Source organism: Falco punctatus (genome assembly GCF_963210335.1).
Source record: "Falco punctatus genome assembly, chromosome: 3".
Classification (NCBI taxonomy): domain Eukaryota; kingdom Metazoa; phylum Chordata; class Aves; order Falconiformes; family Falconidae; genus Falco; species Falco punctatus.
Window position 1 is genome coordinate 4,534,807 of NC_137582.1, and position 1,153,433 is coordinate 5,688,239.

The following is a 1,153,433-nucleotide window of genomic DNA, read 5'->3' on the forward strand; positions in this document are numbered from 1 at the left end:
ACTCCTGTCTTCACTGTCAGAAAATGAAGTTTTTACAAGCATTTTTGTTGTTTTAATGGAGGCCAAGGACTGCATATAGGGTGTATGTAACACCAGCTGTGTCCCAACACACAGGATATGTTGGCTCTTCACTCATTGGTGAGTCTCGTACACAGTGTATTGGGTCTGGCTGAGCCCCTTGGCAGCCCTCACGGTGCTGTGCTTGTACCGGGAGCTAGAAAGGTGGTGATAACACACCAGGGGTTTGGGTACTGCTGGGCAGGGCTCGTACAGCATCCAGGCTGGCTCTCCAACATTCCCCACGTCCCCGCCCCAGTGGGCTGGGGATGGGCAAGAACTTGGGAAGGGACGTAGCCAGGACAGCTCACCCAAAGTGCCCGAGGGAATGTTCCATACCATATGATGTCTGCTCAGGTATAAAAGCTAAGAGAAAGGACGAGGAAGGGAGGGCATTTGTTATTTACAACTTCTGTCTTCTGGAGCAGGGGCTACATGCACTGAAGCCCGGCTTCCTGGGAAGTGGCCAAACATCATCACCTGCTGATGCAAAGTAGAGAGTAACATCTTTTGTTTTCCTTTGCATCTGCATATGCGCTTTTTGCTATTGATTCATTAAACTGCCTTTATCTTAACCCACAATTATTTTTTTTTCATTTTATTTTCCCCTCCCTAGTTCTGCTGAGGAGGGGAGTGATAGAGCGGCTTGGTGGTCACCTGGCATCCAGCCAAGGTCAGCCCAGCACACACCGCAAGAACAGATGAAGGTTGTGACAACATGCTAATCTTACTCTCGTTAGAATACAGAACAGTGACTTCTACCGAGTACTTTCTGCGTTAAGGCAATGGTTTCTTCCTGTAAGAGCACACAAGGTAGTTAGTCTCTGTTTTATCACTATGTATCATGGCAAATTTTCTGCAACCCGTTTTTTATTATAATGGTTAACTATTCTCATTGTTCATGTAGACATTTTCTTTCATCAGCGTTGCTGGAAGGGAATATAAAAACTCTCATTCTCTGTCAGCACGCTGCTGGGATCAGCTTCTGGCCACAGCATCATCAGGAGAAAACAAAGAAAAAGAAAAAAAGAGGATTCTTCCTATTGGTAAGATGTTTCTCAAATATGAAATAATAGCTTTGGAAATTTTTGGAGTTCTTCAATGAGCAACAGTGTGTAGAAATCACATCCTAAGAACAAAGTAAGGTCCTGACTTCACTTGTGACTTACCTGGATGGTAACAACAGTACAACTTGCCCAACGCTCCATCCCAAATGAGAAATCATGCTTGTGCCTGACAGCACCACCTGCCAGCTACAATTGGCACTGAGACCCACTTCCCCTCTTTTGCTAGGAAGCACTAGATTAATAATTTTGTGAGCAAAACGCTGATCTCAAGTCAGGAGAAGTGACATTGTTCACATTGGTATCCTAAAATCTTGCCCTTTAGCTCCACAAAGTTAAGGTGGGGGGAGTCTCAATAGCTAAGTCCAGTCCACCACACTCTGACTCTGCTCTTATGCATCCTCTGAGCACTTTCGTTTTGCTTATTCTGTACTGTCATCTTATGGGAACAGCATGGTTTGGTGTTTGATTAAGGTTCATACTTCACTCTGCACGTACTTTTGTCAAAAAAGCTTTTATTGCAATGCAAAATATCTTCTGTATATGACATCTTTCTCCCCACCCCACCCCACCCCCAGCCCCCTTAAATGTAATGAGTAATCCTTTCTGGGTTTGTACATTGTGATTCTTGTGTGTATGTATGAATATATATACATATCTATATATCTATCAATCTATAGGTATTATATTAATACAATCATATATAAATCTGGACCTATATAATTTTATATATACACACATATCACTAGATATATGTGTGTATGTGCATATACATATATATACATTACATATACACTATATACACATATATGCACACACATACATATTGTATAATCATAAACATCTGTTGGTTGTCAAGGGACTTTTTTTTAACAAAATAAGTTCCATCAGTGGATTTTACTTCTGTAGTGCAATTTTACAGGAAGTTAACATTTCCACATTCAATATAAAAGAAACAATATACATTTGAAAACGTGCCATAGGATTTTTAATGAAAAAATTAGAAAAGTGCATTATTTTACAACACTACAGTAAATGATTCTTTTTTTTTTTTTTCTCTGTAAAGACATTGTAAAATATATACAGGGTTGCTTAGTGCATTCATTACAAAAGAAAGATGCAATCCCTTGCATAAATTACATATTGTACAGGGGTTCGCTGTCTACTTGGACTTGTAAACATTTGTGTGATACAGTTTTCATTCTTTATGTAAGCTGCAATACATCTTATTTTCATTTGACTGTTGTTGCATTCTGACTCCAGTACGGCATTCTAAGGCCATGTGTGAAGGCATCCCCTCCCATTACGGAGAAGGCCAGAAAAAGAAATGAAAACACAAAAGAGTCTTTAATTTGGTTCTTTGTAATCAAGTTATCACTGTTTTAACAAATCACATCTTGATGCTTATGACCTGCTCTTTCTCCTTTGCTAGGACCAGCTCAACAACTATGTTGAAGTTAGAGGTCTGAAATGAGCAGAGCAAACAGCTTCCAGGAGGTAAATTCCCAGTGCAGTTTCCACAGCCAAGCAGCTCCTGTTTCTAGATGACTGTGCTCCTAACGCTCTGTGGGCTGCACAGAAAATGTATCAGCCAGGGTAGAAATTTAGAGAGTTTTGCTCTATCTCAGGCTGTTGAGGGCCTTTAGAATGCCGTCAATACACCATCGGTAAGTCCACATATGCACATTCAAAGAAGTACAAAAATGCACCAAAAAGTGTCAAGAGATCCAAAAGAGACATAGCATCAACACACACTCACAAACACACACATACACACACGCTTCTGTCTGAGCAGGAAGGCTCAGTCTCCAAAGTAGGAATCACAATTGAATTTCAACATGTATGTGTGTTTGGAAGAAATCCAAGAATTTCCATATAAACTCCTTAGGTCCCAAATTGAACACTTTTATCCCTGTTTCTCATAGATGAACAGTTTGTTGAAGTAAGAAATTGCACCTTGAAGAGACAGTATCCACATTCTTTTGGCCTACTGGAAACAACTTTTAAGCCCTCCTCCCATTTCCCATTGACCTATCCAGCTCCAAATAATTTCCTTTGCCATCATATCACTAGTATCAAAAGTTTTAGTCAATGCTTCTCAATGGCAACAAACAGCCACACAAATCTTAACAAGTCAAGGGAAGAGGAAAAAGAACATTTTTTTTTTTTTTTTTCTTCTTCCACAGTTCACTCCTGACCTTGCCAAAGCCAAAAAAGAACAGATGGCTTACTGGTTGTATAGCATACTATAGGAAATTGATATTCTGTAAAAGAAAGATTAGGTTTGCATTCTAAAGAATAAGCCAGCCTCTTATAGTTGCTGCTTATTAGTTAGTTGTTTGGAGTAGACAGGAGACTTTCTGAAGCATATACTAGTCATTTTTTCATACAGGGTCAACCCACTAGTACTTATACTCAAACTAACTTTGTATGGATTAACCTAGAAGAGTGGTGCTCAGTGTGGTACCCAGGAAATTACTTAATAAAGCCAACTTCTAGGTTAACAGCCTTAAACCTGTTGTAACCTGGACACTGAGATCCCTCTCTTGGTATGCAGGTACCATACTTGTCCTCCAATATCTAAATAATATTCCAACTTATACAGGAAGTATCTGCCACAATGTAAATGCAGCTGAGCAGTCAAAAAGAAGGTAAACTGGCATGAGAGGATCACTAAGTTGTGTTGAGCGTACCAGTTGTGTTGGTCCATGGTGACCACACCAGACTCTGCTGCACTAATCTTCCCAGGAGAATAAAAATGGCACAGTATAAGCAATGAAGAGGAATTTCCTATTGCTGCCTCTCATGGCAGTATCTCTCCATGTTGGGATTTGAAAAGACATGCTAAAAAACAGCAACATGGGCTCCATCTTTTCTAGAAGACATGTGTGACAGTAAGAAATTCTTAAAGAAAAAGAGAAGTCACATGGAAAGACAAGTCACCACAGCGCAGCTGGGGTTTAGATGCTGAAAAACATGGAAGGAATGTGCAGTGAGGATAAAAAACCCCCACAACAAGTGACTGTGTATTGCTGAAAGGATCTCACATGTAGGTCTTCGGTCCTGTGTTGCACTTGGCCAATCTTTGGGCAAAATGACCACTGCCAGAGCAACCAGAAGAATTTGCCCAGGTTCTGGTGGCCACAACCACGATGAATAGTTATGAGCTGCCCCACAGATCCATTTGGATGACTGACACAAAGACAATAATGAGATTTGCTCACTGCTGCATGCTTAACAAAAAGCTCCAATTCAGCCACAACACCATTCAGAAGGGGCTCTCAGAAGAGCTTCAAGTCAGAGAGATCAGAGAAATGCGCTAAGTACTTCAAAGGAAACATTACAAGAAATGGCTATGGAGCTATCTGAAGGATCTGTCACCAAAGTTCTATGTTTTGGTTCCTAAGGAGAATGCTGCCCTGAGCTCTTGCCCACTGTGCAAGACAGATATCAGCCCTGTCCCCCATCACTCTCACCCAGAGGCCAGGAAGAAATCCGATCTTTTGCTCTGCCTTTTTAAATCTTGCTCAGAGAGGGTCTGAGAGAGGGATATGCCATAGCATCAGTGTCCTCATCAATCCAGCTTGTGACACAGAAACTCAACTGTATCTTCCCCATTCCCCAGGTGGTCCAGATGTGTTTGGACACGTATCCAGCAACCCTTTCTCCTAGAACTATAATCCACCCCAGAGAGCACAGCTGAGGCACTTTGGCCATTTATACCAAATGGGTACCAGAACCATGCTCCATCCTAAAATAGAGCCCTTTGCTCACCCATCTGCATCACCCCATCTCTCTAAGACACAGAACTGGTTCTTTCCTCTACAGGTAAGACAAACTCAAGCACAAAGCCTATTTCCACAAAGACATTTAAGCACATATTTAGTTCAGTGGGAGTTAAAGAGGCTCACTGCATATATCAGATCTGAGCTAAAATCCTTTCCTCAGATACTCCCACGATCAGCTCCACTCCAAGTGCCAAGATGCTGCATGTCAATAGGACAGCCATGGCATGACCCCCATGTCAGCAGTGATATGACCAAACAGGCCTTCTGGAAATCATTCTGTAGGCTTGTGATTTCAGGCTCTGGGAAGCCAAAATCATTTACACACTCTACTTCAGCTAATCCAATTAAATACTGTTATCAGATTAATTAGCCTCTTAACAATAATTATGATTAAAGAGATGCATACCCATGGTGTAGGGAGAGCCAGCAATAATGAATTAGTGTTACTTCTCTAAAGATCAATTTTGATTATGTTTTGACATGTAGAAACTGTCCAAAAACAGTCAATACAAAGAGGTTTGTTTGCTATATTGTGACCTCCTGAACCCAGCTGGAGAAGCTTAGCATTTCCCACACATTTCTGTGGCACAGCTCTGGGAAGATGCTATCAAAGATGGGCCAGTATACCACAGTCTAGGTTGTTCTGAGCCACAGTACAGATTTGTTGCAGCCAGTAGGAGGGATGGTGCAACTGATCTTTTCCAAAGAATAGTAGATGCTCTAGAAGACACAATTTTCCCTGCCTGATACCGACACTGGTAATGTGGTCTCACCAATGACAACCCATCCAACCACAAACCAGTCTGTTGTTCCCACACCTCCTGCCACTCCTGCTTGGGAGGACGCTGGCAGATGACTAGCAAATAGACTAAACCCAGAAGATCCATGGCTCTTCCTTAATTTGAAACCACAGCACAGACCTTACCAATGATCTACAGCCGATGAGCCAAACCACTGTGTCTCTTTGCCTGCTCATGTCATTTGTGCTGCCCTTTCTCCAAGTGGCCTTCTTCCAAATGAACACACTCCCAAATTCTCCTTGCAGGCTAATGCATTGCATCCTGGCCAGCGGTTCTCACCCGTGCAGGTTTGTGTACTTTGCATTTTCTATTTGATTCCCCGCATATTGTTTTTAATCAATCTGTAGATTTCTTTTGTCAGTAGTAATTAGAGTGGAACATTTCCTTCCCCAGGGTGCAGTTCTGTAGCATAACGCTTTTCATTAATAGATGAGGGGGGAAAGTACAGAATGTGGTGATCTTGGGTCTGAACATACGTCTATGAAATGGCAAGCTAATGAGTTAATGTCTGGGTAGGAAAGCAGGGAGGGCATATGGAGAAAGCTGGAGGGCTGCTGTCTGTGAAATGGATCTCTCTTCTAGCCTCAAGTATAGTGCTCTGGATACAGCAATTACTGCAAGCTGTTCCATAGACCAGATAAACAATGAATCAGAGCCAGGCTAGTGGTATCAGAACTCATGCATGAGGAAGATGCATTATAGAGCATAGTTTCAATTATTGTATTTGCTAGCTCCACTTGTGAACCAGCCAGCTATGATAAATGTTATCATGCTGTTGTTTGCTCTGCATTTCCCAAAGTGAACTAAAAGACCACACAGCTTGGAACTGTGAATATTAATTACAAATGAAATTTCAGCATTAATCTTTCTTTTTCCGTTCCCTTCCCCCCTCCCAGTCTTAATGTATGTGTTATGTATGGCACATATAAATGCCCAGTGTTAATGTATGGCAGCACTTCTTACATTGTCAGAGAGCAAGGTGAGGGAGGGCTTTGGGGTATTTATTAATTACAATATTCACAGAAGGACAGAAGAATGAAGGCTGAAGGCTCCAGGGATAGTACTTCCAGCCTAAAATTAGCAGGCAGCTTTGGGTGACTGGATTCTACAAAGCAAAATACAGTTGCATAAATTACACTGGTTGACTGTTGTCTTTAGGTCTTTCTGCTCTCCATTAGGTTTGGGAAAGTTTGCTCATGGTAAGCAGCAGTTGGAGACACTGATCGGGTATCTAGCAATAAATAGAAAAAGCCTCACATTCCAGTTTCATTAAAGGAGTATAAATCAGGAGCCAATGCGCTGCACCCAAATCAGGTTTGGAAACCTGTGCAAGAAAAAACTAGCCTTACAGCATTTACATTTCTCCATAGCTTACCAATTCACAGCGCTGTAAACCCACCAACTCCACAAAATAGTCCGGCAAGAGCCATCTTAGCAGCTGTAATATCCACCTAGGTTATGTGCAGACCCAGCCATCACGCATTTCCCATGTCTGCATTCTCCAAGGACAAACTTTGTGGAGCTCCCAGTGTAATGGGGGCACAAATGCTGAAAGCTCCTCAATTTGAAGCTTTATGTTGGACTTTTCCCCAGAAGGAATTATTGTTGAGTACGTGTACACGAGTTGGAAATTTGTGCAGAGGAAATTATGATTTGACTGGGAGTCAGTCAGGGGCTGTGAAGAAGCCTCTTTGGGGAAAAGGAAAAAATAAGAGTAACAATCACCAAGCAATTTCCAATTAAATGAAAGACTCAGAGCCAGTTTGAATAAGTTTAGCTTTAGTAAACCATGCAGTGGCTTCAGGGGAAGGTCCTGCCACTCCAAGCTTTAAAGAACAAAAGAGTTTGCTTACAACCTACTGAACCCTTGCACTTGGAAGCATCCGTAAAGGAAACAGCATCACTAACAGAACAGATAACAGGGACTAGCACTGCTCAGGATGTGCTGGCTGAATAAAACCCTGGTTTCAATGAAGACAAGCAGCAAAAACCTGACTAGAGAACCAGGAACTCCATGAATCTCCTTATCAGCAGTAACCAGTGAAACACTATGGCATAGACCTTGACTAAGCAGAGGACAGTCAGCCTCCCAGAATGATTTTACCCAGATCAAAGCACAACAGTCTTCAGTATCACCTCACGGTGGGTTCAGTTGGAAATACCAGGATTTATTCCTACTGTTGAGAACAATTTATTTCTTTCCAACTTTCTTTTTTCCTTCCTACTGCTTTTATAGGGGTGAAAGTTTCTTTGCCATGTTCATTATCTGCATCGTAAATAATTGAAAACTGTATTTTGGCACAGAGTACCATCAGTTTTCATGGTTTTAATTCAGCCACTGAGCTCCGATTAACTAGCATAAGACTCCCAGAGTGCCTTCCATCTATAATCAATTTCTCTGTGTCCAATGTCGTTATTCCATTTGTTTTGATTTTGGTGTATCATTATGATGGTTAATTCTTTTCATATGCTATATCTTGCTGAAGTTCCCAAAATAAAGTTTGATATTAAAGGCAGGCTGGTCAGAAACGCAATATTTCTTTTTCAGTTCTGTATTATGGATCTCCAGTTGATGAAAGTAGTGGTGGTGTGATTCTAATTGTAATTTGTGCAATACTCCAGTCCATAATAGTGTCTTGTTGAAATATGCATTAAAAAAGTCTATAACATTAGTGTAATGGACAGACTCCAACACATCTCTCTGATCTGGCTTCTTCATAAAGATATTAAATGACTGTCTTAATTAGATCCTAATATTAACAGGAATATTACATAAAGCTACATGAGAACATAAACTTCAGCTGAAAGCTACCTCCCCACAAGCCCCTGCCCTCTGGTCTGGACACACCAAATTGTTCTGGAACATTATTATTCTCCATCTTGGTTCCGCTGACTGCCCTTTTTTAAGCTTTTAGCAACAGATGATGCTTCCTGCCCCCAACCACCCCCAACAAAAGCTTTCAAATCTGTCAGAGAATACAAGGAATTACCTTGCTCAGGTTTGATTCACAATAATCTTGATTACTGCCCTGGCATTTCTTCAATTGAAGCACTAGGAAATGAATGAGACAACTACAATACAGTAAATTGGCCATTTCCCTAATTTCTTTTCTTTTTTTAAATAACGTTGATCTTGTCCTAATAGGCTGTAATAGAGGACTTCAAACAGAAGTCTATTGATGAAGGTCCCTGTACATCTTCTCCATTCATTAACAACCAAGAAGCTATTTTGGACCCTTGAAGTAACATCCAAACACCCCTTTTAAAGCTGTCCCACTATAGCCATCCTTATAAAGCATATATATATATATATGTACAAAGTTCTGGCAAAGCAGAGCCAGTTAGATCAGTCAGAATCTTCCTCACGCAGTAATGAAGACGAAGCAGAGACTTGTGCCTGCATTGTTCTATTAAGTTTCCCCTTTCGTTTCCATATCACAGCGTGCTCAGCCAAAGCTATTTTGGTGCTTCAGTGATCAAACTGATTTTTCCCTTTGATGATAATATGAAATATGATAGGATAATAGGGTTGTTATATAATCAAAGTCGACAGCAGGGAGCTAAATTTGTGTTGTTTTGATGAAGAGCACATTAGTGTGACATAAATAGATTAATCTGATTTATTATTATTATTTCTAATGCTTAATAATAGGGAAGAGTAGGGGAAATGAGACTCTGGGGAATAAGAGTGCATCACAAAGTGATAGCAGACGTCTGTGTGCTACGGAAGCACAGGTTAGGCATTTTGGATACTAGGATGTCTTGTCATAGCAGCACTACTACGACGTGCCTCTAGCTGAGTTTCAAAAGAGCCAGTAGCAAGCAAGTGAGGTTGTGCGGAAAGAAATGTCTTAAGTGGAAGAAAACTAACGTTGTATCAGAGAAAATACCCTGTGAAAAGCAGTGTTGTGGGAAGAAAACTGGTATTCATGTAGGGCAATAAGAGGTCAGAGAGAGAGCAGACAAAAATCAGCTCACCTTTCACTGACTGATTTTTCATGTGCAACTGAAAAGCTGGGATTAACCTTGAACAAAAGCTTCCCTTTCACAATACTTTCTGTTCCAGTTCCAGACAGCTCAAGTCATTATTCACACATCACTCAAGAGCCACAAAAATGACAAAACAGAGAGGTATATTTTGCCTGGCATACACATGAGAGTTCTTTTATTTGTGGCTGCTCGCAAAGCAAGGTCCTGCAGGAGCTCATGCAAATGTCTGAACGTGTGCAGTCTTGCAAAGGGAACGTCTTGCCACTTCAGAATCTCATGTGTAACAAAAATACAGATTGGACAGAATTGTGGGTTCTTCAGGTGAAAAATAAAAATAAATAAGCATATTTTAAAATCCTAATGAATGCAGATACAATTTAGCAAAATACTTTCCCATATACAAGCTCCTTACAGCTTCTACACTTAAAAGTATGACTATGGACATCTGCTCTGGCTCCTTTGTCTCAACATACATACATTTCTTCCACTACATCTATAAACTTCAGCTAAGCTAAAGCAGAGCTCTAATAAAGCCATTGAGGTTTAATGCAAAGACTCTAAGTGGCAGATAACCCACAACATGCTGAGGTAAATTGTTCCTCTAGTTAAATACCCCATGTTATTAAAATCTACTATTCATTTATGGCTCTAGAGGGGAGATTTCGTAACAAATCAGCTATGGTATGTAACAGCTTTGAACTTCTGGAGTTCCACATAATTTATAGGACATTTAAAGATTATTTTTGTATGCAGCAGAAATAGATTTTTCCTCCTTTCTTAAAGGAAAAAAGAAAAAAAGGTCACCAATGTTTTATGAGATGTAACAGGTTTTTGATTTGTTTTTGTTTTGTTTTGTTGTTTTTTTGTCACAAAACTGTTGAAAGGTTTTGCTAAGTTCTGTTGCAGAAGTTCATTGCTAGGCAGACAGAATTTAACTCAAGTTCTGCAAAACCCCAAACTTTGCCTGCTTTTCTCAAGTGTCATATAGACCCAGCAGTTGTACACGATATAGATGCGTGTATTCCAGGCATACTTTTTCTTATCTCCTTAGCAGGAAAAGAAAGCTACATTTATTTGCACTTCTGAGATGCCTCAAGCAAAGACTATGAAAGTGAATTTGGACAGCACTGTGAAACCTATGGGCCACTCTTGTGGAACCCAGCTTCCAGGTGGTAGTCGCTGAGGTGGTTTAACACATCCTGAAACTGGTTTTCTAGGTGTGCTTGCTTCAGTACTTCTGCCACCAGCATTTGCCTTTGGACATGGTACCAGCAGCACAGCATTACAGCACCCAGCATGCTCTCCTACCGTGTTGAAGGATGTTAGCCCCACACATTAGGCTGCAAAAGTCCACCCTCATCCATCCTCATTAAGAATCCTAAATTATTTCTTCATTAATCTTAGTGGAGGTTTTCATGCCACAGCAATTTATAATCCCAAAGGAAGTTGCATAGGGGAGTCAAAGTCATGGATACTCGCTTTCCATCTACTTATTGGAACACAGCTATGGAAATTAGGAGAACATGAACATATTTGATGATACAGCTAGTAATTTAAAGCCAGGGAGAAGAGAACAGAGGAGGAATGACATTCCTTATTTCTCCTTATTAAAGCTCTTTATAGATGCCTCTTTGAAAGGTTATCAGCATCCATCAGCGCACAGAGCTCAAGAGCTGGGGCTTGTGCAAACACACACCATCCAGTTTTAAGAAAAAAAAAAAAAAAGATTATTGCTTTTACACTGAGAGCACAAAATGATAGAATCAGCAGGATGTGATTAGTGCCAAAAAAAAGATGGGGTTTATATGGTGAATTAACATTAAAGGTGATTTAAAAGATAGGATTAAATTAGAGACAAAGGTGCAGGTTTATGAAAGTCCCAGTCCTACCCTTGTCAAACCAAAGATAAATCTCCCAAAGCACTAAATCCCTTGTAACAATTGCAAATTCCTGTTGTCTTAAAAGGGAGCTGGATTAGGCCTCTAAATCAGTCTGTAAAGTCTGTTTGGTCCAGATGAACAACCAAGAGATGGACAATCTCCAAGGAACAACTCTACTACATGGTCTTAACATGTTGCACTACAACTTGCCAAGGCAATCACTCCCAATGGTACCCTCCAAACACTGGAGTAAAACTGCTTTTGCCCATCACTGCTAAATCCATTTTGCCTTTCTGCCTGGCAAAAAAGCAATATCACAGCTAATCTCACAAGTTCCCAGTGAGCCAAACACAAGATACTGTCCCTTGAATTCTTCCTGAGACCAACAAAGGCTTTCCATTATTTACAAATCAAAAGCATTTAGAGACAATCATCTTTATTTTTTTATTTAAAACAAGGAATGCCCTGTCACTATTATATAAGAAAAAATATACATCCACCTATTTATACCCATCCTAATCCAAGCATTCCAAAAAATATAATTCCTATTCATGCAGGTAATTGCTGCACAAATTATTAATAATAATAATAATAATAATAATAATAATAATAATTTTATAAATAAAATAAAAATAACAAAATACACTCTGTAATTCCAACAATTGTCCCAATTTCTCTTAAAAATCCCACTTGTAAATTGTTGGAACAGTTGAAAATGATAAAAGTAAATATAGTTAAATCAATAGGATAACTTGCTTTTGATTATTAATTCCATTGATATTTTTTCTTGTGTTTTTATTATGCATACCAGTTTTACAAAGTGCATGCTTTATTTTATTTTTTGTTTTTTTAATTTTGAACTGGCAAGCTAAAATGATCCATCTTTTCCTGCCTTTTTTAAATGTTAGTACAATCTAAAATCTAGCATTAAAAAATTTATCATGATACACCTGGTATATTGACTGCTTATGGCGCATGCTTGTTTTGGCAAAAAACAAAACTGGCTCCCCTCCCACCCTCCCCGTTCCGTTTGGAAGCAATCTAAAAGTTAAAAGCAGGCTCAACACAATTGCTTCAAGGGAAAAAAAAAATAATACCTGATGCTTCAATTTTTGTCACATGGCACTAGTTGTGGAATTGCACGCGCACCCACACGCACACGCACCCAACACGCACGCAAGCACACACGCACGCTGCAACCTGCTCGTGAGGAAAATAGTTTATTAGGTCAGGAGTGCCAGTGGCACATGAAGGCTCCCAGCTGTGTGTGCAACTTTGGATTTGGTACCCACTTCACGTCACCTTGAATCCTCTGACATCCACCGAGGGGGTAATGTAAGGCATACTTTGCTGGAACAGTAATAATCCATGCGTCATGCTCAAAAGCTGAGTCTCAGAGGAGGACTGGCTTTCGTTGCTCCCTTTGGCCTCGCTCCGTCTCACTCAAGGAACAAAAAACCCAAAACAATGGAAAAGAACTGGGGAAAACAAGGAAAGCAAAGAAGACAAATCCCTTTAAATGGACTTTCGCCTTTTCATCAGCCTGTGGTTATCTGTAAAGCTGTGCAACCCAGGTGAGATGGAGCTGACAGGAGATGGGAAAAGGCTGTTTTTCAATGTGCTTGGCGAGATCTCCTCTATCTTGTAAGAGATGGAGTGAAAGTACTGGGGGTTCAGCTTTGAGCTGAACGAATTTTGGTGGGACACCACCCGGCTGGTGTACTCGTGGGACCTGTAACACATGCAGGAACAAACTGACTGAAGGTCTGTTACTTCGGCCTTGTACCGTGGCCGACCATGCTGGGAGTCCTCTTGGATGTGGATAATCATGCTGTTGCGGTTCCCTGCCAGGGATGCCCGTTCCTCGGCATCCCGCCTCTCGTCCTCGCTGTTCATGGTTAAGAACCTGAGAACAACCAGATTTAGAAATGCCCCGATGACTGTCAACCCCACTAGAATGTACATAAAGCTAAAAGCCACGTAGAGAGGCTTCTTCTGAAGGGCCCCTTTGGTCTGCAGGGCCACATAGTCTCCAAACCCTATCGTAGTCAATGTTATAAAGCAGTAATAGTAAGCATGGAAAAAGCTCCATTCCTCATACTGGGAAAAGGCTGCTGCTCCAATGCAGAGTGTTCCCATGCAGGAGAAGAAACCCACAGTGACCATGTTTTCCATGGAGACCTCAGTGCTCCTCATCCCACAGCACTTTTTGATGCGCTTCAAGAGGTACTTGACAAAGGTGTTCATCCGCTCGCCCAAGCTCTGGAACATGACTAGTGTCAGTGGGATCCCCAGGACTGCGTAGAACATGCAAAAGGCCTTCCCCGCGTCCGTCCCTGGGGCAGCATGTCCATAACCTGGTGGGGGGAAGGAAAAGACAGGACAGTCAGCAAGGCAGGTGACGACCACAGCTTCTGCTTCACGCAAGCCACGTGTATCGCAGAGACTGATGCTGCAGCCAGATCCAAAGCTACAGGAACACTGCAATCAGACAAGTCGTTTTATCTTCTCACTCATGTCCTGGACCTGAAGCAAATAGGACATGACAACAAAGGGTACACACAGGGGAGGGAAAGATGAAAGAATGGGCAATCCATCCTACTTCAAATAACTGTGCAGTCTCCTAAAGAAGATTGTATCACGTTCGTTCGCTACAGAAATTTCATGTCCATCCTGCATCACATGCAGTAGTGGGAACTTTGAAAATAGGTGGACTTTTCCACAGTATTTTTCACAGGAGTTGGTGTTGCCCTGTCCCAAAACCAGAGTATGCTGGTGGCATCCAAATTCTGTGTCTGCTGGCAGCATGGAGTTAACAACCACAGGCCCACCAACCAAAGGAATTCCTTTTCAAACTCTTCCATACTGAACAAACCTTTTTCCTAGAGACCCTATGAAAGCCACTCACTGCTGGAACACCACAGGACTTTGGGGATTTAACGCTTGCTCCATCTTTAATTATTGACGAATAAGCAACTTACCAGCTTGTTTTATAGTTTTACAGCTTTTACAGCTAGTCTGGCAAAGGCAATTTCATCAGGATGTTAAACTAACCGAGGACAGAGGATGTAGCATGTTTCACAGCATAGTTTACAGATGGTAAAATCACGGTTAAGACTTTATTCTAAGTCAAACCATAAGGGGGGAGGGTTTATTTTGAAAATTTGAAAAAAAATATCTGAAATGTCACTTTTTCACATCACACTGCTTTAAAAATTAACATTTCTTGCAGCTGAGATTCTAAGTGACAGTACCAAAGTCTCCAAAATAGGATGGCTGGGACTCACCTGGCCGCGGTGTGCATTGACCATGTGGGTACCGCTATCTAGACTCCCCTTAGTCACTGAATAGCAATCTTGGGACAGAACTCTCAGCTCGAGATGAATATACCTAAATTGCGGTATCTACATGTGTGCTAGGTGTCCAAGCGCCCATTATAGTTGACAAAGATTTAATGAGACCAGGCAGTAGTGAGTTATTTAACTGACCAACCCAAGTCTACCTTATGACAAGATGAAACAACAGTACTGGCTCTTCCACTGAGTGTATTCGTTAGGTCCTCATTAGACTGACCAGATGTCTCTTGACAGCAGAAGAATTTAGACGCCTACTGCACAAGGGACAACTACATGCAAACAGCCAAATGCAGGCACCTTGATCATGAGTAGAGCTCTGCCCTTAGTGACTACCTCCAGTGTAGGTGCCTGCATTGTAGACACCAAAGGTTTAAATCAGCTTTCCAGAAAGAGGCACCTGGCATCGTTCTCCTGAGGAGACTCCTGAGATACCAGGATATCCATAGAGGGCTGGCAGATGAAACATGGGGTGTACAGCAGACCCATGCTTTTACAGATCAGAAGCTGGAGGCCGGACAGCACCTGAGACATGACTGAGGCAGGACCATTCCCCTCCTACTTCCTCAGCCCTGCCCATCACCTTTGGACTCAGGTCATGGACCTGCTGCTCTGAATTTGCCTACTACCTTTTTTTTAAACTGTTCACACTGCCCACCTCCTCAGCCTCCTTTGGCAACAGATTCCAGAAGTTCACTATCTGCTGTGGTGAAAGGTACTTCATAATTTCAAGCAATCTCCTTGTTTCAGCTAGTGCTGCTTAGCTCTAGTATTAAAGTTCTACATTGACCTTATCTACCACCTTCACGACTTCAGCTAAACTCAGCTTTATCTCTGCTCTCAGTTTCCTCCTGTCTGAATTGGAGCCACAGCCTTTTTAGCTCATATAAGAGAAATCGCATTCCCTTGATCATTTCAATCTCCTTCTCTGGACCTTATCTAGCTCTACCAAATAATTTTTGAGGTGTAGAATTCTTCATAGCCCTCAGAATGTGGGTGCACCAGAGTCTGCAGTATTGCTAGATCAAAAATAGGAACACCAGGCAACCTTCAACATGAAAAGCAACAGTGGACAAGGAAACTAAAATGAGAAAACCAGCAAGAATGCCCTCCAAAAAGCAACAGGTACTTCCTTAGCTCAGTTGCTAGCTGTTGGCAGATGGATGGGATGTCAAAAACAGTTTACAAAAGAAGCACATAACTCAAAATAGGAAGTTCTTTCCAGGTTACAAAGCAAACAGAGATTCACCTGTTGCACTGGGCCAGGCAGCCTGTTCATCATAAAAAGCAGTTTCCAAATTACCTGGAAAGGGAAGTATCTTCAATAGATTGATGATGGGTTTGTTCCACCTGACTGTCCTTCAATAAAGGCCATAATTGCCTCTCATTACTAAGATCAGCTTTTGAACTACAGGGGTGTTAATTAAACCAGGGACATCTTTCCATTTTATAGCTTTAGTTACAGCTGATAAAGAGAACGAAAGCTTCAGAAAATGTGATTTTCCAGATGGTTGCAGAGACGGCAGCTGGTGGAAACAACTTTCACTTCAGGTTCTAAAGGAAATGGTTGGGGTGAAAAAAGATTTCTTTTGATATCACTATATCCCTCTCGCTAAAGATATCCACTTTACTGACTGGAGACAGTTTAGGGAAATTCTAAAACATTAATATTACATGCTTACACAGTATCTCGCAATTGATTTTTTAAGATTTGCCACAGACTTTGTAACTATCTTGGGACTCACAGCTCTCCCATAAGATAGAAATACATCCATATCCCTGTTTTACAGATAGGAAAGCACAGACACCAGCAGGCTTTAATTTCTTTCCAATTCACATTAGCATATAGAACATCCAGAAATCCTGAATTCTGTTCTGCCCCCATCATACTTACTTCCCACAATATCGGATTAATGGTTTTTACCATGTTTTCACCATGAAGCTGGGGTAAAGAAAGGATTTTATTCATGAAGCTGGAATAAGACTTTACAAATAGATTCATGCATAGGGGATCAGAGTCATACATTTCTCCAGTACAGTATGGCTTTAAGGAATTGGCACCTTAGTCATTGCCTTCAATACTCTGAGAGGTTTCAGAATACACCAAAGAAAGACTCAACTCTCTGTTACTTTAGCATTACAGAATCTATCCAGCAATACAGACAGCAACGCAAAAAAAGCAAACTCCAGCAGTGCATGTTCTCTGAAATTCAGTATATCTCAAATTTAAAACAAACTACTATATCCTTAACATCAGAGACTGCCTCCAGGAAAAATGAGGAGGTCAGTAATTGCCAGAGCAATCGGGATGCAGAGGATCATTAATGCCAGGAAACAGCCCTCTGCAGTGCATACGGTTAGTCTCCAAGTGTTGGGTTTTACCTTTACCAAGTAAAGGCAGAAGCCGAAAGAATTGCCTTGGTGGCAGATTTCAGCTACCAAAATTCAGCCAAACTTTCTCTACATGAATGCCACTGCCCTTTACCATATGAAGAGATGACTCCATGTAAGCCATAAGAAACACAAGGTTTAAAGAGAAAGGTTAGGCATGACATTGGCATTTCTCTTCCGTGGTGAAGAAGAAAGATCAAACAGAAGACCTTAAAATTAAGCAAAGCAAATGCATCCCCTAACAAGCCCTGGGACTGAGATAATAGTGAGAAAGGTATAGATGGAGCTTTACAATAGACCACACCTAGGTAAATACTACCTATGCTACTCTAGTATACTAACCAGTTTGCTGAGGTCCCACAATACAGAAACATGACCACAGCAAGCAGGTTTGTCTGATATTTAATAAGATGTAATTTGAATGATCAAGGACAGTCTAAATAGCTTTCACCTTGATTGGAAGTTATGTCATTAGTACTCTCTCTCTCTCTCTCTCTCATAATACCTCCCAGCTGCTTAGCCTTTCAAGACAGAGCTCATCCGGGTTGGCACCAAGAATAGTTTGGCATGAAGAAATGTCATGTCTCAGAATGTTACTCCAATTCTGGACTGCAGAGCACCAACGCACCGCAAAAAGGTCTCCTCCCAGTTATTGAAGCGCTGGGCTACAGACATCAAGCAGAACTGCAGGAAGGTGTAGGCAAGGAAGGCAAAGGGTCAGACTGTAAGGGCTGACACCAAGTAAGTACTCTGTTGATGTCCTCTCTGCCTTTGATTTTTCCAGGATTTGTCCATTCTCCAGTGAAAACTCTCAAAGACCATGTGCAACTATATGCAATTCTAGAAAAGAAGGGAATACTATGTTCTTATTTGCCAGAAAGTAGCTATGAAAGTCTGGAGAAAACACATTCAGCCTCTTTCAAAGCTTGTTTTTCCATGGTGCCTTTCAGATGAAACACAGAAACTCCTCATTACCATCTATGTGAGATCCATTCAGGAGGACAACCCAAATAGCTTTCTCTCACTTCTAAGGGGACATTTTGCTGGGGTACAAGGCCACAACCATAGTGTGCCGCGGAACACAGGGCACAGCTACCTGGAATCCAACAGCAACCACAAGCAGACAGCTGAGGAAGAGTATAGGAATAGTATAATTAAATGCGACATTTCCTGCAAGTATTCATGTACCCAGCTTCATCATTTGGAGCTCAGGGATTTCCAAAGTCAGATATGGTGTCAGGGGTTTTAGTAACACACAATGGATTTCTCTTCCACAAGCTTGAGCATTGTCCCTTGAAAGTGTATAAACTTTTAGCACCTGCAATATCCTGTGGCAAGAAGGTCCACAGAGCAACCATCTGTTCTTTAAAAAAATCACCATTGCTTCTTCACTTCTTTCCCATTACTATCATCTGATGTCCCCACCTTCTCTATAGAAAAGACCAGGAACAATCATGCCCTGTTCTTCTGTGTGTCACTCATGATTTTATAGATTTTATTTTATCAACAAAAATGCTGTGCCTGCATTCAGGCCCCCAGCAAGTTTCTCTGGCATTGTATAGCCTCATGCGGACAGACCAGCTTGCTCAGATCTACATCAGTGATCTTTGCACCACGCTCAGCTGCAGGGTATAGACAGGCCCATAACGTCTGTCTTGTCCTCCAATACAAATTCTCTTGAATAACACTTTGCTTCTGGGGCAAAAAAGGTCTCAATAAACAACTTCATGCTATTGCAATGAAGCAGACTGTCCAGACTAAGTAAATCCATACCAAAAATAAAACATTATGGGAAAAAATGCTGAGTACTTTCAGTGTGTGGCATCTACATAGTAACCACCCCAAGTACTACAAGGTAATATTTACTCTAGCAAACTGAACTGGGACAAGCAGCACCAACTCATGACTGTCCACACTCTTAAATCATTATCACAGATCCCATCCTGGCCTTACCCTGGAGCAACCAGCACTGTCCCAGGCAAAGTCCATGCCTGGTCCACCCATGGAGGTTAACACTGGCCAGGGACGACTGCAGCTAAGCACCACTCTGGGGTGGTACATGTGTTTAGCTATTACTGGCATTCTCCATGCCATCTCTGCTGATCTCCATGTCTTAGAAAACATAGGTCCTGCTCTACTTGGAGCCCGCGTGGCGTAAAGCAAAAGGTGTTTTTCTACACTGGGCTCTGTCAGAGATTGGGAGAGGTTTGTCTCTAGATGTGCATTGGTACCAGGCCAAATATATGGCCATTGTTCAAAAAGAACAATTAAATGTGGCAGTGGCAAGTTATTTATAGGTCACGTTCAGGCCAGTGTGTAGCTGCAGAGCAGCAAAGCCTCATTCACATTCAATGTACGACAGGTTTTAGATGTCTTGAATCTTGAAGCAAGACTGCGTTATTCATGAGGGACACTTTATTTCTCTCAGAAGTAGGCTTCTTCCCTCATTCATCTACACATCATTCATCCCCATGATGGACATTTGGGCCTGGTCATCTCTGACAACAGCCTCCGGAAAGAAATGAACTACTCCATCCCTGCAATTCAAACCTTTCTTACTCATGCTGGCAGCAGCCCTGGCTGTGAGATAATGAAAAGAGGATAACGGCACCTGTTACTCAGATGGGCAAGCATAATTCAGATTAAAACATCTTCCTGATGTCACACACTTCAGAGGTTCATCTACATCAGAGAAACTGCCACAAAAAACAGGCTGGCTCTCCACTGGATTTGCTGCTCCTGCTTTCAGCAGGGAGAAGAAACAACATGGCCTTCACAGTGCAGATGAAAGAGGTTTTGGTAGAGATCAGGGAGATAGTTCATCTAAATAACTGGTAGTAACTTGTTTACCAGGACAAAGGTATTATCCTGTGAAGGACATTTGAGAGCACATCATGGATGCTGCTGTTACCTGCATGAACGCTGCCATGTAACTACACCAGTCTCCTGGCACACAAGCACTGCTGACTGCTCCCTCTTCTCTGTCCTACATGTCTGGGCTTTCCCTGAATCCTGCTGCCTTTCTCCCCAGACATCTCCAGGATCTCTTTTTCTTTCATTGATGATGATGTCCCTGCAGCACATCAACTGAATAATCCCTCTTAGTTTTGCACAGCTTCCCCTTTCATCCTCAAAGACATCCTCCCCTTCCATGGTCAAAAGACAGTCTCTAATGTCAGGTCCACATGTGACACACGGCTCCCTACGGGAACACACAGCAATATGAGAAGATGTCGTCCTGTGTTGTGAAGACAGGGACATCATGTGAGAGGAAGAAGAATGTGCCAACCACAGGTGCAACCTCAGCTCTGAAGGTCAGCACAGCCTCTCACACCGGCTCATCCCTGGTCTGTTATGATTGCTTCCATGTCCTGACTGCAGAGATAAGGCTATGCCACCCTGGAAATTACACTCACTGCTTCCTATCCCGGGCAGCAAGGATTCAGCAGGCCTCCCTCACTTTATTCTCCCCACAGTCATTTTTTCTCATTGATCTTGGAACAAAACTTTCAAGATGTTCATGGAAAACAGCTTCAAAAGCAGCTCTGATCGGATAGGCAGGCACACACATATGCAGAAGCGGTGTGCAGCAGGGAAACGAGGGGGAGAAGAAACAGCTTCTCTCTTGTGATCCACTCGTGAGGATGCAGCCAAAGCTCGTCTTGCAGACGCACCGTGAGTCAGGACAGATGGGTGCCTCAGCCCTGGAAATTACCCCCACTGCCACAATCTCTGAAGCTCACCAGGCACGCTGAATGTACTGCCTGTCAGCAAATGCAGTGCGTGACAGCCCAGAAGCAGACCTGAAGAACTCATCCACAATGACTGATAAGACTGATAACTACCGCCAAGCCAGCATGATGCCAACTTCTGTGCCACTCACCCCTCTGCCACATTTCCTCACTCCCTTCATTGGTCTGCTCTGCAGCCATCCCACATTACCTCCCGCCTTATGAAACCTGAACCTCCCAATCTGGAGCACTACTGATAGCAATTTTTTCCTGTAGCTTCTCTTCCAGCCACACCAAGTTGCAGTAAATACCAGCATGGTGACTGCTTTGTGTTGCCCAAACTGCCTGTTGGCATAAATTCCCACCCTTGACCATTATCAGATGTTGCTAAACCATATCCCATTGGAAGATACAACCATAAGAAAAGTACTGTATCAACTGTGCTTCGGTAACTGCTGAAGAACACAGCCCTGAATGCTTAAGCCATGATAAATCAAGACCTGAGGCCATCAGCTGCAACAGCCTTCTGGGTAGTCCTCTTGTGGGTGTAGCTTGGGAAGACAGCATGTTTCTCATACTACCTTAAATTATAGGGATCCAGTTTAGTGAAACACAGCCATGCACTGCCACGCTTATTTCCGATCCAGGGTAGGACTTAGGTTTGGCTGGTTTCATCTGGAGATCACACGCAATATGGTCAGATGTTCCCTGCAAGAAGTTGCCTCTCTTGAGGAGACTTCCTTTGGGTTCTTAGATGATCAAGGAAAATAATGTGTCCCAGTAAGGCTGTCAGTAAGGTCACCTCCATGGGATGCGTTGGAGAACTGTTTCAGAGGTTCTCAGACTGCTTAGATTTGGGCTTTCCTCCTCCATCCCTGCCTGGACTTCACCACCAGCATGTACAAGGGATGGCCTGTCATCTGTCTTGTTAGATGCCTACCTGGGATGGTGAGGGGACAAACTGATTCAATCCATTGGGGCAGAGTAGCTGGAAGTGCTACTTATACAGTCACGTACCATCAGGGGTGAGTGCCCAGCAGTTTTCACCCTCTCCACAGCCGAAGAGACCTGGGAGCCTCTCTGCTTTCCCTCGAAAAGACCTTTATACCCCAATGGGAACACAGTTCCCCCATTTTGAGAGCTATTGCTTCTAACGGAAAAGTACAGATTTGGTCACAACATTTGGCCCTTTCAGATACCCACTGGGTTCCCACATGGAGGAACAGGTTTACAAGTTTTAACCAAGCCATAAGAAACTTTTCTTTTTCGAATTAGTTCTGGGTTTGTTCTCATTTCTTGATAAGAATGAGCCACCTATATCTGTATCTCTGCCTATCTGTCCTTCCTCGCCAATAGCTTTGAAGTTGTTCACCGATTTCCACCACTTAGAAGAAGCTGTAACGTGAACTTGATAGTAATCTGTTTTGCTGGCCTTGCCATCTGGCCAACCTGTGAATTCACAGAAAAGGGCCCAAAACTCACCACACACAGCGAGCAGACTCAGCTGCAATGTGATCAGCTCTTCCTCTGGCCAGTTACAGGAAAGAAACAGGATCTGGGGGTCCTGCAAGGTGGGGTGGCACGCAGAGGCATGGGAGAGAACTGCAGGAATAAGATAACTCGTATTACAAGACAGCCCTTCATGGAATACTTATCTGCCTGTGAGGATGAGGAGGCAGATCAAGGTTCAAGAGAACTGAGGGACGTTTTGGAGTTCACAGAAAAACAGGCTTGACTGCTGCTGCTGCTCCTCAAGAAACTACTTGTTTCTAGCAAAAGGCAAAACCTGAAAAATGTTGTTTTAAAAAAAAATATTTGAGTTCTGCATTTGTTTGTGTTGGTTTTTTTTTTCTTTTGCATGTGAACCTTTTCCATTTTTTTCTGTGTAAAATTTACACTAGAAAGGGTTTTACTAAAAAAGTAAATGAGGGAGAGTGGAAATTTTCAAATGACCTCATGAAACCACTGACAATCTTCCTGGTTATCTATATGACACAGAAGACCTGATTCTCTCAGACCTCCTCTTGTTGAACTTGGCCTCTACTTTTGCAGCTTAGGTAAGAGAAGTCTGTGATCACTGGCAATTATTTTAAAGAAGATGACAGAGCATCCAAGGTAAGTGCCACCTGGTGTATCACCCCCCCAGGAAAGCAAGGATGCCAACACTTGCCAGTTAATCTTGTCCAGACATAGAAACATTATCTCTACTCATCTCTGAGACTTCCTCTGCTTCAGAAAAGAGGCTGGGAAGAGGGAAGATGTTCCACTCCAGCAATATGAGGAGACTAGCTTTGAAAGCAGCAGCAATTTGGGCTGTGTTTCTGGTATACCATTTCCCAACTCCTCCTGAAACCAACAGCCCCTCTGTTCTGGCTTTCCAGCTGGGCAGTAGTTGACAGTTCCCTGGACTACAGCTGACCTTGGCCACCTATCTGAAGAAATCAACGGCAGTACAAATTGGCAGCCAGGCACACCACCAGGAGGGCCTGTGTGCATCACAGGGATGCAACAAGACAGATCAGCCATCAAGCTGGATTCTTGTAACCGCAAGGAAAAAAAACCTCCAAGGACAAGCAGGTTGACTGTCACTCTTTGGGTTCATACATCTTGGAAGCTTTGTGGTAAGCACCAAACGATCAGGTCTTCTGGAGCCTGCACACCACCAGCACAACGCTAAAACCTCTGCATCTGGACCACACTGTGTTTTATATCTCTTTGGCACTGAGACACCTGACTGCACCAAGCCCTGTAGCACTTCTGAGTCAACATTTTCCCACTCCCTCTTTCTGACTGCTCCTGCACGCCTTTCCTCCCCTTCCTCCTCTCCGTTTTGTTCTCTGAAACAGTCAGGGGATTGACCTGAGGCTCACATCACATCTAGTCCCAAGACAAATCATGCCCAGAACAAGTTCTCAATCTGAAGTGAATCACAGCATCCACTAGGAAAAGACTTATCAGGTCATGTTATCCATTCCCAGGGGCCGGCATATGATTGTTCCCTACAATATATTCTCCAGGGCTTTGTCCAGTTTTGTTTAAATGATTGAAATAACAGGGTTTCTGCTCTGTCCCTTAGGAAATTATTCCCTTGAGTAGCAGATCCAGCTATTAGGAAGGGTTTCTTTGACACACAACTTGTATTTTTCTGTTGCCTTTTATCACAAATGTTCTTTTATAGCCCTTAATCCAACACATCCCCTTTCACTCCATCATTACTTGGTCCTTTACACATCTTGGAGATAGTCACAGCTTCACCCCTTAGTCAACATTAGCTATAAACAGAGCTCTTTGGGGCAGAGTCCTGCAGCAAGGAAGAAAATGGGTGGTTTACAGCATAAACCTAAGATTCAGTTTTTAAATGTCTCTTAAGAAGCAGCAACTTATGTGATCAATTTTATTTCGTTTGTTTGAGATGCCTCTTGTTCTTCAGAAACTTCTAGGATCTTTGCTAGAGTTGTACACAATCCTTGCAGATGCAGGACCACGGCAGCAGGTTACCAGTTCCCTGGAGTGCAAAATATCCTCTTTGGGTACATAGGTCTGACTGGTCATCACCTTAACATTATGTCCTCATCATATAAAAAACTTTTCCTGATACTTTCACTTCTTTACATCCTAAAGGCTCCTTCAACTGCAAATATGTGACTGCAGTAAGCACTGTTTTTCCCCAGTCCCCTCTATAAATGGCCTTCTTGGACAATTTTGATTGTTTTCTGTAATTAATTTTGGTTGCTCCCAGTTTATTGGCAATGATCTGAGACCTCTCCATGAGGGGGCAAGATGAAGGGCTCACCACCTGCAAAGCTGGCAGGATGATCCAAACAGCACCTAAACGGATCAGGGAAAAATACATCAGGAAGAAGTGTAGGGGCCCACGTCCTAACAGAGGCCAAAAATGAATGGGTTTCTTCTTCCTTCACTACACTGTGATGACAGAAAAGGGGCATGAGACATTTCTGACTTCTCTTTGTTTGAAGGGTTAGTTCTTTTCAAATTAAAACTCCATCAGGCCTGAGCCTTCACAGGGTTAACAGGATTCTGCTCTCAGACCTGCTGAATGCCTGAGACAGCGCTCAGTCTGACACTGCCAGGATCTCAACAAAAAACCCTGCTCAAGAAACGTTAACCAAAGGCCAACATGCAGCAAAGTGGCTCAGATCATTAATGACGCAGTAATCGTCCTCTGAACCTGTGATGTCATTATACACTGCAGTCCACAGAGTTGTTTGCAAATCAGTGTGACATCAAAAGCTGTCCAAGCTGGTCTGGTAAAACACAGCACATCCAGCGAGAGACACGGGGTGACATTAAAGGACACGGTTCAGCTGTGTTTCCACTGAAGCAATTGCATTTTGCCTCTGTGACTCTCCTCTCTATATGCAACTAAGAGACAGAAAAGCACAGACAACTTGCCATGAGTTTGCTCACATATCTGTTTTTATTTTGTGCTGTATCTACTGCAGATTGTTCCCATATGGAAGAAGAAAAATAATATATATATTTCAAACTTTTAGAAAATACTAATAGACACATGGCATTTTGAGCAGATTCTCCTCTGCTGTTTGAGAAACCAGGGCTTCCCCAGCTAATAGGGGGAAGGGTTAGCAATTCCCACTGTGCTCAACTTCTGTCCCATCTGGTAAAACATGCCAGAAAACCAGTTAGGAGACACGATTTTTACTAATGCAGATAAAGTGGTACAAGCTCTGATCTAGACAAAATTATACAGATACAAAAGAGCTTCTTCCAGGGTAGTCTCTGTCTCGGCAGGTGAACATCAAGTGTGGAGGAGCCACACTTCCCTCTTCTTTGCTTCTCATTCTCTGTCCCTTCATGACCATGATAAGGATGGATACAAGTTTTCCTGCTTCTAGACCTTTGCAATCATAGACTTCTTTACATCAGTTACAGTATTTATCACACTCTTCTTTAAAGAAAAGCACTCCCAAACACATCTGACTGTGGCTGGCTGCAGTTTTGGCCAAGGCTATTTTCCCTGCAGACACTCTAATTTTGCAGCAGCTTTATTACCTGAAACCTGGCCTCAGTGATCTAAGCCCAAGCAAGTGCAGTCCATCATAATTTCCCCCATTACATCACATATAGACTGAGCAGTGATTCAACTGGATTTATAGATAGATTTCATCAAAGGGGTACATGCACTTCATTAAAAAATGAAAAGAAAAAAAAAAAAAAAAAAAGAAAAGCATTTTGCTCAAATGCTTTGGATCGTCTTTATTTTACCAATGTGCTCTTATTCCCAAAACAGGCTTATGCTTGAAAATACAAGCAAAAAGAGATTTCTCAATTTTCCTCTACAAATTTTAAGCATGTTCTGTCCATTGTCTTTGAAAAACTGAAATAATTCAGCCAAAGCTGCTGTGAAGGAAGGAGTTCAGTTCTGATTGAGAAAGCATTTTTGGAAGTTGAAACCAAGAAAGTTAATGGAAATATATTGCCTAACTCTACTGTCCTGTTCAGTTTCCACTGAGCTAGTACTGACTTCGAGGTCCATTTATCCTTGCATTTTGAAGACAGAAGAGCTGAGCTAAAATGTGAATGTCAAAGTTTTTCAACATTGTTCAGAGCTGTATACAGGAAGAGTTGCTGAAATTGCAGTATCAGGGTAATTACACCGCTGGAGCTAGACCGGTCTAACCCACTGGGTTGGCACTTTCCTCATCCTTTTTTTTTCTGATAGCAACTTGTATTTCAAAGTAAGCACACACTAGGAGCATAAAGATGGTTGGCACCTTTCCCCACCAAGATGGAACCAGAAGTGTTTCTTGCAGAATGCTGTTCCAGCCAGCAGAAATTGTCCATGTTAAGTCAGGTGTTTTAGGAACTTGAGATTAAGAGATATTAAACCCAGAACTGGAGTGCACATGCAGTGAAAATCTCCTTCCTAAAAAGATGGAGGTCCACCTCAGTTAGGGCTTCCATCTCCACTAATCAAGCTGTAAGGCTGACCCTAAACTCACTGCTCTTACAGCTAAAAGTCTTCCTATTCTCAATCCAAACTTGTTCATGGTCTGTTCATTCTCATAAAAATAAAGTCTTTAGCTCAAACAACAATCATCCCAGTTTGTCTTCCCTACTCCCAGTAGAGATCAGCCATATCTCACCAGCCTGGTTTTATTTCCTAGGACGAATAAACCAGTCACTCCTTGTCTGTTGCATTAAGACAGTTTCACTTTCATAGCATTTTGCACCTTTGCAGCTTGAACTCATTTTTCTTGTACGCCTACAACCCAAATTTGGATACAGAACCACAGAAATTCAATGCTCCATTTGTACAGACTTCAAACAGTATTTAATGCAATTTTAGACAGATCTTTTATACAGCACTGATACAAAACATGAAAAAAAGTACTGCATCCCAAACCTACCTGTCTTTGGGCCACAATGCTAAAAATCCATGAGATCTTATTTTGTCTCACACTGTTCAGCCTGGAGAAGACTGAGAGGGGAATCTTACCAATGTCTACAAATATCTGAAGCGTGGCTGTCAAGAAGATGGGTCCAGGCTCTTTTCAGTGGTGCCCAGCGACAGGACAAGGGGCAATGGGCACAAACTGAAACACAGGTAGTTCCATCTTAGTCTGAGGAAAAACCTCTTTCCCTTGATGGTGACAGAGCCCTGGCACAGGCTGCCCAGAGAGGCTGTGGGGTCTCCTTCTCCGGAGACATTAAAAACCCACCTGGACACAATCATGTGCAACCTGCTCTAGGTGTACCTGCTTGAGCAGGGGGTGGGACTAGATGATCGCCAGGGGTCCCTTCCAACCTGGCCAATTCCGTGATTCTGTGATGAAAACAGAGTAATCTTTCTTGATGAGTATAAACTCACAGCACTAAGTACACACGAGTCCATGGTTTCACTAGAGATAAGAATTTGAGCTGAGCTCCATGTCAGCATTAAACAGATGGATGCTAAAAAGAAACTTTCCATACACTGCAAGCATCTTTCCAAAAAATGACCCATGAAAAGCAGGATGGGGCTCATGAGCACTACTGAGTCTCGAAGCTGACAGGCATATCCCAATTAGTTATTCTAAAAGTGGCTCGGCTTAATCTCCTCAATACATTTCCAGTTCCCAACAAATCTTTTTGCTGAGACTAGTCTGAGATCTTTCACCTCCTCTTTTATTTCTTTATTGTTTACAGACATCTACCTTTTCCACATCAGCCCTGATAAGCACATCGAGCAGCAAGATTGCAGAAGGCAGTAGAGTGAGACACCATTTAATGCACCTGACTAGGCATAATCAGAGCAATCCATCACTTCAGTTTTCTATTCCCAGCCAACAGGAATAGTCAAACTGAGTACAAAGAAATGGGAAGCCACTCACCAAAACTTCTTCAAATCTCCACTCCTCACTATTTCTCTTTTGCTGGGTGGAAAACATTGTCCTACTATATTATTTTAATACCATAACCAGATGTTTTCCATTTTATTTCATCTCTGAACTCCTCCATACAATGTAGCTCCAGAAATCCAAGTGACAAAACACTTCATGTGTTATTTAAAACCGCCTTGGACAAAACCCTGGCTACCACCCTTCAGAACTATTCCTGTAGTGATTTAAGTCTCAGTTTCAGCTTCATTTACAAGCTTTGAAGCTTAGATAAATAAGGAGCAGCACTGCTGAGGGTCCATGAGAGTTCCTGTCTATAAGACATAATGATCCTTCACTGCACTAACCAGTGCGATATCATTTCACACTCCTTAGTTTGGGATTGAAGTTGCAGACACATGCTCAATTTTGGACTCTCACTAAGGATCTTAGCACAGTTTTGTGGAAGTTTCCTCAACTGCACATTTCTGGGAATCAATATATATATATATATATATATATAATCACGGGGTGGGTTGAGCTTGGTAGCCACCAAGTCGCTCTCTCACTACACCTCCATCAAACAGGAGACAGGGGGAAAAGGTAGGATGGAAAAACTTGGGGCTCAAGATAAGGACCGAGAGATTGCTCAACAATTACCATCATGGGCAAAACAGTCTCAACTTTAGGAAAATTAATTTCATTTATTGCCAATTAGTAACAAAGTAGGATAGTGAGAAAGAAAGCAAAACTAAAAAGCCCTTCCATACACCCCTTCCTTATTCCCAGGCTCAACTTCACGCTATCATTCCCAACTCTTCTATCTCCTCCTTCCCTCCCCATTCAGCACAGGGGGATGAGGAATGGGAGTTGTGGTCAGTCCATACCACTTCATCCCTGCAACTCCCTCCTCACACCCTCTCCCTGCTCCAGCACGAGGTCCCTCCCCAGGATACAGTCCTTCACAAACTACTCCAGCATGGGTCCTTCCCACAAGGTGCAGTTCTTCAGGAGCAGACTGCTCCAGCGTGGGTCCCCCACGGGTCACAAGCCCTGACAGAAAACCTGCTGCAGCCTGGGCTCCCCTCCACGGGCCACTGCTCCTGCCAGGAGTCTACTCCTGCATGCAAGGGCTGCAACCTCCTCCAGGGTATATCCATGTACTCCAGCATGGGGCCCTCCATGGGTTGCAGGTGGGGATCTCCTCCACTGCCAGCCTCCATGGGCTGGGGTCACAGCCTGCCTCACCGTGGGCTGCACCACGGGCTGCCAGGGAATCTCTGCTCCAGCACCTGGAGCAGCTCCTGCCTCCTTCTGTCCCGACCTTGGTGTCTGCAGGGTTGTTTCTCTCACATATTCTCACTCTTCTGTGCACAGCACTTTTTACCCTTTCTTAAAAATATCGCCACCAGCATTGCTGATGGGCTCAGCTTTGGCCAGCAGCAGGTCCATCCTGGAGCTGGCTGGAGCTGGCTCTGTCTGACATGGGGGCAGTTTCTGGTGTCTTCTCACAGAAACCACCCTTGCAGCTCCTGGTTACCAAAACCTTGCTGTGTAAACCCAATACAGAAAAATAGCTATTTTTTATTTGCTTGCTTGGTTGCTTTTAAGTCTCAGAAGTAACAATTCTACTTCCAGACTTGCTATCTCATTTGCTGATGGGTCTCATTTGCTTTGCAATACCATAAGCAGTCGGATGGAGCTTTTCAAGTGTTCACACTGAGGTTGAAGCTGATTCTGAGTCCTGAAGACTTCCTGACTTCCTAGCTGTGTAGCAGCAGCAGAATTATAAACCTGGCAGTTTTATTTATCTCTGCAGATGATCAGCTCTCAGCTTGAAAGAACCTGTCCCAGGGAGAAGACTCCAGTAGGCATCAGCACATCTACTGGGTAACCAAGTTGCTTTTCTTACTAGGCAGATAGGCGGTACATGTTCTAAAGACAGAGAAGCTTAAAATATCCTTCAAAAGAAAAAAAAAAAACCACCTATCTTTTTTGACCAGACTGAAATCTTAGACATCTGTACTCACTGGCCTATTTCTCCCATCAGTTTCTTCGTATTTCATACCCTCTCCCTTCTTGTTGGCCATATCCATTCCTCTTCTTCCCCTGCTCCACATATATGTCACTCCCATGCCGTTCTCATGCCTTCACCCTACTTGTTTTCATTTACTGTTGTCCCCTTTTTTGGTCCTATTTCTCTCCTTTATTGCCCACTTTCTTTCATTCCCATCTGCCCCTTCCTCATTCTCCTCTGTCTTGACTATGGCAAACACCTGCCTCCCTAGGCAATGCACAACAGTTAAAAGAACTTTATAGCCTATAACCACCCTATACAACAGTTGTTCGATGGCCATAATTGCCAACTATAAACCATCAGCCTTATCTTTGCAGTCAAGATTAATTCTGGCGTGGTACATTATAAAATTAGCCATGCTTGGCAAAGCTGCTGGCCTTTAGTTTTCTCAAGAACACAATTAAATGGCATTTGCACAGCCTAGCTAGAGCTAAAGCTAAGAGGAGACAGACATCAAGAAGTTATTAGATTAGGAAGTAAAACAACTACTCCTTGGTTAGATCAAACGTTTGAACACATTATGTAATGTTTCAGAGGTAATACAGGCAAAATAAAACCTCTTAGGCACTTTTCCTCCTTCCCTCCCCCTCCCCAGCCAAACTGGTGGGGAAGCACACGTAATAACAGCAGATTAGGAAAATCACTACCAGATCTCCAAACTTTGGGTCTGCTCAGAAGGTAACTTGGGCCAACACCAGCGAAAAGGTCAACTCGGCGGGGACTCTGGAGCATGCACACAGCTTGCGGTCTTTCCTAATTAAACACACACGCACACATCATAATCAGAGCTGCTCCCTCACCCCAGGGCTAGATCTTCGGCTTCTGTAAGTCAGCAGAATGCCCCAGAGGAGCCACTTTGAGTTATGTTGGCTAAAAATCCAGTCCCAGAGCCTCTGTGCGTAAAAGATAATGTGTTAGCATAACTGGTGAGTATCTGGGCTTAAAGAAGCCTTGCTTACACGCAGATTTTCACTGTGCAGATAGGCACTTGTATATACATCAGTAGCAACTCAAGCCTTACCACCTCTTCAAATCAGCTTTTGATTAGCCACGAGCAATGCTCTGGAGCTGGTGTCCACAAGCTCCATCCTGCTGAGCCAGTCTCCCCCTCACACAGGGATACGGCCCAAAGGAAACAAAATTGAATTTGCTGAGCATGCCCTACTTTGTCATCACGGAGGTCCTCCAAATCACTGCATTTGGCATGACTTTGGAAGAAAGCTATAAAACACAGAACAGTTTCAACCCACCACTCCCCGCCCCCAACCTGTGATGTGGTTTGCTGACATGAATTGGAAAAGTTAAACATTTCTCCAGCTCCTTTTAAACCTCTTTGCCTTGTTAAAAGGTAAGCACTGATACCACTATTAGGAAATCAAGGATCCTAATGTGCTGCTTCTTTGGAGGAAGGGAGGTAAGAGACACTGGCTTTAGGATAAGATCTATAGTCTTTTGGAGTCTGTCAAGGCCAGGCATCCCAGGCATTCAAATCATTACACAGTGATAACACGTCCTCTGGGAACTAGCTTCAACTTTTGACGACCCACACAAGTTTTACGTTTCTCCACCCATCCGCAGCCAGAGGAGCAGACTGCCTTAATTTACTGCTGTTTAAAAACAGACACTGGCCCTCAATTTATCTCCATCAAGAGAAAAAATACCCAAGCTCCTCAAATTAAAAGCCCTGCAGGATTTTGCCTGTGCAAATGTGAGATGGAGATCTGACAATAAAAAAGACATTTCATTTGTCTTATTAGTGGCTGACTACTGTGGAAGGTGTTCAATCAATTAAACTGATCTTGGACTCCTGAATTATTGATAGAGAGAGCTGGATTACACTCTCAAATGCTTTTAGCTTAATTGCCCAACCCATCATTGCTTCATTTTCCTTTTCTTATGTATACAAACTTTTTTTGTTGTTTTGTTTTTTAACGATAGCTGCTTGCCAGCTTCTGACCCCGTTACTGTGTGCTGTTGCCAGCGCTGCCGATGCGGATCCAGCGCTGAAGCCTCGGTCAGGCAGCATTTGCAGGGTGCAGCAGGCAGGCAACGTCAAGGTGGTGCCAGCATCCCCTAGAGACCAAGTGGAACTTGGGGAGGGGAGAACAGTGGCTTCCTGCTATGAGAGACATATGCAGGGGTGCCCCTCTTCCACCTTCCGTCCACTCTGTACGTGCTATAGCTCTCAGTCCCCTCCCATGCCTTTCTCTTCATACATCTGCTCCTCTTTGTTTTCTGTCCACTTTCCTTCCCTCCCCTCGCATGCAGAAATCCAATACAGCACAGATCTGGAGCTCGTCTTGGCCAGTGTACCATCTCCAGCACTATTCAGGTGCCCAAATGGCCCTTCTTACCCCATCCTGACAAACACAGTTCCCCCCAAACATTCTTAACTTTACCTTCTCATTACCTCAATAACTTCCAGCCTCTTCTTGTGTCCCTCTCATCATCATTTCTCAGCTCTTACACCCTCTCCCCCATTTCCCAGGCTGGACTCATCCTCTCCTTCCTCCACTTGTAGCCCAGAGTGGGCAGCTCTGTGTAAAAATCATGAGGATTTGGGAACACAAGCAAAATAGGTAAACACGGCCAACAGAGATAACAAGTATCATTGCGTGCAGGGCTTTGGGTAATCCAGCGTGCACTCATTTTAACTCTTGCTGATGTACCGGGACATTAGCAGAGACAGATTCACTGTATTTGAGCATGCTCTGTGTTTTATAGACTAAGCACATCTTAAATGCCTTTAAAGGCAGTTCCCTGTGACTCTTTTGCAAGCTAACCTAAAGCAGGGAGAGAAGCGCAAATGGATTTATAAGGACATGGGAGCTATTTCACACTGAGAAAGGAAAAAGGGAAAGGAGGGAGGGGGGAGAAGAGCAAAATGAGATGCGAAAGGGTATGGAAAAGAGATGAAATGAGCAGAGTGGAGAGGTGAAAAAGAAAAAGGAGGATATGAAGAAAGATAAAGGAGAGAGAAAAATAGAAAGTGAGAAGGACTTGCCCATGGAAAATGGTAGATAGGCAACGTCAGTGCTCAGAAGAACAAGAACTCCTGGTTCCAGATGCGAAACAGAGTATTTTTGTGATAACAGGAACGTGATACGATCAGTACACAGTACTGGGGAATATGATCTGTGAGAGAAATAAAAGCTTTAATGGCCAAACTGCAGCACAGGTGAATAACACGGTAGCTCATAAGGATTTAAAAAATGAGATCATGTATATGACAGGATCCATCTGAACACAACTCATTTTCTGGGAAGCTGTTACAGATCTCTGCCATTGGATTCACACATGATGAGATCTCTGGAAAATTATTAGATAAGTAATACTGGGAAATGTGTAATTTTTTCAATTTTCTAGATGGCAAGTGGAGAATTACTTTACTAGCAATACTTCAGTCCTTTCAGGATGTAATAGGCAGTAGATTTCCCCCCCCCCGAAAGAGCATCAGAGCCGGCAAAAAGCAATTTTATTCTATACTTGGTTTACATCAACAGTGAAGACGCCACGGAAAATTGTTTGATCAATTGTTCACTATTACTGTTTAAATTAAAAAGAATGATAAGCAAAAGCAGGTATCCAAGTCCTTAATTTCTGAAGCACAATGGTGAAAAATTAAAAAGATTCGTAACTGGATCACTCAGTGTGAAGAACGCAGGGATGATTAAAAAAGCACCTTGAGATTTCTCCATGACAAATGCACGGAGAACACCAGGATTAGATTACAATAATGCTTATTGCAACAGATCTTGCAACTTACTGCAAGATAACAGTAATACATATTGCAAGGGAAGAATTGACAGGAACATTTAAAATGAGTGTAAGGAAAGAAGACAGCTAGGGAACAAGGGTAGGATGATCCGTCCATTGGAAGAATACGTTGCTTCCATTTTCAGCAGAAAGGAGGTTAATGATCAGGCAAAGTTGAGATAAGAGACCAGTAATTGGGATAGGGAACTGGTAACAAGTTCTGAACAACTCCTCGCGTCCTCAAATGTAGAAAACAAATATCCCTATGTCAGGAATAAATAAATAAATAAAGCAAAAATAAATTTGCAGGTGTGTTTCTTGTTGCACTCCAGTGAGATTAATTAATATGCCCCACAGGGAATCCCTCATGAAAATGAGGGATGCTGAAGGATTAAATAAGAAATGTCAACACATCGTGTGGGATGGGAGAAGCCTGGCCCAGAAAAGAGTTCATGGCTGTGTTTCATCACTGTTTTTAAAAAGATGTCTGTGGCAGTTTACAAGCAAGAGAAGCTTTTAGTACAATAACTGGTAAGTGAAGAAAAGTCAGAGTAAGAAGCAGCAAAGGCAGCGACAGAGATGCCCAGATCTCAGCCCGCTGTTGACGCAGGCAGGTGCCAGGGCAACTGGCAGAGGTGCCAAAGCCTTGCTGGAGAGAGGTCCCATCCCTGCAAGCGCAGTGGAGCTGCTCACAGAGGGGCCGATCTTAATTAATATTTCCTTTCCTGGGACAGAAGTGGGGTGCCAGTGATAAAAGCCAGCTAGGAAGTCATGAATACATCTGCAGTAAAGGAGGGGTCTGTAGCTGATACCTCCAAGAAGTAAAGTGGGAGCACTGGGAAGGTTTGCATGGTCACCAAGCACCCCTGACAATACAGGAGGTGAATGTCTTTTGGGGGTGTAGGCTGCCAGCCCCTTCGCAGGAGGCTGGGAGAGCTGAAACTCAAAGAAAATTGTATCCTGGAAAGGTTTCTGTCTCCCTGGACTCAGAGCAGGGACCCAGCCCCACTCACCCGTGCCGCCCCAGCCCCCTCCAGCCTCTCATCAACCCGGGCGAGCGTAGCAGCAGGTCCCTGCCTTGCAAGGCTGATCCCCGTCCAGCAGCCGGAGATCCGGAGCTGCCTTCCAGCAGGTCAGTGCTAGCAGAGACAAACTGTACGGAAAAGAGATGCTTTGCTTACACCGAAGCACCCTGGAGAATGATTTCATTCACAATAAATCTCCTTTCTTAGCAGTGGTGATCACAAGAGCCTGGGCTGTTCTTGCATTTAATTCCCCTAATTGACATTACTCCCAGTTTTCCATGTTTTAAGCACAGAACTGAGTCCACATTTTCTTTCCTACTACTTTATTGTATCTGCCTGTTTAAACTTTCCTCTGCCCGAGCTTGCCACGATGCTAGGAAACATCCTGAGAGATCCAGTCTTACACTGCACCGTCCCTGGCCACTGTCTTGGGCCAAGAAATGTGCAGTGTCTTGGCCACCGAGACACCTTCCCACTCTCCAGAATGAGGTGCTACACAGCCCCGGGGAGCTGGAGCTGCTGAAAACATGGGGACGGTCCCAGTCTGAGCAGGTCCAGCCCCTGGCACCAGATCTGGTTTGGCCCCAGTCTTTCGTGTCCCCCTTCCAGCCCAAGGGCTGGCAAGACGCTGGTGCATGCTCAGGTCTCAGATTCCAGTGTGTTCCCAAGTCCATACCTTGCTCGTGACAGAAAAGCAAAGAGATGCTAATTGCTGGGTCACACTGAGTCCCAGGGGCCAGAACAGTCCCTGCGTTCTGGATTTGAGGTGCTCAGACGTTAATTGAGTGGGAGCACAGTTGACCGTGGGAATAAAGGCATTTGAAATTATTTTGGCATAGTATATTAAGAGAGTGACAAAGGAGAACCTGAATGAATGAACACAAGTTTGGGTAAAAAAACATGCAAGTTGTTGTTTTTTTAATTGAGCTTTAAAGAAAATGAACCGCTTTCCCCAAAGTATCTTTCAGAAGTGAATATAATTCCCTTCTTACCTGCTCAGGGTTGAATCATTTTGTATCACGGCAAAATCCATGCACAAATACACATCTTTTTAGCCTTTAACATGCAAACTGAAACTCTGATCTTGGCATAGCACTCCAGGAGAGGCCAGTAAAGGATTCTTTTGCAACTAGCAAACCCAGTTACAAAGCAGCATGATGTCACCACGTGGCAGTGCAGCCCCCAACACCGCGGAGTTGTAATACTGAACACATGGAGTATTAGCACCCCAGACCCTCATATTCCCTCGCTTACCCTGAGAATCTGCAAAGAAGTAGCCTGATACAGAAGCAAACTCCTCTGGCATTGTACTCAAAATGTCAGTGCAGCCATGCAGGAGAGGTTTTCTTACGCAGAGCTACTGCCAAGCATTTTCCAACACATTTCTTCATATTACTTAAGCTATTATGACCATGACCCAAGGCATTTCCCGGGGACCAGAGAACAGCCAAAAGTACCAAGTACACAGACCATTAACCCCAGACTGTTGTTACCTGCCAGCTTGAGCGTCACAGCATACAAGTCCCCGTACATGCCCGGTCAGGGTCTCCAGCTGCTATCACAGTATAGATAAACATTAGCAAAGCTCCTTTTGCACAAGCAAACATAAAGAAAAGGAGAGAAAAGGAAAAAAGAGAAAAAATAACCTAGCACTCTCTGGTCCTTGTGGGAAAAACGAGGGATACCCAGTGGACTGGGACAGAGGAAATGGTGCAGAGATATCAGGACTTGGGGGAAGCTCCACATTTCCTTTCAACACTTATCCTCTGCCCTCTCGCACCCTTGTGCATCCCACTCCCAGGAGCCGGGGGAAGCAGGCTCGTGTCATGAATGGGAGCCACCTGGGACTGCGCTGTGCTGTGCTTCAGCTCGATAGTCCCCGTCACTGCAATGCCTGGAAGAGAAAGCCGAGTTTGATAAAGTCCCAAGGGCTGAGATGAGGTCTCCTACTGCTAGCCTTGGATTTTACACTCACCTTCAAACTAGGGGAGTGGAAATACCAGACAAGTGAATCTATTACCTGCACTGCTCAATGAGGCTTTTATGATATCCCCCGTCCTTCTCACAGAGATGCTTAGTGTACTCTGGGGTGTTGAGACACGTTCGGTTCCATTTCCAATTCCCTTTTATTCACCATCCATGTCCCAGCTGCTGTACACACAGACACTCTTCTTTCCACAAGCAAAGAGCCTTCCTCCCCAGCCCCTTCATAAAAACGCCTCCCATTGATCCCCGACTGGCTGCTCCAAACCTCGTTAACACACCTGGGGTAGGAGCACAGCTTTTCAGCTTAGTCCTTCAGCTCCTCCATCACCTCAAACAACCTTGCACCTACTTGTACTAGAGTACCCAGTGTCTCCAGTAAACACTGCTTTCAGCCCCCTTTTCAACAGAGACATGGTTTATTGTCCCCTAAGTAGCCCTTCACAGTTCCCCTTCTCAATCAACACTGGGTAATGGTTTCCTAGGGACCATAACACTTAGCAGCACAGTAATTGAATGATATTATTAACAGCAGCAGCATCTGTGTTGTCTGTTTAATTAACTGGAGAGCAAATGAGGCCCTAAGAGTCATTAGTCTGATCCTTTACTGTTTTCCTAATGATGTGCAGCTTCTCTTATTTGATTATTGGCTAAGGATCCCCTTTACCAAAAAATGCACTTTTAATAATATAATAACAGAACAACTCTCTATACTCCTGAATGACATATATTACTTCTCTCAAGCTGCAGATTAGATAACTGCAAACTTCTACTCTAAATACTCCAAATATACCACCACTACTACTGCTTGAGTAGCATAAGGGAAATAGGAGACACCAGCCTACGTTTCAAGGAAAGAAAGAACAGAACTGCAATAAACATTGTGTTGGTGCGGAGCTGGTAGGTGACAAAAGCAAAGCTCACCCTGCTATCAACTGTGGGAGATCTGTAGGGGCTGGAGGAGGCAAGACCATCTTTAAAGACTGCTGGCCACCAAAGAAGAGCTACGCTAACACAGCACTGACGATCACAGCATTTCATCCCACCTCTCCACTGAAAAAGGGGTAAGGACCAAACAAAAGAGACATCCTTTCCATCCCCAGTTGGGCTGAGTTTATGGGCAGTCCAACAGCAGCAGTTCCCATATCTCCACCTGAGAGTTTCTTGCACAGCTAGGACAGCCACTCTGCAGCAGCCCAAGCCTACTGTGCAAGCAGTCATGCAACCCTGTTGTCACACAGAAGCAGGAGTCAGATGTGGATGTGGAGTCATCACTCCCTCCATACCCATTTAGCAGCCGTCCCGGTCGGGTATTTGGGCTGAGGTTCATTGCTTGACAGCTTGTTATTGGCTTCTCTGCAAGGGGCATATGGAAATTTCCATGAAGATGATCCCAAATGCAGTTACTTAGCTTATCAGGAAGCACAGACAATTGGTGTTAACCAATTTAGAAAAAAATCCCATCTCAGACAGGAAGGAGATCTTGCAGTTTGCATGCCTAAGATATTTGCTCCTGTGAAGTCTGTAAGTTAAGTTAAGCAGTAAAGGGTGTCGTATATAGCTGTATACAGAGTTGGAGACATACCACTGTGTGTTATATTTCATCTTCAATGGCTAGTCCTGGAAGTCTTCGCACTGCATAGCTTTTGTTTAACCTAATCTTGTGTAGCTGGTTAACCCCCTGCTCTGTTAGCCGCGACACCAACCTCCAACCATCACACTGCAGCGGGTACCTGGGCTGCCAACTGTATGCACGTCAAACCTGGCTTCGCCCCAGCGTCGTGCTAGTAGCTTTGTATGCTCATGGGCTCGGAGGCGCTGTCTGTCCAGGTACTAATCTGGAGACCACTCTGCTCCAACATGGACTTTAGGTAAGAAAGATACCACCTCCTTCATCGTCACCAGTCAAGACTATACAGATTGAGAGGAAAGGCATGGCTCCGGGGTTTCGTTCAGGTTTAGAGGTGTGGTGGTTGGGTGGTACTTTTTTACTGATATTTATGGGTCTGGCAATCAACAGGAGATCTCTGAACATCAAATCCATGTTTTTTGTTCTTTGTTCCAAGTCCCAAATGCATCTCACTACATAACATCACCAGTACCAAGAGGTCAAAGCATATGAACATGACACACTAGGACCAAGGCTGAGGCTTTGAGGGAACTATGGAAGGAGAGCTCCCTGTAAGTCCATGATCTCAATGCAAAATCCTCTAGGAGTCATTACCAACTTACCTGAATCATCATTAAGGAGAAAAATAAACTCATTTTCTCCTGTGATGGCCTCATTCAGTTCAGTAGCATGTTTCATCAACCAGCTTCTGCTTGTACATATTAAATAAATGCAGAATGAAGAAAGAACAGAACTGGATCCTGGGGTTTTAAAGAGACTGGGGAAATGACTGTGTCTTGTATGTGATGCTAAGAATAAACAGGAAAATCAAATGAGCAAGGAAGGAAAAGAAGATTTAATGTCTCTTGCCACCACTGAACTTATCTGTCTCAGGACAAATTCATAACTGCTCCAAGATCTGCAGACTAAAAAGGGTTGTGGTTCTCTGGACATTTCTTTGGAGCTCCAGACTGACTCTTCACTAGACCAACTTCTTAGCTAGGAGTCCCTAGCTCCTTAACAATTACAGATGTCTCTGTCTCTGACTTCTTCACCTGGAGATTCTGGTACTTCTTCACAAGGGACTTATCTGTAATCCATGATTTGCTGCTGTTCCCTCCCTCCCTGGATTCTGGTGCAACAGCTGTTGGCTGCTGCCTGCTCAGTGCAAGGATGAAAAATAAATGAATGAACACATGAACTTTTGAGGCTTCCCATAAATTTAAAATATAGCAGCTCCTTGATACTGGGTATTAACAGGTATCACAAGCCAAGAAAGCTGCTGTTTCATGGATGAAGTTGCCAGTGTGATTGCTGAAAAGACCTCAGACATTTCTCCTTTTGGGTCTGGAGAATCAACAGCTTCAAGTATTTTTAAAAAGCATTTAAAAAAATCTCAAAACTTGTGATGTAAATCTGACAGGTACAATCTTTCTTGTGATTCAGCTGGGGATTACCCCCACTCCAACAGACAGCTTCCAGCAGCACTTTGGTAACAGCAGGTTCCAGTACCAACCAGAAAAGGAAAAAGAGAGATGAGCTTCAGAGATGGTATGCTTTAGAGAGAAGCCTAAATGGTATGAAATAGTAATTCTCTTCAGGTCAACTGCTAACCAACTAACTGACTACAGAGTCTTGGACTTCCAAGTCTTCTCTTTACTGCCTCCATAAATTGGGAAAACTGGTGTTTGTCCACCAGCAAGTGAAAACGGTTGTGGGATCTCTGAACAGCAAGCACCGGACATAAAAACGACCCAATAAATCCTGCTGATTTGTGATTTCTCCCATAAGAGTCTTCCTTGGGAAAGCTGCTTGGGAAGCCATCCTGCTGGGTTCTGCCAGCTCTTCTGGGCAAAATACCCCTGGGTCTTCACAACACAACTTCACATGCCTTCGTATCTCAACAGACTTGCTCACACACCATTCCTTTCTCCAGATGCTCGCTCGCCCTTATCCTGTCTGTGCACTCACCTAGTTACAAAATGTCAACTAAGTGCCACACATCCCCAGGGGAGGTTATTCTCTAAACTAACACATCTGACTGCAGATTTGCACCGTACTCAACCTGGATTTTAACCTTCCGTAATTTCCCCCCATTACTGCTAAGTGCTATGCCCTTTGACTAAGCCAAATCATTCCTCTCTTTCGTTGTTTTTTACACCTATTAAATTTTTGTAGCTAGGTAGCACAAGCCCATTTATTCATCCCTTGGACAAGCTCTCCAGATTAAGCTTCCACTAGTATTTTCTATTGCCTTCCCACTGCTTTTTTGTGCATTTCCTGGTAACCCACATGTGGGTTTTAGCAACAGCATAAAAAGGTTTGAATATCTGCCCTTACTGAACCTATGATTGGGGGACTCCCCTTTCTTAATAGGGCACAACACCTTCGGCCTCTTCCTTTTTCTTCCCAGTGGCTGTACTGGTGATTGCTTCTGACCACTTTGTGCTTGCAGGAAGTGTTGCACATTTTATATCACGGCATGAAGCCATCTACTCATCTCCTAGCACCTACAGCACAGCTGGAGGTCACACCAAGGGTCCGGGGGGATTTGCATACACGCTGCAATCTCTGAGCTCATCTGTGTAGCATCTTTCCAGTTGCATTTTGCAAAGGTAAAGACTGAAGCATATAAAGAAAACAGGAAAGGAATAAACAGAGAAGAAATCCAGCTCTGTGGGAGGGATGCAGGAGAGGCCCCTAGGAAGGTGCATTCAAAGGAAGCCCCAGCTTTCTACCAAATAATGAAACAGGTGGCCATGTCACACACTGTGGAAGAGCCCAGCTACTGCCAACGGGCAATGCAGGGAACCAGAAATCTTGGCTCACGGTCTCTGCTCTCCACATGAAGCCACTGAGCAAAACTACATAATCCACTTACACACGAGTCTCATTTCATGATCTCTGGATGTAACAAGGTGGCAAGATCAATGGCCTCATTGCCCGTATTTGAAAGGTGCATGGGGAAGAGCCGTCTGACTTGGTTTTAAAGGGTGTTCCTTGCTGCATTTGTTGAAAGTGGATGTAATTAAAATGAGGAGAGAGCAATCCCCAACACAAGAAATCCATCAGGCAACTCAAATGCTATACTGGAATCTGCAGGACCTTACTCAGCTGGAGGTTGAATTTTAGGTAATTGATTTCCAGAAAACTTGTTCTTTGCCAAAATAACTATGTCACTGGCTTTTGTAGTCAAATAGCTAATTCAGATTATTTGGCAGATCTTTTCTTGTATGTCTGTGGAAAGGGGGACCAGTAGGAAAAAACTGCCATGCTGATGCAGAGCAGGGCTCAGCACATGCACATGCCATCCTCCTCCCTAATGGTGACCGTGCCACAGGGTGTCACTTCCCATTCCTCACCTCACCAGAGCTCTGCCTGCCTGACAAGTTAGGGACAGTGCTCCTCGCCTTTTCTTGTTGTGACACGGAGATCCGTGTCACATTCATTTTTGCCTCTGGCCATGTGGGGCACGGCTGTCACAGCCTGTTGAGCCCTTCATGCTCTGGCTTCTGGCAGTCTGATCTTCTCCAGCTCATCTGAAAGAGGGGCTCCAAACCAAGAGAGGACAAAGTCTGACCCAGGGTAGAGAAGGTCAGCCTATGGCATGCTACAGCTGGTGATGCTGTGCTGGAGGCTCCTGGGATGACACGGTGTCAGTTAGCCTCCTATTTTCTTTGTCTTTCCAAGGAGAAATGACTGGCAAGGGATACCAGGGATGTTTTGATGGCTGATCCTGGTCTCTACTTCCTCCTGGCACGTTCTGGCTAGCAGGTTGGCCACCACTGGTTCCAAGTCTGTCCTGCACTTGTCCTATTTCTCTTCTCCTGCCTGCCTCTTTCTTTCCCATCTGCCCCTCACTTTCCCTTCCCCTTTCCACAACAAACTGTGCTCCTAGAGAGCTTTCCAGGAGCACAAGTGACTACCGTGAGCTTCCTGAGGTCATTGTGTAAAAGGTTTCAACCCCTCCACGGTGCCGGTGAGCAGTGGCAGGAAAACTAGCCACCTCCAAAGACCAGGGCTGGCTCCTGCACCACCAGGCTTTATTGGCCATTGGGGCTGCATCAGGTAACCCAGAAGCTCCCCATGTGCAGAACACTGACTCAGACACTTTGGCATAGAACCTGCTGCTAAATGCTGCCTTTTGAGCAGGCGATGGATCTGTTTTCCCAATACAAGTCTGCCACACACCAGGGATATTTCAAAAGGGCCACTATTCTGCTAGATGATCACAGTGAGCAGATTTCGCTACCCAAGGGGGCACCGACTCCTTGTTTTACATAACTTTTTCCTATAAAACAGGCAGTCTCAGCTTTTGCTGCTGGACATCCTGGTACAGCTCCCCTCATCTTCTTTCTGTGGCCAGCCAAAGACATCAGGAGAGATCAGGGTGGAGAAGACCAGGGTAAAGCTACTTTCCTACCTTCCCTAACACCTCCTAAAAAACACTTCCAGCTCTGTGATAAGCAGAGGCAAGAATGACAGCCTTACAGCTACACATACATACATAGCTATACAAATACATATAAACACATACATATGTATATATAGCTACAGATACTGTAGGAACCAGCCTTGCTGCCAGCATCCCTCTCAACCAAGACCTGACTGGTTTTGCAATGAGTTCAAAGTCTTTAGCAAAACATTTTGCTGCCCATATGGCCACCTCTGCACTTGGGCAGCTCTGAAGCAGAACCAAGGCTGTGCAGGGGAGAGCATCAACAGGAAATGAAGGAGCCTGCGAGCCTGCAGCAGAGTTCGGAGCAGAACCCTGATCCGACAGCTCTGTCGGCTTTTAAATCACGCAACTATCTCCTTCTGCTCAGGCACAGCCTAACTGGTGACTAAGCTGGTTAGCCTTGCTTTTTGCCCATGTCCTGACTCCATATGACTGTCTCTTGCATATAGCGGTATGTCCCGTCCATTCAGCCAGCACGCAGATCGCCTCCCCTGTGGTAGATTTTATAATGCTCTCAACAATGACTGCTGATCTCCTTCAGATTTACCAAATCGTTTTGTAATGCTGAGTGCTCTTTACTTGGTAACCTCGCAGCCGTCTCAGCAGGAACAGACTCAGGTCCTTAATCTTTGCTGATATACAAGTAATACTTTTGTAAGCTGAATGCAATGAGCCCCGTTATCAGATACTGGCCACCAGGTTCTTTATAGCAGAGGGAATGTCTCTCTGTAAGTAAAGTAAAAAGCAATCAGTTTGCACATGAATTCCCCCAAAAACTTAGCTGTAAGTTACCATACCTCTCCGGCTCTACCCGCTTGGGTACTTGTTAGCACGTGCCTGCACCACATATCGCATCGAGGATGGCCATACAGCAACCCTCAGTGCTCAGCACTCTTGTCAAAATCTGCCAAATGTTGGTACTATCAGCCACGTGGGGCCACGACATTTATACTATTGTATTAATCACTTGTATAGTAATGGTCCCCCAGGGGCCATGGGCATAAGCCAAGGCCCTTCAGGCCTGGGGTTTGGTAGGCATTAGAGCATGGCATACTTTGGATTAAGACACACAAGTTGTGACTGGAACACCCTGACAGATGTTGGCAGGTAACAAAGAAATGACTAGTTTCCAAAGCAGGAGAAATCTTTTCCTGCTTTAAGAAAAGCTGGGCCGACTACATCGGTCACCAAGGGCATGAACAGTGTGTGCAGAATCCTGACAATAGCCAGGCTTAAAAATCTAAGGGTTTGGGGAGCAGTATCTCTGACAGGATGCTCAGCACACGACTAAGTTTGCCCTGGCTAACACATTCCCAGCGCGTGGTTTTTGACTTTGATCAATGTTGTCACATGTCCGCAGGGAAGTAGAGACACACTATTCACACAATGGCACAGAATTACGCGACATGGAAACAAGGTCAGGCCCTATGGGGTTCGAACCATGTGACCTCTCCTGAAACCTATGGAAGTCAAAATTTTGCACAAAACGGGAAAAAAGTGCAGTTCTGTTTCAGTATCACGCTTATAGTAGCACCGTTATCTGATGGTTCAAAGAAGCTCTCTTTATGTAAAAACACTTCCATAGTGGCTAATCAATATTTTACCTGGCAGGGATGCCATCTTTCTTGTTCTATGCAGAAAACATTTTATGCTCTGAAATTTGTAACGAGAAATGTTATTGCTGCCCTCAAAATTAGCCAGCTACAACTCTAAAAAGCTGGCCTCATCCACCAAGCAACAGGCTGCTCTGCATGCTCATCAGAAGAGGTAACAGGAGGTAACAGACTGATTTCAGCACCTACTGTGACAGGAGAATAACATTTAATTTCCCTGGCCCCTGATGAGCCAGATTTCTTCCCCTGTCATATAATCAGCAATAAATAACCCATCAATCCTTTCACCGGGTGGCCGGCTGCAGAACTGTTCAGTTTAACATATGCAATTTACTGTCCCCGTTGCATCATTTCACGTTAGTCCACATTTAAATGATATTTTCCATTGAAAACCTCACTCAGAAAAAGAGACGCACATCTCCCAAAATCTACATTAGCCACCACCACCAGTGACTCATCCCCCTGCAGCAAACCGAAACAACTTGTCCTGTATAATCCCTTACATCTCCCTTTCTTCGCACCCCTGCCCTTCTGGTTAACCATTTCACTGCTGCCCCTCTGGGTTAACTTTTTGGGTATTAGACTGAATTGCCTCTGCATACTGACTGACTGACTCATGCCAGCACGAGTCAAAATAAGGCAAATTGAGTATTTCAGGAGATGAAAGGAACACTGTCACCATGCATCCGCTGCATCCACCAGCCCACTGTAGAAAGAGAGACACTGGACTTCTGAGGCAGGGAAGGCATCACTTTATCACTTGCACTTAGCAATCTAAACTTGGCAGTGCTGAGAGCAATGCAGATCCCCTGCCAGGCAACACACTGAATTTGCCTCTAATAACATTCTAATTTTATATCAAAATTAAATGTGACTTGACCACCTTCATGCCTGCAACAGTCAAGGACAAACTAGTGGCCAGCCAGCTCCGCCTGCCCCAGACACCTTCAGCAGATCACTTTTCTCACGCAGCACTGAAGAAGGTGGCAAAGCACCCACATTTTGCTGTAGGCATCAGATGCCTCCACCAGCCCCTCCAGCTCTCCCAGGGCAGAGCAAGGAGGCTGGGGAGGAGTGGGGAGATGTGTTCTCATTTTTGTGATGGGCATAAACTGCAAATAGCCTCCTGGAAGATGAGTACATTAGTGAAGCATGACTTACCAAGCAGGAGAAATGTTTCACTGAGACAAATCTATTGCCTCTGAACTCTTCCTGAGACTGAAGAAGGCAGCACCAGGAGCAGCTGTTCACACCAATATGTTTTCCACCTTTACCTCAGGTAACCTCCAGATCCTCACTGAATCTTGCTGGGGCTTTGAGAGGAGAGAGAACGTCAAGGCCAGGGCCAGTACACTGTGCTCTACATGATGGATCAGAGACTTCCAGTTTGCTTAAAGTAGTAATTTGATGATAAAAATCCTAACAATATCCTGCTCCCTTCAACCTTAATACGCTATAATCTTACTTAACACATTGGGGGAAAAAAAAAAAGAAATTTCATAGTGAACAGGCACCAGAGGGAATGTGGGCTAGAAAAGGATATTACAGTATCACTTTGGAGAGCACCATAAATAAATCTTCACCCGAGATGGGTAGGCAGATCAGTGCAGCACTCCACACAAAATTGCACTGCTCTACAAGACAGTGACTCATCAACTTCTCCACTTCTCATAATCAGTCCAACCAGGTTTTCATTACAGCAAGGAAGAGAAGACAGAGAAGGGAACCATCTTCAAGCCTGGCTAGAAAACATGGCCTCGCTGCCAGAGCGGGGAGTTGGGACACATGGGTCCAGATCCTGCCTCCCTTGATCATCTTCTGATGGACAATGTGGACGCTCTCCAAAGGACAGTGCTTGTAGCCAAGGCATCCAGTGACGGGCTCCCCAGTACAAGACAGACGTGGACATACTGGATCGAGTCCAGCAAAGAGCCATGAAGATGATTAAGGGATGGGAGTATCTGTCACACAAGAGGAGGCTGAGAGAACAGGGACTGTTCAGCCAGGAGAAGAAAAGGCTCAGGGGGATCTTACCCATGTTTATAAATATCTGACAGGAGAATGTAAAGAAGATGGAGGTAGGCTCTTCTCAGTGGTGCCCACTGACAGGACAATGGGCACAAATTGGTGTGCAGGAAATGTCATTTAAAAATAAGGAACTTATTTACTGTGAGAGTGGTCAACACCAGAACAGGTCGCTCACAGAGATTGTGGAGTCTCTTTCCTTGGAGATATTCAACCCCCGCTGGATGTGGCCCTCAGCAACTGTGCTCTAGCTGACCCTGCTTGAGCTGGGGACTAGATGATCTCCAGATGTTCCTTCAAACCTCCATGATTCTGTGATTCAGTGAGTCTCACCCCAATTCATTGGCTGTTCAAGGACATTAATACCACCTGTATAATGGATTTAGCTGTTTATAAACAGATACACATTTAAATAGTTGATGGACCCCAGTAAAGGAAAAGGAGCTGGGGGTGCTGGCTGATGACTGGCTGAACATGAGCCAGCAGTGTGCTCAGGTGGCCAAGAAGGCCAATGGCATCCTGGCCTGTATCAGACACAGTGTGGCCAGCAGGACCAGGGCAGTGATTGTCCCCCTGTACTGGGCACTGGTGAGGCCGCACCTCAAGCCTTGTGTTCAGTTTTGGGCCCCTCACTGCAGGGAAGACATTGAGGTGCTGGAACATGTCCAGAGCTGGGCAATGAAGCTGGTGAAGGGTCTGGAGCACAAGTCTTGTGAGGAGCAGCTGAGAGACCTGGGCATGTTTAGCCTGGAGAAGAGGAGGCTTAGGGGAGACACGTTACCACTCTCTACAGCTGCCTGAAAGGAGGTTGCAGGCAGGTGGGGCTCTTCTCCCAGGTAACAAGTGATAGGAGAAGAGGAAATGGACTCGGGTTGCCCCAGGGGAGGTTTACATTGGATATTAGGAAAAATTGCTTCACTGAAAGTGTGGTCAAGCACTGGAACAGGCTGCCCGGGGACGTGTTTTAAAAACACATAGATCTGGTGCTGAGGGACATGGTTTAGCAATGGACTTGGTAGTCCTGGGTTAATGGTTGGACTTGATCTCAAAGGTCTTTCCCAACCTTAATGGTTCTATAATTCTATGATTCTAAATGTAAAATCCAGGGTTTTTATTCAGGTGTCCCTAAGTTTCTGATCCGATGCCTAGCCATGTGCTGCCAAAGAACCTAGCTGCAGAGGTCAGATGTTCAGAGCTCATTTTATCTTTCTTAAAGAATGTAAATTCAATGTACGAATCAAAGGTCTCCAGTGAAGACCCATTAGTCCCTGTAGGGGTGTTCTCTAGAGGCTATCCATCTGGTAGACACCCTCTCAGACGACTCTCTCTCCTTGCTGGATTACAAATTGTCAAGGAATCCACATGAACACGTTCTATAGTGTCCATCACCATAGTAACCAGGCATTGTTCAGGTATACATATGGAAAGCAACAACCTCAGTGTATGTCATGGACTATTCTGATTTTCTACTGTAGTTATAGGATGTCGCCTGTATAAGATGGCTGATAAGTGCACAGCCAGCCATGTAGATTCAAGACTCCCAAGACAACCTGTTTGTCCTCAATTTATTGCCAACTTGAGTTTGCTCACTCCTGCATACTTTCTAACAAATCTTTTCAGCATTTTGACGCTACAATACAAAGTTATTGGTTGGGTTTTATTTAGTCTCCTTCATCTTTTGGCTAATGATACCCACCATCTCCTTGTTGAACTGGAACTGGCTCCTTTGCTCCTTGCACTATTTGACATTGCTTCTCAGGTTTCAGCAGGAGTGCACAGACAGAACCAACCCTTTAGTTCTCATCCTTTGCAGACACCTCCACTCAGTTCCTCAGAATGCATTATTTGTTTTGCTTTGTTTTGGTTTGTTTCAAATAACCATTTCCCTTAAGACAAACATCACTATTTTGTCACTCCATAACCCTAGACAGGTTAACTGCATCTCTGTAGAGCCCAGGATAAGTGTGCGTTCTGCAGGTCTAAAGCCTGTTAGCATTTTGTTTTCCTAATTCTGTTCTCTTCCCCTTGCCTAGAACAAAGAGACACTGAAGCCAGATCCAACCACCCTTTCCCTATTTGTCTTTTCCACTTCCTTTCCTCCCAAGCTGGGAACCTTCTGCAATTAGCCTCCTGACACATGAGCCAGAAAAAGGGGACACCGGGCAATCAGCCCCTTCATTGGCACCTCTTCTTCCTCAGAAGCAGTATTGACCCCAAGGCTCAGGAGGCTGCTCGGCATGAACCATTCCATAGGGATTACGGGGAAAGCTACAACAAGGGACAGCCGCACTGTTTATAAGCATTTGCCAGCTTAATGCCAGCTTCCCGGCAGGATGCCAGTGTGGCAAGTGAGTTTTGTGTTACTTCTGCTTCCCTTAAAATTTCCTTTGGATGAAGCGTTCTGTACTCACCACCTCGAACCAATGTGTGGCATTGTTTTACGGCAATCAGACAATAAACCAGAACTTAGCTGGAATAAATCCTCAGAGCTGTTGAGATCATGTAGTTATGCCAACCCACACCAGCTGAAGACACAGCTTTCAGGGTGCCCTTAAAAGCAATTTATACACTCCACATCTGGGGAAATGATAACCCTTTGATGAGCTGGAGAGTCATTAGGATGACACTGATGACTACAAGAACACTGATACATTGTGATGTTACCCCTCCACCATCTTATCTGGACACCTCCAAATGACTACCAATGATTATTATTTTTTAAATATTCCACACGCTGTTTCCTTCTTTTTTTTTTCCCCCACAGCATTTCTTCTTTCTTGCCCACTTGCACCTTCCACTAAATAAGATTAAAAATATGTGACCAGACAGGAGTATGTAATACAAAAACTGCCACTCTGGGCTTTGGTCCATGCTTTCCAGCAGAAGAATAGGGCAATCCATACTCAGGGAAGGAGAGTGCTACATGCAGCGATACATATCACTTGCTCTGAAAATCAGGTAGTTGATTTCCAAGGAACAGCATTTCTACGTGCAGAACAGCTATTTAAGGGTGTTCACAGGGGCTTTATGGTTGTCTCCAAGCTCCGGAGAACTCAACTCACGGCAAGTAAAGCACCTGGATTTCCAGGTGGGAGGATGCTAATCTAAACCTAATTTTAATACATTACAGCTCTCTATAATGTTTGCAGAACAGTTTTTCTGTAAGACAGCATGCACAGAATGAATGTTAGGGGACAGAATAGGAAGAATTTGTCCGTAAATGTTTGCCTTCTGCAATTCTAGGCCCCCATGCATTACTTAACCCACCACCCCCACAAAGAGTGTCTCTTGCATCCTATAAGGTTACTTTGAGTCTTGCGTGGCATCAGGTAGAGGATAATTTTCAGTCAAATTACCCCACTAACTCAGCAAAGTTAAAGGTCATAGGCAGGACGAGAACAGGAAGGGAGCAGACCCAGGTGGAGAACCTGCATGAACCCCAGGGACTGGTAATCCCAGGCAAGGGGAACAGTGCTGCAAGAGGACTGATAAAAGAACAGGGCATTGCCCAGGAATGACCCATCCCATGATTTACAAACTCCGTGCAGCATAGAGCAGCAAATGGAAAGCCAAGGAGCAACTGCTGTTTGACTGCAGCAAACTCCTGCAAAATCAGCTGGGTTACCCCAAAGGATATGGGGAAGAAGGACGAACATCCTGATACACAGATGCTGAAGGGGGCAGTTTCATATGACATCTCCAGAGGCAAATCCAGTTAAAAAAATTCCCATGCCCCCCATCACACATTCCTGACTGCCTGCCTTCATCCATTCTTTATCCTGGCGCCATATACATCACAGTTCGTCTGTCCAGCACCCACACTTTTAGAAGGATAAGTAAACAAATATGTTAAAAAACCCAAGTCAATCACACCATGAGACTTCACCATAAGCTACTTATCTTTTCCACAACTTTAAACACAGTCATATGCATTTTTTCAGCTAGTTACCACTTTCCTATAGCTTATCTATCAAAGGCTACCAGTTCCAGTGACCCAAGCACCAAGACCAACATCCAATCAACTCTGGACAGACTGGAAGGGCAGTAAGTTTCCCTATTCAGCTCTTGGTTTAGATGTTCACTTCCCTCGCTCCCCTTGTTTTTAAATACTGTCCATCTGGATCACCAGCTTTTCAGATGAGGGGCTTTTTCTTCACATCACCGTGAAATTTGCTTAACCTTCAGTAGGGGCATAAAGGGGTGCTCAAACTCACATTTCAGTCTGCAACATAAGGCCATATTCCCCCTATCTTCATGCAAGAGCAAACCATATAGTGACACAGAGCAAGATTTCAAATCCAACGCTGCATCACCTCACTGCTGTCTGTGGGACAACCTTGAAAAATGACAGAAAAACCAAGATGAGCTCCTCGTGCTGGGTATTTAGTGCAAGCACACTGGAGGAGAAGGAAGCTTTGCATCCTTGGCAATGGACTTCTGGCACTTGGGCACTGCATGCTGGGACAAGCTCTCAATTCCTGGTGAAACATATTCCTGAAAGGGATAAAGGTTTTCTGTTGTTAATTCCATGCCTTCTTACTTCTGACTTACCAAAAATAAGTTGGTAAAATAACTACTGTGCCTGGTGGTCAGGGCATCCTATGGGAGAGGTATGAATAAAAGTGCCAGGAACTCCTGAGTGTAAACCTGTGTCCCTGAAGATGGGACTGAGTGTTCACGACCGCAATGCTCACAAACTTGAACTATGGGCACATCAGTGGGAAATCACATGAAATTGTGCCTCCTTGTGCAGCGGGGCTGCTGGCATGTTGATGCACACAGGCATTCTGAACATTCAGTTACCGTATCATCTGCAGAGCCACAAGCATCTGTGTTTTTCCTTGGTAGCCCTTCTGCATTTTGAGCCCTGACGATAGCCGTTCAGATTGCCTCCTTTGGTCTTGTTGCAGCTCTAAGGACACAATCTGTGCTTTTTTTCATGTAAATTGGCAGGAAGAAAGAGTAGAAGGGCAGTACAGAAAGACCAGTTATTAGCTGAAAGCATTACATTCCTGACAGTGAGAGCATGTGCACGTGTTGCACGTGTGTGACTGCCTATGTCTCCAGTCCAGCTCAGTTATGTCCCCTCTTTGAGTCCAAGCACTTCAAGACAGACGTCTCCAGCCAGATGCCTCCTGGCATTCCTCCACCAACTCCACACAGTGCCTCCAGGACAAACTATACTCATGCATTTACTTTCAGACTTATTCAACAGGTTGACATCGGCTTTATCGCCAGTTAGCAAAGAAATAACAGTGCAGGGCAATGTGGTTCGATACGACCTCCCCTGGCTTGCCGTTGCTCAACTGCCTGCAGTTGAGTTACGCTTCAGAGCTGTTCAAAGGCCAGGGGTATGATGCCAGTCACTGGCCAAGGTGTTTCCAGGGTGGTCCGTGATCGGTACAAAATCACTGCTTCTTGCCTGGTTCCAGAAACCCCCCAGAGGTGCAGCAGCATGGATTGAAAGGGGCAATTTCAAAGTGCCCCATCTCCCGGTGACCTATCATGCGTGGATCACTGACATGGCCATGAAGGCTTATCGAGTCAGCACATGCCTAAGGAAGGGTCTGAGCCACACACATGCATTAAATCTGCAGACAAAACCCATCCTGATGTGATTAAGGCTGAATGGCAGTGACTGCTTTTGACCAGACCCTTCTTCTTTTTTTCTAAGGTTTTAAAATTATACAGAAAATTTCCAAAGGGGATTTATTAAAAGGAGAGACCAATGCCTTTTAAAAATATATTGTAGGGACATTAGAAAGTCCTTATCATTACTAACACTCAGCACTAAGAGAATTATTCATTGGAAAGAAAAGAATGTGTTTGATTCATTTTAGAAATTACCCATGATTAAAGAGTACTATTTCTGGATCATTGTTGTTATGAATTTGCGTAACAGCCCTGAAGCAAAGCTCATTCCCCACAGAGCACCACGGAAGGACCCGAACTGTCCATAGCACACACATGGGTGCTAACACTGAGCACGAAGCAATGAGACACAGTGACAAACAGGCAGGAGGAGAAGACAGCCTTGATGAAGGGAAAGCCAGAGTCAGTTGCTGGCATTGAATTTCTTCATGGTGTGGCTTGGACATTTTCTGTGCCTCAGGTCTCCAGTGCTAACTGCAGGATGGAGCACTTTGCCGTCTTCTCAAGCAATGGGGAGACGTGATCCCTGTGTAATATTCACTCAGTGTTTTAAGCACTTCTTTAGCATCCATCTAGACCTGCCTTGTCCTACTTGCTACTTTTGTGGTTAAGAGCAATATCAACACCGCTGCAGAGAAAGGAGGTGAGGCAAGAGGACAGCAGATGACTTCTCAGCACCAGCTGGAGGACCCCAGTTGGCATGAGGCTGGGGCAGCAAGCACCATCATGGGCAAAACAGACGTACCAGGTGTCTTAGGTGGTCACATCTTAACATGCACATCAAATGGCTTCAGGAAAAAGGAGAATAATAGACAGCACATGTTCAGTCCTCCAACAACCCGTCCCCACCAACGGCACAGGGAACTGACATCTCACCCACAGCAGCAGTCCCACCCATCAGCAAGCATCTCACAACTGCCTGGAGCTTGGTGTCCCTCCCACACCAGCATGTGCATGCACAGCAGCAGTGTGCCACACACTGCCAGCACACACAGGAGCGTCAGGTCACAAGCAATTTCTCAAGGCACTCTTCAACTTTGGCGGAACTCCGCTTTGTACCCCTTCAGGAAAATGATCTGGAACTTTGCTGCCCAAGAGCTGGGATGAACAGACCTGCCCATGTTTCATTCCTGGGGTTCAAATGAGCTCAAAACCTGAGCCTGTGCCTGCATCAAGGCTGTTGGGTCTCTCCCAGCTGCAGTCACACACAGGCAAAGCCTCCCACCCCTGCCGAAATCATTTCAGACTGGTTTGAGACACCACGCGCTGGGCACAGGCAACTTCTAGATAGCCTGACCTTGAGCCCAAAACTGTCGTCAAATCTGAACCATGCGCAGTTCAAAAGGAGGTAACCCACACTGCAATTGCGGCCACATGCAAGGGTTTTTTGTGTGAACAGGGTGGTATTTCCAAAGCATGCCAATCCCTTTCCATTCCCCGTTCGACATCAGTATGCGCACTGCATGTTCACAGCCCAGCACATTTTCTTTCCTTTACAGAATAAAATACTAGATCCTTTAAGTACTAGAGCCTTACCTAAAAATGCATATATCCATTTATATATGTAAGCATATATTACAAAAATATACAGTTGCCTCCACAAAACATTCCCCCTCCTGAGGTCCACAAACTGAAAATAGTTGTCATGCAGCCTCTGAACAATTCTCCTCTCTGAAACAAACTGCCTTTAGCTTTCTTTGTACGTCTCTGTCCTCATCACTTCATAAAAAGGATTAAAAGACTAAAAGCGAAACCAGAGAGTGGCAGACGAGCTCTTCCCTGTGAGTATTAACCCTGTAAAATACGTCAGTTCTAACTTATTCATCTTCGTTCCTGATGGATTAAACCCCATCACTTTCCCTTGTCACCGTACAGAGGAACAACACGCTGCTGATCACTCTCCTTTTTTGCCTATTTGCTCTACCATTCCTATTCTCAACAAAAGGGCGGTCTGGACTCAATACAGCAGGTGGTACAGATGAAGCATTAGTTCATTGGGTTATTATTAGCCACATCATTATTATTAGCCACAGATTCGTCCAGCCATTCCTTAACTCAGCTGAGCAGTCTTTTCACCGCTGCAAACCCCCACTGTGTACTGCGTGAATCCCTTCTTTCAGCTGTTGGCAATGATGTCCCAAGGTCTGGAGGGTTAAAATAAATGCAGAAATTATCAGCATGTATGAAGCATTAAAACAGTCCTTTCAAGCAGCATTGCTTTGTGCTTGGCTACATTGAAATTCATGTTGGCAGTTTTGGAGGTTTTTTAGGCCTTTACGGTGTTGCTTTTATTCCTTTCTAGTCTTCACAAACCTGATTCTGGGCAGACCTTGTTATTAACCTCTTCCCATGCTGAGAATTGCGCTCTTAGCCCTCCTCTTTCTGTCCCTCCTCTTCATCACTGTTGAAGCTATGCCTCTGCTTTCCTTCTCCTTCTATAGACACCAAATCCCATTAACAGCTTCTGGTAAGGCGCTTTTTCAAAAACATCTTGAAAATCTAAATTAACTCTATTTACCAGTCCCCCTTTATCCGCTCTGCTCTTAATCTTTCCAAAGAAATTGAGAGGTTATTAACATTAGAGATATAACTTATTATTTGTATTCAAGTGCTGCAGCGTTCAAAGACATCAGCGAAGATTAGGTGGCAACATGCTAAGCTCTGTCTACACTGAGTGAAAAGTCCCCATCTCTGTTTGTTCATGATCTTAGTAGATACAGAAATGCCAGTGAAAAGAACAGTTCTTGCCTCATCTCTCGAAAATCTGAATGAAAGCATGCAGGATTTTACCCTTAAAATCCATGGAGTTTTGCTACTTCCAACTTATACTTACCTTGGTGTTCTATCGCCTGTTTTTTAATTGATTTCTCAGTTATTCTTTCAGCAACTGAAATAAGACTGAGAAGTCTATAATTCTTTGGATCACCCACAGTTCATATTAGATAGATGGATACATTGGCCTCTCGCCAGTCCTCCCTAGTCAAAGTATTCATCGTAAATAGTATTTATTATGAATACAGCCCCACAAGTTTGGGTACCATCCTGATTTTCTTTAAATATACTGCTTGTTTATAAGCACTTGGCAAATAGACCTTAAGTTATTTGCAAACAATTTCCTTTGTCTCTTCACTTCTAATGGTTGGTTTCTAGTTGGTTCCCCATGCCCATGATCTTTTCTAACTGCTTTAATAGAGAAGCCCCACAGTACACTGGAAAATCATTGATCAGTGATAAATTGATTTATCACCACTGGACCTTGAAGACTGGAAGATGCTTTCCCAGAGCCTTTGGGGCTGTCAGTATACTTGCAAACAGCATGAATTGGACCAAGTGAAGAGTAGATGAGTCAAGAGCTCAGCTCAGTCACTAAAAGAACAACCACCTGTTTTAATTGCATTATTATTCTGTTTCTCCAGCTGGTTTTGATGCTAAACAGCATAGCTATGCATCTCCCATGTGATACTGAATTGCTTAGCTCTTTCAGGACACCTAGATTTTCCCCACTGCCCTGATGTGTGCTTCTCTTCTGCAACCTGGTCCCTAGGAGCAAAACCTGTGCCCAGCCAGCTTCAGTGGGGTACAAGGGAGATGTGCCCGTGGCGTGCTCCTTACTGCACTGCAGCCTTCCAATCCCCATTTGTTCCAATGCCACGTTGATTTTGGCTCCCTCTCTCAGCCTCTGGGTTGCCCTTCCCCCTTTGATTATTCTATTGGCAAAGCATGAGCAAAGAAGGAAAAACTCTCCAAAACAGGATCCTGGATTACATGCAGCCTCTGTCAGGATAGTCTTTTAGTTGCTTTGATGTGATGCACTCACAGGGGAGCCATTATGTCAGAAATACTCTGGCTCACAGAGCTTTTCTTGTGGGAATAGTTCAATGGTACTCAGAAATTAAAACTCAGAAGAGGAAAGGGATTCCCACCCACACATCTCTTCTCACCCTGACGCCCCAACCCCTTCCAATTCACTATGAACAGCTTTGGAGTGAAGATTGATGCAAACAAGTAATTGAACTCCTCTGCAGTCTGTTTATTGCCCATGATCGCCTCCCTTTCATCTTGATGGTCTAGTATTTAAAGTCATTGCAACTAGCCTGTAACTAGGAGGAAGGAGGTGAATCAACTGTTTATTAACCCAAGCAGGAAATGAATTTGAAAATGATGCATCACTTGGAAGCCCACAAAGCTTTATAAGAAGCCTGCTCACCTCCGCATGAATGAATCCAGTAGGAGGGGTCCCCAGCTCTATGGAAGGGGGAGCTATAGTTTCTGGCTGCCTTGCTACAAAACCACAAATCAGCAGTAGGAATGCTGTATTTCACATTCATCTTTATACATAAATTCACCAATAAATTGGGGAGCATATTACTGCCATCTATTTATTGTCACTGTAAAATTTGTGTGTGCAGAATGGAAAAAAAAACCAACAACCTCAACAGTTGTGGACTTCATCTCAGGAAAACTGATGTTGTGCAGCTTCCCTCAGTACTTCCTTATGGAAAGCACAAAAGCCGAAGGGAAGGGGGAGAGAAAGAAATACGGAAGAAGAGGAAACACTTGGTCTTGTTTCCATGCTGTTCACTGTCCCACTAAATTCAAAAATCTTTCATGCTCTGATTTATTACCATTTTATGTACCCAAGTTTTCCCCTGACTTCCAGCAGTAAAACCTTTGAGGTCTGCAGTCACATAGTTCAATGGAAGCCGTGCAATCTATGCTTTTATTAGCCAACACGCAATCCACGTGTGTTAGGAGACTTTTCAGCTGGATTATCTCACATCTATCTGTTTGATTTACCTTGCAAATAGATACTGCATCTTTCACAAGACAAACAGTTGTCTGACCACTACCAGGGCTGGAGACTGCTAATAAGACCCAAGCTGGCTTGGATTGTATCCTTTGTACCCATTTACCCCTTTGCCAAGCAGCACGGCCACAATCTCAAGTGCTACTGCCCTGCACACCAGCTGGAGGCCACCACCTTTTCAGTGCTGACAAGTGCAAGTTGCCAGGTGATGGACCCCAAAGCATCAGCTGGATTTGGCCTTCTCTGTCATGGCTCAATGATGCACAGGCGAGGCAGCGCACGGTGGAGAGGGCTGCATCTCAGAGAGGTGGAAACAACCTGTGACTCCAAGAGCACATAAAGAGGCAGACCCAGAGATGTGAGACAAGGGATGGGTGGTGGGCAGGAAGAGGGCTCCCTAAGGGCCATAGCTCTGAAGACCCTGCTCAGGTTTTACTCCTCACTTAAACTGTCTTTAAACTGGAAATCTAAGTAGTTATGTATGGGGCCAACTCTCCTCATCTCTCTCTCTCTGCGTTTGTATAAACAAGTTTAAATCAGATTAAGCTTAAAATAAGAGTGACATACTGTTGTCACCGGGGTTACAGCTCATGCAAGATCGTGGGTTGTTAAAGGAGTGAAATAGCACTCAGGCTTTCACTGGAGGATTTCCAACATTTTATAAACACCAGGCAATCCGACCTTCTGACATCGGCAAGACAGTGAGCTGCTTTGGAGGGGGAGGAGAGTGCTTACACAACCGTCACAGCAAGTCAGGATCAGAACCGGGAGAAAGACACAACTGAACTAATTTTTAGCTTGATTCTCCAACCAGTCTATCCTTTTTGGGACCAAGGTGTCAAGAGATTCCTAGTTTTCCGTCGGCTATGTCACCCAGGGTTTATACAAGGCACAAGGTACTAAATCTGTATCCTCAGAGCAACTTTTGGACACTTTAGGTTATTATTCATCTGATGAAGCAGAGCTGGTGAGTCTTCCCTCCCTTCAGATAAAGAGAAGCATGCTCAGCAATTTTATGAAGAGGAGGTATCAACAAAGAGAAAGAAATGTTAAGGAGTTACAATGCCACTGCTATGCCAAAGAAACCCCTGCCTGATGTGGAATGGGAGATACTTGGGAGCTTTCAGGATTAGATGTATTCTTCACATTTCCAGTGAAGCCCACAGCTGAGCGGGTCCAGCACAAAGACAGTTATCCTCCACCCTCCTGCCAACCCCTCACTGAGACCTCGGCTCTGCATTTTCAGAGCGAATGGATCAGACATCCAGCCATATTCAGGATGACACCGAGTGAGACGTAGAGATCAGCAGATCCTAGAAGAATGCTGCAGGGAAAGCAGACCGACCATCGGCACCCAGCTGCACTCTTCTGCAAAGGCACGGCACCTACCGCCTGGCAATGGCACGACGTACTTAAGGGACGAAGGTCAACATTCTGCAGTCTGACAGGGGCTCATGATGTTAGCTTGTGAATTTTTCATGGCCTATCCACACCTCTATCAGCCACGCTTCACTGGCCTGGCCCGTATTAACCTCTCAATCTAGAAGGGATTTTTGTCTTTACTGTTGCCCTCCCTCCCATCAAAACTCATTTCCCACTATTCTACTGTGCTACATGGTGCCAGTAGTTCAGACCTCTCCAGGAGACATCAGTGGGCTTGCAGCTACGATGTAGCCCCTGCTGGGTTACCCACAACGTTGTGCGCCGCTTCAGTGGCACATAAGGTGAGTCAGACACGCTGTGCTGCTATTTCAGGTATTCTCCAAAGCTCCCAGCAAGCCCACTTGGGACAGAGGTTGAGAGTTTGCTGCTTCACCCCTCAGACAAGGACACTGCCTCTACCCAGCCCTGAGGTGCTGCAGGGAGCTCCTTCTGTCAGAGCCCGTTTATGGGAGCAAAGCACGGTGAAACATTACTTCACGGAGCCTGTACCTCAACGTCAGCCCACGCATCCTTGTCCCATAATCTGGGCTGGCTTCATGTTTCCAAGTGGAAAACTAGAAAGTGAGATAGCCTCTACTAGAGACTTCTCCAGCAAAGATACTGATGTGGTCATACAAATGTGGTTAGATGGACGCAATTCCTTCTCTACAGCACTTGAGTTCTATCCTTGCAAGGGCTGCCAGGTGAGAAATGTGCTCTTCTTCCCATCCGGAATAGCCAAGATCTAGGTTTGATATAGGTTTTGGTGAAGTCAGATTCTAACTCAAGAAAGCAAAGTCCAGGCTGTGGCTCCTGAGTAGCACACAGGCGGAATAGCTCAAGAACCACTTGTGTCAGGATCAAGGCCAGGTGAGCCACAGCTTTTGGTAAGCTGAAGCCTTAGTTTTACGAAGAATCACAGAAGCACAGAATGGCTGAGGTGGGAAGGGACTTCAGGAGGTCATCCTGCTCCACCCTGCTGCAGGACCACCTACAGCCAGTTGCCCAGAACAATGTCTGGACAGCTTTTAAACATCTCCAAGGATGAAGACTCCACAACCTCCCCAGGCAACCTGTGCCAGTGCTCAGTCACCCTCACAGTAATAGAAGTGTTTCCTGATGTTCAGATGCACCTTCCTGTGGTCCTATCACTGGGAACCACTGAAAAGAACCTGCCTCCATCCTCTTTGCACCCTCCCTTCAAGTATTTATATACATTGATGAGATTCCCCCTGAGCCTTTTCTTTAGGCTAAGTAGTCCCAGCTTTCTCAGCTTTTCCTCATAGGAGAGATGCGCCAGGACCTTAACCACCCTTGCGGTCCTTTGCTAGATTTCTACAGGATGTCCATGTCTCTCTCATACTGGGGAGCCCAGAACTGGGCACAGGACCCCTGAGAATACCCAGGACTCTTGAGACCAGGCCGATCAGATTACCCAGCAGAGTTAAATGAGCAACCGACCCTTAAGAAACCGTCATCATCTCCAACTGTAAAGTATTCCTGAAACCTCCCATCCCTTCATCTCCCAGGGACAATGATACATCCCATGGCTCACAGGCTTTGCAGAACAATTTGGTATGTGAGTCAGAAGATTAGGAAAATCTGTCGTCCCTATCCTACAGTTTGAAGAGAAGTTGACGTTTCTGAGGCAGATCCAGGCATACTTGTGCTTTGCATTTACCAGTTGGTTAGAATCACTTTAATTTTGCTGTCTGAGACCTTGGCTCTGTTGTGGGTATCAATTCTTGTGCAGATGCTTCTTTTAAATAAAAGGGCACCCAAGGCATTGGCAAGGCTATAATTCTGTCATCTAACGTTTAAATCAAAATCAATCTTCCCATCTCTTCACTCATTAAACAAAAAGAAACTGAAAAGTCCTCAGGTTCTCTGGGTATCTAACCTAGGTGGGAGAAGGGAAAATCATGAACGTCCTTGATTTCATGAATATCAGCTAACATTTTCCCTTCCAGTCTTGGCAAGCTTCCACCTACCCAAGCAGACAGCGATATGACTCTAATATTGAGCCCATCCACGGCACTTCCCGGAGCCACATGCAAGGCTGAACATATGGACTGGGTTCTGTTTTCACACTAGCACACATGAGGATTAACCTCACCAAGGTCGCAGAGAACCTCAGCTCCAGCAATAAGCTACATGCAGCACTATTTGATGCAGTACCTAAATCACCAGGAAGAATTAAAGCACAACAGGACCTCAGATCTCCTACTGGAGAGGTAATTCCTTCCCAGTGCCATTTTAGCATAAGAAGGAGTGAGGCATCCACAAGCTTCAGTCACACGCACCAGCCTGTTCATTTATGCACTAGAACTTGTGGTTCAAGTTTTGGTATGGATGAGGCTATGTCTTGTTTAGACACCTTTCATCTTGTCATGTCAGACAAATGCAAAAGAATTAAGACCCAGAACCGTGCAATGAAATTCCACAGCCTTGGGGCAAAATTTGGTATGCCATGACACTGGCTTTCACTTTTATCCGTCCAGAAGGTTGGTAAAATGCTGCCAAAACAGATCACCTCTATGATTTGTGTCACCTGTTTGCTTGTGTAAATGATGGTACAAGGTGAGAACGAGGTTGACACGCACTGATTTAGAAAGATTGCACAAAAGATGGGAAGCTGCTCACAAACCTTGCACTAATCAGCACCCCTCGGATTTATTAGTGTCTCTGAAGGGTCTAATTTTGGCTCACCTTCCATTTCACATTACCCTCTTTCCTGGAATCATAAAGCCTCCACGAATATTACCTATCACTCACCTCACAGCCACCTCCCCATATTTCATACCTGGTTCTGTGCTTTCCTTCAACCCCAGGTAGTTCAAGGTTGAATTCTGTAATGATTCTTTTCTAGTTTAAATGCTTTGACACCTTAGGGTTGGTCTCAGGTTAGTTACATCTGAATAAAAATGTTTTGTACATGTTACAAAAAGGGAGGTTCTCTAAAAAAGGAAAGTGCAGTCTTTAGGAGATTTGAAGTTTGGGAGTATGTTAATGAACTGATCTGATACCAGGAGACCACTCTGAATTCCTGTTAACTCCATGGAAAGATTGTGTGATTACAAAAATATCTTCTCCATAAGCATCTCTCTATAGTAAGTAACAAAAAACAGTACCTTACAGATTCCTGAAAGTTTCATTCACACTAATATACTGCAGTTCTGATGCTTACCCAGATATCTGACCCTCTTGGGTTTGTCAAAGTGCTCTAAAGAGAGAGCTGGGGTTTTTTTAAGAGATTTTCAATATTTATTTCATCATTGAAAAAAAATAAAATAGAGATCCTAAACAAATGTATACTATTTTGCAGGATGCAAATTGTCCTGTTCACAAAGCAGGCAAACCCCAGTCAGCTGATGACGCTCTGCATAAAGATCCCCTTCCACAGAAGCACATGTTTATATATCCCTAAAGATGTCCCAGGGTCTCTGAGGCTCAGGAGTAAAGTCTCTGCCCATCTCCAGAGGAACACACAAACCCCCACTCCAGCAGTAGACTCCGGGCTGCTGAGGATGTCTTTGCCAAACCTACCAACAGCAACACAGGGCTGAAGGCATTTTTTAAAAGCCGTTTTACCAGGTGTTGACTGTGCAGAAATCCAAGGGAATTGATTCCAAGTTACCAGTATAAGATTAGCCCCTTAAGATCTCCAAAGTTAATCCTTACAGGGATGGACCAGCCAGGTACCTTTGGTCATAAGGAGGCTGAAAAATGGGTCTGAGACTCAAAACATGCTAGAGTTGGAGTATTTATTTATTCAGGAATAAAAGCCATGAGGTCCTACAACAAATCTCCAGTCTGCTCTGACATTAATACATGTGTCATCCTTACATTACTACAGAAAACAGATAAACTATTCTCTCTTGGCCCATCTCTCCCACACTGTTTCTTCTTACACTATTATATGGAGCAATCTTGCTATGACATTTCGACTGAGAGGCTGCAAATCTCACAATCTCTAGCTACAGAGTAAGAGCAATTAAAAAATGGCATTTCAGTTGCTCTGAATGTCTTTTTCACATGCTGAACAGAGAATAAAATAGTTTATTTGCTTGTGGGAAAGAACTCCAGTGAGGCAAACAGCCCCTTTCTCAGCATAAACTCTGCACTGAGCTGAGTCAGAGCTGGTCCTGGGTCACTATGGCCAGCATGCAGGGAAGGTAAGCATCAGGAGAATTTCTTTATGGCAGACCTTGCTCTCTGTCAGAAAAAGACCGAATTCAGCTTTGAGCCTTCCCTCAGAGCTCAATTAAATCAGCACAGCCTGAAGCAGCCGAGCTGCTCCATTTGCCTGTGAGTGTAGCTGTGACATCGTTAAAATCTCTTCAGCAACTGCTCTTGAAAAAGACCACGGCTGGCCTCAGATTACCAGGGAGGATCAGATGTACTCTTCTGTACCAGCAGCCGGAGGGCTGAGATGGAGGAAGCCCCATCATATGGGTCATCTCACATTTTCTTGAAAAAGCTGGTCCAGATGAGCCTGATTGCACAGGTTTCTCCACTCAGAAGCCAAGCTGGAGCTCTTCAGAGCAAATGCCAAACTGAAAGCTGGGGGAAGACTGGGGTAGGAAGGAAAGTTCTGGAGGAGATCTCTACAGAGCAATTTTGCAAACGATGGAGGTGGTTGGGGCAGCAACTGGTGCTGCTGAGCATGGTCAACCCCCAACCTCAGCCCTGTCTTCAAAGGACAATTAGTCCCAGCTTTAAGCTGAAACAGCCTCTGAAGACGCCTGTCACTGCTTACAGCCATGAAGCACTGCCAGAGGAACGGGAGCTGGGGACAGGATGGCAAAGCCACTTAAGTGGAGCAAGCGCCATTAACATGCAATCAAAATGGTTGGTAGCCACCTGGTAGAACCGGGCGTTCTCGCGTGGTAATTGGGCTTGGCTGCAACTTGCAGCATTACACCCATCCTGTCTTGCTAACACAGGCTTTGCTGATGCATATTCAAAGGTTTCACCGTTTAATATGTAAAAATACGCCAGGCTAATAACTCAATGGCTGATAAACCCAGCTAAGCAGGACGTTGGAGTGAATTGTTCTGAACATTAGCTAATTTGCCACTAGCCCGTTCTTCCAGCAAAAGAAATGCATTATTGTGCACAAAAGCACTTAATCACTTGGGTTAACAGTTAGCACTTTTGGAGGTATTTCTTCACTCCCACAGAACTGTACCAATATTAACTAAATGGTCCTCAGCAAGGATTCAGAAAGGGAGGCAGTGAGTACTGTTGCAGCTAGAGGAGGAAACTGAGGCAGCAAATTTAAGCCAATTGCCCAGAATGACCCAACAAAACAAAGAAGGAGCAAAACTAAGATGATCTCCACCCCAAATCTACCCACTAAACTGGATTGTCAAGTCAGGGACTGACCTTTCAGGGAGATTTGTCTGTCCCCCTGAATGCTTCTAGGGAGAAAGATACAAGCCAGAACACCATGACTGTGGCTACGCTGGCAGTTCTGACTTCTCACGTGGCTTCCAGGAGAAAGCTCCTCCCTCCCACTTTTTTGAGCACTAGTTCAATTTTGCTGCAGGTACTGCAGGCTTTTGTAATAGGCAGGGACAGATTTTCTAAAGCACAGAGAAGCGCTAGCTGCCCCCAAGCAACTTCACTAGTCCTATAGCCCCAAGAGAGGACTCCATGGGATGGAACCATAAGGCCTGGGAGGCTTCTTGAGCCAGACAGCTAGTGCTAACAAATGAAGACTATAAGGTAACGATGGATTAATCACACATTTGTGTTAGAAACAATGGTTATTATACCTACAAACTGGGGGACAAAAGGCTGGAGAGCAGCCCTGCAGAATGAGATCTGGGGGTTTGGGTTGATGGCAAGTTGAGTATGAGTCAACAGTGGGCCCTGGCAGCCAAAAGGACCAACGGTGTCCTGTGGCGCATCAAGCACAGCACTGCGAGCTGGTGGAGGGAGGTGACTGTCCCACTCTACATGGCACTATCTACAGCTAGAGTATGTATATATACACATCTAGAGTATGGCGTGCAGCTCTGGGCACCTCAATAGAAGAAGGACATCCAACAATTAGAGTGTGTCCAGAGGAGGGTGACCAAGGCAGTGAAAAGCCTTGAGGCCAAGATTTACGAGGAGCAGCTGAAGCCGCTCCGTTTGTTCAGCTTGGAGAAGAGAAGGCTGAGGGGTGACCTCATCACAGTCTGCAACTTCCTTAAGAAGCGCAGCGGAGGGGGAGGTGCTGATCTCCTCTCTCTGGTGGCCAGTGATAGGACACGAGGGAATGGGATGAAGTAGTGTCAGGGGAAGTTCAGACAGGACATTAGGAAAACATTCTTCACTGAGAAGGTGGTTGGTTGCTGGAACAGGCTCCCCAGGGAAGTAGCCACAGCATCAAGCCTGTCAGAGTTCAAGGAGCATCTGGACAATGCTTGTAGTCATATGGTTTAGTCTTAGTCCTATGAGTCCTACAAGGAGCAAGGAGTTGGACTTGATGGTCCTCATGGGTCTCTTCTAACTTGAGATATTCTAGGATTCTATTCTATGATTCCACAATTCTATGTAAATGTAGGTACTTCTAGAACTACTGAACCCATATGTGCGACTGGTTCATACCAAGGGTTTGGAGTGGAAGTTAGAACTTAGTTGAACTGACTGATACTCTCACACTGACTGATACTCCTAGTTGAAAGAGCAAACAGCAAGTATTGTTTCAATTTTAAACATCTCATAATTTTCAACTAACCTTTTAGTAGCACCTTTGCTAGAAAAAAAACCCCAACAAACCAACAAAAACCTTTGTTTCTCTTCACTAGGTTTCACTATCTCATTTCCTCTTTTCACCAAACATCATATTGCTGAAGATACTAAAAATAGTCTCTTATGATTATGATAAAGTAGTGGCACTTCTGAATAGTCAAATCAAGGGAAAAAAGAAGATAAATAAATCTGTTGATGAAAAGTTGAATGATTCAGACAAGGGAATTGATTAGTTGAGTCAATTCCATCAGAATGTGAATGTCACTGTTGTTCTTCAATTTCACTTTCATTTATTGAAACCTTATGGTCTGGAAAGTAAAAAAAAAAAATCATTACCTTAACAAAATATCAACAGAGACCTAATTCTGTATCATTCCAGTGGAAATCTTTGGCCATCTTGAAAATGTTTTTTACTTTATACTTAAAGGAAATACTTTGGTGTACATTTTCTCATGACTTCTTGTACTAAAACTTCCTTGAGTTAGAAGCAGCGCACCTATCCAAAACACATGTATCTTCCTCGTTGTTTTATGCTTTTTTATAGTCTTATAAATGCAAAGTATAAAAGTAGCATTCTTATTCTTATTTATTCTGTTTTATGAAACATCTATTAACCAGATTATAATAAGATTTGCATTTACTTACTGACACATCCAATGAGGTACAGGGGTTTTTATTTTCTAGGCGTTTCATAGTCAGTAAACAGGTCAAATTTAACTAGATACTGGCTAACAAACAGCACATTTTTAATGTGATATTTTATTAAGAATGAGATCTACACATACTGAAAATATTTTACATGGTATCATTGCCTTTTTAATCTAACACAGCATTACTACTCATGGCATTCAGAGGATTTAGCCACCAGCTCTTTATTTCTTGTTTACACATCACTGCCTGAAAGCTTGTTAGTATTTTGTAATTTACCAAAAATTTTGAAACTATACTTTAAAGAAGAAAAAGAAAAGCACTCCAATTCCATACCCACTGACCTTCATGGTTACATAGAAGAAGGGAATTTTGTTGGTAAGAAATGTTAAACCAGCCAACCTCAGGTCAGGTCTGCTCCAGTAGATGTTTTATTGTAACAGGTACCAAAGCCTCTGGGACGTCCACTGATATTATTCTGCTGCCCAGTAGCTTCAGTGACTGAATGTCCAGGGGAGCTGAACTGGTATCAAATGTAGTTGCTGAAGAACATGCTCCACTCTTTAGCACTCAAGCCATAAAGGAACAACAACAAAAAAAAATGCTACATAAATCCCATTGATTAAAACAGCATAATGCCTAAAAATGTACCTCCTCTTTTCTCTCATGCTGATGGAGAACCTCCTGACAGCACCTTAGAGATTTACTCTGGGTGACACACACAGCATGGAGCAATCTCCACCACAAAACATCTTCTTGACACATGAAACAAGCAAATGTCCTGAGAACATTTTCACTGACAGGGTTACTCAGGGCTTGAGCTCCAACTTCCCAAACGGTCTCACATTGGTTCCCACTCTGCTTCAAATCTGCAATAAAAAAGTTTGCTATCAAGCGATGAAACTCCTCACCAGACAAGAAGAAACCACCTCAAATGCTACTCCCTGCCCATTACAAGCAGTTAGGTGACTTGAATCACACTGGGTGAGTGATTTCAAGCCTGTTCTCAAGTAGGACGGATCCAGTCAGACTGCATAAAAAGAAGAAGGAAATACGAGGGAATAATCCTTGGTAAGCCCATTGTAAAAATCTAGCCCAGGTGCCAAAAAGAAATCCAATAGAAAATCCGTCAGTCTGCATGTCACAGCTGAACAAATAATAAATTTAAAGAGGAAAAGACTTTGTCTACAGAGAGTCAAGCGAAAAAAAAAATAGAAGCTGAGAAAGGATAGTCAAAAAGCCACCATCCTGAAATGGGAACTCTCTACAAATAAATTGGCATCCCCGTAGCTCCCCAACTGCACTTCGCTCTCAGTTCACTGACTCACCAGACTTGGCCAAGGCCTTGCTGACAATGCAAAGATTTCTGTCTTCTCCTTCATCTCGGACAGGCTAATGAGACCATCCGAATGTCACCATCATGTTAACCAAACACTGTAACACTGGCTTGGGAGACGAGTACTGACAATTAGTATTTTTATATATAATATATATAATAAATTAGTATCTCTTCCTTTAATCCTTTGCACGAAACCCATGTAATTTGAAGACCCCCTACAAGACACAGGTTTAATGCCTGGATCTTCCCTCTCCCCCACCGCACCCACTCACAAGGTTGACCAAACAGTCCCTACACCACAGTCTAACTGTTGTTGCTGTTTTCTGCAGCTCATTTTTCTTCATCGCAACAACCCACCCTTTTGGGGAGGAAAGGCAGAGGAGTGGGATGGTAGGAGGAATCAATCCAAAATTCCCCAGCAAAATCAGAAGCAAAACACAAGCTTAATCAAGCACATCCCTCAAACCTGCAGAAGTCCTAAACAAGTCAGCCAGAAACAAGTGTTACCTAGAAACAGAAGACTGTGCTCCCAAAAAGTGGGAGTTTGGTTTGGCCGGGAACCCAGAGTCAATAGGAACATCCAATACGAGGATGTCCAAATGGTGCATGAGGCAAAGCCCAAGTATAACCACATCCTTTGAAGGACTATGCACAAGCATCCCTTCTGCCTTCTATACCCTCTCTTCAGTGATGGCTTGTACTAAAACAGCCACTCTAAATGAGAAGTGTTTGTACACTCTCAGCCATCTGCAAATCTCTTTTAGCCTGAAGTCACTATTAAAAAGCTAACAGCAAAAATAAAGCAGTTAAAATTGCTTAAAATAAAATTTGGAGGGTTTTCTTGCTTGATTTCTTTTTTTTTTTTTTTTTTTTTATCCCAGAGTCCACAACAGGCTTAATGACTGCTTGATCAGAGAGTACCTGGGGCTGTGGATTTTTTTTTCGTTGCAGAAGGTGGTGGTTGCCTTATTCTATAAACAAAATCCACCCGCAGGGAAGGGAAATTGGGGGGGGGGGGGAGCGGGGGGGGGAGGGACGTATTTCTGCTGAAGATCAGGATTGCTTTACTTACCTATGGCTTCCTTGGGGAGAGAAAAAAAGGGGAAAAGAGATGGAAACATAAGAAAGGAGTGTTCAAAGGCTGGCGGGGAGCGGGGTGCCGGCATGCCTCTGGGGGGAGCTCGGGAACCGCTGCTCGCCCCCCCGGGCCGGCTCCGCTGCGCTGGCTGCTGCGAAACCGGGAGAGGAGGGAGAAGCAGCTTTCTCTCCCCTTCTGTCTCTCGTTTGAGAAACAAGCATCCTCTTCCCCTGGAAATTCAGTTTGGAAACGCAGGTATCTATTTCACAGCGTTTTGTCAGCTAGCTTGAAACCAAACAGAAAGACAAGGGCTGAGCAAACCCACACCAGGCTCTGCAACGTTGCTCTCAACAACAGTGTCTCTTTGGGGTGCTACCAGTTGTACCTGTGTCTAGAATCACACAGACGTGGGCTGGATCCCCGTCCGAGGCATCCCAGGCACTGCTGCAAGCACCAGCAGCGATGCTGAAGTTGGTGGCACGTTAGCTGCCAGCTCCTGTGTGATCTCTTAGAGCCTTAGGCATTTTGAACGGCTTCTGAATTAATTAATCTCTAAATCTTCTATCTTGGTTACTCGGCACCTGTCCCAGTTATCTCCATCAGTATTACCACTGAGGACTAGAGCAGTCTGTTTATATGCCTCAGTGAAACAACTCCTTGAACACCTCTTGCTCAGAAAAGCCCATAGGGAATATACGTTAAGCATCCCCTTACTCGAATATACGTTAAGCATCCCCTTACTCCACTGGGGAGGTGAATCTGTGACCCTCCTGTCCCCCATCCCCCTTGCCAGTCTGACTTCAGTCTTTTAGCTGTGATGGTCCTTTATGTTAAGTTAAGCTGAGCCTGGGAAAAGCCATGTTTCTGAAGAGCAGAGGGAAATACGAAGGCCATGGGTCAGCATGTTGCTCCTCCATTTCAGCCTCAGTTACAGACGTGGGTTTTGGTTCCAGAAGTCCCCAGTTCAATATGGTACTTGCTGACGTAGTTGCACCAGTCTTGCATTCACGCTTTCATCAGGGAAGGCAAAATTAAAAACTAAAATCATTGATGAAATATGACTGACGTGAACGTTTTGGTGAAAAAAGGAGAGGTGAAAAGCTCACCTGTGATTGCTTCTCCACACTGCCCAGCCTAGAAAGGCGGGATAACCAATTGTGCAAGATAAGGAAATCCAAAGAAAGGCACAAGAAATTATTTCAGTGTTGGAATGAACTGACTAAAAAGGGGAGATTTAAAAAGTCAAATAAATATATAGTTTGACTAAATCCAATCTATGGTGAGGACTTTATAACAGCCTGTAAATACTAGAAGGATGTGAACACTTTACTTGAGGCAGTAAAACTACCAAGAACTGAAGGAATTTATGAAAAGCAAAACGCAGACTAAAAATTAGGAGCTCACTCCAAACGTTGAGCCTATAGTCCATCGAGGAAAGCTATCCTTCCCAGAAAAAGCGAAGATTTTATTTAATACTGACATAGTCTCTCAGAATTGTCTGACATCTGCGAGGATTCAGCCAAAATCAGTGGAGGAACCTGCAGGCTGCAGCGTGCAGCCTCACACTAACTGCTTAACATAGCATGTTTGCAAATTGTAACGCTGCTGTTACAACTGATACTGTGCAATTTTTTTTAGCTGCTCTACACTATAAGGAGGAAAAAAACATCACTCCAGCTACAAAAGGAAGGAGCTGTGCTCTGCTCCTTGGTGACAGATCCCTCGTTGAAGGCTTTCCGTTCCTTTTCTCTAATATTCATCTAGATGGATTCCTGGTCCCTTGCTCTTGCCCCTATGATTCTCTGGAAGTGCAAGTGCTGGAAACAGTCACGAGGGGCCTGAAAACCATCACGGCTAGTTAGAGTACAGCTTTGCAGAAAAAGATCCGGGGGTGCTGGTGGACAGTAAGTTGAAGAGGAGTCAGCGGTGTGCCCTTGCAGCAACCACACCAGCTTGCATTAGTAAGAGCATAAGTGGCACAGAGGGCTGTATACTCAGAGCTGCACCACAAAATGAGAGGCAATAGTCACAAATTGCTGAGAGAGAAACTCAAGTTCAGTATCAAGGCAAAGATCTTTACAACAAACACCAAACAGGAGCAGAGAAGCTGTGCAATCTCCAGCTGGTTGAAAATCTGCCTTGGAGATGATCAAAATGCAACTGGACAAGGCTCTGACCTAACTCAGGACTCAGTCTGCTTTGGGGAGAGGCTCGGACTGATGACTGGGAGAGGTCCCTTCCTTCCTAAGCCATTCTGTGGTTCCATACAAGGAGCTCACTTGAACCAAAACTGGGAGTGAAATCAAAAGCAAGAGCCCTCAGAAGCATAAAATGGATTTAGAGCTGCATCAGAAACTAATCACAGAAATCATTCTCCTTCTCCCCCTCTCCATAACACTGCTGAAGACTCAAACTGGCCCAGACATCCACCTAAAATCCCAGAGATACAAATGGAAATCTAATGCCCCCTTTACATGCTCCCCTTTGGGAATCACTCTCTGAGCTGCTACCTTCATGACACAGCACATCCCAACCTACAGATTCTGTAATGTTCAAGTGGAAATCCACACGGCCCTCCAAAAAGAAGGGAAATATTACATACATGGTTCTTCTCCACCACAACACAGGCACAAACACATCAGCTTTGCACCACTATGAACTTTAAATATGCGTGTGGGAACCAGGAGAAAAAAAAAAAAGGTAGAAGTCCACAGTTACCACCACGCCAAAGTGAAAAGCAACCCCTTCTTTCTCAAGGTGGCCAAAGTAGGTCTTCTGATTTTGTTTAGAGGGACTGGGTTTTACTCTTCTTAGCACAATAGGGTCACTGGAGTGGGGAATGAACTGGTATCTAAACTGGCTCACATATCGCCAGTAAAGCTGTTTCCCATGTGCTGATTGCAGGATATTACTGGAGGCGACAGTCGTGAGGGAGAAAGCACTGTTTGATTTCCAGAACCCAGCTGAGTTTATATGGTTGGCAGCAGGAAAAAAAAAAAAATGACTTGAAAATCAAGCAAACCCAGTCTAGAAGTCATTGAGGGGGAATAAACATGGAGTCCCAAGATGCCTTTTATAGAAGCACTTTACCATGGATAAACACACTTTGGAATGAGGCATTTTTCCAACTCTTGTCTTCTTTGTGTCAATGTTACGTTTCTACCAGGAATAAGGAGCTTCTTACAGCTTTTTTTTTGGCAGTTAGATAAGAACTGGCTTTTGCTAAGTGCCCTCATCCCCATCTCACCAGGGACATTTCTGAAGTCCTTACTGCTCGAAAGCCAACTAAGAGTAAATGACTCCATATCATAACCCAGTCCCAAACCATCAGAGGCGAACTGTCAGGCTCGTTCAGGTTGGCTGAGTCACAACATCATTGCTTTCGTCTTTGTGATGAATGTCAGGGATAAAACAAAAAGCACTACAGTTACATTATTCCTGCTCACAGGATACTGGAAAACATATAAGATGACTTTTGAATTGGCTAAAGCACAATCCTGGGCTCCCTGAAGTTTTTCATAACAAAGTTCCTACTTCAACAGCCCAGGGTATGTTCTGGGAGAGCCCTTATTTGCCCATCAGGTCCTGCCTGTCAGCTGCCTTCCCCGGTGTCCAGGATCCCTGTGACTGCATTCACAGCTTTTGAAACACTATACAGTTTTCTTAGGCTCCTTTCACAGTTGCCTGGCTTACAAGTGGCCAAAAAAGCTCACTTCCCCAAACAGCCATAATAATGTGACAGATATTTAGATTACCCTCTGGGGCTGCCCAGCAGTAACAACTCTTGCAGAGCACGGGGAGCAGTCACTCTCCTGCCAACAGCACATATCTGAAGTGAATTTGTAAGGACAGACCTGTCCCCATCACTTGAGCTGAACAAGACATTCACTCTTTACTCTTCCTTTCTGCCTGCTTAGATTTTACCGAGGGATGCAGATCTCAGGGCTCCCCTCTGAAGTTCCCATTGCATTTGCAGGGACATTCTAAGGAGCCTGCACTCACTTTAGGAGCAGAACTGATGCACTGGCATTGCGCTCAACTCAGCACTGGAGAGAGGGCTGTTGTGTTGACACACAGGACACCCAGCCTGATTCCCTTGCAGCAGTGGGGACAGACACTGAATATACAGTAATCTTCCTGTACTTTTAATTAAAATTGTCTGTCAATTCAGCTCTTGCTCCCTGCCTGGGAATATACCACTTTCAGCATACAGCAATTTCTTAGGTGCAGGATAAAATTTCGGGTTGAAAAGCGCCATCATTAGAGTGACACAGCTCCATTCAAGAAGGATTTGAATTCTGCTATCCCACCATCAAGCTCCCAGTAACACTATTTCCTTCCCTCTCCCTTGGACTTATTCTTCTTTATGCATCTTACTGAGCCATTAGCAGAGCAATAATATGAATTTCACCCAAGTCGCTATCTTTACTACCAGACTAGTCTGGTAGTCCATCCACCTCTGGAATGCTTGCTCTCTTTGGAACAATGGCAAGAACAAAGAAGGACCATCCCAGAAAAAGAGACTGATTTGAAAGCCAGGGGAAACCCACACATATACCATCACAATTGTGGTGTTAAACCCAAGCAGCCACATTCTGCCACAGCACTATTACCACACTGCCATGGTCTTTATTACTCATGAATAAACACTCACAGGGCAGGAAAAACATTACCCTGTGCTAGGATTAAATATTCTCAGTTGCCTGTGAAACCTGGAGCCCAGGTCTTTCTGAGAATGTTATGGATGCCTCAGACTACTGCCCAATTTTGGAAGCTATGGAATAGTTCAAACAAGCATTAATTGGCACTGGTTTATAGCCATCACTGTTCACCTACCAGCAACAGTTCTGATATGTAACAGCTGCCTGTGTACAACCCTTCAGCATCAGATCCTGGGTAGAAATTCCATGAACTAGCCATAACATGGGCTAAGGATCAAAAAGAGAGTAAAGGGGCAAGGGGCAGGAATAGCTTGAGATATGGGGGGGAACGGGGGGCAGGGGCTGGGGAGGGACGTAATACAAAGGGAGTGAGTCTGTCAGTGAATGCTAGAGCAAGGAAGAACAAGTAGGGGATGATTTGGTAGCCTATAAATCTGCAGAGCATAAGGCTACCTTTTTTCCAAGACTGGCTTAGGCCAACTTATTTCCTACTCTATGAACTACAGACCCTTTCCTTTCCCATTCATCTAGTAGGATGCCTTTCATGCTGTTTTATTCTAACCCACCAGCCAGCACTAAGAATAACTGATTATAAGCTGCCTTTGTGAGTACTCTGTAATATGAGTTGGAGCTACTGTTAAATAAATGCCATTTATAGACAGTTTGTGGCCACATCAGGCAGTAGGCATTTCTCTGATACAGAAGAGCTTCCACCATGCTGGCATGCAGAAGACCACCGCTACTACACAGCACACAATGGGGCATTTCTGATTCTACCTAATACCAACCAGCTCCACTGTTATAAACTAGCTGCTTCCTCACAGCTCAAAGCACTTTGTAGTGCAAGCAGTAACACAGTACAGTGACGAGTTGAGATGATAATTTAGGCTGCTGCTCCTTCTTAAGTGTCTGGATTTTTACAGACTGTCTACTTTAATTCCCTCTGCCCATTAAAACCACTTTGGGCAGCATGAGCATGAATTTGTAAAAGAAAAAAAAGATAATCCAGGAATTGGGAGAACAATAACAGGTGCACACAGAAATTGCAATAACACTTTAGTTCATTGGATTTGAGTTGGGCTTTTAAAACCCCAGCCAAACATCTATATATTACACACTGCACAAATGCAGTAAAAGACATGGGAAGTATTCTTTCACAGTGTAGACTGCACATGTAGGGGAAGAGGGAGGCACTGTTACAGCCATTTCACTTGTAGGAAACTAAAACACAGTAAAATTAAGGGTATGAGCAGTAAGGTCTTTGGGCACCCAGAACAGAAGTATAGCAATGCATATGCTTTATGTGTCAAGTTCATGGACTAAAATTCAAAACTTTGTCTTAGGAGCTTGGGAAATGTGGCTGTCATGAATGGTGAAATATTTTATTTCTATAAAAAATCCAGAATCTGTGCAAAGAGCAAAAAACAGAGTCAAAGACTCCCTCATCTAATCACCATGCGGCAGCATCACCTGCTCCCTCTCTTCCACTCCATCTTGCCATATCTTTTTCTATAGAATGGCTTGTTTTTAACAGCACAGGTAGAAAGTGCTCTTTCCTTACCTCCTCTTGCTTCAAGTAACCTCTACCTATGGTCCTGGGGTTGCCTAAATGTGTGTTAGGTGTTGACGTGGTAAAAGAGGGGTGGTTCTTCACTTATGCAAAACTGCAACTGTTGTAACTGGAAGAGCTCAAAAATTCAGGGAAAAAAATAAACAAAACAGCAGAGGCATCAAAAGAGTACAGGTTAGGTCACTTGAGCACCAGAGAGAGCTAGCCCGAGACATGGAGACATATTATCTGCATCTCAAACCACCAGCAAGTACAAGGTCATGGCTTTATGGCAGATGGGAGCTGGGAAAGGGAACTTGGTGGGACATCCTCATGTTTCTGGGATCATATGCCCCAGTTCTGAACCCACGCCCCCAGAGAGCTGTGCCACCTTTTCCTGACCTATTCAATCCCCCAGGCTTGAATTAATATCGAATTTGATTGTGCTGTTGCATCCACAGCATCTCCCAGTCTAGCAGAAGTGTGAGCACGCCCCTTGCCCATGTCCTTCATGACTCCTGTAACTAATGCATTCCCCCTTTTCCCTCTCCCCTTTGCATTTCCATTGCAGCTGGTCACTTCACAGAGAAAAGCAGCACAGACAGCACACCAAAGAAGCCCAGAGCCTGTGACAAAGCAGTGCAGAAGTTAACACAGCCCCGAGATGCCAGTCAGTTCTGCTATCTCCAGACAAAAGCAACAAGGAACCAAATCACTGAGATATTTCCATTCCACTTTTGAATTTGCCTTGGGCACTACTGACTTTTCACAGACTCGCAGATTGCTCTCTCCCTTATCAGCACCAGGACTCATCTTTCCAAGCTAGTCTGCCCGGCTGCCTTTTTCAACAATAACACCACTAAAGCAATTAACGTTTCCTTTTAAGTTTTTGAGTCAAGGTAAAAGCACTCAGCCTGCAGAGTGCTGCATTTATCAGAAAGGGCTGTTGTGCTTTTCAAGGGGCACAAGAGGATCGTTAAACAACTAAATACACCCAAACATAGCGACAGCTTTGTAAGTAATAACTTGCACAGTGAGGTCTGGAAGGCAGCACATAAACAAGACCAGATTGAGGGTCCTGGCAACGGACATCCTAAGAACAGATGAAGGAGGGCAGCAGCAAAGCCATGGATTTTCCACCTGGGAGGGGAGGAGGAAATTGTAACCTCCAGGCAGCACAAAATAACCTTCTATTTCTGAGCTGCTAAATTTGTTACAAGTCCTGAAGCTTTTTGCCTGTAACAAAACAAAGCCACAGTATAGGAAAGGTGAAGTGCTGTCCTACCACATCCCGGACACTATCCATGCTCCCAATATGCTTGGCAGGCTGGACCCAGGAGAGGTGCACATCAGCATGTCTACCCTATGACACGGGATGGGCCACAGTCCTAACACAAGACAGCACTATGCCTTCTAGTCGGCCTCTTTTCAGCATGCTGAAAAGGTGATGCCACATGACAGGCGAAAGTAGTCACAGGGACGGCTACAAGTGTCTAACACATGGGGATCACGGGGACAGCCAACCCTACCCTCCACATGCAGGGCTGACAGGCCAGCAGCATGGCTCAGCACCAGCCCTGAAGGACCACAATCGAAAATGAGACACACTCCATCTCTGCAGAAGGTGCCAAGGCAGGTGGGATCATATGAGGAAGAGATGAAGAGCTTGGCATGAGCCCTGGAGGGGGCTGGGCGAGGGGGTGGCTTCGAGCAATGTGAAAACCTGGCTGCCAGAAGTTGGACTGCGATCCACCAACTCATTCCACACAGCTCCCCAAACAGACACACTTCCTTTTCTTAGAAGCACAGATGCCTATATATATTTAAATCACTGCTCTAGTCAGGGGTTGTACTAGCTGTAAATTTTGAAACTGGGGGGAGGGGGAAGGCACTGAAGATTCCAGTATGTAATTTTCTCTTTTTTGGCTTATTAGATTATACCCTTGTTTAAGAACTAACTGTTCTTTTACTTGGTGTCCTTTTGGCAACCATCTCTACCTAGCAATACGTGGGTGTGTGCACTCCCCCAAGTTCGCTTGTACTTGCATAGCAAGTTCAAATGAAATACAGCTCAGAAATTGTACTCTCGCAGTCCAGGAGCAGGAGTATTTAGAGCAATTAATCACTAAAATGAAGAAAAGGCAATGACTGGCACTGTAGAGGAAGCAAGAAAAAATGTTAACTCAGAACACTACTGAAACGTGCTCAAAATAGACAATCCAGGGAGGAAGCGGCACGTCTGCCTCAGCGTTACAATGACAGCAGCTGAACATCATGGCAGCTTGGGGTTGTGCTGCTCACACTCAAAATTCTTCTTCGGGGCGATGCAGCCAGGAGAGTGGATTTGGCTGGCTCCTTCTTCCCCGAGGTAATTTTGCTCTCTTCATTCACTCTAGTAATAACGACAATATTTAGTACTCCCTGAGTGCGGTTTAACCTAGAGAACAGCTCCAGGACGGCTTACATGGCCCTGCCCCCCAACTGAGAACAGAAGCATCAGTGTATCTGCCACACATTTGTGACAGCCACTTCCCTCCATAGAGGTCTGTTTCAAGATACCCAAAGCTGAAAGGTGTCGGCAAATCCAGCTGAAGTCATTAAGATGTATCTGGGCTTGGAAAACGAGGACTGCAGATTATTGATCGCCAACCTGGCTTCAGTGCCATAGGTCTAGCATTTCTACTTGGACATTGCCTAACCCTGCTGAGGTATGACTGTTTCCACAGCCAAATGCCTCCGCAGATCAGAACAGTGGGAAGAGTTTTACGATGCTGCCACCAGAGTTTTAACCCCAAGGTTTGCTGAAAAGTGTGGGTAACCATTAAAAAGAGCTATTATGCTAATGAGGCTGACGTTAGAATGCTAAACCTAGTGCAGAGAGAACACAGAACTTGTAGGTTTAGGCTATACTGTGCTGGGATGCTTCAGTCCTGCCTATGCTGCAGCTTTGTGAGCTCTGTGAACTTCTTATGTTGTATCAGACCGTATTAAAGATAGCTGTGCAGTGCAAATAGCCTGGGAACGTATGGTAGTGCTTAACTCTGGAGGCTTAAAAAATAAAATATGTAGCTTCAGACTCTTTCAGAAAGAACAGTGCATCCTGCATGCAGATCCCCACAACATGCAAGGCATAAGGAAAGCCCTCAGCCTAGTACAATTACCACTGGCACCCCAGGGAGGGTAAATCAAGCTGTAACTGTTCTAAACAGCACTCACACAAGCTGTGATGTTCTATACCTGCAGGCCACCCCATTCAAGTAGGATACCCTCACCGATCTTGAAAAAAATAATCAAAGGAAACCAAGGTCAACACTTCTATTCTGAGCAGCACGGTACCTCAAGAACTTTATCCTTCCTTCTCTATTGACTTTTCTTTTGCCCACATCTTCAAGCTTTTCATGACCACACAGCCCTGCTCCATCTTTCCCAGTTCCCGTTTCTCATCACCCACTTCCCCATCTGCAATGCCATTTGTGCCAGCTGTGACTAGCATTTTTTGGTTTCTTTAGAAAATGTCTCCAGGCATTGTTCCTCACAGTACCTGGACACAAAAGATGAACTAACCCACAAGCCCAGTATCTTTCTTGGGATAAATTCTTCAGCTGATCAGTGATGGTGGCAACTGAGAGCAATTAGCAGAACATAGCATTATTCTTTTCATTATTTCCTCTCCTTCCATCCTATTACTTGTTGCACTTCTTTGCATCTTGTTTCAAAGCAACTTCTCCAATGTGGTGACTTACTGCTGTGTTTCACAGGTATTCATCAAACTCCTGTGAGTATCAACATGAGTTGGTACCTCATGAGTCAGCATGCATAAAGAGCAGTTTTAACTGCAGACCAGTACCTACTGCAGCTTTCATTAGTACTTTATGTACTCAGGAGTAACAGGAGAGGAGAATCTTCCAAGGGAAGTTTGTGTGCCACGTAGCTGAAGAGGTGGATTACTGGAGTTACCAGGCACCTGTACGCCTTTTTTTTTTTTTTTAAACTGTCCTGAAAGGCATATTTTTCACATGTTCTTCAATGACTTCACACCCCAACCAACCTGTTTTCTAAACCCGTATTTGGCAGGTATGAGCTTACTTGGCTTGGAAGCTAGCCTCCTAAGTGTAAAAGCTACTTTTGAAAATGGAGCTTTAGCTCTGTGGTCTTCTAGACACTTTTTTGAAATTACCCTGAATTTCATGCTGGTACAGAGCCCAGTTCAGCAGGGCTTGAATCCAAGGACAGGACCAATCATCGTGACTGGCTCTAAGTTTCAGCGAGTGGCAAATCAGAAGGAAATCAGCATCAAATGCAATTGCAGATATAGGTGTGCTATTGTCACTGCCAAGTGGTGAGGCACACAGTTCAGCACATAGCAATTCACCTTCTTCTCAGGTGGGTCTTACAATCTGTTCCGAGTACCACGCCATCAGCAACCCACTTAGGAAGGCTAAATCTAGCAGAGGTATAGCTGCAGTATGTTGTGATCTTGGAGCAGATGCACACTTGCATCTTGAGGGCTTCAGAAGATAGTACACAGGCACTAAGGACAGGATTGCATGTAAGGTAGGCACCTCCACTGGGTTCTCCATATCAATAGCCCCCAATCGTTTTGGAGGAACCCTCAAAGATGGTGTCTCTTCCTCACCTCTCCCATCTCATGCTAAAATCTAGTCCATTACACCACTGCCTTCCTATCCTTTCCTGAAACTACCGTGTCCTTGTTACTTTGATGGATCAAAGCAAGGCCACCGCTGACGGCCACTGCAATAATCCTGGTGTTGAAGACATCTCAGCTCACTGTTAGCTGAAACAAGAGATGGGTGAGAAACAGGTGGGACTACGTATGCAGCAGAGTAGGGGCTTCTGCCTACCCAGCCCTGACACAACCCTGCTGCTGTTATCGTGGCCATGGCCACCAGCCAAACTGCAAGAGCTGGCCCCCGACTCCAGTTCTTGTTGCACTGGGACCAAAGGAGTACCAGCAGCTAAAGCTGCACCACCTCCACCTCCTGAGTGCTGCCACCTCTCCATCAGGCCCTTGTGCCCAGCATAACCTCCAGACACCTGGAGGAGACAAGCCCAAGCCTTGTGACAATGCTCACCTCCACCCATTCCAACACATGCTTAGTCCCTCTTAGGTTGACCGTTATTACCTCCTTTTCCCCAAACTGAGGGGAAGTTCTCAGCAAAGTTTCCCAAAGTAATGCCTTGCAGTCTCAGTGTATTGGTATGTTCTAACAAAAACATTTCATCCTCAGACCTCCAACCAACCCTGAAAGGGAGCTGTACTGATTTCAGAATGCATGTACTGCTTTTGAACTAGATATATAGAGTGCGTTGATGTTGGCAGATGTGCTCCACCCTTTTGCCCCTTGCTAAGACACATATTTGGGATTAGCAAGTGGACCCAGCCATCAATCCATTCTCCCTGGCCCTGTATCACTTCTATTTCTTTTAATCCTCTGCTTTACTCCAAGAAAGGAAGACAGACGAAATCTTCTGCTACCCCAGTGTCTGGCCCAGAGCTTGCTGGTCCCTTCCTAGGGTGCTCTGCAGTAAATAAAGCTTGCGCAGTGACATGAAGATTGGAGGATGCTTTGCAGCTGAACAGAGATCTCTGTTCAAGCAAAAGTTGGTCCTTCATTAGATCAGCCCACGGGTGAAATGAAAGTGTGGTGACATTAGTAAACACCCTACTAGAAGCAAAGAAAAGACTGCAGACCCACAGATGAGTCACGAAATCTGTCTGTTCCAGTGCTCTAATTACATTGCTCATCCAAGAAAAGCCTCTTTTGGAGCCATTAGGTCAGAATCCGTTCTCTCCTAGCTGTAAATCCCTCATAACTCAGTGAAGTCAATCGATTCACATTGGTGTAAGCAAAATCAAGTGCAGTGCACTTGCACAGCCTTTGATCTTTCTGTCTCTCTCTGAAGGCAAGCTCACAGAATGCCATTAAAGAGACAAGAAGCCCAGGCCCCCAGGTCTCGCACATGCTGCAGGCGCTCTGAGCAGCAAGATGGACATCAAGCGCTACAGTTGAGAGGTGAAGGAGAAGCCAGAGAAGACACAAAAGCCTTCTTTCTCCCCTTCAAGATAAAAGGCTGTGGACCTTCCAGAGGACCTATGGACACTTGTAAAAGGGTTGGAGCATGTCACATTAAAAGCTTACATACAAAAGAAAATAAATTATCTGTCTGTCTGTCTATCCATCTACATTTCAGGTAATACCATCTTTCTAATAGAAAAGCAAACACAAGGAAGCGGATCTCCTGTGGCTTTCCAGCAGACTTAGTAAGCATGCATACCTTTCCTGATACACAGAACTAAACACTAGAAGACTGAAGACCACCAAAACCAGACATTTCTGTTTCAGGAAATCACCTGAATGAAGGATTCCAAGAAATGGTCCGTTTTGTCTTTACAAATGTTTCCAGCTTCTTTCTCTTCTTCAAAGTCTCTACAAATGTGTTGTGCAGGAAAACTTTCCAGCCCCTCCTTGGCAAAGAGCTCTGCACTGTGAATGGAAGCAAAAGTCACCATTCAAAAGACACGGGATGTTCCTCCAACATTATGTGTATTAGGTAACAAACTAAAGAATGGCCCTGGGTCACAGGAGCATTTCCTCTTATTAAATCTAACACAACTTCCACTGAGACTGGTGTTGACACAGTCTTCTGGTTGGGAAGACCATCAACCACCTGCTTAGTCCGCAGTCCTGACTCTTTCTATCTGGATCAATAGGGACAGCAAGTTCTCAAAGGAATAAAAGAAGAAGGAATGCCTTCAACAGGCAAGAGCAGCTCAGCTTGAACAAATTCAATAAGGAAGACCGCAAGAATAGCTTGAATATTACTGATAGTGTTGGAATACGTGAAAAGTAAGGGAAGAAGGCCATGAGGCATCGACTGGAAAGCATAAGGACATTCCTCTGTCTAGGATTCCCTCCAAGCAGAACAGCAGCTGAGGAATATAAAGCTTTTAGAATGCAGAAAGCTGAAAGGTTGTCCCCTCTTGGATGTCCTGAACTTAACGTTTGTTCTTACGAAGGCATTTTTTAAGTCAGTGGAGATGACTCAGGAAAAAAAGAGCTTTTGAGGAGTAGTTTCTAACAATATTGTAACACCTATTAATATATACCCATGCTAGATATATAAATGGGACCTTTTTGGGGGCTGGAAAACCTCTTCTGTTATTTAACATGAATCTCAGTTGGGCCTTCTATCCCAGACCCTGCATTTAATATACCATCTCCAAAATCTGAAATGAGGTCCTGTGGGTTATATGTTTTCCACAGCACTGAAATGTATGCAGTATGATGGAGACAAAGATATCTGTAATAGCTAATATGGAACTATATTGATTTTGTTGGTTATATGATGTTTATTTACTTTTTTAAGCCCTGTTTGAGAACATTTTCTGTTCCTTTCAGGCTACTGCCACATTTTCCATTGCTACAGGAGCTAATATTGATGCTACACCGTGTGTGTGTGTGCATTTGTTGGGTGAGTAGGAGGGGATGCTTCCTTCAAAATACAGGCTCTCCAGACCAGATTCTGCACACATTCATCTCAGTTCAAAGCCAACAAATACACCAAAACAACCAAGTTCCACAGTATTTACAGAGAGCAGTTGTGGTCAGAATCCCTCCCAGTCTGTCAGGATCCACCATTTTTGTCTGTTGGGAAAGACGTAGGTGGTCTCTCCCACTCCCTGTTGATGGAAGGGGGCGGGAACACAATACCACATGGGAATAAAAAAGCAGCTTTACGGTGAACTGATACATGAACAGGAATTAGCAGGGTGGTGGGAAGGGAATGAATCAGCCAGTCCCAGTGAAGACAAAGAAATTTTTCAGACACTACCCTGGATCTCACCCACTCAAGGCACAGCATCTTTTCTTGGCCCCTGTGATATATCACCTCTTCCCCTCACAAAAAAAAACAACAACAACAAAAAAAAAAGTATTGCAGTATCAAGAAAACCTATAAAAATGACCCTGCCAGGAACAGATCAACCAGCCCTACACTCAACCAGTGACGTACAGTCAGTTCATGGATGCCAAGTCAGCCCAAGGCATCTAGAATTGTTTGTATGTAAATGAAGCCCAGACCAACACTGAAGTATAGAAATTATGGAACTCAACCAATGTTTGGGCATATGCACTTCCAGAATTAGGGAAGTCTTCATTGAAGCTATGGAACATGAAGAAATACATGGTCATAATCCCTAAGGTTATTTCAAGAATGGCATGTATTTATCTCACTTTTATAATAAAAGACACAGACTTGAAGCCCATGGAGGGGGAAGAAGGTTTTGAAACACAAAACTGGAGGCTGTACAAAGGCTTAGAGGGCTCTTCTGGAAAAAAGTGCATTTGGGCTTAAAATCTGTGTAGTAAATTATCTGTTCTCCCCTTGGTGCAGGCAAGTAATTCCTCTCACTTTAATGGACAATTTTATGGCTGCTAATAACATTTGTAGCTAAGATAATGACAAGGATAATCAAATCCCATGCTTGAGGGCATAAACTGATGGCTGCGGGGGTTAGCAACGAAATCACCATCACCATATATTGCACAGGTGTATTATGGGATAGATTTCTTTCCTCCAAAGTAGAAAGGCATTGGTGTCTGCCAAGATAACAGATTGGATGATTGTCTGTGTTATGGAAATTGCTGGTTTGTATGCATGGGATTTAGGAAAAGAAGAGAAACCTCTTTGTTTCAGCATGACAGAATTTGTAACCCAAAATGCAAAATGAGCAAGGGTTGCAAGATGCATATTGATGTCTGTTCTAGCAGAACAGCTCTCTTAAAGGCAAGTTCAGCCTTGACCATACAGAAGTCCACTGCCAGATAGCAAATGTTGCTGTACCTTTAGTGCCATACTCGGAAACATCCACAGAGTGTATAATCCCAGAAGCTGAGGGCTGGGAGAAACCTCAATAAGCTATTCGACCTGTTTCAGGACGCTTAGATCCTCAGTCCATCACTTAGGGGTTACTCAATTCATCACTCAGTGCCTGTACAGCAGCTATCAGCCACTGACTCCTAGGAATGCATGGCTTGCATGGACCTCAATGGGTAACCTAATCCGTTCAGAGCTGAGGCAGGCTGAAGTATAGCAAGTTCATGTGTGTTGGACAACTGTTAAACCCATTCAGATAAATATCCTACTACTGGCAATTTGGAGGTTCCTTACAGATCATGTTACAGCTGTTTTCACAGCTGACAATGAACTGCAATGAACAATGAACAGCAATCTGCTGTGCTGAAGAGTAAACCTTGTGTATATATGTAGGAAAAACTTATCATTGTCCTCTTTACAACAACCTTTCATTTATTGAAGACTTCCTTCATATATTTCTTTTCCAGACTAAACAATCTGTCCACTTCACACTGAATACAAGTCAAGTCTTCTCTGAGCATTTTGATTTTTCTCTTCTTCTCAACACACTGTGTGCCCAAAACTGAACCCAGTTTTCATGTTGAAGCCTTACCAATACCAACCAAACAGAATAGCTGCCTTCTCTGACTTCCATCCAATGCTTGCTGGTTTTGAACATCTCACACCACAGACTCCTATTTAGACTGCAGTCCACTTTACCAGCATGATGTTGCAGTACTTGCATCTAGTTAGTTCATATCATTTTTCTATGTGTGCATTTGATGTTTCCTTCTGCAGTGTAATACTTTGCACTTGTCTTTATTCAATTTCATCATATTGATTTCAGACCATTTCTCCAATTTATCAAAATCATTTTGTATTCTTCTCCCGCCCTCCAAAGTGCTAGCCAGCCCTCTCACAACTAATATGTGTACTCTCTGTTCTATCAGCCAAGCCATTAATGGGAAAATTGAATAGTACCAACCACAAGACAGACCCTTGTAAGACTGTACATGTTATGTCCATCCAATTTGACAGAAAACTAATGATAAATATTTTTGCATTTTTTTATCCTGTTGTGAAATTATCTGGTGGCAGATTTAGCAGGACGCAACAGGGTTTGTTTTTTCTGTCCCATTTACAACCACCTGCACATATGTGCACTGTGCACTATGCACATAAAAGTGTATGTGCTTTTCACATGTGCACATAGTCCAACACATGCACATAGACAAGTCCAGCCACAGTGCAACCTCTAGTCCACAGTGTGTGTGTGTATCCAGACCTTCCACCTACCTGTGGCAATTCAATCCAGTCTATGTTTTTCTACTGTAATTACGAGAACTAAATGGCATTATAATGCCACATATGCAATAAATACCACAACCTAATGCTCCCCCACTATCAGCTACCTATTGAAAAACAACAACAACAAAAAACCAAAAAGAAAAAAAATAACAGAGAAGTCCAGCTTGAGTTACTCAAGAAAAATCTGTATTTGTTCCAGCTTGTCCCTTGTTATCCCCTAGGTACTTCCACACTGATTGTTTAACAGCTTGGTCAAATATCTTTCAGAGTATCAAATTTAGGTTGACTGAGCATTAACTAACTCCCCATGTTCTCTCCTGTCCCTTTTTTAAAGATAGGCAGCATGTTTGTTTTTCCCTGCAACAGCCACTGGTAGAGCTGTTCAAACAGCAGCCATAAAAAGCTGGTGACATTACTGACAGTGAACAGTTGCTGCTTAAAGAAGAGGTTTGATTCTTATCCAGATATTCAGCTGGAGACAAAATAGTAGGATGCACTGATAATCCCTCAGGGAAGCAGGAACCTTCAGCAAAAAAGGACAAGATAAACTTAAATAGTTCCCAAGCAAGATCCAAGACAAACTTCAAACAGCCTGTCTGTGTACAGAACCATTAAAAATCAGGCAGGAGGAGGCTAGTCCATACCTTGCCGCAAGGCAGGACAGTAAGCATTGGTCATTCTTGGCAGATGCTTGTCTATCCTGTTCTTCAAGACCAGCAAAGAAGAGCCCACACCCTCCCCAGGCAATGTATTTCAGTGTTTCACTGGTATCATTGCTAGAAAGATTTTTTTTTTCTCTCTCTGTGGCCACTGTAATGCTTCCTTGCCGATGTTTAACAGCTTTTCTTATTCACTGTACCTACTCAAGTTCTTCAGGAACAGACCATGGTTTTGATCAGATTTGAAAAGCTCCCCAGGCTGGATTCTTTTCAAAGAGATATGGAAATAGTTTTTTAACTGCTCGTCACTCAACCTGCAGTCAGGTTTCAGCTAGTCATCCAAATCAGGACCACATATGCTCAACAGCCAGCAACTTCCACTGTGATACCTATTGCTAGGATGCTTGGAGCCAAGCTTGCATCCCATGCATCTACTTCTTCAGTACCACCAGCCTTTACTGTGGCCCATCTTGACAAAAGAAAAACCTCTTGAAACCTTTCAAAAGAAACCTGTGTCATACCAAAATGCCAGCAGCTGACCTGCCTACAGTCATAAGGTCTGACTTCAAACATCACACAACAGCAATGAAGTAAGGTTGAGGCTTTATGAAAACTTATCTCTGGTGTCCGTCCAACAAGTCAAACCAGAGCTGAATGCAACCCATACAGATTAAGATATCACAAGCAGTGGTAGGAAGGCTTCTAAATGAAAACATAATTGAGGGTGGATATTTGGGAAGAAAACAAAAATGAAGACATTCTGAATCATACCTAGTGCTTCTCAAGCATTAAAATAAACCTCTTGGATGTGCAGTACATTCATGAACTGACTTACAACACTGCTAATTTGCCTCTGTTGGCCTATGTTAGTAGGTATCAGCTTATGGTGTTTCCTCTGACTGGCAGAGTGCACCCATTAAGGCAAACACATTGCTACTAAAGTCTAATTGTTTTGAAAAGCACCCTTTAAATAGCAGGCCTTTTACTACTAGGCAGGATGTGTTTTAAGAGCAGGTCATGAGCTTAAGCCTTTGCTGCCAAACGACTGAATGATCATTTGTTTGTCAGAGAACATTACCAGAAAAGAATGCAAAAGCTGATAGGGCATCATGACTGAAGAACTACCATCTCCTTCCTGTTCTTGGGATGTTCATTCCCACATGAAACAGCAAGGGCAGGAGAAACTCTGAAGGAGAGAGTTTGAGAAGATCACTGAATTCCTAATATATCAGTTGAAAGGTCAACTGAAGAATTCAGCTCAAATCACTGGGATTTCCAGGTGCTTTTGATGGCACAGATCCAGTGTCATTGTTTTAACTATCAGCTGCCTATAAGTAGCTTTATCTTTATCTCTAACACACCTAAGTAATACCGGGGGTGGGGGGAGACTGCAATGATAACACATATTTGGTGTCCAGGAACATACAAATTATACATCAGGGACTTTTATGGAGGATGTGGCAGAGCAATGGTGGGCAGATCCCTTCAAATGTTGGGACTCTCACTCCCCAAACATTGATCCCTGCACTTTAACATCCCAAAATAAGGTTTTTTCCTCTTTGGCAGTCTAGGGCAATTCGGGTTTTTTGACAGTCTAGTATAGGTGACAATCCTGAATAATGCCAAAAGGGCATCCTTCTACCATTTCCAGTCCTCAGCAGAAAATACTATATGCATTATAATGTAGGGAACTCTTCTGAAACTCTGGTCTCTCTGGAAGCCCAAGAAGTTTCCAAAGACCAGAAAAACTGGGGGAGCACTGAGACTTCAAGTCACCTCTGCAAGTATGAGGTGTTTCTCTGCTGCAAGATTGTAATGGCAAGTTCAACTGTCTTTATTTCATGAACAGCTTCTAAACATTCCAGATGCAGTGTCTTATATGACTCAGTCTGTATGCAGAGCCTTATGGTCAGGGCTCCACATCCTTTCTGCTGCTGGAGATCATTTTATTGCAGGTTCCCTAGTTTCCAAAGCAAAGTTATCTTAAGGACCAAACTGCAGATTTTTAAAGATTATTACTGCCAATACACTATTTTCACTGAGCGAAGTCAGATCTGTTTCACCATACAGTCCAAACTTAACAGCTAACAGCAACTGTTCATCAGTTCAAGTAACAGAGGCCTAAACCTTTGAAACAAGAGTATTCAACATCTTTTCCTACTGTGCCTGGTCCTAAAAAGTTCCAGACGGGTGTGAAATGCAGCAAAGTGACAACTCAAAGCTCCACGTGGTCACAGGTTTGTTACAACGGTTAATTTCTGGTACGGTTGCCATAGCAATTGGTCTGTGATGGTTTAAACATAGGAGGAGGACATCCTCTCTAGAGGACATCAAAAGAAAAGAGGGTGGAAGAAATAAAATATTCCATCTGCACCCAAAACACCTCTGTAATGAGTTAATAGTAGCACGCATTGGAAATTACTGACAGTGCCAATTGCCTTGGGAGCAGAACTCTTTTATTTCTACGGTCCCTTCAACATGTCAAGAATATCCCTAAATTGGGAGACTACGAACATTTCCTCGCAGCTAATCTCCTGCACTATACAATTAGAGAGAGCTGCTGCAGGTTTCATTCATCAATCTCTGCCCTAAAGCTCTCTGTGAAATTTTCCTGTCTGAGAAGGCTCATGCAGCTAGCAAAGGGAGCAATCTTCTTCGATGGGAGAGCAAGGAGACAATCATCTTCCCATCAGATACCTTTTAACCCCACCACTTGCCTGCTTTTCTCTGAAGCTCTTCTTTCTTGCTGGTGCATGGAATTGAAAGAACAATACAGTCTATTCCCTCCTAATCATCCTAGTAAGTAACAAATACATGAATCCTTAATAGAGGTATGTCTTTCACTGACATGCCCTAATTGTCTCCATAATGAAAGCAGTCAAGAAGGATACTGAACCCTTTAACCAACTAATGATTGCATAAGCCTCTTGTGACAATTGGCCATATATTGAAAACAAAAGGTGACTAAACTCCTTAAAAAGCAAAAAAAAAAAAAAAAAAAAAAAAACAAAACCAAAAAACTGCTAAAACACTTAGGAGGTTCTTCCCCGAAACAGAAAAGAAGTTAAGTGTGTGTTACACTCTAAAACCAAAGGAAAGGTGTCCCAGTGGATCAGAAGAGGTTGGCTCAGAAGAGGTTGTTAACTGTCTGGCAGCAATGAATGAAAGCAAAATACATTAAAAAAAAACCAACATACCACCAAAACAAATAAATGGAACAAAAAGCATCAACATTCTTCCTCAAGGTGTTTCTTTGCTAAACGTTTAAGGTATGCAGTAGGCATGTAGTTAAATGTTTCACTTTCGATTAACAAAATAAAAATCAGTATAATTGCCAAAGGCAATGTACATTTTAGCTCCACAAACTCTGTTTGCTTCATTATATAAAAAAAAATGAAATCTGAAAACTGCTATTTCAGATACATTTCCAGGAGTTGGTTTGTTACATAAGGTATAGCTCCTTGTGTTATAGAATTCATGTCAAATTATGGCCTCATCCAAAACTACTGTGACTCTTAATATTCTCTCCATTATTTACAACAGATTTGTTGTAAATATTTGGGGTGTGGGGGTGTCTAAAATTCTTAACTCTTGGACCCACTCCCTTTAATCAAAGAAACTGCCGTTACTACACCACCACCAATACCAATGTTAGCTGTAGCTACTCAAGTCACAGACACCTGGTAGGGTATAGGTAGCCTGGGAGAAGGACTCTATCCATACATTTTAACTTGAAGTCAGTAGACTCCATGGACTGTAATGCAGAGAAGGTAATGAATTCAAATTAATTTGCGTCTCAGCAACCTATGTATGTGAAATTTCGGAAGTAGTCCATGGCTTTACTCAAAAATACCCACAAGCCAAAATGAGCGGAATAGGCTGCTACACACACGAAACATTTGCTGCAAGTCCACAATAAACTCTTAGTTCAACTTAGATGCCACAAGGACTCTTACTGATTAGTTCTGCTTCACCAGCAAGAATCCTTGCCAGCATCTGTTACAGGGGATGGGGATATTTCATGCAGTCTTTATCTGGATCTAGCCAAGGATCTTCATTAAAATCCATAGAAACTGGGTAACTAAAAACCTAAAGGGCCTTTGACAGAAGACACATAGTAATAACAGAGATAATTACCCAGAATTGTCTATGGTCCTTCACGTAATAAAGCTCCAGGTTCTGCTATTACTGTATTTCAGAAGACCTAAACTGCGGGAGTTTGCTAGTATCACCTTGAATTCATTATGGATGTCTGCCTTTGATTCGTCTTCACTATTTAATCTGGCTATAAACTAATGCCATGTGGTCTGCAAGAGAGAGAAGTGAGTTGTTTGGCAATTAGAAATAGTTCCCAACCTGAATCTTCAGAAAGCCATTTTATCTTTTTGTCTCTAAATTGAGGGTAATTTTTACACAGTGGTGTTGTGAAGATGAATCACCTAATGTCAGTAGAGCATTCTGAATATAAAGTGCTGTGGAACTCCAGCTCGAAGCCATCAGCATGGCTTTCAGCATTTATGAAGGAATATGCTCCAACATTGAAGGAACTAAGCACCTCAACTCAGATTGCTTTCAAGGGAAGACAACAGCATTCTGGTCCTTGCTTTGATCCAGACCAGCAGTGTGTGTCCCAAAACCCATGGTGTCCAAAAGGCAAACTCTGTTACTCAGTAGATCTTTAGATCAAGCCTCATAGTTTTGACGCTGTTGCCACAGAACACAAAGAGATTTTTATTCTTTATAGTTGAAGCTAACAGCTAAACTTCTTCCCTTACCCTTATTCTAGAACATCTCCTCTCCCTCCCAGTTCTGCCCTGTTAATTTCTGCTTGCCATCCTTGGTATCAGTGGGATCATTTTCTTCTTCAGTTAACTTCTTCCCCAAAAGACTCACCCACACCTCTAATGTTTAGCCTTGTCAGTGGGTAAACACAGATATTTCTATGCTGACACTTGCCAACGTACATAAATGGTTTTACTGCATAGAACAATAATAAATAAACAAAGTGCATATAGCAGAGAAAATGAAATTTCAAAGATCTTTGGTTTTCTTTCTCAAGAAAAAACAAGCTAGCCCAGGAACTGTTACAGCTCAAAACGTGGAAAAAGGAAGATTCAGAAAATCATAGAACATATGGCTGATAAAGACTTCAAGAGGTCAACCAGTCCATCTTCCTCCCCAAAGGCAACACCAGCTATAACGCAATCATTCCTGACTGATTTTTGTCTAAACTCTTTTTAAAACCCTCCAACAGTGGAGATTGCACAGTCTCCTTAGGCAGTATCTTCCAGCAAGCAACCACCCTGACAGCTGGAAAGAATTTCCTCATGCCTATCTAAATGTCACTCACTTCTAGTTAAAGAAATAACTTATGAATAGTTAGGAGGAAGTGAAAAAGCACCAAATCCTAAAAAACTGCAAGACAGTAATTTCTCAAGCCTGGTCACACTAAGGAAATCTGCTGACACCATTACCCAGCTGAGTGGTTAGAGGTTTCTTGACACTTCCCCAAAACTGTTTTTCAGACTTTTACTGGATATTGCATTTGCACTGCCAGTAAGCCATACAGTGAGAAGCTGCAGTTCAGCATCAGTCTGAGCTGTATTTTTGCCTTGCTTATCAGTGATTTTTAAAAAGCTTTTGCCAATGTGCCTCTGGCAGGAATTTGAGGTATCATTGCAAAACCAGTTTTCAAGAACTCAAGAACCGTTTCTATAAACATGTGAGCAAAGTGGCCACAAAGTCCCCTCTGCGTTAGCAGAACACTATTTTGGATACTTTATTATTTTTTTTTTAATCTCCATGAGACAAAGAATGTAGTGTGAAAAGGTTTTGTAGAATATTTTAGCAATGCAAGGGAGCAAAATCCTATGCACAGTTCATCTTCATGCGGCTCACTGAAGCTGACCTCATCCTTGCCTGGGAGATACCCCCAACAGATATGCAAGTCCTGATCATCCAGTATTCTTCACTGAAGCTTCAGATGGTGTGAATGAATAGATTTATTACCATCTACAAGCATTCATATCACCAGAAAATCTTTCACTCTACTTTCACCTGAGTTTATTAATTATAGTACCTTTAATCTACTCCGTGCTCATTTGTTTTTTTTTACATGAGATAATGACCTTCATGGTCTGGGCAAGTCACGAATGCAGCAGTTAAGTGACCGAAGCATTGGTGTCTTTATTCTCTCTCTTTCTCTTTTCATGTCTTGTTTTCTTCTTTTCTTTTATTTCTTTCCATTGCAAATTGTTCATCTGTCATGATTCCCTACTCAAAGCTTTTCAGTGGACTGTCTTTAAATATTACTATCCATCAAAAACCAAGAGCGGAGGACTCAAAACACCAGAGGCTGGTCTTAAAGGAGCAATACTGACAAAATAATTCACACATGAAAACATGTCTTTTTCCAACCCATATTACAGACTGCAACACTACCAGCCTGGTATTTTTATACCCATTTTATGGAAGGGTAAAGTGATGCAGAGGGGGATATAGAGACTTAACTACTGTCCTGAAATGGATTTAACCATGTGTTTGCTTAGTTCATTAATGAAGATTCAGAATCCCTGTCAGGTCAACATCTGCCAGAAGCATGCAATCTTCTCACCTGCATGCAGACAGCTCATGAGTGTTCAGCTGTTCTGTAACCAAACAACTGTCAATAGTTGATATTCCATCACCACTACAGGTATTGCACCATATTCTTTAAAAAATATTTTGTCTGTGCTGACCAGCATAGTTCAGTCACTGCTTGCAGTACATTTGAATCCGAAAACAAAGGCCTAAAAGCTAGAAAAAGTGACTAGCAATTCAGAGCACACACTGTCTTAATTTTGCTCCCCTTACAGTCGCTTCTCAGGAAAAAAAAAATAAATAAAAATCCTCAATCTGTTTGTTGTTTCAGTTCATTTTAGAGTGACATAAACAGCTTTTAGTTCTTTACATTCTGCACAAGCCTCCAGAAATATTCAGTGTTTACTCGAGCTCAGTGGTGTTAAATCAAGTATGACTATCACCCTTTAAGGCCTAAATGATGGAGCGATATCCATACCAATAACACATTTTGACAGTGTTGACACCTGCTTACTTAGAAGCAGTTTACTCACTGTTATAAACCTGTAGAAATGGGCATTAAAACTTACTAGGAATCCTAGGAGTTAACTTTTGTTTTCAAAAGCTGGTGTTTTCAGTCATGGTATCCAGCCTTTTGATGAACTCTGTGACCTATTTTACAGTGTATCTCACAGAAGACAAGTAGCTGGATGAAGAACTTGATTAAATCACTCTGTCATCATTTTGGCTGTGTAACTGGAAACGGCTGTGTAACTGGAAATGGATAGGAAATTATACTAGGTAACTCTGAAGTGAGAACAATCCAAAATGAACTCAGCAACTGGTGAGAGCCAAGAACAGCTTATTAGTTCTTTTTGACCACCTAAAACTTTCACAGAATTAGAACATGGCAAAAACTTTGTGAAAGCTGGGTATTTTTCTTTTGCTAATGGATTTTTAAGAGCAGAGTGATGCTGTAGCACCTGCCATGGATGATTTTTTGTTGTTGGGGAAAAAAAAAAAAAAAAAAAAAAAAAAAGGAAAAAAACCCCGAACAATCCAAACACCAACATTGCACCTGTGGAGCAGAACACAATGTTGTGTCCCAAGTGGAAAAAACACTTTTTCCATTTACTTGCTAGGCCCTCGCTTCTTTGTTTGGTGCTGGGCTTGGCAAATGAGCAACAACCCCCTACCGCCCTCTAATAAAAGCCAAATGCTATGGATTAGGGGACCTTCCAGTTCCCACACACACCCCCACCCCCACCACCCCCACCACCCCCACCACCCCTCCGGGCTTTCCCGCAGCAGCCCGCTGCGGAGGCTCCCGCCGCGGGGGAGGGGGCGCGGAGGCGGCGGGCGGCGCTGTCCCTTCAGCACCACGGCCCGCCCCGGCCCGCCCCGCCCCCACCGCCTGCCGGACTACACACACACACACCCCTCCCTCCCCGGGAGGCGATAAGCGCCCTTGATCAAATGAAAGGCAGGCATGGTATTTCGAATCACCACGGCGAAGAGGTAATCGCTTCAGACACGTTGCTAGCACGGCAAAATCGAGAAGAACAATTAAGTTCCACATAAATTAGTCACCTATCATATGCATACTGCCAGACTTTGCGGGCTGCTGGCTCCTGTGGTGCTTCTCCGAAGAGCTGTGGAGGTAGCTGTAACTCCACAGCAGGCAATGAAGGTTTTTATTCACTCTCTTGTAAAATTCAGCCCTGCGATGGTTAGTTAGATGCACTTTTGCTGGAGCACCTACTGACTACAGCCCGTTCACCAAAGCATACGCCACTGCATGGGCTGCTTGGAGTCTGCCTGGAAGGTTTCAGAGGGAGAAGGAAATGTGTGTGACAGCATGCGCGCAGTCAGATTAAAAATAAGAACCACCACAAAAGATGAATATGAACATTTTAGATCACTGCCCTGTGCAAGAAACATAATCTCTTATTTTCCTGAGAACTTAAACATGGAAGGTCCCCTCTGTGAACCAAATCATTTTAGGATAAATAAGAAAGTAAAGAAAAACCTTCCATGCTCGCTTTTACAGACTACCAGTATATCAGATAACACCACGAAGCTACTTTAGTACCAAAGAGATGATACACAAAATAGAAGTGCGTTTGGCAAGATGCAGAGAGTAACTATTAATAAACTTTGGAAAGACGGATCACATATCCTCCTGGAGCTGAGTTTCCTAAATGAACAATCGTTAAATAATGTCTGTCTTTCTGTGCCATTCTTTATTATCACTCTTTCTCCCAGTGGCTCCCCATTGCTATACACGTTCTAAATTTAAACAATTCTGACATCCCAAAGTGCCTCTGCCTACAGAAATGCCCGCTATCTGCTGCACGTTGAGCTGCTCCAAGCTTCCTAAACAAATCCCAGCTCTTTGCAGGAGAAAACACTAAAGCTTCACAAGCAAGTTGCACTTGTTTCTAGGTAAAATACGAAGAAAACAGGAACTACCATAAAAGCAGCCTTTTCTACCTGTAACCAACCAAGCTTAGGAATGCAGAAAGTATTGCAGCTCCCTCTTAGCAGGAGTATCGGGACCTATGAAGCATGTGCATGGAAGCCCTGTGCTAATCCAGAGGGGTACGACAGTCCAGTATTCACTGTTGCACAAATAAATGACAAGAGACAGATCAAGGAAGGGAGAATCAGTGACCAAAAGGGGAAAGAGAGTTCTGACATGGTAATGAACATCAGGAAATCTAAATCATCGGCCAAAGTTACATGCTACTTTATATTCTGTAGCCTATTAATACATGCATTTTATATAAATACATCTAAGAACAGAAGAGGAAATTACCCCTTAGAAATCTTATCTTTGTGAGGGCAAACAGGCTCTATACTGTCAGATGGTCTTTCAAAGGAAATTTGTTACTGCCCCAGGTATAATATAGTCAAATACAAACCTAAGTAGTCGCTGCTCAAAGGGCAGCAGACAGCACGTTCTGCTGAAAACTGTCAGTATCTTCAGGTGGCAATGTGCAAATTTATTGTAACGAGCCCTAAATGGTAAAAAGATTGAGTCCTTCTGGATTAGACAGAGAGCTAGTCTTTCGTGTCCTGTCCGATATAAAGCACTATCAAACAGTCACTGAGCTACAGAGGTCTTTTTGGATCTCCCTAGATGTTAGGGGGGGGGAACACCTAGACGTGCTGGGAGAAGAACATTACCAACAGCCTCAGTAAATCCACCTTTAATGAATACAAAACCAGGAAGAACAAACCTGCTCATCAAGCCAAAGCCAGAGTTGTAGCACAGTTCCGTGCGCACTCTGCAGCCTCTAGTTATTGTGGTATTTATTTTTTACAGCAGGGAAGCAAACTTTATATGAAACGCTCCACTTCAGCTGCAGGGAGCAGAGAAGTACGCAGTGACAGCCTGTGGCTGTGTCCACCAACTATCCCTCGACCATCCTGGGCAATGGTGTTTCTGGGAAGCTGGGCAGCACGGATGTGACAGCAGGCATCATTTTACCTGTCAGACCGCATGCCCACAAAGAGGAGACACAGATTGTGACCTGTTGGCACATCAGACACTCCAGCTGCAATAAAAACTTCAGGAACACGTTGGGAATGCCCGGGAGAGGCCCAGCAATGGGACCACAGCTGTGGGAACGCACCACAGCCCTTGCCAACACCAAAACAAAGTTTGCAAAAGCAGGGTTACACTCGGCTACATCAAGGGCTTTCCCAGCTGATCCTGTTCCCATGCCCTCATCGTCCCCATCCTCATCCAGCTGCCTTCTAAGTTTTCTTCATGTCTCTTCAGGAAAGGTGCAAGGAGGAGCATGGCAACAGGGTCTCCTTGTTCCTGAGGGCAACCCCAGGAGAGTGTCAACCTGCTTCTTCCCCCCCTCCTCACTGCCACCCAAGCCACAGCTTGATGGTGGCCCCCTGGCCAGCACCAGTCCCCCCAGCCAGGCCAGCCCCTCTCCTCTCCAGTCCCACCCAGGGGACGAAGTGTCCATCTCCGGGGAAAGAGGTGTGGGACACCCCAAGTCCAACAAGTGCTGATGAAGAGCAATGAATTACATAACACAGGAGGGAAGCAAAAAAAAAATTCAACCGACACTTAACCCTTTGCATGCTACCGGCCCCCAGCCCCTCTCCCTTTCTCCCAGCCAGGGGGGCTTTCGCCCCAGCCCCGGCCCTGACCTCAGAGGGCCTCCCCGAGGTGAGACACTCACCAATGGTCGTGATGACCGTGATGGCAAAGTAGAAAGAGCCGGCGAATTTCCACTGGACGCCGGCCCGGTGCGGCTCAGACTGCATGATCACCAACTCCAGCTGCCGGTAGTCCTCGCTGGTGATGTTGTACTTTCCCTTGAGCCGGATCTCCTCGGCTTTGAGTTTCTCCTCCTCCCGCATCTCGTTGTCGGACTCCAGGGCATCAAAGACGGCAGCCCCGACCAGCAGGTAGGTGAACGTGCAGATGATGAGGGACAGGGTCCGCACGTTCTGCCTCTTCATGGCCGCCAGCAAGGGGCGAGTGAGGGGACCATGTCCCCCCCTGGCCGCCCGGGGATCCGACAGGCCGCAGCAGCCGCAGCAGGGGGGCAGCTGCCGGGGGGGGTGGCGGCGCCCGCCGCCGCCGCTGCCGCTGCTCCGGGGCAGCTTGTGCTGCGGCGGCGGCCGCTCTCCGCCCGCCTGCTCGGGCTCCTGGGAGGAGGAGAGGCACAGGAGGCTGCTGGAGCGCCGGGACCAGGTGCCCTGGAGCCTGGAAACTCTGCGCAGGACCTGCCCAAACCAAGCCGTCCCAGTGCGCAGGGCCATCCAGGGCACCCCCGCTCCTCCCCAGCACCGAGGCCAGGGGCAGGGGGTCCCCGCCGCGGGAAGGGGGCGCTGGGCGGTGCCCCGCCGAGGGGCCGGCGGCCCCGGCCGGAGTCCTGTGGCGGGCGGGTCCCCCCGCGAAGTTGCCGCGGCGGCGCGGGGAAGGGTCCCCCACAGCCCGGGCGGGGCGCGGCGGGGAGGCGGAAGCCGCCGCCGTCCCAAGTTTCTTCAGGCGGCGCGGCGGAGCCGGGGGGGGCCGGGCGGCGGCAGCGCGCCCATCCGCGGGGGGAGGGGGGAGCGGCGCAGGGGGGCGAGGTGGCGGCGGGCGCCCGGGTCCCAGCCGTCGGGGGCGGCACGCGAGGGGGGCCCGACCCGCCCCGGCCCCGGCTGCCCGGGGGAGCGGCGGCCGGGCGGGTCGGGACGGGCTGGGCGCTCTATTCCTTCCGCCGCGGTGCGAGGCGGGCGGCGGGGAGCCGGGCTGCTGCAGGTGGCCGCGGCGCGAGCAGCGGAGCGGCGTCCGGCGCGGCGAGGGCGACGGCGGCGGCGGCGGCGGTGTCAGGCGGCGGGCGGGGAGTTGGGGGCAGCATCCCCGGGCACGGCGGGCCGCGCCGCCGCTCCGGCGGGAGGCGGGGGCGCCGAGCCGCCGGCGTGGCCCTGGCGGCGGGGAGCCAGCGCCCCGCAGGAGCCGCGCCGAGCGGGAGGAGCGGCGCGGAGCCGCCCCGGCCGGCAGGCGGGGGAGGCGGGAGGGCAGCGAAGCAGGCGCCCGCCGGGCGAGCCGGCAGCCGCGGAGCACCTGCCCGGGGCAGCGGCGGGGCGGGACGGCGGCGGGCGCTGGCTGCGGCCGCGGGCTGCCAGGAGGAGCGAAAAAAAAAAGCCCGCGGCTTCCCCGGGGAGAGAGCGGCCCGGGAGCGCGGGGAGGGGGCTCGGCCCCAGGCGGACACAAAGGGAGAGATGAGGAGAAAAATTGGAAAAAAAAAAAAAAAGAAAAAGGAAAAAAAAAAGAGAAAAAAAAAAAAAGCTACTTTCACGGCTGCTCCCCCGGCGCTTGGGGCTGGGGCTGCTTTATTTAGGATGATTTTAGAACAAAGCCGTTAAGAAAAAGAGCAACCGTCCTCCTCCTCCTCCTTCTCCCGAGCTCTTGACATCATCTCGGGGAAAATCGAGCCCGCGCCCCTCAGCCATCGCCTGCGCGCGCGCGCCTGAGCGTGTGTGTGTGAGTGTGTGTGTGTCCGTGTGTCCCCGTGCCCGCTCCGGCGCTGGCACGGGAGGCGGGAGCTCGCCCCGGCCCGCTGCGGGGAGCGGGTTAACCCCGTTGGCGCCGCCCTGTCAGGGAGAAGCCGCGGAGCTCCCCCGGCGCGGCTCTTTCCCGCCTCCCCCGGGCTTGGCCACGCCCCGGCCGCCGAGCGGGGCCGGGCGGTGGCGGCGGGGCGGGGCGGGCTCCTGGCGTTCCCTCAGGGGCAGCCCCGGTGCGGCCGCCGCGGCCGGTGCCAACCCTCCCGGCGAGTGCGGGCCGGGACAGGTGGCCTGTCCCTTCCCCCCACGGCCGCCGGCCCGCCCGGGCTCTGCCGGCGGGGGCCAGCGGGGAGGGAGGGAGCGGCCGGAGCGGGCTGCGGCTCAGGTAGCGCTGCGCCCGCCCGGGCCCCGACGCCCCGCGCAGAGCTGGGCTCACGCACGGCCGCAGCCCCCCGCCCACAGCCCGGCTTCACAAGCCGCGGCCCCTACACACGCACACGGCCACACACCCTGCAGCCACACACCCCACAGCGAAATACACCCCACAGCCACACACCCCCCACAGCCACACACACCACAGCAAAATACACCCCACAGCCATACACACCCCACAGTCACATAACACCCCACAGGCACACACCCCACAGCCGCATACACCCCATAGGCACACACACCCCAGACACAGACACACACACACACCCCCCACACACACTTCCCCCCACAGGCACACACCCCACACCGCATACACCCCATAGGCACACACACCCCATAAGCACAGACGCACTATAGGCACATACCCCACAGCCACACGCACCCCACAGCCAGACACATCACAGCCACACACCGCAGCCACACCCCGCACCACAGACACACACACCACAGACACACGTCACAGCCACACACACCACATAAGCACACACATCACAGGCACATACCACAGATGCACACCCCACAGCCACACACACACCACAGAGACACCACAGCCACAGCCCACAGCCACACACACCCTGTAGGCACACATCACAGCCACACACCCCCCCACAGCCACACACCCCCCACAGCCACACATACATGCCACAGCCACACATGCACCCTAAAGCCACACAAGTGCACCCGCAGCCACACCCCACTGCCACACACCCCAAAGCTGCACACCCCACATCTTCACATCATGTGCGCGCACACACGCGCACACACAGCTCTGCATGCCACAAATCCTCTCCCAGAGCCACACACACGTGCTGACCTCCACACACGACAGCCCCCCAAACACAACCCCACACACCACAGCCCCCTCATGGTCCCCAGCCAAACACACCACAGCATCACACCCCCCAAAGCCTGCCACGAAACACGCAGCCGCACACCTACTGCACAACTACCCCACAGTCCTCCCCACCCCACCCCCACCCCACAGCCCCCTCCCCGACCACCGCGCTTCCCCAAGCACAGGCATGCACACTGATGTGCACGCACAACACGCACAACACAGGGCCATGTTCCCCATGGCTCGGAGGAGCCAGCCCTGCTCCCTGCAGCCCAGCCCTGTGTCTCCTGAGCCACCAGCCTGCTGGGGGGACCACGATCCCCTCAGCAGCTCCTGGCTCTTGTCAGCCCAAGGCTTCAGGCCAGGACCCTCACCGCATCCTGCCCAGCTCCTCCAGGCACACCTCTCTCCTGCTCCACCACCAGATTTTCGGCAGCAGGTGTTCCTGCAGGAGCCTGGGGCTGCTTTCATGTATGCCCTGACACCAGGCTGTCCCTTATGCTGTCACCTGGCCCGTGCTAACTGTAGGCCTCCTCCTCTCTTAGAGCTGAGATTTTCAACTGGGCTGCCTCTGCCTTCTCTGAGCCTCAGGTGACGTCCCCTCATTTTAGATCTTTCTGCAATACTGGAACCCCAGGGCTCATTACTGTCATCCTTCATCCCTAAAAGCAACTCACCCTCCTGACTACAAGTTGTCTAAGGCCTTTGGATGCCCTTCCTGAGATACGAGGGGGCAATGGGAACCCGGTGCCTTGCAAATGGATCAAGAAGGCTGAGAGGGCAGCTTCTCCGAGACTGAAGCTCTCTGAAAGGTGTGCCTTAGGTTAAGCAGACAGAACAGGTCATAAAGCCCTTTGTGAAACTCTTGGACGCAGGGAGGTGGAGAAATTCATTTCATTAACTTCAACAAACAGGATTTCACCCAGGGCAAATTCTGCATCGCATCACCTGAGCATTACCAGAATCGTTAGAGCACTGCATGGAGCAGAAAGTCCTGCCTGCCAAAGGAAGCCTGTACATAACAGCAACAGGGGGAAGGAGGGGAAAGAAGGAGAAAAAAGGAAATATCTGGTTTCGATCAGCTCCTTAAAAATAGAAGTCTGATTACCATTGCCCATTTCTGATTCCCCAAGGGAGAGCAGAAGAAAAAGAAGAATCTATAAATAGTTTGCAACACAGAGAATCCTATAGCAAAGTTGCTGGGAAAGATCAATAGCATGATTCAAGGAGGGCTCCAAATTACATCTCAGGGGAGGGAGGTGCTGAACAGAATTGATAAATGAGTTGCAAATGCTGTGTGTGTTATGTGTATCTAATTAACAGAGGGTGACTGGGATCAATAGCAACGAAGGAGCTGGTCTAAAAATAGCACTCAGGCACGGATTGCAACCTGCAGGCAACAGCTGGGATGGAAATGTCCCCTGTAGTAATTAACCTTTAGCTGGCAAGCGTTGGTTAGCGTGGGGTCAAAGCAGAGCCTGTGGGCAGCTGGGAAGGGATGAGGTCTCCATGGGACTTCAGTCCAGTGAGTGGCATGACAGTCATGGAGGGTACAGGCACAGCCAGGAGCTTGCAGCCTTCCAGTGGTCAGTCTGCAGTGTCAAGCTGCGGATTGGTGTAGTGTTTTCTGGGAAAATATCTGAGTATTAGCATTTTGCTGGGGTTGTGGAATGGGAAATATTTGTAGTTCTGTGTACTTGCAAATATTTCAACATTGCTTTGAGGAAAAGACACAGTAATTTTTTAAACATCTATTTACGTCTACAAGAACTTGGGATTTTCTTCTTTTTTCCTAACCTTGTTGCCAAGAGAGTCTCCACCTCTCTGAGGACCAGTCTTTGCTCAACCAGACTCACCAGCAGAAGTCCGTATTTGAACCACAGAGCAAATAACATCCAAAGGGAAGTGTCCTTCAATCCTTCCATCTACAGCAGAGTAGTCAGGAAAACTTCATGGAGAAGGATTGATGTTGGACGGGATGGTCTGTGGCTCAGCTCACAGGCTCTGCTGGAGCACCGGGCTAAGCTGGCATCACCCGGGTGAGAGGCAGAGACACATATACCCAGGAACAGAAAGTTTCTTGTCAGCCTGAGTGCAGGATTGGGACCTGGGGCATATGGCATGATGGAAAGAAAAAGAAACAATAAAGGTGAAGAATCTAGAAAATATCTCTGTAAAGCTGGCATGGAAAGGATTGGAGGGGTAAGGGATGAGTGAAGAGCTTTTCTTTCCTTCATATAGAAGTGGCTAAAAAGATCTTTCCTGGCCTAAAGTTTTCTCCATAAGGTAAAAAAAACCCACAACCTCTTCTATTCTGTTGTAGACAGAGCTACTAAAGGACCAAACCTTGTTTAGTCATGAAAAGGAAGGTTAACTGCAAGCGTCACACATATCTTAGTTCCTCTCAGTTCAGTCTAACTTGAGGGAGAACAAGCAGGCTGGAAGATAGCCTTGAGCTGTGTAGGGGTTGCCCTGGCAGGAGTGCTAACCTAGTGTTTCACCTACTCTCTCCACAAAAAGCCAATGGGAGTTAGAAGTCTCACACATTCAAGATAAGAGTGTATGTTATAGCTGTTATGTTATAGCAGCTTTCCAGTTTTACCTTGAGTTCACTCTGCAACGCAGGCATGAGCTAGCTGCAAGGCAACTGGCTTCTGGGTTGCGTTTGTGGACCTCTCTAGTTGAACTGTCAGAGATGCTTCTTCACAGAGATTTAGTGTCTCTCTCTGTGCAAGAAGGGGCTGCCAATCCATGAGCCACCTACCAGCTGAACCACAGGAGTCGCAACAAACCAGATAAGGAAAAAACCCAGAAAAACAAATGAGAAACATGATCAAAACTAGAAAGAAAAAGAGCTAACCTATTTATTTTTCTGTACAGGTTATCAAGAAACCATTATCCTTCTCTTGAAAAAATGGCATGAAGATGATCAGAACAGCAATTCTGGTTCAAGGCCAAAGTTCATTTAGCCCAGAAATCTCTCCTCCACAGAGGCTATAGCAGACATGAGGGAGAAATGCATACAAAACAAGTATGTGTGATTCTTTTGCAATTCCTTAAATACTCTCCCAACTTCAGACTGTTTTAATTCAGAGGATTTTCTGAGCCTCCGTTAATTGCTTTTAGTGACCCATGACAGATCTTTCTCCCAATAACTTGTCCTCTCTTCCTGAATCCAGCAAAAATTTTTGCATCCTCAGCAAAACCTCTCCTCCTCCCCGAAGAAGTTCAGCAGATCCATTATGCAAAGCAAGAAGAGCACTGCCTTTTATTTGTTCACACCAGGCTTCCTTTGGTGGTCCCCAGCCCCTGCACTGGAAGAGAGAGCAAATTCTGCAATTCCTCTGTGCCACTCATGGTTTGGTAGAGACTTCGAAGTTCAAGAAGGTAGCCCCTGACCCCCATGCGGGGGTGTAATGTCACAGCTCTGTGTGGCTTTACCAGCTTCCTGCCATAGCAGTAACAGTAAGAAGCTCTGTGGGTACAGGCAAGCAAGGCAGAGGCATAGCCCTGGCTCACTTTGCCCTATAAATTGTTTTTGGTCCTTTTGGGTGTTTCTTTGAATTCCTACAATAAAAGTACCATACAAGGCATTGTCCTCTCCAGGGCTGTATGCCCTAAGGAAGCAGGAGATACGTATTGACACTTGATGGGTGTTGAAATTTGCTGTGGATGTTCTTTTGCGTGACAATAGGCAATTATTCGTGGAAGGTGGTCACACACAAGGAGTGGTTGTTGCCATGCTGTTTACATGAGAGGAGTGCTTCAGATTTGTAGCAATTCCAACACCTGGCGAGATTGGCAATGCGTAAGAAAAACATTGCAATTTCAGTGATTATGAATAGCTCACCAGAGATCCCCCATAAAAATTCTTCCTTTTAAGTCTGCAAAACTCATTTATTAAATGATCTGACCATGAATGAAGACTGTCCACAATGCAGCCACAGCACCAAGGTGAATGTTATAATTCTAAGAAGTGGGAAGTGGCTCAGTTTAAAAATGCAATGCCTGACTCAAAGCCTATCATTGCCGTATCTATCAGCTCTGGTGGCCTTTGCATCAGGCTGTTATCAAGAACACAAAGATTATTGTGACAATTATTAGAGACTGGATTGTAAGGAGTGAAACTTCCCGTCAGCTTCATAAGCTGTCTTCATGTCCTTTGCTTCCGCCAGCTGTGTGCATTTGCACAGTCACTGAAGTGTTTGTGGACCATGGACTTACTTGGCTGACTGCGGGAGGAAACCGAGCTCAGGTTACCAGGTGAATACACCTGTGTCCGTAGAGCTGTAGCTACGGGAAAATGATGGAGGAGGGAACCTTCCCTGTGCAGCTCTGATTTTATTCTTTGTACCTTTTCCCCTTGATGTTCAAAGGAATGCTACCTCTATTGGATACACTCAGGCGTGTCTCAAATGATTCAACAGCATTGCCTTCCTCAAGCAGTATTTATGCAGAAGAAGGTAGAACAGCGGGCTGGTGCTTTAATTCTTGCCTCCATCCCCCCTGTGCCTGCAACATGACAGCCCTCTTGAAAGTAATCAGCAGTGACAGAAAACATGCATGAAAAGTCTTATTGACTTAGAGAGAGGGTGCTTGCGTGAAGCAAATTCACATGTGGGAGAAAAAAAAACCAGAATCAGACCTACACTTCATATTTTTCCCACACTTAAATTTCTTTTTTCAGGGAATTCACTAATATTAAATCCACCTAGGTGGCAGGAATGTGAGCATCTGGTCCAACCAAAATAGTCTCTTCTGTTCTATTTTTATATTCATGTATCATTTTTATTCTGCAGAGCTTGTGCATGGAAGAAAGGGTGAGTTCACTTCTCAGTATACAAGCCAAAGGTCTCTTCCAGAACTGCTGTGAGGATTTGGAAGATGTTTCACTCAAACACAGAATTTATATTTAGGCACAAATCTTTCATTAAACATGAGCAGCTAAGGGGACAGCATCAGTCAGTGACAGTAATGTATGCACGTCTTGTAGGCACACTATAAAGGAACAAGCTGCCTTGGAGAAATTAATACAGCAAAGGTGTTGATTTTTGATGCTTTTTCACTGAATTGTCTCCGCCTAAGTTTCCTGAGCCGATGTGACTTCCAGATCTATTTGTAGATTACCAAATGCTCACAGGGTGACTGTCACTTTTGCATTTACTGCAGCTGATGCCTCAATGTAATATTTGATGCATACTTTAGATGACTACCTTACGTACTAAAACTGCTACTGAATAAGAATAAGTCTCTACAGAGAACCCTGGCAAAGTAGAAAGGAAGAGCCCTGTACTGGCACACCCTTCTCCATCATCACCAAAGGTAACTGAGCTGCAAAGATGCAGAGCGGGTCTCTCTCTGGAAGAGACATCTTTCTGTAGCAACGGGTGCTATATTTTAATGTAACAACTTCTGAATGAATTTGTAGAAGTGTGCATTTTGCTAAAATCATCAGTGAAGAAGGAACTTGATTGCTTAGGGGGCTTACTGGCTAGTGCAGTAAGTTACAACTGTTACCCATGGAATGCCACTGTAATGGAAAAATAGCAGCTATCATGAATATTTGCTGTGGAGTTGTTCTGTCCAGAAGAAAATACTCCATGTTGCTTGGAATATTTAAAATAAGGCTGAATAAAATGTGCTGATTTACGTTACTTCTCTGTGTTGACTGCTTGAGCAGCAGGACCTAGCTTTTATCTCCTTTGAATAAATGGTTGATGTATACACATCCTTTTTATTTGGTAGAGATTGAGTGGGCTCTTCCACACCTCCTCCTATTTTTTTCCTGTTTGAGGATACATGAATACACTCACCCTTCAGATACCTCTGCAATTTTCAGAGTGCATTTTGTGCTAACATATTTTCTCTGGCCTCTATTCCCATCATTTATGACCTGACTGCCTCCCAGTAATGGAAAAACTTTTTCCAACCAACATTTTCCTCCTGCATATACCATTTTTCAGGCAGGGAACAGAGAGATTTACCAAAACCATAGAGAAAGCCTGTGCCAGGTGGGGTAGCCAGCTGCAGCCTTAGCCTAGATCTTTTCACAAACGAAGACAGACATCCCGTGGCATGTCCCCACTGCTACCACTTGCATCTCCTGCAAACCTGTCTCCATAGTTCAAGGCCTGCATACTCCAGTCTAATCCCTGAATATTCCAATTGTGGGTGCAACTTGGGACTCTGCCTAGGACACACTAGGGCCAAGGAAGCCAATCTTGCAGAGCAAGTGGAAGAGCAGCATCTTCCTTCCTCTCCACAGACATGCTGGAAGTGTCAGCTTTGTCTCACCAAAATCAGGCAGTGGTTGGACTAACTAGCAATTAAGAACTTGATGCTAAATTTTGTTATTATTGTATCTGACTGCGTTGAAATGGAAGTAAGACTGTAACAGTAGCTTAAATCTCAGCTAATTTAATTACATTTAGCTGTGCCAGAGCCTCTTACAGCTATTTTCCAAAATAAATTCCAACCTGTATATACACACAAGACTAAACTATTCCTTTGAAAGGAAGATTATAGTTTTACTTGTACAGATCAAGCAGGATATATACTCTAGTGAAAACCTTTCCTGAGAAACTCAGAGAGTCAGGGCAAAGGCAGTACCATCTCGTAGAAGGAATTTCCTACCATCTCATATTATCACTTAGTTTGAAACTGGAGGAGGGAGGGAAAATGAACCACTAATAACTGCCCAGCTTTAAAACCAATTTCCGTGGTCAAGACAACCTGTAAATACACAATATGCTTTAAAAAGGATTGATGCTGAGGAAAGTGAGGTGCACATTTTCCTGCTGTTGAAGTCAAATAAAGCTTTTAAATAGCTTCCATTTTCGAGAGTGTGTAAGAGCCTTCTGGCTGAAGACAAGGGATTTGATTCTCAGCTCTGTTACATGCATTTAAATCAGGAGTAACCCACTGAGAATTGACCTGGTGTACATTTGTTATGAGAAAAGAATAGGGCAAAGACTTGTATAAAAAAATTCTAACAAGGACATAAATTACGATGATTTACACTTTTGGGCCAGGAGTTGAGAGTCCTTTTAAAACCACAATTGATTGATGAAGCCTCACAACATGCCTGTGATTCAGTAAGTACTATACTCAGTTTGCAGATGGTTGCTCTGAAGCACAGCACTGTTATATGGTTACAAGCCCAACAAATGAATTAGTGGCAGAGCATAAACCAAATGCAGGTTGCTGTATCCTAACTATCATACAGCGGTGCCTTGGGACAGCATTTCTTCCTTGTGGTTGCTCAGTACAGGCCAGTCTTCCTGAGTAAGCTTATAATAATACCTCAACAGACTGAGAATGTCTGTGGGTTTTGTCTCTCTTGGCTACCAAAAATTATGACTTGGCGTCATCATGGTGCTGCTGCCTTTATACCTGCATCACCCTGAGACCCGTGGCTTTGCTTAACAATCTACACTCCATTTAAGTCGCTGAGGTAGAAATTGAAAAACCATGCTTACTAATAAGTTTAGACATTCTCAGCTGCTCACTGTTATTAGTAAGGCCATCTTGAAGGGCCAGCAAAGACTAGGGATGGCTGCTACTGATGGCTCACAATGCACATGTGCGAGACAGAAAAGGTCAGCGATGAAAGAAGGCATCTTTCTTTCATCTTTCAAGGGGCAGAATGAAAGAAGAAGGTGAAGAGTATGACAGTGATGGTTGTCATGCAGGGGATCTAACCTAGATGGTGGGAAAAATCAGACTGGAAAGAAGGTGTGGGGGACTGAGTAAGGAAGTAGACAGAGAAATTAGGAGCTGAGAATGTGGAGCTAGGAGAGAGATGGTTGGTGCAATCATCCACTTGGCACTGGGCAGAAAAAGATTGCAGTCAGAACTACAGAAAATGTTTATCAATGTCCACTTCAGCTGTGTCTGCAGCTTTTTCAGCTGTCTGGAGACTCTGGCTGAATCCTCTTGGCATTTTTTCTTGAAAGCAACAAACTAAAGGAGGGAACAGATAGCACCCACATTTTAGTTTCCCCAGGGGGGCAAGTAGTCTTTCATGAAGCATTAAAAATCTAGGAGATTCTTGGGAAAGGCACATTCTGTTCAGTGAAGTTAGCGCTTACCAGCAGAACAAACTGGGCTCTCAGACCTGAACTGTGCTTCCAACAGGCATCGTGCCTTGAAGATTTCTGAGCAATCTCTTGCTAAGGCTTTTTTCTTGCATGGACGTAACACTGCAGACTTTTGCCTATGCTTGCATGTCAAGCTGATGTTGTGAGAAAAAAAAAAGAGCAAGAGCTCCACCAGCTCCTCAGTTTTATGATCCCAGCTTCCCTGAGTGCAGCTGGAGAATCCTTGCGTGTGCTGATAGCTGAGGGGCATTAATCCTAATGCACCTCCCCAAGAACCCTTCCTGCCATTCTCCTGAAAAGACTGCTTAGGACACACACACTGTTCAGGAAGGAAAATTGCCATTTAAATAGACTTTCCTCAGGATTAGTTTTATATCCACAGTAAATGCACTTCCTTAATGCTAAACTATTGTGGCAAAGCATCTTTGCAAGTATCCACAGATGCCTGCCTGCAAAGCAGAGCTTTGCATAAGCTTAGTAGCGTTTCCCCACCAGCAAAGCAAGCTGTCTGATTGCAGCACACAGCTTTTGCCGTATAACCGCACTGCTCTTAGGACTTGGTGCCAGCCTAGCTAGACAGTCACGGTTCACACCTCCTTACACCCCTGGGCAATGTCGTTCGGCCAGCAAAAAGCTTGCGGTTAGCGCTGTCCAAGTAGTGTGACTGGAGCTGGCCCTGGTTCGACAGCATGTGTGCTCAGGGCACCACTGAGCTCTTCCTCGCTGAACCTACTCTAAAGCCACATGAAATAATAAACAACAGTTACAGGTCAAAAGTCTATGAGAAAATGGCAAATGGTGTTTCTGGCCTGCTGAGTCAGGCAAAGGAGATGGGGAAGGAGGAGGCCGGGACATTTTGGGTTTCCTTTAACATCATGTCTTGGCAAGGATGATAATTTCTGGCAGACTGAAAAGATGGGCAGATTGGAAAGTCCTGAAAAGGCCTGCTTTGGGCAGATTGAAAAGGCAGAAATTTGAGCCCTGAATATGAAGCTGCTTGATAGCTTCATAAGACCACTTACTATCAATCTCATCATCTTAGCAACTGTATGAACAGCAGGGCATGCAATTGAATGTTTTTCATATAAACGTTGTGAAATAAGCCGCACTCCATTTCCTGCTGCAGGCTTCCTTCAACAGTGAATGTCAGGTGTGCAAGATAAAACAGGGCCTGAGAGCCAGTGCAGATTGTGGCACCTCCTGCATTTCGAATATATGTAGAGCTGCCTTTCCACAAGCTACACAAAACTGAATTCATCACACTTTCCAGCACACTGCTAAGTGAAACAGATATACTACTAATAGTTGAGGCTTCTTATAGCATCCTCATCTGTTATCACATCCTCCGCCATCGTCCAACTTCTACTCCCACCTTGCAGTTACTCTGGCCCTCGTGCTCTGTTTATCTTGCTCTTCCTCTCCTGACTCCATGCCTGTTTCCATGCTTCTCACTCTCCTGGATTCAGTTTGCCTGCTGACCCCAATGCCACCAGCTACGCAAGTCCTCAGTAAAAATCACTTCTGCCGTGACACAAGCCAAAAGCGCCAGGCGCCCTTCGTGGAATGCCACTATATGTCTGTGTTTCTGGCTCTGCGTGGGGTGACTGTATGGCATGGCGCAACTCTGCCCTCCTCTGGGCCTCAGTTTCTTCACATATGGGAAGAAGAACCTATAACCTGATGCCATACCCAAACCTCACTCAGGGCAGGTGCTTGAGTCTGTGTCTTGAGGTCTAGTAAATCAAAGTCTGGGATTTGGTGGAAATGGCTGGTTTCACTGAGAGTTTGCATGAGCAGAGACTGAGAATGAAGGAAAAGGCATTTAGGATTTAGCCCAAAGCATCCATTATGAATATGTCATTAAATCCATCCTAGCACAACTTGTGTGGTTAAGGAATGGGGCAGGAGCCTGACCTGGAGCTAGATCTGAGGGACCTGAGGAGGCAGGGAGCATTTAATTCTGTGGAAGATCACTATTAACTGTCACGCTGTCATGATACTTTAGAAGAAAAGAGAGGGGATGATTACAGAGGAAGAGCAGGAGCCACAAAACATCACTTCTAGTTTTCAAAGCCTTCCCATAGCTTAGCAGAGCAAATGACAACAGAAGTTAAAACGGCACTTTCCAATTTTCCATTCTGTATTTCCATGCGATTCTTCTCTGGAACTGCAGTTAGGATATTTATTTCCCTGTCTTGTGTTTTTTTTCAACACAGAACATCTAATCGTTTGGTAGCAGATAGAAAAACGTGGCTCTTATCTCCATATAAATACAAGAATGCATCCCTCTGCAGGACTAGACCCAGGTATTTGTGATGCTCATAGCCACTATTACTCTATTACCCAAACGCCTTGCATTAATGTATTTCTCCTTGCATCACCTGAATGAGGAGAAATTCAGTGCTGAATTACTATCCTCATCTAACAGAGAACTGCATCTTAGAGAAATTACAGCATTGACCAGGGGCACACAGGAAATCTGGGCAGATCAGAAACCTCAATCAAAAGCGGCGCGGACACAAAGGCTGTAAGCAGGAGCCAAAGCTGCCTCCCCCTGTACCTCTGTCTAGTACCTGTGGGGACCAGCATTCCCTGGGACTGCTCCCTGGCCAGGCCCACACAAAGGAGATTGCAAACCACTCCACGATAATCTCAAATCCATACTGAAATCTTTAGCTGACAGGAATTGGAGAAAAAGCATAGCTTCAGAGCTGCCAACAATGTCATTTTACACCTGCTGAGAATCTGGCCCAATCCATTCACTGCATCCAATTACACAGACAGTAAACCACTAAAATTGTCAGATATTATATATCTTTAATATAAGATCAAAGCAGTCTTCTAGACTGTAAGATCTTAGGGAATTTCTCTCTACCGGATTGGTAAGAACAAAAAATTTTAATGTGAGGCAAGGATTCTCTTTTTACAGTATTGCTACTAAATTTACTAGAAATAGGCAATTTCCTTTGTGAGGAAACATGTTCTCATGAGAAATTACTTATGAAGAAACTTTCTGCTGGCTCTGTATTTCCATCAGATACCATTCAGGAACTCCTGGTGAAGACCCTGATTAACAGCAACTTTCCCAGATCCGTGTAAAGTCTGCCTAGGGAATGACAGTACCAGACCCCAGTTCTTAAGGTGATTTTGACCTCCCAGCTTTTAGGAAAGGTATTGACACATCTCACTGCAGTTATTCAGGTCATAGATCTTCTTGATAAAGGCAAAAATTATTAAAAAAAAAAAAAAAAAAAAAAAAAAAAGCTTGGAAAATCTGGCTCTAGCATGAGGTACATAAAGCAGGAGTTGATCAACCATCAAACACAGCCAGCCTTCCCATAGCACCATGCTCGTCCAAGTGCTAAATGAGCACCGAACAAGTGAGTGACTAACATCCCTGCAAAGCCAAAGAAAAATATTCTTACACCCCCTTTTCAAGACTGTATACCAGCATTTTGGCCCCCCAGTGACACCAATGGTAAAACTGCAGCATCACGAGTTCACTTAGGGAATTTAAATGTGAAGTCCATGCACCTAACCAATGGCTAAAGCAAAAGAAGAAATCAGCTTGTGTACGAGGAGGTACTTTGGTGCCAGAATGCTTTGCAGTTGTAGTGCTTTGGTAATTCTGCTCTGCTTCTGGTAGCAAAGGGATTGTGTAGTCCCATTTTTCTTTCTTAGAAACCTGTTTTCTGTTAACATTGTTGTTTGCCTGTTACAGTTGTTAGGCTCTCACAATGAAAATATTGTTTTATTAATTAAAAAAAAAAAAAAAAAAGGCCATGTGCCTGCTTCCCTTCCTGTGTGAATCTGATCAAATTTAACTTTACAAATGCAGAAATAATTCCATTCAGAAGAGAATCCAGAGATATTGGGGGGTGTGTGATATCCGATACTTTGTTTCAGAACTGCAGGAGATAGAGGCTCCATTTCCCAGCACCAAGACTCTTCATCTCTAACTAAAGAAGCACATGAAACCTTTTCAGAAAACTTCTCATCTCCAAGCCTGAAGGCTTTTCCATCCATCTCTGGCTCTAGGTCATGTCCTTCTAGTGTATTGTCAGCTTTCAGATCGTCTCACCTTTTCATTCCTATTTTCCTTTGCACTTCCTCATTATCTCTCCTTCATTCTCAGCAATCTAGTCCTTGGTTTAGGTAAATGTCAACTTTTCTCTCTGCTGGCATGAAATGATATTTTAACATTTATGTTCTTGCTTTGCCTCAACTCATAATTAAAATGATCAAATTAGCTATTTCATTAAAGTCAATGGCCAGACTGCTAACAGAACCCCTCTTTTAGTATAATTTAACATCAGCATACAGTGTAATGAAGGTACCCAGCACTTAACATGTGTCAGTATCAGCTGGAACAGCTACCAGTTAGTTCTGAATGTAACTGAAATAATTTTACACCACTGAGCTGGAAAACAATGTTTTACACCAGTTGCTGTAGTTTAAGTACCTGGGACCAAGTATTCCAGTGCCTCCACTCAACAATATCACACAGGTTGTCTTAGCTTCTGTTCCAGATGTCTGAATTCAGCACAACAGCCATCTGGCATGCATCAAGATTGCTTTAACCTACTTTTCATACCCTCCTTGTCCTAGTGGTGGCCCTTTGTGTGCTCATGCTGTTGGTTAAAACAGACTCAAAGTTCTCAATAGACATCCCACGGTCCATGAATAGCCAGCATGCAGCACTGCTCTGCCTGTGATCTCCTTTTCCCCCATGAGACCTATCACAAGTCTCCAAATATGAGACCTGGATAGAGCAGTTCATTTAAAATGACTGTATTGACTCAGTGCCCGGGAGAGATCCGTGAGGGTTATGGAAAGGCACTAAAACAGCTGTACTGTAATGAGAATGGGTCTGACTAGTGACACACGTGTGCCAAGAATTTCCTTGAAGGGCTAGGTTAGTGTACACAGGAGAATAAGAGCTTTGGTATTTAACAGTTGTTTTATTCTTTGCTTTTGTAAAAATGAATGACTTGATACTGGTATATTCTTTTCCTTTTCAGAAATTAACGACTTGGTACTGATAACAACAACTGAACCAAGTGTGCCTTCTGAGGGCTTTGGTATCCTTTTCTAAATGTGCCCCATAAAGAGTAAAGTTAATTTTACACAGATAAATCTGAATATTAATAGCCATACTGGGGTCTTGCTGGTCCCAGTGTGGGAAAGGAGAGCTGGGACAGTGAGCTGAGAAGCCCCTCAGACTGCTAAACTTGGTGTTCATACTGCCTTCAGGGGGATGGAAAACCACCACCCATACGCCCTAAACCTGCATTAGCAAACCTTGTCCCTCAAGGCTCCAACACCAGCCAGCAGGCAGTGTGCACCACTCCACTGGTACCATTAAAGGCCATAATACTGTAAGTGTGTATCCCCAATGTCTATGCTAATCTCATCTGAAAGATCCTCCCTGGCAATTACAATCATTACAATGACTGGTGTAAAGCACTCTGAATTTATCCTGCTATTATATTGCTTATAGTGTGGCCTATGGAGCGGATTTACTTCCCACAGATCAAATACACTGCAGTTTCAATGGGACGTGGTGGGGTTTTCTTCCCTTCCTGTGGTGTGCTATATGGGAATCTTTTAATGCCACGAAAGTGTTGCCAGATTGCAGGAAGTTATGCATATTTGAGACAGTTTATGTCAATACTGCCTGCACACACAAAAGTGGCAGTTGGGCTGAGTGCTGGGTGTTTTGGAGGGGAGAAGGAGCTAGTAAGAAACACTACAGACATAGAAACTATAGTATTTATTAAATATGCCATTGTTTATTCTTACGCTTTCATGTGTCTTATCTCAATGACATCTGTGCTGATGAACTTTGACATTAGAAGCTGGGTAATATCCCAATTATTAATTCTATAAGTAGTTCACCTTTGGACATCACCTTGTACATCCAAATATTGTTTCCAGTGTTTCATATTTGCCCTTTTTAAAGCTGAGAACTTCATCAACCCCTAGTGGGTGCTTACGAAACAATGGAACAAGATTCTTCTCAGAGATGCACAGAGAAAAGACGAGAAGCAATGGACACAGGTTGTAGTGAGGGAAATTCCAGTTATTTGTAAGGAAACATTTTTCACAAGAATAACTAAGCACTGGAACAGGTTACCCAGAGAGGCTGTGGCATCTCCATCCTTAGGTACGTTAAACTCAGCTGAAGGGGACCTCAAACAAACTGATCCAGCTTTGAAAATACCCTTGCTTTGAGCAGAAGGTTAAGCTAGGGACCTCCAGAGGTACTTTCCAATCTATAGTAAACCCTGCTTCTGAAATATATTTGTAAGAAAATGTTATTGTCCCTAGTGCTTAGGCAAAGAGCAATACTATTCATTTTAAATGGCATGAAAGATGGAACTGGAGGCTTCTGTGCTTGAACTCATGGGTTGCCTTCAGCTTTTGAGTTGAAGAGCTACCAGATTCTTTATGAACGACATCTTTTGGAAGGGAACATGAAATGCGCTTTGAAAAGCTTAAAAGAACAGCAAAATTTAACTGAATCAGTCAGCAGGCAGTCTCAGAATTTGTTTTTACAGCCAGTTTTCTAGAAGGCTTCACTCTGCAATTTCCTGCCATCCAGTGAAGGAGAAGAAACAATCCGTGTAACATATGTGTGTAGTCAAAGCTGCTTGACCTTTGTCAATCATAAATTCATTAAAAAAGTTCATGATAGATGGAAACACAGTGGCAGAAATTGTTCGGCACATAATTACAATCATAGCCTATTCATGGACAGTTTGTGAACAGAAGAAAAAAAAAAGAAAGGTAATATTTATCACAGAAATTATTGATGGCAAATTACTCTCCCAACTCTGTCTGTTCCCTATACTCCATTAATGTTACCTTACCTCACAGCTTGGAGGAAGGAAGGCTAATATATTAGCCAGGCTACTGTATTAACTGTCACTCAACAAATGAGCAAATCATTATATTTGCAAACGCTGCAAGCAAATCACTGTAAGCAATCTCCAGGAACATGCACATTGACTTCACTCTCACGTAACTCTTGGCATGTCTGCAAATAGAACTGGCACTGTTTAATTTAAAGTTTGATTTATCATTACTTTTATGGTGGACACGTGTTCCTTTTTTTTTTTTTTTCTTTTAGATAAAAGCTAAATACTTTTCATTCAGCGTAAATTTGCACAAATAACTATAACGGCGTCATTAGGGCATGAAGGCCTAAATAACAACCAAGTTAGCACCAAATCTATAAACAAGTCTGGTTTTGTATTTTAAATGCACCTGTTCTATGTAAGCTATGATTACATGAAGGCTTCAGATCCTACAAATGCTGTTACTCTGCCTTCCCCCAAAACTTGCGTAATGATTCCAAAAAGCATGAAGTTGTACTTTGGAACATACAGGATGTACTGTGATCTAAAAGAGAGCTGAAAATGAAGAAAAAAAAAAAAAAAAAAAAAAAAAAAGGAACTCGGGAACTCAAGAAGGCTGTTTCATTGAATATACAGCTCAGACAAACATCTGGATGTCAACTCCTTTCAGTTGAATCTCCTTACAGTATCCTGGTTGTTCCTGGGCTTCATGACATTGTTGAACAGGGATGGGACTACCTGTGCAGGCTTTTCCTGCTTGCTCCTGAGCCCTGGAGGTGGAGAAAAAGAAAAGACTTTGTTCGCTGTCTGGGTGCCAGGCTGCAGAGTGATTATGCCTCAAAATGTAGTGAGGAAGCAATTAGCACTCAATCTGGCTCTCTGAGCTCACCTGCAAATCAGTTCTGTGCCCACCTGTCTGCAATGAGGGGCTGCCCAGAGCCTCCCACAGCTTAAGTGTGGGGGAAGAAGAGAGCTCCTCAGATGAGCATGGAGGGAGTAAACAGCCTGGGGGAGTGTGACCTGGCTGCAGAGGTGCTTTGCTGTGTGTAGGTGCGTTCCAGAGCAGAACTTGGGTGGATGAGTGATTGTATATAACCATACAATAAAGGATCTTACTTGGTGTCTGTGCCTTTGTATGCTACAAATGGCCCTTGAACAGGGGCTTGAGAAATAAAAACTGCAACTCTGGTAGTGTAGCCAAGCTGATCCAGGGAAGATGGATATGCAAGTGCTCTCATCACCACTGCAGGATGGCAGGTGAGTGACTGGGAATTGTGGGACAATCATTAATATGGGAATAGAAAAGTCATATGGATGTTTGGACTGGGAAAGCTGAAATTGCCCCCACCCACACATCCTGCATTTGGGGCAAAACAGACTGAGTTGTCACATTCTGGTGCATTGTCTGAAGTATACTACAGTGCCTTAGACCAGTACAGACAGGAGGCTATGCGAAAAGGAGACACAGAGTTATTCAGTGTGTTCCATGTTTGATACTAGGCAGGGTGACCAGCTGTGTGGGAGCAACTCCCGTATGAAGCTGTAAAAGAACTCAGATGCTCAGTTAAAGATTTTTGGACTCAAATTGGCATATCCTATGAGCTCGTATGCTGCCACTGCAGAAGGATATGTTATGACCTCATATGATTGTAAAGTGCTGTGCCCTATGGCACTTCCCTCTATGCAGTACACAGTTTGGATAACAGCACCAGGACTGAGCTACTGCGCGGACAATGGATAATTTAATGAACATGAAAAATATAGATCGAGGGCCTTGGTGGATCCCTGCTCAGCTCATTTTACCAGGTCATCACAAACCTCCTGCCAATGACAAGTCAGAGAACAAGGCAGAATAATGTGGATTTTCCAGCTGCTTCTTCCCTTGGACCTGGAATCGCTGCCGCACAAGCTTTAACCACATTGAATGAGTTAGGATGTTGGCTGGCCAAACAGACCAATGTGACTAGTCTGGCCCTTGAAAAATTATTGATATGAAAAATATTGATGTGTGGATTTGTTGTATTGCTAGGATTTTTGGTCATCGTTATATATCTACTGTGTTTGATGAACCTGATGTGAGCCATGGTGCAGAGGGCTATCCATCAAGCTATGACAGCTCGAATTCACACAGCCTTAACCTTTATCCAATTTAACAAACAAAAAAAGGGCAAATTGCAAGGGCTTTTTCTGAAACCTGTGCAGGCTTTTCCTGCTTGCTCCTGAGTCCTGGATGTGGAGAAAAAGGCTTTGTTTGCTCTCTGGGTACCAGGTTGCAGAGTGATTATATCTTAAAATGTAGTGAGGAAGCAATTAGCACTCAATCTGGCTCTCTGAGCTCACCTGCAAATCAGTTCTGTGCCCACCTGTCTGCAATGAGGGGCTGCCCAGAGCCTCCCATAGCTTAAACCAGGGGTCCTCAAACTTTTTAACCAGGGGGCCGGCACATGGATGAAGCAGCAGGCAGTCATCTGCGGCTGCTTGGTTTCCACCCCAACCCCTGGTGGGGGGGTGTGTGTCTGTAAATACCGGGGGTCAGATTGAGGACACTGAGGGGCTGTATCCAGCCCATGGGCTGTAGTTTGAGGACCCCTGGCTTAAATCCTGACCTGGGAAGAAGTAGACCTCCTCAGATGAGCATGGAGGGAGTAAACAGCTTGGTGGAATGTGAACTGTCTGCAGAGGTGCTTTGCTGCACAGAAGCATGTTCCAGGGCAGAACTTGGATGGGTAAGCAATTGTATATAACCAGCACTTACGGATGCAATAAAGAATCTCACGTGGGGTCTGTGTCTTCATATGCCACAACTACCCACCATCTGGACAGCAGGGTCTTTGAATAAGCCTTTAGCTGAGCGCCAAAAATTGCAGCAAAATATCTATTAGACTGTGTTACATTGTGTCTATTAGACAAATGTTGTGAAGAATTCTGAAGGTTTCTAGGTGCATCTGAGACAACAGTTCTGTACTCAAATAGAAGTAAGCAGTTCTCTGACACCCTACCTGGTACTCCTAAACTGCATTTCTCATCAGTGGATCATCATTGTCCTATATTAGTTTCTTCTGATCCATGTTCCATGTTGAGCTTCTCCTTCTCACAGCTAGATCCCTGCATGAGTCCACTTGTTCTCATGAGGCAACAGCTTTTGCAGGTGGGACCCAATATTCTTCAGCTCATTATGCCATTCTTGACATTGGCCAGAAGTGGATTCCGAAGAAAGAGAGAGAACTGAGTCAGCATGTGCTGATATTTGCCCAGCTCTGTAAACTGTCATCTAGGAATTCCTGACCCAGGCATTGTTCCTATGTATTTAATAGTCCTTAGCCGATACTTTCTTCTATCAACCTGCCTAATCACTTCCTGAACCCATGTAAACTTTTAGCATCTACAGCATCCCATGGTAAGAAATTTCACAGCCTAATTATACATTACACAAGGGACTGTATCCTCTTGTTTGCTCTGGACCTGCAAACTGCAGCCTACTAGTTACATTATTATCTCCCAGTCCTTGTATTGAAAGAGGACATGAAGAAAACTTCTGTTTTCTCCATACCACTCGGGTTTTAAAAAGCTTCTTTAAGATTTCGTCTCTTCTGTTCCTTTTTGAGGGAGTAGAATCTTAGTCTTTTAGCCATCCGTCACACAGCTGACCCTTGCTGTGTCACCCTTTCTATGCCTTTCAGTTCTACTGGACGTTTTTGAAGTAGATGCAACACAACTCTATAGAGTCATCAGGATGCGAGTAGTGTAGAGATACACAGGTGTGATAAAGTTCTCCCCTATGTTGTCAACTCCTTTTTCCAACATATGATTTGTATTTTGGACCCCTATAGAGCAGCATAGTTATATTTTCATGCAAAATATTATTCTACCCCCCAAACTTTTCTCCTAAGTGATAATAAACAATTGTTCTGTATGTGCTCAAACATCTAATTTTCACAGGCTAAGCACCTCCTGTTTGAGCCTCACAAAAGTTCCTTCATTTAGTTCATCTGATCTTGACCCAGTGGTTGGTCTTGCATGTTAGTCCCACATGAGGTAGTAGATGCTGTCTTCTGTCCACTATGGTAGAGGACTGCTGCCTTTTTTGTAGCTACAGGACTCTGATAGTACTCTAGGTAATAAAACATTTTGCTTGCATATAAAAGATGTGAGTCTCCAGAGGGGCTTAAATCTACTGGCACGTTGTACTGGAAAGGATGAAGCACCACCTGCAAAATGCACACAAATGTTCACCTGTGTAAACCAGAAATTTCACTATTGCTTTCAATTGAGCATGTATATAAGTAAGGTTCTTACACACCTTCCCCCACGCAGACATGCACTGGGGAGAAGTGCAATTGCAAAATCTGAAATAAAATGAAATATGGATTTATGATGATTCAGTTTCTGGGAAATTTTTGCATGGCTTAGAATAGAAAGGGCAAAGACCAGCACCATCCACGAATGAATCAGAAAAACAGCAAATGTGCAAGCACCCAACCAGAGGTATGGCTGGGTCAAGTTTGTTTCTCTGATTGTCTCTTTGCCCACTGGTTACAATGAGAGTAAAAACATATGTGAAAATTCAAAATCACACTAGTTTTTGAGAGGTAAAAAACAACAATAAGGGCCACCCAGGCTGAGTGACGAGGATGGAGCCCTGGGTGTTCTTGCACTGAGATACATCTGCCACTTTCTTCAGCTGTTCTGTTTAGGTCACTGCCTCATTTTTGTGAAGTGATGTTAAAAAGAACATGTGGTATAAGCAGTGATGGAATCACTGAACCATGAGGCAGGGTGACCATCTGAGAACCCCTTCAGTTGCATGACTGCTATTAATGCAGCATTATTCTAAGAGTCATCTTTAAATGGATGGCACCACATTCCTCATAGCTTCTCTGAGCCCTTCAGTCTATGGAAAACAATCTTTATACCGTACTATAAAGACAGAATCCTTTAAAAGTTACAGCTTAAGCTCCGTATCCAGACAGGCATTTCCATGTTTTGCAAAGTTGTGGTATATGTAAGACTCGCCTAATCTTAATCCTATATATAAAGCACAGTGAAGCATGACCCAAGATTAATCTAAAGTGGCCAGACCAAAAGTGGAGCAAGAAATCTTCCTGATCTTCTTGAGTATGTGTGTGTACTGTTCTTCAAATCCAGTTTATGCTGGAGCACACAGGTTATGATCTAGCAGCCGTTCTGGATACAAGTTTGCCTAAAAGTTTGGCCACTGACTGTGGGAAGTATGGCTGCTGGGCAGGCGGCTCCAGCCTAGGCCGTGCTGGCACTGGTAACTCTGGGATCAGAAAATGGGCAAAGTGAGTTCTCCAAATGCACATTTACTACATTAAAGGATGCTTTTTCTCCTAATGCTTTTGCAATACTTCACTTAGATTATGATTATGGATAGCAATGAGAGTGCCATGAACCACAGTATCACAGAGATTGTAGACCAGTCTTTCAACAGAAAGGTTTATGTTTTTCCAAAACACCTCACATCCATGAAATATTTCAAAATACTAGGCTTTCTGTCTACATCTGCTGAATGGAGAAATGAATCTGGTGAGCTGTGTCTGCCAAACCACTGAGCTGGCAAAGATTTTGCTGAAGACTTCAGCAATTTGCAGCTGGCCAAAGGCCTGTTATTTATCTAATTTACTGACAGCAGTTTTATTTTCTTCTTCAGGCATCAAGCTGAAGGATATTGTAATGTACTTGGGCTGTAGCCCCATGAAAGACAGCAAAGATTTGATGTGCTCATTCTATGTCTTCCCCAAAAGTTTTGACAACATTTTTCCACTTGCCCTAAAAGCAAACTGTTCTGGTAGATACAAAACAGCTGATTTATTGTATGCCTGTAGGTTCCTTCACAGGTCCTACAGGACATGGTTTCCTTGGGATTTCCATTGTGATCTGACAGGTAAAAGTACTTCAGAAATTCTGAATTCTGTGCACTGAGCTTAGCTGGATATTAGCCACTCAGAAGAAATTGAAGTCCTGGAAAACACAGGCAAATATCTCATCCAACTATTCAGAGTGCTTACTGAAGGCTGAAAGTCTGTTCATTTCTCTTTTCTGCCTGAGAAGAACGACACTGGAGCCCACATCTGCTATCCATAAAAGCACCCTATCTCCTCCTCCCCATAAAATCAATCTCATGACTTCTACCCTTTGGGTAAGGTGAAGGAGCAACTCCAGCCATCAGCTGTTGAAATTGTTCCACATTGCAATTAAAAAAAAAACTTAAAAATAAAAAAAAAAAAAAAAAAAAAAAAGAAGAAGAAGAAAAAGAAAAAATCCAATCCAGATTCACTCAGCACAGAGACAAGAATGAAAATGAATCACCAATTGAGTGATGAGTCTATTCTGCTGGGAGGGAAAGAGTTTGAGGCTCCAGCTCCTCTTCAGAAGAATATGTGTTTTATGTATTTGTGTGATGGACACTTCATCTCACATCCCAAGGCTTCCCCACTCCAGCACTGCACCAATTACTTGCCAATCAGACTATCAGATTAGTGCACACACTTTTTTTGGATACCACCTCTGGTTTCCATAGAAACTGTTTTAAGCCTCATCCTTTCTCAATTAGAACTTTTTATAATTTCTCCACCCTTATGAAATCGTTTGTGGTTCCCATGGTAATCACTGAAAATTCGTTATCTCTCAAGTACTGCTTCTTAATCAGAGGCTTCACCCGTAGCAATGTCCTGCTGGAGCAATAAAAGGTACAAAGTTCTAATCCTCTTTCTGAGCAAGAATTGTGTCCTTTGCTCACCCGTAAGGCCATGTACCACAAACCCATACTGAGCCTCTTCACTGTGACGTCAAGGTTTTGGTCACTGTAAGATTTCCTTATAGACACAGAGCATGCTACAATGTCCCCATTTTATTGATTGCAAAGATGATGCACCCAGATTTACACTGATTTTGCCCAGTATGGTTCCACAGGTCAAGTTATCTCAACAAAGCTTTTAGGAAAATTCAGATCCTCTTTGCTGAATTCAGCTTCTGTCCAGTTCCCTTGTCACTGGATCACAGTGCCATGCACTCTTGTACAAAACGGGTGCTAGTGGTCCAAATGCCCCATGTAAAATGCATTCATGTTCAGGTGTTTATAACACCACACAGTCAACGCAAACCAAATTTTTACACATATATATACCCACCCACACGTACACATGCTACATTTATAATGCATTTTATACACTTTCCTTCAAGCCTAGATAGTAATTTCCATCATTGTAAATATGTCAATTCATGATTATAGGTCCTACTACAGTTCGAGTTCGAAGGCTTGCTTTGACACTAAATGCAGTGATGTAGCTGATCTCAGCCCATTTTTTTCAAAAATCAGCCCACATTCCTCATCTTCTAAGACAGTACTCCTCTGTGTCCTGTTCTGTTCCTTTCATCAAAGTTCAGAAGCAAGGCTTGTAGATAGTATCCTCTGGCCTTTCTGACTCAACTCCAACATTTCAGCAACTTCTGTCTTTAGCCATGCGTGACACTACTAGTCACTCTTCCATTAAAATACTAGTTGTACTTGCCTCTTACAGCTGATTCTGGAGTTCTTCTGGTAATGAGAGATAAAAAACAAATTATTTTTCAAACTTCAATTTAATATCAAATACACGTATGTGCATACATCTTCTGGATGTACAAGTTGTCACTTGATAGAGTTAAATCCCATCCTCTCCTTTTCTAGTGCAGCCAGGACTTCACCCAGGAGTTTCAAGTTGAGATGGGACTACTGTAATCAGCCATCATGATTTCTAGCCAGTAACTGCTGCACTGAGTTCCTCCTTCTTTGAAATAAACAATATCTTTTAGAAAGATGCCTACTCATGACTGAAAAAATTAAAGAACACCATTTTTCCTCTTCAGAACTGTCCCTAGTAGTCAGTTACTAGAGGTATGCTTTTTGTTTGCAGTAAAATGTGCCACATGACACACATCGATCCTATAGAAAATACTATCTTGTGCATCCCTATGTGTTCAATACTTTTTCTCCTGCTCCCTCAGCACAATATATCATCCCACCAAGACATCTCAGACATATCTTTTTATTTAGGGAGAACCTCACCGTGTCTTTCAAATGTGGAATATCTTTCTCAAAGAGACATTAATCCAGCATCTGAGCTAGTGGGTTATGATCTCAGATCTGGATATATATGTACCATTATGTACTGGAGATTGCATATGTGTTGGGACCTCTTTAAAAACAGGGCATGTCATCTGCAGTACTGCAGAAGGGGTTCGTTGATGGAGAAAATGATAGATAGTTGACAACAACCTCATGCAGAATTGCTCCATTTTGTTCATCAGCTCAGGTTATTTCCCATGCCCACAGAAAACCAAGGTTCATAGGCTGTTCACAGCCCATGTCAGAAATTACTCTTTATGTTTCACAAGAAGATAAATTTTCAAGATGGGATACTAGCTGCCTACCAGAAAGCTCCTTCAACACTCTGTTCTCTCTGTGGTTGGCTACAGTCAGAGATTTCCCATCAGAGGGAATTGTAATTATCTTGGTCTATATAGCTGGTAGGCCTTAGGAACTGTTCATTAGTACTAAACAGGGTATCATTTTAAAGCCTTATATAGCATTTAAAACAAAAGAATCCTAGACTTGTTAAGACACATCAGAATTTCAGAGAAAGTTCTGTAGACTTGTATTCAAATAGGGAAGGCATCTTGAAATATTTGACATTTTGGTGGCTCAAAAAGGTTAAGTGAATACCTGATAGTCATGTAACTAAACACTGGCATCCATTTGATAACCAAATAAAGGTATTTGGAACCTACAGCAGATCAAAGAGCAGCAAACCCATTTCATTTATATATTGAAAAGCCAATGGATGTCACTTGTGAACAAGCCTCAAAAGGAAACAAATTCCACAGAGGTTTGTTAGCAGCTTTATTAGACACAGACAGTAAGCCCAGCTTGGAAAGAAAATAAGAATAATAAATAAAATAGAATTATTTTAGTACTGTTCCAGAAAGTCAGTAACTCATCACAAAGAACAATTCTTTTTGCACAGAACATGAAAGCTGCAGGTGGGTTTCAATTGGGTCTGGTGTCTCCCCACAGACAACACACCTTAAAGAAAGAGCACACCTCTTAGAAAAAGGAATTAAGCATCAAAAAAATGTCCCAGGCATTTTAAAGGCTCTCAAGACCAAACTATCTGCAATAGAGAGTTTGAATGCATTTATTGGTGTTCTGCCCCTGGGAGATGGGGAAGGGCTCTGTATACATGCTGCATGTTTGTGTGTGTGTAAGTCTTACAGACAGTGATACAAGATCAGAATTACCTTTTCAGTGGTCCTATTAGGTACAGCTTTGGGAAAATCCCTGTTAAAATGGGCCTCTTTATATAAAAGGGTGTGTGCCCTCCATAGCGTGATGTGCCTAGCGTGCTTCCATCAGCACAACAGTCCTGCTTCCATCCCACTGTGCATTAATTAGTTCTACCTCACCCAACCTCAGCTTTACCCCCTCAGAAGTATTGCTCAGCCTGATGCCAACAGAAAACAAACAAAGAACTAGACATTAAGAAATCCAACTTTTAATTAACACCTCAAATTCCAATCGAGTGTTAGTTTCTTAAATTGCCTGTATTTAACAGTGTAAGCATTTTCTGGTCCCCCAGCAAGGTTTGGAAATAAGAACTGACAGAGGTGAATGATGCAGGAGAACATACACATCATTGACATGAAAAAAAGGATATTGCAGCTGTTGTTTACCTAGAGGTAAGTTTCTCCAAGCCTGAATTAACAAAATGACAATGCTCTGATTAGATTACCCTGTTAATTTTGCACTAAACCAATTTGTGGCTTTTTCTCAGGCTTTTTCCATGGAAAAATGTAGGCATCATAATATTGCCTGGTACGCAGGATCCTAGGCATCTAAGATCCAAGACCCAGCAGCCAGTGCTGATTCCCTGTAGGACTGCACAGGGAGACTGGGTACTTCTGCATCCTTTTATTCATCCTTCCTTCACCCAGCACAGGCAGTAGGAGGGTTACTTTAGCTTCTCAAGAACTAGAAGTCTCGAAGTCCCCCAACTCCCCCTGAAGAAGCCACATATGTCCATCCCCCAAAAGACTTGAGCAGGGGTTTCTTTCCATTTCAGAGCAATGCTGCACCACTCACAGTTGTCATTTCTATGTCTTTTAACAGAGATGCTGGGATCAGTGCTCCCCTCAAAGTAAGAGGTATCTTGCCTATGTCTGTAACTCCAAGCTTCAGAAGGAGACATCTCCACCCCTTGTGTCAAAAGAAGAAAGGATCACAACTTCCATTGACCCATTGGGCAAAAGCACAAGAGGGCTACGGTCTGCTCTGCCTTCACAGGGAAAGGGGAGGTCTGCATTCCTCTCATGGCTTCTGTGCTTGTTAAATGCAAAGTGTATGACCAGCCTTGGGAGGAGGATTGGAACCTAGGTCTTCTGCTTCCCAGACAAGGCAAGGAATTTAGTTTTTTTTTGTCTGGATCCCAGACGGACTTTGGTGCAGATTCCAGGAGCAGAGAACAAGAACAGAGGAGCACTTTAAGAACCTGAAAAAAATTGGTGTTGAATACTCACTGGTTGAATATGTGTATGTGTCTAGTGGGAGTCGAACACAGGGGTTTAAGCTTGTAATTGCTTTGACTCCTGCTTTTCATGTTCATATTCTTACTGCCAGAGTCAACTCCTACTCTTTTCACTCTCCAATACTATCTTCTGAAGTCAGTGAGTCTGCTGAGAAAGCAGATAACCTTTTATCGAGATCAACATTTGAACTGGGTCACCTGCAGCCAACATGCAAGAGAGGGAGTAGGATTCCAATCACCAGTCTTAAGTCAGCTTGGGCTTCACAGGTCCTGTGAATTTCTCTAGCAGAAAACACATTTTCAGCAGATTCTGCATTGTCTCAGCTGCAGCTGTAGCTAGAATCCCAGTATTGCAAAGCTGGGGGTAAAATTTCAGTTCCGAGAATAAACAAGTGCATATATACTTCTGTATAGCATAAGAGATTCTGCTCAAAAATTGCACAGGTGACTTTATTTACATCTGTGTCAGTGAGGTCAGAATCTCATCCAGAATGTTCAGCTTTTTGTCTCGGGTAGCAAAAATGTTCACACTCTAACTAAATCTGTCTTATAAATCACCTTGACAGAACTCATAATTCAACATAATAGGGTTCTTTGCAGAAAGAATTGTCTCTCAGCTGATGCAAGGGGATGGACAAGATAACCTAAGAGAGTTTTATGTCTATGAAAAATTCAATTCTTGACCCTTTTCTTATTCCTCTGTGACTCTACCCATTCAGGAGCAGTTATATCCTGAACATTAAGGAGATTTCTTTCCATTAGCTCCCCAGATCTCTTTGCTAGTCAATATGCTGCAGCATTCTCCTGGTTAACATATTCTGCCTTTATATTCTTTGCTCCAAGACTCATTATTCTACATTTATCTGCACCAAAGTGAATTTGTCATCTTTTTGCCCAATTACTTAAATGATCTAAGACCTTTTGTGTCTAACTGCATTGTTCTTCATTATTTACCTCTCCTCGCCAATTGCTGGCACCCAGAAATCTTCCTTTCAATACTATCCAAGTCATGTCTATAAATGATAAAGCATTTAAAAAGCCATGGTATAACACTCACAGTGAAATGCCTTCTCACTTGAGATGTGGAAAACAAACACAGTTTCTGTATGTTTTACACATCTTAGTCTGATGCCTTCCTGTCACTCTTTGCTACCTGCAGCCTTCAGATGTAAAAAGCACATATTGAAGCTGCCAATGCAAACAATAATTTATGAGCTGACTATCTCAGGGCCATAAATCAAAGGAATATTTTCCACCTAAGTGGACTCCCTAGGTTGAAAAATAACCTTATGAGTACATTGATGGCTGTGAGACTTAGTAATTATGCAGATTCTTTCTGCTGCCTCAATTGGCTGGGAACAAAGGAGATGTGGTCATTTTCCTCAGAGCTACGTTTTCCCACCTAGCTGGAGAGACCCCCTTCTCCTCATTGATATGGTATCTTCTGTGATAAAGTCATACCGGTCAGGTCAAACTCTTCATCATTCTCAGCGTAACAGCTCTGTGTAAAGCTTCTGAGGGATGATTTTCACTGCACCGAGTGCCAGAAAGAAATGTTCAGAAGTTTTTCCAAAAACATGAATCAATATCACTGGTTTGGGCTACCTTAATTGGACTATATTTAGCCACCCACCAACACCAGATCAGTGCAGAATCACTGCACTACACTTTAAGGGTATAAAGGTAGTAGCACAAATATTGGAGAAGGCAATAAGCCACTAGAAAAGCTAATCAAATAAAAAGTAAAACATCTGCCATTACAGCATCTTTGCTTCTTAGTTTGTTCCTCCTCCCCTGCCCTATAGTTATCCAATACAGAAAATCCTCTAACAAGCTCATTCCTAATTTCTTGCTCCAAAAATTCCCTTTCACATGTGGGTCACTGCATAGATGAATCAGTTGGTACAGCTACATCAGAAGATAACTTATTTCCCAGTTCACTTCTTGATCCTGGTCCCTAGGTTGTTCGCAAGGCATAAACAATTCACCTCAAGCTGGAGCTCACAAAGATGAGAGGCAGAGGAGGACTACTAGATCCTGTCTTCCCACCAGAGTAATGGTAGGTAGCTACAGGAAAGCTGAGAGCTCACGTATTTCCTTGGTGGGTCTCTTTGGCTGTTTCTGCCCTAGACAGCAAGCAACTGGGATGATCAACCCGATGCTGGAACCTTGGAGTTTCTTGACCTGAAGACCAGTATCGAGTCTCATAAAAACCTGATCAATCACAAGAAGCTCATCTAACTGGAGAACAGTATTTTCTAGATGGAAGGAAAATCCATCAGGCCACAAGGTACCTGAATTTGAAAACAGAATAGATACCTTTCTAATGTCTTTTCAAGAGAACCCGATTTACAGTCTTGAAAGATGTACTCAAGAAAGTTCCATCTCCATGGAACTTTCAGGACTGGCCTATATTGTATTTTCCAGTAACTTTTATAGGAGAAATTTTAGTATTTACCAGAGCCAAGTGGAGACTATCACCTTTCTACTACAGTAGTCAAGATGGGCATACTGGATTTGTCTACATTACAGTTATAGTTTGTATTCAGGATTTGGAAGTGAATTTCTCCGTCATACTTGCTGCACTTCCCTTCACGAAACAGAATTGCACATGAAATTTCTTTAATTTAGGATGAAACTAAACCAAAATATGTTGTCTGGGAATGCATCTAAGGCACCTGAGCCCCAAATGGTGATCCATGAAATCAGTTTACAGGTACATTGTTATAAAACCCTCCACCTTTGTACCATGTGGGTGTCAGGTATTCAGCCAGGCTGCTCATTATTTTATTGCTATGCTAGCAATTTGGAGCTGAATTCTTGTATTTCCCATGAAAACACACCTGTAAAGTGGTTGCCACCTCCCGCTGTTTTTCAGTTGAACATATAAAATCCCTGTCAGAAAAGACCACAGAGGACATGACGGTGTGAGGACTGTGAAGAGTCTTGTGAACTTTGTGAAAAAGCTGCAAGAGGGATTAGGGAATCATGTCACTAGTGGGGAAAAAGAGACAAAAAAAGGAAAAAGGGTTTGTAGGGAAATCAGATGGATACTGAAGGAATGAAGAAAAGTTTTGATGCATGAGGGAGCCTGAAAGTAAGGAAAACAGTAGCAAGAGCTACAGGAAAGACCAAAGGACAGGTAGGGGAGCAAGTCCTCTCTTGGCAGCCAGAGAAGAGGATACATTTTAAGGTAATTTCTGTTCCTTGTGAACAGACAAAGAGTTATTTTTACTTCCAAATGCACTGTCCTGTTCTGTGAGCGGACAGCACAGCCTTTCCATTTCAAAAGACAGGAAGAGTATAGCCTATCTTTCTTAGCCGGGCTCATTAGTTTTGGATTCCTGTTTCATAGACAGAAGAGAATGAGCAACATACACACAGACACACGCACACAAACACCAGACTAACTCACCACAAGTTCTGGTTGCTTCGACCCTGCTCCTAGTCTTTTCTCTGCTCACACTGAGAATCACATTAAAATCAGGTTGCAAGGTCTTGCAGTGTAGAAGCCATGTCATAGCTATTAGTTTTCTTGCCTTGAAACTCCTCAGCGCATTTTTTGCAGGTTGAAAAGTAACAAATAATTTTCACCTATACCGGTGAAGTCTGGGAGCAGGCAACAACTGTGATAGAGAAGAGTAGATGCTGGAGACACATCCTCCACTTGTGGTGACCAATACGTGAGATCTTTCACCATCTGTAGCAATCCATTTCAGTCTTAAGTCCTTCTTAAACCTCCAAGTATATGATGCCACCAGCGAAGGGCACCTCCAAATAAAATACATCAGTAGATATTTCCCATTCCTCCCTTGACACCCTGAACAAACTCATCAAAGCCATGATGATCATTCGCATCTTTACCAGTAGCAATATTAGAATGATGAACATTGTGAAGTTACCGATGAATCTGTTGAGGCTGCTGGAAACGCCATGCGTAGAACTGGCCAGTGCTCCTGAATCATCAAGCCTTTCCATATGTTTTTTCAGGGCAAGATGTGCAGATACTGACGGGACTGTCAGACCCCAGTATCCATATGCAGCATCCATTCACAGCTGAAGGCTGCTTCCCTCCCGATGCTCCTAATGGAAAAAGGAATCAGGAGCAAAGCCCTCCCTCTTTCTTCTCCTCCTCCCTTTTGCAGTTAGGGGCTGGAAGAACACGCAGCAGAGACATGCTGTATCCCATTAAGGGTTGTAGCAGTAAACAGACTCTTGAGCAACACCAGGGATTGTCATGTTCTCAAGTGCAGTAGCTAACAAACAGCCGAGAAGTTTCTGGATGAGCAGTTCACAGAGGCTGCAAGAGAGATTACCAGTTTCGTCAGGCTTCCCACCGTTTGTTGCCAGAGATCGCTGCTCCAAAGGTCTCACTACACTGCAGATGCTGCTTATTGAGAGCAGCTTCTAAGCACTGAAATGCAGAGAGATGACAATTCAGAGACTAGGAGAGCACAAGGCATATATCAGGAGACCAGGGAATTTGCTGGTTGTGTATCTGCATCCTCAGTCTCTCACAAAAGTACAGAACTGCCCATTCTTTACTGTCATCCTTAGCTGGTCTTTGGGAAGTATCTCTGTGGATTGACTGTCCTTTCCTCTTTCTTGGGTTCTTGGAGAGGAATGTCCAAGAACAGCTATTTCTCCTGCTGAGGGAGTAGATGCACATCTAACTCTAAAGGAACAGCAGTTCTAAAGGAACTTGCAGTTCTGCAAGCATTTCTCAGTCCAGCTTTTGCAGTGAAAGTAATTTCTTCTGGTGTCTGCAGATCTTGCTTTTCCTGCCTGTTGGAGAAGAGAGGATCACCCCCACACCTTGCTCTTCCTGGAACTTATACAGCAGTCAGAAGCTGTGGAAGGAATTGAAATTCATTTAGCAGGCTTGGGAGAAAGGAGAATGTAGAAGCTTGAGACAATATTGGTGCTTCACCAGTTTCTTCTGGAGTGCCATTTTAGCTTCTTGAGCACTAGGTAGTGTCCATCATGAAAGCAAATAAGGCAGGGATGTTCAGTGCATATGCAAAGAGTGACTACCTGCCGGCTTTCCTGCTGTTAATAAGGCATATCTGAGCTAATTTAACAAGGCTGTTAGACCAGACCATCAGCAGATTATGAGTCTGGGAAGTCCAGAGCCACGGTATAAACTTGAATGCTGCATCTGAAAGCTGAATTTGATTGTTGTATTCTGCCACCCGTTTGACATTTATTTTAACAGTAGTCAAACCCACTTGAGTTTATGCGAGTCCATTTCCTCCTGGAACTGGCTTCCATAATTATTCTCCAAATACTTAAATTCTTCACCTTTGTTCAAAATTACATGTATTTGTCGGAGGGAGTTTTTTTTTATCACAGAAATGTGTCTTTATTTTAAGATTTTTTTTCTTGTAATCCTTGCATAATAAAAACTTGCACTGGCACCTCACCCCACCTGGCTAGCTTGATTCTTTCACAGTTCCTTTCTTCTTTTCCTTATTTCATCACAGAAGTTGAAACGGGCCTGAAATCCCTAGTAGCTGGAATTAATTTGGGAAGAACTAGTGTCAAAAAAATCCACGCAGAAATGATGCTAAAGAAATGTTCAGGAAAGTAATTTCTTCCTCTAAATATTTCATTATGACAGATTCCCAGGACATGTTACTGCTCAATCCCTACAGTACTAGACTAATCAGTACCTTCAGGAAAAATTAATCTCAACTAACTTTATCTGCCTGCAATGTAGATGTCTGCACCTGAGCTTTTAATCTCCCATGGAGAGCTACTGGTGTTCCCACAGAGAGCTCAGAGTTTAGGATAAATCTGACCAAAGACATGGTGAAATGTATCATATCCTGAGCTCCACTGACCATACGGATCAGCTCTGCACTATCTATAAAGGAACTGTGGCTTTCTCAGGTGGAGGTGGCTGCACTGTAGATTAACACATCTAGTCATATGTATTTTAGATAGTTATACACCCAGTCCTGCCAGCAAGGAGGTATAGTGAGGGAATAGAGCACACTGAGGGTGGGTGGCATCAGTAAAATGTAACATGCAGGCTCCAATGTATCCCTTCTGAGTATGTGGAAACAGGTATTTCAGCAGCTCATAACTAAAATTGATGGGGATGAATTTTAATAGGTGTAGCAAAAGGCACATCCCTGGCACAAGGAGGATGTCATATCTGCTATGGAACATCTGGATGCACAGCTTCCCGACAGATCTCAGGACCTGGGCAAAACAAGCAGTTTTTCCATTTCCTCGTTACATCTTACAGCCAAATAATCTTTGCTGATATTAAGGCATAAGATTTTTTTTGGAAAAAATTAATTTAAAAAAACCAAAACACTAACCAACCAACCAAAACGTACCAGAAAGAAGTACCTCAGAAATAGGCAGACAGACTGTTTCAGCCAAAGCAGTTACGTTATTCCATGATTGTATGAAAGTCTGGCAAAACTTTTGAAAAAAGGGGTCATGTAGAAGTGAAATGTTAGATAGTTTCATGGGCTGCACTGTCAGCTCTGACTATGCTTGTTCCCAAATAAAGACCCAACAAAGATTTAAAGCCTAACATTAAAACTACTTTAATTTGCTCCTTCATTTTAAGAGTGGTTTTTCCATAGACAAGAGGTTAATAATAAGATACTGGAAAGGGTACAGAAGGTGATTGCATAGCTTAGATTAAAGCAAGATTCACTGGTACACAATCATTTGCTCCTGTAATTGCATTCAAGTATATCTGTATTTGATTGCCCAGGTTTTCTTTCGCAGCGCCTTTAAAATGTTGTTCCACTACCTGTGGTGAAGGTACCTATGGAATGAATGGGACTTGATGTTTTAAACCACCATGTACTGAGCAAATCACTAACAAGGGAGATTTAATACTGTTTCATTATGTGTTTAATGGGATAAAGATCATCAGAGGTTATCATAGTTAAGGGCCTTTCTTAGCCTGAAATAACGTAGTTTAAAAAATAAATAACTTCTACTGTGGTAAAGCCAGCTTCTTGAAAGTCTGTGGGAGTCTTTACTTACAATTGAAGCCACCTAGGGAACCGCTGTCTATAGTTTTATTCAGGCCTGAAAAAACTTTTCATTTCAGGTTGGATAGGCAGGTGCTGTTCTCCAGCCCTGGGCACCTGGACCACTGCTGACTGCTGTAGCATTTGCTTTCTCAGTGCCTGCTTAAACTTCCTCCAGACCTTAACTGTTCCCTGACATTTCTCCATTCAAGATTCCCTGAGTTCTTGCTCCTGGTCTGATCAGAGGATGTGCCTGTATACATTATGTACACACCAGCTGGTGTCAGTAGGACCGATCTTGTATATAGGCCTTTGACACCTGTGTAGGGGAGGCATGAGTGGGACGTATAAAAAAGGTATCCAGAGATGTGGATGAAGAACATAGCAAAGTTCCCCTGCTGGAGAGAAAGAAGAGGTCACCTCCATTTCTTCGAATCCATGCTTCATTAACCATGAATCTCATCACCTCCATGTCTTCAGTGTAGCCCCCATTCACCACCTCACTGACCTTGATTTTGAAAATGCTAGTAAGCTCTCCTGTGCCCCAAGAGGAGCAGCCCTATCTAGTGTCCTCTACACATCTATTTGCTACAGGCCTTGCCGGTATCAAAATCAGCAGGACTGCAGGGATCCTGATCCTTTGTGCTACTCTGCACGGCATTCATTTGCACAGAATCATCCACAGATTCATCCCTCTTCATTGCGCAGAACTCATGAAAGCAGATGTGTCCGATTTACTTGGTTTTCCTCCAGAAGTGCATGCCTTTACACATCTTCTTTGTGCATGTCTTCTTTGATTGGCACCAGTCAGGAGGTGGGTGTCAGAAACAGTCAAGGGCCTTGAGTCAGCCTGCGTTACTAACTGAGCCTGGGAAGTTGTTACCTGTCTCGTAATGTTGTACCCAGTGATATTTTCCACAGTAATTAGTGAATATAAATTTTTCTTTTAAAAGGCTCATATTTTCAGAACTGACAGACCCAAAGCTTGGTATCTATTTATCAGCATTCAGTCTGTACCTGAGAGCAAGGGGACAGAGGTGTAGAAGGACATAGAGAGCTGGCAGATACATGACATTATGTTGACCACTATTAGGTTGAATTGAGCCACCAGTTCCGTGTACTATGGTGGAATGCCAAGAGGATCTGCAGCATGCAACCAAATGGCTTATTTTCAATTTTGAGCGGGGCAGGGGAAAAGTAATTATGGAGCTCCACAAGATCTGGGTGAGTTCTTGCCATTTTGTAAAGCTCTGTGATCTGGAAGGCTATGGAGGGAGCGGAGGGTTGAATGGATGGGCAATAGCAAGCAAAATGCAGCCTGAATAGGTAAAAGGTAACTGATGGAGGTGAACCTCCACTTCAGAAAGTTTAGCCCAAAATATGTCTTTGACTGTGTGAAAGAACTTCACAGAGCCAGAAGTATTTTTCCCCTTTAACATTTTTCTTTTAGTTAACATTACGCTGCTACTGTATTATTATCACAATTACGTTTTCCTCTTTCGCTCTCTCTCTTTCTCTCTCTTGCACACACGTACACAAAATCGATAGAAAGAAATATTGAAAATGTCCTATTTTGCCTCTTATTACAAAAAGACTTTTGCAGCAGCCAGAGGTTGTGGGGTTTACGATTAAGTGGCATTGCTAACTGTACCTAGACAGATAGGAACATGAAACACAACAAAAGGCTGAAAATTATAACTAAATTTAGGACTGTCTGAGCCTTGGTTTTTCAATTCTGAACCCCTTTTTGAGTCTCTCATGGCCAGTGAAACAAGTTAATAGGGCTAGAAAATGAAAAGCCCTTTTTCTGTTTTGTCTTTTAATAATTTAAGGGCACCTCCAGCAACCAAAACAAATATATTTATCATTGCACACAAAGCCTTTAGGCGTGAACTCTAAAGAGGCACATTAGTGTCAGTGCATCTGGTACACTGTCACTTTCCAGTTTAGCTTAACTCTTGCTTCTCCTTTGTTCCAGACACTTGTATCTGAAGAAATGCTGTCTGGTGCTGCTTCCCCACCCCCACCGCCCACCCCCGAGGAAATAAAGAAGTATATAAAATATACACTGGTGCAGACATCTTGGTAAAATTCAATAGTCTGGCTATGCAAAGGATCAGGTTCAACAATTACAATGGGTGCACTTAACCTAAGACCTATAAAATAACAGTACTCTTTCACTCCTCAGAAGTCTGTTTGAGTGTGGGCAGGCTGGATTCATTCACAACAAAGAAAAACTGAAACAGGTGCACAACACAACGTCCCCTTGAAGGAATTTTCTCAGATTAAGTGAAAGTAATCCGTGAAGGATTACAGCAGCAGCCATGTTGTAGACAACAGGACTGCAAGCTTCAAGCTGAAAGGAGTGAAAAGATACAGCAACACATAAGTATCCTTGTGTTCGCTATCTCTTCAGAAGTCGTACTACATGCTGGAATTGCACCATGGGGATCAGCTTGGGACAATGTTTCTTCTACATCATTACATCCAGCAGCCCACTCTGGTTCATGAAGCAAGTCAAGTGAGCAGTAAACAGGAAAAATTACCACTCTGCATGTTAGTAAACAGTCTTGGAAAGGTGGATCGCTGAGTATCTGTAAACCCATTTTTACAGATGGGAAAATAAAGGCAGACCATCTGGGACAAGGTCATGTGGTAAGTCATCGCTCAAGGCAGACTGAGATGTCAGCGCTTTTGGCTCCCAGAGCCATGCTTTGACCAGTGAACCAAGCCCTCTCTTTCAGCAAGAAGTAAAATGTTAATGTCTGAAGAACGGGGTGAGTTTGTCTTGGCACATCAGCAACACAGCAGGTTAATCAGGGTAAAATCAGAGCGAGTTGAACTCCCAGAAGCCAAGAGAGGCTGAACTACAACTGCAGTCTTATGACAATCTGTAAGGGTCAGACTTGCTTGAAGCATCAGGGAGACCTCTGCTAGCCTGCCCAAGAGTGGGTATCTCATGGGGGACCAGCGTATCAGCATCCCTAGGGAGTCACTCTCCCAAACACAGACTGATCTGCAGGGCAAAAAAATCACACCAAGCACATGCTTGTTTTTGTCCAATAGACATTTGTGAGCAAACTCAGCACAGTGCAGTCCTAGAGCCAGAACGTGCCTAGGAGGTCTGATTTTCCTGTCTTTAGCCCTGGTTTCGGTAGTCAGTTCCCTTGGCTTCAGTGGCATCAGCCGTTATTTACCTTACCGTGAAAGAAGCAGCAACACAGAGGAGGGTTTCAGTTTCCCATAGGAGCTCTTTCTTGGACGCTGTCTCGTAGCCAGGCAGAATTATCAATCTTTTCTCCTGAAAGCTCTCTTCTCAGGGCTGGAAATCCTGAGATGCTGAAGGTCAGGAGATTTAAGGTACATTGGCAGAACTCTGTATCTCCAGCTTGCATTATTCTGGGGGCTGGCCAATGCTATCACTATCTTGCCAAAAAGGAATAGCTATTATGGCATTGATTTTCTGCCACAAAAAAAAACAGAAAGTGACTTCTAGTTAAATGCCACAGTAGAAAGTGCTCCAGCCTTTTACTGCAAAAAAAGGGCTGTGCCTTGGTCTGTGATGGCTGAGACTGGCCCTAAAACCTTTTCAACACTAGTTCTGCACCCAGGAGTTAGAACAAACCAGTAGAAACAACTAGTATGGAAAGAACAGATTTTAGAAGTTGTGATGGATTGATCCCAAATACCAGGGACTCCCAGTGGCAGCAAAAATTGTTAGAAAGCTAATAAATTGTGTTGGAATGCTAACACTCAACAGTGGGTTCAGGTCTGTACACTGCATCCATCATAGATGGATAGGGTTGCACCCCAGCAATGATCTTCTTCAGTGTGTCTCCCTGTTGAAAAGAATTTTATCTGCATATTAACAAAAATCAGTCCAGTCCAGACTGCCCTAAACACTTCACCTTTGAACAATCAATCAAAACCAATAGTGAGAATAAACATCAGTCACTTAAGTAATTCCTAAGCTTTGTTGATTCTCCAGATCACTTGCCTTCAGAGAATATATTTTCTTACTGGATTTCTAGTACTCCCACTCTGGTTTGGGTAAGAATGTATATAATCTAAGCTTTTGGGTTTGGCATGATTTTTTTTTACCCCCCAGGGCTTGGCCAGAGCACAGGGAATGGAAAAGTAAGAAAGAGATGGAGAGAGAGACAGACTTGTCAGTACAACAGAGGAGATAGCTAACCTGTTCTGAACTTTAAATAATCATCTGCTTTAATTCAGTTTGAGCCATTGAGGATGTGAAGGATCATGTTTTATTCTTATTTCCACAGATTCAAAGAAATCAGAGATAGCTTAAGCTTACATTCTTTAAGCTGAAAATGAACCTGAATTCATTGTATCCAAAAGCAGCCTAATCCATTAAAAAAAGAAGAGATAATTAATTTCAAAATTCACAGTGAGTTCTGCTGTTTGCAGTTTGTGAATAACGTTGGACATGTGCCACAGAACAGAGAAAACATGAACACAAACAGCACTTTAATTCCCATTTAGAAGTTTAGAAGGGTGCTTCTGGGTGGCAGTGGAGGGGAGCTGAGCCTCTGTGGCCCAGCCAGTCCATGCCAGCAGCTGTCAAGGTACCATCTGCTGTGATTTTATTTTTAGTTCTAGTAGTATTATGCACATTTTCGCTCAAAGACTGAAACTAGTTAAATATTTGTTGCCAGTCCTGCTGCTGCTGCAGAGGGTTTCCAGCATCACTGACTGCGGCCAGCTGGGGACCAGTGATCAGGTCTCCATGCATTAAATCCTGCCTACACGGACCAAGGTGCAGATGCCGAGTCCCTCCTAACAGAGCAATTAAAACATGCTGCCAAATGTCAGCATTGTCCCAGCCTTCACCAGCACATACACTTCCAAATCCAAGGATGCACTCTGGATTCTAATGATTTATAGAGATAATACAAGTAGAAGACCTGGCAAAGTTTTCCAAGAGCGAATGCTGGCTAATGCAGCATCTCCGTAGGGTGGCAAATGAAGTAACCCTCTTTTAATTGCTGTTGTATTTAAGCTGATCTACTCAGACACCCAAGACAAGCTGTGTTATCTCAGCTTCTTTTCCCTTCCAAATGAAATGCAGTTTTGATTCCACTTGCTGCAATGCTCGGTGTTCTCACACAGATACGGTTCTCGCAGTCTCCCTGGTGGTACTGGCAGCGTTTGCACGGGAGGATGAGTTCAGGTGCAGGCTAACCCTTGTGAATGACTATCTGCAACTAAAGACACACCTTCAAACCCCTCCATGCATCTGATCTCAAATGTATTTATGCTTTGTAGAGAGCTTCTTAGAAGATGGGAGGAGTTGGTACCCCCAACCCCAGCATCCCTGCACTCTTGAGCTCTCAGTCCCATGAGTGTCCCGGTCTTGGTGGGTGAGATGCAGAGCCAGTAACTCCTGCAAGACAGAAATGAAGTGAGGCCAAGATCACAACCCAGCTCTGTGCATCAGTCTCACACCTCCTTCATCCACAGATGTATTTCTCAGCCCCAGCTACAGAAGTTGACTCCTGAGCTCAGCCCGTACGTATGACTCATGCCCTTAACTCTAGAGGTTTTTAATTCAATCCCAGGTGTCCTAACCATTGCCCATCATTACCAATATATGTGAAACAGCTATATTAATCTAGTTACAACACATGAAGGTGGAACAGTCATTGCTCAGTAATGAATTACAGTCATGGAGATTTGAACATGGGGATTGGAAAGAAAATTAAAGTCAGGTTTCCTGTATGGCTCATTCTCCAGCCCAGCGTAGACTTAGACAGGAGAGAGATTTCTTTTTGTGCATTAATAGCAGGGGCACATCAAGCACCTCTTCCCATCCACCATATCCTGGCTTGGATGGTGGTGACCACACGATGCCATTCAGGATTGGTATTGGAATCTCCCCAGCTGCTGCTTGGCAGTGCCTATGGCACCAGTGTGCTTTTGTCACACAAATAAAGCATGGGCTACTGACTTCAGAAGTATTTCGGTGCGAACCTAAGGATTTTGGTGAACTAAAGGCTCATTACAAAATCTGAGAAGGAAGTTGGCATCCTAAATTAAACATCATGGGTCCAACCTGGCCATTACAGAGAGCCCTGGTCCAGGAGGAATAAGGACATATTCGAGCAGCTAGTTGCCTTTATGAAAACAAAACAATTTACTGCTTTTTCTAGACCTCTGGAATAATGAGCAACACAATAATCTTATTAAAAAGGACTTTAAGGGCATGACCAGCTGCCTTCAGTGTCAAGCATTACAGCCCTTGGAAGTGCTTAGTCACACTTTAACTCCCGTTATTATTTTCAAGCCTGTGTTTAAAAGTCAGACAGAAATGTGGCTTTTCATCACCCAGTGCTATATGCCGGCATGTTTAACCATACCCACCCCACAACAGCAGAAGGGCAAGAATTGCATCTTCCTTCTTTAATGCAAGAGACACAGACTGACAAAATTGGCTCAAGGTTTAACATTGCCTTCCAAACATCTATTCCCAGGGCCAGTTTTTGCACTGATGTCCCTTTGATCTGTTAGGTGGGGAACTATCCTGAAAAAAATTGCCTTTACTAACTATCACAGGACTCTGGAGCTGTAGGGACCAATAAAGCAGAGAGTTTTCTGGGGGATAAACACAGGGTGAAGGCACAAAAGAAAAAGGAGAGAGAAACTCTTGAACATGCCACTGAAGGGTGACAGTTCCTTTTCTAGATAGTGTCATACAGCCTTAGCCAAGGGCTATTCTTTTGATTTTACAAGGCTGAAGATGTAGGAATGAAGCCAATGGCTGACAGTACTAGAAAGGAGGAATAAGATACTGTATTAACGCACCCAAAATGGAGGGGTAGGTATGAGAAGGGCTTGTATTATATTTGTAAGTAACAGGCAAAACTTCGGTGTCACCATATGTTTAGAGTCTGTACTGGGTAAATCCCTTCTCCTCTGAAGGGTTTTGTTGCTTTAGAAACTAAGGCCGGGGGGGGGGGGGGGGGGGGGGCGGGGAGGAGCGGAAAGACACAGGATGGGGGGGGGGGGGACAAGAGGGAGCAGAGGCAAGGGGTGGAAAGAGATAGCCTAATTGATATGAAAGTCCAGAAAATCAGAAAAGGGGAAAAGTGGACGGAAAGAACTACTGGAATTTTGGGGGAAAAGAAATATATAAATATATAGATAGATACAGCAGAGAGTTCTCAAAAATATTTAAAAAACAGCTTTTAAATTAGTGTTTTCACAGCTGCAGGCTACAGAGTTTATTGCTTGCAGTATGAAACCTAATGATGTGATGAAAACAAAAATCTGAAATCTCTTCCACACAGCCCTAGACGGACTGACAGCCCTAGAGATCAATGTCCATTATTAACTTGCTGACTTCCTGCACAGCAAGGCAGAGCATGAACTTCTCTGGTTCTTTTCAAATTTGGCTTAATTGGATCACCTACAGGATGAGAGGATAATTTAGCATGTAGGTCCAGCCACATCTTCATTGCACCCCTGAGCCTAGAACAAAGGCTCTGGTTAGGTTAGGAGGATGTGGGTATCTAAGCAGTGAGATGCCTGAGACTATCTGTCCATGTCTCAAAACCCTCTGATCACACCAGAGAGGGCAACCGATCCAGTCACTATTGATCTGAACCGTCTCCAAGATTGTGGCTTGAAAGTAAAATACCCATGTCAGACTCTTTTTGAAGGAATTCTAAGAAGATGTCAAAGGGAAAGGATCACACCTCTACCTCCATACCATTCTCCTTAGAGATTTAATCTAACCCTGCTGAAAGCAATGGGAGTTTTCCATAATTCCAGTTGGTGCAGTATCAAATTGATGTGGTCAGAGATGGGGTGGGGTCACAGACAACAGGTGATGCATTTCTCCCCCTGGTCATCACTCAGAAACGGTGTCCTTACACAAGCATCTCCACCAAAGTCTCCTACTGGGGTTTCCATCTAGAAAATTAACAAAGGCCTTGCTTTTCTTAACAAATTGGGCTTTTTAAAAGAGTTTAAGCCATCATATGAAATTTCACAGAACTGAGTTCACTAAAGTAACAAGAAGAGCTATGAAGAGTTTAGACCATTATTTAGAGGGAATGAGACTATTCATGTTTAGACACTGGTTTCTCAAAGGAAGAAAAGAAGCAGCTCTGCCACCTCGGCAGTGAGAAAGCCGGGGTCATTTTTATCCGGTAACTGCACCACCACCACCACCACCCACGATCCCCACCATGGTTCTGGCCTCTGGCTGCCCAAACAGACCTGCTAGCAGAAGTCTCCAGCCTGAGAGCCTCAGCTTTGCCTGGGTGGCCCCTGTGCATGTCAGTCCCTGCAGACCCTCTGGTCCCTTCTTTGGCAGCTACTGGTTTGAACCTATATTGAGCACAGCGCCAGAGTAACGAGGCAGGAGTTGTCCTTACTGCCGGCAACACTGTTATCTCACACAAATATCAGGAGTGAGGAAATGGCTGCTGGGTTTTTAATGGTCTGGCAGAAGCCTTGTCGATAACAATTCTTTACTTGGGTTTGCTGGAAATTACAGCCATCTCCTCTATTCAACTCTATTTCTCAGCCTCTTGCAATTCTGTGGGAAATAGTTTTGACGCAGCTTCGCTGGCTTTAGTGAAAAAGAATAATGAAAAAAAAGCAAATTTCTCAGTGTTGAACATGCCCTGCTCTCTCTTAAGCAGAATAAATGAGACTCTCTGGTTTCTTATCTCTCACTCTCCTGTGTTAATGTTTAGGATTTGGTACTGAGGAGACTGTCTCTGTGTCTCAGTTACGGCTTTGGATTTATTCACCCGATCCCAGCACACTCCTGGATCCCTGATGGCAACTGACTCACACAGACCTCATCAGCACCCTGTGGCATGGGGTACTCTCAAAGAGACGAGCAGATGAAATCCTGCTTCTATCATGTAGAGCTGAAGTCAGCGCGGTGGCGGCACACCCCGTTCCCCGCAGTGCATTCCCCACATCCCACGTTGGGCCAGGTGATGATCCAGAAGCCTCTTAATCTCATGCAAGATGCAATATTTGCCTAAAATCCCCCACTGTAGCTGAGCCTGCGCTGGGCTCCTTCCCTGCTGCTGGAGTTTTCTGTGCCAATGTTAGCAGCTTTTTTTCCTAATGTTCTGTTCTTTGAAAAAAAACAACCAAACCACAACCAAAAAATAGAGAGCCTGGCTATGTGCTGGTGTCTTGTTTGGTGCAAGAGCAGTCTCAGCTGAAGCTCGTATGAAGTCTCTCAGGGGCTGGAGACCCAGCTGGTTTGGATATGAGCTCCTCATTTGACTTAAGCAGACCCATGACACATTACACCAAGTGCCGCTCTGCTTTTGGGTATTTAACTCATTTCTTCTCTAGAAGTTGTGCTGGCCATCTCTTGAGATGAGATTTTTCCTTGCAAGATGTCCCTTACTTTGTGCTTCAGGGAGAACTAATTTCTACCCTCTGTTTTAATGACATCCAAAATGGCTGTAGGCACCTCCCACCACAAATGGAAAGAGCTGGTCTCTCCTGCACACACCTTAAAAGCTTCAGACAGACAGTGAAGAAAGAAAACTGCCTGGTAACGCTGTTACTGCAGGCAGTGCATCAGTGTGGTGGCCAGGATACTTGGCAAAGGCAGGGAGCTCAGGGAGGGAATGGCCAAGCTCAAACATGACACCTGTGTGGCAGGTTTCAGTGGCATGAAGAGCAGTGCTGCTTTAGACCTGGCAGAGAGAAGCCAAAAGTCCTGCATCACCCATCTCAGCCAACAGTGCAGTGTGTGAGATATTCGTACTCTATGAGATATTCTTCCATTCAAGAAGCAGCTATGAACCAGGAGGAGCAGTCTGAGAGTTGAGTGCCTGCAAAACATCCACCTAGAACTGTTAATGCCATCCATAGGGTCCATGGGAATCACTGATAGGATGTAGTATGAGAAGAGGATGAATTTCTGTATGGCTCCAGTGGAAAATGGAGAAGGAAAAAAATGTATGTTGGTGGGACGGCCAGGAAAGGCAGAAGACTGGGAGAGTGGTATCTTGGGGAAGGCGTGGAGGCAAGGAGTATGGGACACGTAAAGAAATCTACTTGGAGTGAGGCATTGCATTGCAAAGGTCCTTAGCTGATGCTGCGTGTCTACCATAGGTAGAAGCATCCAGAAGGTGGAAAGCAGGAATGGGATCACAGAAGAGGACAAGGGAGTGGTGAAGAGGAAGGGATTCATCATGGAAAGCACATACATAGCCATTTGCTCAGCAAGAAAATCTCAGCTAATGTTTAGGAAGCAAAGAGGAACCACTTCCAGGTGAAACAGTCTAGAAAACATTAGAATAACTGTCTCTGAATCAAATAGCTTTCCGAGAGACCGTGAATGACAGGACTCAACAAAAGGTCGATTTTTGTATGAATAAGTTCACCTTGTTGTAAGCTCCCAGGCTAAAACAACAGCTACTTTCAAGGCCTGTCAAATCCTCTCTCCTATCCTCCAGCTAGCAGGCTCAACACAACATGTTTGAATGTCATCTCAGCCCGTGCAAAGCCAAAAACTGCCAAAGACCCTTTACTGTCTGTGGACCTCTGAACATTAACTGTCCCATTAAGCTTGACACAGTCAGGCTCTCTAATTTTAAAACTAGGTGCCACACAGCGGAGAAAAGTTGGGAACTCTTTGCCTTACCTTCTATGTTTCATCCAAGTTGCTTCTTCAGGCAGGGACAAACACCTCATGGGTGAAGCATCCTACCAGCTTCCAGGCATCATGTCCTGGATCCCAGTTCATTTCTTAACAGGGTTAAACTCAAACCATTATTAGGCAAACTGAATCCAACACACACATGTTGCCAGACAAATTGAATTTGCTTTCACTCAGTTAATTAGGATAAGCTTCCATTCTCACATAAACTGTTTTGCGTTCATATGCAGGCGCGGTCTCCTCTTCTGCTTCCTGCAATTGCCAGCATTAGGCCAGCAGATTTTTAGACATACACCTCCTGCCTTTTCTGTGGCTGATTCAAACCCACCTCCTGGTTCTCACAAGACTTTTTCTAGACTATGATATCTAACATCTGCCACAGAGGTTGTCATTGTCACATCTCAGCCCTTAAAAAAAAAAAAGCAAACAAAACAAAACAAAACCAAAACAAACCCAAAAACCACTCCCCCCCCCCCCAAAAAAAAAAACCAACAACAAAACCCACAAAACCAAACCAAACCAAACAAAAAAAACCCCACACAAAACACAGAATGTTATGGAAGAAGAAAACATCTTTTTTCACCTTGTCCCAAACAAACAAATTGCTTCATACCTCTTGTAGGCTAGCACAGATTAGCTCAGGAAATAAGAAACAAGCAGCGGGCTACGGAACATCCATCCCAGGGCTTGGTGGTGCTGTGATCGCTAGCTAATCAAAAAAGGAAGATTGTTCTGTATTCTTGTACCCCCATCTCAGTAGCAGGGATAGCCACACATACCTGTCTTTCAATGTCCTTCGTTACATGCTAATGCAAAGGTCCACATAAACATTATTATTTTATTATTATTACCCAAAGATTCCTGTTTGCTGGATCCCAAGGGAGGCCCAAAGAGTGGCTGTTCAAAGAGGGGAGCTCAGCTCAGACTGACCACCTTTCTTTTTCAAATTTTAAACACCATATCAGATTTTCACATTTTTCTTTCCCTTCTCTCCTACATTTTCTGTAGACCTGAAGTGCCATGTTGTTTCTTTCAGCTGCCCAAAGGTCTGCAGGATAAGGCCCTATTTCCTCATCTACCCTCATCAACTGAGCCCACTTTTAGATAGATGCAAACACACAGGAGCCTAAAGCGCTGCAAAAGCTGAATCTTAATCAGAGATATTTGGTTATACCAAGGACCCAAGAACATCCTTACCTAGCGGCAACCTTTGTCTTTCAACTCCTCTTCCTTGTGTTTTCCTTTGAATCTGTTAAGTCCATGTGGCTTCTTAATCGAATCACCAAAAATGTGTTGAACAAAATAATCAGCTTGTGATTACATTTTAAGGGATAAATAGCACATGACCAGCATTAATCACTCAGTACACCCCGGGTGGGTGGCTGATTCCCAAGGACTTTCAATAAAATCCAGAAAGTGCTATATTTTTCCTTGATCGCAGTAGCCTTCAACTGAATCAAATGGAATTTTTTTCTTATGTCTAATTTGTTAACACTGCAGATCTCAGAATAGAATTGACAATGCTACTAATAACAACATTTTAAAGTTATTATCCTCACCAAAGTCCTATAAGATTTTATTAGTTAATGCAATTCCCCCAGACTCTAATGATAAAAGAGCACTTTTCAAATCATCTTACAGGCGTATCATTGCCATTACTGTACTTATTGGTTTCCTTAAATACCAAAATGTATCAAGGAGGAGAAAGAGATTGTTTTGGCAGTTAGATTTCCTACAAAATATTGTGTTAACCATGCTCTAGCATACCTCTAAGATTGATGGATTTAAATCTGGGGAGACAAAAGCAGGAAAGGTCAGGGGATGGGTTATTGCAAACTAGTTGGTGATCAATCCTGGCTGAAGACATGACTTTTTTGTTCACATACCACAGAAAAACCCAGCCCCCATTGCATTTTGTTGTGTTATGCTCACTGCTTGTCCCATTATGCAATGTAGTTTTAAGAAGGGCACCCTACAGATTGTGACTGCTTTACTAATATTCTCATCAAGCTGAAGCATTCAGTTGTTGCAGTGCAGTGGGTGTAGCGGGGATATAATCTTCAAAAATAGATCCTCAAGTCTTTTCTTAGATTGCAAAAAAAATTCTTAAAAAAAAAAAAAGAAAAAAAGAAAAAGAAAAAGAAAGAAAGCCAAGCTACCACACACTCCCCCGTTCGTCTGAAAGTGATTTGTTGGCAAGAATAGAAGTTTGGTTTCCAAGGTACAGTGAAAGAGCATGGAGACGGCCTGAGGTATGGGATAAATATGCCATATTTCTCAGTTACAGAAGGTGCTGTAGCTAAGGGGAGATGCAGAGGGTGTACCAAGATGAAGCTGCTTGCCAAAAACGCCCGAGAGCATTTGTATGTAGTGCCTTGTGTTTGGAAGTGGAGTACAGGTATGACTCATCCTGCCGAGACATGCGTGCCAGCCGCTCTGCAGCATATGGCTGAGACACTGCAAGGCTAAGAAACCCTTTACAGCTTGCTCTACAAAATCCATGTGCCAGCTCCCCTTGCCTGGGGACAGGCTTCCTCCAGCTTTCACGGAAGGACCCGGTGGCACTTGCATTGCTCGTGATCCTTCAATGGACCTGAAGCCTGCAGGAGTTTCTGGTAGTGCTGGCGCTTTTGCTGCAAAAATCACTATTTAGAGGCCTGCGGTCCTGCAAGGCCCTTTCACAGGCCGCTGTCTCTCATTGCCTGCAGAAATGCAGCCAAAGCTGCCAAAGTCGGGTGTAGGTGAAAGAAACTCAGAGCCTTGGGGTAGCTGTGTCCTACAAAGCTCCTTGCGAGAGAAGGTGGATTTCATTCCACTTTGCAGAGACCAAACTTGATGGCTCTGAGGCTCCTGCTGAGCCCAGGGCAAAACACTAGAGGTTACAAGAGAAGGGTTTTAATGAGCAGCCATTCCCTGCGCCAAGATGCTTCATAGGGGTCACAGCCCATGGTGGGATGGTTTTCACCAAGACAGGAGCCTTCTTAGAGCTGTTTTCCACTGAGGTGCCTGTTCTCCTGCTCAACCTGCTGACCAGAGGCTCTCAGATGACAAACCACTCCTTAGGGGCTGGGGTCAGGCCTGCCTGCTGTCACCGTTGCAGCTTGGTCTTCACCATTTCTCCATGCAGGGTCCTCTGTTTTGCTCCTGTAAGCCCAGCAGGCCCTAATGCTTGACTGCAAAGGGCATGCTGTACCTCCACAGGGTGGGTGGAGCTGAACTAGACTAATGAGCCAGAAAGGTGAGGTAAGAAAACAGCACAAGGTTTGGAGAGGAGACAGCAGTGTCCTTCAGGGTACCTTGTCTGCAGTAGCCCTGGGAGGGCTCCAGCACATGAAGTAAAGTCCAGATTAACTGTGTGATCGTTATTTCATACATCATGGAGAGATTAATTTTGTGACCCAGCTTTGCTTGCCAAGTCCTTTCTCCAGACACTGTTTTTAGCATAAAACAATTGCTTTGTCTATCAATCAATCGGCCTCATTGATGTTGAACCCTTACCCTCACTGGGCTATTACCTGCTAACTGATACATGATGATGCGTATTGGTCACTCCGTTATATCTCAACTTTTCACCTTCAGGAAGAAGAGATCTCAGTTCTTGAGATCCCTTGAGCAGAGAAGACCCTCACCCCACGCTTCCCATGCCACAGCCCATGTGAGCTTCTGCTCCAGCTAGTGATGATATGAAGGCCAACAAAGGGCAAATAGATGCCCAGTATACACCACAAAGAAAACACCCAGAAGACGCTCACATATATATATATTTCCTTACCCTGTGATAACCACAGGTATGTTTACATTCTTATTTTACCCCATAAAAAATCCCAGCCCTGGACACTTTTCTTTTTTCAAGTGGTCCCAACTGGAAGCTTCTGTGATGGGGTGGAGAAAGACACCAGCTTTCTGTGTGTCCGCTCCAAGCGTGTCGTTACAGTCTGTGGGAATGATGGGGGAAGGACGAATAGGATGAAAGAAAACAAGACCCAGACATATCCCTATCTCAATAGCCTATGGGGTACCCAAAGCTTCTTTCAGGTTGTTTTGAATTACACCTTGTAGGTCAATGAAAACAAGCCAAAAAATCCCCCCACCAAACCCAGAGGTAAAACACCAAACAGACTTTCTGTGCTTCCACCTAAAACCATAGCCCTGAAGTCCCCCAGCTGAGTGATGCCCTAGCCAGAGAGAGCCTAACCCAGATACTTTCCCGTTGGACTGGGACATCCATCCCACAAGTCCAGAGCATCTGCTGCCCCAGCATGCAAACCCTGGTCCTGCCAGAGACTCAGCACTGGCACAGGGAGGCACAGAAACTCCTTGCAGGGCCAGTTCTGGGAGCAAGGTCAGAGTAGCCTTCACACAACACCTTGGGGAAGGCAGTTATAACCTATTTCTGGGTGCAGGCCATTATCCTTGTTACACCCTGGGCTTCATCTCCCTCCGGCCCTACAAATCAGCTTTATCTTGCACAGGAGTCAGTTTTCAGAGAAAAGCTGGTGGAAGCCCATCACCTGTGGCTTTGGGCTTAGGCTACTAGCTTAAGACAAGCTCCCTACATTCCACAAAGGCCCACATCTCTCCATGTACTATGCAAGTGCTACTTGCTTCCCCTTCCCCACCTCTCGCTCTGGCTCATTTCAAATGATTTTAATATATTCCTCTCATTTGCCCCCCTCCTGTTAGTGTTACTGTAAGCCTTGCCACCTGACGCTCACCCACGCTCAGGGCAGAAAAGGTATGGGCAGTTGTGATGGATGCCCCGCGCTGAGTGAGCGAGCAGCACTTTGGGTCAGGCATCACCGACAAGTACACCTGGCTGAAATCAGCCCTGCTGAGCAAGCCCTGAGGACTGTGCTAGGCTGCACCTTCTCAGGAGCTAAAGGAGTCCTGGGAATATCTTATCAGGAGCTAGAAGTACCAGACCAAGCTGGGACTAGACAAAACTAAAACTGCTGCAGCTGCACATCTGCACAAGCACCAAAGGTGGGGAGGTGACGACGAGACATACGCTGTGAAAACCTGCAGCTCCCCTGAGCCCACTGAGCATTCCTGCATGGCAGCGATCTCCCCCGTGAGCAGGGATGCTTCTCAAGGTTATGCCATGAGGCTGAGAGACCCCTTACCCCATGTCTGATATCTAGAATGAGGTAAACAGCCTAATGTTAGGTCTAAAAGTATATTGTAAGCTAGTGACACTTAGATCTATCCAGCTATAGCTTAATTATTAGAAGCGTAGTAAGTGTTTGAGTGTTTGACCAGTTTAAATAACTAAATCATTTCCTAAGCACCATCTAAATTATAATTTAAATCATTGTTAAATCATTGTCCGATCATTGTCAAACATTGTTAAATCCCTGTTTAGCTAACATACAATTATTGCTTAATCACCATTTGATTGCCATTTGATTTTCATTCAGTCACCAATTAGTCACCATTTGATCATCGTTTGATTGTTAATAAACCCCTTTTAGTTAACCCCATAATGATGACTTCTCTTAATAATTCACCTGTGACAGGAGCCTCAAGTGCAAGGTGAAGGGTCACATTAAGCAAGGCAGCTATGGCACGTTTAGCCCTAAGCCTCACATCTGTCCCCAAAGGTCACCACGCTGTTACACCACACTCCCTCCACTGAAGCCGAGCTGGAAATGTACATGATTCACAGATAGCATTTAACTGTTGGGTTATTTTCCTTTAATAAACCTTTCCTGAACCGAAGTATTTTTCCTTTCTGTGTCCCCACCCCTCATCCTGCTTCCACATATAAAGGCATTTCCCATCGCAGCCACAGGAATGCTCAATCACTGCACCAGAATTTCCTACAGCCTTCCCAGCATTTGTCCTCTGAAATGCTGGAATGCGTATGAAAGCTTTCATACAGCTGAATTACTCACAGAAAAACTAGGAGCGGAGATCATTAAACTGTTGAAAAGTCAAGCAACGCACAGCTGGGTCAGCTCTTCTTCCTCTTCCCTGCCAACATTTAGCATCACTTCTGCAGGGTCAGGGGTGGGAGCAGAGGGGGAGCAGGGTGGGCAGTGCTGGGTTGAAGCAATGGGCTGTCTCCCTCCACTCAGCAAGCGCAAGTTTCATAACCCACAGGCTTTCGTTTGAAATCCCTAATTTCCGTGGCATGTTTATTGATTTGGGCAGCTAATGTATTGGGTAGGTTGAATAATTTATTAACTTTCAGGAGAGTCACATTGCATGCTGGTTATATAATTTAGGGTTTTGTCACAGAACTATACCTAGTTTGGGTATAAACCCATCTATTTTCTTTTTCCTTTTTTTCCTCCTAACAGGTATGATCACGGGTTACTCCTGGATGGAGGAATGTTATTGTTGCAAACCTGGACTGTGCTGGCTGTCTCACCTGGAGCATGGGGCAAAGCTGCAGCTCTGGTGACATGGTCGGTGCTGTCATTTGTGTTTCTCTCACTGGAAAGGTCCCACCCCAGCCCCATTTGTAGGTGGCAGGTGGTGGTCCCTGCTGTAAGGTGATAAGGGGACGAGGGATGACGCTGGGTGTTCTGGTGGCACTGCAGGACTGGCAGTGCCCACCTGGCCCATCAAAGGGGCTGTGGGACCTGGTGAGGGGTCAGTGCAGACAGTTCAGACTGTGCTGTACAGCTCCTGGGGGAAGCAGCAGCACTGCACTTCGGCAGGATTTATTTATTTATTTATTTATTTCTGTGATTTGACTTTTTCTTGCCCATAAAAGATTGCTGCAAACGACGAGCTTTTAAATTAAAGGGAGTTAATGAAAGTGTACCTGGGATAACTATTACCAGATCCCTTGTACATTCAACAGTCGCATTAAGATGATTTCTTATTGTCTCTAAAACCATTCCAGAGGCATGTTCTCGCTGTTACAGCCCTCCTGTGCACCATCACAGGTGCAGGTTTGCTGCCCAGCATGGCAGATAAAAAAAAGGCCAACTGTATTGCTACAGCCCTGACTTGTTTTTTCTTTTTTTGTTCCAAGACAGATGAGCTGGGGCTTACCAGGAACCCAGCTCAACATTTCCCTCGGATAAAGTATGTTCATGTATCCACATCCCCTGGGCATTCTTAATGCAAATGGAGATTTCACCTAGAATGAGAGATCTTTCTTTTGTTATAAGAATAGCAATGCAGTTTTTGGCTGAGAGTGTGCCGCCTTGTACAAAATGGTATCAAACAAGACAAAAATGGAATATTGTGTTGGTGTAGCCAAGGCTGATGCAGCCACTTCAGTCCCTGGAGTCGATCAGGCAGGGTTTACTAGCAAGGCAGGCCGTCCAAAATATATTTGGTGCATTGTCAGTCACAGGTAGCCCATGAAATCTGTATCTTCATACAGCAGCTGCTTCATTCCGATTGAAGCAAGCATTCACCCCTGAGCTCTTCTCTCTGATACAGCTGGGGGATTTTGCCACTGTTTGGGGTCTGGTTTATTTACCTCACCCAGTTACCAGTGACAAGGTGGGTCACAAGCCAGAGGCCAGGTTTGCGTCTCCCAGCTTCGCTTTGTTGGAGTGAGAAGTGAGTGGCCGCTAATTTTTCCTGCTGGAGAGAAGATGCTGAGGCACAGAAAACCCTCTCCACTTCTCACTGCCACTGTCTGCTACGGACCAGGTGGCCTGATCCTGATCCGCCGATTGTTGCCAATTAGCATAATTGCTTGGGTTTGGGTTGTTGGGGGTATTCCTTTACTGAAAGGCTGGTCACACACTGGAACAGGCTTCCTAGAGACATGGTCGATACCCCATGCTTGTCAGTGTTTAAGAGGCATTTGGATAATTACCTTAATAACAAGCTGTAACTTTTGGTCAGCTCTGAAGGCAGTTGGACTGGATGATTGTTGTAGGTCCCTTCCAACTGAAATGTCTATTCTGCTCTGTTCCATTCCATTCCATTCCATTCCATCTTGGTTTTGTAGGACCTACAAGCTACGCAAGGTTCACAAAGTGAGGGAAGGGCACGTGGCTGGGCAACATGCTCCCTTGCTCGAGTCACTGGGGTTGGTACACACTGCAGCTGTCACTGCAGGGTTGGACCCCCTGTAGCTCCAGGGCCTTTTCTCTTGATGTGAATTTTAGTATCACCAAGATGCAGGCTTGAAAACAGTTGTCTTTGTATGTTCAGGTGGAAGTGAGAAATAGAGCTGCTGAAGTGTTTCCTCCTGGGAAAGACCGTGGAGTAAAATTAAACTTTGGGTCAAACTAAGCAAGGTTGTATCTACACATATGTGCAGCAGCTGCCTTGCACTACTGGGGTCTGCAGCATGGTCTGAGGAAAGTTGTCCTCCTAGGCAGTCTGAATCTGCCCCCAGATGCCATCCACCTGGAAATACCAGCAATATCTGGGATGTCCCAAACACAGCAGAGAGACCTAGACCACCACCACTGCTTTCGCTAAGCACCAGGCTGCCATGGAGCTGCGGGGAGCGAGGGGGGGGGGGAGGGGGGGAAGGGCTGTGGCAATCTGCAGTGCTAGGACCTGATGAGCCCTTTAGTGTTTGGAACAGGACCTGGGAACCACATCACCAACACCGAGCAGGGAGATGTGGCATTTAGCAAAGCTTTACTTCTTGCTGCATGGCAGCACTTCGCATTCAGTATTTTACATGTAGCACTGGGACTGCGTATAAAGACGTTGTCACTAAGCAACAAAACAAGGATTTTGCAGGAGATATATAGTAAGGTGATACTAAATCTCCTTTCCTCCTCCCTCCTCTCCAATGCACTAAGGTCACCGGAACCAGAGTCTTGCCTGTGTGGTGGCTGGAAGCCAGTGAGAGGACTGATAATTAAGGGAGAAGAGGGCAACAGTTATCATGGGCTAATTCAAACCAGATGTGCCAGGTTTGATGGGAGAGCTCAGCCAGGCAGGGGTCTTATTCTCCTCCCAGTGCCTAATGTTGAAATAAGACAGGCAGCAGAGCTGGGCAGGAGGTGGACAAGCCTTGAGCAGGTGAAGGATGCATTTGAAAACAGACAGGAGGACTTCACCCATGGCACAGACCCTGGGTCTCTCTCTGACAGCTCCAAACCCAGAAACTGAGTGTTAGGTCAAATGGAGAAAATAGTATGGTCTAGTTGCAGAAAAGTAACACAAAGAAGAGTAAGGGATTACCAAATAAATAAATCTGATGTCAGAAAAAATCCCTGGAATTGAAATTCTGAAGAGGCAGGGGTCAAAAGAGGTTTGCAGCCAGGCCTTACAGCAGTGGTAAGCAGGGCTGATGCAGGGGCTTTTTCAGTTTTGAATGCATACGTCTGCCTGGTCTGTGATCTGTGCCCATCATCATTGCTTTTTGCATTGCCACTAAAAGAACCAGCCAATGTCCCCAGCGCAATGAGCAGAGACAAGTTAAATCCCAGTAACGGTGATTGTGGCACATTTCCATTAGCGTCCTATATGTGTAAACAGATAGAGCATCACCTCCCAGCTGCCAAAACACTGCTGCCTTATCTACAGTGCAGCAAGGGGTGCGGGGAAAACAGAGAGGGAAAATATGACCACGTTCGTTCGATAACAGCTCAAAATGCCTCTCAGCTGAGGGTCTCATCAGAGCAGGTTTGCACAAAGCCAAGATAAAGCTGCAGCAGGTTTCCCTCTTCCCCTGGACATTTACATCGGTGGTCCCCAGGAGACCTGTGTTTCCCCATCATGTGGCTCCTTGCTGACAAACCACGTGATGCCCTGCTCGCCCGGAAGGTCACCGTGCACCTGGCCGATGGTGTGCATAGTAGTGAAAAGGAAAAGTACTGGGAATGAGCCGCAGTCCTGGCATTTGTAGGTACAGCAGCGCTGAAAAGCCCACGTACAAACTTGCCCCCCATGGAACTGCACCCTGAATGAGGATGAAAATGGTTTTGCTGTTGCTCACCTCCAAAGAAATGAGGCTCCTGTGCTCGTGCTGATTGTCTGCAGAGGTGTCTCCCTGGGTCCTTTTAAACACGTTAGCTAACTTCATCCGCATTTGGCAGGGCAGGGCAGGAGGATTTATCTCATCCGAATGCAGTGATCTGGTAAGTGGATGTCTCCATCTCAACTAATCACCTTGGCCTTTCTTTATAGCCACTGGCAAAAATCAGGCATCACAGGTTGGAAACATGGCTCTTCTGATGCAGGATGGATGTTTCCTCACAGAGCTCCTTTCTCCCTGTGGATTTCCTAGTGAGCACAGATGGCTGCCCTGTAAATCACAACAGTTCACCATATTTATATCTAGTGGTTTTAAATTGAGGCTTGTGTTAACATCACCAATCCCTTCTGTTGTTTCTCCCAACAAAGTTTGTGTGACCCCAAACCCCAATATGGATTGATCACAAGCTTTAGAGGACATGATTTTATATCAAAACCAACAGCAACATTTGGAGAGCTATACGAAAGGTAGATTTACCCAGTATTTGTATTGACATTACCCCAAAGCATTTGCATGTATTTTGTTTTATTTTTGTGCTAAATTTAAATGCACATTATCCAAGGGCTTTGTTCTGACACCACACGGAAATGGCTAATATTGATATACAACTCAAATACTACAGACCAGGGCCAGGTCCCTGAAATGCCCCCCCTCAAGAGACTTGTAAAGACACAGCCCTGGCCAGGACTCCAGCCAAGCGTGGAAGGACAGGAGCATCTTGTATCTCTTCCACTAATAAAGAGTCTTGTGGGACTCAGCATCCCAAGGCAGTGAGGGCTGGCATGGGACGGGCAGGCTTTAGAACTTTACAGCTTCCTCCAGGCTTTTGTTTACATTGCAGATGCCATGGTAGGGATGGAGAAACCTCTTACTTGGTCTGCCTTGTGCTGGGGGTCTGCAATGGTGGCATCTTCTCTGCTGGCATCTTCTGTGTAAGCATAACCCACCGCTGGCTGTAGGGTTTATTTTAATGATTCAAATTATCCTGTTCAAGTCTCATTTCATGGCTCTTCTGTCTTGCTCTTTAGTTACTTTACCTTAGCTCTTGTGCTTCCTTTGGGGATCTGCAGACTCCCTGGCTGGCAAGGTGACATTCTCCTGGGGTGACATCCTTCCTCATCCATGGAGCCAATACCCCCAACATACTCAAAACATATTTGCAGGCAGAGGGGAGTACGCATCCAAACGCTGCACTTGTTCCATGCACCTTTTTTAATTCTCAGGAGCCTCTCTCAAGCCAGAGGTGAGGGAAAGCAAAATCATTATTAAACTGGCAATACGAGAGGTATTTAATTTTTTTTTTGAATGAAAAAGAAGATGAAAGGCGAAAAGTTCCCTGTTTCACACTTCTTAAGGTCACACTTCATATTAAGGTTCCATTTATAAAGAACACATAAATGCTTAATACATGTTTAAGTGATTGATGAATCATTTATTGTATATTGCTATTGAACTGTTGGTCTCTAGAGCTGTGACTTAACCATCTATAATACCTGCAGCTGCCATATACACAGCCATCGATAATGTTGGAACACAAAGTATTCGTGTGCATAATGTGCTTTACCACATCTAACATTTATGAACGCTTTATAAACAATTTATAAATGAAATCTTAATACACAGCGTAACCTATTTTTAATGTCGTGGCAGTTACATAACCCATTTGGCCTTGATTCGGCTCAGTGAACTTCAGGCACCTTGCGGAGGTGTCTTGGCTTGTAGCCCTGTACAATTTTTCCCTGCATTTCTACCTCCCTTCCTCCCACTGCTTACTTACCCCTGTGCCGCCCTTCGAGCGCTGTATATGTGTCTGCGAGGGACACTGCAACCTCCAGGCTTCAACAGTCTCTGCAATGATTGAGCAGCGCATCACCAAAGGAGAACACTCCCAGGCCTTTTCTTTCCCCTTTTCAGCCCAGACCCACTGCACAGGTTCAGACTGGTGTGGCCACAGGAAGAGGTAAATCAGGTGAAGGGACGGGGAGGGAATGGCATCTGTGCTCTGGGTCTGAGCCCTTGGGAAAGGAGGTGGTAGGCAGATTCCTAAGTCGGACCATGGCATCACTTCAGCCATTGGTGGACTGCTCCGTAAGAACATGGACAGACTTTGGAGAGCAGAAGGACCCTGTCTCTGACACAGATGAGTGATGACATTCTCATAGCCATTATCAAGATGCTCATTGTTAAACCGTTGGCCTGATTTCTTTCTGGCAGTGTTTACATTGTTTTTTTCAAACTGAATACATGCTGAAAAGGGGTTGAAATTGCCCTTCCTCAGTCCTGGTATTAGAGTACGCTGGGCCATGGTGAATTCTTCTCTTCAGAGGATCCAGCCTCCCCTCATCACAAGAGTGGTGCTGCATTTCCTCATGGTTAACATATGCCTTCCCTTATGCCAAGTCATTTCTGAGCAGCTCCTGGGGAGTTCTCCTGTGGAAGTGGAGGGAGGGAGGCTGAAATGACATTGGCGCAACTGGTGCTGGTACCAGCTCTTGAAAGAGGAACACTTGGAAGAGCAACTGCAAGCAGGAGGTGGTTGAGCACTGTCTCGCCTAGTACGCAGCTACTGGGCCCAGCCTTTGGATATAATGTGCTTTCTAGAACAAGCAAGTCTATGCATTATGACATGCCTTCAAGGTTAATTACTGTGGTAGGTACAGATATACATTAAGCACATATTGGTCTGGAAGGATCTTCTGCACTCCCAGACTTTTATGTATCCCTCACATATTAAAATGACAGTACCAGATTTTGGTGAGATGTCTTCCCTTTGTGCCAGGGCTCCTGGGAGCCAGTGGTGATGGTTTGACCTCAAATTTGCAGGTTCAGATGCAGACTGTGCGTTCAGACACGGGTTTAGCAAATCCCCCAGGCAGGTGTGTGACTGAATTAGCTATAATCAGTGGGTCCATTAATGTGCTTATTAGGCATGCGCTTAGATATCTTGACGAATCAGGAACACAGGGACAATAAGTAATCAATGTATGTTAAATGACATGTCATCTACATACAGCACTAGTCCCATTGGTGTTGTGGAATCGATGCGTCATGAATGTAGTAGCCTAAGTATCACTCCAACAAGCAACACCAGATGGTAATAAAATAAACAAGGTCCCATTCAACTGAAATATCTCAAGGTGCTTTCAAGAGAGGATATGAGAGTCAAACTCCAGTTTAACAACTGAAATAGCGTTTGAAGTAATATTTTTCCACAGTAGATGACTAAAGTGTTAGGAGGGCTCTGATGGAGATGCAGAGGAAGAGGGGAGAAAAAGAAAGGGACGTGTTGATCCTTTCTGTTGAGCCCAACCACAGAAAAACAGTGAGTGAAAGAATGGGAAAGACGATGTAAGAGATGAGAAACCAAGAGACAAAAAGATGCTGGACAACTCAAGGACCCTGACCTAAGCCCCAGAATGGTCTAACATGCAGAAGTAAACATGCATCATTAAACACTGGACGTGCATGTTGTTTAGATTTGCATGTCTTCTGTTATTAAGAAAAGACCATTAGTGTTTACAAACATCTGTAAAGCATGTAACTGTAGGAAAGCCTTCAAATCCCACCAATGCCCAAACAGCTGAATTGTAAGCCCAGAGCTCTAGAAGGCATGCTTAACATTCCAGGGAGCTGGCACACAGCACTGCTCTAGCGATGTAGTACAAGTGGGATGGATGGATGGATGGATGGATGGATGGATGGATGGATGGATGGACGGTCCCATTGCAGTGTGACACCAAGTGCCCACACTCAGGAAGCGAGCCAGAGATTCCCAGGAAGGGAGAGTGCAGCTGGCTCTCACTAGGGAAAGCTTAAGAGCTTCTAGATTGGGAACCCAAACACAGGAGCCTCAGGACTCTTTGGCAGAAGGAGCTCCAACAAGGCTGGATGAGGAGACTGAGGCACAGACTCCTGAATTTGACCAGAAGACCCCTTATTAGTCCAAACCCCACGCTTATATATCCTTGTTTGTTGTTCACGTGCAACGTACTAAAATATCATCGGTTAATCAATACTGTTCACACACTTCACGGCTACATATAATTGGTTAATTACTAAGTTACAAACACACTGACCTTGCTGCATTTTTCTTCTCTCTTCTTTCCTGTCTCTGTGAGTTTCATGTTCTCAGCCAGCTGCTGATGTGGCATTGCGCATCCACTCCAGCCTCGCTTCATATCCCGTTTGTCTTCCGGGCGTTTAGCCAACCTGATCTTACTTTCTTTCTTCTTTAGCCTTCAAGGTTCTTCACAGGCATCATAGCCTCCAGCACCTGCCACAAAGCTCTCTACATTTCCCCCTTCTTTATTTTTAACAGAAACAACTTACAGGTTAAACTGCTTTTGAATCATAGATCTTATACAATTCAACATACAGGGAATAATCATCAATTAACTACAATTACCAATAACAACATTCCTCTGTGTATTGTAAGCTCCTGCAACCATCTGGTGATTCCCCATAACTTAAGAAGATTGCACAACCAATCTCCCGATAGTTCATGCTGTAAGTCCTTTGACGTGTCCTTCAATTTTTGTAACTGACTGTGAATCGACTCCAAATGAACCGAAAGGTTCATACAACACATTCCTTAGCGCTGTTCACTATAGGCTACTCTCTATTGTTCCTTATCTTCTAGAGGTGAGATCACATTCCTCCTTTCTTTCTGTCTCATCCTAGTTTCTTCTCATACTCTCTCAAAGTTATTTAACTCTTTGCTGCAGGATATCAGCTGTACATAGTCAAAGCAAGGCCACAGCTGCACATTATCAATGTCAAAATAACCCACTGTCTCTATTCTGTACAATTTCCCCTTCTTGGGGTTTTTGTGTGTGTGTGGGGGGGGTTGGGTTTGTTTTTTTTTTTTTCCCCCAAAAGGTTGCTTTAACACGTTATGGACTGTTCACTCCTCTTTTTTTTTTAATCATCACTTAATTACCAATTTTAGCCTTATTTTATGTGTACATTTGTACATTTCAATCAGGTTCACAAAATGCAAAACTTGTTATCAGCGCATTTCATACACAGGTCAACATATAGGTTTATGATTATTTATAAGAACATGCAATAAGCTATGGAACTTTTATGAAAATATTCCATCAGAAACTTCTAATGACATAAATGAGCATGAGAAATTCTGTTTAACTTGTAAATTCTGTTTAGCTGTTAAGAAACATTTTCTAGCCTAAAAAAAAAAAGATAAAACCTACTTAAAAGCTCATGAAATCTTTCACTTGGGTGTGTTCCACTGTGCCTTCATTCTAAAACATGGAAGTGGAAATCGTGTAGAACAAAATTTTACTTTAAATAATTGTTCAACTGTTATTGCTGCTTTTCAAAGAACCTGAAAGCACACAATGAAAACTCAGAATTAAACAAACAGCTGAACAGACATCTTAAGATTGTTGCTGGAATTAAATGTATAAAAGTTTCTCAAAAAGTTCTGGTTGCTTTGTGTTGGTTGTTTGTTTTTATAGATACCTATATCTATATAACTATACACAAACAGGGAAATAAAAAGTTGCTTAAGAAAAAGGAAAGATAATAGTATACAGTATTTACAGCTTAGTCACTTTTTTTTTTTTTAATATATGCAACCAGAGACACTTTACCGTAACAGAGAAGCCCATATTTACATCTCTGAGCCCAGACACAAACTGCAGCTGCATCCACCAGCAGGCTCAGGGCAGAAATCATTCATGCAGTTACATAGCTATGTATCACTACAAGCATGCAGACACCTATTGTCACTAGATAACCATGTTCATCTTTCCTACTCTCCTTCACAATACCTAGCTGTTCTCCCATCTCTTGTTAGGTCAGATATTCTCCATCTTCCTCTTCTCTATCTCTCTCCAGACATTCTCTATCCTCCTTTTTTTTTGCTTGTTAATTGTGATGAGGCAAAGGTTGTGTGTAGCTGGGTGACCATGACCTGATTTACGTTACGATCAACTAAATGCTGAATACAGGAAAAAAGGCATGGAAGATAGAAGGCAAACATCAATAAGGTGGTTAAAGTAATTATAATAAATCCTGCAATACTTTTGAGCCACGGCCTAAAGTTTCCCAGCCGTGAGAAGAGACCAAAGGCATCCCACCCCTGGCTCTGCTGCAGATCTTTGTTTAAGGCTTTTAAGTTGTGTATGGTTTTGTGGATCGATTCAGAGTGGCCACTCAGATTCACGTAACACATCCTATCAAAGTCTTCACACTCGTGTCCCTGTGCTAATAATAAAAATCAATAGCAACTCGGTTCTGTAGCAACACATGATGGACAGAATCACCATCTGTTTAATAAGCCAGAAAAAAAAAAAGAAATACTATTTGTAGTATTACTTTCTTTAGCAAGCTAGCAGCCTAATTTACTAAGCAAGTTCAGAGCATGTACTATTCTTACAGATGAGATTAGAGAGGCAAAAATGTGTTATCTGCATTCCAGAACTCAGCCTGAGAATTACAGTCTGCTGTGAGTTCTGCATTATAATCATTTGACACATGTTGGGGTTGTGATTGTGAAAGTTGCCCATTTACAATTTTCATTGGCATTATCATAGCTAGTTGCTTTAAAAGCAACCCTCGAGCTTCCTCATGCTCAACTTGTTGTTGCAAAATATTCTGAAGCCAATCAATAAAGTTAGTATATGACTCTCTAGGACCCCGCAAGACTGTGGTGAGACTCCCGCATCCGGACTGCCTTAATTGCTATCTCCTTCATTTCCAAACAGTTGTCCCTGGGATACCTTGCCTGAGTCACAGAATCAACACAGTTGTTTTCTCCAGCAAACTGCTCATAGTTAACAGCAATTCCCCGATTAAGGTTTTCAATCAAGGCCACTACACATAGCTCACAAAAATCAGATAAGCACATCATATACTGCATCAGAGTTAGTACCATACAAAGCAATGACTTCCAATCCTGCAGTGTGAGTGTAAGGCTCTGCCATCCCTTCAGGAAGGGACATAGCAAATGTACTATGAATCCTCCCCTCCCGCACTGCTTTGCTTAACTCTTTAACATCCTTGTATTGCACAGGCTGCCACTTTGGAGGTTGATTTGTCTGATAAAATACTGAACGTGCCATGGCAACTCCCAAATCCCCTTGCTTAAGCACTTCGCACTTGCATTCCTGCCACCAATCCCTCAGACCCCCTTTCACCCTCCCCGAAAATACAGTCAATGCATCGGGGGGAGAGGAAAAAGGTCTAGCTCCTTTTCTGGATCTACAGGACCTGGATCAAAAGGTTTATCAGTGTTAATTAGAATCATTGTCCAAGTTGTCCTGTTCCCATGCTTGGTCCTGTGTTGTGAGGGTTGCTGCAATCAGTGACAGAAGCTTTGGGGGCAGAGGAGGTGTGGACAGAATCACCATCATTGACAGCGTGTTGAGAAGAGTCGCGCTGTCGGTGGAATTTACAGCCTCCCCTGGTTTAGCACTTGCGCTGTTGGTGGAATTTACAGCTTCCCCTGGTTTGGCACTATTAGTAGAATTAGTCCACACTTGGTGAAGAGTAGGTAGAATTTGCCACCAAGATCCTAAATGCATTCCTGACGCAGAGTCCCCCTCCACGGCAGCATCATACAATCATCTGCTGACCGCTTGTCAGGCAGGAATTTCAAAGTGCCATCAGGTGGGAAGTCCAGCACTTTGTCACAGATCCATTCTAACAGAGTCACTAGCTGCGGACCCATCATCACAATCTCTAATAAAGTTTGTGTGAAAGGAGAATATAGTCCATTTTGCATTACAGTTTTCCATAGTTCCTTAATCATTTCCCAGTGAAACACCTGATATTGGCCTGGGTGTCTATCTTGTAATATCACAGGAAACGCGTGCACTCCCTCTTTCGTACTTTCCAAGTGCACTCTCCTCCACTCTTCTTTAATCCCTCTCCCGATATCATTTTCATCATCGCTACTGCTTTCCTTATTAGCACTCTGCCGCACCAGTTGCTTCTTCCTTACTTTTGACTGTTCCTTTTTTAATTGCAAATCTTCCGATCTTAAATTTGACAAATTTTCATCTTGTCCATCCTCATCTGAGTCCTCCGACTCTGGTCCTTCTAGTTCATCAGGAAAATGCTCAATTTCAGCCTCAGCCTCACTCTCATTTGGCTCTGTCTGCTGAGCAACATCTTGCTTTACTACACTGCCTTCCCGCCCCTTCTCAGTCTCTGACCGAGCCTCCTTTAGCAATACCTGCAGGCTGTTTTTCTGCACGCATCTCTTTCAAACTCTCGAGCACTAATCTCCAAGTAGTCATAACTTGGGTAGCAGTTAAATCTCCTCAAGATGCCTTTTCCCAAATTTGCTCTCCTGCTGACTCCCACATTCTAACATCAAATATTTATGTTGAGGTAGCTGGGGGGGTGGGGGGGTGGCTTGGCTCTTTAACCAAGCTAGCAACAGTCTCAAATTACTTTTTGCATATAGAATTCCTCTTTTGTGCAAAATATGTTGAAACATCCTTAATATACTTTTTTCCTCTGAAGACATATGGGATCCCATTTTCTAAAGTTTCTAAAGATTCTAAAGTTTCTAAGGTCTCTTAAAATTTCTTAAAATTATTAAAGTCTCTAAAAGTTCTTGGCTGCTCATCTGTCACAATGCATACAGGCTTCTAAAGCTTCTTGACTGCTCGCCTGTCACAATGAGTACAGGTTTCTAAAGCTTCTTGAAATTTCTTCAAATATTTTAAATCTCTAAAGTTTCTTGGCTGCTTACCTGTCTCGATGCATACAGGTGTTATCCCCGGAGTTTAGGTTGTCCGCCTGGTCCAGCCGGCAAGACGATCGTTCAGCCAAGACATCTCCTCCGGAACGCAGCCCTCTTCCACAAGCTGTCATTTTTATTGACCAGTTCCGTCCCTATTCTTCCAAGACTTTGGAACACCACCATAGGGGTCACCATTTGAGGAGGTTGAGGCACAGACTCCTGAATTTGACCAGAAGACCCCTTATTAGTCCAAACCCCACGCTTATATATCCTTGTTTGTTGTTCACGTGCAACGTACTAAAATACCATTGGTTAATCAATACTGTTCACACACTTCTCGGCTACGTATAATTGGTTAATTACTAAGTTACAAACACACTGAACTTGTTGCATTTTTTTTCTCTCTTCTTTCTTCTCTCTGTGAGTTTCATGTTCTCAGCCAGCTGCCGACGTGGCATCGCGCATCCGCTCCAGCCTCGCTTCATATCCCATTTGTCTTCTGGGCGTCCAGCCAACCTGATTTTACTTATTTTCTTCTTTAGCCTTCAAGGTCCTTCACAGGCATTGCGGCCTCCAGCACCTGCCACAAAGCTCTCTACAGCTGGACCTCAGATGGTGCACACAAAACAAGTGCTTCCAGTCTTCCCAGATGTATGACCTCTGTAAGGGTCCTCCTTCCAGCCTTTGAGCTCTTTTTGTAGAGGATGGAAAGGGTCATAGAGTCATATAATGGTTTGGGTCAGAAGGGACCGTTGAAGGTCATCTACTACAACTCCCCTGCAACAAGCAGGAATGTCTTCAACTAAATTAGGTTTCTCAGAGCCCCATTCAACCTGACCTTGAATGTTTCCAGGGATGAGGCACCTCTCTGGGCAACCTGTTCCAGTGTTTCACCACCCTCATCGGCAATATTAGGAAACTCAGGCATAAGTAACTTTTCACGTGAGTGCATCTCTCTCCCCTCAGCTTACAATTAATGGACACTGACACAGGAACCACACTATGGAGTTCTTTCTGAGTTCACACACATCTTTCTGAGTTCATCTACAAACAGAAAGTTTTGAGTGAAGCTGAAATTTCAGTTCCAGGGACGAATACAACCTTTCAGAGAGAGAATGCAGCATCAAGAGATATATTATTATTACTATCAGTAAAAACACACAAGAACATTATCAAGAATTATAGACAAAAGAGACAGGCAGAGGTGTAAATAGCACAAGATAAGTATTTATTTGGACAGTTAAATTTACACAACTTATGCTTCACCAATGCACACATATATTGGACCAATGTTTGCTCTCAGCAAGGGTGATTTAAATTACAAATGATTTAACTCAACCAAGTGGGATCATATCAGATATACATCTGTGTAACAATGCAGTTTGGCTTATCATGTTCAAAATAATTGCTGGGTAGTTGAGAGAAATAAAAACAAGTTTTCAGTTCCAGAAAAGGAGAGCAGATCAGGAAAGTATTATCCTTTTTTCAAGCACTGCAAGGACCAATCCTGACAGCACTCCCAGTGATACAGTACTCTCAAGTACTGTCCTCTCACCCTTCTCCAAATTACGCTGACACTTAAATATTCTCCTCCTGGACAAGTCACAAATAATCCCCAGGAGGAAGAATTTCTTGTGTTTCATCTCTCTCACCAAGACAAGTAGAAGTGTGAGAAAATTGGGAAAGATATCACAACTGCCAAAAGCAACTAAGCATCAAAGTTGACAAAGGACAGAGTGGTCTACTATATAATGAACAGATTGACCATTAAGGGTCAGCTCACACATAAGAACTTATATTTATGAGCACATATGGCAGATTTATAATGGTGTATTGGAAACCTAGGAAATACGCAGCTTGCTTTTGTTATAGTAAAACCTGCTTACATTCCAACAGCTTCAGCAGGCTGTGGATCAGGATCCTTTATAAGTAAAGGGCACAGGAATGTTGTATCCCAGGACAGGCTTCATAGAACAATAACATCCCATCTCAGAGAAAGCTCTCAAAAATAAAGTAGGAAATGATCCCTTAGCTAGGTAAGCTGAAACATCCTGACTGCAACAGTATTTTTGTTTCAAATGCAGTGTGGTCCTTACAAAGCCTTAGCTATATTCCTATCATCTGCAGATTACCTGCTGGGAATACTGAATACAGCCCAATTTGGATTTTGCTGCAACAGTGTTGTGTAACATAGTACAGACACGCATGTCAAAAGCAAGCTTTTGTGGAGAACATTAAGTTGTTTAATTCCTGCTCTCCCAGGACCTTATTTTCCTGCATATATACCTACCTAGTGACAGAGGACTCAGCCTCATGTCACAACCGATTAACCACGTTCCACCAACACAAAAAACATGCCCAACTCAGCTTGCTGGACGCTCTTTCCATCGGTGTCAGTGGCCCAGAGCCACTGTGCAAATCTATGGAACAGTTTTCCTACTGGACATTGTTTGCTGGCACCTGAGAGAGCAGTACACCATTGCAAGTAAATCTTCAGCTGGCCTTAGATTTCCGTCAGTTTAAGACTGAAGACTTCCACTCTGACATTTAAAGCTGTGTATAGAGCCACAGCTCAAGGGCAAACACTGATAAGATTGCCACAATACAGGTTTTCAGAGATAATACCCTGCATATCCTGGAAATATAGCTATCATGCTATAGCTATAGTTCCCTCAAATTAGAAATATATTTGGAATGAATACATTACAGTCATTTGCAAACATGCAATTAATTGAGTTTTGAGCACTGTAGTTCCTAGGGAAAACACCAGTCACATCTGTAAGTACCACTGGGCATGGTGCAGAGAGCCAGAATGAGCTCCGTGCGCTGGTGCTCCACAGCATGAGCAGCATGGACCACATCAGGCATGAAGTGGTGTGCTCACATCTGGATGAAGCCTGAACAACCAAAAATTCTGCAAAGAGGTTGTGCACGTAGATTTAGCACATATAGAGCTAACTGGAGCTAAGTGGAGCACCCCTGACACACCTTGGTGCATCCATCCCCAAAGGTATCCTACCACCAAATTTAAAAGCCGCAGGCTGTAACTTTAAGAAAAGATTGAGACAGGTTTGAAACATATGGTCCATGAAATAATATATTAATCATACAGCTAAGACATCTCCCTGCTTTATGTGGGGTCAATACGGGTCTCGCTATACAAAAACATTATTCTGAAAGACAACAGGCTAAATTTTCAGTACATTCATCAACTACTGTTATGGTCAGGAATTCCATGGCCTTAATTGCCTAATAATTAAACTTAAGCATTCTAAATAAAACAAAGGGGAAAAAACCCCAACCACATAATCAAGCCCAGTCTATTAGCATGAAAAATGTGATCAGATGCAAAAATGAAAAAATTCATGCAAAGTGATATTAAAGACCAGCTGATAAATTCTGGTGGCTCTTTAAGTGTCTGCAAATGTTTCAAGCGATTGTGATTGTATAAAACAGAATTGCAAAAGCCCAAATTCACAGGCAAGCCTTAGACAACCCAAAAGTTGGCTTATTTCCTTTCTCAAGGACAAAATTCTTTAGCTCTTCATTGCCTTACTTCCTTTCCTGTTCATAGACCTACCGAACAGTGACTCTACCAGGAACAAGTGGCACCAGGCTCAGGGGAGGAGGAGAATAACTGGAGGCACATTTGCTATTCTTACCTTCAGTAACACAGGAAAAAGCATCATTACCGCTATTTACCATTAAAGACACCAAATAGCAAAGAAATGAACAAGAACAAGCCTGTGAACAAATCTAAGACAGAAGTACACCTCAAGGGTACATGCCATGGGTCCAGCATAAGCCAGGAGGAATTTCATACAGATACACAATTCTTGTTGAAAAATGCTAGAACGGGATTATTTAAGTTGGAATTGAGACCTTCAAACACATGGTTAAATTCAGCTCTCTTAACAGTCCTCAAGACCCTTTCAAGCCCACTGATTAATAACAGAGCATATGAAAGTACAATGCACATATTAGCAGTTTCATAGGCTTTTTGGAAACAGAGGGAAACTCTAGAGCAGTTATAAACTCTCTCCCTCTCTCTCTGAAATTAGCTAAAGCAGCTGCCCAAATGACTGTCAGCCAATTCAGAAAGTGTTCAGCTGTTCCTCCAAAGTAGGGCCTGTGGCCTGAGGTTTGACAGAAACAAGCTGGGGTCAAGCAGAGGATGTGCCAAGCATTTCTGCGCACTGCGGTTAACCAAATAGCACACAGTATATTTACAGCTTAGTTTGGCCCATGGGCTCCGTAGCACGGATGTGGACACTAGGAAGGCAGAACCAGGAGAGAGGCAGTTCCTTGCTGCAGTTGTCTTCATGGAATTTGATATTCAGGTAGAAATCGCCTGTGTAGAGAAAGAGGAGTGCTCCAAAGTACACGGAGTCTTTGGTCGGCTTCACCTGGAAAAGAAAATGTGAAAATCAGTATAATTATATATCATTATATATCAATAATATATCATTATATAATGATATAATAAGCCAGCAACAAACCCAAACAATTGTATTTTGCCATTCAGTAGCTCCTTCAAATGATCTCGAAGTACTCTAGATTCACATCTCAATATTGCCTTCACACAAAAAGGAGTAAAGATCTTGTCCCTGTTCTAGCAATGGTAAAACCAGAGCACTGAAAATTAAACCCTGTATTATTCTCTCACGCAGCAAAGCTGTGGCACAACTCAGACCAGAATACAAGTTCTTTAGGAGCCACTGATTCCAGAACAGAGCTGGTTTAAGGCAGAGGTCACCCAAAAATATTTCCTTAGGCTGCATTTATCGACATCTCCATTAAAGGTCTAAATCACGTCTCTGAACTCATGCTAAACACATGGTCAAACACCACTTAACAACTTAGCAACAGCTAAATTCATCCCCACTTATAATTCAGACACAATCTGACTGCAAATTCTAATCAAGAATCTTTAATATTCACTATCATTATAATAATTGAGTTCAGCAAGAAAAAAACCCACAAAAAGTATCCACCCTGATTTAACTTGTCCAAATTAAATACAGAGTTCACACTGTTTCTAGATTCATATATTTCCCTTCCTCATAAAACCACTTATGATTCATATCTTTACAACAAATAATGTATCTTAGTCCATCATTTCAGCAAGACACTGAAGTAATTTCTAACTTTGACACCCCCACGACTGTTCAGCATGTGATAATGTTTGAATTAATATCTGCTTCCACAGGACGTTAAATCCAGTTTCAGGGTGCCTAGAATTGTGTTAAAGTTGCTGCAGATGCAAAACACAGAATCGGCACAAAGCCGTTTCATTGGATGGAATTTATTCAAAAGCTTGTGAAAAGGCAACTTCATCTCAGCAGAAAAGACCCAATACACAGCACCTGATACTCCTCAGTACTGGTCTTCCCTCAGCTAAGACCATCTAAGAAGCCTTTCTGCTCTTCAGACCCTGAAACCACCAACTCAATATATATTCAAGGGGTCATCCCTACTTTAACAGGTGTGCCCCTGTATTTTCTTTTTTCCTTGAATATTCATTGGTAATGGGCCTTCCTTTGTCATCTCCAAACACCTCAGCATCCATCATGTTACAGAGTGCAGTGCTGATTCCCAGTGACAGTGTGACAGACCACTGGCCAGCCAAGCCGAGACCCAAACCCAACCACAACACAAACTCTGGTGTTGGATCCAGAAGCCCTGAGATGCCCAGAGGTGCTGCGCTTGATTGGATTCAGGGGGAGAAAATCTTCGCAAGCAAAATCACTAGGAATTGATGGGATATTACCACTTGGAACACTGAAGGGATGCAGCTAATCGGGATTCTTGCCCACCATAAAAATTTTGGTCATATGGTGAACTGGGACATCCACAATGGGGTATTAACTGAGAAAGTGTCTATGGACATCCTTTTCTGAAGGGCATCTTGTCATTGCATAGGAACACCAGAACAAGGATGATGACTAGACTATGGTGGGGGAGAGGGGGGAGATGAACCACTAGGAAAAGTTTCCCAGGGTGTGAGGCACCTCAAGAACATGTCAGAGAGTTGAAAATCACCTGCCATCACCTCCAGTGAGTAAGGTTCTCTGTAGCTTTCAGATGTGAGGGGAATGAACTGTTTGTTTCTGTTTTCTCCTGTTCTAGGGTTTTTTTGACTTTCATTGCTGGGTCCTTTAGCCAGCAGATGTGCACCCTGTACAGTCCCCTGGGGTATCAGGCTTCTCTGTTGAAGAGCTGCTGCTCCTGCATAAGGGCCTGGCTGTTCACAAGCAGCAGCAGCAGCGGAGCTGACAAAGCCCAGGCTCCCTTTGGCTTTGGTGCTGGGCACTTTTGCTGACCTATAGCAAACTTGTATCAGCATCATATCATCCGCATGAATGATCAGAGCAGCCACAGCTGTTCTCCTGACCCCTGTCCTTGGCATCTCCCCTCCTAGCTGGGTACAAGTTCTTGCCCCCTGGCATTGCGTCTGGACATGCAGAACATCAAACAGCCTCCCCTCCTGCTTCCATCCCCTCCTCCCAGGGCTGCCTGACTTATTTCTGCCTCACTGGAACTGATGCCGACATGCTTCCAGAGGAGGACAGAGGTAGGCCCCAATGCCAGCAATGGCTGGAGGAAAACAGCAAATGAAGGCTCCTCAGGACCCATATCTTTTTCAAGCTCCCAGTCTGTTTCTCCTAATCTAGCTGCACCACAAGGAAACCTCCAAAACAGCATTGATCAGAGCCCTTGGCAAGCAGGAAGGTGGCTTCAGACACATCAGCACTCATTTCAGGTTCTTCCCACATGGTATACACTAGGTATCTGAGCTTCTTCTGCAGTAAGAAGACTTCTAGTCAATGCAGCCAGTGGAGCAAACAGAGAATGCTCTACCTAGCCAGCCCATAGAGCCAGGATACAACTGCCTAAATGTAGGCACCTCATGACATCTGGGATGACCTAAGGCATAAAGACGTGTGCACAGGGCTGGCAAGATGCACAGGATGATTTACAGGACTTCTGGCAGGAGATGGAGGCCAGATGGGATACCCACAGCACCCAAATGATGGTAGACGCCTACTTTTAGGCAACTGAATCTCACCCCAGTGTCTGTGTAGTGTAAGCCAGGTTCTACTGGCTCCAGACTACGCCTCCATTGACTAATGGGAGCTTAGCTGGCCAGTGTCCACGGTAACACCTACACATTCAGATGTCTCAGTCTGCAACTGAATCCGCCCCAATGTCTGTAAAGTGGATATCCACATCTGAGCCAGCTGTTCAACACGCAGATTCATCTGATCAAATGTAGAATGAGGTAAAATGTCCCCTTAACACCATCAGCCCTGGTGACTGGCTCTCCGCTGCCTGGGAAGGGAGCAAGTGCAGGGTGACTTGTTCAGATGTGTACGTAAGTCAGACGTTTTCTGCCATAGCTGACAGCACACACCCTCCCACTGATCGCACTGCACGATCCAGCTAACCTCCCAGAAACATGAGGAACACACGCTCGTGCCTGATCCAGATGCAATTTGTATTGTCACTCCATCTAGCAGCACAGAGCTCTCGTAGTGTCAATGCCTAGATATGTGTTTATATGTTGTGCCAATCCAAGATGCTGTTGAATACATGCTTGCTGAGACAAGTCAGACTTGAAAAAGGTTTTACTAAAATTCCACCAAATCATGGAAACCAAAGATGGGAAGCTTCTATCCCAGGAAAAAACAAAAACAACCAAAACCAAAAACAACCCAAAACCAAACAAACACTGAAGATTCAAGAAATAAAAAATGCCCACATTACTCCTAAAACAAAAAGAACCCAAAACCCAAAACCAAACACACACTGAAGAACCAAGAAAAAAAAAATGCCCACATTACTCCTCTGTTCTACTGAGATAGAAGAAAAATTAAGTTTCTAGCTCCATTCTAATCCTTCCCTGATTCAGGCTACCATGTGGGACTGTGATTGCTTAGAACTAATTACTACTTATTTATACTGCTGTAGTACTTAGGGAGCTCAGTTGGAGATTAGGGCTAGTGCCAGCTACTGTTCGCTGCCCCAAAGAGTTTACAGTGCAAGTAGAACAGTGCCAAGAAAACTAATTTGTTCCAGATGGGCCACAGAGGACTTGCCAGAAGTGAGCAAATGTTCATCATAGCTTCTGAGCTGATTCAAAATGACCATCTACTAATGAATTTCTCCTCATCTCCCACTACCGATCACTTGAGCCAGTGCCTGATAACACACGCAGGAAAAAAAAAAACCCTGCTTGAGAATAGTAATGGCAAAAGCAGGAACAACAAGGAAAGATGAATTGCTGGTAGTTTCAGGACTCTCCCTAGAAGATAATTTTTTTGTTTTTAATTTGCCAAGAAGTAACTTTGTCCTGTCAACCAATTAGTCAAAAAAAGAAACAAATTCCAATATCGGTAAGAACTAAGAACTTTTAATAATATGGCTAAAGCTAGACTTCAAGTTGTGAAGTGAGATAAAACATAAATCAGTGCAATGTATTTTTAATGGATGGGGGTCCACCGTGTTATGTTTCAAAACTGTGCACTGAACAAAAATGTCTATTATCTAAATCATAACTGAGGAAGTCACTTTTTCTGATAAATACAGACATAGAAAGGTAAAGTTAACCAAACTGGAAGTTGTGCTTAAAACTAAAGATTTTACTTAATTTAAAATGCATGGAAATACCTCAATATACTTCATTTTTTTCAGTAGAAGATTTGCTTTTTGAAGTAGTATCTCCCAGCAGAGACTTTGTGACACAAACCCAGACTTCTGCGTTGAATTGAAGCAAGAGCACAAAAAGGTGAAAAAGCCCTTATTATGTTACCTCCAAGATAATTCATCTAACCTGGACTTCAAACCGCAAGAGAGAGAAATACAAAATCGTATGACTTTACCTTTTAAACAAGTTCTATTTATACTGCAAAGCAGCATGTGCATGAAAATCCCTGTATATATCCCCTGTCTTCCAGATAGCAACAGAAACTGCTTTGAGACTTTTTAGTATGGAATCAAAAATAATTGTGATTTGCTGAGCATCAGGCTAAATATGAAACTAACATTTAGGAAAGCAGAGGAGGTTTGGGTTTCGTTTGCTTTTTTCCCCAGAGAAATCACGTTCAGTTGAGCACCAATAATGTACTGTCTGCATCAGCATGACAACAGACCAGATTTTCAGGACATAAGAAGTATTTTCTCTTGCTCTAATATCTGATGCTCCCACTTGTTCTTGACCATACAGTACTCATACACCAACCATATGCTAGTTCTCCATCCTTCCTCCCACCTAGCTCGGCAGCGCAATAAATCATGTCACCACCTCTTTGCCAGTGTCAGTGTAAAGTCAGCCCAATTAGCTTAAACTGCTGACGAACGTTGTTTTGGCTAAACTGGCCAACTTTGCACAAAAACGAATGCTCACACCATCGCTCCCGCTGGGTCTGCTGGGGAAGCGGGGAACATCTTCCTGCAGAGGGGCCAAAACAAGCAGCTGGGAAGTGGTAGCATCTCAAGCCACCTCCATTAAACAAGCAAAATAATCGTGTGCCCGGGACCTCAGTTTATGAAAATCGTGGGCACGTGTTTAATAGCTTTGACAGAGCAGCACTGAGTTAACCAGTGACCAGCAGCAAACCTAGTCCGGTGTCTCAGCTTTCATTTATAAAAAAGAGAAATTCTAAATCTTTCATCTCACCCAACCATGTGCTTCTTTGGTTTCTTAACCAGCATCTGTCTGAGTTTCTGCCAAACTCAGAGCATGAACACAATTCTAAGTATGTTCATTCTTCCCTGAAGCATCAAATGCACAAACCAGGACTTTCTTCTTGTCCCCAAAACAAGTGCGGCTTTCTGAAATCTTTTTTTCCATTACTGAATTAGTTATTATGGGGGATGAAAGGGACTCTGGCCGCATTAGATACACTGTCTGAAGAATTTTCTGCCATGATCAGGGCTCTATGCCTCAAAGAAATATGACTAAGCATTTTCTGTGCGAGCCTATGTATGACAAGTATCAATACCACATACCATGAAATATAACACTTCTTGTCTAAGACTCGACATTTTCTTAATTTCACCTGTTTGGACTACGAGGCGGACAAATAGGAAAACAGTGCTATTTTTAACTTATTAGGGACCATGTTATTGGAGACACGTCACAATACTGAACAGCAGGGCAAAAGCGGGGACCGTAACGTATGAGAAAGCTGCCTGGGTAGGCATAAGCAATGTGAACTCCTGACTTTTTGCCCCGTAGGAGACTCAGTCAGAAGGTAAGAATACATCACACTGACATCCCCCTTTCCCCTCATTAGCCTGGAGGGTCAGGTCTTTCAGCAGCTGGGCATCCAAACACTGCCACTCCAACTAAGAATTCCACATTGTCAGAAAGAGAGTCAAAGCAAGCCATCTCTTGATTATTTCTGTTGACATATTTAAATTATTCAGCTGAGAATATAGTTAGCCCCCATTAAAATTCAAGTTGATGGTCTATTCCATGATCATTAGCTTTCTGAAATATTTTCTCCCCATGACACATAATTGAAAAATATGCATGGGGACTATCCCTGTGGTTAACCTTTCATTTTTTTCATACTAAGGTTCACTTACATATTCCGTTTTGACAAGTACATTTTATTTGTGATCCGATGAGCTGACCTAAGCAAAGGTCCTAAGCGCTATCCCAAACACTCACCATCTTCTTCATGTTTATTTCATAAGTTACCAGAAGTACTGCTTATTCCACTTTGCAGTACTGTCTGTCTGTTTTTCAGTCCTGATTTTTTTGTTGTTGCAATTTTTGGGGGAAGGGTATGGGAGACAGCAGTGTTATCCATATTCTCAGTGTCTTGCCTTAGAAGCAAAAAGCTCCTAGACTTGAATGTTCTAAAGAAGAAACTGAGATAAAAATCAAAATCTCAACTGTTGTAAAAAGGGACTTTTTCTGTCTCATTTTAAGCATGTTTTCTATTTTTCTTTATGGTTTTACAGAAGTATGCTAAGCGACAAGGAAATGAACCAGCTTGTCAGATCGGTCATTACATTTAACATTTTCTTTTTGCAGTCTGTTGCATTTCCTCAGGACCTGACTAAAACTGATTTGCAGTGTTCCTTGGCTCAGCCTGGGGAGTATTTCTTATGGACTAAAGAGAAAAAGTTACTTATAAACTATTACTGCAGGCTGCACTGGATGGCTCAAGGGACTGGCAATATGGTATTACACATTTTATCTAGGTTACCCATTCATATTTTGTCAGATCTAGAGCAACCAAAAGTCACTGTCTCTGATACTTTACTAGTGGTTTACATGATAGGAAATTACAGTCTAAAACCATTGCAAAGAGATGATTCCATATCCTCAAACCTAGCAACACCTTTAGCAATAGCTGGATTATTATTTTTTTTTAAATTTCAGAAATCATGGTGCTTTCCAAAAATTAATCTGCCTTAGAAAGCACAATGGAATACTGAAGTCCTTTTCTGCAAATTCATGTCATCCGGCATCACGACACATCTGATAGACATACTGAATCGATGTAGAAGGTGTTGGATCCCACAAAGGTGATAGCATCTTGCAGCTCGTAGTTGTGCACCCCATTTTGGTAATCCTGGTAGGGCATCACGGTGAGAGCGAAGGGTCCCACGCTGTGTTTGCTCCAGTTGGTCAGCTTCACCTCCAGCGGGACAGGGTCTCCCACCGTGCAGTTCACCACGATATCGCAGTCACAAAGCTGGCCATCAACGAGGATATCTGCCAATCAAGAAAACAATTCCACGTTATGCTGGACCCCTGCTTTAGAAATCACATATAATCTTGATAGGAAACTTCACAAGAAAAAGTAACCCGCGTGAAACCAAGGGTGCTTGGCAGTTAACCAACTCGGCGGTGTCGTGTAGGGTGGTGTTGCAGGGAAACTGCTTGCAAAAAACAGCTCATAAAGGCCTGATATCTGCCCACAGCTGTTGACAGAGCAATGAAAAAAAACAATTACACTCTATCCACAGGCACCAGAAGAGAATCTTTTTAGCCGCCGGTGTTGAAGGCCAGACCCACAGACAACTTCTCCTGCAAATCAACAGCATCAGGTGAAGGGAAATACAGACAGGAATCATCAATACAAATGGTAGCTACACAGATCCAGGGCTGGATGGCCATGTTCACGTGTTACAGCCACAATAAATCCTCCTGTATGGAGGTGACCTTTTGGAGCACGACAGCCACCGCCAGAATTTGCAATGTAATACATATATTAAAGTCCAGATTCTAAGGGAAAAAAAGGGATTTTAAAATTATACAGCAGTACTACGAGCTTGTTCACTCTTCGCACTTTAATTCATTCTAGGATTTCTATTTTTAACTTCCTGCTTTTCTTTCCCTTACTGGGATAGCAGAAAATATAAAGCCTCTACATTGGTTACTGCAGGGACAATGACAGCCGGAGTAATGTGTCCACTAACCTTGCCCATTTGCTTACACAGAACCCAAATGTTTCATTACCAACACGCTACAAAATTGCTAGTCCAATTGCCCGCTCTGAAAGGGTTCCCAGTTGTGCAGTATTACTGTATTTTTCAGATGAGGGTTATCTCTGCTGCAGTATTAATACAGGAACATTTCTATTTCACTATGGGTTCATGTTCAGAGATAAGAGAAAGCCCTGGGCACATGTAAGAAAGCATCCTCTGTGTGAATACCCATCCCCACAATCGCACATGCCCATGAGGCATTTCGATCGCTCCAGCTCCTCCTCAGTCTCTTGCCTTATGACATACAGCATATTATTCCTCTGCCAACAGCATCAGATTTACATTAGTAATATCCCCTCTTCAAGAAAAGGCACTATTTTTATGCTTCAGGAGCTTTCACAGAAAAAAAAAACCACAAACCAACCACCACCAAAGTAATTTTTATTTTTTTGTACTTATTTTTGTTTTGTTGCCTTAGACAAAAAACTACAAAATGATGCATGTTCTTGTTATGTCCTGGTGTGTTGCAAGCTGAACAAGCCTTGGCGCAGCAACTGGAGGAAAAAAAGAAAGCTAGTGCCAAAAAAGAAAGGCGTTCAGAAAGGGACATTTATCCCAGAGGTCAGGTCTGCAAAGCTGAGCTACCCAGATGAAAATCCCTCCTTGACCAAAGCTTCCCAAATGCAACAGCAAGCCCCAGATACAAGAGGCTTGGCAGAGGGAGCACAGAACAACCCTGCAGTGCTCAAGCTGCAGCTATCCAAAACCCGTGCTGGTCCCAGTTGGAATAGCTCTCGTGCCAAAACTTTCCTTTCCAAAGGAGATGCCCAGGTTTTTTGATAACGAGAGCACTGGTTGAGGCCACATCTGGAGTACTGTGTCCCGTTCTGGGCTTCTTAGTCCAAGAAAGGCACGGACATACTGGAGAGAGTCCAGTGAAGAGGATTAAGGGACCGGAGCATCTCTCCTATGAGGAAAGGCTGAGAGAGCTGGGACTGCTCAGCCTGGAGAACAGACGGCTCAGAGCAGATCTTCTAGATGCATAGAAATACCTGAAGGGAGGGTGCGAAGAAGGCAGAGGCAGGCTTTTTTCAGTGGTGCCCAGTGACAGCACCAGAAGCAATGGGCACAAACTGAACCACAGGAGGTTCCCTCTGAACATCAGGAATTATATATTTTTTTTTACTGTGAGGGTGACCGAGCGCTGGCACAGGCTGCCCAGGGAGGCTGTGCAGTCCTCATCCTTGGTAAGTGCTCTAGGTGGCCCTCCTTGAGCAGGGGATTGGACCAGATGACCTCCAGAGGCCCCTGCCAACCTCAACCATTCTGTGATTCTGTGAAAGCAAGTTATAACCCTCATTGCATTTTTAGGGAAGGGCTAGAAATCCTGTTTGGCGTTGGATTTGTTTTGCAATAGCACACTCTAATGTTGTGGGCTTTCCTGCCCTACATGATCAGATTGCTTCTTGCAGGATTGCCCTAAGATCATGGAGGTGAAGTAGTGGTTATAATGCTATCCCACTATCTGGGATTAACTGAGTTGAATTTTTCATGTGTGTGTACGGATAATCTTTATGCTTCCCAGCCTCCTGCCACAGAAGTGAAGTCCAGTTGCTTCCTTCAAAACAAATTGCATTTATATCAATTCATTACTTCGTATCAGTAAATATTTTCAAGCTTCTCCATGCAAGGTAAGTGTTTTCATTAAAAAAAAAAAAAATATCTAAAAACTTTTTTCCCTGATTCTTCCAGCCAGCAGGTCTTACAGCTGCACGAACGGTTAGCTCCCCACACCAGCATGAACCTTCAGAAATACTCAGTAAGCTAAGTGGATGAATCTTTATTTCAAGCTGCTCGTCAATTTTTAGCTTTAAAATTCAGTGCTCTGCTGTAGGAATTGTAAATGAACCCTTTGCCCTCTGCCTCCACCTTTGTATCTAATAATAGCTCAGAGCATTGCTTCCTAATATTTTCATGTGAAAATAGAAAATCCAAACAAAAGGGAAGCAATTAAGCATGGCTTAACCAGATGAATTTTCTTTCATATTAAAAAAAAAAATTCTATTAATTTAAGATTGATTCAAAAGCGTGCGTGCACACCTGTGCTTGTGTACATATTGAGAGATTATTTCCTTCCCTCCCAGCACACCCTTCCCTCTTGCAGTACTGAAGCCAAGGATCTCAATGAGATGTCAGATGAGAAAAAACACATGGCTGGCATGCAAAATACTATGGAAAGGAGTGTTTAAAAACAGTCCCCTTTCATCAGAGAACAGCTTGGTTTGACAGGCAGTTTTACTCCCTTTCTGACACAGAAAACATCTCATGGACCATACGGATTTGCTTTAATATTTTCATCCATGAACAGAGGAAAAGCCATGTGTACAGGGTCCCATTTCTGCAGATTCAGCTCGCTCACACAGATGGCATATAAAAGCTGAGACTGCTCACACCACTGCTGTGAGAGTGAATCATTATTGGCTTCAGTATACAGGAGCTCTGAATCAGAAGATACAGTTGCTAGCACAGAAGACCGTGGTGGCCATACCTCCATCCTCCAAAGATCCAGCTACAAGAGAAACACTGCTTCATAAAATTAGAAGGACCAAGTTTAATGCAAATAGCATATATATATTACATAAAAAAGGTGGAAGCGTAAACTGGCTGTCAGGGCAAAAAGAGCATGAAGACCTAGCAATCTCCTTCTAAGTGAAAGTTAATTCCTTTTTTAAGTACTTTAATAAGCCAACAGAATGCTGCTTCCCCCCCGCCATTCCTGCTCACTTACCTACACACATCCACTGTGTTGGCAGCCCTGGGCGCCAGCATTACCCTGCAATCCTTGATAACCATGAAAAAAGGAAAGAGACAGTCTGTCACACACCCGTTCATGGCACAGGACCGCTCTATTTTATCTCTAGGACCTTCTCTAAGTGATTATTATACTAAGGAGAAAATGTTCTCCAACAAATGTTGGAAAGCAGAGGATGAGGATGCTACAAGGCACCGAGAAAGGTGGCTGGAAAGCCTTGCTTTTTCACTGATGGCTGTAGCCAAGCCTTTTAGGATGTCCATGAATTAATCTAGCTGGAAAAACTACTTCATGGCCCAGCTGGTAGGTGATGCTCACTGACACCACAGGAAGTCTGGGAGACCATTATATGAAAATAACGTATCAGAATTCTTACTGTGTCTTTCTTTCAGGATCTGAAAACCGTCAACAAAAGAGAATGAACGTTATAACAGGAAGACAACCACTATTCCACAAGAAAAACATAATTTACCATCACCTGTCAGGTGCAGTTCTGCCTACATAACCCAAAGGAGCAGCTTTGAAATGAATACCAAACATTATTAACATCTTGTGTTATTTACTCATACTAACACAGAGTAAGTTGTTCTTGCTACTTTGTCAAGTTTCCATGCGAGCACTCGCAACTCCTTGGCCCATCTAGACGTCAAGAGTCCTGAGTCACAGCTAATTGCACTGCTGCACCCAACTCCCTCTTTGTCACTCTGAAAGTTTGATTTTGGAAAGCTGCATACAAATACATGTTTAATCTCAGTGGAAATGCATATGCCAGCAATGTTTACTCTCCTCACTCAAGTTTGGGTTGATTTTAAAAAAACATTGGCTGCAGAGGAAGGCAGGGTGTTTGTACTCATCTTTACAGCGGGGGATGGAGAAATTTCCATTGGATGTTTGCTTTTAATCTGGCTCTTGAATCCCCACCTGATGCAGATGCACTAGCCCCTGCCATTCACTGCAGCAGGGAACACAGCTCAAGCAAACACCTCGCAGAGGCATGGCTTTGCACAAACAAGCAGGTCAACAAAACTCAAGGCAAGAGATGCCCAAATGAGCAAATACTTCTCACGTGAAAGGTAGAAGAGATTTCAAGCCCAGAAACGCAAGCCTTGCTCTGCTGTACTGTGTTAGCTTGGATAATTTTAGCCAATCAACCATTTTTTATGCTATTAGAACTGCTCCGAAATGCTAGTCTTACCAAGGTCTGTGAACCAGAAGAGCTGCGGTCTGAGGAGGGGAAAAGAACATCAACAACGCTGATGGCTCCAGATAATGTCCATCAGGTACACTGATGGAGGAAAGCCAAAGAGCAAGAGCCCAAGCCAGAGTTGCTGCAGTGAAAGCCTCACAGAATGATTCAGTTTTTCTGTGTTCACCAAATCTAAACTGCTGATTAAAATGCCTGCCCAGGCCAAGTTTACTTCTAATTGCCATAAAAGAGCAAGGAAAGGGCCAACCATGCTGTCTGGATGAGCCTTTACACTCCTCCACCCCCACGCCCCGCTGCCCTCTTCTGCAAGAATGTTTGTTAAAGGATTTTGCAAGGAACTTAACAATGCAAAGCGAGTTTTTTGGGTTTTTTAAACCATTCTTTTAGAAATAGGTTGAACAACTCTGTCTGTTTCTGATCTTACGTATTACACAGATGGAAGAAAGATCAGAATGGAGAAAAAACCTGTACTACAGGCAAACTCTATGTACAGAGCAAGCTGATCCTGCCTGTCTCCAAACAAGCAAGTTCCCTGTCCTTCCTCTTGCTGCAACGTCAGGTCAGCAACAATTTTAGCAGCCTGTAATTTGGGGTTCATTCAGCTGCTTAGGGGAGCTGGCAGGTAACATGTGGTGTTGTGCTGTGACAACAGGCTCCTTGAATTTTCCTATGTATCTCCTCCAATATATGAACCTAAGCACTGTTTCCGTTTCCCCTCTTCCCACTTGTTCTCCTTCATGTAGATCAGTTCCCTTTCATTTTCTAAACCATTCATGCAAACTATTTACACATAGAGATATAGTATTGATTTCATTTCTCGTCCATTACAAGGTACTGCAGAATTTTCAGAGCTGAATACTTCCATACAAAAGATATTTTTATGAATATAAAACCCATGTTCCCTGTCACTCTCATCACGAAAGCGCTGAATGGTTATTTAATAACACAAGAGCCTCATAGCCATTTGCATAAAACCTTCTGCATGTGGTTTGGATCTGCTTCTCACACTAAATCTGAGCATCTTAACTTGGAACAACATCCTCATATTCATTCATTGTTCTACTGACACAATACCGAGGCAGATCCATCCCCTGCATAATTTCATTGCAGTCAATAGTAACAGAGCCCAGAGGTATACAGATGTTTGTATTGTAATGGGTTCAAATTACATGAATCTCTCCCCTTGCCAACCACGGCTAGTCCTGTCCTCGAAAGTGCCCTTATACTCACAGCCTGCTGAGCCAAGAGCTCTACGGACCTGAAGAGTGCAGCTCCTCTTTGGGTCAAGGCCTTTGGACAGGGATGAACAAAAAATACAGGAAAAGATAGGAACAAACTAGTGTGGCTTCCTGGAAGTATCAACAACCCAGAGACCTTCAGCTAACACAGGAGCACGAACCTGAAAACAGGAAAGTTGGCAGAGGATGGGATGACTGAACATGAATATAGGCTAGTAAAAGAGGCAACTGCTTTCGCAAGACCTCTGAGCTGCTGGATTTCTGGCAGACTTCCCATTCCCAAACATTTTACAATTGAATTAAGGACACTTTACTCGCTCCAAAAGCAATTAAAAAGAAAACCACATTTAAAATATAGTTCTACAACAATAAGCAATTAGTCTTTGATAATTGTCTGTGTCTTCCTATTTAATCACTCTTTTGCAGTGGCCAGTATGCTGATGACAGATCCCGACTGGTCCGATTATTGTTCTTGCCAAATTGTTTCGAGTTTGTGTCTGTTCTTAACTCTGTGATGACAACGGACTGAGGATGCTGCAGCATCCCCATAGGACTTGCTTGGAAAAGGATTTTTTAACATTGTTCATTTGCACTGAGTAAGCTTTCTTCCTCCAAATCAGTATAATGTTTATGTCCAATTTTAATCTCAAAATCTATCCTTGGCAGACATGTGATCAGCGTTCAATTTCAGTGCTACTTATCTTGGCTGTAAATGTTTAGATGTAGCACAATCTTCTTCAATTAAGTCTGAATACCAGGGTCATGCTAGCTGAAAAGAGAAGTATGAACATGACCAGCGCTCTGGGGTTCAACTGCCTTCAACTTCCACTTGGTATCTTAAACCAGCAAACATGAATGCTCGTTAACCACAGATTTATTAAAGAAATTTATTAAAGTTTAACCTCTCTGGATTTGGTGGGAGTTATTTTGCACATGCTTTTTATGATAGACATTGCTCCTTCCCTGGGAAATTGCTGGCATATGGATGGCACCTGCTTGTCTGGTCTCTCCTGTGGCAGCCAAGATAACCTGTCATTTGGTGATTTGCCCAATTTGCTATCAAAGCGAAAATCTCTCCTGAGTTTGTACTGCTTGTGGCCAGTCCTAATCTAAATGCTCAAAGGCAGACCCCTAAAATTTTAAAGGTCTCAAAGCTCTTTTTTCCAGGGAGCCTGAGCTCCTTTTGACTTATTTTAAAATATTCTGTGACATAGCCCTAGCTTGCTTGAACAGTCTCATTTCTGAATGTGGGCCAACCCCTTTTTATCTATTCATCACAAGCAGGTTTGCGGAAGACTTCTTTTTATTATCTGCTACACAGCCAGAAGGTCAGGCTGGCATACAGTGTATGCCTGTGTTTTGAAATTTCACAATCCCAGGATTTGCATGTTATTTTAGGTTATTCAAAACCTTATTTCTATAGCTTGTCTGCAGCAGGTCTACTTTCAGAGCACTCTTACCCTGCCTTGTGGGGAAAAAAAAATATGAAAGAAAAAAAAGGGGGAAAAAAAGCCCTATATTACATTTAAATAAAACTAATCCATACTACAATATATCATATAACGCTATTTTTTGTATACTGGCAGCTTTGTGCAAAACCGCTCCAGGTCATGAATACTGTGCCTTAACCTACAGCTTACTAAAAGAAAATCACCTTATTCCTCCCTGGTTGCACAGACTTAAAATTTTCTCCTTCTTTCTACCATTCTGCAATGACGGATGTGAGACAAACCTCTCCCTCCACAGAGGAAAATTTTCAAGGTCTCATGCAAACTTTGTGAGAGTTTCTGACTTGTGGCTGAAAAGTTAATGGTAAAAAAAGGAGCTTTTTGGAGCCCTTATGTGCTGGTTTGGGAATCTGATCTCAAAGCAGGTTCAGTCTAGACACTGCGTAGACTGCAGACCTCCAGGGAGTGTTACCTTCTCTAGAAATCAGTGATAAGGATGCTGATTGTGGCCCATTCCCTATGGAGACAGGAGTGAGCTAGCACATGGTCACAAAAGAAGTAACTTCGGCTTAACAGCAGAGACACAAAACTAGGCTACTTTACTCAGTTCTGCTCAGGCAAAGTCAAATATGTGGATTTCACCACGCAATGTACTCACCTAAACTCTTACTGAATGTGGCAATATGGAAGTGGAAACTATTTTTCTGGACTTTCTACTGTTTCACATGGAAACAGTATTTTCTGCATTACCCATTCAACAGGCACACAGTGGTGCTCTGGCCTCTTACATCGATAAGGATCATACCTAACAGGTAGCTGTATTTTAAATCGCTAGTTAAACTACTCCTGTGTGTAGTATAATTGTCATATTTGAGGCCTGTACGATGAAATATGCGATGTACTGTCTGAAGCAGAAGGAACTCAAATGCAGGTGAGAAGAGAGGTGAGACAGCAGGTATCTCCCTGCTCAGATGTACAGAGACACAGGGGCAGGATGCTTGAAGAACGCAAAAAAAAGTGATCCTGATTATTTAAAGAAAAATGATGGGTACATGACCCATTTTTCATGCTTGTCTTAAAAAAGAACTGTGAAATATTGCATCCGATGTCCAGGCCGTAAGAATTTTTGTGTCCTTGTAGAGCAGCCAAAGCCTGGTACAAGATAATATATAACCTCCTATTAACAGGCAGGTAGATGATTTACCACGTTTCAGTAACTGTGTAAATATGAGCGCCAGGACACTGAGCCTCATGAGCCTCCTTTAGCCCAGCCATGACTGAAACGTAATGAGCTGAGCTAAATGAGAGCTATTAAACAACTCCAGGTACAAACGCTGCATCGCAGCCCTTTATGTACAGGGAAGGTGTGACGTGTGGTTACTAGACTACGTGTGGCTAATGTCTACAGACCGGAGTTGCTCAAAAGCGGAGGTGCACATTAAAATGGACATACTCTTTATAAAGGTGTTTTTTTTTTTTTTTTTTATTTCAGTCACAGCATATTTCAGTCTAACAACTCTAGGTTGTTTTATTTACCAGTAGATTTAGTTCAGCTTTTACTGTTTTCCTTATACATGGTTAGTCTGTTCTGCCACTTCTGCATCAAGACATGAGACAGTAATCCGGGTAGATGTGACTTGGAAACTATTAAGCCTTACTGTGGTGCTATGACTTCTTCATCCTGATTGCATCCTTCTTCTACATTATGACTTGTCTCAAAATCTAATTTAAATTCACAAAAGAACTGCACTAATAGATATACATAGATGGAAGTTTTCAGTTATCCTCTGTGACAAGTCCATATTCTTCCTTGCTAGATAGGATACAAACACACAAATAACAATCAAACTTACTGAAAACAATAAACCATTAGGCCTAGAGTCATCAAACCAAACAACTTTTGGCCCTCTTTGAGATCTTGCTGTTAATAATTTACTATTGCTAAAACCGAACATGCTCAAAACCTAGCTCCTGAATTTTTCATTAAGTCCTTTCCATACCTGTCTTAATTTCAGAAATAAAATCAGACTCTTTTCTGCCAGTCTTGGCTCTCTCTTTGAACTTGATCTCCTCTCATTACTCACACCTCCAGTCTGTGCAAAGTTCTTTCTGCAAAACTCCTTCAAACTTGACCTTTTCAGTCTGCCTACATTGCCAAACCCTTGTCTAAAATCTAATTGGATTATAAGCCTTACACAATTAAAATCTCTTCATCTCTGCTTTTGACACCTCCAAACTAGTTCTATTCTACTGAAGACCTTGCTTCAAAGATCGTCCTGTAGGTCTGTAACCTGGTTATGTACACGTGGCACCTTGCACAGACATCGTTCCCAGCTTGGCTGCTTCCTAGCTGTAGCAGGAGAGCTTAGCCCAGGCTAAATCCTCACATACTGACCCAACTTTTCCCCTGCAAGCTGAAACCTGTTGCTGAGGTCAAGCACTAATACTCAAGCAACCTGCTACCTGATTGCTACAGAGGTGGCAAGTTGTGCTCACCGCTACCTATGGGCTACAACTTCTCTGCCAAACTACTTCTCTAGCAGTTTTTTGTAGTACTGTTTATCTAGTATAATACCCTAGTATTATACTGTTTTCTTGATTCCTCTTCCCTGTTTTTTTTTTATATTACATATATACTTCTATAGTGTGTATATATATATAAATACATACATATGTACACACATACCTATGTGTATATATATAATACTAGACTATAAGCTCTTAGGAACAACAATACTTATGCTCCTAACAGCTTAGCAGAACAATCTGTTGGCACTTAGAACTACACAGACCTATTTGCCTGGGATTTCCAGCCAGCACTGCTACAGAATTAGAAACGATAAAATAAATAACCTTAAATAAATAATAATTAAAAATATACGTATACCTCAAACCTCCAGGCTATCTGGTGAGATCAGGAAGTTTTCCATATGGGGACACTGAGACGTATTAGGAAGGAGTTAACCTGTCCTGTGAAGAGCAGTCAGGAGTCTTCAGTGAGCAGAAATGAATGCATAAGCTACCCGACAGAACTGAGAAGGGAAGAAAACTTCCAGAAGATAGAGAAAAACATCTTAATTGCAAGCTTTCAAAATCCCTGTGCTGGCTTAATAGAGGTAGCAAGTCTTCATGGGAATAAACCTTACACTAAACTGAAGGTAGAACCTGAGGATTTATAGGACATGCAGGAAGGGAGAGAAAGGATAAAAGGAAACTCAACCATAAAGAAAAGTAAATTGAAATAAAACCAATGCTATTTAAAGGAGAATTCTTTGGCAAAAAGAGTTAAGTAAGAGCCTAGAAACCCTCTCTTCCCCATCACTGCATTTTGAGAGAATGAAGACCCCAGGTATCAGCACGGTGAAGTGCAGAGAGGATGAAAACTTTGTGTTTAAATACAAGTACAAATTAAATACTGGGGGCAGGGAAAAAGAAAAGAAACACTGAGTTCAGCTAGAGAAAGTAAAAAAAAATCAATCCTCTCCATGCCCAAGGCTGCGAGCCATGCCTTGGGCTCTACCTGTCAAGTGCTGCAAAGCATTCCCGAAAAACCCCTCTCCTCTAACTGGCCATTCGGGTGGCAAAACCTTCCCTTGCTCAAACCTTGCAACCGCACTCCAGCCTGCCAAGGCACTGGAAAAATGAGCGATGAGCAAGTGTCAAATTTGATCCCTTTATCTCTGGCTTTTAAAAGACAGTTTTGTTTTGTTTTTTTTTTTTTTTTTAAAAGCAAATCAGTGTAGTGCGGCAGCTGATTAGGTCTCTTTTCGAAGAAGAATTTTCACAAGGCTCTGTGTGCATACTGGCCAGAGCTATCAGCTCATCTACAGGGACAGTATTGAGGCTGCTCTACCTTCTAGAGACCCACAGATGCATAAGCAGAGAAGAGAAATTAACTCCTCACCCTCCACGGCAGGCACAGCAACACTGCATCATCTGACAAGCTCTCACTGGTACAATATTTCAACGCTTTATGTATTTTCAGATGACAGGTATATGCTTGATACACCTCAGTGGAATGCCTATGAAATGAAGAGCGGTTGTAAAGCATAGGAATTTGACAAAACTGAAGCTAAAAGTCTTCAAAATTCAATGTATGGAAAGACTTTATGGCTTCCTTAAGTTGTACTTCTGAAGTCATGCATCACTTTGTGGATACCCATGTGAAGTGATCCTGACTGCACCTTGTTTCCTCCTACAAGACACAAACAAAAAGTCCTCCCAAACCCCATCACCTCTGTACCTGCAGGGACCAGATTTTTACCTTTATCAAAATCCATGGATTTACATTACCTAGGGATATGGCAAAAGGTATTTCATGGAGGTTTTATTTGGTGGTGCAGGAAAAAAAGAGTTGCTTTTTTAAAAAAATAAAAACATTTTAATAAATTTTAATATTTTTTAAAAAATTAAAATGTTTTTAAAAAAAAAAATAAAAAAGGAGGCAAGGAGAAAAATAGCTTTTGCTGGTTTGAATTGATCTGAGAAATGATGCTGCCCATTTCATATGAAAAGAAAACCTTCCTTGCAGTCTTCATACAAAGAGTGAGGGTGCATGTCAAGGGGTCCTGGTTGCCATCCCAGTCCCCCAAACAGCTGTGCCAAGGCAATAAATGTCTCCTGATGCCACCTACAGCATTACTGCTGTTCGGGCGAGTACAGCCTCCAAACTGGGATATGGGATATGCTCCTTGGTGCTAACCTATCACACTTACATCCAAACCATGAGGGGTTTTTTATGTATTCTCATTATGTAAAACAGGAGAGGCCAGAGGATAATTTTGTCCTGATCCTTTCTTTCTAAGCTGCTCAAAACTAAAGAAGTAAAGTTTTCAGTGCAGGGGATTTTTTTTTTCCCCCTGAAATTTTCAGGTCTTTACAAAAGTTTGGACTATCCTTTTCCATATGTATTTTTACAGTAAGAGAGCAAAGAAAAGCTTATGAGTTGGTTGGAAAGTATATAAAGCAAACAGTGTCATATAATGGAAACTGTTCCCAAGAGCATTTGCGATTTCAGCAAGTACAGGGCACTGGGAGTTAACCACTCTGTTATGTGGTTTGTCTTCTCCAGCATTAATTTTTGAAAAAGTCTATCATTTACGCACTTGCAATCCAAACAAAAGAACAAATTAAAAGAACTAAGCACACAAACCATGCTGGGCAACAGAGTGTCACAGCCAAACGTTGCCAGTAATCTATTATTCACATTGTATTATACGAACTGACCCAGAATTAACTATGGCTGCCCTCTCCTGGAAAACTCTCTGAAGCAAATGAAGTTCTCTCTCATCCCTTTCCACTAATGGCATTAGCATGCTTAGTGGCAAGACCACAGCAGAACATGACAACTGGATAAACAGCTACAAGGAAGCATTAACGAGTGACAACAGAATTGAACTGTTTTTCCCCCTAAAGGTCCTGAATAGATATTACAGGGCCCCTTGTAAACCAGAGTGTACAACTGAGCTCACTCAAGAGAATACAAACCGTGTGGTTCCTGGCCGAAGGTTTCAGAATGGATGTCAAACGGCAGGGTGGGAGCAAGAAGAAAACAACTTGCAGTCACTCCCTGGAAGATCTTTGCATTGAGAGATCTCACCGTGAGCTTTAGGAAACTTCAGGTGGGAATCTCATCTCCCTTCAGGCTCACGGATCGAACACTTGCTACACGAGCCCATGCAGGGTCCCTAGGAGGGGACTCGGTGCTGGCACCAGGCTCAGCAGACCACAATGCAAGAGCCTGCTGGTATGTGTTTGTGCACCTCCAGGGAGCACTTACTCACTCTTCAAATAAAGACAGTATTCCCAGATGATCTGAGAACAAATGAGGATGGGGCAAGGAGGAGGTAGCCACCTGTACTACATGCATGGGGAGAAGCAGAGGACATCCAGCCTGACCTGGCATTGGTGATTTAAGGAAGATATACTTTTAAGGAAGGGAAAAGGCGCATCCAGTCTTCATAGATGTATAGTCAACAACATGTCCTGACCCACAGCCTCAGATGTTATTGCTGGAATACAGTATCAGTGCATGTGCCTATATAATCCTGTCCATAGCTATATAATCGTCTATTATATACCATTGATAGGCCTTTTCTCTGAAGACATTTCTTGCTTGAGCCTACTCACTAAGAATCTCTTAAAATCCTCTCTTGAGAAATGACAGACAGCATAAGACAGTGATTTGGGAAGCTCACTGGCCAAATCCAAGTTATTGCTTCTTCCATAAGGGTATCACTAAGTTGTATGTAGTGATAAGAGCACATAGTTACATTCTAATATTGTAGAAACATGATGAGATTTCATGAGATTTAGATTCCGAATTGATCAATAGAATATCCCTGATAAAAAGAAAAAAAAATCAGAGATGAAAAGTTACTTTTTTTAACAAGAGGTTTGACTTTGAAAAGGTTCTAAAAATAGCATCAGTCTTAAACATGTATCAGAGTAGGATGATCTGTTAAAGTGAAGCATCTCACTGAAAATTATGAAAAGCATTTGAAATCTATAAAGTTAAATTTGAGCATTTTAGAAGCTCAGGAGTAAATATCTACAGATGTAGAACTTTGCTACCTTTTCTGTACTGTTTTCCTCTCTCTCCTCGTTGTTCTCGACCATTTCTTAACATTTCTCACATTTGCCTCTGACAGCAACTACAGCATACCAGGCACCGTGTGAAAACAGGCAAAACCTCTGTCCTTAAATAATCACGTTGTCACGTAATGACCAGTGAAATCTCCATGTATGCAAAGAGCCCTTTCAGATGCCACATTCAATTTGCCTCAGTGAAAAGTAGCTGCAAGAGAAAACAGATGCTCCACAAAGAGTTTGCCAGCTGTTGAAGTGATATGCAATGTTAAACACACTGAACTTCAACCATTCAACCTTTCAGAATAAAGGGAACTCACTCCCCATCCTAAAAACACTGAGCCAAGATCTTTGTTACTGTAAAATGCAATGAAGTAATGCTACTCTTAAGTTTCTCACACAAGTACAAAAGCAACAAAGCCACAAAACAAAACACTGAAAAATTACAGAAAAATACTGGAGAATTGTCTTGGACAGGGAAGATCAATTCCAGTTTTCTTTAATGACCTGAATCATACAAAACCCAGCTGTAGCATCCATCCTATTGGTTTCCCCATTTGATTTGCAGCTAGGCTCCATTTTTACATTCCAGAGCATGGCAACCTCAAGTTAAAAATGCTTTTTAAGAGCAAAGGTCCATTTCCTCTGACATTTCTTTAAGATCTAATGTAGACGAAAATCACTATCGTCTCTAAAAAGTAGGATGAAAAATCCAGTACAATTGTTAATTCCTTGGAAATCAGGCAAGTTTGACCTACTCTTATTTCATTTAAGTTTTTGTCTAAGAAAAGAAACCAGTATATGTCACTGTGTGCTGACATTTGTTACTAACAACTATGTGAAAATCAACTTTTTGAAGGGGGACTCTAGCCAGAAGTGAATATTCTCTCACATCAAAGAACAACTACCAGTAAAGACCAACAGGACATCTACTGGCACTTACAAGTTTTATTTATTTTTTAACATCTCAAAGTCATTCAGCAGAATGGACTGCTGTCTCTACCATCCCAAAGCACCTCATTAAATGAGTGAGTTAATCAAGTATAATCTGCTAATGAGAAAACATGATTAAAAAAGTTTAGAGAAGTGTGAACGAGGAAAAAAATCAACAGGGCAGTCAACTTCTTTCCAACCTAGGAACATGACTGTGGTTCATAAAATGCAAGCTGCAGTCTGGTTAACAAAATACATACTGTAGTTACGTCTTCTGTGAGTAAACAGTAATTAACCTCCTCAAAAGTTCATGGAGATACATTCTGATAGGGGTCCATGGAGGTAATTTCTGTCCTGCCTACAGTTTGATCGTCTAGAAAGGAAGGGTCTTCCAGCCTTACAATGCAGAAGTTACTACAAACACACGGCTACACACCCTGCATGGCTTTGGCATCTGGGCCTCCTGCTTTTCTTTATATTTGTTATTTGTACCCTGCTGAACTCACGATATGTATAATTATCTATTTATACATCCACTAGGTTTATCAAGAAATACATGTAATCACTCATTCCTGGTATCAGGTTCACAGATTGATACCTAATCGATTAACTGCTACGTGCTAGCAGCTATCTATGCATACAGCTACATTGTACGCTATTTACCATGATGGGTTCCTTTGCCCATTGCCCCACCTATTTGAGAGCTGCTGTAGCATCTCAAATCTTGGATGTTTTCATATATCCATTGTCCATCCCTGTTTACAGCTCACTAGGTACAGAATTTTCTTCCAATTTATGCTTGTCCAGAAGGGCTCCATCCCATGCCAAGTAACAGCTTTTTCTATGCCTAGAAGTCTAGTTATATCTGCAGAATTTCTACTTGACCCTGAGATGGAAAAAAAGGCTACATTTGCTCAGTCAGCCTTTCCCCTGCAAATACAGCAGCATTTCACACACATCTTTTCTCATGCATTGTGAATCCATGGAATCAATAACCGCAACAAGAAATCTAAATATTGGAAAGAAATCATGGTAAAATCACTTTGGGCAACCCATCTGGCATCAGCACAAGGTTCATTTTCTTGCAGTCCTTTACTTACACAAACCTTTACTCTCTGGTCTGACCTGCCTGTCCATAACACTGAGCAACAATTTACCTTACCTAGACTTACCATCCTATCAAAACAGTGCGAAATACTTGAATCCTGTACGAGAATATGCATTTTCTGGGCCTGGGGACTCTTGGATCATTTGCAGGTACGGCTCTTATTGCTCGGCCATAGGGTGATTTGCCAGCAAATGTCATTTCCATGACTGCCCACTTGCTGAGCCCTGGGTAGAATAAAAATATGGCACAGACTGTATGTCCTGAGACTTGGAATGCGACCTGCCGTCTTTGGCTCTGACAGCTGAGCAATTTCTGCAGGGCAGTCAAATGAATGGCCTTTCTGTTGAGATTTCCAAAGGAGCACAATACAGCTGTTAATTAATAAAATAGCTTGCTTTTCTGCACATTGTTTATACTAATAAGCAGAGCTGCTACTATGATCGTTGCTTTTCAAGTTACCATACTGCCTTCCAGAAACAGACCTGCGGCAATGAAGATCACAGACACACTAAAAAATGAGTCCTAATACTTCTGAAGTAGTTCTTACTCAAAAAGATCACTCCAGTTAAGGGAAGGGAAAAATTTCGTTCTTCTCCAAAGACTAAAAATTTGTTTACTTGTCTGGTTGGTTTCTCTTACATTTCTCTCCTTTATCTTCACTACATCACTGTCACAGGTCTGTTAAACAGGCAGCACCCAAACGGATGCCTCAGAAATCATTCCCTACTTAAAGCTGGTATCACAACACACCAAGAATCAGTGATCACTACACATTAGACCGTTAATGGTCTCCAAGAAAACGACTCAAACCAGCTTAACTCAAGTGGCAGAAGAGCCTGGATTTATTTCCTGGGCCCCCATTTTGCTCATACTACAGTTTCTTTGGATCCTGCCCCTGCCTGCCTACTCTCCACTACAAAAAAAATGTCACAGCTGCTACTTCTGATGGTCCTTACAGATATGTTCCCATCTCCATCCATGGCCACAGCCTTATTCTCTGTCACACTCTGCCCTGTCACCAAGGTTGGTCTCAAATGCTCTTTTCAGCCTTCTCCTAAAATGCCAGCTACACACATGATGGCCTCTCTACATGAGACCACTAGGTAGCAAAATGACCTTGCTCCTCACAGCGCTTCCAGGACACCACTTTTGGGGACACTACTAGAAGATAATGGCTTGGAAGGCGACCAGAAGAAATGACCACTATTTATTTTTCCTGCCATTGCACATAGGCAGAGTCTTACCCAACCTTCTCTCCCCAGGCTCGCCGAGAGAGCATTTTGCTCACTTGTTGCATCTGCCTCGACTTCAGTGGGGCAGCAGAGATTTCTGCACGTGTAGTCAGATGTTGATTCAGCATCACAGGTGCTCAGATCCCACCACATACAGGTGCTACCACATTACACTTTCATCATCGTAACACAAGTTCCCACTGAGAATCAAAGGCACATTTCTCATAATAACTCTCACAATTCACTTTTATCATATCATTGAGGCCCTCATAGCCATTCAAGGAAGAGATCTCTTGCTCTGCATTCTGCATTTTTTTGTCTCAAAAATTTTATTAACAATGAAATTAATGAAAACAATGAGCCTTATTAGTTCTTTGGGTAGCAAGGCAGAGAGCAGTCATAGTGCTCCTTGCCCCAGCAGGGGAGAGATGGAGAAAAATCAAAGCTCTGGTGGCTTCTGGGCTCCATTGGAAAAAAGCTACAGATGTCTTTTGCAGTACAGCTTTCTCAGGTTATCGTAAATACAAATACAGCATACCTTCTTCTCTGTAAATTCTTTCCAGTCCCGCTGAAGGAGCTGGATAAAGCAAAAGACAAGAAATAGCCAAAATTTAGATTGAAAAGAGAGCTAATCTCCAACTGTAAGTAAGTCTATGATTGCTCCACATATACCAATTCTTCTAATTTATCCAGTGTAGTTGCAACTTCAAAATGATGAGACTTTCACCACATTCTGTAAGAAATACCTCCACGATTCAGCAGTTCTTACTGTCAAGGCTCCTTAAGTCTCAGCCTGAATGTTTCCATCTTCATTTTATTCCATTAGTCTTAGTTATAGCCTATATTGCAGCCTCAAAATAATTCCACTCCTACATGTCCTTCCAGTATTTCTAGCCTTCACTACCCTCTGGCATAGGAAGACATTAGAAAAAAAACTAGAATAAATTAAAATTGTCAGAAAAACCAATGAATGCCAGATAATGTAAAAATAAATACAATTAGAGCAGTTAAAAATGGAGAAGGCCTATTAGATTACTGAATGCATCTCTGAATACAGGATGTCTTAAATTAATCTGATGTTAAATGTGATCTAAGCCAAAAGGTCAAGAAGAATCTTGCGTATCTTCTTTAATTTAGAATTTCTTGGCCTTTATATAGTACGTCTCAAATTGCTAATACAGCAGCACCTGAAAGTGTGTTAATTTATTTCCCCAAAACTGAGTTAATTTTTTTTTTGTTTTTAAGAAAGTCATGTGCATTATCTTACAGCAAACTTATCCCCAATGTGAAGATCTTGGACAGGACTTAACTAAAGTTACCTGTCAAGCCTGTGCCTTCTGCAAACTGAGTGGAAAAGGAAATATCACTGTGCCTGCCTGCTGTCAGGTAGAACTGCTGCAGCCAACGTATTTGAGCTGCAGTTTCAACAAACACACATGGGAATGCAGTACTGGAAGAATATTTGATTGTGTTTGTTTACCAACAGTTTTGATGCCAAGCAGCTTTGCCTGGCAAAAAAAAAAAGAAAAATGATGGAATTTGATTTTTAATAATACCGCAACTCTGATAGGAACTGTGTTACAAGAAATACCATTTCAGGATATCAGAAGACAGATGGTCTAAATGAAACAGCAATACATCAAAATCTCGAATCTGTAAGTCTTGTGAAAGTTATTTTAAAGGGAACATAAACTTAAACACATAAACACATGTTCCAAAAGTCTGACCGTGTAGCATGACTCTGACCACCAGCAGCCCCAGTTCAGTTAGGTTTTTTTTTAGGTTTTTTTTCTGATTATACCTGAATTAGTTCAAGATACAAGTAATCTCATTTTTTCAGCAGAGGACCCTCAAAGAAGAACAGTAAAGTTGCTCTTAAAATCTTAAACCAGTAAACCACAGTTAGTCTCCAAAATATCTAATAGGCTTCAGCCTCTTACTGTCTGTATTTACTTTTAAACATTTCTTGACCGAAGAGCTGCTTTGAAATATCAGAGGTCTCAGTCTAGAATGATCTCTGTTTCTTTGAACGATCTTGATACACAAATCTAGATCTAAGGAAGCACCTTCTTTGTAACCAAACTCTTCATTGTTGGCTCAATTAAAAATAGACTCAAGAGCAAGTCAGGCTCCTCAGCAACTTCAACAAATGGGAAAACCCACAGTCATGGCTAACCACTAGAGGAAAACCAAAGTGTCTTGTCTCTTTGGCAAATTTCCTTGCTTTATTTTATTACCAGCCTCTTATATGAGAGACATTTGCTGACATACGTCAATGATTTCAGTAAGGATACTCCCATTCTGCTCACAAGGCACAGAGGAACTATGGCGGAGTTCAGGTCTTCCCATTTGCCTTGTTCCTGGAAAACCTGAGGCATGGTGGGCTTCTAGTGCCAGGTTGGACCTTCCGTCCTCCCTTTTGTATAAGCAGCACATAAGAAGACATTTCAGATTCATTTCTAAATATTCAAAGTGTGTAATGTAAAAACTTCACCTATCCTGACAGATTACAGGACATCCCACATCTAAACCCCCTGACAGTATCAACAGTCAAGGAAAATATCATTATGCTTTCCTTTATGTTTCTTTAGCACCTGGTTTAAGATGGTCATTGCTTTGGCGTCTTGCTTTTAAGACAGCATGGATAGCTAGCATTTGAATAACAATACTCTGGTTTTTAAAGATAAAACTAGGGTCTACAGCAACAATGATGATGGCTTTTACTTGGAGACTGCAATGTAAGAGGTCCGACAGATTTTGAAAAAGAAAAATCCTTATAATCATGATGATAAAAGTCTACAGTGTCCAGAATATCTTTAAAAAAAAGTTATTTTTTTCAAGATGTGCCTGGCAGATTGTCGCGGGAAGCATATGCCCTGAACATGCGTTCAAATACTCATCAATCTTTGGAAAGTCAAAGGGATCAAGTCAGATTTTCTGAATTTTAATGCAGGGCCAATTATTTTTGCAACCAACCTTTAAAACGGGACTGACAGGCATAATTTTGATATCATTTTCACTCTTTCTATTCTGATTTTACAAACGTATCCTGAGTCATGGGCTGTGTTTAAGAAGCTGTGTTCGCTTTGCCACACACTGCAGGAAAACATCCTCATTTTTTTTGTCAGTGCAAGTTAACTGATTGTTATCTTTGTATCAAGGTGAGAATACACATACGATCTGTCAGACTTTGGAAAGAATCTAACTGGCAAAACCAGATGGGAATGGCAAAGAGACCACAAAACACTGGCAAGAATCCAGCCACAAGCCTGTTTTATGGCAATATATTTCAGAATCTTGCAAATACTTATCTTTTTTGCTGGACAGACAGGTTGAATCAGGTTTTGTATTTTTTTTAAAAAAATATTTAAGTGAATTCTATCTGCAGAAAGGAAAAAAGAAAAAAAGCCCTGGTAATACGCAGAAACTCTGCCATCCTATATATCACAGTGGTTTCTGTCTGTGAGAAGTACCGTGTTGTTTGAAATTATTCCTAATCTTTCTTAAGAAAGAAAGATGACTGAATCACATTGCCAACACACCAAAGCAGAACTGTGCTGCTGATACACGTCTCTTTGTGCAGCACGCAACAGCTTTCCTCCGTCGTTAATATTGTATACACAGCCTTGGCAGGCTGAAATTGTGGTGAACAGAATGAATCCACTAAGCCCTGGAAATGACAGCAATGTTTTCTATCACCTGCTGGATAAAGAAAAGGTTACTTTCCTTCGGTGTCCTTCAGTAGCATTTTGTATTATTAAATGTTAGACCACAAGGACTGACAGGAGAGAAGCAGATGGTACCTGCCTTTCTCCTAACTTTTTGCCCGTTTTCCAGGGGATGGTTGCCTTTTCATCCTCCTCCCTGGCAAAATAACGAGCTGAGTTTTGCTTGCCTGGGGCTCAGGCTTCAGAGTAATTTTTAGGTGTTACACGAAGGCACTAAGTAGCTCATCAAATGAAGGGTTTAATAAATAGCATGAACAGGGTACCTAACTATCACTCCAGACTTAGAAAGCCAGCCTTTGGTTTTTTACCATCATAGCAGAAAAGCATAATCTGGTATAATTATTATTATTACTAAACACAGCTGTTAACATAAACCTAAATTATCTTCTTTTCCTGACTAACCTAGGGCTTGCTTTTCTCCAGCATTTTACCTGGTGACACATAAACACCGCCAAACACTTTACGGTCCTGTTTTAAGTGGTATTTTTAATTTTTAACCCCTTCTTTTAAGGATTAAGTGCACTTGTAGCCCTGTAAAGTAGAAAGCTGAACAAGAGTAACAAATCAAGCTGCATGGGCTCTGACCGTCATGCAATGGGGAGAGCTCAAGGAAACCTTGTGCTGCAGAAAGGTGCCCCCTTCCCCCATAATGCCCAGGCACTGGGTTGCTGCAGGTTTTACATGGAAGATGTGAATCCATCACACTTTCACATGGAAGACATGAAGCTGATCAGCTGCAACTGTTTTCAAGAATCTACACATAAACGCACAATTTTCAAGGGAAACAGGGGTGATAGATCATCTTTGGTCTACCTCAACTTCGAGCTGGATGAAGAAAGTTTCACCCTCCCTCCTAATCTGCTTTGTAATGATGCTTGCAGAGTGCAAAGAACTATTTGTTCTTGCTCCAGCGGCCAGTGACGAAATAGCACAGGGAACACACAGCAGCAGCCAAAGGGAGGAGATCACAGCCCCCCAGCAGGTAGCCTGTGGGTTTATCTCTGGGTAAGCGTCCCATTCCTATCTCCAGAAAAAAGTCCTGTTCCCCTCCATTAAACAAAAAGGTGGAAAGGAGGTACTTTAAACACAAACAGCAGGACAAGCAGAATATTCCACCAACACCACCATGTTAGACAAAGGGCACTCTTCCCATTTTTCCCATCGCTTCTGACATTTGCCATGAACATTAACCCTGTCAGAGGAACACCCTCACTGTAAGCGCTTTCCAAACCTGACCACCCTGTTGTTCATTTTGACTAACAAAAATGAAAGCAAGCAGCACACGGGCTGTATCCAGACATTCTATACTGCTCACAAATTCCCCCGAATTAACGTCTCATCTATAGCGCAATGATCTAGAATTTTACAGCCCTCTAGCAGCGAAACAAGGCACTATTTAGAACATTTTGTAAAGTTATCTTTCATCAAAATAATGGTACATTTGCCAATGGGTTTTCAGTCCCTAGATAAGTTTTATCCATCTGCCCCAAAACCCTACCTAAGTCTTCAGTTTTTTTAGCTGATCCTCACCTACACAGAAGTATAAAAAACTCGAGTTTGCTGCTGGCAAAACGATGAGACAGAACTGAGTAGATTTCCAAACTATGGCAAATTTCAAGAAGGGGTGGGGGTGGGGGGGGGGGTGGGGCGAGAATCCCATTACTTTCTCCGTGGTGTGCTTCAAGAGCCACAGGGAGAAACTGGGGTTGCACAAGCCCGGGCTGTACAACTCAATTACCGACATCAGAAGGCAACTCACATCCTCAGACAGCATCTCTGAGGTTTCGCCATGAATGCCACCTGATCTAATTAGGAAACACTCAGCATCTCTGTGGCAATTACTGAAGGAAATAATTATGACGTGACCGCTGTCTTCTTTCAGATGGAAAAGCAGCAGAAAATGCCAGGAAATGGAAGTTGGATGGGAGTTAATAAACCAGCCTGTGGCAAGAGTGGAGAGAAACGCTGGTTCCATGAGAAGGTACAACTCTCCCAACTGGAAAACGAGGAACAACCAGCACATTGCAAGCCAAGGACCAACAGAAAAACAGTCCATTTAGTCATAAATGAGCCACAGACTTACCGTCATAAAGCACAGCTTATGCTTGCAGACAGCTGCCTATCACAGTTTACTATAGGAAAAAAGCCTTTAATGGGTGCCACAGTTACAGTTCGTGGCTGCACTACTGTCACACATTTGCCCTCAAGAGACACCAGGTGACAACGTGTTAACAATCCTACACCTATTAATGTTATGAATTAAATTTCTTTCAACACAGGAAGCAATTTTAATTATCAAAAATACTTTGAAGTTCCCATAGGAGTTAGTCTGGTGGTTACAACAGGGAACTGGAAAGCAACACTCTTAATTGCAGCCCAAACCTTAATCGCTGATTTGCTGCAAGAATTTAATCATGCAGCTTAACTGCCCTGCCTCAGTTTACTGATGTGTATAATATTAACAAGAGGCTCTGGAGTAATCAAAACATGGCAGACACTTTGCAACACAATGAAGATGATCAGTATGGTACTTACGCAACACAGAGGTGCGAGTCTTAATTAATGTTTACAAAGTGCCTGAAGAACTTGAGAGAGCTGGCACCGAGGGAATACAAAGTATCATTACATTTATTTCGCAAAGAGGTATGAATATGTAATTATAATTTTATTACCCACGCAGATTTATATGGAGGGTTTGAGCACAAAAGAAATTAAACTTTTTGACACTTTCTCTGCAGCGCAGGTTCATTATCGGGGCAGTGTATCAAATGTAAGGGATTTAATAACTCACTCTTAAGATCAACTACAGAATCACACCCAAATCTTTGCTATCTTCAAGCAATGTATAAGTAAAAAGCTGCGTGTGACAAAAGTGTTTAAAAAGTTAGGCTTCTTATGTGGATGTTATAGCATCGCACAATCTGAATACTTTCAGAGCATTCATTTACTGTAGCAGCTGTAATTTCCCCTGTATTTTGATTATCTTGACATTTTCTAATCATGAGAGTTATAAATTTTAAAATTATATGGCAGGCTTCATAGGCTGCAGATTCACATCCCAAATGAAGTTACTTTTTTTATTAAATGTTAAATCACTTTTGTCCAAAAGGAGAATTTTATTTTGGCAAATTTTTGCTTTTTGAATGCTGCCACAGATATTTTCTGGTAATGCAGTGGTCTGAGTGACAGCACAGCACAGATTTTTCTTTTCAAAAATCCTGGATAAATATTGACCGAAGATGCCAGTTCTGCCTTTCACCACTGAGGTGAATTAGTTTGGGCACAAACTACAGCAAGGTTTTTTTCCATATAGCATCCAGTGTGACTCAAAAGTTTCTAAGCTGAGCTTAGAATTTGCACAGATTTTCTGTCTGAGCAGCTCTAGCATTCTCAGGCATTATAGCCAGGGTCTGAAATTTGGCTGGGGAGGTACAGTTACCTCCATGTTAAGCATGATGCTTTTCCTGCTCAACCCAAATCCCTGTAAATTATTAGCTTTGTAAAACAACGGATTCTGTATTCGTAGTCAAGACTTTTTATCCAGACACCCTCTATGTTCTCTTTACTGAGCAGTCCCATTTCCAGCACCACAAGATAGGGAAGGTTTCCCTCCGAAGTTCCATGTGCAGTCCAAACCCTTCACTCCTATCAGATACACTCTTTACTAATAATCAACAGCCAGAAGGAGCAGTGTCGTTGCTAACTCACCACCTAGCAGCATTACGTTCAACGCTGTTACTTCCATAAACAAGGTAAGGGGTATATTTTTCAATCCAGCTTTCCCTAATTCTGAAACTTCAACATGCAAGTTTTGACGGTCTTTTGATCATTGTGTCCTTTCTTCAACTGCAAAAATAACATTTGCCAGAATAACTCGAGCAATTGGCTAATGAGATCTGCCCAACCCAAGACAAGACAAACTGACGCTAACGCTTCCAGGTTTTACAAAGGACATGTTTACAAACACTTTCCAGCCATTATATCTCATCTCTAATAGCTCCGAACTGATGTATGAGGCAACTCTACAACTCCTTCGCTTTCAGGCAGATTTATGGCACAACTGAAAGCAATTAATTAGCATGACCAGACTACACATCTCCTAACCTTCAGTCTCTTTCAGAAACTATTTGACTAATAACAACATCAGTCTACAATACAGTTTCAGTTATAAATTTTAAATTTTTATTTTAACTTTTGAAGTGAGAAAGCTTTCTTTATAGGTACCATTTGAAATAAGTTCTTTCTTTTTTCATAATTATTTCATTGCTTAATAATTAGACATAAAGCATTAAAAAAGGAAAATGTTACTGCATGTCCTGGCAAAGAAACACCCCAATGTGTGACTTCAGGCCTCTGTCCTCGATCCACAACACATGCGTTGGGCAACTGTGTATAGGACTTCTCTGTATTGACAGATATAATCTAAAGATGAAAACATATTCCAGGGCAGAAGGGTTTGTAGCTTTTCAAATTATGAGTTTTGGCTTTGAAACCACTAACATCACAGGGAGGAATGTGACCACTATTAGCCCTAGTAGCGTGATATAAAGTTGGATTTGAAGCTCATTTTAACTCTCAGAAGGGAAAGGTGCATTTGTGTACACTGAAGTCTTACTCTCTCTGCCAAAATGGAAAATAAAGAAGGTGCAGATGTCAGGTGGATAACCAGGAATGAGATCTTCAACCATTACTCGGAAGGCAACACTTAGCAAATCTGCACTGAATACCAAGGGAGAGCTTAAGCTAAGATTAACACACTGATTTCAATGCTGAGAGTCACACAGACCCTTTCGGCAAACACATCTGAAATATTCTTCCTTAGTCATCTTTTTCAATAGAACCCAGGCTTAGTCAGGTTGACCTACAACACCTCCAGAAAGTCAATGTACTGAGAAATGTATTACTTCTACCCATCCATACATGTCCCCAAGGATCTTCTCAGAAAAAGAGGTCGCATTGCAAAGTTGTCTTTGTTTGTGGAGCTCATTTGTCCTGCACACATTTAAAGTGACCAAGCTCTTTGTTTAGACACACACACAGTTTCTCTCAAAATACGGCTATCTCAGAAAGCAAACAGCAAGGTGGAAAAAGAAAACAGGTTGTCACTGCTGTCTCTGCAGCAGCACTGCTCTGAATGAATTCCCTAAAATACTTAACCCACAGATAAAAGCTCTGATGGCAACATCATCACCCAAGACCTTCACAGAGACCAATATGTGATGACCAAATGGCTATAAACACAAAGAACTCAAAGTTAGATTGCTTTACAGTAATCCAATCACATCACTCTGTACTATAATACAACGCCTTGGAGAAATAAAAGAAGAAACAGACTATTTTTCATTATTTTATGGTAGATGCTATAGTGTCCTAGTAACAGAACCGTATCCTTAAACTAACTGCAAAGCTTACAGTGCTGAAGCCTCTCAAAGCTACTGCAACTATACATGTTTTATAGCACAGCAGAAATAACCTCCTCATTTTAAATTCTGTAAGAAGGGGAAGGTGGTTTAGAAATACATCCATTTATGTATTCATTTCTATTCTTGGCAATTTAACAAGCTCTACGCCGTGAAAAGAGGATCGTGGGTAATAGAAGAAATATCCTCTTATATGTATGAACCACCAGCAACATAAAGCATAAAAACATGCACCAGGCACCAACTCTAGTTTATTTGGATTCTGTAGGTCTCAATATTACAGCCATAATGCTTCATGCTGACTTTGGATATACGTGCACGTGTCCTCTTCTAAATTCTAAAAGAAGCCTTTGAGGTAGTTTGCTGTGCAATAACAGCAAGGATCCATACCTTTCATGGCTTGGTTCTCCAGTCAGACTGAAAAAGCTTTATGAAAGAAGGAAGTACCATTAGCCCTACTTAATAATGAGAAACAGGCACAGAGGGGTGAAACACCTTGCTTACAATTACACTGTATGCCAAAGATATAGGTGGGAATAGGACCCCCAAACTCCACAGCTCTGTCCACTGTGATGCACTTTAGTAACAAATTCCTTTGAACACGCCTAAGAAAAAACTGTTTCCAAACTTCACAAAAGCGAAAGAACAACTTTACTTGCAGCTGGGCAAAAGAACCCTACTCAGTTTTCTGTAGAAGAATGCCACTTTCTAAGGTTTGTTTTCTTTCTTTCATAGTTTATTCCCTTTCAGCAGAGCAACCAACAGACTCATCACTCCTTCAAAGCTGCTTTCTTTTTCCCACACTGGCATTAGCTAGATAGATAATTCTTCTCTCCCCTTCAATAGGGAAGGGTGAATTGTACCAGAGCTGTTTGGCATAGGTTTAGGATACTATTTGCTATGTCTCTGTAAATAGCTGCAGTTCAATAGAGTTTCTATTTTTATATCTAACTTTCAAAACAACACAGTAATAAATAATAATGGATTTTCTAGGAATCGAGCAAGTGGAGACAAGGAAACACTGTCCTGCGCAAAACAGACTTCATGGCATGAGGCTGACAAGAAGAAAAAGAGAAAGAGATGAAAACCTGACATCAACATGAAGAGGAGGAACAGAGAGGGTGCAAGAGTGGAGACCCTGACATGATCTTGCAAATGAAGGCCAAAGGGGATGGTACAGAGACTAGAGGGGAAAAGGAAGTGGTAAGTCTCTGTCAGTGACAGAGTAGTGGAAGAATGAAAAACAAGCAAGCAAAAAGACAACCTTGCTGGTCTTTGCATCAACATTGGCTAGATCTTGCCATTGGAGAAAGAAGTGGTAGGAGGGGCCTGTAGGCACGAGTTTACACACAAGCAATATGCACTACATACAAGCGGAGGGAACAGACCAGGCATGCCCGTCAGACAATAGCGACAGTTTTGCTGCAAACTGGCAGCATGCTAACAGCGCCCGCCAAAGCTATGATACACAATTTCATATTACTTCATTGCTAGTGATCCTGAGCCCCAGAGGCAGAACATGGGAATGGACCTCCTCGTTTGGCACTGCAGAAAAGAACCGATCCTATTTATATGTAAGGCAGCTCTGAAGCACTTGGCAACCACTTTTTTTAATTACAGCTGCTCTGGTCAAGTCTTTGGCCATCTAATCTACCACTTAACATGCTCCTGACTGACTGCAGGTAAGTTGGATGAATTCCTGGGTCTAAAGAAATTTTGTTACCAGGGCTGTCTTCAGTGCAAAACATGCCTTTCTTCAGTTAGTACTATGTTTAGTGTGTGATACTGACTTTCCCTTTGTTATGGTGTCTGATTTAAACAAACAGCTTCCTTTCCTGCATTCCTTGAATGGTCTCTAAACCATTCCTGTAGGTGCTAAACTTGCTTTTCTTAAACTATGTTTAATTACATACAACGTATGAATTACTGGAATTGAGCACTTAGCAAATGACCTGTATCGAATATAATTTTTTATTGAAATACATGAATTTGTTATTCATTTTATGCTGTTCTTTTCAGAGGAGATGTTGCTTTAACAGTAACACCAGCTATTCTCTGACACTGAACCTGTGAAATCTTTTCTTTTCTCCAGCTTGAGCTGAAATCCAGATGTTTACCATTCAGCATCTGCCTGGTCATTCTCTTTTTGCTTTCCTTCCTGCATCCTGCAAGGACATCACATCACTTCATCTCTACAAACTGTACCAAAATCCTGTGGTCTATCCTGCCTTTGGAAGATTTCCAAATCTTTCAGAAAGCAGATTGCAGTGTACCACTAATTGCAGTTAAAAAGAGTAGATTGCTCAAGTAGCTGTTATTTATACATTTGACATTCTTAAACATACACTTCTAATACCTACAGAGTTTCAACAAAGCTTCAGTGAAGTCTAAACCTGCACTTAGTTTTTTATCCCTGTAATTTGCAGGTCAGCCTTGTGGTTTCTTTTATTGCCAATAATTAAGCAATTCAAGGTAGAGTATTTCACTCACAAAAATTTACATTGCTCTAAGCAAATATGCTCTGGGAAAGCTGTGCTGCAAACCATTCCCATTTGTTGTCTCTTCCTGTAAATTCCAAGCACACCCCCAGAAAGCAGGTACCTTGCTCCTCACTGCTGTGTGCTGCTTCACTGATGCAAAAGAAAAGAAGGGATGTGGTTTCTCACAGAGCTGAAGAATCACTCAGGCTGATAGGGAACTCTGAGGATCATCTAGTTCAACCCCTGCTCAAAGCAGGGTCAGCCAGAGCAGGCTGCCCAGGGCCACGTCCAGCCAGGTTTGAATAGCCGCAAGGATGGAGAGTCCACAGCCTCCCTCAGCAGCCCACGCCAGTTTTCAGACAGCCATTGCAAGAAAGTTTTCTTATGTTTAAATGGCATTTTCTGAACTTCAGCTTGTGCCCATCGCCTCTCTTCCTTTCGCTGAGAAGTCTGTCTCTGTCGCTACATCCTCCAGTCAAATATTTCTACATATGGGTAAGATCCTCTGAGCCTTGTCTTCTCTGGGATGGCTTCTTCCCCTTGTCTGAAGAAGGCCTCATCTCCTTCTCCCTAATCTGGTGGCTTGTGGCAAACACCCTCCACAGCATCACCTTCATTGGTCTGCTCTCTGAGCATGACCCATCAGTGCCCAGCTGGCTCATCACCAAGGCAGAGTTCCACGCATTCCCTCTCCACTCTCATGTAAAGTGCAAAACCTGCTGTGGATCCTCACTGTCCTCCTCTGTCGTTCCTATGATGCTTTGGCCCCACTTGGTCAGGCAGATCCTGTCTCTTTGTAGCCATCTTTGATCCCCAAAGAAGATCCCATAGTTACAGAAGCCAGACTTGTTGACACCAGCTGTGCAACTATTTGCTGACCTACAGGGTCTGTCCACTCCTTCTCTAGCCCCCTCCCGCAAAGGCGAAAACCATCCAGGCCATTTGTCCTCAGTGATGACCGGTGAAACCATGTAGCCACACTTGATACGCTCCAGGTTTCCTTGACGGCATTGTTGGTGCTCACAGGGAAGCAGATGACAGCCCAATGGCTGGACAGGCCTAATCATCTTGTCTACAACATCCCAGATCTAAGCCACTGGTAAGGAGAAAATGTCCCTAGAGAGCAGGTCAGATTGACAGATGGGGATTTCACCCCACCCCACCCCAGGAAAGAGCAACCCATTACTATCTGCCTGCCTTCTCTGGCTCAGATGCTTCATGGGACAGAGCTCCCAGCCCCCATCCACACCCAGGGAGCTGAAGCTCTTCTGTAGCTGCAGATCTGCAGGTGGGGCAGGAACCTCCTTCCAGAGGCCAAAAGTCACAGGTTTCTGCCTTTGCCATCATGGAAGTCTTCATTTCTGACTTGATAAGCACAGACTGCCAGCACATCCTTCCATACAGCTGCGGGTTCAGGCTTTTGTACCTTCAGGGTCATGGAGAAGAAGGTCCATTTCTTTCTGGACCACTTCTGCACCTGCTGCTGCATCTGGGACCTACTTTAAGGCCAGCAGCTATACAGGCTTCTCCACAGCATCTGCTGAAAGAGTGCTTGATGTTCCCTAACTAGGAGTCAGCTGGAAAAAAAGAAGCTCAGAAGCGCCTTCTGATCAGGAATAGCTGGCAGAGCTCATCAGAAGCTCCTAGAGCCCGCTGGAAGACAGGCCTCCTGTAGCTCTCCTTTCCCAGCTGCAGCTGGCACCTTGAAAATCCCTTACGAGTTCCCAGGAGTCCTCTCACAGCCCTAGAAGTTCCCAGGAGATACCAAAGGAAAGCACCGAAACTGCTCGTCTGTTGGCTGCCTCTTTCAGCTGTGCTCACCTCATGAGTTCAACTACAACCCTGATGACTGCCACGAACCACAGCAGCGTGTGCTCAGAGCCCGCTTTTATTTGTGGAAGTACAGAGTACAGCTCTACGGAGAAACAATACATAAGCTACCAAGCGGAACTTCTTAAGCTGCAACGAGAAAAGAGCTGCTAAACTCTAGCCCATCACTGGCCCAAACAATATAAATCGACATTTCATGGGAAATACTGCAAATCTCTTCATTTACATTATCCACTTTTCTTTGATGCCTTGATTTTCCCGTGTAACCAACAGCTGTTACAAATTTTTATGGGAAAAATAATATTTTTTTTTTTAATGGGAAATAATATAATGATTTTTTTTAAAAAAATGCAATAGGAGAAATAGCAAAACAATAATAAGTTTGCAAGGTTGAAATTATCTGACGTCCAGCTTTGAAATGCAAACTCACAAACATTAAGGGAACACTATGGTAAATCAACAAGGCATTACACAAAACTCTGCAAATGAGGTACTGATTTGAAGCAGCACTAGAGGAGAGTATCTGAAACTTCTCATGAGATACATAATGCTGGCAGACAGACAACTGATTTCTGTTCTCTAACGCTGACATAAGGTAAGATACTTTCTCATTTGTTTGGAAAAAAAACACTTGAAGTTGTTCTTGTAACAATAGTTCGTTACTCTTCAAGGACTATAGGAAAAAGCAGAGATTGATGCTTTGCAGTGCTTTATTTATACATTTTTGCAGGAATGCAGAAATACTAATTCTCATCCCTCTGTCTTCCCATTTATAAACCAAGAAAATAATTCTAAGGGTACTGGTTGACCACAACTTTTTCTCGTGGTTGACTGAGTCAACATCAGCTTGTTTTGTGAAAAGGAGTCTTAAGGGGGGGACTCTAATCTCCTACCACTACCCCAAGGGGGGTTGTAAAGACTATGGAGAGAAATGCTTCTCAATCACGGGCAAGCAGCCCCAAGCTGGAGGCGCAGACTGGATGTCAGGAAAAGATTCTTCTCTTGCAGAATAGTGCAGTGCTGGAAATGGTCATCCAGGGCAGCCGTCAGATTTCCAGCTGCAGAGGTACTTGAGCCTTGCCCAGGCAAAGCTGACCTAATACAGTTTGGTGCTTCGAGAAGGAGGCAGGACTCCAGCAGCCCCTTCCTTCCAAGGGACATTTCTAGCTTTTATGATATGGGCTTGGTGGTGCCTGCAAAGGTTTCTGCCCAGACTGGGCAAACATAGTCTGCCAGACATAATCCCAGATGAGGCAGACAGCTGCCTGACCCGGTATTTTAATCCCTGCATTCTGGCTCCCACGTCACATTTATGTCCAAGACCCGATTTGCAAATTCAGCTGAGGACATAGGGCAGGACAGAGCAGATGGAACAGCACGTTATGACCTCAGAGTTGTATTTCTCCTCATGAACTGACTGACTGACTTGAGAAAGCAAGTCACAATGTCAGGCTCTCCAAGATGCTAAAGCAGAAATCGAAGTTAGCATACAAAAACGTCAAGTGAAGGATGTTCTTGTGCATTGTTGTCAGCCAGTGAGTTCAGTGGGAAACATCTAGCTGCCCATGTTGGGAAGTTGTTGAGGAGAGAACCTGAAAGTCTTACTTAATACTTCACATATTTAATTGGTCTCATCCACACTTAACAGTAAACACAGCATGTATTCACACAGTGCATGAACTGATGTCTGAAATACCAGCCATTACATACACTGGGTTGAGAAAATGTAATTTTAGCTTGCCTGGAAGAGATTAACTGTCCATTTTACACTCTCAGGCAGGTTGCTGACCCAGTTGGTAAGGAAAAGAAGACAAACAGGACTCCAATGAGGTTTTTGAGCTCTGACTCTGTGTAACATAAGATGTCTTTTACTTACCACCACCTTTCACAAAAAATCCCCAAAACTTCCATGTAAAATCAATGCCAAAAGTCCTTATGGCTTCTTGACAACACCCTCGGGCTTGATAACAACTCAAAATGAGAAAGAGCTTTTTGATCGTCCTTTGTTTCACTGTTTGACAAGGTTGGGTTTTTCTGCCTGGAAAGTGAGATCAGCTGCACTGTGAATGCCACTCTTTTTTTTTTTTTTTTTTTTTTTTTTTTTGAAAGAAGTTCAGTACTCTTTCTTAATGATGGTCAAGGCTTGGATACACACCATCTGCCCACAGGCTCATTCCAGAGGTAGATCGCTGTTGCCACAAGTCCCTCAGCTGCAGCTGAACACGTTTGAAACTTTCTGATTCACCCCACCCCATTTACACTCGGGAGAATCAGAAGAAGTCTCGTTACATACTTCATTAAAAAACAGGCAGGTATTTTGTGCCTATCTGAAGCAATGTGAGATTGAGAGACTGACAGCATTAATTTTCTTGACCTCGGGGCCCCACTCCAAGAAAAAAAACAACCCACTAAACAGATGAGGTTTGCTCTGGGTTTGGCATAAGCTCAGGGACTATCTCAGATAGAGCTACCCAACATCAGGCCAAGTGAATTCCACCCTAAACATTGCTTAATTCTTGGGTAGAGTAATCAACAGTACTTTGCTCATATTCTTTAAGACTCAGAGTATTAGTCAGGCAAAACCCACTGAGCCATTAAAAAAGCCACCCACTGACTGCCAAATTATTTTTTTTTTCAGTCAAGAGGCTAAAATCATCTTTGGTAGAGAATGGTGTAATACAGGTTTTCTTCTACAATGTTCTTAGCTTTTCCTACACTTCTGAGCTGAAGCATCCTCATTTCTCCCCTTTTCTTTATTCTTAGCCTCCTCTCCTAATTGCACAAGTATTTTATTCACCCATTAAACTCATTAGGCATTATTGTACAGAACTCTAAGCACAACATACCAGACAAAGAAGGTGTGTGGGGGTGGGGGTGGGACCAAACAAGGAAGAGTGAGCATAACGGACCCACATGGGACAACTAAAATCTGTCTGTAATTATTATTAATGCTAAAATTTTATAGCATGACAGTGAGTTAAAATCAAAATACAGTGACAACATGCATGCAAAAGAACCTTGATAACAAGCAACCATATTAAAAAGATAAAGAACAACAGTTAACATGTGATTCCTGATAAATTTGCTTGCCTAAATCACCATTCCAGGTAAACACCACCCTATGTGCAGTTACATGGCCTTTCCTGCTACAGGCTGCAGTGCTGCCCTGTTCATTGCACTTCTTCTGTTTTAAGGTTCCTCACTGAACACCTAGAATTTTCCCATTGTGCACGACCATAAATCCTTGCCCAAATATGTAGGGGCACTGGAGGAACCACCATTACTTTCTGTTTTCTCCTAACATTTCCCCCTTAAATTTTACCTTAAAGTAAACCAGATTTTCATGTTCTTCCAGTTATTAAATTAGGAAATCAGAGCCAAGCAATATGCACACTTCCATCCTTTTAGGTCCTCAGCTGTTTCAACAGCCTTTTTTAGTTAAACAGTACAAGAACTTACTTCCATTCCTCAATTCAGGGCTCTGTTCAGAATAATCTGCTCCCAGTAGCTAACTTAGGTATCATGACTGCTTTTCTCCACTGACAGTACAGCCAGCCGGGTCTGGCAGTGCTAGATTGCAGGTGGCCTGAATCACTGATCACTTTCTCAAATTCAGATGCTAAAGATAGGCTTCTGTAGAAAAACAGTCTGAATATGGCCCCGCATCTCTACCAGTTTTTCTCCTGTGATTTGTGTTTGCCCAGCTCTGAACCTCTCAAAATCTCATCAAAGATGCTGCAAGAAATGCTCAGCACTCCAGCGTCTCTTTCCTGGAACTTGTACCATAACCATGTCTCTGCTTCACAATTTCTCTCCCTCCTTATCAGTGCTTCCCTTAATTTGTATTATGTAATCCCTATTTGGAAATTATTTGTAGATCCTGTTTATTTTCTGTTTATTACAGTTTACAGGCTGCTGCTTAGAACAGGGCTGGTGTTGCACTAAGTGTCACTGACCACGTAATCCAAGTGCCCTCCAACATGACAAATAGATTCTCTCATTCAAGCCACAATCTCCACTTGCTTAAGACCTTTTTCTCTTTTAGCACGTCTTCAAATTTTCCTGTTTTAGTTGAGTTCACTATTAATTCATCTGCTTTCTATTTACCAGACTTCGCTGCAGTCAGAGCAAATGTAATCCACTGAAAAGACATGAAATTTGGACTGAAATACAAAGGGCTGCGAGAATTTTAGCGCTTGATACTGCCAGCCTTTATTCTAAGAAGTAACCTTTATTTATAAAAAAGGTCACCTTTGAATGAGTAGCAACAATGTTTATTAAGAATTTGTAGGACTGAACCTTACAAATGCCATTTTTTGCAGGTTATTTAGAGAGAGAAAAGACAAACAGCCGATCAGATTTAGACACCTGTTTTAAAGGCAACTCTGCAAATTGTCTGGAGACCAAAATAGATTATTAGCAGGAAATAAAGTTTTCTTAATATTGAATCTGATCAGGCCCTACTGAAAAGCAATGGAATTTTGTCCCAGACTTTCATGCAAGAGGGACTTAGCACATTTACTCTGCCAAAGTCCTGGCAGCATATACAAAAGCAAAGCTACAGCAACTGTCAAGGAGAAAGCTCAATTTGGATAAACCTTACATTTCAATATAAATGCATACACGCTGGAGAAAGAAAGAAACATGGGAAGATACAAATGTCAGATATGAGTGGCTGAATGCACCAGTGGAAACATTCAGCTTTCTACATGATCCACAAATTACCAAACCTAAGGGAAAGCAAAGAAAATCCATAATATTTAGGTCCAGAAGACCATGGTTCCATGCAGAAATGTTCACAGGGGAAGAGCTGGTGCTTCTGTTAGTGATGCTATTTTCATTTTAGTGTCTTCAAACAAAAATATCAGAATATTTTACCAACGTCAATTAAGACTCAGAATGCTTCTGGGACACACATCCTTATTACACCCATTTTTACAGACTACAATGACACAGAGTTTGACTCATTAAAGGCCAGAAAATGAGTCAGCAAAGAAAAAGAACCCAAAAGCCTCAATCATCCACCGTCTGTGATAACCATCGAAAAACCTCTCTCTCCTCCGTCATTAGTCAGTCTTGGGAATAAAGTCACTTATCTGAAACATAAAACTATTCCATACTTGATGTTTGCCTTTTTTGTATGTTTGTTTTTCACTATGATTGCCTCCTAACATTTCCCAGCCTTGCACACAGACTGATGCACTTAATTTTGACAGACAGAAAATCCCTCTTAAATCTGCTGCAGTGTTTATACTGGGATGTATAAAAACGACTTTGTGAAACCAAGTCTCAAAATAGAAAAAGAGATTAAAAATATTTTGCACATGAAGACTTCTCTAGGCTATGAGAGAAAGAGAAGAATATTACAAACCTTACTCTCTTTCTCCTGATCGCCTAAAGGGGCCCCTACAGCAGAACTATTATCTTTAATCTTATGCTCTCTTTTCAGCACGTATTTTATTTTCTTCTCTCTGCTAACAATACCCTGGCCTCTTAATAGCTCCTGAGTTCACCTCCTAAAAAGATATTCCAGGATAAGACCGCTCTGTATTAGATTTGCAAAGGTTTAGAAACAGCTTGGATCCTCTCTGTGCTAACAAACACTTAGTGGTAAATGCCTTCTCAAAGAGAGTATTGCAGCCGTGATTTGGTCAGCATATGAGCCAGTTTGCTTAACAAGCATGAACCTCCCCGGCCTGCCAGTATTACCGCAAAATAGAATCATTTTCCTAAATGGTTTCATTAAAGGGACATTGTGAGGCTGAATAGGAGATATTGAATGAAAATGGACAGAGTGAATTTCTAGTCGTGCCAAACCAGTCTGTGGCATCAGTCACAAAGGTTTCACTGAAAAAAAAAAAAAAAAAAAAAGCCTCTCTTGCTTCATTCGGAGATGAACACATTTGCAATGATTCTGAAAGATTCGCTGCCACAGCCACTGTAGCTATACAGCCCTTATCAGCCACGATCGAGCCAATTTATCAGAAGAACCCAGGATGAGTTATTGTCTGACAACGCCAAGACTTACATTTGCTGTGGAAAATCATAATCATCCTGTTGCTTCAAACACTTCCAGTTGAATTGCCACCCCAACTTATCCATCCCAAACAAAGCCATGAGAAGAATATCAAGAAGGAAGAGTGAGCCATGCAGAGCAACGACAGCCTCTCCTCGAAGGGTCGTCACACCAAGCAGCTTAGAAGGTAACAACAAATTCTGCATTTTAATGAAAATCAGGAAGAGGAGGTCCAGGAGAGCACCGTGTGAGACAGCTGTTGCAATTTTCATTGCACAGCGATGGCTGAGCACAAACTGAGCCTCCCATCTTTTGGGATTTTTCAGCTTTCTCTGGAAGGTGGGAGGATTCTCCTGAGGGAATTCCACCTACACAGTAATTGAACATGGGCCATGGGCACTAGGATTGTTCTTGCTTCTTTTTCTGCCTGCAGCCCACATTTGAATTTCTGGAAGACTGAAACATATACCCCTATTGTCTTCAGGCTGGTAATAGTGCAGCTGAGTGACACTTAGCAGCCTGTGACAAAAAGAGTTGATGATCTATCCTTAATTTCTAATGAATCTATATGTGCATTTCCACACAAGAGAGTGCTTTAGTCAGGTACAATATACTTCTTCCTCAGACCCGTCCCACAAAATAAGTGCTACTACAATATTTTCTGAATCTAAGGCACAATACGGTACTAATATAATCATTCCCAGCAATAGGATTCACGTCCCCAACTGCAGCCATGTAAAAGCTCTCTAAGTACATGGAGATAAATACACTTCCAAAGGTGTCTCTGTTCTACTTAGCTTGGGCAGTTCTTGCAGGATGGAAAGAATTTCCCTGAAACTACTCATTTCACCCCACTGACAGTGGACAGAGCCTGGACTTTCAGGCCATTCAAACTAAGGAGATAAACATCACCTATAGGGTACAGGAGAGATGATTACGAACAAACTCCTACGGTCACAACTTTGCAGTAGTTTTCAGTGGGATGCCTTTTTATTGTTATCAAAACTCTGAAGGCACATTTCTAATGCCAAACCCATTTTCAGATAACACGGGCATAAAACCAGCTGAGAGGCATGTAGGTTGCAAGTGTAGGTGGGGTTTCTGTAATTCATCTTGTTTCACATCCACTGTAAAGATAAATAGCAATGCACAGTGACACTGCTGGTACTTGTTTACCTTGCTGCTGACTTAGGGCTTATTGGTCAAGAGAAATCAATGACATGAAGTTAGACTTCCACATAAGTAGTAATGAATGCAAAAATAACATAAGGACAAGCAGATATAAACTTTCAATGGCCTAGGGAAAATGACTAGTTTAGCAAATGTTTGATGTGATGCACAAATTCCTTTAAAAAAAGGGGGGAAAAAAAAAGAAAGAAACAAAGAAAAAGAGCAAGCAAGCAAGAAAAAAGGCTGCCTTACTTCCCTGCACCCTCAGCCACCTTTCCCTCCAGCTTTCTCTATAATACAGATCCAACATGCATCTCTGTCAAGTCAGCCTACGTGGTCACACTGTAAGCTACTGTCCTCCAACCTGGACCCTGAAACAAAACTGAGAGACCAATAAATCATGTTACAAAAGGGAATCTCAAAGACCACATAGTTGGCTCTTTTTTCCCTCGTCTTTTGATTTCCAAGTGTCTTTTTCTTTTTTTTTTTTTTTTTTTTTTTCCCTGGCCCTACGTGATTGCTTCTTGCAAAGGCATTTGGTAGATCAAAAAAGCTCGTACACAAAGACAATTAATCCTCATCATCCTTAGTGTGACTCGTACTAACCAATTAAATTTAAAATAATTTTCTTCATGAGACAGGACTGGATCAAACCCTGAGATTAGAAAGTGACTGAACTTTCCGGAAGGTCACTCACAGTGAGTTTTCCTGATATTAAAGAGTTTCAGTGTACGACCTCAAATATCTATTGACGGAATCCATGCATTCCAAATATTGACTAAACCTTCCAATTACTGTGGTAGGGATGGCTTTTCGGTAGGCTTGATTCTGGTGTTGCTCGCAGTAATAATATATGTGTGCAACTTCTTTACATCTGTGTAGTTAATAAACTAACAGAGCCAGGCCATTCATTCACTGTGTCTGCTTATCTGGAGATCAATTTTGATAATAGACTGTGGTCTTAGCAACGGGACGAATGTTTCAAGGTGGATAAAATATGGGAATAAAACCCCAAACAAACTAACAAGTGGCTACAGCATAGTCGGGGTGGAAGAAGAACCAGTCCTTGCAGAGGATTTTAACTGTCCTAGGCGGGAAACTTTAGCTACAGGGCCTATTCACAAAGTATAGAAAAACAGTACCTTGTGAAAATAAAAACAAATTGGTATATCCGACCGAATGCTTCACTTCTATGCTTAACAGATAATCATCAACACTAAAAATACATCAGAAAAAAGGCACTCTTGATACCTAAAGGCTTCTCACTCTCTCACTTCCATAGAAAACCTTTCAGTGGAGTCTCTGCTGTGATGACAATCCCATGTATAGAGGACTTAAATCTCCAGGGTTTTCAAGACAACAATCTTAACCAAGACTACATTTCTTACTGCTGTGCAAATCATTGCCACCGTGGCAAAAAAAAACAAAACAAAAACCACCCACATTTATCTCTGGGCAAATATTCAAAACCTTTTGCTGTAATGTAACTTTTTTTTCCTTATCTGAAATGAGTTGTTCAGAGGCTGGTCAGAGTAGACAGTACCATGTTCCTTACTCCCAGCCCTGCGCTCCCAAATTTTAGATGCAATTACTCCAGTCAGCACTCTGGAAGTGAGAGGAGAGTCAGACAGAAAATTTCAGTAAAACAAATTAAAAAGTGCATGATATTTACCAAAAAACAATTTGACAAACATGGTTCTGAGGCAATTTCACACATTGCTCTCCAGGATCCAGGGTTCTCTGTACCATGTTTTATGCAACTGCAGCTGAATGCCTTTTGCTTAGTGTGAAGTGCCCAATTTAGTTCACATGAGTTAGTTTGCCTCCTATATCAATATCTGCCAATGTTTTAGCATAAAAAGAAATGAGGATGTTAGGACTTTTTTTTTTTTTTTCTTTTTTCTTTTTATGGAATCTGGTTGGCTATTGTGAAAATACTAGGGCAGTTGTTTATATCCATTTTGCATTTAGTCTAAATTAGCCTTTTAGAATTAAAAATACCCTAGATTTCCCCCGTCTATCATTTTCTCCTTTCTGAGCTGATGGAAATTGCAATCAGAACACTGTTAACCTCCAACAAATTAAATATTGGGAGAATATATTAAGCTGAATACAAAAACCAGATAGACTTTAGATGAGTTGTAAAAGGCAAGAAACAAACTGGAATAAAAGATAGTTGGAAGGAAAAGTAAGATTGGTTTGTAAGGCTGAAATCTGATTTAGGCCCCGCACTCACTGGAAAAGACTGCAGGATGTAGACCTTGCAGTATAACACAAAAAAAGGTAAGACTTAACATCAAAATAATAGTTTCAATTTCAACTTGTGTGGGCACAAGTAAATTTAGAAAATGTTATGCCTTCACAGTGGTAAATTAGTGCACTTTGCCCACACACATCTTTTTTTAAAAAAGTGACAAAGTGATCCAGAACAATATTTCCCTTTTGCAATGGCAAGTCATGGAGCCAGGTGTAAAGCTTTAAAGCTCTGGATTCTCAGCCCTGTGTTTAGACCCCAGAATTAAATGACATAATCTCTTTTTTTTCATTTTCTTAAATGCAACTTTGAAAGTATCTACTACCTCAGGGTGCCCTGTTTTGTATTGTCACAGACAGAAAATTTTTGTAGGTTATCTGCTTTTAAACCCTTGCTCTGAACTCAAAGCCTGGTTGAGGCAAGACTACAAAATAGGACTGAGCCAGAAAATAATTATTGATAATCAGAGAGTTTCCTGCTTCCATTTGGGATACAAGAACAGCAACGAGAGCCTTTTGCATGGCACTTCACTATCTACCTTTCCATTTTTGGTCTGAATCTGTATACAACGAACGCAATTTAAAGATAATTGAAAATCTGTAATCAACGAAAGATCACTGAAAATCTGGTTATCTTTCACCAAAAACATTTCAGAATACTTCCAAGAGGTGAAACCCATGACAGCAAGTCCTGAGGTTTAGCCAATACTTTCATTGACAATTTAAGTTGTAGGGCAGGGCAGGGGAAAATCTAAAAAATAAAGGAAAACTGATTCAAACTGAAAGGTGCTACTGGTGATTTGGAGCACATGAAATAAAATGAAATGGGATTTTGATACTCGGCCCAAAAATGAGAAAAATGCAATTAATCGAAGATGAGGACAGAATATTTATCTTCCAGCAAGAGAATTCAAATGTAAATATCTAGTGGCTAAAAAAAACCCACCAAAAACCCCCCACCCAAAAACCTGGCTTAGGGACCAGCAGCTCCAGGAAAGCTCTCTGCTAGCAGATCGGATCATCAGGCACAAGTGGCTTGTTACAGCAAAATACCTACACATCCCTGGTGAGCCGGGCTAACGGACGCAGGGAATCCAGGGGGGCATTGCTCCGCTGTGTGCAGCTTTGCTGCATTTCACCACAAACACCCGGGATGGGTTTGGCCCACACTTTGAGACTCAGGACAGGTCAGTGGGAAAAATGTTCACAAGATGGGAACAAGAAGGGTAAGAAGCTTTCACCTCACCAAGAAAAAACCCAGAGGGAGTGTTTTTACTTACGCTAGAAAATGGAAAAAGGGTGCAAGTGGGAAGCGTGGTAGCCAGCTCCTGCACAGAAAGGTTTTTAAACAGAATGGGACTGGAGACCTCAACAGGGCTCAAACATTCAACATGAATCTTGTGTTTATTACATCTTGAATGTCTGTTTCAGGTAGATTGTATTTAAATCTAAGTTCTCAGAGAGACATAAATTCCCGCTTCTCATATAAATTTTTAATGCACTTCCATTATTAAACCAAATTTTATTCCAAGGAGCTTTGACTCTAAAATTAATCAAAAGATTTTTGCCGTACTCCAGATGAAGCAAACACAGAATTCCAAGAGCCTGACACAGAAACTGGACTTCTAAAAATAGACTGTGCAGAGCGTGATTTGCTGTAAGTCGAGTGGGTAGGTCACATATCACTTCTTTCTTGGCTGATCAGCATCGGTCAGGTGCTGCTTGAAAGGCAGACCAAGAGGGAAAGCAAATAGATTGATTTAGCACAGAGCTCAGAAACACACACTGATATGACAAGAGATAGCAGAAACTCCACAAAATAGAGTGATATCTCTATACATTTGAAAACAAGAGTTTGAGGTTGATTCCCCCCTCCCCCCGCCTGTTTATCACTCTGCATCCAAGTGCTAAAAATAAAACTTGTTATTTATGAATAGGTGGGACCCAGATCTACAACCAAAACAAAAATATACCATAAAACATCTCTCTTGGTCTTCCCAATTTGAGCAAATTAATTCCTGTCAACAGCACAGACATTCTGCATGAGCAAAAAGAACAGGAGCTACAGCTGGGAACATAAAACCTAATGGCCTGTGCCCAAGGTCTCCCCTCTGTGCTGGAGGCGAAGCTCAGCAGAAGACCATGGAAGGGAGTTTCTGGTTTTGGAGACCCAGCATTGAGGCAGAAATGTTCAGCACAACAGCACACAGATGCTTTGGCACAAGTCAACGAAAGGATAATGATCTATGGGAGGTAACGGTGGGGCACAAAAAGGTGTTTGCAGATGCACAGCAGTCGTCTGCGTGTTCCTCCTGTCTGTGGGGCTACACAGAGCCACTGCTCACATTTGAGAGCCACATGCTATGGATTTTGTTGAAAACCCGTTTAAAAACACTATCCCAATCCTCTTTTGCAATGCCTGTTTGGTGTGTGACGAATAGTGCAGAAATACCTCAATAAAAAGCAAAATACCTTTAGTGAGATCATCTCTCTCCCTGATAGGAAGAGGAATTTGGTCCAAAAATCAATCTTCTCCTTAATTGTTTGTATTAATAAAAAGGCTGACACATCAAAAAATTTACTTGGCTTCTCATACATTACCCTCAGGTTACAGCCTTCAGCACAGTGCCCAGCAGAACACTTTGAAGTTTTCACAGAGGGGTTCAAATCCTGCTTGTGGGGACCAGTCCCAAAGGCTGTGGGGATGCAGCAGGTCCAGGCACCTGGCATTCAACCACTGAGCTTCACTCACTGCTCTCGCATCCTTTTCCTCCAACCACATACTCAAAAAGGCCAGAGTCATCCTTCAATGCACTATTTCAGAAGTGGAGAGGGGGGAAAAAGAACATTCATAACCTTCCCATTGAAGGTTTGTTCCACAAATGTTCTTTTGTGAGACTGAGAGTAAAAGGGAGACTAAAACTGTCCATGGATTTTACTTTAGTCTTACATCAGGAATATATAACACCCTCTGTCTGACTCCATTTTGGCTAGACGAGTCTGGCTTTCCTCAACATATGAGACAGTACTGGAGTGAGATCACGTGCCTGGTTCAGTTCCAGCTTCAATCCAAAATTGCTCTTGACACAAAACCAGAGAAAACTTGGCAGCAGCATCTCCCAAACTTGGGTTCAGTCCCGAGCAAAATTCCAAATGAAACACAAGGTCCCAAATCTGCATGGAGCAAACCAAAGAAAACGCTGGCACCGATGCTGGCAAAACTAGCGGCCAAGTTTTGCTGATATCCACACAGTGCTTCTCTTTCAGCTGCCCACAAAGAACTAATACTGCCTTATGCAGGCTATTTGCCCTATAATTGGTTCCTAAAACCAATGAGAGGAATGTCAAGGAAAGGAAAACTGCTGTCAGTTCTCATGGCAGATGTGTCCATGGGCCATCACCCCCGAGACCACTGCACACAGAAGTCGGAGCAAACTTGTACTGGGTAGTGCTAAAATTCCCAGTAATGAGAAACAAAAGGGAAATCTCAGGCATGACTAAGTATTTGATCCCATCAAAAGAAACAGCTGAATTTTAGCCTGTGAGGATGGGAGTGACCACTTCGCATACTGTCTCTACTTATGAAATAGGATTGGGGGCTAATCTTTCCTGAGCATTTCCTGCGTGATCAGGCTAAAATCACTTAAACCACGACATCTTTGCTCACATCAAGTAGGATGTTTATGCACAGTGCGTCTACAAAGAGGTTGAAACAACGCTCTGAATGAGTAAGGATGCCAGAACTGCCTCGATGCTTTCCGTGATTCAGCCCTCGCTCCTCCCCGAGATGTAAGGCAGGACTGGTACACACCGAAGTCAAAACAGCGTCTTGCATGCCTAAGTGCCACAAAACTGTTGCACGGGTGATGCTGTACAGACACTAAATAAGCCTATGACAAGCTTTTTCCTCAAATACACATGCATTTTCATTAGTCTAAACTAAACGGTGACCAGAGGACGGAGTCAGACCTCTGCAGACAAGCACGCAGGAGGATGATGCTGTTAGTGCAGTGGCTTACGGATTGGGAGGAAATTTTTCATTCCCTAGAAGTGGGCAGAGAATCAATAGCTCATTTTTCATGTTACGGTTATTATGCCCAGTGCTCCACGGGTATTGTGTTATATACAGCCTCTATAGCAACGGCTTAGACTCCTCGCTCCTGTTTGCTCTGTCAGTGGCAATAATTGCAAAAATCCCCACGGCTCAGGAGTGTTTAGCTCCGATGGGGAAATACAATTGTGGACCCAGTAAAAGTAAAATAATAGCCAAAGAGAGCACCACATAAATATGAAAACAACTGTAGCACAACACCTTTCCAGTTCCATTAGAGTGATTACCCCAGTGGCAATGCAGCTCCTCAAAAAAGCATGCAGTAAATGGTGACTTTTTTTTTAAAAGTGCCTTTCACCATCCACAAGAATTGCTCCTGAGCATTGTAGCAACATCACAACACTGCATACGCTGCTGAGACTCTGCTTGTAGACATCCCCCACGTTCCTTGAGCTGCAGGTTTAGAAAAGTTGATGAGGACCTGGAGTGTGACTCTCCCCTCCCGGGCTCACCTTGAGGCCAGGGCAGGAAAACCTCATCTCTGTATCACAGTTTTCAGCTTCTGTCAATCTGTGAGTGCAAAATGGATATACTGTGACTATACAGCGGGGGGCTGAGGGGAGGGAACAGGCTGGGGTAAACTTGACAACATCCTCTACCTTTAACACATTTCTGTCTACCTGAAGTGAAGCAGAGGACTTGCACTTTGCTCAGGGAAGGCCTGTGAATATATCTCTTTTGTGTGCAAGAGTAAAACATGGCTCTGAAATATGTGATGATTACATAGAAACTGTAAAGTACAGTAAGGTACTTGCCACCCTAGTGTATACCTGTATAGGGTATAGTCCACCTTACAAGTACAGCATCAGCATAAATATTAAAAATAACACTAGTAATAGTAACTGGGCATGCAGAGCTAGAGTGAAAAGCAATACCTGAAGTTGGTGGCAGCAAGAACAAATATTGTCCGGTGATACACACCAACCTGTGGATCCCCCAGACCACAGTACACAACAGAAAAGTCATTATTTTGGTTTGCAAAAAGCCAGAGCCTCAGAACTGACAGCTAAGAGAAGTGTACAGGAGCAGCAGAGCTGAAAGCAAGCAGGCAATTAAATGCCCCCTTAATGGGATTGTCTTTCAGGTAAGTGAGACAGGGAGTTGAGTGTAAAATGGCTGTTTGGTGGCAAAGTCTTCAAGCCAGGTTAAGAATCATGGAATCATAGAGAAGTTTGGGTTGGAAGGGACCTTTGAAGGTCTTCTACTCCCCCCCTCCTGCAATGGTCAGGGACATCTTCAACTAGATCGGGTTGCTCACAGCCCCATCCAACTTGACCTTGAATGTTTCTAGGGATGGGGCATCTACCACTTCTCTGGGTAATCTGAAAAAAAAAAAAATAATTACAAAAGCTTGTGTCAAGGGCTGACTCTCAACAGATTGCAGCAAGGGAGCTGCTCTGCTACATACAAAACCATGACCCACAACCAGGTCATCTACAAATGATTTAGCACTGAGCACGCTGCGATTATGTGGTAGGTGACTGGGGAGAGGTGACATTGCATCTGCCCTCCCCGCTAGTCTGGACCATGAGTGGTGCTCCACACAGGGTCTGCCAGCACAGCGTGGGGGGGCGGCTATCGTGAGCCCACCAAGGCTCCGGTGGCTCTGCAGTATGGGTACATCTAGGTGGGATTCTCACTTCGAGCCGTTCAGTCATAAGCCCGCAGAGGGTAGCCTCGCGCCAACGGCTCCTCAGCCAAGTGCACGCACTGGGGGTCTGAACCTGCGGTTCCTCTCGTCCTGAGCAGGACTATTATTGCAGCAACATGTCATCAGTAGGGCACAACCAGCCTGTCTCATGCCGGTCTAATTGCAGATCATGTTCCCTGTTGGCGGGTGAACAATCCAATGTTTGGTGAATTCTCCTTCACAATGATATGAACAGCCAACACTGAAGGATCAAAAAGCGATGTTGCTATGAACGCTTGGCCACCACAAGCCAATTATCCCTGTGGTAACTCTTCTGACACCTCCTGCTTAAAACCCAAAAAGCCAGAAGGATCAGAAGGACCCACTTTCATGGCCTGTGTTCATACTGAAAATCAAGATCAAGTGAGCTTTTGCCCTTCTCCTCCACAGGAGGTTTCCCATGTTCCCCGAGTTTGCCTTAGGACACCTGCGGGATGCTGGTACCCTGCAGGGACAATGACAGGATATACTGACACAGTACACCCCTTTACCTTCCATTTCTAACTTCTGCAAAAGTTCCTTTGAGAGCTTGTGTAGCAAATACAAGTTATTTATTAAACTAGCAACCTTAAATTAGCAACTGTAAAATTCCAAAATTTCATATCTCTACAAAACATACATATTCAATATTCTCATATATATCCCTAGGTGTAAAGAAAATAAGAATATTTCATTTTCACCCAGAGAAACAGTAGCAGGCTTGGAGCTAGGCCTAACAAACCTTTGCAGCCTACATGAAATTCGTCTCATTGCGTTTGCAGGAACACAGAAAACTGTTTCACCAAATTCCTTTGAGGAGAAACAAAAAAACCACTGGTGATTGAACAGCAGAATAAGAATGAGAAAACTGGTTGGACTCCCATGTTCATTTTCTCCTGACTGGGCAAGAAAAAGGTCTATCAATAAAACTGAAAGATAAAAGTTGATAGGATAAAGCAGCACACACAGACTCTAATTCAATTAACCTGGAGAACTTCCTGCCAAGAGTTTCAAATCACAGCTGATTTTCCTGTGAATTAATATAGTTTTCACCATATCACACCCTAGACTTGAAATTTCAGAGTAGTTTATAGCACCAAAGAGTAAACTGATGGTTGTCTGGGCAAAAAACAGCAACAATATTCTACCACCATTAAATAGTAATTGCCTTATATGTGTTTTCCCTCTGCTACAGATATTCCGCTTTGGCTGTTGCTGGAGCAATACCAATTTGGTCCTGAAAAGATGCTCTAGTATTTGCTTTATACAAGTGACTTAAACAGGGGTATGCATATAAATAAAGGATATCAGAGGAAAGGTTTGCAGGCTCAGGAGCCGAGTGGCCAGATTTAGGACCAGCCTGTGCTGAAGTGGTAACGCGTCTGCTCAACCAGGTTGTGCAGCTGCATTGTATATGGCAGGCAGTGAAGGGGGCTGAAACGCCAAATTTCATTAAGATTCTGCAGCAACTGCTGCAAAAGGAATTAGCATGAGAAGCAGAGCACAAAGCTATCAGAAGAACGCTGCACAAGTGAATAGAAATTGAAGAAAAATGAGCTCCTTGTGAAATATTGCAATCACTTCTTTAAGCAATAGATGGTTTGTTAAATAATAGACTAGAACAACTCCAATAAAATAAAAATTGTCAAAGTACCCTTTTTAAAGTTGCTACACAATCTTCTAATTTTGCTTTCATTAGTAAACAGTAACAGATGATCAGATTTTGTCATAGTCTTGTCTAGACAATATCTTACCAGCATTTGAATATATTAGAAAATGAAAGAATACCAGAAGAAGAAAATTTAATATAATTACCACTTTTTGAAAATAGTTTGTGCCTAACATTCTCTTAATATAGCTCAAATAAAGTGAGAAACACATCAAGGATGGAGGGACTGTTTCCTATTTAAGACCAGATACAAACAGCTTGTCCTAACCATCTCTTTGGCATCCACTTCCCTTCCCTGTGTGTTGAGCAAAAATAATTGGGCCAAAAGAAATGGCACGTTATTGCCTGACCAGGAGCCTCAGCCCTAATTAGCCCAAGGATGACCTGGCTTCACCAGCCACGAACTTTGAATTCTTTCCCACAAACACTTCACAGAAAGAGAATGAAAGGACAGAAACAGAGAAACAAAATTTGCACTAAATTGTGTCTCATTGCCACGTAGCCTAATGTGCTTAAATCTGCTCTCCCCGCAGCCAACGAGTTGGCCACTACATCTTCAGAACCACAGTGCACGCTCAGGAAATTCATCCTCCTCGCTCCCCCGATGTGATGTGCCGCAGCAGCCACTCCCTTGTACAGTGCCCTCCCACGCGTGCACAGAGGATATGTTTTCCTGTAACCAGAAGAAAAAAATGCCCAGGTTCCTGCAAAAGCTATGCTCACTGTCCCGTGCCCTGCACCATCACTCCTGCAACTGGTACAGCTCCCACCCAGTCTCTTGTGACCCCTTCAAGGGTACAAGAAACCCTCTTTGGCCTGTTGAGGTATTCACCTGTGCCAACTTGTAGGAACATAATTACTTTTTGAGATTTCTGTCCTGTTTCAAATAGTGTTGAAATCAACGAGTGTCTTGAAAAATTACTGGAGACAGGCATACCGACAGCATTGCAGACACTGATTTCCTCTAGGAAAATAAGTTGTTTATTTTAGGAAATAAAGCTAAAACCCAGCTTCCTGCCTATATTGCCAGACAGAAGTCCCCCTTCCTTAACTCCATGTGTCTCCAGTTCTGTCTCCAGCAATCCTAACTTACATCCAAGGTAAAGAAACAAGCCACAGTCTTACATCAATCATTAACACAAGAGCGGTGGATAATGCAAGTGCACACCGTACATGTATCTGTCATTAGGACCGCAGATATTCTTTGGCTTTTTTTTAATTCTCAATCAGCAGAGAAACAAGTCACAGTTTTGAAGAAAAATCTGTTACATTGGAGACTTTCTCAAAACCTTTTACTACTGATTACAGAAAAGGTTGGTGTCATTTTCTCAACTAGTCTTGACTCTGTTGGGCACGGACTTGAAAGACAAAATGGAAGAAAAATTAAACACCACCTGGGTCACCAAATCTGCTCCGGGAACTGACATTAGAGCCTACTTTCATTTATTTGATATTGGAAAGGTGCTCCGCTCTAGCAAAGGCAGAATGACACCCAGTGGCAGAGGTTAAACCTACAGAAATTAGATTAGGAAAAGAAAGATGAATCATAGGGGTGGTTGATTTTTGAAGGACATGGAAAATTCAAAGCAAAATCTGATATCCTTCTGAAAATCTTGTAGTGCATCAACCAGAATTTACTGGGTGCAGCGCAGAAATCTCAAAGTGAAGTAGTAGCATCTGTGATATTTAGGGACAGGATGACCACAGCAATTTTCTTTCAAACCTTTCAATCATCAGATCTGTGAAAAGAAGGGAGCGAAGAGAAATAGGATGCCTTAAAGGAGAAAGCTATTCTGGTGAAAGACTCTGGCACTGGTTCTGCAAAGAAATTTCACATGCAGTTTTTATTCCTAGTAGCTCCTTCATGTTTCTTGAAAATAGGGTACGACCAATTCCAGACCTCCCTGTGTCTCAGCACACAATGCCAGCGATACTATTGAGCACATAGTGCCACAGCAGAACTCTGAAAACCTGCATTTGGTTTAGAGCCATGCCACTGGTATTGCTGGGCCAACTGGTGGCTCACTCGTGCTTTGGCTTCACCGCTCATCAAGTGCAAAGGATGACCCTGATGTCTTCTGTTTAGTACTTCAAGTTCTACTCCTGAAAAATATTCTACTACAGCGATGTTACTGTTAACCCAGGAAACTTTTTCATCAGTTAATTGTAAATCTTCGATACAAAAGATAACACTGTCATTTTTCCTAAAATAAGACTCATACTATAGCAGATATCTGCTTTAGAAATGACATACCTTAATCAAGTGGAGGCAAACCCCTTTGAAATGAGAACAAAATGCTCTCCTTTTTTTTTTTTTTTTTTTTGACTGCCAAATTCTTTCAATGCTTTTCTTTTACTCCTCTGCTGAAATCCAGAATTTCAAAAATTCTAAATTACGTACCTCCAGTTTTATCAATGGGTGCTTTGGATTTTTGTTTGAAAGACTGCTTACTTGCCACCCCCTCCTCCAAAGAGAATAAGAAAGACTTCTTCTGCGTTGATAATCTACATGTCAATTGTTAGGAATGCATTTCAGGGAAGGTTAGATGGCACATAACTTACTGGGAACCACTCTGCAGGATTGCAAGCAAAGTTGCAGTAATGTCCTTTCAACAGGACAAATAACATCTCCATTCACTACGAGCCAATCCTGTCATGTTGCCTTATTTTAATTAGCCCTTTCATAATACAATATTCATGTGGAAATTGGGCTAAAAATACCCCCTGCCAAGGTGACTGAAGAAATGAAATTGAAAACTTTATTTTGCATATTTTAAGATCAGGCTTTGTCCTGAAATAATGTAGCATATTAGTTGAGTTTCATGTGGGGAAGGGAGAATGAAAGCAAAGGGAGGGAAGGGGGAGACAGGCCAGGAGCTATCACCTCTCCATCAACGATTAACCAGCCCAGGCTAAAGCTAACATGATCTTCCTGTGTTCCTCAGAAGCAGAGCACTGTTATTTAGCATCTTCGATTGCATTAAAACCATAAAAATTAAAAAGCCAGATGTTGGGCTTGGATGCTGGAGCACAACCGCTCAGCAGCATCCACAAAAATATAGGAAACTAAGTCAGCCCTTTGAACTGGTCCCAGGTGCAGAGGTGGACAGACATGGTACACACACGCTTTCCTAGGAGAAGACAATATGGCTTGTGGGGATGGGCAGAAGGGAGGTGGATTTCCTCTACCTGCAATTGTCACAGCAGAAGTCAACTGTCTAGGAAGGTGTTGTTAGGAAGAAGAAAAAGTTATCTCAGTCTGTTTGAAAAAGATGTTTATAAAGGAAAGAGAGAAGCATTGACTTTGTCTATCAGCCACACACGGCCATGGCATTACATGGTCTCAGAGCTACTCCCTCAACAGGTCTCCTTCTTAGCTTGCTCAGTTTAGAAATCAAAACAAGGTATTTCATGTTGTTCAGCCACCAACCTCAGCCTGGTGCACCAGAAGATCAGCTGGTGACCTTTCCCCACCAGTAGCCCATCCTCATCCCTGCACTGAGGAGCCCAGAAACACAGCCGAGCTGGCGACCACACTGCTGATACAGGAAGCCGAGCGGGCATGCAGCTTGATCTTCCGCTCTCGTAATGGCTGCACCATGCTGACAGCAAGGTAAATTTCTATCTGTCAGTTTATTAAATTGATCTAAATACAAAGAATCACAGGCGACTGAGGCTGTGATAAGGAGACAGCAGTTTTCCAGACCAGACCCGCACGATGAAGATGTCCCCCTTCTTTTTCCCCAAACCCTTCAATTAAATGCACATGATCTTTTGGCAATGTAACTCATCCGAGGGTCAGCATGCTCATCTTCCACAGGCAGAAGGACACATCAATATTATGCAGACCAGGACCAGTACTGGCAGATCCACACCAGTGGTGATGTGAAGTTTTGAGCTGGTTTTCGAAAGGGCCTTTTGTCTAGAGTAACGGCAGCAGTGCTTTTGACTTTCTGCAGCTGAACAGAAACAGATGAGGGGCAACAGCAAGCCTATTAGGACAAACCTGAATATCACGTTGCATGCAAAAAATTACAAGAATGATCCTTTTCTGCTTTTTTGTGTAATAATTCCAGTCTACTACATTGCCATAAAAACCAGCAAAGAACATTCTCACTCAAAAAAACCCCAACAAACCACCCTGACACTAAGAATTGATCTTCCTCTTTTTAAAGGGAAAAAAGAGCCCCTCCTTGCTATAGCCGTTTTCCCTTTCCCATGTGTAAAAAGAAGCTACCTGACCATAGCGGAGAGCTGCTACTGATTCTGAACTTTTCACGAGCGGTGACAAGGGATGTCCTCAGGGGTCAGTACTGGAGCCGGTACAGTTTCCCGTCTTCACCTGGCTGATGGGATGCAATGTGCTCTCGGGAAGTTTGCAGATAACCCCGAAGTGGGGAGGGAGAGCTGTCAGGATACTGAAGGATTTTGCTGTTTAGAGGGACATTCAGAAGCTGGAAGAATGGGCTGCCAGAAACTGCATAAGCAAAGTCCTGCATTTGGGAAGGAACAATCCCAGTACAGGTGCCCAGGCAGTAACAACAGCTAAACATATGCTCATTTGCCTTCCTGAGAGTGCAGTCTGCAAGTCAATCACAAGTGATTATTCCCCTCTGCTCACCTGCCTCACCTGGAATACCATGTCCACTTTTGGGACTCTCCCAGTACAAAAGAGATGCTGACAAACTGGACCGAATTCACATGGTTGGGGACCAGAGCACAACATGGATGTGGAAAGACTAAACAAATTGGGAGAGGAGGGTCAGGAGGCTTTTGACCATCAATATCCCTACATAAAGGGAGCTTACAGAGAAAGGTAGGGTCTGATCTTCTCAGAGGTGCACAGCAGAAGGACAAGAGGCAATGGTTACAAGTTACAGTGAAGGAAACCTTGATGAGAGGAACGGAACAAAACCATCCACGCTAGAAGAAAGCGTGGACTCTCCATCCTTGGAGATTTGCAAAACTTGCTGGAGGCAGCTCTGAGCAATCTGACCTAACTGTGAGATTAGGCTCCCTTTGAGCAGGGGGTAGGACTACATGGCTTCCAGAAGTCCCTTCCTACTCCAAATTTTTTGTGATGCTCAATATCTAGGTCTGTACTCATGCACTCCTTTTTTTGTGATAGCTGTTACAGGAAAAGGCAGGCAAAGGAGTCAGGTTTCCATCATTCCTCTTTTCAAGGAGACAGAGATGGGGGTGCAGCTTACACTTGGCACAACTTATCCACACCTTTAAGCTCCTCCTCCAGAAATGGAGGGATAGGAGAAATCCTAACCTAACTTAAAACCTAAACCCTTCTTGTTAGAGAAGAGATGAAGTGGCCTCCCTTTCTTCTGGCTTGAAGAGAAAGAGTGTCTTCAGCTCCCACGCAGCCAGGGGACCTCAGTATGACCAAAAGCAGCTGCTTTGTTGTGACTCTGTTCCCAATTTTACTCTTGGGGAAGTGAGAAACAAAACACAGTGGGCAACAGAGAGCACACAGAAAATTACAGACCTACTGTTCTTCGTAACAGCAGTTCGTCTGGAGTTAGATTAATTCCTTTAAACCATTCAAGAGAAAAGTATAATTCTGGAAATAGTCACTGGTAAGTACAGAGCAGACTGCGCTCTGGCGATCGGGAGGATAACAAATGAAAGGTTGTTGCCCCTTCTCCTAAGACTACCAGTTCAGACAGTAATTTGGGTGGCAAAAGTAAAATTCCTTTCCCTTTTTTTTCACCAGACAGTCACTCACATACCAGAAGAATAGCACTTATTTTACTTGGGGCTTTTAAAAAGTTCCTGAGGCATTAAGGTGATCAATGAAATACAAAATCAGAAAGGGAAATAAATAAATAAATAAATAATAAAAAAACCCCAACAATTTTAGTACCTTGCAGCATCGATCCTCAAAACTTGAAAGGAAGTGAAAAGCAGCTGAATTGAGTGTTGGCCATTTCTTTGCAATACTTTTCATACCAGGATCACAGAACATGTTTCATTTTTATGAAAGACATGTCCTTAGCAAAGAGGCATAGCTGAATGTCTGTATTTTTTGATCCAAATTTAGCAACTGGAATTTTTACAGAATATATCATGCTGTAGAGCACCATATATATAGGTCTTTCACAACGGGATCTCTAGTAAAAAGCTTCTAAAAAGGCAGTCTGAAAACAGTAATAAGGAAACAAACACAACTTCATAATAACAGAGCACCTGAAAAGCACCCAGAGGAATGCTCTATCTATACAGGTAGCAGAAAACTGAAAGGAAATCAAAGTATAAAAATGAAATGAAGCACTTCTATTTGTTTGGGTTTGTTTGTTTGGTTTTTTTTTTTATTTATTGCATGCATGCAATCTATCATAACTCTTTTACTAACTTTAACTGGTGAGTCAGAGAAGTGTCATTGTTCTATTGACTAATCCGCTTGGACCGTCAAAACAGCTTTAGCGCTGCTATTCACTTATTTCATTAAGTGATGGATTAGTTGCGGCATTGCATTCCTCTCCCCTCCTCATCCCTTCTTTTTCTTTTTGTTTGTTTGGGGTTTTGTTAAGGTGTTCCAGGACACAGAGCTTTCATTCAAACCACAGAAATTCTTTGGCTTTTCACCTCTGGAAAGACACTTTTGATAACTCATCTCCCTAACAGTAATATCAAAGTGAGCTGGAAATTCAGGAAGAAAGATAACAGGAAGATTTTTAATGATCTCCTCTAAAACTTTAAGACTACAACTAGACATGTAGTTCTCAATAACTGATGTTGTAGCAACAATAATGTCTTTACAATGCTTGGGTGAACCGATGCAATTAAAAAAGGGCAAAAGCACAAATGCAATTCCTTCTCCTGTGCACTATTTCCTTTCCTGTACTCATACAAAAAGTGTGACGACTTTCATTTAAATTGAAGGATTAACAAGACCATGGAAGAAGTATTTGTAACTAAGGAGAAAGGATTTGAGAAGGCAAACCAGCCACCATCAATCTTAAAACTCTAGTTGACCCCAGTTACACATGCAGTCCTTGTTGACAACTCCTTTATTTCAGAGTTAAAAGGACTCATCCTCTTGCTAACATGATCAGACAGGAAAGTTTATATCAAAGCTATAAAAAGTAATGACAATTTCAGAAAACTGAGGCCTATTAATTTTTCCACAAGCTAAAATAGGTCTTTGAAGCGCAACCCAAAATTAGACACAGTAGGCAAAACTTCAATCCCTAGCGCTCTGGGCCCCTACAACAAATCCAGAATATTAAGAAAAGCATCCCAGAACCTTAAAAACAGAGAAGTTGTTGCCCATGCAGGGGAAAAAACTGGCAATGCTGGATTCAAAAAAGGGGGAGAAAAAAGAAAAGCTCTATTCCTGAAATGAAATTTTAGAAATCAAATTTTTTTCTTCTCTGTTTCCTGCAAAAGGCCATCATCTTCCTCTCTTGGCAGCCTTATCACCGTGACATTTCACTCCTGCCCTGAAGGCTATCTTTTTAATATCTTGGTAAACCTGGAAGGGAAACATACAACAAGCAAACCACTCCAAAATAGACGCACTTCTGCTTCAGTAAGTACTTCAAGGATATATAAACTGCAAAAAATATCTCTTATTTCCAAGGCCAAAGGTATTTATAGAGCACTATCAGTGTGTCGGGAATCTGGTTCCTACACAGTAAAAGAAAACTAAACAATGACGGTTTGATTGACTACTGCACATGTTGTCAATGAGAATACCGTTATTAATACAACTAAACCCACCATTTCAAAATACACCAATAGTGGCCAATCCCTTGGAGTCTTTGAACACAGCCTGACATTTAATTAGGGATTCCAGGATATGGTAGGAGAGGCTTCCCAAGCAAGCATTAAATTAAATGATTGGTTAGGAACATATTTTAGTATCACTATGAAATAATATGCTGATCCCATCCACCTATAATGAACAGCAAAACAACTTTTTAAAAAACATATAGAAGAGATTTTCATTCTCATCCTCATTTTTCCTGCAGTGAGGATTTGAATATGATTTTTCTCATCTAATAACAGTTCCTTCGGTTCCTCCTCTTCCATGTGACAAGACAAACTTGAAAGTCTCTTGTCTAAAAATTTTGTGCTGCATTTGCTGCAAAAGACACCAAATTAGCTGTATTCAGTTAGGCTCCATTTCTTGTGTAGCTTTTCTTTTGAAGAAGACCCTGGCTATGATTAATGGGCAAGCAGAATGCGGATTACTACTTTAGAGGCATTTTAAGGGGAAAAAAGATCAGGTTTTGACATTGAAACACTGGTCTAGTCATAAAGTGTATTTAAAAAATAAACAATTGGGGAAAAGACACAATGCAAAACCTCAAGGTCTTTACACACTCAAGACTTCTAACTCCTCACTTTCATCTTTTCTGATCTGTTCAGTAGCAGCAAGCACCTTGTGTGGTCCCTTCTGCTCAAGTGTGCTTGACAAGATGACTGTCAAGTTTAAAATGACTTTTTTTAAAAGATAACTTTAAAAATAATTCATTCCTACAAATCATGGGGACAGCCAGGGAAAAGAAGCAGGAAAGGAAAGGGGGAGAATTTACCACCCTGCATGCTCATAAAACCGATACTTTGAAGCAGCAGGACAGTAAATTTCTCCAATTTCTCCACTCGCGTTACCCTGTAGTGCAGAGCACCAGGCTCACGAAGCCAACCAGAGTTATAAACCCTGAGACCTCTTCAGCTTCCCCTCAAGCTGAAACCAGGACAACTACTTACCTGGCACTGTGGCTCCTCTAATCCAAGACACATCAGCCTAAAAGCAACGTGGCACACCAGGCCATTCCTACCCAGTGCTGACAGTCTCTACAAACACATATTCCTCTTGCAATTGCCAAAGAGATGGCTCAGGTGGGCAATACTGATTGAAAAACCTTGTTTTCCTCTTCCTCGTGCTCCCATGCATTCAGTGAACATTTAGTGACTTGCTAGAAATTTTACTGGCAAGCTTTCTCGCTTCAAATAATATTTCTTTCCCCTTTTTTAGGTATGTCTATCAAGTAAAGCTTTAAATTCCACCTAACGCCTTCGTTCACTTGGACATCATCAGTTTAAGCTTTAGCTCTCAACCTTTTGACCAGACTGTAAAATAAACTTGTTAAAGATTATTTTATAAATCAGCGCTGGAGTGAGAGCTGGGCGAATGCAGCTTCTGACAGGAACTGCTCAGGACAGCTTGTCAAATAATTGAGCACAGATGTAGCAGTAATCACCAAAAAAGTCCCTTACTAACTTACTTCTATTTGTATTACTTTATTTATTGTTTAATGGTCAAATATTTGTAAACGTAGCTGAGAGTATTTTACTGAAAGACAGTAAAATCCATAAGATACATTATTCCCTTGAGCAACATGCCTATCCTATGTATTTTAACATCTTTATGTTATGTTAACATTGTCGCTGAAACTATATATCCTTTTGAAAATAAAACCATCTTCAGCTTTTAAGCTCTTCATCTATGTGATTTTATATACAACGTTCAATAATTTCAACTTAGGCTGCGGATTTCAGGGTTTCCAACATATGACCTAACACGCTATTAATAAAATCTATGGTTTTTTACTACTATCCTTTTTTCAAACACATACTGTACTTAAGCCACTGGTGTACTGGCAAGCAAAAGCAAGACTTTTAGCACTTAGGAGAATACACTACTAGTATAAAGAGATACTTGCTTGCATTAAGAAATGTTCTAATGTAAAATAAATGGCTTTTGAAAAGTTACAAAGTTTAGATTTCTAGCAAAACATAAGGCTCAGGTTTGCTCTCTGAGACAAAGTGCTCTTCTACTGGATTCTGCTGTTGTATTATATTTTGATGGGAATGTCACCCTGCACCCAAAATGTGAATTATATGACCTACAGCCATAGTTTTCAGGTGTGCATTTTGATTGCGTCCTGGCTGATGGACATAGGTGCTCTGCTCCAGAGTCCTGGTCCCCCAAAACCTAAAGCAGGGTGCTGATGGAGTGCACCATGGCCCCTCTCTTTTTGCAAACTCACTGACTACTGAGAAACTTAGAATACAAATTTATGACAATTATGAGATTTTAAATTTTTATTAGTCAGGAAGCATTTTAGAAGGTGATTTTTTTAAGCCTCAATTTAAAACTTAACCATACATACAGAGATTGTCAGTGCAGAGTTGGGCATTTGCAGGCTTAGTAGTGACAATACACTGACTTTTATCTTTAAATGACCAACTTGAAAACATTATCAAACAACAATAGGACCAGTATGAAAATGCTGAGGTGTTTCTGTGCAGTTCTACATGAACCATCACAGAAACTATTCTCACATACACGCCTTCCATATCACCTCAGCAGATGTGAAGATGAAAAAACCCAAGACAAGGATCATAGTGATTTCTTGGCTGTCTGGATTGGAAGGTCCTACCTATGGCCTAAACCTGTGCTGTCAGGTTTCCTTTACCTGCACCCTGTTCATAGTCCTGGATGTGTTTAAAATTAAAGCAACAACAACAATGGTAAAAAAGGGGTTTCTGTTGTACTTGGCTTTCAAGGTAGAAAAAAAGAACAAAGAAAGCGCACTTCCCTTTAATGCTGTGGGACTATGAGAAACCATCCACAGTGTGTGTAGATTGTACATCTCCACAGTTCATATCTTTAAAGCCCCATCTGGACAGTTTATTTTATCTTCATTTTTAGTGCAGTATAAATCCCTGTAAAAAGCAATCCCCAGAATGGGGATCCTGAGGAAGCAACACAAACTGCCTATGGATAACAAGACTTATTGTTTAGACTACAGAAAAAGGACAGAAATGGAAAACCATAAAAGTGATCCATGAGATTAAGTCTCTAAAAAACATTGTATCCCTATGGGAAATCAGACTTTCTTCACAAACAATGCATTTCAATATTTGTAATACCATTCTGAAAAAATAAAAAAATATGGCTACACTATTGAACAATCTCAAGTGATTATTTTGGTTCCAGTTGTATGTCATTTCTGTTTATCATACAGATGTTGGAAACACAAGTAGAGCCTACCCAATTTTCCAAAGTGTCACTTTTACTCTGGTAATCCCCCCAGTCAAACATACATGACTGCCACACAAATATTCACCAGGTCATGAGGCCTGAAAAGTGAAACCAGAGGTTTTAAAAAGCTCTCACCAACACATTCATGACCTCTCTTCTCCCCAAAGGACTGATCCTCTACCACAAACAGGAGACCTGACAATTAGGGCATAAATGAAGAAAGCAAAATTCTTACTTGTTTTTATTATTTGTGACCCCTAGCTTAATTTTTAGTGTATTAAGGGAAATGCAACACACTGGAGGACCTGACTGTACATGCAAAATAAACTCCTATGACTTACTGTAAAAATTTTGCCTTCCTTGCCCCAAAATGGTACCCACTATTAAAAAAAAAAAAAAAAAAAAAAAAAAGATAATTTTATGAAGAAAGAAAAATCATTCTTTCTACCTGAAGATACTCAAAACTGAAATTCATAGAGTTATGTGCAGAAAGCCAGAGTGCACAGGAGCTTGGAGAGACCGGTTCAGAGATGAATGAGGAAGGTTGCTTCACTCCTCATTAATATGCTGCATTTTAGATCATGGCTTTCTCCTCAGGTAGTCACAGGCATTTTCTTTCTTCTGACTTTATTAAATTGTGCTGCTATCAGTTTTCCATTACTTTCCTCCCAGACTTGCTCTTAAAGCCAACCAACACAGTCACATTCCATCAAGACCAGACCAACACCAAAGCAGCCCATGTTTATGCCACGTAGTCCATACGATGCAAACTTATCCTCCCAGTGACAGTATCAAACCATCACACAGGGAGATGGGAGAGAATGGGATGTCACAGGAGGATGTTAATTAGCCCACTGGAAAATCCATACTCAAGTTGTTACAGCAAAGTGGAGGCACTGGAGACAGATTATATCAGTTTTTCATTAAATTCATTCATATTTCAGTTCCTCCTTGCATTAAACCGAAACAGCGCCTTTCAAACCTTTACTGTGACAGCTGTCCCCGTTCACAGTAGTAGTCTCAGAAATGTCTCACCCAAATGCCTGTGCCAGGCCACCAGCATGCCCAAATAAGAGCACAGTATGCTCATTTTTGTCATCTCCCCTCTTTCTCATCATTGTCAACAACTGGAGTCTCTTTTTTTTTTGGTGTTTAGACGATACTACATATTCTCTGTTACATATGCACGCTGTGCCTACTGCAATAAGGCTGCAAGCTCTACAATTATAGTAACGCTCAAAAAAAGGTGTTGAAATGGGGCGTTTTGATTAAGACTTACACTAAGCATTTTACTATAGCCCATAATTACTGCTAGCCTAGGACTTTGTAGTATACAAGATCAACTTTATGCAATGAGGGACTGGGTTACCAAAATCATCTGGAAGTGGTAGATGTTCGTCAGGTAGATACTCTTCCACTATGTATTTTAACAATAGAGATATTTATTTATTTAGGATAGAGATAGGAGAGTATTCAAAGGGAGAATCAGGTATTTACAGGACTAATTCCACTTAGGAAGGAAACTTATTCACAGAGCACTGGGCAGAAGTTAGTTCATCTCCTGGCTGAACGGACAGACCACTTCATTTCCTAACCTGTGTATATAATTGCCTTTACTTGCCACTATAAAAGTTTCATTAAGATTAAGCTTAAACTTCTATTAAAATTCAACCGATCGTGACATCAACTACCACTGTCTGAATTTATACAGATGCCTAAAGGAATAGATACAGGCTAAAAAAACCCTTATCTCCTCCAATATTAGACATAACAGTCTGTCAAGAGTCAGTTCACAAGTTTATCTCCTAAAAAGTTCATCCCCTTGAAAAGGGCAGTTTAGTATGTGAATGGAGCAGAGGAAGAGAAACAACTCAATGTAAGAGGTCACAATAACTGACTGGGAACTTCTAAAGGGGGGGGGGGGGGGGGGGAAAGGCAGGATTATTCTTGTTCCCTTCATTGATTAAGCAAAGGCTTACAGAAATACCATCACAAATCATTGTGTGGCAGTAAGAGGAATCCTTCCAGGTCAGACACTCTCCCTGCAGAAGTGCAGAATACACAACAAAGCCTATCACGGTTCCCCACATCACACACGTTACTTCATCTCCTCCTTCAAAATGTCATACCTCTTACAGGACAATGAAAATAAAAAAACGCAGGCCTTCTGGGAAGCTGGGAAGTTAGTTTCTCCAAGGAGAACTTATATAGCTCCCCTATTATATTAAACACTCTATCATACAGTTCCCCACCCCACACCCTCCACAAACCACCACCCCAAAAATCTAGCTGCTCTTTATAAAATATGCTCGTGGCTACTGAAGAAGGTCCTGTTGAAGTCAGAAGTTTAACACAAGGCATTGCAGAAGAAATAGTTACGTCAGGGAAAAAAGCCTGTCTCTCTTCTCAGCCTCTTAGAATATTGCTATACTAGATTTAAACACAGCAAGGTCAATGGCTTTAGCTGTACAGAGAAATTACTACATATTTGCAAAATGAAACAGAATTCTGATTAGTAAGGAAAGGAAGACAGGGCTAAAAATACTGACCTAATACCAGCCACTGAGGGATGGTAATGAAGAACTGGTCTCTGAGCACGCTGAGACACAGATCACCTTGTACAGAGTCCGCCACTTGGAAACGGGTACCCATCAAATTTCCAGCACTGTGGAGCACAGCAAACCGTTTCCCTCAAAGCTGCCTCTGAAATGCACCCTCCCGTAAGCAGAAAAGAGCAGATATATCATCAGCTCTCTACAACTTACAGACTTCCAGTATAAAAAATATTATTCTGGGACTTTTAACTGTACTCTCAGAAACAGGCACAAATTGAAACACAGGCAGCTCCATCCGAATATAAGGAAGAACTTTACCATGAGGGTGCCATAGCACTGGCACAGGCTGCCCAGAGAAGCTGTGTGGTCTCCTTCTCTGGAGACATTCAAAACCCACCTGGACATGACTGTGCAATCTGCTCTAGGAGAACTTGATTTAAGCATGGGGTTGGGCTAGATGATCTCCAGAGGTCCCTTCCAACCCCAGCCAGTCTGTGATTCTGTGATTTTTCATTAGAGAAGCTTGGGGCCAGTTGCCCAAGTAATGTCCACAGAGAACAACCAGTAGTCTCCTGAAATGGAGAGCTTAGAGGACCTCAGAAGACAAAACTGCTCTTCAAACTGGTAAGCCAGGACTGTACGTCTGAAACTTGGATCCAAATGTGGAGTGAATGGACTAGGAGGAACCTGCTGCTGGAAAGGCTCACCGCAACAGACAACTATCACATTATGAACTCATGCCTAAGCTCCAAGGAATGAGTCTCTGAAGTTGATGTAACCATGGGAAAACAGGAAGAACCAGAGTGCTGAAGCTCCCTGAGAAACATGTCAAATAAGATGTATCATCTTTCTCTGCCAGAGGTATGAAAGCCTGAGATACAGTAAAGCTCTCAAAGCGCTCTTTTTATCATCCTCGTATGTCTTCAAGGTGCAAACTACCTGATGGTGATGGAAGGAGAGAGGCAGCATAAGGAAAGCTAAATGAGCTCCTCGATGGGTAGACATGCTATGCACTCACATCCTGCTGCTCCCATGTTCTGTCAGGAGGCTTTGAGTGATATGAGGAGTCCTTTAGCTTGGACATCTTCCTGTCAGCCAGAAGATACTACAAAACCAGAACTACACATCTGCACAGCCCAATTATATCACCACGCAGCCAGATCTGGGTTTTTTTTCTCCATCCACTTGACTGTGTGAGAAGCCCAGGTTCCCTTCCTGGAGTTGACAGCAAACAACAGACTGGCTAAAATGCTGAGGCCAGCTTGCCCACGGAGAGCGTGCAGCCTGGCAGAAAGAAAACCTGGAGAACCAACGACCTGCCCTGCTGCCCTGGAAGCAGCAACACATGAAAGCCCTTTGGGTGAAAACATAAAAGTAAATAAGAACTGAAAGGTCATTGCCTACCTCTTGTTTCCTCAGCTGGACACCTTTCCACCACAGGCACGGAGTATCTGAAGATTATTCTGCCTTACTACCGAAAGCTTGCACCTCTTCCACAAGCCTATGTGCAAACTGGCAAGCAGACCACGGCTGAGCTGCAGGTGCAGGCTCCTGACGTTACGGGTTATTAGGTTTCCTCCTGTTTGTTTTCCATCTCAGCACTTCGTAATGCTACCAATTAAGGGCTAAATTTATAACGGGTGCATTTTTGAGAAAGAAATTTACTCAGCACTTCTCATTTGTAATGTGATTATTTTTTCTTATGGTGTCCTAAAGTGTTTTACAAAATTAAAAATTATAGCTAGCTCCAAGACAGGAAAGAAATATTGAAACCTATTCTAAGCAGCACAGCATCAGCCACCAATTACTGTAAAAACCTGTTTATTTAATATGTCACGGCTAATTGTGGTAGCCCACCCAACACTTCCAAATAAATAATTAACAGCTGAATTTAGGAGCATGAGGTAATCAAATTACTCACTGCTTATGAAACGTTAAAAAAATATATTGGTTTTATTTCAGAAGAGGAAAGCTTTTGCATAAAAAGCATGCTATATGTATATGTACGTGACAGGAGAGGGAAAAGTTGGAGAAAGGATAATTCATTACTTATTATTAGCCCTCAATTATTGAAATTTAGACAGAGAACTTATACAACTAGTTTTCTACTTTTCCCCTCGCCCTGTAAAACAGAACTTGGGGACCTAAGAGAAAAGTGGGAGAGCAAGTCTGAGTCTCTGTTACTACTTTGATATGCATTTAGTTGCACCAAGGAAACTTTTAAAACAGTCCCTGTGTGGTCCTATGCAGGAAACATTTTATACTGTGAATAATTAACTATGAACTTAATTCTCACAGCATTTTTTTTTCTATTTTTTTTTTTGTTTTGTTTTGTGGAGTAACACACAAGACTGTTCTCACTCTCACACTGGCTTATGATTTTGGATCATCAGAACAATTGGAAATTCCAACAATTCAATTTTATTTTTTTAGAAATTAAGTGTTATTTTGATTAGCAGAGAAGGGAAATCACCTTCTCAAAATCCCAAAGTCACTACGTGGGATATTAATGGTATTGAGTCCCATCATCCATGTGGATTACCAATCTCCCTTACAAGAAACCACATTAAAAAAAAAATAAAAATGCAAAAGGTGGGGCAGATTCATAAGCTACTGCTAATGGAGCTCATGGTTAAATGATGCTTTATAAAGTAGAGAAAATCTTTAGATACACAGCTCTGCAGATCCTCTGAGGTTTCTAAGTAATGACAGATCTGAGAGTGGCTGTTGAAATACTAAACTTCATGGTTTCACTCACAACAGCTCTAAAAGACAAGCTTGTATTTTACCATCCTTGCTAGTACTGGTAAACCTTTGTCACCCCCAAATATCAGCTATAAGCATCTGAAAGACTCATCTTCTCTCTTCACTCTGGCAGCCACCTATGGTCAGGCTCTAGACACATTTTTCAGCATATTGTAGGGATTGTTCCAAGTTTCTACATATGTTTCTTCCAGGTTTTGCACAGGTTCTTGTTAAAGGCACCTGGTTCTATTTGTAATAGGACTGTAAAAAGGCAAACACAGCACAGAGCCTGCATTATTCTTGGGTAACGTCCCCATATTCCTACATATTGGAGTAAAAATATCTGTTCAAGTGTACCTTCAGTGCTTATGGATAATGCAAATTCTGAAGGTGTCCCAGGAAGCACTGAGTTAACCAGTTTCCTTCTGAAGGGGCTATCTGACCAAGAAGAGATATAGTTCTTACACGGTTCTTAACTCCACTATTTTGAAATCCAAAATTCTCAGAACAATAAATAATATCTGAATTTGAAGAATAAATTCCATTAGAAACAGCTGGGAAAAGAAGTCACTTCTGACTAAGTTTTATGAGGAACTGAAAAGATACATGAACTATTTTTAACGGTTTTTTTTCCCTGCCACTCCCCACCCCCCTCCCAAAATTGTTGTCATTACCAGGTTCAGATGCTGCCTCTTCAAGACTGCAAAAACCTGCTTCTCTCCAAATATATTTTCTAATTTCCTTATGTAATTTCTTGGGAAAGTGCATTCAGCGTTACACTCTGAACACTTCTAACAGACCAGTGCCAAGCAATTACCTATTATTTCCTAATGTTCCCAGTTTAATCAGATTTTTTTTTGTTGTAGTAGAATACAGAACCGAAATAACTTGATTTTCACTGTGAGACTCTTTTTAAGGCTATGAAATAATTTGCAGGTTGGTTTCTTTCAAATTATCACCAGAATCTTGTTAAAAAACACACCAGCACCCAAACGCTTTTATGCAATGCTGTTGGCTTAGGAGCCCAAGCATATGGAACAGGCTACTCATCCAGGAGGTTGTCTTCGTGCCAGTGCATGATACAGGCAAGCAGAACCAGGATTTGCTTTTAATTTTTTTCCAACAAGAAGTTCATAACTGATCCTTTCCACACAAGTCAGTATTTGCAGAGCTGCTCTTACTGTGTAAAAGTGAACCCTTGATATTTTATATGGATAAGAAAGTATTTCAAGTATGCAAAATATAAAACTACAGTAATGGTGTATCAGTGGGTTAAGTTCACCTGCAGGCTTGGAGTTACAAAGACTTCCTCATCTGCCTCCTTAAAAGTGGAGAATGAAGGGGGGGTTTAGTAAGTATTAGGCATAGCAATCCTTTACATTAAAAGAACTGCAAGAAAGCTCATCTTAAGAAGATCATAAATAGATCAATGTTATTTGGTTAATCCTGTTTGAGTATCTAAGATTGCAAGCTGGACTTACTTGAGTGATGTTACTTTTACTGAGCTGTGCTTACTGTCAACCTGTCGGTGAGAAAAGGTATAAAAAAGACCAAATATCAAAGTTTTAAAAGAGGCTCATGAAGAAACTACTGCACAGAAATAATATTACATCCCTTTTATTGCTTAGCAAGCCCAGACATAATAACAGATAATGAGGACAGAGGAACTGTTAAGGACAACACAGACCACTCAGAGAGCTGGGTTCATTCAAAAAAGTGTTATTGTGATACAAACACACACAAACAAATACACCTGTATTTCTTCAAGTAACAAAGGTTATTCTTAGAGAGCGGAAGACCTGCCATGAAAATCTGTAGCTTTTAAACTGATGCAGAAGGGTTGTGATACAGATCCATAAAATCGCGAGTGACACGGAGTGAGCAGGGAATGACTGTTCGCAGCGTCTTCTATCAGAAGCAGCAAAGGAAGTCAAACAAAAGTAGCAGATGGCACACTGAAAACAAGGAAAGGATATGCCTCGCCACACAATCCACAGTCAAGCTTTAGAGTCTCTTGGCAAGATTAGTTATCAATGCAAATATTTCCTTGGGTTCAAAAAAAAGTAGGTGGACAAAAGAATGTGAAGAGAGTCACCGAGAGCTATTAAACACAGCACCAGTACTTCTTGGGGGAGCCACAAACTGCTACGGCAGTCGCTATGAATTACTGTGCTCACTTGATTCTTGTACCGTTCCGTGGTATCTACCACTGGGTGCTGTCAGAGACAGGATCCTGGACCATATGAGTCTTTAGTCTGACCCTAAACAGCCATTTCTATCCTCCCGCACATAGGGAGTTGTAGGAAATAAGTAACTTTTGCTTCTAATGCCATGTTGCATTAAAAAAAAAAATATTACAAGATGGATAAGCAGGTAACAAGCAGAAAGAAATAATACACTTTTGTATTTGCCATTGGTAAGATTAACACTATAATCAGAATGCTATTCTGGTGCCCCTTTTTAAGAGGGAATGTGGTACAATAGGGAGGAAAAAAAGAGAAAAAAGAAAAAAAAATAACTAAAGCTTGGAGAAAATACTTTTCAGTGACCAGCTTAAAAAGCTTAATCTGTTTAGCTTATCAAAAAGATTGAAAAAAATTTACTTCATTAGTGTCTAAGTATCTCTATGGAGAGAAAATGAAGAGCAATAAAGGACTTTAATTTAGTGTAGAAACATGTTACTAAAAGTAATGGCTGGAAGCTGGAGCAGGAGAAGTTCAAATTAGGCAGAGAACAGGGACTACTCCTACCCTGACCTCTTCATATCAAGACCAGTGCCTTTCTACAATCAAACTCAAGTTGTTGGGCACAACATATTAGCAAGGAGCGACAGGTAAGCTCCCAGAACATGGGGGAGATCAGACTGAATGGCATCTTTTCACTGAAGATGTTTCTAGGTCCCATGGAGTCCAGGATAACCATCTGCAGTGGTTAGTGGGAGAGAAGGGAAAGGCAGCAGTGAGCTGGGGCTTACTGTGGGATAAATGAGTGTTGTCAAAATCAGGGAAGGAGTCCAACAAAAAGGAGCACCTAGCAGATGTGAAGGGTGAAGCTGGAAAGTCTGGGTGGGAGGATGAGGTGTAAAGGATGTGAAGGGTGAATGCAAGTCACTCCAACTAAAGCAGTCACTGAAGTCACCCAAGCAGTGGTGACGGAAGTGGCTTTAGCTGGGGCAGCTTGGGTCAGGGAATACGAGGAAATAGCCCCTCGCTTGAGACAGACATTCAGTCCCTTGTGGGCTTCAGTACATTCCTACTCCTCAGTCACCTTCTGAAGATAACAGTGGGGGAGGACAGAAGTCTGGGGTAACAGATGTTCATAAAGATATCCATGGAAGCCAGAGAAGATGAAGACTAAGCATTATGCTAAAACAAGAGCAGAAATTATAGCTTATCTAGGTATCATAGATGTAAAACAGATGATATTCAAGTTGTTTTGGAAAAGCAGGAAGTCTCTGGCAGGGATCTAATTTTATTGAGTCAAAACAGCCGTTAACAAAGAGTTGTCTACAGAAAAGGAGATAATTTCCCAAAGATTCTCCTTAAATATAACACTTTATAAAGAGACATCAAATAATATATTGGCTTGTATTGAATGTAAAAGGGAAAAGAGACCCAATCAGAGGTCTGCAAGAACTAGGAGTTTTTCCATCTTCTTGGACTTAAGAGTTTTTCATAAAACTGATTCACTGCTCACTCTCTCACATACTTAGTCATTTGGCAGACTAGTTTTCCCAGAAGGCTATTTCAATTCAATAATGCCTGTACAGCAGACACAAAAGCTGGTGAACAGGGAACGATGGATGTTCACTAATATAAGACAGTATGAGAATGGAATGGCAAACACCTCATCTAGACTTCCTCAAAACAAATAGAAGAATCTAAAAATATTCATTACCCACAAAGACAGCACATTGAAAAACAAATGGGACTTAAAGAAATCCAGGGAGAGCAGCCTGAAGACAGGGGTGATGTGGAAGCAGGGATAAGTATGCCTGAACTTGTGCTACCACGCAGAGACGCCGTCCCTCAGAAGTGAGAAGCAGTTGATCTCTATCATGCAAGAGTCAGAAGTTGAAAACAGTTTGTTTGCAGCTCTTGCAAGCAGAGCATGGGCCTGAAGGCATTGCTGCTGCCCCTGCTAAGTGAAACTTAAATTACATTCTCTTATTCCATTACTGTATTGTGTTTCCTATATTGTTTTGTGTCATTTTAAATAACTACACCCAGTGGATGTCTCAGCAGGCTGGTCCGTGGACCAAGAGATTTCACTAACAGCCGTTTCCTTCATTTTGCTTTTCCAAATACAATCACGTTGTGTGAAGTTACAGTACCCCATGCAACTTTGAGGCATTTCTGTGAACAGCTCAGCAGTGAGCAGAGGTGAACTTGATAACGTACAAGTCCTTCTCTAAATTAATTCCTTGACAGCAATTGGAACCCAAGAACAAATACAGGGAAAAAGAGAACAATTAGGCTATCTGAAGCTTTGTTGTGTCAACTGGAAATCACCAGATCCTACATCCCAGTCCACCTCACTGCCCAGTTCTCTAGTCTGTACTTCATTGGTTTGTCTATGAGAATGTTACAGGAAACAGTGTCAAAAACTGTTCTTCTGAAATTCAGGGTTGCGAACCTACTGTTTTTCTCACCTTCTCAGGATCCTGAACTTCACCATCCCATGGTCACTGCAGCCAAGGCTGCCCCTGACCTTCACAGCCCTCACCAGTTTTCCCTTGTTTCAAGTGTCAGGTCCAGGCAGATTGTGTCCACCCACCGGCTCCTCTATCACGCCTGTGGAAGCTTCTACCTGTGTACTCCAGAAGCCTCCTGAATTGCTTGTACCCCGCTCTGTTGTGCCTCCAGTAGTTTTGGAGGTGGTTAAGATTCCCCATGAGGACCAGTGCCTGTCCATGTGAGGCTTCTTCCAGTCATACGAAGGTCTCATCTTCTCCCTGAACAGGTGGTCTGTAGGGGGACACGCAGCACAGCGTTGCTTGCATTGGTCTGCCCTCTGAACCTGACCCATCAGCTCCCAGCCGGCTCATCATCAGTTTATGTTTACAGCCCTTCCGTCTAAACGTTCTGCACTACTTAGGGGTTTGTTTAATGTTTGGTATTAAAACAAGAGAGTGACAAAGTGCTCTCGTTTATCTTCCCTATTTAGCTACACTCTACTGCTTCCTAACTGCACTTGCAGGGATGATGCTTAACCCATGTCAGCTTCAAATTGAAAATAAAAATTTAAATACAGAAGGCTCATTACAAAAATATTAGGAAGATACTTAGTAAGGAGCCACAGCTGGAAATGTTTGTTGACCATTGATATTTTGGAGTTTCCCTGATCCTACCAAAGTTCATTCCTTTCTCCCAGGGCCATTCATTGTGAAATCGGCACATTTCAGATTTGCCATTTCTGTATCCAAAAGCATGCTCATGAATTTCTTTATTTTCCACTGCTTTGGGAAATTCTGCAAATAAAGTGTTGTTTTAACAGTTTGCATGAAAACATAGCAGTGACTAAGATCCATTACACTCCATTTCAAGCCCAGACACCTAGAGAATTAGCTAAATGTGCACAATTTACCTCCTACGTAAATGAAGATTATGGTTAACTCTGTTGAAGTCAATGCAGTTAAGTCAGTGTAAGATAAGATAAACTGGGATAAAGTCTAAAGCATTCATTTTAAAAAGCAGGAAATATGTAAAACAGAAGTAAACAGACCAAAGGCTTTCTGTTAGAGAGCACTAACAACCTCCTACATGAAGAAAAGTGGAGTAGGTGTGTGTTGGTTATTATTGGTATAATTACGATCTGATTTTAAAAAATACATTTTTATATACGAAAAAGTTACATAGTAAAAATATGTATCAGCAAGTTATGTTATTTTAACTATATAACTGAAAACTGAGGTTACGCACCTGACATTTTTCCTGCAGATAAATCTCACAGGACACAGAAGTTGAATATTCCAGAATTTAATGTTGCCTTTAAATCTTTAATTTCAATATTTGACATCCTAAAAGTTGCAAAAACATCAGAGGTTTATATGAAGAAAGAGACTGCTGGACCTTGCTTACCTTTTCTGGTTTGTGGTTGTTTTGTGTTTTTTTTTTTCATCTAAATGAGGTAAACTGAACAAAAGAAGCCATTTCGTTCTCAGATACCAGTGTCCATGCAAAAGGCTAGGATGAGCTCTGAAAATCTCATACTGCCAACAGAGAGCAGAACTGGTAGGATGTAATGGAAAGGGTTGAAGGAGAGACAGGTGGGGATCACTGGAGGTTAACGGATGAGCTCAGGGAGCAGCAGCCAGCCGGCGCTGAAGTGGAGGTGGTAAATGTGACAAGAGTGGCTTGCGACTGGTGCCAATTAAAAGAGATGAAAAACTGTTGGGAAAAGGAATCGGGCATTAATTTAGGAAGCCTGACTGTGAAGCGAACATACTCCAAGCTAGGAATGAAACTATGCCTGTGGATAATAGAAGACACTGTAAATCTTATTAAGCAGGAAGTCTAAAGAGGCTTTTCCTTAGTTTTGTACCTAAGAGTCTGAAAATCATTGCATTATTAGATTAGCTTACAGAAAGGTAGTCATTCAATATTCCAATCATATCCACAGGGAAAAAAATTGCTGAAAAAGAAGATTTATAAAAACCACCAATGCCAAGGCCTATAATTGGAGGAAAAGGATGGTTTAGCCCAGAGTTGGGCTAACAAATGCTAGCCCAGGGAACACAGACATTGAGTTCAATGAGGATTATAAAGCTTAAGAAAAAGCAGTTCTAGTCAGCCATAGCTCAGTTTTTTCCAGCACTGAGACAAGAAGTAGTTGCAAGTGCTGGCTGCAATTGTTCCTACTCACCGTACACTTTCTGTCTGCCCTTAATCAGTCCAGGAGTAAATGTTCATACCTAAAATCAGTTCTCACTCCTCGGCCCAAGTGGGACTGAGCAGTTTCATGAAAAGAAATGAATCAAGAAGGCAGTTCACACATTCAACTTTTAGTGGCATTGCTGTAGTCAAGGATTTGGGAGAGCCAGGCTTCATTCCCTGCTCCGCCACAGTATTCTTGCACACCATGAGGCCTGCCATGAATTCTATCCCCTTGCTTCTAAGCTGCACAGCAGAGAAAAATTCCTCCCTAATTTAGAAGAGCGCTGTCAGCCAAAAAATTGGGGGTGCCCAGACATAACCACACTTTAAAAAGTCAAATCTTAATATTGAAAATTCAGGAAAGGACTTGTATTCAAAAAAATGCTTAAGCACAAGCTCAACTTAAAGGTTTATTAAAACCACTACATAATAAGAAAAATTTAAGGGCACTTCAATTTCAGCACATTCTCACGTACTGTCCTAAACACAGATAAACTTCTTAAATACAGCAAAAATGTGTTTTTTAACTCCTGAAGACACACAGCTGTCAAAAGAAAAAATAGCTGAAAGGAATCCAGGAACTGAACTTCCAAACTAGTTTGAATTAGTTAGCACAGCAGAACTCGGAACCTACCAGAGGGTAAAAATAACTTTACATTTCATACAATTTTGGTACCAAAATTCAGAGTTGTCTAAACTATTAATCAATTTACTACCTAAGTGTAATGTAAGCTATCTAAGTATTTCATAGTTAAAGAAAACCAAGCGTAGTCTCAACTACTGTGACTCACTCGGATGAAACAAAAAAAGATCATACACATTGATTAAATTTTCAAAACCACCAACATATCATAACCAATCTGCTTTTTTCCAGTTGCTGAAGGACAGCTTCAACAACCAGATACCAAAATGGAAGGACAGTTAAATATTTTTCTATCTACTGTTCACAGCTGAAATTTAATCTCATACACTACATGCCAGGCATGAAGGTATTGGAGAGCTTCATGTCCATCACTTTTTAATCATATGCCTGCTACACTTTTAACCTCTTGTAGTAAACAAGAAAAAAATCCACTGAACTTATCTTAGCAGTATTTTGGAGGTCTTTTTGCCTATTTCCTATACATCAGCAAACATTCACTGCCAGGTTGTTTGATAGCCTCAATACCTTAACAGTTGTTTTATTCTTTCCAATGTTTCACTTTGCTTTTGGTTAGTAGTGCTACTGTCTAAAGCTCTCTATAGCATTGCACACGAACGAAATAGGGAAAAACACACGGACTTTCACTGATAAGCTAGCAAAGAAGCCTTAACCAAATTGTTAGGCTGCTTGAATCTGAAGGGTTCACCGATTTTGTAACTGAGTAACACAGCGTCAGTTCTGCCCAATATCCTACATGCAGGCAGTACCTACTAGCAGAGACGTAAAACATTTTACACATCATTTACACTATGGTAATTTTAATTGATTGCAAAAGATGCAGGATGCCTGCACGTCTCAGCGGGGTTTTCCCTTGAAGACCTCAATACAAACAACTGATAAAGTCAGAGGGCACACCTATGTCCCCATTTACATTGCTACACTTCACAGAACCACAGACTGGCCGGGGCTGGAAGGGACCCCTGGAGATCACCCAGCCCACCCCCTGCTAAAGCAGCTTCATCTACAGCAGGTTGCACACAATTGCGTCCAGGTGGGTTTTGAATGTCTCCAGAGAAGGAGACCCCACAGCCTCTCTGGGCAGCCTGTGCCAGGGCTCTGTCACCATCAAGGCAAAAAAGTCCTTCCTCAGACTCAGATGGAACTTCTGGTGTTACTGTTTGTGCCTGTTGCCCATTGTCCTGTCGCTGGGCACCACTGAAAAGAGCCTGGCCCCGTCCTCTTGATACTCCCCCTTAAGATAATCGTAGACACCGATAAGGCCCCATCTCAGTCTTCTCTTCTCCAGCATAAACAGCCCCAGCTCTCTCAGCCCTCCCTCAGACGGGAGATGCTCCAGTCCCCTCACCATCCCTGTAGCCTCTGCCGGACCCTCCCCAGCAGTTCCCTGTCTCTGGAACTGGGGAGCCCAGCACTGGGCACAGCACTCCAGGCGCAGCCTCCCCAGGGCAGAGCAGAGGGGCAGGGTCACCTCCCTCCACCCGCTGGCCACGCTCCTCCTCATGCCCCCCAGGGTCCCACTGACCTTCTTGGCCACGAGGACACGCTGCTGGCCCACGGGCAACTTGCTGCCCACCAGCACCCCCAGGCCCCTCTCCGCAGAGGTGCCCCCCAGCAGGGCACCCCCAGGCCGTACTGGTGCGCGGGGCTGTCCCTCCCCAGGGCAGGACCTTACACTGGCTGACCTTCCCCAGGCTCCTCTCTGCCCAGCTCTCCAGCCTGCCCAGGTCTGGCTGAACGGCAGCGCAGCCTCTGGGGTACCAGCCGCTCCTGCCAGGGCTGTATCACCGGCAAAGCTGCTGAGGGTGCCTCTGTCCCTTCCTCCAGGTCACTGATGGGTGAGTTGGACAGGACTGGACCCAGCAGTGGCCCCTGGGGAACACCGCTGGCTACAGGCCCCCAGCCAGGCTGTGCCGCTGGTCACAACCATAACTTCTTAAAAGAGCTCCTGCAGTGTCAGGATATGGAACAATACTGTATTTCTAGTATTTAAATATAAACCATCTTTCTTTATCTACATCAAAAATAGGAAAAAAAGGCCAATATCTTATTTCCGTCTGGTAATACCACCCTTTTAAAGCAAAAATAATATATTCTTAGTTGAGAAGTAGTAACAAGTTTTTGTTGCCTCTAATTTTATTTCACGTTCCTCTTACTTCTTACTACCCAGTCTTTGATGATGTTTTACTTCCTGTGATTGATACAACTTAATAGGTTTTCTGTCAGTTCTGGTGAATTACCGACATGCATGAACAACTTCTCTATACCATTAATGTCACAGATACTTGATTACAATTATTATATTTTAAAGGAGGCATGATAAGCTGTTGGGAAAAGACACTGAATAACTTCACGTTGTAGAAAACATTGAGTATTTTTTCCTGTTGCTTTCTATATACTGTAAGAGACTTGATTTTCCTCTGCTGTGTCATTCTCATTCTATAAGGCAACAGGTTCCTCCATTATTAACAAAAGATCTGAATCACCTGAGTCTTGAGTAGTCAGCATCTCCACAACAGAGATTTTGTGGAGATCCATCCAGTTTCTATTTCTAAACCACAGGATTGCAAGTTTTTTTTTTAATATTTTTTTTTTCAGAGACAATAATGACAGTGATGAAATAAGATTTAATGTATTATCTTGGGATAGGCGGGAAACCTTCTGGTACCCACCCCCCACCCCCACCCCCCCCAAAAAAAATATATCTTTGAATCAAGAATGGTAATGTCATGGTAATGCCAACTGGAGAACATTTTCCCACATGAATCTCCAAAACTACTGTCTTCCTTTAGCTGTCTTTAGCTGTCATTTATGTCTTTGTAGTGCCTATGTTGCATTCTTTATTTATGTTTATCTTCCTTGTAGACGTAGATGGAGACCATAGCTGTTTTCCTCTAAGATCGACCACAAAGCAGAGGAAAAATGTGTGTGTGTGGGGAGCTATGTTTGTACAAGCATTGAGCAGAACAAAAATAAAACAACAAAACATCATGACTTCTTCATTTACAATACATGTGTGGTTTTTTCCTAAAGCACTGCTAAGGCACCTCTCACTGTGGTAGCTAAGCGCAAAAAGACACATTACCAAACCACGTTGTCTGCAAAGGAGCAGATGTACCCCACAAACAGCAAGAAATGGGTTTGGTTCGTTGCCCGATTCCACCCATTTGCTTAATCTCACTGAACCACTGATTTCCCTATCAACTTTCGCAACTTGAAAAGGCCATACAGAAAAATGCTGCCTTGTACAAATGCAATGGTTGCTAACAACCTTGGATCCCGTTTTTGGCCCCAGTAGTTCTTGGTTTTGTACTTTTTCCTTCAAATGTATAGCCTAACATCTAACCCTAAACTGATCAGAGATGTAAATCAACATATTCTCCTGAAATTTACTTAAAGCCACAAAACTATTCATTTAAAGCTGGAGAAAAACATCCTAGCACTGACTGCATGTAACTCCATAGTGTGGTCAATTAGCCCACTAGTGATTCCCAAGGCAGAAATGCATAATATCAAGATGACATTTCTTCTATAATTTTATTTCTGTGACTACCAAGCCTGCTCCAAGCTGCTCCAAGCGATTATCTAGCAGTCATTTTCACTTTATTAATAATAAGTTGACAGCATGCTGCAGATAAATTGATTCACACAGCTACACAATTGATTAATTCCAACTGGAAGGAGATTGCTGTTGCCATGCAAGTCAGCAGGAATCTTGATTTTGCTTACTTCCCTCCTCCACTCTTTTTCACAAGCTCAGGCAGAAGGGAACTATGCTGGTTTTGTCAAGATAACTTTGGGAGGGATAAAAACAATTACCAGAGGCACAAAATGCTTTCACAGAACAAATAAATAGAACAAGCCTGCATGTATACACAGGGAAGTAAAAAGATTTGATGTCTAAACCTCTCTTAAGGACCCTATCTGTACTGTGTCCATTCCAGAAAGGAAAAGGACACTTGTTGCAAGACATCGGTAACGTCAGAGGACTGGAAAGAAAGCAGGATGACTGTCAAGAATGTCCAAACCTCCCCTGTGTGCTTCCCCATATATACACACACAATTAGTCTCAGGTAAGGAAGCCCAGGAATCCTTGTCATCGTCACAGCAATGTGGTTTTCAAAATAAATTTTATATCTGAGAAAAAGAAAATAAAGTAAGGAAACCTCAAAAAAACCATCATGATGCGTATGGCTTATTTGGGTATTGGGTAAAATTGTGGCATGCAAAGCAATGGTTTTGCTGAACAGTCTTACAGATGGCCTCCATACATCCTGCTTGGAGTGCGGGCATGTAAAATAATAGGAGTTAGCATGAAGACATGGTATAGGTCCTACATCTGTATTTTGAGTCAGGTCATTAAATAATTGGGGCCTATGAAAAGTTTCAATGTCCACCAAGATCCAAAGTCAGAGAAGAAGCCTTAATTTTTACATTTCCTAAGTCCTTGAAGATTTGACTTTGCAATTCAATCTTAACTTCCCTGACTTAACATTCTTTCAGTGTCATTTTCAGAAATGACAGAGGCGCACGTTGACTCCAGCAGCAAACTGGCTTTTGTGTGTCTCATCACCAACACATTTTAACAATGCATCAAAGAAAAGCGGACCAAGAATTTCATTGCCGAGATTTATAACTACACAAATCATGGCCTCACCTTGAAAGCGTCTTGAATATAAGAAACTGAAATTTTCCTTCTATCTGTGGAAACTGATGTGGTCACATTATAGCTGAGGATCCCGTGCCCCACGTCAGAGAATAAAGGTTTCTTAGCTGTGTTTAAATAAAATGCAGCATTAGACTGCTGTGGTATTTTTAATGACTAAGAAAAACTACCAAAGGGAGTTCCCAAGTAGTAATGCAATTTAGTAGACTAATATTCACTTGTACTTTGAAATAAAGCCATTAAATTATGTCAGAATAAAATATGCTGAAGAAATATTTATAATGCACGTACACAAACAACTGACACAGACACATTTAAGCAAGGCTGCCACCAGAGGAGATTGTGTTGGGGTTTATTTTCAAACAACATCTATTGTAGGTGCTTGATGTGCCTGTGCAAAGGCAGAGGCTTTTGGTGGTGGGAACAGGAGACAAAGATATTTATTGGCCACAGGGGCAAAACAGTCATTGGTACTTCATGGCAGCCACTCTCAAAGCTCCCATGCTTCTAAGGAAGGAGTCCATACTTTCCAATACTTCATTCACCTCTCAGATTTGCAGTGATTTAAAACTTCCTTAACTGCTTTCTAATTAAATCAGGATGTTATTTTTCCTACATTTGCTCTGATTTAAATATTTGGTTAAATACTTTTTAATTAAGCCAGGCTAGTATTCATATGAAGAGCTTGATACTTCATTAACGATGCAAAGCAGAGGGCTGCTTTTCTTTCCTAAGGAACAGTCTCAGATCACAAGTTTTTCAAAATTATAACCTAAAATCTGAAAGTCTGAGATTTATTCCCTCCCTGTTGACCTTAATGAAATAAACCTAAGAATTAATTTTAAAATTTGGTGTCTGGGGTGAAAAAGCCTTACTTCTTCAGAATACTGTCTCTCAAGACTACTTTTTCATGGAAAAGCCGTAAGAATTTCTGAAACTATGATGCATTAATTTTCCAGCAATCAAGCTGCACCGAAAATAGCCATGAAAACTGACATTTGACAACAGTATCAACATTACATTATTTAGTGCTGACATTAAACAAGTAATATCTTTTGCTGCCACTGCAAAGCCTTATATTGCATCTATCAAGTGTTTTTCAGGCTCCCTATGCAGTCAAAATGCTAATCAAGTTAAATAGTTAGTGGGCACATCCTGATTTAACGTTTGCTTTGATTTCAGTAGCTGCAAACTCCGCACTTGGTTTACAAGAACTGAAGTTCAAAGTACAATGTGGTGTCAAAGTAAAGGAAGACAGAGGCCACAAGAACGCAGTTATAAAAATGAAGGATCAGCTAGCAAGGGTCTAGAAATCAGCTCCTTTGGACCCAAGTTAAACAAAAATCCCAGAGGCAGGGAGATGAATGTTAGGCCACACAGGCTTCCCATTTGCAAGATTAAATAAAGATAATGAAATAACTTCTTTTTTTCCTTCTGCACAAAATAAGTCAGCCTCTAATCTCTGAATGCTACTCTTATTATGCCACATTAATATGCAATACAATACTTTTTCACTATGTTGAAGACTCTGCAGGAGTCTGGTGGTAAATATCTCATTTTACGGAAGGCAACACTGAGAAAGGGATGGCAAGTAATGCACTCTAGACCACACAGCAAGACAGAAGCATCTATTAAGGTAATTGCTTCATCCTCAGGATATTAGAGCGTGTTAATGCTTCCCAATGAAAATTCAAAGTCTCAGCCCAAACACAGCATGAAAACACCACGCACTGCCCTAACTCCTGGACAAACCGCAAAGAGTAAGGGCAGAAACTGTAGAAAATCCAGACTGGCCAGAGATGCCTTTCCAGCTGAACCATCACATTTCTGCAGGTTCTCCTGATGCAACAGCAAGAATCTGCACCACCTGTTTGCAGTGTAATGAGCTATTAGCACCTTCATTATAGTAATTCACTGATAAACCATGCCACAGCCCAGCACAGTTCTTCAGGGCTGTAAATGAAATTCCCGCAGCTGGCAGATGCTACCGTGACGGGGCTGTCTGCTCCCGCAGGCACATATTTTGCTATCCTGATTGTTAAACTCCATAAACCCCACTGGGGAAAGTCACGGCCATCTAAGCAAGTCCTATAAGGATGTCCATGTATTTTACAACTAATTTATGTGTTTCCCATTCAGAATTAAGACTGTGCTTTTAACCATAACTCTTTGCTTGTTGATCTCAAAACAATCTCAAAGCGCGGGTGTAAAAGGAATCCTGCAATGAGACAGAGCAAAATTCATCCTTTATCAGAGGGCTTGCTGGGGAGTATGATACTGCACTTGGTCTAAGCATCCTTTCTTTTCTTTAATAGATGGTCATGTAAAGAAAATAGTCAAACACTGAAGACAAGTGTGTCTAAATATTTGAGATAATCTGACATATAAAGTATTACCAGTCTTTTTTTCAGCAGGCTTCAAATAAGAAAAGGCAGCCTGAAGACAGAGACATGCTAATTAAGGTATTTAATGAAAACTGAAGAAGCGAAAAGTGTCTCTCACTGCCACATAGTAATCCACTGTCCAGCCACAAGAAAGAAGGAAATAAAATCTCAGTATTGCCCAGAGGATGAGGCTAAGTCTCTGGCTGAGGTGGGATAAAGGACAAGTTGTATTTTGTGGAAAGCTGGAGAAAGTAGACAAAATTCACCCTGAAGCGGGAAAAGCAGATGTCACCTTAAAACCTAAGAGAAATTGGGAAAACCAGGATGACACAGAAAATTCCTCTGACATTTGGCAGGGAAGGTGAGTTCACTGACACATCTTAGAGCAGTGGATAAACACAAATATGCCTTCATTCGTGAAGATAAGAACTCAGCCCAAGCGATTTGCCTCAGGCCACTCAAAAGTTTCACAACATCTAGATGTCCACCCAGATACCTCTACCGAAAATCAGTCTCTGAATGGGAGACTGCCTTTGGTTCTCAGACTTGGTCTGGAAGATCAACATAGCCACAATTTTTTTTCTGATCCTCATCCAAGATGATCACATAGCCAACAGGACAACTCTCCCTATGAAAGGACTGATACCTCAATTTGTATTTCTTACAGCTGATCTGCACTCCACCGCTCATCTCTTTCTCTTCACTAGAAAAAAGACAGTAATGAAAGGATAATGCAAAGACTTTGTAAGTTTGATGCCATCAATTTTTGTGTTCCTTTCACTTAGATTAAGCTTTATCCAGGAACCAATTCCTAAATATTATAGTCTAAATAATAATGAAATTTTAACTGGGGTATGTCAGGTCATACTGTCTTCTTAATAAATATGGAATAAAACATATCAAATACAATATCAAATACAGAAAAAAATACCTCTTTTTACCAGATCCACTCTCCTTGTTCACAGATATAAATAAAGTGGAGATGGGCATTTCCTCCAAAATAAACGAAGAATAAGGGATCTTTTTTTAATTATTTTGGAAAGAACTCAAAATTACAAATCAGTGGCTTATTTTTGAATTGTACATTCATGACATCCATTTTTTTCTTGATATTTTCAGAATACATTAACTCAGCAGTATCTGTAGTTTACAGTAGCAATTAGCATCCTGGGGAGTCAGCTGCAAATAACAAATTCATTAACAAAGTAGAATTAATCAAGTATAAAATTAAAAATAAGGAGGAGCTTGCATAATCTTAGAATGACAGAACAGCTAAGACAAGCCCTTGCTCCAGGCAAGGATGATTCTGTCAAAATTATGGTCAAATATTTAACTATGCTTCTTTTTCCTTAATGGTTTATGAAATTAATGGAGGTTAATTATATAATTAAATAGTAACTGTATTATGGCCTGTCTAACAATTAAATTGGAACCATAATCTCCTCACTAAACTTCAAGATGTCCTTGCAAGTTTTTTATTTCAGTAAGAGAAGGTATAGGGGAGACACTCTTAACGGGAAGTGCGTCGGCAGACAAAATAGTGGACAGACAGTGTATGGTTTCTGGGAATGAAATCCCAAAGCACAACTGTTCCTAAATGTCAGGATACGGTAGGAAGGTCTTCTGCCATTACACCATTAGATGATAAAATCAACAGCAAGTAAAAATCAGCCCATGTTTTATTTTATACTCACAAGATGGAAAGGGATGATGTGTAAGAACACAGCACAGAGCTACCGTTTTATCTTCCGCTTACTGAAACCTGCACTTAAATTAAATGAAACACCAGGATAACTTTAGTTTAGCCAGGCTTTTCTCAGACAGTGCTCCAATGTAACACTTCGTTATCATGTGCTGGACATCAGGATGCAGTAACTGAACGAAGTACCACAAGTATTTTTTGAACTGCCGTGGGGGAAGAGGATGGACAGAGAGGAGAAGGCAAGGAGGCCGCCTGCCTCCTTTGCTTTTTCTTACAGTTAACTGGTCACAACAGAAACTAGAACAGTATTTCTAAATCCCAGCCATGCCGCTGCATTAAGTGACAACGCACTTCATAGTCTGCTGTGATTACATGGTAAACCAGGCCAAAACCATTGGCTAGTCCTCTACCTGGCTCCATACCGCAACCTCCAACTGGAAGGCAACTACAACGCATTTCCACTGAATCTTCCATTTCAACTATTCATATTATAATGGCTATCATTTCATTGGCTGTAATTTTATTTATTGTTCCCTGTCTATGACAATCAGGGAAAAATCCTTCTTAGGGAGGATATTTTTAACAGAGCTCAGCATAAAACACAGCAGAGCTGGGGCTGCAGCACTTCTGACCTGCAGATTGGCTTTCCCAAGAATGCCAAGCTAAGAGCTGTTTTACTATCAGGAGAAAAACTTGTAGGATTTGGGTTGGGTTTTTTTGTGAAGCTTACCCATACTTTATGTAAGACTACTTTAATGAGCATATTTATAAGGAAAAAGCCACTTGGAAGAAGAGTCCATGAAGTCTACCGGGACCCTTGTTGTGGTAAGTCTAATTCACCTAGGAAGTGCTGAAATACTGACAAAGATAAAAAAGTGAAAAAAAAAAAAAAGAAAAAAAGAACAAAACCAGATCAGAGACAGAATCACTTCAGCTTGCCAGAAAGGCAAGTAACATTGTCTGTCTTGGAAACGTACTCAAGAAAGTAGACCTTGCAAACTTAAAACTCACAAGTGCAAAGTTACTTTCATCCTGAAACAGTGGCAAGATGACACCGTTCTTGAAGTGCTATGGTTTGCTTTGCGTGCCTATTTAAAATAGCTTCCCTTTGGAACAGCCTATTGAAAAGGAAGGCAAGGGCTCTGAAGCACTGTCGCATTGCCTTTCTTACGTTTGTGAGAAAACCCCTTTGTACCTAAGGCTGGTCAAGACCCACAGTATTTCAGGATGGCAAACCCTTCTTAGATTACCAGTCTCATACATGAAAGCACTGAGAACAATTCCACAACAGATTTAATAGACACAGTCTTAAAAGAGAAAAATCAAAGCAGCATTTGTCCATCTTTTCCTTTCCCCCCAATGAACACTAAAGCATTTACTAATTAGACTTCATAACACTCCCCCTGGCTAAGTAACAATTATCACTACCATTTTACAGGTTGCTAACCAAGGAGATTCACTCAATTAGAAGTGAAAGGATCAGTATCAGGCCACATTGTGACTCAAAAGGACAGACACTTCTGCAACCTGAAGTGCCTCAATCCACTGGGTGGCAAGACAGGGTACAATTAGTTATGCATTCACTCTGATCAAAGAGAGAAATTTATAATGGACTGCCCTGCTACAGCTCAGTGTGCCGCTATCTTTCCTCTTTGTAATAGCAAAATTGCAGTGAAAAGAAACAATTTTCTACAAAGCAAGTCCTAAACACAACAGCGCAGAAGCTATTTTTGCAGCTAATGCTCACTGTTTCGTGCCATCTCTTTATCCTTAAAGCAAAGGGTGCATATTTCATCAACTGCAAGCTGAGAAGTGGATCCGTATACAAAAGGAAGAGAACTCATGCCTTAACATATAGGAAAGCAGATGAGTCACTTTAAATTACAATCAATGGTAACAATAATCCTACAGCTAAGTCTTGAAAAATGAAGAGGTACTTTTCCAAAGTACTTCCCTAAATTTTCATAAGGGGCACATCTACCGCTTAAACTAATACAAAAGCAAGGGATCAATATTACAAGACTTTCTGTATTTGACAAGGGAGATTTTAAAACTTTCCACTTGCTTCTGCATTTCAGTTCAAGCTATTCAAATCCTCTCTGTTCCCACTGTCCTTCAGCCACATACAGCAATTAAATGAAGAAGCTCTAATTTATCTAAATATTTGCAATATTTTATTATTTGCACAACTTTATGCAAGGCATGTATCTTAATAAGGGTGTTTAAAGGATATTTATGAGCTAAACCAGAACTGATGAAGAGCTATATATCCCCATCAGTCATGAGGATGTATTTTAATTTCCCAGAGCCTTGTACTGACCAGACCTGACTTGCCAGGAAAACTCAGTGCTGGGCAGATGCTTCTGTTCTTGGCTATAAAAATACCTCATCTTCCTTCTCCTCACATTTCTTTCAGTCTCCAGCTTTCATTTTAAATCTCTGCAAAGTCTTCAGAAAGCAAAGCTGGGCTGATCATCAAATCAAAAGCCTGAAAGACTCTGGAATATCCTGTCACTGGAAGCAGCATAAAATCTCCTATATATTGTTAAAAAAACCCACCTCCCACCAGAGACTGTTCATTCAGTGTGTGTTTTACACACCATTCGGGACATGCCCAAAAGGGCAGCCGGACCATCTTGGCCGTGGCAGGGAACTCGCCAGCACAAGGCGCCGATTCACACTTTCAGTTCAAGTGTTCATGCTTCAGTCCATCATCTTCTGGCTAAGACTGTGATACTCTTATAAACAAAGAGACAGATTATAAGCTAAGTTGATATGTTGTAGTGATGAAAATGACATACGTGGAAACACATTTTTTTTTTTTCTTTTTTGGCTATGGCTCCTAAATTTCTCTGCCTTCCCCCATCATATGTTTTTTTCTATTTATTCTCTTCTGTATGTTTCTACATAATAGAGAAAGCACAAATAAACTAAGAAAAAGAAAAGAGAGATCTCTCTATAATTATAAATTTTCTTGCGTAATCCTTTCTTTCTGGTAAGCATTTGGGGAAACAGACTTTATGAACAGGTTCCGTTATAAATAATGGGACAAGTTTCAAAAGTAATACAAGCTGGTGTACTTCAGAAGTGCAAAGGCTTCAATTACAGGCTTCAGGCATTTTTTTCCTTTGCTCTGCAATAACTAAAACCACTAATCTAAAGAGTAAAACCTGCAGCCTTTCAGCCAGCTTCACAGTTTAATATAGTGGCCTTTGCCTACTTCCATAGTGACAAGTGCCTAGACTATAAATCTCTGCCCAGGCACACTGATGACATAGTGTTGCAGTGAAAAAAATATACTGTACTGTTTCCAAAGCATTATCAACTTTTTGGTCTCCAACACCACGGGCTCATTACCTCTGTATGGTGTATTCAATTCAAGTGCTCCAAGTAGACAAAACTACCCAGAGAAGTTAACCGATGTCAAAAAGCACATTTCATTTGGGATAAGAAACACAACAGAGGAGCATGTAAATTACCAGCACATTCCAGCTTAGTCATTTCTACAGGGTGAAACAACAGCTTGCCAGTAACAGGTTTTAGCATGCTTCTCATCAGGGAATTATTGTGGACCTCATGAATGCCTCATGAAGGAGTAGACAGGGATGTGCATGGGGACTCCTCAAGCCAATGAAGATACCCCAGAGGTGTTCACAACCCTTGTTGTTGTGCTGGAAGTGGCTCCTCAGCATATCACTTACAAAAATTACATGATAGCAACCCCAAATTTGTGGTGTTCAAGATCCTTAGGGCAGCGAGGAGGGCACATGGCAAGATCACTACCCTGGACTTCAGGAGACCTGACTTTGGCCTCTTCCGGGATCTGCTTGGTAGAGTACCGTGGGATAAAGCCTTGGAGAGAAGAGGGGCCCAAGAAAGCTCATTAATATTCAAGGATCACCTCCTCCAAGCTCAGGAGCAATGTGTCACAACAAACACAAAGTTGGGCAAAAATGTTAGGAGGCCTGCATGGAAGAACAAGGAGCTCCTGGGCAAACTCAAACACAAAAAGGAAGCCTACAGAGGGTGGAAGCAAGAACAGGTTGCCTGAGCAGCCAGGGACCAGGTTAGGAAAGCTAAAGCCCTGATAGAATTAAATCTGGCCAGGGACATCTCTGAAAAGAAAACTAGAACAAGAAAAACTTCTATAGGTACATCACTGATTAAAGGAAGACTAGGGAAAACATGGGCCCTCTCCAGAAGGAAATGGGAGACCTTGTTACCAGGGACATGGAAAAGGCTGAGGTACTCAAAGACATTTTTGCCTCAGTCTTCACTAGCTAGCAACCCAGCCACACCACCCAAGTCACAAAAGGCAAAAACAGAGACTGGGAGAACGAAGAACTGCCCACTAAGAGATGATCAGGTTTGAGACCATCTAAGGAACCTGAAGGTGCACAATTCTATGGGACCTGAAGTGATGCATCCACAGGTCCTGAGGGAACTGGTGGATTAAGTGGCTAAGCCACTATCCATCATATTTGAGAAGCTGTGGCAGTCCAGTGAAGTTCCCACTGACTGGGAAAGGGGATATGCAACCCCCACTTTTAAAAAGGGAAATAAGGAAGACCTGGGGACCTACAGGCCGGTGAGTTTCACCCCAGTGCCCAGCAAGATCATGGAGCAGATCCTCCTGGGGAAACTATGCTAAAGTACATGGAAAATAAGGAAGTAATTGGTGGCAGCCAACATGGCTTCACTAAGGGCCAATCATGCCTGAAAATTTGGTGGCCTTCTGTGATGGGGTTACAGCGTTGGTGGATGAGAGAAGAGCAACTCATGTCATCCACCTGGACTTGTGCAAAGCATGTGACTCTGTCCTGCACAACATCCTTGTTGATATCCTAAACTGTAGAGACATAGACTTAATGGATGAACTACTCAGTGGGTAAAATTGCCTGGATGGTCACTCTCAAAGAATTGTGGTCAATGGCTCAACGTCCAAGTGGACACCAAGTGGTGTTCCTCAGGGATTGGGACTGGTGCTGTTTAAAATATTTGTGGGCACCATGGGCAGTGGGATTGAGTGCACCCTCAGCAAGTTTGCCAATGACACCAGGCTGTGTGGTACAGTCAACACACTGGAGGGAAGGGATGCCACCCAGAGGGAGCTTGACAGGCTTAAGAGGTGGGCCCATGTGAACCTCATGAAGGTCAACAAGCCCAAGTGCAAGGTCCTGCACGTGGGTTAGGGCAATCCCATGCACAAATACAGACTGGGAAGAGAATGGATTGAGAGCAGCCCTGAGTAGAAAGACTTGGGGGTGTTGGTGGATGAGAAGCTTAACACGTTCTCACACCAAATCCAAAACACAGCACTGCACCAGCTACTAAGACGAAAATTAACTCTATCCCAGCTGAAACCAGGACACCCAACAATGTGCGCTTGCAGCCCAGAAAGCCAACCATATTCTGGGCTGCATCAAAAGAAGTGTGACCAGCAGGTCACACCTCGAGGGAGGTGATTCTCCCCATCTACTCCACTCTCGTGCGGCCCTACCTGGAGTACTGCATTCAGCTCTGGGGCACCCAACATGAGAAGGACATGGACCTGTTGGAGTGAGTGCAGAGGAGGGCCACGAAGATGATCAGGGGACTGCAGCACCTCTCCTATGAAGACAGGCTGAGAGAGCTGGGGCTGTTCAGCCTGGAGAAGAGAAGGCTCTGTGGAGACCTTATTGCAGCCTGCCAGTACCTAAAGGGCCTACAAGAAAGCTGGAAAGGGATTTTTCACAAGGGAATGTAGTGCTAGGACAAGGGAGAATGGCTTTTAACTGAAAGAGTGTACATTTAGAATAGATATTAGGAAGGAATTCTTCACTAATGGGGTGGCAGGACACTGGAAGGTGTAGCCCAGAGAAGCTGCGGATGCCCCATCCCTGGAAGTGCTCAAGGCCAGGCTGGATGGGGCTTTGAGCAACCTGGTCCAGTGGAAAGTGTCCCTGCCCATGACAGGGGATTGGAACAAGGTGATTTTTAAGGTGCCTTCAAACCCAAACCGTTTTATGATTCCATTATATGATTCTACAATTCAAATTATAATGTCACAGGCTTTATTTAAAATATGAGGTCTACAGAAGTTCTCTCCAAAATACGATCCAAGAGGAGAAAGGAATCAATAATTTCTAGCTAACAGGATTAAAGAAATCATTCTAATCCCAATTTGTAGTACAGGGAGATTAACAGGATTATTTTGATCTGGGATCTAGCATCTGATTTCCACTGGACATGCCATACTAGGGAGCTAAGAAAGATGAACTTAAGGCTGCACCAAGACCACTACATGATGAACCCTCACCATCCCTGGGGCTTGGAAACAACCCTATGTGTGAAATTTTCATCAAACTGCCATCAATACTGTAAATTTTCCCATAATTTGGAGAGGGGGACAAGGTTCTTGTAATTTAACATCTGTTTACATGAAGGAACTGGAAAGAGAACAAAAAGTTTCTGTTGGGTGAAAAAAAAAGCCAACCTAGTGCAAATGAAGCACATACTTCAAAGCATTCTCTGCGTCAGCCAGCCATGCCAGCTAGAGCACGCTACTGCTGCCATCTGAGATCGGATTTGTCTGTCCACACCTGCTCTACACTTGGCAATATAGGAAAGCAAGCACTGATTAAAGGCATCTTCATGCCACTCAGACATGCACTTCAGAGGCTCCCTCTGTGCCCGGTTTCCTCTTATCCAGAGTTACTGATGGACCGGTTCTAAGAAACCTCCTTATTTTCTGCGCGCATCAAAGTGCAGGGAGTTCTCTCCCCACCTTTCCGGGGTGTCAACATTAGTTGTCTGTGATGTCCTCGATGTCATAACCACTACCCAACCCTGCCCAATGAAACCCATTTGCATCCAGCTCCCTTCTCTCTTCTGGGGTGTCCAAAACGGGAACTGTTGGTCTAAGCCCCTTTATTCCATCATTCCACCTCTCTTATACACTGTGCAGTGATTTTCTGCAGAACATTTGTCTACCTCCATTTTGCCTCACCTTGTCTAGTATTTTTTTCCCTCTAACCAATTAGCCTGATCATCTTTGTCATGTAAGAATCTGCAGTTAAGCTCTACTGTAAATATGCAAAGTGCTTAAAAATACACTTGTGATAACTTAGCCAGACATATTTCTAGCTATGCATGCAAATCTACTGAATTTTGAAGTAGCTGGTATACCATGCCTCTGCTTTACCAACATGCATCTCCAGTGCTCTTGCCTTCCCCTAATTCTTTAAAGAATTTAACACATGAAATTGGATGGTGCTGATTTGCTTTCATTGTTATTCTTATTCAAGAACTTATTCAAGAACCTCAAATATGCTCTGACGATATTGAACAAGAGAGGCAGAAGCATGCCAGCAACAAGCATCACTGTAGCTCTCTCTTAGCAGGCACAGAGAAGTTTTCAACTATGTACTGAGGCTGAAGAAGACACTGCTTCTGAAAAGCAAAGCCTGTGCTTAAGCCCACTCAGTAAATTTCAGAAAGGAATGCAGTGGTCTAATTTACATAACAATTTTGAAGTTTTTTTAAGGATGTTCCTTTATGATTGCCAAGTCTTCCTTTAAACTAAACTCTTCTTCTTTCCCTTCCACTGTTGTATTTATCATTACTGCACTTACTAATTTTTAAAGGTTGCCCTTCTTTGCAAGAGCTAAATAGGAAAAAATTGAAAGGTTGAACCCTGGCAGATAATATAAATTTGGCAAACAATTTCCTTCTCCATCCATATCTGCCAAAACTCAAAACATCCCATCTTTATGACTTCATGTGCTTCTGGTGATTTAGAAGTGAAGTAGTAATTTGTTCACTTACATTTTAACAAACATGAGGAATGGCACATTGGCGTGGATGCTACTTTTTAGGAGTAATTGCCAGTCATCTCAGCTGGCCAAATATGCTTTTTCCTCCTTCTCTGGAGACAGAGAAACCTCCTTGCTGGCCTCTTTTGTGCACAGTGAAGCAATACAAATTGAGATGAATCCTGTAACTTCCAAGCATTTTGTCAATTTTGAGCACCCTGCGAGTGATCAGAGCCAAATGGTTTCATACAAGAAGTATCAGCGGCTGCCCTGAGCTAAGTACTTGCCCCAGTTCTTTTCCACGCCAATATAGTTGCATTTATTGTTATGACATTGAACAGAACAAATTCCTAGACCAAGCCCTTCTCAGTGGTCCCCTAAGGCGGTACTTTAACACAGGTAAAACATGTTGAACGGTCTCAACAGAAATAACAGGTTGGGTTGCTTTCTTCTTCCAGATCATGGTATGGGCTATGGGACTCATGGTGCCATTGTTTGATACAAAGCGCTCACCAAACCACCAAAGTTCTACCCAAAAGACTTTTTCTTTCAAATACAGTCAACATTGAAAATAACACTTTAAAAAACACGTGCTTTCTCTTTTAGCCATCACCAAACATTCTTTAGAAAAACTGCAAAAGCCAAAACAAGAAACAACTGTAATACCACAAACAAATTCTGCTTAACCCTTTAAGGGATGAATTATGCCTTACAAACTCTAAAGGTATTCAAGCTGTGAGTGGCGCGCTATATAATCAAGGATATAACCAAGATCTATTTGCTTGTGCTTACTCAGGAATAAGAAAAATAACATTTCTGTCTACCGTTCTGTTCAAAAGCAGATGAACAACTTTTACTCAAAGTTGAAATACCACGTATTAGTCCTCAAGCAGAAATCAGGACAGGAAAAACTTCTCGTCAGAGGGAAAATTCACGAATGCTGCAGTCAAGGAATTAGGATGGAAACATTCACACCAACCTAAAAGCGAAGATTTCTGCGGTGCTTCCTGTAATCAGTGTGGATGTATTTAGGTAAAATCTAATTTTCAAGTGAAATAATAAATGCCTCATTTTCATGAAGCCTGAGGGAGACTACATGTACCAGAGATAATATAGAGATTATATCAGGCATAGAAGGCAATATCTTTGGGTATAAAGAACATGAGGAAGTGCAGATGCAATGTCATCAAATATCACCTTCCTAGACTACAGACAAGACTACACCTCCTCAATATACAGTTGAGCACCCTTCTGATGCATTTAGAGGGCCCTCATTACAGCACGATTCCAAACTGTCCTGCCTGCCTTGTTTTAAAACATGCTTCTCACCTGCAAGGTGGCTATGTACCTTCTCTGGCCAGGCTGGGATAGCACTACAGATTGCTTTGCAAAACACTACCTTGTGCTGGTAGGTTATAAAGTGCTTTGTATCCACAGTTTATAGCTCAGTTGATCTCTGTAGCTACAAGGCTGAATGCTTTAGCACGTGGCTAGGAAGAACCATGAGTACCTGCAGCTTTTCCTGATGTGGTTTTATTTCCCTCAAGAGAGGAACCAAAAAAACCTTTGCAGTAACTGAAGTACCATTGCCAAATGGTGTTCAGCCCAAAGTTACACAAACTACATGAGAAATCTAAATATTTCCATGTTTTACAAATACTAAAATGAACAGTCATTAACTGAGTGCAAATAGGGATATTTTACCCATTAGTAACAGGGATCTCTCTATTATTAATGCTTTCTCACTCCCCCCTTTCAGAAAAAGGTTGTGGCCCAGCTGCTTTAAAAATACTCTCTTTTTCCTTCTTCAGAACCTCTATAATTACTTTTGAAAATTGTAGCTATAACTTGAATGAAGGACATGGAAGAACAGGAAAGTTCTGAGTACTGTTTCAGATCCTGGCAAACATATCTTGGAAATAATAGATCAGCCTCCAGACCACCAGCTGAGGAAGCGGTAGAAATCCCATTGCTAGATCTCAAGACTACATTAATAATAAACCCTAGGAAAGCAGCAAGCTTTCCATGGAGGGGCTGGAATAGGCCAGGTTTGGTTTCGAAAGTTCAGTTCTCAAAACCTGATAGAACTCCAAATTTAATCACTTACACGAATATCCTCTCTCTAGCCACACAAAGCCAGGATTTCCATTCATCTCCCAGTTTCTACGAGACTGTTAACTGCTTGGCTAGAGGATGACCTGAAATACACCTTCTCCAGGCCCTCCTTACAGTAGCACATCACACACAGCACTTTCTATATGCAGCTATAGAACCAGCAGAAGGGCTAGGGCACACATGCAGGAAAGGAAATCCATATTCCCATGTGCTACTGAGTATTTCTTTAGCACACACAGTCTTGCTTTCAGCTCCATAACAGTTTAGAGGCCAAATCTTCTTTTGGAAGAATCAGATCAACAATTTTTGTCTTTTTCTCCTGCTTCCCTCTACACAAGACTTTTTTTTTTTTTAATCATCTTTAGTTAGATTCAAATAGAATTTTTCTTCTTCAGAAATAGGTTTTTCATGTGAGACGTCACCAGCCTTAAGTGTTTGGTATGTCTGGCTCTTCCCTCCTTTCTCCCTCCCCCAAGAGATATTCAGTAGACTTGGGAAAGCACAGTAGTAAGTCAAAGCACAAATGGAATAATGTCCTCTTCCGGCCACTCATGACAGCATTTTTGTTGGAATGATCCAGTCTGACTCACGCAGGAGGCACCTCGCCATGGAACTCAAGACAAATTGGCAGGAGTTTGTGCAGACAACACACCCCCTCTCCAGTCTTCTCAGGAGACCTGCTGAGATCCTCCCCCTTCACTCCTGTCGACACAACGCTTTGCTTATCCAAAGGTTTAATGACTGAAACATCAACCCACCAAAGGGCAATCACAGAACCACAGACTGGCCGGGGCTGGAAGGGACCCCTGGAGATCACCCAGCCCACCCCCTGCTAAAGCAGCTTCATCTACAGCAGGTTGCACACAATTGCGTCCAGGTGGGTTTTGAATGTCTCCAGAGAAGGAGACCCCACAGCCTCTCTGGGCAGCCTGTGCCAGGGCTCTGTCACCATCAAGGCAAAAAAGTCCTTCCTCAGACTCAGATGGAACTTCTGGTGTTACTGTTTGTGCCTGTTGCCCATTGTCCTGTCGCTGGGCACCACTGAAAAGAGCCTGGCCCCGTCCTCTTGATACTCCCCCTTAAGATAATCGTAGACACCGATAAGGCCCCATCTCAGTCTTCTCTTCTCCAGCATAAACAGCCCCAGCTCTCTCAGCCCTCCCTCAGACGGGAGATGCTCCAGTCCCCTCACCATCCCTGTAGCCTCTGCCGGACCCTCCCCAGCAGTTCCCTGTCTCTGGAACTGGGGAGCCCAGCACTGGGCACAGCACTCCAGGCGCAGCCTCCCCAGGGCAGAGCAGAGGGGCAGGGTCACCTCCCTCCACCCGCTGGCCACGCTCCTCCTCATGCCCCCCAGGGTCCCACTGACCTTCTTGGCCACGAGGACACGCTGCTGGCCCACGGGCAACTTGCTGCCCACCAGCACCCCCAGGCCCCTCTCCGCAGAGGTGCCCCCCAGCAGGGCACCCCCAGGCCGTACTGGTGCGCGGGGCTGTCCCTCCCCAGGGCAGGACCTTACACTGGCTGACCTTCCCCAGGCTCCTCTCTGCCCAGCTCTCCAGCCTGCCCAGGTCTGGCTGAACGGCAGCGCAGCCTCTGGGGTACCAGCCGCTCCTGCCAATATATGGCATTTAGAAAGGAAGATGAGATAGAAGACTAGGACCAATTTTGCCATCATAGTGTGATCAGCCAACACAGAATCCAGAAGGTATAAAGTTGTTAGAAGAACTAGTTCACCTTTTAATTTTGGCCCTTGTGAGTATCGAACTGGAGACAAAGACACATAGTCATGACGGTTTGTATTAGTGGTTCCTAAACTTTTCCAACCATAAATTCACTTCTCTGTGCAATGAACTCACTCCCATTTAAAATGCCAGGCTCTTTCCACAAGTCTCAGAAAAACTGATACAACAGGGATGCAACAGGATAACCCATCACGCTCACAACTCAGCTCTATGATGCTGTGCTACCTGCAGGTTCCTACCAGGTATAGGACAACTCCTCCGGGTTTGACCTCATCTCTTCTCCAGACGTTAAAGAGCAGAATCATAACTTAAATCAGATTCCATAAACTGATGGAAAGGTCCTGACTCAGGGCAGAAAGCATGGGCAGGGGAGGTCAGCACCAATAATCACTGGTACCTGAATTCTCTTATATTATAATTTTTTCATTGGATTCTTCCTTCTTCTCAGCCGCTCACTTGCCATTAAATATACGCTGATATTAGGACTGTATCCCCCACCTAAAAATTAAGACCTGAATAATTTTCTGGGCAATGTTAGAGTAATTAAAGCAAGTCCAAGCAAAGAGAGCAGTGTTTTGTGGCCTCTGCCTTTCCTGGAGCTTTTTGATAACTGTGTCTGATTTCAAAAGAAATTCTAAAATTAAATATGCAAATTTTACATACATGAAAACGCCCCATGTTGATACCAATTAGCTGGTTTGTATTTTAGATGCAGTAATATCAAAAGACAACCTCAAATAAATGTTTTAAAATTATTTCTCCAAGGTATGAATACACAAAATGACTCAGTAAGGCTTTATGAACTTTCCTTTCTCTACCAAAGGAATAGATTTTTATTTGAATTAATAAAGACGACACGGGAGAGGTGTGCATTTTCACCTTTAGGGGAACAGGTGAGACTGTGGGAGGGTTATGAAGCCACTTTGTCTTTTGGCAAGTGTTACCAGAAACGCCTGCTCACAGGGATGTTCAGCTTGGCTCACAAGACCTGGGAGAGCCTTGCCCTGGAGAAGGGACAGTGGGTGGCAAGGACCACCCGAGCTGGTGAGACAGATTTCTGTTCCCTTTTCATTTTCCATCTACTGTCAAGCAGGTCTGCTAATGAGAAGACACAACAAACCAGAGGAGACAACCACCAAACTGTATTTTTTGTCTAAATATTACTTTTTGAGTTTTGTACTAAGACAATAAAGTAATGGGGGGTGTTTATTTATGGAGGGGAGACTGTGCTCAGTTCAGCACTACAATAAAACTGAGAGACAGTGAAGTGATAAATCAGGAAGGCTTGGTAGAAACTAAAATTAAAAGTAAGCCTCACTAAATCTTAAGAATGGGATGTCTACATAAGCAACTTGATGTATAGTTTCTATTGTTGTTTGCAGATAATTGTTATCTATTTTCTCTAGCTGAGAAGTGCCTTCTTTATTAAAGCACTATCACCATCATAAAACACTTGTGAAAATTAACAGCCAACTTCTCTTCTGAATATTAATTACTATATGAACATTCCTTGTCACACAGCTTTCAAAACATGCTCTCTCCCAGGATATTTAATTTCATGCAGAAAGCAATTTTAGATCAACCTACACAAATTAGCGAATGAAGAGGACATGGTGCATGTAACTGCCTGTTTGAACTCCAGGAAAGCACACCCCACTGTGAGTTACTAGACTTGCAATGAAAAATTAATTCAGGTTTTTATTTATAAATAAAAATTGGTCAAAGGACAAAGAAGAAGTGGTAATGGTAGATGGCAGTGGGTTGTTTAATAAAAAATAGAGCTATGAGGCAAACGCTGGACTTGGATTTAGTTAAAATGAAATGGTTTCATATATGTCATCGGAGTGAGTATTGCCAATACTGTAAAGATGGAAAAGGTTAAAATAAAGGTATGAATATAGAGTAATCAGAATTAGAGTTACAACAAGTATTACATGTGAGGGGGAATAATATAAAAAAAGATATTCAAGAGAAAACCCGTGAAAGTGGCAACACCAGAGCCCCCACCCCCAAAAAAAACCATCAGACCAACTCAGACACAGCCTTATGACTGGCCAAGACAGCAAGGTCATCCAGTTGCTTACAAAATACATATATTAGCCCAGTCCAGACACACGTTAGTTATTCCTGTTCGGCACAGTGAACTTCACATCAAAACCAGTTCATACACTTCAACGCATCTCAGGGCTGGAAAGATTCAATGATATTTCTGAGCACAGCCAACATTAATCATTCAAAAGCTGGAGTGCCTAAATTAGTCTGAAAGATACTGCAGTAAGCAGAGCTTGGCCAAAAAATAATTAAATGACTACTGAAAAAAAAAAAGAAAAAGAGAAAAAGAAAAAAGATAAAAAGACTCCTTCATTCGAGGAAGGGGGGGGCAGCAGGCTGCAGAAGTGCTTCTAGCTGCTGGATCTTCTGCTGACCTTTTCTATATTAGTAACAAGGTGAACTAAAACTCTACTAGTTATTTTCTCTTTTTAGGCCCTAGCTCTAGAAACATTTATAAACAACACTAAATCTCTGCTTCTATACATCCAAGTTAAGGTTTCTGCAAAAATGATGCCAGGATCCTGATTTCTCCACCTCTGCTGAAACTATACAATGGTTTTATCAAGCTGCTCATAAAACACAACCTGAAAGCTCATACCTTATTTCCCTAGCAAAAGCAACTGAAATGGTGCTTTGTGCTGTAAATTAATTTAGTTGTTGGTTCCTTTCACATGAGTAAAATACTCAAACCTCTGTTACTTTATTCTCATTTCCTTCCCACTTTTAACTGACATCAGATAGTCCACATAAAACATTTTGCACAAAATTATACTGGTCAAAACTTTTAAGAAAGAAAAAGGGAAAAAGATACCCGCTTTTTTTATATATATATATATACATATCTATCTGTAAAGCCCCTATCTTCTTCTTGATAGTATGCTTATAAATAATTAAAATATATGAACAGCAATAATAGCAAAATACTTTCCTTATTAGGCTTGAACTCAATTTTCTAAGTATATTATCACCATAATGAGTCTCTATTTATCTTGCCTGTGGTAGTACTTTATAATGATTACATAAAGAGGTCTGTTTTAGGAAGGTTGTATCTTTGATCTCTTTTTGTATACATAGAAATAATTTGCAACTGACAGATCCATTACACTCGCAAACGATATTCTTCATCTGCAAATAAAATATTCTTTATAAACCACCTAAAGAATCATTTTGTTTCCTTCAGAAAAGTGCATCCCTGCTTCTCTCAGCAGATATAAATTGAATGCATACTGTGAAAATCAAAGAAGGTATTGATTCTTTAGGCAAGCACGTAGCATTCATCACCCAGGAAGTTTGTTATTTGGATTATATTTTTTTAAATCAACTGCCACATAAAGATATCTATTCATAAATTCTGTCTGCAAACAATGAGGCATTTCCAAGACAGGTACGGTTTGTGTGAATTTTCCATAAAGCAGAGAAACTGAAACTGATGAAGGAAGCTTTCCTAGCTGGCTTTATGGAGCGAGCACACAGGCGCTCACTTTGAAGCACAACTTAGTTCACAGTACCACTGAACCTGCCCTGCCTCCACCACCTTTTCCACCTTATTCTCCATCCCCCCTCTCTGCAGCCTTTTCTTACATACAGTCACTTTATTTTCCATGTACTGCCAGTCCTGAAAAAGTTCAGGCAATTATTGACAGAATAAACTTCCACGTGCTCTTCCATTGGTGTCTTCAGTAAATGCCTTAAATAGCTCATGTGCATTCTATGCTTCACCTGACCATAGTTACAATGATAGTAACTAGATGGCACAGAGGGCTTATGGGGACAAAGTTAAGATGCCATCTTCTATCAAAATTGACCAGCATACCTCCAAAGGAAGAAAGAGGACAAGACCACTGGAGAAAGAAGTGTTTCACAGCCCTGCCAGGACCAGTGTACCAAAGCAGCAGTATCATCTCAGTGTCTAATCAACAAACTTCTGTCAGTCTCTACATGCCAAATAGGAAAAATAAGGTAAGGAAAAACAAGAAGGGGGACAAAAAGGTATTTCAAAGTGAGAAATACATTTCTGAAAGGGAACTACCCACGGCATCAGCCAGCTAACATTAGTTGAGGATGCTAACCTCAATTTCATGATTAACAAAGATAAACCCATACTGTGGCTTTTAAAACTTTGTAACACAGCCTGTGTATTCCTTAGGTGGATGGATCACCATGAGCTTTGATCCCTGAATGAGACAACTCTTACCCATTTCTCAGAGTTTCAAAGGGAAGTCCTGGAAGTGCTATGCTGTTTTATGTTCATTCATACCACACAAAAGATATCCCCTAATTTAAACCAGATTTCATTGCTGCATAAAACATGGAGCATTGCTGTTAGGATGGCATAAGCTCGCGTACATTAGTCACAGTTTGATTCCAATGATCTGCGAGTAGTTTGCTACGATTTGATGGACCATACTGAGAAGACAAAACGAGCACTGCAAAGGACTTATTTATCTATAAATATGTATCTGCCCCCAAGAACACGTGACTCTGTCCAATATAAGCTCTAAACTCAAGAGATGGGGAAAACATGGTTTTGCTCCCCACTGGGGTACACTCTTTCTGCTGGAGTGTGACTAAATCTAATCTACTGACAGACTAGATTTAATAATGTTCTTCTTCCCAAGAATGTTATAAACTTGCATTAACATCCTCAGGCAAAAGTCTCCACACAAATGAAAAGGAATATTGTTTCTATTTTAGAGATGCGATAAAACCCCTTAGCCAGCCACCTACATAGTATTTCCACTCATCCTGGTTGCTGAAAAACCAACATTCAGATCACCTCTAAGTTTAGAATAAAGGTGTATTAAAAGTTAAACTGTTGAGAAAATTCAGGATTGCAATTACCTTAGTTGAAGTACAACCCTGACTTCCACTCAGTTCTTACTAGAAATCTTCCTGTCGTCTTTCCAGAATGAGTACACCTGACCACAGAGCAGCTTAAGGCATACAGCAAATCATACAGATTATATGGATTCTGGAGAAGAAATCCTTTCATATATCAAACCTCAACACCTCATTGAGAGAAAATTCATAACTAGTAGCATGGGAAAAAAAAAAAACTACCAGAAAAAAATATGTAAAAAATCACTTCAGCACTCGCGGTGCAAGCACAAGGAATCAAAGAGCTGACTCAAACTGCACTTCCCCAAATTCTTTACATTCACCTTCCTGTTTTGGATCTATTTTATCAACTACCAGAAAAATAGACCTCTGGGCTCAGTTACAGAAACTCCAGGCAAAGCTCTGGTTTTATTGTGGAACATGAAACAACTCATTGCTGATGCCTAAATACTATGAACACAAGCAAATTTAAAATAGGCTAAGCACCGGTATCTACAACAGCTACAGCTGGGCACGTTACCAGCACTTGCTGTGCAAGTTTCTGACTTACAGTTTTACTAACAGGCTTAATCCTTTCCTGTTTCACTTCTCTTTTTCAAAGCCTAAGTGTGAAACAGTACCAAATGTCATGTAAAAACACAGTAATTCCCAGGTGCCTTATTAAAACACTGGCAAGGTTGCAGTAAAATTTGCTGGCAAGGCAGTTCTGCAATGTTCTATATTACCATGTGGTGGAAGGCCACCCTACCTCGGTATCTTCATACCTCTTCTGACTGATTACCTGATCAATAAATAAATATATTCATATTTTAAATAGATATGGACATTGTGGATTCCTTCATTGTTTCTTCATCTTCACCAAGAAAAGTTTTTCTGTAAAAGAAGACATAGTACTGAGCAGAGATTCACCAAAATCTTTCCAAGTGCTGTAATGCCACAGTGGCAGCACAAATGACCCATAAAACCATTTAAGCTGCCAGTATCCAAAACAGCACCTAAAGTCCAGGAAACTTAAAGGAATCACACCGATACTTATATAAAAGCTTATTACATATTCAAATTCCTAACATCAGAAAACTTCCCCACTGGCACCAAGTAGGAAAAATTATATGCAGGGCCAGTGCTTAGGTGACACTTTACAAGCAAGAATAATCCACTTGTGTGACACCTTAATAAATGGCTCTTCGGTTGCTGGGGAATAGATGCTTTTCTAAGATTCTTCAGAATGGCTAAATAACGTGGTGAATCCATTAACATGACCTGTCTGAAGTTCCTGTAAGTCTTTCTTTGGACAGTTCCTGTAAGTCTCTGTTTACTGCTGTATCTTTGATGCTCCACTGTACACTGCACGCTTGGCAAATACAGGCACGCAGGCAGGGGCATGGCACTGCTGGGATGCTGCGAGATGCTGTTCTTTGCAGAAAAAGGTGGTGGTGAAAGGGGTGAAATCGATAAAAAAGTTGGAGTTGATTTCAAACTGCAGCTGTGCATGTGCTATGTCTGCATCTGGTCTCCTGCCTCCCCCATCCAGACCCAGGACTGATACCTGGGCTTTCTGGCATGACCCTGAGCTGTCTCACGGCTATGGATTTACTGGGCTGTGTGTGACACTGGGCACCATCTCTGGACCCAATCCTGACTTGCTGCCCCACGCCCTGGCTCAGCAGTCCTGTGTGCCTCACTGTCACCGTGGCTCCCCATTCCTGGTGGAGCTGCCAGCCACTGCTGCACCCTTTGGTGCTGTCACTCCTCATCAAAAGGCACTTGAAATTCTCACAGATCTTCCTGAAATATTGCTGCTGAAAGCAAAGCAAACCCAGGGAAAGCATAGCAGGACCGTGACATGACACAGCAGTTAGTGCCTACTTACACGACTAAGGGCTGACAGATGTAGTCTGCTCCTTCAAAGTGATCTCAGGAGGTAACATTGAATGCTACCTCTGCCTGTTCTTGGAACAAAAAGTCATTAACTTGAATTTTTATTCTTAAGAGCAGCATGATTGCTAACACAAGAATGAACAGGTCCACATTCCTAGGGGTCCTCCAATTTCTGCAAGAGGTAAACAAGACCCTTTCCTAAAATAGAGACATTATACAGTGATAGAATTCTTCAGATTATACAGATTAAAAAGGCTTTTATCATAACAGACTATCATCTTCCTGTTTTTATTCTTAAGACCCATTTAGAAGTCAAGTTAAAGTTCTGCCTTTTTTTTTTGCTTTTTTTTTTCTGCTGGCACTGTTATTTCTCCTGGCCCAGGTAGCTTTCCAGGAAAGTAAGCAATGTACAGCAGGGACATCTTTCCCGTAAGAACAAAATGGGTAGAAGCATTAAACCTTGAAGCTTTTTGAGAACAAGCACCAACATGGGCACATATTATCGCCCTGTCAGCATGCCATTAACAAGATTAATCCACTGAGCACAAGTTCTTTTTCTTTTACACATGGTACCTGGCAACAAAGACAGAGATCCTGCTGTAAACTGAAATTCCAAATTGGAGTTTGAGTTGTAAAGCACATCCGAACAGTGGAACAACTTGGTGACATCTGTGATTCCAGATCCTCCAGTCTATTTTTCTTTCTAGCACAAATGTTTACCATTTTCCTGTGACCTCAAGTGGCAGTAGATAGCCCTTGCCCAGGCATATATTAGTCCGGAAACAGAACATGGAAAATTCAAACACATCTCTGAGATAACATTAAATCCATAAATTTCTTTGAAAACTAGATTCCCTTTTCAAAGTATAATTCATAAATGCCTTAAAGAATAATGAATCAAGGCCACGCACATTGAATTAACAGCACAACTCTATTCTTGCTCATTTGTGGCAATTTCATGGTGAACAGAGATGAAATGTCTTCCTAAAGAGAGGATTTTTCTCAGATTAAAAGTAATATGTAGCTTTAAGTGGGTTGATATTTATGTTAGATCAATGCAGCAACTCTAAATACACAGAAAAATGTGACTCAAGCATTGCAGGAAACTGCAATTAAAAAATGAATTAAAATCGAATTAATCTTTGCCCTGTCCCAGTGTAATGCTTAAATTTCAATTATGAAATCGGTAACAACAAAAAAAAAAAGAATAAATTATACATACAGCTGAACAATGGCAGTGAAAGCTAAAGGAGAAATGCAGCAACTCAATAATAAAAGTGCTTTGCTTGAGGTCAAAGATTATTATTTGCACTGGAGTTACTTGGACTCATCTGCATAGCTGAATATGACAATTTTACAGCAAACTTATGAGGTTTTGAATGAAGTAGACTGACATTTGGGAAAGGATATTTCCATAAACAAATGTTGACACGTGACAGATGGATAGAAGGGCTATTTGAGGACTACTGTATGTATTCATGTTATTCATACCACACTTTACAAGCTTCCTAGCAACAGAATTTCTAACTAGGTCCATAAGAAGCCACATGCTCTCACTGCCCTCCCCCCACAAAAAGCATCTGTTGGGGGAATTCAAGAAAACCATTCAAGAAAAGTATTAAACAAATGCTCTTCCTGACTAGCAGAGGAGGTACATGAGTGATCCAAACTGGTTCAGTTGAAATTTTTTAAAATATATTTTCCAGACAGGATTTGTTTCAAATGTGTTGCATTTTGTTTTATTAAAGCTGAGCTCTGAAAACACTGCCATTACCTGTGAGAGGACAAACCCACATGTGCTGAAGGTGTGATTGCTCAAAGGTTTTAGAGGGAAAATTCAGGATCTTTGGGCATGAGCAGGTAACCACCCATCACTGACCACAGGCAGTAATGCTGAAAGCTGTGAGCGATAGCAGGTGTAATACTCCTTGTTGGCCTCTATTTCAGCTTTTCAATTTCCTGTGTCTGCCAGCAATGCTGGAGATCTTGTCTGTGACCGGTGGCTTAGACATCACAAGGTTCAAGATCTGAGATCTAAGAACGGCAGCCCTGGAGGACAAGGCAAGGGGTAATGCTCAGAGAGTTGACTTTGGATCAATGACACTGAATTTAACATAAGCGAATCATGCAAGGTCTTCAAGGCATTAGACAACGTGTTACCCCAAACGACAAATATATACACTTCTCTGCAACTGAAAAAGGGAAGTGCTGTTCAAAAATCACTGGGAGATGATGAGAACTTCCTTCATTTACCAATGGAACAGTAAAAAATAACAAGTCAAACAATTCTGCTATACCCTGGTATTTCTGCGATTTTTTTCTAAATTTCAGAATGAAAGGTATTAGCATTGCACTGGAGGTGGACTTAGTAAGCTTTCGGCCTGATTCCTTCTCACATCTTTAACACACTGCAGCAGACACACCACTTGAAGCCATGAATTCAAGACAGAAAACCTGAGGGTATGAATGAAAACAAGAGGGGGAAAAAAGAGGATTATTATTAAATGTATTTATATTTGTAGCAATGAACATACTAGGTTGTTGCCTTGGGGCTTATTTATTCATTTATTTATATTTTTTTCTTTTTTTTCCTTGAAACCAGCTAGGTTTTTATGGCTCGTCAACATACACTGCTCAAATAGTAGATTGTGAGTATGAAACACATCTAAGTTAAAACCATGGTTTGCCACTGACTCACTAACAGAGAAACAGGCAATTTCCCAAGGATCAAAGCATGCATTTTTAAGTCATAGAATGTGAATTTATCAGCAACTATTCTTCATTCACAGACATGTCATGAGGATCCTTTAATGGCTTTACCATGCATCAGATATGTGAAACTGCGTAAGTGCCAAACACTACTATTACCATAGTATTAATTTCCTCAAAAATCTTGAAGACACAGAGATGTTCCTCATGACCTCCCCGCATCTGTTTCAGTCGCTACACCTTGTAAGACACATGCACGCACAGTCCTCTAGCATAATTTCTCAGTGTGCAATTCCTAACTGAAATCTCCTGATCTTCCACTTTAACCGAAACATTATTTTCAAAAGCCTTAATTTTGACTGTCTAGTCTGCACTGAAAATTTGCTATTTGCTAAACAGCAATTTGCCTGGAGATCAAAACCTTCAAATAGCTAATTCATGTTGTACTTATTCTCATTTCCACTCTGGACGTCCTTTCTACAGAGTTGGGACAATGCTTCCTCCTGCTGTTAGTTCCAAAGGCCTTTGTGTTATTGTTCATTATTGTTATTTTTATATTAATATAAATTAATATATTTTATATTACCATTTTATTATATATAATAACACACTATATTATTATAATATAGATATAATAATAAAATATAGAATTCATATTAATATATTAATGTTACATTAATACATACAGAAGAAATCCACAGGCTGTCAGTTTATCTCAGAAGATATAGGGATCAAAAAGCATATTTTTTTCTTCTAATCAAAACAAATACATCGAAAACATTATGCTAAAATCTCTATCACACTCATACAGTCTAGGAAAACCAGATTTCTGCTGGGTAGACCGTGGTCTTTTCAAGCATCCTCAGCAAAAAGTCAAAACACAGATCACTGGAGGCAGTGTGGACAGGGATGGATGTGGCAGAACAGCACAGCTCTATCTTGGTGGACTCATTCACCTAAGTTCTTGCTATTACCTCAAATACCCCATTTACTTACATTAGAGCTAGCATAGTTTTTCAGCTCTAGTTTCAATAATTCACATACTGTTTCAAATATATTACTGGGTGTGTTTTCAGGTTGTTTTATTTCCCATGGATTTGGCTGTCTCCCTTTATTGCCATGGTTTGTGGTTTTTTTTTTTTTGTTTCTTTTTTCTTTTTTTTTTTTTTTTTTTTGCCATATATTCATTATTATACGGATCCTAATTTTAAGTAGAGAATCTATTACTCTGTAGTTCACCGAGGTATTTCTTAACCCCTGTCGTAAGGAAACTCTAAGTTTTCGTATTTAAAAGATGCAAAAACCATCACAAGCTTCTGGAATAATTTATTGGATTTATGCCACTATATGTTTTTTAATCACAATGCCAACGACAGGTGCATTCATCTCCTGAATGCTGACTGAGCCCAAGACACAGTGATATTTCATCTTAGACTTCGAACGTCATAACATTTACAAAGTTAAAGACATCTATCCATCTCTGGTCACTCACCTAGCAGACACTCCTAGCTCTCTCAAGAAAGTCTCTCTGCAGTAATGTTTAACTTTTCTCTGATTCTTATTGAATAAAAACAACTTACAGTGAAGATGTATTTGGCTACTTTGCCACAGGAAAGCAAAGCAATAAGGAATGCTGCATACCTTCGGGGATCAGGTTAATAAGAATAATGAATTAAATGGAACAAAGAAATGAAAATCCATCTGCTGTTGGGAAAACCAAGCCTCACAGACCTGAATCCCCCAAAAGAAACTGTACAAATTTGTTTTCAGGATTAACATCAAAGGCTGTTGGGAAAAGACACATATGAAATCAAAATATGTACATATCACTGCATTTACCATGGTGTTTACCTTGTAAACTTTCTGGGGGAAAGAGCTGTGATTTCTTTTGCAAAATAGTAGGGAATATAGCAGGCTCAAACCCCCGGTATGTCCCCAAGGAGAACTCCGAAGACATTAAATCAAATTGTACATTGTTTCAGTTTTGATTGCTTAAAGGAAAACATATGAAATAAAATTGATTTAATGTACTACTAGTATTAGCTGCAATTATCTGGATGGTTAAATTCGGCTTACTGGCAAACACATTTGAAAAACTATTCAAATTTACTCACCTATGTTCATCACAATATTCCAAACCAAAATGTCTATCCCTAATTTAATTTTGCTAATGAAGGAATCAAGGCACAGTTCAATGGCCTGTCCAAGGCCTGCAAAGACACCAGTGACACGCTCCTGCTTACATCTCCTACCACTGGATAACTTTTCTCCTTAGTACAGAGCTCAGTAAAGGACTTCCATCTCAAGATTATTTTTTAATTTCTCTGTCATTTGATATATCAGAAATGGAAACTTTTTTTTTTTTTTTTTTTTTTGTATTCCAGACCAGCACTTTCATTTTTCCTCTTTGAGAGAATAATCCTAATTGTACTGTATTTCCCGACATCACACATAAAACTGCATCTTGTTACTGCACTCCTTTATTAACTTCCCTTAAGCTAAACTTACAGTTTACAGCTTGGCTGTGAAAAATGTAACTGGAATAATATCTTCCAAAGGTGACAACTGGAAAAGAAAAAAAAAAATTACAGAGGAACCACATGGACTTTTAACTGACTATATGGCAATTACATTATCCCAGGGATGTTCACTGAAAGAAAGCATCCTTGCAATGAGACATTAAAAGAACTATACTTTCGCTGTCTTGGGCATCTTTTACTAGAGGTTCTCAGTGCATCCACAGTCATTCATTAATTAAACGGTAAGAACCTTCAGTGTCATCAAGCAATTACTGCTTATCTCCCCTTAGTAAATCTAAAATCACAGACAGGGACAGATAATTTTTAGGAAGATTTTAAATCTGCCCTTCCCAAATGACATTACTTTCATAAACAAATTAGGTTTCCTAGGTGGGTATTTGAGATACTTACAAGTTGTATGTAAAGCAAATGGGAGTTGGGGAGCACAAGCTGGGGCACACAAATTATGTGAATGCCTGCAGCTACTTCGAGCCAAAGGCACTGCGGAAAAGTGAACCAAAGGAGTCCTGAAACAAATTGTAATCCTCCCTACTTCACACAATGCACAACAGCCCCATGTTCCAGCTTTCCTTTGCAAAGAAGGTTGCAATAATGGTTGAAACTCATAATTTCATTCATTTACAAAACAGGTCACATTTTTAATGTGCACTTTTTCCCAGCATGAACAATGTTTTCTTGAAGCAGTTTTTCATGATTATCATTGTTTTTGGCCTTGGATGCAAACCTGTCATAGTATCTTTTAGTAGCTTTAACGTCATACCCAGCTCTCTGGTAGTTATCAGAATGGACTTCTGACATGAATGATACAAAGTCCTGCCTCCATCAAATAAACCAAGGACATGAACTCTCCTCCTGTTTGTTACCATTCAACTTCGCAAAGTATTTTAGATGCAGTTTGTGTGCTGGACTCTACACAAAATAAGCACTATTATTAGAACTAAAGATGCATAATATTTATTTATGATTTCTTACTAATTTTGTTTTAAATGTCTTCATGCAGCTGCCTATGAACACACTCATCAAAAGCTGACAAGAGTCAGGCCACCCCTTACGGACTGTTGTAGTGTTTGTTCCAACTTTTCACCTCCTACTTCCAGAAAACAATGAAGCTAGAGAAACTCAAGTTTTGTTTCATCTTAGGTGTTTTGAAAGATGAGGTTGATGAAGTTTTACTAGTATTAAGCAATGCATGACTGTAAACCAAGTGCCAAAAGCATGATCCAACAGCAGGCCCCAGACAAGATCTAAAGCTACTGTGCAACTATGATACCTCATCCTCCACTGCCATGAAGAAACCAGTAGTAAGGTGGCTACAGAAAACCCCAGTGCTGTCAGGGATACTGCTGGACATCCATGTCTCTCAGATGTCATTTCTTTGGCTGTTTCTCAGAATGACAGCTTTTCCTCTCAAAATTTTGTTGCCTTATGTCTTCTTCTTCAATGCCCAAGCATTGAAGCTGAACTTTGGGACATTTTAGCAGCTCATCTCTCCCATCTGCTACAGCTCAGTGTGATTTTCCTATGAAGATGCGGTTTTCAGTTACAATCATGGGTAAAAAAAAGAAAAGAAAAAAAAAAAGCTCAAAATTAAGTACCTATGTTTTTCTTTTACCGGCGTTACGACCACTAGCATGTCACAGCCCACACCATCGGCAAAGCAAGACTAAATTAGCATACAGCTAAATCACCAAACACAGAGTCGAAGCATGAAAAAATCTGATTCACCAGCATTCAGTTGAGTTATCTACAGATAAATGGCATTACATTGTCACAGAGGGCACCAGACTGGTCCACTGAGTGAAATCTTAGAAAAGGCATTTCCTTCTCTCTGTTTCAATTTCTTATCTACAAACCGGTGTTAATGCCACCTGCCTTTTTATGGAGCCCTTTGAATGGTACAGATAGACAAAAACTATAAAACATGTTACTACTTTCAGCATGAGTTACACAATTTTAACCAAAGGAAAATATTTCCCATGGTTTAGGCTAAGGGAAATCACAGTCAGAGTAGCAGTGAGACAGATTTAATGAAAATGAAGTTTCTTAGAAAAAAAACAAGCCTAAACAAATCCCTTGTTAATTATCATTATCTTAATAGTTTTGAAAAAGGACGTCTGAGAAATTTCCTTTGTGTAACTTTGCTGTCAAGCAATCAATCAGCTCTGCAATAAACAGATCAAAAGTGGTAACGTAGCAGAGCCTGACTGAATCGGCATGGTGATCTTGTTTTACACTTAAGCCTTAAGTAGCCACTTGGCACATGCATAGGACAAGGCCTCTATTCCCTCTTTTCATACAGAATAGAATTGCCTCCTATCAGCAGAAATGGAAATTTCTCCGTACTTTAAAACCACTTCATTTTGTGCCTCTATATTCGGTACAAGGATCCTATAAACTCCAACAGGAAGACAACACCAATCTTTGTTGCTGCAAAATAAACAGCAGGGAACTTCCCAGTTTTTCACATTCAGCAAGCAACAAATTTATTTTAGTCCAACAGACCAAAGACACACTCCTGCTAAAGTATACTTGCTCAGCAAAATACCAAAACCACTTTCAACACTGTGGACTCCCATTTTAAGTTCCATTTTTAAGTTCCATTGCATTGAACTGCATTATTTGGGGAAACAGGCTATGAAGAGCATGATAACAAGCTAGTCCCTAGGGTACCAACGAGTGCTTTTTCATGGACCTCTTCACTGAACAGTGTGGGAACATACGTGAAGGCAGCATGAGAATTCATTGTGTTACAGAGGCTTGCTGTGATACAGACATCTGAGCTACTTGAAAGTCCGAGCGAGTCTTTGTCTGAGAAAACAAGTAAATAGCTCTTTTTATTTGGCCTTTATTGGAATAATTGATGTTGCTATAGAGAACACAGTCATAAATTCAATCATGATTCTCTCAGAAAACCAAAATAATCTCTGTAAAGAACAGTCTGAAAGCAAGTACAATAATTTAGCAGATAGATTTAATGCAATCATAACTGCAGAGCAAATTTACCTTGTAAATTAAGGACCTACATATCTAAATCTATACATTTAAAAGGCAATACAGTGTTACCTTTGCTCAAAGGCAGTTCAAGTACCAAGTGAAAACAGAGTTTTCGGATGTCAAACACTTCAAACATTGACTTTTTACAGTTTGTACTCACATAGGACAAAATCATCGCAAAGAGCTAAGATTTCAATTAGACCTCAAATTTCTTTATCTGAGAACTTGGTGGCCAAAAAACTCTTTCAACTATGGGCACAGTAACAGGCATAGATTTTTTTTACCCAATATAAATTTCAGCAGATTTTCACAAAACTGTCCTGTTATCAATCCTTTGGAGTACATATGCTAGTGACCCCATGGAGAGGAGCTGAGTAGACACCCTGACACACACTTCTTGCCCTTGTTTGCTTGAGCTCTGTCTTGGGAGAAAGTTCAGTGGTGGAGAAAGTTCACAACTTGGACAAAAGCAGGTTGTACAAGGCAGTCTGGGGAACCCAGCCATAAGTCTCTGTGCATTGTTTTTTTCCTTCCAATAGCAATTCAGTCAAAAAACAACTAAAATGGGCTCTAGGCTGCAAGGTAGACTTGAACCTATCATTATCTAGACAAAACCACCTCAACTGAAGCTTTCAGCTGGTTCTTTAAAATCTCTTCTGTCGAGATGGGAAAACGTAACCATCTCCCCACCAATATGACTCAGAAACCTAAAATGTCACTTATCTTTACATCCTCTGTCAAAAGGAATCTATTGTTTCAGTACAGGAACAGAGACTCCTGTTCTCAAAGCTCTCTATCATCACCAAAATGGCATGTACATTAGTCACTGGAGGAATCTAGAAAAGTCAAAACTTTGGACAGATTTGGTAAGCAATATTGATGTTGTGACATGCATTTTCATCCTTTCTTGGATTCCTTACCAAGGCCTGTAACCTTCAGTGGCTGACAGCGATGCCCCAGACCCCACTACATTCCAGTGTCTTAAAGAGTGGAAGGAATTGCACATGCTGCTTCCTTCTGCCTCCTGTGACAGGCGTAGCGGACGGTTCTAAGTTTAAACAATATATGTTGAGGGAATTCTGTTGTTTTTTTTTAAAAGCATCATAAGGATAGGATGCCTTGGCAGAAGTTATTCATATAGATCAGTAATGCAATTTCATGGCAGTTTATGTTTGTGAAAATCACTGTACTGAACTGCACACAAGACTCATCTAGTCCAACACTACCTCTGCACCAGAGGGTTCAGAAGGGAAGGAAAGAGCTTAATCTTCTGGTACAGTGGAAGCAGGAAGGAAGAGAAAACGAACAACACACTCTTTTAATTCTTCTGCTTTGGTCCCAAGAAACCTGGCATTTAACAAAACTTGAATTTTCCAACAGAGGGCTGGAAAACGGTATTAAGCCTTTTGAAAGCTTCTTCACGAAACATCTACAAAACGTAAGGCCAATAGCAATTTTCCATATCCTTAACCATTTTCCAAAAGTTTCTCAGTTTTTTGAAATGCTACTCAGGTTCACATCAAATGTTTTAATGACTGTTCCTCTGCACGAAACCGTCCCTTCCCAACCAGCAGAAAGAAGCTGGCAGTGGGACAAAACAGGATTTTTAAGGGTCTGCAGACATTACTTTTACAAGATCAGACACGATGGAATAAATTCTCCCTGGATGAGCCAATGGGAATTGCATGTCAGCACATGCCCTTCACTTACTACAAATCACACGACATCCTAAGGATTCCTATACGAAACAGTTCCTCAGGCAAGATCTCCATTTACTCTTGCCTGAGGTAGCCTGAGTCAGATCTTCAGAGCCGGGCTCCTGGGTGCTCAGCGACACACAGGCAGAATGAAAAGCTTCTCCCAACCACAATGACACATAAAGATGAAGGGCAGATCTCCTGAATTTCAACAGGAACATGACTTGGGCCCATAACTTCTGCCCTTTAGAACCAAGATACATAAATAAGTATTGGAGGGATTATTATTTTTTTTTTTAGTATTGGCAGCTTTCCCCAGAGAAGCCTCATCTGTTAATAAAGTATTCTTGGTAAAAATTCTCCAGTCTTCTTTACCCTTATAGGGTACAAAATCAAGTTCATAGCTCTAGTCTGGCCTGCTTCCAAAACTGAAACATCTGCAGACTTCAAACACCTTTTTACTATAAACTCAAAACAGGCTTCCTCAGGAAAGAGTTTGCACTTATTCTGGAAGCCACACAGTACTAAAAAAATAAAAACCTGAAATATTAATAATACCGTTCCCTGACACCAGAGTGCTTTGCAAAAATTTGAGCAAAAATAAAGAGTAATATCACAGAAATTATAATTCTGCTTCACATATGGGATCTTGATTTGCATTCGAAATCCAGGAAAAATCCAAACAATAACTGTATTTCCTGAGCCCCGCCCCCCCCAAAGTGAAGACATTTATAACTTCTGCATCTGAATGGAACAAACAACACTGATCTCATCTGTTTTTCAAGAGTTTAGAAAGAAAAAAACCCAAACCCTTTCAACGGCACGTAGCTTTCTCTATTCTACCCGATAAGCATACCTTCTCACTTCATGGTTAACCGTTGCAAAGGAACACGCTGCGTACCCACGCACCCCAAAGCACCTCCAGACAGGGTAATGTGGTTACCTCAATGGACACTTTGCCCTTGGATCTCTGCTGCAGAACTCCACCAGGCCAGCAACCCCATAATACCAGAAACAGCCTCTTTTCCTGTGCTGGTTTTGGCTGGGATGGAGTTAATTTCCTTCGCGGTAACCAGTATGGGGCTGTGTTCTGGATTCGTGCTGGAAACAGTGTGGATAACACAGGGAATTTTTCATTATTGCTGAGCAGCGCTGACACAGAGCCAAGGGCTTTGCTGCTCCTCACCCCACTCCGCCAGCGAGGAGGCTGGGGGTGCACGAGGAGCTGGGAGGGGACACAGCTGGGACAGGTGACCCCAGCTGACCCCAGGGGTATTCCAGACTATATGACATCATGCTCAGCATGGCAAGCTGAGGGGAGAAGAAGGAGCTGCAGGGGGATGTTTGGAGTGATGGCGTTCATCTTCCCGAGTCCCCGTTACACGTGCTGGAGCCCTGCTGTCCTGGGGATGGCTGAGCTCCTGCCTGCCCATGGGGAGTGGGGAATGAATTCCTTGCTCTGCTTTGCTTGCGTGCGTGGCTTTTGCTTTACCTATTAAACTATCAATCCACAAGTTTTCTCACTTCTTTTTCTGATTCTCTCCCCCATCCCACTCAGGGGAGTGAGCAAACAGCTGTGTGGGCTTAGTTGCTGGCCCCACCACACCACCATGCCACCTCCCTTCTTTCTGCCACTGTACTTGATGCTGAAATAGACATTTTGCCCCAAAACAAATAGAGTTATTCTAGTGGGAGCAACACTGTCCTCAAAATTAATCACTTCATGCACCTTGGCACTATGCTGAAGGGCATTTAACACACACTAATGATGACCATCCCTACTTAAAACTGTTCAGTAATTTTAAATCATCAAGATACACACAAAGCACAGCATTGCAGGATCATCTCCCCTGTAGTCCTTTATGACTATGGTTGTAAAGCAAGGAACATACCGTTAAGTGACTGTTCCAACTCAAAATAAATGGATGGCAGAGACCAAAATCAACTTAAGAGTATATTTAAGAGACTATGTTAGGTGCACTGATTCCCAGTAGAGTCCAAGCTAAAATAATATAAAAAGTGTCTTTTAAAATAGGTTTTCTTTTTTTTTCCTATTGCCAAACTCAAAGTACCTCAAAGAGGAAGATGTCCCCCTCTTTTACAGACATAGAAAGTTGTCATTGTTCAGCAGAGCAGAGATAAACTTGGAAAACAAGGTCTCTCGAGTCTTAGTCTAGCAATCCATCGATGCAACGGTCTCCCAATACTAAGGACTGTAAACGCAAAAAACCATTAGGGGCCAAAATTAAAACACATGCTGAGGATCATCAACTAACCTGAGTCGCTGAAGACTGTTGAATCAGAGGACATATACCAATTCCCTTGAGGTAAAGAGCTTTACATCTTGTTCTGATATATATACCCTTTAACAGCAAGATTGGAGAGTGAGGGAGGATGATGGCTCTAGGGAAGAATGGGCATCTACTCTTTTCCACATATCTATTAATGGTCAAAATGTTTGGGACTGTGTGCGTGAAGTGTATGTAAAGAATGTTCAAAGGCTGAGAAAGAGTGTTATTTGGTACAGAAAATACACTTCTGATATTAGCAACTACGAGCTTCAATTAAAATTTGACTAGAAAAAAACACAACAGAACCTTAAATATTATGTGGTAGAAGGTATTCATGATTTCTGAGCAATTATTTCTCAATGGCTTCCATCACAGAAAGGAAAGCATGGTAACTGAAAACAAAGCATGCATACCTGCCTTCAGTGTAGTCCTGTGGCATAAAGACAAACATTATACTCAAAATCAGTTTCAGTTATATTCTGTAAGTTATAATTATCATCAGTGCTTTAATTACTGCATTTTGCAGATGACCCATACAATAACCACTGGAAAAAAGTCATTAAAGCTCATGAAAAATTTAATTCCAACGACTTCACTGGATTGGCTTCTAAGTTCAGCTTTTAGAGTCTTGGAATAAAACACTTTGACAGTTTACATCATTAAATAATTGAATGTCATATAAATGTCCTATTTTAGTCATCATTCATTTAATTATCTCCACTGTTGAAATAATGCAATAAACCCATGCTGATCAGTATGACTTAGCACTCAGAAGCACAGACCTAAGGATACAAACACAGTTAACAGTATTTTTCCTCCAGAAAAGATCAATTTCAGCTTCAGTGTGTATCTTCTAATATACCTGATTATCAGCTCCTACTGTTGGGTTGACCATTCCACCTGGACTATACGGCAAATATATATATATATAACATACAAAAAAGAGTCTTGCAAAAGGGTAAGAACTGCTAAAAGTAATTAGGGACTGAAGAAGAGAAGAATCTGTTGAAAAATGGATCAAATTTTTATCTTTGTATCTCTACAAAGAGACTATTTTCCCTTCTCCAGTAAGTCTGGAAGCCAGTCACCATTTGCCAACCTTCTGTCTCTGCAGTGTAGTTGGGTTTTCTCCTCTAAGACTCCATGGTAGCAAGCTGATCACAGTTAGCCCAGGTGTGGGATTCAAAAGTAGAAAAACTGCTATGATTTTTTTTGAAGTGTATGTCTAATAAAAGTCAGTATTGGAGTTTGTAAGATATCTGAGTTGTAGGAGTATCTGAGATACTCTTCGAACGGACAACATGATGCCTGGAAAACACTATTTCATGTACCATTGATTCATAAATATATATTTTATTACGATTCATCTGCCACTAATGATTTTAGAATTGAAGGACCATAGAATCATTTAGTTTGGAAAAGACCTTTAAGATCATCAAGCCCAATCACTAACCCAGGACTGCCAAGGCCACCACTAAACCATGCCTCTAAGCACCACACTTACACAGTTTTTGAAAACTTCCATAGATGGTGATTCTACCACCTCCCTGGGCAGCCGGTTCGAATGCTTGACCACCCTTTCAGTGAAACAAAATTTCCTAATATCCAATGTAAACCTCCCTTGGCACAACTTGAGGCCATTTCCTCTTGTCCTAGAAGACATATTTTTTCACATTTAATATAATTTTAAATAGTGGCATTAAATTCATATACCAAAGCATTTTAAACCACACTCACAGACACTTGCAAATATGGATTTATTTACATGTGTGCATCACTGCTACAGGTTTCTGTTTGCAAAACAGAGATCCTGCACGTGAAACAGAAGTACTGTTTCTCAAGGCCGTGAAGTCACTTTTATTCACCCTGAAAACTATCATGTACACTGATGTCTACCCAGAAGAAGCCTCAAGCTTTTTATATCCCAAAGGGATATTTCTGCTTCTGATCGGTTGTCCACTTGTAACAAAAGAATACTGTGACTTACATCCCCACCATTTCCTTTTAAATATTTAACATTCGAATTTTATTCATCCTAATGTCTGGATTGTTTTCAGCAACTAATACAAATTAAACACAGTGCAACAAAAAAGTTCTAAGGAAAGCAGGTCCACTGGCAGCATGGAATCAATAACCAACCGAGAGTCTGAATTCTTATAATGTTCTTCTAATCTTGTACTAACTCCAATGAGGTATGAATGAGAAAAATTTTAACGGAATCCTACATCCTTCTCTTTAATCCCTGCAGACTGGTATAGAAGGAGATCTCAATTTAAAATGAAGGTAAAACAGAATGAATACATCAAATCTGTATTTACAAAATGTCTTGACATATAGTAGGCATAATTCTTACCATCAATAACTACTGGCTTTTTTAACTTTCTCTGGAAAACTCAGCCTATGGCATTAAGCTTGTATTGAAGAAAAATGCAAGCTGTGGCATGCTTATTTTCAGTCTAAGTCATGCAATGGGATGAATCATGTGCCTGAGATGGAGCAGAAAAGCTTGTCACTAAAAAGTGATTACCCATGTTGGCTACAATCTTTTCAGACCAAGAATATTACTTAGTAATGAAGAGGAGAACGGGAACACACACTTCATCCCTCCAACTGAACTTCATCTTCTCATGAGGTAGGCAGTGACTGCTCCTGTCGGTGTGCCTACTACACATAAGGGAACTAGGGCATTAGGAGTATTAGCAAAACATGTAAGTCCAGACAGCAATCACACCCCTGTGGAGATCTGACACCAGATCAACCAAATATTCTCATCCACAGATCTCACTGTCATTTCTAAAGGTTGCACCATATCTAACACATCCACCCACATTATCCGTAACTCAGACAGAAAACAGATTCCCTCTGAACCTGCAGTGTGACCTATACAACACACCCCACCAGATTCCCCCAATTTATTTGTGTTCACATGGGAACGACTTTTAGAAAAACATCAGGTGCTGAGCAATGGTAAATCCAACACCCTTCATGTAAGTGGTCCTGTGATTAGTGAGTTACTCTCCCTGTTCACAAAAGCTACTGGATTCACATCTGACTGTATCTAACTTCAGACTCCAGCCGCTGGATCTTTCTTTGCCATCACCATTTTTTCTTTCCATCACTGATTTTCCATTCCTCAAAATGTATGTATAGATTGTAACCAACACCTCACAACCTCGTCTTCTTAAAACTAAATACACTGAGGTCCCTCCCAATCCTTTCAACATATTTTCCTAGTTATCTGAGCGTTTCTGAATCTCATACGATTTTTCAAAACTATTGCTATTTTTCACTGTAACAACAGGACTGGTGTAACCATGAAGGTCTAAATATGTAAGTACATCAAAGTCTGTTCATATGTTGGGTACCTATATAGCTGTAACGTAACATTTAAAAATCTTTATTATAACAGTATTACTTTACAAAAAAGGAAACATAAAAATAACTTAAAACTGAAAATATGCAAAGAGTATATATTTTATATAGATATATATTTCCACAGTCAGATTTTATCAAGATTTCCATATTGCTGTTACCAAAGAAAACTGGAAAACGACTGAATTTGACGCACTGTACATGATGTATGCTGCCTTTGAACAATGAGATTTTGCTTGTTAATGTTTTCCCAAAGGCTTCTTCGTAAGGAACACGGGTCAGCTCAGAGGAGTTATAGAATCATAGAGTCATTTAGGTTGGAAAAAACCTTCAAGATCATCAAGACCAACCATTAAACTTAGCACTGTCACGTCCACCACTAATCCATGTCCTTAAGTGCCCCATCTGTGTATTTTTAAACACTTCCACAGATGGTGATTCCACCACCTCCCTGGGCAGCCTGTTCCAATGCTTGCCCACCCTTGCAGTGAAGAAATTTTTCCTTCTATCCAATCTAAACTTCCCCAGCGTAACTTGAGGATGTTTCTTCTTGTAGTGTCGTTTGTTATCTGGGCAAAGAAACCTACCCCACTTGTCTACAGCCTCCTTTCAGGTATTTGTAGAGAGCAGTGAGGTCCCCCTGAGCTGTCCCCTCTGCAGGCTCAACAACCCCAACTCCCTCAGCTGCTCCTCATAAAATGTGTGCTCCAGACCATGAAAGACCACGGCAGTTTTGGTACTGCTGCCACCTAAACAATTAGAAGAACTAAAACAAAATTTAGCTAATTGTAAAATGCAATTATCTTTCAGAGGTGTAAACCAGCATTAATGCTTCTAAGCGCTCAAATAAACATAAACGGGTTTCTCAGACATTCTCCAAGTAGGCAAGTAAAGAGGAAACTGGAGTATTAAAATGAAAGGAGAGCATCAAAAATCAGGAAAAAAAAAAGGGGGGGGGGGGAAGAAAGTAAAAGTTTCTTCTGGAAAATAGTAACAATCTTCAGCTCATAAACTGTATTAGTGTTGTTCTTATTTTTGTGATTAATACCACCTTGGATGTTACTACCATGCAACTTTGCTTCTGCATGAAATACATCAAGCTTAATTGATGCATTTTTTTCTTCCCTGGTGTTACTGAAAAGGGAGGCCGTACCTTGCTGGGTCAAGAAGTATGAACTCTTAAAGTTCATGCACAGCGCAATGGTGCAACTAGGCACAGAGCATTTCACAAAGGATGGGCACAGACAACCTGAGCCTGGCAAACTGAAAACACAGACAGCTGGGTAAACCTCAAGTCTAAATCAACAAGTCTTTCTCAGCCTGCAAACATTTAAGAAAGAAATAGAAATGTCTACAGTCTACCATAACTAATTTATAAATTATTCTTATTCTGGATGGGCAAGGGATAGCTGATTAAAAGGTACACATCAAATATGCATCTGACACACGTGTGCCACGCCATACGGGTGTAGACACCCTATAAAATCTGCATCTTTCCTTTCTGTGAACTTCTTTCAAATCCACAGCGTTTCTGACATCACGGTATTTGTCCTGTCTTCATAGTAGTTTCAAGTGATGAACTTCATGACATGATTACAACAGCGGAGTAGGAACCAATTGGACACTTTTAAGTTTACGTTTTGTGGGAGTAATGTCAATCAAGTGACTCTAGTTATTGGCGTCATAAGTAGATCTATGTTCACTGATAACAGAAAAATGCTTTGGATAATCAACAACCCAAGCAAAAAATATTTCTGTTTTATAGACTTTGAAATGCAGTTGCTTCCAGATTTGAAAATGAGCATTTGGGTGCAGTGAAATGAAAGAGGCAATTGGAAACCAATTAGCTGAACTGAAAATGGAAATGGTTTCAGCCCCAGATCTGCAATCTGCACTGAGCCTTGCATCAGAGTTCTTATTTTATCTTATGCTTTGAAACAGGCTTCACGTGACGAAGAACTGCAAACACTCCCTGGTTTGGTAGAATGAGAGTATTTTGATATTTATCAACAAAACCACTACTGACATTTTGATTTATTCGTATTCCTACATTTATAGATGTTTAGACGGATGGTTTTTATGTCTATTTAGAGACACAAAATTCAGACCAGAAGGTTTCCACCCAAGGCTGCTCCTCTACATGGTGAAGTTCTGTGCAGATTGCAGAGGTTCATTCACCAACGGGACCGACCAAAGTATTAATTAATGCAGCCACTATAATGACAATACAGAAAGCTTCCCCTTCCTTCTTGCCTCCTTGGGATGGGTATTTGGAAAAGGGATGTTTTGGGATGGGGATAGAAATAGTTATTTCCCACAGGTTGACCTCACACACCTTGTAAGGAGCAGCACATGACATAATATGTACTTTTTGAAGTTGCGGAGGTCTGTTAGAAAGACAGCAGCAATGTGGCCTTCTGGTTCTCACCTCATAAACAAACGTTATTGAAGGAGCTTGCTATCATGAACCAAAAATAAATATTTAGGGCAATCAGGAAGAAAATCTATTTCATAGCTTAGAGGTATGTTCCTCAGTAGCCCCTCCTCAAATTAGAGTAATTAGAAGCTCTGATATTGATACATCCATAGATAAAACACATGTGAGAGGATTCTGACAATGTCGCACTGTGAAACTCCGCAAGTTCCCACAGGTAAACATAGAGGTACAAAATTCTGTATTTTGTGTCATCTTTATTTAGTATATCAGCAATGCCCAAATATGAAAACTCTGGATATAATTGGGACCTTTACCTGTCCCTCTGTATCAGGTCTCCACGCCCAGGGAAGATAAAATGCATTTAATTGTTGTCACTGTTTCTCTGGATCTACTTTAATTGGCAAGAAAATAAATAAATTTTCCCCAGTTCAAACCTCCCTTGCCTGTAATGGTAACTGGTAAGTGGTATCCCTGTCTTTATTTTTATTGAAGAGCTTTATCTCTTTTTCTCTCCCCCATCCTTTTGAGGTAGAGGAGTAAGAGAGCAGCTGGGGGGTGGCACCTTGCAGCTGGCCAAGGTCAACCCACCACAGCCCTCCTCAGGAAAGAACTGCTTGTGTTCTCTGAGTAATAAGGAGAAGAGAATTTACTAGATATTAATTGGCTACTGGATAAATTTAATTCTGTGGGTATATCCCTTCCACATACATCTCGAGTTTTAGTATCACAGACGTACTGAATGCACATGGTTTTCTTCAGAGACTATCATGTAGCCATGGCCAGACAGCAATATTCCATATGGTGTTGCTACTGTACCTATAAAAAGGCTTTAATGAATTCTGACATCACACAGTCACATTAGTAGTACAGAAATGTAATGCCTGCCACATTTTGGTGGTCCCAGCCCCTCCCGCAGCCTGTCCTCCCATGTCTTTACCTCTGTCATCCTGCACTGGATGGCTGTGCTCACCTCTAGCAGGCGTGTGAGAACATCCCATGCCCATCTGTTTGATTTTAAATCAAGGGTTTTTTTCCAAGCCGTTTCTCATGCTGCCCCTTGGCTCTTGGAAGAGTTATGTCGCTTCACCCCCTCCTTAAAGCATTTCCTTGGTGTGGTGCCCGCAAAGGCTTCACAAGGATAATGACATGCCAGAGATCACTCCCTGCCTACTGCGGTGAACCACAGCATCTCCTTGTTTTCTTGAACCATCCCCAGCTCATTCAGTTATTTTCTTTCATCTTTTACACAGATGGTTATTTCCGGACACGGTCACCTGTTTTGCCCCATTGCTTGCAATGCACCAGTTAGCAGGATTAGAGGGATTTATAGTTTCTATGCTAGCAGACATAATAAATAACTATTAATTGATCATGTGTTTGGGAAAATAAATAAGTAAATTTGCCATTTTTCCATGGAACATACTAAGTTACATTCCCACATTACCACTTAATTAACTACTCTTTTAAAAAATCAGTTACTATATTTTAGGTTTCTCCTTATTTTTCTTCCCCCTTTTAAAGTAAAAAAAAAAAAATTTATGAAATTCCTAATATAACTACAACTATTTCTATATATTAGAGAGAGACAAATGGAAATACAATCTAGCTTGAAGATACCAACGGGATTTTCATTGTCAAATACGGAGGATTTATATCTATACCTAGTGGCTGGCTTTTCAAAATCCTCACCAGGATTCATAGACACGGACAGAAAAAGCAGTGCTATTTTGGGTTGCTGGAAGGAGGCTGTTAGTCACAACGAACACTTTACAGTTGGTATACATTGCAAGGGCTGTTGACCGAATGAACCTTTAAAGGAAGGCAATTTTAAGCCCAGTAAAACTCAAGACACAGGCTAACACTTGAGGAAAAAAAAGTCTTAGGAATTAATGTGAAAAATGCTCTATTTTGTCACACAACTCAACATGCACAAGGAGCCTTCCTATGGCCACAGAACGTGAGAATCCCACAGAAAGGCGAGCTCAATATCGCAGGCACACAGTCTATTTAGAAGCTGCTAATGAACTCACCTCAAATTTCACAAAAGCTGTTTCAAACAGAAATCACTTTGAAATCCAAGTAATTCCTTACCTCGGGTATTTCAAATCTTTAGTTTAATTGTAATACTTTCTTCTGTGGGCATACTCTTGTTTTCACATATGTTTTACCGTTTGATTAGTACTAAATCCATAGAAAAAGGGGTTTGGGCCATTGATTTTGTGAGGTTTTGTAATAATTTCCTGGATCCATATTTCATATGGTATTTTACCTGCGTTGTCTAGTGGCTGAGTAAGTATTATAAGATATTCTGCCCAGTGAGCGAGGTGAAAGAATTCCAGCCTAAGCAGTCAACTGGAAGCAAGAGAAGGAAGTTATGAGGCCAAGACAGTTTTACCTGAATATTCCATTCTGGGGTAGGAATAGGCTGAGGAGTTCAAGCATATGAAAGTGGAAAAGGTTGGTCTGTATTTTCGTACATTTTTTTCCTAAATGATGGGATAACTACCACCTCTCCTGTGAGAAGACCTACCACACAGCAACCCTCAAAGAGGCTTCCCAGCCCCTTTAGGCACTGGCAGGCTGCTATAAGGTCACCCCGGAGCCTTGTCTTCTCCAGGCTGAACAGCCCCAACTCTCTCAGCCTGCCTTCATAGGAGAGGTGCTCCAGCCCCGTGGTCATCTTTGTGCCCCTCCTGCGGACTCTCTCCAACAGGTCCATGTCCTTCTTAAGTTGGGGGGGTCAGAGCTGATACCATATCACATCCTTATCCTTTTCCTTTTTTGCTCTTAATTACTTTCCTTTGCATCACATAAAAATGCTCGGCACACAAGGCAGAAAAGCAAAGCTGAATAATGGAAAGTAGGTATTACAGAGGAACCAAAAGCAGAACTGTTACTGAACTTATAGAAATGCAGTATTGTACAGTAGAGCTGCCTTTTGCAACACTCTAGGAAGAACCCAGCAGAGCTGTCAACAGAAGCTTCAGCTCAGGAGGCCTCATGTGTTTTCAAAATTAACTTACTTTCTCTGAGTAGCATCTAACTTCTGGGACAGAGTTTAAAATCAACTCTAACAAAGAAAGTTACTCAACTTCAGACCTGCAATAAAACCAACACCTCCAAAGATCAGTCCTCAGGGGGACAAAGAAAGGCAAACAAACACCAACAGTTTAACAGCCACTTTCACTTACTTTAACATTTTCAGCAAATTAGTGTTTTAATATTCCCTGGGCAAACTACAGTAGTTGTGCTGTCAGATTTCAAGACACAGTAAAAATCTTTTCCTCCTCACAACGTTGTGTATGAAGCAACCCGTCTGGTTTGAGTCTGATCCAATAAAATTAACCTGCATCCTTCAAATAGATTTTAAATGCGACATGCTGGAGTTGTAACGATAACTTTATGAAAGCAATGCGCATTCTGCTCTTCCTACTCACAAAATCATGAATCAAGGGCTTGTTCACATTTCAGTGTTTAGTAGCCTAACTGTGTGTTCCTTAAATCCTGCCCTCAGATGCATTGGGGAGTATTACGCAGGGTTCCAGGCTTCCTAGAAGCAAATTTTACAAGTGAAACTTTATCTGTGAGAATAAGTATTCCCCAAATTTGTTTCATTTACAAAGCAACTATTTAAGTAGATTTCTTCAAATGATACTGCCTTTTGGTGTTACCAATCTTGTCTCATTTATAGCTTATACGCATGGCGCTTCCGTATTTCCTTTAACATTTAAATATTCACATACTAGCATTGCCCCGGTATGGCATACATGCCAATGACTGTTAGCAGGATGTAAAGCAACATTTGGAGTGGTAGTTAGAGCAAACCCTGCTTGACTTCTTAATAACTATAAAGATGTTATCATTATGTCATACTAAAGCATGCTGCATGGTTGGAGCTGTTCCAAGTTGTATTCTCTAACTCACAGAGCTAGAAAAAAAACCTTAGTTCCTTAATACAGGAAACAAGGCAGAATTCAGCTGAGCAAACGTAGCTGGTTTTCACCAGTTTTACATCTCCCTGTGCTCCCTTCAAGGTCACTGGGGAGACAGGCATTCTTTGGTCCTGACCCAGACAACTATATAAGCCAAGGAACTCAAAACTTGCAAGTGCTTCTTACTATCCTTTCAGCATAAAGGCAGCCTAATACAACAGGATTAGATACGGACATCTATAGCAAATGATATGGATCTTGTCCTTACCGTTTCTGTTTGAATACATTTTCCTTTCATGGAATATTAACTGAGATAATTTCAAAACCCCCAAAATAAACAACATTTTTCATGGATGCTTATACAAACAAATAAGAAGTCTCTGGAATGCAAGGTTATTATTTACTCTCTTTTTAACTACTCAAATCACAAACCCTGTTTTGAATGGAATAAATTTGTTGATCTGTTTGTTTATTTCTACAGCTTATAGCAGTGATATGCCTTTCATCCAATAATCCTCCTTTGGGCTTCTTTGATGCTAAATGGATTTTTTTAGGGTTTTTTAGGTTTGTTGTTGTTGGGTAGAAAGGGACAGGTCAATAGTAGCCTGTCAGAATGTGTAGCATCATCAGAGAGTACAATGTGATGTTAACCTGGCATGCAAGCTCTAGACAGGTCAGGAAATATAAAATTACATGTGCGGTCTTTCCTCTTTCATAGCTTTTATGTAGCTGTGCAGATCAGTGGGAAAATATCAGGCAGAGACATTTATCCTTTCTGCAAAGATAAACTGAGATTTCAGGTTCCTACATATCAAGTGGAGAGAAGGGACTTTGTTGCTGTTTGTGACGCAAAGAGGTCAACCACGAGCCCATCAGTTTGGCTTAAAATAAATTGAGCAGCATAACTACTTCAGGTTTATGAATGTTTCCTTTCAGAGTTTGTCCCTGCTTCATAGACATTTCAACCAACGGGTAACATTATATCTTCTTCTTCTCCTTCTCTGACCTCTTTTACTTCCCAGGAAATGCAACTTCATTCATTTCTCCTACTGAAAACTCCAGTCAATTGTGTTTGGCCATGAATCTCCCCACCAGGGAGTCTGGAGATTAAGTTTATGGTCTTCCTTTTCCAAGAGGTCACATATGAATCTCTCCTGGAAGATGCTGGTGGTTTAACTTCTTAAAGGAGCTATGATGGCCTTAAATACAAAATTAGTATAAACAAATAAAATTGACCAGGCCGGTAAGAGCCATGGCATGTCTCATGTATGCAGGGTTACATTCTCTTCCTCCCCAAACCAGTAAAGCCTCATCCACAGCATCCCTGCAAGCGGCTCCTCGTTATTCCACTCTCTAAGACTGACAAGATGTATGGTGTGTTGGACTGCCAGCCATGCCTAGCAGAACTGCTGGCGAAACCTTTACAGATGCTGATACTTCCTTTCATAATGTCCTTCTCATTTGCTCTAGAAAGAAATGGAAGGGAAGGACAGAAGGGGTGATTCCTTCAGCAGGAGTCAGCTACTCTAGTTGTCTTATTTGCCTCTATTATCAGCCAAAAAGCTAAAATAACCCGTTGTAACACAGGGGTAATGGGCTCATAATGGACATAGAGACTGGTGCCTTTGATTTTCTGGCTTTCCATCCCGAAACATCCGCTGGTAAAAACCCTTTCATGACAGAGCTCAGCAAAAGGACTGTCTTCCTCCAAAATAAGTGCAATTCCAGATGTAATTTAGAACTGGAAAAACACATTATGGAGCCAAATCGTCATCTAGAAGTAAGTATTTAGGAGTTTCAAATATGGTTAGGAACTTCCCTCTGAACAACAAAACCCAGCAGAACCAGAACTAAGAGAGGTTCTAAAGACCCAAAGCTGAACTGTAGAAGGAACAGCTAGCTCCATTATGGTCCCTAAAAAAGCTGATTCACCTTTTTAAGGACCCATGGGCCTGAGCACCATGTAGAAGGCTACGAATGAAGTTATTTGCTGCAGTTAACAGCATTAATAACACATAATACAATACAGTAAATACGATACTACAATAAATAAAGCATAAATCCAAGAGGGTAGGAAACTCTGACAAACTACGTAACATCCCCACTTGATTCAGAGCAGCATAAGGAGTAAGTGTATTGGAGTCACTCCCACAGGGAAATTTCTTGCGTGGCAAAAAATGAAGCAGTCTGCAAAGGGAATGCCTGGTTTAGGACTCTGTGGGAGCAGAAGGAAACAAACTAGAATCTTTACCTCTATATTAGTTATTTCTTAGTTTTCTTCCCCCTCAGTCCTAATGTTGGTTTTATTGAGCTAATTTGCATTTATTAAAGTATAATTTATTTCAGATAACTCAAAAGGAAAATAAACATAACGCCTTGTACTAATGAAAGTGAAAACCAATATGACAACAACGTTGCTAATATGATAAAAAATGTATATCTAACCAAGGCAGAATATAAATCCTGCAGTTTCTGGCTCACATTCGATCTTGTGAAGAGATAGAATGAAGATTTTTAAAAACATATTCATAAAGAATGCACTAGCACAATCCAGTTAGAACAAAAGTTACTTTTTCCAAGACCAAAAAAATATCACCAGGGACTCACACTGGGGAGAGTCCCAACGCTATCAGACATTTTACTTCTTTTGGGAATAAAGTGGAATATTTTCCCCATTGCACAGAGTCTTTTAATGACAACGGCCATGAGCCTTGCTGGGAGAGCATTTGTGCCTCTGCAAGTGCTGCCCAAGACAGCTCTACAAATGCCTTCCCATGTGCTCCCACTTGCCAGCCCTGTTAAACGGAGGATGCTGGGGCAAAAGAAGCCTAACCAAAAACCCACTCTGAAAAATTTATAGATACAGGAAGGACAACTGGAGTAAACGACAGATTTTTCCCTCATCTATTTTCACAAAGTATTAATAGACAAAGAGGAGTCAAGAATAAAAAGTGCTTGGACATATATTTCCTGCATTTGCAGCCAGTGACAATCAGATGCCTTAGCTTGGTCCCATCATGACTGGCAAATGGTCACAATCAGCTGACAAGAAAAGCAGAGAGAAAGCCAAAGAAAACCTCTCACCTCCCCAGATACAAGTGGTTCCAGAATCATTTCTGTCATTTAACATCACTTATTTGACTTGTTGATGTTCACAGCTATCTGCCAGCACAACAGCACAATTGAAGGCAAAAAACCAAGCACTGTTCTTCATGCTCAAAGGCAGCTACGCAGTATGTAAAGTACTTCCAGGGCAATTACGTTACATGATGCTCTAAAATAAATTCAATTATTAAACAACACCATATGTCACTTCCCTCCAGGTGAGAACATAGCATATGGTTACTTTGTTAAAAAAATCAAAATCTGCTGGAGTAAATAGTATTGGATGTCACTACAAAGATTCCTTCTTTGCTGCCGTATGGGGTGAAAGCGTAACTGTGAATTTTGGTAAACTTTAACCTTCCCTCCGAGTGCTTCTTCAACATGTCTCTCATTTCACTCTCCTACCTGCAAAATCTCTGCTTCCTTAAGTTCCCACCTCCACGTTTCTTCCCTAGCCTACAAGCGCACTCATTCACGAGGTAGCCACAGCTGCTATGCAGCTAACAGGCAACGTCAACACAAACCTTGCTGCATGGTCTCCCAGGGCAGCCCCTAGACCTCACAGCTGGGAAGGCACATCACACACTAGCAACGGGTGAAATCCTTTCCCTCCCACGTCTCTTGCCACGTCTGGGAACGTCGCTCCCAACCCTGTGCTCTAGCAGCCCCGCGATACCGCCACCCGCTCTGCTGCTTGCTTTGCCCTCAGTGTGGCGGCTGGACGCTCAGCAGGTCACATCACTTCCCTGCTTTGCAATTTACTGAGTATCAAACACTCTTCCTACCAGCCCAGCTAAATCATTCATCTTTGCCCTGATCATCTCCCGCCTCAGTTACTGTGACTCCTTTCCTAGCTGGTATCAAATTCCCACATGCCTCCTTCCTTTCCAGGCTTCTCAAATCACAGCTGCTAAAATTATCCTCCTAGTCTGACAGTGGCATCATCCTTCCCTTCCTCCCAAGATATAATATACTTTTACTGTACGGACTCCTCCCCTCCAGCCCAACACGTCATGCCTAACAGCAGCACGTGCATGTTCCCAGATGCTGATCCTTGCCTCGGGTCTCAGATTTCATTTCTTATTCTGGTCCTTTGCTCCTTCTGTAAGCAACCAAACCCACAGCCTTTATTTCCTCCTCGCTTTCCTTCTTACTGTTCCTCTGTTATCCTCTCCCAGCCTTCCACAGATGAAACTGCAGAGTATGACCCACTGCAAGGTCTTCCATTAAAGGACTCTTCATTACAGAAAAAGCTCAAGAATTTCCAGACAAATTGCTTTATATATACAAGTGGAAACATTTAACATGTTATGAATTTAAAACCAGTGCTTTATACCATGAACAAGTTTTGGTTTCCAAAAAGTCTTCCTATTTTTCCCCTTCACAGAAATCATTACCTGGATAATTTTTACTATTTCCTTTGGGGTTTATAAGGATACATATTATGATATTAAGGAACACTGGCAACACGGCGTGGCAATTTAAAAGCAAGTCCAGGTACTTTAAAATCGGTAAGACACACACTCTCTGGTATTCATCTTTCACAACCGTCTGTTAGTAGCATACAAACGTTTTTTTTTAATTTCTGAATTCAGCTTTATACTAAACTTGCAAAATGATTAAAAGGAAAAGAAATACTAAGAGACCAGGAGCCGAGCCTACAGTGTCACCACTTGATGCTGGAGTGTGAAGGGGGAGATGTTAAAATCTTCCAAACCTACCACTCCCTGTTCATTCCCTGCCTTTACTCCTTTGGTTATGAAACAGATACTCCACAGAAGGGAGCAATTACAAGTGCTATTCACCCCAAAAATTCCCAGGGAGGATCGCAGCTCAGGATATCACATGGAATTTGGCACAAAATATAGTTGCTCAACTGGGAAACAGAATATGTAGAAGAGACATCAAACAGCCTCTATGAGGAGAGAGGTCCCTGACAAGCTGAGATCAGAAATCGTACCTCCAAAACCGAAGTGAGGAGACAGGAGGAACTGGAAGTACAGTCTCTAAACTAGAGATAAATACATTTTAAAAGCTACACCTAAGACAAGACCAGTAACATAAAGATCACTGTAAAAAAAAAAAAATGGAAGAAAAAGAAAAAAAGAATAAAAGAAGAGGTGCCCTACTGAGAAGATGGAAGATACAAAAAGCATTAAATAATAACATATGGTTGTAAGGCTTCCAGAGGAGAGATTCTATTAAATATTAAAGTAAATCCATTATTCTCTTCTGCCCGGTAAGAAATACATTGAACACTGCAGATACAAGATCACCCACAAATTTAGGGTGAAGGGACTGGAAATAATAACAAAGTAATATTCCTAGAGATTCAGCACACCTTTATCTAAAAACCGAGGACAAAAACCAAAGACTGAATGTTATCTGACAAAAATCTCATTAGCCCTGGAATTAAAACACAAGCAGATCTAAAATATTTTTTTAAAAAATAGAGAAGTGAGAGAGAAACCACACCTCTTTAACAGCAGAAGACAATGTAGAGAAAATAGTAGGATGCTAAGCTCAAGCAAAAAAAGGGAAAAGGAGGCCATTCGGTTCATTAGGAATAGCAAGAAGTATCTGGTAACTAGTTCAGAAAAAAACAGTAAAAGTTTTTGGACATGTTTTAGAAAGGATTATGTAGAACAGATACATCTCCTTTACACAAAAGACAACCCACCATCCCACAGATTGACACCAGCTTCAGTAGAAAAAGATGAGAGGATGGGACTGGATAATCCTATTATATATGAGATATATATATATATACAAATATTATATATTTTTTAAAATATAAAATCCAATTATACATTCATATTTGCATGTTACATGCTTTAAAAGAGCTTTAAATCTTTTTTAGTAATTTCTTTCAGAAAATTTGGCAAAGTAAAAATATTTCGTTCCAGCTAAGGAAGGACAGTTGTACTTAGAAACTGGAATAATAGGTTGTTATATAAACCTATTGATAAAAATGTTGATGCAGAGATGTTTACCAAAATGTCAACACATAGAATAAAAGCTATACTAATGGGATTTATGCACATAGAAAAGGATTTATGGTACACACAAAAAACCTGTAGGTAATTGTAGCAGGTCCTTTAAGCTGTTATAAAACATGCATAAAAAATGACTTGCTGTGATATAGGCACCGAAAAACATAAGTGGTTTCAAAGACTAATTAGATAAATCCATTGAAAAAAGTTCAGCATGACCTAATGAACATAAAGCTATGGATACAACCTCTGGCTCAGAAAGTGCCTAGGATGCGGTTTTCCAAAACTAGAACGGCACACATTTGGGAAAGCATTCTTTTAGACTTGACATTTTGTTTGCTAAAAAAGGCTCATGCTACGGGCCACTGTCAGAAAAGGGATACAGGGTTAGGGTGGCACCTCTGATCTCACCTAAACCAGATCTTGGTGTGGTTACTCTTCCTAGACCCCCAAAAGCTGCAGAGAAATATTTGAGTGCTTTAAGAGAACATTTCTTATTCTGTGTAACTCATGGACATCTATTTCAGAATTGTATAAAGGTCTTAGACCTGCTGGATGGAAATACAGGAGTCTAAAGGTGAGACTCTCAGCTGTGACATCCCACCAGCCCAGAAGTAGCGGAATGCCTCTGGGCAGTGCAGCAAGAGAGGGTAGAAAATGGCTTGTTATAGGTAAGCACCAGAGAACAAAAGTGGCAGAAGGACATCTAGGTTCTGAAAATTTCAGATCACACTGACTAGAAAATAAAGGAAAATCCCCCTTCTTTTCAAGATTAAAATCTTGAATTTCACATCTTCAATGTGAAGATGCCTTCACATCTCTGCCTAAATATGAGAAGTTGTGATCTTCTCATATGTCCTACTAGCTAACAGTTTCAAGGGAGGTATGATCTGACTTTTTGTGGGCCAAACTCTCCTGGGGAAGTATATGAAATCTGACTAAGAAAAATACACAATATCCCAAATTGGATAATTTTTTTTCCAGTCTTCCAAGGAAAAATTGTATCTTACAGACCTCCTTTTGAGGGACTGAGACACACAGACCAATAGTTAATTTGCTGCTAGACTATGAACTTTTCAAATGTAAAAGGGATGAGCTCCTTCCCTTGCTGAAAACTTCATTTGTGCTACGTTCGAAGAAATCCTCGGTGCTAAAAGCGTATCGCAATGCCATCTGTCAGAGTAGCCAACTTTCTGGACTATGCGTTGTAAAGACTGAAATGCAGCCTAGCTCGGCTTTCAAAAAAGATCCCAATGTGCTCAGGGTTTAAATGTGTTTGTTACCTAACATAAAATGTATCAACAGTAAAACGATGCATAAAATTTGTCGTCCCACACAAATGCTGGTCTCGAACCATGCAACCTTGCAAGCCCCCTTATTCAGCCTATAATTGTTTACACTGGAAAAATGCAAGTTTTCTATTTCCTCCCCAAAATGCAGTAAATTACATAAAGCACACCCACAGATGAAGAGCTCCCTATTTTTTCCTTTTTATTTTGCCTCCCACTGAACTCCCAGCGTTAGGTGACGGCTTCCAACAACAACTGGGCCTCTCGACCTTAAGAGTAAATAATTTCTTTGCTGTGGGCGAGTTTTCTAGAAGAGGCAATCACTTTGGTTAGACCAACTACTGTAACTGGCCAACGCAGGCATCTGAGGCTCTTCCTCAGATCCTAAAGGAAAACAGAAGAACAGCAATAATGATCCCATGAGCCACAAGACTGGCTTCATACTAAAAGACATCGAGAAGGCAACTTCTTCCAAGGTTCCAGAAAGTGCTGAGCCTCCTGTAAGAATGTTTTCACCATCTGGATTGGGAAGGTCTCGATGAAGCTAACGAGGTAATCCTGTATAGGTTGGCAGTCTATGTTTTCTTATACTGGTGTCTCACCTTGATGCAAGGTTAGAACTTATGTTTTTCAAGAAAACAACAGAAAGTTTTTTTTTGACATAAAATAAGACAGGAAACCCACCAGATTTTCCATTTTGGTGGAAGGATTCCAATGCAGGGTCACAAGCACTGAGCAAATTTCCATTATCATTGCTGGCAAACATCAGGAAACCATTGGAGATGGCCTGAACTGGTACAGGACACAGAGGGACCATTAGCCCCTGATGTAAACGACGTACATCAGACAGAACTGGGGACAACGACACACAAGATACCTAAACACCTTGCAGCCCAGCTGAGTCCAAGAAAGGCATTTTCATTTTATTTGTGCTGCAGATAATCTTTATTTTATTCAAATCTAACACCAGGCAACAGCCTACCCAAGAAAGATGTTGTAGTCGCTGCTTAACATTACAGGACATTTTGATGAGATGCAAATGCATTTGGATGCGTGGGGTGACTGATACACTCCACTCAAAAGATTTTCCTGGGCTCTTCCAATCTGATCTCACAGCCATGCATTGAAAAGCAATCTAAATTCACCCTAGATCAGTACCTCTGCTGTGACAGTCAAGGTCTGGAAGTTTATTGCACTGCCTATGGCAAAGCACAGCTCTCTGCTATTATGCCCGAGCAGTAACCTTGTCCACATAAAAAAAAAACCCCAAAACCCAAAACAAAACACATCCCCTCAAAAGAAACATTTTGACAAGCACCATTTACACAGCACAGATATGTATGATTTTAAGGGTTACCTCTAGGCATCGGATGAGTCAGCTAACAGAGGCCATTTTTTTTTTTTTTCTGTGGGAACTTAATTATGTTCCATGGCCGCCATACCAGATATCACAGCCAATCTTCATGACCATGTGCTTTAGACTCTGGGTGCTGGTAAACACACCAAACATTGCAGGTGTGTCTAGACTTACATATAAAAATTTGCCTGCAAAGCTACTGGGGATAAAAACATAAATTGTCTGTTAATTAAGACAATGCTAAGAAGGCTAATTTTGTATATACATTCATTATCAGAAAGAGAATACGGGGAGGGATTTTCAAAGTTTTCTACATTTTCTAGTCATTACTATTTATTCAAAGTGATACACAAAGCTTGACTTCTACACCTGGATCCTCACACAGGTGTGAAGGAGCCATCAGCAGGGACTTGCTAATTGAAACGAGAATTTCTCAGCCTGTAAAATAAAAGAGCCCGTTTCAGATCTGCACCTTGCCTTCCCCCAGGTCTAGTAGCTCCAGGAATAATTCCACATTCCAGACATAAACTTTCACTGCCACAGATGAAGCAGAGTCTAAAAGAACTCCCTAATCTGGGTTCCCCCAGGAATTCATATGTAAACCAGTGGGATACACAAGTGGAAAACTGGGATAATAGGAATAGCGAAGATGAGATATCATTAAACAATGTGTGACCTTCAAGGCACGACACTGACAAGCGGCACTCCTAAAAATCAAATTCCGTCACTTAGGAGCAAACATAGTACCCCATTTTTGTAAAAGGCACATTTCAAACAGTTTGACTGCACCACACACCAGAAGACTGGGCACACCAACCACCCAAGACGTCACTGAAGTGAGGGCATCTTTGTAAAGCTGAACCTCCTTGTCAGGTTTGGTAGTAAGGAGTTGAATCCTGGCCAAAACACACTCTTCTCTCATCAGATGAGTTTCAAGAGTCTCTTTGTACGACAGGTACAGCAATGCCTTGTTTTCACATCAAATCCATAAAAAAGTGTGAGTCTTGCAGTGTTCGTAGCTTATTTTGAGTTAATTCAAAGGACCCACAGAAAAGGCTGCAGAGATTAAACAACTACGCTAGTTGTTTCAAACCAGTTGTGAGATCTGGCAATTGATTAAAAATCTACGGTAAATACCAGTGACTGACACAGGAAATAGAAGAAGGCGACATCTCTCAAAAATTGGAATTTCAGAACATATCAAAAACAAAATCCTTTTTCTCCTACTTGTAAGTCGAAGACCTGGAGGTGACCCTTCAGAACAACATGCTGTACTTACAAAGAAATAACACTTTGTATTTTTCTAAGAGTCTAAAACATAGCTAAGATTGAAAGTCTAAAAAGTTGAAAGAAAACATATGGCTGTTTTAAGCTGTTATTAGCCTAATTCAACTTTATCATTAGCTCAACTCAGAGGTTAACACATTTCATATTTCAAATTACCCAGTCATATCTGCTACAGGCATGCTGAACAAATACCATATAAATCACAGAGCCTGACAAGATTTAATAGAAAAAGCTTCTAAATTGACCTATAAATATAACGTACTACAATGCATCAGATGGTGTTGCCATTTTCTTGGAAACAGTGGAAGAAATTAGGCTAGTTGTCTAATACCCTCTTTCAAGTTTTTTACATGACCAGGGGATGAATATTCAGGACTTAAACCCAAGGAACCAATCCCACATCTAATGTTTTACATCTGAGTTATACTTCAATAATGTGTTGAAACTTAGAGCGAGACTCCAACACCTTCCCTGTTCTAAGTTCTAATAATCTGATTTGGCTGAAGCAACGGTTCATGTCTTTGACAAGTGCACTTACAGTTATTTTAACATCACTTTTTTTGAAACCCAGCAGTTCTGCAAACTCAATTTGCTTTGAATCTCATTCCCTCTTTGCTGGGGGAGGCAGCATTTAATATTTATCATCTCTGCTCCTGTAAGGGAGTATTTGCAGTTCTACTGATACATGTTACTGGGTTAATCATCTTTTCTTTCTCAAATTGTAAGTATCTTTTGTTCCTAAAAGGTAATGAAGGAGAGTTACTCATCTTCATAATTAACCTTGAATTTTAATTAAAAGTATTAACTGAACATGTCAAATGTTTGTCACTCTCAAAGAAGCATAAAAATTACACTTAATAATAAATGTTACTTATTCACATCTTGCCCTGGGTTATATTGCAGCCACAGTATCTATAACAAGATCCTTATGCTTTTTTATTTGATATTAATATGATTTATTATGCTATAACAGATGTATTTTATTCACTCCTCTACCACCAGCAGCACAAGAATAAATTTCATGGTAGAACATGCTGGTGTATTCTGTGCAGTACACCATTAAATAAATGAGCTTGCAATGACATATATACTTTCCCTTATCTTCCTTAACATTGTGTAATAAACTTAAAATGCACTATTTATGCATCTCTTACTCTGCAACCAGACTAGTCAAATGAACAACTTACATGAATAAACATAAGGATATACAAAAGCGTTTCAAAGATCAGAGACCAAATTAGCAGGGTAGCGATATCTTTCCCTATGTTATTTGAATATCTAATAAAAGTACATGATATGAAGGACACTAGAGATGAGAAACAGACTCTGCTCTAAAAAATATTCCTAGAAAAACAGCCTTATGCCTTTCCGTGCTAAGAATCTATAATGCTATACTTAACGCATCAGTTCTGCTTTCCCCTAAAAGCTAGCGCTGCTTGATCAACTCGAAATCTAAAAAGGATCTAAAAGTCGACCTGCATTATCAGCTTCTCACATAGCATCAATAGTCGAGATCTCACAAGCCTAATTCTACACCAGTTGCATCACACAACCCTACCATTCTTAACGCCTCCAAGTGATTTGCAGTCAAGACACCCAAAATATCACCAAATACCATCGCTTCGGGGGTAGAGAAATCCATTCCTCAGATACAACGATGCCAGGACAAAATTGCCCAAATCAGAGGACTGATCCAAAGCTGAAGAAAATGCTAGATGTCACTAGCCATGCCCTCACATTCCAAATATAGGTGAACTTCTACAGTTTGCCTTTGCTAGCAAAAATATATCGTGTTAATGAATTATTCACTTAAATAGTTCCTCTACTCCCTTGCACCAATCTTTTCTTGGGAATATGGCAAGAATACCCGTCGTATTTATAAGATGAGATGTCACGATGGATGCAATACAGGTAACTGCACCAAAGGGAATAAAAGAGCATGTTTTTCAACAATCCCAGTACAGTCCTTTCTCGTAAGGTTATAAAACACTCGTGACGGAGATCAGAGGCATTAGCCAGCTGTCTTTGGTGAACTGGCTTCCAGGGTCCCGAGTAACAAGCAGCAGAAAACCCACTTTGCTACACAAGTCAGCAGATCTAAGTATGTGAACAGCAGAGCCATGAGCAAGCTTTGAAGAGTGGCAGAGAGGTCCTTTCTAGGTAACTGGGTGAAATTGGGTATTTGCTGCTCCTTATTATATCTGATAAAGTAACTCCAGCTAACTTAAACAGCAGTCAGCTCTCTCTACGCTCGTATGGGAGCGTGCCAGTGTCATTTCAGTTTTCATTTCCATTAGTCTGTAGGGCTGGAGAACAAACCACATTGACATTGTGATGTTTGGCTATTAGAAATTAGTGCTTTCCCTTGCATTTTGATGAGTTTTGTATAAAAGTAAACATTGAAGATTTTTAATCAATACGGAGGAAAATGTGAGTATTCCCCCCAGGACCAAAATAAACAAAAAATAAACTGCTTATACAGTGGGCTTTAGATACATTAGTATAAAGTACCCTGGTTTACCCTGTTAAAAACTGATGTGAACAGCAAACAGGTCTCTTTACCTGGGAGTCCAAGTAAATAAAAATTACATGAACCAGTTGTTTTACGTCTTTCATAATTTTGTTAAGTCAGCATCACCCCCAGCCTTCTGAGAGGCTGGAATCCAGAAACACCAAACATCAGAGACACCACTGTAATTCATAATCTTAACGGGTATATTCTTGTTCCATTAGACAGATATTGATTTAGTCTGTATTATAATGAATATTATGGAAGCTTCTTGACACCGATCAGCTAGCAAGCTGGTAATCAAAGAGAAACAAGTATAATGACCAAATCTATAAAGAAGCTTTTTTTTTTATGATCAGGTAAGAGCCAGAGCAAAGCATGACGAGGCCAACTTCATGGAGATGAGGACAATCATACAACAGATGGATGTTCATATGGGGAATAAAAAATATCCAGCTAGACCCCTTCCTCTACCGATTAACAAAGCGCTAAAACCAAGGTGGCCATATGGAAGCATTTTAATTTGCATGCTTTGGAATTTCACTGACACGCATGATTTGCAGAATTACAATCATATGCATAAGTAGCCCTTGGAAATACACTGAAATAGTAGAATTGGGGGTGGGGGGTGGGGGGAGTGCAAGCATTGCCTTGTATCTAAATAAGACTACAATAAGCAAAACGAACAAAAGGAATGGTAAGTGTTTAACACTAAAACCAGATGAACGCACCTGCAGATAGAAATGACAAGCTATGGCCTAAGAGAGGACTGACCTTAGGCTGGCAAAAGCGAGACCTCCTCGGCACTTTCAAATGCACCGTGAACGCCCTGATCAAGGCTCCAAGTAGCAGAAAAGGCAGAGGACAGACTTGCACCAGTTGTGGCCAGACGCAGTGAAGGAACTCCAACAGGACACCCTGCTGGAGACCAAGGGAGGTGGGAGGGAGGGGAGGAAACCAGATATCTTCTGCCAGATGCTTTGAGCAGACTTTCTTGCTTGCTCCACGTGGCAGTCACACAACCCTGGCTGAGTGCAGAGGCACAGGACACACCTATTTGCATGGATCTCAAATTGAGATGGGGGGTGAGGGTGGCCACCATCTCGGGTGCTGAGCAGCAAGTGGCGGCAGGCAGCGGCAGGTCTCAAACAACACGGCAAGAGAAGACTAAAGTTCCATCATGATTGGAGGCTTATTCATCTATACTCACAAAGGAGAGGTTTTAATCTCTCGAGTCTAAAAAATTAATGGTTGGACTTGATGATCTCAAAGGTCTTTTCCAATTTAAATGATTCTATGATTCTGTGATGATCAACTCAAACTTACATTCTTACACAAATCGCTTCCTTTTTCGACAACATTTCCAAACCTTTCCTAGGAGGCTGTGTGAGCTAGTCAGATGACTCCTCAAATCACTTTTTCTCAGTTATTTAATCCAGCTGACTGGTCTTCTGTGACCACCCCAGCACACTCATAATATATTGTTATTGATATACCTTGATTAGATACAAAACATCTCTTCAGTATCTTAGTGACATACAAAAGACTGTTCTGCATAATCATTTCTGCGGGAAAGTTTCTATTGACTATTAATAAATGTCTTATGTACAATCTGATCACTTCTACAGCAGGAACAACCCAGGACAGTCTTTGGGACACTCCATCCAGGCTGCCAATCAACCCTGTTAGGCATATAAATGGGACTAGGCACAGCAGGAGCTGCTAGGCAATTGCCCCTTTAACACCACTCGTGCTACAACCTGGCAAATGACAACCTCGGAGCACAAATTCATGCAGACAAAATCAAGCACCCTCAAAAAAGGCAAAAAAATGGGTTACATTTTTGTTACAGCTATCAGACCATCAACACGTCTACACGTAAAGTAGTAATTGTTGTAACTTCTTCCAGTTCATAGGTTTAATTGGGCACTTAGTAACACAGAACCTGAGCTATTTTAATCATCTCCCTTAAATAATTATTTTTAAAAAATAAAAAAGATGTGCGATCATCACAGAAAAAACACGGTACAAGTAGCATTTATTCTCAAAGCAACTGCAGAGCGGTGAAGGCAAGCAAGCCCCCTCACCTCTTGCAGGAAGAATTATTTTTGTAAGTAGAGGACAATAGTTTAAACATGTAAAAACTTCAGAGCAGCTTCCCAGGACTTGCTCTGTGTGTCCAAATATAGACTGACTTGAAACTTATCGTGATATTTTATAGCCACAGAACTGGTTTAGGAAATTCAGACCGGTATGACTACATGTTTGGAGAAAAGGAGATAAAAACATAAAATCTACACATACAACCAAAAAGGAAGGAATAATTTGCTGATCCCTATGTGCAGAAAACTATTAACAGCAATATGTAGAATCACACTAAATTAATACATATTTCCAAAAACACAAACTAGAAAGATTAGATGAATGGAGTCTATCGCTCAAGATACAAATTAAGAGCAGTGTAAAACTTCAAGGGACAAACGTTTCCCCACGTGCCCTGACAAGCCAATGCGTGGAGCAGCACACTTGTTTATGGTGGGTTGATAAAAAGGATGTAGTGAAAAAGTTACAGATCAGCCAGCCTCATAAAGATACGTACCAGTATCACTTCACTTCTTCTCCCCCTCCTCTTAGATACTCATTTAGAATAAGGAAGCAAACACTTTTTCAGCTAAGAGAAGTTTGTTTCTTTTTTCTCCTACAGAAGATACTGAGCAAGGATGCTAGAATGATGATTCATTTCAAGAGAAGCAGATGGATGTTTTTGGTCTGATTATCTGATGTTGTACCACACACCAGAGCTGATTAACTATTACTGCTTAGCATATGAAAAGACCAAGTCCAGAAGCACAGCCCATTCATTACTATGCTAGTTCACACGTACATTAAATAAATATTTTAAAAAATGCTGCATCCTAGCGGTAATGGATATGAAAGAGTAATCACCAATTTACAGGCCTAATTATGCTTACTCTTCTGTAAATGAGATAAGGGGTAATTAAGGGAACATTTTCCCTTCATGCACAAAGCCATGCAGAAGGAATGCAACATCCAGAAGAAGTGTCCCTCACCGATCTACCTTGAGAAACAACAAATAGCAACATACACACATACATGTGTACCAAAAATGATCCTAAAATCTTTTTCTCCTCAACCATTTCTTTGTCCTCCACCATGAAGTTATTCTGTTCTATAAGAACATCTAATTGGTATGATAAAATTTCCCTCAGATTCACAGAATTACACACGTACAGTTTATGCCTTAGATTGCGTAGGGTACACAGCAGAGATGGGCAACCGTGAGGCTGGTTCACTGGCTGTGTCGGTCTGAATTTATAGTGTGCACATGCCAGGTCGGATGGGGCTTGGAGCAACCTGGTCTGGTGGGAGGTGTCCCTGCCCATGGCAGGGGGTTGGAACTAGATGGTCTTTAAGGTCCCTTCCAACCCAAACCATTCTATGATTACATGGTTGATATGAAACAGTATAAATATGGGGCGTATAACTATACACTCATGGGCATCTCCTTCTGGTAATGAAGAGAAGTGTGAATTTCATGTAACACAATAGTAATAATTAAAAAAACCCCAAAACTTTTAGGTGAGAATGTAATCAGGTGAGCTATATTCCTCAAGAAGTTCTTAACCTTGAAGGGTTACAATGCATAACATACGCATTTATTTATTTGGGATGTAGAAAGGCGAAGAAAAAGTGGTAGCAGTGGAGGAATCAATACACACTTTACTGTAGCATTAAATCATGGTACTGCTTCACTTTCCATTCAACCCATTCTACTCAGACAAGCCTAAGAACATTTTGAGATTTAATTGGTACAGGGGACAGAAACAGCCATATAGTGTTATCGTCATCTCTTATAGAGGACAATGGAAAAAGCCGCGTTCAGGAAATGTTATCTACTTAAACAGAGCACTTTTAAAAAAATTAGTTATTTATTTTTTATTGATTAAAATATCCTTTTTTTTTTAAAAAAAAAAAAAAAAGGTATTACAGTCTTGCCTCCAAAGGTACTTTATTTTGGAGATTTTTATGGCGTCTACCTCATTAGCCATTATAAATCCGTGCTTTGTGGTTCAGGAGCCTGAAATGACACAGCTTCCACAGATGTCCTGGAAAACACAGCCAAGTGTTCCCCACTCCTTACATCAATGATCATTTGAATACTTAATTTCCTGTACACCGAGCTGATGCGAGGAGGACGAGCCCCTTCTGAAGATGACAGCACCAGCTTTCCAGGGAAAGGTGTTCTGATATTCCAGTGACAGGTATACACAAGGTAGGCACAGAGGTATTCACATCATATATAAGGAAATAAAGTGAAGCATCCAGAATAAGATTAAATTAATAGAACAGACAGACAACAGAGTCTATTTTTAAAGTTCCAATAATAACCACCTACAAGAAAAGAAAACAAAATACTAGTGCTTTGGGAAATCAAAGCTAACATCAGCTGTCCAGCGTGCTCCTGAACTTTAGGGACACTGACAACATGGAACGGGAATTTAAAAGCCATTTTGGTCACATTTGCACATACTTGAGATTCTTCCTTTCTTGATACAATATAAACTATCCGTTGATGACATAATTCTGCTGCCATACTTTCCCTACCAAACAATAGCATTTGCTTTACATTTTTAAATTGATAATCCTGAGAAAGTTCCAGGACTATATGTGCCTTATTTGCGCTGGGTTTGCAATGCACAGAGATGTAGGAATTTGATTATAAGGAAAGCATATCAAAATACGAGATGTAATCACTAAGCACACAGAAGTTACTTCTTCACATGGAACAGTGCTATGGATGTTACCCCACTGTGAGTGTGATTTAACACATGTATTTTACTACTTGCAGAGCTTGCAGAGCCTAAAGAAGGGGCAAAATAAACGAGAAAAACCCCCATCTTTCCACCCTAACTGCCAAATTCTGAACTTCTCTTTCTGTTCCTTGGAGACAAGCAGTAGTATTTCTGGTTTTGCAGAAGCAGCTCAGAAATGTGTGAAACAGAAGACATGACTGGACAACATCCATGCAGCTCCATGCTGTATTTGAGTCTGCTGCTTTTTCCATACAGAACAGAAGGGCTCTTGCAGAGCTTAAGGGCAGGTGATCGATGCCAGGTGGAGTGCAAACCCCTCCGATCCCGTGACACAAGCTGAACAAACAATTAGCAAAACTGCAACCCGAGCACTGAGTGGCGAGTGCCTCGTGCAGCTTTCTCCTCCTCTTCCAGATGGATTAATTTTTAAAGATAACTTGCTTTTCTTTTCCAGCAGGGAAGGAGTGGGGACAGACTTCCAAAAATAGGCTAGCCTGTCACAACTGCTAACTGTCACGCGGTGCCAAGATTGGAGCTAATCTCTTGGGGAGGCGGCTGAGAACAGAGGGGAGTAAGGAAGTAAAGAGTCATTTCTCTTTCCATTGCCCAGCCAGAAAGAAAATAAAAAGGCAACCTGCAATCAATCACAAATAATACATAAGCCAAAAAGCAGTCATTCCCACTAAAAATATATAAATGTATCAGTTTACCAGCAGTTATTAGCACAAGTGGCATATTCTACAGCATCAAAAATGATGCCCAAATGTACTCTCTGTCCAAGGTCTCACCAGGACAAATACAAGATTATTGCCTATTTAAGTAAATTGTCCCAGCAAATTAAACCAAAATGCTCTCTTTAAATTCAATTTTCAAATGCTGTCCTAAAAAGGCTCCTGTTTGCGTGGCCTCTGCAGCGTGAGACACACTGAAGTCACAAGATGACTACAAAAAATTATGTTTATCCTTTTGTGAGATGAGGTACCATTCAGATTACATAAACTCAAAGCTTATTTAGAGAAAGATATAATAAATAAACCCATTTAAATCCAAGCAAAATTTGCTCAGCACTAAATATTTGAAGTTAGAAGAGAAGGTAGGGAAAAAACCTACAACTGCATCATTATTAAATGGATGAGAGTATAATCACATTCAACAGTGATCTTAGCTCTGTGCATTCATTTTATTAAGAGGTCTGAAGCAGAATATTTGAAAACAGAAATCTTATTAAGAAAGTCTTCATCATCCTTGCTGGCGTTTTTCCTTCCCACTGCATGAAGGAAATCTATTTTGTTTGTACAATCTTTGCCAATAACAGACTAATTTTTTTTCATTGCCTGCCTTAAGTCACATGTTGTGGAACATTAAATATTCACTTCATTAAGCTGCAACACCAGGTGTTTTCTGTTGCATCTGTGGAAGACGGTAATAACGCAATCTCAGCATCAGGACAAAAAAAAAAAAAAAAAAAAAAAAAGACAAGACAACATAAAACTGGGTATCATCACTAATTCAGGAGTTTAATTTCCCTTTTTAGGTCTAAAACACAGCCCACTTGTCTGTGGACAACAATAAGGTTTTATTGTGTAGAGTCATGTCACACTCATTTAATAAGACTGAGACACTGACCGACAATGATTATTTTCATTTTTTTGAATAGTGACCATACCTAGAGGCCCCACTAATAACACAACTGATTTTAGGTGCTGGCAACAAGTGGTACCAGTGTGTGTGGGGACAAGTAGTACCAGTGTGGGCTCTGCCTAATGCCCAATTCCTTCCTTTTCTTCAACGTGCTTGCTGTATTTACTTCTACCTAGCACCGTCATGACTTGTAAAAAATGTGGTAGCTATATTTTCTTATGATAATATTTCTTGAAGCCAATATAAAGCGCTGCTTTGCTCCAGACCTGAATGTGCAGTACAAACAGTTTACTATCACGTTCCATGGGTAAATACTCCAGTGCCGCACCAGTATTGCACACCAAGAGGAGGCAGCTCCCACGGCCAGAGTCCAGGAAGGGCCATGAGAGCAACAGCATCAATACCTTCTCCTCAACAGCTGAGTCAAAGCAAGCTCTTCTACAAAATGTCTATGGCAACCCATTAAAATGAGCCTGATTTTATAGGGAACAGTGATGAGTAAGGACTGAGCCAATGGCCAGCAGCATTACAGTCATCACAGATAACTGAGGGCTCTAACACAGGTGTATCAGAGCTTTTTCCTCCCCTCTAATCTTAAATTATCAAAATAAATGCCTACTTAAAGAAATAATAACTGGTGGCAATTTTTTCTTAACGTCAGATATAAAATAAAATTAATTCCAGTAAACCAATCCTGAATTGAGAGTCTGAAAGCTCGTGGATGAGAAATACAACACACTTTTTAAACAAGCCCTCGCCTGGAGCCCTTTACTCTCATACGGTAAGTGTTTACGAGAGTTTTTATGAGAGCTTTTGTAGGGCTCATCCATATCATAACAGATACAGAGATTACTGTCGGAGAGAGTGCACTAATAACACACATGGCAGCTTGCTGTAAGCCAAAAGACCATGGTGAAAAATCACACAGATCACAAAACAGCTGAGATATGAACAAAATAAAAGTTTCCTCGGGTTATAGCAGAAGAAATTCATCTGCAAAGAAAAGAGGACCGGAGTCCTATGGCAATTACTTTGTTATCTAAAAGTAGCTTTGGAAGTCAGACATTTTGCCTCGAAACCCCAGCAAAAGCAGCGTTTAGATGGCTGCATGTGGGTACATTTTAACCATTTTTGGATACTAACACTTTTCTAATAGAAGTAGCTTGGGAGAACCAACACATGTGGTGTATACCACTAGTTCTTTGATGGTCTTCTAACGAAAAATTAGACCTAATTTTAAATTACCTTCTGGTTTTATGTTAACGATAGCCATGAAATATTGGTGAGGTAATAAAAAAGAGGGGAAAAAAGCCAAACAACTCTAACAGACAAGTTGTAAAAGACTGTATCTTTAAAGCAACTGATTCTGCACAAAATGGGGCATTTGGAAACAATTACTGCGATTTCTTCCCTGATTTGAATCTACTTAAAGGTACTTCTTTCAGGCAGATGGCAAAGAAAAAAGACTGAATGTACAACATGCCCACTTTCTAACTTATCTCCTGAAACACCTTGGCAGCCTCAAAAATTGGCACATCCCATGACTTCAGCTCAGGGACTGATCCTTACCGTGAATGTCCATGTTATATAGTCACCCTAATGAAAGAGCCAGTGCCAACAAAAAAACTTTGCAGTGGTGGGGAATAACCTCTCAATTCCATATTTCTGGGTGGAAGCAAAGGATGGAAATGACAACGCTGGAATATTGAAGTTGGGGATGCAAAAAAAGAATCCTCTTGTAGTTATTTTCTCAGGTCAAATCTAAAGGGTTGCCAGATTGCTTGGATACCAACATGCATTCACCAAAGCAACATACTGATTCATTACCCTCACTGGAACGCACTGCTGATTAATAAGATTTGCCAATTATCTCCTCCCACCTTTCCATTACTGAGATAGCAATGCATATACCACAAAAGGTTTTGAGTGTGTGACAGAATTTTGGCTACTGAAAAACAGTGCTGCACAATTTACAAAACCAGAAGGTTATTTCAAGACAAAATTGCCATGGAACACCGTCATTTAAATATTGAATGGCTATGCTTGCTTGCTTGATTTCTTTCTACTAAAATAATTTTTCTTGCTTTCTGTCAGTTGGCAACAAATACATCTTAACATTTGCATTTCAAGCAAGAAGAGAAATCCAGGCAGTTGCTCCAAAAGGAATGGAAAATGTATGTAAACTCTAATACATACAGACCTACCACAGCCATCCAAACTTAGCCAGACAGGGCAGGCATCAGCAGTTTTTCAGAAATTCAGGAGGAACCCCAACTTTGCTTACAGGGTCTGGAAACTGCTCTTATCTCCCGTTTGAAAACCCTGTTCAGCCACGTCCTAGCCTGCAACATCTATTCAAACACTCGGATCAAAATGGAGCACCTCATTCTGCTCACTCTCCATAATCAACAGCAAGAGGCAAGAAATGTCCTTTGCATAATTTATGACCAAAATAGCCCAAATAGGGCCTAAGTTTGTTGTTGTTGGGTTGTGGGTTTTTTTCAGGGTGGTGGTGGTGGGGGGAGTGTGTGTTTATCACCAGCACTCACTGTAGAAATCACAGGTCAAGTGTTCAAGCCAAAAATGCCCATCTAGGCATCATCAAATAGGTCCAACTCTCATTATTATTCAGTGCAATTATGAAAATTAAAAACTGGTTCAATTGCTATCAGAGTCTGTATTTGCGAAGACTTAATATCTACCTGAGACAAGCAAAAGAGAGACGTAGTGAGAAACCCTATTTCAGTTGCTTATATTGTTAGATAGTTATAGGGAGTGGGTAAACTTTCAGCAATAGACATTAGCACTATTAGTAAGAAAAAAAACAGGGCATGTGTTTGGGCAAAAGGAAAAAATAAAAAGAACAGGTTTTGTATAAATATTTTGCTATGAGATGCCTATGAAGACAAGTGGTCAAGCATTTTGTCTGGTAATTTAACTTGAGTTTGCTGCCTCATGGACTCAAAGCATCTAATCTAGAAACCATCTCACTCGGTTTCTTTGTGTACCATGGGCATTTGTCAGACATGTCCCGGGCCGAAAGGCCACAGCTACGTCATGCTCTGCTGCCTTCCCAAATGGAAAGCTGCACAGAGCCAGGCTCCCTAATCACAAAATCCACCCCAAAGGCAGCCTCACCAGCTCTTTGCTGGGACGCTTTACCAAGCTAACATAAGAAGACAACACGGTAAAACAGACAACACCGCTCAGGAATACTCTTGGATTTTCATAATCTAAGATGACATTAAATTATAAAATAAAATACATAAATACATAAAATAAATGTGGTTGCTCCACTGATTTACTACCACAACATGAGATCGCCATGTAGAATTTACAGTATATGTTGGCACTTAATGGTATGTGATAAATAACAAAAGGAAGCACAGGATAAGAAAGCAGACTGTGAACGTGGACATGTGAATTGCACAACTTCCAATATACACACACATACATGTACACATGTATATACAGAGAGACAATACAGATCACACACATTTCCACTGTTGACTCTCAGCTTAGATGCTACCGTGTCTGGGTGGGATGCTTTTAAAAAATGTGTCATTTTATCTTTGTCTCTTAAGACAGCATCCTTGTGAAAAGAAAAGAGATTATTCAAAGGGCTTTATTATTTTTTTTCTCTTTTTCTGAGCATTCAGCAATCCCTCCATGAATTATTCTCATTGCATATAAACAGGCAAAATAAATCCACCACAGGCTAACTCCTAAGATCCTCCCACCCACAAATAAATCCTAACTGTTGCCCACTTCCAAGAATAAAAGAATGCTAAACAGCAAAACCACAGACTTTCAGGTTATGCTGAAATGAAAAGAGAAGTAACCTTCAAAACTATTTTAACACACGAGCATTAAAACCATAGAACAAAACCACAAGATACAGGGACACGTGCTTAAAAGTATTTCATTGAGAAGTTCTACAAAAGATCAGCAAAAAAAACCCCAACAAAACTGAGGAAATCCAGGTGTGAGAAAGCAGAGATTTCTTATCCGTATTTTTTAAATTGGCACAATAATTTTATTATATATTATATATATGAAGATTGATGAAATTGTACAGGCAAAGGGTGGATGTGAGATGACCTCCAGAGATCCTCTGGACCTCTGTGCATTACAGGATCATGTGAGGGTGGAAAGTCCCTGCAGAGAAAACATCTTCCTAGGTACTTGAATAATTTATAGCAGCATGACGCAATGGTCACTCCAGATAAAATTCTGCCATACTCAAAGATTCCATGAATTCAGAAGTTTTAATCCTTTTATATATTAAGCCCATTCTTCTGCATTAAGGCAATCTTTCTGAAATAAAAAAGCTTTCACAGTATCATATAAAATGAATGATTTTAATGGTCTTTCAAACACAACACCAGCCAGAGACCCAACCTGCATAGCTTCAAGGGAAGAAAGGGAATTTAGAGGCTGCTATTTATTTCTCTCTTATATTCCACTTTGTTCCAGAATATAACACTAATTCTAAGGGATTATAAATGCAAAAACATAACAGTAATGCCCATTTTTTGGCATAACTGTGTCAGAAAAAGGTGAAGAAATTAAACCACAAATCTCTCTCCTGCCTCATCCAATTGCTCTTTGCATTTATATCAATAAAGATGCACTAATTCAGAATGGCTTTTGGGTACGTTTTTTCTCAGAAACTGAAATAAATACCAAGACAAGCTGGAAAGATTCAGAACAATCCTCCCTGAGCTGTGATCCTGCATCAAGACACAAAGATAACATCCCCAACCAACAGTTATTAAAGAAAACGGGCAGAAAGCAGTCCCGTCATTAAAATTCGGAGGAGCAAAGCCATCCTCACAGATAGCTGCAGTACCCAGGAGATGACGGAAGTGTGTATAAAAGCTCACCCAACATCTCAAATTTCCCCCAAACCAAGCAGAGCATAAACCAAACCGAGGTAACAAACCCTGAGTTAGGGCACAAGAGGTGAGGCATCTTTCTGTATGTGCATATTTATACATGAACACACCACAAATTCTAGGCATAAAATCCTACCAATTTCCATCAGATGCTCTCCAACCATTGCTCACTTTCACACCATCTGTTTCTTCATGACTTGTCGCCTTTTTCTACTCCTGTGAAATAAACTCACGGACAATGACAGCACAGATCATAAACTAGTTTTTACCTGGCTAATAAGAAATACTGGTAGTTCAGCCCGAAATCAGACTGTTCCTTTTTGAGATGTTGTGCACGCAGATGCCACTTGGCTGGTTTCAGTACCTCTTGTATCAATGTACCAGGGCCCATCGCAGCTTGCAAGAACGGCTGCAGGCTCCAAACCCGACCAGTACAGCCTCACAAACCTGGCAGGGAGATTCCAGTGATCATGTTTCTATCTTTCAAATACTCACCACTGCTATGTTTTGCTATTTGCAAGGATACTGGTTAGGTTTTCTACTTGATAAAGCAAACCTGACACATTAAGCCAACCTCAATTCGGAGTTTATCAAGACCTTTAACCGAGTGATAGAAATTTATCCCTTGGATTATTGTCTCACATACTCTGCATACCTGAGTATAAGCAGGGCTTCAAATTCAGCAGCAGAAAGACCCATCCCTCATGCCGCAGACTCCTCTGAAGGGTCACACCATCTATTTCCTTTCAGGTTCATAAAAACTTTGGTCCCACCGAAGAAGGACAACTTAGACATGGACACTAAACACGCCCTTCAGTACCTTGCAAGAATAAAGCTGGTGATCAGGACCTTGCAGCACAGTAGCTCTTTCTGAGGCAATTCCCTCCCCCCCCCCCCCCCCCAATTTTGTTATCTAGAGAGTCACTCAGTCAATGTAGTGATTTTCCTCTCAGGATCCAGACTTATTTTTAAAACATGATTAATGGAACATAATGTAGTACCAGCTCTCACACTTGACAGAAAATAAAAATTTAACTGAACATGCTCTACTTTAAAAAATGAATAAGGGTAACTAGAGCAAAACCAAAGCAGTTACTTTCTGAGATGTCATCTCAGGTCTGCTCTGAGAAAGCACAAGCAAACTAAGATATATTTAGTAAAAATTAAGGTGGCACTATATGTCTGATTTATTCAAAACCTCATAGGAACTGAAAAAGACTTTTACGTTCATCCCTGCTTTTGTGCTTCCTGAAATGTTAGCAACCATGGCTACCAGATGTCAGTCAGTAAGATCTCATTTTCATCACCAAGAAATACCAAAATGTAATATACACCCATGAAACTTGCTCTAAGTGTTCTATCTTTTTTAAATGCTTCACATACTTTGGTGTCAGCTCTAAACAACAGAAAGGTGCTCCCACACATCCTACCTATTTTGCCTAAGAACTAGTGAAATCACCACTTCTTAACCCATTGGGGAGATTAAAATTAGGAGTTATGGTGGTAAGAACTGGCCAGCATCAGTCTTAAAACAACCTTAAGACACTGGTCATAAGTAACATCTGGGCCAACACAACCTAAGGAAAGAACGATGAAGCCCCCCTTCCTCAGTGCCCACTTCGTTTGGAGACAAGAAAATTAATAAACAGTCAAACGTAACCCCAGTGAGATTTAAACTGGATGTAAATGCCGGGAGGTGAACTTTCATCACCTTCAAACACATCTCATTTTTCCCATTTCAGGCCAGAGCAATGTTTGCGGGATAACAGGCTGTCTGTTTCCTCTCCTCCCCTCTCCCAGAATAAGTGTCTGCAGCAGCTTAATTATCAAGTTACAAATAAACATATTCAGCTTGGTGCATACATTCAATTACAGATAATGAGCTCTAGACAAAAGCTATTGAACTATAACTGATACTCTATAAGCCGGTACACGACAAGCAATGATTAAATGTTACGGACTAGAGACAAGGAAAGAAATTTTTATTTTTCCCTTAGAAAGCATGCCAAGCAAGGAGATTTTCTGGGAAAAATCTGACAAAGGTAACTGGCAATACCTATTATTTTTTCTAGTCTCATCCATTTTTCATAATATTCCAGTGAAAGTTCAAGTGGTACTCAAAGTTTTCACTCTTAGTGGTGGTGTTTCAGTGAGATGTTTACAAATAAAAGCTTACAATGTTTGCTAAAAGTTGAACTTTATAGTACCTCATGCCACACACTTGCAAATAACAGCTTAGATGAAGTGAAGCCTGAAGGCACGTTTTGGTAACCAGTAATTTTTAAAGCCCACGGTGACAAACCAAATAAACTCCAAATATGAGAAAGTCAGGAAATTCAGCCTTACAGTTTACCTTAAAGGAAATGAAAACATCAAAGGTACAGACAGAGAGAAATGAGGTCAGTGGAAAACTCTGACGTCTGTCCAGGGCATTGGGCATGGTCAGGAGCGGCATGGATTAATCTTCTCCAGCTTCAAGACAATTTACAAATACCACATGTAGTGCTCTGAACACATTATGGCTACGAATGGCTATAAAAATGTTTTGCCTTCTACGGTTTATGACATAAAGAAGTGGTTTTTACATTACTCTTTCTCCTTACAAAGTGAGTTTTCTTTTGCAGTGGCGTAAGGATTCGAGGGTTCCTCATGCAAACCTTATCAGAAATATAGTTTCTTTATCTCTTCAAAAACAACTGTCGCAATGTTCCATCTGAAAGGTTTGCTGTAATCCTTCATCCTGGATTTAGCTTATTCAGATTCTAAATATAAAATAATCTGGAAATGTTAACAATTGCTGCTTCTCGGTATCTGACCAGTGGTTGCAAGTTCATCATTATTTTTCATTTTGGTCACGTCAGTTCAGACTGCACTCTCCTGATAGCACAAAATTAAAATCTCAAGTGCTGCCTCCTACTTCCAGCACAGCAAAACTAGGAGCACAGACAAGCAGAATGATTACAGATCACAGAGGGCTTTTGCGAGAGGTATTTCATGTTGTTACCTATTGCCAGAGGAAAACTGATTTCTCTAACCACAGCCTGTGGCTAGCTTTCAAAAGACCGCAGCTACAACCTGCAAGCATCCCAGTCAGCCTCCAGTTAACTGGGATGAGCAGCAGCACTGAACACTGGACAGGACTCAGCTTGCCAAGCCTACTTCTTCCGAGTCAACAGGACGCTGACAGCTTCCTACAGCTCAAAGTGACAAGTTTCTCTTCTTTTCAGAATAAGTGCAACTAAGTGCCATCCACCAACAGCCAAGGACAGTTCACCTCATACAAACTCACATTTTTCAGTAATCCTGGCGCATGTTACCCCGACAAAAAACATATGCTTTCTCATAAGTGCAACCCAACTGTCAGCCAGCCAGAGTCTTTGAAAATACCACTCCTTGAAAATAAGTATTTCAATAACCAATCCTCAAATACAGTCCATATTGAGCTTTGTTGCATCTCCTCTTGGAGCCATCACACTCTGCTCTTGGGGGGGTCAAGACCAGATGACTTTCTCCCCCCTCCTTCCTGTTATAGCTGCTGACTGGAGTTGTATGTGGAAGTGGCCACGGCACCAAGCCTGTCAAGAGTTCAAGGAGCATCTGGATGATGCTCTTAGTCATGTGGTTTAGTTTTAGATGGTCCTGTGAGGAGCAGGGAGTTGGACTCGATGATCCTTACGGGTCCCTTCCAACTTACGATATTCTGTGATTCTATATAGACCTTCTTCTGTTACGGCTGACTCTAAAACTGGCAGCCGACTGCTGTCACCCAGGTCTTATCGTAGGGATGAATAAATTTTCTTAGAAGATGCAGTCTGGATTAACACGGCTAAATATAGTGAGAAAAACTGGGCTAGAGAGTAAGATCAGGTCAACAGAAAGTAGAGTTTTGAGTGAAAAAAAGGTTGAATTTGCTCCACATTAATGGACTACCCGTTGGTTACTGCGTGGCAGTGCCCAGTGTATCAGACTTTCAAACGAGGAGGGAGCCAAGGAAGAACTTTGGATTTATTCTCTCTGTTTTGTAGCAGAGGACCTGATTTGTTTCTTCAAATGATCTAGTTCTCTCAGCTGTATCAATTCCTTGCTAGTGCTCCAATCTTGGCACTAGAGACATTTGATGTTTATTACTTTGTGCCCGGTACGTACTGTATGGCTTTCCAAGAGCTGAAATGCTCAAATCCAAATGACGCAGCTGGCCTCACACAGGCTGTCATTAAACTCAGCAATCAGTGGTGAGCAGTTGGAAAACAGATAATCCAACAACTCTTTAAAGGGGGCGGACATTGTTATTTGGAAGGATGGAGATCAAGGTATAGAGACTTCTGAGAAGACTTCCAACACCCTGCTAGACAGGTGACATCTCACTTGATGTACTGTTGGCAATAGCCTCTCTCTGAACAGGGGATGGGAGCAGATGACCACCGCGGGTCTACCATAATGTCAACAACTCTATGGAAGCTTAAATTATGTGAATACACAAACATATTCACAAATATCCAAAACCGATATATGAAAAAAATATCCACAGAAAATACTTCTTCTAGCCTTACACAAAGTCTGGCCTAAAATGACAAGCATGTAAGATAAAATGTCAGGAGGACAACGGAATTGGTAAAACCACGAAGGAGATACAGGTCCTTTGGCTCTATTGTTACTGTTCCAAAACCACTATTTTTCCTGTGTTCATGCCTAAATTGTAACTGAAGGCTTGATTTAAATTCAACCTTTTGGTCAGCCACATTTAAACCTGTGTTACAGACTGAGTTAATTGTGATGTTTCCATGTCTCTACAGTATATTTCTAAAAAATATTTTCTACTTATGACCCTCCTGTTAGAATACTTAAAAGGAAAAAAACCACAAATAAACCACAAACTTGCTACTCTCAATAATGTGCAAGCACACAAAATAAAAATCAGTGCCATGGTTCCATTATAACTGACATTTTCTTTTAAACTATTATCATGACATAATTCTAAGAACATTTGTGCCTTTAACGATCTCTGTTCCCAACAACATCGCACAGCTTTTTCCTTCTCAATTCTTTCGTGTAACCTAAATAAGACAGAAAAGTAATATATCTGCTCAATGAAATACCAGGGTATGTTCCATGAATTCCTCCCAAAGCAAGACACGAAAGCTCCAGAGTATTAACACATTTCCTGGGGCAGGCAGCAATGGGCAGAAATTGCAAAGATACTTCTTAAAATTATTTTTCTTGAGCTAAAATCTAGCACTTACCAATGAACCAAGTCACAAGAATGCTGAAAACTCTTCCCCTAGTCCCACTAATTATCTCCACTTCGTTCTATTTATAAACTGTATTTGTTTGTGCATTGCTTTTGATGTGCGGAAGAAGAAGTGGAAATCGAAGAAGCTAGATATGGTAGAAACTACAGCAAACCAAGGTGGCATTTACTCCACTACGAATAATATACAATGATGAACAGAGACAATGAGCATAAAACGACCGTATCTCTGTCAAGAACTGTATTTCCAGCTCTTGGTCACTGTCACATTTTTCAGGATGCAGTTTTAGAAATAATTTGGGGTCATTTCTGTAAGGAGTGGGAGAAAAAAAATAACATGCAGTATATTTTAGATCTAATTCCAAGCAATAAGATTACTATTTAACTAAAAATAACCTAGCAGATTAAGTCTTCTGCTACTAGAACAAGCCAATGTCTGATGCAAACACTCAGTATGAAACAAATTTATAAATGAGCTTCAAAATCAAGCTCTATGGAACCAAAAGCAAAAGAAAACCACAAAAGCTGAGAGACAAGGCACACAAACTAAAGTGAGGTGCAAGCAAATAAGGTTTGGTATAGGTTTTGCATGAAATCACAGTCTGGTCAACAGAGGTTTAGAAAAGGGAAATAACCTTTTTACTCTCAATTTGAGCACAACAGTCCTGATGAGGAACCTGCGTGAACTTAAATGTGAGCCAAACAGTGCTACAATATGTTAGAGGCCACGTAAGAAGAAGAAAAGAGGCAATTAGCTGAAAAGCTGAAAAAATGAGATCAGATGACAGCAGAGCAGCAGATTTAGAGCATGACTTGAGAGGTGAGGGCTGCACAGACCTCTGAAAGTGAAGCCAAAGCTCTTGTAATCTGGCTGGGTGATGAACTAGAATCCATGTGTGAAGAGTGTGATACAGTCAAATACATGAGTGAGCAAGTTCACTGTAGTGATTTCAGTTCATGTGATACCAGAAGGGTACAAAGGCTATCAAGGGGGTCAATTAATAGCATTTACAAGCAGAGGAAGGACCCTACCTTGAATCTCTCCAACAACCTGAACTCTCTATGTGTTTTGCATCCTGCAGCCAGTGCCTGGGAATACACTGAATTCAGCTCACTGCAGTGAGCCAACACGGAATAAATACACCTAAGATATATTTCTACATCTGAGAAAATGTACCTGAGGACGGTCAAGATCTTTGGCAGCTCACTGTAGTGTAATCACAGTCCTTTGGAATGAGGAATGAAAGCTCTTCAGTAGTCCCTGGGTGGCACAACACACAATGGTAACTTTACACAAAAACAAAAGCCAAAAGCGTGTGTGAAGGAACCTCCTGTTACCTGCCTTGAAGGGGATTTGGGGGATGCTAGCACTGCTGCACAGAAGTGTGCTCTGTACTTCTCATGCTCATGAAGGGACATGCTACAATAGCAGACTGCCCAGCTACTGCAGCCACAGCTGCTGTCAATATACAATAATGTCAAATTATTAAATGAGGAACCTTAAATACATTTTCTGTCTTTTCTGTAACTGTTACATGACTCAAAAGAGGAACAGCAAGTAAAATACAGTAAAACCGTACCCACAGCATATTAAAATAACTGATTTCCACTGATAATAAAGCGTGCACATTTAATTTTAAAAGAAGTCAAATGAATGAAAAAAAACACAGAGCACTCCTGTTGTATGATGTAGTACTATAGAAGGCAAGTACAGCTGGATCCACAAAGAGAAACAGATGTTCCGGTATTCCCTCTCATCATCTAATTTCAGTCTAGCTGAAGTCACACACCTGAACTGCGAAGTACGAAGGACACAAGGGCAGGTGACTTGCTGTCACGTGGACTTCACAGACCGAGACCAGCTTCAGAGGAGACAACATGCTCAGCTGGGAGGAAACGTGGAGGTGACGGGTGCATCTTTACATCTTGCCCCTCACTGAGAGCAAAATCCTTTTAAAAATCAGGGAAGAAGTTTTATTTCCCTGAAAGCCACAATCCTGGTTTGTCTCTGAGAGAAACACAAGTGTCAGCCTTCCTAAATAAACAGTCACAGTGTGAAGAACTGGTGTGAAGAACTTGCTTCATCAAATTGCTTGGATACTCTCAAAATGTGGGAGTCTGCCTCTCCCAGAATCCCCAGCATGAAAACTCTGTATCAGGAACCCAGTCTCCTGCTGCATCTGTTTTTGGGACCAATAAAGTCTCAATTACTCAAGAGAAAAGGGGAAGACAGTGAAAATGGTGGTGATGCACTGTATCACCTTCCAGGTGAGCTCCTCAGAGCCAGGTAGGTGGAAGAATCTCTACGTTGTGGGTGACAATAACGATTCTGCTTGCAAATGCGTATGGCCAGTCTTCCAAAAATCATGCAGCTAGTGCAGTTAACTGCTTCCTACAACAAATCACTTCAAATCGTTCAACAACTTTGTCCAATCTTCTCTTCATCGCTTCTGCTAATAAGAAATTCTCTGCATATTTCACAAGTACTTCGGCCACAAAAATATCCACTTAAATAATAAGCAGTGAGATCTCTCCACTGGTGCACATGTATTATTCATCACTATGTAATCTCAACAGCTTGCTTAACATGCCAGGGGCTTCTCTAACTTCCCACAAAAAGGCTGACGGATAACTTTTTTTCTCATTTTTAAGCACACACAAATTAAGTTTAGTCCATATGCTAAAGCTTTCCTGCTTCCTCTTCCCCCAGCCCCTAAGCATAACAAATCACAGGAAAATCCATCACACAGAAGTTTGACTAAATGATTTCTCATTTCATCAACGGACGGTAGTTTCAATCTGTCGTTAGAAATGGATAAACCCGACTGTGTTTGCACTCTTCCTGTTCCATGTCTAGAAGACAAAGCAACCCAAATAAAATTTTAACCTGTTCTCTGCACAGGAATTAAAAGTCTATCATATACGATAGAAAACAACCTCATTTTGCTTCAAGAGGCTGAAATTCAAAATGGGCAAAACCCTCACGCAAGTATTCAGAACACGAGCGCCACGACAGAGGAAGGGGAAGGAGAGAGAACCAGATGAGAAACTTCAGCCTGTTATTTGGGGCAATCAGCTGGGCTCAGACATCTTTTTCAAGGACGTATCTTTGGGTGGAAATAAATCAGTATTAGCCACACTAGGTCTCACTCACCTAGTAGTCAGCAGATGCCTTTTCTTTGCTGAACTTTGGAGCTCTGAAATGTAGCTTTAACCATAGTAATGAGAGCTGACAATCCCAGAACAGGATTATTTCTACTTCCTACCCATTCCTGCAAATGTTCCTTCTTAAAGTGAACCCATAGCATCAGCTACTCTAAACAAACCAAGCAGCCAACCAGAATATCTTCCCTGAAGCTCTGTAGTAACTGGTTTCTCCTACTGCAAGTGAAACCAGGCTGGGAAAGCAAGACTATTTTTGAGAATAAAATCCAGTCATTTTTTCCCATCCTTTCCTTATTTTCGTCTTCTCTTTCTCCACCCCAGCTAGAAGCATGTGAATGCTTGTTTTCAGCTCAATGCCCTTGCAATTCAAATACACCATGTTATTTTCCCAGGATAATATGCTCTCTCCTTAGCCATTAAGGGATGAAGGATTCTGGGTTTCCCATGAAAAAAAATCTTTTCTTTCCCATCCCTTTTCTACACTGCACGGTAGCTCAAGTAAAGGCCAAAACAGTTTTTCCAAATAACTTTGGACATGCTGACAATCTGTCATACCCCAGTGTGACTGAGCTGTATGCAAGTGTGTGAGGAATGACCCTGCACGTCCAGACTGCATTTAATGTTCTGCTACATCACTCAATAAGCACGTAATTCACAATCACCTATTAAAATAATACTGAAAAAACACATGGATTTGATTCAACAGCAGCTGAACAGCAAAGTACCAGTTGTGTGCAGCACATGAGAAGAAGCATGAAGCATCTTCTCAAAAGCCTAAGTTTGGATTCTAAATGCAGATGGCTTTACAGGTTTTTTCTTATCAATTTATTTTTCAATTCAATATAGATATTTGCGATTAGCCATCAATAATGCAAATGCCTTTGAAATAAGTTATTCTTTTAATTCCACTATAAAAAGTGACAAGAACAATTCTTTACATTTTTATGTTACACTGAGTTATGAAAAAAATTCTACTAACATAAAGCACATTGCACTGCATCTAACCAAGTCACTGATTCCACAAAGAAGCCCTTCAATGACAGCTCAAAGTCATATGGCCAGTCAGGAAAGAAAAGCAAAATATCTCTAAAGATCGGAGCCTGGATTTATGGTCCTTCAATTATGAGGTGACCAAGTTGTTGAAAAGGTATTAAGAAAACAGTCTGATTTGCTGTTAAAACTAGTTCTAGTTTTAACAGATCCCTTATTAATTATATTAATGTCCTCCAATATTAGACATATGGGTTGGAACATCTTTTTACCACATATGACAGTGTAGGTCAGACCCCAAAGAAACATGTTGTGAAGATCGGCATCGGTAGCAAAAATAACTGGGTCTATAACACACCTTGAGCAACTGCCAAAAATGTATGACTTTTATGAAGAAACACAATCTTTTTAAGCATGACTTCTGATGTCGTACAGCACTGCCCCATATGTCCAACCAAATGCCATTTTTAAACCTGGAGGATATTTTTAGCACAACATACATCATCCTACTGTCGTCATTTCATTGAACAAAGCAAAATACAGGAACATGCTAAATGATGCATCCTCAGTTTGTGTCAAGAGCATAGCAGCAAAAGTACTGCAATACCAAGGAAGTTTAAAATGGATTCAAATAAGCTAAAGAAACAAGCAGAAGATGGCACAACAGATATCAATGGATTTGAAGTATGAAGTCAAGAATAAAGAATGGAGACATAAAATATGCTGACATACGAACTATATCTGTTCCTGACTAATCCCTGCTCCCCTGCCATTCACATAAGGCACCATCTGATCTTTCAAGTTTCTGCATGCATGATGAGCTCTTGGCTACAGCCTGGGCTGGTGCAGCCAAATCTTTGCAATTCCACCTGGGCAGGACAGAATGCAAGTTATCACTTCCGACTGGCACAATTTCCCATGCCCAGAGTGACCCTGCATGACAACTATATGCCTCATTACACCAGCCAAGAAATTAATCTACATCACCAGCCCAGTACAGCTTATTGCCATCTCAGTAGAAGCTTGAATTCAGTTACCGAAATTCAAAACAACCAATGAATTTTTTGGAGGTGGTTTGTTTGGTTTTTTTTTCCAAGGGCAACTTTTCAGAAAGAATAAAATTTAACTGTTTTGGCTAAGAACCATAGATACCTTCCGTTATTCTATACTCAGTGTCCATCATGACAAACCATTTGTTCATCTCACCTTCCTGCTAATAAATTACCTTTCTGAAGCTGGTCAATCATCTCGCACTGGTTTGTAAAGGATGAAGCCCCCTCCCCCCCAGTGAACTGGAGAGCGCAACCCATTTTCCAGCACAAAGGAGCATCAGAAAGCCAAGCCAGCTAATTCAGCCTGCACTGAAGGATATAGCAAGTAAAACAGTTCTTGGCATGTACCCACGTATCACTGAAATGACACGGTTGTGGGGTTTTACCCAGTTTTTAAAGTAGGTTGTAGAATATGGGCTTTACTCAATTTTTAAATAGGGTATAGAAGGTACTTAAAGACACACTTCAGAGAGATACTTCACCATCTGATACTGCTCATCAAGCTTAAGGGGATAATTTTGTCCAGCACTTACCCACAACAATAACTGGTCTTTATGTTGAACAATATAAGCAAAAATATCACCTAGTGAAATATCATCACAGTGAACAGGCTTTTAAAATGAGTTTGAGTAGAAGGTACTGTATAGCCACAGGCTTGCTCACTCTGCTTGTGGGCAGGGTGCACTAGTCCTTGATGCATGTCAGGTGTCCACATCAGAAGGCCACTATTTCCTACACCAGTTTGTTCAGAGTTTGCTTTGAGACACGCAATAACTTGCCAAAGCAATGCCAAAAACCACCAGAGCAAACAGCCGAACTGCTGAAGCCTGGTTCCCCAGGGACATGTGCACGGCTTCTGCGCTCCTCTCCATCATAAGGTCACCTTCACTAAGCAAAAGCAATTAAGTGCTGGGGTTAATTTGGACCTATAAATTAGCTGCTTTCAAAGATGACACAAAATAGGTAAATTCTCCAGCCTCTTCCCAAGTTTGCTAACATTTCGGGTCTCCTTCTTCCATTTTTTGTAAAACTGGTAGATCTTTAAATTACATTTGAGTACTCCTCCACTTTCTTAAATTTGGTTTAGGATGCCCAATAGTTTAAAAATGTAGGGGGTGAGGGGTGGAGGGTGTCAGAGATAAGCGCAAATGCAGAAAGCCTCATTCCACAGGATTCAGTCTAAAAATGCACATAAATGCAGAGAATAGCAGCTGAATTCATAGTACAGATGTGCAAAAATTGGATTTTGCTCTCAGCTGAGGTAACCGCCTAAAGACTTGACAGTAAATGAAATCCCTTCCCCCATAAATCATCTTAGTCAGAAAATACATCTTCCTTTCAAAATATATTTGGAGTTAGATGGTTAATTTTGTTTTATTCATTGAATGCCCCAATCAAGACGCTTCTACTAAATAAGCAAGATATCTTCTGCATTGATTCAGGGGATTATCTTTACTGTTAGCTTGATGCACAGTTCATTCCAGTTCTTCAAATCTAATGTTATCAAGGTTAGATTAAAAAAAAAATCCATATGTAGATTATTTTGAATTTTTACTGTATTAATTAAGGGAAAATGGTTCTCTCATTTCTCTCCATGACAGGCATTTTATTTCCCTTGTGTGTTTTCAGAATACATATCCTGTGGCCTTTGTTTTCTTGTAAAGTTAATTAAAGCTTTAGTTTTACTTATAAAACAAAACAAAACAAAAAAAACCCAAAACAAAACACCAAACTATTTTCATAAAAATATCTATTTAAAACCTACAACATCCAAATCAAGTGTTTTCTGACATAGCAAGGGGCACACTGCTCACGGAAGCTCATTTCTGGAGACCATCTAGTATGAATTCACTAATTAATTCTCTTCTTCCCAAAAGCTTTGCTTACATTTTGCTGTTGTTACTAGCCCAGGTAGCAAGGGTTACTCTATACAGATTGTGCCTTGTCAGTCTGGGAGATCACTTCAGGTTTTAGTTGCGGAGGGGGGGTTAAGCATATCACGGTGCTTCAGACAATTCAAAGAACTCAGTAATTTCATGGGACAATAACATTTCTGCAGTGAAAGATCCCCCTGTTGGCTTTCCAAGCTGGTGGTTTCTCTTTGCAAACGTGCTAGGCCTGCATCTGATTTTTATGAAGATTTGGTAATGTTTCCAACTCTGCCACAGTCTGTTCGAAGTTTATTAATGTGGAAAGTTTTGACACGCATGGGAAACGATCACTAAGGGCCAGGTTCCCCAGTTCCATTCTGCTGTGCTCCCTGCTGCTGTTCTTGGAACAAAATCTCAATATTTTTTTTCTTGGCGGCACTTGTTTCGCTGTGTTTGCTGGGCCGCAGTGCTACTGCAGTCTCCAGAGCTCCCACTCCTGTTTATTTTCTGCCTATTGGAAACATCACTACACACCCAAGGGGGCTTTGAACTCTGCTCTTCTTGCAGGCAAGAGAAGTAAAACCCAAACTACCAAAACAACTTCATACAAATACAGAAAAAAGCCAGAGTGTGGAGATAAGAGTCCAGGCTCTCACCTATGGAGGGAGAAGAGAGCATTGCTCCGAGTGCCCACGTACCAGCACACCCGAGGTTCAGATGAAAGCCTCCCAACTCAGTTCACCACCTCTCATAATCTTGGCAGTCTCCTCATGATGTCGCAAGGGAAGAAGAAGAAATGAAGATTTCAGGGGTGAAACATCTGCATTTCAATTGGAAGAAGATCCATAGAGCAAACAGGGGATGGTGTTAGGGCAAAGAATAGAAAATCTCTAATAGGAGGCAAGTGGGAATGAGAGGATAGTCTATTTGGAGATCGGCAATACTGCATACCAGGTATACGGCCAGAAAAACAACCAGTGATAGCAGCACTTGTCATATATATTGAATATTTCTGCTACCTAACAGCATAAATCACCTAAGACTGAAACCTAACTACACAACCTAGGCACAGGAATGGCCTCCTGGTCCAGACTGCCAGTTCCTTCAGATTATGAGGACTGAAAATTTCAGGACACAAGAATAATTTCCAAGGAGTCAGACTGATGTCCATAGCTTCAGACACAGAACACATTCATAGCAGGAAGGGTTGAAGGGCAGGGCTTCCTTGACAGCCTAAGGTATCTTTTTTCCTGTAGTGCAAATACTTAGATTTGCTACCCAGAATGCCTAGATTTGCTACCCAGAAAAACATTTTTTTACAAAGTGTGGCTTGACTTTCTCTGAATTCAAATGTTTTCTGTTGTTACAGCATAAAATGGAATACTAAGAATACAACAGCACTGCAAGACGAAACTGCAAGTACTGCATGTACAGTCTACCTTGAGTATATGCATTGCCTACGTGTGTCACACAGCATCAAGATGACATATAGCTTTCTACCTCATTCTGGGAAGTATTAAATATTTAAAGCATGGTCGACCATTCTGTCCCAGCTACAGCAAAGTGAGATTTCCCATGAGGTGGACTTTCTCCTCCTCTCGTCAGTTCTTTCATGACCCCTTTGCTGAAAAAGCCTCCAAGTCTTTCTAAAGCACCGACTCCCATTTGGAGAGATGCCAGGATGCACGTAGCGTTCTACAAACAGTTGACGCCACTGCTTTGAAAGTAATGTGAGGAGATGAAAGACTCCACCTGTGTTTAGACAATAATCCCCTTATCTAATCACAATAATTCAGAGTTATGCATGCCACAGTAGCATGAAGCGTATCATACCATTAATCCCTGTTTTTAACTGTGACAGTAAGTTTAGAGGTTTTGTTTCCTGTACTGTATAACCACCTTGATTCTATTAAAAGTTATGAGAGGGTTAGATTTTCTGAGGTCAGCCTCTCCACAGTGCAGATAAGTCACTGAGATGAGCAGCCAGGCTTGGCGAGAACGTAATGCTGTACCTACATGTACCATTCTTCTTGCATGGTTATAAACATACCTACTAATTCCATCTAAAATAAGACTTTGCTGACTTCCAGGTCTTGTTCCATGCCTCTCCGGCAGATCCAAAGAGGCACAACAAGCACTTCAGAAGTTGGTTTTTTTTCTGGGGCGGTGTTGGGTTGGGGTTTTGGCTTTTTTTTCCCCACTTTTTTCCAACAGAAAATATTCAGGTTGTCTTCTTGGCCCCACATGTATAAATGCCATTAGATATATACTCTTCGTTACCATCTTCTAAGGGTATTGAAAAAGCCATTAATGCTAAAATTCTTACATTTTATAAGGAGTTTTACTGGAACAGGCTCTGAAGCACTTTTAACACTTAAACTGACTGCATAAACTATAAAACAAATTCTGCCTTTCCCCTCATATTTACTTCTGCCTCTGCAAGAGCCAGGGTAGAAGCCATGGTGACATGCTGAATTCCAAGGCCTGGATGCTCCATGTAGAGGACAGCCAGGTGTCCATGCAGAAAAGACAGCATCATTTTCTCTTGGGAGTTTCCCTGTGTCCACAGGAGACTTAAAGCAAAACCTGCTTACTTTTTTCAGTCGTTGGTATAAAATGGTGATCGTGGAGCAGAGGAAGAGGTTCCAGGGTGAATTTCAAAGAGAAAGTGGTCAGAGGTTAAGTCAGCCTCAGCCAAAGAGAGAGGCAAGTGGATTAGGAAGCCCTCTACTGAGGACTTGGAACGGGCCATAAAATCAGTATCTCAGAGAAACTTTTATCTCCATCAGCTGCCAGGAATTTTAGCATGCAGGTTCCTCTCCTAGAGGTATTTTGTGGAACCCTCTTGGAAATAATGAGTAAGGAAATGGTTCATCCTGCCTGACCACCGGTTTGTGATGAAGTCCTGCTGTGCGAGTCTCTGCCCCCTCTTCCCTCTGCCTCCAACTCTGCATTATGCTCCTAGGTAGACACACAGAGCAGGGGCTATACATTTACAAGACTCACTGCATGATTCTGCAGATAGTACTGATGATTGTTGTTAAAAAGTACCAGCAAGCCGCATTCTGTTCTGAATTTTTGGCACTGACATGAAGTTTCCATTTGGTAATGCATCTGCCAGTGCTGGGAGAGCTGAAAGGTGGGACAGAGGGTTGTTTCCCTCATCCAGCATATGCTGCAATTATTTTGTGATTTCAGTATTTATTCCAATGTAGGGCTGTATGCAATCACCTCCTACAGTCAACAGGACCTTCTGTTTTGTGGTGTGCTGTATTTCTGTGCGTAATGTAGCTGTTCATTAAAAATGCAGCTGTGTTCCCTGGAGGAACACTGTTTTTAGGTGGAAGTCATGTTCAGGTATGCAGACCTTAGCAAAGCGTGTATTTTATGGCACCCACAGCACCTATGGAACTGTCAGATGTACAACAACCCATAGACACTCTGACATTTAAGTGTTCTATATGGTCTTCATAGGTTAACTACTAGTAAACAGCATAGCAGTTAGATACTAGAAAAATCAGGTTAACTCTGAAAAATCTTTAGCCCCAATTTGCTTTAGATGCTTTTGCTTCACTGTGTTTTTCAATGGGCAAAAAATAAAACTTCTGTTTTTTTCCTTGAAATACTGGTAGAAACTTTATTCTGTTTCCTTTTGTACTAAATACTGTCAATAAATAGCCTGAGGACAAATAAAAAAAAAAGAAGAGAAATAATTCATCCTGTTATCCTGGCTTCTGCTGACACCAGACTTCTAAGAATATGCATTTCCTACTCACAGTTCTGTTAATTCCTGTAGCACTCTTATGTTCATTAACTTCCTTTTAACACTACTGTAGATTATTTCCATGCAGTTGGGAAAAAAAAAGAAAAAAAGAAAGGTGCAAATGGAGCAGAAAACAGAGTGGGGACTACAGAAGTTTGTTAGTTTAACAACAGAACTCCAAGAGCAACAACATTTTCAAACAAATGCAACACAAAATCCTCCTACACTGCAGTGTAACAATCAATTTGTTTTGCCTAGAAAACTCCTAAAGCACTTGTAAGGGAAGAAAGAAGTCAGACAGACAACTCAACAATATTGGGAGATGGAAGTTCTTAGCATAAAGTCCCTACAGCAAATTGCAGGCAAAAAATGAAAGCTTCCAATGAAAGGACCATGTGTTCAATTAAAAACAATAATTAGCATTCCTGTCCTTACTTCAGCAACACTGGCTCCTTTTGCATGAGTTTTCATACAGGAAATTCTCAATAAAAATGTACCACAGTTGGGTTTCTTTGCAAGAACTGTACTCAAAGACTTTCTGGTAAAAACTGGAAAGCTGCAGGAAATGGGAATGCTCCAACTGTACCTTCCTTCAGAAGCAATCAACTTCATCTCATCCCCAATGCATTAACTGCACAGTAAAACTATGAGTAAGACCATTCTTCCATGCAAATGCCCATAAATTCAGCCATTTTCACAGCAAAAGTGAGAACATATACACGTTTGAGAGAAAGAGGGAGAGAGTTTACAGACATACAGAATTATATTATAAATAAAGGCATGAAGAGTGAACACATCACCTCTGATACTAGAACCTATGCCCTTCTTTCCCTAAAATAAGGTTCACTGCAAAGATGTATTTCATTATAAATGCTACAAGTTTAAAATAAATAGCTTTCCCGAATAAGAAATCTTTAATAAAAATACATGCTCTGCAGATGCATCACTGTCTGTTCGTTTTTCTCCCTTCTAATTAAAAGACCATTCTAACTTCTGGTTGAAATTCTCCCTGTTCGAGTGCAGTATATTCCAGAGGGTTGCAATGACATAACTTCACACACACATCCAAACAGGATTCCACATCTGCATTATGGTAACTTTGTCTTAGATTCCAATTTACTCTACAATATATTACACAGCAGAGATTCATTCAGATGATTTCCATAATGACAACAGTAGCTGGAAAAAAGTACTTGTCTGCTAAATTGAAATGTGACATCTATATCAAGGTAAACATCCGAGTCCTCTGAATACTTTATTGGCAGCCACACTATTTTAGCTTCAAAATAAATTTTCTCCAATAGCAGTTTTTATTCCATTTCAAATCCATCAGCTCGTCTAGATTCTAATTCCCAGAGCTGCCCCTTTGAGTTTTTAATCTTATCTTCCTAGTGTGAAAGTGCTGTGGACCAGCACTTTTAAACACAATAATGCAACAGTTTTTGAAAGCTATATAAATCACGTGAAAGACTATCCTATTAATTCCCTTTCTCATTACCAATTTTTCTCTTTTATTTACAGGGTTTCGGGATTTTAAAATTCAGTTACTCCAAGGGAAAGAAGAACTTCAGTTTCACTGAGACCTCCCCTCTGGCTCTTGACATTTTCAGAAACCTGTTGGACAATAACATTCAGGTCAGCCCAGACATGGAAATTACGCTAAGCTGAAAAGAGATCGATTCTATTTTGTAGGCTCTGATAATGCCTTTGGGCTCAAGGCGCTTTACAGATACACTAGCAAAAGAAGATACTCATCTTCAGAGTATCAGACTGGTAGTACTAAGAAAACCCTGGCTGGAAAACAGGATGGTAAACTGATTAAAGAGCACCAGAGGGTAAAGAAGTAACTGGTTGTTTTATTCTACTTACAAAGACTTTTTGTTGAAAGAAATTATCCTGTGAGCTGGAAATAGACAACTTTCCTCTTTAGATGCCAACAACTGCCAGTAACAGACACAGATGAACTGAAAGCAAATATTTCTTAAAATACCATTGTTGAATTCAGCTAATTAACTGAGGGCAAGCCTAATGTTTTACGGGACTTTTGGTTTTTAAAAATGAATTCTCAGAGGGGGAAAAGGATTAAGACGATGCCATGCCATTAACTGAAACACTTTGTCTTCCACTCCAAGTTAGGAAGACTGACCTAAGCTATCTGGAAGTTATGAATATTAAAGATAAACTAAAAACCTTGTCTCCAAGGCAGCAAGTTGTTGCTGATATTGTAACCTTTTGCACCACTCTGATCTGGGCCACAAACTCCTCCAGCCATCTGGATAAGGATTTCCCTAGACCAGCCTCCTTTTCCCTTTAGTGGTGCAGTGGCAGCTGGAAACCCTTTAAGAAAAAAATGTTTGCATCTCTCCAAGCCCCCTTAAAAGCGATGTCACACAGAAACCCTCTGGGTTTGCCTACTCAAGACAAAATACTGATTTTTCTAGAATATATGATCTTACAAACACTAACATCCGCAAGGGTGGTCAGTTTATAACACCAAATTACCTCCAGCATGAAACATGATGCCCACCCAGCCTCAGATCCCCATTTGAGGCAGTGTCCTCGTTTCACATATCTCCCTGATTTCAGACATCGATGGCATTCAGTGCCTTTGTGACTACCTGGACACTTCTGAAATTTCATAGGCTCAAAGTTTCTCGCCTGCGTCCCATCCAACAATAAACCTTCAAAGACACGGGTACCCTTGGGCTGTGCTCACTTCCTCCTTGTCATACATACATTCTGGTTTGCTGACAGAATTAATTGGTTTGTGGAGCATGAAGAAACAGAAATAGCAATATGTACCTCAATTAGACTCTATTTTTTAAATAATTTTTAAATTATGAGACTTTAGGGACTTTAACAGGTTTGCTTGTTTCACTTCAATCAAACAAGGTTAGCAACTCATCATACATCCAGCAGTTTAACAATATTAAAATATACTATCGAGTCAATCTTTCTGCAAGCAAATTCAAAGTGCACAGTAAGCAGATCTAAAAAGCCCTGTAATTTGCAACCGGCAATCACCGTTCTGGTAAAACTGTGAGGAGCTTCCTTAATTCCACTGGTGTTTAAACTCAAGAGCCAAAACACATCATAAGGTGTCTTTTATTGCTGTCAAGAACAACGATATAGATTCTCTTATTTAACCTTTTGTGACTTATTGGGATCCTCTGAGTGTGTCAGAAATGTTTGCTTCACTGAACAGTAGCTTGAGAGTCTCCCATTTTTCTGTTAGAAAGACACAGCACATAAAGTAACAGCCTTAAAGCTTGCAGTCAGAACCCACTGGCTCTTTATAAACAAACTTACATCAGTTCTTAATTATTAGACATTTCTATCATAGCAACGATAAGACAGTGAATGCTTCAACTCCGAAAGAAAATGCCACCTTCTGCCAGAAAACCGAGACTGCTTTGCTACGCTCTGCCAGTGCCGAAAGGGAATATAAATGGATTGAGGAGGAAATACACGATGCGTCACTGATAAAATAATCCGGCATCACAAAAGGACCAGCAGCTACGGCTCCACCAGAAGAATCAATAAATGTGCAAATAGCAGCCTCTTTAGAAATCATTGCTTTCCCTCCAATACGTGGTGACAAACTCTGTGATAGCATTTACTTCAGGCCACCAGCTTCATTAAGTAAATCAGACTATCCTCATCCACCCACAAACTCCAGATGTCTATGGAAAATATTGATTTTTCTTGACTATGTTCAGGCCAAAGATGCAATGCAATAAAATAGGTTAAGACAACTACTGCCTTTCCAGTTTGTAATTAGAGCCCTGAAACGGTGTTTCTAGGTCCTGGTTTGGGATCTGTTGTCAATTCACTCTGACCTTAGGCGAGCAAATTTCAACACTCAGCAACTTGCTCCTTGCTGTAAAACAAGCAGTTAACTTATCTCAGAAGGCTGGTTGTTTGGCTTTGAGACTTTTTGCTCTTTTAAGTTTTAATGACTGAATAAAATCCATTTCAGTGTAAGTTCATTAGATACACCTCATCCGCAACCAAAATCATATGTGAAGGATTATGTATCTGAGGATCCACACTAGGAGCTGGGTCTCCCGGTATGTCAGGGGAAGGGAACAGGCTCCCCGCAGCACCATTCGCAGAAACCACCCTGCACCTTCAATGGGAGGATTTTTTCTTCATTGCTTTCCCTGGGAGGACCAACATCTTTTCCTGAAATGGATAAAGCTCTGAATAGCAAAGAGATACAGTTTAGAAAGTTAAATCAAGAAAACAAGAAATAGTGACTTTTATTATTGGTTTTAGGTAAGATGCAGAACTATTTCCCCACTATTACAAAGATCAAAATTAGCCAGAAAATTTGAGATACATAAATGGTAGTGAGCTGTGAGCCCATAAAGGTACTCCTGCTGTCCAAAGCAAAAAAGCAATGATAGCAGCCACTTCATCTCACTGTGATCCACAAAACATGGTTTGGTATGAAGGGATACAACAGATTAGAAACAAGAGTTTATAATGAAATTTAATGCCCTCAGTTCTAATATATATATTCAATATTTAATACATAGCAAAGATATCAAAGCTTATTGTGCCAGAGCTTCCATAAAAGCTTAGAACAGTCTTTATGGAATGAGACACAGAATTTAATCATATCATTTTTCTTATTGGATTATTTGATCCTTCTTTGATTATTTTTTATCATTAGCAGTGAGCACAGTACAAACACCACTCTTTCCTTGACTCCAGATCGCCACTGATAGCTGAGGTAGATGCACCATACAACAACTACAAGAAGAACCCTTGATTCACATCTTATGCACACAAAAAGAACAAAATCGCTTCAGGTTCTGAAAGATATTAGCATGAAAAATGTTCACTGTTTTCAGATGAGTAGAAGAAGAAAAAAACCGCTCACCTCTTCAACAGTCTTATTTGGACTTTTATTTCTCTGCAACTTTAGAGAGTGACTTATCAGGAATTCCTGTGTGATCACAAAATTTTTGGGAGAATCCTTTTCACTAAAATCATGTTCAGATCAGCCTCAACAACAGCATCAGGTGTTCCTGTCTCCCCAGACTGGATGAAACAAGTATCCAAATTGTGGTAGTAAGTCTTCCAAATTCAAACTGGCAGTCTGCATTAGGATCAAGCAAACATGAGCCATCCACATGATAAAGTCAGCCTGTTCCACCCACTTTCTTCGTGTTGTCCACTTTCATTTTTGGACAAGAACCTAAGTTTTGTGGCATTTCTACAATAACTTCTTTCTATCTTAGTGGCTGAATGTTGAAGGCATAGCAGTGTGCCTTTTTGAAGTGTCAAGCATCCTTACTTTCCTTGCACATAAAAGATTCACAAATTCATACAAAGTCCTTGAAACATTTGGAGTTTGAGCCTCAGCTTTGAACCAAGGAAAGCTATCATCTTGTTTCCCATTTCTGAGAGTACAGCCCGTGACAGCAGTATGCTGACTGTACTTGCCTAACGCTGTGATTTCAAGGTGATTTATTTGGGGGGGGCACTGGACATCCACCCGCTGGGAGTTAAACAACACTTCCATCTTTCGTTACTGTTCTGGTAATCACGCAGCTCTGGAAGGAACCATAGTTCATATGTACCAAAAATATCACATGAAAGCAAATGTTTTTTCCCCTCTCTTCCTTGTGGAGAACAGATGAATAAAAGGACAGTTCTTGAGTCCTAAAGTTGGTGCCAAGTCTATATATTTTTTTCAGTTTGGCGCTGGTATTTTCCCAGTAGTACTCTAAGGAGCAGCTGCATCCCAGATATTGTGAGCATCAGCTATGCAAAGTCTCAAGACTATTCTGAAGACAGAAATGTTATTCAAGAGTGAAATATCAAACCCATAGGATTTTAAATCTTCAGATCTCATTTTTGCTAGGTAGAATACAAGATGCACATTCAGGTCATTAAACTGTCTCTTCAGACTATATTTATAGGAGTTGTACCAGCAAAGAGTGGTCCCGCAGAGGCGAGGAGCTCGATTCCCATGGAAAAACACCTGCTCCTCCAGCCAGCAGAACAAGCCGTTTACTTGAGCTCTTGTGAAACCACACAGTTAACGTCAGGCTGCTTAAGGTCAACATCACATCCAAGAAGTGACAGGAGTGCAATATATAGATATACATACATACACACACACACACCCCCGCCTAAAGCCAGCTATAATCCTGTTAGCATTGCCCAGGCTGGCCCCAGTGGCATCGCACTGTGGACTGATTCACCTCTATTTTCCATAGCAGGATCATAGCATAGCATCAAGAGCACACAGACCAGAACTCCTACCTCCAAAGCAGAAGTCCTGTCTGAGTATGACATTTTGTACCATTAAAAAGAGCTCTGAGTGACCCACCAGCGGTATTTTTTCCCCAGTTGTGAGAAGACACAGTTTGATAATGCAAAATTTCATGGTAACCAAGAAAAGTGACTTTTGGCTTCTCACTCAACAGATACTTGACACCCACACATGGTGCAAACTCTATGTCCTCGTGCAAACAAGACCATTTGAATTTACAAAGGATGCAAGATATAAAATCTAAGACTAACAAAAACTGTATTTTTTTTAACACTGTACATGAGGAAGCTCTGAAAACTGTTCAGAACAGCAAACTGCTACCAGCAAAAAACAAGAGAAAAATATAAAATAATACTGCATCACCTAATGAAAGAGCAGCTCTGAAGCCTGTTCTTTATGGGTTCTTTCACCATAACCTGTCTCAAGTGCTCTAGGCCCAGAACCTTCTTTTCATACCTATCTGGAAAAAACCTGCGTAAAGTACTACTCACGGTGTAACAATCATGTATTCAGTTTATTAAAAGTTTTCTTTTATTTAGCTCAATGAAATGGCAGGAAAATCAAGAGATCTTTAATGCCAACACAGGTTCCAATTTACTACACTGCAAGTAGGCAAAATGCAGAAGGAAAAACAAGAACACGCTGAAACCTACATTTTCTTTTCAAACCATCGTTTTGAAACTGATTAAAAAAACCCATCACTGTTATTTGATAAAGTGTGAAATCAACAGTAGAAGCTATTGCAGAAAAGGCTGGTGTATAGCATCTCCTCATCATTTGCCTGCACAATAAAACAGGAATTTGTGAATGTGCTGTGACACGTGGTGCTAGAGGGATTTTTATCACTCTCCTTTTGCTTATGGTTTGCTGTGTGTTATTGCCCCTAGTGATTCTAAGTGGATGTAAGAAAGATTATTTCTGATATACGTGATGAAAAAGTACACATAAAAAATGAGGAATGTAAGAACGTGTGATGGTTGAGGTCAAGTTGTTCCTACCAATGCAAAGTATCGGCTAAAAAAAATAATAGTAATAGCAGCCTTAATTAGAACAGTCATCTTAAAATATTACAGAGCTTGACAAAGACAACTAAGGGACAATCAGAAGGGTAAGCAATCCCTGCTGGAAGCAATCCTTCTTACAGGCTCCAGCCACCACCTGCCAGAAAGCTTGTACCTTCTCTGGGTGAGCTGGGTGCTCCAGCACCTCCAAGTGAGCTAGAGCCACCACCTGCAATTTAAAACAAAACAAAACCAACAGAAACACCCACACCAACCAAACAAAAAAAACCACCGGTAACAACAAAAAATAACCCTAAAAACCCAAACAAACCAACCCCAACAGCTTTTTGCCACTTTAAAGCTGATCCTGGTTGTGCTAAGGGAAATGCAAATAACAACAACTCTCTGACTTATAGGGAATTCCAGTTTTCAGCTAAGGAATAGGTTTATGCAAACTACATAGCCAGGGCTCCTTGCAAGCAGAAGAGCTTACAACCTCCCCTCTCTCCGTTTTTGTTTTTTTTTTTTTTTTTTTTTTAAGAAATTTGAGATTTTATTTGCTCTCTGCTTTTGAAACAATAACAAGAAGGACTGTAAAACTTCAAATCGAGAAAGGAAAAGAATACTGAATGAAGGTGCATTTTATTGGCTATACAAATACACATAGATACACACAGAGAATAACACAGTTTAAATAGGTTTATTTCAGTTTCAACTAACTAGCTATTCTTTAGCTCAGAAGAAATGAACAAACTCTTGGAACATCTGAAGAATTAACCTCAGAAGTAATTTAAATTTTAAAAATTTAAAAAACACTCAAGCACCTATCCCTAACATTCATGTAGCTGGTAAGCTCCACTCACTGATCCAAAAAGCCGTTTTTTGAGTGCTTACACTCCAGGAATTAAACTGATGTTACTTTTGCTAGCTTCTCAAATCCAACTAGAACTCCAAGTCAAGCCTAGCAGCTTTGCAAGAAATAGAGGAACAGAAGAATAATCGCCATTTTCTGAAAATCTAACACTCAGCTTTTCTGATCCATAGGCAACAGCACTGCTCCTCTTGGCAAGGCTCACATGTACAGGCACCATCCACAAGACCTTGGGCTCCACAGGGACCTGCAGACCCCGCTCATGGCAGCACACTTTGGTGCCAGCAGCCTCCTCTCAGCCCCCTATTCTCTCTGGAATCCTCTCATGGTTTTACCTTGGTTTTATGGTTCAGATATCAGTAGTTAGCTTACTTGAACTAAAAATGTAAACAAGTGGTTACATGTAAACACAACTAAGACCATTAAAGGCTTAGTGACCTTCTGTATTGTCATGTATTACTCAAATGCAAGCTTCCAGAGATGCGCAGTTTGGCTCTCAGCAAGTCTTAAACTATTATTTGAAAGAACTTTGTTGGAAAATCTCTCAGGTTTCTGAATTCCAACATGACCTGGCTTAGGAGCTCTTTGCTGTCCTAATCTCTCATTATTCCTTAGATATTTCCGTGTAACCTCAGCACATGGCTTCTGAGGAAAGGGTAAAAATAAAAACCTTTTACGGCTCCTTCTCCAATCCTCTGCAGAATGTGAAACCTAACTTCACTGCGTTTAAATCTGTACAGTTTACTACACATCCCGCTTCCACTGTTAATTAATGGCTCAAAATCAAGACATCCATGTTCTGAAACGCTGCTGGAACACAATTATAAAACACGATGCTGCAGAAAAGCCAAAGGTACTGAGCTACTTGCCATTATGCACTGCCAGACTGGGTGTTACTAAAATGCAATACCAAAATAAGCAGGACAGCAAGACGTAGTTTCTGATACTGATGCCAAGTTGTCCATGAAGAAAATACCTATTGGGTAACTGAACCTTAGAAGGTATTTTGGGGACCAATGTGAGAACATCTACTGGAAGGAGAGGAATAAGTAATGGGAAATTGCTAGTAAAATGAGTCAAAGCAAAGGAACATCTCTGAACATTAAACCCTTGTACTTATTTTATTCCTATCGTACATAGCAGCTACAAAATGCAGACTGAATATTTATTAGCGAACTGGAACAGCAGCAGCTTTGCTGTGCCTCTTCCATTTAAAATCATCATGATTCAAGAAGTGGCTCAAGGAAGGCAGAAATCTTACAAGACAATCTAAAAACTTGGAGATAAAAAAAAAATAATCAATTTGAGCATAGTAAAGGACAATTTCAAAACCCACAACTTTCCGGCTGATACTTCTGCCAAATATTATTTATCTGCATAAAAGTAAGAGCCATATTCCTTTCTGTATGCAGCAGACATGTTAACATCTGCATATTTTACAATTTTTTTGAAGAAGTTGGAAAAAACAGCTATTTCCTAATAAGACGGTATTCTCTCAGGAGCACTGTAATAAGAATTTTCTTAATCGTGAAAAAAAATCAAAATACTTCTTGTTCATGCTACAGAAAGGTACCTTGAACACTGTTTTTTTTTTCTTTATATTTCAGTAATTCAGCCAAATACATGTCCTGATTTTCCTTGAATAAAGAATAAATAAAGGTATGAGACGCTAAACAAATCCCATTTTGATTCCATCATCATCCAGAAAGTCATTAAATAAATTCATCATTGCAGACTCTAGTTAGCAATGATTATTTCTAATCTCCAAAGAGCAAGAACTGACATTCAGATCACGAGGGGAAGTGAAAGCGAAAGAGCCGTTGAGTTTTCTTGAGTTGCAGCTCACCAAGATGCAAACATGAAAACTCAGCATGATGTGGTGGCACCATAACGCACAATGCCCCTGTAAGGAAAATCCTAAATAAGGTATCATTTGGAAAGGATATTTGGGTTGAAAGTAATGGAAACTACTTGTCCATAATGGTTTCATGCAAGGAAGGAATTCAAGGGAAATCCAGTGTGTGGTACTACCATTGGCTGGCTTTGACTGCATGATAATTTCCCCAATAATATGTTCTCCATCCTCCCTCTGTTTTTGTGGTTTGAATTTTAATTTTCTTTCAATAATAGTAAGAGACAGCATTGCCTCATGATCTGCTTTTAGACCTTTCTGTATCTTTGCTCTCCAGGCTTTTTTGAAATAATTCCCTACTTTCTCACTATTGTCTACGAAGAAGCTGTCCTTCAAGTCACGGCACCGAGCACACTGATGTTCAGCTCACCCCCAGCTGCTTGCCTCCTCCACTCCCAATCACACTATTCTATCGGAAGAAATTTGTGGCATGAAACATTTCTCTAAACAAGAACTATCTGGAAAAACTCTTTACAGATTCTTAGCAGTGCACTGATTTGAACTTAATGCTCTTAGAAGATGTAGAACGGTCTTATTTTATTAGAGGCAAACTTTATAATATCAAATATTTTACAAGCTGCAGTTCAGAACTGCCCATATGCTAACCATCACTTCCTACATTTTCATTTATAAACTTTACAATATTATCAGAATCTGGATACTGTAGACATGCAGAAGAGGAATAAAAAGCAAGAAAAAGTGGGGGAAAAACCCCAAGATATGGCAATCATGACTTCTTAAATTTTCCATTATTTATTATGCCCAAGCCTTTTACAGTCATACACGTCACAAAGGGACACGTGCTTTTCAAGCCATTTGAATTATATACATTAGGAAAAAAAATACCTTAATGGTTCAACTATCTGCCACTTGCCTCCTCAAACCTCTCCCAATCCCCTCTTCCCACAGATTTTCCTGGATTTCAACTGTACCTTTCAGGAACCCCACACTTCCCCAAGTTCAACATTAAGAGTCTGCCCAAGGCACCAGACCAAAAGTTACTGAGTTGGAGAGTGAGGAATAGAACCTAGAACTGGATTTTCCATCACTGCACTGGAGCAGCAGTTCTGTATTTAGCAATGAACACGTCTCTGTCAAAGATCCAACTGCCTAAATGCTCTTTTATCCCTGTGTTTACACAGATAATCTTGGAATCTGCTTGCCACATACAATGAAGCCAGATTAAAGGTCCACATTTGGATTAATTCAAGCAAGGTGGTCCCAGAATGTTTCCATCTAAAAAGATTAGCGTTAATTAGTCCCACTTTATTTTAATACATGAGGAGGACAGGATTATGTTTTTGGTCCTCCCAAACTCATTTCAGCCACTGAATACGTGCTTCACAAAAGAGTTGGTTCTCACTGACTTTGGCACATGGTGTCACACTCAAGGATTTGTTAAGGACTAAGTCAACGACTCAGATCAAAGTCAGTATCTGGCAGCCGAGGTCTCTCCTGAAGCAAAAAGGCTGCCTCTGACAGGGGGAAAAGTTGTTGCTACCAAAACTTCATTGCATCCATGTGCTCAGGGCAAAAATTCCAATTTTTCAGTTAACAGGACAATAATCAGAGTGCCAGATGTTACCATCAAGCAGAATTTAAACTTCAGCAGCATGCTTTGAATAGCAGAACCATTTAAGAAGCAAATCTATTTCTGGAAGGTAATATACAACACACGGTCAAGTTGTGAAAAAAACACTTAAATCCCCTTGTTCTTCCTCTTCCCTACATGATCATTTTCTTTCCCTTGTTAAAAGCATCCTTGCTCGGCCGTTCCCACGTTACTTCCACACCTTTTTCCCTAACTCCTTGACAGGCATGTTATTTGCAAAATCTGTTATTTTATAGGAAAGAGCCATGAAGACACAAACCAGGGATGCATCGATGAGACGTAACGCAGGGAGAGCCAGACCCCGCTGTGCCACCAGCACGCTCTGTAGCTGAGGCAGTCACTGCCAAAGAGCAGAAGGAGCAGAACTTGACTGCTGCTCCTTGTGGGGTTGAGTTTTGCTACGTACTTTCTTTAATCGGTTTTAAGCAACGCAGAGCAAAGTTCTCAGAAACACCATTAATGGGTAGCTATGGTTCTCCAGCATTGCTGCCTGTCCTTCTGGAGCCTCTCAGTTATAAACAAGCTTATGAAAACCAGGGAGACTGGAGTTAGGGTTGACACTGCCTTGAAGGACCCATTTCATCCTGGTTTCTGTGGCTCCCAGTGGGCAAATAGGTTTCTGTGGCTCCCAGTGGGCAAAAAGGAATTAAAGGGAAACGAATTGCTCCATTTCTTGAAGCTCGTGTCAGGACCAAGCGTAACTCTGGAACCTTTTTATTTAAATACAATACTACATCTCATATAGAAGTGTCCTGCAAGAAGCCAACCCTGACTTCCCCTATTATATAGATGAGCATGCTGGCCTTTAGGCTGTCGCAAACCACGTCTACCAAAACATTATGATTTAAGAGGTAGCTCCAGTGTTGTTGTTTTCTTCCACGGGTTTGAAACCCAGCTACCTCCTCTACCATACAAATGAATTATGAAGAGTAGCCAAGGCGTAACCGCAATGAAAAAGCAAGTGTTTGTTTTGGTAATCAGTGCTCTACACAAGTGGCCAAAAGAAACCCTCTAAGATCAAGCTTCATTGTTTCAATATAGACCATCTTTTTTTTTACTTTTACCTGACTTCAACGCTCAAGTGCAGCAGAGCAAAGGTGATGCTGTCGGGTTGCTTGTACAGACAACTCCCTAATTTCTGGAAAATTTTAAGACACCACTCAGCTACTTGAAGTCAAATCCAAAGACAGACATCTGGTTTTATTTCCTGAAAGCATTAAGTCACGTACACAGATGTAAAATTATTTTCTGTTCAGCTTATTATATAGATTAAATAATAACAGCTGAATTATTTCTCATTTTTTCCATTAAAACACCCCATTGTCTTTCAAGGGAGTTTTGTAAGCAAGGGAAATTATTAATCAAGGGGAATTATTAATCAAGGGAGCATTATTAAATAATCTCAGCACCTGCTTTTCCTGTGGATTTTTAGATTTCAAAAGAAAGCTGCTAGCAATGTTTGGTCATATATCGAAAACTTCTACGTGTTGTTTTATAATTAAGCAAAATTTAATACCGGGTAATTAAAGTATTAGGTTGTTGAACACTAAGCTTCTCGCAAAATCTTATTTTCAAATAAACTGAAATTCTAAATAAATTCTAAATGGACGAGAAAGCAGCAAAGGAAGCCAATTTTCCCTATTCAGCACTTACAGTTATTTTTCCAAAGTTTTGCTAGAACAATGCCAACCTAATTTTTAGGCTGATATACTTCCAGCATAAACACTGCATTCTCTCTTACAGCTTTCAAATGTTAGCGAGTACATCCAAACATTAAAAGACAGCCTACTGAAGCTGAGGCACCACACAAACCCGTGACAGACCAACAGCTCCTGGTATTCTCCCTCCCATCCTTTTTGTCAATCTCAACTACTCAATCACACACAAAGTAATATGCCTAATCCTGCTAAAAGACAGAAATATCTTTTCCATTTTACTTATTTTCATCATTTTTTGCTTCTAGTAAAAAGACAGAAAGCTAAACACCTGAAAAAAAAAAAAAGAGACCATTCAGTATTCAACATGTTTGTGTACATGTGAAGCCAGTGTTTTAGATGTTTTTTATTTGAAATGTCTCCCAACTCTGCTGATGAAACCAATAGCAACATGTCGCGATTGTGACAGATTTTCAAACAAGTGGGTAATCACAGTTTTGCATGCGATTCTTCCACATTTAAAAAAGAAGACTAAAGGAAAGAAATACTAAAATTCAATTTGAATACATTATTACAAAAGCTACCTTAAATTCAAGAGTGAGCTGCTAAACATACGAGAAGGCAGGGAAGAATTTTTAGTTTTAAAAAGAAATAAAATATTATAAGGAATAACCATGTTATCCTCTGTACCGCATTGGAATGATGCCCTATCAGTAGTAAATAAAACAGGAACTTTGAAATGCACAGGCTTCTGCTTGCACAGCTTCAGTTAAACATAGAAACCAAGGTGTGGGCTGAATTTCACTGAATCAGTGGATTTATACTGACATAAAAATGCAATGAGAGCTGAATGGGAACTATATTCCTGCAGGCTCAGCTATTTCACCTTCTCTAATAATTTCTATAGACCACTGAGTTGTCGACATATTTTTTCTCACTATTAAGAAATACTGACAATAAGCATATAAATATATTTCTTGATGACAAAATTTTAATTTCTCTCACATATATCGCTTTTTCTCCTACATCATGTTATGACACATCTCCTGCGATTTTTAGATTTTTCTTAAAGCTCTTTTGTCATGCAGATTGTACCTCTTTATAAGCAGTTTTTTTGCAGTGGCAAATCTCCAATGTGACAATTGTCAGGGCTTTGGTCCACTGAGTTATCTAACTTCAGTGCTTAATTTTAATCATATGAATAGTCTCCCTGAAATGTAATACTCATATACACTTAATACTTATCATAGTTATTACTAAATAGCTTTTGTATCAAGCACTGCCTGGAAACATTGAGAGTAAAGCTTCATTCTTCAGAGATACATATAGGACTAAGATGATCCATACTTCGCAGCAGACTCACTGCATCACAAATTAAAGTAGTATCAGAGGAATAACAACCACCTCGTATTTTGTTTTTCATTATTATTTGCTACATGTTCAGGGAACCCAGTTGTTTACGATTATTTACAAATTATACGCAACATATTGTAAAACAGCCCCGAAAAAGCCTCTAGTTAATTTGCCTAAGGTAAATAAACGAAAGCAAACTACTTTAAATTCTACACCTCTACACTTAGAGCAAAAAGGCAAGCTGGTAGGCTGTGCATATTGCCTAGCATCTTTTCATGGGAAGTTTTCATGATAATCAGTTTCACAGAAATTGTAGATTAAAAAGATCAGCAGACTCTTGCATTCACTCCCTTGAAATCCTGACAACTTCTGCATGTTCTCCAAGGTTTTCTGTCAGAGGAGCAAGTCCCATACATTTGGGCATGGAGATCACTGCTAAAGGTGACATTTCACGGACCAGCTGGTACCTTCCCACCAACATGCTCAATTGAAAAAAAAAAATGGGAATAGGATTCAGCTCAAGATTAAGACATCCAAATTTAGTCATCTGCATGGAGGTATGTCCTGTGCAGTTGGTGTTTACCATCCCATGCTAGTGAACGGAGACAGAGCTGCCGCAGCCGATGCAGGAGCTGGGCAGCCAGTGCAGTATGGCCTCTCGGATCCAGGGGATTGCTCTACCAGCAATATGTACTATTGAACATGGTTCAGCAGACACATGATCATGCTAAACAGCCCTTTCAAGATATATTATAACATCTATATCACGCATGATGTAACTTTTTAAATACATATTACAACACTATAACCTATCTTACCACATATTCAAAAATTGCCATTGACAACACAGTTTTTATACATTTTCACATGCTCCAGAAGTCGTATATATCTAGCAACCACTCTCATTATTAAGTCTGTAGATTAATCAACATCAGCCAACAAATTAGGACAGCATCCATCAAACAAGCATACAAGCAAGCAATCCAACCTATTTGGATTTTGGCCTCGTTAGTCTCTTGCTATTAACTGTAATACTCAGCACCTTCTTTTAAAGACACAAATGTACCCCTTGTGTTTCATGCTTGGTAAAGCCATGTCACTTCTCACACTTCCACTTGTATAAGAAGCCACAATTTAATACCTTTGAAGAATAGCTGACACCTTGTGGAAAATAAAAAAAACAAACCAACAACCCAACACCAAAAAGTCCATTTTGAAGGAGTTTTCATAATATGTTGTTGGCTTATTTGTGGTATATAATACCAAACTACTTTTCAAGGCAACACCTCTTTCAAAGGCCTTTTCCCAAGGAGAACAGCGGTTTCTACAGCAACCAGTTGTGAAATCTTAAGTCCAGGAGTAGCACATAAATAAAGCAAAGTGTGAAGAAGAAGGTTCTTTTCTACTAAAATTCTTCTTTAGTGAAGAACCAGAGAAAACAGCATCAACAAGTAAGTCTAGTGGAAGAACCATACATTAAATATAAAGTCTCAGGAACTTTATCAGCTACATCAACTCACCACAAATGCCTTCAGTATTGCATCTGAAACATCCTCACCCTGTGTTCCATAATAATGCGTAATTCTCAAAGTCTGTTCTTGTATCGTATTTATCTCATGGATTTTCATTCTGCAATATTTTAATGCCTCTTCCTGATTCTCCCCTTTTCATCCTGGCATAACTAAGCCGAGTTCAATCTCTCCTGGGTTCAAGCGTATGAGTGGTCTGTCACATGGAAAAAAAAAACCTTTGGAGAAAGAGCTGTAAGGAGCATCACTGGGGTTATAGAGATGGATTGACTGGAGGGGTACATGCAAGCCCAAAAGGTCCATGTGTGCCTGGACAGTAAGCTGAGCATCCAGATGCAGATGAAATGCTAGCACTGCATGAGAAGAGAACGCGGAAGGGTGCTAGAACACTTGCAAGGCAGTCGGGGTTATACTTTTAAGCAGAGATTAAGCAGCTCGTTAATTGATTAATCAAAACAATTAACTAGATGTCAAATCACCACAGCAGCAAATTTAAACAGTCAATTAATTCATATATTCAAAAGAACAGTAAATAATTAATAAGGAATTAAAGAGTTTGTTAATTATGTGGCAGTAGATTAGTTATGCAGAAAACTAAGTGAGAAGCAATTAATTAATTATGCAGAGAATCAAATGAGCCACAAAATATTTATGCAAAGAATCCATATAAATGGACAGTTTAAAAGCAGATGGGTGGCAAAAATGCTGAGATATGTTAAAAAAAAAGTTTAATAAGGATCAATTACTAACAACTACAGTTAGCTAAGCTATTAAGAAAACCATTTGAATCAAGAATGAAAGTCAGGTCAGAAATCAATTGAGTGAGGACAATTAGGTTATCAAATAAATTCTAAAATAAAGACTCATCCAGACATTGGGAGTTATTGACAATTCCAAGGGGCAGGTTTGGTTTAGAAACACAGGTCAGCAGAACTGAAACGGACAGCAAAAATATGCCTTTGCCACAATATTTTAGTAACACAAACTTGCCATCCGCTTTGCCATCCACCTTTGCTTACTGCCCCAGTGCTGTGCCCTGCCTGGTATTCAGTTTAGATTACAAATGAATTAGGATTCACGTTTTATATTCATCTGTAAATTGCCATGCATACAATTGTAGCATTAGACAAAAATAATACTCTGCATGAACATTATCTCCAAAGTTTAACTCCCTCAACATGCCTTCATTAAAATTGTAAATGAGCTGCATAATGGATTTGAGAAAACGGCCCCACTTACATTAGTTAAAGGGATAGAGATGTACATTATGGCATCACTGTAACTACAAGGTAAGTTACATTGATGTGATGCTACAAACCTGCCCAAGCAGTGCCTCTGTGGTAACTGCAGACAGTATTGGCGATCAATAAGATACAGTATAATGTCCATCCGTAAGAAATATTTGATTTGAAATGCCTGTCTTATTACTCAGATGATTGAGATGATTTTTTAACACATCAAGTAATGCTAACCTATGGGGAAAAAAAAAAAAACAACCAACCCCCCCCCCCCCCCAAACCAAAAACCACACCACAACAAAAAACACCACACACAAAAAACCCAAACCAGACTATTTTTTTGGTATAAAGTAATGCAAATTTTAAAAGACAAGGTGGTAAAGATTGGATGCAGTAGGTGCAGTTATAAATCAGCTGGGATTCGCCCATGTTTAATGTTATTGGTGCCACTGGCTATCCTAGAGGAGGGAAGCACAAAAGCTTGCTTCATTTTCAAATCCAAAAGGCAGCCTGGGGATCTGAGAATGTGTCTATGTATAGAAATGCAGGAAAACTTTATGTGCTTCAAAGAAAAAAGAAAAAAAAAAAACAACAAACCAACAAAACAAAAGTCAACCTCAGTAGTTGAAACAGATTCAAGCTGTCAACAGCTCCCGGCAGCACGAGTTCCAGGCTTGCCAGCAGTGTATGCCTCAGAGCATGGCTGCTCTAAGGATGACAGGACAAGGTTTATCTGCTTCCAGGACAGGAAAGACAGATGAAGGACTGTGAGAAAAACTGGTGTCTTTGGAAAGCCCTCAGGTCTCCTTGTTCACAGTATGGCTGCTGCTCCATATTCCTGGGCTCTCCCTAAGCTCCCCCTCAGCTGGCCTGGCAAAGGATGGAGCAACAAACTCATGGTTGGGTTTTTGGTGCCCTTGGCTTCACTCCCCTAAACAACTGATTTTACTGCCAAGTCAATCACACAGTGCCATTCAGGGGTGAAATGGCATTAGTCTTTTCTAGCTTCACTTTTCCACATGTTCTTTATTACAGCAACAGGATTTGGAAGCAATGAGTACAAACATCCACAGCAATATGTCTCAACGTGGTCTGCACAATGAAAAAAGGTAAGAACTGATGCTGCCATTTATGATATCCAAAATCACCAATGTCAATTCCCAGCCAAAACAGCCTGGGAAAACTTTTTTCTAGAGACCATCCAAATTTCCATATCCAACGGAAACTTTTATCTCCTCAGGCTCTACCAAGATCATTGCCCATCACAGCGCTGCAGCTCTGGAAAGTCAATCTCAACTTGTCTTGGGCTCCACAAAGATTTGGTTTAGCTTCTTTAGTTAATCAGCAAATTTCCTCATGAGCAGGTGGCCAGGCCTAATTTGGTTTATTTATCTTTGTATTTTATAACCATACATTTCACATAATAGCACTAACAAGTAATTATTTGGGGTACGATTAAGTATTTATGAAGGTAAGTATTTATGTAGTAGTTTTTATGATAATGATACAGCATGGAAGAATACAATCCTGGTATCACCGCAGAGGCCTTTGAAAGCTGGGACATGGGGCATGGTGTGGAGGTCAACAAGCATGGGAGGAAAAAGGCCACAGGCTGACACTGGAGACCCAGAGCCATAAACAATTCATCAACAGGATTTCAAAGAAATGCAGACCTGGGAGTGGGAAAAGCAGTTTTAGGAGTAATAAAGAGATCAAAAAACATACTCACCATATGCAGCTAATATATGTAAAATACACCACATATAGTGAATGCAATCATACCATGCAGTTGCACACCAGTTAAGAAACAATGAGGAGAAAAAGCACACCAGAAAACACAAAACCAGCCTCAAGTGGCCTGAAAAACTGCAGGATGCTAATAACTTGCCACAACCCCCAGCTGCTTCTTCAGGAATATGGGTACCATCGACCTTAGGACCCAGAAGGGCAAGAGAAGGATGAGTGTAACAGCAAAGAAAGACTCTACTTATACATATAGAGAATACGTGTATAACAATTCAAACTACGTTATTATTACTTTTGAGGCTCAGATGATGTAAATAAACTTTTTCAGCCACACCGGCAATAAATTCTTGAGATCATAAATAAGTCATAAGGTAAATATATAAAATAATTTATTTTTGTCCACAGGGCAGATTTGTTAGGTATCATTCCCTTGGGAATTCATGTATTCACCCAACTACAACTTCATATTATGGAGAACTGGATCCAAGGTCAGGTCTCATCAGTCTCCAGGGAAGGAAAATGAAGTGAAAAATGTGAGTGCTCATGCCCACATGGAGGAGTTTCCAAGCAGTCTCCAAACTCCCCTTTTCTATCCCTTCCTACCTTCCAAGACAGGAAGGAAATGCCTTAGAAGTAGATGAGTTGCTTCTCTTTTTACCCCTTTCCATACAGCAAGATACCAACTTTTCTAATGGAAATAAGAACTGATCATATTTTTCCATAACTACAGAACTTCCCCTGAAAATTTTTGTTCAGAGTTTTCAAATAAAGAAGTCTTTTCAGGAAAAGCAGTTAACCTCTTCCCCTTGTCCATATATACACAGCTTCAGAGAAGATGCCACAACAGCCTGATCCAAGGTCTGAAGCATTCCTCCAAAATGACATGCTTCAACAGTTGTACAAAATTTCGGATAGAAGCACTATGTATATTAAAGAGACATTTCATTGTTGGAAACAACTCAGAGCTTTGTGCATCTGTACAGAGCCAAAGTGAAACAAATAAATGGTGAGAATAAACCACCATATTAACCTCTTTTGATTTAAAAAATAACCTTCTACTATTATTTCAAGAAAAGTCTCAACAGAAACAGACAATTACCATAGCTGAAAAGGCCACTGTGCTCCCTTAATGGCTGCAATGAAAACCATTGTTAGAAACTGTAACTTCATCACCCAGCTGTTTTTGTACCTTATTCTCCTTGGTGTGGCTTACTGCTCAGCACAGGTTTTCAACTCAGGACAAAACCGTAAGAACGTTGTGGAAGGCTCTAAGATGCAGTAACAACTTCTGCAGCAATCTTTCTTTCCCCCTAGTGACTGAAATTTCCTTCCTTTCCCTAATACCTTCATATGCCACACAAGGACAATTCAGAAAATTTAAACAGATGGCCCCACATTTTATCATGAAGCAAAAAACATCTAAATGTGTGTAATCATTGTGAAAGATATCAAAAATGGACAGTATCATCTTATTGGCCCTTGGAGGTCCAGGAAGGATGTTTCCTGGAAGTTGACTTGTTAAAATACCCATTTAGGGTGAATACTTGATACGTTACATTTACTGCAGTGAAAATCAAAATAATTTTTATTTGTCTGAGACAAATATGCAAACCTAGTATTAATAATGTTATAATATGCAAACTCGTCTTGTTATCTAAAGGCAGTTAGCACCAGAATTAGAAAGTATATTTTGATGAGCATTCTCTCTCTCAGGATTTCTCTCCAGCCACTGTGACAGTCCTTTGCTCTACAAGATGCCAAGTCATAAATAAGGAAGAAAATAAAACCAGTAAATGATACTTAAAATAGTATTAGAGACAGAGTAGAATATAATGCTCGCCAAGTGGGGGAAAAAAATAAATCAATATTATTTAACACATTTCTAGATTGCCAACCACCATAGCACATAGGAGCTTACAACAATAAAAATACAACTCCAATATAGTACCAACAATGAGCAGCAACAAAATCGATCAAAACCTAAGTGAAATGCATGAAGCTTTGGTTCTAGCCGAGAAAGCTCTCATCTTCCCCGAGCAAACGGCAAAAAAATGGGAGTGGGCTCTGGCCAGAAGACGGCGGTTACAGAAAAACTAAGGAAAGCAAGGTTACAGCCAAGTTTTTAGATCCATTGTTAATACTGAGGAGAAAAAATGTTATTAAGTGGAAGAAAAAAATAATTAAATGTACCGTATTTCAAAGTGAATAAAAGAGAACAAGAGATCTGTTTTATGCAAATACTCCATAGCGTTATTTTTCAAAGTCCTCTCTGGATTCATCACGAGCCCCCACATTAAGAGCTAGAAATACATACGTGAGTCAGGGACAGTCATGAGAGATTTAGGAAGGTAAACCTAAAACACAGAATGGAAAAGCCTACTGCCATTGAAGATATTACTGTATCACCTCACTATGCCTAAGGACTTACTTGGAGCAATGAACATTTCCTAGGTTTACAATTGAAAGAAATTAACTAACTGAATTTTAAGTGAAGAGTTATTTTCTTCCAAGTGTTCATTCATTACAAAATGAGAAATAAGAAAAAAAACCCCAACCAACCACTGGATGCTTTTCCATACAGCATGCTTTATCTGACTGGGGAATTATTTTTGTTTTCAGACTAAACAGCTTTTTACACGTACACTTAGTATCCCCCATAACAAATACATGTCTACATTGGCGTGACTCTTAGCAGCTCTGAGCAAGGGAGAAAAAATGGGGGCAATCTTAACCTTCTGATTTAGATAAGGGCTGACCAGGTTTCCCCAGATATCTGTACTAAGAAATGATGTTCAGATGAACCCCAAGGACTTCTGATATTTTCCAGATAGTTGAAAGGCAAGTCTGAGCTACTGACTCCATTTGGCTGCGCAGATATCCAACCCACAGTGCGTGAGCACATCGGCTACACAGGCAGCAGTTCCAAAGCACCCGCTGAGCACACATAAATAACACCCAAATGTGTATGTTGATATTCCAATGAGTCCAGAGCACATCTGAGTCAACAAGCAATTGCTGCATAATGTACAAGGACATTTCTCTCAACAAAATTCTGGATAGGAATATGTAGACATGTGCTATACATCTGATATACATATTCCAGCTGTTTCCCATTTCCTGTGCTGCCAGAGGCTCTGCCGCTCTGTCTCTGGCAGTTACAGAAGTGAGAGAAAACACAGGACAAACAGATCTACCAAAGGGCACTGATCCATACGGTACAGAAAACTAGGGGAGTGCACCAGCATCACCACAAAACAAACGCAAAGTACTGCAGGGGACTGTTACCTCCAGAAAGAATAAAGAGAGAGGCACAGGGGGAAGACTCGCAGCCAGGGGAAGCTGCAAGTGGAGGTTCATAAACCAGAAAACTGAAACGCAGGCAAGAGGGGCCCTAATCCCATTTTACCTAGTCACAGCAGTGTTTTAATCAAATTTAAGCTCCTCAGCTCAGGATCTGTTTCACTGGATGAAATGTAATGCTTTCAGCCTTAAGCTAAATGAACCTGTGAAAATGATAAATTTTAATATTGGGCCTGGCAGCATGACACCACTCGTGGCAGCGTCGTCTTCTCGCAACTCAAAACTTGCCTTGGTAATGTACAGAAGCAGAACATCTAACTAGCCAAACCTCCAGCTGGCCTCAAGACTTTTCCAGTTAGGCAGTCTTTATTAATACAAAGGAACATAGGAGCCAAATGCTTTTATTGCTTTACTAATCACCTTTATTGATATTTGCATGAAACCTGACTATTTTCTCAGTCCATCTGTTCCTGTTGCTCATTTATAATGTGAACTCTTAATTCTGCCTTGTTAGAACCAGCTCATACGGAGGGAATACTGTCAGCAAAAAGAAAGGATCATGATTTTTAATGGAGAATGGGAAGCAGAAGCCACTAGATTTGCTATTAATGTCATTTCTAATAATCCTTAAATAGAACTGCTTGTACATACAGACCTTTTCAGGATGTATTGACTGTATTAAAAAGTCAAATAAATGTTATGTTAAACTAAAAAGCAAATCTTTTAAAGAAGGAGTAAAAATATTATCTCTTGTAACCTTTCTTGAATGCAACCAGAGAAATAAGTAATGATTTAAGGTGTTTAGAGGACACGAAGCTAGTTTTGCTACGTATGTATGCACTTCACAAGAGCCACACAGGCATTAGACAACTCCTCATCCGCGTACTTCAGATATAAAAACAGCAACCAGAACTCTTCACAGATACCGTTGTCTGCAGATTTACGATAGGGTGCCCTACTGATGCTATTTATAAACTGGGCACAAACAGAAGGTCCCATTCCTTTCGTGGCCAGATCCCAGCCATTTAAATAATATCAAAAGGTGTGACCTAAACTATACTGCAAAGTTTTTGCCAGCACATCTTTAAAAAATACCAATTAGTAACATGGCTAACCCAGTGTATACACAGCCCCTAGTCTCTACTGGCACAACCACCTGCTTTAGCTGATGAACTGCTGGTGTTAACAAGACCTCCAGGAAAGCTGTTATATAGGAAGCAGTACAGATGTTGGGTTTTGTTTGTCTGAATTGAAAACTGAGCATTGTGTAACGATTTTTTTTTTGAGTTGTATTACAGCTTAGGTGTACTCACATACTGAGTGCACTTCAAACGGGCACCGTGAGGCCAATGGTGATCAGCATACACATCCACAAAGTAACAAAAAAGGAGCGCGAGATCTGGATTTGCCTGAACTGCAATGACAAAGAGCACATGAGAAAGGAAACCTGAACGCCCTGACCACCTAGCTCAGACTATCTCACTTCAAGATGGTCAAAACAGCACTGGCTGGAGAAACCAGAGTATCAGTTGCCCAGGTCTTACGCACCTCAATTAATCAAATTTCTGCCTCAATAGCAAGGTTGGAATTTGCTCTCTCTCGAAGCTGAATGGATAGTATTGTAACTCTGACTGTAGGGCACAGCAGGAAAAGCCTTCCCCTACGTGCAAAATCCATTGATAAAGAGGTTGCTTTTCCGTATGTTTGGTACCTTTTGTGGAAACATTTAATTATACTAGCCAAGAAAAGACAATTTTTGACAGGATAAACCACATCTCCTCTCACCATGTGAGTAGTTACCCTGTTAAACCTTTGTAATGTAGACTATTGGTAATGTGCCATATTGTGCCACAGTGAATGTAAGATTTAAGCTTGCTTCACACATCTTTATCCATATGCCCAATTTTAATTTTGAAATAAAGAAATATATATGAGAAGGACCTGAAAATTCCCTGGCCTAACATAAGGCCTATTCAGGACTCTATTAAATAAATTGTAGTTCATTTTTCACTGGGAAAATAAAATGCTATGTGTCAGACATTCACTACTTCATGGGTAACTTTCATATATTTCCAATGTGAAACTTGTTTCAATTTGCGAAGATAAATGCCTTGATTTTTCTTCTTTGCTTAGTAACAGCATGCAGGGTAATACAAGCTGGGAAAGTTGGCATTTTTCTTTGAGCAAATTCTACTCAGCAGGATCCAAATCCTTAACTGGAGAAAATCAGCATAATTTCTTGAATATTAGATGCTCAAGAAAAGCTCAGTCTCACCTTTCTGAGAAATTCTGAAAAATTAAGACTTTTTTTTATTAACAAGTTAGCCTGCAGAAAGTTAAAATTTGATTAGGATAATCAATATTGCTTGTAAATTGTGATATATAATACCAAAGTAGCTCTTTCCTAGAAAACTGAGAATGGAATGAATGAACACGGCACAGCCGCAATGCAGTGCTTCTTCCAACAGCGAGACCTGCAAACTTACCAGTTCTCTAAATAGCAGCTGTGATTTCTTTTTCTAATTACAATTCACTCTCCCCTCCTCCAACCCCAAACTAATTTTAACATAGCTTCTTGTTAATTAACTACGTTAATTGGTAATGCTTCTTGGCAAATTTAGCAGGTTTCTGCAAGCACTGGCTCTAATATGTGTGTAAATGCATAGTCATCCTGATAAAATTCATGAGAAGTCCCTCCCTCCACTTTACGTACTTCTCCTCATTCAAAAATCTGTCTCCCTCTCTTACCTAAAGTCTGGCTGTGAAGTCCCAGAAAATTCAGAGAAGACCACTGCTGAATACACTATAACCCAGAAATCAAGTAAGAACATCCTCTGCTATAAAGCTCTGTTCCTCAGGATACTTTCTTAAGAGGGTCTTTGGATATGTCATAGTTGCCAATTTCTGAACTTATTAGGAAAAAAAATAACATGCAAGTGCAAACTAATTTCATCCAGCCCTGCAAATACATTATTAAATGCTGAATCTTCTTCAAGGTTTGGAATTTAATGAATTAAGGAGTCCACGTTATCTGTAATGGCACGGAGCGCTGTTATGTGCAGCTGAATTCAGCCACAACCATTACTGAGTCGATGGAAACCACTGGGATTTAGCTTCATTGAAAACTGTTTATTTATTTAAGTATGCAAATATTGGTTTATCCAGGCACTGAGCTAACTATAGATTTCAAAATGTTGGCTTTAACTATTTTACATTATTTTCTGAACACTTACCAACCTGTACATTACAGGAACACAACCAAACTATGTCATGACAGTGGTGTTTTTACCAAGATCTAAGAGAAGGGAATCTTGCATCACCTCCCCTTTGATTAGCCAGCATCTCCTATCCCAAGACCCCAACGCCTCACATTGAGAAAGTGCTATGGACGTCCTTTGCATACAAATGCATAGACTGTATTGGAAATACTTCCAGTATGTTACTGCACAACTCAATATCCAGATTTTTTTGAATTGAACAAAGGTAAAGAAACTACAGTAGCATCCCCTCCACTCTTGTCTTACCTTCCCTCCTCTTTTATGCTGTACGCAACCTGGCCTGGACCTGGAGCAAGACAAAGGGGTTTTAGGAAGCTACCTTCTAGAAAAGTACATGCTTTCCTGCAATACTGTTCACTGCAGGAATGATTCTGCAGTATGTAGAAATGAGTAACCTCTTCCAGAAGTTTGGCAAGCACTCCAAGCTGTGATTTCAATTTGTGATAATAGGTATATCCAGTATGAACCATTCCGCTTGCCTCACTGTTGCTGTTCTCAGTACAAGAATACTTCCAGTGTATTCTGCAATGAGGTTTGTTAACTGTAGCTCTGCAACAAGACTGGTGAGAAAAAAAGAGAGGACTTGAAAGCATTTGAAAGTCATTCTAGAATAAATCTGCAGCCCCATAATACTGCGCTGGGTCCTGAGAAACAAGAGCTGCCAACTCAGCTAACAGTAACTGAGTAAACAGTAGAGTGAAACTGCTGGAAAATAACTGCTAATAGGACCAGGAAGAAAAATGCCAACTGCATTTTTAACAGGAATCACATCGACAACACCATGTCTGCTTGACCTGTAGCATAACAAATAGTTCACAAGTCTTACAAGTAATGAATAGCTCTAAAAGCTGTAAATTTTTCAGTCCTTCATTACGAAGTGACAACCGTTGCCATGCCAGAAAGGTGTCATCTCTAATCTGTCTCTGCACCTCTCTAATAAGACACATCTTGATTTTAATGTATGTCTAAAAACCCCCCCATGTTTGCACTCTCTTTCTATTCATTTTTTTAAAAGAGTTTTAATGATTTTGTGTACTGTTTAAATTTTTCTTCGTGGACTTCAGAAGTAGTACTGAAGCTTCTTCCCCTCTTTTCCAGCATGGACTCCTCTTCCAAAAGCTCTTCAGAGCTGCAAGATTTTAGCTTCCAGAAGAGAAAGGACTGAAGTAGTATCAATACAAGAGGAAGAAACAACTGGGTAATAAACCCCACCCTGATTCAAGATTATTTTCAGCAAAATCTTCTGCGTGGCTCATCAGTCCAAAAGTCCTGCCAAGCTTAATCACTCTTGTTAGGATCCTAACCTACAGCACTGGGAAGAGCAGCCAAATACATTAGCAAACCAAAATTGTCAGTGAAAGTAACAAGTACACAGAAGAAGCTAACAGGATGTATCCTCAATGCAAACACAAACAGCAGTTGTGATTTCCCAGAAGTGTGTCCCAACAGCATGTGATTCCTACCAAACTTCCCCAACAATTTCAATGTACCGCCATTAAATATGCGCCATTTTGTATTACAGAAAAGCTCTCTAACTTTTGGTATGACACTATATTAACTTAATAAATTTCAAAATATGTCTTTCCAGACTCGAGTTCCTCTGAGCCAAAATTCCAAGAAATGTTTAAGTCTTCAAAATTAAGGTGGACGTTTCTCTAATGAATACTCATACAAAACGATGTTTGCATAAACAGTATTTTACGCATTCCGTTTTTGTTATTTTTGCTTTTAGCTACTTCTGAGAAGACATGCAGTCAATCCCTAACACTAATAAGCACATCCTCCAGGGGGTTCCACATAAATCTTTCTAGCATGGAAAGCAGACAGTGAAAGAAAAGCTAAACTTCACACATTCAGTGAGATTCCTTGAATTTAACTATACATGGTTAAGTATCTGCCATACCATACTGTATCTTAGCTTGCAAAAAACATGTTGAGTTACTGCCACCCTGCACCTGATCTACTTGCAGGAATACCATGACAACTTGTATTCAATGAATTTGTACTGTGGCTATGAAGGAGCAGCAAAGGGACCCGCAAAGCCTCTGACTCCAGCTCTGTAGCAAGCCTGGGTGCTAATTCATTGGATAGCCTGTATGGAAACCGGACCTTCTTTCCCTGTCGTTGTTACTCATCAAAGCTTGAGAATAATAAATGCAAAGAAACCTACAATACTACAAACACCCGTGGTTCTGAACAGTATGCTCAACCACAGATTTGTAGTCAGCTCCGCCTGATAACAGAGAAATGATCTTCATAATTTTATTATTTTTTTTTAAATCCAAGAGGCGTTTACTCTTTAAGTGCTAGAATTACACAGCAGTCACACTTAAAAAGCACCAGTGTTCAAGGGAGGGCACCCTGCCTGCCATCATTTCTGTAGGTACTTTCCTCAGATGGACAGAATTGGGCTTTTTCTTGGTGGGGGGGTGGGGGGGGAGGATCAGCAACCTAAATATGTTGATGCATCTGGTAAACAGCTCACACAATGGCCATTAAAACTACTGCTGGAATACTACTAAAACATGTTTCAATACAGCCTTTTGATACATAATGTTTTCTGGAGTTCTACTCTGCCATGGTAACATACACCATCATACAATTTAAGGAAATACAGTAAAGGATAATAAATATAGCAGCATTGATCAGACAAAGTTTTGGCTTTGAAAAAAAGGATCATAAAACTGAAATATATCAACATTACTGCATTCTGATGGCCAGACTAGGGCCATAGAGCAAACCAACAAAGGGAAATTGCATTTATATGCATCTAAATATGGGGAATAGCAGATGATCGATAATTATTTCCTTGCTATTTTTCTGTCTAAAGATTCATAACACAGTAAAGGCTGCAGCAAAATATTATTGCGCAGCTTCATAAACTTTCCTTAAAAAAAAGAAAACAACGTGGCATCTTGCATGTATAAGCAATACCTCAAGCCTCAAGGCTGATGGTGATTCACCCTTAAATCCACATTTAGTCCACAAAAGAGGGCGTACGGGCCCGGCCATAAGAACCTCACAACCTGCGGACGCAATGAGCTCTGTCCTAAGCAGGACAGCACGGAGCAGATGACAGGAGGTTACTTCAACACCTACTCAAGTCCCTGCTCTTTCTTGGCGGTAACATGATGGTGCTGAGAGCAACGTGCAGAAGACCAAAGAGAAGACCATCAAATTCTTTACATACAGATCACTGAAAAGCTTCTAGAAGAGAAAGATGTTTGGCTATTGCAGGAAAAACGCTCTAAGTTTGCTAAAAATATTGCTCGCTTACCAGGTTTCCACATCAGGGAAACACACAAGGGACCGGTGCAGCATGAAAGATTAACACATGATCTGGAAAATGATTGACTAGCGTAGGGATGAATTTTGCTGACAATATAAAATTGTTCAGAATAATAAAAATTAAAAGCTTACTGTGAAAAATAGTAGCATTGCATAACCTCCTAAGTTATGGGGTGATAAAATGGCAGCTGAAACGCAAAAGAACGCAGACAGGTCTGCAGTCTGTAATGGATTTGTATAGCAAAAGTTTTGGTACCTGGGGTGGTACAGGGGTGGCTTCTGTGAGAAGGTGCCAGAAGCTTCCCCCGTGTCGGATGGAGCCGACGCAGCCGGCTGCAGGATGGCCCCGCGGCCGGCCCAGGCCGAGCCCCTCAGCGCCGGCGGCAGCGCCTCTGAGAGACCGTATTGAAGAAGCGGGAACAACCCGCACAACAACGTGCAGCGGGAGAGGAGCGGGATGTGCGGGAGCCGCGGCCCTGCAGCCCCCGGGCAGCGCCGGAGGGGCCGGAGCCGCTCCCGGCCCGGAGCAGAGATTCCCCCCCAGCCCACGGCGCCCCCGGCCCGCGGAGCCCCCGGGGGAGCGGCTCCCCCCCCGCAGCCCGGGCAGGGCCCCCCCCGGGGCAGGGGGTGCCCGCAGGGGGCTGTGACCCGCGGGCAGCGGCGCCGGGGCAGCTCCGGGCAGGGCCCGTGGCCCCGCGGGGAGGAGCCCGGGCCGGGGCCGGGCTGGGGCAGGGCCTGTGCCCCCGGGGGCGGGGGGGCTGGGGCCGGCCGGGCCGGGGGGGCTGCGCCCGCGGGGGGGACACGCTGCGGCGGGGGGGGAAGGGCTGCGGCGGGGGGAAGGGCTCCCGCTGGGGCAGGGCAGGGAGGGCTGTCTCCCGCGGGAGGGACCCCGGGCTGGGCAGGGCAGGGGGTGCGGAGCCTCCCCTGGGGGGCAGGGGCGGCGGGGGCAGCGTGTGAGGGACTGACCCAGCCCGGCGCCATTCAGGCGAGGACATAAAAAATTCAGGAGGGAAGAGGGGAGGGGTGGGGGTAAAGTGTTTTTAAGATTTAGTTTTTATTTCTCGTTATCCTACTCGGAATGGTAATAGATTAAGTTAATTTTTTTTCCCCAAGGCAGGTCTGGTTTGCCTGTGACAGTAATTGGTGAGTGATCTCTCCCCGTCCTTGTCTCAACCCATGAGGCTTTCATTGTATTTTCCCTCCCCGGCCCAGCTCAGCAGGGGAATGATGGAGCTGTTTTGGTGGGGACCTGGTGTCCAGACAGGGTCAACCCTGCACAATAAACCAACTAAGTGATGGGGTGATAAAATGGCAGGTAAAATTCCAAGGCAGGCAGACAGGTCTGAGGTGTAATGCAAGCACTGACCGCTTCTTTAGCCAGTCATTAACCACTCCAGAAAGAGATCTTGGCTATGCGGTAGACAGCTCTCTGAGAGCTGTAAAAAATACAAATGCTTAGTAGACAACACAGAAAACAGCACGTAAGGCATTAATAAAGAATGGGATTGAAAGAGAGAGAGAAAACACTAGCATGCTACTGTACAGAAATCCACGGTGTGCCCCTAACTCAAGCACTGTAGGCAAAGCAATCTCAAAGACAGCAGAACAAAAAAAACCACACCAGAATGACCCAAAAAAGGTGAACTGTGGCACTTTTATCATGAGGAAAAACCTAGTATTTTGATTCTACAGCTGATAAAAGTAGGGTCCAATAGAGATGTATAAAATCACTAATTATAAAGATGACCAGCAACTCTTTCACAGCTCCACATGACACAACAGGGACACAAATGAAGTTATCGTGTGACAAAGATAAAGCAAACCCTAGAAAATACACTTCAGACAGTGCTGCTGAACTGTGGGACTTCACCACCACAGGCTACTATAGGGCCCAAGAGTACAGAAGCTCAAAAAGAGATTAGGCTAATTGGTGTAGCATAACACCATTACCAGCTATTAAGTTTATTGTAGCTGCAGATAAGAAAGTCCTGAACCTGCTTGTTCCCAGAAGCTGGGAATGTAAATCTTGGACATGTATATATCACCTTGGATTGCCCCTGCTCCTTAAACTCCCTTCTGAGCCACCAGCCACTGGCTGGGATTAGAAAAAAAACTCGTGGGGCAAATAAATCAGTGTCCTCTGCCTGCATGGCTGCTCCCATCACTTATCTGGGCCGGTGAACAAATGTCTGCTGAAGAGCCCAACTGCTCAGAAGGTGAACTAGAGTGTCCCAAGGGGAACACAATTTAACTAGAAAACTGAAAGGACACATCACACAACCCCCCACTCTTCTCCTCCCTCTTTTTGCCTGCAAAAGAGACTGGGTTTTCATTTACTAAGTTGTTCCTGCTCAGTTCCTCCTAGTTTAAGTACTCAAGTGCTGTGTGATCCTTTTACTCTCCTATTCAATTTCTGAACTTCAGATATCAGAGATACGTCTTCCTGCTCCTGCAGAGCTTCAAGATGGTCACTTCTTTCCCCACAGAGTATTTAAGGGCAGAAATACAGTTTATGATATCAAATTGTCTAATGCTTACAATTTGTTTCTGGGTAAGGTGGATCATTTTTCTATGCAATATTAAAGGCAAAATATAACAAATAGTAAGGGCTGAATAAAGATCTACAGCATTTTACACCAATGTAATTTCAACTGAAAGGAAAATCTAAGTGGTCATTCATCACGGTAGAAATGCTGTTATGAGTCTCCTGCTGTAACAGCTGAAGCCTGTGAGAGACCATCACTGTTCCCAACAAGTCAAAATAGCTTTTTTTTTTTCTTTTTTTTTTTTTTTAAGTACTGATATAAAATTCTGGTGCTTTGTCTTTTCCAGTGTGACAACTTCCAAGAAAATTTTAAACCTGTGATACATATTTAATAACATGGATACCTTACACATCATTAACTTCTGTTGACATTTTATCTTTTCCCCTCTGTTCCTTTAATAATATTTTAATTACAGAGGCTGATTTTAAAAGTATCATTTTTCAAATCTTAAGAGTACTGCTAATGCTTAACAGGTCTGCAAACACTCTTCTAAAGAAGACTTTGAGTTTTGTTTCTACTGTTGCAGTTGAGCTTAGACCCAAAGAATTTGTAGGCATTTTGTAGGCAACTACTTCAGATGACAATTAGAAGACGGCTAATTGGAGACTGCACAAGTTCCCCTTTTTTCATTTTCTTTTTTTTTTTTTGTAATCAATGTCTAAATTTAGGAACTTAAAACCAGAAGAGTATTAGAGAGAATGGTATATGTATAAATAAAACAAGCGAAGTGCTTCCCTTTTTAATAAAGGCCTTTAAAATGCACCGTTATAACCATGTCTACAGTTTTGTCAGCATCATAATGGAAATACAACTTCTGAGGGGACCTGAATGTCACAAGGAAAGCAGGCATTGGCCTGGCTAGAGGAGAAATAAAGACAAGAGCAGATTGCTATTCAGGGAAAAAAGGCAAGAAGGTTGAAATAACGAAGGTGATGGACACTTCCTAAAAAGCTAGAAACAGAGGGACTATGAAAACAATCAAAGTATATGTAAAATAATCTGTTTCGAACTACAACAGCAGGAAAACTTTTTAAAGCCAAAAAAATATCAATTATAAGGCAGTAAAATGAAAAGCAAGAACCTCAGACATGCATAAAGCCTCTCATCTGATGATTCAAGCTGACATTGAAAGTCCAAGTCCTCTATGAAAGAATTCCAGTAAGTGTTTAAAAGAGTGAAATTTGAAATATTTCCACCTAGTAACATAGAAAACTTATTTCTATTCATTAAATTTACACTATCATTCAACACATCCACTACCAGTTTATTTATATGGTAAGAAAAAGGTCAACCAATTATAGCATGGATAAGAAAAAGACCTTTTTGACGTGTATGTTAACCGTTACTACCACAATTCTGAGTATAGTTTCCAACTTGAACAGTTCCTTGTTTCAACACTGTTCATCACACAATTTCAGAGTTCACTTTATCAGCAGCCTTTAATAAGAGAACATCAATCAAGATGCAAACTTCATTGCAACCACTAATAATTATGTATTGAAGGACTAGAGAAAGAGGCACTTAGGTATACTAGACGAGAGGAAGGTAATGTCTCTCAGAAGGCTTAAAAAGCACCTAAAAGTCTATAAAAAATTTATGACTTTAAAAGTTTTTATATGAGCAAAAGATTTTAAACTACAAGCCTTAAAGTTTTATGCATGCCTTTCATGGCAGAAGGTTAAATGTAGTTGCAAACTCTCATGGTTTTATGCTCTCTGAAATGCAAAACAGCAAGCTATGTAGAGACTGCTCTGAAGAATTACTACCAAACATGTCTACATCCTAACAAAAAAGGAGAAGGCCTCATATACGTGATTATCATCAGTAATGAGCTGGGAAGAAAAGAGGAAAAAACCCCAAACCTACCAACAAAACAGGCTGTCAAATCAGCTGCAGTTTTTTCTCACTGCATATTCTGAGTTAGCATAAGGACCAAGTCAGTCCTTATGAAGAAAAGCCCTGATGTAGAAGAAAAGACTGATTGATTGATTGATTGATTGGCAATTATGCCATTCAGAAAAGGACTGTTCATAAGTAATGTCCATGCCACTTGGAAAATGTTGAAGTGCAAATTCTCCATTTAAAAACAGCCATAAAGAGGCATGTTTCAGAAGTCCAATTTTACCTCAAGACAGACTGTACACAGAGACATTTTAAACATTCATGCAGAGAGCAGAGCTTTCCACAGCAACCAAATTGTGCCTATTAATGAAAAAAATCCTCAAAATCCCAAACATTATTTGAAAAGCACTGTAGTTTTCAGAACAGTCAAGCTATAGTTTATAGCATTTTAGAGTCACTTCTGAATTTCATAAATGACAATTTCAGAGAAAAACACGGCATTGTCAGCATAGTTCAGAGCAGCTCCAACATTGTTATAAGCAAGTTTTACACATGTTTTCTGTACAGTACTTTTCAACAGCGTAACACTGTAATAATCTTAAATGTCAGTTAAAAAATACTGAAGACATCTTATTCCCTAAATCCAGGAAACATCATTCAATACATAAGATGATGGCTAGGCCATCTTAACATCTGTCATCAATGGTGAAACCCTTGTTGTCACTCACCCAAAAATCCAATTCTTACCAACTAAAGTAAAACCAGAATTTAATCCCTAAGTAGATCAAACCACACCATGGGATGGATTGCATGTTCTAGAACACAGAATCATTCAGTACCTGAGGAAGCACTTAGAAATACCCTGTCCAACAATCAAAAAGAAGTTAAAATTGTTTCAGGAAAATAATTCTCATTTTTTATTTTTATGAAGGGTGGTGGACTGAAAGCTCAGCAGAGTGTTAGTTGCTGCATTTTTGCAAAGATAATTTAAAAAAGGACCAGCAGGATAAAGTTTCCCTTTGTCACTGCTACAGTAGAGTGTCTCCCAGGAGTACAAACGTTCAGTAATTAAGAGGGTCTAATCAGCTCCCAGGGCCCACCTCACCATTTCATTTTCTTAGGACTGCCAATAAAGATGCCAATTAGAGCTAAATATAACAGAACAAGATATGCTCTTGTGAAGTACAAAGAAAGATCATAGCTGATTTCAAATTGGTCATCAAATAGCTAATAAATTGTAAAGGGCTTTCATCCCTTTGATTTTGAATACAAAAGAGTAAACTGCTTAAAAAAGCTTTCAGAGCAGTTCTAACACAACTTAGCCAACTCTGCAAAGTTTGGAAATGGGATAAGTACATCATTTATTCAAAGAAGAGAATAATATTTTAGAAGACATGTATGCTAGATTTCTTAATTCTCTCCAGAATATCAATAGCGGAATTGCTAGCCCATACCATCCTGAATGAAATTGTGGAAATTTAAATGAGATGATAACCACAGCATTTCACTTTGTCTTCTCCTATCAGCCTGGTCTGTTCTGAAACACCAAAAAAAAAATAATAAAAAACCCCCTCACATCTTACCTGCTCTACTTACTGCCCAAAGAAATCTGGCTTATCACATTGGGCAATTAAATATTGAAAATAAAAGGTATTGACACTATTAGAACTTCATCCCCCCAGCCGAGTAGCTCTCCAAGTAATGTGCAGAGCCTGCAATTTTGCTTTTACAGAAGGAAGTTGTATACCCCTTAGAGGCTGCCATAGCACAGCTGCTAATTTTGAACACCTCTCTTACAACTGGATCAGTAAACTCCACATGGGGATGAATAAATAAGGTAGGTGGTGGATTTTAAAAGGCAAGTGAAACAAAAATAGAAGGATCTTTTTATAGTAAGAAAAGCCTGGGGGAGATCTCACCACCTCTTTTCCCTGCTGAAAAATGCTATTTGCTTTTTAATTAAAGCTTTCTCTGTTTCTTTTTGCGGCCCAATTTTCTCTGAGCACCAGCACGTCTGTGGAGATGAAAAATGCAGAGAGTAATGAATTTTAGATTGGGAAGAAGTCAGCTCTAGAAATAAAAAAGGCTTCAACATGTAGCCAAGATTTGAAGGTGAAGTGATTTAATGGCTGACTCGACTCATTATAATTATCATTATTCATGTTGTGGTGCCACCCAGAGGCTCTCTGTTAGGCACTGTACTAATAATATACTTTCAACAATAAATCTGTTTGCAAAACTATGCAAGGATTTAAGAGACCAGGCAGAATTTAAGCAAGAGGAAGAGCAGATGCATGGCAAGAAAATGGGAAATGAAGCTTCAGTAGACTAGAACTAGAACTAACCAACATGTTAGTCATATGGCTTTGTTTGTTGAAATAAACTAAATCCTTCTAGGGAAAATAATCTGGCATAGGTCATTATAACAGGGAGCAAGGGAGAGAAGGCACCAAGAGTGACACAGCCCTCAAATATTGCAGCAAGGCACCCACAACAGCATGGAATGAACCCATCTCTTTACTCCTGTGTTGTGGACCTTAACATTTAAACAGGTATGGCAGAAGAAGCATAGAAAGAAGGAAATACGGTATATACCTGCAAGTTGAAGAGAAGTGGGAAGTTCAAGGATGAGTAGTTGGGAGCAAGAGGCAAAAAAAACCCAAAAAGGCAAGGGCATGATAAAAGGCACTTGGAGCAAGTGAGGTTGCTGTACAGCAAATGCAAAAGGCTGGTATTAAACGGCCATTCAGTGATGTGGGTAGTTTATAACAACTCAAAACAAAAGAAAGATGTATGATAAAACTGGTGTAATGGAACAGCAAAAGGCAATTTGGTGCTTCAAGTCAAAATCTTTAGGCTTTTAATTTCTTTTAGATTATTCCTTGCCATGTGACTATGCTAGGCTTTCTCCGTAGCAAATTTAGCAAAACTCTTTGCTGACAGCTGCCAATAACCCTTCTTATCCAAGAAAACCCACTTTTTACATAACCCTCTAAATTAATCATTAAAGAAAATTACATACAAATTCTGATCAGACATACCCAAACAAGATACATGCATCAGAGCAGCAGGATGGGGCATAGCTCAAAAATGTGCATAGAGGAGGGGGAGGTGTCAAGTTATTGTCAGCAAGAAGTGGTTTTTATGATGTCTGAAATTTTCCAGGTCATATCTTGTACTATGTCAATCACAGAGCTCATGTAAACTTCTCACCAAGACTTAGCTGCGATACAACTGACACGCAACTCAATTTTGTTAAATTGACAGAAATCTGACCTTAATTACAACAAAAAAGCCAGTAACTTGTTATGATGCTCTAGCTATGTCCTTGGGAACTCTGCAAGGCTTACTTATGTTTACTGGTTATCCTTGAACTCTCTTCAAAGGATATTCATATCTGTGATGTAAACAACAAGAATTAAGTTGTTTTAACTTTTGTGGTAATCAGATCCAACCGAAGGAAACAATATTTAACACTAAAATAATTCTAATTATTACACCAAAAAGCATGCTATTTCACAAGTACCTTGGGGCTAAGTTGTAGGACAGTAATATATTTGCCATGAGAACCTAAATTCAGCAGTAGTTATATTTTCTGCTTAATTTCCTTTTAATTTATCACTGCTCATCATTCACAATGTTTTTTTCAGGCCGTATTTGTGCAATCAGAAAGCTATCAAGTACCAAAAATCTTTAAGAGAACATATAACCAGACTATCCTCTATGTTTATTGAAGACACACATCCATCTATTCTCAATGGCACAGCGCTACCGGTTAAATAAAACATAACTGCAGTCAGTAATTCCCAGTCAGCCCTGTAAGGATACAAGGTCAATTATTTCATCCTTGTAAATTAAAAGCTGGAAGCAGCATACCAAATAACTAAAAGCCTAACAACAGACAGGCTGTTTTCATTACACTTCGTATCAGTAACAGTTGTCAAAATGAAAAGAACGGAATTCAAGCTTCATTTGCTTCCTACAGCCCATTAGTAAATTTGTAAGTTTCTGTTTTGATAGGCAAGGGAAGCCTTTATAGTCTCATAAATGTAAAAATAAAAAGATCTAATTTATTCACTCATCAACAATGGAGGATACAGCTTGACAAGTTTATATGCCTGAACACACACCCACCAATTAAAATGGTGAGGATGGATGATCACATAAACTTCTGGTATGGCAACCTTGTGAGATTGTCACGAAAATTAGAAGATCTTGATCCTCAAGAAGACATCTGCTCCATCTCCCTTTCCCACAAGAGGATCTTGTTACACCTAATCATTCACGAGACATTTCTGTCTAGTTGGATCTCAGAGGTTTCCATGGTAAAGCCACCATGGCCTCCCAAGACAATCTCTTCCATAACTTTGTGATAACTTCCTATGGTGTTTTGTTTTTTTCCCCAAATATCCTGAATATATCTCTTCTCCTGCAACTTTATTTCAACATTTATTTTAATCAGAAACACAATTAATTTGGGGTTTTTTGTCCTTTTTTACAGCAGAGGTGTTGCAGTTAACCTTAGTAAGCGCTACCCAGCTGCTCGCTCACTCCCTCCCACTGGTGGGATGGGGAGAGAACTGGAAAGGTAAAAGTGAGAAAATCCACAGGTTGAGATAAAGATAATTTCATAGGTAAAGCAACAGCTGCGTGTCACCAAAGCAAAATAAGGAATTCATTCATTACCTTCTGTCAGCAGGTAGGTGTTCAGCCCTTTCCAGGAAAGCAGGGCTTCATCACACATGACAGTTCGTTCCTTGGGAAGACAAACGCTTTCTCTCCTGTTGTTCCCCCTTCCTCCTTCTTCCCCCAGCTTTTATTGCTGTGCACAATGTTACATGGTCTGGAATACCCCTGGGGTCAGCTGGGGTTAGCTGTCCCGGCTGTGTCCCCTCCCAGCTCCTCGTGCACCCCCAGCCTCCTCGCTGTCAGGGCAGTGTGAGAAGCAGAAAAGGCCCTGGCTCAGTGTCAGCCCAGCTCAGCAGTAACAAAAACATCCCTGCGTTATCGACATTGTTTTCATCACAAATCCAAACCACAGCATCGTACAAGCTGCTAAGAAGAAAATTAACTTTACCCCAGCCAAAATCAGTACAGGAGGTAACAGAGCGCTGTTCTGTACCTCCTGGTCCTCTGTCAAATTAAATAACCCCGATTCTCTCATTCTTCCCTCAGATCATGCTGTGTAGGTGTCTAATCATAACCATGACTATACTCGGAATTCTCTGTAATTAGTCTGTACCCTACTGGAAAGGCACACCAGAGAATCAACAAAGTGCTCCCACCTAAATTTAGTAGTTTGTCCTTGTTCCTATAAGAATTCTTACATTTTTGAAGTAATTTTGAATATTAATTCTCTATTCTGACACACTTGCAATCTCGCCCGGCTTCCTTGCATCTGCAAATTTAATAAGAATGCCTTCTAGTCCACCACCTGGGATGGAGATGAAAATAATGATCAGCAGCAGTCTTTTCTGAGCTCCATTCCACATATCCTTTCAGTCTCACATGAACCACTCATAATTGTTCTCTACAGGTGGTTTTCCAACAAGTTCTGCATTTGTTATACAGCAGAGTAATCAAAACCATATTTCTTCAGCTTAAAGTGTCATGAGAAGTAATGTCAAAAACCTCACCAAACACCCCAAAATACATAATCTACTGATTTGTCTCTCTTTGTAAGGCTTGCTACTTCCTCCTGAAAAATCAGACTTTTCTTTTTGACAACTTCCTGCTCATTGATCATTTTCCCCTTGTTTGAGAGTATTAATGCCTTTGATTATTCTTTTTTAATTCAAAAGGTTAACAATGGTTTTACTCTGTATAATCGTTATAAATGAAGAGGTGGACATACCAATGTATCAGAATCTCTGTTATTATCAGTTTGATGAGCAGCACACATAGAAAATCCACTAAAAGTGCCAAACAGCAATTCCACATGGAAAATGAAAGAGCAGAAAAATGGAACACATTATATCCTTTACATCCCAATCAAGGGAAATAGGTTGCTGACCATTTTAAAGCATGAATGCAGGGCTCATTCTTGGTGGAGTTATGGTTTATGTCTGCTTTTGTGCAGTGCATTATGGCTCTGCCATATAAGACTATTTAAAAAAGAAAGTAATAAATGGCTTTGTAGGAACATTGACATTTTTGTGAGTCAATATTTCTTGTCTGCCAATGACTGTAGATCAAACCTGCTGAGTGTACAATTAACAGCCTACTTTTCCAATTATGTACCCTCGCAAAACCTGAAGTTGATATGGCTGTCATAAAGAAATAACACAATACACCATAGCTAAACAACGTACTATCTAGAAAGATATACATTTATATTTTCTAAGCAAAGAACAGCAAAATACAGCTACCTTATCTGAAAGCAAATATTCACCAGGACAGTTGCTAAGTATTCTTGAAACGTTTCTTTTTAATGCCAGAACTTAACCAGATTCTTAGTAAAAAATACTAAATGTCTTTTAGCTAGTTGATTTGAAACAAATTCAGAGAAGGAGAAGCAGGAGAAGCAGGAGTATAGGGGTAGGAGCAGAAGCAATTGGGTAGCCACACCCTCGTTCAGAAACTGGGATTCCCTGGGTGAGTGCAGCTCTACATTCACTTTGGAGGAAAATTAGCATGAGAATATTAAGGAGAAATGGGGACTGTTTTGGCAGAATTATTTAAGTACTCCCTTCTTCCTGCCTGTACACACACCATCTCTACGAGCAGAGCTGTATGAAAGTGCAAGGATTTTAGAAAGTGCAGAGATTTAAGAAACTGCAGACTCCTTCTTGAGACAGAAATTCAGTTGAAAGTGAGAAGAAATAAAAAAAAAAAAGGTCCCACTTTTGTAGAATACAATTCACACTTCTAAGAAGTGAGTGAACAGAAATTCTTAAAGTTTCACATCACAAGCAGAGGTCTCCTTTAACACAGCTCACTCAGTGGAGTTTGCAAATCCAAAAGGAAAGGAAACTTTAGCTTTCTGTTAGTGAATACTGAGCAAGGTGCTAAGAAAGTATACCTTCAAGGCAATAGTTTTTGATGGAAGGCTGTTCAGCACTTCCATCTGCATGGGCAGATCAAAGCAAGTTATGAAAAGCAGGGAGTATTGGTCCCCAGTTGTGTTTTTTCCATACTTATTCCAGAGCGCTCAAGAGCACAGTAGTAGTTCTTAACATCTGCGCGTTGCAACAGTAAAAAAATTACAAATATTCAATAACATGCCATGAAGATCAGTAGTCACAAGAAAATGCCAAATACATTAGCTGGAATGTCAGAGGTTAAACCTTCATCAAGGAAATGTGACACTTTTGATAAAAATCTCAGAGGTCAGCCACTATGACCCATCTTTAGACATCTTTCTTTCTGCTCCCAATTCTTTCCTTCACCCAAAGCAAAAATTGCAGCAAACCAGAAGTAACAGCAGTTTAACATACTGCAAGAGCCTTAAAACCCTAACAACAATCCTTCCTTGGATTATCAAGAAATATAAATAACTTTATCACTCGATACTTGTTTAGTGTGATATCTCATTGGGATGGGTGGCAAGAAAGACTTCACTGATACAGTCTCATTTTTCATTAAATGTTTTGTGATGAAAGAAAGCAGGCCCCAAAAAATAAATTATATCCCATCTGTTTAAAAGCATACGGTTATTATCCTACTGTAACAAATCTTGCTTAGATCCAAAAAATTATACACTTTAGTACTTGTCCCTGTGCTATGAAAATTACTTCCAGGGGAAAAACTACTGACACAATGTAATTTTATAACAGTGTGACATTTATAAAAAATTAATGTTTCTTCTAATTGATTGTCTAGGGAAAAATATGGAGACAATCCAGCTAAGCTGGAGTTTGATGACAAAGCTTGCAGGGGAAAAACGCATAAATCCCTATGTATATGGCTTAGATATGCCCATGTGTATCAGGTTTCTTAATAAAACAGTTTATTCAATCACACTGTCTCCAACCTAATTTGTCCATTTCTACTCTTTTTCTTTTAAAGACTTTTTATTATTTCAACCAAATTTGAAAAAATTAGTAGAAGTCTTAAAAGTATAATATTCTGAACACCTTCTTGAAAAATGAATGCTAAGGAGCAGAGGAATGCCACCTTCCAGCTGCTAAATCCAACACTCTTTACGGTGTGACAAGATTTGCTTTAGTTTTCAGGTAACCCCCTGCAACCGTGCCTGCCAAGAAAAAAAGTAATCAATCTCCCTACATCTCTGAAATTTAAAATCCTGCCCTTGGTCAGATCTGGTTGACATGTTTCAAAAGAAAAAAAAAAAAAAAAGGAACTATGTTACTATAAAAAGTTTAAAAGCTCTCTTAGCTCAATCTTGCATCTTTTTTTTTTTCCTTTTTTCTTTTTTAATTTAAGCTCATCAAACTCAATAGCAGAGCATGTTTCTTTTCTTCTGACGGCTGTTGTGATTGTGAACGAATGACAAAAATGTACATAATGAAAATGTGAGGTTAGAGTCTACAGTAGACAGGAGAAGGATAACATTCGGGGAGAGATTAAGCAAGATGGCAGGAGGCTATAGGCAGGGAAAAATGCATCCCTCTGTCTTTTCTGTTCTCCTCCCCCTTTTCTTCATGCTTGATTAAGGAGAAAGCATGAAGTATCTCTCAGATACCTAACAGAACAGTTCAGCTGGATGAATACTGGATGAACTTCAGGCAGAAAAACTGGCCAAAGTAGTTGGCTTATGTGTGTATCCACAGAATTTCAATATAAGATGTATTACATTTCTCACATGTTATATCTACTTTAATAAAAATCCAAACCTTTCAATTCCATACTTTAAATACAACTTCTAATTTGCATCACAATAGCTATGCCTAATGGTTAGAGGTTTGATCTTCACAGTACCCAAGAGTCCTGGACCTCTTATTGCTGAGACCAGCAGGCTTACTACATCTATGGTTTCGCCCCACTACACATCTGCATTTCTTCCCAAAAACGGGCACACCACAATTTTGCTCCCACAGAACGTTACAACATTGGCCAGAGGATACATCTCAGCATCATTTGTGCAGAGCACTCTGGCATACTGCAAGATAAAGCAAAGATGATATTACATGAATGCAAATAAAAGCTGTTACAGACTTTCCGTTTTGTTTTCTAAAATGTCTGAAACTGAAATGGGAGATATCAGAGTTGGTTCAGATCTGAAACACTGTCTGAACGTCCATTTTATAGGTCACAGCAACTTTTCTGTTCAGTTTTATTCTTTCACTCGCGGCTGAAATGGAAAAGAAAATGAGTATTTTGAAAAAGTAAAAGGAAAAATTGCTTCCTACGTCATTTTAAAAAATCAGCATATCAACATCATAAACAATAATTCTCTGAATCTATGTTGAAGCTTTCACTTTATAACCAACAGGAAAAGTAGAGAGAACATCTGGGACTTGAAACTTTTCCTCTGCTGGCTTTCAGCCAGCTGTCTCCTCCTGTGCTGAAATTAGCACTAACTAGATACCTTCTGTTAGTTATCAATGATATATCTTGTATATTCATTTGGGGGTTCTTTTTAAAGTATTTCTTATCAATGCATTTTACTGCAATTATAGTTCTCTCTGCTTTAATTTTTTTTTAAAAATCTAATTTGCATTTCATTTGTCATTTCATCCTGACAAAATCCCATTTATTTAGACTTACATTGCCATGAACTATGATAAACAGTTCAAAATAAATCCACTTAGCTAAGTTATTTTACTACATGAATGCAATTCGGACGTTTTTTAAAGCAGCCTTAAAGAGAATGCTATAACTGCTCATTACAACAGCAGTCGACAATAAGCAGGGAAATTTTTCTAAAAGCAGAGCTTCAGAGTGAGGTCATGTTTGCCAATATTCTGCTTGAATCTGGGAAAGAAACCTTACAGAACTTTCTATTGATAATTTCCCTTCCACGGTGATTGATGGTGACCTTTCTGCCAATGTATGAGATACCATTTGCAGACCAGAGATTTCTTCCCTCAACATCCTACAGTAGGTTAATAATAATATTTTCATGTGCATTAAACACAAAGTACCCAACTACAGCATCCAGTTATATTTCACTTTTCTAGCTCCAAACTGTTTTTTCCATCTTATAACATATTCAATTCAATATTTTTTTTCCCCCCAAGGGAATTCATGATGCTAATGAACACTTACAAAATAAAAACCACAGATTAAGTGTTCCCTCATCCTACCAATAAATGACAGCTTCAAGTCACTGGTTCAGCATCCTGTAAATCACTAAGGGATTATTCCAACTGAGACTATGTGTATATGTTACAGACTATTAGACTTCACAAAATACACATAATAGACCATCATGTTTAAAGACAATAGAACATCATGCATAACCTTTGCTTTGTCTACACGTGCCAGCTGACCCAGGATAACTGATGACTTCCAAACCTATAGAGCAGACAAGCATACTCTTATTTTAGGAGCTGAGATTACCAAATGATCTGAAAAAATTGCATAACTACATGTTTCCCAGAAAGAAAACTGTATTATCAGAGGAAGCAGCCTCCGGCATTGTTACGCTGTAACAGACTATCACTTGAAATTTGTCATTATTCAAAATATTCTTAAAAGCTCCTACTTCAGAAAACAGGTTGAAATTATACTCTCTTCTTCCAAGTCTTATGAAAATTGATCTTTAAATAAGAAAGTACGTACGGTTTTCTCTAAGCATCTTGGCCTTCACACAAATGACATAATTTGCAACAGGTCTGCATTGCTGGAGCACTGTAATAAAACTCCTCTGAGCCTTTACTGAATATTTGGAGTTTATTAGAAGTGTTAAGAAATGGACTGCTTCCTAATAAAAATATGATTTCTTTATCTCATCCCTTTCTGACAACTTAGGATGCAAAGAACATAGTGTTCTGCAATAATCCCTTTTTCTGTGCTATGCAAACTTGCCAACGCATATGTAGATTCGCTACTTTCCCTTTGACATCTCATACTGATAAAGGGACATGATTTTTTTCTGCAATTACTGTTTTTACAACTGTGGTTGTATTTGACATTTACTTCAAAGCCAGGGGCACTCACAGCCACCCTCTTCCATCTTAGCTAGTCACAAAGCCCTGAACTGAAGGAGTTGACATGTAGCTTAGGAAAGATTGAATTAATGTATACAAGAACCACCTGCTTTGTGTCTCCAGATCTCTCTACTTACATCTGAGCCCCCGGCAACATTGCTTATCTTCAAAACTATCTATTCCCTTTGCTACCAAACCCCTCAGTAAAACACATCAGTGGTCTGAAACCAAGGAATAATAACTATTTGCATTATTAATGTATATCTCATCCATTTGTATTGCCATCAACATGTGAAAACTTCTACCTTTTTTTTCCCCTTTTTCCCTTTGCAAGACCACGTATTTCCTAGGAGTGCGAACACTGCCAAATTTAAGGTAAAAATACTAAAAAATAGATGAACATATAATATGGGGATGAGTTAAAAAATATATTTATAATTTATTTATATTTTATGAGCAGGAATATTTTGTTATTTGCTTTGGGGATGAGGACAAGCACTTTACTTGATGCCTCTTAAAAGTCAGCACACATTAAACAGACAGAGACTGAACGAGCTCCTGCACTCACGCTCCATCCCTTGAGTTTGTAGTTCCATCGGTTTTACTTCTACTGATGTTTACTCCAGGTAACAACATTTCAAACTTCTAAAACAAAATAGCACACATATCTTGTTAACGAACTATGCATCTTCCAGTCTAATTCTGAAAACTAAAATTTCCTTTAATACTGATGATTTCTTGGAATTCAGATGCACAGAGGTCTCAGTTTAGGTTTCATGTATGGCAATCCTGCAGGGAAGGTCTGCTCAGAGGCTGCAAATGTTAATGGTAATTTTTGGAATTCCCATTCCAAAGTGAAAATCTGAGTACTACGGCTTCACCCCAAAGTGATTTTTTTTTTCTTTTTTAGTAGATTTAGTAGTTTTCTTAGTAGACTTTTTCTTTAATTCTTTTCTTATTTCTCTGTCTTTTGTTTTCCTTCTTTATTTGCAGTGCTGCAGCTGCACAGCCTAGCGTGTTCACTAAGAAACATTCCACTGCTCTGCAGAGCCCACTTTCAGACACGAGGGTCATGTAGCAGTGTGGGTATATCTTTCTCCTGTACTGAAAAAAGTGTCAGGACATAACTGAAAGCAGAGGATCTGTCACTAATCCCCGTTTTTTACACTGCCTGTCAGAGAAAGTCTGACTTTGTGCCAAGTTTCCTGAGCGAGGTAGAGGAGTAAAACACAGGTGTATAGGAATAATCACCACTCGGGATCAATCTCACAGCTGAGAAACGCTCTGATGGGAAACAACTGGTCGAATATGAACCCATTAAAGACACCACTGGCAAGACCAAATTTCATAGCACACGTTCATGCCACAGCTGTACCACCGTGGCTGTTAACCTTCAATTTTAAAGAGAAACTCTGCTGAGATGACCATCCTATTTGTCCGTACTGTCAAGCAGCCACACAGACTACACATATACCGTCTAAAATACCGCTGGTTTATATAAAGGTTTCCAGTACTTTAAGAACCTTTTTCCTGAGTACCAAATCACCAATAAAGAACCAGAACAGGATGGTTACTTGACACCAAAATAAAATAATCTCTGCGGTCCTTCACATGTTGCGCTGCACATCGTTGCAGGCAGCAACACATAAGTGCCTAAAAACCCCAGCATTATGCACCAAACATTTTGACCAAAAAAATGACAACTTCAGCCACTACCTAAGACATCTTTGAAAGAAGTTAAGCAGGAACTCAAAAACAACTGATGGATGCTTTTGTAGAAAAACTTATCATGATACTTAAAACTAGGCTAGATCTCACCTGAATTCTTCTCCAAAGTAAGGGTTGCTTTGCACATGGGACTGGACTGCACACTGAACCCAAGGATGTAATAAAGAGAAGAATCTTTTTTTTTCCTGAAAGCCTCTTCAGTGTAAATTCCTTGTCTTGGACGAAAGACTACTGTAGCAAATTGTAAACTTGCAAGAATATGTCATAGCAAATAAAGCCCAATTTGTTGTAAGAGCTATCAGGGAAAGCAAGGATGAATATGACTGCAAATGCAGATGTGAAGTGAGACAGGCCACAACTGTCAGACTTTCTGGTGGAATTACCACCACTACTACGTTCTCGTACAATACAAACAAGAAATGTACTTTAAATCAAGCTCACTTAGAACAACTAGATGAGAAAGAATGAAAACAGAGGTTGAAACAACTCTTGCAGCCTTCTCCAACTGCTCTTCTTTCTGAATGTCTCCCTTTTGTATCACCTTTCTGAGTGACAACAGACTTGGTCCACTCCCGTCCGAGTTACAGGGGCTGGCTGAATTTCTCCTCCCTTCTCCAGCAGCATTTGGTTCAATGAGGTGCCCCTCTGCCTGCTCGCCGTTGCAGGAGGCAAATCTCCAACTTGAACCCCTTTCTTGTTCAGAGGAGTAATCTTGCTCAGCCCCTTAAAGGACTCCACATTGCTACCCGGCTAAATCTTCGTATTAGAGCTGTGTACCAAGACTGCTTTAAGATCTCATGACCCCATAATAAAACCAGCTATCCTCAACCACCTCTGTAGTACTGGTGAATTCACTGTAGAACTGGCATCTTGGCTAACAGCCCTCCTGTTTTTGAATCTGAAAATTACATTATGAAATTTTAAATTCGTGCAACCCCAGTTTCTGTCTGAGACCTGCACATACCACTTTGTGATATGAATACAGTACAAGACTTCATTTTCTTGAAAACCACAGTTTTTTCATTTAGTAATAAGTTATAAAGACTCTGAGTCTCCTTCCCGTTTCCTTAATTTATGTTAAAATCTGCAACAAATACACTCATTTTCTCTCTCTAACTTCGTTCACAAGCATCATGAGCACATGGCATTGCAGGATTTTATGTGACTATCACACTAGAGCCTGAACATTGGACTTGGCTGCAGATGTAGGTGACTTAAGGAGGCAGAGGTCATGCAGTCCCCCGTTAAGGTTCTGAATGAAAATAAGATGTTTCCAAACAGTTTTACTTGAGAGCAATATCTGGCAGGCTGCTAGTTTAACATCAGCATTATCTGACTGTGAAATAGCTGCCTTTTGCTTCACTTAAAAATTGCAGGAAAAAAAATGGGACGTTACATTGAAGAAAAAGTAACCTACCACTAGTGAAAAATTTATGTAATAAATATGATTTTGTTGTCCCCGATTTCTTAAAATAAGACATATGCCTAGATTTAAGCCCTGAACTGGGTTGAACTTCATTCGATCCATTTATCAAATTTGGTAAGTTTCGTGGTAAAAATCAAAGCAGAAAAAATGCCAAAGGAAGCAAGGCTGAGCTAAAAGTAAAGTTTGGACATAGTTACGTGCTCGTTTGCTCCCATGGGCAGCATGAATTGTGGTAGAGCAGTATCACTTCATGCCCTTTTCACCCACATATTCACTATACTCAAGCAGTCAATCAAGTGTGGTGTCTTAACATATTTCAGGAAGAACTGATTCTTGATATTATGCGTATTTCTACTTTCAACTTCTATTCTGTCAACTCCCTATGAGAGGGAGAACAGGCAAAAAGGTGGACATAGAAATTGTTTTTACTATCGACACAGAAAATAGTAGTGTATAGAAGATAAGCTCTCCTAGTATGTTATGAAAGAATTTGGTACAGACAGAAACATTAAACAGCTTCAAGTAACACCTATCGTGATGGTTTTGCTGCAGAGTTACAAACAGCATACAGTCAACAAAAAAGCCCAAGACAACAGAAGTCGTAGTGCAGTTCAGTGTGCACCAGGATAAGATGCCTAAATGAGCATCCCTATGAAAGAAAAATTAGCTCAAGTGTGAGACTGCTTCTGGTTTTAATTCTGATTTTGTTACAGGTCTCTAAAGATCTGTCTCCCATTTATGCACAGGGCTGAAAGAACTACACTGTCAGATAGTGATTTATAAATCGAGGAAGCAGTGGGAGACTTCCTAAAGGTCAATTTTCCTGCAAGAAATATAACAGCAAAAGCAATTTTTTTCAATAAAATGAGAGAAGGGCTGGTCTTGCCGGATAAGGCATAGAATGAGGAGCTGGCAGATAAGGACTTTATTGCTATGCTCTTCATTTCTTGGAGCAGAATTTGGGAAGTTTTTGACACACAGTGCCAGAATTTTCCCTTGCAGGTATTAGCAGAACCCCAAAATGACTCGAGGTCTGGATGCCCTTAGTTTATTTACGCCTATCAAGACGCCGTGCCACCTGTAGACTCTCTGATAATATTAGACTAATGCTATAACTAATGCTATACAATTATTAAATAGTTCTTATCATGAAAATTGCTGCATCATTAAGACCTCTGTCAAAATACGATCACCTTTACTGAGAAGACCTCCACTGCGTTTCTCCCAGACCAGAGACAGAAGTCAGTTTTATTTCTTAATAGGTAATCAGAAGTCAAAAGAGCTCTGAAAGGTCTAGGGAAAAAAAAAAAAAAAAAAACAAACACAAACAAACTGGGAATTTATGGAGGCAGAAACAAAAATACAAGAATTTGGCAACTATTCATAGTAAGATGGTAGCAGAGCTAACTTAAGTGCTGCAGGCTCCCAGGTCTATGCACAGACTAAATAAAGCATGGCAGTGCTCCAAACCTGGAAGGTACCTATTGGAATAATGTGAACCACCCGTGCAGTTCAATGGGAACTTTTTGATGTAGAATTACTCGATGTCCAAGTATTTAGAAAATTAAAGCTTCAATTATTTTGTTATTATTACTAAGGTCAGTCCATTATGATGCATTTTGCAATTAAACATGTATGCCTTTAATGCACTTTCCATAGTATGACCTGCAGTAATCTCTACCATGTATGCTTGACACCCAGAGTGGGTAAACAACTGAAATCTAGTAAAATACACCTAGACTGAATCTATCCTGGGGTATTTTTTATGGGGAAAATGGCCTTATTTTGCTTGCTTTCCTAGGCAGAACAGGAACTACACAGGATAACAGAGGGAGAGATATAACCAAAAAAAGAAGAGAACTTTGACTCAGTATGCATATAATTTTACACTTTGTTTTTAATAAATGTTTAAAAAATTGTTTTACTTAAATATTGCTTTGCTGAATCTAGTTTTATATTTCTTTCCTGTATCCACACAATGAACTGCAACAAATACCGTTGCCCACTCACACAGCCAGAATTAGTGGAAAGCTAAATATAAAGTACATAGCAAGCAGGGGAAAATGCAGTTAATCCCTTCTTCTAAAACAAGGCTCAATGATACTAAATTAGAATGTATAAGCAAAACTAGTGAAAAACAAAATTGTTTGGAAACTAATCAAAATACTTAGTCGTAACTGTAACTGCATTAAGTCTTCAAAGTACATGCCTAGGGAAGCCTTGCCTTAAAAAAAGACTGGAGAGAATGTATTAAGAAAAAAGTAAATCTCATATATTAAATTATTTTTTAAAATGGGTGATGCATTACTCAAACTTCTTCTCCAATTTCACAGAATCATAGAATGGTTGGGTTGGAAGGGACATTTAAAGATTTAGTCACCTTCCACTAGGCCAGGTTGCTCAACGCCCCATCAGCCTGGCCTTGAACGCTGTCAATGATGAGGCATCCACAGCTTCTCTGGGCAACCAGTTCTGGTGTCTCATCACCCTCACCCTAAAAAAAGTTCTTCCTTATGGCCAATCTAAACCTACCCTCTTTCAGTTGAAAACCATTGCCCCTTGTTCTGTCACTACAGGCCTTGGTCAAAAATCTCTCCCCATCCTTCTTATAAGCCCCCTTTAAGAACTGAAAGACCGCAATAAGGTCCCCCTGGAGCCTTCTGTTCTCCAGGCTGAACAACCTCAACTTTCTTGGCAGGAGAGGTGTTTCAGCCCTCTGACCATTTTTATGGCCCTCTCCTGAACCTGCTCTAACAGGTCCATGTCCGTGTTATGCTGGTACCCCCCGAGCTGGATGCAGCACTGCAGGTGGGGTCTCACCAGAGCAGAGCAGAGAAGGAAAATCGCCTCCCTCAAACTGCCAGCCACGCTGCTTTGGATGTAGCCCAGGATACAGCTGGCTTTCTGGGCACAACTGCCCAATTTCATACTCTAACGGGTATTCTTATTTTCTAGTTTTACATGCAACACCACGTATTTCGATTTGGTAAAAAAGACATTGCAAAATTCTTTTTATTAAATTCTCTATGAACAAAAACATGCATAATATTTCATTTAAAGAGAGCAGTTGTTAAAATACTGATAGCTATTACTAATGGGGAAAAAAAGTCTTAAAAAAAATCTCCCTGTGATTAAATGCCTGTTAATCAATTTGATTCATATTTTCAAAAACACTTGTGCTAGCCATCATGTACAGATTCATTGCCAATTTGGAATATAAAGTCAGTCAAATTCAAATAGATTTTTGCAATTAACAGCAAAGAAAATTAATCATCCCAATATATATAATCTTCAATACCATTCCAAAATGTGGAGACACTCCTAATTTCCTAATTCTTCTCTTACTAATGTTTTTTAACTCATGAAACTGCAACCCCCAACCTAAAGTGGCCCATAAGGGAGAAGGTGTCAAGACATGAAAACAAGTTTTCCATAATATCATCAGCAGGCAAATGCCACAGCATCTAAAATTAAGAATAATCTGACATTTCTGAATTAAAATCAGATCACTGCTTGTTTTCCAGATGATAGGACTTCCCAGATTGCTTCTCCTATCTGCTGTATGCTGATCCCATGTACCGAAGTGTCTTGCTAAGGTCCTGACCAGATGAGTTGTGCTATGCAGGGTATTCTGCAGGCATTACACCAAGTTAAAATCAGTTGAAAGGTCACAGTCAAGAAAGCATGTATATCTTAACCGGCACAAACTTCTTTTTAAGCTTCTGTGCATCACAGAATAAAATGAAAGTAAAGTTTGTAGCTAAAGCCTCATCATGAATACCTTAAAATGAAATACATGATCTGAAACTGGTGATTGTTCTTATGGTAGGTTGACAAGTATAATTAAAAAACTTCCTTGTAAGCCTGAAAGGTCTTGACTGTTTCCCTGCCTAGTGATGAAATGATTGGAAAAACATTATCAGCTTCTGCAGATTTTTACATTTCTGTTAAAATAAGCAACTACTGTGCTCCTCTTGTGCTGAAAGAAATCTCTTATAAATCTGCATCATAACTCGGTTAAATTTGCAAGTTCTTATGGATCTGCCGTTGGTCATAATTTGGCTCAAAAGGAGTACCATCCATTAAATCATATTAAGGTGGCAATATATGGGGCTTCCAACTTAATTTGCTCTGAATCACCAAAGTGAAAACCAGGAGCTGCTGCTCTAAGTGCTGTGCTGGGCAGCATGCAAGGAGAGCCGTGATTCAATTTGACCAGGAAAAGAAAACAGACTTTTTTCTTTCTTTTGCTTCTTTCCTTTTTTTGCCACTTTGGAACAGCTTTGAGGCCACAAGCACACCAACATTTCGGAATCCAAACCTCTTTGTTGCATTTCTGTGTCACATTATTTAATCAAATAATGATAATTTTATTATAATAAAAATACAGAATGAAATTGCTAAATTATCAGGATTCATTTCCAAACTTTTCAGAAACGTCTGGAAGTTTGATTTATTTCAGGTTCATATCTTTTACTGTTTACTTTTTTGATCTGAAATGCAAGCAGACTGATTTTTATTTTATTTGCCAGGGATCTTAATTTAAAATGAACCTTTCTTCCTGTGATTTACCCTTTTCTTAAAGCAGAATTACCATCTGTGATTTTTTTCTGCTTCACATAAGATTTCAGATATTATAACAAAGGAAAACATTCAATTGATTTTTTGTTCCCTCCAAATGAAACATCATACATTGTTTTTCATGTGACTTTCCCTTTTTTCTGTTCAGTATTTCTTCTTCTTGAAGCTTTGGGAATGGAATTTTGCGACTAAAGTTATACTGCAGACTACTAGCTGGTGTTTCTAACAGCCTTTATCATTGAGGAGAACAGCAAAAATTTTCACCTCAGGATAATCTGGAAAATAGAATTAAAGACCTACAAAAAATTCTAGGGAACAGAGGTCAGATAAATACCAGTATTATGAATGGCCAAGTAAACAGATTGGGGAGAGGGAGATGAGGAAAGAGTGGATACTTAATTATGGATTGTAATGAAACATTAAAATTATTTCTGACGTGAAGAGTGATACAGCTTGTTTGCTGTGGCTGATGAATGCCACCAGTTTTGGTTCAGTTTCACTTTGCTCAAGGGCTTTGAGAAAATTTCAGCATCTAAAACCACAGCAATAATGTCATTATGGCCCTTTTCTATTTTTGAGTTGGAAAATCACTAAGGTATATAATAAAATTCAGCAAAGAGGTAAGAAGGTGACCTAGAGACAATAATTCGAGAAACAAATAATTGAAAAGCATTGTATTAACAGCATTTGCAGCGCATGCATTAGTTAAATAAACTCATTTTATTTAAGACTTGATTATAACCCCTAATTATTATGCAATTTATGTATTCAGCACAAGAATTTATAAGCTAATTTCCTGACGTTATTTTTAAGTCTTTGTACTGAGATCACATGAGTTCGTTCACCCACAGATTCACAATTAGGGAAGAAAATCTTTATTTCATGGCGAGCCTATTAAAGGTTTTCAGGAAAAGAAAGTAAAATAATTCTAACTATTCTATTTTAAAAATACTCAAATAAATCAAGTAGAAATCCCTTTAACAGTCTGTTGCCAGTTTAGAACTTAAGTTCCATGTTTCTGCCCTCTTCTCTGCATTGCTTTCCCATTCATCCTTTGTCACGTATCTCTAGCATACTTAAGCATATCTGAAATATCATATACATAAGCCAACTCTAAGCAAAAATACCAAGTCCTGGCACTGTACAAGGTCTCAATAATACAAGGACCTTTTTCTTTCTTTCTGGCATTTCTGAATTTGTATTGAGTTTTGAACATTTTCTTTAATTATCAACAGTACATACATCAGATTTTGACAAAGATGGTAAGTGTACCTTACAGGATTTATGAACTACTCTATATGAAATGTTTGTAGAATTCAGTGCAAAGCTTAAGCAAGCAATACAGAAGTTTTAATCAAACACATTATTAATTTTATACATTTGCAAAGCAGCTAGTTAGAGCATATTTTTGTCCCTTAAGGATTTGCTTATTGCAGAGTAACCAAAATATTCATGATACTTAATTACTTTCTGGAGGAAAAAAAAAAGAAAAAAAGGTTCTTCCTTTGAAATTTTCATGCATTTCAATATTTCTTTAGGGCTTTCTTACATCTTCCTGATACTCTAGATTGTTCCATTTAGTGAAAAGCCAAAATCCAACACCAACATGCTTTCTTTGCAGTAAGTATATATGCTGTTTTCAGCTTTGGAAGGAACAGAGATGGGAGTCAGGTCACAGGAATGAGGGAAAACAGTTCTAGGCTATATCCCATTTAAAGCATTATTAGGCTATACTCTATATTCCATCTGCACTCATTCATCTGTACCTCTACTGTATGTTGGGGCATTAAACAAACAACATCTGAGCTAAGAGACTTGGGTACCTTTTTGGTGTCTACCCAAGCCTCAGAAGGTACTAAAATCCTGAGGTTGTGGGCCCCAGGGAGCTGGGAGTGCTTCACAAACTCAAAACCAGCAAGTTAAAATTACAGTGAATCCTTTATTCTTTTTTCCTTTCCTTTTTGGTGGTTTTTTTGTTGTTGTTTTTGTGTTTGTTTTTGGTGTTTTTTTTTTTTTTTTTTGTTGGGGGGGTAATATATGACTTTAATAGAAATTTAATTTTGTATGCATTGAATGGTAAATAACAGTGTACCATAATCAAATGTTATTATGAAGAATGAGTTGCCCCTAATCTGTGTAATAGAGCCACTTCTCTTGCTAATCCATCAAGCACTCTGCCAAGGACACTGCAGGGACACTAAAAGCACCAGTTTCACTGTGGCAGTATTTCTACTCAGCATGTATGCACTTGTTGGTATAAGGAAAGAATATAATTTGTTGTGACTAAGAGCTTTCATCTTCAGAAAAAAATATCACTACACAGCAAAGTTCTTTTCTATTGATCCATTTTTTTACCACCATTAATGTATGAAAGCTCGAAGGTTTGCAGGTATCCAGAGCTGGGCCCCAGCATAAGTTTCTCTCTGAACTTCAGTTCTTGACAGTTAAATCAAGAATGGAGGACTTAATTGCAATGCGACACTATACACGTCAGAGCAGAAACAACAGAAGTATACGGTCCACGGAAAGCACATCTTGTCAATCAGGTTGTCAGAATATTTTGAAAATCTTTTTATTAGCCAGCATCGAATTCTTTCAAAAATTCATTGAGATCATTTTTTTTTTCTCTTTGAACTCTGCAGGAATCATCTTCAAGCAATAAAATCATACTGCCTGCCAGAAAGGAAAAAAAAAGGTATACTTCTATACCACTCATAGCATTGCAACATTTATGAAGCAGTTCGCTTCAGTTAAAGCTGCAGCATTCAGCTTTTTCACAAAGCATGATGAGGTTTTCCATAAATTGCAGCCACGTCTCTCCTACAGGGATATGAATAAAGTCTATTTCTGGAATATTCAGCAAGTGAATGCAGGGTGAAAATATCACTTGTGTCTTCAAAGACTAAATTAGCAAGTTTCTTTATCCTGGTTTCCATAGTTTTGTCCATAGGCTTTTTTTCTCCTCCAAATTTTATTTTTGCACAGTCACACACTAATCATGTAAACTAAACTGACCTGCATACAGCCTCAGTACATTTTTTGTACATGTACATAAACACACATGCAATAGAAATGCTATAAATACAAACACATAAAACTGTGTCTAAAAATAGGAACAGCAATAAACACAGTTTATAGCAAAATGTGGAAGCTGAGACAAAAAATATTAACTTCCTCAAATGAATAACAAGATGGTCTGGGTGAAGGAATAAGACCATTAAATCTTGCAAATGCACAATTCTCTCTGCCTTGGTCACTTTGATTTAGCTGGCAGAAACAGAAATCTCTGCTGCAATGTGACAACCACAGGTAATACTAATAGGAGTAATTGTTCACCAACAGTTCATTATGTGGTAAAATCCTATTTCTCCGAGGAGATCAAATCTCCATTAGTCTCATGCTTTGTTTTTACTTGACATTACAAAAGAAGTATGCTTGTGGACAAGGTGGGCATAAATAATTCCAAAATTATTTTGCAGAAGAATATAAAAGAATGTACATACTCGGGAGCCAAAAGCCCTCTTCCTACAACTTCATGCACTTCATACTAGCTAACAGCCAAGAGCTTGAGTGTACGTTGCTTCAGAATAATAGTCAGCAGTGTGTTTAAGTCAGTGATCCAAATACTGCTAATGCTGAAGCAAATGAACTATCGTCTTCCACAGGAAATTCAAATTTTTAAAATCACTTGTTTTGACAAGGCCTGAGGCTGTTAAAATTCCATGTGTGTTTTCTCCCTTGAAATGATATATGAAACCTTCAGTTGATAGGGTGTTCTAGGATAGGTTCTATTATTAAGCCATGCAAAGAGGCATTGGTAATTATTACCAATTTTATTTTAGGCATCAGTACAGAAAAGTAGCTGTAAGAAGTTCTTTTCAAGCAGTTCTCCCAGACTGATGTCCTACAGATAAAATATAACCATCTTCCCAAAGAAAATGTGTCGGTTTTCAATACCACAAAAGGTCAACCACTGGCAAAATTAAGTTCTTAGAAGTTCTGGTGTTCTCTAGTGGAAAAAAAAAACCACTAAATAATAATAGCATAATGAAGTTAGCTTGGCAACAAGCTTCCAGAAAAGAACCGACTCACTAAAGAAAACGTTAAAGAGAAAAATCGTTCAAATCTCCGAGATGGAAATGCTGACAGTAAACACTCTCAGGGTGCTCAGGAAAAATGTGAATTAAAATACATAAGAAGCTATTACATTTTGTCATAGCTGAGACGAAAATTAGGAATCCTAGCAGTACTGGAAAGCTTCCACATAATAGCTACAGAACTTTATTTAATAATGAGGAATAATTCTAGATGTTTTAACCCCAGAGGATCAGATCCTTGGCTGAACAAAAGAACTGAATGGAAAGCAGCTTTCTTGCAACATCTTTACGGCAAACTGTTCTGGTTTTCACATTTCCACAAGAGAAACAGCTAGGATATATTGGTCTCTGTGTCCAATAAAGCCAGACACTAGCCCCGTCAAAGAAATATAAAACACACTCCAAACCTGGACCTGCAAAGGTCATGCATGCACAATTTTTGACATATGCAAACAGCATCACTTTTCTCTTGTTGCCTGGACATCCTTACATGCCTGTTGCGATTCTGTACACCATCAGTGCAACAAGACCAAAAATTTCTGTGATGAGAGAGAACAGAGCTAGGCAGGCCACCGCTGGCTCCCTTCTGTTGCACTGCATGATTTATTTATATATACTAATAAACTCTATTTGTAATAGTACGCATGCCAAAATTCAGGGACAAGAAGAAAAATACACACACGTAACTGTAAATACCACAACTTGTCCCAATGTGCTCAAGTAAATCCCAGTTGTTTTCATATCAATGTGTTGATCAGTAGGACAAGACCCGGATACAAACACATACTGGTTTGGGTTTGGGTGGGTTTTTTTGAAAGAAAGATCATGTCGCCACATTTCAAACCAAGATGATGCCATGTATTTTAACCAGATTAAATCAAATGCTGAGAAGCTAAACCACTGCTGAAAATTTTAAATACACATTCTTTTAAAAGAAAAGATGACACAAGTAGAAAACTGTTATCTACCAAGGTTTTCTGTGTTGATCTCGCACCTTGTTAAGACCTTAACTAAGGCAACAGATTCAGGGCTCCCATTCTAGTAAAGCTATTTAGCTTTCACAATTTGTTTTCCCTTTCCTTTTCATAACCCTATGTCTTTCATCTCACCTTAAATTCTAAATAGAAATAATGTTATGACTGAAGAAAAAGTACAGCGCACATAAGAGGCCTTTGCAGGTATTTATACGCAAGTTACCTAGAAGACAGAGTTGGGCTGGAAACACGCAGTGAAACCTGCCTCTGATTCATGGGTTGACCTTGGGAAGTTACAAAACAATGGTGACACCCGTCACACCTGCCCTGACTTGGCATTTCTTTTTCATGTTAAGATTGGCCCTGCTCTAAGTGGGGTCCAGACCAGATGATGGCACAGGTTCAGTCCAGCTACGTGGTATTGATTCCATACTGTACTGTTTGGTGCTTTTCAACTTCTTTACTTCTTAAAAACTTTCACAGCTCACTCACAATACTCCTTTCAACCAAAGTAAACAAAACCAACTTATTCAAAGTATCACAATAAATTTACAATAAAGGTGGAGGCCAAAGCCAGCTGTTCTGAGACCTGGAATGTCAAGCCTATGTCAGAAATGTATTTGTTCTTTCTCACTCCACTTTGCTTTAGTGCCTCCACCTTCAATCTAAATGTTGTATTTGGAAACCATGGGTTTGTGGTATTTAAGGGCATTTGCAAAGCACTTCAAAAGTGATATGTAACTCGTAGAAATGATTTCATATATTAAAAATATCTATTCAAATTTTAATACATGGCATTTTTCATTTGTTTTTATTCCTGTAAATATTTGTTCCAAAATATGCAGCAACTGCTAAATGAAAGATGTTACAGTGCAGTCTCTACACAACATACAGAAGAAACTAGAAACAGTACAAATACTGAAAAAAGCCTTTCCATCTGTCATTGAGAACAAACTTCATACACAAGTAACAACTATACAGACATCCACACCCTCCCAGATCATTATGTGGATATCAAAATTGACTCCAATTCTGTATTTCCAGCCCTCTGGGACAAAGCAGAAACATCTGCCTTTATTTCAGCTGCCAGTCTAACAGTAAATTTTAAGATGAATCACGCTCTATGAATAATTAATACTGCTTTCTCACATTTGTGATTATTAAGTCATTATTTGTTTATTTTCACTGATGATTACTCTGTTTTCCCTTCTCACATTTAGTCATGCAAGTCTAAAGGAAAATGAAACTTCATCAGATAATTTGCAAATTCTGGTTAAAATTGAGCAGTCAGTTCTTAAGAGCTGTGTATTTTAAAAGATCTAGCTGAACACCGATCAAAGGATATTCTGCAACGGGGTTTCATATGCACAGAACCAGCCTGGTATTATAAAGTACTCCAGCAGTGGCAGGTCTTAATGTTGGTATGCTGAAGCCCAGAGAGAAGGGCATCAGTCATAAGACACAACTTTTAATGAGGATCACATACAGAAGGGACTGGGATAGGGATGAAGGAGATTCTACTTCCTTAGGAAACTATTTCCTCTCTCTTTTGGGGAACAGAGGATCCGAGTCTGCAGTTCTCAAAGCAATGAGGGCAATCTTCCCACCAGCCATTCAAATCTCAGATGCTACAGAAAACTATCTGTCAGACTGGTGTTAAATCAGCACTGGGAAGTCTGGCAAGAAGCAAATCTGGAAAGAATTAGGTAGAAAAAGTGCACAACGTAATTGAGGAAGTAATCTGAAGGAAGACTTGACAGTGAGGGGAGAAAACTGTTTTCAGAGAGATCAACTCCTTAATTTGACTTATCCAACAGCTATACAAACACCAGAGCCAAACCCCAGTAGACAACTGGGAAGAGAGGAATGCACAAATTCTTCCTTGTAGCAGCCCTCATCTTAGGTCAATTAAAAGTTCTCCTTCCACTACACTTGAGGAAGGAGAAGGAAAGCAGCGAGCTGCATGATGAGGAGGACATTAGGGATTTGACATCCCACCTGAAGTTCCTTTGAACCTTTATACTGAACTGGGCTTGGAAAAAACTAAGCATGGATTTGTGGATGCTCTACCTGCAATTAAAAATAAAGCCTCTTCCTAGATGTGGGTTTTTTTGGAATTCCAGGATCAGGAAGGTCTTTGGACAGAAATAATGCTGTGATGCTGAGGTGGATATTTGGAAGTCTTCACATTCAGAAGCCACTTCATTTCCAGACCAGTGGCAGCTAAAGAAAGTAACTAAAAAAGCATTGCTAAACAGCCAAATTACAAGCAAAAGGACTACTCTAATACACTGATGTGTAAATAAAGGTACTGGAAGTAATTCAATGTAGGAAAACATTTGCTTTGCTTATTAATCAGGGATATTGCCCGAAGCAAAATGTAGTCCCACAGTTTTAGTTTAATTTCAAAACTGGTGTGAAAAGCACACGGCATTAAACCCTGGATAGGAGGCACTGTTCTGACCAATCATTTTCTAATCTGTATCCACCATCAATCATTCCTAGTGCATTTGAAGCCAGTATCATGAGTCATTCACTGGTTAAACCGGGAGGCTGCAAGACTGAGCTTCCCACTATATTACTGTCTTGGTTTGTAGCCTGAGGCAAAGTAATGATCTTTTCTCAGTCTGTCTATATGTAATATGCACATTATGCTTCTCATAGGGATATGATTCGCTCACTGATGATAAAAAACATTTCAGTGTTCTCAGAAAAATAGCGCCATGAATTCACAAGAGGTAAGCAACAGAGTGAAAACAACCGTCTTCTTATACCAGTGCAGTTGGACAATTTGGAAGTTACAACAAACTTTCTACCTAGAGATACACCATTCTCCAGTATCAAGCTCTCCAAGAGTGTGGGGTTTGTTTTTTTTAAAACAAACAAAAAAATTCCCAAAATGACAAAAAAACCCCCAGCTTCCAGTCTTATAATGTTGGCCAGAAGAGAAAAGTCTGAAGTTCACCCTGCCCTCAGAAAAAGACATCTATTTGACTGTTTCAGGACTTCTAATCAGAAGCCAAAACAGATGAGGTCTTCCATGTCATCCCACGAGCCCTGACAGAGAACGGGAATGGCAAGACTTGAGTTCTGTCAGCCCTGAAGGACAACAGAAGCCAAGAAAAATGAAGGAGATGCTGGAGAGCATATTAGCACAAGCCGAATTGAAAGCTGACATGGGAGGAGTTCAGGGAAGGAACCAGATAAAATGGTGAAGAATAGGATTTTCTTCTGCAGTTAAACAGACTTGCTCATTTATTTTATTAAAATCCCACTGGAGCCTTGGTTGGTGATGCAGTAGCAGAGACTGATAATGATACATTTCTTCAGCTATGCACAGTACGAAAGAGTAGCTCCAGCAGTTCTGCAGAGGAGAATTTTGCAACATTTTCCTCTGGGAACTAGTTAGGGACGAGTTATCAAAGAGGTTATCTGCTTATAGAGTCAAGTTTCTAGCTCGTATTTCGCTTTGTTCATAGATGCAAAGCACAATACTCACATTAAACATCTTCATAGGCTTTGGTTCCCCCACATCATACCCACATTCTCCTTCCATATTTTTAAAAATCAGTTTGGGTTATTCATTGTATAGTCAGACTCATGAGTTATTAGTTGGAAAGGCAAGATTATTCTTTCATCTTCAACTTTTACCCCTTAGGAACAGATTTTATTTTAGAAGTTGCATCCACGGTTGAGGTATTCCCTTCAGAAGTGTCAAGGAATGTTCTGGAAGGAATCTTGTTGTATTGTTGTAATGTATTTTTGTATGTTGTATGTTGTAATGTAATTTTGTAATGTAATTTTGCAGAAACATGGTTTTCTGTGATGAAGTCTCAGCTTATTTCTCTATGTTTATGCTGAACATAATACAGAAAAAAATCTGTGAATTTACAAAACAAATACATGTTTCTATGTAGTTACTCAGACCTCTGTATGGAACAAGCCTGTAGGTGTATTTATGTAGCAAACAAATTATATGTGTGGGCACACAACAGTAACAGTACCTTTGATCACATCTTACCTACATTTCTAGCGTGTCAACAGCACACAAGTCAGAATCTTGAACAAAGAGGAAGATTTTACACTGAGACCTAGTCACCTAATTGACAGCAACGACAAGGTTCATTTCCAGAGATGTTTTACCCTAAAGTATCCCAATTCAGATTTTGGTAACATAAATTATACTGGATCCCAAACACTGAAATGCTATAGAGAAAGAGATGCAGACAGGCAAGGCTGCCTATACTCTTAAATCCTTACAAACACTGAATGGCAGCCAGCCGCAAGTAGGAAACCACAGCAAAAATGCCTTACAATTCTTTCAGAGATCCATGCAAGCTTTAAACAGACAATAAAACAAGTCAGTAGTTACATTGACCATCCACTAGCAGCAAGTTACTAGTTACACATAAAATGCATTCACTTAACAAATAGGACTGGAATCAGAAGTCACCCTAGCTTTCTATTACGGAGACAGCATTAGCATCGACAAGACTCCTGAAATGAGCAAATTTAAAGGACAGGACAATTAAAATATTAGCCACTGCCTGAAGCTTTATTTGCAAAAGTGTTCTACACATTGCCACCATCAAAAAACTGCTGCTTCAGAGTGAAATGCAAAGATCTAGTACTTTGTTTTAATTTGAAATCCGGTTCTACAGCATAGGCTCTGTATATACAATAAACTGAAGTCACAGATTAGCTCAAACAGATAAACTCAACTCTCCAGATACTGCTCTGTACCAGCCAAAAAAGTCCAGCTGAAATGATGAGATTCTCCAATGTACGTACAGTTTTGCACAGGTCTACACACATCTCTCAAAGCGACTCCATCTTTCTCTAGTAACAACCCTTGATATTTCAGTTGTTGCGAGGAGATTTAAACTGAGATCCCTAAACTGAAACTTCAGCTGTGTCAGGAACCGTTAATCCTTTTATATAGTAACCAGGAGCCAAATACATTTTGTGATGACAGACTGCAAATAAAAGGAACTTGAAAGCCCATCAAATGTGCTAGCGGCATTGTTACAAAATGCAGCATAGGTATATGAGGTCAGAACTAGGTCACATTTCCATATTTCATAAAATTTGCCAAGTTTCAAATTGAAGGCAATCACACCATAAATCTCAAAACACGGCAGTAAGAAGAAAAAAATCCCCCTTGGACAACAAACAAATGAAGAAAAGAATATACAAGTCTCAGATACAGCAGAAAGGCAAACAGATAAAACCTCTCTCACATTTTCCAAGAAGAGTAATTACAGTCAAGTATTTTTGTCTTCACTACAGATACAGCTTTGACATTTCCACTCTCTCATGGAAACGATTGTATTTAAAGTGAAAATATGAAACCAGTAAAAGGCAACTGTCAATTGCTGCATGCTTGTTGAATCCACATCAATAAAGGCCAGCGTGTCTACTTCACAATTATTTTTAACCTATCTCTGCACATGGAAAAGATCCAGGTGAGAATTTAATGAAAGTATTTTAGTAACCGACTTGCATTGAATTTTACAAGTTTACAGCAAAGTTGAATGTCAATAGATACCAAAATTTACCAGTCTTCAACTTCATGCCAATGCACGACCATGCAGGAGCATTAGCCCATTAGACTCCAAAAAAGCTGCCTTTGGTTTTACTAACTAAAGTAACCAACGGTAAAAAAAGAAAAATAACCTTTGTTTCTCCCAAGAACATCGGGCTAATAAAGCAAATCAGGTAGTATGTGAACAGCTGACTTCAAGAAAGTCAGCTACAAGAACAAGAAATCATAGTGATGCAAAATTGCAACGAAGGTACCACCATTCAAGTAATTAAAGCTAGTCTAAGCCCATATAAGATTTAAATAGTCTAAGAAAGCAAGAGAGAATGCAGCACAGGTAGCAAACCTGTGTGAGATTTCACAGGACTAGAGAGTACAAAAAGCATCAAGATTAATTAGAGAAGTTGAGGAAATCTAGAGTAAACAGCAGGATTTCCGCAATACTCTAGTAGCTAGAACAGCAAAATCATGTATTTTCACACAAAATATCAACAATTGATTTTAACACTATTTTATCAGTCTGTGAGCTGGAACTTTTTTTCCCCTCCCACAAACAACATGATTATCTCTACTGGATATGAAAGCTATAAAGAAATAACTTACTAATTTGCAGTTAAGATCACGAATTATGAGCTTATGTGGTCTTTTATCATATTCTCCCCTTTCTCTTACTGTAATCTAGCAGTTACAGAAAGAAACAAAAAATATCCTGGATTATTTTTTTTTTGAAAGAAAACTTTGTGCTACCATCAAAATCCCAGGAATTTCCAGTTCTCCCAGTATATTAAATCCATCACTGGTCTGATGTTTATAAAATTTCTCCTTCACTAAGGAAGTGTGTATATATACACATCATGAAGTCAAGAACTGCCATTCCAAACACTATGTGCGTATCTCACCTATGAGCAACAATCTCCCAAGTCAGGGTTAAGCCCCAGGTAGTGTCCTTCTTTTTCCAAGTCACGGGTATTCAAAGATAACAAATCACTAAAAAGCAAAAAAATATCCCGGCACCCCAGGACCTGTAGCTATCAGGACCAGATACCAATGTAGGTTAAAGAGAGCTGGGATGGGCTAAGCCCTTTGTATGGTGTCAGGACAGGTTCGGACAGCCTCTTCCTTAGGGCGTTCTCTTCCACATGAAGACTGGCTGTTCGTGTTCCTCCTGTGTAACTGAGCCTCTCTCCACCTGTCGTCCCTGTTCCTCATGGCCTTCCTCAGACTTGCTCCTGTGTTTCCTACGACAGTAAGCTAAATTAAGAGCTCATCACCTCAGCAGGGAGTAGGAGAAGCTGGGCTCCCTCCTGCCCTCCTCTTCCGCCTGCGCTGGCTCCTCACCACCTGAGCCAGCTGCTCCTTGCCCCAGCACCCACCACCCCCATTACGAGGCACACAGATTCAATCTCCTAACCTCACCCCTTCCCCTCTGGAAAAAAAAAGATAAACTGCTATTTTTCTTTTTTCCTGGCTTTTTTTCCTGCCGTTTCAGTGAGCTGAATTGAGTCACTGTGCCATGAAGTGACAGAGCCAGAAACACATGAGTTTCTTTCATGTAAGAGTGAGAGATGAGAGATAATGGGACTAAGCAACATCTGTCGGTTTTGACAGGAACAAGCCATTAATGTCTTGTCTTTTCATAAAGCCATACCCGCCCTTTCTCTGTCATTCCCTTCAGCCAATGCCCATTTACCTAAATCTCATTCAATTACAAAAGAAAAATAATTGTAGAATTGAGATCTCTTCAGTTTCTCCAATTCTTTTGTGACAATCCTTCAATTTTTGGTTTATTTATGTATGAGATCCTGAGGACAGGCGCTGCCTATTAATGTGTGCTCACTCTGTGCTGCTGCCTGGCACGATTCTAGCAGACCGAACAATGGGCAAAGTCAAACACTGCCTATAGAGAAAGCTTGGAAAAGATGGTGTCAAAACCTGTTTTGGGTATGCAGAAAGAGTAGAATTAAAATAATTTCCTGATGTAAAGGAAGTGGTTTTAAAAGGTAATGGTTTTAAAAGTTAATGGACTCCATGTGTCAGAAGATAACACCCTCCAGCAGCAAGACCTCGAAGAAATTCTTAGAGGAGAAGTACAATTGATTTCATTATACCTTGAGAAGAAAGTGTACCTATCCGTATTACTTTATTCGTACTTTTCCTGTGCTACATAATGTTTGGTGAATTAAAAGAGTTACATAGCAGCTTATTATTATTATTAAAAAATGATGACAGTGCCTGTGTCTCCCCAAGCAGCACAAAACTCCAGACTCGTATCCTCTGAAAAATCTTTTCATTTTTATAAGCCATCTGTCAACAGGCCATTTCTTCCCTGCCTTCCCTTTGATCATACAGTCCTAATTTTCTCAATGTGGCAATTAATCTCTTTCTCCCCTGGTTTTTATATAAAGATATTAGAAAACCCTCTGAAGCCTCCACATTGTAGATCCAGCTAATATATGCAGCCGTATATTCCTATAATTATCCCTTTTCCCCTCCTTTCTCTCTTCTCCCTTTCACATATCATCAACTATATCCTGTTTCAATAGGACCACACGGTCTTTTTGTGCTTGCTGAGTACCTATCCAGCGTGCTACAAGCTGTCCGGTAGCAGATATAATCAACATCACCCACAATTCTGTTCCTCAAATTACCAACAGAAATCTCCAGGCTCTTTTTGCTTTGGCAAACTACACATTGATGCTCTGTCTTCCGTTCATGCAGTACGCTGCTAAGAAAATGAATGGTGTAGATGTCAGGCAGAATAGTGTGTATTTAAAATTCTTCCCTATTTCAGCAGATTGCCTTTTGCTTGCATTAGGTCTTATCCCCTTTAATAAAACAAAACTTTCCTAGAATAAATCTTTTGATGAAAAGGTATTGAGATAGATTTGGGAAAATAAAATCATTCGCTTAAGGAGAAGTAGAACATTTAATGTGATTGGATACATCGTCCTTCCCTGAGCATTCATTTCATGCACAAAATCCTTTTGATGCTTTATACCTTTAGTGTCACAATAAAGAAATCTTCTTATTACTGAAGAACGATAAGAGAGTAAACAGCAGCTGTGTGATAGCACTGGTGTAGCAGAACATATCCCCGCGAGGATTCTTGACCTTTCAGCCTCGGTTTTCAATGCTGCAGCTAAAAATATCTTTTCTCCACTGACAAACATTACAGCTACATGCCGCAGAATAGCAATGAGGAGCTTTATGCTCTAATGGCTTTACTATAAATAGAATCTCTTCAATGCTAAAAGCTCTTCATTAAAAGGATTAGTGACTACAACACACAACAGGAACAACTGATACCAAACCTCAGGCTTTGTAGCACAAAGCTACATTTTAAATTTACTAGATTTAAGATTTCCAAAGTAACTGCATGATTTGGTGAGTAAAGCAGAATGAAAAAGAACTCCCTCCTCCCCATGCAACATTTTGGCGAGCTGTCTTTGATATAAAATTAATAGTTTGAGGAATTGGCTTCCTAGTATTCTCATTTTCTCCAGTTCAATGCCAAATTGACTGTATAATGCAATGTCAAAATGAAGTACAAAGTCACAACAAAACTGATGTCAGTACTTCAGCATAATAAATGATCAGTTATCTGCTAGAGCAGAAAAATTTTCTCTCCTACCCGGTTTAAGATAGGGACGCAAATTCTCACAAGGCTGGGCTGCAGCTCTGCAATGTTCAGCTATATTGCGGTAAAAGTCACTCTCAGTGACTGAAATAGGAGGGTGACAAAATCAGGGATGATGGGGAGAGAAGCAGAATGGGAATCCTACCTACCATTTCAGGGTAAACAATAAAGTCAGTGTTAGGAGGTTACTTTTGAGATACATTGGCAAATCTACCATTAGACTGATGCTTTACAAATAGTATGCCAGGGGAAAAAGACCGGAGACAAGATGTAAATTCGGACAGAATTAAGGCATGTTTTTAAAGTCAGGAGTTATCCTAACATAGCAACAGTGAAAGAGTGACTAGGAAGTCAGAAACTTTGAGGAAGAAGAGAAATATTACTTGCCAAACATAAGATAAATTAACCATTTAAATATATTAGAAGTAACAATCTCGTTAACAAAAACCTGTCTGAAGCATTCAAAGATTTTTAAACTTCATTGATAAAAATCGTGGTTTCTGTGCAATCAATGAAATGCAATCCCCTCCAAGACTAATTGTATTTGAGGACACACAGTAAGCCTGCACATCTGCTGTGAAAGAGACCTATTTCATTCTCAGATGCAGTTTACTTGCTCCCATCTCAGCCTGGACTACCAAGCCATCTTTCAATGAACCATGCCTACAATTAGCAGTCCTGAAAATTGGCTTTACAAATGGGCTAGTGCATATTACAAGTACTAGTCAGGTCTGGGCCCCTACAAGCCAGGCTTCAGCCTCTAACAAAAGAGCAAGACTTTGGCATGTATGTGAAAATGTTATTCAAAATGCTCCAAAACACAGCACCAAGAAAAAAAGTGATCAGAGAATTATGTACTGGAAGACTAGAGGGTGTATCAAGCTTTCCAACCACTGAGGTTGTTAAAGAAAGGATCCTCTGTCTATGGATCCATTCAATGTTATTAATTGACAAAACAGTGCACCATCTGATTGCCCATCAATGAACTCTACTCATGGTCCTTTGACTTTTTTTTTTTTTTTTTTTCCTGTGGTTCTGTAATCATGTTTTTGCTACAGCATTTTTACCTTGTTTGAATTAAAGAAAATGTGGTAAGGTAATTCAAGTATTTTTTTTTTAAAAGGCACAGTTTCGATTAGTTGGAACTAACAGCACGTTGAACTATATTATGGGTTTTCCTCTTTTGTATTTGTTTATTGTTAAAGAACAGATATTTCATCAAACATAAACCAAATCTAGATTACCAAAATAACTAAGGATGGCTTTTTCCCCTCTGACATTTAGATAATGGCAAATTTTGATTCCCTGCAAAAATTGCTAATGTGCAGAACTACATATTTTTTTCATTTTAAATTAGAGGATTTGCTACTAACATGCCATATGCTGTGTGATATGTTTAACAGAATGTTACACTTCTAATTGCATACCAATCAAGAGCTCATATTTTCCAACAATTAGCAGGGTAAAGTATAAATTTCCTGGTGTCACTGGTGCTTTCAGGCATCCAACAGAGCCTACAATATTTTAATCCACACACATCTTCAAAATCACAAACATGATTTGGCTTCAGTAAGAGACCTCCACACACAGAGGAAACTGAAAAGGAAAGGATGGGGACAGAGGAGAATGCAAGATGTGTTTCTACTGACAGCACCATCCTTTTAACGTCCTAGGATTTCCCATAAAAGTTCTAAGATACTCGACCTCAGAAATGGGGTAGAGATCTCAGGTGAGATTTAATAGGGTGGGCTGGGGGGTTGGGCTTTTGGGGGGTGGGGGGTGGGGGATGGTAATCAATGTATATCTATTCATAATGCCTTGACATTCCATAATGAGGTTTCTCTGCTAAAAGGAGATGAAAGGAAGAAATATGGACCTTACAGGAGTTTATCTGAACATTTGAAAAACACCCAGTTTCACAGGTTAGCCCGATAAACTAAATATTCCATATTCTTGCCAATTATAGCTAGATTCAATGGGTATGGGAATGGAAAAATAAGGAAACACCTACACAGGTAGATCTTGGGAACTTCCTATTCTTAGGCAGAAGAAGGTATCCAATCCTGATCTTCACCACACAGCTTTAGAAAGTTTCAAAGATGTTTTATGCTGACATTAGCTTGCTTTTTATTTGTATCTATTAACTTACTTGCTGATATTCAAATTTCACTAACAAGTGATGAGTCTTCCCATCATATCATTTATTATTTATGATAGAGCAGGAGTGACCTACTTAATGAATAGCACGATGACTCGGATTCACTTTAATCCCTGTTTCCAAAATAGAAAGAATCCCAAATGACTTTTCACCCAGACATTATTACATACATGTAAAATTTTAATGAGCAAAATATTTACTTGTGTTTATGTCAGTGTTTAGAAACTTTAATAAATTCACTTTGCCATCAGAATATGATGTAATGACAATTAAAGACCATCTAATCACTGCTTATAAAGGTAGTTTTTATTTGCTATTAATTGCCAGATACCATGTACTCAAATTTAATTTCTAGTGAAGTGCTCAGGGCAATTCCACTTTAGCACTGAAAATATTTGAACCCGCACTTACATCTCCTGTTTCTTCAGTCTTATCTCAGAGCTCAGAAAAGCCCTTCATATAGCCTCCTCTCTAGATTTTAGCACATCAGGAAAAGCATAGGAGCCATCACTACAGTATTTCAGTTTAAAGCTTCTTCCCAGAGGTAGTTCAAAGGCTTTATTACTGCCAGTTTGTGTATAAATAGTCCTGTCCAACAGGACTAACCCAACTATATCCAAAAAAATGGCATCCTGGGAATTTGCATGTTGTTAGCGTTAACTTTTATGAAAAATACCTGAACAATCGAAGAGTCACATTTGGAATCTGTCCAACTGAGAAATGTCCACTATCCCATACAGAATTCAGTTAAGTTTCTAATTAGAAGAGCTAACTCTAATGTGTGATAACTGAAGGCACAGACAACCCGCTTCAAAAACCCAATGGACCAACGTTTTAGTCAATATCTACAGACAACACAATATGAATAAAATGTAGTTCCTGGGCTAAATGAAATCTCTGGTTTTCTGTAATGCTTTTTCCTGTTCATCTTTAAATGTAGACATGTAACAATTTTTTGCTGAGTTCACACCATCAGACTACCCAACTACTTTGACTAAGGCCTTGCTGATTCTGATGGCATGCGGTAAGGCAAACAAACAAACAAACAGACCAAACTCCAGATGAAAGTTAGAGGTGAACACCATCTGTGGTATTTTACATAAATTAGGTAACACTCTGGATTATTACCAAGCTGCAGCACGAATGCAATACAGAAGATACTTTAAAGAAAGAAGGATTAAGAATGATGCTATACAGTGTGTCAGAGTTCTTAATCTCACACAATACATTGCCTAAGAAACAATTTATTATAAGAACAGAAGGAAATCTGTGAAGGTTAACTCTGCATGATGATCAAGTAGTTGAATTCTTTCACTCTCTCAAAACAATGGAAGAATTTCAGTGTCTGCCACCGTGCTTTTTGAAGAACAGCTTCCAGATTATGATCACCAACCTCTATTACAAGCTGCCTCCTCTATCAGGCATGTATCACTACATGTCACAGTCCTGGTCTGCCTCTGCTCATTTTTACTTGACTGAACAACGCACAGCTTTCTGAACAGATCTGTACCAAAACTATGTACTGTGACAGCCAGAAACCCAAAACAATTTTTTACAAGCAAACAGTCCTGTACTGTCTCATTTTCATTCCTTACCTTGCATCACTCTAGCGTATTTTTTACCTTTGTGTATTACCTATTGCTTTTGCAGAGATTTCTGAGTATTACTGGCTCCAAGGAACTGAACAAACTGCACTATGACCTCCCCAAAAGACAGTAATTGAAAGGGAATATCCAGATATTTAAGTAACAAACTGGGCTGGGCTGACCTTGGTCAGCTTGCCAGGTGCCCACCCATCTGCTCACTCAGTCCACCTCCACGACAGGACAGGGGAATAAAAAGGATAAAAAAGCTCATAGGTCAAGATAATGGCCCTCCCCGGGCTGCGGGCTGGGGCTCTGCCCCGGCGGGGGCTCGCCAGGGCTGCAGGGGAGCCCTGCTCCGGGCCTGCGGCACCTCCTGCCCTCCTCCTGCTGCGGCCTGGGGCTGCCTCTGCTGCTGCTCCCCCCTCGGCTGCCTCCTCCTCTGCCTGGGCCGCCTCTGGCCCTTGCCCAAACCTGTTGCCCCCCTCCCCGGCGCCCCCGGCTTGGCTGAGGGGCTCAGCTGTGCCCTGCGGGGGGGCGCTGGGGCCGGCTGGGACCGGCTGGGGCCGGACCGGGGCAGCCCCGGCCTCGCCTCACAGAGGCTGCGCTGCAGCTCACGCCTGGGCACGGGCACCCCACAGATTTTGATTTCCGAGATTCTGCATGTGCATGTGGTGAAAAACATAATTATTGTGTAATAAAAACGAACGTTAGTTTGAAATTAATCTGTATATATCTGGGTTTCCTAAGAATTGTTGGATTTCCAGCTAGGAACACCAAGGGCTACTGCAAGAAACATCTTTAATTCTACATTCATAAGGACTATACAAGACCCCGGGATAGGCAAATGTCACTTTGTCACTTGGAATACAAGCCTAGATAGCACGAAAAAAAGCTGTTACATATCTGACTATTTAGTGATCGAGCTGCAGGGATTAATCAGTTTCTTACGAGATGGCTGCCCAGGCGCAGGGTTCATAGCCACAAGGGGATGGTTTTCTCAGTATCAGGGCACATAACGGCAGGGAAGAACCTTTTCTTCAGACAGTATCTTCTATAGCAATGTCATCAGCACAGTCAGGGGCATGTCACAGACCTGGCCAATATGACAACATTCCAGCTGTTCAGAGTAATGACTCCCAAAGTCATGTGGAGTATCTTCTTTACTGTTTGCTAAGAAAGACTTCAAGCGATGAAAAAAAGTAGTAACACAGGAATTTCACATCAGCGGATGAACTGTACTCCACTGGAAATACTATAGATGCTTCACAATATGGCATTAATACTGACAGAAATAAGGCCTGATACTCCTTTATGACACTACTGGTCATGGTGCAAAGTATGTGAAACTGGAAATTTAATCAAAGTTAGCTTCTGAAAGTTTTGGTGGTTTAATTAGTTTGTATTTACTCAGAGTGATTACATTATTATCCACCTTAAACATTCAAGATCCTGCTAGAGATAGGCTAGAGAGACAGCAAACTTGCTGAACACTATGTTGTAGCCAGATTTTGACAAATTTCACGTTGGTCTTAATATACAAACTTTGATATGAGCCAGAAGGTTTAATTAACTGGATTTACTCCACCACTGCCTGTTTCAAAGCAATGTTTGTGAGAAAGGCAATGTTGGTTTTGATAGCCCACACCATGTTCTGTGAAATACTAACTATTCACTTCATTTTTTGTGATTAATAAAGGACAATATATAGTCTTGAAAATGAAAGCATAGATTTACTTTATTAAGGTAGAGATCATCAAGGATCCATGTCAGGAATAACGCTACTGAAGATCTAAGCTTGTGATACAGAACTAAGACAAAACCCACACTTTTATAACAGACTGACAAAGATAATTACCTGGTGGACAATAAAACACCACCCTGTGACTACTCTCTTGAAATGTGCAAAAGAAACAGCAAGAGTAAAAACAGGCAAACAGCAGAGGCTGAGAAAAGCTATTTAAACTAAAGAACAATATTGACATGAGACTGAAAGGGCTGGAAATGAGTCACAAATAAATTTAATCTTGAAATTCCCATTCGCAGCAAGGTTCTCAGAAGGAGTTCAATAAGTTTACAAAAGGCTCTCCAAACAAAACTATATCGAGACACCTTCTGCAATATAATTCTGAATTAAGTAACATTAAAGATGTATATTTCATGTTATGAGATAAATTTCAAACCATATGCAGACAACACAATTCACTGTCTACTAAGTACCCATAAACAGAACTAATTTCCTTCAAATAGAGCTTAACTGTTTAACAAAAGTAGTTCATAAATAGCAAATAGTGAGCACACTGCTGATTAGTATCTTCATTAGGAACAGATGTTCAGAAGCTCACTGGTTGCTCCAGCAAGTTATACAAAATTATAGTCACTTGGAAACCAGAAGAGGTCATTCTGCATCTTCAACAGGCAAAGTTCAGGATGCTCACTCCAACTGACAGCTGTTTACTGACCTTATTTTCATCTGACTCTCAAAAACTTAGATTACATTTCACGCACTTTTTTCATTTTTTTTTTTTTGCTTGACTACCACTATTTGGCTATTTCATTAGTGAGAGAAACCGGCATGTTTTCTTTCTGGAAGGGAAGCATGTATGGGAAAAACTGCGATAGTAAAGAAGTGCTGCAGATATTGGGAATTAAATGCCATGGAGAAGTCCACTAGGCAGGACAGTGTGAACAGCCATCCTCATGGGGTCAGCTCCCATTTGGGCGGTTTATCATGGGCCTAAATTCCTGGGCAGAATGAAGGAGCTACAAATATATCTCATTTCAAACAAGGGCTCTCAATCCAAGTGGCATAACCTACAGGTGCAATGTCCCGTTTGCCCAATGCCCTGTCTGATATATGAGTAAGGCAAAGCCCAAGCCAAGAAGCTCTGCCAGATCTGAGCTGGCGATCCCTCCACTCAGCAGTGCTCCAGCTGGAGTCTGGATCTTTTGTGCAGCATAAAACCAACTCTGTAACTTCATGTCCTGCTAAACCAAATTTACTAAATGCTCCCACAGCTGGGAGTGCTGTTGGAAGACAGACCTCCAACCAGAACCATCTGGGGCTGGTAGCACCCATTTCTGCTCTAAAGTTTCTGATTTATGGTCTCCAACACTTTTAATACCTGGGTTTTTCCTTTAGCTTGAACAACCTGATCCCATCGTTCACTCAGACAACTGACAGTTCACTGTTTATCAAAGCACAGAAATGTAATTATCCCCTAGCACTTCTTTTAATTATTGAGGATTGCTGCTGCTGCCTTTTTTTCTTTCCTCAAGTTTTCACATGAGGTAACCAATTATTTTTCTCTGTGTAATTCTAGACACTGCTGAGACATTTTACCCTTTCTATATACTACTAACATGTTTAATTAAGATTCTTCCTTATTTCATCTCTTGTGTCTGGCCTTGACATAAAGGTTCTGTAACAGCCCTGTGTATGTCTGATATTATTGAGCCACAACTTTATATGATACTGTACAAAACGTAATGACTAACAGAAAACAACTTGAGTATCTTTCGGTGAAAGCCCTTTTCTACAAAGCCAGCCTACAGAATGGCTCCGCTTTTACACCCTAAGATGCAAAAAACTAGCTCTTCTCTTTCTGTAACTTTTTCTAATGTATCCATAGGTAATAAGAAATGTTATTAAAGCAAACCTGAATTTCTGCTTAATAAGGAAACAGACACTAAAATAAAAGGTCTAAGTTCACCACTGAGTATGATGCAGTATCAATAAACACACAGAATCAGAGCTCAGGAAAGGTTTTCTGTTTGTCTGGCTTCCTTTGTACAATCAAACCAATTAATGATTCAAATCAATCAAATGAAATTAACCTCTTTCTGACCTAAAACTGTACACTTTCTTAAAAAAAACAAACAGAAAAACCAAAAAAACAAACAAACAAACAACCCCCTCCCCCCCAAAAAAAAAAAAAAAAACAAAAAAACCACCAAAACCAAAACACTATGATTGCTTAATACAAAGGTCTGGGACACAAAATAAAAGCAGAAGTAAAATGAAGGTTTTGTCTAACCAAAAAGGCAATGGGGAGAAAGAACAGGCTAAGACAAATCACAGCATGAAGAAAAAAACCCTCTTATGCTAAAAATCAGACAATAGCTGCCAATTTTGAGTGAGAGGCTAAAAAGGAGAAAAGGAGAGAACATGGAAGAGAGAGAACTTCAGTCAAAGCTTACGTTTCTTCATACAAATCTGTCTGTTCTGGTCTGTGCTTGTACTGTTGAGGCTTTGACAGTTGGAAGCTATTAATTTCAGTATTACAAGGCTTACTGAGGTGGATTTATGTTCTTTACAGTCATTAAGTCACTTCTGCTTCCTTGATGAAATAAAGAACTGCTTCAGAATGAACACTGAATATTAAACCAACGTTGTGTCTCTTCAAAACATCTGTTTGCTGGAGAACTTCTACTGATGATAGGTCATGCTGGTCTTAACTGATGAGTCAAAACACAAGGGGGTGTGGGAAGAACAAATGAAAATATTTGGAAAATTTTGCTTTTAGTAAAATACAAAAATAAAAGGAAAACTTTCCATTCAACTTGACTAATTACAAACTTTAAACTACAACAGAGTACATTTGCACTTCTACGAAGAAGATGTAATGGTCCAGTCAAATGATACTCTTTATTAGTAAAAAAGTTTGATCCAAAGTACAATGTGGTCAGTGAAAGACTCCTTTCATTTACAATATTCATGGCATTCAGTTCCAAGCATATGCATTATTTTTTCAATTGAAATGAAACAAAAGCTGAAAAATGTCAGAAGCCAGATAAGGAAAGCTTAGCATATGCATTCTGGAATATGGTCTCCCCTCTTGCTTACTGCCCCCAACCAATTACACGTTGAACCTGTCCTACATAGGCTATTCAGAATATTCCTCCACTACAATTAGCATACTTTCCATCTCTCATTCTCTACACACTTAACTGTACAATTCGTTTAATTACTGGGCAATTAAAATCCTGCCTGATCAAAGCATCTTTCTTGCCTTTCTTGTTAATACATACATCTTCTGATCTTTTTTCCTTTTTTCTTTTTCTAATTGTCCACAAGCTGAATTGTCTTTGTCTAAATTTTTATTCAAATGTTATCTTCTGTGTCCATCAAAGTAATAGAAATTTATTTCTCTGCAGATTCAGTGCAGATTTCACTTTTCATCAACTGCTTTACAAGACAGGTTTTTTGTCTTTTCAATCTTCTCCCTTACAATTATCTTCACAGCTCTTTTTGAAAGTGTAACCCATTTTCATAATTATTTTGATAGCTTTTCATTTTTTAATTTGGATGTGCAATTAATCTATTATTCAATTTACTTCCAACAATACCTAGAAAATTAAGTACCCTCATAACTGTGTAACAATTTATCATCATTACGGTGTTCCTCAATCACCTGTTATGGCTTAACTGAAATGTCATAAGCAATATTCCTATAAAGAAGTAAACTATGCATAGCTTTTTTCCCCCCCTTTAAAAATACAATATTTTTGTAAATGAAATATTGAAAACAAAGTCACTCACTCAACATAAAAAAATGTATTAGGCATATGTGCCTGAATCAAGCTTGAATCAGTTAATTTTCCTGCTACCACAATGCCCTGTTCCCTTTTCTCCTTTTCCTATCTGATGAAACACCATCATTTGGTACTTTCCTCTCCACCAGTACTTCTGATGTTACATTGTGTTGAAAACTTTAATGGTCTTTAAAAAAAATCAAGCCTGCATTTAACAACAGATAGTTCCCATTCAGAATGTTCTTATGCCATCAGCCACCCTACTTCAGCATTGTTTTTCCCCTCCTTGAGACTTGGTCTTCTGATCAGTTCCTGGAGATCAGTCAACTCTTGATTTTGCTAAATTAAAGAAATGTGTCTCAGAGATACTGCAACTCAAAGCACGCAAGACTGTATTAGATGCCTAAGTAGTGAACACAGAACTCACCTGCCAGCTTTACTCAGCCTTTGAGAATTGATCTGATTTTATTCAGTGTAGCATCTCCATAGCATTAACCCAGCAATAAGTCTTCATTCCTTCATCACTACCAAAAATTTACTTTTTTCTATTCTGGTTTGATCTGAGCTCTTTGGTAAGAAGTTTCCTATGGGAGGTTTCATTAGAGGCTTGGCCAAACATTACATACACCTTTCTTCATAGCTGAATTACACTGGCAGCTCAGCATAACACTTAATCAAATCCTTTCCAATCACTTCAGACAGCTGAATTTCTAGGGGACTTCTGCATTACTAGTCTCAGAACAGATAACCTTTTTTGCTGGACGACATTTCATCCATTTTATTTATGGTACTTTGGGTTCTGAGATTATCAAAAGATTACGAGACATACAGAGAGATCTTTTTGACCAAGACCTGTAGTGACAGGACAAGGGGCAACAGTTTTAAACTTTAAGAGGGTAGGTTTAGATTGGACTAAGAAAGAAATTCTTTACAATGAGGGAAGTGAGACAGTGGAACAGGTTGTCCAGAGAAGCTGTGGATGCCCTGTCATCGAAAGCATTCAAGGTCAGGTTGGACGGGGCTATGAGCAACCTAATCTAGTGTTATTGATGTGCCTGCCCATGGCAGAGGTTTGGATTAGATGATCCTTGATGGTCCCTTCCAACCCAAACTATTCCATGCTTCTGTGTAGTAGCCTGATCTCTTCCTGGAGAGATGGTGGTGCTTGTCTTTGAGCCATCAGCATGTATCATTGGTTTATTTCTCCTCCTCCTCCTATCTGCTTTCCTTTTTTTTTTAAGCAAAAACCTGTAACAATCCACATTGGTGAGATTGGTCCTAGACCAATGCTTAAGACAACTCCATTAGTATTTATTACTCCATTTTCCCTCCTGCCTCTTTTCACTGCTTTGTTAAAAATGCTGGACCTGCAGCTTCAGCTACCAGTTCTTTCAGAAATTTGATATGAAGTAACCACCGGCACTTCACCCAACCTGTCTCAAGCTATCTGTCTTTACACAAGAGGTTTTGTTAATTTATTTTCACTTTAGGATGCTCTCTTTATTCTTAGCATCTTGTCTTTGAAATCACTACTGGTTCAGTTATGTCTAAAACTCTCTCTACAATTTATTCCTTTCAGTTTAGAGTAACCAAGGCTTTGGTAGGAATTAGAAACAACAGCTGATTCAAAACATATCACACAATAGCATGTTTTGACATGCGAGAACATTATTCGTGAGCCAGATGCCCTAGTTTTATCAAGTTAGTCCATTTTTTCAATGTACTACCCCAGTCCCTTAACACTTCCCAGTAACTAAAGCATGTTGCTTGTTTGACATTGCCAAAATATCCTCCAAAACAGCCTGCACACAAGCTGTTAAGATATGAAAGTGTTGCCACCTCTCCTGCATCTTAAATATAAAAATGAAAAACCTGAAGGTTTTTCTAAATGGTTGAGAAAGGTTGGTTACCTAGTAAAACCCATTTATCTCCAGATTGTTTCACGATTTCAGTCTTCCCACAAATCAGACTGTGATTTTCTACCTTACAGACAGCTTACTCTTGAGGTTTTCTGGCTAACACTCTTCATTTCACCTTTCTAATGATGATAATGGCCAGCCTACTGTAATTCTAAAATAGAAATAATTAAAGAATAATTTAGTTTGATGAATGAACAGAATAGCATTCATAATTTCTTTTTTGAAGGGCAAACCTTTATAGACCCTGCTGATCTCTCTCTGTATCCAAACTTGTATCTATATAATCTACATGCTCCTGTGGAGGGCCTGCGAGGGGGTTGTTTATTAAAAGAGAAAGCAGAACTACTTCCTTACAGTCCCCTAACACCAGTCTTTGAAAAACATCCAAGACAGCCTTGGAATTTCAAATATGGGGGAAGAGCAATATTGTACGACAGCCCCAACTAAAGCAAAACCATTAACAACGTTCATGTCTGCAGAGATCTGGTTCTTTTTAACTAGGTCCTTGGGGACAACAAGATGCCAGGGTGTCAAGAGAGCATCCAAAACACAGGCTTAGAGATGTATCATTTCCTCATCTACTTACTGACAGCTACTTTAAAATATTTTCCTATGTGTTCAGGATGCCGTGATTTGACACTGCCACAATCCCAAGAGGTAATCAGATAAATTGTGGAAATAATTATTTAATTATGGTCTAAGGTCACGCTGGAAAACGCAAAATAAAATGGGTGAGTAGTTTCAGTAATTAATTCTCAGATACATGAAATATATAAACTGTGAAAACTGATTCTGATTTGGTGCTCTCTAAAACATACAATGAATTTATTAAGATTATGTGTTTTAAAAGTAATGCTTCCACGAGATGTTTTGTGAAACTTAACCTGACAGAATTTCCAAATAAGCTGTCTTGAACCACATGCTCATAAAACACTTCAAAATACTTTTAAATCTACCTCTCCTATTGATTCCAATTACCTGTGAGAGACAATTTATAACCATCCTACAGTCTGAAGTTTTTCAGTTTTCTCTTAAGCACAATATGCCCACATAACGCAGGCAGACGCTCAATTTACTGTGAACCCACAACAAAAGTGTAGCATTCTCTAGCTGTAAGTAAATAATTAAGACTTTGGTTATTAACTATCACTTTTCTTAATTACGATCTGGACAGCATTCAGCAGCAGTGCTGTTAAGTTTTGCCTTTAATCACACACTAGAAAATTAAATGCACTGCATTTTCAAAAGGTATCCATGATTAATTTAAACATTATAAACACATTATAAACTCTTCTGGAATTCATGTATCTTATGAAGGAAGAAGTGAAGAATGAACGAAATAAAAGAATGAATGAATGTAAAAAGCTACTTCTGGACTTTTCCCCCAGTGAAGCTTGACAAATGTATGTTTCTTAGAATATTACTGCAAATACCATCTTTAGAGTTCATGTATAATCATTGATTATTCAATTAGTTTTTACAGGGAAAGAAAAGTATAAAGTATTTGCCTGATATATTAAAACATTCAGCACTTTTAGGTGTCTACAGTTCTAAATTCCTACCTCAAATTTCTCTAATAGATCTTTGCTCTGATACGTATGAGGATCATCAGGAAAAGGTATCTTTCCCTTGTAGTTGCAGGCAGTGAAGGAAGTTAGATTTGTTTTGCTTTACGTAGCAGAATTTAAAATAGGTTTCTGTTGTGAAATTTGTGTGCAGCATGCCAAGCGTTCACAACCTCTCGCTTAAGAGGTACTTCTCATTGGATTGTAGGAATATCCGGAGTGCAGCCTATTCCAGGTTCAATAACCAGTCTATTTCAAACTCAGTCTATTTCAAGTTCAGTAACAACATTTTGTGCATAGCATTTGTACCTATGATGATTTTGCTATGGAATGCAGAAGAGTACCATCAAACTGATGAATGTTCGGTCTCAGAATTTTGCTTGCTTGCAAAACTTAGCAACATAAATCAAATAAAGACTGAAAAAATATCGCACAGCCAGCAACTACAAATGCTTCCATCTGATTATTTTCAAATCTAACCACAGAATTTGCACAACATATGCCTTTGAAGAGTCTTGGTTCTCCTCATTAAACTTTGCAGGCTATGTTTCCTTGATTTGATGATATTAATATATTCACCTTAAAACCACATCTATTCCTACCATTTGGTTTGTTGCCCAGCAGTAAAAAGAAAATATGTCATAAATTTTAGAGAACATTGAACTTGGTGGTGTTGAGCAAGATTATGTTTTCAATTACGTGTGATTTACTAACCTGCCTAATAGATAACTTCATTTTACAGATGTCCTAAATCTTAAAATCAATTTTAACAACATCTTAAGAACTCAGTCTAGCCTTTGACATATTTTCTTTTTCATGATTCCTCATATTCTAAATACTTTTCCCTTCCCCAGTCATTTAATTATATGAAATCACAATCAACAGTGTTCACTAAGACGCACTTTTTTTCCTCAGACAAGCATCAGAATTGACTTCTTACCCTCAGAGCAAAACTTCAATGCCACTAACTCTTAATTCTACTTTTTCCCTTGCATGTAATGAAAAAAAAGACAAGATTGTCAAATTTACATGAAAAATTATTTCAATATGCTTTTATAATTTTGGAAATGTAATATTAACTCTAATATGAATTAAATATGCCACATTTAACAGGAATTTTGAAGTCCAGCTTTTATAAATTTGAACCAGAGCCAGTCCTTTTTTAATCAAAACCATGTTAAATATTCATTCATGTTTCACTGTGAGCACTTATAATAAAGTAAACGCTTCGGTGTAACCATCAATATAGCAAAAACCTTGAATAATCATAGAATCAATTTTACTGCATAAAGCTAACACAAAATTTTCAGCCACTATATTGAAAGATTATATTACAATGATGGCTAGTAGTAAAGGGTTCACATTAAAATGCAAGTTTTTCATAATACACAAAAAAGCAAAACTCAAAGCAAAGCAAGGCTGTGACTACAGACAGTGTGATGACTAAGAGGAAAAAAAATCAGGCTGACACTACAATATTACAGTATTTTTAAAGTACCTTCTTATCAAAACCAAAAATACTATCAAAATATTGGATGAGGCAGGATGAGAAAAGAAAATCTGTAGACTAATGCCTTATTAATTATGTATATTAAGATTATGGTTCACTTTTAGTGGAAATGTTAACAGTCAAAGAACTTTTAAGATAGCTTGCATATGTTGATATCATTATTGGTACTCAGTACAGATCGCTACCACTAAAAGAGCCGATTCTTGCAAGATAGTTAAGTTCAATCACTGCAAAACATCAAGAAAAAAAACCACAGGGAAAAGAGAACTCACATACACCTTCAATGATTTTAAACATGTAACACTTTTCCATGCCGAAAGACAATTTAAACTTCAAAAGACAGTATGTCACATTATCTAAATAGGTGTGTACTCACACACACATGCACACTCCTGACTGTCCAGACATTCCAATAACTCCTTATTACTCCAACACATCAAACTGAAAAAAAACAATTTTTTAATTCCTCCTCCATCCACATTAATAAAACCAAAATTAGCCTGCACTGCCACGGTACATTTTCTGGAGGGACTGCAGTAGCTTTCCTCATGATGACTGCAAGTAAGGCTACCTGACTAAAACAGCATGAAACCGAATAGCAAAGATTTAACTGCTGAATATTTGAAATTATAGTTGATTAAAAATCCCTAAAATATTCAAATTTTGCTGTTGTTTTCAAGTAAAATTGGGCACTTAATCAAAATATATTTTCCAATAATCTCTGCAGTGACCTACAGCTTCTACGTAGATGGTATTTTTTCTGTTATACAAAACAGATAATATATTCAATAGTAATTTCAGAATAGTAATTTCAGATTGAGAAAAAATTAAGACAAAAAAATAAGACTCCTGCAAAACCAGTGTTTTCTGCCACCAGAACTTTCCAAAAGGAAATATGTATAAGTTGTGGCAAACCAAGTATTTGATATCCCCATAGGATCTCCCTTTCCTTGCTTCATTTAATGTAAAAAAATTAGCATGTAGGCCATAATGAGCCAAGAGATTGTGCTTCAAAAGATTTTGCAGTTATGAGGCAGAGAATATCACAGAGTTTTGGCTGGTGTTCATACATTCTGAAAACTAAAGTAACTGGGATTCTTTAACTGCGTTAAGCAACAGCCTGAGAAATGACCAACTCCACAGGCAATCAGATTTTACTGTAAATCAGTGCTACATTCATGTTACTCAACAAGTGCATCTAAGTACCTATCACCATTTAGGCAGGAATGCCAGATTAAATCCTACAGCTCTAAAAGCCTCTGTGGAATTTTTGGGGAAAAAAAAGAAATCGGAAAATAAAAGAAAACACCCTACAGTTGTCATCCTTAAGGTGATCTCCCATGCAAAAGTGCCAAGAGAAAACTTCTGAACACAGAGCCCAGATTACAAATCTGTTGAAGGTCAATGCCACTCCACAGAACTAAGATGACTCCCAAGTGACCTGTCTGAGCTCACAACATCCATCTGACACAAACCACTTGCACTGATGAGGACCAGGACAATCATAGCCAAAGCCAGTCATATAAGCAAGCGCTACCAAATCCTTGAATCCTCTGAAGAACAGAGGCCAGATAAACATGATTTCAGAGGCAGATGATGATGGTTGAAGTTTGACATGTTAACAACAAACTACTTTAAATCATTGCCAGATTTAATCTTCTCATCTATAAACAAAAATGTTTACAAGTTTTAACATATGAGTTGAGGATGATCCACACACTTGAAAAAAACCCCAAGCATCTACAAGAGTACACAAACATCACAGTTTTGGGTCATTTTCGTTTTAATAGCTAATGCAGACAATAGCGACGGATCATTGTTCCTTAAAACTGGTCTTTTCTAGGTCACCAAATTATTTAAAAAAGGAGTATGGAGTTAAATTTCTTTAAAAGCAAAAGTTTTGAAAACAATTGTCTGATGAACTGGGCACTTTTTATTACATTTTTAATTGACACAGAAATGTTGGGAAGCGAACATCCCATGTTCCAAAGCCTCTGAACTAGCCTTGTTAACCTCAGAAAGAAGTCACATTATTATGACTCTTCAAAATTAAATTAATTCAGTATTTCATTGCTGGAACATCATTCTAAGTGCAGAATTAAGATAAATTGTTCTTACCCACTACATAGAGTAACAACTTTTTATGCACCTAAAAAGTTAGCAATGCAAACGTCTCAGTCATGATAAGAAATATACCATGAAGTGTATTACAGTTCCATATGAAAGCATTTTAGAGAAATTACTTTTGAAACACAGTCAGGCAAAGGGAATATTTAAGTAGCAGCCACCTCTCATACAACCCAGCTAGAGCTGCAAATTACAAGAGAAAGTGCATACTCAGGTTTCATATTTACTATCACTGAACAATGATACTTAAAATAGGTATCAATTTTACATTTATCTTCAGCCAAGTAAAATATCTAAAGGAAAATAAAATTCCTAACAAATTCTCCTGTATCATAGATTGTCAGTAAATGAAAACATTGTCATTCTCATGCTGCTAAAAATTGCAAGCCTCTAAAAAGACAATCAATAGATTTTGACACTACTCACCCCACTGGAGAGGAGCCAACTGTAGATGCTCCAGGACCAGTTGATTGAGAACACCTTCCACGCTTGCTTCCCCTTCACGCTTCAGGGAAGGGTAAATTGGAATTAAGGAAAATTTTGTTCCAGCCAGAAAAAGAGTATGTAATATGTGCAACTTTTATTATTGCAAATCAAAACTGCAAGCTAGAGACTCATTAATGGTTAGTTACATATTTTGTTTGTTAACCCATGAATTGACTAACAATAATAATTAGAGCAGTTGTTATCTTCGGAATAGAAAAAAATTAATTCCACTGAGAAGTGTTAAATACAAAGATGTAAAGGTAAAATGTACCTGAACCACAGTAAAACACAAGGGGAAAAGAAGTCTGGAAGCTGTAAAAATGCAGAAACTGTTAACTATGTGGTGCAGGATCAGAATTCAAAATGACAAATTAAGAGCAATCTGAAAACAAAAAGGGTAAAATGTTATAAAGCAATAGAAAACAGAAGAAATGTGGGCTATGACAGCTTTCAGTACCAGCTCAGCGCCAGTTCTTTGGAGGTACAGGGATGTTAGACAATGCAGTGACAGTGTTGTTATCAGGGGCAAACACACCAGAATCACACAGGCACATAACCTGAAAGCTTCCCTTTCTACTCACTCCTGTATGAGTCCAGTAACAAGCTCAGACTGAAATGAGAAAAAATTAGGAAATTGTTATTACTCTAAGGACAGCGAAGCACTGAAATAAGCTGTCGGGTAAAGCAGAATCGGTGTTTTTAAAGGGCTTCAAAACAGGTTACACAAATGCTAAAATAAAATCATAGGCAATACTCAATGTAACACAAAGATAATATTATCCATTTAAACAAATTAATAATAATTTCATATGATGCGTCTATTGAGATAGCATGTATTTGTAACAGGAAGATCACTGGATTTCTTTTTTTCTAAGTCCCTGACTTCAGAAAGGCCCTGAACACAAAGGGCTTTGAAGCACACCCACATGTCAGCACCGGCTTCTGTTTGGCCAAAGCTGCATTCAGCAGCTTTGGTACAATTTTGTACCACGAGGAGCCCCCATCTCAGCTAGGCTGAGAGGAAGAAGTGGAGGTGAAGCAAGCACGGCTCCTTCAGAGGCACATGTACAGCATATGCATTTCTGTGCACTTACACTGGAATTTCTCTGGCAAGACTTCTATCGTCTTTACAGCTTGGCTCATGCTTCCCCAGAACGAGAGCATCATCGATCAAAGTCGAGAGACAGGATCCTCTCCGAGACTTGAAAACACTCCTTTTCCAACTTTGTAAGCTTCAAATGACACAACCATAGGTGAAGTGATGTCCCACCATAATTAAGGGCTAAGCTCCTAGCAAGACTGATCAAGGTTTGAACCAACAACTCCAAAAGTACTGGAACCATGTTCCTCCAAAATAGATTTAAAGGATTAGAAGAATATCTGAGCTTTTATAAAGTGCTCCTAAAAGTGATCAGTCCTTCTTCTGCAAAACTCTGGAAAGAGAGGCACAGAATCTGACTGATAAAGTATGTTCTCATCTGTGTCATTTAAAAGAAAATCAACAAGTACTGCAGATAACTAATTTCTACCACAGGACAATTTTACAGGTTCTCCACAAGATATAAAAGAAAAGTCTTGAAACATCAGATCAAAACGAGATCTAACAATTATTGATTGAGACTCAACAGCTCAAGGAGATGACAGAAGAAGAAAATGGATGCATTGTATAGCATTCTCCCCATTTTTCTTTTTTTAATATTCTCATTATGCCCTGAAAAAAAAATGTCTTAAATAGCAGCCTTTTTTTTTTTTTTTTTTTCTCCCCCCTAAAAGGACTACAGATGAGGAATTCACAAACCCCAAAGAGTCTGGAAGCTGTAAACACCATTAAAGAAAAGCACCTCTTTGGAAAATTGAAGGCAGCAGAGTATCACCTCAGGAAAACATTGCTGCTGAAAAACAAGACCCAGGATACCAGCACAACAGAATAATTACCATAAACCAAACTATAGGACAGAGAATACATAATTTGGATTACCTCATAGAAACAGCAGATAAATAATTATGTTAACACATCTTCAATGTAAGGAATATAAGTGAGAAAAAACACTAATAAAAAGGCAGTATTTAAAATAGAGTGGCTGCCATTAAAGTTAAACTAACTTAACTGTAATTTACTTACAATTGGCTCACAGTGGTGCCTGGAATATTACAAATTTTTACTGCTTAAAACTCCATGGAAAGCTTAATGTCTCTGATACATTTTAAACTGACTATAAAATAGGTGATTCTCCATATTTTATCACTGGTAAATGCTATCAAAGCATATCCAGGTATTCACATGGATCTACAGAAGGATCTGGACACGCTGGACCAATGGGCCAAGGCCAATTGTATGAGGGTCAGCTCAGTGCTGGGTCCTGCACTTGGGTCACAACACCACCATGCAGTGCTACAGGCTTGGGAGTGTGTCTGGAAAGCTGCAGGAAGAAAAAGGACGCAGGGGTGTTGGTCTACAGCTGGCATGTGAGCCAGCAGTGTGCCCAGGTGGCCAAGAAGGCCAATGGCAACCTGGCTTGTATCACGAATAGCACAGCCAGCAGGACTAGAGAAGCAGTTGTCCCCCTATACTCGGCACTGGTGAGGCTGCATCTTGAATCCTGTGTTCAGTCCGTACGACAGGGATGTAGAGGTGCTGAAGCACGTCCAAAGAAGGGCAACAAAGCTCATGAAGGGTCCAGAGAACAAGTCTCATGAGGAGCAGTTGAGGGAACTGAGGTTCTTCAGCCTGGAGAAGAGGATACGCAGGGGAGACCTTATCACTCTCTACAACTACCTGATAGGAGCCGTAGCAAGGTAAGTGTCGGTCTCTCTTCCCAGGTAACAAGTGACAGAACAAGAGGAAACAGCCTCAAGTTGTGCCAGGGGAGGTTTAGATTGGGTATTAGAAAGAATTTCTTCCCTGAAAGGGTTGTCAAGCCTTGGAACAGGCTGCCCAGGGAAGTGGTGGAGTCACCATCCCTGGAGGTATTTAAAAGATGTGTAGATGTGGTGCTTAGGGACATGGTTTAGTGGTGGACTTGGCAGTGCTGGGTTAGTGGTGATGATTTTAAGGGCCTTTTCCAACCTAAACAATTCTGTGATTCACAAGAAAACCACATATTGAAATTTCAAGTTCAACACAGCTATAGACCAACTGCTTCTTAGATTGTGTGCAAATAGTAAGCTTAGCTATACCTCAACTAATTAAAAAAAAAAAAACACATACCTACTGTTCTTAAATCCTGTGCCCAGTTTTACTTCCCCAGTTCAAGACACTGAAATACAGGATAAAATGCCCTGGAGGGTTACCAAGACAATTAGAGAGCTGGAGCCCATAATGTATTAAAATAAGTTGAGAGAACAGGTTTGTTTGGTCTTTAGAAGGAAAGAAAACAAGGAGAAATTTTATTGCTGTTATAGTGGGAGGGTACAGAGAAGACGGAGCCACGCTTTTCGCGGAGGAGCACAGTAATACAAACAGGGCAATGGACACAAGTTGCAGGACAGGGTGTTATAACACACCTGAAGATGTTCCTTCCTACCTAAATTATTCTACAGTCAATGCAACCTTGCTATCTTCAGGTTACTCCACAGGAAGACCTGGCAGTGCCAGTGGCATTCAGTGCAGTATTCAGGCTGCCCCATAGGTATGGCAAAATAGACTGAGGCACAAGGTAAATGCCCAAATGGCAAAAACTGATTCAGAAAAGATGCTTTACCTTGCCAAAAAAAACCCCCAAATACATACTTTTTTAACAAGTACCCAAAATCTTGCTCACAGAGTTTACTAAGCATCTAGTCCTGCTTAAGCTCTGCTGCCAAACAGACTCAAAGACAAAAATCACTGAAGTTCACAATGAAACTCAGTATAGTTGGTATGGTCTTACCATTCCTCATACACTCATAGCATTTTATATCATTGACCTCTGTCTCCTGACTCTGTATCAGGCCATTAGATAAAATTGCTCATTACAGTGCAAATACAAACCGAACATTCTGGCAAACTTATCACCTTGGAGATGAAAAGCAACCAAACTATGCAGTAATAAAATGTCAGAGAAAAAGAGAGAAAAGCCTAACTAAAGAGTTTGCCTATTTTCTAAGGCAAGCCTTTAAAAGTCAATGAAAGCAAAGCAGTTGGAACAGGGGTTGCCAACATACCCTTTCATTCTTACCTCAAAGTCGAACCTGTTAAAAGACAAGTGCAAGATCCAGAATTTAAAATTCATTGAAAAAAACCTACACAGATTAATGGACAGTAGTTCAGACTGACAAAGTTAAGTTTGACCTTATGCAATCTATCTACTTATCCAGACCTCCAAACATTTTGCTGAAATCTCACTGTAATTACAAATCTGCTCTTTCATAGGAGTCAAATTGTTAAATGCCTTTGTTGACTCAGGTCCCATGTCTAACAGTAAAATCTTTGTTGTTAACACCACATGCAACAGCCAGAACTGAAACACTTGACTTCCAGTTTCCAGTGCAACTGTTCACATTTGGCAGTTAAGACATTTTCAATTGCACAATTACATGAGTTTCACTGGGGGCCTCAAAGCCAACAAACACACAACCATCAGATGCTGTTTAAAGGGAAAAAAACCCCCACCCTAATTTTTCACAGTAGACACCTTTATTTCATGTTTCTTTAGGAACAGATTGCATATGATACAAACTGTTCCATACTGAAAACCTGAATGACAGTCAGATGAACTAGTTATTTCCCCAAGGAAAAGGTTGGTCTTTTATACTATTTTGACTGTCTAACGTGGAGCTGGGTACCCACAATTGTAACACAGCATGTACTGCTAAAAAAAATTAAAAAAATAAGATTTTAAAAAATGGTTTCTATCTTAAAGTTACTTCTGCTTTTACTCTCTGCAGCATTCCACATCTTGCATCCTTCTAAAAAGATTTATTTTCAATAACATATTTCTCAGTTCCTTTGCAAATTCAGGTGGAAGTGTGTACACAATCATAAACAAATTAGCAAATGTTTATAAATAAAAATTACACTAATGTGAAACAAATATAAATTATTAATGTTCACAGTTTATGTATAGCAGTAGCCTTAGTCATATTATAAGCTTTCTGCTTATTTGTATTGTGGTACTTCAATATTAAAACTAAGTGCATGCAATTATTGAGGTACTTAAATAATAGTTACTTTTGCAAACAATTGTTGATGCTAAGAAGCTGCACCAAAATGTAAAGCTCCATCCAGCTAAAGCATTTCTAAGGAAACCTTTACTGAAGTACAAAAGTTCCACAACACCCAATATTCTCATGAGCAAAGATTCATAATTATGATCAAGATGAAGTCATCAAAAGCTGAATAGACAAACAGAAAAGTAAATTTCAGTAACAGTTATCAGTGGTTTGCTGTCAAGCCCAGACAGCACATCAAATGAGATGACTCAAGCTTTTGTCTGATAGATAATAATTTCAAAATTCTGATTGGCTACTTAGATGATGAGACACAAAAACATTCATAAAATTTATGTATTTGGAAAAAATGTCAGTGTTCACAAACTTAATAAATGAGTGGAACTTATGAAGATCACTTAGATGAAATTCAATGAAGAAAAGTTCTAAGGATCACCCTGTAAGATATCAACAAATCAACAAATGAAGTTGTGAATAACTATTCAGTCAGTGATGCTGGACCACATGCAAAAAAAAATAATCAATCAGACACAGGACACTGACAAAAGAAGTCAAAAACAGTTCTCAGAGCAAGCACCATACCTGAAACACGGAAGGTATAGTTTTTATTCTATGAGAAACCTCACCTGAAGTATTGCTTCCAGCTTTGGGTTCCACATATCAAGAAAAAATAGGTATACTGCAGAACAGTATCAGCAATATGACTGAAAGAAGATGTGCTTTGAAAAACTGTTGGTACTGAGGTTTAAATATAGAAAAGAAAAAACTGAAGGGGCACAAAGTATAGAATTTCCAAAATGTAAGAAAACATTGCAAATAAGACAGGTTTCATATAAATCACAGAAATTATTGTTGAAGTAAGAAAACAAAGTTTAACTATTAGAAGAGTTAAAAAAGGAACATGATATTTAAGGTGGCACTGGAAGTCTCATTTTTTAAAGGCTGTTAGGGCCAGGTTTAGAATATTTTCAAGCAAATTACTCCAAAATGTTAGTCTCATTTCACTGGAATAGCAGTTCTGTCACAGTACATTAGAAATTCTCTCTGGCTGCAATCAAACTTGGGGAAAGCAGGAGAAAGGAGGAGGAAAAAGAGTTTAGTTTTCAACAGTCATTCTCTGACCCAACCTTCTGCATGGCTGCACAAATCACAGAATAATTTATACTGAAAGGCAATTCCAGAGTCACTGGCCAACCCTGTGCTCAAAGCATGGTAAATAATGAAATTGCATCAGGTTGTTCAAGGCCTTGTCCAGAAGTTTTCAATATCTTCAAAGACATTAATTTTACAGCACTTTTGGACAACCTGTTCCACTATTTGAACACCCTCATTGCGAAAGGGATTTTTCCTAGTACCTAACCAGAATTTACCTGTGCAACGTGCTGCAGTCACCTCATGATGTGCCTTGACTGAAGCGTCAGATGTACTTTGCTGACTGCTGCAACTCTTGGGCTTTGAGAAGGTTCCCCTGGAGGTCCATCAGCTCTCTTAGGCCCAAGGGCAGCCTCCTATGCAATCCTGCCTACCAGTTCCCCAAAGTCTCCTCTCCTAAAGTCCAGTCATTATTCTGCTACTTGCCTTCCTTGCTTCCCTAGGGATACTGAACTCCACCATTTCAAGGCAACTGTAGCCAAGACTGCCATCAAACTTTACCTTTCCAACTGGATCTTCATTATTTTCAAGTAGCAGATCCTGCACAGCACATGCCAAATCAAGCCATACACTTGTACACAAAAAGTGTCCTCAATGTACTCCAGACACCTCCTAACCCACAAGTGGAAGACTTCTCCCAGTTGTTAAAGGAAGAGTTCAGCCAGCTTCGCTTCTTGATTGTGTGGTCTGTCACAAATGTGTACCACATCACTGTGGGACTCCTCTGTCCTTGATCCAAAAGCTTTCTATTGGCCCATCCCTCATTTCCTAACAATTCCCTGTGCACTTCAGCCATCCTTTACACAGAACACAACAACCCCTCATCATCATCTCTGCCCAACCTTCTAAATAACCCCTAGCCACCCATCAGTGTACCCTGTTCACACAAATTACCCACTGTCTCTGAAATCCTGATGACACCAGAGCTCTGAAACTGCACACTGACCTCTAACTCCTCCTCCATATGTTTTGGCAAGTTCAGGTGTAAGCATCTGACACAGGCCCCAGATCACATCTCAGGGCAGAATCGATGAACCTAAGCCACTGCTCTGTCCTGTCCATGCTTCCGCCTTCTCGGACTGCTCTACAGGCTTTGGGGCCCATCCTGCAAGGTACCAAGTTTAAAGCTAAACTCACTAAACTAGTAAATTGCTGGCACTTCATCAGAGAGGTGACAAGAAGCACCCAGAGGTAGAGGACAGGGAAAGACTGTTCATTAAGCAGCAGCAAGAGGTATGACAAACAAAAATAGACATAAAACTGAAACATAAATAATTTCTTGATGTTATCCCTAGCCAAACCTTACTGTGATTGCTATCAAGAACCCCCTCCACCATCTGAACATTGATAAATCTTTGTTTATTCTTCTAAAAATGAGGAGGATCTTCATGTGACCAAATTCTCTGAAATGATGTTCAACGTATTTGGATTTCTGAAGTTAAAATGTAGATGGCACAAATAAATGGAATAGTCTGAAGAGTAATAGTCTATGGTGGGTCTAACACAGTGTAAGGACCACAAAGAAGAAGTTTAACCTGCCCTTCATGTTCCACATTAGGAACATAATGTTTTTAACTCAAGATTTTGAAGAACTCTGGTACAAAGGATCAGTAAAAAGATTAAAATCTTAGAGCACTCAGCAAGACACACAGCACTTTAGGAACTTCAAAGGACACTTAGTACGGATGCCTTGATTCGCAAGGTAGAATGCACAGGAAGTCCCTAAAGAAAATACAAATAATTATAAAAATATTTAGAAAATATGAAGAGCAGCACAATTTTAAAATATTAGCCACCTTAATACTACATATGCTCCATCTGTTCAAATTCTGTGTTAAAAAAAACGCCAGTTGTTAAGCTGATACCAGATGCCACCTAACAGATGCTAAAAAACAAGACAGCATGCTCTTAATTTAAATTATCTCAGTACAACTATTATCTCAAAGATACAGTAAATCACATTACTCTAGAATTTTTCTTAATTTAAAGGACATGGCAGTAAGCTTTCTCATGTCTATTTTCCTAATAATTTTAATTCTATCAAAAATGTACAAAAGGTTGACTTGAATAATACGCTGCTTTGTCTTTACCTTCTGCCTTCAGCCCCCCAAAAGTATATTAAAATCGACCAAGCTTTACAGTATTTTCACACATGAAGCACTGAAAATCTCATCACTTGAAACCCTGAATATTTCAATGGATAAACCAGTAGAAAATAGACTTTCCATACTGGTAAATACTTCTGGTGCTCCTCAAGACACACAGATATAGCCTGAAATCCTCATACTTTGTAAAATATTTTTGGACCTAATGGGAGTTCTATATAACTAACTTCTCATTACAGTCAACATAATCCACTTCAACTAAAATTTGAAGCCTTTGTTTATGTGACGGTTTTATATGGTATCCACCAATACAGCAAGAATTCAAGGAACTGTAAGCTAAATCATATAGTCCTTCCCTTGTAAACAATCTAAGATTACTTACAGTAAAATAGTCTGAGCAGTGGTCTTTAAAATAGACATTACTCTTCTCATGCATATACTTAGCAGACAAAGGGTATTTCAAAGTTGTTCAAAGATGGTACACACCAAAAAGATCACTCGGTCTTACCAAAGGACTTTTGCAAAAATGTCTTCTCTAGTAAGAAATAAAAGCAACTATATGTATTTCTGCAAATACTTTTTATCTCTTGGCTGCATTTAGGCTGGCTTCTGAAGGAAAATGAAGCTTCTGCAGTTATGCTCTCCATCCATTTCTCTGTGTGTCTGTCCATCAGTGAGGCTGAAAAACTCTGCTGGCCAGTGTCACGACTACTCTGGCGGAAGGACAGATGCCTCAGAAACAACATTTCTCAAACTTCACGGAAGTGAGAGGAGAATTATTTTTTTTTTTAATCATTCACATCTCAACATTGCTGTAAGAAATAAAAGCATGAGAAAGACTGACTCTAGTCGAGATACAAAATCTGGACAGCTATGTACATGTTTCTTCAAGAATTTTTAAGCACATGTGCAACTTGTTGGCTTTCATTAGAATAGTTTTAGTTCTAGGAACAGAGATAACATTCGTAACAAACCTTAAAAAACAGAGAAACTAATGCTTGGACTGAATTTAACACAGAGATTTCATTAATTGTTCTGTTAGTTTTCTAAGGTACTGACTTAATGTAAGCCACGATAGATTTGGTATCAAAATTGGGTTTAAATATAGAACACAGAATGGATGTAAACAGTGTTGCTCAGCAACAGAAATTAATGAGGATGTATTTTTACACCCTGACAAAATTATTACAACTGTGAATTCAATTCCAGTATAAGAATTCAACTATGCTATTGAAGAATATTTATATCTTTCCATAACACAGAAATTTTCTCAGTCAGTTCTGGTTAAATATTGACACTTTTTCATAAATGGAACTCTTTCTGAAATGTTACTTAGGGAGCCTAAACAGAACCAGGCATAATCTCATTTATGTCTCAAGTCTTGCCTTTGACAAATCGTGTGCAGCTCATTTAGAAATCAGTAAGGCAAAATCATTTCAGATCACAAGATAAAAGTACAATTAGAAGCACAAAAAGATAAACCATGATTTGATTGCCACTCCTCTCATTTCCTGCCACCCACTAGCATGCAAATTTGTGGATGATCTGAGTGAAAAGTATAAATCTCCTGGAAGATGCTGAGTATCAAGACATGGCTTGGGGTGCTGTTGGCTGCACAGAACATGGCCCTGATTAAAATAATGAAAAAGTACATTTTTGACAAGCCAAGCACAAGATTTTTTTGTGAAAATCACAAAATTTACAGCAACACCATTGGTTTGTTTTACCTCCAAAACGAATGTATTTCTTTATTAATAATTGTAAGGCGATATTTTACTCTATTTAGAATGATTATGGGGATTTTATGTTTTGAATGGCTAAGTCATCACGCAAGTCCTTTCTAAGCCTTAAAAAGGCTACCTAAGATTAGATACATTACTAAATCTGTAAAGAGGACTTGGAAAAAATTATTCTAATAAATTCTGATTTGCTCAAATTCAACTAAATATATGATAACTCTCTAAATCCAGCTTTGTGTATTTCTTCATGGTTCAGTTACTTGGAGTAGGGGAGAACAGAAAAAAATGACCCTATAAAACTACTACTCATCAATCCTAACTATACTTCCTCAGTTCCCTAAAAGTTCAGAAAAACACGCAGGGTTTGTGGCAGGCTCAATGACTCAGAAAAAGCCGTTATAGTAAGACCCAAAGCATCATCTAAATAATATACAGCACGATTAACCTTAAACAGTCTATAATTATGATAAGCTTTATAGTTCTAATTACTTTGATTTTCAGTAGCACTGCTATACAGTGAGTTGAATTATAAAATAAAATGTGCCACGGGGCATCTATTTATATATTTTTAAAGCAAGTATTTATATGAAAGGATATAATTTTCCAGCAAATATCCAGCTTGCTGTTAATCTCCAGACCTTTTGCTTGTTGCCTTTCTTCTTCCAGCTGCTTTGCATTCGCAAACTGTGTCCCATCAGTAGGGGATTCTGGGAAGCTCTCAAAACTGAACTTGTCAACTTGGATAGCCATACTGTAGCAAAGGGAAAAGAAAGAGAAAAATCCCAGGATATTTACTGTAACAATTTTACAGATACTACTTCCGCAGAAAATGCAGACCACTTGAAACCAAGCACTACAATGTTAGTATATTTGTCTCAGTGACATCTAGTCTGTATACTAATGATATAGAAGCCATTTAAGCAGTTTATTAATCCCAACCTATACACTAGCAAAATAAAATTTTATATACAAAAATGTCTGCTGAAGCTAACAGTAACACACTTAGAAAGCCATTGTGCACTTCATTGGTTTTACAAGCCAGCTTCCTAAATTTTCCTTTAAAATTGTCCTTACAAAACTCAGGAAGGAAAGACAAAACAACCACAGTACCTGGGCCTAAATGTGGCCCTTGTCTTTTTCTTTAAGAAGATACTTCCGTTTTGCTTAATGTATCTTCATGAATTACCGACAATACTAATTTCAGTATCATAGTATAATTCATTGGTAGTAAATGGTTAAATTTGCTTTATTAAATGTACAGTGAGGCATAAAAGCAAATTAAATTAAATACATTATGCTATAATGCATACTAAATACTTAAATGCTAAACTAGAATCACTAATCTAATACAAAAGGGAATTTAGACCAGCTCACATCACACGAAATGTGGTTATAGCAGATCTAATATACTGCGCTGCCAAAACAGCTTTAATTTCCTGAATTGTCTAAAATAAAAAAATAATTAGTGAAGAATAAAAATATATTGCTCTTGAGATGACTTTGCACTTAAGGAAAACCGAAGACCAAGCAACAGGTTTGGAAATTGTTCATGAAACACAACTACGTTCTAAAAAGAAGTATGGTAAGGGCATTTAAATAAAACAGGGAATTACTATTATTCCTTTATATATTACTACATTAAAGAGCGAAACGTATTCTATAAATGTTGCCAACAGGAAAACAGTAGTAACAAAAGTCAACGAGAAAGGGCTTTGAAATCCCCCCAGACAGAAATGATTTTCTATAATTAGCATTAATTTCAGAGAATCTTGACCCTAAAAGAAATGGGCAGAAAATACACGGTAATTACAAGAACAGGGAATAATCTAGAGCTTATCAAGCTTCCTGTGGAAAGATGAATTCAAACAGGCCCATCATGCTTCACCTGGAGCAAAAAATGACATCTCAGGAGGAGAAACTGGGAATTTTCCAAGACTACCTTCAACATTAAAAAGTAGAAATACAGCACTGAGACAAAGGTGGCACAACTACTGTTTCCATAAGCTACCTCTTTTGCAGATGGCATCTTTGCTGATCTTCACATTAAAAAAAAATCAAAAAAGGCAGAAGAATTAATCTATTCCTCTCTAAGGGGTGTTTTTATTTTGGCTATGTTTTCTACAGCAAGAGATCATTAGGAGTTTTGCATTTGCATGCAAAGACCATCAAGTGCTGGGCATATAAAAAAGAAAGCAAATATGAGCTACGAAAGTGTATCACAGTAACTGCCAGAATCAAGCCCGAAATAATGTAATGAAAAACACCTAGATGCAGTCCGTAGAGTGGATTTTTTTAAAAAAAATATCAAGCTTGAAACTATGACTAACACCATCAATTCTTACTGCAATTCAAGTACAATTTGAGTCTGAAATGCAGGCTGAGTTGGCTGCATGGGCAATGTGTGTGGAAGACAGAGGCACAACTGGAATGCTACGAAATCATTTTTGCCTTTGTTTCTAAGATTACATCATTACTCTGTGGTACATCAGCAGGTGCAAACCCAGTACTTGATGTCTATTACATACGCAGGACTCTTTTAAATTCTCACATAAATACTCACAGCTGGTTACCCTATAGTCATAGTTTTACAAGAAATTATCTTAGTTGCTGAACATATTTAGAATCTATCACCCGATGGACCTGGAAACCAGCTCTCACCTAATTATTGTGCCATACTTTTCTAAGTGAATGATATATTAGAAAAACATTCCTGCCTAACAATATTTAATATGAAACTGGGGGTATTCAGATTGCATTCTTCTGTTAATGGATCATTACTGGCAATATGGTAATTTTTTCTGGAAATTGAATATGCATGTAAGCACTTCCCCCCCCCCCCCCCCCAACAGTCTACAATAAATCCATATCTACTTCAGCAATACAGTCCAGATTACCCTTAACAATGGTTTATTTTACAGCTCTGCTCAATATAACTTTATTAAGCTCTAAGGTATCAAAAACTTCAGTAAATAAGGCTCCTAGTACTCAGAACCTCTAATTTTTCAAAATATTCAACCGTTTTCATTTATACTGTGTATTTAGCACAGTAACACCTCATGTCACATGAGAAGATACAAAGCCTTCCCCTACAACATGCTCACCTGCTAGAAAAAGGTTCAAGTAAAGAAAACTACAGAGAAAAAAATATCACACAAAACAATATGATGAATACAGCTGTCAGCAGAATATGTGAAAGCACCACGGAGAGAGAAAATAAAACTTTCCAAGACAGTTACACTCAAAGTAAAGCATGACAAAATTAAATCCAAGCTCTTTTTCTTAAACATAGATGCCTTTTATCATCAGTATTCTGCTTCCTCTTGTGCTAAAAATATTCATATCAAGATTTGTCTCTGCATTTTTTATCAGTAATGTTGCTTCAGTATTTATTCCTCAGCCTATGGAACGTGTAGTAAATGGGAAGGCTTTACAGGGAAGTCAAAACAAAAAATAAATACCATAACCTAAATCAGTCACTCATAGTCAAAAATGTACTGCTACACAAACACAGCTTCTTCACTTTGCTTCTAATATAATGATTTCTCCCATCTCAAAAGATGCGTTTCACCAGTGAGGTATTAACAGACAAATGAGTCCCAAAGCCAGGTGGACTGAAGGTGAAAATGAACAGGCTGGACTTTGAGCAACAATCACCAAGCAAATAAAGGATTTTTCAATTTTTAAGTGATCTGTAGAGATCACATGGGCTTTATTCTAAACGAAGCAGAAGGCAGTGAAAGGCATTGCCCAACTTTGTCACTGTACCGTGCATCAAAATAATGAAACTGAAATGTATTTCAGCTGTAAAAGTCTTTCTCAACTTGTGTCTACAGTTACTTTACAACCTGTTTCTTGCCAAGAGTTCTCTGCGCTTCTTTTCTCCCCAGATGTGTCCTTGCTTGTGATATACAAGAATCTACGGAATCTATATCGGAAGAAGTAAAATTCAGATTGAAACAGGCATTCTATTTATTACAAAGGGCTAGGATAATGATGGCTCCCGTTGTGTAAGGGTAACTGTATACACAGTGCATTGCCCTTCACGGTAATTACATAGCAGGGAAAATATCCAAGATCTTAAACCTCAAAAGTTTAAACATATACTTGCTCCAGGAAAAGGGACAAGAATTTCATTTTAACCTTCTCTGCCTCATGGGTAGCTATCCAAATTTCCTACAAGAAGAGTTTTCAGTAAATCATGAGATATTTGTATAAAAACACTTCATTATGTAAAAATATTAAATAGCCAATCCTGCAAATGCAAAACAGGTTTTATTTCTCTCTGGATAACCTTGCTTGTGCAGGAGGAGGAATAAAGTAACAACAGTTTTCATGAATAATGAAACAATCGTGTTTTGAAACTACTGGGTTCTGTCACAAAACAAGCCCAAGCCGTTGTGACAGCTATTCAGACAACCATGCATCGTTACAAGGGATGCAAATTATTAAAATACAAATTAAGTGAATGAAGAGGAAAAGGTCAGCTCATTGGCAATGCTGATGATATGTCTGCGGTATCATCTCACGTCACCTGTCAGGATGACTTACAGGAAAAAAAAAAATAATGACAAACCCTCTGACGGTGCAGCATATATTTCAATGACAGTTATCTGAAGTCATATTAAAGTAACAGTGCACAATTATTAAAGACACCGGACAGTTCATTTCACCATTTCTTAAATAAATGAGTTTCAACTTTAATGGAAATCTTAATCTTGACAAAATGCACCTCAGAAAGGAATTCATATCAAGGAAAAAACCTTCCTGTGACTGGCATCACGGCTACTCCTGAGCCAGCGCCTTGCACATCCCTCTTCACTAAAGCAGTGCCGGTTAAAATTAAGCAACACTGACAGTTTCACAGAAGTGGCAAGTAGCAGACAAAATTAGTAAGTGAAGAATTCCGTAGGGAGTACAGCCTTTAGTGCTGTAACTCCTGCCCTTGCTCCTGGCAGGACAGTGGGCAGGTCCCAGGCACGCATCTCGGCTCTTCTGCTGTCCTCATCTCTTACCAGAGGATGAACCTATAAAGTGAAACTAAATATGTGACAGTCTCCAAATAAAACAGGTTTAAAAGCAGGCACGGTATTAAAAGGAAAGCAGCAAAGTGGTTAACATAACTAGATTTCATCTTTCATTAAGTAAATAAAATATTGCTGCATAGGTTGGAAGAATAAAATCCAGAGATAGTCATTCAGTTCTCTTTAGGAAGGAACAATGTAACAGGAACCCAAAAACTCTTCCTCATGGCCAACTACTTATTTAAATACTATCATCCACCGATGAGTTGGAAGCTGTTTCCATGATGAAGTTGAAAGGAGGCAGCTGGTGACTATTCAACATTATGCTTCCCGTTCATCCTCCTTTCTCACAGAAAGTAGACGGTAGGGACACAGAGCCAGACCATATTACTACTACTTATGCAAAATGCTTATCTATATGAGTACTCCCTGTATAGTCCATGACTTCAACTTTCAGTAAAAGAAGTGAGGATGATACTCTTGCTCTCACCTTCACAAGGGGGGAAAAAAAAAAGAAACAAAAAAAACCCCAAAAAACCACATAAAGGCAAGCCTGCTCTTAAGAAAAGAAACTTCACCTGATTCTTCTGTTGTGCAAGCTCAGTAATAATGTTTTTATAACATCATTTTTCAGGTGCACATAATTCCACCCTAAATACAAGTTCTGCAGCTGATATAAAAAATGGCAGTGCCACCCCAGCATATAATAATTCATAGGCAAAGACAGACCTCAAGAATCAAATCTCTCGTGACACGAATACATATGTATCACTAGATGAAAACGAGAAAGTAATTTTAATAAATTAACATTAACCTTGTGTTTACTTCTGATTATATCACTGTTTTAGAAGTGCAATCTATATTTCATTCACTACTATAAAATACAACTGTAAAAATAAGTAGTTCAAGCAACCCATAAGTAATGATCGCTCCTCCTGGCCTAAAACTGACTTCATAAAGAAAAAGGATTGCTTTAATATCTGAACTATGCAAAGCAAAAGATAAATTTTTCCCATTAATCTTGGAAAGGTCAATTAAATTAAAAAATTTGCATTTAGAACTTAATTATTTATTTAAAATAATTGAAGAGGAGATAAAAGTCAAACTATATAGTGCTGAGGTCTGTAAAATTCAACAGCTTATACTTATCTGATCCCCAACATTTCAGATAATAAGAAGTTAAACTGGGAAAGAATAGCTCCACTGTATATAATGTAGTATTGGAAAATGGAACAGCGTTAAGAGATAGTTAGCTACATAAATCTTCTGTTTAAATGAGATTATACAATGGGCACTGAGAATCTCGCTTTTCAATTCCTAACTCCAAATCTGAAAACCATAAACTGGAAACGAGGAGACGTAACAATTAACTTCACCTTGCATCTTTCCTCACTTGCCCATTTAAATAATTTGGACTTCTATGGCAATCACCATGCAAAAAAACCTGTTAGCTACTTAATGAAATAAGACATGTAAAATAATAATAATACTGGTAATAGCCTGCTTTATAAATACAGTGATTTCTAATAGGGGGCATAAGAGATTAATGATCAATAGTCATTCACACCATTAGGAAATCTAGAAAAGCATAAGCATGATATTACTTGAAAATTGAGTTGAATATCTTTGCTTGATTTATCACAGCTGAACTACACAAGGATTATAATCCTGTCTTTGTTCAAAATAATGTATCCAATATCCAAAAAATACTGTATCTGGTACCCCTCTCTCAGTGGACTATTAATATTCAGAGTAATAAATTTCAAAAGATATACATTCATCTTCAGTTGCTCATTTGGATAATTCAGTATTCCTTTTATATGGCAGAAAGTTCAAAACAAAACAAACGTAAATTAAAAACATGGAATTTTGTGCCAGATATAAAAACCAAGACCCACAAAAATTTATTATAGTCATGCCTAGTTATCGTTGCAGCCCTCCCAATCTTCTCAGTAAAAAATTGAAAAGATTGCCCACCCCAAAACAGAAATAAAAAAAAAAGAAGTGGAATAACGCTAGCACCTCTGTTCTGTTCAGAGCATCTTTCCCAGGTAGCCTTGAGCGGAGAAATCAGGTACTCACCTGCTGCAACCCTTTTATCATCCTTCTGACCCCGCACACACCTAGCATCGAGGGACACAGGACAAAACCACCACGTGTCTCTGCTTCTGGAACACCACAAAAAAAAACCAACCCAGGAAACACTGCTGAAGAGCACTTTGGTCAGGAATCACCACCAGGTCACTTCACAGCATGGTCTCTGCCCTGTCCCAACACTGCTGGCTGGCGTTGGCCCCGGGCACAGTGCTACACAGGCGGAGTAAAGCTGGGTGTGGTAAGACCTGCGTAGGACACCAAGACACACACAGCCTCTTGCACATGGTAAACCTGGAGCATCAACTCATTTTCTCTTTAGAGAAAGACTTCAGCATCCCCAATAAATCATGCAACTGATGGCAGTGTTCCTCTTTTAAAGGAGTAGGACCATAACGTGGTGCACACACCTGAAAGGGTATCTTCAGCGAAGACAGAGGACCTAGTCAAAACGAAACCTTGCTCAAAACACCAGAACAGCCTATACAGAGGAATCATTCATACATGAAGCAGTCCATCTCAGTGATTACACAAGAGGAAATGAAGTGATATAGAGCTTTATATACAACTTTTTTATAAAGGAAGCACAAGTTTTTCATAAAGGAAGTGATTCAAACATTTTTTGAGTAAAATGATAAGATGCATGAATGCTCAGTGTGCAAGTGTACACATTTCACCGTGGACTGTGACTTCAAGATACAACTAGACTTTACATTCATAGTGAATTATTAATTTACAATCTACTGCTTGTCTCCTTTTTTAGATATACAAAGATAACATCTGCCCTTTTCCCAGAGCAATGCAGTAGAAGTTCACCTCGAGATGATTTACCGTGATAACAAAATTCTTTTCCAAGTCACTGTTTACCCAAACCATTTCCCTTGCTAGATGTATAACCTGTATACTTCTGTCACACGTCTGACCTTCACATTTTCTGGATTTCTTAAAAACACCGTAGCTGTACAGAGCACTCTTTGGTTAGTTCCTTGAAGAGTCTTATATTCAAGATTTAAAATGTTTACTTTGCACAGCCTTGTTGATTCTTTTAGTATATAGTTATAAAGATTTTTATTACAGATTCTCAAGTCCCAGAAGCAAGTTTTGTGAGTGGTGCCATACTTCAACTAGCCTGCCAAAGAGCAAAGTTGGGGGACAGTCAGGACATCACCAGTTTAAGAAACCAAAGCACCAGTACAATAGTGAACATCTCCCACCGCTGCAACATGGGCCATGAGTTTTGACCTGCAGAGCTTATTTTGTAACAAGTACCAGGAATAACGTTCACAAACATGAGTAGGGGCACAAGAAGCTTTAGTCATGCTCCCTAAATCTTAACTCCCAGTGAGTAAGCTTCACCTGAGGAGGTGTACAGGTTCCGTATCAGTCAACTGCTCAGCACTATTAATAGAAATTATATACATCTCACACTTTCACACACAAAATTTTCACCTAAAGAATATTTTCCTCCAAAACACTGTATGCATAGGAAGGTTGTTTAATGCTGCCTCCACCAATAACACCAAAACATGTATTTAGAACGGTGCTCAGAAACAAGCTATTTTCAGAAAACAAGCTCTCCCACTGAGGAGTGCCGCAGCCTGAAAGCCCACGTTGGTCTCACCGTTTCTCATCAGCAGTTAGATCCTTAATGAATGCTAATGTGAGAGCCTCAAAGCATTTCCCATCCGCCCAGGAAATAATAGTTAATAAACCAAGGCGTTGCTTCTATTGCTAATGATCCTTAGCCCTTGGCAGCCCTGAATCCAGCTTCAGCAAGATGCAGAGCAAGGACTGCCTTCACTTTTATCTCATCAAGTTTCTATCGATTTACCTTTGCACACTTTGCCCCACATATTGCTGGGCTGCATTAGTTGGCTGATTTGTCTGATTAGTATATCAGAAAATGAGCCCAGCTCTAAAATGCCTTATTATTTCAGCCAAAACTTCCCATTTGGAAACGACTGGATCTTATCAAATAACTGCCCTGCCAGTTGCCCTCTTACTCAGTGAGCCGCGAGCTTGAGCTCCCGTGGGAAAGCGCAGTGAAACCGAATGGCCACCAGCCTCACATCTGAATGCTACAGCTAGAAATTTGTTTTTATTTAATCATTAAAAGGGAAAATACTTACTTTGGAGCAGTGGCCTACCATATTAACCTACCTAAGTCAATTAGGGTGGGATAGACCACGCATTATATACGGACAATCGATTGCGTGGCCCTGTTTGTGTGCCTGCCTAATGTCCAGGCAGCAGCACAACCATCTTCAAAGAACTAAAGCTAATTAAGAAAACCCATTAAAATCAAACTAGATCAAAGGGCTTTTTAGTCTTGTTTCCTACGGTAGTTTGAACATAGCAGTTTGAATTTTAGAAAGGAAAATTTCACCTGTGAGCAAAATCATGCTTGGGAAGCTTTTGCAGAACACGCAGCTAGTTCAAAAGAACTCAGATGTAAAACCAGGATTTTTGGTGCCACTAAAAAACCCAACAATGCTTATCTTTCTCATATATACAAATTTCTTAGGTGAGAATGGATGTCTTCACTACATTTGGAAAATGTGGAGGGATGGGGGATTATACATAATACATGTTATGAGCAGTCATCTAATGGTGTCTGAGATAAAGCCACTTTGGTTCTGAGAAGACCTCCAGTGCAAGCTTTTTGTTACCATGGCAAGCACAAAGCCCCAGCTAAGGAACAATTTAAAACAAAACCCCCAAAATATGACCTTTCAATTAAAAGTTCACGCTGAATGTATCCATTTATGTATGATACCAAACTTTTTTAAAATTTTCATTATTTTTAAGTGTTCTTCTTAAAATGAGGAATACCCTAACAGGATTAAGGAGTGCTGTAAGTTTTTCATGTATTTCATTCATGTCTACTTTAAATAATGCTTTAAACATATATGAATTTACATTAATCTTTTCATTACTTCATAAACTGAGAAACAATTATTTCAAGTAAAAAAAATAACTTGGTATTATTTAGAAGCGTTGGTAGTGTTTTAAAATACGTAAATGTTGAAAGTAATTTTTTTTCAGCCTTTCTTTTTAATTTAGAAAATTATGAAGTCTGTTCATTCATTTAAGTCTACATTCTATGGACAAAGAAAAAAAATTCATCAAAATTCTGTAAACGTTTCTTTGTGGCATTCCTTTATAGCTAATAAAAGCTCCAAAGATGATGCTAGCTAAATTTCTGCAAGACATTTTTTCTCTTTTAAAAAATGCAGACTGCAAGGTAAAATTCAAAGGTACCAAAACAGAAAACAATAATTTGAGATCTCTTTCATGAAAATTATATATACTTTCCACTCACTGACTAGATCTTGCTGACTATAATAAAAACATACGTAGGCATATCTAGATTTAGGCATCCATTTCCAACTGGATCCCAATTTAGGAATCAGTCTTATTCTCTACCTTTGGGCAGGGGGGGTGGGGGGTGGAGAGGGAATATCAATATATTTTCACTTCCAGTTTATGAGAGAGTTGAAATTCACTTAAATATAGATCACAAACAATTTTCTTAAAACCATCTTGTCCCTCCTGGTTCCCAGTTCCTACAAAGAAGCTAAAACCCCTAAATAAACACATATTGGGGCACACATATTCACACACACACACACACAGCGTTAGGCCAATTGGACAGTTTACAAAACAACCAAAAAAAAAATATCTTTTCCCTCTCCAAAGAACAATTTAACACAGCAAATCCCAGAGTCAGATTAACCCAAAAGGACAAGCTAGTACTACCAGACAAATTGTACCCTAGAATTTTATAAACCTTCCATTCCACAGCGGAGAGGCTGCCATGCTTCTGATATGCTAATTTCCTCTGGGTTATTCAATTATACAGACATAAATGGATTATAGGGTTAATATTAAAAATGGAAGCATATATTATTAAAATTGTATTTATATGTCCTATACTAAGCAAATAATACTGTAAATACACTAAGCAAAGATTACACGAACCGCTTTGTTCTGAAACTAAGCTTTTTATACAAAATGTTTCCTTTTTTATTGCTTACTATTTTCCATTTCTTTTCTTCCATAAAACTAAAAAAGAGATGCCACCAAGCAGTAAATGGAGGAATAAAGCTGCAGAGATTTTTTTACTCCCATTTATTCCCATTGAGCCTCCCTCAGGGATATACAAATTGGAAATTGCTAAATTATCACCTAATAGGCAGAAACAACGTAGGCGAGACCAATTAAGTAAAAGGCAGAAAGTTGTATTACACATGTAATTAAATGAAATTCTTTGACTAGACTACATTAGAATCATTTCCCAAAAAGGACAAAACTTGACTTTAATCAGCACATGACACACTGTATGACATGTCACTAAAATAGCACATTAAGAGTTTTGATATTACTACAAAGAATAGTTTTCTTAATTGTAAATCAAGTTACTTCCAGGTGGTAGGAAATGGGCTAAATAGCAGCATTCCTTCCTAAATATACAGTACTCTAATGATGCATAATTGAGTATAAAGTCATAAAAGCGTAGGTTGTTTTTTTTTTTATTATTTTAAGATGTAATATCCTTCAAATAGGTACCTACACGCATTTTTTCAGTTGGACTATTCTCTTACAGAAATCCACAGGCTACCATAGAACACAGGAAATCACTAAATCAAATCACCACCGTCATTTCCAACTTTAACGCGAGTGACAATAAGCAGGGGTAATTTTGGCTTGTAATCACAAACATTTTCAGAAAAAAATAACGCTGGGGGGGGTGGGGGCGGGGAATGCAGTTAAAACAATTCTCATTTACAAGCTTTTGGGCTCTTCATCTCTAGCCATTCTCAGCACTGAGGCAAACTGGTGGTGGCTACAGGCACCAGCTCAGCAGTGGCCAGAGCCCTGTCCTCCTTGCCATTTCACAGGCACTTCGGGCCAGCCCCGGGCAGCTACTTCAGCAGCTGGAATGCAGGCTGGGTGAAAACATACTTCAAAAGGCAGATACAAGGGACTCTGTGGGGCTACAGAGGGCAGAGGAGGAGAAGAAGGAGGAGGAGGAGGAGGAGGAGAAGGAGAAGAAGCAGCACCTCTCCCCGTGGTGCTTTTCTACACCTTTCCTTTCTGAAAACTGTCTAAACCAGCCAAAAAGGAAGGCATCTTTACCCCCCCACACTTGGAGAAAAATACTGTATGATTTAGTTAAACCAGTAATTGTTCATCTAGCTGAAAATCAGAACATCAGATATGGATTAACAGCTCTAAGCACAAATTGTTTTTTGGAACTAAATGAATTCTGCAATGGTACAGCAAACAAGTGGGGGCAAACAGTTTCACAAACCTTGGACGACCTGCACACCCTAAGCCGAATTTTCCTTCAAGTAATTCCTAATAACACACTTTTCACCTACCTCTTTTTATTTCTTTAGATAACACCATTTCAATAGCAAATCCACGATCTTCTGACCTTCTGTCTCGAGAAAATTCCTGTCCTATTGGAATGTATTTGCCAAGCAGGCTTTGAAACCGTGGTTAAATCATTATCATTATTTCATTATTGGAAATACCAGTTTATTGTTTATTTCATACATTTATACAAAGTAAAATGGAAGCCTTGGAAAGGAAATCAAGTGATTTGCTTTCTCAATTGAACAGTATGGAAATGCAGAAAATTAAAAAGCCACATGGTTTAAATTGCCTTATTAAAAGAATAACCTGTTTATATCAAAAGAACAAACAGCTTACTTTTTAAAGAAGCTAGATTTTATAAAATGTTCATTACTTGTATAAATCAGTTCCTGTCCACAAGGGATTAAAAATAATGAGTTTGTGTAGTTGATAGCAGCACTGAGAATAGCAAGAGGCAATATGAAAGACAAAAACCAGGGCTTGTTTTGGTGAGCGTGTTTTCAGGACAAGTAGTACAGACATAACCAACTGTCTAATGTCACCATGTGCTTGAAAATATCACTGTACAGGAGTCCAGCCTGCACAGCCTCCTAGATAATGCCAGATAAAAGACAAGAAGCTCTCCTTCCAAATTACAGATGGCCAGCCCCTTCCAGAAAAGGAGATCTAACATCAAAAGACAAGAGAGAATACAAGACAGAAGCTGACTTGAACCCACGCAGAACAGCCTGCGAAACAATAAGGAGCACTGACGTAAGAACAGTCCCCATCTAGATTGAAATTCCGTGATTAAAGCCTGCACATATGTACTTACTGCCTGTTGCTACCATTTCATCAGCGCTCACTAGTCACTCTGTAACTTACTGCATGAAGTTCTCTATTTCATATTAAAGAGGTCGTGACTCTGAATAGTCTTAATCATTCTTAATTAAGCCCCACCCTACTCAAGTCACTGTGTATTCAAAATGAAAATAAGTGACAGCTGAAATAAGCTGCTAGTGATGCCCATCTTAGGATATGCTTTCCACCAATATACCGAGGGGAAAAAAGGAAATATTGGTAAAGTATGATGGATCTGTTGTGCCTGACGCTGCTGGGCATGGCCGTGTTGCTGTGGGATGAGATGGGGTAAAGGCTGCTCATGAGTAGCACAAAATAGGTTAATTAGAAGCAGTTTAGAGCACTGTTGACAGAACACAGCACAACCTCTTATTTTAGCCTGTGGATATTTTAAAAAATAATCTCAGTGACTTAACACAAACTTCACTTTCTAAGTTTCCTTCAGTACTTAACAAGCCTAAATTCAAATGAAACAAGAGGACCTCACCTTGCGACTTCAGGCATGACAAATATGCTCTCCTATCTTTTATGTTTCCGAATTTTTTAACTTTCGCCTTTCATTTCATTTTACATATGTACTTTACTTTTCCCTCCAGTGAAAAACGAATAATATACAATACAGAGTGTAATGCCTGGGAATAAATCTAAACTGAATTTAGGGCAGGAAACGCAACTGAATTGTTACATTCATGTCAGGATTCAAAATAGTAAGATCTGATCAAGCAACTAAAAATAGAACACTTAACACTCATGGACATCAAATATATATGCAAAAAAAAAATCTAAACATTTTCAAGTGCATGGAATTAATAACGATGAAATATTTACTGAAACTATAGATGTCACTGCATTCTTCTACTCGCATTTCTTCCAAAGGTCAGTAAAAGTGATAAAGCAGTTTCTTTCCTAAGGGTGAAAATTTTGATTGTTTCATGATTTTTAATGTCATAAGCCTTTCCAGGAAAATAAATTACTCCTCCTTGTGACAGCTTCAGGAGATGTAGGTTTCCTGATCTCAATGTACAAAAACATTTTGTGTTTTGATTTACCCTGTTTATTTCAGTTCTATTAATAACTCAGTATTATTAATTTAATTTAATAAATAAATAAGAAATAAATAATCATTAATTAGATTTATTTTTTCCTAACACAATGTTTTCTCACAAACGTAGACAAATCTTTGGAGAAAACTTCAGCCCTGCCCATAAATCCTCATTCTTTAACCTAAGTTAACATGAGGATTATAATACTTTAATTTGTACTTACATGCAAAAAAACTATCCTACGGTTTACTGCCTCAGTGACTCTAAATCAAATTTCTTTTGTTTATTGTTTAATTTCTCCCTTCCAGTCTTCTACCCCCACACTCAGATTATTAATCTTTATAACCTTTTTCCCATTCATCACTATCAGTAACACACTTTTCCAAAGCCTGCTACGCCCCAACGAGGAGGATGTGCAAAGGAAGGTCAGAACGTGGCCAAGTAACTACAATTCAGTTACCACTTCTGGAGGTAATACATGGTCCAGGCTATAATGAAACACTTTATCATGCTCTTCCACTCCAGTGGCTAAACACTTTTAATATTTATAAATATGGAATAGGAAGGTTATTCACCCAAAACTGGAAGTTCTTTTAAAATGTCCTGGTCCATGAGTGTTTATGTAGTGGTTACACTCACCCATATGACGTAACCTACTTTTTTAGCCTGAGCTTTATCAGCTCACTTACCACCTCACTCTAGCTGTGACCCATCCACATGCTGCTGGAAAATGACCCAAAAAACCAAAGAGCATCCTTCCCTAACCCCCTTCAGCTTCTCTCAATGTCCAAACTAAATTCAACATAAAAAACGAGCCTGATAAAAGAGAAAAGTCAGCTGACTTTTTAAACTGCAGGTCTTAGAGAGTTTGCAATCAACTCCATCAAGCTCAGTGCTAGATTATTCTTTGGCCTCTTCACCACTTTTCAGAGACAGGTTGCATCTTTTCCTGCTATCAACAAAAACAGGTCTAGCCGATTTGGGGTAAATTTGCTGTAGCTCTGTGAGCCACTCAGTTAAGTGTAGAGACGCTCCCCAGACCATGCACTTTTGATCTGAATTTTGGGGCAATTTTACAGCTCAAAAGACTAAGCATCTGTTGGAAACTTACTCATGACAATATGAATATAGTTACTATAGCAGCTTCAACGCATTCTTCCTAAGGTATTTTCAATAAGAGCTGGAATTGAGGAAGAGCATCCATTATTAGTTGCAATCAGTGAATCAGGAACACAAACCAGTGAATTAGAAAAACATCTGATCTGGGCCAGTGTAGTACCACAGCAGAGTCAAATCTCCGGTTGGTATCCAACACAAATGAAACTCCAGATGTGTTCAGTGCTGAAAATTAAGTACAGGAGATTATCTTGGATGTTAGCTCTTTTATTTGGAAGCCAGAAATAACTCAGACAAATCAAAATGCTTTGTGCTTCATTTTACACTAGTTTCCTGACTACGTATCACACAGTCCTGTTAGTACCCATGTGGACCTGCAACGTGATCACTGCTGATATATAAAAGAAGCTCAGAGCTCCACTGCACTTCCATGCATCAGAGATTTTGTGTCCTAACCAGGGAAAAACCACAACAGAGTAAGGGCTGAAGATGAAAGGCTCCTCTTCGCAGATGCTGGCTATGTCTCATCATCAAACAAAAAGCATGGCTCAAATTAACTTGAGTAAGTGAAAGAGCTGCGCAATCATCTCTAGGAATCTTTGTACCTGTTTGAAGTAATGACAAAAAAGACCTCTACATAACCTGTGCACATAGCTACTGGTGCAGAGACCTCCATGAACAGCCTTAGAGTTACAGAGAATTCAGACTACATGTCCTTGTAGTGACAGTGGTCTTGACCTATGAAAAAGGGATTCTATTTAGACAAGAACAAAATATGAAAATATGAAAAGTACATCATCACAGAAGATGGACAGAAACAACTTAGTTTTCCTCATGAAGTGACAGAATTATATTTCAACCACGGTTACCAGATTTAACTTGAACCACAAGAATTGCTCATTGTTTTCTGAAATTCAGAATAACTCTCAGATCTTTTTTTCCCTTTGTTACCAGAAAACAGCTGCTGTAAAGCTCCATTCTTCTCAAATGAGAGGAAATCTAGTGGGGAAGACACTTAGTAGTGTTTCTAAGCAGGCTTTCACGAGGAATGTTCCTGAAAAAGATGGAGAAAAACTGGTGGGCCAAGTAGTTATTCTTACTGGAAAGGGATCTAATTACCTCAAGATAAAGCAGCCTGTGCTGCTGTCTACACAGGTGTTTAGACACCCATTAAACTCAAGGGAGGAAACAAAGAGGATGGTCCCTTGAAGATGTGGGATGCCCTGAGGATGACCAGTAGTGCTGTGGATCAACAACGCAGCCAAAGCAGATAAGGGAGATTGAAAATCCCCTTGTAAAGCTAAATGTCATTGCTGGAGCCCAATTAGGGGGTCAGAGAATAAAGGACAGCTTTTGTCATGCTAGTTCCAGCCTCATAGACACTCATTAAGCACAAGGAACTGCATCTCCCTGTTCAGCTCTTCCACAATGGGGTTTCATATGGGCAGAGCACTTTGCCTTTTACCATTCTAAGAAAATAGTACCTAAACTGTCCTTCTCATCAAGCCGTGACCCAGTAAGGACACGGGTTTGCCTTAATTCAGTACATCGACTGTAACAGCAGGTATGTTGTAAATAATGTTATGGATGGGAATAATTCCAGGTATCTCGAGGATGCAGATAGATTATATACTTCTATTAACATAATTGCATTACCAAGAAAAAGTTTCCAAGATGTTTGTGGGAAGTCCTAGAAGTTTTAATAGTGTGAAAGTTCCAGGGAAAGACAGATTTCCCTGGAACTGTGCAGCGTAAGGCTCACTGAGGAGCACCACGACCTGACAGAGAGCTGCAGTTAAGGCACTGACTGCAGAAACGCTCACAGCCATAAGCACCACCAGAGCACATGAAGATGATTTTTTTCCTCCTGTTGCGGCTGATAAAGGCTGCTTGACTGAGATCTGTTCCACCCCACACTGTAAATACCTAGAGGGCCATAAGGCAACAGAGAAGGTAATTCTGCTGCTCATGACAGAGCACTAACCAAAGACCTTCCTCAAGCCTGAGTATTCTGAAACTTTTTGCCTTTTTCATTTGAAAAGGAGAAATCAAGAAAAGCCAATCTCTGTGCTTTGGGATCAAACATCAAAAATCAAGATTGAGAGGTAGAAATAGATTGAAACGAGACCCTCAAAGCCCAACAGCTTCAAGGTCAATATCCAGCATCTATATAGTATTTTTATCTAAGCACTCAAGAACACAAGCAAGGCAATATTCTAAAAGGGACAGAAAGAAACCTAGAAAAACGCAGCTGCAGTGTCATGCGAAGAATGACACAGGTAGATAAAGTCTCTTTCAGGAGGTACCCACATATTTTAAGGGCATTAGTTCATTCGGTACAGGAGCAGTTAAAGTATTTGGTGCCAAGCTGTTGGAAACACACACATTGTGTTAGAAACCATACATGCAGCAATCACTCAAAAAAAAAACCCCAACCAACCCTGTATTTTAACAAAAACAACCAAAAAAATGCATCAAAAGCAAACTATACAAAGAGAACAGATGTAGTTGCTATAAAGCATTATTTCTACCGGCAGTTTTCATTAACAGAAAAATACCTGAAGATCCTAGACTTTGATCAAATAATGTGTGCAGAAGCAGCAAGCTATTTTATGAGATTCCAAGACAAGCTCCTCTCAATTCCAACAGAGGAAAAAAATTAAAAAACCAAAATGCAAGTCATTGCATGGTGAAACTGCCCCTGTTCCAGTATTTACACATCAGCCTTTCTCTGGGCTAAGTTTTAATTGTGAATTTATTGTAAATGTAGTGATTAATGTGAGGATAGTTAGAGTATCCTTCCCTTTCCCTTCTCCCCTCTCCAGTTTAAATGTCTGAGTGGTACATTCAAACCTTAGGCTGTTTTAGCTATAGATAGGGGTTTGGGTTTATCCTGAAATTGGATTGTTTTCCAAAAACATCTACAAGGTCAGAAATGAATACCCATTAAAAGAGGAAAAGACAGCATAAAGATGATGCACAGTGCAAACTATACCTGGTCTTTTCAAGGGACAAATCCCCACAACCAGAGCAAGGCAGTCAAGTCAGAACCGAATTCCCAGAAAACATACAGTTGTATTGAATCATTAAGCCAGCACAGGGCTTAAAAGGATAAATCCCAGCTTTTAAGTGCAAAATAGAATTCAATTTTAACTACTGAGCCATGACCACTGCCTCTTTAACAATGCTATAAAAAGCTACTTGGCTTTTCAAATTTAAAAAAGTCAGTGTCACATAAATATGCTCACAAACGGTCTAAAAATAACTTTAAGCTGCCTACCCACAAGGTCAGAAGCAGCAGATGCAAAGAGCTTCCAATAAGGAAAATACTACTGACAAAAGCGAAGGTGTTGCCACTGGTTCACAGCTATTTCTAAACAGTTCTTCAGTGTCAACTTATGCTGAGTTATACTCAAGCTAAAATGGCTTGAAATGTAGGAGTAATCTCCAATATGCAGTTCTCATCAGTCAACCACTTTACTGGTGTTGAGAGTATACTTACCTGAACTTACTAGCTGAAATTAAACTTTGATGCATGTCCTTTCCACTCTTTACTAATTATGTACTAAAGGAGAATAAAGATAAACACACCTGAGATGCATTAAGGCAGAAACCAGTAATTTCCAACAATTCAGTGTATTCTAGTGTGCCTCATTACTATGAATACAGAGAACACACACAATGTTTATCACACTACATCAGAAACCTTGTCCCTGTGGATCTTCCAATGGATTCTTCTCCAACTCCTGGTGGAAACTAAGTCAGCCACATCACAACACAATCGTTACTTTAACGTACTTCATGCTTCTCAGCATTGAAAAATATAGTGGAAATAGCGGTAATGACGAGGACTCAGACTTCCCTGAGAATTGGTTTGGGGTTTTTTTTGGCTGTGGCAGGTCTACGCTTGGTAGAATATTGTATCGCAAGATAGAGAGCTCCTCTTTGTAGAGCTTGAAAAACAATCTAACATGACCATCAATAAGTGTGCTATGAACACTACTAAAGTGATTCACTGATGCAACAATTTAGGGACTTCAATGATTCTGCATCGAGGGGAGTTTACCTAGCTTGCAAAAGATGAAGGACTAAGTTAATCCTTCTGGGATTTGAACCTCTGATTTAAGGAGTCTAAATATTTCAAATCTGATGTTTCAAGCATTCTCCCATCCCCTCCAGCTACACTTTTTTTCTTACTATGCTTCTTTTAAACTTTAATGTTTTCCCTAGAAATGGGCACAGAAAGTATTTGAGTATCGAAGTCATGGGCTGAAACAAAGCCCTAAGAAATACTGCAGCCTGTCAAATGTGATAAGTGCCTCTGATTATCCTTGACTGCATTCCCTGGACTCAGCATTTCATTAAATAGCAATGCTCTCTTTTAAAAATAGATTTACCACCATCATGTTCTTTCATGTTTTTAGCTAAACCTATGTACAGAAATACTACTTTCCTCAGTAATTATATTTGCTTTTCAGTTTCAATGTTACTGTTAAGATTTGTTACGTTTGGGTAATATGACCTAAACCAAGTCAGGAACACTAAAACTGCTTTTTCCCTCTGTTTTCAGAATCTTCCTTCAACTGGATGAACGAGTAACTTCCTGGGAGAAATTATGAAATGCCTTAAGAATTATGTATGAAACTAAATGAGGTGAATTTGGCTGCTACATTCTTAAAGAAGGACAATACAGTCAAACATTGATGCATGTCAAAATAGATTAGGTTTTCTGCTCCATATTAGTAAAATCCTTCTAGCACATTTTAGGATAGAAAGTGTTTGCAGCACCCACTTAATAATGCCTGATCAAAATCTGTACTTTTTTTACTGATTATGGTACTCTTTAAAGTAAAATGGCTGACCATGTATTAAGAATAAAAAATATAATTTATTTATATGAGTGGAAATCTTAACAAAACATTGGAAAGAGCAAATATATTTTCAAATTAATCTTTTTTCCTGATGTAATTGACATAAATGTCTCTGGTCTGCAGAATACTTACATAATTGGGGACAACAAGAGCAAAGCTGAATTGATTTACTGTTAACTGAAATTTGGAAAACACCACTTTCCACAAGATATCAAATTTCCATTTCATTTCTGCATTGGTAGAAGAGTTAACAAATGATAAATGAGGTTAATGCAACACTTCTAGAAATCAGGACAGAAAGAAAATTTAAAACACAATACTGTCTCTGTGAAGGAAATACAAGTTGCAGCATCCCACAGATAAATTTAGAGTACTACCCAACTGCAGATTAATTATTTATAGGAAATACATAGTCAGAATTATCTAGCGCTTCCTGCAAGTCAACATGTTCTTCTAAACTGGAAACTAACTCAAATACTGCTAACTTTTGAAAACAGTTTTGAAATGGTCTACTATTACATTTGTGACAAGGAGACAATCAGTTGTGTTTTAATTAAAACTTCTTTAAAACACTCCTGCAACTTACCCTAGTAGATGAAAATAAAAAGGCATATATTGAAGACTAAGGACCACCATTGAAAAAGATGGAAGAGGTCAAAAGAAAGGAATCAGCTTTGAGCTGGTATTCCAAATCAACAACTGACTGATTTTTCATTGAAAATAAATCTAGGACAACAGATAAAAACAAACTATATGATAAAAACATGCAGTGCTCTGTATTCCCTTTTAAAAGTAAGTAACAGCAGCATTTTGAAATAAAGACCTTTCACATCACTATTTCCTAAGATGTAAGAATGCATGCTCCTATGGCTCCACTGTATGCTGTATCAATGGAGAAAATACAAGCTATAGGTTGAATTTAAAATTCTTGGAGAAAAAAACCTCCAAGAGTAAATAAAATTAATAGAGCGGGTATTACCTATCTTCTCTTTTGTCTAATTCTAACCTATAGCTGGAAAGGTTCTCCAGGTCACAAAGCCCAGCTTCCAGCTGCAATAAGCGATGATATATCATGTCACACAAAGTCCTGTCCCAAGAAAGCAATAATCCCAGGCACCAGTAGAGGCTGGGGATGACTGGCTGGAAAGCAGCTTTGCTGAAAATGTCCCGGGGGCCATGGTGGACAAGTTTCACATGTGCCAGCAATATGTCCTTGTAGCGAAGAAGGCCAGCGGTACCCTGGGCTGCATTCCGTAGACATTGCCAGCAGGTCGGGAGAGGGGATCCTTCCTTCCTGCTCTGCACTAGCGAGACACATCGGGTGTCCAGTGCTGGGCTCCCCAGTACAAGTGAGACACTGACATAGCCGAGTCCAGCCCAAGGTCATGAAGATCATTAAGGGATGAGAGTATTTGTCATATGAGGAGAGGCATAGAGAGCTGGGACCCAGAGAAAAGAAGGTTCAGGAGGATCTTATCCATGTGAATAAATAACTGATGAGGGCGAGGAGTAAAAAAGATGGATCCACCTCTTCTGAGTGGTGCCCAGTGACAGGACAAGAGGCAACCGGCACAAGTCAAATACAAGACATTCCGTTAGAACACAGTAGAAACCTTTTTTACCGTGAAGGTGGTCAGATGCTGAAAGGGTTGCTCAAAGAGGCTGTGCAGTCTCCATGCAGTCTGCAATCATGTATGTAAGTCTGTAAACTTATTCATAAGATTATCAGTTCTGTCTTCAAACCATTTAGGAAGACTGGAAAGGCAAAAAGCCAGCCTGAAGGTTATTCCAGAACGTCTATCCTCCAATAGCTCCTCATATGTTTACTAATAAATAATTAGAAAGCAATGGGGAAAAAATCTTCAAAAGATAATAAATAAAATATTCCCAAACATTAAAAGAGGCTGAAAAACACAGAACAAAACATTTAAAAGATTGCTCTACAGGAATAAATATTTATGTCACCTGCAAAACGAGAGCATTTATATTTATCAGGTGAAGTTATGCAGAGCTGGGTTGGTTTGGCTTTTTTTTTTTTTTACATTCAAGTACTTGAAAGATTGCTTGCATGAGGCATAGTTAGCTCAGAAAACACGTTAACACAGTGCAAGAGAAATGTACAAAAGAATCTGTGGAATCATCTCCTGCTCATTATTTCTGCCCTCACAAAACCTGAAAGTTTTCTTGTCCATTCATTTCATACCGTTTCAATTAATTTCACAGAAATGAATTCTCAGTAAGGACATCTCCAACCTTCAGTTATTCCCAACACCTACGCACAATTTAACTGGGAGGGAGAGGGGAAAAAAGAGGAAAATCTTTTCCTTCAGAGATACGTTCACTTGAGATGGGGATCCGCTTCAGGTAAAGGGCTAAGATGAAAACAAACGCTAAACTGGACAAGTGAGAGAGAGAAGGGGAGCAAGATCAAAAGGGAAGCCCTGAAGAATTGTATAATGATGATTTTTATACACAGCTACTTAATGCACCCAGAACTGATGCAAAGTAGACATAATACATATATAATACACTATATAAACGTATAGTCTATATATGTGCAAGACAATCAAGGGATCTAGGGCCAGTCAGTGTGGGTCTATAAAAGGCAGGTCCAGCCTGATGAACCTAATCTTCTTTTACAAGATGACCTGCCAGGTGGCTGAGGGAAAGGCTGTGGCTGTTGCCTACCTGGACCTTAGGAAAGCCTTTGACACCGTCTCCAGCATTCTCCTGGAGAAACCGGCTGCTCATGGCTTGGATGGGGGTACTCTACGCTGGCTTGAAAGCTGGCTGGATACCCGAGTCCAAAAAGTGGTAGTAAATGGAGTTATGGTGTCTAGTCACAGGTGCTGTACCCTGGGGCCAGTCCTGTTTAGTATCTTTACTGACAATCTGGATGAGGGGATATGAACTCAGTAAGTCTGCAAATAACTCCAGGATGGGTGGGAGTGTTGATCTGCTTGAGGGCAGGAAGGCTCTGCAGAGGCCAACCGTATGAGGGACCTGGGGTTCTTCAGCCTGGAGAAAAGGAGGCTCAGAGGAGGCCTTACTGCTCTCTACAAATACCTGAAAGGAGGCTGTAGGCTGGGGGGGTAGGTCTCTTCTTCCAGATAAAAATTGACAGAACAAAAGGAAACGGCCTCAAGTTGCACCAAGGGAGGTTTAGATTGGATAGTAGGAAAAATTTCTTCACTGAAAGGGTGGTCAAGCACTGCAACAGGCTGCCCGGGGAGGTGGTTGAATCGCCATCCCTGAAGGTGTTTAAAAAACACACAGACGCAGTGCTTGGCGACATGGTTTAGTGGTGGACTTGGCAATCCTGGGTTAACAGCTGGACTCTATGATCTCAAAGGTCTTTTCCAACCTAAATAATTCTATGATTTTATATTCCAGGTCAACACCTGAGTATAACCCAGGAGGTAGATCTGATGAACCAAGTCTTCAGAATTTAGTACTTTAGCATCCAGAGAAAATAAATAGGTAACTTGAAGACAAGTAAATTCATACAGGTATGCTGTTCCAAATCTCCAAGCAGCTTTCAAAGTGAGCTGTTCACTTAATCCGAGTTTTAACAATAAAGCCCAATCATCACAAAGATTGTGGAATTGCATTTTACTATGGCTTTTAACTACTAGAGCCTTTAAGGTTGCCAATTTACTCAACAACACTCTGTATCAATAAAGCACATTATTTATGAAATACTTAATGAATAGGGAATTGGGTTCTAATGGGAATCTCCTGAAGTGCTAAGTTCTACCATGCAAGGAGGACGCTGCTGATTCAGTCTTAAGTAAATAGACCAAATAGACCATAATAGACCAAAATAGCTCAGATGAAATGCATCATTAAACTTCAGATAGATGAAGAATTTGCTGTAACAGTAAAAGTCCTATTCCCTTTTTATTTGAGAAGGTCATAGAAGGTAGTGTATCTAAGCTCAGCATCATTTAACTTCTGGCAGCATCCTGAATCACTAAGACTTTGGATGCAACATAGTCCTTCCTAAACTGGGAGTTCAGGGATGACTTTCTGCTGGATTCAGGAAAAAAAGAAAATCCTCTTTGATTATTTTCTCAGATTGCTGATCATCATGAGTTATATGAACTCAAAATATTATGTTCAGTATGTGGTATCCATTCACTCTTCATTAGCTGACAGCTCTCCTCCACCAGAACTGTAAAGCTTTTTATTTTTGTGGTCTCATTTTGAGTGCATATCTGACTAGTACCACAGAAATACTGACAACAATCACTTCAGGAACAGAGGCTACTAAAACCACATCAAATCTGTACACTCACTCTACTACAGTCTCATAGAGGATTCTTGGTGAAATTCAAGATCTCAAGCTTTATTCCTCAAAATGTCCAATGTTATAGCAGCAACTATCTGTAATTCTTTGATTACATAAATGAAGTGACTTTCAGGATAATGTTAAATGGTTAAAAATAATTTTCTCTAAAAAATAAAGTATTTCTTAATTTTTATACTTGTTCCCATTAATTAATTTTCTTTCACATAACTCCACAATTTCAAACATTTCAAAGTTTAGTCATAAAAGCAGATTTGTCTTTAGTGTCCCCTTCTCTTTATTGCTAATCGCAGCACCAGTTTGAAATGTCTATGTTAAGCAATTGTTCTTCTTATTCTTCTTCACCTCCTTCTACATCCAAGCATATCAAAGAAGCCCTATTTCTTCTTCAACAGCAGCAGCTCCTATTGGATTAACAGGCCAAAACATTGGCTGCCTTCATTAACACTCTCCTGACGAACCAGAAGGATGTCTAAAAGACTTCACAACAAGAAACTTGAAAGAATCTATATTGGTTTAAAAAGGCTTAAAGAGTATAAATAATGTCATAGTCATTAATTAGTGTCCAGACTTTACTGCAGCTACCAAGTCCTTGACCAGTCTCATTATTACTTTTATCTATTATTATCATGTAATAATAAGTGTTCTCCAATGTAAAAGGCTAAAATAATAGAAATAAGGAGCAAATAATTAAAATAATTTTCTGAGGCTCTGCCAGTATGTTCAAAACAAGTTATTTAAAATTAATTACTACTGATGAGGGCAAGCAGACAAGACAGAACTAATGGCAGGCCATGTACCCCAAACATTAAATCACAGTTGTCCAGCTGATTCTGGATGTCTTTTTATTTACTTTTTGTAACTTTTACTTCTAATTCCTGCACTTTCATATCACCAGTCAGCACAAAAAGGTAGAAAACGTTAATATTACTCTCCATCATTATCAGGCCTTATCTAACTTAGGACTGCTTAATTCCTTATTGATTCTTTCTTTTTTTAATCATACCCAAAATGAGACTGATTCTTTGCCCTCTCAAGACAAATACACAAATTTGCTGAGCAGCATAATAAAGACTATCACGTCTTATAGACAATACTCTCTGTAGGAGCAAACCTTTCCTTTACCTTGACAGATGCAATTCAAAATGGAGCCCTGTGTGAAATCAAAATATTGAAACTGTCAAATATAATCACTCTTCTGGCACACCATGCAAAATTGAACCTTTATTTTATAGACAAGAAAGATCTTTTATTGCTTTAGCAGACCAAGGTCTCAAAGATGACTCAGACTCACCCTGACGAACACAGAGTCTAGGAAGGAAAGTAAACACAACACACACAGACAAAGCCCAACCTTCTAGTGTGTGTCGGAGGGGAGCCTGCAGCTGAGAGAGGATCATTTTACTGTTGAGAACTACCACGAACACAATCTCAATGCCTAAATCTGAAATGACTGAATGTGTTAGGCAAACTTTCAAATTCATTCCCTTAGATCAGTTTTTGATGCTCTCCAACCCAATCCCTCCTTCTTCCATTTCACAGGGCTCACAAGGATTACAAACATCTCATCAAGACCAAAACTGAATGTCTGCATCACTACTGTCAATACTTGTGCTGTGTTTGACCCTTGCTGCTGTTTATTTACATCACAAGAGAGAGAAAACCACTTTACTCCTACTAGAAAATGTCTACTTTGTGGCAACTTTTGTTTTTGCTGTGCTTTTGTGTCTGCTTGTTGGGCTCCAGTTTCAATTTCCACTTGTGATCCAACCATCCAACCTAGCCAAAGGTCTGCCCTCGCTCCTGTCACACCACTACAGTTTTCGCTGTATTTCCAGTCTCCTGCCTTCAGCCTCACTTCTGCCCATGGACACATCTTATTCCTAAGCCTGTAGACCACTGAGGGTCTCTAATTTTTTAAGCTTCAGGCCAGGTCACTCCTGAACACATTTATTTGATCAGGCACTCACTCAATTACAACTTTTTCCTGTGTGAAAAATTGGGTTTAATCCAACTGTAATCCATGAGCCAGACACAATATCCCAAAGATCACATTGTCTACTTGGGATTTCTTAAAATAGGACATTACTGACTTATTGGCCGAAGGAGTTCTGCACCCTCCTTGCTTACCTGGATGTTATAAAAGCAGTTTAATGACAGCAGAGGGTCCAGTGTTGCTTGCTGAGAACTTTGGCTGAGTATATTATGGCTTTTTTACCTTGTGCAAGTTGTTACAGTTTTCTAAAACTGTTTCTGAGAAGTATTGTTTCTCCCAGGTTATAATTTATTTCTTTATCAGCATGTTCTGCGCATTATTCAAGACCTTTGACAATAATTAGTTTTGCTTTAAACACTAACAGAACAAGCTTGTGTTTGGAAACTTGTCAGACTTCTTTCTGAAGTGAAGCAAGGAAAAACATGAAGTGCAATGAAATGTGTGCGCAACAGTAAATGATTTAAAAACAAAGAATCTCAAACCAGCAACAGAATGCAGTCATAATATGTACTATTTACTTTAAATTATATTAAAACCCTGAAGATAATAATTACTTCTGCGCAAGATCATTACTTCTGCGTAAACATACTGGAATACTACACTTAGATGTGAATAGGTTTCATTTGTAATAACTAAACCAGACTTGAAAAACGATGAATTTCCGAGTGATTAGCTCTCAGCATGTTTGGTTTTCAGTAGATTCAGAAAAGCAAATTCGATTTGTTGTTAGTTTTTAAATGCAGTGTATTTTCAACTACCGAATTGTAATTACGTATTTTTTCATGGCATCAGTACTCCCGGTTAACAGATCGGAGCTGAACGATGACATGCACCACAGCCCACAGGTAGCCTCCAAGGCATCGCTGGTCACTTGGTAGGCTTGCCAGGGACTGACAGAACTTTTGGGAGCCTAAATCGAAATGAGACATGCTTCTGTCTAACCGTTCAATTAGCTCATCAGTGTAAAATACGTTAATGGAAAATTACAGCTTTTTCTCAGATTTGGTATATGCACCTCGTGCACCAAATTCTGCTGAAATAACTTCCTACTGGCTTCAGTTACGTAGAGGATTATGGCTAAATTAGTATTTAACTGGACCTGACACAATCATTTCTGTGACACACGCAGCAGAGGTACCAAGGCTCAATCTTTTGCCAGAAGACAGTAGGGAGATCAGGACTGCAGAACCTCTTCCTCTTCCAAACATGACCCGAGACCCTACCAAGCACTGAATTCCTAAAGGTGCCCAAGCATACTGGCACTGGGGGATCTTCCACATCTAAGAGAACACAAAATATTACATTCTATCTTCTTCATATATCTATCTTCTTTCCTTACATGCGCAATCACTTTAACTGAAGTACAACAGTGAATACCCTGTTGGATTAAATTTTCTAATCTAATAGAATTCCATGTCCCTGGAACAATTCCTACAATTTCTACCATTTCAGTTCTAATCATCTCCACAGTACTGCACACCAAATAAGGATAAAGTTGGGTTTTTTCCTACTATAATGTCTTATATCTGAAATTCCTTTATATGATTCAGTATCTGTCACGCAGTTCCTACTTCTCCATCTGAGTGGTCTTAAAATAATGAAAATCAATTAAAATTTTAATATATATATTAGAAATTGCTTCTTGTTCCCCAAATCCGATGTATTTTATGTATTTAGTACACTGAATCTGTGTTCTGTTGTAGAGCTTGGACAAAGCATCAGGATCCCACCGCTGCTGCTGTAACCTGACATGAATGAGTTCAAATAAATTCAATGACCTTAAGTAAGCAGGAGTATAAAACACTAGTAACATTGCTGAAACTACTCGGGTATTAAGAACGAACAGTTGCAAAATCATTATATACTCTTTAAATGAACTTGTACTGAATAGAAATCTACAGAACTCGTGCTCCATGAAAATAAACGTGTTACTTTGATTCTGTGATTCATCTGTTCAGAGACCCTCAAACAAGCAGACTGGAATGATGTGCAAACATGCATGAGACTGGAATGTGCTGAGTTTGTCAGGAAGCCACAACTGGAAAACATTCATTATCAGGATACTGTATTGCGGCAGATGTTGCTGAAAAGCAAGATGCCTCCTCTTAGAAAAGCAGCTAACCAACGATTACACGTTGGCTGCATATATTGGCTGCGTAGAACTGTAGAACAACCTGCTGCAGTTGCCCATGACCACGAGGACAGAGTCATTTTTAGACTGTGTGCAGGATTGCAACAAAGCAAGTTAACCACACAGATAATGATGCTTCAGAAATGGGTACACAGAATTGATCATTCCGGTACTCTGTAACACTATACCTGTAAATACTGTCTCACTGTCACTAAAGGAAAATGGATCTCTAACGCCTGTGCTTCCTCTAGTATCCTGCTTACAAGGCTTAGCCAAAATTTGGATGCAACACAAATATCTTCTAGAAAATAAAGTCATTTTGAAAACCTGTTAACTTCTTTTAGTTAGATGGACATAAGCTATTCGCTGTTTTTCTTCAATAAAACAAAGCAAAATATTTTACCTGAGAAGAGGGTACAAAACAACTTAAACGAAACCCAAATTTTATTTTAACAGTACTGAGGCAGCAAAGGCATCTCTTAGAATTTAGAAATAGTTAAAACCTTAATAATCTTGGGTCTTAGAGATCAGACATCAACCACAAGCACAGCCATCATTTGAAAATTACAAACGTATTCACATTTAATAAATTAGCTTTTTAGTTACGAATGTTTCTAGTTACCATGCACCACTAAAAGAAAACTCTGAACTGAACAAGTAACTTCTGATTTTCCAATATACTTGCAACATTCCTCAAATAAAGGCTACGAAAACTAAGGGATACACAAGATGAAAAAATTCAAAAGCCTCCAGTGTGAAAAATACAACTGTGAATATATATATATATATGTATACATATATATTCTACAAATGTGCGAGGCACCAATCTTTAACACAGGTCAGACCTGAACAGAATGGATTAAAGGGAATTGCAGAAAGCATGCCAATAAAAATGAGATGCCAATACAGATTTTGAGACTATCTGATCATGATGCAAATTTCCCATTAGATACTTAAAAACACTAATGTGTCTTTGCTAGTTTAAAAAAAATCCATGAAAGATATAGGGAACATGACACCATGAAAGCAAGGGTAAGAAACTCCTGCTTTTCTGGATCTAGGCAAAAAGACTGGGTAGATTTCATGTCCAATCAGCAACACTGACAAAACCATCTTTAAAAGCGATAAAGAACAGCTCAAAGAAACTGAATATAATATTGGAATGATTTGTTATCTTTGAAAGGCAAAAATCTCAAAAAATATCCATCAAACAAAACAAATGTTTTTAAAAATATTTTTTAGAGGAAAGAGATTTGAAATCTAAGGGGCAAAAAGTCATTAGGCTGGACCCCAGAAAGACCAGTTTTTATTGGGCACCATGTTTCCTGGATCACTGACAGTTACGGGAGGACTTTCAGCATCCTACACAACTCACTCATCAGCCCTCTGTAGGGAACCTTCCTACTTCTTCATTCACCGTTCAGTGCTGAGTCCCATCAGAAGCAGAGATATATGCTTGGATTTCTACAATTGCTCTTTCAAAGTCATGGGAACAGAAGGCACGCAGGTTCTTAAAAAGAATCATGTCAGAAAACTCAGTCCTTAACAAAAAGAGTACACTTAATACTAGGATTGTTCTTCGTCGAGTTACTATACTCCTTGAAGATAATATAACAAGTTGTCTCAGGTACTGAGATAAAAACTCAGAATCCTTTTTAATAAAACAGAAGCACAGGAAGCATTTGGTCAAAACCCTTCCCTCTGAGAAATTTTAGAGAACGCTACTTTTAGTCAAAGGAGTTATTTCATAAGCAGGAAGAATAAAGAAGCCTATTCCATAAGAATTTGTGTTCTTTGACTCTTCTTCATACTCTAACCTCAGACTTGGTTTCTCCATGTTCCCCACCTACCAACCAAAAAGCTCCAGGTGTCAAATCAAACACACATTCACTCAATTCTGCTTCTTTCTCAGAACAGAGGCAATGATTTTTCTCTTTCCCTTCTACCCATCAATGATTTTGATAGAACGTTTAGGAATTAAATCTCTCTTTGAGACCTCTAGTCTTCAATTCACTGGTGAATTCAAAACTTCGTAGTGACAGAACAGAAAAATTAATAGCATCAAACTTGCGTTATTAGAAAACCAGATTCAAAAAGGCAGCTTGGAAGAGTCAGGCGGAGCACTAATCCTAGACATAACCACTGCATTCCAGGTTCTGACAATGAAAACAAAATCATAGTGTTTAAATCTTATGTGGCTTCATACCACATGAAGTTAATTAGCTTCTGCAGGATTTAAGCCATTTTTTTGGTAAAAGAAGGAGATTTAATCAGAGCTAAGTCTTCAGCCTCAGCTTCTGTCAGTTTGTAACATATTTGGGAGGTACCCAAAATCATGAATGGTCTTCCCATCACTCCGGTCCTTTGGAGAGGCTGTACTCTACTGTTCAACAAGCGAGCACTCTCTCTGGTGGCCCGGTACTTTTACCGGGTCTGACACCCAGCAGTAATAGCCCTCAAACCAACTTTTGTAGATCAAAGACAGACTTAAGAATCTTGAGTTAGCTACAGTACTTCTTAGTATCACATAGCAATAATGTTCGTACAAAGACAAAAATGCATGGGACAGAGTATATTATAAAGACCTAGTTTCATTTTCCACTAAAGGCCAGTCAGCCTCACCTCAATCCCTGGGAAAGCTATGGAAAAAATCCATCAAGGAAACCATTTCCAAACACATGAAGGACAAAATGGTGATCAGGAGTAGTTTGCATGGATTTATGAAGGGGAAATTGTGCTTTAACTACCTCTTAGCCTTACACAACAAGATGACTAGCTTCGTTGACAAGAGGAGAGCAACGAGTGTTGCTTCGATCTCAAAATTTGTAAAGCCTTTGACACCCCTTCCCCAAACATCATCATAGACAAACTGATGAAGCATGGGTTAGGTAAGTAGGCAGTGAGGTGGATACAAACCAGCTGAACTACTAAGCCAGCACACTTGCAACCAGTGGCACAAGGGTCAGTTGGAAGTCCATCACTAGCAGCGTGTCCCAGGGGTCAATACTTGGTCTGATGCTGTTTAACATCTTCGTTAATGACCCGGTTGACAGCGCAGAGTGCATCCTTGGCAAGTTCACAGGTTAATGCATACTGGAGGGAGTGGCTGATCCACCTGAGGGTCATGCTGCCATTCAGAGGGACCTTGACAGCCTGGAGAAATGGACGGAGTGCAATCCCATGAAGCTGAACAAAGTCCTGCACCTGGGAGGGAATAACCCCAGACACCACTACATGGTGGGGACCAAACAGCTGGGAAGCAGAGAAGAACCGTGGTTTCCCAGCACACAAAAAGCTGACCACCAGGCAGTAACGTGCCCGTATTCCAACAAAGGCCAACAGCGTCCCGGACTGAATCAGGCAGAGCCCTGCCCACAGGTGGAGGGAGGCGATCCTTCCTATCTACTCAGAACTGTTGAGACATACCTGGAGTGCTGGGTCCAGTGCTGGGCTACCCAGTACAAGAGAAGGACTTAGTGGAGTGAGTCCAGCATGGGGCCACTCAGATGATTTAAGTGACTGGAGCATCTCTCATATAAAGAAAGGCTGAGAGAGCTGGGACCCAATTCAGCTTGGAGAAAGGAAGGCTCAGGAGGGATCTCATCAATGCGTGTATGTGATATGAAATGAAGGTGAGGGAGACAGACTCTTCTCAGTAGTGGCCAGTGACAAGCCAAGAGGCACTGGACAAATTAAAACACATGAAATTTGATCCGAACATGAGAAAACACTCTTCACTGTGAGGATGGTCAAATATTGAAACAGGTCATCCAAAGAGGCTGTAGAATCTTTGTGGAGATATTCAAAAGCCAACTAAACACAATCCTAGGCATCTGTGCTAGGTGACCCTGCTTGAGTAGGGGGGTTAGACTACCTGACTTCATGGGGTCCCATTCCAACCTAAACAATTCTGTGAATGATTCTATGAAAACATATTACATTAATATTTTTGATGGAGCATTAACATCCCGAATGGTCTTTAAAAATTTCCGAAGTATTTAAACCATATCTATTCTCATTAATAATACAAAGAAAAAACTTTGAATGGCTCAGGCTGTCAGGAGCTTATGATTTATATTTTAATGCATGAAGATAAAATTTAATGTCCCTTTAAACAAATTATTTTTTTGTTGCAGATTTTATTAGACCATTACCCTCCATGAGCTTTCACAAAACACTTATGGTGAGTCATTCATAAATCGGATTCAAAGGGCAAGAAGGCCCAGAAATGTGTTAACTGCATGAGTAGTCCATTCAGTTTCTAGAGTCTGCTTAGTTTTCTGGAATTATCTAGATCTAGAATTTAATACAGACTGCAAAAGAGATTCTGAAAAATCATACTAAACACCTATACACTAACTGAAATGCTTTTAAAATCAGGTATATGATTAACTTCCATTGACACTCAGTGTTACTTTCAATTTTTCTTCAGCACCTTCTGCTTGTAAAGATTTGGTCAGTGTTCCAGTAAAAGGTGACCCTTCCTGTGGTTTCCACTCTAGGCCAGCCTTCTGCTGAGCTATTATGAATAGCTGTTCCTAAAAATCTCTCCCCCGGCAGCCAGACTCCAAGACTGTGCAAGGGGAGGTTGAGATTGGATATTAGGAAAAATTTCTTCACTGAAGGAGTGTTGAATCATTGGAACAGTCTGCCCAGAGAGGTGTAAGAGTCACCATCCCTGGAGGAATTTTAAAAACACGTAGCTGTGGCACTTAGGGACGTGGTTTAGTGGTGGACTAAGGGTCGGACTCTATGATCTTAAAGGTCTTTTCTAGCCTAAACAATTCTATGATTCTATGACTGTAGTGATCTTAGGATGAAACAGTGTATTATGAGGAATAAAATGTGGAGTTCATAATTCAGAACAATGCATCATATTTTATCACAGTCTCAAAAAAATTTTTATAGTTTCCCCAAGAAGAATAAAATTAGTATCTGACATATTAGACATATGCTGTATGCCTAAGTGAAAGATCTGAGACCACATTCACTGCTGAACTTAATTTAATAATTTCTTCCTTTTCCCTAACTTCGTATTATTCCTTAATCTTTTGTAATTCCTGCAGCAGCAAGTATAAAAGCTAAGTACTGATCAGAATCACTTTGTGTCAGGGAGAACACACACACAGTAAAAAGACATCCTGCTGTCAATGGATTTATGAAAAAAATGAAGGTACACAATTGCTGAGAAGAACAAAAATTGTAGTTAATGGTCAACGTAATAGAAAAGTTGACACAAGAAGAAAAACTCTTCAGTAGGTGTTCAGCTACACATTCTTTTATGCAGCAAATGAGTATAATTTGCTATATAAAATTTAAGTTTTAATGCCTCAAAAGCTTGACAAATTATAACAGTATGTGAATGCTGTTTTCTCCAATCCATATTTAATTTTAGATTTCCAACAGGGCTCTGGCATTTCCAGGACTGACCACAGGAAGAAACAATTTGTCTTTATCAGTGCTGTAATTTTCTACGTGACTGTAAATCATCATTTACATTTCAGGCCACTTTTGCTGATGTATTTAAAGTAAAAACTTCTGGAAATCTTCAAGCTGCTCTTTACACATCCCAGCTCCTGGTATGGCTGCATTCAGGTACATGGTACATATTCATCTGCTGCCAGGGTAATGAATTCAGCACTCAACAGTAACAGCAAACCCATAAGGGCAGATTGTGTTGCTGCTCTTGGCACTTTTCGGCTGAGTGATAGTGAGAAATTGCTTACCATTTTGTGTGTCAGGCCCGAAATCACAACATAAACCTCTTTATAATGTACTTAAGCATATGGACAAAAAAAACATGTGAGACACTTTGTTATTCCAGTTCACTACCTGTTACATTAAGTGACTGACGTTTCAAAAAAATGAGCAAGTATCAGTTCTGAGTTTTCTTCATGTTCAGACATACCAAGTGAAGAATATAGGAAACTAGAAAACTCAACAGTGTGTTAGGAATTGTAGCATGGAATACATAAGGAAAGAGAATGAGGTTTCTACAGAAGCACACTGAACTGCCTTCACTGTGACAAAATACAAATTTCGAATTCCACAAAGCTCTGTTACCTTAGTTTTAAATTATATGAAAAGTAGACTTACTGTAAGCAAGATATAAATTCTGACCACCTACTTAGCACAGAGCTGTCCTCCATCTTATCCTTCAACCCGAAGGAGAATTAAAAATGCTGAAAGTCAATGACAATCTTCCAGAGCTTTCCATTTTCTTGTTATATTGAAAAAGAGGCTTCTGGTCAAAGATACACCAGAACAAACAATGCTAAATAAAACTTACCTCTGCATAGTCCTTGAGGAGGTATATAATTCCCAAATTTCCTTCCCCCCCCCCCCCCCCAATTTCCATAGGGACATTTCTAGCTCTGTAGCAAAATTCCATTCCCAGACATGAATGTACAGTCCTTGTAAATTCCTTCTGACAAAGCATGGAAAGAAAATGAAATTGTTCTAAGAAGCTCTGTTGGGTGTATTGTTGGGCTTGAAAGCAATCCAGTGCATCAGCCATAACATTTCAGAAGTCAACTGTGAATAAACATTTCTTACATCTTTTAAATTTGCTGTGGCCTAAACTTAAGTGCTGATCTACATCAGGACTGAATTGAAGATATTAAAGTAAGTTCAATGTTTAAAGGTTATGACATTTTAAGAATTTCTCTCGTGTATCTCAAAAGAAAGAAGGTCGCATGACTACTGGCTGCACCTGTGAGTAAACTCTGCCACGCAGAAACTAGCTAAGTTTAAAACAGTGGGTTGAACATGCATCTGTATCCTTCACCTTACCAAAAAGTTGAGAATCATCTGCCCCTTCCCTTCCTCAAATGACATGGCTGATTTACCATGTTGCCCTTACATTTTGCACCTTATCATAGCTGTAATCACATTTCTGGCTGTTCAGCAGAACTGAACTATTCCTTCCACACTATCAAAAGTTACAGTGCTTGGCAGCCCCCCATTCTACCTGTAACTTTTCTTCTCTGCTGCTCTACACTCATGAAATGGATACTCTGGGACTGCTCATCAAGTCACTGCTTTGCTGTCTCAGTCCTGAGCCTGAAAAGTGTAACTGAAGTCAATCGAGCAGTTAAATTTGAGAGTTCTTAGCCACTGGGAATGTTGTAGCAGTCATTCTCAAGAACACCTACAGGAAATTAAACAATGATATCATCAGCCTATGAATAACTTTTTAATTCAACCTGCTGTACCAGCAGATGCCAGGTAACTGCATTCATACTAACACAGCACCTGTCCCAGGTGCCAATATAGCACCAGGCTAACTTCTTATTCTGTCATCTTCTGTTTATTACAGACTGACTTTAAATTAGCTTTTCAGGTCTTCAGGATATGGCTTATTTCCTTGTATCTCTGCTGGTAGTAGTAGCCGGTGATAAACAACATGACTAATATTTGCCAATAAAAAATAGTAGAAGCCTGCATGAACCAAAACCATGTTTCAAGAGCATCTATATTATTTCATATCAAAACATTTGAAGGACAAAAGAGGTAACATTTTAGTTACCGCTGAAAGTTATGATTTAGATTTTTCTGACCAGACACTAAAGAACAAGACATAGAGTTGAGATGCCAATTAATCTGACTCTGAAAACCATTTTCTCACCCACACCCATTCTGCCAATTCATTCCATTTAGGATCTGTAACTTGAGGAGGAGGGGATGAGTTAAAAATAGCAGCAGCAAAAAAAGACAATTAGTAGGAATTGCCACAATAACCTTTGTCAGGATAAATTTAAGGTATAGGGCTCAGAGATAGTTACTATGGCAACCACAGGCACTTGCAAGGTACCATTAATGAGAAATGCAGTGTCTGTCACAAAAGGAAGTAGATGCAGCAGCAGCCTGACAGGCTATTTAAAGACACTGTTTTCTTCCCTGCCCCCTTTTTTCAAAGAACAGCAGGAAAGTAAACTGCTACACAAGTAGCTTTAATATGTGTATTTTTCTAATTTTGTATTCTCTTTTCACTTCTTCAGTCCCTGAACTGTTAAGACCTCAATGTAAGCCTTACTCAAACTGAACAGGTTAGATTTACAGATGTCACCCACGGTTTGTCTACCCTTTGCAAAATAAATCTAGCTCACGACTCGCACAAAAACTCCAAGCAGCAAAAAGTGAAACACTTCACCCAGGTACCCAAAAAGATATAGCCACAGGACTTATGGTAAAAATAATAGTTTTACTGTACTGTGAAACAAGACATGCTAAAACTAAGACAAACGTTTGTAAAAAAAAAAATTGCATACATTCTCTTACTTGCCAATACAATGTGACGCTGTTATCTTCCCAAAAAATATTTTACCACCTGGAAATTATCTCAGATATGTCTCATACTTTTTCAAATACACAAACCCAAACCCAAGTATTCAGTCTGAATAGCTTTAAAAAATGGTTTCTCCTTTTTCTACACAAAGTCCATTCCACTTCCATTTCTAGTGTTTACCAAAAAAAAGCCAATTTCAAAGCACTTTCATTAAAGACAAGCCCACATTAACTCGTTACGGTATACACAAAATGACATAGTTCCCATCAGGACTTAAATAACGTATTTTGCAGCAATGTGAAAAAATAATAAAATGTGTGCTGCTGCAACTCCTTGGTACCCTACCTGGAGTACTGTGTCCAGCTCTGTGGTACGCAGCCAAGAAAGACCTATGGCTCTGTTAAAGCAGGTCCAGAGGAGGCCACAAAGATGATCAGAGGGCTGGAGCACCTCTCCTGTGAAGACAGGCTGAGAGAGTTGGGGCTGTTCAGCCTGGAGAAGAGAAGGCTCCAGGGAGCCTTACTGCAGCCTTCCAATATGTAAAGAGAGCTTAAAAGAAAAGATGGGGAGAGACTTTTTGGCAAGGCCTGTAGTGACAAGACAAAGGACAATGGTTTTAAATGGAAAGAGAGTAGATTTAGATTGGATATTAGGAAGAAGTTTATTACAATAAGGCTGGTGAGACACGGGAACAGGTTGCCAAGAGCAGCTGTGGGTGCCCCATCCCAGCCCCTTGAACAGTGTTCAAGGCCAGGCTGGATGGGGCTGGGAGCAACCTGGTCTGGTGGAAGATGTCCCTGCCCACGGCAGGGGGTTGGAGCTAGATGGTATTTAAGGTCCCTTCCAACCCAAACCCTGCTATGAATCTATGACTTCAAACCACAGATACGGATGGAAAGGTTTGTTCAATACTATGATGATTCTCAAAACCTGGGCCAGATGAAAGTGGTAACTCAGCTATGCTGGAACCACAGGGATTCACCTGGTTTATAAACAGTGTCATTCACTGCTCCTACCCCGATACGGTTCACTAAAACCAAAAAAGTTCATACCATTTGAAGTTTCCTCTTGATCAACTCTCATTTTGTTCGCATCAAACTGAACCTTCATGTAGTAGAAGAATCCTACTAGAAGGATCGTCTTTAGAGCTCAGAAATTATTATCAGTTAATTATTACTAAACTCTATTTTGTTACCTTTATCAATCCCAAAGTGGCAGCTTCTCTCCTTTTAAACACTGAAAATTGAATACTAAAATCTTTCTTCAAATAATACATCTCCTAACAACAATGCACTCGAGAACACACTGCAAAACCCAGATCAGTGGTAGTTCGTGAATGAAAGAGGTGTCGTGGTTTAACCCCAGCCAGCAATTAAGTACCACACGCTTACTCCCCCTGGACCTGGTGGGATGAGAAGGAGAAGAGAGAAGAAAAAAGAAAGACTGGAAACCTGTGAGTTAAGAATAGTTTAGGAACTGAAATAAAGTTCTTACTAACAATTATGATAATAATAATAATATAGGAGCAGTAGTAGTAATAATGATAGTAACGAAAAGGAAGATAAGAAAAAGAGAAAGAAATAAAACCCAAGAGACATAAGTGATGCACAATACAGTTGCTCACCACCCGCTGACCAATGCCCAGCCAGTCCACGAGCAGCGATCAGCCCCTCCTGGCCAATTTCCCCCCTCCCCCCACCCCCCGCCAGTTTATATACTCAGCATGGCACTCTGTGCTGTGGAATATCCCTTTGGCTAGTTTGGGTCAGCTGTCCTGGCTCTGCTCCCTCCTGGCTCCTTGTAAACCTGCTCACTGGCAGAGCATGGGAAACTGAAAAGTCCCTGAGTTAGAGCTAGCACTACTTAGCAACCACTAAACATGAGTGGATCATCAACATTATTCTCATACTAAATCCAAAAACACTGCAGTGTACCAGCCACTAAGAAGAAAATTAACTCTATCCCAGCCAAACTCACGACAATAGGCTCTATGTGGTCTTGGCAACTAAGCAGCCAAGATTTTGCACTGGTATTAGCAGGTACCAGATGTCCCTGAAGCTGCGAAAACTCTGCCAACTCATCAGGAGATGCACAACTCATTAACACAATTTTGATATAAAAGATAGGGCTGAGAACAAAGATATCCTGATGAAGTAACCCTGGAAGGAAACTTTGCTGGTCAGTACGTATAATGTACATGTTAGGCTTTCATTTTTCAAAGGGAAAGGTTTTAGCTGACATACATCCATGGCTGGGATTCTGCCACATGTTTCACAACAACTATTAACAGAATGAATATTCTGCCATGTGTTCTGAGGAGCTGACTTCAGTTTGAACTTAAGAAAAAAGATAACAAATAAACACTTCAGGAAAATACAGACAACACAGTAAACTGTTAATAGCAGGATTAATTCAGAGAGAAAAATTTCCCCATGCAAGCAATGACTCAGTAGATTCTTTTCAAAACAAGCTTAGTTTCTAGAGCCTTATACAGCAAAGAGGAAAACTTATTTTAATTCTATTAAAGGCATGTAGCCATGCTAAACCACTGGCTAGACTCTATGATGTTATACTATGTAGTTTCAATACCTACCTGAATTTATCTAGTTTGTAATTTTAAATTTTGTCATGTAATTTATAACACTTTCAGCTGACTGTAAAAATATTAAATAAATAATATTAAAGCAAAGATTGTTTGTTCCTGCTGTCTGCTGCTTTCCCCTCTCAGTTAAAGGACAGGCCTATGACTAGCTGATTGACATCGGCACAATTCATAGGAAAGGAGACTCTGAAAGGAAGAGGAGTATAAGTAACTAGGGAACAGAGAAATATCTTAAAGAGTATTTGAAGAATCTGAAAGAGCACCTCTCATCAGTGAGGAAAATCTCTGTTCCATCCCCAAATATTGTAGTATAAACAGGCTCCAAACCATTTCCAGCTGCTCCCCTTAAAGCTGCACTTCAGCAGTGCAAATCCTGCATTAACTGCTTGTGTGGGAATACTCCAGAAACCTCCAGGTCAGGAAGAGACCAGTGGACAACAGCACAACCTTCACCAACAAGTAAATAACTTAATTTGTGAAGATAAGAATCGATAAATCAGTTTCCATTTAACCACCTTAGCAACAGTTATACCAGACAGCAGAATTTTAATCCCATAATTGGAAGGGGGGGGGGGGGGGGGGGGGGGGAATACAATCAATAATCTCGGGGTATTAAACCTGAAATACTTTTATAATTCATCCTTCCATTTACAAAGTGTGCTTGCTTTTTAACTCTTCCCCCCCCCCCCCCCAAGTGTAACAGCATCTACACTCCTCTCTCATGTTGTTCCCTTTTGCAACTATTTTCTTCCTAGCACTTCCTCTCAAATAGTTTTCAAGTATCACCTTCTCATTTGGTGAGACTGTACCAAAGAAGTTAAAACTTCCCACATCTGCACAAAAAAAGAGCATACAAGGTAACGTGGGTAAAGCTCTCCCTGGGGAAGATCCAGCCATCAAAAGAGTGGGCTGGAGTGGAGAGACAAAGTGGCCAACAACGAAAGATTACAGACTTACCATCACAGTATTCCCTGCCAAGATTACACACTTCTACGGGGCAAAACCTACATTGTATTCAAATTTAGGAGAAAATTGTTTTGGATTTTTACTTTAGAACCTATAAACCCTTGCATTAGTCCAAAGAAGACTTCGGTCTTTTGCCTCTGATCCCAGTTAGCATAGTAGTCAGGAGAAAAAACAGAATACAAAGACTCCCCTTCAAACCAACTTTTGAAGACATCTTTATAACTGCAAAATGAAAATGTCATAAAAAGCTGGCTTTATATACTTTAGCATTGACTTTTTTCACTGATCTTTCCAGATCACTGTTGGTTTAGCTTTTGTTTCCAGTTAACGAAGGAAGAAGTAAATGGATGTCAAGACTGAAAAATAAATTCAAGCTGCTGAAGCACTGATATTAAATGACTGTTCTCTTTGGAGAAAAGACTCATAAAACAGCTATTTTAATTATACTTTTGATCTTCTAAAATAAATTAATAGGAATTGGGTATTTTCATTTCTAACTTCAAGAAATCTATGCTGTACAATCACGATCTTTTACAGAACATCAGAGAGCAGGCAGGAAGCCAAATCAGTGCAACATCAGAGTGTAACTTTAATAAATCCTTTGGCCATTAAAGCAGACGTAACTGGCAGCCACTCAAGACAATCTTTTTTCATCCTATTAATGCAGTCACTATGTCACCACAGCTGCAAAACACAGCAAATGCTCCTAAATACAGATAGTGCTGTAAGGCTAAATTAATCTATTTATCTACAGATATCGATCAAACCATGTGTGACCTGGAGCTGTACTACCTACACCCAAATGCTCACTTTTTTACTGGCAGAATGAACAAATATGTCCTGAAATGTGTTAGGTAGCTTTTTCCCCAAAAATAGAGACAATGGTTAATTCAGAAATGGACTAAAACTATTTAGTTATCTTTAGCATTAGAACCTACAACCTCTAAAGGCTCAACATATCCAGATAACCTTCACTCCTTATTTTGCAAGTCTCCAAATAACCATACGAATTTATCAAGAAAATAAATTCCGCGGCAATTTTCATCTGTTAGATGAACATACAAAGCACCAGGGTTTAGGTGTGAGTGAGCAGGAAAAGTGATGCATTTCATTGGACCTATGAAGGAGGATTGTACGAATACACGCTACTCCCAATAACACACTACTTAAAGCAATATATATGAGTTTGGGGACCAAGAGCCTCAACATAAACTGACGACTGGCAATATGCCACCTGTTAAAGTTAGAAAAATAAAGGAAAGCTAAGGAAAGGAACTCATCCTCGGGGGGGGGGGGGGGGGAGAGACAACAGAATTGGACAAATGTTGCAAAGGCAGAAAGACTGCAAACACAAAGAAAAGTGGCAGACGAACCAATTCATATGGGCACATGCCCATAAGACTGTTGGCTTTGTGAAGAACAAGCAAGTTTATCCATGAGTAGGCAGATTGCCAAATCAAAGAATACTGTAGGTTGGAAGGGACCTCTGGAGGCACCCAGTTCAAACCGCTCACTCAAAGCACTGCTAACCTGGAAGCTGGCCAAAGCCCCATGTTAGCTGCAGAGCCGCATGCAAGTGATACTTATTTTTTGCAGCCCTGCTCCCAGCCAGGCACACAGCATAGCACTGCTCCCTTTCGCCTATCATGCCTTAGGCAGTGCCACATTCAACCAACACAAAAGAATTATGAAGTAACTTCTGCAATAACAATGTTTGCAGCCTACCGTGAATTTACACTGCAAGGCAAGTGTTACAGTACTTTGGGCCATGCCAGCTGTATTAGTAGAGCTACAGATAGGCACCTTCTTACTCCTCTGTGCTCATCCGTATGGCACCACTTTTTACCTCATGGTTCTCTATCACATTCCCAGGTTTCCAAGTTGGACTTTACGAAAAAAAAAGACTGCAACAGCCTATCTCAGGTGTCCTGACCACTGAGTAGATTCAGGACAAAACAGAAATTTTGATTGTTTCCATCTCAGAAATACTGACAAACTTTGGTAGAAAAAACACGTTGATTAATACAACTTACCTTTCTCCTTCAAAAATTCCACCAAAGAAAGAATAGACAAGCACTTAATTTCCATGGAATCATTCGTACCTGTGAATATTGGTATTTTTTTATTTAATTCTGATCAGGAGGCTAATGCCCAGTGAAAGACCGATAATGTTTACATTCATTCTCCATTTTTTGCCATCATCATCGATGTTGAAATATGATTTTCTAAAATGACAGCATGAATCTGTTGACTTCAATATGTGTGAATTAAGGGCAAACACTAATCATTTCAACTACGATTTCCTTCAGGAAGCAGTATTTTTTTCTGTTTAACTTGTTGCTTCATTGTTATCAAACAAAAGAATCATTTATGGATTTCCTTACATTCTTAACTTTCTTATCTTACACAAATACGAAATCCCATTTAAAAATATCTGCACTTCAGCCAATTTTTTAATAAACCTTTAATTTCTGGAATGCTTCCACAAACGTGCTTAGCACCCAAAAATTTCAATAAATATATCGTTTTTCTAAGTATTTGTATGGGGTTTGCAGGGCAGGGTAGGGTTTTGGTAGCAGGGGAACTACAGGGGTGGCTTCTGTGAGTAGGCGTTGCTAGAAGCTTCCCCCGTGTCGGATGGAGCCGACGCAGCCGGCTGCAGGATGGCCCCGCGGCCGGCCCAGGCCGAGCCCCTCAGCGCCGGCGGCAGCGCCTCTGAGAGACCGTATTGAAGAAGCGGGAACAACCCGCACAACAACGTGCAGCGGGAGAGGAGCGGGATGTGCGGGAGCCGCGGCCCTGCAGCCCCCGGGCAGCGCCGGAGGGGCCGGAGCCGCTCCCGGCCCGGAGCAGAGATTCCCCCCCAGCCCACGGCGCCCCCGGCCCGCGGAGCCCCCGGGGGAGCGGCTCCCCCCCCGCAGCCCGGGCAGGGCCCCCCCCGGGGCAGGGGGTGCCCGCAGGGGGCTGTGACCCGCGGGCAGCGGCGCCGGGGCAGCTCCGGGCAGGGCCCGTGGCCCCGCGGGGAGGAGCCCGGGCCGGGGCCGGGCTGGGGCAGGGCCTGTGCCCCCGGGGGCGGGGGGGCTGGGGCCGGCCGGGCCGGGGGGGCTGCGCCCGCGGGGGGGACACGCTGCGGCGGGGGGGGAAGGGCTGCGGCGGGGGGAAGGGCTCCCGCTGGGGCAGGGCAGGGAGGGCTGTCTCCCGCGGGAGGGACCCCGGGCTGGGCAGGGCAGGGCAGGGGGTGAAGAACAGACCACAACCCCCATTGCTCGACCCCCTATGCCACTGGTGGGAGCAGGTATAGAATTAGGGAGTGAAGCTGAGGTCAGGAAGAAGCAGTGGGAAGGTGTTTTCAAATTTTGGGGGTTGTTTTCATTATCCTACTCAGATTTGATTGGCAGTAAATTAAACTTCCTTCCCCAAGTCAAGCCTGGTTTGGCCGTGATGGTAACTGGTGAGTGATCTCTCCCTGCCCTTGGCTGGATCCATGAGCCTTTCCTTTACATTTTCTCTCCCCTGTGTGGTTGAGGAGGGCAGTGACAGAGCGTCTTTGTTGGGCACCTGGTGCCCAGGCAGGGTCAACTCATCACAGTATTAAGAAATGAAGGAAGGAAAAAGTCTGGTTTCTTCTTAAAAAAAAACAAAAATATTTCTTTTTTCTTTTCTTTTTTTTTTTTTTGTAATTGCTACATCTGAATTCTGAAATCAATTATTCTGACTTTTTTTTCAAGAGACAGCTTTTGAACCCTGCACTCCCCACAAAGTGTAATCTACTTACGATTTAAAGGGAAAATGAAAATTTCTATTTTGGATTTTGAGTAATTTATAGATCACCTAATACTAGGATAGCAAACTCGTACTATATCTGTGTGATGTTTTGCATAAGGGCCAACCTATCCAGCCATGTTTATCCTGTACCCTATTAAATTTAATAAATTCTGTCAGAGACAAACTTGGCCTGCACTCAACAAACTTCCCATTTCCCTGGCTGCATACACAAAATGTTATAAACAATGCAAACTGGGTCTCCTGAGGTTAAGTCAATGTTCAAAGAGGTCAGAAAAATTACCGTGCAGGCTAAATCCAGCAAGCTAGTCACCTCTGATTTAGGAAAACAGTCAATTTGCTTAGACCTAATTTTGAAGAAGTGGGAAGAGAAAAAAAATGACAAGTCATATAATACCAAAACAGTTGCCTACCCAGTGTAGCATCCTCCGACTGAGCTGGGGGAGGACAGAGGAAAGCAGAAATATCTAATACAGAGACATCTGAGATAGCCTACCCAAAAGGAAAGTCTCCATGTGAGAATTAGAGAAGGGAGGTTTATCACTGTTCCAAGTACCTGTAGTTTTGACAGAAACAGAAACACTAAATTCAAATGCAAATCATAGGAAAGAGATCCCCTTGTACATTGCCTATAGAAACACACCGTAACTATATATTCCGAACAAAAGGATGATATTGCACTGGGGAGGGAACAGAGGGAGGAACAGGCGTCAATTCACATTATTTGTTGCTGTGAAACTTACAAAGGCATTTGGTTTTCCATCATCAATTACAGGGACAGAACACTGAAGAAGTCTTCCTGTTGGGAAGTGCAGCGATTGCAGGCAGATCCTTAGCAATTCCAGGGAGGACACCTTAGAAGCAGCCAGGTTCTTTTGCCTCCATTTCTCTGGGATGGAGACTGCTAAACAACCTGATGATGTCTGAGGCTTGGAAATCTCTTTATTATTAGCCATATACATAGACAGCTTAAAGCTCATTTTTTCTTGGTGTCCTCACCTCCCTTAACCTTTAAAAGCCAGCCCTTCTCTGCCCTCGACTTCATAGGATACATTAACAATCCCTTTTAATTTTACTGTGTTTATCAAACCAAGGTCAATGTCTACACTATTTTCATCAGTTATCTGCAGCTTCTACTGTTTGATCTCCTCTTTCTTGCATATGTGTGACAAGAACTGAATGTCATAATTCTCACTTATTATTCCCTATTTCTATTTGCCTGTCCGGTTCTCAGATCACATTTGAGTTTTTTTCAGTACAGTTACACTGAGGACTCACACCCAGCCTGCGCTCACCCATCATTCCTCTGCACCTCACCAGAGAACCAGAATCACAGAAGACCCAAGGTTGCAAGACCTTAACCTCGAAAAAGCAGCTGGACTAACTTATCATGGGAAGCACGCCCCTTTCAGCAAAGGAGTTCCTTGAGTGCTCTAGTTATAAAGCAGTCCATAACTGAAAATCCTCTTTATTGTAACTTCCATTGCTCTTTTTTTAATTATTCTTCTATGGATTATTTTTCCAACCTATAATTTTTGCAGATTCTTCCTGTAACATCTTCAATTTTTGAAAAGTGCTTTGAGATAAATATGAACGTTAGAACTGGATCATACTAAGCAACTGACCAGTGCTAGATATAGCACTCTTCCCTACCGAAATAAACAGTACCTTTCTAATTTCTTTGTTGAAAATAACTACTTATTCACTCAAAATTATATAGTATATTTGAAGTATATTTAAAGATTTATTTGGCTACTAATAAAAAAGGCAAGTCTTAAAGAAATTAGATGTGTATTTAACATATGCCAAATAAAAGATAAAATTAAATTATTTTTTTTCCTTTTCTCCCCCCCCCCCCCCCCCCTTCCTGATCACAGCAGGTGATTTGCAGGTTTTAGTGATTACAACATTTGCTGTTTCTGAATTGGACTTGAAGGTATCAGAAACTTCCAGTTTGCCATGGATTTAACATGAAGACCCACGGAAACTGCTTTGAAATTTTGTTGTCTTTTCACGACAGCATGCAAAGTCTTAGTCACAGCATCTTTGTCTTTAAAACATAAACTGTAACAGCAATATAAGGAAAGAAATCATTAAATCTGTCATACAGACAACATGCCCTGTCATAAACAAACACACAAATTAAACACTGACTTGACAACTATGAGAAATAACAGTCATGATTTACTAACACATGGACAATAAATTTATTAAAGGAACTTATGCTTTACAAGGGGACAGAATTTTTAATCTCGTGCCCTTTGGAAGAGGATTTATTTTAAAATGTTTTCAATATGAATGTGCATTGTTAACTAATACTGCAGAAACTGTAATAAACCATATCACAGACTTCACAGATCAATAAATCAACACAATTGAATAAAATAATTAAGCAGCAGTCAACGGACCTAATTAGTAGTATGCACACAAAGGACTTTTTAAAAAAATCTTTACTTTCCATGGATGAAAAAAAAAGGCCACACTGTGAAGAGAGGTATAAAAATAAAAATAAGTTGTTTCTTTAATTATTCTTGACTCATTAGAATTTAACAAAGCAAGTATTTAAAAACAGGAGAAATCAATACACACAAAAGTTCACTTATCAAAACTGAGAAAAATAACTATACTTCTGCTGACTTAAAACAACCAACCAACCAACAAAACTTCCTATAGTGGATATGTATAAGCCAACTCATTTAACCCTATAACCCTACTAACAGGCAGGAACTGCTGACCTACCAAGAAGCTTGGGAGGTGTTAACTTCTGAGTGCTGACTTTGTTACTGTAGTATTTCTTTAGCCTATATTTTCTTATGCAACTCCCAATTAAAGAAAAAAAAAAGGGGGGTGGGGGTGGGTGGGGGGAAATTCCTTCATGCTCTTTCACATCAGCACTCACTCCCATGGGTCACCAGTACTTGTCAGAACAATTTTGCACAAAAGCCTCTGCCATTTGAATTACCAATAAAGGTATTTCCTCGTTTATGATGGCTTGTACCAGTGATACACCTATCCCTGAGCACCAGGGCTACTTAATATTCTCAAGTAAACACTGTTCACAAAACATTTTAGATTTCCTTCCAGCATCTAGTAGAGAAGATATCCCCTCTGGTGGGGCAGATGCCTGAATGATGAAGAGACTCTTCACAGCTCCTCCATGACTGACAGTGTTTGACCCTTCTTCTTCTCAGCCTGCTCTTACCCAGGTCCTGTTTGCTCTTCATTTCTTAACTCCTCACTCCAGTCCTATTCCTGGGCAGTCCCAAGTCCCTATAGTCCTCACACCAAGGCCAAAAGAGTCTGAAAGCTCTAACATCTAAAAGTGTTACATCTACAGCCACCGACTGTGGAGTCATATATACTTAGAAGACTTTAACAACTCACTTGTGTTGTACCACAAGGATAGATGAGAGGATTGATCTACTCAGACCGTCACCATGATAAATCTGCCACTGACAATGATGTTTGCTGTTCCCGAATGCCAGACACACTGTGCACGGAATAGAAATGTAAAGGCAATGCTGGGTATGTTGTACAAAATCAGATATCCTGGGGCACATAATGAGATAACATCTATTACCATAAATTATGAAGTGATTTACGCATAAATGAGGTTGCCATGAAATTTAATTTTAATGGTTTGATAATCAAGTAACAAACACAATAATTATCATACCTAAGTTTTTCAATAAATTAAAATCACTGCTAGTGGCAACACTTTTTTTTGTTAACATACATAATACAATTCCCCTCCAAGGGCTGTCTGCTGTATTCTTCCATTTCAGAACAACTTGTTGAATGGCACATCACTCTGATAAACAAGTTCAGTTTTACTGCTGATTACATTCAAAACATTTCTACATTCATAGCAAAGCCCCTTCAACAGTGTGCAGTTGCCTACTTCAAGAAAAACAGCTTTGCAGACAGGAGGCTCTGCTAGTCTAGAAAAATATCTGAAGGCTGATTTTTCCCATAGCACATATCAGAGAACTTTTTCCCCTATCACCACATGAAGTATATTCAACCACACATATTAAACAAAACATACTGACACCACAGTGTGCTATATCAAACATTTTTTTATGAACTGAAGACACTGTCAGCATCTCAGCATCACTGACTGCAGCCAGAACTTCAGCAGAGTAACCTGACCACTTTTTGTCAGGACACAATTTGTCCAATCTATTTCCCTGTCTATATTACAGCACAAACTCTTGCAGATGTAAAGCAGCAAAAAAATAATTTGATTTTCAATCTAGCCTTGCAATAAACCCTAAATTTCTTTTCAGGAGTTCAACAAAGGACCCTCCAAAACCCTTGCTCCTCTCTTTTCTTCAACAGACAACCTGACAGGTGCGGGAGGGCAGATGTCCTTTCTTTCTCCTCTCCTCCAAATGAATCTTAGTTCTCTCACCTCCCCACCACAACCTTCCAAGGAAAAAAAAGACCTTGAAGTAGAACATACCACTAATTGTCCCACAATGGGACACAAAGCAACATTTCAAGTCATATTGAAACCAAAGAGGGAAGTATGAAGACATCATGGGATATTAGTTAGTAGGGAAAAAAAAAATAAAAGGCTGAGAGTTTCCATTTCTGTGTCTGCAGAACACGTTACAATAACAGACAGAAAAACGAGTGAACAAAATAATCACTGAGCCCAAATTATCATTTCTTACTATAAAATGACAGGGAGCAAAGCATGTGTCCTAAGATAGAGGGAAACCAGTGTTGCTTCTCAGAAACATTGCTTATATGCATAACCAAGAACAGTTACCATGCACATACTAAATATATTCCCAATCAATGGCTTAAAAATTACAGTAAATTGTATGCTGAAGGTTTTCTGAAAGCTAAAATGATAATCTTCGCTAGTCAGCAGAACAATCTTACTGTACAAAAAGGCATATATTTTCCAGATAGTATTTTAATGGCCTGAAGGATGTCACTTTTCCTTAATAGTATAATACCATTTTTTCATACTGTATGCAGTGTTACTGTAACAGCTATTATTTCCCTATCTCCAAGTTAATTGAAGCAAACTTCACGTCAGACCTTAAAGTAAAAAGGGTGTGTAGTATTCTATGCATCTGATCCATTTTACATAAATGCAATTAAGCAGGAGAAGACTGCACCAAATAATATGGATACTGTAAGATGGATACCAGGGACCTCTCTGCCTGGACCCAGCAAGGTTTGGCAGTGCCAGTACTGATCTGTTGATGATCCCAGACTTTTGGGGGCATTTCTGCATCCATCTCCTCCACCATCCCCAGTTCCAGCACCATGGCCAATTGTATATCTCCATTACAAATGAAGTGTGTTACAGAGAGTGCTTTAACAAGTATAGCATCCAGAGACTTCTATCACCGTTCTTCATTTTATATAAAAGCAATGGCAGAAGTGCCTGCAAATTCCCTCTCCCCAGGCACGGGAGGGCAAAACTTATATTCTACAGCAACGGCTCCGTAATATAGAAAAGAGAAGCAACACATCAAGAAACTTCCAAGTTATTTTACTTTCTGAACATCAGAAGTGGGAAGCAAAGAGGCAGGAGTAAGCAGGATGCAGCACTATCCTTTTTTACAGGTCTGTAGGCAGAGAATATGAAAATACTTATAGTCTCCAGCAATAAGAGCAAGAATGAAGAAAACAATTTCCTGCTATCTACACTGTTGGGACAGGAGATTTCAAAATTATGGTGATGAATGGAGGGAGAGTAAATTACAAAAGGAAGTGAGAGTGACCAAAGCTTGCAAAGAAAGTTATAATTTAAATAAAAGTGGAATGAGGAAAACAGTACGAATGAGGCCAGAATCAAGAAGGTACAGGGCAGAGAAAAAGAAACTAAACTTGACTAAAGAGATTCTCTTTAAATATTAATCAGATAGTAACAAAAATCTATGTCAAAAAAATAAAAAAGATAAAAGGAGAATCTAAGAGTAAGCCTTGTTGAAAGCATTGTATTATTTGGAGTGAAAACGCTTGGTTCAAATGCAAACTCCTGAGAATGACTATGTTAAAAAAGAAGGATCTATAACCAGTGCTCAAAAAAGGAGAAGATACCTGATATTTTTTTTTAATAAGATTAACAAAAGCCCTTTGCTAGGAGGAGGGAGCTAATTCTAAGGCCCAATGTATGTTCCACCTAAGCTTCGCTAGCTGATCTATCAGAATAAAAATTAAAACTCGAAAGTAACATAGGAGCTATATACACTTTGTTACAATTAAAAGCATTTATCATTCAAGAAATAAATAACAAATGAGTTTAGAACCGATAGAAGACTCAGTGCAATTTCTAACCAAGGGTAAAACAATAACATACTTTGCAGGAAGAAAAAAAAAATCACTATCCTTAAAAGGTTTAAACACTTGCAACAAATACACAATCTGCCTTGATAAGCAACTGTTTCAAAAGACTTATTGAAAGAATTTCTATCCATTACAATATAATGATTTAAGGATATTTAAACTTCAATTATTAAATCCACAGGAAAATAAAAGTAATTTAATCAAGGTATGCAAATTTTATAACCTTATTTGTAGCATTATTTCTATCAGTTACATATCGTCCCAAAAATTGGAAGTGACAAATTTCAAGGGGTTTACCAGCTACAAAAAGGACAGGAAATAGCAAGAGGCAGAAAAGCAAAATAATACAGATAAGAACATGAACATTTCATGAGTATTTACACTGCTTAAAAAAAAAAAAACAACAAACCCAAAGGGGAAAAAAAAAGAAAAAAGCCAATTCTTTCTAAATAAAAGGAACAAGCACTGAATGTTTTTTTTTGTCCCTTCCTCGATAAAGTAAAATTGGGAAAATTGGTTTGAGCCAATGTATTTTCTCGTGGCTGTGCTTTCGGAGTCACCAAGGCAAGAAGTATTCCAAATTTACTGCTATAGTTACCTATTCTATACTTCTTCTTAACAACTGCATTCCCTGCAATTGATGTGGTCTTACTTTGAGCTAATATTCAGACTGAGATTTGAAGACATGAAAGTATTCCTCTTTAAATAAGTTTATCAATTGCATGATTTAAAACTGCAGCACAAGTCTCACAAAGAGACTGTGCAGATAGCATGACCAAACAGAAACATTTCGTTTTCCAGAGTTTCATCTTTTTAAGATGAAAGTGGTGTTATCTAGCGGTAATGATCATCTGAAGGAGACAAATGAAGCCACCTAGGGTACCCCCCGCAGTAGGAATCCTAGGTAGATATTTATTTTAAATAATGGTTATAGTTAGCTACAAAACGACCTTTTTATCACCATAGTAGGGTTCTAAGAACCAATACATGTAACAGCCTATTTAATCCAAAATTTTTTTCCATAAAAATATTGTGATTGCTTTTTTTTTCAATTCTGTTTTTCTTTCCTGCAGTTTTCTTCCTACCAAAACTGATGAAATGAGTGGGGCACTACAAAGAAAAGATTGAAACTGGGAAAGGATAACAAAGTAGTGAGATTAGGTTTTAACATCAGCACTACATTCAGAGTACATAAAAATATTAGAATATTCTACAAAAACAAGTGAGCTGTACACATCAGAACCAAATATTTTGTATTTTGTTATTTTCAGTACTACTAGATTCATAGCCAAAATAAATTAAGTTGACATATTGCTAAAACTCAGTGACGCACCTTGAAGGAAGTAAAGCTCTTACATTCCTGACATGCACACAATGTTTAAAAAGAAAAATAGGCCCCAAATATCATCAGTTGTTTAAAAATAAATAATAGGGTTAAAAGCAGGGCCCTTTTAATAATGAAAGTACTTACCGTTGACATTCCCCAGCATGAAGAATTAAATCTTCGTTATTCCAAGCACTGATGGTCAACTCATGTTCTGTAGAATTGAAGACATCAAGAAGGAGATGGCATTGCCGGGTGCTGTTCAGATGGGAGGGAGGAGAAAATAGCACAATTTCAATAATTCAGTATATTTATCATATTGCATAATAATTTACAACTAAACTCAAATGCCAGCCATTACAAAGGCAATTAAACTCAAGAAGTGCCAAGAGTTTTAAGAACTACTCTTCTACTTTGGAAACAGGTTCTCTGGTCCATAATACAACTCTTCTGAAAATCAAGAGATACCATTTTTCAGAGCATACACAGGAGCAGCTGTGTTGCTACCTTGCAAGCTCTCAAGACAGGCACACTCACAGGACAAGCACGGGAAGTTAAGGTTCAGGTCACAAGAGGGATAACAATGTCACATGCAATCAGGCAGTAAATGATAGGCAAGCACTGCTTGGGGACAGCAGCATGTCTCTTAGCAAAAGTAAAGAGCAGAAGTGGGGGTGGAGGCTTTTTTTATGTATATTTTGAGGGTTTTCACTCTGCCTGGGTAAAACCCCAATGAATACTGAATAGAGAGAAGAATGCATGAAGGTAGCTGAGTGCCTGAAGCAAACATGTCAAAACTCAAGAATTTAGAACCAATTAGGAGTTATGCTTGTTATTAGAAACTCCCTTTGTTAACAGCTGACAAGAAAGAAATAACTGGAAGGGCAGTATTCAAGTCAGTACCTATCCAGTTACCTGTAAGGCTAAAAAAGAAAGGGGAAAAAAAGCCTGGCTTCTGTCTCATCACTGGGAGAGTGGGACAAGACCTGTAAAGACACAGCAAACTTCTGCCTCTCCAGCAGATACGAAGTTATCATCTGCAAGAGAGACTTCCAGTGTAGACTAGTTTACAAAGTTCAACATGGAAGGAATTTCTTATTTATCCCACAGCAAACCCAAACAATTCTCTGAAATAAAACTGAAGCCTTGTGCAATATCTTTTGGCAGCAGAACCAAGGTTTTGTAAATAAAACAATTCATGCCATAAATATAAAAAACTCTTCAGGACTAAATACCATCACTAATACTAAAAATTCACATATATGAACTCCTGCACTATGCAGTGAAAATTATTCACCTTCATGACATTTAGTTCATCCTCGTCAAACACTACACAAAACAGACACGTAGGGGAAATAATTCTTTACTTGTCCATTCAAAGTTAATTCTCCAGGGAAATCTTCAATAAATAAATAAATAGATAAACCAACCCAAAGTTACAGACTTATTACAGTACTTTGAAAACTTTGAGGAATAAGTTACAGGTATTGGTTAAATAAAAAATGAGACTAGAAAAAGACAGCCTTAGATGTTCAGAGTAAATACAGGACAGTATCAAGGAGACTATTAGAGCAATGAAAACCAAACACAATTAAAGATTACAAAAATATTTGAATTAAAACAGTAAGCTTCAAATACTGGAAGCTTGTATCCAAGTAAACAAACCAAGAAAAAGCATTAGCTCTGGAAAATTAGAAGTAATGCCATAATAAAGTTAGAAAGGAAAAAAGAAACCCTCAAGCTGTTAAAAAGCAATTTGCTAAAGATCTCAAAACTAGCATGATTTTTTTTTAACATACTATAATCAGTAGGACTGTGTAGAACTGATGATGCTGAGTTATGATCTGGGTGAAAGTGGAATTTCCAGGAAAATAATTAGCAAGAAAGCCACATTAAGTATTTGTATCAATTTTCACCATCCTTTGTGGGATAGGAATTAAAGAACCTATCTCAAAGTGTCAGTAAATGAGATTTGAGAGGCAAATCACAAGTGTGATAAAGGAACTCCAATATGATTCTGCTGAACTACGACACAGAAATCCAGTCAGCAATCTGTTGCTTAAACTAAGCTCCCTACCAGAGAATATCAAAACATCATATTGTTTTAAGGATTTTATGGCAATTGAGTAAATCTTAGACCATTAACCCTGGCCTCCATACTACGTAAATTAATTTTGGGGGGTGGGGAGAAAGTATGTAAGCTTTTAAAAAACTTGAATTGTTCAAAATCATAAATGGATCTAAAGATGATTAAATTAGATACCATAATGGTCTGCTGAAATTTTTGACTGAGAAATACCAGTCATAAGCCAACAGATTCCTGGAACTGGGAAACATTATCCCACATTTACACAATTTATTCTTCCTATTCCAAACAATCCACCATCATCAGTTTACACTAAATACTTAGTGGGCTGGGGAGGGAGGTATGGGGTGAGTTACTGAGGGAAAAAAATGCACTTTGAGTGGATTTTGAGTTCTCTAGGACTAGTTAAGTAGATGTTACAGTTCATCCCAGAGAAGGCAAAGAACTTCATCTTCAACATTTCCACAACCTCAGTCATCAGTAGCTTCCCAGCTTTTTAGAGGTTTTGGGTCTTCTTGTTGTTATTAGCTCATTTTTAAAATTTGGGTCAAACAGATCTAAAATAAGTCAGTTTGTGTTTGCGTGTTTTGGTTTGGTGGTTTTTCCTCCAGAACATCTATTGAGATAGCATGGTATCATCACACACTAACACACAAAAAAATTAAACCGTCATCTCATTTTATTCCATATACTTATGGAATTACAAGCACTTAAGAAAACAACATGAATTAGTACAGAGCTTCCCATTTCTGCAAAACCCAAATAATCTACTCTATGGATTATCCTGGAAGATACAGGAGAAAAATACACCATCACACCACAGAAATCTCAACTTCCATATAACCACGTTCTGTCTCCTCATCATACAACCCCCCTTCCCCAAACGTTCTCACCCATCCACCAACCACAGTGGGCAGCGCAATGTTTTTGGCTGGCACAGGGAACCAAGCAGGTAACTGCTGATGCCCTGCTTCTGCCTTTCCTCACTGGGACTTAAATTAGGATATCTCTTCTCTGTCCAGTTACCAATCTGCAGGAATATATTTCACTTTTCCCTCAAGCTGTCTGAAATTAGTTTAAATGGACCTAAGGGAGAGGGGCAAACAGCTTAAAGTGATCATATAAATTTCATCTCCCTAGGAAATATAAGATTAGCCAGAAAAATACAGCAGACACCACAAACGCAACATCTGTCTTTTCTGAATGGAATGATACAGAAATTATCGCATTATGTTAAAAGTCAAAATTAAATGTAGGGAAATTAAACCTGTACAGGACTGTAAAAAGACACCAGGATAAAGAACAAAAGTTCTTTAAAACTCTTGTTTTCAGCTGTCATTTCGACCGCTAACAGAAAAGAAATAAGCTTGGGCCAAACAGTTTCAGAGCCTAAGTCAAATAATACTGAAAATCACACATGTGCCAACATCTGCCATGTCAATGATCTTTCTTATTTGTCCATGATGTTTCCTTTAGAAGAATATACCATAAATTTCACATTCAGGATTCTCTTTTTTAAGTAACACAACAGTCTGTACATCGGAAGGTTGTACAGGTGAAAACTAGAATTACAAGGAAACATTTTCAGTTGATTGATTTATAATCTGAAGGTCTCGGAGGAACATGCAAATTTAAGTCAGTACTCATTTCAAATAATAAAAAGTAAGGATTATTTTTAATTGAAAATTGAATTCAACAGTGTCTTGAAGATTTATTGTATAAATTAGTTTCTGTTATCCTCTATTGCAGAATTCAGGATATAACACAAACAAAAGTTAGTGGCATGATGAATCATGCTGTATTTTTGAAATCTTGCAATGTTAGTTATGATTCCCAAAATAGTCACAAAACGAGGGCCATGGGACCTTAAGGCAAGAGACAATTACACTGTGATCTAGACATTTCTTCCAGGGGTATCCTGATTACTATTCCAATCCTCTCTGAAATGACAGCAGAGGATAATCTTCAGTAACATTTAACACAGTATTAAAAACCAGATGCAGCTGCCATGCTGTAATGACAGCTCACTTCAGTGAATAATCATATTGCCGTTCTTTTTCCAGCTTAGTTTTAAAGTCAGTTTAAACAAGAAATACTCAGGAGGGGCTGGCAAGTTATCTACATCCTGACTCAGCTCAGTTTTCCCATCAACTGAAATCATGGCGTGTTTTCAAATCCTCGCTTTTGTATGTTTCTTTTCTATTTTCTTTTAACCGGCATCCCTACTCAAAACAAGGCATCAGAAAGCAGCGAGAAGCATTGGGAATGACAACAGGCAATGGCGTGCCAGATGATAACCCTCTTCTCCCAAATCCACTGACAAACACAAAGAGCAGAGTAGCAAAAGAATGTTCTAGAGCATCTTCGTTGATGCTATTCTGTTTTCAATACGGTTTCTTTAATTCAATTTTGATTTTTATTAAAATCTCTAAAAATGAAGCTTGCAAGAAAAACTTTAGATGATTAAATCAGATTATTCACTTTACTGTTTAAAGGTCTTTTCACTTATTCCAAGAACTGTCCTTATCTGACTTCTCCAGTCGTAAACCTTTTCAATTATGCTAAATATTCCCATCACATCTATAAATATTTGCAGATTTATGTTCTCGCGTCTTTGTATGCCAAACTGTACATATTTAACATTTTGATCTCAAAAATCAACTCTCTCAATCTGTAAGCTACTTTTTGTTGCTCTTCTGTGAACCCACTGCAACATTATACCATTAGCAGAGTTTAAGGTTAGCAAGACAAATTAACTATTGGGTGTAACCTCCCACATGTCATGGGTTCCCACTCAGCAGAATCTATATTGAGCTCAACGGTGTGCGTATAAATGAAGACTATATTCTAGAAAGACATCTAACACTAATTATTTTCTCCATGTAGAAACATTCATTCATTTTACATAGGTCATAACTTAGCCCTCCTCCGTACTAAACTGACTGCTCTTCAAGCACCCAAACAAGAGTTTTTCTCCACTCTTCAAAGCTCTATGGCATTCAAACACTGAAATACTGCAAAACAGAAGACTAGAAACAGCTGCCTTTCAGTAGGTAGCTGATTCTCACACTGAATGTAGCAAATGTGAACATTTAATTTAAAAATCCGGTCTATAAAACCAAGAAGTGTTTCAGAAAATGCTACCGAACTTTCTTATTGTGTAACAAAAATGTCTCTTGCAGCACAGCTGAAGATATATACTGTTTACTCTTTCCCTGGTATGATTTGTAAATATATAATGATCAGAATTTCTCACCCGAACCTGACTGCTGAAGAGGCTGTGTTGCAATTTATTGTAGTGAAAATGTGGGCAACCCTGGAAACTAGAATGGAAATTCTGAAAATTATGTCTGATTTCATTAAGACCCAAAGTTCTACCCACCGAACTGAGGATCTCCTGAGAACCCTCAACATAGTCAAGATTGTTCTTTTCCAGTCTCTAAACACTTTGCTGAAACCAAGTTGGAAAAACTGGATCGTAACTTTAAATATAAAACAATGAAAGGTCTCAGACTAGGAAGAATGCTGCAGGCTTATTATGAGCTGATGCCTTCTTCACAAAACCAAAACAATTAATGAAATAATATACATTCATGGTACAAAGGAAAATTAATTTGAACCTACAGTTATACGAACTGAGCTGCTGCAGTTCTTTTTTTTTGTCCTCTGACTCAGTTACAAGAACAGAGTCACAGCCTCTGCACTCATCAAGAGATCCACAGCTGACGTTTCATCAGCTGTATAGTGGTTTTAAATAGGAAGGAAAGGACGCTGCCTCAAAAATCGAGTAAAAACTATACCTTGTTTATCATCTTGAATTTGTAAATTTAACAGGTAAGAACAGTCTTACATATCTGGCTTTTGAACTTTGCCCAAAAGTGAAGGCAGAATCCCTACTGCGCTGTGGATTGACTTCATCTACAAATTCAGACTGCCTCACTACCTTTGATATAAGCAAGACCAAGATTTTCCGACCTTTGTAGATGGCTCTTACTTTAGACACTTTTGTACTGATGCTATAATGGCAAGGGACACAAGGAGACCAACAGGCAACTCACAGCATACAGAGCACACATTAACTTGAAATCTTACCAAACGTAAGGAGTGAAGCAGTTGGTTTTTTGTTTGTTTTTTTTTTCTGGCATGCTCTCTGCTCTTTCATAAAGGCAATAAAGGAGGACATTCAATGCTCACCAAAATTGGCAGATAATGCCTTTGAGAGAATCAACACGCATAAAGGAGATAGTCCAAGACAATCGAGCTAGCACAAGCTTCAACTGCAGACTTTCTTAGAGCTAAGAGTGTGTCAAAATCAAGAGGTATATCACATGAAACTCTCAACAAAACACTTCCCTTACACTGAACCGTTAGCATCAGACCTTTGCTGGCAGCCTGTAATCTCCTGGTAATTGAACTGTTTTGAGGCCTGCAATCACACCAGTAGTCTTGGGGCTAAGAACTGATAAGGAATCAATTAACATGGTATCCCCAATTACAGAAGACAATGAACACAATTTTACTATATAGATTTATCTGCATATTATGGTACATAAATGGTTAAGCAACTGGATCTTTGAATCCCTTCACTGAGCTGTGGGACAGACTGTGAGAACTTTCAGCATTCACTCCTTATACCCTATTTCAGGGCTGCTTCAGGCACCTACATTCTTGATTATGCCTGATGGGACAATCATCTCCCTGCAAGCATAAACAGGCAGCATCAAGGATTACAGGTAACCCAATCAGAGGTAAACAATTTCCCAGCACAAAGCTGTTCTGCCTGTCTTTTCAGATGTAGGCAACTGAGTGAGCATAGGTTGATCTACACAGTGAAAAACCTTGGAGCAGGTGACGACCATTTACTGACAGAACATCATCTCTTCTGACAGGAGAGCTGATATCTGCATCAGAATTAGGCAACAGATTAGGCACTGCAGCACGTTAAGGGCTGCATCAAGCTAACCACAGATTCCTCTACAGACCAGCACAGATAAAGGTTAAAAAGACCTGCTGTCTGGATTAAATGTATCTTAAGATACACTGAAGAGGAAGTTAATGAAACTTCTCCCTATAAAGCAGAACGCTGTGCACAAGTGGAAGACACAATTTTGGCTATATATTTAGAAAAACAAAAAAGAAACTAAAGTCCCCAGTTGTTGCAGTGATATTTCCCATGCTTCTCTGCTCAAGCAGCTAAATAAAAAAAATACCAATTAAGTTTGGAAGACTTTTACATAAACCATAATCTTTATGTTACAACTGGGGGGGAAGAAAGTGATTTCAGTAACATTTCCTGTTTTTTTCAGTAAAGGCCTAAGGGAAGAATCAATGTTTAAAGTTTTTTATTTTGCTTTGACTTTTTAAGCCCAGCAGCTATTAAACTATTGTTTCTTACTTGTGTTGGGGTAAAATGTAAAATAAAAACAATAAAACCATAAAAGAAAGGGGGGGAACTCAATCCATAAAATGAAAGCAATGATAACTTTCATTCTGAAATGACAGCTGAGAAGGTAAATTATAAAACACTGTTTCTCATAATGACTAAACAAAAATAGCTCAGCACCTCAGACAGAATTTAAGCAATGAAATCTCAGCAGTAAATCAAAAGGAAATCATATTCAATATTTTAACTGAGCAAGTACAAAATTTTACTTATAATTTGCTGTTATCAAGTCTCAGATACTGGCAGAGATTATCAACAGCCAAAAAACAAAATTTGTTTCATTTAATGAGAAATAGTTATCCTTAGCAGCCTGGATGATGACTTATTTCTGCTATTTTTCACTCTAAAATGTAGCATCACATGACAGGTGACCTCTTCTGATGGAGAAGCACCAGAGTAAAGGAGCGGTGTTACTGACCCAGCCTGTTGTATGGAACAGCCAGCAAGAGCTAATAAGCACTTTAAAACAAAATGCAATCATGACTTAGCAGACAATACGTACCTAATGTAACAAAGAAAAATAGGTTTGAATAGCTTTTTGACAGGTCTTGCAATAAAACATTTCTGACAGAAATTTAAATATTACAGTATTTTGTCTCAACTCAGTAAAGCTTTAAGGCACCCTAATTAAAAGCAGTCACATCTTTAACTCCACCCCCAATCAGCAAATCCCAAAGTTTCCACTGACTTAAACGCTGATCAGTATGACGAACAGGCAAAGAATGAATCACATGCATACAATATGAGCTGAAGCACTTGGCTGAATTGGAGCTACTATATACAGCACCTGCTGCTACAAGACTTGTAGAACTGTACACAGCTGAACAACACATACGTTCTACATTTGAATTAGCACCTCAATCTGTTTTTAAGGTTTTCAGGATTAAATACTTTCCTCATAGAATAAATTCCTGAGAAGAGATTGACAAGGCAGGGGTAGGATAACCTTGACTTACACAAAACACAGCTGGAGAAACCTAGCACAAAAAACCAGTTTACCAACAAGAGTTTCAAATAAAAGCATTATGTTGTATTTGGAGCTGTTATGGAAGCTTGGCAGCTTCACACTCAAGCTACTCTGTGACTATAGGAAAGTAACCGCAATGAACCAAAAAGCAGTCATCCTGTCCATCTAGCGGTATACACAGAGTGCAAGGGTCTTATGACAAGGAACAAAAAGGACGATGCATGCAAATAATCAATGAAAACTGAGTATTTTAACCTGTATAATGAATCTTCCTGAAAACAATTTAAAAGTAGATGCTGTAGTACTTCCAGGCTGATAAAGAAATATCACTTATTACTCCTTGAAAACCTTACAAAGGCTTAAGGATGTGCCGCTGCAGGGACAAAACTCTGAACATCATTAATAAAGTTCCCGGCATTTTGCAAACAGCTGTTCTGGGTCCTATGTTCTGACTTCGCAAGTAGCATTAGATCTACCTTACTAGAGCACTATTCCTAAAAGAATAAAATTATGCCTGTCATGCCATACTTTCAAGCAGCAAAATGCTTAATGAACTTGCTTACCAATAAAGCCATAAAAGAGACCTAAATCTGTATAAGAGCTGAACACAATCTACTCAATTAAAAAAAAAAAATCCTGTTTCATTTAAAAAAATTTTTACAAAAACTATTTCAGTGTTTCATTATCTTTGCCTAACCTAAATTTCCCTTGCTATATGCAAAGGTCATAATTTACTGTATTACTTGCTGTGAAAAACAGATAACTAACCTCTTGGAAGTGCCATTTATGTAATTAAAACCTTAAGTCCCCTGACAGTCTTCTCTTTTGCTTCAGCAAGACCGAGAGTTTCTTTAAACTTACTTTTCAGCTTAAGTCAGATTTTAACACTCTTCTTGCTCTAGACTTTCTCCAGCTTGTCCACTTTTCTTCATGTTTCCCAAGTTCAAGCCCCAAACATTTCTTGAGACTTTACTTATTCTGTTCACAGGAACAAAAGAAACAATGTTTTGCAAGCTATTTTGCTTGCATCCTTTGACACTTCTGCTATGGGATGATACTGGTGACTCATTTCTTGCCTTTGAAAATGAAATATGCTCCCCGTATCTCCCAGGCTTGTACTCCCTTCTTGCCTATCTTTGGGTTTTATTTCTAAATTCCACCATGAAAAAGGTCCTGGTACCAACAGACACTGCTTGGATCAATTAAGTTCACTCTCAACTATTAGTAGTAGTATTACGTAATTGCACTGATTAATTTCAGAATTTAAACCAAACAAAATGCTTGCTCCCACAACACTTTCTTTTCAATAATCCTGCTACTAGCTAGTTGGTTGCTGATTCTTACAAGGGGACTTGTAATAATAGTATACTCTTATCTTGATTTCTAACAATTTTTTCTTGTACTAACTTCATCCTTCGTCTAAAAGAGCATTTTCTCCTCCCTGATATTTACACCCCAGAAGTACTTATGCACTGAAACAAAGTCCATTCTCAGTCTTCCTTCTTCCTAACAAACTCAAGCTCATTTATTCATCGTATGAATGACAGCTATTCAAAGGCCACTTCTGGAACTCCCAGAGTTTGAATATAACCCAAATATTTAAAGATTGTAAAGTATTTAACTACAAACATAGCTGAACATACGTCAACAAAAAAATATTGATTAAGGATTGGTAAAATCATTAACTTACAGAATTAATTTTTCCAAAAGCTGCTTTGCTTAAGCAGTATGTAAAGCAATATAAAATGAATAAAAACACACAGAACAGGAACTGTGTATTTAGCAGTCAATGAAGACAATTTTATCCAAAAAAAAACCCATACAAATTAAACCTGATTGCACTCAGTGGCTGATGAATTTTAGGCAATCACATTTTCATGAGTGTGGCATTTGACCACCATCAAGTGTTGCCATGGTTTTTAAAAAATCACAACAATATGTGAATCTACTATGTGGCTTACAAGACAAAGGAAGCGCTAAAGGAGAGAATGATTACAATTAATTCCTCACATCCAAAGACAATCATGCATTTTGGGTACGATTCTGTTAGACAAACACAAAATACTGTAATGCACAACCCACCACAACAGCCACAAGATACAGAAAGAAGTCATCAAATTTTACAATAAACAGGAGATATTCTGTCCCTGGTAAAACAAACCATCATGAAAAAATGTTTGAACCTTAGAAACTGTCCAATGCACATGGATTGCTTCAATCATAGCCTGCAGTTAAAGGAGGCTAGACTCCTATATGAGAAATTTCAAAAATTTGTTCATGTAATTCTTTACCTACATGTTGCTGATGTTATTGAAAATTTCCAGCATGGTCTTTAAGTTCTAGACAATATAACAGAGACAGTAAGTTAAACAGACAAGAGTCAAAACAAACCTTACCTTGATGCTGGAAGGGTACTAACACGTGTAAAGAAAACAGATGGCTCTACTTCTACGTGAAGGCCTAGTGAAAGGTTCCGGTAATATCCTTCAACATGTCCTGGTCCACCAGAGTACTTAAAATTCAAAATGGCTTCCAGTGTCTAGAGAAAAAAAAAGTAAATTACTTATTAGCTATGTTTCATTACTGTGCGTTTCACAAGTTCAATTGAATTAGACCATAGAAGTGATTTACCAACAAAGTTTCAATGCTCTCAAGAATTTGCTTTTCTAAACTATCTATTCTGTTATCTTAAAAAAAAAAAAGGGCAATTTAACAACTGCACCTTAGGTGAACAGTTGGGGTTTTTTTTCCTAATCCTTTCAAAAACTGAAGAGTACATAACAAAGTTAGCTGGACTTCCCTTTGTATCATTCCTCTCCATACCACATTTAACATAGAAAAAACGAAGAGTTTATTTTTGCTTAGAAGACATTAGGGTTTATCACAAGATATGCTCTTTCATACTTTTGACAAATATTCACCACTTCATTACCCTCATAATCAAATGGAAAGCCTTTGAAGTTTTGGAGTGTGGACAGATGAAGATTATACAAAACTAAAAGTATCTGGTTTCTCAAGAATTCATTGTAAACTCACTTCCATTAACTAATGGATAAAACAACGCTGCTGACTAAATCTAGTACATGAACCTTGTCTGTCTTTGACGATCAGATTATAGAACATGATTGGTTAGCAAGTATTAAAAATAAGAATGATTCTCTAGCATTAGTCTTATGCATTATACTCAGTAGTACTGAGCCTTTACTTCTGTGATTAAATTTCAGACTTTGTGACTTTTTCCTTAATGAACAGCATGTGGGAAGCTTCCCAGCATACCAGTCCCCACATTATCGTCAGTCTTCAAGCTCAGAAGAAACCTTTGATTCATCCAAAGAAATTATGCACCACCTTTTCTTTCCTTACATTCCTGAAATCCTGAAATTTGCTGGAAGCAAGACAAGAGTTTGGGAAATGTCACTGGATATTTTTTTTCCCTCCGTTTTTATTCTGGTCCCCAAGCAGCTGCTATTGCCACATCTCAGAGAAAGGACAGAGATAGTGACAGACTTCTACCCTAACATGGACATTACCAGATTATGCTGAAGCCTATGTCTAGAAGGACAGCTGTTTCTTAAAAAGATTTAGAAACCATGGCTATCTCTCCTCTTTGATTGTTTTTTTGCTAATTATTTAAAAACAAAAAAAAAAAAAAAAAACCAACCAAAAAACACAACACCAAACCTCAAGTCAACAACTTATCTAGGAAACCAATTATATTTATCAGATGTCATCAATCCTCAAGACAGTTAAAATACTCTCCCTTTCAACTGCAGATTTACAAAACAATTTATGAAACCTGTTAATTTTTTTCAGAAGCTCTAAGGAACAGTCTAGGATTTTCTAACTTACAAAAAGACATCTATGTTTGATACCATGCTCTTTCTAAGTTTGGCTGAAGGAACAGAAACAAGGATACAATAATTTTTTTAAAGTAACCCTAATCTAGTAATTTAAAGAATACCAAAATCAAGAGTTTAACTTTTTGCTGCACATGCACGCTTAAATGTTTTGCCTATTTCCAGCTTTCTCTTAAGTAAAGCGGACTAACTCTAATTTCAAATTTAGTTTCATTAAAATTCATGAGAGTCATCTGGTAATGCAAATAAAAACCTTCACTGGGCACTGTGGACATACCCATCTACTCTGTTTATATCAATTCCTAATTTGTAGTTAATGAACTCAAGTTTATGTTACATCAGGAGAGCTAATCAATATTAAATACAAAAATAAAAAAGCACAAACCCATTCAAAACATACTTCATTCTAATTAACCAGCTGCACTGTTTAATAAAGATCAGAGCCAGACACTCTAAGTCCAGGGATCTGACACTACTTACATCATAATGTGAGAATGGATTTTAATTTCAATTAGGAAATCTGTGAAAACTCTAGCTATGTATGTTCTGTATTGCAGCTGTAATACAGTATCCTGCTTGGGAAAGCTACTGTGATAGGGATCCATGGTTCATTCTCCACAGGACTATGCCACAAAGCTGCTTTATTCAGCCCAGTCCCATATAATTACAGGTAAATATGCAATAAATGTTAGTTTAAAGGTCACAGAGCATTATCATTCAAGATGCAAAACCCTTCATAACATCCTATACCAAACAAAAAACAAAACCAACCAAACGACAACAACAAAAAACTCACAAAAAAAGGCTAAAAAATACAACCAAGGCGTGCCATTGATAAGCCCAGGGGAGTTCAAGGGCATCTTCATAATCTTGGTCCCTGTTGTAGTAAGGAATTTGTCAAAGAAAACTTGCTGATGACACTGTGTGTCCTCCACATACCATGCTAGAAAAGAGGAGAAAAAAAACCCAACAGTCTTCTGTTAATCTAGACAACAGGAGGACATCTCACCCACAAGGTAAGGTCTAACTTCAGACTTTCAATACTGAGGACAAAAGACAATTTCAGTTTCTCTGAGAACCAAACCTGTATTTCTTCTCTGGCCATGATAATTTGCAAGGTTCCTAGGAATACATACACACACACACACACACACACACAAAGATCAAACATCAGGCAGACTTTACACCAGGACTGTAGACATATGTGTAGGGGCAGTGCATGACTGAAGGAAATAATTTTTTCAGGAGCCTTCAGGTGATCAGAGAAAGCTTTATTGCTTAGGATTCATATAATATGAACGGAATAAATAAAAAAAAATACCACAACAAATTTAATCTCCTTTAAATCCCTCTACGCGCACGTACCTTGGAAAGGACTTCACACCCATATAGGAAAGATTGATTTTCTATCTCTAGGATGAGGAAGAAAACCCACCCTACTTTCATAAACTTACAAAGCTCCAATTTAAAACAATTTACCACTCTGTCCCACAGCACCTGCAGAGAACGATCCAAGTGCTACAGCTCCCGACTTAATTTTGTACACTTACTCCAGTGGCCTTGTCAGACCTACACAACGAACAGACTGAGCTGCAGATTCTATTAATCTTTACAAACACCAACAGAATTTATTAGATTTCTCTGAACTGCATCACTGCAGACCAAAAAGAAATGTCAGGGTGTCACTACAAACATGATTGTGCCTGCGGACGATCCATAAAAAAGAAAATGAAGGAAGGACTGGGTGCGGCGGCCTCCCAGGACAGGGAGATAAGGAAAAGAAGCCTATTACTAACTGAATACATCTGGAATTCAAAATATCTACGGACTAGGCGGGAAGGATTCTTGCTTTTAAGCAGAGTTCCATTCTTGAAACTCAGTAGTAAAAATATGGGTAAGTTGTTTAACCTATCCAATGACTCTAGATTGATAATTTTTTTTTTACTGTTTCTTTGGTCTTTCCTTCTATTGGTGAAGGAAAGAAAATGAAAGTGTTTCTGTGTCTAAGTTCCAGGTGACAAGATCCTTAACCAACAGCACCAGACATTAACACTACCTACTATATTGACAAGAAGTATTTTACAGATAAAACTATCAAAAAAAGTCTCATTTTGGTTTCTCTCACACATGTTGTCCTCAAACATTTTCTGCATAGAGCCGGTGCCAGCTTTTTTTAAAAAAACAAACAAAAAATCATTCTTTCCAGTCTGTTCCTAGAAATCCTTTGCATATTCTCTTTCATAATAGAATTACAAGCCAAATTAGAAAAGAACTTCTATTTGAATACTATGCTGCTAATGAAAAGCAAAAAGTTGGACACTGAATTTTTCTAAGTGACAGCAGTTAGCACCCTTCTGCCAATCCCTCAATTGTGACCCTGTCTGAACAGTAATACCTTTTGTATACCGACTTTTAATTGCTAATTCAAACAATTACAATCTACATATCAGACCAATTATTTCTACTGAACTACTATGATAGTACTTCCTACCCAGAAGGAGAGAGTAAAATCTAAAGAGAATTTCTATATAATTCTGCAGAACATTGCTACTTACACAGAAGCTAGAACATGACTGATCTGAGAACAGATCTCCTCAAGACAGCTAATGGCACGAGAAACACACACATGAATGGGGAAAGAGCAGCCATGAAGGGCATTTCTTGTGCTGAGAAGTCAACTATGGTGCCCAACCCTTTCTGTATGCTTGTGCTCAAGTCAGGGGGTTGACTGAATATCCACATCAAGATGCCTCATCCCAGAAAACTGTTCAAACTTGTACGTAGCAAAGAACACTATTTTAGCTCAAAAAATTGGCTTGGACCGAAGTATGTTGAGGTATCTATAACTCAGGATATAAGAATCCACCTGCAGAGACATTAATCATTATATGTTGCATGTAAAGGAAAATAAACATTCCACAGAAGAACATAAAATATTAGCAACTCTCATAAACTGTTTTTACAAGAAAAAGATCCTTCAAGATATGAAAAACATTGAAAGTCATTTTCTCTTAAAAACCAGGAATAATTACTGAACAGCTATATTAGTTATAGTCAACAAAGAAACGACCAACAATGAGAACGATACAGTCAGGAAACTCAAATTTATAGTGATATATTATTAATGAGTAAACAGTCAATAAAATAGTCATATACTTTCCCCTCACTGCAGAAAAATACTTCTAAACATCTAAGTTTTTTGTTTTATAAAATTTACAAAGTTGGAAATGGTTCAGGTCAGGGGTTCCCAGCTTTAATTCTTACATCATCTATTTTGCATAGCAGATTTGTTTCTTTATTCTTTGTTTCTCTATTCTTAAGCAATTTTACTAGCAATAACTGATTTTATCCCTGTATCTTGCTACGGGAAGAACCAGAAGATTCCATTTCATTTTTATTCTTACAGTACCACATTGCAACAAATACTGCATTTTGTGTTTCAGACAGCAAAGCAAAATTTTGTCCTCGATTTTTTCCAAATTGGAACATTAATTTTTGAAGTATTTAATATCAGTGGCTTCTCTAATTAAATTAACAAATCATACTCTGTAAGAAAGGCTCACATTTTCAGGTCTTTTGTAAATTCCCTTAGTATAGTAACAATGAAACTAAGTAGATCTCGACATTTAATACAAGATGAAATGCCAGTACTTAGCTACAGGCAGTTTGCTCCTGAGACTCTGCAGATACTGACTGCAAAAGCTCTGAAGAAACACCAGAACACACCATTGCAGGCTGCCCGTTAAGATACAACATTTTAATAAGGAAGAAAAGAAAAAAAGAAAAAAAAAAAAACACCAAACAAAACACAAACAAGCAGCGGTATGAGGACCAGACTAAAAATATATAAAGTCAAAATATAACCTTTCCATTTTAGTTTCTGAACTGCTTATAGAAAACAATTCTTACTAATCAGTATAATTTCTCATGGGATTAGGGTTTGACATTTGAAAAATAACTTATTCTAGGTGTACAATCTTCAAATATACCTTCCCTTAACAACAACAACAAAAAAAATAAATTACTTGCTCAAGGGTAGACATGTTTTCTTCTAAATCCCATCATACTCCTGATCTGCTTCTCACACAAATTAGCATCAGCAGGACATGCTTCCTACATTCATGAGTGTTTCGCCATTCTTTCTGACTGTCAGCCCTTTTTCTCATAGGATGCCTTTTATTTTCTCATTTGTTTGGGTGGGATTTTTCCTTAAACAGACTATAAACTCCAATTTTGTTAAATTTTCTCTGCCTCCTTCCTTCTTTCTTCTCCTTCTCTGACCATTCCACTCCCATATTCAACTCTGATGGGCAATCAGTGATATTTATCAGTAATAAAGACAAATAAAAATGCGCTACTTCACCAGTTCCATCTCACAAAAGGCACCAGCATACCTCTCTCTAAAAAAGTAATTTCTGAGTTTCATCCATTGGGTGCCATGCTTAAATTTTTTTAAGAGCTTTGAGGATTGTGTAAATAAATCACAGATCAGGAATTTCAGCTGCCTAACTAACTAATTAAATTCTCTGGTAGTGTGAAAGAGAAAGCAAATTTCTCAAATTAACCACACACTTTTCAACAGCAGCAGGTAACCCCTAGCAATAAATTTGCTACTAACAACAGCAAATAGGTGGCCAGCCAAAAGCGTGCTCGAGAGTGCCAAGGTGGCTGACAGGATGGCACCTCACCGCCTCAGCGCGGGGGGTGCAGTGATGCAGAGCTGGTGGCACCTCCAGGCCTCTGCCCTGCCAGCGCTTCCTCGCTGCTTCTGCGTTACAAGGCCAAGCTCTCCGCAGGGCTGTCGTACTGGCAGAGCCCCACAGGCTCTTTGTGATGCTTCAGGCTGCGGGCCAGGGTTCCAAACGGAGTGTTCAAACCTTCTCATGCTCCCTGCTGCCTCAGGCCAGTCTTATTTGCTCACCTTCATTCACACTGAGAAGCCGCATGGTTTATCCCCATCCACACGGCACACAGTTGCCACAGAGTGGAGCAGGTGGGGTTTTTTGCCATGGTCAGACTAATTTTTGTATCCTCCTTTCTCTATGTGGCTCCATACCTCAATTTCCTATCTTTACTATAAAAATTACCTGGCCTAAGCATTACTGGACCAAACCCAAAAAATGTCCAGCCTTGGAGACTGCAAGCTTTTGAATCCAAACACGTGGGATATGCTGCTCCAGCAACATGGTTCATACAGAAACACAGTACACTGAACACTGCTGAATCTTTTTTTCAGGGGAAGACCAGAATGTAAGCACTGGGAAGGAAATGGAGATGCCTACGTAGTTGAAATCAAGGAAGATGGGACTCAAATACGTCAAGCTTCCAACTGGACTGATTTGTGAATGTAAAGACTGTGTCTATGTTTAGGGTTGATCTCATGAGAAAATTCAGTCCTGGCATTTAGAAATGCACACATCTCCGCCTATATATTCACTTGCCTATGAAAACTAGTTTAGATTATCACTTCCTTGAGTTTTAATTTACAGTAGTCTAACAAAAGACAAATACTTGTGGTTTTTCCTTGTCTCCCATCACTAAGCCTACAGTCCATGATTCCACAGAGTAACCTGACAAAGGATAAATTCTGTAAAAAAATCAGGCTTGAAGAATAAAATCTGTGTTTAAAAAAAAAAAAAAAAAAAAAAAAGAGGCAAAACACACCCCCACACCCAACTAGAGATGAAAAGCAGAGAAACTGCTGACTACCTAGAGATTCTATAATTCTTGGGAGGACAAAAATGTCCAATCTAATAGAAAAAAACTCCACCTAAATGTCAATAGTATTGTGTTTTTATTACTCTGTTGATGAGAGCTAAGCAAAGCACCACATTACTGAAATCCGAAAGCTTTCATGACATACTTTATGGTTTCTGAGATACACATGCTTCTTAGCATTGACTTTTTGGACCAGTGTCTTACTGCAAAACTCAGACCACAGGGACTTAGATGTTGCTATCTTCAAAGCTTCTTCCGTGCAGGAATTCACGTCATCCCCTCAAACACTCTAGACCTTCCTTTACTTGAAATACTGGTATTGCAATGACATTTGGGAGGAGAAGTAGAGTATGTAATTTGTGATAAGGAAAGCACTGAGCCTTTACCACACAAGGTTTATTTCAAGCTGGGTATTATTCCAAAACTGAAAATAATTTAGTCCTCCTCAAAGTCTTCAGTATCTAGCTCAAATATCAGGCTGCCCAAGGTCCACAGTAAGAAACAATGATCATAGGTGGAATACATGAACAACCGTATCTAAAATTTTCTACCTCTAGGAAACACCATATGGTTCATAAAAAGTAAATTATATCGTAAGTTGAATTGTTACATCAAAATAATCGATGGAATGAGTACACAGTGATTATCATGCAACTTTGCAGAAAGAGATGCATTCATTGCTCTCTCTCATTGGAGAATATTAGTCTTTTCACTTACCACCAACCTTTCTGATTTTCTGATACACAAAATATATTTTAGGTTTTCTGTATCTTTATAAATGATACGATTTTTTTTCCTGTATTTTAAGGAGATAGTAAACAGCCAGGAAAGGACAGAAAGTAAGGTACCTATACATTTCTCTGAATGCAAATCATGAAGCATATCTAAATCTACTGGAATATTTAATTGATCAAGGCAGAATTTCTAATTTTCGCAGATAGGAAAAGGAGACTTTCCCAGTAGATACTGTTCCTTCAAGCACCAAATGGTATAGAAATTGACAGCAAGAGCCTCAATACATGCATTATAAAAAGGATATGTATATGTAATCATCTTGTAGTGCATATGTAATCATCCTCTAGGACTGAACTGCAGCAAGCATTCTCCATACTAATTTTTTTTCCTCTGTATTCCACTAAAAATTTAAGTGTCAACTACAAAAGCTAGGATAAAATTTTTAATAACCGGTTAAGTAACAAAATACATTGTGCCACTGCAGTAAGTCAGACCTTTTTATGTACAAATACAAACAAAGCCCACCTTGTTATTCCTGTTAAACTACTTTATCACTCTAAAGCAAAATTAAATATACTTTTTAGCATGTGTTAATCAGGTGAATTTACACAATCAATCTTTTGAACAAGATGCCTGTTGTGTTCGTGTTTTAGTGCAGTTTTACTCAAGTACATCTACTGCATACTCACCTTCAGTAGCAATTTTTGTGGTACACCAATGTTTACCTAGCTCATCCATCTACATTTATGTCTAGTTAAGTCCCTGAACAATGAAACTGCTGCATCCCTTTGTAAAAATAGCACAATGGCAATGACAAGTAGCTGAAGCTAAATATAGCTCCTGCAGGCATACGCTGGGAATTAAATAGTACATTTTACCCCTCCTCAATCCTAAATCAGTAAGCTTCAACAAGGAATCTCTAGCAAATACACACTGGAGCTCAATAAATCCCCCTTAAGCTTACAAGGCATATTCTGAATCTGTGCTAGCTAAAAATAGCTGTGTTTATAATGAGAATGGAGATGTGAGCAGAATAATATTAAGTTTAAAGGCAGGCATGCTATAGTTATTCCGCATTAATGAACAGGGTGAATCAAAGGTCATTCTATCAAACAGATATATAGATTGACAGATAAAATACAATATACAGCAATCTTTTACTGAAGAGCATTCATCTCACATTAAACTGTGCACTTTCTAATTGGCTGTTGTAGCCATGCTTTCACAAGTTATTTTGTGTTTGTATTTTAGCTAAAGCACAAGTTGTTACTTCCAAATGATAGAAGAAAGCTAGGAGCATACAGCATGATTCCTCTGAACATTATTCCTTCCTAGAGTTTAATTCCCCTCTGGAAATATTCACAAAGTATAACACATATTTCTTCTTGTAACATTAATCACAGAATTCTGCTTTCTTTAATTAAAGGTAAATTGCATCCAGGCCTCCAGGGCAGTACTATTGCAGCCGAACGCCCAGGTGGCTGATGCACGTTCTTAACTGCCTCAAAGCTTTTACCTCCGTCCATTTAGACACAAGCACTGCTGACCACAGCTATCACAGAATCTTACTCTTGGCTGAGACACAGATAAGAGATTACAAATAATTTAAATGCAAGTAACTTCTATGTGGAACATTCCCATTGAGAGTTTTCTGTCTACTGACGCTAAACTGCAGAACCTCTCAGAAACAAACGTGTGTTAGGAAATTAGGCACCCTTGGTTTCTGTTCTTGTAGGACTTGGAAGAATGCAGGGGCAAGTCATCACATGTCCTCAATAACTTCTCCAAAATCCTGCCCTGATTCTGAAGTAGGAAGCTACAAAAGGAGAGTAAATTCAGGGAGAGATGTTGATGAACAAATCACACACACCTTTCAAAGGGGAAATTTCTCTCCACATAGACCAACAACTCAGCCTGGTCCTCCCGGCAGTGGCTATGTAACAGGTTGGTTGCTGTATAGAAGCATCACTGAATGTATTTCCTCAATGAAACCTGTTTATTACACCCTGTAGGCAGAGTCCCCAAGAGTGAAGGCACAAGATGCTGGCAGATAACTTCTCACTACTTGGCCATAACAGTGCAAAGAACATGCATCTAGCGTAAACACTCCACATGTCATGAAATCATAAATGAAATAACAAGATAGTATAAAAACAGTCACAACCCCAGAAAGAACACCAGGGAAAAACAACAAAAACAAGTGCTGCACAGGTGACTCCCCAGCTAAAAATGACACATCTGATCAATGTTGCTACTCATCCGTAAGCAGGTCATCTCTCACTTTTGAAAGAGCAAGCGCACCACTATTTATAATTGTTATCCACCACATCTTGCTACTGCAGACTCAGCAGTCAAGTACTACCTTTCAGTATGTATTTTGACTTAAGCAAATGAGAATTTTAGAAAGGTGTATGTCACTGTTAAAGTTTGCAAGTGTGAGCGTGATGTTTTTTTCCCCCAACCCTCCCACCCAGGGAGGAAATCAAAGCAACAACACCAAGCCCAAATAGGCTCATATGCAACAACCTGAAGTCTCTGGGTAACGCAATGAAGTTTTCCAGTTTAAATTTTCTATGTCAAACACTTCCACACTGTTTCACAATTCCTCAACACTAGCCCATCCCTTCTCTGGTCCTTCTACTGCTACCATGTCATTTGTGAGAAAAGGGGATGAGGCTGCACCCAAAGTGGGGTTAACATAGAAGAAACTTCATGGTTTGCTCTCTATCCCTTTACTTTCTGTTGTTCCTAATATTCTATTTGCCTTTTGCATTGCTGCTACAAATTAAACTAACATCTTCGCAGAATGTCTCATACCTCCAAGATCTCTGTCTTGAATAGCAATGGTTAATTCAGAGCCCGTCGTTGTGTATTTGGAATTAAGACTGCATTTCTTCATGTGAGTTACTTCACAAAGCACATGCGGATCAATACAGATCTTTACCTCAAATTTTAACAACTCACCTCTATCACAGAATAAGCCTGTAATCCTTAAAAGTGAGTTTATCATGTATGCTACCCTTGATAAACTTTGACACAATGCTAATCACCCTATTATCCAGATCCTTTATGAGCATGCACAGGCACAATACAGAGCCAGATAAATTAGGCTGAAGCCCACCTTTCAGTGAGTATACAGGCCATCCATCCTACCTTGAACCAGCTCTTGACTCATGATGAGGCCTCCACTTTTATCTCACAGCATGTTTGTTTCTCTCAAAACAGAGAGTCTTTTTGGAAGTGTTTTAGGAAATCAAGCCAGCAGTATCCATGATTTTCCCTTTGTTCATGAGCTCTGCATATGCTTCAAAGAAATCTGACAGATTTGCTTATCATGACTGCCCTTCATAGAAAAAATTTTCATCAGTATCCCAACAAACATACATGATCACCAACATCATTATCATATTATTATTATTGTTGTTGTTCTTGTTGGTATTAATATTATTGTTGTTATTATTAACTCTGCTGCTCTGGGTTTACTATATTTACCAGTAATACGAGTAAAGTAATTGTATTAGTTACGCAGCTTCCCCAATGGCAATACAAAGTTCACAAACTTTTAAAACACCAGAGAAGATTATGTCCCAAAGATGAGTCACATGCATCACTCTATGGTCCAAGACCACCACCATGACACAAGTAAACAAAATTTAGAGTTGCTATTTTACAACACACAAATCCATCCCATACAAAGGGCACACAAAAAGTACAAATGGTTTCCTGAAGATCTCAAATCCATTCACTGTTCAAAACAGTCTGAAGAACCCAGCTCCACTGCCTATTCATATACTTTTTATTCATAACATTGCTGTATTGTACTTAAACAAAAATAATACAGCCTCAAAAGATAAAAACAAATCCTCCTCTGCAATAGCTGAAGTACCTTAAAAAGAAATAATGCAAGCAGCAAATCAGGGAGAAAAAAAAAGATCAACTAAACCACATAATAGGTCCTTGAAAGTGAGTAATTAGATTTTTGTGTGAGAGCTCTTTGGTATTCTTGTGTTAAGCAGTCCTTCCCCCCACCCCCCCACCCCAGGAATTCCTGTGATTAGAAGGGATAAGCCCAATTAAGCGATTGTTCAAAAGTAGGAGCAAGTGAAGAAACAGCTTTTAAAACACGAATGCTTGAACAACTTAATCAATAGATCTGTTTATTCAGCACAGCCATTACCATATAAATATGGAAGACTGAGTACTTCAGATTTTTCAGCTGCTACTTGGGTTTGAAATAGAGGCTCTAGCAGCACAATCATTTTCAAAATCAGTAAAGTTATTGAGCTAAATTTACCACTGATTTAGTGAATTTTATATGGAATGAACATTGCAAATTCCTACTCTTAATATGATGACAAAAACTAACAGAATAAAAAATAGTGAAATCAATTTTCAGGGACTAAGGATTCAGAAATTAAATTTGTCCCATAGTTTAGCTAGAAATTGGGTCCTAGAGTTGCAGAACAGTAACATTTTCCATTCTAATGCATCTTATTTCTTTCACTGGGCATGCCACGTGAAAGCTAATATGCCAAGCAACCAAGCATTCACTCACATTATTAAAACATACAGTTCTCTTAATAAACTCAGTGTATGGGATTTCCTCAAATGTTTTTTCCCCAATACAGGGAATTTGGACTTAGCTCTTCAGTAAACACAAGAATAATTGCAGATACAAATCAGAAGCAGAGCTGACACTAAAATTCATTTCCTCTCTTCGCTGATCCCATTTTTCCATAATTCAGCCAGGTCCGTGCCAACAGGCTCCAGCACCATTGCCTGCTCCAAGACCCACCTGCACTAAAGATTCCTGAAAGGCTGAGAACACACTTTAAATGCTGTGATGTTACAACAAAACCGGGTAAATTTTACAAAGGCAAAGGTCTTAAAGCAGATGAAAGGCATCACAGATTGTTTTCCCAGAAATACAGATTTACAGAAGGCTCGTCACTGACAATTTGAACAGCGTGTGTCAGACTAGCCTGCAGGATGTATTTACTGATTTCTGAGCATGATCTCACAATTTCGACAACACTTGGACCATCATTGTTTTTGAGCTGCCACTACTTACACATCTGTATTTTTCACATAGATCAATTATGCTCTAAAAGCATCAGAGCATCCTATAAAAATAACATTTAAAAAAGGCTTGACACATGTTGTCCCGTTTTGGTTTGCCCCCTCCAACAAAATACATTCTCAAAAGTCAACTGGAGGTCATTACTGTTAGGTCCAGTAAGTCACCATTAACAAGAATCAGCCGATTCAGAGATCTTTTGCTGAAGGAAATATGACAAATCTAATTCTAGAATTTAAGTTGTAAAACCATCTAAAACCATCATATGCTAATAAATCACAAGAAGTCTCTACTTTCTAACAGAAGGAACAGAAAATCTTCCTCTATGAACAGGAAAGTCTCTGATTCTTTCCTTTTTTCTCTGAGACAGTCAAAAGCATTAAACATTCTCCCACCTTCCAACAACTGCTTACAAATAAATAATATTTCAGCAAAATACTCTTTCTCCTGTGACCACTTTACTCTCTAGGGAACCCCCCAGGGGTGAAGTTACCTAAACAAATTCTTAAATTTAAAAGATATTTGCAAGATACTTATATACACATTTTATATACAAATATAGCATATTCAAGGAGCATGTGGATGATGCTCTTAGACATATGGTTTAGTTTTCGGTAGTCCTAAAAGGAGAAGGGAGCTGGGCTCAATCCTTACGTGTCCCTTCCAGCTTGAGATATTCTATGATTCTATGATATATATACAGATAGATAGAAAGATAGACAGACAGACAGATATAAGGTACCTGATCTTTAAATCACTACTTTGAATTTATTAGGGATGCTAACTTGATTTCCACTCTAAGTGGTTAGCACACATTTAAAAGGATTACAAATGCTTATTTAAAAAACACACTGAGTCAGCTCACTCGGAGAACTTCATAAATATGCAGCAGGAAACTCCCAAACAGTGACTCATAACTTCAGAGGTTTAAAACAGACAAATAATCATGAATGTTCCAACTGTTACTCATACTTGATTAAATCCTAAACCAAAACCATCCTGCTTCTGTGAATTCCACTTGACCATCCATTAAGTCCATCCATTAAGTTCTACAGAAATAACTGCGTTATGGAAAATGACAACCAAAAACAGATAACTGGGAAGAGTGCTAATTCTTAACAGCTTATATGGAAAAACTATTTCATATAAGCATACATTGACTAATTCTTTCCTTTACAACCAATGCCTGGCTGGATTTCATCTTCACCTTATCTAAGAATGAATGACTAAGTTGGGAAAACAAAAAAGCAAACCCCAACTTTAACAACTTTTAATTTTACTTAGAAAAAAGAAAAACGAGACATGCTAAGAACATGAAACAATCTGGAAGTTTCTTCTCACAGAATGCTATTTGTGTGTATCTTTCAACAGTTGCAATTCAACAATCCTGTCATATTCCTGGTTAGACAATGCACTGACATTCTCTAGCTCCCTGTTCTTACAGAGTTATGATAATTAGAATAGATGTTTAAAAGGTTACTGCTAAATATCATCATAATACTCCTGTTTTGTCTTAAAATGAAGGTATCTTATTAAATTTAAGTGTTAAAAATGTCACTACTATAAACATAGTGATTTCTGTAAAATGCACAAAAAGAATGCCTTATAAACTCATTCTTGCAAATATTAGTAAAAACTGGCTTTTTTTATAGACATTCAAGTAATCATTTGGCCAAAAGGCAAGTTAATGTATGCACAATGTAAAAACCATGTAAATGCAAGTCAATGTAATCCATGATAACAAAAATCAAAATATCTATCCATCCCATTTGTCACTCGAATGACAAAACTACTGCACAAGATGCAAAGAAATTCATAGGGATTCATTTTAAACAGAAGGGTCAGACACCTACCTGATAGCCTATCATGAATTATTTAGCCTAAAGATATTCTAAGTAACCACTAACTAAAGCCTATTTTGAGCAGTTCTGTGAAAGCAAACTACGCCCCCGGGACTGAAGGAGCACACTGTATGACCTGCTCCATCCTGTACTACGCACTCACTTCCCACAGCAGATCAGGACACTATGCTTGGTGTACTTGCATGCAAACAGGCCAAATACTTCCCAGTTACTGCAGCAACACTGGCTAAAAGTCAGGAATCATTTCTGGTATGATCCCACTCGATTACACAATAGTTAATAGCCAAAAGAAATCCAGTATTAGCAAGTCTGTATAAAATACAAAGGTTTGAGACCAAAAAAAAAAAAAAAAGAAAAAAAGCAATTAAAAAATGATAGAATCATGATTTTATTTTTCTACTCAAACTGCTTCAAGCTGAATGATGGTGCTTTGCTTCATTCAAAATCAAATCAAATGTCTTCTCTTAAGTTTGTTGGGGGGAGTTAAAAGACAGGACTAATTACATGAAAATTAGATTTGGTTATTGAAAGTATCAAAATAGTGATTTCAGCCATTTAAATGTCCTCCAATGTCCACTCCACTTTAGGCTAAATAATTAAAATCAGGTGATGATTCAATTTCTTATTTGCTAAAAAACATGTTCCCTTCCAATTCACAGGCTCATTCCTTTCAGTTGCTACCAGGAGAAATTATGAACACTGAGCATTACATATCCATGTTCTATTACACAGAGTTTTACTGAATACAGTTAGGAACTGTAACATTTAAAAGTAAAAAACCTGTTTACCAATACATTTGTATTATACTCTCTTCAAAAGAAGATAAATAGTAGTAAAAACTTGCTTTCAAAATCAAGCAACAATGAAGCATAAATAGTTGTCTACATATTCTTGCATCTAGATGACAAGTGTTACAACCTGCTTTAAAAAAATAGTAAGATTACAAAGAATCAAGTTGTTCTTGTCCATCTCTAACATTTTAATTTTATCACACCAAATGGTAAACAATCTGTTTGGCAATTTATAATCTATTTTTACCAAGTAACATGAGTATAACTTTTTCCTATTGAAAGAAAGACACATAAGAACTCAATTTAAACACATAGGCCTCGCAGTTTTGATATAGGAAAATTGTAAATTATTCCTAAGGACTCTGCTTGAGGGTCTATTTGTAATTGTTTGCCTAAGGCAACCTATCTGCATTCAACACATATCAGAGAAAAAAGAAGCTATATGGATTTAAAAAAGGAAATCAAGTTTTCCAAAGCAGACAAGAAATCCAAATGAGTTCTGAAAAATGCAACTTTAACTAGAGTTACATGTAGTATTTCAAATAATTGGTACTAAAAGTGTGGCAAGGTAACTGCAGCAGGCACCAAATTTTAAAAAGAAAATATTCAAGTTTAAAATACCACAGGATAAAATTAACCACAAAATTATGATGGGACCTCAAGTCAGCAAAACCTTTGTGATAAATCTATCTAGACCTCTCTCTCCTAAGAGGCCCTTAGAAGTTATAAGAACCAATAGAATGAGACAGAACGTTTGTAAATAAGTTCCCTGTGACTATGATGATATTCTTTCACATTTTCTATTAGTCCACCTTGGTGTCCCTGTATGAACTCTGCATAATCCACTGTAGGTCTTTATGGGTGCATTTGCAGGATTTAGTTTGTCTGGATCAGGAAGGTCCTTTTGTGGGCAGCCCTCCTACTTGTTCTTATTTACTAAGCCTTTGTTCTCATTGTGGAGTGCTCTTGAAGCATGCAAACTTGATTGTTTCAAGCTGAATTATGAAGGGCCGTGTACGAAAGTCCTGCCAGTTGGTTAAGGGCATCTTTCCTCTCTACTCAGCGCTGCTGAGACCCATCAGGAGTGCTGTGTCCAGTGCTGGGCTGCCCAAATACAGGAGAGATATGGGCATAATGGAGCAAGTCCAGCCCAGGGTCATGAAGATGACCAAGGAATTTGAGCATGCAACACGTTAATAGAGAGGCTGAGAAAGCCTGAAGTGTTCTGCCTGGAGAAGAGAAGGCTCAGAGAGATCTTACCCATGTGTATAAATACCCAATGGGAGGGCCCAAAGATGATGAAGCCAGGCTTTTCTCAGTGGGTTCCAACAGAAGGAGAAGGCAAATGGGTACCAATTAAATAGAAAAAATCCCCTTTAAATACAAGGAAGAGCTTTATTTTTGTTAGCCTAATCAAAAGCTAGAACAGGCTGCCCAAAGAGCTGGTGAAGTGTCCATTCTTGAAGATACTCAAAATCTGACTGGACAAGGCCCTGAGTAACCTGCTCTAGCTGACCATGCTTTGATCAGGTGTATTGGACTAGACCATCTCCAGAGATCCTTTCCAACAGAAACAATTCTAATACTAAATTGGAAGGGGTACTCCATCCACTACCAAGCATTCAAGCCCATAACATGCGATTAGAGACAGTCTAAAACAAAACCCACCAATCCCCCCTCAAAAGCACTGATAGCATAGGCATCCTATCCTTACCAGCAACTGTTTCACTTTAAAAATCTGCATTGTTTGGCCACATCACTCACTAATGTAGACAGAGTCCATTCTGTCACCAGAGAGAGCTGACAATCCAATTCTCGCTATTCCCAAGAGTCTCTTCAGCTGCTGAGGTCTAGGCTTCCTGACGGCAGAGCTCCCATCCTTTCAGCCATTCCTTTTTCCCCTTTCTCATCCCTCCCTTTCAAAACTACTTTCCTTCTCAGGCCTTCCGACCTGCTTCCCCAGAAGGAAAAAACCCTCCCTCCCCAGAAGGTTCAGAACCACTCAGCATGCTGCAGCCAGGACACAGTAAGCAGGGACCTTCTGGCTGTCTTCCCTGCTACCCAGCCAACCCCTTGTAAAGCAAGACAGCCTGCAGCTACCCTCAACCTCAATAAGTTTGTGGGGGGTTGCGTAACACAGGTGAATGACTCTGCATTTTTAAGTATTATAATCAACATGTGGTAATACTGCCACTTTAAGAAAGCGCTGTGGACAACAGTCTGCACCATTTTAAATATATCCTCAATTAATAAAAATAAATCATTTGTGTCCTCGGGCACTGAAATGTAGCGTTTGTGCTTGATTTATGGACTCTGTGCCCATCACTGCCTTTTGCTTCGCTGCTTTTTTTCAGTTGGCTTCATTAGAGCACCCTTTCAAGTAGAAGAACCCACAAGCCTTTGACAGCGTACAGCAGTCCACGGGTCAGGCTTCAGCCATCTGTTTCACCAACCACAAGCCTCTAATGTTTTGAGTTAAAAATACAAGAAAGAATTCTTTTTAAGTTTATTTCTTAGTTTTGCTCTAGTTTAATTCTTTCCAGCTGAATGAGATAAAGGAAGATATCCAAGCATAAGACAGGAAAGTGTTCATGTAAGATTATATAAAAGCACAGTACAGCTAGAAAGCATTTCAGCGTGTTCCTTGTTATAATATTTAAAATCCTATAGATAGAAAAAGAAGAAAGAAAAATGGTAAGACAACCCTTAGAAATTTAAATAAAAGTGGTTTGCCTTTGACATATAAGATTCCACCTTTTCCAGTTACACAACTGCCACTTTTCTTGATTTTTTTTTTACAGGAGACTCCCAGTTTTGATAGACCTGTGATGTGCCCTGTCAAACAAGCTTGTAAGGTATTGTAAAATTTGAACAGGAAATTATCTTTCTATTGCGGTGTGGGTATGACAGCTTTATGAATGACGTCAAGGAAAAACACTGTTCTACAGTGCAAATATGTGACAAGTTATTATACATATTCGCCCTCTGCCCACATTACTCAGACGTTGCAGGCCTTGCTCTCCTCCTCCTGCTTCATAAAAATGAATTTTTTTTTCATATGCTAGTTTAAAAAGATAAAGGCCAACACAACATACTGCTTAAGCTTGGCAGCTGGAGAAAAAGTAATTAGGGGGTTTAGCCACTTTCCATGTAATGGAGATTACAATACAAACTTAAACTACCAAACGTGCTAGGAGTGGCTGTGTGTTTTCATTGATTTTCTCAAAATTATAATGCCATGGTATATGAACTTCCACATTTTGAAGTGCTTTTTTGAAATGTTTGATGAAAGAATCAATGTATGAACATATGAATATAAAATAAAGTAAAAGCTGGTTTGCGCCAACAGCTCTAATACAAAGCCAGACTTGAAGTTAAAGATCAGCACAATAATGTAAAAAATAGATGCTTTTTACTTCAGATCTTTTGCACGAGAAGATCCAACTCCTGGCTATCTCTCAGTACTTGCTAGGATGCATCTTAGAATCACAGAATGATAGAATGGTTTGGGTTGGAAGGGACATTCTAGATCATCCAGTTCCACCCCCCCTGCCATGGGCAGGGACCCCTTGGGATGCTAAACCAAGCTGCTCAAAGCCCCATCCGGCCTGGCCTTGAAAAATATTTCTTAAAAAATGTTTACAATAATGTGTTTTTAATGCTCATTTACTGCTTTTTCTTCCACTAAGCAGCGTGTCAATGCTTTCCCTAGATGGACACCTGTTCACCTAAACTTACTGAGATTCACTAACATAAATTAACAGCAGTCTTATAACTAAGATAAAATTTAACTGATGGTAGAATCTGCCAAGAAAAGTTACGAGTTTATACCTGGAAGTGTGCCCACATAGAGCAACCAAACCAGGATGAGAACAGAGCAAGAACACAAACTACTTCCCAATCCACCCTCCCAGCCACAAACAGTATGAGACTCCTTGAAACAAAGGTGAATTCTATGTATTTAGTAACCCTCCTTGAACCTCTCTTCTCTGAACCTGTTCAATGTTTCTCTGTACCCAGAAAAACTTTCACCATCTCCTTCCTTCAAGTGTTTTTTAACATCTTCAAAGAACTCCAGTGTGTGGAGCATATGGACTGTGAATCACTGACTTTAAATAAAAAAAAAAAGCCTTGTCCCCAGTATATGGGACATACTCTTGTGTCCACTGTACTACAGTTTCTATCAGTGTGTCCAATAGAGACATCAGGCTTAGCAGTATGCAATGTCGCGGATCTGGAATTCTCAGAAAGTACTGGCATCGTATTTGTCATCTATCAATCAATCCTCAAGTACAAAGATGGTTGAAAGCAGGAGGTGACAAACTACAGTTGACAACTTAACCGTTAGAACACTTCAGTCCACAGAGGTACTCTTGTTGGCAGTAATATTAGTTTTGTACATTCATACCATGTTATTTTCCACATAAATTTGGATCCTAACAAAAATGTTTTAAGGCATTTTTGAAAGATATCACCTTCCTTTTAATGTGCTCTTTTGCCTTACTCTTTAGGCATGCCAACTTCTTTTGCCCTCTTCTCATCATTCTTGATAGGTAAAAGGCTCTTCCTATGGAAATATTTTTGTACTGTGCTTCTGATAGGATGCCCTCAAAAAATTTCCATGCCACCTACCAAGATTTAACTCTCACCTGCTCTATTTCTTTCTTTTCAACAGCTTTTCTGATTTTTGCTTTAAGTAGCTTTAAGCAGCAGTGCACTACTTCATTGACTGTTGTTGCTGTGTCCAAGCATACCACAATCACTACTACAAGGCAGCACTTCAGCCTCACATTTTGAACCAGGTTCTGCTTGCTCCCCAGGAAAATGTCAGAGATTGACTTTCTCTCTTTGGCTTTCTAAACAACTGCTCCACAAAACAGACATGTCTGCAAATTTAGTCTGTCTCATGTCCTGGTGCAGCACTGGTCCAATTTACAAGAGAACAGCTGGAGTCTTCTCCTACTATTGTATTCAAAATTCACAGCCTCTCTAATTTCCCATAAGATCCTACAAACAGTACCATCACACTGACCAGGTCGTAGTGTTGATTCACTCCCATCATCTTCCTACTTAGGACTGAAATTTCACACTCAGAATTCTGTGTTATTTGCTGCAGCTATTACCAAAGAGTTCAGTGTTACTCAGTGATACAGTTGATTTATTAATCTGATTTGCTTAAAATTTTCCCTAATTCGTAACACTGTACAACCATCAGAAAACCTACTCTGTGTTCACTGAAATGCCCACCATTGCAATGCAGAGGAAATACTCGGAAACTTTATATTATGTTAACAAAATCTGTGATGTTCTGCAGTTTCTAATTCTGCTAGAGAATGGTCTGGTACAGCATGGTCCTGGACTTCAAAGCTCAAATATCTGCAGACTTGTCTAAAAGGCTTCCTTATCCCACACGCAGCGAGTGTTTCTCACTTCTGGAATACCTGTCCTGCACTCACCTCTAAGCCTGGAACTAAGTGATAGGTAATAAATTCAAGATTAACCTAATACATTTTAAAGTCATTATTATTGGAACCCACTAATCTGCCTGCATTTCAAGTGCTTTTGTATCAGTCAAAACATAAGAGATGTGACAGACAATTCAGGCATTCAGCGTTCCAGGTTGCTGATTTATACATAGATATGGAATGTTTTCTTCTACTTCAATCAATTTAAGAAGTTGCTGTCAAATGTTTTAATGTATAGAACTACTTTAAAAAAAAATCAGCTTTGTACTGCTGTAGATACACAGCACCACACGGAGGACAGCACTAGGAATAGGAGAAAGGACCGTAGTTTGATTTTTGGTCTGATACTTAAAAATCGTACCTTTGAAAGAAAAAAACACTTTCTTGTATAAAGCCCAATACTCAAAATATGCCTGTAAATGCTCTCCATACAAATTTTCCAAATACTCTTAACAGCAAATTGCTTGTTAAATTCACAGCTACACAAACTAAAATGTGGTTCTACTATTAAATTAGCAGTTCCTTTGAATGATCATGATGGACGCAACAGGTGTTTTGCACCTAGAGATATTTTCATGTTTTAATTAAACACATATTCAGCAGAGCTCTCAGAAGTTTTTTACTGCATCACCTCACAAAGGATCTGTTTTTTCTCCATTACCTTTGGCTCAACCTGAGTGTCTAAGGAATTTTACCAGGAAGATCTGACAAGAAAATAGCCAACAATGGGAGGAAAAGAAGCATCTAAGTTAAGGGCAGAAGTTATCTCTCGACTGAAGGCTTTTTTATATTATTTCATCTGTTTTCTGGCTGTATGGGGTGCCCCTGCGCAGGCGCTGCTGCCAGCGCAGCCTCTGTGAGGCGAGGCCGGGGCTGCCCCGGTCCGGCCCCAGCCGGTCCCAGCCGGCCCCAGCGCCCCCCCGCAGGGCACAGCTGAGCCCCTCAGCCAAGCCGGGGGCGCCGGGGAGGGGGGCAACAGGTTTGGGCAAGGGCCAGAGGCGGCCCAGGCAGAGGAGGAGGCAGCCGAGGGGGGAGCAGCAGCAGAGGCAGCCCCAGGCCGCAGCAGGAGGAGGGCAGGGGGTGCCGCAGGCCCGGAGCAGGGCTCCCCTGCAGCCCTGGCGAGCCCCCGCCGGGGCAGAGCCCCAGCCCGCAGCCCGGGGAGGGCCCCAGGCCGCAGCTGGGGGCTCTTTCCTGCAGGAGCTGCGGCCCTGGAGAGCCCCGGCGGGAGCAGGGGGTCCCTGAAGGGCTGCAGCCCGGGGCAGGGCCCGCGCTGGAGCAGAATCAAAGCAACCTCTTCAGAACACCGACAAATATGGACAATTTACACACACAGTAAAACACCAAGCCTTGCCCCTTTGCTGCTTTACAAACAACAAAAGATTGCCCACAATTACTCCGCGTTCCGGCAATGTCCAGTCTGAGTTTTGCCCTTTACCTCTCCCAACTACCACCACCCCACTGTGCTCTTACATATTATTCTCTCCCCCCCTACGAGGGAGAAGGCGCAGCTGGGAGGGGGCCATCTGGCAGCGCACTCGAATTCTCCGTAAAAACCTAATTTTCATTGTTCTTCTTATTAGACCACAAACAGAATTTGCTTTTCTCTTAAAATGACCTTACCAAAAACTGCAGTCAGTAACAGTCCAATGTGAGTTCCCTTCTCCCCTGATTTGTTCATATTCGTGAATTAAATTCATTCAATGTCATAATTTTAAACAATTATTGATAAGAGTCTAGTGCAATTTTAAATACTAAAGTGTAAACAAGAAATAACCAGGAAAAACAAGCACTGATGTTCTGATTGAGGATCATAATAGCAACTCAAAAAGGCTAATAAAATACAGCATGCAGTCTTAAATTTTCATTAAAACAGTATATTCTTGTACTTGTAAAGACTGTAAAGAACTATATCTTTCTGGGTTTTCAACACTATTGCTCATTCCAGTCCTTATATCTGTGTAACAAAAAAAGTTAAGCATTCAGCACTTCACAGATGTCAAACTGACAGATTAGAATTAACAATAACACTGCTTTCAATATTTACTTTAAATTGTCTTTCCTAACGTCTTGCCATTGAATCCTGTATTTTCTATCCTTTTCAGATGATTTGTTCTTCTGTCCCAGTCCATGTGTCATCACGGAGAACTGCTGACTTGGTCTAAATGCAAGCAGCTTGTCAGAAACATCATCAAATCTGAGTTAAATATAGGTGGTGAACCATAATAAATGTGCCACTTACATTGTACTCACCCTTACCAGTTCCAAAAATTAAAGGAACTATTCGCATTCTACATTTTTATTAAGAATGGAGGCTTTGTGCATTGTAAGTAGAAGTAGTCTGTGGGAAGTAGAAAACAAAACATAACGGGGGCCAAGTTACAGAAAGGTTTTAGAATTGCATTTCAGTTGAAAAAAATAATATACATTAAAAGTCTATAATGCAGTATAAAGAAAGGAAATCCTTCAATCTTTCTTTAGGACAAGGCACTGACTTTATATCCTAGTATAGTATTTAAATACATTGCTGAAAGCTTTATATGTCTGATGAGACCTAAAACTGGAACTCTGGCCCCCATTCTTAAAACCTAACAGTTGTTGCAAGCAGAGAAGTGTTAACCATGTTTTGGCTAAATTTCCTTTGGATAATTATATTCCAATTAACTACTACTGTAATTTCAAATTTTTAAGTGTCACGAAAACAAATTACAGCATACCTTAGCTCTCAGACCAGAATATAGGGAACTAGAAGGTCAGTGAAATAAACAGCAATAGACTGGTAGACAATATTATACGTCAGCAACACAATTTTGTGTAGGATATAAAATGCAGTGGAGAGTTAAGGAAATGTTTTTGAAAATTACGCTGAAAAGTATACGGGTTCTTTTGTAACAGTCATACGCACAGGCTGTGGACTGCATTTGTTAACCCACAAAACCCAAGTTTTAGTTTTAGCAGTAGCTCCTTTTACAGCCTTTATTTACTAACAAAAGCTATCCTCCTGTTAAGCTTAGTTCCTCTCTGCCCTTGGGCCAAAGAAAGACCAGTTACGTGTGCATAATCTCTGTTTTCAGACAAAAGAGAGTGGAATGAGTGTAATTCTTCAATATTCCTTACAATACAAGGAATATCACAAGTGCAGGAGAAATGCTACACAAGAGGGAAACAAGTAAACAAGTAGTAAAAAAAAAATTAATACAAAATACACTTTAGTAACTGTTCACGTGCAAGAATGAAAAAATGACCTAAAATACCTTTGAAAATGGGCGAGGTCAAAGCAGCACATCACTTAGAACTAATCAGGCAAAATAAAACAAATACAACAGACTTGTTTCATTTGTTATAAGAATTAAGGCTATAATATCAAAGGTAAAATTTCACACATTAGAAAAGCTTGAGAAGGGACAAAATACAATGTGATATTTTCGTACCACTGGTATTTTTCACATGAGGAGCTTGGTAAGTTCAAATCAACTGCATGCAGCAAGACACCAGAATAGACAAGGATATTTTCATTGTTTAAAAAACAGGGCAAAACAAGGGGTTTTGTATAAGGAAAGAAAAACTCAACACCACCACCACCACCCCCCCCCAACATTCTCTATTTGAAATGTAACAGGAAAGTTTAGCCCTTACACTACATTTCTTAAGTTATCAGTCATTTGATATACTATATCTGAAAAAGTTGTATAGGAAGTACCGGGAAAATAAGAAAATATTTTCCTAGTCAATTTGTTTACTTCAGATCACTTTCAAGATACATCTTGCATTGTCATTGGTGATATAAAATATCCTACTAAAATAACTTATCACTCATCTGAATAGTACACGTAACCACTGAAACAGCGCTATACTACTTGACATCCAACTACACCCATTATTCAAACCATAATCGTTCTGCTGAAAAAGCTTCTAAAGCCCTGAGATGTTTATGTACTCATCCCAGAGTATATTTATAGATACGCTGTATGCTTTGACATAATAAAAGTGTATTGCATTTATCTTTTTGAATAAATTAAAATCTAATGTAATAATTCAAAAGGCTGGTTTCCTTTAGTAAGGAAGAGATCATCACTTTGTTTTTGACTAACACTCTACTCTTGATGCACCTCAAACTTACACTCTACCATTTAATACCACATACATAGAAGCCATCTTTTCAAGGACTTCACTAAAACTGCTCTACTTTTTAACCTTTGCTGGTAAGCTCACTTGTCATCAAACACGGGATTCGTGTTTTCCCTTGGTTAACTTAATTTCTATAAGTAACACCTTATCCCATTGAACATTTCAATAATACGTAAATAAACAAACAATGCGTTTTAATCCTGATATACAAATCTGACTTGTAAAAGAAGAAGCTAAAATCTATAAAACAATTTTTAATTGTTTTGAATGTATTTGTTAGCTCCCTCAACACTTTAACAAGCTTTTTTTCCAACTCAGTACTGGGGCCAGTTGTGTTTAATATCTTTATTGACAATCTGGATGAGGAGATCAAGTGCACCCTCAGTCAGCTGGCAGATGACACCTGGCTGGGGGGAGTGTTGGTCTGCTTGAGGGCAGGAAGGCTCTGCAGAGGGACCTGGACAGGCTGGATCGATGGGCTGAGGCCAGTTGTATGGGGTTCAACAAGGCTCAGTGCTGGGTCCTGCACTTGGGACAGACCAGCCCCACGTGGCGCTACAGGCTGGGGCAGAGTGGCTGGGAAGATGCCCAGCAGAAAAGGACCTGGGGGTGCTGGGTGACAGCTGGCTGACCATGAGCCAGCAGTGTGCCCAGGTGGCCAAGAAGGCCAATGGCATCCTGGCCTGTATCAGAAACAGCATGGCCAGCAGGACAGGGGCAGTGATTGTCTCCATGTACTTGGAACTGGTGAGGCTGCGCCTCAAATACTGGGTTCCATTCTGGGCTCCTCACTGCATGACAGACGCTGTGCTGGAGCGTGTCCAGAGCAGGGCAACGAGGCTGGTGAAGGGTCTGGAGCACAAGTCTTGTGAGAAGTGGCTGAGGGACCTGGGGTTGTTTAGCCTGGAGAAAAGGAGGCTCAGGGGAGAGAGACCTTATTGCTCTCTACAACTCCTTGACAGGAGGCTGTAGGCAGGTGGGGCTCAGTCTCCTCTCCCACATAACAAGCAACAGGACATGAGTAAATGGCCTCAAGCTGCACCAGGGGAGATTTAAATTTGGATATTAAGAAAAATTTCTTCACTTGAAAGGGTGGTCAAGCATTGGAACAGGCTGCCCAGGGAGGTGGTGGAATCACCATCCCTGAAGATGTTTAAAAAACATGTAGATGTGGTGCCTTAGAGGCATGGTTTAGTGATGGACTTGGCAGTCCTGGGTTAGTGGTTGGACATTATGATCTTAAAGGTCTTTTCCAACCTAAATGATTCTATGATTCTAAGTTATATTAAACATTTGCAGCGTGACAGTGAAACAGATTGCTCTGTAATATGGTAGCTCCTCATATAAGCATTTTACAGTTTTAGTACAGCCATTTTAAAGAGGCTTGTTAATGCTTGATTTGTTGTGAACGCAGTTCATTCATGAGAGACTTGTAAAACGCACCTATGCACTGCTTAGGCAAGATTAATTTCATAGTGCTTTCTTCAAGTCCTCAAGGGAGTTCTTCCATTCTGACAGGATAATTACAAGAAAGCAAAAAGATTGTGTTCAAGGTACTCACCTTGATACCAAAAGTACGACTTCAAAATCAGATACTCAGACTCACAGAACTTTGGATTTTGTAAAATAGCTTTGTGCTTGTCAGTGAGCTTAGATCAAGGCACAAGAAAATTCAGGAACCCCACTCTCTCCTGCCCATATGCACTTTCATGCAGTCCTTCTGACTGATTCCGCTAGTCCCACGTGGCTAGGTAATTTAGAAATCAGGCAACAATACCTGGAATATTATTAATTTAATAATCAGTTAAGAACAGCTAATAACTAAGCAGGATACTGGAAAAATATCTAATTACGTTGGTCATCAAATTAATGTTCTCATGATGTCATGAGTACTTGTTTTCAAAGCAACAGTTTGGTTTGCTTTTCTACGATGGCCAATCCTGTACTTTAGACCTGGTGTTTGCTTGACCTTTCACATCTACAAAAACCTAAAACACTGGGAGTAAACTGAGTCCCAAACCTATTTAAGTTTGATGAATTGTGACGTGGCATATTACACTTCAGAAATCACAGCCAAAATCAGTATTGCACAGGCCAACCCAAGCAGTACTGGGCAATCTTGCACTGGAAGCAGTATGTTCATGTGCAGTCTCAAAAAACCAGAATAACCCAGCAGAAGAGAAAGCTAGCTCAATGAATTGGCTTTTTGAATTTTGAATTTTTGAAGCATTACACCTGTCTCCATTCTCTGGAGAGATACTGTATTATGCATGAAAAAGTCAATGTGCGCCTTAAAAGGTTAAGAGACGTAATACATTGCTGAGAAGCAAACAGGATCTGGAACTTTTTTTATGCTTTCATTAAGCAAGCACATTGCCAATAAACACTGTTTTCAAAAACTCTGAAAAAGAAACACTAATACATACATAATAAAGGGACAGTAAAACTGAAAGAAAAATAAAGGCCTTAAGAACACCTACAGAAAGAAGTTTCTTCAAAGTACTTACCCAGAGACAACTACCACATTAAAGAAAAGGACAGAAGCGTAAGCCACTGAGCTAAAAGACAAATAATAAATAAATGAATAAATAAAAGAACTAAAAGTTCCAGTGAAAAATCATATTCGGATAGCCAAAGCAAACGGGCTTTTTGCAGAGTATCAACCAAATGCTCCATCTCAAGTCAACAGAATTCTGGAAGTACAAAGTCCAAGACAGAAAAACACTATCACACATATACCACGCATCAAAGGAGAAAGAACACAGAACCATCATAGAATCACAGAATGGTTTGGGTTGGAAGGGGCCTTAAGATCATCTAGTTCCAAACCCCTGCCATGGGCAGGGACACCACCCACCAGACCAGGTTGCTCAAAGCCCCGTCCAGCCTGGCCTTGAGCACTTCCAGGGATGGGGCACCCACAGCTGCTCTGGGCAACCTGTGCCAGTGTCTCACCATGGGCACAGTAAAGAATTTCTTACTCATATCTTACCTAAATCTACCCTCTTTCAGTTTAAAACCAGTCTCCCTTGTCCCATTGCTACAGGCTCAACTAAAAAGTCTGCCCCCATCCTTTTGTATATCTACTACCTAGTTCAAACAAAGCTCCAGCCTGGAGCACTTGATTGTGCACAAGTCTACATTACAAACGTGCATTTGGATATTTTCTATTCAAAGACTGCTTACTCAAGATTTTAATTTTCTATAGTATAGCTGTAATCTCAAGAGAGCTTCCGTTTCTTATACGTGCAAGTAATGTAAACACTTTTTGCTTCTTTATGGTAATAACTATATAGTTGATCATTTCAGGAGCCAGGAAAAAAATAAATGTAATTAGTAATGTCAATTGTGAGCACAGTATTATAGGTGAGTCCACTACACCTAACTAAAAATATTCTTAGAAACCAACAAACTATCACCATTTTACATCTGAAAATCTAATGAAGGATACATTAATATTACCATGCACATAATGCAAACGTGTAGCTATACAGGAATAAGTTATCTGTTTTTCTAGGTTATTTTATGTAATTATGTACAAGAAAATCAAGAACTGACAAACAAAGCAGATGACCACTGAAGTTTGGGACTGTAACTTCAAACAACCCTAAGGACTTTACAGGTCCCCATGTGCCCCCATGTAATCCCAGATTAAGTTAAAAAATGTTTTAAAATATGTAAAAGGATTAACACCTACACTAAAATACATAGTTTAGCCTCTAAACTCTGCAGAAAACATTAATCTTGGCTACACTTGGGAGAAATTTGGCATCACTAAAAGATGTATTCTATTAAATCTTTCCTCCCTGCAGGAAAACATTGAAAAGGCAAAGCCATCACAAACAGCAAGACCTTCCTTCATATGTTATCAAATGCAACAAGAGATTTCAAGCTGAAGAGCGCTTTATTCCATATTCCATCCATATTTCCAGCAAGAAATAGCTGCTGTTGATATAAAAAACTTCGTAACTTGAAAATTACTGACTTAAAGGCACACTTAGTTCAGAGTGAATATGGATTATAATTCCGTCTAAAATATTTATAACTTTAATAATAATTATGAAAAAATGTTTTCATTTGTAGAAAATCATTCAATATATTCCTTCCAAGGTGACAGCTTAATAAGATAACTGCTCAGGCAAACTGAATAACCGGCTTTATGTATATCACCCTGCTACTTCAAATTTTTTAAAAAAATCAGTCTTCTTTGAATTAAAATGTCTCCATCAATATGCCAGTTTTTATCAAAAATAACAGAACTAGAGCTCAGTGGGTATTAAATCTTTCACAAGGAGTAAAAATAAATTTCATAAGCGTACGTACTATGTATAAATAAAATAAACCCTACATTTTCACACACTTTCAGTATACAGTGTGAACTTGGCCTTGCTCAAAGTATTGGTAGCGGAAAAAAATATATATACACATAGGCAACCAATATATTCAATGTTATCCATCTTTATCTCTGCAAGGAACCACTGTAAGTAATAATCAATTGATCCAACATTTCATTTAAACAATATCTAGGACCTTCAGAAAGGAAGGGAGGGAAAACAAAGAAAGGGAAAGAAAAGTGAGAGAACATATTGTCCAATTTCATATTCCTCTTTCGTTGTGAAGCTTTATTGTGATCGATTAATGCAATTGAAACTGATGATGGAAGTTTAAAAAAAAACAGAATTAAATGGAACTTATGAATAATTAATTCATATATTAAAGGCCAAACTATTTAAATAAAGGACTATGTTGAATTGAGTTTCCATGATTAATATCGTTATTGGTTGTCTTAGTTCAAACATACACAGCACATTTCTTGTCAAGTACTGTGTATGTCAGCATTACGTACTACTCTGTCAGGTCATTAACAAAGTCCATCATAATTTTTTATGCAGACTATTCCACATGTTTACTACCTCTTGCAGTCTGGTGAAGTAATTTAAGAAACATAAGGGGAGAATACCTCAAATTCCAATCAGTATAACACGCATTTATTTTCTCATTTTTTTTACTGTTTTGTGACCCTTCTGCCATAAGGTACTTCAGTCTATAAAAGCCTTAAGAAAAAAATGTGTGTCCTTTTGAATAAAGTGTTAAAATAAATTGCAACTACATGGCACCTGAGAAAATAAAGGCATTGTAAACACTGTATCACAGATGAACAATACAGTTTGCCCATACTTTCTCAAATATCTTATTAATAGGGCTCACTGACCTTTTTTCTTACTCTATCGCTTAAAAGCCTTTTTAAAAGAAATACCGTATTGCAGAACTTTTAAGAATTCTACTGCTGCTAAAATTAGTTTGTCTTTGTTTCACAAACTAGTTCATTACACCTGACAGTTGATAGCAAAAAAAGCACACAATTATACCGTATTATTCAACTTATAAGCCAAGTCATTCTGACATTAAGAATTTGCCAAACCAACCATTCATCTGCAGAATGCCAGATGCTGGTTTAAGTTTTTTTTAATCCATGGAAGTAGTCTTGAGTCTGCTTCTTGTATGGACCACAGTTTTTAGTTACAGCGCTGTTTTTTAAAATTCAATTTTGTCTTCCATTTGAAACAGCTTGCTGAGTATAACTTCAACACTCTCCACTACAGGAAATTAAACTAGCTATGCTCAACCAGACATAGCAGAAGATCATCTCGAATCATATTCTGCCTGAAATGACAACGTTAGACGTCTCTCCCAAAGTCAACAAATGAACTAGTGATTCAGTCTTGAATTAGACCTCTAGCTATTTCCTATTTAGAGTACTTTCTCCTAACTTGTATGGCTCAAAGAGGTTTGATAGAAGAGATGAAATAACAACTTTTAAGTACATAAAATTCTGATGCACAGAGGACAGGAACAGTTTACACTGGGGGCAGGAAAAATCATGAAAAGGAAGAGCTATCAGAGAAAAAAGGAAAAGTTTTCTATAGCTTTCTGCAGTGGCAAAGGCTAGAAATGATTAAATAAGTGTTGTAGAGTTTCCGTCATTACATCTTCCAGAATGGCCTAGGCATCACCCCTCTGCAACCTGACCTTTGAGGCAGCAAAGATAGAGACTCAATGTTCTCTTCAAAGTCCCTCCCAGCTCTACTACCTGTCATTCGTTTAGCATCTCTTGTACAAACATGGACAGGAAAATTTATTAACTGCAGCCGGAATATTTAAGAAGTCAGTAATGAAACTGAGTACAAGGTAACTGAAAAATCTACTTTCTCTTCAGGCCGAATAGGAAGTTTTTTTAAAAGGTTCTGATAAAAAAAAAAACACCTTATCATAAAGCAGTATTATTACCTGAAGCTATTTTATTTTAATGACATACACATAAAAGAACAGTACATTCACTTTTTGTTAACCAGGAATTTTAAAATAATTTAGGTTTTACTGACTTTCAGGTGTCAGCCACAAAAAGACCATAAATGTGTTCAGCAGCTACAGAACAGATAAGCTTGCCTCTTTAATGAGAGGAAAGAAGACAGTCAGGAGTAAAGTATAACGAGAAACATTTTGTAGTAATGCTGTCTCCACATCAGTAATCTCGTTTGTGAGGAAATAACGCAATTTTTCAAATTCTAACCCTTGAACATATTACTACGCTGAACACTCATAAGATCAAGGAAACATCAAGTACCAGGAAGCATCTCATGAATCTAAAGTTTAAACAGAAAAATCTAACGTTACTGATACATTAACTGCCAATTCTACAACTTTCTGTCAGTGAATGACTAATACAATGGCCATAACTAACATGCACATTTTTCTCAGCAAATATAAAAAAATAGTATTATTTTAATCTTTAGGGGGTAATGAATTGTCACGGAGTTGTCTGAAGATATAAATGCTTATCTAAAGCTGGGACACTGTATTTCCTATTATATTATTACTATAACCTACACAGTGGAAAAATAATTACAAAATTTTCAATGTGATAAAGTACAATAATGCTGTTAATAGATGCATACAGAGATGTAACTGACATTTGTCTCATTGTTCCTAGACAAAAAGATCCCAAATACGAGACAAAAGATATTATTCTTCATACAAAAGATACCAAAGATTTTCAAATACAGAACATTACAACAGCCCTGTTATCTTACTAATTCTTATCCTAGAAAACTGCGTTTTCACTACTTCTTCCAGCATTTAAGGTCAGCTCTGATCCTGCTTTAAAGTTACTCTCCATGGTGCATTCATCTGTGCGTTCAGCTATTTTGTGAATCACAAAGTAATTAACCTTTATTCAATACATTTATCATTCACTGACAAGTGTGGCATTTCTCCCTCAAGCCTTTCTTGGAAAAAAGTGCCATTATAACTGTTACCAACACTGTATGCAAACAAATGCTGTTGAAATGTAGAGCAGTACACACAAATGTAAGAACAGTCAAGCAAAAAGTAATTTTCACCAGCTCCCTCTGATTTCCCGTATTTGTAATTAGGTCAGAAAATAACCTTTTGCACAGATAATTCTGAGCACAAAAAATCTGTAGGCTTTTTTTGTGTGTGAGAGTTTTTTTAAGTTTTAATAATATCCTTCTTTTTTACTTTTTTCACCACCTAAGCGGAACACAATAATGTTTCCAATTTTTAAGCTCAGTTTTTCAACAAGTTTCAAATCAAACAGGGTTTTAGCATTTCTAGTACATAACCATTTCAAACATTACTCAATAGCCTTTCTTCAGTCATTCATATTCATAGAAGTAAACAGGACAAATGATTGTCAACAGAAATGTATCGAAGTTCTCTGGCATAACTTCCCAGTGGCTGATACACCCGTGGGTGGATGGACTACATATAACTTCCATTATACAGGACGAGTCTTTAGAATTACCTTCAAACTGGAAGGCCAGTAAATTTTAGAAGTAATGAGGAAAAGAGTACCAAAAGGGGGCTACAAAAAATGATCCGACGGCTGGAGCACCTCTCCTATGAGAAAAGGCTGAGAGCGTTCAGCCTGGAGAAGAGAAGGCTCAAGGGAGACCTTAGAGCAGCCTGGCAGTACCTAAAGGGGGCTGATAAGAAAAATTGAGAGAGACTTGTCACCAAGGCCTGAAGAGACAGGACAAGTGGCAATGGGTTTAAACTGAAAGAGGGTAGACTTATAGATTTATAGAATTACTGAATCATTTATGTTGGAAAAGACCTTTAAGATCATCGAGTCCAGCTGTAAAACTAGTACTGCCAAGTCCACCACTAAACCATGTCCCTAACCACCGCATCTACACGTCTTTGAAATACCTCCAGGGATGGTGACTCAACCACTTCCCTGGACAGGTTGTTCCTAACTCAATCTAAACCAATTTAGACTGGACATAAGGAGGAAATTCTTTACAATTAGGGTGGTGAGGCACTGGAACCAGACGCCCAGACAAGTTTTGGATGCTCCATCATTGGAAGCATTCAAGGTCAGGTTGGACAGCGCTTTCAGCAACCTGATCCAGTGAAAGATGTCACTGCCTATGGCAGGGAGGCTGCATTGGATAATCTTTAAAGGTCCCTTCCGACCCAAATCATTCTGTGACTGTCCGATTCTAAATTGCCACAATGGTATTCACATTAGAGACCTACATGAACTCACATACAAACTGGTGAATGACTTGTACAGACTATCTACAAAACAGGATGTCCGACATGTCGTTTCGTGTTTTTTAAAGGAAGGAGATTCTCAGCAAATGATAAAGGAAATTAAAGATCTGTAAATGACTTCTATACCAGGGAAATGGGCACATGGTTCCCCATAAGAGAAAACAAAATTAGTGGACAAATGGATTGAAGTGATAAATCAAAAGTGCTCACGTTTTTTAAGGTCAGAAACGATGTCTGCCAAATCTACTCTGCATGGAAGTCAATATCAACATGAATAAGGATGAGTATGTTCGAATTTACCAAAAGCTTCCTAAAAAGCACTTAAGGAACCGAGGTACATGGGATAAGAGAAAAGCTTTTCCTCACAGAAAACCGGTTTAACAGACAGTAAACACCACACAGGTGCAAACAGACGCTTATAAAACAGCACAGGGAGATACTACCATGGGGGTCAAGATGGTCCTGTCTCATTGGATGCTACAATACAGTCACGTAATCAGAAATGAGGTTGCTAGTAAGTGGCAAGTTTTACTAATAATATGTTGATATAATAATATATTAAGTATTGAAATACAATTACTGGTTATAAATGACAGCTTAACCATTGTGGGTAGTGCTCTAAAAACAACTGCTAAGTAGTTAGCAAGTTCCAAAAGGAGAGATTCAATAGACTAAGACTCTTCAGGTAGATAGAGACTACTGAAATGCAATATGAACACAGTCCATCAAATAATAAACACTGTGCAAAAAATTAATATGGAATGATTATGCTACTTTTTTTTCTTTTTTTTTTTTTTTTTGGCGGGGGGAGGAGAAGCTAACTGGAAAAAAACAAATTCTACATAGAAAAAACCCCCGAACAAACACACCAAAAAACATACACCATTTTCAGCAGGATACTTTAGAGGCCATGAACTCTAAAAGGGATTTCAAAAATTCATGTAAAAGATGCCTAAGTGATAGGTTTTAAATAATAATGATCAGCTACACCCTCTGTTTAGTGAAGTCAGTAATAACTAAATGTTGAAACCTGAAGAAATGGAACAGATAATAATAATTTTTTAATGCTATCTTTCCATATTATTTCCTTGAATAACTTACTAATGGATTGTATTAGGGATGCAATACCAGCCTAGATGGAATTTTCTTAAGTACAGGTATTCTTAAACTTTATTCAGAGCCCTACTTCCAGCAATCTTCTTTTAAAGGATGCTTGGCATAGGGAAATCAAAGCATTAACAAAAAAAGAAACACAATGGCAAGTAAAGAATTTCTTCTTTGGAAACCTGCAACAAGGCAAGAATCCAATCCCAAAACTAGTAGGTAACAACTAGGAAGACTGTCATATGGAAATATAAATACAAATAGAAGTGAATCTCCATGCTGAGGTTTGAATATTTTGATTCTTGAAAAGCGGCAATTCAAGGCCATTTGTCCCAGGCAGATGCAGTATATGACCTCTCAAAAGTGTTGTCAACTTCAGCTTAACTTAATACATGATTTAAGAACAGAGTGATTTTAGTGATCCCCAAAGCAGTAAGTCCCACATCTCTCTGCCAGACTTTAGATATCCTAGTAAATGTTTGTAACAAAACAACGTTATTGAGTTTCAACTGTGCATATAGTAATAAAACTTCTGATTCTGACTAACAGAGGCACTCATCTGCCTGGAAAAATATTGTTTGCTGTTCACTTTGTGTCCTGAATGCCGAAGATTGCCAAGGCTCACATACTACCCTTCATTTCCCACTCCTGTGGGCACAAATGGTGCTACAAAGGGACACTTAAAGCACAGATCACTGGCAACTGCAGGGCTTTGCTTCCCCCTGGATCCCACCACTCAGGTGGATGGACGCACTGGCAGAAGTGGATGCATCCAACAGATGACCATTTGGCAGTACAACTGGTTTTGGCACCTGGACTTCAGCTTCTATGTCCGTAAGACATCTTAGAGAAACAAGAACAACTTCACGGACACAGGATCTACCTCATGAAGCAAGGAAAGTACATCTTCATGAACAAACTCTCTTAATCTCTCGAAGGGAGCAAGGGCTGTTTCTCAGCTAGGTTCGCTGCAGGGTGGAGACCTGAAGAGGAGTGGGTGAGTGGATGGCAGATGAAAAACAAGCATAGAATCAGATACCAAAGGAGGCTTTTGCACTGCCCTTGAGAAAGCACTGCAACCAAGTGCCCTAAGAGGTGCCTGCACACGTCTTGGGAAACAAGGAGAAGAAATGAGAAGTCTGTGCCTAGCAATAAATATCCTAGTGGGATAGCTCACACAACTAGAGTGCTGCGCTAAATAGATACAGGCACTCTGAGAAAGAAATGTAGAATAGAGATGAAGAGAAAGAACTTGAATACAAAGGCTCAAATACATGGAGCTACAGAAAGAATGACCAGCCAGGATCAAAGGGGAGACCTGCAAATAATGTTACGGTGGGCATTTTATTACAGACTGACTGACCAAAAAGAGGACAAAACCTTATTTAAACAAATCAAAGACATCTCCCAGTTGCAGTCCTTCTTCTAATGGAGGCCAAAAATCTTCCAGCATCTGCTAGGAAGGTAACATGGCAGGACACAAGAAATCCAGGAGATTTCTGGAATGTGAAAGGGAGGATTTTTTGTCACAGATGTTGGACAGGCCTACTTGCTCTAACCTTGTGGCAACTTCTGTCTGCTTAAAAAAGTACTGTTGCTGTGTGTCAAATAAATTACTTTTACCTTGGTAAAACAAATACGTTTTGCACAGATCTGCTTACACAGCGCTTCTGAATAGACAGAGTACTCTTGGCTGCTCTTTTATCAAGAAAAAAGATGTCTGTCCTCACGTTAAGGCTATAAAAATTAGTTCTTCATACTTATGACTCAGAATTTTCTGAAGAAGCTTACTCCTTTTTCTTAAAATGGAGCACTCAGCTTTCATCAGCAGTACTACCCCTAATGATCCTAAAACTGACAGTCTAAAAAACATGATGAGTCCTTACAAGGAGTCTAGTAGCAATTATCTTCTCTTAAATATCGATAGATGCTGAGATGGCCACAAATTTTCAGACAAACAAGAACTCACTAATGATGGATTCTTGAAACTATGAGGAATGAGACAGTGGGATAACCAATCAATTGCAGGATTTCTCTTGCAATGTAACAGTGCCAGTTCTGCTAGAAAAAAACACAGCAGGGAAATCAAGGTTTCTGGAAGACAAGATGCAGATGTCAACTTTTAAATGTCACTAGCAAAGGATGCACATTAAAAAGTTTTGAGAAAGATATTAACTTGTAAACTCAAAGAAATATGACCTAATAGTCCATCAGTCTTCTTTAGCAGACCAGGATGAAGAGAAAGGCCTTTGTGATACTTGTTAGAACATCCAAGAGCCTGGCCCGTATCTGCAGGGTGAGAATCATGTTCCTTCTTACTTTTTTCCAGAGACTGGGCATTAGAGTTTTTAACCTGTGACACAGTATTCAGGAGTTGCATAAGTTGATTTAAAGGCAGGGTCACAATAAATACAAATAGTAGCCTATGATTCTTCAGACTACAGAATAATGATTAATTTGGGGGGGGGGGGGGGGTGTAATTTCTTTGCAAAGACTTTCTGAAAGAGACAAAAAAGGATGGTCTTTTTTAATCACTGATACTTTCTTTAAAGGAAAGAGAGAAAAACAAAATCAGCAAATCAGACTAGCAGAACGAAGGGAAGTTCTCCAAATTCATGTATGTTACATATTTGCTACCAGACATCATCACAAGTTATAGTTAAAATAAAAAACCCAAAACATTCCAACTGCTGTTAATCTTACCACAAACCCCTACTACTACAGCCAAAAGGAACAGAGAAAAGAATAGTCAAGGCCACTTCACACCTTTGCATTATGAATCTTTCTCTCACCCGAAGAAGATCTACTCTATTTCTTTCATACTTGATGGAAGCATGGAATAGAAACTCTCCCATCTACGGCTGAGCAGGCAAACTACAACTGCTTAGCACTTGATGGCTGCTCATATCAATTCTCTGTAAACCCAGCTGCTCAGCTGTATTGCTCCCTTTCAGTTCCCCACAGCACTCTCACATTTCCATTCGATACTAAAATACAGTGAATGCTTCTTGATGTTGTTTTTTTTGACATATGGGACATCTCTCTGAATAACCAAGACCAGGAAGCCATCATTTTGAACTACAAAGAGTTAGGATTGTCTTCATAGTTTTGCATGTTGTATACTAGTTTTTAAACAGATAACAAAAAAGTCACCACAGAAACTAGACAACGTCTGCCAAGGATTATTTTGCAAATTACATTTCTACTTTGTCCAAGTACATACAAACCAAATTTAAGTGACAGTTGCGTAAAAATGTATGATTTCTATGCACACATGGGTGAATTCTTAATGCACAGCTCAAATAAATGGAGTTGAATACCCCTTTATGAAGTTTTTAATGTTTTCAAAGACTAAACAGTATTTTAGGCTTACATTTTTATACAACTTCACCTCTTTTAAATTATAATTCAAATATAGAGGTTCTCCCAGGTATTTGCTTGAGACCTGTAGGCATTTAATTGATAAAGTGCTTACAAAAAACTACAGTTCAGAACATCTCAGTACAATGTGGATATGAACACTGCTGTCTGCCACACATATTTGTTGATAACTGAGCTATGGAAATTATTATTTCTTAAATGGAAATAAATGAATATGCCAAGCAGCAGATGAATGACAGCAGCTCAATCTCAAAACCATATCTTAAGAATTCTACCTGTCCTCAGTCAAGAGAACAGGAAACTGAGATGCACAGATGCAAATAATGTTGGTCTTAGGAGTCCAAACAGAAATAAAAACCATTCTGAAAGGTAATGCTCTTTCCAAAAAGCTATATAAATGTGTTCTATTCAGAACACTAAACAAAGGAAGGTACATGTTGTACCACAGACACACTTTTGGTAACTGAAATTCAATACATCTGAAGACAAAGGCACAAAAATGACATTTGACATCATCAGCTAAAGCCAGCATCTCATCAGTAAAATAAAAGCAGAAAATTGCATTTTAAATGAACATTGGATGACTCTTTTTTTCTTCATATCCAAAAAGGAAAAGCAACAATCTAAGCCAAGCACCATATGTCTTAACTAAATGCAGCTACACCTTCTTGAAGAAACAAATTCCTGCCTTCTCATCTCTTCCCCTTAGTTAACCAGTGTCATGTTTCAGTTAGGATGAGTTTCAGCCAACAAGCCCTTAGCCAAAACCCAATTTCAGTCACACATTGATCATCTAAAAAACCTGGCCATCTGTGTTTCATGAAAGGGAGATGTAAAAATGAATATTAGCAGCATATTGATGAAACTGCAAACCAATCTGTCACAACCTCCTTTGCAGTCTCACATAAAAGGCAAGGCTGGCAGGAATCGAAAAAATTCCGTGGGAAAACTTCTGGAAGAGAAGAAACAACTGCTTCTAACAACTCAGTTGTCTGGGAGAGAATATAAAGAGAATAAGTGAAGTATGGTTCTGCCAAACACTAAGGTAACACGGAGATCTGGCAATCATCTATTATGGCCAGTGAGATCACTCACGCTTGACATCTTCCGCTATTAACACAGTATTGTTAAAGCAATAAAACCAGTGTGATTTCTGCATGTTAGGAGGAAGTAGATTACATGTGTTTGAGAACTTTACAATGTTCAAACTTGTTTTACCTCCACAGAGGACTCCATAATATATAGAATCAAGAACAGCTGTCCCTTATTCCCAGTGAGGATACGCTCTTAGCTTATATTAAACTTGGCATGCACTGTGACTACAAGGATCGTTTCATTAGAAAAACTTTGCATTTTTCCTTGCTGAACTTCTGAAATTCCTATTAGCCCCATCTCATGTTTCTCAAGACACCACTTACAATGCCCACCCAATGCTCAGTATCATCCACAATTCTGCTGAGGACACATTATTTCACTGTCTGGATTGTTGATAGTGGATGATAGCAGCTCCAGTATCATCAAAGAACCAGCCATTTCATCCAAGAAGGCAATCAGGTCAGTCAAGCTTGAGCTGAGGTTGGTAAGTCCCCACTGACTGTGCTCGACTATGTTCTTGTCTTTCATGTGTTTGGAAAAGCCCCCGTTATCTTTCCAGAAACTGAAATGAGGTTGAGCAGCCTATGCAACCTCAAATCTGCCTCCTTATCTTTCCTTTAGATGGGCACAACATCAGCTCTTTTTCCAGTCATCAGCAACCTTCCTGACTTGCCAATTTCAAATTCATTTATGTCCCTTCAGTATGAAAAACACCACATCCTTCACCAGACTTCAAAAAAAGAAGCTGCATCATTTCAAAAATCACATCTGGGTGCCATCTGTGGAATGTTGCTCAACAATACAGTAATTCTTTCCTTCACAGTTCTCATCTTTACCAACACATTTTTTCATGATCTCTAGTGTAATCTTGACAAATTTATGGGTTTTACCATAACTTCATCTTCAGACATTTTTTCTTTCTTTTTCTATACATGCCTAGAACCAAACACCAAGTTCTCCCACTTGTTTCTAGGTGCATACATATACAAATACATACACACACACACAGAGATATAAATACATATATCCAGTAAATTATATAGGCATATCTATCCAGAACTTCGGGCATGACAAGTCAACAACTAACACAGTGAAGTTCTTCATTGTCCAATAAAGTTTGTTTTGTCCATTACTTCATACATGTTTTTTCCTGTTGTCATAATAACTGAACATAATGTGATAATATTCCTATCTCATTTAAAAAAAAAAAAAAAAAAAAACACCATCAGCAGTTCAGCTATTACAACCTTACAGACACTTCACTTTACAGCATCCTCTCACACTTTCATTTCAAGCACTTTTGAAGCACAGGCAGCTTTAATCACAGTCAACTTCACTGTAATACATAATATAGCTTCGATAGCATTATAGGATTAAGACTAGTAATCTCACAGATGCAATATCCTTCAAGGTATACATCATGTATAAACTCTTCTCCTGCCAATCAATTACTTTTTCTTTTCATAGAAGTAAAATCACTATTAATCACTAGCTTGACATTTTTCCTGCTCCTTTTTTCTCCATCTGAAGGCAAGTGCAAAACCAGGATATAAGGTTCTTATTTGCTCTCCTGATTTTCACACACCACCTTTCCAACACATAAGCCTCTTGTACATTCTAGAAACCACAAGCAAATTCTAAGGAGTGCACATACTGAGCATACCAATCCATATTTAGTCCATCTCAAACTGGATTTCAATCTTTTTTTTAATATAATTTTGCCTGAATTATTTCACATTCACAATACAAGCTGGATACCTGCTTCGTTTGTAGACAAAATCAGGCACATCACAACTCCAATAATAACTAGAAATACAAACTGCAGTATGATTCACATTTCTGGTGCAAAATTTGAGAAAACTAGGAAAAGAATCTGGATTTAGATTTGTTCCTTCCTCATCCCTCTAAAAATTAGAAGTTACAGATTACTTGCCGGCACTGTTTACAACAAAAACTACCCTCAAGAACAATAGTAAAATTAGTAATTGCTCTACCATCAACATAAACACATCCACATTACCGCAACTTTTTTTGAAAGCTTTACTGAAAATTCTGCAGAAGTAAAATTATTAGAGTAATGAGCCAGTATATTTTTCTTTTTTTTTAACTGTTCAACAAATCAGTTATATGTGACAAAACCTACTCAATAGACCAATACAAAGTATGAAAAGCCTTAAAAATAGAAAATTTCCTTTGAGCAGCCAATCCAAACTTGGCTTTTGTATTTCAGATATATCAGTAAGATGCTTTCTGATACGCTGGATGACCTGTTGTTGTGGTTTACACCCAGCCAGCACCTAAGTATCACGCATCTACTCACTAACAACCCACACACACACCCTCAGTGGGACGGGGAGGACAGTCTTCGAAAAGGTAAAACCCATGGGTTGAGATAAGAACAGTTTAATAATTGAAATCAAATATGATTATAATAATAATAATAATAACAACAACAATAATAATAACAATAACAGCAGCAATGAAGAGGGAGACAACAAAAAGAGAAATAGAGAAATAAAACCCAAGAGAAACAAGTGATGCACAGCACAACTGCTCACCACCCGCTGACCAATGCCCAGCCAGCCCCTGAGCAGTGATCAGCCAGCTCCCCCCAGATTATATACTGAGCGTGACATTCTATGGTATGGAATATCCCTTTGGCTAGTTCAGGTCAGCTGTCCTGGCTCTGCTCCCTCCCAGCTTCTTGTGCACCTCTTCACTGGCAGAGCGTTGGAAACCAAAAAGTCCTCAAGTTGGAGGTAGCAAACTACTTAGCAACAATCAAGACATCAGTGTGTTATCAACATAATTCTGATACAAAACCAAAAACAGAGCACTGTGCCAGCTACTAGGAGGAAAATTAACTCTATCCCAGCCAAAACCTGGATACTTGTATTTCTTTATTTTGTAACAAAATCCTTTTGCTGCATTGTGCCGTTTTGCCTTTTTTTTTTTAAATACACATCTTATCTCACTGGAACAAACCAGACATTCATGTAGGATGCAGAGATACAAAGATCTGCTTAAGGAGGAATGTGACAAGCAAGGCAACAAAATGATCATCATTCTCATTTATTCTCAGTATCCACCAACAAAAGTTTTTAGCGCAGACATTGCATTTGGATCACCCAGACAATTTCTACCTATCAAATGCAGTTTTCCATTTCTTTTCTTCCATGTTGAACCTCTCTATTTTTTGGACCTTCCTAACAATTTAGTAGCCATGAATTCTACAATTTAAATTATGCACATAATGAAAACAAACTTCCTTTTGATTACTTTAAAACTTCACCTGGTAATTTCCACAGCTTTAGAAATCAGTAATACTGATGCGATCTTCTTCAAAATCTTAAACTTTCCACACTCTTCCTACAAAAACAAAGTTTGTTTTGATTTCAGTTTTTCAGATAGGCATGATCTGTAATTCATGTCAACATCTAGCAGAAAACTGATACATTCAATGACAAAGTACTGGAAAAAAATATTGATCTTTTTATGATTATAATAGTTGTATAAATGTTGATAGCTTTTTCTGGATCTCTACCTAATGAATTTAAAGGCAAAGAAAAATTAACCATGCTGTCCATGATTCAGAGAGGCCCTTTCCCCAACTCCACAGTAGTAACAGGGTAAAACTAGTCTAGGTCATCTCTTTCCCAGCATGGTGGATGATAACACATCATCCCAAAACCTGTATCACCATCATTCCAGAGCCTTTCGCTGCTCCTCATGGCCCTACAGTCCAACTCCCTGTCAATCTAATAGCAAAAAAAAACAAAAGAAAAAAACGCAAAAAGATCTCCAAAGGCCTGACAGCTCCCCTGCCATGCAGGTCTATACTCTTTTCTAGTCCCTTTGTCGGGCATGCTGCAGTACTGCGGGCACAGCACAGTGCAGCCACTACAAACACCGTTTATTCAAATGTGGGACCTGACGCCCTCACTCCGGTCAGACTTTCTTAAAGCCTCCTCTGTACTTAGCCAAAGCTAATACAAGCACTTGAGCCCCAGACTCTCTCTGTATTATCACTTCAGAAATATTTACCCAAAAAAGTCAGGTACCTCGGATCACTTGGGGTTTAGGCCCGAATGGAGGAGTATCCAAGGCTTCTATATGATACCCAGCCTCAGAAAAGCCCCAGGTGTTTGCTGTGATGCCAGGCAGTCATCCAGAGCCGCTGCTGGAGGCCTTCCAAAGCAAAGAGCATCTCACAAACCCACGCTTGGAGCACAACACACAAATATAAAGCCATGTGAAATTTTTCATATCAAATTTCACCTTTAAGGAAACGAATCTCTAATTTAGTATAATTCTGAATTTCTTAAAAGGCGTAACACCAACCCCATCAGCATAGTGACTTTTTAACAGTACTGAAAGCATGTCTACACACACTCATGCTGTACCTAAGCATCTACACATCAGCAACTTGACATGAAACAAAAACAGTAGTCAAACTGCTTACATTTAAAATAATTGCCATTAAAATGCAGTTAAAAACCCTTACACAGTTTCTTTCATACCCAGACTTCAGAATATGTAATACTAAAGAACTTACTGTATTTTCTTAAACAAATAATTACATTAATTTTAATTTTTTCATGTGTTTTTCTGCATGTATTATTTCTTTTAAATTCATATCTAGCATTGTTCTTCCTTGCAGTGTAAAAATGTGTTAGTATATTAAAATGTTACTAAGTGTGTACAGATGTATAGCTTCTATTTGAGCAGCTAGGGGAATGGTAACCATGGCACTGGTTCCAAGAATAGAATTATCATCTGTAACAGCACTCATGCTGTGGCAGTTGACAGAATGGTTATAAATATATCTATTAGCAGCCTGAGCTGAATCTTTAAACAGCACTATAGGGACAGCAGCTGGCTAAAAATAGCTTGACAATATTGCATTTGAACACTTGTCCTCAGAAACACTTTGTCACACACACATAGCGAATTTCAATTTTTTTCTGCATGAAGCTGAAAATGAACATCTGTGGCACAGAGGAGACAGACAGTATGACATTTTTTGACCCCCCCCCTCCTCCCTGTAATGCTAGAAATAAAAGCACAACAGGAAGAATCTTGAAAAGGTTGCTATAAAACATGAAGTAATGCCTAGAATTCAAAGCACGTGAAGGAAGGGCAGAATCAAAAATCATTTTACAAGAAGAAAAAAAAGAACACATGGCAATCAACAGCACACAGCTCATCTGTCTGCACTGCTGGAGCTCAGCTTCATTCTAACATACTTTCATAGAACTGAAACAAGGAAAAGATGGTTACACAGTTGTTACTAACAACTGTGTGAGCTACCATTCAATATGAATAAAGGAGAATTATCTGAAAACATATTTCTAAATTCAGTAGTCATGAATCCAGATACCCATTCTCCAAAAACAAGGTCTGTTTTGCTTGCTACTTTCAGTATTTTCATCATCTGAAGTCAAGATTTTGTGATGACAGTTGGTAACAGTGGAGTAATACCATTGTGGCCAGTTAGGTCAGCTGACTAAAAACAAAGAAGATTCCTTTACTATTCACGGAAATGTTTACTTTTTTTTATTTTATTTAATAATTTAGAAAAATGTAAGTATTTCCCTAAATAATAAAAGCAGCTTGTTTGTAGACTGCTAATTTCCTAATAAGCAACCATACACTGGAAAATGTAGCCATTTAAAAAAAAAATGGTACAAATGATGCAGGTTTTCATGAAGAAAGATGTGCTTGCAGAGTAAATAATGCATATATCCAGAATATTTTAACTGATAAGAAATCTCTGGAGGTTTTCTGGTGCAACCCTCTGCTCAAAGCAGGGCTAAATATTACAGCAGGTTGTTTAGGAGTTCATCTAGTCAAATGCTGAACACATCTCTGAAGATGGAGATTCTACGACATCTCTGAGCAACTATTTTGTGTTTGAGTCCCTCCCTGTGAACAAGAACCTTCCTACTATTTTGACTGTAATTTCTGGTGTCTCAGTTTTGTGTCTGTTGCTTATTATTTGGGTGGTGCCCAGTGACAGGACAGCAGGCACAACCTGAACAGACAGGACCAGAGGCAGAGGGCACAGACTGAAACACAGGAGCTTTCCTCTGAACATCAGGGAACACTTTTTTTGCTGTGAGGGTGACTGAGCACTGAACAGGTTGCCCAGCAAGGCTGTAGAGTCTCCCTCCTTAAAGATATGCAAAAGTCATCTAGACATGATCCTGTGCAACTGACTTTAGGTGGCCTTGCTTGAGCAGGGGGGGGTTGGACAAGATGACCTCCAGATGTCCATCCAATCTCAGCCATTCCGTGATTATTTTCTTGCTATGCACTTCTAAGATTAGTCTGGTTCCCTCCTCTCTACACTCTCCTATCACCTAACTCCCTTAGCCATCAGACTGCAGAAACCCAACTCTCCACATGCATCATGGACTCCAACACCCCACCCCACGTGGAGGTCCTCCACTGGACTACTACAGCACGTCCACATCTGTCTTACACTGAGGAACCCAAAACTGGGCACAGTACTCCACAGATCGCCTCACAAGTGCTGAACAGTGAGGAAGAAATGCTTCTCAGCCCGTTGACTACACTTTTCCCAGTATACCCCAGTATGGAGTCGGCCTTCACTGAAAAGTCACACACACTGCTGACTGCTGTTACATCTCTTGTCCACCCATCCTTTTCTGCAACGCTACTTTCTAGCCAGTCTGCATCCAGCTTCTACTATTGCCTGGAGTAATATGGTGTAAGGTAAATATTTAATTTTATTTTAGAAGCGTATATGTGTGGATTAAGATTCTGTAATTCTGTTTTAAAAGGTATTACTTACATTAAAAATAAGAAAATAAAGTTTAGCATTTGTGTTCTTCAGCAGTAAAGGCAAGACCTTTGACGTATACTTCCAAATGCAAGTGAAAAAAAGACACTAGGAGAGAAAAAGCATCTCCCAGCCAAAATGAAACACAGGTTTTTGAGCAGGTTTATATTATAATTTCCATCTTTCTTGAAGATTATTTAAGAATGAACTACAATTCCAGTAGAACAACTTCTATCAGTTGTATCCTTCTTAAAGCCTTATTTGCCATATAAATCTTAAATATTGAAAAAGTAAACTATACCATAGTATGCAACTTCAATTTTCAGGCAAGGAAATTAAGCTTTGGGGATAATTAAAACTACTGTTTTCATAAAGTATATGGGTCAGCTTGATCACAGCAGTAAACTTAGGCTGCAAGGCAAAAAGAATTAACAATTCTGGCAGAAGACCTCACCAAGCTGTTCTCCATCATTTACCAGCAGCCTTGGCTAACAGGTGAGGTCCCAGCAGACGGGAGGTTAGCCAGTGTGACACCCATCTACAAGCGGGGCAGGAAGGAGGATCCAGGAAACTACAGGCCTGTCAGCCTGACCTCGGTGACAGGGAAGGTGATGGAGCAGCTCAGCCCGAGTGCCATCACACAGCACATGCAGAACAGCCAGGGGATCAGGCCCAGCCACAATGGGTTTATGAAAGGCAGGTCCTGCCTGATGAACCTGATCTCGTGCTATGACAAGGTGACCCACCTAGTGGCTGAGGGAAAGGCTGTGCATGTTGTTTACCTGGACATTAGTAAAGCCTTTGACACTGTCTCCCACAGCATTCTCCTGGAAAAGCTGGCTGCTCACGGCTTGGATGGCTGTACTGTTCGCTGGGTAAAAAACTGGCTGGATGGCTGAGCCCAAAGAGTGGGGGTGAAATGAGTTAAATCCAGTTGGCAGATGGTCACAAGCTTGGTATTGGGGCCAGTTCTGTTTAATAACTGTATCAATTATTTGGATGAGGGGATCGAGTGCACCCTCAGTCAGTTTGCAGATGACACCAAGCTGGGTGGGAATGTTGATCTGTTGGAGGGCAGGCAGGCTCTGCAGAGGGATCTGGACAGGCTGGATCAACGGGCCAAGGCCAATTGTATGAGGTTCAACGAGGAGCGGTGCCGGGTCCTGCACTTCTGTCACAACCACACACAACGCTACAGGCTTGGGACAGAGTGGCTGGAAAGCTGCACAGCGGAAAAGGATCTGGGGGTGCTGGTTGACAGCAGGTTGAACATGGGCCAAGAAGGCCGTATCCTCGCTTGTATCAGAAATAGTGGCCAGCAGGACCAGGGCAGTGATTGGCCCCCTTTGTTCAACACTGGTGAGGCCGCGCCTCAAATACTGGGTTCCATTCTGGGCTCCTCACTGCATGACAGACGCTGTGCTGGAGCGTGTCCAGAGCAGGGCAACGAAGCTGGTGAAGGGTCTGGAGCACAAGTGTTGTGAGGAGCGGCTGAGGGAACTGGGGTTGTTTAGCCTGGAGAAAAGGAGGCTCAGGGGAGAGAGACCTTATTGCTCTCTACAACTACCTGAAAGGAGGTTGTAGCAAGGTGGGCGCAGGTCTCTGCAGCCAGATAACAAGTGATAGGACAAGAGGAAATGGCCTCAAGTTGCACTAGGGGAGGTTTAGATTGGTTATTAGGAAAAATTTCTTCACTGAAAGGGTGGTCAAGCACTGGAAAACACTGCCCAAGGTTGGTGGTGGAACCGCCATCCCTGAAGGTGTTTAAAAAACACATATAGGTGGTGCCTTAGAGGGATGGTTTAGCAGTAGACTTGGCAATCCTGGGTTCGTGGTTGGACTTTATGATCTTAAAGGTCTTTTCCAACCTAAATTATTCTATGATTAAACTCAGATTTGTCAGTTATCAACTACACATCAGTTCTTTCTTTATATAAAGTTTAAACACTTCCAATATTTTTTCCAGATTTACCACACAGGAATTAGATCACAGAGCATACATTACGACTCTGAACTTCTGAAAATTTATATAAATATTGACAGTACTACTCCATACCTCTCTAGGATTTTTGCGTATCTGCCAAGGGATATTACTGCCACTAAGAGTTTTAGTCAAGCAGCCAAAGTGTGATACTGAAGACTAAAGGAAAGTGACGTCAGATCTGGTCAGGTATTTTGTAAAACAGAAAAAATCATGACAGAATAATCCTTTAGAATGAGCAACAGCTTGACTGATAGCATTCTTTTAAAACACCAATTAGATAACTGATTCTTACAAATAAAACAAAAATTAGATGAAACCTCAGTGCAAAATAAAGTAATTTTTGTTCCACTTCAACATCTACTACAAAACTGCTTTTATTCCAAAGGTGGTAAAAGGTTAAATAGGAGTTCCAGTTAAACTTCTACCACAAATTTAAACAGAATACTATGACTATTATTTTATGACTCCGTTCTGGTACAAATCTTTGGTCAAATAGCATTCGACTCTGATCAGAATGGTGGTTTTCGTCAAATTATTTGTTGCATGTATTCCCTCAGAAGCAAAAGCAGTTCCCTGAATTCATTATAATTTAATCAGATAGTATAAAATCCATCGTTAGCAAGCATCAATTGGATGTCTCAATTTATAGAAATGTTTTTGCTTCGATAAACCAGCAGCTCCTAAGCTCTAGCAACTGAAGCTAAGAAAAGGTACAGTTCAAGTTCAACACATTGGAGGAAAAAAAAGGAAAAAAAAAACAACAAACCACCCCCCCACCCCCCACTGTTTGCTATAACAATTTCAGAGAAAACTAACATTTATTCCAAGATCTAGCTGACTGTACTTACGGTTGCCTTGTTTAAATTTCAGTCACAGTGCCATCTGGTGACTATTTATACTCTTATACATTTTAAATAGATGGTATGTTTTAGGCTCATCCAACCACTCCATGTCATCCGTTACCCTATGTTAACCTCCTGCCGTTAAGTTTTATCTGAAGATGAGGACAGAAACAATTCTCTATAAACTGGAATGGTTCAGGATTTCCAATCTGGATGTTCTTTCAAACTTAAAAGTGTACTAGGAACACAGTGGACTTAAACCACTAAGTCATATGAATATTACCACAAAATAATAAAAGGTTTCTGTTGATGGAAGCAAAGAGCATGATCTCAAGAATGAGATAAATGGAAGCGTATGCTTTTTGTTTGCTGTTCCCTGGCATTTTGCTCCTAAAAGCCAGCTATGCAAGGACAAACATTGCTGAACTTCGTTTTTTCAAGTTCTGTTGGTAAAACTACATTAGCTTTCATTTTAAAAATGGTGGCAGACAAAATTGGTGAAGATAAATCAGAATATCAAGTATAAAATTTATTGATCAGCTTACTGTGTTCACATATGAAAAATTCAAATAGCCTTCCCCAGCTCCCAATACATATTATCTAACAATTTATAGAAGTAATGAGCCAAGTTTTGACACTTGGATGAAGACAGTAACATGGAAGAAAGATTTTTCGTATTGGTGTTGGCCTTTGTTTTTCTCCCCTTCCCCAAACTCATAAGAAATATTCCCATCATTATTCACCCTTCACCCCTTCCCACAACAAAATAAGTGGCAAGACTACAATATATAGCATATCTATAAAAGAGGACCACCAAGGGAAATACTGTCTCATACTTGGTAAGATTCTTCCTTAATACAGACATGCTGTAAGAATAATAGTGATTGGAAGTTAAGACAGTAGAAACAATCCCACCAGAAACTTATATTAAAAAAGACAGCTATTGAACAAAAGCTACAAGTAGATTTCTGTCTCTCCTTCCTTCTTGAATAAAAGGATGCCATGTAATACTACATTTCTTTTTCAACAGGAGCAATCACATCTCAACTTCATATGAAACAAACTGTGCGTGCCTGATGAGTTAGAAAATGAATTCGTATCATTGGTGCTTATGATCATTAATACTACCTAGGTTTCCAGTCCAATATCTCTCCTATTATTAAATATATCCACAAGGAATCATATATGTAAAACACTAAATATTACTTCAGATCAGATGCCACCATTTTCCTTCAAAGTAGTAACAAAATGTTTCAACCATCTGTGAGAGACCGTATTTCAGACTGATCGTCTCAAACCTTGTTTGCATTCGCAATGAGCTCGCTGCAAGACTTAACTCAGCAGCTGTGAACAGATAAGGAACCAACAGTTGCCCAAAATCACTTTTTGGCCCCGGTCAAGGAACAGCCATGCCACTGTGAGGGACGCATCTAGGCATGGATGACCACCCCTACCTGCCGAGGCACATGCAGGAGTCACATGTGCCCCATGGAGGAATGTGGTACATGCTGCTGGCTGGGAAATGCCCCCCCTGAACACCCTATAAAGGACTGTGCGATCAAACATGAAGTGGTGATCCGGAGACCCCCACCACCGACGTGAATGGAGATTACAGGCCAACGGGATGCTGCTGGATCCACAGTGGTGATTATTTCTTGCAACCCTGTCCCAACTGCTTGCTAGACTTCCTTCTTTCTTATGTTTACCTTCCTCTCCTATCGCTATTTTCTTACCACAACATGTGAATGTTTTGTTTATATAAGTGCTTAATAAATTTCTTTGATTAGCATCATTTGATCCGTTTGTGTCTTAATCTCACTCTGGGTATTACAAAATCTTCCTGGCTTGGGTCACCCTGGACCAGAATGCTATCCTATAAGAAAAATAGCTGAGACACTCAAAGAGAGCAACTATTTCTTATTTTCTTGAGTAAGACATCGTTACATTCCATTTTAGGTAAGAAATTTCAGCAGGCATGCTATTCACTGTACAAAATGGGAAAGGCTGTTGCCAAAAAACATAATTCACTGCTTCAAACAGTTTTACTGGAAGAAACCGCTCTGCTTCCACACTCAGTAAATAGAATTTATTCTGCACATACTATGCAGGTCAACAATTTCTGATGTTTTCTTTCCGTAAATTATCAATAATTTTTCCATTGTTCACTGTTTTCTAGAAAGCGGTTCACACCCAAAGATACAAGGTTTGTTTTTGAAGGATAATATAACCTATTCCTGACAACAATGAGCATACACAACTATTTGATAAATTGGTGGGGGAAAAGAACCAATTTTTCTGAAAGAATAGTAATTCAATTCACCTATTCTCTTATATTAGTATTCTAGAGTCTCACAGAATCATTTGCTTGAATGAACATTCATTAGAGAAGGGACTGGAAGTCATGGCCACCTCCCTCACGTACTAATCATCTAAAACAAACTTTGTCTCACCTAAGCCGGGCAGTCCTGTAACACCATATTGTCCTAGCTAGTAACGGGTCAGAAATGGTATTTCTTTTGCATTGTATTGAGCTCGCAAGGCCTTAGGCTGAGGTTTGTTCAGCTTGGTCTGAACTCTTCTTGACCCAGTTGCACCTCTGTTTTATGAAGTTTAGCTGCCACAACCATTTGTCTAATCTATAAGGATACTACGCCTAATTTGTTTTACTTTTTTTGGTTCAACCACAATTTTATACAGATAGTTCTAAGAAGCAATTACTCTATGTAGAATGAAATATTTATGAGTAAGACAATGACGTAGTGTAAGGAAACACAGACCTTGCATGATGATGGATGCTTGGAGAGGTGGCTGCAGCACAGAGGAGTATAGGCATGGCATAAGAGACTGGATACACACCTGACAATGGAAACCTCAAAGGCTGTAAATAACTCGCCAACAGTGAGATACAGAAACAGATCCAGAGCTGGACAAAACCACTATTTATTCAGGGGTAACAAAGAGAACAAATACTAACAGATGTAAAAGCCACCATAGTCATTTTGGACATAACATGATGCTGCAGATCAATGAAGAGAAAGCAAGGTGTAAAAAAAAAAAAAAAAAAAAAAAAAGATTAGAAAACATATAGAAAGGACCTCGAGTGTATCCTAGAGTAGAAATTATCTATGACATGTTCCTCCCCGTGAAGGATGTCAGTACCTGGCAACTCACCAGCACTCAGAAGAGACCGACCTTACACCCAGAGGAGCAGTGGGAGGGTAAGCGTAGTTTCTACCCCTTCTCCTAGTCTTAAGAAGTCAGCGTGTAACAATTCAAACTCTATTATAATTCTTTCTGTAATTACTGGATCTGGATTAATAATGTTTAAAAGTTTAAGATTTTAACTATACTACTAATAACTTACTGGCTTAGATATGCAAGGTGTACTTTCTCTTTGCCTATAAAACAAGACTTTGAGCACAATAAAGCATAGCACCTCCTGACAATTTGAGACCTGTGGACTGTACCTTTTCTGACTGTTGGTACATATGCAACAACTTTCTTAACAAACCTGTAGCCATAGATATCAGAGATTTTTATTCTTGTACTTCCACTCTTCCCTGTTGCCATTTAATTGTCAGTTTTGTCCGTAAGTTTTTACATCCTCACAATACACACGAGGGATCTTATCAATGTATATAAATAACATGAAGGGAGACTGCAAAGAGGACAGAGCCATACTCTTTCCAGTGGTGGTCAGTGCCAGGACCAGAGGCAATGGGCACAAAATGAAACACAGGAGGTTCGATCTGAATACCAGGAAACATTTTTTTACTGTGAGGGTGACGAAATACTGGCACAGACTGCCCAGAGAGGTTGTGGAGTCTCCATCCTTGGAGATACTCAAAAGTTGTCTGGACGTGGTCCTGGGCAACTGGTTCTAGGTAGCCCGGCTTGAACAAGGTGTTGGACCTGCTGACATCCAGAGGGGCCTTCCAACCTCAACCATTCTGTGAATGTTGCCTTATAAATAAATAGCTGGATAAATAAACAGATGTCATTGGTAAGTTTCGTTTCACTCCCTGAGTTACGTCCTTCTGCCTTGTCTCAGACTGACAGCTGTAGTGTATTTTAGGCAGATACCATTCTCATTTGTGCTGTGCAGCTCCCAGCCAGTAAATACAACTCAATAATGCAACTACTCATTTTCCTTAATGAATTAGAACCTGGAAGTTCAAATAACCTAATATTTTTACCTATGTTTTCCACTCCAATAGTGATGATTACGATGTAGAATATAACTAGCATCATACATTCTTGAGACTTTTTCATGTACTGCTGAAAAATGCCACAGGAATGCTGCAGATCACTCAAGAGAAATTCAGAAAAATTATAACACAACTAAAAGAACACACTGTTTGATTCTCAAAAATGCCTTTCAATTTTTTCCTATTCAGCACTTTGACCTTGAAGTTCTTGGATGAAAAATTACATGGATCAACCCATACCAAAACGGAAAACTGGTCTCCTAAAAGCGTATACTGCCCTGCACTGGGCTAAGGTCCTTAAAATGAGACTTTTCACCCAAAATGACTGTGTTAAGCTAAGAGTCTTCCACTGTCCCCAAAAGTATTTATGCAAAGAAAGAACAAGTAACAGAAGGTACCAGCCAAGTCAACCCTTAAAGTGACTTTCATAACAAGGGAAAAATTTATTCAGAATCCCTCTCCTGCTTGATTCAAGCTGAACTACTCCAAGTAATTGCCCTTTACTACCAGCCTACTCATGTGCCCAGGTATCGGTAGCTTGTTGTAACAAGGAGTTCCCTACTGACAAGAGAAATTTACCACAAAGCTACATGCAAACTGCCACATCCTAACCACTACGTACCATGTAAGCTTTCATAATTAGAACATTCCACACAAAACCACAGGGTAAAAATTCAGTTTACAGAATGCTTACAGTGGAAGGATTCATACAGCTTCTCAGGACTTCCAAGCAGAAAGCGAGAAGACTTTCTATAAATATACATAGCTATACGCATATAATTTCATGTCATTACTCTAGAAACAAACTAGTCCCCGAATTCATATTAAACAAATAACAGTGGTTGTTTTTTTATTCCACCTTCAAGTTAAAACTAGAAAATAGGAACACTGGAAGACCTAGTTAGGCACACAATTGAAACAGATTCCTGAAAGTAAACTGCTTGACTTAAACTTTCACCTAAATAAGCATCTCCAAAAGTAGCACATTTTCAACCATGTGCTAAACAGAAACAGCAGCAGCCAACTTTCAATTTTAAATGAACAAATTTGTAAACTTGTTTACAAAGAAGTAAATTAAGAACTGACAAAAATGACAGCTGAAAGTAGTAGAACAGTCACAGATTTTTTCTAAATATAAATCAAGTAAGACTGAAATATCTTCAGTTTCATTTATAAAAGCAAGTTACAGTTCTCTTTTTTTAGATCTACCTACTTGTATACAATCTTAACTGATATTAATCAGTGTAAAATTGTTTTGTAATGTTGAATTAATTATCTTGCAATTTCCAAGTTATTTGTAGTTTACGTGGCTCAGAACCTCAGCCATAGATTAGAACACTAAAAGCACTGATACATATATTTAATGAAAGTGGTACAATTTTCGAGGGAATATACCATACAATTATATGACAAAAAGGAAAGGACACAGCAAGACAACATGAAGGCTCCATTAAGCAACAATCTCAGCTTACTAACCAGGTAGCCTTCATTAATATCACTCAAAAAATGAGTAGGTCCAAGTATCTCTGCTCCACACCTATTCTATATATAATATACATCTATTGTATGCTTATAAAGCCTTGCTTTCTTCGGGGTTTCTTCCTGCAGACTGCGTTGGTGTATTTTTATATAATCAATCTTGTATTTGAATCACTAAGGGAGAGTGTAAGTCTAGACTACTTAGGCTTATAGGTGTACCCTGGGCACTAAATAAATTGAGGTAAACCACTTCTCTTCTGTAAAAAAGTCTAGAGAAAAACAGTATTTCTGGACACTCTTCCAAATTATATAGCCTGACTATTCCAGAATTGTGTTGCTGCATTACTTTCTTCAGGTTTTTCTGGTATGCTCTATTGAAGTCCTATGAAGTATAGGAAAACATAAAGGCCTTAAAACTGGTAATTTAAGTCCTTTCATTGCAATTATTTAACACCAGATAGATCAGTTACTTCCAATAAAAGCATAAATGTGTCTGCTAAAGATTTCTTCTCTTCTGTATTATCTCGGGAGTTTTCTCCACATTTCACAGTTCAAACCTCCTATACGGATGCATATGTACATACCATTTTATTTAAATTAAGTACTCCTGTATGTGACATATGAAAAAAACTACTTCCAACAGAACATGAGTACATCATCCAGATGAAACATTTGCACGTATTTATGACTGAATTTAGTCATGCACAATTCAATCACCTTGTGATATTAAATTAATATTAGGGATTCATGTTTAGAGCATATATAATTTCCTTCCTTGCAGTATTAAATTCATATTAGGAACTCCTGCTTAGATTATACATAAATATCTTAACTTAAAAATGTAATATGTAGTTCCACATAGGTAATTAATCTTTTCAATTCCCAGCAACCATTTTTCTACAGTCATCTCTTTAAAATCTATCACAAGTCACTGTCCTACTGACAGGTAACCTCCAGGTTTCAAAGCACAGTGAATTTAGGTATCTTTTTTTTTTTTTTTTTTTAATAGTCATGGCTACCTTGAAGCCCAACAAATGAGATAATTTACCCATGCCTTCTCTAACTATCACTATTTTTATAATTTGAACTCACCTTTATCTTAAAACATATATTAATGGAAAACAGAAACCTGTTAAAAATTTAACTATTATAGGGAAATTTGAGGAAATTTCATTTTGGTGACATTAAAAAGCTTGACTTTCAATCAGATTTCTTTAAAAGAAGACTCAGTCTCACACACACAAGAAAAAAAAAAAAAGGAAAAAGAAAAAAAAAAAAAGAAAAAACACCAGAAGTTGCTGGGATGCTGTGATAATTGAAGCTGAATTTTATCCAAATAGCATGCAAGTTTTGGTAGGACAGAAGGTTTAATGCATTTAATACTTGCCAAGACTGCCACAATACTGAAATGTCCTCTTGAATTAATTTCAGAACAGGTGCATCACTACATTTTCAAGAATGAGCACTGACATACACATCAGTTTTAACAAGATTGCTTTCAAAAGGCCAGTGACATAAATAGACAGTTACCTATGGCTCTATTGACAACGCTGAAATTGTTGATGTGACTGTTATCACAACAGTGGTACAGAACTATGAGTTTCAGAGCCATAACCTCTTCTTCTAAGTTCCTAAATGAAAAAGTAAAGGAAAAGTGAAAAGCTACCCAGAAGCAAACTAACAAAACTACATAATTGTGATGGGAGTGTTGACGATTCACTTCTGTTTATTTGCAGTTAAATAACTTTGTTTATAATACAGATTAAAACTTCTAGCTGTAGAAAAATCTTGATTCTTTCTATGAGGTCATAGATTTCTTTTTCACTCTGTGCTCTGAGTATTTATTAAACATGCAGGGTAGCAATTTGCCATAGTTTATATGATCATAAACTCATCGAAAGATCTGAAGAAGTGGCAGTGGCAGACAGTTATGGGAATTCCTGAGAGGGGGAGGAAAAAAGAAAGAAAAAAAACCAGTAGCAATCACAATTATTTTAAAGACCTTGGACACTGTCATAGGATATAAAGAAAAAAGGCAGGTAATACTCAAATTTCAGTATTTTTTCATGTTTATTTTCTTACTAAGCCATAGTTATTCCCTCTATAATTGATTACTACTGAGTTAATGTAGCTAAAAGCAAGGATAAGCACACCGCAAAACAGTACCTGAACTGAATATGCACAGATGAGACGCATCATACTAACACTTAGTTCAATGAGTGAGGTGTATTCTTGCCCTATCATATATAAAGCACTGCTCAGATTATAAACCATGTATGCACTTGAGTCAAATACTCAGGAAAACTTAAGCTATAACCTGATTTGTATGACAGCAACCAGAAAATCCTTTCTTATCCTGTCTTGTCAATTTTGGTTCCTGTTTGTCTTACTAAAAAAGTATTCTAGAAATACAAAATATATTATACAACGACAGTATTCCTTAAAAAATGTACAGATACCCCTTATCTCTTCACCTTAAAATTTACTTAACAGTAGACTTCATTCAATCCATATTCCTTTCACTTCAGAATTCCGCGGACAAATCTCAGCTCCCAGGAACCCAGTGCTTCTCACACCCTATACTGAAAATCACATTTTATATTCACCACTACAGCCAGCTGCTCCAGCTGAACCTATGCCCCAGCTATAAATGCTGCAGAGAAAGCTGTAGAGTAACAAACTGTAGTGTCTATTTTCCAGTTAATTGCTTTCAAAGCAAACAGAGCCCTGAACAAAACCCACAGACAAAACTGCAAGGAAATGTATTTCCAGTTACACAGAGCATAATATGGAAATCTCTTTTTCAAACATGCTACTATTCTTGAAGGTTTTTTTCAATTCATAAAACAGCAATAAAACATAAACCAGCAAGCTAGTCACAGAGACAGAGCATGAAAAGCTTCAGTTTATGGTGTATGAGCTAAAATTCAAGGCTTATTTAATGGCTGGAAAAAGTAAAAGGCCCAACATAACTCCAAACAGGTAGCCATGCAAAGATGAAGGAATAAATTCTCAAAACACAGGAACTAAATGATCAAAACAATATTTACCTTCCTTTAAGGGGGGAGTGGGGGGTGGGGGTTGAGAAAAAAAGACGGTACAGAAACTGTGAAATTGTGCTGAGGTGTAGCACTGCAAGATACTCAATCCATCACATTTGTTTAGGTTAGTCCAACGCTAACCTTCAGCAAGGCTGACAAAATTTTAATGAAGTGTTTCACTATAGTGGAGGACTTTAACCATGTGAGCACAAAGGACTAACAGTTCCTCATTTTTCAGCATTCCAAATTTTTCTTTTCAGCTTCTTCAAAAAAGCGTGTCTTGTCTCAGAGAACTAGTTTTCACAGAGCATTTTCATTTGCTTTCCTAATCCTCTGACCTGAAGGTTTCTGTTTACAAAAGCAAGTTCCACTTTTATGTATTTCAGATTGTCTGCAAGGAAGGCATGCTGAATAGTAACTGAGCAGTCTCCTCTCTTCCCCAAAATACACAGAAAGACTTTCTAAGTTGGTTTTTTTTTTTGAAAGCAGTTAAATCTTCATTCACTGAGAAGACTGCAGGAAATTTTTACTTCTGGGTCCTTTTTTGCAGGGACATGAGCCTGATAAGAACACGTTACATTCACCATATCTGATACTTTATACTACTGTTAAACCAACTAGGGGGAAAAAAAAATCCAACACTTTCAATAAAACATTCAGTATTAAAGGTACTGTATGTCTTGTTTAAGACTTTAAAGAAGTTAAATTACTTTTTTTTTTTTTTTTTTTTAATAAGACGGTTGAAAACTTTTAAGAGTAAATTTAAGTACACCCACCATTTTGGTGATTGTCAACTCACATTTGAGTATATTCAAATACATGAGAAACTGAATTGTGAACCCCAAACTGTATGGTCTCATTATGCTGTAGTCTAGAACATACACACCATGAGTATTTTGAAACAGGGAGATTTTGTAGAACCAAGAAAGGAAAGTAAAAATGATGATGCAAAATGAAAATGCACTACAGTCTCAGTTACAGACTGACTTCTATTCCCATACAATATCCTTCTACATATCCTTAAAAAGCCTAATGCTCATACAGTTTATTTTCTTTCCGAGTAAGATGGCAAGCCTGTAAGCTGAACAAATGAGGAAAAGAGAACATGAGCTGAGTCTTACCAACTTTCACACATTAGGCTAGTACAAGGTACTCAACAGATGGCAAGATTCCTGAAAAAGAAAGCCAGAGTTTTGTACGTGGCAAAGCACTTCATCAAGTAGAAAATACTATGAGACACGAGAAGAGATAAAAAAACCAAAAGGCAGAAAAGCTTCAAACAACTTATTATAAAAATATTAACCTACCTAGCAAAGACAATTCTAGAAATGGGTAGACACATGCTACTTATGAAGGAGGAAAATCCTAAGTGAAAGGGTAAGGCAGTGGTATACATGTCTGAAATCACAAACAGAAACATGTAGATATAGAAGTGGAAGAAGACGCTTCTACATCAGTGACAAAGCCCATGGTCTTCCATATGTTCCATGTGCACGGGAGACACTCTCCGGGTATCAGAACTGATCTGAGCCACTTCTGTCACTGGACAGTAGCAATTACGACAGCTATTCCCTGTTACGAAGGGCAGTCGGAGCTATCTCGGCTTACTGCTGTCAAGTTACCCTCTGGCACCATTTCCCATACATTCCTCCCTGGAGTGAGCTGGACATCACAAGAACAGAGATTAAAGTACCACCTGTAAATTTTGCCCAGAATGCAGAAGGTGTTCTTCTCACAAAGCAAATTACGTAGACGTCTGAATTCCTCCTCCTTTTCTCAGTCAGTACCCACTACAAGTTTGTTCTTGGAATATAAATACCCTATCTAATGCCTTACTCTTCCAGGGCAGATTCAACACACATGACTAGGAGAGCCTAGCGTGATGTACGTGCAATCCAACCTGGCACTGCAGAGTACAGACAGATGCCATGTCTTGTTTTGCACATAGTTATGTCATCATCTCTAATTTTCAGGGGGAAACCAGGTCCTCTGTATACAGTATATAAAGGAAGAATGTCCACATGCTCACTGTCACACTTTTCAATTCAAATTCCAAGTGCCTTGATAAAATATATACTGAAAAAAATGCTACTAGGTAACTGTTAGAAACGGTCCCCACTGGTGATACCGCTTCCACTGTCATCTGTGACCCACATATCCACAGGAATTAACTTTTACAGTGGGGATGTTTCAAAGCGAATGACTTTCACAAAAAGAGGTAAAGTTGAGCAGAGCTGCCACTACACTAGCATCCAAGGATTAGGGGGTTTGCTTTTTGTGGTTTTTGGATTTTTTCCTCCACAGAAATCATAGCCAATGTTACTATTCAGTTAAATACAGGGTTATAACTGCTCAAATTTGGGGACAGCTTATTCTTCTCCTCAACTGAATTCTCTTAAGTTCAACAACAAGCACTCTGAGCAACACCCACTGAATTAAGTGGCAAAGAACATAATAAAATTATTACGACTTTCATAATTTTTCAGTTAAAGATCTAACGATCACCTAACATTTCAATTCCATTCCATCTAGACTGGGAGATCATAACTCACACTTGGATGCCAAGTACAAAGAACAATCACAATTCAATCAAACTATTTTACTCCTTTTGTAGCAGAAAAATTATGTGTTTTGTAGCACAAAAATCGGTGAAGTTATGCATTATAGTTGCATGACAGTACAACCACAAAGAAAACCCAATAGGTTAGCTTTAAAACCGCAACATTAAAAATGTTCATTATAATTTATAAAACTTTAAAACTTTATAGAGATACAGTCTGAATATCAAAACCAGCACTTTTTAGGAAACGATCACTGAGCTGCATAATACTGCTGGAAAAGTAGTGCTCTCCTTCCTTCTGAGTTTGACATCCCTGTCATACACGAAAGTTCAGAGTAAAACTCAAAATAATTGGTCTCACATGATCTAATTTACAATAAGTAGAGAAAAGATACCCAAGACAGGAGGCCTTTTACTTGCTCCAAAACCCAGTGAGGGAAACTGAAGATCGACAAATTAAGGCTAGTGGGAAAATGCACTCTTGAATGGCATGGGGAGGCCACCACTAACGTAACTGCTATAAGGATGTTGAAAGTTTTCCACCACAGAAGTATTTTAATAAAGTCAAATTACTTCCAAAACCACGTTTCTGCTCAGAATTCTTGGCTTGATGCTAGAACGTCTAAGGTAACTTTATCAGGATCAGATTAGCTGGAACATCAGTAGAAAGTTTTCCACCAAGGTTAAAACAATAGATTCACAGCAGTGGGATAACGTTCCATCTTTTTGCATTTCAACTAATTTGCTCTCCATTTATAGCTATTCTCCCCATGCTAGACTGGAGCAGGAGCTAACAATATAGTCTGTAGGTGGTTACCAAGCAATCAGATAAACTCAGGGAAAGGGTTTGGATTGACCACAGCACTGCACTGACCAAGCAAGAGGTAGAAAAAAATATGTAAGACGCAAGAGAAATTGACACGCAAGAATTAAAACAAACAGGCAGAGATAATTACCCATAGAAGACAAGCACTGGGCAAGGGGCAAAATCTAGAAATGACTTTTGGAAAAAGTATAAAGATGCTAAGCACAGAAAACTTCACACTAAGTTTCTCCAGCAGTGAAGAATGTGGGATTTTTTTTATTTACATTCCAAAGAAAGGATTACATCACTTGTTTCTCACCCTAGTCATGGTAAGGAACATTTCCTGCTTATATCAAAAACATACCTAACTGTACATCTTGGGCAAGTCACCTACTCATTGTTCTGGACTGTCAGCCACGATACCAAGTGGCAGCAATAGTAACAGAACTGTCTGTTACTTGCATTTGCATAGTGTATAACAAAAAATGAGTGGAGTTTCATGGAATGACGTAATCCCAATCAAGTTACTTGTACAGTACTTGAGATTTATTACTCAGCTTGCTAGTCATTTTATACAAAGATATAACACAACTGAAAGTAAACTTAATAAAATTTATATAGATTATCTGCCACTGTGAAGTAATCTAGAAGCCTCCTTGCTCCTGAGCATCACTTTAATAGGAAAACATGCATTTCAATTGCTTCTTGTCATTTGTCTTTTCCTCTTACTCAGATCTGTTTCAGCTAAATCAAAAATAGGTGTTGAGTCCCAGGTTTAAAAAAAGCTAGTCATTATGAGTTGTCGACTTTTACAGATGTAATTGCAGAGAATGATATATTAAGTTCACTGTACTTAATGGCTACAGACAGTTTATGTATATTCAAATCACTTAAGAGTAATATTTATACTAATACATCGTCAAACCACAGGATCTCTAAGTCAAAAGGCACGGAAAATATTCTAGACCCAAACGTGCACCAGTGCAAAGCATTAATTTTTCTACAGGAATAGTTACAGTACTTTTTTCTACATCTTCTACCACCAGATTTTTATTCTATTTAAACACAGTAATGTTGGAAATTTCATTTACTGTAAGTTTACACCTACAGAAAAACAGGTCTAAATCAATCACAGAGAAAAATTAAGAAATTACACCCTAATTGACAAGCATCTCTAAACTCCTGCACTTTCCCCTCTTCATAGATGGATTTTTTTCATCAGCTGTTTTTCCTCTCTCACCTCATCAGTTACTGCAATATACAGCAAGAACAGCAGTTTAATGACAAACCATAGAAACCACTTTCATAAAATGGCCAAAAAATATAACTTGGATCTATTTCATGTAACACTATTAAAAATATATATATTTATTTATTTATCGTTTTTTTCCCCCTCTTATAAGAGGATTTTCCCTCCCCTACTTTCGACAATTTTAGATAATTTTCATTTCCTGGAAATTTAAAGCTTTTAAAGTCAAACTTCTACTTACCCTGAGAGTCAGCCTTTGACACTGATCAATGATCAAGTTAGCACAACATCATTCTTAGTACTATACTAAGATATAAACATGCATAAAAACTTAGGGATTTATGCCTGTTTTCACTGATAACAATATAAAGCCTTAAACAAATAAATAAAATTGGAGTTCTCTTAAGCAATCCCTCTATGAGACTATTAGCCCAAACTACCTTACTAAAAAATTGCAAACTATGACATTTAAAACCTGTTTTACCTTATAAACAGTAAATGTGGTGCTTGCTGTGTTGATTATCCAGTCATTTCCCAAGGTGAAATGAAGCTGGTAAAGTAGATTCTGATGTGCCCTTTCAAAAATGGCTTGGCATCAGTTAGAGCCATCACATTCTGTGCTTCCAATTTCTTCTGAGGAAAACTACCACACTTGACCTACCCTTTTGAAGTCCCCACAGTGATAAATTACTAAACTTCATTCGCTTTCTCATACTCATGGGTAAGGCAGCTATTAAGAGTGCCACTTTCAGCTAAACAGAAGATCTGCAATATACGTATTTATCAAAATGCTCTAACTCCTTTGGCTAGTTGCCCAAAAAACAGAACCAACCTCCAATCGTAACTATAATCTGTGTCTGTGATGGAGAAATGAAGACTATCTCAAAAAGAAAGTTATTTAAAAATTAAAAAACTGAACTGGCTTGCAGATTTATTAATTCCTAAATTGACAGAAAGAGAACTAATCTAGGTATTTTAAAAACAACAGAATAAAACCTTGCAATTTTAAACTAATTCAAGGATATGCTGCTATGGAAGTCCCACATGTGGTACACAGCATTTATCGCAGACTTCAGAAAAGCTATTCTTCATTATTTGTCAATACACTGGGTCCCTGTGGTTAAAAGACCACAGAAAAAGATTAAATTGATAAAATTATATAATTTCAAAAAATTTCCATCAAACATTTGGCAAGAAGAGATTATCATATGCAGGATGAGCAATATTTAAGCAAAAACGTAACATGTGGTTGAAACCAAGTTCAGCAGCAAATTTCTAGATCATTACATTTTTAACTTGACCATTTCATAATGTCAGAACCGAATGTTAGTGATCAGAACAGAACACTCCAAGGAGAGGTAAAAGAGCCTAAATTACTCATTCTTATCCATGTCTTCTTCCATATATTCAAAGCTATTACTATTTAGGTCTAGAAAATAGGTGTAAATAAAAAACACTAATAGCAGCAGCAACATAAATGAATACAACTAGGCTGGAGACAGTGTTTGCTACTACTAGCTAGTAATGAAATTAAAGCCTAAACAGGTGGGCCTGGATGTGAAAAGATGACTAGGATGCAATTCCTGCACAGTATCGAAAGTGGTATTACATTAACGGAGTAACTGTTCCAATTACTGTAATTTGGAGAGCATGCCTCCTCTCTCACAAACTACTCTTCCAGAGAAGTCATCTTTTTTATTCCAAACAGCTCCTCACCAGTTCATTTGGTTAAGTCTATCACACCTGAATGATTTTTTTGAGGTAGGTGATTTGTTATTGTTTCAGGGAAAGATTTATAACAGGAATACAACATCATTATAAGGACCTAAGTCAAAGGACTATAATGTATATTCATGACTCTGCATGTAAACTTCCATTTCTTACTAAATCATTCAGAAGTTAGAAAAATTATTTCCTCCAGGTAGCAACTTTCCCGAACTATAACAAGGTAGTCTCCCTTATTTTCAGGGACAAAACAAGAAGCAAAGAGATACCAAAAAAGTAAACAACATATGAGTAGTATTTATTTGGTACGTGATTTACCTACTAGGGTCTAAAGTTATAAACTTTTGTAAGTTTATATATAAAGATTTTTTAATAAACTTTACAGCTATGAGGATAAGAGTAAAGAGATTTTAGAACAATTTAAAAACCTACAAGCTGAAAAGAGAGGAAATGGAGGAACAAAAGGGTGAACTAAGCAGTAGACAAAAGGCAAGCTGGAGAACCGCAGATAGAAGGCCCTCTGCATTGCCAAGGCAGCTGGGGAACTGCACAAGTTCAATTACAGTAGAACAAAAATCGTTCCAGTGAATTCTCAAAATACTGATAGTATTAGAGCAGTTTGAAAGGATTAAGACTGGAATAACTAGCTAAAAATGAAAATGCAGCCATGAATGTTACTGAACTTACATGGAACAACTCACAAATGCAAAGTTACTAACCAGAATGTACAGATGGTCAACTGAGGACAACTTTGCAACAGGATTTTGAAACAGATGAAATAACAGTTTCAGAGTGAAATAAAAAGCCTGATTCTATCTATTCCTTGTATTCAGAATGTTGCTTTCCAGAAAAGAACCCAAATCCATTAAATTACTTTTAATGCACTTCCAGCTTGGCTCCAGCTGTTTGCTGAAAGATGTACATTACATTCAACCTCTAATCTTACATTGTATAACATTTTCTTCTGTGCATAGTTCTAAAGATTTGAACAAAATTATCTGATACTGTTAATTAAATGGTATTACCCTGACCTAAGTGTCAGGAACAATAACACCCTCGAGGCAGGTTACAGTTAACTGTAGTAAGACAGCACCTGTATGACACTCTGCATTTAATTTCACACTCACATAGGCTGAAATAAAATCTTTATTTTGCTTCCAAAAGAACATGAACAACTTCACTGGATCAATTTATGTAGGCACTGAGGAACCTTCTGACTGATCAGAGCTGCCCTCTCCCTTGATCTCCCCAGTTCTATTTTCTTGTGCATTTCAGCTTCTGCCACCACATTGTCCCACCGGAGTAGTTACCTGCCTTCCAGGCAATTCCACACTTCTAGTAAAGTTAAAACACTAGAAATTAACATCACAAGCCTAGTAAAAGTGAGCATGGCAAAATTCTATGTTCACCCACACATTAAATGCATGAAAATACTGCAGATCTCTGTAAGGATGAAGCATGGAAATACATTTGGCCATAAATTTAATGTAACATCCCAAATATCCAGAACTTATATTATAATTGAAATCTAAATATCAAATGCTTGAAAGAGTGTCTACTTACAACAGAATGCAAGTCTCTTCCACATTTTCTTACCTACAGCTTTTTTCATGAACACATTCGAGCTCCCTGTGTCCAGAACTTGGTATGACTGAACATGAGTCAGTTAAGAACTAGAAGATGTGTAGTCAAAGAGGAATTATATCACTATGAATAAAATAAGCACTGTTGAAAGAAAGGGTTTATTAGCTGAAGCACAGCGTGATACCTAAGATGCTACTAGGCTTCTGATTCAGACTTGGATTATACACTCTCATTTTAGAAGCACATAAAATGAATCAAAATCCACCTGCAGAGGAAATGGAAAAAAAAAAAAAAACACGCTCTCTTTAAATTGGACATTCAGACCAAATCCAAAGTGTGAGCAGAGAGGTTAAGTACTGACAAAAGGCAGTTCATTGCTGTGAATTAAGTCTAGTAAGTAGAGCAAGTCTTCAGAGGCTGATCAACTGCACTCTTCATGCTTGGCGCTGGAAGTCTCCATTTGGCAGAAGCAACCATGAGGACTACTGCAGCATCTCTTCATTGCCAGAGGATCCACAACTCAAGAAGTATACATGTACAGAGACTGAGAAACAAGTAAATTAGGTACCTGAAATAGAGTAGTCTTTGGTCTAAACCCTGTGTCTGACCTACCTCATCTGTTCTCATTATGAGAGAAAAACTAAAAATGCAAGAACTCACAAGACCAAAATTGAAGTACATATATCCAGAGGTATTCTGACTTTGCGATGACATTTGGCCATGTGGCACATTGCAGTTTACATTCTGAGAGCTCTAGGCAACACGTGACCTCTGTCTTCTGGAAGAGCTGTTGTGAGGAAATGTACCACCCAATGCACGCAGAGCATTCACACAGATCTCTCCATGTCCATTTATTCTTAACATTTCTTACAGACCTGACTGGACTTTCACTACCCTACTCTAAATGTTTGTTCCAACCCTCTCCCCACTTCAAGTTTCCACGTCGGCAAGTCTTCACATAAGCCCATCCTTTCTTTTTCTCCATTACTTTAACCCAGTCACCTTCCCCTCCATTTCTTCCTACATTTTCTAAACAGTCAATGCCCTCCTACAGAAGCCTACTTCAATGTTAAGATTTTCTGCTTTCTTCTCATAATGTCATTATGGAAGTACCCACCTACTGCTGTTCTGTTTGTAGAGAGCACTTCTTAGGCATTACCATGATAAACAATCCAAAGTAATGTTTGGAGTTGACACTGATCTCAGGGTACCCCCCATACCCAAATGGGTTCATCTACTGTTACCTTCTTTCCAAGGTACAACAGCTGCTTAGAGGGAACTCCTTTTGTCTGAAATATTTCCAGTGCTGTCACACTGGAACATTCTGAACAGCGGCAGCAGATAAATACAAATGGTGTCTGCTGTTGATGCTCAGACTATATTAATTACTCAAATGTAGTCTAGCAAGCTGATGAAAAACTACCAGAAATTTTTTGTCTCAAAAGATACTGACACATCCTAACTAGAGCAACAGGATTGTACTGTAGTTGAGTAACCAGGCCAACAACAGCCATGGATCACCCTCGGGAAAGAAGCTTTCGTGACTGCAGAGTCTACGGCTGTTCACAGAAGCACTGTTTATTGTGTTGATGCCAACTTTAATTTTTCTTTGTTCATCTTTAGACAACAGAGAAAGAAAGATGAAATGTGGTTTATATAGTAGATTGTACCTGCTGCAGGTACCCCTGATGAGACATTTGTTTGGGTATAAGCAGGCTATCATCTCTTATTTATTGAGTGACAATGAAAAAAGCCTTGAGAAAATGGTGCTTTAACAGGCAGATAGTGAATCTACATAAAATTTTTCTATCAATACTACAGAAAAATGTTAATGCTTCTTTCATGTCAAATAAAATGGCAAAAATAGGAAGTTCTTCAAGTTGTAAAACATGTTGAATTGAATCACTACTACAGTGATAATACCAAGTACTGCTACTGCTACACTACTACAGTGATAATACTGAATGTAAAATACCAGATGAGATTACTGAATTTAATTTTTTCAAATCCAGGGGGGAGTAGCAACTTTCCCCCCCCCACTGCTCTAGAGAATAGCTTTAGTAAAGTATTTTCTTTGTGTTCTGAAGTCAAGTCCTCTCTAGAGCACAGCAGAGTGTTGCTTTCTTGATGGAACAATTCACAAAAGAGGAACAGCGTTGGTGATTAGAAACAGTGCTAAACACTCAACTATTTACAGAACCCAAAAGCACTGAAATGAATATAAGCAATGCCAAACTGGGCAGGGAAGGAAAGTTAAGAGTGTCTACACCCAGCCTACTCAAAAACTGCAGGCTTCCGTCCAAATCCAGGTCATAATCAAATTTTGCCAGGCAGGTACCAATTACCAAGAATTCAGCTCTCATTTGCAGAACAACTCTACTTTTATTATCCACTTTATTTCGAGGGAAACTGCAATTCTCAGCCAGGAAGGCAACAAAAAAGACCTTGGTGATCTGGCAAAGGTTGATTTGGCTTATGGCTCCAATCTCAGCAGACTTCAAGAAATGTGACTGGCTTTCTGATACTTATTTCACAAATGTCAATTAATTATTACAGATTTATATATCATTTCGATAAAAACTAACTTGATAAGTGAAAGAGCTTTGCTTGGGATTTTTTATCTTCTCTTTTAAAGGTTTGAAAATTATTAGGGAAACAAGAAACAGACTTGCATCTTCCTTGGTTTTTTTAATCTTCATAAGACTTGACGTGTTTATACAGAAGGACAACTCAGAGCCACAGTATTTACAAGCACTGTACTGAATTCCAAAATAGGACAGTGTGGAAGAAGAACATCTAATTTGGGTTTTATGGTTTTGCCTAAGATCTCATTCCTAAATTCACATTTTTGCCATCAAAACGGAGTAATCTAAATTTCAACTGTGCTCTATAGATTCAACATCCCCACTAACTTCAGCAGGATCCAGAATTCTCTAAAAGTTTAAAAAAAAATAATCCAACTTGTTCTGTATAAAGGCTTAAACTTAGAATAGATGTAAGGCTTACGGGTAAAAGGAGTTAGAGCTTAAAGCAACAGCAACGTACAGTTTATCTCAGTTAACAGCATGCTTTCATACTAGAAGAGCAGAGCCCGAGAACTGCACGGAACAATCCAATTAAGGCCTCTATCTCACTTTAATACACTGCTGACTAAATCAGAAATGATACGCTAATGACGGTGTATTAAATTAGATTTGCTCTACATACTATACTTTAACACTTCCTACCATTTACTGATAGTGCTGGAACAGAGCAGTTGCATGAGATTACTTAAACCTCTCCAGTTTCTGCAGTTGCATCTCTAGAATTACAGCTGATTTTCAGTATGCAGAGGCAAATTCTCCTGGACATACAAGTTTGAAAACAAGTCAGTCAGTCAGCTGAGACCCTCAAAAATTATAAATCAGCCCTCAGTCTGCCATGCAAATGGCCACTAATCAGGGTCTGTGTTTAACAGCTTAAATCAAGAAAACCACAGTATTTTTTTGAAGTTTTCTTCACCCAACTAAAAGACTTCTCCATTTCAACATTTGATTTGGTCTTTTGTCCAGTTACGGTCATGCAGCATTTCTTAATCCCAGAAGACTTATTCCAAAGTAACCATGCACATTATGTTGAGGCAAAGTATCTTGATGAATAAGTCTCCCTTTCACCTTGTAACAAAAAGGAATTACTAATGAATTACCATTACTTGATGGCAATCACTGTAACATTAAGAATGAAATTTCCATGGATCATTTCCTCAATTCCATAATATGTGGCATGGAGTAAAAGCGTGTTTCTTCCACCACTGAGAAGAACCAGACTAAGCCAAATAATCTCAGCTTCCAAGCATGAAAAACAGTGAAGAATTCATCAGGTTAAAAATAACACATTGTTTGCTGAGAGATTAGGATATCTGTTTAAAGTTCTTACTGCAGCTTTTGCATTAATACATAGAATAGTTGAATATCTAAACACACTGCAGTGTTACTCAAGAATTAACACATTCGGCCTTAAAATAGACTATTTCACCTATCAGTATAGCCACAGCAATGCATAGCTAAGCAGGGGCCAACTCACTCTGCCCTACAGATGCACCCTAGAACAAACAAGGTTTTTCAACAACGCCTAACACAACTACTCAGTAGTGAACAATAGGAGAGAGTACATCTGAACATAATATTACACCATGATATTCTATTCAGCTTGAAGGTATAAGCAAGTCTTATGATGAGGTCATAAAGCAATTTTTATACAGAATTTATAAGATCATTATAACAGTAATTTCCACAAGCCAGTGACTGGTTTATTAGAAGACAGCCTGTAGCAAAATTGAAAGCTTAGATTCCCGAGAAGTTCAACTTCAATACCAGCAATATCCAAGACTGAAGCACAAAAATTGGGAGGAAGGTTTAAGCATTAAGACTTATAAATAACCGAACAATGACATTTCAGAATCAGCAACAAAAGAAGTATTGATTTACATGAATTTTCATTTGAAAAAAATCACCTTTATTTGAAGACTAGCTTATGCACAGCATGCAGGATCGAAAAATAACTACTACTCCTGAATATTCACAACAGACACCTACTGCTAAGTCATTAATAAATGACAGCAGAGCACCTTCACCACACATACAAATTGTCTAAGATAATCTTGTTTCTTAACTTAAAAACTCCCACTTGCTTCTTACATTAGTCCTTGTCAAATCACTTTAACTGGCTTGGCTATTTACAAGATAAACCTTTAAACATCATCAAGCAATCGACCAGCCCAAAAGGCACGGTGCAGGACCCTGGCAATAGCCCACACATGCAGGATTGTTCTGCAGAGAGAAACTGAAGTATCTTTTAAGGAGGATCTAGGGAACTCAAAAAGATACATAAATATCAAATATTTTGAGACTCAGGTTCAAAAGGAACTTTGGATCATCTCTCTCAGATATATCCCAGCGTGCTACATTTTAGACAAGAATGTTCCTACTGACCAAAACTGCTTGTGTCTGACAACAAATATGCATTTGTGTACTCTGAAAACCCAGCCTAAAACCAAGCGAGTCAAAACCAAAAATCTAGCCAATTCCTCAGAACCCAGCCAAGAAAACCAGACCAGAACACATTCCAATTACATCTATCAATGCTTAACTGACTCAATATACAATAACTGCCTGATAGTTTTTCTGGAATTTGTCTAGCTTTTATTTTAAGTTACTGGTGGCTCGTACATTTCTTCCTACTAAAGAGTACTTGTCAAAGTAGAGAGAAGTCACAAACAGACACTATTAAACAGAAGTAGTAGCCAACAGGGACAAAAGCTGGATATAATACTTTATGACAAAAGGACTAGCAGTCATATGTAATGTAGTCATCTAAATACACAAATGTGTTCTCTTCAGTCATGAAAGGTAATTTCTTCTGGTCATTTGCCCAGCACCAACTACATATGTCCATATACACAACTACTTTATTACTTCGATAGTCTAGTGAATGGAAAACTACTTCTAAGATACTCTAAATAGTTCTGAACTTCATAAGCATTTCTAATCCAGGTAATCAAATGATCGGTTTATAGTAGTTTAACCGGGACAAGCTGCAATAAGATTATTACTTATGAGTATATGAAAATGGTAAATAGAAATGGAAGTTATAGAAATGCACATTTGTTAAAATGGAATGAGCCATGATAATAAATCATCCTGCAGATGGTGATACCTTACTATGGTCTTCTCTCTCCTCATCTACAATAGATCAATCTTACAAATATTGGGAAGATTTAAGTCATATTTGTCCTATCACGAATGTAGTCTGCAAATACATGATCAGAACGACAGTATTTTAAGTGATTAGAAATACAATTTTGCAGACTTCCTCCAGAGCTTTAACCTGTTGGGTATTTTAACAGCCTGATTTTTATTCCCCCCCCCCCCCCCCCCCCCCTAAATCATCTCTTCTAAACATTACAAAAAGTGCAAAGTTAGTGATTAAGCCAGTTTTAGAATAGATGTTAACACAGTAAATTGTTCATTTGGGGCACGCTAGGGGAGTTGTACAGCAGTCACAACAATCAGGCTCAAAACACAGATATAAGGAACTCCTTGATACTAACAGAATATTTATTCTCTATTGAACACAGTTTTGATCACCTGCAAGGTCCTTCCATCACAAAATACCAACTAATTAAATCAAAATTCATTCCATAAACCTAAAACCAGAATCAAGCATATGCATTCCCACCAGACTGTTTCACTATACACTGTTAAAAACCAAGTTCTTGCTTTACAGCTCTCCAGCATCCTTGTAATACCATCACATAGATAATTGTGAACCTGCAACTTCTTGGTTGCCAGGACAACTGGTTGACAAGCAAAAAGTGCACTAAAAGGGTTTTTTTTTTCATGTGTTTGGTGCAAAGAAATTCTGCATTTCTGGATTTTTAATCCAGCTTCAAAAGAACATTCCCCTTGCTTTCTTAAGTCAGAAGTGTCTATAGGTCAGACATTCAACACAAAGTTCTAAATTTAAAAATTAACGCTGGGCATTTTACCCACTTAAATATCAAATTCTTTCCTCAGTCATGCTGATTTATATTTATGAGCAACTGGGAAATACCTTGCTATGTCATAAAATAAAAAGAAAGGCTTTACTAATTTTTTAATCGTCTTTCACGTGCTGTCATCATCCTTTCTTTACTGCAGAATCAAATGATGATGAATTAGCAGTGCTAAAGGTCCAAAAGAAACACACTTAAAAATTAATAGCTTCACCTGTTTACTGATCAAATAGAATTGTAAATAATCTCACTGGGAAGGAAGCAAATACACATGCAAAGCAAATTACTAAGAAAAGCAAAGCCTATGTTTGCTTCGCAAAAACATGCTAAGTCAAATATTGCATTGCACAATGCTTGATATAAATTCTGAATGAACAAACCGACACAGAACACCAATTCATGTAGGAAATATACTGAATTCTACAAGGCATGTAAGGCATTCACCAAAGCTATGGAAGAGACCACTGAAGTGCTACAGCACATTTTTTACAATTTCTATTACTTTATCTTCAGCAAATCTGAAGAGTACCAAGCTGTTATTTCACTGCTCAAAACGACATTCCCATCTTCAACCAGTAAGATCTTCAACAGAAAAATAAATGTAGCTCACTCCGGGGAAGACTCTTTCTCAGTAAGCACAATGCAGCTTCTACCTACACAATTGTTCTTTCATCCTGCTTTTATTTACTTTTCTTCTGGCACTCTCAACTATTCTGTTTTATTACTTATATGAACACCACTAAAAGGCTTACTACTGGAACTATGAAGATAAGCCTTTGATCCCACATGTTCAGAAGGTACAAATCCTTCCATATATTTTAATATAAAACCACCAATAATTCATATAGAAGCACCTTCCTGCAGAGTACACATCATAAGAAAGCAACATGAGGTAAAGAACCGACAGTTCCTTGAGTATATCGTACTGATAACCAACCCTTTACAATTTCTACTGTTAGCCTGATCTTGTTTCACCTTTTTGTTTGTTCTAACATAACAATCCAAACACAGAACATCAAGCTGTTCTAAAAAAAAATAAAAAGGGGAAAAAATGAAGAGACAAACTTTTATTTTTTAATCACACAACAAACCATACCACAGTCCAATGATGTCACTTACCTTCACATGACTGAAGTCACCAACTTTGCTGCTTTCTTGGGGGTTAATAGGTTTAGTCTCTACTCTTGGTTTGACAACCTGCCGAAAAGGACTGGAGAGCGGAAGTCCTGTAACACTGATTCCATCTAGAAACAGAATAAATGAAATTACTTTTGCTTGTCTAATGCTATGCTTTATTCCCATGCATCTCGATCTGTATTATCAAAGTGTGAGAAAATACACAAGAAGAGATATTAACATTTTATACAAAAAGGCAAAAAGTAAAGATTATTTGTTACGTTTTTCTCTAGAAGCCAAAAAATCTCAAACAGGACTACATCAAAAATCAGTGAAGGTCACAGGAAAGGAAGGTAACCACATTTGAAATATCACAATAGAAATGTCAAAGTTAATAATAGAAAACTAGTTTTAATATTTACAATATTTAAAAAAGAACAATAAAAGTTCATGTTTTTCCACGATAGTGACCCTAACAGCTGCTTAGTATCTTTTAAACTAACTTCCAGTTTTGAGGCCTGAGGGTTCTTTTTTCAAGCATATGGGGGGGGGGGGGGGGGGGGGGGGCGGGGAAGAAGCGATGTTTTTTACTGTCTACTGATGTATAAACATATAAAATATTTCTCATGTATAACAAAGGCATAATGGTAACTAAGGTTCACATTGTAATAGTCAACAAAAAGCTTAACAGAAATCGATATCCTTAGAGGAGTATCCTCAGTTTAGTATTTACTAGCAGTCCGAGTACGTGTACTGACAGAGTATAGCAATAAAAGACAATGTGACAACTTAGTAGTATCTTTTATTGCTGACAAGTTTCTATAACTTGCAGGTAAATAAATACACTGCAGCGTATTTGGATTTCTCAGCCTACCAAAGATACATTCTAAGCACAAATCATTAAAATGTGCCAAAATTACTGTTGAATCACAAAAAGTCAGATAAGAAGAAAATTAAAATAATGAAGCTTTAATGTACATTGAAACTAGATTCACAATTTGTTATTATTGAGATTTACATCCAAAGTCAAAACAAGAGCAGAGGGTTATTTTTCATTGTGCTCTGTCAAGGAAATGCAATCCACAAACACCAATTAAACATAAGCAAAAGCTCATATATTGCAGCAGAGGCATATATCTAAACATAGGGGAAACACCAAATTATTACACAAAACCCAAACATATTCCCTTTTTGGAAACTCCTCCTATCAAGTTATATTTGTTAATATCACACTCCAATTCCATGGATGACCTCAAATATGGACCTGTTGTGGATACATTCCTCAAAAAGAGAAACTAGAAGAACAAGATGGAGCATAAAATAGTTTTGTTTCATTAAAATCCAATTTCCCAGGTATCCAAATGAGAAAAAAAAGGGCACATTCCTTTACTTCCAATTTCCTTCACTAACTAGCTTTAAAATGCACCTTAGTTCAGCTTTAAAGATACAACACTGGGATAAACATTAGATTAGAAGATGCTGATTCAGGAGGATTAATAGTCAAAAAATCCTTAAAATATTTTAATTTGCAATTAAGTTATCTGAAAAAAAAGGTGAAAAGAAAGATTACTATTTCTCAAGAAATTACTATTTCCATCACCAACAGTCATGAGCGTCATCGACTTCCTAAAAGGTCAATAACCTTTACACACTACAGTAAAAGATGTATTCACATACACTGATATCCTTCACGTCAGCAAAGCCTGACTGGATGCTGTATAGTTGTACTTGGTTTAGCTGGGATAGAGTTGATTTTCTTCCCAGCAGCTGGTATGGGGCTGTGTTCTGGATTTGTGCTGGAAACAGTGTGGATAACACAGGGAATTTTTCATTATTGCTGAGCAGCGCTGACACAGAGCCAAGGGCTTTGCTGCTCCTCACCCCACTCCGCCAGCGAGGAGGCTGGGGGTGCACGAGGAGCTGGGAGGGGACACAGCTGGGACAGGTGACCCCAGCTGACCCCAGGGGTATTCCAGACTATATGACATCATGCTCAGCATGGCAAGCTGGGGTGGAAGCTGGCAGGGAGGGTCACTGCCCAGGGACAGGCTGGGCATTGCTCAGTTGGTGGTGAGCAATTGTTTTCATTTGCATCACTTGGTTTTGGGTTCATTTTCCTCTCTTTCCCCTCTTTTCCTTACTTTTTTTTTTTTTTTTTAATTATTAAACTGTCTTTATCACAACCCATGTGTTTCTTTGTCGATTTTACCCTTACAATTCTTCCCCCATCCCACTGGGGAAGGGGAGGGAGCGGCTGTGTGGTACTTCATTGCTGGCCACAATATTCCACATAAACCACAACATTCTCAAGGCTTCAACGGACTTCTGCAGAGGATTGCTGGAAGCAGAGTGAAGATGTGCAAAATGCGATTCCTGCAGTTGCCACAGAACGTTAACTGGCTCCTGCAAGGGCCAAGGCACTGCTCTTCAGAAGATGGTATGAGATACTACCACTGAAGTAGCAGAAGGAATGATCCAACTCTCATAACATTCCTAAGTGCTTTAAAGAAAGGGAATTTTAAGAAAGGAAAATTTTAAAGGAGGGAAAACTATTTTGATGGTTCTGGTGACCTCCACACATAAACAAAAGAACTAATTGCTAAATGAAATACGTATCAACTTTTGTGTGGAGTGCATGAAAAATTGCTTTTTCCCTAGAACCCACAACACAAGTTGTCATATTTATGATTAATGTTCATTTGATGTATGTCTTTGTGCAACAGTTAGGATGGACTTTGGCACACCTGTTGTTTTGCTGCATGGGTGAAGCAAATATCATCATCCCCACTTGGGTTTGCGGAGCAATTTCAGTGCATGCAAACTAGATTATTTTTGGAGTAAACAAAAATAATTCAAAGACTGCAATCCCAGAGAACAGGCACTGTACTGCAACCTCTAATGGGGACATAATAACCTGAACCAACAAGCAGCGCTTCAGACAGATTTGGGTCATGCATGGAGGGGTATTTTATCCAGAAGGCCAGGGTAAGTCTGTCCACAATGTAATGGAAGAGCTTTTAGCAGACTGCTTCTACCTACCAATCTACTCCTACTGCATCATCTCAATCTAGATACAGCCTTTAGTCACTAAATCCAGCAATTCTAAATAAGGAATTATAATGAGATCACCAGGCAATATAAGAATAGAAAAAACCACTGTGATCAGAAATTACATAGTTCATATTTAAGACCAGGCATTTAGTTTCATTAGATGCAAGATCCAAACACAAAAAAAACCCTAACACATTTTCAGAACCACACAACTTGCAGTCTACCTAAATTAACCCGGGTTGCCAACCATCTGATGGAACCAGGTTTTGCCAGTCAAGATTAGTTTCCAGCCCTCAGAACAGACAGCACAGATCAAGCATTTCTCAATGAACAGTCTGAAAGAATTTAAAAGCAAAAGGCTAACACTTTATTTTCTAATGTTTTATCTTTGCTCAAGAATATTGCCAAAGCACTGAATAACCTGTTGTATCAACTACCGAGGGAGAGCAGGACAGGCAGATGAGAACACCCTGCCTGTGCAATGTAACACCCTGCCTGTAGCAATGTAATTTACTAAGAATTAATCAAAACTTACTGTGCATAACTTTCTTTGTCCACCTGAAAACACTGCTTTGGACTGTTCAGTAACACATTTATTAACAGGTTACTGTTAAGGGACAGACATTAAAGTGACTCGCGTAGGCTTACCAAAGTAAGAGAAATACACGATGTAATAACGGTTCCATCTTTTAGATGGCAACACAGGTAAGAACAAAGACCACGATGTCCAAATTCAAGCAATCGTAGTTCCATTTACAAATCCCAAAGGTTTGTACTTTATTACCTTGGTATAATAATCCATGCATTTTCATAGACTGGTTTGGTTTAGAAGGGGGTTTGTACTTTATTACCTTGGTATAATAATCCATGCATTTTCATAGACTGGTTTGGTTTAGAAGGGAGCTTTGAAGATCATCTAGGCCAAACCCCACCTCACCACCTTCATTTAAACATCACTGTTCTTTTCCAGGTTTACTAGTTAATGACTTATAGATTAAAACACAAGCAAACAAAAAAAAGATTAAAAACACAAGCCCTGAAAGCAACCAAAACATGAAGGAGCCATGTCCACATTGTACGACTTTGAAGCATATGCAGCATTAGTGTGGTTTCCTCATTGTTAAATTCTACCTTTATCTCTATGAATGCTGAAACTAAGAGTGTTTATTAACATTAAATATTCAAACATATTTGTTCCACGTGGGTTCACTGCAGAAAAATCAACCAGCAGCATCAAACTTATAGAAAAAAATATCAGAAGAGCTAAGTCTGAGTAGGATAGCTACAAATGGGAAAACAATCATATCGGTTATTATATCTAGAAAACTGAAAAACGTATCAATTAGTCATTTTAATGAATATTTGACTAAATTTTATGAAAGTTCAACTAAAATTAAGCCTTTTCTCTTGTAATATAACTAAATTAAATCATCATGTAGTAATCTAGCCCATGAAGACCAAGGGAAAAGGAAGGGAAATTAGAGCACAGAATAGTAGGCGTTGAGTATACCCTCAGCAAGTTTGCCAATGATACCAAGCTGTGTGGTGCAGTCAACACACTAGAGGGAAGGGATGCCATCCAGAGGAACCTTAACAGGCTTGAGAGGTGGGATGGACTAAAACTCATGAAGGTCAACAGGGCCAAGTTCAAGGTCCTGCACATGGGTCAGGGCACTTCCGAGCACAAATACAGGCTGGGTGGACAATGGATTGAGAGCAGCATTGAGGAGAAAGACTTCAGCATGTTGGTTGACGAGAAGCTCAACACGACCTGGCAATGTGCACTCGCAGCCCAGAAAGCTAAGTGTATCCTCAGCTGCATCAAAAGAAGTGTGGCCAGCAGGTCGGAGGTCATTCACCCACCACCCGCCACTCCACTCTGGTGAGACCCCACCAGGAGTACTGCATCCGGCTCTGGGGCACCCAAAATAAGGAGGACATGGACCTGTTGGAGCAAGTCCAGAGGAGGAGCATGAAGATGATCAGAGGGCTGGAGCACCTCTCCTAGGAAGACAGGCTGAGAGAGCTGGGGCTGTTCAGCCTGGAGAAGAGAAGGCTCTGGGGAGACTTACTGCAGCCTTCCAATATGTAAAGGAAGCTTAAAAGAAAATGGAGAGAGACTCTTTGCCGAAGTCTGTAGTGACAGGACAAGGGGTAATAGTTTTGAACTGAAAGAGGGTTTTTGGAGGAGATTTAGATTAGATACTAGGAAGGAAATCTTCACTAGGAGCGTGGTGAGACACCGGCACACGTTTCCCAGAGCAGCTGTGGATGCCCCATCCCTGGCAGTGTCCAAGGCCAGGCTGGACGGGGCTTTGAGCAACCTGGTCTGGTGGCAGGGGGTTGGAACTAGATGATCTTTAAGGGCCCTTCCAACCCATTCTAGGGTTCTATGAATTTAGTATGGGCTAATAGGAATTTTATTTCTAACTTGCACAAGAAATATCAAGGTATCAATCCACCCCTAGACCAGCTCTCAACATCCCTTAGAAACCAACTGATATTAAAGCAAACATTATTATTAGCCTAAGATTTGAGGAAGTAATACACTAAAAAGCTTAAGAGCTCACCAGCAAAACTTATCATACCTATATTTGATCACAGGCTTTGAAATCTTTTTTTAATGACAATAACCTAAGGAAAGATATTCTTTCCAAATTGATGAATGATTTTCACCAGTCCTGTATTTAGAAAAAAGCTGACAGTGATTGGTACATGAAATTGCAAAGAAAAACATAACAAGAACCAAGCGTGAAAAACTGCATGGTATTATTCAGATTTTCCATTTTGTATATGACACAAGTTTTCATTTCTTTGAGAAAGGAATAGATAATACTTAAAGCAACATCACAGACATACAACTAATGCCTGTCAATTTACCTTTTAAAAACCCATTCTATTGGGGGGGGGGGGGGGGTCGGGGGGAGGGAGAGACAGGAGAAAAAGATTAGTTTAAATTTTTTCTCCGGTGAAGAAGGATTTTTTTTTTTTAATCTCTACATTATACTGTGCAAGAGGACTTCTCTGCCAGAGGCCTCCAAAAAACCTGATGTTCTCTTGCTAGTGATTTTTTTTTAATTATTTACCTTTTTCTGTTCTTTGACTGGGTAGCAAAGATGATTAGACACTGTCTAGCTCCTCTGCAACACATTAAACAGTGACCACAGAATGGAAAAACATAAGCTGTTAAAAGCCCTGGTAGGCTGCAGAACTTAATGATGGCAGGAGAAAACAGGTAATTGGAAAGTTTAAAGCATCAATGAAGTAGTTCACCAGAAGTTTTAAATTACTTGATATGTCTGGGTTTTGAGACTTCCGAAATTTTATTTTCTCACATGAAGTTTAGAGATATGAAGATGCTAGGTCCTCCACAGCTTTCTTTTATCAATCCATACTGTCAAATATCTTGTGCAGCCTTTTACTATAAAAAGAACAATTGTCTTTCTACTCTGTCCAGAAATCTTCCTAATTTCTAGAACCCACACTGAATATTTCCATGGTAACAACACATGACCAACACTTTTTCCATGGTAACTGCAAAACCACAGCTTGCCTTTCCAACATCACAGTCACTGCTGTCACAACAAAGGCAAAATCTCTTACTGGCATTTCCACTCTGCTCTCAAAGGGTAAGTAAATTGTCAATTTAAGTTCACTAACCACTTTCACAGCACACTTCGCAGAACAATCCCCACACATTTCGTATTTGAATGAGGGAAAGTTTACTAAGGGAGTTAAACCTGTACGACCAGGTGACTAAGCACTGAAGCTGGCACAGGATAGCTTCTGTCCCGCTCTAACCCATAGCTCCCTTGTAACGCCATGGGGTACAGCGATTCCTGGTCTGATTCAGGTGACAGAAACATAGACACCTTTCAACTGGCACATCACAACTACAGTGGTCTCAAACTCTGTTGCAAGGAAATCCAGGATACCACAAAAATTTTTTGCATTCCACTGCATCTACAGGTAACTGGCCATACAATGTCATGAGATGCAAAAGCAGCTAAGGTTATAGGTTAAAGCTACAGCTTCTCTGAAGAAGAAATAATTCCAACCCAGTGACAGTACAAACCTGCTTATTGTCGTTTTTTAAAAACACATGAAATGCACTTAATATTATATACAGGGCTGTTTGTGCCCAGGTGCTGGCGGTGGGGCTGGGGGTGGCCTCTGCACAAGCCGGGGGCGCCGGGGAGGGGGGCAACAGGTTTGGGCAAGGGCCAGAGGCGGCCCAGGCAGAGGAGGAGGCAGCCGAGGGGGGAGCAGCAGCAGAGGCAGCCCCAGGCCGCAGCAGGAGGAGGGCAGGAGGTGCCGCAGGCCCGGAGCAGGGCTCCCCTGCAGCCCTGGCGAGCCCCCGCCGGGGCAGAGCCCCAGCCCGCAGCCCGGGGAGGGCCCCAGGCCGCAGCTGGGGGCTCTTTCCTGCAGGAGCTGCGGCCCTGGAGAGCCCCGGCGGGAGCAGGGGGTCCCTGAAGGGCTGCAGCCCGGGGCAGGGCCCGCGCTGGAGCAGGGAGACGGGGCAGGAGGCAGGAGCGGGGCTGAGGGGCTCACACGGGCTGGCACACGGCACAGACCCGCCCCAGACCCGGCCCGGGGGACAGGGGCCGGGAGCCCGGGGGGCAGCTGGGAGTGGGGAAGGGGTGGGCAGGTGTTTTAATGTCTTACTTAGTTTCTCACCATCTAATTCTAATTTATTTGGCAATAAATTACATTGACTTTCCCCAAGTCAGGCCTGTTTTTCCCACGACAGTAACTGGTAAGTGATCTCCCTGTCTTCACCTCAGCCCATGAGCTTTCTCCCCCTATTTTCTTCCCCTGTCCTGCTGAGGAGAGGGGAGGGAGTCAGCAGGCTTGGGGGGGTGGGGCTGGGCGTTTGGCCCTTAGTCGAGGTTAACCACCTTATATTACACACACACACATATATATATATATAAAAGCATTATAGTAATTTCTTTCTTACACGAGTGCTTTACAAGCATGAAAAAATAAGAGCTATGTCAGAGTTTTTGTAAAGTACACGAGCATAAAACATGAACACTAAATACCCCCTCAACCCATTTGTTTTTTGTCAGTCCATTACCTGATAGACATTTCAAAACAAAAAGCCTCTTGGTAGGCAACCTCTCCTACGAACAGTTAAACATTTTTAAAGTACTTTCAGCATGTAGAAAAAAAAGATTTTAAGAAACTCAGGACAGGAGAGTATGTTTGCTAATTCAGCATATGCTTTTTTTTTTTCCCCCTAGAAAACTAGAACCATCTTGTATTCTTCTGAAAGTTGTCGGAATTCTAGAAACATGCTGTCTGCAGCAACAAAGAGGGGAATAACAGAAGAGTAGAGAGTTTCAGGCAATATAATCCACTTCACCCTTCACAGTACGGTGGGCATTAAGGTGCAGTTCCTTCTCTCTCTCAAAAACATGCTTAGGAGTATCCATCACACAGGAGACCACAGATCACAGCACTCCAGACAGAGCTACCAGGAATGCATCAACTCTGGCTCCCAGGAGCATGGCAGAGACAACACATAGCAGACTAAGCACATCTCTGAGACTCCATTGCATCTGAAGAGGATGGTAATAGTAATTAACAGTATCAAATGCAGTATATATAACGATTCCTTCCTGAGGCTGGTGAACTAACTAAACTAGAATTCGAAGTTAGATTTAAAATCATGTGAATACAAGGAAAGGGAGCAAATGAAAGGTAAAGAAATTCATAATCAAAGACCAGAGATTATTTAAGCACGCTACATTAGTGCGAAAATAAAGTGCTTCAGCAAGGAAAGAGAGTAACAGGATGGCAGGTCAGTTAGCCCATGTGTGCCAACAATGAACGTACTGCTATTTGCCTCATGTCTGTCTTGGCTATTTACATTGTAAAGATTCGGGGCCTGAAATACCTGTTATTACATATTGTTATTACATATTTATGTAGTGGTTGGTACAACTGATATAGGCTAAGGTCCTACAGCACTTAGGTACTGTTAAAAAAAACTCTGTATCAGTCAAATTATGAGACAAGACTATCTAGATTAAAAGGCAGCTGGAAAAGAAAAAGGCACCTTATCTTCTGTAAGCACTAAAACTGGAATTTAAGAACTTTGTAACAAAAGTTCGTTAAAAATTAAGCATATTTTTAAAGGTACAGAGTGATGAATTTATGGAAGAAACAGAAGTGTTTGTAGTTAAAAAACCAAAACAAAACACCCACCCACAACTCATTTGCTTAGATTAACAGCGCAACCAAAATGAAAACTGACATCTTCAAACAGCAGAGAGAAAAAGCTTCTTAGAAATGAAGTCACTTCGAAAAAAATATTCTGAGTGATTAAATGTAATGAAGACAACCAAGCACAGTAACACTGAAATGATCACACTGAAATATCTCTGAGGACTTCCATCATCATCATCATCAGTAATACAATTATCCTAATAAGAGTCCTCTAGGCTACTTAGATTTTCAGATGACTTGTCAAGATTACATTTAAATACAAAACCACCTATCTTTCTAACAAAGAAATATATTGCCTATACACTATGTACGTGTAGGAACATTTTAAAGTAAATAAAATCTAGCCATTTAAGTAGAAAAGCAACAAAGTGAGTATGAAACATACAATGGTCTTGCATACCAATACTAAAAAATATTCAAGATCACTGCTTTTAGAAATATGCTGTTATTTCTCTGCAACCTCTTCTCCCTTAGCAGAGACTTAAGGCTTAGATTTACTTCTCTCTTAGCATGTAATTAATTAGTTCCTTTGATGAGTTTATGAATTTAAAAATTCTCACACCTGTCTTTAGGTTCCCTATACACAGGATGAATGAACACTACCATTTTACGTAATGAAGTACTCATTGTAGATTAATTCATTAAGCTTTGTAAAGCATTATCCCCATGTAACACAAGCTTTTATTAAAGAGACTACTTCCCCAACAAGTTACCATATATAATGCAATCCAGAAAGAGCAGCTATTGTTCTTTTCCCATTTAGTGTTGGGGAAATACTGGATCTCAGAAATTGAAGTATGACTGGGAAGGAGCGTTCATTATGCTAATAGTGTGAGCATCCCATTGACCTCTTTATGTCACTTTAACAGGTGACACAGACCTTACTGCTTAACCTCCTTAAGTCTGGCTGTACAAAGTAGACAGACTAGGAGACACCAGGAAGAAACACTCTTAACAATCTTAGCATCAAATTAAATACACATACTGACTTTCCTGACCAGAGAACCAAGAACATACATAGAAAGAACCATGAGCCATACAGCTAAGGGACAGGAGATCTAAAAGTTCATTAGCATTTGCAGCAAACAGATCTCCTAAAAGGAACCTCTAAATCCCAGTCAACTGCCTTCAAGATGTAAGCCCAGTTTTTCTTCATCCTAATTAATGAAATGTCTCTGGAACACCTGCCCAGCTGCTCAAAGTGCTTGCCAAGTAATTAATTCCAAAGAAAATAAACCCAAGGCAATCCAGATTGTGACAAGAACCCTAAATGACATGCTTTAACGGGAGGCACATTCATCTGCAATGTTATCTGGCACGTAATTAGGCTGTATTTGCATAAATGCAATTCCCAGCATGGAAGCTTATACAATACAGAATCGCATGTTCCTGGCATCACAGCTAGGACCTTATGAAATCTAATGACTGGGCAATAAAATGTCAAATGAAATTCAGTATAAATAAATGGGGGAAAAAAATCCTAAACTTATGTGTGAAATAAGAGGCCCTCAGTGTGTCAGACTGTTCAGAAGCAAGATCCCGGAGCTGTGGTTCACAGATTCATGAATCTACCAACTTTATGTTCAGCAACAGTCAAGAAAGTAAGTGACAAACTGTGCATTACTGTATTATTATAAGTAATATAAAACAAAACAAAGAGCATCATTAGGTCACTACACAAATATGTAGATCGCCCGTCAAATAGTGTATACAGCCTACTCAAACATACAGAACTGAAAGAGTTCAGAAGGGAGAAGGCTAATTGATGTAGAACTGTTTCCCTAACAGGGACAACTAAGCCAGTCAGAAATCTTCGGTCTGCAAAAGAGACCACTGTGACAATAACATGAGGAAATGTCGTAAAATCATGACTGAAAGTAGGGTGTTTAGAAGATAAACTGTTACCTGTTCCTTGCAATACAAGAACCAGGTAATATAAGAAGGACACCAGTAAGTGCAAAGCTGCTAAAAGTAATGTAGCTGTGATTCTTCTTGCCACAGCATGGTGTACAGTGCTGACAGAGAGAATGAAGAATTTTATGAAAGAGAAACCCACCAAGAATGACTAACGATGCCTGAACTCGTATCAGGATCTGGAAGTTCCTAAGCAAACAACAGTTGGAGCCCAAAAGTCTGAATGGAAGTAGCATGTAGGTTCGTGATTTTCCCTATATTCTCGTAGAGGCATCTGCTCTTAGCCACTATCACAGCTAGGATAGTGGACTAGACTGTCATTGATCTGATCCTGTACAGCCACTCATGTGTTTTTGCTTCCTTTAATCTAGACCACCTAACATTTTTCTTTATGAGACAGTATACCATCAACACACAAGAATCAGATCAGCAATTTTGATTGATAACTTAGTTTACTTTCCAATTGGATAAGTGTATCATCAGAAACACCAGTAATTTACCCTTTCTGTACTATGTCCTGATTACAAACAGCATCGAAGGAAACAATTTTAGCATCAAATGAAAACAGATCAAAGTAACAGATGCCTTGCTAAGGGCATTACTTTTAAAATTATTTTGATCATCATTGTAAATCTGGTCTTCAAAAGAAAAAGGTACCACAGCTACCATAAGATTAAAAGTCATGTCATAGTTGCCATTGATTTTTCTAGCTCTTTACTGTTCTTTACATCGGGATCTTACCTGCCTCTTCAGAAAGTACAATATTTGTAAAGTTAAAAGCAATATAGCAAAATTAAAGTAGCAAGTAAAAATGTCAGTGTACTTAGCATCTCTAATAACACTTGCAAAGTACACACAGTACAGAGCACCCAAAGATACCAAAGTTCTAAAGAACCAATAACAGATTCTACTCCTTTATCATCTCAATGAGAAAAGTTTGAATTGCTTCCAGGCTTCAGTTACACAACCTTTCAAAGAAGCTGTAGACAGAAATAACAAGGTAAAAATGTGCAAAGACTTTGTTTGTATGTGGTCCCATATAAGTTAGATACTGCTGAAGAAACAAAGGCCCAAATCCAAATCTCACAGCTGTTTGATGCCAATACTGAGAAGTATGTATGTTATCTTCTCCTTCCATAGAATATTTTATCTGTATGTTATTTCATCTGAAAAACTGCTGGGCAAGTGCACCTTCAAAATGTCTTTAAAGCTTTTTGGAGACATGGCAAATGAAGGAAATTTTATTTTTTTTATATAGATATATATATACACATATATATATTTAGAAGTTACAAAAATGAGATCAACAGAACTGACACTGAAGACAGTAATGTCTAGGTTTTAAAATACTGACTTTGGTAATTATTTTTCAACTTACATTGATAGAGTTCTTTCTCGTTTCCATGACTCTGATTTCTTTCCTATTAATATGAAACTGTCAACATACAAAAGCTAAGTTTCCAATAATAAAGTTCAATTTAAATTTTGAATCAACTTTCCTATACCCTTTCCATACAATGTAATAGATAGTAAGTTGAATTATGGTCTAAGAAAAATTCTTAAAAGCAAGCAGTAAGCCATTAGAAGTTCCATGGAAAAGAGAGGGGTCATCTATCCATAGGGTACACAAGGACCAGGAGTTCAGGAATCTGTAAGTAATTCAATATCATCTGCTCCTGAAACAGTAAAATCATCCTACAGTTAGCATCGGATCTGCACCCCTGCCCCCCAGTTCTGTGAATTTGTAGCATAAACTTGTACTATGCAGAATTACATCTCCTATCAAGGGCATTTCTCAAAGCCTCAATTCCTTGGCAGCTGTGTTTTCACAATAATATCAGGGTACAGTCTTCCTCCACTATCAGTTTTTTCAAAAAGTTCTAAAGTAAACCTCAGAGTAGCAATGCTATGGGGTTTGTACAGTTAAATCCTACAATGTTTTTATAATTTATGTATTTTACACCAGTGATTTCTGTCTAAATGCATTTGCAAGATAACTCACAGAAATCAGTCCTATTCAACTTGAATAACATATGCATGTGACTTTTTTTTTTTTTTTTTTTTTTTTGTAAAGATTAACTATACTGACAACTCATACCTGCAACTGGATCCTGGGAAACAGTCCAAAAAATAATGGTACTTTTTTTATTGTTGTTGTTAAATACAGGAATAGCTTGTTTTGTCAAGTTAATTCCATCAGTGCAAATACATCAGGCAATTGAAAAAACAGAGTATAGCATTCACTCCAGTGAGACTGTGTGTTTATTATAAAAAGGAAATCCTTATTACAAGTATGTGGTACTTGTAATTCCAGATAATTCTAATACAAGCAAGCATTCTGAGTTTTTTAATTCAAAAGAAATACATGAAACCTTCTCTACCGTACAAATAGTAGGGGGATTATGCCCTACATTTCAGTAGGTCGCTTCTGGCAAAACTGCTGCCTGCCATGATTAAGAATTTCAGATACTTTGATTAACTAAATAATCAACCTTGTTATTTCTTTTTAAAGCCCACTCATTCTCATTAAAGCCCACTCTCTTTGAAGCCCACAACTCAATGGTGGTGCAAACTATTCTTTTTTACCTTCATAAAATAAGGATACAAAGAGACACATCAAAAACACTCTCTGTCAAGAAGGATTTAAAAAGATAGCAGGGCAATCACCATGGGAAAGTATGGTCAGATGATCATGCTCAGAGTTGTGACAAAAATTCAGTCTTCAAACCATACAGCTCACTGAAGAGTTGCCTTTGCATTACAAGACAAATATGAAAATACACATCCACATCACACACTATATTTTAGAACAAATGGCAAAACAATGGGTAAGCGTTTCTTAGAAGTACTTACAAACTTCCTAAGCAAGGAGAAATTAAGAACTCACCATCACTGAGATCTTGCAGAAGGTTTTCTTGGCAAGAAAAGTCCAGCTTCACTTTAATGTTTACAGTAAACGTTGCAATCTTCCCAGGTTTCAGTGGGAACTGGGAAAGAGTATCTTCTAGCTTCCAACTCAAGAAGTCCCCATACAGCTTCTCTGCATTAAAATAAGCAAATATTTCATGAGCATAACCTCTGTGTTAAGGAAGTTTATAACTGTTGTAGAGAATATTAACTGACTTGTCATTTTCTGTTTAAATTCTAAACTATTCATAATTAAGGCATTACAAACGAATTTAACCCTACAAAGATATCGGAGAGGTTACTGATATACACCTAGAAGCATCACAAAGCTCAAAATATGAAATTAAGTGAAGACAAGGGAAAAAAAATGTTACACAATAGGCAGCATAACATACATAGACTTTGAATACCACCTGAATGGGACCTAGAAGTTCACAGAGTTTTTGAATCATACAGACTTCAGCTCAGGAAACACCAAAAAACATTTAATCCAAATATTACACCAGAATAAATCAGTTAAAATTCTGAAGCACCCGTAACAACATTATTTATTTAGCTGTTGAGCAACGGAGAAGACTAGGAATACTATTGTCTGTCTTTTTTTTTTTTAATAAAATAAAGTCCTTTTTGAAAACTGAGAAGCATAAAGTATACAAACCCCAAACATTAATGATGTTGCCAGACAGGATTATTTTGTGTTAAAAGATATTTGTTTGATACATTATTTATCATTGGTCCATATGAGACAGGGCACCTGTAATTACTAGCTCTTCTCTCCTAAGCCTAACATGCCAGAAGATAATATGAGGGGAAAAAAAACCCAAACAATATTTACTGTTCATCAATACATTGAGATACTTTATCCAGTTACTCAGTCTCCTTAGTACTCCGGTAACATCAAAAGATACATCTTGAAATAAAGAGGAGCAGAGGGTTAAGTCCGCTTCAGCAGCGTGAGTTAGTTATGTGTTATTTCAAGTGCTGTAGTATGCCAAAAGCTAGAGTGATGGACATTTAAGTACCTTCAGCAAAAACAATCCAAAAAGTGCTATTCCATGAACTTTACGCAAGAGAGAAAAATTTTTTTAGAATGACAGAAAAGGTTGTTTCATGCTAGAATGGTACAATAATACAGTGACTTCTTCCTGAATTAATCTTTCTTTAGATACTAAATAGGCTCAAAAAATATTTGCTAATCTTTTATTTCTTTCACGCACTTCATGGATAATCCTGGGGAGCAGGGGGAGGAGATCCATTGTACAGGGTCTGGCTGAGGTGGAGTTCATGAAATTTCTTCAAGCAGCCTGTATGCTGCTGTTTTGCATTTGTGACTAGAACAGTGCTGGTTAATGCACCAGCTTTTTGGCTGCTGTGCCCAGTACCTGCACAGCAGCAAGGCTTTCTCTTTTCCCACTCCGCCTTGCCAGCGAGTGGGCCAGCAGTGGGCAAGAAGCAGGAAAGCAACACAACCAGGCCAGCTGAGCCAGATCGACCAAAAGGATATTCCATACCTTAAAATCTAATGTTGTTCTGATTTTTAATTCCTCTATCCTTTGCTTATTAAACAATCTTTATCTCTACCTGAGTTTTCTTACTTTTGCCTTTCTGATTCTCTTACCCACCCCACTGGGGCAAGAGGATGGGGGGAGTGACCAAGCAGCTGGATGGGGGCTTCGGTTCTGGCTGGGGTTAACCCACTACGTCCATAAATTCATTAATATTTGCTAGACTACACAATGCTAAACACTGCAGAAAAGACTATTAATACATAAGTAAATATGACTGTTTGACTGGAAGAATCCTAAAAATATATTAATTTACTGTAGCAATGCATACTATCTCCAAAGTACGCTGAATAAGTCTTCTAAAGGCTCATTTAAATACCTTTGTGTTTTAAAGACCCCGTGCTTTGCTTAACACAGGGACCACTGAAAGTCACACAGTTCACCTCTACTTCATACCAGGCTACTGTATTTCAGAGCTTTTCCAAAACCATTATCTAAGATCCACGTGTGAGAAAACAGGGTGGGAAGACTGCCTCAACAACTGCCATCTAGAATAAGGATCTTTCAAGAAAAGTAGTACTTAGAATTCCGGTTCAAACTTTGTTGATTTGCATAGAAACAACTGCATCTAGGGAAGGTAAAAAAAAAAAAAAGTGAGTATTTTTCCATCAACTTCTAGCTAAACAGTAACTGCTTTGCCTGAGATATATCTTTTTCCTCACAGACCATCAAGTGTTGTCTCTTTCCACATCAAATCAATAGTACAGACTTCTTTATATGAGCAAAGATGAGGTGAAAATAAAAAAAATCCTAACAATCGTTTCCTTAAAGTCACCTCCACCTCATCTAATTATTTAGCTGTAACTGTATCACTATTCTGATTTTCTTCTATTTTCAAGAAAAAAAAGGTAGCTTAAGTACAGCAATCTCTATCCCCTTTTCCTGGTAAGGAAAACCATAACATGCTAAAGAGATGTTTTTCTTTAGTGTAAGCAAAGAAGAATTACATATCCCAAGCACTTGAGTGATCTTCAGTTTAACGAACAAATTGTTTCCAAAATGTATTTTCATTAAATAAATATAATTTGAAGATATTATGAGTGAAAAGACTTTCCAAGTGAGAACAGCCTTTGCAGATACTCTCTAATTTAACACCTGTAATTACAAGACAAGGTCTAAAGGTTTGAGCTGAAAGTTAAGCTGTAGAGAACAACCTAGTTTATATTTGTCTGACGGTGGCTTATAGTTTAATAATGTTTTCTTCACCTTGTTCAGTAATCATTACTACAGTGAATTATACTATGGCAAGGGGCTTCAAAGCTTTCAGTCCAGTGGGAAAGAGTTTTATCTGGCACATGCCTGTGTTCAGTTGCAGTTTCAGTTTATACTTCAGAAAGTCCAAAAATTTGTGTTTTGCAAACAACTGAAGTTATAAGTGACTATTAGTCAAGAGTTCAAATTAGTAACTTGTTTTATCAATTTACTGGATACTAAATTACTACAGTCATAACAAATATCATACAACAGTTTACCCACAATATAACTTTGGGTTACCTTAACCCAACCTGATTTTAGGGTCTGCCAAAAAATCAGTCCACACTGGCATTTTGCACAGAGAAACCTGATAGAAAAGCTAGTCTTTTGAGATCACAAGAACATCAGTTCCTCAATTCTTTTCAGTCTTAAGCTCCCAGGTAAATCTGTCTTTTTGCCATGGTTTATTTTAATGTAAGCACATCTATAAAATTCTTTACTGAAATAATTTCGCTCTTTGATTGGGTATTTAACTTTACATGGCTATTAAAACGATTATGAGAAGCCATAATCTGTTTGTGCCTTCCCACCATCACAAATTCAAGCTATTGTATAGAACAACATGTATTAGGACTGCTACCACTTTTCCAAAATTATTTTCTCAAGATAAGTGAAGAAACAAAACCATAAAATGACGAATTTAAGAATTACTTAATAGGAACAAATTCAAATTAAACTAGCAATGTGTATTTAGTATTTGGTATATTTGAACATTAATATCTCAATTGCATAGATTGCAAACATGTAGATTTATGGGCTACCAAGGTTTTAATTTATTTTTTTTCTCTTCTTAAGAACAACAGTGTAGACAAAGACATTTCTTTCAGTAACATTTTTTAAGACTATCAGCAGTAAATTGTTCTGCAAATTACATCCACCACTTGACCAGATTTATTTCCAAAATTTATCTTAACTAGATTTCAAAATCATATAGGGAAGTAGTACTGTCAAAGGCAAGAAACTAAAAAGGACCTCATGAAATCAACTGAGTAGGCAAAAAAAAGGACTTCAGTATAAATAAAGGTAAAATAATACAACTGGGGCAGGGGGAGGGATGAGCTATGCGCGGTACGTTGAACTTAGAACTGGCAATTAGAACTCCACAAAGAAATCCTAGAATCACCATTGATTCATGGAATCCCTACAGAATCATCAGAGTATTGAGCAGTAACAGGAAAAAAAACCCAAACCAAACCAACAAAAAACCCCCACAAACCATACCAAAACAAAACAAACAGGACGTCATTACAAAGAATGCTGAGAGCAAGACAAAGGGGGAGAATTTTGCCACTGTACAAAATCCTGGTGGGCTCACATCCTAAACGCTGTTTGCAGATTTCATCTCTGTACTGCAAGGAGAACATACTAGAGCCACAGACAGTCCAAAGAAGGGTAACTAAAATGATGAAGGGGCAAAGCAGCTGCCATGTGAGCACAGACCCTTCAATTTGAAAGGACGAGCAGGGGAAGATAACTGCAGAAATTTACAGAAATTAGAAAAATATCACATAAAGTGAATGCAGAACTGCTGCTCACTAAATTCCCTGGTATGAGAACTAGAAACACTTGATAAAACTAGTAGGAGATCAGATTAAAAGAGAAACAGCACTTCTCTACCCATGCAGTAGGTGAACTATAATCTGTGGCTACAGGAGACTGAAGAGGCAAGCAGCACCAGCAGCTTCAAAACAGAAAAGGCAAAATTCATGGGCAAGTCCACAAAGGGCTACTTCAAAAGGAATAGTTATGTACAGAACCTACAGATGCTGAGCAAGCACAATAGTTGCTCTCCCCAAGCAACAATTCCTGATGTCCCGTGCCTACAGAGCTAGGTGGATAATCAGCCCTAGTAGGACATTGCTTGAATTCTCATGTCTTCGTCTGTCCATGGGAGAACGGGACAGGATGGAACTGAATTAACTACAGCATTAAGATCTGCAAATATCCTCAAAATTGCAAAACTCAAAGCATCAAAGAAATTGTATATATGTGGAACAGCGTTCTAAGATCACAAACACAGATTAAAAAAAAAGAAAAAGAAAAACCACACAACAAACCCCCCCCATCTCGTGGTTTATCCCCAGCCAGTAATTAAGTGCCACACAGCCACTCACTCACTCCCCCCTCACCCAGTGAGGAGAATACAAAGGAATGTAAAACTCAAGGTTTAAGATAAGAACAGTTTAACAATTGAGATAAAATAAAAACAAAAGAACAATAACAACAATAGCAGTCATAATGAAAAGATGGGAGAAGGGCAGAGGAATGCAATCCAAAGGGAAGGGAGAAAAGAAACAAGCATGCACAATACAATGGCTCACCACCCACTGACCAGTGCCCAGCCAGTCCCTGAGCAATGACCCCCAGCCCTGGCCAATGCCCCTACGCCCAGTTTATATACAGAGTGTGAAGTCCCATGCTATGGAACACCCCTTTTGCTAGTTTGGGTCAGCTGTCCTGGCTGAGTCCCCTCCCAACTCCCTGTACTCCTCTAGCCCTCCCACCAGCAAGGCCTAAGAAACCAGAAAGTCCCCAAGCAGCCTGTTCCCACCCCAAATCCAACACAGAGCACTGCACTAGCCACCAAGAAAAAAAATAACTCTATCCCAGCAGAAACCGGGACAGCACAGAAGGATAAAAAGATGATACAGATGATGCCTGGAGGTTCAGCAAGATGGCTCGCAACACTACAATTGAATTAGAACACTTGGAAAACTGGAGGCAAGTTTAAAGGTAAGGACAAAAAGAAACAAAATAGAAAGAAAAATGTAACAGACTACAGCTGAAAGGTAAAGTCTGGGTGGAACACAACCCAACCAATTGCTGCTTCTTAAACTGAGCTGCTGACACAAAATACAAACACACCAGCAGTTTCCAACTAGCACAGAAGGGTAAGACCAGGGTACCCCACATCTCTGAGTTCAACATGCACAAAGGTACACTAAACGCAAGTATGATCAGACACCTGGTGACAGAAATCTGATGTGCTTCAAGGTATCAAAGTTCTTCAGAGTTCTATGGTAATCTGCATGTCTGATTCTTGATGCCTCCCCTGCTGAAGTATACATTCCTAGCAGAACACACAGGGCCTCCAAAAAACTCTTGGTTCCAAACACACAGGCATTGGCAGTCATACATCTTAACTTCTCCAACTGCAAGAAATTCTAGTAAAAATTAAAGTTACATATTTAGCACTGCAAAGTATCCAGCACCTTTTTGTAAATGAGGAACTGTGGGGTGTGCACAACAGAAATACAGGATTCAAAGTACCAATACTTCATCAGCTTTTAGGCAGTGTACCTATTATTAATTTTGAGATTGGGGAAAACCAGCCTCTTTCAAATTGAGGAGACAATCCAGAACATTCTTAACTCAGACCTGCTAGACAGAAATGAACTTGCAGGACTTGTTACATTCTTTACAAAGCAAATGTATCTAGCAGAGTTTCCTCTGGGCAATTAGCAAGTATACCTAAAAGGACAAAACAAAATGTTCTACAATCATGAATGATTTGACATTTATCCTATGAGCTGAAAAAAAGTGTTAGTAAGAATCATACAAAATCATGATCTCTGTCAGCCAGTGTGGGCAGAGGGGAAGAGACTTGAGCTGAGAAACCTGGACAGTAAAACCACAGCAGCTAAACTGGGGCTAGATTACCAGCACTCTGTGTCCTACCTTCACAAGGACATTTGGGCTAACTGGAGAAAAGCCTACCTGCATTCACAACTCTCTATGCAACATAACCCAGCTCCAATTTGAAACATTTTACAGTTTTGTTTGGCAAAAGAGGTACATGGATCTATTCCAGGATATTCGCCGTTCTTAAAATGGGTTACCTGGACCTCAAAGTAGATTCATTTGTGGTCTGGCACAGCTGAACAACTGAAACCATACGCAGATGTATTCAAAGATCGTAGAAAGAATACAGCTAGACAGGTGAATTTATTTCTCTCTGTTTAAATTCCAGAGGTATTCTTTAAGAAAGACCAGCGAGGTTTTGTTTCACCATCCAGGTTCATTCAGTGTATGCAGCTGATGCTCACTACTATAGCCTAACCATCTGCGAGGCTGGTAAAAATGCCTGGCACACTCCTCTCAGTGCCTCAACTTTGAAAACAGTGGTGTTACATTTGCCCCTGAGTGGATCAAATAGTTGGGTTATCATAGCATTACACAATTGTTTAGGTTGGAAAAGACCTTCAAGATCATCAACACCAACTATTAATCAGCACTGCCAAGGTTACCACTAAACCATGTCCCTAAGCACAACATCTACAAGTCTTTTAAGTACCTCCAGCAATGGTCACTCAACCACTTCCCTGGGCAACCTGTTCCAACGCTCAACAACCCTTTTGTTGAAGAAATTGTTCATACTATCCAATCTAAACCTCCCTGATGCAACTCGAGGCTATTTCCTCTTATCCTGTCACTAGAGTGTACCCCCTAACTGAGATATAACAAGCTTCTGACAAGAGCTGACTAGAAAAAAAGGATGGAAAGGCAACCCCCTTTGCAAATGTTATCATTCTAAAAAAAGTATCAGACCATCTGACCTGGTGAGGGATAGTACAAGGTGACACAGAGCTGACCTTGACAGTGTATGTGTGATGTCCAACCTACAGATACCACCGCCTGGTAGACAGCGGTGCAATGCGACATTAAAAGACATGACAGACATGTTTATTGTGGCAGCATGACAAGTCCCTTTTACTGATTTGCCTAAGGAACTGTTCCATAACGCATGGCTGCTAAAGGACTCAAAACCCCTGTGATGTCCTTTACGAACTGCACAGGGTGAGCTGCAATTTCTGCTCATTTATCTGAAGGCCAGAGTGAAAAAGCTAAAGAGCTGCACCTGAAAGAAACAGAAAAGAGGAAGCAAGGGAAGGCAGGTTTGCAAGCCTGATCTCCAGAGGCTCTCATCAACCAAATACCACTGAAAACACTGCCAGAGAAGTGGGCTTCCTCAAAAAAAGTGACTGGCTACAGCTAACACAACAAAGGAGGGAGGTCAGGTCACTGCACTGCAACAGGTAATCCCACCCAGTCATTTCAATTTAAAAAATGAGAATGTTTGCCCTTTACCGCATTCACCTTTGTGCTAAAAGTTGTGGCCCCAGAAAGAGAAGGTAAAGAAATGGAAGTCAGACAGGCAGGCAGGCAGGAGCTGCAAAAGATTTACGAGCAACTGCCAAAACTACAAGAACCGAAGCAAATCAGGTGAGACAAAAGAATGATTGAAAGCTCTTCGTATTTGGCTGAAATTGGACAACCTCTCCTGGGCTCTCAGAGTTGACAGGCAAGCTGTGGTCATGGCAGATGAAGATGCCCAACAGCTTTGAAGGAGACCTTGAGAAGTTTAAATCACAGGCCCCTTTCATCTGAGGAGTAGTAAAGAATATCCAAAAGATAACTTCTTAACGTACTACAGATAGTTCATAAGCATCTGCATATGCTCTCAACTTGCTATATAACATCAAGTTAAGAGTTTGTGTTGGTATTACAGATGTTTTGATGCCATATCCACATTATTTCCATGCACGTAGTATTTACTGATCAAAATGAGCTACTGACATCATAAATCTTTAGTTCCCTGTTGACCACCAGAATCCCACGTCAAATGTCACACTGTACACCATGAGTCCATCCTTATGCATTTGTGTAACTTTATGGTAATAATTAAAATGGAATAGAGTCCATTAAAAAAGGCAAAGGTCCATCCTTTGCAAGACCTACACACAATCACATCTGAAATAACATAATTACATGCTTAATGTGGACAATCAGTTCTTTTGCCATGGACTGTGTTTTTCAGTGTTTTACATCACATACACTTTTTACGTCGTGTAACAAGTCATACTTCTTGTCCTCCAATAACATGGTTCATCTTGAGCATAGATTTCCAAATACAGGGGCATTTCACCTCTGTGATACAATGCAAGAAACTGAAGATTATGTTATCCAGGGTCCTGTCAAGCAGAATCCAAAGTTTTGCTTTAATATTTAAGATAATTTCCAGAAGTCCCTGCCCACGTAGATTTCTACAATTCTATGATTCTGATGGCATGGTTCTCACACTCTCAGAACAAATATCATTTGATGGTTCTCAAAACTCACTCTCATTTCTGGTTTTCCAAAATGGCAATTTAAGTCTTGCATTTTTTGAGTATGCATATCTGTAATTTACTCAAAAGAAATTTTCCCTTTTCTGATAAAGACAATTATTATCATGCTTAATAACATGTAAGATCTAAATACACAGAGAGGCTTCATTGTAAACATTTTCTATACAGAAAGAAAATGAAGGATGAAGTAAAATTAAAGTTTTACCGAACTCATAGCTGAGTGTATCAACTCTTCTTTTTCCCCATTGTTTTTAACAAAAGTTTTAACTGAGAGATAATGGCTTTCAAGCTGACAAGACTATATTTCAAAATTCTGAATCAATTAACTGCATAACGTTATGTACTCTAGAGTCTGATTAGCATCTGATTCAAAGTCCCATATATTCCACCCTTTAATACATTCCATTACATTAACTCCACCATTTAACGTGTATGTTGTATTTGGTCTCTCAATTCCATACATGCAGGACCTAGCACAGTAGAAGCACTCTGGAATTACTGAAATAAGAACAGTAAGTCATCATATGTTTCTGCTTCTAAAATGATTTTGGTAACAAGTCTCAGACAGAAAATCTATTCTTAGATGATTGGCAACTCCTATTCTCTTAGGTTGCAGAGAAGAGGATACTCAAAACAAAAAAATCACAAGCATAAATACTGAAATGTACAAAAATCACGAGGTATCACACTGCTTTATATTCTGGCACTGACAGAATAAAATAAGGTATTTTATCATAAGTAAGGATTATCTTCCTTGTCATCTGCAGTTCTGTTAATATTCTGTTAGTATCATTTTTGTAATGATGCCTCAGAGGACAAAACAAAAACTGTAAAACACATCACAAAACAAAAGCAATCTTCACCTATCAGACTACTTTATTACTAACATGTACAGAGTATTTTAGGAGAACTAAGTAGAAGAAAGAGATGTACTGTATCTCCTCCATACCTTCAATTATTCTTTTAACTCCCCATAGCTTATTTATTGCCTTGATTTTTAAAGTCTTTTATCCCGTTTTTTTTCTGATTGCTCACTGAATGACATAGAAGTAGGCTTATTTACTTCCACCCCCTCAAGTAGGACAACATCACTGCTAATGGTAATTTAACTAATCAGTATATTTAGACATAAGGAGAAAATAATTTAGACTCAAGATTCTTGCTTTTTACTAGTCATTGCCTCAGGATTTTTTTCCCCAAGTAACATGGGGGAATCTAGATTTCCAAAAAGCAGGTGACCCTTTGACACACAGATGGTTCTACAATTTCTTTCATTTTCTTTCTACATTTTCTTACATCCTCTTTCATTTCTATATTCCTACAGTAAAATCCAACTGAATGATTCCAGTACCGTAACAGGGATTATGGTATTTAAACTGACCTAAAAGTAATGTAACAGTAGTCCCCTTTTATAGGAGAAAAAGTGATCAATATAATTCCTAAACATAAATCAGCATACACACCCTTAGTGTTGACTGTTTTTGCTGTGACCTCTAGTTTCTCCAGTGGTTCTGTTCCAATATTTTCTAACTTAATGATAAGCTGTTGGGTCTCTCCATTGTACAGCTGGACAGACACATTCGTAGAAATTTCATCCCCTGTAGAAGGCTGAAGCGTATGAGCAGACCTACAAAATGTGACACAAAGTATTATGATAAAAATATTAAATTCTGTCCAAGTTACCATACTCTAATTATTCTTTGAAGACTCAGAAACTACTGCTCTGCAATCTTGATGATACTAGATACCATTTCCCATTCTTAATTTCACCAGAGTAATTTTTATAACCATCGAGGACAAACATTAATAATTTATGCACATGACAAGTCAGATTTCAAACAATATAAAATATGTATTCCTAAATTTGAAAGCTTGTTTAGAATTGCTGCAAAAACTGTAAGAAAGGGAAAAGAGAAAAAGTGCAAGACCAGGTCGTTAGAATGAGCAAACTTGACAACAGTGCTATCTGAGCTACCAGTGTTTGTACACTGGGGTTGAGTAACAATGAGTATCAAGAGCTGAACACAAAAATAAAAAACAATAAAAATGAGGAGAATAAGAAGTTGAGCACTACATAAGAAACGAGGGTGACAGTCCTCCGCAAGATCCTGAAGTCCGTAAGGTGCTCTGACCAGCACATAAAGATTACAGAAGTGAAAATGAAGTCAACCAGTGGAAGAAACCTCAGAAAAGGTTAAAACTTTGTACAAGCGGGGATACATTATCTTATGTTATTAGGCATTCCCAAACTCCACCAACATAAGATAAATGCAGAATGAAGACAGACATCTTTAATGACAGATAAGTAGCACCGTTTTACACAGCTGATCCAGAAACTGGTTTCTTAAGGGATCATACACAGTATCTGAAATATGAGGTAAGATATACTTAGCAGAGCAATATATATTGTAAAAATAACTTTGAGATGAAACAAAAATTATTCTTTGAGAAAATGCACGGGTATCTAAAGCTGCAGAAACATGAGAAATTATTTAAATAAGTATCAAGCATTTCAGTTTAAAGTAACAAATGTGTCAAAGCAGCCAATTACTGAAATGGCAGATATGCACAGTGCTATGGCAACACATTATGGATAAAGGAGAATTGAACAGTAACCTTGACCTTTGCTAGGAAGTAGTAATACAGGAGTTGAGAGAATGCAATTTTAGTGGACAGCAGAGGGCATAAACCTCATAGGAGTGGATCCTGGAATAAAATCACTCTGTGGAAGGTGAAACTGCAAATATAAATGAACTCTTTAGAACATGAACAAGGGAAGGAGGATTGCAGAACAAGACAGATGGGCAGAGGTTCAATTTCTGACTGTATTTTTCATGCTAATGCAGAGTGGTCAGAAGGCATCAAGGATACAAGGGCAAAAGCTCTGAGATTAATGACCAATAAATCTGTTGATAAACCCAGGTTCAGTAACTTCTTTTGGCAGGTATTTCTGTTATCCTTCCTTTTGATCCTACCCTTCTTTAGCACAAGATAAGCAGCCTCCACAAACAAAAGCAGATTTTAGTCTTTCAGAATGCATCTATGACAACAAGTACTTACACACACGTTTTTTGATGTTTAAAATTTACTGTCATGTACAGTTATCATTGCAGCACTCTGAAGCTTGGGCATTTGGAGCGACAGCAAAGAAAGAATTTCTTTTCTCCCCTTACATTTAGACAAAAGTATCAAGGTATTGCATACTAACAAACCAAATAAATGGTATTTTCAATTACTGTATAAATGTACATCTGAAACACAAGCCCAAGCTAATTCAGGTTACACGTCCTTTTCTGAGATACAGCTTCTTAAATTAAAAACCATCTCAATTCTTGTTTAAGAACTGCATAGCCACCAGCCTTGTTTTGAACTGGAAAGGCCTTAGGACTAAGGCTTGCCACGGGGATATTGGTGGATGAAAAATTAGATATGACCCAGCAATGTGCGCTTGCAGCCCAGAAAGCCCATTGTACCCTGGGCTGCATCAAAAGCAGCATTGCCCCCAGGTCGAGGGAGGGGATTCTCCCTTTCTACTCCGCTCTGGTGAGACCCCACTAGGAGTACTGCCTTCAGCTCTGGTGTCCCAGCATAAGAAGGACATGGACCTACTTGAGCAGGTCCAGAGGAGGGCCACAAAAATGACCAGAGGGCTGGAACAGCTCTGCTGTGAAGAAGGGTGGAAAAAGTTGAGGTTGTTCAGGCTGGAGAAGAGAAGGCTCCAGGGGGACGTTATTGCGGTCTTTTGGTTCTTACAAGAGGGCTTATAAGAAAGATGGAGAAAGATTTTTGATCAAGGCCTGTAGCCATAGGACAAGGGGCAATGGTTTTAAAATAAGAGGGCCAATTTAGATTGGATGCAAGAGATTTTTTTTTACGATGAGGGTGGTGAGGCACTCGCACAGGTAGCCCAGAGAAGCTGTGGATGCCCCATCCCAGGCAGTGCTCAAGGCCAGGTTGGATGGGGCTTTGAGCAACCTGATCCAGTGGAACCCTATAGCAGTGGGGGTTGGACTAGACTGTCCAACTGTCCAAGACAAACCATTCTGATTCCATGCCTGCTCTGAACTTGTCCTGATCTGCCTGCAAATTTGGTTTGACTTATTGTAGCTGTTGCAGCAATTTTTCTTCTGGCTTGGTGGCTATGCTATTTATTGCTTTATTTCTGTTACCTCTGTATGGCACAACCATAACTTTACACAGGTAGTAGTAACAAGAAAGTGTACTAGGTAGAATGAAATATTTATGGCTAACACAGTGAAAGAAACACAGGACTGGTATGACAGCAGAGCCATTGCAGAGGGGAGGCACAGAATGCAGAGGACTACTGGCATGGGATGATAAGAGGTGGGGCACACGCTTAGCACTGCACGCCCCACAGCTATAAACAATTCACTAACCGCCAAAGAAATGCAGACCTGGAACTGGACAAGAAGAGCTTTCAGGGGTAACAAAGAAAACAAGAATCCAATATACAAAAAAAGCATCCCATATATTGAATTTCGATGTAACATGGAGCTTGAGTTAATAAAGTACAAGGCATTAAAATGTGTTAGCAAACAAAAATTATCTCAAGTGTTTTCCAGAATAGGAAAAACAATTATCAACATCACATTCCTCCCAGTGAAGGTCTCCAGATGCTGTACCACCATATTGAAAAGGCCAATCTTAGAATCCAGAGGAGCAGTGGGAGGGTGAACATATCACCAGGATAACAGGTAGAAAATGGGAATTGTGTGGATAATAATTTTAAGTGTATTTATTAGTGATTCTTCTTCTGAATATTTTTCTCTTTTTCTTCCTTCTGTAATAACTGCATCTGCACTAATGATTCCTGTATTTTAGGCTGTTAACATAAAAGTGTCAAATTCTTAGCTTTATACATTCCTCTTTGCCCACAAAAAATTTTTGAGTGTATAAGTATTACAAATTATTTCAGTATATTGGAAAGCAAGCAACCTAATACCTGGCACACTAGCATGCAGTTTCAAAAATTTCTGGTTCCTGTGGAAGTGATATTTGTCTAAGGTCATCCATATTAGAAGTCTTTCATTATTTATAAATCTGTCATTTTCTTCCCTCCATTTTCTTTCTTTATAGGCTTTTTCCATCAAGACTGTTTTACTCAATAATGTACTATTTTACATACTATATATATGATACATATAAATTTAAGCATAATTATAAATACATATAATATAATGATGATAATATATACCGACAAAGTCATTCTCAACCCACAGCAAGCTTCATTGCAGCTCCTGCTAAAATGAGCTTATTAAGTTGACCCTCTATAACACAGATCAATAAAAAAAAATTTTACAGTTCTAGCAAGACATTATGGTATGCCTAGAAAGGCCTGGAATTATTCTTGCCAATATGACTATCACCTCAAAATTACTATTAGATAATTAACTACTGAAGAAATTATTGACAGCTATAGATCATTAACCTTTCAAACAAAACATTTCCTATGTACCAGCAGTCTCACCTACAAAAAAAGCAAGGCAAGAAAAACAGTATCAAGATTATCTCAAAATACTTCAAAAATAAATACATTTGGTAAAAAGTTAAGAAACATCAGCACCACTACAGTAGAAAGTTCCAAAGACAATCAGCTATAAAAACTACTGTGCTGTGTTAGGAAAGGACTCTCAAAAATAGATCATCAAATGTTGGTAAGATGGATATCAACAAAAATGTAAACGCAAAGCAAATCAGCAAGACAAAAGGACAGAAATCGGATTCAGATTTTATCCTGCAGTCTGCAAATCAAGAAAGTTCTTTCTTTCATTTCTTTACCATGTCTTCTAGAAGCACATCATCCTCCAGAGTACCCAAAGGATAAATGCTGTTGACAAGATCACAGGAGGCAATTTGCTGATATCATAGAGGTTGGGAGAAGCCATAAATGATGGTAAATAGAGTCACCTCTGGCATAGTGTAAGGTAGCCAGAGGCACATCTGTATTCCCAGGATATCACAGGCCTCGAGACTGAGCAAACTAAAGCATCTGAAGAAACTAATTCAACACCAACAAAAAAGGCAATATACACCAATATACAAAGAAGAACTCATTAATGTTTCACAGCATCAGCTGAACATATATCCACAAAAAATACATGATATGTTCATTTAAGAATATTTGCAATTCCCTCAGTATTTCAAATTCATCTTGTTCTTTAATATATGCATAACTTTGGCTAGCCAATATTAATTTTGATTACAGCCAAACCACACACACTCCACAGCTAGCAGAATTTTTATAGGGAAGTTACCAACATGTAATTCAATTGCAGCATTTTGTTATTCTGCTGTCTTCATCAGGATACTACTTTACATCTTTCTAATATGATGCCATCAACACAGTCCATTCCACATTAGAAAAGTAGAGTTCAGCATGGAGAAGTCACAACCAAACTGATTCCTTTGCTTTGCTAAGTAAACCATACTGAAGAACAACATAAATTAAAAAATTACATGTATATACACACATATATATCTTTGCGTCGTATGATACTGATGACCATCCTACCAGGGATCACAAATGGAGCTGAAACTGTCCAATTAATAGAACAGAAAGAGGTATGACGTATATAATATGGTAACAAGTAACAAAAGGTTGTTTCCTGATCCATAGCTAAAAGACATTTAAAAAAAAAAAAAACAACAACACCCCTACTTTTACAGCTATTCAGCTATTTGCAAGACAGTAGATCAATAGTGAGACTCTGAAATACAGTGACCAACACGCAGCTTAGTGGGTAAATGCTCTTGAACCTTTAAAGGTTCCAAAGATTGAACTGAATCACTGTCTTACCAGCTCTCTCTAAAATCATGGAATTAGTCAGCCATATGCTTCATAAAAAACAAAGCCACACAAAACCCCCACACTACTACTGCATCTTTTTTGGTGAGTGTATAAGGAAGTAATTTTAGTTGATTCTTCCTGTATGTCTTAAACATATTCTGTATGTATTCTCTTAAACATTTCTGTAGGACGGTATCAAGTTTGGGCCCCTCCTGAACAATGGAAATATTTATATATTAGAGCAAATCCAGGAGAAGGTTACCAAAATTATTAGGAGGCTAGAGCACATGACATACAAGGACAGGTTCAGAGAGCTGTGTTTGTTCAGTTTGAAAAAAAAGAAGAGGAGGTGATTTTTACTTTTGAGAGTGTGGTCAGATATTGGAACCGATTTCCCACAGAGGTGATGGAAACACTGCCCATGGAGATAATTAAAACTTAACTAGATCATGCTCTGGGCAACCTGATCTAACATTTAAGTCATATCACTTCTGAAGGCAGGCCCTGCTTTGAGCAAGATCCTTGACCAGATGACCTCCAGAGGCACCCTTTCCAACCTACACTGTTCCACGGACTACCTCGTTACTTCAAAATTTTAGAACATTTACCCTTTAAAGGATTCATTATTTTAAAAGTATGACTTTAATAATGAATAACCATTACATTCCCTCAATTAATTAAATCCCAAAATATTACCTATGAAATCCTGAGGTTTCAAGCAGTAAAACAAAAAAACTTAGCTTTATGTTCTAAAGTAAATAGCACAGGTATAGTCTATGTCTTAGTTTACTAAAGCACTGAATATATACTCAGACAAAGCAGTTTTTATTCAGCATGTGACTAACGTTTAGATACAACCAAATAAAATCAGCATTTACTTCAGTTTCTCACCTTGGAAGGGAGGTACTGATCTGCAGCCTTGGCAAAGCTGGAATCACTTCGACAGTAGAGCCATTGGTCTTCACTCCTGGCAGATTGTCCAGAAGGCAATCACTGAAGACTCCAAAAACTGAAGTATGGTAACCTGATTTTTAGAAGAAAACACCACTATATTGTGAATTTTTCTGTTTCCTGAAAAGTTGAAAAGTACTAAGCTTACTAGCGAGATCTCACCAGTCTTTCTGCTACCCAAACCACCCACCACCTTCTCTACAGCAGAATCTTCTCAGCACACAAAAATATGTAAAAGGTTTTCAAATGCCCTAAACAACATTTATAACTACACGACAGCATACAAACAACACATGTATGCCCTTGTATCTGTGACATATAAAATAAATTTTAAAAAGGCCATGATTTCTATCATGCATTATGGTAAGAATCCTTTACAAGATCAACATCACAAGTCATAGTGTAGACCAGCATTTTATATCACATCACCTAATCCACTGGTCCCCATAAAACTCATTACCCTTCAACATATGTTAACAGTTCCCTATTTCCTCCAAAAAGCATTTATAGGAAAGAGTCTCAACTGTATCCAGAAGCAAAGGATAAAAAAATCCTAAAGGAAATGAATTAGGAAAAAATAAGTACACATGCATACACACAGACATCTGCCATAAAAGACCATAGCTTATCCTCTGAAAGTTCAATTTAGTAGGGAAGCACCTCTACAACAATTCCTTACCAGGCAATATATATAAACTATATCTGAGGGAAAATTTGATACATTGACACACAAACGGTCACCAGGTACAAAAATCAATTCCTCTACTTGCAATAATTTTTTTTTGCATGTGGAACTAAAAGCAGACAACTACAGCATAAATGCTCTGAATGTTTTGATGCTATTCTGTATTTACTGAAATAGTTTCTGAGAGGGGAAAAAAAAATCAAATTAAGAATTATTTTATAAGCAGACAGAAAAGCACTTAAGAAAAACTCAGAACAGTTTCTTCCAGTTCAAAGCCATCTTCTTTTGGTGTTTAGCTTTATTAAAATGGTTCTTTTCCTGTAACTCTGTATTCCAGGAACATGTACCTAAAATTGTGCTGGTAAGATGATTCAGCCCTACTATGTGCTAAAGCTATCATCTTCACATATCCCTCCTTTTCCAGGAGACTGATCTGCTCATTTTCTACAAAAGCTCTTTACTTCTCTTTACTCACTACAGACACAACGTTATTTAGGCTTCTTAATGAAATGATATCTCAACTGCAACAGACTACACACATTGGCTAAATCCTTTCTACAGAAGAAATCTGCAAAAAATTTCTGTAATCTTACATGAACACGATTAATTAAGAAAAACTAACTGCAAGATTATCTTCTGCATTCTCATGAAAAAATTTGAGTAATCCTCCTCAGAAGCTTTCCAAATGAAAGCATTAATAAAGAGGAGTTTGAGTTCATTATCCTTTTGCTCTCATACAGAAGATACTGTAAATATGTGTTCATTACTGCTGTTGCAACCAAGTGATTTATCAGGCTATGTTTTTAATGCAGTCTAGTATAGAAAACATTTATGGGTTTGGGTTTTTCTTTTCCTTACCCAGAGGAATTCAGAGTGGCAAATACTTACGTGACATACAAACTTACATAATCCACAGAGATGTAAAACACATGGTTGTTCACTAGGAAGAGAATGACTATAAGATACTGCTTACCATTGACAGTGATCTGACCAGTAGTTTGAGGAACACCGACAAGAGTTACTGGATAGAGACCAGATTCTGCAGGTAAAGAAAGAGCTGCAGGAAGAGACTCAAATTCTACTCCTGTTGTCAAGAGACCCTGAAAAAGTCAAGAGAATCACAGATAAATCCACTTATGATATACACTAACATTTTTATGATATATACTTAAAATTCTAATGTCTTGCATTGTATCACCCAAACTTTTATGATTCATTCCAATTTGCTCGTAGCAGTTATTTTGGTTTTTAAGTTCCAGTGACTGAAGCATGCATCTAGAAATATGGCAAGATCTGTATTCAATGTGTTTCAGAGTCTCAGGTGGGAACAATGTATGAAAAATAAAAATTTATACCCAAGCACAGTAAAAATAACCAGTGATATATCTGCATGTTGGTGTTTTGTACCTAATTTAATTGTACCTGTGACCTTACTTATATATTTGCTTATATTTTGGACAGTGGCAATCAAACATCAATAGTGGCTCTTCTTAGCTTTAATTAAAGTTCCTGGGTAGAAAATATTTATCTATGGGGAGGAAAAAAAAAAGTATTTACAGATAATAAAGCAAGACTAGCTTTACCATCCAACCTTAATGTTTCAATGAGTTGGAATAAGGCATTCATTTTGCTACACTGATCCTCTATCAAGCCTACATGCCCGCAGTCGCACTGTATGATTTACTCCTTTAGTGTCAGGGACATCTTTTAGCATCCTGTATTTAAAACACGGGACAAAAGAAATTAAGCAGAAAGAAAATAATTATGTAACAAACTTTTTAAACACAGCATTACTGTACTTAGCAGACTGAGGGTTATTTTAACCTTGGTTAATAAATTTAAGATGCTTGAACACAGAACATACTGTTACAAGTAAGAAATGTAATGTTGTAAAGCACGTAAGTCTAAGTTACCAGCTGCTTTTCTATACACAGAGATTTACTTTTTTTTTTTTTTTTTTTTTTTAATAAAGACACCATCTAAATATCTCCATCAATTAATGCAGAAAGTACAGCTGGATTGATCCTTAACTCCATGAGAAAGCTTCACAGGAACTCAAAACTCTATGAAAAAGGTACACGCTATGAACTATAAAACCCTACAAAAAAAGTAAAGATAGATGAAAAAATTCATTTTTCGAGCCACCAAAAACCACTAAGAGACTGAGGACTGAACAAGGAGTTTAAGCAGCAGCAATGCTAGCTGCACAGTGCCACACCACCAGCACTGCTTCCCTCTGAAAACATCTCTATCTGCCTAGTTTTTAATTCAATTGGGTTTTGAATGGTGCACCTCTAATGTTCGTGTCAGCTGTAAAAGGCAGACTAGCCATCTGATGTTTCTAATTCCAATTAGAAATTAGGAAAATTGATACTTGTATAACAAGTACTTAAAAAAACACAAATGGCACCACCAGAATTACTCAGCCAGTGACCGCAACCTGACCTGTCATATATATTAAGTCTTTAATGGCCTGATTTGCATTTGGAGTAACCACCAGCAAAAGTCTTCTTCAAGCAATTCCTAGATATTACCCAAAATCAACCTACCAGCAGTCAAAACCCAATCAAATTAAAAGCCGTTACCAGAATTTATTCCTTCCCAGGAAAGCAGTGTGCCTTCTGGAAAATTAAGAACTATCTTTATGTACATTCTACATAACTAAATACATGCTTTGCGACTAAGATTTTTAACAGCAAAGTTCTAAACACACCAGAAAGCAAACTGAACACCTTTGTGAGGTTCTCTTGATTCCTCTCCTACCAAAGATCTGATGTCATCAAGACTATAATATACCCAAAAGCTGTAAAATCCTTCATTCTAGAAATTTCTTCTTTGTAGACTCAGTACTGTTGATACAACACCCAATTCCTTATTATTGAACAAAATCAGATTTCATCAATTTAATTATAAAAAAATGCTGGGTCAAACCCTCATTTCTACTGAATTGTAGTTTTCTCCCAGTTTCACGTAAGAGACTTCAGCTGTCAGAAACAATCCACAAAAACGTAAGTAAAAACCTACTTCTGTCTTCCTCTATATTCACCATGCAGCCTATCAGAGCACTAACCCTTTTTGATTCCCACTTCATAAATGCAAGCTCGATCACTACATTTCAAAAAGGTATGTTTATGTAGCTGGGAGTTTAAACAGGCCGTATTCGCACTCTTGGTGAAATACTCCTCACAATATTTCAGGATAAGGCTATCAAAGTAATTACTTCAATAACTAGCCAATAAAAACTGATTTTAGATATGATGAAACATAGTTCATTGCATATGACTGACCATGAATCCTTTCAGTGGGATTCATTCCACAGGAATGGGGTGAGCATTCACACTTTAATACTGACTTAGCCTGAGTCTTCATAACAACCACTCTGCTTTTGCTGAAGCAAATCTTAGAACATGAACAAAAGGTGATGCCACACACACTCCAAAACTCACTTTTAAAACAGGTATAGACAGGGATGTAAGATTATTTCAGTCCCAAAAGCACTGAAGTATCACTTCAGTATCACTGGCCAAATGTTCAAATATATCTGAATTATTCAGTATTTAACTAAATTCAAGGACTTAAAAGTCCTAAAAAATCAATGACAAAAAAGCCCCTCCAACATCTTGTTTAGTACCACTTATAGCAAAATGTAAACAAACAGAACTGACAGGGACTCCTAAGTATTATCCGACCCACCTCCCTACTCTGAAGCAGAACCAACTCCACATGAACCATTCCCAGCATGTTTATCTAGGAAGTTTGGGAATTTCCCTCAGTGGTATTCTCTAAGGGATTAGGTAACTCAATTGTGGTGGTGTGCTCCCGCCCCCATGCTGACCTTTGTTTCTGTGACAACGCTCCAAGTGATAACCACCTGTGGCGGTCAAAATGGCTGCATCTGGTCATGCTGGCTGTGTCTGGCTCGAAGTGGATAATGACACGATAGGCAAAGTTTAATTTGAGCAATATACCCCCTAACACTGCTGGCCAAGGTCCAACTTAAGCCCAGTTTGAAAGAAACTAACTTCTGTAGTCAGTATGCAAATATGACTATCAATCAATCATCTTACTCCATCAATAGTGGACAGCTCAGGGCCTGGCGAGCTCTCCTGCATGGCAGCAGGCTGCACACCAGGATCTCCCCTTGAGTAGGGGCACCTCTCAAAGTTACTCCTCGAGGGTAAGAGATTCCTTGCTGCAACAGGTCGTTGGTAAGTGATTAACAGCATGCTAAACTTTGAAATCTTAGCTAAGTGGTACAAAGGATAGATTGTGCACATATAATCCTTTAGACATAAACCATTGACCAAGTCTGAGACTAAGTCTGGATCCAGCTACAGCTAAACTCTCCCCTGAGAAGGAGTTGAGAAGGCAAGCGGGTCCTTTCTGAACTCATGACTCACCGGGAGGGTCTCCCTGACAGTTTTGTCTGACCCTGTCCTCTGTGCAGCAATTACTCAAGTGCACCTTGCCACCAGATCTTGTTAAACCACTGTCACATTTCCTATCAAGCTTTGTTAAATCGCTATTTTATAACAATAAACATATTGGTACTTCCCCCTTATGAGTGAGGTGTGTCACTCCATCCGAGACATTAACGCAGCGGTTAAACTGGAAAGCCTTTCCAGTTCAAGCTTTCTCATAATACTACACTGAACTTGTCTTGTAGTAATTCATACACATCATTATTTTTTCCATTCCTAGCTAAGTCCCCAAACCAGCCAGTGTAACAAGTGCCTATAAATATATACAAAATGCTAAGAAATTACAATGCCATTGCAAAACTACAGTCAGGTCACTTCTCTGAAATATGGGAAGTTCTTTGTTAAAACATGGTCCTACTTAGCCCAGTTTTCCTTAGGGCAAGGGGTAGAGGGAAGCAATGAGTAAATACAGCCTTCTCTCATGTTCTTACTTCTCCACTTCATATTTTTACTCAAGCTGCATGTCAGGACATACATTTATACATCCCTTTCACTTCCTGCAGTATAACCAATTTTGTGTTCTTACTTCATATGAATCAGTATCCCAACCCAGCAATTAGGCATCCTCCATGATCAAGTTGGATTGAGGGGATGTGTGGGAAGGCACTGCCCTGAAAGCCTTTCAGGGTTCTGTAAAGGAAAAAATAACCTCAAGGCAGACCATAAAGCAGCACAGTCTCAAGAATCACATCTGAAGTGGCCATACATGCACATATACAAGCTGCCATACTACCCCAAAGTTGCCAACCAAAAACCTCACTGCCCAGCCGCAGTTTCAATCTATGACACCTATGAGCTCCCTCATTGCAGGGAATTGAGGCTTGGAATGGATCACGGCCAAGTAATCCTGGAGAAACTAAAAGATCACAATAGGGAAACGAACTCAGAAAAATTAAATACATCAATGGTAATATGGTAATATTTTTAAAGGCTAATGGTCAAGGTTCAGGAAAAACAATGATTACAACCCAGCTGTCAGAGAAGAGCACCTTCCTCACCAAAGGTTTTAAATTGAGTATGTTCAGAGCAGACAAAATTCAGAGAAAAATCAAGATAAATACAGGCAGTAACAGACAAAAAGGTACATGAATGTATCTGGAGTACAATCACCCCAAATATGCACATCCTTATGGACAAGATGGAAGAGTTACTATTATGAGAAATTGCTAGTATTAAAATGGTTTAATAACCGCGGAGGGGGGTGGGGGTGGGGGGAATTGGTATGTACAGTGTACATTCTTCCCTAACCCCTGAAATTATATTAAAATGACACCCTTGGATCATGCTGATCACAAAAATAGCATTGTTGATCACAAGTAACTGCTAAAGCAAAGTCCTCAGCACAATTTTTCTTGTAATGCATTACGATTGCATTCTCAGCCTACTCTCTAACAACAAAACCCATGAAAACAAAAAGATTTTTCTAGAGAACAAATACAATGCAAATGCCAAAACACCTGCACATACCATGACTGGACTAGAAATTGAAGAGCCTCAAGTGTGTTACCACACAAAGGAGAATACAACATTTGTTTCTCTCATTATGAGAGTTTTACTTTTCAGTAAAACTTAAGTTTTTAGAAGTAAAGATATAAAGAAAGCATAAAAAGTCATCAAAATCGAAAAAAAACAATATAAACCTCAACTAGGCTTTGGAGTTCCAGATATGAATTGAAATCAAGATACTTACCCTTAAAACATAACCCACACAAGTAAGTTTTAAAAGACATGACATATCTAGAATGTCTGAAAGACATTTTCAATATCAGCTATTTGTTGAATAGCACAATTCAGCAATATTTGCCCAACATTGCCCTCTGGTGCCTAAAAAGTTTTTAGTTTAATAGTGAAAATCAAGGCTGAAGTACTGTCCTATCCTTTACCTAAACAAAACAAAATAAACAAATTAAAAAAAATATTTATGTTGTATTATGTTAGATTTCTTCTCTCTAGAGTCTTATACATTATTTCAAGTAACAATATTTAGTAATCTTTAGTAGTCACTGCTCTTTCTGGCCTCACAGGAAAAGTGTACCGGTACACAACGTTTCCTCCAGGGAATATATGAATCACACAAAAAAAACCCACAATTTTACATTTCCTTGTATTCTTATAAAACAATTTAAATTGTCTTAGAGTGAATACATGCATGCTATTATCACACATCACTTCAAACCTCGATTCAGTTTTAGAGAAACAACTCATACGTAAATGGTAGCGTTCAGGGATGCTGTTAAAAACACGTATGTAACTGCTTTTTTTAGGCTTTACTTACAAATCCTGAAAGGCAATCATTCTTTTTCTAAAGTAACACTGCCCTCAAAGTTAGTTTTCCTGCTACACATACTTTGTATATTGTTACCTAATACTTCACACAAAAATCACCAATATTCATTTAAAAGAAAATTTTCCCCCTACTATTTCTAACAAGGTTCTTTTAGGCAGACCTAGAAAACACCAAACACAACCGTTTTTATACTCCTCCTCCTTCACCTTTTTTGTATACAGTCTTGCCAAATATAGCTTCAAATAAATGTAGTGTATCAGTAAGTAAATATTCTCTCAAGATGGCAGAAACAGTACGAAGATGTGAACGCACTAAAGAGCAGTTCATGGAAACAATTTAAATGATAATAAGCGAAGTTACGAGACTGATTATACATAAAAAATTATCAAAATTTTAGATGGTATTTTTACACATCAAAATAGAGCTCTGGGCTAATGGTATAGTTTTGCAGTTTATGAAAAAAAACCCCAGCCATTCTTATAGCATCATTAATCAAAATACTACACTTAAATCATCTGCAAATAACTACACACTCCTACAGAGAACTACAAAACCAAGGCTTTCTTCTTGAATAATGATTTAATACTATAAATTACATTATCCACGTGTTTTGGGGTTGTAATTTTTAGTTTAACAGTATTAATTTATTAAATGCAGTTCACACTGCTCTGTATATATTGTAGCCTTCTTAGAGCCACAGCTATATTTTCTACAATAAGTGTAGAAAAAAAAGCTTTCACTCAAATAACATTGCCTAAAAACTTCTCAGGGTTTTTGGGGGTTGGTTTTTGGTTGTGGTTTTGTTGGGGCTTTTTTTTTTTTTTGGGGGGGGGGGGGTGCTTTTAATAAGGTAAACTTATTTTTCAAGTTTGAGAAACAAAGGAAAAAGTAGTTGAAATCTTAGGGGGCAACACAGTTTGCAGTGCATCTTCACATGCATTTTATTTTAACGGTAGAACTCATTAGACTGTACCATGATTTACTGCTTTAAACATTTGTCCCAATATACAAAATAAATCCATCAAAGATTTCCCAGGATTTTTTTGAAGGCCTGAAATCTGAAGGTCATTTTTACCTGGACAGAAAAAAAGGCTTAGTAAAACTGCAAAAGATGTAGAGGCTATCATTCACATACCTGAACAAGTCTATACAGAAATCAATATTCATGGGAGAAAAAGCGGTATGTATGTACACTTACTTACAGCTGAACATCACATCTCCTGTTAACCTGGGCTCCACCACCAGGGTAACAAAACTATTCAGTCTAATGCATTGCATCAAAGCTAATTAGGCTCATTTTTGTGTGTCTCTCACTCTGTTGATTTAAGGTACCTGCTAGATTTTATTAAACCATTTCCTCTGATCACCGCTATGATCTCCCCTAGTTTGCTTTACTGACTGAAACACACAGTTGTTGGACCTAATCACTTCCATATTCCATGATTAAACACTTCCATTTGTCATTTTACAAACGCTATTCCACCTTTCAATAGATCAGCCTTCTAATTATATGGACAAAACAAAAGCATACAATAGAACAAGACAAGAAAAGTAACACGGAAACGGGACACAAATGAAGATCAGATATCTACATAGCATCCCAAATTATGAATATGCATGACAAGGAATAAACAGCAAGAACAAAGACAGGCAAAGAACTTTGAGAATAATAAAGTAAAACAACAACAAAAAAATCAACTTTTCAGACAGTACAGGGCTTACCATCTGAGCAACACTGACCGAAGTCTTGCATTCACAATCTCGCGTCAAGTCTAAAAATTCAATTTCTTTTACTTAAGCACACCTTAATTAAACTACATGTACTTAGCATCAATACTTCCAACAATGAAAAAAGCTAAAGAAGCCTTTCAATGGAAGGGAATTGTTCTATTCAACAGCTTGTGCTCAATACCAAGTTGTTTACCACCACAACTTTCAGCCATACCAAACAAGAAGACACATTAGAAAGTTTGGATCAATACTTCCAGCATTCATTTAACGTGAAACAAGTAAGCTAGCAGACAACAAATCATAAATTGTAAGACGAGGGAAAGGGGAAAATTAGAAAAAAAGGAATAAGACTACAGATTTCAGGACAGTTAACGTGTTGCTGAATGGTGAACCATTAAAAGGATAAAGAACAAAGGAACTCAAGCCATGGAGAACTGAAAGAACAGCCAGTCACTGGAAACAAGCTCGATCAAGTAGTCATACAGCAAAGGTAAGGTGCTGAGTCATACAGATGGAAAACAGTTGTGGGATAAACAAGCTGAAAATACCACTAAATGACAGAAAAAGATACGCCTGCTATGAAAACTATTCTATGAGACTAAATAATATGAAAGAATGTGATACATGATGAAGAATCAAACAAGGGGGCATGGGGACTGCAGGCATGAGTACATGCTAATAACAAACCAAAACATTTTAAAATATTAAACACCACTTTGAATTATTAAAATAAAAACAAAAGAGCTTCTTCTGGTGATAAAGTAATAACTATTCCCATATTCTAGAAAGCTCACAGATGTGACTGGAAAATTAGAACAATGTTGGCTGGAGGGAAATGCCAGAAGCCCTCTTGCCCAGCCCACTGCTCAAAACAGCACCCACTGAGGGTAGTTTAGGGGTTTCACTGTCCTATACACTCAAGTTTTGAAGATTTCTAAAGATGAAGAAACCACATTCCCTCTGGGCAACCAGTTCCAGTGCATGAATTATCCTCATGATTGCAAAAAGGGAATTTTTTTTTTATTATTATTTGGAAAGTCTTCCAGTGCTGCAGTGTGTTCATTGACTCTCACCCTTATGCTGGGCACCTCTGGGAAGAGTCTGGCTCCATTTTCACTGCACCTTCCCATCTGGGGATTGAGGAAAGCAATAGGAATACCCAAGTATTCTTCTCTTCTACAAACTGAACAGATGCGGATCTTTGACCCTGCCCTCATCTGCCATACGCTCCAGCCTGCCAATCATCTTGCAATGCTGCTGGACTAATACCAGTATGTCAGTATTTCTGTTACACAGGGAGCTCAAAACTGGCCCTAGTTCTAAAGACATTGTCTCCCAAATGCCAAATCAAAGGGGAAAATTACTTTCCTTAACTTGGTGGCTAGTGTCTTGATACCACAGACAAATCAAGCAAAATCAACTAATTCCTACCAATGAGATGACATTAGCACACAGCAGAATTCCACAAAGCACTCTTCATGGAACACTGACTAAAGAATTACGTTAATCACTTCAATTATTTGTATCTAGTTTGCATGCCTGCTTCCTCTTATGCTTACCAATGAAACTGAAATTTAGTATTAATTCAAAGATAGAACTTTATCACACTAACAGTAAAAAGAAATATTCATGTTCCTACAATTAATTTGCTGAGGGAATCGATGGAGTGTACATCTATGCAAATAACTTTATTCTCAATTCTTAAGTGCACATCTATGCAAATAACTGTATTCTCAGTTCTTAAGTGCATGTAAGCACTCATAAGAAATTTCCTCATTAAGAAATTATCCAAACCCAGGTTTTTTAATATACAATTACATCACTGCTTACACAATACAAATTAGACCACAAATCAAAATGTTCTTGTATAAATTAATTCCTATATAAAGTCCTTTCTAACGCACAGCTTTACAATTACTTTTTCTATTCACTTCTAATAATTTGGAATACTGTGAGAGTTAAAGAGAAAATGCTGCTGAAGAAACCAGGTTATTTATTAGCTTCCAAGAACGAATTTTATAATGCTGTAAGCACAATCTTTGGGCATATTCATTTCCCATGGAAAAACACTGTATTACTGTGGCATATCATCAGTAATTTAGGTCAGATTGTTTGACTAGCCACTGCAGTAGACCTATCAATATAAAAACAAACAAAAAACCTGAGCATATAAATATGCACTGATTCATTTAGCCTAAGAGAACAATGGGCTTTAAGAGACGGGATTAATTTTTTAAAGCAATATTGAAGGTAAAAATGTTTAACATAAATGACAACACTGGGTTAGGACTGAGTGGAGATTAAGTTGGTTTGGTAGTTAGAGGATTTTAACCCTTCAATGGGTCACAACAACAAAAAAAATCCTGTTAGTTGGCATAAAAAGAGGAAAAAAACCAATTTACTTTCTTTCAGGATACACTGCAAGCAGTTGACTGAAGCAGTAGAGGGTTTGGGCTTGATGCTTCTAACCTAACACTCTTCTCTGGTATTCTAGTCTTTTTTTCCTCCCTCCTGATCATTTTATCATACATTGTTTTCAAATAACATATATCATTGGGAACAGCAGATGTGTGAGCGGAAGCTGCTATTAAAAAAACCAAAGCTTCTCAGAACTATTTTAATTCCTCAGATTTTTAAAAATGTTGTCAAACTGGGAATTTGAAAAGCTGAGATGAATGCAGGTTTTTTTAAATTACAGTAGCAATTATCTGGGGTTTGGGGATATAATTATTACTTGAAAACCAGTATATGTAAATTACGTAGCATGAGTTCTAGTCAATGCAGGAAGGTACATGTCTAACCGTAAAGCATTTAAACACTGAGTGGCAGAGATTTTCATTCCAATACCTCATCACCAACAAATGAGAAAACTGACAGTACTGCACTATTAAACTGAGGTTTTATTGGGTTAAACCATTTTTTTTAACTTTTGATTTATAGAAAACCTTATTTCAAAGTCCAAATGAGATTTTTTTCAGAAAAATAATAGAAGGGGAAGATTTATAAAGATACATACCATGTTTTCTACGCGGAGCTCAAAAGGCATAGGGTTGTACACCATCAACTGAACTTCACATACATCTCCCTGGACCCACTGGAAGTCTACATGAAATAATTATAGAATTAATGCAGAAATTACCTAATCATAGCATTATATAAAAGTAGCATCAGCTCAGCTGTCAGACTGCTATATTATCTTTATGGTCTTGCAGCCCAAGTCCTATTCAAGTGCACTGTGGGACACAAGCTATAAATCCCAGGCAAAGCAATGGGCTAAAGGACCAGAAGCATTCATTACTACTGGCAAAATTAACTCAGGCATCAATTCAAAACAGTACTTAAAGACATCCTTAATGTTTAACACTTAAAGGCTTACATACTTGGAGTCAGGTACAGAGTGCACCTCACTTTGGATATGTAAGTCTCAGATAAGAAGCAACCAGACAAGGCATGAGCATAACAGAAAGAAGGAAGTTAAAAATAACAGAAACAAGTCTTCATATAGACACAGCTGATGATAGGGAGTAAATAAAAAATCTTTCTAAATTAAGAGGGAAACAACTGCTCACCGGCAAGATGCCACCTCAGTTTCCTCCTACTAGTTTTCTTTGGGAAACAGTAAGTAGTTTGGGAGATGCTGTGGGAAGGGGAGATGACACTAGGTCTTATAGATACAGATTTTTTTTTGAGGTTCACAGAATGGAGACTTAAGCAATAACACAAATTATCAGGTAACTTGTGAAAACACTCAGGGAAGACCATGAACGAAAACAGGTCAGGTAGTATGATGTCCTTCCAGTTTATATCTCGCTACAAGAAACAGAGGTTCAACTTTAAAGACATTTCACCCTGTCAAATTTAAAATTTTGGTGTTTGGGTTTTATTGTTTGGGGGTTTTAAATTTTAGAAAATTAGAAGTTTATGGAAGTGAGGTCAGCAGCAGCAACACACATTCTGAGGTACTGTTCAATGCAGAAATATTTACATCAGCACTTCACAGACTTTTCAGCCCACAAGATTCAGTCTACCTTCTAAATGTCTCAGTTAACCACATGCACCCAACGTTCAGACTTAAAACTGAACGTGTCAAGATTCTCCACACAAGCTGAGGACCTCCAGTCCAAATAAACAACAAGTCATTTAACTGTATTAGTCAAATAAAACAGAAGATAATCCATAACATACATGGATTAACTTTTACTAGTTAAGTCAATAATTTTAACATACATTACTAACACCTTTTTACTAGGCTATTAGAAAGCGTCCCGTAAAAAAACCAGTATTATTAAGACTCTAATTCACAGTTGAAGCCATCTGTACTCTAATTGTACTTTCACAATCATTTACTATCTGATTACATTTTGCAAGCAATATTAGAGAGCTCAAGGGAGATGTACTTAATGCAAATGTTTTAACTCTAATTAATGCCAGTCGAAATTAAAAACATACATTCAGAGACAGTAACAGGTTATATTACTATGAAACCTGAAAAGCAAAACTGTTGATTAAAATAAAACATTCAAAAGTGCAACTGTATGAAATGCTCTGTAAATTTCTTTTTATTTAATTGCTTATCAGTCCGTGGCGTCTTACACATTCTGCAGTCCCCAACACAATGAATTACTCCTCTGAAGAAGTACTGTACAGAGCTTCAAAGGTATCTAAGCACTGAAGCCTCGTTACGGTTAACTGTACCAACACAGGCACTCATAGTAGCCAAAGTAGGTGCTTCAATCCTTCTAAATTGATTTTCGTATTGTAAGAACTACCACAAGATTGGAATGTCTTTTCTGAAAATACTTTCAATGTAACCAGTAAAAAGTGGTTTTGAAAATGTCGGTGACCAGAAAAACATTTCGGAAACCGGATTTCATCTAAGTGCTAAATCTAAACAAACACAAACTATTGATTTGTCTGATGCTTTAATATGTCTTCCCTTCCAAAAAGAAAGGATTCTACGCTCATTTTTTAATTTTTACAGATATGTTCCCTTCCTCAGTGTAGAATACTCCCTGAACTACCCCTTACAATAGTACCGCAACCAGGAGAAGCCAATGCCAGCAGCACAAGCAGCTGCTGCCATGTGCTGAGAGGAGTGTCAGGCTTGTGAGACCCCCACCAGGTGCCTGAGGGGGTTTCTGGGCACCCAACCTTGGGCCATGTGTGGGAAAGGCAGAGGCTCTCTTTCCACAAGGAACCACATGGAGAAGGCACATGGTAAGGGGTACAAGTTATACCAGGAGAGGTTTCATCACAAATGTAAGAAGGAAATTTTTAACAATGAGCACAACCATTTGCAGGAACAACCTCCCCAGGGACATGTTGGAGTCCACATCATTGGAGCTTTTCAAGATGTGACTGGACAGGGTGTTAGATAATCTCATCTAGGCTCCCCTTCCCATGAAATGTTGGACCAGAGGATCTTTTCAAGGTCCCTTCCAACCTGTTCTGTTCTAGGATTCTATGATTTATTTGCAGGGGGTCAAGGAAAAAAAGTAGTTAAAAAACTCCTATATATAGTCTCCTTATTCCACAGGAAAACATTACTAGTCCCTGCCATCACCAAACCTCCGGTTTCCTTTCCAAAAGGTCTAGCTGCCCCATGTAAAAGATGCCAGGGCAATGCTACAGAGTTGCTTCCTTGGGGTAAAAGCTTTTGAAAGGAAACATAAAATTAGTTTATATGGTCCTAGGTAAACTGCTATTTTTATATCATCTAATATAGGTATGACATTAGTTGCCAGATTTACTAACGAAACTATATTATACATTCGTGCTATCAGCATTTTAAAACAAAAAAACACTCTGTCAAAAATCAGTACTTTTCTTATGACTAGCGTTCTGTTAAAGCAATTTTACCAGAATATAATTACCCCATTTATTGTTTCCAATCAACCTGAAAGCTGAAAATGTTTCCTCAAGACTTTCTAAGTGTTTTGTTTCCCTTTGTTTTGTCAGCACTACTTGATTTTCTTTGCTCTAACAATAATTTAACCTAAATATGGCTTACATATTTCCATGTAAGAAAAACATAGTTCATTTGTTATTGTCATTGGTTTTAATTAAAGTTAAATACCTGTCATTAAAATGTTCTCATTAGTTTCAAAGTTTATTAAATTTCTCAGCTTCTTTCAAGGGAAGTATCTGCTTTTTATTTTGTATATTCTTTTGTTTGCGAAACCTTGCATGAAACATTAGAGGCTTTTAAAAGTGAATGCACTGTGCATATACTTCAAAAGACAAACGTTTTACAGGATCAGAAGCCGTTCAGACATCTCCTTAGGATAAATAAAAACCCAAAAGGAGAAACTTTTCTGTATAATATAAAACTCCTATGGTACACACAGCACAAACAAATGTGTTTCAACAAATGCAGGTTCCTTTAGTATCCATCAAGGAACAGGAATACTGCATAATACAACTGTTTGACAAGATCAGCAGTAAGGCTATAATTAAATGAAAAAAACCCATAAAATCATAGAATCATTTAAGTTGGAGAAGACCTTTAAATCAAGTCCAATCATTAACCTAGTACTGCCAAGTCCAACATGACTAGGTATACCCAAGAGATTAAATGTTGCAAACCTAATTGTGATCAATTTTTAAGCAAATTAAGAGAAATAATATAAGCTATTTTCCAAATAGTTCCTTAATGAGAAAGCACTTTAAGATCTTCCCACATCTATATTTTTAATATTTCTTACCCTTTACTTAATTTTTATCTTTTTTTTTTAATTTATCCTTTACCTTTTCAAATCGAAGTAGTACTGCAGCAAAGTAGCACTAATCCATGTCCATCCAAACTGCCAAATAATAATTCATACCTCTGCATATCTCCTAATTCTTCACGTTTCAACTATTTATTGAAAATACACATCATCATAAAACAAATTAGAAAATGTGCATGTTCTTCTCAAGGTGAGGGATATTCATCTTAATCATAATCGGGGCCCACAGCATAGGCACATTAAGTCCAACATCTAACCTAGAAGATGGTGTTGAAGGCAGCTGTGGCCCCACATGTTAGAACAAAGAAACCATACTGAGAGAGTCTCCGAGTATGGCTCTGCAGGCCAGGCACAATCCTGATGGGACAAGCCAAGTGTCTGCTACACCACTGGAGAAAATTCATTTTAAAAGTAGATGAAAGAGGACTGCCAGAAGGGTGAAAAAGGAGAGGCACAAAAAAGGAGAAGTCTCAGAGACCAATGCAATACACTGCAATACAAATATGCTATCAGTAACAAGAAACAGAGAATACAGGAAACGGAAAGCTTTCCCCACCTCTCTCATAGACATTCATGCTTGACGGAGGCAGGGAGCAGGGGACAGAAAGTTCAGGTGTTGAGGAACACACATGCCTGTCCTACTCCAAAGTTTCTGCCCTAGCTTGTTCCTGAACTACTTATTTGAAGAATTAGTTGTAGCCACTACTGACAATAACCTGCTAAATGTTTAGTATTTTGTAATTCAAAGCACAATACAGAAAATCTAACAAACCTTGATGACATTTCAAAGTATTGTTTCTCTACTATTCCTTTTATTTTTGGTGATTACACAGTACTAAAATCAGTGACTTAAGGAGCCAAGTTAAGATAAACAACATTCTGCAAATTTCTTTACTGAATTTTTTTTACAGTTCTACCCCATAGGCACACAAGACTTTTTTGTGCTGACACTAATGCTTATGTTAAAAATTATCATGCATGTGGTATGCACAAAAGCATACAAAACGGACTACCAATATTTGCAACTTAATCCAGGATTTTAAACAAGCCTTGTAATCTATTTCCAGTGGCACAATTACTGCACTGAACAGCTTTTTAATAGATGAAATAATCCTCTAGCAGAAAAATACCAGTATTCCAAACATTGTTTACAGGGCTTTTTTGATTTTTGCTGAACTGTCTTTAAGAAAAACAGATTAATCAGACAGTAAGCTATTCTAACTTTGAGTCCAGTCATAACAGGATATCAGCTAGATGCATTTTTGTTCTCCTGAAAGAGATAAACTGAAAACCCATTTTAAAATCCCAATGCTTTACCATTAGGATTCTGTGGGGGATAAACTAAGGCAGTCCATTCCTATGGATTTGCATCTTTTGTCCAAGAAACTGCAGTTCATTCATCTTAGTTTCTTCGTGTTCAGGATGATACACTTATCAGAAAAGGGGAAACCCCGTGCATCTAGCTCAGGACACCACACATCATAACTGGCTGAGTTGGGTGCTGCTAAACAGAGAACAGAATGTGTCAGAATTAAAGTTTGCCCTGATTTTGCTTTTGTTTGAGAAGAAGATAAAACTAGTTTATCTCCTCTGAAAATTAATTTTATTGTCTATGACAATATTCTATGTCTATGACAAAATGTCTATGACTTTATTCCTCTTTTGAATTTGAAATTGTCCCATGGAGAACAAAGCTTTTCTCCTTCAGGACTTTAGGCTAAAAACCTGATTAATTCATATTACAGAAAGTAATGTTCAGATTTGCTTCACCTGACCAAGAAAGATTTTCTAATTTCATAAAACAATGGAAATTACTGAAAAATATTCTCACCTATTTTCTTATTTCGTTCTTCCCCACGGCTGTGCGCAATAATTGGAGAATATATGAAGGGGCTTTTTGTTGACACATTCTGACCAAGTAGACTTTTCATTTTGTGAGGTCGGAGACTGGTTGGGAGGTTCAAGAGCTTCACAGATCTGTTGAGTAAAAATAATTTTAGATTTTATTCATTCTGGTTTATTTTATAATAGATGGTTGTGTTAAAAATTAACTGGTAACTACTAAATTACACTCTGAGCAGGTATGATGAGAACACCTGAAATGGGAAGCATGAAGTAAATACCTACAGTACAAATGTAATACCAACCCAAGGAAACCGAAGACAAAGTTTCAGAGAGCTCTCAGAAAACAAATACCAAAGGAAAAACATCTGTAGAAACCAACAATACCAAAACTAGGCAGGTTGGTGATTTGCAATCCAGCCATTAATTTACAAATTAAGTGTAGAGTGAACAGCAGATGCACAAGTCCAGTGCAGAAAACAACCAAATATTTAATTTAAACCCAAACTAAAAGCCAGATAAAATTTCATTGGACAATGATAACGTAAATAAAGAACTTCTCCAAGGTGAATAAAACAGATTTTCAAACAGTTTAAATGCACAGAGTTGCTTCTGGAAGGCCCAAAACATCTTAGAAATTTGAGTGGGTCTGCTAAGCAGCCAAAAAGAAATTAAAAACAGACAGAAAATGAGTAATTTATTAGACTATATCCCAGTTAAACCTAAACCCCTCCAATACCATGCAGTGAAAACACTGGCCTTCCAATGCTTATGGTAAATTAAAGACCAAGTAACGGGCATAAGAACAAGCAATAAATTAGTGGATATTCAGTAAAAGCAGCAGCATTATAAAAGTCTGTAAGGCTCCTTCGTTACTTAGAAGTCAGGAAGCAGAGAGGAAAGGAAACACAAAAGGTGTATAAAAGCATCATTCAGAATCACAGCTATTTTGCTACAGTTTATTAAGTTTGAAGTATTTGTGCTTTTAATTAAGAACATCATCAAGAGTAAAGAATCTCCCCTTTACAATCACTGATGGATTAATTCTCCAACTTCTTTAAAACTTGAAAATCAGGTAAAAAAAAAAAAAATCCTACAGAATAAAACTACCATTTTTGCTAACTGCTAGAGGCATCCCACCATAGTGAGGTAGACAAGCAAGAATAAAATAAAATGCTTACGTAACTTTCCAGCAGCAAACTTGCAAAAGATACTCAAAGATATAGTAGGCATACAGCAAGACATAAACAGCAGAGTCTAGCTATGACCCTAGGAGACTTCTAAAACCAATCAAGAGGCCAAGTGCAAGAATGCTAGAAAACCCCAACTTGTTCAAAGATAAAAACCGTTCTTCTCTTTCCTTCACCTACCTACCACAGTAAAACTTACCTCACCGGAATTATTTGATAATGCCATAATAAACCAAAGAGGTTTTATATGTTACAGTACATGATTAAGTTCTGATGTTTTAGGAAGTTCTTCAAATACTATGACAGGTGCTGTCCTGGTTTCAGCTGGTATAGAGTTAATTTTCTTCTTAGTAGCTAGTACCCTGCTGTGTTTTGGCTCTGATGTGAGAACAGTGTTGATAACCTCACTGATTGTTTTAGTTGTTGCTGGGTGATGTTTATACCAAATCAAGGACTTTTCAGTTCCTTGGGCCCTGCCAGCCAGAGGGCTGGAGGGACACGGGACATTGGAAGGGGACACAGCAGGACAGGTGACCCGAACTAACCAAAGAGATATTCCATACCATATGGCATCATGCTGAGTATATAAACTGGGGGAATGAAAAGGAAGGGGGGGACATTTGGCATTATGGCGTTTGTCTTCCCAAGTACCCGTTACATGTGCTGGAGCCCTGCTGTCCTGGGGATGGCTGAGCTCCTGCCTGCCCAGGGGAAGTGGGGAATGAATTCCTTGCTCTGCTTTGCTTCGCCTGCGTGTACAGCTTTTGCTTTACCAATTAAATTGTTCTTATCTCAACTCTTGAGTTGTACACTCCTTTCCGATCCTCCTTCCCATCCCTCTGGGTGGGGGGCAGTGAGCAAGCAGCTGTGTGGTGCTTGGTTGCCAGCTGGGGTTAAACCACAACACGTGCACTAATAAAGAAACCTGCCACCTTCAAGTGTAAAGATCGTAAACAGAACTTAAAATCAAGTGTCTTCATTTTGTAAAGCAGTTAAGTATTTTGAAAACAATTCTGCATCGTTTACATTTCCCAAAGCTACAGAATTATACTTAAATTTCAAAACAATAAACTCTTACTGAGAACATGAAAATCACGTTCTCAGCACAGTACAGAAACGTATCATCATTGCAACAAAGTACATACATACAAGAAAACCAAGATAATGTGCTACTAAAAACAACGAAGCTCTAAGGGTAACACTACACAGACATGTTACCTCTGTGATATAACACACCTATAAATTACTAAATAACACTAGAAGTATTTTGGAACAAGAAATAAAGCACATCCATATATTAACTGTTGGTGATACTTAGCATCATCATTCCAATCAATTGCAGAATAACAAAACAAGAAGCATGAGGAATAAACTATGACAGATTCCTGAATATTTTAAAACCTCTTCTGATCAAATTTTGTTACAAATTAGAATGCCACTTACAGCAAAATATGTGAACAGTATTTATTTGAGGAAAAAAAACCCATTAAATTTGATAAACTCCTAAAAAAAGGAATTTTATTTTCTATAGAGAGAGAAGAGAGAAGTACTTTGGCTCATACATCATTACTATATCAATATTGGTGGATAGGCTATTTTATCTTAGTGCACGACAGCAGAAGGAATGTTCTTCAACTACATATTAGACAGCTATACCCTCGCAGATCATACACAGAACACAGCAAATTTTTAAATTCCTTTGTGCAAAAAGCTTCAATAATGTAAATTTTCTAGCTCATGACCACGACCAACTGAATTCAAATGAGTGACAACAAAATAATTTCACTAGCTACCCAGAAGATCAAAATCTTTTACATGGAAAAAAACTGTGTTAATTAAAAACACCTTTGCTTAGCGGGAAATGAAAATAATTTAAAAAAAAAAACAAAAAACACCATTCTACTAAGTAAACAGAGGGTAGGAAAAAAATGGCACCAGGTATATTTAAAGTAGTAAGAAAAGTATACAGGGACAACTAAAAAACTCAGTGGTGTAAAGAGGAAAATTCTTCTTTTAAGTGTAAGAAAAAGCATTTTAACACAGGTAAGTTATGAAAATTCAAACAGTGCATCTATCAGGATAGAAAGACAATAAATTCTTCTGTATTTTATTTGAGAAAACACTAGATGATGATTTCACAGTATGCTGTGAGGGCATGCTTTCCAATTCAACGTGCTTTTAATTTACAAACCTCCATTAAAAGAAATAAAAATTCATCAAGGAGACCGCAGTACATTAAATGTCAAACAAAAAATTCCCAGAATTCCAAAGGCTAAAAAAAATACATAATAATATGACAATATTTAAAACACATCAATAATAGACCAAGCAGCTGGTTAAAGGCCATGAAATGCACACCAAAAAGCCTGCCGGGGGGCGGCTGACCTTGGCCGTACGCCAGGTGCCCCCCCAGGCCGCTCTGGCACTGCCCTCCTCGGCCGGGCAGGGGGAGAAACCTAACTAAAAGCTCGCGGGTCGGGGTAAGGCCAGGGAAACCACACAGCAACTACCATTACGGGCAAAACAGACTCACCTTGGGGAAATTAGCGGAATTTTTTACCACTGAATTCAGAGCAAGGTAATAAGAAACCCAAAACTTAACAACGCCTTCCCGCCACCGCTCCCTTCTCCCCAGGCTCAACTCCAGACCCCGGCTCTCCCCCCCCCCCCCCCCCCCAGCGGCGCAGGGCCGGGCCCGGGCTGGGTCAGTCCCTCACACGCTGCCCCCGCCGCCCCTGCCCCCCAGGGGAGGCTCCGCACCCCCTGCCCTGCCCAGCCCGGGGTCCCTCCCGCGGGAGACAGCCCTCCCTGCCCTGCCCCAGCGGGAGCCCTTCCCCCCGCCGCAGCCCTTCCCCCCCCGCCGCAGCGTGTCCCCCCCGCGGGCGCAGCCCCCCCGGCCCGGCCGGCCCCAGCCCCCCCGCCCCCGGGGGCACAGGCCCTGCCCCAGCCCGGCCCCGGCCCGGGCTCCTCCCCGCGGGGCCACGGGCCCTGCCCGGAGCTGCCCCGGCGCCGCTGCCCGCGGGTCACAGCCCCCTGCGGGCACCCCCTGCCCCGGGGGGGGCCCTGCCCGGGCTGCGGGGGGGGAGCCGCTCCCCCGGGGGCTCCGCGGGCCGGGGGCGCCGTGGGCTGGGGGGGAATCTCTGCTCCGGGCCGGGAGCGGCTCCGGCCCCTCCGGCGCTGCCCGGGGGCTGCAGGGCCGCGGCTCCCGCACATCCCGCTCCTCTCCCGCTGCACGTTGTTGTGCGGGTTGTTCCCGCTTCTTCAATACGGTCTCTCAGAGGCGCTGCCGCCGGCGCTGAGGGGCTCGGCCTGGGCCGGCCGCGGGGCCATCCTGCAGCCGGCTGCGTTGGTTCTATGGGACACTGGGGATGCTTCTAGCAACGCCTACTCACAGAAGCCACCCCTGTAACCCCTCCCCATACCAAAACCTTGCCCTGCAAACCCACTACAGCTATAAAGACCACCATATTTAAATAAAGGACTGCTAGACATTAAATACTAGTTAACTTAAGCATATTGGGTCTGGCTGAGCCCCGTGGCAGCCCTCGAGAGTGAGAGAGGCGGTGTTAACACACCAGGGAGTTGGGTACTGCTGGGCAGGGCTCGTACAGCATCCAGGCTGGCTCTCCAACATTCCCCACGTCCCCGCCCCAGTGGGCTGGGGATGGGCAAGATCTTGGGAGGGGACGTAGCCAGGACAGCTCACCCAAAGTGCCCGAGGGAATGTTCCATACCATATGATGTCTGCTCAGGTATAAAAGCTAAGAGAAAGGACGAGGAAGGGAGGGCATTTGTTATTTACAACTTCTGTCTTCTGGAGCCACGGCTACACGCACTGAAGCCCGGCATCATCACCTGCTGATGCAAAGTAGAGAGTAACATCTTTTGTTTTCCTTAGCATCTGCATGTGGGCCTTTGGCTATTGCTTCATTAAACTGCCTTTATCTTAACCCACAGGGTTTTTTTCCCCTCCCTAGTTCTGCTGAGGAGGGGAATGATAGAGCAGCTTGATAGGCACCTGGTGTCCAGCCAAGGTCAATCTTGCACAATGAATAACAGAATATAAAGATTTTGCCAAGCTAAATCGTTTCTACTACTTTACAGGTGTGGGGAAGAAAAAGGTAACAGTGCAACTATGTTCCAATTTCACTGTGGCATTCCAATGTTTGACAGTATTTTGATTATGAAATCTGCATCCAAAATAAGCACCCCACATTAAGTGGATTAAAAACTACTAGACCATGAAATGCCAACAGTAAATAGAAGCCATCATCATCAGTAAACGTTTATGTTTCTAGAGGGCTTTAGCATGGATTGAATCATAAACTTAGGTTACTCAACACTGCTCAAAACCACATTTCCACACCTTATAATTTATGTCTCAAAAATTAGCATGACTTTTGCTCAAAGAGCTCTGCAGTCTTGTGTCACAGCTACTTTCCAGCTAGCTGGACAGCTGTACAATACACTCGGTCTGCTGTGTATATGTAACTGGAGGCTTTATATTTCGACACAACTAGTATTTTGTTGGATTACAGATTTTTATCACTATGGCTTTTTTACTTTCAGAAGACAAGAAGAAAGGGATAGAAGAAGAGAAGCATGAACAGCAATTCTTCGCTGTTAAACAATGTTGATGTTGGGTTCCTCACCCCATAGCAAAACAGCAGCAACTATTTTCAACACTCACACAAGCCAATAGTGGAAATAAAAACCTGGATGGTGAGCAATTTCTTAAAGCTAGGTCTAGGAATAACAAGTAAATACAATGTGCTTGTCTGCTTCTCTCAACATACAATACATTTTAAATGAGGCACAGCCTTTCCTATTGCAGTCTTGGTAGTCTATTGCCAAAGTTTTGCCTGGCCTCTATATGCATGACTCCTATAAAGAAAAAGGATCAACAGGCAATTCCCGTATGTTCCAGACTTGAATTTTCTTCGGTATTCAGCATGGAGAAGAGTAAGAAAGCGCTATGCAATATATCCAGTACAATCCACCTCCTGCATGGTTTAAAATTTAAGCAAAAAGCAAACTCCTGAGACTAATTCCAGATTTAACACTTCACAGCTAAACACAATGCTGCTTTTTTAGCACAAGTTAAGGGTTAGACTCATAAGGGAACTTTAGCATCACATTTCTGCAGCTTTGACAACCAAGGCAGACAGATACCATACACAATCAGATTAAGGAAGGTAATTTTGGTTTTATACTGTGTAATACTAAGATTATTCCTAGAACAGAGATCAGCAAGAGGCACTAAGTGCCTGACAGCACTCTTGCTCTCAAAACAATTTTACCTTAAAAATGTTTTCTTGGAAGCTTTTGCATTAACTTCTCTCTACAATCACATAACTCAAGTATTAGAAAGGACTACACAAGTCTGCTTAATTAGCTTCCATTTTTTTAATACTATTTATTTTTTCTTTCTTAAAAAAACAAGGCTAGGTTAAAATTTGGACTAAAACTTTCAGGAGCAGAAATACAGGCCTCTCATGTATTTAGCTGGGAATCAGCCTTCAGCGTGTACTTACCAGGGAACTCACTTAACACACAGACACAGTCTTTTTCTTCAGTAAAGGCAGGAAAATAATTTTTTAAGAAGTTACAAAGTACGTAGTAAAACTAGTTGTATCAAGAAAAATGGTCAGACTAAAATGTTCATTTTCATTTTAGAGACTAAAAGTAACCTGAAAATAAATAGAATTTTCACTCTTCGGTAATACACTTTACTATCTGTCTGTGATACTAGAACTCTTGCCTCATGAGATGTCTGATGACATCCCACTGAAAGCTCAAATCTCTCTGAGAACTCCTTTCAATAACTTCTACCGTATTTTTTCTGAAGAGCAATTAAATTTCCTTCAAAAAGCCACTTCTTGACAAAGGGGGTATTTTAGCCTTTTATTATTGATGCCCAATGACTGTTTTCTCTAATACTTAATGCTAGGCTTTAATAAAACAAAGTATTATTCATTGGACTGACTGCACGATGTGCACACAGGCACAAAAAGGAACATAGATTTAGAATAGGCCAGTGAAGATGCCAGCATGAAAATGCAGCACCTGGAAAGGAACAGCTATAAAAAAGCATCAGTTCCAGCTGAGTTCCAAGCTCCATGATGGAGACAGCATCCAACTTAGATACCTAATCACACTGAAGGTCCACCACTTAAATCTCAGCTGCAATTTCAAAATACTTCTCTTGAATTGTATCAGAAACTCTTGAATGACAATTTAAAAAAAAAAAAAAAAACCAAAACAACTCTCTCCTTCTGAAACTAAAGGCCACAGAAAGTATTTTCTGCTCAAAGGCTCTATTTTTGCCAAAGATCTTCTCAAAACAATTAGACATTTTGACATTTTAACATGTTATTGTGAACAACTTACGTAAACTGAAAAGACTACATCCTTCTAGTATCCTTTAAAATTTGACAGGTACTGTGGAAAAATTGAAGTTTGTATTTTGGAGTCTTACCTAACTATAGGCAATTTGGTGAACGGAACAGGAGGTAGCTTCAAACCATCTGGAAGAGTGATGAATTCCATTGTACCAGGGCATTTTGCTGTGTAGCTTTCCAGGCTCTGTGTTACATCTTTCTTTTCTAGAAAATAAATTTGTTTAAAATAAAATTAAAAAACAATTTCAAACTTAGATGCACTAAAAGTTTAAAATGAAGTTATAACTTGAAGTTTTATTTGTCTTTCTGTATTTATACAAAGTAACTCTAATGGACTGCCAACGAATTTTTGCATACAATGCCTAGAGTTATGCTCCAGAAACCTTAATGGATGGATCAAATATAATTAAGTCATCAAACAAGACAGTTTTCTGGATTTTTCAGAAATTTTAAAGTGACAGTCTATACCTACTTTTGTTAATTTTTTCATTGTCAAAATAAAAATTTCTACAGTTTATCTAGTACATCTACATATCCAACACAATTGACTTTAAGCATGTTAAGGTTATTAACTGTTATGTGAACAAGTCCTGCTCTGAAACATTAGATTAAGGCAAAGAAGAGAAAAATTACTTGTGGTGTTACCTTGTGTTAACTAATTACCTAATTTTTAATATAATTGTACTATGTTATGCTACTAAATCATAAGAACTGGTAAGAAAACTTTTATTTGGTTTAGCTTAAAAATACAAACAAACATTATCTGGGTTACCTTCAATAACATATAATAAACGCTTATGAATTTTATCCAACAACTATTTTCAACATGGTATACATGGTTTCTCCAGAAAAAAAAAATGTATGTCTGGAAATACATGGCTGCCCTGGTTTCAGCGGGGGATGGACTTAATTACCTTCTTAGGAGCTAATGCGGTGCTGTGTTTTGGCTTTGGCGTGAGACTTTGCAGTTCCTCAGGCCTTGCTAGCAAAAAGGCTGGAGGGGCACAAAGAATTGGGAGGGGACACAGCCAGGCCAGCCGACCTGAACTAGCCAAAGAGGTATGCCATACCCTGGGATGTCACTTGTGGTATATGTACCTGGGGGGTTGGCCGGGCGGATCATTGCTCAGGGACTGGTTGGACATCGGTTGGCAGGTGGTGCGCAGTTGCATTGCATTTTATTCTTTCCCTTCCTTTTTTCATTACAACTGTTATTGTCATCATTGTTATTATTGTTCTTTCATTTTTATTCTGTTTCAATTATTAATTTGCTCTTATCTCAACCCTCTAGTTTTACATTCCAACTCTCCTTCCCATCTCTCTGGGTGAAGGGAGAGTGAGCAAGCGGCTGCATGGTACTTAATTGCCAGCCGGGGTTAAACCATAACAATGGCCTGAACACAGTTATATTTCTCTGATCAAAGGGGAGCCTGTGAATGGAAAGAAGCCTGAGAGTGCATGTTTAGAGGAGAGAATGAAATAGCTGAAAAATCTTACACCTATATGGTTTTAAGGCACAGTGAACATTCCTCCATATATGTGCTACCAATAAAAATAACTATCCAGCAACTACACTGTTTCTAGAAAATACTTCAGAGATCAAAATACTCAATGATAAAACAAAATAGAAAAGGGAACAGTCACAGCAAATACTGCTTTCAAAAAAACCTGCTTAGACAAGTGTATTTGGTTTATGCAGCAAGGTTTTTGTAGCAAGGGGTGCTGTAGGGGTGGCCTTTGAGAGAAGAGACCAGGAGTAGCTCCATGTGAGAGAGAGTCAGTTCCAACCAACTCCAAAACGAACCTGCTGCTGCCCAAAGCTGGGCCTATCAGGTATATGCTGGTGGCACCTCTGTAATAACATATTGAAGATAGGGTAACAAATGCTGCATAGCAGCTGTGAGAGGAAGGAATGAGAAAACTGTGAGAAACATACCCTGTAAACCATGCCACTGCCCAAAACACCACCTTGGGCCTTGAAAGGCACAGACATCCACTGATGTTTGTGCTGACCACATCAATCCAGCTTAGTTTGTAAGCTTCTAAGGCCATGACTCTTTCAAAGCAAATAAACATTGATTTTAATCACCTTCACTGAAACTAATGCCAAGTAACTGAAATATTGCCTTGCTGGTGTCTGTGCTTCACTGAACTGTCTCGAGCCACTCACCACCTTCTATGTGCATGCAGGAAACATCTCACACATTATTAGACATACACATACACTCAGATGAGCATAGCACAGCCAGGATTTGTACTTCAAGACTGTGTATTTTCATACAAAATTTCAGGCTACAGCATTCAGGTTGTTATTTGCCATGTTACATAAGCAAGGGCGCATAGTACGAGTAGAAACCACTGAGATGGAAAGCATCGCAGCTACCAAGAATGATGAAGACAACACTACAGTATGCGCTTAATTCTGCTTGAAACCACAGGTCTGTCATTCTGGAGAACCAGCTTTTATTTCCTAGTGTGAAACACTGCCAATTACTGTATTCAAAGAAAGCATGCTGCCACTTAAGAAATAATTTGTTTATTGATTTTAGGGTCACATTTTTATTTCACACTAGAAGCTCAGCATGCTTTCTGCAAAGACAAGGCTAAAACAAGACATTTTTCTATGCTGACATTGTATGAAACGCAGTTTAAAGCATGCTGTTGCCAAGCCAGCAGCTGTATTACTTTTTATTTAGCACTGCACCTCAGCAGAGATGCTAAAGGAATCTACACCAATAGGACATATCAAGAAGCATTCACAATGCATAAGAGCAAGGGCTGTATAATCTTGCCTGAGAGCCACTTCTGAAAGCAAGTGTTGGAGCCTTTCTCCCTTGACTGAGCACCTCTGCCACCTGACCTCTTGGCTCTGAATCAACAATACAAACTTCTCTACTTAGTCAAATTTGCAAAGCCTGTAAGTGCCAAAAACCTGCTACAAAGTACTACTTTCAAACAGCTCTGAATTCTCCTAGCCTCTGCCTGGTGTCTTTGTATTTTGACACAATCAGAAATTTCAAGAACCTCCTGGGAGGATCTATTCAACTACTAAGTCTCCTGACCCATCGTTTAGAAGACTGCGATTGAAACTCTTATCACTGGTACTTCTCTTTTAAAAGAGATGGAAAACAGCTACTCTGGGAGGTCTTTACCCACCTAGCCTCTTCATGCTTGTATACCTCAGCAGGAAAGCACTTGATCCTTTGACCTGTGAACTCACCTCAACAGCTTTAAAAGCCTGCAATGCAGGTGGAAACACTACTGGATACTCTTGCGTAGTTATTACAGAGATTCATTTATTGAGTGAGAAATGATGGGTTATTTTCTCATCTGGAATAACTACATTCGTTAATTATTTTTTGCTCCAGTTTCTCTACAGACTTATTGCAAGATCAGGATCATAGAACAGCTGCAACAAAGTAGAACAGCTAAACAGAGCCATAGTCTGTACTGCCACTCAAGCACAAACTTTGCAGTCTATTCAGTACAGCCTCCTAGTACAATTTCCCCATTTCACAACAAATTGTTTTCATTACTTAGGGCTGCTTCTGACAGCTAAAAATTCTGCAAGACCACCAGTATTCTTGGTAATGTTTTCCTGAACTACTTCACATTAACACAATGAACATTGGTTTTGTCCCAAAGCTCCTTCAAACCTTCTAGTAAGAGATCACAAAAATCAGAAAGCTTTGGTTGCACAGCTAGAAACCATTTGTGACTGGAAAGCTACTAAATGAAAAAAATGAAAAGATAGTTTTACAATCATGTTTCACATAATATTATATCACAATAACCAGCCATTGAAAAAAATCAGACAGGGACAGGAAAGAAGGCCAGTGTCGTGGTTTAACCCCAGCCGGCAACCAAGCACTGTGCAGCCGCTTGCTCACTCCCCCTCACCCAGAGGGGTGGGGAGAGAATCAGAAAAGAATGTAAAACTCAAGGGTTGAGATAAGAACAATTTAATTGGTAAAGCAAAAGCCACACACACAAGCAAAGCAAGGAATTCATTCCCCACTCCCCATGGGCAGGCAGGAGCTCAGCCATCCCCAGGAGAGCAGGGCTCCAGCACATGTAACGGGTACTCGGGAAGACAAACGCCATAATGTTGGATTGTCCCCCTCTTCTTTCTTCCCCCAGTTTATATACTCAGCATGATGCCATATGGTATGGAATATCTCTTTGGTTAGTTCGGGTCACCTGTCCTGCTGTGTCCCCTTCCAATGTCCCGTGTCCCTCCAGCCCTCTGGCTGGCAGGGCCCAAGGAACTGAAAAGTCTTTGATTTAGTATAAACATCACCCAGCAACAACTAAAACCATCAGTGTCCTATCAAAGTTGTTCTCAGACCAAATCCAAAACACAGCCCTGCACCAGCTACTAAGAAGAAAATTAACTCTGTCCCAGCTGAAACCAGGACAGTCAGTTATAGACTTAACATTTTTAAGCACTTCAGTAACCATGATTTAATGGTATCACACAAACAGTATTTCATGCCTTGGCCGGTTACAAAGAAAATTAGAAGAACACAATTGCTATAACTGTATGTCTTAGCTCTTCAATATTAGAAGAAATTTAAAGTATCTGTACCTGGGCTCAGTCAGTACCCATTAAAAACTAAATTAAATATTAAAAATAACAATTATTTGTTCTCTGGCAAACAACTGGTTGATCTCATTCAGATCAAGTCATTATGTCCCTTGCAGAACAACCTACAGCAAGGTAGAATGAAGAAAGGGAACATTTTATGTCTGACCTGCCAATTACACTGGAAGACAAACAACTTTGTGTTTCCTTATGCAACTTGCTCAAATGTTGAAAAAGCAAGTTGGGAAACAGCCAGCCAAAAGCCTTCTGACTTCAATTTTCCTCTAGTGCTAAGCCCAAAAGCAATGTTTTAACGAAAAACCCTAGTGCCTGCGGTTCTTTGTGCTGGCTGAGCTTTTCCTTCCCCCTTGAAAACAGCAAATAGTGTTCACAAAGGAGAAGTTCGAGGAGACCTTCTGCTGCAGGCAGCCCCCAAGGAATGGCAGCCAGCTGGCCTACCCAACGCTCTCAGGAACAGTCTCAAATATCTCCTTGATAAATTATTAGTAACACATAACAAGACAGAAAAGTCAGCCTGACAGGAGAAAAAGCAAAAGTAGTTTCTCCACCCAGAAACACAGATATTTCCTTCACACACACACAAAACCTACCTCCACCACACCAAAACCAAGAAAGATAAAGAAAATTGCTTGGTGAGCCCTTTTAGAACTAAAGGAGAAAAAGTCAGCATCTGCTGCCAGGGAGATCTTCAGCATCACCCTGCCATCAAGATGCAGTGTATTCTTTAAACTATAGAATTTCAAAAAGGCCATAAAACATGTTAAGACCCTCACAAAGGCTTAAGTAGAAATTGAGTATTCATTGACAGTAACAACTACAAACTTCTTATCTTGAAGTTAATCACTAGAGTAAAGCATGTATGCAAAAGTCTTCATGAGCTTTCAGGTAGTCCCTCAGCTCTAGTTTCGGATAGATGCAGACGGGCTGTAAACATCCTATTTGTACTCAGTGTATCACTCTTCACTACCACAAGCAAGCTAATGTCGTAAGTGAAGCACCTTAGCAAGGCTTGCATTATCAGTCCTCTAATTCAGTATTTCAGTTGTTTAATTCAGCAGAACAGAGAAGGCCACCTCTAATTTGCAGGCAAGCACCACCTGTTTTTCCATTACATTAAGTCTGATATATATTAGATGACAGTATTTTCTACAGGTTTAGTAAACAAACAACATCTCTAATATTTTTCTGAAAAATCCATGGAGCAAGTAAACATGACTTCAAATTGCAATACACCTCAGCATTTAGCAACATTTTCACACTGCCCTGATCAGCCACATTTCAGGCTCCTATCTATATTCTTAAGTTATCGGTTAGACAGGAAGCACACACAAGCTGACTGGCTAACTGGATGACAATATGACCAAAGCAAGTGAGAATTAATGGTCTTTTCTTCTTTGCCTCCTCAGGGCACCGTTAGTATCTACTTTTTCTGTGTATAAACCGGTGTCATGAAACTGGCACAAAATTAATATCTCTAATCTGTTCTCCAAACCACATTTTGTCAATAGACTCAAAAGCCATTTTTACTGAGAAAACAAGAAAGGCACCGGCAGACAGCATATTATATAACTCTTTCTTTGGAAAATCAAGCAAAATCTGTAAATAAACATACTGAAGATTAAAACTAATAAAATTCAGTTTGACAAGGAAAAGAGGAGGAACAACAAGAAAATAATCAATGCTACCCAGAGAGCTAGACCTACTATCATGAACAGATGATCATGAACTATAGAAAAGAAAGTGGCTCCATCCACACAGAGGAGAGAATGAGAGCAAAAGAATTCAGTTATTTGTTGTGTAATAGCTCACCTTTGGAAAACAATTTATTAGCTTTACCACTAACTTTGCAGGAAGAAGAGGGGAAGAAGACAATGTTTTCCACATAAATAAAAATAGAATAGTTGTCTGTTAGAAGCTGAAGGTTTTCTACTTCTAAGACAATCACCACAGAGAGAGAGAATGGGAAGAGACTGACTAAACACATCAGGGCCTTCTATTACAAGATTTTTAATAATTATGTGAAATGTCTACACATTAAGTCACAGACAGTTTGAAATTCACAGCTACCACAAAAATATTTTTAGTTACAAGTCTCATTAAAAGTTGACATAGCTGAAGTTGAAGTTCAGAAACATGGCATTAAAATGTCAGTATCTAGTTCTCCACCATATCTGAGAACTTCAGATGTCCATATATTTTGAATACTATAAAACTATTTTGTACATACAAAATCAGTATGTAAACCACTAAACAACATTTTTTTTTCATGTTAAGAAATACCAGAAGACCTACCATAAAGTGGAGCAAATTAAGCATCGATAGTTTCCATAATAATAAAAACAGTTAAGGAGTGCTCCAAAGCTGCTTCTGAGTAAAGTAGGCTTTGTAAAAATCTGCAGATACAATGGCATAACTGTTACACACATCTGTTTTTGTATTTTGGGTGGAAGAATCATGGAGACAGAAGATGGCAAGAACACCACACTCATTTCTGTGAGACACTTTTTCCCTGATAAAGTATTATGCAAAGTCACAGAAATTTGGCCAGACAGGATTATCATGATTCAAAGTTTCAATGCCTCCACTGGCACAGAGAAGAGACTCTTGCTTGAGAACAGGACAGTGTAATAGTTTAAAAAAAAAACCAAAAACCTAGACAACTGTCTGAAAACTTAAAATAAAAACATGTCAGCTCTCTACTAATACATTGTTGAGTTTTCCCATCCCTCTGAAAAAAAATTTCTTCGGTATCACTCCTAGATCTTACTCTTCTTTTCTTAGCACATCCAACCATATTCAATGGACATCATATGGGTAATTCACCAAAGAACATTGATAATCCTCTTTTAAACATGAATATTTCTTTTTATATATAAAATGCTACTTCCAGTAGCAGGCTTGATTCCAGTGCCTTCATTTGGATTTAGGCTAAAGAGAGCAGTATTGTTAAGTGTCATATAAAATTATTCGAATTTTAGTGATATAGCACCTCCTAAAATAGTTTCCTTCCGTACAAAACTATTAGCTCTTAAAAACGCAGCACAAATTCTTCATATTGCCAATTAAAGCATGTCTTCCCCCAAGGATTCTTTTTTTTTTCTGGAACAAAAAAAATGTGCAACTTGTCTTCACTTGAACACTTGTACCTTTTCCCTCAATTAATCAAATCAAGCTTCTTCAAAAGTGAGAGGTATCTACATGAAGATACCAATTTTGAGCTAAAGCTCAAAAATTTCATTCTGTTCCTGAAATACCTCAAACAAATTAATAGGGAACTTATGTCATAAAGAAATGTACTTTTTCATTGTAATGATTGATATTCTGCTTCATGTTAAGAATCTGGATATGCTATTGGCTGGAGGTTTTGTCTGTACCTTATCAACACACAAGTCTAAACAAAGGTAAATCATGTGTGAACAACTTTCAAGTTTGTTTATAATGCTAGGCAATTTGGATCAGTCTTCATTTTATTCACAAGACATTATTTTTTCTTTCATATAACATATGACTTAAACTGTTGGTCTTTACATTTTTTGCTGCACAAATTAATGTAAATCTTTTATTGCTGTTGCTACTTTACTCAGTCTCATTTATTTATTCCCTTAAAAAAAATTCACTGAATTAGGATCGGAACCAGAGTTACTCAAGGAACACAAGGATAAGCAAATCATTATTTGAAATAGATAAGCATGTATAAGTATTGTGACTTTCCTCTGAGCAACCTTCACTTTCTACAAAGTCTAAAAGACATGTATTTCAGGAAAATAAATTACACCTTCTTAAATAAAGCAGTTTGAGTGAAGTTACTAAATAAGCTAGTTTATCTCTAAGAAGTACCAGTTCCAGAGAGAGATTTTAAAAGAATTAAACAAGCCCAGAGACTTTTACCCTGCTGCTACTATTTTGAAGCTTTTTTTTTTTTAAAAAAAAAAAAGGGGGGGGGGAGGGGGAGGTATAAAAACCAGGAGTAAGTGTTGCAGATAAACTCCCAGGAACATCAATATATAAAAGTGCTGAAGTCTTCTAGTACGCAACTGAAGAAAACACAGAACTAGATGAAAAGCAGCAAAATTAATGGTACTGCAATGAATACGAAGAGTTAAGTGGCTTCTAAGAAGCTTCCTTCTACTTCATGTGCAATCTCAACAGTCTTTTATTACAATGTGAAAAAGCATTTACATTCAAGCTTTTTTAAAAATATATTCATTCTTATAGCATATTGTGCCACTGCTATACATAGAGAACACGAGATGAAAAGTCCATTCAATTACATATATATAGATATATATACACACACATACAATTTTTTATATATACGTACACAGGTAAGATACAGCACTATGCTGAAGCTGTAAAAAGACTTCCAATTAATGACTAAGAACCCACCATACTACTATAAATATTCCCTGGTGATTATATTGCAGTTTTCAGTCTACATCCTAAAATCAGTTAATTTTAATATTAGATGACCAATCAAACTAGCCCCCTTTTGAAAGATTCATTAGTTAAGCAAAAACTTGCAGGTACTTTGTCAACTAAAATACAATGCAGTGCATCACAACCAGTTCATTAGTGTCAGTTCAGTAAACCTCACTTCAACTCAGAAGTTTACTCAAGTTTTAATTTGCATTATATTCTCTATTCAGTCTGATTAAAGCTTCATTCTTTTCAGGCCTTGAAATGAGTAACTTTTACCTTTCTAAAAAATTCATTTGCACACTATAGAGGATCCTAGGGGAAATGCTGTCCTAATTTAAACACAGTATTTGGGAATAATGTTCCTTATGGCTATGAAACATTGTAAAGTGGTGACAGGCCATGCCTATATTATCAAGTATTGCAGCACAAAAGGAGAGAAGCTATAGAGCAAAGCAGTTGGTGCCTACATTAATGCAGACCTGCGAGGTTTACAACACAGGATCTCTTACTTTCATCTCTCAAGAAATGATAGCACAATCAAGCGTACTCTAGGAACTCTTCTAAATAATCCTGGCTCAGCCACGAATTGTGATACTGCCATTTTTGCCCATTTCCTAATAGCTTACAACTGTTTTGAAAAGCAAAAGCCACCTGATTAATAATCTCTTTCCTCAACTATACATTCTCATTGACTTCTTGTTTCTTTCTATCTTTTCTAATAAATAATTTATGTACCAAAAGGGATATTTTTTTTTTAATTCAGCAATACTGTATCGACTAAATTGCACTCATTTAAATGCTCCTTCATTCCTTGGAAATAAGTCACACTCCAAAGATCTTCCAATTCCTTCCCATTAGATCACAATTACCCATAAGCCTATTACTATTTGTTAGTTTCTTGTAATTTACTCAGTACAGATGAAAAATCTACTGAACTCCAGATGGGTTCAAAGGATGAAATTTGGTTTACTTTCATTCAAGAGAAGCATCAAGGGTCAGGAACAGGTGCAGACACTTTGTCACTACTGAGATAGCCACATACGTGTAAAGGCAGTAATGAATCTTGTCACAACAATCACTGGGATGGCCAGGATCATCAAGATGACTAGGATGCAGATGTCTACACTGAAGACACACTCACCTCAGAAGAACTTCCAGCCCTCCCTGAACTCTTTAAAAAAATGCAGAGATGCATTTGCCATTTGTAATTTTAAAGTGAGAATGAAGACAACTTATAAGCAATCCATTAACTGCAACTCTTAGTAGTTCAACTATGTAATTTTAAAATTCTTTTAGCATCTTTGAACCTCATGTGGTACCTGAAATATATTACTACTCATTTTACAGTTCAGATCACTCCCCACCATAAATCATTTCTAATTAGACTTTGAAAGAATTCCACAGATTTATTGTCTGTAGAGGAAGTACCAAGCCTCAGCAGGCCTCCTGCTTCTGATACGTTTGAAGTTATTAGCCTTCACGAGTTCAGCACGCTATGCCTCAAAATCTTTTCTGGGCTTATGTCCTGGTCAATCCCTGCCCTCCCTTTATCAGGTTTGACATTCCCTGCTACTTTCTATGTTTGGATACAACATCCACTTCTATACAGTAAACTTTTTTTTTCTCTCCCTATCACATTGATTTTGCTAACTACCCTTATTTTTTTCATTATTTTTTTTACTTTAACGGAGGAATACACTTAATGAGAATCTACCATGACATCTTTAAGCAGTATCCAGCTACCAGCAAACATACTACTCCTTTTAAATTTCTTCTAATTAGTTTCTTTTCTTTATCTCCTCCTTTCAAAGTTTAGTACTACTGTCAAGGTGGTTTGCTTATTTTAACACCAAGCAACCATATTCATTTATCCTACGTTTTATTTCTAATACTTATAAACTTGTTTCCTGTGGCCTAAATATGAAGAATAGGAATATAAAAGAGGAGGAGCATATGGCAATAGGCAGGAGGAATGGCAAACAGAGGGGAGCAATGGCGAGCAACCAGCTCAAACTAAAGAATACGCTGAAGCTCTCACGAACACTTGCTACAGCAATATAAACAGGGAAAAAATGAGAAAGTCATAGCAAGCCGTAAAGAAGACAACATGATACAGCTACGTGAACATACAGTAACAAGTTGCTCGAGCTGTCCCTCAAAACAAGAGGTGGTTTTAAATTATTCCATGCTCTAGAGCAACAGCAATTATTTATAGGTTTATAGGTTATTCTTTTCCGTTTCTCCAGTGAAATGCAATTGAGTCAAATCTGTGCGAGGAAGTTAACTCACCAAGTACCCATACAGCTTGATTTCATCTTCCCAAGTGTTGGGTGGAAATTCAAGACAGTGTTTTAAGTAAAGATCCTCAGAAATTGAGTCAGGTCTTTACTGCTGCCAATGTAGGCTTGGCAGAAGGGTTAGACTTAAGGGCATTTACACATTTTATTTTGGTCTAGTTGACAATTTTTACAACCCCTGTTTAATATTCTTATTTCTTGTATTACCACACAGCAATTTGAAATTTAAGTATCACCAAGTGAATGTATATGCAATCTGTTCTATAAATAAAAATGTCTGTAAAATACTGCACAGTTTCCTCTTTCAAGCTGTGAGATAGAAAGGTATATTTTAAGAGTTGCCAGGCACCATGTCTGACATCATCAAATTATGATCAGTTCAGGCTTAACCATAATTCCTAAAGGTAAACAAGGTGTGGGGATTTTTTATTATTATTTTTTTTCTTAGATCAAGCTCATCACTTCTTTGCAAAAGGCACAGACCTCACGCCAGCAGTTGACGGGGCAGCTGACATATCAGCCATCACCTGAGCACAGCAGTCTTGAAAGGAGGATGAAAAGGTTCTGAAAGCAATCTCAGATTACTGGCATGTGGTCCCTGGTCCTCCAGCTACCAACAACTCTAAGCTGTCAAGGCATCAAAGTGGTCTGCCCAGCCAACACTGACAAGTCCATCACAACCGATCTGGAGGATATGGGGAACTGAAATAGCATTCAGCATAAATTCTGGCAAAAAATCTTCATCAGGGAGAATGATCTCAGCACAGGCTAAGAATAAGCACCTTCTGGAAGACGAGAGACTGTTTTCAGGAGGAAACAGCCTGGAGCCAAACTTAACAAACTTCTAAGGTTTGCATGGCATGGATCAACATCTCAAATTATTTCAAAGTGCCAAGCAATAGCCAGTACTGCAGGAGGGATAGAATCCTGCCTCTCTGGAGTTCAGAATCACACTAATGAAATTTAGATAACTAGGGATATTTCTGAAAATTCAACCCAGGACATTTGAAAGTAACAAAAACCTTTTTCTTAGGTAGAGCTATGTTTTCATCATCCCAGTGACCAAGCGCAGGCATGGCATGCAGTTGCTATCTGAGATGGACCATAAAAACAACTCCTCACCAAATAATAAATCTCAGGCACTCCATGGCACTTCCTATGCAGTGCCTGTATGGAAATACACGAAGTAGGTACACTTCATGAAAATCAAAATCCACACACAGAGATCCCTCCTAACAGAAACTGATGAATTCTGTTGATAAGGTTTGCTTCTGGAGATAAAATACTCAGCTACAGCAAGGAAAGCCCCTAAGTCATGCATCACATGCAGGACCTGGTCTGTCCTCTGGTTAAAAAGAAGTGTCATAACAAGTTACGTCTTTCACTAAAGAGTTCATGTCTTTCGGCAGAACAATGACTGTGGGCAGGGTGACTGGGGAGGGCATGCCTCTAACAAAGAGGTATTTGGAATGAAGCCCAGGATAACATTTTTAGTTTGTTAGGGCTAAAACAAATTTCTTCATGACATCAGCAAGTCCAGAAGAGGGCCACAAAGATGATCAGAGGGCTGGAGTGCCTCTCCTGTGCAGGCAGGCTGAGAGAGTTGGGGCTGTTCAGCCTGGAGCAGAGAAGGCTCCGAGGAGACTTTATTGCAGCCTGCCAGTACCTAAAGGGGTCTACAAGAAAGCTGGAGAGGGACTTTTTACAAGGGCCTGTAGTGATAGGACAAGGCAGAATGGCTTTAAACTGAAAGACAGGAGATTTAGGTTAGACATTAGGAAGAAATTCTTTACTGTGAGGGTGCTGAAGCAGTGGAACAGGTTGCCCAGAGAAGCTGTGGATGCCCTATCCCTGGAAGTGTTCAAGGCCAAGTTGGATGGGGTTTTGAGTAACAGGGTCTAGCTGAAGGCATCCTTGCCCATAGCAGGGGAGTTGGAACTAGATGATTTTCAAGGTCCCTTCCAACCCAAACCATTCTTTGATCAGTAGAAAGATAAGTAAGCTAAAACTGTTCAAAACCTTATACTCAATGAGTAGAGAAGCCCTGATGACCGGACCAGCAAAACTGGAACAAGTGCATCTTATTTGTGAAGCTGCCAGGTATTTTGTGGTCATGCCTGCGGAACTTAGCCCATTTATTTTTGGTCTCTGCTGCTGCTGAAAACACTAAAGCTAAAGGTCATCACAGAAAGGTTCTGAATTGCATGATAGCCGCTATTCTCTGTCTTTCTGATGCTGAAAGTTAAACATGTACATACACAAGAGGCCACGTGGCCGTTCTCCAGATTGTTAGCCAACACTGTTCTGTTTCTAAAGACAGTACTCATGTTAATCTAGGGAATAATTAGAGCAGCAGAACAGACATTTTGAGACACCAAAGGCCATGCTAATGCTGAAATAGTACCCGTGCTGACAATGCAGTTGTCTAGAGAAGCACCTGAAATGTCCCCAAGAAAGCTCAGACAATCACGTAGGCTGCATCCAAAATTCATAACCATGATTGAGAGAAGAAAAAATAAGAAACCATGTCACTTGTTTCGTTACCTTTGCCTGTTGACTATTCAGGACCAACAGTGTCAAAAGGCCAACATACACATTGATTGTAGCCTTCATAATCTCAACCCCCTGGCCAAATTGCTTTGGGAACCAACCTCTGTCCTAAAGTCTTGGTAACAGCGGATGCAGCTGGAATGAACAGTGGTGTCCAATGATATAGGAATCAACTACACACAGGAATGACAGGAAAGCACTGTAGGACATTTTAGGAAGCACTTCTAGATATTGTTCTCTCCATCACCTACTGTCACTCACCTGAAGAATAAAGACATCCAAAACACTGGTCAACAGGTTCAAAATGAAGAACAGCAGGCATGACAGTTGGAAACCTACTGAATGTCTGAAAGAGTGTAAGCATGCAGGGGTGACAGACATACTCTAGGAATTTCTGTCTGGACAGTCACATTTCAGTAATAGCTATTCCCAAGCAGCTCTGTGTTTAGACGGGCCTTAATAGATGAGCTAACTCAAGAATCATTTGCACACAATACAAATCACAGTGCTTCTAAATAGTGTGAATATTATCAGTAAAGATCCATAATAAAATACTGGGGTTTTTTTCCAAGTATCTGACCTTACCCAATGTGACCTGTACCCATAGTGTTCTGTTTCAAAAAGCATTATGTAAAAGAGAGAGATTTAATTCCAAGTAACTTTGCAATTGCACATTTTAACTCTTATTTAAAGAAAGAGGGATTCTCAAGGGCTTGTTAAAACATAATGGCTCGAGATTAGAGCGCTTTTATGCAGAATTTGGTGCCTCTTTTTGCTAAGCAGAAAACTGCATTTTACATATTTATGTAACTAAATAGCTTAATTTTAAATGAGACTCTTAGCTTCCATGTTGTTAAAATAGTGATTGACATCTCCCATTTATTTGATGATACTTTTTATTCAGATTTACCAGGCTGTGTGGTTGGAAATGTAATTCAAGTAAACATATATGGAAGTTGTATTTTAAAATAATTATCAAGTGTCATTCAATTAAAGTAAGAACATTTTGTTTTAAAACACAAACCAATTTTGACTATTTTGTGTTACGTTAATAGAATCAAGAGCTTCTAATTAATAGATCTTTCATTGTAACTACTAAATCTCATCTTCTGAACTTGAAGTGAAGAAGAAATCCTTTTTTTCCTGTTTTCTGAAGTCCCAGTATTTCACCTTCATCCGAACTAGTAAATGAACAGAATTAGATTGAGGGACTAGAGCAAGAGAATATTCCTTTTTTGTGTCTAGAGGCAGCTAATCCTGAGACAAAAAGAACTAGAAGATCAAGTTCCAATGCCAAATATTTAGCTGGTAACCTTCTTTCAGCTTGGAGTTTTCACTTCTATTTGTTCTGGTTTTAAAGATGATCTGCAAACTACCTGAATCTTAAATACAAGTGTAGGATTTAACATATATTATCAATTACAAGCTTTAAAAATAAGAAGTTTATTTGATTTAAGAAAAACCACATGCAGGTAAAAACTTAGTTTTAAAAAGAGTGAGTTCTCCTCTACCTAGTAACTAGTAACTTGGCAACTTTCTATGCAGAAAAAAAAAAAAATTAGCATTCATGAACTGCAATGCTACTGTATTACTTCAGTTTCCTAATTGAAACTTTACCTGGTTAAGAAAACCTGGAAGTTTCAGTCATGTGATTATCAGAGAAGAATACAAATTACACAACTTCAGAAGTTCATAATATAAGGGAAACAGTTCACCAACTTAAAGTAGCATAATCCTATGCATTCAAATCATCTTATCATAGAATTGTTTAGGTTGGAAAAGACCTTTAAGATCATCAAGTCCAACTGTTCACCCAGCACTGCCAAGTCCACCACTACACCATGCCTCTAAGCATCACACCCACACATCTTTTAAATACCTCCAGGGATGGTGACTCAATCACTTCCCTGGGCAGCCTGTTCTAAGGCTTGACAACCCTTTCAGGGAAAATTTTTTTCTTAATATCCAATCTAAACCTCCCATAGCACAACTTGAGGCCATTTCCTCTTGTCCTATCACTTTTTACTGGAAAGGAGAGACGGACACCCACCTTGCTACAACCTCCTTTCAGGTAGTTGTAGAGAGCAACAAGGTCTCCCCTGAGCCTCCTTTTCTCTAGGCTAAACAACCCCAGTTTCCTCAGCCACTCTTGCTTTTGTCCTTTATTTACTACAATCCAGTGTTGAAGGGGTTTTGTTTATTTTTTCCTAACGTTCTGATATTTTAAAAAGAACTATAAATTTAAAGTAATTTTCTGTGCTAAACGGACCCTTGCACAATATACACAATACCCATCTAAGAAGAATTACAAAAAGATTACAAGCCAGAAATACATTTCTGGCACTGTCATCCACACTTTAGCTAGTTTGGAACACCACTAACCAACCGTGTCTGAGAAACATGCTATCAATAAAAGACTTCCAACACAACAGCAAGTTCTATTTTGGATGTCTTCAGGAGAGGAGGAGAAAAAGATTCAGCTACTTTTTAAAAACATTGGAGAACATTTAGTTTGACTTTTCAAAGACACTAAACATCACAATTACCATAGTTCTAACGAAACGGGAAGCTTTACTTATATAATGTCTGCAGACAAGAAGCATAAAAGTTGCTTCTCTTAAGATTTCAAACCCTTTTAGGATTAGGGAATAGCAATATCATATGTGCACATGCACAGCAGAAGAGCTTAAAACCTTGTTTTCAGCCAAATTTTCCATACATAAATGAATGAAGTTTCACTAAAAGTCCTGGGAAATCCAAGGACCTTTTGACAGCAAGTAAGATCTACAGACAGAAAAGTAATTTATTCCAATTTATCAGTTCTCTCAGTTACTCTCCTTCCTGCACTACTGATTTAAGCCACTAAACAGATGGAATTCACTGGCAGGCAAAAACCTAAAGCTCACTAGCCAAGCTCTTTGCTGTAGGAGTCACCACGGAGAAATCTTTGGCCATAACAAAAGGAGAAAAATGAAAAAAACTATACCATTTTACACCCATCCTCTCTATTGTGAAGACAGCAATAACTGAAAAACAGGCACTTTTAACCTAGCTTACTGTGAATCAAAAAATATTTTTTTAACACCTTTCATTACTAGCTCAGTTTCAACCTGGGTGATAAAAAAAAACTATTTGAAATAGTTTTCCTAAAAAACATAAGACAAACATAACAGTGTCACTTTTTGGTTTTCCATGTGATTTTGTAAATACTTCATGGCCCTCCCTTGCAAAAGGTCCTCACATACGTCATTACCATTCTTGAAAATCATCTACAGACACATTCACTCCATCCTCATCCACTGACAAATTTAATAAATCCCACTGAAATTTATTGCTGAATTAAAGAAATTTTGTTTTAAAGAAGCCACAGAAACTTACAGAAACTTAAGCCTACTGTTCTAGTTAAACTGTTTAATTCCATTGTGCTCAGCCGCTACAAGTTCATTGTCTCAAGTACAGAAACAAGGATGCCTACTTGTATTTTGTACTCACTATATGAATGTTTCATCAGAAAACTCATAGTAGATGCAGTCTGAACTACCATACACTCTTCTGAATTTACTTTTCACCCTCAGCTCTTCTCAGTCTCTTCATTAATAGCACTTATGAAAGCTGCTAGTATTTTTATATACTTCTCTTTTTTAATTCGCACAGAAATTAAGCCCTTTGATCATATTCTTAATACTTACAGAGGAAGTAGGCACTACAGATGGAAAACATTAAAGGAAGTTCTATTTTAGATACTACATATCAAGGTCAGAACAATAATATTTAAAACTAATAACACTGTATACATAATTGATTACCATCAACAAGCTACTTCATGTGTACACTGAATTCCCTAACTTCTGTGCTCTCTGTTACTCCTGAAATCAAGTATATTTCAACGCAAAGTCACATCATTTGACTGTAGGACAGAAGAAAGTGCAAATATCCCTTTCCTTTAAAAAGTCATACCTTGATCAGAAAGAAAATCCAGCATGGTCTGGAGAAGGAAAGACAAATGCCTGACGCATAGAGCTGGATTACCCATTCTTCTGGAAGCATACACTAGTTCATGAAGCAAACGCATCTGTACTGCAGCCCATCCTCTGTGAGTTCCTATAAAGTAAGCATTGATTTAATACTTTTTAAAGCTAGAAGTCAACACAAACCAACTGGCTTTTTTTCTTTATAGACTAAGCAGCAATTTAATTACTTATAAAAATCATCCGATGGAACCAATAATTACAAAATCCAAATCTTGTACTCCAAAGAAAAATTAGGATCTTTCAGGGTTTTTAATATTTAAATATGAAACCAATTTTTGTTTTACATGCTTCCCTATCAACTAATAAATTTATCATTAGAATTCAGAAAATGCAGTTGACAATCCCCATGAAGTAATAACAAAATGATACACAAAACCATTAAAGTTTTGTATGTTCTCTGAACAATAAATTCACAAGATCTCATACAGAATTTCATTTTTATCCAAATCAAGTACTACTAAACTCACTTTAAAAATCAAGCAAAAGATATATTCTCTAAATGCTTTCCCAGTCATTAGAAATCAGTAAAAAGCAATAAAATTACAGGACATGAAGGATATTTTTTTATTTTTCAGTCTTTAAAAACTACGTTTCAGACTATAAATTATTTCATATTTGTGAAGTATCTATGGTAACAATAAATAGATCATCCTAACGCTAACTTCTGTTTCAAAAACACAGTATCCAGTACTCTTCATGAAACTTAACCTGGTTTTAGTATTAGCAAGAATAGTAATTTTTAAGTAACAGATATTCCAAGATGTGCAATACTTCACAAACTTCTAAACAGCCCTTCTTCTAATATTACCCTTCAGCATTTAGCAAATCTTCCTAGAAATATTTGCTGCAACCAGACCTTGAGAGAGTTTATATTTTTCACACAACAGTCTCATAATTTTCACATGTGAAATGTCATTCTTATCAAGTGGTTCTTATCAAGTTTACAGTGATCCTTCCACATGTCTCTGAAACAGCCATTTTAGGGGTAAAATCTGACAAAGCACCTCAGCGCAACGTAAGGTAAGGTAAGGTAAAAATGAAAGTTAAAACACCAATCGTGTCATTTTCCCCACGCCCCCCCCCCCCCCCCCCCAATTATCACTTTTTGCAGAGCTTCTACAATCTCTTCTCCTACCACAGTCCCATCCCAGTTTTCCCCTTTTCTATCACAGGCCACAGCATATTTTTTTCAGCAGATTCCCTCTTCCTAGACTCTTTGTATCTTTCCATCTAGTCCACTTGGCATATTCTGTCTTCTCTCACATATCGTTTCTTTCACCAACTGCTTAAATCTCTGCAGTTTTATTTTAAAACTAACTATCCACATGTACAGTGAGTTGTCTACATGCCTGTTTTCATCAACGGAGCTAAAAGAGCTTGGAAAATATCACCTAGTGCCTAGTCAGATGGGTTTTTCCATATTCTCCCTTGACTAAATTGACTAGATAGCTCCATTATTTCAATGGCTAAGTCACCTAGCATCTACAGAAACAATTAAACTTACAACCGAACTCACAAGACAACATCAAACTGGAATTCCAACAATAGTCAATGTACTCTCACAAAACAGAGAAGAGCATTCCAGCTGCTGTTCGTTCACATTTAAACCAGTTCAGGGTTTTCATACTGGTGAACGCCACCTCCTTTCCACCAGTGCATGCTCAGCCCATTGCTTGCTGCTCCTCTCATGCAGCTACAACATTTATTGAAAATGGTCCCCAAAAATGCTACTATACAAAACAATGCAAGTTTTTGGGCAACATGGAAAGGCTTACTCAAAAGCAGTTCCCAAGCAGCATATTAGCTGTCTCTTCCTTTAGGTGAAAAATGAAGCACAGTATATTAAAACCAAGACAGCTTTTAAAATTATTACTTTACATACAGCTTTAGATAACATTGATGAAATTTATGAAACATAGCTTAGCTAAAAGGGCAGCAAGCAGCACACAACTTGCAGAAAATGAACATGCTAACAGCTACAAGAAGTGGCATGCGTTCTCATGGACTATTTTTCCTTTAGTTTTTAACAGATGCAATAAAATAGTAATTCAAATTATATATAGCATCTAAAAACTGTTGAAATGTCTTACCAAATCCTAGTCTTACAGAAAACATCACTGATCTAATTTGTGGGGAAATATGGCATATTTGACCATACAGATACAGATATAATTGTACGTTTGTGTATGTGTCTACATACAAAAATATGTAAAAATTTTTTATTCTTTCACTATAAGATCAAACAGCAACAAATACCAAAAGAAACACAGAAGTTGAAGGCACTTTAATTGAAAAAATACCCAAAAATAAAATACCACCTTCTTTGTACTGGTAAGTGTATAATCAAAATCAAAGACAATTTTGAAAAAGAACAGAAGTGAAACTCTGAAATGAAACTTAATTATTTGCTGCAAACAGAGGACTACAGTAAAACATTCAGCAGTGGCTTGCAGAAAATGTGAAATGATTTAAAGCACCACCAAGAAAAAGTGATGGTACAGTGTTAAAGAACTGCTCTATTTGCTGCAATTAGTTTCAGATAGGTAAATGATTTTAGTTTAATTTGAAATCTTTTAATTAATTATACAAAGCCAGTTGAGTGACCTACCAAGCTAATCCACACTTCCCCAGAAACACTTACCTTTGCTGAAATCTTTAGGATCCAATGACAAGCTATAGCCAGGGAGAGTTTCCAAAAGGAGTTTGTAGCAGGCCCTCCACCCAGGTTCTGGGATGCTAGGTGCAGCGCACTGCATGGCGGCTATACGCTTGAAAAAAGCAGACTTTCGGTGAAAACCAATACGTTCATACAGCTCAGAAAGAATGCTGTAACGCTGGATTTTTTCTTCTTCTGAAAGCTGATATTTAAAGGGAAAAAGAGAAAAGGATTGATTGTAATCAAAATTTTACAGCATATATCTGAGTTTAAAAAAAAAAACAGGAGGAAAACAAAATGTAGTAGACATATCTCCAACACTACAGAAGGCCAGTGATTTTGCACACAGCCAGTCATGACAGTTTCTTCTGCCAGGAAAACTTAAGCTTGCTTCAAGTTGAACAGCTAACAAAGCAGCAGAGAGAGAGTTCTTTAGCAACTTTATTTGTCAGTAGTACTAAAAAGTAAATAGCCAAACCAGTCAGTAACAGCTAAACAGCTCCACATTTCATAGAAGATATCTAACATGATGTTCATGGGCATAATAAGAATGCAAACAAACATATACCACTTCCAAAACCAATTGATTTACCAAGTTGAACATTTTCAGCCCTTGCAAATTAAATCTATTTATTAATCTTGAAATCTCAAGCTATGAAAGCAAAGAAACTACTGTCTCCATTTTTCTATGTCTCTGATCTTGTAAACCACAAAATTTTCATTGCATGATGCTATACATATGCAGACTGCCAATTAGTAAGGAAGAATTTAGTAAAAGCCCCATTAGGCTTAAAGTAGAAACACACTTGGTAAGGAAGTACCAACACGTGCTGCTTCAGCTTATCAATATATTGGCACAAGTCCCAATAACCATTCTTTTCCCCTTTGATACAAATGACAATCTGGCTTTGAAATCAGCCACCTAAGAAGAAACTGCCGCAGAAACTCTGGAAGCCACCAACTATTTCAAGCCTACGTCCCAAGTAACAAGCACCAGAGTTCTGAAGGTGGACCAGTGCTGACACCTCGTGTACAATATCTGGCATGCACAACCAAAAGCAATAGACATTTTAAATTACTCTAAAGCTGCTAACATGTTTTGCAAAGGCGTTTAAAATGACAAACTTCATACAAAAATAGCACTAGAGGACAGAAAACAGCGTTTCTGCAACTCATTCTTCAAAACTGAAAGTATCAATCTGTGGATTCTAAATCTTAAATCTTGAAAAGTCAAAAAGGAGATGCTAACCATGCTGGTTAACTTTTACAGAAATAATGAGATTGTAATAAATGAAGCCTCAAAACATCTTTTAATCACTTAAATCCCAACCTAATTAAAAAAACAGTCTGTTTTCAAAAGTCACTTCTAATCTTGGGTGTAAGGATATGAAGAGAATTCAAAGAAGCATAGATTTTCAGAAGGCACCATGACCTTATCTGACAGTTCAGATCTTAGTACTTCAGGATATGAAGAGACACAGATAGATTAGCAAATAATTTTAGAAAGTTTCAGACAATTTTTGAAGCTGAAGTTGCTACTTCCCTCAGAACTGACAACACAAGACAACGCCCAATGCAAAACCACCACCCATCCATACAAAAAACCAATCCCTGTAACTTTAGTTGCAAAAAGGCAACTGCACCACGCTGAAAACTTTCATGAATCAATGTAGCTGGAAAGAACAGGAGGCCCAAAAAGAAAATACAGAACATTTTTAAGCCAGTTTATCAGAATACCCAAAAGCTATCATTCAGAAAGAGCATGAGGTGTCAGATTAAGGTGACCTACTCTAGCAGAAAAAAGCTGCTCCACCTTTTTCCCCTTTTTTTTCCATTTATGTCATTTTAAAATGTTAGCACAATAAAAAAATATAGCAGCAGAGTTGAAAAGGGCATGACCCGATGATCATGTACTAAAGTTAGAAAAGCTTAAAAAAAATTCTAAAGCTATTCCTCAAATACATAATACTGTCAATGTTCACACACCTATGAAAACTAAATTTAAAGATGAGAAAAGACAGGGTCATTTCATAGTTTCATCATACTTAGGCAGACATGAGCACTCACTAATATTTAGAACTGTCAGACAGGAAACACATTCTCAGAAAGTTTTATTTTTATCATATCTGAGTAAGTTTTTAACACTGCTACCTCACTTGTTGCTTAATGGCTGTCCACAAAGTTACTCAAATACATGCTACAGCTGCAGGAAACTTTTTTCATCACCACAAACATAGCAAAATTGCATTTTCCCTCAGCATAAATAGTTATGTGTTACCACCCAGGAATCTAAAAGAAGGGGAAAAAAAAAAAAAAAAACCACGCAACACACACACATATATATACTCCGAGTTAATTAATTTTGGGAAGACTGCAGCAGGCATTCTGCAGGCCATTAGCGCAGCATTCACCAACATCTTTCCTGACCTTACAAATTTATAAAAGCACAAGGCCTATAAAGTGGCTGCAAAACAGCCAACACCTGAAGCACAGCATATTTTCCCTCTGGTTAATTTTCATTTAACTGTTATAACAAACCAAGTTTGCAATTGCATCTGTAAAGGCTGTAGTTCACTATCCAAGCAACTGAGCAATCTTTTTTCACAGGCTTGTTTAAAGACAGACTTTCAGGAGGGTAGCTTTTTATTTGTTCTTTAATTATTCCTTACTATATTAAAATTCGATAATCTCATTTTCTTTGTAATTAGATGTTATAATTTATTCCTCATAACTGGATGCAAAAATAAGTCTTATTACCCCTGCAGCTCTCCTATAATCAGACAACACCAATTAACATTATGTTACTAGACTGGGTAGGAAGTTGAATAGATGGAAATAAACTTGTTTTCATGTTTATCAGAGGCATACATCTTATCCTGTAAGGTTTTTTTCTGCTGTCAAAAATTAGTTGTGCTCACATTCTATCTACCTGCAAGAGAAAAACATTGTCCTACAATTTGTTTCACCAACCCATCAGAGGATGACTCTTCATCTGAGTTAGTCCAAATTATAAATATAACTATTATCTGCTTCCATGTTATATACAGTTAATCTTGAGGAGCTGTAAATGTAATTCCCAGCCAGACCCCTCTTCAGGGAAAATACATTTCCCAATACTGGAAAAATTACCTTACTCTTATTTCTCATGATAATGCTTTCTAGAAGCACTTCCACTCAAAAAGCTTTCAAAATAGTAGTTACAAACTAGATGAATGATGAATGTCATCCTTGGTTGAAACTGATAAAGGTGAAGAATGGTGAGCATCTCAGAAGTGGGTCTCAATGCCCAAATACTCAATATTGTTAAGGTGTCCGTTTGCTTGAGGGTTTTTTAAGCAGCCATATACTAAACTTCTACAGTGGCATAATGACAAGAGCAGATACAACTGACATCAGGAAATGAACAAGTGATCATGAGGTATACAAGTACAGCAAAAGATTCAGCGGAAAAGACCCAACTGAAACTATTAATAAAAAAAAAAAAAAAAAAAATCACTGCATACCAATATCACTTCAGGAAAAAAATTATCATGCTCCTTAGTATCCAGTTTAATATATCTTTTTTTCTAGAACACATCTACCGAGTACCATCATCTAGCTTGATCTCACACATTGTGCAAATGAGAGTGGCATTCAGTGATACAGAATCATCACAGAAAAGCCAAGGCTGGAAAGAACCTTGAAAGATCCTCTGGTGCAATCTTTTGTGGAAAAAGGAGACTGGATGAGATAGTCTAGCACCCTGTCCAGTAGTGTCTTGAAAACCTCCAGCAATGCAGACTCCACCATAGAATCATTTAGGTTGGAAAAGACCTTTAAGATCATCAAGTCCAACTGTTCACCCAGCACTGCCAAGTCCACCACTACACCATGCCTCTAAGCACCACACCTACACGTCTTTTAATACCTCCAGGGATGGTGACTCAATCACTTCCCTGGGCAGCCTGTTCCAGAGCTTGACAACCCTTCTGGTGAAGAATTTTTTCCTAGTATTCCAACCTAAATCTCCTGTGGCGCAAGTTGAGGCTGTTTCCTCTCGTCTTTTTGCTTATTACTTGGGAGAAGAGGCTGACACCCACCTCGCTACAACCTTCTTTCAGGTAGTTGTAGAGCGTGCGAAGGTCCCCCTGAACCCCATTCAGCCACTTCTCCCAAGGCTTTTGCTCTAGACTCTTCACCAGCTTCACTGCCCTTCTCTGGGCACACTCATGTTCCTGTAGAGGTTGTTCCAGTGAACAATTGTTCTTTCTTAAATTGCAATGCGATCTCCCCCAGTGCAACTTGTTCCCATTGCCCCATGCTTTCTCAATGTGGCTTCTGGTGAAAAGAGAGCCTCTGTCCTCTTTATAGCCACCGTTTAAATATTGGAATACTGTGATGAGATTCCCCCAAGGCTTCTCTTCTCCAGAGAGAAAAAGACCTAACTCCTTTAGTCTTTTTCCTCATAGGGCAGTTTATCCACCCCTTTGGTCATCTTCATGGCCCTCCTTTGGATCTTCTCTAGTCTGTCCATGTCTGTCTTGAACTGTGGCAATCAGAACTACACACAGGACTCCAAGTGCAGCCTGACAAGGGCTGAGTAGAGTGGGATGATCACATCGCTGTCTCTGATAACAATGCCCCTGAGGATGCAGCCCAGGATCCAATTTGCCTTCATTGCTGCAGCAGCTGGCTGCTGACTCCTGTTCAGCCGGTTGTCCACCAGGACCCCTATGTCCCTTTCAGCAAGGTTGCTCGCCAGTCATACTGATACCCCAGCCTGTACAGGGCTCTTTGGTTACGTCACCCTAGCTGCAGGCCTCTGCATTTGTCTTTGTTAAAGCTCAAACAGCTCTTGCTAGCCCACTCTTCCAGTCTGTCCAGGTCCCTCTGATGTGTCCACCTCACCACTCAGTTTAGTGTTATCATCAATTCCATCATCTGGATCATTTTGGAAGATCTCAAATGTTAAAGGTTTTCCAGACAGTGGGAGATCAGGCATTTATCAATTACATCTTATATAGCATGACAATGCATACTGAGGCATGCTTTACATACACAAAGATTTATGTGCTGGGCATACATCAAGTTCAAAGGGAAAAACAAAGCAGACAAAGTGACCAGCCAGGAAGAAAAGTTGTGGGGTCTCCAGAACACCCTTCTCTGGTTCTCTAACACAGCAGGTGACAAAAATAATGATGCTTTCTCACCATGCTTTTTCACTAGATGCATTTCATCAGGACCCACTCTTACATGTTTCCATTTGGGACACTATTAGAGCTGGCTGGGGCAAGCTTTGATCAAAGCACACCTTGCACACTGACTAAGCTGCCAAGCTTTGTGCTTGTGTTTTATTAGGTAATACTTATCAGCTATTTAAATTACTTATATACTTCCTCATTCACTAAGTCTTTTTTTTTTTCCCTTTAATATAAAGTGAAATTTGCAACCCCAATGGCGTCAGGGAGGAGAACAGGGGATTCTCACAATGACAGTAATTGCTTCCATAAGAAAAACAATGTGACAGCAATATCAGAGTTTGCAGGCCACAAGAGTAACCGCACAAGAATAAGGGAAAAATACTGGCACAGCAGCTTATGTGAAAGGCTACAGAGCTGCCAGCAAAAGACAGACTAGAATTAAAGAAAAGGCCCTTAGTACTACAAGGATTACAGCAGTTAAGGTAGTCTGCAACAAAATTGATTTTTATGATAGCTTATCAATTAATTAATTTCTCATTTATGTTCAGTTAGAAAATTGACCAAAATGATTCTCTGCAAATTAAAGTATTCAACCTCCCTCATAAATCTGCTGTCCACATCTGCGCTGAATAAGCTCAATGGTGTGGACTTAAACCGCTAGTCTTACCAAGATGTAAGGAGCAAAAAAGGAAAAAAAAGGTAAGAAATATGAGAGCATTTATTAATTCTTTCAACCACAGTAGTCTCTCTGTAACCACTGACACTAAGCTTGAGACACTCAAAAAGTATTAAGTCTTTTTCTGTGGTGGTACTGAGCATTTTTCTTAGTTCCAAATACTGATTTTACTCTCTGAATTCCTTTCTGATTTGGCCTAACAAAATTCACACTACACAACAAAAATTCAATTAACAACACTAGTTAGACTCTTAAGGTCACTTTGCAACAGGCCATTCCCGATTTGCTCACTGTTTCATTGAACAAGTTTCATTGAACATTGAATTAAGGTTAAAAAAAAAAAAAACAACCATCATTGCCAGATCTATCCCAAGCAACAATTCTTCCCTGGTACAACATCACAATACAACAAGAATGGGATTTTTTTCTTTCACATGGGAGAATAACCAATAGAATTCATCTCAAACTAAGTCCTCCTATTTTTAGATGAACTCTGAATACCTGTTAAACCAGATTCATAGATGTGAAAATCCTCAGAAGTCAAGTCCTAGTGAGAAGGAAGGCAGTGATACAGAAGATAAAGCTGGAGTCCCCTGAATCTAAGTAACTTTCACACTTCAGTATAATCTCTCAAACGAGAAATAAAAAATAACTGGACTTTCTGCACTGACCTGACGAAGGTTGATGTAAACTGCGTTCTGAAGAAACTCAGAGGCTTCCATGCTCCTTTTCTGTATTGCAAGGACTCTCACTGCCTTCACGCAGGCTTCCAGTTCAATGACACCAGCATTCTTGTACTTGAAGAGGGAGAAAATTAAAATAATATTGAACTATTGCACCTGTTAGATTTGATAACTATTTCTGCTCAACACATAGATCAACTGTCACATCTTCCAAACCCAGCAATTCCTTAACGCTAGTGACTATACTGCTAAATTATAAACACATGCCCAACTGAAAATTAAGGCATCATGTAAAACGTCATCATGCAAAACAATGTTTTTCAGCCTCTTCACTCACTCTTCTTATTTTGAGACACAGCACAGCTTCATCTGAGAGTTCAGACAAGGAGAAAAGTTGGAAATTAGTACCATTTTGGATAACTTCATATATATGGTAGGTGTGGGTGGCGTGTCTGCAACAAAGAAATAAATTCTACTTTCACAGTGTAATGGGTATGTAAGCAAAAAAGGTCACTTCTACAGTAATTCACCACCACCTAAATCTGTTCTATCATGATAAAAGAATTGATTTTGCCTTTTCTACTTAGTACAAAATACACTATATAGCACAGGAAGCTGTAGCAACACAGCTTTAGTTAGACTGCATCAATTTTCTCTTTAGTTAAAACAGTATCACTGACAAGAGAATTACAAACCATTCTGAGTTTTCTAGTATCTATTTACAAAACATTTTCTGTAAATGACTTCCAGTTATTTAGCTTAAGAAAAGCAGAGACAATGTAGATGTGTATTGATTTGTTTGAGCTCAGACAGCAAACAGGCAATTTTCTAGACACACAATCTGATCAAGTTATTCCCTGAAACAATATCGTTATTGGCTATTTGAGTTTGCCTGTCTCCTGCTGAAGTTAAGCTTTGTTCAGGTATTTATCATGTTTGAAATCCAATGAGGGAAATAAAGCTCAGAAAAAAATTCAAGAGTTACTCCACCAAAGCAGTTACATATTCCTCTCCTGCGCATTTATATGAGTAAAAACAAACCACTGGAGATGGAATCCATTTTAGAAGACATTACAAAAGTTTCTTAAGCTCAGTGGTAACACAAAAAATACACAGAAAGTGCTGATTCCTTAGCACTAGAGCTAAGAGTTACTCTGTCTGTAGGTCTTAAACACACAAAAGCTAATTATGCTTGTCTTGAACAGTTACAGACCAGTCCCAAGACTTAGCTCTTCGTCATTTGCAGGTGAAGCTGCAGTGAAGCATAGTTGCTATTTGCTAAGTGCATGATGTCTGTTATTATAATCAAAACATAAATATTCTGCCCTAAGTCCAACAAAGTCCAATAATTTTATGCTTCTAAAAGAAATCATACTCTTTCTAGATGAGTAACTTACTCTTAAGGTAACAAAAAGGTTGAATGCGTACTTCAGAATAATTATTATACTGATGGTTCCAAATTTATCCAAAACTATCCCCAAAACCATCACCTTTCATTGCTCCTGATCCTAAATTAACTTGTGCACAGTTTATCTTGTGTCATTTGGAGAGTCTCCTTTCAATGCAGACATGGAATGCCACATGATACTGACATAGCTTAGTCTAAAAATACTTTCAATATCAAACAAGAGAGATAACTTGAAATTAAGAAGTGGATAAAGCATAATAACTACTCTGCAATACAATTATACTTATCTTTAATGCTGATGTGGATACCGAGCCACTTGTCACAGTACAAAATATTTTTTTTTCCGCTTCCTATTACAAATGCAAACATTAAGCTACCTTACTATCTTATGGTCTGAGCTTTTACACAAAAAAAAAAACCTAAAAAAATGCCACCATTGAGCTGAAAACTGTTTTATTTTTTAAAATCCTCTTTTAAGAATTTTTGTCCTTCATATTTCCTCCATGACTCCCCAGCTCTCTGCATGTTCTAAATATTAGCCTCCCTGAACAGTCCTGTAAAATGATATCCATCATCAGCAACCTCTTCATAAACTCCTGAATTCCCCCAGAGATCATTCCAGCAGGCACAATAAACAACCATTCAGCTTATACAACTCATAAAAGCATCTCTGGAGCTTATAATGTACCTATTAAAGGACCATAAACATACATAATAGTTAACCATCTGCAAATAACTAACACTTCTGTTTAGAATGCTTTAAAGATATAAGACAATTAATCCAAAACCTCCAGCTATAGCAGGCACAGTAAACACTTTACTCAGCACATTGCTGGTTTAGGTGGTGTATTTGACCAAAGTTCTGAGATTCCCAGACTCTAAACAAAGCACTTAGTTCAATAGTATAAATTATTCCTATTTCTTCCATTAGAATATGTTTTACAAACTTTACTGCACATGCTTTAGAAGATCTTCTGAAATCAAAACCACAGCAGTTCATTATTCACAAGAATTCCACTGAATTTTCTTAAAAATAAGTAGGATTACCTTGCCATAGTAAGAAATGGCTTCTTTATATTTATCTATGATGTCTTCAGGACTAAGGCAATTCTTGGCACGTCCTATCTCAGCACTGGTGTCTGCATTTATACCATTTGAAGTCAGTGCACCTAGAACAGAACAGGGTAAGAAATAAACAGAAGGAAATCTAGCAAATACTAAATATCTAAGACAAAAAATAGGATATGCTGTAGGTTTGACTAAAGCATATACAAAGAACACTTGCCCTGCCTAGAAAGAAATCATGTCCTACCAAGAAAACACTAGTTCTGTTTTACTACACTATTTTAAACAGTACAAATTAAAAATGGATTCAATCATGAACGAACAAACAGGAAATAGTATCTCACTTAGTAAAAAATATATATATATATTCATAGTCCTTCACACTTTTCTGAATATTTAGACTATGTATAAAATATTGGATTGCTAAAATTAGATTATGGCCACATCTGAATATGTAGGTTTAATTTTTGTATTATTCCTTGTTCTATTTAAAAATTTTATTTCTAAAGCACACCTATGAAAATAATGTGCAATTTTTTTATAAACTCAGTATTAGAACAGTGACTTTCTCCATTTGAAACGAACACTTCTCTTCCCTATGTCTGATCGCAGAAAACCAAAGGCCATCAAATCTGAGCCTTCCACATAAAAAAAATAGTTACCTGAGGCTCAGACAAAACAGTAAAGAAGTTGCTTTTCTTATATAAGAAGGAAGGTTAGAGACAGAAAGAGTCTTTAGATACAAAAAGGGATAAGAATCTGAAATAAAAGACAAGGAAATCTTGGATACTGCAAAGAACATGAAAATTTTATTTCTTGAATTTAATTTTACTGCAGAATTAACAAAATAACATTGCAAACATACATGAAAGGTTTGACAAGGCTCTATACTTTTTTACTTAATCTGTAGGATTATAAAGTAATTTATTTCTCCAAGAGGTTTCTCTACTAAGAAATTCTTTGTGTTTCAGAGCTGGACCTAACTCTTAAAAAGACAGTTAAAGACTACTGTGAAAGATACTTTCTACTCCCTTTATATATTTTAAAACACGTTATTTTACATGCTGAAGTGCTAAAGCAAATTTTTTAATATGTTAATCAACCTTAAAGAATCATATCAAGCACCTCTGTAGATTAACACTTTAGGGTTTTATTAAGTGCAAAATCTTTGTTAGTGGTGATTGGAAGTGTACCATGACACTACAAGACTACATGTGACTATTCAGGTTTGTCAGTTAAAAAATATTTTTAAACCCTCACTAGTTATGAGAAGACACAGTCTTGATTAGAATTTACAGGGCCACAATAATGGATCTACATAATTTATTTTGTGCCAGTTACCCTTCAATCTCTTTGCTTCCTCAAGATTTATAGCCAACAACTGAAGCATCAGGAATCAGTACTAGTTTTGGCAAGTGGCAGTAACTAACTATACAAATGCAAAATGTATGCAAGTAATGAAAGAAAATACTTTGGAAACATGCACGAAAATAATGTACCTGGATCAATGAGAACTTCTTGTGCCCCTAAAAGGAGGAACAAAAATGATTTTTTTTCAGCCTTAAATATAGCCAACAAAATATATTTTATAACATCAGGCTTGAACAAAATTATGTTTTATTAGAATCATTGCTATTTTGAAGGACTACCAATTATAATTCAAGTAGTCACCATGTTAATCTGTTTGTTAAAAAAAAAGTAAAAAAAAAAAAATCACATAAACTTGCAATGAATTCTGAGACACATCAAGAATTGAAGAATTTTCAGTCTATAATTTAAAGCCATATCCTTTTTCTCTCTTTTTCTTTATCCTTGTTTTAGTTACCAAGTTTCCATCACCATCTAGTTACTATATTTCAGTATCAAATCCTATAGTACTTAGATCTTCTTGTGGGAGCTCATTTAATCTACACAATACTCCAAAACAACATTTTCAAGTATTTTTATCCCCTTCCATTGTCCTTAGTTTCACTCCATCAAATTTTCTGAATAATTGAGTCATGCCAACCCAACAAGCCAGACTCTCAAAATAGTTGCCAAGAGTATTGCGAAGTTGAATTATCAGATATATAACACCATGGCAATAAAATAGTCAAGACCAAGGCTTTAGGACTCAAGAACAATTGCTTTATGAGCAAGACAGGACCCTCCCCTTCAGTTCATTTGCTCAGACTGCTGACTAGTGAAGTAGAATATCAAACAGATACTCCAACACTTCACTCAGGTGTCCTAATTCTGCTTGGGGAAAGAGGAAGGTCAGGTGACAGTATTACCAACTCAGCACTTTAAACACGTAACACACAATAAAAGAACCCAAAACAGCTATTAAACTAAACATAAAGTAAGCTACACTCAGCTTATTCAACACAGCCAGGTTCCTGGCCAACAGGAATTAAGCAACTCAGAATCTTTTACACTGAAGGCTGCAGAGATTAATCCAGCCATTTAAGGGGGGACAGCCTAAAGCTCTTCCCCTACAAATAAAAGGTTTTAGGAACGTGAGAAGAAAGCAGACGCCACATTTTTTTGAGTAGCCAGGCCCTGTGCTATAGCCTAAAATGCCAAATGGTGAAAAATCAGGAGATCCAAGAGAAAGATGTTTCTCTTGACTGGGTCCGGGTATACAGGCAGTACCAAGAAACCCCATCCTGTCAAGGCTGACATACAGGCACAAGAAGAGGAGCAATACCAGGCACATCAGGAAGCAATAAAAGTAGCTCTCACACCTATATGCCTCAAAAGTAGGCACGAATTGAATGTCAGATCCAAGTATGGCATTTCTTGACTTGCAGAAAATTTGGAAACCTCTTGTTTCTGGCCTTATCCTACAGAAAGATACACTAGCATTTGTTCCCCAGATTACATACTGTCCTCACAAAATTAATCAGAACAAAGCAGATTATAAACAAAGGTGCAGTTTGAAAAGATTTTAAATGAAAGGCACTGCAAAGTTAAAAAAAGGTATTGAAAAGGAACTTTCAGAAAATCTTGTAGGAAAAAGACATCACAACAATAGCTGTTAGGCTAGACAGAGTTCAGCTGTTCAGAACTCGAAACATTAAGAGATCATAACTAGAGTTAGGGAACAGCATCTAATGGACCATGAAGTAACATTTTCATCTATAAGGACTGACAAAAAAAACTGTAAATGCATTTTCTTCACATGGAAGTCCTTTGGAAAATTTTGTCATATGAACTAAAACATTTTTAAAATACAACCACACTAACAAGTTTGCTAACAGGACTTTGAATTACAAGACAACTTATATAGAGAAGCAGCAATAATTTACCCAAAATACATTTTATTCAAGTATTCCGATAGCTGTTACTTACTTATTACCTTCTTCAGTAACAAAGAGTACCCATTACAAACAAACAGATCGCAACATCTACTATTAAATATTCATTTAAAAGTGAGTAAATATGTGAAATTATACTAACAGCCAACATAAAATGCACTCTTAGGTCGTGGCACCCACTGCACAGATTTTAATGACTAGATATTACACAAAAAATTAGTATTGTCTCCTGAAATAAGGTAATTTTACTATCACAATTACCTGGTGTTGACATACAGTTTGTAATGAAGATAATACAAAGCACCTATTTACTAGATTGTGACTTATAGACAAATAAAGGATGAGTGGTTGGTGTTTTTAGATGAAGGAATTCATTTTGATCACATTTCTCACAGGAGTACTTAACACCAGCACTTAAACCCAGCTTCTGTTTGGTTTCAGCACTTTGTAAGAACCTGAGTATATAAACAGAAACGCTGCGCTTGGTTAGACCAAAGGCCTGTCTAGCTTATAATAATCAATACATTTTTCTTTCACTACCCTAGCCAGCCTCTCCTGGAAGCCATAGAGACTTTCAGGAGCCTTAAGACTGTATGTCAACTGTTAGGTTATTTGATTAAAGGCTCATGTCCACAAACACAAAGGTGCACAGAGGAACAGTAACTATCAGCTGAACCCCAATAACCTAATCACGGCCAACAGAGCTGTCCTGGAGTGAAATCCATCCAGATCATTTAACATGAGCAGCTCTCTGGATCACCTTACAGACAGACTGGGGGGGTGGGGGGTGGGGGGTGTACTGTCTACAGGGATGTGGGGCTCATTATAGTGAAAGAACATCTCAGGATTGCACAAGATTTCTTATGAGATGTATAGGGGACAAATTAAAGACAAGGAAAAGGAGGGATCAAGGCAGTTTAGGGAACAAGCATGGAAAAATAGACGGATAAGGGGTACTTAGACCTAAACGCACTCCAACAACTGGAATAGGGCTCTGGGTCTTAGAGGCTTGTAGGTCCCGGTGCCAGTAACTGGTGCAATCCAGCAGGCAGCTACTGGATAGACTGATTAAAGCCAGCTACTGGATGGATTCACGCTAACAGGCTTTCATCCTGATCAGCCAGAGAGGGGAGCAGGACCAGGCTGTTACCGCTGTCTGTGTTCATACGAGCGCTGTGTTTTCTGTCTGTATATACACTGTGTGTACGCGCCTGTACACCTGTTAGGAACGCATGCTCAGTCTCACGACTGGCTGGACCTGGGGACATGGAGTTGCAGCAGCCTTGACTCCTATCACACTACCAGATCTGATAACTCCTAATGCCAAGGAGTTCCACGTCATACCTATATATTGGATAAAGAATAATTCTTTTAATTTGCTTTTCCACCTGCTAGTTCTATTTGATGTCCTCCAATTCTTCCACCGGAAGAAACACTGAACCTCTGATCCCTATCTATCCTCTTCCACAAAGTTCACCATCTTACAGAGCTTTCCTTTATTTCTCCTCAATCATCTCCTTTGCAAAACTGATGAGTCCTATGCTATTCAGTTATACTTTGTACAGAGACCATACCAAGATCATCTTCGTCGACAATCTGCAACCTCCTTCCAGTAGAAAAATGTGAGATAGGGAATATGAGCACCCTTTTGAGATGGAAAACTGAAACTGCATACAATATTCCAGATGCAGGTGAACCACATAATTAATGATATTTTCTATTTTTTCTCTCTATTACTCCCCTAATAATTTCTAAAGTACTGGCAGACCGTGTCTCAAAGAATGTCTATCATATCAATGTTAATACAATCTTCATATTAGTTATGCAATCTGAGAGTTTAGAAAAAGTATACTAAATCTTAAAAATTATGTTGGTTCATTGATATTTAGTTAACCAAATCTATTTATTGAGTGTTCATGTTAGAATAGCAGATCCCCTCTGAATAAATATATTTAACTTACTCTTAATATGCACAGCTCTGCCACATCAGATCTAGCTTATGAATACTGTCTGCATCTCCTCCAGCAAAATTCAAGCTAATGCAGACACTATTAACAATCAGATGAAGAGATCCAAAGCTTTGCAACTCTCTGCGAAGCACACATCAACGTTAACACCAAAACAATAGGAGAGTCATTAACATAAAAATCTTAAAAATAAATACAGTTCTCCCCTCCCACCCCCCTCCCTCCAGTTTATCCTGTCATCAGTACAATTTCACAGTTAGGAAGCCTAGAGGACGTTTCCAGATGTTCAGTGGTGGCAAACAGAATTCACATTAAATCCTGTCCTTACCTGGTCTGTGCCTGTTGCCTGCCTCAGCAGAAAGAGAACCTCCTTGTGCTCTGCGAGATCCAACTTTACCTCCAGTACCACCTGGATAATGATAGATGACTGATGCTGAGCATAAACCCTCAAGAGCAGCTGTAGAGAAAAAAGCCAATGCATTAGTAGAGATACTTGCAACAAGTATCACATAGTAAAATCTATTTATACAAACATAAAATATGCCTCAAATTGGAGACCTAGTGATAGTGGTCACGGAAGAGCCAGAGATACTCAACGTCCTTTTTATCTCTGTTTTCACTGGTAAAGTTTACCCTCAAACCTCCCAGGTCCCCAAGCTTACTACTAAGATCTGTAGGAGTACGCAATAGCCACAGTAGAGGAAGACAGATATATGAAACAATTAATTCAATTGGATGAAAACCCACAAAACCAGGTAAGATGAATCCATGGATGCCAGGAGAGCTGGCCAATGTGAGGCCACTTATCACCTCCAACAGGTCATGCCAACTGCAGAAGGTTTCTAATGACCAGACAAAGGGAAACATCAAGTACCAGGAGTCTACAGGCAGATCAACATCAGCTCCCTGGAAAGGCTATGAAGAACTTCTAGAAGCCATTTCCAAGCACATGAAGGACAAGGTGACTGGGAACAGCACAAATTGATTTACCAAGAATAAATCAGTCCTTGGCAACCTCACTGCCTCCTACGAAGAGATCATTAGCTCAGTGGACAAAGAAACAACAGTGGATGTTGTTTATTTTAACTATCACAAGACCTTTGGACATGGTCTCCCTTGGCATGCTTATAGCCAATTTGAGAAAATTTGGATAGCTGGCCTATGAAGTAGGTGGAAAATAGGCTAGACAGCCAGGCTCAAAGGATTGTGATCAGCAGTACAAAGTCCAAATGGTTGCCCGTTAACTGGTGGTATCCATTGGGGATGAATACTGGGCACAATACCCTAGTGTCTTCATTAATAGCCTAGATGATTACATAGAGCACTCCCAGAAAAATCCTGAATGATACCAAATTGGGGGGAACAGTAGGGCAGGCCTTCAATGCAGAGACATCTTGACAGGCTTGGAGATACCGGTCAACAGGAGCCTCACACGCATTTCAAGCAAGGCTCATGCATCTCATATGGGATATGCCTATGCAGCCTGGGAGCTGACTGGCTGGAAAGCAGCTTTGCAGAAAAGGACCTGGGAGTCCTGGATGAACAAGTTCACAGCAGTTAGTAGTGGGCCCTTGCAACAAAAGTGGCCAACTGCATACTGGGCTGTAACAGCCACAGTGTAGCCAGCAAGTGAAGTGATTATTCCCCTCAATTCTACACCTGAGAGACCACATTTGGAGCAACGCAACAAGTTCAAGTGAGGAAAAAGAGTGAACGACCACCCAAAAGTCTCCCTGAAAGATGATTCTAGAAGACTCCGCCTCAAGCTCCACCTAAACCCCGCCTATTATGAATATGATAATTAGATGTTGAAATTACATGAGTATGTACGTAAAGCTTATGTAACCTCTCACAAAAACTGTATAAATTACCTGACTTTTCACTGAAAACTTTGGAGCTAGTTTGTCCAGTGCGAACCAGCTAGCTCCCCAAGGTTGCACAAAATAAATACCTTTGCTGCTTAAAGACAAAATTCATCTCTGAGCAGTTACTCTGTGCTGTTTTGGAATCAGCATCTACTTTTACCCTCCCTAGTACTAGAAAGACATTAACATACCGAAGCAAGTCCGGTGGAAGGCCATCAAAATTGTCAGGGGGCTGGAGCCCATGACATCAGAAGCAGAGCGAACTGGGTTTATTCAGCCTTAATGAAAAGGCTAAGAGGAGATCTTACTGCTGTCTTTAAACACCCAGTGGGAAGGTACAGAAGAGATGGAGTCAGATACTTCTCAGAGGCGCAGTGATTGGATGAGGGTCAACACAACTTCTGTTTTAATGTAGGAATAATATACACTTTGTTGTTGAGTGTTTTCATACTACAAGCAGCAAAATGTTACAACAGTTTGCTCAAAGATTGTAGAACTTCCATCCTTAAATGCACCTAAAACTCAGCTGAACAGGTCCCTGAGCAACCTGATTTAACTGGATGTGATATGAGCAGATCAGGCTTTGGGACCTCCAGAGGTCACTTCCAATCCAAATTATGCTATGAGTCTGTAAGTATAATTTGGTAGTCCAACAGATGGGCTTTAAAATATTTTCATGCTCTGCACATCGAGAAAAGTTCTCCTTTCCTGCTTGAAGAATCTTGAGCCATTTAACCTTTTGTAAGAGCAGAAGGAAAGAAGGTCAGAAGGTGTTAAGGCTTTCATAATATGTAACCCACAGAGCCATTAGGAAGCTAAATGGATTTTCACGCAGAATGAGAAAGCTAAAAGCAGACCTAGAGACAGCAATTGCCCTGAAAGTGCCTGAAATTGACAAGCAGAAATTGTGCTCAAAGATCACCTGTATATCCAATAAATAGAAAAAAGCAGGAATGAAAAAAGAAAAGGATGAAGGAAAAGGCAGGGGTGAAAAGTGAAGCTTAGGACCTAATGTGAAAGGAAGTTAAGCCAGCTTAAGTTAAACACTTGTGGCTTTGGTAGAAGTAAAGAGAAAAATCTTTCCCTAACAGTCCATAGTAGATATTCTCAGGAAAGATTTTTTTTTAAGCATCTGCATAATCCACCAAAAAACAAAACAAATATTTTCCAAAGAATCATTAATAAGTCAGATACAGACTTACATGTTTTACTACAGTAAACATATTTCATGCTGCAGGTTTTCTTAAACACATTTCTTTATCATGTTTTACTAACAAATTTTTATTTCAACTTCATTTTTAGGCACACCTGATACTCATATTTTGGTCACCGAAATCATTCCTACTTTTCACAATACAGGAGAGTTACAGAAGATAGTTTGATTTACTTGGCTTTAGTAACTAATTATTTGATTCACTGTCACCACTTATTCCTACCTCCAAGCCACAGAAAGTCATTCACAGACCGCAGAAGTTCCACCGCCATATGATAATGCACCAAGGAATCTTGTAACATTCCAGCTTGTAAACACAGGTCACCAACATGTTTCCGCATCCGGCCTTGACAACGCTTCTTATAGTGTCTGTAAAATAAAAGGTACAATTTACAGTTATTTACAGGAAACTCTTTATTTGAGGTAATAACCACCTAAAGTGAATTTTCTTTCCTCCTTAATAGTAGATCAACATTTACTTTCTTTTTCTTGAGCAACATCCAGTATGAATTGTAAGCAGCATAATATGCAAAAGTAAAAGAACCAACAATTTGAGGATATATTGAAAAAAAGCAATGTGTCATTTGTTTTGGCTACATAGCATTTATTCAGATAAAGTGACAAAGTTGAAAGACTGCACCTCAGAGCACTTTAATAGCCTTGCCACAAATTAAATACAACAGAGTTGTAGAATTGCTCAGGTTGGAAGGGACCTCAAAAGATCATCTGGTCCAAGTTTTCATGGGAAAGGCAGCCTAGATGAGATTATCTAGCACTCTGTCCAGTCACATCTTGAAAACCTCCAAAGCAAGGTTCTTCTAGTCCTCAATAGGTATTTGGCTGCCTTTCCACAGCTGACAGGCTGCTTTTTTGCTTTTAGGTACAAGTACAACCAAAGCTCATTGTTAGCCCACGGTAGTCTCTTGTTCTGCCTTCTTCCTTTCCCTCAGCCGGGAATGGACTGTTCTTGTGCTTCCAGGAGACTGTTCTTGAATAAATCCCAGCACTCACAAGCTCCTCTGCCCTCCATGGATATTTTCCATGGAATCCCTCGCATCAGGGCTCTGAGCCTATAGAACTTAGCTCTTCTAAAATGCAGGGTCTTTGTCCTGCTACTGGTCTTCAGTGTGCTCAGCAACATCTTAAACTCCACAATGTTGTCACTGTATTTGAGGCTACCATCAGCAGTTATGCTGTCAAGAAAAGTCTTCTTGGTGAGCAGTAAATCTAGCACTGCTCTGTTCCTAGTCAGCAGCTCCAGCATCTATAGCAGGAAGCAGTCCTCAATGCATTCCAGGAAACTGATGGACAACTTGCACACCACTGTGCTGCTATCCCAACAAATGTCCAAGTGATTGAAGTCACGCATAAGGAGCAGGTTCTGTTGGCCTGAGGCTTCCTTAAGCAGCCAAAGTAAATTTCATCAGCCTTGCCATCCTGACTGGGAGCTTGGTAACAGATACCTGACGTAAGATGTCCCCTGGTGATGATCCCTCTAGTCTTGATCCAAAGACATTTGACAGAACTTTCATTGTCTCCATAGCTCAACTCCATACATTCAAATTTCTCTTTCACATGAAGTACAACTCTATCCCCTCTTCTTCCCCTTCCATATTTCTGAAAGTGCTCGTAGCCATCCACTGTGGTCTTCCAGTCATGTCAGTATTTCTGCCACATTTCTGTGGTTCCTATAACATCATAACTCTCAAACTGGGCATAAAGCTCCAGTTCCTCCTTTTTGTTACCCAGACTACCTGCATTGGTAGACATGCACTCAAGGTGGCTAAACTTAGGATTCCTGCCTTTGGAGAGAGTTGGGGAGCATTCCTAACTACTCTCACAGCGCACTCATCTGTTCTGTTGCACCTGAATATGCAGGTGTCACAGTTTTGAACACTACCACCACAAGTTAGTTTAAAGCACGATTCATGAAGTCAGCCAATCTGCTAGCGAACATTCCTCTGCTGCTTGTAGGTACAGGTAAATCCTCTCTCTCCCCAAAAGGCTGTATTCATCAAAAATCTATCTGTGATCATTGAAACCAAAACCCTGGTGACAACATCAGTCACAAAGCAGGTATTGATCTGCATGATGCACCGACTTCTGCCTACAGCCCTAGCTCTGACTGGCAAGACAGAGAACAAAATCACTTGTACACCTATCCTTTTCACTTGTGCTCCCAGGGCTCTGCAGTCCTGCTTGACCTTGCCCAGGTTTTGCTTTGTCATTGGTGCCCAAAGGGAAAAGTAGTAGGGTACAGTAGTTGGCGATTTTAACCAACTGCAGCAGTCATCTCTGTGTGACATCCCAGATCTTGGCTGCTGGCAAGCAGCAAACCTCCCTTGACGGTATACCAGGCTGGCAGACAGGTGCCTCAGTACCTCTCAACAGTCACACATTACTAGCACTTGCTGTGTCCTTTGCAGCTTTTCCTGTGTGCTGCTGGTGGGGCTTCTCCCTGTGAATTTTGCTTATGAGTTTTGTCCACTGCCAAGGCTTCATGTCTGTTGCTGGTTGGTACATAACAGGCAGGGGACTGAAACGATAGCCTGTTCCTATTGGTCATAAGAGACCATGGTACCTCCTGCTCCAAGGCTGTCAGCTCGCTATTGAAGCTCCTTGTCCAGTAGTGTCTGGAGGTCAGTGCCACAGGGCCCTAGTACTTCATGCGAAGTCTCAAATAACACTATTTCTTGTTCATCCTCCCTAATACAGCATAACCTGCTAATTTCCTCCTCCAGCTCCTCCACCCACTGCCTGAGTGATCCCACCTGAGCACAGCTGGCACTTCCACGCAGGAGGCAGGGGTGCAACCCCCCACCTGTCCAACAGCTGCTCTGGCTGGGTGGCTGCCCTCCACTCAACGCCGGCTTGCCTGGCAAACCGTCTGCCGCAGAGCGCAGCCCTTGTCTGCTCTCTACCACCAAGCGTTTGACAACCTCAAAGCACTGCCTATCAGCCCTTCTCAGTCACTGGAGACATCAAGGTGCTGGGTAGAGTAGCACAGCCACCAGCTAGCTGGGGTGACTGTCGGGGCAGCGTGCTAAGCCCGCGGCTACGCAAAGCAAGCAGCGGCAGAGCACACCGCCCTTCCCGCGCCAGCCGCTGGCCCCGCCCCCCCCTGCGCGCTGCCCGCGCCGCTCCCCTCAGCGCGCGCCCTGCCGGCACGCCCCGCCTGCCGCGCGCCTGGCGGCCGCCGCTGCCCCAACGCTGTTCGCCGCCGCTTCCCGCGCTGTGAGCGGGGCCAGGCGGCACCGCCCTGCTCCGCCCGCTCTCCGGTGGTGGCAGCCGCCGCCTGGGCCCGCTCCGCGCACGGCCCACGAGCGGCGGCTCAGGAGCTTCCTCACAAGCCTCGCACTCCTCTCGGCGCGCTGCTGCTGCTGCCAGCGTTGACTTCCCACGGTTTGTGAAAAGTTGCTGATATTCGTGAAGAAATACTATCTTTTCAGTAATGTCATGGTCCTGAAACGGGTACATTTTTCTTTTAAAAGGTTGAGCAGTGAAAGACCACTATCATTTAAGGCAAGAACCGTCAAGAGTTTCTTTTGCCACTTTTTTTTTTTTTTTAAGATATTAAAATAAATGGTGAAGATCTTTCCTTTCGCAGACAAATAGCCAAATCCAATGAAGTCCTACTGAAAATATTGAACACTTTGGTACCACTGAAAAGGCAATGTGGGCACAAATCCATATGATAAAGGCACTATCCTTAAAATGTATTTATTTTTAGTAAGTTGCAACTGAAGAAATACAACAGATGAAAAGTAAGACCCACTACACTTTCGAAGCACTTAAGTCACAGTTCAGAACAATGCTGCTTTCCTCAGCCCGTCAGCAATTCTCCTGTTCTCCGTTCTGCAAAAGTAGACCCTAGCAAGAAGGTCCTTGCTCCACCTTATAAAGTTGTTTTCTCAGAGAAAAATTAAGCATCAACATAGGTACTTTATTCATGTATCTACATTACTCTAACAGTATATCCTTCTGTTCTATGTCTTAAGTACATAAATAACAGAGGCATACAATTTCACAGTCCAAACTTAATACCAACAGAAAAAATATTTTTTCTTTGGATGGTTTAAACTAAAAAAAGTCACCTGAGAATGAAAGTCTAGTTAAAAGTATTGCTGTATATAACTATATTTGTTTCTTTGTTGTCTACATTAGTATCTCCAAAAAGAATCTGGTTAACAGGCGTTTCCAAAAATACAAAGAACCATCTCAGATTAAATGTCAGTTAATACATTTGTAGCTTTTAGCTAAATTTCAATTACATTAAGTACAACAGAATGTCTTTTAAAACATTACAGATGCTGAACTCATACTCTAGAGCAAGACTTTTCGAATATAAGAGGAAATGCCACGATTATGGAATGAAGCGGAGTTGGGGTGGGTGGGGGGGGGGTGTCCAGCAAAGAACTTCCCAGAGGACCCTAGAGATTAATTGAATTAAAGTGTGGCTGAAATAATCTCTTACAACAAATCTGAACAGACTGTCTTCATAAAGGCAGGGGGAGGGTAAGAATAAGCATATTCATTTATTGCCCTCAGATTTTAAGGCAGAAAGGCCAGGAGAAATAGTAATAATAAAAACAATTACATGTTACTGGTTTGTTTGCTTTTGAGGGTCTTGGTTTGGTTTTTTAACACCGAAGAGAAGCAGCCCGTCCAAAGGATAACCACTGCATTCAGCCACCAAATAATGTCTTATTCCTTGTAGCAGGTTCAAAAAAAGAATAGTTCATCAAGAAGATGAAGAGAAAGTAACTGATTTATATGGATGGACAGAATTTTTTTTTAAAAGAAGGTAAATGGAAACATATTAAAGGTCCCTATACAAACTCAATAGAAAATCAATTAGTACCAGAGTAATTGTTTACAAGAAAAGCTGGAAATTATAAAAGGAGACAAGAAACATTTTTCCTATTGCTCCTCTCCATCTAAACAGTTACAAGTAACTCCTATAGAAATGCTTCCACTTTTCTGATCTATCAATTCTATTCACAATTGATGCAAAGATTACTACTTTAAATGAAGCTAAATATAACTGTTGTGCTTTATCTTTCAGATATGCAATATTTCTTACCTTTTTTTTTTCAATAAGCATATACTTTACAAATCTTTTTAAGAAAAAAATTGTATTTTTAAGAAAATTCAAAGTGAAAACTGAAGCTGCTCTGCACAAACTATGGAAGGACACCGAAAGTTACTAAGATTTCAATCTGAGCTTTGCATTATAAACACCTCCATCAAAAAGTTATTTTGTAATCTTGAATCAGTATTGTACAGGAAAGTATAAAATGTTCACAAGTCAGGTTTTACTAACCTCTGCATTCCAGAATAAAATTAAGATTATAAATGTTTTGGGGTTTTTTTACACAGAATAAATAGTGTAATTGGAGAATCATTGTTTCCTCTACACAGCTATAATTCCTTTCAAAGATGCTAACACTTCAAATTTCCTCTCTCCACACTTTCAAGCAATCTCTAGGTTTATAGACACTGCATTTCCTAAGCGTTTTCCAGATTGCATACAATTAAGTTCATAAATATGAGTCATACAGCAAAAGGAAAAGAGATGGTGCCAGACTCCTAAATCAGAACCTAATACCAGAGTAGTTTCAATCATACTGCCTCACCAACAACTCTTCCTAACCAATACCTAATTTTGCTTCAGGTTTATGCCTGTGTCAATATATGCAAAATTTGAATGCATTCACTTAGACATCAATAAACACTGTTCATACAAACACTTCTCTATTTATAAACCAACATAATTTATATCTGGTGATGAAGAGACTGAATTCATTCCACCTACTTTTAGGTTCTTAAATGTGGTGCCAAGATAGGAGCGCTCTCCTGCAGTCCCTGCAACCCTTCACCATCCTCCTGGAAAACATTTTCTCACTGATTATAGAGTAAGTTTGCACTGTACAAATGTATAAACTGTTTACTAATATAGCACTCACAATTAAGTACAATGAATTCAGGCTCCCCGCACCGCCCCAATTACTTTAAGTATGTCCAAAAAGACAAAAGGCAAATATTGCATTGAAACAAAACGTATTCTCCACAGACAGCAAAACTGAATTTACTTTGTATTTGGGAAGCCTGTTTTGTAAAAAAAAAAAATAATATATATATATATATATCTCTGCAGCGTCAGGTCTTTAAAAGCATGTCTAAGTGACTAATGGTTTCTTCAATGCATACTGGGGGGCAAGCTTAAAGGAAAAAACATACATGCATATATATATATATACACACACCAGCATAACAGTATGATTATTCATTAATACCTAGCTAGTTTTGCTTCACAGCTTTACCTGAAGAATACGGTCACAAAGCTGAAAGTGAGAAGCTCATAGATATCTTCTAATTTATTTTTTATTAAAACACTGTTTAATTATTTTGGTTCTCTACTGCTTAATCCTAATCTATTTGATGGCAACAATTCCCCATAAATTAACTGCTACTTTTTCTAGGATAAAATGACAACCTTTTTCTAAGTCAGCTCCTCGTAGTACCGTACTGCCAAGAGCTCTTTCTATTTATTTTTCATCTGGAAGATCATTTAAGACATTAAGTTACAAAGACACACCTGAGTCTCACCCAAAGACACACTGCAAATCCCTTCAGCAGTGTGACGCACTCAGAAATATCCTCAAGGAAGGCAATGCCACATAATGCAGGATCACACATGGAATACTCCACAGTGTCAGGTATCCAAACTTCTGAAGAAGGTGCTCTCCTCAACACATGTACACATACAGTTGACTACAAAACTAGCTTTAAAATCTTGTCTAAAGTTACTTGTGTTAATTTGGTACCTAACACACTCTTTCTGTTCTCCTCAGAATAATAACCACAATCATTAGCATCAGTGACCACTACTGGTACCTCAAACTGGAGGACAATAAACCTTTTCCAGGAACCAAAAAGCACTATGCAACCTCGTTTCCATTTCTACCTCATTTGCTATATAGGATATGTGCTTTACCCCTTCATCCCCCACTCTTTTCTAGGATCCCAGGATAATCTTATGGAAAATTCAGAGCAAAAATATTGTATTTCAAGACAGAATTTATTTTCACTACAAACCATCCAGCAACAGGTCTGAAGGAATTTCTGGATCCTCAGAATTTCCAAGTGGCTAAATTTAAAAACAAGAAACATGCAAAATGAATTTGCAAAAGTATTCATGCAAAATGCTTCAATAAAAGTTTCCATCAAAGTCCGCTAATTCCAATTAGCATGCAGAACTATAGATATCACCAATCATAACATTACCCAGACTTAAGACACAGCTACAGCATTTGATTGACTGCCAGAACTTTTGGATTTGGAAACCAAACACAGGCAGCAACAGCTTCATGGCTTTGGAGTTTAAAAAATGAAGCAAATTCCAGAGGCCAGCAGCCGCCTAAGCAAATTATGTGTGTCCTACAAAAAAATACAGCATTGCTACCAAATATAATTGCCAAATGCGCCAAAAAGGGTCAACCACAGTAGTAAGGCTCCAGGCAGCAATTATTTTTGTGTGTACTGAAAAATGAATATAAAAAGCAACACTAGAATATGCAATGAAGGCGGAGTGGAAAGGCAGTACATGGAAGAAAGCTAACTATTTTTAAATATACGCAATCACAGCCTACCTTTTTAGACCCAACAACAAACTCACAGGGCAGTATGAGAGAAGAAGAAAAAAAAAAAAAAGGAAGGAACAAAAAAATTAGAAAGACAGAGAACAGAAAGAAACAGCCAAATACACATACTGAGATATCATAAACTTTGATAAATCAGTGAACAAATCCCATCTACAATACTGTGTAGAGAAAGACACATCCATAAACAGAGCCCTCCTTTCTCATCACTCAACCGTATTAAATGGATGCCTTACCAGTGTAAGAAAGAACCTAAGACACAAACTGATGCAAACAACATTAAAATGAGCTTATCTGAGTAGATTTATAATCATACATAAGTATGTTTATTTTTTTAACTGAAAGCAAAAATAAAATAGAACAATTAAACAAATGGGATTTCTGGTATTTCTGGCAAGTATGTTTCCTAGTTTCAAGTTTGTTGGACCTCTGTATCACCATGAGAACATGAATTTCCTTCTTTTTAATTAGTCTTGTGGTCTTTACAAGTAACTGTCAGGTGCAACTGATTTTACAAACTTTTTCAATTATCCTCAGCAGCCATGTGACCACACAAATATTTTACCTAATTTACTGATGAACAAACAGAAAGAAAAATTCACAGATTTGCCGAGATCACTTTGTTGGCTGAGTGCTCTAGGAATTCAACCAAGGTCAGACTCCCAGTCCTACAACTTCTATTTAACAGGAAAATCTTTTTTAAAAATTTCTTTGGACTTAATCCCATTAATTTTTCATACGTTAAGTTTTCTACCAGCCAAAAAAATTATTCTAAGCCAATAATATAGTGAGTTTGTGTATATTGTCATGTCAGTACTAGTTCTGGGAATGTTGTCTCTTCTGCTCATTATACTAGCAACTTGCAAAAGACAATTCTCAGAAAAAGTGGAGCTGATCTTTGTCTTATTAGAAATGCAGATAATTCATCCTCCCAATTTATGAACTCTGCATCTTAAAAGAAGCCAATCACATTGCAATTTTTATGCAACCAAATTAACGATTGTCTTACTAACCAGATAAAAGAGAAGATCAGTTCTGTGTATCTAGTCTGGATCATAACAGAAGTATTAACCCTAATATCTTCACTAAATTACTTGCAGAAGAGTCTCCTTTAAGATACAAAAAAGTTCAGTAGTTTTAATTAGTCTTCAAATCACGTGATCATAATTCCTATGTTCCATGTAACTTCTTAACATATTTTCCCTTAACATATCAGCCCAGTTCATTAGCACAAGGTTACAGCTGCACTCTAATAAGACCTTTGCTACACACCGTGAAATTAAACTTCGATTTTAGAAGTTACAGGAAAAGATACGTGTATTTAGCCTAAGTGAACTTAGGCTAATGTGCAGCTATATCAGCAAAGACACATACTCTCTATTATAAGCACAGAAAATGTGCCTTCCATCTATTTAATGTAGAGTATTTGTGCCTTTTAACCAGTGAGTTGCACACTGACTGGGTGGTCCTGATATATTATATACCAAAAATATCTTAACATGGATGGGAGGTATATATAAAAAAAAAAGAGTAAGTAGACTTTCTTTGCCTTTAACACTTTAGAAGTTTCCACTTACTCTAGAAAAAGCTGTTTCATTTGCCTCAATATCTCAATAATGTGGTAATTTTCTTTATTTCTTTCTTTAAACTCATGCTGACAGACTCAAAACGAACAAAGTAACAAAAGTTATTCTACCAGATATTCTCATATGCCCTCCACGCACTCAGACAACTTTTACCCCTCCCTGCACAGAATTTTATACAACATCACATCTTACAAGAACAGAAACTGGACTCTGTCAAAGGTGGTCCTTTCTAGCCATGTATCTCCCCGTTACGACTTAATGCAATGTTTTCCCCTGTCACTGCAAAAGAGAACATGCTAGAATAAAAACCTTTTATTGCAACCCAAGTAATAAAATGCGATGTACTACCATTTCACATCTAAAGACTTAGGCTTGAAAGTGTAGGTTAGTTTAACAAACTGAGCTTAGTTCAACTACACTTCATGGTCCTGAACTTCTGCTAAAAAAGATGCATCATGCTACATGAAAGGTGCCTAAAAAGGTCCTTGTGCAGAGCAGCTCAGGTACACTATGCACATGTATTTCTAACTCAAGGACAACTCCTTTTCTGACATTTACTTGGGATTACATAAATTTCTGCTTTCTGTTACAAAACTCAAAAATATTTTAAAAAGCCCATGCATTTAGAGTATTTTCTTACTCATCTTTACATCATCATATGCAAAATACTAAACTGAATATAAAGATCTTTTAATTCAGCTTGGTTATGCTATTCATATATAAATCCTAAGTTTTAAAACAATCAGAAGTACCAACTAGCAAAATAAGGCTACAAAACTCTCTCGCTATTGAACTGAAAGAGGAGGGATTACAACATTTTAACACCTTTTCTTAGAGCAGTTACATGCAGCAAACATTCAAAGTGTATCCATTGATCTAGACTGACTGCAAAACTATTTGGTATTCAAAGCACCCAACACAGTTGTATGTATACCTGAACCAGTGATTAACTCTGTATAAACCCATACGTTTACACAACCAGGGTCATACACTTGCCACTATGCAAAGAACTCAAGCACCATACTCAATCTTTTTCAACTCTTAAGTGCAACAGCATAAAACACCTTCTTGGACATGTGTGGACAAACGTATCGCCTGTTATTCAAGCTCCACAGCAGTTCAGTACTTCACAGGAAATACTCAGCCACTAGCTACAACACAGCCACTGGTCATAAATAAGTAATTTAAGCAAGGAACTGACTTCCAAAGTACAATTTGGAAGCATGCTATTTGGAAGACATAATTGAACAGCATAATTAATTCTGATTTTGAGATTCTTGGCCAAAACTCATAGTTTTCTTAGCTAACTGGAACAGGAAACTTCGGTGATTACATTAAACCAAAATTCATCCAAACTGAGTAATTAAAGCTGAGATTCTAAAAGGGCTCATGCAGTCTACAAAACTTTACCGCCAGTGCAGAGCACAAAGAACAGTAACACTTTAACCCATTGCTAATGAAAGTTGAATAGTGCAGGGACTAACCAGAACACTGAAAAGAGTAGCTCGAACGGAACAGCACATCAGAGCAAGTTCAACTGCTCACCAACAAAGAAAGGTACTGACGGTCCTTCAAGCAACCGGAGATAATTTAATGGAGGGCTTCAAGCTCTTTAGAAATTTAGAATTCTTTATTCCAGTATATCACATTCTTATCTAGAGATTCTGAGGCTAGGACTAACCATGCAGGCAGAGCTGATGTATATGACCAGAAGACCTGCCTACACAGCTCTGGACAACCCTGCCTGGATACCTCTGAGCTTTTACACACAATAATGACTGCTGGAATCCCTAGTAGTAAAAAAGTAGTAAAAAAAGAAAGATGTGAAAGATAGTAGTCCCACCTGATGGGAAGCCCTATTTGTCTTTCCCAGGACAAAAGGAAGACAGTTGCTTTCATCCTTTGGATTTGACTGCAAACAGGAGAGTCAAAACAGATTTTGCACCTGCCTGGAGCTAGCAAGCCAGAATTACTAATCCCTAACACAAGAACTACATAACAAAGCTGAAAGCCGAGCATGCAAATGATTAGGAAGGAAAGATGTGGGGGGAAAAAGAGAATGCCAGCAACAACAACAAAATCTTTAACATACACAAAACCAAAGAGAATAGTTGTGAGAAAAATGATAGCAAAACAAGACGGGTCAAGAATATCACAGAATTAAATAAAAACAAAATAGAGCAGAAGTTGAACTCAGTCACCAAAATAAGTGGTCACTATTTCATAGGATGAAAAAGTAGATAGAGGCTGACAAGGGAAAAAAACCAAACTACACATTATGTAGGATTAGTCAAATACTACTCAACAAAACATAATTTTTTTTTTATTTATGTTAACTGAATTTCTTATTAATACTGTATATCTACAAACCATTTGAAGCTTCCTAGCAAAAAGTCTCTTTATAGCAGTATATATCAAACCTTTCCTGTGACTTCTTCCCACTATTTGATTAGCCTCATAAATTTTTATATATATATATATAAACTCAAAACATAAATATGGTCACACTAGAAATTAAGTCTCTTAAATTACAGCAGACATACATAATAAAATAGAGGCACAACCTTTAATGAAACACAGTATGCTTTGTCCTTTCTAATAGGCTTATTCTAAAGGCTAGCAATTGTCACAGATATTTTTTCAAAACCTGTGAGCTGACAACAATAGCTGCTTACCTGCTATCGGTGTCCAGACCTACAAAATCCTTCTTCTCAAAAGGAACACAGAGGAGCGGGATCTTGTCTCCAGATTTATCAGTGGCTCTGTCAAGCCGCTTAGACTCCAACACTATGAAGAGGGATTCAATAAAATCTTCTATCCTCTTCTCCACGGTTTCACATTCATCATAACTGGGATAAAATGCCACATCTGTGCGGGGCTGCTCTGCAATCTCTCCTTGAAGCCCAAAGACAAACAACCGGGAATCATAGAGAGTAGAACCATACATTTCCTTCTGAAGATGGAATTTTTCAAAAGTCTGAGGCCAGTCCTTTGCAGAAGAACAGTCCGTAATAGTTATCAGCCCCACAACTTTCCGGTGTGTCTGAAAATCCCCCCATTCATTGTTCTCTGGGGGATAATGGTGCCTGTAACGGATATACAACACACGCTGAGAGTCACGCACGTTTACTTGACTCACTGCTGAAATTCGCTTGTAGATCCTGAAAAAGCTCTCTTCGGGTACAATGCCAATTGGCTGAACCACAACCAGGAGAGTCTGATGATCCTCAGCACACTGCATGTAGTCAGGAACACTCATTTTGCACCAAGTGCAGGCTAGTAAAAGAAAAACTTATATTATTTTTTTAACATTCAGAAGTACCCACGTTGCCAAATCAAACCAGAACTTTGATGCCAAACACTCCTACCTCCTGTATACATGTGCTGTGATACTAATACTTTCACCATTCCACTAAATCTTCAGTTACACAGCCTCCTGACAGTTACACAGTGCACAGGAAGTGTTTTTAGTCACGTATCAGTATGGCCACAAAAAGCTGTAAATTACGTTTTTCCAACCGAATTTCCAACATTCGGTGTGCAGCTACACAAGCCACCCTAACACACGGGGCAGCAGTCTCTCCCTACCACAGAATAAAAGCTTGCCAGAGCACCACCTCAGAGTAGATGTTCTTTGAGGCTCTCCAGTCTGCCTCCACAACATGCCGCAGGGAACTACGGAAAACTGCGTAAGGTGGGAGGTAAACCAACACCAAAATGGCACGACTGAACTTTACACAGTTGTCAGTGCTCACACGTGGCCAGGCAGAGGAAAATCAAGTCCAGAATACATTTTTGAGAAAAAGTGAAGTCATTTTCTCAAAACACACACAGGTTCATCAGAAGAACCCGGCAATATTTTCTGATTCTATATTTAAATATTTAGAATTCCTTCTCCCCTGAGCTATCTAAAATTGGTTACTGTACTGCAGCTGCAAAGTGCTGTGAAGCTTATATAAAGACGTGCAGAGCTATGCCTTCACACCCCCTCCGAGCCCTCCCGGACCACACAGATCCCTTGGTGGATTTCAGCTCCAAAGCACCCTCTAAAACGTACATTTAGCAAAGAGAGAAAAAAAAAACAAGTATCCACCCCAAAACCCCCAAAGAAACAAAATAATAACAACAACAACCCGCAGCACGCTTTAAACCAGGGGTCCTCAAACTTTTTGAGCAGGGGGGCGGCGCACGGATGCAGTGGCAGGCAGTCATCTGCGGCTGCTTGGTTCCCCCCCCAACCCCCGGCGGGGGTCTGTAAATACCGGGGGCCGGACTGAGGACCCTGGGGCCCGCGGGCCGTAGCTTGAGGACCCCTGCTTTAAACTGACGCTGCTGGTTTTACCAAACAGAACGAAGAAAAAGAGTTCCGAGCGCGGGAGCACAGGTGGCCCAGGAACAACTGGCAGAGGACGAGGGGCTCCTTATAACTACTGACACTGCCAGGACCCGCTCATATAAACCCCCTCTCCCACACCCCGCAGCCCCGCGCCCTGCCCCCGCTGCCCGTCCCGCCGCTTCCGACTCAGCGGGAGGCCGCGTCCAGCCGCAGCGGGCGGGCTGCTGGGCGGGGAGCGTGGGGAGGGCTTCGGCCCCCGCGGCCGCTCTGCCGGGGCACCGCCGCCCCGTTTCCCCCCGTTATCCCTCTCCGCGGGTAGATCCTCACGTCGAGCGCAACGAAGTTTAGGAGGGGAGAAGAAATAGATTGTAAACCAAGAGACAAGCCCAGAGGAGGCGCGGCGGCAGGCACGTACGCCCCGCAACCCCGCGCCCTGGGAGGAAGTGGGGTGAGGGGCAGCGTGAGGAGAGGTGAGGCCCAGGGCAGCGGGGGAGACGAGACAAAGTCTCTCGGGAAGACGGGGGACCGACCACCTCAGGGCCGGAGCGGACTCTGGGGTGGGTACCGCGGGGAGGGGGGGGCACTCACAGCCGGGACAGGAACCACCCCCGCCTCCTCCTGCTGCCGGACGCGCGGGGCGGGCAGGGGCGGGGCGCGGCGGAACTGACGGCAATGGGCGCTCGTGGTCCCGCCCCGTGGGGAGGGCGGCGCATGCGCACTCGGGGCAGGGAGGGGGAGGGGGGTGGGCTCGCTGGGTGGTCGGTTTCCCGCCTGCCGCACGCGCGCGATGCCTCACCTGGTGTTTCCTCAGGGACAGCGCTTCTGTCTGTACAAACACGGGAACATTCAAGAGGAATTCACTAAAAGAAATGAGCATCAGCGGGGCGGGTGAATTCCAGCTGCCAATATCTGTCCCTACTGCCTAACTGAAAACTTCAGGGGCTCAAACACTTAGTAGTGGCCAACAGTCAGCCTTCGTAGCATGTCCAAATCCTGAAATCGGTCTTTGGTGTCTTGTAGCTTCAAGGGCAAAAATCTTGAAGACTCTGGGAGGAATTTGCCTTGCATGAGAGTTAGGCTACTTGTGTAGTGGAGGATATGGGAACTTCATGAAGTTTAACAAGGTCAACGGCAAGATCCTGTATGTGGATGGGTCGGTGGAACCCCTGGTAACAGTACAGGCTGGGGAATAAGTGGATTGCAAACAGCCCTGCAGAGAAGGAATACTGTAGGGATACTTATGGATGAAAGACTGGACGTGAGCTAGCACTGTGTGCTTGCACCACAGAAAGTCACTTGTACCCAGGGCTGCATCCAAAGCAGCGTGGCCAACAGGTCAAGGGAGGTGATTCTCCCTCTCTAATCCACTCTTGTGAGACCCCACTTTGAGGTACTGCATTCAGCTCTTCTTGCAAGCCCTCGCTTGCCAACTTTGCTATTCAGCCAAAAAGTAAAAACTGCTCTTGGCCTCAGTCTGCAAATGCTCTTGCATGGGCACATTCTCAGACTCTATTTTTCCAGTGCAGATGCATGTTGGAATAGAAGGGAGCATGTCATGACTTTAAGTAATGGCACTCCAACAAAATAACTTCAATAGATTTTACAGGTTCTTAAGACTTTGCATTTAGATAGAATCATAGAATTATTTAGGCTGGAAAAAACCCTTAAGATCGTGGACTCCAGCCTAATATTAACCCAGCTCTGCCAAGCCCACCACTAAACCATGTCCCCAAGTGCCACATCTACATAGCTTCTAAATGCCTCCAGGATGACTCAGCCACTTCTCTGGGCAGCCTTTTCGATGCTTGACAACCCTTTCATGGAAGAATTTTTTCCTAATATACAATGTAAACCTCCCCTGCTGCAACTTGAAGCCATTTCCTCTTGTTCTCATCACTTGTTACTTGGGAGAAGAGACTGACAGCCACGTCACTACAACCTCCTTTCAGATAATTGTAGAGAGCAATAAGGTCTCTCCCCCCTGAGCCTCCTTGTCTCCAGGCTAAACAACCCCTGTTCCCTCAGCCGCTCCTCACAACACTTGTGCTCCAGACCCTTCACCAGCTTCATTGCCCTGCTCTGGACATGCTCCAGCACCTCAACATCTTTCTTGTAGTGACGGACCCAAAACTGAACACAGTGTTTGCAGTGTGGCCTCACCAGTGCCAAGTACAGGGGGACAATCACTGCCCTGGTCCTGCTGGCCACACTGTTTCTGATACAAGCCAGGATGCTATTGGCCTTCTTGGGCACACTGCTGGCTCGTGTCCAGCCAGCTGTGAAGCAGCACCCCCAGGTCCTTTCCCACCAGGCAGCTTTCCAGCCACTCTTCCCCAAGCCTGTAGTGCTGCATGGGGTTATTGTGACCCAAGTGGAGGACCTGGCACTGCTCCTCATTGAACCTCAAACAATTGTCTTTGGACCATCATTCCAACCTGTCCAGATCCCTCTGCAGAGTCTTCCTACCCTCAAGGAGATCAATGTTGCAGCACAAGCAAGCTATCGGGCTGTAACAAGGCTTTCACCATCAGTCAGATTCTACCATCTGAGCTGTTTCTCCTTCCTCCAGAGCTCAGACCACAATGTTCCTCCTCCATCCAACCTTCTCCCCCCCTTCTCTGTGCTATTTAACTACTTAGCAGGAATGAGCTACAGCTGCACATCATCCATGTCAATCAACCCACTGCTTTGGAGGCAAGGCTACAGGTGTGTATTATCAATGCTAATGAACCCACTACCTTCACTCCTCTACAATTCCCCCTTTTTGATTTTAACCAAAAAGGCCATGTCTATCATCCATTGTAGGGCCCTTGGCAGGATGTGTGGGAAAGGCTGTTCAGGCTGAGTTAAGAAGGCACAAAGCTGCATCTGATTCAGGCTCCACATCAGGGTCACCCGGATGTTGTGACTCCCCTCTCAAGGGGTCTGTGGAACAGCTGGTATCTGATGTCCTCTTGTCAATTCTAGGATCCAAAACAGGTTTAACACACCTAGCGGGAAGCCACCGCGGCCCTGCATCTGTGGAGATACAAGCATACCCACATCCCCAGGTAATTAAATCCAACAGGCCTCTCCATTTTCCCGTTTGTAGGTCTCGCATTAAGACCTTTGCTCAGATAGGAGGATCTCCTCCCTGCAAAGGATAGATAATCACAGGACACTCTTTCCCAGCCAGCACAGTCAAATAATTCAATGTGTACACAGCTTTCCATAGACGAGCATGCAGAGTTTCAGAACGCATTCCCCCTTTTTGTTTTTCAAGAAGCAATTTTAAAGTATGATGAACATGTTCCACAATGGCTTGGCCAGTCGGAGAATGCAGCATACCAGTAACATGTTCCACCCTGCAAGAGGTAAGGAACTTGGCCATGCGTGCAGATGAATATGCTGGTCCATTGCCTGTCTTGAGACGCTTTGGAACCCCCAGAGCAGCCCAAGCCTGTTGAAGATGTGAAATGGCGTCTAGATCCGTCTCCCCAGTATGGGCCAATGCCCACACAACTTTTGAGAAGGTGTCGACAGAGACATGAAGATACTGTAAACAACCAAAAGAAGGTTTGCCACAGATCCAAGAACTGATATCCACGTGTATTGACCATTTGTGGAAACGTCAGTTCAGGATCCAATTGCTGACACTCTGGACAAGCAGCGTGATGGATTGTGCATCTGCAAAAGATACTTTAAATTGACAGACCAGTGCCCGAGCCCCCTGATGAAAAAATTGATGAGACATGAGGGCCTGTCATTTTAAATCCAGCACTGGAGGAGTCCAAGCGGGAGCTGCAAGAGTGTCAGCACAGGCATTTCCTTCACAGACAAATTCTGGCAATCCAGTGTGACTGCGGATGTGCAGAATATCGTATCTGTGTGTACGCTGGTTCACTATCACCCATAATGTTTTTAATAAAAAAATAGTTGTTCTGAATTTACCTCCTTAAGCAGCGCACGGTCAATGCATCGTTTGACATCCGCAACATAAGCTGAGTCTGTAACAATGTTTACAGCACATCGTGAAAACATTTTAAAGGCAACAATGACAGCACGAAGTTCAACCAATTGAGGTGATCCCTGTGTTAAGTGTATCAATCCTTGCCATTGCTTCCCATCATACCAAGTGACCACCGCCTTCCCCGATTTCCCAGAACCATCCTTAAAGACTGTAGGGCCTTGTACCAGGCTGTCTGCTGCCAGCAGCTTTTGAAGTATTTGTATGTCCAAATAAGTTTGTAACAATACATGACTGGGAAGATGATAGGATATTTGCCCCTTAAATCCTTCCAGAGCCAACTGAAACAGTAAACTGTTTGCCAAACACCAGCTTATGTAATCGTGTTCCATGGGAATTATCAGGTAATTGGGATCTTGGCCCATGCACCGAGTACGTACTTTGGTGATGATTTTTGATACTAGTTCAACCTGAGTGCTCAATGTCTTTCATGGTTGTACAGATAAAAATAAACATTCTAAGACATGCAGCAGATCCTGTCAGCACTCATTCCATTGGCCCAACAATCCCATGGGATGATAGTTAGCAATGACAATATATAAACTTATTGGATTTTCTAAGTCTATACAGCGTACCCTTTTTTGTTGCAGACCATTGGCCACCCTCTCTAGGGCTAAGGTGGCTTCTTTAGTTAGTGATCGGGAAGACATTAAATCAGTGTCACCCTTCAGTAGATCAAAGGGTGGTTTCAATTGTTCTGTTGTAAGGCCCAAGTATGGCTGCGGCGAATGAAGAGACGGGACGCAGCTTGATGCAAGCAAATGTCAATTTATTGTACAGAAGCACGAGTTTATATACACTTTCAGAAGCTGCGCGTTTTAAACAGATTGGTTCTTGAAGCTAAACATTGCATACTAGACAATCCCTGATTGGTGGTTAACTACCAGCAATCAACAGCAAGGTGTTACCTTTCCTTGGCGCCATCGTTCCTCTTTCCCTTATCTTCTCTCAGCATGACTCACCCTGTTGATTGTTATCTATTCCCATTCCTTGTCCTCCCAGGGTTTGTGGCCTACAAGCTAGAGTACATTCCTTTCAGCTAACATGGTCCTGATTTCCAGGACCCCTCCTGCATATGGTCTTACTCAATTTATGGTCCCTAATAATTTTTGCAAATCATTTAGATTTCTGACATTTACTCGGAGCTGGATAGACTGTGGCTCAGGTGTTTGATCTAGCACTTTAACTCCCAAGTATTTCCAAGGGGCTTGTTGTTGAATCTTTTCTGGTGATATACATAACCCAAAGATGGCCAACAACTACTGCAAAACTGGATACGCTTGCTGAAGTTCAGCCTCATTTACAGCTGATACAAGAATATCTTCCATATAATGATAGCAATATACTTGTGGAAATTGTTCTTGTATAGGTGACAAGCCTTTGCTATATACCATTGACATATAGTAGGACTGCTATATGCATCATATATATATATATCTCCATTGACTGCATCATACCCTGGGGCAACACCATCCATTGGTATCGCTTATAAGGAGCCATATTGTTTCTGGTATTGAAAAAGCAAATTTACATTTATCAGCTTCATGTAAAGGAATACTGAAAGAAACGATGTTTTAAATCAATTACCAAAATATCCCAGTTTCCCAGGATGATCGTCAGGGAAGGCATGTCTGATTGCAGGGCTCCCATTCCCTCCATTACATCATTTACTTTCCTTAAATCTTGTAACAGGCGCCACTTGCCTGATTTCTTTTTTATCACAAACACAGGGGTCTTATAAGGACTATGGGAAGGTTCTAGGTGACCTTGTGCTAATTGTTCTTTGACTAATTGTTGGAGGGCTACACATTTTTCCTTAGGAAGGGCCCACTGTTCCACCCAAACAGGGGTATCTGTCTTCCAAGTCAAAGGCAGAGTTGGTCTTTGTACGCCCTCCATCACAGTAGCCCCTATTAAAAATCCTTCTGGGTACCAATGATAACTCCCCATTGTCCCAAAACGTCCCATCCCCACAATTCAGAGTGACGTCAAGCACGTAGGGACGGATTGTTGCTGTCTGGCCCTCAGGGTTTCAAACTTGCACCATATACCAACTTTAGACACTGTGTCACACCACTCACTCCTGCCAATATGGGACCTGCTGAACAGGCAGGCCAAGAGCAAAGCCAGATGTGCGCAGATATAATAGTTACATCTGCTCCTGTGTCAATCATTCTGGTCACCCATATTGCAGAAGGGGTCCTTTTGGCAAAGGTGATTTTACAGGTTAGAGTTGGTCAAGCATTTTGAATGCTCCAAGTCCAGACAATTTGTGGTGTTCCTGTCAAACCAAACCCTTCTTTGCCCTGGACTTTGTCATGGGCAAAATTAACTTGCGCCCAGAAAAGAATTAATTGTGCAATCTGCATTCCTTCAGGAACAGACATGGAGGGGGTGGGGGTCCACACCATTGCTTGAATCTGACCCATATAATCTGCATCAATGACTCCTGGTAAGACTAACAAACCTTGTCAAGTTACACTAGAACATCCAAGCAACGGTGCACTCAATTTATTGTGAATGGGTCCCACAGCATTCAGTGGGACCTTACGTACTTTATCATCCACTACTGTGATGGTGGTTGCTGTGGTAACATCCAATCTGGTGCTCCCTGAAGTTTGGGCTGTGAGTTGGCTGCATAAACCTGGAATTGTTGTGGAGGATTCATTTGTATTATCACGCAGTTCCTCCCCACGTTCCACCCCCCGTTTCCCTGCTTTCTGTTGCCACCTGCAAATCATTGTCCTTGAGTGTTAAATTTAGATCTACAGTATTTCGCAAAATGCCCTGATTTGTTACATCGATGGCATACCAAACCAGAGCCATCAGCCCTTCCCAGCCTCAATCTCTTTGGACAGTCCCTCTTTAGGTGACCTTCTTGCCCACATGTGTAACAATGGCAGATGACCCTAACTGCATCAGCAAAGGTCTTTGCCAGATGCTCCGTTTGGAAGGCAGTGGTTCCTACCTTCCCACATACATCCATTAATTCTATTAAAGTGGGATTACAATGCACCTTGCCTGCAATCACCTTTCTACAATCCTCATTTGCATTGTCCTTAGCTAACTGAAGTAACAATGCTTCCTTAGCTGCCCCATTCTGTATTGGCTTATCCAAGGCATCTCTCAACCTTTCTAGGAACAACACATACCCCTCATTTGGACCTTGTTTTATTGTGGTCCATGACGGTTGTGGAGCGCCATGACCTGGGACCTGCAATAAAACTTGGAGAGCTAACATTTCCCTGCTGCAGGACTAAAGGATGTAAGCGAGCTTGTAACTGAGGAGAGTTAACTGGAGCCTCCCCCATCAATTGTGGAATCCCTGCCCCAAAACGCGGGTCATCCCAAATGATAAACGCGGGGGTATTCTAAATTCATCAATGATTGCTCATTTGCCAAGCACCTCCAATTTGACTCAAAAAGTAATATAATTGCATAGGGGTCAATTTAATTTGCGCAATCATACGGCAATCATGAGCAGTAAGTTCTGCTGCGAAAAGACTACGTAAGAATGATTGAGCATAGGGTGAGCCTATTCCATACTGTATACAGGTTGATCTTAACTCTTTTATCGCTCCCCAGTTGAAAGGTTCCCACTTTGGGGGAGCATTACCATCCCTTCAAAGCACTGGGCAGGCTAACACCCTGCCCCCCATGGCAGTTGTGGCATCAATATCCCCCCTTCTGCAAGTGCTTGCTCCTGCATCTTTTTCCAGAATTTGGCAGGATCTGGTCTCAGTGCTCTAATTTGGACTGGTTGTTGAACATGACCCGAGGTCTCCTCCAATAAACCTATCACAGGTGGCTCGGGATCACAGTCAGGCAACGGAACAATGACCAGATCTCCCTGGCACCCGGAAGGTTGCCCACTCGACCTGGCACTACTCCACTCCTCCCACCAGCCCCGACTGCATGATTCAGGCGATGGCAGAGAATCTGATGGCACTGAACGTACCTTATTAGGCATCATCTCTGCAACCAGGGATGTAGCTATTTCAGCTGCAGCCTTTGTCTCCCTGTCTGCTTCTGATTGTTCTAGTAAATCTAAGACCAATCTCCATGTTGTCGATGACGCTGTAGCAATTTTGTCCCCTCTCATGGCAGCCCCAAAATGTAACATTCCAGTGCTTTGCCATATCTGAATGCTGGAGACATTTTTCACCATAACTGGCAAATCATTCTTTTTACACCACTCCAGCAGAGTTCTTATTGCTGTCTCATCATACTTTATGTCTCTGTTTTCAAATATGTCTATTACCATTGTTAATATAGGGTTTGTCTCTCCATCCACTTCTAATTGTTCTAGCGAGTCTATGATCATTCTCCACGTCGTTAACGTGGCAATTTTGTCTCCCCTCGAGGCAGCCTCAAAAAAACTTTCCAACATTTTGCCATGTCTGAATGCTGAAAACCTTTTTCACTGTAACTGACAAATCATATTTTTTACACCACACTAGCAGAATTCCTATTGCCTTTTTATCATACTTTACACCTTTTTTAAAAAAATATATATGTAAGCATGGCAAATATAGAATTTTTCTCCCTGTCCACTTTTAATTGTTCTAGTAATTCTAAGACTAATCTCCATGTTGTTAGCGATGTTGTTGCAATTTTATCCCTCCTTGAGGCAGCCTCAAAAAGTAATTTTCCAGCACTTTGCCATGTCTATGCATGAGACATTTTTCAGCATAACTAGCACATCATTTACTTTGCACCATCCTAGCAAAATTCTTATTGCCTTCTTGTTATACTTTATGCTTCTTTTCTTCAAATATATCTATAAGCATTGTTAACATAGAGTTTTCTTCTTCTGCACCCATATCAATTAGTTCCCATCCACACTGGGCACCAAAAGTTGCAATTTGAGTTAAGATGGACAACAAATATTGCAATACACCTGTATCAATTAATTGTCAATGGCTGACATCTCAGAGTGTCATGGGTCATAGGTTCTCCCACTTGTGTCAGCTACATTGGGTACCTGTTGTTGTAGTTAAGAGTCCAACTCAGTCAGCATCACATAGGGCAGCAACTGTTGCAGCACAAGCAAGCTATCAGGCTGCAACAAGGCTTTTACCATCAGTCAGATTCTACCGTGCAAGCTGTTTCTCCTTCCTCCAGAGCTCAGACCACAGTGTTCCTCCTTCCTCCAGAGATCAGGCCACAACCCCCACCCCCCCATGCCCCCACCCACACGCTCACATGCACAACACACACACCTGCACGCACGCACGCACGCACGCACACACACACACACACACAGACACACACCCACCCCCCAATCCTCAGGGCTATTTCACCACGAATGAGCTACAGATGCACATCGTCCATGTCAATCAACCCACTGCCTTGGAGGCAAGGCCACAGGTGCATATTATCAATGCTAATGAACCCACTGCCTTCACTCCTCTACAGAGCAACACTCCAACCCAACTTGGTGTCATCTGCAAACTGACTGAGGGTGCACTCGATCCCCTCATCCAAATAATTGATACAGTTATTAAACAGAACTGGCCCCAATACCAAGCTTGTGACCATCTGCCAACTGGATTTAACTCATTTCACCCCCACTCTTTGGGCTCAGCCATCCAGCCAGTTTTTTACCCAGCAAACAGTACAGCCATCCAAGCCGTGAGCAGCCAGCTTTTCCAGGAGAATGCTGTGGGAGACAGTGTCAAAGGCTTTACTAATGTCCAGGTAAACAACATGCACAGCCTTTCCCTCAGCCACTAGGTGGGTCACCTTGTCATAGCACGAGATCAGGTTCATCAGGCAGGACCTGCCTTTCATAAACCCATTGTGGCTGGGCCTGATCCCCTGGCTGTTCTGCATGTGCTGTGTGATGGCACTCGGGCTGAGCTGCTCCATCACCTTCCCTGTCACCGAGGTCAGGCTGACAGGCCTGTAGTTTCCTGGATCCTCCTTCTTGTAGATGGGTGTCACACTGGCTAACCTCCCGTCTGCTGGGACCTCACCAGTCAGCCAGGACTGCTGATAAGTGGTGGAGAACAGCTTGGTAAGCTCTTCCACCAGCTCCTTCAGTAGCCTTGGGTGGATCCCATCTGGCCCCATAGACTTGTGTGTGTCTAAGTGGTGTAGCAGGTTGCTGACCATTTCCCCTTGGATTGCAAGGGCTTCATTCTGTTCCCTCTCATCCCTGTCTTCCAGCTCAGGGGCTGAGTACCCAGAAAACAGCTGGTCTTACTTTTGAAGACTGAGGCAAAGAAGGCATTAAGTACCTCAGCCTTCTCCTCAGCCTTTGTACTATGTTTGCCCTCACACCCAATAAAGGGTGAGATTTTCCTTTGCCCTTGTTTTGTTGTGAATGTATTTATAGAAACATTTTTTATTGCCTTTCTACTGCAGTAGGCAAATTAAGTTCTAGTTGGGCTTTGGGCCTTCTAATTTTCTCCCCGCATAACCTCATGACATCCTTATTGTCCTCAAAAGTTGCCTGCCCCTTCTGCCCAGGTCTCCTTAGCCACTGTGGCACAAGCTGCAGGTTCTTGGTGGGTCTCTGTGTTCCCCTGAGCACCAGAGCACTCCACTGCCAATCATGCCAGTAACAGGGTTACTTGCCTCCACTTTTAACAGGTGTAAATTGATTTGACGTGAATTCAAGGATGATACAGAATTAACTGCAATTTTCGAATACAGCAGTTCTGTGGAGTTCAGAAACAATACAAAGCTAAGAAGCTGCACACCCCTTTTGGGAGAGAAGATGGGTATGTTCAAACTTCACTAAATTTAGCATGGAAGGGACAGAGAGCAACAGTTTTAAATAAAGAGAATAACTGTGGGGTTTTTTTCTCACAGAATTTTACCAGGGATCTAACTAGGAGCATTTCTCACAGAGAAGTGTGTACATTTATTCCTACAATGTTGATGTATTAACTGGGTGGCAAATGCTGACAATGTATTTGGTTGTGTTATCAGTGATACCAAAATACCTTAAAGATTTGGTTTCATGTGAACACAGCCAATGGTCAGCATTATTGTTGTGTTTAACCTTGGCTGGCAACTAAGCCCTATCCAGCCATTCGCTCACTTCCCTCCGGTTGGATGGGGGAAGAGAGTCAAGAGGGTAAAGGGAGAAAACTTCAGGCTGAGATAAAGACAGTTTAGTAGGTAAAGCAAAAGCCATGCACACAAGCAAAGCAAAACAAGGAATTTGTTCACTACTCCCCATGGGCAGGCAGGTGTTCAGCCATCCCCAGGACAGCAGGGCTCCGTCACGCTTAACAGTTACTCGGGAAGATGAATGCCATCACTCTGAATGCCCCCCCTTTCTCCTTCTACCCCCAGCTTTATATACTGAGCATGACATCATATGGTCTGGACTGTCCCAGCTGTGTCCCCTCCCAACTCCTTGTGCACCCCCAGCCAATTCACTGGTGTGGTGGGGTGAGAAGCAGAAAAGGCCTTGGCTCTGTGTAATGTTATGGAAGAAAACTGATTAACTGTACTCTTATTCTCTCTGAATAGTCTCGTTTAGCATTAGGGACTTAGCATTAGCAGCTAAAATAGCTGAAGCTTTAGGCTGCAGGAGCTGACTAAGCATAAAAGTTTTGATAAAACTAATGCTGCTAACAAAGAACTCACTGAATTCAGAAGATAAACATTGAATGAAGATGATAAGAACCAAGGAGACAATTCCAAGAGAATGAAGTAACTTCAGAAGGCCAGCCCAGTGACAGTGAAAACCAGTAAGAAGTCAAGAGACCACTGATCAGAATGAAGTGATTGGACTTGGAGATCAGGTGATAGGTGATACAGGTATAACTGAGAGGCATGAACTGGGGTAGAGGTATCTCCAGAGGCACCCAGCTTGAACTGTAACCTAAGAACTAACAACAGACTAATTGGAAACCCTCACTTGGACTTTGCATTCTTAGCGGGATCCTAGGGTCAGACCCTCTTATGGGAGCTGGCATGTGTACATTCGTAACAGTAAGCACTGCTTGGCGATAACGAAGACATCCCTGTATTATCAACACTGTTTTCAGCACAAATCCAAACCATAGTCCCATAGTAGCTACTATGAAGAAAATTAACTCTATCCCAGCCCAAACCAGCACAATTATTTATAAATCTACCCTCTAGCATTGGCTGGAGAAGGTTTTAGAAACATTTTTTACATGGTTTATCTCAGCACTTTATTGTTGTTTTACTTCTTCCCTATAAGACAAAAAGATGACGATAATATGTGGCTTGCATTAATTAAGGTAGTTATTACTAAATATACATTGGAGTATCTAATTTTTTAACATCTCTAGAAGATAATTTAGATTGTGGCTCTGTAAACGCTCTGTTCTAAAGCTTTCTCATTGCCATTAAGCTACTCAGTCTCCTGAGATCCTCCAGGATGAAGGTATGTGATGTTCTGAATAATTCCAAGTGGTAGAGCAACTCTGAAGAGAAGTTCCCTATATGTGTATGTATCAAAAATGGAAATGGGAGATTACACATGGTATTGTCTGCCTAAAAGCTCAGCTTCCATTAATTTATTTCTGCTTTTGAAAATCCTCATTGCACCAGCTATTCTAATGGAGGAACTCCTACACTGAGCCTTAACTGAGACTTCCAAATGTTTAGGTATCTTAAAGTGACTGTTGTCAGTTCAGTCATTTTCTGTATGCATTGTGTATTAATATATAATTCACCAACCATTCAGATTTATCTCATATTTTGAATATGATGCAACGATCCCCACCAAATAACACTTCATCAAATCCCCTCGGAATAGCTTTTTTTGTATTGGGCAAGACATACTTCTGCTTCATCATGAACTTGTCTGTTTTTACTGTTTATAAATGCTGCCTCTACTGCAAATTTAGAGAACGCTACTACAGAAGTTAATTTATTTTGTTACAGTATGCATCTTGTGCTAGACAGCTTTCTTGTAATATAACCTTACATTTATTACAGTGCCAACTACTTATCCACATATTGTGTTTACGCTTTGCCAGACTGACTTCAGCTCCTTCCCTTGTTTGCTGACACAGGCAGGTTTTTTCTCTATTCCTGCACTTACCCACTGTCTTTACACAATCACGGTGAATTTAATTATTTTTTTTTTGTTACAAATCATAAATAATTAAATCTCTAATTAGTCTACCCAAAAGTATATGAATTGGTTTTAAAATGTCAGTCAGCAACAGTGGCCAATCTTTTTAGTTATGCTCTTGTTTTGTGTTAAAAAAAATGCATTCTTCAGGGGTTTTTTTGGCTTTGCCAAGCAATGTACAGTCCTCAAATTCTTTCTAGAATAAATGGAAGCTCTTCAGTGCAGCAAAATTGCCTCATGCTCTTTCTATAATAGAATCATAGAATCTATTATCATAGGACCCATGAAGATCATCGAGTCCAACTCCCTGCTCCTCACAGGACCACCTAAAACTAAACCATATGACTAAGAGCGTCATCCAGATGCCCTTTGAACTCTGACAGGTTTGGTACCGTGGCCACTGCCCTGGGGAGCCTTTCCCGTGACCAACCACCCTCTCAGTGAAGAACCTTTTCCTAATGTCCAATCTGAACTTGCCTTGATTCCCCATGTTCTGTTGCTGGTCACCAGAGAGAGGAGATCAGCACCTCCCCCTCCGCTGCCCTCCTTATGGAAGTTGCAGACTGTGATGAGCTCACCCCTCAGCCTTCTCTTCTCCAAGCTGAACAAACCAAGTGACCTCAGCCACTCCTCACAAGTCTCGCCCTTGAGGCCTTTTACAATCTTGGTTGCCCTCCTCTGGACACACTCTGATAGTCTGATGTCCTCCTACTGAGGCACCCAAAACTGCACACAGAACTCAAGATGAGACCACACCAGTGCCATGTGGAGTGGGACAGTCACCTCCCTCCACCAGCTCACTATGCTGTGCTTGATGTGCCACAGGACACAGTTGGCCCTTTTGGCTGCCAGAGAGCACAACTGTTGACTCATACTCAACTTGCCATAAACCCAAACCCCCAGAGCTCTTTCCATGGGGCTGCTCTCCAGCCTCTCATACCCCCCATTTGTGCATATAACCAGGATTACCCCATCCCAGGTGGAGAATCCGGCACTTGCTCTTGTTAAATTCCAATGGTTGGTAATTGCCCAGCTCCCTAGTCTATCCCAATCTGTCTGTAAGGCCTCTCCACCCTTGAGGGAGTCCACAGCTCCTCCTAATTCACTGTCTTCAGCTAACTTACTTAATGTACATTTGATTCCTGTGTCCATATCATTTATAAAAACATTGAGGAGCACTGGCTTTGAAACTGAGCCCTGGGGAACCTCACTGGTGACTGGCCACCAGCCTGATGTAACTCCATTTACTATACTTGCTGTTTCTCCAATAGTACTCTGACTTCTCACAGTAGCTTTTGGGAATTCATCACTTTCTTCAGATTGTCTTCCATAGGGAATTTTGATTATACCAGTTTTATCATTATTTTTCTTCTAATACCATACAATGAAGATCTGATACAAAGAAGTACTTTTCAATGATTCATCATTCTTCCCTGCTTTCAGGTAGCTCACTAGTACCTGTGAATAAGTTCTCATTTGAGCAGATTATTTATTAGACCAAGTTTTACTTCTGCAGTTGCTGTAATTCCTCTCAATACAGGAGAGTAGGAATAAAATTACTTCAGTTAGGTTCTGCTTCAGATTCAGCCCATGAGTAAATTTGTTCCAAGGTAGTTCAGGTTCAGAGCTCTAAGAGTTCCTACCGGTAATCTGGAATTTATGCACCCCACCTCACATATAACCAATTAAAAGAATGAGACTTTAGCTAGGAAAAGGTTTTAACACCATCATCCTGTTCTCCTTCTGGAGCTTGCCCTGTACCTACTGCTAACAGAGCACCACAGTTTCTCTTGAGTTCTCTAAATACGAAACAGAGGTTGAGAAACCTAAAGAAGCCATGGCACTGTGCTGGGTAGAAATTGCAGAGGGGAACTGAGAGACAGAGGTCAGAAGAAAGAATCTAATCTTTCCTTTTTTTTCCTGGGAGATTTGTGCATGTGCTTATGCACATATCTACACAATGAAGTGGGGGAAAAAAAAATTTCCGCAGGGAAGTTTACAACTAGTTGTCAGTAATAAGAATAGCATCTCTGATCACTCCTTTATTAGACCTCATTTAGTCCAGAGAGCTCTAACTGAGCAGTTTCTTACCCAGGTCTGCAAAACACAGCAAAAAGGACAACTGTAGCACAGACTGGTGAGTCAAGTGAGAGTAGAAAAGGAGAGACTGAGTTGTGATGCTGCTCTGCAGTGTATAATTAGTACAAACAGTCCCTATACTGAACAGGGCTTATTAGTTTTGAGGCAAATGCTTGTTTTGAATTTACCAGAGGAGAGATTTATTTTACCTGCGTTCCCAGTCAGGTTTAACAAAGAATTCTTAATAACAATACCAGCTCAGTTATGATTCAAGAGGAATATTTCTAGTATGAAATGCTCTGTGGGTTGGTTGGCTTTTTTTTTAAATTAGGAACAGGTTCAGTTCCATTACTGGTATGACATAGATTTTGCAATTTCAAAATATACTAAAATATACTAAAAAAAAATATTATTAAATACTGCAATGTCATGGTATTCTCAGAGTGTGTGCACACCCACCTTATGCTATACAGCTACACCATGATTCTGTCTCCCACAAACTAAAGCTGTGTTAGCAGCATGGAGAGATGCCTTAAGTTTGCTGTGCTCCTGCTCCTATTCTCTATCAGCTGAAAGCCATCACCTGCCCAGCATGGTACTGAAGAACGAAAGAGTTGTCCTACATGTGGCCTTTCAGGGAGCACTGTGTGGGAAAAAAGCAAACATCTGATAATGAGATAGAACCTAAAGGAGAAGAAAGGGTAAGCCCTGGTTTGCCCAGACCCCTTTAAACTGCGTTTTTCACAGCTCAGTAAAATAACTACTGGCAGGTACCTAAATCCTATGGGATCTATATGGGTCCTAAATCCGTATCCAAATAGCTCCATACCCTCCGAAATCTTGGTAGTTTGATGGGGGTTTATATGTATGGTGCAATCATGAAAGACCCCAGTAGTATCTATAAGAAATGCACTATCATGGTAATGTCAACTGCTTCCACAAGATGTCACAAGACAATAACGATCAAGGAAGAAACTAAGCCTGTTAGATATCCATACAGCATGGTAGGACATCATGCTTCACTTCAGATATAACTTACACAGAATGGCCTCACAGAAGTTGTAACCTCAAAGGAATTATGCAGTCTAAGAGATGTAGATTACCTGTAATAGCTAACTGTAAAAGACGTCTCCAAATACCGTAATGTTGGAACTGATTCCAATGAACACATCGCTGTGCTATCCTTGCAGCAGGTGCTTACAACTGCTTAAGGTGCTGTCTTTTATTAATAAATTTTATTAATAAATCAGTATCATCTGTAGGAAAGCCTTGTCCTTATGTACCGGGCAAATTCTATGTAAGCTAGTAATATCAGTTAACAGACTCCCTGTATTCTCCATTTGATATGGTTCTTTACGGGTACATCCCTTTCTGCCCTCAATTCTATGTGACTTATTATAATGTACTATGGAGAAGCTCCCGTTCTTCCCTCTCATGCTAAGCAGCGATCAAATTAGTGGCCTTAGACGTCTCATGATCAGGCCTATTGTTTGTAAAGCATATTGGAACCTTTTATTTAAGCTGTTAACGAAATGCAAGCTATGCATCGTGATTTCTGGAAGTGCTAACTCACTCTCAGTGGGAGTACAGTAGCTCTTCCCTCAACAGGTACAGACAAACTCCTGGAACCAACGCTCTCAGTAGCAAACCTCCGTTGCCTTCAAGCAGACCAAGGCTGACACGTCAGCCATCGGTGTGTTCCAAGCTACCTACACAGCAGACACACAGGGTAAACATTCAGCGGGGAACATGTCAGTAATAAAGGCATAGCCCTATAATCACTTCATAGTTTACATGTGCCCTCCACACCTCAACGCACCTCTGACACGCGTCAGGATTACCAGACAGCATTCCCTCTTGCTGTACCACAGCAGCAACAGAGGTATTTAGCAGCCTGCAATTACAGTTTGAGTTAACAATTTTGTAGCCACTGGCCTGTAATTGGGATCTGTTACAGGATGAGCCTCTCCGCCATCAAAACCAAGTTCTCAACACTCGGGTGCCAGCCTGGGGCCAGGGCCCGTTGTCGAGGGGCTGAGCAAGGGAGATCTTGAGGCCGCTCCCGCTTGTGCTGGGGCCGGCATCCGCCTGTGGAAACGCGCAGCCGGAGCGGAGGCTCCGCCACCCCCCGCCACCGGCCGGCAGCGCCCGCCACCCCGGCGCGCGGCCGGGTGCATGCTGGGGAGCGCGCTGCCGCGCGCGGTGCACCATGGGACCTGTAGTCCTCCCGGCGGCCCCGAGGCTTCCCGGGACTTGTAGTGCCGGCGCCGGCAGCGCGCAGGGCCCCTCCGGCAGACGGAGACTACAGCTCCCAGCGGGCGGCGCCCCGCGGCCGCCCACTGCTCACCGAGCTCGGGGGGGAAGGGTTGTGGGGCGGCCGCGGGGGGGGACGGGGGGGGGGAAAGATGGCGGCGAGGTTGAGCGGAGGCGAGAACCGGCTGGTGTCGCTGCCCCTGTCGCGTATCCGCGTGATCATGAAGAGCTCGCCGGAGGTCTCCAGCATCAACCAGGACGCGCTGTTCCTCACCGCCAAAGCCACGGTACCGCCCCCCCCTCCCCTTCCCTCTCAGCCGACCCCGCTCCTTCCCCGCCGCGCTGGGCCTGCGCCTCCCTGCCGTGCTGCTGCCGCCGGGCCGGCCTCCCCGGCCGCTGCCCTCTCCGCTGCGGGCACCCCTCGGCCCCAGCCGGCGGCTCCCCAGCGCCTCTCCCCGCCTACGTGTGTCTGCGGCCTCGGGCTTCGGGCTCCCGCGGCGCCAAGGGAGGTTTAGGCGCCGTCCCGTCCAGCTGGGCTACCAGAGGCGGTCAGCGATGCGGCAGGTTCTTCTTTCCACCGCTGTCCATTAGTATAAATTAGCCCGCGTGGAAATGTTACCCTGCTGCTTTCTGATCCAAAGTGTCATTTGCCAGGCAGGGGACAGTGTTAAGAACAGCGCAACTGAAGTTACGGACCGGCACCCCAGCCTGCAGTCAGTGTGCCGAGGAAATGCAACTGTATCCTGCCCTTAGGCTTTTCTGGAATTAGTGACCCTCTGCGCAGAGTGCCCAGCATATGTGCAGTTACATATGGTCCTTGTGTCTTTAAATAGGGATTAAAGAAAACAGTTGCCAGCTATAGACATGAATTTAGATTGACTATTTGGTTTTGTTCTAATTTTTTAGGAGCTTTTTGTTCAGTATTTGGCTGCGTACTCCTACAAACATGGCAGAGGCAAGGAGAAGAATGCTCTAACTTACAGTGACCTGTCTCATACTGCAGAAGAGTGTGAGACCTTTCAGTTCCTTGCAGGTATCTATAGTGTCATGGTAAATCTAGTATGTAATTTGGAAAATTGAATCTTGCTCTCATTGTTTTGTGAGGACACAATTCTTCTACTGGTCATTAATCTCCTGTGTAACATTAAACTGGAACTCATAAACTACATCACTGAAAATAGTTCTTTGTGAATGGGGCTTTTTCTGGTGCTTCAAAATTTTACAAGGCTAATTAGCTCTCGGCATATCGCCTTAAGCATTTCTTAAATTCCAGCAACTCCATCAGAAAGCTTTCAGCCAATAAAACAAGATCACTGCACATCTTTGTGAGAAGTTATGTGCCCCCAAAATTACACATTTAAATCTGTAAATCTTGTTTCTCAAAGTTATTCATCATATGGTTCCACTTTCCTTTTATATATATATATCTGTACACACATGTACACACACGCGTAGTTTTTCTGATACTTGGATTTCTGTTGTAATGCTTAGCTCAAGCATTATAGGTCAAAAATAAGATACTCCTAGCCGAGTTTTTGTCAGGGCTCCCTGTGGATATACTTTCAGAGCACACAGTTCTGCTTTGTCTCAAGTCCATCATTAATGCTGTGATCAAGTATCTTACCTTAATGCAGAAAAAACATTTCTACAGGACATAAATTGGATAGCTGGCTCGTTGAATCTGTCTAAGGCAGTTGAGTAGTTGAGCTCTCTATTTTACATCACATAAATAATGTTCATAAGCAGACAGTAAAGACATTTGCCAGTAATCAGTTGTAAAATATATTCCTTATCTTTGGTTGCTTGTACCATAAGTGGGCAATTCCCTCTTATTCTTACAGCTGTATGGGTCAGACTAACTTAACCTGGTTATTCGCTTAAATAATAATGTTTTTCAAAAAGCCTCTTTTTTTACTTCATTTCATTAGTGATATGGGTGCAACAGTATTAATGAGGCAATATAAGTATTCAAACTGACTATAAAAGAAAAAAATCTACCTTCCAGATATCTTGCCAAAGAAGATACTAGCTAGCAAATACCTAAAAATGCTTGAAAAGGAGAAGCGAGATGGAGAAGTGGGGGAAGGTGATGAAGAGGATGAGGACGAAGAGGATGAAGATGAAGCTGTTGATGAAGATGTTGGATCTTAAGGCCAATGGAGAATTGCTTCATAGTTGACCCGTTTTCTGTTGTATAAAGGATGTTATTTTTGTGACTGAGAATCCAGATGCTGGATATATTTATATACTGAGCCATCTGCTTTTGCTTTGTTTAAGAAGTATAGAAATTGAACTTTATACTTGTTGAAGAATGGAATTCTTCCCTCAGAAACATGGCAGGGTAAGGAGAGCTGATGGAAATCTGATAGCAGAACTTGCTCCAATGATTTAAAATTACTTCTTCAGACAATCATTATCCAAATTTAAAATTTCTTACAGATAGCTTTCAGTCCAAAAGCTCTTTCACCCTCTGACTAGGAGGGAGTCCCTCTCCAGTTTGTGTTTCTCCTCAGAGTGGAAGATGAGGTGAGAGGAAGTGTTTTACACAGGGTCTACTATCCTCAGCCTTCTCCTCCCTGGGGAGCCAATAACTGATCAAACCCTCCCTCGGTTTTCTGGAGCAGTGCCAGGACATTAGCAGCGGACCAAGCCCATTGAAAAAAAGTCTTCTGTTAAAACAGCTACTTCTGTAATGCAGCCTAAATAGCTATGTTGGCACAGAAACAGGGTAGAGGATGAGATCCATTCCAAGAGCTAATGTGGTTCTGTGGCTGTGGTGGTAAAAAGTACATATTAGATAATTATGTAAATATGTACATCTAGAACCTTTTTCTCTAATGAGCTCTACTTCTGCAGTTTGTCTGTGGTGTTTTGCCAAAATGCACGTTGAAGTCTATTCAGTGTGGATTGTTGAGAATGAACAGCCCTTTCACCATTTGAATCATGAGGGTCGAATTTTTCATTGGGTTTTGTTTTGGGTTTTGTTTTTTTTTTTACTATAGGAATGGTAACCTTCCTATGTAGAACTTTATATGCAACTTTTTAAAATAAATGTTTTGTAGGAAAAGTGACAATTGATGCAGAGACTTTCTATAGTTCTTTCCAGCTTCAATCACGTACATGATCAGTGTACAAGCCTAGCATGCTCACTGTTCACTTTCCAGGAAGAAAGGGCGGACAGAAGGGTAAGTGATAATTGGAAGAGTCTCTTTCAGCAGTACTAACAAGATCCAGTCTGCTTTGGGAGTCTTAGCTGTGTTAACCAGTAGTCTCTGCTGGTACACAGCTAATGTTTGCAGTGTGTCATGGTCAGAGTGAGAGAGAAGTGACCAAGGTCTCTCTCTGGGTGTGAAGAAGACCCTGAGTAAGCATGGGAGCATCACTAAGGAATGAAACCTCCCACACTAAAAAGCTGGACAGCAACTTGCCCTAAATCAGTCAGGAAGGGAGATGGTTTAAGCAACACCCTAGTTTGGATGGTGTGGTAGAGTTCCCAGGCAACTCTCCTCCTCGTCAGGATACCAACAGCTTTTCTTAGGCTGAAGGCACACACTAAACTGCTCTTAAAACAGAAGGCAGAAAGCTCTAGCAACTCCATTATCTGGCCTACTGCAGATTTGTTCTAAGAAAGCAAGAAGGGGGGTTAGGCAGGTAGGATCGAAGACTGGCAGAGGAGTAAAGCTACTGAACCACAAAAGAAATCTTATAATTGTAAAAGATCAAAGGATATTGCACTATAAAAGAATTTCCCAAAGTTACCATAAATCAAAAACGTATCAGGAACACTGCTATGAGAGCTCAGTGATGCTTTATCCCTAGAGAAATTCCAAAGTGGGTATGCAGAACTATACTTTTGTTGAAAGGGTTGTTTTGCTTTTTTAAAAATATTATTATTAAAAGCGCATGGAAATCTGTGGGAAACTGAGGGCTGAATGCTGTCTGTGTGGGGGAAGGGGATTGCCTGCAGTAGGGTATGTAAATGTTGTGGCATTGCTCAACACTTGGCTGGTCTAGTACTTGCCAGCTTTTTGGGATAAAAAAAAGCTACTTGTACTCCAGCACAAAATCAGATGGTAATTCTGCAGAGGAAACAGGGTAGAGGGTAACAAGATAAATCAGGTCGGGGGTGGGAGGGGAAGCATAAACCACTAGCCAGCACACCAGTTGTGTTGGAGTCACAGATGAACAGCCTGATCCCAGAGCTGGCATCTCTGTTGTTTAATTCAATGGTGCCATGGCTAAGGCTGAACAATGTCTAGTCTGCAGTTACATCAGGTAGGGCACAACCAAAGAATGCAATGAGCATGACAAAGAAGAGGTTGTTATGCTGGGTGCATGTATTTTGAGGTAGATGGCAGGGCTGGTAAGTTTTAGGGTCCACACATTTATAGAAATTACAGTTCTGCTTAGGTTTAGACCTGGCATTTTCCACCACTAATTCTGTCTTTGCAGCCAATCCAATCGTCTTTTATGCAGAACCCTCTGAAAAAGTGGGTTTTTTCCAAAGCCAGTCCTGGTGCTATGTATAGATTTTGAGGGACAGTAATGGTGACTTGGTGAAAGGTGCCAAAACAGCCACCAGCCCCGAGTATCTCCCACAAAAAAGAATAATCGGCAGGGGCTGGTCATTCCTGGAGTTTTGGCACTTTGGTTCAACAGCCTCTCAGCTTGTCAAGAGACGGTTACCACTGACGTTTGGTAGGTAACACAGAAACTCTGCTTTTAGATAACCCAAAAAAAGGAAGAAAAAAATAATCCGCAGCACACTTTCAGCCACTGCTCTATGGAACCCTTGTGAGCCTGGGGAGGGGAGTCTCTCCGCGTGATCAGCCAACGTGTTCAGGACAAAAACTAACACCATGATCCAGTACACGTGTGCCTGTGCTGACACATCTGGGAGTACTGGTATCCTGGGACTGAAGACAGAATGATTTTACCGGGACATGATAGATCATAGCCAGTCCTATGAGAATCAACTGAACGGGGAAATTCTGCTGCTCTGGTCAAAGGCCAGTGCAGTGCCTGACCCTATTATCCATGTACCTGGGCTGTGTTCACAACTGGCAGAGCTGTCCCTGGTCACAAGTGGTTTCCTTTGTCCTGCATCCAGTGTCACAGCAGAGGGGAATGCCTCCTTTCTCTCTTGGACCTGTAGCCCCAGCAGTGGCTGCGCAGCTGATTCAGCCCACGTGGGAAGAGAACTGGTATGAGCCACGTCCTCACACTGGCCCTGGCAGGAGCTTTCTCCCTGTAGCCAGGCTGAAGAATGCCGTGTTGTGTGTGCACCTGGGGAGAGGGAGCACGCACAGCCGATGAGTTGTAGGGTTCTTGCTTTACACAAGCGGTTTCTGAATGGCAGGCGAAAGACAGGCTTGGAGGGGAAAGCAAGAGAAAGAAAAATCCAGCTGGAGGTGGCTGGGTGGAGAAGCCCTGCTCTGTAAGGAAGGACACCCACAAGGAAAACCAGAAGGATGAATCACTCCCGTGTTTCTGCTTGTTACACCCTGATTACTCCTGTTGTTGCAGCACCTGTCCTGGTCTCCCTCTAGAGACCCCTGATGGTGCGTTGTTCCCTCTCAGCTTCCCTCTCCTGTCACACTTAAGAGCCTGTCCACAGCAACACTGACACAGGTGCCAAGAAACCCTAGTGTACGGGGTGCCCATGCCCCGGCGCTGGCAGCGGGGCTGGGGGCCTCTGTGAGGCGAGGCCGGGGCTGCCCCGGTCCGGCCCCAGCCGGTCCCAGCCGGCCCCAGCGCCCCCCCGCAGGGCACAGCTGAGCCCCTCAGCCAAGCCGGGGGCGCCGGGGAGGGGGGCAACAGGTTTGGGCAAGGGCCAGAGGCGGCCCAGGCAGAGGAGGAGGCAGCCGAGGGGGGAGCAGCAGCAGAGGCAGCCCCAGGCCGCAGCAGGAGGAGGGCAGGAGGTGCCGCAGGCCCGGAGCAGGGCTCCCCTGCAGCCCTGGCGAGCCCCCGCCGGGGCAGAGCCCCAGCCCGCAGCCCGGGGAGGGCCCCAGGCCGCAGCTGGGGGCTCTTTCCTGCAGGAGCTGCGGCCCTGGAGAGCCCCGGCGGGAGCAGGGGGTCCCTGAAGGGCTGCAGCCCGGGGCAGGGCCCGCGCTGGAGCAGGGAGACGGGGCAGGAGGCAGGAGCGGGGCTGAGGGGCTCACACGGGCTGGCACACGGCACAGACCCGCCCCAGCCCCAGCCCGGGGGACAGGGGACGGGAGCCCGGGGGGCAGCTGGGAGTGGGGAAGGGGTGGGCAGGTGTTTTAATGTCTTACTTAGTTTCTCACCATCTAATTCTAATTTATTTGGCAGTAAATTACATTGACTTTCCCCAAGTCAGGCCTGTTTTTCCCAGGACAGTAACTGGTAAGTGATCTCCCTGTCTTCACCTCAGCCCATGAGCTTTCTCCCCCTATTTTCTCCCCCTGTCCTGCTGAGGAGGGGAGTGAGCAGCTGGGGGCACATCTGGCCAAGGTCAAACCTCCACAACCAGAAGTGCTAAACCAGCACATGAACACTGGGCTACACACCAGTGGAAATGCATTTCAAGTGAGAACAGATGTGGAGACAAACTAACCAATACAGTGGGACTCTAGGACAAGATTTCAAGTAACACAGCCCAGTCCACTTGCAGCACACCTTTATTTCTCGCAGTAAATCAAAAGCCACATTCACAAGCTATTAAAAGCTCCAGCTATGAACTGCATCACTTAACATGAACTTCCGTGGGCTGGTCCAAAAATCAGGGAGAAGCACTCCAACAAAACAAGGCACAGAGCCTGTGATTTACTCTGCAACCAAATAGCCTAGCCTCCACTGAACTACTGCTGAAGACTGAGAAAGTAAAAAGGAGTGATTGTCTCAGACTTCTCCCTTCACAGCTCAAGGTTTTCTTGCCCACCAGCACCAAGCTCTCCATTGCTGTTGAAGGTCTCAAGCAGATGATGCATAGCTTGAGTCTCTGTGATCCCTCTGTTTTGCCACAGCTGCCCCCACTGACTTTGAAGGACTTCTTTTTCCTCCTCCCAACCTTTGGGGTGAGGAGCATGCTGCTTATGGACCATGCATCAGAACTATGAGTACTTCGACCAACAAGGCCTGGGCTGACACAGCCTCTTCCTACACCCAAAGGAGGAACAGGAAAGTCCACGAGGCCCAAGACAACCTTCCTCCAGGAAGCTGGAAACTGGAAAGCTGCGATCAAGTCCCTGTCTATCCATAGCTATATAGGAAACTTCACTACAAACAGCTAAATCTTGAATTACAGGCATCCTAAACCAGGGGCTGTAGTGGAAAGCAGCCAGCTTTGCTTATGGGACACATTATTTTTTCTTTTTTTAGTTTTCAAAGTTTGCATTTGCTGCATGTTCCTGAGCTGCAGAGAAGCCAGATGCCAGGCAAGACGCTGGTGGTACTACTAGGGGTATCATAGCCTGTTTAAGGTGTTCAGGGATTTTAGACTGTGGAACACAGGCCGGGGACACTTTCCAGCATTAATCTATTATCATATACATATTTCTTTTTTTTTCCCCCAAAAAAATACTAGCTTGTGAGATCCTTCCCCCCCAGTCAAGGCTTCTCAAAGGAGATGAAGCTTCCTAAGCTTGCAAAAATGGCAAAGGAACTGTGGTTACTAAGTATAAATTACCACATTTCATCCCTCTTAGAAGTTCCTGTGGGATGATGAACATATTCTGTCAATTAGTGAGGCCACGAGGACTTGAACACCCTTCTGGATTCATTCAGCCAGAATCCTCTGTGAGGACTTCAGAGCTGCCAAAATTTGCCACAGCCGTCTCCAAGGCCTTGCATCTGCCAAAGCTTGTTGCCATCAAAATGAGTAAGTGGCATTTGTTTTCCCCGAGAGCTTGACACAGAGCAAACCCACATCCAATTCAAAATATACTTCAAAGCCAAGGGGAAAAAAAAAAAAAAAAAGTTCTGCCTGAAATGGAAGAGATGGCTGAGATGTTATTTCATATTACTGAGTAAAGCTAATCTGTATTTGCAGGGTTGGGCTCTCAACATCAGCTCCTCCACATACTTGCAGTGTTTTTTGATACCGCCCCCTTGTACCTGACGCTTTATAGAGAAGTAAGCGCTCGGCGTTTACCACCTAAAAATTGAGCACTGCAGGTATTCACTCAGAAAGCAACAAAATGTGGGACTTCAGGCAAGTGATTTCCAAAATGCTGACCCTTCCATAAATAATTTCAGGATTATAACTTGCAGCAGCACATACTGCCTCTGGAAATCTGGGCACAGAACAGGTGAGTGCCCACCAAAACACCTGAAATGCACCTAAAGTTCTAGTCTTTTGCCAAAGACTAGAACTTTTTGGCTTTCAGGCAAGAGAGATCTTTTCTGTCACAAATAACCCCGCCAGACCAGCACATTTAAAATTGGATTACAGTTTGACAGAGCAGAATTTGGTATAGAATATATAGCTAAAGTACCATCTCTGATCTGTCACCAGGACTTTTAATAACTATTCCTGACCTACAGACCAAGTGATCAATAATTTTAGATTTGATTCTGAGCTCCAGCAGTGAGAAAAACACAGCACCAACGCAGCAGTGTAACTGCTATTTGCATGGTACACAGGGACTTCCTACCTGTGTCCTGGGATTGCTCTGTTTAGCGGCATTCCACAGCTCCTCGCTCACGAGATGTCATCTCATCGCTCTTCTGCTCTAGAAGACGGACTTGGAGGTGCTAGAGCATGTCCAGAACAGGGCAATGAAGCTGGTGAGAAGCCCAGAGCATGATTCTTACGAGAAGTGGCTGAAGGAAATGGGGTTCTTCAGCCTGGAGAAGAGGAGGCTCAGGGGAGAGAGACCTTATCACTCTCCACAGCTGCCTGAAAGGAGGTTGTAGGCGGGTTGGGATCAGTCTCTTCTCCCAATTAATGAGCAACGGAACAGGATGAAACAGCCTCAAGCTGCCTCAGGGGAGGTTCAGATTGGATATTAGGAAAAATGTCTTCCCTGAAAGGGTTGTCAAGCGCTGGAACAGGCTGCCCAGGGAAGTGGTTGAGTCACCATCCCTGGAGGTACTGAAAAGATGCGTAGATGTGGCATTTAGGGACATGGTTCAGTGGTGGACTTGGCAGTGCTGGGTTAACAGTTGGACTTGATCTCAAAGGCCTTTTCCAACCTAAATAATTCTATGCATCTATGATTCTCTATACTCACTATGGAAAAATTTTAAGGCTATAAATACATCCCCTTGTGTGCTCACAGGGAAAAAACCCAACCAGTCTCACAGTGCACAAGTAACTGCAGAAAATGGCCAAATTCAATAAAAAGACATCAAACAAAAGCTTGTAAAGATGAGGAATTTTATTTTCTTGACATACTATGAGGCAAAACAAAATTGACACCATACAAAATAACTTTATAAAATATCATTCACATCATTATTTTGTCAGGAATTACAGCATTCTGAGCTTGTTAGAAGACTTATGTTTTGAGGTGAAAAACACTATGCTAAATCTTTAGTATTAGTTGTATATATACAGTAAGAAACCAAAACAGAAACTGTTAGGTTTTTCATGAGTTTATTGCAAAAGTAGTGCAAACTATTTTACCTTGCAAGCTGTAAAACAAACTTGGAAAAGGACCCACCTAAGCTTAAAAACATGACAATAAATGCTCAATTTCACAGCCTTTGAAGCTTCCTTCAACAGTTCTCAACAAAGAAACTCCCCATCTCTGCACATTTTTAGATTTTTACTGACTCGGAAATGAAGAAGTAGACAACGCACCCACACTAGCAAGCGGCCAGAGCAGGATGGATCCTGCTCCGACATGGGACACAACACTTACCAAAGCCAGCACTTGGGCAATTTGGCACACAGCGTGGCCGAGCCCATGTCCCACCGCTTCTCCATCACCCCCAAAACATCGACCGACAGGGCAAATTTGGTCAGTTTGGTTTTCCTCCGTTAATAAGCTCCCCCTCTCCACACTCATATTTGAGAAAAAAAGTCAAGAAAGCAGTACAAGCAAAAAAACCCACCAACCCAAAACTTAATTAGGAACATGTATTGTCTGTTTTAGAAATATAGTATCCTTTTCCTGAAGTCTACATAAAGCGTATTTCCTCACGGTCCCCCTCCCCCTCACGTACACAATGCAGGGCAAATCCCATCCTGAACTACTGCATGAAACCAAGGGAGGATACTACATTCTACGAGATCAACAGAAAACAATGGTCTAAAATGCTACCAGGGTCCCCCCAAAGCAAAACAGGTAGCTAGTAATCTAATAAAAAAAATAAAAGCAAACAAATGCTACATGAAAAATGTTAAAGGAACAAAATGCAGCATATTCAGGCTTTTTTTTTTTCTTGAGGTACCTGTATAAATATTACCTTCTGCCCAAAGTACTATTCATTTTGTTAAAAAACTAAAGTCCTTATCATGAGCCAATTGCAGGGCATACATTATTATTGAGAAAGTGCAACCATGCTGATAATTTATATGCAGCATATTAAAGGATGATTAGGCTTTAGAAAATATAGCTTAAGTATAGACCTGATGGAGCAGTTTTATAAAAACATTTAACAGAGGCATTTTCCTTTTGTTCGGGTCTCTCTGCAGCAGAAAGCCTTAGGAAACATCTTTGAAGTCCTGTCACGATGGAATGTCAGCACTTTTAAAATTCCATTTATAGATTTTTTTTTTTCTTTACACTAAATATAATTTTACAGAAAAAAGACTCCCCCTTTGCATTAGGTACTGGTAAAAAGTCATTATTTTTTTTTTTAAACTTCAAAAAATGATAGCATATCACAACTTAAAATCTTCCAAAAAGGAATTATTTTTAAGTAAAAAAGGTTCACATAGTAGAAAAACTTACACATAGTTGTAAACTGTTACATACAAAATTGTGGAAAAGTCAATGACAGTTTATTCCCTTACCCTTACATGTGTATCCCTTCATTTTATATATATACATGCACACACACACATAAAATTGTGTACTGTATGCATGTATTATATGCATATATAGATACACACCGAGATGTATGTATCTAGGGTTGGGATTTTGTATTTCAAATAATTCTTTACTGGGTATTTATCTTTGCCTAGGTCTGCTATGATACTGTACATTTTATGACTTGATACACAGAGAAACATTTTAAAATTTTCTAAAACTATGTTTTATGGCCTTTTTTTTTTTTCTACTTTGTGGCTAAAATTCATTTGCTGTTTTTAATTAAGAATACGACTTTTGATTGTGATGCACTGGGAAAAAACACAAAGGCACAAAGACTAAAACTCAAATACAATATTGTTGTCTCTGAACAATAAACCCCGAGGTTTTGGTTTGCAGAATGCTGCCTCTGAAGAGGTCAGTCATCACACGCAGTTTGGTCGCTTCTGCCAATCTCATCGACAATTTGAATAAATAGCACCCAACTGTTTAAATGAGGTAGATCCAAATCGAAAAAAAAAAAAAAAAAAAAAAGAAAGCTGGGTCCCCAACATTTTATTTGCCTCTATTTAAAATGTTTTAAGGATTATATTCAGTCATAAGAGTGGAAACGATGGCACTATCTGAAGCAAGCAGAGAACTCAAGAACAGCTTTTTTGGATGTAAATTTAAGTGTTAAATCACAATCCTCCTTCAGGCAGAGATTTCCTAGCAGGGGGAGGGAGGAGAACATGTTCAACAACATCAACAACAAAATAAAGCTGAGATTTGAGAAAGCCTGTTTTCGGTAAGCTGCCAGAAGAATGCCCGAGAGCCCAGTTTCTGCAGAGCAACAGTGACAGCCAGTGCCTAAAGAGGTCAGTCACAGTATATACAGATCGACCAGTTTCCCTTTATTTCTCAGGTGAGAAGACTGTCTTTCCTACTGGTTTAGCTTTATAGGAACATCCTACTCTCATTAAACAGTATTTTTGCATACTCTGAGAAAAATCAGACAAATTTATCAGTTTGTTAAGGCTTAATTTAAAGTGGCATTGCCACACAGCATCATGCAAGTGTTAAAACTACTTTAGCAAGATACATACAATGTATTTAAATACACACACCTACGTGAAACCTCATGGTTCGAGTAACATGAAGCAACGCTTACGATCTATGTGGTAAATTCTACAATGCCGCTGATGCATTTAAATGTCAATCACGGGTATTTCTGGGTCTGCTTTTTGTATTACAAGTGCTACTCTTACCCAAACAGCACTACATCATTTATATACTGCAAGCACAAGACATTTTAATACAGATGCAACACACATACAAACTAGTCAACATACTTTTAGTACCACTTGAAACGAGGCCCTTAACATCATCTTTTTGTTTTTCTTTCAAAAAAAAATAGCAAACTTTAAATGGTCATAAAAACATTTTGATTCAAGGGAACGTTTACAATATCAAATTTCTAATTTTTGGCTCTTTTTCAGTTATTTTATAAAAAATAAGAAAAAATGGAAAACTATTACACAAAAGATTAAAATCTTAACAGCTGTCAGTTAAATCTGCAGTGTACCAAAACTAAAGGAAAAACAATATGGATTTAATCAATACATTCTGTTTTCCATCTCACCCTCTCGAGATCAAGTTAACCACTTTGCTGCACCGAAATCCGGGACTGGATCTTTACTTACAAACTGCCCTAAACGTTGCGGTTTCTGTGATTGTACAAACTAATGAAGTACTGTGGAAGCCAGTGAAATTGTGCTTATTCTTTCCAGCAAAATACCGCCTTTGTATCTTTTATAAACAGTCCCGCTTTCCTTTCACTAATGTATGTGTGCGTATACTCATAGGCACATATGGATATACACACACACACACATATATATGTATAAAAAAATCTCTACTAAATTTTATCAAATTATAGAAAGCAAGTGGTTACACTCTCCAGGATAGCACGTAACTTGCTAGATATATGTCCTCATTGCACCTAATTTGATTTTCCAAGATATATAATTCTGAAACTTATTCCTTTTGTTTGCTTGGTTTAGGTTTGTTCATTTCTGGTTTTGTTGGGTTTTTTCTCCTTTTCTTTCTTCCCCCGCCCCCCCTCTGAAAAAATGCCTTGCTTTTGGTCGACTGGTTAGTCCTTAAGTAAACTTAGTTAAAGAAAAGTATATCACATCTAACACTTCCCTGCCCATGTACTCAAATTATTTCTACTGCCCATAGCCCAGGTAATAAAGAATTGGAAAAACACAACAATCTCTTGGTGGGAAACATTCTGGGGGTTCAACTTTGACAGACAAATGAAGATCAGTTAAAGATTCAAGTCGGTCAGGCAATTAAAAGACATGTTACTTACTTCAAAATAAAATTACAAAGTCGTCACTTGTAAATGAGATGAGCAACGTAAGGGCTCAGTCTTGCTAAGCTCCATGAGAAAACACACCAGGAACAACAAAATTAGGGTCAATCTACCTTATTCTTCTACAGCACAGAAACAATAGGATCTGAGCTTCTCACCGCTGATGCAGAATTAACTTTGGTGAAATCTAGAAACAAACCCGTTTGTACGTTCTGTTGATACATGATAGGTTTGATCCTACCCACAGCACAAGATCAGGTAACTGAGATTTTGGAGTGCCGTACAGCACAGACCAGATCTGCTTTGAGTTAAGTACACGTCAGGCAAAAGCGTGCAGTCTTACATATACTGGCATGAGTGAAGTTTCCTCTATTTGTGGATTTAAAAACAGGAAAAGCTGTTAAAACACAGAATAGAATCCACATTAAATATATTATTTTTTTCCTTCACAGGAAATCTAACCTAACAAAGCAAATACAAAGAGCACCAGCCAAGGGATTAGCAACTTCCAAGCTTGCTTGCTGACCTTTTCACAATTCACACTTGCCAAGCACACTGAAAAAACTATAAAAGGCCGGTAAAGTCATAAAATTTTATTTCAGGGAGAATTCCTAGGGTTGCTCCCAGGTTAGTTTATATCTTTAACCCCTGCTGATGATTACATAGTAGTTATTCCAGCAGGTATTTCAGTTGTGCTTAGAGGTGGAAGGGTGGGGGAATAACAAAACTAAAGCAGTCTGATACAACAGCACGTCCAAAAGGCGGTGGTGGTGAACCTAAAATTTGTGCACTCATCAAAACCACGTCGAAATTAATAGGCCCTTTAATATGGATTTGTAATGCAAATACTAGGCTCCTTAAATCAACACAGGTAGGCTGGCTGGTTGGTTGAAGAGTAGCCACAGGGAGTTTTAAGATTCATCTGTTGGGGCCACGCATGGACCGATTCAAAGCAGTTACTCTTCCGAGGATATTTAGATGGCAGGAGCCAGCCTTCAGCTTGTGCTGTGGGTCCACTTCCTTACCGCTGCCACCTGCAAAACTCCCTTGACCAGCTCTCGCCAACCTCTCGCACCTCCAAATTCAGCGAACACCCCTGTCCTTGTTCCAACCAAGTCCAAACCCCTCTGAGGTGGAGGGCTGAAACCAGAACTCTTGAGGGAACTGCCTACCAATATTCCCCTCCTGGGGAAGGGGCCAGTGGACATGTGTGGGCTGGGGGTCTGCAAGGGGCTGTGCCACAGCTCTGGCTGCACTCGGGGCCCGTCAAAGGGAAGCCAGAAGAAAACCCAAGAAAGTAGTATTTAACTGGCACCTTAACAAGTGCTTAATTAGTAGTTTTGCAAGGAAACATCTCCCCTCACATCCTTATTTCCACAAGGGATGGGGTAGCTGGCGTAGCACAGATGGCACTTCTCTTCTAGGTAGGCATGACAAGCATCTGGCACAGGGCTCTTTCCTTGCTTAAGCTTCCCAACGCTCATTTGGGTTTGCAGACTTAGTCTAGAAAGCACACGACATTACTCTTGGCGCTTCACAAGGATATGCTCATGGAAAAGTGCGTTCAGCACACCTGCGCAGCGAGACCCCTTCCAGGCCACAACATCAATAGTGTCTACGGAGCTGTAGTAAGATGTAGTGAAATATTTCCTGAAAAGCAGCCATTTCCCCAAGAGCAAAACCCTGTACTTCACACTTTTGCGGGGAGCTTTGTTAAATTATAACTGAGAACTGAAGAAAATTCTCAGGATTCTGCCCCATTCATTTATTAGTGAGCTTATCTATTCAGTCACTCACCATTGCTCCATAAGAATTGGTTTCCAGAAAGTCAGAACTTCAGCCATCCTCCCTGCCATCAACAGGCTCCATTAGTGTCTACACTCCAAGATTAAGATGATGAAATTGCAGGGAGCATATCATCCCAGCAAACCTGCTTTGGAGATGCCAACATCTGTAGCATAAAGCCCAGTTACTTTTCGATAACCCCCCCCTATAACAATGCTATGAAAGCACACCAGCGCATTGTGCTTAAACAGGTAGTATTTCTGTCAGCAGAGTGGTTAATTATAAAATGAGGAAGCTTGTTTGGATTCATTGTAAACAAAGTATGATCTGTTAACACAGTTTTCTACAGTTTCACTTCAGGTTATTTAAAGCACCCTTAGTCCCCGTGTGCTTATTTCAAGGTTGAGTTACAGCCAAGGCTTTGCACATAACTGACACTAAATATTCACAACATGAATATACTCAAGTTTGGGGTTGGTTTTTGGTGGGTTTTTTTGGGTTCCCCCCCCCCCCCCCCCATTTAAAAGTTTATCGTAATCTGAGCAGGGAATATAGTATTTTTACTGTTAGTCTCAAATCAACTTCTCTAAAAAAATACGTTAAAAAAATATTCAAATACACAATTTTTGCCTCAGATTCAAAATACATTTCAAGCACCTTCATGTCATTTTTGGTGAAAGCGTGACCTTTTTCGACCAATGCCTAAAGTACGAAAACCTTTTTCATTTGGAAACAACAGTATAGAAACTCAGCAAGTGAAGGGACAGGTATAGAGAGTCACTGCTATCAAGCAACCCTGCACAACAACGAACGTGCCAGCTGTGCGATCTGCCTTGCCACTTCTGATACCTTCTTAATACCATCCATCAACACAAGCCACGGCTGCACCTCAGGAAGACAGAAAGAGCGACAAGCAGCTACGCAAGATCACAGTATGGCACTGCTAGTTCTCCAGCAAGAAAACAACACAGTAAAAATACAGTTTGTTTGGGAGCATTTTGGCTGCTTAGTAGTAGGTTCACTTTAAAAATTAAATTCATCTGCAGAGGGTACAGGAGGTAGCCTTTAACTGCATCTGCTTGCTAACTAAAAAGTATTACAAAACCACATTTCGTAGAGATTTGGCCAAGCCATTACATTCATATTAACACTGTAGGCAAAGAAACAACACAGAAAAAGGAAGTGAAACACATGAAATGAGAGAAAAAATGGACTATGCGCCACACCAAGCACACAGAAAACCAACCCTCATAGCCTTCAGATTAAGACCATCTCAGAGGAATGCATCTTTCCAGTCATCAACCCTCGAAAAGAGGAGGCAAAACGTGGCTGTTTCACATCCTAATGCTAGATGGGGCTGGACTTTGGGGGTCTCCTGTCCCTAAGAGTTACAGAAGCAAAAGGCAATTACTGATGGAGAGGAGATCGATGGTTTCCTCATGTGGGCAATCAGAGAGGCAACACTATTCCTTAGTTCAGAGCACTAAAACATCTACTGCACTTGAGAGTCCCGCACCCACGGAGAGACAGAGAGCAAGACATTGTAACTTGGATCCCAAATCCCTACTATTCCACGAATTGTGCCACACCGACCGGTTCTTCTTCATATATGACACAAGAATCAGATACTGGAAGAAGCAAGGAAAATGCGTGACAGCTAGAGTTGATAGTCTGGATATTACGTTAATGCTATTAGTCGTCTAAAAGTGGCATCAAAGATTGGCATTTGAACATTGCACAGACAACAAGCACATTGGTAGCTTAAAAACTGTCATTGTATCTTTATGGTGTGGGAAAAATGAGCATAGAGGAGAGAAGGAAGAAATATTTTTTAAATTCAGACAAACCCTAAATATTTCTACTGTAATAAAGCAACTCTGCCCTTGGATTCATACCGTAACGCAAACAGAAAAGTATAACATTTAAACCCAAAGCTCCTATCTCAATACTGTAAAATATGGCAGATTTCCAAAGAAAATATAAGAACAACAAGGAATGGTGTCCACAGCATTTCAGTATTTGCTATACACAGCACTATTTACAGTATTCTCAAATTGCAACAGCAGATGCAAAAAAGAAGTCTTACAGTAAAAAGGGAGTTAAAAAAAAATAAATCAGTGCAATTACCTTCTACTTGAAGTTTTCCTTAGAAAAGACTGCATGTATGCATCAAGAATCATACTACCAAATGTAATATAAAAGTAAAAAAAAAAAAAAAAAAAAAAAAGTACTTCCCTGCATCAGAAATTGAAAAAGCCACACCACCAGGACAAATACACAAGGAGAGATGCTACTGGAGGAAAACAGTATTAAAAAAAAGGAAAAAAAGTGTTTTTATTACACTGGTATTGAGTGTGAAAAATACTGAGAACTTTTTTACATTCTTTTCTTTCATGTGTAAAAGATTTCTTAAAAAAAAAAAAAAAAAAAAAAGTCCTTTATGGGTTGGTTATGCCACCAGAGATGCTTACTTGATTACGTCAAGAGGCAAGTATGCCCATCTACACCTCCAAAGGTCTCAGCTCCACATTTCTAGTACTTGTAGTCTTGAGTAAACATGACCTGCAGAACCAACCTGTTTGCACTTCAGAAAATGAATATTCTTCCTCAAAACCAAACATTTTGCACGCACACTAAAAAAAACCTCTAACGATCCACTACATTTGGCTGGGGCGGTGTTAGCTGTATTTTGGAGATTCACTGGCTTGAAAAAGACTGGAGTTTCTACAGGCAAGATGCACATGACCACTGTATTTGAGGAATCTGCCGCTGCAGTAAAGCGAACAGCATTGGCAGCAATGCGCAAAGCCCCCCAGATCACAATCTTGTATCTCATCGATGGTGCATATACACATGTGACTTGCAGATAAAAGCTTCCGAAACAACTCTATTAGAAATGTCAATCTTTTCAGAAAGTAACCCGAGCACGCAAAACCCTAAACCTCCACACCTACCCTTCAACAGTTTAAATTTAAAATCCTTGTGGAAATATTATCTCATCTTAGTTATAAAAATGATCCACTAACATGCAAACAAGACATCTTAAAAATCATCAATAACTCCTGCAAGCCTCTGTCCGAGACAGAATTAAAACTAAACTTTCACAACGAGGGAACATTGCCTGGGGGCCTGGGTGAAGATCAGAAGTATTTATTATGGATTTCTTGTTTTAAACATAAGTTTACTGTAAATCTTCCACACTGGCTCCAGCAGATTAAGACACAACACTTTTCCCTAACAACCGCAGTAAACAACAAACTCACCCAAACCCTGACAAATCTAGAAACGAAGAAATGAATGTGCCAAAGCTTCTGTAACATCCAAGATCATTGACTGTAATTCAGCAAACTCGATACGGTTGCTGATATATTCTAAACCAAACCGAGCCAAACTGAGGAGTTCCAACAGAAACAAGCCATCTCACTCCATACATCAGTGCATATATACAAACTAAAGTGTTGAGATTGCATAGGGCTATCTTGAATGCCAAACTCATATAAAGGCAGAAACAAATCCACCTACATCCAACGTTTCACAACAGGACATTTCCTCCTAAGGATCAGCTGTTTCCTAGGTGCTAGAAGAGGTGGAGCAGACACACTGTTCTATTCAGCATAAATTTCCAAAACCAAGCAAACCTAATTATTGCATTATTTTTTGGACATTAAAGAAAAGACAACAAATATTTTATGTTTCTTGATACTCTTTTTCACTTCCCAATAGAAGCACTGCACACTTAGTGCTGCTGCTGCTGGTTTTCAGGGGGTTGCCCCAGAATCATGCTTTGGAACAGCTCTCTGGAGATCTCTGGTCCAGCCCCTTGCCCAAAGCAGGTCCAGCAAGCCGAGACTACGTGGGGACCTGCCCAGCCAAGTCTGAGCCTCCCTGAACTTCGAGTATTTTTGTTTCAACAGTGTTACCATTTCCATTAAAAAAAAACTCAGAAAAAACTAATCTATAGGCAGCGATTCATTAGTATCTGTTCATGTCTTACGCACACTTCTTGAAAACAAAAGAAATACCGCAGTACTGGCAGCGGTCAGTCTGTCCATCACACTGCTCCTGCCTGCAACAGGAATGAGAGATTTTTGTCACTGGGGTGCAGTTACTCAGTTTTCAGACTGCTGAGCACCAGGACCACCTGCACTGATGGCCGAATTCAAGCAAAAGGTCATTGCCAGGAACGTAATGGAGAGGAAGAGGAAGGCAAGGGATGAGGTCCAGCCCAGCACTCTTTTACAATGGGAGTCACGAAACTCCTTTGCACAGGCTGAAGAAGAAAAGAAAACCAACCCCAACTGCCAGAGGGTAACGGACATTTGGTTACTGCTGACCTGAGCTGCATAGTGACTTAGTGGTTATAACTGTCTGCCTCAACTGCGACTTCAACAGCAGGAATGTGTGCGAGATACAGTCACCGTGAGCTTTGTGTTTACCTGAGATGTTGTTCTTACCAGACGTGTGGGAGGTAAGGGAGGAAAAAACCCAAAAGCAGAGGTTTAGGCGTTCGTGGTGGCTTTTTTTGGACAGGAGACATTTTTGAATAGTTTTTATTAAAATATTCCCAGAAAGATAGCTGCTGGACTTACAGCACACTGTACTTTTCAAAGTATATAATTGGTCAACAGGGTTTTTTAGAAATAAACTTCAAATTATTCACCAATTCACCACTCACGGGAGGGTGGGAGGGGATGGGAACAGAAGGAGAAATCAAGCCATCAAGAATTAGCTGTATTAGAAGGCTTAAAAAGATCTGTAAAAGGTAAAAATGTCCCTAGCCTGAAATGAATATAACCATCCCAAGTTCTTCATGCTCAGGGAAGGAAAGCTACACAAAATTTCTGTTTATTCCAAGAGGATACACAAACAACAGCTACTCTCAGATTAAGGGTCCACCTAATACTCCTTTTCTCACAAAAAGGAGCTGCAACAACTACTCCAACCCCCAAAATACATCCTAAATAGGACACAGCAAAGTCCCACAGTTTGCTTCTGAAGTAAGATTTGAGGTCAAGACAGATTCTACCCCCCTCGCCTCATCTGACCACCTAAGTCATTTATTCCCGATCTGCACAGAGAGGAAAGAGGAGGATGAATTTCACATCCAAGAGGTCTCTGCATAACGAACAGCAAATAAACTAAAATGGCATCTTAAAATGGTTGATCTTTGAATTTGTTAAGCATAATTCATATAAAAAAATAATTCTTATATAAAACTCTGCCAAATTAAAATTTTCACTGCAATATGAACCCTTTCAAGCAAACGCACTGAGAAGTGCAACATACCCACTGTGGAAAGGGTTTGCAGTTTAGCAGTACTGCAAGGGAGGTATGTACAACCTGGCTGGAACACAGAAAGACAGACAATGCGACCTGGAATTTACTTTCTGTTATACCAGCGTAATTTAAAATGTGGATTTACATAACTGTGATCAAGAATAAAATCTAACCCAGCAGCCTCATCACCAAATTAATATAATACAAATACAATTAATCTATTAATAGGTTTTACATTGTTACTTCGCCTAAACACCACCGACAACCAACATGCTGCTACAAGGTGAAGATCTGAACTTGCACAGAGTTATGTACCTAAAACTCTTTCTGCAGCAAAAGTTGGGCATTTTCTAGCTTATTCCACAGCAACCAGTTATAGTCTATCTGCTATATGGCACAGACCTCCGTATTGGTTAAAGCTACTTGCCCGTCTCAGTGGCTAGAGGTAAATTATGCAGAACAGTGACCGCGCATCTGCTAAGAGAAAAAGAGAAAGGACAAAGCCAAATGAATCAGTGGAAGAGAATGAAATTTTTAAAACCTGCCTCTTAGCATGTTGTTTCAGTTATCTGATGAAAAAATAAACAACATCAAGCCAGCACAAACCAGTTTCCTGGGCTTTTCCCATTTTCTTCTAAACCTGCTTGTGGCATCATAATTAGTGCAATGGTTTACATATGTATTATGGGTTTTTTTATGAATCCAGTGTGCAAACTAACAGAAGCGTTTGTCTATTAATTATCAGCTTTAATTAATGCTTCTCCTAAGAGAATGGCAAAACTCTCACATTTACTATTTACCTTATGCATAATGAAGAAAGTTTCACCTCCCTTCATAAGTAAACTTCAGTTTCCTAAGATTTATCTTTACTGCATAGATTCTCTGACTTTTGTCTAAATTACAAAACAGTGAGCCACCCTCCTCTATTAGAGCTCCTGCTTTACCAATATTCAACATATAAATAAAATACAATTGTTTTGTGCTTGAAGGAATGTAGAATGTTGGTCTTGTGTGCGTCTGTGAACTGCACAGGAAGAACCTGCCATGTTGCGTGCATGCTTAAAAAGCCTTTCTACAAATCACAAGCTACACAATATACACTGTATGTATCTCTGAACTCTCAAAGTCAATTGCATATTTTTGCATTTGAGTAGTAATGTCCCCACGATAAGGTTTTAATTTCTAAATCCAAAGCATTTTTGATATGTTAACAGACGTATAATGAGCGAGCACTCCTTAGTAAATAAAAATAAATAATAGCATCTAGTCTATCACATTAATACTGTGAAACATATATAAAATTTACATTAACTCAAACAGTGAAAAAGGATTGTACTGTATTTATCACCACAGACCCGTATTCTTTAGAGACTTTGGAAAGTAAATGTCACAGTCCTGTATGACAAATTCTAAAGTTAGCTGTCAGTATGATTTAAAAAAAATTCTTTACAAATTTGTTTTTTTTTTTTAAATGGCACATTTTCCTTTGCCAATCTAACTGGACCTATTAAAAGCTTAGGTACAAGTTGATTCTTTTTTAAAATTCTTTAGTCTATGAAAAACGTTTTCAAATGCAGCACAATAAAAAACATTCAAGAACAAGCTTCAGAAAATACATTTGCCCTTAGACACACAGAGAATAATCTTTATAAGACAGTTGAAAACCAGAATTTTGTTACTCTTTTTTTGAAAATAAAATTTCGTAAATGCATCTAGAATAATCAAGACTTCATAAATAGTCAAAAAATGTTTTGCTTTCCTTTGTATTAAAAGCTAATTCACAGCATTTTAGCCCATCAAACCTCAGTATGAATTAGACCTTTCCAAATTATTAAAAGCATGTCAATGAATAGCAAACTGAATGAGGAGTTTTGTGGGTTGGGTTGTTGGGGTTTTTTTTCCCCATAAGCCCTGAGATCGCAGCTCTTGACTTAATTACAAAATCTGGGTCTGTTTTATACCAAGCAGCTTAGAGGTTTTTGGCAAACCACATTTCCAACAATAGTGGGGTTTGGTACAAGAATGTAGTTCATAATCAAGTCTGAAATTCTGGACGGAAGGCTTTCTTGCAAATGGGAAAGAAAAAAATTAAGATGCATCACTCATTGCTGGCTGTCACTGTAGCTTGGGCAACTGTTGGTCTAAGTGCAGCTGGTCTCACGTGAATCCAACTCTGTATTGTACTGAGTTGCTAAACATTAAAACATGTCAAGCAAAGTACATAGTGCGCAACGTGTCCTGATGAACTTGAACTGCTTTAGCAAGTGCTTGATGATCTCTGCCATTACTCTGACCGGAAGTGTGGCTTCCTTCAGCACTGAAAGAGAAGGGAGGTGGGGAGCAAAAACAAAAAAAGAGGGTCGGGGGGGAGAGAAACCCTATTTAAATCTGCCTCTCCTCGCACGTTTTCACATCATTCATTTCTTCTGAACAGAACAGTCAAAAAGTTTGTTACCCTTAAGACACCACTGAAATTCCGAAACAGAAAAATAGTGCAGAAGCTTACGGGAGCATCTTCTGCTTTTTTCCCACAATATAATTCAGAGGTAAGATCAAATTTACCTTCAAACTGCTAACTGAAGATAACACTGACCCCAGAATTAACACCCCCCACTTCCTTTCAAATTCTGTAATAATTCAAAACTATGCAACTCACCTATCGTGTTCTTTATCCACCAGATGATACCTGGCTCTGAAGGCAACCAGGTGCGCGTAATATGCTGGTGCAGGGATGGAAACAGAACGAGTACAACGTACGTATGTATGACACAGCTGATAGGTGAGAATCTGCAGTTCATCTGAAGAGAAACGATTGTCATCCCAGAGGACATGGTAATGAGAAGGTCTGCTTGTTCCCTGAAGGCAGATCACACAGGACATCAGCATTTCAAAAATACTTCTTGAAATTTCCCACCCCCCCACCCCCACCCACCCCCCCGCAAATTAATTGCAGTATAACCAGCCACTGCCTCAAAACCCACGTGTGAACAATTCTACATACTTCAGCAAATTATTCCTTTAAAAAAGGCAAACGCCCTCCTGTCTTGCTCCCCATATAAGTAATCTGTTTTCACTTTTGGTTAGCTTACATTTTCTAGAATTTCATCCCTGTTACTGAAATTAAATTATCTTATTGAAATGCACTTTCATCTTGTGAAACTTAAGATCTGACAAAAAGCCATCACATAAAGTAACTTTAGGTAAAACATTAATAGCTAACAGCAATCTAACTCATGCCCCTGTTGAGTATGCTTTTTTTGAGGACTATTACATTTTGACTTTCAGTACTGTTGTTTAATAGCTTCTATTCCTGACTTGGAAGAAGAAATCAAAGGAACTGCGAAACCACAATGGGGCTATCTAAATGTGATCCGTTGCTTCCTAGGAACTGGATGCACATTTCTAGAGAACTCGATGCAAGAGGCAGCTGTATAAAATAGTCCAACCACCTCACTACTATTCAAAGTGGTACACAGACAGGAGAGAAGCACAATAAATTAAATGCACAGGGTGTGCTTCCTAACTGTTTATTATTTCTTTTAGATTTTAACGATGACAGAAGAGCACTGTCGATGGCATGAAAAGCTGAAATACAGAGATGGAAGTTGTACCATGCGTCTCCTGTGCAAAGAACGCTACAGGAAATATCAACAGCCAGCGTTACCTTTGCGAGTTACCATCCCACACAAAATTCTGTACCTGAATACCAGCATGACTGCAGAGGTAAAAGTCAAACTCTGATGGATGGGTGATTTTTGTGTCCACTGTGGTACCAGCAGGAATGTTTCCGCTTTTTCCAACCTGTGTGAAAAGAAAATGCAAATATAGCAAGGCACACCAAGTATTTTCTTCTCAGCTGTATAGTAAGGAAAAAACAAATGGGAAAAAAAATCTGTAAAAAGCAGAAAGTCGAAAAAGAGTGAGCAAAACTGAACTTTCGTTCAACTGAAAATCTGGAGTGTCTCTACTACAGAAGGGGGAAATAAAAAGAAAAGATGAGCTGCGAAATCTTCTTAGAAGTTACCTACAAAGACTTGCTAATTAACATAAAAGAATTTCCTCTAACTAATTTGTCAAATTCTTTTCATCTTCCCATTCCAGGACAGGTTATTCCTCTGCACTTCTTGGTTATACAACTATGGATTGTCCTCTTTCAGGTAAGACAGGCCTCTTCCCTCAAAAACACTTTCCCTCAAAGCAGAACTTGAAAATACTCTTTAAGACAATTTGACAACTATAATCATAGCATCTCATCAATAAAAGAACCACCTGCGTGTCAGCATTAAAAGTTATCAATTACTGTCCTGAAGCCTTGTGGGCTTCAAGTGCTCATGCAGAGAAGCCTGACAGAAGGAAAAAGAACATGAAACCCCATCTGTGAGCAGAGGTTTGCCATTGTGAACGCTTCATTTACAGCAATGACCCCAAGTCTGCTAGGATGGAGAGTCTCCTCTCATGCAGAAAGGTGGAATCAAGTATTTCTACATGTACTTCACATAGATACAATAATGACTATGAAACACTTCTAAAAATCTGAGATGTTCAGTACTACAAACACACGCTACAAATCTTGTGACACTTGATATGCCCAAACTGAACTCCATGTGCCTAAGACATTAGACACCCAAGATCCCTTAGAAGTAGCATTAATGGAAAAGAAAGTATTCTCAAAGTTTAGGGTTCACCTTACCCAACAATTTCAGCGTCTACATCTCAGCTAGTAACCCAAGAGTCACTCTGTAGTCAATGGCAACCAAATTTACTAGTGAATTTACTAGTTCTAGAATCAGATGGAACATGCTTTTAAAGTGTGTTGGGAATGCTAAACAGATCACCGTTTACAACAAAGAGTGCCAGAGGTAACTTCCAGACACTGACATTATAAGCCCTACACTACTCAGATGAGCCTCAACCCTCGAGGATCTTGAGACAGTAAAGAAAAAAAATGAAAAGAAAGCTGAAAGCATTGATGAACTTAAAAACGGATGGGCACACTTGTTGAACGGCACATCCTGCCGATGTTTCGTAAAAGCTTCTTACCCATTTATTATATGGGACAGAAAATGAAGGTTTACCATTCCAGGTAGAAAGATCTCACCCGCTATGTTATGTAGTTCTACAAATAAGTCTCTTGCTGCTTAAATAAGCAGTAATAGGTAACCTGGCTGCCTGCTAGATACTGGCCGGTCACATACCCGTTCATTTTTATCAGTACAGAAGAGTCTGGTGTGATGCCTTTTCTGCACAACTATAAATGTAATTCCAGGCTGGTAATCCTTTTCTAGTTTAATGCATGCTTCTCTGATAGCCAACAATTCATGATGGAGAACCTGAATCATAAACATAAAAGATACATGATAAATATGAAAGATAGCTATCTTACTAATAACTCTTATTTATCTACGAATTACTCTTATTTATCATGTTACTTCTTGCATTGTCACTCAGAGTAATGAGATGTCAAAGCATGCAGGATCAAACCTTAATTTCTTCACTTAATGAGAACAAATTAGATCACCAGTTTTCTGAGCCAGGCGAGAGCTGGTTCTATATTTGTTCAGCTCCAAGCATGAGGCTTGGACTAATAAGCTGTACGTCAAAATCTTTTTAACTGCCAAATACAAATGAACATTTAATAAGGTTGTTGAATATAAACCAGCCTGATTATTTTTCAGGCTAGCACAAGGGATAAAATCCAGAATTGCTCAACTGCATGCTCTTTCCCAGCTCTGTGAAGTTTCACGCAGGACTACAGGCATCCATAAAAAGAAGAGAAAGAGAAGTGCAATAAAACAAAAAGCAATGATTTGGGATTTGGGTTAATTATGAATTCAAAGTTTAGTGAAAAACAGTGATAAATGCAAACAAGAAATTCACACAAAGATAATATTATTAATTCAAGTTTACTAAGTGACATTATTCCCTGCCCCTTGGATTTTGAGAAGCTGACTAAATTCTGTTATCTTTTAATTTACGTATAAGATACTGGAAAGGAAAGCATATGTTAATATCTTTAAAATATATAGGAAAATATTTCATGAAATATGATACTTGTAAGTAAACAAAATAAATACACAAAGTATTTGCTGAATTTTATCGGAATGAATTAGAAGTGACAGTGTGAAAATACTGCATTTATTAATCCTGGTTAAAAAGTAAGAAAAATTAGCTTACGCTTAGTTTTTCTTTACTGTCCAAGTTCAGTTTACAGTTAGGGGTTACAGTTTGACTAATATACCTTTAACAGGTCACAGATGTTTAACATAGCTCGAGTGCTAAACCTATACTTTATCATTTGTAAAATACTTCCCTTTGCAAAATTAAAGTGGGAAAGTATTAAAATAAAGCTGAAAACACTTTCCCTGCTCTGCTTGGTTAGAATCCAACAAATTTATTAAGGCTGTACTTCTTTTTGTAACTCCAACTACATAACACTACATTACTACCAGAAAACCACTTTATCAAAATATTTCACAAAAAGAAAAATATAACCTGTTGAAATTGCCCCTCAGAAACACCATCTCTGTAGAAGATAATACGAGTTGGTTTAAATCTAGTTGATTTGTAGAACTGAATAAGCAACTCCCTGACCATGGCGGCCAGATCTTGGATGATTTCTTGGCGGTGCTGCTGGACCCGAACAGTGGCACAGTATCGATTAGGATGAGCATCCATGCTTCCTACAACCTGTTGAAAAAATGCTCAGTATCAAACCAAACTGAGAAACACTTTATTAAAGATATTTCATGAAGATAACTGCACTACCTTTTTAACAGTACCTTGTAAACTAAGCGGTTGACCTAGCAAAGATGTAGTCAAAATCATAATATGCTTAGAAAGAGCTTTCAGTTTAGTCTACGTGTGGTAACATATCCTGTTGAAACGGGAAGCTTATTTTAAATCTAGAAGACTAATTTCCTATTTGTACCTACATACAGTTAGTTAAAAACACCCAAATATGCTTCCAGAGCGTGGACGTGAAACCATTGATTTAGTTTGGACTGCAACAATTTGAACTCCTGAAGACAGAGTCCCCTTCTGGGACAATGTGGATGAATCTCTAAAACTCAAATGGTGAGGCACCACAGAAATATCCACACCAAACAGACACCACTCGCCAAGGGAAGGGTTTTTTGTATTTATGAAGTAGTCATATATTGTAAAAAATTACTATTCATATATTGAAAAAAAATACATTTTGTAAAAGTGGTGCGGGACTCAAAAAAACAAACAATCAAAAAAGATTCCAAATGCCCTATGTCAGCAATCACAGCTAAGCACATCTCCACATGCTTTTCCCTGGCCATATATGTATAACTTCTTAAAACAGTTACTTGTTCATTTAACACCACAGGCTAAGATGCTGCACATACTGTCACCGAAGATCTTCATTATTAAATAAGCCAGAGCAAACACTACAGGCGCTTGACATAATCAAAGGCCGCTTCCTGTATTTAAGGAGCACATTTTCAAGTGATTACTGCACATTTTGTGTTATCAGGAAGCCTGAATTCCCCAAAACCACAGCTGAGCCAGCTTAGTTCCCCATCAGTAATGGATAAATTCTTAACATTTTAACTGCTGAAAAAGCAGATTTAAACATGCACCACCTTATTACAGGTTGCTGTTAAATATCAGCTAATGGAAAAGCTCCTCTGTGTATTAGCAGTTCAGGCATTTTACAAGCCAATACATACTTATAAGTAATTAGTATCAGAGCAAGCTCTCCAAAGTTTCATGAGATACTTGCAAAAAAATCTTTTATAATACTATGATTAGGCAATCTGAAAAAATGAACCGCAAAAGAAGTGAAAGTAATAAAATGCATTACAGCTGAGCAGCAGGGGAGAGCAGGGGTTAAAGATCATTACACAATTTACTCACTGCGGCAATAGAAGGCTTTTTTCCATCTCCAGCTGGTGGATGGGTTACATCTGCTCCAAGGAATATGACAGGCTGTTGAAATACTGGCGGTCTGATAAAGAGAAATCAAATTTGTAAAAGCAGCAAAACTTATGCTTAATAAAGCACACTAGCTCAAGCAAATAGCACTCTATACTCTTCAAGGGAATTAGTCAACTATTTGCACTTGATCAGAGTTGGTCACTTGTATTGTGACAGTAATTAGAAGTCCAGATAAGGATTCTCACACTAAATACTTAATATATTTTTAAAGCATGGCTAGTTGTTGTTTTACATTAAAAATGAGGAAAAAAATTTCCTTTTTAACTTGGAGAATTGCAGCCTTTATTAATTAGACCACAGAAAGGAGTAAAAGTTGATTCCTTAGCATCAAATAACATGTGATAAAATTAAGTAACGGTGCACATATACAGATGCTATGGTTTTGTTTCATTCCCACCCCTTCAACCAACAGAAGATATCAAAGATTTCTATTTTAACTGCTAAAACCTGCACTTTTCCAGAATGTCTAGGTGTTGTGTGTAGTTGTGCCATTTTCCTCCTCCCTCTACTGAACTCCATGTTCATGAATGCATAGTTTAATGGTATAATGAGCGGAATTCAACTTTCTGGCCACATTATTTGTCAACACGTGCCATTTAACATTTAACAGAGTACTTATGTTTAGGAATACATAAAGCATGGAACTATTTATATGGGGGGTGCGTGTGTGTGTTTCTGTTTTGTTTCCACAGCGGTATCTCTTAACTCCTTTTTGAAAAACTAAAACAAACCAACCCACTGTGCCTTTGAAATGCATGCTCTGCAATATGATGATTTTTAATTGCTTTAATAGGATCTCCAACAAGCACATTACCCAGGCTGAGTATATTTAGTTCAACAAACAAAATTTAAGAAGATACACAAAATATATATGCTTTCTGATAATGTGTTCTTTTTTTTCCCTCCCTAAGTACTTGTTGTTGGATTACTTTTCAGCAGCTGCCTTCTGACTAGCCTAAATATGCCAAAGTGAAAACGTGCTTATCTGTGCAAACCAGAATGTTGACTTCTTTGAAACAGGCTCCCAAGAACGATGTAGAAAGTTGTTCCCTGAGCTCCCTCTATAACTTGAAATACAATGATTGTAAAAATGCCATCTTTTTACTAACATAGAAACCTAGTTATTCATTTTGACTAAAGAAACTTGATATATATATTTATGCTAGCCTTCTCTATTCTGCACTGGTAAGTCAGAACAAGCTGTATCTTGTTCATTCTTCCATTAGAATTTCTTATTGCTTATTTTTTCAATAAAACTGATTAGAAGTTTCAATTGAAGAACATTTGTTTTGAGATGACACACAAACCAAATGTAGTCTTTAACAGCATGGTCCCTCCTTTTTAACAAATAAGCAAGGTATTTCTTTCACTCCCACTCAACTATATGCAGAACTTCAGTGACTTGTCAGATACAGAATTAAATAGCATCAAAGCAACTTCACAGAACATAGTCACAGTATGACTAAAACTTATCAATGTAGTCCAAATAAGAAATTGCAAGATAAACTGGACCTGGAAACCAATCAGTACTTTTCTGCTCCCAGCTTTTGGATTTTTAAATGTCTATGTAAATTAAGACATACAACAAAATGAAGGATCTTGACCACAAGGAAAAGGCACTACTATTCAAGACTGTCTAAATTTGTTTCTGAAAACTCAAGGCAGATAAAATACTAGAAATTTTTCATTCAAATGAAAGTTGCTATCTTCAATGGTCAGATTTCAAAATGGAACAAGGGCTCTTCTCCAGTCTTTGTAACCTAACTTTTGCAGGACAACTTACTAGAAGCCAAACAATAGGTTCGTCAGAAGAGTCACTTCAAGTATGGTGCTACGACTACAGATAAAAGCACACAGTTATCTTAATATGACGCACGTTCTCTTTACAATACAATACCCTCTTCATCTCTGAAAGTCAGCTTACCTTCCCTGTGGCAGTAAAATATTATTTACACCTCCTAATTTGACATTTATTTTTAAGCAAAGGTTAGACAGAGTTTGCGGTGTTGTTCTTTGCACGTTTTTCATCTGAACACACTGCGTAGCCATTCCCAGCACAGTGTCACCAACACGCTTCACCTCCGCTGCAAAACAGAGAAAAAACCCCCCAAAATATTTGCATATTGCAAATCAAACAACATAGGAGACATTAATTTAGTGACAATTAATTACATCTAGAGTTTTAAGAAACAAGAAAAAACCTAATCCCCAGACTCAACCCCAGCCTTCAGTAAACCTCCTCCCACTTCCATACTGCTTCATCTGCCAACAGCGCAGTGACTGGGTCCTAAATATAACTAAAGGCACTGTTGCTTCTTTTAACCAAGAATACTTTTTTTTTGTGAAATTACACTAATTTTAGAATGACAGTGTAATTTATAATTTATAATGACATAATCAGCATGGAAGAACCTTTGGCTAATAAAGTAGGTAACATGAAAAACATTAGGATGATGAGCACTTCTTTCATTATTGAACACTGAACTAGTACTGCAAACTTAATAGTAATGTGCTGAGTAATATTCAGCCAACCACTTTTATCAGTTCATCAGTGCAAATTCACCACTTGCATAAGTGGCTAGTTTAGCAAAGGACAGCCCATAAAAACTCCAGAAGAAACTCAGTAAGAACTGTACTATTCAAAAGGTTAGGACAAATCCTATTGGTACCAACAAAATCGAGACTTAAAGGCTTTAAGAGAGCTATACTCTTACACTCAGGAAAAGAAGAAATTTAGGCTCCAAGGCAGGCTCAGAGAACAGCGCACACACACCCCCTTCTCCTTTGGCAACAAGAAAGGGAAAGAGGCTTTTTGAGGAGAAGGGTGAGAAAACAAGACAAGATGTGGTAAAGGAAGTGCAAGACTATGGAAGAGCACAGGGAGAAAATTAAGAGATGATTAGAGGGGGCAGAAAGAACTATAATTAAAGATCATGACAAGGAAAGCAGATGAGAGTGGTTCCACATCCTCTCAGTGGTTAAGTAAAGAGTCTCTTTTAATGCCAAGCAGCAGAAGTGAAAATGTCATTTTGCACTGAATTTCTATTGAACAAATTAAGAGATGAGCCACTTTCTTTGCAAGGCTGAATTCAAGGGGATTTTATTAAGGTTCCTTTTTAAATCTCTTTTTATCTTACATGAGATAATCTTGAGAAAAGAAAGGTAGGAAATTACTTTCTGCTTTATTAAATTGGTAAGGGTGGAGAATGGGATGGGATAAAACAAATCTGCAGCTGCTTGGTAGATCTGAGCCATTAGAGAAGAGCCAGTCCATGAAGCTATGGGAGAAAAATAGTGGATGGTACTGCAACTAGGCAAGGGAAGTGAATAAAGGGGAAAGGCAGGATAAGAAAATGAGCAGTCTTGGCTATAGGAAGGGCTAATTAAAACTAAAATGCATGGTTTATCTGAAACATTTAAAAGCTATGTTTATGTGCTATGTAAAATGCCCTAAATGTCAAGCTCTTTCAAAAAAAACAGTTTAACTTGCTGAGTTTTCACCTTCCATGCATCTGTCTCCTCACAACCCCAGACTCAAACCGAAAGAATAGGAAAAAAATGAATTGGTGGAAATCTCCTTCACTAAACTTTCTTTGCCAAAGGTGATGACGTAAGCAACGATGTTCTAAAAGCTGCACAGTTCTTGAGGGCATTAATTCTTCAAATCACTTGGTATGCTTCACACACAAGTTATAGTAATTATATTTTAATCCACTGCGTAACAATTTCATCAAAGCCACAAAGGCCCTGGTTTAGCTTTCTCACTCACAAACTGCATCTCAAATGCAACTAACAGCAAGAATGTGGCAAAGCAAATGAAAAGCACAGACAAAAATAATTAAAATAATTAAGGTCTTAATATAAAACATCATGCAGCACAAGAACAAGAATAAAATTAATTTACAGCCCATTCCCTAAATGGAATTTATATAGTTAAACCAGAAAGAAACTTCTCTCATTCAGCTACTTCACAAAAAAATACATGAAGTTGTGACTGAAACACACGCTCATGATTTGCACTTACTGACCATAGACTGGTGTTTTTCCTGGCAAAATTACTACAACGAGCTGCAGCCCAGTGTAAGTGTTCTTGAGATGTCTGAACATGGGCTCCACACTGTCGGCTCCCTGCGCGTATTTACAGAAGCACGGCTGCCCCTGGATTGGCATTCCTGCATCTCTGGAAATCTTCCTCAGTTGCTCTGTAAAGGACCTAAGGGACATAAATAAATAGATTAGTTTCTTAGGTAGCAAACCCCATCTTGCTTGTTCTTATTTTTAATGGAACAATTCTGTTAAGCCTGTAGAGTTGCGCTGTCCAAAAACCTGGGAATTTACCCCATGCACATCTTTAATTGACTATGCCTATGTAGTCACTGAAGGAAAGACAGGGGAAGGTGAGGAAATACACTGCATAAGTAACACCATTAATAAAAGCTTAATTTCCAAAGCAAATTCCACCTTATTTGATCTTTCTACTGCACATACAGTATAAGCTACTTTTTGAAAAAAACACCACAATGATGATATTTTGGATAGCCTGCTCTTCTATAGTACAAACTTCCATCTGGTACTTACCACTACAGAAATGGCTGGAGTTCCTTCTTTTTCTTGGTAAGAAAAACATCCACCAGAAGTTACCAAGAACTGTGTCTCCATGAACTGATCAAATGTCAACAATAATGCACAAGAAAACCTTGCTAGATCTCAGAGAAAAGGTCTATTCTGGAGGTGAACACAAACCTTCATAAGGATGATATAAATAAGTCACCCTTTGATGGAACCAGTCAGAAACCTAATTTTGTCACGAGGCTTTTACCAATGAAGACTACCCCCGGCCCCGTGCTTGCAGCTGTGTTGCAACCTGCCTCCTTCTCCGGGCTCTAGTTGACACGGTAGCGCTTGGCCATATTTCCTTTTGCAGGGACACCAAAAAGACAGCGTGCCTGCTATAAGCAAGACAATCAAAAGTACTCCAGTGTAGATGCCTAGGGCTCTCTAGAGTATAACCAGCCTGGAAAGCATCTTCAGTGTCATGGCTTCTCCAGGTCAGATGCCTGCAGTCAGTGGTGCCCGAGTAGTCTGTAAGTCCCATCCCCATAAAACAAAGACAAGATGAGCAAGTAGTGAGGTGTCACAATGCAGACCAAACAGAGTACTTGGCGCCAAAGGACTAGCATCCATGCTCTATGTTTCTGGGATTTCTCATCACAGTGGCTTGTCTGCTGCTGTGGGCTGAGCATCCTTTAGTGGCCGAAGCACATCCTCGAGCCCAATTTTGTCCAAAAAAAAAAATAAAAAAATAAAAAAAAAAAAAAAAAAAAAAAAAAAAATCCATACTGTACACTCAGACTGCTCCTTGATGCAGAACACGGTAAGGCAATTGGTGACTATAAGGAGAATGACATCAAATACACACTCCTCATCCAAACTAAAACACTAGTGCAGACATACCCAGAAATGTCCTTTGGCTCTTGGCTTAATGACCACCACAGTAAACATGATCCCTGGCAGCAACGCCTAAGTGACATAAATGCTGATAAAGAGCCCCTTTTATTATTTTGGAGTGGATGCCCCCAGAGGTGTCTAAAAAGTTGCTCGTCTTAACCACAGGGTGAGAGATGATACAGTCTTACCCACTTGAGAGGGTGTGAAGATTTAGTTTCTTCCAAACCCATTGTTAACTTTAATGAATCATAACAGTCTATGAGCTTCAGCCCCGCAGCATGTGGCTTCTTGCAGAAATAGGTACATTAAGCATCTTCCCTGGCAAAACAGGCACTCACCACTAAGCAGAAAGAGTCAGCGGCAGAATATGCAAGTCTAAAACAGCACAGGTTTTGAGCCTTTAGAAGTCCATCTGCAAGTATGGTGTCCAAGAGGAAAGGTTCTCTCCCTGTTCCTGAGAGGTAAACCAGGACGGTTTTGAAGACTTTCAGGGATTTTGAAGGTGTTTACTCTGACAGATCTACAGCAGCAGAGTTCCAACTTGCTCAACAAGATGTAACAAGAGGCAACAAGATGCAGCTGGATGCAGTCATATTCCTAGTATGAAGGAATGTCCTTTCACAGTGAGGACAAACTCCATCTAAACCAACAAATAATTTTATTTTGGCTTATTATGTTGAAGACTTCTGTCTCTCTCTCAAAACTAACTTCTATGCGGCATCTCCACTAGAAGCAACAGTGTGGAAGGGAGAATTCTCTGGCAGTTTAGTTCCTGTTAGGGGAAAATTCCCAAGCTATTTGGCAAATCTTCTAAAGGAACACTGTTATGGCAATAGTATTGTTATGAACAATCACTGTCTTGCGTTCACCTTACAAAGAGCCGTTGAGTCACCTGCTAGTCACCTCTAAGAGCTGCAGCACTTGCCCATGCATGAAGAGAAAGCAACTGCTTGCAAAAAAAGGAATCAGACAATCCATCTACGGAGTCACACACTTCCCCTGATCTAAGAATAGCAGATGTCACTTCTAACAATAATCTGTCAACAATCATGTTCCATCCAAAGACAGAGAAACCAGATTTGACTTGGAATATTTGAATGAATCTTTCAACAAAACTAGTCCTACTCATCTTGTAAATACAGCAACTTCTCAGAACTCCAAAAGCACTGTCAAAGTTGTACTATCATATGTTAAACAACTTAACAAATATATATATTCTAAATAAGTGAAATTATATTTTGTCATACTAATATTCATAAATAATAAAATCACCATCTGATGAAACACACTTACTTAAGATGAACTTCAGTGCATTGGCGCTGGGGAGCAAAACATGCAATTGCCCAAACCTTTATTTCAATTCCAGTATGAAATTGTTTATTCCTCATGTCCCAGACTCCTTGAACTGGTGTAGCGATTGCTTTATTCTGGAAGCGTAAGGGGAAAAAAAATAAATAAAAATGCTAAAGCAAAAATTGATTCATACTAACAAAAGTCAGTTATGCTTCTACTTCTCTCCAACTAGCAGGATATTTATATTTTTAGGCCTTTTTCTCCACTGTTACATCATCTAACTTACCTTATAAAGAGCATTCTATCACTGTAGCAAGACAGTTTGCTTGCCAGGTGAAAATAAAGCTCATAAAAATAAAGCTCATATTGTTAATTTTCATTGTTGATGGTTTCCTTTGGTTATATAAATCAGCAGCAGATAGAAATTACATATGGGTAGTAAGTCAGGTTCACACTTGGTATGTAAAGTTAACAAGAACATACATTTCTACAGTGACTTTACAACCACTTAGTGAACTTTGCAAGAGCAATTTAAGTATTATCAATATTTTAGACATCACTAAGTAGAGGCAAGTCGTGGTTCAATGTCACTCACACAACTCTAGAAAGAAGTGAACAAGCTGACAAAAGATGATCAGGCATTCAACTATGACCTGTGCAACACTTTTTCTCCCATTAAGCAGACTTTACTGTGATGGATTATCTAGAGGACAAGGGATATAATAAGATGACTAAAGTAATCCTGGTGATATTCATTACCTTAGTAAGTATTAGTATCCCATAGGTGTTTTAGACAAGTTACCATGGTGTCCACCTTCTCATTTAGCAGCAAAAGCTAAAATTAATGGGAATTTTTCAGGACGGACACACAGCTCTGATAAGTCATTTTGCAAAGAGTTATGTCTGCTGAATGCAGTGCCCCCCTGCTTGGGCTTCCCATCATTGATCTGCCATTAAACTCTTGCTCCCCCTGCTCCCCCGGTGCCAGAACAGCTCATGAGAGCACTGTCCCTAATCAGGATCAGGCAAAGACAACTGGGTTATCTTAACCTTTCCATCAAGAAAGGTTTGAGCTAATCTGCCCAATTGTGTGTGAAGAGCTTTAGACAGAAGATGTAAGATCTTCTTCTCCCATTGCAGGTTTATGGAAGTAACAGGACTCTCTTCAGCTGGCAATACATGATCTAGAAGGGATTCATCAGAAGACTCCATAAATTAAGTTATCCCAGCTATCAAAGCTTTCACCTTGCATAAAACCAAGACACATTATATAATTGATAGAAAATCCTGTTTCTCAAGCTTTTTTTGAAAGATATTACAGTAGGACGATTATGTCAGAAAGGCCATCTGAAAAGCCCTTGTAAAGAAAGAAACTGTGAATAAATACTCCCACAGGAAGAGATGGCTCTAGAGAAGTATATGTTGATAGATTTAATATCTTAAAATAGTCCTAAACATAGATGCTCCACCCAGAAGACTCAAAACCAACCAGAAATTCAGAAGATTTCAGTTAATGGAAGAAAATATAAACAGCAATAATTAAAGTTGTTTCTGTTCATCTCTGTACACACTGATCTGAACCACTATTTGCAGGTTTCTTCTTGCAACACACAGTAAAAGAGTGCATGAAAGAAAGACACGTTTCTCTGAAGTTTACATAAACATATTTTTAACTTAGCTTTACTTTCAGAAATAAAGCAGCAATTGAGTGAGATGCAAAACGGACCATACATTTAAGGACTTTCAAACCTTAAAAATAAGTTCTAAACATTACACCTACAATGACTTCATTCCAATACATCCAACATAATTTAAAACAATTATATTACAGAAATTATCACAGCTGGTAATAGAAGCTATCACAGATTGTGCAGTATCTGTTCAACATACCCTGCCTCCGTAGAGGATTGAAGGAGGCTGTAGGACTCTACCGGTCACATCTGTCATTTCGTCTTTGACCATTATTCCAAATTCACGAACATAAGGGTCAGTATTAAAACTCGCACTCCGCATCTGAAATTGAAAGGAATGATGATATTTCTTGCAGAAAAAGAAGTTATTTTTATGAGATCAAAACTTTTTGAGATCACCTGTATTTGGGCACATGCCCCTTATATATGGGTGAAGCCACACATGCACTGCCTCTACTAATTCTACTGGGATACATGGATGCCTCAGAATTTGAAACAAAGCACCAAAAAACCCACTTGAAAACCTTTTGTGAGAAAGTACTTCTAATTAATGGAGAAAGGCTTATAATAACAAGCTCATAACCTGTGCGTAGTGCAAAAAGCATTCAGTATCTGCTAACGGTAAGAAAACCAAAGTCCATTACTACACTTCACTCATGTTTGACTGAACACTCACCAATTTGCTTATCTCTTCTTGACGGTCAGGTGCTGATCTGGCAGTTGCTCGAATCATAGTGGAAGTTTGATTGTCAGTGAGTTTCTTTATGCATCTTTGTCCTGCCACTATGTTGCACACCTAAAATAATTCCACACAAAAGGGAGTCAAAAAACCACAACGCAACTGGTTTTTTTGGCTGCTAGGTGTTTTTGTTTTTTTTTTCTTGCTGTACTATAGTATTTCTAAAGTCAGAAACTAAAAAGTTTGCCAACATTTATTTGTGTTTTTTTACCTCTACCTCCTTCCCCCATTCCCAGAATACAGTATTATCTAAAAGTTTACTTGCCTCTAGAGGAAGGTATGTGTGTTTCTGCTCCTGTCCAACTTGTAAACATGGAAGGTGAGGATAGCGTAGAACTAATTTGTGCCTGTCCTTAAAATACTGAGCTACAGTGCATTCAACTGTTTGTCCATTCTCCTGCTGAAGCGGGAATCTATTGGAAATCAAACATGAAAACAAGCCTTTACTTTATGTAAAATACTTTCCCACACTTGCTCAATACATTCTTGGCACAAGTTAAGCTTATTGAGATTACACCTACCTTGCCGAAATGATGCAAGTGTACTTCTATAATTAAGATTCCATCATTGCCACTACCGTGTGTCTTCTAACAGTACAACAGAAGACTATTTCTCTAACATTCTTCATACCTGAAGCTATAAATTAATTTCCTAAGACTGGGTGCCTTGGAGACAGACTAGCGTCTCCTGTTTATTTGGGATATTCCTAGTATTACATTTTATGATATTCCACACACAAAAAAAGGCAAGCCTGCTATGGGAGTCACAAAACCAATTCTTGCTTCAGAAATGCATTTCTCTCTTTCCGTACATTACAAATATATTTTGGAATATGCACACACATCTGCATATACATCAAAGCAGCACAAACACTATCCTTTCATTAAAATAATGCACCACTGAAAAAACATAAAGCAAAGCCCAAACATATAATTACCAGATTTAAGTACTGATCAGTTATCCCCTTGTGAAAAGCTGGTATGTTTTGTTCCTTACGCTACTTCCTTAAAAATGAGAATAAATACCTCCACATTCAGGTTACCTGTACATCTCTGGTTAGTGATAAAAATAAACATTTATTCCAGAGGAAGAATAGATCGGTAATAATCAAGATTACAAAGCTGATCCCAATTGGCACTGCTTTTCTACTCAACTGTTCTAGGAAACATTATGCTACCAATAGGGCACCCTGTTCTTCCAATGTTGAAGAAATCCATAAATAAATAAAAAAAACCCAAAACACAAAACAAAAAAGACCAACACACCACCGAAGATTTAAAATAAAGCAATTGGTTCAAATGCCATGATGTTGATTAGAGAATAGAAATAGACCAAAAACAACAGCAAAACTGTGAAAATTACTTGAGGTGCATTTTAAAGGTACTGACCAAAGAAAGTATTGTTTTTCAAGACAACTTTTCCTGTGTCAGTAAGGTAGGCAAGATACTTTTCCAGCCTGAGCTTAGACATAAGCTTAAAAAGAAGCAAAATACTTTACGTTTGGTGACTTGCTGGTCGTCTGGTGACATTGCACACTCTGTACTTCCTTTTCATTTGTCCACAGTGTGTTATCTCCACCTTTAGACCTACAAATTGGAAAATATGTATCACCATTTCTTCAAAATCAAGGTGTTAGCCCCCTAAATTGCTGCACAAGACCACTTAAACTGTACGGTAAAGCTATTTGCTATTTAGCACATTCTCTGAGCACTGAAGGGTATATCCCAGACAGAACTCAAAAAACCCGATCTGTAGTCTTAAAATTCAAACCCCCTGAGCTTCAGCCAAAGCTCAACAACAAATTCAAGAGAAATGGCAAACCCCAAAGCCCCAAGAGTTTGCAGATGAAGCTGAACGCATTTTGTGAATTCCAATTCTACACGTCTAAGGAAGTCCAGGATGGTGAAAGGACAAAAAGGGCACACAACCGCCTTATACTTTATGTCTAAACATACAACGTCTGTGAGACCTCCAACTACTGCAACCAACTCTGAACTAAGGAATTGGGGCGGGGAAAAAACCCATAACATTCTCTAGGAGCTCATGGGAATGAAGTCACAGAGCTTCATTCTTTGTGAAGGCAAAGATCTGCTGCAAACTCCCCTGATGGAAAAGCCAAGCCCACCTGAAAGCCAGCAACTTCCAGAAGAAGAAATTATCCACCTGAAATCAGCACAACACAGCTACCTGTAAAGAAGTGTTTCTAACTGACCACTACCCACAAATATAAGCTTGAATGCAGCATTTTCCTGCTTTTAGTATGTTCAGACAGAAACAGATGTATGTGGACTATTAGAGACAGAAGCTGAATGTGCAGGGATAGGAAAGAGGGGGCTGTATATAGGAAAACCTTCTATATCTCCACATGTATGTAAACTCAGGCTGCTGCTGAGTAACAGTGCATATTTCCCCTATCTGCCAAAGGCACTAATAACTTGCCAAACATAGTAAGCTTTGCACATAATTTCTTAGGGTTCTGAGTGTCATCTATTATGAAACCATCAATAAAGTTTTCCTGAGTATCTCTGAAATCTGTATCACAGTACATTTACCTTTTAATAAGATAAATTTTTACCTCAATGCCTCAATTTACAGCTAGCTTTGCTGCAAATTTGAGATGAGTACTTTATCTGAGGAACAAAAATCCTCATGGAGAAAATTACAATAGCAGCCAGCAATTCAGTGCCTCATTATTTTTTCAAAACAATTACAACCAGTACAAACTCAGGATTTATTTATACTTCTCTTGCTAACTACTTCTTGGGCAAAGATGATTTTGTGGAAACAAGGAAGCTGCATGATATATTTATGGAGTTTTTCTTTTTTAACGTGCTTTCTTCCTGTCAAGCATATCATGAAGGAAGAACCTTGATTTTCCAGAAACCTTCAGTGAACAAAACCAGTAAGATCCATTCCTCCTATTCTGATTCAATTATTACATATTAGAATAACTGTAATTTAATTCCAGGAAAGTATATGTATGGAATATACTTAAGTATGCAAAAAACCACTGCTCAAGTATTAGTAAAATCTGGAATATGAAAACCTTGACATCAGTAACAGGAAAAATTTAAGATCAGGTAATGTTAAAAAACCATGAAATCCCAGTAGTTGTGAACATTTTGAAATCATCAGATTAGTAACTGAAGTATTTCTGTCATGGAATGGGATTGGCGCTACCAATATGCTTCAAAAGTGAAAAATAGGAATTTTTTGTATTTCTAACTTAATTTGTATTTAATTTAGAGATGGGGGTACTTCGAGAAGAGTAAAGCACTAGAGTAAGTATAACTTCTAAATACAATAAAGCAATATTCATGTGGGAAGATAAACTGGTTTTAAGGAGACTGACATAATAAGGGATGCTGCTCTGCATGCTGAAAAGATCTCAGCAGTAGCTCTACGATGAGATGCTCTCAGATGCCACCACAGAGCAGTAATAAGAACCTACACTTAAATGAGAAGCTTGTACAAGTCACAAGCCAATAATTAATCTCGCTAGAATAAATTATCATGCATCTGCTAGAAAGTTTTAGTTCAGCCCACCGCTTGGGAGTAAAACGTATCATCTTCATGGTTTCACTGAAGAACTTTCATTAAGGGCAAAGCTAATTAAACCACTCTGTATTTGCCACAGGCAAAATTCATGCACATATATAGTTACTACAGATTCTTGAATATGTAGTAATTATGTGCATACCTGAGCCCTAAATGTGGCTGGTTCAATAAATAAACAAATATGCTCACTTCACTTTTTGTACTAGCAATTCATCAAATCTGAACCCACATACTTATGTGAACTGACCCAACTTTGCTTCTATTCACAAAGTGACTCACTCAAGCTACAGAGATTAACTGATGTCGTAAGAGAAAAAGTAGACTTAAACATAACACTGACTTCTGAAAGTCTTGAAATACAAGTAATAAAATGACTCTTGCTTCTCAGTTTTGCTCAGAAAGTGTACATGCCTTGTTCACTATGATGATGATGTGTCTCCTAATAAGGCAACCACTACAGAAAACATTCTGAATATGTAATGGTAACACATCAGACAGAATAAAGCAGTTTTATGTAATTTAATTATTACCTTTTATTTCTTTGGTAAACTTTACCCTTTGGGAATCTGTCAGAGGTTTTTGTTGTTCTTCAATACTTTTGAAGTCCAAAACTTCACATACAAACTCGATAACTGGCTGTGCTTTGTAAAATGCAGTTGCAGATACTGTAGACAAAAACATTAAATGCTGTAAGACAACAAGACTGAGGAAATTTTTAAGAAACGCTAAAGGAATAATTTTTTTGCCTTTCCATTGAAACAGAAAGAAGGAACAGGGAAATATTTTTATAGGACCTACCATCAATATTTAACATCATTTTCCATAATGAAGGTCTGACTGATTGATGGAAGCCAAACCAAACTTCTCTGCCACCACCCAATGGATTTGAGCACCCTTCTGATGCTGTAAAAAAAGATCGCCCCACAGGAGTATATCTGCAATAAATAAATTCAGATCATAAAACTAAAGCCAAAAAACAATTGCAGTAAAGCCGTAACTATTGCAAATTCCTACAAAAGCACAGAAACGTCAGTGTTTCAAATGGCCAATAATCTGAAATTCCTGTCACGGCTCAAGTTATGCCTCTCAAATTCCAGCTAGTTACAGTAAGAAATCGGCTGCTCCTCATGTTTACATTTATTTTCAATATATTCCTTAATATACCTACTAATTAAAACAAAAACACATTAATAACATTTTCTGTACTCTATTAAAAATTCAGTTATGCTTCAGTAAGAAAATAAACAACTCTGCTATTGAACAATGTAATAATCTCTCCCTTTACTTGTGAATAGCTGCCTCTGAAATCCAGGGAAATTTTGTGTGGGTAAACAATAGATGTAACAAATATTTTTGACACATCTTTCGTCTTGGTAATTCCATACTGCATGCTTAATAGCAAACTAATCAAAACCAGCACCGATATTCCTCTGAACAAAGATGTCTGACTAACTAGCCTGAGCTGTTTTCTGTGTTGCAAAACATGACTGAAGTGATTTTTTTTTTATCCTTAACGTGAGGATGAAGTCAACGTACTAAAAGACTATTTAATGATATTTAGATAAATTTAACAAATTTCCCCTGTTTATCCCTTCAGAATGTGAAAGTTCAGCCCTACTAAGCTTTGTTCCTTACTTTCCAACTAAACGTAATTTGAACAGTGGTCTTGAGCAACTTGTTTCACAGCAGCAGAATTAAACCCAGGATCTCCTGGGTTTGACTGCAAATGCTGTAAATCCTACCTGCTCAAAAAAACCCTCAAATAATTTGCATATTTTTCTTTTTTATAAAAACCGCTCTACTAGTTGACAGCAATACCCGCTCCCCCCAGGACAGCATCTTTTATACAAAATTGGCAATAAACATCTGCCCAAGGATACAGAGGAACAGGGTAACACGTTTTAAAACCATTCCTACAGATCTATCTGCTTCCAACCATTTTCCACTTCAGAAAACAGCCCTCCACAAGAAGGAGGGCTTCCTTCTCTGAGGCCTACAGAGAAACGGAGTGCAGGTGAGATGGTAGGACACCACTGACCTGAGAGCACACAAACATGGAGCGGGTCTGAAGACCACTGGCAAAAGGGACTTGTGTTCAGGCTGGAGGCTACTAATTCCACCAGATGAGCAGAAAAGCACGGTATTAGCTCCTGCCTAAGCATGCCATTGCTAGATAGCTATTATTTTGGTTGAGCTGTGAAAGCACATCCTACCCAAAAAGCCTCTGAAGCGATTGAAATAACAATGCAACCTCCTAAACAACATCAGTGTCTTCCCCTCACCTCATGGAAGGCAAGTGCCTCATCACTACATCCAGTGCCTGGATGGTTTCAAATGGAACACTTGGCAGCCGACCAGAAAGAGCATCATGTAAAGCCTGCAAACTCACACAGGACATCCACTTTATAGCCACCTTAAATATTCTGTCCTTTCCTTCTCCTGGCAGCGTGACCTCCAGCTCCACCTGCAACAATGCCAAACAACAAACCAAGATGATTCTTTCCATTTAAAGGGGAAAATGGAAGGGGCTTGGAAGGGATGATGGATTCCTCCAAACAGTGCTATAAAGCATGGGAGAAGACAAAAAAGCAATGATGAAGAAACAACACACATTAGGTACAGCCTCTTTTTACAGCTAGATCTTTCCAAAGGTGTTTCAAAAAGCTGGCATGCTTCCCAGCTGGCATCTATCTTCCTTTTTGAGGCAACATTATAATTTGGAAGCGCTTGAATATCAACTGGGAGGTCTTCACGAAGATCCGATAACTCGAGTTCAGATACCTAAGACATACTAATGCATCATTGCTCATGTCAGATCCTGCATGCTTAAAACAAAACACGGTCTATCACTACCTGCCAAGATTCGTGAATTACTGGTATTCAATCTCTAGAGGCCAGAGTACTTCATATACTGTTACTGTAGACATAGTTCAAACAAGAGAAAATAAAATCTACAAGGAGCTTTCAAAGAGAAAACAAACACACACCACTTCCCCCAAACAGAAGAAAAAACCTACAAAACCCACCAACCCAAAACCACCTTATTTTTGAATACCAAAGACAAAATAAAGGATGACTCCCAAGTACTAGTGATGCTATCAGGCAGGAAATAAGGGCACTCCTTTGACATGTTGTGCCCTAGTTTGAATTTTTTTTTTCTAAAAAACACTGGCAAACTACACTACAGTAAGTTAATTCACCCAGTTACTTGTAATTACCTGCAATGCTGATTTCTCCTCTTTGTTAAAACAAAGAAAGCCTGAGCACCAAAGTTCTTACACTGACTAAAATTTAAGCTTGTTTGAAATGATTAGCAGTTCTGGGAGTGACTACAAGAAATAACAAGATCAGAGTATCCCTTTGTGCTCGATATACACAAAAACATTGCATTTTCCTGTCCTAAGGAACTTACAATTTAAATATAAAAGGCATCCATTTAACAGACAAACTGTGATTAGTGGAGCTAGCAAAACTAATACATTGGTAACACCAAGCTAATACATGTAAACATCTAGTCTTTTGCGACAGTAAGCTTTTTCAGTCGAAAAATAGGAAGAAAAAAATGAAACACAAATAATAAGCCTTCCTGTACACCAAAAATACGAGTTGACAATTTATAGTAGGCAGTCAAAATGAGTATTACAGTTGCATCTCTCCTCTAGTACAAACATCATTCACCAGGAGGCTCGAGCAGAGGAAGGAGCTGTATGCCTGTGGGAGAGCAACAGGAACTAGAATCTGTAATTGCAGGGTCACTGGTCTGAATCTGGCTCGGGTGGCTAACTGCTGAAAAGCTGTGCAAATAAAGGTCCAGGTTTTCAGCCGACACAGGTTGGAAGCTTTCTATGAAGTCTTTTTTTTCCACTACATCAAAAGTTCTTCATCTTACTTCTCATTTACAGCAGATGGAAGACATCTGTTGCATCTGAACTGCATTTTCCTTTTAAATTTCTCCAAATCAAGTTTCATAATTTCTGCTATTCCTGGTACTGTTGATACTTAACTAATCTGATTAGTAACAACTTTGGTACCCTTAATCTAAAAAGGATTTCCATTTGTCCCCTCTCCTGGTTTCAATTTACAAAACTCCTTCACTGCAATGGAATGAAAGATGATGAAAAATGGCACTACCTGTGTTGCAGTATCCATGTCTCTGGTAGAAATAAAAGACCCAGGACTGAAGAAATTCTATTCCAGTTGCTAGACTGCAAATACCAATTAAGTTTAGCATCTGTGATGGTGAATTCGCACTGCTGTATCTGGCCCAAACAGTTTCTGCTGCTGGGTCTAACCCCACTTCAAAACAGTTCAATTAGAGTCACTGCTCAAATAAGTAAGGTTTAAATCCAACTTTCCAGCTTTTTTTCCTTTAATATCTCACCCAATCCTACTGAAGAGTTTGTTTAAAAAAAATAATCAAATCAAATAATAAAAACACATTAGGACCAAAAAATGCATCCTTTAACCACATCAACAAGATCACATATACTCTTCAGCACTGCTAATCAAAATATTACTAAGAGATTTAAACTATTTATCCCACTCTACATTTTAAGGGCAAATAAACACTCATGTTTGACAGGGTAAGAAAATATGAAAAATTTCAAGACAAAGTAGTTTTAAATCGGAATTTTACCATGTACTTTACTATTGAGAATTAACTCTAAAGACAAATCTAATGTTTTTATTTCCTACAGTTTCACTGGTCACCTGGACCTGCTGTTAGAACCTATGAGGAAAGAGGAACCTTAATATCTTCATACCTTGACAAAGTCCTATACACTTCTTTCTTCTCCATGTGTACAAATAAAAACTAAGAAAATATTCTGTTAATAGATTACATATTCCATATTTGTTCCAAAAGGTCTAAAGACATGAAGGAATTAAAGAGCAAAAATAAGGTACAATACAAAAGGAATGAAAATAAGATACGATAAGCATGAAGGCCAAATAGAAAATTATTTACATAACAGAAAAAATTATAATAAGTAGGGTTGTCAGCAAGGTCAAACAAAAAAAACCCCAAAAAACACCAACCACCCCAGAACAACCAATTCTGACAAAAGATGAGGACAGAGTGCATTAATTAAAGAGCAACAAGAGAGGGGGGAAAAAAAAATGTTGGCAATTTAGTGTCAGTCTTCTGTTTAGCATCCGCTCTTCTACTACAAATGCACACCGCAAGTAAATCAAGGCCTTCTTCCATTGAGATTAAGGATCACCTCATAATCATTGTATGTTCATTAATCTTTTCAATATAATCCTAAATGTAATCAGATGTGCAGTAAACTTATTACATTTGCTATGCACAGAACACCCAAAAAAAACCCCAAAGAAACCCAATCTAATTATGCTGGAGGAAAGTCCTAATACCTAAAAGCTTTTTACTGGTTTAAATCATGCTTAAACCAATTTAGCACCATGTAAAAATTTCCCTTATTAAGCTAAATTTCCCCACGTCCGATTTAAACCAGCTGAAGATTTATCTCTAGTAGCTCTTTTCTCTAAGGTAATAACATTAATATATGTATGGCAGAACAACTGACAAAGTCCTATATCCCATGGGAAATGGGAAAAAATGAGTTTATTAAAAGCAAGTCTAAGTGTGACCCACAGATGAAACTATCTGAACCATCTTGTGCTAACCTCCGCCAAAAACTGTCCTCATTGACTGCCTGCTGCAAATAATCATCACTCTGGCTAGGTAATTGTCCCACCCAAAATGATTTAACAAACTCATTAAAGTCAACCTTTTCCCAGGTGTAGATTACAACATTCATTAGCATGGACACAAAGGAACGAACGGGGGCATCGAAAGCATTTCCTGCTGACACACAGCCGCCAGACTTCTTTTTTTACCATGTATGATTTAGTACATGGGCTTCAAAATCCAAATCATCGAGATATGAATTTTATTTGGTCAGCAGGCATTCAGACACAGAAGGCACAGGATGAGGAGGTCATCTTACCCCGTTCCCAATCAGAGTAGGGTCAGCTTGCATCTCACAAAGTCTCATTAGATCTAAGGATTAATTTGATCCCGGTTTGTTTATCCTCCATAGGTAACCATTTTTCATTTACCCTTACTTAGTAAATGCAAGACTTCATACTTGTTGTAAAACGTATCAGATAACCACGACTGGGAAAGTATTACAGTTATAAGGTAACTCTGCATGCATCCAGAGGACTTGTTTAAACCCCTAGGAGACACTCATTCCACACCATTCCACCTCTGGCAAACACTTTGCACTCTTATGTGTCAAATCTGTAGGAACTGGAAATACTATATGTGAAAGCGGAGACAAAAAAAAAATATCTCCAATACTTGTAATGATTTCTTTATAGTTTTCCCAGACATTACCTAATTGGTTAATGAAAAATAATTAAGACTGGAGTAGAGACTGACCTTTACTGGATGACATTCACTTAAATACATTTGGGGAAAATCTCATACGAGTCATGTTTATTAAGAGCTTGATTCAGGTAGAACTATTAACTATGTCAAGCACTGCACAGGCACACAATGAAACAGCAAAGCACAGTATGAAGTATTTCATAGCACACTGCTACTGAATTTTAGAAGACTTGAGCTCTGTTCCCAGTTTTATCAAATAAGCAAATCTCCACATTTCTCTGTATTGCCCTTTCCCCCTGTAACATTTTACTTTTGTATACTTGGGTTGTAATCGATTTCTACTGGATAAGACAGTCTTCCTCTGTAACTGTGCATGCCTCACTTTGCACCGACACCAGAAGGGTACAACGGCCTCTGGAAACTATTATAGTACAAATAAGCAACAAGAACAACCGTATCCTCAAGTGTTCATTGAAATAAGAAAGGCCACAGGAAATTCAATCTGATAATAGACCACAAATACGTAGGCTAAATTGTTTTATAGGGTTTGTGTGTTAGCGTGTTCCAACAGAGTCCCTTCTACTTCACCAGTCAATGGTCACACATGCGGGTACACACCACAGCTACAACCGGAGTGACTGAACAAAGAGGTCACCGCCCCACATACAGCGCTGGCAAACAGAACATGTCAGTCTTCTTCAGTTGCCTCGAGGTTAAGCTAGCAGGTCTCAACCTGTGCAGTTTAAATTAATTTAGCTCTCACGTCGTAAAGGATTAAGGAAGATGTTCCATACAGGCAATACAGGGATGGAGGCGTTTCTTCCAGCTAGTGGATAGCAAGAATCAGCTTACAGTGGGCTTTGATGAGATTAACAAGCTGACACAACAGCTTGCTGCTGCCCAGAGGGGTGCTTCTGCTCCCCTCTCCCAAATTCAACTGTGCTTTCACTTTCTCCCTAGTGCCAGTATGGAGCTTGTCTACTGTCTTGGGCAATTGAACCATCTCACCAAACCACCTGAGTGGTGAGAGAGGGAGGAAAGAAGGGATACGGAAAGGGGAGTGACCACTTTTGATGGCAACAAGCTCACACTTCTGTCCTGGAAAGCCACACCCTGAGCAAAGTGGCAACAGGAAGAGACACCTATTCCAGAAATATAAATTACTTTCTATCGGTTAATATAAAGGTTCTACAAATATGACATTAAAAATCTCAGATTAAAAACTTTTCTATTTAAAACTTACTTTATCTCTCCCAATGGGAAGCGGCATAGCTGTATAAAGGTTTTTTCTTCCGTCAAACACTGGTTTGCGATCCCCAAAAATCTGGGTTTTAAAGTGCTGAACCATATGCTCCACTATTTCTCTGAAAACACAAAAAGATTATATTAATTCAACTTCTCAGTGTTAAGCAGCAACACACACTAACACCAGTATATATGAATGGAGACATTAGGTAAATGAAAGGGTTGCCCACTGTTGGGTATTAAAGGCAAGATTTGTTTCACTGATCTCAATTAGAGCAACCTTTTCACAGATGAAACTGTTTTCTTTAAGCAGCTATTTTTAGCATTTTCAGATTAAACCTTCCCTTCCTCTTTTCTGTGATCTACTAGAAGTGGTAAAGAGAAAGCTCATGCTCTATCAAGCTCAAAACGAGAGGTGCTTGGTATTCTCCTGGGGCTTCTGTTCCCCTCTCTCACAGCTCTTTCTGCAGAAGACTACAGACCAAAAGCTCAGCAGTCCAAGAAGCTTTCAAAAAACCATCACTATCCAAGCTTACAGCCTTAGTGTAGTGTAAGGACAATAGTTCTATGACAAAGTGATAAGCAAATTTTTTTGCATCACACTGAGAAAGGTTATTTTTAGATGCAATTTTTTCACATACACAAAAAAACTGGGATCCACACAACAAAAGTGGATATGTGCGTTCACTAGGACCTGTGCCTATTAAAAATACATATTCATTTAAGCATTGCCAGAATTAGGTTGCATGTTTGTTATGAATGCAGTAACCACACAAAGGTCTTGTCAAACCACAGTATTTACACACTGGTCATGCAAAGCAGTTCAACAGCCGATGAGAGTTCTGCTGGAATAACAACACCCCTTGATGCCAAAGGTCTTTGGTCCGAATGTCCCAGAGACACATCCCTCAGGCTACCTGTTTCACAAGGGTACAGTATCTGAAATCCATCCGCGGCCTGCAATACACTGCCTACAAGATCCTTAACACACAGCTTGAGGCAAAAGGGCATGAAGAAGTTAAACTGACACAGAAAGGAAACCACTGTTTCTTCACCACCAGAAGTCAAGTAGCTTCAATACCACTGTCAACTAGCAGCTCACAGATCCTGCAGGTGACTATTTCATACTCCTTCACTTGGAAAGGTAATTAACTCAGCATTAAGTCAAGATACTATAGTGATGCAAAGTTATGAGATGAAACACTGAATGCGTTCAAGAACGAAGACACTTCTAATAGTTTCTTTGCTGTGTCCTAAGGCTTAAGGCAAGATGCGACCACCAAAACTTGTCTGACCTCCTGAAAAGTATGAAGAAAACAACACAATAATATCTGCCTCGGGTCTACAAGCTCTGACTGAACAAGTACATTATTTGGAGGGTGGTTTTCAGCCTTGAGTTAAAGTCTGAGCAAAGGAAAACCCATTCTCCTACTGACCAAGTTCTTCTGGTGGTGAACTAGTTTTATAAAAATGAACGCTTCCATTTCATTAAAATTTTCAAGCATCATTTAGCAATTTCAATTTCATTTCAAGCACATTTAGCAATGGTCCTTCTCTGCTGTAGGTGGAGATATCTCAATGAATAGTAAGTTATTTTCTCCATGTGACGTTAAAAGAAGAGTTACCAATTCACTAGCTTCAGCCCTTTGGGACTACCATTCCACCAAGATCACACAAGCACAGCAAGAACTCTGGGCCAGTGACTGCAAGCACAGTTCATCTTGAACCTTGTACGAGTCCTAGCTCCCCTCATGAATTAAACCAAGGACATCCTTGGTGCAGAACCAAACTCACATTGCCCATTCTGCCCCCTTTAACTATCCAAATAAGATCTGGCCTTTCTGCGACATGTGAAGAACTGTAGCCAGACCATAGTAATTTGGCACAGCAGCACACTGACTCAGCTGTGTGTTTTCCACTCCAGCTCCAGCTCATGTCTCATCAGCATGGAACCTGCATGTACACCGTACACATCCCTGCAGTGGGTCTGCAGGGTCACGGTCCAAGATGGAGTAAGTCCTGGAATAAAACTGAAGAATGAAGCTGGGACAGAAAACAGAGTAGCTTAAATGAAAATAAAATCCCCCTCTATCCTTTCTATAGGTTACTACATATAAAGTAATGATTAAAACTATACTATAAATATACATCTGAATTATATAACCAAAATACTAGATATACGTAAGCCAGCTGAAAAAACTATCATTTAGAATTGTACTACATGTGCATCCTGCATAATTCTGTGTGTAAACACAAAAATATAGGTATACATGTAGGCCTGAAAGGTCACAGCTCACAAAAACCCAGGCACAAGTGAGTGCGTGTACAGGGTATCACATATAGGAATAAGCACTCAAAAGAAATAAAACATACTTCAGTAAGTTAATCCCATTCGTATTCTTCCCACACTGTACTAAGAAACATGCACCATACCACTGTTGAATGTGTTTATGACATCTTTGTTTACTGCAAAAAGCATTTAATCTTATGTAGATTTATCCTTGCTCCTGTTACCGCAGCAGAGGGAGTGACTAATCTGACAAAGCAGAGCAGGTCAGAAGCTGTCAGTGGAGAAAGAACTTGCTACTGAATGTAATCTGCCTTTTCAGTGAGAAAAATTGCTTTATTATTTAATAATTATGCTCTCTGCTATTGATGAGCAAGAACACACATGCTGGACCATAACGGACGTGATCACACGGAACTACAACACACACAAAAGCTGTGCAGCTCTCTGGTCCCTGAGAAGCTAAAGAGGCATGGCAATCTGCATCAGTCAGCAGCCTGCCAGTTGCCAGGACTGGAGCTGGTGGCAGGATGTACTGGGGATATTGGTTAACGAAAGCAAAGCCCTCACAGCTCCCACTACTGAAGAAATGACTGCTGAAAATGTTTTTCAGCACTTCAATGCCGTAAGAGTATCTTGGTGAAATTAGCAGGGCTGCCCTTGGGCAAGAAGACAGTTCAGCCTAATACACTTACAACAGTGTTTGCTTTGAAAATTAAATTTAATTCTCAACTAGCTTAAAAGTTAAATTTATAATAGATCACCACAGAAAGGAAAAACAGGACAGCAAACCATAGTGATACTCTTTATGGAAATGCCATCAGTGACTTTTTAGTGTAATGATGGATAAAGCACTCCTGTTTATTAATTCATGTTAAGAAAACTTTGTCTTTCAGGTGGCTTTTTTGACTGCACACTTTGTTCGTGTTCATGAGTGCATATTTTACCCATGTGACCTTTTTCAATGTGGAAAAGTTTTGCTTTTGAATATATAAACATACCATTCCAATCCTCTGCAGTCAAGATGTAGGTAGTTATGAAGATGACACTTGCGGTTTCCAGTTAGTGCCAAGTCTTGTTCTCAAGTTTCACTTCTGGCAACACCACACTCTTTCAAGTCAATGAGGTTGCCACACTCTGACTAATAGGGCACATATGCAAAATACAAGACCTAATTGGTTGTTTCCTTGGCCAACTGATCCATGTTTTCACCTTGCTGTTTCAGGAGCATCATCTTTCCCTTATATAGAATCTATTGATGAAGGCCAATTTCTTACCTAATTTAGTCCGTCCACGATCCTCTCGCAGCAGCACAATCAAATGGGGTTTGCCTCCCCGTGTCAGTAGGGGAGGGTGGGAAAACAAACTGGTAACACAACTCCCTGCTGAAGGACCTGCCAGCCAATTGCACTCCAGTATTTAACCAAGGAATACCAAGTAATAAATACTAATATTTATCAAGTTGGCTTATATTGACCTAGCTCCACTACAGTTAGAGTTTATCCATCTGTCATCTGTGGCTTTGATCAGCAGCATCTTAAGATGCTGACAAGTGTAAATCAGTCAAAATAAGGGACGATGAGCACTGAAATCCTGGATTGGTACAGAAAGACTTGGAGAAAAGAAGTGCCCGTTGATGTATATGCAAAATTTGAAGCTATCAGTAGAAACAGTGACTAAAGACAGACACATCCTGCAAGACAGCAATGAAGCCAGGCACATCGCTCTAGCATTTTCAAAGAAAACCAAGAATGTTAATAAACTGAGGAAAAGCAAAGCACAGTATTACCTGTTAACTCTTCTAGGACATTTTTCTGGCTTTATATCCAATTCATAATGATAGATATCTATTTTAGGAATGTCCATTTCAAAGAAGTTGGCCTGCAGTTTGATTGTTCTCCCAGATGTGCCAAAATCTGGTCGAGGAGGGGGTTTGAAGGCATATCCCTGTATTGGTGGTGGCAACGGTGGAGGAGGGGCAAGCACTGAAAAAAAAAGAAAGCACAGATTAGACATCAGCTATATCAAACTGACAGGTAAACAAATTTACAGGCTATTTGACCAATGAAGCACAGCACATTTAAACCAGTGACTTTGTTTAAACAATCTAAAAACTGGGGGGGGGGGGGGGGCGGGAAAGACCCCAACCCTGCTATCAGGAGTCCATGAATTCTGTCTTTGTCCATGCTGGTTCACCATTCGCTGTATTTCCTAGCCCTGATTACTGAACAAAATCTTTAAATCAGTTTTCCTGATTTTCCTACACTACAAATCAGCTGGGTTAGAATTTGAGAGGCCAAGTGGGCGCTGCTGGGAAAGTGAGAACCTGATCTTCGTTGCAGGGAAGAACCTCCATTTCAGAAAGGACACTGAAACAAATCACCTAACTGTGTTTATTTGAGCAAACACCTATAAGATGGAATTTCTACCACTCAAACCACCTTTGTGATCACATTTGGATGAGGTGCATGCATCTAAAGCGAGTACAATGCATGTATTTCAGCTATATACATTTTACTCTAATGACCGTACTGCACAGCTTGCTGAAGAGGTGAATGCAACACAGGGGCTGTTCCTACACACTGCAGCTCTCTGGAAAACGCTATGTATTAGAATTAAACTATATCCTACTGCTTCCTTTAATCAGAAAGCAATCAGCAAATAGTTACTGCTGCCGTACTGTATTCTTCAGCTCAAAACAGCAGCTGTAGATGAGACAATGTGAAGAGAAGCATAATAGCTGCCTGCGGTTTTTTTAATCCCGGAAATCCCATTAAAAATTCACAGAGAAGTGCGTAAGGTACCAACTAGAGTATTTAAGACTCCTGCAGTGCCAGTACTCAGGTTTTCTGTGGTCTAGAGCAGTAACAACTTGCAGCAAAGCCTCCACATGTGAAACAACGCAAGAGGCTTCTCATGACTGGTGTAAGAATCCAGGTGTGGTTTCCTGGGATTATCAAATTCAGTCCTCTGCTAGCACCAGAAACAGTATACATCCCTTCAGTGACAGATCAGTCACCACTTCTCCACCCGCACATTCCCAACTGGAAACCTGTTCTAGAACTGTGATGTTCCAATGCTCAGAAACATCCATTTTTATTTATTGTCAGGTTATACTCACTGACCTTCAGCTTAAGTACTCATTTTATTTTTAGATTTAAACAAATTCCCATTTAATTCTTAATTCTAGGCTGTACTACTTCTATTAGTCTCTTCTCATAAACTAGTCTACATTCTCATCAGTCTGGTCATTTTTCAGGCTAATACATTTTCAGCCCACCTTTCCTGAACAAGACCAAGTATTATTCCACACAAGGTCCCATCAGGGTCCAGCACAACCACACTGATGCTTTCATCTCCCGACTGGAAACACCAGGTTAACGAGCCCTAACTTGCTTTTGCCTCTTGTACTACTGCTTTAGAACGGCAGCTCCTGGCCATCCAGGGACCAGTCAGCACATGTGTGCCCATCTTGGTTGCTTATGACTGATCATCTCCCAGTTCACTATTAACTCCCAATCACATGATCTTTAAAATTTATATATATATATATATATATATATATATATATTTTAACCTATATGTATTGCCCTGCTGCTTTCTGTATGATGCTCAGGTCCTTCTGACAATGCCTCCCATGCCCCATGGTAAAGTCTCATGTCCTTATTCCTAACATTTGTGCCAAGATTGTCAATGAAATAATAAACAAGACCATTCCCAACCTTAGTAGCATCACTTCCCTGCTTTACCCTTCAATACTCCTCATGGCCAGTTTCCCACTGATCAGTATCTCCTTACTTTACTGTTCTACTAACCTGACTTTCAGTACCAATTTCCCCAGATACCTGATATTTCATCAGAATCCAGATAGTTTGGTTTGACATTAGGAATATGATAGGGGGTTTTGTTAGTTATTTTATTTATTTAAAAAAAACCTTGGGTTTTCTCATTTGTTTTACATTTCGGAAGCTTGTTTCAGATCTTGTCTTCCAAACATTGAGGCATACACCCTTCTGATGTCATGTTACAGAAGTTAAATTTGGGTTTTTCCTCCCTCTCATACACATTAAAGTCTGTGATTCTCCAACACTAATTTGCTCAATATTTTAAAGATGCTTGTTGCTAAAGGCTTGCATTTCCATGCTAAAACTTCAGGTTTCTGTGATAAAAGATTATTCCATCTCCCTAATTTGAGTACTCCTTCAGTTCTGCTTTCAATGGAAATATAGCAATCCTCAGTTGAATATTATTCTTACTGTTTGCCTTTGCAGTGTCAACATCTGTAAAGTGAAGTATCTTCTTGGGTTTCACACAATAGCTCTAGACTCTTGTCTATGCCATCTGCCTGCATCTGACCTTTCCTATTTACATCCCTGAAGGCAAGTCCGAGTACTTAGCTGACTTATTCTGCTAAATTACTTTTTTTTTATAAAATTACTGCACACCTGGACTTCTCAGACATGAATTTGTCATCTTTTCCTAACATTTAGAGGGCCTCTGCTTCAAATATTTTTCTGAAGATGATTAACTCACGGGTGCCACCACAGTCATCATATCCCCTTGCTTGGTATGACAAATTCACAAAGTGTCCGTGTCATTAAGTGGAAAGAATCCTCTGCTTTGGATATGACAACTAACCAAGTTATTTATAGCATTATCACTACAGTTGGAAAGTAACGTCAAAAATACTCCCACAAATATTTATACTTGAAATATGACAAAGCTTTCCATTACCCACCTCCAAATCAGATCAGGAAGATGTGCACCAAGCATCTACCTCTACTCCACCAGAATCTTCTTTACCATCATTTTCCCAAAGAAATCTGGCTTCCACCTATGATTTCAGCCAGCCTTAACACTTTACAGCTCATCACTGCACGCATTTTTATTGCCATCTTTCTGTTAACAGTACATTCCCATTTGAAAACCACGTCCTCATCATTAACATTATTCTATGATTTCTTTGTGCCACCCCATGATCCCCATAGCACCACCCATTTGAAAAATATTTTAATTTTCTGCCCAGGCTCCTGATATTTGTATTTTAACACTTCCATTTCTTGCTACCCACACTCTGCATTTTAACTGCATTATCTATTGCCTTACCACTATCACCTGGTCAACTATTTTCCCATCAATATTAAGCATTTCCCTTCTCTTTGCCCGTTCATTTTTATGCCTTCTAACATTTCTGCATTTACTGCCACATCCTAATTCCCCTGTCCTTCCTTTTCCTGTGCCAGATTTGGTATATCACAGCCAGTTTTCAGAAATACAAAAAAAAAATAATTAAGATTACAAAATTTGGAAGTGCAAAGGCTAGCATCATGGAGGGGGGAACACACCTCCCCCAAGCTATTTATGCTGCAAAATTTAGTAATTTCATAATTAAGCAATACATCCTCCTCCCTCTATATTAAAATGGGGTTGTTTAGTACTTCTCACAGGTGTGTACTGAACCCGTATCTATAAGTGATCAGGGATCAACACAAACGCGTGTTGCTCAACACCACCATTACATTCCTCCACTGGAGTTTTTGTGACAAACAGTAAATAAAAAAAGTGAGTGCATATACTCAGTTTTAATAACAACATGAAATGCTGAGAGAAGCACAAACTCCTGGAGAAAGATGTGATCACACAGTTGTATAACGTGCATGTCTGACGGAGAAAAAAACCCCAACCCCGAGCTGTTCAGAAAGCAGGACTACTACCACCCTGTATTTTCATGTTAAACATTTTGTCAACGATTATTTTTTTTTAGGAGCAATAGAAAAAACAATTTTAAGAAGGAAGCTATTTCTGGCTCACCTCCCTAATCAAACTTATTTAGGGCAGGGTGTTGCTTCAAGGAGATAAGTACTGTTTATTGAACAGCAGCACTGACCCGATAAGCAGTCAACTTGTATTTTTGCCACAAAAAACAGATACATATGCATTAACTATAGAACTGAAGGATGCAAATTGAGCTTCAAGGGAAAAAACTGAATATTGCAACTGTTGATCCGAATTCACTTTTTGAACTACTGCCTCAAATTAAGGTAGCAAAATCAAACTATCTTGTGTAATACGCATTACAGCAACCAGTTGTGAAGTGTAGTCACAAAATACTGAATTCTGTGCCGATAGGAGAGGATACAGTCTTATTGCTCTGTTCTATTAAGAGAAAAACCCATGAACCTCAATCGTAAAACACAACGGCTCCATCCAAAGTGATTCCGTTCCCCCAACTCCTTGTTCAAGCATGCCTGGATAATTCCCATCACTGGCTCGCTTCTAAACATGACAGAAGCCATGCCAATACGAGAACGCTTTTCGTAGTGCAAAAGTTCATACAAGGGAGGATTTGCAGTGTGGTGAGGTGTGTTACAGAAGATACTGCTGGACACCAGGGCTTGAGGTGATGCCCTGGCCAAGGAAACATGCCAGAATTCATACCCCAATGCATGTTACTTGCTCCATTCCTGTTTTTCAGAGACTCCTTCATGAACACAGCTGATGCTTTTGGAGAGACAGAATTTCAAAGCATCAGAAGATCTATATGCATACCTGGATTTTACTTTTAAAATGCTGTGAAGGGAAGAATGAATCAGAAGAAAGATGAAAGACTAATAAATCAGAGCATCCATGTGATAAGTATCAGAAGCTCTTCGCTCATTTGCTAGATGACAGTATGAATAACGAGAATGTTTCAGCCTTGATATGATGACTGAGACCATCAAGAATCCTGTTTTAAAGGTGTGAAATAAAGTTAAGCTGGGTATCGAATAGTAAGGTGCCAGTAGACTGTTATCAGGCTTATTTTTATCATGAAAAAAACAGACTTCCTATTATAATTCATCAAATTTACATAAACTAAACATCCATAGTTATCAGTCTTAAAAACTTCAATTTCTACCAAAAAAGAAATCTGGAAAAAGACAGATACTAGAAAAATAACAGTATCATGGCAGTTTTCTGAAATAAAATTAATAATCAAGCAAAACTACTCTGTCAAAAGAGAGTGGCAAGGGAAACGTGGGGGCAGAGGAACTCTGCACAATCACAGAAACACTGTTCTAGTACAGATTTTGCAAATTGAAAACTATTGCAAATGCAAGGCTGTCTCTGTGCATGCTCCTACTCCAGCACTTGTTGTGGTTCAAAACTAGAGATAAGAGAGCAGTGACTCAAGGAGTCAGCTGGCCAAGACACTCTCAGTATGTAAAAGGTGTGAATGAGCCACTCTCGTTCAAGAGAGTGGCTCAGCTTGTCTACTCCAAAATCCATACTATTATGTAATGATAATTTTTCAGGGCCATTTAATTTATAACCATTTCCCAGACTTGGAGCGTTCCTTTCTTTTGTCCTCCCTTCTTCACCATTTTTTAAAGCTTAACTGCTTTTTTCTAGGGTCTGCTCAGCACCCTGGAAGCACTACCAGTCAGCACTGAACTTGCACACTGAAGTTTTTCAGCAAAGAATTACGCAATTTTAATGTGCAGTCATAGGCCTAATGAGTTACTAAATAAGAAGGGGCCAAACTAGTTGCATCTAAGGGCTTGTCGACACAGGAAACCATCTGAGCATAATTATACTAGCGTAATTATATCAATAAGTTTCCTTCTGTGGCAAGTCCTAACACACATTTAATAATCAGGTGATGTTTCACAACTCAAAAGTATGTTTTAGCATTGAGCTAACACAACTTACATCTGTCATAGGAAGACTCTCTAAAACCATTTTTTAAAAAATATATAGTCTCTAAATGAACTAAAAGGAAGGAAGGAAGCCTTATTTGGAAGCTCCACTTTCAGTTAAGGTTTCTAGTATCAGACAACAGGGTGACTCTTCTGGATCATCACTACAGATGTTTTCAGATATTGCTGAGCAACAACAGATGCACTTTTCAAAGTATTTGAGATACACTGACTACTTGATACCTAACTATTTAATAAAAAAAGGCAAAATGTCATGCTAGTATACAGATTTTTAATTCAATACGTAATGCAGTTCTCCTGCAGACCTTGATTTGATCTACCCTGCTTGCCAACTCCAGTCTTGCAGACACCATGGACTATACAACCATTGCACACATTGCCTCCAGGTCAGTTACTGATTCCATCACACAGACACAGAGAGAAAGTATCGCTCCTTGGAAAAAAAAGGGGTGTAATAACTTGTCCTCAACAAGTGATCAGCTATTTCACCTTCAGAACTGCAGGAAACAAAAGAGAGACAAATGTGTTTATAACAATCAGGTTAAAAAGAACCAAGAATGGCAAAGGAAGAGACACACCTTCTGGAAAAGGCTCTCCAGCAGCCATTGCAGAGGTGCCAAGTATCATGAACACAAAATGACAGATGTTGGAAGGGACCAGGTTGACCTGTCCAGTCAAGTTTTGAATATCTTCAAGGACAGAGTTTCCATAACACCTCTTACAACCTGTTCCAGTGTTTGATCACCCCCATGTTAAAATAAACTCGTCCTATACTCAACTGAAGTTTCCTGTGTTCGTTTCTGCCTCCAGCCCTGTTCTGGTGCACCTGCCACAGGTCTGGCTCCATCGCCTCCATAGCTTTCTCTTAGGTAGTACAGACATCCAGAAAATCACCTTTTAGCCTTCTTAAGGTTGAACAAGCCCAATTCTCTTAGCCTCTCCTGGTATGTCATGTGTTCCTTACCCTAACCACCTTGGTGGCCTCTCACTGGGCTTTGCAAACAGGCAATGTCCTCTGTTGGGAGTACACTTTGAAGTGGGAGAATGGAAGATTTGGAGAGGGACCACCCCATGGTGGGAGAAATCCTGTTTCCAGAAACAGTTATTCAAATACCAGTAATAGAGGGAATTCAGAAAGAACCGTGGAAAATGCCCAATATGATCTGTACAGAAGTTGTATGCATTTTATTTACACATATATATGGTCAGAGCAAGGAAAGGAATACAGGGAGTTCAGCCTTTTCTTGTTAAGACCCAACAAAAAAAACCACAAAGCACCTTTGGACTGTCTTCCAAGTTTTCGTACAGTCTGGGTTTTATGGAGAAGTTTAACTTTTGCAGTGCCTTTCTGTTAAGAACTGTTACAGAAAGATAGGCGAAAGGCTGGCCGTGTTTGCTAAAAGATAAGGAAAGCTCAAAGCTGCAGCTCATAGTCCCTTGATATTATGGCAGCAGAATAATCTATATTGAACCTCTACATCTGTCTCTGACGTCCATTAAGCATGTTTTAGAGCATGGAAACTAAGAGTCCTTCAGTCAAACTATAACATTGTTGGATTAGATGATGTATAACAAAGGTAACTGACATTGATTATCCCCAAGAATTCAACTAACCACGAGAAAAGTGCTGGAGGGAAGCAGAACGGATGATGTAATCAGAACTGTAGTTAAATCTAGTATCTGTTACAGCGTTATCTTAGATATCAACTGTCTAAGGTTCTTTACTAAGGTGTGATTGCCAGATTTAATGAGCTTTTCTGCTAATAATGCATCCTCAAGAAAAACAGTACTTGGTAGAGCCTAGTAAATAACCTGATAAGACAACTGGAAGGGAATGGAAATATGTAAAGAGCAAAAGGGAGAAACAATTCTTACATTTTTCATGCAAATAAAGCATACGTAAGACTTCCTAGGACAACTCCTTTAACCTCTTGCTGAACCCCCTGTATGCCAGTAAGTTGTACAGCATGCAAAGTGGTCATTGGACACATCAAAATCGGCTCCTGACGTTACTTGTCCTTTTACTTCGTAGCAAAGTAAACAGGCAGCACTATTAACAATGCTTTACAACTCTTGTTTTATTTGCTCAGGGCCACATTTCTGCTTTGAACTGGCTGCAACTCTAGCTGTATACACCTCTGCATGCTCCAGCACACAGGTTTAAGGTGTCATTTGTATCCATCATTGGGATCACTAGGTCTGCAGATCTCCACTTCCTTTTCTTAAAGCTCAAGCTTACTTACTCCTTGTTTCTCTCTCCTGTGTCTGAGGCTAGATTTTATACCATCTTTGTCACCAGAGTGCCTTCCCCCTCTGAACACACAACTGGTAATCTTTCTCTCATATTCTCCATGGGTTTCCTACACATGTATCACCCCACAACTGGTAAATTGTTATTTTCCTGGAATGGTCCCTAAAATGCTATCAACAGCTAGATCTCTTGGAGATACGGTGTCTCCACTCCCCATCACATTCAGTCTGCTCCTGTATTTCTCTCAAACACCTGCTCAGCCCAGGCCACCATGTGTCTCCATTTACACTTGGAAGCCAACCCTTAATGACACTTAGCTCAACTATCTTCTTGCATTCCCCATTTTTTCTGCATGTGTTACCTTCCTGTTACTTCTTTTCTCGCTCTGCCCATATAAACTGTGCCCAGATCCTGGCAAGGATTTGTATACAACTCCTTTCACATAATTTTTGATGTAGCCCCTCTCTAAACGTTCTTCTGTTCTCTCAGCGAGCAGCTAACACACTTTCTAGCCACAACACATTGCACATGCCAAGGTGGACGATCAGAGCTAGAGCTGCTTCAATACCAATGAGCAAAACTGAAGGAGCTGTCCTCATATTTCATTACATCTTAAGTCCCACATAGGACTATTGAGACATTTAGGGATCCCACTCCACCAGACTGCTTCCGATTCCTTGGTGTTATAATACAAAATTAAATACCTTAACAAGGAGTCAAAATGCCAGATTAACAGCATTGCCTTCAAGCCTGTATCTCATTAATGTTCTGTAGACCTGATCCAGACATTATTTTTACTGAATAATTGCCACTTACTGCAAAAGAATTCAAGTAATGTTAACTTTCAAACCAACCCTTTTATCTGGTGAAAGACATCCATGGCAGGCAGGTTGGGCTAGATTATCTCTAAAGGTCTCTTCCAACCCAAATCATTCTGATTGTTTTGCCTGGAATAAATAATCAGTTACAGATCTATTGCCCCCTTGGTTACCCTGGTTAGGTTTTGACCTCTGTAACAGAGAGATGTGATCTCTTTATAGTGCCAGAAGTGCTACGATCCACAGAGACCAGAATCACTCCCAGACACCTATGCTGTGAGCAGATGTTGCAGTCAGAGATGAAAAGAAACAAGACATTAATCCAGTTTGCTTTGTATTGTTATAACCACATTTCAAACACAAATATGTGAAAGACTACAAGAACAAACTGCCAGAGAACCAAGAAGGAAGAGATCCACGCCTTAGCAAGAAAGCAGCAGGTGAGAAACTAAGAATGGTTCTTCCTAGTCCACACTGTCCCTTCTTTGGGACTATGCCAACTAGCAGAAGACACCAAGTGTCAGTACATTCTTTTTCCTCCCACATTCTCCTTGCAGCCTAGATCTTCAAAGCTATCCTCCAAATTTTCAAATACTAACAAGCTGGTTCTCGCCACTCTACCAGCCACCTGCAAGTCCAGTGAGTGACAGAAGAGCACCATTAGAGCACACAAGGAGTCTACAGAGTGTAAATCATCTATCCTTACTGTTAATAAACCAGGTGGCTTAACTGATCCCTGTACGCAAAACTGTACAAAGTACTACTGAAATCCTTCTTAATGGATGCAGAGAAATGCTTTTAGTTATGAACTGCAATGTTGAATTAAGTCATCCAAATAACGAGCCTCATCCAAACAATAGAGGGGATGCTTATAGTTTACCCACAAGTCAGCAACCCTGTTTAAAATTAAATGTGAATCCAAACTACAAAATAACTCCATCTTCACACAAACCTCTACTCAATGAGGGGGAAAATGGAGAACATTTAGTGCTATTTATCACACTTGACCATAATTGTTCATTCACTTTCCCATGCCTTAGAAAATGATGTTGAACTAATTCCAGATGCCTTTTCTAGAAATTTGAAATAAAGGATATAATAGTATTTTCTGCATTTGTAAAGAGCAATGCCTCCGTTCAACACACTCACACTTCTCTGCCACTCTAAAAAGCCTATGTAGTGAATGCACACAACTCCTACGAGAAGAAAACCCCACCCACTAGCACCTATTCCTCCTTTCATGCTGCTTCTTCTCTACAGAAGGTGAGACAAGACATTCTGTATTCATCATCCCACATTACTCTTCCCTTCCCCCTTTTTTGCTGAGATGTTTCATTTAGGCTAGGAAAGAAACATGGCTACCCCTCCTTCTATATTAGCTGACACTTGCAACTGCAGAGGCATGCCAGAAAGGGCATAACGTGCCCTCCACTGTCTTGTCTTTAATCTTTTTTCCTTTTTTTGTTGTTGTTGTTTTAAGTCTCTAAAAGGCTGGTAAAGCATGACTTCCTTACACAATATTGACTCTTCCAATAATATTTACTTCAATGCACAGACTTAAGTTTCCATCAAACTACTTGGTGTGAAAATCAGATGAATAAGCACTTGCATTCGGCCCTGAGCAGAGCCCCCATTCCACCTAGTGACAGGTGCACAACTGAGCTCAGCGAGGGGTACTCAGCCCCAAATCCCCTGTATTAAGTACTTCAACACCTTTTGCACGCACAATCTGCCATCAAATAACAGCATTAGGACTGTACACCTTGCTAAGACACTCCATTACCTCTACACCTCAACTTCTTGCTACTTCTATATTCCTCCCCCAGCCCCTTAGAAACAGTAAGAACTATAGCTCATGAACAGATGCTGGATATATTAAGGCACCTGAACCAGCGTCGTAGTTCTCAGCACAATGTGGGTCCCCCAGCCTTTCTACCGACACCTTTCCTTTCCCTTGCCATTACACCCCATGCCTCTCCTCCAGCCTTCTGTATTACTAGACACATTAGGGCACACGTGCACTCAAGCTCCACTAAGCTTAACAAGCTCGAACGGCTTGGGCTTTACTCTTGCCACTGGCATATCTTTCTAGCATACTGGGCCTCACCAGCTGGAAACTAGTGCCACAGAGGCCCCACATCCACATTCCCTGGGGTATTCACATTGTATATAATTTAATGAAACACAGAAATTATTTGTGCTCAGTTTATTAAAGAATTAAGCTAGGATGGCTGTATTTTGCGCTGTACCTTTGCAAGCACATTCATAGCCCCACAGATTTTGCCTAGCATTATTTTTGTATAAAATCTAAAAATAAAATGTTTAAGTTGTCTTCATGCCTAAAATATTTTTAATTTACAAAACTTCACTGTTGAACTGTAACTCAGAAGCAGTCATGCCTTCTTTGAAAAAGAAACCTTTTCCCAAACCCACACTGGATTAATCTACAAAACCATGAAACTTCTCATAGCTTAGTTTCAAAATAGAAATCTCACAGTTAAGAGCTGAGGTTATGCTTTATTTTGTCATTTTAGATAGTGAAAGCAGCTGTAGGAGCATCTTCAACATGCAAGAGATCTAACAGTATCTAATGCGGTTTCAAGAGATAGGGTTGTGGTTTTCAGCATCGCTGAAAAGAGGGGTAAAATGCAGCTTCAGAATAATGGAATAACTGAGATATGATGGGACTGTAGGCTTTCAGCAGAACTCCCCTATGAGAATTTTTTTTCCTATTACATCTTGGGGTTTTTTTCCTCCACCTGTTTCTTGTAAGCAACTTAAATTCTCGTATTAGTTGATACAAACCAAAACTCAGCTGTGGCACTGTGCCATCCCAGTCATGACAGCAACGCCATGGGAGGAGACAGCAAATTTTGTGAGACCCCACCTCAAGTACTGTTTTCAGCTTGGGGCGCCCCCCAATATCAGAAAGACATGGACCTGTTGGAGCGAGTCCAGAGGAGGGGTACAAAGATGATCAGAGGGCTGGAGCACCTCTCCTATGAAGACAGGCTGAGAGAGTTGGGGCTGTTCAGCCTGGAGCAGAGAAGGCTCCTGGGAGACCTTATAGCAGCCTGCCAGTACCTAAAGAGGGCCTACAAGAAAGCTGGAGAGGGACTTTTTACAAAGGCCTGTAGGGATACAAAAAGGGGGAATGGCTTTAAACTGAAAGAGGACAATTTAGATTAGGTATTAGGAAGAAATTCTTTACTGTGAGGGTTGTAAGACACTCGCACAGGTTTCCCAGAGCAGCTGTGGGTGCCCCATCCCTGGCAGTGTTCAAGGCCAGGCTGGACGGGGCTTTGAGAAACCTGGTCTAATGGCAGGTGCCCCTGCCCATGGCAGGGGGCTGGAACTAGATGATCTTTAAGGTCCCTTCCAACCCAACCAATTAAATGGTAAACAATGGCATCTTATTATATGGAGATAGAAATCCTCACAGATTATTTTTTTTCCCCTCTGGAAATAATTTTCTCCTGCAGTGTCACTATCAAAACACTACTCCATGTGGCACCTAGTCCCGTAAATTTCTATTTTTGGTCTGTGCATTATTTTAAGGATTCTGTGAAAGTTAAGTTTAAAAAAATAAAATGCACATAAAAGTTTCCTACCTCTATATAAAAGGCCTATACCTCCACTGAAACTTTACGTTAAAGGGGATTTGCAAGTCAGAAACAATTAAAAAAAAAATACCACTACTGTATTCTAATCACATAATGAGACCCAAACAATGAAGTTTCACTTCCTTGCCCTGGTGGGAAGTTTCCACCTTCTGAATGAAGCTCTCACCTTTTAAAAAAACACACCCTTATGCAAATATTCTGAATTCATACAAATTATTCCTAAGCACTCCTCATTAAACACTGAAGATCTTCCCAAGAAGTATATTGGTTCACAAAGACATTCATTATTCTGTATTGTCATTTCTACCTGAACTTGGGTTTCTTCTCTATTTTATTTTTGTTTTGTCTGTGGTTTGGAGGGTTGGTGGTTTTTTGGGTTTTCTTTTTAAACCCATGTCTCACATAGCTTTCTCAACAGAAATATTCAAGTCAGAACAGCTGACGTTGACAAGCACTATTGTTTGCTAAACCTTACGTTTCACTGGCAGTTAAAAAGCACAAACAAGAAAACCCCTGCTCTCCCAATGTCTTGTCCTCCACATGGGAACAAATGAAAATTTCAGAAACAATGGAGGAGTATGATGGAGCAAGAGAGCACAACTAACAGTGGGACTGATTAAAAAAAACATAGAAAGGGAGCATTCACTGCAAACCACAAGTTCCATGAAAGGACAATGAAATAAGTTCATTATCAAAGGATAAGCAAAGCCAAGAACACAGCAACATTTAGATAGGAATTTACCCTCCATATGAATAGACGCCTGTCCTTTAATAGTAAACACTTGCTAAACAAGTTTCAGAAGGTATATAATGAGGCCCCAGTAATAATTATGTTTAAAAGCTTTATTCATCTACATGACAAGTTTAACTTCAAACAATTTTTAGATTGATCTAGCTAAGCCAGTGAAACCTCCCCTCTTGGGAATTCTTCTAAAATTGGCTTATTTAAAATAAATCTAAATTAGACCATCCACACACACTTCCTACTACTAAATTAAGATTTAAATTTCATTATTTTCTCACATTAATAAGCTCTAACTTAAATTTAATGACTGAACTAAGAACACAAAAAAAGCATCACTGAGACAAAAAGTTCTAAAGCTCCAATCTGACATTAGCAGCTCAAACAGCCACCCACGTTATCTAACACAGCCTGCCAAGTCAGCTCCTTGCCTGGCCAGAATAAGAGTTACAATTTTTTTTCTAGACTACATATAAAATCATCAATTTGACTGCCTATACACAATCTGTACTGTAAAGCCAACACAGTTTCAAAAGTCTATTTTCAAGCTCCCCAAGATGACATGCTGAGATTAGTTTATTCCTCAAAAGACTAGAGACTTATTTTTTGCTCTGCAGCCACCCTGCTTCAGTCACACCCCAACACAGGTTTGAAACGACATAATGAAACATAAAATTCACATACTGTTTAAACACACGTTCTTCAGACTTACACATATTTTATGAAATCATGTGCTATGTGATTTAACTCTTCACACAGGTGAAAAAGTTAACATTAAGTATATTCTCCGTCTTCTGAGTATAAAGCAACTTGTGCAAAGGAATGTGATCAGGCTGTTGCCAGAAGAGCTGTTGGGAAGGAGATGTGGAGCCTAAGACATTGCAGATGTGCATAGTTATTCTGTATCTCTGAAAAGTTAAATATTTTAATACTTCTCTCAAAGATAAAGACTTTCACAATGGCAGAGCTATCATGGCACACATTAATGCTGGGACCCAGGCCATAACAACTTCACCTCAGGCAGTAATAAGCTCCCACACAACTTAAACTAGAGTAAAACTGAACTAGGACTGAAAGTGAAGTCCTGCCCTCATGCAGCTGTTCACTCTGCCCGATGATCCCAGAACGCGTGTTATGAGTGCTCCTGCAGAGAAGCAAAGCAGCTAAAACTAACTAGGAGAGGCTATGAAGGCAAGGAATGAACGGGACTTGGTTTCAGTTGGGATTGGTCTGCCCAACAGTACACTCCTGCACAACCATTTCTTTCTGCAGCAGGGCTGAATTAGCCTAGTTTAAGATGAATGTAAAATTACAGGCTGACACACAGACAACTTTTAAATCTACTTTCAGCAACAAAGTTTCATTTTTCAGTTGCTTGCTTAATGAAGGGTGAACAGAGCCGAAGACCTACAACAAAGACAAAATACAGTGGAGCAGCTCTGGCAAAAAATGGAAGAGGACTAACAAATGATAACAAGAGAATGAATTACTCTTGCCAGCCACATCTGTGAGAAAAAAAAGTTAATCTGTTATACAACCCAAATATAAACAAAATTTAGCAGCACTGTGGACAGCTCAATGAGAACCATATTCAAAAAGACAACACTGATGGCAGCAAGAGAGAAAAACAGCAAAAGCAGCTTTGGACTGTCTTGATTATATCATTATCAACAGTACTTTCCCATCTAAATCAATGGTTTGCTTCTACCTTGGCTGTGCCCAGTTTTGTGAAGTCATGCAGTTTAAAAAAAGAAAAACCCCAAACTTTTCTTTCTAGAAAGCCTGGTCACCAGGTACCACATTGCTTCACAGCTGCAGCAAACCCGTAAGAAAGATTTAGGAGAAGTGTTTTTCCTCAATACAAAATACAAAGCAAGACTACAGAAACAGATTAAATAACACTCATACTAAAACTTTTAAATAAAAAGCACTAAGTTTACTCTGAAAAGAACAGTAAAAGCAAAAAAACATCTTAAAATGGAGAGGTTAGAATGAATTACACTAACCTATGGTGCTCACTAAACACAATGAAAGACACCATCTATTAAGAGTGTCACGAGTATACAAAAATGTGGGCAACACCTCAGCCTGAGGATTAAAAAAACTTCCTGGACAGTACTAAAAAGATCTCTTTGAAGCACTACTTCTTAGAAATGGCTAGCAAAGAGAAGTACGTACTAACAAATTGCAACAAAAAAAGTGTAAGACATGAGATAGACTGGACTTGTGCCGTGTATCTGGGGATGATGCTATTTGGGTCTGTCTTTTACTTTTCCCAATTTTGATAGCATAAAATGCATAAGGAAACATTCAAGTCGAACTTTGGGTATTACAATAACTGTAAAAAGAAAACAAAAAAACACAAAACCTTGCACTGAGTTGGAAAGTACTGCACTTCCCCAGTCGATAGGATAGAAGATGCTTTATATTCTAGTGGGCTGCTTTGTGTGTGCATCAGAAAGGATGCATGACGCTAAAGCAAATTAATTAGACAATGCATGGAAGAGATCCCTACCCATAGCCACCACAGTTAAAACTACATAATATTTTCCACCAGCTATTTTTTTTTCTAGTTCATAACTTAGCAAAAATAAGACACTGGAGGTTGGCTTTTCTTCATTTTCAAATGTAGTAATATTTTCTGGTAGTCTGAGTATTAATAATTCCATCACTAAAAATCTAACCAAGTATTCTGCTAATACTTGAAATAAAGGAGGCAATACACAACAAAATTTTTACAAGTCTTGCAAGTTTTGTAAAGATATTGTCAGCACATGCTTAGCTGACACAAACAAGACTTTCATCAGGCACGTAAAGTTCCTAATTAGTTTGAACTGTGCGTCTGCAAAGCCAGTTTAGCAGTTAGAACTTTACTGCATTCATCAACTTGATCCCTGCAACTTCTGGAAGGCCAAAAGTATTTAGATAGGCTGCTTTCTGAAATCAAAAAATCCTTCCCTCCTGTACTGTTCCAAGTGGGTAGAAGAACAAGACCATACTATGATAATCCAAGACATATTTTCTCTTACAGAGGTAAATCATTTTAACACCCTTTCCCACCCTTCTGCACAATAGAGGGACTGGTGGCAATAGCAGTGCAGGAGAGGGTATACAAATTGTGAAAGCAGTATTTTCCTGGAAGTCAGGAAGGTTTGGCTGTTCCTCTGTACTCTTTCTATATACATTACAACACACCACTAAGTATGTATCAGTACATGATGATTCCGCAAAAGTGAAAAAACTTTGAGACAAAGGCAAAATCAGTGTACAAAATCCCATGTAACTGCAGTCAGTAAGAGAATCACTGCTGGAAAAAATGTTTCACTTCTCATATAACAAATACTATACTTCAGTTCACTAAGGAAAGGAGAAAGTTTGGTTAGCACATATGAAAACATCAATTATCTTTTCGGCAAATGACTACCTTGCCTTTAAGCCACGTTAAGACTACACAGCTAGCTGAAGCAACATAATACACAATCTTTTTATTCCTTAGGAAAATACACTGGCCATGACAACACTACACTTGAAAAAGTTACACTGCATTTTGTAGGTTGCAACTGTCAAATGCGATTTAAGGGAAAATTCTCACACAGAACAGGAGAGCGCTGAAGCTGTACGCTAAATTCTCATTTCCTCTTCTATGTATGGCAGCTTTCGATGAATTTCAGCATAATTTACTGTCTAAAATTAAGCCAAAGAAACTGGGCAACTCTGTGATACCAGCAGAACTAGCACAGTAAGAACAGGTCCAGATCTATCCCCGAAAGAATACAGAAAAGCCTTTCTAAGATGAGTGGACTTAAATTCCATGAGATGGGGTGGTAGAAATGGCAACACCACAAGCACACCCCTCCCTTCACCACATTTAGGACTAAAGAGTTCTAAAGAGAATCAATATCCAACCATCACATAACTTCAGGAAAATATACGGGCATTAACAAGTACCTCCACTGAAAAACAAGACAGACTTAAAATTTTCAACTGCTTATTAACAGTTTTGAAGAGTAACTTACAACTAAATTACAAGGGAGAAAACAACCTTAGTCTCACTAGTTTGACAGAAGCCTCAAAGTTGTTTCTTGTGCTAGGAAAAAAGTTTTTATTTTACATGCAAAGCCATAAGCCCCTTCACGAAGACACTGTTTTTCAGACAACTGTTGCTTCAACAATAAATTAAGCCCTTGAGTACCAGACAAAAGTTAAATATCCTTTCAGAGAAAAAGAGAATCTACAGCATGCGAGGTTTAGAATTATGAATACCTTGGTATTCACATAAGTTACAGAAGTTTACACAAGTTTTAATCAATTCTTTAAACAGCAGTATTTTTACTATGCCACTTTGACATTCTTCTGTCTTTCAAGAAAAAATACCAAAATGTAGCAGTATCAAACTTCTTAAAAAAAAAATAATCTGTTTGGATTTTTTACTTTTTACAGTTTCTTGAAAGCAAAAAAAAGTGTATGGGCACAATGTTTCAGCAAATTCAACACCAATTCAAGAACTCAAAACAGTATTTGGGAAACAGGCGCACTGATCATCAGCTCCCTAACCATGAAAACAGTTATTTCATGATGTCCCAGTCTTATATAAAAAAAATTTAAAAATAAAAAAATCTTATTCCCCATGTAACAGCACGTTTGAACAAAGTTTCCACATTTGGCAGCAATTTTTTGAAATTAGTCAGATATGGCCTCCTAACTTGCTTTACACTGTTTCCAGAAAAAGAATTAAGATTAAAATAGCAAACCCTGTGGCAAATTGAGCGATTACATTGGCAGGAGGCCAGCACCACAGGCACCCTCAGAATGGGGTTGGCTGCGGTGTCCAGTTTGGCAACAGGACCTGGAAAAGCAAAGTAGCTTGTCTGCATCAGCAACATTTGGAGAAGCAAACGGCGGTGAGATCTAAGTTACAGGAGATATGAATGGAGCATTTACACAGTGTCAAGGATGTGCTGACAGACATGTAGAGGCTGGAGCTCTTGTGCATTCACAGCAGCTGCGGCTCAGTGTGGTTTACAGCCATCCACTTCTTGCTCACTCCTCTGAACAGGATTTCAGCACACATTCATTTTATAGGTATCAGATTAACATACAGAAGGGGACTTTCACTGGCAGCTCATGGGCCACGTAGCCTTACACAAGACAACTAAGCATCCTGCTGACTGTCCCTATGTCCAGACTAGTTTACAGTATAGCCACGCTCTCTTAAAAGACTCTACCCCAGTGCCCTGCCTTATGATTTGGTGTGGAACAGGAAGCTATTTGGACTGCTAGAAGTCAGTGTGCTGCTAAGGCTCTCTATGGATGATTTGACAGGAAGGAAACGAAGAGCCTCGTAATGTGAAGAGCAACTCACAGCTCATACCCTAGAACAGACACTGCCACTGCCCAGCTCTGCGCAGGGGGAAAGGGCTGAGCCACAGAGATAAACTAGGAAGTAAACAAGACAGAAGATGAGCTTGGCTGGATGAAGCTGAATACCAGGAGCCCCAGACACACACCAGTAACATGTACAAACCTAGGACTCCGTAAAAGCATAGGGCTTGTTCTGTCAAGAGCCTAAGGGTTGTTCCAATAAGGGGCAAATACCCTTACACACCGAATGTCGGTCCCTGATGGTAAACAGCAGCCACCAACACTGGTGCTGTGAAAGTAAGATCATTCCAAGTGAAAGGGAGAGCGGTAGGATCAGATAGAGAGCAAATAAAAGACGATAAAGAGACTCCCACACATAAAACTACTCTCAGCCCATCACTGGCAATATTTCAATTATTTGCCTCCTTACATACAATTTTGAAAAAGATCTATCAATAGGAGGCAAACATAACTGCCTTGACAACAACAGCATAATTTGAGCACCGTGAATACCTGTAAACTGAAAATATACCTGTACCTAACCAAGAGAGCCTGACACTAGAAGCCACCAAATGATTACATCAATAGTTATACACAGTAATTGGTACTGAAACGTGCAAATGATGTTATACATAAAAGCAAAATCTTGAACATCAGTCCGGATACACACAGCTGCAGAGATCTTCCTGGTATGCCTAGTAAAAGCCTTCACACACTGTAGAAAGAAAAGCAGGAAAGTAAAAACAGAGAGACTATACTCCTAAGAGGAAAACAATCATTCTGATTGTCCTTCTAGATTCTTGTGCCTTCAAGAGAATGAAATCAGAGAAAAAAAGAAGCCCAGCATCTAACTGTGGCTTCCAAGGTATGAATGTAGAAGCATTTGTAAGAGGCAGTAAAAGACATCTCAGTTACAGGTCCTATTTTTCACTACACTATTTTTTGCTAGATTATCCCTCTAAGGGAAAAGATTTTATGCAAACCTGTTGAGAACCATAATATAAAGTTCCACTTATTTTGAAACTTTTCTAGAAAAAAACCTAGGTACCATTTACCCAAACATTGTAGTTTCTACTTAAAAATTTTCACCACTGAAACAGCCTAACACTAGAGAGAAAAAGCACTGTCCTATATTAACTGCACAAACTCCCACAGTATTTTTTTTTATTTATATCTTTCCCCTAAATAATATGAAACGTCCCCGAGCAAGCTGGTAACCTTTCTTCTCTCCACATTCATTCTCCCTTCGCTCCCAGATTTCATTACGTGAGAGAGCCTGAAGACATCTCACGAAGCCGATAACCTCTCCCAGCCCTACCCGACATCTGGATACGGTTTACCTACCCCAACCCCCCAAAGCAGCGCAGCACAGCCGCTGACAAACACGCTGCCAGCACAACGCGGCCCCAACTCCTGCGCCCGGCGCCACGGGTCCCCGGGGCCAGCCCAGGAGGCTCAGCCGCTCCGAGGAGCCGGGAAGGGAGGAAATGGAGACCCCAGTCCGCCCCGCGCTGCCAGCAGGAGGCTGAGTTGGCAGGAACAGCCGAGCGCCGGCCTGGCGAAGGCAGCACGTAGCGCACAGCCGAGGGGACACCCCGGGGACTGACCGGCGGCGGGCCGGGGAGGGGAGCGGGTGGGTTGAGGGCGGCGGGGGGGATCTCTGCCGTCTCCCACCGCCCCCAGCAGCCACCGCTACGGCTACCAGAGCCCCGCGAGGGGACCCCTCACCCGGCAGAGGGGAGCAGCCCCCTCGCCTCACCCCCCTTCGCCCGCCCGCCCCTCCTTCCCCGCCGCCTCGCTGTTCGCCTCCCCGCCCCAGGCCGGGGCCAGCCTCCCGCCGCGGTAGGGGGAGGGAGAGGAGGGCAGGGGAAGGCGACCCTCCCCTAAAAGGGGCCTCCGGACACGCAGGCTCGCTCACCGCCCTCCCCGAGGTGGCGGCGGCGGCCTGACCCCTCCTTCCCCCGCAAGCACGGCCGGCCGCGGCCTCAGCGGCTCCAGCCAGGCCCGAGCGCCTGGCGGGCGGGGGGGGCGGGGGGCAGAGCTGGCCGCCGGGGGGGCTCCTGCCGCCTCCCGCGCTGACTGACCGCCTCGTGCGCCAGCGGTCCCCCTCCCCCGCCCCGCACACAGCCACGCACACCGGCCGCCGAGCTCCGGGCCCGCCGCCCCGAGAGAGAGAAAGAGAAAGTCGTTCCGGCGGCTCGGAGCAGGCCCGGAGGAAGGAAACGAAACCGGCCGAAAGCTCACCGGGTCCGGCGGAGGTGGCTCCCGGGTACATGTCTCCGTGTGCGGCGGCGGAGGCGGCGCCTCTCTCCAGTTCCCTACCGCGGCAACACCTCGAGGGGAGGGAAGGGGGGGAGGGAGCGAGCCCGAGCCCCGGCTACGCTGTCGGGGGAAGGGGGAGGCGGAGGAAGGGGAGGGAAGGGGGAAGGAAAAAAAAAAAAAGGGGAAAGGGGAAAAAAAAAAAAGAAAAGAAAAGAGGGAAGAGGGCCGGGCCGACGCCGGGAAACCAGGTTACTCGGCGGCACTGAGGAGCGGGGAGGTGGGTGGGGAGACGGGCGGAGCCGCGGGGTCACGGGGCAGGGGCGCTCCGCCCGCCGCCACCGCCTCCGCCCTCCTGCCCGCGGCCCCCGCGGCGGGCGGGAACGCGGGCGGCCGGCCCAGCCCCAGGGGCCCCGCGGCCCGCTCAGCGCCCTGGGCCCGGCCCGAGCCGTCCGCCCGCCTGCCGCCCGCCCTCCTGCCGCCGCCCCCTCCTACCCCGCACATCCACAGCAACTGGATCCGAACAGCTCTGCCTGCAGTGCCCACGCACGTTGTGCTTTGCTCTTCCTACAGTCTGGCAATGTGGCGAACCGGACACAAACCGCCTGTAGCAGGAGCCTTTCTAGGCCGTGCAGTCACCCACCAAGGTGAACCGTGGCTCCTTTTTACCAAGCTTCTGCCTTAGGCAGGTGCAACATTAACAGTCAAACTACAACAAAAAGTGTGTGCTGCACCCAGGACTGCTGAGGCTTGTTCTGCCTTTCAATGAGACCTTGGAAAAGAACTGCGTGCCTCCAGCTCGCTCTCTCCTGCCTCTCCTTTGAGGCAGTTTGCCTAGTTGCATGCTTGAAAGGGATGCTGGAACGGCATCAATGTTACACATACTGCTTGATCTTGAGGGGCCCCTTTTACTTGAAAATTGGATTTGATTGTTTCACTTTTATTCCTCCCTAACACCCTATGAGACAAAGGCAACGCTGCTGTGAAAACAATCACATCAGTTACCTCATGGATCTCACACCTCCATAGCACATCCACTTCTTGTGTATCTATGAAACCCAGCTGTGGTGGTGTAGTTCACTGCCTTGTACAACCAGGGGATCTTTGGTTGTGTGTATGTATAGTATGGGGCATTGCCAACTAGCAATAGTGTGAAAGAAGCATAGTATTGTTCTGTATGATGCACTGAGACCCAGGAGGTATCAGTGATGACGATTCCTGCAGGATCGTTTTGTAATCACCTCATTGGTACCTCTTCCTTTCAGGAGGAGAAAGTGGGGAGAAAAAAATCTTAAACCTGCTAAGGAGGCAAAGAGCAAGTTAATGATGCTCGCTTCCACCAGAAAGTGTTACAGAATTCCAGCATAGCAGTGAGGATCCATACTTTCATTCACCTGCTCCATTTTGGTGTGGAAGCCTTTAAAACAACAATGCAGTTCTTATCCCAGAACAGTCAAGCCCCTTCAAAGAACTGCCGAAGGACAAGGCAAACACACAGTTTTTATGGTTCATCAAACCAAGTAATATCCTCCTTCACCAGCTATATTTGCAGTGATATAGAAGCATCTCACTGTATGTTTACTCTTCCTTTTGGGTCACACTTGTAGATATTCAAGGGTTGCTACTAACACTTCAGCTTTCACTTCAAGTGTACAGTTCCTGAAGCCATTATCACCACTAGAGTTTCCACTGGAGTGATTTTGGATTTGTCTGCATTCCAAGCTTCTCAAACTACTGGAAAGTAAAGATCTACCAGTAACTATAAACAAATAAAGGACAAAATCATGGGTCAACTTTAATGCTAGAGTAAAGCCAGGTAGCTCTAGCAAAATTGTAAACAATGGAGCTGGCAAAGGGGTTGCTGTTTTCCTCTCTTTGAGGAGTTGGGTAACATTTTTGCACAACCACCAAAAATTTCTGGTTTATGCTATATAACCTTACTAAAGGCTGAAAACAGGGGTAAGAAATACCCAAAACTATGAGCCAAGAGAGTTATCTGAGGCAAATTTGGCCTTTTATTAGTTAGTAATTAGTTAGTGCTAAATGCTGAGGTGACAGGGAAACCATGCAGTTCCTGTATCAACATCAAGGGGTTTTTAATACTATATTTAATACTATATTTATATCAATCTCTGCAGTCTGATTCGGAAGGTAGCTCCCTCTGACAATTATGCATACTATCATGCCTGTTAGACCGCTTGCATTTAAGTACAAGAGAGCATAAAAGCACACCGACAGGTTTCTAGAAAATGTCACTTGACTAATTTGGTCACCCTGACTAGCAGCACTGAAGCTGACCTCCATCAGATCATGTTCGTAGACGTGTGGAGTAAGCTCAATACAGACTTCCAGGAAAATGGCTATCTCTGTCCTATAGATTGACAAAACCCAAATTGACTGTGGGACACAAATACAATGATTGCCTCACCTTTCTACATCATTCTTGTGAAATCCTGTCCTTAAAGCAACAGTCAGTGAAGCTTACATGCTAAAGCGATGTACCCACATGGAACTTCATCTGATACCTCCCACAGCTGCAAAAGAGAAAAAATAAAAAAACAAGTTAACAAGCAACAGAAGATAGGTGAAATATTAGAGGAGCTTTCACAAAACACTAAACGCATATCCCACACTTCTCTTAGACTCCACAGGATACTCTGCAATTGATTTCAGAAATTCCCTGGAAAACAGAGATGCCAAAACCAGCAATTAATACCTGGAACATCCTAGACTGCAATATACTTGTATTGATTTAAAGCTGATTTTTGTGGATTTAGCACTTCATAAGCAAAAGGGCTTATCACTGTTTATACATGACTGCAGACTTGCACAATCAGTGAAATAATAAATTAGTTAAATAGTTTTATTTAAGCACTGTTTTCTCATGTAGAAGTCCTGCTGTTCTTGCAGGCTATTTTCATGGAATTGCACACTTCCAGCAGCATTTCTGTGCTACCAAGGAGAGTTACAGCTCTTCTGCTTGCACACTCATTTTAGGCCATATCATTTGTTTTATTTCTAATGCTTTCTGTCACTGACAATTCATGTTTTGGAGCACAGTGAAATCTAATTATGACTTACTGGGCAATTTCACCCGAAAAAGACCTCAGTTTTTGAAAAGGTTTCATTTGAGATAGTGGTTTGAAAGCTCTATAAAAGCATTCTTTTACACATGGTCTTTATATGCTGCATTAACAATTATAGAGTAGTATAAGAACAACTGCTTAAACACTTAAAATCAGTTTTCTTTAAAGAAAAAATTGAGTGACTGTTGGACACAATACCTATCATAACTGCTGGATTTCGAGCTGACATTTCCCAGACTGGTATGTCAAAGAATGAATTATTAGTTGTGGGAAAACTGAGCATGCTCTAAACATTTCGGAAGCAAAGACAGTGTTTAGGAACAGCTTTTAAAAAACATTTACATCATCAGTGGTAATCTGGGGTAAGTATTTTATACATGAATAGGCTATTGACAAATTATATGGCTTTCCTTCTGATAAGAAAACAAACATTGAACTCACTAAGTAACAAGCTTTCCCTTTTAAAACTAAATTAATTAAAAAACCCCAGAGTTTATAAATGTCTTTTAGTCATCAATAACAATGATACAGTGGCAAAAAAATTTACTTGGAGCAGAAATATGTAGATTTTATTCCTGACTCTGAGGGAATTTAAGCTTACATTTTCCAGCTCTCAACTAGCCTAACTTTTAAGATGTTACCCAGGAGTCCGGGAGTTAGACTTCTCACATACTTTGTGTTCTGCTTTGCATAAGAATATAAAATCAGAACAAAAGCAAAGACAACTATGATTCTATGGTCTAATGTGTTCACATGGTTACAAAGGCTTTGAAGGTTCTGGTCCCCTTCTCAGGGTCTGTTTATTATTTTACAATTACTGATTTAGTCACAATTAATCCATGCTAGGGGGACCAAAACCTGCTTTTTGTCTTTCTATTACCACATGACTGTCCTAATTACTAGGCTACAAAGTCAGACTTGATTTATTTTGCCAAATAAATTGCAACACTTACTTATAATAATAAAAAAAAAACAACCCAAGAACTTATTTTTATTAGGTTCCTAACTTCAGTTCACTCAAGAAAGACAACTTCTCTAGGTGATCAGGGTCAACAATACAACAATTAAACACTATGAAAAAGCTGCAGCACCACCTATTGGGGTATGTTATATTTGCTGATTATTAGAGTTTTTAAGTTTTAACAGTGTTTTGTTCTTTGTTGTAATAACGTAGTTATAAGGAAACAAAACCATAAACCCATCTAAAGAGAAAAGTAGTTTCCAAAAAGAAGATGAAGCAAATATGGGACCTGAGACTGTTCATGAACAAAACTGGAGAAAAAAACTTAATGGTGTAAACTGTTTTCTCAAATTAAAAAAAAAACAACAAACCACCAAACTCAGAATGGCACAGTAGGCACAACTACAAGAAGTAGTGGCAAACAATTGCAGGAGGGGATGACTGTCCTCAGAACAGCGCGTAAACAGTGACTCAAAGGAAATCAGGGCAACTTGATTATCTACCAACACCTTCCCTCCCTTGGGAGTCTTTGACATGTTGCCTCTGGGTGAAAGTGTTGGCATGAATCATAGAATCATTTAGGCTGGAAAAGACCCTTAAGATCATGGACTCCAGCCACTAACCCAGCACTGCCAAGCCCATCACTAAACCATGTCCCTAAGCACCACATCTACACATCTTTTAAGTACCTCCAGGGATGGTGACTCCACCACTTCCCTGGGCAGCCTGTTCCAAGGCTTGACAACCCTTTCAGGGAAGAAATTTTTCCCAATATCCAATGTAAACCTCCCCTGGTGTACCTTGAGGCCATTTTCTCTTATCCTATTGCTTGTTACCTGGGAGAAGAGACCCATGTCACTACAACCTCCTTTCAGGTAGCTGTAGAGAGTGGTAGGGTCTCTCTCCCCTGAGTCTCCTTTTTTCCACGCTAAACAACCCCAGTTCCCTCAGCTGCACCTTACAAGACGTGTGCTCCAGACCCTTCACCAGCCTCGTTGCCCTGCTCTGGACACGCTCCAGCACCTCAATGTCTGTCTTGCAGTGAGGGGCCCAAAACTGAACACAGGATTCAAGGTGCGGCTTCACCAGTGCTGAGTACAGCGGGATGATCGCTTGCCTCGTCCTGCTGGCCACACTGTTTCTAATACAGGCCAAGATGCCGTTGGCCTTCCTGGATACACTTCTGGCTCATATTCAGCCAGCTATGGACCAGCACCCCTGGATCTTTTTCCGTCAGGCAGCTTCCCAGCCACTCTGCCCCAAGCCCATAGCGCTGTGTGGGGCTGGTGTGACCTAAGTGCAGGACCTGGCACTGAGCCTTGTTGAACCTCATACAACTGGCCTCAGCCCATCAATCCAGCCTGCCCAGGTCCCTCTGCAGAGCCTTCCTGCCCTGCCGATGATGATCAACAACCTGAAGTTCATTACTGTGGTTAATTGTTAAAACCAGGAAATACAGGGTTTTATAGCCAAATTAGGATCCTCCCAGGGCCAGTGAACAATCTAGGCCATTTGAACAGCTTAAAGAAGAAGAAAAAAAATTAACTACTAGAGAAAGAAAGGGAATTGTACAGAGATTAAGGTGGACTGCAGTTAAGAAAGACAACCTAAAATGGCTTATCTACTTTTAAGTCCTCTCTCACTGTCATACAGTGATTGCTTTTAGGAGGCTATGGTGTCTATAGAGAAGAGGTAAGTAATTCTGGTAAATACATACCCAATGTAGAGACTGAGGAAATCTTGCCTTTTTTTTCTTTTTTCTTCTGTCAAGCAGTCATATCTTTTCTCCTTTTTGGGCTTGCAGATGACTTCCCTACCTGCTGCTCTTACACCTGGTCAAGTTTTTAACTCACATCTTGTTTCATGTTTTGAAATGTTGTCTTCAAGTCACAAATATGAGACTTTGCCATTTCTCCTGCCCTGCTTGTTATTGCTTCCTTAATATCCTTACAATATAATGTGGTTTTCCAGAACCACAGAACAATCACTATGCAGACTTTAATGCTACCTTGTTTTGAACCCAAACAAATGCATGCTAATGCAGTGTAACTATATAGGAAACTTCGTACCCAATGTCTGGTGAAAATACTGTTGTCCTGCTACTAACAGGTCATAGGCCTTATACTAACTCCAAAAGACCCCAATCTTCATTTGTCAGACCTGTTGTCGGCCTATGTGAGAACTTACCCTGTGAACAGGAACTCGATACCAGGTGTCTCATGCTGTTAACTCATGTTTTAAGTGTGGGATAATGGCAAGGGCCTTGAAGCTATGGGTACAGGCAGAAAGCAAAGGCCCCCAAACCATCAGTGACCCACTTATGGTCAGTTATTAGTCGCTGAAAATGTGCAACCTTGAGAGCTGGGAGAAGGCTGTTTAAAGAAAGGAAGAATCACACCAGGAAGGTTAAAAGCAACAACAAGACAAACAGTTAAGCAAGGGCAGGGAAAGAGAAAGAAAATGTCAACTTCAGGTCTCCATGGTGAAGACCTCTTGAATTTGATCACTTTGACAACTACCAGTGACCTTAGTCATGTTCTATTGATAAGGCATCAGCTCTGTAGTATTGTATACTCACAGCTAATTTAGGATGAAGTTTTAAGGACTGACTGCCTTGGGTATGTAGTGATAATGACTGATAAAGTGTGGGAATGAATATGTAGTGATAATGACTGCGAGAACTAATTATCAAAGAGGGTCCCCCGTGCAGAGTCAGCCAAGTCACGACAATCACACCAATATGGCTACATGCCGTGCTCACTTTATTAAACAAACAGGTCATATTTATAACCTAAACCAACCGCTCACACAACTTTACACACAGGTGATTGGACAAATGTTTCTGGTCACGCGGGCGTCCGTGTCGCTGATCGGTGGGCATGCTGCAGGCGCCTGATCAGAGTGTGCCGCTGAGAGTGTGTTGATTTCGCGGTTCCCAGGACTTGCTCTGCACCTGGCTTCTTGTTTGCACATAGCTTGTTTTCTTTCTCACACTGCTTGTTCCAAGGACAATTTAAAGTTGCTCTGCAGCTTCAACTAACAGGCCTGGGTTGTCCAACTTGGTCCTTTAAAAATCCCTCTACATATCCCCCTTTTTACTTTTGGACAATCCATGTCTGTTTCACAATAGATGTTAAACCTTTCTTCAAACAAGAAAATAAAAAGCTAAAAATTAAAAACATTAAAACAATGATTATAACAAAGCGTATTCCTTCCATCAATAACATCTTTAACCAACTTCTTATCCCGAATTCTCTCAACCATTCATCAAAGGGATTATCATCAACAAGAATATGCTTTATGTTTCCCTGCAGTTGTGACAACTTCCTGTGCATCGATATGGAATGATTGGAAAGGTTCATACAACATATCCCTTCAAAATCCTCACAACTGTGTCCATGTGCTAATAACAAAAAATCTATTGCAGCTCTATTTTGTAACGTAGCATGCCTAATACTATCTACATCAAGCAATAACGAACTTAAAATCTGCGATGTAAGATTAAATTGTTTCTCTCCCCAGCACGCTAACCTTCATATATTCTTAGCATTTAATGCTGCCATTGCCCCTGGCATAAATATGGAGGCTAGGACATTTGCTATTACGGAATGTAGATCAACTCGGTCATTACATGTTTCATCAAAGGTGCGCAGTGCCCTCCGTGATCTATGATATTATTGAGTCATTTTTAGTAAGTCTTTCATATGTGGAGCAAACAAAGTCAAACGCCCTAAATAACATGGTCCACCAACAGGAATCAAAGGAATCCCTGGCCACGCTCTGTCCCCACATATCAGAAAGATTCCCGGTGGCAACTGATAACCCCCTGATACATCTATATGGAAACCCCCAGTTTTCAATTCACCCTAAACAGGTGAACTGGTTAGATTTTGAAACCCTGTATAAAACCCCCGTTCACCTTGACATGTTAGCCATAACTGCCACGGGTCACCAAACCAAATTACTCCAGTGCCATTCACGGGTTGAAGTGCTGATGACATGTGGGTACAGTTTGCCATATCAGTTGCAGTAACATTAACGTATTCAACAGGTACAACGCTAGCCAATGAGTCTAACTCCTGCAAAGGTAAATGATGTGGCTGATTTAAATTCTCAATAACCGTCTTCTGCCACGCTGCATTAAGCATAGAAGGCCGAACATATTGCTCATTTGGACTCATACATGTACTGTTCTGATTGGAAGTCATATCCACTGTTTTAACATTCCAAAAACCATCAAAATTTGTTTCATTCTTTTGCAGGGGAATACCAATTAAACAAGTTCTAAAGGGGTTGTCTGCCTGTTGCAGACTTAAACAAAAGTCTGTTACCCCCGTGATATTTGCCCATGTCACCCATATGTTTGTCCTAGGCAAGATGTCAAAAATACTTTGGCCAATGGGTAAAAAATTCATCAAGACATTAAACCAAGTCCACCACCACTCAAACACGTTTACTCCTACAATTTCCACAGTTTATTTATTATATATATTTTTTTTTTTTTACATTCCACCCCACAAATCTGTGCTTTCACAGGTTCTTATGGTGTATACTGTCTCCAAGCAGCATGGTATTACAGTAGTCATATGTTTTCTCTTGCTTCATGCCCGGTTACTAATCAAACACATACACTCTTTACACCATTTACATTTAAGCTTTGGCTTACAGAACCGTTTTACCCCACATAGCATACATTGGCATAATACCTGCGGGTTACATCCCTTACAACATAATTTATTCTGTCTGCTCGCTCTGAGTCTTCTCTTCCATCTTCTGATCTTGACATACAGGTTGCACAAACTTGCTAGGGACCCATATAGGTCCTTTATCTGTGGAGATACAAAAATAACCTCTACTGATAAATAACACCGGATTAGGTCCTTCCCATACACCTGAAGCCATATTTTTATACAATACATTCAAATCAGGAACTGTAATTGTTTTTTTCCCTCACGCTGTTTGGTGATGTATAACAACAGGTGGTCCCTCTCTATCCTCTCTAAGGGAGAGATAGTTTAAGGTAAACAACATCTTAGTCAACCGTTTAGTTACATCTATGTCCTGCGGTACTTTCTGTCTCTGAAGATAATCCTTCAGGGTACGGTTTGCCCTTTCAACAACTGCTTGCCCCATTGGGGAGTGAGGAATCCCTTTAACGTGTTTAATTCCCCAAGTTGTCATAAACCTAGCAACTCGTTGACTACTATACGCTGGACCATTGTCTGTCTTTATTTCTACAGGTACTCCCATGACAGCAAAACAAGACATTAAGTGTCTCTCCACATGTAATGCCTTTTCACTGGTTTGTGCAGTGGCCCATATAAAATGAGAATAGGTGTCCATTGTGACATGCACACACTTGAGCTTCCCAAAGTCAGGTATATGTGTTACATCCATTTGCCAAACCTGAAGTGCCTTCAGACCTTTTGGGTTAGTGCCCACCCCTAAACCATGTCCATGATGACTACATTGAGGACAGGAGCAAACAATACCCTTTGCATCTGCTATGGGTATTTGATACTGTCGATGTAAAGACTTTGCATTTTGATGAAACATCTCGTGGCTGTTACAAGCTTCTTCAAACTTATTTGTTGGAGGAGTTATTGCCAGACAGCTGACTGCTTCATCAGCTCTAGCATTACCTTCGCCCAAACCAATGGTCCACTGATGACTTCTAATATGCATAATACAAAATTCATGTTTTCTCTGTCGAAGAGTACTATGCAGTTGTATAAACATTTCACCAAGATGTTGGTTCTTTGTCTCTCTCAACAAGGCATCTTCAATGCGCTGTACTACACCAACTACGTACAATGAGTCTGATACTATGTTTACAGGTGTATTGTTCCAGCTTCCCAACGCCTAACGTACTGCTTTCAGTTCTAAGGTTTGAAGGTTGTCCCATGGTTCACCGGTGATCATGTGTTTCTGCCACTGATTATCGGATTGCCAAACACACGCAGCCTCCTTCATCTTTCGCCCTGCATCTGTGAACACCGTTGGCCCTTCAGCTGGTCTTTTTGAGCATAATATCTTGCAATCCACTGGTAATGTTCTAACAACTTCCAGAGAGGTCCTTTTGGCCGGTTGTTGTGTACAACACCTGTATAACCCATCAAGGCTTCCTGTATGGCTGTTGAATGTCTCAGGAGCCACTCATAATCATCACCACGGACTGGAATACTGATATCTGCCGGTTCAGTCCCATCAATTTCAACAATCCTGTCTCTTCCTTTTCTCACCAAGGCCGCTACTGCTTCAGGACGACTTAAAATACAATGTCTGGGTTGCAATGGCAAAAACAACCACTCTAAAGCGATCGCCGTATTTTCCCCCTTTTTCTTTGCCATTGTAAAATAACGGCAAAAGGTGAAGTCGCAACATTACAAACCAAAAAAGATAACGGATGATTCACCATTCGGCGACCACACCAGCCAGTCTGAGTCTTGCGGGACACAACTTCTAGGGCAGCCCGCTGTTCTGGTGAACAAGTTCGAGGACTGTTGGCTTCGGTGCCATGCAACCAGGATCAGAACAGTTGCAAATCATCGTTAGTGAGGCCAACTATATTACAAACCCACTGTAGGTCTCCTAAAAGCCTTTGAGCATCATGCAGATTAGTTATTTGTGTAGTAAGAGTCACCTTCTGGGGTTGGATTTGAGCATCTGAGATGAGCCAGCCCAAATATTTCCATGGGGCTGAATGTTGAACCTTCTCAGGCACCACAATCAAACCACATGATAGAAGGTGGTCAACAAGCCATTTCATTTGATCATCTGAAATCCCTTGTTCAGCGGCCAATAAAATATAGTCCATATAATGATAGATCAGGACGTGAGGCCAACGTTGTCATACCAGAACAAGTGCCCAATCTACAAAAGTCTGACACATCGTAGGAGAGTTCTTCATTCCTTGTGCTAAGACAACCCATTCATACCGTTTGACCAGAGTGGCACGGTTTATTGATGGCAGAGTGAATGCAAATCTTTGCATGTTGTCAGGATGTAAGGGAATCGTAAAGAAACAGTCTTTCAGATCTATCATGACAATTTGCCAATTCTGAGGGATCATTGTAGGAGTTGGAAGACCAGGTTGCAACGCTCCCATCGCTAACATCTGATCATTAACCTTCCATAAATCATGTCCCAGTTATATGCACCAAGATTATTAACCACTACGGGACAAGCTAACGAGATAGTCACCCTCCAAAATAGCATCACGAACAATACTGGACCAACGCTGTAGAATTGGATCTTTTCTCGGGTTCAGCATTGGAGGTGTAGTTGGGCTAACTGGAGGGACTACAGGTATTGAAGTAGTAGGCAGGTTCATTTCAACTTGCTTTTCCAGTTTTCTTAATTTATCTATTATCTCCTGCAAGGATTTCTCTGTATTGTTATCACGAAGCTTCTCCCCGCCTTCCTCCTCAAATTCGTCCGATGATGTTTCAGGAAGAGGAGGATACGGCATCGGACAGCGCTTTTGCCCGCCCCGACGTGACCTACGAGCTGTAGCCACCCTCCGTTTTGGTCTTGCTCCACCCACAGCTCCGATTGGTGCAGCAGGACTCGCTGCTCTGCCTCCCTGGGGAGGCTCAACAGGCTTTTCCGGTTTCGGCTCAGTTATAACAGACCCCCGAGGAGTCACTTCCGGTTTGTCCGCTGTCTTATCTAAAAACTCCTGTACTGTTGAACACGCAGGGGCGGACATACCCTTCATAGGACGAGTATGCCCAACTCCGAAAAATGTAGCCAAGAGAGAAGGCTTAGGTGAATCACCGTTCTGCTCTATTGGCTTTTCTACCACATCTCCTCCCAATGCTTCTATAGCTGCTGCCACTACTTTTTTTTTTCCCACCTTCGTAGATACCAGAGTGTTAACTATCGACCGCCATGTAGCTCCTAACGCTTTAGATTCTTTTTCTTCTTTACCTCCCTTGATCGTAGTACGCCAGAGGCAATTTCCCACTTCTTTCCATTCTGTAATACTAAACAATAACACGGGCTCGGGAATCATCCTTTTTTCATGCCCAGCGAACTAAGGCCTCCACTTCTGTTTCTTTAATGCCCTCCCCTCTCTTAAAGAGGATACTAGTTGAGAGCTTAATTGCCGCATCTAATTCCATCGCGGTCTTCCTGAGTGCTCCCCCTCTCTCAGAGAGGGTATCAGCGGAGAGCCCTGCTGCGTTTTTTTGGTTTTGGTTTTTGTTTTTTGTCACGGTATTCCTCAGTGCTCCCCCCTCTCTCAGAGAGGGTATCAGCAGAGAGCCCTTCCGTGTTTTATTCGTCGCAGTCTTACCTCTGGTGGGGGTGTGATCTGCAGCTCTACACCGAACTCTGGACTCCGCTTTTCGCCTTCCAGGTTGCGCCCACCTCTGACCTCCAGCTCCCTAATCAGACAACTTCCCTTCGGGTCTGATGCACAGAGACTTCCGCATTTAAGCGAACAGCATTTAAGCTAAACCCCATTTAAGTGAACCGCATTTAAGCGACTAAATGGGTCCCTGTTTGGGTGCCAGACGAAGAGGGTCCCCCGTGGAGAGTCAGCCAAGTCATGACAATCACACCAATATGGCTACATGCCGTGCTCACTTTATTAAACAAACAGGTCATATTTATAACCTAAACCAACCGCTCACATGACTTTACACACAGGTGATTGGATAAATGTTTCTGGTCACGCGGGCGTCCGTGTCGCTGATCGGTGGGCATGCTGCAGGCGCCTGATCAGGGTGTGCCGCTGAGAGTGTGTTGATTTCGCGGTTCCCAGGATTTGCTCTGCACCTGGCTTCTTGCTTGTGCATAGCTTGTTTTCTTTCTCACACTGCTTGTTCCAAGGACAATTTAAAGTTGCTCTGCAGCTTCAACAGGCCTGGGTTGTCCAACCCGGACAATGGTAACATATGTCCTCAGTCCTTTAAAAATCCTTCTACAAATTATTAGCATGGCGGGTTTTCTTAATGAATATTAAGGAATGGTATGTTTGAAATGTGTGTAAACTCAAATAGAGTATAGTCTCTGTTGGCAACAGTAAGGACAAATAGTTCCCTAAAGGAATGGGATCCAAGAGCCAAGCATGGTAACATCGTCATCAGCAGATGCAATGGCCTCACCAGTAAGGGCCCTATCCTGCAGCACCTGAGAGAAGTAAGAAGGCCAGGAGTTGTGATGATAGCTATCCCCAGATGAGAGTCCTGATGATCAGAAAGGGTCCACAGTGATAAGATAGGTCCGAGGTCAAGCCTGAAAATTGAGTCAGCAAGTCAGGATCAGGTCTAGAAACAGTAACTAAGAACAGCCACAGCCCAGTGATCTCTGGTAAGTCCATTGTGATGAGGTCCTTGGTCCACAGGTCAGGGTCTGGATCAACAAGTTCCACAGTCAGGCACAAGACTGGCTGTGAAGCAGCTGAAAATGCAGTGCAGGCAGGGGTTGAGGGGGAGAGCCTTAGCTTGAAAAGCAGCTTCCAAGAGAAGGCAAGGCAGCTCTCATTGAGTCTTCTAGATTTATTAAGAGCAGCTTTATCAATGGTTGCTACCTGTGCTCTTTCTAAATTGGCCCTAATCCAGGGAGACAAACCCCCAAGAAAGGGGAAAATGAGATCAGATCTCGAACAGCCTCTGTCCCCTCAACCAGAGTAAAAAGATTGACTCCAGGTTTCCCAGGAGTCTGAAACTAGAACTGTTATTTTTAAAAGAACCTTGATCAATCTTTGCATGGTTTTGAAGGTGTTTAAGGCCTAGCTTCAAGATGGGAGGTGTGATCTTACAGAGGCAGAAATATTTTTTGCAGTTACAGAAAAACTTTTTTTTCTGCTCCTGGAGAAAAGAAAGATTTAAAATACACCTCTCTGTATCCTACTTTCTGCTGTCAGTGAGCTAAAAATATTTTAGTGAATCTAATTCTCTGATATGTGACTGTTCTAGGTTTTTTTGTCAGGGAAGTCATGGTATTAAATTCAGGTTTACTGCTTCCATTACAATGGCAATGTGTGTAAGAATTAGCTGTTGCAGCTTTGAGTGTTGCAAGACTCATGGTCTTTCATCCATGTAGTTCCTCTTCATTTGTTTAAATAAACAGGACTGGAGTTTATAAGAAAATGGTTTACTGTAAGATAGTACCTTAATTCATGTTTGTTTCATCTCCAAACTGAAAATAGCCCTGCAGGGAAGACCCCATAATATTCTGTGTAGCAAAGCGATAATTCAGAAAACCTTTTCACTTGCTACTTAGACCATGCACTACAACAACTTAGCTGCATGCTTGCACCTCCGTTAGGCTAATTTGATTTTGCTGTATGATTAAAATACTAATCCCAACTAAACTGATTTTATCCTTCCTGACTGAAAAACAGAGGAAGCACTGGCAGAAGGAAAAGCAACGAGAGGGTATCAGAGGTCCCTTATTAAACTTAGTGACACTAATGCTCTCCCATGAGTACAATTAAAGGTAAAGTGAGATGGTGGGGCACTATACATATAAGCAAAGAATTGGCTAATAGGAAAGAAACCATTTCAGTAAAACAATGAGAAACCTGTTCCTCTGAGACTTGCTGTGGAACTAACATGCATAATTTTTCATCTGTTTTAGAAATTTTGCAATACTAATAGACCATATAGGAAAAGAAAATCATTAAGTGTCCAGCAATGAATCCTTGCCTATTTAGCAACATTATGAACTGAAAGTAAACCTCTTTAACTGCCTCATGTTTATTCTATTACACTGATAGTCTTATTAGTATGCTGAACAGTCTTAAATAATGTTATTTTATATTCAATTAATTGTGAAATTGTGAATCCTAGTTTACTTAGTACAGTTTTAAAACCAAATTAAATTAGAATAGGAAATAAAATTAGACCATACATTAATACTCAGCTGCAGGTATGACACTGTCTCTGAAGAGTTTATATGTAGAACAGCCCAAACTATGTCATGATTTCTATGCAAACAAATGATTTAAAAAAGGAATATTAACAAATCATACATGTTATAGATCTCCCTTCCTCCCCCCTCCCCTCCTTTCCCTTTCTTAAGGGTTTGCTTGTGTATTCTGGTTTTTTTTTTTTAATATATCTGTGTATGTATACATACATATATTTGTAATAAAAATAAAATGCATCTATAAACATAATATAAATTAATATATTTTTCATTGATTGTCTCTGTGGGAAGATATTCTTTGTATAATCAAAGTGAAACAGTGCTTCTTTTTTATATTTACATGGGAATTAGTCCAGTTTTACACTTTATAACTCACTGATGAATGTTTCTTTCAGTCCACCCTTGACAAAAAAGCTTAGTGACACTAAATGGACAAATGGACACCTGCTTTGAGACTATTCCATGATAGCGCTCTGAAACAGAACACTTGTTCTGGTGGATTTAGAATTTTCCTGTCGTCCTTTTTTTCTTTTTTTTCTTTCTTTCTTTTTTTTTTTTTTAATGGAACATTCAGCTTTTGTGACTATGGAAAGCATGTGAACTTCTGCTGGCTAACTCTTCTCCCAGTCCTTTCCTTTCCTGGTCCAAGTCTTTTAAATTTACAGTGTCAAGTGAAAGCAGTCTGAGTAATATCTGACAATTTTCAATAGAATTAGTCAGCTGTCAGTGAAGATGGAACATAGTGAGATAGCAACACACTTAAATTAAGCTTTCAGAAAACTACTGCATTTCATGTTCAGCATTAGTTATGCACTCATTTGCATAACGCTAATATTTGCTAGCATTAGGCATAGTAAAGTAAGAAGTTCCATGAAGGTGGCTAGAATATTAGGTTGGTACATGATGTGCAGAGTGTGTGAAGATCTGTTTGGAATTATTCATAGAATAATCAAATTTGTTCCAGACATAAGGAAAGCAGAAAATTGGTTATGCTTAATATTTCAGTTGCGTTCAGGTGAGTTTTTAAGAGACTGTATGTGTGTATAAATATTTGCATCCTACCACTTCTGAAAGACAGGAGTGTAGTTAGTCCCTTCTGTCCTTATTTCTTGCAAACAGAGTATTATAAAGTATACACATTCCATAAGAGGATTTTTAGGATTCAGATAATCTCAGGGGATTGTTCTCTGCATAAGAGTTGTTACAGGCTCTGAAAATAGCGATAGAGCTGGAGAAAAAGGCAGACCTTCCAGTCAGTGGGAGCTGAACCTTTTTTCCAATGTTTGAATCTTATCAGTAACACAACTAAAAGCTTTCGGATTTCACAAGCCATCAATATCAGTTGACAATACACAAAGTAACTCCCTTTTGAAAATACATTGCTTCTGCAACAAAAAATTCCCATGACTCCTTGCACTCAGGGAACCAAAACTTACATTCCTGGTCACTGCTGATGTATCTGTGAACCTCACAAGAACACTAGTGTCACCCAGCAGCAGCTGGGACTCCCGGATCTGTAGCCCTCAGGGGGCCTTCACATACCAGAATTGTCATGATAACCTTGGATCTCTGGAGCCTTCCTTTCTTTCAGCACCACTGGGCTGTTAGTTTGGTTCACCCTGTCTTGTGAAACCACGGCCTCAGAAGAGATTAATCAAAATATTTCCAAGTAATTTTTTTTTTTCCTATTGAAAATGGAAGGTTTCATCAAAATACATTGCTATTAGCAATTTGACAGTCTTAATGAAGTATGAATAGGGAGTGTTTCTCAGAGACAGAAAGGAAAGGGGAGGAACAGACCAGAAGAAAGGAGGGAAGGTGGGCAGTAAGGGAAACTAGCACAGCACAGTGAAATTTAAAATTCTCGTAGGATTTCTGTGAGAGTTCTATTAACTCCCAGCTCTTTTGAGTTTGAGCTTCAGGTAAAACTATTTAATAATTACTGCTCCAAGGGGGAAAAAAGAAAAGTATTTGAAAAGAGGTTTGTCCTACAACCTAGGAGAGAATTTGCATAGATTGTCCCATTCTAACTGGATGGAAGTAAGATTTGAACACCAAAATCTTTCTGTAAGGCAAGTACCATAATATGCAGTTCAGTTGCTCTGTTCTCACTTAGATTGCTCTTGTGCTTTTAGTGTGGGAGGGGGACAGGACAGAAAAAAATCCACGTCTTTTTTGCACACTCATACCACTACAGAACAGAAACAACTGTTTGAATGTTAGAAAACTGTCATGAAATAAAAATGTTTTTTTCTTAGGCCCACTTATCATTTTTCCCAATAACTTTGTCCTGTGTTTTTTTTAATGTGTTTTTATTTTATTTTTATCATATCACATTGTTTCTCTATTTCACATGCTGTCTATCCTTTTTTACTATTCCTGCTCTATTCTTAGGTCTTTATGTTTTTCATCACCAGCCATTCTTTTCCTTCTTTTTCTCCCTTTTCTCCTTTCTTGCCATTCTCCTCCTTATGTATTTCCACGTTGTGAAGGAAGGAAACAATAAAGCAAATGCAAGTAAAAACATACTGTTGCATCCATAGGGGACTTTGTAGAAGTAAATGCAATGAGCTGGTGATCTGAGGAAATAACATAAATCAATTAGAATTAAAATGCCAGCCATAGAAAATGCAATATCTTTTTCAATATTGTAACTCAAATATTTATTCAAAGTGAATGAGTGATTACAGTATCTGTTCCCCTCATCTGTCTAGCTTTTAACTGGTACAAAATCCATTTAGTTTCTTTAAATGAAAAATGGATTATATAAAAATAGTGTTTCATTATGAGATTCATTCCTTTGTGAAATAGTTTTATTTATTTGTGAACTAGTTTCCTAACTAGAGCTACTTATAAACACCATTAAAATGAGGCGTATCTGAAAAACATGTACAAATGACAATGTACTGCTGCCAGTAGGCTTGGAGGGAAGATCCTGTGTGACCTGTATTACCCTGAGAGATGTAATTCTTTGGAATTGTTTATATATCAGGGTTTTTTACATGGATGTTATTCCTTCCAATCATTCCAGTCAGACAGGTACTGTATTTACCAGCAGGCCAATCTATTGGTTTAAAATACAAGTTGGAGTAAGGTAAAATGGGGAATAAAATTGCTTCTTCACAAATATGGCGTCAATATCTTTCTTACCTTTATTAACCATTATTAGCTAATTACCTAACTAATAATTAGGCTTGGAGGAAGAGGGTTTGGGTTTGTTTTGGTTTTTTTCCCCAGACAGTCTTTCTTTTTTTTGCATGGTACCTTTTCAGCTAGATTGGCCACTGAACCAGTTAATGAGTAGTCACACAAGTATGGATGCAAGAAAGGGGTAAGAACACGCAGGATGAAGGGGTCTCTGAGATTTTGGTAGTGTGTAATATGTTTTGTCTGAATCTAAAAAGGACCCTTACACAGAAATTATTTTTTAGTGGAAGAGGTGAACTTTTGTATACAATCTTATATCTGAAATTTCCCTGATAGACCAGACAGTCTCTAGCGTGGGACCCTCTCACCAGGGGTCCACAGGTCCTGCTGGAAGCCTGCTCCAGCATGGGCTTCCTATGAGGCCACAGCCTCCTTCAGGCATCCACCTGCTACAGTGTGGGGTCCTTGCTCCACAGGCTGCAGGTGTATATCTGCTCCACCATTAACTTTCATGAACTGCAGAGGGACAGCCTGCCTCACCATGGGCTTCACCATGGTCTTCAAGGGAATCTCTGCTTTGGTGCCTGGAGCACCTCCTCCCCCTCCTTCTGCACTGACTTTGGTGTCTGCAGAGCTGTTTCTCTCACATGTTCTCACTCCTCTCTTTGGCTGCAGTTGTGCAGCTGTCATTACCCCTGCCCATTCCTAAATATTTTTATTATGGAGGCACTACCACCATTGCTGATGGGCTTGGACTTGGCCAGTGGTGGGTCTGTCTTGGAGCCGATTGGTATTGGCTCCGTTGGACATAGGGGAAGCTTCTAGCAGCCTCTCACAGAAGCTGGATCCCTTATAGCCCCTCTGCTACCAAAACCTTACCATGCAAACTAAATACATTAAGGTTTTTTAAGAACTAATTCAATTTACTTGCTGGCAGGAATACTTAGTTTTTTGACAGATTCTTTGTCGATGAGCAGAAATGGTTCCTGGAATGTTTTGAGGAGGTCTAGAGCAGAATAGAGTGATAGGATGAAGTGGTTTAAAAGATGAAAAGTAGGACTGGAACATTTCCACAGAGGCAAGTGAAGAGAGGGGACCTCTCAAACAGCATTACAGGAGAAAGTTTGATTGCAAAAGGCAGTAGCGACATTAGTTCAGGTTGTTGTGATACAGTTGTGCACATTGTGAAATGCCTGTGTCTTGGGTCAATTTGTAAATTAAAAAACATTCTTAAGATAGGATAATTAGCTGTTTACTTGCTCCTAACTTTAGTCAGCCACTTCAAGTGACAAAGGATTTGGGGAGAGGGGGACATCAGCAGGTTTCTTCTCAGGTTACATAATTATTCTTTTCCTCAATAGGTCAAAGTGAAACAAAATATTGTGTTTGACTCAGAGTATTTTTCTTTTAGTTTTTTCACTATAAAAAGAAATTTTCATTTGAGTTAAACTTAAATCTTACTTACCAGTCTCCAAACCAAGAATTTTTCCCATCACTTTTGTGCCTTACCTTTTATGTCCTCGGCATAGTAATTTCAAGTATCTAAAGGGCAGCAGACATCCCTAGATGTTTTGTCCCTGCCAAAGGCCAGAGAGATATAGATTAAATACTTCGTGAAAAAAGTAATATTGTTATTTGGGTGTAGATTAAATTTAAACCTATACTCTGCTAATCTGTCTAGTGCCCTCTTCAGTATTCTGGCTTCTTATTTAGGACAGAAGAGTTACTAGCTACTAGTCGTGGATTGCAGGAAAACAAGCTTCTGAAATGTTATGACAGGTACAAAGATTATTTCTTTTCATTCTTTTCTGTGTTGAAAAAAAATAAACCCTTCTAGAGATGTATAATGATAAAGGCAGCAACCTATGCAGCTTTCTTGCTAGATTTCTTCAACCAAATTCAATAAAGAATGAGTTACGTGAGTTCGTCTTTGCTTTCCCCACTGAGGTGTCAAAATCAGGATGAGTGAATGCATGCTTTGAGAGCACAGATTTTAGGGATAAAAATAGCTCTTACTGGTAAGTTTGCAGATAAGATACATAGGCAGAATATGAGCCAAGACATTAATAAAATAAAATTAAGCTTGAATAGAAGAAGCAACTTTCAGTCTTAGGGAAGGCTTTGTTTGCAGAGTAGTTGGCAGTTCCTTTGAAATAATGTGATTACACTGGCACTAATAGCCATGGTCAGAGGAATTTCAGATTGAAAAGCAAATGTCACAGAACAAAGTAAAACAAAGGTGTTACCAAGTCCCCTACTTTCAAACACAGGGGGATGTGTCAGTGTAAGAATAATGTGCTCAGATCTGCTCAGCAATACCAGGAGCGCCAGACTGCGAGTTTGATCAGAGACCAAGAAATTCTCCTGAGAGGTCTGTTTCTTTATCAAGTTAGGGCTAAGGCAGGTGACTAGCTGTAGCTGAAGGCTTCTCAGGCTGTCTTGATTTTTATACAGTTCCTAAATGTATTACAGAACCATTCTCATAGTGGTAAATGTAACAGTGAATGAGAGCTAAATTTGTTATTTTGTCGAATGCTGTTTTTCAAAGACAAGTTGTTATTATGCTGGCAGACATACACAGTTTTCTGGGGTTATTTTTGTTTGGGGTCGAGGTTTTTGTGTGTGTGTGTGGTTTTCTCCCTATGACCAGAGCTTGTGGTGGGTGGCAGACTCACCTTGGAAACAAGAAAATTGTAAGAGAGTGCTCAGAAGGAAGACATGACCTTCATTGAATCAGCTGGATTTTCCCTAAGATTACTGGTAGGCAAGACTTAGTTTCTGAAGTTTGTTACCATTTACTTGTGCATGTTTCTGTTTGCAGGAGTCTGCAACAGATGCATACAATGCCGCTTAGGTTGGGACTACACAGTAAATTTTAATGTACTGACAGACAGTACTTTCTTTGTGGCCACACGCTTTACTTGCAAATGCAAGCACTTCAGAGTAAACAAAGTCACCTTCTTTCTTTTCCTGCTGGTAAAAGTTCCAGGGTTTCAGCCCGAGAAGTCACTTTCCTGTGAGCCTGGCTCTTCAGTTGGTTACTTTCTCCACCTAAGGAAAACCCAATAAGGCCCTAGTAGTCATCTCTGCACTCGATCTGGAAATTCTGTCCCACAGAGTGGAAAAAAAAAAGGGTTTTCGTGTTGGTGCAAGTGACATCAGCCACCTGGAGAAGGCAGAATGAAGGACCCTATGGACAACAGTCTTCCCCAGACAGCTTTTTCTCCCCAAGTTTCTTTCAAATGCTGTATATGTTAGTCTGTAATGCTACACCAATCACAGTTGTCAGCAGCAGTATATAATCACAACTACCATTTTACGCCAAACACCCAGACAGTATGCAGAGAATTGTAATGAGCTATTATGTATTTATCATCAGATCTAAGAAATACCAGTGACCATTCTCATTTGTTATGTAATGTCTTTGAGTTGCCTTTGAAGAGCAAGTTAAAAATAAGTTACTCAATCATTGATAACGAAAAGGGGGGTTTGTTTCAATTTTTTTGTTGTGTTTGTTTGTTTTTGTTAATGTATTTGCTTTGGAAAAAATGGTGCTAATAGTTACTCCATATATTATTTAAGAATTAAAAATTACAAAAATAGGACCATAGAGTTGTCAAAGAGTAATAATCTGCAAACAAGTTACAGTACTGAAAAATAAACCACCTCTGAAACAAGGGGGTTCTCTGATGTTCAGAAGTTTTCATCACTGTATTGCAGAAGGAGGTACTGGTTTATTAAGATCCTAGCGTGAAAGGCATTTAGACTCTGTAAATTATCCTTTAAAATGGTGTTTGTTAGAGCTAATGCTGTAAAGTGAGAGAGAATAGTCGAGATTATTTTGTCCCTTCACATGCTGGGGACCCCAAGGTGTGCAGCACCTAATGGGCCTCCACTCAGTGCTCAGCAAGCTGTGCAGACGCTGTCCAATAGGTTTTCCCCATTATAGTAATCTGATCTACCCTAGGATTTTTCTTGTAAGATAGCAGCTCTATTCAGTATTTCAACAGTCAAACAAAAAAGGATGTTTGCATGAGAACATCTTGCTGTGCAAGGCCATGCAGGTGGTATAGTCACCAGTCCCAAGAGGGACCTCATCAGACTGGAGAAATGTTCTGACAAAGCTCATGAAGTTCAACAAGTACAAAGTCCTGTACCTGGGGAGAGACAGCCCCATGCACAAGTATATGCTGGGAGCCACCCAGGGCCGCCATGCTGGAGAGCAGCTTTGCAGAAAAGGGCCTAGAAGTCCTGGTTAACACCAAGCTGAATATGCACCAGCAATATGGCCTTGTGGCAAAGGAGTTAATGGTATCCTGTGCTGCAATAGGCAAAGTATTACCAGCAGGTTGAGGGAAGTGATCTTTCCTCTCTGCTCAGCACTGGTGAGGCCATACATGGAGTCCCTGTGTCCAGGTCTGAGCTTCCCAGATCAAGAGAGACATAGACATACCAGACGGAGTCCAGTGAAGTACCACAAAGTTGATGAAGGGACTGGAGCATCTCTCCTATGAGGAAAGACTGAGAGTGGTGGGACTGTTCAGCCTGAAGAAGAAAAGGCTCAGTTGCCCAGAGAGGTTGTGAAGTCTCCATACTTGTGGATATTCAAAAGTTGTCTGGATGTGGTCATTGGCAACATGCTCTAAGTGACCCTGCTTGAGAAGTGGTGTTGGACCAGATAACCTCCAGAGGTCCCTTCAGACCTCAACCGTTCCGTGATTCTGCATTTCTGAGCTGGCTGGGCTGGGTTTACCTCACAGACAGGGGATTGCACAGCACAGTACAGGCCTGGCGGCTTGCTCATGGGAACTGTTATGTGGATCTCTTAACTCCTCGGTGTGCAATGGTCTTCTAGTCAGCACTACTACGATGATTTAACCATGCTGGATTCACATACAAATTTTTAATAGCTTGGAAATTCTTAAACAAATGTGATTGATTGTGATAGTACACTTTTACTCAAGCATAGGCCTTGCAGGACTAATACCTTTTATATTCAATTTGTGAAGTGTAACAATTTATATTTGGAACATATACAGCTTCCAGCAAAGCAGGATACCTTGTTCTAATTGAACCTCTAAATTCCTGAACTATACTTAATTTATAAGAATATGGAACGCATTATTGCTAAACTCTCACATATTACTGTCACCTTTTTTCCCCCCCCCCTCCTCAGAGGAAAGAAATCTGACATGATTTTCCATTTACTGTAATTTGCTCTGTTGTCAGAGGAAGAATATATTAATTTCTTTTTTCTTTTTTTTTCCATGGAAAATCTGGTGAAAATTATTATTTGGATTATGGACCAAGCAGTTCTTCCTTGCAACATATGTGTTCAAGTGTCCAATGGGTTGTTTGTTAACAAAAGAGGGAAGCAGTAAGTGTTGGGTTTTATTCTGAGCTTGAATATAAGCAGATTTTGAGGGTTTTCTTTTTTTGCAGCTTTTATCAGGGTTGTTACTGTATCAAATTTTGTTGGTATTCCCTGCAGTAAGAAGGGTTTAAGAACTTTTTTCTTTCCTGCAAAAAAGAAAAGTTTTGAGACTTAGCATTGCCTTCCCTATATGTCTGATGTGTCTCTGTCCGAGAGATAAAACTGTCACGCTCCATCCTGGCTTTTGTACATTGCAATAGCTTTCTCTTTCCTTAATTCAGCTGGAAGGTATGCAGACATGATATTGGTGTTCAGTTTCCTTCATAAAAATTACAAGTATTGTTGCTTCATCTGATTTTTAGATATCTCTTTTCATTCTCAGAATGAATTACTAAAACTTGAGAATTTCAATTTGCACCTCTTGTTTTTTTTTTCCCAGTTCCACGTGAAAGAATGAATTTTCGGTTTTCTTACTGTTTTGCAATAGAGTGGGCCTTGCATTTCAGTGATTTCCGTACTCTGCAAACTTTTTCAAACTAAGACTTGCTACGTTAACAGGTCTTAGTGGATCATTTGAATTTCTGAACACTAGTTTATCACAGCTCTTATGCTGTATCAGCAAAATACAAATGCAGTTTCAAAACCTGACTTGGGAAATCAGTGGTGAAACAGTGCTGCAAACAGAAGTCTCATACCTTATCCTATGAATATTTTAGTGTTGTTCAGTATTGCCTATTGGCTGAATATACTTAACTGAAAAACATCCATCCTAATACTCCAAGGGTAAATTGCGATAAAAATGACTAAGGAGTTGCTAGAATTAAATGCTATATATAAGTCTACCTGCAGGGAAGCTTTACTTTATGCACTCATTTAGACATTGACAGCCTGAAGATATGGGTAAAGCCATTCTTGAGTTTTGCAGTATTTTCAAAGTAATAGAATTGTGTTCAAATGGTTCTGGAGTTTCCTGAAAGTCAGTTAGTCCAGTTTTATTGCTTCTGGGTATCTGAGTTAAAAATGAATATGTATGAACTAGAAACAAGCATTTTAGGTTTGTATTTACAATGTTCAGGGATTTTCTGACACTTGAAAGATTAAAATGATTTGTAGATCTCTACAGATAAAGTGTACTATGTTCCTGATGTTTTCTATACAAAATTTATTTGCGCTCTAATGGCTTTACACCTATAAAAAGGCAGAATTATTTATATTAACAATACAGCAGTAGCATACATTTCTTTCTAACAATACGCTAACCATTGTCTCAGAGACTTTTAAAAGGTATTATGCATATGCTTTACAAATTTCTTTATACATTTCTCAACATGTTATCTTTTTGTGGATATTTTAGAGCAAGGATAAATTAACTTAATAACTGTGTGCCTTCATTTTAAAAACCTTGACTATTTGTCTCCTGAATAATTGCTGTATTGGTGATCATTTACAAAAAACATTTACAACTCTGCACAGTGAATAGATTGATAAGAAAAAAAAATGTACTAAATAATTTTTCAGTCTCCCAATCTGTGATAAATGATTTTGTTTTAAATACAAACAAGAAATACATATAGTCCAGCACTACAAAATAAGCAGCAATTTCTTTTTCTAGAATGAGTCTTTCTAAATATAGCTACTGCACCATGCTTACAGCTCAGTAAGTTGATTTTTCTTACTATACTTACTAATGTTGTCACTTACTATACCATAAGTGACAATAAAAGACAGTTAGCTCTACACAATCAACCATGTGCATTGAACCAAGACTTATGATGTGATAGTGTAAAGAGAAATATTGTCCATATAAGTTGAAGGCATTATAAATCCTTTTGTAAGCATATAAAATATTTTCTATAGAAATTTCCCTAAGAACTCTAATGCAATGTTTATCATCTACAGGATTTCTTCATACAAGCTACACTTCTAGAAAGACACTTAATTGCAGTGCTACGCTACAACTACAGACAGTGCAGAAGTTCCACAATGACCTGGGTGGTACAACTCAAAATCCTTTCTATTTGTTGAGTCATCAGGGACAGGATGATATTCACTTGTCTCAGGTGAGGCTCTGCGTGGATTTGAAGACACAGTTTAAAAGGGAGCAAGTGTGAATGGGAAAATGAGTAAGCTTCTTTCAATTATATGGCTTGGCTTGACAGGGAAGGAAAACTGTAAGCAGGTGGGATGCTGGATATCATGAACAGAACATTATGATAACTGAAACAAATTGCTACAAATTGGAAGTGAATCTAGAGAGAACTCTTTGGAATATTTTTGATAGGTATACTGCTTGGAATAATAAGAAAATCCATATATTAATATTAATAATCCTATTATGGCCAGCAAAGATTTCAATTACTGCAAAATCATTGCTGACTGGATATGTTGGATAAATACTTTTGAAAATCCTTCACAGCATTTGTCACTGTCTTCTTCTGTTTGTCTGTCATTCATCATTGTGTGGCCTTTATCAGTATAGATAAGAGAGGGAACCTTCTTATCAAATTGATGAAGTTGTTCTTACAGTAACAAGGGCAAGCTGCAATATAAGTCTCTGAAAAAATCTTGGAGTCTTGATGAATACTTCTATTAATCTTCAGTTGGTAATGCAAACAAAGTTTTAGAAAGTGATAAGCCATAATGAGGCAGAGCAGTGCTCCGCTTCCTCCGGTATCCTGCTTGCAATAGTGGTCATTAGCAGGTTCATAACAAAGGATTTATGCTGAAGGAAATGTATTTCTTTTGAGTAACCTTTCATGTTTTAGTGATGTGTGTCTCAGATGCTTCCAGATGTTACACCTCTGTATTCAATAGTCCTGTAAGTTTGTCTAGTCATGTTTTGAAACCACTCTGTCAGCTTCTACTACATCATCTGGCATGGAGTTCCACATCTTTAACTATATATTGTCTTCTCTTTGTTTTGGCCTGTGTGCCTGTTACTATGTATGGTGAATCCTAACACCTGGGTTGGAAAACACAGTGAACACCATATTCATATTCAACCTCTCCACTCATAATTTCGTATTCCTTTATGATTTCCCACTCAGTCATGTATCTTGCAGGCTCAAGAAACCAGCCATTCAGGTTTTCTTTATAGGAACTGTCTCATCATTGCTGATGCCTCTGAGAGAAAAAGACTGGAAATACACATAATATTCAAATTTTTACGTACCATGGATCTACACAGTTAAACAATGATATTTTCTTTTCTTTTTCCTATCCTTTTTTCTAATAGTTTATAACACTTTTTTTTTCTTCATTTGACTGCATGTTGTAACTCAAAGAGCTCTCTCTCACCTGATATCTCAGAAGCTCCAAGCACATCATTGCACAGATAAAACAGATATTGCTTTTTTCAGTGTGCCTCACTTTGTATTTATCTACACTAAATTTTAGCTTCCTATTTTTGCCCAGTTAGTAACATGAATGTCATTTCTGTGGTTCTTTGGATCAGCTTTTGTCTTTTCTATCGTGACTGATTTGTATTGCTAACAACCTTTGCTACCACTCTGATATTGCCTTATCAATTATGCACATGATACAGAGCATACCTCATGGTGATTTTACTGGCAACTTTCCTGTGCCATGGAAAATTATAATTTGTTCTATGGCTTTTATCTTTCCACTGCTGTTTAATCTTTATGAAGGCTTGTTATTCCTTAGCCATTTAGCTTCTTCAAGAATTATTGATGATAAATCATGTTGAAAACTTCTTGGAAATCCAAGTAGACTGTAACAAGTAGATTTCCCTTATTCATGTACTGACTTTTTCAAGGAACTCTATCAGGTCTTTGATGCCTTCAATGTGTCTTACAAAAACCATGTTGACTTTTTCTCAGTGTATCATATCTATCTACTAAGTTCTGCTCCTTATTATAGTTTCTAACAATTTTCCTGGTGCAGGCATTAAAGTCAATGGTCAGGAGTTCCACAGAACTCCTTGGAAAAAGGAGCTTAACAAACAGGTGTCACTTCAGCCATCTTCCAGCCTTCTGGTGCTTGAAAAGTGTCAAGGGAAGGGTTTTACGCCACAGCAGTAGTTTATTGTTTTAAGCTCAGATTTTTCTGGAAGTGTCAGATGGATATATAAACAGGCAGTTATCAATCTCTATCGGTCTACCCTTCTATCAACTTTGTGTTTCTGTTTTCCTTTTTTTATTCTGTTTTTTTTTTTTTTTTTTCACTCCTTGCTATATTATGCATATGCCTACGTTATGAGCCCTTGAAAGTATCAGAAGTCCAACTTGATTTCTAACATGTTACATTGAAAACATGCAAAATTTTAAAAGCTGAAAATAGATGAAGCCAAGTGAAAATACCTAAACTCACAATTCTAATAAACAAAACCAGTGTGAAGATGGAAATCAGCAGACCAAGGCTAATGTCATGGATATAGACTTAATAAAGCAAAAATTATTATTATTATTATTATTATTAAATTAGTTTTATAATTTCCAAATATTTTCATTATATACAAAATATATATTTTATTATAGAAAATATTTTATTTTTTATAAAAATATGTAAATTATATATATATAGTTTTATAATTATCTGTTAATTGGGACATCCCTAATTTGAAACCGGTCCAAATAAAAAACAGTATCTTATGGACAACAGTAAATAAGCATTCAAATAACAGCTGTCACATCCACTGCTCTGGGGGATCTCACATGAGAAATGTCCCCTTCTCTATACCATTCCTGGAAGAGGTCATGAGAAAAATGACCCACAAGAAAGGGCCTGGCTGACACTGAATTACTGTGGGCTAAAGCTTAAAGCCATGTGTTAAACATGTAACCTCTGCTATATAGCTCCTAGCTCCTGTCTTCTTACTACCATTTTGCAATCATAACATATTTCCCGTCTTTCCTATTTCTTTGTTTTCTGTTTAATAGGATCCGACCTATTCAGTCAAAACGATCATGAACTGTGACCAGAAAAACAACTACACACACTGTTATAACTTGACACAGATAAGATTTTGTTTATGGTTGTTAAAGTGAGAAGAGGCTAGTAGCTGCCTCTCAAAAGCAGCAAGGTTACAAGCAGCAGTAAGCATCATATACACAAATGGCATCTTATTTCTCTCTTTATTTTGTTTTCTTCACTTTCCTGTGCATCTGTCTTTGAAGCAGCAGGATTATTTTTCAGCACAAACCCAGCTCATCTCACCTTACTTCTCTGCCTCAAAAAGGACAGTTTTTTTAATCTTTAGCTCTAATACATGCCAAACTGTTTTTCCCTCTGCAATTTCTCTGAAGTAGTGAGGGGAAGAAAGCATAAGACATTGTCAAAATAAAAAGCAAAATACTTTGTATTTCAAGATTTAACTGTTTTTCCCATCTTTCATTGTACCTCTAACAGGAATGTAGCCAGCTGAGACTCGTATTCAAAACACTGAATCTTATTTAACAGTTTAGTGTTGTTCAATGACAAGGTTGTCTTTATCTTTGCATCTCTGTGTGGCACCTTGGGCTCAAGTGTTCCATCAAAGTCTACACAGTTCCTCACAGTTGTCTTTATTCTGGGCAGGCATCCAACTGCACTGTCAAGAAACAAACATGTAAAGGCCAACTGCCTTCGGTGGCTGCTGCTGGTTTAGACTTGACTCTGCCACCCATTTAGAACAGAAACTCTTAAAACACGAAGCAATACTCTATGAAGAAAATGTGCCCTTCATAAGGACTAGATTTCACATCCTGAAGCATACTCTGATAGTAAATTGAATAAATAAGTAGAAAAATAGACCAAGACTTGTCTGACAGCTCTCTCTTTCTAGAATGTGAACGTGGGAACAGGGGTGACTATTTCAAGGAAAGGATGTGTTTTATAGGTGTTAAAGTTGTGTTTTGACTGCTAAGAATGGCCAGCCTTTAACATATTTATCTTTTGTATTCCCCATTCACCAGGCCAGTGTTGGACCACCATTTTGTGGGTATTGCAGAAAGGTTTCACAGTGAACTCACAACCTAATTTAGGGGAAAAAAAAGTCAGAATCTTAGATTTAACAAAGGAAAGGGAGGATGAAAGAAACCACAGCAAGAACATGGGTTTTGTACTGCTAGACTCAAATACTGAGATAAATGACATCTTATGTGCTGGGCTGAGTGTAAGCAGCTGTTCTGCTAATTGTACTTCTTCCCATGTGTGCTAGTGCTAACAATATTGCTTTGGAAAGGCAAGAGATAGAAGCAGGAATGTCAGCAAAAAAACTTTTTTTTCAGTTCTTTTGTCTCCTTTAAAGAAGAATCTGCAGTAAATAGTCACAAAGTGCTTTGCCATTTCCTTCAGTGACAGAAAGAAAGCATATCTTACTGTTTTGTTGAATGTTTTCTTTGTCCAATATTTATATATTATAGGAATATGTAGAATTTAATATTTTACAGGGATTTTTTTTACTCATCAGTTGGGATTTCATAGACCTGTACTGATCTCTATCATGACAGTAATTCACAACAATAAATGTATTTGTTTTTAAAGCCCTGTGATACAGACAATTTCTCCATTTTATGAATGGAAAACAGGTACAGACATCTGACAAATGTCTGGCCCAGTCTCAGAGAAAATATTGATGTCCAGTAAGGAATACACTCAGGAGACGCTGGTTCTTAAAACTGCTATCTTAATCACTTGTTCATTGGTATTTTTCTTGTGCATATGCTGAATACAAGCACAAAAATGACTGAACTGGACAAAACCCCTATTTGGTTGCCTTTACAGTATGCAGCAGTAGGTAGTATGTAGAGTTGCATCTCCTGAATACTTTCACAGTTTTGGGCTGTTTGTTGCTCAAGGTATTTGTGGTTTTGAGCCACAGAAGGTGTCTTTGTATTTGATACTACTCAATAGAGCTTTCTTCCAAAAGGTAGACTAATCTACCTGCAAAGTAGATTACCTGTAAAAGAAGGTACGTTTCAAACCTTCAAGTGTTTGAAATACACTGTAGAGATGAATTACAAATATAAATGTACATTTCTCTTTTGAACCAGGTACCTTTAGTTTTATCTAATATTTACTAGTTTTTGCTCTGGAAAATACTGTGAACAATAATTTCATATTCATCTTTTCCAAGTCAGTTATAATTCTTTTAATAACAGTAAAAATAAAACAACCTCCTTGGTTGCCCCTTTCCAGTTAGCGTTCTTGTCTTTGTAACCACACATAAGCCATCAATGTTGCTCTTCTCTGTTCCTGCTCCAGTCCAGCTATAGCCTTCCTGAGATGGGAAGATCAGAACTGCATTGAGGATGCATGATGTGGTCACATTATAGGTTTATATTGCTAGTTTATGCTGGTTTGTGCTCCATTTTTTTCCCTAATAATCCCTATTAGTCTGTTGTTTGGGTTTTGTTTGGTTTTTTTGTTGATGGTGTGTTTTTTTTCTCAAATAATGCAAATACAGGAGATACAAGCAAGCAAGCAATCCCCGCTCCAGGTTTTTTTATTCTTTTGTCATTAAAAAGCATTCATGATACTTTGAATACCTGATACCTTCCCCCCCATCCCCCATCCCCAACCCTCCTTGAAGAGCTATGTAGGAACCAGAATTTTCTCATCAAGAAAAATGAATCGTGGTTTTTTTTTGGTTTGTTTTTTCTCCCCCCCTCCCCTAAGTTAGAACAACAAAGGATATAGGGTAATTTCCTAAGAAAGAGAGTTTTCAAAACATCCATTTCTTTCTAGAACCTCTCATCCATACTCTTGATTAGTCATTGAGGTGAACTGGACACAAGTCTGTAGCTTAGATCAGATAAATTTTCAGAGCATGAAAAGGATAGAAAGTCAGATTAGCATGCATTAGAAACCTGCATTGAAATTGGCTTGTTCTGGTAAATCACTTCCCTTTTAATATTCTTTATTTTCTAAAAGAAAATGTTTGCGAGGGAAATACAAAGCAAATTATTTTTTTACTGAGCACTGTAGAAGTATTCAAGTACATTTTTTAATTCTCTGCTAAGTAAGACCTCCCAATACAGTGTTATGGAACAGAATAGAATAGGATAGGATAGGTCAGGGTAGGATAGGATAGAACAGAATAGAACAGGATAGAACAGAACGGAACAGAACAGAACAGAACAGAACAGGATACGACAGCTGAGTTGGAAGGGACCTAGAATGATTATCTTGTCTGTGTGCCTGACCAGTTTAGGACTGACCAAAAGTTAAAGCATGTTGTTAAGGGCATTGTCCAAAACCCTCTTAAACACTGGCAGGCTTGGGGCATCTACCACTTCTCTAGGAAGCCTGTTTGAGTGTTTGACCACCCTCTCCATACAGAATGCTTCCAAATGCCAAGTCTGAACCTCCCCTGATGCAACTTGGAACCATTCCCATGTGTCCTGTTAGAGGATACAAGGGAGAAGAGATCAGCACCTCCCTCACCACTTCCTCAGGAAGCTGTAGAGAGCAAATGAGGTCACTCCTCAGTCTCCTTCTCTCCAAACTAGACAAGCCTAAAACCCTTAGCTGCTTTTCATAGGACACTCCATCCAGCCCTTCCACCAGATTTGCTGCCCTCCTCTGTACACCTTCAAGTACTTTAACATTCTATTTAAATTGTGCAGCCCAGAATTGCACACATTACTAATGATGAGACTGCACCAACACCAAATACATGTCAATGCTAAACACGTGACAACACTGAGTTAAGGAGTAGGGCCTGAAGGTCAAAAAACCCCTGAAAGACCTTGCCCCTCTTGGGCAACACAGGAAATACTTAAGCTAATGCCAAAAGAGCTGATTCAGAACCAGAGTTACTCCTAGTCAGTTACATTACCCATATGTTGTCCTGACCTATACCTACCATAAGGTGGTACCTAGCACCTGCACACCTACCAGCTAGCTAAAGGCCAGCTGAGGATCTCTACACCAGGTTGCATCATGATGCATTGTATCTTTCTGAACTTCTGAAAACAAAGCTAAGAACATGTACTACTACATCCATTTAGCTGCTTGTCTTTAGTGTGGTTTTTTTTCCCCTTGTGCATTCAGCTCTCTGGTCTGCTACATATTCAAGAAAAGTTTTTTGATATTGTTTCATTTTTCTTTATTTTTTTAGTCACAAGCATAAGTAATGAAAAAAAGAATATGCCTTTATGGCTGTATAGCACCTGGCACTGAGGATATTTCTGAGCAGCATATTGCAATTAATACAACTGTTCCTGCTACTTACCCACAATGTGCCCATTGAAGCCTTTGTTTTTCCCCCTCATGTGCATCGTTTCATATATAAACTGCATAAAAATGCTGCCCCCCACAATTAGTGGTTTAGAATCTATTTGAGATGATCCGATGAAAGGTGAAACTGTAGAAGAAAGGATTGGCATTATTAGCAGTAATGTTACAACTAGTTCAGTATCATTGCTATAAAAGAGCTTTAAAGTGTTCTTGTAGGGGGAGTTGAATACAAACAAAGTGCAACTGTTCTGGTCTGTGGCAGTTGTGTGCATTATATGAAATGAACAGAGGAAACACAATAAGCATGATCTGCATGCTATTTTGGGAAAATGTTCCTTTCTCAAACACCAGATGATTACAAAAATGTCACCACTCTAATTATTTTTCTGAATAATTTTTTGCAAAGACTTTTAATAAAAGTTAACCATGTTCTGCAGCCCATTATTCTAATTGTTACCAAACGATAAACAAATTAGCTAATTGATCTTAAACCAAAAATGCCTATATTGTATGCAATTTTGATTCTCATTCATTTATACATGCATGCAACTTGGTAAATCCTGTAATGGACTAAATTTATAGTATGCTAATCATTAAGTATGATGAGTTTTCATTTTAAGGTTTTGCCATACTTTTATTCTACACATCTTGCATGTATGAATATTGTTTAATATAGTCAGTATGCATGACTGATTTTTACTAAGCACCAAGCCAGACAGAATATCTAATGAATCAAAATGTTTTTCTTTATACTGCATCTTGATAAAAACGCTTTATGATGCAGATCATCAGCCTAGCTGCAATTAATGATGTGAGTATGTGAGAACAGTGTCTGTACTACCAAAGCTTGTTGAATTTTGTAAATATTTTTGGTAGTTGTTAATCTAACTGGCAAAGACAAAGTAAGTAAAAAAAATTCACAAAAACCCTCTATTTATCTCCTGGGGCATTTCAACGTGATCTTCTACTGCAGCCTTCTGCCCAAACAGTATAACTGCATGGAAATATATTACATGGTTACAAATTTTGCCAGATTCTAGCATCAGAGTTAACAAATATTGTTAATTGACTGGCAATACTTGAGGAAAATTCAGAAATCAATGTATTTTTGTAATCTAGTTCAGTTTTTAGCAAGCATACAGGGAACTATTAGAGTACATAAAATTAGCTGTGAGGAGCTGAGTAAATTATTTAAGCTAAAAATCTAAAAATAAAAACCAGAAGTCTTGAATTGCTGGAAAACATCTACAGTGCTGTGTGATAGAAGTTCTTACTTCAAGGTGCTTGATGACATTTGCTTTCTCTGTTAGTAACACAGTTTCAGAGTTCTGTATCCATCCTTAATGCTGACTTTGTGTTCTTTCTCTTTGGAAATCATCACTAATCACAGCTCAGGTAGGCATATGCAAGCTTGTTGCAGGCTACCAGTAAGCAACTGAAGTGCAATAACACGGAGTTCAGTGTGAGCTTTACAAACCCTCCCAGCCCCGCCAAGTAGTTAATAGATGACTAGATAATAATAGTAGTTAATAGGTGCATAGTTTTGTGGGGGGATTGATACAGGAATCAAAGGTTGAAAGATTTTTTACTCTATACAGATAATTATTTGTCAACTCCACAAAAAAGTCTCTGCAATTTTTTGTGTATACAACTGTGATGAAAGAGGGAAAATCTGTAACTGTGAAGGGGATAGTTAGTTGATGGTCAAATATGTAGTTTACACAGGCCACAGAAGAAGCTGCTAATTGGCTTGTTCCGAGTACCTCATCCACCTCCATCTTCCCAGTAGTCTTGGGCTATGTGTTGTTGATAGTATCTCCCCTGGCTCCTGGCCAGCCTTGCTCTCCAACATGTGATAAGTTATCAATGAGCCTTTGCTAGACAAGGTCAAGACCATGCCCAGATGACGATTTCCAAAACTATCAACGTGTGGGGTTTGAAAATCAGCCATCTCAACAGTGACAAATGAGAGCCCATCACTTTTCCTGGCTGAAGTGTCTTCTGTCAGAGCTCATACTTCATTTTGTGGTCAAAACACATTTCCATCTATATGGAAAAATCAGTTGCTGAAATAAATGTAGTCAGCTGTCCAATGAACTCTGTGAAGAAAATAAATTTCATCATAGTTAAGTCACAAAATAAAAATTTGCTTGTACCCTGTCATCCTGTCAAACAAGCATAATGAATACAGCAACTCTGTCACTTTGTGTCCATGAAACAGATTGAGGTATTATACTATAAATATGGTGCAAAACTGAAATATTTTTCCCCTTCTGACATGGTAGATATTAATGAAGGTCATTCTGGAGGTAATGTGTGAATCTGATAAGTATTACACAGAAAGACATTTTTTTATTGATTGTACAGACTATAAAGAGTGTAGTATATTTCTTCAGGTTAGCAGCTTACGTAACATTGTACCTACATGCAGTATGTTTCACCCAAATTCTCAAATACTTTTTTTGCCATATATTTAAAATACCAGTTGAATTAAAGTCAAAATCGTTATGATTTTGAATGAATTATAGGAAGTCTTTGCTTAAGCTTGTCAAGCATGTTATGTCATGACACTAACAAACACTTGGAGTAGATCAGAGGTTCATCAGAGAATGGTATTCATGTTGAAACATAAAAAAAATAACTAGAACTAATTAGATTTCTATAAGTTGAAACCTTTTAGAAAAAAAATATGAATGTAAATCCTGGAAATTATTTTGGAATGTCAGCATTTTGAAGGAGACTTTGAAACTTGAGTCAAATTTTACTGAAAATTTTAAAATTAAGTAAAATCTTCATTGAAATTAAAACAAACAAATAAATCAGAACTTCCCTGGAAATCAGTTTCAAGTTTTGAGAAGCCAAGTTTAGTTACAAAAAAGTCATGTAAAGGATATTGCAAGCATCATGTCACACAGAGATATATTGCACGCATCTATACAAAAGGAGGCCCAAGGTATTTTCTAGTTGCATCTGAAGCTGGAATTGTATTTCTGTGCCTAGATCTTAAAGCAGCACCACAATCTTATCAGTAAAAATCCTAAAGACATTTTTTTCCTTATTTTAAAATGCTAACCACATCAATGAAGCAGTCATGACTGGAATAATTTCAGACAGTAGAGTTACTAAATAATATATTTAGAATATGACTCGTAAGCATAATTTTAAAAAATAGATCTAAGATGTTTCTTTATCTTTAATTAAACTTACTTGTAAAAACACAAAATAATGAAAATATTAAAAACTGAAAGGAATTACCTGGAATAAGATCAACTGCATTAGTACTGGAGAGAGAGATGATTCTGTTATAAAATATATGTGAAATTTATACAGAAAACTGCAACACGCTCCTCTGGTTTGATTCAGGTAAGTCTCAGCATTAGGGTTATGCTTTGGAGTGGAAATCTAAAAGCACATGCTGCCACTATGAGTAACTGATACATTTTCTTATTAGTTTAGCTAAAGCTTTGCTAGTGTGATGAAGAAAGTTTCATTTTAATTAACTCAGGATTTAGAAGGATTTGAAGATTTTCAGCATTAGTCTACCCCCCTGTTCCTGTAGAAACAGCATCTTTCATTGCACTCATTCTGTAAAATGGAAGATTTAATCCCCCTGGAATTTTCTTCTTTGCTTATCATGAGTATTAACATGTTCTTTAGAATTATACGACTCTACTTCATTTTCAGAGACATGTTGAAAGCAGGTAAGAAAATTAAGGCATTTCACTGCTTATATGGATGGTTATACTGCAAAAATTACATATTAGTAATACTAATTTGTATTACAGTAGCACCTGGAGGTCCTTTCTGAAACTAGTGCCTTACTGTGCTAAGCATGATACTAACATACAAAAGATGGTTCTTCCCCTTAGGAGCCTGCAGTCTTAAAACCTAAGCCTGACAAAGGCTATAAGAAATTAGGAAGTAATTCACTAAATTTCAGAGATGGAAAACTGTAGCACAGAGAGTTTTAGGGCTGTCAGATTTTGTTTGTGGGTTTGGTTTCTTTCCTTCTGACAAAGTTTTGCCACTGTGATTTAAAGTATAAATTTAAACTTAGATATCTTAACCAATAACCAGTATAGAATCTTTTTGAACAGTGACAATAAAATAACTCACTTATTTCAGCATAGTAGAAATCATTTGGGAACAGATTTACTTAAACCTGAATAAACCACTCTTTTCCCTAAAGCATAAGGTCCACACAATCTTTTGCATTCACTTAAAATCCATTTTAATGATACAATTCCCATGAATGCATGTCTTAAATAACTTGTAAGTAGTCTCATAAATAATTTGAAGGCATAGCTGTGACTTTGACCTGGGAAGGCCTATTGTTGGCTTTATTGTGTTTGTCATGAGGCCTTCTCTTTCTTTACATATCCCCACTTCGGTGTCAGGATAACTTTTTGAATTTAAACCCAAATCACTTTGTTAGCTAAAACAAAGTGTTCAAAAATGACTGCTCAGTGCACTAGTCTGTCCATTGCTTATCATCTTTTGTGACATCTTTCCAGACTGTCATCTGAACTGCCAATTAATTTATTTAAACTTCTCATTAACTTTATAGGGGTGAACTGAATAAAGTCGATTTCAGTGAAACTGCTGGCACAGTAAATGCTCATGCAACTTAAGCATGAGCAAAGATATGTTCAAAGTCTGGTGTAAAACTTAGAACTGAGCAGAATTTACAGCTTCTTTCTAGGGGGATTGGCTATACTTTAATTTAAAGCTTTTTCTTCAACCCAGTCAGAAAAAAAAACAACCCAAAACCCAACCATCCAACCAATCAACCAAAAAAAGCCAACACTAACAAAAATCTTCTGAGGGATTAGAAATATCCAAGAAATCACACATCTGTTTGATTTTATGACACTTTAAGTTGTACAGTTGTAGTTGTCTCTTTCTCTAAATAAGGGACCAGTAGTCCTGTGAGGGGCCACAGTTTGCTAGAAGTACTGGAGTAACTCTGCAGATGCTACAGTCCAAATGAGGCAGGGGGCCACAAAAGAAAAAAAAAAAAAAAAAAAAGCCTTTTAAATGGCATTAATGCAAAATGGACTTAATATTGAGTCAAGGCAAAGATGCCTGATTTTCTTAACTGGAAATTGACAAGCATCATTGAAAACAAGATGTGTGTCAAAAGATATTAATTGTATATAAGTGCTTTCTATCAGAGAAGAAAATAAAGGAGAGTTCTAACACTGCTGAAAGAACATTGATTATCTTGGCAATACTATAACATGTTGAACTTGTATCAGCTACTTATTAGAAGTGTGACATTTGATTTGAGGGTTAGTTTGTATGATGTATGACCAAGATTTTGTAAGTGACTACTGCTTTACGTATCTCCAAACAGAAGGAGAACTTCTCTTTAGGGTCTCTCTCTTCAGGATATTCTTTGATACTCTCAAGATACATACTATCAGATAAACACTAGACAATTTTAATAATACACTCATAATTGTCTTTACATCAGTTAAAGGCATTTAATATTTTACATCTAGTTGTGTGGGGTTCAGACTTTGCACAGTGTCATTAGTGAAATTTGATTTCACTAATACTTTCAAGTTACTGTCGCTGCTCTTTTAGGAAGAACATCTGGTCTTGCAGTGTGATAAATGCCACCAATAGCTGCACACAGCCAAAACTACAGAGATTTTAAAAACTTCTTTCAAAACAAATTTAGTTTAGAATTTGGACAAAAATGCAAGACGTATTTATTGTAGATCTTGTCATACGTTAGAAATGTGATACTTACATTGTCATAAGAAGTTTGAATACAAGGGAGATTCATAGTACAGTCCAAAGAGATTTTGTTAAATTAACAAAAAAGAAGCTGCTCAGACTTTGATAAACTAACCCTGGAATGATTCACAGTTTTTCCATTATATGCAGTTATAATTTCAGTCCTTGTCCTGACAAGTGTTGCTTACCCATCTATGGCTCTGACTGAAGTGTCTTTCCTGGTCTTTTCAATTTCTTCTACGTTTGTAATACTTTGGGCTTACCTCACTGTTTTTCTGGGTATTTGTTTACAACTGACTAAAAAGAAGAGGTAGGGGCAAAAAGTATTATTTCTCCCTAATTACTTCTAGCTACTTTAAAAGATTATTATTTTTTTTTCTTTTAGGATTTCCAAAAGGTACGGTATATTCAGATACTGATCTTCTTATAAATTGTAATTTTTTTATTGCATTTTGATTATCTCCTTCTTAGATTATCTCTTCTCTGATTATCTCCTTTCTTGTCTCTCATTCTGCCCCTTTTCCAGTACCTGCTTTGTCTTCCCCTTCATATTTCCATCCTTTACATTCTAGGCTATATGCTTTTTCTCTCACATGATATATATCCATATGAACTACCCCTGTATTTAGGGAACCCTTTAATTTCTGTTTCAGAAAGAAATAACAAGTACCTATGAGTTCTGTCTGAATGTTTGAATGGCTGGGTTGTGATGAACTGACAAAAAGCATTCTAAAAAAGGAAGATGGTGCTTTGGATGGTATTTTACATTGGTGGCAAATCACCATGTGTTGTCCCAATGACTGGTCTGTGCAATTTTGTGTTCAGGCAAAATGCACGTAGATTTTAATAGGGGCTTCAAAGGAGTCTGGCTCGGAGGATATAGACTCATGATACTAATAACAATACTTTCTAGAATACAGAGAAGTTCTGTATTTCTTTTGTCTGCTATGTATAGGGATGGAGATTAAGAAAAACAAGAGACAATTCATGGACAATAAAGTTTATCAACATATGTCAGATCTTTCTTAGAAGACTTATTTAAAAATGCTGATGGATAGAAATCATGCTATCTTCCTACCAAAAGCTCAAGAAATTCTGGCAGTTTCTTATAAGCATGAGGAAAATCACCTCATATCTGACCTGATGTTGGGGCTATGTAATGAGTGGAGGGGGGGCGGGGGGGCTTACTTTCTCTCTTATCTTTTCAGGGAAGGAAATACAAGCAGAGGACAAAGCAACAAATGTGCATCCCCCCGCTCAATAACACTTTCTTGACTAAGATCATTGTGTGTACAGTACAGCTAACAGACAGAGCCAGCAAAGTGTGCCAACGCCTTATCTCTCTGCTAAGGTCATCCAGGATGTTTGATGAAGTGCACTCATCAAACAAGAACAAGAAAGAACAGTGAAGATAACAATGAAGTGCTTCCACCCTTTAAGTTTTGCAAATCTTATGCCATGGGACTGTGGGAACTGCAAAGAGAAATCCCCTCCCACCTCTTCCTCCCTTTGTTTGTTAGTGCATCATTTCATTTCCCTGTGGAAAAGAGGGATAGTTTTATATCTCGATGCAGTGTGAAATATTGCTGGGTTTTAAATTAAAGGTTTCTGATTGGTAAGTCCAGAAAGCTATGCATCTGTATTTCATAAAAAAGTAGTATAAACTCAATGAATTAAAGATGCCAGCTGTTTCTAAAAGTTGCTGCTTGATCTTGGCATTGATTAGCGTTAGAATAAGGTAGAGCTCAACAGCATATTAACATTTTCAAAGACTACGATTTCCATTTCTTATCATAACAAAAAAAACCCCACCCAAAACCAAAACATAAAAAAATAGAACAAGAGGACAAGGTGAAAAAATAGTATTAATTAATTTATCAACTACCTGAAATGCTAAGTGGAGTTGAGTTAAACTTTTAGTAATATAAATCACTTCTGTCAGACTTAAGTAAATCTCTGCAAACATTTGCTTTCCTTTAAGCTTCAATTTTAATTTAAATATGTTTCTAATGATGATCATGTCCTTGATAGGTGAGGTAAAGCATGATTTCTAAATACATTTGGCAGTGATCTGCATATTTGTACTTGAGATATTACAGCATGGATAAAAGTGAGGTAGAAAGCAACAATATTACCTGTATTCTCTGTCAAAGCTGTCATCATCTGGCATTGGTGCTTGCACCGTTCTTCCATCATGGGCCTCTGGCAGCTGCTGTTCATAAAAACTAGCTGAAAAGATTGATACCAACCATCGTTTAAATAAAATAACTTTATTTCTGAAAAATGGTTGGAACATACTTAATCATGAAAGGGGAAACATCTAGACTGTGTGTCACACTCATGATGTTGAAAAATGAGCCATGCTGTGCAAAAGCTATATGAATGTTCTTCATAGATTTTTTTATTCTAGTTGGATCTGATATAGAAGCTAAGGTTGCATATCAGGACTTGCAATCACATTTTTAAGCATTAACTAAACTTGTGGTCCAAAAGAATTTCAGGACTTTATTACATTGGTTCTGTGGAATAAAGTTGCCTGGAAATAAAAGCAGAGTGGAAAGCAAAGTGAGGCAGTAAGCCAGATGTTCCATATTATGTTTTCTATCAGTAAATACTGTTAAGATATTCTGCTATAGTGTTGGGCAATTAATATTATTGGCTAATTATTTACTTTCAGTAATGTAAAAGAATGAGATTTCCATTAAAGGAAGATAATAAAGGTGTAAGTAATAAGATTATAAAAATAACAGAAAAAGTTGTAATATACAACTGAATCTCCAGCAGGTGGAGCTTCTTAACTCTAAAATGTGTCACTTTATTAGAGTAAATTTAACTTTAAGGTGGCTGTTAAGATGTGGTGCAAAAGTAAATATAAAAAGTACATCAAAGATTGTATCAAAGCCAACTAAGACCAATGGAATGATTAAAAAGCTTAAACTGTTTTTAAAAGCACTTGTTACTTGCTGTCCTTCCCTTAGTAAGGCAGCTACTAATGCAAAAATAAGTTATTTTGATTAGGAAGTACTAGACAAATGGACATTAGTACAGTTTCCCCTTTGTTTTTGAGGGAGGCTTATATTTAGATTTATATATTAAAAGGACAAGCAGTAATTATTAATTTCTGCAGATTGTAGTACCAGAGAGTACCAAGTAATATTTTTTCAGATTTCAGAAAGACATAATGAATACTGAGTTGAATATAAGTTAGAGAAATGTTTTCAGAGAGTCTGCATGGAATTAATTAGCCATGGTTTCTGGTGAGGAGATATTGAGGAGAGAAAAGAGGCTATGTCAATGATTTTTTTATGAAATATTATTTGAAATTAATATTTTTGAGGAGAACTTAAGACGACTTGAGGATAGGCTAGTATGTCCACATTTCTGCTGTAGAATGGTACTTGACCTAGCCTTTAGTTCAATGAAGGATGACATTCACACAGGTTTTTTATAATTGTCCGGAAAGCTGGAACAGTGGCGTTATGGGTGAAAGCTTACTTGAAGGAGAAATAAATGTTTTTGGAAAGATAGGCATGGCAAACCAAGGGAAGGTAGTTATTGCATCTTCTTATTTATATTTTAGGGGCATATTCGATCATTTCCTCTGCAGTATTGTGGATTCAGTTTCTGATGCTTGAAAAGATACCTACACCTCAACCTACGTTAATAGAATTCCACCTGGGGTAGGCATAAAGCCAAATACCTTGTATCAAGTGTCTGTGTCAGTCAGACCTAGATATTGGTAGGTATTAAAGACCTCTTAACAAATAACAGAGTTCATTAAGAGTGGCAAGAACTTGGTGGACTGTGGCTGTGATCTATGAAAAGTAAAGGTTAGGTTTATTTTGGTGGGGGTTGATTTGTAAATGACTTTAAAACAGAAAGTGGTGAAAAAGAATATAGTATATGTTGTTGTTGTAAGTGATTTTTCATTAATATTACACAAGTACCTATGAAATCTGGTACTTTTTGAATGCTATTATATGCAGTTCAAGGTCTCATTGCATTAAAACCTGAGTACATTAGGATTTCTGCATGCATCAGCCAAGCTTTCATTCTGTGTTACTCAGAAAGATAGAAGTCACAGGATAGATCTTGAGACCCTTATTAATAACCCAGATTTGCATTGGAAAACTAGAGAGAGGCAGGGAGTATTAGCTTGGATGTAGCATGCCTTTGAAGCTTGTGAAACAGAGCACATTCCATCCAATTCAGATTTGCAAAGTGACATTCACACTGTCTGTGCCTGTCAGCGTATGTGTCATAACCTGTTTCTGGCTTTTAAGCCATTTATTGCATATTTACAGGCTGGAAGCCCACAGACACGGGGAGACATCCCATTTGGTGATGAGATGACTTATGAATGATTTCTGAAAATAATGACAAATGAATTTTCCCCCCTCCCCCAAGTTTCTTGTGAACATGCTCATGCCCTTGCAAGTGCAGTGTGTTTTCACCCCGGAGGATAAAACTGCTACAGATTTTAAAATGCATTAAGAATGCAAATCTTTTTTAGGATTCCCATTTTGTGAACATGGTTCTCTTTGTATTAATTCATGTCTGATCATTACTGCCCTTAATGTTCCTTTTTGGACATCCAAGTATGCCCCTCAAGAAATAAGAACTGTTCCTGACACTCAAAGTAACCCCTTCCTTCCCAGAAAGCCATTCTTCCTTTCTCTAGAGAAAACTGCCACTCTCCTCTCTGTCTTTTCCTCTTCCCATTCTTTGCTTTCTCCATTGGCAATCGTTGCTGCATTGATGCCGAACCTATTTTTCAATGGGTTCCCATGGGGCAGACTAGCACCTTCCCTGTGGTTTTCTGTTCTCTGTGTGGGTCCGGGCAAACACAGAGGGAAGCTGTGCTTGCTGAGCTCCCCCACGGTGGAGGCCAGGGGAAAATGCTGTGAAGAGTCTTCGTTGTTCTAGTACTGGACAGAGGACAGTGTAGGGATTAGGTTCAGCAAAGAAAGTCAGGGACGCTGTAGGAAACCCTCGCTGTTTTGGAGTCTCTTGAGGTCAGCGACAGAGGTAGAGATGTTCATGCCAAACAGACGTGAGCCCTCTCCTCTCTAATTCCTGTTCCTTTGTGGCCCTTCATGTCAGTGCTGGCAGAAGTCGGCAGAGGAACTGGCTTTGAAGTTTGCAGAGAAACACGCAGGCTAGGAAGAAAAGAGAACTGGACTTGTCAGTTGGAACTGGAAATACCGTACAATCTTTCGGGGGTCCCCGAGGCCTCTGTGTTCAAATCAGAGAAAGAACAGTTCTGTGTGAAAAAACAGGGGCCAGTTGTACTCCAGGGAGGGAGAATGGGCTCCTAAGGCTCTGCTGAATGAAAGGGAAATGAAAAAGGAGGGAATGCTGCTCCAAAACACTATCTCATGTGCTGTGGAGTTCAGCTATCTCCTACTAGTTCAGAGTAGGGGATTGTAGCTTGACATGATGGAGGTTAAGGTGAGACCAAAGGGCAAAACTACAGAGCCATAAGCATAAAAGGGTCTGTTGAAATGCTTTGCCCAGGACCCTCCAACACTCAATGGTGATGATAGCAGGAGTGACTATTCATGCTGTATTGCTGAATGGGGTAGGATGCTTTCAACAATTTCTTTTAACATGCTTTGAAGGAGAAAGGATATGCAAAGCAGACAATGCTAGTAAGTGTCTGGTTTGCAAAAAGCATCACAAGATGCAAGGAATAGATAGAAAGAGAGCTGGATGTTAAAGGAACCATTTATCCATATTATTAACTCATAAACCAGCAAGAATGTAATCGCTGGGAAATATGTGACTTATTTATCGTTCACATTCTCACTTTGAATAAATCTTCTTTGTTACTTGGTTCAATATTAGATACATAAAATGTTCTAGACTTTTTGAAAACAATATAGCAAACCACACAAGAGAAAATCTAACCCCTATTGTGCATGTACTTCGGACAATATAATTTTAATACCAACATCTGAAAAAGAAAATGCAGAAGTGGGTCAGCAACCCATTTAAATGACTTTACAACTTACTCAATGGTGTACTTAGACTGAAGAAATGCAATTAACCTGACTGCTAAAGTTAACTGCAGTAGGCCTTTTCTTACACGACAGAAATCTGCACACTATAGCTAGCTGTACTTTAGTGATGCAGTAGCATTAGATAACTTTCATTTTATGGAATGGACCTACATTTTATTTGGTTCAGTTTGGTTTGGTTTTTGAAAACCTGCAATTAAAAGTACTTAATTATTTCTTAGTGTGACTGCAGGTGATATTTGACTGAAAGCAACCCACAGAGAAACAAGCTTGTGAAGCTATAAAGGAATCAGAAGAATGCAGATATGGTAGTTAAGGTTTAGTGCAAAACAGTTCAAAGGAAGTTGGATTGTAGTTTAAAATAACATCTCATTGGTTAGTTTAATTACTCACTGGCAGCTCTAACTGATTTTTAAGGCTGAAAACAGAAACACTTATTACTTAGGAAAAAGAATTTTTACCTCTGGTAAGTTGGACAGAAGATGAAGGTTCCCTTGGCAGAATACAGACTTTTGATTACATTTTTTAGCTACTTTGAATTATACTGATGATTCTGTATTTGGAAATTAAGTCAAACGGCTACAATATTGATTTTATATTTCTATAGAATTTCCTTAACTTTTCCTTATTAGTAGCAAAAGTAATTTAAAAGTAACTATTCTCAAGACTCCTATTTAGATAAGCAGTTTACTAGGTAATAATATAATGTGTAACATGCTTCTTTCTCTCCTCACAAACATTCTGAGAGGGGTTGTCATCAATCCTCTGTTATGTGGTAACATGGATATGCAGGTGTCAGAGACCATGGCGCATAGAGCTTGCTGTGTGGTAACGAGAAGAAAAAGACCATCCCAATTCCCCAAAATAAGATGAGAAATCCACCTAGAAAGTGAGTAATAATGAGAAAATTACTTAATTTTAGGGTTTATTATTCCGGTATGAAACTTATGTTAAATCTTGAATCAGGGTTAGGGACTACAATTCCCTGTTTATTTGAGCAGAGAACTGTATGGTTTCTGCAGCCAAAACTGCTCTGTGGAAGAGCTCAGCCCTCCCTTCCAGGTGTAGCCTGGTCCAGACAGACTCAGAGATGGTCTGTTGTGTTGTGTTTGGCACTGTCCAACCATGGCATGGTGATACACTGTTACCTCAGCACTGCCGCCGTTCTGAGCATTAGCAGAAGTAATGTTCTGGGCATCTTGGGAATTTTAAAGATAATGAGGATGATATAAGACTTTTTTTTTTTTTTTACAAGACTTCTGTTCAAATGTTTAGTTATTTTCTGATGTGAAAGTAGTGTTTGATTTTAAAACAAGCAGCATAAGGCAAGACTGAAGATATAAAGGGACCAGGAGAGTGGGGGTCTTCTTTGAAGACAGAAATAAAGATTCTTACTGGCTACCTGTTCTCTACTTCTCCAGAAGTCACTAAAACATGTATTTAAATGAAGTAATTTTTCTTTTAAATGAAGCACATGAATGCATATTTCTTTGGTTGCTTCTATCATGTAATCACCTGTGCTACTTTTAAATAATATTCATATACAGAAAAAGCAACAGCAGCAAGAATACTTTGAGTTAAAGCTGTTGGTAGTTAGTTTATTTGCATAGTAAGGTGCTGAGAGGCTTCTCAGGCACACTGCAGCCTGCATAATTTGTAACAGACATAAAACCATGACTTAAGCTTGTCTGCTCCAAGTTTAGTGATTCTTGATTCTGTTAAAAAATGGGTTTGGGTATTTAGCTATTTTCATAGCAATACAATTTCATGTTCAAATACTCTTCACAGGAATAAAAAGTAATTGGACCTGTATATGGCACTGCACACAGAAAAAAACCCCTTTTTCATGTTAAGGTGAAATCTATTTACAACTTTTTTGTTGTTGTTGTTGCAGGAAAATTGCTTTGGGGTGGAATTAGAGGAAACTGGGACCTAATAGAGGCGTAGTATAACAGAAAGTTGTTTGGGTAAAATACAGCTATTGCCTTCAGGATGGTTGGCATGTATGGAATCTACATCACCACAGCTCTCTAAGCTACACACCCTGCCATCTCAGCACATGCTGATAGGAGTGACGGAGGATGGAGTGGAGTGGAGACACCACAGCCAGGCTTTTGTGCTCCCTGCAGGAATGGAAACTTGATGGTACCAAACAGCTGATAAGCTGCATAGCAGTTGTCACATGAAGAATAATGAGATGTCCACTGCTGAGCCAACAATTGTGGTGAAATTACTTTCCTCAGGTGAAACAACCATTGCACACCTCCACCACAAAGTTACCTGCCTCCAAGTTACTACCACACCTCGCTGATACCAATCAGTAACAAAAACATGTATGACTGGAGTCACTCAAGCTCCACCTAAAGAAAATGAACTGGTCTTGGACTGAAATAAGTTCAAAAGGAGGGTTCTAAAGTTGTTACTTCTAATGAAGGGAATCAGCCCTCATGAAGGGCAGGAAACAAAGAATGGATGGTGAAAAGGTCTAACTTGTTGCAGAAAGAAGACTTCAAGTGAGGAAAGCTCTGGCTGCAGGAGACAAGTGGATAAGGTGTTGTAATCCACAGACATCAACAGAAAATTAGTTGAAAGTAGAACAAAGGTAATTGTGGTAGTAGGAGATCACGACCTCCAACTCAAATAGCTCCCCTGAAAGAGGGCAAAACCCTGCAGGGAGAGCATGTGTAGTTAGTGAAAACTTTAGTAGCGCTACCTGAGGATGCGCACTAATTTGTATTAGAAGCAAGAAACTTGAAACCAGTCCTGTGTATGATAATGAATATGCAATGTACTACAAAGTATAAGAAGCAACAAAGGAGGGGATAAGTTAGGGAAGACTCCATCATAACTTCTGGGATCAGTCAATAGGCTGCACCTGTCTTCTCCCCCATAGGGACACCTACTGGGTAAGAACTTTATTCTATGACTAACTCACACTAGGTGTTACTAGGTGGATTGTTTTAAGCTTGCTTTGCAGTCAGTGTATTATCACCAGCAATGTTTGAACCTTATTGTGTTATAAACTTGCATTTTGTATTATAAAAATCTTTAGCTGAATATCATTTTGCATGAGTCTCCAGAGATCTGAGTAGTTGTTGTAAGGGATTTGACTCAGTGATGCTGTCAGCAGGGGTCCCTGAACAGTTTAGTCGAGTCACCCTCCGATACAGTGTGCTGCCAAAGCACAGGTAGCGGGCAGACTGGTCGGGCACAAGGGTCTTGTCTTTCTTGGGAAACTGGCAGGCTGATCAAATATAAAGGGTTCAAGGAAACCCCCCTTTTTAACATGACAATTTATTTTAATAATTTGAAACATATTCTACTGGATTTTGAAAAGGTTGAACAGGGTTTAGATGCTTGATTTTCCAAGTGATGACTAGGCAGAAGCATTCATACAATCCCAGGTCTCATATAAATATTTATGATGTTTCACTATGATGTATAAACTCAGTACATCATGTAAAGACAACTGTGATTGCACCTTATGTAGCAACTTTTCTAATGGACGTAGGTATATGCTGGATTTCTGCTTCTTTACCCTCAGTTTTCTCTGCTTCTGTGTTGATTCTAGAGATGACCAATTTAAAAAATACACTGAAAAAACCCAAGCAAAACTCAAAAATCCTCCATCACTTTACTAAGAAAGTGTCTGGCATTTAGGCCTGATGTACACTATGTTAAGTTTGTTTCTGAATAGGCTTTATTTATTAATTTCTTTCTCCTTGGTCCAGAAATCCAGAACACCTTGAAACACTAGTTTTCCTTTTAATCGTTCCAGGTGCTATGGCTTTCATAAGAGTAATAAATATTCTAAGATAGCATGTGAAACCACAAAAATGAACATAAGTCTATTATTGTCTCATAGGAAAATCTCCCATATCGAGTCAAACAGTGCTTTACCATCTCCAGTTAGATCAAATACCTTAAAGAAAACTATGGAATCAATCTTTTAAGAGGCTTCTTGAAAAATCAAGGATAAATTTTGTATATCACAGTTTGTCTAGTTCTAAAGTGGTAGCTGCTTTTTTCCCAGCTCAGTTGCAGCCAGTATCTCACTTTTGACATTGACCCCAGTCAACATTCTTATACTTCCCTTTAACCACACAACTCTACCTCTGAAGGCTTTCTTCCCAAGTTTTCCCATAAGATGAAGTATTTCTCCTAAGGTGATTTCTTTCTGTTCATACTTACAGTGCTTTCTTGGTCCTTTCTGCTTTGTAATGCATACATGAAACTGTCAGAGATTTTGCCATGTAGTTGGGAGTCTGGCTATGACAATGCCGTTTGGTTCTTTATCTCATTCCTGTGTTAATCATTGATTTCCATCACTCATGGCTGGAGAAGATTAAGGCATTCACATTGGCTGGATGAATGAGGTACCTAAGGATTCCTGAGCACACTTTATTACTTGGATTTGCAGTTCAGGGTTCTGATTAATATCTTAATTAGTGTAAACACTAGTCAAAATGTTCTTGTCAAACATCTTTGAGCTAAAACAGCTTTTTCGAAATTAATATGATATCGGTGTGGTTCATTTAAGTAAATATGTTCCCCATGAAGTTTGTAAAACAACATAAAAAATCACAGTTTTGTTTAGCATTTAAATTTGTTCACATTATTCAAAATCAAAAGTATCAGAACTTGAGGATACCAGGATTTGAGGATCTGTTTTTTCTAAAATTTCTGAATGTTCATTGGTTTTAACCTTCAGATCTCTAGCTGATTTTGGACTACTTCTTTCAAGAATCTGTCTTTTTGCACATTCTAACTGTAAAAAGCTAGTGGAGCTCAGTCTGGAGTCTTCAGTTTCAATGGATGAAATGTTTTCCAGGATCGTCCTTGATCATGACATCAGCTTTTCTCTGGGACCCCATATCCTTTGAAAATTTCAAGGCGAAGGTATTTTCTTATGTCTATGGTGTGAAGATGGGATCATTATCGATTTTGTTTAATTCTTTGTTGAGTCTGGTAACTGTAGTGATGCTGTCAGTTAAATATTGATTATGTATATAATTATTATCAGATCGGCCTATTATGGTAGGTGCTTTAAAATGTTATATATATCTCTCTCAAACTAAGGCAATAGGATAATAGTTAAAAATTACATTTATTTTTAAACAATTGAAAAAAAATTACAAATACTCTTTAAGCTCTATTTGTAATTTTGATGCATTTACAGTTTTGAATATAATCTTCCTGGCATGTTTCCCTGAAGCAAAAGAGAAAATGAGAGAAAGAAACAACAAGGAAACTAATTATAGTTGCTTACTTGCAGCTTTTAGATTCTCCGAGGCACCTTTATGACCATTAATGATACCTCCTCATTTCAGAGTTAATAAACCAAAAGGATGAAAGTTGTGTCAGTTCTTCTTCTACTTCCACCTTTGCAATTGTTCCTGTTCTTCAAGTATTCTAAAGGGCTGGATTAAACAAAACACAGATTTGTTTGCTGATTCTCAAAGCACTATTCATACTAACGACAACCTTTGATGTAGTTGTTTATATGTGTGAACTACGTGGAAAACAAAAGCAATGACAAAAAATGGGTTAAAAACAGATTTGGGCACCCCAAATCTTGAAAGTCAGCTCCTGTGAAACATACATTTTTATCTATCTATCTATCTATCTATCTATCCATCCATCCATCCATCTATCTATCTGATGTTTTAAAATAAAATATAAAGATATATATGCACAATGTAATGAGACAGTTAATAGGTTACATTCCTGCTTCAAGAAAAGGTTATAAATTGAGGTGTTTAGAAACTGCATTATTACTTTACCCTTAGCTACCAGATTGCCCTTATAGGCAATTATAGACAAAATATCTACCAGGGTATTAGTTGAGCACTAGTAGAACTTTCCAAAAGATGTACTACGTTATTTTGTTACTGGTTTAAGTGAACTCTGAAATAGATATGGTGTTTGGAACATTAGAAGCTAGAAATGGAACAAAAAAACAACTCACATTTGAGTTCCGTGACAGAGAAAACATTGAGTGAAGTGGAAAAGAGAGTTTCTTCTTTATCCATTATTTTTCATTGCTGTTAAAGATAGAATATATTTTGTGACCTGTATCTGCCCTGGGTGTCAATATCATTCTACCTCAGAAAATGTTTTGCTCTCTGTCAGCCCAAATGGCACAATGATGCAGAACTGAAAGAATGCAGGCAGCAGTAGTTAGGCAGGAACTGGGCTACAACCTCAAAGATTGTTTTAGGGTGCTACTAGAAACAGAAGTAGTGACGTTTGGCATTTGGACAATAGTCTACTGTTATCCAAACCATAATCTACTTTTTCTACAGCCAAGGCACATGTCTGTTCTGCTGGATATACATAATCCTCTAAATAGAAAGATTTCAGTTGGGACCTCTCTCTAACAGCTAAAATGAAACATTATTGGGGAGATTAAGCCACCCTTAGCAGAAAAGCCAGTTGAGAAATACATTTTTTTTATGTTGAGAGTTGCAAAGAAATTTTATGAAGGAGTTTTGGAGCAGTACCCAAGTGTGAAAACTTGGACCAAACAAAGCCCCAACACCTATTTCTTCAAACAACTTTTTAAATTTCAGCTTCACATTCCTGTATATTCCTCTACCTTTTGAGCAGCAATGACCCAAAATAAATGATACTGAGCTAAAGATTTCCCAGCTGCACACCATGGAAGAAGTTTAGGCCAGAAACTGTACTTTCTTTTGAAACCAGAATATTCAGAAGCAAAGAAGATTAGATATCAGTGACAAAGAAGAAAAAAGACCTGACAGAGGCTGCAGTACAGTTTGCAGTATCCATTTAAATTATTCCTTCTTCCCCCCAGTCAAATAATAACTGTCCCAGTTCTTCAGGACAGTAACTTTGATCATCTTTATTTTTCCCCAGCAAGCAGTTACTATGTCACTGGCTTTCTAAATGGCCTGAGTAGCTTGCTAGACATACATACCCTTATGTTCCTTATAACGGAACTTTTGTTTTGGCATAAAAAATAAAAAGACAAATCCATGTGAACCACGTAAGTCCCATTATATTGACAGCAATAAAAAATCGTACATTTTTTCTGGGATAGATTATTCCTGGTATGGCTAACCAACCTAATTTATTTTCTGACTTTGGTGAAATTTTCCCGAAATATTATTGCTATTTTTTGTGAACCGTAAAATAAGAATTATGAAGCAAAATGCATAAAGGTGTTACTTTTTTTGTAGGATTAAGAGACATTTGCTTATATGCATAACTATGTGCTTTGCCTCCAGTTGAGTAAAAAAATAAGCATCTCATGAGATAGCAATCGTATTACACTATTTTTTTCTGGCTGCCTTAAAGAAACATAATAAGTCAATTTGCATTTTGAAATCTACCGAGAGCAACAATGGATCGTTAAGTTCTTCTGAATTCCACCTGGTGGAGCGTGTAGAGGGGTCCCCTGCAAATATCATATAGTGACACTTTCATTATCTGAAACTATTTCTGTATGCAGACAAAACCGTTCCTGTAATATTACTGTCTCACTGTGTATTGTGTATATGGAAGACTGATTTGCATTGTTATTTTTGGGTCTTTATGGTTCACTAAGGGTTGATGAAGTCATGTGTGTGCACTGTGGACCTTGGTGAGCCATATTATTGCTTTGATAGTATTTAGTGTATGAATATGTAAGGATAATAAGATCACAATTTTTGTATTCCATAATTTTCTGCATATTTGTGAGAGAATTGTAGTATGGTACAACAAGTAAAAGAGCTTTTATGTTCATATCTTAAAATAAATGACTAAGATAAGTATTTAAACTAACTTTAAAAATTACTGTATATTAACTGTTAACTACCAATAAGTTATACAAGTAGCAGGACATCATTACATGCCTTTCAGTTTAACTATATATTTAAAACTTTATTTCCAGATTCTGTTTTCAACATCTAATTTAAAACTTATAGAATATACATACATATATATATAAAATTTCTTATTGATGTCACTAGCAAAACAAACAAAGAAAACCTCCACCTATATTGTACATTTTCAATATATTTCTACTGTAGATTAAGAATTACTTTTCTAGAACTAAGCTGTTAGTACCAGTGCTGTCCGTGATACAGGGCTTAAAATCATACCTACCAGGTATCAGTGTGGGGATATATGAAAAAGAATCTTGAAAACCTGCCTTCCTGGTATAATGAACAAGCCTGGACCCAGAGAGACTGTTAAATCAAAATCCAACACTTATTAGATATTTTTCTTTTATTTTTTCTCTTTTCTAGAAGGAAACATGGGCATCAATGTGCCTTTTAAATCTAATTCTACCTCTTATTTGTTTCAAAGTTTATTTGCAAAGGGTAGTTACGCATCTAAATCTTTGTTTACTGTGTTTCCAGTTCCTATTTATTGGTGTGAGTGCAGCTATGCATTGAACCATAGTGTTTAGGTGATTTTTGCTGTTGCCTTCACTGGGACTAATCTCACAAGTAATTCTACTCATCCATTTTTTATTGGATTCACTCGTGTCCTTATGAAAATTTCAAAGTTTAGTAATGTCTTCTAGGATTCCATTCTAAAACAAATGAAGTGAGAAAGGAGTGATTTTTTTACTTTAATCCCTCAGACAAAGTAAAAATATTTGCTGCTTGACAAAAAAAAAAAAAAAAAAAAGAAGAGATAGGATCAAAGCCTCAGAACTAAGCTTTAACATGACTCTTTTTGCGTTAGCAAAAACAAGAGACAGTAAGTGATGTTTTTTTAGCTGAGGTCACATTCTCTTTCCTTTCTTCTAGGAATCAGCACTTTAATTCACAAATTATTTCCAAAAACTGTATTAAAATTTTAGAAGGGATACCTTGGGATGCCTTGTAAAATTGGCCTGCATTTTATTAGAATATAATACCAACTCTTAAAGATCAGTAACAATACAGATTTATTCTATATATTTGCTTCCTTACTCAGTCTTGTATTAAAAGTGTTTCTCTTTAATGGAGTTTTTCCAAAAACTTAAGTCTATCTTGCATTCTGTTTCCACATTGTTTGATTTTTCAAGTCTTCAGCTAGCTTTTTTTAATGTACTGATGACGGAGTTAATGACTTTATTTCTTTTTTGTCAAATGTACTTGAGTTCTGCATTTGTTAGTAATTAGAAATCAAATGAATCTCATTAAAGGGGTCTTGTAACCTTTTTCTACAATGAGAAAGGGCCAAGATTTCTCATCTGAAAACCTGTACAATTGTCAGCACCTAATGGGTTTGTCAATGTTATTAGAAGTAAATAATAAACATAGAAAATGACTTGACATTAACTTTTGCAAAGGATTTACAATAAGTTTCAGAACACAGATCAATATGTTTCCAAGAGAGTTGTTACTATTTATTGAAGACAGCAAGAGCTTTGGTGAGAGAATAGGAATATTTTCTTGCTCAGTTAGCCTAGATCCATTTCCAAAATGTGAAATGGAAAATGTTGGCAAATAGCATAAAAAAATTATATACTTTGCTAAAGTGTGGTTTTATTTTTTCTCATTTAGGTAGTAAAGAATATAGGGTTGTATTGTGCTTGCATGGCAAGGGTTTGGTAGTGTGTGACTATAGGGGACCCAGCTTCTGTAAGAAGCTGTTAGAAACTTCCCCTGTGTCTGATGGAGCCACTACCAGCTGGCTCCATGATGGACCCACCACTGCCCAAGGCTCAGCCCATCAGCGATGCTAGTAGTGCCTCTGGGACAAAAATATTGGGGATGGGGAGGGAGATGGACCTGTGCAACTGCAGCCAGAGAGAGGAGTGAGACCATGTGACAGAAACAGCTCTGCAGACATCAAGGATGGTGAAGAAAGAGGGGGAGGAAGGTGCTCCAGGCACTGGAGTAGAGATTCCCCTGCAGCCTGTGGTGAAGCCCATGGTGAGGCAGGCTGTGCCCCTGCAGCTCATGGAAGTTAATGGTGGAGCAGATACCCACCTGCAGCCTGTGGAGTGAGGACCCCACACTGGAGCAGGTGAGTGCACCCAAAGGAAGATGTGACCCTGTGGGAAACCCATGCTGGAGCAGGTTCCTGGGCAGGACCTGTGGACAGAGAGGGTTTGCTGGCAGGACTTGTCACCCCATGGAAGGCACACATGATGGAGCAGTACATGAAAAACTGTTGGAGAGTTCTTCCATGGGAGGGACCCCATGCTGGAACAGGGGCACAGTGTGAGGGGGCTTCCCCTGAGGAGGAAGGAGTGGCAGAGACAACATGCGATAAATTGACCGTCCCCCCGCACCTCTGGAGGGGAGGAGGTAGAGAACATCAGGAGTACAGCTGAGCCCAGGAAGGCAGAGGGGTGGGGGAGAAGGTGTTTTAAGAGTTGGTTTTATTTCTCATTATCCTACTCTGATTTGATTGGGAACAAATTCAACTAGTTTTCCCAAGTCGAGTCTGTTTTGCCTGTGACAGTAATTGCTGAGTGATCTCTCCCTGTTCTTACCTCAACCCACGAGCCTGTCGCTACGTTTTCTCTCCCCTGTCCAGCTGAGGAGGTGAGTGACAGAGCAGCTTTGTTGGGCACCTGGCATCCAGCCAGGCAGGTTCAACCCACCAGAAGTGTGAATCAATTATATTATAATAAGATATTTCATATTTTTTGACTGTGTTATTTTAATCTGTGGTCTTTGCATGTCATTATACTTGAATTTCTAATTTCTCAAGAGCTTGCCTCCTCTTCTATATGATGATATAATCTTTATTTTATTAGATATTTTCACACATTAGATTATGGTATAGGAAATGAATGCATATTCATTCATGTGCTAGTAAGGTTTGCAAATACTAAAATAGTTGAAGTTAATTTTTTCCCTCTCTCCAGTCAAAAACATACACCTTGACAGCTTGAAGCAGTCTTTCCTTCTGAAGGGACCAGGAGCAGCTATTCTGTTTTCAGAGCTGATTTACACACCCAGAACTTGTGGCAAAATCTGGCTCACAGCTTCAGTGATGATACTGATGGTAATTCTTTTAATAATTTTATTTCTATTGTCCTTGATCAAAGAATAGATGAGTTCAGACTTGGCTCTTAGGACACAGAAGAAAAAATAGCATTTTCTGTATGGTGTTTTGAAGATGTAAAGTGTTATATAATTGGTAAGACTAAAGTTATTAAGATACAGGGTTTAAAGGGACTCAACTACAAAGAAAGATCAAAGGAAAACTCTGACGTTCTTTATATATTACAGGATAGCTTAGTCTTGTTTTAAAAAACATATACATACAATGTACTTTATATTTAAATTGTACACATATATATCTAATTAAAATTATAGTGACTGCCTATAAGCAACAGAAAAGGCTGCTTTATTAGAAAAGTGTTTCAGTTGTTTATGAGCTGTTTACAAGACTGCCAAAATTTAATTGGGAGGAATCTGAAGGCTGATTTTCTTCCTCAGGCTAACTTTTTGGGAAGTTTCTGTGAAATGATCAAAAAGTTGCTTCTAATTATTTTAAGGAAATCACTTTTTTTTTTTTTTTCATCTGAAAGAAGACCAAGAATATTCTGTTCCATTTTTTAAAAAATGCATACTTTGTGGCATGGACATGAAAATCAGCAAGCTATCTCGTTTGGAAGTAAAGGGTGAATTCTGCTATTCTACAAAATTTGTACTTAAGTTGCTACCTCTGGAAACTTCATTTTGTATATGCCCAGTAGTGGCTTGTGTACTGTGTGTAGCTCCTATAGATACCCTGTACAGACATATGCCTGAGTATAACCCATCTCTAAAAATGGGAACAAAGCAAAGTTTGCATAGCAGCTGCTCTTCTCACAAAATTAAGAGTGGAATGGGATATGGAAGTGACCACAATGGTAATGAAGTAGGAAACAGGAGGATTTTCTTTGTTCTTGGTCTTTCCTTCAGTGGTGCTTGACTAAGAGAAGAGACGATCTTAAATATGAATGATGAAGAAACTGAAGAGGTGCAGTCTCACATTGGTAGAGAAAAGGAGGTGCACAGGCAGTCTGTGATGGCTGGACACAGCAGATGAAGGCTGATAAAGCTAGTGGAGATAAGCCACATGTGAATATGTTGTAAAGAAGTATTTCACACGTGATGCAGAACTGTGACTCATAAAAGGAGGATGGACAAAGATACACGTACAAATAATGATGAAAAATCTTAATTGTGACATTGTCAAAAAATTCCATGCTTCTGCAACCTTGTTGGGTTTCCTTTCTGTGTTTGTGTACTATAGGGTACCCAGCTGCATTTTAACGGATGAAAAAATACAAGTTCAGAGAAAGTTTTCTTGCTAAATTTCAATTTGTATTTTTATACCTATCCGTAGGCTTTGGCTCAGAAATATTTTCACTAGAAGCAAAAGACTACAGCAACAAATCTGCACAATATCTACTTGAAATGACAACTAGATTCATTGCATTTGTGGTTAAATCTTGAACAATGAAGAAAATCAGTCCCATTGGCATTCACATCTTTTGAGGCTGTAACTAGGCAATGACATGTGTGTACAGCAAACTCCATGCACAGGACAATTTAAACATGGGCACAACACACATTAACGTAGTCCTGTATGTAGGATGATGTCCTCCTGACAGAGTGAGAAAACAGAAGAATGAAAACACCTCTGAACTCTTAGTGCAGGAACAAATAACAATACTAATGTTGTCCATAACAAGAAACTATTTTGTCTTCATTAAAATACAATTAAATTATTCAATCACAAAATTTCATGTACATGCTAATATTGAAAAAAAGATAAGGAAATATTAAATCCTCTATCATTTATAATTTATGTTTGTATTAATGACTAATCATGTCTAGAAAGTGAGGGTTTGAAGCTTTCTGTAATTGTTTGAGGTTTTATTGGTATCATGTGATGTTAAACCAGTGCCCTTATTAAATTTGAAGAGTATAGATTTTTCTAAAACATATATCCAGATTGTTGTGGATCTCATAGTTCATTCAGTCTTGTTGCTTCCGTGTATTTTCAAACGGTAAAAGTTTCTTCAAGCCTTATTCTGAATGAAACAGAAGGACCAATAATACTTGACATGGGTGGCAGTCACAACTGACCAGAAAGTTCAAATGTTGAGAATCTAATATATTTTGTGAATTCCTAATTCAACTAAGTACTAAAAAAAATGCAATTTACTTAAAAAACCCATACTGTTTACAACAAAACCAACAATAACAATAATAATAATAATAATAAAATAATAAAAATAAAAATTGAAGCAGGGTAAATATTTCCAGATATCAGCAGCTTAGTCCTTAAAAACAGGACATCCCAAACCCAAAATATTAGTATGATGGTGAGAAAGAGAGTTTGGTTTTGAGATGGGAAAACTATTTGGAATTAACTGGAGGGAGTTATATTTGAATTGTTTATTTGATATTTTCTTGTATGAATTATCATGAAACAAGACTTTATTCAGCTGTTTTCTGTTGGAAAGTGGGCAGGTTTCCCAGGATTTAGACATTTGCTGTGATTGTTTAGTGCAGGCTTAACTGATGGCTTATGTTGGGATTAATGAAATAGAGAACAGATTTATGAAGGTATTCCCCTACATATTCTCAAAGGGCTGAATACTTTCACTTACAGAGCTCCAGTTAATATCTGTACTATAGAAAATTAATTTATGTTAAAAATGTCATATTTAACTGTACTTTTCTGTAGCTACTGAACCTCTGGTCAGTGGGGATCATCTCTTCTCTAAAAATGGAAAGATGTTAATCTTTTGTAAAGTTCTGACACAGGATTCCTCTGGTTTTCCTCTTATGTTATTGGGGTCTTTTATAGACTGTTGCTTGAAAAAGTGTAATTAAAACCCTAATGTCCAGTAAAATGTTAGAACTTTGCCACCAACTCAGCTAAACAAACTGTCATCTCTATATAGACATTTTTAACTTCTTTTTTTATATTGTTTTATATTATGCCATGACAAACTATATCAGTGTTTTGGCTTAACGCAAGAGAGATCAGTGCTGGGAATCAACACTGCAGCCAGGCTAGTTGCAATGAGCAGCGTTTCACGGTGCCTGGGAATTTGGCAGCTTTTATCTGTTACACCTGCACTTTGAGGGGTTGGGAGAAGAGCACCTCCTTTCAATCCTTTCAAGCTGTAACAAGAAAGCTTATTAGGGACTAATTACAAGTTCTAAGTAAGCTTTTGAAATAAGTAAAATGGAACCATAGGTGTGCACTTCAGTTATACACAGATGTGAATGAAGAATTGAGGAAAGTGCTTTCTGGGACTCCAAGGTCACTTGCTATTGGCTTGCAAGCTTTCAACCTGAAGTGTAAGAAGTTTCATGAAGGGGACGTTTATTTTTTTTTTTGTTTTTTTTACTAGATTAAACTTTCTAAAATGTTTTTTAACAGTTATTTAGCACTGCAGATAGGAACTATTGAAATCTACAGGTAGCAAAAATCCTTTGAACTTAAAAAACCCCAACACCCCATCCAAACTGAAGGGCTTACGAACACTGAAGATTCATTAGCTGTGTTAGTGCATTGCACAAGCTGTTCTGATGACACCCAAGTGTAACAATTGGCTGGTTTTAGTAAGATGTTGATTATGAAGAAACATCATCGCTTTGATTTTTGCCAAAGGTTACATAATGCTTTTTATGGAGTATATAACAAGGCTATGTTACATCTATAGGGAGATATTCAACAGCACTACAGTTCACTGAGGACTACTTTGTTATAACTAAATCAGTAAGTAGAAAGATGAAGCCATACAGACCTGATTTATCTGTAAGCAGAAAGAAGCATGATGGGCTGTTAATTGTATTATTCTTGTTGATAATTAAGACATTAACAGTAAGTCCTGTTGTCCTTAGGGAGAACTATGAATGCTTTTATAATCTCTTTACACACTAATAGGACAAACTGTGTCATCATTTTCGTAAACATTTTGTTAGACACCTAATGTCTTGGGATTTTAAAAAAATAAATCAGTGGGACTTGGAAAGAGCAGAAAAACAATATCAGAGGCAGCAATGGCATGTCTCTTTAAAGGAACAGATCTGGAGACTGCAAACTTCATTTGACCAGTCACCGGAGTAGGCAATGCTGCTGAGTAAAGTGCAACAAGATTCTCAAGCTTATGTGGTAAATCTGCCTTCGGAGTTTGGCAAGAAAACCTGAAAGAGATGGGAAGATTATAAAGCCATAAAAGAAGAAGAAATAAATGTGAATGGACAGAACATAAAAATATATTGTGGCATTTCTAGTCCCTTTTTATCTTCTTTAATCTAGGGCAGGGTTTTAAATCTCAAGGAATATAAAAGATATTTGTATGGTATGGGTAAGCGATCAGTTAAGTGCATAACCGAGTAAACAACCCAACAACCAAATGGATTGATGAGTAGCTGATGTACCATGCTAATTTCTTTGTTACTGTGTTAAATTGCTTTCTTTTCTATACTGTAAATTTCTGCAGGACAGTTGAATGGCTTTTTCCATGACTCTGTGGAAAATTCTGGTGGTCCCATTCATTTAACATGTATGATATTCTAGAAAATTGATTTTGAAGCTATTAGGAAAAAAAGTGGATGTTGTGGACCAAACTTAGATACATGTAAAAGTAATAGATGTATGGTACACAGGTGCATTATTTGAAGACTTCCAAACAGAAGCTTATGATAACGTATTTTAAATATTCATGTTTAATCTTTGCATGGAAATTGTATTTGTAGTATACCATCCATCATAGGAGCTATCTCTTGAAACTCTTTTGCCAAAAGGTAGATTATAAATTTGACACGCATGGATTCCCTCAGACTCCAGTTCATTAAGGGCATGCCTTTGATGTTTGTGGGACTGTTCATGCTTATATTTATGTATGTTCTGTGAAACAGCTCATGCTTGCATTTAGATGTATGCCTAAGTACATGGCAAAAAGAAACACAAAGGAAAAATAATGCAGTTTTAGCTGAGAATAATCTGTGAGTAATACAATGGAAGGACTCACACTGACTTTATTATTTTGGGGATTAGGCTTCATCAACTTTTATGGGCAAGAGGGATCACAGTGTGAAAATGTGTCACTGTAAAGCCCCTTTTTTGACTAAGTTAAGTTCAGACCAACAGTCTGTTCTCTTGGCTTAAATTCAAGCTATGTGTTCTCATATACTAATAAGAGAAGAAATTTGAGACACTTAAATATTATTTTCTTTTACTTTAAGAATGGGTTGCAATATTTCTGTTTTGTCAGGGAACATTGTTTTACATGCTTACTCTAACATTAGATGCCTCTTAAGAAATGCAACAACCCAGTCACTTAAGTTGCTGTAATATGAGTGACTCAGTATTAGTGAGGTTTTACACTGCATAAGGATTAAGATCTTCACCATTTGTGATCTCTTGGGACATTTCTTTTATTTAGTTTTTTTATTCTTTGTATTCGATTGGTATAGTAACACTGTCATTTGAGTTGTCACTTAGATTCCTCATACAGAAAACTGTGTAGTCATTAAGGGGGAAACAACAAACTGTCTCCACTCTTAGGTGAGAAAAAAATTAAAAAAGGAACAGTAATAACATGTTACCATTTTATCATGACCAAATTAAGATTGTGGTTAAAACATAAAGTACAGGAAAAAGCACACAAACAAGTGAGTTAGCTGTATTTTGCAGGAGCCATGAACATCTTTCAAGATACATTATTGTATAAGAAGATTGGTTGATACCTTTGAAAATCATGTAGTTTACTTGCAATATAAAACCCATGATAATTTGCATCTAAACAAATATGCATGCCTTGGTTAGGTTAGGCTATTGTACCTGAATCAAAGTGATTAAATCTTCTTCACAATCACAAATAAATATTTCTTGCTTGTCTCCTGCATACAAGGAAATAAATTTGATAGGCAAGAGCTGTAAAACTAAGACCTGATTTGGCAGCATTTGTGAAATCACTGGGTATGCAGAAATGCGTATCCTGAGAATAAATCTACTTCTGCTATCTCATATGACCATAAAAACACCAGCTTACGTTTATGTGATATGTTTTATCTAAAAAACAATGTAGGTGAAACCATTGCTCATATCTTTTTTCACAGTTGTTCAAACTAGTGAAAAATATTCTCTTCCCCCACAAGAAACCATACCAAATACATGATACTAATGTGATCCTTCAATGTACCCTTCAGCCATTAAACACGTATTTAACATTTATTTAGTGATGGTTTTGTTCCTGCCATAAGCTTAAATTCTGTGTTAGAGGCTCTCCACTTCCTCTGCAGACTTGGCAGGGCACAGACTAGGTGAGGAGAAATAGGGTGTATTTTTTACATCTTCTGTCTATTCATAATTGATGATAACTTAATTAGAGTTCCATAAAACAGATAAACATATAGCATGCTTTTCCCAAATCATAGTGGAAATCTGATGGGTCATTACAGATGTAATCTGTTTTACCAGCAATGAACATTTTCACTGACTTTCTGTTCAGCATTTGTGCCTTACTGTACTGGTCCAAGTAAGTATGATGTATAATCTACTTTATTCTTGATGAAATATTAAAAAAGTTCTGAAAAATACATTTTTGGTGTAGTCTTCCTTAAATCAAAAAGGTAAGTCAATAGTCATCATAAGCTACTGACATCAAAGAACAGCTTCCATGCTCTTGGCTTGAGACATCCCATCAATAATATTGAGTATTTCTTTATTCATTAATTTCTATCAGTCTGCAAGATACACTCAGTTGTACTGTTCTCCTTGATGTACGTTGCTGTGGTGTCATTGTTCTGATATCTGAGAACTGAAAGAAAACCCTAGTGGGTAATTCCAGCTTTCCAAAAGGGGTTACTGACACTGTGTCTTTATGATAAAATTGTATTTGGATGTGGTCGCTATGCATACAAAACAGATAGTTTCACAGTATTCCTACATCAGCTTAAATGTTTTCACCTAAGAAAACATAGTGAAAGTGCTCTCTATAAGCAATATGTCTTTTTCACAGCACTGCTGTTATCAGTTTCCTGCTGTCCTGGATTTCTGATGAAGTGCAGTTTGAAGAAAATCTACCAATTTGAAAAATGATGTGTCAATATCATCCATGCCCTGGATTTAAGGTCATTTGCTTTGAAAGGTCTAAGTCATAGCAAAATGCATAGAAATTTAGAATTCAGAAATTCATTTGGTCTATCAGAGCTACTAAAGTATTAGGCATAGTGGCAGAAAGCTTCTGGAGCTATTCATAGATCATAGCTGTTAGTTGTGAAGGAATTTCTAAATGGTAAGCAAACATGGTATCTTGCCAAACTGATCATTTAGACCATTCATGCATGGAATTACTATTAAACTCAAAGGTAATCTTCCTGAATTGATTTACTAACGGCTTCTGGGGTTGAGTCATTATCGGTTATGAATCAATAAATATTTTTGTGAAAAGCATATCTGATGAAGAAATATCTTGAAGATCTTAGTGTTTGTGAATTTTCTCACAAAGAACTCTGTGAAAATTTAGCAGCTGTAAGAGTATTTGAAACAGAAAAAGAGATTTCAGTCTGCCATTCTTTTTAGTAGTAGCTTGAGTAACGTATATCTAAAACTCATTGTGCACTGTGGTTGTACCAGTTACTTCAGTGTACACTGTTCAATACAATTTATCGCATACCTATGCAATTAAATATATGCCAGAGACAAATTCAAGTAGGCTGTAACTGCATTACTTGCCCGTTAACTGTCCAAGCCCTAAGTGAATTCTGCCACAGTCCTGGGGACTTGGCAGTGAGGGCTCAAAGCCAGCTGTGAGGCAGCTATTTGGCCTTGATGCTGCTTGAGAAACCCTGGCAGGGGCTGGCCCCCTCTCACTCAGGAGCTGTGTGTACCCTGAACTGCTCTGCCGTGGTCCCTGCCTGACCTACATTGCATCCATGCCTCTGCTTGCCATGCACCTCGCTGGTCTGACCAGGACGCTCGCCTGCAGCTTCACTGCAGATCTACATCATCACTGTGAATTTGCCTGGCAAACCCGGGCCAGTTAGCTGACCTGCTCACTGCCCTGCTCCACTTTTGTCTGGGTGCTTTGGTGCTGTGCTCTTGCCAGTGAGGCCACTGCCCTGCCTGCCTTGCTGTCACTGCTGGCTCCCCATTTGCCTTCCCTTACGGAGCAGAAAGCTGTCGGTGCTCCCTGATGCTAACTCCTGTCTTATATTCTTATCATTTAAGACCCTGGACAGAAGACAGTCATACAAATGCATATTGTATGCATACACACAGTAATTAAACACTTCATCTTTTCTCTAAAGAAATATTCTTTGCCTCTTTCCAGATTACAAAAACCTAAAATACATGGCATGGAAAATTAAACCTTTGACCGTCGTTAAGTATGACATGTATGAATACACGTGAAATATATAGATCGCAAGAGAGAAGGTCATAAATAATAAAGAAGGCTTCAGCATATAAGTGGCGATCTTGCAGATGGAGGAAAGTTAGGCACACGAAGGATAGATTTTCAATGGTCACTGCAGAGGTAGGAATAAAATCTGGATTTCATGAATGTCAGTCCACAGCTGTGTTCATTAAGCACTGCAGCCTCCATTCCTGCCCATGTTCTGCTTATGGCTCAATTATATAGGCAGAATAATACCTTTCCAGGAATGGTAGAAATAGTTGAAATTCTGAAGAATAAAAGATTAACAAAGTGAAACAATGAATTTCAGCTAACATGACTCCACTGCTGAAGTACAGCCAGCTGGAGGTAAGAAAAACCATGCTGACGACAGGGATGAGACAGTGATTGATAGCCTTGTTTGAGAGATGGATGAGATCAGTCTGACAGTTTCTGGCACAAATTGTATTTCCTGCTGTTCAGGCAACTTAATTTCATTTATGTTCATTTATGCCAGCTGGATGTATCTTATTCTTCTCTTCCCCCTTCCATGCGCGGTAGTTGCACATTTTTTTCCTAAATAGCGTCTCTACCTTTGGTAAAAAAAAAAAAAAAAATAATTAAAAGACAGTTATTCACTTAATCCATCTTACTGACATTTCTTTAGTTTTCCCTTTTGTGTGCTCGATAAAAAAAGGAAAGTTTTATGTGCTCTTTATTATGATTCTACCTGGAGATACGCAATTCAAACCACAGGCCAGTGTCAGTTTATTGACAGTGACCTGTGAAATATTTCTTGTCCTGTTATCTGTCTGTTCTCTGGCTTTCAAGGTCTGCATTCCCTGTGACTCTGAAGTTATATATCAGCTAGCAGTGGGAATGCTGCCCCCTGCGTGCTGTACAGGAATGCATCAAATATGCCATCATTAAGATAAATTATGCCCTTTTGTGAACATTTGAGACTGTATTTTTCAGTACAAAAAAGCAGCTGTGCTTCAATTTGGATTTAGGATTTCATTTAAATGTTGGGAATAAATTGATTATTTACCACAATTTTAGCAAGGGAATCAGGCTAGTGTTTTGCGTAACATGTATTTCTGTTCTAACACTGAAGCAGAAATAAAACGGAAGGAAAAGAAATAAAAATATTAGAAATAAGCAACTATTTAAAAAATATAATTCAGATTTGAATTATGAAGTTACAAAATTGGTAAATCTGCAAACATTTAGCAAACCTGCTACATCTTGCTAAATGTCATTTGTCCTAAATCTGACCTGCAGAATGTAAGTGCTGAAAGCAAGGCAAGGGTGTGGGGAGAAAAATGAAGAAAATTCATGCTTTCAAATATTTTTAAACATACCTATTTTTATGTACAATATCTTACATACTAAATATGTGGATCTGTGGGAATATTTACGTACACATAAGCTTATGTGAATATTATAATGATTGCTAATCAGATTGATAAATATTCACCATAAAAATATCTTCCAATATTAGAATTAGCACCGGCATGTGAGGAATCAAGAATTCTGTTCACTGGAAGATTGGAAAAGCAGACAAAATGTCTCTGAGTAGGGAAATAGATGAAGGACTAGAAAATGCCTTACAGGTCACATTTCGATGATATACCAAGTGTATGAAATATGAAGGTCTGATTTTGCAAGTACGCCAAAGAAATTTACAAATCCAAAGCCATATCTTCACTTCTTTGTGAGGGGCTCCTATTATAGCGTTAGTGTCCACAAAAATGAGCAGAAGCGTAGTCACTCACAGTTGTCCCTGACCATGGATATTTTGGCAAAAGAGGAAAGGGAAGCAGGGAATGAGAGTGAATGCTTCCGTTCCTTTTACTTCTCTTTACTCCATGGGCCAGCAGTACGGCTTTGTCATTATTATTTCACATCTTGGAAGGAGTTGGGGAAAAGCGGGATCAAGTGAACAGGAACTCTGATCCACAAGTGACTAGACTTGATCAGGGCTTGTATGTGACTGCATTCCTGTTGCAGCTGCTATACGCTCTCATTGCCTTCACCTATGGTTAGAGCAGGCTCTAGAAGCAAGGTAAGCTTCTGCTAAAGGTTTGATACAAATTTAAAATTAGAGTGACTTCAAAGTTAAAAATTCTCATTGTAGAACATTATAGAGTTATTGAAAAAATACATTAGGGAGGTAATACAAAAAATTCCTTCTGCTTTCTCAGAGAACAATAAATAACACATGATTCAATAGGCTAGCCTTTTATTATATTACGACTCTGTGAAACATATTAGTTTTCCAGCACACATTAAATTCAGTGTGTGATGTCTGTATTATGAAAGTCTGTGCAAAGCATCTCAGTTGCAAAGTTACAGGGCCAGTTTTGATGGTTGTGTCTAGATATTCTAAAATATGTTCTTTCCCACCTTATTCCCCTTTCCCAGGTTTCCTTTAAATTTCCTATTATGTGATTTGCTGCTTTTTAGAGGAGTTCTTTCCCCTGTCCTTGCTAGCTATTATATTTGAACTGTAGGAATAAACGGAGATTTTTGTCTAAGTGGAAGCACTCATTAAAGATTTCTGTGAGTGTATATTTTGAATGTCACTAGAATAAAACTAGTGTCTATGCACTTAGTATGCTCAGACTTCTGATCTAGCCTGTCTACAGGATAATAATAAAAATAGTAACACTTAAAAAACTACATATCTACTTGAGAGTTGAAACAAGTTAGTTGAGAGGGCTAAGAACTGACGCTTGTTGGACTCCTTAGAAAGTCTAAGGTCCCTATTTTTGTCAGGTGGCTCAATTCATTGTTCCAAATTAAGTTACATGGGAGGTGAAGCTTGGGATTTTATCTTTAGAAATAACTGTGGAAATTAAAATACTACTCAGCTGCTCAAAAAAAAAAAAAAAAAAAAAAAAAAAAAAAAAAAAAAGAGTAGCAGAGACAGAAAGGAACATCAGGATAGTTTGAAAAAGATTTAGTAAAGTTCCAAAAAGTGAGCTCAAGACAGCATTAAACAAGTTGTACTGTGATTATGAAAATGTGGCAACATTGTGGCTTTCTGTGTATTAGTGTTATGATGGCATGCATATATATATATATATATATATATATATATACACTTACTACAACTTCTTGGATTTTTCTCTCATCCTTACTTCAGAAAACACCCCTAGCTGAAAGTGTTCACTAATACAGGATGTATTTGAATTCTGGCATACCAAAGTAAAAAATGGATGTACATGGTTATGGTATCTTGTTTTGCTCCGAAGGTTAGTCTTGGCAAATTACAGACAGCTTCATATGACCAGAAACAAAAATATCTACAGATACTTTACAGATACTTAAAAAAAACCCGAAAAAAAATAATAGGTGAGTGTAAGATTATAAACATAATCACAACATTATACAAGATTGCAAATTATATTCTGATAGAATGAATAAATATTGGAGAGTAAAAGGACACTTGGATAAAGTGCAACATGGCTATTTCACAACTGAAACCTTTTAGATTACTCTGATTTCACTAATAGCAAGTTTTCAAAGGAAAATTGTACTGGGTTTGGCTGGGATACAGTTAATTTTCTTCATAGTAGCTAGTAGAGGGCTAGATTTTGGATTTGTGCTGAAAACAGTGTTGATAACACAGGGATGTTTTTGCTGTTTCTGAGCAGTGCTTACACAGGGCCAAGGGCTTTTCTGCTTCTCACCCCAACCCACCAGCAAGCAGGCTGGGGGTGCACACAAAGCTGGGAGGGGACACAGCTGAGACAGCTGACCCTAACTGACCAAAGGGGTATTCCATACCATATGACGTCATGCTTAGTGTATAATGCTTGGAGGAGAGAGTAATGGGGGGACAATATTCAGAGTGACGTGTTTGTCTTCCCGAGTCCCCGTTACACGTGCTGGAGCCCTGCTGTCCTGGGGATGGCTGAGCTCCTGCCTGCCCATGGGGAGTGGGGAATGAATTCCTTGCTCTGCTTTGCTTGCGTGCGTGGCTTTTGCTTTACCTATTAAACTGTCTTTACCTCAGCTGAGTTTTCTCTTAGTCTTCCAGTTCTGTCCCACATCCCACTGGGGTGGGAGTGAGTGAGGATCTGTGTGGGGCTTAGTTGCTGGCTGGGGTTGAACCGTGACAGTCCTTTTAAAAGAACTGTGGTGGGTTGACCCTGGCTGGATGCCAGGTGCCCAACAAAGCTGCTCTGTCACTCACCTCCTCAGCTGGACAGGGGAGAGAAAACGTAGCGACAGGCTCGTGGGTTGAGGTAAGAACAGGGAGAGATCACTCAGCAATTACTGTCACAGGCAAAACAGACTCGACTTGGGAAAACTAGTTGAATTTGTTCCCAATCAAATCAGAGTAGGATAATGAGAAATAAAACCAACTCTTAAAACACCTTCTCCCCCACCCCTCTGCCTTCCTGGGCTCAACTGTACTCCTGATGTTCTCTACCTCCTCCCCTCCAGCAGTGCAGGGGGATGGGGCATGGGGGCTGTGGTCAGTTCATCACACGTCTCTGCCGCTCCTCAGGGGGAGGCTACTTACACTGTGCCCCTATTCCAGCGGGGAGTCCCTCCCACAGAAGACAGTTATCCACAAACCTCTCCAACATGGGTCCTTCACATGGGCTGCAGGTCTTCATGTACTGCTGCAGTGCGGGTCCCTTCCCTGGGGTGCAGTCTGGGGAACGGACTGCTCCAGTACCTCATGGGGTGACAAGCCCTGCCAGCAAACTTGCTCCAGTGTGGGCTCCTTTCTGTTCACAGGTCATGCTGGGACCCTCCTCCAGCACAGGCTCACAGCATCCCATGGGGTCACAGCCTCCTTTGGGTGCACCCACCTGCTCCAGTGTGGGGTCCTTGCTCCACAGGCTGCAGGTGTATATCTGCTCCACCATTAACTTCCATGGGCTGCAGGGGCACAGCCTGCCTCACCATGGGCTTCACCACAGGCTGCAGGGGAATCTCTGCCCCAGCACCTGGAGCACCTTCCTCCCCCTCCTTTTTCACTGACTTTGGTGTCTGCAGAGTTGTTGCTCCCACACATTCTCATTCCTCTTTCTGACCACAGTTTCCTGACCTGTAATAAATACATGGAGATTTTTTTTGTTTCATATGTTTAGGATTTTTTTAATTGTACCCCTGGTAAACCTAAGAAATTAAAATAAAATCCTAGGCTGATGACAGTCTTCTGTTTTGAACTACTGGTTTGAACCACTTTTTGAATTGCTGGTTTGAACTACTATAAATTAGATAGATTTGTGCAGAATTAAATTGGGCCCAATGCTTTGGTTCCTTTGCTTACAATTTCCAGTTTTACTGGAATAAAACTAAGCATCAGCTCACAGGGGAAAACAGCTCAATGAACAGGTGACAGATGAATTTTTATTTTCTTCGCTATTAGTCATAGGATGGAGCTGGTACTGTGAATGATTACCAGCAGCACTGGTTATGCCTCCAGTGAATGAGGAAATAGGGAAGGATTTCTGATGACCCAATCTACTTTGCAAAGCTTAGAATTTGGGATAGCAAATGGGACAGATTATAAGCTGCTTCATCTACTATTTTTCAGCTGATGATCTGGACTGTATGCTTTGCTATGCTAGCCTCATATTAAGCCCTTCAAAAATTACTAGGTTCACTGAATCCAGGAGGTATTTTTACAAATATAAGTGTTCACCTGCATATATGTAGGTCCAGGATCTAAAGTAATGATAATAAGAAGCTAATAGAAGGCTGGTATCTTTTTAACTCCATTTTAATATGATACATGAATATATTGAAAGAATTATACATTTCCAGCATTTCCATGGAAGTTTTCTGCTGACATGTGGAAAGGTAACAGCCATGGCATACCTATGAGTGGACTTGTCAAAGGGCTTCTCTTCTACTTCAAGAATTTCTGAGGTGCAGCATCAGGAAGATCTATTTGACGATGCATGTACATGATAATTTTGGAAACATATTCCATGTTTGAAATAAAACAAAAACATCTTTCTGGAAAAACTGCATTTTTTCACTGAACATTGTATTACAGTTTTCATTTTCTGTTCCACAGTAATGAACATACATTCATAAGTATCATTGGCCAAGAATAATTTTGCAGCTGGTTTTGTGCAAGATATTGTCTACTAAGACAAATGTGTAAAAGCAGAACTAAGGAAATTTTTTTCCCTATATATAAAAATAGCATGACAGAACAAAAGGCTATAGGATTTGTTCCATGTTCTGCCAGCTGCCACATTAAGAGAAGTGAACTAGAGATTCTATGAAATATTAGTTGTCAGAAAGTAAAATGTAATTGGGTATTAAAAACTCAAGCAAATATTATTAGCTCTGGGACATTTAATAGTCTTAAAGAACCATGAATACTACTTACATAACCAAAGGCAAATTGGGTAGAAGAACTGCAAAAAATGGTTGTTTTCTCACCTGATAATTTGCTCTTGATTAAATTAAAGAGCATTACATGGTTAGTAAAGTTTTTAAAGTGGAAATGGTAAAAGAAAGGGAAGATGCTGGCTATTTTGATGCAAAAGGTAAGAAAAAAACCTGATTGCAGTAAGGTTGTAAGCCCTGATGATGGTGAAGGTAACTGAATACCATACGGTGGCAGAGAAAGGTGGGGAAAACAAATGTATAAGATTGTCAGAAGGATTTAGATGTGTTTTCCAAAAAGAGGCTGGAGACATCACTACTACAGCACTGTGCAAGCCCTTTGCGTTGTCACCACAGCTGCTTATAATTAAAAGGAGGATGATGGGTAGAGATATTGACAATTTTTTTTCCTTCCATCCATTTCTTCATAATCTACTGGAGGAAAAAAATCACACAATATGACTTTTACTGAAACTAAATTAATCTCTGCCTACTTATGATGCTCCAAATGCATGTAAACTGTGTCTATGTGTACTGATCTCTGCATAGTCAGAAAGCAGAAAGCTTAATATCATTTACCTCCCACCAGCAAATCGTATGTAAATTGACTCTGGACAGTTAGCAAGAGTAAGTCTAGGACTAAATGATGGGAAGGTCATATTACTCACTAAATAATTATGTGTTACTATGAAGTTCTATACAAATTAACCAAGGACTTGAGGTAGCATAGGCTACTACTGTAGTGCTCTTGTATTGCATTTACAGGTCAATTAGAAAAAACATAAAATGTTTTAAATTCTACAGTTTGCAGACTTTTTTTTTACAGTCCACAGAATACAAGAAATGCTAGAGAATAACAAATACATAAACAAAACTAAAGAACACCACATGTCAAATGAGGCTTGTTAGCAATTGAACTGCTGTTCTGGTCTGTTTATACTTTCCTGTATCATATGCGTTTAGCATATATAACAATATTTGCTCAGTCCTAGAAGCTTACAGGCAGCTTTTTCTGAATGAGGAAAAAACTTTAGGGAAATAATTTCTTTTTACCATTAAACTAAATCCAGTCACGGTATATATGAGGATTGGAACCTATATCCATACAAGTCAATGCCTGGGACCATTCCTTAGCACTGAGGACAGTTGGCACAAAAATTGGCACAAAATACTATGCACACATGCCATTAGATATCCCAGCATGGCAAACAGATGGCTAGATGCAAAGTGTCTGGTAAGGACAGTCACTTAGCCATACTGACTTCAGAGTGGTGCCAATTTGGAAGAGTGCTAGCTAGTTGAGCTGCAGCAGTCCCAGACACAGTTGTAGCAGTTTCCCAATGCACACATTTAAATTTCAGTCCTGGGATCTCATTTATTTCCTAATGCAGGCAGGTGTGAACTTCCTCTCTCTACCCTGCCTTCCAACTGTCATTAAAGGAGACAAAGCGAACACTGTTTCTTACTATGTATCTAATGCAGTGACTTGCACAGGGGTGTTGCTGATGATGGCATTCCATTGAATGGAAGTTTGCCACTCCCCAAGTAAAATTTCCAGCAGAATCTAGCAAGTTTTTTGTCAGGTGAACTGGATGATTGTAAGGCCTCCTAAAAATTGCAGTGCTAATCCTAAGATTATTAAACCCTTCTATAAAACTGATCTTTCAAAGCAGTTAAGCAGGGACAAAAAAACTCCAGGGGAAAAAAAAAAAAAAAAAAAAAAAAAGTACTCTTATTTGAGTTTAAACAAGTGTCTTTTGGGATGACAGCCTAGAAGGCATATGCATAGAAGGACAGAGTGAGACTTGCAGTGGAATTCTTAATTTAAACTTTCATTTACAGGAAGAAATCGCAATTTTAGCAAGCCTTTAACATGTGTTTTCCTACTAAGTTATTAATTTTGCAGTATAGTAAAGGCTTGCTTCTGTTAGACAGAAAGTAACTGAATAAATAAGTTAGATATTTTTCTTTAAGTCCTGAGCATTCATGTCGCATAACTTGTTTAATTATAATAACTTTTTTTTATCCCCTTTGAAGTAATTGGTAAAATATTCTTGCAAGATTTGAAAGAGAAGAAACATAAGGTTTGAATTTTTCAGCAGAGAAGGGTCTTATTAATTTTCTCTTGGTACAATAATTGTAAAAATACAATTCTGTTTCATCTTTAATACAAGGTAGAGAAGTGGAAAGCAAATTTTCTGCCTTAGCAAAGAGATTACTAATAATGAAATTACTGTCTTGCAAATATCAATTTTCTCTTTAGGAATGTGCTAACACATTGTTTCAGACCCCTATAATGTAACACACCAGAAGGAAGAAAGTATGGTTGTCATTTGAATTTCTGCTGCAACTCATCATATTACATGAAACGCAGGTGAAAAGCTTCATGTAGGCAAATGGCACGACACTAATAGCAGCAGCATCTCCCCAAATCTATTTGCTTTGGAAAAATCATTAATTAATACCTGATACCTAAAAGAATGATCTGTTTTGGTCTGTGAATAACCCCTTACCTTCCTGTCTTCTTCCAAAATCTTCCCAAATGCTATTGTGCTTCTCCTGCTAGATGTAGAAAGGTTGTGAGAGATGAAGATGCCATCTAAAGACATCATACTCCCTTTTTCTATGCCCTCTATTTCTAAGGGGAGCAAAGAGGATGTGGTAGGCTTTTTGAGGTAAAATTAGGTGACAGCTCAAGGTGTCCAGTACATTCATTAGAGAACTGCATATACCATAGGTTTTCCTTTTTTCCATTTTCCATTTCCATATACCATAGGATCTACAATTGTCTACTCTGAATTTTGACTCTATGGGCAAAGAGAGATCAGTGGGACATGGAAGAAACATGTCAATGGAACCAGCTCTGCTCCCTTAAATTCTCTTCACACTCCCAGATCACAGCTGAAAGAGGGTATACATTAACAGACCCTCAGAGATATTCACTGTCAACCTCTTCTCTAAGCATCAACTATGACATTCATATTCTCCAGAGCCCAGAATAGTCCTGTGAGGCTAGGAAAGACATGATCTGAACAAAGAAAAGGAACTCTTGGCTTTTGCCATAAGAAAAAAAAGACATGTAGAGTAATGGGCACAAGAGGAGAAACATCATGCGCAAGAAATATTTAGAAACTTTCTGAAGAGAAAAATGTTCATTCATATTGGGTCATAACAAGTAAAGAAAAATACCACCTTTATTATTGTTCTTTTTGAATCAGTCTTTACAAATGCCTTGAAAATTGTTTTCTTCACAACTATTTTAGCATTCATAGATTATTCTTATTTTTTCTTAGTAGTGATTAGCCACAACAAATTATTTTTGTAACATGCCTCTTTCATTACTTTTCTGAGACCAGAGATGCAGCCTTTCGCTAGTCTTTAGTTAGGCTTCAATGCCACAAGCTACCCATTTTTCTGCCACACTTTCTAAGTGTTGAAATCAAATAAGCTGAAGTTTCCCTAAAACATTTCTCAGAAATAATTTGCTGTTTATAATGGAAAAATGAATCTTTGCATGTCCTCTGAAGTGCATTTCAGACTTTCCCAAATAATTCTTCCAGCAGAAGAAATTCAGCTACTTGATGGAATGACATTTTGATATCTTATATATTACAATTGTGCAAGGAGAGCATAAAAATGGTTTTAGAAATCATATTAGCACTATAACCATGTGTGGATGCAAAAGAAAGGCTAATTTATTTTTAACCACATTCTTTTTTGATGTGAAAATGGTACAAGTTGTATCCTTTATGATCAGATGCATCTACACTAAGTTATTTAAAAAGGAAGGGGTGTACAGACATGATCCTCCTTACAAAACTGAGGATAGTTTTCTTTTTTTCTTATGACATACTAAGCGCTTATTCTAGATCACCACAAAACCTGCTAGGACTGTAGAAATATGACTAGTAGGAGTCAGGTTTGTCCACTTGTGGAAGACTTCCTACTACATATACATCAGGATTTTCACCACTGTCTGTTCTATGTCATCTACATTAATCCTCTTAGAACAGTGACATGTGAGCTTACTTACTATTTCTACTCTGACGTCAAAGGCAGATTGGTTAACATCATGCCAATTCACATTTTATGCTGCATTGCCAATAAATCTGACTTCAGACATTGGATGAAATGAGCTACAAAGTCCCATGGAGGCTCAGAGATATTTTTTTACAGAAATATACATTTTATTTTATCATTTTTTTCTTAGGTTCTGCTGTAGAAAAAAAGCCGATCAATACTGATACCTTGAGATGTCACCATTTTTATTTTATAAGTCTAATTTCATCCAGAATTAGTTTTTTCTCTTATTATTAGCATACCAACATTTTTTTAATTATTTTTATGAATATGTTTAAAGCCACAGTAGTGCAGTGACAGCAGAATGCTGCTGAAGTTGCTGTGTTTCTGAATCAGAGAGCTACTGGCCGTGAAATATTCCAACTTCTTCTACAAGTTGTCAAGTTCTTTAATAGCATATATATTAAATATTTTCAGCTATTTCACTAAGCTGCTATGAAAAAAACACCCTTGGCATTTTCTCCAAATAATATAGTTATTGTGTGAGAAAATGCGACAGTTATGGTAGTGGAAGTAGGGCTGCACAATTAAATCTAACACTCAAAAATCTGAAAATAATTAGATGAACAGAACAGAAGAAAAGTGAAGGTATAACAGATAGGTGAAATGGTGCACAACTTGGTCTAGGTTTAAAAAAGCTAATTATGTTAAAATAATCCTGTGTCAGTAAATGAACTCGTGGCTTTAACAATACCCATGTAGTGGAAACAGATTTCAGAAAGCATAGCCTCATTAGTAAATGTAGACAGATGGCCCTTCTATTTACCGTTGTTTCTTCCTCTGACTCCCCAAACAGCCTGAGGAAACTGCATTTACCAAGATCTCCTCAGATGGCTTTGGCAAGCAGAGCACTGCCCATCAGTATCGGAATCACAGCCCTCTCTTTCATATCATATTTTGAGCACATCCAGTAATCTGACCTGTTGCAGGCACCAGCCAAGTGGAAATGACAGTGAATGACAGTAACAGACCAAATAAGATGGCTGCCAGGAGTGCAGAGAGACCCAGGGACCTCAATCAACTGAACCACAAATCCATTAAATGATTTAATTTTGTGTAGCCAATTGTGGGGCAATGTTTACGGCAGGAAAGAGAAATATACGCACAAAAAAATAGAAGTACGTATAGGAATAAACTGTCTGAGAAATAAAAGTACTCTGAGAGGTTAATCTTACACGCCCAATTATTCCCTTTTTTGGAAGATGCTACAAACTTTACATGCACATGGAATAAACTGTTCTGTAATATGACCTTACATTTTAGAAAATGATTCACATATGAATCATTGGTTTTGACTGCTAATGCAGAAAGGTAAGAAGCCACCATGTTCCATGAAAATAGGATTGTCAACTTGATTTTTGTTTGAAGTCGTTTTCCTATCACTTTCATTTTCTGGCTGGCATTGCAGTTGCTGAAATGCAGATAGAATATATTTTAATCTGAATTAATGTTACAGCTTTATTCATGTATACTAATTTGTTCCAGGCTCAGCTTTACATCTCAGGTGAAACTTAAAAGCAAAACTGGTGTAAACGAATATGGCACAATATCATACCTGTGCTTTTAGATATTATAAAATTTTATTTCTTTTCATCCTTTCTATCAAAGGTTAGTTTGGCTCGTTCTGTACTAACTATTTAAACTGCAGTTAAATCTAGTTAAAAAAACCAAATTCCCAGGATATGCCTACACTGTGCTTTCTGAGCATCTCATAAGGAGATAAGGTGAAGATCTATTGTCTCCCTCTTTGCTGTGTCAATAGCGTGGTTTTAATACACGATCAACTTAGGCATTAACTCATGGCAAACAAATGTGTTAAATATCAGTTATGATTTGGCACTATTCTTTCAACCACATAAACAGTTTGTAGCTGGAAAAAAATGTTTATAAACCATACATAACATTTAGGAAGGTCATTTTACTTTTGGGTTTTTTTGGGGCAGAAGGGAGGGTGTTTGGGTTTTGTTGGGGTTTTTTTGTGGTTTTGTTTTTTTTTTTTTTTTTTTTTACATTTATTGTATCTGCTTAGGAAGCAAGATATTTTTGTTTAATTAACAAAAGCCAGATATGTCTAGTTGAAAATAAATTCAACACATTACTTTTTTATAATTTTTCAAGTTATAAGAAAACCCAGATCAAATACACATGTAGTGTAGCTGCAATGCAACTGATAGGACTCTATAGAACACTCCAGACAACAGTATATTTTAAGGCTAGAGACACGCATCAAATGAAGTTTGAACAAAGCCTCTGTAAAGCTACACAACTGTGTGATCACACTGTGTAACATGTGCTTTTGCTAATAAGCAGCACCTTCCTCCCATTGTAAACCCAAGACTATGTTAGATTATTGGATTTTCTCTTCTGAATAACAAAAGTAGATAATTTTGTCCAAGAAACCAGGCCTTTAGAGAAGGAATTTGCAGGGAGTGGATTTCTTTGTAGCAGTTTTTTTCTTTTACACTACTTTATTCTGTGAGAGAATTTTAATTTTTAGCAGGCAGCTCAACCCCCCCCGACCGCTATAGGAAAATACCATTTTGTTTTAAGTTCATCAAATTTTTAACTGTCAGTAAAAGGGCTCTCAGTCAGCCTTTCTTACCTTTTAAAAGAAATTGCATGTCACTGTGATACATCAAATGGCATTCTGTGCTGCATTTTCAGAATATGCCACTAAATCAAAAGATATGTTTCTAATAGATACATTTCTAATGTTTTGAATGAAGGCCAAAACTATCCTTCTGGGTATATTGAATTGGATTCATGAATGTGCTGCATGAATATTAGTCTATGCTCATTTAGAGGCTTGAGATGAGCACCAGAGTATGGTTCTAGGGGTAAAACTGCAAAATCAAATACACACTTACTTGCATTTGATGAACATTTATTCGATCCTTTGTACAGAGCCATGGGCAGATATGCTGGTTGCAAGGCTTTTCTTCCACTGTCTCCTGCAATGCCAGTAATACTAAAAGGCAGCTGGAGCTCAAATAATTCTTACAGCACTGTGGGTATATAACACAGTCCTGCACCTTGAAATGGGATATGAAGATGACAGATCGGAAGCATGCTGGGTTTCGGCTCAGTCCTTGGCATGACCTCTAGTGCAAACACAAGCAAAAGAACATAGGAGGATAAAAGGAGTTCTTTTTCTCACATATTCTAGCTGTCCAATATAGCTGAATATACTGTCTCACATACCTTTAAAATTTATCTGAGTATATACAGTTACACACACTCAGATATTAATTTATTTTACCCTCACTGAAAGCTTTGTACTAGTCTAAGGGGAAGCTTTGCATTGTTAAAAAAAAAAGGAAAAACTACCAAGATAAACTGAGATTTTTTTTTCAGGAGAATCTTATGGAAGTTTATTACTCTTTTCCCAAAGAAAATTTGGAAATTTTAATTACGTAGGGTAGTTCAAATAGAGCCAACAAAACTGCTCAGTCTCAGAGCCAGAGAACTGTAATTGCTGCTGTTTTACTTGCTTCTAATATGTTGCAAATACTGGCCTATTTCAACAAGCAATGTGAAGTGTATCATTAGATGCAGAAATACTTCTGTTCATGGATTTATCTTTTTCAAGACCAGATTTGCCTGTGTCTCTGCCTGTAGATTTTTTCTTTTTCTGGAACTATAAATTAAGTCCTCCGAATGACCATTTACACTTTGATTCATACTACTCGATATAAACATGTAATTTTATAATTAATTCTGAACTAATTAACAGTAATTAGCTGTGTCATTTAGAGTATATTACTTGTCAGTCAAATATATTTTAATTAAATTTTGATAGCATTTCTGGCTCAAATTAACAGAACATCAAAACCTTGCTACCATTTTTGTGGATGTTATTCTAACATATGTGAGGAAGGTACTATATGCATATTTATGGAAGAACATTTCCAACTGTGCTACTAATACTATAGTGGCTTAAATCAAGAAAAATGCATTATCCTCATGTAGCTAAATCATAATGAGTTGAACTAGAAATATAATACCTAGTGAGGAAAATAGAGATATAAACTACTTTATGAAATCCTAAACCAGAATTAGAAAATATAATTCTGTTTTCCCTTTTTTATATATAACTTTTATGATACTACTGATTTTGTAGCTCATAAATCATTGCTTAATAGTATCTTCAAATTAAAGTTTTTGTAGATGATTTTAAATTTTTGGTCCAGGCTGAGTGATGCAGTTGTACTTGGCTTCAAAGGATATTTTTCCAGCCTGTGAATGTTACCAAGATCAAGCTGATAATCTGATCCTTTCCATGTTATTGTTAGAGATGAAGCTTCATTAGAATTATGAATAGATGAGAAATACAGCAATGAACAACTGAAAATGTATAGTTATTCTAGATTTATACCAGCTCTTGTATACCTGTGTAGTTAAATGCTGTTAGCTAATATTCTGACTCCGCATCTAAAAATAAAGCACCTCTCCAACAGATAAGTAAGTACAATCAACTTTTTTCAAAGACAGGGATTCTAAGAAAGTGAATCCCTTTCCAAGAAACAGTAGCACAGCTATGGGGCAGAAGGCCACAGAAACCTCCTTCCTAGTGTGGACTGACTCGATGAGAGTCACCTACCATTCCTTTCCATCACTGTTTGTGAAAAACGATGCTGTGAAGGAAGAAAAGAGAATAGGAAGTGATTCCTGGGTCTGGAATCCATGCTCTAAGAGGGGCAGAAATGGAATGGATTGAAGATGGGTCAAATTTAAGGTAAAAATGTTGCTGTTTTATGGACTCAACAGCAAACTTTGCATGGAACTACACTGCTAAGAACACTTGAGAGGACAGATGGTAAAATGAAAACAAGAAATACATCCCAAGAGGCAGCCCAGGTCTCTGGCCATGTGGGGCTTTTTGAATGTGAACCTGTGGTCGCCTTTATAAGTAAGAGGGCATTTTATCCTCCAGACCAAGCAAAATATTCTCTACATGAGAGTGCACTTTTTTTCTGGACTTTTCCTCTCCCACAATCTTTTCAGCATTTTTTATGAAAGAAGAATGATCCAGTTTCTGGCCATTAAGTCATTCATGAACATTAGGTAATTAGAAAAATTATGAAGGAAATCCCCTTTCAGAGAAGAAAAAACAGTGACTTAGCAGATAAACAGATTTGCAAGTCTCTTCCTAAGATCATTCAGTGTGATGTTACCTCTCAAAGCTGAATTATTGTTTTTTTGTTTGTTTGTTTTTTATTATCTTTTTCTGCAGAAAGGGAATCTCCTGGGTTATGGTTCTGCCTCTGAGGAGTCTAAAACACTCCAGAGACTTAGATGGAGCTAAATGCTTTATTGCTAGTTTTGTCTGAAACCACAAGAGCAAAATAACGCACCATCCTCTAATTTCAACACTGACAAGAAATGCCAGTGCTTCTCTTCAGAGATTTGCTACCAGGAACATGTCCATAAAAATGTGAAATCAGATCTTGAAGGCTGAACGTGACCTTGGAATGTAATTGGAAAAAGCTGTACAGATTCTGGGAGAAAGGTATTTGCAGAAGTAAAATTACACTTTTGTTGAAACCTCTAAGTATTTTTTTTCCTGTAGACTCATACTAAAAGACTGACTCTTTGAAAGCATATTCTTGAACCCCTTCCTCATTCCTTTCCCATGTTTTGAATGAAAGCTTTGTTTAAATATTAAAGTAAATTAAAAAAGAAGTGGCTCAGGAAAAAAATAATTTAAAAAAAATGTTTATTGTTAGTATACAGCCATCCAGAAAAAAAGGGAAAAAAAAGTGTCAACCAATTATTTTTTCTTCCCAAACATACCTCATAAATTTATTTAAAAAGCAGTAATAATTCCTTAGAAAAAAGGCCAGTACAACAATGTGAAAACCAAAGAGACCAGGATACATATAGGTTATCATAATGTGTCAGGCTTTTTGCACATTTCTTCCATACAAAATACCTGGTTTTCTGAGCTTGCAAATGAAAACATCTTAGGGCTTTAGCTCACATTTACTTAGCATACAGTTCTAATAATACAGATGGCACTGCATGAACTGTTTTTTATTATTTTTCTCCCTTTAATTTGTCCTCATGTTGATAAAAACTTTAAAATGAAACACATGCCCACAGCACCATATGAAGTACAGAGGCTCATCTTAAGCTACCCATCTCCTCCGCCAACAGAGAGAGTAGCATGAATGGACACTGCTTTCCAGGAGCACCTGTCTTCAGTACAGAACATCTTCCTAGTGTACTGTCTCACTCATACTTCATTTCCTGTTTTTTTTTTTTTAATTTTATATCTTCAAGCTAAAAATTATAATAGAATAAGCTAACACAGTGCCCACAATTTTTTAATAAAACAACTGAATATCTAAACAATTGTTTCTACGTGTAATTAAGTGGTTAGATACGTAGCCCATCTGCATAAGCTTAATCACTGCTTCTGGGTTTTGCTTCATTAAAACTTGAGTACCTTTATACATTGATGGATTGAGATGTTTGGTTTAAGACCAGTCCATGGAAAACATGCTTTTCTCACTTACTGTCTCAATTTAGAAGAACTTGGATGACTCTGCACTTCCAAATGTGGGAAGGGGAGCCACTGTTACATTGCTGAACTTGCACTGATTTTCTTCTTTCATTCTTCTTAGCCCTATGCTGGAGACTACACAAAGGAGAAGAAAGATTACTAATGAAGGAACCTCTGCAGTCTGTTAACTAACATGACCAATAAGCTAAAAAATAATGGTGTGCAGGAAATGGCAACTAATGGCAGCTAAGCATGTCTCCTCACTCAGGCAATGCTGTGTCAGGGATAGATGAGCTGGCTAGAGAGAGGGCACAGATCCACAATTTGGTGCAGTGTGGAGGTAGGGCTCTCTAAGGAACAAGGTTAAAGCTGGGTTAATTGTGCCTGCCCCTTAGAAGGACTAGCAAATGTGGGTAAAGCGTGAGCCTAATACAGCTTTCAGATCAGGAGCTAACAGCCAAAGCTAAGTAAAGGTATTGCTGCACACTACTGTGTTCACAGCGTTGCCACATTCTCACAGTCTCGCCACATTCTCACAGTCTCAACCTGCTTTTTCTGACTAGAAACTCTTAAAGCCAAGGGTTTGGGCCACCGATCCTTCCCTGTGGATGAGAATGATAGGGACAGCATTAGAACCCACCCCCAATCTCTTGCATCTCAGTTGCATATTTCTGCTCTTTTCCTATTGTGTAATTACATACTGTGTAAGGAAATTATTCTGAATAGTCAAGAAGTCATTATTTCCTATTACACTGATCTTAGGAAGTAGAGATAGCGTTTGTACTTCCATAATGATAATTTCAGAACAAAGGTCTACATCTGGATCAACATGCAGATTTAGTATTCTGTGTAATCATATCCTGCTTAGATAGTACTGAGATCATTTAAATATGGAGCCAAACAACAACTTTCCTAACTCCTCCTTTCCCCAGACAAGATGTGGATCCAAGAGAGGATCAAAGCATTTTTGGTTAATCTTGCTTCTGAACACTTTACCTCTGAAACCAAAGCACCTAATGTGAAAAGAGGCAAAGAGCCAGTGATCGCTGGTACAATACAGAATCTGCTGTTAGGATGACTTTTCATGGTAGTGATTCCCATTTTCTTTACTACATATTATATATTCTAACAGGTTTATCTTTACTGTACAGAATGTTTTGGTTAAATGCATGGTAAACCATGGAGGAAGTCTAACTTCCTTTGAACTCTTTCTGGAGACAAATGTTTATGTTTAATTATAATTGCTACCCTCTTTCTTTCTATTTGAAATTCTCCAACTCTTCTAATTAGGCTTCCCCAAAGGACAGAGAACATTAACAATCTGGGCACAGTCTGGCTTTCTGAAGTGCTCAGAATTCTGCTGTTAGTGCTATTTGAGGAAACATAAGAGAAACCCAACTGCCCTGGCTAGCACGGAATTATTAATAATAATAGCTATGTAGTGATGACAGATCCAGGTTAATTGCATACTAATTAAAGGCTACAGTAAAGCAAATGACTGTTTGCATTTGAAATGATGGCTTGTGGCCACAGTAACTCACAGAAATTTGCTGTAGCCTCTTGGCAAGATCGCAAATGGGAATTAAATTCATTTGAGACATGTACACGTGATCTAGTCTGAGGAGTCAAGAACTCTGAGAAGCTATCGCAGTGAGACAGCGATAGTCATTAATGAAGAAGAGTTTGATATGAGCTGAAGTTAAGTTCTGAAAGAGTGAATGGAGAGAGCGGCTGGCAGAGCTGGGAGTCAATCAAAAGATAATTAATGGACAGTGCAGAGTACAAGGAACTATTCAGCATGAAGAACAGATCTTTAGTTAGGGGAAAACAGGGAAGGAGCCAGGAGGGGAGTCCCTCAGTTAGCTATTCTGGAATGCTTAGAAAGAAAATTAAGGAGCTTGTCAGTCAAAGGATAACTGGCTGAAAACAGTGCTGGTCAGCTAAGAGCTGTATTAGAACTCAGTGCTGTTCACAAAATAGTCTGAGGCTTTACCTGAGCATTTTTTTAGTGTGCTGTGAGATAAAGCAAAAGTGATAACAGGCTGTTTCTGGGGAGGAAGAACATCTGATACATTGAGTAATCAAAAGCTAAACTGAACACCGAAGAACACCTCATGTTAGTATATTTGGGGAAATAGTAAAGACGTCCAGAAACACAAATTGCAGTCATCACTACCAAGTACATAGACTAATCATAGGTCACCATCCTGGATTTCTCCTATGTCTGATTCATATTAGACTTTGGCCACATCCAAACTAGAGCCACTCCTTTGATGAGTGGGAGCAAAGAAATACAGGAACTGAGAGAAAAGAAGAAAGAATTGGGTTCGTATCTAGTGGTTAGATTCAAGTACCACTGAAATTCAAAGGGTTTTGGATTATATATGGTTTTATTTACAGAACAATTAAATAGAGAAATACAACATTTGAAATAAAATAACAAAAACAGTGAAATGAAATTGTTACCTAATGAAAAAAAAGAACCATTCTAATGATACTTACTTTTCAGTTTTAGCCTACAGGCTTTATTGACGTGCCTCAAAAACCAAATCTCTCCCACAGAACCTTGCTAGAATGCATAGTCATGTAGCCCTTCAGTTGTATTTAAAGTAAGATTGAGTAAATGAATTCTAACCTTACAATTCTAACTTTGTTTCCTTTGTACATTACTGCAGCTCTTAGAGCAGATCATGTATACATGGGGCTTTAATATTAAAAAAAATCCTTATATTAGATATTTTCTTCTATGCATTTTAATGTTTCATTATTTGATTGAATTAGGAAAAAAAAAACATTTTAAATTATTCTGTGCTACACTGGAAAAGGCAAAGTAATACCCAGTTGTTTAAGAAGTTGTGAATATTCTAACTAATATACCCTGTAGAAAACAAATTTTGTGGCTAGCCTTCAGAATTTCTTCTGATTGAGCAAAATGCTTAATCTAAATCAAGTTTTGTGAGGATGCTCCAATAACGGTGGTTTTAAAGTCAAAACTAATGTAAACTTTAAATACTTTATTACCAACTATAACCACATTTGTAAAAACTGAATTAGAGCCATTAGTTTCAGAGGATTTGGACATATAAAATTGTTTAGTCAAAAATAGTTTTTTAAAAGGTGGGTTTTAGCCAGAAAAATAAACTATATTACCTTATCAGGCAGCTAGAGAAGCAGCTGATGTTAGTTGACATTGTAAATAACTTCAGCAGTGTAATGGTGACTGTTATCAGTTAAAGAGTTGGTCCAGACTGTTAGTGAAATATTAAATACGTCATGTGTCCTATATAGGTTTGCTGTTTTGTCTGTAAAACTCTACAGCACCAGCTGCAGCTTTTCCCAGTTATTATGGGCTTTTTTTTCCAAGAGAAAAATAAGTGACTCATTCTTGCAGTTGAGTTTCTAAGAATGTGTTTTAAAATCATAAATAACAGGATATTCGGTTCTTTTAGTAGCTTAAGTGAACTCAAACTCTGGTGTCAGAATTTAAAAAAAGAAAGATAACTTCATACACTTTGAAATCAATGTGGCAAATCTGAGAAACCTTGAGTAGGCAGAAGAAGCTGAAGGGGCTGAAACTTCGCGAGACCTGTGCTAGATAAATGACCTACAGCCTGCAAAGCCTCTCATTTTCTAACATACACAGTGACAAAAGATTAGGATGTAAGTGGCAAGCTTATTTAAGCAGAAGGGAAAAATACAGTTTTACTGTTTAGGGTATTTGAGGCATAGTTTTTCTGAGGAATAAGCTGTTCACAAAAAGAAAAAAACAAACTTTCGGGAGAAGCCTGGAACCTACTGAGGCAAATGTGAAAGGCAGTGACTTACTGCTGACATTAAGAAACTGCTTTTATAGGACAGGAATTTAAAGAGATCATACCTGAAAGACACAAAGAAAAGTACTACCAGAAAACAATTTAATGATAGAGAAAAACAACAGCAATATCTGTCTACCTCCCGAATTTTAGAAGTTAGAAAAGCATGTTTAAAACAATGATTTACGAGTCTAGAGAGATGTGCTTTACCTTCTCCTTCTTCCCACCTCCCCCAGAGACCAAGACTTACAGTACCAGAACCTCAAAAATTCTTTAAAAGGTGACTTTAACACCAGTTTTCGTTTTTGCTACGTAAGTAACAGAGCACTAAACAACAGATATTAGTGTTAGCCCAGAAAAACTATTAATACAGAAATCGATGCTGTTGTATGAATAAACAAGATTAAGTCCTACTCATGGCTTTGAAGCAATACTGCCTTCATAAGTGAGATGGAAAAAGTAGAAGAGCCAACTATTCTGAGAGAGAAAATACCATGTTAAGTGTAGGGACAATGACAAATCTAAACTTCTATCTGAAACTAATAGTGAGTCTGAAATGCTTAGAATCTTTAAATTTTAGGGGGGGGGAATAATAATTATTGTCAGTTGGTGCTATAAAATTACATTTAACAGCAAAAGAAATTAAAAAAAGAGATATCCAAATGTTCCCGAAGACATAGAAAACCTGTCAAGACATTGTAAAATAAGGCAGCAGAAAATCATGCCAGGAGTATGAACACTGCTGTTAACTATGACGCTTGACCTGAAATATAGTGCAGTTTAATAAATTGACTAATAAATTGCTAATGACCAGTGAAAAGAGTTTCCTCAGTAAATATAGTAGTAAAAAGAAACATCAGTCAGAATGCACATTAGCCCAGAAGAAAAATAATGGATTAGTACTTTTGAAATAGTACAGCATCAATACCCCAGGACAGCATTACTTGGACAGTCTTATCTCTAAATTAATGCGGTGTATTAGACACTCACTTGTGATACTTGCCAACTGGACTGCTTTAACTGTGGGTAAATACTTTCACTACACTGTTCCTCACTAGAGTTTTGAAAGGCTGCTCCTCAGTGTATCACCTTCACAAGGAACATGTCAGGAATAAAAGGCTGCAAGCGTATTGGAGGAATCAATAGAATGCAAAGTCACTGGTGGTAGATAACATGAGGGACATGTAAAAATTCACTTCAAAGTACATTACAGAAAATGGAGAGCTCTCCAGGAGAGATAACCACCCATTAGTAGTTTAACTGTCACCTTTTGAAAGTGCTCACATAACTGACACTTTAACCTGCAAAATATAATTACACCACACCAGGACCATCCTCACCAGGTATACCATTTGTAATGAGATGCTTTTACAGGACTTAGTCAGAGGGATGATTTAGAAAGTAAGGGCTTGTCCCTAGAAGTTTGACTGTTTGCATTGGCTTCAGTCTATTGGACTATCTCAGAAATATGCGCAAACCTGAAATAAGACCCACTAGGGTATTTAAGATATTTACCCCAGTTCATTAAACTAACAAAGCATGCCTGCGAAACCCTAGGCTATACTTCAACTAAAATTAATGAACTGCTGTGTGGGCTTTGCTGCAGCTGCTAACAATACTGAGCTTTCTCTTAGGACCTTCTGTTGGAGCGATGTAAAACCTGGGTCCCTAACGCTGCTTTGAATCAGTAGAAGAAACCACAGAACAGAAATTACACATGAGGTAATGTGAGAAACTACTGAGATAAAAAACATTTGCACTGCTCCTGGTAGTGCAACCCAATGCATAGTAGAAATACAAATGTTAATGTTTGTACAATAGATTAAAGTAACTATAATTCTGTTTAAAAAAATTCTTTTAACCTGCACTAGGTTTAATATACTTCCATCACAGCATGTCAGGCTCCTGCTTTGTTACAGTTTTCGAAAGAAAGGTTTAGGCTAATAGTTTCCTCTCACAGCTGGCATATTGCGATTACTACTGCAGAATTTTAAGATTTCTATCACATAATGGCAAATCCAATGCTTATGTGTCATACTGGATTACCTGGTTATATTTACCACTACCTGCAAAACTTATGCTAAGCATTTGTAAATCCAGTCTGAAATGGTGCTTAATGCTAGAGAGGAGTTACTCCTGAGTTTTACAGAACAAAAGGATAAAGCCTCTTTTAATAGAAAACATGCTATTGGCTAGCTTTTACAAACTAAATTTTGAATCTGGTACAGTGTTTAAGGAAACATTGTCATTTTATTTCTTGGTTAATTTGGTTTAGTTTCTGTGTGGGTTGGCCTTGTCTGGTTGCCAGACACCCAACCAGCTGCTCTTTCACTCTCCCTCCTCAAAGGACAGGGGAGAAAATGAGATTAAAAAGTCATGGATAAAGATAGGGTCATTGCTTATCAGTCTACCATCACTGACAAAATGGACCCGGCTTGGGGAAACATTGAAAAAACAGTGTTTCTTGCCAATTCAAATAGAGTTGTAGGGTGAGAAACACAGACAAAAAACAAAACACCTTTACCGCCATTCCCCCTTTTCCCAGGTTCAACTTCACTCCTACATCCCAAACTCCTCTACTCCCTCTCCCCCAAGCAGCACAAGGGGATGGGAAATGGAGGGCTGTGGTCAGTCCATACAGCTCCTCTCCACCCCCCCTTCCCCCTCACACTCCCCAGCTCCGGCCGGGCCCTTCCCAGGGGCCGCAGGGAACCACCCGCCCGCCGGGGTCTGCCCCGGGCCCGCGGGGGCGTCTGTGCGGGGGCGCCCGGAGCCCCCTGCCCCCTCCCGCTCCCCCCTCGGGGCTGGCCGGGCTGTTTCTCACCCCGTTGCCCTCAGCCCTGGCTGCCGGGCACCGTTTTGCCCTTTCTCAGCCCGGCTTTCCCCGAGGCGCCCGCCCGTGGCTGCGGGGCTCAGCTGTGCCCTGCGCTGGGGCCGGTGGAGCCGCCTGGAACCGGCTGGAACCGGCTGTGCCTGGCTGGAACCGGCTGGAACTGGCACGGGGCAGCCCTGGCACCGCCTCATGGGGGCCACAGCCGCAGAGCCCCAGTACCAACACCTGGACACCAGCAGCCGGTTCAGTTTCTAATCAGTTTTCTGTTCTCCATTCAATCAATTCGTAGATTGAAAAGTCACCTCAGCTGCAAGGCTTCAGAGAGGCATCCACTAGATACTGGCTCCCACTGGCCGTTTAAGACAGAAGTTCTTTGAGTCAGGACCCAAGGATCAGCTCAGCCCCGCAGCCTGCTTGAGTGGCTGACATTAGCTAAAGGTCTTCTTTTTCAGCCTGCCTCCTCCTTAGCATCCTGAATATAAATAAACAAAGGAAACTTTTAATCACCTGTGACTTTGAAAATCAGCTGGATCAAGATAATGCATAATAAAACCTGTGCTGAAGTTATTGTGTCTTGATGGCAAGTAGTGTTGGCTTTGTGCATACTTGTTTCTGGCTGGGCCAGTAATGATTAGAGTTATCACGATACAAATATTTATCTTCATGTAAAATGCTCAGTAAGAACATATGCCTCCAAAATATCATAACATATTCATTTCTGTTTATAATCTTTACAACATATACTTGGAGAACTAGTTTTATATACTTTCCAGATAAAGAATGTAGCCTACCCCTAGCTCAAGATATTGCTAGATTTAGACAATTTAAACCTTGTTAACAACATGAACAAAATATTTCAAAAAAATACACAGTAAAATCTAGTATTAGGTTTTCTGACTGTTGTGGTTTAACCCTGGCCAGCAACCAAGCACCATGCAGCCACTCAGTCACTCCCCCTTCACCCAGAGGGAATAGGAGGAGAATCGGAAAGGAATGTAAAACTCCAGGGTTGAGATAAAAAACAATTTAGTACATAAAAAAGCCCTGCTCACACAAGCAAAGCAGGGAATTCATTCACTACGTCCCATCAGCAGGCAGGTGTTCGGCCATCCCCAGGACAGCAGGGCTCCATCACGGGTAATGGTTACTCAGGAAGACAAACATCACAATGCCAAATGTCCCCCCCTTCCTTCTTCTTCCCCCAGTTTATATACCCAGCATGACATCATACGGTATGGGATCTACCTTTGGCTAGTTTGGATCAGCTGTCCTGGCTGTGTCCCCTCCCAATTTCTTGTGTCACTCCAGCTTTCTTGCTGGCAGGGTCCAAGAAACTGAAAAGTCCTTGACTTAGTATAAATATCACCCAGCAACAACCAAAAAGATGTGTGCTGTCAACACTGTTGTTACACCAAATCCAAAACACAGCACTGTACCAGCTACTAAGAAGAAAACTAACTTTATCCCAGCTGAAACCAGGACACTGACAAACAAGTGCTGTGTAACCAAAAGTGAATTTTGTAAAGCTCTCACAAGGTGCAGGTGTGATATTTTTCTCAATAAAGCATCACAAGCTCCAATCAGACTTTGCAAACAAGTGCAGACCTCCACAGTTAAGCCTGACTATTATTTACAAACATAAATGATAACAGAGCCAATTTTACAGATTATTTCATACTACTGACAAAATATTACACTGATAAAATACACTTCTTGGCAAACTGACTACTAAAGAAGGTGATGGAGAACAAGTATTCCATGGTTTGGAAATAATCTGCTCAGAACTGAAGCTAACTCATCTTTCGCTGCCATACAACCATGGTTTAAAGCTGCAGTTTTCTCTCAGACCACTATATTTAATATTAACAGTCTTGAATACCACGCAGTACCTGCATTTTTATTCTCTGCACAGTAAAGCAAAAGAGCATTTATTTTAGGACAGGATGACTGCAAAGAAACACACATCCTTAAATAACAGTGTCTAAACAGGTTAGGTTTTGAAGTGTTTTTCATATGTCCTTGGAGTACTGAAGTGTATGGGTACAAACTCAGTGTTCTAGTCTACATCTCTGGATGCATCACTCCAACCCCCATTAATGGGTCTCTCTGAACAATTTAATGATCTGTTTCTTAGCCTCTTGAAGGAGAACAAATAGATACAATTTTCTACCAAAGTCAAGAGCTCCAATATATTTTCTGAAGAATTTGAGCCAACTCCTCAGGAACTCGGAATCTCATAATAAGTACAGCTCTGACTAAACTCCAGTCTCTTTTAATATCCTTTGTTCCTTGCAACTAACATAGTATGCTAAAACACTCTACAAATTTTCCATATTTTTTTAGATCTGACTGACATATGTTTCATCACTGACAATTCTGAATCACCAAAAGCTGCAAGGTGTTTCTCGGTCATCTGTCTCTTGCCAAAAAAATGCTGGTTAATCTCATGTGAATCTTTTATTTATTCTATGTACTCATCACTGTTATCCTCTAAACTGACTCTTGGAGCACAATGAAGAGTGCACTGCTGCTCCAGACACCCCGTTCCTGTACTTTTATTAGATATGACTGTACTCTGACTCAGCTCTTTGGGACTGAACTTTTCTCACTGTTCCTAACTGAAAGCAAGTACTGTCAGCATAAAACAGTCACCCAGGCTGGAGCTATTAATTACCTGAATATACCAAAATATCTACTGTTTGAATGAAAAGTGGCTTCATATCTTTTAAAGAAATTGCCGATTCATGTGAGCATGCATCTTCAGTGTTAATACTCCTGTAGATGCTTGTGAAACAGTGAGAATTGTCCATTGTTCATTTATTACAAATACCACACTTCTATTGAGGAAGACAAACAGAGGAATTCTTGTCTTATTATTAAAGAAGGCAGAATAAAATGTAGACTTTTGCCCTAACTTAATATCATTTGTGTATCCATACCACAACATTTTTCCTGTAGTTTTGGTAGTCCCTTCTCCCTTACCTTTAAAAAATAACACAGAATATTATTTTTGCTTTAGAAGTTACAGCAGTTAACACAGCTCTAGAATTACATTGTTATATTCCACTTGAATTAGTAGATTGAAAGCTGAAGGAAGATATATCTGGTAGAAGTACTGATAGGGCTTTTTTCTTCTCACAGCACTCTTTCTACAAATTGGCTGGAGTAGAAGTTGGTTTGCCAAAGAAGGGAGTTCTGGTGAGTATCTTCAAAATACATAGGTAAAATTTGGTATATAGTGAGTTCTTTCAAATTAAATGATCTCACTGCATTTTTCACTTAATAACTTCTGTCAACAACTCATCACTACTTCTCTTGCTCACTTGGACTTTTTGGAATATGTCAGACCAGTGAAGTACAGCTATGTCTTTCTGTATGGTGAATACTTGAAAGACTAGATGATGATACTGAGCTTTGATACACTCAGTACATTAAAACTTTCATAACAGAGGCATTCAATAAATTAGGTGTGGAAATGGAGGAGGAACCAGCAAAGAAACCTGAAAGCCCAGATAAGATTTTCACATGCACATAAATTACATGATTTTACTATATGCCTTTTTTAAAAAACAATCAAGGCAGCTAATACTATATTGTAACTCTTCTCTAGTTGTTTCTGTGTCTCAGCAGACAGTAATAATTGGCTAACATCACTTTCTGATCCTCTTAACCCTTTTATGCCTGACAAATATATCAGATACTTTGGGAAATTATTGTTGGCATTCCTAATCACTTTGGTATTGTCTGCACCATATAGATTTGACAAACTCCTCAACTTTTGATTAAATCAAAACAGAATGTTACACTTTCTCTGGACTTGATATAATGACCTGTTTTTTTTAAAAAAAAGTCTCCTGAATAAATAATAGGCAAGGTTTTGTGCAACTGAAATCAATAATACATTCAGAATTGGATTCAGACGGAACAGAAAGTTTTCTACACAGTACTTGAAAAATATTTGAACATAAAAGATGTAAAATTTCCAGATACAAATAAATAGAGATGGTAAACAAAATCTAATGGAAATACTAAATGAGCTTGTTTTTATATTTCATTGGAAAGTATTTGAAACTAGTCACACAGAGAAAACTATTATCAGCACTGTATTAATCTACATTCATTGATGGATGAATAGATCTAACAATTTGTGTTCTTTGAGTAGGCGATAAAGCAGTAATTGAGCATCTTGACCAGAATGCAGCAAAATGTCATTTGCAGTGGAAAAATGTTATTTTAATGAATTATCTAGTCCTTTTTATGGTGCAGATTTTGGCCCAAAACACAGACTGCTTATTGATCAAAGTAGTTTAATGAATATGTAACACATCCTCTCGACACATCTTTCTACTGTCTATAAAGGGGCAGCTAGGCTAACCATTTCCAACTACATTGTACATGTGGCAAGTTAGATGAGAAAAAAATCACTTTTTGCATCTGAAATTTACAGGTGTAACTAAGACCATGTTATGTAGCAAAGAAGGCAGGCACAATGTATAAGCTAAACGCTGGCCACAGTACCCAGGGAATTTCCTGTGGGTAAGTAAGCAGGCAAGTAAGCAAAGGATGATTTCTCAGGACTCTGCTACTGGAATATATTTAGCTCAGTCCCTACAGCCACAATAACTGGGACAATTCAAAAAGAATGTAGCCATTGTCAGGAACTGAGTTTGCATTCTGTCTTCTGGTGACTACTGGAGGAGGCAGAACAGCAATACAGCACCGGTAGTTTTGGTGTTTATCCAAAGTGTTTATGGTCACAGCCACAGTTTTGTTCCATGTTAGAACTAAGTTGAAGGGTATTGATAATTAGTTTTAGCTATCATCATATTAAGACTAATAGGCTTTTCACTGTATTGTTAAAATTTGTCTCTGAATTTTGTGTCTTGGCCCTGAGGGTACCAGCAGTCCTGACTGTCCCTGCCCAGTGCTTACAGCTCCTTCCCACCCTGCCCACGTCCTGGGACCCCATGTCAGCCCCTGCCCCAGCAACACCCAGCAGGGCCGATCTGCAGCTCCCCACAGCCCTGCCCCGCCTGCCCATGGGCCCCCAAGCTGGGCTGTCCTGCGGGGCCCTGGCTGCCAGCTCCTGGCTGGGCCCGTGGGGTGGGCCTGGCTGCCAGGCCCTGGCATAACCTACACAGTGGGACCCCCAGAAGCTTAGGGCCCCAGGGTGTTGCTGGCCCCCACATTGCCCTGATGAGATTTCAGTGCCCGGCCCCATGCAAATCAGTGCCATGATTTCTGCCAGCCCCCACAGAATCTTGGTATTCTGTGCTGTCATTTTAGAAACTCCTCTCATCAAATATACACCTGTGTTTCACCCCCCCCCACCCCTCTAAATCTTGCTCAGACTGGCTCTATTGTACACCTGAAGTTTTTAAAAGCCAATGACAACGGAATGAAAATGAATGTCATCTTGTCAAATGAGATCCACAATGCCACAGGTTAGTTCATCTTTCTTAAGGCAATGCATCTAATTGCTGAGCAGTCAGTAAAGCATTATTTAAGAATTGTCCTAATTAAATTAGGCTACTCCAGTTTGGTTAAACACATATTAATCTTTCATAGTGATATCAAATTTGCAAACACCTCAGGGAAAAATTCTGCAGTAAATAATTTGTAAATGTAATAAATGTTTAACCTGGAAAATAATATGTGAGGTAGAATACTTCAAAGCAGTTCTAGTTTATGACTTTTTTTTCCTTGAATAAAAAGGTGAATGAGAGCTGCTTAATAATTTCATTGTATCACTCATGCACAAAGTCTATGTGTTGTATTTGATTGATGGGAAAGGGGACAATTTGTGTATGTCCTAAACATAAAACGTTTTTTAAAAGTTCACATTTTAAAGGTTCAAGCTCCCTCATGTTATACTCCATAAAGTACATAGAAGCTGCCTTGTTTTCCCACTCCAATGTAAAAGTGGAACTGGCCGAAACTTAATTATGATTGGAATAATGGTTGATGGCAAAAGTTTATTGATTATAAGCTATAACACAAGAGATACTACTTTTGGTGCCATGGCCTGAGATTAGAGTAAAAGATATGACCAGTGTTGGAAGGTAATTCAGCAACATCACTTCCAATGTTTGTATTCATCCTGAGTTAACTTTGCATGCAGTTTCCTCTCAGAAGTGAGAGGCAAGTGGTGGCATTAGGAAGTTACACAGCAAGTCTCTGCCACTCCTGTTAAAACTTGGTATGGTGGACTGCACAGTGTGTGAGCTTTCTCTTTCAAATAGCTAAGCCACAGCCCTTTGTAGAAGAATCGGTAGTAGCTATGACTGCTCCATCAGGTGGTGCTCATCATCTCACTGAATTAGATACTGTGAACAAAAGCATCCAAGTGTACCAGAAACTGAAAATGTTACCCTGTTCTAGAATGAGACAAGTGGAAAATATATGCTATGGGCATGACCATACATTGAAATGATGTTCACAATTTGCATGTATTTGCTTTTCTCAGAACAACCCTACAGAAATCCCTTTTTGTATGCAATGAGTACTTCATATGAATCCATCTATTTTTGTTTCTGTAAATCACATTATTTTGTAATGTATGTTTTGTATCACTTATTTGCAGAAGTGATTCTGTGAGAAAGTGAGCCTGTAAATAACTGTGTTTGTATCCAAACTAAATAGCAGATGTATGCTACACCACCACCTGAGTTTTTCATCAGTCTGGGTTTACCCTGCATATTCTGTGACCTGCCCATACCACATTATATCATTCTTTTAACATATGCTAAGATTTCTTCTTTATAAATACCAGGGTGCAAACAGGGCACAAAAATTATCTGGAAATGAGGAAAGCTTTTTTGTCCTGCAAGTCTCTGACTATGACTACAATTGCAAACAGTTTGGACAAGCAGATACGTAGCATAAATGCTGATGCTGAGAAATTGATGTCCATGTTGTAGCTGTCCTCTACAGAGTGCAACATCTGACCCTGAGGATCTGACAAGCATGCTATATACATTTCAAACACTTTCTTTGTTTGATTTTTTTCCCGACCTTCAAACTAGACTGGTTCCATTAACTGGCATTAAATCTGCTCCTCAAACAGTTTCTGGTTTAAGGGTATCCCTAGAGTGAACCAAAGCGTAGTAAATGGGAATTATCAGAAGATTTGGTTCAGAAATAGCCATGATTTGAACTCCTGTGTTCATGTAGATACATTTGCAGTGAGCGAGTTAATAATATACAACTGGAAATTAGATTAACATCCCATGAAGAAAATTTCCTTTAAAATTATGCAATACAATCATGATGAGACAATAGAGTTCCTCTTATTGTTTTTTTGGGTGTATAAAAGTTCAGTATCTAGTTTAAATTAATTGTTTAGGCTTACAATATGGGTAACAGGAACAGAGATAATTATGGTGAATAAAAAGGTTGGATTTATCATCATTGCCTTAAAATGGGTGAAATTATCTTTTGGATGTAACGGATTGCTTTCATTGACATTAGAGAAGTCTCAGCAATGACAAGATGCCTAATTTTTGGGCAGCTCGAAGAAGATGGTCTCTGTCCCAGTTCTAGTAACATCTTTTAAGAAACAGCATAAACTTTTAAGTTCTCACTGCTTTTTGGTGATTTTATGCAGAAGGTTGTTTGTATATATATAAAAAAAAAGTCTGTGGTTTGCAAACAGTGTTGGCAATTTCTGATTTTCAGAAGAAATCATGCCCTTTTGAACTTTGAGGAAAATGAAGCCAGCCAGTGGTTCAGTTGCTCAGCTGATATTCTAGAGTTGTTTGAATGTATTACCATGGTTTCACAAATAACTGAGAACTAAACTGAGTTTATGGGTAAAGTGCTATTATTAACTATTCACACACAGAAGCGTTTCGGGACTTCATATGGGTTATCTGGCCAATTTGTGTCATGTTTCATATAAAGTTAATAAAAAACAATAACTAAAAACATATAAAGAAAGCCTTTGCAAAGGAGACTTCCTGGGGCAGAGTTTTCTAGTTACAATAATGTATAGAGGATTCTGATGCAGTAGTTCACTTCCTATTGAGCAGAGTTTTTCATTTCAGGTGGCTGTTAATCAGTCATAGAGGGAACACAATGCTAGATTTCCATAGGTTTCCTCAAACTACGTTATTGCTGTGCTCTAATTGATTATCTTTTCTTATTTACTTCCTTTATCAAAACTGATGTGTCAGAATGTTTCAGCTTCAGTGAATCAGCATTTCTTCCTGTCTATTTATCATGTTCATGTCAATGTTAAATATGCTGATGAAAAATCCAACTTGAACTAGCGTGAAGTTTTCTGAAAAGGCTTGTTCAAAATTTGTAACTTAAGAAAAGCTTTGCTATCTGCAATCCTTCCCATCAGCAAGCAAAACCTGTTTTGTGGATTGGGGAGACTCCAACACCACTCATGGGACCATCCACTCAAATGTCCAGTGGAACTGTATAGTGAGACATTCCCAACAGTACTGCAAGATCTAGAGCATGCAAAAAAATTGCAAGAAAAAGAAATAATTCCAAGAGAGCAGGACTGCACCACCAGGAAAGACTAAGAAGTATCCTGTATTAGGAACTATCTTTTGGATGCATATCAAATTTTCAGGAGGATGCTTATGAGATTCTTTTTGGCAATGCTTGTACCTCACTGTATTTTAGGTGTTTTGCTAAGCATCGGCCCTTTTACCTGGCATAAAGAGTTCAGAGCAAGCATAAGAATCCCACGCTTGCTTTTTATATTAATTTCTAGGCTCTGTTGTTTGCTTTAAAGTCAATAATAGAGTTCCTAGTTTTTCAGCAAGATCAAGATATGAGCATTCTACTTTCCTATGATTTTTTCTTGAATATAGAATCCAGTAAAGGACTCTACATTTTTTATATTAGAAGCCATAAGAAAACTTGTTTGCCCGATTGGAAAGAACAGAGAAAAAAAGTATTCATTTTCATAAATATAACACAATGTTTATTACTTGTTGAAACAACATTTTCACTAACACAATAATGCATTTAATACAATTTTATTATCATGTCTAGTAATTTAAGGGAGAGGAAAGCCATTTCCTTCAGCATGAGTCCCACATGGTCTTGCACTAACATACAGTACAATGATATGTCTCAGATGAGGACCTGATAATAATTGTGACAGATGGACAATGGCCTGGTAATAAATGAGTATTTCATAACTGAAGTGCATAAGGGAAATTTCTTTCAACTTTAGGAAAAAAAAATAATAATCCCAGCCAGATGGTTTAACTTCAAGAGCAGTAAGTGAACAGGCTGATAATGAAAGCATGCTTTCCAAGTTAGTTTCCTTGAGAACAAGTCAGCTGTTCAACAATCTTCCCTAATATGCTGAGATTTAATAATCAGGCTGACTATTTGTGGAGCATTTGAGTCATTTCTTTTGCCTTCATCTATATTCTTCATCGTCCAAAAGAGTAGTAAAAGTAGTTGTGTCTATGTCTTTGTTAAGATGACACTACAGCTCTGTAGCTGATCTACAAGCGTGCTGTCTAACTTAATCGGGTTATGGGCAATGTGGGTTTAGTTACTTTAGGCAAACATTTTGTATGAAATTCTTCCTCCCTAATCTTACAGAATATACTTTTGAACAGCTGTATCAAACAGTTGATCCCTAAGGAGAAAAGTTCACTGGAGAAAAGGCCAGAAGTTTTAATGGTATATTAGTCTGTTAGCTTTGCGGTATGGTTGCCTCAGGTGAGAGTTCAGATCCTTTGAGTCTTTTGAGTTACCGTTAACAAAACATAAATTATTACGGTATCACCTGTACTGCAATGCTATTAAACCTTTTTGACAAGGAATTTGAAGAATTTCATAATACTGCTGTTGAGGGCAAGAGTCTCTCTTTCTGCCCTTATTAATACCAATCTTGCAATGGTTAAGGGGGCAGAGCCTCTGCTTGGGTCAATTATAGTTCCCTAGAAGAGGCTGTAGCAAAACCAATGCTGAGCATGCTTGCGCTGCATCGTAATTTGAAGTTCTGCTACTTTCAGACAAGTTTCTCTTTGTCTGTTACTCTTCTGAGACCCACAGGAGCTCTGTTCTGGCATTTCCCTGAAAGGCAGGGACACCACAGGCTGTGTGGGACCAAAATGTATTCTGCTTCCAACTATTCCACTTCCCCAGCAGAGAGGCAGAGCAAGTATCAGGGTTATTATTGCTGTTCTGGACGTAGGTTATGGATACTGGAGCACAACAAAGTAAACTGGATGAGAAAGTTCAAATGACTGTGTAGAGCAGGGCACAACACTGGTATTGCTACAGAGGATGCAGCAATGTAGTAATATCAGTACCTAGTAACTGGTGTCACAGGCATCTAAATTAACAGTGTTATGATGACATAGGCATACTAGCTATTACCAGTGCTATGATAAGATATACCTTTGAAACTGTTAACCTAATCTTTTGGGCTCCTGTTTTATTTGCTCTAGTTCAATTATTTGCTCTTTTAAGAGTTAGATCTCCAGCTACGCTACTTGCAATTAGCTCCCAAAATCCTGTCTTTCTGACAAATAGATGGTACCATTTCAGTTGCTTACAATAAAGGACAATGAATTTACAAGAAGTACGGGCAACTTAATGAGCATATCATTAGTATATCTCTGTCAGAGATATATTTTACTTCTCATCCTTGCATGCAGCAAGAAATTTGAGCTAGTAACTAGATATCCATTTTGGGACACATAAACCCTTGTAATCTTGAAATTGTCCCTGGTTTTCTCTGCCATTCTGTTCAATCTACACATGAGCTATTCAAGAAACTTCCCCACTGGCTCCCTAAAAAGCTGTATGAGATTACCATCACCATCATATATGGCTAGATATAGCAGGGCTGACCTTAGTATCTTATCTCTGGGGAACTGCCTCTTAACTTTTGAAAATCCTTTTCTTTTGTTGTACAGTTGATAATTCAAAAATAGCAAAGAGAACAAAACTATCCTAAACCAAAAAACCACCCTAATAGCTGACTAAATGCCAATATTCCGATATTTAAAGTTTTTGCATGTTTTTTGGGTTTTTTTTTTTTTTCCTTTCTTCCTAATCTATTACAGGATTTTCATTTTGTTGCTGAAAGTGGACACATAGATAATTATGGCTCTTGGTAGCTCATTAACAGCTCTGCCTTTAGATCAAAACATTTAAATAATGAGCTGGTCTAATTTGATTTCCTTGTTGACTACCAACAATTGATTTTCTTCTCTCTCTTAATGAATGATTCTGTTCTTTATTTGGGAAACTAGTTCCTGGGCTAGTCCAAGAGGTAGATCTTTCATGATTGCATATGCTTATGTGCTTTTCTTTAGATATGTCATAAATCATTATTTTATGATATCTTGATTATTTATTCCACTGTAAGCTTTATGGAACTGAAATGTGTATCTATACATAGATACTTCCATGGATGTGTGTTCCACATGTTCACTATGAAATTTATTCTGAACAGAGATAGGGAGGCCTGTAACAACATTTTAAAACCATATCTAAGGTGAAACGTAACGATTGGTTTGCAATATATAGGGGTCACAGCAGTGATAAATAATCTTTATTTCAACTGATACATAAACAGAATTTTCACAAGCACTGTATTTTTTAAGCTCATTTCTGAAATGTCTTAAGACCTCTTTCTCTTTGTGAAAGATGGAAACATCCTTTGATACTTATTAGTGATCTGAGCAAAAAGGTGGAGTGATGACTCAATATCCCAGCATGTTTAGATGTTTCAGAATGTCATGGTACAAATATTTTGAGTTTACCTGTTCTGACACTGCCAGAAATACAGATATTTTCACTCCAGTAAATGTTGTTGCAAGAATTAGAGATGTTACGGCTCCCCATTGTCTGGCCTGCCTCACTTTTGAAAATTATTACCTCCACCACAGAAGGGGCAAAAGGTTGTGCCTGAGCCACTTCAAGTTGTCTTTTCAATGTCTAAACTTAAGCCATAGATGATTGTGAGTTTGAACTAAACTAGTAGGCTTAGCAGTTGGTAAGATACAATTACACTCCTGCTGCCTTTGCTTAGAAGAGCTGCTACTAGTGATGTGTGGGCAAGCTATAGCAATAGCAGGGACTGTTGGTGCCTGTCTGCCACTGCCAGTAGAACTGACCTCTATTGTTAAGTTCTGCCAAGATGGCAAAGCTGTGGGGAAAGAAAGCATATGCCCCACTTAATGCAACTATGCCTTCAAAACTCTTGGTGTCAGTGAAGCTTTACTGAATGTGGAGTGCTTCTGTCAGTTTAACTGTTTCTGCTATTTCAGGATGATACAGCTGAGCTGGCAGGACAACTGGAAGTACATACTTCCTCTACACTAGGAGGAACTCTGCTGAGAGAACTATTTTATAGTCTCCAGTGTAGTCATGTATACTTTCAAGGGGCTGTGGTATGTTCTTCTGTCTGTAGGTATCGAGAAAACTTGTATCAGAAATGGGATTAATACCAAAAATAAAATAAAAACTCAAATGTAAAAGTCCTTATGGTATTATTTGATACCAACCTACTAATGTGAGAGAAATCACAGCAGGAAGGAGTAAAATGGAAAAAAAGTATGAAGTCTCATCTTTTTAGCAGAACCATGGTTTTGAGAATTTTGTCTGTAGGTGAGATAACTGGTTGAAGGCACCCCTTGATCCCTATTATGACAATATCTGTTTCTTTATCTATTTCTTAGAGTTGCCTACTGCCCGTATGAGTTAATGGGCTGACACTTAAATTACTTTCTTTCTGTAAACAGAAACTTTCTGAAAACAGAACAAAGTGAGGAGGAAAACAAGCAATGTAAATGTGGGAAATAAGGAACTGCATACAGCCTCAAGCTGAGATACGGATAAATGTAACAGAAAAGTTTGGGGAAATGTGGAAGTGAAGAAAGGTCTCATACTACTTCACTGTAGTATGTGAAGAATGGGGAAGAAACAAAAGGATGTGCCAGCAATAGAAATGATGTGTATGGTAGCACTTACATACATTCGTGACCGGCAATACAGTGGTGCAAGGCATAAAAAACTCTTCGTAGAAGACTTCTTATGATACAGATCACTGAGAATAAGAGCCAACAAATAATGATCTGGTGTTTTTTGAAATCAATGTAAGAACAATTACAAAGACTTTGAAAAAATAAACAATATAAAAGACATCTTGATATAACAGTCAGGAAGGGTTTTCAGGAAAATGTTTGCTTTGTAACTGAATAAATGGGAAAGTAAGAGAACAAGTATTTGGATTTGCATAGATCTGGAGACAGGTTGTAAAAATCCAGCAGGAATCCCATACAGGATGTTCTTAATGAAGCACTAGAAACATTTTTTCCAATTTTCTACCAGTACCAAATGCAACTTTAGCACTGTAGGACTTCCAGGCTTCTCTGGTTCATAAAAAAGAAATGCAGTGTTAGTTTTAGGCTTTGTGCTACCCAGTGTCATTCGATGCATAGTATGCCAAGACTATGTAACTTCTAGTGATCCTCAGTGGGGCTGCCAAAAATGTAATTATCAGGCCCACCTGCAGCATATACTAATACTGGAAAAGCAAAACCTAAGTTAGAATCATAGAACCATTTAGATGCTTTCCTCTGCTCTTTCACCTTGGTTCTTCATCAGCTGAAGTTCTGTTGAATTTGGTATGGAGCTATAACTACCATGGCTGATAAAATTGAAAAATGTCTAATAGTATCAAATTCCTTAAAGTGGATTACTGTATTAGTGCAGAATACTTTACCTTTTTACGCTATTTCAGGAAACTTTGGAGAGTGGTTAAATACATGCTATCATACTCCTCTCAGAGAGAGCAGAAGCTTTTATTTACTCAATACTTAGTGCTTTTAGATGGGAGGGAAGTTTTTCAGCAACAGCTACTGTAAACCCTTTTGAGACATCAACACTTTAATAAGGCATGGCTTCTAATAGGATCTAATGAATAAAGCATTTTGCGCTGTTTCCCATGACATGCTGTACAAGCACGTCTGCTGTAGCTTTTGCAAAATTACCTTTTCATAGGTTAGGTAAGCAAAACTAGTCCAAAAGTTATTGGCACATTAAATTTCACACCACTATTTCTTTGAAAAATTATCACATCTAAATTATTTGTAGATTTTGTTAGTTTTATTAACACTGAAAGGTGAAGTGATATTGCTTTGGCCAATATGATTGGGCAGATACAAAATTGTTTTGAAATGTTCAGTGCTCAACCACTTAATGAAAGCACAATACCAGGAGAATGCAAATGGCTAGTATAGTATAGTGTTTGCTTTTTTGTGAAAATTCTATGTGCAAATACTGAAACAAACTAGTTAGGTTGGCTTGGTTTGTACTTTGAGTCCCAAATTCTTACTGAAGAGCCTAGTGAAGAGGAAAATAATTGTTCCTTATACTTACTTGTGCAATTTCAATTAAAAGTCGAAAAGGAAGACCTACGTTCTATGGCATGTTCTCCTTCACAAAGCTACAGCTGTTTCACATGAAAAGTAAGGGAGTAAGTAGTGCTGCCCAGGTAATCTGGCTTCTGTGCACAAAGCACAATGCCTGTGAGTGTGATATGAGTAAGCTTTCCTGGGGAGGGGGTGGGGGGGTCGGGGGTGGGGAGTAGGGAGTGGGAGGGAGACTGCTGTGACCAGAACCTGACATCCCACTGAGAAAAGCTTCTAGCAAAATCTTTTATGCCTACTAGAGGGAGAAAGAGTGAGAGAAACAATTGAGAGAAACAATATTTTTTAAAAATAAATAATCATTTGTTCCTCTGTCAGGATTAGCAAATGAATATTTCTCTGATATCAGGCTGACCTTTATAATTGTTAACTTTTAATATAAGTCTTCAGTTAGGAATAGTCATTAGGCTGACAACTAAACATTCTTAGAAAAAAAAAAAAGAAAAAAATCAACCCCCAAAAGAAATTATTACATTGAATATTTCAATATTGAAATAACAAGGGGGAAAATGTCTGTCCTTCCACAGCTAGTATAGGAAAGTACTTGTATTTGTATAGTCACTTCTACTAATTTTCCAGGAGAAAGACATAATGGAATTGCTACTAAAAGAAAAGTGAGATGAGAGGAGGGTGAGACAGGAGAGAGAACTTTTTTGAGATGTGGATAATTTGGCTTAATTCTAAGGGGTGGTGAGTTTAAAATGCTGAGTCCCTTAAAATTCAGTGGACTTGTAAATATTTGTGCAACTCAGACTTGTAAAGAAAATTGCTTATATCTGAAGAGGTCCAAAATGAGTAAAATGAAAGAGGACCTTCAGAGAATAGCCTGCTAATACTAAATACAGTCTGGTAAATTAACGTATTGAGATTGCAGCTTAAAATCATGCATAAATAAATTTAATTTTAATTTCAACTTTCTTTCACTCTTTATCATGTTATTTACTGTCACTTGCTGTACAAGGGTCCTGGGACAAGACGACTTCCAGAGGTCTCCTCCAACCTCAACCATTTTGTAGTTCTGGGATTTAATCTGATGTCCATTCACTAGTTCAGGTGATGATTAGTCCAGGCTTGTGGTACTCAAAGACATTTTCTGTCTTCTTTTCCCCTTCCAGAGGTGGTTCTTTTCTGCTCTGGGTGGGGTTCTGGAGTTTTCTGGCTCTATTTATGATTTGTTTTCTGCTTTCAATCAGACCAGTTGCTCATGTAATAAGTAAGAAAGTGTTAGCTGGCCTGAATACAGTTCACTGAAATGGATCTTCAGCTGATTTTTTTCTTGCCTTTTTTAAAAATGTATTTCCTTTTTTTATTCATTTTATATTCTCATCTGTGACTCAGACATTAGAACATGTTGACAATCTTGCTCAGCTTTATTTTGTATATCTCATTTTTTCTCTCCCAACTATTCCAGAGATTTGACATTCACTACTATCTTGCTATTATAATTCGAACTATTGAGACAGGAACAGGAGTCTTGGCAGCCATGCTTGCTAAAAGCAAGCTGAAAAAGCGATGTGGAGCTGAAAGAGAGCATGGTTGGTATGTGAAGTGGTAGATTTGAATAGGCCTATTTGTTGGAACAGTAAAAACATACAGAGGCCATGGCCTTTCTGTGATTTAATGGAGGGCAAGATCGGTACTTTCCCATCAGGTACTTGTATTGCAAATGAACTTTTCAAACCTGACCTGAGTATTTAGCCACACAACATTCATTAATTTTCTTAAGAGTTAACTCCCATGAACTCATCCTACCTCTTTGGGGTTAATTTTTTTCTTCAGTTACATTCATATAGTGTCACTGCCAGGTTCCTGAAGTATTGCCAAGAAAAGACAATTGTGTATCCAAGGCCAGATTTTTGTTTAAAGATGCTCTAGCTGACAAGGGTCCTTATAAGCAAGTGAACTGGTAGTGTGCTGTGTAATAGCTTTAATTTACTGACAGAGGTAAATTTTCTTAACTGAAAACAGTAAGCCAAATTAAAGTACTTATGTGTAGTTGCTGTTTAAGACAAGAATATATATATTAACATACTTTGTTCTTTCTTTTCTGATAAAAAGCAAGGGTTCATTTTCCAAAGTGAAAGAAACAATGTACCAACTTGTCTATGCCATCACTGTCATGGTGTTGCTGTGACTAGGATTTAATGTGGATACTTTCTAGAGACCTTGCAGAACTTAATTAATCTTAAATGTTTATTTTTTCCTACATGTTTAAGGAAAACAAATTAATATATAGAAGGAAAGTCTTGATTTGAATTCAGTTAAATGTCAGCTTATCACATATTAAGTAGCACTGTGGGAGGACTGTTGTGCAATTAAAATGGCTTGGTGTCAAGAAGTATTCATGGTGATACTGAAATATTAGCTGGGAGTTAAAGATGTTTATAAACTGGTCTCTTGATACCTTCTCCAAGTTATTTCCTCCAGCAACTGCGTTCATTTCTAAAAACTTCATTCATATTGCTAAAATCAGTATTTTCACAGAAATGTGGATCACCCTGGCCTAAATAAAAATGTATTTACTTACTTCAGTTTCAAAATTGGGTATTCATCTGTCATTTTATCTATAACATCAACAACAAACAACACAGCTTTTCAAACCTTTGGGATATTAAAAACCAATAAGAATCTCTGGAGTCATCCAAAGTGTTCCTCCGAAATCTATCGTAACTAAGACATGTCTAACTACAAAGAGAAATAGAACAACTCCTAAATCTGTCTGCCACATGAAAGCATACCTATTTGCTCATTTTCTGTGGGCAAAAGCAGATACTGACTTAAGTCTTGGGAAAAATAGGTGTGGCAAAAAGCAAAACAGGCCAGAAATGTGTCAGGGCTATTTTCAGTTGTATACAAGATTACAGTCAGGTCCTGGATGGGGCTTCTGCATATCGCACAAAATACTTTAATATAAAAAGTTATAATCAGTGTCACAAGCACAGATAGATTTAGCTAGTATATGGCTAGGAAATACAGACCTTAGGAAGTCTAAGACAAGATGTCTAACAAACCCAGGAAATTTGTTCCACTAGTCTTTCAGTTGTCAAGCCACCATTATTTCTATTTTCTCCAGCTATGTTCTGAGATCATATCCTTACCTTAACATTTGACTCTACTTGTTCTTGCAGAAGAAAATTCCTTCACCTAAGTGTAAGCATGACCACATTAGATTTGCAGAAGATAACTTGCAATATTTTTTCTGGCACTGAATGTTGAACAGGGTACTTAGCGCACTGTGGAAATGCTGCAATGCTTGAGACCATGTTACTTTTATACATTACCAAAGGAATTAGGAATTATGTGTGGTTAATTTTCAGCTTCTTAAAGAAATGCCCTAGTTCATCAGAAAAGACATGTAAGCTTTGTACCTTGATTTGTGCTATGTTGCTTAGAGATATTGTGAAATGTGTCAGGAAAGAAAAGTCCTTGAATTTCTTCTCCTTCACTTGCGAGTCTATTAATAGAATGGGCAGAGAATTGTAATGCTTCATTGCTTTTGGCTGATGGAGGGGAATACAAGGACCTTACTACTTTCAAAGTGGCTTTGAAATAGTATTACCAGCAACAAGGCATCAGAGGAGTTCAGCACTGTAAAGTAGAAATTATATTAAAAAAAAATATGTATAGAAAAATGCAATTTTCTCCTTACTTTTATTTTATCAGCAGGAAACTCAGATAACTGGCTCTGTCATTTTCCTTATCTTCTGGAGCTTGAAATGCATGGGGTCATAAAGATATACTAATAAACAAAAAACTTAATAGTAAAAGATTTCTGGTAATCATCTGATTAAAATGGACACTGCATGACCCTGTAGAATAATCATGATCAGTTACTAGCCTAGTGACTAGGAATAAACAGCTGATTATATGATTACACAAAGCTTCAAAATTTTCATAGCAGCTGAATCCCCTGTGTATCTGAAATATTTCGCGTGACCTTGTGTAAGGTATCATTTCTGTGGGCTGCTAAGGTCCGGCAGTTTTCCATTAAGCTAAATGAGAAAGTCTTGACCATCACAGTTTGCACCATTGGGTCCATTACCTTTTGCCTTACAGGTGATTTGCTATGTGTTTTATTACAGAAGACAGAATATTGTCCTGCAGACAGAAATGTCAAAGCTTATCCATACAGGGGTACAGTGATACTTTCCAAGTTATACAGTAGAGTATTGCATGATTCTCATTGATTTTTGTAGGAAGTAGATAATTTAATATCAAAAAATGACTCTGAAAAGGAGTTAGAATTATTTTTCTGATGAAACAAAGCATACAAATGCATACAGAAATTTTTAGTTGATTTAACACAGTATCTTTGGCCCTAAAAGAAGAAAGAAAATCTGTTATAACTAGGCACATAGCTAAAATACAGTGGCATGTGTTGGCAGACTAAAATATTCATGCAAGTAGCCAATATATCAAAATGGCTGTAACTGTACAGAATTCCTCAGAGCAGATCCAAACAGCATTTCGACGAGCATTCTTATTTCTTTTCTTCTGACAGGTACTAAACATCTCAGTATTCACTGATGAACTGTTACCCTGTGAAAAATGTTGACATGTGACTAGCCTCATGCAGTTCTCTGACTTAATTCTGTGCATTTGTGTAGCAACTGCAGGGCTGATGCCAGGCAAGGTTAGGAACGTGTTAGTCAATATCCGCAATAGCCAGCAGGGGGAGCTGCTGCATCGGTTTTCAGTGTTAGTCACCAATATAAATGCTGGATATTTTTAAACCCACGGATGAAAAGGTGCCATTATCTTAAAATGAGAGACAGAATATGTATGTTTGCATGAGGAGTTTTTGTCAGACTATGCTTGGGATGACTAAGCTACTCAAAAGTGAGAAAGCAGAGAATGAGTGATGTACAATGGAACAAACAGGTACTATTTAGAGTTTGAATTTAGTATGTCTTATATATTTACTTAGACTGCTGAATACAGGAGACTTCAAAAGCTGGCTTAATATAGATTCCGTGATTTAAGCAATTACTAGATGATAGTCCTTGCTCCATGTGCATAAGAGAAGTGCTTCTGTAGAAAAGATGCTGGACTGGAACAAGCCTGGGTTCTGTTCTCAGGCTTGTCATGACAAGTGTCAGAAAGTCATTTGGGCTCCATTCAAAATATTTTTCTTAAGCACATGCTTATGGACATAACATCTTAATCCATCTGATGTTCGGTCTTTCATCTTTAAACAACAGTACAATACTTTGCCCTTCCCAGCTTTTTCCTCATATTAAAAAGCGGTATGTTTCCATGCCAAAAAGCTGTAGTCCTCCAACTGGCCTGAAAAAAACACACTGTCTTAGCACATACTTTTACTTTATCCTTAAAACATTATAGGATCTTACGAGACTTCGAAAGTTCAAGGACAAACACCATGAAGCTGATTATTTAAGAGAGCTGTAGACCGAGAAATTTTTGCCAAATTTGTCAGCTGAATTTGAACTAACTATGTATATGATCCTAAAACCAATGCTTTAACTAATAATGCATCTTTTCTTTTCAGTTTCTACCAGGACAGGATTTGTATGAGTATTATCACACTGGTAAACTGGCAATATTCCCTTCATACCTTATTAATAATAGATGTGTCAGATAGTGTGGTAGAAAAGAGGTTTTAATTAAGCATGTATAGAAGCTCTGCAATTAGAAAGGCCATTGTCAATTCTAGTATGAACCTTGCCTTGAGGCTGTATTAACAACCCTTGAAGAAAGTTTTCTCATGAAATCTAATGTTCTTTTTTGTCCAAATGAATGATATAATCATAATTCTCATTTAATTCTAATTCTAACCTTTCTACTGCATGAAAGTCCCTCAGCAGGAACTGCAAGATTGCTAGACATCTGAATGAAAATTATTACTTCACCTGAAGGACGTTTATTAGTTTAGAACTGACTCTTTCCCATCTTCAACTGCAAACAAATGGATTTTCTTTTTCAAATGGAAGTTTGTTTTGAAGGTGTTTATAGATGTATAGTGGGGATTAACTTGTAGTTCTGTCCAAACTAATGCATTTGTTTAGCAAATGACAAAAAATTACTGTGTGCTCAGAGGTTATGATGCTCATGACCATAAATGGCACATGTCCACACATAAATTCAGTTCTACCCTGGTAGCAACTGAGGGAATGGCCACAATTTATCCCTTAAGATGACAGAATCAGCTGGTAACTTATGAGTAATAAAGGGAAAGAGAAATTCCTATCCCCTACCCTGCAATTATTTTCATGTTATGAGCCCTTATAAGAATAAAGATTATTTGTATTACTCTTCTGTCTTCAAGGAGATTAAACTTTACTTTAGAAATTGATTCAGCATACATTTCAGCTCTAATAAATGCTGTATACTTATGTTTCCAGAGGAGTCAAGACACCCAGAAGTACTGCTGGAGAAAGCTTAACCATTTAATTTGTCTATTGGGGAAAGCTTTACCAAAAACGCTAAAAAATAAACCGCAAATGTTCAACTGGCATAGCTTGAAAGAGACTACTTGGTACAATTTATTGTATCTGTTATTTTCTAAGCTGTTTGCTCTTATTCAAATAGATAATGCAATGCTGGAAGCAGGGAAATATTAGATGCAGGATAGTTGCAGGGACTTTTCCCCAAGAAAATATGGACACCATTGCTGGGACACCAAATTATGGCGTGGACTCAATGACCAGGCTTCAGAATTAAAATGGTTGTGGGGAAAATACCTTTATGCAAATTATTTAAGAGATTCAGCCTCTTCAGTTTAATACAGAGAAATGACCAAAGATTTATATCGTGATTACAGCCTATAAGCACCTCTAATGGAGGAAAGATTTTCAGCAGCTTATGTCTCTAAATTTAGCAAGTAATAGCACAAAAGGACTAAACCTGGCACACAAACCTTGATACATTCAGGGTAAAAGTAAGGGGTATAATATCTTAAACTACATATGTACCCATATTACAGTTCCCAGCTTCAAGTTTTCCTGTGGACTTCTCAGAATGTTTTTCCTAGTTATTTTTTGTTTTGACAGTAGTGTTTTTAATTGATGGAGCCTGATCTATTTTATACAGAGAATCAAAGAAGTATCATTCATTCTTTCTAAACAGCCTGTAAACATAACAGCAACTAAACAGTCTCTAAATATAATTAGTAAAAATATTAGCATTAGCCAAATGATGTCTAGAAACAATTCTGTCACTAAATCCTTACAAATATTCCTATTTCCCCATTCTATAACAGAAAGTAGCATTTCTTTTCTATCTGCTGTAATACAAAATTTCTAGTTTCCAGTTTCCTTTTCAGTATTCATAAACTTTCTATCACCTTTCCAATGAACTATCTGTCCAACACTTCCAAAACACATATGGATGTACCAGCTTACTATCTTGGATGGTTTCAGAAACAAAACTAGAAGCCTTATTTTGAAATCACTTCTTTTTTATTTTCCATGTTATGCCATAATTTATTTATAACTACCATTTGCACTCCAAACCCAACTACTTATATCCATCTCATATTGCTTACAGGAATATATTAGTCTATCTTATTTTACCCCAGCATTCATCTGTCTCTTCCATGTGCTTCTTGCTATATCTTATATAACTGAAATAACTCCATCATATAAAAAAGTTGAAGTACTCAGGTACCTATTATCCTTAGAGGGAAGAAAAAAGATTTTATATACCCTTACATAATTCTTATCCTTTTAAGTTTTAAGTTAAGTTACATTTTATATTTTTTCTTAGTTGAAGGGACTGCCTGTTTTAGATAAATACTGAAGGTGGTTTCTAAAACATCATATATGTAGTCAAGTTAGGTTAAATATGTATCTGTTCTTCACATTCTTCAGCACTTCTCTTCCTACCTTCTGACTCTTGACAGGAAGATTTGATTAGAAGACATTTTTAAACTCCTTTTAAATAAATGGTGAATGGTTACAGTTACAGAGCAAATGTTTAGCTAGAGGCTGAAAGCTTTAAGTAATAAGAAGTTTCCCTTTGGAGTAAGAAGCCCAAATGTCTCACAGGGAGGAAAAAAATTAATTTCAGAAAAGACAGTGCTCAAAGTAACTTTAATCTTTCTGATAAGTTTGAGCATTTCATATCTAGAGGTTTCTGTAAAGATCCTCAAATTCTCACCGTTTGACTAACATGATCCCAGATATGCCTCTAGAATTAGTTCCTATAGACTTGATATGGAGAAACCACATGACTAGAAGCAGGACTGCACCCAGACTCAGTAAATACCAGATGGTAAAATAGACAAGTATTTTTGCAGAAAGATCCCTGGGCTCAATATCTGCATCAACAGCTGGAAGAGGGTATGGTTAGTGTCTTCTTCTGTTTGGATACCAACTGCTACTGGCCTTGTGCTGTGTTTACTGAATACTATGAAGAACCTTGTTGCATTTGAGACTTTATATGTAATTTTTAGCTTTTCATACAGGCAGATGTTGGCTGAAAACAAGGCAAAAAGCAACTAGATTAAAAACTTTCTCAATAAATTATAATTTAAGTGGGAAAATTTACAATAGACATCTACTCAGAATAATTATGAAACAATTACCTAATAATGAAGCTTCAAAGTTTTTTCTAACAGATGGTCAGAAGCGGAAATATATTGGATCATAGATAATCAGCGAATTCAATATGCAGGATAAATGCAGCAATCTATCATCCTGCTTTAACCCACTGTACTATAATGTACTTATTATAAATCCAAGATCAGAGGAACATGCCAGGGTCTCTAATCTAATATAGAGGCGATACAAGGGTTCAGAGGCAGCATTTCAGAAAGTTGTCTAAACTTGTAGCTTTGCAGCAGCTACATTTTTTACTTACTACATGTTTAGTTATGTCACCTTAAAAACAGTCTTAAGACAATTTCAGGACTTGTTATGTTTCAAGTCCAAATACTATAGGAGTACAAGTCACTTGCTTTATGTTGTCGTTCTAGACAATGATAGCTGTTTCTAGTTTTAGGTGAATTTTATATTAACACAGAATCACAGAACAGCCAGGGTTGGAAGAGACCTCTGGAGATCATCTAGTCCAACCCGTGTTAAAGTAGGTTCATCTAGAGCAGGTTGCACAGGATTGCATCCAGACAGGTTTTGAATATCTCCAGAGAAGACTTCAACCTCTCTGGGCAGTCTGTCCCAGGGCTCTGTCACACTCAAGGTAAAGAAGTTCTTCCTTGTATTCAGAAGAAACTTCTTGTGTTGCAGTTTCTGCCCATTGCCCTTGGTCCTGTCTCATTTGGCACCTCTGAAAAGAGCCTAACCCCCTCCTCTTACCACTCTCCCTTAAGATTTTATAGACATTGATAAGAACCCCTTTCAGTCTTCTCCAGGCTAAAGAGGCCCAGCTCTCTCTGAATTTCCTCATAAGGGAGATGTTCCAGTCCCTTAATCATCCTCACAGCCCTGCTTTGCTGGACCCTCTCCAGCAGTTCCCTGTCTCTCTTGAACAGGGGAGCCCAGGACTGGACACAGCACTCCAGACACAGCCTCACCAGGGTAGAGCAGAAGCAGAGGGTAATCTCCCTTGATCTTCTGGCCATGTTCCTCCTAATGCCCCCAGGATCCCATTGGCCTTCTTGGCCACCAGAACACACTGCTGCCTCATGGTCAACTTTCTACCCACCAGAACTCCTAGGTCTTTCTACACAGAGCTACCTTCCAGCAGATCAACCCCTAGCCTCTACTGGTGCATGGGGTTATTCCTCCTCAGGTACAGGACCTTACACTTCCCTTTGTTGACCTTCATTAGGTTCCTCTCTACCCAACTCTCTAGCTTGCCCAGCTCTCACTGAGTGGCAGCACAGCTTTCTGGTATATCAAGTGCTCCTCCCGGTTGCGTATCATCATCAAACGTGCTGAAGGTATGTTCTGTCCCTTCATCCAGGTCACTGATGAATAAGTTGAACAGGACTGGATCCAGTACTGACCCCTGGGGAACACTGCTTAGCTGCAGGCCTGCAGCTTGACTTTGCACCGCTGATCACAGCCCTCTGAGCTCTGCCGTTAAGCCAGTTCTCAATCCACCTCACTGTCCACTCATCTAACCCACACTGCCTGAGCTTACCTGTGAGGATGTTATGGGAAACAGTGTGAAAAATCTTTCTGAGGTCAAGATAGACAACATGGACTGCTCTCCCCTTGTCTACCCAGCCAGTCATTCCATCACAGAAGGCTATCAGGTTGGTCAGGCATGATTTCCCCTTGGTGAATCCATGCTCACTACTCCTGAAAAACTTTTTTTCCTTCACGTGCTTGGAGATGACCTCCAGGATGAGCTGTTCTATCACCTTTCAGGGATGGAGGTAAGGCTGGCCAGCCTGTAATTTCCTGGGTCCTCCTTCTTGTCCTTTTTGAAGACTGGAGTGACATTGGCTTTCCTACTGTCCTCAGGCACCTCTCCTGTCTGTCCTCCCTGACCTTTCAAAGATGATGGAGAGTGGTTTGGGCAATAACATCTGCCAAATCCCTCAGTGCTCAGGGATGCATCCCATCAGGGCCGTGGATTCGTAGGTATGAAGTTTGCTTAGGTGATCTCTAACATGATCCTACTTCACCAAGGGAAAGTACTTCTTTCTCCAGACTTTCTCTCTTGCTCCCAGGGTCTGGGATTCCTGAGGCTTGGCCTTGGCAGTAAAGACTGAAGCAAAGAAGGCATTCAGTAACTCCACCTCCTCCGTGTCCTTTGTCACCAGGGCACCCACCTCATTCAGCAGTTGGCCCACATTTTCCGTGGTCTTCCCTTTGCTGCCGATGCACTTGAAGAAGCCCTTCTTGTTGTCATTGACATCCCTTGCCAGATTTAATTCCAAAAGACCTTAGCCTTCCTTATCACATTCCTGCGTGTTCTGACAACATCTCTATATTCCTCCCAAGTGGCCTGTCCCTTCTTCCACATTGTCTAAACATCCTTCTGTTTGAGTTTTGCCAGAAGTTCCTTACTTATCTATGCAGGGCTCCTGTTCCCTTTGCTTGATTTCTTACTCATAGGGATGCCCCTATCTTGAGCTTGGAGGAGGTGTGATGTTTGAATATTTGCCAGAGATCTTGCTAAATGCTAAATAAAAAGGAGTATGTATTATATATCAGGAAAACAAAATATATATTGTCATATCAGTGTGTGTGGTGTGTTGACCCTGACTCGATGTCAGGTGCCCACCAAAGCCACTCTATCACTCACCTCCTCAGCTGGACAGAGGAAAAAAAATATAATGAAAGGCTTATGGCTGGAGATAAGGACAGGTAGAGTTCATTCACCAATTACCATCATGGGCAAAACAGATTCAACTTGGAAAAAAACCACTTAATTTTTGTCAACGGAATCAGAGTAAGATAATGAGAAATAAAAATGGAATCTTCAAACACCTTCCTCCCACCCTCCCTTCTTCCCGGGCTCAACTTTGCTCCCAGTTTTCTCTACCTTCTCCCCACCTAGAGCAGTGCATGGGATGGGGAATGGGGGTTTCAGTCAGTTCATCACACATTGTCTCTGCCATTCCTTCCTTTTCAGAGGGAAGAATCCTCACACTTTTCCCCTGCTCCAGTGTGGGGTTCCCTCCCATGGGAGAGAGTTACCCATTAACTTCTCCAGTAGTTCTTCACAAAGTGCTCCAGCATGGGTCCCTTTCCTGGGCTGCAGTCCTTCAGGAACTGTCTAGTCCAGTGTGGGTCCTCCACGGGGTCACAATCCTTGCCAGCAAACCTCTTCCAGCATGGTCTCCGTTCTGTCCACAACATCCACAGTTCCTGCCAGAAGCCTGCTTCAGCATGGGCTTCCTATGAGGCTACAACCTCCTTCAGGCATCTGCCTGCTCCAGTGTCGGGTCCTCCCTCTCTGGGCTGCAGGTGGGTATCTGCTCCACTGTTAACCTCCATGGGCTGCAGGGGGCCAGCGTGCCTCACCATGGGCTTCACCACGGGCTACAGGGGAATCTCTGCTCCGGCACCTGGAGTACCACCCCCCCTCCTTCTTCACTGACCTTGGTGTCTGCAGAGCTGTTTCTCTCACATGTTCTCACTCCTCTCTCTGGCTGCAGTTGCACAGGTTCTGCACCCCCCTCCCCCAGCCTTCTTAAATATGTTTTCCCAGAGGCACTACCAGTGTTGCTGATGGCCCCAGACTTGGCCAGTGGCGGGTCCATCTTGGAGCCAGCTGGCATTGGCTCTATTGGACATAGAGGAATCTTCTAGCACAGGGGTCCTCAAACTTTTTAAACAGGGGTCCAGCACACGGATGAAGTGGCAGGCAGTCATCTGTGGCTGCTTGGTTTCCCCCCCAACCCCCGTCGGGGTGGGTGCGAGGGGGTGTCTGTAAATACCGGGGGCCAGATTGAGGACCCTGGGGGGCCGTATCCAGCCCGTGGGCCGTAGTTTGAAGACCACTGAACTAGCAGCTTCTCACAGAAGCCAGCGCTGTAGCCGCTGGCCCCCTCCTGCCCCCACTACCAAAACCTTGCCATGTAAACCCAATACAATGTACAACAAAGTAATTTTCAGAGTCAACTACTGATCACTTAATAAAAATGGAGAGTTCCTGTGCCTTCAGTATGATTCATGAATGACCAGGACATTGCAGAAGTGTTTATCTAAAGTAGTCATGCATAGTAACTACCTAGAAGTAAGAATACTTGAGCCGGCTTCTGTTTCATTTTATAGTCCTAGTCTGTTCCAAGCTGAAGCTAATGTGATAATGTGATTCTTTTACCTTCAGTATGCTGGTGTCTTGATCTGATATAGTTCATCCTTGTTATGACTAACAAGCAGTTTGGATTTCCATGTCTAATTCTGCACTTCAAAGCTGATACCAGTATGGTGTGAGTGAAGACAGCAATACATTACACCTTAATGAGCAACTCTTCTTTGAATCATGCTAAGAACCATAGAAGGAAGACACTAATATGAAGAAAGGTGAAAAACAAAATTCACGCTAAAGGGTGTTTAAATCAGTAGCAGTAACATTTCTGAGAGAAGGTTAAAAGTACATTTTTGTTAATTTGATTTTTATCTTTATGTTTTCACCACTTAAAAATAGACTAGGTTTTCCCAGCTCAGCTGTATAGTTTAAGAGTGTCATCCATAAAACCTGAATAGCTCAGTCAAGTGAGCTGGCTTGATGTTGCTGGAAGATATGTCATATATTTCAGTGTCATTTTTTTGATCCAGAACTGAAACAGTCACCACTTCTACAAATAAATTTAACAACACTTAAAACCAAACTTAAGAATTCAGTTGAGGTTATAGTTTCAGGTCTAAGATATTAAATATTGGAAAGATCTGATCAAATTACTGTAATTCAAGCCTATGTAAAGATGATCTACCATTTCCTAAACTTTACCTTCATATAAAACATAATCAGAAACCTCAGCATGATCCTTAATCTATCTCCTGCATATACTGATTAACTTTAAAGGCTACACAAAAGAGTCCTCTACATCAGAAGTCAGAATAATCCATTACTTAGAGGTAATAGTAGAGTCAGCTTAGCAGGGTGAACATATAGTAGTGTCTATCTGTATAGATAATACTGGAGCTTGGTCCCCTTCAGCAAGGCAGCAGGGAAGGAAATAAGCAATCTGACTGAAGTGTGGCAGGACAGCAGTGCTAGCAACTGCTGGTTAAGATCCATACATCAGAAGTATAAATAGATCAGGACTAAAATCCAATGTTCAATCATGTTATGATAAAAGATAAAGATTGTAAATACTTAATGACCTTGATTTATTATCAATAAATAGATGTTAAAAGTTACTCCAATGTGATTTATTAGTAATTATTATACTTAAGTAACATAAATTTATACACCTCAAAATCTGTCATTTACTGATGGTAACGTAAGTAGTTCTATGCCTTCTGCATTATGCAAGCTACTATTCTACTCCATCTGTACAGTCGGTCATATAGTAAAGCCAAAAGGACAATCGAGACTTTTAATTTCCATATTTATAAAAAAAATATACTTAGTAAATTCTTGATATTATTTTCTTGGTAAATTGCACTTATTTCCTATATGCTATTATAATCACTTCTGGCAGGCATTACATCATTGTATTTGTAGGCTTTCTTTATAATATCTTAGGTGTAGGAAAAGCAGATTCATAAGTATCACTTCCTAAATGTATTTTTCCATGTATATGTAACAGACAATCTGTGAATAAGGTGTTTAATGCACAGAATTATAGATTCAGAAAGGAGAAGCCACAGTGAAAATAATCATGTGGGTGTCTTAAACAGAACATAGGGTGGCTTTAAGCAAGTAAATGCAAAAAGCCATCTAAAAAAAGTCTCTTTTACTATATCACTGCAAGTATCCAAAATTTGTAGGCATCTTATTTTCACTTTCTGTATATTCTCTGGAAGCTAGCACTTCTCTTTGTTGTTCATGTGAGCAATGAGAGGCCTTTTCTGTTGTTGAAATCCAGGAACCAGATTGAATGAAGCCTGTTTCCTGAGAGTATCTAGTAAATGCATTTAAAGCATACCCAGCACAAGCTGCTTATATAGGGCTTCCTGGTAATGCCATTAGAGCGACTTCATTTTTTCAGGTGAAGATGGTATATATAGCTTCTGTAGTACAGAAATCATGCAGTTCAGGAGGTAAATAGTCTACCTTGCAGTTCAGTAAATAGAATACCTAGTAGATGAGTCCTCATTTCCCAGGACTACTGTTGCTTTAGCCTGGTAATGTTTTAAGAGAAAATGATCATCTATACATAGGTAAGTATCCCAACCATAACGATACAGAATTATTTTGCTCTATATCTTTCTGATAGCATTAATGTCTGCTTTTTTTCTCAATACTAGAAAAGAAAGCAATGAATAACATAATTCTGCTGTGTCAGCTGCGTCAGCTTCTTGAGCTTCCCTTCACCTTTTCAGAAGGCAAAGATGTATGTAGAGAGTGCTGCTTTTCCATCTAAATCCTCAGGTATGTGTATGTTAATTCTGAGGCGGTGCATCACTGCTTTTGTGTAAGAGCATTGCCATCTACACAGCACTTGTCGAAAAATACAGTCCAGCTTTTCCATGCACTTCCGTACAGTTTTAAATATTCTGGAAAAGCACTACTATGGGCCCTCTGTTTTATATTCTGATGAACAACACCACTTCCGGCTAATCAGAGTTTTGGAGCTCTTCTTTTCTTGCTCAACACCTCGTGAGGCAGCTAGCTTTTGGCACAACACTCCTCGCAGCCCACAACCTTGCAGTACCTCTGACAGCTTGTTTTCTAAGCACCCCACACTGTATCCCACTCAGCTGCCAGTCACTTCTCTGCTTTGTAATCTGTCAGCATGAAGCATTCCCAAGCACAGGTCAGGACTGACCAGTCCTGGGCCTGAGCACTTAGTTAGAAATCCATTTGCTTCACATAGGTATCTTGGGCAGAGACCGAAGCCATGCTGGGGCAAAGTCTTTCTACTGGTCATGTAAAATTTTGAAGAGATGACCTTCTACATCCATGCATCAAGGACAAATCCTGATTGCAACCAGTCTGGCGCGGTTGGGTATGATCCAGATTAACATTTCTGCGCATTTTCATCTTTGAGATGGAAGGTTGAATAGAAGACGCAGATGAGAGGATTTCAGGAAAGGTAATGCCAGGCCCTCCCCACCCCCCACAGGCACACAAGCGCACCCAGAGGTGCTGCAGTGTGTGCAGAGCAGTAGCCTATAGAACCAGGAGTGAAGCAATGTCCCCATAGGAGCAAGGAGGGACAGAGGAACCAGCTGAGGAGCAGTCACACAGGTGCCTCAGGAGAATACGGGAGCTCCCTGCCCCTCCCAGGGTGCTGGTGCCCACACTGAGGCCTAAACTCCTGTAGGGCCCTTGCAGCAGGGGTCCCTGTGGCTGGTGACCATTCCCTTGACTGCAAAGGACTTGTCCACAGTGCACAGAGGGAGGGTGTCAAGGCAGTTCCTGGGCTGATATCCTGCAGGGCCTGTCTGACAGTTTTCAACCAGGGACAGGCCTAGAACAGCAGTAATGCTGGAGTAGTGCGACGAGCGAGGGGAAGCAAGCGGCCGACTCAATGTGAGTGATAAAGCAAGCTTCAATTTATTACGGCGCGATTATGTCTTATATACAGTTCCAGTTAATTTTATGCCTACAAATCATCTGCTAATTGGCTAAGCTCTAAAGGGTTACATTTTCATACGTCCTCCTACTTGCGGTTTCTGCGGATAGCTACAGCGGGTTCGGGTTACACCTTGTTCTTCATGCTTACTCCCTTAAAGTTGTTTTTCTGTTTTTGTACAAGGTCAGCACAATCTTATCTCTCTTCTCTCTTTCACAAGCCTGGTAACTTTCCACTGCAGCTGAGCTTCTTAGTGTTTTTTTTTCTCTCTGCGGCCTAGTTTGGTTCACTCAGACCTAAGCCAGACTTATGTCAAAAAGTCGTATCACACAGTCCTTCCATAGTACCGTGGCCGTTCTCTTTCATCCATTCTGCTACAGAGTAGCACACATCTGGACACCTGGCCTCCCTGGCACCCTCCTCACCCTGTGGCCCCCAGCCCTGATACTACCACTGGCTCTCCATTGTTTCTGTATTAACATCTATGGACTCATTTTCCATCCGGTAGCAGGGAAATGCCCCAGTTCCATGTACCACCTTAGGTCACTATTCCCAGCATGCGATGCACAGGACCAGGTGACTTCCTGGGTAGGGGTTTGGGGCTGTGGGAGGTTTCTCTCCACTCTGTGCAGCACCAGCAGCACCAGCAGCATGCTAGGAGACCTTCTGCCATGGAATTAAGATCTGCCCAAAGAGATGAGCATGCTTAGGAAGGGGTTTAGTGGCTTCAATTAGAGAAATGACCAGTAAGAATGATAGACTGTCCAAGAAGTTTGTATATAAATAGAGATATCCTCAGCTGAGGTCACCTAGACTAGCTCCTACACAACCGATGGAAAGAGATATCCTGGCTTGCATCAAATACGGATGATTTGATACTGCTTCAAAACACCACGTACAATGGAAATGATCTCACCCTGTGGGGAAATGTTAGAAAGGAATCTTACAAGGCCAGTTTAGGTTACGGTTGAACAGGGACCTGAGAAGACACAGTGCTTAGTTAATATCATCTTATCTAAACTGAAACCAACTGCTTGATGGTCCTCCCTGTCACTGGTTTTCTAAGCAGTGGTAGCACTGAAATTCTCTTGAGTCCTGAGATTCTGTGGTTGCTCTTGCCTTTGGAGTCCTAGGAGTGAGCATCATGATTGCTCATATCCTTTTGCTCCTGTATTGATTTATAAGTATTTTGCTGGGGTATTGTGATGGAAGTTAAAAGATGCAGGGATAAAACATGCTAACCTGCAGTTTCCAGTTTCCACATGTCACTACACTGGTGTGTTCAAATGTACCAAATAACAAAATGAGACCTGTAGAGATTAATTACCGAATGGCAGCAGTAGCAAAAAATTGTGCTACTGGTTGTTTAGAGGCTTGCCATGGCCTCAGTGTTTTTAGTCCTGTTCCCTGTACATCATTACTCCCATAAGAATGATGAATATAGTACAGGTGATTTAATGCTATTACTTCTTTAACTTGGGGGGGGGGGGGGGAGAGATTTACATAGATAATTAGAGTTAAATTATTCAATTAAACGTAGCTGTAAAAGCAGAGGCAGATGAACTAAGTGGCAGAACTGCTGCTGTGTGAGAGGAAGTGCAGAAGCAAGTTTGGTGCACCTGTTGTAGCCAGGGTTTGAGAAGAAAAGGGACAGATGTCTGAATGTAGCAAAGGTTGACAGTTTGTATGAACTGGTAGAATAACATCTGAGGAATGTAAATTAAATAATATTTAAATTAGAGAATTATTTGCATATTCAGGTACATACTCATTTGTGCATGGACAACCAAGTGTTAAGTTGATGCTGGAGGAGGCTCTTATTTTGCTTACTGTAAAGCATATGAAAACAAGCCTTTTGTTGCACAAGTAGTAGCTTCTCGATGTCAAGTAGCACTGTGAAACTAAAGTAAAATGTAAAAACGTCTTCCTCTGTATGTTTATGGAGAGGTCAAGTATGTGTAACTGCATGCACCTGTGTAAAGGTGCAGCTCTTACACTAAAAAGTGTAAGACACATTCTCGTTGTTTCAGGTGTTTTGTTTATAAACAACAATTCCAAATTTTATACAGAATAATTTTTTTATTGAAATTCCAAAATATTATGGTTCATGATAGTTTAAATGCTTCAGGTTACCTTTTATACAATGCTGCTCAAAACATGTTTATGTAGCTCAAAGATCAAGTCAGGACTTTAATAAATGCATATTTCTTTTAAATGAAATTATTATATTTAATACAAATATGTTGTTCAGAATACAACATTTAGATATTTTAACTTTCAAAAAATCCCTTTTGCCCCTTTTTCCCAAAAATCTGTTGAAATCACATTATTTCCACAAAATAGTACCTTGCAGACATTTCTTTGTCTGCTCTTACAACTTCTGATTCTTCATTGTTCAAGAACAAAGTTACTTATAATCCTTTTTCATAATATGCAATATGAAATTGTGCAAAAGTCTTAAACTTCTTATAAGAATAATCTCAAGAATCAGCATTCATTGATAAATACTGCATGATGTACCATATATTGACACAATGCGGAAAAATCAAAAGGTTCTTTTTTCCTCTCAGTCAAAATTCCTCTGTGAACTGCTGTAGATACTAATAACCTTCTGTGCATCTTTAAATAACTGTGGCTACAGAAAGCCACAGTCTAGTCCTCTAGGTAATTTGCAGAAGATAGTAAAGGGCACTTCAACAGCAGCCACATGTCAAATAATAGTGCTTAGGAAATCTCTTCCCTATGCTTTTTAATAAAAAAGGATGCATTCAGGTGTTTATTTTGTTTAATATAAAGCTTTAAAAACAGTGATACTGAAATCTTAACATTTCTATTAAATTATTTAAATGAATCCCATTGAGTTCAGAAGTAGATTTGAAAGACACATCAAAAGTACAGTTAAAAACCTAAAAAATACCCCTCAAAACCTGAATTAATTCCACTGCTTCACAAAATCTTTTATTTAATTTTTTGTGTTTTGTCTTTTTTATGGATCTTTGCTTGAAGCAAGAGGGAACCATAATTAACTAATTAGGTCTTTCACAACCTAAATGATTCTATGATTCTGTAATTCTAATTAAGATTCTAAGGTTCAAATATTATTGACCTTTTCTTTTTTGCAGTATTGGTCTTCAAACTTAAAAAAATTTGTCTTCTTCTCATCTACTTGGGGCTCTTCAGGGCGTGACTTCTAATTGCATTTTCAGAAATCATCACCTCTAGTAATTTGAATATAGGGCATATACCATTATTTCCTCCCTGCATGGTGTTTGCTGAGCTAGCAAGCAGAAAGACACAGAAATGGGAAGACTTGAGAATGAATACTAATTGCATAGAGACACATCTTAGTATTTACTCTACTGTTGTATGCAGGAGAGGAAAACTGCATTTGGTATTCCTGATATTTTCAGAGGCATGCAACCTTTTCTTAAACAAAGCAACCACCTCCCACCCTGTAAAAAAACCCTCAAACTATACATCAAAAACAGAGTAGAGACACAGATGGATGTTCTTCTTTTACAGATCAACTTTGAAGAATCACTTTCATTCTGACTACTTCATTTGCATTTTTTATAAAACAGTCTTATAATCAGATGTTACATTACTGATGAAAGGTCAATAGCATACAGCTCAGACTGCTGTTTAGACACTGCACTACCTCTGAGGCAAGCAGGCTGTTCCAACAAGAGATTGTCTAACTTGTTGCAGAATCACCTGTAAATGTGAAGTAAACCCATGGAGCTTCGATAATTTCCTTATCTATTCTATTGCCCACAGGAGAGTCATTACTGCAGTATTTACAGCTGTCACAATAGTTAATATGATCTAGGCATAGCTCCTTGTTTACTCATTGATGTGATGTGACAGTTAAATAATAACCATCATAATCACAGGTATATAAAACCAGAAATATTTTTTACTCCTATGGAGATGCTGCTTTCATCTTCTACTAAAGGTATTGCGTGCAGTCTTAAATTATTGCACCACACTGGAGGCATTATAGGGTATTTTTTGCTTTATCAGCAACTTTAAAAACACTGTTTTTTCTGTTTCGCCAAAGAGGAAGAAAAAAATGGCACAGATTTTGGTTTTTTTCAGATAACATGGGGTATTCATTGGTAAGAAGTAAAAATGAATGTTATCCCAAAAGCTCAAAAAGAAATAAAATCGGTATAAGGTTGTTAAATCCTAGAAAAAGAAAGAAAAAAAAATGACGAAGATTTACTATGACAAAAAACCAGATCAGTTTCCAGCATACCCAAATGCACTCATTTACTGCTACAATTACTTAGCATTTTGTCTGTTTTCTCTGAGGCTCAGATTAAATGGATAATTTTTAGCTGCAGTCTGAAAGGAAGATCCTTTGGTGGCTGATGGACAAGGTTTCTATGGGTACAAATTTCGCTATTTTGTATGACTGATCCCAAACCTCCTCACCCCGCCTGCCTTTTAATCACATACAACACTCAAAAGATGAGAAAATGTTAGGCAGTCAGACAGTCCTTCATTTCTCTTTCATAGCGTGGTAAGGCAAGAAACTCTCCAATGGTAACAGAGCAGACCATTGCATTTGTTAAGCTCTTAATCTTAGTGTCAACCAAAGCCTCACCAGATGAATTTTTTTGTCTCTTACAGTTGTGTGAACATTTGTACTGTAGAAGCTCACTTGAGATACTGCAGTTGGATCTCATGTCTATCCGTGACTGGCACATTAAAAAGCCAGAAATAAAGCCCTTGTGCGGCTACTCAGTGTGAATGAATTGACAGATCCATCCAGGAAAGAATTACACTGAAGGCTTTAAATGAAAGGCAATGAATTTATAACAGGATTATACAGCAGCTTGAATCAAGTTTGTACAATGCTGAGCTGAGAATTCAAAGAAAAACAAGAGAAGGCACAAAGTATTGGCATTTATAATTGCCTAAAGAGACTTCAGCAACACAGGAATTTTGCAGCAGCAACAGATTCTCATGTAGTTAGAAAGACTGAATACGATTTTAGTTCTTGTGCTTTACCAGTTAGCTTTACTAAAAGACAAGTCTCCGAGTGGCAAGTTACGTCTGGGTTTTTTTGCTCCTCAAAACTCACAGATATTTTTAGTCAGAGTATATTTTTTGGCTGTTCATTCACATCAGGTCTGGCTTAAAGTTTGTGAGACTTTTAGACCAGTAGCGTAAAGGCTGATTATCAGCTGATCACAAGCTGTAGTAGAAAGCTTTCAGAACTTTCCTAAATTAGAGGTGTTTCATACCCAGAATGTTTACCTCCTTGTGTTCACTCTGTTTTAAAAGTGAGCTGGGGGCTTCTTTCATAATGGTAGAGATAGAATAAGTAAAATATTCTGTATAGATTTTTCATATAATCCAAATCCCAGTTGATGCAATTACCAAATTCAATGGAAAAACATAGAAAAGGGAGACAGAAATTAAAAGGTACAAGTTTAAAAGGAAAAAAACATTTTCAGCCAGGATATGAAATGAGATGTTGATAAGGCAAAAAGATAGAGGAAGGCTGTCATTTCAGGGATAAGGTAAACATTGCTCCAATTAAAAGAAAAAAAAAAGTCACATTCTATTGCACAGGCTTTCAACCAGAAGTGTTTATCCTTCAGCTGTCATCTCAAATGACTATTTACATGTTGTAATAGGCAATAAATTCAGCTCTGATACTACAGAACATCTTACCAGAGATTGGACATTGGTGAAATACTCTCTTTGTTTTTTTCACACAAATACTGCACAGAAAAAGCTTTCCATTGTAATGTTTAATGTAGTAATTTTTTGATTTTCTACTGGGAAAAAAATATCTATAGAAATATTGAGTAACTGACCCTCTGCTTTGGAAATGTCACTGTCATGCCAGTGAAAAGTGTGGTTTGGAAAACAGTAGTAGTTGCATCCCTGGAAAGCAATCCGTGTAAAAGAAATTACATTTAGGAACAGGTATTTAATCTTTAGTTTACATTCATGCATAAACATCCCAAAGAAGATCCATCTTTGACTACTTATTACTAGCTCTCACAGCAGGCATCTTTGACATGTCATTTTCCATGTCTGGGATGTGTCACATGGTTTTTCTCAAACTATGTTGCCTATGGGCAGTTGCATTTGCTTAGGTTGTTTGAAAGGTGTCTGGAAGAAGGAGGAGGGATTGAACATCTTGTCTTTGCAGGACAAACTCCTGTGTCCTAATAGTGTCTGCTATCCCAGAGGTAAATCTGTCCTTTCTCCTTTAACAGCCTGGGCCACAGGCAAAACCAGTGTCACCACCACTACCTCCTAACTGACCTCCACCTTCATTAGTGCTGCCTAGACCACCCTCTCCTCCTCTAACAAGTCACACAATGGTTGTTTCATGCAGCACTTTTAGAGCAGATATCCCATATTTTCCTCCACTATGACTCCAGGTTGATCCCCTTCACCAATTCACCTTCATTTGCCCCCCACCCCAAGCAACTGTGGTCTTATTCCTCACCCTTTCCTGGACTATCAGCTTCTTTCACAAGATGCTTTTTGTCTTTAGTGAGATTCCTGGTCTGAGCAGCAGCTGCGGGTCTAACTCTCTCATTACAGTAACTTGGAAGTAATCAAACCTGGTAAATGGAAACTTACGCTATTATGTTCTGAAAATGCATGTCATTCAAAATGTTAGAGTAACCTCACCTGCATACATTTTTTGGAAAGCTGAGGAGGGAGTACAGGTATTAGTATAAATAATTTAAAGCTGTGGTCAATTAAATTACCTTTTTTGCCATTTTCCCCTCTATCTTCTTCCGTGCTCTCAATTTTTCAGAGAATTTGTGATGATTTGGCCACTTGAAAAAATGACAGTCTCAAAAACTGGGCTTGGAAGTGCATAAATGTTCTTTTCAATTCTGAGAGGAACATTTAGCCAAGGAAGTTAAGGCTGTGTTTAGAAACTATTAAATCTGTCACTTTAAACTATACCTACCCTCATGCTGACACTGATAAGGAAGCTCCTGCCGCCTAAGTGTTTTAAAGGAAATTATTCTCTTGAGGAATGTCAGACTCACTGCTTTAAATGTTGCTTCCCACTGCAGTGTGATTGAAAAGTCTGCCAGGATTATAAAAAAAATCCATGTAATTCCTTTTCCTATGGACATACATACCTTGAAATCTACCTGTATTTGCAGTTACCATATTAAAAATAGTAAGTGATGCTTTTCTTTCACTAACAAGGTCATCAAACTTTTATCTGGTGGCACACCAGCAAATAAGCTTCAGTGAAACCAGTGGCATGTTTCTGATGATTCAGTGACATAAGACTGAACTTCAGTAATTTTATTCTATGTCAGGCCTAAATGTTTAACAATTTTCACAGCAGTCAATCAAGCCTGTTTCTTCTTATCTAGTTCTTTCTTTCTCTCTTTCTCTGGTGTAAATTGGGAACAATCCTCTCTGAATTCAGTGGAGTTAGAATATAAGAAGAGACTAAGACCACTTTTGTGCTAGCTTTGCTCTCTGACAACTGCCTTAAAATAAGCAAGTAGAGTATAAAAAGAAAAAAAAAACAACAAACCCCCAAAAACCAACCCTATCCAATACTGACAGTGTATGACAGAGGTAGCCGGACTACTGAAAGTCATAAATCCTGCCAGTCAGTGTGATGACAGCTACGACTATTCTTTTTTCCTTTGGCCTGATACGTGGCCATTTTATCATGACCTCAGGCTACAGTTTTTTTCTGACATTATACGGTACCCAGAGGTATTGACATATCTGTTCTATATCTCTTTTATATACATAATTCTCACTGAGTTATTTGGGGAATTATTTTTCAGAATTTTGGTGGATTATCACAACTGGTTTTGAAAAATAACAATGTCACTCCCATTTTTGTGAATAGGTGAATATTATTAGATAAGACTAAATTTTTCTTGTAATTCTTGGTATCATGTCTCCTTGCTTATTTTTAATACAGTTATTGTACCATGGGCACTTTTACTTCATGTGGATGGAAGATGTGTAATGTGTTGTGCCATATGACAGTGTCACGGTTTAACCCCATCAGCAAATAAACACCACACAGCCACCTGCTCACTCTGCTCTGGTGGGATAGGGGAGAGAATCAGAAGAGTAGAATTGAGAAAACTCATGTGTTGAGAGAAATAATTTAATAGGTAAAGCAAAAGCCATGTGTGCAAGCAGAGCAAACCAAGGAATTCATTCACCATCTCCTGTCTTCAGGGATACACAATGCAATTGCTCACCACTTACTGACCAATGCCCAGCCAGTTCCCGACAGCGGGCTCCAGCCAGCTTTCCCCCTAGTTTATATACTGACCATGATGTATGGAATATCCCTTTGGCCAATTTGAGTCAGTTGTCTCCTCCCAGATTCTTGTCCCCCCACTACCTCCTCATTGGTGGGATGGGGTGGAGAAGGTGAAAAGTCCTTGACTCTGTGTAAACACTGCTTAGCAACAAGTAAAACATCAGTGTGTTATCAACATTATTCTCATCCAAAATCCAAAACAGAACACTATACCAGCTACTAGGAAGAAAATTAACTCTATTCCATGCAAAATCAGGACAGATAGGGAAATGGAATAGGTGACATTTCAGGGTACTTATTTTTCATACTTCCCTATTTATAACAAAAGGAACTTCTTGGAATATGCAATACACTTGCATACTGTCTTCACTGTGTCTGTATTAAGAAGAGGTAATATAAATATGGTAGGAATTCTAGAAGAAATTCATAAATATGTGTATTGCAAATCTTTTGTAGAAAAGATTGAGAATATTGCAATGTGTAGGTGTTATTTGTTTCTGTGTGGTATAGCTGAATTTTAACTGGCTTCATTTCTCTTCAAAAGCAGATATGCGGGGTCTTCAATTACATCTTTCACATTTTCCAATTTCTTTTATAATTTAAAAGTGCAAGTGCTTTAATTCTTTAATAAAAGTATTTTTTTATTAAATTTTGTGAGACATTTTTCATTGTTAATCTTAGTTAAATGGGCTTGCTAAATGCTTCTTTGGAGGATATGTATCCTCTCCAGATTCTGCTCTTCCTCAGTGCAATGGAAATTGAGTTGGTCATTTAAATTACCTAGTGTACTGAAAATAAAGAACTTTTCCAGAAAACTGATGGAGTTCATAAGTCACTTGCCTGTGAAGTACAATTTAATCTTCTTTTTGTTACAACAGTGTAAATTTTTGTACGCTAAAAAGGTAGTATAGTAAAAATGTCATGATTATCTGATTCTGATACACTGATAAGGTACATGTACCTGGAATTTCATCCTCTTTTAACAGAAATCTGCTCTATTTTGTCAGTCTTCTCTGCTGCTACAGGCAATAGGAAGGAACATAATGAGAACACCTCCCTGGACTTTTCTGTAGGTTTTAAACTTCAGTGTGAAATTTGCTGCACAATATCTTTTCAGCAGGAGTCATTGTCAGTGAGCTCAGAAATACTCAGAAGCAGTTTTGGTGCAATGACCATTTGCTAAATCCAGGTGGCCATTCCTAAGAAACATGCTTAGATTCTTGGCCTTGTGCAGTCCAGTGCCTAGTACTTTTCACCAGGGCTGACCAGCTCTTCTCTTTCAGCTGCTTCACTTTTTTTTGGTGTTCACAGAAAATGTAAAAGGAAATAATTTTCACTGAGCAGCTGATAGTATCAAGAAGTTTCAAGTCTGAAGAAAATAATCGCTTAAAATATCCAGATCAGTCCAATGCCTGGTCTGCTCTTTTGTGCTATGCTTTTAATAGTAATCATTAACAGATACTTACATGTAGGTGTATAGCTGTTTATAGTGATCCTAATCATAGAATTGTCACAGGTGGGGAGAACCTTGCTATCTATCTGGAGGGATTAGAGCCATGTTCCAAATCACAGACATTGACATTTTGTTGGTTCTTCATGAACTTCAAAACATCTAGTTTTTTCTAGCTATGTAATAGGAAAGATATGGATTTTTTTTTTTTTTTTTTTTAAGAGATGAGAAAAGAGAAGATCATCCCTCAGACCAAAGCAATCTTGTTCCATGGCTTCTGTGGAGCCAGGGACATAAGAATTTCAAGGAGTGTGCTGCAAAAGCAGCATTCTAGAAATACTTGAGCTGCTAATCTTCAATTTGTAGCTAAAAATAAAAAACAAGGTAAGGAAAACTTTATTCAAGTGTCATTGTTGAGATGTACTCTAGTGAATGTTCTGTCTTCATTATTTAGGGCTTTTTTAATGCATGTCGTTATTGGTTAGTAGTTATTGATAACTGTTTAGTTTTTAATAACTGTTTAGTTATTAAATTGTTAGCATATTAAAATATACTCTTGTACCCACTTTGTGGAGGTATTTTTAAATAAATCAACCAAATATATGTCAGCTATAACTTTTAATTTTAGAAGTGGAAAAAGTTCCTGATGAGGATTAAATGGAAGTGTACTTTTCAAGTGAAAAAAGATTGCAAGTTTTTATTAGTGTAGGCTTTAAAATTTCAGTATTGTGAGGTAAGAAATGATGGTGTTAAAAGTTTAAAGAATTTAAAATTATTTTTAGATCAAACCCTATAATTTTCAAATGGATTTTGAAAACTATTTTTAATCTTTAGGCCTCATCATTTCGGATTTTTCTGAGTAATCTTGAGAGAGATACTTTGAAATGAAATGTCATACATTCATAAGAACTGAGATTCTAAAATGTGCTAAATTCAAGAGTTAGAATGAAATATCTGGTGGTGACAACAATGTTGTTTCAGGCTCTTATCAACATCTCTTACACTTTTAAAACTATCTTATGCCTTAGGACCTTTCATACCATAAGCAGAGATTGTTAGTGAGTTTGGGATTTTAAAACTTGCATCTTTAAGGTAAAAAGCAATTAAAAGAAGGTATCTGTGGCACAGTACTTGAATGAAGAAGACTCGCCCTCTCTCCAACATGCAATTCATCAAAAAAGCTTTTCTTTTCAAATTCATTTTTGGGGTCTATAGTGTATCATGAAAATATGAACTTCTGTGAACTTCCAGAAAACAATAAAGAAGCCTGAGGAACCCAGAGCACTGCAGCTGCTTAGTTTCTCTATAGCTCAGTTGAAAGGCTACATAAAAGACAGGTTTCCACAGCTGCTGAATAGGCAGACCTTGCAAGGCTTCTGTGACCCTTAATCTGGAGAAAAGCATGTATTTATAAGGATACTAGGTGAAGGGAGATTTACAGATTCAAGGAGACATACTCCTTGAAGTATGGTGGTCAGGCTTCAGGGGCTGTAGTTCAGCTATGATTCCTCCCAGTTTTTTGGTCTCTCCAATCCAATTATTTGTTCTCTATTCTTGAAAACTTTGAAAAATAACAGAAAATTCAGAACTGTCATCAAGTTTGTGACCAATTCTACTTCAATTACTGTTTAGAATAGCTTCCCCCAACCCCCCCCACCCTCCCCGCCATCCTTATCAGAAGACCTGTTTTCAAATTATACAAAATAAAGAACAAGTGGTGCAAATTCCCCTGTGACTCTTGAGTTTACCGCACTCTAGATTAATCTAGGATTTAGAAGCCCAGGAGATAAATTTTAGGTGACAGGACACAGAAACAGTATACAGGTCTGTGCTCCAGACCTGTGCAAAATGGGTTGGTACAAGTTGTGGACATCATGCTTCATTTTGTTGAATATTTCAGTCTCTGTAGTTCAGTATCAAACATCAAGTGTATGAATACTCAAAAACTTGAGAAATAACATCTTAATAGAATAATTTCTTTAAAAACTTCTATTACGTTTTGTAGAAACATGTTGCATCATGCTTTTACATCAAAGGATGATAAATAAAGATACAAATAACTCTAGTTAAGTCTTGAAACCAATACATCACAACATTAGGGTTTGTAATTAATTTCAGATTAAGTTCCGTACAATGCCATTTCTTGACTTCTAATGTAACCCTGCTTGCTTAGCTGTTCAGATATCTTCTTCTATTTCCCATTAGCTGGGGGGAAATACTCAAATATACCTTAAAATAGCTGGAATTGTAGATTAGAGTTTATAACAGAACAGAATAATACTATTTTACCAGATTACTTGTTCTCTGTTGTTTTGATTTGGATCTAAGTTTGATTTAAGACTAATTAATGTTGAATTTGCAAAAAATAACATTTTTCATTGTTAAGTGCTAAAGACGTTTTCATTTACCACATCTCCCATAAATAACAGATTTATTTACTTATCAAATTGTATTTATTGAGTAGTCTAGCTGTATAACATAAGTAAGTTCTACATAGTGATGTTGTTTATAGGTCGCTATCATTCAGTTAAACTATAGTGCATTCCTGACCAAAAAAAGTCTTAAAGGGGAGAATCCAAGAAAAAGGTGTGTTCTATTAACATCTATTAAAGATAAATGAAAGAAACATTGGAAAGGCTTACAATATTTTTATTTTAAGTACATTGCTATGTTTTGTCTAGAAACTTCTACTAAAGCAGAGAAAAAATGGTAAGAATATGATTTTGGACCAACTAATTATAATTTAAAATTTCCTAGGGTAAAAGGTCATGTTAATCTGTAACAATAGTTCTGGCACTGGGAAGAAGAAATTAAAGGACAGAAGAAATTTAAGAAATTTTAAGAACTGAGGTATTTAAGAAATTAATGTACAGAGGAAAACTGAACTGTTTGACAGCTGCAGCTAGCAGAAAAAGCTGTTAAAGATTCTCTAATATATAGAAGATTGTGTCAGTCCTGAAGTACCATGTTTCATTCAAGTAGAGAACTGAGTTAACAGGAACCATTACCAAAGCTACACATAAAACTTTACAACTGTTTTTGAATCACGTTGTTCAGATAGCTGGAGTCCAGCCTTGGGGAGGAGGAAGGCTGCAGTTTGGGTGTGGAGCAGAGCACACTGAGGAAGGACTCAAAAGTGGAGCAGGCACAACTTGCACTACTGGCTGAGCAACAGCTTGAAACCTAGCCCTCCTGCTAGAGACTTAAAAATCCCTGTTATGAGAGGTATAGATAGAGGAAGAGTGAAACAACTATTTAACCAAGAAATTACCTTGGATATAAAAAACAGGACTGAGGTATAATTGAAGTAATGCTTCAGGAATCAGGAATTGAACGGTATTGTTTTTCTATTTAGTTCTTTTCTCCCTTAGTAGAATGCTATTAGGTAAGCAAATTGATTGGTATTTGTGAATGGAGAAAATGAGCTCATCAAGTACAGGTTTTAGCTTAAGCTTTCCTCAGCTTCTGGGTGAAGATTCGAGCCACTGTTTTGTCAGCACACTTCAATACGTAGGCCAAGTTGCTCATGATACAGGTTTGAGAGGTAACATGTGTGGATCTTTTTCAAATTGCTGAGCTCTTTAGTTCCCATTAAAACTGCTGATGAATCCTGAACCCTTTAGAGATTTTGGAACAATGGATAGACTTACAAAAAAATCCTGTAAACAGAAGCCAGTTACCTAACTTCTACTGAAATGAATGGGAAGTAAAAGCTTTTTATAATCTCCCTGATGTTTATTTATGTCTTCAGGCATATAAATTCCTAGCAAATTTTGTCTTTGAGAATCTTAAAAAAATCATCAAAAACCCCCAAAGACATACTTTTATCCTGATAAATAACCAGAAAGGGTCTTTGAAGTAAGCTGAGGAAATCTCCCCAAGAACTGAAAATATCTGTATACTCCTAAAAAGATGGAAATAGAAATTTATCAAATATTATGGCAAGTAATAAAGGAGGGAAAAATACAGGGGGCGGAGGGAGGAAAGGAAGTGTTTGTTGCAAAATCAGTAATTTTTCATTGAGAGAGTCTACCTATAGTCTTGCCTGGATTACTGTTGAATTAAAAAGTTAGAACAGGGTAAACTTACACCCTGGAGTATGCAAATACTCACTTGGGGCAATTACATCTCTGCACATGTTATGTCTTTTCAATGCAATGGGTAACTGGTTTATTTTAGTTAACAGGCTGATGCTGTAGACATACTGCTCCACTGGTTTGCACATGATTCTATCTTTAATACTTTTCTAAAGTTTAAATTAGAATTTTGACTGCTGCTGAACTTGTGAAATTACTTTATCTGATACGTAATTCCAGTAGCTCAATGCCAGTAAAAATGCTAATTATTACTTAAGTCCAAATGTAAGTTGAGTTTGTGAAATGCAATAAAGTCAGATTTTATAAGTATTTTTATAATGTCCTTTTGCAAATGTCATAAAATTTTAAGATACTAATAATTCTGCTACTTGACAGCATCATGAATTATGAACAAAGCATATTCTCCTTTCATTCCTTTTTGAAGGATGTTTTTAATGCAAGTAATAAGTGAAGATTTCAAGTTCTTAAAATACAGCTTCCTTGGTCAAACTGGCTTTAATAAAATCAAGGCAAGTCCACTCTGAGCTTCCACAGTCAGACAATGGACATAAATGAGAAAAAATCAATTTACAGTGAAAGATGAAAGTAAAAAGAGTAAATGTTTTTAATTAATGACAATTCCACTATTGCTGTAGTTTGCAAGAAAAAAGGAAAAAAAAAAGAATCAAAAAGCAGATGATCTAAATGTGATTCATCGTGCTTTTGTTCTTAGGGTTTTTTTAATTTTGTACCAAAAGTCTATCAAACACCTGAACCATGACAGTGATGGCATTAATGCCTTCTGATGTCTGTATTCACCTATTGGTTTCAATTAGACTTGTTCTAGGCTGGATAGAGCTCATGTTGGTGTACTTCTGTGTGCATTTTCCAGTTTTCTCAAAAAGTAAACTAACATGCAAAGCACTGAACAAGCTTTATGATTCACAGAATGCTAATGAGCAGTAGTGAAGAGGTTGGCATTTTTCTGTTTGGTCTGAGAACAATGGGAACATCTATCTTAGATCTTAGGACAGTATCAACTACATTTTAAAATAAGCCTATATTCCTTTTATTTCTCTTTGAAAACCTAGTTGAGTTTAAGCTATGCATCTGACCAATTTCATTGAACTATTCCTTGTCTTCCTCCACATTTAAGAAAAACATTGTAATTGCAAGAGTTTCTAAGTTATCTGACTTGGATTGGCAACTAACTGTTCTGTCTCTTTCTGGGACTTGGGATATGCCATCAGATTCAGTGAAAAACAATGCCTTTTCTCGGGATGAGGCACTCTGCAATCTCTAACCTCCTAGAAAACAAAAGTTTCTTACCTTCCTTTCTCTCTCCAGTAATTTATAAGAACTTTCCCCACCATCCGAACAACAACTTTTGGGTATTCCAGAGTTTTCCTTTAATCCTGGGGTAACAAAAAAATCAGCAAAAGAAATTTTTCATCACTTACCCATTTCACTTTAATCTCTTGAGAGTTAGCCAACTGACTGACCATTCCTTTCTCTCATTTAATCTATTCAATCTTCACTTCAGGTGGAAGTCTCATGTTCAGTTCCCTGTATGATATGATATAGCTTTCTGCTGTAACCAGCCAGCAACCTAAGCCATGACCAAAGCTCTATTGCACAAGGTGCTGTAAAACCCACAAATCTAAACCATGATTTCTAGTCCCCCAAAAGGGAGGCAAACAACTAACAGGCTTTTGCAGACTTTTTACTTGGTTTCGGATCATTTGTAGGAGCATATATTCTGTACTTTGGAGATGGTAAATGAAAACTCTTACTTGATATAGGGCCCCAAAAGATATTCATGAAAGGAGAATGAAAGGAAGCAATAACTAAGAAACTGTGAAACGAGCATCGTTTTGATTGAAATAGCTTGAACTAATCACAAACAAAAAAATCTGAGTATTTAGAAAACAGCCTGGTTACAAAATTAGGCTAAAAATTTGACTTAATCTTCCCGAAGGCATGCAACAAGTTAGAGTTATCCATTTTCCATTCAACATTAAAGCAGTCTTATTTTAGTGATTTGATAACAAAAACCTGACTGACATAATGTTCTTCACATTCACTCCAAGGTTTCCACCTGAAGAAGTGATGATACCCTTAATATTTTACATGTTAACCATCTAAAACTTAGGTAAGACATAGGAAATAAATCATCAATGTGTACTTTTCAGAACTTAACATTAAGAATCCTTTCTTTCTGTTAAATCTTTAATACTGTATTTTATTGTGTGTTTCTATTGTGTGATCATTTACTGTATTATAAAATCAATATTTTCAGAATCCTTTAACAGTATTTCTTCAGAGACCTTGGCTTTGGATAAATTCCTTGAGCTCCTGTTATGCGATTCTGGTCAATAAATGAGCAATGTGCTGTGTCTATATGATGCCATCTGTCTTTCCTTTTAAGAGCTGTGTCCTGATCTCCCTGCCCTGGGTGGTTTGAGTCTTCCCTTGTCATTTTTTCGGGCTTTGAAGAAGGCAAAAGGTTCACCATGCCATGTGACTACATTTGTAGCCAAGAAAATTTCTGAGGCACTACATTGGTTGGCATTTTCCCAGTGAATACAGTGGAAAGGGTTATCAACAACGAGTGTGCAACATACATCTGTATTGTATACATATAAATGTTTTCAGCATGAAGTTCAAAATGGACTGTTTAGGGCAAAATGAAGTTCCCAGTGTGATACAGTCTGATCACAATCTGTCACATCAATTAATGACAGTCAGATGCAAAGACAGTCTTAATTAGTCAACTTCCAGGAGAATTCCTGAAAAAGTAAGAATGAAATCAATGCTTGGCAATACTTAGAATAGGCTTTTAGAATGAAGAGTAAATTATCTTGACATTAGTAATGTGATGCTTAGAGGGAGATGAATTACCAGTAAATTAGTACTTAAAATATTTCTTCTCACATTTAAAGTGTTATTAAAATTTCTTGTTTTGATACAGAATGAGGTTGTTGACATATCTCTTATGAAAGATCAGTCATAAATACTATATCTTTCAGTTCAAGAGTAGTATGAATTTGATTGTTAACTTCCCTTTCAGGTTTACTCAGAAATGCTCTTTAAACTATTTATTTTGATGAACATCTTTCAGGGCCACTAGGAATAAGCTTAGGTCAAGCAAGAGATCTGAGTTCTTTATTTGCTTATCATGAGAGCTGCTTAGTTTCTGATAATCTGTAGTAGATCTAACACAGTATCATAATCCCTCAGCCTGTGACAAGATAAATTGAAAGTTATGATTTAATGACCCAACAGATACATTATAATATCGGTTCCCATTTTCATGCCTGGAGAAACAAACAGGTATTTTTCTACTTTGTTTTTGAATACCTAAGATGTTTATGAACTCCAGCAGACAATGTATGCCCCAGCTAATATTGTTTTAATATCATAAAGCTGCCCTGGAGTGAAAATATCCATTTCTGTGGCAGCTTACTGGAGAATTCTAGTCAAACCCAATTATCTATAGTTATTTTCAAGCTTGCAGTTCATTCATTATTAATGGATGAGTTAATTAAATTAATTTCAGTGAAAATGTTGAGACAGCAATTCATGTTGAGGTGATATGCCAGGATACGCCAGGAGATGTCTGCTTCTTCATTAATTTTGTCTTGATTGAGGTTAGGTGAATCCCTCTGAGAATCTTTTAGCAAGCTTCAGTCCTTTAGGTGAGAATCAGTTTCTGCTAAAAGCAGTCGTGTGTAGTGGAGATTTATTTTTCTTGTAGCTCAAACAAGAAATTGAGAGTTGCATTAAGCCTTCCTATATATTGACTGCTTTTAATTAGTTAAGCATGAAGATTAAAGCTGTCTCCTTGCACAAAATGTATCAGAAGGTGCTGCCCTTGTGTTTTCTGGTGACTAGAATAGATTCTATAACCCTGAGTTAGGTTTGACCACTGGGTGCATATTTAAGGTTTTCAGCTTCTGTTTCAAGAACAGATAAGTGGAAGCAATGTAAATTTTTATTAACAGGAGAGGAATTCCCCTGAGCTCCAGCTGCTCTAGACCATCAGGCAGGTCTGAGCAGCGCTGTGCAGGTATCTCATGGTACCTATTACAGAGCTTTCACCATTTAAATTTCTCAGCTTGCCTTGTACTGCCAGAAAACATGACCTAATTATTTTTTCATATGTTTCTTTGTTCACCAGGAGACACACTGACAGCATTGCTGAATTTAAGTCGATGTTGAAATATTTTCAGTAGTGACCAGAACTGGAGATGTACATAGTGGCAGAGATTTCCCACCTTCCCTGGTGGGCTCAGCCCGTGTATGGACTGGGATCATGCTCTTCCCCACCCCCCACCCCCCACCCAGTGAATAAGGCTTTTCATAGAGCATGCTGGAAGTCCAGACAGAACTTAAGACTATGTGGTCTTCTTATACGGTCCTTACAGCCAATACAAGGAGCTTTGATGGGATCCTCTCTCAGTCTTCTCCCAGCTGAACAGTCCCAGCTCCCTCATTCTTTCCTCATAGGAGAGATACTCCAGTTCCTTCATCATCTTTGTGGGTCTTCACTGGACTCTATCCAGTGTGTCCATGTCTCTCTTAAAACGGGGAGCCCAAGACCTGGGCACAGTAGTACAGGTGTGGCTTCAACAGTGCTAGTAATCAAAATTATTTCTGTTTAATTAATGGCAAAATTGAAATGATGGTGAATTAATTTGCATATAGCTGGACACTAAAATCCTATCAAGAGTACCAGGGGGTCCAGTGGCTCTCTGTGGTTGTCAGTGAGCATCAGGGGCTCCACCAGATGGGTCAGGGCAAGGCCTGGCAACTGGGACCCATCCCACCACCTCAGCCAGAAGCAGGGCAGCCAGGGCCATGGACTGGAGCAGCCACAATCCTCAGCATCAGGCAGCTCACTGAGGATGGGAATGCTCTGAGGCCAGGCCAGGACATGGGCCCATGGGTGAGCCAGGCTCTGTGGGGTGCATGGATGAACAGGCCAAGGCTGTGGAGAGCTAAACTGGCTCTACTGTGGCATCGCTGGGGCAGGGGCTGGCAGCCCCAGGGTGCTGACATGTGGTTCTGTGCTGTGGGCAGTGTGTGGAGGGTAGCCCTGGGGGCCTGGACAGAGACAGTCAGGGCTGACAGTGTTCTCGGGGACATGACCAATCCTTAGAGTTGATTTTGTCTTTAGGGTAATTTGGGTTTTATATAGAGCTTTGAGATTGTCAATTTTATCTAAGAAAAGTACAGTGTGTTGACAGAAAGTATTATATTCTACAGTTCTGTGTTTATTAGGTAAATATGCCTTTTTTTTTTTTTAATAGCGGTCACGAATGATTAAAACTGCTCAAAAAAAAGCACTGTGAATCTTATTTTTGTTGTGTATGCTTGCTGTATTTATCTGTTTGGCATGGAGCTGTTTGGATAAGGGAACTTTGACAGGGTGATTTCTGATTTCTCATAAAGACAGAAGTGAAGAACAGAAGAGGCTTTGCCCAGAAATTGATCTTGCACATATCCTATTAAAAAAATTTTACACCTAGAAACAGGACATAAAATTCAGACAACTTGGTGTCAATTTAAACTTTTTTTCTTTTTTCCTTCTTTTCCAAATGAAAAGACAATAAAATGTATTTAATATGCAAGCCTATGGAAACTTGCTGCACACAAGCAGTTACAGCTGATAATCAAATATTTTTGAGGTTTCAGTCTATGCTGGACAGAAGCTTGGACTGAAGATGCAAGCAGGACATGCACAAAACAGGCTCGTGGCTGGTGATGGCTGCTAACTGCATGACAGCAGTGAAGGTGACAAGGTGGTGTTACATGAATTAGGGCAGAGACAGCACTGCTTTCTCCCTGCTGTAAGGAGGAGGGGAAACGGTAACTAGAGTCGAGAGGGGACAGGCACTTTAAGAAACAGAGGAGACTAAGAGGCCAGGGAGTGAGATCGCTCAGGAAAATGGATCTGGGAGAGAGATCTGCACTGATGGGAGAAATACTATGACTTTATGAAGGCAAGGAGTCATTTTAAAATGGGCATAAATCGGTGATGCTGCAAAAATCATCTCACTCTACTTCCATCATTGACTGCTAGTCTTCACACACTCTTCCTGCTTTCCAGTCCATTAACCTGCCAAGAACAGGTTTCATTTTAACCCAGAACAAGACACAGTGGGAGTGGAAATGAGACCCAGGGAGAAGGAATGAGGTGTTAAGATTGCTGCTTTTCATGCTGCATGGCTTCCGTCTACTTGTCCTGAAACTACAGACTGGGAGGAACTGGGAGAAAAGCGAGTGAGTGATAGCAATGGGTATGAGGTGTTGAAAGGGAAAAGATGAGATGTGAATGGGAGTGTCCTGGTTTTAGCTGGGGTAGAGTTAATTTTCTTCTTAGTAGATGGTGCAGGGCTCTCTTCTGGATTTGGTGTGAGAACAATGTTAAACCACAACAGGGAGCTAAGGGCTAGAGCCCGGAAGAGGCTGGAGCAAAGGGGTACTGTGGAAGGCATAGGACGTGCTAACTCCAGTGACTCTGCGTTTTCTTGTGTAACAGTGTAACACTTAATGGAAAATGTTTCCAGTTTCCATGTACCGTGTAGCTCATGTAAACTGTGAGACTCATGATTACGTGCCCTGTTTCCCCAGGGGATTAAGTTCTGAGTATCTAAAAGTTCTTAGATTCCTGCTGATCAATTATTCCTGAGTCAATATAAATGGAAACATGTCAGAAATACTTATGCCAAGATTTTTTAAAAATAAATATCATATTTTATAATAAGTATTTCATAATCTGATTAAAACTTGCACATGAAGCACAAAATAATGTCAAATTGAGTTTCTGTTGCTCCTGGCTGACTGTGTGGGATAGACAGCATACATAGAAGCAAAGCAACACCTACTGTTTTCTCCTTGCTTGGGTTTTATTCCAGCATTAGTCCACATTGTTCAGACCCAGTTCTCAGTAATGAAGTATTCATTTCCCTCTGCAGTTTTCTGATGTTTTTAACAGTTGACTACCAAATGCTTTGGGCAAATTAATTTGTTTTTACATTGTGGAGGAGAAGCAACAGTTAAATTAAGTTTAGAAGCTTACTTGGGAGTCTCTATTGCATATACACAAATATGAAGTTTTAAAGGATTATCTGTGGCAATACAGTTCTGGCACTTGCTACTTTTTTGATTGTTTGGAGAACAATGTTCTGTAAATGTATCTCGTTTGTATAAGAACTCCTTGGGCTCTTTATAGTTTGTTGGTTTTTTTTACACCATTTTCTGCTAAAACCATAGGAGAAAAATAAAAATAATTTTCCTCTTCTTTAGCAGCTTAGCAAGTGTCTGTGGGAACTATTCACCTGTTTAACAGCATACTATAGCAGAAGCGGTCATTGAATTAAGTGAACTCTTCTAATTGTATTAGCCTTTGTCACAGTTTGTAAATGTGGAATTTCATTGCAGTTTTAAACGGTGTGATATATCTCTGTGTTCAGTTTGAATTACATATAGACAAGCTCTTTTCACATAACTGAAATCAGGAGGTAGTACATAATGCTGTAGTATAACTCAGTGACAAGGCAGACTTCACATCTGCTTTTGAATATGGTTGCCACATGCTCAATTAATGTGGAAGGGTTGTAAACACGGAAGCTAACCATGAAATGGAAGGCATATAAATGTGTCAGGTTTTGAGATCTTCATTGTGAGAGCATGTGCTACTACTTAAATTGCAGTCAAAAACTCTGCAATTAAGATATGACATGCTTTTCTGGTAATGAAGTTTTCCAAATTATGTTAGAAGCATGTTATTCTTTTACAGAATCACATGATTATTTAAGCCCACTACTTAGATCCAGAAGTATTATGCCCAAACTACAGGCTGTTAATTTCACTTTAATTAGAACATCATCTTAATGTCCAGGTCCAGTTTTAATGACAAGGAGCCCTCAAAGTTTCTATTCATTTGTTTTTTCTTATTCAGTAGTCAGATGCATTTAATTTTAAAGCTTATTAATCCGCTATCATTTAGGGACAGCAATATTAATCAGTTAAGAGTCTACTGTATATATTAAGAGCATTTGCTCATTCAGATTGTTTAGTGTTTTTATTAAAATCTATTTAAAACTGATTAATAGGAATTTATGTATTAATTTGTTCATGTGAATGTAGATAACATCTAATGAAAGTAAAGCTCCCAAACATTTAACTTAGATAAGGAGTCACTTAATGAGCTTCTTATAAAACCCAAGCTACTTAGCATAAATAATCACATTATGATTTATTGCACTTTTGCATAGTTAAGGGAGCAACTCAAGAACTGATTAATTTCTGTTCTTAACTTTAATTTCTTTGCAAAGTAAATATTTTTGCATTTTTTAAAAAATCAGTATATTCTTACATTGATGTAATTATTTTTCATAATAAGGCACAAACTCCAATGACTCTCCTATCTTAGCCTTTAAAATAAATAGAATTCAATAGATAAAAGCAGATAACCTGCATTGGAATAATGGATGTTATGAAAAAAAGTAGAAACAGTCACATTCATTTAGAGGACATATGCTTGTACCTGGAGCACAAAAATAGAAATCTACCCAAGTAATTTGCTCTCATGAGTATGCAATACATTAATAGTCAGCTTAAAACATTCTGAAAGACATCCACCTTCCACAGAAAACCATGATTATGGTAGCTGAAGGTGTTTCTTGGTTGTATTCTTCTACCTATAGCAACTTTGCACTTCATAGAGCCATCTTATGTAAACTGGAAAGCCTAATACAAATTCTTCCCTAGATACTTCACAGAGTCACAGACCAGTTGCTGAGTTTGGAAGGCACCTCTGGAAATCCTCCAGTCCAACCCCCGTGCTCAAAGTAGGGCCAGCTGGGGAGAAGATTGCTCAGGACCATGCTCTGTCATGTTTTTAGCATCTCTGAGGATGGAGTCTCCAAACCTCTCTGCACCACTTGTTCCAGTGTCTGACTACTCTCATAGTAAAAATGCTTTTTTTTCGTGTTTAGAGGGAATTTTATGTATTTCAGTTTGTGTCCATTGCCTCTTGCTCTTTCACTAGGCAACACTAAGAGTCTATCTCTGTTGTCTTTTCTTCCCCACAACTGATATAAATGCATTAATGAGATTCCCTCAAACATTTTCTTCTTGAGGCTAAACAGTTCCAGCTCTCTTAGCCTTTCCTCATGTATCAGATGCTCAGATCCCTTTAATCATTTCATGCTCCTTTGCTGGATCTGCTTTGGTATGTCAACACCCCCAAAAAAAAAAAACATCTAGAGGGTTTGTCACTGTCTATGCTTTGTGCCAGAATTCATCAATATTGTACACGCATTCTGTCTTTCCTCATTTTCAGTCATTTGAGTCTGAAGTAGCTTATTATTATTGAATTTTCAAATGTTTAGGTTTTGTTGCATGTGATGCTTTCGGAAGGCACAAGTTAAAACCAATTTTAAATCTTCATAAACTTTTATTTTGGTATATTATCATTATTATTATTAACATTATTATCATCATCATCATCATCATCATTGTTGTTATTATTGTTATTGTTATTTAAAATATTATTAGTGATTTTAAAGAACAGCTCAAAATGAATCTATGTCAATGAAACATTTAATTTATATAGTGTAATTTATAAGACTGTTATTACAGAGTCATACATCTGTAGGTACTGACTTGACCTGGAAAACATGTAAGTCCCACCACTGTTTTAAATCACCTGTATCCTACTAATGACAGTGAGGGATTGAAGTAGATTGATATAATGGGAAATAAGAGATGTGTTTAAAACTGTGGTAACTCCAATCCTACACTATTTAAAGGGTTGTAATTGATGTCTTTCCTTTCACCAAATGTGCTTGCTATGTCCAATATTACTTTTATTTAAATTATTCAGTAGTTGAAGGCATACCTTTAGTGAGTTAAATTTGAAATTCCCAAATATTATTTTATGGCAAGGATCATCAACTTTAGCTCAATTTAATTTCAAATGACAAAGTGTGCATTGAAATTTCAATGAATATTTCCAGTGATAATTACTCAATTTCTATATTTATAAGGGAATTGGCACCTCATAAATATCACATTGTGCTATTATCTCCATATGTGCCTGTTCCCTCTAAATATAGAAAATCAGCAATTAGCACTGAAATATTCATTAAAGTTTGAAGGTAGATAAATAACAAGCGGGAATGCCATTTATTTATTATAATTTACAAAGCAATAAACATCTAACTGCTTCTCATTTGATTAATGTGTCCCATGCCACCAGTTACACTAAATACTTAATCTGACTGAACTATGACTAGATAAAATTCATACTAGTTAGCATGACAATATACTAAATGACCTGTCAGTTTTGGCATGGCACAACGTCTAGTTAAATTTTAATTATCCTCACCTCTAATGTTAGGATTGCAAAACCATCATAGAGTTACTTTTTTCCTCCACATATAGAACTGTCTGTTGGTTGGTTTTATTTTTGGTTGGGTTTTTTTTGTTTTCAAATAGAAAAGAAAATCATGAGGTACACCAGAGGTATACTTTATGTCAGGAATGTTGTCTCTTCCTTGGTTTTGACATGTTATCTGTCAAATCTTCAAATCAGTGAGCTACCTGTACTGAAAGTTGAGTCAGACTGGAAGGTACAAAATTAAGAAAATTGGCTTCATTGTGCAACATATCTTCAAAATGCATTCTCATTATAATTTCTGTACCATGAATAATCTAGCTTGTTTCTCTTTGCACATACTGACTGTTGCTCATTTGGTGCTGCACTGCCTGCTACATAGAGCAGATGATATGAAAAGTTCTCAATACTTGTCCAGATATCAATCTTAAGTGCAAAGATGATAGAGTAAAAAGTTCTCATTTTCTCTAACAGTATTCATGTCTCCCTTTGCACCAAAGCTCAGGGGAGGTGAAAAGTCAAACCGCCGTGTGTAAAATAACCTGTAAGCAAGGGAATCTTAGGCTTAATAAGCTGCCTTTCCTACTCTTTACCCTCTCCTTGACAGCAGTCTGATTTATGACTTGGATGTCTTTCCACATAGCCTCAACTATTAGTGATACTTTTGAAATACAAAATTATTTTTCCTAAGCAATTCATTTTCCTATAAGCATACACTCAACAGAAAACATTAAAAAAAAGTATTAATTTTATGTGTTCTTGGAAATCAATTATTTTTTATGAAAAAATGGATAAAGAAACATTTAGAAAATCCTATTGTAATCTCAGACTGATTTTCATACTGTCTTAAGGTTTGTTTTCTTTTTTACCAGTGTTAGGGCTTAACATGCAGATACTCACATGTTTCTGAGGAAATAATTCCAATTTAAATGAGTTTCACATCTATCATAAGCCAGTACATTTAAATGGTATATGGCTGCTTCATTTATACTGGACCCAACTTGTTTTCTGTGAGTTTGTAAAATGGCTGTGTGTTGTCAAATTATTGTAACAAGTACCACATATGAAAGGTTGTACATTTTCATCTCTAAAAAAAAAAAAAAAAACCCGACCAAAAACTTTTAGGAATAAGAGGAACTTCCAGATAATATCCTTATCTGTCCTGAACACAAATAGTACTTACAGCTGGAAGTATAGTAAAAGAAAATGTTACCCATTCATTATTATAACAAACTTCTTTACCCAAATGAGCCTGATTGCAAGTGTCTGTAATGGTAAAACAGACTAGAGATTGGGAAGAATGGGAATTTAACCAAAGTGATAAGGGGTATTTTTGTGTGAAACTTTGGCTACGTTAGTTAGGTTCTTAGGAAACAATGTCTGTCATTTTACACCAGGAAAACCTCTGACACATTACTGAAAATCTTGTTATCCCTCAATCTGTGCAAGAATCCATTGCAGGACAATTGCTTTGAGAATGTAATTTTCTGCAAAACCACAGTAAAGCAACATCAGCATTCACTCTGTGATTTTATCTGGCTGATTTTCTGTAAAAAATATTGAAAATGTGAGCATATTTTTATGCCTAATGATCTGAGGTACCTAACTCTGCCTCCAGATTTTGACAGAAACAGATAGCCTGGCTATCTTTCAGTTTGAGAGGAAGTCAAGCACTCCAAAGACACCCCCCCCCCAAAAAAAAAAGAACCTCTGTGGCACAGGGAGAGTCACCAAAGGTGAATCCATGACTGCCTCTTATTACATAGGAAAGAAGAGAAATTATTTGCCAATAGCAAAGGAGAACACAACAGCTGGGACCGAAGGCCCGAAGATAATAGACATCAGGATGGTCTGAATAGGCTACAGCAGCAGCCGAAGCTTAATTGTTATATAATGCTTAAGAATAATAAAATCTTTGCTACAGATGTGTCTGTTAATTTTACCTGTGCTCTATTTGTAATTGACTTTTGCTTTCTCAAGTGTTATTTTATGGCACATATCTGATAAAGCATAATACTTGTATAAAGCAAACATTGCCATACAATTTTATTTCTATGACTTATCAACCTTGTACATGCATGCTTAATATTCTCAACAGGTATTCTCACCCTAGCTTTTGAGAATGTGTAATGCATTTAGCATTTCAAAGTAGGATAAGCAGAAAAAAATAAAAAGTGGAGGAAATTTAAGCACTTAGGACCAGACTGTGAAGCTAACCATATTTAAAGCAGGTGGTGGCAATAAAGACAGTTTTGCTGGCTAAACTAAGAGTAGAGCCTACTCCAATGGAAGATTGGGTATGTTTTCAGATGCTTTGGAGTGTGTAATGATGTATGGACTCATAATATACTGCAGCACTGCTCTTAAAGTAAAGATAAGCCTTGATATAACAACATCACAATTTGAAAGAGAGTAAATACTTAGAAGCATTGTATAACTTTCACCCTTACATATAGTTCATGCTGTTGGCTTTAGAGTACTTTACTGTGCATCAGAAAAGACTGCCCCCGACTATGCTTTAAATTTACTGGTTTTTTTTTAATGCATTGCTGAAGGTGAATAGATGTCAAGAATGATACATTAGCTAATGGCTAAATGTATTCATATCGAGAAATTGAAGGACGGTTAGTTAAATGCAGCTGGACAGCAGGAAAATAAATGACTGCGTTCTCAGAGTGTCACTTAGAATTTCATGGTTGTCAGTCATCAGAATAAATTCCAGTGTGTCTATAATGGGGACTCTAATTATATATGTAAGAGGAAAGCTGGTGGGTTTTTTTGACACTTAAAGAAAAAAAAATCTTCCAGTATTAACTCTTTTAACATTTATATATATATATATATATATATATGGAAGTAATCTGTAAGTCATCTGTACTAAGCTTACTGTATCTGAGCACTTTAAGTATCAATGTACTTTAAGTATCAATTTAAATTACTGCTTTGTGTCCATTATACCATTATATAGTTTAATTATTATTAATCGGTGTAATCTCTGGTAATACATGATGAATTAGACTTGTTGAGTCATAATTCTGTAAGAAGATTAAATGAAATCTTTTTATTTTCAATTGCTTACCAATAAACATGGTTATATTATTACTGGCAGTGACCAGATACTAGTTCTACTCTTGGTGTAATGTTCATTACATGAGAGCTCACAGGCAGTTGTGGTCCTACAGGCTGGGCATGCTGAAGTTTCTGAGAAATCAGAGGATTCAGAAATAGTTATTAACCTAAATGTCTCTAGCTTACGGAACTTAAGTAATGTGCCGCTGGTTACAAAATATTATACAGCCTTATCACCCTTACTGGTGATTACTGCCTTTGTCAGGATCTACTCTACTTAACTCCACTGTGCCCCAGTCTGTACAGATTGCAACCTGTCCTGGCCATAGGTGCTGGCAAATGGAGGCTGCAGTGGCGGCCCCATGAGGCGGTGCCGGGGCTGCCCCGTGCCGGGCACAGCCGGTTCCAGCCGGTTCCAGGCGGCTCCACCGGCCCCAGCGCAGGGCACAGCTGAGCCCCGCAGCCACGGGCGGGCGCCTCGGGGAAAGCCGGGCTGAGAAAGGGCAAAACGGTGCCCGGCAGCCAGGGCTGAGGGCAACGGGGTGAGAAACAGCCCGGCCAGCCCCGAGGGGGGAGCGGGAGGGGGCAGGGGGCTCCGGGCGCCCCCGCACAGACGCCCCCGCGGGCCCGGGGCAGACCCCGGCGGGCGGGTGGTTCCCTGCGGCCCCTGGGAAGGGCCCGGCTGGAGCTGGGGAGTGTGAGGGGGAAGGGGGGGTGGAGAGGAGCTGTATGGACTGACCACAGCCCTCCATTTCCCATCCCCTTGTGCTGCTTGGGGGAGAGGACAGAGTTGGGATGAAGCAATGAAGTTGAATCTGGGAAAAGAGGTAATAAGGGAAAAGTATTTTTAGGTTTTTGTCTTTTTCTGTCAATACCCAACTCAATTTGAATTGGCAAGAGATTAATGTTTCTCTGAGTCACGTTGGTTTTGCCTGCAACGGTAACTGATAAGTGATCTCCACTTATTTATCTTGACCTTCAATGAGCTTTTCCATCCTTCTTAACTCACTGACCACATAAACTAAACCATTTGCAGGGATAGGGTCCTTGAAAGTTTCCTCCAATGCAAAAGCTTGACTACACTGCCTATTTCAGGGCTGTAAAGAACCTGCAAATCCAGCTGCCAGTGTCTCACTACGTGACAATGCTCGGACAGGTATTGTTGGTGAAGTGCAATATGATGCAGTAGCCAGCCATTAATCTGCCCTTGCCGCCAGTGCTCAAACTGCTGGTGTCATGTTAAGATGGCCAGGTATTTGTTGTGCCACCAGCCCTACAATAAGAGGTCCTGCTTATACTTACTGTCCAAGCAGAGAGTTGATTCAAGGAATTGCTTCACTGGGTCATGGCTGCTGGGTTATTTCTCCTTCTTAGTCCCTTCATGAGTCAGTTGCTTTGCAGACTGGTAGCAGTCAGTTATAGATCTGCACAGCATTGTCCAGGAGGATGCATACAGCCCCTTGCCAGGCTTTCTGTGGAAAAGGTGGCAGGGGACAGCAGACCTGCACTGCTCTGCTTCCCTTTTCTGTCATGTTCTGTAGAGAAAGAAGGAAATAAAATGGCCACTTCTAGCATCAACACTTACATGATCTGTGGGGAACTGTGGAAGGCTTGAAGGTAGGTAGTTTTGGGGCATATGCTATTTATCAGTACAATCTGATCTATCTGCAAGCACAAGTGATTGCCAGTTTTCCACTGACGTCCTCTCAGCAGTATTGTCAGGTCAGAAATTTAAGTTTCCTTAATCTAAGGCTTGTCTGACTGTAACACTGTTTTTTCTGTGCACTAATCCCCATGTACTAATTTTAGTAGGTGTTGACAGCCTTGTGGCTGTATGATTTTTTTAAGAGTTAAAACAAGATACATTATAAGTTGTCAAGTCCTAGGGTGGGGAAGTAATCTGGGGCCAATCCCTGACTGGCAATGAAACTATTATAAATGAGGAGGTGGTATATAATTTTGTGGCATAGTGTTTTTGTAGAAGGGTTTTATGTGTGAATGCCAAGGAAGAGAAAGATGTGTCAGGGAATGGTGAAAAATTTATCAGAAAGCCAGTACTGCTTCAGGAAAACATCTGTGCTTATTTCAGCTGCATGAAGGGGATGCTGTGGAAAGGCACAGTTTTGACAAGTCCTGAGACCCTGAACTGCCAGGTTAATAGAAAGTCCATAACCTTTACTAGTGGTGGAAAAATCAAATGTGCTGAGCTACATCCCTTCGCACACATAAAGGCCCCTTTCAACCCAACAGCTTGTGATTTAACCACCTTGGGTATTTTCAGTGCTTTTGATGGTTAAGACTATGTAATCAAACACAACTGAGCTAATGTTCCTAGAGGCCAATGTCAATACAGGTATTTAGGTCTATACAAAAATTGTATGATAACTTTATTTTGAATTCTACAGCCTCTTTCTAGCACAACAAATTTACACGAGGAAGTTCTTTAGCAATATTAATGTAGAACTCCTGAAAAAAATTTTAAGCCTTAATTAGAACTTTGAAAAACTAACATCTTTAAGTTATATATGCTTAGCTTTCATTTTTCTGTAGAAGTGTTCAGCTCTGAAGTAATGTAGTTGATTTACAGTGCACATTTTGATATCAAACTATTATCATGTCAATAAGGAATTTCCATGTTTTCTTTTCTTTTAAGCAAATAAAACACTACAAATTAGGTCTACTTAAAATATTGGCAAAAAAAGGTGTAATAAAAATACGAACAACTGCAGACAGTACTAAAAGGTTTATCTGAAAGTTTTCCAATGTTATTGTTAAAAAAAACCTTAACTACTTCATCTGAGCACTTCCAAGGTTGTATAGAATACAGCGTTGAATTATTTCTTCCCTGTAAAAATAAAAGACAAAACAAAGCGAAACTCTGATATTTTTACTTCATTGACATGAGTATTTTTTTATACTATTCTTTCAAAGTAAGTGCACAAATATTATTGATTTTATCAGAAAGATTGACAAAATGCAGAAGATTGTACTACTATACTGCCGGTAGTAATACCTTTTCTCAGGATGCTTTCACTGTTTTGTAGAACTAACTTTGCATACACCCAAGGTAAACTCATGTCTCTTTTCTGAGCTAAGAGACGGTACAGAGGTATGCCTCAGCACAAGTCATTAGAGGATCATGTCCTAACCATGTGTTGAACTTGATTTTGAAAGACAGTGGGCAGTCTAACCTGGGTGTAGCCAAGAGTTTAGACAGATTATTAAAACAATAGATTTGCACATTTTTCAAATATTTGTTTACATTCTGTGCTGGTTTGGATTCTAGCAACTGGAAAACTCTCAGAACTTTACAGTAGCTAACCCTTTAATATTCTCTACTCAAGGTAACACTTTGTTGCCAAGCAATTTGATTTGATTTTTAAATACGAAACATAGGCATTTTGTATATGATTTTAAATCTTAATTTTCCTCATCTGTTCCCCTTGGGCTTACCATGACTTTGCAAACATAGTTCTGTTTTGCATTTCACTTTTGTTTGCTACAATGAACTTTTAGGAAAATGCCTGGCTGACTGAAGAATGCAAACTGGTAGATGCCAGTTCATTGCAGATGCAAAACATTTTACAAAATGTAGACTCAAGATATTATGATCTGATCTTGTTTTCTAATTGCAAAAAACAATATTAGTGGTAAGAAAATGTGCTCCATCTGGCTTAAAGAAAAAAGAATATGTAGTAAGGCTTACTGTAAACACATGCTTAAATCTGCAGATGCGGATGATCATTATAACTTTTTTATCATGGGCAGTGGGCAGTGGTAGATGCCTAAGTAAAGGGAAGACAGGGCAAATGCATAGTAATAGTTTTGCAGGTCCCAGTTGTGCAGATGCAAGCACTTTCTGACTTAAGAACTTCTTGAGGTCATATCCCTGTTGCTGTTTTAATATCATTAGTAATTTTCTTTTCCTCACTGAATGTATCTAATTGTTTGGGTTGAAACTCCCAATGGTTTCAAAAGGTTATGGCTCAAAGGCATGGCCACAGAATTTACCTAATAAGCACACACTTGCTTTGTCTAAGTGTGTCAACCTAGGAGTTTTCCTGGATTATTAGGGATAAAGATAGTTTTAAAACAAAAAAATGCCTAATTTTATCAAAAGAAAAACATCTTATTTGTTCAACACTGTAATTTTGAGCTAAGAATCAAACAGCTGGTGCATAATATGCTTGTTATAATTTGAATTTCTTTTACCTGACAAGATTTTATTTGGGGAAAGAGAAACTTAGCTGTTCTTTCCTATATAGTCTCAGTGGAATCCAGAGGAAAATGGAAATGGGGACATTCATCTGGAAGATTTTTGCATACAAAATAAATGGCAAAGTTTTAAGGGCATATGCATTTGAATACTATAATGAAAATGTCATTTAATGCAAATTCCAAAAGTAGTATCAACATAGAATTATAAATTTGACAGTGAAGTGCCTTTCATGAATAAATAGTTAAAGAAAGGTTAGGATATTGCTGTCTCTATCATGCTTCTGTTTGGTCTTCATAGTTCCTGCTATTTCAATTTAGTAAAAATTAGGTGGTGTTTAAATCCTCTTTTTTTTTAAAAAAAAAATATATTTTAGCTATCGGCCACCACTTTTCAGTATTCTTCAGATATTCAAACATATCATTATCCTCTTAAAAGGCAGAAATAATAACACATGTAAAAATATGCAGTCAAGACATTGAGCTTATCCATTAAAAGAATATTCTGTGAAATCACTTTAAGTGGGAAGTGAAAGGGGTTTTATTTTTAAGCTTGATAAAGTGTGTATTTTAAAATTGGAAAAGCAAAGTGGACCCATCTTAATTTCATGGTAATGCATTCACTGGAAAAGGGCAACATTATAAGATATATTTATATGTTCCATCTGTGCTGAATTTTCCTTATTGGATAAAAGATAAAAATAAATGAATCATAGAATCATTTAGGTTGAAAAAGATCCTTAAGATCATCAGGTACAAATGCTAACATAACACTACCAAGTCCATCACTAAATCATGTCCCTAAACATCATGCCTATATGTCTTTTAAATAGCTCCAGGGATGGTGACTCAGCCATTTCATCAGTAGCCTGTTCGAGTGCTTGACAACCCTTTCAGTGAAGAATTTTTTCCTAATATCCAGTCTAAACCTCTTCCTGCACAACCTGAAGCCATTTCCTGTTGTCCTATTGCTTGTTACTTTAAAGAAGAGACCTACCCCCACCTTGCTACAACTTCCTTTCAGGTAGTTGTAGAGAGCAGTAAGATCCCCGCCCTAGGCATCCTTTTGTCCAGGCTAAACAACCCCAGTTCCCTCAGCCGCTCCTCACAAGACTTGTGCTCTAGACCCTGCACCAGCTTTGTTGCCCTGCTCTGGACACACTCCAGCACCTCCATGTCTTGTAATAAGGGGCCTCAAACTGAACACAGGATTCAAGATGCAGCCTCACCAGTGCCAAGTACAGGGGGACAATCACTGCCCAGGTCCTGCTGGCCACACTGTTTTTGATATAAGCCAGGATTCTGTTGGCCTTCTTGGCCACCTGGGCACACTGCTGGCTCCTGTTCACCTGGCTGTCAGCCAGCACCCCCAGGTCCTTTTCTGCAGACAGCTTTCCAGCCACTCTTTCCCAAGCCTGCAGCATTACATGGGGCTGTTGTGACCCATGTGCAGTACCCAGCACTTCTCCTTGTTAACTCTCATGCAATTGGCCTTGGCCCATTGAGCCAACCTATCCAGGTCCCTCTGCAGAGCCTTCCTACCCTCAAGCAAATTAACATTCCCACACAACTTGGTGTCATCTCCAAACTTACTGAGGGTGCACTCAATCCCCTCATCCAGATAATTGATAAAGATATTAGACAGAATTGGCCCCAGTACTGAGCCCTGGGGATGACCAATTATGACCAGCCTCCAGCAGGGTGTAACTCCTTTCACTAGCATTCTTTGAGCTTGAGTTTTTCACCAACCAGCCAGTTTTTCACCCAGCACAGAGTACAGCCATCCAAGCCGTGAGCAGCCAGCTTTTCCAGGAGAATGCTGTGGGAGACAGTGTCAAAGACTTTACTAAGGTCCAGGTAAACAACATGCACAGCCTTTCCTTCAGCCACAAAGCATGTTATCTTGTCATAGAAGGAGATCAGGTTTGTCAAGCTGGACCTGCCTTTCATAAACCCATGCTGGCTGGGCCTGATCCCCTGGCTGTCCTGTGCATGCTGTGTGATGGCACTCAGGGTGATCTGCTCCATCACCTTCCCTGGAACCAAGGTCAGGCTGACAGACCCGTAGTTTCCTGGATCTTCCTTCCGGCCCTTCTTGTAGATGGGCATCATAGTGGCTAAACTCCAGTCTTCTGGAACCTTCCCAGTTAGCCAGGACTGTTGATAAGTGATGAAGAGTGGCTTTGTGAGTGCTTCCACTTCCTCAGTACCCTTGGGTAATTCCCATGCAGTCCCATGGAATTGTGTGTGTCTAAGTAGAGCAGCAGGTCACTAACCGTTTCCTCCTGGGCTATAGGGACTTCATTCTGCTCCTTGTTCCCGTCTTCCAGGTCAGGTATCACAAAGGAAACACGCCTACTGTGCTGGGCAGGAATCTGTCACCAATGTCCCCTATCCCTTAAGCTCATCACATTCTGCAAGTAGAAGAGAGAACAGGGAATCTTCCATGGAATCCTCCATGCCATGTGTCCTGTCTGCTTTTTGGGCCTGTCCCAGGGAAGGTAGGGAGCAGTTCCAGTAGTGTCTCTCTCTCTCACTTGACTCCCTGATACTCCTCAACTTACTCACCTCTTCCCAGAGCTCTGCTGCTAAGCAGGGAAGTTCCTGTACCTGGGCGCACCTCCCACAGCTGTGCTTACTGCTGCTGTCCAATGCTGCTGTAAGAGCAGGGCACAGCCTGCAGCCCGGCTCCTGGGTGGCAGCATGTTCCCACTGGAGCTCTGTCTGGGCAGCTGTGTCAGTGACGGCAGGTGCAGTTTAGAAAAGCTATGGCTTTCTGCCGGTTGGAAACCGTTGTTCCCTGGTCAAGCTGGCAGTTATAGCACCCTTCCTGAATGCCCTTCCACTTGAGCTGCTGCACGACACCCTGTCTGCTAGTGCTCCCCAGTTGGCTGGCTTCTGGTAAATGCATTGGTAAAAGAACACAGCCAAAATACTTAGAACATATACAAATCAGGGTTTCAATTATTTCATGGTTTTTTCATGAAATTTCATGAAATTCAATTCAATTTGATTCATGTATTTCAATTCAATTTCATGTATTACATTATTTTTACAATCTACATGACACAATGAATAAAAGAACAATCAGTGGAAGGAATTAAATAAATAGGATCAATGGAAATTAAATGGTAAGGTTTTGCATGGGCAAACCATGATAGTATGTAATACAAATGATACTTACAAATCCATTGTATCGGTAAATTAAGGAATGTTAGGAAGGTGACAACGAGTTTTACTCATTTTACATATGCTGAAAAAAAATGCTTAATATTCTACAATGTGCAATATGATTAAAAAGCCTTTAAAGTTTACCTTAACTGAAGTCAAAGGCTAATCTCACTAAATTTTCAATTAGTTCTGACATATTGACAGTATAGTTATGTAATATAAAAACAAGCCTAAAGATCAGAACTTCCACAGGTGCTTTTAACTAACTGCTGTTTCAGCTAACTGCTTTGTTAAATGCTTTCCACATTAAGATATGTGTGGTTTTTTTCTCAAGCATGTAACACTTTTTTTCTGTTAAACTTCAAAGAAGACAATCTTTGAATGGCAAACACCCAATATGGACTAAGGTCATAGAAAACTTTCCATTTGCTTCAGTCTCAAAACTTCAAGCTCAGATTTTACTGTTGGTTTTGGGGACTGTGCTCCTTCCATCATAAGTTTATGATGATGTTTTTGTGTGTATGCATGTGTCTCTAACCTTTTAATACTGAACAGTACTTGCTTCATACATGTATAGTTAATATGATTCTGCTGTGTTGTCACCTGTCTCTAAGAGAACATGACCTGAGTGGTCCTGCTTCCACCCAGAAACATTTCAAAATGTCAGAATTTGTTGGGTTTTACAAGAACTGTGCCTGAATGTTTTATTGGCAGCTCTTTGTTTTCCTATTAATATGATGATGCAGCTTACTGTTATATCATGGAGTATACATATGCCTTGGAAAAGTTCTGATAGGTAGTGGTTGAATCAATATTTTTCCTGGTGAAACTAGGAGTGCTAACACCCAAACATGCATGGCTGCAGGCCCAGGAATGCTTTAATTTCCATACTTTTTAACATTCCATAGAAACAAGCTAAACATTTTCCAAATACTGATGAGGGAAGTTGAGGGAAGTATTTGAGGGTGTTATGTCTCTAGAAGGACATAAAATGAATTATTGAGAGAATCTTGGTGTTGGAAGCATAGAAAGCCAGAGAACAGGTTCTGTCCTTTGATCAGTCCTGGAAATTGAGCCGTTTGTAAATCATGCCAATATCATAATTAAATGTCATACAATGGAGACTTTGGCCTGTTTCAGATTAATTGGTAAGTGTTTGGAAAAGGTGAGGAAAATGGAATTTCATAATTTCTGTGGTAGTCTGTGTCTTAGAAGAAGCCCAGGTTGCTCAGAAATACAGTTTGCAGGAAAGATAATGTCAAGAGCCAACTAACTTGACTAATCTTCCCATCACACTATAATAATGCACGGTCTGTCAGACACTGAGATAAAGAGTGAAAGAAACATCATTTACCAAGCTGTCCTTTCTCCCTTCTTCTTTATAAAAAAATAAACAACAGAAAGCCTTATGATTATGGGAAGGAAGGTAAAATTACTGATAAAATACTTCTGGCAGAATTTTTAAAAATTAAATACATATTTTCAAAATAACTTCATATATTTCTGTATGTTATGGTTTAACGCCATCCAGCAACTAAAGCACCACACAGCCACTCCCTCCCTCCCCCCAGCTAGAGGGAGGAGAGAACTGGAAGAGTAAAAGTGAGAAAATTTGAGAGCTGAGATAAAGATGGCTTAATAGGTAAAGAAAAAGCTGTGCATACAAGTAAAGCAAAACAAGGAATTCATTCATCACTTCCTATCAGGTGCTCAGCCATCCCCAGGAAAGCAGGGCTCCATCAAGTGTAATGGTTACTTGGAAAGAAAAATGCCATCACTCCAAACATCCTTGTCTTTCTTCTTCTTCCACCAGCTTTATATATACACAGCATGACATCATATGGTATGGAATATTTCTTTGGTCAGTTGGGGTCAGCTGTCCTGGCCGTGTCTCCTCCCAACTTATTGTGCACTCCCAGCCTACTTGCTGGTGGGGTGAGGTGAGAAGCAGTGCTTGACTCTGTGTAAGCACTGCTCAGTGATAATGGAAACATCCCTGTGTTATCAACTCTGTTTCCAGCACAAATCCCAAACCTAACCCCTACCAGCTACTATGAAGAAAGTTAACTCTACCCCACCTAAAACCAACATACTGTAGATTGTACTATGTAAGAAATACCCAGACCTTTTCTCTTACAAAATCAAAATCAGTGAAATATATACATTCTAAGAGCTATTTTGATATATTTTGAATTAGGGGGAAAAAAACCCAAACAAATTTACAAATATTATATATTCTGATATGAGATTCTATGCCAAGAGGTTTCAAGTTTCATTAAGAGACTGAAGCATTTTTAATGTCTGAATAGCTTTAAAATATTTTAAACCTTTACATTTATTTACAGCTTTTCATTATCACTTCATTATCTTAAAAAAAAACCAAACAAAAAACCTGAAAAGTGAGAATTTTTTTGCCCATCCTTGTGTAAGTGTAGCCTGCTCATGGCTCCTCTACTTAAACATTATAAACCATGCTTCTGTTTCAAGATGAATGTGGTATCTGTAGTCACTGAATGATATCACATTAATCAGAAGTTAGAAAGCAGTGTTTTTCCACCAATGGCATATATTTCTCTGGAGACAAGATACAGGAAATATGCTCTGACAGTGATGAGAATATGGAATTCACCTTTATCATAACACATATTCAGCGTGACCACTCAGTTCACAACTTGCCATAATCTTATCTTGTTTTGCTTTTGATGAACATTTTCAACTCCTCCAGCTTGCAGGAGAATGTGATTTTACTTTCATGCAACTAGACAGAGCACACAGATGTCACACAAACAGGAAAATATAGTTTAGATATTCCCAGAGCATATGTGATGAATGGAGGATTAAGAGAACCCTGAAGTTCTTGATAGATGCTTTAGGAATTCATGCTCATTATAACTTGGTCTAACACAAAAATACTGGTCTTTCCTCATGCTTTAGCAAAACTTTATTATCAGAATACTCTGCTAGGGATTCATCATGAGATTTTTTTTTTTTCTAAAGTTGCATAGTTCAGCTTCTCTTAAAAGTAGTAGCTGCCCATGCAGCCTATACCAACATCTTAGTGTTTGCAAAACAGAATATAATTTGTGGTAGAGGAGCTGACAATTCTTACAAGAACTGTGATTGTTACTGATTATTTATGACAAACTATTTTCAGCATAATAGCACCAAGGGGTCATAGCTGTAGATTGGAGTTGTAACGTAGTAATCACTGTGAACAAAATCTAGAATAAGAGGACAGTCGAATGTAAATTGATGCATACAACTGAATTTACAACATTATCTCCTTTAATGTTCATCTAAACTGGTATCCTTATCCCAGTATAAATGATGGTAAAACTCTCCCTGATATAACTAATTGATCTTTGCTTACTGGGTAGTTAACTTCATTACTCATTTAGAGAATTTGATTCTGTTAGAGATGTCAAAGAGTTTAATCATGGCAAATGTGTGTATCTTGGAGTCTGGGGGACCAGTCTATGGCAGGCCCACTATGTACCTCTGTCTTAGTGTATAAAGATTTAAAAACACTTAAAATGAAACAGCATTTATTGAAAGAGATTGAAAGTAAGATTTTTTTATTATTATTCTCCTATTGAAGGGGATGCCTGGTTATGGTGCTCTTCTTCCTAGGTTTTCTGAAAAAAAGAAATCTTCCAAACAGTTAACAAATAGCTTCAAATTACAGAAAGGAGAAGTGACTGGAATGTTCTATCCACCATTTATGCACAGGACTTGCATGTACTCTATTCATGAGTTTAAAACTACAGAGGCACCAGAAGAAGTAATAAAATACATTTAACCTTGGTAGAGTAGGATAAAGGTTATTAAATGTTTAGAAATTCCACCTCAGTATTGCCTTTGTAATCTTTTCCTGGTGGAGAATTTTCAAAAGAACCTGAATGATTTAAATACTTAGCTACAACTTTCATACAATAAAACATGAGAATCTTGTTTACCAAGATTATTTTAAGATATCTTCCCTAATAATTTTTGCCGGTAGTGTTTAATGGTCTTTTCTTGATGTTTGCACATTGCTGGCATGCTTTAAAGATGGTATTTTTGATCTCTGGAATTTTTCTTTCATTAGTTAACACACAGTTTTATGTTTGTTCAGTTTAAAGATCAATAGCAATAATAGCCTGTCTTGAACCCTGATTTGAAGATAATGGAACCCCATTTCAAATTATAGACAAATAAATCCTGTGCCGTCTTTCCAGGTAACTTGTAGCCTAGATGCAGTAGAAAGCATTTGCCCAAAGTTGTCAGAAACCTATATAATTAATACGTCTAGTTTTATTCCACTTTTCAAATTACACGAAGTAGTGCAGTTTGTCAGAATCTACTGTTAATTGTAGCATATCTTGGCTTATGAAAGTAATGATTCTGTGATTATTGACAAAATGAAAGGGATAACTAGTAAAAACACTGTCAGTATTCCACCTCAGGACACAGTTTAGGAACTTGTGATAAAAGCAACAGTATCTAAGAAACTGTGGTAGCTGTGTGTGTTCCTATATGTTTCACAAAAAAATGGCCGAAAGGAAATAATTAATTATATCTGTAGAGTGAAGCAATATCAATCTGTCACTCCAGCTAGATGAGACTGCTGTACTAAAAGTGCTAGAAGTCCACAAAATGAAAGGAATCAAAATGTGTCTGTATTTTATCATGTTATGGTACACTGGCTGGTAAAAACATAACTGAATAATTCAATACTTCTAACTTGAAAATAAACCAATAATTATGAAACTTAATTTCTTGACTTTTATACCCGGCATATAACAAATCTCCTTCAGTTGTATATTGAAATCCAGTAAAAGATCGATTTAATGTGAACAATGATATTATTGAAATTAGATCTATAGGTGTTACACATCTCAAAACTCATCAGTATATTTTCAGCTGAAATAATAAATGAGATGAAAGACTAATTTATTTTATCAAAGTTGGAAAGCACATTCATGTATATTCTTTAGGAGAAGAGACAGAAGTATAAAGAAGTCCTGTTTCCACTTGGTTCAAAGAGAAGTCGATGTTCAGTGACTTGTCACAAGCTATATGAAAAGACTATGGTAGCATCAGGAACATGAATACATTTCCTAGCTCACAGCATAGTTCAAACTGTGCCCCATCAAAGTTATTGACTGAAAACTAAACCAGAAATAAATAAAACACAAACCTAAACCACATTCCAGCTAAAAGCCAAGGAGTGTGTAAAATAAATCTGACTGTGGTTGTTAAACTTCGAGTCTCTTTCAATAATTAATATTAACTAACAGTTTAACTGTGCTTCAGTTCTAAATGGAAAATGCTAAGCCTATTTAGGACACTTAATTTAATATGTTTGCCTAATTGAATCACTATACCAATTCTGGTAAAGAGCCAGGCTCCAAGTGTAAGGAATTCAGAGATGGAGAAATGAGTAAGAGCACTTTATGCATGCAGGCAAAACTTAATAACAGGATTTCAGGTTTTGTGCAAAGCTCTAGGTGCTTTCATGCTCAGCACCCTTGTCTTAGATTTGGCAGACCCTGGTTTCATTCTGTCAGAGGTATCTGAACAACTGCTTCACATATTTCTATTGATCCACATGATTGATATGTGCAGAGTATCTTGAGTCCTTCTCAACTTTCCCTGATAGGCATGAAATATTTTTGTATAGAACTTTTAAAGACTCCTTAAAGACTCTCCAGGATGATGGCTATGGCATTCACATAAAGGTAGGATGCCTGGATTTAGTGGAAGATTATGAAGAACAAAGCAAAACCTAAGAATATCTGCCCCACATTCACAAGCAAATATATATTGGAGTACACCATGGTCTGATGGTTGAGGATCTGCCCTACTGGGGCAGATAGAAACCTTCTCAGATAGAAACTAGTCTTCCACATTCCTGGCAAACAGGGTAAATAGCAGTCATAAAAGGAAACAAAGCCATCCTAGAATACTGGGGGGAATTTTGATAAGAAATACATTATTTTATTTGTATTTCATAAAACCTGCATTATTTCATTTTAATTTTACAAACTAATCTTGATTGGTTAATATGGAGAATATGAAAGAATTTACTTGCACAGAGGGTTTTTCAAGAGCAATGACAACATAATTCAAGTTGGTAGAGGCACTTGGAAGTCACTGGACTGCCAACCCTCTCCCAGCTAAAAGTTTTCAGCTGATGTATTATTTCTTTCATGTACTTATCACTGAAATAAAACTTGCATTTGATCTCAGAGAATACATACTCTCATTTTTTTTTTGTTTCATTTTCAGCTGCCACTGGTTCTTGTTCACTTGTTCTTTACTGCCTGATTTAGAGTTAGGTCATTAAATGGAATAAGATCATAACTATAAACATTTGAGATTCCAGGGGACTGGAGTCAGGAGCCTTTTGCTTCTGTTTAGAAACCCTAGTACGAAAGGCACCATTGAAATCATAGGTAGACATGTTTAGATACCAACAATAGAATGGTATTCCAGGAATGTTCTTGTAGTCAGTTCATAAAACTTACAATTTCACATAGACAGTAGGTTTATGACCAAGTTATTTCAGGAGATCCTCAGAATAGTAAAGGCCTGAGCCCTAAATCACCACTGTTCTTCAGAATATGCAATAATTTACACTAGAGCAACATGTTAATAAAATGTTACCATGCTGATCTGAGAGCATTGCATGCTTACTTTAGATGTGTTACTGACGCTTGCACAACATCCATAGGACTGATGATGAAGAAAGTCTTCGCTGCTCGTTATATTTATAGGCATCCAGGACTGCTGGCTTGCACAATATTTGCAGAGTTCCTTTCAGACCACTCACAGACTAAGAAGCAATTGGTAATTTCTCAACAATTCTGAATGACATGCAGTAATTTCATATAAGTTTGCCATGATTAAAAATCAGAAAAAATAGGTTTTATCCATGGAAAAATTATTTAGTAGCAATACTTTTTCAAGTGTTAGCTTTTTAAAATTACTCATAAGAAAACATGCAGTAGCCTCAAAAATTACTGTGCACAGCCTATCAGTTTCTTACAAAAACTGTTTGTGTCTAAGTAATCATTTTGTTCAGTCATTATTTCCTGGAATGCATGAATGGCAATTTTTTTTACACAGAAAAAGGGAAAAAAAGTCAAAGGTGAAGCTCTTTTATAGTTGATGTTAACTAGTAGGAAGGATGTGATAGAGTTCACAATCCTTAGGAAGAAGAAAAGCAGAATAAAAAGAATAGACTTCAAAAAGGTGGACTTTAACAAACTCAGGACACAGAAATGAAATTAGTGAAAAATGAGTTAGGGAGTGTCAGCTGATTCCTAAAGAGACAATATTAAGGGCATAAGTGCAAACTATCCTATTACGGAGGAAGAACAGAAGTATATTAAGAGATCAAATTACAGAAACCATGAAAGAGATCATGCAGGCTATGGAAACTAGGTCAGCTAGAAACATGGAAAGGTAAGAAAAGTAGCACACATAGGTAGGAACAACAGAACAGAAACAGCCCAAGAAAACAGTTAGGAAGTAACATGCAAGAGCACTGAGAAATCATTCTGTAAGTACATTTAAGGAAAGAGAAAGACAGGGATAGCAATGGTCTATCAAAAGGGGAAATTGCCTTGTCTTTCTATCAGCATTCCCTGAAATGCTCAATTATAGGCATAGGTGATGTCAATGATCAGTTTTTACTGCTAGAGAAAAAGTAAACTGGAACATACTTGGAAAAGATGAGTCTGCTCAAATCTTTTGGCCCTGATGATATGTATATTAAACTGCTCTAAAAATGAATTAATGTCAGAATTGTTGGCCATTATTTTTGAGGGTGCATGAAAAATTAATCAGGTGTTAGAAGACTGGAAAATGAAAACCATAACATTTTCAACAGGAATAGGAGGAAGAGATGGGAAAATATTGCTAAATTATTTCAGTTTTCAGCTCTGTTCCACACTTTCTTCTCCCCTAAAATGGTGACAATCAAATGATCTGTAAGATTTTAAAATATAATGAAGTAACAAATAATTTGGATTTAATGTTTTATGTATAGTAGAGAATCAAAAGATACTATGTCTCTTGACCTTAGTAAGATTTCTGGCAGTTTCATGTTTTTGTAATTAAGCTTCGCAGATACAGTATAGATGAGACCACCTTATAGTGAAACTGATCACAGGATGGCATTGAGAGAGAGACTGTCAGTGGAAGGAGCTTTACTTCTAAGTAAAGCCCTTCAGTGGATCCTACTTGAATTCTAGTTTATATTTCATTAATATCCTGGGTGATGGGATAGAAAGTATGCTTATTATGCTGTCCTGGTGTAAACTGCAAGCATATTGGAAGTCTGTATTATAATGCAAAGTAATTTTAACAGGGAAAAAATGTTTTTAAATGTATGATTCAATTCAATAAAGATGACTACAGGCTTCTACTTTTGAGTTGTAATATCAGATGCCTGAATACAGAGACAGCAGTTCTACATGAGTTGATTAGATAGCAATTCAACCTCGAAGGATCTGAGGATAATCCTCAGCAGATCATAAGCCACACATCAGTCAGTGGTGTCATGCTGCTGTAAAGGAGAACGTTGTAAATCATGCTGGGATATGTAAATGAAGTACAGCTTACCAAAAAAGCTATGCAATTCTTCTGATTTGCTTATCATATATGAAACCTTAGCTGGAGTACAGTAACCTGTTTTGGGGAGCATTTAGACCCATCAAGAAAGCTATACACCAATACTGCAAATAGGTCTCAGGGAAAAATTAGTTTAATTGGAGATCTGGATAATTCTTCAATTGAGGGGAAAATGTACAATTTGGGATTGGTTCTTTGAAAGAAACCAGAAGTTTCAAGAGTATTCAAATATGTAAAATACTACTTGAAAGAGGAAAGTAGTTGTCAGTTCTCTGTGTTAGTGATGTCACAACAATAGGTAATTAATAGGTTTAAATAGCAGTTTAATTTATATGTTGAAATAATAATCATAATGATATATTAGAATAGGCCAGTTTCATTCAGAGTCTGTGAAGTCTGTGCTGTAGAAAAGCTTTCAGAACCGGAAAGAAACATCTTGCACATAATTAATTATACTTCTTTCCATTTTGAAGCAAAGAGATGTACCAATGAATTTGTGAGATCCCTTACAGTTCAGTTCTATAATTCTGTACTCATTAATTCAAAACCTGAGAGTTTATAAACATTTATTTATTTATTTTTACTATGCAAATGGAAGCAAAAAAAAAAAAGGGGGGGGTGGGGTGGGGGTAGAGCAAACTTCCTGGGTAATTATGACACTTTAAGAAACAGAGGAACTGACAGTTATTTCCCCAAAGACTGGGTTTCTACATTGTCTAATTGTTCTACATTTGCAAAGAAATATAATTGAATCTTAAGGCAAATATATGCATTCAAATCCTGTTAGAAAATAATGGGATTCAGATGTATAATTTCTCAGCTCCTGCACACAGCTTTGAAAATACCCTGAAGTCTAAACATAAAGGTATCCATAGTGACAAACTCCCAGTTTAAAAACAAACATTAAACAGTTTTGTATCTGTTCACAAAATAAAATGCCACATTTCATAAAGACCTGCTTCAGGTGGAGAAAGAAGGGGAGACATTTTCATATCCAAGAGTGTTTATCAACAAGCAGAGTCTGCCCTGAAGCAGATGACACCAAATTTAACAGTCACTGTTCACTTCAGTGGGATACCTCAGCCCACCTCTGGTTGTTAATTAAAATGATTGATTAACTTTGCTTAGCATAAAATAAATTTTGGTACTGTAAGAAAAATGGGAACTACCAAAAAATCTCACTTTATTTCTTGTGGTGTCATGGTTCTATGATCAAACGGATCCAACATATATTGCTGAATGGCAAAACCCCACATAAATTAATATTCAGTGTTTAAGTAATGTGGTAGTTACATGCATTAATTCAGCTAATTAAGCAAACAATTAAGAGCTTGCAATATTAACAAGTAATTGTATAATAGACATTTATTGAAGTTTGTTTGTAAGTTTACGTTATAGGCATTTTAATGATTTTCCTAATTGTACTGACACATTACACAAATTAGAATTGGACCAAAAATCTGGAAAAAGCCCTGGACAACACTAATTCAATCTTCTTAAGCATTTATGGATAGCTTAAAACAATTATCATTGATTTAACTAATTCTATTTGCTACTTAATCTAAATGGAATACTTCACTGCAGCCTGAATTGCAAGTTTTACTGGCAGTTATAACACAAAATATTATGCAGATAATTGGTAGTTATAGTACTGTTGTTACAATAAGACTTAACAAAAGATTATATACAGCTTTTATAAAGCTCTAAGGTTGAACTTGGAAGAGAAAATTTTTATTTAGGTCACAGTATTGAATATTACAGTACAATTATCAGTGTTTTATTTTAGAATTTAATGCTTTCATTTTAGTCCTTTGATATTTTATATCAACAAGAGATTCGTTACATCACAGAAATAAGCTATTTGTGCAGTTTTATGTCATGGGAAAGCGATCATATTTCTGTGTGCTAATGAAGAAATTCGAAGGTGTTGATCTAACAGAAGAAAAAACCCAGACTCTTCCTACTCTTTCTCATCTACCTCACTTTTCTTTTACTGCTGCATTGTTAGTTATTTATTCAAGAACAATGGAACCTAAATGTATTGTTCTTTCTTCAGAAATTTAGCATGTTTCTATGATGTACTCTTTTTAAAAGAAATGAAAAACCAAACTATCTCATGCCTGTAAACCAGATCTTTTTTAAATGTATATATTGGAAACCATTTGATCCTAAAAAGTTCCTCTCTAGCGGTAAGTAATTTTCCATATCAGGTTTTTTCCTGTATCTTGAATTTTCCTGTTCTCCACAGAATTCAAGAAATAAATTTCTCATAATGCTAAATTACTGTATTGACACAAAATGCTAGTCTATGTGAGGGGCTGATGAATATCAAAAGAGACCATAAAAGCATTTAGTTATTTAATTTGCTTTTAAAATACAAACACAGTATTACGTATTACACTACAAATACAGCATTACATACAAGTGTCTGAATGACCAGGCAGTTGCCTGTTTGGGGAAAGATACTGAAGAACCATTTACGTATGAACTATAAAAGCACTATACTGTAAGATGTGGCATGTCAATGAGAACAACACCTGAACAGTGATTGGAGTATGTTGAAAAAGAACTCATGGCTTCCCCCTGTCATGTGAGAGGTCTGCTCTGTGGAGCTAACAAATAAAGCAAAAAAATCATCTGGGAAGGACAAGTGCCCCATCCCTCAGAAAAGAATAGCCTTGCTCAGTATGAGGCGTACTTCCTGGAGATAAGTGACATGCATTTAAATTGTCTCGCAAATAACTTGGGCTCTGTTCTGATTTTCCCTAACTTGTGCTCTGGGATCTTGTTCCATCAATCTGTCTTACAAAAGGAGGCCGTTAGAGCTGTTGTTCTTATATGTAGGGAGAACACAAGAAAGGGCAAAGCTCAGCTAGAGTGAAAACTGGCCAATGTCATTTCAGATAACAAAGAAAGGCTTTTTAAATTATGTTAATAGCAAGAGGTGGTCTAAAGAAAATATTGGACCCATGCTTGTTGAAGATGGTCATTTGACTGATACGAAGAAAATCAGAGGCATTCAATGCTTTTTTTTCCTCAGTCTTTAGTAATACTAACAGACCCTGGGCTGCCCAGTCCCCTGAGTCAGAGGACAAGTGTGGAAACAGTGACTTTTCATTTGTGGACACTGAAATTTTAAGGGACCAGCTGCATCAGTTGAATGTTCAAAAGTCAATGGGGCCTGACGGGATTCATCCCAGAGTTCTGAAGGAGATAGTGGATGTTACAGCAGGACCTCTCTCAGTCATCTATCAAAGGTCCTGGGAGTCTGGGGATGGGGAGGCCCCACTGACTGGAAGCTACACATTGTTATTCTAATCTACAAAAAGGATGTGAGGGAAGACCCAGGGAACTACAGACCTGTTAGATTAACCTCATTCCTGGAAAAAATATGGGTTTACAAAGGGAAAGTCCTGTTGTAACTAATTTGATAACCTTCTATGATAAGGTCACCCAGCCAGTGGATGAACAGAAGGCAGTGGATCTAGGTTTTTTGGATTTTAGTAAGGCTTTCCATACTGTCCTTCACAACACCCTCCTGGACAAGTTGTCCGACTGCGGGATGAGCCCATTCGCACCATGCTGGGGGAGCTGCCTGAAGAGCAGCGTTGTAGTGAATGGGGCTACATCTGGCTGGTGACCAGCCACCAGTAGTGTTCCTCAGGGTTCGGTTCTAGGGCCAGTTCTGTTCAATATATTTATCAACAATCTGAATGCAGGATTTGAATGCACCATTAGCCAGTTTGCTGACGATACCAAACTGGCAGGTGCCTTTGACTGTCTTGAAGGACAGGAGGCATTGCAGAGAGATCTGGATAGATCGGTGCATTGGGCTGTGATTAATGGGATGAAATTTGACAAGTCAAAATGCCAGATTCTACACGCAGAAGAGAGCAATGCAAGGCAGAAGTATACATTGGGAGAGGACTGGCTAGAGAGCAGCCCTGCAGAAAGGGATCTGGGGGTGCTGGTCGGCAGCTGGCTCAGTAGGAGTCAGCGCTGCACCCTGGCAGCCGAGAGGGCAACCCACATCCTGGGGTGCATCAAGTACAGTGTGAGCAGCCGGTCATGAGAGGTGATTATCCCACTGTATTCAGCACTAGTGCATCCTCACCTTGAATGCTGTGTGCAGTCCTGGACACCATAATTTAAGAAGGGTGTGAAGGTCCTTGAATGCATCCAGAGGAGGCAGCAAAGCTGAAGAAAGCGCTGAAGGGAATGTCCTGTGAGGAGTGGCTAAGGACTTTGGTCTTGTCTAGTTTGGAGAGAAGTAGGTTGAGGGGTGACCTCATTGCTCTCTACAGCTTCCTGAGGAGGGGAAGGGGAGAGGGAGGTGCTGGTCTCTTTTTTTTGGACAATGCTTTAGGTTGGTCAGCCCTGAACTGGTTATGCAGTTGGACTAGATGATCATTGTTGGTCCCTTCCAACTGAAATTATTCCATTCTATTCTATTCTATTCTATTCTATTCTATTCTATTCTATTCTATTCTATTCTATTCTATTCTATTCTATTCTATTCTATTCTATTCCATTCCATTCCATTCCATTCTACTCTACTCTACTCTACTCTACTCTACTCTACTCTACCTATTTTTTGGATCTTGAGATGAAAGGATACCCCCCTCCTATGTTCTTTAAAACACAGTTCAGATGACCCCCCTCACAGAAAATTTCATAGTACAAAGTCCAGTGTGGATGATTTCATAGAGTAAAGCGTTCAAACAGCAGAGCAGTAGATTGCAAAGTGATAGCTTTGTCTTCTAGTTTTGCTACTGTCTAGTTCAGATGAATGAAAGAGAAATTTAGGTTTTGGATCATATATATGGCAGGCAAGCATGTATGTCAGAGGTGCTATCAGAGTACCTGCTAAATTCATTAGTTCCTTTCTTTGTGTGAACCTTATTTTGTCTGGTCCCTCTCTTCCTCATCTGTAAAATGGTAATTAGAAACAAACAGGGCAAGATGATGTGATAGGGGGTGGAACAGGGGTAGGGGAAGAACTGCATGCCTAGGAAAGACAGTTGCCTGATACATTTCTTGAGCTCACCTCTACAACATCAATTTTGTGAACTCTTCTGCTATGAAATACAATCTCATAGAAAGGTTTATATTCTCATCTCTTCTGCTTTTCTATCCCTTGCCTCTTTTCTTGAGAGGAAATTAAGACTGAACTAGTTGGTTCTTTGAAAAGAAAGAACTGTGTTTGCATCATGACTCTCAGAATACAAAAAGAATCCTTCTGTCTCACTGAAAAAAAAGTATTTTTGTAATTAAATCATATAAATAAACATATTTTATAAGCTAATGATTGATGTCATAATGTGGTTGTTAATGAGGAGTCTGAGCTTATAGCTATAATGTTTTCAGTGTAAAAGAATTACAGTAAAATACTGGAGAAAATCTTAGGGAAGAAAAGGATTTGTGTTTGATTCACTCAAACTGTTAACTGTCTAAAAGCAAGCAGTCTGTATCAAAATATTTCAAGGGATGTTATATTTCAGAATAAGACTTCTAAAGAACTAGATATATTATAGTTAGGCATAGTTGTGGATGACTGTCAGTACTTTACCTGAATTTCAATCTGTATCACTCATACTGCAGAAAACTGTTATGGTATTGTTTTTTATAGGAACTGGCTCTGTGGTTTTGTCCTGAAATTTTCATTTGGCTTTGGGAAACCTTTCTAAACGAGAATTTAATGGAAGAGAAATAAGTTCTTGCAACTTAGTTCAGTTTTCAGGTACTGAAAACCATTCCACTAGAAAAGAATTAGACAGATAAAATCCTCGTCCAAACCTAGTGTAAATGCCTGGAAATGTTAACAAAGCAAACAGGCTCTGGAAGAGGTACATTTTTGAAAGCTTAGATCCATTTTCCCAGTCAGACAATCGTCAGGCAGCTTGTAACATTTACAGTTATTCTTACATGGCAGAGGCGGCTCCATAGTTTCAAGGGACATAAAAGCTCCCGTTGGCTATACCTGACACCCTGAACCAGGTTATCAGGCCTCCTTTGCATTACAGAGAAAGTCACTTATGCTTCTGGTGGTCTCAATAATTCAAAATCCTGCAGCTGTTGCATAAAAGTTTGAAATATTTATTGTACTTAATAAATCTCTGATTCATGCTTTCTATTTCACGTTAACCACAGCAGGTAGAAAGAAATAATTTCAGTCTTGTGAAAACTGAGAAAAAACCCCTCACATCATAAAGTGATAACTAAATATTTAAAAGATTGACCATCAATATGAACTAAACGAGCTAGATCTTAAAGTTTGAAAAATATGTAACATTTTGTTTTATAGAACCGTAAATTAATGCCTTTGGAATAACAATTAGGGATAGATGATAGGAAAGGGAAATTGAAGAGCATATTATTAACATAAAATGTGTAATTTTTCTGGGTTGTTAATATTGACAGAGGCATAGAATAGTTTTTCCATTTGACATTAGTGAAATTTTTTTAAACTTGAGAGCAATTTCACTTAGGCTACATGCAGTATGCAACTGCTTCATCAACAGAAAGCAGTATGATATAATTTTTTGAGTGGCAATTATTTTCACTTGTGCATCCACCTTCACTGCGTTTATCTTAATGATTCAGAACTTTTGGTACACAGCAAAGCTTTTATAAGTCTATCTGCTCAGAGGAGGTGTATTGATTATGCAAACTTGCTAAATGTTGCTCACAGTTACAGGGATTCAATAATAGCAAATACTGGTTGTTTAGTTGAGCTGGTCTTTCAGTAAAGGTCTGATGAAACCAAATGTTGAGGCTATTTTAAAATAATTTATTTCAAAAACAGAATGAAATGGAGTTATGACTACAGACTGAACTTTATAAATTGTCATTATATCCCATTTATTTAACAACCTATAAACTGAAAACAGTTACTTCTTGAATTATTTCTAAATGTTGTTTGGCATTTCTTTTTAAACGTGAATCTTTCTACTTGACTGGAAGCCTTATCATTGGATACGATTTTTCTACACTATTTGACACACAGTGACATTTAGAGGAAATAAATACCAAGGTTCTTAAGAATTTAATACAATAATTTTGGTGTCTCTGGTTTGTCTAAGCTTTTTTTTTGCTAGCTAAGGGCGATATTGTCTGCACATTTTGATGGTGTGCAGAAAATAATGTCAAATACGCAGATTGCAGTTAAAAAAAACAAAAAAATGAACCTTCTGGAATGGCTACTTGTAAAAGTACAAACCAGGGTGCTTGGTTTAATGAGATGGTCCTATTACTGGATCTAGAATTGCAAACTCTATTTAGTCCTGAAAATATTTTTTTTAATTTATTTTTTTGTCAGAATTCAAGGCAACACATCTTTTCACGTGAGACCTATAGATGACTGTTTCAAAAACTGAACACATCTTTTGAAATTCAGCAGTTTTGGATGTTATACATAATTTCAAGTAATACATACAGACATCAGTTTCAGAGCTCTTTCTCCCCAGTAGTCCTGAGATATAAATCCTTTATAGTCTTATTGTTCTACCACCCTTACTGCTGATTTCTGTGTCCTGTTGACATTTGTACTTATTCACTGAAAGTATGGACGATCTGACAAATTTTAAGTTGCCTGGGTTTTCTGAAGTACAGAGAAACAGTGGGAGAAAATTCTTTTTAGTTCATTTCTTTCTGTCTGCATTTCCATATTTAAATTTTATCGGAGAAGGGGAGAGTTTAAGTTGGAACTAGTTGGATTATAACTACTAAAAAAGTGAAACCAAATCTAGGCTATATAATAAGTAACTGTAAAATAACTCATATTATGATACTCTCCCCAGTGTAAGAAGTCCTTCATATGAACAAATTGCAGTGTCCTGAAAAGTATTCTTTAAAGGAAAGTCCTGTAATGAACTAATTGCATTATATCTTATCTAATATTTATAATTCACAATGCAGCACTGTATTGTAGGAGTCTGCACATCTTTTGGCTCTAGTCCAAGACATCAATTATATCTATACAAATTTATAGGTATGATTTTATAATAAGTACCAGCAAGAGTAGCGTGGAATAGTGAAGCTGGCTCTAAAGCTGACAGTGGGAATCCACAAAGGTCCATAAAGTGTAGGACATGAGCACTTAACTGAATATACACTACCATGGTTGATGTGTTAGCAGTACTGCTGATTTTCAACAAAACAGATCATTAAGTATCTCATTTGTATATTGTGAGAAGTATAAACAAAATCTACTGTTTGTGAGCATCTATAATACTAAGTAAAGTTAGAAATGCATGGAATATTGCAAGTGGGTTGTTCTTTTTGGTTTTTTTTTCTTCCTTTAATATTAATTTCCAATATAGAGCTTAATTTTGATTATAAATGAAACCTTCAACATCAAAATATTTTTTTCTAAAGCTAAACAATCCTATATAAGTAATTTCAAACAAATGCCATTTGTGTCCTATTTTTAAACTGAAGAATTTTAAACAGCATTATTGATACTTTAAGCATGTTTCAGCAGAAAAGTTAGAATAATCTCGAAAGCTTTCTAATTCTTCAAAATAAAACAGAAATGTAACTTCTTTTTCACTGTTAGTAGTCATGACTGTGTGTTGGGGGGTTGTCAGTGCTTGAGGAACTGTTAATTGAAATTTAAAAGTGTAAGCTCACAACTTTCTGAGGACATTTGAATTAAAAGTATTGTACTTCTTACATTAAAATCCATTAGCTTCTTGGTTCTCAAAATCACAGGTAAACAGATGATGGAAAAGCTTTGACACTCTTTAGCTACAAAACAGTGAATAAATTATCAGCAGATCGTATAGCTAGAACATTCCTGTTCAGAATGCATGTTACTAAGTTAAGAAAAACAAACCTATTGATTTCTTTACATCCTAATCAAAATTGTGTTGCTTTTTTCCCTATCCTTCTTTGTCTTGTCATTTGGAAGCTAACTGTATATTATAGAAAGGTTAAGACAGTTAGAAGTTGGCAGCTTGCGAGACCATTTCTGCTGCTACTCTGAAAATGATTGTCAGTCCATTGTTTTGTGGTGCTTGAGGCCAGGTGCTGCATGCTTTTGGCTCTTGTGGACTTCAACGGGGGGTGTGTGAGCACATTGCTTCTGAGGGTTGAGCCAATACTGCATTGAAAAGCCCAATATCAGTATTTCACTGTTCTGTAAACTCTTTTGGATTTGAAATCTCTGTGTCCTTCAAGTTCTTGTTCAAACGAGCATGAGTTTGGCTGGAGGAGTAGTTGTAAGTGAGGTTTCAGATGGGATAACTGCCTTGCCCTATGGAAAGTAAGAATTACAAATGAACTCAGAATCAGGGTTCCAGGCTGCTACCCACAAATAGTTTAATCATGACATTTCGATTTTGACTAGCCTTTTTCCTGTAGGTCCTGCTGTTGGGGGACAAGTCCACTGGGATTTTTTTTTTTAAATTTTTTGTAATTGCATGTGGTAAAAAGAGATGCAGGAACGTGCCACTAGTGTGCCCTACTGCAAAGTAGGTCTGCCATAAGGGTATTTCTGTATTCTTGCTTGCAGAATAAAGATAGACCTGCTATGAGAGGTTGGACTAAATTCTGAGTGGATCCCATCAATAAATGTGCTAAAGCCACAGACATATGCCACCTGCATGTTGAAGATATCACATCTCTTGGATTAGTGGACAGGAACTATCTTGACATGCCAAAGAAGTCTTTGAGTCTACTTTGTCCTGAATTTTTAGCCAAAGCTGCAATTTCATCTTTTGAATTTTAAACTGTATTCCTTCAGCCTACCCATTTACCGTACAAAAGAGACAGAAGGCAATGCTGAGTCATCTAGTAAGTATGTCATGATGCAGCCCCAAAAGGCAAACATTTCTTTGTAAGCAAGCTCTGTGGGCACACAGCAGTATCAAACTTTTAGAGATTCCCTTTTGCTTCATCAGGACACAGCAGGACAAATACATAAGAAGTTTGAAGTCCTTTTTTTTACATGTTATTGACAGAACCAGCTGACCACCACGCAACTAATGATCAGTTCATTGTCTTCAAAGTTATAGCCTACAAGCAAAACAGCTTGAAATGAAGCTCTCCATTATGGCATTGCTGATTTTTTCAAGTATTTTTTCAAGAATTTTTAATGACAACTTGTTTGATATTTGTTGAGGAAGATATGGAAAGAGTTTTTAATTGCATAAAACACCTTATACTCAAATATTCTTTTAAAATTATTATTGTTGTGATAGCTCCTATTGCTGCAATTTGAGGAAGGCTGTACTTTGGAAATATGTTCCAGAAAATACACTGTGCAAACAAAGGGTAAAATAGTTTCCTTGTTTTTTTATTAAATTCTAAATAAAAATAATATTGCTTTGCAATATTTTTGGAGGTATAGACTTTCCAAGTCAAATCTTAAAATAATGATAAATCTATCTGGCATCATATGAAAAGCTAAGATAGGCCCTCATACTGCACAGAAGCAAAATGACAAAGCTAATTAATCACCTGTTGCACCTGGAGAAGGCATCACAGATACTATTGAAGCATTCAGATTACATAGCCACCAGCTAAACACAATTCCAGTTGATGTGTCTAAAACAGTATCCAAAAGAGCAATATACAAAAGTCTGCATCCTGATACATTGCAGCATCCAGAGTACTGGTTGGCTGACAGCAAGGATACTCAGCCATTTGAAGAATACTAAGAGTGGGAAAATAAAAGAATAATTTTGCCATTTTGCAAAACAGCTAAAATCAAATAATTTTCGATATATATTTCCCATTAGAGAATTCATACCTCTACTTGAAAGTAAAATAGTGGAAAATCCTATGTGAAGCAATTCTTATGAGATGCACTTCCTCTTTGTAGAGAATTTATATTGCTAAAATTTTAGATAGATGTGAAATCACAGTTCCAGACGAAACACTGGTAGATATACCATGTTTATCACAGGAATTAACTCTTACCTTTGCCACTTCTACTGTGTTGGCTATGTGAGAAGAGATTTTTGAGTTCTCAACAGGTTCCTGAAGGTGTTTTTGTTCCAGAAGTGACTTTTTTTGATGTGAAATGAATATAAAGAGGTTCACTGTCATAGATACAAATAAATAACTGCTTTGGTTTAGGCACAGCAAAGACTAAAAGTATCACTGTATCTGTACTGGAGGACAGCACATTTAGCTTATAGTATACTAACACTTACTATATTAGAGGAAGCACTTCAGAGGGCACAGTCACAGTTAATTTAGGGTTTATTGTATATTCTGCAGTGCTGCTCATTTACATGACTGGCTACTGTGCTTGAAATTCTTTGTATTTGTCATATTTCTTTAGGATTTAATTCTGAATTATCTACATGTATAACTTTAAGCTTCTTTCTATATCTAGCCTATGTAGGATGCAGTATCTCATAGCTCTGAGCAGCGTATCTTGGTAATTATGTGGCTTAGTAATTCACATATCACTTTTAAAACTTCCCATAAACTTAAGTGAAACATACTAAAGAAACACAAAGTAGGCCATTACTTACTACTTCAGTGGAATTATTCATACAGGTAAAAGTAGCATTTCCTGCACTGGTCTCACAGAGAACCATAGATAGATACATTTGACAAGCCTTAAAAATAATTGATAGTTAACTAAAGATTAAATAAAAAAGGGCAAATAAGTGAAAACAATATTACTTTATTATCACCACATTTTCATGTCAGGGGTTTGTGTATATCTGTGTATATTACACACAGATATGCACATGCGTATGCCTTTTCGTCTTTAAAAGATGCTAAATTTTATTAGGAATTAAAGAAAGATGTGCAAGGGTTTCCTACAAACAGGTAAGACAAGAAATACTAGATTTCCTAGTTCCTAAAGTAGCAGTTGTTTCTGAAAGGAAATAACTGCTTTAGGTTTGAAAACAACTCAAAAGTCAAAATGTTCAAGACAAATTTATTGTCTCTCCCAATTTTTCTACTCGCTCTGCTAAAGTACATTAGACAGAGAAACTTCTATGCTAACCACATAAATACTGGGAATGCAATTACACTCCCACTGGCATCAGTCACTGCAAATCAGTAGGGAAAAAATGTTTTGTGTAAACGCAGTACCTCTCAACATGTTGTCTTCTGCTTCTACTCTTTTGCTTTAGAAGTGGAAAGCATGAAAGTTGTCTTCTGAATCAAAGTTTGAGTGAGTTCTGTAAGCAAGAATGGTGAGCTGGCAACAGAAGCCAAAAGCACTCATTGCCAGTTTTTCTGAAGACATAAAATGGTGTTTGTATGCTTCATAGACCATTCTGGAACAAAGTATTATAAATTATTAATGTGTAATGTGATCCGTAGAATAGGTCTAAAAGAAAACGTTTGACTAACTTGAAAGGGCTCGAGAGATGAAAATTTTAATATATTTTCAGATCATTCTTAGAATTTGACTAATTTATTTTTTTTTTTATTTAAGGAATCCAAAAGCTGTCTTTTCAACACACTGCATAATTTTTAAGCCTCAAAAGCATTGTTTTTCCTCAGCAAACATGTTAGTTGTCACCTTTGTTTTACTTTATCTCTCTATTGCTATACATTTCCATTAGCTTGGTTTCTTCATAGTTCAATTATACCTGAAGAGAGATAAGCAAGATATCAATCATATGAACAACATTTCATGTAATACCTTACTTTCTAACTCCAGCAAGGTTTTGGTGAGGTGACATATTCACTACTTAAGCTTGTCAATAAAAATAAGAGTAATGGAGTGCTCGCCAGTTGTCATTAGATTTTAGTATCAAATGGTGATGGGACATGATTGCTCTTGGAGAAGAAAAATGAACATTGGATTCTTTCAAAAATACAATGCTTTTAGGCAACAGTGACATCAGACATTGCACAGCAGAACATGTCCTGAATTTATTGACTGTGTCACCTATCTTTCCATGTGTAGGTGCCTGAATATTTGGATAGAGAAAATATTGGCAAGATCATTCTTTTGTTTTCTGGGTAAACCTGTGAAAGTCTGTGGCAAGGTCTCCTTTGTCTCTGGTTAGAGAAAGGAGGAGGAAGGCAGCTTTCTTTTCCAACATAAAAGCAAGTCCCACTGGTGGTCTCTCTTCCCTTCTGAGGGGGTAAAGGGGGTTCTCTTATCTTATTTTCTCTCCTGGGTTTCACTTCTTTCCCATCAGAAAAGGGAGGGGTGGGGGTGGGGGGTAGGGGGAAAGCCAAATAGTGGAATTTTATTGTAGGCATTTTTTATTTGATTCAGAACATTATGTTAACCAAGGACTGGAAAGAAAAATGGAGAACGTTTGGAGAACGATGCATTTCTTAGTAATGCTTTTTCTGCATTACTGAGGTGGTTTCCTCACCTGATTTGCATTTTTCAGCACTCAGTGGAAAGGCAGAGGGCTGGGCAGCTGGAAGCCTGAAAAGGAGGAATGCTGCATATCCTGATAACCAAAAAGAGACAGAGAAAAAGGAGTCTTTCTGTTCTGATCAGGTAGGAAGTGGTATCCATTACCACTGGATTGACAGTGTCTGTTACAGACTAATTTCTGGTCCCTTTTAGATGATTGGATTGATTTTTCCAAAGCCAAAGCACTGTTGTATCACTAGATCAGTAAGTAAGCCTTTGATGCTTTGTATTATGTATTTGCATTTGTAGCAAAACAGTGCTGCTAAGCATGGAGATCTGTCCAGACTGATCCTGTAATGTGTAGGTCAGTTTTATTGTTTTCCAAGCATTTTTACCTTTATGAGTATAGAGAAAAAGAAGTTGGAAATCTCTAATTAGAATATTAGGCACTATTCCCACCTCTGCATAATAATGGTTACCATTAATGTTACCGTAAAAGTCAAGCAAGAAAGCAAAGTACCTTTACCCAATATAATTACATGAGCTATTTTTCTTCAATAGATGTTACAATGCTTCATTTAGTCTGGTCACTATGGTCACAACTGCTGCATCTCCATTTCTTGCCATCTTTCAGAGTTTTTTTCCTCCCACATTATGGTAAACCTTAATTAACATCTGTGTTTGTCTTAATTTAAATCCTTTAAGCTCTTTTGGGCATATGTTACCCATGGAATATTTGCTTATGTTTCATTGCTGGAATAGGAAGGCATGTTTCTCAGGCCACTACCAACTTTAAGGTTGGTTTCCTCCATGGCCAAACAGCTTTGGTAGTAACAGGGGTTAATTAGCATTAATATCTTTTTTATTGTTTTGAAGTTCAAAAAAATCCCATATAGAAGTTAACCAAGAGTTTTAATATCACAATATGGTCATAGGATGTAATTACCCAGTAGATTGGTAAGATTTGAAAATGTTAAATGTTATATTCTCAAAATGTACACTCATACAGCCCCAATTGTCCATCCATACTGATGTTTCAACCGCATAAGCAGTTAAAATGCAAGCTCTCTCATTGCAGTAGGACCGTGCTAATTTGCTCATAGCTTCTTACAACATTCATCATTATTGAGCATGCATGAGCATTCACAGCACTTGGCCCATTGCCCTACGCGCTATGTAGCCCATGAAACAGCACTCTACCTGGATGGGAAAATGTCTGCTATGTGAAAACGACCCAGAAATCCTGATAACCACACATGACCACATCTACTTGTCCAATGTCGCAACTTCTGATGTCCTCAGGATGGTAAAAGTCCCTCTTTCATAAGGAGCTAAATGAAAATTTCCAATGCTCAAAAACATAGGCAGTCCTTTTACAACACATTGCAGCCAGTCTGGAGTAGTTTCAGCTGTCAGGAAAGAGGAGAGCAGACGTGGCGTTTTGGGAATGCTCTCTTTTATCCACAGAGCAGGAGCAGAAGAAATAAATGAAAGATTAAAAAGAAACAAAGTGACCTTCAAATACTTTTCCTATCAGTAGAAACACCCTGTGCACACCCTTCTGAAACCGTTGCTAGAATTTCAGTAGTCTTGACAAATTTAAGCAGAAACTTCCAGCAAACAAATATGACTAATTTTATAAACTCAGCTGGAGAGACTACCCATTAGAGAAAGCACCTTTTAATGTCAGATTTGTGATTTATGTAACTGTTTTGGGGGCATAGTGGCAGAATATGAAAGTGCCCCATATGACTCCAGAGGTATGATAAACCAGGTACAGGACACGTACCATTATACATTGCTATCTAATCAGGCTGACGTGTGAAAAACAGCCAAGTGCAATGATATATATTCCGTGTTCTCTTACCCAGAAGGAAACTAAGTTATAAGGTTAACGTAACAAGCAAAAAAGGTATACTTTGACCTTTCTATACAACAGTTTTAGAAGGAACTATTTGTTAACTGCCATTGGGATTGAGTGCTCCAGAGCGTGTTAAGCCTTGCCAGCCCACTGGATTCACTTCCATGGATCAGAGGTCAAACATGACAAATATGCCTATCAATGTATTCCTCGGAGCTACATGTGTTTCTGTATTTTCAGGACCAGCAACCTTGTTAAGTAAGAAGTTATAGGAACTATTTATACAGATGTTGTAACAAACTATTGTTCAATATAAGGTTGAGTGTTTAATTTATTTATTCATTTTGGGAAGAAAGTAGGACAATTTATATTTTGAACAGCTTGGCTATAAATATACCGTTATGCCAAGATAAATGGTTAAAACAGTGGTTATAAATTTTATTTTGGCATTGCAGTAAATTGTGTATATTCTTTCCTGAATGTATGTGTGAATTAGCATTTTTACGTATCCATGACGTGACCTTTAGGATTTAAACTTTCTTTAGGAAATTGTCCTCCTGGAATCTTTATAGTTCTTACCAAGTTCTTACTGAGATGTGAACAAGTGAGGTCAGTGACATCTGTCCCCTACAATTTAATACTGTATTTTGTGCAGTCTCAGAAATTTTAACTCATCATCTTTTAAAATTTTCTCTCAATGCACTTTTCAACATCTTTTTTTTTTTTTTCCTGTAAAACACGCTTTTCAAATAAAGAAATACAGTTGCTTATTAAAAAAAAAGTATCCTTGGGAGGGAGTAAGGGGTGAATTAATAAAAAAAAATATTATTATTTTCTGGTTTTCCTTTCCAAATCAATTTGACAGTGAGTTGTTCTGATAGGCAAATGGTTGAGTTCTCTTTTGTTTGTCTTCCATTGGCTGGGATGGATGGAGTAAATCCAGGGCCTCATGCATGACCCCAACAGTAGTCTATACCAAGTTACACTGATGTGCTTCAAGAAGTGCACTTTTCACAGAATACATACTAATGAAAACAGGAAACTGTACTGGATATTAATTTCCTTACTGGATGCCATAAATCTGTCACAGAAAGATAATAAGGCTAATATTTGTCTTTAGTGATCTTCATTTTTACTTTAAACATATTAAAAAAATTAAGAAGCTTAAATTGAACCTCATTTCAGTGTCTGCCAATCAATCAAATGGGAAGAAAATTCATACAAAGGATTAAAAAAAAATTTTAAAATTTTATTATACTGAAAAGATGCATGTTAAGAATCTTGTTATTTGCTTACATGTGGAACATATTTCAAAGGTCACATGTATTACTGATGAGCTCATTGTTTATCATTAAAAATATTTGTCAGACTGTGACACAAATATTTATTTTCAGCATATTAGCTAAAACATTAATTATTTTCAGCTATTAGAACATCCTAATGAGAAACTAATATTAATATGTCTAACAAAGTTCACTTTTATTTGAGACACTCACTGAGGTAATTAGTAGACTCCCTTCATTCATTAACATTTCAAATCTCATTAAAATGTAAATGGGAAAAGTTTTTGCGTATTAGAGGGTATTGGCATTCATCATAGTAAGTAATTTGGTCTTCATTAATTATAAAGAATATAATAAATAGTCATTTACTTTTGTGAAAACAGCTGGTTAAAGGTTGTTGTACTTGTGTTTTTTAGCGTTGCAATCAAAATGGATGATTCTTTGTATGGGTATAATTAATCCTCAGCACTGCACTAGATGGCACACAAAGTGAACAGACTGTATAAAGGGTTCTTGTTCCTCGTGCAGCTGTGTATATGCAGGAGAATTACCTTGAAGTAAAGGGCTTTCCTCTCAGAATGTGGATGGGTAAGGTTAACCCAGGATATTTGATAATGACTCTGATGCTCACATTCTGCTTGTAAAATGGTATTTCAGAAAATATAGTTTATTTTCATAATCAGACCTATTGAAATGTTTTCATACAGATGTCCTTTACACCTTCCCCTTCTGGATGTCAATATTATATTGACCACCTATTTGCCAAGCTTTTGGAGGAATTCTAGATCAATTATTTCAGTCTGGATAAGATCACATAAGATTTGATTTGTATCTTAAAATTTAACAGGCTTCTAAAATAAATTGTTTCTGCTATCATTTTAATGTAATAAAAAAAACAGGGTTTACTTTGGTATATAATGCTTGACCTTTACATACTCTTCCTGTCTTGCATATATCAGGTAATTCTGTATCAAAGCAACACCTATAAATATGGAGATGAAAGAAAAAGAAAAAAAAAAGGAAAAAAAAAGGAAGAAACTGTAAGACATAAAAATGTTAAGAAAGTGTTTTATGTACATTTCTGTAAATACAGTTCCAAGCGAAACTGTTGTTTTGATAGCATTTTAACACACTTTCTGTCAGTTTTTCATAGTTCCGTCCACAAAGGTCTGGTGGTTGTTTTATCTGAATCGTTCTGTATAGGTATAATAATTGAATTCAATTTGACCAACACTTACTAGAATAGATTGATTTTTTTAGAATTTATTTAAGGTTAGTTTCTCAATAAATGAGGATTTATTTCAAAATATGTGGCGACAGCAACCACTAGCTGTTAAGCATAATTTATAAAATAGTAAGAATATGAAAACTGATGTCTTTTCCTTTTTCATAACAAGTCTCAGAATGAAGCATTTCCTTTTACATTTCTTAGGATACCAGCTTTTATTCATAGTCTGAAATGCCATCCTTAGACAAAGGGGTTATAAGCCAATTGAATTAACGAGCATACATATATGAGTAGCTTTTTATTGTGGAAGAGCACAACATGCCTTTTCATTTGATAAGCACAAGAAGAGTCATTTGGAACGTATGAGCAACACGGCAAAACACCAACCTGTGAAACTTACCTGCTGAATAACTGAAAAGTAAGAACAAAGAACACCACAATCTACTCAGGTACTATAGAAATGATTGAGGACTTATGTGTCCAAAGTGGGACTTACAGAGTTTAGGTGCTAACATGTTCACTGTTACGTGTTCATTCAAAACCCCTGCCTAACTAAAGTCCAAGCCTTGGAGTGTCAGTGCTCCAAAACCTGCTGATTTCTTTTTCCTGTCAGGTTCTACAAGTACTTTGAGTTGCACATATGCTCAGCCCTTGAAGTATTCCGTGCTACGTAGCTTAATGTCAAGTCCCACCTAATGGAAAAACCTGACATTTCTTTATCCTCATGTGCCAGTCTAGAATGTGCAGTGCAAGAACCACTTAGGACACAGCCTGCCACAGGACAGATTTTTGGCCAATATTTATGTCACCAAAATTGTGGTTATGATTCAGTCTACCTTTTGCTTAAAAGACTGGGTACACGCTCAAAGCTTAATTTCAGTTGGAAGGACACATCAATAAGTAGCAAAGTCAGATTCTTTTTCTTACTTCCATTTCTCCAAATTTCCTTTTTTTTTTTTTTTTCCCCTTTTTTTCTTTTTTTTTAATGTTGGCACAGTTGTCAAGAAAGGGAGAGAAATATAACAACCAATATATACTACATCCTGGAAGTTAGAGCAGTATCTGGTTAGTAAATATGAACCTGAAGTATCTTCAGACTACTAAAGCAATTATACTCATGTCTCTTATTTCCTCAGTAGGTGTTTTGCTTGTTATACTACCGCATGGAAAGAGGAAAGAGATGCGTAGGTTTCAAGAGGAGTGTTTGAGCTCTACTTATGTCTCTGAAGGAAGATACATAGACCTGTGAATCTGGAGGATGGATCACTAGTGCAGGATTTTAGACTTGTTCTCTTATAATTTCCTGACAGATAACTCCTGATTGATGCTTTGCTAAACACGGTGGCTCCTCAGGATGCCTACATTTACCCCTTTGTAGGAGATGTGTGTGCTGTTCAAAGAAGCTTGACACCAGGATTGTGTAGTCCATCGTGGGGACAGTGTGCAGAATTTGGGGATACAGTGCCTAACTGTAAGTATTGAATTATCTAATTGAATTTGGATCTACTGCTATCTTCAAGACAGAGTTTCTCAAGGTCTCCAGTGATGTGCCCTTTTTTCTCTCTCTCTCCTTTTTTTTTTTTTTTTTTTTTCTTTTTCTTCAGGAGCTTTTTTTTTTTTTTTTTTTTTTCCTTCGTAGGTCATGCATCTCCTCACTGAGTTGGATGGGTTTACTGAAGAAAACCTTTCTACCATGATTCAAGCAAACTGTACACTATATGTACCCCTAAGTGGTCTGCTTGCCTTTTCAAAATATTTCCTGTGATGAGCCTGCCTGTGTTAGAGCAATCACAATAACACTACTTTTAACTGTTTTCTGTCCAGTTTGTTGCTTAATCACTTGGCTTTTTATCAGAATCTCCCATCATGCATTGTTTAGTGTAAAGGTTATTTCTTCTTGTATTTTCATAAAATACTAAAACAAAGAGATGGGGGCTTTTAGGTATTCTTGTAGAACCGGTAACGAAGTTAATAGTTAAGATACTGCAACCAGTTTTATGCTGAAGATGATAATTACTGGTGTATTAACTTGAGAACCAAAACATCTCTGATAAAGTTGGTTAAAAGACGTTTCAATTAGTGGCTCAGAGTAGAATCAGTTACTGAGTGACTTAACATACTTTCAACAACATACTGAAGATTCCCTCCCCTGAAGGAAGACTGTCATTAGAGGAAAGGCATGAAGTTGATAATGAATCTCCAAGTACCTGTAGTAAAGAGAGATGTCACATCCCTGAAAAAATTCCACTGGTACTTTCTCACTTATGCCTGTCAGGAAAAGCCCCTAACTTCTCTAAGAGAGTTTGGGAGTTGACCTAAAGGGTGACATTGTGTTTGCAACTAAAAAGGATAGAGCAGAGACAAATGTATGTTTTTTTCTCTAATGCTGAGTTTTCACAGTAATCCTTTCTTTTCCTTTAACTTCACCTGATCTATTCCAACAATTTAAAATAAGCATTCCGAAAACTGAGTTCGTAAGCAAGAAAGTTACCAGAATCATGCCATTTCCATGTGTAAACCTTCCAAGCTGCAGATCAAATCTGATGTGACTACATTTCAGTCTTGAAAAAACATTATATGGACTTGCTTGAGGCAACATTAGCCCAGGAATTTCTGTGTTCCCTATTCTTTCCTCGGTGTAGACCCTTGTCCTACAACATATTATACATATTCTTTGTGTTAGCCATAACATACTATTTCCTGATTCTTTATTACCTTTTCTACACTAAATAATTGGGACTTTTTTTTTATAGCCAAGAACAAATCTGCTCCAGCATTTTAAAGGTGCAATGTACAAATGTGTTTTGCTTCTACATTACTCAATCAGATACATAACTCAAAGGTATTTATCTGTAAGTATATTAGGCCATATGTTAGATTGAAAAAAGCCATTTGTTTACAGATGACTAAAATTTATTATTTCATTTCACAGGAAATACTGGTAGTGATTTCATCTGTTTGAAAAGAGATCTCTAAAAAATTCTTGCTAGACAGAATTTTTCGAAAAACAGATTGACAAAATACCAGCTTCCAGTCTATAGAAAAAAGCTACTGTTTTTTTCTGTCTTGACTAATGTAAGGCTAATGACTAATTAGGCTATAGAAACTCACCTAGGAAATGCTGTTTGGAAGGGTATGTAGACAGATTTCAAGACCTTAAGCCTAGCCCAGGCTTCCCAGGTTCCAGCTTCCAGTTTCTGTAGCAAAAAGCCTGAGCATCCTGATACTTTTAATTCTTGGTGACTGTCTAGGTGCTTCCAAGCCTGTGACAAGGCTGAAAGCCAATGCTGTTGCAAGTGTGTGCTCCTTACCTTGTAGCATTGAGTTTGTATGGAGGTTGCTCTAAGATGAAACTACAGATATCTCCACCCAAAGGAAGCATGGCAGGAGGGCTACCCTGTGATGTCTGATGGCCATGCTCCCAGGCACTGAAAGTTGTAAAGGCATGGTCGTAGGGGCAGTTTGACTGGTAGGTTTGACACAGACGTTCTGTGGGAACCCTGACTTCTGATTTGCCATAAGTTAAATTGGAGATATTTAAAAAGATACACTTTTGTCTTTTAATAAAGTGACACCTTTTACAGCAATTTGTGGGAAAATTACTTGGGGCGGGGGGTGAGAAGGGGAGGGAATTAGAGAAAACTGGTTCCTACTAGAAACATAGCATTACAGAAAGCTTTTAGGGTAAAATACAGTTATCACTTTCAAGATAGTTGACATGCACAAAATCTACTTTACCACAGCTCCTTAAGAAACACACCCTTAGTACATGCTGAGGGGAGTAAGAGGATGGAGCAGAGTGGAGACACACAGCCAGGCTCTGCAGGAATGGCAACTTGATGGTACCACGCTGATGATAAGATAAGAAGATATCCACTGCTGAGCCAACAGTTAGGTGAAATTACTTTCCTTGGATGAGATCTCATTGTACTACCAGAGCACACCTCCATCCCAAAGTTACCTGCCCCCAAGGTACCACCACACCTCACACAGCACGTGATACTAATCAATAACAAAAACATGTATGACTAGAGTCACTAAAGCTCCACCTAAATGTAAAGAAAACGTCTGATCTTAGACTGAAAAAAATCCAGAAGGGAGGAATTGTCTAAACTTCCAATTTACCAAACCAATTTAGTGTTTAACTATATGTTAAACTTTTCAGTGCACAAAGTTTAGGTCAAGCTGACTCACATTCTGAAGTCATCAAGACTGATGAATGAAAGGACTTATAATCAAGGGAGTCAACCTTGGGAAATAAAAAGATGGGGAAAAGAACACTGCTATCTAAATTATGCAGAAAGGAGCCTCCACATGAGAAAGTTCTGGCCACAAGAGGAAACAAGTTAATAAGGTGTTGCAATTCTCAGAAAATCAGTTGAAATTAGGACATAGGTAATTGTGGTAGTGGGAGATCACAACCTCCAACTCAAATAACCCCCCTGAAAGAGGGCAAACCCCAGCTTGGAGAGCACGTGTAGTTATAAAACATTTCGGTAGTGCTACCTGAGGATGTGCACTAATTTGCATTAGAAGCAAGAAACTTGTAACCAATCCTGTGTGAGATAATGATACAAAGTATAAGAAGTAACAAGGGAAGGAAGAAGTTAGGGAAGACTCCATCATAACTTCTGGGATCAGTTGACAGGCTGAACATGTCTTCTCCCCCATAGGGACACCTACTCAGTAAGAACTTTATGACTAACTCACACTAGCTGTTATTAGGGGGATTGTTTTAAGCTTGCTTTGCAGTCAGTGTATTGTCACCAGCAATGTTTGAACCTTATTCTGTCACAGAATTGCATAATAAAAATCTTTAGCTGAAGTTCATTTTGTATAAATCTCTGGAGATTTGAGTAGTTGGTATAAGAGATCTGAGTAGTTGTTGTAAGGGATTTGACTCAGTGACGCTGTCAGCAGGGGTCCCTGAACAGTTTAGTCGAGTCACCTCCGATACAGTGTGCTGCCAAAGCACAGGTAGCGGGCAGACTGGTCAGGCACAAGGGTCTTGTCTTTCTTGGGAAACTGGCAGGCTGATCAAATATAAAAGGTTTGAGGAAATCCCCCTTTTTAACACAAGTTAATTGTTTCTTTGAAAGTTTCCAGCTAGTTTTGCATGTGTGCATCCCTTCAGAGGCAGTGTTAGATGGTACATTGCAGTCAGTTAGTAGCAGATGTAAAAGGAAGAAATTATTAAGAGCTACTATAGACAGGTTGTCAGATGCTTTTTCCTGTGATTGGGGAAAAAAGGTGACATCTCCTTATATCACATCCTTACATTTGACTGACAGTTTTCTGTGGAAATGAGGCTTGGAAAAATCACACAATATTTCTGTCTGCCTATCAAAGATACCATTCACGGTTTTATTTACTCCTTGCATACTCTTGATGCAATTTTGCTGTGTTTTCCAAAATTACTGCTGGGTTCTCACATCACAACTTCATAAAAGTTTTTTGGTTTGTTTGTTTTTTTTTTTAATTTTCTTTCTTTTCATATTCAGTGTAATCCCTGAAAAATGGGTAGTTCTGCTTGATTTGTTTCTGAGTGTTTAATGGAGGCCCGAACTAGCTTTGTTTCACAATTTGATGTGTAACCTTTAGATTTGGAATTTGACTCCCAGGACTGCTAATAAGATCTGAAAGCAGGCTTATCTTTGCACAATTGCTGTTGTCAATTTGTAGAAAAATGAAGGGCAAGCCACATTCTGCAGTACATGTGTGAGGGAAACAGAGCATTCTTCTTCCCCTATGCAATCCCAGTACCAATATTTTCTGAAAAACAGGCAAGGAGGGATGAAAGAGTCAATGCTGTATAGTTCCTAAGGCTGAGAACCAAAAGACCTGTCTTGTATTTCCAGCTCTGTCACTGACCTGTAGTGTGAATTTATAATCCTTTCTGTAAAGTGCGACCTGGAGTGTTTGGAGTTTGATGACTTTGTGTATTTGTCAGCAGTCTCCGCTTCTGCTCGCTGTCAGGTTGCTATACCATAACAATGACACCTTTCTCCCAGGATTAGGCAGAGCTTTTCCTTTTTGCTTTTTGATTTGAGGACTTTTATGGTTCCTGAGCTTTCTCTGGGACAGAACTCCCAGTACAAAGCTATACTTTAAAGGGCATAACATAATTCTTGATATTAAAATTAACGTGATTTCCCTCTAGCCAAAATTCTCCATATTCTGACAGAGCCCAAGAATGTGAAAATGAAACCTAACAGAAGGAGAGTAAACTGCTTTATTCGGACAACCAGGCACCAGTGTAAAATAAAATAAAAAAAATAATATTGTGTATTAGTTTATCCCAATAAAAATAAGAATGGTATCAGATGATGAAATATAATACATCAGAAATACCAACAGCAAAATTTAAAATTTATGTTTTGAATGCCTACTTAAAAAAGGTCCTTTGGTATGAAGAAAAAGCAATGCTAACAGGTTTTGAAAGCAGCTGAAGCACATTTTCTAATTAGCTCATAGAGAAAGGGGGTCATGAGATGCAATATGCTTATAGTTTTGGTACTTTTTCTCTATACTACATACAGTATATATGTATATACATACAGCTCCTTTTTGTTTGGAATAGCAGGAATGGTCATTCTTCCATATATCTGTCCTTACTATCATGACAAGTGTTGATAGTCATCAAATAATATAGAATTTAGTAGGTAGCATGGGTATAAACAAGAACATACTGCCAACTTTTATTGGCAAAGAATTTTGCTTAAAGCATTCCTCATTTAATGGATATAAGTGAGTGTCATTTTAAAGTACATTTTTGATGTTGACACTGCTTATTATAGCAGCTGGTTCTTTGTCAAATTTGATAATAGTCAAAACAGGATTTTGTTGTCCTTTTTCTTCTTGCCATCTGTTGCTACTACAGACATTTTTTTCAAGAAATAGCTTCTAAATGAATTAGGTCACATTGTTAATGTGTTCTCTTTATGAAATGTTTAAAATTAAAAGCATAAGGAAAATTATGGTGTAACTTAAGCTCATAGTATAACTTACTTAATATACAAACTTTTTATTAAAAAACCAACAAACGTTTCTTTTTAGATATATGTTTTCAGCTGATACAGCTTGTGACTTAATCTTATAAGAAATCTGATCGCTTACAAACCTGTAATTCAGTTTGCTATTTGAACACCAGGCAAAGTATATAAAAGATAAAATTAGGTGCTGAAATGAAATAAGAACAAAGGAAAAATACAATCCTGAAATCTGTTTTTGTTATACAACCTGAATCCTATTTCATACGTGTCATTCAGCCTCATTGAACAGAGTAAATAAATTCTTTAGATCCTGAGCTCAGCAAATCTTACCAGCATATGTGTCTCTAAGCATGCAAGTAGCTTTTTTCACCTCACTCTACCTCGAGTTCCTGCATCATCTAATTATTTTAAGGATGAACTATTAAATTATACTGGAGGGGAGAATTACACATGCAGAAGATTAAAGGTCTTCATGTCTGTCTCTACCTCAGCTAAGCATTTTTTCAAAAGGAGAGAGAGGATTTGTTGGATATTTAAGGCCTCAGCAAATATCTTGATTTCATCTTCAGAGTACAGAGTACCCTGAGCCCTGAACGAAACACAAAGATGCAGAGAAGGTAAGTGAACCTGTTTTTAAATATACAGTCATATTGCACAAATAAAGAAAGAACCATCTTTTCTAGTTTTTAAACACTTACCATTGCAACTTTAAACATGCTTTTACTGTAACTTTAACTATGCAATGTATACTTAAGGACATAAGATGTCTGAGCTGGAACAAGCTTCTTGGAGCAATGTTCACATTGTATGCATGACCTGGGTCAGCACCCAAGGCTGCATTTGTAATGCTAGCTGCATACAGAGAAATAAAAGGCATGTGGCAAAGCCCCTGTGAATTGCTACTCATTTGCAATACCTGATAAACGTGATAAATGCCATTAATTTCCTCTCTGAAATTAGTGTGATTTCTACAAGTAGATCAATGATTGTAACTACTTTTATCTTATCAAACACCTGACAGAAGGCAGGGTTTCACAGTATGGACACACCTGTGTAGAATGTGCAATGTGTTGCAAGTGCAAAAAGGACTAGCCAGGTTGACTGCTTCATTAGCCAGTATTTCCAGCCATGCTCCATTTATTGAAACTACCGCTTCTGTAGTGGTAGCTAACATTTCTTACCAATTAGTACATATTAATTGTCATAGTCCTTATACAAGCATGGGCAGGCATCATCTTTCTAATTCCTGGCTAGTAGTTAATTTTAAGATGAGGGTTGCTTTTCTCATGCTTAAATAATTATTTGATAACTGGTAAAGTGTCAGATGAGTAAAGGGTTATAGCAAGTCTGATGTCTAAAATTGAAGGAAGGTGGGAGGGAAATTGCTGACGCTCAGCATCACCAACTCAGAACAACACCAGAACAAGAACTCCTTAGACTCATTTGCCAAGCCTATTTTCATTGATTACAGTCTGAATCTAAAAATGGTCACTGAAGCCTTGTGCTTCTAAGCAGCAAGTTTAGAAATGCAAAGTCAGGAGGCCTGGATCCTAGTATTCAAACTTTAGGTAAAGATGGGTAACTACTTAAGCCTTGAGATCTGAACTCCAAACAGCCTAAACTGAAGAGTGCCTTGGGTTAGGTTCAGTCTTTTGCTCCCCAAACTTCCTCCTCATATAATTTCCACTATACATTGTGGAACTGCAACTTTGAAGTACTTTACGGATTTTGGTTCCTTTTCTCCTGATGGAACACTATTACAGGAACTTATTTCTCCTGTGGCTTGAAATAATCTTCCAATGATCAGCTTAAATTCCTCATGGCCAATTTATTCCCATTTGATCTGTACCAGTGTTGTTCTTCAGCTAAAATAGTTCTCTTGCCTTGGAGTTTTATTGCCCCAATTTAGTCTCTTAAGTCCTTGTGTTGCTTGCTAATTTTTATATGACAGCTTCCTTATTCCCTGATGATCTTACTATCTTTTCTCTGTAATGTTATGTGTTTGAATTACTTTTTTTCTGATTAATTATTGTCACTATATACCAAAATTCTATCAGCTTGTATTCCAAGTTCTGCAGGTGATACACAGAACAATGGTAAGCAGTCCTAATTTGAACAGTAATGAAAGAACTCTGCACTGTATGTGGTTATACTGATCATACAGCAAATATTTCAATGCTTAAAGACAGTGTGTCGGTCCACAACTTGGAAATTGCATGTATGCACCAGTTCATATTAAGTTTAACTAGTATCTTGCACAATGGCATCAATAGTTTCCTGTTATGCTTGAAACATACCACCTGATTCACTTCTGTATAGTTTTACATCTACACACACACACACATGTATTTTATATATAAGGAAAATACATATATATGTGTATATATATCTGTACCCAATTACAATTGTATTGTGTTTCAGATTTATAATTATGCTATTGCCAGGGACTGTTCATGGGTATTCGTCATTCTCTGCCACTTGTAACTGATGAGCTCTGAGCTTGTAACAGCAGTGTTTCTTTGTCCATGTGTACACTGTATTCCATGTTATTCTGTTGAACTGTGGTGGACTTGGCAGGGCTAGGTTAATGGTTGGACTCGATCTTCAAGGTCATCTAGTTCTTTCAATGTGCTTTTGTCATCCCCTTTCCCACTGGAGGGAGCATTCCAGCCTTTTGTTGTCATCATATTTCATTAGTCTGAATCTTTTTCTGTACCATGTCTGTTAATAAAAATACTAAAAATGATAAATTTCAAGGCCAAACCTTAAGGAATCGTCCTGGTCACCTCCTGCTGACCAGACAATTATCCTTTCACCACAACCTGACTCTGCCTAGCTAATTCTGTATTTTAGAATTCTTTTGCTAACTCCCAATTTGGCTAATAGTTTCCGATGAAGAACCCTATCAGTACTTTTCTGAAGTCCAAATAAATTAGATATATTACATTTCCCTTGTTACTCTATTCTCTGCTAGAAGTCAGTAGCATATTGGCAGTGTAGTCCTTTTATACATATTACTGCTCATAGAACTGAATGTATTTTCATCATTAATATTAGATGTCTCCATACTTTGTTAATAACCCTTGTTGTTATAGGTACCTGGTGCTTTGGGAAGGATTTCTTGTGTTTCTGAAGTATTTGATAAATTCTGTTATTTATCAAATAGCAATCATATCACAAGTTATAATCAGAGGTAAGGAAATATAGCTTAGAAATCTTCATTGGATTTTTCAAGGCTCAAGTCTGCAGTGTTTCCAAGTCTTCTAGTCTTACTAAAGTGGGAAGCTAAGATCTTTTGAAACAGAATTAATCTTTGTAAGAAATATTTGGCTTCTCAGAAAGCAGTTATTTTATTTGAAGCTTTTAGACTCCATACTGCCAATTTCTGTTCCTCTGAAACAGCTTTTCCATCTGCATCTAGAATCTGCCTATAATGTCATACCTTGCTCAGGATTTTTTTTTTCTTAGTTTTGGGATTAAATTTTTTTTTTTTGGAAGGGTGGGGGACAGTTGTTGGGGAATTTTTGTTGTGGAGGTAGGTTTTTTTGGGTTTTGGGGGGGTTTGTTTGTTTGTTTTTTAACCTGAAGTGTAATTTTTACTTTTTTGGCATATTATTTCATTACAAAATCCTGTTCACCCAGCAGGGTTTTTCACTATGTGAAAGCAGAATTATTATAGCTGTAAACTGGTAATGATGGCATAAGGCAATATAAATTGCCTTCTACAAAAGATTTTACTATTATGGGGAATAACATTATTTTAAAGAGCAAATAAAATCTATCATCTTTTTGTTCTGTGTCTGAAGTGCATTAATAGTCACTGTAAACTTTCAGAGCTGATGAGTAAATTAAGCCTGGAAGATCCAGCCCCACAGACTTCAAAGTGTGCAGTGTGAAGAAGTATTTCAGGGCAGCCAGGCAGGAGGGATAAGTTATCTTCTGCAAAAGACCCTAAACCAAAGAAATAAAAATAAATAAATAAGCGCACACGCACACACAAAATTCAACGCACACACAGACGAAAACGAATTATAAAGAGGTTCCACACATTTTCTTAAATAGTCTACTGTTGAAAAACATCAGATCATATTAGATCAGGTTGATCTAAACCACGAACCATGTTAAAATCAAACTGAAAAAATCAGAATGTGCATATTGTTGTAATGGTAATTTGATTGTTGTAATTTTCTTGTCAGTGAATGTGCTCATTAAACAGTGATCATGCTCTCACTAACAAAATCCTTCTCTATTCCACTTCAGCAACATTTAGCTATTTTTCAAGGCCTCTACGATGACTTCAAACTTCTCTGGTTAATTAGTAGACTCAAAAGGATATTATTTTTAGACACTAAGGCCTACTGTAGTGCATTTTATTTTCTTGTCAGAGGTTTAGTCATTAAATAATTGGATAAACCTACACGTAAATAATTATGTTCTGACAGATCGATTTTTTTTAGTAAGTCTTGTTTATTTCTCTGTGTTTAAGCACAGGGAGTAGATAAATCAAATTAATAAAAATGATCAAAATGAACAAAATAATAGAAAGGTAGAATATAATCAAATATAAACAGAAGTGAATATATTAAATAATTTTATTTGCTCTGAAACTCATGTATGTAATTATTCTGATGTTTCATTCATGAAAGCATTTTTTCTAAACTGTAAATACAATTATATGCTATATTTACTTTTGTGGCTGTGTGCAGGATTCACACACTGGTCTTCATGAAATGTCTTTTACACAGCTATCTGGTCATTCATGTCTACATGTTAATGGGTACATATGGTGATATGTATGTATCTGAAGTAGCTTCACAGCTGGCTTCTTAGTATATTAGCTCCAATTAAAAAGGAAAAAGGAAAGAGAAAAAAAAGAAAAAAGTTTTTCTTTTTTACTGCTTTTCCCCTAAACTTCTAGACACTGCCCGTGGCAAGACACACATTGTAAACATCAGGATATGTTTTAAGTGGGGTAATTCCAAACAATTTTCAGTTACATTTTCTTATCCATAGTTCTTCATCAAAGTAACTATTATTTTTTATGGGCAGGAATATTGTGATTGAGACAGATCACAGGTCATTTCTGGTACTAAATTTTCAGTGCCTGTGGTGCAACATATACAAAAATGTTTGAAAGGATCTATCTTCTCTTAGCCAGGCTGGTTATGTATATGCTTTTAATGTGACATGCCACTTTTCTGATTTGTCACTTCATATTTATGCTACACAGCCATATGCTTAATCATTTCATGAGGAGTCTTGTCATGGTAACTCACCCTAATATAAAATGAAATGCAATTAGCATGTCTAGATACAGAAATACGAAATACAAAAAACCATATAATATTCTATGACTTTGATATGATTAAGTAGCACACTGAGACCTAACAGAGCATGTGCAATAAAATTAAAGATACTATTTACGAAAGATGAAAGGAACATTCTAACTATTCAAGCGGTTCCATGGATTCAGTGTATTAGGATATAAGTTCTCTGTTTATGGGAATTTTGGTACATACATCACTGGAACTGGACTCAGGAAGTTTCCTCCCATGTCTTCCACAGTGTTGCTGGGTAATAATCACAGTATCTAGGGAGTGTATTCATTCTGTTGGCTTTTCTGCTTGAATTATAACTGCTGAAGAATATCCTCCAGCAGCTTCACTTTAGCATCTGCCTAAAAAGTTTAACAAGTATATGATTTTGGGTTTGTTATACTCCTAACTCCTGAAGACCTGAAGAACTGAAAGAGAATTCAAATATTTCCCAAACTGCCTTCAGCTCCTGATTTTCAAAGAGCATAATTTGTTTGGAATTCTTTAATTTTACAAGGTAAAATTCCATTTCACTAGAATCATAAATTATGCTTATTCATGTTACGCATTCAGTTAATTCCTATCCTTGCTTAGGAGGAGTAAGATCACCATTGCAAGCCCAAAGTTTCATGCTTTTACTTTCTATTGTTTTCTACTTTTCCTTCAGTATTAAAATTATTATTATTTCACCTCACCAATTCATGTTCAAATTTTAATAAATGTTCCATTTAATTTTGGTTAATTTTTCATTCACTATTACTGCAACTTTGTCCAGTTCTCCCTCTGGAAAAACAGGGACAGCTTTCATTCCTTCTGTATGCTCTGCATGTCTGCAAACAATTGGATGTTTTGCAAGTGATGTAATCCAAGTGTCCTTATTCTAGATCTCTGTCACACCCCTCTTTTCAGGTTTGCATTTCTCCCCGTCTTCATCAAGCCACCCTCCACATATCAAACTTACAAAATTGGGTGGGAATTGTATCAGTCAGAACCAATTTTATATTTCTTTCCCTCTGTATTTTGTTTGAAAACATCTCTCTCCTCTCTCTTCCTGGTAAATGTGCCACACTTTTTTTTTTTTTTTTTTTTTTTTTTTTTTTTTTTTTTTTTTTTTTAGTATCATATCTGTCTTCCCCTGCTTACATTAACTGAAACCTATAAAACTTACTAACTGAAGACATCAGGTGTCTGAGGACTAGCAGTAAACACTTTCCACCTGTCAGTCTTTGTTCAAATTCATTGAGTGCAGATACATTTTTTTAATATATCTCTGGGGAACTTTAACCTTGATGAAAGTTGTAAGTACACCATTCCCACTGCCTGGGGTATTGCTTTGGTTTTACTGCTGGTGATATGTATTTTATAATGACCACTCTGAGCAATGGAGACAAAGACAAATCTCCCTCATTCAGTGCCTGAATTTAACTGATGCAATGGAGACAAAGAAAAATCTCCCTCATTCAGTGTCTGAATTTAACTGATGCATGATGGGTAACAACTTTGCTAAAGCTTTTCTGGCATAATTTTATTAGTATTCATAAAAAGCCATCCCCACTGATGAATAATCTTTCAATCATGAACAAATCAAACTCAGTTTAAAAAATATCATGTGGGAGCAAACATATTCTTTTACAGTGCTTAGAACTGGAGGGATTACCTAGTTTACCATATGAAACATTAACAGACATCTATCCTCTCCAATATTACCTGCAGTCAAAAAATCAATGTACAGTCTGTTGGTCATAAAAGAAAATTAGGAGGCTTAAACTCCAACAGCACAAAATTAGCATCATAACAATATGTAACAGACCTTGGTGTAAGGTAAAACAAAGCAAAGGAGCACTAGTTGGAAGAAAAAAGAGCCTAAGAGGAGCAGAGACGTGTTTGATGTGACATACGTGAGTGGAGCATGTTTCTCAGTAGGAAACAGATTGAAGGGCATTCAGACCAGTTCCTGGAGATACCCAGCAGTGGCAACCAATGGTTCCCAAATCAAAGTGAGTGGAGGAACAAGTTTCCCCCTGCTTTGTATAGTCCTCAGTGGGGAGAAAGAAGGCAGAATCCCATCCTGCCAGGTTGAGAGTAAAAAGACAGGTATTTTACTCCTCTCATGTCTAGGAACAGCTGGTAAACTTCATTCCTGGAGTTCTCCATGTAATGTCTTCTTTCACTTACTGCAGCACTGCCTTGGCTCTGCAGCGAGCCAGGAGAGAGGTCATACCACTGCTGCGACTCCTGGGGCACATGACAGCCTCAGTGTTGACAGGATGGACCTACCACAACAAGGTCTCCTAGGACAAATGAGAAAAGTAAAAATAATGCCAGCTTATCCTGCTTGTCTGTCTGCTATGAGACAGAAATCTAAGTCATGTACAGTCTTCTCTGAATCCCCCTGGCATAGGATATCTTGTTGCTGTGTTGCATAGGAACAAGAGAAAGGGAAAGCTGTGATTGTTTTTCTGGCTCAAATCTCTAAGTTAAGATTAAAAAAATTAAAAAATCCTCCCCCCAAAAAAACCCCCAAAACCCTCCACCACCACAAAAAAAACCCACACCCAAAAGCACACACTCACACATACCCTTCCTCAGGAAAACAAAAATAAAAGGTCTGTCACCTTCTGTCAGATGGCTGCTGGTGTTACCACTTTTCTCATCAGAGCTATGTAGAAGTGTTCCTGTTAGGCCTTGTCTCTGTTGATTCCCTACTCAGGTCCTAAACACATGGAAACAGTAAAAGATGGGAGATAATATTCTGAAGAAAGCAAAGGGGTTTATAATTCCCAGCTGCATTAGGTTCAGGTACAGCCTAGCCCTATATTACTCAATTGATTCAAGAAAAAGTAATTGATATTACCATAAGTAAATGTTCCCAGAACCTCTCTCCAACAACAGGCAGACACTGAACTGAATTTATATTTGAAGTAGAGATTGCTTTTGTGCTAAGAACAGTGAGAGCTGGAAGAGCAAAATGTACTGTTCTTGACATTTGAAAAACAAGTGTGGAGCGGAAGATGGGGAGGTGGTGGTAGAATTGGGATGAGCAGAGCTAAACCAGGAGTCAATCCTTGACTTCTGTGAGACACCATAATCCCACTCTTAATAAAACTACATTCTTTTTTCAGGACATTGGCTACCATTCATTACAGAGTTTTGTGAACTTACTGCATGCTATGTGTGAAGCAACTCATTAATCTGAACAGGGTTTAGCAAAGCCTGTGTTATTACTGATCAGCACTGGGCATTGCACTGATTGCTTTTTAATTACAGGAATAAACATGCTGAATGTGGTTTGGCCATTTTTGCAGTGTTTGTGGTACATCTACTGCACATGTAAATCCATGTGTTAGTGCCAATCACAAAATTACCACCTTTCTGAGTATAAATTAATGGTTGTTCTTATACAAATAGATATACATGTAGATTCTATGAAATAAATACATCTCATAGAAAATGAGTAAAAATTAACCCCCCCCAAAAAAAAATTACCCCCCCCAAAGTATTTAAAAAACATTTTCATAGCTCATATGCAGCTAAATAAGGGCCTTATTCAAGAATAAAATTCAGCTATATCAGCTCTGTAACAAGTGATCCCTCTTTTATGTAGTTTGAATTGACTAGCTGCAGCTTGTTCTTGACCATTTAGATCTTCTCTCCCATCTTGCCTGAGAGTTTCCTTCTTCAAGTACTTGGGCTGAAGCTTGCAATATGTCTTTGCAATATAAAGGATTTCTGTCTAATTTAAATTTTATCATTTATAGAAGAACTAAGCTATTCCTGAGAGAGGGAGAGATCAGAAAGTGTATTCACTATCTCAGCTTTGAAATATTGTGTTTGAAACTGCATAATTTGGGGGACAAGAGTTAAAATCACAAAGACATAGGTCAATAAAAACCACCAAGGATTCTTTCTTTCAGAGTACCTGGTTTATCATATCAAGTATAATTCAATGTTTCTGAGGCACAAATGTGTATCATACTGAATATTTGGAAAAAATATGGTCTTAAGATAAAGATTAAATCCTGAAAGTGGGAGAGAGATTTATGCTGCTCTTTCTTATGAAGGGATATGAAATATGAGACAGTACAACAAGAAAAAAGGTGAACATGTTCTTGTACTGATAGGTAAAAATACAGCCACTTAAAATAAATTTTTTTGTGTTGAGTCACTGGCCACAGTTTTTGGTTCTGTAAATATAATGAAGCAGAAGTCTGATTCACTCCATGAGCTCTTTCAGAGCTCCGTTAACTCAGTAAGGTGCAGAACACTTCTTATCCATTGATGAACATACAGTATCTGGGCTTTGAGCTGTCTTCCTTTGCCTACCTCTGAGGGCAACTTCAATTTATTTCCACATCTCGCTAGGTCCCGCTACAGCTCCAGCTCCAGCGCTCCCCAAAGGAGTTGTATTTATCTCCCTGTATTTGCTGAGGTTTGTGGCCTCTCACTGACATAATAGTTCACTTGCTTGTTTGTTTGTTTGTTTGTTTGTTTGTGGGGGTTGTTGTTGTTGGTGTTTGTTTTAGTTTTCTTTTTCTGGAAACTGAGTGAATTCTACCCTTCTTTGATGATCTCTTGGATACAAGAATCTGAAAAGTGACCTTTTTGTTTGCCAGTCTCATTCCCCAGAAGAATTTAAAAATCTTTAATAATCTTCTCTTTTTTAGTTCCTAATTTTTTCTGAAGTAATAGGTGTTGCAAACAATAACGGGAAAAGTTAGGTGTAAAATCACATTACTCCAATCACTTAAATCATCAGCTTGGAATCCCAGTTAAGGAAAATATGCAAATATTTGCTTGGAGTTCATTTGAGACCTCTGACATTACAGCTTTCTCCCCACACACATTTTATAAAACAACTGTAATTGATACTGAATATGTATGAGGAGATGTCCACCCCATCTCAGGAATGAAAAATTTGGAAACTTATGATGGTAAATGTAAGGAGCATGTAATCAGCAAGATAAATAATAGTAAATAAATAAAATTGAAATAATTTGCTCAAAGGAATATAGCTAGTTTCGAAATTAAATTTTCTAATGGTTAATTCATTGGAGAAACACTTTTGAGTTCCTAAATTCAAGAAGAACTGTTACATCTAATTATTTTTTTAAGCTTAAAATGAGGACGTATAATTGTAAACACTATCTTTAAGGCATAACCTCTATGCCAGGGACATATGCATGAATTGAAAGGCTTTTCTATGAAAAAAAACAGCTAAAATGTTGGAGGTATTCAGCAAAAAAAGTAACAATTGTTTATTTCTGTAGTATTCAAAAGCTACCAACAGGTTATTTATATAACGATTGTTGAGTTTAACTATAAAAATGTGCACCTTTACCAACCTAAATGATTCTGATTCTATAGTTTCATATGAGTTCCTGCTGTACCCTATGTAGGCATGACGTTTTAATATGCTGTGACATGTATATATATACCCAGCAAGAAGTTACAAGATTAACATATCAGAAATTCAGAAATCTCAAGTGAAAGAAGTAAACTTGAACCCTTCTACAGGTGTGTGTGCTTACCTAATAAACTAGAACCTATGATAAGAGAAGGAAATCAAGAGACTGAAACGAAATATTCAAAAATAAGAAAATATCAAACTTACTGTGGTCCAGTCAACATAGAATTTCTGGTTTTGGCAATGTGCATGTTTCAGATATATCTTTTGTATTTCAGTGGTCTCAGTCAAAATAAGTTTAAAACAAAACTTTAGAGCTACATCTAAAGACAAAGGTTGCACAACAGTAAGTATATCAGTCCTCATCGGGAAACCAGAGGAAAACATTCTGGAATCTTTTCACTACTTTTTATTTTTGCTCCATAGGATTTCCAGTAACTAGCAGTGTACCACAGGGTTCAACATCTTCATCAGTGACCTGGATGAAGGGACAGAGTGTACCCTCAGCCAGTTTGCTGATGTAACAAAACTGGAAGGAGTGGCTGATACAGGAGAGGGTCATGCTGCCATCCAGGACCTTGACAGGCTGGAGAAATAGTCTGACAGGATATATATACTGGGGGCAAATGGCTGGAAAGGAGCTTTGAAGAAAAGGACCTTGAGAGTCCTGGTGGACACCAAGTTATACACGAGCCAGCAATGTGCCTTTGTGGCTGTATATGGTTTATGGGGCTGAGGAAGGGCTGCAGGAGTAGCTTTTCTGAGATGACTCCAGAAGCTACTCCCATGTTGGACAGAGCCAGTCTCAGCTGGCTCCAAGATAGACCTGCTGCTGGCCAAAGCTGAGCCAAGCAGCGATGGTGCTGGAGCCTCTGTGTTAACATATTTAAGAAAGGGTAAAAGATGCTGTGCAGCAGCTGTGAGAGAGGAGTTAGAATATGCGACAGAAACAACTTTGCAGACAGCAAGGTCAGTGCAGAAGGAGGGGGAGGAGGTGCTCTAGGCACTGGAGCAGAGATTCCCCTGCAGCAGGTGGTGAAGACCATGGCGACACAGGTTGTCCCCCTGCAGCCCATGGAGGACTGTGGCAGTGCAGATACTCACATTGCAGCCCATGTAGGAGCACACACAGGAGCAGGTGGGCATGACCTGAAGGAAGCGACAGCCCATGCCAGAGCAGGATCCAGGACTGAGGCCCATGGAGAGGAGCCCACACAGGAGCAGGTTCTCTGGCAGGACCTGTGGCCTGTGAAGGATGCATGCCAGAGCAGTCTGTTTCTGAAGTACTGTTCCCTGCAGAAAGGACCCATGCTGGAGCAGTTCTTGAAGAACTGCATCCTGTTGGAAGTACCCAAATTGGAGAATTTTGTGAAGGACTGTATCCTGTGGGAGGATCCTCACACTGGAGTAGAGGAAGAGTGTGAGCTGAAAGGAGCAGCAGAGATGAAGTGTTATGAACTGACCCCAATTTTCCATCCCCCTGTGCCACTTGGGAGGAGGAGGAGGCAGAAGAGTTAGAAGTGCAGTAGAGCCTGGAAAGGAGGAGGAGGGGGAAGGCGGTTTTAGTTTGTTTTATTTCTCAATATCCTAATTTATTACAATTAATTTGCAATAAATTAAATCAATATCCCCAAGCTGAGTCTGGTTTGCCCTTGATGGTTTTACTGAGTGATCTCCCTGCCCTTTTCTTACCCATGAGCTTCTCATCATATTTTCTCCCCCTGTCATATTGATGGGGGCGGGGAGCGATAGAGCAGCTTGGTGGGCACCTGACAGCAAACCAAAGTCAGCCTGACACACTGTCAAAGGCAACTGATAGCATCCTGGGCTGCATTAGGGGTGTTACCAGCAGGCTGAGGAAGGTGATACTTCAGATCTACTCAGCATGGGTAAGGCCACATCTAGACTCCTGTGCCCAGGTCTGGGCTCTCCAGTTCAAGAGAATTGGACATACTGGAGACAGTCCAGTGAAAGGCCATGAAGTTGATGAAGGGATTGAAACATCTTTCCTATGAGGAAGGGCTGAGACAGCTGGGACTGGTCAGTGTGAAGAACAGAAAGATCAGGGGCATCTCATCAATGTGCACAAGTACCTGAAGGGAGGGTGCAAAGAGAATGGAGCCAGGCTCTTCTCAGTGGCACCCAGTGACAGGCCCAGAGGCAATGGGCACAAACTGAAACACAGGAGGTTCCCTCTTCGTAACAGGAAAAACTTTCACCAGGAGAGCGACTGAGCACTGCTACAAGTTGCCCACAGTAGTTGTGGAATCTCCCACCTTGGAGGTATTCAAAAGCTGTCTGGGCGTGGTCCTGAGCAGCTGGTTCTAGGTGGCCCTGCTTGAGCAGGGATGGCAGACAAGATGGCCACCATGCTATGATTCATTAAAAAAAAATAAAACGGGAAAAAAAAAGAAAAATGTAAAGAAACTGTAACTCTAAGAAAAGCTTTTCAATATGTATTAGACTAAAAAAGATCCTAATTGCCTGAATGTTTTCTTTGGTCTTTAATTAATCTGATCCCCTTAATAAGTGTTTTTGGGATTGTTTTCTTTGCTGAAATTATAGAAATAATTTAAAGTATGAGTTCTCTGTCTTTTACAATGTCTCTACACATAAATTAGAAATTCCCCATAGCTTTTTATGGTTTTTTAAGTTTTCATTTCACACAGGGGAAAATAAGCAAAATTTAGAGCACGTGTACTTTGAATAGAAATGGATACAACTGACCAAAAAAGCAAAATACACATTCAGATACCTGAAGCCCAGTTACATCTGTGAGTAGTAAGTGGTTACCATTGACAAAAATTATGGCAGGCACTAATAACAGCATGTTAGATAATTCTAGTGTTATATTATTTATGAAACCAAAACTCTTAAACTAACACCTGAATGTCATAACATTCAAGAAAGGGAAATGCCAAGTTCTGCACCTGGGAGGAATAATCCCATGCACTAGAATATGCTGGCAGCCAATCGGCTGGAAAGCAACTTGGAAGTAGCTGGAGGTCCATGCAGACACCAAGCTGATCACTACACAGCAACGCGTCCTTGCAGTGGAGAAGGCCGTTAGCATCATGGGCTGCATCAATCCATGTTGCCAATGGGTTAAGGGAGTTAATCCTTTCCATCTGCTTAATTCTGGTAAGACACAATTGGAGTGACAGGTCTAAGTCTGGGCTCCCCAGTAAAAAGTGGAAATACTGGAACAGGTCTGGACCATGACGATGGCTGAAAGCAGGAGGGTCTGAAAGGTTAAAGACAGATCTTGCTCCTGCCTACAAAAATAACCTAATGGAAGAGTACAGAGAAGATGGAGCCAGACTCTTCTTGAAGATGAACAGTGATAGGTTCATCTATTTACTGATAGCAGTAAATACAAGCTGGAACATGAGAAATTCTGATTAGATATAAGGAAAAACTCCCACTAAGACGATTGTCAGACACTGGAACAGGTTGTCCAGAGGAGCTGTGGGGTCTGTATCCTTGGAGATACATGAATTCCAGCCAGACACGGTGCTGAGCAAATGTCCTAACTGGATTTGCTTCAAGCAGGGGTTTTGGACTAGATGACCTGCAGGGTCCTGTTGCAACACAAACTATTCTGTGACACTACGTGTTTTTTTATTATTATTATTATTATTATTATTATTATTATTATTATTATTATTATTATTATTAATTGTTGTTGTTGTTGTTACTATTGTTGTTGCTGTTGTTCTTTTGCATATTATACAAGGAAAGCACAGCTGAGTTGAAATGCAGCACTGAACCATACAATTCTCTGTTAAGGCTTTTATGCCGCCTACAACTCTTTCATCTACCTTTTACTAAATGACTACTTTTGGGAGCATGAAAAGGAGGGAATTTTGCAGTAAGAAGCTAGGGAATACATGCTACCACTCAGGAATGATCACTGTTCCATGAATTATTTTTTTTTAAATGTGTATTTTACTCTAAACATACATTTTCTGAACAAAACTCCATCAGCTTAAAATTTTCATCTGTAATAAAAAATTAACATTATTAGCATATTACTCTTAATATGTCTGAAAGGAAAAGATTAAATTGGTTTGTCTAGATGGATTTGGGACAATTTTACCATACCCAATTAAGATTTTTATCTGCTTCAGACATGGTGCACAGGTGATGGACTATGATTTCATGTTCACAAAGATAAGTTTAAATGTCATTCCTCCCAAAACATCAAAATATCTAAACATAGATGCTGTTCTAACCTTGACCATGTCCAAAAATCCACTCTGTCATATTATATACATTTTGTTCTTTCCTTTTTCCCTTCAGATCTCTTAATCTTCAGTCCAAATAGTTGTAAGGACAAGGATGTGCAATATAGCAATTGTTTATGCCTTCTACCGGGTAGGCACATTCTGTAACTCAGCATTCCTGAACTGCCATAGGGTGTTTCATTACAATGTGTTTACTAAGCCTTTAAACCAAATTTTATTTACAGCAGCTCAGATCTTGGTAGTTTTTGAGCAGCAGTAGGAAGGTTTCAAAGGACATAGAACAGAAACCTGCCATAACTAATAATTACAATCTCAAAGATACCAAGGAGTAAGCATTTGTGTTAAAAAAAAGAAAAAAAATATAAAAAAAGGTGGGGGTTGAGGGGGTGGGGGTAGACTACAGCCAAATGGAAAACTGAAGCATTACTCTACACAGAATGTAAAACCAGAAAATGGTTCATTTACTCTCTTTCCATTTGTACAACGGTAATAAAAATGTCAAACAGATTGATTTTCAGGCAAGCTCTATATCGCAGTAAAGTTAAAATTACAAGAGAAGATGTATTAATACAGCATTTTTTTCTTGCAATGCTGCATTTTTACCTTTCCTTCAAGGGCATGCCTATGTCTATGTTCAGTTTAGTTTTAACTGGGTACTGTCATTTACTTTTTAATATTTATGTGATGACATGCCTTTCTTTGAGATAGCTGCATAGAATTTGCATTTCACAATTGTATGTGTTAAGCATTCTTTCCAGAGTGATTAAGACTATTGTCAGAAAAACACACGACTAAAGCAAGGAAAAAATACCTGTTCTATTGAACTGGTCACCAGATGCCTTTCTTGATTTATGTATTCTAAAGCTGATATAGAACATTTATATATTCTAGAGCTGTTACAGATTCAAGTCCTTTTGAAGACGGAACATAGCAGAAAATGTCACTGTTACTTTTTTTCCCAAAGGGATCTCAACATTATCTTAAGTAGAATTTGACTAGAAAATCTAAAAGAAGACCATTTCTCCTTAAAGATGTCACAAAGCTAGCTTTTTTTCTGAAAAAAAAAAGAAGGAAAAGAGCAGCAAAACAAACGACCCTCAAAAAAAAAAAAAAAAAGACAAAAAATCCCTAAACCAACCCACCCTGAAACCATCCAAAAAGCTCCTATAAGATAACAAAAATCAAAGTATGCAAGAAATATTAGGCCAAAGACAAAGAGATGAAGAGACAAAATGTAAGAGAAGGCCTCACCCTAGATGTGTGAGGGAAGGGCCTCTCCTGTGAGGTGCAGCAGTTTAACCCCGGTCAGCAAGTAAGCAGCATGCAGCATCCTCAGTGGGATGGGGAGGAGAATCAGGAAAAAGATAAAACTTGTGGGTTGAGATTGTAATGAAAAGGGGGGAGAGAGAGGGAGAGGAATAAAATCCAAAAGGAAAAAACCCCAAGTGATGCTCAATACAATTACTCAGCATCACCTGAGTGATGCCAAACCAGTTCCCACGCAGCGACTGGCAGGCCCCGGCGAACCCCTAGCCCAGTTTATATACTCAGTGTGACATTCTATAGTATGGAATATCCCTTGCACTAATTCAGGTCAGCTGTCCTGGCTGTGTCCCTTCCCAGCTTCTTGTGCCTCTCCAGCTAGCAGGGCCCGAGAAGCTAAAAAGTACTTGACTTAGTATAAACACTACTTAGCAACAACCAAAACCATCACTGTGTTATCAACATTATTCTCATACTAAATCCAAAACACAGCACTGTACCAGCTACTGAAAAGAAAATTAACCCTATCTCAGCTGCAAGCAGGACAGAGAGCTCATCCTAGTGTCTGAGAGTTAAGCATTTTGCTAAGGCATAAGTTTAATCAAATTCTATTTAAGAAAAAGTGGATGAAATGTGACTGAAGTAAAGAACCTGGGATTCTCCTAATTAGTAGTTGACAGAATCATATCCTTTCTTGATTGCTCTGCTGAGCTACATAAACTGTGCATCCTTATGTGCACAGCTGCAAACTCAGCAGGAGAATGGGATTTTTCCTGGCTATTCTAGTAAGATGTAGGGAGTGGTACACTGGAAAATTGAAAAACAGATACAACCAAAGCAACTCCCCCTCATTAAATCTAAAGCTTCGTAAGTTCTAAAGTTTCTGACCTGAAGTGCAGGAACTTCTATTTCTCAAGTAAATGCACTAAACTTCATGCAGCCAGATCCAATGGTATCTCATGTGCTAGCAGAGGCTGCACCTCAGAAGAGGCTGAGAGTCCTGAATCCAGGCTGGATGAGAGGGTAAAGGACAGTCTGAAGCCAAGGGTCCCTCACCAGTTTGATTCCCTATCAGTGCATAGCTGAAAGCACACATTTCCTAACAATCTATGCAGAGTACCCCTATGGAGGCAAACAGTCAATGAGAGTTTCTTCAGTTAGGACCTCTGAATTGCTCCTCAGAGGTGCTTACCTCTGTTGACAAAGCTTAGGAAGCCCATATGTTTATCTTATGTTCTGAGTCTCTGTGTTGAAATGAAGTACCTGTCTTTCAGGTGTTGTGAGGCTTACATATGGATCCTTGAGATGCTCAGAATCTGCCCCATGGTATCTGGCACAAGTCAGCTTCTTTTGTGTGTGTGATGTGATGGAGTCCTATGCGGGAAATGGTATGTTCTACAACCTTTTTATGCATATCACTCTGCCTAGGCCCAGGTTATATCCTTAATCACTTTGAGTAGCACCTGATTTCAATAGTCTAATTAAAATAATTAAAATTAAAATAAAGAAAATCACAGTTATTTTCAGAAGCCAGCCTGCAGACAACTTCTAAGTGTTCTTATTGAATAGCTGGAACAAATATTCCCAGGTGGAAGACCTTCATTGTGTTTGCATGCCTGTCCTTTCACACTCATTTCTAGGTACTGCTTATAGTGTTATTAACCACCCTATATTCAAGGACATCCGTCTAGAAAATGACAGCCAGATCCTTCTGCCATGATTGTCCAGAAGTGACTATCCTATTGCAGAGAAACAGCTAGCAGGACAGACTGTTCAGCTCGTTACCAAGAATGGAAAGCCAGAGTCCTGAATAGTTGCAGAAATGGGGGAAATACCAGACCTAGACTGAAACAAGACCTGATGTTAGTAAATATGCTGATGAGTATATTCACATGAACACACATGAACCCATCACATATTATGACATGAACATGTTTTATATAATGTTATGAATCTAATGAAATACTATACAATACTGAACAATGGCCTATTCATAATAATAGCATATAGCTTCAGTTTTGAAAATGTCTTACATTTTAACCATTCACTAATCTGCATTTTTTTATGACACTACTTTTTCTTTAAGTTAATCATATAGCAAAATATGTAACTCAGGAAATTTTAGCTTTCTATGTAACTGCTTGTTTTCCTATGAGTATTAGTATAGAAATCTCTGAGATATTTAAAGTTGACTGTCTTCCTGGAGACAAATCTCTGAACAGTGCAACTTTCTATTTTTATGGACCTTGACGTCAGCATACATTAATGTTTTCATCTTGTCCTCTTACTAAAGGCAGAGAGATAATTTAATGACACAAGCCAGAGTCTCTTAATGGGGTAAGGTTACATAGTCAAGGAGAGAAATTATGGCTAGTTATGAAAAAAATATGCTGTGTTTTTAAACCATATTGAGTTATTTAATGAACAGCTTTAGAAAAATGGATGGTACTCCATCATGCCATTTAAGCATATTGAGTAGCTCGAGGGGAAAATGTTGTGTGTAAGCTTTAATTAATTTCTACTTTCAAATCATCACAAGCACCAAAATAAAAAAGTCTGACACATGCTTTTGACAGTATACATGGGAAACATGTCCAGCAGGTCAAGGGAGGCAATTCCCTCCCTCAGCTCCACTCACATGAGACCCCACCTGGAGTACTGCATCCATCTCTGGGGCCCCCAGATAGGAAGGACATGGACCTGGTGGAGCGAGTCCGGGGCAGGGCCACGAAGATGATCAGAGGGCTGGAGCACCTCTCCTATGAAGACAAGATGACTGTTGGAGAAGAGAAAGCTCCAGAGAGATATAGCAGCCTTCTAGTGCATCAGAAGGGCCTAAAAGAAAGTTGGAGGGACTTGTTACAAAGGCATGTAGGGCAAGGGGTAGTGGTTTTAAACTGAAAGAGGGTAGATTTAGATTAGATACAAGGAAGACATTCTTCACTAAGAAGGTGGTGAGACATTGGAACAAGTTGCCCAAAGAAGCTGTGGATATCCCATCCGTGAAAGTGTTCAAGGCCAAGTTGGATGTGACTTTACGCAACTTATTCTAGTGGAAGGTGTCCCTACCCATGGCACGGACTTGGAACTAGATGATCTTTAAGGTCCCTTCCAACCCAAACTATTCTATGATTCTATGAATATGGGTATTATGATCAAGAAAACAAATATTTATCAGGAACTTTGTTTCACATTCTAAATGTGCATATTAACCAATGATTGTATGGGCTTTTCATTGATATAAATTAATAAAGACTTTCTTTTTTTTTTTTCTTCTCTCCAGTCAATACAATTTGATTACAGTAGCTCAAGCTTTACCTGTGATAGCTAGAGTTTTGAAACTGCTCCACCTCTTTTTTTTTAAGGGAGTACACTAAACCAGAAGTGTCTAATCTTTAAAGCTAGGTTTTACTGGAACAAAAAATTATATATTAGAGCAGAAAAACTCTTTATGTAAGGAAATCTCAGATAATCTGTGTGAATAGGATTGAACAGAATAGTTTAAAACAAATCTTACCACTACCAACTGCCTCCTTAAAGGGTAATTTTTTCCACCAAATTTGTTGTCAGTCTAGCGAATGTTAGAGGTTCCATTGGTCATGAAGATTTCGGTCTCCTTACATTAAAGATATGTTAATTTTGGTTTCTAGACAAGCAAACTGCTCATATGCTATCTGATTTTTCTTATTACATGTTCTCTGAAAAGAAGAAAATAGTTTCAATGGAGGGCAAAAATAGATTCATACCAGCAGCTAATTCAGTAGCAGTCTCCATGCACTAAAATTCTGCTGTTTTTCCTTCTTTCTTCTTCCATCCTAACTCTCAATAAGTCTCTTCTGCTCTGAAGGCTACATACTTCAATGAACGTAGCAATTATCTTGTGTAGTTCTGAAATTCCTGTCTCTTTAGTCCAGATTTTGAGGGGCAGATTTTCAAGAGGAGGGCTTCTTATGGAGGACATAAGGAGATTTCTAAGATTTTTCACATTCTTGTGGCTTCAAACTGGCTTCTTCATAATATCTTGGGAGAGTCCCTTAGCCCCAGAAGAGTGCACTCCTCCAGCCCTTCAGCTCTGCATTCACAAGGTTCAGGGTGGTGGATGGGAGTGTCAGTCTCTGGGTTTTCTTCTTCAGAAGATGAACTTACTGAATGTCAAATTACTTGGTCTTTGCAACACACCCTTCCGAAGCCCTGGATGCGCCCTGGGCTGCACCCAGTGGAGGACATAAGCATGGCCCTAGCTTTTAACACAATGGAGAAGTTCCAGTGCTGGAAAAGATCTTTGCTGAATTATGGCAAGGGTACACAGAACCTTAGAGGGTAAAGACCCATGCAGGTTGGATAGACGCCCTTGGATAAAAAGTAAAGCCAAATAATTGGCATGTGTTACAGTCTCATTGCACTAGAGGGTTTAAAAAAGGTAACACTATGCACATAATGTAAATTTCAGTATGTTATTTCCTGGCATTAACACCCTGTGAAAAAGACAGCTACAGAAACAGGTATGAAGCTGAAGTCACACTGAAGGGATCAGCCTTGTTATGTTTATATAAAACACTTTCACAGAAATCCTGACACCCATAGCATTTTTCACGGAAGTCTGTTGCTTATATAATGGCATACCTAATAACTCCTCTATCCTCAGATTTTTACCTTAAAAACAGACCTCAGTATCAGCTAATACGTATGTAAGTATATATTATATGGCTATCATTCAGAGCCTAGCTATCAAAATGCAGGCAAATGCTTGCCTGGCCGTCAACTACATTAATATTTTTTTTTTAGAAACAAGATTTCTATGAGTATAAGTAAGCAGATTTTGGCATTTTGGGCCACAATCTCCCTGAATGCTTAAGATCAAATATCTTTAAATTACAAAGTATGTTACTCATCAAGTAGCAGCTCGCTTCTTTCAGTTTTGTTAAATTGAAATGTTTGTAGTAAAAAAGAATTTTAGCACAGCTACAACAAACCCTGTTTTATCCAGTTTTGCTTGTTGTTAAGAAAAAGCATATTTTCCCCAAAACAATGAAGCAACATATTATTTCTATGCACCTGGCATAGGAAAGTACTATTGTGTGCTGTCTCAAAGCACTAAACTTCCATAATATCAGTTAAATTTCTGTGTCAACTGTGAACAGTCTAAATGAGTTGAGATTAAGAAAATGTCTGTTACGCAGCAACTGAGAGTTTTTCTATGAATAACTAAAATTATTTATATTCATCATAAACTTGTACCGATAAAAAAAATCAAATTAAGGTTTGTCAGGTACAATTTTATTATCTAGTTATTGTGAAATGTTGACCTGTGGTAGCTGTAAGAAAAGACAATGCCTTTGTGAATCTTTAACTCTGCTACTGAATATAATTTTCAGTTTGTATGGTTTCTGCAACTGACTGCTGTGCCTTGATCTGATTCCATAAAAATATGTTGGGGAAAGAGAGTGACAATTGAGAAGGATCACTGTTAATTGAGATAATGTCTAATCCTGTGAAATGAAGAGCACCCTCAACCTTCCTGATAAGAACTGATGATTCTAGGCACTATCTAAAGATACTCAGTACATGGCAGAATTTTTCCCAAGAAGAGAAAGAAACAAGAATATGGCTCTGGTTGAGAGTGAAATGAATTTATGTACATGAATATTCAGAAGAGTAATTCAGAAAGGCCTTGTGAAACATTGTCTGTAAATGAATTGTGATCCTATCATTAAACAATATTTTCAATATATGGGAAATTTCTGGGTTTATTAGTTCTAAATAGTTGAAAAATACACTATAAGTTTTAGTGTCTTGATTTTGCATCACAGAATAAATACGTTTCATCTAGAGAGAATATTTGGAATCATAGAAAAGCCCAGGACCTTCAAAAATCATCTGGTCCAACCTTTCTTTGGATAAGGAGCCTAGATCATATTATCTGGTACCCTAACTAATCACATCTTGAAAATCCCCAGCTATAGGGACTCTACCACACCCTGGGCAGGTAGTTCCAGTGAAAGTTTGTTCTTACTGTAAAAAATTTCTTTCTTATGTCAAGATAAAGCTTCTCTTGGTGTAACTTGGACCTGTTGCCCCTTGTTTTCTTCATGTGATTCCTTGTAAAGAGGGAGTCTCTGACCTTTCTGTAGTCACCTTGTAAGTACTGGAATACTGTGATGAGTTCCCCCAAGCCTTCTCTTCTCCATGGAGAAAAGGCGTGTAAACATACAGACATTACATCCAAGAAAGATATCAGATAAGGTACATATAGCCAAGGAGCTAGGACCAAGGGTTTAGCCTTCACAAAAAATTTGCTTTATTCCTTTCACAGGTGTTATGGACAAAAGTATGTGACATACGAAGATGTCTTTTAACACAATGTTTTTCTAGACAGTATTTTAATGCTGTTAAAGCTTTAAGAAATTAAAGAAGAGGTCTGTTGTCACTCTTATTTTCAACAAGTTCCTTGAAAAAAGATCAGAGTGGAAAAATGCACTAGAAAAATACACATGGTCATGGACCTCCTCACAGGTCTATGGGTTAACCCCTGTAGGAAGCTGGCTTATGCCCCTTCTCAGCAGGGTGGAAGGCAAGAAAAGTGAAAAAACTCATGGCTCATGATAAACAGTTTAATAACTGAAGGAAAATAAAAGAAAAGAATAGATGAAAGAAAAGAAAAGAAAAGAAAAGAAAAGAAAAGAAAAGAAAAGAAAAGAAAAGAAAAGAAAAGAAAAGAAAAAGAAAAGAAAAGAAAAACGAAACGAAACCAAACCAAAACAAAACAAAACAAAAGAAGTGGTGCCAAAGTAATCCTTCACCACCAGCAAACTGATCCCCAGCCAGTCTCTGAGCAATGGCTGCCTTGGAAAAAGTCGCCCTGGGTTTATTGCTGAGCATGATATATGGAATATCTCTTTGGTCAGTTTGGGTCCCCTTCAAGCCTTTTACCCACCTTTAGCCTACTTGTTGAGGAGGCAGGATGGGAAACAGAGAAGGCCTTGGTGCTGTGCAAGCACTGCTTATCAGTAGCCAAAACTGTTTTGGTCACAAAAGTAAAACATAGCACTCTATGGGCTGCTATGAAGAAAATTAACTCCATCACAACCAAACTCAGCACAATGCCAAAGCCCTTTGGAACACAGAACAGAGAAACAAAGTCATTCTGCAGTTATAAGTTTAGAATACTTATCACCTGGTTCTGCAGATTTTGGCATAGAGTCCAGAACTGGACTAGAATGATGGCTAAAGCCGTTGGATTACTTTCATGGATGAAAAAATTCAAAGTATTGTTTAAGATGAGTTCAGCAAAAGTCCATGAAAGCCAATAAATCCAGACACTGGGCATTAAAGGAATACATAAATGGCATAAGCCAAGCTAGTATCTGCATTCCTAGGGAAGCAGTGTATGTACATGCAACCTTCAAATGCAGAAAACACTTGAGGTACAAAAGCTGATCAGCTGCAAACCAAAACCCAAAACATGACCCAGGGGAAAATATGAAGAACAGATGTACCTCCATTAAAACAGCAGATGTGTTATAAGTAAAATCACATCATTATGCGCATCTGTGCAAGTCCAAAAGAATGGATGACTTTAATGAAGAACACAGATTATGTTTCAGAAGAAGCACTCGGTGTGGCAATACTTTCAGTGCTTCAGCAATAAGCTAACTGGCTAATGTCAGCAGTTGGTAGACATGGTCCATGGGGAGAGATGTCAACAAGTTAAGATTAATTACACATGAATATGCAAATTACTGTAATCCTCACAAAAGTATAGATGTAGGTAAACATCATTGAACACCTTCCTGCCTATTATTATGCACTGATTGAATGCACTGCTTTGAATAACCACAAGTATCTAAGCTTATTCATACTAAGCTCAAATACTAAGCAATATCAGAACTTCCATGTACACTCTGGGGGAAGCATCACTTTGTACTTACCTTTGTATTTGTGTCATGTTCTTAAACCATTACAGACTGACACTGTCAAAACTAGGACACAGTTCTGTAGATATCGGCTCAGGTCCTCCTTTAGGTATTCTTGTCTTTCTGCACGTCTGTTCTCTAATGCATTTGTTTCAAAGAATGTTTCTAGTTCAGGATTCATCAAGTTCATCAGGATGGTACAAAATACCCCCAGTATGGGAACTGCATTAATCTTACAGCACTTACATTGCAGCGACATACAAAAAGGAGAGATGTATTTTCAAGCATAGAAGACAAATATCTGTAGAATATTTGCACTGAGGATCCCATAGAGGGTTGTCCCCTATTGTAACTATACAGCAAGCTAAATGATAACTTGGTTATGGGGGCTTCAAGCTCCAGTTCTTGAAGTGCAGTGATTATATATTACTTGGTTTTATTTGTTTTGGTTTTTTTCTGTTGACTTTTGGTTTTGTTTTTGAGTGTGTTTTATTTTTAATAAAGTGTACTTCTAATTCTCCTGTTTTTTTACAAAAAAAAAAACAACCAACATTGAAAATGTGACTGTAGTGTCCCATTATAGGCTTAAATATTAATTAAGCAAATACCAAGATGCATCGTCCATTTAAAAAAAAAATGTAGTTCTTAGAAGTAGGCCACATAAATTCAATTCCGGTTCCTTGTATTTCAAATTTATGGTATTTGAAAAACCTCCACTGACCTTAGAAAATGTTTAATATTAGGATTATGTGCCAAGAAGCTCCTTTTCCAACCTTTTATTTCAGGCAAGGGGTTTTACAAGTTGTTTAACTACAAACCACATTTTTTTCAGTCATAGGCTACATTTGGCTAATCTGGAATTAAGTCTTATAGGTACTGAGAAGAGTAAGAAAAGCTTATATGCAGCATAATTATACACATTTCTGTGTTTTTTTTAAATTAAAAGTGAATATATCTTCATTCAAAAATGGAAGATTAATATTGGCTATCATCTGAGGTTAAAATTCAGCATAATAAAATTGAAGAAATATTTAATTCTGGTGCAGATGTTTTTAGTCTTTGAGAAAATCTATTTTGTGAAGTGACTCTGTAAGCACTATTTTGTATAGCTTTTACCAGTAACACCCTTTTGAATCAAATAAAATATTAGATGGTGCTTGTTATAGCAAAGCATGCAGTCAGTATCACAATTAACTGATTTTTTTTTGTAATTTACATAGAGCAGGAAATAACACCTACCCACTGCTTTGTTTGATTTTGACAACTACAGGAAAAATAAAACAAACAACCAAACAAAAAATCCAAATACCAATGAATCCACCAGCCTACCTGCATCCACATAGGCAGAATTAACCAGGGAGAGTATTGACACATAGAAAAATATACTCAGTCTTCCTATGGGCAAAAATCTTGTCATGTCGCTCTCCCTGGAAAGGTTAGAAAATAATGAGATCCACACTGTCTCCTAAAACTGGCCTTGGGTCCAGAGTCAAGGGAAAGTAATGTACCGGCAAACCCAGAAAAAGATTTGAACTCAGAATATTGATCATAACTGTGGCAATATTGTGCAAAATAGGAAATCCTTCTCTATCCTCATGCACAATTTATTTAAATATTGTTCAATGAGTACAGGACAGTACAGGACAGAGTGTTCACTAGCAACATAACAGAGGTCTCTTGCAAGCATTACTTGGGGGATGAACGATCTACCTGGTACCGGAGGCTTTTGGAGTTTGAGTAGTTGTCCTGTAAACCAGTCCCAAGTAAATTGAACCAGCCAAAACATGACAGTAATTGAAGTAGCTCAGTAAAAATACTGAAGTGGTGCTGAATTTTACACTGCTACCACAGTTCTGCTTTTAAAGTTTGATCTGGCTGGTTCTTCTAACTACTTTTCACCTCTGTATCAATCCATTCTCTTAGGAGTGGCCCTGGCCATCCTTCCTAGGAGACCCCAGTGGCTGCTGTATTTGTGCAATTGTGCAGGGTGCCAGGTAGCCGCTTGCAGCATGGCCAGCTGGAGCACCCGCACAAAAGTTCACCGCAGGTGGGTCCTGACTGTTATTGCAGGAGGTGGGAAGGGTTGTAAACAGGCAGAGTCCCCGCTTATGCATCTGCGAAGTAGCTTTTGTGCTAAACATAATGTTAGAACTTCCTTTCTTTTCTTGGTGTTTCTTTACTTTCTCTTTCAGTTCTCTCTTGCTTCATTCATTATTATTTTTTTTTTAGAAAACATTCATTGAGTTATACATCTTCCCCAACAATGCACTTTTTCCAGCCTACTGAGGTTGTAATTTCTAACTTGTTTTTTTCTGCTTTAGGACATAGCAATTAGGACCATGTATTGTGTGTTCAGATACATTAAAAAAAAATAATGAAAAGGGTATATACACTTTTAAAAGTTGGCAAAACATTTAATTATAAGACAAGAAATCAGCTTGAAGAAATTAAACACTTTATTTAGGGTAATCCCACAGATATTCTTCTTGCTTCCTGATGTAATTTTGGTGTGATAGGAAACAGGGATATCCTGTTTGCTGAATTGTTCTGTAGTACTGGTCTCTGTTAATAACCAATACTGGTGCAGAAAATTCCTCTTTGCCTTAGACGTGACACACAGCTGCATCACAGAAAACTGCTTGTGCAATTTCGTTTTATTACAGCATTCACAATGCCATGTCAGAAAAACCCTTTACACTGCACAATGGTAGTAATGGGATATCGTGGAGACCAACTGTAATCAGGAAATTCTACTCCACTTTCTATCATTTGTCAAGCACTTGTATCTGTTTTTTTGGAAGTAGTGCTTCAGTACTATATGCTTTACCTTTAATTTAGGGATGGACAAACCAAATAATAGGTTTGGAGAAGAACATTAATTTTAGTGTTTTACAATCAGATAAATGTTGCCAGATAGACAAAGTCATATGGTACATTTAGGAAGGAAATGTAAAAAATGAATGAGTAAGAATGACACTCAACCAATTTGACTCAAGGGTTCTAAAGGCTGAAGGAAGATATATTTTCACAATACAGATATGGAATGAAAAAACTCAAGGGTTCACGACCACAGCCAATAAATTATTTCAAGGTGACAATAACAAGGAAAAGGAGAATGATTCACTGAAGGTATATGGGATTTTCAAAACACAAGCCAAAATGCAAAAAGAAGCCAAAAAAAAAGAGATAATTTATGCAGCAAACAAGTAGATAGTTGAATACGGGTTAAATACAATTATCAACATGGTTTTACTTGGACAACTTTTAGCTAAATGTCACTATAATCCTTCTATAAGTAGGTAAAACTAACACTAGAATAAAGCCAAAATAATCTTAAGAGGCTTTTACTCATTATAAAAATAGACAAATTAATAAACTGTCATAATTCAGATGGTGAGCAATAATAAATATTTCAAGTAATGAGTCAATGTTTTTCTTATGCAATCTCCAATGTTTTTGCTTCTTTAGGAACCTGTACCTATGAACAATAAACATAATGTTCAACCATTTTTTTCTGCATATATATATAATTACAGATTTGCTTGTTAAAGATTTTTTTTCTATTTTATGAAAAATACTGGGTGTTAGATCTCAAAATTATCCTTAATCTTAATCACAGAATAGCAAAACAATTGATCACAATTTGATACCTCAACTATGACTATGATTTTTGGTAAAAGCACACCTAAACTGCTCATTTTTCTGCCCATTCCAGTCTATGTTGTCCTCTGTACCCAGTATCATGAAGACTGAACACTGAAAACTCTTAAATGGATTTGTCACAAATCTATGCTGTCTTACTACCTCAGATCTGGAGAAAGAGAAGCAAGGCTCAGACAGGTTAAAAAAAGGAATGTAGATTAGGATTCACTGAAAATTACATCACCTACTTGGGTGCATTAGTCAGGCATGAAGAATGGAGGACAAACACCACGTGTGGCACCTACATTCACCATCAGACAGTTAGGAAGAGTTGCATGTTACATAGCTCCGGATCATTTTAGAACCTACCTAGTAAGAGCAGAGCAGTTAATGGTTATTCAAAAGACAGTGTTGAGGAAAGAAATCCTAAAAGAGGAGATAAAGACAGCACATGCTACTAAATCCACCTAATGATTAGGTGGCCAGGAGACATGTGGAAGACTGAGGGTCAGGTATCCTGCCTGATGGACTACAGATGAAATTCTTCCTGCTCCTAGAGTGCTGTGATTACCAGAATATGAACCATTATAAAGGGAGAAATAAGGCTCTGCTTGTTCCTTCCCATTGAAGCTCTTCAATTCTGCAGAAAAGAACTAAAGCTTGTGCAAGAAAGTAGGAAAGCAGTAGCAGTGAGTTGGATACTTAGGTTTAGAGATTTTTGGTCAGTATTGTTGCCCAGCCAAAGGGATGGTGTGAGAATGCCTGTGGTCTTAGCCCAGCAAGACAAGGAACAACTCTTTCTGGCCCTGACAGTATGTCAGCCATGTGCCAGGGCTGTCAAGACAGAAGGACTTTTCTGCATGCTCAGAAGCACAAGTGGGTTCTAATGCAACATTAATATCAGTGCCTGATGCACTTAGACTTGTTAGGTTATTTGCAATTATAATTTTGAATTTAGGCAATTAATTTCTGCCTGAATTTTTCTTTGAGAACTTGAGTCTGGACCTTGGCACTTTGCCCAAAATCCTATCAAGAGATTTGTCAGAATACAGATTTGAAAGTCCTGGAAGTGCTACATAAAAGCTCCAAGTAACGGAAACAGCTTTGTTTTCTTGCTCTGTATGGTAGCTTTGCTGTATTTATTCCACAGACACCCTTCTGATGAGGTTTCTGTGTGGTTATGTATCCACTACAAATCAGGAATTCAAAAACTTGAATTCTGACAAAAGCTTTAAGGCCACTGCTGAGCTGGACATAAATTGTCTCTCCATGATCAACATAAAATATGCTTTTTTTAAAAAGACATTTCCTGTTGCCATTGTTATTCCCAATATTGTTCTAAATTCTGTATATCTGAACATACAGGATGGTAAAATCAGGAAGTGCTAACCATTTCTGGCTTTGGTAATGTACAATTGAGAATTATTATGCTAAGCTTCATTGTCAAGTAAATTATCATCAGCCAAAAGGGAAGCTTTTTTCCTTCTCAGAAAAACTAATAATCTAATGATCAGCTTTCAGACAGAAAGCTGCTTCTCAGGTTCTTTTCTCTTTCAATTGCAAAACATATTTGACTTTAAGCACTGAGATCTTTTCATGTCCACTCATAGGAATACATATGTTATAACAGTGGCAAGACAAACCTAATACGAAAGACATTTTGAAACATTAAAATTTCACTTGAGAGCTTTTTGCCAGGATCATGCTGTTGCTTCTCCTTGAAAATGCTTTGAAATGTGGGCATTCTATTTTTGAACTGGAAGAAAAAGACCAATTAAATTATTTAAGTTCTATCAAGACAGCTTTAACTACTACTCAATCTTTTTTCATTCAAGTATTTTTATAAATTTCCTATGAATTGCAACAATGTTGTTCTTACAAAAACAACAGCAAAAATATACATAATATAAGCAACAAAATGTTGATGTTGTTAAATTAAGAGCAACACCCCCTTTTCTCAGTTTCTTTTGCTATCTCTTTTCAATGAACAATGACTATGAAAAGGGTTGCTAATTGCTTTTTCTCAAAATTTGCAAAATACCTTTGTCACAGGCATTGCCAGATATGGGAATAGAAAGTTTCAAGCATCATAAAATCTCCACAGATGTTTGTATTTTACTCTTTGCATTAAAAAATCTGTAGAGATGTTTTTATCTTACTCTTTGATCTTTGGTGAACTATTGTGCTCTGCCAGCATTTGCTGTTGAAATAAATGTGTGTCTACTTCATACTTGCTTTCTTGGGAATGGAAGAAAATACTATTACAGATTGTAATAGTATAATCCATACTAATAGATTATAAAATCCATTGTAAGATGATTTTCTGCAACTAAGCTGGAGTGTCAGTCTTTAGGACAACATAAAACTCAATTAATCTTGATTTTAGGGTGTTCAGTGATGAAAGTCTAACACCAATTTGAAAAGATGTTCCAGTGATTCACACTTCTAAAAATTTGTCTTGATTTGTAGCCTGATTTGGTCTAATTTTAGCTTCCATTATCTTCTTACTGCCTGCTGGATTTAAGAAGCATTTTATTTTAGAGATACAGTGTGATCAACTTTGACAAATTAGGAAGATTGAGCTCCCTTAGGCGTTTGCTGCAGAAAAGTTTCCCAGACCTTTAATTATTCGTGTGGACTTCTGAGCTATCTCCAGTATTTCAAAACTCCGATTGAGCTGTGAACATTTGCAGGCTTGTAACAGTCACACTGTTGTCAAAGATGAAGAGAGCACATTGACTCCGATTCACCTTTTCCTATTTGTCTGTGAATTGCTGTAACACAGAAACGTTCCACAAATGAAGCATTGTGATTCTTATGTTTGTTTTTTAGAGATCTTTACTGCATTTTGTAACTATGTCCACATTTCTTGCTGTGACAGAGAACTGATAAATCATTTCAAAGCTGTATTTTACAATTTACAAAGGAAAATTTGCCAAAGCTGAAATTGTACATTATAATTTCACTATTTAAAAAAAAAAAAAAAAAAAAAAAAAAAGTCTTCATTCTAACATAGAATTTTAGGTACTTAAAACACTTGTGTATTAGTATTCTTGTTTTGACACAGCTCAAAATTTTAAAAATCCAGAGCCTATTCCCTGCTCTGCTTCCTTCAAAAGCTGGACTTAAAAAACCCAAACCCATAACAAAACACTACAAAAATATCAAGAAAGACATTTTGTCACAGCATTTGTATTAAATCTTTGACTTCGACCTAGAAATAGACCTAAACTGATCAAAAGCATTTTTTCTTCTTAATTCTGCAAACTATTGTTTTTTTTTATCTGAAGGCCTCTCTTATTTCTTCAGCAGTATCAAATCTTTATTATGTTGATTGCTATCAACCTCTTTTCCTCTTCCCATTTATAGTATCTACACAGGTGTCATAAATAATCACTGCAAAACATGACTCAAAGGTTACATTCTAGTAACAGTTTTAGGTTAATGTTATAGAAGAATGCCTTTATTTGTGTGTTTGCTCTCTAGGTCATTTTGACTATATCATCAAAGAAAAAAATTCTCCCAATTCATCCCTTATCTTAGTATTTTTAAATGACAGTACTGAATGTGACAGCAAGGCAATGACAAGTATGAGAGATCAGATATAAGCATACATTGTTTATTGTATCAGTAAGCTAGCTGACATTATAAAATTTCTGAGTATATCTAATAATAGTTGTACTTGAATTCACCTAGATTTCTTGTATAGTTTCTTAATATAGACTCATTTTTTTTCACTTTGTGAATGAGGACAACTTATTTATATGAAGATAATGGATATTTCTAATATTATTTGTTGATTATTCATAATAGATATAGAAAAGTTATCTGAAGAATTTTATAAAGAGATTTTCTCAGGTTGGCAAATATTTTTTTCCCAATTCTTTCCTTGAAAAGAAAGAATTGAAATGGAAAAAATGATAGACTGAAATAGTTATTTTAGTGTTAATTTTCAAAGTAGCCTAAGTGTATAATACACCCTGTTACAATATATCTTCTTAGCATAGAGTGTGATAGCGGTGCCTACCTCCTGGAATTTTATTCCCAAGTTGCAATCTTATGAGTGAATGCAGCCCCATCTGAATTAGTCAGTGATACATTAAATTTCTTAAATATAATTGTATCATTTGTAATATGTCAGCTCAGTAGCATTTTTTTCTAACTCTTTCTACAAGTTATTTATAAATGTTATTACTCTCACTGCATTTCATGGAAATTAAATAAAAGCATAATTATGTCATTGTTTAAAGTTCTTTAATGTTCTTTAAAAATTATCTCATCATATGACATTATTAAATTATGATAAGAAAATTATCAAAAAGCATAAAGACAACAAATAGTGTGCAGGTTGTATGTTATAAACTAATAGAATAAACATAGGACTTAAAAATAATACAATCTAAAACCTAGGAGAAATCAATAATTAAATCATAGCTAAGTATATATAGAGAAGTAATTTGAAGATAATAATGTTAAAGTAATTGAATATGGGCTCTTTATTAACCTAAAACACTGATATTTTGAGTTTAGAACGTAGTTTTAGACATTTTTTTCCTAAGAAGTGTAAAGGGGATAATTACAAAATTGTGCTCTTTCCATAAAACACACACAAAAAAGTGCACATAATTTATACATAAAATGTTAATTGTGTCTTTAAAGACAGCTGTATATTATGGCTGCAGTTACTTCATTATTTGCTGTAAATGTGTACAGGGTGAAAGACCGGGACAAGTATGTTTGTCCATGCACAGATCTTTTATTCATTGGAAGTTGTACAAGTGCCTACATGTGCATGACTGACTGACTAACAAAGAACAGCCATTCACAAAGTAATATTTTATATCAACACATTAAATATGCAACTAAACTTAATATGAATCATCTAATAAAAAGGATGAGTAAAAATGGAGAATCTCAACCTCCACTGCAAAACCAGATTTTAAATAGATCACAAACTGCTTTACTTACCATAAAGAAGCATCAGGAATGGCAGGAAGGGAAGCCAAAATTGTCCAGAAAGAAATGAACATGACAAATGCTCTTAATTGTGCTTATTAAGTACCTGTAGGAAACCAACCAAACATTACAGAATTTCACCTCATAATGAACAACTCATACTTCAACATTATGAAAGATAATTTTAGGTATTTTTAGTCATATTTAAATCCATCAATATTAAGACTGTCAGCGGCAGTCTGCTTCAGCATGTATTTATATGCATAAATGCACATGTTTCTTTATAATCTAGAAGTAGAGAAACAAGCTGCATTACAAAATCTACTTTATTATTTCATAGTACTTTCAGAGTTTCCACTAAATTTAAATAAGCTTCATGGGGTGCTGTCATGGTTTAACCCCGGCCGGCAACCAAGCACCACGCAGCCACTCGCTCACTCCCCCCACCCAGAGGGATGGGAAGGAGGATCAGAAAGGAATGTAAAACTCAAGGGCTGAGATAAGAACAATTTAATAGGGAAAGCAAGAGCTGTACATGCAAGCAAAGCAAAGCAAGGAATTCATTCCCCACTCCCCATGGGCAGGCAGGTGTTCAGCCATCCCCAGGACAGCAGGGCTCCAGCATGTGTAACAGTTACTTGGGAAGACAAACGCCATAATGCTGGATGTCCCCACCTTCCTTCTTCTTCCTCCAGTTTATATACTCAGCATGACAGCCTATAGTATGGAATACCACTTTGGCTACCTTGGGTCACCTGTCCTGGCTGTGTCCCCTCCCAGTTTCCCGTGCCCCTCCAGCCTTCAGGCTGGCAGGGCCCAAGGAACTAAAAAGTGCTTGATTTAGCATAAACATCACCCAGCAAAAACTAATAACACCAGTGTCCTATCAAAGTTGTTCTCACATCATAGCCAAAACACAGCACTGTACTAACTACTAAGAAGAAAATTAACTCCGTCCCAGCTGAAAACAGGACAGATGCAATAGAAATAAAGGCACCCATTAAGAGGTCAAACCCATTTGACTGTTTTTAAATTCATGAAATGCTCTGTTACTGTTTTCCAGGAGACTAATTTTATTTCTAAATAAACTAAAATCTTTATTGAGAAATAAGTGTCAAACACAATTTGCTCAATAGGGTCATGAAAAAATGGGTTGTAATTTTACTCAAGAGAGATTTTAAGGACGAGGTTTTAATACATTTTAGAAGACAACATCTGACACCAAACTGATTTGTATCCACTGCCCTTAGCCCCCAAAAGGCAAAATATTGTCTTATGATCACTTGAATTTAATAACCCCTGCTGCTAATACAAGATAATTTATGGGACAAAATATGAGAAAAATGGCAAGCCATCAAGGAAATGCAATGGAGTTTAATACTGGCATGTGCAGAAGCATGGAGAAGTGAAAACATGAAATAGTAGTTTCAATTACTGTCACTGTGTTTGGGTTGGGTACAGTCGCTGAATGCACATGGTATACTCAGAATCACGCCATCATAGACCGGCTTGGGTTGGAAGGGACCTCTAAAGATCATCCAGTTAACCCCCCTGCCATGGACAGGGGCACCTTCCACTAAACCAGGTTGCTCAAAGCCCCATCCAACTTGCCACGAGCACTTGCAATGATAGGGCATCCACAACTTCTCTGGGTGTCCTGCTCCAGTGTTTCACCGCCCTCGTTGTAAAATATTCTTCCTTGTATCTAACCTAATTTTACCCTCTTTAAATTTAAAACCATTTCCCCTTGTCTTGTCACTAGGGGTCAATCTCACTATGTCATTGATGAAGATATTAAATAGCACTGATCCTAGTGTGGATACTTGAGGGACGCCACTTGTTACTGAGTTTTTGAGAGTGAAAGCGCTACTCCTTAGCTCAAGCCCAGGCTTGAGCAGAGCACTCCTATTCCAGTGTAGCAACAGAGGAATGCACCTCTCATTCCTAGGAAGGATATTTCCACCTTGCAGTAGTTTCCTGTGACCAACATCTGGCAGGTATGTGAAACATGAAGTCCCTCTCAGAGTGCCCTGCAGTCATTTCACATTAGCGAACTGCTGGAGAAATGCCAGTTTACATCATGGTTTACCATAGCTCTAAAACACATACTCTAAATAGAGTTTTCATAATTTTCAGGGATTATCATAGTGCTTAAAGCAACATTGACTGCTTTGGTCAATTTGACTGCAGGAGTTATACCTAAAGCTGACTCTTTAAATAGGCATACAGAAGAATTTGCCAGGAAGTGGCACGCAGTCTAGAGTGTTAGTTTTGGGTATCTTTAAAGCACATTGTTGAGAAATCCTTTCTTTTTCCAGGCTGTAGTTCACAAGATAGGCTAGTATCTCACAGTCAACTTTGCCAGGGCACTGAACATTTCTGTAAGCACTATGATAATCCTTGAAAATATAAATACTCTTTACATTAAGATTACTAAAATACTTCTGTTATTGCATCCACACAGAAATGTGGGAAGGGTAATAATGGTGTTCACTGTTAAATGATGGAAGAAAGACGACTTGATTTCATGCTGAATACCTAGCTTTCCAGATAAAAAAGCTGTCCTTCCTTAAATGTTGGCATGATCATTCACAAGACTTAAACTGGTAAATAGTCCTAATCTGGTTGTGTAGACAGCAGTTGGATCTTTCAGTAGCAGAAGGTTTTGCTCTGCCATACATTAATTTTCAAACTGAAGTTCCTCTCTAACCCATTTTGTAATCTCAAACCAACAGAGCCTGGAGGAGCAAAACATCTTTCCCACCATTCCACAGTGACTTTGAGGATTTCAAACCTCTATAGATGCAATCTTCAGGTAAATCATGAAGCTGGGATAAGCCTTTGCAGTACCGGAGAGAAGAGACCAGAAGTGATTCTGACAATCTCTACTCTTTCATGCAAAATACATTTTTGTTTTTATGAAGCTATCAGAACAACTGTCTGTTTCTTGACTTTTGCATCAGAAAATACAGGCTTTTCCATCAATTCACAGTCCAGGTCAGCTCACGATGTCAAGAATCCATTTTCATATCAGCAAAAGTTATGCTGTCTGCTCTCGATCCTTGAATTGTATTTGTTGAGCTGCAAAAAAGTTCAGGTATCAACATGACCTAAATAAAGAACTCTACCCCAGATATGCACAGAAAATGCTGAATGTAATTGATGATTAGTTTACTTTTGCTTTAAATGTTAAAGATTATTGAAAAAGGTATATATATCTAGACATCTATTAGTCAGGAACTGTTCAAATGCCAAGAAAAGTAAAAATGATTTGACCATGATGAATTCTGAAGGGAAAGAGAGAATTAAGTTTTTAAAAAAAAGACGGTGTCTTGGTTTTGGCTGGGATGGAGTTAATTTTCTTCTTAGTGGTTAGTACAGGGTTGTGTTTTGGCTCTGATGTGAGAACAATGTTGATAGCACACTGATGCTTTTAGGTGTTGCTGGGTGATGTTTACACTAAGTCAGGGACTTTTCAGTTCTCAGCCCTGCCAGCAAGAGGGCTGGACGGGCACAAGAAATTGGTAGAGTACACAGCCAGGACAGGTGACCCGAACCAGTCAAAGAGGTATTCCATACCATGGGATATCATGCTTGGTATATAGACTTGGGGGCTTAGCTGGGGCCTGGGGATTGTTGCTCGGGGATTGGCTGGGCATCAGTCACCAGGCAGTGAGCAGTTGCATTATGCATCACTTGTTTTCCTTTCTCCCTTTCCCTTTGGATTTTATCCTTTCCCCCACCTTTTCCATTATAACTTCTTTTTGTTGTTATTATTGTTTTTCTTTCCTTTTTATTCTGTTTAAATTATTAAATTGTTCTTATCTCAGCTCTCGAGTTTTATCTTCCCTTCAAATTCTTCTCCCCACCCTTCCGGGGTGGGGGGACGGAGCAAGCGGCTGCGTTGTACTTGGTTGCTGTCTGGGGTTTAACCGTGACAGACAATGACACTTAAATAGCAGGTTTCATTTTGTTGTAGTCTGAAATAGAGTTCACTCAGAGGCATTCCCTAAATTGGCACTAGATCATGAGAAAAGCAAAGAGTTAGATCTCCCAGTACCCACTAAGGAAACAAGAGCTGCTATTAAATACCTTAAAGCTGAAAAAACGCTCCTGGGATTGAGAGTCCTCTGCCTGTTTTGCATTTTCTACAAAAGTACTGTTTCTACTGAAGTCCTACAATTAAACTCAGATTTTTAGTATAAAGCCCCACTTGGCTGGCTCATTCAACTGTTAATTTTTTTTTTTTTTTAAAAAACAGCCAGAATAAACTCAGCTGACTGAAAAAATAAAGGAAAAAAAAAATCCATAAATTTTATAGAAAGATATGTGATGTATTTTTGCAGTGGTGTTGAATGCTATAATGCAGAGTATTTTATATTCAGATCAATTTATTCAAATGTATTATTCTGTGACTCTGTAACTGAATTCACAAAGGCAGCTTAAGTCTGAAAAGGCATTTTACTACGTTGTAAAGGCAATACCACCATGTTGTTAAATGCTTTGACTAGGAGAAAAATTTCACAGATCCCATTGTTGTATAATTGCAGTAGAACAACAAATAATGTATGAGATTTATCTTCATCGGATACTTACCAAATTATTCCCTCTTTAACATTTCCGATTCACTCAGGAGACACTGAATTTTTCAGTCAGTTACAAGTTGGCTGATGTAGTCAGGACAGACCAGATTTCTGGTTGTCTTTTTTTCCCTGATTGTGTTCAAGTGATGCCTTGCTGCTTTAGTGCATCAGTGTATCAGGTGGTAAGGTGTCTTTGTCCAACACTGTCTCTCTTGCCGTGTGTACTAATCCAGCTGTGGCTGCCGCAAAAGATGCCAGATAACAGCTAGTTAGAAATCAGGATCACTAACCCAATAGTGAAAATGAAGAGGGGAGAGGAGCTGGTTGGACTATGGACAAAGAAGATACAATAGCACAACTTGAACTATTCCAGTGGGATTGTTTCTTGACAGCGTTTGTCTCAAATTCTGAGTAAGTCTGAAAAAAAAAAAAAAAGAGTGAATTTTCACACATGCTTCCAGCTATTAGCATGCAGCAGATAAAAGGAGTTTTACAAAACATTTTTACAAATTTACCCCCCCCCCCCCAAAAAAAAAAAAAAGGAAAAAAAAAGAAAAAAGTATTCTGTATGGAATATCAAATTCTAAGTCTCACCTTGCTTTTTGCTGAAGATGATCTGCTTGTCTCCAAACAGGAGATATGTATTATCATGTAATACTCAGAGGAATTAAGTGGTTTGCATTTATACACCAGGGAAACTGAGATGATTTATGTCAGATGTTCCAAATTACATTAGGAAGAATAATAATATCTTGCAGCATTATTTGATATAGAACTGTTCCCCCTTAGGACCAAAATAAATACTGTTCCTGACTAAACACCACTGAGAAGGTTGCAATAACTTCTGAGAGATTCATATTTCTACATTCTGAATCTATTAAAACATAATACATTTGGGCAGAATTTATTGCCTTTTTTTTTTTTAACGGTGTAATGTACAAATACATATATAGTGTAGAATTGTTTTTACAATAAATTACCTATGCTACTAATAACTTTAAAGAAGATACATCTGAATTTTTGTTTTTATAGGAAAGTTTGGTCCAGTTTTACATCTGCTTTATCCTTCTGACTTGAAATTCATGCATCTTACACTCAAATCACAAACACATTTTTGGCAAAGAAATGGATTTTTGTGCCTAAAGAAGATGTCTTGATGCACTGTTAAACCAATCATAAAAACAAAGGTAAAATAAAAAAAATGTACCAATAATAACACATAATGTGTTTCTTCATTATATCTACCAACATTTTATGAAGAACAATTTGATTATTACCTTTATTTAATCACTATCAGCAAAATCTAACATTTCATCTTGATTAACGTGTCACCACTAGGAAAACATACAATACTTAGAGCCTAAAAACATTAGCTAATTATCTAAAAGCACCATTTACCACCTTCTTACAATTTTAAATTACTTTCTTAATATTCCGTGACTGTGCACTTGAGTAGGCTAAGAGAGTAACAGTTTTAATCTATGTAGCTTGAAACAGTTGTTTGTTTTATGGGTTTTTTTTAAATAAAAAAGCTTCTGTCTCGAAGCTTTAAACCAGTTCTTCTTTCTTGGAGAGTTCTACTTATGGATGTTTGTATATAGTACAGACAAATCACCTTATACCAAATTGCTCTTTTTATGTGTATGTTTGTCTGTACACCCACACAAAATCAGGAATCAATAACTGAGCCATCAAAATAATTGAAAATAGAATGGTTGGCTTAGCTCTGAGTATGACATTTTACTTAAACTGAATTTATGATGTGTATAGATTAATATTTTTTGTATATGGCCTGAATGTCTTCTTTCTCTACTGTCATGTTTTTGTGAAAACAGACAAATAAAATATTAACTGTTTGCTGACAGCTTATTTAGGGTATTGTTTTAAAGTCTAGTTCAACATAGATGCCTGCATATAGGATAAGTATAATGATATGTTCAAGACAATAAAAATACTTCTGTCTCTTTTGAATGCCTGAATCTGAATAAACATTTACACCATTTCAAAGGATTAAAGTAGGCCATATGAGGAAGCTGCTGTGGCTGTGAACAATGAAATTCTTTTAATGTTCAGAGCATATATAGAACATGACCCATAAGATTAAACCATTACCTTAGTCCCTGTCATTGTTCTTGACACATGTCCAGGCAAAAGGCAAAGAAAAGGGATGAAACAAGAAAATCACACCTTGCAGCACTATACACCTGAGTCCTTTCAGACTATTAGGATAAATTAATCATATCAAAATGGCAAATATAAATTCTTTCTTTTAGAATCAAATCTAAAAAAAAGTATCTTTAGAGTCAATTTTAGGTTATTTAGATTCTAATTCTAAGGAGTCTCGAGTGCCTCATGTGGCTTCATTTACTACAATACTACATAAAGAGAACAGATATGTTTCAGCAATCAAGTATTTTAAGTCATTGCCTTGAGGTGAGCAAAACTCCGTGTGGTTCTTGAAAGAGTGGCGCAATATATAATTTTAAAAATAGTTGCAATGTTCTGTTCTCTGTAGAGGCTTGAATATTTAAAAAGCAGTCATCCAGGGGAAAATAAAATAAAAATAAAAACAAGTGCAGGAAGAAGTAAAGCCATGTGATAATTGATGCCAACAAAGAGACTAAAAGTATCTGCATTGCAAAGAAACTCCCAGAAATTCTCTCCTGAAGATTAAAGACATTTCTTCAATGGTGAAAACAGAAACATTTTCTCTTAAAAGCTCAGAAGTGTCTAACAAAGAACACTACTTCCTCTCACATCACATGTGCCTAGCTGCTGAAAACGTAAAAGCACTGACTTAGCTGAGCCTGAAAAATTGAACTGAGGAATGTGACATGTGAGATGTTTTCTGGAAGCTGCCTGAGGTGGGTACTTTATCGTAGAGAAAGGAAGGAATCTGGAGAAGGCTTGGTTGTTGTGCTGAAGAGAAGGAAGATGGTGTAGGAGAGGAAGGCTAGAGGCAAAAAAGGGAAAAGGGGGCAACCTTTTGCTATCTCTGTATCTAATGCCTCAGACAATTTATGACATTAATTGCGCATCTTATAATTGAGATTAATTATAAGCCTTAGTAGATTTCGTCCAATTTCTAAAATGTCTTTTTTTTTTCTCTTTGGAAGGGAGAACAGTGGCTGAAGGCCCTGCTTCAGTTGGGTTTTCACCGTTGTCTGTTAATTTTACCAATACCTTACATGGATTCCAATAAATTACAAGCATAGAAGAAAAGTCTCTGTGATTGTGGTGGATTAAGCTTGGATGGCTGCCAGACACCCACTCAATCATGCTCTTACTCCCCTCCGCAACAGGACAGGAGAGAATAAGATTAAAAACTCATGGGTAGGGATAAAGAAAGGGACATTACTTGCCGGTTATCTTAATGGGCAAATCAGACTTGACTTTAAGGAAAATTAATCTATTGTCAATTAAAAATAAGAGTAGGATGATGAGAAAAAAAGACAAGAACCTAAAATACTAACCCCAAACCCCTCATCTTCCCAGGCTCACCTTCAACCCCTCAATCCGGACCCCTCCAACTCCTGCCCTGAGCGGTGCAGGGGGATGGGGAATAGGAGGCTGTGGTCAGTCCATCACAGCTCCTCTCTGCCCCCCCTTCCTCCTCACACTCCCCAGCTCCGGCTGGGCCCTTCCCAGGGGCCGCAGGGAACCACCCGCCCGCCGGGGTCTGCCCCGGGCCCGCGGGGGCGTCTGTGCGGGGGCGCCCGGAGCCCCCTGCCCCCTCCCGCTCCCCCCTCGGGGCTGGCCGGGCTGTTTCTCACCCCGTTGCCCTCAGCCCTGGCTGCCGGGCACCGTTTTGCCCTTTCTCAGCCCGGCTTTTCCCTGCCTTTATTACTCTGGGTGACACAGCACCATGTGCAGGCCCACAGGGACGACATTTCTGACAAACCCACACTGGTATATACCTTCACAGCATAGCAGAGCTCAAGCTTGAGACTCAAAAGCAGTAACACCATCTCATAAAGATATTCAGATGAAAGCAATGAACTTCTGAATTGTGGGATTGTGTTGGGTTTGTGTGGCACACTGTTCAATTTTATGGGGCTTGAAAGATGTTAAGAACATTTTTAAATGGTCTAAAATGGATTTCATTTTTTAAAAGAGGAAGATATTATGAACATTTGATCTGATGTCTTGTCTTCTGGAAACTGCAGTGTTGCTGTCTGGGAAATAAGTATTTCTTTCATATGAAACCCCATAAATTAATAAATTTTAATCTCAAAATCTCATAAACCACAAAACATTAAAGTCCTCAAAATGAAATCTGCTTCTAACAAGTTCTTTTCATCTGTGTTTCCAGAAGAATTGACAGGGTAGTGAGATAATTTCATGGTAAAGAAAAAAACAGGGCTTTTTTCTAATGAATCTTAATTCAAATTCTAATTGTAAAGTTATTCTGATAAATACCATTGAAGGTATTAATGTGATACAAGTCAGAGACGGATTAACGGTGAGAGGACAGTAAGTATAAACAGTGTATGAAAAATCTGTTTATAGCATTCGTAATACATGGTGTGTATTTAAAAGCAAAAACACTGTCCAAATCATTATTCCACTGAAAATACTTTAAACTGCTTTCTGAATATTTACTACAGTGTGGTTGTTGGAAAATGGAAACCATTTCAAATCCAGTATCTCAATTGTTTCTTAAAAACAGCACACATGTAATTAATCTGTTTAGTTCTTTTAATAAATGTAAAAAAAAAAAAAAAATCCTATATGAACTATAGTTATAATACTACAGTCTGGTCGTGCATGGCCCAGCTAAATAAACTGAAGGACATCAAGTTCAAAATCCCAGTCTGTCAAAGGAGAGACTTTGCACCTTTATATTTATGTATTTGGAAAAAAACTTCAAATTCATCATATTATGGCTAATTGCTGGAATTTATTTTAACATTTTTCTTAAATCGTAGCTGGAATTTTCAAAGGTGCTGAAGTAAGATAAATACTCATTGAGGTTTGAAGTTCACACCTAACTTGGATGGGGTCCTTTGAAATTCCTGGCTGTAGGTACTATAGAATTTTGTCTGGAGATACCACAGAAGACCTGGTGAGATCCTGAAAACCAAAATCCTGACAGTTGTCTCATCATCATAAAGCTCCATACTTTAGAAAGGAAATTATGTTTTAACTGCGAAAAGTAGGCAATAACTGAGTTTAAAAAGTCTAACCACTGATTGAAGAGAGTTTTGACAAAGAACAGTGAAAATAGCGTTTGTGTGAGTGCTGTGTGTGGGAATCCATACATATGACCATTTCAAGGCAGCAGTCATGGTAAATTGATACACAGTTTGAAAGAACTGGGAAAAGGAGGGGGAGTAGTCAAATGACATCTACAAAACTGGGACTATTAAGTTTAATCTGCAGCTGTTACTCTTGTGTGGATTTATGATGAGAAACAACAGTAATTATTAAAAAGGCTTTGTAGAATGTGGGATTACTTTGAATGAAAAAGTGATTATGTTAGTGGAATAAGCATGCTGAATTTCACAGCATAATGTAAGCTATTAGGTGTCTGTTAGTTTGTTGTTTAACATTATTTGCACTCATTTCCAAGAATAATTTAGTATATTTTATTTCATCTAGTTTCTGCTGTGTTTTAGTAATGCCAAAACAATAAGTGCAACTTTGCTGTCATTTGCTTTATAGACTTCTGTTTTCAGTTGCTTACAACTCAGGCGAATAGAAAAGGAAACATTCTTCACTCAGACTTCAAGTACAGACTGCAAGTAGGTTTTTGACTAGTAAGGGCTTTCATCTTTTGGTCTCTGCAGCTGTGCTTTCTCAATCAATTGTGCATTTGCTTTTCCTGTACACAAGCCTGTGTTAATGATAGACATACACACATAAAATTTCTAGCATTCTCCTTCCACATGTAAAAATCTACAGACAAAAAAGTAAGCAAGGTCAAGGACTAAGTTTATAAATGTATGCACACTTGGATAAAAACCTTACTTACAAAAACTGGTATGAAAGAGCAATGAAATTTCCAGCAGAAAGTAGTAATCTGCTGTGTTTTCCTCTGCTAGTTTTAAGTTAGCCATAGAACTTTAGTTTTATTTTCAGCATGTGCCAAGGACTAAGTATCTGAAAATCAGCTACGGAAAATTAAGAATGCTTTATTGCTCATACTTTCTTTAAACAATCCTAGCTGCAATTTTTAATAGGTAAAATCTGTTGTTCCTTTGGCATTACAATTGGTAGACTCAGGTAAGGAAGACATAAATCAGCATTGCCTTGTACCTTAATGAATAGAATTATTTACTAAAACTTTACTAAAGTTAAGAGTAAAAACTAGTGTGGTCCACAAATGTATTACCTTAATGAAGCGACAAACATTATGATCATTGTGTCAGGTCTTTTCTTCATAGAGTTAAAGATGCTGTATAGGCAGGAAGTGAGCGAACTCCTGATTTGGCACCATTTAGCAGGTCCCTAGAAATACTGAGGACAGAATTGACCAATGAACCATGTAAAGCAGCCTGAAGACCCGGTGTATTCTGTCTTGAGCCAGATCCTGGAAGTTACTGCATTATTCACAATGTTATACATGAGACCTGGAATCTTTTCACAGAGAAAACCTAAACTGGTTTGATATAATTTTGATCTGGAGTCTCTTTAGAGACATGTATTTATTTCCTAGTTGTATTTTAGAACCTTAAAACAGTGTGAATATTTGTTTCAGTATTTTTCTGGTTTTTAAAACTGAACAAATCACTTGTACCAGTGTTAGTTTTCTTTGGCTCCTCCTTTTCTCTTGCTATTAAAAAAAAAATTTAAAAAGGAATTATATTTTCCTTTTTCCAGTCTTCTTGATGAATGTAGTTAATTTGATCACAGTAGTTCTCACTTACGTTAATAAATGAAGTTGGACAGCAGACCACTGTATGGAATAGGCATCAATATTAAACATAAACATTGCAAAATTGAAGAATTAATAGGTTTGGGGGTAAAGACTGCTTCTTTGATGACTAGGAATAGCATCTATGATAAATGTGCTTAGGAATCAAGACTGAAAATAGCTAGTTGAAGATATTAGTAATTTATTAACCCAGGTATTAAAAAGTAGTAAAAATTGCCTGTAATACACTTTTAAGTTAGATGCAACAAAAATTCTGTCTAAAAGGTGTGCAGGTCTCTGAGTTAAGAACAAATATACACTGATTATAATTTTATTGTATCAAGAAATAGAGGTTTGGGATCATGAGACATTTTCTTATCAATGAGTATTTCTCAAAAATGACAATGAATATTTCCCCCAAAAAAGTCAGTTCATGAAACACTTTAATAAACACTGGAAAAAAAAAAAGGCTTTAAAAAAAACCTTCCCCCCCCCCACCTCCCCAAACATTTGGCACACAAAATGTGATTACAGTTAAGCAAGATTCAGAGGAATAATCCAATATATGGAAACCTTCTGTTTTCAAAATAATAGTTGCCAGTACATGAGGAAGGAAGGAAAGAAGAAAGGTGAGCATAACGTGCTACTGAGGCTTTCCTTTGCACACCCACCTCCTCCTCTTTTTCCATCCACACCTTTTGCACCCAACAGCAGCAAACATACGAGAAAAGCAAAACAGTTTTCATTTGTTTGAGATGGCATATATGAAGTCTTCCATACAGCTTCATGTTGGGAAAAAAACCCACAACAAAACCACAAACACAAAACCTATCAGAATTAGAGCTAAAAGTTATGTGATAAAGATGGGTTCAGGTAAAATGTGCCTGAAGAAAGCAAACATCCTAAGAATGCAAATGCAAGTATTCCAGCAATGATGAAGTACCTGAAAATGCAAAGACTGTACTTTCACATTGCCTGAGTCCTGAGCTTAGACTGAGTCTATCATATCTGCCTCCATGCATCTGTGACTTGCACTTTCATTTGAATCTTGCCAAGTAGGGAAACCTGAGCACACAGCAAACTTATATTCTTTCCATAAAAGTGTGAGTGCAATTGACTTAAACCATTTTATTCTGTGATGTTTAAACTAAATGAGGAATAGGTACTAAAGCAGTATACACATAATCTAAAACGATTTTACCTTCCTGAGACAGAATAGTTCTTCCTGAGACATTTGCAAGTTGTGCAGTATTCCTACAGGCAGTTTCGGGAGTGCTCTGTACCAAACCTCCCCTCCCCCAAATACATGGCACATACGGAGACAGAACTCTCCAAAGTTAGTATCGGTAGAAAACAGTAGTATTTTCCACAGATAGCTGAATCATTTGGCATTATTTTCTAAGAAATATATCTGAAATGGGTTTTTTTGGTTGTTTTTTTTTAAATAAATAAATAAATAAGAGTTCAACAAGCAATGCCTACTTGCCAGAATTCAAATGGTGAATTTGTAAGAAGGCTTAAAAATGAGAGGATCCACAGCTTGAGGTATTTTTCTACTTTCAGACCTTTCTTAGACATGAAGCAGAATTTTAGCATGTCCCTTTCTTAGAGTTCCATCCTCATCCTGCTATCAGTCCTACTTCATCTTCTTTAGCTACAGTTTCTTCCCCTTGAGTTGAAGTTTGCGCTTCCATTTTGATATTTAACAATTCAATGCCTTACTTTCATTTACATTCTGTCCCATGGGAAGTATTTCCTCTTTTTTAACCTTTTTTTTTAAATATATATTTACCTTTTCCCATCTTCTTTATGAATTACCTCCACTTGGGTCATCACCTTCGCCATGTTTACTTTTCACTGTGATGCACCTATTCTGTGCAACTAGTATACCAAGCTTGAGAAACACTTGGCAAATGTTCAGTTAAAGAGCAGTTATTAGTGTACCTGGGTGTTGTCTTTTAACCCTAGCAGGCAGCTAAACACCACATAGCCTCTCACTCACTCTCCCTGCAGTGGGATGGTGGGGAGAATCAGAAGGGTAAGTGGGAAAACTCAGGAGTTGAGATAAAGACAGCATAATAGGTAAAGCAAAAGCTGCACACACAAACAAAGCAAAATAAGGAATTAATTCACTATTTCCCATTGGTAGGCAGATGTTTAACTATTTCCAGGAAAGCAGGGCTCCATCACATGTAACAGTTGCTTGGGAAGACAAACACTGTAAATGAACATACCCCAGTTCCTCCTTCTTCCCCACAGTTTTATTGCTGAGCACAACATCATATAGTCTGAAATATCCCCGTGGTCAGTTAGGGTCTGCTGTCCCAGCTGTGAACCCTCCCAGCTTTGTGTGCACGCCCAGCCTACTCACTGGTACAGCAGCATGAGAAGCAAAAAAGGCCTTGACACTGTGTAAACGCTGTTCAGCAATAACTAAAACATCCCTGTGTTAATACACTGTTTTAGTCACAAATCCAAAACATAGCATCACATCAGCTGCTACAAAGAAAATGAATGCTATCCCAGACAAAACCAGTACACTGGGAATGTGAAGTCTTCCCCCATTTACCTGCCTTACATCCCAATGACTTCATTGAGACAGTTTCTGCAAGCGTACCATGGAATAATCTGTGTCAAGCATGACTGGAAACATAGTAAGACACAACACATTAGTAATGATATCCTAAAGTGTTTATTGGAGCATGAGGACACTATGTGCTCTATGTGCCTGTGCTTCTAGGTTTGATGTCTGGATGATAACAAATACAACCTTGAGATCATTCTCAGGGTTAAAGTACAGACATAATGATGACGTGCTTTCTCTAGCTGTGGCCAGTAAATAATGAAGCCATATGATTTAAAATTATGTGGGCAATTAATTGAACAATCTGTTGGCAACTCTATATGGAAGCAAAGCACTCCTACTCACTTATTCTGTCTCCATCTCAAAGCACTTTGCACTGTAACAATCGGCATTAGTGTTGTTTTCTTCCTTTCAAAAAATGAAATCTTTAATTAACCGGAAGAGTGAACTACATACTGTGGTTTGCATTAGTCTTAAATTAACAAGTCATTTAATAGTCATAAATAATAGATGCAAATAAAAGCTTTTAGATGAAAAATAATCTATTGAACCTTTTAAAACATTACTTTTCCCTAACTTTTAGCCTTGACATGCTTTAAAGACACTTTCAGTCTTGTAGTTTTCTAACCAGCATAAAATATTATTCACAGGGCCAGTCTGGTTTATTTAACTTTAGTGACCAAAATTTGACATCCAGAGCCGTAGCTGCTTTTAAACAACTCAGTAGCACTGAAGCTGACATTTCACTGTATTTACTAACATTAGAGAAAGAAAGATCTTTTTCAGCTAGATGACTCCTTACCTCTATGGATTCATGTAGAGAAGACAGGTTTAAACTGAAGTTAAACAGGATACTTCTACCATATTGTATATCCCCACAACAAGAAAAAAAAGTTTACACATAGTACACTGTAGAATGCATTGTCTTTAATTTGAGACTAAAGAATTCAGCAGATCGTATGAATCACAGGATCATTGAATGGAAAGTGGCTGACTCCTATGTATCACTCTGGAAGCTGAGCTGTAACAGTTGGGGGAGTATTGAGAATACCTTTTGGATTTCCTTCTTTTGTCTCAGGAAAGTTCACATCGCGGGACATGTCTCAAAGATGTTATGTCATAACCCATGGCACCTGTTAGGAACAGAGCGAACTCTCTGATCTTTCTGGATCTGTCTAGCCATGTAGAAAAGAGATTAGAAACTAAAGCTTGAATGATTGTAATATTACTCACCTCTGTGACTAATCAAAAGATGAAATAAATGGCTAAAGTTTTTATATTTAACCACATATGGAGAAAGATATCAAATATAATCTGCCTTTCTGTCTTCTTTGACTGTCATCATTGTGGCATGAATGTCAAATGTTATGTTAATGTGTTTCTGTTCAATAAATACCATCTCCAGTGGTTAAAATTTTAACACGATTTGCAGGTGTCAGTATTTTACAGGTGCCTACTGCTGGATCATCACTATTGAAGTCAATCAGGATTGTTATCTCACTCTGGTAATTCAGTTCTTAATGACTTCATGGCCAGCAAAAACAAATGGCTGAGATGGAGCATGAGGCAGAAAATGACAATTAGGACTTTTGAGCTTTCCAGTTACAACATCTTCTGTCTGAAAATTTTAAGTTAGAGAAACTGAGTGCAGTTCAAACAGGAGGAGAACAGTTTGTTCTGATACTCACTATGGGATGAATTTTGAAAGCATGCCAGATCCATTCTAGTTTGAGCAAGCGCTGATCAAAATGGTACATCATTTACCCTACCCATGAAAAACAGAAAATAGCACGCACATATTTCGGAGACTAATTCCAAAGCCAACTGACAGCAATTGGAGTTTCTCCAATTGCCTTCAATAGGTTTTGCACCACACCCTAAGTGCACTAAACAAAGATAATAAAGATAATGTATTTTTATTTCACTAGAGCTGAAGGACTTCTTGCATAACCTATTACGTGAATTAAAATCAAATATACTTAGTAAATTAATTGATCTGAACAAATTTTTCATTCTGCAGACAATCTATAGAACTTCTTGAACCATTTATGACTATTCGTGCATATGTATATCCTACTGATGTGCTTAGAAAAGTTGCAGGTGTTTTTTCTTATTATTATTTATGCACATGGTGCTACAACTTTGGGACTAGTAGGTATGGTATAGGATAAAAAAAAAGCTCTGCTTTTGGTGTTTGCAGCTCTTGAAATATAGAGCTGATAGCTATTTAATAGTGCTTGTTGTGCTAAGATGAGTGTTTTAAGGGGAAAAAAAGAAAAGAAAGAGAAGGCTTTCCATTTGTGGACTGAAATTGCAAGGGACTAGCTGTATCACCTATTTCCCATGTCCATGGGGCTAAATGGAATTCATCCCAGAGTTCTGAAGGAGCTAGTGGATGTTATGGTAGGACCATTGTTGATCATCTACCAAAGGTCTTGGAAGCCTGGGGAGGTCCCCGCTGACTAGAAGCTAGCCAATGATATTCTAATCTACAGAAAGGGCATGAGGGAAGACCCAGGGAACTACAGACCTGTTAGTCTAACATGACTCCTGGAAAAATTATGGAGAAGATTATGTTGAGTACTGTTGAAAGGCATTTAAAGAATAATGTAATCATAAGGCACAGTCAACATGGGTTCACAAAGGGATAGTTACAGAATGGCCAGGATTAGAAGGGACCTCTAGAGATCATCTAGTCCAACCACTTGCTAAAGCAGGTTCACCTAGAGCAGGTTGCACACAAACATCCAGGGAGGTCTGCAATATTTCCAGAGAAGAAAACTCCACAACCTCTCTCAGCAGCCTGTCCCAGGGCTCTGCCACTCTTAGAGAAGTTTTTTCCTCATATTGGGATAGAAGTTCCTGTGTTGCAGTTTGTGTCTGTTGCGCCTTGTCCTGTCACTTGGGCACTGCTGAAGAGTCTGGTCCCCTCCTCTTACCACTCTCCCTTAAGATATTTATAGACATTGATAAGGACACCTTTCAGTCTTCTGCAGGCTAAAGAGACCCAGCCCTCTCAGACTTTCCTCATAAGGGAGATGTTCCAGTCCCTTAATCATCCTTCATAGCCCTTCTTTGCTGGACCTTCTCCAGCAGCTCCCTGTCTCTCTTGAACTGGGGAGCCCAGCACTGGACACAGCACTCCAGGCGCAGCCTTACCAGGGCAGAGCAGAGTGGGATGATAACCTCCCTTGACCTGCTGGCCACGCTCCTCCTAATGCCCCCAGGATCCCATTGGCTTTCTTGGCCACAAGAACACACTGCTGGCTCAGGGGCAACTTGCTGTCCACCAGGACTCCCAGGTTCTTCTCTGAAGAGCTGCCTTCCAGCAGGTCAGCCCCCAGCCTGTGCTGGTGCATGGGGTTATTCCTTCCTAGGTACAGGGATTGTCCCCTCCCAATTTGTTGTGCCTTTCCACCCAACTCTCCAGCCTGTCCAGGTCTTGCTGAATGGCAGCACAGCTTTCTGGTATATCAGCTGCTTCTCCCGGTTGTGTATCATCATCAAACTTGCTGAAGGTACGTTCTGTCCCTTCATCCAGGTCACTGATGAATAAGTTGAACCAGACTGGACCCAGTATGGACCTCTGGGGAACACCACTAGTCACAGGTCTCCAGCAAGAACCCTGCACTGCTGATCACAACCTTTAAGCTCTGACATTTTCTTGGTTTCAGCTGGGACAGTTAATATTATTCTTAGTAGCTGGTGCTGTGATGTGTTTTGGATGGTTTTGGTTGTTGCTGGGTAATGTTTATACTAAGTCAAGGACTTTTCAATTTCTCAGGCCCTTCCAGCAAGAAGGCTGGAGGGGCATGGGAAATTGGGAGGGCACACAGCCAGGACGGGTGACCCAAACTAGCCAAAGAAATATTCCTTACCATATGATGTCGTGCTGAGTATATGTAAGCTGTGGGAAGAAGAATGGGGGTGGGGTGGGAGGGTGGATATTCAGCATTATGGCATTTGTCTTCCCGAGTAACTGTTACACATGATGGAGCCCTGCTGTCCTGGGGGTGGCTGAACACCTGCCTGCCCATGAGAAAGAGTGAATGAATTCCTTAGTTTGCCTTGCTTGCGTGTGTGGCTTTTGCCTTGCCTATTAAACTCTCTTTATCTCAACCCATAAGTTTTCTCTCTTTTACTTTCCAGTCCTCTCCCCCATCCCACCATGGAGGGAGTGAGCAAGTGGCTACATGGCGCTTGGTTGCCAGTCAGGGTCAAACCACAACAGCCATTCAGCCAGTTCTCAATCCACCTCACTGTCACTCATCTAACCCACGCTTTCTGAGCTTACAAATGAGGATATTACAGGATACAGTGTGAAAAGCCTTGCTGAGACCAACATGGACTGCTCTCCCCTTGTCTACCCAGCCAGTCATTCCATCACAGAAGGCTATCAGGTTGGTCAGGCATGATTTCCCCTTGGTGAATCCATGCTCACTACTCCTGAAAAACTTCTTTTCCTTCATGTGCTTGGAGATGACCTCCAGGATGACCTGTTCTATCACCTTTCAGGGATGGAGGCAAGGCTGGCCAGCCTGTAATTTCCTGGGTCCTCCTTCTTGTCCTTTTTGAAGACTGGAGTGACATTGGCTTTCCTACTGTCCTCAGGCACCTCTCCTGTCTGTCCTCCCTGACCTTTCAAAGATGATGGAGAGTGGTTTGGGCAATAACATCTGCCAGCTCCCTCAGCACTTGGGCGTACATCCCATTGGGGCTGTGGATTTGTGGGTATCAGGTTTGCCTAGGTGATCTCTAACATGATCCTTCTGAACCAAGGGGAAGTCCTCTTTTCTCCAGACTTTCTCTCTTGCCCCCAGGGTCTGGGATTCCCGAGGGCCAGCCTTGGCAGTAAAGACTGAAGCAAAGAAGGCATTCAGTAACTCCACCTCCTCTGTGTCCTTTGTCACCAGGGCACCCACCTCATTCAGCAGTTGGCCCACATTTTCCGTGGTCTTCCCTTTGCTGCCGATGTACTTGAAGAAGCCCTTCTTCTTGTCATTGACATCCCTTGCCAGATTTAATTCCAAAAGACCTTAGCCTTCCTTATCACATTCCTGTGTGTTCTGACAACATTTCTATGTTCCTCCCAAGTGGCCTTTCCCTTCTTCCACATTGCCTAAACATCCTTCTGTTTGAGTTTTGCCAGAAGTTCCTTACTTATCCATGCAGGGCTCCTGTTCCCTTTGCTTGATTTCTTACTCATAGGGATGCCCCTATCTTGAGCTTGGAGGAAGTGATATTTGTATTTTTGACAACTCTCTTGGATCCCGCTACCTTCCAAAACCATATCCAATGGGAGTCCTCCAAGTAGTTCCTTTAAGAGGTCAAAGTTAGCTCTCCTGAAATCCAGGGTTGTAATTATGCTTATTGCCCTGATTCCTCCACACAGGATCCTAAACTCCACCATCTCATGGTCACTGCAGCTAAGGCTCCCCCCAGCCTTCACATTCCCAATCAGTACTTCTTTATTTGTGAGTACAGGGTCTAGGAGCACACCTTGCCTTGTTGGCTCTTTCACCATCTGTGCCAAAAAGTTGTCATCAATGCACTTCAGGAACCTCCTGGACTGTGTCTGCCTAGCTGTGTTGTCTTTCCAGCAGATATCAGGGTGGTTGAAGTCACCCATGGGAACCAGGGCCTGTGGTCATGAGGCTACCTCCAGTTGTCTATAGAAGGCCTCATCGATTTCCTGATCAGGTGGCCTATAATAAACACCCACAACAGTATCACTCATGTTGGACTGTCCCTTAATCTTTATCCATAAGCTCTTGACTCAATCTGCATCCACCCCTAGGCAGAGCTCGATAAATTCCAGTTGCCCTCTCACATAAAGAACAATTCCACCACCTCTCCTTGCAGGCCTGTCTTTCCCAAAAAGTACATCACCGTTCACGACAACATTCCAGTCATATTAGCCATCCCACCACATCTCTGTAATTGCAGTGAGACCATGGCCCCATGACTGCACACAGATCTTTAATTCTTCCTGTTTATTCCCCATGCTGCATGTGTTGGTGTACAGGCAGTTCAGAGAGGTAATAGAGCATGCAGGTTTCCCAGGAGGGCTGGAAGTGGATCTGCCATAGCCGTACACACCCTTGAGGTGACTGAGCTTCTGGTACTCATATTGGGAGACAGCTAAAGGAACATTTTTTGCTGCTCTGGTTGGCCTGGCTTATTCCCCAATGGAATAATGTGGCATGAGCACTGCCATTTTGGACCCCACCCTGTGAGTCCTTCAGTTTAAAGCCTGCCTCACCAAGCTGACCAGCCTGCAGCTAAACATTCCTTTGCCTCTTCTAGCAAAACAAAGTCCTGTTGTAACTAATTTGATAACCTTCTATGATAAGGTCACCCAGCCAGTGGATGAACAGAAGGCAGTGGATCTAGGTTTTTTGGATTTTAGTAAGGCTTTCCATACTGTCCTTCACAACACCCTCCTGGACAAGTTGTCCGACTGCGGGATGAGCCCATTCGCACTATGCTGGGGGAGCTGCCTGAAGAGCAGCGTTGTAGTGAATGGGGCTACATCTGGCTGGTGACCAGCCACCAGTAGTGTTCCTCAGGGTTCGGTTCTAGGGCCAGTTCTGTTCAATGTATTTATCAACAATCTGAATGCAGGATTTGAATGCACCATTAGCCAGTTTGCTGACGATACCAAACTGGCAGGTGCCTTTGACTCTCTTGAAGGACGGGAGGCATTGCAGAGAGATCTGGATAGATCGGTGCATTGGGCTGTGATTAATGGGATGAAATTTGACAAGTCAAAATGCCAGATTCTACACGCAGAAGAGAGCAATGCAAGGCAGAAGTATACATTGGGAGAGGACTGGCTAGAGAGCAGCCCTGCAGAAAGGGATCTGGGGGTGCTGGTCGGCAGCTGGCTCAGTAGGAGTCAGCGCTGCACCCTGGCAGCCGAGAGGGCAACCCACATCCTGGGGTGCATCAAGTACAGTGTGAGCAGCCGGTCATGAGAGGTGATTATCCCACTGTATTCAGCACTAGTGCATCCTCACCTTGAATGCTGTGTGCAGTCCTGGACACCATAATTTAAGAAGGGTGTGAAGGTCCTTGAATGCATCCAGAGGAGGCAGCAAAGCTGAAGAAAGCGCTGAAGGGAATGTCCTGTGAGGAGTGGCTAAGGACTTTGGTCTTGTCTAGTTTGGAGAGAAGTAGGTTGAGGGGTGACCTCATTGCTCTCTACAGCTTCCTGAGGAGGGGAAGGGGAGAGGGAGGTGCTGGTCTCTTTTCCCTGGTATCCAGTGATAGGATGCATGGGAATGGTTCAAAGCTGTGTCAGGGCAGGTTTAGACTGGACTTCAGGAAACATTTCTGTACTGAGAGGGCAGTCAAATAGAGAGGTGGTTGATACCCCAAGCCCTGTGTTTAAAAGGCATTTGGACAATGCTTTAGGTTGGTCAGCCCTGAACTGGTTATGCAGTTGGACTAGATGATCATTGTTGGTCCCTTCCAAATGAAACAGTCTATTCTGTTCTGTTTTATTCTGTTCTAATGAAGTGCATGGAGGGGGGGTAAGGACCAGCTCTGTGTTTGGTTAGTACCTAACCTTCATCTATGAAGTACCTAGTCTTCAGCTATGACTGGGAATCCTAGGCATTAATACAAATAAATAACCATGGTTCTATGTTTTCACCTCTGTATGAAGAAGATAAAGCAAATTCAAATCTAAACTCTTGTCTGTTTCAAAGTAGTATTTCATAACCTTCAAAAATTCCTTTCAGCTCTTTGCATTTTTATATTCTAATATACATAATGAGTCATTCCAATTGCTGCATTACAGTGCTAATATAAAAGTTTATTCATTAAAGCTTTTAAATCCCATACTTTATATACATACATATAATATGTATATTTTATACAGAACCATGTAAGTGCCTACATGAGTGTCACAGGGTGATCATGTACCTTCATGAAGACTAGGGCAAAAATGGAAGTTAAACCCTATATTCCAATTCTGATAAACCATTTTATGGCCATTAAAAACATTTTTATTTTAATGAGACAATAAATAAGCTTTAGTACTTCAAAATTACTCTAATGTACTTCTGAGATCTAAAAAATTCTATAAGTGAATACCAGTCAAAACTTAAAAAATAATCTTTAATGAACTATTAGGTTGGAAAATATACAGAATAAGATAACCTGCCTGAAAATAACACAGGATGCTGTTGTATGTCTTTTTTCTGTGAGTAATGGCTTTACAGTACTAAGTATTGTATACTATACATGATATACTAGCCTAAATAATTTAGTGGGACATATTTAAAAAAGATTTATAGTAAGTGAATAATATATATTCAGGGTAGGTGAATGCAGAAGCAGTAGTAGAGTATAAAATTTTCATTAACATTCATTTTGAGATAATTGTATTCCTTGTAAATTGAAAAGCCCCAAGTGAGTTCCATCTTTTTCAAAATGGGTGAACTAAACACTCTACTACATAAAAATGCTATGTATCCTCTTAAGATTTTTTTTGCCCTCTCCCTGGGAAAATATTTCTAGAACTTTCTGAAACTGTTTCAAACCTTTTTATTGGGACTTTTATGCAGACATTCTTTCAATTTGATAGCTTCACAATTATGAGAGCAGCATACTCTCCAAAGAAAAGCAATGAAGCTGTCTAGAGAACAAGTCTTATGAGAAGTAACTGAGGGAACTGGGATTGTTTAGCCTGGAGCAAAGGAGGCTGAGGGGAGACCTTATTGCTCTCTACAACTACCAGTAGTGAGGTGAGTGTTGATCTCTTCTCTCAAGTAAGAAGCAATAAGACAAAAGGAAATGTCCTCAGGTTGCACGAAGGGAGGTTTAGATTGAATGTTAAGATGAATTTCTTCACCAAAGGGGTGGTCAAGCACTGGAAAGGGCTGCCCAGGGAAGTGGTTGAGTCACCATCCCTGGAGGTATTTAAAACATATGTAGATATGGTGCTTAGGGACACGGTTCAGTGGTGAACTTGACAGTGCTAGGTTAATGGCTAGACTTGATCATCTTAAAGGTTTGGTGGTTGTTTTTTTTTTTTTCCCAAACCTAGACAATTCTATGATTAAAATCTCTGAAAGAACCAAAAGAATCTCTGGTGAGTAATAGATGCATACTTGTAAGAGTTGGTCTAAAGAGAGCAATGCCGTCTCAACATTGCCAACAGAGACCTGGAGATGGAATGTGGTCCTCATGGACACCAAGACACAAAGACCCTGGGAAAGAGAACTGCACGGTACGAGGAGTACTATGCCGCTCCCTGCAACCTGGGACTGAAAGGAACAACTACACCCTGGGAAGGAGAACTGCACAGTACAGGGAGTACTGTGCTGCTCCCTGCCACCTGGCATTGAATAAGGCCGCATAACAGCTGTCCAGAAGATGGATCACAACTGTGGTCATAACAACGAACCGGAAAACAATACAAGAACACACCTCCTGGTCTGAAGCTACCCACCACTGGAGCAAGATAACCTGGCTTGAGAGGGCGGAGACTGGTGGAAGTCCATGGACCAGAGGAGGAGCAAGGTGTGTTGCTTGGCATAAAAAGATGCCTTCTTAGCAACTGAACTTTGGAGATCTTCCCCACCAAGGATCACGACGATCGGAAGGACCAGCGGGACGCTGCCTGGACCTGGGACCATAGGGACGCCTTGGACCTGTGGTGGTAGCTATAATCCTCTTTCCTTTTCTTTTTACTTTATCTTCTATTCACTTTCTGTCTTTCTACCTATCGCATGCCGCTTTACTCCCTGTTCCACATACCAGGGCCTTTGCACACAAATATCTTAAGGGGTTAAGCCTTATAATCACTTTCCTCTGCAGCCTCAGCAGGCTGAGGCAGCAGCACTTACACCAGAATCATGTGCTGCTATTTAGTTTGCTCCTCACTTTAGAAGGGCAAACAATAAAATTGTGCTGTTTGACTGAAGCATAACCCCTTGGCATGGTTGCCTTGATTTTTGTGCTTCAAGATCATAGTTAACAAACTATCACGAGTCCACTGAGTGGACCGTGACAATACTATAACGTTCTCTCCAACCACCACCTTCTCTCGCTCTCCATTTACCAGTATGATTGTCCTCTTTACCTCTTTCAAGACACCAAACCTTATATGAAATCCTTTCTTTTTGCTGGTCCAGTATTTAACAGCAACTGTGCTGCACTGCAGAACGGTTTGGCTTTAAAAAAAAACATGGAGAAGATTTTTGTGGCTTCTGTCTTGAGAAATATGGAACATCACTGAAATTTGCACACTGGAAATCATGTTTGAGGTAGTTTAAGAAGGAAGGCTTTTAGTTAGCAGAGTGCAAAACAGATGATCAAACAGAAGAGATAAGCTTACTTCATTTTGTGATCCCATTAGCCAAGATATAAAAGGAACACTCAGTTTGCTTGAAATTGCTTTACATATTAGAAAGTCTGTTTTTTTCCTTCTGCTATTAAAAAAAAATATCAAATATAGCATTAAATACTTGGACTGTTCTAGAGAAGCAACAATAAGACAAAGATAGTTTTCCCAGATGTTTTTGAGCTGCATAAGTGTCACAACACAAGCAAAACCAGCAAGCTACAAAAATGCTTTACTGTGGGTCAGATCCTACTGTCTGTGCTGTTCCTCCATCCTCCCAAGGCCAGACCACCCTGCTCCTTGTCTCTGCTATAGCTGACTTCTTCCTTCTCCAGGCTCCTCCTTCACCTAGCCCCTCTTCCTATACTCCTCAGGGCTATTTCACCACTTTGCAGGAACGAGCTCCAGCTGCACATCATCCATGTCAATCAACCCACTGCCTTCGAAGCAAGGCCACAGCTGCATATTATCAATGTTAATCAACCCACTGCCTTCATTCCTCTACACATAAGTAGAAATTAAATGACAGAACACCCTTTAAAGTATTGTTTTAAACATGGATGTTATGCACAGGATTTAACAGCATGTGCATACTGGTTCCAAATCCCTGATCATTTGTAGATGTTAAACAGACTAAGATTTAAGGAATTGATAAAGAGGGAAAAATCTGCTAGAGACTTAAATACTAAAAATCTATTGATATTACACAAGTCCATGCCTTAATTCAGTATGTGCTTAAGTGCTGGTGTGTAACAATGGATCAGTTATGTAGACTTATATTTATTTTCTCCTTTTCTCATGTGTGGTTTTGTTCATAAAATTCTATTGTAAACTTGCAAAAGAAAATGTGAAAAGAACCAATAGCAGAAGACAGAAACTTCACTACTTCACTTAGATGTTAAAATAAGTGGCAGTTAGGAGCATTTCTAGCCACCAGAGTGAATTGCAAAGGAAGTGATAGATCTCTTGAAATGCTAAAATTAAAACTGGATGCATTTCCTATAGTTATGGTTTAGGTAGATAAACATTATGAAGCATAGTCATGGGGCTCAGCATGGAATATGCTTATTTGAGATCTTAAAAGTCTTATAGATTCTAGGAACTTTTCAGTTTATGTAATGGTCTGAATCTATGTAAATATCTGAATGACATTTAATCTCTAACGTAAGGCAGAGGTCAACATCTGATCACTTCACAGTACACACAGGTACAGTTTGCACACCTCTTGGGACATGGAACACTGAGTCTGTTCTTTAATGGAGGCTATATATGTTAGGCAAGTACTCTCACTGATGAATTCAAATTTGCTTTCTGTAATATCACAGAATGAATGAGGTTGGAAGTAAGTTCTGGAGATCATCTAGTTCAATGACCCCTGCTCAATAGATTCAGTTACAACAAGTTAACCAGCATTGTCCAGTTGAGTTTTGATTATCTACAAAGACAGACACTCCACAACACCTTTAGACATCATGTTCCACTGTTCGACCACCCTCACAGTAAAAAAAAATTCTTCTTATGTTTAAATGGAATTTATTGTATTTCAGTTTGTGCCCAGTCTTTCTTGTCTTGTCACTGGGCACACCTGGGGAGAGTGTGGCACTGTCTTCTCTACTCTCTCTATCAGGCATTTATACACATTGATAAGATCCTCCTAAGCCTTCTCTTCTCCAGACTGAGCAGCTCTCTCCCTGTCTCCTCATACATCAGATGCTTCAGTCCCTTAATGATTTAATGACTTCATGCTGCTGATAACAACACTGACACCAGCAGCTCTGTCAGCTTTCACTCCACATAAATGTTTGTTCATGCGATCTGCAATCCATCAGTTTGTTAGCAAGGATGTTATAGGAGACTGTTGAAAGCCTTACTACAATCAAGATAATCAACATCCACTGCTTTCCTCTCATCCACCAAACCAGTCATCTAGTCTTAGAAGGCTATCAGGTTCTCTACTCTTCACTTAAACCAGTTTTTTCAATAAATTATTGCTTCTTTTATACTTATAGTAGATGCACTGATACAGAAAGATCTCTTCTTAATTAAGTGAATAGTCACAGAAAATGTTTAAAGATATCATTCATAATAGTCCTTTAAAATAAGCAACATGTGTACCTTGATTTTACAGACATAACAAGGTGAATCTGGGAAACATAATACCTAAAAGGATCCTTGAAATGGGAGTTCAGGAGGAAGAAGGGAGTAGTTCATGCAAAACAGATTTCCCATAGCATAAGAGATCCAAGAAAAACAGTTTGCTGGAGAGTTCCCGGAAAGGAAGATCTGAGCAGTCCTTGAATTCCACCTGTTTTTGGAAGGGAGAAAATAAATCATGTAGGCAACCAAGATGGAAAGAAGTGCCTGAAATATTGCCCCAAATCAGAAAAGACATACACCTTGTCAAAGAAAAGGCATACTCCATACTAAGTTGCCACCAATGGAGGGGAAAAAAAAAAAAAAAAAAGCAAAGCAAACAAAAAAGGAAACAGGAAACAAGTCAGTGGCTGTACTGAAGCAGAGTAAGTAAGCTTTATGCAAAATTTACTCAATGTGGGATAAAATCCTGCAGAAACAGTTATCCATTTAAAGAAGACAGAAAGCCCTTCCAGATAAAGGCAAGTAAACCTGCTTTGACCAGCCTTATCCACATAATGTGAATACTAAACCCCTTCATGAAATCATAGCTGTTTAGCTATGGCTTTTGAGAAGTTTCAGTGTATTTATAACCTGGTAGATTCTTAGTCCAACATTAATTTCAGTTTTTGAAAAAAAAATATAAATTAGCTACACACTTGACAATCAAAAATAATCAGTCTTGACACATGATAGATAAAAATAGAAGTTTTTATATAGTACTCAATTTGTTTTCTCAGCTAATGTGAGTGCTATAAAGATACAGAGAAGAGCAGAAAGGGATATAATAAAGATGTTTAATGCATAGAAGTTTCATAGGTGATTATTTTCTCTTACTAGACCATGGTGTCAAGGCTTGGAATCAGATCACCATTAATTTTCTTTTTGACTCTGCAGGCAGAGTATCCACAAGTTGCTGGATTATTCTTGCAAGGCTGGTGAAATGTTGGTATTTCCTTTGGGTATTTTTTGGTTCAGCATATATAGAGCCTTCTGAGTTATTAAGCATAGTTTATGATTTTTTTAGAAATGGTGACCAAAGAGCTCTCTCTTTCCTTGCAGTTTTCACTGATAATGAAGATATTTACCATCCAATCCATTTGCATAATGGCAATAACAATAAAGAGTAGTAAAGTAATAAAAATATAATGGTCTAATAAAATGGAGTAAATAGTGGTAAAGTTATCTATTCAAAGTTAATAACAATAACAAGAAAATAAATAATGAATGACAATAATTTCACTTTTGGCATCTAGACAGACTTAGTAACAATAACTGCTCATAGTTTTAAAGACTTCTGCAAGTATGAAAATTCATATCATGTTACTGTATTTGGTAAACAGTTTTGCCATAAATTCTGCCTAGCAGTTTAAATGTATACATACCGCATGTATTAAATCTGACAACGCATACCTACACCGTATTTATGGAAAGAAGATAGACTGTACAAGGGAAACTTTATGAATATTAAGTATCTCTCAGCTTTCACAGGTACATCAATAGGAAAATCTAACGACATAACCTGCTTAATGAATTCCTAGTGAATCCTTGTGTTTTGTTTTATGATGAATAAGGTCTGAGGTTTGAGGAGTTTTCTACCTGAAACATGAGTGAATTATAAAGAATGTGATCTAACACCATTTAAGCAGATAAAAACCAATGGTGTTTTCATGTTACGCGCAGCTTGAGAAGCAAAAAATACTAATACAGAAAGCTGAGAAAGACCAGGTAGGAAGATGGCAATTGTGCCTTAGTGGTTGAGAGTTGAGTTTCTTTTTGGACAGTATCTGGATAGACCTACAGAAAAATGTACTGAATTGTAGAAATTGTCACAGTGGGGAGTAGCACTGGCAAAGAATAGGAAGAGCTATGATAAAAGGACTGCACTTTGGAAAAAAAAGTGAGCTGTATAGCATGTGGCTGAGCTGAAGCAAGTACACATAAAGTTGGGCCTTATTCTTAGAGCAGACTCATGGCCCTGCATAAAGCGCTGTGCATACACAAGTAACAATCTTCCAATTCTCAGTAAACTGCAGGAGCAGGAAAGACAAGACATACTCCCGGGTTACAATAACCAATTCCTTCTCTAACTGTCCATTCTTATATCACAAGAGGAAAGAAGGAGATGAAGAGGAAAATACAGCAAGATGGAAGTGCAGGGAGAAAAACCGATCATCACTGCTGATATCTTCAATCTCTTCTTGCCATTTTGGTTTTTCATAAAATTTTTCTTGCTTTTAGTGTGTTTATTTCACTTTTTAATTATTTTAATTAGAACTACATTTTAATCTTTGCTTTGGTTTGCAAATTGTTGTCATGTCTACATGCCCATTTCAGATAGTTGTTCTTCTTAAATTGCTTTCATTTTCCTCAGTTTATTGAACCTTCCTGTTTGCTAAAGGTCTTACTTTTATCCACTCAAATTTAAAGAAAAAGAAGGGTAAAATATTTGGATGAAATACTGTAGTAAATTAAACACTTAACAAATCCTACTGAATTGATGCCCAATTAGTCAAAAGTAGTTAGCATAAAGAGGCACAATTAAAATCATTGCCCATGTCAGCAGACAAATCAATATGGTACCTATATAATCAGTTAGTTCCTCTCAATCCATAAAATTAATCAGGTGCAAAACGGCACTTACTGCACTCAAGAGATGCAGTGAATGTTCAGAGCAAGGAATTTTTAAATAGCCAGAGTGTCCAAGCAATTACTCTTCAAGACTGTCATGTGTGACATGGAGGTAAAATTACTTGGCATGCCTTTTTCCTTCAGCTTCCATCATCTGTGGTGCTGTCTACGGGTCAAGCCTACCAGTGTCCATTTTCCTCTATAGTCTTTTCTAGCTTTGCAAACAGGTCATAGGAATAACGTCTTTCATACATAAGCTTTCAAGCAATTTTGAAAGCAAGATTTTTGCCATCTTCAGGTTTTCACATATACATTTCCAGTCAATACAAGCAAAAAGGAGGTTTTATATCTCTCTAAACTATAGGAAAAGGTATTTTCATATGTACCAGGAATAATGTCTGCTGCCAAGAAAACTCTAGGGAAGTAAAGTACATCTGGTGTCATTGGTTCCACCTCTTCAGTGTTCCATATTATAATTACCTGTCCTTACTGCTAAATGCAGAGGAATTAAGAGGAAAGAAAGTCATATAACTGTTGCTTCCCTCTGATTCACCATGCTTGCTGAGCTAGATTAGGAGGGAAACAAATATAAAATTAGGGAAGTGGTTTAGTGGTGAACTTGGCAGTGCTAGGTTAATGGTTGGACTCTATGATCTTAAAGGTCTTTTCCAACCTAAATGATTCTATGATTCTGTGAAAATCACCTGATTATTTATTTTTTTCTAAAGGATTGTATCTTGGCTAGAAACTGTAAGTATAAAATAGAGTTCAGGATGAAAACATTATGTTTTTGTTGAAACAGGAAGCCTGCAGAGGTGCTAAATCAAATAGCCAGCATCTTAATCAGTATGACAAGGACTGAAGATCTGATCCATGTAACATTTTTGTAAGGCACAGAGTAGTGTCATGTGAGCTGGGGACCTGAGGTCTGCTGCTGCTATTCCTACCTGCTGAGGGTTGGTACAGAGGGAGGCCAGAAAAAAACTTGCACAAGTAAGGTTCACAGTTTTCCTATGATAACGGGCATCTTGATTTTTTTTTCTTGTCCCTACTTTACTCTCCACTCCTTGCTGATGCAGTCTCTGCCTTTAGACTCTGAAATCTGGGGTATGTATGGGGGAATCACCTACCTTCTGGGCAGACACAAGTCAGCTCACAGGAAATTTGGCTAGAGTGAGATATCTGTGCAGGGGAGAGCACTGAGAGGACATCCAGCAACATTACTAGAAGAGAACCCCAATGGTAACTAAGAAGGAATCCGTGCAATTGGGCTGTACCAAAGAGGCTACTGGAAAGAGCAAAAGCAGCAGGTCTCTCTGGTTCTTGGGAGTCACCATGAGACAAGAGATGGCCAGTACAATTTAGAGTTAAGAACCATTCAGCATAGATGTTCCCAGCAGCAATGAGTTTCCTCTTCTCCTGTTCTCTGTGCAATTGTCATGTGGATGGCTGACTAGCTGTCTGTCATTACATGGCCAGGAACCTTAGAAGAAAGGTAAAACAAGCTAAAACATTGCCTTTAGTGAAATCTTTAAGGAGACCAGTTATAGTATCAGTCTTCGTGCTGGGGTTCTGGCTTTATTGGCTTGAACATAAGTATGTGTTAAACAGCTGTTAAACAACAAAATAAATGTGTAATGCTGAGGTCTTACAATAGGTGTATCTACTATTCTCATCATTTATTGTGATATGTTCAGGGAAGGCATTTACAAACACCCAGGTAATTTAGGAACATGCGCTCCATTGTATTTCTCTTTACTTAATCTTCATCTAAATGTTTTTGAAAATACTATTCAGTTATGGTATGGGCAAACAGTGGGATAGAAATAATATATTTTTTAAAAAGCCAACTAAACCCCCCAAAATAAGGTAGCATTCAAAAAAATGAAGAGGCAAGTTTTTTAAAGTCTTTGATAAAAAGGCTGAATAACTGCTGCTTTGCAGGAGTCGATGTAGATACTTAAGGATGCTATGGAATTAGCTTAGGAACTACTTTTCATTTACTGAGAGAATAGATTAAAATTGCAAATTGCAAATGTTACTGTGTCAAATAGTCTATTTAATAATTTAGCTTCCTTGCTTCTCAGTGAAAAAGAGATGTTTTCTGAGAGGATAGAAGGTGATAAAAAAGTTTCATTATACAGAGTGGTCAGTATAGAAGAAATCAGTAGCTCTGAGAAAACAGGCAAGTATTTCATTATTTATCTACACATAGTTTCTGATAAGGCAAAACCATATGCTTTCATCTCTGTTGTTCATCTTTTCCTGAATGTTAAGCATATGACCTTTAAATCTTCAGACTCTGTGAGAGAGGGTAATTTAGACTAAACTATGAAGGAAATTACAGGGGTTTATTTGCCATATTTCTAATACGACAGATTGTTCAAAGAGGCTTGTGAAATTTTTGCCCTAATTTTTGAATCTTACTGAAATGTATTTATCCCGTCAAATTAAGTTTTTCTTAAATTTTGCTCTCTTCCTTGTGGGCTAGAATAATACCACATTCGTGTAAACAAATTGTCTATTTTTGCATACGAACTGGGTAGATTTTTACCAAGATTACTGTCCAGAATGTGTAGAAATCCATCACAACCTCAGAGCAAAAGTAACTATTAACTACATAGCTGGCATGCTGTGTAACAACAGTGGTGTCTTTCAATGGGGACACTGCAGAAAGCTCTAGGCTACCTCAACCCTCCTGCATATTAAGTATATATACATGAAGACATAGTGCAAAGAAAACAGTGCTATTTAAATTCAGACCCTACCTTTCTACTTGGTAATTTCCCCTGCATATTTCTGTATACAGAGTCAAATTTTATTTCGTTGTTATGTAGTCCCATAGCAGGCTTGTCTCAGCTTCAAGTGAAGTTAAATGGCTGATATTGAAGATAGTTACTTTGATGGAAGAAGATAGATGTAATCTGAACCTAGACTAGAAATACCATTAATGAGAATGTAATTGCTGCCTCGAAAACACTTGTCATGTATATTTTCTATAAATATTACCTCCACTCAACCAGTGAATTGTGACGATTGAAGGCCTTGAAGAAAGGGTTATTGGGGGGACAGAGGATGGACAAATCCTGAATGATTTAAAAATAAGCATGTTATTCTAGAGAGGTTTTGAATATCCCTGCAGACTTCTGTTTCTTTATCTCACTTGTCTTGAAGTCGTGTAATTTATGGGTTATGTAAGCATTGTTTGGAAACAAATAATTGCATAAGAAAAAACCCTAGACACTAATCTGTCCAGAATTTGCACTATGTATGTGTACATGCATACATACATATATATAATAAACTACAGATGCTTAGCTTTTGGTTTGGTTTGGTTTTAGCATTTCCTTGTATATCAGTAAGAATCTAGGAACAGGAGGTGAAAAGATTTTCAGAGGAGGAAAGCACCACAGATTTTCGCTGACTTCCAGTGGGAGCTATCCATCTTACCCTTCTCAATGGCTAAAAATCTTTCTGCAATGTATAGAGCTGTGTAATCTGTTCAGTGTACTCCCTATATCAGCTACTTGGAATATTACAATACCAAGACATCGCAGTAATGCAGTGAGAAAGGTGGTGGTGTGGGGGGGTTTGTGTTTGATTTTTCTATTTTATCAAAAGATTTTTAAGCCTAAAGCTGATACAGAATATGTGCATGTTCTCACAGTACAAGGTTGCTAAGTACTGCAGAATTTTTCCCATGATGGTACAATGAATGATTATTCACTGTCTTGTCTCACACTTCACCCTTAGAGGGTCCTAAAAGGCTTCTGGCTGTTCCATGCATCTCTTAATCTAAAATTCCATCTAGAATGAAAAATACCCACCTTGCTGTTTGAGTTGTGAATATACTGTGGGGTGAGAAAAAAACCACCACATTATCAACTTTTGAAAAGCAGGTTAGTTCTTCATTTCCCAACTTAACGAACAACAGGATGTCAATCCCCTGCTGAAGTCTCCAGGCACCACCACAAAACTGAAAATGCTTCAATAAAACCAGTTACTGAGACAAGAAGGTGAAATTTACTGACCTGCAATATATTAGTTTTAGACAACATCTGACAGATGTTCCCTACTTATTCTTTAAAAATCGATGAATAAGAAATGTTTTTGTAAAGCTAGTTGTTTTAACTATAGCTGTATCAAGGAGTCATCGTAAGCAAATCAGTGATAGATTCATAATGATGTCAGATCCCCAAGAGGTTTATTCTTTTTGTTTGCTATTATATTTTCAAAATTACAGTGGTTTATGTCCTTAGTTGGCGTTATACTGTCCTAGTCACACTAGCACTTCTTATCACTGGAAAAATTTATTAGTTAGGCACTGAGAGATGAGTTCTCAAAGTTTGTACTATAGTCTTACAGTAGTTCAAACAGTTTTATTTCCACTAGGTGGAGCATTGTTATCGCAGCAGAATCTTTAAGTTAAAAAGGGGCTTTTGAAGTCAAAAGAAAAAATAGAGTTGGAGAATTTAGATCCAGATCTAGATAAGTTTTTGTGAAGTGTGTGAGGGATAAAGTATGCAAACTTCTGTATTCCAGCTTGATTGGTCTGACTTCTTACCTTGTGAATTCTGTCTCCCTGGTTCATCATTATCCTTTCAGGCTTTGATTGAAAAAGTGAATATTTTAAGGTAAAAGACACGGGGTTCTGAGTCCTTTTAGCATTACTAGTCTGAAAAAACATCAAGATGGCTGTTATGGTTCAGATTTCTGTGTCTAGAGGACGGGTTGGCAAGAATTTAAATTAGGATGGTTTAGGATACTATATTTAATTACTAGTTTTGTAAAAAACACCATGAATTTGATGCCATTTTATTTCTAACAGACTCCAAAGGGAGTAAAATTGGAAGCTAAAAATTCACTGCTAAGAGCTGCCTTTTTTGAAATGGGATAAGATGCAATTGAAACTGGGGAAAGAGTAAGAGTAGCCGACTTAGGTTTCTCAGGCCAAACTGGAAATTCAGAGCTTTAGCAGATTACTACTAACTTTAAGTGCACTCAGAAGCGCAAAAATGCTAAGATGATTGCACAAATGCATGACAAAACGTGGATGCTATATTCACTCATTTTAGAGAGAATTGTGTGTAGATACTCCTGGCTATCACTGTTGACATGTCCTCTTGTGTTTTCAATACTACTTTTAGCTGAAATCTTCCGAGTATGAGCGGTGGATCATCTGTTTCTGATGTCTCTGTGGTGGAGCATCACATCCTCAAGAAAGCCTTGTCAAGGCTCGTACATTTTCTTGTTGCTTTTTCTTAGTTGGTTGCTTTTTTCTTAATTTTTAGCCCGGTATAAAAGAGTTAAAACACTTTGAAGGTGTGTATAACTATTTAGGTGCATTGAACCTAACACTTTGTCCCACACACAGGAAAGTATGAACAAGTCTGCAGTGCTGTAGTTGGGTCACTGTAGAATTTCCAAAGGGATGAACCTGGCCATATGGGGACTTTCAGTTTCCAGTAATTTCAATTAGAAATGGCACCTGCAGCAGAAGAGCATTCAGGAGCAGCTGGTTTGTGTTGTGTTGTTAAATAAGCCACTCTGCATGCAGCAGCAGATGACAGGTAGGCTGTTACAGCTGAAGTAGTCTGTGTCTGCTCAGCAAAGTAGACAAGTTTCTGCTTGCTAATATTGTGGGTGGATGTATGCATGCACCTATACTGCATTAAAACCTGTGTGCAAATAAATGCAAATTAGCTTAAAGTAAATTAGTTCAGGTATCAATTGCAGTATGGACCTCAGCCTTGGCTAGCTGTCCAAGAATGAATGCGCTGTGTTAGATGTATCTGAAGGCCTGAGCTCTTAGAGCACTGAAGGCTTTCTTCCTTTGACCTTGTGCCTTTCTGACTCCAGCTGAAGGCATTATTTACTCTAATGTCCATTAAAGAACACTTGTCATGTTTACAGTATCCTGGATATTTGATGTAGAGTCCTCCTGTGTTAAAACTGAGTAACCCTTTGTGACTGGATATGTATGGATCTTCTTAGGGTAAAAGAACAGTAATGAAATGGTAAAGTGAACATTGACAGACAGAGGTGTAATAATTTGTAAACCCAAGCAATGTAGCTTATTCATTACATTTCTCCTGCACATTCTTGTGTCAGTAGAGAAGAAAAATATGCTTAACAACTTGATTATTGCTTCAAATATGTCTTAGAACAGGCGACTTACCCTTACATCACAACACTGTACAACACTGGTCCACTCTGAGGGGTGACTAACTAGATTAGTCAGTACTTTAAATATAACTTCTTTAAAGACAGTTGCATAACTTCTTAAAAGACAGCTGATGACTGTTTTGTCATCAAACAGTTGACAAAATGGTAGATACCAACCAAAATTATTTTATTGGGCTTCATGTCCTTTTCTGGGATGTTACTTTTTACAATATATCTGACAGCCTAGCATAATGGAGGGCTATTGAAAAGGAGAGTAAAATTTTGAAATGGTTTCTTCAGCTATGGCTTTGTAACTCACCTAAATTGTCCTAAATTGCAGGAAAATACATATTATTTATTTTGTAAATAATAGCTGAAAAACCCAACTAGATATAGATTGAATTCAAAGTTAATGTTTTGCCAGATGAGAGAAACCCAATGTGAAGAAGCTTTTCTGCAACTATCCACAGAATAAAAAGTTTGAGAATACACAGCACTCCAGAACCTTGTTTGGTCCCCCTGCCTTTCAAGTCAATCATGTTATCAAATTAATAATAAAATTTTTCTTTGTGTGAGACCTGATGAATAACATGTAGTAGATTAAGGAAAACATTCCAGTTTCTGCAGCCAGTTAAGTCCCTGTTTGTGTAGTGTTTTGCTTGTCGTCTAGTGATAATTGAGAGCTATTCTGTTTAATACCTTGGGATACAATTAAATCAATAAAATGTTTATGGTCATTGTTAAAAGAGTGAAGTATCTTCCACCTATTGAAATATAACTTACAAGTTTAGTGTGAAACATTATAACAAAATACACTGCCATTTATATTTGTCTGTGCCATTTCTAAATGTGTCTTAGAATGTGGTGTGAAGTCTGTGTGATCTACCGGTTGGCAGGACAAAAGGAAAGACAAACTACATGTTAATTTGCATTATGAAGATATCATAAGAAACTGCATCAATATATAGTCCAAACTCAGTTTTCACATACAATGACTGATCAAGTACAAATTTTACTATGAGGTTGAAACATTACATGGGACTACTAAAAAGGTTAAGGTTTACAGTTTAGGGAGACTGTAACAGTCTTTCTTGGCTTTACAATATATGACTCTACAGGCTCTTTTAGGTGTTACTGAGTGTCGTCTATGGGACGAGCACTCTCAGTGCCATTTTTTGGTTTTTTACTGGGCTCTAAGAGTGCCCTACTTCATCCCAGCTCCATGATGGGAGGAAAAAAATCACTGGTATGTCCAGCTTCTCTTAAAAAGACATGAACTAGAACAAATGCAAGAACAAGAAAGGAAATCTATTTCTTCCATAGATTGTCTCCTGGGTATGATGAGAACATGAGTATTTCAGGATACCCCAGAATCTGGGGACTGAGTCATCATTGCCATTTTCCTTTTTCCTTCACCCATTGTTTACATAGATTTATTTGTAGCTTGTATTTCCTCTTCTAGCAAGAAAGTTATTTAAGCAAAACTTTTTTCAGTTTTTAAATTACAGACATTTAAATTCAGAATTTTCATTCTCAAGTCCTTCACATTTCTATTTTCCCCTTTACCTTAAGCTTTTTCAGGACTGTTTTCAGCTTTGAAGAGATGACACTTTCAAAGAGCCGGGAACAGCCTATTTCCCTCTATGCCACTGGTCAGGTGTCCCATTTTTCTGGCATTTCCTTGATGGCTGACAAGGAAGCAGAAGTTCTTCCACTTGATGCTTTTGAGGCTAGGTGATGAGACGGTCAGAGAAGAGTCTTTCCACCTTTACACCTAAAACATGGGAGCGTCTTGTGTGGCTTTTCTTTACCTTTTCTTCCGGGGAAAAAAAGCTTTTCCTGCTCTTCTTTTGATACCTACTAAAGCACAGAGAATTCCTATTCAGTAACATACAGGTAGGAGCAATGGTGAAGATAACATCTCTTTTTTTTTCCCATGGGGATAGAAACACAAACGAGTGTCACTCCACTTCACTATGGTTGTAAGTCAGTAGAGGGCAGCAGTGTGCACGCCCACTAGTTACTACACTATAACGTACATTTTATTGACGTTTTAAAACGGATGGCTTACTATATTTATGATAAAATTTATTACAGGACATAGAGTTCATCATGCTGGAACAAACCATTTCGTTCATCTTGTCCAGTAAGCGGCTGACAGGGGCAATGAATAGCTGATGTCTCAGAGCAAGCATAAAAATATGCAAGATGCACTTAGCCCATTGTGCAGTGCCAAACCTCTGCAAGCGATTACCTAACACCCTCAGGCATGAAATCTGATTACCTTATTATCATCTTAACTTGCATAGGCATGGAGTCTTAGCAATGCTATTAGTTATCCATTTCTCTTTACAAGGTAAATGTACTGTTTGCCTCAATGAGTTCCTGTGACAATGAATTTCACAAACATATGATGCAAACTTTTTTTTTTTTCCTTTTGATCAGTCTTGTTAACTGAATTTCAACAGCAGAAACATATGTTCATATGAAAAAATAATAGCTGATACTTGAATAGGTAATTAGTTTAAAAAAAATTTTTAGACTGAAAATTTAGTCTGACCTCAATTAAAAATCCTAACATGGTGAGTTTTCTTTAGTAATAATGATTTTAAAAAATAACAGAATTTGGAGTTTCTTTTTCAAAAGAGAGAGAGAGAGCTTTTCTTCATGTCCTACAAGGACTGAAACTCACACTAATTTTAAAATGAATCCTGAGATTCTCATGTAGTCACATGGAACTAAGAGCCAAGGATTTAAGATAATGATGAAACAAGGCAAGACTTGCAAAATTCAATAAGTTGATAACAGTGGCTTTATAATAGCTACATAAAAGGAAGCCCATCCTAAGCTACAATGCCCTTGACAAACTTACATTTACTAGTCTTAAGCAGGCTCGATTGATTAACCACTGACAGTCCTACCAAAGGAAATATGACAAAAACCTAACAGGACTTGCAATCCGAACAGCTATAGTCTCGTGACTTCAATTCCTTCCCTCCTCCCCTTTGCAAGCAAGCTGGGAGAAAAGATATGCCTTGAAAAACAGCTTATAAGAAGCTGAGTTTTCTGTGTAGTCAAACTTCTTACATTACTGTTGATGAAATTTGCATATTTGGACTTTAAAGAACAGGATTGAATGCCTGCTCTTTGGTCATTTTGTTGGAGTACGACCATGGCTAATCATCTCCCACTCTAAATCACCCGTGGTCTGCTATGAATTTGAAATCACATGTGGTTAATGTGGTGGCTTGATCCTGACTACACGCCAGGTGCCCACATGTCCTGGTTTCAGCTAGGAGAGAGATAATTTTCTTCTTAGTAGCTGGTGCAGTGCTGTGTTTTGGATTTTGTGTAAGAACAATGTTGATGGCACACTGATGGTTTTGGTTGTTGCTGCGTAATGATTAAACTAAGTCAAGGACTTTTCAGTTCCTTGGGCCCTGCCAGCCAGAGGGCTGGAGTGGCATGGGAAATGGGGAGGGGACACAGCGAGGAGAGGTGACCCAAGCCAGCCAAAGAGATATTCCATACTATAGGACATCATGCTGAGTATATAAACTGGGGGAAGGAGAAGGAAGGTGGGGACATTTGGCATTATGGTGTTTGTCTTCCCCAGTAACTGTTACACGTGACAGAGCCCTGCTGTCCTGGGGATGGCCGAACACCTGCCTGCCCATGGGAAGTGGGGAATGAATTCTTTGTTTTGCTTTGCCTGCGTGTGTGACTTTTGCTTTAGTTATTAAATTGGTTTTATCTCAACCCTTGACTTTTACCTTGCTTTCCAATTCTCCTCCCCATCCCCCTGGGTGACAGGGAAGAAGCAAGTACTTATTTAAGTGTGGTACTTATTTACCAGCTGGGGTTAAACCATGACACCACCAAAGCCGCTCTATCATTGCCCTCCTCTGCTGGAGGATTTCTGGAGGGCAATTTCATATAATGAAATGCTCGTGGGTTGAGATAAAGACAGTGAAGGATCACTCACCAATTACTGTCATGGGCAAAATACGACTTGGAGGAATTAATTTAGCTTATTACCAATCAAATCGGAGTAGGATAATGAAAAATAAAACCAAATCTTCAAACACCTTCTCCCCATCCCTCCCTTCTTCCTGGGCTTAACTTCATTCCCAGTTTTCTCTACTTCCTTCCCCACTGAGTGGCACAGGTGGATGGGCAATGGGGGCTGCCATCAGTTCATTACACATTGTCTCTGCTGCTCCTTCCTCCCCAGGGGAAGGACTCCACACACTCTTCTCCTACTCCGATATGGGTCCCTCTCACGGGAGACAGTCCTCCAAGAACTTATCCAGTGTGAGTCTTTCCCATGGGCTGCAGTTCTTCAAGAACTGCTCCAGCATGTGTCCCTTCCATGAGATGCAGTCCTGCAGGAACAGACTGGTACAGCAGGGGTCCCTTCCATGGGGTGACAAGTCCTGCCAGCAAACCTGCTCCAGCATGGGCTCCTCTCCACATGTGTCTACAGGTCCTGCTAGAAGCCTGCTCCAGCATGGAGTCCATGGGTCATAGCCTCCTTTGGGCATCCACCTGCTCCATTGCGGGCTCCTCCACAGGCTACAGGTGGATGTCTGCTCCACCATGGACTTCCATGGGCTGCAGGGGGACAGCTTGCCTCACCATGGGCTTCACCACTCTCTGTTTCAGCACCTGGAGCACCTCCTCCCCTTCCTTCTTCACTGACCTTGGTGTATGCACCATTGTTTCTCTCACACATTCTCACTCCTTTTTCCCACTGCAGTTGCTGTTGTGCAGGGTTTTTTTTTCCCTTCTTAAATATATTATCTCAGAGATGCTACCACTGTCACTGATGGCCTTGGCCTTGGCCAGAAGCAGGTCCATCTTGGAGCTGGCTGGCATTGGCTCCATTGGACACAGAAAGCTTCCAGCAGTTTCTCACAGAAGCTACCCTGGTAGGCCCCCCTGCTATGAAAACCTTGCTATGCAAATCCAACACAGTTAATTACTCTTTTCATAGGTTTCCATATGCTATATCTTCTCTTTTAAATGCCAGTGAAATAGCACTTTGCTGTAGACTTTACTGCAGTGCATAAATCTGGCATCATTTTCTGCTGTAAAGAAGCAAGGAAGTGTCAGATGTCAGACTGCATATAATGTCATAAAAGGTCCATGCAGAAAATGCAATAGTGAGTTAAGCATCTGGTTATAAATATCTGGATTTTTATTTTTTGTTCCACTCTTTTTTAAATTTTTGTTTCCTACGGATACAATGCTAAAAGAGTTGAGAAAATAGATATAAGGATGAAATAGGAAGGTCTATTTGAATTGCGCAGAGAAAGAGACCATCAGCATGCTGAAATGAAATCTTCCCCTCTTGGTGTCTTTACTTCACGGCAAAAAGAGAAGCTGACGGAAACAGTACTTGCAGTGTCCTAGAAATAATGGAGATACTCCCAGATGACAAGCTGAGGTGCATTAAAGAAAAGGGGAAAATGAACAGTACACATCAGTGGTTTACCTCCTATTCATTCATTGCTTTCAGCAGCACAAATATCAGAAAAGCAGACACAGTCTTGTTCCTTATTCTTCTCATTACTTCTCCCAGGGCCATATGTATTTCACATTAAACAGTTGTGGATTAAACACAAAAGCAGTCCTGAGTGCTGGAAACTCATACTCTTTCACCTGTGTGTGCTAGGCTCTGGGATATGGAGTCATATGCTCCTTTTCTCACCTTGCCACACTGAATATTGCGTCATCTTCTGCATATTCAGCTATTTGGACCAGAGTACGTATTTTTTGGTAGTTCTGAGAGCAGACATTACTGGAAAAAACATAGATTTCTAATGTCCACAGTGCAACTACACTGTTCTCTGTCATTATTTGCTGCCTGCATATGGTTGAATTTGGTCTCTTTACAGCCTGACAGGTAATCTTAGACCTGTTACCACAATAAAATTCCATGCCAGCATGAAGTCTCAGTTTCTATAGTTTTGTCAGCTACATGCATAAAACTTTTTCCTTTGGTCTTTGCCATTCTGCCTCATATTACAAAGTTAATTTCTATAGACCTTCCCTGGAATGGTTTTGATTCTTTGGAGGTGGGGTCGTGGGGTGTGTGCAGGCGGGAAGGGTGTTGTTGGGTTTTGGCTTTCAGCCTTTCCAGTAATATAGAAACTGGGGCTCCAGATACTATTAGGATCTTTCCCATTAAATTTTAAGTCAGATGCTACTGGCTGGAAGGATATTTCAGGTCCTGGGATTTACACATAGCTCATGTTTTCACTAATCTGGCCACTGCTGGTTACATTTTGGACAAAATAATCAGTAAAATGACCAGACTTCTGGTATTTCCAGCAGTAGGCAAATAAGCCTACTGTCATTTGCTTCTCTGTGTCATTTGCTACTCGACTTCAGAGCATGCTGAATCACAACTAGGGTGCTGCCTGGTTCCTCTTCACTGGAAACCTGCCTGTCTCAGGCTGTGGTTGCTATGGAGTTACTTTCTGTCTTCCAGCCTGGAGATGTCTGACTTCCTTAGCCACTTCTACCTGTGGCATTTGATTCTCATGCTGATCCCTTTGTTCCAAGCCTGTGACCGGGAGCCCTGTGTCCTAGCTCGGTAGTACTGCTCCTTTAGAGCTTACGGATCCATTCCATTTCATATGTCAATGTAATAGCTTTATTAAGCAGCACTCAACTGCTTTTGGCTGCAGAACAGCAGTTACAAGGGGACCCTGCTCGAGAGAGATGTGCATTCCTCAGGAGATGAAGCCATGCATTTCTAAACAAGTAAAGGATTTATATAGAAACATAACTTTTTTTAAAAAGTACTGGAATTTGTTTTCTTCTGTTCTTTTAATGATTGGACTTCAGATGGAACAAACAGAGAGACAGGAAGGACATAATACACCATACAGAAAAATAAGTGAGAACAAAGGGAGTGATTTGAGAAGAAAATTGAAAGCTTAGTTTTTCAGTTCTGTGGCTCTGGTAATTGTCTTCAAGAATGTAAATACATTTAATTTCTTCTGAAGGAAAGAGATTTCTTTTTAATAAAATTTACACCACAGCAAAAATCTTTTCCCTTTTTTTTAAATAACTCTTCAATACTTCAATTTATGCCTTGCATACCAGATAGTCTCATCTTTCCATTATATTTAATACTTGTGCTGAATGGTTTTCATTTGCTAGTTTGCTACTGTAAATGGAATTCATTAATCTGAGGCAAAAGTAATTATAACAAAGAACATAAAATATCAGATTATTAAGATGGTATCTTTCTCTGTCAAGATGGGTTACTTCAATCCATTCATCATCTCATAGAAACACTAAGTTACTTTGGAAAGAATGTGTCCTGAATCTAAATCTGAGGACATACCTAAGTGTATGTCTTGTACTTAAGAAAAAGAAACACTCAAGTATAATATCTGCAGTATGCCTGGTATATTAAAGGTTGATTGTTAAATGTCTGGTTATTTCACTTCCGTTTTAAAATGTGACTTTCACATGGAATGAAACTTCACAAAAGTGAATTTCATCTCTGTCCAGAGGGTCAAAATGAGGCATGAATGATAGAAGGATATTCAAGAAGTTGTGGTAGCAACTGTTTTCAGTGTGGGCAATGACCAGTATTTCAACCTCTACCTTCCAGTGAATGGGAGAGGATCTCCTCCACAGTCCAGGAGGGCCCAAGGACTGCCTGATTTTTTGGAATTACTACAAAACCTGGCAGTGGAGCCCACTACGCTTTCCTTTCCTTTCCTTTCCTTTCCTTTCCTTTCCTTTCCTTTCCTTTCCTTTCCTTTCCTTTCCTTTCCTTTCCTTTCCTTTCCTTTCCTTTCCTTTCCTTTCCTTTCCTTTCCTTTCCTTTCCTTTCCTTTCCTTTCCTTTCCTTTCCTTTCCTTTCCTTTCCTTTCCTTTCCTTTCCTTTCCTTTCCTTTCCTTTCCTTTCCTTTCCTTTCCTTTCCTTTCCTTTCCTTTCCTTTCCCTTTCCTTTCCTTTCCTTTCCTTTCCTTTCCTTTCCTTGTGTCATGGAAGCAATCTTTTCAACCTTGGGGCTCATGTCACAACTAGAGCAAGGAGGGCAAGCTCAGCAATAAAGAGACCCAGCTTTGTTTCCCCAGGACCCTTACACTTGCTGTGCCCAGAGGGAGGCAGATGGCTTTGCACAGCTCATGGGGATACTACCGCAACCAACCAGGGCAAAATGAGCAGCGTCTGCTGTGGGTCGCTGTTTGCTGTGTTAAGAGACAAGCATGTGCACATGTTTGTACACCATCCTGCAAATGACAATTGTTTCCTTTGTTATATATTCTTTCCATCACTGGAACCTCTCTTTGTGGAAAACACCACAGCTGAAAAAATCACATGCAATATAAGTTTCTATAACCTTCTTTTTCCTCTGAATTATTTGGATCCTGAATAAATGGCATATATAAACATTGCACAAGACTCTTCTTTTTAGTATATATGACAAGATGCCAGTAATGGCATGGAGGAGCAGCTGGAGAACCTGGGGTTGTTTAGTCTGGAAAAGAGGAGACTTGGGGACAGGGTGGAGGAGTGGGTGGGATGGGGTGGGGGGTGAGGGGGGGGCATTGCTGGAGTGGGGTACATCTTACTGATCTCTACAACTACCTGAGAGAAGGTTATGGGCAGGTGGGGGTAGGTCCCTTCTTCCAGATAACTAGTGACAGGACAAGAGGAAACGTCCTCAAGTTACACTAAAGGAGGTTTAGATTGGATAGTAGGAAAAAATTGTTCACTGAAGGGGTGGTCAGGCATTGGAACAGCCTACTTAGGGAGGTAGTGGAATCACTATCTCTGGAGGTGTTTAAAAAACACGTAGATGCAGTGCTTAGTGACATGGTTTAGTTTAGTGATAGACTTGGCACTCCTGGGTTAACAGTTGGACTTGATCTCAAAGGACTTTTCTAACCTAAATGATTCTGTGATTCTATGACTTTCTCATCGCAGTGGTGAACTTCATGCTTATTTCACATAACACATAAAACTGGATGAAAAAGAACACAAACCCTCTGAAAACATTTTTAACTGTAGCTTCCAGTAAACCACAAAATTTGTTGATACTCTATAAGTTTTAGAAGTAAAAAATACGTCTTACAAACATACTCCTTGTGAGACATCCATTTACTACCTTTATATGAATATTTATTTCAGTATTTTCACATATCTATACATATTAAAGCATATTTTAAAATTCAGATGTATACCCTCGAAATGTATAACCTTGAAATTGTTGCTAAATCTGACAATGCCAAGAGAATGTCTTCAGAAACACTTGACTGGTATTATTTTGCTGAAAAATGTTTCGCTCCTTTTTCTGTAAGTGAGGCCTCGTTTCTAGAATTGAAGACACTGCAGGAAATAGAGTGTTCTGCCCTGCCACTTGGCTGGGACTAATCTAACATCATAATACACTTGGAATTAAATCCTTTTCTAGAAATGTGTATTTGTATGAAGCAGACTGAGAAAGTCATCTTATGCAGATAAAAGTACTTCACTTATAAGAACATACTCAAAGGAATACACAGGATCTCTTGTTTGTTAAAGAGCTTGCTAGCTCAGAAAGGGATGTGCAATACTACAGGAAGTAATTTTACCCTGCACGAATCTTGATTATCCAAAGAAGAAATCATCATCTTGTTCAGAAACCATGAGACTCTAAAAAAACCCTGTAAAAATGTAAGTATCCTTTACTTCATATTTGTGTTAATAAGATTAAAAGTTAATAAAATAAGTTATGATGCAATTATTACATACTTATAATAAGTTTTGTTAATAAGATTAAAAGCATATTTGTATTTGATGCTGCAGCTGAAATTCAGAATTTGCATGACATATCAAAGAGAACAGCAAGTATAATTACTCTGTCATTCAAATAGCAAGAATAAACTGTGTGGAGTAGATTAAATCATCCAAAACCAAGGCAAAAACCAAGGAGTTTTTGTATTTTTCATTAAAGTTCATGTCCTATTACAAATTCTTAGTGATATGCTACAGAATTAAGGGATGGCTTCACTACAAAGAAAATAAAAAAGCAAAAAAAAAAAAAAAAAGGAAGTGGCTATATTTACATTTTTAAAAGGGATTAAGATTGTGGATTCTCTTAATTTTAATTATTTCTCTATTGAAAGTAGAGCCAGAATGCAGTTAGTGTGAAGTCTTTTTTATCTGTAGGCAATAATCAGTTATCATCCATTTTCTGCCCCTGATTGTCAAGAACAGATTCAAAAATATCAACAGCTTCCAGTGATAGTTCAGCCAGGTGAGAATCAGAGCACAGTCCCTTAAGAAGTCCTGAGACTGTGATATTGTGTTATTGTGATATGTGCTGTATGTCATGGCATTATCAGACAAGATATTTATTAATGTCAATACCTGTCCAGGAAAGTCTAGGGCCATAGGAAACCCAAAAAGCAATGTATGCATAGCACCATGGCGTCACTAATGCATAGAGCTACCCATTGAACAACTTGTAAGAAAACTGTACTCAAAATGGACAGATTAAAATATTTTGATTGCTCTCAAATATTATTTACTCACAGATATTTATTATTTACTCACTTTCAATCAGAAAAAAATGAAAACCTCCAAGGAGTTTCGATAAAGAAATTTAAATTTAGTAAAGTCTTCATTTACTATTCATATACTAGTGCAACTTCCTTGTCCAGCTCATAGGTGTCATAGTACCTAGTTATAAAAACAAAATAAAATTTAAAACTATGATTGAAACTGTGATGCTGGATATTTATGAAACCTGTTCACGAGAGGTGAGAACCTCTATCCATCTCTGGCATCAGATTCTTCTCTGTGCTGGATGTAAGTAGAATTACACTGCTATTTGCGGGTGAAAGGGAGGCAAATGTCAAGATGAAGGGACTTTAGGGACAGTAGAGCACAGTGCATCAGAAATTGTGGTCTGTAAGCATGCTGTGGACCGGCCACATCCTTGCCAAAGCAAAGACCTAGATTCTTCTCATATTTACTTCTATGTATAAATGCTAACTTTGTGTCCACAGGATTTTCTGAGAACAGTATCTGTCCCAATTTGCTTAGCAAAAAGATAGTTATTAGTTTTGCTGGAAAATAATTTTAACTTCAGTCTGGCCACTAAAACAGAAACCAATATCTAAGCTGACTACCAAAAGCTGAATCAGTGTTACATATAATGTAATTATACTGTGTTACTGAAACACATTTTTAAAATTAGCACTAAGTTTTCTTTAGGTCACACACACGTCTTAGGGTAAAAACCAAAACCAAAACAAACCAACCAAACAAAAAAACCCAACAACCAAAAACCCCACCAAAAACAAAATCAAAAAAACAAACTAAAAGAAAGGAAAGATTTTGGGTGAGGAACCTTCATTTATTACAGTGATTACTTTGAGAATAAAAGCTTTATTATTTTATTTTAGCTGAACAGTCTGAAAAAAACTTAAATTTCCCATTTGGTGCTTTTCTTCTGATTCATTTTTGGGTGATAATTTATCAAATTACTCATCTGTTGGCAGGGCCCCAGGAGTCAGATATCTTTACTGACTGAAATAGTGTACAACTGTTTCCACTTCCACAAACCAGAGAGGAAGAATGCACATTGAGTGCTTTACATAATGAATGGCACTTAGATTTGTTCAGAAAAATCCTTTCTGAAACTGTAAAATTATGAAATTAACACCTTATTTCACCTTCTCATCCAAATCCCCAGCAAATATACTGAAAACTGGAAGCACAGATGCCTATGTTTAAATGGGCTGACCACAAATTAGGTGGCTATCTCTAATGATTTTTATATAAGTTTTTATGTTGTGGTCAGTAGAATGATACCCATGTGCACTGGGTGCTGGTGGCAGCAGCCAGGGGTGGGGGGTGTCTGCAGTGGTGGCCCCCGTGAGGCGGTGCCGGGGCTGCCCCGCGCCGGGCACAGCCGGTTCCAGGCGGTTCCAGGCGGCTCCACCGGCCCCAGCGCAGGGCACAGCTGAGCCCCGCAGCCACGGGCGGGCGCCTCGGGGAAAGCCGGGCTGAGAAAGGGCAAAACGGTGCCCGGCAGCCAGGGCTGAGGGCAACGGGGTGAGAAACAGCCCGGCCAGCCCCGAGGGGGGAGCGGGAGGGGGCAGGGGGCTCCGGGCGCCCCCGCACAGACGCCCCCGCGGGCCCGGGGCAGACCCCGGCAGGGCACGGAGAAAGTGTGGTAAGTAAGGAGTATCAAAAGGGAGCTGTTATGGACTGACTGTAGCTCCCTGTTCCCCATCCCTTATTGATCAGGATTAAAGGGAGGGCAGAAGCAGGGACAGGTGACATTATACTTGGGGACTGCTACGGCCCACCTGACTGAAGGAGATGAGGCCCTCTATAGACAGATAGGAGCTGCCTCATGTTCACAAGACCTGGTCCTCATGTAAGATGTTGACCTCCCTGATATCTGTTGGAGGGACAGCACAGCAGAGCATAAACAATCCAGAAGGTTCTTGGAATGCATTGACTAACTTCTGTCTCCAAGTGATAGACGAACCAATGAGGAGAGGTGCAATGCTGGACCTTGGGGGGGAATGTGAAGCTTAAAGACAGCTTTGGCTGCAGTGACCACAAAATGCTGGAATTCATGATCCTTAGGGCAGTGAGGGGGGTGCAAAACAAGATCACTACCCTGGACTTCAGGAGAGCAGACTTTGGACTCTTCAGGGATCTGCTTGGTAGTATACCATGGGATAAAGTCCTGGAGGGAAAAGGGGCCAAGAAAGATGGTTAATATTCAAGAGTCACCTCCTCCAATCTCAGGAGTGATGCAATCCAACAATAAGGATCTCCTGGACAAACTAAAACACAAAAAAGGAAGCCTACGGGGCGTGGAAGAGAGAACAGATAAGGCTGGGAAGAATACAGAGAAACTGTCTGAGCAGGCAGGGATCAGGTTAGGAAAGCTAAAGCCATGATAGAATTATCAGGCCATGTATGTCAAGGGCAATAAAAAAAGCTTCTATAGGTACATTGGTGATAAAAGAAAGACTAGGGAAAATGTGGGCCCTCTCCAGAAGGAAACGGAAGACCTGGTTTCTCGGGACACGGAGAAGGCTGAGGTGCTCAATGACTTCTTTGCCTGGATCTTCACTAGTAAGTGCTTCAGCCACATCACCCAAGTAGGAGAAGACAAAGGCAGGGACTGGGAAAATGAAGAACTATCTGCTGTAGGAGAAGATCAGGTTTAAGACTATTTAAGAAACTTGAAGATGCACAAGTCCATGGGACCTGATGAGATGCATCTGTGGGTCCTGAGGGAACTAGCAGATGAAGTGGCTAAGCCACTGTCCATAGTATTCGAGCAGTTATGGCTGTTCAGTGAAGTTCCCACAGACTGGAAAAGGAGAAACTTAACACCCATTTTTAAAATGGTGGGAAAGACCGTATCTCAAACTGACTGTCTCAAATCTTGTTTGCTGAGCTCCTGCAAGATTGAACTCACCAGCTGAGAACAGATGAGGAACCAACAGCTGCCTGACATAATTTTTTGGCTGGGGTCAAAGAAAGGCCACAGCACTGTGAGGTATGTGCCTTGACATGGGTGATCACCCCTGCTTGCACAGTAATCGCATGTGCCTCGCAGAGGAATGCAGTACATGTCATTGTCCAGGAAACAACCCCCCTGAACACTCTATAAAAGACAGTGTCACCAAATAATAAGTGGCGTTTGTGTCTTAATCTCACTCTGGGTACAACAAAGAATGTCCCTGGCTCAGGTCCTCCCAGACCAGAACAAAAGGGAAAAAAGGAAGACCCAGGGAACTACATGCCAGTCAGTCTCATCTCTGTGCCCAGCAAGATTATGGAGCAGATCCTTCTGGAAATTGTGCTAAGGCACATGGAAAATAAGGAGGCTGTTGGTGACAGCCAGCATGGTTCACTAAGGGCAAGTTGTGCCTGACAAATTTGGTGGCCTTCTATGATGGGGTTACAGCACTGACGGATCAGGGAAGAGTGACTGATGTCATCTGCCTGCACCTGTGCAAAGCTTTTGATGATGTCTTGCATAACATCCTTATCTCTAATATGGAGAGACATGGATTTGATGGGTGGAGCACTCAGTGGATAAGGAATTGGCTGAATGGTTGCAGTCAAATAGTTCTGGTCAATGGCTCGATGTCCAAATGGAGATGTGACAAGTGTGTCTGGTGCTGTTCAACATCTTTGCTAGCAACATGAACAGTGGGATTGAGTGTACCCTCAGCAAGTTTGCTGATGATGCCAAGCTGTGTGATGTGGGACATGCTGGAGGGAAGAGATGCTGTCCAGAGGGACCTCAACAGGCTTGAGATATGGGCCTGAGCGAACCTCATGATGTTCAACAAGGACAAGTGCAATGTCTTGTACTGGGGCTAGGGCAATCCCCAGTATCAATACAGGCTGGGCATAGAATGGATTGAAAGAAGCCCTGAGGAGAAGGACTTGGGCATGCTGGTTGAAAAAAAGCTCAACATGATCTGGCAATGTACGCTTTCAGGCCAGAAAGCCAACTGAATCTTGGGCTGCATCAAAAGAAGCATCACCAGCAGGTCAAGGGAGGTGATTCTCCCCCTCTACTCTGCTCTTGTCAGACCCCACCTGGAGTACTGTGTTCAGCTCTGGAGTCCTCCGTAGAGGAAGGACATGGACCTGTTGGAACGAGTCCAGAGGAGGGCCACAAAGATTATCAGAACGATGGAGCACCTCTCCTACGAAGACAGGCTGAGGGAGCTGGCGTTATTCAGCCTGGAGAAGAGAAGGCTCTGGGGAGACCTTATAGTGGCCTTCCAGTACCTCAAGGGGGCCTACAGGAAAGCTTGTGAGGGACTTTTTACAAGGGTATATAGTGATAGGACAAGGGGGAATGGCTTCAAACTGATAGAAGGTAGATTTAGATTACATATTAGGAATAAATTCTTTCCTGTGAGGGTGACAAGGCACAGGAACAGGTTGCCGTGAGAAGCTGTGGACGCCCCATCCCTGGAAGTGTTCAAGACCAGGTTGGATGGGGTTTTGAGAAACCTGGTCTAATGGAAGGTGTCCCTGCCCATGGCAGGAGGTTTTGAAGTAAATGATCTTTTAGTTCCCTTCCAACCCAAATGATGCTGTGTTTCTATGATCCCTCTGCCTATGGGTGTCTTGCATTCAGTCAAGTCACCACACCATGGAACCAGAGATTTTTAAAAACACTCAAGGATGCTTCCTACTCCTAGGTTTAAAGTTGATGTCCACATTCTACACTAACTACCACTTTAATAAAAGTTGATTTCCACTCAGAAGAAGTAGTGCTTTCAATCTATGCAGGAGGTGTAATGCATACAGGAGGATGCTGATCTAACGGTTAGATGTTTTGACCCTTGTGGCAAACATGGATTGAAAGGTAAGCCCAAGCTGCTAAGCACTCTGACTTCCCTCCAACAAAGCATTTTAGCACACTCCTCATCCTAGATTGTTTCTAGAGCACCTGACTTCAAGTCCAAAAGCCATAAACAGTGATGATAGTGGATAATCTCATAACCATAAGGAACATCTTAAATGGAGTTTAGTTTTCATGGAAAAATATTAATGTGCATATTAAGAAAATGCTTCAGAGTAGATAAAATGACCACACATTTAATACAACCAAGTAAACAATAAGATTAAAGTTGCAATCAATGCTCTTAATTCTTCTGTAAACATTTAAGAAGGCCATTATTTCTAAGCATCATTTGTTATTATCGCCACACCATTGATAAATAATTGTTGTGCAAAAGCAACAAGGCGCATTTGCAATGAAATGCTGACAAACATCTTAATTTTAAATCTCTGAAGATCTGATTCATATTACTATGGAAATTAAATTTTAAAAAGCTAATGCTGGACTTTGAAGTCAGTTATGCTGCATCCCAAGCACAATTTGACACAGATCATAATCATCAGTATTCTAGAAAGGTTGCCTTTAGTTCAGAAAGTAATGGCCTATTTGCTTAATATATGTATATTAGAGATATTACTGTTTCAGTAAAACGCTGGAAACTGCACCTTTACTAAAGCATCCCTGAAACCACTGACTTATACCTGGGCTATTACTCAGTGTGGATGTGTCATACAGCTCACACTGGGATTCCAGCAAAAGGATTCTATGTTGCCTGTGGCTAGCTGTGGGCCATTGAATTTTCTTCCTTTAATTCATACTGGTTCTGCCTACTTTGAGGGCAGGGATTGCTCTGCAGTGTGCTCCAGATACTCATTGTCCCTTCCTTAGCCAGGTCAGGTACTTGGCCAGGCAATGCATAATAATAGTGGAGGAGATTTTGTTCCAGCCTCTAATCTTGTCCCAGCAACCAGGATGCACTCCCAGTTCCCACAGTTACAGATACAATTATTCATAAGATAATTATGATAACAGATTTCAAAATAGGTATATTTTTAAATAAATAACAGCTTGCATCAAAGTAGCGAGTCACCTACTTATACCTAGGAAATAGTGTAATCCAGCCTTCTTGTACTCATATTTTTACTTAAAATATTATGATACCTTGTTTCAGCACTCAAGAAAGACTAACAGGAAGGATCTGGTCTACATGGAGCTAGTGTCAGATTCAGACCATTAACCTCAATGTGCATACTGCACCATGCAAGATCAGAGGTACAAACCAGTCATGTGGATTTAACAATGGAAACAGGCTGAATGACTACCGTTGCACACTGAAATGGAGATCTACTGGAGACTTAAGATACCTTCATGTGGAAACACTGCCTCTCTTCTGGGAGCTCGAAGCCTCTATGGCTGAAATGGTGCTAGATCAAGTGAGTGCCAGGCATTTCATGCACCAGTGCTATGTACCAAGCAATGAATCATAACCTGGGTCTCTTTCTGTGAGTGCAGAGGTAAATGATATCTTTTTTTCCCATAAAAATTCTCAAACTTCCCAAAGGCGTATCTTCCAGAAAGGACTGGATTTTACTTAGAAATCAAAACTCTGGAGACAACTATTTCCAAAAAAGAAGTATCATTTGCATTCACAGCTTCGTGAGGAGATACAGATTTCACAAGGAGATGCTTTTAAATGTTGCTCTTTGACAGAAATTTTCAGTACTCTGTAGATTTTTAAGAAGTATCTTTAGAGACATATCAAGCATAGTCATTTAGACAGGTAGATAATATACACATCTTCATGATATATGTCATTTTCTGTCTTAAGCCAATCATTCATTTAAAATATATAGTATATTATAATTCAGGAAATCCTAGTGGAGGAGTCATTCTAATTAGCAATCCTGAGCTGCAGACTTGCCAAAAGAATGGTTTTGTGTTCATTTAAGACAAGAGATGATTTTTCTTTGGGAGTCATTCTTTCTACCACTCTCTTTTCCTCATCTAAAGCCAAAATTTCAAGCAGCTTGTCATCAGATGTACCTAAATATATTCCTAATGGATGGTATCTGACAAATTCTTTTCAATGCCTTACAGTAAAGGGCAGCTGCAGCAAGCACCTGCAATTTGTTTGATGTTGTTCATCAAGGTTTCATTAACAACAAATGGCACATAACCAGGATGTGTGTATATTATCTATCTTTGAGTATTCTAACAGGGCACAACATAAGAGGGCATGACAATTTTTATACTGTTGGATGGGATTGCATAGAAAGGACTACTGTTTGACTGGGTAATAGGTTTTATATAAAAATATGCTAAGCTAGTACTTCAATTTAAGATTATTCTTCAGAAGTTTCTTTAAATTGTCTGATTTCACATACTGTCAGCGAAGGCAATATTTTCTGTAGAAAGACTTAATAAAATATCAGGACTTAAAGGAAGGAGGAGTTTATTTTCCTAATGGGAAGCCTAATAAGAATATGAGTTATCTGAATGTCTTAAAAGCCTTTCAACCAGTATTAATGAATTTCATTACCAGATTTTCCTGTCTAGATTTGCCCTGTAGGCACAGTGACCAGAGAAGGTGTATTACAATAAACACCTAGACTACATGGTGATAACATTGTATAGTGTTTTGAAAAGCTAAATCAATAACTCAAGAACAGAAATTTCACTACCTGAGATGGTAAATTGATGAAGTTTTACAAAGACATCTGCCAACAGACTCTATTTAAAATATCTTTGATTCAGTCATTGCTTAGCAGCAAGTACTCTTTTCTTACCCTCCCATTTGATGTATTTTTATATTATGACACACTTTACATATTTATTGCACAAAAAATAATCAAAATTTAAAATATATGTTATTTGCTTCAATGTACAATCAACAAGGAAAACAAGCATATTACTTGTTCTAAAAGGTATTTTCTAAAGACTGGATACTTCAGACATAACTGCTCTTTTCCTCTTCCTTCCCTTTCTTCCAAAAATCGTCACTTAATCAGTCCCCTACAAACTCCCCTTCTGTATTCTTATTTTGGCCAGCACATGCTTCTAGCTTAATATGTCTATCACTTTAACTACATTGCTAATACATATTATTCATTAGTAATGGGCACAGGTATGAGTTCCAGAGTAACCCTAGATATGGATGATGCAGTAAGCCATTGGACATCTGCATTTCTTCTGGCTTTAGCCATGACTTCTTGTACTGAGTATGACAGACTCACATGGCATTCATCTCCAAGATTCCTCTTGATAATCTGCATGTAGAAATGAACTCTCTTTACATAGCAGAAATTATCTAGAGTTAGTTGTCTTATTTTTGGCACAGAAAATCTAGCAATGGAACTTACGGTTTTATCTGTTGCTACAGTTCTAGAAATAAAAAGATGAGTAATGTTTTCTTAATTCTTCCCAAAAAGTTGTACAAGCTTGCAAAGGTCTGTTTCAAACTGCATTTTCTTTTTCCTGCAGAAGTGCTCATGTTATCAAACTGCAAAAATGTCATCAGTGCTCTGTATGCCTAAATCCTAAGGAATTCCTCATTTTCTTTTAATGTAAAAATCTTGTCTGAGTCTGTGTTCAACTTCATTACTACACACAAAGTTTAAAGCAGTAATTATGATTGATTTACTGTTAACATTTGTGTCATGACATATATGCAAAATAAGGTGAGTTGTCCTATGCTTAAGATTTCAGAAATTCAGTTTTCCAAGATTAGTCTTTTGCTAGTATGCAAGTCACATGTGGCAGATCTTTGACATATAATTTACCTCTGAATGTTTGGGGTTTTTAGTCTGTCAATGTATAATTTGATGAAGCTTGATTTGTTGGTGGAATTGCACAAAGTATTTCAGTATTGCTGGACCTTTTGACTTGCAGCTTTTTTTTCCTCAGAAATAGTGCTTGCACTGGCTCTTTGTTGCATATCTCAGCATCTTTTATTAATAACTCCCAGTGCACAATGAGGTCTATATTAATTATTTCACCTACAGCATCTTCTTGTCCTGATGGTCACCAGGAATGTTCCAAAAGTTCTGCAAGTGTTTTGTTCAGGCTGCTGGTATAACAAAGGGCCTAGGGATGATTTCTACAGCATCCACAATCCATACTATCTTTTAACCCAGAAATGTCTTGTTTGTTTTTCTGTGTTTCACCTAGTATTGATGATGCCTAGAGGAAAAAACACTACAGTATTTCTCAAATGTCCCACCTTTTGCTTTGAGCACCAGCAAATGTGTTTCTAAATACATTCCTGTCTTCTTTGAATAAAACTTTCTTTCCTAAATATTCAGAACTCCTTTTTCTGAGTAAATGTCTGAGAACATTTTAAGGGCATCTGGTTATACAGTTTCTGCAAGGAGAATGAGAATCAACTCACACTTGAGACGACTCTTTTTAAAATCATGATACATTTATCCCTCCAGTGACTTCATTAAGTTATCCAACAACATCTGGTGGGATTATCTGACCAGTTGATAGACTGGCAAGATCTGTCTGGTAATACTGGATTATTCAGTTTTCTCAAATATCTCATGTAAGATCTGAAACTGTCCTCACTCTTTTCAAATGCCAGACTCCTAGATATCTGCAGAAATTATTAATGTTTTGTTCAGTTATGTCAGATTTCTCAGCAATCTTACAGAAGTGCTCCATTGTTTAGGAATTAAGTAGTACCTGTTAAAAAATTCTGTTTAAGACCTGTAGTCTGAGTGGGTTTGTTTGCTGTCTCTTCTATTGCCTGATGTATTATGATTCTCCAGTCTGAGCGAACAAGCTTCCAAGTTGAGTAGCTAACAAATACATTCATTATCTCTGCATAGCCACATAGTACATAAGACAAATAGCTTGGATTATATATCAGAATTCATGGCAAGGATGGAGTTCACACAGAGCATCCACACTCTTTTCTCATGTCTCATAAACCTAAGCAAAACTTCAAATCAGTATAAGAAATCCAAAATAATGAAAGGCTTCCATTAGCATCCTCTCTTAGATAACTGAGGTGCCCTTCAAATAGATACATGTTTTGTGAATATGAGTAATTATAAAAGACTTAATCAAAAAGCACTTAACAGATGTTATCTCAAGCACTGAAGATTCATTTAAGTGCATCTTCCAAGTGGGCAACATCAGCAATGTAATTATCTTGTAGGCAAGGAGAAAATTTCACTCCATGTTAATCTCAGAAGTGTTTTTTATACAACAGCAGCACTACATATTCTCTAGTGACTGGTTCATAACAGCTGATGAAGGGCAGGTTTATTTTAGAGGAATGAATAGTCGAACAAATAGAAATTCTTATCAAAGCTCACTAAAACAGCACCACAAACCAGCAGTCAGATTATCTCATAAACTAAGTCTGGGATTACTTTGGTATGGAAGCAAGCAAGCAGACATAGGAAATCAGTATGTCAATCTTTTTTTTCCTTTATTCTGTGCATTATGTTCTTTTCCTTTACTGGAAATGGAGAAGGTTTAAACCGTTCTGAGGATTTTAATAATACAGAAACAATATGATTGCATTGATTATTCTATATTTACCTTTTGCACTATTAACTAATGCCTTTCTGGATGATGATCTGGTAAAAGGAGACAGAAAAGCAACTTTCTCTACATGAGGCAGCACTCTTTCCTCAGATCTCCCATTTTTATTCCAAGCTGGAGTTGCTTCTGTATAGAAAAGTTGAATATTTGTTGGGGAATAGAAGGGTTGTATCTGTCCCTGTGATAATTCAATTACATCCACAATGTTCCAGATGTCTGAATGTTCAGAGTGTTCAGGATGTTCTTGAGTGTTCACATTTTACATGTTCAAAACAAAATATTTTTCATTTTATAATGGTTTTTACTCATGTGGTTACAGAGTCCTGGATGAGGGATGTTAATATTTCTTTTACCTAGATTGATAATCTGGGCACTTCCTCTGTCCTTATGACAGTGTTAAACCATCTAGTTGGAACACTTAACGTTTATTGAGTATTCAGTTTTTAGAAGGAAGGAAGCCATGCCTCACTCACATTTTGTACTTAAATATCATCTTTCTACTATAAACTTGCTTTACTTAAAATTGCTTGTGAGTCTGATATTTTTGATTAGGATACTTTCAATTCCATCTTTACTACTTTGAGAATGCTTTCTTGGGTAAACAATAAATTCTCTTTTTTTTTTTTTCAACAAAAGAATGTGTAGTATGCCTGTAACTTCCCTTCTAGTTTGTGATGTATGTTCTTGGATATTTTTTTAATTCATTGATATTCATATGTCATCTAAACAACACTAATCCTTCTGTGGGGTCAGAAATTTTAATATTTCCAAAGTAGCAAAGAAATTATTTCTGATGAAAAAGAAAATTCTTCACAGGCTGCTTTTCAGAATGTTCAGAATCTGGATTATATCAGTCTCTTCTCTGTGGTTATTTTGATTTCTGTACTGCTGGTACACAAATGTGCCTTTTAATGAGAAAAAGCTTTTTCAACAATGTTTACTTTGTAAGTTGATGAACTTTTCTACCTTTTTCTTCATGGTACAAATTTGCACATCTCCACCTGCACATAAAGTATTTTCTTTCACTGTATTCTTGTTCCTTTCACTTAGGTACTTGCTTTTCTCACCTAAAACATCTCTTATGTTAAATCATCTGTATCCTCACGACTTTCTCTAGTCAGAGTAATTTTTTACTTGTACTTTTGACAGAAGAATGTTCAAAAGCTGGTTAATGTGAATATGCTTCCTGTTTCTGATTATATCATATCTGCATTATTTCTCCCTTGCTGAAGTTTTCAGTAATGCCAAAACTGGAATATGACTGTGAATTTCAGAAGGGGATGCCATTAATTTATGTCCCAAAGTGACATTCAATTGACATATGAATCTTCTGAATTTCTGTCTTCTGAATTCATGACTTTCATGTCCATTTGAAAGATGTATATAGGATCTGTCTTCGCTGTCTAATTTCATAGATGAGACACGCTTCAAAACTGCAATAAAATGTTGCATTGATTATAACTTACATTGCACAAATGAGAGTAGCAATATATAAAAAGCACACTCTTGTGTTGTGACATCAAATCTTAGTTCACATAAAATAGAAACTCAGTTAACACATAAAAATAATCCTCCCTGACTCAGAGTTTGCCACCTCAAATCATAGTTGTTATGATCACTTTGTTGCCTATAGCTGTGAGTTAGAGAGCTAGAAATGGTATCACTGTAATGAATGTATATTACATATTCAGTCCAAAAACATGTTAACAGAAGCAATAACCCTCCTTCTGAATGATTCCTGGGGTGAGATTCTCAAATTCAATTTATTTCTTATGGTCTAAGGAAATAGAAAAAAGCTCGAAAAACTGCTTATCTGAATCTGATCACTTAAATATGGTTTCATTATGTACTGGAAAGAACACAAGCTCAAGCAAGGTATTTTTGTGTGTTTTGCTTGTCACCTGTACAATGAAGGGATAGTTTCTGAACATTGACGTAGCAGGTATTTTAATGTCTGGCCCAACTATATTTTGTCATGGAAGAACACATCTATTTCATGACAAATATATGTTTTCCATGTCCTAAATAATTGGTTTCCACCTTCAAAACAATTACTTTGCAAAGACATCATTTTCCTTTGCAATAAAAATTATTGGAGGTAAGAGAAGATGTTTATATAGTATAAAGGAAAAAAAAAAAAATCACTAAAAGGGGTCTTACCAACTACCAAGATTCGCAAGAGTGCAATTGCCTGAACAAGACTTAGGCCTATTACAATCATCTGCTGACCCATTATGAAGCCAGTCTTTTCCTAAAGGCTCCAGAAACCACTTTTAGTTGCAACACCTGTTTTCTTGGGGACAAAACCAAAATCAAACAAATCAAATCCACAAAAAAAAAAAAATCAGTCAGAATATGCTTGCTCTCCTATACCTTTTTCTTTTAATTTCTTGACTTTGAAAGCCACAGTGTGCGTGATATGTGGTTGATGAGAGCCCTGCAAAAACGTAAGACTTTGGCTGCTGTAGGTGAGAAATGTAAGCCCACAGTGAGAACTGCCAGGGGCATCAGGCTTGCCTGTGGAGAGCAGCTGACACACAGCAGTTCCCTGAGGAGTAAGATCTGCAGCAGTAGCAGCACACCTTTTTTTCTGCCAGGGCTCTGGCATTAACATTTTTGCAACTCCTGTTTTGTGGTATCTGGCAGCCAGCTTGCTCTAATCAATTACTTCTTCTTTTTCCTGTGTGTAAAGCTGGTGCTGAAATGGATCTGTACATTTGTGGCAGTATAATATCAAAACAGGTCAGTTTGCTTAAGATATAGTCAGGGACAAGTCACAAACAATTCTGACATTAGCTGTGTAAAGTAAGTGCATATGCAGAGCAATGAACTGAATCAACTAAGTCACAGAGGTAGTTTTTCCTTGTCAGTCTTCTCATAGCTGAGCTTCCAAATTAAAAGAGGTCATGGAAAACTGTTAGGGATAACAAGATCAACCATGCAGTGTTTTTTTGCATATCTTGGGATGTGATAGTAAAGAGCAATCCATTGGTCAGTTATGTGAAAGAGGAGTACAATCCCAATCTAACTGAACAAGGGAAGAAATTCCACATGGAGTCCTTCAGGAGGTAGGCATAGACAATATCTTCTGTATTTAGATCTGACATTAACTCAAAGCTTCCATTGAAGTGAAGGGATCCTTAGATACTATGAATTTTTTTGCAGGGGGAAAGAAATCCAGTCATCTATTTTAGGCAATCAGTTAAAAGCTATGATTATGCATCCTTTTCCTTTCAGACAAAACGTGATAACATATGGCCTACCTGATTAGTACTTCATAAATCACTGTTGTATTTGATCAGAAATAACACATAAAAGGAAACAATGGTTTAATACTTTGTACCTACTTTCATATTGCACATGAGGTTCCGCTCCCAAAAAAAAGCAGAATGATAATGCCTGGTTGCTACCTCCATGACAAAATTAACAAGCTCATACAAAATTCTAAATCAAGCAAAGAGACTGTATCAGCAGGTGTTTTTGTGATGTAATATACTCCGAGAACATAGAAGTGCTTGGTAAGGATACTTACTATACAAGGCTGTCAGTGTCACACTGGTTAAGAGAAGCGTAAATGTATCTGAAGGAAGGATGAAAATAAATTAAAAGGTGTGGAACAGTCTAGAAAATTTGCATATTATTTGGGTAAAGAAATCTTTTGTAAGCTAATTCAGGTGAATATTTATGCATTTAAGTATTATGGTAGCTTCATAAGTGAGTCTTTAGAGAACAGGCTTAGCTCTCTGGTGGTGGCTTGCATTTGGAAACTAAACTAATCCATATGTTTAATGCAGAAGCTTATTTTATACAAGTGAGATTTTCAACTTTTCACATGGTATGTTTGAATCACTAATTGCTAATTGCAGATTCCTTCACTGTTCTTTTTAGTGACATATTTGTACCAGCCACTGAAAGATTACATCGAGAACATCAATTGGTGCATAAATATTTATGAATACTTAAGTGGAATAATCAAGTGTAATAAACTCTCTAGAGATACTGCTGGTATCTGAAGCGAATTTTAAGAATCATATAATGTGTACATATGTGCTGTGGAAAAGGTTAACATTTCCCTTGCCAGAGTCCTTCTCTTATTAGAAGAATTAATGCACTTTTGAGATTTCCAAACAAGCTTTTCACTTAAAACACTTTTTGAGGTAGAGAAGAGATCTCTAGGCTAGTATTTTTACTCACAGTTTACTTCTTTAGAGATAGCAATGACAGCTAGCTTGTGACTTAAAATTTCATTCAGTTTTTTTTCCTTCAGCATTTCTTATGGGTTTATTAACATCAGAGGATAGTAGGCAACCATGTTCAGAATGAAAACTAGGCACAGAAATAAGCATCTACAGGGCACTTTGTTCCACCCCATGAAGAAACACACCTGCCTTTCAAGTGGAAAAGCCTTAAACAGTGTGAAGTGGAAAGAGTTGTTCTCCATTCTTGCTTCCCTTTACTAGGATAGCAAGATATTGCTGCTGGATAGCTAGAGGGATTTGCCATTGTTGTTGCTAATTGCATGAAATTGCCCTGGTCCTTTCCTTGCACCGAAAATGAAGTATTGATTATGAAATTTATATCAGATATGTGTCTGACAACTCACTTGCTGCTAGGAATGATAACCACAGGTAGCTATTATATCACATATGTAAAATACAAAACCCCCCAGACTCTGTATCATTATGACATTTATGGAAGGTTTTATGGAAAAATGATTTTGACATATTTTAACAGAAGCAAAGAGGTGGAATGCAGATACAGCCAATCCCACACATTTTTTCTTGCTGCCAGCATGCTTAGCCTCTTTAATTCATTGTTTTAATACTCCAGTCATTCCAAAATCTTTCTATTCACTTGTTACTTCCAGACCTGTCAACTTGTAGGCTCCACAGACAAAGCTGTAACATGTCTACCTTACTGGAAAGATGGCATTATCCAGGAATCCTGCCTTTAGGCTTCATCATCACTGTTCCTGGACCATAGCTTTGTCTAAGGGCTTGGACTATAGTCCTTTACGTTTCTAGTCTTAAGGACTGATGTGTTAGACTTTAAATCTAGTAGTATGACATTTAGGACTGAAAAAAATCCAAATTCTGCAAGTGAATCTCTCCAGCCTTTTGGTACAGAGACTGGAATTTGGATTCCAGAAACTGATATTCCCCCTCTGCCCCACTCCATAAAAATTTCCAAGAATTAATTAAAAAAATAGCAATCCATTTGGCTTATTCCTGTGTTACTCTTTACGAAATCTATTTCACTGTGCTTTCAAAGTTTCAAGAGTCCTGAATATTATTTTTTTGATGATACATAACAGTACTGATGGCCCAAATATCCTGATTCCACCTTGGCAATTCTAGGCTATGCTCTTGCAATGAAAGCAATGATAACACAGATAATAGCGAAAGTCGGGGATTAGGAACTGACACAAAGCGAAAGCTAAACAGATCAGGGTCAGTGGTGTGCATGCACCAAAGAACTGATTCATGTGCTTATATCCTATTAATTGTTATTTAATGCTGAAGTGATTTGCTGAGTTTGGCCCTGGAAGATTTGCATTTCAGCTCGTGCAAAGCAATAAACACCACAGCATGTTCCCATTAGCCTTACAAGAACCTGGTAAAATATTGACATTCAAAATGAGCCAGATCACTATATTAAATAAAACATATAATATGGAGTTTCTTCATGATAACCATGTAATCCACTTTGCACCACATCCTCTCTCTGTAGTTCATGCAAGTAGTTGTTATGGGTAAGGTACTTAGAAGAAACTCTTCATTGCTTGTGCTATATCTATTCACTACATAAGAGACTTCAGCATCCAAACCTTGGTCTTGCATATTTCATTGCCATTAAACACACAGAGATAAATGAGAGATCTGAAGTTCCTTTTTTATTTTAATTTCCAAAGGCATTTCATAAAGCTCTGTAATGTATGTTCACCCAGTGATACTGATTCTCTTTAAATACCTTTCAATACGAGTAGTGACATGATAATCTCTTTTTCCATTAAAAATATTTTTCTCAGTGATAAATAATCAGCTTCAATGTCAATTACTTTGACTCCATTTTTGTGGAGAGATGGATGGACCAGGCACAGATACTTAGTTGCAGAACAGGTTCGTGTGAATGTATAACTTTATTCTATTAGTATACATCCCTAAATAATAACAAATATATACTTGTAACTTTTTTCCCTCCTTTTCGTATAAAAGGAACATCATTTAATGTGTTGCTTTAAAAGATAGAAACAGAACTACTTACTAACTAGGCTTTTAAGCCTTCATTGAATTTCCCTTTTCTCTTGGGCCATAAAATAACTCATGAAATATAAGATATTTAGTATGACTAATTAATCCCGGTCTGATGTTTTTGCTAATATTATTACCATATTAATTAGCTAATTACCCTAACATTGCCAATGGTAATAAAATGAAAGCAATACTGCAACCATTCAGTTGAGTTGTAGTCTGGCAAATGTCCTTGCATTTAAAGTATTTCTGAAATAACATAGAGTTCTAGGGAGGAAAACAGGGTAAGACTTGCAACCTATATATAATCTATTTGTTTGATAGCAACTGAAACTCTAAACTGTAAGGCAACCACAAGGCAACATGCTTCTTACACTGATATGTTTAACTTTGGATAATGATATTCCCTTTTCCCAACTATGAAAATAAAATGGGAATCAAATGATACTTTCATCTATAACACAAGGAGGAAACGTCTCAAAAATTCAACGTATTGCAATTGAATACACAGGTAGGTAGATAGATGGGTATCAGTTTGGTAATCAGAGATTGTTGTGATGGGATTGTTTAGAAGACTTACAAATCAGGCCATTTTTCAAGCTTTACTGAATGAATTAGTGGCACAATTCTTGCTATGGTTGTATGTACAAATTACTAAACATGATGACTGCACAGGCAAAACTGTTAGTCTTTTATACCTATGTTCTGAATTATCTGTGGGTATACAATAACATGGACCTGATGATGTATAGTTAATAACAACAGCTGTGCTTCTTGGTGTTTTTATTCGTTGACGTCCAAGTGGTCCCACTGGAGAGTTCTTTGATGAGAGGCCAAAACCAAAGTAGTTTTGTCTGCTTATTTTTTTATTTTCTGCACTTACGTCTGATGTTTTTATGACACTATCCTCTCTCCAAAAAGGGGAGTCTAATCTGTCCCAATCCTGTTTATCTAGTTTCCTTTGTTTTGCCATTCATCCTTTTGAGTATCCAGTGCATGTTATTTGAAATCCTTTGTACTTACCTTTTCTCTGTCTTGCACTTTTGGATGCCTTTCACATGCTACTTCATCCTTCTTTGCTTGCCCCTTTGATGGTCATACTGCTCATATACTTAGCAAAATGCTAATATATTGTGTCTGGTTAGACTATGATAAAAACTACAAGCATACTGTTGTTAAACTATTTTAGTTTGTTTATAATCAGATTAAAGGCAAGTTAATATTATTTACATCTTTATCAGCACACTTCTAATTTGTAGGTGTTTATGTTACAGAGGTTAGGCATCAGAGCGTCACCTTATGTTGACTGCAACTTAAACCAACTACCTTGACATTTTTGTATGGTAGCTATGCAAAGCATGTTTGGTTAACTCACCTCAATGAAGAATGAAAACGTGTTTATGTGTATTCAATGTCTGAGTTCTGAAATATAAAATTGTTTTGTTTCATTACACTGTTGGCAAAATAAAGACAACAGGAGTAAAAACATCACTTTTCTTTGGCTAATAAACATCTCTTAAAAACAACTTTCTTCTCTGACTACCTGCACAATGTTAACATCAGTCCTGGTTGTAATTTTAAACTTGTAGAGATAGAAGAGAGCCTTTCTGATGAGTTCAGATTTCTGGCCTAATAATCTAAACTGAGTCCATTAAAATAGTCTGTTTGGTGCAATCCCACAAAAAAAAGGGAGGGTGTGTCAAAGTGAGGCTTGTCCTGGCACCAGTTAATGTTTCCATGCAACCTTCACTCCTTACTCTGTCCAAACGCTTCCCTAGCTGTGTTCAAACTGATTATACAAGCAAGTGCTCACCACAGTGTGAAAGGATCAAGACAGCAGAGAAATGTTCAGTGTTTACTTCTCAGTTGCATAGCTCTCCTCTGAAACAACCTGAATCTCAGCAAGACCCCCTGAAATGGGTGATACCACACTATCAACACAGAACACATGCACTACATTAGTCATGCTACAGTGGCATTTAAAGTGTGCTTGCTTATCTTAAGAAAAAAAAACCCACCATAAATCCTACCTTAAGCTTTCCCAGAACTTTCTGCTCCTAGCTTTTTCTCTGCAAGTCCACCTTTATTATCTTTTTTCCTCAGGTGCTTTTTCCCACTACCTGATAATCCTAGGACATGATCTATTGCCTCTACAATCACATGGCAAAACTTGCTCTTAATGAAATGTTTTGTTTGTGTTTGTGTTCCATTTTTGTGGACAGCTAAAGGAAAGTCTTTGAATAAGAAGTGTTATTTTCCTTCATTATGTTCTTCAAGACACTCTGAGAGAGACTCTTCTGTGCTAATGAATGCATTAATCTGAGGGTACCATGAAACAAAACAGCACAGGAATCCAGAAAGAAGCCTATTCTCTGACTTTTGTCTAGGATAACTTAGGTGATGATATAGGGAATCTTGACTACTTGTTTGTGCAAAGCTACTTTATATTCTTGTGAGGTGTCACAGTTGAATCTCATTCATTTACAGCATTAAGAATTATTTGTGAATACATCTGAGAATCAGAAAGTAGTGGAAGTGAATTTAGTCTCACATTATCAGCTACACAGACTATGTATTTCTAAGGTATTTAATGCTTTAATAAATTATTGTGTTGTTTTGCACTTTGAAAGTTGGAACTAAAATGCTTTGCTTTTGAAAGGTAGAAATGGTTTACAAAAATGTATTTATTAACTTCTTTTCTCTATCTTAAAAATGAAAAAGCAATTACCCTGCCCATATGACTCAAAGATGAAAAACTATACTACAGCTACCAAAGATCTTTCTCAAACTCACATCTCTTGAATGTCAGCTCCATGTTATGTTTATTTCAGTTATAAGGTTTGCTAAAATGCTTTTAAGAACATCCTTTAACATGTTACATAACAATTGCCATTGAATGAGTTTTTGTTGACTGCTTGTTACTGCACAATGCTTTTATGGTTGCCATATCAACCAGCACATTGGTACATACCATGTGCTGGTTGATCAAACTTCTCTAAACTTTCTGATATTGTGGAGAATGCAAAAATTCTCAGCAAAAAAGTCTTCAGCAGATTGAGGGGGGAAAAGGATTTGTTACTAGAGCTGTTCAGCAGAATAATGGTCACTTTCAAGTTAAATGTTTACTTTTCAATCTACTTGCCAAGGAAGGTCTGTAACTTATTCCCACACCATATAGGAAGCTATTACCTCCCATATGGGTTATACCAGAAGAACTGCCAGAAGATAACCACTGGGTTGGACAAAGGGTCCGTTTAGCTCAATATCCAGTCTCCAACTGTGGCAAAAAAGATGTCACTACAGAGAGAATAAAAGCTTGGAGGCTCTGTGCAGCCTGTTGCCATCAGATTTAACACTATCCTCAGTTGTTGGACAAGAAATGTCAGAGGGCACATACATATCTGCCTTGTCCTCTTACAACCTATTTATGGACCTGTTGTCTATGAAGTTGTTCAAACATTTGCTGAACCTGCTGATGTTGTCTACCTCCAAAATATGCTTTGCAACAAGTTCCAGGAGATTGCTTATTGTTATTCACTTTTATGTTTTAAAGCAATCTCCTGTTAGTTTCCATTGCCCTCTAGTTTTACTGTTAGATTTTCAACCTATTAATCAATTTATGGTTTTGTAAATCTTAACCCTATCCCTCTCAGCTGTCACATTTCCAAACTATCTTAGCCATTTTAGTCTCTTTTCATAAAGCAGCTGGTTCATCCCCTTGATCATTTTGGTTGTTCTTCCCTGAAGCATCTCAAACTCCTCTACACCCTTCTTGGACCAGAGCTGTACACACTACTCAAGAGATAGGCAAAACAAGGTTTTTATCAAAAGGAAAAAAGCTTCCAACACTTCCATTTTTTCTTGGAATACCCTTTCTGATTTTATCCAACATTTTTTAAACTTTTTTACCACAACACACTGAACTAATGATTTCAGAAAATTGCTAATGACAGCTCTGAGATCTCCTTCCTGAATTATATTTGCCAGCTCTGACTTCAGCTTTACTTAAATATGACTGAGATTGTTTTCCCTAGATGCATTGCTTTTCATTATCTACATTGAATCTTACTTGCAACTGTTTTATTAAGATTCTACCTAGTATCCCTCTGACAGACAATATAGGTCAAATCCAGTTACCTTTAATAAGAAAGTTAACTTGTATTGTTCTTTTGGGTTGAATTTTAATGGGTTGTTGTTTAACTGAGGCAGAAATACTGAAGGTATTTTTTATTGCAGTTATCACTAATATATCACTTTTATAATGAGCAAACTTTACCTAGCTAGTTGTAAGCAAAGGTACTTTACATATTTTTCCTATAGATGTGTACAAGAAGACCTGGTTCTTCAGAATCAAAGCAGAAAATTTGTTTAACTGTAGCCTTGAAATTCTCCTTTGTCTTAAGAATAATTTGGGTTGGAGGAGTGGCAACATTTTTACTTGTTGATAATGCCACATACAAATCAAGGTCTCAATAAAGTTTCTTTCCCAGTGGTCATAGAGAACCTCTTATTAATCTTATTATTATTTAAACACATAATAATGTTGAAGAAAATCCAAGGATTTCTAATGACTGTGAACTCATCAGTCCTTCTCACACTAAATACACACAGACACCCTTTCCTCTTGAATTTTTAAAAATATATCTAAAAAAGCGCTAACAAACACACCATGTATTGCAAGTATACCAACTGTTCCAGATTGTTCCACGTCTTTCAGTGTGTAAAAGGTACTCTGACAGAGTGTCCAGTGATCAGTTCCTCTTTCGCTGGGGATGATGCCTTTTCAGGACCTGACAAATATCATTCACCCACAGGATCAAGCAACCCAGAACTGTTTCAGCTGCAAGTTCACTTAGCAGGGATATAAGATATCTGCAACCAGAAACAGGGTAGTGAGTAAATCCAATCTTAGCTACTCCAGGGATCTTACTTAGCTGGTCCTAGTTTAGGAGCCTTGGCTCCCTAGGTAGGCAAGGATTCACCGAACTCAAGGCAAATCCCAGTCTGAACAGTGAGAGTGCCAGTCCTGGCCCACGGTATGACCTACTGTTTCTCCTGGAACAGCCTTTGGACCAGAGGAGAGAATATTTTTTTTCTAGTTCTTCTTTACAGGACAGGTATGTTCTTAGATGCAGTAAACACTCATAGGCTGCAATTATTATCAACAGCAAATCTTTGCTTGAGACCTCTTTATTATAATCCTAGATTCTGCTTCTGTACACCAATGTAAATCGAGAGCATCAGACTCATGGAGAGCAGAATCTAACTAGTACTTTCAATTACCTGGTTCTTTTTTCTACTGAAGATAGTACAACGGCCTTCAGTATTAAATATGACCTTTCTATTTTTCTGAGTCTATGAATGAAGATATCATTCGGTAGCTCCAGCTCTCTGTAAATTATGATATGATTATATATTCTAAATATATATTCTAAAACCTTTGAATTCACTTTGAAGAAATTCATTAAAGCTCAGAAGACAAGGGTGTCATATCCATGAGGGTAGATGCAATCCTGGAAGATGGGCCTAGAGCTCCCAGCAACAGCACACAATGCACTTAATTGTGCTGTAAAAATAACCCCCAAACTTTTCTAAAAGGAGATAATAGGTCTGTTGTTTGTTTCAGAACAGTTCTTGGAGGCCGAGTGTCTTGAACTGTCACAAAATGTTGCATCCATCTTATCTATTAACAGCCTAGGGAAGACCATTTCCAGAATGCAAAAGTTTGAGACTGGAGGTTCACTTCTCAGGGTTACAGCTTTTAATGGACTGACTGTCACTGATAAGAAAATGATGGAGAAGCACAATGTTCTCACAATCTCATTAGCTGGATGTACTGTGTGATGTTAAAGTACCAACTTGCAGAATACTAACACGCACCAGCTGAAAAAGAATGAGGGAAAAAGCAATTTAGTTATACACAAAACTTTTATTCTCTAGCTATTGATTTGAATTAACAGTTTGCAGTACTTTTTTATTATTATTTATTTATTTTTATTCTGTGCTTACCTTTTTCAGGATACAGTTTAGTTCTTTTGAATAATAATATACAAAAAAAAAACCCAAACCCCTCAACAACAACAATCAACCAACCAACCAAAACCCCTGCAACATGAACAGAAACAGACTGTTTCCTGAACGTGTTTCTTCTTCCAATGATTATTTTTTTTACTACATTTTCCCCCCTTGTGCCAAATATTTCAGTAATGCTGTGTTCTTTTTGAGAAAAGGATGTGAAAATACCCAATAAGGGGCAAATCGGGATTCACTCCTTACAGTGGCTTGACTGCCCAATACAGTTATTAGAGTGTAAATGAGACATTTCAAATTTCTTACCTAGGGGAAAATCTACAAAAAAGGTTGACCTTTAGTCATTTACACATCTCCAGTAAGTCCACCACTGACATTTTCTAATTGCCTGTCACGTGTATTGTTAAATATGATGTAAATACCCCTCTATACACCTCCAGCCTAATCAATAGTTTTCCTATCAAGATAAAGGACTTTTTACGCAGTAGAAACTTTCAATAATAAATCTTTCTTTCTAACTAGGATGAAAGATGTCAACTCTGCAAAGGGAATATGGACTGAAAAACAAGAACCACTGAAATATTTCTGTTTTTTCCTTCGATCCACTCATTCTTGAGATGTATAAAGTGGGGTAAACCAGACATTTCAGGCCATGACACTTCATAACTGTTAGTGAAGAACTGTCTGTGATAGTTTTGTTTGTGCACTACCTTTACAATTTTGTGGCAGTCCAGTGTATGTTCTTAAGGACTTTGCTCATATGGTCTTGTTGGCTCTTCTGTTTCACAGGTAAATTAAATTACCTCTAGAGTCTGCAATCATCTGATTCTGGTGATTCCTTCCCCTGAGAGATGTTGACATCTTCAGCATACATAAACCTTTAGGTGAAAAATGCACACGTGCTGGATATAACTGTTCTACTACATCCTAGGGCTATCCTAGCAGCAGTAGCTTCACTCTCCCAAGTGGTTCAGGAATGACCCATGGGAACATGCTAGAATAAAGGGGATAATAATCAGGTTAGAATCAGGTAGGGAAATTAGTGTTCTTTACTGGCAGGTAAGAAGAACTCTGCGTGAAAATGAGGTGTATAAACCTTTGTTACCTTTAAAGGGAAGAAACATATATCTGAGAATGCAGCCCCTGAGAAAGCAGGGGAATCTGCAGCCAGACCTCCATGGGGCTCTTAGCATGCTCAAGTGCTGTTTGAACCAGAGGATTTTAAAGTCTTACCCATATTCTCTGCAGATGATCCCACAAAACCTATTAAGCATATGGTAGCAAATTTCTTTTAAAAGAATTGTAGTCCATAGTCTCTGGGGCCAGCTCAGATGTCTGTAAATACTAAGTTTGATTTTTGATATGTAACAGCACCAATTGCACCCATGCATGCTCATCTGCATGTCACTGAACTGTAAAGATAAAACCTTTTTTATAACGTAGATGATTTTGATGCAGAAATGGAAAAATGCTGCACTCGAATTAGTGAAATCAAACAGAAGGGTACACAAGAATGTATCAGAGCACACAAATATTTGTTTCCTTTCCCTATAAGTGATGTTAGAACTGTGGAACCACAATTTAATTTTTTCCCTTTATTGTCATATGCAGAACTGTATGTCCTATGTCAATGCCAACAAGGGACTCTTAACACTTAGCTTCTTAGATTAAAATTTCTCTAGCCTTTGATCTAGTGACTACTTTTGTTTTCTAGAATGCTCTCTGCAACGTCTGGTGCTTTTGCCATCAAAACCAGGATACTCAGCTAAAAATCACCACCCTGCTCCAGTACAGTATTTCTACTGGCACTTGTAATGTAGTAAGGATTTATTAGAATAATTTGTATACCAGCAGAATACAGGTCTTCAAAACATTGCTTGTAACTTTGTTTCATTTTTTTTTGGGGGGGTGGGGTGGGGTGGTGGTGTTGTTTTTTTTTAACCCAGTAGGTATGGTATGATTAATTACTTTCCCTATAGAAACAAAATCAAATGAGAAGACACTTATATATGTAAATGTCACAAAAATCTTACCAAATACATGACAATTCTCACATCACATTTGTTTTCTTCAACTGTGAAATCCAGTTTCTCAATGGTCGCAGAAAAGAAATAAGGAAGACTTAAGCCTCTCCATACCTGTAACACAGCCCTCTTCTCTCTGCAAACCCTTTGATTGTAACATGCAGCACACTGCACGTTTGTGGCAATATCACAACAGACTTGCTTCTCCCAAACACCAGAGGACTGGAGGGAGTATTTTTCCATGAGAAACTAGCACCTAGAAAATTTTTGAATCTAAAGTATACAATAGGAGTAAAAAGCTAGAGAAATGGAAGCTAATATTTTCAAAACTTTTTTTTTTTATTATTAGTTAACTGTATTCAGAATTCAGTGCCTAATTTAAGGAAGGTTTTCATTAGGCACGGTTTTTCCTATCCAGATTGAGAATGCTGTGAGTTTGAACAGGGTTTTGAGCTAAACAGAATCAAACCTATTAAGCCTTCTGAAGGAAAAGCTAATATGTAAAAGATATTTACTCTGGATGATTTGTTTGATTTGTTTGATTGCAAACCTTAATTCTTCCTTTGAGTATTATGAAAAGTTCCCAAATTTCCTGCACTCCTCTTTCTTTTGAACTTGCCTTTCTGCTTTCCTCTTTCAACTGAATTTGGTTTAAGGTTCTCAATGGCATGTTCACTGTCTTTTCATTGAAGTGAAGCCCAAGTCCTTAAAGTCTTAAGTGGTGAGAATTTGTTAGTTAGAGAGAGCGGGAAAGAGTAATTTAGAGTTTTCTGATATTCTATCTAATCAGAAAATGTTATGAACCTTTCCCTACACATGTACTTCAAATGAAAAATTGTCATTAGAGTTTTAAATTTGAAAAATGCTGACAAGTCTTACTCTCAAGACTCAACATTTGTATTTGTATTCTTGTTTGTTTGTTTGTTTTAAGGAGCTTTGAAACCCCTGTGGGATTAAAATGAAGTCCCTGTACTGAATATTAATTGAAATTGGTCACTGCATTCTGTTAAGTAAAAATCCCAACTCAAGCATGTGTTTCAGCCTTACAATTGCACCTCTGGACGGCCATAAATACATTTTGAAATTAAACTCTTGGTTGCTGATAAAGGGTGCTTTAAACCTGTCAGATGTCAGTGACAGAACTTTATGAGATAATTTAAGTTATTTTTGTCTCTAGCTTTTGAAGTATTCACACTCTTGAGTGCTTGTTATGTGTTTGCTTTGCTATTTTTGTCATAATGAATCAGTTAATTCAAAAAAAGAGGTTGAGTATGCTGGAATATGTAACAAACCTCACTGCATCATGTTTCACTACACGGTAGGTGTCTTTCCATGAGAGATATATGGAAGAGTATTTATATGAAAATTGTCCTTTAAAACATTTTTGCTTTTATTTTTTCATTCTAAATTGGTTACATTTTTTAAAAATATCCCTCATGTCATCAAAGAAAGGAACTCAGAAATGTTCTGAGATGTTTTTTGCCCCAAGTACAGCTGCAATTCTGATTTCTTATTTAGCTCATTTTTTTTCCTACAAACTTGTTAACCAGTTCTTCAGCTGACAGGGAGGGGAATAAATCTCTCCATTAATATTGTTTAGAAATTGTGTAAGAGCTCACTGTATAATAAAAGGAATACCTATATATGACAATTCTATTTTTTAATCTCTTAGCTAGAATGTTGTATCTTCTTGCTATTGTAGGCCCTTGCCAAATATGCTGCATGAAGTATTGTCGCACGCTTTTGCTGCTTATGAGACTCCGTGTCACCATGAGTAAAGCAGCCCCTGGCAGATACCAATGGTGAGCTGATTCCTTGCCTCTTTCCTCAGCTCACCCTTCACTCACAAAGAAAGTGGAATTATCCCAACTTTTTAAAGCTCATCAAGTCACCATGAGCTAATTAACTAAGATCACTGAAGAAATATCATCAGCAAGAACTTTATTGTTTTTAAAATCTCCTTTCTGTGGTCCTTCTGCATAATTTTCAGGAACAAACAAATGTATTCATACATTCATCTCAGCAAACAAAATTTTAACCTTCTGTCTACATGCTTGAGAGTACATTATGTTTTTTTTAGCAGGACTGATAAAAAAAAATCCATTTTTAAGCTAGTGTTAATTATCCCTAGGATAATATCAGTAACAGCAGCTTCATATAAGATGATTATTAAATGTTGATTTCTAATTAAGAGGTATTTGCAATATAAAAGGACCTTTCATCTGTGTAGAAAGTATGCTTAAAATATTTTAATTTCTACTAGTTACATGGTTCCATTTTTTATTTACTATCTTTTCTTTTATAGTGAATTTTTGCGATATATAAAATCAAAATATATTGCTTCATAACACCTTTTTGATAGTTACTCTTATAAAAGCTGGGCACTCTGACCCTAATTAACGTCTTATGGTATTTTACACTGCATGAAGGGATCAGCTAAATTTTCATTGCTGATCGTAATCAAAAGCCTGTTTGTTTAGCAAGGATTATTATAATTAAAAAGTGAGAAAAGGAGAGAGAGACTATTTATATAAGTGTCTGTGTCTGTACCACAGAGGTCTGCTTTCAAAGCAGGGCACAAAGAAAAAGCCTCTCAGCTCCCAGCGATTCTAATGAAAGTTCTCCAACTAAATCCCTGAACATCCCTTTGAAAACATACCCCTAATGTAGATAAAAGTGTGGATTTCTTCTTTCTTTCAGCAAAACGAAATTGTAGTAGGATTTATTTTGCTCCTCCTCTCATTCTGATACACTATCTTAGGTGGGCTCTATAGAAACTCTACAAAGCGACATATTTATGCTTTTCCTACAAAAACAATTCCCCTTGGTTTATACATAAAAGCAGGCTTAATCAGTGTTCTTCTTTTTTTCTTCCTGCCAGTAAGCTATCTTTTTCTTTACCTGAAGAAGATATCTATGAAGGAGAGGTGAAACTGTGATATAAACTGCTGCAACGTTTGGGGGAAGTCACCTGGTTCAGGTCTTGGAGTCTCCGAGAGGGAACACTCTAGGAAATGCTGGGTCACAAGCCAAAAGCATACCCAGAGAAGAAGCAGGTTTAATTTTCTTTAAAATACTCCCCACTCCCCCACCCACCCCCCTGCACCCAGTAGGGATGGACCAGTTTCCCATTTGAAAATCAGACTGCATGAGAAAGTTGAAACAGTTTTTCACTAATGACTCAATTTATGTGTTTTCCTCTCAAGAAGTTTTTTTTTTTTAAACATCATTATTCTTTTACTGTGTTTAGTAACATGATATAATTTAATTTCTGGTATCAAATTAACTTATTATTGTAAATTATATTCATATTTTGTTTGAGTATCTATATTTTATATGTGTAAAACAATTTATGTTTCTGTTTTCTTTTTGTAAGACATCTTAAAATTTCATATTTCCACTCCAATTTGGAGTGGAACTAAGCTTTCAGTTGGCAGATTTTCCCAGGAAAGGTAATTCCACTGTTTTGGCTAATTCTGCTTTCTATGATGGGGTTTTGCGTATGTGTGCCAAAAAAGTAAAGTCCTGGGATTTACAGAATAATTGACTATTTCAACTGAGAAGTTAAAAAATGTATAATGATTATGAATACTAGGAAGGAAAGAAAAACCAAAACTTTATTTTCTTTTAAAAATAAAATCAAGAGAAACATGCATTTTTAATAGCTACATTTTTTGTAACACAAGGGTTGATGCATTCTGTTTACATCTCATGGTTAATTAGGCCAGACGGAAATATTGTACAGGAGTTGTGTTGTTTTTTTAATATTCAGAGTTACTTCTTAGTAGAAGGAATATGGCAACTACATTTTCAGTTTGAGTTAGAATTTACTATAAGACAAAACCTAAGTATATAAGCTAAACTAAGATTAAATGGATACAAATATATATATATTATATTATATCTCATTTCTTTCTTATGTCAACATTGTACAGAGACATAAATCCTGACATGCAAGAACTTGAAACTGTGTTCATTTACATATAGTAGAAAGCTTTACGTAGCAAAATCAATCCAGCCTGCATACTTCCAGGATTACAGCTGATGAGTAAGGAGGATTTTTTTGAAAAGGGAAGACTGTTCACAGCATGCTAATTTTTTTTAGCTTTAAATAAATACTTTTCAAATTAAAATTCTGCCTCTCCTCCTTCAGAGTACCCATTTTAATTGTCTTATTTATAGGCACACTTGTGAAATAAGGTGTTTAGGTATTTGTGGAAATACAGACTGTAATTAATCAATAATTTTCTTTTAGATAACCTCACATTCATGGGAGACTGGAGACAGTTGAGTACAAAAGGCAGCATTTATACTGTGTGCTTTCTGATTTCTGCTTACAGTTTACAGAAAACAGCCTGTACCTCCCACAGATCACCACTATAACAGGAATGCCTATTAGTTAAAGTGTTTTTTGTCTTTGTTTTTATTCATTTCCCCTTCATCAAAAAGAACACAGATCTATTCTTCAAAGTGCAGACTTGCATTCATTCTTTCTAGTGACAAGGTATTTGCCACTCAAATTTAGTTGCAAATCGTCACCCACACGTGTCAAACTACTGAAGTTTTACTTTGTTTTTCTAATTATTGAAACTGTCTTTGATGAAAAAGTATTCACTGCATGGGTTAATAGGAAGCAATTTTCCATTATAAGCCCTGTACTGTCTTCTATCAATTTTAAAGAGTTACTTGATCATTGACAGCATACATTAAGACATATTTTAAAACCGTAAAGACAGTCACTGTTTGTCACAGATGTTTCAAAAGTACCCTCAAAATATTTAAAGAATATTAAATATTCTTTATTTAAAAAAGAAACACAAGAATACTTAAGAGCTCCAATTCCAACTGTTGTACAGCCCAGTTATTTTTCAACCCCATAACAAGCTCAGACCTCACAGACCTTTCTTCCCTCTTCCTTGCTTCCACCTCCCTGACTCCAACTATATACAGCCAGAGCATCTAAAATTACTTAACTCTGCCTAGATGAATCTACAGCTGACTATAAATTATCAAAGCTTTACACAGAGCTAAATGGCTCAGAGTTAATGGCACATGATGACTTTAAAAACATTCATCCTCCAAAGGCATTAAAAGACATTTAAAGCCATTGTGAAATCTACATGTCCTAGTAGACCTTAAGCATTTACTCAGGATAAGGATAGATGGTGGATCAAAAGCATTCTCAAAGTCAGTTTAGGTCATGGCAAACTGGAACTCTCATGAGTTGCTAAAATCCCTCATTCTTCAAGAAGTCTCACTGCAGATTCACCACAGATTTTACTTAAAAGACTAAACATAAGCAGTTGTACATTAATTTATTTTCTACTATGTGGCTGTCTGGGGTGGAGGCTGTCTTCTAAATTAAAAATTAATGAGGAGGACAAAAATGTTACACAGGTTTAATTATCAGAAAGAATCAGTAAATCCCTGGCAAATTTCTAATACTCTCAGATTTCAACTCTGGACTCAGGGATTCTAGTCTCAACAGTTATATACTGTTTCTCAGGATAAACTGCAAAGAGCCACAAGGTTAATAAAGGGACTGTAGCATCTTTCATACAAGGAAAGTCTGAGAGAGTTACGACTGTTTAGCCTGGACAACAGAAGGCTAAAGGGATTTTATTGTGTATGCACATCTGATAGAAGAGAATAAAGAGGGAGCCAGATTTTTCCCAGTGGTACCCAAGGGAACGGACAAGAGGCAAAGGGTACAAGTTGAAATTTCCACACCTAAACATTTGTTTTTCTTTTACTATGAACATAACCAAACACTAAAACAGCTTGTCCAGAGAGGCTGTAGAGTCATCATCCCTGAGGATATTAAAAATTCAATGACAAGATCCTGAACAACCTGCTCTAGCTGACCTTCCTTGATCAGGATCCACTGCTGTTGCACTAAATCTCCAGAAGTCTCTTCCAACCCCAGCAATTCTGAGTCTGTAATGCTGCAGCTCATAAACTTACAAGAGAAATCCTGGCCCCAGTGGTGAAAATATAAACTTTTTTTGGCATTGACTTCAAGCATTTTATTCAGTATGCTAGTTTTTCAGTAACTTTTTGCAAAGAGAAATGCATTCTGTAAGCTTATTTTTCACTTTTGTTCTCTGGTAAACGATGATGTATCAGCCTTGTTAACTGAAGCAGATAGGTTGATGTTTATGGCCTTTATCTCTAAGTGGACTGTATCTAATCTTTGTGGAAATATGCCCACTTTTCATTTATGGAAAACTTATCTCTACTATTTTGAATGGCTTTGCTTAATCTAAAATAAATCATCTTCACTGAAATTCAACATTCTTCATGAGAAGGGCAAACCGCACACACACAGACACACACACCGCTCCTCCCACCCCACCCCTTGGTTTCAATTCACAGAAATTTCTATGAATTTTTCCTTGAATTTACTTTGAGAAATATTATGAACTTTTCAATTTCAGCCTGTGCATAACTATTAATATTCTAAACCTTCTAATACCAGAAAATGTGACAGTCTTCTTTTTTCCATCTTCCATGCTACAAAATGTCACATAAAACAATAATGCGCTCACCAACTAATAACAGAGCACTGTTTTCTTAACACTTCTTGAAACTTCAGGTTAATGACTGACAGAATAAGGTTACAAACCGTGCCTTCTCAATACACATCTAAACACTGCCAGAACCTGACTGCAATCACTAGTAATGACAAACTAACACCTGCAATCTTACCTGGTGGCAGAAAACACACACACACACACAAAAAGGTTGTGGTCATTCCTGCAAATAAATGTGAAATGAGAAAACATACATCCCTTCTCTGTTCTGATTGTTACAGGAAGAGTGGCAATTTCCTCCTGCTCAAGTTGCCAGCCCAGACTTTATTGCACTGCTTTCCAATTCTTTCTGCTAATATAAAAGAGGCATGCAAGGTGCAAATGAAACCCACCATTTTTATGGAAGTGAAAGATGAAGTGTTTGAAACGATATTGTTGGTTCTACCTCAAGAAATGGGCCAGCCTGTCCCTTGAGACTGAAATCAGGGAATCTGTGTTTATTTATAGCTTAAATACTTCTTATTTAATCGGTCATTTCCACCTCAGGACCCTGCGTTTATTTTGTTACCTAGCTTTTTCCTGTCTTTTCCCCCTCTTTTTAGTATCTTATTTGGATATTTAATGCTTGACATTGAGAAGCTACTAGAAAAAAAAAATCTCCCTTTGAAGGACAGAGATAGAATTAGTAGAACAGCATGTTTCAGAGGACAAAAGAAAATTCTGTCCTCTATTATTTTGGGATTTATTTAATAAAATATAATTTTCTCAGCATAAATAAATTATCTTTATTTTTCTCAGTTTCTGCCTTATAATCAAACTCCTTTGCAATTTCATGCAGATACAAATTTCTGAATTATCCAGCTTATTTGGATAATGGGAGTCAATTAAATTTGTACTACAGGAGTTCTTCTCTGCATGCAACACTATTTCCCAGAGGATTTTTAATTTAAAAAAAAAACAAAAAAAAGAACAAAAAAACAAACCACAATGAACAACAACAACAAAAAAACCCCAACCAAACAAACCACAGCCTTTTGAATATATAGAACAGACCTGGCTAAATCAAAAGGAGTCTTTGTACAGAGTATTGCTACTCAACTCACTGGAAACCTGATAAGCCCTTTCATAACTCTAAATTACAGTGTATTTTTGTCAGTACTTCAAACCCTTGAAAAATATTTCACTTTAAACTTTGTCTTACCTCATAGATCTACCAATCTGGGTCTTTGCATTGAGGACAAATGATACCAGTAAAAAAATCCCATGCTGTTACAAAAAGGCTATATGGAAATGAGCAGAATCACTATTAAAAACAGTTTAATATGTACCCCCTCTGTTTTAGGAAAGTGATAATCTGCTGTCTTGCATGGTTAACCCTGCAATTTTTCCTTAGCCTTCAAGCAACTCTTGAAATTCTAGATACCACCATTCTTAAAGATCACAGCCACAATGTGATCCTTATCTGAAATCATAAAGTTGAAAGAACTTTTTTCCAACAGCACTGTTTACAAATCAATTTTAGAACTGTGTCATCTTATTTAAAAAAAAAAAAAACAAAACAAAAAACAAACAAACCCTGAATTACAGTGAATGTAACAGTAATGACAATAACTCTCTTTCTTTGCCTGTATGTCTTCCATTGCTTATATTTATTCAACTTTTGTGATGAACAGTTACCAATGCATTCCATTTCACTAGAATTGTATTTGTTGAAACAAACAGCAGGGAAAAGGTACATTATTTTTAATAAATTTCAGTGCTGTAACTTACATAACAAACAGGCAGAGAGGAATCTAATGATTTTTCACTGTGCTGAATTGTGTAATTTTTCTAGACTTTGACATTTAAAAATAGACAGTATCAGATGCTCTACATGTTTAGGCATTTTTGTTGATGTCACTAAAATCTTTTCAGGTGGTACCTTCTGATTTGCCATGCCTTTTGATTTGGTGTAGAAGGTCACATGCTTAGTTTAGTATGGTGTGTGCTCACAGGTGAGCTCATGGGATGTACTGTTATCTGCTTCTTTCTCTTTTCCTGTAGCTGGATTTTTTTTCAAAAGTGCTGTAAGAAGTAATCAGTGAGATTTTTACTGATAATGTTATCTGGAGTCTGAATGGATTGGTTGTATCAGCGCCAAAAAGGCAAGACTTCATATGATCATTCCATGTCCTTATCCTGTATACATCAATAAATCTGCTTTGCTTTCCCCAGCCATATAATTAATGTCTGTAAGTGGAACATATCCTTTTTGAAAACAACAAATGTATAGGAACTCTAACCAGGACCTTAAGATTTATTCTTTCCTTTTCCTCTCCTTACCTTCATTTAAAGTCCATAATGTTAGGATTGTTGTATTTCATGGCTACACTTCATAATCTAGTTTTTCTTTGACATTTCATATCCTCTTTACATACTTTTGGGTGGTTATGATATTGATTGTTAAGGGGTTTTTTTGTACTACTACCAGCACAGAAAATCTCAAGCTGAATTCAAATGTTTTCCTTGCTTGTCCTCATCAGCCAATTCATTTGCCCTTCCAAAGAGATGCGATCTGCTTCGTGTTGCATATTTAAGCTTCTGTACCATAAAACATTTAAATTGAAGTATAAGGGACATGAGTAGCCTCCCTGACTTGTAAGTTTTTGAATCAAACAAAAGCAGCATCTTTGTGGTCAAATAACATGTTTCTTCAGTATCTCAGAACAGGCTTTATCCATCTAATTTCTGAAATGACTTATTGTGCAAGTCAATAGCTGTAGTTACTACAACAACACATCCTCTTTCTGTCACAAAATTGCTACTATTTTCTTCATCTGGCATATTTTCCATCTCCATGATGGGGCTATTTTCTTTATTTAGTTGAATAAGGGTGGTTTTTTTGCTGTTACATGAGTATATTACGTACTTTACTGAAATTCAATAGAAAATCTTCAGTTAAAGTTACTAACTTTTCTGAATCATAATTATTTTTAGTACCCCTAAACCATGCATTGTTTAAAAAATAGCTCTTATGCACAATGCAGTAAATTCTTCAACCCTATATTTGAAGCACTTCGTAATAAAAATACAGTTTATTTTCACTCTCTATGGCTCTTTTTGTTCTGATTGACTGCACTAACTGATATAGTCTCACATCAAGCATGTGATTTCTTTACGCATGGCTGCTTTGCACATTGCCTGGGACACAGTGCCCCTGTCTTAGTACTGAGTGAACCAATGTGCAAACCAACATTAGATGGGGAGAAGCTTTTCTTGATCTGGAGATGACCTAACTTACTGAAAGCGCAAAGAAGTGGAGAATTCTGTGTGTAGTAAAGTGTCTCCATCATGGAGATGATCTTTTATACGTTTTTATAGGGTATATATTGTACATGATATAATTAATTCCTTATTTTCCACAAATAAATAAAACAAATCAAAAGACTATGCTAACAAATATTTCCAAACCCACAAATAAGCTCTATTTTGGTTTTTGCTTTTCAACAAAATAGAAAAAAACATCAAGAATTTGATCTATACTAAAAAAAAATATTTCTAGCAAGAAAAAAAAAAAAAAAAAAGAAGGGTCAGTAATAAAGTATTAAAAAGGAGATGTTATGGGATATAACCCAGCATTCCATTGCTGATGAATGATGAAGTGGCATTAATGATAAAACCACTAAAACTGGAGTAACCAAAGCAGTTATTTTGGTGAAGTGGTGACAGCTTTTATAGGTGTGGCTTACTTAATCATCTGATGTTTCACCATTTCTCAATGGACTGCTTTTAGTAAAAACCCTTACTGGATATACTTAATTGTGTGAAAGTAGAAAAGTTGTGAGCAAGTTCCTTTTCTATCTTTTAAAAGAGTTAGAAACCTTGTGTGCTGCCACCCTGACATGTGAAGGAGGTAGGGGTGTTACACAAACAAAAGGGGTGAGAAGTTCAAGGAACCTGGTAAAGCAGGTGTTGTTCATCTGCTTGGTCCTCTCTTAAAGCTCACTTGGTATTACACAGAAATCAAGCAGAGAACAGTATCTCTTAAATACTGAAAATCTCAAAGTGATGATGAGTCATTACTCAGATTAATGTAATGAAATACAGATCCAACAATTAAGATGAACCAAAGGCTGTATGTATAGGTTGTGGAGATATAAACTGGCAGATTTTTCTGAGGCTCTTGTGCACAAAGTATTTACCAAGCTAAATCACAGCTCCAGGGAAGTTGATGGGAGTTTACAAAAAGTCTATTATCTTACTCAAAGAGTAAGAGCAGGAAAATCATATGAAATTTATGTATGTTTTTAAAGCAGAATATAAGAAATAGGCACCTGAGAAGTAAAAGGTAGAACCTGCATTCTTGTTAGTATGAAGCTACTTTCTTCCCTTTGATGCTTATACCATGTTCCTTGTTGCTGGAATGCTTTTTTACGTTTGTCAGCTACTCAGGTTTTCCTGTATTGTGTTCTAATTTTCCTTTCATGATTGGATACTAGATCTACCCTGTCAAAATTATTTCTTTTATTGATTATTCTAACTCTAATTATAGCATGGAACACATGGAATTAGTCTATTAAGACTACCTGCAAATAAAAGCTTCTGTATTCCTTAGAATCATAGATTTTTTGCTCAGACATAGACATTAATCCCAATTACAGGGTTTTATTGACTAATTCACCCCCATTTTGCAGTTAAAACCACATGGATATTGAATTGGGGGTTTGTTTCTTCTAAAACCAATCGTTTAAAGAGCCTGTGTGGTTGCAACACCAAGCTTAAAGTATTAGTTAGGTGACATCTATTTTTCACATCAAATACATTATTGGATCCTTATAAGTAAATAATGAATACAAGCTTGCATAACCTTTTTTTTTTCTCTTTTGTTAAATTATTTTGTCTTATCCTTTTCATACTTATGGGTTCCTCAACGAAATGATCCAGGTAGAAAAAATTCTTTAAATGCTTATCACAAATTATAGCTTCTTCAAATAGGTTAATTTATTACAACTGCACAAAGGAATTTTATTAAATATTCAATTTCTTCTATCTGCACTGATATTAGTAATTTAAGTTTAGCTATAGTGTAATCAATTACAGTGAAACATGCTGTGAGAAAGTGAGCCTAGCACATTAATTTAATCTATTTTAGCTACTCCTGCTGTCTCTGAAATCATTTCTATGGTTACAAGGCATTTGTCAAAGATTTCTAAAAGAAAACATCCTGTGTTGCTGATTCGTCTCTAAATAAGGCTAACATTTTATTATTCTCTCTTGAAATACCTAGTTTGGGATTTCTGTATCTCTAAACATTTCTCACTTCAGAGAAAAGAATTAAAACATTGTCATCAATTGACATTTTCTACACACAAAATACATGGTAGCTGCTTGTAAAACAGACACAAGAAACATGCAAATGTTTATAAGTAGCTAGGAGAACTTGACATGTCTCATCTGAGATATCAAAGTACTCAGTTTCTTTTCACCATTTCAGGAGACATACTGACATATTCCACCATGGGTTTTAGGGCTGTTTGTGCTTAGTTCTAGGCTGAGATGAATATAAATTGGTACCTATAATATCAAGAAGGGAGGAAGGAAGGGGCTGGAATTGTAATCTCTTAATATGAATCCATACCAGATTTGGTCCTGCATTTGATACAACTAATGTGTGGTTCCAAGTGGTAGAAAACGAATAGGAAAAGCTACCCTCTTGAGTGTAGAATGATATTGGCATCAACATTATACAGATCAGTGTTGTGAGAAATACATTCTTTTGAATCATTTGACAGAATAGAAGTTGCTCTGAAACACCAATAAGAAATATCACCAGTAGCTTAGAAATAGGACATGTCTACTGCCCACTTTAATCTTGCACAAATTTGCAAGACTGCCCAAAGGGTCAATCTTTGCCTCTTCCACTTGCTTTCTTCCTTGTGCCAGAACAAAGGTTCATGAGTCTGAATAGCAAGCTGTCTCTAAACCCTTATTTTGTGTTAGACTCCACATAAAAAAGTCATGTAGCAGTCACCCTAATTAAGATCCAGACTGAAACGTTGCATTTTTGTGCTTTATTTGCAGGAAGATTGAAACTCCATCCTCCAAATCAGCGTATGTGTGTGTGCATATATATGTATATATGTATATGTATATATATATATGTATTTACCACAGGGTGGTGGCAGTATTGTTATTTACTCATGTAATGGCAAAGCTCAAAAATCCAGTTCATTATGAAGTCTGCAAACATGACTATGATTATAAGACACCATAGCATAAGCTAGGTCAGAAGTTACCTCTGGGCCCCCTAGTTCATCCCCTGTTCAAAGCAGGCCTAATTTCATAGTTAGCTTGGGTTGCTGAAGGCTTTTCCCAGTTGGATTATAAAAAACTTCAAGGACTGAGATTTCATAGCCTTTCCAAGCTTCTGTCTCAATCTGTAACCACTCACATGGTGTTTATTTTTTTGCTTGTGTAGAATTTGCCTTTTGGAATTAATGTCTGAAGTCTGTTGCATTCTTCTTTATAGCAACTCATTAGGTAGTTGAAAACAGCAATTTGATCCTCCCCTGCCTAGTCACTTCTCTGCACTAAACAGATCCATTTCCCTTTTCTTCATCTATCACCTGCTCCTCTAACCATCTCAGCAGTATGGTACTAATGAGTATATCACTAAAAAAGTAAAGATGATCAAATAAGAAAGAGGAAACTAAAAAAAACCACAAAACACAAAACCAACAAAAAACCAACTAACAAAGTGATCCAGATAGTGCTAAGCACAAGTCTTTTCTTGGAATGAAGAACTGCTATTATTTTTCTGGGGAAAAATTTTCAGCAGCTTCAAACCTTTTTCTGAAAACAATCAACCACAAAGAACTTAGGGATTAACTTCCAGAATTTGGACAACAGGCTCTCTCCTTCGCAGAAACTTGTTCAGCCTGCAATTTCAGTATAAAGAGCTCACCATTGTCTCCAGGACATTTATATGGAGCTCAGATTGCTTGAAAGGTTAGGAAGCTAGAATAAGGCTTTTCCTAATAATGTTGTGGTTATAGACTATAGTCACTGTATTTCAAAATAGAAGAACTAGTATTTTTTCATCTAATTCTCAAACATTAAATACACAGTCTGCCAGAAGGAAGCAGTGACAGAAAAATAAGAATTTGATGGTGAAAAAAAACCCCTTTCAATATAGAAGACTTACAAGATAAAACTGACTTCTTTTCACTGTGCAAATTCTGACTTTAATAAAAAAGTAAAACCCCAGACCGCCCTCCCAACCCTAAGTCTCATGAAACAAGCACCAAAAGTACCTTCCACATATTTATCTCTTGCCTAGATTAATGTTTGTGCTACAGATGTAAATGCAAATGAAATCTTTAATGAAAATTAATTATTTCTTTTCATTATGTACACAGAGCTATGGATGTTTTGAGGTCAGGTGATAGCAAGCCTATGAATAACCCCCAAAAGCTGACAAGAATCCAATCCTAATATTAAAAAGAAAAAAAATACTGGAGCACTTTTATAAAGTCAGGATTTTACTTGTTCCATTTAATGTTCTTTGAAATATGTGGAATATGAAAAAGGACACTAATTCATCAAAGAAAGTTTGTAATAATGAAAGCATTAGCTTCACTTAATATTAAACTTTTTGGAAATTTGAAGAGTGGTGCTTACCAGTTCTAGGTGAATGCATATATTCCGAAGAAGAGGGACTTACTCTTCAGTTGTGCTGCATTAATCTAAATGATAAAGATATGATTAAAAGATAATAATGACCACCACTCTATCACTGGAATTTTAGCAGCAGTCACTGCAGAACATACCATCTTGGGCATATTTGTGTTTTATGATTTGTCAGTTTAACCTTAGAGACAATTTCCCAGAGTATTCATTATGATGAAGAGTTTCCATGGATGCAAATGTTTCAAAACCTAGCCATACCATTAAATTACAAATTTTCAAAGAAGTGGGATCTAAACATGCTCATCCTGGTCATTCAGAGAGTAAAACTAACAATCATAGATAGAGGATTAGGAATTTGTCGGGATTTTCAAAGACATTCTATTGCTAATATAGGTCTACTCTTATTTGTATCAGTAGGATGTATACTGTCATCTCTGGCACTGTAACAGAGGAAATTAAATGTTGAATGCTTTGGAAAATACTATAAAGTACTCTTAATTCAGCATTTTTGTTATTTGTGTGATTTAGATGCATTACCAAAAATCATGAAAGATAGGCCCTGCATATTTTCATGTAGAAAGACCCTGTTTCAGTGCAAGGGGAATTTTGCTTAGGGAATAAATTCAGACCTCAGCTCTCAGTTTTCCAAAACAAATCTGGTTATTTGAATTACTATGAAAATAACAGTGGTGTTAGAACTAAAGAAGAATGTATAACACACAACTTATTAAGTTTGGATTCTGTGGCAGAGTAGAACATTTTTTTCTAGATATATAGATTTTCTACTGCTTTATGGTTTTAGTACCTTTCTCTTCAAGCAAACAGTTACACTTATGAATATAAACAGTCATATCAAATATTTGGCCACAGTCCATTGATCACAGATCAGATTATTTCCTTCCCTCTGGTCACTGACAGTAAAATGCAAGCTGAAAGGCAAGGAGGATACTGCCTTCACCAGTCTCCAGGTGCTGCACCACAGACTCTGGGGATGCTAGTCCTCAATTGCACCAGTTTTTAACAACTGCAGATGACTTCTGTAATGGGTGTGCTTTGTCAATTTTTATGTATTTCCTAGCAAATGACAGCAATTCCCTACTTTGTACTTCAATTACTCCTTTTTTTTTGGTCACTGGTTCACTTGCAAAGAAAACCAACTTTGAGAACCGGTGGAGATCTGATGAATGACACCTGAAGCTTTTTCCACTGGCTCCAATAAGGTATTGAATAACTATATTGATTCATCTATGAATTATCAAGAGTTCCTTAAAAGATCATGGCAAAATATATATTCTTTCAGTCAGGATGCAATCTTGGAAGATGTAATTTTCTGTCAGTTTGATGTAAAAGGTTCTGCATCTTTTTCAGCACAAATGCAGAAATTAACTCATGGGACTTGACCTGAATGCAGCTAGGAATCTCGATTTAAGATTACTTACTGCTTTATGACTCAAACTTAATATGAAAACACTGCGAAAGCAAAGGCAGGGGGGTGGGGGTGGGGGTGGGTGTTGCGTTTTCTCTGGCATTTATACACTGTGAGAAATAAACAGCTGGGATACACAGCAGGCTTTTCAATATGTTTTATTTATTTATACACAGAACTTTAAGCATATGTCATATTGATGGCATTTACATCATAATATATGTTGTTCCCTATAGCTGTGCAAATTCATCAAAAAGTGTCTGAATATCTACTGAATGTTAAGACAGGAACAGCTTACCAAACTTTTTTCCCATCTGGTTCATATCCTGCAGGCTCAGCTTTTCTGCGTAAAGCACACAGTGAACGAAATGTATGTTTTAAAATGTAATAGTCTGCATCTGAAAGAAGGTAGTTCCTTCTAGCAGTCCAAAGTAAAGCAGAAAGAGCAGAATCTAGTTTGTTCCAGCCACGAGAACAAAAAGAATAGAAGGGAAACATCCACAGGTAAAACTAAGTAAGAGGATTATATCTAGATTAAATTTAATAACTTATAAAATGTCATTTTGTATAACACCTTCTACAACAAATACACCTTTTCACTTGTACAGGTCCATTATAGATATTATATATATACAGATATATATATATTCAACAGAGCTATTGATACAGAAGTTCTGTTCTTTAGTTTTATGCTTTTTAACACGTTAAGACTTTGCCCTTCATTTTGTTGTGTCTAAGGTGTGGGTCTGCCAAAGCCCTAAGCCCTCAGCTGTGTGGCTATAGCCTGAGAATTAATATCAGAAAATACTGTACAGGGTTTCTATTGGTATGTAGGACTGTAGTCAGTCCATGCATGCTTCACTCATCGGTCCCAGGGCTGCTAACTGCACTAGCAAGGCTATGTGCTATTGAATATATACCCATCCAAATTAGAATAAACAAATACTCATTTATTTGGTCTTTGACTTTGTTCCAGAGTCTGTTTATATTCATAAAAGTTTTTGGTTTGATTTTGTTGGGTCTAGGTCAAGCCTGCTCCATGCCTACCCAGACACAATCAGTTTCAATAAAAATTGCACAAGTTCAAAAAAGTGGACATTTTTTTGTGTTCAATCCACAATGTACCCAAACCCTCTGTTGTATTGAGTTTTGCTCTGGAAGGTGCATGGAGACCTACCTTCTATGTATTATTCTTGACAGCAAGTGGAAATGTATGCTTTATTTAATGGGATGTCTCCAAGGATGGGAAAAAAAAAGCTCCCTCTGCATTAAATGATTAAGATGTTTTCTTTTAAGTAGTAGATAACTTGAAATTTCTTTACATAGCAGCATAACACCATGTGCCATTTGCTGTCTTGCATAAGCACCATAACAGTAACAATCCACTTACTCCTACAAAATGCAGGCAGAAAATATTCAGAAAAACTGAGCTAGTGAGTAGTGCCATAACCATGGCAGCAATTATCTGGTATCTCACACGTGTAGTACGGAATGAGAAGACACATACCTTTCCACTCACGGGGATACACTGTCCAAAAACTAATGACTCATCTTCTTTTTTTTCCAGCACACAGAGGAGTGATGATTACCTATTAAGAAAGATATGACAAGTCTGAAATATGACAGATGAAATGGAAACCTAGATAAGATAGAATCTTCCCTTTATTCCCAATAGATAAACTCTGTTTATTTCCTGGCAATGTAAAGATATTCAAGACTGAAGACAACATATATACTTTTTATCCTATGTAGCCTGGAACCATAAATCTTAAGAAACATGTTATCTTCTCAGTATAAGTTAGTTTTGCAATATGCTTGCCACCCAAGCTGTACAATAGTCAGTGTTCAATAATTTTTTTTTCTTAGCACACAAACTTTTAGAAAGCATACAAATTATGCCATGTGCCTTTAGTTCTAGAAACATCTTGATTTCTGAAATTAGGACACAGTTTTCTGGCTTCCAGCAGCAATTTCAAGAGTATCTACTTTTTACATTAGTCATTCACTGACTCACTGGCCATTTTAATATCTTTTTTTTTAAGAAAAGAGAAAACCACAGAAAAAAAAATTGGTTCCAATTACATGGTTGGCACCTGAAGTTTTCTTCCTTGGGCAATGGTATCCAAAGTTATGTGCTTAGCTTGTTAAACATTCACAAGCTCAGTGGGAAAGCTGGAAACAAACATGACATTTTGTCCTTGGCAAGACAGATAATAAGCTGGGAGAATTCCTTTTTACCATTCCAAAATCATTCTTTGTTCTCTACCTCATGTTTATTTCTGCAAATAATAAAAAGAAAGTACTCTGGTTTCAAAATCATCTAGTAAAATACAGAACAAAAAAACAGCAGCTGGAGAAAAGAAACCAAGTCATTGAGCTTATTCACAGTCCTATAATGTTGTAGCTGAGTGAAATTCTTTCACTGATACAAGAGTCCATATAAATGCGAACATAATATGAAAATACATGTATACTATAATTCAGTGTCATCATCAGAAAATTATTGTGAAATTGGTTTCTCTAATGAAAATTGGCTGCTATGCATCCCATTTTATAGAAATCAGAAGATATTACTGAATCAAGTAAACCTGTAGAAGTGGGCAAAATGCTGGCATGTGAATTTTGCTGTTCATAAATGCAAGAAAGCATCCAGTGGAGTGAATAAAATATTACATTCACATATTAGATTTGAATATATCAAAAGAATGATCAGTGTACTTTCTAGATTGCTCAGCAAAAACATTTTCTCACTATGCAGTGCTAGAAATGAATCAGAGAAGGATTAACAAAGAATAGATAATACCAAAAATGAAGAATAAATAAATAAATAAACCTGAATATCGTTTACATAATGTAGACCATGGAAAACAAGAGCACTTGGAGTACTGTGCTTTGTTATGGACATTAAAATATATATGTTCTAATAACAGAAATAAACATGGTTGTATCAGAAGCACAATAATGAATGTCAGACAAAAAGCAAATAAGATGACTGAATAATTTGACTTGAATTAGGACAAGGAAGACACAGGCAAAAATCAGACAATTCCAAGAATATAAATGGAATCTTGCTGTCTTAGAATAGTAATAATAAAACCTTTCAGTTAAGTAGATCCATTCATCCTTCAGAACTTGTTTAAAAAACTGTGTTTGTGGCACATAATTATTTTTTGGAACTTTCTTCCATAAATTTAATTAGACCAACAAATTTAGTAGTATACCTGTATCAGTATACCACTGAAACAGGATATAGGTTTAGGAAAATCTCCATGGCTAAATCACGTTGACTAAAATATTAATTCCATTAATTCCTATGATTCAAAATGTGCCTTGCCTTCTGATTGTCAGTGAAGAAACTTCAGCTCAGCGTAAGTTCAGCAATAGCTGCCTATTGAGAATTTTCTTTTGCCTTTCTCAGAAGTGAGTCCTGCTGGCTGCAAAAAGACACAGAGCAAAGAAAGACAACACTCACTCAAAATGACAACTGCTACTATGTCTTCTTTTTATTTTTTTAAATATTAGAGCTAGAAAAAGATGTTCATTCTAACTTCATTTTTAATTTAATGCATTTTTGGTGACATCCAACTGCAGAATAAAATTAGCTAAATCTTACTCTGTTGTACATTTAGACAAAACATGAATCAAGATAAAATAGAAATGAATTTATTTTTCAGCCATTACTTTAATTTTAATTTTATTTTTAAGTTTACAACTATTTGATATGAGAATGAAAGATGTCCCTTCTGGTCTGAAAAAAAAACACAAAACAACCAATAAACAAATCATGTTTTTTTAAATTGCCAGAATAATTATCTGACTTTTAACATGTTGCTTTATAATAGCTCTGTCCCCAGGAATGCTACTGCTCTGCAGAGCTAGATCAATGAGGGATAGTGAGGACTACACATTTCTTCTTCCAAAAGAATATCTTCTTACAGACATCTCATTGAGAAGGAAGATAACAGGCAGGGCAACAAATACATACTAAAAATATTTGCCTTTTCTCACTGCACTCTTAGTCATACTGTAGGAAAACCATCATAGGTGATATTATTAGAGGTAAGTAAGTAACTTCTCAAGTACTTTTTGCCATAAACACATTTAGATAGCTATGAAACATTTTTTTTCCTACTAGTCCCTAAAGTAAATAATTCGTTCTTGTGTCTACGGTAAAAGACAAGTGAAAAATATTTGCTTTGGCTAATAATAATAATAATCTGCCTGTAGAGATCCTACAGGAATGATTTAACAGTAGCCAGAAAGCAAGTAAGCTTCATCTGAGGCATGAAAATTAAGTGTAATCATACCTTGATTTATTTTGTGGAATTTTAATGAGGTATTCCATACAAATCCCAGATGTACATCACTGCTTTAATTGTTTAACTTTAATTATTATTTGTGATATGAAACATGTTTTTCTTGGTAACCTCTCCTACCTGAATATCACTTTGAAACATATGCTAAATGACCACCTTGCAATTAGGCCAAGTGATTAAGACGACAGCCAGATGGTTGTTTAATTTAAATGAATAACTTTAGGAGGATTTTTTAAAGCATATTTAGTAACACTTAGAGGTTTTGTGTTTTATGTTATTACAAAGTCTGGCTGATAGCCTATTGGTGTTGGTGGATTTTCAGTGCACCAAGAGATGGTTAATGTTAATTTCTCTACAGTAGCTTCTGTTTGATATGAAAATCTTTTTCTTTTTTTTCCATTTTGATTCTTGAAATGCTGGTTGGACAAAAAAGACAAAAATCCTAAGAAAAATTATATATATTGATATAGTAATTTAGGAAGGTAATGAGCAAAGTTCATCTCCATGAGCACGTGAGAGTAATAAATGCTCCTTGTTTAGTGACATAGAAACTTTTAATTCACACGAGAATTGTGGAACTATCAGTCCTACAGTGTAAAAAAATCATGACTCAGATTGTCTGCAGGATCATCAGTTTGACCTAAGTTAAGAAGCTTAAAAATTTTATTCAAATATTTGTCAGGAGGCTTTTTTTTTTTTTTTTTTTTTGGGGGGGGAGGGGCGATTAGTTGGGGGTTTGTTGGGTTTTTGGGTTTTTTTTGTGGTTTTCTTTTTAATGAAGACATTAATTTTGTATGGCTTTCAATCTGAATTTCATCCTTAAATAGTCCCATATAGAAATATGTTTTCAGGACTGTTTTCATTCAAACTTAGTTTGTTTCTTCTTAACCTGTAGACTGATGCTTTTATATTTCTTTCGATGTTGTTCATGGTTACTCATAACTGGAAGGGCTGTTGAAGTTTCCTGAACCCATTCTTTCGTCCAGGCAGATTTTGAAAACTTTCTAGCTGTAGCTGGCATTTCCAAACATGCAGCTGACAAATGCACAACAACTCCGGACAGCCTTCAGTTTCTCTGGAAATGACAAATACGAATCTGATGTATGTAATTATCTTTATAGAAGCAACATACATTTGTTCTGTACATATTCAGTATGATCAGCATTTACTAAACAAAGCACTAGAGCTGTCATTTATGAATAGGATCTACAGGTATGTGTGTCCAAATGCATCAGAATTTACAGAACTTATGAAACATTGCACATGTACACCTACATCTGCTGAGGCATTCCCAAAACAGAAATATTTTAATACTCTCCCTGCCTTCACTGCAAAGACCATTGGAAAAAAAAATAAATTAGTCATTGATTTTAATGCAGTAATGCATTTTTCTCTTTTCAATAAAAGTAGAAAAAAGAAGTCATTATACTAGGCTTCTTTAAACCAGTTCCCCTCTCTTTCTGATCTACCAATAACACAGTTTTGTCCTAATAGGTAGGTAGAAGCCTGAACCTGTGGAGCTGAAATTGTCTCATTGTTAAACAAAGCCACTGTTTAATATGATTTAGGGCAGTGAAATAATGCTTCTCTGCGCAGCTTGATTGCTGGTACTGACATCACCACTTTTATTACTTTCACTGCTTTGGAAACCAACTGACATTCAGTTCAGAAATAACTCTGTTTACTCAGCCAAACTGACTTCAATGCTCTCTCTGTGAGCTGACAGCTGGCTTGCAACAGATGATGATGAGTAATCAGCTGATCATGGCTGAAAACAGAACCATGCACCTGGAACCATCTTAAACTCACATTTCTATTACATTTGGAATAGTTATGGAGGACTCAAGAATTGATACGATACCATCATATCTCTTGTCAATATTAGCTTTTGCAAAATCGGTTACTTCCAACTCAACTTCATAGCCGAATTTACTTGTGCATATTTGGGGAACTCTTCTCTAGTTCTGAAAATTGAAGCATTCATACTATCTTCAACATTCACAATTTTTTTTTGGCCAGAAAATGTTTCATCAAAGTGAAGTAAAATAAAGATAGCTATCATCAGACATTAATGTCCCTACATTCAAATAAAAAATTGAATAAGCCTCCTATAGGCTTGGAACAGCAACCTAATCTTTTACTTTCAGGATTTTTTTTTTTTTTTTATTATCTCTCACCATGTCCTCCATAACTATAAATCTTGGTGATATTGGCATAAATTGTGTCTTAGCCACTGAAATGCTTGTTTTGAATATTTTTTCCTAAGTTGCACAAGTGTAAAATGGGGAAATGAAGTATTAGCTGATTTTGTTTGTTGACATGTCAAATAACAAATGGAATAACAAGCTTTTCACTTTGTGAGACTGTTGCCTAATTTCACTGGTTGGATTGCTGCAGCTTATGCCTAGTCACATATTTAGGAGAAGTAACAAACAACATCCAAAAATAGATAGCTAAAGACCAGCATATATATCCCACTGTGATATATACACCCACAAAGATCTCCGGATTTGTCTGAACGGTAGGAAGAAGCAGCCTACTAAAAAGGAATTCTGTGTTCTTCGATTATCCAAGGACCTTATGACTAAAGGAGCTGTTAACTGATGTTATTGATATTAAATTATTCATATAGCCTTAATATGAGTCATTATAGTATATGCTACCAGGTTCCTGTGTATAACCTCCTTTGGTAAATAAGCAGTAGGCATGTGTTTTTTTGAAAATAAAGGAGTCTTTCTAGAAATTCTAACTGGAGGTTACACCCCCGTTGTACTTTCCAACAGATATTTACCAGGAAGTAAAAAGTTTTATGGTAAGGTTCTGTCTGAAGGAACAGACATGTAGCTGCCAGTGAAAGAATTAAGTTTTTGTATTTTAAATTGTCACATAAGATATTCCATCTGGGTGTTTCAATGGGCTTGGAAAAATAATTTTAAAAAAACACTCTGTGACATCCTCTGTATTTGATTTTCAGTTGTCCCCAGTGTTGTCATACTACTTTTAGAAGAGTGGATTTTGTGGCACAGGGATTTTATCAATGTGTAAAAATACCTAATGGATGGGAGTAAAGAATGAGGAAGCCAGAATCTTCTCAGTAGAATCCAGCGACAGTACAAGAGACAATAGGCACAAACTTAAATACAAGAGATTCCTTTAAACATGAGAAAAAGGTTTTCAGTGGGGAGTGGTCAAACACAGGTTACCCAGAAAGGCTATGAAATCTCCATCCTTGGAGACATTCAAAAGCCAACTGGACCCAGTCCTGACCAGCTTTTCCTGTCTCCAGAAATCCCTGCCAATCTCATCACTGACTGTGACTATTCATGGAAGGACCTCTGCTTTGGAGAAAATCACAATTTTCCTGGGAAGCAAGCATGTCTGCTCAAGTTGAGGAGCTCGCAGGGACTGTAGGATGTTGAGAGCAGAATATATGAGACAGAGAAAGGTCAGAACCTCACACAGGACCTGGGAAAGGGGAGAAGGGAGGGAGGAACCAGTAGCCAGGCCTCAAGGACAGAGGAGAGGAAACTTCTTGAAGTGCAAATACTGGTACTCTGGGCTTGGTTTGGTTGTCACAAATGAACCTAGACATTTAGTTTTAATGACCTCATCACCAAGATGATATTTTAGAGTTCATTTTCAGTTTTATATAATCATATATTTAAATTCTGTCTGCTGATGCACCAGCTACGTTATGAAGTCTAATCAAGTCTTCAGACACATGCATATAATCATCCATACATCGCAAATACAAAACCACTAACTTTCTTTTCCTGACCATTTAATCTATTGTTGCTTTACCTATTGTCATTGCGTGTCACATCCAGAAGCTTTCTCAAAAAGATCCCATGAGATTTTATTAAAGGATTTCCATCACATCAATAGGAAAAACTGGACTTGTGAATTTGTCTTAACTCTTTTTCAGCCACTTTGAAATATCAGGATATGTTTTGCATGCAAACAAAGCAGCTGAAAAGTGTTTTAATCAACCTCTATAATCAAGGGTATGTCTTCTGCTTGTTCAGTGTAATGGCATCACAGTGATAGCAGATAACATGCATTACTGTTTTCATTAGAGAATTCCTGTTTTCCTCTTTGTTTTGAGGGTAAATGAAGGTTCAGCACATCATGCAGTTACACTTTAGTATTCTAAAGAATATCAACTGCTCTGTAGTGACAATGAAGAAGCTTTGCTCTCCCTCAAATTTATCTCACTACTTTTTTCAGTGAGAGAATCCCAACTGTGTGAAAACTTCCTTTGTTTATTTAGTGGAGAGTAGATTGCACTTCAGAGCTGAACAAACAGAGGAAACAAAGTGTGCTGTCACTATATCTAGAATGTAGAGAATCATTTAAATACATCAAGCCAGGATAAGCAGGAAAAAAATGTCTTGTTTTCCAAAAATATGTTTGGGCAAGAGTGTAAGTTCCAGGTGATGACAAATGTCAGAAATAGCAAACCTATGAGAAACTAGCATTATGTCATTGCTGTGGACATTAGCAGAGAGAGCTTAGTACTGGAGCTGCCTGAGGTTGATTCCAAAGTATAGTATCCCCCTTCTAAAACAAACACACTTTACCTGTTCGTTACTGCTCAATGTGTAAGAACAGTACCAGACTTTGGGTTTAAATGTGCTTACAGAAAAAGTATTTTCTAAAAAGCTAAAAGCATTTAGCAACTGTCTTGGTTTGATATAGCCACTGTATGCCTTCAATGGCAGCACAGAATGTGGCAGAATGTTATATACATTAGTCTGGAAATCAATTGCCTCTCTTTTTTCTTTCTCAGACAATGGAGATTTTTCTCCATTATTTTATGCAAACACTTTTGGACAATAACAATGCCATAAAAAACCTTACAGTAGATGTCTCTGTGGATTCCAAAAATGACGAGATTAAAATTACAGTCTTTCAAAGAAGAGCTAAATATCATGAGATCATTTAGTCTAACCTTTCTTCAGCCCCTTCTTTTTCTTTCGTAAGAGTTACAAAGAAAACTGGTGAAAAGTGCACAGACAATGAAAAGAAGTAAAGAAAACTGGTGCCTTAAAGATAAATCACTAATCTCAGCAGGAAGATGGCGTGGGACTGAAGCAAGAGTAGAGACATCCTTTTTCAGAAAAAGAGGACAGCTCTTGAGCCTTTCCTGGGGGGGAAAAAAAAAAAAAAAAAGACATGAGGAAATACTTTAACTGCATGTTAACTACAAAAGGACAGGAGAAAAGAGAAAGAGAAGGAAGTCAAGCATCTGGGGCCATCAAGTGACTAAGGAGAACAAACTGTAAGTTAATAGGGCAGCTCTCCTTTCTGCTATAACAATCTAGGGTAGCCACCTTCAGTGTACTCTTCAGTATGATCAACTACCCCCTCCCAATAATGGCTCTCTTGCCTGTTCATGTCATGACTGTTAATTCACCTTTGGAATACTGCTGTTCCTCATCTATTTTTACTTCCAAATTAATGCCCACAACTGTCTTTCCCCTTTAAAACTCTCTCCTGATCATGCTTCTTGTGTTCTCCAACACATCTCTTACCTTGCACCTCCAGGATTGCTAACGCTAATTTACACAGTTTTGGAGACAATCCCTGAGACACTGCCTCCTTTAAAGCTTCATGCATTGGAATTAAATGTTTATTTAAAACCCTCAGTTTTCACCTTCATTATATTTATTTTATTCATAATTGTATTTCTAATAGCAATGATCATCAGGCCTCAGCCAGCCCCCCCAGTTTATATACCAAGCATGATGACATCCCATGGTATGGAGTACCTCTTTGGATAGTTCAGGTCACCTGTCCTGGCTGTGTCCCCTCCCAATGTCCTGGGCCCCTCCAGCACTCCTGCTGGCAAAGCCTGAGAAACTAAAAGTCCCTGACCACACTGTTCCCACATGAAATCCAAAACAGCTCTGAGCTAGCCACTGAGAAGAGAATTATTCTGGCTGAAACCAGGACAGATATTTATAACAGTAATGTTAGAATCAACAGTTTTGGAATTACAGGTTCTTTGCAGAAGTGGTCAAAAGGGAGAAAGTCTGCTTTGTTGTAAGAAATTTGGCCTCTATTACAGCCTTATCTGGAGGGGGAAAAGTATTTAGATAGATAGATGGGTATATATATGGGCAACTTGTACAATGCCAAAGCACAGCAACTTGAAAACACTTCTTTACTTAAAAAGTAGGATCCATTTCCATACCTGGGCAGGAATGTCTTAACGCTACCCTAGCATAACTCAGGAGTAAAACCAATAAAGTGCATTCAGACTCTCTCTCGCCAATTTTCTTATTTTTTTCAATTTACAGGGAGCCTTAGGAGGCTAACAGATATTGGTTGTCAACAGAAGTTGGACAGCACAAAATGCTATTATCACTCAGCCCTGGAATAAATAGGGTAGATCATCTATGCCTGCACTGGTGTAGCAGTAGCTGACAGAGACATGGGGAGACATCTAGTGACGTTATTAGCACCAGCAAACTAATTTTAATCTATTGCCAGAGGTTACAGGGGCCCTTAAACTGCTAAGACTTTGCACACATTCAGCACTTCCACCTAGAGTCTGAAACAAAGAAAAATCACTCAACAGCAAGTTTATTACTGTTAAACAAGTATTCTTTATTAACAGTGCAGGATTCAGTGGGGATAGTTGGACCTAACGTGCAGAGCTCCCTTCCCTCAGGTAGTTCTTTTTATGCAGCATACGTATACATAATAAATTTCCCAGGAAAGACATACATATTTGTGAGATTACCCAATACTAATTATATAGTATTTGCCCTGCCCCTCGCAAATGCCCAGTTGTCCAGAGCAGGGGTCTTTGGTGGTCACGCGAGGGTCTGCAAATCCACCCACTCTATTCAGTTGGCTAGAATTCTCTTCGTAGTCCCCATATATGGTCTTAAACCAGGTCATCTTGGTCTCTTACTCTTTCTTGGACTAGAATCACTGGCCTTGGGCTGGTTTTCCTTCATCCTCCAGGACTACCTCTTCATTAGAACATGAATTTATTGCTTACATTCATACAAAGACTAGTTGCAAACAATTAAGGTATATAAAAAAGTCAATTGGTAAGAGATCAAATTATTTACAAGATTTTGCACCCCCTTTTCAAGTCTTTACAACAAAAAGATTTGGTTTGTTGGCAAGGTATGATACCAAACACCATTCTTCTGAGTACTGTGCAAGCATTTGCACTGGGGCTAATCAGAGCTAATGTACAGTCATGTAGTTTGGTGTGCAATAGGAAAATCTAGAAGGTCACTTGTTTTAGACAGCTTCAACCAGGAATTTGCTTCAGAGGTGAACAGCTGAAATATTATATAGGCAAGCTTAACTTTGATGTTTTATCAGTGCCTGGATATGCTACTTTGGAGTGGATACTTCAGAACTTAGTTTCTTGTATCTGAGAACATGTATATGGATCCATTAAACTAGAATACATACAGAATAAAAAGAAAAAAATAAGAAAGACACCAAACTATCCATTTTTTAATATACAGAAATTGTGCTAAACATCTGATATCAGTCAGTTATCTTCATGAAAAATTGTTAACATTGTTAAAAAAGAAACCAGGTTTAAAAATTATTTTCCAAATAAGAAAACTATCACAATTAGTTACGTTTCCATTCAGTAACTTGATTCTTGTATAAGAACATAAAACTGCCATAAAACAAAACCTCAGTTTGACTCTGAACATTAGTAGTTGTCAAAAAGAGGTTTGTCTTGATTTTATGAATTGTAGTTTCTATTCCTGTTTTTTTTTCTTTACAACTCTTTGCAGGATTTTTTTTTAAACTTTGTTTTAGAATTTTGAAGGCAGTAAGAATTGTACCTTCTCAGCGTCTGGAAAATTTAACTGCTTATTATAACTGCAGTATTACTATAATTTAAATACTTACACAGAGATATTTTTGATTGAGGAACAATGTTTTGCATGTCAACACTTAATCCAAATTTGTTTTTTAATAAAACTTAAGCAATTTTTTTTCAGGTTGGCACATTATGCCAGATGACACGCAGTTTTTATGCAAGATTCATGAGGAGAACACAACTATTTAGAGCATGCAAACGATATGTAAATATGCCTCTGCTTTCTGACAGTCATTGATGCTCAAGGATATCCTGCCTTCCCCAAATGAGATGCAAAGAATGGAAAATGCTCCCAAGTTCAGCAACTGCCAAATTCCACGTCTAGTACAGCAGCGTCTAGCTTTCCTGGCCTTGCAAGCTGCATAACAAAATCACCACGTCTGAAAAGCATGACACATATATCCTTTAACTAAGAAGGGCAGACAGGTCGCTGTGAATGGTTCAAAGGCAGAAGAGAACAAAAGGTATAGGAGACCTCCCTAGGAGATCTCACTGCTGTATTAGCAGGGGGAGGATGGGTGCACACCTTGATCATTGGATGACCTTTTGATTTCACCTTCAGAAGAGCCTCGTGACTTCACATAGCTGAGGATTTGGATCAGGCAGAACACCATGTGCTACACTGTACTGTCACATTATGCACCCCTGCCTTAGAAAACTCACTTGAACTTACATACCACTTGAGCCTACTCCAGAATTAATACTTAAATGAAAAAGGTAATTACATGGCCAGGCAGTCAGTAGGTGTCAGTTATATTTAAAATAAAAAAATATGAAGAAAAAATCTTATAATTCTAGCAGTTAGGTTTACTTACACTAGTATTTGTCAAACTGTTATCTCGAATCTGGATTCTTCACTGGGTATGCAAGAGCCGATCCACACACAGAGTCAAGTTGTTTTTTTATTGCATGTCTGAGCAGAGATGGACGTTAGGTGGTAAATCCACGCAGCTAGCACACCTTTTAACACGTGGTAACCCATTTTATACACTTCCAACAATTGTTTACAATTACATTTAGTCACACTTAATTCTGTTTGGTTCTTACAAGCCTCGTCCCCATGTAAAGGTACAGCATTCTTTCTTTTCACCGCACATGTTCTGTGGAGAGAGGGCTTTGTTACTAGAGGGCTTTCTTTGTTAGAGGGTGGATCTTCTACTATGCTAATGAGGATAGTGCACACATAGTTTTAAGTAATTTTCTGTTTGGTCTCATTAACTATGTGGCTCTCCTTCAGTTTACATTGTTACTTCTTAGCTTAATGTATTTATGGTGTTTTCTCCTTCTCCCAAGGAGTCTTGTTAACTATTTACAAAATTAACTAACATTCTTTATTTTCCAAATTCTTTCTTGTTTTTCATTATAGATATTTACTTTTTTTATTTTAAGTAAATAATTCTTGTATCACATTGAGCAATGTCCTGCTTACCCCAACTACTTACTATGCTAAATGCACGTTCAGCTTGTGCAAACTGTGCACTAGAGCTGCATGAAACTTGCAAAATGTTACATATCCACAGCCTATTTCTGTATATTGCCCTCAGATCAACCAGGTACACCCCCAAATTCAGTGGTTACTCATCTTAGTCACACACCAATTTTGGGAAGAAGTGACAGATAAGGACAAAGAGAAAAACCCTCCACCTTCCCACTTGGAGAAACACCGGAGAAACATTTCTCTAGGCTGTTTCATCTAATTCTTTCTCCCTCATCCCCATGCCTGAATATATTTAACTGAGGAAGTGGATTCAATTGAACTTAATCTCCATTTCCCTACATTTTTTAGCCCCTTCATACATCTTTTCCTGTAAATTTGTTCTACTAGTGCTTCTTTATCCACAATACTGGCTTTGCTCCTTAGTGAAATTCAACCATGATGGATACTCTGAAAACTTCTACTTCCTCTGTTACACCTGAAAGCAATTTCCACTGCCATTTTAATCTACCCCTCTAAATCTGTCAAAACTTTTCAAGAGGTGGTGTAATATTGCATCAAATCTAAAATGAATGAAACAAAGTCTTTTTTACGTAATGCTTCAGCTGCTCCTCTGTTTTTGATACAAGTCACTTCATAATATAGCCTCAAGGATGCTGGATTGCTCAGTGGTTTCACTGTCTTACGCTGAGGGAAGGATTGGAGGCAGCTGCTACTCTCACTTTTTCGTTGCTCCTCCTGCTCATCCTAGAGATGCAGCAGCAAGTGGAGGAATAAGCAGCTGAAAAGCCTTACTTAATCCAGGAACAAGACTCATTTTTCTTGCTCTTGTACGTATCTCCCAATGTGTGGCAAAGAGACTGGAAGGGGGAAATATTCCATATGATTGCCAGAAAGCCAAATTGGAGAGCAGAAGAAAGGAGGAAAGGGCTGAAATCTCGTACTAAAAATTAAAGGCTTTAAGACCCCTTTTTGGAAAATGTGCTGTAATTTGTCCCTTCTGCAAGGTGAAATCCCCATGCAGTCTGCTCTCAATTGTACATTTTTGAAAGAGACAGTTCAATACCACCTGCCACTAGAGTGTTGTAATTGTTCACTACATTTTAGATGAGTTTAGAGTCAGGATTCTTTTCCATTTTATCTACTTCTTTAATCTCTTAAAAACAAACAAACAAACAAAAAGTTCTCAGTGCTTAATGAAAAAGAAAAAAAACAAAGTATGAGCTTTGTCACATAACTATAAGAAGCCCTTCGATTTTTATGTTTTATGGCTAGGAAGGAAAAATACAAACTTCCTTTTTGTACCACATTCCCATTTCCATATAAAATTTACACAACATACAGTAAATCAGCTTAAAGATAAACTGTTAATATACTTTACTTGCAAAGGGCAGACCATTAACAACAAGTTTACTTTAGCCCTTTAAAATTCTTCTCCTATCTTCCACTCTTTCTGGCTCTGAGTCCTCAGGGGATGTAATCCCTTAAAATGCAGCTCATCTTCAATTAGCAGAGAGAACATATGTATGTTCTTCACTGAAATCCCCAGGTATCATGCAATGAAGTTTGCTTCAGATTTTACAGTTAATTAAAGCCTCATACACATTTTCTGATGCTCCAGCTGGCACTGGAGAGTTTTAAAGCTTAGACCACTTTAGCTATTGCTCTGCTAAAAAGCTTGCTAATAAACATTAATGTCCATGTAGCTTTCTTGCTGACCAACACACTGTAATGGGAAGTTTATAGCTACTGATCTCCTCATAACAAGAGGACGAGAAGAAACTGAAGTTGCAGGAAGGACAAGAGCTGGAAGTTTCTGCTTAAAGATAATTCCCTATAGGCATCAGTAACCAGAGTTCACTGGGAAAATGTACCTTGAAAATGTGCAAATGAACCCTGAGGAGAGCTTGGAAAACATTTCCAGGTTATAACTTTGGAAGATAATAAAAAAAGTCCCTTTTTTCTGAATAATTTGCTTAATCCTTGTGGTAAGATGTCACTTGCTGAAATTCATAAGAATAGATGACATACATTTTGAAGGAAATAAAGCACTTTGTTTTCTGACCAACCCTTTCAACAGTAACTGAATGTAGAGTATGCCTTTAAAACATTCTTTTTTATTTAGTGTTCTCTGTAAAGAGTACATGTATAATAGTTACCTCACAGCTCTTATGATGAAGATTCAGTGCTAATTTTTTTTTCTTAAGTAGACAATTTCTCAGTCCTGTTTCTCTTCAGAAGAGTAATCCTGAATAAATCAGTGCTCCTTCCTCCTTTTTTTTCTTCCTCAGCTAATATTGATCCTTCTTTTACCAGGTTGCTCCAATCACCTTTTCAATCTCTCACTCTCTTTTCCCCCCTTCTCACTGCTGTGTCTCTTTTCCTCCACATTTCCCCTATCTTCCCTCAATATCCCATTTCTTTCTCTTTAACATTCATGCACTTCTCCTGAACTTTCACTGGAGTGAAGGCCCTTGATCATGGCACAATCTCATGCTCTAAGAAGTTTTTCTCTGAAGAATGACTGTAAAAATGTCACTGCACTGTGATTCTCCAAAGCATCTTGATGTGTGGCTGATCTTCATATCAGCTGGGCTTTTGTTACAATTTTGTTACAATATTTTCATTCTTATGTTTAAAAATAGCACAGTAAGCCAGGTGACTGCAGACATCAGTGTTTCTGAAATTAATTCTTTGATTTTCTCTCTCTTATTTTTTAATTGAAGTTATTAATAAAGTCTGCCAGGCACATCAAGTGCTTGGAAGACTTAATGAAGACTTAAGTCTTCATTCTGTTTCTGCTGTTGTCAAATCACATCCTTGATCCTTGTATAAGAAAATCCTTTGAGGTAAAAAAACGAATACAAATACAACTAAAGGGCCCTTGTATTCACAAAAGTGAAAGTCTTATGCTGTCTTCTTACCTGAGTGGCCTCTAGGGAGGTAAGAAACTTTTTTTTTTTTTTTTTTTTTAATAGGATGATCAGGGAAACCATTAGAAAATTAGCCCAAACATACATTTTTGCTTGAGGGACACACTCATAACAAGCTTTCTTCAAAGACCATGGGGATACAAGTCACCAGCTGTCAGTGTTGGTTGCAGAACAAGGGTTTTGCAAGAACAAGAATGCACATTGCAAAATAGATTTGCATTCCTATATATCCCACAAGATCCAAGGGCACATAAAGCCACCCCCGGCTTAATGCTCAGCCTCTTTGAAGTTGAGAAAGCTTATGACATAAGAATGAAGAGGATTTTTTTATACTTGAAATATTTCATTTCTTAATGTGCCAATAATAATGTATTAATAATTGTATTGATACATAAGCAGGATGGTAACCCACTTTACCCTTTCCTAACTCTCATGGTTTTCCTGTGGTAAAATGCATGTAAAAGGATGTATGTATCTGAAGCCATTCATTGTGAATAGTCAGAATGTACTTGACTACTTTGGGAATGGTGTTCTTCATAATTTCTTTTCCAATAAACCTGCTCTCTAAAACACTGGCGATCTGAAAAATACCTTGCCATGGGTACTAATGTCCTGTGCATCCTTGCTGGAACATTTCCTGGATATGCATTTTTTTCAGACTATTCCTGTGATTCCAAGTTCAAATGATTTATGACAATTAATTTCTTTGTCCATGTCTCTTATTTAGTCTCCTTCAGAAGCACTGCATGTATTTCTTTGATCTAGAAAAGGGATTTGCAAAGTTAGGAAAGACTGATGTCTAGAAATGTCAGATGATATAAATCAGCATATTCCTATTTATTCCAATTGATCCATGCACATTTAACTTGACCTGTTTCTACATCTGCAATAACTCACCTCATTTAATATTCTAGATCTTTTTCTTATTACTTGTTGTGGTGGAAGTATTTGAAGTTAAGAAAGAAAAACTACATTATTCTATAAGTTTGAAACTATTTAAATAAGAACAACTTTTGCACAGAAAAAATTATGGTACTCCATAATTTCCTTTTAAATGAAACCTTATACATCTTTATAGGTCATTGTGTAAATAAAACGGCTTGTACAACCTGGCATTAGATAGCTAGCTAGTCATGGAAATAAACCTCCCAATTCTTTAATTCTGAGATTACTTCCAGTCAGAATAGCAACCCACTGTAACTTGACAAAGTGAAAGTAGAAATGTAGGTGAGCCATAGATATTTACCCTTAACAAAATAACAGGTCTGTAACACAGGTGTCTACAAGATCAGGGGAAAATTATAAAACCACAAAACCTTAGGCTTCCTGTTAATATGGTACAGTGGTATAACTTCTTACAACTCCTCTGCCACAGATTAAGAATGCTGAGCATGTTTATTACTGATTGTCATTTAATAGCCAATTGGGAAGGAAGACAAGGAAAGGAAGTACTGTATTTTCCATGTAAAATGAGTATTTTTCTGCTCACTTGGCCATAAAGTTATTGCTGAGCAGAGAGAAATTACAGAAAGAAATGTGTTCCTTCTCTAGCAATCCATGAAAAAATTTCACCTATATATATGGAGCTTGAATACTTGCTGCACCCATTTTCCTATTAGTCATCTTTGATTTTTCCAGATTCTAGAGATAATATGATATTTTTCTATAAAGTACATTTAGGATTTTATTTTAGGGGCATTTCTTTAATAGGATTAAAATTGGTAAAAAATATGTTTAACTTGGTAGCAATACCAGAAAATGGGCCTAGGTTCTGAATGCTGCAAACACTCTTTTTTGCTTGATATACACTGAGTTTTCCTTTCTCAACAGTTTTTAAAAATTAACATTTTCACTGTATCATTTTAGTCTCTTTTGATAACTGAGTGTGAGAGCAGTGAACAGACTAGTGGAACTGAGAAAAATTACATGGGTAAATAATAAATGATGAAGAAAAGCTTATATATCATTACAGAACTATTAGACCTGCAATATCTAAAGACTAACCAACCAGCAGAGAAACACATTCAGATCATTAAATTATTGTTTCTTATCGTAAAGTCCAGAAAAATTCAGGAAGAATTGTATGTAAATTCTCTATAATCTATATAAACTGGTCTTAAGTTATCTTTTAAAATCTGTAATTAATGTCAATACAAATGTGTCTACATTTTTAAGATACACAGGAGAGGATTTATGATGGAGGCTTGGATTCATCTATACCAAATACATATATGGACGACGCCCTTAACAGCTCAGTGATGCTCTGAATGCTTCTGATATGGTTAGTAATGTACATGGGCTACAAGAAATAATTTGTTAAGGGAAGGTATGTGATTACTAGTGTGAGCATCATAGGAATGTGAAGCCAAAGCTGTGCTCTGAAAGAAACAGTAATTCTCTATAATTTGTAATTGCAGGTATAAATTTTGGCAGGGGGTTCTCCTCCTCACTAAGCTCACTAAGAAAACCAGACATTGAATCTGGAAGAATGTATGTAAGCAAGAGAGGGAAAAGGTGATTGGAAATCAGTTGCTGTGAGTGTCAATGTTTTGTCAGCAGTGGACAATCATCTGATAAGGCTTAGCCCTTCTCTGACCTTCTGATTCTCACTTTGGTTCTTCATTTGTGTCTGTAATAGCTCACCTGCTTGCCACTTTTTGGTTTTGTATTTAAAGAAAAATGCTCAACACTTTGATTTTAATAGATCTGTGATTTTTTTTTTTAATTTAGGGTTATCTTTAGTCTGTGTTATATGTCTTTTAAGATTATTTTAAGAATATCGGTCAAGGAATAACAAGGAAAAGGCAAATTCAGTTAGAAAGTGGTATATAATCCATATAATTTATGGTTTAAAATAAATCCCTATTAAAAAAATGTTAGAATTTATGGTTCTTCACAAAATATACTTTATAGTGGAGACTTTTTCATTTTCACTTTTAGGCCCTACTTTAATCTTCCTTTCACAGGTAGATTTTCATATTTGTTGCAGAGGATTAAAAATATTTCCATCAGCACCTGATAAATCATTTAAAATCTGCTCATTTTGTAGGGGTTATATTGTTTCACTATTTATCACAGCACTTTCAAGAAATCATAATCTGTGCAGAATGAAGTTAAATGTATTTTCTGATCATCTTCCATTACATTTTCTTTTATTCAGTTATTTAATACAGAGAATATGGGTTTATTTTATAGTGAGATTGATCTGACAGTGTTGGGTTCTAAAACACGCATAAATTTCCATATGTTATATGTCAATGAGAACATGCACCTCTGACAAATAAAGACATGCAGCCATGTTTCCTTTGCAGTGTTAGCCCTGAAGGAGACAGGGTAACAGCTGAACTTGTTGGTATGTTTAGATCCTAAACTTTAGTTACAGTGAGTAAACAGAGACTTTTCTCATAAAAATTCTAAGGCTTTCTTCTTGTAAATGTACCAGATGTTGAGTCACATAACGTAGGAGGTTTAACATTAATTATTTAGATCATTTGTCTGTCAATATACTCCCTTATACCATACAAGTTTGGAGGTAAACGTGTTAGACAAAGATAGAGTTTTTCCAAGAAAAAACAACTTCATACCATCTTTGTTTAAAACTTCTATGAAAAAATAACAAAATCAAGGGTGGGGCTTGTTTGTAAGACATATAAATGCTTATTAAGTAATGGACGTATACAGATTGTGCAATTGCAAGGGGAAGACAGCTGCTTCTTTCTGAGATTTTATTTTATGGTGTTTCAGATTAAAGGGTTAGATCAAGAGTTTTCTGTATCTCAGAGTAAAGATCACTGAATAAGCCAAAAGAAACAAAGACCTGCACATCACTGAGAATGAAATCTCAGCCACACAGGGTGCTGGGAGACTGCAGGGGCAAGAATAAAGAGCTGCATTTCTCTGATCCATGTCAGAAGGCTTAGTGAGTAATTGTTTTAAGAAAATGGTCATAGGCTAGATGACATTTTGAAAAGAATAAGGATATAAGGAAAAGTAGATGATGGGAGAAAGTGAGACATGGTTGCCGAAAGAAATGATTTGTCATAGAACCAGATGATCACCAAAAAGGTTATTGTCTTAATAGAATTATAAATTGTTTATTAAATCAACTTTATGTGATAAACTATAAAAACTGCTCTCTAGTTACTCTTTCATATACTACTTCCATGATATAACTTCCCAAATGGCAGTGAAGGTGAGGGTGGGAAACACAAATACCATTCCTTTTTTATTTGACCAGGCATCTTATTAAATGGGAAATTCAGGACTGGTCTTTACTAATCCATCTATAATAATTACTCAACAGAAAAATATAACAGTGAGATTTCCAACAAAGGAAAGAAAGAAGAAAGGTTTAAATGACAAGGCATGTTTATAAGAAGATTGACCTAATATTCTAATAAGCACTACTGCCCCAAGATAAAGATGAAAAAAGATGCTTTAAAGGCGAGCTCAGCTTTGGAAAAAAAAAGAGAAAGAAAGTATTCTGCAGTTTGCACTCAGTCTTTTCCTGTCTATCTTCTAATTTATACAGTGTGAGTTAAAGTTACAAGCGTAAATAGGGCACATAATATACCTTTTACAGAACATATCAAAGTTCTCAGGAAGCCAGATTTAAAACTTATACAAAGAGACATGGTGATCTATTTCTGAAATATTCCTTGCTCTCCCTTTTAAAGGCAAACAAAAGAGGTAAACTGGTACCCTGGAACTAAAAAAGGAGGTACTCCATTTCCTGAGCCATAGTGTCAGCTCAAAGCAAAACTGGCTGCAGAGCCTAACGCCAGTGAATGTCAGGGCCATGAATGACACCAGTGGGATGTTCTACACATATTCCAGAAATACATTTCCAGAATGTGATGGCAACAATGTGAAGATCATGTCTAGCTACATGGTGGTATAGTTGGTATATTGAAACAGTTAGGTGCTATAATGAATGATAAAGACAACCTTTATGAGAGGAAAATGAGGGGAAACCTGAAAACTTGGAATGACAAAAAGTTGATTGCTACACTCAGCTTTATGCTGAGCTCAGCTTGTCTTAAAATAAGGTTATGGACAGTAAGGACTCCCAGGAACTGTTTGTCCTTCAATATTTCATAAAAAAGTATGTGGGTCACAGTCTAGAATGTACTAACAAAGTACCTCTGCCATTTCTCCCCAGCAGAAATTTACCATCTTAAATGAAAATCTAGTATTCCTATTGAATTGAATTAAATTCTTATTGCATTTATTTAAATATATGTGTAATTGTCTTCCTCAGTATTTGAAACACTAACTCAGAGGCTACTGGGTTTGAATTTTTGCTGGAGGTTATATTGGTGGTGTTTGGAATGAACAACAATGGGTCTTTAATTTCCTTCCCCAGTAAGCTTCATATGAATATATTAGACATATATTTGGTATATAAATGTTATAGCTAAGTAGTACTAATTCATTTTTTTCTTAATGTTGGCAGGCTTCTCTCAGAAATACTATTTATATCTGATTTATTGATTTCTTTCATTAGGGGGTGATCCTGAAGAACTCCAACCCATGAGAAAAAATCCTATTAAAATATATACAACTATTCATGTTAGTAAGAATCACTCTTTTACTAAGTACTTCAGTAATGAGTAACTCAGAGGGTAAAGCTCAATTCACATAAAAGACTTTTCAGACAAATATGGACTATAAAGAACTGAAAATGTTCATTCATGGAAAATGTGAAGCTGCTAATTAACCTATGTGACTAAGGAATGCACAGATCCCTAAATTTGTCACTGAAAATTCCTTGATTCTCAACATGTAAAAAAAAAAAAAAAAGGTTTACCAGACTCTGTAATTTGTCAATTTTAAAAACATCACCATTTTACAAATAGATTATATTTACTTTAATTAACACCATGTTCTGATGACAACACACCATGCTGTCCATATGCTCCATTTTGACAATAAATGAGGCACTAACTCTTCCTGCTTGTAGTATTATGGCAGATGTTAGTCTTACCATGCCTTCCTTGCTGTCTTCAATTTTTGTTTTGTTGGTTGTGTGTTTGTTTGTTTTTCTCTTTCTTTGCTTTCATGCAGATATTTTTTCAAATGTAAAATATCAGAAAACTGTGATTTCAATAAATAAATAGGGTAAGGAAGACATAAAGGAAAGGGAAAAGGAGGAAGACAAAAGAGGTAAGGAGGAAGAGGGAAGGTAAGGAAATGGGAATGGGAACAGGAAAGATGATGATCCAAGGCAAGCAAAAATGAATTCCTTAAGCAATGAAGCTGCTCTCATTGTAAAGATAATGCCTGCATTCTGGCAAATGCATCTAAAAGTGTTATCTTATGAAAATAACTCAATATAAAAATAACCATTTAACCACACCAGAGGATGTACAGATTTAAAAACCACCTTGACCATTGCATACTATTCCTATATTTTCTTCCTAGTATCATTGGAAAACCTAATCATAATGAGTATTGTTATACGTGTGGCTCAACTTGATTTTGAGGTTTTGATGGCTTCCTTAAGAATAGAGACTTCTTGTTTTTTTGTTTGAGACCTGTCCTTCATAGTATGCATAATACAGTTTTCAAGCGTGAAAGCATTCTTACTCAGAAGAACTAAAGGAAGACATGAACTTGGAAAAATAATAATAATAAAAAAAGATACAAAAAGATGGCAATGAGGAATGGTAGGAAGATAATGAAAGGTCAATAACAAGTGATTCAAATACGGGATCACTTGCAAAGCTAATTGAGGGCAAGGGCAATCTTTCCATTCATTTAAAGGAACTTTGGATGAGATCCAGAAAGAAAGAAAATGAAAGTTTATATTCACAAATATGGACCACAACAGTATAAAATTTGTTGTAAGGGGGGGGGGGGGGGGGGAAGAAAAAAGTTGCAAGCAATATATGCACACTAACACTTTAAAAAAGTTGTACTAAAATCTGTACTGTTTATTCCATCATTTCTTCTGTACCAGTATAAGCAATAATGATTACATTCGGTAACATAAACATATCTTAACAATTTGGCCACTTTTATAACAAAGTTAACTAGAAATCCGCTCCTGATCTCATATTAAGTCTGGAAATATTTTTTTTTCTTTTTTTTTTTTTTTTTTTTTAATGCAGTAGGCATTAAAACCAAACGAAAAAAATCTCCTTAATATCTAGAAAGAAAAAAAATGGAAAAAGACGAACACATAATATAATGAAGGGGTGGCATTCTGAAAAACGTATTTTGTTCAATACAGGGTATTTTGATACTTTTTTTAAATGGTGGCTTGTTCAATTTGATTTCTAGAATCCTGTACAATGGTTTGGACTTTCAAAAGAAAAACGGGTGAAAAAAACCATTACAAATTCTTTTGTTGCACAGTCTTGTTTTTACAGACGTTACTCACGTATTTTAAGCATTTTTTAATGACAAAGTCGTCTTAAGAACCAAGTAGCTCTATTTCATTAAATTTATAAAAGACAGATTATGTCACTTTAAATTTGTATATGAAGGATTCCTGCCCATTACCCTATAGTGGTACCTTATGGAAGAATTAACATTGCAGGAGGTAACTGTAATGCTTCTACCAGCAAACACTATCACACAGCTCTCTAATCCACAGGGACTTTATGAAAAGGAAATGAAGGGCAACAATATTGAATCACCCAAAAAACAGCAGATCTGTCACACTTTGTTCCCAAGTTGTAATTCCACACAATATATATCCCTGTAAAGACAACAAGTGTGTGGCTTTTTTTTTCTCTCTCTCTTTTTTTTTTTTTTTTTCTCCTATGTGGGTGTTCCTTTGGGCTAGCTGTGGGCAGAACTGGTCTGAAGGCCAAAATGACTCATCCTGGCTTGTTAGGTGAGGCAGGTTTTAAGTCCAGTCACAAGAAACACAAGAAACACATTCCAGAGCAAACAGATTTGGCTGGGGGTCCCTGGTGCAGGCACCCACCTCTTTGACAGTGCACAGAGGCTTCCCTGAATTCAGACCAGCCAGCAAAAAAAGGCCTGACCACTCTCCAGAGCCACTTCTACTGTGGCCAGTTTTCGTCATGCATCTGAACCATCTCCAAGGATACAGCAGTACAAAACTAGTAGTAAAATGTAAGGCACTATAGAAGCAGGTAAATTTTAGTTGGTGACTGTGCAGACAAAGTTATCAAAGAAGCAGTAATGAGCAGGCAAAAAAATATCCTGAACTGGTTAGTACTCTTCTGTGGGAAGACATCATCCGAGACACCCGTGCCCTTTGGAAACTGAGACAGTGTCTAGACTTCAGCACAGTAAGAAGGCAGTAATTCAAATGGCAAAATACAGAATGCTGTTCCTGTAATGCTGTTCAAATCAATTAAAAAATGTAGATCAATAACATCAGATTAAATTGCTTAGGGATTATTTAGATACTTCTCTTTCCCCAGCAGTCACATGTTTAAGGACTGTCACAAATCGTTCCAAGTACTAGGTGCATCAACTATTATGTTATAATAAACAAAAAATTATTATTTGCAAATGAAGATGTGCTAAAATAACAGCTAAATTTAAGTAATATTAATTCATGTCCTGACAGCTGCATAGCTAAAAAATTAATAAAACTTTTTTGGTTGTTCCCTCTGGTCCCAACCCACCCTCTACTTAGACTGTTCTGGAAAACTTAACTCTGCCTGGGACTTTTGGACAGTCTTTGATTTTCTTCAGGACTCCAGTGAAGTCAAGATTTTAATTTCTTAGTTATGCTGCCAAAAGTGACGGAAAGGGTTGCTATAACCTAACACCTGACCTTTCTTCTGACTCCTGGCTTGCTTTTTTTTTTTTATTTATTTTAGGCTTTCTAACTGTGGCAGCCAAAATACTTGCATTATGGTTCCTTCCTTTTCCTTTATTCTTGGCAAAGTGATTTCCCTATTTATGTGAGACTATACTTCTGTAGTAGTGCTGCCAACTGCTATATTTAATCATAAACCTAAGCATGATGGAGTATTTAATTGTCTTTTTCATGAAAGGGTGATATGAAGCTGTCATACTTTACTTATCATGGCTACCATCTCCCATTAATTAATAAAAATCCTACTACCTGCTTTTATTTTGAATTATGCTAACACCATTTGTGACTACATGTCAAATGGCTCTTCCTCTTTGACCTGAGGCAGGAATAAAACTATGATTATTAAGAGACTTAGTATAAAACAGTGATTGGTTAATTTGCTTATTGCAACTGGCATGTGGCCAAGGAAAAGAGATTTGTAAATTTGATATCCCAAACACATGGCATGAGAAAACAGAGTAAACTTGAATTCTCAAACTTCAGGCATCGGGATCGATAAACTTCAACTGTATGAGAAAATCGGGAAAGAAGGAAAAAAGGGAAGAAGAAGAGAGAAAGTATTCACCACCCTCCATCCCCGCGCTCTCTTGATCTGCAGCTGCCGCAGCTGGCAGCTTCCCTCAGGCCACGGACGCCCACGGCACCTCCTGAGGGGCCTTGTCACATCCTGGGCCTGGGCCCGGTTCCTCCCCTGAGGCGGCCGCTGGGTGTAAGCACACATGCGCATTAGGTGTTGTGGAAAGTTCTCCAAATGAGGCAGGGGGTGGTGTGGGGGTCTGGGGTGTCTCCAGACCCCTGCCAGAATCAGCTTTGATTGACCGTGACTTCAGCACACAGGCGCTTTGCCTCTGAGCCTGCGTGACTCCTGGGCCGGGTTGTGGACATGGACAGCAAAAAGTGCCCCCGGCCTACGAGGAGCTGTAGCTCTCTGCCTGTCATGGTTTAACCCTGGCTGGCAACCAAGCACCACGCAGCCACTTGCTCACTATCCCCTACCGGAGGGATGGAAAAGAGGATTGGGAAAAAAATGTAAAACTCAAGGGCTGAGATAAGAACGATTTACTTGGTAAAGCAAAAGCCGTGCAAGCAAAGCAAAACAAGGAATTCATTCACTACTTCCCATCAGCAGGCAGGTGTTCAGCCATCCCCAGGAAAGCAGGGCTCCATCACGGGTAATTGTTACTCGAGAAGACATATCCATAATGGTGGATGTCCCCACCTTCCTTCTTCTTCCCCCAGTTTATATACTCAGCCTGATGTCCCATGGTATGGAATACCTCTTTGGCTAGTTTGGGTCACCTGTCCTGGCTGTGTCCCCTCCCCATTTCCCATGCCCCTCCAGCCCTCAGGCTGGCAGGGCCCAAGGAACTGAAAAGTCCTTGATTTAGTACAAATGTCACCCAGCAACAACTAAAAACATCAGTGTCCTGTCACCATTGCTCTCACATCAGAGCCAAAACACAGCACTGCACTAACTACTAAGAAGAAAATTAACTCTCTCCCAGCTGAAACCAGGACAGTACCTTTCAATTTGTAGTATGCTCAGGCAAGGTGGATGTTTAAGGTATTCTGATGTTACTGTGTCAATTCTGAAATCACAAGGGGAAAAGAGGAGAATACAGACTAGGTACTAGGTCTCTAAGAGAGTGAAGCACTGCTGATGCTGCAGTTGAGTGTGTAAGAGGAGGAGGAGGAGGAGGGATGATATCCAGAATGTGAAGGATAGCAAGCATTTCAGGTGGAATTCCTAAAGGACAAAATGTTGGGATCTTTTTGCATACATGTTTAAGATGGGACTTGACCTTTAGGAGATTTCATTCTTTTTTGATCCATTAATTTTCCTTAAAAGTAAAAAAAAAAAGAATAAATGAAAACAAAAACCTATAGAAAATTAAAGTTCTCAATTATTTCAGAATATCTCATTATTTTTGAATCATTTCAAGACCCACAATACTGCTCTAGGTTTCCCTTTTGGCTTCACCAGTGATTGATGTTAATGGCACTATTTCTGTTCTCTTAAGTTGAGCAGCATTTGTAGGAGATGGAGAAAAATGAATAAAATAAAATTGAACCAGAAATATTGCAAGAGGAGAGAACAGCTTTCAATGAAAGATAACTCTTTCAGTTACTATTTATGAACAAAGATTTGATATCATGCAATCCTGTGCCAGTGTCTCGGCACTTCTGTTAACAGGTCCCTCACTCTGGATCAGATTTCCAAGGGTATTGCCTAAAGGAGACAAAATGCTCCTACAGCTTTGCACCGGAATCCTTAAACCATGTTTTTTCCCCTTATCTGGTTACTATTTCTTGTTCAGGTGTCAACACACATAATGAATACTTTAAATAGAAGGTTATTCTTCTAACCTGAACCTCCTTGTACAATTAGCACAGAGACGTGATTTTATTAATGTAGTTACACTTCTACCACTCTAAAATCTCCATTGTACTATATGTACTGGTGTACAAAACATTTAATGTAAAACACTATCCCTTGGTACTCAGCCTTCCTGTTTTCCTCTAAATAGCATGGTAACATTCTCAATGTTTCAAAAAGACCTGCTTCAAAGGATGCCTTCTGAAGTAGCGTGCAATTCTGTGTCACTGACTATCTCCCCGTTTCCTGTTTTGTGTAAATACTTTCATGCTAATTCAACTGATCTTTCAATGAAGCTTTCCAAACTAAGAAAGTATGGTGGATATCCCTGAAGTTTTCAGGGACTTTTAAAGACATCTGTTTGTTTGAATTCAGAGAGGCTCTGACTTCAGTTAAGGATGTATGCCTGCAAAACATTTTACATAGGTATATGCCAATGTTTTCTATCATGAATACAGGCAAGGTATTCTAAACTCAAGAGACATATTCCAAATCACAGAAATTCAGATCACATTAGGGATTAATGATTATATGTACCATGCAAAAATACCCGTAAAATTATAAATTAGGAGATTAATCCAGGTACACTGAAAAGCTATTATGACAGAACTGCTGTTGAAAAAAAATCAATGCAAAACAGGCAGAAATCTTTTTCATTGTCTCAACTGCAACATCCAGCCTGTAGAATCTGATACAGTTGAAAGTGATAGAGAACCTCTGATCTAACAGAGCACCCTTCCCCTCCCCCTTCCCCGCCTTCCTTTTAACAAGCACTTTACGTACAAAAGTAAAATGACTTGGGTAAACCATGTTTGTACTCTTTTTTTTCTCTTCCATTTGCTATATCTTTTTCCTTTTTACAGTTCTTTTAATCTTTGTAAATGTTATTCATCCATGTACTCACCAAACTTGGAGCAGATTGGATATTACTAAGCAGCATCACCTTGTCAGGGCCGAAAGGGTTCCCTAGCTATCACATGTCTGGTGGTTGGTAAACATGAAACACCAACCTCACTCCACCCTGTGGGCTGTTTCTCACCCTATTGCTGTTCAGTTTCTCACACCTATTGCTGTCAGTCAACCTGCAGGGAGTAATTAAGGGTGAGTACAAGTGACAAAGGCTGTGAAAGTAGCAGGAAAACATTTTACCAAGCTGATATTTCTCATAATTATTACAATTACTATTAGTATTATTTCTTTCCTCTCTGCTTTAACAAAATAAGTTGCTTCACTTCCCCTGCAGTGCTTGTAGTCAAAAACAGTGAGGTGGAGGCAAATCAAATAAAGGTCAGTCTTGTTAACCAGAGAAAAGTTTCAGGTCACCCATTACCATGATCATAATTAATCAGTGTATCTTGGAGATAGTTAAAGGTTAAATGAGTGGAAAGAAGGGGAGTAAGTGTGCCGAAAAACAAGGAACAAGAAAGAGTTGTAATCTTTCAGGAGGTTAGAGTTGAGATATCACAGTTTATTGTATGAGTACACAGTCACGGGATTGGAGAGCCCTGGAATAGAGTGCAGAAGTTGCCCCAACACTTCTGAAGTAGGACATAGCTATAGTGATATGGAGAAGAAATTAATTCTACAGAAAAAATAAAGTATTGTTTATTAATACATTAGCATACCAGTGAATTAGACTTGTTAATGATTAGCTGGTGAAAGGACATTTCTTTTTATGTGCCCAGTGGGCAGTTTCTTCCTGGAGCTTTAACTAGCAGAAGAAGGATACACTGAGTTAAAAAGATAGGGATTTGCTAAAGCAATAGCTAAGGGAACTGCAGGTTATCTTTCTATACACACAAACATAAAGATAAATACATGTACTAAGAAACCCACCTGGCTGATATGCTCAAACACAAATAAAAAGTTTTGAATTAATACAGTCTGGTATGTACATACTCTCCTAAACCTGTGAGGTTTTAGGATTTGTTACTGAAAATGTTACAGAAAAAACTCTCCAAATCAAATGATCGTTTAGAAAGCCAACATTGGTTTATTGCAGCATTGAGTGCATGGGGGATTTTTCCTTCTAACATGCACACCAAGTTACTCAAGAGTACACATTTTATACAGTACAGTATTTGCATACATTGCATATTCATTTTCATTTACACACAGGATTGGTTACAAGTTTCTCGTTTCTAATGCAAATTAGTGTGCATCCTCAGGTAGCACTACTGAAGTTTTTTACCAACTACACATGCTCCCAAAGTGGAGGTTTGCCCTCTTTCAGGGTGGGAGGGAGCTATTGGAGTCAGAAGTTGAGATCAGCCATTACCACAATTACCTTTGGCCTACTCTCAACTAATTCTCTGAGGCTTGCAACACTTCACCAGCTTGTTTCCTCTTGTGGCCAGAAATTTTTTTCCCTTGGGGACTTCTTTCTGCGTAATTTACATCAAGGTGTTCTTACCATTATCTGTTCTTTGTCTCCCAAGAGTGACTCTCTTGATTAGAAGTCATTTATTCATCAGTTTTGACGACTTGAGATGGTGGGTACTTCAGAGGGCGAGTCATTTAACGACTGAGAGGGTAAATCAGCTTGGGGTAAATTTTGTGCCCATTCTTGTTTAACTAAATCAGAGTTCAGTAATTCGGGAGTTTAGGCAACAATTGCCCCACATACTTCCACCCTCACAGAATAGCTGTGTCTCCCTGTGTAGTTTAGTAAAAATACTGTGAGGGAGAGGCCTGTTGTTTGGTTTTGATTTGGGGCATTGTTTTTGTTTGTGGGGAGGGATTTTTTTATGTTTGTTTCTTTTTCTGCTTCAGTGAAAAAATCCCTAAGCAATGGCTTCTTTGAGCAGAATATGCCAATCATGCCTCCTTTTAACTAGTCTTCTGTATATGTTAAATATTTATTGTGCCTTGCTGCACAACAGGCATTTGTTCTAAAGCATGATCCTAGTGGGCCAAGGAACATCTATGTATCATTTATCTAATCATCTAGATAAATACATGTACTAAGAAACCCACCTGGCTGATATGCTCAAATGCCTATGTCATGACAAAAAAAAAAAAAAAAAAAGCTAAACCTAACCTAATGTACAGCAATGCAAATCATGTGAGCCATCACTTACAAACCAAGTACCTCCATAACTGTTCTTCCCCTGCTACCAGTATTAGTTATACCTGAGATGAGTTGGAGCTATAGATTTGGAGATGAAAAAGTGAAAGATATGGCTGACAAAGTTTTCTCTGCTTTAGCTGAAGAAACAGTGGAAAAGATGTTGTCTGTGGAAGGAAAGGGAGGGGGGCTATGCACCTGCTGAGAGCAGAGGAGGTGTTATGGCTGGTGAAGGTCAAAAGGAAGAATCAGACTGAAGTCAGTCTTTGGGGAATCTCTTCTCACCAGAGCTAAGTAAACTAAGGCTGGGGTGTTGCAAAGAAGAGGTTCAAGTTCACTCTGCTCCAGCTGTTTGTGCTGTTCAACCTTTTTCAATTCCCCATTTCTTCACGGCAGCTGATTCCCATATGCTGATCAAGTCACCCCTTCTCAGACATATTCTGTGATTGGCTTCCAATGAACCATCCTTTCTCCCATCCATTCACGGCTATGAACCCTTCTCCTCCATATCATCCTGGTCCTGTAATAAAAGTTAATTATGCTTGAATTGAAGGCAAGTATGTATCCTTATGTCTAGACATGAGCAGTTTAGAGCCAAATACTTAAAAAGCAGAGACTTTGCAAAGGCAATTTGTACCTACAAAAGTATCTTTAGGATGAGGCTCAATCACACTTCTGTCTTTTTACTTCTTTCCTCACAATCTAGAAATTTATTAGTGCAAATAAGTAACTGTAAGCAGTTCCTTCTCTAGAAAGAATAATGTTTCTAACATCACATAATAGTTAGCTAAATCATAATTTCAGTCACATAATATTTAATATGTTTGCAATAGAGACCATGTCCTTAAGCCACAATTTTTTGGCTGGCATTACAGTAAGTACTTTTTCTCATTCTGTACCTAATGTATAGATATATAACCACTGACTCATAGATTAATGCGAGGTCAGGGATGTCTTTTATATATTGTTAAATATGACAGGTTAGGAAAAGACTGCTTGATAAATATATGTTTAGCTAGCTAGGTGCTGAATCTTTATTAATTTACTTACACATCATTAGAAGAATATATAATTACTTAATAAATAGAGTCTGACAAATACATTAACAAAGTTAGAATACAAATAATCTAGGTTCAGTTTCATTTTTATATTTGTATGTTCTAATATTTATTGAAGGAGGTAGAATTTGATGTATAATGACAGTACCAGAGATTATATTCTTTGCATTTTAAACATAATACTTCTGCTGTTACTAAGTTTTATCACATTAGTTTTTGAAACTGGAACAGAGTACAAAACATTCACTTTTTGCATCGTCAAATTTATTGAGGCTGTCCTTTTTTGGATAATTGCTGAAACAGGAACTAGAAAATAATTACCATTTAAGACAGAGACACATGAAAAAAGTTGCCAAAGAAAATCTGAATACCAACCTCCTGAAATTTTACTGTATCCAGATCTTTTCAGGCACAATCACATCAGTACCCTGATAAAAAAAACAGTTCTTCCCTGCAACTACAATAGCAAACACTTCCTTTGTCCTGCTTCTCCAGGTGATTCAGTATTACCCTGAAGTTGTCACACCTACCCACATTTTAAGTGTAGCTTGGACTCAGCATCTGTGAACACTTGGTGTATTTGCCAAGTGAATGGCTAAAACCACTGGTAAAAAATGATTATTTAGTTAAGTTCATGATGTTGGCATAAGTCCAGTGTTAACAGGATGGATATAAAACTTCTGATGAAGGTTCCTAAAGAACCCTCTGGAGAGATGAAGCCTTTTGATTACTATCAGCTTTATCACTGTAGGAGAACACAGTTAAATTATTTTTCTGACATGAATGGAAAACTTTTTTTTTTTTTTCAGAAAAGCTTTTAGAACCTTTAACGCATAAATTATTAGACCTACTTTCAGCACATTTTAATTTACTCATCATTTAAATGTAAGAATTAAAAAAAAAATTAAACCTCTAACTAACCCTCTTGAGACCTGCATAAACCTGTTAAATACAAAAACTGTCTCTCAACTGAACTCCTGTCTTTTGAGTTTCTTTTATGCTTCCTTTTTTAAAATATAGCTCTAACCTGTAGGAAAAAAAAAAAAAAAAGAAAGATTCCAAAATTCCTACGTTGTTTTTGAAGATCGTTTTAGAAGAGGCTACATACTATTAGTCTCTGATACTAAAAATACAGAGAGACTGTTTAAAATGAGCTTTAAAAATTTTTCAAAAGAAATTTTAGAGTCCATTGTAAGGTAGCTTTTCCTTACCAAATATTAATGTCCCTCTCTTTCCCCCATCCATATAGCTGGGGTTCGGAGCAAGAATTGTAGGAATGAGAGGGAGACCTACACTGCCTGGTATGCAGGACAGTCAATATTAAATCCTGGATTAGTGAGAGCTTTAAGTTTCAAAATTTCATAAACCATCTGACTTCGAATGGATGCTTTATCACATTAGAAAAAGGAGAGTCTTCCCTTGCGATGAGAGATGGCCATCCTTCCTAGGTCTGGCAGGCTGGAAGATATTGGGTCATAAAATCGTGACACTGGAAAGCAATCTTAGGTAATATTTAGAGGCCTGCACTGTTTGTTGTTTATAGCTTTTCTCTCCCTCTTACCCTGCAGAGTTAAATTCAAGGTTCAGTGTTGGTCTAGAACAAATAAAGAATAGTCATAACATTAAAAAATATATTAATGCTCTTCTGATGAAATATGCAACAGAATAAAAGTAAACAAAATGAAAATATAGAGGTTTTATTAACATTTGTGTTGCTTTATCTTTCCTTTTTGGAATAATGCTGACCTAACACATATCTCAAGATATGCACAAACACATATGCCTAAAAATTACATGCCTCCAGCCACTGGCAGTCAAAAAATGTACCTCAAAAGAGATTCAGACTTGAAAGACTTACATTTCAGGCTCAAAATTCATTGAACAGCATTTAAAAAATATTAAGGTTTCCCATTTTATACTCAAAAGTTAAAAATAAAAAGTATCCTAAGACAAGGCAGAGAAATAAATGTAGTAGCAAGAAAAGAGAGATAAGCAGAAACTGAGAACAGAGGGAATCAAAATATATTTTTGCTTATTAAGTGGAATTTGTTCTGGAAACACCAGGAGACCTCAAACATGGAGCCTTTAGATTCTGTTGCAGCAATTCTGCTTTCCAGCTGACAAGCACACTTGAGTGTACAGGACATCTTCTTTTTCAAACCTGAAAATAACCAAATGGGAACACTAACAACTTAAATTTTCAAGTAAACTTCTGGATTAACAAGAAGCATGGGACGTTTTACCGCAAAGAATATTTTGTTAAAATATGAAACACACATGAAAACATGAGCTTTAAAGGAAGGTGTTTTCTCAGTCACAACAACTATATGATATTGAAACTGCAACATGATAACAAAATTTAAAAATAAATACATATTATAGTAAGTAAAAGAAACGCGTATTCATTTTTGCAATGCGTGTCATTTATGTGTTTGATTTTACATATAATCTATAAATATCAAGTATAAGAAATATGAGTTTCTATTTATACTCCAATAGATTATTAAATTATTGTGTCGGTATTTCATTGTATGAGTATGCACTCATACAGACACATTTACATGTACAGATATTAGATTAAAAGACCATTACATTTATAAAATATTTTAAATAATCATTTACATGTACAGGTTTAGATATTCATACTCAGAGTGATAAGCAGGTAGGCTGAATATATCTGAAAATGTAGTGAACCAAGTTCTGTTCTTGCTAATACTAATACACTTTCATTTAGATAAATCTGAAAAGAATTTCACCCCACTGCTGTATCTGTAAAGACTAATCAAGTAAATCTCTTTAATAGCATTAAACCTCGTTTTGAAACCTCACAATTCATAATTTGCTATTTCTTTGAAACTGGTAGCTAAAAATGTAGTTTCAGAAAAGCTTACAGTTCAAATTGTAGATATGCATGTAATAATTTTGTCCAAACATGCCAGTTTTAGACACTACTCACAAATGAATATTAAAATCCACATGATTTTAAGTATTTGTTTTGATAAGAGCATTAAGTATTAAATAATAGCTTGACCTTTAAAAAAAATTGTATTCAATACCAAAATTAAAGAACAGGTTTTAAGATTCAGTCGCTAATCTTTATAAAAGGGCAGAAAGAAAGAAAAACAAACCAAAATCCCTTGCAGTCACAGTCATTCTCTTTCAACTATTCTTCTGGGTTTCTTTCCCTTACATTTAATTCTATTTCATTATATGTAGAAAGACTAATTTTTCAACAAACTGTTTTGATTTGGCTCATTTATTTTACCCCACTTTGACCATTAACTTTTTTTTACCCTAAGGCATTTTGTAACAGAAATCATTGTAATTTAATTTGGTTTATTAAGCTAAGGTTTTCCAATGTTTTAAAATGTAAAAGAGATTAAACAGTTACTTCACCTTGTGAGGTCCACAGGTCTTGCAGACCTACTAGTGATATGTGAAAAACAGATTTTTATTTATTTTTCTTTGTATGGAATAATATGAATCGATTTGTTGCACCATATTTTATTTTTTCTAGCAACATTTTTTTTTTTAATGCTACAATGAGTGTAATTTTTGCCTTTGCTCCATAGAAAGGTAGTTGTCTGCATTTTGTTTTGGAAAAAAAAATCTTTCGTCTGAAAATTCTCAGAATTAAAATAAGAGTAAAACTGAAGATCTGAATCAACAAATAGGTTGTTCTGTGTGGGGTTTTTGTTTGTTTTGTTTTGAAGATTAATTTCAGTTGATAAATGATGTGAACAATGATACAGAGACAGAGATAATGTCTTAGTCCTAGACTCCTGTCTAACTTGGGTAATATGTTTCTTGCTTTTGTTTGTTTGTTTGCTTGTTTGTTTTTTGTTCGTTATGTTACATGTATGATACATTACTGTCTCAATTTATCACCATCTTCATTCTTCCAGGAAGATCAGAGAAGGGAAATGGAGAGCTCACTTCTCCTCACCACCTTCTCTGCAGATTTGCTCAGTATTCTAGTAAAGAGGAGCTTAAATTTGCATCTGGTGACTGATGGCAAAAAGCCCTAGGTAAGCATGTATAGCAGTCACTCAAACAATAAAATAAACAAACAACTTGGGCAATAATATCATAGGAAGAACAAAAAGGTAGACTGGGATTAGGGATGGCTCTGGCTTCCTGCTATGTGTATTGGTACTTTATATGTCTAATAAAATGAAGATATCAAAAGTTTTAGTATAGAATAAAAGTATGATTTAATGAGAATAACAGAGAAATTATTCAGACAAAAGTGATTTCATATTAAATGGTGTGAGCTATTTGGGAAGGATAGTGTTAAAAAAGAGAAGTTATTCCATTGTATGTCAAGGATGTGATTGTACGCTCTGAACTCCGATATGTAGAGGAATTTAGAACTGATGAAAGCCTAGAAAATACCAGGAAGAAAGCACTAGCACAGCTGGCAGTATGCTGGGGATGTACTATAAACCTTGAAACCAGATTCAGCTGAACAAGGCTTACCGGTGATTTCCAGCATAAGGTAAGAGTTAATTAAGAAGCAGAACTTGCAGGATTTCTAACTACAGAACCAACCTTAAGATAAATAAATTCTTACTTATTATTTTCTCTATATTGTCACATTGTTTAATATACCATATTTAATGTTAATGGAATAATATAAATTCTATGCATCTTGTGACTTTATAAATATGACATATATTCACAACATTAAGTAATTTATCTAAAGCATTGCTTTCTTCAGGGCAGCAGACCCCTGTATTGATACTTAATTTTATTTTCCAAATTTACTAGATAGGGATTATTCTAGCCTGTATGCTAAAGCATACAACTCACATTTCCCTGACAAGGAGTCTCATACAGTTCAAAAAGCTTAAAACTGCCTGACTCAGTCTCTTGTTAAAGGAGATTTAACTATGGAGGAATCTGCTGAAAAAAATAATAAAGACAGACAAATGATGTCTAGAGAGTTTTTCTTGCTCTTCAGTGACAACTTTTTGATATAAAAACTAGAGAAACCAATCTAGGTGTGATTGTCACCAATCAGTTGGAATTAGCTAGTTGAGGCGAAGACAAGGGGCAAGACAGATAGAGGAGAGACCTTTGGCAAAGGGTAAAAGCATAACATTAAACCAAAGGCAGATATCTTCAAAGAACATCCAGAGAATACGGGTGGAAATCATAATCTGCAAATATAAAGGATATGGGACAACTGGTTGTAATACTGAAGGGGAACTGGACATTACAGCAGGTCAAGAGCAGGTGTTAAGAAGGTGATGCTATAACAGAAGGCAAACAATGCAATACTCAGATGTACAAACAAGGGGGTTATTGCCTGTGAAAAACAGAAGACAATCCATCTGTTTTACCTCCCAAGTTCCTAAGATTGGTCACTGGGGAGAGTACTGCGTTCAGCCTTGGGAATCCCAAGCTGGGAGAGAAGCAGATGACTTAGAGTACTAGAAGATTAATAAGAATGAAGACTTGCTGAAAAAGTGTGATGTAGGTAGAAAGGGGGGAAAAAACCACAATAACTACTTGATCCAGAAAAGAGTAGACTGAAGAGCATGAGGAAAAGCCATCATAACAGCTTTCAGATACCTGAAAAGCTCCTGCAAGGAAGGGTGTCCACTCTGACCTTCCTGAATGGTCCTCTATAAACATGTGGTTCCATGTCTGTGATGAATAGAACAAGAAGACTTGGGATTAAACTGTAGCAAAGGTCATTTGGGTTACATAAAAAAAAAATAATCTTCATAGCAGTAAAACACTGGTATGGATTTCCTAGAAATATCATTACTACGTTAGACAACCATATCTGAAATGACAAAGATATATTTGGTCTTAGCTGGTACAGAGGATGGACAATGTGATGGTCGAAGCTATTCTCAGATTTACATTTTTGTGATTTTTCTGGATTGACAGAGATATCAAATGGAATAAAACTAACTTTTACATATATCAAATGTTATTAGATGTAAGAGAGAAGCAAAAAATGTCCACAAATCTCACTGAATAACGTTCTGTAGTGTCATTTTCCAAATGATTGTGTCACCATTATGGGTCTACATGCTGCATGTATAGATTCCACATAACTTAGCTGAATCAAAAGCCAGCCAAGAAATAATAGACATTTAGAGATGTGTAGCCAATTGATGTTTCTATTATGGAATTACATAATGAACTATTATGCTAGAGTCTCATCCAGGATAATGTAAATCGTACCTGCACATAAAGGAAATTATGCTTCTTAGCATTAATGTGTTACATGGGCCTCTGTAGTTTGCTGCAACAGGTTTCAAGGTGGAAATGCTCTTTGGAAGCTTTTCTAACATCTACATGTCCCACCCTGAACCAACTTGTTGGCTGTGACTGAATCTTCATTTTGCTGCAGGGGAGGGTAGAATTTGTTACCACTGTGTGCACTGGTTCCTTGCCTCAGTGCACGAGAGAGTAGTCAGGGAAGAAAATGTGAATTCAAAAACACTAAGGCATTTGAAGTGCCCTGGCTTCCTCTACTGTTTGTTCCTGTAATATGTTGCCTTGGGAATGCACAAAGACAACAGGTTTTTTTTCGCACCAGTGATCGGCTTGACAGGAGGAGCACTGATTAGCTATCAGGGAGCTATAAATCATCTCCCAGTTCCATCAACCAGTTAATATTCACCCCAGGTGGAGATAACATGCCCCTGAAGAGCTAAAGTACAACAGAAACTTATGAAATGTCCATTCAGACTACAGGACCTCATCCCTCTCCCATACCCTGCTTCTGAAACATTCCCTGTGCAGAAGCCACGGAGTTGGTTCGATCAGTTGTAGAAGTGATGATTTTTCCAGCAGGAGGATGCTTTGCTTTTGCTCCATTCTGACCCAGTTACGCTGCTTGAAGGCAGTTGGCATGGCTATGTGTGTCTAAAAGGTACCTGCTGAGCTTCTAACAGATCATCAAGAACTCTGAGCAGTCAAGGTCTGCTGCTGCTGGTTTCAATAGGTAACAGGTCCGCCCTTTGGCCTGCCACTTAAAGAAGGGAGAAGGAAAGTGGGTGACATTGAAAAAGGATGCTTGCTGGTGCAGAAAAAAGGAGAAGCACTGCTCTCAAATAGGAAGAGACAGATCACTGCTAGAGGCGAAATCTGTGAAGAGGTCCTGAACCTGGATCCAGCTGCTGCAACAGGCAACATGGGACCACCCTGCTCCAGAGACAGCTTCCCTGAAAAATAAAGGAAAAATGATTGCTTAGGGACAGGACTTCACGGGTACATAGTATAGTAAGCTGCCTAATAGCTAACTGTTAAAAGTGCTAGAAGTATTACTGACGGTGTTAGCTGTTATCACTGTCTACGTTACATCATATGTCTCTGAAAATCTAACCCTTATTTGGCATTGGTATGTGGTCTTGTGAAATACCAAATATATGAAGCAAATCAGCTGGGGCATTGCATTTATTGAGTTTAAATTCAGAAATGTTCTAATAAGTCACTAATTAAGTCTTACTAAATTGAGGAATAAGTGAGAAGAGCAGGGGCTCAGTGACATTTTATATATATAATACTCGAGTCCTTTGTACTTCATACTTTGGCTTGTTCTAACTTTTCCTTTATCCTTGCTGTCACAAACATGCATTTTAAAAGCTTGCATAGGATTTATTCTTTTTGTTTCCATGGCAGCAATAAGACTGATCCCATCCCTCAGATATGGAAATCTCAGTTTATTATGATTTTTTTTCTCCTCTGGCAAAGTTGCCTTGGATCAAAATCCTGCAATTGACTATATAGGAATTTTATCTTTACATATATAACGTATACATTTCTTTTTGTATGTAGTCAAGGACAGAGGCTTTTGGCCTGCTTCCTGAGCTGGCAATTTTACTAGCTGGTGCTTTTTTTGTACTTCAATATCTATCTTTAATTACAAGTTAACTATTTTGCTGGCCTTTGGATTAATACAACCACATTTTTGGCTGTGCAGCTTCTGGCATTTCTGTTTCCAGCAAAACAAATGCAAATTTTGTTACTTCAACAAAGGAAAGCAAGAACACATCTGCTATTTAGCTTATTTGAACATTTTAGTTGAATGATGATAGACTTTGCAGAGAATTATTTATTTAGGTTTGTTGATTCATCTTCCAATCAGTTATTCAAAACCTCACAGGTTATATTTTTGTTATATTTATGTTGGGCCCCACTTTATTTTACAAAGTTCTTAATTAATCTTGCAAATCAATGGGAAAAAATCCCTTTGCCTTGCTTGCTAAGCCATCTATTTTATTTGTAATTCCTTCTTATCCTTGATTAAAATTGAAATCAGTTTTACCTGCAAGCATGAGGGAAATCAAGCTGACACCTGAGTAGAAGTGAAATTGAACCAGGAATAAATGCTTTCAGGTTAGCAACTACAGTGAGATAAATGACAGAGGTGGGGGTGAAAAAAGAGAAGTTCTGTAACCATGTCCTCAGTGTTACCCATGGTCAGCAGCTCTGGCTTTTTTTTTTTTTTTTTTTATTCACTGTGTACTCTTTCGATTTCTCACATTGTAATAGGTTAAGCTATGAAATGTCACTCATTCACATGGGGTAAAATATTTAAATGACTTATAAAGAAGCTCAAAGCATTACAATTAACCCATCACAAAATATAATGTACCAAAAATGCTTTTTAAAGTTTAATCTACTAATGATGCCCAGCATGCATTAACATTTTCCTCATTTTTTATGTGTCATACATCAGTGGTTAGATAAACACTCTGATTATCATCAGTTTTATGTCACTTTGAGAGTCCAAGCTGATAACTGCCATTAATCACAATCTCAGCGGCACAGCACTTTGAACGCATCTACCACAGAGCTCTGACAGCAGTGACAATAAGAGACATAACTTGTTCTGCTGAATACAAAAAGATGTGCCTCATTGCTTTATATCTGCATACCATTTCAACCACAGAGAACCTCCAAGAACTATGAATATTAGGGAGGCTGTTTGTATGCTTTGTACTCAGGATAGTTTTTTCCTTTGAGAGCTAAAATACAAAATTATACTGATTAAACTAAGAATGGCTTTGTTCATGCTGATTCATGTTGTATCAACTATGATAAAAGCCCTCTGGCCTGTGAGGCCATGTATTTTCTAATTGAGAGTCAGAGAGAGATAAGCTGTGGCAGGAAAAGTAAGCTACTTACTAACAAATTGTTAGAAAAAATACCAGTACTGGGGACATCATTATCAGGAATTGTTCATAAGACAGTTTTGGTCCTGATTCTGCAATTTTTACAATATTCTCAGTTTAACAATGAAACAACTACTGGACATTAAGCTTCTGAACAAGAGACAAAATGCAGCATGATTTCAAGCTTCATGATTTTAATCACTTGGTTGTGGTTTTTGTTTTTGTTTTTATTTTTGTTTTTGGTTTTGGTTTTGGTTTGTTTGGGGTTTTTTTTGTTTTTGTTTTTTTTAAATGGGGACAAGAAGGAACTAGTTTATGCTTCTTTGAACATTGAGCTGGTGCTACTGAGTCTACATATACAGATGTTCTGAGCTGTCAGATCTGCCATGATTTATGTATAAGAAAATGTGAGTACATTCACATGCATTTTGGTGACTACCTGAATGTCTATATACTATATGCTATATTTCCCTTAATATATGGCAAATCCATTATATATTTAAAAGACATTTTTTCTTGTTCTCTAGCCGCTTCAACAGTTCACATGGAACATTGCGCATTAATAGGACACTGAGGAAGTTACAAACTGAATCAGTTGATGTTTGTCTGTAAACCAGTTATGGTAACATTATTCAACATTATTCAATAGGGGAAAATCAATTGCTGTTAATGTAATTAAAAAATTTGAGAAGGAAGATGAAGTAAAAATTAAGCTTTATTATGACTTTCTATGTGCCATGTTAAAAAGATTGCATGTGTACCAAGAATAATAGAATAATCATTATAGTACTTAATGCTCAAACTTTTTATTTCATAAACTGTCATTCCTCAGTTTGAACATCACTGTTCAAGGAAGATTAATGTTGCTGAATACAACATGAGCACTAAACACAAAAAGTGTAAGACAAACTTACAGATTTCAGAGCCTTATGTAATAAATTTATGGGATGTCATCCTGGTTTTGGCTAGGGTAGAGTTGATTTTCTTCCTAGTAGCTGTTATAATGTTATGTTTTAGATTTAGTATGAGAATAATATTGATAGCACACTGATGTTTTTAGCTGTTGCTAAGTAAGGTTTATACTAAGTCAAGGACTTTTCAGCTTCTTAGGCCCTGCCAACGAGAGGGCTGGAGGGGCACAAGAAGTTGGGAGGGGGCACAGCCAGGACAGCTGACCCGAACTAGCCAAAGGGATTCTATACCATGTGACACCACGTTCAGTATATATAAACTGAGGGGAAAGCTGGCTGGGGTCTGCTGATCACAAACTGGCTTGGAAATGGTCAGTGAGTGGTGAAATTACCCTGTGTATCACTGGTTTTGTATATTCTAATAATAACAATTATTTATTATTTTCTTCCTTTTCTGTCCATTAAACTGTCTTTATCTCAACCCATGAGATTTATCAGTTTTCTAATTCTCTCCCCGCTCCTTCTGGGGGGAAATGAGCAAGCAGCTGTATGGTACCTAGTCGCTGGTTGGGGTTAAACCATGACAGATGTATAAAAAAGCTGAAGAAGTATGTGAAATTGAAATTCGTTGTCCTTGAAGGTGTTTAAAATTGGGATACATGTCACTATGAATAGAAGTTGACTTAGTCTATATTCAGTCTTATTTTTAGACAGGATATTAATTTTTTAATTTTTAATATTTACAGCCATTCTTCTCCATTTTAAGTGACTGACCTTCCTCATGGTTCATTAATGTAGAACTTTTTATTGTCTTTTGAACTGACCATACTTTTGCCCTAACATAAAATGACAAAAAATTTCATGGCCTATGATACTGAGGAGGTCAGTCCAGATTAGCTAAAGGTTTGTTTTGGCCGTAACAACCTCTTATCTAGCAATTTTTTTCTGGAATTGTCATAACAGTCCTGTCTGACTGCACATTATTAAATTAATTTATAAGCTTATTGAAAGCTACCTTCTTTCTTAAAAAGTACAACTAAATAAAAAATAATGCATTTAAACATGAGGCAAATTTTGAACCCTCTGTCTTTTTCTTTTCTAACTAGTTTTTTACCTACTAGCCACAGTGACTGTCTTTCTTTGCAAGCATATGCTAAGGGATACACTTAATGTGTGAATCATCTCCTCAGGCAAAGAAAAGTTTGTACTTTCTTTACTGAAGTAGTTTATTGGTAAACATTTCTGTTTTTTTATTTGAAGCTTTCATTTTTTTGTAATATGTTGTTTTGTTTCAAGTTCATATGTAACTATCCATTTCTTTAGCTAGAAAAGTAAAATTAGAAAAAAAAAAAAAAACACAGCCACACCTCTCATCTGAATAGAAAGTATTAAAATACATAACAACCTTTAGGTCCTAGGAAAATTTGGCTATTGGTAAGTTTCACCTCCTTCATAAAATGATTTTACCCTCCTTGAATAGAAGGTCATGACGATCATGATGTCTGGCCTGGAGGCATTTTTTTTCACTGTCCTGAGCCCCAGATAATGCAGTTTTGGTGGTGATAAAGCACGGCCATAATTTCAATTCCAAAAAGACTACACAACAGCAGTCACTTTCTAAAGCCCTGTCCTCCCCTTCTGTCTTACTTTGCACAGATTTCTTTTATTCATGCAAACACTGGGTCAGCCTTGAAGTAGATCATGTGGCTGCACACTGCAGTAGGCAGACAGGTTTACATGACATATCCCCAGGTCTCTTGAGAGTTACATGCAAATTCTAAAAATATATCAGTATTTGATCCTTGTAAGGAGCCTAGTAATAAGATAGACAGTATCCTATTACAACACAGAGGATGGACCTTTATGGGGGGACCAAAACCATTCTTAACATACTTTTCCATTAAAGGGAAGTGGTAGGATCTGCTAATCAGATCAAGCACTATAAAGATGGTGAGGAAAGGAGGACAGATGTTTTCCTTTTTCTGCTCACTGGATGGATCATCCAGCAGTGCCATTCTGCTTAATTTCCTTGTCCTGGAATGAATTCTAGTTGCACCAGATGCAGATAATTAGGTGCATACACGTAAAATATATACGGTATCTACCTTATATGCACCTATAAATTTCATACAATATGAAAGACAGGCATCTGGTTAGCTTCTGTGTGGGTATGCTCATTCTGCAGCTGATATCTGCTCTGTGTGCATCAAACTTAATTTTCAAACTGTGAATTCAGTGATCCTGCAACTGAAGACAGTAACAAAGGTATAGGTTCTGAATTCGGAAGAATTAGCTCACTCTCTGTCTCTTTTCACTATACCACGAAATATGTTCTTGGAAATAACATCAAATAGAAGGTATTATAGAGATACATTCACTCCAGTTTTCTCTTGCATTCATAACGTTATTAATTTTTCAGTTTTAATTTTGCAGTATTCTGAATCATAAGGCAGAGACCATGATGTAAAAGGTTAGATAAAAATAATAGGGTATTGCTCTATTCTTACTGCCTTCAGTCTAGAGTGCCTCCTGCTTATATTTTTCCCAAAACTTTCCTTTACAAATGAGTTGGAGAATTTCTATATGTTTTTTATTGAAGTTCAGACTTGCATAAATGTAGTATTTAAATTACTGAGTGGGGAAAACTAAAACACAACTCACCATGCCACCCCCACCCCCCCAAAAAAAAACCAAACCAGAACCCCATTAGACATTGAAATTTTGATTCAGTGTAAAAATATACTGATTTTTTCCTGACTTCTCAACAAAATATGGGCTAAAGAACAATGAGTTTGCCTCACACAAAATCAGAAGAAATATACCACTTCAAAAATTTGCCAAAATGTAAGGATTTTTTAAAAGCTTTGTTCTTGCATTTGTGTTGACAGTTTTTGAAATATCATAGTGTTATGACTGTGGCAGTATTGCTGTGTGGTTATTCTTTATCCTGACATGGATGTTTGTTTTGAGCACTAATAGTTTTAATTTTAGTTTGTCTATATTTAAAGATCTTTAGGTGTCTCATGCAAGACTATTGATAACCTTGCTAAAGACATGTAATCACCTTCAAGTTCATTCTGTTATGCAGGGTAATTAAGCACAAATATTTGACACAATTTTTATTTTAATCCAAATCTTTTTACATATCTGAATTATAACCCCAAAAAAGTAAAAAATATCCTTAGGACATCATTCCTGTTCTGCCTAACCTGAGTGCTGGAAAATATACTGAAATTCCTTATTAGCAAATTCTTGAACTATATACTTGTGCTGCAGGTACTTCTACGCTACCTAGTTTTCTGCACCTGTAGGTTCTCTCTCAGAAAAAAAACCCAACAGGTTCAAATGTGTTTTATGATGTCTTAGCCTGAGTCATTTGTCTGAAACAGGTAAGTTTTTCAGAAAGGTTGAATCAAAAGGTGATATTTTCTGTTTTCTTCACTATCTGTGCTAAAGGTTGTTGAACACATCTTTGCCAAAGCAGAGGATTTGGCTCACAGACTTTAAATGGTGTGAGCATTTTGGTTCTAAATGTTACTATCACTTCAAATGGGATTGCTGGGAAAGATAAGTTCTCAATATGCAATAGTTTTTTTCTAGATAAAGGTAATCACCACTTCTGTGGCACTGCGAAGTGCCACTTGGTTTTATTTGGCTTTATGAGTGCTGTGCATTCAGCTGCCTGCTACTCCTACACTGTTAAGCAAAACCCTAAATGAAACTTTGTGTGGAAAACATCAGAATTTAAGATCATGTACGTGAACTGTACTGTTGGAAATGCTATCTATCAAGTGATATATACCTTATGCTTCAGCTGCCCTCTCTCAACTACTATTCTTAATATCCAGGATCCTCTGCAGGATAACTTATGGTTTTTCAGTCAAAGGACATTTCTGTATGGTCATTTTGCCCTAACCCCAGTAGCTTCTTGTTCATACTTGGTATGGCGTTTCACCTTTGAAATAACACATGCTGCAAAAAAATTGAAAATAACAGGTTTTTTTGTTTCAGCTGCTGCCAACCAACTGCTCATTTTTGATTCTGTTGAGTGCAGTAGATAAAAAAGATTATGTACCATGGTTTCATTTGTTCCCCTCAGAGTAACCACCATCTGGTAAAAATTAACAGAAACACTGAATACTAGTTTTACTCAAACTTATTTTAAGATTCAATGTCTGTTAATACCTGATAGGGCTGTAGCAAGTTGTAAAAGATTTAAAAAGAAATCACTAACTCCTCCATTTACCATATACAGTAGAAAATATTAAATGAATGAGCCTCAATGGCTAGTTTTCCTCTTGGGCACACTCATGAATTTCTGTGCTTACAAAGTCTCCCTTATTTCTGGATGTCTAAGGAGTAAATTGTAATCTATGTTACTAGTAATATAGCCACCAGAAAGGATAATATGAAAAAAAAAGAAAAGAGATTCAACTGTCTTTCACTATAGAAATATGGTATATGGTAGAAACATACATTAATACACACTTTATGTATATATGTATAGAAAAATAGGCAATGGATTTCAGACGCCATATTTTCATAAGGTAATGATAGAAATCAGTGAAGTTTATGCATTTTCACCTCTTCACATTCACAGACAGTATTATTGCATTTAATTTGAGAGCAGAACAAAACTATCCATTGTGTCTGAAGGACACTGAGCTATTCTTCTACATATACATTTCTCCACACAAGTTATCTGTGGAAAAATATCAAATAACTTTCCTCTAACAAATGCAGAGGAGAAAGCCTATGATATCAGCTTAGTCAAGTGACAATAAGTTAAAACATGTTTTTACTTTACTGAGGGATAATGTTATCACTGCAGTGCTTTCAGAGTAAGATGATTCATCCTGTGTATCCTGGAGCATTAATAGTGAGCATCGTGCTAACACTTCTAACACTTGAACTTCTACAACTTATGTTCCAAATTGTTGCGAATTTAGCAACAAATAGAACAATTGTTCTTGAATGATCTTGAACGAGATGAAACCTTCTATTCTGGGCAGTTATACCCTTAAATAGGGAGTGATTGATTCTGAGTCACATTTAATTATACAAGTGTAGAAGTTAGACATATGTAAAGCCTCACTTTACATAGTGTTTTCCCATCACATACCTTATAGCATGTCAACATGACTTACATTTGTCATCCTGCATCCATACGTTCTTTACCTGCAAAAAAACCCTATTAAAGTCATTAAACCCATTCAAGATGGCACCTCCAGAAATGAAGGCTAATATGTTTCTCTTGCACTGGTAATGAACATGTACTTACAACCCCTGCAAACCAATACTAACACAATCACTTCACTCTATTCATTCTTCTAAACTAAGCCTCCTGAAAAACTTCAAAGTTTACTGTTGCCTTTTCTGAAGCACTGAGAGGTACACACAGAGGGCACATTAAAACAACTGTGTGAGGTGAAGTCTCTTCTGCAACCCCAAAACAAATACAGTTCAGCAGAGGTACATTTACAGAAGACTGACAGGAAAGATTGCAGTGTAAGAGACACCCATTTCTTGTTTTAATCCTTTTTTTTTTCCTGTGGTATCTTGCTTGAGCTGAGTAAAAAGTTTTGATGTGACTAAGTTTTCTAAGTTACTGTAATTATCTGTCTTTAAAGGCTTTTGGAAAACACAGGGTTTGTGTCAAGTCCATCATAGCTGATGAATTGAAACATTAGAGGCCAGAGAAAAGTAGTATCCACCATCTCCGATTTTGTATTCAGTGCAGTGCAGAGTAGCAGCAAAAGCTGTCACTGCGGGGCCTAGGCATAACTTTCCAACTTACTCCCTCTTCATTAAAAAAACAAACAAAAAACTCCACCAAAAAAACCAACCACAAAAAACTTAAAAACACTCATAGAGAGCAAGGGAAGAGAATGGACAAATGATTTCCCAGCAGTCACAGAAGGGAAGGTCAAAACAGATGTGTGAATGGAGGTCTGCCAGGCCCTGGGGTTAGCATCACCCCTGCAGGAAAAGCCATCCTCTCTGCAAGAGACGTGGTGTAATGCTGATTGAACATCCACACTAGAACACCTATGAAAGCTTGATTTTGAACCCTTTGTTCCCTTTACTATTTTCTTTTTGATTAAACACCACCCATTGTTATATATTCTGAGAAATGGTGGCCCTGCAGCAGTTATAAATCGATAGCTAGGTGTTGAGGAATAGGAAGGAGAAGAAAAAAAAAGAAAAGGAGGAAAGTTGCTTGAAGTCAGAAAGAAGTTAATAAAAATAGGTCAGGCAATTTCAGCCCTTTCTCATGTGAAACAAATGGGCTAATCCTAAGTAGGAGTCACACATCAGGATCTTCAGTGTATCTGGGGCTCATCAGGCAATGGCATATAAGTAGCAATACAAAAATCATTTTTCACTGATATCAGGAAGTTTGCAGCATAATACATTATCCTGCAAAGAATGTGTATTACACCTGGGTTTTTACCTAGGACCGAATAAATATTACAGAAATTAAAGTGATCTGTTATCCAGGTCATTTACTCAGTAATGATTAAGCTGAAGAAGTATATATGAAGAGATCAGAATTTTTGTTAAAACTCTGTAAAACTGTAATTTAAATGGACAAAAAACCCGAAAGCAGAAGATGATATTTTTTCATGTCAAAGGACAATCACTTTACTTGCATAGTTCCTGGAAACAGGACCTTCCACAGTATAATAAAATAATGTCCAAAGTAACTAATTTTAAAAGTCTACAAATTAAAATCCTTCTGAAACTCCTTAATTGCCTACTGTAATTAAACTCATCATGCAATCATTAAAAATGTAAGAGAATAAGGAAAGTATTTAAAACACAGAAGGGGAAGAAACTTTATATTCAGGCAGATGAATAGAAGACATTCAAGTGGAATGAACTTACTATTCAGGAAAGATTTTGCTAGTTGTATTTGGATCACAAGCTATAGCAATTGTTAACATGTGTCACTGCCTCTAATGGTATATGGGTTCAATTAGAGCACACAGAATGCCAGATGGGACTGGAGGAAGCTGTCAGCAGAAAGAAAATGTGCTTTCTGATTTTTGCATTCCTGTGCAAAAAACCCACTAGTGACAATTGTTTTTATCTGTAAAGCCAATGCTTTTGTTATAAATCCTGGCACGATCTGGGATTACAAAGCCAACAAGCACCAGATGGCTGAAGATATTCAGGCCAGGTCTACAGCCTCCTGCCAGCCCTATTTCAGCAATCAGGAGTGTGCAGAAAGATGATCCCTCTTCAACACGTCTGGGTGAGCAGATGCTCCTCATGGGTAGACATAGTAAGTACACTGGCAAAACTCTAGCATGACTGTTGGTACAGATGCTTGACAAAGGTAGGGAAGATTATTTAGACAACTGCAAAACACAGCATTGCTGAAATAGAGAATATCTGTAATCTGTTGTGCTGATTTTGGCTGGGATAGAGTTAATTTTCTTCACGGTAGCTAGTATGAGGCTATGTTTTAGATTTGTGCTGAAAACAGTGTTGATAACAACAAAAATGTTTTTGCTGTTGCTGAGCAGTGTTTAGACAGAGTCAAGGGCTTTTCTGCTTCTAACAGCAGCCCACCAGCAAGTAGGATGGGGGTGCACACAAAGATGGGAGGGGACACATCCAGCACAACTGACCCCAACCGACCAAAGGGATATTATGATGTCATGCTCAGCATATATAAAGCTGGGGAAAGAAAAAGGAGGAGGGGGATGTTCGGAGTTTGTTTTCCCAGGTAACCATTACGTGTGATGGAGCCCTGCTTTCCTGGGGATGGATGAACACCTGCCTGCCCATGGGAAGTGGGGAATGAATGCCTTGTTTTGCTTTCCCTGTGTGTGTGGCTTTTGCTTTACCTATTAAACTGTCTTTATCTCAACCCATGAGTTTTCTCACTTTTACTGTTCTGACTCTCTCCCTGCTCCCACTGGGGAGGAGTGAGCAAGCAGCTGTGCAGTGCTTTTTGCCAGCTGGGATTAAACCATGACCTCTGCAATCACAAATTAGCCCTAGCATAGGCATTGTTTTATATGGTAATAAATATCGTACCATGTCAAGATTAATTTGCCATTCATTAGACAGCTGTTAATATGAAATTATGTCTTTGCTTAAGCAGAAAAAGAAATTATATTGACCACTGAGAAACATGGTCTTTCCCCAAAAGTTTGAAACCTAAATTTCTAAAAGCCAGAAGAAAGATTAAAACCAGTCCATGTTGAGCACATCTGCAATCTTGTGAGAAGTTTCTGCAAGAACATGGAGCTGAACTGAGTTACCTAAATCATGTTCTAGTATCCTGACACAAGGCTGTTTTGTGTCATCTACTGACATGCTAATAAGTTGAAATGAAATGTTTCCTTCACCCTTTCTGTGGGCAGGTGTTACTTAATTCCATGATCTGTGAGGATATCAGATCATTTCTTTTTAATAGAAAACAAAAATAAAACCTGTTATTTCTCTGAGAGGCAGGTTGTTGTGCTATGCAACTACATACCTCTTGTCTAGTGATAAATGCCAGCAGAGTGAGCCCCCATTTGTCTGCAATATCTCATGCAGTCCAACCTGTAGCTAAAAATTTCTGATTAACTTTAATTTTTCCTTGCTCTGGTCTTCTTCGCAGACTCTCACTCATGACCTGTTGTGTATTGCTGTTAGATCTCGTGGGAAAGGTGCAATGAGGATGGGGAAGGTGAAGGGAGAAAAAGTATTGAATGCACAATCAAAGCATCAGCTGTGACATTTGAAGTAATTCTTTAGCCTTTGTGGTTTTGTTTATTAGAATCATAGAAACATAGAATATCTCAAATTTGAAGATACCCATAAGGATCATCGAGTCCAACTCCCTGCTCCTTGCAGGACTACCTAAAACTAAACCATATCACTGAGCAACATCCAGATGCTCCTTGAGCTCTGACAGGCTTGGTGCCATGATCACTTTCCTGGGGAGCTTGTTTCAGTAACAGACCACCCTCTCAGTGAAGAACCTTTTCCTAATGTCCAATCTGAACTCCTGCTGACACAGCTTTTTTCCATTTCCTCATGTCCTGTCACTGGTCACCAGAAGCAGATCAGCATATCATCCTCTACTGCTCCCCTTGAGGAAGTTGCAGAATTGTAGACTGCAATGAGGTCACCTCTCAGCCTTCTTTTCTCCAAGCTGAATGAACCAAGTGACCTCAGCTGCTCCTCATAAGTCTTGCCTTTAAGATGCTCCACAATCTTGGTCATCCTCCTCTTCACACACTCTAATAGTTTGATGTCCTTATACTGAGGCACCCAAAACTGCACACAGTACTTGAGGTGGGGCTGCACCAGTGCAGTTAAAAGTGAACAATCACTCCCTTGACTGGCTAGCTACGCTGTGCTTGATGCACCCCAGGGCACGGTTGGCCCTTAGCTGCCAGGGAACACTGTTGACTCATATTCAACTTGACATCAACCCAGACACCCATATCTCTTTCTGCAGGGCTGCTGTCTAGCTTCTCAACCCCCGATTTCTGTGTATAACCAGGATTACCCCATCCCAGGTAGAGAATCCAGCACTTGTTCTTGTTAAATTTCATACCGTTGGTGATTGTCTGTTTCTCTAGTCTATCCAGATCTCCCTGTAAGGACTTTCTGCCCTAGAGGGAGTCCACAGCTCCTCCTAATTTGGTATCATCACCAAACTTACTTAATGTAGATTCAATGTCTGTCCAGATCATTCAAAAAAACATTAGAGACCACTGGCCCTAAAACTGAGCCCTGGGGAACCCCGCTGGGGACTGGCCACCAGTCTGATGTAACCCCATTTAGTATAACTCTTTTTACCTGACCCGTCAGCCAGTTGCTCACCTAGCATATTATGGACAGTAAACACATTGAAGTGACACAGCCAGCTAACATCAAGCTATTTTTTGAGGACTTTCTGAATCCAGTAGGCAGAAAGAGGTGAGGTTGCCACAGCTCCATGTCCCTAGGTCCAGTCAGTAGTGAGGCTGAGCACAAACCCAACAGGCACAGTCACACTGTACCCAATATATACACACATACACAGCTGGCCACACAAATTAAGACAGACAAAACCACTCATGCAAACACAGATGGCACAAATGGGCTAACCTTGTCTCCCTCTACAGCAATTCAAGGTGAAGGTCCATTAGTGAGAAACATATACGTATATAATGTGGGAGTATCCACATCATATATGTATGTACATCCTACCTACTAAGGACAATTAGCTGTCCTTAGGTACTCAGCCTGTGTAGCAGTTGTTCCCTCCAGCAGCTGACTCTCAGACTACATTGGTCTCCCTGCTGTTCAGCCCAGATTTATGGCCACTCCAATAACTGAGTCCCAAGCCACTTACCCTACTTGCTGAGTATCCCAGCTTGATCCTGGCTAGCAATTATGCACCGACATACATAACTACATAATATGCACACACTCTGGTCTCTCCAGCTGCTGGCACCATGAACACACAGGCCTTGTGAGCCCTGGTCTTGTGCTAATTGCCAGCACTTGTACAACCACACACACACATGCACATATATAGAGTCCCTCACTCAGTAAAACAGCTAGAAATGGCATTTAATAAGAAAACAGGACAGAATACACTGATCAGGCATAGAGCATGGCCAGACCAAGGTACTGCCCAGCCACCTGTTTACACGTGGCCAGCCCCTTTTATCCTTTTATCCCTTTGTCCCATGTTTGTTTCTCTCAAAAACACCTTGACCTTTCCTGCCTGTGATTCTGCCACTTGTAACACCTGGACACTGGGGCTGAGGCTTTCCTGGGACAACCCTGACAGGAGCTTAGGTTCATGTCTCTGATGGGGTTACTGGGAATTTACCATTTGTCTCTGCGTTTCTGTGTTCCTTTGTGTGGCAGGATGAGCCTTAAATCACATAAACCCACTCTTTTAAGTTAAAAATACAGGTTTATGACTATAATGGTAGTTTGCTCCAGTCCAGACTAAGACACTTAATAATTCTATATTCATCTTACAGAACTCATCAGGCTGCCTGGCTCTCCAAGCAGCATTTAGTAAAAATGTCATCTTTTGTTACAATTAGCTCTAGCCACTCTCGGTAGGAGCTGTAAATCACCTGGAAATACTCTTTATCTAAAACCAACATAATATATTGATTTCCATATAGAAACACACTTGTGCATGTATATGCTAATCTCCTTCAATAAACAGCTGAAATATTTTAGACAGTGTTTCTCCTGTGCATTATATATGAATGGAAGGAACAGAACTATCTCAATAACAGGTTCAGAAAGGAGAAAGGGCAGAAAACCTTGTTGAGTTGTCTGCAATTTAGAAATACTCTGTGTGGGTCTCCACCCATTCTTATCCCCAGTAAGAAAATGGAGGTGATGGACTATCCCAGCTATGCATTAATAACAGGGGTAGCAAGAATACATATATTGCGTTTAATTCATCATCTCCTTTCCAACAGAATATAATTCACAAGGATGAACGTCCTGTCCTAGTTAAATGAAATATCATTTACAAAGCTTCTTATGTATCCTATCTCAAGAGACAGGGCTGTTGTAAGGAGAGGCCTACCATTGATTAAGCTTTAGAATATTTCAGTACAAAGACAAATGCATTTCATATATAATTTGCATCACCAAGACGCAGAGAAAATCCAGTCTTGTGTAGCTCAGCTAGTACCCAATGCAGACAAATTTTAAAAATTTCATTCATGTGAAGATTCCTTAATAGAAACAAAATACTAAAAAAATATAAACATCTATGTAAGTTCATATCAAACCAAAAAAGGTTATCGGTGTCTTGTTTTGATACTTTGGACAACTCATGCATATCACACATCTCATAGTATAAAAGATCAGAAAAGATTTAAAACAATAGCACTGTACAATACAGGTGATACGTAAATAAGAGAATGAAATCCTGACTGTAGGGATACCTGCAGGGAAACCGCTAGCTCCAGAAGAGCTGAGGCTTCACCCAAAGCATTCAAGAGTGACAGGAGCTCTTCAGTAGAATATTTCACAAAGAAATATATGCAAGTCATCACTATACTGTCATATCTTCTGCTACCCTTTTTAAAACAGGTCCCACTTATGAAGAATACCAGAAGGGAACAGGGAGGAAGCAGTGCCCAAATGTTTTGTCAAATCTGTCTTCAGTAGCCCTGGATCCCTCTAGGCTTTCCAACAAGGCGGTGAATAACAACAGCACATTTCAGAGAATGCATGGACCCTGCTATGAGACACATCACCATTCCTATGGGCCCCACGCAGGTCAGAAAGCCTAGATACAGAGAATTAGCCCATTGCAGAGCCATGCCCAGCTATCTCCACAGTTCATCTTTACTGATTCTCTGACTTTCCCTCACTTTACATACATGCTATTTTAATGAAAAGCCTAAGACTTTGTTGTGAAATGCATGACCGCATAAAATAAATGGTCCAGATGTCATCCAGCCTGTTTCCTTTGGGGAAAAAAAATGTAAAAACCAACCAACCAACCAAAGACAAAAAAACCCAAACCCCAAGCTATCTGTGTTAGGTATCCTCAGAGAAATAACTCCTATAGATTCCCATTGTATTTGGTTTCTCTCTAGTTATTAGGAAGAAAAAATATACTGTAATATTGTTTTCAGAAAAAAAAAAAAAAAATTACATCTCAAGGAGAGTACACATTATGTGATTATGTTCCTTTTTAAGTAAGATTATTTTCCCTCCCTTTCCTATTAAAGAAAGGATGAAGCATAGAATGTCACCATAATTAAGAAAACAAGTGCATCAAACTCATGCATACTAATCCCAAAGCAACATTCATGAATCTTCACAATTTTTTGAGAACCATAGTGCTGCTGGACTAAAACCACCTTGTGTAAACTGTTCTGGTAGAAGTCATTGGAACAGTGGTAATTTCTACCAGCTGGGAACATTGTCCGCTGTGTTTCAAGTTATTGCTTTGTATATCTAAACTAGTGCCAAACTATTTCTATCAAAAATTTCTAAAATGGTTTTATTCACAAATGTTTTTAGAGAAAGATAATGACAAGGCAATGTGACAAAAGCATAACTTCGTTTCTATTCAGTCTGTCTTTTAAGGAAATATTCTCAGTGTCTATAAATTGGTACAAATACTGATTAAGCTGTGCTGTTTTATTCCCTCTCATTTTTGCTTAGGCAATGTTGAGTTCAGTTTTCCTTGATTTTCTTAGTCTTACAGATCAACTTTTCTTGAAGACTCATTTTATATTGTTGTGGTTTTGGTTTTATTTTGTTTAAAATGGTGGCACACTTGTGTCAGGATCACCATGTTGACAAACAAAATCCTAAAGAATAACAAAACCAAACACTAAAAACCAGCACAATGATAGTTAAAGTTTTGCTACACAAACAAGTGTCATCATTTTATAAAATAAGTGGAATAGTTCCTCATCTCCAAAGGCTAGGCTCAATCAAAATTCCTTATCACTTAAACATCACAGAAACCAACACATATACAAGGGCCAAAAATTGACACCTATCAAAGACACATTCCATGTCCTGGCAATCCCAGTAAATGAGACAAATTTCAGCTGTACTATTTTTTTCTTATATGTAAGGAAATGTTTCTAATGTGGAACATCAACAAAGTGAATTGGAGAAGACAATCACAGATTACACTATGCAGTTTCACACAGGAGGCATCACTGGTTCCATCATCTGCAAGCTGTGAAAATTAGAGACAATAAATAAATGTGGACTTATGTACATCATACAAATTTCAGAGTGGGATAAGTTGTATGGCACAGTAGGAGAGCTCTGTAGTAAATAAAGTTTTTCAAAGGAATTATTGCCCTAGAAAAAGTTTGGACATTTGTACTGGCAAAATATTGCCTACATCTATACTAACAAATGAAATTATAACCAGGCTATTTCTATACACAGGAACTCAGTCACCTAAGTTGTTAAAATAGTTCCTGACATTGTTTTGTCCTACACTCTCCCAGATAAGATCTTGACAGGATTAGGGATTTACCACACACTTACAGGCACTTGGCTTGTGGGTATCTTACCCACAAGCACCTTCTTTTGGATAGTTTATTAGCATGGCCATGGGCCAGTATGTGTCAGTTCATCTCAGGAAATGGCTGCTGGCATGTTTCATTTAGTAATATAATAATACACTCTGTAATTCCTACTTTGTTCTTTATTTTAATACACAATTCATCAGGGAGCAATCATATGATCAGCCTGTGTGTGTCTGCCTGTTACATCCCACAGATTTCAGCCAATTTTTCTGAATTATAAGTAAATCCCTACAAGTGTAATGAACAGACAAATGAGTAGAGAAGCAAGACCCAGAAGTGCCCCCTTTTATGGAAAGGTTGTAATATGTTCACCTCTTACTGACACCAGAGAATCCGCATAATAGATCAACTTTAAGAAACAAACCCATACAAAATTTGGCTTAATTTGCATTTCTGCTTACTGATATGTTCATTTATTATTTGTTCCAGTATCTCTGAAAGAAGTAGATTTAGACTCTCCAATTTAAAATTCCCCATGTCATTCTACCCCTCTACCCTCACCACCTCCAGGCATTTCCATCTCTCATGCTGTTTGGGATTACTTCCAAATCTAAGATTCTAAGGGGGTGGTATTTTAGGAAACTGTAGGCTGATAACTAAACTCTTGGCTAGACAGTCCTAATGTAATTTAAGGGAAACTGACCATGTCTGAGTGGTGATATGTCCTTAAGATGAATGACACTAATAGTCCCTGTGTTGTTCCAAGCATAGGGACTCAAATCTGACAGTCTGGGGCTCTGCCTGTGTTCACATATGATTCTTTACAGATTTTCTCTCCCTGCCATACTCAAGGTCTATGAGTCATGTAATGCTTAATTACATATAGCATAGAAAAATACAGTTAGAAAATATAGCAAGAGGCAATCTACTTAATTTTCCTGTCCTAACTTCACCTGTATTGATCCTGAGAGACATTTATCTGGCCTATTCTTAGGTATCTTCAACAGTAGAGGTTGTTCACCTTTCTAACACCTGTGCTGACTAACTTCTGAAATGCTTTCTAAAGTGAATATCCACATAGCACTGTGTATGCTGGAGACTCTTACTAATTCTGTCTTAATTATTAGCTCCTCAGAGTTGAGTTATTGATTTATTTTTTTTTTTTTGGGGGGGAAGCATATCCTTTAATGCTAATAATAATGGGACAACTATTATATTATTTTAAGTACTGAGTAACTCGTGCAAGTTTACAATTGTAGAACTGTTATCATGATTTACAAAGGTATAAATGAGAAAATACTGTGGCCTAGAAATTTTGAATGCTTTATTTCTTTATATGCAGCTATTTCGACGTATGGTGAAAAACGTCATGAAATTAATATAATTGCTATCAAAGTCCTGTTTGTCACTGAATTTACCTCACTTTAGCTATTTACCATACATGTTTTATCTACAGGTCCTTAAATTTAGAAAAAGAAATTAGAACTGTAGATACAAAGCTGCACAGCACTTACATATTGGGGAAAAAATACATTCAACCTGCATTTGCTTTAGCCTCTGTGGGATGCTGAGACACTTGTCAAAGCCCAACTGGCTTACTGAGCTTCAAGGATTCATAGGATTTAAATTACTTGCTCTGGGGGAAATCAAGTGTGCAGGAGACCCCCCAGGGTCCCACCATCTAATTAAAAGGAACTTTCTTCTTGATCATCCTCGTGTAAATATATAATAAGCCATCAGACTAGGATCATTCTGTTTAGATATCATCTGCCAGTCAGGAAGATCAATGATGAGAGTAAACACTTTATATTTATTTCCTGAATATGTTGCAGATCATCTAACATATTTCTTTATGAAGAGTTGGATCTCCATATGTGGGCTGGGAAGCCTGCAGTAATTCTGAATTCTCTTAAGGGGCCATTTTCAACAGGGAGATAGATGCTCAAGTTAAAAAGCTCTAGGAAACTTAATTTTTGGACATAATAAGCTGTTTTATTCTGTGTGCAGAATTTTTATTGTTGTAGTCATACTTCTTTCCAGAATCAGAGATATCATAAAGAGTTTTCCTTTATGCACAACCATACACAAAATACTTTGTCTTTAACACTATGTTTTTAATCCTGATGCTATCAGCATCAGCCACTGAACTAAATTAAAGCAGACCACTCTCCAATCTAATGAGATAAAGCAAACTGATTTTACAGTGGCAGTGTAGTAGGATCTGTTGTTAAACAGCACTGCAGAAAAAAAATGACATTAATTTCATGAGTCACCAGAACTCTATATGTTGGCATATTTGCCTATGTTTGAAAATAGTGCCTTTAAACCATTTAGACAATAAATAAAAGGCTTTTGGGATAAAGCAGGAAGATAACAGATCTAATTCAGAATTTTATAAATGGTCATATCACAGTTCTTATTTTGGGGGACTCACTGTACATAGACCTACAAACAGTAATATTAATTTGCTTTTGATTGCTTCTCCAGCTGCCTTCCTATTTCACTTTATTCAGCTTTATTTCTGATTTTATCATCATCATCAGACTTTAAGCTTGTTCATCATACTCTTCCCTGCTTTTTATATTCCTTTTTTCATATAAACAAGGGTTTTTTCCCAGAACAGTCAGTCGTTTCTCAAAGGCATGGAAATTGAACAAGTGTGGCATCTTTTGAAGAAGCTACAAAGGATTATATGAAGTATGAATGATACTAATTAGATCCTGTAACTTTAAAACAGTTTGAAAATTTAAGAACTTCTAAAGGCAAGATAATCTCCTTTCTTCCTAGTTTGCCTTTTAACCTTCAGTGATCACACTTTATTCTCTGCCTGTAACCAAAGAAATAAGCCCAGATGAATATACACAGTATTTAGCATTTTTACTGGGGAGAAATGCCAGTTCTTTGATGTACACTATTATTAAATTCTTTGCTTTTGTATTAGAAAATGTGATTCTTACAACCAGACCTCTACTCTTTCTCTGTACATTTTGCTTTGTGTTAGAAGAGAGGCCTAGTTAAAAGACAGAACTGTTTCATTAGTGAGGAAATTTCCTTAAATGGTATGAGCACCTACATTAATATAATCCAATAAAACAGGACGTACCCTTACACATTTTTGTCATTAAAAAACTAAAGGATATTTATTCTCATCTTCCACTGGAAAGAGAACTTTTCTATTCTACTCTAAACGGACCAGACTGGATGATCTGTGTTCCCTGCCCTGCTTTAAACACCTATGTGTTTGAGAAGACAGTTCAAGCCAAGACACTGAAAAGAAAGGAACTATGAAGAATTAATACTTAAATTCAAAATAATAGCACATTAGATCAATGCCATACCATTCTATGATGCCACTTCATGATTTCCCTCTAAATCTTCCGTCCTTTATTATGCTTGCAAACCTGGCAGTCCTTCACTTGGTAGGTAGATAACAAGTAGCTACAGCTTACTTATCAATGGTGATTTAATATTCAAGTCTTTATACCTGACCTCATACCACTGCCACATGGAGTAGTGTAAGGACATGTCCAGCTTGAGCAGTCTGCTGTTGGAGAGATTGCTTATTCTTTCATGGCAGCCTCAGTTTGCTCTAGGCCATTCGTACCAGCTGCAACTTCTTTGTGATTTTCTCAAAGCACATGTCCCACATACTGAAACTTCTGGGGCAAAACCATCCATGCTTTTCAGTTTATTGCCATCTCCTTTAATATCTCTACAGTTACTCAGTCCTGAAATCACATATTTTTTCCCATTTTTTTATCCTTTTGTCCGCATTAATGCACAGTTCTAAGCATTCACCAGTCCTCCATGTCCTTGTTTTCTGTGTGAAATGAGTCAGTACCATCACTTTAATTCTTTCTTTCTTTTTTTCTTTTTTTTTTCTCACCCCCACCCCCACCCCAAATTCTCTTTACTTGCATTTATCTCCTGACATGTTTGGCTACTAAACTGGAGTCTCTCTGGATAGATAGAAAGGCACCAAGAACCACTGCTCCACACTGCTGCCAAACGTTGGTTGAACATAATCAGTTTTCTCCTTGATGTTAGACTGCTGACATCTCCCTAACATTTTGCTCACTTCATACCACTTCAGAACAATGTGTATCTCACAAACACGTAAACTCAAATACCTTCCAAAGTGTGTTTCTATTTCATGCTGCAGTCAGAAGTGGATAAACAACAACAACAACAAAAAAAGAGCAGCATTACCACAGCATTTATCACATCATATCTGAGCTGATAAAACCTGCTGAAAAGATGTACAACCTTCATACAATATCACACAGGATTATTTTTTCTAACTCAAAATATGGCTGAGTGCATCTGCTAACTATACATCATGTAAATCATACTCTTGGAAGTCAATACGGAAGATGTTGGTAGTTCTCTGATTTTCAGGCACAGCCTTCTCCCATACCGTTCATTTCCTGATACTTTTACTTGTAGTGCCCCTCTCAGCTGTGCCTCTTTTGGTGACTTCTTGCAGCTGTGACATGTTGAGCCAAATTTAACTCACTTCTAGCTCACGTCTTCTGATTTGGAATCTTCTTCACATATTACGTACATATATGATTGAATGGGTCAAAATATCATTTTTTTGCCTATGGTATTCCAGTTCTCATTTGCTGGTCTGAAGGACTTTTCTGAAATCTTGATTTTCCTAGGAGTTTCCTTGTGCATGAATAGTATTGGAAAAAGCATTACCTCTTCAAATGGTTCATCAGAGCATTGACCTGTGCTGAGTCCTATAAACTCAGGGATTAACCTTCCCTTCAGATTTTCATTTTACTGTAGGCTTTTCTGGTACTTCCATATTGAATCTGGTCTTTTGTGCTTACAGATTTGATTCAAGCAAGCCTTACATGTAACAACATGTCACACAAAGGGCAACATTCAACATCAGTATTGACTTATACCAAAAATTTTATTTTCTTGAATAACTTAACACAAGCTAGCAAAAGTCACAACAAATATTTCTTGTTTTCTTATTCACTATTTGTGGATGTAGTTAGCAAGATACACCATCATGATTGCTAGATCAGTCTCAAGCTAAGCCACATATTCTGTCTCCTGTGCTAGCAATGCCAAAGGGGGCACTGGCTCATTCCACCACTTCAAGTTCACAATGAATGTGAACATGATGAAGGGAAAGAAACAGGGACCCTGCTTAAGATACACAGCCTACGTTCAGCTTAGCATATATTCACAGGAAGGCAGGCATTTGTCTACCTTTCCTGAACTGTGACTCAGAGTTAAGGCCTAACAGAGGCCAGTCAGCAACGTGATAAAGAAGCATGTCCTGAAGGAATCTCAAAAGGGCGTTCAGTAAATAGGAATGTTGAAAATGAAACAGTTAAAGCAATTGAAAACTGTCATTAAACCATAAAACTATTGACGCTAAGCTTAGAAATACTTATTATGTATGATCTTATCCCACATAGCAAAATTAATTTTACATATCATGCTACTGGGTTTAAGTCAGTTACTGGCTGCTAGGTATGAGTAACTGTTTTAATGTGCATAGATTATTCCACAGTGGTTTACTTAAGGGTTTCTTGTATCCTTCTCCTGCTACTACCTACTGTCAGACAGAATATTGGCTGTGGATCAGATCCAGTACAGCAATTCTTATGGGCCTAATTTAAAAAACATTAATTTATATATACATTGTGTTTATATTTACAGAACCTGAGATTAAATATTTACTTTAACTTTTACAATAAATAACTTTACTATGGAGGAAAGTGAAGAAGAATGAATAATGGCATGGAGCATGAAACTTTTAATTGGTAACTCCAATCTAACTGATTACTGTTTTCTTCATCTACCTTCAGAAGTCTGTAAGGAAAAAAATCAATTTTGAGCTCACACAGTTGTTTGCAGAAACAGAAGATATGTGTCTAGAGAACTCATTGGAATTGTATCTCATTGTGTAGGTACTCTACAAGCACAGAGGACAGTCTGACCCAGAAAGAAATATACACTACAAATGCAGAAGAAAATATGACTGCAAGTTATTTAGTATTATTATTTAATTAAAAGTCCTGCCAACAGACTGCTAATCTTCCTTGAATAAATTTGTCTAATACTTATATTACTAGAGGGGACTAATTATATGCTATACAAGCTGTCCCTATAAAACACTGTTGTAGACTTTCTTTATTCAGATAGCTTCCAGCTTCCTGTTACACCATAAAAGCATGAATAAAAGGACCCCAATTACACAGCTGTCATAGCTATAAGAGTAATTGCCTCTTTGCCCTGTGTTGATGTCCTGACCAGGGGGGCAGAGACTGAAGAAATACTGTGGTGTGTCTTGGGGCTAACAATCTGGTCAGACTTCATCATGGTCACTTCCAGCTCTTGAGGGCTGGCTTCCTTCCCAAAGAAGCTACACCTGTGCAACCATGAACCTGACATTCACTGATCCAGATATAGGGTCCAGCTATAGGCTGTGAGGTGTTCCTTGGTCACGCGCATTTTTGAGTCTAAATCATAACTTTCTCAGACATTGTGCTATAGGATTTTGAGTTTCAGTAAACATTATCAGATCTCAGTAAGGTTGTGATTCTTTGGGAAAGTAGGGTCAAGATTCAGTGTATAAAGGAGGGGAGAAATTCCAAGGTGACTTCCTGTATTTGCATATCTGGAGTTTCTTATTGTGATGGAAAGTCATCTATATAAATTACAATAATTAAATCCCAAATAAAACTAGATTATAATATATTATCTACATTTCAATAATAGGTACAGCTCTTTATTACTCATAGTTTGGCATCACTTTTTATATATACTTTGTTCTATGTACAAACAGAATAAATCACAGTCCTTATCTGTATATATTTTCCTGTCTAAGGTGAAAGATAACTCAAGTTTGTTTTCTGTAGTATGTAGAATTTTGCTTGGTATGTGAATAAAGGTACACATAATCACATGATCTCAGTTTTTAGACTGAAGGATCTGTTATACTTTTTTGGTATTAATTACAGCATTTCAATGAATTTTGATATTGAAACACAAAAAGTTTATATAATTTGGTGTTATTGACCAGCATTGTATTGCTGATTTTAATCACTGTCAGCATATGACTGCCTTTATCATTTTCAAAGCAGGGAATAAACTGCTGTAGTAGATGAGGAGTCACAATGCACATCTGAGCACAGCTATAACATTGCCTAATGTTTTTGCCAGCAATGCATAAATCTTAGTAAAACTGAGAACTCAGAATTATCCCTTTCTCTTAAATAAGCGCTTATGTATGTTTGGATATATAAAACACATAAACATATAAACATATATTCTTATATACGTATACTTACATATGCATAAACAATTATATATATGTGTGTGTGTGTCTCTATATATAAAAGTATGATGCTTTTAAAAAATTAAACAATCCTGAATACACTAAGGACATTTCAGATTTGAAGATTTCATTTGGAAAGTTACTAGTAAATACCCAGATGTCACCTTCAATAAGTGTTCAAATGATAGTGGTGATGTCTGGCAAGTTTACAAACTTCAGAGGTACTGTGGTTTCAGTGAAAAAAAGAAGACATATCAAGCAACTTTGCCTTAGCACAATCTACTTGTTTGATTACTTCTTTAATTTAGCCTAGCTGTTGCACTATCACTAACCCATAAAAATAAAAATAAATAAAACTGAACTTAACTGTTGTTGAATTTAGGAAGATTTTTGATCATTCTGCCTGCCTGGTAAACATTTTCTGACATAAGAATTGGAATTGTGTAAATACCTAGTTAAAGGGATATTATAAAAATAAATAATTAAATAAAAAACGTATGTTTGCAGTGTGCACAGAGGATAAACACTGTATGAGCCCTCTCATGCCAGCTGGATGGTTTAAGGAGGAAGGGAATCAAGTCATGGCTTCATTGCTCCAGGTGAGATGGGAGCCTATAAATGAGGGCATGCAGGAAATAGCAGTGAGGCCAGGCGTGTCTTTACCCCAGCAGTTCTCTCTCACCGGAGAGAGGAAGGGAGAGGAGACTGCCAGGACCTTCCCTTCCCATCCCCACTAGCACCCACTGCTGCAGCATAAGCATGTCTACATCAGGCACTGTGCTGGCACGTAGGTGCTGGGCCTGCCGCTGCCAGAGTATTCTGCCAAAGTCTACTGCAGGGTGATGGTGAGAAAAGAGGTTTATGGTGGGGAACACCAGTGTGCAAGCTCTGGGCCACTATACAGATCCCAGGGCACGCTGCAGAAGTGCTGTTTTAACTATAACAGCTCATGAGCTTGCTCAAGGTTGGGAGGATACAAAAGTTATTTAGACCTATGGCACTTCTCATTTGGCAAACTGAAACACTCAGAGAGGACTTCAGTCCTTTGCATTTATTTCACTCTGAAGTATCTGTGCCAACATACTCAATAACACTTAAGCAGCGTTGTGCAAATGTACTGCAATCTGGAGAGAAAAAAAAAAAAAGGCAGTTAAACAAGATTGAAAAGAAACAACATGGACAATATTGTATGTTTTATTTCAGATTCTTACAACACTAAACTTAGCAAAATGCTTATCCACTTGAAAAGCAATAAGTGTACTTAGGAAGAATGTTCCTTTCCTTTAAACTCTTAAAAATGGGCCCATCCTGCCGAGTCTCGATTCTGAATCCAGAGATGCTCAGGGACTTGAGGCAGGAGCAGCCCCAAGATTAAGTTGTGACTCATTAGCTGGTGTTGCTAAAAATAGTCTTGTGAGGATGGGGTTTTGTAAAGAAACTGAAAAATGGTCATGTTTAAATCACAGTATCTCCGTTAGGAAATTTAGCTGTATAGTTAGTAAAGCTTGTTGGTGGTTTTGATTTTTGGCGCTGAAACTAATAGACAAGTGTAAAGTTAAATCTTACACATTCAAAAGTCACCCTCTTACAGAATCTTGAACATTTGTATAGGTTTTCCAAGGCAAATAGTATCAGTCACCTCAGGTAAAAGTTAAATGATGTGGATATGAGAATGTTTGCTGCACTGGGACAAAAAGTTCTCCACAGGTTTGGAAATCTCACAATTGGCCTAATGTGTGAACCTCAAAATCAATTTCAGACCAATATTTTTGACTCTTGTTTTCCAAAACTCACATTTGGAAGAGAAAAAAAGATACTTAAAAGGTTTAGTTGTCATACATTCTGCAGCTCCTAAGGCTTTCTACCTAGTGATGGATGTTTGGCCCTTCTGAAAATCAGAAAATAAGTGAACCCTATTGGGTGAAAGTATTTTTTTATGACTTACCTTTGAAACAATACACAGCAAGTTTTGAATTATCAGAAGTCAGCTAAAAATATTCACTGCCCTTTCTCTCAGCCTTTCCTCCCTCTCATTCTAAAGCTTTAATAAATCAGACTAATTTAGAGACCAGTGAGGAAAGTGGAATTAATGAGGACTTCTCTGTATTTACAATACCACATCTTCACACCCTGGCAGCTCAGTGCTCTTCAGAAATCAGACAGCAAAGCACAGATTGATTTTCTTTTTTTAATTGCATCCCTGCCAAGACCCTATTGGGAAGAAAACAGAGGTATGGACTCAGGTTCTTTAGGTGCACTGACACAAGCTTATTTGTCAAAGATCAAATCTCCAGTGAAAAGCTTGCTGCAGCTTTCATTTCCAAGACTTTGATAATAACATCAATTTGATGTTACATTGGTGTGCACTGAGACAGAAAAGAAAACTGCAAAGATATTTGGAAAAGTACAGCAAAGGACAAAAAGAGAAGAGGAAAGAAAGCTGATATTTTTAACAGCTTAAAGACAAATATACTTTTCAAGATATACTGCTGAGCAATATGCTTTATCAGGCATAATGCAGCAAAACTAATCTGCCAACAGATATACTGTTGATTTGTTTCTTCTAAAAGTTTAACTTTCTGTCTGTAGAATACGATTTCAAGACATAAATGAAACTCTTGACACTCAGGAACATGGTTAAAATAATCATGTTTGCCCAGATTTCAAGCAAAATATTGTCATCTTGAGACAGGTAAAAAAATATCCGTCAGCAGGAGTTGCTTTGGCAGGGATGAATGACTAGAGCCTCTAATTCTTGACAACTTTTTGAATCAGAGAGGTATATTTTTAAGTTTCCCAGTATGATTCCGATAGCAAGAGAATCTTGCCAATCTTGAGAGTACTAAAGTGTCAAATGCCATGTCCACTAGCTGCTAGTGCTTATGTAATACACAATTCCTTTCAAATATATTTAGCTTTCCTCCTCTCCCTTGCATATCTTGCCTTTTTAGAAAATGGGGACACCGACCTAGGAGAACTGAAACTCTCCTCTCTGCTCCTTCAAAAGTATGCTATAACCACTCAAATATATTTCTAGATCACCAGATTTTTCCCTCTCACCTACTTTGGAATTGTGCTGCAGCTGGTTAACAATACTAATCTCAATGAGTCAGAGAAAAGCAAGCCTGGGAAAATATCATTACTGTTGCCAACTTCCACTGAAGACTACAACTGCAATTATGACTCTCTGGCCACGTTGTTGCATCCACTATCTCTGACAGGTTTCTGTGCCTCGCCAACCCCTATAGCACTTACTGGTGGGCAAGGGAGGAGCAGGGGGACTGTAACCCAGTTGTGGAAGAACCAAAGGCAATAATAAATCTTATACCTCATTCCTTTGTTCTTCCTACTCCCCATTCCTCCTTTTGACCAGCTTTCATTCTGCAACTGTCCCTTGTTACACAGTGTGTACCAGACAATGTTTATTTTAATACCCACAACTTAAGACAACAATAATATGTCCATCTCTTAGCTGAAGGACTGTTTCTGTGAAGGAAAGATTTTTATATTGTAAAAGTAAAATTTCCCACTAAGGGTATACGCCAATTCCAACCAGGTGTGTAAGTACATCATGCACATGCATGTGAACAACACACTGTCCTAACTGGTGGCTCAATCCAGACAGATACATTTTCTCAGCACCCTTCTACAGACATGAAGAATGCTGAAGCAAGGAGAGGGAGAGGAACAAGCTAACACAAATAAATATTCAGGAACTGCCATCTAGCACCTTGAGAGTTTTCACATGCTTACATAAGCAATTCAAATGTGCACCAGTGTTGTAGATGTGATCCCTTCAACCTATAAAAATAAATCAAAAGACAGCAGATGAGTAGTTGACCTCAAATACTTCAAAGATCAATTAAAAAATAAAATTCATTATAAATACTTTAAAAAACATAACAAATGCAGTTAGAAAGGGGACTGTGTGTCCTCAAGACTTTGACAGATGCCTGTAATTCACTTTTGCCCAAAAGTCTCTCAAATTTTGTTTCTACTTCTTCTTTTGTGAAAGCATAATGGGTCCTTGCCATTTTTTTTCAAACACTGCCATTAAAATTCATGAAAACGCAGACAGCATCTGCCAAATGTGACCCACATTTTTTCACAATCTCTTCATGTCAATGTGATACAAAGTCAAAATCATAGCATACATGATCCAGTTAATACAGTTCTTGCATACCAAAGCTGAAAACTTATTGGTAGTTCACAAGTCCTGGAATAGAAACAATCCTCTATGAGTTTTCTGACTACAGAAAAAGAGCATTTGAGAAATAATTTGATGTATGCTTTAGTATTTACCCACGTACATGCTTTTATTTTTTGTTCTAGAACAAGAATTTCCTATTTTTATTTTTTTTTTTAACATATTTCTTCTTCTTCCTCTTTCTGAACTTAAGTTAAATTTCATCACTTCAGGAAAACTGTCAGGTCATTCAAATGGTGAAAGAACTGTGCTGGATGCAATATTCAGCTTTTCATTCAGAGAGCCTGCCATCAATGACAAAAGCCCAAAAAGATGAGGTACTCATATAGGGTTGAAACAATCTAGGGAGTCAGATCTAAACACAAATACAAAATAACTCAAATTGATCAAATCTGATTAAATAAAGATTTTATTTGACTCTGCTTACTTATCTATTTTGCTAGGCAATTAGATGGAGATACCCAATAAAGAGAAACAAGGACAAGAAGATTGTTACCTAATGATTAAGAACATAGAATTAAATTGCTTTGTCATACTTGGAAAGAAAGTCAGGTTGTTTTTTACACAAAACTTGATTTTCTAAAATAAGAACTACACTCAACATTTCAATCCTTGTTAAAAATGTGGCTTCCAGAACTATCTGCATTAAGTTCAGTCATAGTGCCTTAAGCAGCTCTATGAACAAGATGCCATGTTAAAGAAGGACCCAAAAGGATTCTTTCCATCTATAGCCTTGATCTGATTTGGTAGAGTATCTTGATGTCCTGAAAATTGGAACCTGGAACTTACTTTACTTTCAAACTAAAATTAATGATGAATTCCACAGAGAACAAGAAGTAATTCTTTCTTTGATCTGTCTACTTAGCTTTTCAGCACAAAGGAAAAGGGAAACAAAAATCAGTCTCAACTGAACCATCTCTAAATACTACACTGCTTAGTTCAGATAAGCAAATGTTTTGGTTTTATAATATTGTCTGACAGATCCTGACTAAAGCACCGTTTTACAAGTTAGTAGACTGTAAAAGAGATCCAGAAACTTTGTAAAATAGAGAAAATATAATCTTGTCTTCATAATCAGGGCTTGTTTCCTTAGATCTCTAGAGATTTCATGAAAAGGAATCTCTTGAGCCCCATTCAGAGTTATCAATGAGTTAGACAGCCATGTAGGTTCACTTTTTCTCTTATTTCCAATAAATGACCACCTAGTTACCACATATCATTGTTTTCTATTGTAGGAAAGTGCTATTCACTTCAGGATCTTAGTGTTTGTGAAAGTTGTTTCTTTTCGCCTGGGTGTATTGTAGTGTCATCTTTCTCCTTCAGAGGACATTCATCCAGTAACATTAATCCATGATCCCAAAACAAATCTGAGTGGAAAAAACTGTCCTTGCCTACAATAATTTCCTATGTCAGTCCACAGAGCCAACCTGTGGCAAACTAATTAGCACAAAAAGTGATAAATAATTGGCGTTCAATGTTAAGTATTAGTCAAATTACTTCCTGCAAAATATACTCTAATGTATTACTTTTCTATCCTGTCTAGAGATTCCTGAAACTATGCAAGTGCCTCTGCTGTTGCTGCAGGACTGTGGCACCCATCTTCACAGACATTAACCGACAGTCTCATCTCCAACATCATTAGCAGAACTTTATTGTTGTAGTTCTGTAGACCTATCATTCAACAAAGGAAATTATAAAGTAACAGATACATTTCATATCGATTTTGTTGAGAATTGGATCAGACTTTGATTGTCTGGGAGTTGAAATCTCATACTCATTACATACTTCATACCAGGAGCTCAGTTCCCTTCCTTTATTGACTAACAGGGGTTGTTATAGACTGTTTAAACACGAGTCAGCAAAAATGTCATGATAAGGTACGTTTCATAATGCATCTTGGTTTTTTTGGCAGCCATCAGCCACTCTGATGTTTAATGTTCTGTACCCATTCTTTTTTTTTAACTGTAATTTTAAAGTCTTATGCTTTCTACATCACAATTATATTAGGGACTGATCCAAAGTCTGCTGTAGTCACCAAGATGTTTTTCATTGACCTCATTAGGATCTGAAACAGGTTCATAATCTCTTTCAGACTCCGTGTCTTCTTTTTGTGACCTAGCTTTTGAGGTCTTATAAGAACTTTTAAGCATGAATATGAGTAAATAGTAATCCACTGGTACAAAACAGACATAAAATGATGTCTAAAGACAAATATCTGGGATACCCACCCCCACTCCCCACCCCCTCCACCCCCCCACTCCGAATGCTGGAAAAAAATAGTGCAATCTGCATCGATTTAGAAATATATTAATCTAATTGTTCCCAGTTTTCAGAGGCTTTTTTTTTTCTTTCCTTTTTTTTTATTTTATTTTTTTAAGCATAGTAAATTTTGTCTATAAATTATTTTTGAAAGGGCTTTAATCAGTTAAAAGGTCTGAACAGCATAATTATTAGAGTGGAAAGTGTGTTTAATCACTTTTTGAAGAGTGAAGTGGGCTTGATGGATTTCCTTTAATTAAGCTTTCCAGATGACTCAGACAATATAAATATTTTTTGAAACTTTCCTTATTATGTTCTGCAGCAGGTAAGTTAGGTCAGTAAACATTTCCAGACCTTGAATTAAGAGGTCAATATATCACTCTATACATCACAAAAGGGAAAGACTCATTACACTGGAAAACAGATTTGTACAGCCAGTTTATTATCTCTTTATATTAGATTATATTCTCATCTCCACCAAGATGAGATAACCTCAAGGATCCTTCTTATTAATAAAACCCACAAAGATAATGAGAAATGAGATTTTGATGACATAACCTGGAGGAAAAGAAAAAAAATATAATCCAAATATAGTTCTGAAAGTGGAAGAGACAGCCTAAACCCACTAGCTCAATACAAAAACCAATTTCAAAATAATTCTGTATTTTTTTTGGACAATGTTTATTTTTAACAGTTGAAATTAGTATGGGCATCATTTTGCCAGCATCCAGCCTATTTGACCTGGTGGGATTTGATGACAGGAGGTGTAGATATACTGATATGTGACTATTTTGCACCAGCTGTCTACTCAATAAGTGGCCAACACAAAAGTTTACACTCTGATTTGTCATTTACTGTGAAACATCTATGACTACAGACAAAATTATTTCCCTGTTTCTTTATCCTTTAATGTGAAGTATTTTATTTTCAGGCTGTGACACTGGTATTATACGCCACTGGCTAGCTCGTAGTTAAAACGTATACCTACAACTGAGTGTTTGGAAAACAAGGTACACACAACAGTCAAGTTGTACTTACATTTAGTACCTACATTCAGTAGGTACTAAAGCTGAGCATTAAATGGCAAATGTATATATTTAAATAGAAACTTTTCACAATAAAGAACCACAGCATCAACTTTTTTATTTAGATGAAAAATAATTTAAATGTAAAAGATGACATGTGCAAGGTATATATCTCAAGGATTTTTTAAGACCGTTTAAAAAAATCAGTATAGTGTGTGCCATCATGGGACTAGTAATTATGTGGAAATGAATTAAAAATAAACAAAAATAAAGGAAATCTTAGATAGCAATATAGAAAGTGGAATACTTTCTAGCAAATTATTTATTAGATAATTAAACCTCTTTTTCTGCTTGTATCATTTGTGAGCATACCACATTTCCCTAATGAATTGTTTATTCAAATGTATTCAAGAAAAGTCTTTCTCAAAATTTTGCTTTGTAAATTGTATATCTTTAAGATGTACTCGTTGATTGTGATTAATCCAATAAGTCAAAGTAAACTGCTTCTTTTTCCTGATTGTATGTCTGCACAAGACATTTTCTCTGAAAGAGTAAAATTCTGGTAATATCTTCAGATAAATGTAAGCTTTTATAGTTGTATTGAAATTAATAGTACTGTAATGGTTTATATATGGTCTGACTTTCAAAAGCACATGTAGGTTTTTGAAAATTTGCTTGCTGAACGTTCTTTGAAATTAAAGGCAAAACCAAGTCTAAGCATGGGAAAATTGCTTCATTATAATATTTAAATAATATTTGAGAGGTTTTTCTCTGTCTCTTAATGAGTATTGCAAAATTTTCTCTTTTTCAGGACCGTCTTTAAAATTTTATCTTGTATATCAGTAGGAAGAATCTCATGGCAAGAACTCATCACATTTAGTGTGTGACTTCCCTTTTATTAATGGCACTGGAATAGCAAAAACACTGGTAAAGGAGAATGAAGGAAGGACTGCACGTATATGCCTTTGATCCAGCCACCACAGATAACCTGTAGCTTGATAATAATTCAGTTCATATTATATTTTTCTGCATTAATCCACAGGGAAAGATGTTTTAAAGACAGTTAAAATCAACAGATGGTTGTTTGTGAAGAAGTATTATTGTCTTCTTGAAAAAGTTGTCTGAGAGGCTCATTAGTCAATCAACAAAAAATACATGTAAAATGAATTAACAGACCTTACAATGGCATCTACTATCATGCAGATAAATGCATTACAAATACCTGTTTTAATAGATTCTTCTCAGGCACTACTGAATTTACAGTAACTCACTGCTATTAGTCTTGGTAGAAGCTGTGTTCTGAGTTGTTTAAATTATTGAAGACTGCCATTTGATGTGGAATTTATAGCCGGTAAACATGCCTTAGAAGAACATTCCCATGTCCTGGAGTATGTGTAGAGCAACCATTTTCTACAACAGAAAACAGCTGTAAGGGACAGATCAGGAAATTACAAGCAAACATTATGAATTTAGCATTTAATAACTTTTCTTCTTTATACATTTTCTTTTTTTATCAAGATCAATACAGTTATATAAAAGTATGAAAAAACATGCAGAATGGCGTTCATATCAGTTTTCCCTCCAATATAGTAAGGTAATGCTCAGTTGTTTTTAATCAAATCGGAAGGCATATCTTCAACCTACTTGATTTTCTGTATTATTTTCACTATAAAAAGCATCCATTTTTACATTTCCTCAAGCAATTACTAGAAAAGAAACTGTGTTTTTCATTATGAAGAATCTACTGTCCATTCTCCCCTGTGGGACCTAGACTGGTTAGTCAGTTTTTCTACCTAGTTATACAGTTTTTTATAAATGACACAACTGACAGACAACTAATAGAACTAAACCCACGGCATAGGTAAGTTTTTAACCAATTTCTGACTGGTGCAAAAGAAGACTCAGTATTGACATATAGGTATTCAACATATATGAAGTGATCTTCTAATATCAAAGGGATTTTTACGACTCTCTAGGGAAAAAGAAAGGGAGTGAAGAAGCACAGAATTTCATCCATGAATTTGTGTCTTCCAAGACTATAAGAGCAAGAAAGCCTGAGTGCCTTTTACACATTTAATCTTTAGCTCCCTATAACAATATTGCATTTGCCTGAGGTAAAAATTTTTGCTCTCAGCACCCTCTAAAAGAAAGAAAGAAAAAGTAATCATTTTGGTATTTGCATCTTTCATTCATTCAGTATATTTCTTATTGAAACACCCTTATCTGGGTGTTGCCAGAGCAACTGCGGCCACTCGTACGTCTATGAAAAGCAGCCTCGGGAGTGCCGGTGACCAGGAGCATGACCAGTGCAGGCAGCAGAGTGTGGTGCGCCAGCCAGGGTGTGGCACAGCCGTTGGCACGGCAGTTCCCATGGAAGGGTGCACAGGAAGGGCACAGGCAACTTACCAGCTCGAGAGGTGAGTTCAGTTGGTGGTCATCACCCTCGCAGAAGGAGCTTGGCTATGGTGTCCACCTGGCAGAAAGCTACGTCCCCTGCACTCACCAGAACAGATGTGGCAACGCAGAGAGAGCTCTCATGAAAACATGCAGCCACCCAGGTCTCAGGCTGTAGGGTGTGCCAAACCTTTCACCGGTAACGGATGGCAGTAGCAAGAAGAGCTGTGTGAGGTGTGACCAAGTGGATGATCTGTTCAGCCTGGTGGCAGAGCTATGAGACAAGGCAGAAACATTAAGGAGCATCAGGGAGTCTGAGAAAGAGATAGGTGGAGCCATACTCTGCCCTCCCTGACAGAAACAGGAATAGCCACCAGAAAAAAAACAAGATCAAGGGACTCCTGTATCCTCCCCCTACCAGGATGAAGACAGTAGCTTAGAGGAAAAAAGTGAATGGAGGCAAGTCCATACTCAGGGTGGCAGGAGAACCCCCTCCTTACCCACCTCACCTTTCCAGGTGTGTCTGTACAAGAAGTATGAGGTTCTGGATATGGAAAACTCATCAAAGGATGATGTGGATGGCATTCCATCTACATCAGAGGTGCTACCAAGATCAGAAAGGCCTGCCCACTATATCATGACCATCTCCACAAGGAAGAAAAGACTCCTTTCTGAGGGGAACAGTGTTCAATATACTGGACAGATCTTCCTCTTAGGAAGGTCTGCTGCCTCCGAGGGGCTTGGGTTAAGGACATCACTAGGAAACTTCCTAACCTGGTGCAGCCCTTGGACTGTTACCCATTACTGCTCTTCCATGTGGGTGGTGATGAAGTCACAATGTTTAGTCCAATGGCAATCAGAAGAGACTTCAGGGCCTTGGGATGGTTGCTAATGTAATCTGGAGCACAAGTTATTTTTTCCTCTATCCTTCCAGTTGCAGACAGTGACATTAGGTGAAACAGATGGTTCCGGCCTATTAATATATGGCTCTGTTGCTGGTGTCACCACCAGAATTTTGGGTTTTTCAGTAATGAAATGGCATACATGGCACAAGGCCTGCTGGTGTCAGCTGACATTCACCTTTCTCAAAGGGGCAAGAGGCTCTTTGCTCATGAGCTAGCAGGCTTCATTGACAGAGCTTTAAATTAGACTTGAAGGAGGAGTGGAATATCATCAGGCTTGCCTGTGACAAGCTATGGAATGACATGCCAAGATTAGAGGGACGGGGTGCCAGTGAAAGCTCTCAGCCTGTTGCTCTGAGATATGCCGGGTACACTGCAGTACACTTGAAGTCTTATGGAGATAAGCCAGGGGCTCCTGAGGTAGCAGGAGAAAACAGGAAACATGAGTGAAACACCTAAAAGGAATTAAGGGGAGTTTCTCTAAGAAACTGATGTGGCCAACAGCCCAGCTGAAGTGCCTCTACAACAATGCACGCAACATAAGAAACAAACAGGAGAAACTGGAAGCCACTGTGCTACTAGAAAGCTACAACCTAGTTGCCATTACTGAAACTCGGTGGGACAAATCCTAAGACTGGAGTGCTCTAAGCAACCTGGCCTAGTTGAAGATGACCCTGGTCATTGGAAGAGGGGTTGGATGAGATGACCTTTAAAGGTCCCTTCCAACACAGACTATTCTATGATTTTATGATTTTTTATCTGCTACTTTTTTGCTTTGTGGGTTTCTAAATACTCAGAATTATTTTCCAGATTTATACTTGAAATTCTGCATTCATTTAATTGAATGACAAAACTTCATGTTTTCTTGAAGTCCTAATTTCAAAGCATTTTGTGAAAAGAAAAAATGTTTGCCATTTGTCATGGAAAGTTTGATGTTAATCTGCTTTAACATACTGTTGAGATATAACATGGAGATATTTTACGGAGGTACCTCCTCATCTACATCTTACAGTATTTTTTTAGAGGAATGATTGATTGTATTAATTTCACTGTAAAGAAAATGAGGTAAAATAGTCCAAAGAAACATCCCCCACCCAGTTTACAATTTTCTATTATTTGAATAAATATATGTTTTACAGAGTGACAAGCAGATGGACCCCTTTCAGGGAATTGCACATATCTGTTTGGAAAGTGTACAAAATTGTCTTAGTGAGATATATGTCTTTATTATGTTATGCACCTTATTACCTTATTTCAGTTTCTTTTGGTTTGAACTATCTCACTTTTGTCAGCTTGATGCCATTCAGCAACTTCTACTTTTTCTTATCAGGAATAATTTTCCTAAAATACCAACAAGTACAAGATTCTTACTAAAATGTTTGTCATGACAGTCAGAGAGACTAGTGACTACTGAACATTTGAATTCCTTTCAGAAATTTGCATCTCTACTACCCAGGGTTTGTCCAAGCCTTTCTTTTTATCATGACTCTTTTACCCTCTTAAAACAGAAGTAGAAATGTCTTAAAAACCAAGAGCCCAAATAATCCACTAGCATATGTTAGAATAAAACCAGTGCTAAAACCTTTTTATACAGCTGAGATGTACAGATGTGCTTATTACTTTTTGCACCATGAACTTGCCACACGGATGAGCAGTTCTTTGAACTACTCTCATGCAAGCTTCGCATAATTGTTTCTGAGAGAATTTTAATTTGGCATAAAAATTATTCTATTTGTTAAATTCAAACACAAATGTGTTTTTTAGTTTGGTTTGGTCTTACACATCTATTTAGATAAGATTTTGTTGTTTGCTTTGACATTCAAACAGTGATTTGTCATTTAAAAATGTATTCTACTAATTCATAAATTCAATAAAAGGCCCCTAAGATCTGCATTGTTTAGTCATTCTATGAATAGTACGGTAATAAACTTATTCATTCAAGTTTAGCACTTAGCTAAAAGGCTTGTTATAGTGCTGACAATATTTCAATAGGTCAATAAAATAAGGAAATACAGGGTAAGTCAGTCAATAACTTTAACAATGTCAATTTGTTTGCATGCCAAACCTCCAAATCAATCAAATGTGCATGCAAATAGCTCTGTTAAATCGAATCTGGATTGAGAAGAGAAAATACTTAAGCGTATAATGAAAATTGAAGCCGTTCTTTAATTATCTGCATAAAGTGCATCGCCATCAGGATAAAAAAAAAATAATACAGTTAATGTTCACTAAGTAACAATCAACTGCTTAACCAATGACAATAATACTAATTTTCCTTTAAGATTTATGGTCCTGATTCAGCCAAGCAACCAATTTCTAATTTCAAGAAAAAGCATAGGCTGGTTAAAGAAAACGGAGCAAGCTATGTAGCTGTTATAAAAGATGAATGCTTAAGAAACTTACTGAAATGCACTTCATATCACAGAAGAATATTCACTCTTTCCTTCTGATTGTGTATCCTGTCAATAAATGAACTTTAGAAGTCAATGTGGACAAACATTTAACCACTACCTAAACATAGGCCTCAATCTTTCATGTGAATTCATTGATGTCAAAACCTGCCTCTTTGGAAACCTAGCAGAGAAGATCTTTATATACTCATTATTCTATTGTTTGAAGGTAGCCTGAGTACCTTTTCAGTTTAGTATCTCTTTGATTCTTGCTTGTGAAGTGCAGTTCCCCATGTTTTCACTAACAAACAGATGGTGTAAATCTGGAGTGGCTACATGCTTCATACCTCACTGACAACTGTTAACTAGTTCTTGTAGTTAGATGGACTTCATGATACCCCTCTTTGCATATACTCTGAAGCAACTACAGGATCAGAATGAAAAAAACCCGAACAAGATCTGTTAAACTATAGTTTAATACAGGAGTCCAGTGCCCAGGAGGTGGGGAAACTCTGCATAAGTCACCTGAATCTCTAATGTATATGTGCTCACCAACAAACTACAGAGTATTTTGAAGATGTGGAGTGGGCTTTCTAATTCTGCCTTTTTGAAATTTCCAGTATTCATATATAATTAAATATGTATTGGATTGGAAATAGACTGATGTAATGAGGGTTAATTTAGCCTCATAGTAGAAGGAGAGACATGAGTTACAGTTCCTTTTTCAATGAACACTTAAGGGTATCTTATTAAATAATTTCATGTTAAGGTGTTATTGAAGCAAAGGACTAGAGTCCAATTCTTATTATTCTTCCCTAACCAGCAGGCAATAAAGTCATTCCTATTCTCTTTACTTTGAGGGTGAAAGAGCACTGGAACAGGCTGCCCAGAGAGGTTATGCAGTCTCCTCCAGAGACATTCAAAACCCACCTGGATGCAACTCTGTGCAACCTGCTGTAAGTGAACCTGCTTAACAGGGGGTTGGACTAGATGATCTCCAGAGGTCCATTCAAACCCTGACCATTCTGTGATTCTGTACAAGGAAAATATATCCATAGACATGTTCACAGAAGATATGACTTCACGCTTTCATTTTTGGAAAAGTGTTTTACCAACCGAGCTTTAGTATAAAATCATGTGATGTGACACTTTATTATCTCACATTTTCATAAGATAAATACTAAAAAGTATATTTTATCATCATAACTCCCATGAAGAAAAGTACTTCTTGCCAGAAGGATGTGCTGTTTTGTGGGAGAGACTTAAATGCAACACATAGATAAAAATGAAAATATGGTCTTCAATTTCCAACAGTGGCTTCTTGCCAACCTAACATTTTGAGTTCCATTCAAGCTCTTTCTTCGCCTTTCTAATAATTTCCCTGGGCAAGGTGGAAGGGATAACATTTCCTTTAGGCACCATGAGATCCAAACTTTGCAGAAAAGTGCTGCATAACCTGACCTTAGCCATCCTGATCTCTTCCTTATATCACATATCACATTACCTTTCCATAACAATACTATTGAACACTTACTGTCCTCATAAGCTCCATATTCAACTTACCAGCAGCTGCAGCGGTGCACTCTGTAATGTACATCAAGACTTTGTATCCCAGGTGCACATTCATAGTTTATTTTATCTGCATGTGACCCTGCTTGTCCTGGTTCCTGTGGAAGGGTATCTAGATTCAGAGAAGAGGAGAGAGCTGATATCTAGTTCTGACTTGCATCTGTAATAACCCTCAGTGACTACTAATGAGTTAGTAAAAAAGGGACTTTAGAAATGGAAAGAAAGAAGAAAAAGGGATAAGCTGAAGAAGTGCAAATGCTAAGAATTATGCAACAGATTATATTCTTCAGATGTGTAGCAGGTGACTGGAAAAGATACACTAAAGAAATCACATCTATTTGTCAGGATGACCAGCACTACTCAAAAAGGCAATGAACAGAAAATATGGAGACATATTGTCTAGAATCAAGTCCCAAGTGACATGTCAGCAGTGTCACCTGCAAATCTCTTCAATTTGGCAAAAAACAGCTGAAGCACCTCATTTTGCCTGTCTGCAAAAGACAAGTTTTGTTTATTGTTTTTATTCTGGATAAATACCAATGTTCTATAGTTAGAATAAACAGCACTACTTCACTTAAAAAGAAAAGTGAAAGGAATGTAAACTTTGGAACTAGACCTCAGCAAACATTAAATGGCTTGTAAGTCACAGAGATAATTACATTCGTTACAACTTCATCACAGTTTTTATTCATACAAATTGGAAAACTTGTTATCATTTGGGAGATGTGTTAGCTGTACTCAGTTCTCTTGCTGCTAAAACAATATAGTGTGAAACTAAATGTCTCCTAAAGCTTTTTTCAGTACACGAACAAATAAAGTGTAATTTTCTGATAATTACCTTTAGCAATACAAGCTATGTGAATTTTTTATATCAGTATACCATACTTTGTTATCTGAGCCTTTGATGACAAATCATATTTACCTTTAATATGTTTTATTCTGTCAGATCATAAGAGGACTAACTGGTATATCTGAAAGTTCAGGCTTCTATGCTTGCTTATGTATGAGCATTTTCAAACTGCAGCAGTGGGAAAAAAATCAGCCATAATGACAGTGTACCTGGTGACCTAAATTTTACCTTTTCATCAAGATAGGCTCTGATTATTCCTAAACCACTTCTAATAGCTAATGTCTGTCTTCCATCCCACAATATTGTCAACATTTACCATTGCCTAGATGTTCTTATATGAGTAAGATTTCATCAAATATTTGCTTACATTGTTTTCCTCTGCATTTTAACTTTTTGTCAATCCTACATTTCTTGTCTCAGAATCTATCTCCTGATAAAAGTAAAAGGTCTTCAAACTCGCCTATCTACACAGTTTAGGAATTGTCGACTGTAAACACCTCCTGCTTACAAGGGGACTTTTTTTTAATGACACATTGGTTAAAACTTACAGATTTTAAGGGACTGAAAAACTAAGAGACCAAGCAAATGCCATGGCCATAAAAAACCTCACTGGTATCTCAGAAGAAAGAGATGAGATGTGCTTGTTCACCGCTCAACAGTTTACCTCTCTAGGCCCACCATCTAAGGTATAGGGATTGCAGATGGGTTTTGTTCTCCTTTCTTGATTATATCAAAATCTAGTTACCATTCACCTTCAGAAAAGTCATATTAAGCATATGTCAGTCTAGGAGCCTTTTCAGAATACACACCATAATCTCATGGCTACCTGTTAAAAATATATGTTAAAAACTTCTCTACTGGAAGGAGATTGTGCAGTGCCATTAGCCAGAATCTAAGAACTGGTGCTTTCTTTTACATTGATTCACTTATTAGAATATCTGATTTTTAGACATGATCATCTTTCCAGGGACATTTGCACATTTAACATATAAAAATCAATTTCATTTTAAATATATCACCTATATTAAATTCAAACCAAGATACAAAAAATCTCCTGATTATATTATAGTGCTTTTATCAGTATCAACAAAATACAAAAGTATCTAAGCTGGAGTTATAGTTTAGTTCCATCTCAAGTAAACCCATTGGATGCCTGATTTGCATGAAGTTTCCTAGTGATGGCAGAAAAGTCCAGCTGAATAGTTAGCTGACATTAAAGAAAAGCAGATAATTCGAGTTACAATTTGTCAGATGTGACCTAGAAACCATGTAGGCAAGAAACTTAGATCCATTAAGCTAACTTTTTTTTTAAAAAAAATTTCATAAAATGGGAATTTTGGCTAGTATTTTAAACCTACCTAAGGGACTTGGGGACCCAGATCCCAGTGAAATTCTCCATCCTGAATAAAATTAGATTAAATCCCTTAGGCTGTTTTGGAGGCTTAATCTTGATGTTTTAACTTAAACTACAGTCATTGAATATATAATAGAAGTTGCCTGAAGACATGATGGTGTTCTGTTCAGCTAATAAAGGGCTCCAGTCTGGAAAGAAATGTACATGGATTATTTAAGAATCAAAGGAATATTATCTTTCCTTACTGTATGTTAGAAATGTGCATTAAACCTCAAACGGTTCAGTGCTTAAAGCATAAAATTCTAAGAGCTTTATCTGCTGTCCCTCCAAATATTGACAAAACACTTAAAATAAAACTGAAATGATGCAACTTATTTTGTGTGGGAGAGGTGGAGTCTGATAAGAAAAAACCTGCTTGTGCTGCACAGTATAAGTCAGTAATTATACACAGGTGGAGGTTTATCATTTTTTAACAGAAAAAAAGAAACATGGCCTGTATCTGGGCTAACTGAACTGGGGTGGGGGGGGAGAGTGGAGGTGCGGGTGTGATTCCTTTAACCAAAAAGTTTGCATTTTTAAAGAATATTTTTTTGTTTCCTGAGTTGTATTTTACTTTTGTGATGAAAAGGAAATTTCAGATTTACCGGGCAAAACCTAACTACCAAAAGTCAAATGCAAAGCTTCTAGTGGTTTGTTTAATGATTTAGCCCCTACAATGCCAACCCAGTTCTAGCTTATCTTAAGAGTTCAGTTTCATGTGAACCATTCATTTTGTAATCCCCTCCAAAACCCAACTCCTTTTGCTTTTTACCAACACTTGTATAAATATTACAGAGTAGTTAGGAAAATGTTCAGATGTTGGTTTGAATCACAGGACAGGTGCAGGACTGTTTAAGAACACAGGGAAATTAGCATGCAAAAATACTTAGTGTGATCTGGGCATGATGAGATTCAGTTATTCTATCTGTATTAACTTGGTCTATTAGTATAAGAAACATTTTTGTCCTGTAAATTCTGTGCCAAGTAGTTTGTCTTTTGTGTTATTTTCTTACCTAGACAAGCGTGTTGAAAATGATTAACTAGTAACAAAGCTCCTAGGTTGCTTGCCACTAACTGCCCCCTCCTAGAGTGGTGTTGCATAATATATGCCTTGGGGACTGATTCCCTTTTATGTGGCTTTTGATAAGATCCCACAGTAACAACAGCAGCTTCATGGATAATGAACTCCAAGTTTTTAGTCTTATAGTGAAACACAGTAATTCCACTTTTTTTGGTCTGGGGTGGGTTTATTTTTAGCAGAGTGGGTACATCCACATCATTGTTTCAGTTAGGATTTGAAGTGTTCTTTTGAAACGAATCAGTCACTAATACCTACTGTGTTTTAAACTATTTTATAGAGAAATCTTAGACCACACAAACTTACCGATGTATCATTCTTTCATCCCTTTGGATGAAACAAAAAAACACAAGAAGGTCCAGGAGGTACCCTGATGCAACCCACCTGTTAGAAGGCATTTATCCCATGGTACAAGACTAGAGCTAGAAGAAATAAAAAAAAAAAACAAAACCATGAAATGTAGAAATGGTGAGCCCTCAGCACCACTTGGTTTGCTCTGTAGATTTTTTGTGTCATACACCCTAGCCACTGCTTCACTTCAATCTGCTGCTTCCATAAATAATCGATTACACTGAGTTGTGTTTACATTACATGGTAAAGAAAATGAAGCAAGCAAACAAAAAAACTTATTCTAGGAAAGCAAATAAATTCATGATTACAAAAAGTCAGCATTATTGTTGCAAAAGAAAAGCATCAAATATGAAGAAATAATTAAGACAGATGTCAAACTAATCTCCTATGTATACTTTATATAAGTATTTTAACAGATGAAAAAGTCTCCATATAATAGTACTCTCTCTTTTCTCAGTGCAAATTCTTGTTCTGAAGTAAAGATAATTCTGTAGATTAAAATCCTGTAACTTTGCTTCACCTTTTTTTCATTTTCCTGCCTACTGAAAGACCAGAAAACTTTATTTGCAAATTGCTCTTATTTAATTTTTTTTTGTATTAAACCAACATTTATAACAAGTTGGAGTGTGACAAGAAAAGTATTACAGAACAGCATCAAATGTTGAAGAGTTTGAGCATAGCAGAGACTGATTTTGAAGACTGCATTTAACAGTGTCAAACCTGGATGAGGAGGACAGAAAGACATGAGATCAAACCAGTCTGTGTGCACATGCATATACCATCTGCATGTGCATGATTGCAGTTCTGTCATATTTTAGTGTTAAATTTGTGAATATTGTGCCCTCTAAGAGTAAGGCCAGGCCAAAGAATGCACAGGCTGCCCAAGGATTTCTAAAAGCAGTGCGCTCTCTCTTCAGCTTTGCTCCTATCACCCTGTTGAGGTCTGTGAGTCTTTGAGAGCATGTGCACACTGGAACAGCATGGAAAATTATCAAAAATCCACAAAAAGGCATTTGACAGTGATGAGAACTGTTAACCAAGGCTGTACCACAGTATCCTGGTTTCAGCTGGGATAGAGTAAGTTTTCTTCTTAGTAGCTGGTGCACTGCTGTGTTTCGGCTCTGATGTGAGAAGAATGTTGATAGCACACTGATGCTTTTGTTAGTTGCTGGGTGATGTTTATATTGAGTCAAAGACTTTTCGGTTTCTTGGGCCCTGCCAGCCAGAGGGCTGGAGGGGCATGGGAAACTGGGAGGGGACACAGCCAGGACAGCTGACCTGAACTAGCCAAAGACGTATGCCATACCATGGGATGTCATGCTGAGTATATAAACCTGGAAAAGAAGAAGGAAGGTGGGGACATTTAACATTATGGCGTTTGTCTTCCCAAGTAACTGTTACACATGCTGGAGCCCTGCTGTCCTGGGGATGGCCGAACACCTGCCTGCCCATGGGGAGTGGGGAATGAATTCCTTGCTTTGCTTTGCTTACGTGCATGGCTTTTGCTTTATGTATTAAATTGTTCTTATCTCAGCCTCTGTGTTTTACATTTCTTTTCGATTCTCCTCCCCATCCCTTCGGGTGAAGGAGGAGTGAGCGAGTGGCTGCATGGTGCTTGGTTGCCAGCCGGGGTTAAACCACGACATACAGAAAAGCTATTTTAATAAGAATGTAAGAATGCTTCAGTAGAGTACTGAAGCACAGCTAGAAGCCCGTGCTGCTTAGGCCTTTGACAGCTAAAGAGGAGAAAACACTCAACGGTTAGAGGAGCTTCTGGCTGTAGATTTTTTTGAATGGAGTGATTCCACAATTAAAGGGGACTGATAAGCACTCTGATAATGAGCCATTAGAAAACCTCTAATGACACTTTTTAAAGTGCTATTGATGACTGTACATTTCCTTTATGACTCGTGGCACTGCAAGGTGAAACTAAGACAACTGGAGAGTCTAAAAGGATGCCACATTCAGCAAGCAGGACACAGCTTCCCAAGTAGCACACAAGTGCCTACCAACATGTGTAAAAGTCTTTGCATCTTTGCACTAAAGCCTCCAGACAATTCAACAGTATTCAGAAGTGGAATAGCATGGGCTGGGGAGAAAAAAAATAAATATTGAATTTCAGGATTTATCAGATCACAAGAGGGAAGTGACACAAATTATCATTTTCCTATTAAAGTATGATGGGAAAAAATGTTTGTACAAGACAGAATTTTGTTTAAATGAGCACTGACCAAACAATCCCAGATGATTTTAAAGCTAATATCACAAGCTGGATAAAGTATCTATGTTGTCCTACATCTGGGTTCCTCACTGGGTGTGCAAGCATTGATCCACGCACAGAGTCAAGGTGTTTGTTTATTGCATGTCTGCACAGGGATGAGTGCTAGGTGGTAAATCCACACAGCTAGCGCACTTTTAAACACATGGTAAAACATTTTATACACCTTCAACAATTGTTTACAATTACATTTAGTCACACTTAATTCTCTTTTGTTCTTACAAGCCTCGTCCCCATGTAAAGGTACAGCATTCTTTCTTTTCACCGCACATGTTCTGTGGAGAGAGGGCTTTGTTACTAGAGGGCTTTCTTCGTTAGAGGGTGGATCTTCTACTATGCTAATGAGGATAGTGCACACATAGATTAAGTAATTTTTTCTCAAGTCTCATAAACCACTTGGTTCTCCTTAAGCTTTTCTTGTTGTGCCAGAGTTTGACACATCTGTGGTGTCTATTCCTTCTCCCAAGGCCATGTTCTGTTAACTGTTTGCAAGGATTAACTATATTCTGTTTTCAAATTCTTCTTTTTCACTATAGCTATTTACACATTTTTTTTTTCTTTTTCTTTCTCTTTTTCTTTTTTAAAGAAAATAATTCTTGTATGATATATACCTGGGGACAGAAGGTCAGCAAAAACCAGCTACTGGTGAGGTTTGACAGCTCAAGTGCAATACACATAGACTATAATGTGTGCAAAATGGAAAGTTCCTGGTTAAAGAACAAGGCCGTACAACCCACTGAGATTCCAGACCCGATACTGAGAAAAGGGAATACCATATTGAGTGACAAGTATTGCATAGCTTTTTTAGATTACTGCTGCATTTCTTGAGATGGTGAGCATTTGGAAAATACTCAGGAAATGAAAGGGCACATTTTCCAAGTATCTGACATGACAGAAAAGAGTCACACAGTACATCCCAGCAGAAGTGAGAATGTGAGTACCAGATGCCTTTGACTGGTCACTCAGAGAGCAATAGGAAGGGCAGTCAGCAGAGAAGATGACTGGTACTGATGGCAAAAACAAAACAAAAGAAAGACAGTAACAAGCTGGTGATATTTAATCACTATACATCATTACAGAGTACGGATAGTAGGATAATAAGGAAATAAGGATGGAAACACTGCTTCCTGATTAGAGGAAATGCTGCCAGATTAAACCATACATTTCTGAATTTACAGCTTTTGTTCTGCACTCACAATTTTTAAGGCTTTTTAAAAGGTGAACCTTGCATGTCACACTGTCAGGCAGTTGTTGATGTCATTTGTGCAGTCCCATTTACTAACACTTTCCTTCCTCCATTCATTGCATTTTTATCATGTTCAATAGAAGTCTGTCAGTCAGCAAATGTGCTAAGGCTGAACTTACCTTTTGGATGGTACAGTCACTATCACTGAACCACCTGGCAGAATGTTGGCTTATACCTAAGCAGGGCTTAGAACTTCCCCAGTATGCTTCATAAGTACAACTTACCCTACATTTTACTTATACCAATTTGAGTAATAGATCATAGTTCCTTTACTGAGACAGAACTCAGGACCATTTTCTCATTTAATAGCTTTCATCTGTATGATGTTCTATATAATGGATATCACAGCACACTAATGAGTTTGCCAGCATTATCAGAAGATGTATCACCATCTACATAGTTCCTTTTTATCCTGGAAAGACTGTATGAATTTATCAGTTTTATAATTTCTCTTCACTTTATGGATTATACAGGTAAAAAAAAACATGGTTCTTTAAAGATACTTTGAAACATTCTTCTTATTTAAAAATTTTCTTAGTGTACAGTTACTGATATGTTTTCTCATTAGTAGTGTTATACTGTGTCTTAGTCAATAGTCAGCATTTGTCTAAGGAGAGTGTGACTACACAAAATTATTTAATTTTAAAAATAGAATTAAGAACTGATCTACAGAATATGGGACATCATTTACTTTATTCACATGACTGAAATGCAGTATTAAAAAAAATAGATTTAATTTCAAGTAATCCTGTTTAAGAATCATCCAATGTTTTTGTTGAGGATACAGGATAAGATTTTTTTTAATGAAAGTTGTAAAATACATCAACACAGAAGTACAGAAGAACAAAGAAGATGGCTCTTCTGCAAGAGTCTTTTAAACAAGAATCTTTTCTCTTTTGAAATAAAAATAAATAATGAAAATAATATGTGGATTTAGAACTTATTTTTGTTATATAACACCGAAATGCATTACCATTGCCACCAGATTTTTCCAGGCTATCCTGTTAATATGAGTCATGGGATTTTTTATGGCATAAGGAGTAGCATATCTTAGGATTCCTAGAGAAAAGGCAGGTTTATAGATGACCACATGTACAAACAACATATGGTGAGTGATTAAAATGAACATGCCCAGGACTGGACATCTACCATATTCACCTTACTGCAAATACTTTTTTTTCAGCTTTACCACGTATTTCTTCATTTCAAATCTCTCCATTTACATCTTTTTCAATACCAGAACAGCCAATGAAGTTGTACATGCTTCACTGAGTAAATATACTGGCTATTTCTTCTTACATTATAATTTCACCTTCCTTCAAAGACTTTGAATGTATAACCCCACTT

General features: G+C 39.3%; 4 protein-coding genes and 2 long non-coding RNA genes across 17 annotated transcripts; 1 reads left to right on the plus strand and 5 right to left on the minus strand.

Moving 5' to 3' along the window:
* Nucleotides 1–13,094: 13,094 nt before the first annotated feature.
* On the minus strand, nt 13,095–97,156 carry KCNK9 (potassium two pore domain channel subfamily K member 9; the record flags this gene model as incomplete). The annotated part of the gene is made up of 2 exons (XM_080378893.1): nt 96,446–97,156; nt 13,095–13,936 (listed from the first exon to the last, which is right to left on the minus strand). Exons 1-2 carry the CDS (start codon nt 97,029–97,031, stop codon nt 13,095–13,097), a joined length of 1,428 nt encoding a protein of 475 aa, XP_080235019.1. The 5' UTR covers nt 97,032–97,156.
* A 65,408-nt stretch (nt 97,157–162,564) lies between these two features.
* TRAPPC9 (trafficking protein particle complex subunit 9) lies at nt 162,565–672,068 on the minus strand (the record flags this gene model as incomplete). 11 transcript variants are annotated; one of them, XM_080377732.1, is made up of 23 exons in its annotated part: nt 162,565–165,769; nt 172,874–173,097; nt 417,040–417,130; nt 427,841–427,994; nt 479,468–479,578; nt 490,213–490,355; nt 563,540–563,664; nt 577,623–577,775; nt 588,053–588,216; nt 594,289–594,421; nt 596,007–596,133; nt 606,549–606,634; nt 612,092–612,237; nt 619,771–619,897; nt 637,523–637,666; nt 640,238–640,454; nt 646,780–646,905; nt 649,247–649,368; nt 650,764–650,790; nt 654,859–654,987; nt 657,832–657,977; nt 669,531–670,131; nt 671,780–672,068. In XM_080377732.1, the coding sequence occupies 23 exons, from the start codon at nt 672,066–672,068 to the stop codon at nt 165,590–165,592; spliced, it is 3,765 nt and encodes a 1,254-aa protein (XP_080233858.1). In that variant the 3' UTR covers nt 162,565–165,589. The 11 variants fall into 11 exon arrangements, with proteins under 11 accessions (XP_080233858.1, XP_080233862.1, XP_080233861.1 ...); XM_080377736.1 differs by lacking the exon at nt 671,780–672,068 and adding an exon at nt 671,198–671,334; XM_080377735.1 differs by lacking the exon at nt 650,764–650,790.
* Nucleotides 672,069–688,720: 16,652 nt separating this feature from the next.
* Nucleotides 688,721–700,077, plus strand: CHRAC1 (chromatin accessibility complex subunit 1). The gene is made up of 3 exons (XM_080377794.1): nt 688,721–688,886; nt 689,506–689,632; nt 690,605–700,077. Exons 1-3 carry the CDS (start codon nt 688,752–688,754, stop codon nt 690,748–690,750), a joined length of 408 nt encoding a protein of 135 aa, XP_080233920.1. The 5' UTR covers nt 688,721–688,751; the 3' UTR covers nt 690,751–700,077.
* A 10,336-nt stretch (nt 700,078–710,413) lies between these two features.
* On the minus strand, nt 710,414–762,578 carry AGO2 (argonaute RISC catalytic component 2). Of its 2 annotated transcripts, none has more exons than XM_080377745.1 (19): nt 762,281–762,578; nt 741,331–741,526; nt 737,253–737,373; nt 731,937–732,121; nt 730,453–730,589; nt 730,185–730,319; nt 727,595–727,682; nt 726,362–726,509; nt 726,034–726,153; nt 725,557–725,679; nt 723,667–723,800; nt 720,954–721,138; nt 718,850–719,009; nt 716,845–716,935; nt 715,453–715,647; nt 714,156–714,290; nt 712,660–712,761; nt 711,617–711,816; nt 710,414–711,277 (listed from the first exon to the last, which is right to left on the minus strand). In XM_080377745.1, exons 1-19 carry the CDS (start codon nt 762,309–762,311, stop codon nt 711,169–711,171), a joined length of 2,595 nt encoding a protein of 864 aa, XP_080233871.1. In that variant the 5' UTR covers nt 762,312–762,578; the 3' UTR covers nt 710,414–711,168. The 2 variants fall into 2 exon arrangements, with proteins under 2 accessions (XP_080233871.1, XP_080233872.1); XM_080377746.1 differs by having other exon boundaries at nt 731,937–732,118; nt 762,281–762,577.
* Nucleotides 762,579–769,457: 6,879 nt separating this feature from the next.
* Nucleotides 769,458–788,564, minus strand: LOC308059852. Its single transcript, XR_013926458.1, has 2 exons — nt 774,642–788,564; nt 769,458–771,171 (listed from the first exon to the last, which is right to left on the minus strand). It is a non-coding gene; the product is annotated as an uncharacterized lncRNA (long non-coding RNA).
* A 1,650-nt stretch (nt 788,565–790,214) lies between these two features.
* Nucleotides 790,215–843,117, minus strand: LOC308059854. The gene is made up of 2 exons (XR_013926461.1): nt 802,805–843,117; nt 790,215–797,023 (listed from the first exon to the last, which is right to left on the minus strand). It is a non-coding gene; the product is annotated as an uncharacterized lncRNA (long non-coding RNA).
* Nucleotides 843,118–1,153,433: the final 310,316 nt, after the last annotated feature.

Coding starts and splice junctions, on each gene's coding strand:
- AGO2 (XM_080377745.1), bottom strand. CDS start 762,311: ATGTACCCGGGAGCCACCTCCGCCGGACCCG. Junction 727,683..730,184: donor GTTTACCAAAGAAATAAAAG/GTAATAATTAAA, acceptor TCCAATTTGTAG/GTCTAAAGGTGGAGATAACA. Junction 712,762..714,155: donor GTACTGATAAAAATGAACGG/GTATGTGACCGG, acceptor CTTTTCACACAG/GTTGGAAAAAGCGGAAACAT.
- CHRAC1 (XM_080377794.1), top strand. CDS start 688,752: ATGGCGGCGAGGTTGAGCGGAGGCGAGAACCGGCTGGTGTCGCTGCCC. Junction 688,887..689,505: donor TCCTCACCGCCAAAGCCACG/GTACCGCCCCCC, acceptor CTAATTTTTTAG/GAGCTTTTTGTTCAGTATTT. Junction 689,633..690,604: donor GACCTTTCAGTTCCTTGCAG/GTATCTATAGTG, acceptor TCTACCTTCCAG/ATATCTTGCCAAAGAAGATA.